The sequence below is a fragment of the Oenanthe melanoleuca genome, chromosome 1, assembly GCF_029582105.1.
Source record: "Oenanthe melanoleuca isolate GR-GAL-2019-014 chromosome 1, OMel1.0, whole genome shotgun sequence".
In the NCBI taxonomy this organism is placed as follows: Eukaryota; Metazoa; Chordata; class Aves; order Passeriformes; family Muscicapidae; genus Oenanthe; species Oenanthe melanoleuca.
The window spans coordinates 19,030,674-20,125,025 of record NC_079333.1 but is presented as its reverse complement, the minus strand read 5'-3'; the positions used below and the strand labels follow the sequence as shown (position 1 = coordinate 20,125,025).

The 1,094,352-nt window shown below is 39.4% G+C and overlaps 23 protein-coding genes and 2 long non-coding RNA genes across 85 annotated transcripts; 14 read left to right on the top strand and 11 right to left on the bottom strand.

The window, feature by feature from the left end:
• Positions 1 to 179,924: 179,924 nt before the first annotated feature.
• DCBLD2 (discoidin, CUB and LCCL domain containing 2) lies at positions 179,925 to 220,822 on the top strand. Its single transcript, XM_056495295.1, has 15 exons — positions 179,925 to 180,144; positions 196,775 to 197,002; positions 199,304 to 199,441; positions 200,582 to 200,633; positions 201,972 to 202,044; positions 204,195 to 204,328; positions 204,989 to 205,029; positions 207,048 to 207,263; positions 208,755 to 208,879; positions 212,507 to 212,654; positions 213,079 to 213,249; positions 214,205 to 214,298; positions 214,674 to 214,723; positions 215,574 to 215,711; positions 216,761 to 220,822. The coding sequence occupies exons 1-15, from the start codon at positions 180,033 to 180,035 to the stop codon at positions 217,201 to 217,203; spliced, it is 2,163 nt and encodes a 720-aa protein (XP_056351270.1). The 5' UTR covers positions 179,925 to 180,032; the 3' UTR covers positions 217,204 to 220,822.
• Positions 220,823 to 233,257: 12,435 nt separating this feature from the next.
• Positions 233,258 to 242,648, bottom strand: LOC130249198 (cell cycle control protein 50C-like). Its single transcript, XM_056483740.1, has 7 exons — positions 242,313 to 242,648; positions 241,394 to 241,504; positions 240,174 to 240,275; positions 238,714 to 238,804; positions 236,552 to 236,689; positions 235,242 to 235,451; positions 233,258 to 234,522 (listed from the first exon to the last, which is right to left on the bottom strand). The coding sequence occupies exons 1-7, from the start codon at positions 242,523 to 242,525 to the stop codon at positions 234,332 to 234,334; spliced, it is 1,056 nt and encodes a 351-aa protein (XP_056339715.1). The 5' UTR covers positions 242,526 to 242,648; the 3' UTR covers positions 233,258 to 234,331.
• Positions 242,649 to 243,633: 985 nt separating this feature from the next.
• Positions 243,634 to 460,184, bottom strand: CMSS1 (cms1 ribosomal small subunit homolog). Of its 5 annotated transcripts, XM_056483752.1 has the most exons (12): positions 460,125 to 460,184; positions 459,695 to 459,856; positions 348,123 to 348,173; positions 261,940 to 262,040; positions 257,274 to 257,345; positions 254,721 to 254,850; positions 252,031 to 252,090; positions 251,237 to 251,339; positions 249,742 to 249,802; positions 248,828 to 248,915; positions 247,116 to 247,204; positions 243,634 to 243,869 (listed from the first exon to the last, which is right to left on the bottom strand). In XM_056483752.1, the coding sequence occupies exons 1-12, from the start codon at positions 460,156 to 460,158 to the stop codon at positions 243,786 to 243,788; spliced, it is 1,035 nt and encodes a 344-aa protein (XP_056339727.1). In that variant the 5' UTR covers positions 460,159 to 460,184; the 3' UTR covers positions 243,634 to 243,785. The 5 variants fall into 5 exon arrangements, with proteins under 5 accessions (XP_056339727.1, XP_056339736.1, XP_056339744.1 ...); XM_056483761.1 differs by lacking the exon at positions 348,123 to 348,173; XM_056483769.1 differs by lacking the exons at positions 459,695 to 459,856; positions 460,125 to 460,184 and adding an exon at positions 355,905 to 355,951.
• On the top strand, positions 422,350 to 442,439 carry FILIP1L (filamin A interacting protein 1 like). The gene is made up of 2 exons (XM_056483703.1): positions 422,350 to 423,328; positions 439,340 to 442,439. Exon 2 carries the CDS (start codon positions 439,455 to 439,457, stop codon positions 442,092 to 442,094), a length of 2,640 nt encoding a protein of 879 aa, XP_056339678.1. The 5' UTR covers positions 422,350 to 423,328; positions 439,340 to 439,454; the 3' UTR covers positions 442,095 to 442,439.
• Positions 460,185 to 460,537: 353 nt separating the features above from the next.
• Positions 460,538 to 492,868, top strand: TBC1D23 (TBC1 domain family member 23). Its single transcript, XM_056483714.1, is given in 20 exon segments — positions 460,538 to 460,690; positions 460,692 to 460,835; positions 467,428 to 467,539; positions 467,793 to 467,898; positions 469,805 to 470,009; positions 471,330 to 471,453; positions 473,552 to 473,676; positions 473,789 to 473,832; positions 474,758 to 474,861; positions 475,648 to 475,770; positions 476,698 to 476,790; positions 479,316 to 479,486; positions 479,707 to 479,749; positions 480,482 to 480,588; positions 481,256 to 481,398; positions 482,813 to 482,857; positions 485,810 to 485,898; positions 488,621 to 488,756; positions 489,773 to 489,967; positions 491,133 to 492,868. Coding segments are annotated over 20 exon segments (2,331 nt in total). The 5' UTR covers positions 460,538 to 460,550; the 3' UTR covers positions 491,215 to 492,868.
• A 3,211-nt stretch (positions 492,869 to 496,079) lies between these two features.
• NIT2 (nitrilase family member 2) lies at positions 496,080 to 506,639 on the top strand. Its single transcript, XM_056483814.1, has 10 exons — positions 496,080 to 496,180; positions 498,085 to 498,203; positions 500,569 to 500,689; positions 500,809 to 500,897; positions 501,987 to 502,080; positions 503,027 to 503,101; positions 503,542 to 503,620; positions 504,262 to 504,360; positions 505,414 to 505,469; positions 505,885 to 506,639. The coding sequence occupies exons 1-10, from the start codon at positions 496,153 to 496,155 to the stop codon at positions 505,971 to 505,973; spliced, it is 849 nt and encodes a 282-aa protein (XP_056339789.1). The 5' UTR covers positions 496,080 to 496,152; the 3' UTR covers positions 505,974 to 506,639.
• A 612-nt stretch (positions 506,640 to 507,251) lies between these two features.
• TOMM70 (translocase of outer mitochondrial membrane 70) lies at positions 507,252 to 531,693 on the bottom strand. Its single transcript, XM_056483728.1, has 12 exons — positions 531,406 to 531,693; positions 523,240 to 523,413; positions 522,148 to 522,274; positions 519,522 to 519,631; positions 518,073 to 518,221; positions 516,757 to 516,964; positions 516,042 to 516,176; positions 514,818 to 514,925; positions 513,626 to 513,742; positions 512,713 to 512,810; positions 512,057 to 512,179; positions 507,252 to 511,118 (listed from the first exon to the last, which is right to left on the bottom strand). The coding sequence occupies exons 1-12, from the start codon at positions 531,655 to 531,657 to the stop codon at positions 510,965 to 510,967; spliced, it is 1,755 nt and encodes a 584-aa protein (XP_056339703.1). The 5' UTR covers positions 531,658 to 531,693; the 3' UTR covers positions 507,252 to 510,964.
• Positions 531,694 to 534,613: 2,920 nt separating this feature from the next.
• On the top strand, positions 534,614 to 544,268 carry LNP1 (leukemia NUP98 fusion partner 1). Its single transcript, XM_056483859.1, has 3 exons — positions 534,614 to 534,921; positions 540,649 to 540,894; positions 542,900 to 544,268. Exons 1-3 carry the CDS (start codon positions 534,775 to 534,777, stop codon positions 543,107 to 543,109), a joined length of 603 nt encoding a protein of 200 aa, XP_056339834.1. The 5' UTR covers positions 534,614 to 534,774; the 3' UTR covers positions 543,110 to 544,268.
• Positions 544,269 to 544,641: 373 nt separating this feature from the next.
• Positions 544,642 to 555,575, bottom strand: LOC130249254 (uncharacterized). The gene is made up of 4 exons (XR_008839761.1): positions 554,309 to 555,575; positions 552,487 to 552,522; positions 549,841 to 549,897; positions 544,642 to 546,702 (listed from the first exon to the last, which is right to left on the bottom strand). It is a non-coding gene; the product is annotated as an uncharacterized LOC130249254 (long non-coding RNA).
• On the top strand, positions 552,627 to 577,910 carry TMEM45A (transmembrane protein 45A). 3 transcript variants are annotated; one of them, XM_056483846.1, is made up of 7 exons: positions 552,627 to 552,962; positions 557,001 to 557,474; positions 568,827 to 569,036; positions 570,912 to 571,124; positions 571,589 to 571,773; positions 573,890 to 574,035; positions 574,619 to 577,910. In XM_056483846.1, the coding sequence occupies exons 3-7, from the start codon at positions 568,847 to 568,849 to the stop codon at positions 574,710 to 574,712; spliced, it is 828 nt and encodes a 275-aa protein (XP_056339821.1). In that variant the 5' UTR covers positions 552,627 to 552,962; positions 557,001 to 557,474; positions 568,827 to 568,846; the 3' UTR covers positions 574,713 to 577,910. The 3 variants fall into 3 exon arrangements, with proteins under 3 accessions (XP_056339821.1, XP_056339812.1, XP_056339803.1); XM_056483837.1 differs by lacking the exon at positions 557,001 to 557,474 and adding an exon at positions 553,302 to 553,499; XM_056483828.1 differs by lacking the exon at positions 557,001 to 557,474 and having other exon boundaries at positions 552,631 to 552,962.
• Positions 577,911 to 585,256: 7,346 nt separating this feature from the next.
• On the bottom strand, positions 585,257 to 595,088 carry LOC130249261 (uncharacterized). Its single transcript, XR_008839762.1, has 4 exons — positions 594,010 to 595,088; positions 587,453 to 587,584; positions 587,217 to 587,342; positions 585,257 to 586,457 (listed from the first exon to the last, which is right to left on the bottom strand). It is a non-coding gene; the product is annotated as an uncharacterized LOC130249261 (long non-coding RNA).
• Positions 595,089 to 599,916: 4,828 nt separating this feature from the next.
• On the top strand, positions 599,917 to 605,648 carry ADGRG7 (adhesion G protein-coupled receptor G7). Its single transcript, XM_056483800.1, is given in 7 exon segments — positions 599,917 to 600,269; positions 601,713 to 601,821; positions 602,824 to 602,981; positions 603,930 to 603,981; positions 603,983 to 604,076; positions 605,426 to 605,455; positions 605,457 to 605,648. Coding segments are annotated over 7 exon segments (945 nt in total). The 5' UTR covers positions 599,917 to 599,932; the 3' UTR covers positions 605,622 to 605,648.
• Positions 605,649 to 612,177: 6,529 nt separating this feature from the next.
• On the top strand, positions 612,178 to 632,451 carry TFG (trafficking from ER to golgi regulator). Of its 3 annotated transcripts, none has more exons than XM_056483683.1 (7): positions 612,178 to 612,382; positions 618,870 to 618,953; positions 619,830 to 619,976; positions 621,435 to 621,602; positions 623,858 to 623,998; positions 627,928 to 628,017; positions 630,490 to 632,451. In XM_056483683.1, the coding sequence occupies exons 1-7, from the start codon at positions 612,199 to 612,201 to the stop codon at positions 630,846 to 630,848; spliced, it is 1,173 nt and encodes a 390-aa protein (XP_056339658.1). In that variant the 5' UTR covers positions 612,178 to 612,198; the 3' UTR covers positions 630,849 to 632,451. The 3 variants fall into 3 exon arrangements, with proteins under 3 accessions (XP_056339658.1, XP_056339648.1, XP_056339667.1); XM_056483673.1 differs by having other exon boundaries at positions 630,487 to 632,451; XM_056483692.1 differs by lacking the exon at positions 621,435 to 621,602 and having other exon boundaries at positions 630,487 to 632,451.
• A 576-nt stretch (positions 632,452 to 633,027) lies between these two features.
• Positions 633,028 to 763,783, bottom strand: ABI3BP (ABI family member 3 binding protein). Of its 38 annotated transcripts, none has more exons than XM_056483381.1 (56): positions 763,614 to 763,783; positions 743,052 to 743,231; positions 734,918 to 734,986; positions 732,809 to 732,941; positions 723,394 to 723,575; positions 720,250 to 720,311; positions 715,262 to 715,313; positions 714,836 to 714,898; positions 713,716 to 713,811; positions 713,315 to 713,392; positions 710,206 to 710,286; positions 708,830 to 708,904; positions 706,205 to 706,270; positions 705,646 to 705,720; positions 703,938 to 704,012; positions 702,588 to 702,650; positions 702,161 to 702,226; positions 700,464 to 700,538; positions 698,533 to 698,598; positions 697,924 to 697,998; positions 693,701 to 693,763; positions 693,274 to 693,339; positions 692,257 to 692,331; positions 691,165 to 691,239; positions 690,143 to 690,217; positions 689,237 to 689,314; positions 688,620 to 688,694; positions 687,499 to 687,564; positions 686,161 to 686,241; positions 682,975 to 683,043; positions 680,336 to 680,383; positions 679,799 to 679,873; positions 678,104 to 678,151; positions 677,523 to 677,597; positions 675,280 to 675,354; positions 674,385 to 674,459; positions 673,075 to 673,149; positions 672,368 to 672,442; positions 670,685 to 670,759; positions 669,972 to 670,046; positions 669,416 to 669,490; positions 667,753 to 667,827; positions 667,204 to 667,278; positions 666,004 to 666,069; positions 665,590 to 665,664; positions 660,926 to 661,021; positions 657,991 to 658,101; positions 655,232 to 655,315; positions 653,773 to 653,841; positions 652,870 to 653,082; positions 651,317 to 651,428; positions 641,866 to 641,945; positions 640,473 to 640,502; positions 639,337 to 639,498; positions 635,504 to 635,617; positions 633,028 to 633,462 (listed from the first exon to the last, which is right to left on the bottom strand). In XM_056483381.1, the coding sequence occupies exons 1-56, from the start codon at positions 763,690 to 763,692 to the stop codon at positions 633,347 to 633,349; spliced, it is 4,683 nt and encodes a 1,560-aa protein (XP_056339356.1). In that variant the 5' UTR covers positions 763,693 to 763,783; the 3' UTR covers positions 633,028 to 633,346. The 38 variants fall into 38 exon arrangements, with proteins under 38 accessions (XP_056339356.1, XP_056339306.1, XP_056339364.1 ...); XM_056483331.1 differs by having other exon boundaries at positions 697,924 to 698,010; positions 763,614 to 763,779; XM_056483389.1 differs by having other exon boundaries at positions 693,701 to 693,760; positions 702,588 to 702,647; positions 763,614 to 763,776.
• An 11,489-nt stretch (positions 763,784 to 775,272) lies between these two features.
• On the bottom strand, positions 775,273 to 867,576 carry IMPG2 (interphotoreceptor matrix proteoglycan 2). The gene is made up of 22 exons (XM_056481838.1): positions 867,504 to 867,576; positions 865,960 to 866,220; positions 856,139 to 856,305; positions 851,615 to 851,646; positions 851,493 to 851,516; positions 846,725 to 846,754; positions 842,634 to 842,680; positions 842,176 to 842,267; positions 840,554 to 840,715; positions 839,512 to 839,570; positions 838,239 to 838,256; positions 836,242 to 836,486; positions 835,527 to 835,609; positions 831,565 to 831,877; positions 829,471 to 831,101; positions 828,363 to 828,582; positions 826,971 to 827,181; positions 824,704 to 824,892; positions 824,318 to 824,516; positions 823,333 to 823,412; positions 782,314 to 782,327; positions 775,273 to 775,448 (listed from the first exon to the last, which is right to left on the bottom strand). The coding sequence occupies exons 1-22, from the start codon at positions 867,574 to 867,576 to the stop codon at positions 775,273 to 775,275; spliced, it is 4,326 nt and encodes a 1,441-aa protein (XP_056337813.1).
• A 4,311-nt stretch (positions 867,577 to 871,887) lies between these two features.
• SENP7 (SUMO specific peptidase 7) lies at positions 871,888 to 912,478 on the bottom strand. 9 transcript variants are annotated; one of them, XM_056505117.1, is made up of 24 exons: positions 912,410 to 912,469; positions 911,055 to 911,101; positions 908,440 to 908,547; positions 906,164 to 906,258; positions 899,349 to 899,546; positions 897,653 to 897,850; positions 894,277 to 894,392; positions 893,405 to 893,574; positions 892,145 to 892,493; positions 891,446 to 891,603; positions 890,372 to 890,518; positions 889,058 to 889,091; positions 888,230 to 888,397; positions 885,694 to 885,956; positions 884,546 to 884,679; positions 883,741 to 883,857; positions 882,116 to 882,235; positions 880,171 to 880,263; positions 879,195 to 879,382; positions 878,728 to 878,780; positions 878,365 to 878,402; positions 878,067 to 878,135; positions 876,142 to 876,292; positions 871,888 to 874,052 (listed from the first exon to the last, which is right to left on the bottom strand). In XM_056505117.1, exons 2-24 carry the CDS (start codon positions 911,088 to 911,090, stop codon positions 873,915 to 873,917), a joined length of 3,141 nt encoding a protein of 1,046 aa, XP_056361092.1. In that variant the 5' UTR covers positions 911,091 to 911,101; positions 912,410 to 912,469; the 3' UTR covers positions 871,888 to 873,914. The 9 variants fall into 9 exon arrangements, with proteins under 9 accessions (XP_056361092.1, XP_056361102.1, XP_056361113.1 ...); XM_056505127.1 differs by having other exon boundaries at positions 879,219 to 879,382; XM_056505138.1 differs by having other exon boundaries at positions 892,175 to 892,493.
• Positions 912,479 to 912,511: 33 nt separating this feature from the next.
• On the top strand, positions 912,512 to 916,197 carry LOC130260121 (putative protein FAM172B). 2 transcript variants are annotated; one of them, XM_056505240.1, is made up of 3 exons: positions 912,512 to 912,842; positions 913,085 to 913,158; positions 914,905 to 916,197. In XM_056505240.1, exons 2-3 carry the CDS (start codon positions 913,126 to 913,128, stop codon positions 915,973 to 915,975), a joined length of 1,104 nt encoding a protein of 367 aa, XP_056361215.1. In that variant the 5' UTR covers positions 912,512 to 912,842; positions 913,085 to 913,125; the 3' UTR covers positions 915,976 to 916,197. The 2 variants fall into 2 exon arrangements, with proteins under 2 accessions (XP_056361215.1, XP_056361205.1); XM_056505230.1 differs by having other exon boundaries at positions 912,512 to 913,158.
• A 1,675-nt stretch (positions 916,198 to 917,872) lies between these two features.
• On the bottom strand, positions 917,873 to 919,767 carry TXNL4B (thioredoxin like 4B). 3 transcript variants are annotated; one of them, XM_056505264.1, is made up of 4 exons: positions 919,616 to 919,767; positions 919,151 to 919,314; positions 918,668 to 918,819; positions 917,873 to 918,236 (listed from the first exon to the last, which is right to left on the bottom strand). In XM_056505264.1, the coding sequence occupies exons 2-4, from the start codon at positions 919,280 to 919,282 to the stop codon at positions 918,071 to 918,073; spliced, it is 450 nt and encodes a 149-aa protein (XP_056361239.1). In that variant the 5' UTR covers positions 919,283 to 919,314; positions 919,616 to 919,767; the 3' UTR covers positions 917,873 to 918,070. The 3 variants fall into 3 exon arrangements, with proteins under 3 accessions (XP_056361239.1, XP_056361230.1, XP_056361247.1); XM_056505255.1 differs by having other exon boundaries at positions 919,572 to 919,733; XM_056505272.1 differs by lacking the exons at positions 919,151 to 919,314; positions 919,616 to 919,767 and adding an exon at positions 919,348 to 919,520.
• On the top strand, positions 919,722 to 923,183 carry TRMT10C (tRNA methyltransferase 10C, mitochondrial RNase P subunit). 2 transcript variants are annotated; one of them, XM_056505209.1, is made up of 3 exons: positions 919,722 to 919,929; positions 921,333 to 921,475; positions 921,663 to 923,183. In XM_056505209.1, the coding sequence occupies exon 3, from the start codon at positions 921,680 to 921,682 to the stop codon at positions 922,931 to 922,933; it is 1,254 nt and encodes a 417-aa protein (XP_056361184.1). In that variant the 5' UTR covers positions 919,722 to 919,929; positions 921,333 to 921,475; positions 921,663 to 921,679; the 3' UTR covers positions 922,934 to 923,183. The 2 variants fall into 2 exon arrangements, with proteins under 2 accessions (XP_056361184.1, XP_056361193.1); XM_056505218.1 differs by having other exon boundaries at positions 919,730 to 919,767.
• A 1,557-nt stretch (positions 923,184 to 924,740) lies between these two features.
• Positions 924,741 to 933,827, top strand: PCNP (PEST proteolytic signal containing nuclear protein). 2 transcript variants are annotated; one of them, XM_056505096.1, is made up of 5 exons: positions 924,741 to 924,849; positions 928,227 to 928,447; positions 930,388 to 930,462; positions 930,935 to 930,990; positions 931,892 to 933,827. In XM_056505096.1, the coding sequence occupies exons 1-5, from the start codon at positions 924,795 to 924,797 to the stop codon at positions 932,019 to 932,021; spliced, it is 537 nt and encodes a 178-aa protein (XP_056361071.1). In that variant the 5' UTR covers positions 924,741 to 924,794; the 3' UTR covers positions 932,022 to 933,827. The 2 variants fall into 2 exon arrangements, with proteins under 2 accessions (XP_056361071.1, XP_056361082.1); XM_056505107.1 differs by lacking the exon at positions 924,741 to 924,849 and adding an exon at positions 928,148 to 928,203 and having other exon boundaries at positions 928,279 to 928,447.
• A 3,823-nt stretch (positions 933,828 to 937,650) lies between these two features.
• Positions 937,651 to 957,725, bottom strand: ZBTB11 (zinc finger and BTB domain containing 11). The gene is made up of 11 exons (XM_056495690.1): positions 957,186 to 957,725; positions 954,121 to 954,356; positions 953,247 to 953,478; positions 951,289 to 952,091; positions 948,589 to 948,768; positions 947,842 to 948,078; positions 946,768 to 946,912; positions 945,593 to 945,710; positions 942,834 to 942,992; positions 942,170 to 942,345; positions 937,651 to 940,892 (listed from the first exon to the last, which is right to left on the bottom strand). Exons 1-11 carry the CDS (start codon positions 957,493 to 957,495, stop codon positions 940,360 to 940,362), a joined length of 3,129 nt encoding a protein of 1,042 aa, XP_056351665.1. The 5' UTR covers positions 957,496 to 957,725; the 3' UTR covers positions 937,651 to 940,359.
• A 2,749-nt stretch (positions 957,726 to 960,474) lies between these two features.
• On the bottom strand, positions 960,475 to 964,199 carry RPL24 (ribosomal protein L24). Its single transcript, XM_056506514.1, has 6 exons — positions 964,116 to 964,199; positions 963,925 to 964,000; positions 962,793 to 962,903; positions 961,561 to 961,697; positions 961,140 to 961,203; positions 960,475 to 960,602 (listed from the first exon to the last, which is right to left on the bottom strand). Exons 1-6 carry the CDS (start codon positions 964,118 to 964,120, stop codon positions 960,522 to 960,524), a joined length of 474 nt encoding a protein of 157 aa, XP_056362489.1. The 5' UTR covers positions 964,121 to 964,199; the 3' UTR covers positions 960,475 to 960,521.
• Positions 964,200 to 964,331: 132 nt separating this feature from the next.
• On the top strand, positions 964,332 to 979,132 carry CEP97 (centrosomal protein 97). Its single transcript, XM_056506500.1, has 11 exons — positions 964,332 to 964,496; positions 966,592 to 966,734; positions 967,671 to 967,829; positions 968,228 to 968,329; positions 968,799 to 968,912; positions 969,794 to 969,960; positions 971,224 to 971,388; positions 973,163 to 973,293; positions 973,819 to 974,590; positions 975,618 to 975,693; positions 976,440 to 979,132. The coding sequence occupies exons 1-11, from the start codon at positions 964,445 to 964,447 to the stop codon at positions 977,148 to 977,150; spliced, it is 2,592 nt and encodes an 863-aa protein (XP_056362475.1). The 5' UTR covers positions 964,332 to 964,444; the 3' UTR covers positions 977,151 to 979,132.
• Positions 979,133 to 986,686: 7,554 nt separating this feature from the next.
• On the top strand, positions 986,687 to 1,008,181 carry NXPE3 (neurexophilin and PC-esterase domain family member 3). 2 transcript variants are annotated; one of them, XM_056506482.1, is made up of 7 exons: positions 986,690 to 986,780; positions 987,946 to 987,996; positions 989,904 to 990,116; positions 997,186 to 997,946; positions 999,542 to 999,615; positions 1,002,542 to 1,002,748; positions 1,003,641 to 1,008,181. In XM_056506482.1, exons 3-7 carry the CDS (start codon positions 990,024 to 990,026, stop codon positions 1,004,189 to 1,004,191), a joined length of 1,686 nt encoding a protein of 561 aa, XP_056362457.1. In that variant the 5' UTR covers positions 986,690 to 986,780; positions 987,946 to 987,996; positions 989,904 to 990,023; the 3' UTR covers positions 1,004,192 to 1,008,181. The 2 variants fall into 2 exon arrangements, with proteins under 2 accessions (XP_056362464.1, XP_056362457.1); XM_056506489.1 differs by lacking the exon at positions 987,946 to 987,996 and having other exon boundaries at positions 986,687 to 986,780.
• A 13,337-nt stretch (positions 1,008,182 to 1,021,518) lies between these two features.
• On the top strand, positions 1,021,519 to 1,029,835 carry NFKBIZ (NFKB inhibitor zeta). Of its 2 annotated transcripts, none has more exons than XM_056497711.1 (12): positions 1,021,519 to 1,021,817; positions 1,022,213 to 1,022,352; positions 1,023,260 to 1,023,296; positions 1,023,388 to 1,023,491; positions 1,023,634 to 1,024,397; positions 1,024,821 to 1,024,926; positions 1,025,258 to 1,025,404; positions 1,025,880 to 1,025,943; positions 1,026,567 to 1,026,736; positions 1,027,383 to 1,027,493; positions 1,027,581 to 1,027,748; positions 1,028,322 to 1,029,835. In XM_056497711.1, exons 1-12 carry the CDS (start codon positions 1,021,583 to 1,021,585, stop codon positions 1,028,373 to 1,028,375), a joined length of 2,100 nt encoding a protein of 699 aa, XP_056353686.1. In that variant the 5' UTR covers positions 1,021,519 to 1,021,582; the 3' UTR covers positions 1,028,376 to 1,029,835. The 2 variants fall into 2 exon arrangements, with proteins under 2 accessions (XP_056353686.1, XP_056353695.1); XM_056497720.1 differs by having other exon boundaries at positions 1,021,529 to 1,021,756.
• The last annotated feature ends 64,517 nt before the right edge of the window (positions 1,029,836 to 1,094,352 follow it).

Below are 1,094,352 nucleotides of genomic sequence, written 5' to 3'. Positions count from 1 at the left end.
GCCTGATGCCCCCAGGACAGGGTTGGCCCTCCTGGCTTCAGGGCACTGCTGACTCAGGTTCAACTTTCCATTGACCAAGACTCCAGGGATCCCTTTTCACAGAGCTGCTTTCCAGCCTCTTGTTCCCCAATCTGTACACACACCCATGGTTGCCCTGTCCTGGGACCTGTGGGTTTCTGGTCACTGCAACAATTATCTTCCCTAATGAGACTTATAGCAGATGAAACTTTACCAAAATATCCGTGGGAAACTTGAATTAGGTCATCATATGATCAACTGGATTTCAGGGCACACTGCCAGGCTGGACAGTAAATTCAATGTGGACATGTGGCAGAAAGGTTGTCATGTTCCTATGATTAGGAGTGATGTCCAAACTTTCAGTTTCCATCTGCCTTTAAAAAATAAAGTTACTTTTTCAGTAAGACCCTCCAGTGCTGTAGCCCTCCTACTCCATTCTTGCCCAAAATATCTAGATTGGTTTGCCATGAACTTCAAAGAATTGTTTGAGGCAGCCTGTCAAAATCTGTATGGGGTACTTGATGGTAGGGCTACACCCATAGTGCAGAAGAGAACTGCTAGTGAGGGAATTGATTTCATGAAGTATTCAAACGTGGGTAGATGGATTTATCACGCTTTTGAGAACAATGCAAATTTGATTTTCAATGAGTCTTCTATAAATTTATTTAATAGTAGAGTCTTCTATTGAATTAAATTAGTTCTGGCATACAATAGTTCTGGCAAAGAGCAATAATTAACAGAGGTGGCATCATCCTTAAGAAACAGGTTAAAACTCTAGCTGTACAACTGACATACGTCTTTTAAAAGGAGATAAGCCAAAATTCCTGCATTTGTTCCATAAAGGAATTGACTACTCCAAGTTTGCCCTGAATATGACAGAGCTAAAATAATGTGACCTAATGTGTTGGAAGTGGAAAGAATAACTGTGGATAGATTGGGAGGTTGAACCTTTGGAAGGAAACTACAGTTTACATAGCATCACAGCAGTCACTCGGGTAGGTGACTACTTGCAATATCATCAAAGGAGGAGTCCCCAGACAGTTGGATAGCATGGTGATGGCAGAAGATTAGCTATCAAGATAAAGGTGGCAATGTTGTTTTTAAACCGAACCCAAAAAATATTAGAAGGAGACCTCCTACCATAAAGTGGGATAACACAGGCAACAGCAGCCAAATTTCAGCTATAAATGTAAAAAATTCATTATTCAGGAAAGAGGAAAGCACTTTGTTTTGGTGGTTGTTATTAGAAAAATATTCTGAACAGCCTACAGGTAAATTTCTGTTATCCTATGCAACCCTCATGTAAATATATTCTTCTTTTCATCTTATTTGACTGTAGAACCACAGACACCAACAATGTGTCCATTTCACCAGTGATATATTTTATTAACCTGTGGTTTAAGGCAACATTCTGTCTTCTGTCATGCTTCCCATCATTGTAAGTTTTATTCAAAGATTTTCCAGCAAGTCTGCCTTTTAAAGAATTAAATGTGACAGTATTGCAATTTTTATAGAGTATTGTTGGCTGGGGAGTTTTTTTAATAGTATACTCATAAACTTAGAGGGGAGAGTAATGGGAGAGAGTGAACAGTTCTCAAAGTTTTCTCTGCATGATACAATCTGTCTGATAATGCCTTTGACATTGTATCTGTAGATTAATCCCACTCAGATGGTCTGGCTACAAAACCACTGTATGCCATCCAGTGCAGGATACAAAAGCAGGATACATTTTGAAGATGTGTTGTAGATGAGCATAGATTCAGGGCCTGACTGCATGTGGAGAAAGCACATGTCTACCTCAAACAATGTTTGCCCCAGTATTACAAGGTTCATTCTTTAGCACGTCACCCGATAGAGGCAGAATTGAAAAAAGAATTGTTACGGAACATACTGTATCTGTAACTAATGCCTTTTTGGATGTCTTGACTGTGCTGATTCTGTTATGTCCACCAGTGGAAAGGGAATGCAGTCCAAAGCTGTTAGTATCAATTCAGTCAATTCAGCCTACAAATGCATCATTTATCTCCTATATTTACTGAATTATTTTATCTGTGTGTCAGCTCTGGAATTTCCACTGAGATTGTCTAGCTGATGTTGATGCTTGCCATACCAAAATGGAAAAAAAGATAACTTTTTTTTTTTTTTTTTAATGGAGCAACTCTTTGCAGTGCTAACTTGAAGACTGGCAGTTTTTTCTGGAAGGTGTATGACACAGAATTAGCCCAACTGAACATATAAAATCTGTGAGCTCACTGACTGGGGAAGCAATTCTTCTAAAACTGGGAGAGTCTTGCTTGACAGCAAAGTGAACGTGAGCCAGCAATAGTTTGTGGCAGCAAAGAAGGATATTATCTTGAAGTGTAATCACAGGAGCACAGCCAGTAGCTTGGGAAAGTGATTATCCCCCTCTACTCAGCACTAACTAGGCCATATTTAGAAGATTATATCTAGTGTTTAGTCTCTTGGTGCAAGAAAGATGCCAATGAACTTCACTGGGGTAAGTTTGGGGGGGCACATTGATTTTATCTCCAGGGCTGCTGCCCCTGCACCTGGAGGTCAGGGTGCAGGAACAGGGCTTGTCCAGCCTGGCAATAGTCAGGATTGGGGGTTTGTCAAACAGCCCCCTAAGGGGAAGGGTTATTAAGAAGGTGGAGATGGGCTCCATGGTGATGGAAGGACAACTGACAGCAGACCCGAGTTGAAAAAAGGAGGTTGTGTCTGGATATAAGGAAAAGCTTCTTCCCTTCAAAAGCAATTGGGCCGTGAAATTGGCTATTGGTGAAGCTGTGCATCCTTGGAAGCTTTCAAGAGCCAAGTGGATAAATCTTGAGAAGAGTGGTGTGACTTCATGGCTGACCCTTCTTCAACCAGGAATTGATTCCTTTAAAGATCTTCTAATATTCCTAATTATGTCATAACTGTATGTCATTGTACAAAAATATTGAGTTTCCACTCGGGTGATTTTATACAGGAGTTCAGGTTAGATGGATGTCAGTTCATCTGCATTTCAGAGATTGAGTCTTTGGCCCAGAGGATGATCAAAGCTGATAATTTTTCCTGGTATTCAAATTTAGGGTTTGTCCATTTCCGAGAAGTAACCAAGATAAAACCTGGAAATCATAACTTTTTAAAACATGATTGAGGATTAAATAAGACTTGTGTTCAGTTTCACCAAAATGTGCTTGGTGGCAGTATTATGCATTCTGTGTGTGCATTTCAATATTTTCCTTTTAAATAAGCTTCCTGAAACTTTATTTAATGAATCCAAGTGGCACACATTTTGTCTGTAAGATATGTATATTTTTTTAAAACTTTCTGCCAAAAGATTCTATATGGTTTTTTATTATTATTTTAGAAAGATAATTTGTGCTCTGTTACAAATGAAATATTGCATCCTTGGAAAAATATATTTATGATCAAAGGAAATACTTGGCACAGTGACACTGAGGTTAACAAGGGAATGAAACAGAACTTGAATAAGAATGTTGATGGTTTCTAATCCATCTCTACCACATGGATCTTATGCCTTATCTCACTGATATTGCTCACTTCGTAACCACACAATTAATCAGTTTTGAAATAATCCACTATTTTGATATCCTAGTTGTATCATTAATAAATTCTTTTCCCTTCTGCACAAAGAAAAGCTGTATAGAGACAGAATTAAAGTTTTAATCTTCATTAATGTTTAAACTGCCTGATATTATAAGAAAATCACTAAACCATAGGAATTTGATTCCAAACATTGTAACTTTTTTTTTTCTTTAGCACTGGGGAAAATGTAGTTTTATTGCGTATTTAGTCATGGACAAAAATAGATCTTGTAGAAGCAAGCCTCATTTTCTTCAAATTGCATCAAAATTTTGTGTTGGGGGAGACAGTATTTTTTAGTCTATCTCCTGAGAACATGGTGTGAAGGAAGCAGGCCAGCTTTTGCTCTCAATTGTACTGTGGAAAAAAAGGATCTTGAGCAGAGATCAAGAGTGGTTAGAGATTTTGGTAGTTGCTTTTCAATGCTTCATTCTATTTCAGTCTTCTTACTTTGCTGTAATAGACCAGAGCATGGCCTATGGAGTGTTACGCAAAGAGCCTGTCAGCTCAATGTCATCTGCAGATATTTCATCAGTTACATTTTTTTTATTATATATTAAGTTGCAATAAGTGAAGTTGCAAGTTACTGATTTTGGTTCACAGTTCAGTGTTTCCATTGTTCACTTTTAGTGTAGACATTAAACAATGTTAACTTGTTCCCAAGAACCATAGGCTGGCTAAGTTCATGGAAGTGAAGGACCAACGCTGGGTTTTTTCCCCTACTTTACTTTTCTTCCTACCCTCCTCCACCCTCCTCTTTTTTAAAGAACAGAGTACTCTAGCGAGCTTCTAAAAGAGCAGTCAACTATGGAAACAAATCCTCTGAGTTCATTTTAGCAAGAAGATGAAGAAGACATGAGTGCTCTGTCCAGCTTGTGTCTGATCTTTCACAGAAAGCCACTGAAATCATTGCTACTGGGCAGCAGCTACAGCAAAAGAAGTTCTGATGTGGATGAAAAGTTTGTAAAAGGTTGGTAAAAAGGAAAGAAATTTCATGTTCTTTCACAGGATTTTTCTCCTAGCGTGGACCAGTTATGTTAATGTCAGGAAGGTGAGGCATCCATAATTATTTTATCTATTTAATAACAGTGTTCTTCCACTGCCAGAGAAGGAGAGTAATGCATCTAGTAGAGACCCTACATTCTTCTCTGGGAGATATGTAGACTTATGCAATTCTAACAATGTGGCTCTTTTGCACTAGAATACTTTTAGACTCTCTGTCAAGCTGCTTATAGTCCCATCTCCATGTCCGAACTCAGTGTTACAAACTTTTAAAAGTATAGAGAACTTGACATTGTTTTATTTCTGTGAGTGCTCAGTTCAGGGTTGTTTATTTTACAGGAAACAAGAACTCTTCTAGCATATGTCATTCATGCACTTGCAACAAGAAAAGACAGGCTGAACTACTGAAACTTTAACTCTCAGCATAGCATGTTATGTGAAAACCTTTCTACTCTATCCAAATGCAAAGGCCCTTCATATCTTAAAGCATTTATTTCTATTTGTGTTGGACTGGATGGAGTGAACAAGTGTTACTTTTTCTCAAACAGTTCACTGTTTGTATGTTACTGTTAACATTTGAATAAGCTCTAAGCCAAAATCATTTTGACCCACAAACATCAGATGGATCAGATGAAGTTTATGTGAATCAAAGAAGCTTTTTATTTGTGTATTTCTGGATGGCGTTTTGTGAGTTTTGTTCTGATTTTCTAAAGCGATGGAGTCAGTTTTCTGTAGCTCCATTAGGCTTACCATTAACAATTCTAGAATAATTTTTCCCAGATATGTTCAGAAATTAACTGGGTGTACACAGTTGACTACAGAAGGAAGTAGTTTGTTTGGCAAGTCAGCTTCTACTTGACAACTCTGCATATTCTTACTATGTAGCAAAACTGAGGTCGCTCTGAGTGAAGAACCACTCAGGGAAGAGAAATTTGGTGTAAACTCCTGTCAAATGTCCTGTCCTGCACCCCTATGTCTGTGCTATGATTTATCACAATTTTGCCTGATAAAATGTTGTCTAACCAGATATCCATTCCAGAGAAATTTTGGGGGTAAGTCCTTGTGGAGGTTTTGGTTTGGATAGTCAGCAGAAGTCAGAGATGCTGGAAATAAGTTTCTCATAGAATTCTCTCTGCTTTTCTGGTGTTGGAGGAAATACCATGGCTTCATTCTTTCTCAGACTGTTATGATGAGTAATTTTGGATGAGGAGGACATTGTTATATGTAGTTTGTTAATGATTTGGAACTATCAGCTGGTTTTCTCAGTATTTTTTCTTTAAGAACATTTTCATATTAATTTCTTTGCTTAATGTTATGGAAGAAAGAAAATCACAACATGTACTGAGCTCTTCTTCTGTTGGCATCTCAGAAGATAAAGTGCACTGCTGGAAGAACACGGAATCACAGAATGGCTTCAGTTTGAAAAGATCATCAAGTCCAACCATTACCCCAGCACGGCCAAGCCCACCATAAATCATGTGCCCAGGTGCCACATTTACACCTCTTTTAAATACCTTCATGGATGGCAACTGAGCCCCTTCTCTGAACAGCCTGTCCCGGGCTTTAAAATCCTTTCCATGAAGATATTTTTTCCTAATAACCAATCTAAACACATTTAAGGCATAATTTAAGGCCATTTCCTTTTATCCTGTCACTAGTTGTCTGAGGGAAGAAACCAACCCCTGCCTCACAACAGGCTCCTTTCAGGCAGTTGTAGAGGGTGATAAGGTCCTCATTGAGCCTCCTTTTCTCCAGGCTGAAGATGCCAGCTCCTTCAGCCACTCTGCATAGGACTCGTGCTCCAGACCGTTCCTCAGTTTCATTGTCCTTCTCTGGATAGGCTCCAGCACCTCGATGTCTTTCCTGAATTAGGGACCCAGAACTGGACACAGGACTCAAGGCAGCCTCACCAGTGCCAAGTGCAGAGGGACAATCACTGCCCTGGTCCTGCTGGCCACACTATTGCTGATACAGGCCAGGATGTCATTGCCCTTCTTGGCCACCTGGGCACACGCTGGCTCATGTTCAGCTGCTGTCAGCCAACACCCCTAGGTGCTCTTCTGCCAGGCAGCTTTCCAGCCACTCTCCCCAGTCTGTGGCGCTGCCTGGGGTTGTTCTGACCCAAGTGCAGGACCTGGCACTTCATCTTATTGAACCCCATACAAATGGCCTCAGCCCATCAATCCAGCCTGTCCAGAGCCCTCTGCCAAGCCTTCTTATCCTCCAGCAGATCAATACTCACTAACTTGTTGTCTGAACTGACTGAAGGTGTACTTGGATGTATTTTGAAATTACAGTCATGTTGCTGAGACAAATGAAAATTTTTAGTGTTTCTTTAATTATGGTAAGCAAAAGAAATCAAACTGGGATGAAGTTGCAGGCATCTTGAAGGCTATGTAATGCACTCTTTTTTCATGGAGTCTAGGTTTGTCACCATTTGCTTAAAATTGTTTTCAAGTTTTTTACCAGTTTTTGTCCTACACTGTGCTCTGATTCTTACCCTCAAACTCACTTCCTCTGCCCAGCAAAAAAAAAAAAAAAAAATTTTTTTTTCTTCCCCCTTTACTGTATTTGGTGAAGTAGTACAGTAATAGCAAATGCCACAGTGTGGTAACAGCAAAAAGTAATATCTTTTACTTTTTCATGGTGTTCAGCTCATGAGGACCAGTTTCCATCAGGCCTTTCCAAGTTGTGTCTCTGTAGGCCAACTTTACAATTCTGGAACAGCAAATTTCAAGGTGAAGTTCATGAGAACTGGTGAAGAGGTGAACTTGATCAAAGCTTCTGACTATGGAATAATCCACAGAGAGAGACAAGACAGAGCCAATGTCACTCCAGAAATTTGCTGATCCTGTTACATTTTTCATAAGTTTTTTTAAGAGTTCACAACTTTCCAAAATTACAACTTGAGGATTCATATGAGGCTATACTTCTCAAACGTCTTATTAATGTATTTTCTTATGAGACAGTGCTTTTTGATCTTTTTTGTTGGTTTGTTGCAGGTTATTTTTGTAAATAAAATCCCTACAATGGGTCATAGTCCCATTGCTGAAGTTGCTAAAATTTTGGTAAACTTTGCTAACAAATGTATGGATCTCTTACATAAAAAAAAAAAAAAAAAAAAAAATCCTACAGAATACTAAAAGGCCAAATTTTGGAAAGGCAATGTGCAGTTCCAATATATCCACTCAAGTAAATTTGTTTCAGAAAGAATTTCTGTATAACATTTAGGTTCTGTGGAAATTCTGCCAAAACCCCCTAACATTAACATACCTATATAATATTCATTGTCAATCAAAAAAGAAGGCCTCATGTACAAATCTAAGCTCATTTTCCTTCAGCATATTTTTTTCCAGACTTATGAGAAGAGGGAAATAGGATGGTCCTCAAGAGATTTTTTTTCTCCTTGTTTAACTGAACTTAGGATCTTTAGGAAAGGGAATAGTGTATTCCAAGCGTGACTGTCTGGTGGAGAAACTTCCCGCATATGTATTAATTTATTTACTTAAAAATGAGAGTTGGGAACCAGTCAGTCTGTAGATTGGCTAGTAAGTAAAATAGGAATGCAGTTATATTTAAATCTGTTATAAAACATATGCACTGTGCACACTGGCTACAGAAGGAGGATCAAGGGCGTTTACTGAATATAAACATTTAACTTTCTTAATGCTCCCAAATTACATTTCATGTCATAATATTTTCCACATTCCTAACACAATGGAGAATAAATGATACTATATATGAGGAAAGAATCTGTGATATTTTAATAAGAATGAACATAGATTTTGAGTGTTGTTTCCATGTCTTAATTTGATTTAGCATTGGGAGATGCAGGGGGTTTTATGTATACATATACATATACATATACATATACATATACATATACATATACATATACATATACATGTACATATGTGGTTGTGCTCTACTGAGTTGATGCAAAAAAAACTTAATAGTGAGTCATTAGAGAGGTGACTTATAGGTCTTAATTTAGCTTCCCAACCATTAAACACCCAGCTATTCTTTAGGTGGAGTATTTGAATTTTTGCTCAACAACTTCCAATGAAACTGGCATGCACTGATATGTGTGCAGCAGTAAAATGGGTCCAGTGTGTTCCTGTTGATCGATTATTCATTCAACTGAATTGTCATTCACAACCTATATTTACAATATGAACGAAATAAAAGCATAGATTATGGATATCCAGAGACAGAAAATTTGTTTATTTAAACTAAAAAAGACCAGTTCTGGCTTTTACCATCTGAATATTTGGAGTGCCATCTTCTCTCTGTTTGCATTTGTTTGTTCACATAACACATAGTACTTTTAAAACATGACTGTTTCTGCAAAAAGGTGTGTCTGTACATAAGAAACTGTTCATACTCTCCACAGAGCTGACAAGGGCCCACTTCAGGTACCTAGCTTATAAAGATATGATTCAACAGAGGCAGAGCATTCAGAATACAGCAGGGAGAATGATCACAGTGGTCTGTGCCTTCTTACCTATAAGAAATGTAGGAGAGCTTGGGTAGTTCGATTGAAAGAGAAAGTTTAGGAGGGGCAGTAATAGCATTCAGAAGTATGTAAACGCACATTACAAAGAAGAAGAGGCAAATGAATAAAAGGTCAAACTTTGGATTAACAAAAAGCAGAGTTTGCTGTCATATAAATTATTTGTTTGCAGAAGGAATTCAACTAGTCTGTTTGTCTTGGAACATCTGTACAATCAACTTTAGAGACTTCTGTGTTGCACTGGGAGTTATCCAGTGTGAGAATCAGTATCAAACACTCTAAATGACATTTCATGCTTTGAGTAGTATGTACTTAGGGCCATTGTGATTATGAAAATTTTGTGTGCAGTCTATAAAGTGGAATATACTCACATTAAAAAGTTACTTCAATAATTTTGAATGCTGATCTGCTCAGGAATTAGTTCTGAACTAAAAGGGCCTAAATTATTCCTATGAACTGTCCAGCCAGACTTAGTATTTATTTTTCCTTCTAAATCATTCAGCATTAATATTTCCATGTTTTCCCATGTATTCAATCCTCATATTTCACATTATTTCGTCTAACATGAAATATAATTTTTAAAAATGTAGTTGTTTTCTGTTGTCTGCCATGTCCATCTACTTTTGTATATTTCTGTATGTTTCCAGTTGCCCAGTGTTTATGCCCTTTGTTGGTAGAGCTGTTAATAAAGAATAATGTGTTTCTTGGAAGAAGAAAATATGTGCCGAAGGTATTTTCCAAATTGTATTTTAAGATATTACAGAAACACTGTCCCACTTCACATTATCTTTCAGTATCACAGAAATAATATAAATCCCATAATACTAAGAAGAAAAAAACAATTAGAATTTCTAGATACTTTCCCCTACATTTCAGTTTCCCTCTTCTTTGTGAAGTGATTTTGCCCCTCCAAAAAATCAGATTACTATCCTAGTAAGTTAACAAAATAGATGTTAGGAGAGAAACTTGTTAGCCTTCTCGAAAATAAGTTTGATTCTAGTGATGGCACATTGCTGCTTTTAGCAAGAGAAGAAAGCAGGCTTGGTGTGGAAGTCTTGAGTCTTAGCTAATGTGAAGACTTCAGTAGATGAGTGAGGAATGCAAAACTAGGCTTTTCACATTATATTATAATTGAGAGGCGTAGAGTTGTAAAATGGGGAATTGGGGCCAGTATCAGAAGGTAGTAAACAATTCTAAGAAATTTTTGCAGAACCCTGTATTTGTTTCTGAATCATGATCAAATACTCTCTTGATTTGTAGAATAAAGTAAACGATAAACTGCTGCAGTTCAGAGTTACTGTGTGCATATTTGTGACTGCTTGTGGAGATCTCTTAGCAGAACAATATAAGCTAGATATTTTTTGTTTAATTGAACTGTCTTGTGTGGTTTGTCTGTTGCCAATCAAACATTGGCAAGGGACACATTTTTGAAAAACTAAAATTTGTTGCACCTTTGTTTTATGCCATAAATTTAGACATTTCTTCAGAGAATCCATCTCATCCCCTGTTCAAACTTATGTTATTTGTAAATATATTTGAACTTTCAGTTGTATCTGCAATTCAATTTTTGATTCACTTAAAACTGATACTTTAACATTTTATTAGGGAGAGGTGATATGTACTCATAGGAAAATGGGTAGTAAATTAAAATTAGTGTAAATACAGTTAAATAAGCCATAAAAACTCGTTAAGAGAGATTTGGGCTGCACATATGTTGCAGGGGAGTTGATCTTCTCTGCAGGGGCTCAGAAGGATCACTGTGGCCTGAGAAAAACATGCAGGCCATACAGAGAGGGTCACATCTCAGGGTCTGGGAGAGTGACCCTGGTCCACAGCACCCAGAAGGTGGCTATGCAAAGGGAAGAAAGGAGACCAAAGAGGGAACATTGTATCCTGTTGGCTTTTTAGGGCCACCAGCGAGCAAAGTATAAATCTAGATTCTTATTGCCCATGTGATGGAGACTGTAACTGCAGATCATAGTTCTCAATAGTTTAAAAGAAGGGCAGCTTTTTCCTTAATGATTCCTCCCAGAGATAAAGAAGTCTTCTTATAAAATCCAAAGAGGAAGATGACGAATAAACTGTCATATGGAAATTGAAGCAATACTAAGTCTAGAATCAGTAGTTAAGAGAGAACTGAGTATATATTAGGCAAAAGGCTGGTAATTCAAATGGTCTGTCCATCTGTTTGTTTGGAGGGCTTTTTTTCTTTCTTATCTAACTTCCTCCCTCCTTGTCTCCTTCCCCACTGTTTTTTGCTGTCATTTTCTCTCTTGCACACATCACAAAAGATACCTTGTGCTACCTGAGAACACAGACAAAATGTTGCATTTGCTACTGCACTCTGTGGAGTAAAATCTGAAACAGCTTCCTAAAATGTCTGAAATAGTGATTAAATGAGGGAAAAGAGGGGGAAAAAAATCTCTGTAAAGAACTATGGAGACATGGGCTAGATCTTATTGTACATGCCCAGATGTAAAACGGGGCTCTAACTGCTGTGGAGGGCTAGAATACAGACTACCTGCTCAGTCTGTCAATGAGCAGAACATCTGGGATTGGGATTCAGGGAAGGGCTTGCTGGCTTTTTTTTTTTTTTTTTTTTTTGTGGACTCAATGCTTGCTTATTTGACTGTCACTATTTTTATCCAACTTGCAAGATGTAAATTAGACAATGAGATGCATTTTGCCATTCCTGTTTGTAACTGATCTCAAATACAGCTATTGCAATACAGCTGTATTGCAATATAATACAAGTCTTGCAGCTTGTGTTCCTAGCTTCCTCATATATTTTTCCATTATGTGCACAGTCTTCCTACTTGATTAGCCATTTTAAAGCTCTTTCTCACAAGTCAAGTTCTGTTTGCACTTGTTAAGGACTTGAGTCTAATTCTGTAATATTACCTGTTGTGTGGAGTCTCACTCCCGTAAGTGAAAGAAAAGCTGTAAGGAACCATTTCTATGTTGTGACTGGGCAGAACCTTATCAGTTTTCTCAGAGAGCTTCTAGCACATTGTGCATGTATTTCTGGAACAAATTATGGTTTTCCCAAATGCTTTTAACTTTCCTTTTTGCTGCAAGAGCCACCCAAAGAATTTGAATTTGAGCAACAACTTTGCCCTATAATTATTGTGTGAAAGAAACAATGAAGAACTATGATAATTTCCCTGTAATAGTCCTGATTTTATGGGCCACTACTATAACCCTTCTTGGCTGTCAATTTTCCAGATAGTAATCTGTGGGCCTCACCCAATATCCACTGATCTCTGTGTGAAAATCCTGGTCTGTGAGCCAAAGAGCAGGATACCTGATCCATAACTGCAGGCTTATGAAGCAGCCTGAGCATGTACTCTGACTCACACCTGGAATTTATATTTTTGTACAGTGATGTGTAAGAGGCCTGATTCAGGTAGAGGGGAAGCTGAAAAAACAAGCACTGAGTCATTTAATTCATCTGGATATAATTTTTTGGGTTACTGAAAAAGCTCATAGAAAAAAAACTCAGTGTAGGACAGTCATTCCTGACCATCAGGCAGTCAGAAAGAATATACACTGGAAAGTTCATTATAAAAATTAGCATACACAAAAATATACACATGCAAGCATTTAGTGAAAGAAAAGCCCTGGCAAGAATCCTAGAAATGTGTTTATGGAATCATTACAATAGTGAAAATGGCAGTGAAAAATATAGTTGAACTAGTGAGTACTTAGAAGAGAGAAAATTACTTGAACTTCTGTACATTGGTGTTATTTGCAGAGCTTCTATTGCAGTTGCAGGGCAGGTACCCCTAGATATGTATGTTCACTGAATCACAGAACTGAACATGTAAGAAAATTATGTTTAAGGGCAATATAAGATTGTTAGTAAGGGGGATGATGTAATATTGTGGCACAGTTACAAAATAAATACTGTTTTACACTTCTCTGAGTGTACCCTGACTTCTCAGTGGGCCTTGCTCTGGACAGAACCTTGTGTCCCAGTTGCTGGGGGATTACAGCTGTATTGGCTTGTCCATTTTGGCACTTGTGAGACCCCTCGCTGTGGGAGGAGGTAGGCCTGTCATTGGAGCCACTTCAGGTGACTTGGAAACGTTATTTTTCATTTTCACACGTGCTAGAAAAACACTAGAAAGAGTAAGATGCCTATTTGCCTATATCTATCCTTCCTCCTTCCTTGCCTGCACTGAAATCCCTTCCATGTCAGAGATTCCATGTCTATTTAAGCCTCTGAGAGTCTGATGCCTTTATCTACACTGAGCTGCAATTTCCTAGCCCCAACACAACAAATTGTTGTAAATGGTTAGAAGGAAAAGATTACTTTTTCCTTGTGTCTGAATGCTAGACATGCTGCCAAGAAGGCATCAAGCTGACCCTTCTCTCAGGAGGGCTAACTAGGTACTCTGTCTTCTGGGTAAGAAATAGAAATACTCTGCATTCTTTTCCTTGTTGGTCTAAAATAGCCCATAAAGGAATATATTCCAGGCACAGTGTTTATAAAAACCTGGAGAGGACTGAGTGGCACTTAAATCTTTAGATGGTTCTTGAAAGCTGATATCTGGTATAGTCAAGGTAAATTTGAATTACACTGTATTGAGTGTAGCTGAAACTCTGTGCTACATGTGCTAGGGTGATAGAAGGCTTGTGTGGTTAGTCTGAGGAAATTAAAATACTTTTAGGCATGTGATTCCTTCTGCCCCCTTTCTGTGAAATGGGTCGAACAAATTGTGGAATTTCTTTGTTTTATGTGATAGAATTGTAATATGGTGGTGGATGTGGAAGAGGTCTTTCTCTGGGAAGTTTCTCTTGCCTTGGTAGCTGGATATTAATATAGGCTGTTCCTATGCATAATAAGCCCTCTGTGAGTGAAAATATCTGTGATGTTAATTCCAAATTACATATACAGGAGTGACTTGGTAGGTAGGTGCTAAACACTCCATGATGGAGAATTCATAGTCTGGGTTCTTTGGTGATCATCTCCAAAAGTTGTGCTTTTTCTCGAGAGAAAATCCTGTTCATTCTTACATGATAAAAAGGTAATCTTTAGAGTTTTTTTTCTAACCCAGATTTTGAATATATGCTTGTAAGCAAGACAAGAGTAAGGGAAAACAATCTTTTTTCTGAAGTGACAAGTGACAACACCTCTTTTTTTTTTTTTTTTTTTTTTTAAGTCCACTTTCTCAGGGATCTCTTGTCCAAGTGGCCTTACACTTTCCCAAAATAATTTCCTCTGGCTACAGACCAAGAACTTAAAGCAAAAAAATGTTTCTTAAAAAAAAAATACTGAAAGGGTATCTGTTGCATGATAAAAAAAGGAATTGTATTTAATGATGTTGATTTAGCATTTAGGGCTAATAATTATGTGTTAAAACCAGATTCTGATTTTTGTATGACTGCTATAGATTTTTCTTCTATCTAGATGTGTAAGTACAGATGGAGAAACCCCAGTGGTATGTCAGACTTGTTCCCAGCCATATTCTAGCAGTGCTCTGTCCTGTCACCATTAGCAGAACCCCTTCCCAAGGTCTCTGGTGGAAGGAAGTGCAGGCACAGTTCAGGGCTTGCTGGCCTCACCACTGTTTACTTACATGGGAACAGCAGCTGGTCCAGTAAACACCATAGGGTGGTGTAACCCTTTCGTTCCATTATTTAAATCACAGGCTGTCTGTCACAAGTGTCAAATTCTAAGCCCTCAGTGGGCAGAGGTTGCAGCTGTTGCTGATTTCATCAGCTTCCTCAATAGCTGCATCCTCAGTACAGACATGTGCCAGTGGCAAAGGTGAGATCTATGTTTGGGGTTTTTTGTTTTACAATAACGCTTATATTCCTTAAGCTAGACTAAGTCTTCTTTGTTCTTTGCCTTGTACAAAAAAATAGTAATATGAAGAAAAAAATTCCCTGGGAATTTAAAATCTTGAAAGATTTATTAATCTAAATATCTAAGAGCACAGCAATTGCACTCTTTTAGAGACTTGTTACAGAATGGAATAAAACACCCACGTCCCAGCCACTATTTTCTTGCAGCTGGGGAAGGACAAAGGGAAGGATCTCATTAGACAGAAAAGAAGGAACTTATTGTTAGCTACTGATTGAAATAAGAAGAGAGCCAGCATTTAGATTTCCCTTAATAAAATACTGGATGAAGTTGCATGTCACTGGACTATGTGGAGTCTCTGTATATCAGCGATGGTAGCCTTAAAAACAGCAACAAAACAATTCTTTCGATCAGTTTTTGAATCTCACATAGAAACTTTTTTTTTGGACATCCAAGTGGACACAAGATTTCTTTGCTTGGATTCTCTTTGCCTTCTAGGGTTAGATTTCATATGACCTGTAGCTTTGTAGGAATGGCATCTGTATTCCTTTCCCACTTGTGGAGGGAAAGATGGACAAATTCTGCTGTCTCTCAGAGCATGCTATCTTGAGGTACTGCAAAAGTAAATGTTCAGCAGCATCAGTGCAGTGTCAGACTGCTGTAAGTGTGAAACATGGAAATGAGTCATGGCCCTCACACTAACAAAAGTTTTCTCACATATGTAAGCCACGAGTAGATTAGATTAAGGAAAGTTTGAATGGGGGAGAGGACTTAAACTGCCGATTACAAAGGACATTCCATTATTTAAGAAGAGGTGTACATACATTGTGGCTTACAGTAATTTATTCCATGTTTAAATAGTGTTCTATTAAAATGTATAATGTGGGTGTTTGCCTGGGCTCCTGACAACAAAATGTATTCTAATTACTTATTTTCCAATAGACATGTGCTACTTTCCATTTGAATTTCCTACAGATGTTATCTTTCGATTCAGCAATGTACTAATTTGGGCATAAATATCTTTTCCTTTTTAACAAAGGAATTAAGCCAGAGAGGTGTGGTTGTTTTTTCTCTGCCTAGGCCATCCATATGATAATATAACAGTAACTTGCAAAATGCCTCAAAACCTCACAGAACATGGGCAAGTGATGGTAGTAGAATTATTTTCTAAGTTTTTTTATTAGTTTTTTTGTTTGGCTGATTTTTGATTAGGTTTTTTGTGGTGTAGTGGTTTTGATTTTTTTTTTTTTTTTTTTTTTTTTTTTTTTTGGTGTTTAATTGATTCATAAAATAGACCAGGGCCTGTCACTTCCCTGAAAACAGATAACAAACTGAAGGAGCCTTGATGACATATTTCACAGATCTGAGTATCTTCTCTGGGATCTTTCAGCAGTTTTAAGGCACCACTAGGGTGCTGTCAAGGAGAACATAGGTAGGGCATTGCCTCCTTTCTTCCAGTGAGGAGGCAGATCCTGGAGGAAATGCTCTGTGCACATGCTCCTGGAATTGTGCAGCCACCTTGTTAGGAAAGGAAAATGTCTGCAGCTCACACAATCCCTGCCATCTCTGGCAGACTTATTGTGGTGGGTGTTGTGATGCAGGCTTTTGTTCTCTTAGAACTGGAAGGAGACATAATAACTTTTTGAATGTGGTATTAAAAAACTTCCAAATGAGTAATTTTTCAGAACAGCTATTCCCAAAGCAACTTGCTTTCTTTAAAAATCTCCTGGGACTTTTGTTCTTGTTTGTTTGTTTGTTTTCTTGACTGCTCACATTTCTTCCCCTTCCCCTCAAAAGACTCAAAATTACTCTGTAACATAGCATAAAAAAAAAGCCAGTCGAGGTGGACTTCCCCTCAGTATTCATTTTTGTCTAAATCCCAGTGAAAATCAGTGATGTTGGTGCTCCAAAACCAGTTATTATTTTAAAAATCCTACCTAAATAAAGTAATCTATCACCTTGGTTTTGCTGAGTAACATTTACAGAGCCTGCACTGTAATAGATTGTCTCTTCATTGACAGAGAAGGACAAAACATTTTTAGATATTTAGTTTGAAGGTAGGGGTCATGCCAGTTAGAGGAAAAATAAGCAGTATCTTTCACTCCAGTGTCTGTTGGATTAATGAAGCTGAAGATGAAGCTGTGGTGTACAGTCAGCTAAATGTTGGTAGCCATGGAGAGATGAAGCAGCTAATTGAAACTAATAAATCTTTTTGTGTTACACTGTTGTCCAAGAAAGTAAAAGGCATGTGGTAACAATGAGTATAGCTACATTTCATTTTTGTTGTGAGTTTCAGTTACAAGATAGAGTTATGCCATTAGCTGTTTAATTGCTATTAGAATTGCTATTAGAAATGCAGCAGGGCATGGTGTGAATAAAGCATTTTCTTTACATGCATAAGTGACATATAGGAACCTAGTTCTTGCTGTCTTTCAAAATTTCTCTTTCATTGTATGCTTTCTCTTGGAGCTGAGATTTTGAAATCTGCCAAAGGCATCACAGTGCTGGTTAACAGTTTGACTCAATGATCCTAAGGATCTTTTCCAATGTAAATGTGTCTATGATTTAATCCTATGGTTCTATCTAACTTCTCTGACAGGTTTCCACTTCTCAGTCTGGCTCTACAAATCCAAGGTGCCTATTCAAACTCTGTGTGCAATGCAAGAGAGCAAATACTTGCCACATTAAATAAAAGTTTGGGAGAGGCAAGTGACTTGTCAAGTTATAGAGTGGAATCCTTTAATCTTGGCATTCTTGAATGGTTTTTGGACTTAAATATTGACATTTTGATACTGTGCATCTACAGAAAGCAGTAAGTGAAAATGAAACCACTGGAAAAATGTCTTGCTCAGAACTTTGCTTACAAAAACTGTGAAAGAGGTAATTTCATAAATATATGCTAGTATAGGTAAGGTTTTCTGGTCAAAATAAGTTGTCTCTTATTTATGAAGTTTTGTATTTGAAACACTTTAGAACAAAGCTTTTCAGATAGGAAAAGAAACACACTAAATATGTAGAAGTATGTTTTTGAAACTATTGCTTTGAAAATAAATTAAGCAAAAATAAGTGAAACAAAAATAAACACATCATCCTTTTTGATTTGCTAAAAATTGAAGATATGCATTGTTTTAGATTGTTATGCTGTAACTTTTTTTAAATTGTCAGCAACTGCAAAAGGGATCTGTGCATCCTTGACCAGGAGTTCTTAGATCTGTATGAGAGCTCCCTGCTCCAATGATCTCTCAGCTTAGTACTTCTGTGTTGCCCTATGTTTTGATTACTCCAGTGGTGCTACCTGCAGTTGCAGACACCATCTTGGCTGTTCCTCTGTCTCTCTGAAGTTGAAGTAATATGGTGTAAAATTATAAGTGGGAAAGGAATTAAATAGGATTTTGATTTTTTGTCCCCTGGATTTTTAAAGGAAGTAGACAGCTATTGAGCTGTTCCCACAGACTTATGTACCCTTTGAATTTCACATTAGTCCTGTTTTAAGAGCTAAAGTGGAATATGAGTTTTATGGTTGTTTTGCACGGAAATCAGCTTTACATTAATTATTTTATTGCATGCAGTACTCAGCTGCTTCTGGTCACTGTCATTAGCCAAATTGTCCAACTACCAAGTATTTTCAGTTAAAATATGAAAGAGAAGAGAAAACAGAGTATCTTCATTTTTTCCCTCATGATAGCATTTAATTGCATCCCTCATCATTTCTGACAGTGTTTAATTTTCTTTTTGCTTTACCCTGTGCCTACAAAAATAAAAGTAGCAAAGTACCTTTAAAATAAAACAAGCAAGACAATTGATTTAAGAAAAAATAGAAGGGGGTGCCAAACCAAATCCCTGCATTCAAATGTACTTATATAATGAGAAGTCCACAATGAGACCTTGAATTTTGTGGTCAAATATCAAATATCTGGTCTCACAACTACATGTGAAGTTCTAATATGGTAAAAGGACTAACAGAAAATACTTTCTGAAGAGGTTATGAGAAAAGACTTACCTAGGAAGCATGGCCAAGATTTAAGCTATTACTTCAAATGTGAAGCATTTGGCAACAAGAGATCACATTCATCAAAAAAGATGTCCTAGTTCATTATTTTTGGTCTGAGAATAGTTTAGTTCTTTGCTTAAAGCTACTCAGTGTACCAGCAAAGAAGCATTATATAAACAGAATCAAAATTCATTTTTCTTTTATCAAATAACGTAGCACCCTAGATAAATTAATAACATTATTTTACAGCCATGTGAAGTGTGGGATATGATCTGTTAATATACAAAATTGATGCACCCCCTTCCATAAAAAATCAGCCTATTTCTGTCTAGGTTGGAACTGGCACAGTTGGCCCAAGTGACTGGAAAGCTCAGGGGCTTTGTTGCTGCAGTGCAGCACAGTTTCCACTGGACAGCTGTACTAAACTGATGTAACCTCAGACAGAGCTGGACATACAAATGGGAAGACACATTCAGAATTCATTGGACTGTACATCCAAGTGTTTTAATCAGAGCTGATTGACCAGTCTGAGTATCAAGCCCTCCCTTCTCCTCAGTGCACACATCTAATCATCCTGTCATGCTAGGAAGCAGTTTGCTCCTCTTTCCCCTCTTCCTTCCCACAGTACAAGTACTAGAGATTCAAGTCTTTTGATAATTTGTGGTATGTAGGTTTCCCTCCCCTGGCCAGTTCTTTTGCTGGGCTCTGGTGCTTGCTTCAGGGAATGATGGAAATTCAGGAGGAGTATTTGGCTTCTCAGAGATTCAGTACTGTTCTACTGGATTTGGAGGATTTGATTGCAGTAAGAGCCATGCTTGTGGAAAAGCAAACAGACCTCAGAGGTAATTTTTTAAAGCAGGAGTACCTTTGGAACAGTAACACAAGCTCTGACAGGGTGGGCACAGAGGAGGAGGAAAGAAGGGAGGCCAGAGAGATCCATGACTAATGCTGCAGTAGTCCAGACCAATCTGAATCTTACGACAGATTTCAACTATGCCATGGACTGGCTTGACTCTGATCCCACTGAAATCAGACTTCAAGGAGGGGCAGAAAGGTACCACTAATTGATTTTATATCATTCTACCCTTCAGTCCTGTTCTGATCAAGTGCTGGAGTGTATTTAAAGCACCCACAAATTGTTTTTAGGGGTATCTCACTGCTACTGCTGATGATAAATTCATGAAATAACATACACTTCCTGTGCCTTGTGTGTGCCAAGTTTGTGCATGTCTGCGTTCGAATACAGATGAAAAATTAAATTTGTTTGGCTTGAGCAGTTTTCACTGACAGCATAACTCATTCCTTTTGAGTTCCTGGATAAGCTGAAGCTGAAACTATTTGTTCTGCTTTCACTGCCCAGTTCCTGAAAGCTGGGGTTAGAGCTGGCTTGGTTTATATCAAAGCTGTGCTGAGACACACCAACAGCCAGGGCAAATAAGCTGTCACTTTCCCAATCCTCCCAGTTCAGCCACACTTTAGTATAAGACCTTAGAGAAGGAATAGACTTAGTTGCAGATAATTCTGGAAATTCCACATGACTTTAAGTAATTACATTAAAATGGGTTTCTTGATACTATTTTTTAAATTGCCTGATATTTGACAGTAATCATATGTCTACATATTCTTCCTTTTTCATGTTGGAAGTTCTGATAAATCTATGTCTTGCAATAATGATAATTACAGTGAAAACATCGTTGTAAGATTAGAACTTGTTTTTGTTGAACACATGTCCATTTTATCTTGACAGCTAATTTACCTCAGCACTCTTCCAGGACCAAGAGAGCATCACTCCAGTTAAATGGAGACTCCTGACTCATAGAAGTGTTAGTTAGCATTAGCAATTGCACCAATACCAAATACCAGCTTGATTTTAGGAGAAAGTGTGAAGTTTTTAATCCTGCCTATTAATTAAAGAGGGTGACCAAGAAGGAAATGTAGGAAGACTTCCAGCTTAAGAATCTGTCTTTTAAAAGACTTCTCTGTTCAAGATTTTTGCAAGCACATCTAGTAAATATAGGACCAGTTCTGATTTACAGTATGATTAGTGCCATTACTCTGGAAGCATGTGTCAGCCATGAAAATGTTAGAAATCAATTAAGTCCATGTTCCAAAACTGGAACATTGTAGAAAAAGAAAAATACTCATAAATGAGAGTTCATCATTAGAACATCCTGTAGCTGGATTATTCTTCCATTGTTCTTGACAAGTATATATAATATATGAAGATACTGAGCATGCTTACCAGCTTGTTCATGTGTTATTAGTGCTTTGAGGTGCCTTAGTTTAGGACCTACTCCAAAAAGCACAGTTTTCAACAGAAATCAGAAATATGTAACACTTCTGGGTGTATCAGCTGTCACTTTTGAAAGAGTGGGCAGAGTAGCAGATTGAGGAGGCACAATTTTGCATTTCCAGGATTTGAACTATGAGTGTACTAAAAAAGGCTATTTGCAGCCTCAAATCCTACATCTTCTGTGCTTACTTATTCCTTCAGAAAACACCTTTTAATGACTTACTGCTTCCAGTGCATTGAATACAAACTTTTCCTTTGATATTGCAAGTTTTCAAAAATATCAAAGCAATGTGAGAGAAGCATCATCTGTATGTTTTGCCAGACAGATTGACTTTGGCTACCCATGTAAATTTTCTGGATCTTTCGATCAAATACTCCACCCTGTTGCAAATTTGGAATTCATGCCAAATATAGCATCCAGCAGTGAGATAAGTCTGAATTCTTTCATGTGAACTACAGTGGTGCTTTTAAATTCTTATTTGTGATAAATATTCTGTATATATTGTTACAAATGTTGCTCAAATAATTTATTCCCCAAATAATTTGAAAAGCAACTGTGGTTGCTTTTGAATTCAAACAAGTCAACATTCATTCTCAGAAAAATGTTGTTCCAGTGCTGCTACAAGTACTACTGCTTCTCATTTCATAAATGTGTGCAAATACATATTGCTAGCTTTTATTATTATCCAAAATTGTAATAGTTGGTGAAAACGATATTTTTACTGGAAGATTGTGTTTGGATATTGGAAAACAAAAAGCAGACAGGGCTCACCCACTGAAGGCAGTGGGACTTTTTCTGAAATTTCCATTTAGTATGTCTGACAGAAATGGGCTTCATGCTGCTTGAGTTCAAGATATTTCCAACAACATTGCTGGGAAACATTATAGCTGATGTTTTTCACCAGTCAGGAATACTCAGTACAGCCAGATTACCTGTTACTTAAAAAATCTTATTTAAAAAAGAAATAGGTGTGAAAAAGTTCTCAGATTGTCCAGGATTGGAAGAACCCTATGACAAAGAATAAGAAAGCTTTGCCAGCATGTTCAGGCAAAACAAAAAGACGTATAAGATTGTAGTCTATAAATACATTAGAAAAAAATGTTATTTAAACTAAAAGAAATGCTATTTGTGTGCAGTTATTCTGGATTTAAAAAGATTTCTGATTCTAAAAGAAATGAGACTCTATGAAGCCCTCCTCTAAGAGTACCAAGAGCAAAAGCACCAAAAAAACCCAACCCCCCAAACAAAAAATCCCCCTAATTGATTATAAGCAGAGCCATCATATGAAAAAGATTATATGGCATGGCTGCCTACAAAAACAAGGGACTGAACTCAATGACCCAAGAGTCCCTTCCAGTCTGCTGTTCTTAATTAGATATATGAGTATCATGGGAGCTCTTCTAGCCTCCAGCCTGTTCCTGCAAGAAGATCCTTTTATTTGTGTAACTTCTCACTGATATCCCTGCAAATCTGCAGATCCCCACTGACATGTAGGTGATATGGATTCTTGGATCAAATTCTAGGGAAGGGTTCATGATCCCAGAAGAAAATTCTATATCTGGCTTCTGTTTTCCGTCTTGATTTTGCATGCAGCTTCTGTTTCAATTCCCAAAATTCCCTTCTATTCATTGTTTCATTTCTCTTGTGAAGATTACGTTTCTTCTTGAAGAATGAATTAAATACTCATCAAGAACACATTTATAATTAAAATTCACAGGATTTGGAATAGTTTTACATGCACAATACCTGTTGCTAAGACCTGAGTGTCTTTGTCACTGAGAAATCTGTGCAAGTGGAGGGTTCAGTGGCTCTCAGACCCTTGAACCAACATCATAACTTCTATTACTTTAGGTCAGGTCTTGTGCCATAAAAATTGGAGTGCATACTTCTCATAGGATCAGTGGGTAAATTCTGAGGAAGCCTAAGCTTCCAGAGTCAGTGGTGAAAAAATTGTAGTGGGAACCTCTGAAAATGAAGTTCTTATCTGGTAGCATCATATACGATCACACAGTTGCCCTTTATGCAGCTCTATAGTGCAATAGTTTTTGAGACTGAATCCTTATCTTACCATTTACAGTCACTTCAAAGTCCTCACTAAACTCTTTCCTTTACACAGATATAATCTGGCTATTTCTGCCTCGGTTGCTTCACCTGTAAATCAGGGCAGTGTTGAGGACTACACATACTTGCAGGGGATATCTGGAGTCTCTGATAGAAAGTCCTACTTGTGAATTATTATGATAAAGATCTGTCCTAGAAATTACATATTGCGTTACAAGTTCTAACTTGCCATGATGGCAGCTGTGAATGGATTGATTTCCATTAATTTGAGATGGCTGGTAAACTCCAACAACTTCAGTTACTGCAGTTGTTCAGGGGTTCTCTAATGTGCTGTTTTCATAGGTAAGTTCACAAATGGCAATAACTCCAGCAGTTTTTACTGTTCATGAGCTTCCTTGTGTGCAAGCCATGACCTCCAAAACCCGGAATGACCCATTTGCTGATGCCAGCAGCCATGCCAGGTCTGCCTGCCAGGCACCCACTGCCAAGAGGGAAGTATGGTACCAGGGTCGGAAAGGAATACAAGCCAGCCTTCAAATGCTGAATAAAGAGCACTGAAATTTTCTTAGCTTTCCATTCTGAGTGGAAAGGATTTGATTCTGGCATTTTCCTCTGGCAGTGTTTTATCTTTGACTTAGTACTGAGAGTAGTGTTTTTCTTTCTATTCTGGACACTGTAATTAATAATCTTAGAATTTTATTGCATTTTAAAAAATACTTTATTAGCACAAACCTCTGCCTTTGACATGATCTGTACCACTGTTAAAGTTTTAAAATTCAATCCTGATAAATAAACCAATGAAAAATCCATAATACCACTTTTTCACTCAGCACTGCAGAAGGTAGCTGAATGTCTTACCTCTGGAAGTGTAAAACACAACCACTAACCTGTGGCAAGCACAGACCAAGAACAAACTTGCAAGAAGAAAGATGCAGCTCTCATCAGACACAGGCTAAGAGGTTTCTTTGGTCTTGGGCTTGCAAATTCTGCAAGGACTTCTTTACTCAGAACCCTGTAGCCTGTGAATAGAAAATAAAGATATTTTATCCAAAGCAAGTAAGCCTGAAACCCCTGCTGCCTTTTAGCTGTAACATGGAAGCTGAAATGTCTTTCACTATCATGTGGCACCCGAAATGCTGGTTTTCTACTTGGTCTTTTCTCAATATTTTCTGTACGCATGACAATTTGCAGTTTCTCAGAATGTTTCTCAGTGCCTTGCAAGCAACAACAAATGCAAGTTATTTAATTTAGACAGTTAGGTGTTTTAGAAAGGCAAACTGTCTTCATTTTCTAGTAAATAGATGAACTCAACTCATAAATATCAGATCACCTTTGTTTATGCAGAGAACATGGACAGAACAAGACTGTGCCTATAAGAGGAGTCAGGAGAGCCTCCTTGCTTTATGATGTTCATGCTCCTATTTCCCATTTAAGAACACTATAATCTATACTGCTGCTTTATCTTCAAGGACTGTCAAGCAATTAATTTAGTTAATTTTTTTAACAGCATAGGGAAATGAAAAATACAGTATATGCATTGAATATTGTCATTTAGTCTGGAGGAAATTCCAGTGTTTGTTTTGGGCAGTTTTGATTTTTTTTAATATATATATATTAGCTCTGCCTTGGCCCCATTGCCAGTGCAAGTAATTTTGAATTTAACTGAAAAAAATTCTGCATTGTTTCTTTACATTTAAGATAGCAATTGTTTTGTGTCTGTGGGAGTCTGAAATTCCAGGATCTGCTAGCTTTTTTTTTTTTTTACTTCCTTATGACTTGCAGGATATATTAATTGCAATGAAGTTTTGGAGGAAAGCAAATCTACCAAATAAGGAAACATATGGAAAACCATTCTGGAAGCACAGAAAGCATAACCATTTATCAAACAAAATCTGTTGTTTTAGAAGGTACTTTGAGTTTACTTCTTTTCACTTTAGAGTTTGCTTCTCACAGAGGTCACCAAGCTTTGTTATTTGGTGAAACTGGGTGCTTTTGAGATATTTTGATTTGAATTTGAAATAGGAAATTAAAATCATTAGCTGCACTTCCATCACTTCAGTTGGCATCAAAGATGTCTTAGGTTGACATCTCTAAGGGATGAAATCCCTGCTCTCATCCTTTTACTTTCTCTATGACATCTGCAATTTTCATTGCATTGCTTGTAGGATATTCAACCTATTTAAAACACTTTGAGGTCAGTAACTTTGATTACAAAGTTAGAAAAAAATCAACTTTACCTCATCATCCTTCTGTTCTTACACAGGAACTCACCATTACAGATGTTAAAAGAGTCTGAATATCCATGTAGACTCATCTGGATTCTCAAGCTGAAGGTAATCAGGGTGTATTCTTCCTTTATTTTTCCCTTTTTTCAGTAAAAGCATATTCATTTCATCTGCAAGTTATTCAAGCAGCTTTAAACATATTTATAGTTCCTGAAGGTCTTTGCTACTATTTCTCTTGAATTGGAGCTAGATTTATTTGCCAATTAAGATAAACTTTGATGTTATGAACCACATTATGAACAAAATAATACAAAATAAAGGATAGGGGATTTAAAATTATTTTCTGTAGTTTGTAAAGGTAGCATAATCTTTTGAGAATGTGGCAAAATCTTAATTCCAATTTAAAACAGTTTAAACTCATTATATGAAGGTTGTTGCCCCTGTTTTACCGGTTTGGAAAAACATACCAAAGAGATTGTACCATTACCTGCTCAACATGTACAGTTCCAGACTTTCCAGGCTGCTATTCAGAAATACTGTGTAGTTACATTTCCAGTTAAAATTAGTTTTAACAGTCATAAACCCCTTAAGCTCATCATTCTTAAAATTTCAGAATTTTTTACATTCTGGCAATCCCTATACTTGAGTCTCAAAGCAAGCAATTTTACATTGCCTTGTATTCCAAACCCTTGAGTACCTGCCCTTTGAGGATCCATCCTCCTTTTCTTGGTGGTACAAACACAAGGACTAAGATGTCTCAAAGTGGGACCTTCAAAACGAATGAATGTATTTTGGTATTTTGGGAAAAGACATTAAATTACTTACACCAGGACTCACTGTAGTTATCATTAGAAGATAGCAAATCAGGAAATTGTCACTCATTATATTGTAATTGTTGTCATTCCTTTCCTCACATGAAGCCAAATGGAATCTCTGACAGCAGACTCTTATTTTCTGTTTGAGTCCAAGAGCAGGTGGCTGAGGCATGTCAGAAATATGTCATCTGATCTGCTTTCTCTGTGTGATCCAAAACATGCCCTCAGTATTCTTCAGGTTAGATATGTCAAAATGCAAAATGATACTGATCAAAACTGGAATTCTGTACTTACAGTCAAATAAAAAGAAGCCAAAGTTCCCATATAAGACTAGTCTATAAGCTGGTAATCTATTTTTCTTTGCAACCATTATGCCATCCCTACTAGAAAATAGAAAGTGGCCTATTGAGCAGTAGTATCAGAAGTCAGATTAATTTCTTTATACTGTTTTAGGGTGTTGGGGCATACAGATGGGTTTTTTGGGGCAGGGATGGAGTGGACTGTTAGGGTTTTGGTTTTCTTTTTGTTTTTGAGAGGCAAAAAGGCAAAAAAAATACAATAGATGGAGCACAGTGTTTGAAGGGTGCATGGATTTCAGACTGGGACTGGCTTCTTTCTCATCTGTTCAGAGTACAAGCAGAGTTGTTGAATCAACCTGCACCCACTGGGGTAGACAAATTCTGTGTGGTGTTTTCAAGTGGGTATCTGTTTGTGTTATGTAAGGATGAAAGTTTTAGCAAATGGTCTTGTATGTATCTTCCACTGTATAAATAACTTTGACAGCTTTGTTGAATAAATCAGGATTGATTTAATATATACAGTCCTTGAACACTTTTCAAGTGTTTTCATATAAATCTCTTGATTTCACAACATGTTTATGGTGATGTCTTACAAGGCCAAGTGGCTGCAGTGAGAGCTTCACTCGCTGCTGTAGATGTAACTTTTCTCTGAGAGAGAAGAGCACTAAGATTTACCAGCACACTATTGCAGGTTCTATAAATGAAGTATCCTTTATACCCTCACTCTCTTACTAAAGATAAGTTTACATCTTTTTTTCAAATCAGGGATGAACTGCAGGAATTTGATGGAATGGATCTGTATTAAAGAAATCAGCATTTGTTGTAGCAGTACATTGGATACTTGCTGCATGATTTTAAACTGAATGCCATTTACCTGCATGTGAGAGTCTATTGCAACTGTCATTTAAACTCATTTTATAAATGGAAAATTGCAGACAGCTGTATGGACCTTGGCTAAAACATCTGTGCTGTAGTTTCTTCTTTTAGGGCCTCAGCTTTTCCTAGACTTCTGCAGTTTGGAGCTATGAAAAGAAAGAAAATATTTTTTCATATGTTCAGACTAATCCATTTGATAATGTTCAGCTTCAGTAACCAAATCACTTTTGAGAATGAAAGCAAATACATTTTTCATTCTTAAAGTAAAAGTTTACAGTCTTTTAGAACAGATATACTCCTGAGGTGGGTGTCTTGGGTGTCTTGTTAAATCTGGTTGTGGCTTGGTTTGAAAGACAGATGTCTGCTAAGGAAGGCAGGAGCCTCTCTTGAAATGGCAGATGTAAACCCCCTCCCTCCAGGTTATTATAATTTTGAAATTAAGGAGCTCTCAGACAAAGATATGGGAATAGGAATAACAGTCCTTTACTTGGAAAATTAAAATAAAAATACAGTAATACAAAAAACCAAAACACTGACAGAGTCAGAATGCAACCTGACACCCCATCAGTCAGGTTGTTGGTAGCAGTTTGATTAAGTGGAGGCTGCAGTCCTCCTGAAGTGACAGATGTGGTTCTGTTGAAGCAGTGGTCTTGTAGAAGGGTGCAGTTTTCCTCCAAAGGTCTAGTGATGATGTAAAAGGCTCTGATTTTCCTCTGGGAATCCAGTGAAAAAAGGCTGCTCTGATGTTCCAGATCTCAGTTTTGATCTAGGTAGGAAATGCTTGGCTCCTCCCCCTGGGTGGAGCATCTCCCAGTGGGATGATGTAATTTTATCAGTCATGCAGTGGGACTCAACGGCCCATTAATAGAAAATATCTCCCTGGAGGAAGGATGGGTCATGGAAAAGATAAGGAACACTGCCCCACCTGGTTTTAGCAGATGGTGACAGAATACATACTTTCTGTTCTATCCTGCTTTGAAACCCAAGACAGGCAGGAAAGTTGCCAGAAAGTGCTTTGTGCATTTGAATGGGCTTAGGAAAAAAAATAGCTTTTAATTTTTTTTTTTTTTTTTTTTTTTTTGGTAGGATGGGGTGATAACTAAAGAAGAATATTCTCAATAGATTATTTTCCTCATAAGCTAAATGCTGTCACTTTGGCGTGATTCCAGTTTGTGAACAATGCAAAACTAACCTGCCTTTGAGGGAACAGTTTTGAGGCTATTCTTCTTCTGGACTCACAAACCCATCAGGAGGGGCCTAATGCATGAAAAGAGCTCCAGAAAAACTCTCCCTCATGCCATTGCTGGACATGGGATTTAGAGTCTTGGAGCCTGCACTTTGTCATTTTTATGGTAAGGCAAGCTTCCATGAAAATAATTAGGAAGCTGCTGTTGTGCTATCCTGAGATGGGAGAAAAATGCTTTTTCCCCAGAACAGACAATTCTTCCTTTCTCCCCATCCTCATCCTACAGAATGAGTAGAAATACAGGAACAAGGATCAGTACTTCCTTCCAAGATTGTGCTTAGGATTTTATGGCAATCAAGAACAACTACAACATGCTGTGGCATTATATTTATGCCTTTGCAGCTCTATAGCACAGGGTAGCAACTACTGAACTTTTAATCCATCTTCATGTAGCATTTACCTATCCTTTGTTGACCTCTCCTGTCACCTATCAAACTTTCTAGTAATTTTATGGCAAACACACTCTGAACTGTGCATGTGAGAGAGTTGCTTAATACTACAGTTATTTCTCTTATGTTTCACACAAGCTAAACTTGAGTTATGATGCATAACCAGTGAATTAATGTGATTCTGGGTTCTTTTAGGGTCAGTGTTTTGAAGCTATACAACTTAGTTCTGGAAGATTGATTCTCTTGAACTACAGAACTTTAATCTCAAGAGACATCTATATTAAAGTAATGTATCAGAGTCAAAGGGTTTGTTTACATGGAGAATTGATCAGCATTGCTACAGCAGAAATAGCTTTGCTTCAATGTTACTCCCTCATGTGGACGTTGCACTCTGGAATAAAAACGACTTCGTTTTGAAATAATTACTCTTGTTAATTGTTCCAGAATAGAGTGTCCACAGGAAGGAGTTATGGCAGAAATAGACATAACAGTATAGTTACAGCTGTCTGATTACATTCACTGGGCAGGAATGCCTTGTGCAAGGGTGGCAAGGGTAAAAAATGCAGTAGATGCTGTAATTTCTGCTCTTGTCAATCATCTGGGTTGCTGGTGTTAGCTTTTTCTCCTATACAAAGATATGTTGTTGCCATGGCGTTCTGGGAAACCACAGCAATTTTGCTTTGATAGCAAATAACTAAATAAATTTAATATAAAATACAACTTTGTCTCTTCTCTCTCCCATTTATTTTCACTTTCTAAATTCAATTACAATTTGAACATAAAATTCTTGGGTGAAAACCAAGTTTTTATTTTTTCTTATAGTGTTCCCTGACCTGCTGGTATTTGGCAGTTCACTGACATGGCATGCCTCTTGTTACCTCTGAAGTAAAGAATACCTTCTTGAAAGATCTTTTCACCTGTGCTACCATATAGTCAAGTTTTACCACCAAATGGGACATCAGGATGTCTAGTTTTCTTGGCTGCTTTTCTCCCCTGTAACAATTGTTTGCTTAAATGTGTTTCAGACATTGCTGATAGCTGCCTGAATTGCAAATGGCTGGGACAAAAACCCCACAACAAACCAGAGAAGCAAGATAAAAGTAAAATTTTAACTTCTCCTATAAAACTTGCCATTACAAAATATGTTTTGTGACTCTTCAGAAGTCTTAAGGAATTGAGGTTTTGGGTAGTTTTGTGAAAGCTATTCTGTAAAGGTGAGAATTGTATGTTTTAATCCTAGCTCTGCTAAAGAATGAGTTTGTGGCCCTAGAATCTTGTATGTGCCACCATTTGCATAGAGACACACTGTAAAGCATGTCTGACAGTTCAGACCATCAGGGAACAGCTGCCATGCCACTGCAAGTGCTGAACATTACTTTTTAGTGCTTAGGTTGCAAGTTCTAAAAGAATCATTCAGGGAAGTGGCTCAAGAATGGATCAAAGGTGCTGAAACTCTAATAACCTCTCTGAGATATTTTATTAATGAGCTTACTCTTGCAGTTCTTCAAGCCAGTTCAAAGTTAGATGGTTTCACTGTCATAGAGATGAATCTGAGTTAATATACCTTCTTTTCCAAGGTGTCTTAAGCACTATCTTAAGCCAGTCTCTCATAGTGCAAAGTAACCCAGCTACCTCTGACAGTGCTGCTCAGCAGGCTGGCAGCCAGGCAGAATATAGTGTAGACATTAAATACAAAGGTTCCTGTGTGAGAATAGCAACATATTTCAAATAATCACCTGAACTGGAATTTGGTTTTTGATTTGCAGAAGAGTACTTCTAGCCAGTATATTGGAGAAGAGGTCTGAAAAGGAAGGAAAAGTTTAACTACCATTAAAATCAAAGGAAATCCAGGAAAATGTTGGCTCATTCCTTTGAGTATAGCAACATAGGTGCTTCAAAATATAGAATAAAATAATCTGCATTAAGTCTAGTGAGAGAGATTCTGTAGTGAAAAGGACAGAATATACCAAAGTTAAAAGAAATTCTAATGGAATCACAGAAAAACAACTAAACCAGATGGTTTCTTTTCCTTCCCTTAACAAATAGCCTGTCCCACTACCAGTGCTATTTCCATCAAGCAAAAAATCAGTGTAATCCTCTCCACTCTGCAACAGCCTTTTACATTTTAAAATAGAGCTGTTTCTCTTCACTTTGGTTTTCTCTTCACTGAAGAAAAGTTTCAGGTTAGTCAGTTTTTCCTCATAGGTCTTGTTGTGTAGATCGCCACTTGTTCTTGTTGCTCTCTTCCAGAGTGTTTCCAGCAAGTTCATATGCCATTCGTGCACAACACTGTTGGCTTTACCTGGGCCTCACCTAGAGGCCGAAGGACTACTTCATGTATTTTAAGTACCTAAAATATTCTGCTATGTTTTTTAATTGCACTAGTTTTAATGTGAGGAGAAAGAAGAAAGTGCTTTTGCAAATAAACTAAACTTATTCATATTCAGACTAGCATTCAAAGTGAAAGGGAGGAAATGGGCCAGACCTGGGCTGCTACCAAGCTTAACAGAAGCTGTGAGTAAGGAGTGATTTGATCCCACAGTAACAGTATATGAGGAGAACCAGGAAAATAGCAAGAGAAAGAGCAGCAAATTAAAAGTGAGGTTCTCTCAGCTACTGGCAGCACAAAGACCAAGATTAGATAAAAAAGTCATGCCTTGATGTTAAAGCTACTTTTCAGTTGCTTCCTCTAACATGGGACTCCTATGCATCATACAAAAACTGATAATTCAAATGGGGTGTTGGATGTTTCTAAATTGGATTAGGAGGTAATAGAGGCATTCAGTCCCACCTGGATCTCCAGAGTAACTGCTTGCATTCAAATCAGGATAATTGGAGGGACTCTCATTAAATATCAATGTTTAACTATGGAGTGAATAATAAATGTGTTTTGGCTGGCTTGATGTGGAAAGAAAATAGAAGGTAGAGTAAGGATTAAAGAGGGATCTCAAGCAGATCAAGAGAACCAAGTGGTCAAAGGGGATTACTTTTATGTTATGGAAGATGTAATCACTTTGCCATGACTTAGACATCATGGCAAAAAGGGGGCCATGTATTGTCCATACAGCAGCTTTAGCAAAGCTCTTCAAATGGTATATTTCACAGTCTCTGTAGGTACTTTTGTCAAGCACACTCTTTCCCAGGCTTGACTGCAGAAGCATATTTTGCTGTTTTCCTTCAAAACAGTGTTTTAGCAAACATGAATAATATATTAAAAAAAAAAGCTATAGAAGGAGATCAGGTAGAGCAGAGAAATTTCTTAATTTTCCCATGAAGTGCTGATCCATAACAACAGAGGCTTAGAACACTGAAAACTTTAATTCCCTTATTTCTAATCTAGTGCAGTGCCTCTGTGGAAAGAGAACTCTTAAATCTGAACTTAATTCTGACAAGGTGGACTGAGGCATTAAAGAGCTTTTTCTTAAAGAAGGATGTCAGATATATTTCTTCACCCTGATTGTTGAGTTATTGAATTCTGAAATTAATTGTCTACCTCTCCAGTGATATAGTGCTTTTCAGTCACTGCATAATTACCTCTACAGAAGGAATAGGGCAGAGCATCATACCCATCCTCCCTTGTGTCTTATTTCTCAGCAGATTTGTAGAAGACTACAGCCTTTACCAGCAGCAGAGTGAAGCAGACAAAAATGGGTCACCCATGGCAGTGCTGACTGCCTTTTCCAACATGTGTCATTGTGAGAGAGTGAATACTTCCCTGAGGGAATATTTCCTTGAGACTGATTATTTGGTAACTGTAACAGTTAAAGCAATGTGCTATTTATCATTGTTCTACATTAAACTGAGAGACAGGATGCTCATTAAAAAGAAGAATGTTTCTTCTAAATTAAAAGAAGTTGTAATTCAGGCCAACTGCTTTCATGCTAGGTTTCCACAACTTTTGTGCTCAAAATGAGGGGATTCAGTGGGAATTGTTTCTGAACAATACTCAGGTGGTCAGATTAGTCGCCAAGGTCCTGTCCTGAAGTGTTGCGCTGCAGCTTTTTCAGTAGAAGCAAGTCATGTTAAAAAGTATCTGGATATTAGGAGAACAGTGGGCACACCATTCCATCTGTTCCAGGACACAGATCCTGGCTGACATATGTAGAATCCCAGGGATTTTTTCCCCTCCTCCCTGTGAAACTCGGGAAGCAGTCAGCCCTGTGCTTCTTCTCAGCCCTTAGCTTGCTATCTTCTCTAAATATCCCAGTGCAACCTAAAAACCTGATTTGGCAGTTAAACCTTTGCCAAATTAAAAACTCTTATGTGAAGCTGTCCTTAGAAGGCTGCAAGATCTGATCAAGGGGGTAAAGATTGGGTTTTCTATCCTCTTAGTCTGGCATGTGAAGCTGTTTCTTAAAGAATTTAAACTATGTAATTGAGGCTCTTTGTTTTGTTTTGTATTTTTCTTGAAACAGGACTAATATGGAAATTTAAAGATCTAAGTGGTCCCTTCTGAAAGTTCCTAACATTGCTATCAGTATCATTCCTTTTTATAAACAGAACTGTTACAGTTCTAAGAAATAAAGTATTCAAAGAATGCACTCATAAAAGATTACGCATACAATGGAATTTTTTAGCCTCAATGGGAACAGAAGGCTTTGTGAGAAGTGTTTGTGTGCAATGAACATAATGTTTGAATCAATTTTTAAGCTGTTGCTAATGAAACACCACCATTTGAATAAGGGGCTACAAGGCATGCATCTTACAGATGCACAGTGTATCAGTTCCTGCCCAGCATATCAAGGCTCCAGGGCTTTAGAGTGTGAAACAAGCATTCAAAAAGAACTATTCTAGAAGGGGAGGGGAGGGGAGGGGAGGGGAGGGGAGGGGAGGGGAGGGGAGGGGAGGGGAGGGGAGGGGAGGGGAGGGGAGGGGAGGGGAGGGGAGGGGAGGGGACGAGGGAAAGAGCCTGAAAGAGCCTGCAGCTTGAAGTGATATGAGATTTATTCCCTTAGCTCGTGTTTTCCGTAGTTTCATCATATGATTTGGCAGTTCTGCAGAGCTGGTGTTAAATACATCACATGGGAGCGTAACAGAGATACTTCTGAGCCTTGGATAAGTGACAGACCTCACAGAGAAGAAGTTACATGACAGTTCCTACCTTTTCCACTTTTGTAGTTCAGCTTTTCTTTCTTATGTAGTCTCAGTCTGTTTCTTCAGTCACATAACTGATCTGACCACATCCCAGGGCTTTGCTTTTAGGGCCATGGCTGGTGATACTCCCCCTACTCAGATTTTTCAGTGATGTGAAGGTTGGGGGTATCCTTCCTCTTTTTCTTCTCTTCACATACATTATCTGCTGCTAGAAGTCCCCAGGCAGATTCTCTTAACAACTCAACCCCAGTATTGCTCGAAATTAGTAATAACAAAATACAGTTAAGGATGAATTGATTATTCTGAAGGGTTCAGTGAATGGTTCAGATAGGTACATATCATCCACACAATGAATTGTTTTCAAATAATTTCCTCCAAGAACCAAGCAAGTTTGTTTCTTGAGGCTGCAAAAAGTCATATTGCCAGACAACATGGGATCTTGGGTCTTGAATGGATAAATCTTAAGCATGATATGTGAATGTTTCTGTTGCCTTCTCACAAACATCCATAAAACCTTGCCATCATGATTGTTCTCTTGCACATATATTTATTTCTATGAGCTTCCATGAATTACAAGCAAAATGAAGCACACACACAAAAAGCCACCAAGTGCATTTAGTAATTCTTTATTCAAGTGAATGTTTAGATTGACTGTTGTACAATAGTTTCCCAGAACTGCATGGAGTTGGGTATCTCTGCTATGAACATATCTCTGGAATTTCCACTGGTTAGCATAGTTCGTTACATTCTCATTCCAGCAAGGATAACCCACTAGAAAATACGCCACTGAAAAATACTGCATTTAGCTGGACCTTTCCTTGGTCTGTTTTTTTATGGTGCTTTTGTTTAACTGTCACTGCATCTGGTGAGCACATTCAGACTGGGGAGACAAGGGAAAGAAAACAACATAGAGACCAAGTGAGAAGTTCTTGGAATATTACAAGCTGCTGTGTGACTGGTAATGGCAGGGCATGCAGGCAGAAAACTCTCTAAAGGTGACACTACTGTGGGACAATTTGATACTTATTAGCTAGCAAATTGTCTGAAGAAATAACCTGGAAGTAAATGTTCAGCTGCAAACAAATACTGAATATCCTGCTCTTCTTAATTTATTTATCCATTAATTCTTACACCCTATGATTTTTAAATGTTTTTCTGAACTTTACTGCTTGAAATCTTGTACTTCAGATGGCATGTTTTCTAGATCTAGGGACTACTGTACATTTTTTAATTACTTCAATTGTTTTTAAGTGATTGTCCCATTTAGACAATAAAAAATAAGATTGTCAAATTACAGATGCCATTTGGGATGAAGCACAGATTACCTTGTATGCATTAAAGAGAGAAATTAGCACATTATCCCATCTGCAAAAAAGCTGATGTGCTGAATCCTTAGAAACAGCAAAGCCTGGTTCCCATGCTGCCCTGTGCACCATGTTTCCCAAAATGCTGTCTTCTGGCAGCTCCTTTGGCCTACAAATGTATATAAGCTGTCATCTAAAACAAGAGGATTTATTGTCCTTAAAAAAAAAAAAAAGAGAGAGTAGAAAACCTCTACCCTCATCTTTCTGTCATGAACTTTTGCCATTATCAGGATTGCATAAATAAAGTGGGTTGTGGTTTTTTTTTTTTTCTCAGCTTCTTTTTCCTCTCCCTTAGAACTTTGTTCTCTGAGAGCTTTTCAAAAGGGAGGAAAAAACCAACCCACCACTTAGAGGAGCAGTTGAGGGGGTCCAAATCACTGTGACCATTTTGAACCTTTTCTTAGCGCACCCCTCAATGGCCCAACCGGGACAAGAATTAGCTTTAAAATGCACTCAGTTCTGGCTGTGTTCATGGTTTAGGGTCTGATTCCCAGAACCACTGCATAATGAAGGTTACCTTTCCTGACAGTTTAGGTATTCTTAATATGCCTATGTTGCACGGTAAGCAACAAGTTTTGCTACATGACAAGCAAAAGTAATGTTAAAAAGTCAAAGTTGAACATGGGGTAAAAGGGAGGAGGTAAAGCAGTAATCCATGCTCACATACCTGCAGGTATCTATAAGATTAGGACTTGGGTACCCATCCTCTTGTTATGAGTGCCAAACAAATAGATCCAAAGAATGCAGAGTTCTCGTGGTGTGTGAGCAAGTGCAGTCACTTAATCAAGTGTTGCTTCTCATCCACCCTCCACCCAAGCTCTCCTAGCTGTTTCAGTGACTGAGAGAAAAAAACCTTCTGTTTTTTAACACAAATGTGCTGCTTTCCCTTCGCCCCCCTCCCCCCCCCCCGCCCCAAATGTTTTAAAAATCACAGCTGAGCAACAATGTTTTTAGGGTGTATCTGCATAGTGAGGGTGGATCCACCCAATCTGTAAACCACAGCGGCTGGTGACAGCTCAGGCTGGCACCCATTTTGATGCATGGCTGTGGTCTGGTGGCTCAGGTGCTGGTCCCATGCACGCGCATCCGAGCATCTTCTGGAGCACATGCATCACGGCATCTGGAAAGACAGGCAGCACAAATTCACACTTGTCTGCACCTGAATCTGCACTCATCCCTTCTGATGCTGTAATAGCCTCAGAATTTTCCCGTTTCAGTGGAGCTTAGCAGCTCATCATGAAAAGTTTGCAACGGCTTTTAGGGAATCGAAGCATGCTGACTTAATTTTCACTTAGCATCAGCTGCAGGCAGGTTCGCCAGCTTATTAACAGCACTTGGCCTTGAAGGGCGGTGGAAAGGGGGTTGTGGAGCAGCGATACAGGATGGTTGGAGTTAACTGTTGCCTTTGAACAGAGATCTTCCCTTTCTGAAGGTGCAGTAGCACGACGTGTTATGCTGTCACAAATAACATTTGGGGGCAGAGGAAGGCCTGGCTGGTCTAGAAGTCGTTGCCATATCAGTGGCACCCAGCGCCACCCAGCAAGGCCAGGTCGCCTGGGGGGTTCAGAGAGACTTTCACGCAGGCAGTTTCATGCCTGTCCCGTAGCACCGCACAGACACGGGGACAGCGTGGGGCTATGTCAACGAGACGGGTTTAATTTGTTCCTTCTCCCGTTCTTACACAAACATTTGGTCATAAGGGAAAAGTCGCCTTTCCGTACACGTGGGAGAGGCATTTACGCAAACAGCCCCGCCTGCTGCGGAAACAGGCGCCGCCCGCGGAAAGCTGAGGGGTGGGAGCAGCATCTTCTGAGAAAGGAGGTGAAACGGGGCCGGAGAGCGCGGGGTGACACCGAGGCGGGGGGCGACAGCGACGAGCCGGGGGCGGCGCTGGCCCCGGGCAGCGCACCTGCGGGCCCCCGCAGCCCCGCCAGGTGGCGCCGTCCCCCGCCCGCAGGCGGTGCCGCGGGTTCGTGTCCCGGGGCCGCGGGTTCCTGTCCTGGCACCGGGATTCGTGTTCCGGGAGCCGCGGTTCGTGTCCCGTGGGCCGCGGGTTCCTGTCCCGGAGCGCTCCTCCAGGCGCTTCCCAAGGGCTTGTCCCGGGGAAAGGCGCCCCGGAGCCGCGGGCTCTGCCTCCCGCATCGCTTTACCCGCGCTGTTGAGTCCAGCCCGAGGACGATGATCTGCCCCGGGGAAAATTGTTCCGTGTCTAGACAAATTCATGAGGTGGAGGGAAGGATGGAGGAAATTATTAGAGTAGCTGTACCCCATGGGTACGTCCAATCTCCAGCACCCTCACGGCTTGAAGTCTTGCGGGGCAGAGGAGGGCGCGGAGCAGCAGGAGGATGGGGATGCATCCCTGGCGCTCCGGTCTAGGAAGCTAGACCCGGAGAGAGGGAATTTTTAGCACGAAAAGCGTCCCTGTCATTCAAGAAGCACAGCAGAAATATTTATGTTTCAACAAAACTTTTCCCCGGGAAAACTTTGAACATGGGGGAAGAGTAACTTTATATAAGGACTGGTCCCTGTTTTATCTGAATGAAGCCCTTGCTCAGAATCAGAGCAAGAGACCAGCACTGAAAGACCAAATTAAAACGCAACAAACCACCTACCAAGTCCTATCAAAGTTTCTGTGCAACGCTTTGCTCACTTCTGTTTTTTAATGAAACATCAATTTGCTTTAATTATATGTGAAGCAAATTTTATTTTTATATTCTAGAGGGCTGCCACAAAATGGAGTCATAGTCCTCTTGGCTTTCATGGTGATTGATTGCATTTTTTCCTAATCATGGTGAGAGAACTGTCATTTCTTACCAGGCTGCTGTATTTATGATATGTTCTGTATCTGTTTTATTATCTCTTAGTTATAAGAGCTGAAATCAATAAAGCTTGCTTGACTAAATATTGCTTACATGCATATGGGATGCTTTTCATAGTTTTTATCAAATGTTGTAATATATGTAGGAAACATTAACTTAACTGTTTAGGTTTAAGACCCTTAGAGAGAGACAAGCATTGCTGAATGTTGCAGGTTCTTGCCTCAGTTCATACTAATTTTACAGTGACTGATAAGCACTATTGTATTTCTTAGAAAAATCTGAACTTCCCAGAAATGTCTGAGGTATTACAGTGGCAAACCAACTCCGTTTTGCAGACTTTTGATGGTTCTGAATTTGATTACAAACACAGATGCAATTGTGTAATGCAATTCCTCGTGTAGGTTCTCTTTAGTTTAGCTGATTCCTCTGGTATGTTTTGTATCCTTCATTGCTGGGGTTGTCTTTCCTGTAACCATTCACAGGTAGGAGACTTTACATTATTAATACATGATCTTGTTCGTTTTGGCCAAGACAAGAGGCTTGAACAAATTTCTGGGGACCCATCACAGTGACTCCCCACAGGACTCTGAGGAAGTTGCTTCTATCTGCCTTATATTGGGCTCAGCTGTAAAACAGGAATTATGATATTTTATCTATGAGAGAGGTCAAGAATTGTAGGTGGAAAATGTGACTATAAATTCAAACCTTTACAAATAGATGAATTTGCCATATGCTGTCCAGAGAAATAGAACAAAAACCCCACCCTTTTGTGGTGACTGATCCAGTTTCTCTGAAGTCTTTTGGAATAGAACTGGAGTATTTCACATGTATAGAAATCTGTATTTTCACATGTGCACAAAGGCTGTCCAAGCTTGTAAAGTGTCAGATGGACCAAGCTCACTAAATATGTGCAAGATTCCAAAAGCACTTCAGAAAACTTGTTTTCCTTCCACTGGCAATTCTGAAGTTTTTGTATCTCTTCATAAAAATGTTTATCATACATTAAATTGTAACTGTGTGACATCCATAAAAATTATTTCCTTTCTCTCACTACTCCAAAAACAAATATTAATTTTATCTATACCTAAAGTATATAGAGATATTTATCTAGATTATTTTTTACCATTGAAGTGTTCAGCTTACACACTATAAACATAATCTAATCAAAATAACATATCAGAATATATGTGATCACTATAGAATTTTTTAGCTAACAGCAATTTCTATAATGGTCAATTAAACAGACTTATTGTTTGCACAGAATTTTTATAATGAGAACAAGGGTGGTGATGATGGTGTCAGTTAAAAGTTCAATTATTTTTGTAACTCAGCAAGCTGCTTCTTTCAGATAGTCATAACTTTCAGAGCACTCAAACAGAATTATTACATTCTTGCTTACAGAGAAGCAGAAAATTTGTCAAGAGATTTTCAACAGAACACATCCACCCTTTATTAAGTCAAACTGATGCCAAATATTAGAAACCACAGTCACAATGAAGAATGCTTTTACTACTCCTACCAAAACATAAATGTGCATGTGCATATCTTGACAGTAATTTAGCTGCATATGCTATAACTTGCCTGTTTGCAGCTCTCACTGAGTCCCAAACCATTTTAAAAATGGTTTTAAAGTTATAAACACTTTCCTAGATTTTTTAGTACCCTAATGTTTGCAAGCAGTGTCAAGGACATAGGAAATACTGTATTTTAGCAGTGTCAATACTTATTTTATCTCAGCTTGATTGGAAATTGCAAAAGGGAAGGAACAAATACAGTTCTTTAAAAATATATTCTTCAACTCTTGTGTTTTGATCTTGGTCTTCCTTCTGTAATATTGAGCTCAGATTTTCAGAGTGCAGAGTGCAATTGGGCAATTTAAGGCTTACAGGTTCTTTAAAACTTCTGACATGTTCTCATAAACTCCTCAGGAAACCCTTGAGTTTTGGTGCTGCTGCTGCTGAACTCAATTAGGAAGCTTAGAAACACAATAAGAGGTGTTCAGGATAATGGCTCCCAAGTTCAATTTCCCACTTAGTTGTCATCTGGACATACAAATATTTTGGTTGACAGAAATAAATAGGCATGTCTTCGGGTGGTTATTACAACCATTTCTTAGGTGGGAAAATAGAATTTCAGGAAAGGATATGGGTTCATAGGCATGTATGTGTAAGGAAGAAATTGGCATCTGAAACAGGATACAGCTCCACCATAAGCAAAGTTCTAAGCCCCATATGTAAGCTGTTTCTTTACCTTTAGGGAAATTGCTTCTTCAGTCTCTGCTTTCTTACCTGGAAATTGAAACAAAAACATAAAACCCCACAAGTGATTGAAGAATAATGTCTCTCAGTTGTTTAATGCAAAACTCTTCCTTTTCTTATTAGCCCTTTTATTTTGATTATATGAAGAGGCCTAAGGAGGCCACCATGGTAAATTGTAAGTTAATGCATTATATAATGCAAAGTTCAAGTTCAGTAAGTTTCAGTACAGTCCATGTATTTTTCCTATGTGACTCTGTCCTCAAGTTTCAAAGAAATATGCATTCAAGCCAAATTCGAAGAAATTTTTTTTGGAGCTTTCACACTGAGAAACTTATTCAACCTTTCCAGCAGCTTAGAAAGCCATGCTTTTGAAAGTTTTTTTTATGTAGGTTCCACTTATATTGACTTTATTAAAGTTGTTAATCATTGCTTTTCCTTCTGGTCTGAATTAGAATGCTGTCCTAAGTGCAGAGCTAGAAGGCAGCTCTCTTGAACATTTATTGTATTTCTTTCTTTATTCTTCTGCTGTCTTACCAGTGTCTCAAAAAACCTAATTTGACATAATGCCTTTGCAGGTCCACCTAGTTTGTCCATGGCCTGCACAAGATGAAGAAGGAACACTGTAGTGAGAAATTTGTTTCTTGTCTGTCAGTTTGCTTCTTGTGGCTTTAGCTATGTATTGAATATGTATATGCCAGTTTAGTAGCTCCATGAAAGATCTGGTATTGTATGTGTCTTAGAAGAGCTGTCATAGCCTGTCCCTGCTTCATTTTGGTTATGCTGCATGTGTAATTTCATAAATAAACATTTATTCACAGAATGTAAATTTGGCTGAATCATTCTGCATATGTGAACCATTTATTCTTGAACAGAGTAATGTTCCGTATTCAGTAACTTAAATATTATATAACCACTGCAAAGCTTGTCCATTTGAAGGGAAAAAGAAAACACAATTTTCTTTTGGCCTCTTTCTTTCATTTCCGTAGAAACCTTTTCAATTGTGATTCAGCTTTGAAACACAAAAACGTTAACTTCATTTTATTCAACAGAGCTTTAGCTTGTGTTTATCAAAGGCATAGTGGAAAAAAAGTAACCTTTTACTGCCTTTTGCTTCTGTTATCAATTAGGCCTAACACTGCTCTAAAATACTCAAGTTATGTTGTCACATGCAGCATCAAAGCAGATTACTGAATTTTAAGCAACTGCAATACAGGATAAACTCACTGCTTGAATCACAGTAGGAACACTGGTTTGTGTGCTCAGCCTCTCCAGTGCTGTCAGCAATATATGAGAAAATAAATACTTCACATAATTTGCATAGCATTGGCTGTGTTTGCACACTCTGTGAATGATTATGTTCAATTGTGAGTCATTGAAATCAGAAGCAGGAAGCTGCATGGAGAAACTAAGGTCCACTTTGTGGAACCGTGGTGACTTACTGTTGTGGGATGCTGCTGGGAACCAGGGAAAAAGAAGCCTTGAAGCTTTGCCTTTCTCAAGCTGCTCAAGGACAAGAATTATAACAATGATTAAGCACCTGCTGAGTGCATAATCATTATTATAATTTGTTGACCTTGTAAAGGCCTGAGAAAGGCAAGGCCTCAAGGCTGCTTTTTCCCTGGTTCCTGTGGGGGTTGGATTGTTGGGCGGTTGCTGGACAGACTCAGGAGCTTACTATTTTCTGTTTTTCAGGTTTGTAGTTTATTATAAAGGCGTGGGTGTAAGAGAAAGTGTAGAGCATAAAGATAAGAGCAAAAGGTTAAAAGAAAGCTTAGAGAGAGATTAGAGGTAAAGGGTTAAAGGTAAGAGAGAAATTTCCTGTTTACAATACAATAAGTATTCTTCTATGATTCTAATTTCCAATAACCAATCTAATACAATATACTAATTTCCTAATATTTGCATGCAACCTATAGAAACTACTAAATTACCATGTTTTATGGCTTTCTTATCTGTAACCCTTATTTTCAGACCTTTCCTGCCAAGCTTAAAACAAGATGTCTGCTGGTTCTTTAGTATTTGGGGCATTTGGTATCATCTAAACAAAGGAAAAGGCCTCAAACCTTAACATAACTGTTTTCAGCATCTATGTCAAAGTATGCCAACATCTCTATTCCAGAACTACTTGCTAAGCACTCATAAAATTTTTCTATTCCCTCCCCAACAGGTTCCCCAAGAGCTTCCAAAAACAACTTACTGCTGCCATCCAGAGGGACATGGACAGTTTGAGAGCTGGGCCTGTGCAAACCTCATGGACTTCAGCAGGTCCTGTGCCTGGGTCAGGGCAATCCCAAGCACAGATTCAGGCTTGGCAGAGAATGGATTGAGGACAGCCCTGAGAAGAAGGGCGTGGAGGTATTAATGTGTTGGACAAGAAGCACAACACGACCCGCCAATGTGCACCGGCAGCCCAGAAGGCCAAACGCATCCTGGGCAGCATCTGAAGCAGTGTGGCCACCAGGGGAGGGAGGGGATTCTCACCCTCTGCTCCACCCTTGTGAGACTCCACCTGGAGTGCTGCATCCAGCTCTGGGCTCAACAGGAGAAGGATGAGGAACTGCTGGATTGGGCCCAGAGGAGGGCCAGGAAGATGAATGATCAGGGGCTGAAGCACCGTTTGTATAATGAAAGGCTGAGAGAGCTTCAGGCTGTTCTTCAGCCTAAAGAAAAGACTTTGGGGAGACCTTCTTATAGCAGCCTTTCAGTGCCTAAAGGGGGCCTGCAAGAAAGCTGGAGAGGAACTTTCTATGAGGGCCTGTGGATTAGATATAGGGAAGAAATTCTTCATTGTGAGAGTGATGAGACACTGGAACAAGTTGCCCAGAGAAACTGTGGATACCTCATCTCTGGAAGTGTTTAAGACCAGGCTGGATGAGAAACCTGTGGATATTGTCTAGAAAATTGAGAAACCTGGCCTAGTAAAAGGTGTCCCTTCCCATGACAGAGGGGTTGGAGCTAGATGGCCTTTGGACCCCAACCTTTCTATGATTCTATGATTTGCACACATGAGGTTTTATAATAGAACAATAACAATCAGGCAAAAAGGTGCAGCCCTAAATTGTGGAGGCCCTTGTTTGATAAGAAACAGGGAAAATTTTTAGTTTGGTAGTACAAGCATGATTCACTCACATAAGCAGCAGTCACCTCTGACTTCAGTTTGTAGGGTAAGAGGTGGAGGGATTTAAGTATCTGCATGTTTGAATGTACATTTCCCCATTATTTCTTCTTCTTCTTCCTCTTCTTCTTATTCTCCTTTTATGTTCTCCTTTGCCTTCATGTTCTCCTTCATCTTTGTCTTCTTCCCTGTAACAAGAAGTTTGCTGATAAAGGAATGAAAACCTGGTAAGTTCAAGGAGAGAGGACATAACTACTCCCTTCTGGGTCTCTACAAGTACTCCCTAGGCATATACAAGCCCTCATGCTTCCATATATTTTTTTAATTTTCTCACAGAAGAGCAGCCTGTCAATCAGTTGAACTTACCCAGGAGACTCTCTAACTGTGGCTCTTCTCTTAGGCTAGCAGATTTGTGACTGAGTGGGAATAAAAATGCCAGTCTGTTCAAGCTAAACTGTTGTATAATTCTAACAGCAGGAGCAAAGCATAACATTAAAAAAACATGATATTAAAATTATACCAGGTCTGTATGTAGTTCACCTTTACAAGGGCCTGACTTTCCTGTTCCTGGTGTTCCTAGAATGTAAACCTTACCCTGAATTCTCATAAAAAAGAGTCTCATTTCTCAGTGTCAAGACATAATCTCTCTCTTTCAAGTGTATTGAAAAATTCTTGAATCCCTGTATTCCTGCTCTCTGCGAAACAACTGCTTATCTCTTAAAACCAACCAAACAAAAACAACAGCAACAAAAACACAAACCAAAACAAAAAACCCAAACTACTCCACTTTGCCTATTAACAGATTCTATTTAAAAAAAACACAAACAAACAAACAAACCCAAAAACCTTATATCTCAGGTGTATGAAGAGTCTTAATATAGCCCCACTGTAATTTTCCAGCCTGACTGTGCCACTATTGTATTAGTTCATTATCTGAATGCAGCAAGTCAGCACAGAGGATTCAGGAATTGTGGCAAAAAAATGGGCAGCTTTAGATCTATTTAAAGGAAAAGACTGTCCTTTGCAATTTGGAAAAAAAAAAAAAAGTAAATGAGGAAAGCAAAATGAGACATTACTGGTGTTCAGTCTCAAAAATAAATCAAAGTTGTGAAGGTGTAAATACTTACATAGAAAGAGTTGCTGAGTCTGTATTTTGCCTGCCTGATATCTTCTAGGCTGAGCATGAGATTAAAAGTGTCTAAGTGATTAAAGATTGAGGCTGTTAGGGATATTGTGCATTTAAGGCCTACCTATTCATTTTAGGCTATCCTTTCATGCTAAATTTTAAGTCCCTAATGGTGGAAAACTGGAATATAACAACTTCTGTAAGCTAAACTGTGTGTCTGCTATGGTACTGCTGGGCTGAGAAGAGTACCATAGGCCAGATGTATGTCTAATGTGGCTAGGCTCAATGGTCCTGAAAATAGGATGTGGTTTGATCCAAAGTGAGAGATATTAGCTTAATTTTCCGTCTGCGAAAGAGTTCCACTGTTCTGTTTACATTACTTCTTTGAGCCTGAACACTTGTTACAGTTCTTTGAAAGGGAGTCAGTTACCCTCTTCCTTCACAAGATATTTATCTGCAAACTCTCAGTTCTCCAAGAGCCCCCTCTATTCCCTCTTACTTTACCTTTGCAGACATTGGCACACAGCTAACTAGTCTTCCTGGCCAAAAAGTTCTGCGTGTGGCTCCAAGCAGCGTCATTCAACACTGCTGTTGGCTGAATACAAAACATGTGCTGCTCCTGCTCCTTGTTACACAAGCTCTGCTTCCTGCCTCCACACTGCTCATCAGAGTTTGTTGTGCAACTCCTATTTAATGAGGACATCTGCCCAAAAAAATTGTCTCTTATCAACTTAAAACTTTAAAGATGTTCTTTAGGCTGTTCAATGTCCCAGAGTCTATTCATGCCTTTTTATATTTTTCATATATTTGTAGCTTTGTAGATTGCTAATGAATGGCTATAGCTCCTAGTACTTTCCTATCCTCTTTCCCTACGTTTAGGAACAATAAACTAACCTTCAAAACACATTCTTAAAATATTGTTTAGTCTTATTCCAAGAAGAGAACCAACTACAAGGACTTTCTGTTTTCCAACCAGAATCTGGACCAGACATAACTAAAGTGGGGCAAAGAAGCCCCTGGACCATTTCCAGTGGGTCAAAATGCAGGGAATTATTACCTAACCAACTAATCTTTAAATTGGACAATATATGATAGTATATTAATCAACAAATCTTATAAAATTGTAGAATTACTGTGTTTTTTTGCCATATTGCATCTGAAAGCTATCAAGTAAAGGTTTACTTTTCTATTATCACTCTAATATTGTTTGGGAAGATCTCTTCTGTTTTCCAGGCAGAACCATTTTATTTGATCCTCTGCTGCTTCAGTAGTAAAACTTCTGTTTATGGAGCCTCATCCAGTTTTGTGTGATCATCTTTAGGAGGAAGGAATGGGGAAGGAACTGGAAACTGTGACTTTCAAAAAATGGTGTAGTTTCTGTGCTTGAAACAGTACGTTCTAATATTACAGTGTGTACCATATGTACTGTTGTGCAAAACAGTTCAGAGAACAGCATCCTACTTTTGAAAATGTGGTCTCCTATCCAGAAGAAAGTTGATACTTTTCAAAGGCAAACATTTGAAAAAATATATTTATGTCATTGTAAGGAATGTGCTCTATACGTCTTAAAACATGGGGAGAAACTCATCAAAGGCAAAAGAAATTTCCAAGGCCTTTCCAGTTTGTGAGGGCAGAGGTTTGTGACTGGTGGTATTCCCAAAGAACTTAAGGCCTTCTGTGAAATTTAAGCCCTCTGCAGTAATCTGGAAATCCCTCTCCTGAGGAAGGGAGTTCTCCATCTTCTGAGGACCGTGAAGGCCACAGACAGTTCTGTGTAAGGAAGGGAGAGCAAAGTTGCAGTGAAGCTCCAGGAAAGGTCCAAAAGACAAAGTGAAGGTGAGGAAGGAGCCATGTAGAGTTGGTAGTGAGGCATGAAAGTAGCAGAGAAAAAAATACCATGACATTTTGGACCAAGTATGTGAATGGCATCGATGGGCACTGCAAGGAAGGGGAGAGGGCTCCCTGCAAGATGCACAGCCATGCAATTGAGAACACCTGACTTTTACTGCTGGCTCTGTGACCATGCCAGAATCTTCTCCTTGTGTCTGAATTATTCAGCTGCAATCTGGGAGCTTGTCTCTTAGAGTATTCACACTATTTTGCCAGATAAGATGTAAGAAAGAAATATTTAGTGAAGCCATATCTTCAGCAGAAGCCTCGAGGAATTTGAGAATTATGCTGGCAGACACATAAGTACTATCCTGTCATTGACAATATATTTTTTCATACAAAAGCAATTGATTGTACTTACTCAGTAGTTCTCTTTATCAGCCTCATTCATTTCAAATGTATGACATATATTCGCAGCCCAGATTCTGTTAAATCATTACTGAACTTTGCAATGTTCTTGCTCAAAGCTCATAGGTACAAGGAAAATCCTTTATATTTTCCATTGTGTCAGGTGGGGCAGACACTTTAAAAATCAAAGCTTTCACTATACCATTTCTCCTGCCAACACCCTGAATGCTGAATGAGCTACATTTCATATTTAGAAGCCAAAATAAATATTTCTGCCACTTACTGCTGGCAGTGTTAGTCTGATTCCACTCTAAGCTAGAGTAAAGATGTTCCTGGAAAAAGAAATCATTGGCCAATGGTCGTCTTTCAGAATGTATTAGAAAGTTGGATGTATTCTGACCATCAGGGATACAGGATTTAAGTGAAATTAGGTTAATAAGGTTTCTATGTGTTTCTGTAGTGTGTGTATGCCAACATGCTGGGGAATATTTATTTCAGCTAATATGAGCTGTCTTACAGTATAGATCATTAATCTGGCTCCACATGTAGGCTTTTCATGGGGTCAGCAGATAAACAGTTCCAGAAGGCAATTACTCTAATTACTTCTGACATCTATGCTGGGAACCAGTGGCTTTCCCTGAGATATCTTGTCTCCCATCCTACGGAGGAAGCCTGTACAATCAGCCAAGCCTAGATGCATAAGTGACTTAAGTGACTACAGGTATCTATGATAAATTCACCCAGTCCTGTAATGTATACGTACAGTATGCAGCACAGAAAACTTGGAGAGCCCAGGGAATGCAATGTGGTTTGATGTGGTGTGGCATTATTGGTATACACAGAGTGCAGACAAATCTCTGTGGCTTATCCCAGATTTGTCCCATTTCTGCAGCCTAGAACCTTGACTTCCAAGGGAGGGTAATTGTTTAACCACACACGCACTGTCACACATCAGTGACTGTTGTTTCATCTTCTGTCTGATGTAGAAAATGTGAATATGGCCTGGTCCTCTTCCACTATTTTCATAGAATCATTGAATCATTAAGGTTGGAAAAGTCCTCCAAGGTCATTGAGTACAATGCTTAATTGATTATGACCTTGTCAACTAGACCACATCACTAAGTGCCATGTCCTGTCATTTCTTGAATACCTCCAGGGATGGTGACTCAATTATCTTCCTGGGCAGTCTATTCTGATGCATGACAACCCCTTCCATGAAATTCTTCTTGACGTCCAACCCGAACTCCCCTGGCACAGCTTGATGCTCTGTCCTCTTGTCCTGTCCCTTGTTGCCTGGGAGAAGAGACTGACACCCACCTGACTACACCCTCCTTCCAGGTACTTGTAGAGAGAAATAAGGTCCCCCTTGAGCCACCTTATCTCCAGACTGCCCAATCCCCAGCTCTCTCAGCCACTCCTCATAGACCTTCTAGATCCTTCACCAGCTTTGGCCTTCTCTGGACACACTTCAATGTCTTTCTTCTTGTGAGGGGGCCCAGAACTGAACACACGGTGATCACTGGTCAGTGTGGCCTCACTAGTGCCAAGTACAGAGACACTCACTACCTGGTCCTGCTGGGCACCCTATTTGTGGTACAAGCCAGGATGCCATTGGCCTTCTTGGCCACCTAGGCACACGCTGGTTCATGTTTAGCCAATGTTGACCAGCACCCCAGTTTGTTTTCTTTCCAATGGGCCACTTTCTTGTCCCAGTCTGCAGTATGGGGTTGTTCTGACCCAAGTGCAGGACCTGGCACTTCACCTTATTGAACCCCATGCAATTTGCCTCAGCCCATCAATCCAGCCTGCCCAAATACCTCTGCAGAGATTCTTACCCTCCTGAAAATCAACACTCCACCCAACTTTGTGTTGCCCATGAACTTACTGAGGGTTCACTTGGTCCCCATGTCCAGATCATCAATAAAGATATTGAACAAGACTGGCCCCAGCACTGATCCCTGGGGGACAGCATTAGTGACTGGTCACCAACTAGATGCAGAACATTCCCCACCATCCTCTGGGCCCAGCCTTCCAGCTAGTTCTTAACTCAGAGAAGGGTGCACCTGCCCAAGCCACGGGCAGCTGGCTGGTCCAGGAGAACACTGTGGGAGACTCTATCAAAGGGTTTGCTAAAGTCCAGCAAGACAATATCCACAGCCTTTCCGTCATCCACTAGGTGGGTCGTGGTCATAGAAGGAGATTAGGTTGGTTGAGCAGGACCTGCCTCTCCTAAACCCATGCCTGATCTTCTGGTTGTTCTGTATATGATTGCACTAAAGATTTTGTATCCTACATCAAAATATCTTCTAGATTGAACAAAAGCAATCTATTGGACAATATCTGTTAGCTAAAAATCTTTTAGGGACAACACTGCAGATGCAGGGAGCACAGTGTTTTTCAAAAAACTGAGAGAAATGGCACTGAATTATCAAATATTTTTGTTTTTACTGGAGATGAAACAATGTAACAGTTTTAGTAATTCCCAATTTCCTGCTTCAAAATGGTACCAGATTAAATTTGAAATAGTGCCAACAAGGGATGCCAGCCAAAAGCGGGCAAAAGTAGAGATTTGGTAAGACTTGGTTTTAATTTATGTAAACTGGGCACTTCTAAAGAAGGCTTGGGCGAGATTTAAAGGAAAAATAGTAACATTGGTCTAAGATACTAACAAGTAGCTAGAAAGTTAAGATAATGACAGCATTTTGAAGGAATGGCTATGGTCCTGCAGAGCTCACAGCCAACATGCCAAGCAGAGAGTGAGGCATTGGTTTGTTAGCAAAAAATTTTCCTAGTGATTGATTGGAGGAGTGTCCTATAGATATAAATACTAGGGACAGGTTACCGGTGGTAACTCATTTATAATCACCACCAATGTATGAATGCAGGCTCCAGGAGTTTGCTAAACAGTGGAAATTCAGTTAGTGCTCAGAAGAGTGACCTAGGGTGTGAATTAATTTTCACTTAGTGGCAAAGGGGAGGCAACAGTGGGTTCACACACAAAATACAAAGTTCAGAAACTGCAGAAAACTCCCTCATGTTGGTCTTCAAGATTTTGGTGGAACGAACCATATGTGGTGATCTTTCTCCTCCTCCCTCCTCTTCCCAATTTATCCAGACTAGCACTGCTCATTACAGGCTATTCAAATGCTGAATTTTATGTTTTGTTGTTTAGCCATCCTAGGAAAATTGACCTGGAAAAACTTTGTAACAATGGTCAGAATGTTCAATATATTTTGTATTGTATTGTATCACACACGTATCTCAGACGTGTCTCGGTAGATTTTTTTGTTTTGTTTTTCTCAAATGTTCTGAAAAATTTGCCTTTGGCCAAATACTAAGCATGGAAAAAACAAAAGACCAATATTTTATGAGATGAATGTATTATCATGGAAGTGACATGATAATCAATGATGTCAGCTGCCACATGCCTATGTCACAAGTGGGATTGGGAGCACTGTCTGTCTGCTCCCCATCTTCCCATGATAAGACCTTGCTTTTCCTTGCTTTATAATGGTGTTTAACTCAGACAGTTTAGGCTGAATTTTTCCACTTTAGGTGTCTGCCCAAGGCTGATTATTTTGGAAAACTCTGTTCAGCCATTTCCAAAAATAAGACTAGAGGAAAATATGTTGGTTCTGACTATGTCTAAAAACCTGTGGCAAACTTTTTGTTGAAAAGGTCTAGAACTCCAGTGCTTTAAGGCACAAGTGTACCATTTTCTGGTGTGATGAGGCTGAAAGCAGGGGGAAAGCTTTGTGTCAGCAGCATAACTTCTGTGATTCTACTCAGTGCCAGGCACATATGGTCAAGTTATAAGCCTCTTAGAGAAAATGTTTTGCATGGACTCTGAAAAGGCCTACTTGTAGGTAACAGTTTAATGCTCCTAAATTCAATCTCTGCTCAGACCATTTTGCACCTTAAGGTTCAGCAAGAGTTTCTTTGCAACTACAGATAGGTGCTATGTCTGATCTATGTAAGGGCAAAATAAACACTAAAAGTAGGTCCCATAACAGGAGATGGGAGTAAATAGGGAGATGAACAAGGAAGTGTGAATTATATTAAGATATATAGAGGTGGTATGAAGGAATTATCTGTGACTAGTCAAGGTGACAGAAATAAGGAAAGAATGTCTAAAAGAACAAAAATGAGTTCATGTACCAGAAGATGGGTGCTATGTTTGAAGTCCTGAGGAATGGCTTCTAGTGAAGGAAATGAACCCTGCAGATTTGTCCCTAGACATTGTTAGTTATTTATTTTTTAATAGGATGGACTGGGCGTCTGACTGGAAAGGAAATCATAAGGAAAGTAGTAGGGCATTGTGTTTATTAATTAGATTGGGATGTAGAACCATAAAATTAAATGCTTTTCATTGCTGAGTAGCTCCTTTGGCTTTTTGGCTTTCATTTGGCACTTATTGCTATAGCTTTACACCACCGTAGTTGTGGCAGTAACACTAGCAAAGAACTGGAATTAAGCCTTGTCAGATCAGGAAGGCTAAAATTAACTACATTTCTGAACATTCATCCTACTATTTTAGGTATAAAATAGTAAGCTTTCATTTTAAAAATAATAATTTTATAAATGAAAATTGATCATGCTGACATTTGCTTTACCATTGAAGCAGGTTTTTCAAGATCGTTTAAGGATTTAAATGTCACTATTGTATGTCAGCATTCATAAACTTGATGTTGATAGGAAGACAATGCAGTATTTATCTCAAATAAATATTAGTGAAGTGCCCAAGGCCTTTGAGTCTAGAGGGAACCTTAATACTGTGCATTCATATTGTAGTACATGAAAGCAATTTGTTTCTGGCAGTGCTTATATAAACAGACAAAATTGTATTAATAAATCCAGACCTCAATTTGTGTCAACAAGTGCATAGCTGATTTTAAAAAATAAACCCAAACACACCCCTGCTCTGTGCCATTGTCTTGGTCAAGCACCTTTGACATTCTGCTGGCTTGTGTTTTCCTGTGTCCTGGTCAAATGGCAGGTAGGAGGTATTTGACAGTGTGTCTATGACTAAAAAAAATTAAACTAGTGGAGTACATAGTTTTGTAACAAGTGGTGACATGCAATGTAGGAAGAAGAGAACATGAAGTTGTGTGGTATAGTTTATAAGTACAGATTAGAAGATTTTATCTAAAGGGAAAACCAGTGTGGTGGCCTACAGCTGGTCTGGAGGCCTCACAGTTATAATAATTCCAGCTTTTCATAACTGAAATGTGATTGATTGTGTACCTTAATTATATAACTTAACCAGTGAGCACCATTAGAGAGCAGGCCCAGGCCACTGGGCACAAGAGCAGCTTTTGGCTGGTTGGGTGGCAGCTGGTTCAGCCAGTGGGGATCAACCAGGCAGTCCTTCTGATATATATAAAGAGAACTGCACTCAATAATTGCCTGTTGTGCATGAACTCAGCGTGTCTTGGGGCATCTCTGTCTCCCAAACTGCAACACACCAGGCAAGATTTGCATGGCTAATCAGAAATGAGTGCCAGTTACACTTTTTTTTTCAAACTGGCTGTTATGTATTTATTGTATGTATACCAGCAAAACTGCTTCAGGAATGTGCTTAACATTTATATTTCAAATTTAAAATAAAAAATATTGAGAAATAAATAGAATAATTGTGACAACTAGATTAGAGTTGGTACTTAAACACATTTTGAAGCATGTGGATTTGGACCACTAAATTTGGAGGCAAAACCCCACAAACAGGAACCCCACAAACTGGGAAAATTCAAACCTGATTCCATGGTGCCTGGCTGAGGCCCAGACATATAATACAGTATTTGCCTGCAAGCATGTACACATAGGAGAGACTTGTAAAAGGGAGATTGAGTTTTGGTACACCAGAGGTATTTGGAGTAATTCAACCGGAATAGGAAGAACCACATACTTACAGCTGCATGCCTACATGAACAAAATGGTCCATAGTCTCCAGAGTGTTAAAAAAAGTTAAAAACAGGGCAGTCTCTTGAAAGTTCTTTCTGCTTTTGTCCTATTGAAATTATGTAACATTTAATAATCCCTTTTTTATTTTCAGACTGATTTGTTAGGTCCAGGAATTGTTACTTTTTCTTGGCAACAGCTAATCCATCATTTTCTAATTTCTCTACCTTGGAAATCGCATTTTTTATTTTACAGTTGGCATTATCCTCAAAACAAAACAAACAAGCTGGTAGTCAGTGAAAGAAATGACCAGAAACATTAAAGAAAGCAAAGGGAAAAAAATCTTCAAATCATGTTTAGCCCCATCTGGCCCTAGAAAAACATGGAAATAGATGATCGAGTGCAGATTCCAGGATGGGCTGTCTTTCAAGGGAAACAAAATCTGGATATTTCTATGTCTAGACCACAGGAAAAAAAAAATGCTTTGGTGCTAATTAACCCATTAAAAGCTTACAAACCCTGAGTGGTGCCTGGCAACACATGTAGGGAAGTTTGCAGATTTAAACTGCCAAAGGAAATGTGGGAGGGTGCAGGGGAATCAGGAGATCTGGGTCCTGCTGCTTATTCTAGACCTGGCTTGCTCTTCAATTTTAGCATCAATACTCAGCTTTTTTCTGCCTTTTTTCCCTTCAACGTGGGATTGTGACATTGCTCTCCCTCCAAGAGCTCTCTGATACCAAGTTAGGAAAAAATGCTATGAAACCAGCCTTGTTCTTTTGTGTTGTATACAATTTATCCGAATAAGTTGTCTAAGTAGAAACCAGAATCTAACTTTGTATACTGTAGTCAGGTGTTAAACAGTCACTGAGTAAGCACTTCTTTAGGACCATCTATATTGCTAAGAGGGTACATAAAGGAGAAAATAATATGCTCCATGCATCTCTTTTAGTGCACATGTTGAGAGTTTCTAAGTGAGGTTTAGAAGGATATGCTGATACTAGTCCTTCAGACACCTATTAATTATGCTTTAGACTGATTGTTTTTTAATTGCTAAAGCATATTCATCATAAGTGTGCCCTTAAAAAACAGGTTCAATATGGATGGAAAGGAAAAAGTAGAAACAATATTTCACCCAAGCAGGTGCTGCCTTTGATTCTTTCCATGCTTCTCAGCCCATCCCTGCAACCACCTGCCATTATGGTCCTGTTGACTGGGAACAGAGTGGAAATTGTTCCCATATGACTGCATTTTGAGTTAAACAAATACCCACTAGAAGACAGAAAAATCCATATTCAAAGAGGAAAAATCAAAATCCAGGCCTGCTTGCATCTGGGAAATACAGTGATCATCTAGAACCTGAGTTTTACGCCTTGCTCCCTTGTCAGCTCCCTCTAATGCCTTGGCAAGCCTCCCACAACTCTGTTACCACAGCTGCTAGCTTCAGCCTTGCTGCTGTAATTTCACTGTCTGCATTACCCCCTTTCCCATTTGGAAACACATGTTCCTCATTTGTTTACATACCACCCTTTTCCTGGATTGCTCTGACTTTCACAAACTGGGGATTTCACAAACTGCTGGCGAGGGAAGGGAAGTTGGTGAAGGTTGGTTTAGTGATGGCTGATTGGAACTCTGTGTTAGAGCTTGAAAATTTAGACAAACCTCCAGTAGCACAAGAGGCTAATTAATAATATATACTTTGAGAAGGAGCTTGAGAGGGAAGGGTCACTTCTAGCAATTTGGCATTCCTTCTGTGTTTACAGACATTTCACACTAATAAATTAGTTCAATGTGTTTCTTAGCATCTACTTAACCAATGTTTGGGTTGTTACCCACTGATTGCTAGGTTGAAAAGCGCCCAAGCAAAGACTTACAGTCCCACCAGGTGAAGATGCCTGTTCAGCAGGAGTGCTGGCTTAGATGTTTAAATAAGTGTTGGTCCCTTGAGCTTCTAGATTTGCCTGGTAGGATGTCCTACCATGCTTCTCTTCGTTCTTTCCTCTGTATTGCTTGTTTCTCAGCTTCCTAAAGTGTATTTTTATATTCCACTCTGCATAATTTAAATCTGTGTTTTCATTCATTCTTATTCTGAACCTCAGCTTTTATTCTGTGCACCTGGATTCAGTCCTACACATCTTTGTCACTGAATTCCAGAGTGGCACAGAGCTCTCTGAGTCTCTAATTCAGTCTGCACATTCAGAGCAGGCTGTTTAGAACCATATTCGACTGGGTTTTGACATACTCAAGGATGACAACTCCACAACGTCTGGGCATCTTTTCCAGTGTCTGCCCTGTCTTAAAATAAAAGAAAACATTTTTCTTCCATTCAAGTAGAGCTTTCTGCATTTCACTTTGTGCCCATTGCCTCTTATTCTGTCTGTGCATCCCTCTGAGAAGACTTTAGCTCCATCTTTTTTACTCCACCTCCTCCACTATTTACACATTTTGCTACAATCCCCCCTTTCCTTTGATAAGACCCTTCTCTCTCTTTTTTTTTTTTTAAATTCTCTCAGTTGGTTATCATATCAAATGTTAGACAGGGAGAGGACCACTGCAGTGAGAAAGCCTTAAGAGGTACTGGCTGATTACAGGATGAGACTGCCTGGAGTCATCAGACTGCCTGTGCATGGAAGGCAAGTGCCCCAAGGCAAATGGATATTTCCTGGGGAGGAAATAGGCTGAGCATGGGCAGGAGCTCTCTCCTGGACTTCTCTGACAGTGGTGACAGGGAGTTGAACTCAGTGTTCAGCTCAATATTGGCATAAAGCTGGAGAAAGTGAAGCAGTGCCAGAACAAAGTCTTCCCTGGAGAAAAAGAGCTCAAGACAGAAAAACAAATATCTTAAAGGGAAGTAGGGTCAGGCATCTTATTTCTTGACTGAGATAAGAATGGAACATGGGTTGTTTTCACAGAGTAGGTTTCAGAAATCTGGATGGTGGCAGAAATTTGAAGTTCATTTGGGGGACAGAGGCTGAATAGTACCTTGAAAACATGTCTATGCTGATAAAAAGCTGAATGGAGTTTTGATAACAGAATGCTGATAAAAAGTGGCATTACAGGGTACAGGACACATTGGTGCAAAAAAGGTTTCAAGTACCAGCTGCAAAGCTCAGGTTTAGCTTTACATCCTTTGCTATTGCATATTTCAGCTTTTCATTTTCTGTCTTTGAGCTAGTCTTCAGTCTTAAGATATGAGAGTATTTTGGCCTTTTCAGAGACTCTGTAAATTCATAGGAGTGAAACCTTTACATTATATCCTGCTAATACTCATGCCAGAAGTGTGAACAAAATCTGAACTCTCGGGGAGACAGTAATAAGGAAAGTCAAGTCAGCTGACCTTTTAAACCTGGTAAGCAGATTTTTAAAAACACACTCTGATTTGATAATGAAGGAAATTTGTTTGAATTTGTAGCTTTTTTACAAATTATCTTAACTCCTGAGTCAAATAGAGTGTGCCAACATATTAAACTCAACCTACATCAAGCCAGACTGCCAAATGCATGTTGATTTATTACCTGTGAGATTATATAATCACAATTAAAGAAAATATAAACTTTGAATAATACAACTGTGAGTTCAGCTTTGGTCACTTGGGAAACTAGCATTTGTCCTTATCAGTTCAAAAGCATTCTCCTGTCTAAATGGGAAACATTTCTCTTAGATTAAGATTCAAGTGTATAACCTCAGAGTTGAAAATGGAAATATATTGTTGTTCTTTGTAGATGGTCTTTCCACTCTTCATCAGATATAGTGTATATATGTTTGTAGTACATATATCTTCCTAATGTAAGCTCTCCAAGTCAAGTCTTTCATCAAATAAAATTACTAACTTGAGCCCAGATTTTCTCTGCTGAGTATTGTGCTAACAACTGATTTTTGGTTCAGTAGCTGAATATTTAAAAAATCAGATCGAAATTGAATTATCTATTCCTGACCGATATGAATAAGTGACAGGAGTTTTGTAAGTAAAATTAACATTTTGGCATTTGAAGAGAATAGATAAGTGGAGATGAATGACTAGACTTGAGGAAAGTGGACACAGCAAGTGAGGAGGTTTTGGCGCTGGAAGATAAAAAAGGAGTATTGAGATAAAAAAGGAGTATTCTCCTTTTGGCTTTTTCTTCTATTTTTGTACAACTGTTGCATGTAATGTTCTGTTAATGTTCAAACCAAATGTTGAATATGCAGGAAAATGCTTATTTCCACCAGTTTTCCTCTAAAGTGAAAAAAGCAAACAAGAATTGGTTCAGTCTAATATTTTAAGAATTTTCAGTCAAAAAAAAGCAATTATTTGCTCATTTCTGCTGACTAGATTTTTATACTTTGAATGGACGAAGATCCACAAAGCAACAGCATTCAGTAGTAATTTCACAGCCATGTACAGAGAGCTATTTCTTGATTTTTAGCTGTTTATAGAAGCCCATCATTCCCATAATATTTTCTATGTCCTATGAAACAACTAAAAACTTATTATTTCTTTTTTGTCTGAGAAAAAAAAGCCACACTATACTATATAATGATGCAGCATCATTCCTGCTGATGTTTTATATCATAATTATAGAACATGGTGCTATATTTTATAATATTTTTATATCTATTTCTCCTTCTTTCTAGAGATTTTATCACTAAGTAGTCAAAGTGAAATTAAGCAGACTATGTCTTAAAAAGTGAAGTTATTTTATATGATGCTGAAAACCACTGTGTTTTGCTGACATAGGGTCATTCTGTTAACAAAGTAAAAAAGTGAGCAATAGCAACTCTGCTTATAAATCTGTTTTGGTGACATTTTTATGTAGGTTCTTATTTCCTGAGACATTAAACCACATCACAGAAGAATTTGGAAAAGACCGATTAGAGGACATTTAAATAGTTTGGTAAGAGGAGTTCTAATTTTCTTGTTCCTATCAATTCCACTTGAACCAAATTTCATTAGAAGCAGAAGTAGACTGATAAAATATTTTAATATATGTTTAAACAAAGCACAGTTTTACAGAGGTCATAAAGCCCTTTATTAGTACTCCAACACTTTTGTACAAACCAAGGAATTTAGTGTGGAGAGTGCTGAACAGCATCATGAATTGTAAACATACATGTGTATCAAAGTTCTCACCAGAAGTATTCAGGTCCCACTTTCATACATATTTGTTTGGAAGGGGGATTATCTGTGAAAGCAGTAAAAGGAAACCATGCCACTTGGGCAGCCATCATAGTAGGAGGAATGAAAATGTAAAACAGTAGCTGTTCTGAATTTGCCATGACCAGGTTACAAGTCATCCTTAGTTTGCCTAACCTATTTCATGACATGCAAGGTCTTTACATCCTGTGAACCACCAAAAAATTATAATTTAGTTGAATTCATAGTCCATTGTGAATACTCAAAACATCTGAACAAAGACCAGTGTTGGGCCTGATTTGTGCAGGCTGATTAAATCATGCTGGAAACCATTACCATTGCTGCTTTACTCACTGTTTATAAACTTAGGTCCTTTGTTGGTTCTGATTTTCCTTTCTCTCACACCTCTCTAATGAAGTGTTGCAGTTACTTTGCAAACTACTGTAACAAGGAGCCAATTTCTTAGCATTCCAGGGCTAACTAGTATTCACACTTCTCCCATGTTTTCCTGAGTGCTAATATCTATTTCTTAGTTCTTATTGGAGCCCATCATTGTACTGTATTTATGAATTATTTAAGTCACATTAACATCATTAATGGGGACACCATTTTATATTAAACGATTTGTTGTTAACTTCTTGAGTATCAAAATATTGCAAAGAGTGTGGTTTGTGTTTTTCCCTTTTTTAGTTTATAATGTTATTTATTTTCTTTGTGTCTGGAAGACGTTTAGAGGTTGATAGGATGTAGTCCTGTTGAAATGACTTTATGTTTGCAGTAGTGTGGTCCAGCCGTTTTGCATCTCCCCCATATGACACTCAGCTGTTTCTTTCGCTTATCCTGTCATTCATTTACCCTTTGTGATGTAATGGAGCAATATTTGTATGAGCAAAATATTCTTTGCATAGCTGTGACTGTGTAAAATCACCCTTTGTATTTCATAGATAGCAGCCTTGCTGTAAAATATTTTAGAAATATGCAAATACAACAGTGGGATTTCACAACACTAACTGCTGCACTGTACAGGATGTTTGCCTTTTCCTTGAATAACAATCTCTGCCATAATTTCTGTCTTTCAGGAGGTTAAACCAAAAAAGATGGCATGAAGAGGGACTCAAAGGACTGAAGTCAAAATGATTTTTCCACTCCTGATTCCCTTGGAGTCTGTGAGGGCGCTTGATTACTGTTGCCATAATCATTCTTAAGACACTCTGAGTATTGAGTATATAAGTATTGTGTAATCAGTTATCTAGTTCTAAAGGAAATTTAAATATCTGAATTTAGGTTTTGGTTATAATCTAAAAAATCTTGTAGAGAAATAAACACTGCAGAGCAAATTCTCAGATATTTATCACTCAGCATGCAGAGTTATCAGTGATTTGCATGGGCATTTCTGCCTTTGAAACATTTGTTTTGGAAACTCTTGCCCCATTGTGCAGCACAAAAAGCCCATATTCCTGTTCTTCATTATCCCATATCCTTTGGCACTGCTATTGATATTGCTTGAGTGCCACAGTGTGGCTGGTGCCCTTCTGTTGTGAGTAAATACTTCTGGTTTCAAATGCTGTAGCACATGTTTTCTCAAGCTACTATTACTTTCTCACTCTCTTTTGTATTTGTTGTTTAGACCTTTGTAGCCTGTCAGCGGCACTGATACTCTCTCCAAAAACAAGGGTGAAGCAGCTAGAAGCTTTGTTTGGATGTCAAAGAATATATGAAAGAAGATCTTCCCTTATAGGAAAAAATCCTGATAGGGAGAAATCCCAATAAAGGGCAGTTGTGTTTGTTCCTGTTATGACTGTAAGGTAAGATTCTTTCTGGGTGGGACTAGGATAGTGCAATGGAAAAAGCAAAGAAAGGTTATGGTGAAATTATTTTCAAAAAACAAAAGGTCTTGCTCTGTTAATGTGTAAGAATGCAAAATGCGTAGGAGGTATTGGTAAAACCAAGGAAATTTGTATTTGCATTAACAAGAAAAGAAGCTCAGGTCTGACATCTGCACAGCATCATAGAGAGATTTTGAGACTGCCAGAGGCACGTGTGTCATTTTGCTACTCTTGTGATGCAATGATGTGTCTCTGGCAGAGTTATCCCAACACATGTTTTGGTAAGGCTAGTTATTAGAGATGCTAAGTTGACGGCCTGTGAAACTAACCTGTGTCAGAAAGACATGGGTTTTCTTGGATTCTTTGTTAGCCACTACTGAGCTCTTGTGTGTAAAATCTCTAGGGTCCCTAATTCTGTGTTTTCTAGGGTTCCCATGGGGTATTATACAAAAATGGGTGCCAGAAACAAAATGTCTACCACAACTGGAAGTTTTGTAAAACCTTGGAGTCCTTTGTAAATGGATTTTTGTAAAATCTTGGAGTTTATTTGTTTACCTGTTTGTTTGTTTGTTTTAATTTGGCAGTTGTTTAGTTCTGGATTTTATCCTCCAGATCAGGTTTGCAGCTCTCATTTCCAAAATCCAAACAACCCCTTATAGAGATTATCCTGCAAGATAAAATCCTTATAAGATAATAATTATATTAAAGATAATAAAACACAACAACTTTTATTTCTCTTTGACTTATGACAATATATAAAAAAAGCACATTCCTCTTTATGTAGCTATATTTGAATGTTGCAGATGTGCAGGGAATGGTAATATCTTGTCTGACTGACTAAATGAAGACTGTTACTTCTTTGGACATGCAATAAATGAAAACAGTTTTGGCCCAAGATGAAAATGGAGAGAGCACAGCCTGATCTGTTGCTAATAAAAACCAACAGTGAGAATTACTCAGCACTGCAAATTCATAAATATCGGTTATATAATCTGAAGTCCCATTAAAATGTACCCTTGACATCATAGCACATTCATTGGAATTCATTGGTAAATAAAGCAATTAAATGTGATTAAGTAAGCCTACAACAATGTCAGTCGACCTTTCATCATATTTTAGGTTTTCCATAATGACATTTTGCCAAGTAAACTTGATTTTTGTCTCCATAATAAATGCACTTTGGTATGATTAAAGACATACCACAGCAGTCAAGCTTCCCCTATTTATCTGGCTGGCTCCATAACAGGAGAGGAGAGAAAGCTCCCAGATCCCAAGTCTCTCTGTCTGGTGGACACTGGTGGCACAAGCCTTAACTATCATGGCTTATGCTCACTTTGATGGCTGCTTTGCTCATATCCAGTGTTAAGCCTATATGACTTGTTTTATTACCCTTTCCAACAAAGTTTGCCAATCATAGCAAAATAAATGTCTCTCCTGCAAGGAGTGCTGTGTTTGGTCTCCTCAGGAATATCTGCTGTGGCAGCAGGATGAGGGGGAAATTGCAGAAAATGGCTATTTACTGGAGAGGCCCTGCTACAGCAGGGTAGTTTTGGTGGGCAGTTCAGCACCTGATATTAACCACACAGAACTAGGTGAACAAAAGTAACCAAGCAATGCACTGGGAGAGAAGGATGGAGAGACACTTCATAAATCTGCAATTCAAAGAACAGTTCACCACACATTCTAGGCTCACGTTCAGGCCAGCTTATTGCATTCAAACCTTTTCCTTTCTCTTCATCCATGCCTTTGAAAGGTTGCATTCAGCAACCACCACTACAAACAAATGGTTAAGGTAATAAAATATCTTGGACTAGGCTAATCCTTTAAAGGAACTGCTGATGCTTAGTCTGAGGGTGTTGAGAGAACAGAAAATTGGTGGGATGATGGGTTGGAGGAAGACACAGAATGCCTTTTGAGTATATTGCTTCCTATTCAAATTCTCAGCTGGATGCCATATCAGGAATGTACTTTTTCATTTGGCCAAGATAGTCAGTCCTTTTTAATTCTGCAAGTGGTTGTTGGAATGTGAACCTGAAATCAAAAGAAGTAAAATGGAAGAAGCCAAGTACTTTGTGTAAGATTCAGAAAAAGTGTTAGAGGCACGTACAGCATTATACAGTTATGATACTTTTGCAGTATCCTTATAATACGATAGAGAAAAATAAAATGCCCATACGGTTACCAACTCTATATCTATTATGGGAATTTGATGGAAGTAGTGAATTTATCCATCAGCAACCTGATTCTGCTTCCATTGAAATCAAATGGAGTTTTGCCAAAGGCTTTAGTGGGTGAAAGAATAGGATCTGGGAGGCTACAGATGAGGAAAAGCCAGAGCGTGTAAAGTTTTCTCAGCATGTTATTGGATAAGTGCCACTGGCTAGAGGGCAGTGGGTGGCCCAGAGAGAAGTTTCAGAAAAAAGAGATAGAACACCAATTCAAACAATTTTTGGGGGAAAAGTCGTGTATAAGAGAAAAGACTTTTGAGAGACTTTTGTATCTTTCTATTGACTAGTGACAGTGGAAGAGTCCAGCCTGTAAGAAAAAAAAAAGAGTAACAAGTCTAGATTTGAGTTTTTAAGTGTGTTGTTTCACAAAATGGTGTTGTTAGAGAGATGCCCCAGATGAAAAAAAATGGATTTGGGTGGCCAATCGATGTTCATAGCTGTTAGCCCAAGGGAGCCAGACCTGAAGTGAGGATGTAGGAAGAGATGCCTTGGAGATACACCTTGCACTTTGGAGACTTTTGTTTGTACATCACCCTTCATGGAAAGCAGTTCTGTAGTTGTCATTCTGAGGAAAGGGCACAGCCATGGAAGAGAAGAGGGAAATATATATAAGAATAGTTCACACATAAACTAGGAACAAAATGGAATATGAGCTTGACTATCCAACTATCTTAATTGACTTCCACAGGGTGGCCTGATGAGAACATCAAGAACGGTGGCTTGTCAATTTAGGATATGGTTTTTTCCACTTGCGAATGAAATTTTCCAAAATGGATATATAGCTCAGGAGTTTTTAAAGGCCACAAATTTTCTAGTCTGTGATCCATAAAGGCATCAGGAAGATGCTGCTGGATACACAGACTAACCATAATTACACTACTCTCCACATAGTAATCAACATAATACAAATAAAAAGACAGGGAGACCTGGACTCTCTGGTCTTTACAGCACTGCTGTTACCATCAGAAAAAATCCACTAAATTCACTTCATATCCAGGAGGAGACATCCTGCATAGACCATATTCATGCAGTTTTGTGTATCTTAACTGCTCTTGCCTTTTTACCTTGATAATAATGGACAGTTGACTACATGTGCAGACATCAACACACTTCAGTCTACACAGTTCCATCATGGTGGGCATGGCTAGAGGTATGTGGGACATGCACAGAGACTTATTCTTGGAATACCAGTGTTAGGAGTATGGAAAGAGACCTGAAGGTGTTAAGTGTAACAGTGTCAGCCTTTGAGAAAGCAGAAAGACAGAGGTACTTGTCTAAGTGTAGGAGCAATATACTGAAAGACAGATTTAATGTCCACCTCTGCCATTCTCCTCTTTGAATGCTTGGACAGACCATTCTGTCCTCAAATCTCATTTTGTAGAAACCAGAAAAATATATGTTGTTTCTGCATGCTTTTTATTTCTGGTTTGGGAATTTTGAACAAAGTGGATACAAGGTAGTATGCTGAAAAGGATCAGAAACTTCTGTTTTAAAAATCAAAAACCCCAAACAAGCCCTAAACAAAACCAAGTGTTGGCTTCAAGTATCTTCAGATGTGCAGTGAATTAGAGTTCAGAGGCCAGTATCTTTATGGTTTCAACCAGGGTTCAGACAGCAAGACCAAGATCTGAAACCTTAAGCACTCTGCATTTCTGGTATTTTCTCTTACTTTTCCCCTGTATTTGATTTCACATTGTGTCTGTCCACTGGCAAGGATTCAGCCAGGGGACACTTGAGGCTGGAGAAGGCATGACAGGGAATCATGACAAGGGCACCAAAATTTGTGCCTCCACTCTATTCTAATCCAGGAAAACCATGGTGAATAGGACCTTATCTGCCACCCCAAGATTCCATTAGGGTTAGAGCTCAGAAAGCCAGAGAGCTCGCAGTCCTGGGGCACTGGGGCTCAGAGTCATGCCAAGGGGATCACATCAGAGGTCCAGTGTTGCCACCTCCACACCTTTCTTATCAGGGCCATCCATGGTGATGGAATGAGGGGAAGTCATTTGAGGTCACTTGGTTTGCTCAGCCTGGAAAAGCTTGAGGGGAGACCTCATTGTGACCTACAGCTTCCTCATGAGGGAAGTGCAGGAACAGGAACTGATCTCTTCTCTCTGGTGACCAGTGATAGGACACAAGGGAATTATATGAACTGTGCTTAAGCCAGAGAGTGCTTGGGCACTGGAACAGGCTCCCCAGAGAAATGGTCTTGGCACCAAATCTGCCAGAACTCAAGAAGTTTTTGGCCAATGATCTCAGACCCATGGTGTGACTCTTGGGGTGTTCTGTCTGGGACCTGGACTTGGATGGTCCTTGTGGGTCCCTTCCAACTCAGAATATTCTAGGAATCTATTACTCTATCGTATTTTTCTACTTGGAAACAGCAATATGTATTACTTGCAACAGGAAAGGTCAGAACACAGAATATAAACTTTGCCCTCTTTAAAATAATATTCCGAAAGGCACAAAGCTATAGCTGAAAAGAGGAACTCCTAATTTACCTCTTATATCCATTGTCAGGATTCACAGAAGGGCATAGAGTGGAGATTTATGTATCAGAATTGCTAAATTAAATTAAAATCGAATATCTCTGAATGACCTGATGCCATTCACTACAGCAGCGATCATTGAAGACCTCTCTGTATGTAATCCCATTGTACTTATCTGCCAAGAAGCTTGGCTAATACATTCATCAGTTTTATAATGGAAAATCAGTTTTTGTATAGTAAAGAACTTGCATTTTCTTCTTAGTATGTTTTTAATATTTACGATTAAAAAGTATGCATCTGATCTACAAGCTGGGCAATAACCACTCTTGGGTAGAGGAGTATAAGAAAAAAATTGGAAAGAAGAGGGACTTCTGTTTCATTGGTATCTCCTCTTGGGATCCTTCCAGCAAACACATATTTAAGCACTTCTATAAACCTACGGTCTCAGAAGAAATATCAACACCAATTGCATTTCAGCCTCTTTTACAACCTGATAATTGTATGTGCTTTTTTTAGGGACTCGTGAAGCTCTATTTCAAACACTAGTCACTGTTTTATATTGCCTAATGGCTTTTCCAATTTGCTCTGGTTAAATCTGATAGTAGCACTGCGTGTGAACTGCAGATGGGCATACACAGATTTCATGTGGTGTATGCAGCTTGTTAAAGAGCATCAGCCTGCAATTCTTCCTGTCTTACACCAAAGATTATGGAAGGTGCTTTTGCTCTGAAGTTTCTTAATTCTCTAGGTTTAGATGCACAGTGAGGCCACACAGTTAGGAGAACACTGAGCATGAGGAGCTTCCTTTGTCCTTTGCAAACATATCTCCCTCCTGAAAGATGTTTGCCCCAGGAAGGTAAGGGAGTTTCTGTGACCTGGTGCACAAGTTTACCATATTGCTGGGGAGTTGCAGTGGCTGTCTAAGGAGTCAGCCTACTAAACTTACTGATTAGCAGTACACACACAGGCCAGGGAGATGCTCTAAGACAATGGAGGCCGCACCTTCTGGCCCCCAGTGATGTCCACTAAGCCCATGTTCTGTTCACCTGTCACAGAAGAGGCTGAAAAAATACATAGCACTCATCATCAGACCAGAACTCTGTCCACTTCCACAAGCAAAGCAGAATTGGCATCTTAACCCAGGTTTGGTCAGGTTATGTGGATGATTTCAGGCTTCTCTTAGCTTCATTCTCTTGCTTTCTTGTAAAAGGCCCAGTAATGGAGTGAAGCATTAAAAAAACCCCAACACAGTCCAGAGCTTTCCTTTGTTTCCATATGCAAATTCAAACATTTTGGAAATTTGAGGTTGCACCAGGTGTTCTAAGAACGGTGCGGAGATCTCTGCTAGAGTGAAAATCACTGACAACTGCTCTCTTGTTAATGTCTTCTGTATATATAATCTGAGGAACTGTGTTCTGTATATATAACCTGAGGAACTGTGATATCAATGGCATAACTTTCATATAGAATAATTCTCTTTACACCAGCTGTGCAGAACACACCTAAGGATCTATTTATTTATTTATTTATTTATTTAGTTATTTATTTATTACATACAATTGCACACACACACAACTCAGGGTGGATTTAAAAATGGTTCAGGATATTCCTAAAAAAACGTATATATTTCTATTGCAAAAAAAGCTAATTAAGGCCATCCAGATTAATCAAATTGACATATATGGTAGAATAAGAGAATAATTTTGCAATAGAACGTTGATGTTATTTTAGCTCTAAGTTTAGACTTATCTGGAAATTTAACTTAATTATTTAAAAAAAATAAATATTGCAACAAAGCTGGCAATGATTCAGGTCTCGGGTTTGGGGTTGTTTTTTTTTTTAGATTCTTTGATATGTGCTTCCTGTAAACCATAAAAATTTTTTTCTTTGCATTTGTGTTTCATAGTTGCAAATTTTAATATTCTCCCGAAACTCAAGAAAAACGGAAACTGACAGCAGCACATCCAGAAGAGAACAGCTCGGTATGTTAGAAATTAGTTGATTTCGTTAAGATCCAATGGTCTGCAAAACTAAAGGCAAATTACATTTAATCTAGTTCATACTTTTTAAAACAGTGAAACTAAGAGTATAAATTTTTTGATAATAAGGCCTAATTTTATTTTTAAAATAAAGTGTTAGCATTCATATATCTTAGTAAGGATAAAAACTCTTGAAGAGGCTTCTTGCAAAACATTACAGTAAGGGTGGATGTTTAGTTTTTGTGGTCTGGGACCATTTATTCATTTTGAGCTATTATTTTCAACAGTGATTTTTTTATCTTCTCATATGGAGATTGTGGTAGTTTACACTTTCTATATGTTTCCTTTTCACCTTTCACAGACTCCAGAGAATCAGTTCAGTGGCCCTGTGTTCAGAGTCAGAAGATAAACAGATACTAAGCATAATATTATTACATTACTTAGTTTAACATGCCCAGTGTTGACAGAAAAAATTGTACAATCTCCCTGTAGACAATCTTATCTTATAGTAGGGGAAATATTAGAATTGACACAGTGGTATCCTGATCCTATAGTTTCGCATGTTCTGTTTTTTTTATCTGAACCTCCTTTTTCTTTAACGATTTTAGTCATGCTCTGCTACATTTCCATGCAAACACAGGTGTCCAACCTCACACACATGTTCTTTGGTTCGTGTATAACACATACAAAATTGGAATCATTGTTTTTGTTGTCTGGATATGCATTTTGTTCTGTGAGGTCTGAGAGGAGGGGTTGCTCATGGAAAACTAGAGGCAGTATGATGTAAATGGGTCATATAAAGTTATAAAAAAAAAAAAAATCAAACAGCAAGTTCCTTGAAATTTAAGTACATGAATAGTTTTTCATGCAAAGTGACTAATGTCTGTTCTTACATGAGAGAAAAAAAAACCAAGATGGACCCAGATTACACTTTAAATTCTGCTATTTAGCATAGAATATTATTCAGATGCCAAGACTACTAACAGTGCACTACCTTCAGTATTTGACTGAAAACACTGATGAGTACTGCTAAGAAGGAACTTTCATGTCAAGCAAGCCAGCAGCAACTTAAGTAAAAAGGAACTTAAGAGTGGGATAAGTGAAAACAGACACTGACATTGTTTCAGTCTCTGTTTCAGAGACATGTGGTTCTCAGGAATTGTAACAAAGACACTGTGACGTTATTGCAGACCAAGCACTGTGATTAAAGCAGTAATAACTTTTCTTTTCTTTCTTTCTTTTTTTTTAAGGTGAAAAATAATTTGTGAAAAAGAAACTTCACACACTTGATAAGGTGAGGGGAAAGTCTATCACTTGTCTAGAATTAAGAATACTTTCTACTGGGCTTTATTTTGATTTTGCTTTTATAATTAATTAAGTAAGAGGAAATTTTATTTGGATTTTCTGAGTTGCACTGCCAGAGACTTATGACAAAACCAGACTTTCAGGAACCCATTTGAAGGAAGTATATTCCACTGGATCTGTAGGACTTCCATGGCATGAAAGAGACACTGGCATTTCTGGAGTAAATGGGGGTGTTGGCTCTTCCCTAATCCAAAAGGGACTCTACCTCCAGATCCCCTTCTGGGAGATGCAGTACTTATCTGTGAGACCAGGGCAAACTGGCCCTGACAGCACAGGAAGATGAACTTACCCTCCTTATTTTAAATTCATTTCCTATGTAAAAGAGTGCATGGAAATAATAACATTTACCCAGTGCAGAAGAATATCAGGGGGTGCTAGCAGGTTTTACAGTCTACACTCACTTTTTATTATGGGTCTTACAGTGGCAGACAAAAAAACAAGAGAACATTCTGTGGGAGTCCAGAGTAGTCCTCTGTTAACCGAAAGGTTGGTGGTTCTAGCCCACCCAGGGATGCCAAATGTCCTTTCTGAGGAGGTCTCATGCCTAAAGAGACCCTCAGACAGTGACCCATTCAGCTCTGACAGATACTGGAATTTGTTGTAAATGCATTGTGCTTATACTTGATGCATTTCTAAATGATTGGCCTGTGAAACTTGTTGACAGTTTGCAGTTGTATGTTCATCTGTTAGAAGGAAATAACATTTGAGGTGGAGAGTCCTACTTGTCTATTTTTAATGGCTGCTAAGCCAACAAGCACAGCAGGTGTGTTGCCAGTTTGTGGCATTTTTTTCTCCTAGTCTTAATTTCTCAATTATGCAGATTACTCCCAGCAATTAAAAACTGACTCACTCCTTGAATTCTTTTGATTTTCAAAGTTTACTTTCGATTTCTGAGGTTCTCATCAGATTTGTCCTTTTTCCTGGTCATTACTAATCTGTATTTTTTCTACATCTGGACAATTAGAAAGATCATACCATCCAATTTCATAAGACATTTCTGTGATGCATTATACAGGAGTTTTTTAATAATAGTCTCTTTTTACATGCAAAACTGTTAAATGCTCCCTTCTTAAATTCGAGATTTTCTGAGAGATCTTTTTATAGGACACTATTTTAATTTGAATTAACTTTGCAAAATTTGAGCTGCTTACACTGATATTTTCCATGTTTGTCTTAGCCTGAAATTCTTCTTTTAGTGTTTCAGATTAAATGGTACAGATGTTTCCAAGAACAAGATTAGGGATAACTGCATTGTTTTTATCTATTGTTGATCTTCTTTTCATAAGTCCATCAGGAATCTCTGGAGCCTTTCATTCTCTGGAACAAAGATTTGAAGCATTAGGATCAGAGGAAAGCCATGAGGAGGAGGTGCAAAAAAATGAGATGGAAACAAGCCCTAGGGGATGAAACAGTCTCTCTGAACAATGTTCTCCTGAATGTTGCTTTGGACCTGTGTGTCCCAAGTGTTTCTTTCCCTTGCTCTCAGCAGTTAGTTCTGAGACATTTTGGAAAAGGATTATCAGCCTCTTCCTGCTGCATATTGATGCCACTTGGGCAGTCTGCATTATAACATTTACTGAGGATTTTTTAAAGCTTTTAACTAACTTTACATCAACTTTTTTTTCCTTTTGGATGATTCTGTATGGAGTTTATATCATGAGTGTATTCCAAAGGCAGTTAAGCAAAGGTGAAGAGAGAAATGCACTTCCACAGGGAGCTCCTATTTTAGTGTAAGGACTGATGCAACATAAAAAGAATAGTAGTGAAGAAGGTGACAAGGGAAATACAAGGGCTATAAAAAAGATGTCTATAACATAATTGTTAGGTTTTTTTGAAAATAAAGCATCACATAGCTGTAGACTCTGTCTGAGGAGAAGGGCTCATATGGACACTTGTTTTTAGATGACTCTTACCAGAATAAGAGATCGTAAATAAAACTTTGTAATTCCTGCATCCATCACTGACCAAGAAAACAACTAAAAAAACCTCCCAAAACCCAAAACAAAACAAAACAAAAAAAAAACCACCCCCCCCCAAAAAAAAATTTAAGCTTTCTTTGACTTATGCTAAGATAAACCCTAGTGTATATTATTTTCATAGGGAAATTTTCTCACATTTAGTTTTCACTTTCTACAGAACACATAGTCATTATTGCTTTCCAAGCAGAGACTTTGCATGTTACAACATATGACTTATTTTAGTCTACAATACCACTGTGTTTGCAGAGCTTGGTATTTTTCCCTGGCAACTCTGTGTGACCCACATGGTTCTGTCTTGGACCTTTGTTGATCACAGCAGACCTTCACTAATTGAAATCTCCTTCCAAAATAAATTCCAAAGCATTAGCCGTAAAAAACATGAAGATTCTGCAAAAGGAGGGGAAAACCCTGTTCTGTAGTTCATTTTTTTGATAAACAACGCAATGGTAAATACATTTGTCAAAGAAAATTATTTCACAGATCTCAACAGATGAATATTAATAAGCCCTTTCTTCATCCTTGGCTCACACAGTCCCCGCATGACTGCAGGGAAAAAAGCCTGGTGCTTAGAAAACATTTTCCCTTCATGTAGTCCAGCATATTTCACAGATTTACATTGCCTCAAATCAGAGACAAAGATGAGTGAAACTTGTATTTTCTTTGAGAAGATCTCTGAGTCTGGAAGGGTTCAGGAACACATGGAGGCCAGAGTTCACATCCATTGGACACGATTTACTGAGTCAGGTGCAGAGACAGGAGCTGCAGCCCTAATGGCATCACACCACTCCCCAAAACAGCCGTGGCCCTCTGTGGCTGGAGAGCTGCTCTCTAAGTTGCTAAGGATAGGCTATCAAGATATATTGAAAATGACAAGCCTGAAAAGCCCCAAAAAAGCCTGGGAAGAGGCCTTTTTGGGAAAATGAGGCAGAAGGCAGGAAGATTGAAGAGATACAGCAAAGAATCTGTAACAACCTCAAAGAAAAAAGAAAGGATCACATAATTAAGCATGCTGTCATCACGTACATGCAGAATTAGACAAACTTAACCTTACCTTTGACATTTCCCAATTTTTGAGTGTTTGACTCTATAATAGTTGGGGGGGTTTTTGTATGTTTTTAGTTTATAGCTATACATATGTGTATACAATGAATCAAACTTTGAACAGATATGTGGAAGGGTGCATGCTGCCTTGGGCTGTCCTGCTTGCACATGCAAGTTAGATCAGTAGTATGCATTTTCAAATGGAAAATTTGAATGAGCACATTGCAGCAGAGGTGGAAGATAATGTGATTTGTTGGGATTTCAGCAGGAATCTCATTTTGTACATCTGCTTGCTCTTTCCCATACTCCTCAAAAGGCCAAAAGAGGCTGAGGATGTGTTAAGAAAACCTAGTGTGGCAAGCAGGAAAGGTTTCTGAGCACACTGGTTAGGGATAACTGGCCATCTGAAAGAGTATACCTGGATAAAAAGCACAATGGAGATGTTCTGCAAGTGGAGGAGAAGACAAACTATAAGAGACACTCTGGTTGCTACTTCTGTCCATCCAGCTTGGAGCATGGCTGGTTTAAAGTTTCAAAATGCTAAGTAAGGCACAGACACATCCTTTAAAGCTGCCTGGTGCAACCTGCCCTTTCTCTTCTCTTGCTCTGCTTGAGTGCATGAGAAAGGGAAGAGAGGTAAGGAGTGTTCGTGCTTATCTCCTCATCAATTCCCTTGCCTGTTAACTTGCTAGCTGATGGGCTAAGAACTTATCACAGGGTTCAAAATCATAGGGCATTTTTTTGCTTTTAAATCAAATTTATCTATTTGGCACAGAATGCTGTATGTCTGTTACAAGAATCAAGATAAAATTCAAGCTGACTTCCTCCTCCCTTTTTCTTCTGTCCTTCTTTTTTGCTTTGCAACTTGCTAAAATGAATACCAGACAGTATCCTTTGACAGAGGGATAGAGCTTCCTGCAGGCCATTTTCAGAAGCAGGTCTCCAATTTTCATGAGAAAATCAGATTGCAAATGAACAACACTCCACATAGAGTCTAATTTCTAAATAAATTCTGATCTCTTAATATTAGCATCTGTCAAATACAATAAGTTATTAAAACAACATGAAGAATTTGAGACTGAAATTATTTGTATGTAGGGAAAAAATTTTAATTGATTTGTCGTAGTGTGCAGGTACGGTTAGTGAGTGAATAAAAACTGGAATTTGGAAAGGGAAATGGCTGCCAAATACCCATTTTGGTGAGATTTGAATACCTTAATCTCAATTTGAAATTTCCAGCCACAGTTCTTATATATATTTTCTTAGTCTAAAAATGTTAAAAGACACTCCAAATTTTTCAAGAAAGATGTGTTTATCTAAAATGATAAAGGATCTGGGTGTAGGATGGTAATACGAGTTCTGTTCAGATGTTTTTTTCCCCCACGTTTACACAGGAGAATAGGGCTGTCCAAGACCCAGATTCTTCCCCCCTCCAATCCAAGCAGTCCCCACTCCCTTCTTCCAGATGAATTTACAAGACTTCACATCCAGGCTTTTATGCTGTCCATCAACTCATGACAGACAGTCTAGAAAATAGTGTGCCCTAAATGTCATGTAAATGTTAGTCTTAATCAGGCAGCCAAATACAATATTGTGATACAGCTAAAAATGAATTAAAGAACCTGCCACACACACTTTAAAAAATTTCCCTAGAAAGGAAGGTTTAGGGAAAGTTCAAATGCATAAAATAAGGAGAACATAGTCATAACAGGATATGTCTTTTGTTAACTGAAAAAACAAGGAAGGGTCAGCATCCAAAAGAAATTACACCCATTTAAAATGTTATGGTAGAGGGGAATCCATTGCTGCTGGGTGAGAAGGCCTACCTTTCTGTTCTGTCTGGGGAACATGGAAACAGTATAGAAAACTAAGAAGACTCAATATCTCAAGGTACTGTGAAAAAAAAGAAGTGGCAAGAAAAGACATTTCCATCATTTCACTTCTGTATCATTAAAAACTTTCACAAAAATTGGCCAAACCCACCTTTCCTTTATCCTTACCTTTTAGCACTATCTTAGGGATGAGTGGTTAGTTCCTTTTATGGTAGAGCTACCACTGTAGCAATTAAAGTATTCCCTGTTTCTTAATGGTCTATAAGGAACTTTGCAAACATTAAAAAAAGCTGTCCTATGAAAAATTACACTGCCTTCTGAGCCACCAAAAGGCTATCCAAAGAGACAGTCTTTCTTGTGTTTTGCAATTCCAAGTTCCTGATATAGAAAGTGATAGGAAAAATGAAACTAAGGGTCCTTTATTGTGCCTGAGTAATTTTCAAGTCAAAGATCTATCTGGCTGGTTACTGAATATATTTTTCCCTGTTTCCATACTCAGTTGCAAAAGCTTGCTTTGTGTGGCACATGTGGCACTTGATCCTTACTGTGAGTTGTGGTTTGATTCCTTTCCCTTCTACTCCCATCTGATCTATCAGCTCATTTTTGTTTGCCATCATGTTCTCAGTTTTTTACCTCCTGGGACATTGATAATCAGGTGACATTTGCTATGTTTGCTAACAGCTTTAATGGCTGTTGTGGACATCACTATTCCTTGCAAACTGCCTTGGGGTTGGAGCTCAACAGCCTTGCTCTGATTATAATCTGAAGGTTCTAACTAGGTTTGTCATTTTTCTGTGCTCAATACAGACTGTAATATATTAGCCTGTTAGTTGTCTGAATTTGTTCTCCTTTTTAAATATAGGTATATAACCAAATAGCTAATCATATCATACTATTAGTTTCTTGCAGGGAGAATGAGATTTGCCAAAATGGTTTCCTTTTATAGGGAAAGTTGATATCCCTTTGAAAATGCCAGCAATTATGGAATAAAAAGTTCCTACACGTTATTTCCATGTGAAAAAAACACCCTGATGATGGTAGAGTGGGGCAGTCGTGATTATGCATAAAGGATGTACACAAGCCATGTTCATCTGACCATATTTGAACAAAAGCAGTTACTTGGCCTCTAGCTCCATGCCTGTCTCTCTGGCAAGCTACAATAAAAAAGCTGGTGCTTTGCCATGCTGTTTGTCTCCTCCTTTCTGTTTTCCTCCTTGCTGTTTATAGTACACACCTAGGATTGAATCTATGTTTCTTTTATTTTCTTGCATAACAGAAGGGCACTAAACCTTCTCTGCCTTTGCCTAAGTGGCCTCTCACCCTTGATTAATTGTAAAGATGTTTGTGATTTTCTTTAAATCACGGGCTTATCAAGTAGTGTCTAATCAACCACTGGTATTCTGGGCAATTGTGAAAAAAATTGCCTGTCGATTTCTTTCTGTATATTTTTCTTTCAGTATCATGTAATTCCAGGAGGAAAATCAGATTCTGAGCCAGGATCCCTTCTACATAATTTGTTGCCTTTGAGTCAGAGCTGTTTGGGGATTTCAGCAAAGGAGCCAATCATCCAACTCACTTAGCCTGGGAATGAACTCACTTTTTCTCTGCCTGGCTTTAAAGGTGTCTGAGATACAATGGCAAAAGGCAGGTTTGTTTCCAGGTCCTTTTAACTTGAATTGCTGCTACAAAAATCTATAGCTCTGGCAGCACTTCAGTGCATCACATTTGTAGTATATTGGCAAAACTGGCAGCTTCATGAAATTATGAGACCTATATTTGCTTCCTTCAAGCTGTAATAAAAATAACTTCATCATAGTATAATACTCCCAGGTAACTGATAAAACACGTCTTTATGAAGTTTAAAGCTCCTGTTTATTTACTGAAAAGTACAACTTTTACTGATTTTGGCATTAACAATACTTATGTTTTACTTAAGTTCTTTGATGTAAGTAACTGATATTTGGTTGGGAATGTACTGCTGAAAGAGGTAAGAAAGTTCATGAGATATTAATTTGACACTTCATATTTGAAGTCTGAATACAAACATTCATTGCCTTCTCTTGTCTGCTACTTCTTATGCTCCACTTCTGAATAAGAAGTACATTTATTTGAAGTTTTTGTCTGATGTTCAAATCATGTGCAATTGTACCTTTCCTCAGTATTGTGAATATTTTTACTGTTTACAACAGAGACTTAAAACTCATCCCTCTTTCAAGTTATACACACAGAGGTTTGCCTTTTGCCTTTGATGAATGATGTAGGAGCAAAAGCCTTTCATCCACTGCCTTGCTGGGCACTGGGTTGTTTAGTCTGTTTTGCCCCTAGTCCTGCCAGCAGTGATCATGGACCTACCTTGCTCTCCTGAGAAGAATTCAAAAACCAATACTCCAGAAGCAATTCAAAGCCACTGTGGGGCCTTAGTTTATGTAGAACTTTGTTCTCTTCTGGGAGAGAAATGATGAAAGTTAAACTTGCTTTAAGGCTTGCCCATATTTGATTCTTATCTACCTCATAGTTCTTAATAATTTGCCTGAAGGAGAAAGATGGTGCGACAGGGTAAATAAAATATATCAGGATGCTTTCAGATGTAGAATATTGCACCAATTTGTGGGTCTCAAGCTGGCTGGAGGCAGCCAAATCCCATCTACTTCTGACCCTAGTTGGCAGAGTTTTGTAGTTGCAAATGGAGAAGATGCTCAGCAGGGTAAAGCAATGAATCCTTAATCTTGCCAGTTTCTTTCTTACCTCTCTGTTACAGGTCCTGCTCAACTAATGTGACCTTGAGCCAGGCCTTTCTTCCTCATAAGCACTTCAGTGTGATAACTCCCTTTGCCCTCACTAGGGAGGGATTTTGCCTTATGCTATACTCCTCTTATCTCTGATCCCCTTGTTCTCGGCTTCTGAGTGGACATGGGCCACAATACTTGACCTGTGGACCTAGACTCTTTGTGTCTTACAGCATGGTGGAGCCATCAGCATTTGCCTGTTCTGTGGTTCTTCCATTACATCAGCCACAAAGTTTTGCAATATATAGCAAGATAAAGAATTACCAAGGAAAAAATCTCCTTTGAGCTGTGTATGGGTGTCTTGTTTAGACACCAAAACAATCTACAGAAAATACGACCCATTTTCCACTGTCAGTGAAGCAGAAGTGAGAGGGTGCACTCATTTCTCCTGTAAAAGGCAAGAATAACATCCCTTGTTCTTGCATGTGGAACCTGTGCAGCAATCCATCTGTAGGTCTTTACTCTGCCATAATGCTGTTCTCTCTTGCCTTGCACAAACTGTGTGACACTTGCAATCAGAACTGATTTTGCAACTGGACTCACAACAAGAAGGAGGCACATCAGATATGTTTTCTACTGTGCATTTCTTTCAAATTGTAGCTTCCTTTTCTGTCCTTGACTCCTAATTCTTCTGCTGCATAAAAGCCTTGGTGAGGTTTGAGGACTTGTTTGTTCCAGTGCAGGAGCCAGGAGGACATTATCTGATTGGAAAATAACAGCAATTGTTAACAGAGTATAAATGAGGTTTTGTGACCTTCTCTCTTATAGGATCCTTTTGGATGCAGTGATATTTGTGGGGTTCAGTGTGAAAACTGCAGCAGTGCTTTCTTGGTACTTTGGAGAGACCCCAGTTTGCTTGTGAACTTCAAGGTACAGGATTTATTATAGAGGCCTCTTTCTGATGGCACTAGCATACACCGTGAGTCCCATTTAGTGGGCAAATGATCATCTGTAATAATCTCTTAGAAACTAAGAGTTAGATGAAAATTACAGTTTCCAAACCAGAAAGGTCTTGCTGTTACCTAATGCACTTTTAACACAGAGGGGCATTTGTTCCATGTGAGTCTTTGGCAGCAACTTCTTAACCACCTTTTCCTGAAACTCTCACAGTTGGGAGTTGCTTTCTCAAATGGCGATAAATTACTTATGAACACATAAACATAGTTATTTTGTTAATGCTTTGGGTATTAGTGTGAATAATAGCATGGCCCTACGCAAATTTCTCTTTGGATTTTAGACTTGTGAAGTAACAATAAGACCAATGTGAGAAACGACACTCACCTTTAAAATTTCAGAGGTTTATTAAACCTCAGGGAAAAAATACAACAAAAGACTGAATAATGAAAAAAAATCAGCACTGGGAGCACTGGACTAAACCACCATGTGCTTGCCTACAGAATGTATGTTCTGACTTTTATGCCCCTAGGCCCTCCCCAAGTCTTGTCAGTCAGCTCCTTCTCTGCCATCCGTTGCTGGAGACACTTTCTTACGTCTTGACTGGAGGTCAGGTGTAGTAACAAGCTGGCCCTCCCCAAATGCCCTGACTACCCAAGCCATCTCATGACAACAATGCAAGGGGGAGGGGAAAGAGGACTATGGAAGGATATATTACAATAACATCATTAAACATCCACAAAACTTATCTTAACATACACACAATATTTACCTTTTAATTGTGAGAGCCAACCATCACATAACTCATCTATAGCACCAATGATTCTAAAAGGGGTTATTTATTGTAACTCTTATGTTGTGTCTTTGCAGAGCTTGCTATTTTTACCAACTAAAATGCAGGGGAATTCTCAAAAGCAGATTAAAATAATAAACTTGTCTTAAGTCAAGAACAGATCCTGTCAACCTATTGGCTCCTGCTCCTGTTTTGAAAGGAGCATTACTGTACCAACAGCCATTCTTCTGGTGTGAGTTTCCCATGGGTTTTCACTGTGGTTAATCTCTAAGTTTTGACCAGATCTTAGACATTATTGGAATTAACAGCTTCTGAATGAGTCCTGTGAAATAACATTTGCATGCTGTACAGTTTGTATGACAGTTTAGCATAAAATCTTGACCTCCTAAGATTAGCTGTTTTCCTCATTCCAGCAGATGTCACTGAGACAGAGGAGGTTTAAGATAATAATCCCCATTTCAGACTATCTTGGTTTTCTTTTTCTTCCAAGAAGTGAAATGATCTATAAAAATTGGAGTAATTAATGTACATGATTTCTTGACTCAAGAATTTGTGGAGGATGGAGATCAAAATACAAAGCATACACAGTGAAGATTGTATGCTTGTCCAGGGGAGCTTTCTCACATAAAGAATCTTAAAAAAAGCAGTGCTTGGCCTGTGGACTAGTCCTGCACTGTGTGCAGGGCATCCAGCTACTGTTGCAGTGCTCCTTGGAAATCTGTCTGCTTGGACCCTAACAGGTTTACCACAAACATGTCTGACAATAAATTAAGCCATTTGATTGAGGCCCACCAAGGAATGTCACAGAAAAGCTTTGCATGCAGAATGGTGAACAGATTCCAGAAGCATGAGCATAAGGAAGGGTTTCCCCACAAGGTTTGTTGCGGGTCCTTGCTGGGAGGTCTGCATGCCTCTGAAGCACTGCAGCCCTATTCCTATATCCAACCTGTCAGTTACTGCTTTATTGCATCTCTGTCAGCAATATGGAGCACCATGTGGTGAGGCTGCAGCAACCTCAGCAATCTGCCACCCAGAAAGTGGGATGGATGTCATCTATACTACCAAAAAAACTGCCTCTACCTTCATCCTCCCTGGAGTCAGTGGCATCCCATCACAACTGACTCACTGTTCCTCTCCAGTACAGCTCCCTGGAGGATGGTGGTCCAAGGAGCTTGCAGATTGTCCTTCCTGTCACTGGTGCTGTATCAGACTTGTTACAGAAAGGTTGGTGTCACCAGCTACTGGAGATGCAGGCTTAGCTCAGGCTTAGAGCCAGAGAGAATCTCTTCATTTCAGTCTGCACCAACAGCAGGGTTCCAGGCTGAACTGTGTATTCACAGGCTGATGCCAACTCTTTTTTTCCTCTATCAGGACAGGAACCTGCACACAGGTTCAAGGTACCTGGCTTGGGGAATTGCTATCAAAACAAGAGATGAAACATAGAAAAACAGAAGACACATAGAAAAGTGTGCATGGGCAAATGGCAAATCTGCTTAGAAATGAAAGGTCCATAAAAAACATGGAAACACAGTGACAATTTCTAAGCTATTTTTCAACATAGACCTACAATACCTAGTCCCCTTGATCACTCAGGGGTCAGGCCAGGTACAGTGACCAGAGCAGGCTGGCTGGGAGTATGGATTCCTTGATTCTTTTCCAGGGCTGTAGTCAACCCTCTGGATCCTGCTGTTAAGGCAACAGCAACTGCAAAAGACATAGTCATGTATTTGAACAGAATATTTGGATTCAATCCCATATGAGCTCAGACAAGCCAATAGCATCCCTGCTATGCCTCATCTGCATTTGGTTTAGTAATACTTTTTATACATGGCATCTGGGAGAGGTGATTAATGATCAGAATGGGGTTTTGAAATTCTTGAATCAAAGCAGCTGCATCGGTACAATATCTAAATATTTTTAAATTATTTCTTTTCTCTTAGTACCAGTATTTTATACACTGTAAGCTCTTCAGCACAGCATGAAACTCCAATGCCATTAAATTTTATTGAACAACTTAATAAAAATCTGTGAAGTTCCGAAAAGAAAGCAAACCGCAAGTATGAGCACAAGGAGCAGCTTTGCAAGCCCTGTTGTGGGCCTATGCAAGAATATCTGGTTGTATAAGGAGCCCTCCTTACTCCATTGGTGCAGGCTAGGTCTTCTTGTCACATTGTTCACAAACAACCACGGGAGCTCATCTTGTGTCTTGTGTGGCTTGTATTACAGCAGCAGTTTATGTTTGCACAGGCAAGCCAGCATCAGAAAGGACTCCATGTGCCCAAAGCCTGGTTTGCAAAGACAGAAATTGATATTTGTTGGTTCCACTGCTGCAGCAAGAGGAATTGTCAGAGTTCTTGGTTTGTTCATGACTTTTTCCGTGGGAATGTTTTGTGGCAGTGAGTTGGTCTGAGGCTACTGAGTCTGCATTAAGCCCTCTGGTATTATGCCTAACAAATTCAATAGGTTTGGAGCCAGTAAACTGCAGACAGATAGAAACAGTGCTCACAAATTCAAGTGCAGTATTTGCCTCCTTATACCCTGCTCAAGTAAAGCTGAGCAAGTAACAAAAAATGTTTCATAAGTACAAATCTTTCCTAATTGTGTTCAATCTCTCTTAATATTTAAACACTTTTCTCACTGTTGCTTCTCTTAACCTGTAAAGTTAAAGGACTTGTGGCCTTCTTTGCTCATAAGGATATCCCATGATACTTAGAAGCAGAAATAGCTAAAAATAGTGAAACTCTCCTCTACACAGCGCCCTAGGAAAATATTATGATAAGCCCAGGCCACAACCAGGAAGGCTTGAAAAGGAAAGTAAGGCATACCTCTCTGAATCTGTACAAACCTTAGGAAAGCATGGCTTAAGAAACAGACTACATTTAAGCTTTTATTTTATATGAATCAATTTGCCTACCCAATGTAAAACACATGTCATAATCCATCCAGGTAATAGGAACAAGAAAAATCTTTTTATGTGATCCTGCTCCTTCTCTGCACCCAGATGTGACCCTGGCAAATGATCAGAGATTTGTTTTGCATTTTGTTGGTCAGTAGTATACGTCAGTAAGACTGTCAGGGAGCTGCTGCTTTTCCTGCTTGTACATCCATACTAAGACAGAATTGCCTGAACCACAGGATATCCACAAAACAACAAAAAACCCTATTTTATATGAAGCATTCGTAGATGGGAAATTGAATACACTATAGCTTAGAATATCAAGATAATCATGTTTTTTGGGTGCTGTACTCTTAGGATGAGTAACATGGTAATGCTAAGGGGGAGGAAGAGGTTAGAAACTAGGGAGCTAATTTTCTGGGAGTTTGCATGATATCAAATTGTATTTCAAGAGTATTAACAACATCTGGCTTCAGTGTGTAGCTTACATGCCCATTGGAAGGTCAATGCCTACAATGTAGTAAAAACTGTCTGTCAGATTCTGGTCACCTCTGCAAACCCTGTTCCACAGTTTTTGCTGTAGTGTCCAAGGTGAGAAAGGATTGTTGCTTTGCACCCCCTTGTGTGTGGTAAGAACATAGAGTTTTTGTACTTGGATCATTTTAAGTGACATTTTAATAATAAATTCTCTTCTTATAAATTAAAGACAACTTTCAGTGCTACAAGTGAAAGCCCATTTTTACAAAATCGCAGCAGACCACATGAACATCAGTTATGTGAATCACAGGGAAAGGAGCTAAAAAAAAATTCCCAAACCCAACCCCAACCCCAAGCTATTTCTTAGAGTGATTTACCACGAGTACAGTGAGCAAGAGCAAATCTGCAGGTAAGTGCCCTCATCCTTTAGGCATGCCCTGAGAAAACTTACTGTTATATAACTCAAGGCAAGGCAAGCCTTATCCAACAGAAAAACATAAAAATATTGTATGCTGCTGTGAAATTTTGGAAAGCTCCCTTGCCTGTGTTTTATGTTCTGTTCACTGAGGAGCTCATGTAACTAGACATCATGCCACACCCTGGAGTCTGACTGTACCAACATAGCAAGTGAATGGCTCTGTCAGAGTGCAGGCATTGTATTCAAAGCCTTGTAGCAACCAAAAAATACTTAAACCCAAACAAACAAAAAATAACCAACCAAACTCCTGACTTCTAGCACAGTGCACAGTGATCATTTTCCAGCTAAGAGAACTGGAAGGTATATAAAATCCCCAAATCAATATACTTTGGTCAAGGCTGAACTGAATTTTGGTATTTGCCTTTAACCATTGCATTACATCCTCTTGCATTCAATTGCATAGTAGGCTCTCCACATGGTTTCTTATCTCCTAAATGTGAAGCATGCTTTCAGTGGGGTCAATCTAACACTAGGATTTTTTTAAGGATAAAATATAAGTGCTAAGTATTGCATATTTAACAGGAAATTGAATCATAAAGTGGTCTTAAAATACTTTTGATGGCATAGAAATAGCTAAGAGTTCCAAGTAGGAGAGTATTCCTTAGGTCACGGTTCTTCCTTTGATCACCCTATGTATTGAAAAATCATCATCATCATCATCATCATCATCATCATCATCATCATCATCATCATCATCATATGTTGACAAAAGCTGTAATTTATTGGAACAATTGCAGCAGGCTGGTACATTTGTGATTGGTCTGACCTCTCACCTAGGATTATGTACCTTTCCTGTGGTCTGTGTTGGTTGCAAGAAGCAATCTGAACAGGATGGTCAGAGTGAGTCACCCACACAAGATTGCTCAGAAAAAGCAATGTGTATATCCTAACACGTTCAGAAAAGGCCTGGAGTAGAAAAAGCAGGGCACTAGCCTACCTTTCCAAGAATTTTTAATGTTAAGTGAAGCCTGGAGCTAGAAAAACATTTTCACACCCGTCAGTCTGTTATATGCACAAAGCTGGTATTTTACAGGGCATTAAATATTTTTGCCATATTTGAAGTAATTTTGTCTTGTTGGTGCCAATTCAAATACAAGCTGCATTTTCTGATCTTTGTTACTTACTCCTGACTAGCTCTCTGTTCATGGCTTTCCTTCTCCCAGCCTGCAGTTCTCAGGGGCATCTCATTTTTTACTTCTTTTTGCTCTTGATATTTCACTAATTTGTTTTCCGTAACATCTAATCCTTTTCAAATTCTTGGCTTCATCTGTTCTTTTTAGTCTGTAGTCACAGACTTTTCATCACTCCCATTCATTTATTGTTTTTTCTTATCAAATTTGTTTTCTATTTTTGCTTTAACCTCTCTCATTTAGTATTTTTCTACTTTGTCTAAGCAAAATACACTCAGGAGATAAAAGGACACTTCTGTCTCATACATTCCTTTCCCAAGAGACCAGGATTGTTCCCATCAGTGCAGGACCAGACTTATTCCTTGATGAGGTCAGACATATACCAAAATTTCAAGCCCAGTTTTTAATTCCTGAAACAGAAGGAACACATCTCAAGTAGGATTTTTTGTAATGATCTAAGAATTGGTATGAGATGGTAATCTGATATAATTAGTTGGTTAGTGATTGATTAATGAGGATGAAGGAACACTAATGCAAGCTAAGGGATGATCTACAGGAGTAACAGCCAAGAAAGCTCTTGCCAAATAGCTGTTATTTTCCTGGTGTCCACATGGACACTTGCCTTCTAATTTCATTAAGTTTTGGATGGAAGCTGTTTTACTACTGTGAGGATTTCAGAACTGTGGTGCAAGCTGATTTTTATTTTAAGCAACTGCAATAGACAGCTTAGTGTTCCTCATCTTGGCCTCAGAAGGGCCAGAACATTCAAATTTTAAATTCAGTAAACTTCATCTCTGCATTTATACTAAAACAAATGTACCTGAACACACACAGTAACTTCTATTAATTATGCAAATTTAAGCACACGAGCTTGAAACATTCAATACAAACATGAAGACCTTGAGCTTTTCATACTTCCACTTAGTCAAATTCTTCTGTCCTGTGGGCAAAAATGAAACTATAATGACTCCCTCCTCAAAACTAAGCAGAAGGCAGGTGCAGCAGCACACTCAGAATCTCCTGGCTCAGGCACTTTAAACCTCAGGCCTCTTATTGCAGGATGTAGGTGAGTGCAGCACAGCCATCACCCCTTGGTGTGTAAGACTGACATGGCAGAAAGCAGAGAACTACTCCCATTCCCTGACAGAATGGATGCAATGCACAGAAACAGCAGTACTGTCACTGTTGGTTTTCCTCAGTGCTGGACTAACTGAACACAGGGCTGCCAGTTGCATGGGAGAGTTAGCATGAAATGGAACGTGTATGGAGACCTTACACAATGTTCTTGCAAAGGCTTGCCTGATAACCTCTAATCCACAGAGGAAAATATACAGGTGAAAATTCCCTGTCCCTCCCTTAAAAAAGATAGTTTCCAAAAGCAATATGGAATATTTGAGAAAAGCTCGGCCAGAACTGACCATGTCTCACAGGTGAGCTCCCCTTCTGTTCCCACCTCCTGGATGGGAGTCAGCATCCACCTGCAGGTCTTTTTAATGCAAATGTATTGGAAGTTGCAATTACAGCTGTCTGAAATGAGATTTTGTTGTTATTTTGTTATTTTTCCCCTTTCTGGTAAATGTTTTCCTTAATTTGTAACTTGAAAAAAAATATACTGATAGTTTTATATACCCATGGGTTCAGAGAGCAGTGAAAACTCCATCTAGTGTGTACCCAGAGCCTGACACAGCCCCAAACAGCCAAGTTTGCACGTGCAAAGAAGAGAAAACTCTTGTAGATTTCTCTAAGATAAACTCCCATTCCTAGCAGAATGAACATTGTGCTGATAATGAAAACCTCAATAATTAAGGAGTTCTTAACATATTTGTTCAGAAATAGTTTCATTGGCAGATGTGTCCCATCAGGTATAGTAGACTTCTGAAAATACAAAATCTGGGATGAGGAAGCATTCAGACTGGATGAGAGCTGAAAGTCGAGTTTAATAGTAAGTAATACAGCACAGGAATAACATCTAGTCCAAGAAAGAGTTGTGATACAGCTTTCAGAAGCTGTTGCAATTGCAGCTTTGCTGAATAGTGGTTTGTTTTCTGTGTATTTGAGGAATAGAAGTGTTTATCAATCACTCTATATCATACAGGGTTGCTTTTAGATGTGAGCACCTGTACCAGTGAGGTACATGTAGTATTTGTATTTAATGTCTTAGAAGTATGGAAAAATATTTTTAAAGACGGTAATTAATATTTGATTTGAGGAAAAAACTTGGAAAGAGCACTATGTTTCTCTTTCTTATAGAGTAAAAATCTTGCAATTAACTTTTTTCATTTCATCATAGCAAATGCAACATATAACAGCTGAGATTTAGTTAAGAGCAGAACAAAGCTGCCAAAATCTGATTCTGTTAGATCTTGAATAAGCTAGCTAACTTGTATTCTAACTCCCCTCTTGTGTATGTAATTTAGAACTGTAAAGAAAAAAACTCTGAGAATTTAGGTTCTGAAATTTATTCAGTTACTCAATGACCAAAGATACTCATGTCTCTCTTTTGTGTGTCAGCATATTATTCATTTGCCAAGAATCATTCAACTGTATTTCTTGTCATTTTGGTTTTCTGAAAACATGAAATAATGTTGAAAGAATTCACAATGACAGTTATTCCCTCTCTCTTCCCCATGGCCTAGGAACCTGATTTACATCACCAATGTTACAAGAAGGGGAAAGGAAATTGTATTAAAAATATGTAAGGGACAAAGTACATGTTAAGGACCAATTTTGCCTATGCTTGGAAAGAATGGAAAAACGAATGTACATCTCTCTTTGGGCAGTCATTACTGTCTCAGTAATGCAGTCTCAGTAGTACATGAAACATTTTCAGAACTGAAAGGACTGGAGTTTTATTGGCACAGCTGCCTATCCACACACAAGGACTCCCTTGTAAACTTCAGTGTCTTTTCTGGGAAACACGGGACATCTGCAGATGTTTTAAAGAGCGTCGACAGAAGGTTGTTGCTTAAGCCTCATTTATAATAATGAAGTGGCAGGTTCTGTAATAAGTTCAACAGTAGACAAAATGTTCTAATTTGTGCTGATCCTATTCTCTTCTTGAATTCAAAGAGGGATAAACTTATGACTTTAGGATGAATCCTGAAATAGGGTTTGTGGGGAGAAAAAAAATTCACTCTGATTTGAATCGGACTCTGTGGCAAGACTACGCAGATGAGTAAGATTTTAATGGACATAAGGGATCAAAATTTGTAGGTAATTAAATTAATCCTGTTGCATCTTGTTCCAGCTTAAGGCATATAGGCTTTCTGATCAAATATCTCCCAGAAAACGTTGTTTTTAAAATACAGGCTAAGACTGTGTTTGTGTTAACAGAATTTCTGCCCTCCAGAGGTACTGAAAGACCCTCGGAATTGAAGAATATCCTGAATTTCTACTGTCTTCAGCAAGAGAAGAAAATATTCAGCACCAGGTAGGAAGTAAAAGAGACCTGATTTACTGGTCTCAAAAAATGAGGAATCTTGAGATATATCAAAGACCCTTGCATTCTGAAGTCTTGAAAGTACTCAGGATTTCAAAATGGGGTTTCATCGCTGCTTAGGTTAAAACTCATAGAAATATGCCTGTCATCAAGCCCTGAATTAAATATATCTTATATATATCTGGTCATATCCATATTACATTACTGTCTTGGCCTTACATGTGTTTATGATGGTGCCAAGTATTCCTTTTATTTTCCCCACTGATGAAGTACAGATGTAATAGCCTATGTTAGCAGAAGGGTGATGATTGGGGTATGGAGGCCTAAAATTACTGAATTTTGCCCTTTCTACTCTTTTTACCCTGTATATGTAACACAATTAGTATCACTGCTGACATTTATAGTACTTATGGTGCACTGCTCCAGATACTGGAAAGTCTCCAGCAGGGAAACTTGCTGTGTATCTGATCCTATTCCTAGTAAAGGATGTGGAATCACACCAACATAAATACTGATACAAGTTCTCTCAAATAAGGGCATCTGACAGACAGCAAGTGTTTCTTTTGTTTGTGGATGGAAGTAAAGCTCAAGAGGGTGTTAGAACTTCTAAACTTAGGTTTGGTTGTGTGTCTTCAAGAATCATCTGTCACAAAGTGACACAAATGTTACAAAGCACCAGGTATAAGGAGGTGCACCAACCTTTAAAAGCTTGGAACAGACCAGCACAAAACATATTTAGAGTGCTGTCAATCAGTCAGCTAATGACAAAACAGCTTACTAAGTTGTTAGCAAAACCCCTTTGGTTGTAGCCTAACTAAGATGCAGTTAATCCAGTTCTAGACTTTATCTTTACTGTGGAACAAAGTTGAGATCTTGTTGAGATCCCAAAGCAGAAATGGATTTTCCGAAAAGCAGACACATATGGTTGAAACCACAGTGTGGTAAGGAATTATCTGGATATAAAGCCCAGTCATCTTCTGCCACTGTGAGAAATAAATACATAACATAACTACCTAAAAAGTAGAAAGTTGTATTGTTTAAATTATTATTCTGTTTGTATCAGAAGATTCTTCAGTAGAGAATGGGAACTGGACACAATGTTCAGATGGTTTTGAGTGACCCTTTACAATTTGCAAGCCAGGATGGAAGTCCATGTATCATGTCAGCTCTTATAATGAGGCAAGAGGAGAGGAGAGAGCAGAACTAAATGATGGTGTATCAAAAACTGAAGTCAGCAGACACAGAGGGAAAGAGCAAGCAGCTGGCTGGCATGGAGGGCAGTCAGTGTTGGTTTCCTTTTTTTTTTTTTTTTTTTTTGTCAGCTATCATGAATAACTGTGAATGGAAGGATTCTTATATGTGGCCATTCCAGTGTTCCTAAATGTAGTAAATAAATAGTCATTAAGAATAACTGTTTAAGATCTGAAAGTGAATCAGTGATTCTTTAGTTAGTGGTGATCCTTTGGTCAGTAGCCTCTTCACAGTAGAGACAGTAGAGGAAATGTTGTAGTTTGTCCTGCAGTCTGGCCTCTTTTCATATTCCTCCCAAACAGTCTGTGAGAACAGAAGGCCAAGCCTGTAAATAGAAGAGCTGCTTTTGCATATCATCACTACTTGATGAGTATAAACATAGCCTGTTCTCACTTAATTCCTGCCACAAAAGACTTCTGTTTTCCATGTGATAGAGTTTATAGCACATGCACTGAAAAACTTGGCACCTGATTTTTGAAACACAGGTAGCAAGAAACAAGTTTGCTCATTTGTGATCCTATGTCTCTAACACATTTCATCCAGAGTCTCCAGTGAGTTGATTTGCATAACAGAAGCATAACAGAAACCTTTTTTCCAAGATCCTCAGAGAATTCAAAGCTGCCCTGACTGTATAGCTTTGAATTGCACAGCTTCCTATGGACTGGCATTTCTTCCTGAGAGATCACTGTCTCTGGGGTCTTTTCTCCACGTTGTCCTGGCAAAGTTCTATGTAATATGTGGTTACTGAAAGATGTCCTCAAATGGTCTTCAGGATTTCCCAGGCAGGTATTCCTGAAACTGAACTGGGATTACAGAATAGCTAATTTGAGAGTCCAGCTTTAGTTTAAAATAAATTCTGTTCTATCTTCAATGCTTCCAATTTTAACTTTTACACTCAAATGGCATGAATTCTGTACCAAAGCCTACCAGCTGAGCCTTTCTGGCTCTTAAAAAAAAATGAAGTAAAAAGGTAGCAAGCGGCTATAACAGAGCAGCAGAAAATTTTCTCAGAGTTTTACAGCATGAAAGCAAAAGCAGTTAAGTTAGGGGGCTGAATAAGGTGGATCAAGTCATCTCTGTTTAAAAGAGATGCATCAGTGCAGCTCTGGGCTGGAGACTGTGCTAGGAAGTGACTGACCTCTACACTGGCCGAATGAGGAGTGAGGAGCCTGTGTTTATCCGTGTTTACCCCTAACTAGACCACAGCCAAAATGCAGGACTGGCTCTTTCACACTCTCTCCCCTTGCCTATGCTTCTCACAGTCCAGATGTGGCCTGACCTTTGGTCTGTCTGTGATGTCTCTGAAGGAGAACAGAAAGGAGCTGGAGTTCTGGTGTTCTGCTGTCTGGCTTGTGCCATGGGCCAGTGAGGGTGTAAACTAGGGTGGGAAGGAGAGAGCTTTCATCAGCCTCTGATCTCCTCTCAGGAAGGTGGGAAGCCCAAGAGCTGAAAACATGGCAACATTGTCTTTTGGAATAGACTGAACATGTGAAATATCACTGTCCTAATGATAAACACTGTAATAAATATTGGCAAGACATTAATCCAGCCTCTGCAAAAATGTCTTTTATTTGTTTTTGCAGCTCCAATCACATTTTTCTTTAATACATCTTTTTAAAGTTTGTTATCCTTCACCCTTCTCTAGATTGCCAGCCATATGGTGGAAGAATGGCTCTTAGAATTGTTTTCTGTAGAACTGTAGTAGACATGAATACCAAACAACTTCACAAAACCACTAAATATTTGGCAAACTTCTAGTCTACTGTAATTTTTAAAAAATGCTCAAGACAAATGTTTATGTTGAAGGGAAAAAATCCCCAGGATAAGGCTGTCAATTAATGGATAATTTCAGCTTTCCTATATAACCCTGTTCCATAAGTCATACTTCATAAAGAGTAAATACTCTTCTAATTAAACATTTCTGAACCTTAAAAAGCATCTGAATTGTGAGTAGATGCTGCTCTGGCTTTTTTGGCATATTACATACAGGACGTCTGGCCAATTCTTCAGTCTTCTCTCAGATATGTTACTGATCCAAAATATTTTCACCAGACACCCTGAAATGGAATCACAAGTTTGCCAATTTCCATTTTGTGTATCTTCCTTAGAAAACTGAAAATTACAGCTCATGAGCATTGGTGGTTTGATTGCTCAATGTCCAAACTTAACTCACTGGAACAAAATAACAACAAAGGTGCCTGATCTTTGGGAGACAAAATTGTTTTTAAAAAAAAAGCTACCTAATTTCTAGTTCAGAAGTTAAATCAGGAAGAATTGATGCTCTTGAAACACTAACAAGGTAGAGATCAACAATTATGCTACACCTTCTTCAGCAAAGTTTCTGTATTATTATACTGACATTTCCCTGAACCTGCCCAAGTCTCCAAAGCAAAAGAGCAATTTTCAGTATTGTTACACTGTGTAATTTTCAATTTTCTCAATTCTCTGAACTTCAAGTCAGCGCTTTTTTGAGAAACGTGTTAGTCAGAAGAAAATTCTCGACAGAGGTCTCATATTCTGATTTCCTTGGACTTTACAGCAAGTTTTCAAATGCTGTTGAAACTGCCAAAGAAGAAAAATGTGTGTTATAGCATTACAGATGATAACATAGTCCAGCCTGGAGTTTTTCCTTCTACCTGGTGCTGTGAGAGCTTAAGCAATGTTATTTCACTAGGCCAGGAAGTCTAGGCAGAACTTTATTAAAATACAGTTGAATGACCTGCTACATGAACTGAGCTCCACAAAAAGGATTTGGGAGTTTGGCAATGCTAATGGTCCTGCAAGTTGGTTCGTTGTTCACTAAAGGTGTAGCCTGTGGCTTAAAAAATTCGTGTTGTCTAGAGAGGGACAGATTTTCTTAGATTCCCCATAAGGTGTCTGGTCCTTATATTGATAAGTTGTATCCTGGTTCAAGTAAAAGGCCAAAATACCTTATTAGTGTCATGAAAAACACCCCCCCACCACCCTCCCCCCATTATATTCAAGACAAATGTTGATCCACCACTCCAGCCCATTCTTGTTCCAAGATTGTGTGTTGGGGCCACCTCTTCACCTTCCAGAAAATCTTCTGGGTGGAAGAAATATGGAAAATGTAGAGAGCTGTGGCTTTAGTAGTGGATCCCACAGGATATATAATGCTGTGGTAAGCTCTGGAGCAAGTACATCCAGGTGATGTTGCCAGAAGCAGTCCAAGAAACTGGTAAAGATTACAGCTAGGCCAGGTCCAGTACTCCAGGTATGATCACCCTGATGTACAGGATATTTAGATCTGAAGACCAAGGAGAGGACAATTTTAGGAACAAGTTCAGATTTGCTGAATTTGAGAGTGAAGTGATAGCCCTTTAGAAAGATACCATCATGTACCCAAAGCTCAAAAGTTCTCTAATTAAGACTTTGCCTGAGATTTTATATCCAAACTCATGTTTTGACTTGAAGCTGCTGCAAATCCCATGTAACTATAGTCACTGAGTATTTCAGGACCTGGATCTTCTAGGGAAATCTGAGCTAGACAGATCAGCTACAATTTGCAGGAAGTGATATGAGAATACACATAGAGCCAAAAGGTGTATCAGGTCAGGAGGGCACTGCCTGGTTGGGGTATGGTGACAGCCTGGCTTCCTCTGACATTCCTGAACTCTTGTACCAACCCAGCTCTTCTCAATCCTCACTCAATGTAATGTACCCACCCCACCAGGATGTTGATAGAGAGTGTATGAGTGATTTCCAGTCAAGGATATCCAAATATGCTCTGAATAGTAAGATTTATATAGTGAATATTATTCTCCTTTTCTAGTGAGGGAGGGACTGCAAGCCCATGGGCAATCATCCAGAATTGTAAAAGAAGGCTATCTTTTATAGTAGTGTATATCAGTTTATAAATATCAGAGGGTTAAAGTAACTGCTTACAGACAGGTCATAAAAATAAAGGAAGGCTGAGGAGTTCCAGGAGTAGCTTTAGTGGTGGGAAGATAGTATTTTTATTTGTAATTGAATACAATCTGTCATTAGTACAGCAGCCTCTTCATTTTGTGCCATATAAAATGGGAGGGAACAGTGACACTTCTGGCTGTGTCATCCCAGCAAGTGCTCTGTGTTCAATAAAGGGCTCCAGTCATAAAGACTGCCAGCTCAACAAGTTTCACTGAGGTAAAATAAGACATTAATTTAAAATGTTAAAAGCTGTTCTTGCCAAAATATGATCTGGAGAGCACTAACATGCTCTGTGTTCAGGGCAAAAGCAAGATGAATATCTTGTGTCCAACTCTCTTTTTTTTTCTACCGTCATGAATTTCTGCAAGGTAAGTGAGCACACAATAATGAAAGTGAAGTATGGGCAGTTTTTTTATCAACTTCCAAGTGGCCTGCTTCTGTTCCAGCCAGTGAGCTCTTGCTCACTGAGGCTGATTTTTGGCCCTGCTACTTTGGGGTGAAAGCCTGTATCCCTCTTTGCAGAGTTATCAGTGCAGTAGAGGGTCTTGCCATGCTCCCATCCAGGCCAGCCTCCCAGTCTGAGCTTCCTTCTCCTCACTTGACTGGTGCACACAGGCAAGGATCAAGCTGCCCAATTAAAATCCCAAGATGATTATGGAGGTTCATTACAGAGTGCCCAGCTGGAAGAGGCAGATTGTCCTTTCATCATTTGGGGTTGTTTCTGCTGCCATGGAGCTGCTCAGAGCCCTGTGCTCAGAGGCTGAGTGTCTGCAGGGTGCTGGGACCAGGGAGGACAGTGAGCCCCATCACTGGCCTTCTCCTGCTGCCTCCTGCTCTGCCAGTGCTGTCTGCATTGGCTGTGCTGTTTGTGTGCTGTCAAAGGGGAAATTGCACATTATGGGAAGGCCAGATGATATTTGCTGACCCTAAACCGCCACAGAGTGGATTTTAAAGGGTTTTTAAAGCCAGAGCTTTCAAGTGCACAGCCTGAAGTTAAATATTTAAATATGTGTTTAGGCATCAAAATAAACAGGAGCCTGGTTTTAAAGAACTGTGGAATAATTCGGGTTTTCCACACTATTCCCCAGAGCCTGCAATTTGTTTGTTTCTGGCAGCCTCTTTGGGCCATTAGGAATGGAGTTGCAGTCCCAGAAATCTGGGGAAGACTGAGAGCATCCCTCAAATCTTTGCTGAGTAAGGAACTGAGAACTGAAATCCAGAATAAAAACAAAGGCCTCTAGTCTGAAGCACAGCAGGAATCTTGGTGCCTATACTCAGGAGTAAGATGAAAACAAGCAAGCAAAAGAATTAAAAGTAGGTTAACTCTGTTTGTTAGCTTCCAGGTCTTACCAGTCTTGCATGGGTTTCCTAAGTGCTATAGATTCCATATCACAGCTAGATCCTTGGAGCTGAGATTATTACCTTGAGGGAAGACAAAAGTGGGCTCAAACACCCTGGACTTGTGAGGTTTCACTCCTGTGTTTGCACTGTGATAGAAAACAAAACAAAACAAAACACTGTCCATCTTTTTTTTCTCTAAAGAAAGCAATAGCAGTAATGCCAGCTGCCAAAAGGGACCAAATGTAGTGAAAACCATGAGATTTCTGCTGTTCTCACATAACTGTGTAAGTGGCAAGACTGTGGCTGCTCTGCTCATTTGATCATTTCTGTTCATCTGTTTTAGGTAGCTCTTGCTCAGCACACCTTTTTTCCTCACTTGTTTTCCTGTGTCCTTAACTTTTCCCCATTCCCTGAATAAAGAATTCACTTGGGGCTGTGAATTCCTTTCCTGAAAACTCATGACAGTGACTTCTTTCCCCTGGGAGAGCAGATCCTGTGCCCAAGAGTCCTGAAAGTTGTTGTCACCATCTGAAAGGCAGATGCATAATCTGAAATGCCTCCCAACATCTCTGAGGTCATTTGAGAAAGGCCAAGACCTTTAGTAAGGGCAGCCCTTGCCAGTTATCTCAGATACCTTTCTGAGGAAAGGATAAATTGATCTGTCCCACTACTGACAGTAGAAGAAACCTAGAGGAACTAATTGGGATTAGGTACCTAACAGCAGCCTGAGAATGACTGTCAGTTGTCACTGTGACATTCAGTAAATGATGTGTGGGTAGAGCTAGGACAAACATTTCCAATCAATACAACATCTCTCACTGTACAGTGCCTTGTTGTGCAAGGCAACAAGTAAAAGATTCAAGTCATTTGTGCTCCAGAAAGATGAATTAACACTGGAAGACATGTAGGGGAGAGTCAGTAAGTAAAATGGGAAGTGAGGAACATGCTTTAGGAAGGAGATTTATAAGAGCTCTGTTAGTTTGGCCTCAGGAGATTAAATTTGAGAGCAGAATATGATTATTTTTACATACAAAACATTATGGAAGGGGAAGAGATGCTTAAGTGAAATTAGAACATTGGTAAAAGCACATACTGATATGAAGGTATCATACATGTACAAATAAATGCAAAGTGTTTCTAAAATTTGCTTCTTCCCTTTGTCTCTTCATGGTATTTATGCTACAGAAATTGAGGTCCCTTACAGGGTATGCATCATCTGTCTGAGCTCCTCTCCATCCTTCCACCTCTCCTCAGCATGAAAATAATTTTAGAAGTTATGTAATGTGTGAAGTCTGTGAAAAACCTTCCCTAAATATATTGACTACAAGCTGACTTTTGGAGAGCATCAATGAGTTGTACCTTTACTCCACAGCAGATTCACCTTGCATGACTGTGTAAAGATAAAGGGTGTTTTCATCTGCAATAAAAAAAATATATCAGCCGTGGAAATATTTGGAAAAACTCATTATTTTGACTAATAGGGGCCAAATAATGAAAATACATTAGTATAGGATTTACATTCTTCCATCTCTTAAAAAAATTCCAGTTTCAATTTAATAATCTTTTTGTAAAAATGCAGTGTATAGAGGGAATGTGACAGAGTCTTATATGTAGCTGATACTTATAATACCCTACCATAATATTGTATCCTGGATACACTATATGATTAACACAATTCCCCATATACCATAATATGGCAGTGTCCACTTCATGTTCTTACCAAAGCATTTTGGTGTTGAACTTCCTAATGTTCCCCTTTCATATTATTTCTACCTCATTTTCCTAGGTATGCTGAAGAAGTTTACCATTGTTAAGGCCCTGGAATTCTCTTCTGATCACCTTTCTTTTATTGGTCTCTCCGACTGAAACCTTTCTAGGTCTCTCCAGCCCCCAGTATCATTTTTTTTCTCTTATCAGTCAGCAAGTTAAAGCTAGTGCAATTCCAGGTTACTTTGGGTGTCTGTGCCTGGTCTGGCTTGTGTCTCTGATAATACCACTGAATGGACTTAGCAAATAATTTTCCTTTAAATTCCTATTGAAAAAAGGGCTCAATGGGACCCCAGTATTTGAACTTCCCACAGTTGGCCTTCCAGCTGTTATGGGGTGCCACCCTATGAACTTTAGATTTCTCTCAGGCAGGCAGTCAGGGAAGCTGCTGCTGCAGTGAGCACGGATATAAAGATACTGCATCCTCATGGCCCCTGCCATTTGTCCTGGCCTCCTGGATGCTGCTCCAGGCAGGAAAGAGATCACTAATCCTTGCTGGGCTTAGCACTGAAGTGGCTCTAATTTCTGGACACTGTAACTGTTAGCTTGATGTCCTTCCATTCACTGCTCCCATTTCTGCATCATCCCTTTCCAGGGATATTGGGCGTTGCACTAAGTCTAGCACCGTGGTTTTAACTATTCCCCAAAACTGCAATAAAAATGAAACAATCCAGCCAATACTTTGATGTCTTTTTCTTACTAAATCCATGAAAACATGGCTCTTACAAGCACTGGAGGTTTTCCCAACAGCTTTCCTGACAAAAAGCAAGATTTAGATAGCTAACAATGTCTGCTTTTTAAAAAAGCTTTTCATAAAAATATGAGAAAGTAAATGTATTTTCCCATCAGTGCAAGTAATTTCTAGGTGCCTAGATATGACCTTTGCCTCAATGAAGGAGGTTCATAAATGGACACCTAAAGAAATGTGGAATTAATGCATTTATTGATCAAAAATATTTAAAAACCCAAGCACTCTCTTCTAATGGTCCAAAAAAGGCTTGAGAGGCAGACAAAGCAAATAATTCCACTCATTCCTTCAACTCAAGTGATAGATCAGTGTGCAGACATAGTGTTGAACTGAAAGTTCTCCATAAACATTTCAGGTTAATGGCTTTGCACCATTCTCTCTGGTACTGGCTCCCCAGTGTTCATTGCCTTTATGTTTAAATTGATACTATGAATTACTGAGTATTCTATTCTATTCTTCAGAAGATGCTGCACCACAGCCCACAGTTTTTTGCCATGTATTTAATTCTAGCCTTGAAAGAGAAAGGATGACTCTGGGAGGCTGTACCCCAACATACACACCCACAAAGACAAATCTGGATAATAATAATCATGTAAGACATCACTGCAATTTTTACATTGTAACTGAGAAGAGGACTTCAGAAGAATATCCACAAAGAGGATAATTAAATCACTTTTGTTAATTACTTGTGCTGCAGAAAGAGCCCTATTTAGGAACCCTATTTGTTTGGATCTCCCAAAAAACCATGAAACCTGTCTGGCCACAATAAAAATACAGAAGTCAGAGAAGGAAAAGAGAAAGGTTATTTTATAGAGAGATGTAAATCCTAGACTATCAAAGATTTTCATCTGGAGACAATCTTGACAAAGTCATGCTGAAATGGCATGCCAAAACAAATGGTAAAATCGTGATCTCACAATCCCCATACCAGCAATGCCCATCCCATAGTTTACATTCTCTTATGGGTTTAGAGTGCATGGATTCTGCTTGCTGGTAACTGAAAAGTCAGTAGAGAGAAGGTAGTCAGGCAATCACTGCTCTAAACTTATTAAGAAAGTGTCTGTAGTAAAAGATCTTGGTAAAAGACCTGAAAGTGATATGAAGCTGATGTCTTGAAATAATTCTGAAAGAAAGAAGCCTCCCTTGGCAATTATTTTCTTCTCATTACTTTCAAGCACAGCAGTTCTCAGCTGGTTCCTGAAAACCCTCCACACAAGGATTTTTGTCTCTAATTGCCACTTCAGTTGTCACTTCTGCAAGAACTCAAGAATGAGTGACTTCTGAATATGAGAATATGTATGATGCTAAAATTATAGCTAACACTACCAGAACCACAGTTTCTGTTGCTGCCTTGAAGAAGGTATGTTAAAATCCATTGGTGGAAAAAGCCACTTCTGCCCATAGCCTATACTATAAAGGTCAGCTATCATGGAATCACTGCTCTTGAAATTCAGCTTTGCTGGGGGGGATTTCAGGCAGCTCCTGTCATCTGCATAGGTCCTCTTTTTCCCAGAGTTGTTTTAATAGAGCCAGCATTTTTCATGTGTCAGCTGTCAGACAGCATGATAGTGACATCTTAATAGATTTATATTAGCTAAGCAAGGAGGTTATGAGCATAACATGGTTTGGTGCTGTTCCACACAAACTGGAATATGGCTAAAATTCTGTATTTTCCTGCAGTAGTCTTAGCTGCTTGTATCAGTCATTAATGGGCTTTCTGATTGTTTTCTATTTGTCATCTTTCATTATATTAAGGTATTAGCAATACTAGCTTGTGTATATAGCTTTAATGGACAAGCATTGTGATCCTTGGCTGAGAGACCAATGTCATTTTTCCTGAGAAACTGAGAGGTTCTGGGGCTGAGACAGCTGCACACCACATGATGAAGACAGAAATTTAGTATTTTGTTTAAAGTTTAAAGTTTAAATTTTGTCCATTGGAAGCAGACAGAGTTTCTGTGTGGAAAAAGTAATAGATGACATATGATTAAAGGTTGCACTAGAATATCTGCATGCAGGAAGGCCACATTCATATTGATCAAGCAGCAATTGATGCTGGTATTCTGAGATGCTGATATTTGATATCCTTCTGCATATTTTCTTTAATCAAAAGTTCTACATACATTCTGTGCCATGTTTTCCTAGTTTAAATGCCCTAAAGTGAATTATCACAGCATAAAACTGGAAAAATAAACAAATCTTTGTTTTGGTATGAGTGAGTAATAAATCAGCCGTTTAAACCCAGAGTAAGTTTCAAAATGTCATTGGGTTGTAAGTGCAAAACACCACTGAGATCTAGAGACTTCTGATAGCTAGAGACACAACATTTTCATAGCATGAAGAATCTCTTGATAGAAACTCCAGTTCAGAGAAATGGTACAGTGTGTTCTTAACTCCCACAGAAGACAAAGCACATCCTTTTCTGAGAAAGGGCCAGAAAAACAGTCTCATTCCCTCTTACCCTTCCATTCACAATCACATAATGCCTCTGTACCAACTCAAAATATTGTATACATAGAAAAATATGTGTTTCATTGCAGGCACTTATGGATAAATGGTTCTGTCCATTCTAAAATAAATTAATAACTCTCTCTATTTGTTCCTTATTTCTTCTGCTTCTCTCATATGCTCTCTTCCTCTCTCTCTTCCACCTCACTCTGTTTTAACAGAGTTTTTCTTTTTGTCTGAGATTGGAAATTGGCCCAGCATGTGTTTGAAAATTTTATTTTATGTAGCTTAATAATGTTTTGTTCAGAGGTTTTGTTTTGTTTTGTTTTGTTTTTTTTGTTTTGTTTTTTTGGTTTTTTAAAAATCTCTTTCTTTAAAAATGGATGCAGTAATACAGTATCCAGGCCATTGGTTTCCTTTTTGTGGGAAGTCATAAGGTTTTCCCCTAAGTGTGGTCACATGAGAAAGGTGGTATTAACAGAAACCTGACTGATGGAGCCTTTCTGAGCTGAATAATGTGCTCAGCTTCCAGTTTTGGGGAAGACTTACTTGACAGCCAGCCACATTTAGGGAGCAGAATGTGAGGTGTTTGTGAGGCAGGACTTGCAGGACTCTCACCTTCTGCTCTAGTGCTCCATCCCAGAGTGAGCTTTGTACCACATCAAGTGCTTTAGATCCACTCTAGAGAGTATGGCCAGGTGTGGCAGGGGTTTTTGTTTTACTTAGGTACACATACTCATTCATGTAGCTCCAAATGCAAACACTCATCAAAGTAGATTAAATAGAATAATATTCATATGGAAACAAAGCTTCTAAGAGGCTGCTTTCATGACATTTCTGATTCAAACATTTCTGTATGGCTTAACCTGTCTGATAAGCAACTGGCTTGTTTCTTTTCTTCACCTGCTATGAAGACATCTTCAATATAAAGAAAAATGCAGCAAACCAAATATGTCATTATTTACTTGGAAGAACAAGATTTAAAGTTTTGGAAGGGTCATGCATTTCTGTCCCGCTTGACTGTTCTTGCTAAAAGAATCCTAGTTTGCTGCAGGTGACACTTGTAGCAGCTTGTAGAACAGCTGGATGTGTTCCAGGGCTGAACACATTTGTAGCAGCCTCATGGAAAGCCACAACTCTGACTGGTGCATCTCAAAAGCATAAAGTTTTCCAGTGCAACTGGAGGATCCAATTCTGCACTTCATACTGCCACCAAAAAATAAGAGTAACTCCACTTGAAGTCAGTGACATTGTTGCACTGGAATAATATAAAAATCAGAAATCAGTCTCTAGACATAACATTTTTCAGTTTTAATAATAAAATCAAGAAAAAAAGCCCCTTGAATTTGGCAACCCTTTTGTTTCTTCTCTGATCCCTCTGATTCTTCCTTCAGCCACTTGTCTCTCCATTCATCCAGTCTCTCATAGGCACACAGCACTGATTTCAGTCTGTCATTAGATTCATTACCTTCAACTACAGCTTTTAACACTGCCAGCACATACCACTACTGAATTTGCTTCAATGGGTTTCCTTTTTCATGTTGTTGGTTAGTGGCAGTCACCTTATTCATAGAGAAAGAGGTTCCTTGCTTTGAGCTGCTGTGCATACTCCAGAGGAATTTTGAGCCAGCATTGCTGTCCTGACCCCAGCAGCCCCAGACTGGCTTGGCAGCAGGGCTCACCTAGGGAGCACTGACCATGCTTTGTGGGGCAAGAGCCTCCAGAGACCACAGATACTAAAAAATCAAGGGCTTTACTAAGGATGTGTGAAATGCATTTTTTAAAAAAGCTTTCACAACGACAGCAAAAAAGTCTCTGGCAGGAGAACCCCTTCCTCTGCCAAATTTTTATACATTCTTTAAAGTATTAAACAAATTGCATACAAGAAAATTTTTCATATGTGGGCAAAACTTATTTTCCCCTAACTTTCTTGATAGAAACAATTGAACCATGACTCTTGAAATTTAAAAACACATGAGTAACAACAGCCTGGAACAAGCACCAGACATGGAAAATTCAACTGAACTTGTAAAAGTTAACTAAGTTATAACAGCATCTGATAATATGAAATGCCAAAAAGTCTCTTAGTAGCTATAGAATAATGGTGAAGCACATCCAGCATTTAGTTTTGGAGGGTTGATTAGGTAATAAATAGCATCACAGGAAGAAAAAATGGAAATAAATGAATGATGGGTAGTAATAGGTACCACACACAAACTGTAGAAGTTGTAGAACAGTTTAGAAAATATTTCAGAATGTGTTTTTTGTAATATATTCTTTTCTAATCATAAGAAATGTTAGTGGAGTATTTAAAAACAGGAAAAAAACCACATTGGAATGTTCCAAAATGGTGATAAAGGGATGAATGCTTTCAAACTCCTTATGACTAAGGAGTAATATCTTGGATGATCTTTTAACTTTGTCATTCCAGTGTGATATTTTTGTTAACTAGGGCAATGCATGGCAGTCAACTCTGTGGCAGCCACTCCAGTTGCAGTGATATTAGGCCCCATTTCTCCCATCCATGTCAAAGAAAACTTTCCATTGTGGGAAACAAAACTATGTGGAAATCAACCTTTGATATTCATTGTAATGTATGGTTGTTAGATATCAATTACACTACTGGTACATATCTAGACTCTGGTACAGATGCAGCTTTCTGAAACCCTCTCTTGCACTTGGTTTTTCCTCCTATTTCATGCACAGCCAATGCATCCTCATTTCTATTGCTGTAAAATGAAGATTATATTCCCTTTCTTTGCTCTCCAAGATGAGTTTGGTATCAGAGCAAAAAATAGCTGGTATTCCCTGAGATGAACTGGCTCTCCTGAAGTTCTTTGCCTAATGGCTTACAGGTAGTCTTTCCTTCTGAAGAGGGAAGAGTGTTGGCAACAAAGATGAAGTAACAATTTACTGTCATATTCTATTGTTATACCCACACAGTGGCTTATGAGAGGTCATTAGTCCCCAAGGATGTCAGTACAGAACCTACCAAAACTACTGAATTTTCCTGTTTCTTGGAACCTGCTTTTGTCTAGGACTCAGGAGTAACTCTACACATTTCTTGGTCCATTTTGTTGTCTATTTGCATTGCAGATGGTTCCTATGGATATGCATCTATATGAATGAGACATCTTGGCCTTCTCATTAGTCAGTTCTTGGGTAGCAAAAAAATAACTTGGGAGTTGTACACCTCCTTTCCCACCAATTCTTGGAAAAACTGTGTCTTTGGGGAGCATCAGCTCAGGCTGGTCTCTTCCAACCATTCCATTCTGCCAGCCAGCTTTGCTCCCTTATCCTGTACTATGAGATTACCTACGCATTCTAGGGATTTATTTTATAAGACAAAAAATAGCAGCTTCCCAAGACTCTGTGTAATCAGCTATAAATCCAGCTGGACCTCAGAATAGACACTGGTGCAACTTTCAGTATTTTCAACAGTAATGGGTTAGATCACACAACAATAGAAAAAATATTATCTTTTCTTTTGTTGAAATAGAGAGGAATAAGTCCCAATCCACACAGGGTCCTTTCCAGGGTTCCACACAGATCTTTCAGCAACATTGCCTGTCTGAAAGTCTTTATGAAAGCTGGAGTTTTGTGGTATGCCAAATACAGAACATTCTGACAAAAGAGTAGAAAAGCATATTCCAAAGAAAGGAATGCTTTTATATTTAATTCCCTGAGAATATTTCTTTAGCTTTGGTCTTAATTTCTCTCAATATACTTTTCCCAAAAAAGGCTTAACTTGATTTCATACTGTCTCTTTAACATGAAACAGTGGAATGCATTATAATATTTTCTCACTTGCCAAGATTTGCTTTTCCAAATATTTGCATTTATTGAATGACGTAAAACCAGATTGCATTCTGCTTGGGCAGCAGATGTGGCAGAAGTCTTCAGAAATTCCCTGGTAGATGGCTTGGGCTTAGTGAATCCTACATGGTATAGCACCTGAGATGTTGCAGGGAGAGACACTGAGAATCTAAGGAGAAATTTTCAATGGAGAGAACTTTCAAAAAATAGGTTAGTTTTCAGTAGGTTAATATGCTCCTGACCTTGCCAGACATGACAGAATACATTTCAACTCATCTCCCAGCGAAGACATGTTAATTATCTGATGATTTATTTATATTGTAATTATCAGTCAGTGTTGTTATTTTCCACCCTCAGCTGGAAAGCTACATTTACTGTGAAACATTGTGAAATTTTTTCGTGTCATTTTCAATTTCCATTTTTAATTTTGATGGCAGAGGAATGGTACCCTTTTTATTGTGTTTTGTGTTGTACAACGAAAAAAGTTACAGGAAGAGTCAGATGGCCTACACAGTAATGGTTACTCATAGTCATTATTACTACCATTTCAGGAGCTGACCTCCCTAAGGACTATGCTACATTTTACCCAGGAGAAAATAAGTCAGGGAGAAGGACTGTGGCCAGTAGTTTGGGAAAAAATGCACAAAGCAGTAAATCTAGAAAAAGCAAAAATTTTAATCTTGATTTCTAGCACTAGTTGGTCAGAAACCATCTCTGTGCTTGTTTCTGCTTAAGGAAATAATATCTTCTCACCAGAAAATTAATGTGCATACACTCCTTCTCTTTTGTCTCATTTTAAAACCCAAGGCCTTGCTTTTGGTTTCACTTACATTTGGGTTTTACTTTAGCAGGCTGATTTAAACAAGTGTACATCTGCTGCAAATGGCTCACATTTGCTGCTGTACACCGGGAGCAGCAAGCAGCCATTAATCCGGGATAACGTTATTTAACCCCCATTTACAGCCACACATTGTCAGTGGCCTCCCCCTCCCAGCCTGGCTGTGCTGCAGCAGTGTATTTCACAATGAAGGTCATGTTCCTCTTGGGAGCCATGGGAAGGATCAAAGGGCGGGTTGGAAGCTGCAGGAGAAGTGATAATCACAAGCAGCCCTGGCTGCTGTTCCAGCGGACTCGCTTTGGTTCAGCGCTGGTGTGAGGAGTCCCCCTGCCCTTCAGTCACAGCCCCTGAGCCAACAGGCCTGCCTGGGGAAGTGCTCTGCCACACAAGACATGCCTTGCCACAGCCAGGTGTGTTTCCAGGCCCAGCTCTTCATGCAGACACCAGGTACCAGGGTGTTGCTGGCTTCATGAGCAAGCTGTCAACGCCAGGTTAAGCAGTAGAGCCACAGGCTGGGAGCTTGTAGTGTCAGGTCATTCAGGGTCGGGGAAAGTGGAGGCTGTAAATTCTTGCTACAGGTTTGAAACTAGCCAGGAAACTACAAATTTACTTTAATTGCAGACAGTTTGTCTGCATGGAAGATGTGATTATTTAACTAATATAACATATATGAGCAGCCATTCTGGATCCGACCAATGTTCTTATTAGCACTGTATCCTGCCTCCAACACGAGCCAATAAGTATACAAAGAAAACAGGCATACTCAGTACTTTTCCCCAAATACCCTTCTTGCTGCCAGCCACTTGCAGCTCAGGGGTTTCTGAGCTACATATGGTTGAATTTAGCAGTCCTCAGTGGACCTGTCTTCTATGAATTTCTATGTAAAATTTTAGCATTTGCAATGTCCAAAGACAGTTTATGCCTTGATGTAGTAATTTCAGCAAGTCCTTTTTTTCTCTGACCTGGACAAAACGAGCTGCAGCTCACATTTGGAATCATACCAAGACAGATGAGCCAAAAGAAGTGGATGGAATTGCCACATCTTCAAAGGTTAAGGAAAACTCTCCTTGTTAGAAAGAGGTAATCTGGTCACTATGAACACTGAGTAATCTTTTTGAGAACTTAAGAGACCTATCCTTTAGATGGTGAGCACAAGTTTAACTTTACAGACTTAAACAGCAGCAAATTCCAGTTGAGCTTAGCTTTGTAAGTGGACATCAACTAGCTTGTAACATCTGCTTTTGGTGCTCGGAATGTTCTGGGGAGGGAATTGAAAGCAATGTTCCCTGCACAGCCATCACAAAATCTGAAAGTGAATTTCTTGGACTGGCATATGATGAGTCATTTGTTACCTAAAGAGTGGCAGAGGTCTCTGGTCATTGATCAAATATTTCAGTATCCAAAATTCAGTATTTGATTTGTGCTCATTGGATAAAAGCTCTGCCAGCTTTAATTTCTGCCAAGGATCCATTAAGCTTTGGTGCTGACTGCATGTTGCAAACAAGCTGTACAAATTCTCCCTGCTGATGCACTTGTCTCTAACAATGACTGTCAACTGAGTAGGTATACAGTGCAAGCATAAAACCTGTCTCATTTGGCTTCCAGTTTCTGTAGGTTGTTCATTTGCTTTATCAGATATTAGCTGTGGTAGAATCATAGAATCATTAAGGTTGGAAAAGGTACCTCTTAAGTAGAATACATACTAGGTTTTCTTTTGGTAAGTTCACAGTACTACTCAATTACTAGCTCACAGTAGCAAAAAATGCACCCTTCAAAGACTCATTTGTTTTCTCTTAGATTGTGTATCTAAGACTCTGAAAAACAGGTGTTAATCTACATTTCACCCTTGAGGACAGAAGCTGAGAAATCTCAAAAATACTAAGTTGATTATTTCTAAGCACATCTGTGCTGTGGCATGATAGATGTGCATGTACAATGAGTGCCAAGGAAAAATGTTCTGTAACATGCATGTTAGAAGATGCTGTGGGTTAGTCCTGGCAGGCAGCTCATTCCCACTCAGATTGCTCTCCCAGCTGGATGAGGGAGAGAGCTGAGAGGATTATAGTGAAAAAAATTGTGTTTTGAGATAAAGACAGTTTGATAATAAAGGCAGTTGTGTGCACAAGCAAAGTGAAACAGTGAATTCATTTGCTGCTTCCCATGGACAAGCAAGAGTTCAGCCATCCCAGGAAGGCTGGGCTCTATCACATGTGTTGACGACTTGGGAAGGCAAACACCATCACTACAAGTGTCCTCCCTTCCTCCTTCTTCTCCCAGCTTTTATTGCTAAGCACAGCACCTTAGGGTGTGAATATCCCCATGGTCACTTGGGGTCAGCTGTCCCCTGTGTGTCTCCTCCCAACCTCTTGTGCACCCTCAGCCTTGTCAGGAGAAGCAGTGCTGCCCAAGCACTGATCAGAGTGGCTAAAACATCCCTCTGTGCTCAACACTGTTTTCATCACAAATCCAAAGCATAGCACCATAGGAGCTGCTATGAACAAGATTAGCTCCATCCTTCCCAAAACCAATACAAAGTCTGTATATTCTCCATATACTGTGCTGGGAATAGATTGATTTGCATACCCCCACTTCAGTCAGTTCTAGAACTGACTGGGAGGTCAGGATATGCTAAACATTAAAGTGACAGAGAAACTAAAGCAAAAAATTCAGTAGCTACTGTTAAGTAAAAGCCATGGATGCATTAAGATATTATTTTTACCAGTTATCTTTTATCATCCAGGTTAACTCATGCCTTCCATAGTTTCACCAATACATCCTGTCAGTATCCAGTAAAGGGCTCCCAGAGGAATCAACCAAGAGCACCAACACTCTGAATTGCTCCCAGAAGAATCTGTTCTCATCAGAGGGAGGACCTAGGAAGACCTTTTGCCTGCTATTTTAAGTGCATAGAACTGGATGACTTTATTCCTCCTTTTTCAGGGGGTCTAAGTGACTGAAAATCACTTAAATTAATATAAAGATTTAGTCTCCATATTGAGTTACCCATTTTCAATTGTATGTGTGTTTCCAATATGATATATTTGAATTTAATTTGTGTTACATTACATACTTCTGTATGCAATGGCTCTCCTGTCTCTTTGTGTAACTAACATACAACACAGCTCATGACACCTCAGCAACCTGAAGTAGAGATCTCAATCTGTGCAATGATAAGGCTGCCAGTGGACTAGGGCTTTGGAATAGAACTCAGAAGATATGAGATCTCTTTCCATCTCTGTTGCTGGAGGATAGAAGCGTGTTGCTCTCCTCTCACTGCTCAGTTGGCTTTCTGGTCTGAGGAATGAGGGCCATGAGTGCAACCATGACCCTCAGTGAAATGTATTAATGGAAAATTGAGACAATAAGTTTTACTGCAAGGTTTAGCACTGCTGACTCTGTAGGTGCTCTCTCATCAGTCAGATCTAGGATAACTTCTCAGCTCTGTGCTCTACTCTGGCTGCATCCTGACTCTCAGGGATACACACTGGGACAATTCCTTGTTTACAATGCAGAGAACTGAGGATGCAGGGTGATCAGAGCCAGGTCACCAGGCTGGGCAGTCAAGGTAGCAGGACTGCGAAGAGTCCCATGGAACATACCTGATACAGGTAATTGACTGGTGTGAGTATGCATGCCAGCAACACACACACACACACACACACACATTCTGAGTGTATACCCATAGTAACACTCTGCTTTTCTCAGTAGTTGGGTCCAGAGGTCAAAATACCTGCATTTTCCTCACTGCCTTTATTAAGGGATGACAAGAAGGGATGCAGTTATAGTTGCCTTTTTCACTGACAGCTATGAGTGGCACTTTGTTGAAGTTTACTTGTGGCACAGAGAATGTGTCTGGGAAACATCTGACGTATTATCTTTAGGATTCCAGTGTCTGAATGCATCTTTGTCGGGAAAGATGAAACAGGAAAATCTTACAAATATGAATGCTCAGATTCTGGGAATATAGAAACCATGAACGAAATTGAAATGAAAGCCACGTTTGAGATGCTAAGCCTTTACCATGAAACAATGGGATAGCCAGCTAGAGGTAATCCCCTCTTGATAGAACAATGCCCTCTGCCAGAGAACAAGCCCAAAGGTCCAAAGAGCAGTTTTTAGAATTTAAAGTGTAACACACTGTGGTAATATAAGAATTCCTATAGGCTCTATGTAATTGCTATAGAATTTGTACCATGTATTAGATTGGAAATTAGAATATTCATCATAGAAGGAAATTTATTGTATTGTAAACGGGAAATCACCCCTTTTTTACTCTCCCTCCTGCCTTTGCTCTCTCTCCCTCTCTCCCTCTCTCCCTCTCTCCCTCTCTCCCTCTCTCCCTCCCTCTTACCTCTGTCTCTCTTATTCTCTTACTCTCTTTACTCTCTTACCCCTCTCTTACCTCCCTCCTATTACCCCACCACCCTTTTATCCCATTGCTCTTTCTCTTCCCCCTTTTATCTCTTTGTCCTACTCTGGGCTGTGCCTGGCAGCTCTTAGCAGGGCTTTTACAATAAACTGCAACTTTAACTTTTAGCATATACAGACTGAATGAGTTCAGTCCCTGGCGACCGTCTATCCTGACACAAAGACTCCTGCACATCTTAAACCTTGCAGACATGGATGGTGTATGGCTATGGCACAGCTGCTGTGAGCAGCCCTTTGCCTGCTGGGCTGTGCACACAAAATGCCAGTATCCCCTGTGCCAGAGAAAACAGCTGTCCTTTTGGGAGAGGTCACAGAGTAAAATTCTCAAACTTCTGGAGCCTGATTCACGCAGATTGTGGACTCTGAAGGGCAGTGCTCTTGAAAGGGCAATAAAATAACAAACACTTTGCATGATGCAAAATGATGTTGATGTACTGAAGGTAAATGTCATTGCATATTTTGACTGTCCTCAGTCCACATCTAGGACCACATCTAACTTCTAAAACTTGAAAAACTTTCCAAATTATCTCTTAATCACAGACCTTCTCTTTCAGTTGTACCAAACCATGATACTTTCCTTGTGTTCTTTTGCTTTAAATTACACTGACCAAAGGTGTAAGACAGAAAATAAACAAGTCTGAAGTGATGGCAGATTTCAGATCCAGAGTCTCACCAGAGCTAGATATGGAAGCTTCCCAGTGACCTGTGTGATATTCAATAGACTCAGAAATCTCTAAGAATTAAAAGAACGCAATTTATTTTTTAAAAAAATTAATTTCTTTTTTAAAAAAAACCATTTTTTTAGAAGCTTCCAAACTATATTAACTGCAGATTCTATCTGCGTTTGAGATCCACAGTATTTCTAGACAGGAGAATAAGAAAATTGTAAATCCTCAGCTTCCACCATATTTTTCTTTAAAATGCAAAACAATCTCTATTCAAGCATACAGAATGCTTGGTATTTGGCCTGGTAAGTTATAGATTTTAGCTCACATAACTGTACCTCAAGATAACTCATATAACTCACATTAGGCTGACAAGTTCTGAATAAAGTTGGAAGAATAAAGTCCTTTTTTCTCTGTGCCTGAGTGGAAAAAGTCAGAGAAATATTATTTAGATTCCATTTGGAGAGCTCAGGAAAATAAAAACAACAAACAGGTGTTTTTGGACAACTCCAAATATTTAATTTACTCTAAAATAAAATGTTTTTAATCCATTCTTTTGTCATCATCACTGCTTTTTTAATAAGCTTTTTGTGCTTCCTTATTTATAAGGTTGGTCTTGCTAATGGAAAAAGGACATTTTAAACCAGAAGTAAAAATGCCAAAGCAGACCACTCTGGCTCTCCATAGACAAATATTTCATATAAGGAGAATGAGGGAAATTGCCTTTTAGTCTTCAAAATTCTTTTAGTTGATCTTGGAACAAATTTTGGTCTGTTTCATTGCCTCTAGAGCTCCATTTCTTCTACCACATCTACTGCTCTGATCCAACAACTGCCCATCCACCAAAGTCGATGGCTTTGAATTAAATGCAGTGAAGGGAAGCACAGTGGGACAATAATAGCCTCCAAAAGAAGCCTTGGACTTAGAGCAATAGTCAAGGTTTAGCATGAGAAATACAGCAGCATTTATGGGAAGATCTGTTCCACAGGAAAATTCTAGGGTGACTGACCCAGCTCCCTGGGACCACTGCCTGTCTGAAGGAGGATAGACACAGCCCATACAACTATCTACTAGAACTGAAACAAATGAATCAGCTATTGTCACTAAATGCTGTACCATGAGTGTTTCTCCAGTTCTGAACTTTCAGGTGCAGTACCTAAAATTGCATAATGTTCTTCAGCTACTTTTTGTGGGAGATACGAGGTGTCTCATTTGAAGAGTTTGCTCCATGGATGTGGAAAGGAGGAAGGGTATAGGAAGGATAGGGTTTTCCAGAACGCTTGCTAATTTCCTGAACCATTATTAAACATATGCACGAGATTTATCTCCTTCATTTCTTGCCCTAATATATGGGTTTTATGCTTCATTTACAGAGCATTAAAAAAAACCCCATAGAGAATAAAAAAAAGCAGACTGAAAAAACAAAATTTGACTGAAAGAACTGGGAAACAATGATACTTTTTCTCAAGTCTGATTATCTTCATTTTACTCACCTAACAAAATGAGAAAACATGTTTTCGAGTGGAATTATTTGGAATCAGACTAGATGCAGGATGTGTCATTTGTCTGAAATGTAGAAACTTCTGGATTTATTTAGGAAAACATGGCTTTAAAGGGAGTTCCTCAGAAGAAAGCAATTAAATGTCATTTAGAAAAAAATGCATATTGTGGCATAAATGATGAAATACGATTGCAAAATGTATAGCTTTCTCTCCTGGTTTTATTTTTTTCTCATTGGACCTTTTCCACAGGCTTGAACAGCAACAGCTAATCATACTGAAATGTGGGAGAGTTTTTGGTGGTTTTGGGTGTGGGAAAATACCTAACAAAAGGACAACTTCATGTAGCTCAGATCAGACTTATAAAGTTCTGATCCGACTCAAATTCCCAACAGTGAAAAACAAGTACACTGAAAGCCCATAAAAATCAATAGCAGTCTTTACTTCACTGACCTTTAGAAATACTTTGAGGTTGAAATCCTGCCCTCATTACCTTCAGTGGTTCTTGGATGAGGTCCACATAAAAGTGTTTACTACCTCTGGAGCATTTCTTCAAAAAGTGGGGAGCTTCCCTGTTCCTACTGTATACCAACTCCATTGGCAAAGTGGAATAAGAATTCAGACAACTTAACATTAGATCAAATGTATTTATTGATGAAAGTACTTTAAGCAGTCCTGCTGAATGCCTGCATCCCTCATATCAGAATCTTGCAGATATTCAGGGGTTTTTAATCTGTGCTTGATTCTGCCTAAGGAATTTCTACCATCCTCTTCCAGGGGCTCTGTGCAGGTACAATGATCCACATCCACAATCCCTGCTCCTCACAGTCAGGTCTCCCAGCTGCAAATTGGGAAGATTTGCAGAATGACATTTTAAAAGGTTTAAGCTACCTTGTGACCTGCTTTTTCTCCTTTAGGAGTGGGAGTGAAAACCTGGATACTTTTTATAATAGCCAATTATCGTGTAAAAAACCCAAGAGACTTAAGGCTACATTTTCTCCCTTAGGTTTCTGTAAAGTACTGTCCAGAAACAACTGCAGAGGCAAACATAAGAAAAACCTCTGTGTACACTTTGGTTAGGCTGATTCCAACCACTTTTGTGGCTACTACAGAGACTGTCACTTGTCTGGTTTCAATATTGAAGCTTCACAAAAGTATTAAGGTCCTGAATATGAAAGCAGAAATGTGTCAGCCTCAGCCCTGCACTCACTTGATCCCCACTAGCTGGGACAGAGGTTCATGTGCTTCAAGTGGTTGTGGTTAAAAACGCTTTCATGTCTATCTAAAGTTACCACCAATAACACAGGGCCTTCTACCAGCACTGTCACAGGGTACAAGTTCTTGGAAGCAGTAATAACAGGATTGTTTCTCTTCCTGTGTGTATAATCATTTTAACCTTAATTGTAGCTGTTCATTTATTAAAATAAATAACTCAGAAATATAACAAGTTTTAAATTCCAGCTGTTCAAACAGTCTTTTTATTTTCTTTGTGCACAGGGTTTTGTGGGTAATTTATTGTATCCATTTTCTCCTTTCCCCCCCCCCCCCCATTTTTTTTTTACTGAGAAATGTGCAATATATTTTCCAGATATGCTTGAGAACTATGTACGGAACCACTGCTGGTTCAACACAGGGCCATAATGAAAAATGAAATTTGCTCTTTCTTTAATAGCACGTATCCTATGAAACTCACTGATTTCTGATTCTGGTAATTATTCACAAGGTGATTGACACTGCCATTGTGCAGCTTAATATTCACCTGTCCCTTTGCTCTTCTCTTTACCTGCTCATTCCTTTTCCCTGAACTTTGCTTAAATGCTTATGAGTATCTGCTGTGCCTTCTCCCAAAGGAATGCTACTCTTTGTCCTTGACATGTACACCAGACTCCATTTGACATCCTCCTTTGAGACGAGAAGCTCTGCTCCTACATCAGACAGCTTACAAGGGATACATAGGTGCAGATTCAAGGCCAATTCTTCCCCATGCTCCTTCAGTGAAGCAGAGGAGGACTTTCCCCCCCTTCCATCCCCTAAAGGGATGGGCAGAGAGGTTCTGGCCCCAGACTCTGTCCTCCCACGCTCTGTCAGTCCTGAGGAGATGCAGAGAAAGGGAGGCAACTTGCAGCAGCAGAGTCAGCACTGCTGGCTGGTATCCAGGCATGATTCAGAACACAAGTTATGAAAATATTCTCAGGAGCTGCTTATGATCTTAAACCATTCATATACATTGTTAAGCCAGACTAGAAGGCAGTAGAATCACTGAATTCAAATAGGGTCTGTAAAAATGTCTTTCTTTTGTAGTTTTGTGCTCTTGTTATCACACCATCTCACATATGAAGCGAAGATGGTGATTTCCTTGCATTCAACAATGCAAAACATACAGTGAAGCATAGTTTCACTTGTAGAAAGATAAGAGATAAAGGAAATAAAGGAAACAATATTTTATATCTGCTAGGGAAACAGGATGCACAAATATGAACGCCTTGATTTTCTTAAGCATTTAAAGTTGGCAGTACATTTGTCTGATCTTAAAACAGATACAGATCCCTCTTGAACCCTGCTTTGGTAAGGGAATGTAAAATGTCCCTGTAAATCAAAATAAGGATAGGGTCTTCTGACCATTTGCCTTCTGACCACAGACACTGTAAAACTCTGATGTGGTGAAGAAAGGCTGCAGCTTTTCTGCATGGTGACAGGTTTAAATAATCTGGAAGGGAGCATGTAAAGTCTGCCAGTTGCCTAATTCTGACGTGTAAATGCTTCCCATATCCTAAAAATGGCAAAGCCTATATAATTCACCTCAAGTCACCCTGGAATTCTGAATCCAATTTGTGATAGAAGCCAATGAGTTCTGCTTCAGAACTTGTTTCCTTCCAAAAACAAAAAGAAAATCTCTGTGAAGGAGTGGTTGTTCACAGGACTACTGCCTCCTGATTTTCTCTGCATTATGTTCTCCTTCACACAGACTAATTGTCAGCACTTCTGAGCATGATATCCAGCTTCCAGCATACTATAAGATGCTCAGAGGGGAAAACACAATTATTATGAAAGATAGTGTGTTGTCCCACAGGAGACACTTGGCAGAAGGAATAAGGAAATAAAGTCAGCTTGAAACTGTAGCTGAACATTTTCAGACCGTTACAAAGCCTGCAAAATAGGAGAAATCCCAGCATGTTTCAGTTATATTGGCTCTCCTATATCATAAATCCCATGACCTAGGCAGGTCTGTTCCACAGTTCACAAGAAGTAATAGTGGGAGAGAATGGACTAAAGTTGAGGAGTAAAAAGCAGTAAAGACAATAGAAGCAGATTTCCTAGCTTTTGATGAGGAATGTCTAATGAGAATTCTAAAAGCTGGCCTGTCTTCAGAAATGTTTGCTTGAAGATACAAATCCCAATAATGATTAATGAAAAATATTTTAAGCCTTCTATTTAAAGGCAAGGTTGTACATGCATGTGCATGCATGTGTGTGTTGTGGGCTCTGCATTTTAGTTCTTCACCTTGGAAAAGAAGGGGTTTTTTCTGCTTATAAAGTACTACTTGTATGGTAGTGGTGCCACAGTTATGAGCAATGCAAATGCTTTTAACCTAAAAGAGAACTAAAATGTCCAGATACCAAGATAGGCAGAGGGCTTGTCTGGAAAAAATTTAGAATGTTGCTCTGAGTAGTGACTAACAAACGATCCCCTTTCAACTTACACAATAAATAAACTGGGATGAAAAGAACTACTGTCCACAGGTATGACAAAAATAGCTGAATCCTGTGACAACCATGAACAGATGTATGAGGAAACCTTCCCAGGGTTTACAAAGCACTGCTTGGGGGCATCAGAAAGCTTTGTAGCCTGGAATGATTGCTGATGTTCTACTGAATGCCACACATGTTACCAACCACCAGAGAAGTCCAAGATACTGACTTGTCTTCATTTTGTCTGAATCTCTTCCTGTCATCGCTTTGTACATATCAGCACACATCCAGTCAAATGCAGAACATCCCAAATTGAAATCACACATTGTGCTTCCCCTGAAATGTGCAAGCCATCTGCCACAATTCTGGGTTTGAGCCATTTCTTTGTGAATAGGTGCTTATCAGTTCCTCTTGTTATTTGTACTTTGAGGTAGGCGATGGGGGAATCCAGGACCACCAACACTCTCTTTGTCTGACCAGATGCATACAGAATTATTTTCTATAAATAGTGGCAGAAGGTTCTGAAAAATGTATTCCTATTTATACTTCTCTTGGATTTTGCATTAGTTCTGGCTTATGTGTTTATTTTTAATGTGTTGAGAAATAAGAATAGAGAAGTATTGTAAGTATATTATGACAAAGGCACTAAAAACATAAAAGAAAATAATCTGCTTTACAAAAATGATGAAGAAAGTGTTTGTGATTCACGATAAATGCATGCCAGTGTTTTCAGCAGGTGTTATGGAGTATGTGAAGTTCTAGCAAGCAGTACTTGTTTTCCCCTGTGATGAGGGGAAAACAAGATGAGATGGTCATCATTGATATATGGGAGGCAGAAGGACAGTTTTGTTTTACTTTCTTTTGGTTTGGTTTGGTTTTGGAAAAAAAAAACCTGCTGAAGAAATAGCCTTTTTATTCCTTTGACCTACATGATCCTAAAACTTGGTTTGCTCTCCCATAAAGAATTCCATAGCCAGTAATTCTAATCCCCAAAAACTCCCCCCAAACACTAAGTTAAAATGTGTCATTTTTTTAAAAAAATATCTTTTCTCAGTGGAACTCAACTGCTCTGTGAGCTGTGGACAGAAAGGTGATCTGATGCACATTTCCTTTGAGCATGCACAGGAATATGTATGCATCTACACTATTTTTTTTACTCATAAATTATCCCAAACATATACGAAAAATAAATGTTATTCCCTCACAAAATGGAAGAGATCTCAATAATTCAGTAACCAGAAGTGTTAGGTTGATACAAGTGTCTCTTGCTTCCATTTGAAGGCAGCAGATTTATGTACATGTTTAAAAATAAGATGAAAAACCTAATTCAGGTTTAGAAGGGACCTGTGGAGCAGGACCACTTTAAAGTTGTTTCAGGTTACTTGTGGCCTCACCTGGTCTAGTTTTAAATACCTCCAAAGAAAGAGAATCCATAACCTCCTTGGGCATGAAATATAATTTCTTTAAGGGCTTCCTTTTTAAATAGGAATCTCCATGGCCACCTTATTATTTCCACAGTGAATTTAAGCTTTCATATCCATTATTAGAAAAACACAATTCAGCTCCTTGTCTTATTAATTTAAATTTTCCTTTTTCAGAAGACTTTAGAGCAAGGACACATGTCAGGCTTACCAGTGTTTATTAAACATAGCAGCAAGATAGGAAAGCAACAGACACAACTTTAAGCTTAAGTTCTGCTGGATAGAGTTGAAAATACTTTTCCAAAAGTCTCTGGAATTTTTAAAGGAAATTTTAATTTGATTTTCACAAAAAAAAAAATTTAAAGCATTCAGTCCATTTGGGACACACTTGCCAGGAATACTTTAGTAAATGAACTCATTCTGTAAAGAAAAGAAAATTATTTGCAGGAAATTAATTCAGAAGTTTTATCCAGAAACCAGAACCTGAGTTTTAGGTTTGTCCCATGACTATAAAACTCTGCCCAGAGAAATTAAATGCTGCAGACAACAGAGCAAGCAAATGGCAAGCCGAGGCTGAGTAAGTAATGGGTGAATTCAGGAAGATGGCATCCTTCCTGCAAATACCTTTCAAGCAGAAAAAGCTGTGATATGTGCCAGGTTCAACGCTTGTTGCAGTTTTTCATACACCTCTTATGTTGGTGCAGTCTGTGGAACATGTTATTTTAGAAATCTACAAAACCAGGTTGGCTGCTGGATAAAAGGATTATCCGGTTTCTTAACCTTCATCATTTGCACCACTCCTAACAACAATCCCTAGGAAAATTTCCTCTATATACACAATATTTGACAAGGATCTTGTCCCAAATGGAGGCAGTTCCTCTAACAGTGTCCAGAAAACAAATGAGTTTTACCCAATGACAAATCTCAAATGCAGGCTGCTCTGCTGTACCCAACCACTGTTGTTCACTTTCTTGGAAATGTTTGGCAGCACTTAAAATCACTAAGGTCAATTCTTTTGAAATATATGTCTACCCATAAAGCCAGATGCCTTGGGAATATGAAAGCAGTTTATGGATGTCTGAGAAACAGGAGGAAAGTGTAACTGATACTTGTTTCCCTATCCCATTTGAAATGTTTTGCTTCTCTAAAGTATGGTGCCATTTAAGGAAGAAAGGAAGCACCTTGGTTGAACTTGATGGTCTTAGGAGCCTTTTCCAGCCTTATTGGCTCTTATGACCTCTCCCAATATGGAGAACATCACCAACTCCATCAAACTGTCCAGTGAATGGGCATAAAGTATTGGGTTTTAAACTTTTTAGACATCTAGGAGTAAATGTTATTCTTCTGTTTCAACAAGTGTGTTTCTTTCTTGTGAAGACAAGTATGGGAGAGTTTGGGGCTTTATGTCTTATCCCTAAAGATGCATGTAGATTTTTTAAAAATAGCGATATTTAAATAATACCAAAGCCTCACCCATATTAAATCATACAAGAGGAGCAGTAAGAATCAGATAAAATTCCAGAGGTGTTTTGCCAGAGGCTGGTGTCCCTCAACTGCACCTTTGTTTCCCAGTTCCAAAAGTACAAAGTCATCCCTAATAATCCAAAAGCAGAAGCAGAGTGACAGGCAAAGAAGGAGACCAGCAGGAGAAAAGTAAACTGGACCACATTTACATGCTGACCTTAAATCTGTGAACTGCTCTCTTAGTAAGGTCCTCATAATTAATATAAGTATTAATATTTCATGAATAGCATTTCTATGATTTTTCATTCTTTGTATTGTAAAATTCCCCGTAATAACCTCAGCTCTGCCCGTGTTATCTTTGATATTTCCCTAGGAAAGTGACAGCATTAGTGTGACCAATACACAGTCTGGGGCTGTGTATATTAACAGCAAACTTGTGTGTGCTCTTTAGCAAGGTTGCTGCAGTTAAATTGTATTTATAAGGTCAGAGTTCTGCCCACATTCTCTCAGACTCTGTCTTTTACCCAGCAGTGTTTGACAGCAATTGAAGTAACTTCATTACCTATCTCTCTTTGAAACTTAGTTAAAATCAATTCACAGAACATGGGAAGACAGACTCATAGGCAACTTGTATGTAAGTCACATTTCTTTGCAAAATTTCCACATTTTGTCAGTTTCTTGGTTTGAAAGAAGGCAAATTAAGTTCTAGATATGTCCAACCAACAGCATCATGACTTGGTATCAGTGTGTACATAAAAATGCCTTCTCACACTCTCATGAGTCTTCTCTTTTAATATCAAATTTCCCTACCTATGAAATTAGAGCAATACAGAGGAAGAGCAGCTCAAGATTGTGACAGCCAACTGATTATGGACCTTCTTATTGAAGTGGTGGGACATGAATAGGCAAATTAATTCTTAAACAAAAGATTACCCTTCCTGTTCAGGAAACAATTGCTGTGAGGAAATACAGCTTTAACAGGAAAAACATTGAGGCTTTTTTATTAATATAATGTTGCCAGACTCTAGAGAAGTCTAGACTAGAAAAATCAGTGCCATCACACACCCTGAGTTTGGGTGCCCTACATCCAGAACTGAAAATCTTGGAGTGTGTTGGATGCCTTATGCTCCTTCCCCTTTTCTCCAGGCCAAAAAGTTTAGACAGATCCAAAAAGGCATCAGATCTCCAAAAGTAAAGATCTTTAAGTTGTATATTTACATGTGGCTTGTTTTAAACCCTACAGCTACATTCTGTAAGACATACTGGGGCTGTTGTTACTTTTTTATTGGCTTATAAAACTTGATCATCTCTCCCAAATCCACAAGAACACTGTTTACTGAGCTACTAGTTAAAGATACCAGACACCTATAAGGAAAATTTAGTCTAGGAATTAAAGTTCATCAGCTTTTTCTGAAGTTTTGGGTTGAAAGATGTTGGCAAAGAAGGTGCTATTAGTAACAAAATCACTGGTATGTGCTGAAACAGTCTGTATGCTTGTAATGAGATGATCCTTATAATTTTTATTACCTGAGAACTGCTAGAGTTGTTTCTAATGGACTGTATCCATATATAATGCATAATGGAGGGCAGGATGCATGCTAGTTCAGGTTTACCTAATAATTAATAAGGATTTTGATGGGTGATAAATCCAGGCCAGCTAACTCATGTGCCTTCCCTAGGTTTAGCTAATGAAGTTCAAGCTTTCAGACTACTAAAATACTCATGTGGTAGCTGCTATATTCACTAGTGCTGGCAGATGAACTGCTGGAAAAGAGGAAATTCCCTGGCCAAGGAGCTGTCTCCTGCCCCCTGGAGGGACAGTCAACAAACTATGGGCAGAGTAGGATGGAAAAGGATAGACCCATAGACCATGGGTTTATTCTGAACAGAAAATATGATCCAAAGCAGACAGGAGTTTAAATTAGTTGGTGAGGCACAGGGCATTGCTATTCCTACTGTTGGTGATCAGCTGTCCATTGCCAGTTTCATATTTATCAGCCAGTTTGCTAACTTGGCATCCAAATTTTCTTCAGGTACCTTCTCTCAGGCCTACATTGTCAGCCCTTTAAAACTGGTCTTTGCTGCAGTCTGAAGGAAGCTGCAGGAAGCAGAACACAGGCTGAATGTTTTAGCAGCAGAGGGATGTGAGAAGTGTGGGATCTTTTGCCAAGTCTTCTTGGCTTTTCTGCACTAAATTTGACTGATTTTTCCTATGTTTTAACCTCTGATACTGTTCTTTAGGGGGTGTATGTAGCATATATTTGAGTTGCTGAAGACTCAAACAGTTATAGCAAAAATCTAATGGCTTATTCATTAGGCATGTCAGGTTTTCAAGACTCAAGTTATTTCTTAGTAACCAGAACTTTTCTTAGCTGCAGCCACGCATCTCCTGGGTCTAATGTACAGACACAGCAAACATTCTCACATTTTCAGAAAGTGAATGCTTCTATTCTTTTCAATGTAGGTAGAAATGGTGAATAATTTTCATTAAACTTAATTCTCCCAGTCCTCTTTATGGCCTGTCTTTATGGTGAAAGTTCTATTCACCCAAAATAATAATAGTGATTTTTATTCCTTTTAACACTTTTTTCCTCATAGCTCTTCAGAAATGGATAAACTAGAGGTAATGAGTGACCACAACTAAAATACAGCCAATTTGGAGGTGAAACACAGCAGCTATAAAATGGCAAAAAATAACATTTCAAAATAGGTTAGGAGAGGACAGAAGGAGTAATAATATATGCAAGAGGAAATTCAGAGGGAATGTAAGAATCTAAAACAGGAATTTAAATACAGTACATACTGTATTTAAAACTCACACTAAAAATAAGAATTTCAGGGGAGGGTTAGTAGCTGAATGTTCTTTTGAGTCTACATTGAGCTTGTTGCCAAACACGTTGATTGTGTGATAAAAGCAATTGAAATGTTCGGCCAAAATGTGAAACATTGGGATTTTGTTTCACACTACACCTATTAGTAGGAAATTATAACTATTTTTACTAGTGAGAGGTATTCTAATCAAAATAAGTAGCTACCTAGGAGGAGAAATAGATGTGGGGAGGATCCATTGAGTTTAAGCCAAGGAGCACTCTGTGTCCACTGGAACTTTTACTCCATCACACCTTGTCCACAGAGGGATGTGACACTTATTGACACCAGGGCACACAGTATTTTTATGGCTTTGTATATTATCCCTCAGGATACTGAAAGGAAAATGAGGTACCCAACCATGCATAGTTTAATTTGCAGGTGTTATTGAAAGAGGCCCTGGAGCTAAGGTGTCCCTAAGTAAATTCTGCTTTGTCTATATTCTCTTATATTCACTTGGGATTTTCCCTGCAGTTCATCTTGAGCAACATCAAGAACTTTCTATTCACCCTGTGAAAACTCCCATTTGCTCAACTGCCTCAAGGAAGTGGATTGGTTTCAATTTCTTTAAGCAAGGTAATATTGAGCTTTGGACAGTGTAGAGCCAGTTTTGTTACTAGCCTTTTCCTGGCAATTTTTCTTTATTCACTTCTGGCATTTTTGAGGTCATGCACAGCAGTGTCTGGTGCAGTGGCCCTGGAGCCAGCCCCTGTACACACCTCCAGCTCACAGCCCTCTTGGCCAGCTGCTCAGTCCCAATGGACACAGTGAATGTCCCACACTGGGGAAGGAAGCTGGTAATGGCAGCTAAATGATGGCATGAGCAGCAGAGTCTTGACTTCATGTTGAGATAAGACACCCCAGGACTGCACACCCGTCTCAGCCTAGGTCTGGTTCAGCACTAGAAGCAGACCAATATCCCAAGCATTTTCCCCTGTACTGCTCAGGGCACCAAGCCAAATGAAGGCACAGCCCCAGGGAGATCTGCTTCCCAGCAACATCCCATTCCCACATGCTTGTTTTTTTTTTGGTGGGGGGGGTGTGTCAGATCCTGGTAGACATCCTATTATAGGGGGAATATCACCAGTTCTCACAGTAAATTTCTGTCCTTCTCCAGTCTCCTGGGCTGGCATTGTCTCTAAAAGCTGGAAGAAGAGCTCAAGACCTGGCCAGGGGAAGGAGGATGAAGAGGGGAACAGCTCTACTGCTAATGTAGAATTGAATTTTGCCACATCCAGGCTGCAGACAGAAAAGGGATTTTTAGCTTTGTTTGTCTCCTCCGTAGTTAGAACAACAGAATTAGACTTTTGCATATGTTGCTAGAAAGCCTGGAACTAACTTTCTGTGGCAATAAGCTTTATGTATTTTAAATCCTTGATGTTGTTCACCTCCTATGAAAAAAGCTGACTTAGTTACTAGGCTGAAATTCAGAAGAATATCCCTGCTGTTCAAATTATTTTGCTGTTAGTCCAGCTAAAATGTGAGGAAGCAGTTCAACCTTTCTGATAGCCATTTTAACCTCCTAATTCAAATGTTTCAGGCTGAATTGTTCAGCAGATGAACATGCATTTCACAGAAAATGCATGTTGCACAGTCTGATGAGAAATAGTAGGTGTGATGAGAAATAGGCTGTGCTGGCATCCAGCTAGCACAAAGCCCAGCTTCATTCTCTGCTGCATTGACATTCTTCAGCTTCTTTTCCATATTTTTTATGTTTGTTCAGACAACCTGAATGTTGAAATGATGGAAGGATGCCGGCAGCCTCCTGGGTAAGCTGGTGCCATTGGCAGCTCAGCCAAATGCTTTGCTGAAGCTTAAGACTCCACCAGAAATCCAAAGAACTCAAATGTCCGTACACTCCAGCCCAAGCAGACAATGTGTAAATGTTTAGTCTGAGGTATTTTATTATCTTGTTTCTCATCTATTTGAGAATGAACATTTAACCTGTCCTGGATCTTAATAATTTTTTTCTGCAGTGGTTGAAAAAGATAATTAAATCAATTTGCTGAACCTGTGTCCTCCTAGTCTCAGTGAAAGAATAAAACATTTGAAATTCTCTAGGTTGAGGGAGTGAAGAATTACTGCTGTGGGCTCTCTAGTGAAAGCCATGACTCGTGTAAAAAAACTTTAAAAATCCTTCAGGCAGAATATTTTCAGAAAGAGATTTTTTTTTAACTGTTGAGAACTTTATTCAATATGGACAAGAGAAAACATTCTTCCATGAAATGCTGGGAGAGATTTCAATGTATTGGGCAGCTGGGAAACATTATAGATCAAATGAAAACCTTCTGAATTGAATTTTTCATGGTGGTTGGTGATTATTACTTATTACAGTACATGTTAAATTGCCTTTGCTCACTCCTGATGATTTAGCTTACATGTTCACTCTTGGGTAGCTGAAAGATCTGAGTAGTGGAATTAATTCCACTTGGAAAGAAGCTCCCAGACTTCAGCATAAGATATGTCTTTCTGGTCAAATATTTCCTGCCTTTCCTGGCTGGAAGTTTTTCTTACAATGAGATAGCTTGAGAGGAAGATCTCATTGTTATTTTTTGCAGAGATGTATGGGTGCTATTTCTTAGTTTTACTAGGTGACATAATGATGTCTATCTTAAAATAAATGGTTTTTGAAAACTTAATTTTCACAGACACTTCAGATGAAATCCAGCTGAATCACTGGGCCAGCAGCCACCCCAAATAATTGAGGCCATTAATTTCAGAAGAATGACATCAATGTTCAAGAAGCAGAAAACTCTAGATTAGTCACCCAGGTTAGGATGCTGAGTTTCTACTTAGCTGATTCAATTCAGTTAAGGTAATTTAATTCAGTGCCAGTATAATTGGAGTACCCAGATTCGTATCAAGGATACAGTAAACAAACCTTCATTTGTCCATCTTTTTCTTCAGTTCATCCTCATCTTTTCTGGTTGAGGTGACCAGTAGTTCCAAAGCTTATGAGCTTCAGACTTATTTGAATGTATATATTATCAAGAGATTAAGGGAAGGAAACAAACCCCTCACTTAGGAAATTGCTGTGCTGTAGGTGGTAGTGAAAAGAGATGATTTTCAGCAGCCCATGTACTTGTGATGTTCACCAAGTTGTTTGTTCAGTAGTGGCTTTGGGACTGGAGACTTGTTATTTGAATCACTAATAGCCTTCCTTCTGCTCTTCATCCATGCAAGTTCCTTTTGCTGTGAGGAAAGATTTTACAAATATTTTTACAGCCACAGTTAAACCTGTTTTTAACAAGTTAGGCAGAACTGCAGCAGCTTGTAGCAATGAAGCCTTAAAACCAGCATGAGCATATTTTAAAGCTTCAACCAAAGCAGGATTAAGAACATGAGCTTTTTACTTTGAGGATTACAAATTAGTAGATTTCTCCTTGTTGCTCAAAACCTTTAACCCTCTAAACCTCTTGTCTGTACAAAGCTATCTCCATTATTTATATTAGCAGAAGCACATGGGTGGCTTTAGGACAGAGGGCTGTTTTTTAGACAGAGTAGGAAAATTCACAGGCCAAATACTGTTCTATTGGGTGGAAAGAAAAAGTTATTTTCCTCTGTTGTCATGTCACATGATGGAAGAGCACCCCACATTTAAAATGGGTGCTAAATCCTTTCTTGTTACCCTCCCCAAGTAAATCCATAGGTCTCAATTTTACTCTCAAGATGGATTACATCACCTAATTGTGCTTATAGAGGTGTTGATCTGAAGGTCTATTTAAATCAGTGTGTTGTCCATGTGTCCTTAAAGAGAAAGAAAACTTTTTGAAAAATCTAATATTTGTTGATTTTTTAAAATAAGAATTTTTTTTTTTTTTTTTTTTACCCCCCCCCACAAACCTGGGAAACTATTGCAAAATTGGTTTTGTGAATTTTCATTCAAAATTTTAACTGGATGCTTAATACAAAGACAATCAAGGTAGTTCTCTGCTTTGTTCTACCCAACATATGAAAAATCTACTTATAAAGTATGACTTTGCTTTGCCTACCTTCATAATAATTTCAAAGCTTAAAAAATTGAATTTACCCCCTTATTCTCTTAGTAGTAATGGTTTTTCTTGTGATCTGAGAGTTAAGATATATGGCTGTACATCTGGAAACTTTTTCTACTTATCTCCAAGATCTTAGTACAAATGATACTAACAGGCAACCAACCAAGGAAATTATGATGCTTGGACTGTGTCTTTGAAAAGGATGTTTTGAGTGATGCGTGGTTATAATTTTCAGGATTGCATTCAGATGTCAGAACTGGCAGCTCCTTCCCCAAACAGCAGGTGTTCAAGCTGACAGACACTATGGTAATAACAACAAGCATAAAATTTTATGATGAATTCTACATAGCACAATATCTGTGTTTGACTACATGCAGAGTCATCTGGCAGTGGCAGATTTATTAAGTCCCTAGACTGATACGAACAGAATCTGAATTCAGTCACTGAATGTGGGGAAAGTCAGTGAGTGATGAGCATGAATGCTCCTTTATTCCTTATTAAAATGACAGAGACTTTTTCAGTACTGTTTCCATACATTTACCCCGTGTCTCTTCCCTGTGAGCACTCCTGTAAACATCCCTGAGACACTGATCTGCCCAAGCTCCTTGGGCTATCTCCCTGCAAACTAAAGTGGAGAACTTTATCAGTAATATGAGTGATGCCCCCAGAAAAATTCTGAGGCACAGGCATGGGTAATAGAGGCAAATGTAGAATTTGAGTGTGTTCAAAACCTTTTGTATTGTAGCTCACACAGAAATGTCATGAGATGGTTTAGAAAGAACAAACAGTATTTCAATACAAACTTGGCAGAACAATCACAAAAGAGGTGCTAACAAAAAAAAAATATAAAAAAAGGAAAAAAATGAAATAAAAAAAGGAAGAATATGTTTTTGGATGCCTCTGTTTTTAGGCTGTAGAAAAGACTTGCAATTTATTCTAAATTGCTGGATGATCCTTCTGACAGACCTGTGCTCCTAGTCTGACACATACATATTCTTTTAAAGTATACATTGTTTAAATTTCAACAACATGAAACTGAAAAGGTGGGTGATCCAAAGAAAATGTGCTTGCTATCCAAAATGCCTGTTGTTCCCTCACTTCAAATATTGACATTTGTCTGGGTGCTTCTTGTTGTTTAGGTTGTCCACAGACCAATTTAACCAAGACCAGCCTGCCAAGAAATAGGACTTGTCTCAATAGGAAATTTCATAATCATTACCACTGTTCAGTGCCTGTTTTCAATCTCATATTTTTAATAAATCAATTTAACTTACAAATTGATGAAGTTTGCTACCTGTATGTCACCATGCCAGACTGTTCTGCCCTCACAGTAATCTTAAGTACACCATTTTTTCTACATTTATTTTTGATTTATGTTTAGACATACATAACTAGATAAGTGCTGTTCAAAGATCTGTTAACTGGTCTATTACCTGGGGTTCTAATTTACTACTATGAGCTTGGTGTCAGAAAAAGCCATTAAAAGAAACTTGTCACAGATGATTACAGATCCACAGGCAGATAGAAAAAAAATTCATTTTAGAAAAACGTTTCTAGAATGGCTGAAAGATTTCTGAAGAATTCAAATTCTTGTAAAGACTTGATAATCTTAAAATGTGCCTTATTCTGTCCTTATTGTGTTGTAACTTTTGTTTTATGTATTTTATAGTTATGATGTCATTTTAAGGGACAATTTACTGGCTCAACAGAATGGAGATAGCAAGGGAAAATCTGATTTGATTCCAGAAAAAGAAATTCACAGCAAAGGAGATCAAAATGGGAACAAGTGGCTCAAAGAAATATTAAAATTCTCATCCATGGAAATATTCTAGATTTGGCTGTATATTATCCTGAGCAATCTGCTCTAGCTTCAAAGAAGGATCTGCTTTTAGCAGGGACTTGTACTACACGGCTCCAGTGGTTCTTTCCAACCTAAATCATTCTCAGATTCTCAGAAAATTCTGCTCTTTTGTCAATAGTTTGTGAAGAAAGTTCTAGCATACTAAAGCTTATAAAATATTAAATTTTAAAGGATAGCAATAAAATTGTAATAGTAAATATTCCCCTCTGAATAACATAGTGACACAAGATATTTAATTGAGTTGTCATAGACTGACTTCATTGGCATTTGCATCAGGGAGATCCCCACTGTCTTTTCCTAGCTCATTGATCTAACTTCTTTTTCTTTTTGATTAAAATAAAGCATCAGCCTCCACCTTCCTCTGCTTTTTATTTTCTTTTTTTTGCTGTCACTTTGCCAATTAAAATATCACAGATGAACATTCTAATGAATGGCTCATTCCACCTCCCAGCAGTGGAAGAATCATCCCTTCTGCGTGCTAACAGTGCTTTTACTTGTCTCATTTTAAATCTCCCAGGGTTTCCACTCCTGCATTTGCCCATCTACTTATAAAGCAACAGACAGAACTCAGTCTAATGAATTTTTCCCTAACACCACCTGTTTTCTTGTCTTTTCTTTCCTGTTGATTCTATCTCACATATTATATTGATATACTTGTCTCACTCTTTGTGTTTAAATATTTCTCATTCTTTTAACATTTTATATGTTATCACCTTCATTTTCCTCTGGGTATTGCTCTTCCCAGCCATTTTTTGCTTCTCTGAAGTCTTGCCATCTTTTTGATCACTGGGCATGTGGAACTAAGCAGTACATTCAAAGCCCACATGTATGGGAGCCAAGAAGAATTTAGGTTATTTTCCCTTTGCTCTGTGATGAGGTACCTCTGCAAAAACAGGACAGAAGTGCATTTAACTTTCCTTTCCCAAATTTATATTACAGTACAGCTGTAGAAATTTATCATCCACTGTCCCCATCAGGGTTCTTTCAGGATTACTGCCTCTCTGGGGAACAGTCCCACTGAGTAAGTGAACTCCAGGGTCGAAGAAATGATCCTTTAAGACAAATTTTTAAAATCACTGGGTTCATATATCTCATTAGAAAAACAGAAGATAAATGTAGTAAAATGCTCTGTATGCAATCAAGCTCACATAGTCCTTTCAGCATGTTTAAAATATTAAGAGATGCTATCTACATGCCATGCAACAGTATGCAGCTCTTAACTCACATTGTGTGTTGTAAAGGTCATCTGATGGATGGGACCAAATGAGAAATTCTTCAAGCATGTGAATGAAGCAAACAAATAGAGAAAGGGAGAAGAGAATCAAACCCAGTGTGGGGTGGAGAAGGAGGACGGAGATGACAAGGAAATGGTAATTCCCCCATGTAAATACCCTATATTGCTCTCCTATTCAGAGTCCACATGATAAACTGAGAGCTATCCAAAGTCTCATTCCCTTTTTTCCTGCTAATCTCCACTCCATCTAACTCCAGCCCAGAGGAGGCCTGTTGAGAGTGCATCTCTGTCTGTGCACAAAAGAACCACTTATACCTGCTTACCTTTTGGGAATGTTCTTCATTCAGCACCACCAGGAATATGTTTCTGATTAGCTACAAAAAGAACATGCTCTATTTCACATTGAACCTCCCTTCAGGGAAAAGCAAACAAATGTGTTTAAATTGCAGGAATAAAAAGTTCACCAATTCAAAGTAGTCTGATGGGTCTCTAAACTCAAAACAGAAGCATGGGAGGTTTGCCCACCAGTATGAATATGTGAGTCTGAATCTCCAGAGAGGGAGGTCAGCATGCCAGCAGAGCTCTTCCTTCACCATGTCAGGAAAATCAAGAGTCTGTGCTAACTGGGAATTCATCAGTCTCTGGCAGTAACCTCCATCCACATCTCGACTGTCTGCAGGCAGGCAGTCTTGCAAACAGATGAGCATTCAGCCCCGGGGGATGTTACCACACAGTCAGACCACTGAACTCAGTGTCCATCAGTTACAGCCCCTTCAATACCTGCTCCTGTTTATCACAGAACTTGTCTGTAGAACCTATTAGATAAAACAGCATTTGATAAGCCTCTAAATAATAGCTATGCTGCAGCAATAAGCCAGGCATGTCTGTCAAAAGCTTGGGAAAACTTGTACTCTGTTCAAAACAGTACTTTTATTTCCAACTTTTTAACAGAGACCAGCTTGTAAATATGATATCTTTTTGCTAGTCTTTCTGGAAGGCAACCTTTCTGACTGTTTTTCTTTGGCATCTGCTATTCCAGCAAGGAATGATCTTAATAATTTTATAGAGAGTTGGTTGGATTTTTCATCTTGCAGTTATTAGAAAAGCAATGCTTATGAATTGGTCAGTGTTTCCAATATATTACAGCTTCCATCTCCAAACTTGAAGCAATAATGATTGTATTTTTTTTTATTTGGGCATATCTTAGGAGCAACACAAATTTTCAGTTTAGCCTGCCTGTAGGCTCTGTCCTGCCTGTTTGCACTGGCCTCTCTGCTTATCCTTTGTGCTGAGTGATAGCAAAATGGCTTTCTCTCAGTGGGCAAAAGGGTTATGCAGATTTTTGTTCTGTCTGGCATCTGTTTACAAAATAAAAACTCAGAAAATTGAAGGCATGATATCACAGAGATACATCAGAACTCCAAACCTCTGCTGATGCTGCATCTCTCAGTTTGGGAGGAGGGATAGTATCATTAGATACTCTAAATTAACCTCATTTTAAGGGTATACAGATTCTGAAAAGAGTTCCCTTCAAAAGTACATCAAAGTAGGCAATTCCTTTCAAACTTTTTTTTGACAGCCATTCTTTTTCCTCTCTTTCTTTTGTGTGTACCTGTTCAATTTTACCACCTTGTTGTAACAACCCTTTTCTTTGGCTGTGTAATTTCTGTACCTAATAGCTAAACATCCAGTGAAAAGTTGTTACTGTTTTAAAAGGATCTCACAAGGATGCTTCCTTTCTTTCCATCTAATATCTCTGTGAGGCAGGCATGGACATCCTTGTAATTGATGTCTATTTTATTTGTGAAACTGTAGTATGAAAATACTCATTAAATTCTTATTGAGGAGCTATTTTTGTTTCCTTGAGCACATTTTTTTTTTTTTTTTGCAGAATGCAAGTTATCTAGAGTAAAAAATATTATTACAGCAGAATTTTCCCATAGGATGTATGCTCTTTTTTATTTTTTACTCATTTTATCCTTTACATGGTTTGGGGTTTTTTTAAATAAATATTTGAAAGTGGTGCTTTTGGTAACCACAGCAATGTCTGTCTTTAGTGAGAATATTTAATAATATCTGAGACTTGTTAGCCACCTTCATGTTTTTTCCAAGGGATGACAAAATTCAAGCCAAAGACTTCCAGTTGCCTACAGTGCTTCTCCATGCAGTACCAAGAGACATAACATGCAGGGACTGTGCTGCTGTCCTAGGAATAGCTAATGCTGTATATTCCATAGCTCTTTCAAAGAAAAGGTATCTGAGGGGTCAGAGGGAGAGGAGGAAAAAGGCTGAGGGATGTGGTCAGGCCTAAAGCATAGAGATTGTTCAAAATTGACTATACAGAAGACACTACAATGCTAATTCACTGAAGTTTAACAATCTCAGCATGATTCTTTGATACAGTAGTCCCTTTTCTCCTATGTCTCTGAACTGAAATCCCAATTGGAGCTTTTCTTGGATAAACTAGTATGATAAATATTAGAGATTAAATTTCCTGTTATTGGCATAAGGACATTCATAAGTAATGTAGGGGACATAAATGTATGCAATGTAAGGATCTTAAAATGACATTCAGCTGGACTTTTTGAAGCTGAGAAGTTGTTCCTTGGTCTTCATAACTCCTTAGTGCACCCATCAATGCATATAACAATGGAATGGGAATTTCACAGACAGATACTGAGCTTTAAAAGATATTGCTCGCTCATGACATTAACAATTTAGTGCTTGTTGCAGCACCTGGCTCTTTGCTGTGTTGAACATGTACCATTACAGCTGCCTCAAATGCTTAAACACAGGTCAGGCCCTAAAATAAAACAGCAAGCCAACTGTGCTGTCTCAGTCAGCTTTCTTCTGTCCTTAGAAATGAGCTTGGTCTTTCTCAAATTAAGTTATCTCACTTCTCTCCATTGAAGACTTTTCCATTGTGAACTCAGACAATTAGTTTAAAATTGTGCCTTTTGCCTAGCTATGACCTGCTATGGACAGTCTTGCTGTAGCACAGGGACAAAACTCTCTCTTTCTGGAACAGCAAATACGATTTTTTTACCACCCAATCCCATATATTTTTAACAATGAGGGGGAAAGGATAGAAAGAAAACTATTTATTCATGCTTTTGCATTGTGTTTTCAATATAGCTTGGGACCTGAAAAGTTTTAATTCCTGAGAGGTTTGCCAAAAGCATCCTTAAAGAAAACAGTGATAGAACTAATAAATTTGTATCATCCTAGAAAGAAAGAGGCTCTGTAATATGGCACCCCTACAGACCTGGAGATACTATTATATTGTAATAAAATCTAGTTATTTTTTGGCATTTTTTCTGAGTTGGTATCTGAGTTTATCACAGATGGAATCTTCATCTCCATTTTGCAGATGGAATAACTGAGATACTGCCTGTAAACTGCTTGTAAAGAACTGCCCCAAATGCTACCAGCAGAGCCAGGAACAGGATTTGAGGCTTGTGGGCTGAAGCCTTTGCATGGAGCAGAAAGCCAGGCTGGCCCTGCGAGGGCACTGACACCACTGCCTGAGAGTGCCAAACAACATGGGCAATTTCTTTGGGGTGCATTTTGGGGAAGCACTCTGCTCTCCCTCCAGTCAGACACAGTTCTGCTACTGTAGTCAGAGGGAGCAGAGTTCTAGATTCTGAATTTTTAAAGAAACACTGACCTTAGTGCCTTGCATTTGTAGCAGCACCTATTATTAGGGAAACCTGTTTGTTATCACGAGCAAGTCCCACATGGTTACATCTCTGCAGCTGAAAACCTCTTGTGAACTCCAATTTGGGATGCAGTAGTTGTTCTGCAGGTTGTTAGGCTCTCCACATTTAGAGATAATGCACCAAATCTGTTACACCAGAAATTATGGCTTACTTACAGAGCCATAATCTTGTGTAAATAATCAGTCAAGATTTGGTCTCTTCAGTTTTTATCCTGCTTCCCAGAGGGCAGATGGTTAACTTCAGAGTGCTTTGGCTGCAGAGTAGACAGAATCTTCACTAATATGGGAAACCTGGAGTTTCCCATCCTTTGTTCACTGCTAAGAAGTTGTGCCCAATGCATCCTTTAAAAATAGGGATAAGTAAGGCATTCAATGCAAAATAGTTGTTTCTATAACAAACTTTGTCATTTTTATTCACTGTAATTTGAACATCTGCAGCCTTCTTTTCTATCTTAAAGGAAGTAATTTTTAAATTACCTCTATCTTGAAGTTCTGTATTTTGGGGCTAAAAGTGAATAGCTGTATCAGATCAAATTGAGTTGAACTCTAGCTGATCCAGAATCCTGTAACCAAAAAGTGACTAGAAAGAGATGTCTGGATAAGAGCATCAGAAGGGGGCAACTTCAGATTAATACATGTCAGCATAGTCATATTTTCTAGCTATCTGCAATTCAGAGACTATCTAAAGCACAGATGATATTGTATTTAAGCTCTGTCAGGAAAAAGAGAACATCAGGAGACATTGTGCCCATATCATACAATTATATTACAAGTACATCCATTTTTTTGGATGGAATATTGTTTTCTGTTTAATTCACACATTTCTTTCTGCAGTTCACATAATTTCATGAATTACTTTGCAAAATGCCTGTTCTTGCTAGTTAGCCAGAATAGAGAATTTTTAGTATAGCATGTCTGCTCTGGTGTCACCTAACTCAGAAGTATTTTCCCTTTTGCCACATGACCTATTAGCCTTGTTTCCAAAAGACACCATGCCCTATGTTTAATGTTTAAGTCATTATCAAAAAATTCTTGAAAAGGACAAATCCTAACAAGAAACAAACCCAAATGAGAAACAAACATTTTCCTTTATTGCAAGTTCTTAGCTGGACACTCAGATTTTATCCAGGAGGACACTTGAATATTTTGCCAATTATGTCCTATAATCTGGAATACTATAGGACTTCTTTTTTTTCCATGAAAAGCAACTGCTTCTCTGAGTTGCAGAACAGCTTATCCACTAAAATTGGGATAGCATGTTAAAGTGAATGATGTGCTATATAAAAGTCTAATGGTGGAGTGTCTCGTATCAAAAAAAAATCTCTTTAGTCAAGTAGCATTCCTTGGAGGAAAATCTCCATTCATCTTACATACATAGGAGTGGTATGTATTACAGGATTAATGTTGAGAGGGTAATGGAATTGTAGTTACAATATAGAAGTTACAACTCTGACTATCAGCATGTTAATTTATTGTGATTTTGGGTAATAAATCGTGCTCATACTCCATCATGGTTAAGTTTCTCTTACATGCCCCATTGGGCTGATTTGTCAGTGTGCATCACTGCTTACATAGTACCAGTAATTAGAATTACACCAATGCTAAAAGGAACAAAACTGTCAATCTTGAATAATGGAGGTCTAAAGCAGACAAACTTGTCACAAGTCATTGGACCAAAGATTTGGCATCAGAAGTCAGGAAGAAAAAAGAACTTTAAAGAATATTTTCCAAAGTCATGTAAGTCATGTATATTTTGCAAAGACTCAGAAAGCAATCATTGCTAGGAATTATACAAAAGGGTCTTCTCTAAGATTCATTTGTCTGTTATAGAAGATGTTACTTTACTTGCCACAGGGATCATCCCAGACATCCTGGCTGTTTGGCTCCATTTGGAGAACTTAGAGACTTCCTGCTGCTACAGCTCAGGAAGACTAATGCCCTCCTGGCAACTGAAAATGCTAAAAACACAAATGTGATTATTCTTTCAGTTCTCATTTAGGTGCTTTGATTTCAAAAATATTATTTTCATAGCCGCCTTTTTAATATAACTCGTTACCTTCATGGCTGCTTTGTTTTCCTTTTCATTTAAGATATATTACTTACACTGGGAAAAGTTGTGCAGCCAGTGATTTGAGACAAGATCAAGTGGCAGGAGCTCTCACACCCAGCATCCAGCTTGCACTGATAGTACACATTGCCTTGGGCAAATTGCCTGGCAGCACTGCCTATCAGGTGTCCTGTGCATTTGTAAAAGGAGTAGACCTACCCTATGGTGGTGCTCTGACTCTGATCACTGCCTCACCAGGGCAGTTGTGTTTGCACACCCACACACAGACCCATCCATGTCTGTGTTGTCTGGGGATTTGATGTGAAAATAGAGCATGGAAAAGAGGACATAAAAAGAAAGCAGAGTAAGTAGGGAATAAGGAGAATGCTGGCCTGCTTCTTAACAGCATCATTCTCCCAAGAGGAAATCAAAGAAACACGAGTTTTGCAGACACTAGCCTCTTATTTTAAATGCCTTCTGTGGTAAACTTGGTTACAGCTGTTGTTTGATACCTGTGCTTAGGCTTCACATAATTTTTTCCACTGGAATAATTCTCTCAGTATAAAATTAGAAATGTTTGTTATTTTTCTTGGAAGAGAATTTTTTTTTTCATAATAAAACTAGAAAGTTTTCTAATTCAAATAAAACCAGAAGGCAGATTGGTCTATACAGTCCTGCTGATTTTTTTTCACTGAAGTTGGCTTCAAATGTGAAGAGTGTGGTGGGAAGTTGGTCAGTGTTTGGCAAATTCTGCCAAGTGCCTTCTGCTTGAACACATCAAGTTTTTAACCTGAAGCACAATGTTTTCCATTTCAAAGATCACCTGACTCCCAGAAATGAGCAGATTATTTTACATATACAGAACTAGCATTCAAATATTATTAAGACACTTCTATTTTATCTTCAATTAAAAAACTGTATTCTTCCTTTGGGTTATTAATTGTTCCACAATAGCATTCAGATCTATTTAGCTGCTACTAGAAGTCAAAGAGGAAATTTAAGTTTCTCAGCATGAGGGTGACTCCCAGATTAGGTTTACAGCTGAATTATTTCCAAAAGAACCATTCAGCCATTCCCCAGAAGTGTATATTGAAGTCCATGAAGTTTTAATGAAATGTAAGTCCTGTTTAAAAATTATAAACCTGCTATTTTTACTTGAAGCTGAAGACTAGGTATGAATATCTACAGGTGAGGGTTTTTTTTAAGGAGAGTTTCCTTCAAACATTATGATTAGAAAATAGTTTGAGGAAATATTTTCTGTTGTTGATCATTATTATTGCAATTCAAAGTAGTAAGTCTGGTTTGATCAGAAGGATGAGCCAGGAAGTCAGAGAATTCTCTCTGACAGCTTTCCTATGGGCTGTTTGCTCAGGTGTAGGAAAGACCATGCTGATGTTTCAAAAACACAATTCCCTAACTGTTTCAGAAGGAACCAAAAAACCAGGAGTTGCATCAGGTCCCTCTGATCACATTGCTTATCCTCCTGTAGAAACACCTGTATTTAAAACCCATTTGGTGTGTTATCCCCATGGCAAAGCCAGAATTATTATTGGCAGCATTTTCAAGCCTTAGATGCTTAGATTTAAGCATCTAAATATGTGGCTTCATTCTTGAAGTGAACATGCACACATTTTATTGAAGTCAGCTGGGGAAGCTGGGTCAGAAGCATTTTTGAAAATCAGACCTCTCATTTAATTGTTTAAATACAGGTTTATGTACATAAATACACACTCAGGTATAATTGCAGCTGTCATAGACAGCACCATATTGCCCAGCACTGTGTATCCTAGACACTTCAGACTGTTAATCCCATTCCAGAGTCACACTTCCTTCAATTACAATGAATTAAAAGAACTTCTTTTGTAGTTGTTATTATTATTATAATTACTACTAGTAATATTTTAATTCTAGGAGAAAAAGTGTATTATCTTTACTCTGCAGAGCATAAATCTAGTAGCCTTTACTGTTTACCTGTAAGACTTAGAAAGTCAGACAATTTTACTGGCCAGTTTTTTTCCTTTTCCTTCTTCTAAATATCACTGTGCTTATTGAATCAGGGGGCAGCTTGTGGTTGTAATAAAGAGCAAGGGGAACCCCAGACAGTCCTTGCTGTGCCACTGCAGCATTGTTGCTAAATACTGCTTTGTGCTCTAGCCTTGGGACAAAAATCCAAACTCACCAAGGGCCATTAAAACTGAGCAATGAAACCCATTTTACTAAAATTTTCCTGGAAAAGTGGATGTGGACAAGGTGCAATTCTGTTCCTTAGCACCTGAGCAGTATAAGTTTGTGCAAGCCTTAGGAGGTTGAGCATTTTTGATGATTCCAGTTGTACATGGAAATGAATCATGCACTGTAAATTTCACTGAATCAGGTGCATATTCAGCTGTCATTTTTTTCATCTAATTCAGCTGAAATCTGTTCTCACCTTTGCTTTTCTCTCTCCCCTTACCACAGAGAAGCAGAATAATGCAGTCCCAATGCAACTTTGTTTCCCTTTTCAACACCCATGTAATTTATAAAGCATGAACAAAAATTACATAAGTAAAAAAATAAGAGCTAACATGGAAACCAAAGAAAGATTTCCAATGGCTGAGTCCATACAGAAAAACATATAAAGTGAGTGGCAACAGGGAGCACATTTCTCAAAATGTCCTAAAATTCTTTATAGAAGAATTAATTTATTATCAATTCCATTTTTGTTTTCAAACATTCCCAGAAACATATATTTAAAATTGAACTTCCACTGATACTCATTTTGCTCCACTTCAGGTTGGAGCAAAATGAGTATCAGTGTTTCCCTGCTATTTTTATTGTCTAGCTTTATCTCTCTCATCCTCTTCAGCAGTACCTCACTTTCTAGATGTTCCTTGCCAGCTCCAGAAACAATAAGTGACAAAGTGGAGATAGATCAGGAGTCTCAGAAAAGAAACATCAGGGGAAACTGAATTTAGCTCTGAGAATGAAGGAAGTAGGTAAATAAGAAAGGAACAGTTCCAAGTGAAGATTGAAATGTTCATGCTGGACTACAAAGGAAAACTGGGAATTTTTTTCCCTTCAGACTCTCCATATCAAAATCTTCAGTCATCACCTGTGGGAGATTCCCAGCTCTTAAATGGTAATAGTGTCAGAGCCCAATGTCCTGGGCAGACTATCACAGCATTGTAAAAAGGTGCCTTTGACAAGCAGAAGAATTATCCCTCTCTCATGGATCTTAGTAGTCTGGAAAACAAAGGATGAGGCAGAGAAATCTGTGATATCCAGTAAAGGAACTGGGGCACAGACAGGTACATGATTTTTGGCTGGCTGGATAACTTCTTGTTTCTACCTGTTTAAATGCCCTATTCTTTAGCTTCCTAACATGGTTCAGTTCTTTTTTTTTTTTTTTTTTGTCTGCATCAGTTCACTCTCCATTCAGTGTCATCACTCTGCTACTTCCTTATACTTGTCCTGTCTTTCCCACAAGAATACTGAGATAGTAAGTATGCCCTCTGCTTAGGTCCTTGCTTAGAAAGCAAGAGATCTTGCAGAAACTAAGGTGGTCCTGTACAGATAGTACCATAAACCACAATGAAGAGGTGAAGGGGAAGAAGTGAACTTGACAGAGAGATGCTCAGCACAGGAAACCAAGGATGATACAATCAGACAGAAGCATGGGAACATGCAGAGTATGAAAGACAAATTACTTTGATTTTTTTCACTCATGTAAACAATTAGTCTATCAGTATAAGGTTCCCTCTGGTACTTTCCATCACATAAACAGGCTGTCTCACAGTCTGGGAATGATGTGGGAATCATCTGAAAAGCAGATCATTTTAAATAATTGTGCCAACCCTGGACTGTGAAGCAGTAAGAAAATTTAGATTTGTGAGGAAGGGACGGTCTAGAGCTAGTCACTATAAAAAGATATTAAACAATGGCCCAAAAATGCATAGGAATTGGAGAATTTGTCAGGGGATGAGATGTAAGATAGGCCATCTGAGGTGAGAAACAAATCAACATGTTTCTAAGATCTGGGAAGATACAATAACTAAAGTATGCTGCTGTCTGACCCACAGCACGATTTTCAGTTCCCAGCTACCTTCACCAATGAGGAAAACACTGAAAACAAAGGGGAAAGTTACTCACCAGATATTTTTGGCAGCAGGACAGATGTTATTCAGTCAAAAGGTCACGTGCTGTACAAAGCCATTTATGACATGTGCAGGACAAGGATTTTGTTGTGGTGGTTTTCTTATTGATTGCTCTAAAAAAATACAAATTTGAGTGTACTTTTTAGAGAGTAATGCATACATGCACACAGGCAGGACTGTGGGGAGAGGTCTTGGATTGAAGTTGTATAATTCAGGATTTGGGTTAAGACTGGCTACATGTTTCCATGCTCATTATTAGAAGGAAGTGTGACTTCTGGGCACACTAGGTTTCGTACAAACACAGAGAAGAAAAAGTTCCTTCTCCAAAAAGTGTTAAAACTTTGGGGTTTGTCCAGCTATAATACAGAACTTGTTTTAACACATTTGAAGTTAGACAAGCTGAAGCCTGTTTCTCACAGGCTTAGCAGCTAGAGTTTTCTGGATGAATCCTAGACAGAGCATAAAGTAAATTTACCCCACTTCACTCCCTTCTTACACAATGATGTGGCAGAAAGATGCTTCACACCATCATTAAAAGCCAGGCATATAAAACTATCTGCCTACCATGTACACAGAGCAGCATGCTCTGATTTCTTCCTCATCTAATCTCCCCTGAATCTCAAGCAGCACACTTCTGCATTGTCATGTTTTTCTCTGTTATTTTCTTACAAATATTTTACACAATTCTGATCTTCAGCAGCATAGCATTGATTTGAATCCTGAATGCAGATAAGGGTGATTCAAACTAATTTTTTCTTATACATGAAGAAAATTAAAAACCTTTAATTAAACTAGATACAACAATAGGCCAACTGAGCCTGTGTTGTTTTATTGAACCACCTCATCTAGGTAATACTAAAACTTCTGGATTAATTCTCATATGAACTTGGCTTTCCAAAGAACATCTACTTACCTGGACTGCTCTTAAGCAGAAGCTTTAATTCATGCAGTGTTCAGTCCTTTTCAGAAGTGATGAAATGGGAGTTTCTTTAGTTTCCATAATACTAGCAACCAAAAATCTCAGAAACTGCCAAGGGCACCAGTTCCCATCTTTTTATCTCTGCTCTGATGTCATCATGTGAGATGGTAGAGAGTAAAGAACTTTTTCTATCCCATAATGCAGCCTAGTGTGTTGGGGTTGATGTGAGATGTATTTAGGCCCCTTTTACAAATCGACTACCATCTGCACTTGGGAATGATTTAGTAAAGGGATTTGCTTGAATTGTTTCTACAAAATTGAGTGCTTCAAGAACCAAACTTTTGAGGGGTGAGCAGCGAAAAGAATTTTCAGCACAGACATGGCAGAAGATTGCATACATAAGTCAGATATGTGGCAATGGGATGTTGTGTACACCAGCCAAAAATACCTTTACTTGTCAGATGAAAAGAGGCCTCACTCCTTCCATGTGTGCTTTGTCAGTAAAACAAGTTTGTCTTGCTGATGCTATATGAAAACACGAAGTTACTGCCTGTAAAATGTCAAACTTAATGCCTGTTTGAGTGGACACCAGAAAATCCTCATGTTTTAATCTCAGGCTGCACATGAATTTGTTGCCAAATTTGTAAAACGTACTGCTGATGGTATTTTGTCAGCTGTGAATCCTGTAGGTACAGAATTACATCTTAGCACCACTGACTTTGGAATTTGTCCTCATTTACAGATGATCAGGCCTAGTAGGTAAACTACACTTGAGTTACACCACATTCCACTAAAGCCAGAGAGGTTGCATCAGGGCAGCTGAGAAATGAATGTTCATTTATCATTCCAGCATGGGCTGTCTCCAGTCATTGTTTTCATCTGCTGCTGCCTCTGAGCCACCAGATCTTTCTGCCTGAGAATGTTTGAATCCTTTGTATTCCTCACCACCTAAACCGTATCCAATGGGCAACATGTTTTCCTTCAGATCTTTAATATTGATTAGGTAACTGAATTTAAATTTTAGAACTATGAAAGTTTGGAAACATCTGCAGACATTGAATAAAGTCTGTTTTCACTTCCACAGTCTGCAAACAGCTGGAATCCTCTGCCTGAAAAGACTTCTTTGTTTCCCAGGTTTCCATTACACATTTTTGTACCACACATGCAAGTTATCCAGGCCTATGGAGGAGGGGCAATTCTTATTTTTGTGAAAGTTATTTGCCATTTTCCATTCTGCACTCTTCAGACCTCTCCTTGTCCAAAAAACGCTAAGTTGTTAAAAACGTCCTATTTTCCCCTCTACAGCTGTATTTTTAGTGCAGATACAAAGCCAAAGTTTGATTTACACCAAATTTAATCCATCACACACAATTAACATCAGCAAGTTTTCTCTAGATTTGTATTGAGGCATGACACAAACCTGTTGCTAATCTCTTCCTCTGAAGCTGTAGAACAGGTAGGGCATGTTTTAACCATGAAAATATCAGCAACACTGGTGAAGAGCTGTATGTTCCTGTCTTCCTCCCTCACATTTGCACACATGAACTATGTTAGGTAGAGATTTATAGATCTTACTCTGCAATATTTTATTGAGCATAATTCTTGTTCTGATGTATGACTTCATAGATGTTCTGCTAGTTTTCCATGATTAGGCCTACCAAAAACTGGTTTTCATAGCATGCTGGGCATATTGTTTGTGTGTGAAATTATTCTGTAATTTAAATATTACAGAGATAATGTTTGATTTGAGTATCCATCAGTAGTCTAGTCATCAGTAGAAATAATAATGACTGATCAATGTCAATCTTGTTTTGTCTAAGCTAACAGATCTCTTTTCAACATGTAGTACTTGGTTGAGGAATCATTGAATACACATATAAATGTCTATGAAACGGAGTGATCCCCACTTCCTAGTGTTACATGGCAATATTTTCAAACCTGGTACTGAAATGGAAAGGTTGAGTTGCAATGTGCAGACATTTTTGGTCCTTGCAATTGCACGCCCACAGAAATAAAAAGGGACTGCAGAAGGTTGCTTAGTCTACCCTTTACCATGTGCAGGATGAACTATGCTGGACTGCACTTCTTCTAGCTATGGCTGATGGAAAAATGTCCAGCTTGACACTAAAAGTGTGCCATAGAAATTCTGCTGCTTTCCCATGATATGTATCCCAGGCTGAAATGACTCGATGCTTTGAAACATTTTCTGGTGTTTTTTCTGAACTCCATATTTTTTCTGGCTGCAGTGCACTGGAGAAATGTGGATAAAAACATACATATCTTCTCATTGCAACAACTTCATGCTTTTTGGAGACTATGCCTTCAAAACATTTTTTGAGAGACTGACAAAGAATTTGCAATAATCAAGGCAATTTGACTGAAATGTAGACAAAACTGGATTCAAAGAACTGCCATTTAGTGATTGATGATACTTGAAAAGATCTGTTACAAATATAAATAAAGCATTTGTCTGTGTCATGCTTTTAGTTAGGCCTCTGCACAATGTGAAAAATTTACCAATTCCAGAATTACTACAAGGATGTTTCATTAAGGATAGACAGAATCACATGGACAGCAATGTACAAAACTTGTACTGAAAACTGCTTTAGAATTGTGCCTGATTACCAGAGAGTCAGCTCAGAAGCAGTCCTACAACTAGGAATATTGATTAAGAGGGTATGTCAAAAATTTTTAATGATACCACCAAAAGAAAAATGAAAGTAATACACTAATAGCAAACTAGATAAAACACAAGTTTTTTAGATTTTAAATCTATTTCCATTGAGGAAGTAAAGGACAGGCTACAGAGATACTTTTTCAGTGTTGAACTAATTTTTGCAGAAACACATGTTTTCAATAAACCCTCACCTTTCAATCTGTGGATACAGTCCTGCTCACAGGATACATACAGAATACAAGCACAGTGGGTTTTTTTTTTCAATCCGCTTCATTATTATTAAGTGGATTTTTCATATTAATATCACTTTGTCCTGCCCTTTCAAGCATATGAGACCCCTCATTTTAAAATGACCTTTTCAAAAAGTCTCCTGTGTAAGCTATTCACATAAATTTAATTTACTAAAACTTCCTTCTGTTATTTCTAGGTATTTTGTTCTCTCTACCTTTCTACATTGACAATATTTTTCTTGGTCATCAACAGAAATGGACATTTCTGGACTTCATTTTATTCCAGTCCAGACAAGAAGAGCACAGAAGCTCCAATAAATTATAACTCTGAATAATACTCGTTATAAAGGAATGGCAAAGCTTCTTGGCGATGCATTTGTGAGCCAGAGCCAGAGAACCAGAGACTAAAGTCTAGTAAAAGATGTCAGATTCAATTCTTGCTGCCAATGTCTGGTGAAAAAAAAAAAAAACCTGCTCAATCCATGATTTACCTCATATGACCCAGTTGGCCTCAGGGAAAAGTTGCCTCATCATCATAAAGATAGTGCAGGTAATTTGTAAGGAAGGCATGTAGTACTTCCCATACATCCCATTTCTTGCATACTGTTGTTCTCTGGATTTTAAAACTGGGCATTCATCCATAACAGTATTGTCAGGGGCTTATAGGAACCTCAGTCTGCTGAAAATAGTGAAATATTTGGGATTTGAATCATTACTGGCAGTGGGTACTCACCCAGTGGATACAAGAGAGCTTCTGCACTTCTTCACTGACACTCTGTCTCTTTGACCTCATTTTCATAAGGGAAATCACAAAGTCCTTGTGTTTCTGTGAAAAGAGTAAGCTTCCCTTCCCTTTGGCTTCTCCCAATGGATCAAAGCCATGTATGGAATTGTACAATGACATTTTAAGGGACAGAGCACATGATATCTGTCAAATACATGAAGCAGAGTTACCCAGGTTTCAGGTCTTGTTCCATAAAGTTGGGATATTGTGTGCAGGGTTTTGGTGGCCTATTGGAGTTGTTGCTTAGCCCAGGAGCATCTGTGGATAGGTACTCACCTGTACTAACTGTGACAGAATGGATGAGAGCAAAAATAGCTAAGGTGTTTATCCAATTAGTAGCAAATTGGCAGTAATAGGAGCTCATACCCCAGAACTGACTCCAGCTCCAAAGTGACATTTCTGTGTACCTTAGACAGCCCAATAAATTAGAGGTGTTGTTGTAAAAATGTGATTTCTCTCAGGCTATATAGGAGTTATTCCTATATATAAGCTCAGCATGCACAAACTTTGACAGCCTGGCAAATGCATGCTCCCCAAAAGTCTGAAAACAAAGTTTTCAGTCAGTCCCATCTTCCCTACCTACTCCTGTCCATCAGGCATCCATTATCTTGACAGGTTGATCCTAAAGAGGTCAACCAAATGGCTATTTTAAAAAATCAGGTATCAGCACATCAGTTCTGCCCTCCTTGACAAAAGAAGGAAGATAAAGTGCAAAGAAAAAGTCCTGGTCAAGGACAAAAGAAGCAGGTTGAAATTTATGCCACTTACCATAGTAATTTCAAATAATGTGAATACCACCTGAATTCCCTGAATAGCATTTCATTAACATGACAAGACAGCTCTACAAAGCCAAAAGATAAAATCAAAACAAGAAAAGATTGCCCAAAATGAAGTAGGTGAAGGTAAAGCTTGTCCAAGTAACACTGATGGCAAATGTTAATCAAGAACAAGTTGCTCAGTGTTTGCATTAGTCAGAAGTTTACCATTGAGCAGATTTTTTCTCTGATATGCTCAAAATGTGCTCTGCTTGTGTATTAAGCAGTTTTTGTGGTCATCAGGGAGACCAGTCCCAATAAGGGATGCCCAGGATGTTTAGTCCAGCTGGTTGGAGACATGCCATTTAAAACAAACAAACAAACAAACAAACAAACAAACAAACAAACAAACAAACAAACAAAACAACCCACATTGTTTTTGGTGCTGCTTGCAGTGTTCATTCCTGACAAGATTTCTGACTGACTGTGTGACTCCCAGAAAAGACACAGTTTTCAGTATATAAAATCTGATTAATAAGATGTCCCCTGGGGTTTGGCAGGCCTTAATAACTGCCTGAGAACTACTGTAACTTTCTCCACTTGGCCTAAACTCTCTGATATGGGATGCCTGAAAGTTACACAACTAAAAGCCATCTTTAACCACTCAAAAAAGCAGACTTGTTTTAGAGACTCTGAAAACTACAATTCCAGCAAGAGCATATGGGAACACTTGCTGTGAAAATCAGGCCATTGTCATAAATGACTGCTTTAGGCACACAAATCTGGAATAAAAAAGCCTATAAACTCAACAGTTTCATTGGTGAATGACCCACCAGTGGCATTCACTCAAAAGCTTGGAGATAGCAGTTTGGATTTCATTCATTAAGATTTGCATGCAACTAATTTTCCCAGCTGCTATTTAAGGAACATTATAGAGCCAAAGTGAGAACTTGGGGGTTTTTTCAATTTGAGTTCTGTGCTTTGAGTGCATATTTCATGAAGCATGTGTTTGGCTAATAGTTGCAATTTCATCTCATTGGCCTCTTTGATGACATGTGTTTTTGAAACAGATGCTTGTGCTGATGTAGTGACATGTTCCAGGGTTAAGTGGGTCCTCCAAGACATAGCTCTGACTGCCTGCTGCTGGGGTCACTGAACTACTTCAGAGGGTTTATTTTAGCTCCCTGAAAGACACCCCTTCTGATGGCTTGAGCTCTTAGCAACATTCTTTTTCTTCCTAAAGATATTTTTTGACTTCCCCATGTCACAGATTACAGTGTTCTAGCAATTCAATCCTGACTAGTTTTCATTTTCTCATAGGCATTGTAATTAACCATATCCATGGGTTGCATGTTGGTTCATCTGCCAAACACCTATACACAGCAGCAAGTGGATATTGTTAATTAAATTTCTACGAGCCAGAGTGATCTCCTAGTTTGCAGCCATCTCATGAAGAGATGCACACATCTCCATTCAGCACTTGAAAAGGTTTACAAGAGAAGAGCAGTCCAGCTCAAACTCAAAGTCTCTAGGGACTGGTCTTCAACTCACAGTTTATCCATGCCATACTCTTATGTTTCTCTCTTTGTCATTTGATCTCACAGTGTTTCAGATCCCTCTGTGTCTAATGAGAATACTACAACTTCTAATACCCTACAGCCAGTTGTTTTAAGGTATAACTTTTCAAGGACTTCTCTCTATAAAATGATCTTTCTATGTTTTTGTATCTCCTACTTTTATCAAATTTGCTCCAAAGCAGTCAAAATTCTACTTCAGAATCAGCATTTGTCTCTTTCAAGGCTACCTTACTAGCTTACTATTTGCCCTCTAGGTCTTTGTCTACTCTCCTTCAAGTTCAACTCTTCAGGTTGTGTTGTGTGAGAATAAGATAAGATAATAAGCAAACCTATGTAAGTCTGAGGTCCTTGTCATTGTCCCCTTTGTCACAGAGTACAAGTACTTCCCTAGGACAGCTCCCCTTTCTTCACCAATGTGTGAGCTCTCTGCTCTCAGGTAACAATTCCTACCTTTCTTAAGATGGTTTCTGGCAGTAGATCTAGAGGAGCACTACGAAACAGTTTCCCTGTTTTCCAAAAACATTTTTTAAAAAACAAAAGAGTGCAAACCAAGTGCATAATATCCTTTTTTAGCTCTGAAGTGAGATTTAAATAGTTTAGATGCCAAGTCCAGGTGTAGAATCTGACTCTGTTAAGCATTCACATCCTCTAGCTTTGCCAAGAAAGGATCTCCCAAGCACTAAACCCATGTTTCTGCATATGCTCTGAACAGCTTCTGATTTGGCAAGACTCATCCACCTCTAGATCTGCTGTTCAAAAGTTTATTCTGATGTCTCTGTAATTCCTATTCCAGCCTTCCATGACAGTTTGAGTAGAATTTTCAAACTGGCATTGCTAGGATTTATATATTGGAGATCCATCAATTTTTGTTAATAATGTTTCTGTAAGAACTTTAGGAGATCTCTAGTGTTTCCTCCTCAACACTTAATCTAGTTTATGTGAAATTCTTGAAAAAATATGTGTTTCTTCTACTCATACTTGATGTTCAGATATAATTTTGGCTAAAGCAAAGCATCTGGATATCCTGAGGGTGTTTCCATTACATTCTCACTAGACAGGCATTACTTCCTGTATGGCAAAAATGGTGCAGAATAATTTGTCCTTATGCAAGTCAACAAGCATTTACTGAACCAGGAACCATGCATCTGTACAAGAGCAGACACAGGTAGAACAGATTTGGAAGAGAAGGAATACACAGCTATAGAAATGGCAAGTTCTTCAACCTAGGAGGCATGGGGCTTTGTTTCAGGACCTGAAAATGAGTGGTCAGAAAATAAATGGAGGTATTATGTTCCCATTTCCTATCAGATGCAATAAACAAATAAAGAATTAATGACATTCAGTTTACCCTGTTAAGAATGGTGATTAATAAACTAAATCTATAGATTAAAGACTCTGGCAGTTTGAAATACACTCCATTAATTTAGAGAATGAGTGGAAAATATTCTTAATCCCAGCACCTGCTGTTGAATTCCCCTGCTTTTCTGTGGTTTTACTATAACGCTTTCCAGTTTTTAAAAATTGAAGCAGACTAGACAGAAGATATTGTCAAATGCCCAAGGCAAATAAACTGGGAAAATATTAAGAAAATTGTATATAAATTTCTGCAATAGCAAAGGGAATATTAAGTGAGTAATATTAAATTAAGAGACAATTCCGAAAAGTAAAAAGTAGAACTGTGTCCCTTTCAAACAAATATCCAAAATGCCCACTGAATCCTGAGGGGTGAAATCTTTCTGTGTTGCTTCAACACAGAATATGGAATATGAATCAATCTTAATTTATCCAGTAGATTAATTACATATTTTAATGTGAATCAGATCTCTTGGTTTCTGCACTTATAAAAGTCACCTTTACTGGCCCCATATAAGAGCTCAGTGCCAAGACCACCCAGTGACTTTACTTTGAAGGATGCAGGAAACTGCAGAGTCTTAAATTCTCATGCAAACGCTGATTCTCAAATTCCTAACTTAAAGAATAGGAAGATGGAAACTCGTAGCACATTACAATAAAAACACCCTTTGCACTTGGAAGAGAAAAAGTCACTTGTGAAGTTCCCTTCTGTATTTCCCTGTGTTTCTCTAGGATGTCCTACAAAGTGAACAAAAAGACCTTTTATCTTAAAGACAATTATGAAAAATCCAGTTCAAGGCATTAGGTAGATGCCTGAGAAACTTTATCATTAAATCCCTTCTGCTGTTTAGGAAGGGAAAGACCTAAAATGGGAAAGAAGGCCAGTACCATGTTAAACTACTTAAGAGGTCAAATAAAATCTGACTGCAGCCAGCAATGTTTGGATTTTTCCTTTGGCTCAGAGAACAAGCTGTACATCATTCACTAAATGTGTACTCTACAAGGGGTCAGAGGAAAAAACATCTGCCCATACTGGGCAGCTGCTTCAGTCCCCTCTTGTTGCCAAGTTCCTAAAAGTGCCCAGAAGCATCATCAGGTCTCCTGACACTTCCTGGGCTGGTGGGCTCATGTCCACCCCAGACCCTTGTGCATTAAATGTGACATGTAATATGCAGAGAGAAGGAGAAAGCACTCATTAACCACTTGTTTGTCCTTCTCCTGAAATGCTGCAACTCTTACATTTTTTATCCCAACTTGAAGGGGATTGTGGAATCTGTGGAGAGGGAGAAAAGATCTTTACTCCTTTGCTGGTTTGCCTTGAGTCCACATACTTAAAAATCAAATATGTTCCAGCCTTACCCTGAAGACAATTTGTCTACTTGCAAGAAAGAAGATAAAATTCTCAGCTCAATGGAGAACATAAAACCAGCTTTTTCAGTAGAAAAGCCAGCAAAGCAGGAGGTGGTGAAACCTCCCTGGAGAGCATGGCAGCATAGGAAAAGTACGTGGCAATGGGGAGGGGTGGTTGCATTAACTCTTCCTGACCCATGTTTTTCCTGTGAATGTATATTATCATATGTACATAGGTTTGTGTCTGTGTATTTGTTGGTCTACAAAGCCACAAAAAATTACAGCATTCGTCAGTAACAACAGGGATGGACTTTCAACAAAATCAGCTGTTCTGAGACACACTGGAAAGAAGAATCATGTCCTAAGTGTGGGGAAAACCTTTTTCACTTTCATATACCTGTAGTTCCACTGCATCTGGGGCTCATTTCTGGCAGGGTAAAGCAAAAAAATTTAAAGAAGAATCTTGTGATGCATTAAGCATGCTGAACTTTACAGCCACCTGCACTCATGACATTCTTAGTGTTTCACTATGGTCTGGGATGGAAGTAATCTGCAAAAGGGATGGAGGTGATTTCTCAATTTTTATTTCTTTTGAATGTGCTGTCTACCAACCTGACTTTAGTAAAAAAATTTAGATTGGAGCTGACCTAGGTATTTGGCTAGTACACTGGCTTCCTGTCTTTACCTTGAGCTTTTTCCTTTCCTGTAGGCTTAGAAAAACTCAGCAGTCTACTTAAAAATGAAGACGCTGTGACACCTAGTGGTGAATTAAACACCAATAACTCCTGTTTCCAGCAGGATTTGTGTGTGTTTTCCACAGGCATGTTCTTCTTGGTCACACTGCAACTCAAGAGAGGTGGGTATTGCCCTCGTGGCTCTGGACATCCAAGTAGCTCCTCATTTCTGTTGCAGTCCCCAGCAATGTGTGTATGTGTGTCCTGTTGCATCAGACTTCCATGTTTCTCCACAGAAGGTGGCATTGTCAAAGCCTCTGTGCAGCCCCAGGTCATGCTCCTTATTGAACAGGACATTTTGAAGAGCCATTTATACTCACTTCATGTGCCTTGTCTTTGGAGAGAAAGGGAGCATGGCAGAATCCTGGCACAAGACCAGCTGGGAATTTCAGACTCATTTTCTTGTCAAGTACTTATTCATCAAGGCTGTTTTCAGATGGTGACTTAAAAATGTATTGTATGGCATGCTGAAAATTCCTGGCAGACTGTTTAAACTGACTCAGTTACTGGCAAATTCTTTTGCTTTTGAAGACTACTCAGAGTCTGCCTTGGTCAGCAGCAGTCAAAAAGTACATACTGGCTGTGATACCATGACAAGAAGTCACACTGAAAAGCAGTAAACCAGTCTAGACATGTGCAAAAAAATTATAGGTTCTTTCCAAACAGTGGCAAGCCTTGGAGATTTTTTTTTATTTATTTTTTTAGGGAAGCAGAACAATGTACAGTTGTGCTTGCGGTAACTAAGCTGCAATCACCAAGTGGCGAGATTTCTTGGCTTGTTCAGCCAACTGGCTGGGGAGTGCCCATTTTTTATCACAAGAATGAGCTTCAGTGTAAAAAATTTCCAGTGAAAACATCACTGTAGGTTGTTCAGGAATCTGGGTGCATGCTTCTTTGCATCTGTAAGGGCTGTGAGCAGTGCAGCCTCACAGCTTCATGTCCATATTTGTGCATGCTATATCAAGCATACTTCCCACTGCCTTCAATGAGACAAACTTTTTCCTCCTCTTTTGTCTTGCAGAAGAGATGCATGACAAAATTGCATGTGGTAACCGAGAAATGAAAACTAAATTACGTCAATATACAAGGTTTGCTTCATCTAAAGATTTATTTTATGATATGTATTAGTACCTGTAACTTCCCCAGCTTGCTGTCTTGGGTATAATTAACACTTATACCACCAGAGTGTCTGGATATAAGGCAAGTGAATATAAAAACATCAGTTCTGTCCAAAATGTTCCATTTTCTATCCCTTGAATCATCAACATGTGACCTGCTCTGTGCCAATATTAATAACCATTGCTCATGGCTTTCAAACAACTCAAACTATTTAAAAATTAATTCTGTTTACAGTGCCTTCTAGAGGAAGTATTTTGTAGAAGTGAATAACTCAAACTGACTAGTGGCTACCCACAAAATATGACTATCCAGTAACAGAATGAATCATTTAGAACTTAGTTGGCAAGGAATGGACATATTGTTGGACAAAACATAAAGTGGAGATCAGACACAGCAGCTGGAACCCCTGGGTTCTTTTTCCACTGTACCATACATTTCCTATGCTCCTCTGACAAAAGCAGGCCTAGCCTTTGCCATCCCAAATCCCACTGTTGGCTTCTTTTGCACAGAGCTGTAACCTCTGGGGGTGATACTCAGCTGTCGCTCCTGGAAACACTTGTACTGTGAGTTCGAGGCCATAGATTCTATTTTAACTTTGGTTTTCCCCCTATAAAAGGGAGATAGCCACCAACTGGTGCATGAAAATGTTGTTTGAAGTCCCTGGTGTGGGCCAAGGGCTAGTATTTCTTCAGTCTTCACTGAAGAGAAACACATAATAGAAAGACATAGCAATGCTGGCAGATCTGTAACCTGAAATAGGCAATGCAGTCATGGACAGGATCAGTGCAGGCAGAGTATGTGAAGTGCCAAATTGAAAATGTGACTTTGGTCCAGCAGCAATGATGTGTTTGATCATTCTCATGCCAGGCAGGACAGTCTGCTGCAGTCTGTCTTACGTGGGTACACACACCAGAACCTCTTCTATCTCTTGCTCTTTCATTTTCATGATTCTCCTACTGACAGATAGGACACAAGAACTGTAAAGTAGAAAGTAGCTGCCCCTACTGCTTTCTTTAGCTTCCTTGATTTAATGGCTTGAGTTTCTCTTTAATACAAAGGTAAACATGCCCAATCTGTTGTGCATCATGGACTGTTTCTGCATCAGTGCTACTTAATTATTCAGTAGCACTGGGAGCTCTAAAGAGGCCTCCAGGCTATTGACCAATTCAGCAGAATGGAGTCAACTGCCCAAATCTGACAAAACCAGCAGCACATTACTGTGATTTCTGGTGAACCAGGGTAATACCAAACCTCTTGCTATGCCCTAAGCTTTATTGGCATCTAACACTGCAGAATGGCTTGAATTGAGGGAGGAGCTGCTTTTACTAGTAATCTCATAGTCGTCCTTGTTAATAAAAAAATTCTGTGATCTCTACATACATATTTGGAACACCTCTCAGGCCTACACTTCTTTGCCCTACAGCAGGAAGGAAAATTTACCCTTTCCCTAGTAATTGAGTGAAATTCTTCTACAAAATGCCCAACTTCATTCTCCAAATGGCAACAAAAATGAACACTGTGTTAACACTCCAAAAACAGGAAATATCCTTAACCAACACTCTGTGTCATCACATAACCTAGATTTCATCTGAGAATTTGGGTGTTGTTTTAGATAACAAAATACAACATGTGTTCGCCATTAATCTTCTTGAACAATTGTCTGGCCAGAAACTGTCTAATCAACTCACTTATGTAAACAGGTCTATGCTTCAGACTGAAGTGGTAAAATATTATTCCAAGAGCTTGCATTGCAGGGAATCTCTCCTTAACTCTAATGAGATTCACTTAATGACAGCCTCAGTGTCGGTGTCTGTACTGCAAAGACTTTTATGTTCAGTTTAACTTTCAAAATTTAATAAAAAAATCTTGCCTCAAAGGAAAAAAGCACAACCTCTAAAAATCTACTCTTTGCCCCTACTCTATTTGCAGTTTCAATATCCAATGCTTTTGCATCTGGTTTGTGAAGAAAAAAAAAAAAGCTGTTTCTTCTTTCATTACTAAATGGCAGATGCATTCTTTGCAGTGGAACACCCTGGAGATGCTTCCATTCATCATGTAATTTTTTTACAGGTATAGGACCATATAAAAAAATTAAAGAAAAAATTAGAAAAATAAGCTTGGTTTATTTATTTAAGGAAAATAAATGGTACATCTCAGTTGTGTCAACTAGTTCCAGGCACAACTGATGTATTTCATTTACATTTGAAAATGTAGGCACATAAACTATCAAAATTTTTAATTGCAGAGTATTGGTGCAGTAAATTAAAACATGCCATTTCCTACAAGATCTTGGTCCCCATAATTGGTCTCTTCATGTCTTTTTGCTTCAGACCAAAACAAGAACATGTAAAGAGCTTCAATCCAGCCAGTCCAAAGGCAGTGTGAGAATGGGGAGCAAGGCTCTCCTGGAGTTGAGATCACTGCAGCTTCTTAGTGACTGTGAACCTTGCCCAAACTTTTCTGTCTTCCTTTCTGCATTGGTAAAATGTTAAATATATCTAAGAATCAGCCAAGAGCCATGTACTTACTCATGTCTGGGGAATTTAGCTCTTTACAATCAAAAAGAGTTAATGCTTTGATTGCTTGAAGGTTAATCCAAGGCTTTAAACTGTCTGATAGGGATTCATGTCCAGATAGAAGGAGCCCAAGTTTGCAATAAACACAGCCATTAGAAATATTTATCATTGAGTCAAAGCATTGAAGAGAATTAGTCTCAGCTGTGCCAATGCCAGAACACAGTTATCTTGATTGCATTACATATTTTGGACACTGTCCTGAAACACTTCCGAAGATCGTAGAGATAAAGAACTCTGGAGATATGGTTTTGTTTTGCTCTTAAATCTGTAATTCAGCTTACCCAGGATGATTGTTTTAAGGATTTCTTACAAAGTTCTGCATTCAGGAGCTGGGGAAATGGTACAGAAAAGAGTGTGTTAAGAGACATGCAGAGTAATAAGGAAACTACAAAAGCTAGAAAGGACATAGTAAGGGAAATAAAAGACAGCTACATGGACTCTTAATATTTCAAATCCCTGAAGGGAATAGAAGAAAATGCTTTTGTAGCTGCAAAGAAATTTTGGTAGCATTAGAAAGATGAGAGCTGGTATAAATGACATGGCTTCTTCTCTCTGCTTTTGGCAAAATGCTACCTCTCAGAAAATGCTGCCATTCCACTGCATTTTAATGCTTTAAAATGCATTTAAAAGCTATATCTGTCATTCTGCAGAGCTTGCCACTAAAGAATCAGAAATCCTAACAAATTAAATGAGCTGAAGTCAGACCTCCCTTTCAATTGCAAAATTATAAATGCCACCCCTTTTTCATTTGGACTTCAATCCTAGTATACTGAACTGAACTGTTGTAAGTCTCCAATATACTGCTTTTTCCCTGCCAAGTATTGCTCTGAAGCCCCTCCATTTATGCAGTTTGACCTGCCAAAATGCCAAAATGCCAAAGGTTCCTTCAGAGATATTATCCTATTATATCTACAGGTGATTGAGATCCATGGAAGTCTAGATTGGTTGTCTGGAGTTGTTGGAAATTGTAAAGATCCATCTTATCCTGTTATATAAACTTGTTTTGACAGCAAAATGAAATTAGAAGCAGATAGGTTGGCTCATATGAAACAGATAGGTTAAATCAATTGTGATAGTGAATACTTAGAGCTATTTGGTCATGCAATGATTGCAAAAATGATAAAAACACGAGGAAATATTTGTAGCTGAAGTCACTAAAATGTTCCATAATGTTCATGGAATGTGGTTGTCAGCTTTCATGTTGTTTTTCTGAGGGTCACTGAACAGAGGCAGAGGAAAACTGAGTGGAGAGAGTTTTTATCATCATGGATGTCATCCTAGTATACCTAAGAGGATCCATCATTACACTAGCACACTTCTAATAGAATCCTGCTCTGGTGCTAAACCTGGATTTTGGCTGCATTTATTCAGTGAAAAAAGCTCCCTGGGAGCCCCCATTTCCCAAGTCACAGCTTTGGAGCACGATCTGAATAGCTTTGGGGACAACAACATTAAAGGTGCAGCAAGTAAGGCCTTGAGCAATTCTTTTTCAGAATCTGGACAGCTTCAAGGTTCCCTCTTACAATTTGAATACTCAATATTCCAGGATTCATTATTTCTAGACTTCAAATATATGTAGAAGTTTAAGAATGTAAACAAAGCCAAGGACCTCTGAGTCTGCAGTCAAGATAATTTTCTTTTGATACTGCCAAAATGTAATGTTTAGATTCTGGGATTTTTTCTATTTTCTCTTCCAAAACCAACTTCAGATTTCCTGTCTTGCCTTCTGAGGTGGTATTGTTTCCTTTTTCCTGTTCACTCAATCACTCTTCAGTTCCCATCCTAAAGAAAATCATGACTGTGGAAAGCTCCACATTTCAACAACATGGAATCACAGAATCATAGAATGTCAAGGGTTGGAAGGGACCTTAAAGATCATCCAGTCCCAGCCCTAAACATGGGAAGAGTGGAATCATCACAAGAGGCCCAGTAAACTGATGTAGAAATGATCTGAAAGAATCTGGATTATTTGGAAATAGGGTTTTAGCCATGAAAAAACTTCTCTATAATGAAAGAAGTAAGCTGGGCAATGACCAGTTTAAATGTTTTTGATTTTCTCTTACACAAGATACGTTTTCTTTGTGTTCTGCTATGTCATGGATAAAAGTAAAACTACCATGATCTTCACACCAAGCTTACACCTGGAGGATTGTGTAAGTCTTCTGGTTGCTCTGGATGTTAGTGTTTCAACAGGTGGAGTCTTACAACAGATTTATTACATTTCTGTTAGTTCTGTGTAATTCATGAGGGACCCAAAAGAGTTACATGATTTCAAGAAAGGGTTGGATGGAGGATTTACCTAAGGCAGTATTATGCACAAAACCAAGGTGATGTGAAACACAGACTGAGCAAACTGGGCCCAAAACTGTTCACAAGCAGCTGCAACTCAGGTTTGAAGTGATCAGGCCTCAAAGGGGTCTTGATATGAGACACACAGTGGGGGAAATGAATTTATTTTCTCTTTTGTAATAGGGGTTATCTGGATTTATTTGACATTTATTCTGTACACAGTACAGGTAGTAAAAATATAATGCCACTTGATGCTGTATTAAGCACCAAATCCACTGCCCATTTCTGAGTATTTTTTAGTGTCCAAGCTGAAGCAATCTAACTACACAACCAGCTTTTGCAAAGCAGCCTGTCTCTCCAATGGGCCTCTCAGTGCTCAAACCCAGAATCCTAACTCCAACTTTCCCTGTTTTGAGGATATTTCTCTGTTAATATCTGAATTCTTCTGCATGAGCTTGCCATGTCTCTCTACTGCTGATAGCAGGCACCTTTTCACTTTCCAGGAGCTGTGTCTGTGCTCAGAGGGAGCAGCCAGACTGTTCTCAAACTATGTTCAGGGTCACACCATGGAAGCACTCTCTTGGAAGCTGCCTGGCTCTTTGTTCCTTCCATCAAACTAAAATAAATGCCATTGAAAATGTCTCATTCCTCTTTGTGTATGCAAAGACCATGGGAACACTTACAAGTCACTCTCTTTCAGATACTGCATACAGAATCAGAGGAAATAACAATGTTTGGCTCTTTCAAGAAAATCCAAACTGTCCAGATTTCTCTGGCAGACATTCCCACTTTGTTTTTGCAAGCTAAGAATCATGGAAGGGCCTTTCCCATCTCTTTTTGCCTCCCTGTCACTCATAAGTAAGGCTGATCAAACTTGGAATGAGAGACAAAACTTAGAAGTGGATGGAAAAACACATCCAGCTGACCCAAATGGGAGCTGCAGCCTCCACCTGCTGCTGTCTTCTTCCATGTTTTACCTTCTTTCTGCAGGTTGACTCACTACATTCTTCTGCCAATTATTTATCTTCTGTTCTCTCTGTGTGCACAGCAAATCTCTGATGCTTGTGGGACTGTTCCAAGTTCAATAAAATGTCATTTTCTGCAGATTATAAGATTCTTCAAACTCCAGTCAAGATCTGGAGCCAGAGGGAGGTCCAGACTGAATAAATACAAAGTTCTGCCACTGGCAAGTGACACATATATCTCACTAATAAAGCTTTCAATTTGAAACTGTTATTTTCTATATGGAAAATGTCATCTTAACTGACTATAAACTATTGTTGAAATTTTAACTGGAATTATGCACACAGTCCTGGCTGGCATAAGCAGAAAATATTTGCACAGATATCCACTGTCCTGACCTACAGATAGAGTTCAAACAAACACTGATGGGAAAATTAAATTAGAAGTACAGGATATTGTCCTTCATTCTCTGCATTCAGCCTACTCAGATGGCAGAATCTGAAATTTATATGGCATTTTAATTGGTCATAAACAAACTCAAAATTATTCCAAGGTTGGATCTGAACAGATTTCATACATGAATATTTAATATTCATAATATTTGCCAGGAGAACTATTCTGAATGTTGAAACTTTGCATTCATCTGCAAAGCAAGGAAAGCAACAGAGGTAAACAGTGGAAACTTAGGCAGAAAATCCCATTAACACAATTCTTGTGCTCCCCTGTGCTGTGCCATAGGGATACATTAAACACCTGAAGTGTTTACTTTTCCTCTAACACTATCAATATTTCTATTTTTCTCCTTAATTTTTGTATCTGTATCTGTCTCCATACATGAAGCTAAATTTGGTATGGCAAAGGAATTTAGCACTATGAAAGAGGATTTTAGGCTATTTAGCCAAATGGAAATGTTGGGGAGAAAAATCTATTTTGGAAAACCTGATACACTAATTAAAAAATGAGCATTAATTAAAGCACTTGTTTTGTTCCAGCTGTCAGTATTTAATATAGTGTTTATTTAAAAAAACCTTTTTTTGCATTTTAACATATATATAAATTTCAAATAAAATAAAAAGGAAAGAACATACTATCTTTAAATATTCAAATTAAACATGCATGAACGGGATGAAACAATTGCAATGCTATTCACCAGCCTCACGAACAGCTCAAAACTGTGATTTATTGCTTGCTTGCTTTCCTTTACAGCAAATAATTATATCCAGTCTCAAAATAATCCATAAAGGAATCATCCTAGCCTTCATCAGACCCCTGTTAACACCTCCCCTCTCCAAAAATGACCAGAAGGCATAAATCCAATGTCCATCCCCAAGTCCAATCCCTATCATATCCCAACAGAACTAGCAGCATCACATTTCTCCAGATCCTCCTTCCCAGCCATACTGAAATGAATACTAATTAACCTTCCTTGATGTCCAGCTTTACCTCAGCTTTATCAAAACTCACATTGAACATGGAGCAACTACTAAAGACCTAAAGCAAATCCAACTTAAATCTTGTCCAGAGTTTACCCATGCCCCAGCTTCTTTCACAGATTAAATTCCTGCTCTTCCTGGCTTAGAACAGTGAAATGGGAATGGTTGGTCTCACAGAACCCAAGCACAGAACATGGTTCTCAGGCTTTGTTTATGTGAAACAGCACCAACCATTGCTGCCCCAGCAGAAGCCTTGCTCACCCACACAGAAAGCACACACCCTTCCTAACCATGGCTGTCATCCTGCCCTAGAGAACTGAAGGACTCCAACCTTGAGCTGACCTCTGCAGCCCCTGCCTTCCTGAACTGCAGCTTTAACACTGTCTAAATTTCAAGTCCAGAAAGACAACCTCCTTGTTCTAGGCCTCAATGCCCTGCAAGAAGCCACACTAATATTTGAAACCACACTAGTATTTGAATTTTGCTTCACAGATCCCTAGTTTCAAATCCAGTGCTATTGGTTGTTGTAGCAAAAACCTTGCCAGTGTTTCTTGCCATTCATCACTCACAGGAAGGATCAGCTACAACCTGTCAGAATCCTTTAAGGAAATTTTCTACATTCTTCTTTCTTTATCTTGAACACAATGTTAGCCAATAAACAAAATAAAACCCCAGCAACTCAGACATCCTAAAAATTAAGTTTGGAGAGAACTACACAGCTCACCACAAATAGTAGCTCATACATGATTCCTGCAGAACTTTGTAGGTCCACCTATTAACTTGCTCTTGCTCCCATTTCCTGGATCATAACATTCAAGATCAGGATGTTTTTTTTTAATACAATACCAATAAGTCTTACTGAGTTCATACCACACTGAGTGGCTTCTCTGATATCAAAGTTTGCTCTTTTTCCTTAGCTTTTGAAGGAACTAAGGTAAAACCAAGATCTTAGCCATCTTTTTCTGGGCCTGTGATCCTAAGCCACCTAAGAGCATTCCTGACAGTGAATGCTCTTGCATCCTTAGCCCAGTCACAGAGGATGAATTACACATTATCCATTGCCAAGAGAACTGCTCCTGAAACTGTTGGTCTACTGTTCCTATTGAGACGAGCCAGAAGTTATAAATCCTTGCCACCAGCAGCCCTCATCCTAGACACACCACATTGATAAGATCCTGCAGTAAATGTATTTGTCCAGCTCTTCCTTTCCTAAACCCCATTGTAGTCATAAAGCTCTGCCAGTCCAGAGCATCAGCCATAATTGTAACCTTAATTGTAACCAGTCTCTTCACCACAGAATTAATCACCTGCACAGACTAATCGTCTCTCCACTGCTAGATGGAAAACCTGTGAAATTAGGTTTACAGGGCAGAAAAAATGCCAGTACAGGAAAATTACCTTCTACTGATATGTTCCTTTTTCTCAACTTTTGCTTGAAAACCATTTTTAAAGGTACTGCTGTCAGTTTTAACTGTGTTTTTGTTTGAAGAAATGAGTTTGAGTTTTAGTTTTAGGGTAGTTTGTCAAAGCTTTTACAAACCAGGGCTAACAGAAAATCTTTATTTGCAGTTTAATAGCAAAAGGAAAAATATGTGAAGCCTTCTTCAATATCAGAAATTCTGTGCAAGGACAAATACACTGTCTCTAGTAAATGTGCAAGTGCTTTACCAGATCTAAGCTGTATAGAGCTTTGTTGGATGGGATTTTTATCTTTGTCTTTACTTACATTTGTATGTGTTGGAAGATATTTTCACTTATTGAAAAAAAAAAAAAAGAACATAAATTTATGAAATCATATTCTCTTTTTTACCTCTGTAAAATTCTCACTCTTCTAATCCAGTGCTAATTAAAAAGTTGTGATCTCCATTAATTTTAATAGATTTTGGAAGATAGTGTAAACCAGTACCTTATGAAAGTAACAGCATGACAAAATAATGTTCCAACATTAACAAGAACACTTCTCTCTCTTTATAAATTTATTTAAAAGCAATTGCCTAGAGTTCTCCAGAGGTTTTCCTAACCATATTTCTTCTTTGGTAATGTAAGAAATTATTCTGCAAGGGTAGAATTTTGTTCCTCTTCAAGTCAAAGATAAAAATTATCTTGAGTTTCATGGGAACAAGAGCATTCTAAAAATAAAATTCCTTCTCTGATAACTTCTAATGGATTTTTTTTCCTCAGAAAGCAAACACAACAAAGATGACCTTTTCATCAGTTCCATTTCTGTCCTTAGGGTGTAACTGTTTAGTGCAAATACAGCTCAAGGATCTGTGAAGGCAGGTTATGTCATCTCATGCTCCCTCTGGATTGCCCTGAGGCAAAATTGTCCCTTTCTAGTGGTGGTTTACAGCTGTTTCTGAGCTGTTTCTGGGCATTGGTACAGCACAGGAGCTTCCACATAAGTAGGGAAAAAGGTTGATTAGTCTTATACTGCATCACAGCCTGGGCAATTCTTTTTGTAACTTTTAGAATTTCTCATCAGCCCTGGTATACTGCTGTGATTACCATGGAAGAGGCTGTAAGGCTGCTCTTAATCACTGTAAAACCTTGCTGAAGATGGGAAGCAATGGGGCTGCCACATAGGAAGATAGAAGAAAAAACTAATCTTGTACCCCAGCCACATATCAAGTGCTGAAGTCAAGAAAGAATTAAAACCATTATACAGACTCAGGAATAAGACCATGCTTGAGCCTCTCTAGCTATGAATTCTTCAGGTCTGTGCAGAGACCCACAAGAAACTTTGTGACCCGAACTTTCCAGGAGAAGGTGGATGTTTAAACTTTCTGGATCTCACTTTGTGTAAAAAAATGAGCAATCTGTTGTGATGAATGCTGCCTGTGTGCTGTGTCCTTTTCCTCACCTGCTGTTTACTCTTGCTAAACAAGGCTCAGCAGGATGTTTCCTAATGTCTTTTGGAGACTTGTTTGTCGTTCTGCATGAATATGTGGTACTGCTGTTAACCTTGCTCCATTGGCACTGAGCTGGGAGGCTGTGCTGGGCTCAGCAAACACCACTGGAACTGGAGCACCACTGTTCACTTGGGCATGTGAGCAGAGTGAGGGACAGAACCACAAAAACACAACCCATGACTATGAAAAGTCACTGTCAACCTTTCTAGAATATCTTTGCAAGAATCTCTGCTGGAATAAATGCTGTCCATCAGGTTGTCAGTTCAAACAGAAGCTGAAAGAAGAAAGGGACCTTTGCTTGTATGGGCATATACTGCATTTTTTCCTGTTTTACTTGTGTTTTGCAGCTGGATTTTTAGAAAGAAAAAATATAAGAAAAAGAAAAAGGAGAATGGGAAAGCAATGCAAAGCATTTTCCTGCATACATAGTAATGGCAAAAAGCTTACATTAAACTGATAGATTTACTTGAAGCAGCTGCAGTTGGAGACTGTGCTTTTAGACACACACATGCAAGTTAAGTATTTAATTTTAATACTGACAATGTATTAGTTTGTACAGCTATTACACCTTTCATTTCTTTAAAGGTTTATTAAAATATCTCATACTATTTGAGCACTGCTTACACAAGTACTGTAACTTGTGTTCTTCACCAGTAGAGGACAGCATGAACCCAGCTATTGTCCCAAAAGTTGCTCCACCTTTTTTCCTCTTTTCTTCACCCAACAGCTAAAGTCAATGGAAGTTTCCTCTCTACCTTTTTCTCAAGAGGAATACCTGGTCTCCTTACTGAATGCTTTTCAGTGAAGTAAAATTTAAGCATATATTTTATCACTGGCAGAAATCTCTAATGATCAACATACTCACAAAGGTGCTGTTGTGCCTATTTTCTTCCTTCCAAGATACCTTTGACCTGGGAGGTCCTCTAACATTTCCCACAGACACAGAAAATACAGAAGTTAAATCACAGGTGAGTCTGACAGGCTGACAAACAAACAAGCTGTGTTCTACTGCAGTTTGCAGATGTCAGCAGCCTGCAGTTTGCTCCTAATGTTGCTTTCCAAGATGGGAAGCACAGAACTGCATCAGCCTTGACAAGCACAAAGGAAAACAGGTTCTTTGTCCTAAAACATATTTTATCTTACCTTAGACAAATCTGACCCGTTCAGGCAGGTAGAAAGGATCCTGGTAAGGGATAAGCTGCAGATTCTGCACTGCAGCTCACAGTGGACAATCACAGGAGGTGGTTGGTTCTTCCTTTCTACCTGGGGATTGACCAGGAGAGCTTACACTTACTGCCTAATTCATAGGATGAAATGAATTGCTCTAAATCTCTCATTATTCCAGCTTTTGCCTTAATTCTGGTTTGTGTACCTTAGGCCTGCTTCATCCTCATGTATGATTTGGGCTCTGGGCTATCTCTGGCTGCCACACCTGACTGGCCTTGGTTTACTCTGGTAGCACAGGGCTGACACAGCTTCTGCCCTATTGTCCTTGTTATGTTTGGCTTCCAGCTGCTCCCTAGTGTTGGAGAACAGCTGGACTTTGCTGTTCCTCACACTCACACACCACACAGTAGCTCAAAATCAGCAGAAAAATGACACACAAAAACCATTTAAGTTTCTCTTTGAATATTGCCTGGGTAGTACTTCTGTATCCCTGCTTATGTGTGTCCTACTTGTCTAAGCTTGTGGTTTACTTTTTTCAAAATGAGGGACAAGAATTTTTCCAAGTCCGGCTGCTTTAATGAAAAGATTATTTTTTAAATAATTCTTTTGCTCAAATAGACTCTTTGGTGACTTAAAAAAGCCAACTCTCACTCTTTATACCCAGAAATTCAAAACTGAAGTCAATACCTTCTAGGAAATGCAGGTTTGGAGGTGCACATATGTACTATGGCTGGATATAGATAATGGTGTTGATATTGTTAGAGAATTACTGAGTTACTTTACTAAAGCTGCTTAACCATGAATATTTAAGATTAAATTGCAGGATGATTTCTAACCACCCAAGTGTGTCAAATGCTCACCTGTTAGCTGCAGTTGGCAAGTTGCTGGTGATAAATTAGACTTTGGTAAGGTTTTAAGGTTTTAGTATGATTTAGGGCACCTAACTCTACACAAGATGAGTGAAAGCCAGGTTAGAATGGGACACAGAAAACTGCAAGTTTTATTACACATTTATTCTAGCTTTACTTTCTGTAGCTTGGGTTTCTGTTGTGAGCTTCTACACAAGGGTATGAAGCACAACATTGCCAACTTGGCAAGAAGTTATCAAACCCTAAATCTCTTTTGGTTCATTTGAAAAAATTGAGTTGGTAATAGGACATTTAGGGGAAGCCCTTCTGTGGGGCATTGGATTGTTCTTGTGTCCATTCAATAAGCAGAGCCAAGAGTCTGTAGCTCTGTCTGCCTGTACATGCATTTCTGTCTTTCAGTTGCATATCAACAGCATTTGTCACACCTGCTGCTGCTCTCTGCAGGCAGTCCATATAATGCACTGAGTCCAGTCACCCTCAGCTCTCACAGGGAATTCAGGGTTTGTCTCTACTAGAATTTGAATTGTAATGGTTGTCTGTGCCATGTTGAGTACACATGTAACACTCACAGCCATTTTTCCTCAGAGCACTAAAACTGGTGTCCATTGAGCAGCTTTTCAAAAATGGTTTTGCAGTTGTTAGGAGCAGCACATAATTAAGTATCTCTAATTCAGATCCCAAGTCTGTACTACAAAGTGTCTCTTGGTTAACTTCAGAAAAGCCATGTCAATTTTCAAGCTCATCTGACTCTTCCAGTATCTTCTAAACCCTACAGAAACACTTCTTTCACAGAAATGCTGTTTCAGCCTTGCCTTTTCTCTAGGCAAACGTTTATTTACTTACTGAACATTGATGAGCCCTGGACAGTGCAGTGACAGACATTTACAAAGAACATGTCTCATTAGCTCTGGGGGAAAAAAACAAACAACTTGTGTCAGTTTTGAAGTGAAGCTGAATTATGGGTGACCATTTCTTGCCATCCAAAGTTCAGAGAACTTGTGGTGTTACTTCAGTCGAGGTGTAAGAATTTCTGAGAGCTAATTTGTGTATGGATATGGACTTACAGAGGACTCTGGGTATTAATTTTGAATAACAAGTTCTCCTTGAATTCCTGCAAGGGAATCTCAATAGACCAAGATTTTGCATTTTAATCCTCTTTTTTCATGATCCCTAAAGCATCCCAAGTGTTGCCTCAGCACTGATGATATGGATGGCTTGGGTTTTAGGTTTTATATTTTTCAGACTCTCTGCTGCTTGGTATGTAGCTCTGAAACTTCATGTTAGGTGTTAGTGAGCTCTCTTCACAGGGTGGTTAGACAAAACAATCCCTTCCCAGCTAGAGAATCAAGGACACCTGTTACCCAAAAAGCAGAAACAACAGCAAAGTGAAGGGGGCAAGCCAAGGGGGCTGAGACTTTATAACCTGAAGCTGTGGTTGGACAAATAAACCCAATATGTAGGTGAATCAAAACTTACAAAAGTGTACTGGAATCCATCTGGGATTTGACTTGGGTGTAGCCCCAGCCAGGCTCTTGCACTGCCCAAGGTGCATCCTTTCAATAAATATCTATTTTATTCCTTTTGCTCTGTCTAGTCTCTGTTCCAGGTCAGTCTTTCCAGGGATTAATATGGGCAGCAGTAACCTTAAAGACTTTTTTCAAATGCCCCGTATCTTCTCACATTTGGAGCTGTGTCAGGTATAGGCCTACCAAACACTTTCTGTAGTCTCTTGTCTCCTAAAAGTAATCCTAAGAAGTCATGACAGATAGTACACTGCAAGTTATTAATCATCTCAAGCCCACTTAGTCCTGGACCTCTTCTTAGAGAAATGATAAAGGGCTGGGAAGGCCTATAGATAACTTTAAGGAAGTTAGCAAAACCATCAGCAGCTAATATACATTCTAAGGTCTGTTTAGGTTTTGTGAAGATAAAGCAGCACCTACTCAGCAATTTCCAATACACTGATTGGTCTGCAATGCTAGCAATTCCTCCTACTCTGTCAAAATAACACTTTATTTTGAAAATATGCTGTCTGTGTACAAAAAGAATCTGACTGAATATGAATACTTAGTGACCATGTTTCTTGCATTCAGACTCTCTAGTTTGGGTGGGATGTTTCTGAGGAGATTCCTTTCATAGCTTTATATTACTGCCTTCCCAAAAGATGAGAGATAGCTTCTTCAAACCATGAGGGATGTTATTACATTTTCATTACAATACATCCCTCTGCCTGGTGATGGAATCTAGCTGAGAGGAGTGTCTGGAAAGTGAATAGCCTCCCCCAGCTTTGGTTGTCTCAAGCAAACTCTGGGGTATATTGTAATTCTTACCTAAGTTTCTTAAGGTTTCCGAATTCCTTTTTCTGCAAGTAACACTATTTAATCTTCTCTTTTGTGACAGATATGTGTATCTTCTCTTTTGTGACCATAATATAATGGTTTTGGTTTGATGGGTTTTTTTCCTAGAAAGTAAGACTGCCACAAATTAAATGTTAGGTAATTAACCATGCATCTATAATGAGTAGGACATATTCAGCAAGTATTTTAGGCTTTATTCTTTTCACAGGAATGCCTCTGCTCTTACTTGAGGCCACCAGGCACAGTAGAATTTAGAAGAAGTCTGTGATATTTCTTGGAGATAGCATTCTTGCACAGAAAGGCAAATTTCTTGTACAACAGATGCTAATCTAAATGGTCTGATGACTGATCAAATGCCCCATAAAGCTAGTATTTCCATGGGCTATTTGATCAGACTTGACAATAACATTTTTAGCCTGAAGGAAGAATGCTAATAGTAACTTTTTAAATTCAAAGCCATATAACTTCCTATATAATAAATAAGAATATATATCAACCCTTATTATCAGCACTGCCCACATTTACCCCAACTGCCAAGCTACAATCTGTTTTACTTACATGGTCATTTTCTTGTTTTGTTTTAATATTAACAGAGTGTTTATTCCTTTACCCTCTTTAAACTCTGCCCAATCACATATTTGTTCCCCTAAAGGAAATTACAGGCTGCAGAGAAATCTGGAGAAATATCTGTGTTTTAATACTAGCTGTATGTCATCCAGGATCCCACTGGAGATGACATTATTACTTTTCAATGGCAAGAGCTGGTCACATGGGAGGTGATGTTTTTATTATAATCAGCTGCAGAGAACTGGTGAGGGTGAGCTCATCTGCAGCTGAGTATGTTTGAACTTTTGCACCTTTCAGTACCTTTCTGTGAGCAGTGAAAATTCTCTCCAAGTGGGATGTGTTAGGGAGTTAGATTTCCTGTAAATGCTGAGGTCTTAGAAAACGGCCACAGGAAATGAACATTGCAAAATAAAATAGAACTGAAGAATTATGATGTTGATTATTGAAGCAAAGTAGTTTCATCTGGGTTCTGTAGGAAAGGATTATTATGGCTTAAAGATCTGATTTGATTTTAGTCTTCCATTCACAGAATTACTCAAAAGACTTCTTGAATCTAGGTCACATTACTCAAAGCAGATTCCACTTACACTGTGGCCAGGCATGATGCTGTGAGTCCCCTGGGAGATGCTGCACACCCTTAACTCCCTCTGAAGCTTCAAAAAAGTGTCTCTTGTCAAAACCTCGAGAAACATATCACATCTGCTTCCCTGGGACAATTTCCAGATAATATGCATTCAACTGACTTTTGGTGAGGAATGAATGGAAATCTAGTGGTGCAGTCTGGTGCTGCCTTCAAATCAATTTACAGTGGTTAAATAGATTTGAACTGGCACTCACTTGCATGAAGAACCTGTCATGCAGCTCTTTGTTCACTTCACCCCACTAACTAGATCATTAAACACTGTCTTTTGCCTTAATACAGATTTTGCTGAAAAAAAAGATGACATTTTGCACATGGCTGGGCTTTAAGGCAGTTAATGAAATTAAAGCAAAGAACTCCCAGCACTGTAGGAAACCCAGATAACAGGAACAATCATTTAGTCAGCACATTTCTGCTCCCACAGGAGCTGAGGCTAATTGTCAGGGCCAAGGCATCCAGCATCCAGAGGGGTGAGGAGATGACAGCATTTGTGAAGAGCATTTCTCTGCACAACTGCCCTAGTCAAATTTATTTACACATTCTGGAGGAACAATGCTTTTGAAACACATTTTCCCAGTGCAGATGGGGAAGCGTAGATAATGGATCCATGTAGTTGTCCTATCAAATTTTCACAACAATTTGCAGTTTGGAAAGCAGCTTAGGCAGTTTATACAGTGCCATCCATATGGTTTGACCCAGGGTAATTTTGGGAAAGACGTATCAAAGGAAAAAAGGAGTTTACAGAGGGAAAGGATTCAACTCTGGAAATCGTCTCTATGCAAAACAGACACTTTTTTTTTCTCCCCCCTTCTCCCTAATTTAAGAAAAGGTCAAATAACGTTCCACAGTTACCAAAGCATGTTCTCTTATCACCAAGCTGCCTTTGAGTTAACAGTGTACTTACTGATCTTTCTCTATTTTCTTTACTAAATCAGATCATAAAAGATGAGAAAGAACAGTTTTGTCTGAGCACTTTTATAAGTTAAAAGCATTATTTTGTGCTTAAGGCACTGGGCCAGATCTTCAAACATCTGGTTCAGATCCTGCATTTTCCTGTGTGACAAAATATATCTGCATTTCAATTCCCTATCTACAAGGCGGGGATCCTGTTGTTTTATTGTTTTACAGAGGTGATCAGTTCATGCAGTTTATGTGAGTGCCTGCATGGCCCAGTTCAATAAAAATGTGCTGTGTACAATGGTTGATTAATTAATTTTTTTATTATCTCTATCAGCTGTTTTCTGTGGTTTCAAATTATTTTTTCCAATATTGCTAGTCATAATATGAGAAAAAAGCTGCTTTCTTACTTCCAATGGCAGTTGTATGAATGAATTGTTTACAGTGCTTCCAAAAATGTGCTGTAAAGAAGGAAATTATTTCAGTCATATGAACTACATCCACTAAGCTATTTTTTGCAAAGAGAGTCCTTCCACTGTTTTTTGCTGCTCCTGCTCTTAGAGCCTCTTCCCTGTTGTTTCCTATACATGAAAAAGTCCATTCAGGCTTTACACATTACTATCTCCCAGTTTTCAGATGTACAAATCCAGCTGCAACATCGGGAAAGATGAGGAATGAGTAATTGATGTTTGCAGTCTGATCTTGGCCAGAATTCAGTAAAGATTTTATCTTAACGTTTCCTTTGGTGTCCAGGGAAAGGCACTGACCTGTGGGCACTCTTCCAGCTCGTGCCTAATTGGAATGCTGGCTCTGAGCCAACAGCCCAGCAGAAAGTCAAGTTGTGAAACAGGAGAAATCTTTGAGTCAGCTCCTGAAATAGGTGGAGGGGTCACAGGCAATGAAGTCTTTTTACCATCTACTCTGGGATGTATCTTTCATTTCCAAGATTTTATTGGCTTCCTGATAGTTTTCCAGCAAGATTGCAATCTCAGCCTACAAAGCACCAGAAGATTGATTCTAGCTGAAAATGATCTGTGGTAAATGGACAAATTTCTGAGGAGTCTTCTGCAAGGGAGCTGATTGGAACAAATGCTGCAGACATCTCCTTTGGGCTGATCATTTCTGTTGTGAGCTAGTTCAGGAAAACCTCCTAAATTGCTACACAGAACCACAACTTTCCCAAATGTAAATATGCCAATTATCTGGTCCTGTTCTTATATCCTAAGATTTTTTCCTTTTAATCTTTCACTGAAAATCACATAATTATCCTCTCAAAATTACAGATTCAAATGTGTTACAACCTGTTTATAATGCAGTATTTCTGTAAACTGTGTGCTGGTCCTTTTACTGCCTTCTAACTGAAGGAATGTATTTTTCTGTGATGAGGGGATGTTTTTCACAGGAGGGCAGGAACACTCAGCAAATCGTGTCAATATCCTTCTTGAGCCAAAAAAACAAAAGGAAAGCAAGCAAGCAGGCTTTTGAGGAAGGATTCAGCTTTTCATTCCAGGATTCTTACTCAGAGCAATACACATTCCACAATTCCAGCCTGCTCCTGCTAAACACAGAGCACACTCTGCTTTCTCAGGAACATTTTCTGGTAATATATACGTGTCTATTTGGATTGATTGAAATTATAAATTAGGGATTTTGAAAAATGCCTGGAATATCAAGAAAATGTATGAAGATATTGTCATACTTCTTCTAAAAGCACACATGTTGTGGCATTCCTCAGGATCCCACCCATGGGTACCCCAAAGTTCCTTCTGAGACAAGAAATGCTGAGGGATTTTTCAGGTTTCCCCTTAGCCCTGGGGGAATAATGCTAATATACTTTTCATGGTGACTTTTGAAAGAGGATGATCAGATAATACAAAAACTGCTTATGTAAAGCAGAATATAAAGAAAAGATAACAGGGTGCACCAGGGATTGGGAATGTGTGAATAAGTGCAGTGCATATTCAATGGGAGACAAAACTCCCTTCTCACCAGTCTAGAAATGTTTAGCAAACAAATCAAATGAGCAGTGTGAGCTGGGTCTAGGAAAAACCATAGCTTAGGAGCTGCTCTTAAGTACCAAACATGGTTTTTAGAAAGTCACACCTTCCATCAAAGTATCCAGAGAAAAAGTTTGTAATATGTAAAACTGGCTTGGGTTTTGCTAGTTCTACCAGCTGGTCTAGAAAAAGGTCACTTCCTTTGTAGCAAGGCTGCTATATTTGAATGCTGCTGGGTACTCCTGAGTCAGAAAGGGTATAAAGGACCAGCTTGTGAAATCTGTGGATCTCCAGCAGCTTTGGTGGAGTTTCTTTTTATTTACATAAAATAAATCAGGCCTCGGTTCTTCTTTGAGACCACTTTAAGGACAGTTTCAGGAATTTGTGTCAGAACAGTGATCCAGACAGTTAAATAGATTTGAATGCATAAGAGTGGAGATTAGAGTCATGTGAAAGTATAATTAAAAGCTAATACAGTATCTAGAAAGCTGATAAAAAGTAGATCAAATAATAAAGTGTGGTGACAAATATTGTGAGCAGGCAGGACTTTTGCATCAGAAATTCAGTGCAGAGAAGTTAATTCTCAAACACAGGCCAAATTTCAAGATGCCTCTGATAATATGGGAGGCATTCTGTGCCTGCATGCAATTCCTCACTTAGATAATGCATAGGAAACAAGATGATTTAAACTCCCAAGGCATCTGACCCTGTGTGCAGTTGTCTAGGAACAAAATTATGTACAAAATACTCAGATATTATCAGAGCCTTGTGTATATCATGATTCCATAGCAATGGAATTTGCTGAAGAATTGTGATCTTGACTCTTATTATTAGTTACAATATGAAAGGGAATGAGAAGGAATTTAGAAGTTAGAAATTCAGTTCAGAGTTCAGAGAAATCTCTGTGGTGGGCATTTTGCAGACATCTGGTAAATGAACACAGACTATAGAACAGGAAACTGCACCAGAAAGTGTAAATCACAACACTAGTTGCAACAGCTGGGATTAAAAGAAAAAAACAAACAAACCAACAAACGAACACAAACCCACCTGAAAAGAAAAAAAAATAACTAGAAACTGGGAGGTGGAAGCTTACAAAGTGGGTAATGTTCTAGTCTGTATGAATATTAAAATACCTTTAACAGTGCCAGCCAAGCACCATCAGTGTACTGAACTATGCTTTAATGTTAGCTGTGAGAAGGATGAGCTCTGATCATCTGGAAGGGATAGAAGACAAATTTGGAAAGGAAAAATTCTCTTTAGAAATGGAACAATCAACCATCTCACTGCAGAGTAATTCTCTAATTCTGATTTCTAGCCATACTTGTCCCATAAGCCCAGGCTGCCCCTCTGACCAGTACAGAAGTCTTTCATGCAAATGTAACTGCCAATAGATGGATATGAAAAAAAAATGAGTATGAAATAGAAATGCTTCTTTGGACTGTTTGAGTCAATGCCCAAAATATTTTTTTAGAAACTCTTACTCTTCAAAATGTAAATGAAAGAGCTCTGAAATTTCTAATATTCCAGAATATTTCATACTGAGTTCTTAAGTACACATCTAACATGATGATTTTCAATTAATCAGATCTTATGTTCAATTTCAATCTGACTTCTTTTAAAAGATTTATTTTAAATTTCAATCTGCAACCCCCATTTAGCAGGTCTTAGATTCATTCACACTCCCTTCTGATAATATTTTGTGGTGATAACAGAGGCCCAGACTGTTCTTTTCTCATTTTATTTTCATTTAGACATTCATTTGTTGGTTACCTTTACATTGTGCTGCCTCAGCTTGGGAACAGAATATAGAAACAGGAGGCACAGCATCACACCAGGACACCTGTGCAGAACCTGTGGAGCCCAAGGAGGGGAAGATGAAGCAGCAGAGTGGAATTAATCACTGTTAATTGAGCAGTGTTAATTACCAGAACTCCAGTTCAGTGAGCTAGGCACTGCAGTTTACAAGGGCATGTCTTAGAATTACTTTCCCCATCTCTGCTGGAGCTTTTCTAAGTCAGTTTGTGATGTCTGGAAAGCAACTCTGTGGATATGTCTCTGCATTAGTCTTCTAACTGTGATTTTAGGAATCCCAAATTTGACTGATGGTGTTCCAGACTAGCACAGCTCACAGGAGCAGCTGTCGCTGTCTGGCCATGAATGGTCAATATGTGCTTGGGGGACACTTGGCAGCTCTCAGAGTGAATACAGTCAGGCCAAGACAGCTAAAACAGGGACATGTTGTCTTGGGAAGGCAAAAGCCAAGGGTGAATCTGATGGCATCAGCAGAGGATGCTGCAGAATTTCCAAACTAATTCAAAATTGTGCCTAAACACAACCTAGACAAGAACTATTTGAGCCTCACCAGAAAAAGCTGAACTTAGATGAGCACTATAAGAAGGACTAGGAGTCCTACAGAACAATGCAGAGAGATACTGAGGAGTCAAAGAACAAGTAGTGAATTCACTGGAGCCCAAGGGGAAGCTAAACAGTACTTACAGCTTCTTGAGGCCATAGAGAGAATGTTTCAAACTGTCTATATTTAAGTAGATTCCTGAGTCCTAAACTGCAGTGGCAATTTTAAAAGTCTTTTTTCTTCTTTGCTTTTTTTGCTTTCCTTTGGAAGAAAGTGGAGGGGGAAAAGGTCATGAGGTTCTGCTCTTTAGAAATCTTGCTTTACCTCTCCTTTTGCCAGTATCACCTTGTGAAGAACAAATTCCTCTTATCTATGACCTTACCTATTTGCTCATTTGAATATCACTCATTAGGCACCAGACAGGTTCTTCTTGAATGTAGAATCCAGTCTCTTGAGCAGCTTACCATCCCATCTCTGAAGATGTTCTGTGTACCCAATCAGATCAAGTTGTTTTTTTTTTTTTTAATGGTGACCCATTCCAGGAGATATTTATTATTTTATGTAAAATTAATTTAATATTTCTGTATCTCCATTAAAATAGCTTGTCTCTCAGCTGAGCAATACATTTGTGTTTTTCATATCTTCATGCCAGTCATATCTCATAGTTAGGCCATCAACCTAACATGCAGGTCATTGTCCCTGCCTCCAAATAATAAATTGTCAACTTAAATGAGAAATTCTTTTTAGTCTTTTTTATTGTATTTCATCACATTTCTATTACTCCTGAACTTATAAATCAGTCTTTCTGGTATGATAATCTTTTCCCCCTCCTTATACAATACTTTAACACTATACTGAAAATGCCTCTCACCGTGTCATCAGCAGATTCCATTAATTTGCTCCTATTTTTTGTGCCAAGGCCATCCATGAGAGTATTTTATAATACTGAGTTCCATAAACAGCCCTGGAGGAAGTCTCTCTGCAATCTTCCTTGAACTATAAGTGATAAATCCTTGTTCTGTCTTTCCCTTACTCTCCTTGCCAAATCCTCTTGCTATTATAATACTCATTTGTATTCACATAGTCAGGTGCTTCCTATGCTATTTCATATCTTTTCCACTTTAATTTATGAACTGTATGAGATTACATGGCTTTACAGAAGCCATGATAAATTCACTGTATTTTCTTGCCCTACAAAAAGGTGATTGCTGTCAAAAACAATGCCAGCAGAATCTGTTATCTTTCATAAACCCAAACTCTATTTTGTCCTATTTTTTACTACCTTTATGCCTTGTATTTTCCTTTGCAACACATTCTAAAGCCTTGTATACTATACTAAGTGTACAATTGCATCATCATGTTCTTTCTGTATTCTTAAATACAAGATGGAAAAAAAAATAGCCCCCATTTTCTTGTGGTATCTTTGGCAGGTAATCATTAATTTGCTAATATTACACAGATTGATCCATTTTTTAAACAATTAAAATCTCCTTCCACACCCCCTTTTTTTTGGTCTTTGGATAATCCATACTTTGTTGGTTTTTTTTTTCTCATCTCCAAGGCAGATTTTTTCCTAAGTTTTTGTTTATTTCTAACATATTTTTTCAGGTAGCTGCTCATCCAGTTAGATAAGATCCCTCCTCTAAGAGTTACAGAGAGTTTTTCCATCTCCTGTTTACCAATCCTCCAAAACTTTCTCAACATTCAGGACTCTGACCTATTCTGACCACCCTACTTTTCCAAACTTTATTTTACTCTATAAAATTTCTTCCTTTTTTCTAACACTTCTTTTTGGTTATTTACAATAATTTAATTTTTATTGATCTGATGTAACTCATAATCATTAGGCCCAAAATTATTTTATGCTACTGTTGTTCTTTAGCCAGTTGCAGCTAAGACACAGTCCTTACTCAGTACACTTTTCCAGTAAATTCTCAAGCTTTTTCCTTCCTAAGCTAAATGGAAACAATACAATAGAAAAGTAATGTATTTCTTCTAATAGAACAGCCCATCTTTCAGTTCATGTGATGGCCACTCTCTTTACCCAGTCTCTGATTTATAGTGATTCAGAGATTGGTGCATCCAATATATAGTATTTTGTCCACAATGCAAAAATATCCATATCAATTTTTTTAAAGATACTATATATCTATATTACTATATATCTATTCCAGTGATGTCCACTTTATTCTTTAAGGCTAGAGCCCTGCCCCTTGAATAATCCTGATAATTCCCAATGGAGTAAGCTTTGGGCATGATATTCTGAAAAGACATAAGAGAATCAGGTCCTAAAAAAAAAGGCAGTGAAGGTTACTGAGGGAGGTCAATTTTTAGTGTATTCCAAAGGAGTGTGCTAGTAATTATGGGAAGAAATTCAGGTTAAAAAGAAAAGGATATCAGGAAAAAAAGAGACCAAAATACAGTACTGGATGAGATGTCTGGAGACATCTTCCAAAGGGAATCTTGGAAGCAGAAAAGTCTTGGGGTTTTAAAAGCAGATTTGACAAAGCAATAGAATAGGGCTCACATTTTTAAGCTGGCTAGCAGAGACTTTTTCCATCTGTAGCTTGTCTGTGTAGCTTCCATGTGTCTGTGTTCCCTACCTTCTCTTTTCCATGCAGATGTTCTACTTCTCATTAAATAAGGAAGTATCAGCTCCCTTTACTGACTTTTCCTTAATTTTCACTCATAACTTAACCCCAGATTTAAATTATTGCTGCACTGCCTTAATCTATTCCACTGAAATTAATTCCAGGTAGTTTTTCTCTTTGAGGTACAGTTCCTCTCTGTGGTCCAGCTAAGGAGGGAAAGGAAGAAAAAAATCCCACCAGCATTTTAACAGTTCTGTGAATGAAAAAGCATATGTTTAATCACAGCTTGCAGCCTGTGGATAGGACTCAAAACAAGGTGTTTTTTATTAATTGTGTTTAATATCACAGACTGAAGTTTGAGACACCAAAGGCAGGCAATCAATTTTTGTAAAATTATTTCCCATATCTCAATTTCTTTACAATCTTTCTTTGTACACTGTCGGATTTACATGCATTCCCCCCTCAAACACGGTGCTCAAGTCATTCTTCATCTCTCAGGGTTAAATAATCCATCATTAGATGAACCCATGCAGATCTGCATGAAATGTTTGCTTTTAAAGCCAAGCTTTCTTACATCAGCCTTTGAAATTTTATTCACTTGGACAAGCTGATTAATGGTGTCAGCATTGTTCATTTGCTTTGCAGTGCATACTGAGCAGATGTTACACTGGCTAGTTGCCCCTCTCTGAGCATGAAGGGGTAAATCCTTTGAGACCTTGCTTTTGTTAGTAGATCACTTACCAAAAGGTCAATAAGTCTGTTTTATACATAAACATGATACTGATTAATCTGAGATATTTTGATTCAGTTCTTCTGGGAGGGGCTTTATATTAGAACACAGGGCCAAACCTGACATGTCAGACTGGGCAAAACATTGGCTCACTGTAAGGGTAATCTTTTCTGTGAGGGTTTCCAGGTTGAACCAGTTATGGGGTGCTGTCATTATCGTTTGCATTTCTTCTCTCATGAGGCACACAGGGGAGGGCTGTAGGGAAAAGTGATGTCTTTTCATGGAGGCAATGAGATGTAAAAAAATAATGTTTTAGGCATTCAAATCCCTCTTCAGGTGTGAAATGGAAACCACAAACTTCATCAATACAGAGTGAAAATGTTCTACAGAAAAATCAAAATGTTAGCAAGAGAAGGAAGAGCAATACATAAGCATTTTCCTTCAACATGGGCTAAACATGAGAAATTAATCCACTGAAGAAGGACTACAGCTGGCAGAAGAGAAACAAGAGTATTGATACAAATGTCAGAAACATTTTGCCATGAATTGTAAGTCAGGTATGAAGTCTCCCAATGCTCAAATATATTTAGAACCAGAGCTTTTACATTATAAAATGGAGGCTGTAAGTCTACCTTATTTGTTGTCCTGGAAAAAATATTTTGAATATGCTACTCACACAGGTAGAAATAGAATTATTATCTCCCTACCTTCTGAAAATACAATGGAGTTTTTAATTTGACTTAATTTACTAATGCACTACTTTTATATGTATATATACAATTATCAATATATCAATTTGTTAATTCAGATGAGGGGTGCTTGTTTTTGTTTGTTTTTCCTCAGAATTCTTTCTCCATCCTAGCCAAAAAGAATAAAGAAAATCAAAAATGTATGCATTAATCCCATACAGGGGATTATCCCATACAGGGATTAATTAAAACTTAATCTATAGCAGTGGATGCAAGATATGATTATTCACAATGCTCTCAGATCTTACAGCCCTCCCTAAGGCTCAGGTCTTGCCTCCCAAGTGAATCTCTAACACCCAGTATTAAATCTTCAAGACAGATTCTATAAAATATTTTTTTAGTATTTGTAATATTTAAATATCAGAAGTATTATATTATCATTTTTATGGCATACAATGTTTGAATTTTAGCTACATCAGCTAGAATGATACAATTATATTGACATGAGTCTGCTGGTCAGGAAAGCCTCTTAATTTACAACTGTTCTTGTCTCACAAGTTCTTGGGAGCTTGGTTATTTAGCTTATGCTGAAGAGAATGGATTCAGCCCTGGAGGTCCACAGTCACTGTCTTTTGAAGGGTATGACTAATATTTAGTTCAATACTTCACTCAGAACTCTAGAAAGACAAATTTAAAACAATGACATATAAATATAACTAGGCTATAGCCTTTTTGAGTATATTTCCTGTTAATAACATGTAGATTGTTTGTATTTCATTCCCTAAGCATAGGCACTCGATTTACTTGCATGTCAGTAAGTCTCTGTCTTAACAATCAATGCATTGCAACCTGTTTGCTTAAACTATTGAGAGTTTATATGCACTAAAAGCCTAAAGGTAACAAGGCTTTTAGTTACTGGCCACCTTTAATGTCAGTCTCAGTTGTGCCACAAAGTGGTTTCATCACCTTCCAGCTGACTGCACCCTTCCCCCTGAATAAGAATTTTCAGGCAAGAAAGCTACTGAAAGGTCAAAGGATAAAGAAAAGCAGCCCCATGAACAGAACAGCATTTGTTCCTTCTGCCACTTTGAGTTGCTGATTTCCTTGCTCTCTCCATGCTTCCATTTGCATAACAGAGTTGATCATCTGGCTTTTATTATGGTGGATTGAATGTAAATCATTACTGAAACATAAAATACATAGAGAACACTCTGGTCACTGACATAAAAATGAAGGTGCTATTGCTGCCTAAGGGTACCAGAGGTGATAAAAGAAGCCCATCAATGTTGCTGATGGATTTTCACTGCTACAACTTGCATGAGAGGTGCAGGAGTTTGCCCCCTTTCTCCCATTGCTTTAAAGTTGTTTAAGAGACTGGGCCTTGTATCTCAGTATATAACTTACCACCAAAACCATCCCCATTTTTGATACCCTCTTGGATTGAACTAGGCTCCAAACAGGGAGATTTCATCTTACAGTGAGATATAATCATGTGCTTAATGGTCACCAACCTAATGAAAACACCCTCCTGATCTGCAACATTTTACTGAGCCATTCTGCTTAAAATATATTTATAGATATATTAGATATATTAGATATATAATTTTGTGTAACATAAAATATATTACATACGTATTATGTATATATTTTATATATTTATTTATATTTGTATCTGGAAAGGCACTCTTTTCCTTCTCAACATAGAAGCAGCTGCAGGCTTTAATTCCTAACATTTAGAAATATACTGAAAACTTACAAACTTACTCCACCTTTTTCCTTTTTGACAAGGATTCCCTGACTTTTTTTTTTGCTAGAGCAAGCTGGGTTGCCATGCTTCCTCTATCTGTGCATTACCAGAATTACTGCACATACACACTCAGTCCAGGACTTCCCAGGAAAACATTGCACATCTGAGTATTGCCAACTACAAATTTAAAAAAAAAAAAACAAAAAACAAAACAAACAACTAGGCCTGAAAAGACAATACTATTTAAAGAAGATACAGGGCCAGGGAGTCTTTCTTCTATCTTTTATTTTTATCAAACTTTCTGGTACATTTGGGAATATTTTAAAATTATTTTTCACAAGGGCCAGAAACCTACCCTTTTGTAACATCTTTTATTGCTCCTTCCCTCTCTCTCTCTCTCTCTCTTTCTCACACTTTTTAATTTGGATTTTGATCCTTGAAATTCTTGCACAGTCGTTGCTGGCCAGAATCCAAGTATCCAAGTGCTGGCAATAACAGAAAAAAACCCCAAGTTTGTGGGTTTTTGGTAACTGGCAATGCTGTTCTCCAGTGAGAAGAATTATCCCTGTGCACAAAGCTTGGATTTCTCATAAAACAACCCTATTTCTCCCTTAAATTTAATCAAAAGCTCTAATGTTTATGTATGCCTTTATTAGCAAAGAGTAATATTTCCTTCAAAGCTTTTAATGTTTTCAGGCTTTCTTCCATTTAAAATTAAAATTCTCTGCTATTTCAGTTAAACACTACAAGAATTGAAATGGAGTAATTTTTGAAATTGAATCTTTTTTGCCTGCAGTACTAGCTCTGAATTTCATCAGCACCACTTAGGGCTGTCCATCAGCACATTACTTAAATCTGTACCAAAGATTTCAAGCTTTTGATCATTCATTTTTCATTCATAATTTTCATCTAGAATCTGGAGTTTCTAGAATATACTTTCACATTTTGATTCTCTTCTTTTCACTACAATTTGTTTTACTCATCACTGTACTGATATGGTTGCAGCTCAGCTCAGTTTGTGTTGGTGGGATTGCAATGAAAGATCAGACGAAACCAAGCTGCTCTCCAGTTTCTTTATCTGGAAGAGAAAGAGCTGATATCAACAATTTCATACCCCAACTCACAATTTTAAGAACAGCCAAAGTACAAAAGCCTGAAACAAATTAATTTGCTAAGGAAATTACCAATCTAATCTGCATCTATTTCTGAAACAGAAAATTTGCTTGAAGCTCTTCCTTTTGGATCTCAGCTTCCAGATATTGTCTTCACAGGTCCCAGGCTGTTACATTATAATCTCAACTCAAGGTTCTGTTGACACCTGAGGCTCCCCTGTGGACAGCATCATGCACAAATATATTACAACTAAACATTACACTGGTCTCTGACAGCGATGTATGGACATAGTATTTTCTTTAGACTGGATACAAAGCCCTGAAACGTGCCACACTTAATTCCTGTCTTTCCCCTTCATAAGGAAAAAAGAAAGGGTGCTCTTAATTATTTTCCTAATCATAAATGTGATCTGTTCTCCTCAAGCATGCAAATGTATCAGTAAAGAGCTGCAGCATTTTAGCCTGACACCTGAAATTTTTCTAGCTGCCACTGGTCAATGTTCTGGAAGCAGAAATCAAATAATGATTCACCCTGGTACAGTGTCTAAATCAATTCAGAGGTAATAACAATTAAGAATGCAGGAAGAGAACTAGAACAATATAGGCAAGGCACAGAATTTGGAGAAGGTGCAAGTCATGAAAGACTGTTTCAACCTGGGCTTTGCATACAAGAATAAAAACTAAAAGACAAAACTAAATCCTGACAAAAATGCAATACATTGAAGGGAATATGAGAACAGTATCTTAACTATAAAACCGAGAGGAAATGTATGAAAATAATTGAAGTAGAAGATTCATAGTTTTTGCTTAAGCAGAATAGTTACAGACTTATATATGCTCTTAATTCCCACAGAAGCTAAAGCCATGATTAAAATTTTACCTGTACTTAAGTGCTTAATTAATCCTATAGTAATCATAGACTCCTCCTTCAGCTTTCACTAAGCCATAGGATTCACAGTATCCTGGGAATTTAAATTGCTCAATACTTTGAAATGCTGCTTTTATTTATAAAAACAGTTATAAGATACATCTAATTTTTAATGTTTTTCTATTTTTGCTTGAAGGATCTTAGTAGTACTGGGCATTGATACAATAAACATGAACTTGTTTGAGAGCAGAAGACAGTAAGACATCCTCCCTAATATTTTCCTTCTGTATTTAGTGTTTAAATAAGGAAAAAATAGCTTATATTTATCACCAGCATCCCTGAATTGTTTCACATATATAGTGCAGTAAAAATGTAAAAACAAAAAATATTCTTGGAATTTATGCTACTGTTTCCCCCAGATAATGACTTTCAGCACAGTAAAATTAACAGATGTTTCTTACTAAAATAATCCAGAACTAAAGGTTAAGTGTTTATTCTCTTTTAAAAACACAAACCACTCAGCAAACAAATAACTTTAGAGTGCCAGATAAATGTGATTTATGTCCAGTCCTGAGGCTTCTATCTGAAGTGAATTACTAATGAACCTCAGGTAAATATATCATGGTTTTATAAATGTGTTTCGGAGGATGAGACTAATTACATACATCGATGTGAGTAATATATAATCAATACCTATTTTCCTTTCTAAAAGGATGAATTAAAACCTATTCAGCAACTGAGACTTTGTTGTTATTCTTAAAAAATAATCAGCATAATAGGCAATAAAAACTGGAGCAAAGAAAAAATGAGAGCAAAGAGAGGAGTAGAATGATTTTTACTGAAAGTTATTACAAAACCTAGAAATCCCAAATGAGATGAAAAAAAGTAGCCAAGAGCAACAAAAGCTAGGCTCTAGAACATCCTGGAACTATAGGACTTTCACCCATAGCACATCACTTGGTGCCTTAGAATCATACAGTCATAAAAGGTCAGAAGGGATCTTCAGGGGTTATCTAGTGCAACTCCTTGCCCAAACAGGTCTAATCACATTTAGTTGATCAGGGCTAAGGGAGTCCTGAACATCTCTAAATATGGAGGTTCTACAACATCTTTGAGCAACCCATTCCAGTGTTTGACCATCCTCATGGTATATTTTTTCCTTTTTATCTAGAACATGGAATTTACTGTGTTGCAATTTTTGTCTGTTGGCTCTTGTGTCATCATAGTGCACTTATGAGAAGAGGCTGGTTCCATTTTCCAGTCCTGTCCTGCAGCCAGGTAGTTGTAAGCAGCAACAAGATCTCCTTTTCTCCGAGCTGAAAATACCCAGCTTTATCAGCCTCTTCACGTGCATCATGTTCTCCAGCTCCTGACTGTTTTGGAGGCCTTTTGATTGATTCTGTTCCATGTGTCAATATTTTCCTTGTACTAGAGGGAGCCCTAAACCATTGACAGTACTGAGATGCAGTGTTATGAAAGATCATTTCCCTGGCCCTCTTGTTAATACAGCTCAAGATGCTGCTGGCCACCTTGGCTCCAAAGGCACAGTGCTGGCACACATTCAAGCTGTCCTCTAGGACACCAAGGTCCCTTTCTGCTTCCAAACAGCTCCCAGCCTGTGCTGTTGCATGGAGCTATTCCTTTCCAGATGCAAGAACTTGGAATTGCTCTTGTGGTGCTCTCTCTGAATAGCAGTCCTGCCCTCCAGCTGAATTCAGCTTTTGAAATGCAACAAAAGAATGTAAAATCTAGAGAGCTATGGTGGGAAAGAAGCCCAGCACTCAGAAGCTTCTCGAGGGAAATGAGAGAACCAGATGGAGATGATAGCTTCAGTTACCTCTAGAAGGTACTCACAATGGGAAGGAAACATTATAGAAATGCTTAGTTGGCTAAACATTCTTCTATTAACACTGAGGAGTTGGTTTGGTCTTCTGTCTTACCATATTAAAAAAACAGTGTTTGTGCTGATTTCATAAGAGGTATTGGCAATTTGCCTTATGAGATTGGTATCATATGTTACTGTATTTGTGTTTGCTTCTCAGAGCATTTTAATTTTGTATCTGTTTTGATTTGATGACAGTGACAGTTCTAAGTCACAAACTAAAATCGAGTCTTTCTTACACAATTTTTTGCCCCAGAGGAGCTGCCTGGAAACTCTCACAGACCAAAATATGCAGTACTCTGCAGCTGGTGTACCTAAACTCATTTTGTGCTAGAATCTTCTCAGAAGGAAGATTCTGAAAGCCATAGTGACCACCTGGATTTATCTAATTCTTCAGATTGTTCACTTACATGAAAACCATGTATTAAGACAAGCCTTTCAAACAGTTGCATTGGTAATCCTTTGGCTCATTAGATTCGATAAATCTTTGAGTCTTTTAAGGTGCATAATCTTTAATAGTTTCTGTCAGGAAACTTTAATTGTTTCTGCCAGGATGGGGGTGTTCCCTTTGCAAAATACGTAAGCTAGGGTCCACAAAAACCATTTGTGGTCAGGAAATGTAGCTTTGGGATACACTTCCAAGATAGATTAGGCAAATTTGGCCTCTGGCTGCTCTTCGGAATTCTGCAAGTTTTCACACCTCATTTAGAAATCAACCCTTTCACAAATTCAGAAACTCCTCTTTTACATGCACAAATAAATGGTTTAAAATAGTCAAATCAAGTTCAGAAAACACCTTGACAACAGAACATAATACAGGAGGAAACCTCTGTCAGGTCCACCAGACACTGTTACTGAATTATGTTTAGGAAGTTCAGATGCTCCTCTTAATGCATGGCACCACTAAGCCACAAATTATTCAATGAGTGATTTTTCTAGTACACAACAAATCCTATCAGTGATTGATGATCTTAGGAATGTGGTCTCTCTAGTACAGAAAGGATGTTATTTTAGTGATATAACTGCTTCATGTGACCTATGGTGTGAACTTCTGTGTCTGGTGAATGGAAGACAAAACAATGTATTTAAATTATTTTGATTCACCTTCCATTATGTGTTGTGAGATGTCTTGGTGGCTATTAAATCTTACAAGATGTCTTTAAAAAGATTCATCTGTGATATACTTCTTTGACCTTGCTTTCATTGGAGTATCTTCCCGTGTCATTAAAAGGTTTAAAACTGAGAAAAATAAGAAATGTTCTAAAATTCTCATGTTTATCATTCCCTAAGTATATGAGAAGCCACCTCCTAGGAGCTGTGGCACAAGGATGGGCCAAAAAGTAAAAAATGTACAACAAAATTTTGTCTTTAGTCTGAGCAACCAAATCTATTCTGGGATCTTCCGTGGTATGGACGATATTCTCCAGGAAGGAGAGGTAATGCCCTCCATGTTTCTTTGTCAACAGGCTATAATAGCTCTTGTACAAAGCCCTTAATAAACTGTGAGAATAGACTTGGACATAATTCAGTTTTCAGCATCCTAATAAAGAATAGCAATGTTAAAACAATTACTAAACATAATCTAAATACTTCCTCAAGCAACTCTGTGGACTGGGTAAGACTGACTCCTGAGATGCTTTTTGGTGGGGTCATTTTGGCAGGGCCAGCACTGGACACTCCTGGCCAGGAAGCAGTATCTGTTTCATAAAGCTGTTTGGGAGAAGTAGAGAACAATTTGTTCCAAAACACACGTTTTACACTGCAAGACACGTTTTACAGTGCAACCGCTGGATCTGGATGCCACCGGGGATCGACGTGCAACAGCACAAAGGATGAACCTCGAGGTCTGTGCTGGCTGACAGGCTGATCTTTGGAAGCTGGGGAGTCCCAGCTACCTTCTGCTTTGTGGGGAGAGACAATGTGGTCAGTGGAATGCTGAGTGCTTCAATCACGAAGCTGAGAGAAATGTGGAATGATGTCTGTGTAGGTGTGGCTCCCACCCTTCCTCCTGACCCTTAAACCTTGCTGGGAGGAATCTGGGTTGTGACTGCAGCTGTGGAAGCACGGACAAGATGTTTTGTCAGCACCTGAAAATTACATTCTTTTCATCTGCCACCGAAAACACGTAGAAAGCGCTCCTTTCCATAATGATGGTATTAGAAATGTGATTCTTTGATCCTAACAGTGGTTAAAATCTCATTATTTTAAGACTTGAGAGTTCTGGGGGTTTTTTTAAGTGTTTTTTTCCTGCGGTTGACATCAGCCTTTAGGGAAATCTCTCCAATCACATACAGTGCGTGTTCAAAAGCTGGGGATAAGGGATAAAGCAGCAATGGCTTTATGAGCAATGGCTCCTAGCCAAGCCCTTCCACACCTAGGGCTGAATTCACATTTGCGTGTGGAGTGCTATGACACCAGATTATCCTTTCTATTAACAACAGCAAGAGTCGTGTTTCCAACGACTTTTGTCAGTGGTTTTCCCAAAAGTTTAATCTCTAATTTAATCTTAATCTCTACTTGGGAGGGGGGAAAAAAGCTCAAAGAAGTGTAATACTCGTAGCCGGCTCGCAGAGGAGGGCGGCGGTGGAGCAGAGCGGGAACTGAGGGGCTGGCTCGCGGAGAGCCGCTCCCGGGGCCGCGATCCCCGCGCAGGCCGCCCGTGAGGGCGCGGTCGGGGCGGCACCGGCGGGGACCCCGCGCTCCGCTCGGCTCGGCTCGGCTCGGCTCTCCGCAGCCACAGCCGCACCGCGCTCGGAGGCGCCTGGGGCCGCCCGTGCGGGCGGAGGGGCGGCAGGAAGCGGGGCGGCCCCGCCGCGCCCCCGGAAGCGGTTGGGCGGCCGCGGGGGACGGGCGGGCTGGCGGGCGCGCAGGGCTCAGACGCGGCCCGGCGCGGCCGCCCCGCAGCCCGCGATGCCCTGCGACCGCCGGGCGCGCCGGCCACGCGGCGGGGCATGGTGAGCCCGGGGCGGCCGCTCCCCGCGGGGACCCGGCGGGCGGCCTCGCTGCTCCGCCCCAGCCTCCTCCTCCTGCTGCTGCTGCTGCGGGGCACCGAGGCGCAGAAAGGTGGGTGCGAGAGCGGCGGCCGGGGGAGGGAAACCAGCCCTCCGGGGCTCTGCTGCTGGGAGGGGGCGCCCCTCGGCATGGGGCCCTACACGCCGAACCTGTTCCCTCCCTGGCCAACAAAGGGCGAGAGAAGAGCCCCGTTTTGGGTGGAAAAAAAAAAAAAAAAAAGGCAAACAAAAAACTCAACAAGAAATGTTTTTTCGTCGCGTATCCCGCACTCCCAGGGCAGCTGGCGGCGGGAGGCTTCGCTCGGAGGGAGCCGGGGCTGTGAGGGCAGGGCAAGGGCTCTGTGGGGTGTGGGGTGACCCCCGCCTGTGAAGTGTTCGGAGCGAGCCACGGGAGATTCTGCCTGCTGTGAAAATAAACTTACACTCGCCCGAGAGTATGCAGAAGTGTTTATAAGGGTGCGCGTCCGGAACGTGTGACAGACAGCGTAGTAGGCGTTGTTGTTTTTTAGTTTTTTTTTGTTTTTTTCTTTTTGTTTAGAGAAATCGATGAGATTTCTCCTCCTCGGGTGGAATTAATGAGCAGGCTTTAGCACTGTGAAAATTACGAGGCGCAATTTGGTCAGTTCATGGCAGAAGATCAGAGGATGCCACTGTGACTGTCACTTTGATCATGTGCTTGGGACAAAGTGGTGGGAGTGAGTGTTTTGACAGCATCTTGAAACTCCTGGGTTTGGGAAGATTAATTTTGTGGTTTTCAATTTCACTTGCTTCTTGCACTGGTCTTAAATCGTTTCAGAAACTGATCTCCTCAGAAACTGTTTTAAAATGTCACATAACTTTCTCTTTCTTTCCGTCTCAGAGATGGAAATGTGGTTGAATTTCAGAAATGCTGCATTTAAATACACAAAGGGAATAGGAATTATATGCACTCCACTGTTAAATTATGCATTTAACTAATTAATTAAAATTAATTAATTGAATGGGAGAAGTTCAGTGAGCAAAGTATTTGTGTAGACTTACCTTTCCTCTTATTTCCAGCTGATTGCATTTAAGTATGCTCCAATACACGTACAAAACTAATGCTAATAAGCGTTTGACACAGCTGGGTTTGTTTTCTTGTAATTTATAATGGATCTGGAGAAGACCCATTTGCTTTTGAGAGGAAATTGGGCTGTTTTAGTCTTTTGAAGGTTGCAGCTGGATGAGGCAGGCTGTTAGTGTTAGTTCATGGCATAGTGTTAGTTAGGCAAGGTGTTAGTTCATGTTGGAGGAGCATCATGCTTGTGCTGAGCTGACACTTGTCTGACCTTTTGGTGAGCAGACTGAGTTTGTTATTCTAGGAGAAAACTGACATAGCTGTGGGGGTAGGGAAGAGTCATAATTTACCTGCAGATGCTTGAGTCGAGTTGGCTCGCTGGGTAGTCAGGGCTGTGTTGGAGGGGGTGGGACTTGCGAGGACAAGAGGCTTTTTTATAGGCATGTGGGAAACTTTATCTTTCTGTACTTTGGGAAACTGCTGCTGAAGAGCTTCTACCCAGAATTTCAATTTGCAGTGTTTCTCTAGTTAACGCTTAAAGTTTGCTTAGAAGTCTCACTCTTGAGCAGGAGGGGAGCCTCTTTATTGACAAACTTCATTTTATTTGCTAACAAAAAGCAGAGCTTGTTTTGAGGTGAGGGACTCTGGTGTTGTCAAGTACAATGCTTCAATATGAGAAACTGCTAGAGCTTCTAAGGAGAGGTCTGCTAGTGAGGGACATTTCCTTGCCAAAATATTTTCATTTATCTTATTCCAGAGAAGGTTGAGAAGCCCATATTCTATATCTCTAAATGCTGACATACTTCTAATTTGGGTAGGGAATTCCATATAGAAATGAAGCTGCTGTCTAGCTCTTGAAGGTCTGCGCAAAGTTAGTACTCAATTAAGGCATTAAATATATGAACAGGCTTCTAAGAGAGTATTTTGATTGACAATAAAAGTAACCAAGGCTTGGGGAATTCCACAATCAAAGTTGCTTTTAAGCTCCTTTATAAAAGTACAGTGAGTGATCCTGTATAGGAACCTAGTCTCATTCATTATGTTAGAGAGGCTGATCCTCTGTTAATAGGCAGTTGTTCATTTTTCTTTTCTACTTTAGCAGCTCTAAGACTCACATACAACATGATCTTTAAATCTTTTTCTGAGGATAGTGTTTTCATTTCTCACATGCTTTTCTGTAGAGCACCTTCCTGGTATGAACTGATTTTAAAATAACATTATTTTGGTCAATATGAAGCGTGTTTTTAGTATTGGGTCAAATGGTGCTCCTCTCCTTTCAGACAGCAGCAAACTGAGAAATGAAAAAGTGCATATATTGCTGTGGTGAATATGTTTTTCACAGTAGCCCACTGTATTATCTTGTAGGATTCAAGGGGAATTTTTTTAAGTCTATGATATTTAAAATCATTCAGTATATATAACTCAGAATTCCTTGGTCAAGGACTTAAACTTGAGTGTGCTGCTGTGTTCAAAAATTATGAACATTTTTATTACCTAACACCTTTAGAAGTGCCCTGTGCTGCATTTCATAATCTCGTGCCTTGGGGACTGTGCAAGTCAGCTCTTGTCATTTTTGAAACAGTTGTTTAGTGAATCTAGCTCCTGGTTGCAAGGAAATTGATATTTGAAAAATACTTAGAGTATTTGGTTTTGGTTTTTTATGTAATTAGGCAGGTGTGAATAAAAGCAAACCAGCAGCTAAGCTTCTTGCTCTTTGTGGATTGCATTTTGATAAACATTGCTCTTAGCAGATGTTTAGGTATTGAGATAAATTGAGTATGGTCTGTTCATTAGCCAAGTTTAACCCCCCTTTTTTAATTTAGAAAAACACAGCTACAGGAGGAATGGTTGCTTAGCTTTCGTCAAAGTAGAAGATGAAAAATGTGTCAGTAATTCTGAAGGTATGAAGCTTGTCAGGTCTGTAGAGCAAGAACTTTGTTACCACACAAACTAGTTTGGTAGCCATCTGTTGGGATTCCTAGTGGATACCAATGTACCTGTAAAACCAGGAAAATGTGCCTAAAGTTACAAGGCATCTTTTATTCTGAAACTGTTTCTTCAGTGACTTGAAGCAGATTTATTTGCAATCTTTTTTTTTTTTTTTTAAGTAGTGCAGGATGCTTGTTTTTGAATGTGATTCTCACATTTTGTTCTAAACAAATAGCAGCCCATCAGGATGTTGTTATATGCTCGAGCCTCGTTGAAGAAAGTGCTCGTTGAAAAAAAGTGATCTACCACTTAGCTTAAAATTTTGCTTTACTTTGCTTAAAAATGTTTACTTTGGTGTAGCAGGGAAAAATAATTTTTGAATGTCTGGTTCTGAGCTATCAGTGAAGTAAAAGAACTTACAGCTCTGTGCACATTGAGCCTCATGGAATGGTTGTCCATGGCCTTGTGTTCAGAGACTCAGCTGGATCATTTGTATGTTCCTTGTTTCCCATCAGTTCCTCGGTGTGCTCTCCTCTCCACAGCACTCCGGGTCTCACCTCTGCTTGTCCCTGCTGCAGGGCAGTAGGCAGTGGTGGCTCTGACTGTGACTAGTCCAGAATTGGGCAGGTGCTGATCCATCAGCTGTAGCCTGGGGAGAAGGATTCAGGCAAAGAGAAGATGCTCTAGCTACATATCCAGCGGCTGAGCAAGCTGGAGGGAGACTGCAGCTTCTCCCTCAGGGTCCTGGAAGAGATGATTTCCTGCTATAAGAGGGGCTGGCAGGGGTTCCAGCTGGCAGGGCAGCCCATTGCAGGTGTGTTTTTTCCTGCTGCAGAGAGCTCTGGGTATGTGAACATAAAGCACTGTGTCTGTCACATGAGTGACCGCTATGTAAGTGCCAGTTTCTATTCTTGCTAAATTAGATTGGGTGGTGTCTCACTGCTCTTTGTATCCATTATCCTTGGCTGGGCTCATCTGGAAGGAAGGGAGTCACAGCCAAACCCAAAAGGAATTATTATGATTTAAAAGACCCTCAGATTTTGCATGAGAGATTTATTGTCCTTCAAATTAACATCAGATTAAGTGTTTTATGAGGAGGAGGAGAGTGCTCTAATGACCTGTTTTGCTTTTTTAATGGGACAGTTTTACTTAAGAGTGCAGAGTGTTTTGAGGATGCAGTTGTGCCACTTGAGGATTCAGGGATTGGTACCATTTAGGCAGGACTGCTGGGGCAAATCCCTTTCATCCCTGTGTTGAGAAGTATGGAAGAGTTTTTCAAGAACAGGGCTTAAAGTTAGGGTAGGCTTTTTCAGGTTTTCTGATGCTCTTTTTAACTTTCCAGCATTGCACTTTGAAGATAGATTTAGAGAGGAGGTACAGCAAAGAATTTTGTGGAGGAATGCTCTTCCTGAAGGGAAGTGAGCTGGTACTGGAAGTATAGACCTAAAAAGAGTGAATATTCTTTGCTTTTGAAAACAAGAATATCAGCAACTTTATATTTCCTCCTCCAGTTAATGAGCCTTACTTGAAGTGGGTATGTGGATCTGGTGGGCAAAAGGTACATCCATGTGTTCTGCAGAGCAGCCTTTCTGGGAGGGTGCCTCCCCAGTACTGCCTTGGTTCAGCCCAGCACATTTGGGAGGTTGTGCTAGCCTCCTCTGTTCCTGTAAAGAATGCAGGAATCACCCTTTTGTCTAAATATTCTGTGGAGCTCTCATGCTCGTGAGAATGTACTGCATTTTGGATTTAAGCAGTACAGTGCATGTTGGTTTTATATATATATAACTGTATTTGTGTGGCTATAAAAATCAAGCATCTGAGCTGGTGTTAAAAAAGCAAGGTAAATGTTCTTTCAGAAGCTTGTGTGCTGTTACTGTGTGCATCTCAAGCCAACCTTCCAGCACGTTAGTGCAGTGTTTAGGAAAATTATTTTCCTGCTACTGAATGGAGATGTTCGGCTTTCATGATTTTCAGGAGTGTTTTCTTATGTTATTCATGTAAGAGAAAAATAAATGTGTCCTTTCTTTGCGATTCTGCCAACCTGTTTTATGGTGTGGGAAATGATGCATTAGGTTTTTAATGAGATCGCTGATGCTCTGTGTAGTTTCAGTCATCAGCTGGTTAAAGGCTGCCTTGAGTGCATCAGCTTTCAGAGCTCAGATAGTCATCAGTTCAAATACAATCCTTGTTGGAATTGCTGCTCAGCATATTGTGAAATGTTTCTATATTGGTTATTTCATCCATATTTTGACAGGCCTTTAAAAAAAACGTTGCTTGTCACCTCTACTCTTATAACTGTACCCTGTGCTTTGGGGAAACCTGGAATTTGTTTTGTAGTCCTCCTGCATTTTCTGATTGAGTTGCTTTTGGATTAATTTCTCTAAATTTAATATTATGGAGCATTCAGGGTCCTTTTATTTAAAATAGTATAGTTGAAACCATTGTCAAAGCATAGAGTGTGGATTTGTTACTAATCTGAAGTTTAGGGAAGTGGAGAAGGAGAGCAGGAGTAATGTGGTAACTTGCATTAAGAAAGAATTTTCAGTCCTGAGGGTTTTTTATAAAGAGTGGTGAGTTGTTACTGTGAAGCTTGTTCATTAATGCAGTAAGACTATGAAATACCAATTTTTGCTGAACTATATCCTTTGCCATCCATTACTGGAGGCAAACAGCTTGAGCTGTGCTGTTCATAGTCTGTTTGAGCTTGTTGCTTTGGTTATAACCAAACACTTTGTATTCTTTGAAACAAAAATTACACTTGAAAATCTGATAGTGATTTGACCTTTGGACCACAGAATAACACTAATTTTAAAAATGGCTTCTGATTGATGCATGTTTTTGTCTAGTGCCTGAAAAAAGAACCCCCAAAAACCCAAACCCCAGCCCTTGAATGGGTAAGAAGGTTTTAACCTGTACTTTCTTTCACACGTGTAATTTCTGGTGTTTGCCTGCATGACCACTTAGTTTCCCCTTGGTGAGGAATTGTAAGAGGGTAGCATTTCTCTATGGTTGCTAAACTCTTCAGAAAATGAAATTAAAGTAGATAGTTCATACTTGTTTAGCTATCTCAGTATTTCAATCAATGGAATCATCGAATTGTAACACAGTCGCTTGGTACTGCTTATGGCATTTGCGTGCTTCCTGTTGGCATTTCCTCAGAATCTGTGTTTGGAGTTGTCACTTCTGTTTGATTTATATTCTTTTTTCTCTGCAAATACTAAAATAAAAATAATTTTCAGTGAGTTAGCAATCTGTACGGTTTGGACCAGCATAGTTGGTGGATACTGAAACTCAGTCATTCGTTGTCTCTTTGATTTTGGTGAGTTTAGTTGCATCCTGAAAATCAAGCACATTGTTTTTATCTTTGCAGTAGGTGACAACTCATACCTCTAAACATTTTGTTCCAAGTTTGCAGTGAGACTGTGATTTGAGTTGACCTCTCTAGCTGTAAAACAACTGGAATATGTTCGCAGTAGCGGTATGAAATGCAAGTTCACAAAACATTAGAAGTGCAAGGATTCTTAGCAGCTATTGGCAGTTGCTTCTAAGTTTGCTTATTCTTTTGAAGAATAAGGAGTCCTGGAAACAGAATATATGTAACTGGGGACTATGTACATCTTGTTATTAATGTTTGCTGATATGAGGAGGATGTGTTGGCCTGGTCACTGGTCTCTGTATAAGAGTGTTGTGCATTGTGACTCAGGTAATCATTATTTTCCTACAGTTATTTGACTGCTAATCTTAGGAACCTCTGTTCTCAGTATCTTCCTGAAAATGCTAATTTCTGTCCTGTTAGCAGAAATTCCACACCTCTTGTTTTTGAGTGGTGTCACAGTTAGGAGGTCCCAGTTCCATGCAATCGTTGTGTACATTGCTATTGCATTAGTAAATGTTGTTGTGGAAGCTGAACCAATTTTGTGAACTCGCTTGTGTCATTCTTGGCAATACCACTAGGTGTGTTTTTAAGAATGTCTTAGAAACAGATGGGGTAGGGAGTTGTTTTTGTATTCTGTTTATTTGTTTTCTTCTTCAGGTGTTTAAAGCATGCTAGCTTTAGGAATAGTTAAAAAGTGTCTTTCTCAAGGTGCCTTTGCTCAAATCTGAAAACTTTTTGGAAATAAATTTAATACAACTTCCTGAATTCCTTTTAGTTAGAATAGTGACTAGCCAATTTTAAGGTGTACAGGAAATCATACTTTAAAGGCCTTTCTGCTCTTCAGTACACTAGGAAACCATCATTGTGTAAAATGACATGAACTAGGATCTGACAGGTTCAAACTTGCTGCTTTTTTCTTTTTGAAAGAGAGAATCTGGGGGTTTTTTTGTTTGTGTAGTTTTTCAATATTTCTTCTCCTTTTTTTTTTAAGAAATATTTCTCTGTATTTTCTTTATGGCAAAACTGTATCACAGTGGTTTTGTTAATTGTAGTGTTAAAAACAAACAGCTGTTTTAAGATTTTTTTTGTTGTTCTGTGTGGGTATCTTTGATTTTGTTAACATTTTTCATTGTTCAGTAAAATTTTAAATTAGTGTATAACATTTTAACATTCTTCATGATGTGGCAACTCAATTCAGCTAATCACAGAATACTGCCTTATTAACCATATTCCATTGATCATGCATTGTTCATGAACTGAAAAGTGGAAATAAAATCAATGGTCAGATCATCTATATGCTTTATTAAACACACTCCCCTTCCCACTTTACATCTTTACTAGTTAATCCCCCCTCTAAATCTTCCTCCCAGATTTTCAAGTTTTCCTGATATACTTTTAGTTCAGGGAGGAGGTTTTGTTATCTAGGATTGGAATGTTATCCATCAGAGTGACCATCCTTGCCAGCTACTCATCTTTGGATTGTCAGTCTTGCTGGAATTTGATGGATTGTGCATGAGGTCACATGGATTCTCTTTTAAAATATTTTTCTCCAAAATGATTTTTCTTATAGAACCACTTCTTAAAGCCAACCCCTCTGATTTTCTTGCTTCTTTAAGTGCTGTCAGAGGTAATAATTTGATATATCCTTGTGAATACTATTAATGGTGGAAAAGGGAACTTGAAAAGCTTGAAAAGGGAACTTGACAAGCTTCTGAAAATGGTTGTGAGCAGATAATTCTTCTGTTATGGATTCTAAGTAGGAGGATGGTGTAAACACTTCCCAGAGTGATGCTGTCAGTCATCACACTGTTTATTGTGACCTGGCATTTAATCAAGGTTTATATATAAATGTTCTGTAAAATTATTTCAGATTTACAAAGGATAATTATTTTTCATCCCTGAGTACCATTTTCTCCTCCTATTCAGTGATCCCTTTGTGATTTTCCTAAACTTAGATTGGGCCATCATAAGACCTCTAATGGTCCTTAGCTGTGAAATCTTTCAGGTCTCTTAATTGCAAATTCTTGGAGTAGAAGGAGTAGCTATTTCAGTGCCCAGTTGCAGCTTTCAATGTTGAAGGATAACGCTGAACTGTTTTAGCAGTTGTGCCATAGCTCTCTGCAGTTTTACCCCAATATAAAATTAAAAATAGGATGTGTGAAGTGTTTTAATTAGTGGGAAGACAAGCCACTTATATAGGTACTTGCATGTAAACATGGAGGTTTTTGTCCTGGAGAGAAGCCTCACAGGAATGAGGCAGGTGAAAGATCCTCAATATCTTGAGTGGAGAGATGAATTACAGTGGTGCAGTTTTGCCTGGTTACTCCTCAGAGTTCAGAGCTTTTGCCTCTGAAGGGATCGTGTACACAGAGATACAGCACATATGCTGAGTATGCTGTGCATGTATGCTTGCCTGCAAGACCACGCAGGGTTTCATAGCTGGCAGCTGCTGCATCTTTAGCAGGACTGTAGCCAGTTAAAGCCCATATCTGGTTATTTTAACTTTGCTTCATAATGGTTAAGATACAGAAAAAAACACCTTGCCTTGTTCAGTCTGGTGGAAAGAAGCCACTGGTGCTTAATTTTCTTTTGCAAATCTGTGAGTTTTGTGATAAACCAAGAAGCCCTAAATCACATTATCTGTTCAATTCTATTTTTATGCAATTGTGTACTGGTGTCAAAGTACATCTCATTATCACAAAGGAGGAAAGAGCAATGCATTCAGTTGAATGCTTTTGAACACTTGTGTATTAAGTCTAGTGATGATCAGTTTTTGTCTTCTTCCTAAGTACAGTTGAAAACTTCAAATAAACCATTTGCATTACTTTATATTCATTTTTAAATAGATGCTTTCAAGCTCTCTAGTCCTCCTACACAAGGCATCATTTTCTTCTTGCTGCAAAGAAGGTACAGCAAAGCTGGCTGGCAAGCTTAAAGTTCACAAATAGTTTATACTGAAGCTTCACACACTGACTTCCTACCTGCTCTCACTATACTTTTTATGATAAATTTGGCATTTTAAAAATAGTGGCTCAAATATATAAATTTGCTGTCATATTCCTAGTTCATCATCTTCTTATTCAGTAGTACATAATGTAGTACATAATTATTTTATTGGTTGTATTCAGAGAGGGTCAAAAGTGTGACATCTTTGTTTTAAGGGAATATCTGCAGGGCAAAATTAGGAAAGAAGTGCCTTTTAGAACAGATTGTATATTACATTTTAAGATGCTGGAATGAAGCCAAGTCATTCAAAATGGGGAAACTCCAGACAGTCCCTGTTGTAATTTTGAAATTAGATTAGGAATTTAATGTTGGAAATCCAGATGAAGCTGTATGCCACCTACACTGGGAGAAGGAACTGCTGGTGCACAGATGTGGAGTGGGATGTTTCATTAGCTGGATGACAACCTTTCAAGAGGGTTAGGAATAGATTTAAAGTCTCTGTTCTTGGTGCAGCTGTGGGGTGCAAATAAAGACAACTGTGTTCTGAGGTTTTAGTGACAACTGTGTTTTAAGGTTTTCTTTTTGAAAGCATCCACTCTTTTTTCTTTCTGTTCAGGTACCCAAACCAAGAGCTTCCTCCCTGCCGGCTTCTGTTGATTCCATGGTGCCAAAGACTGTTCTTACCTGTGGCTGCTGCTGGCCCCTCCCTGTGCCTGCCTTGCATCCTCTGCATTGTTCAGGCTCCAGTGGTTGGTGGGCTGTGTCCATCCCTTGCCCAGCAGAGAGCAGCTGGGATGGGAACCTGGGCTCAGAACTGGGGTGCAGCCCAACAGGGGTACAGTGAGCACTGGCAGTGGATGGAGCAGGGAAGGGAGAGCTGCTTGTGAGAGGCAAGATGGTGCAGCCACCATGGATCTGCAGCTTAGGCTGTGCAGTCTCATTTATGAGCTGGAAAAGGAAGGGGGGAAATGTTGAGTGTAGTGTTAATTTAGCATGTGAATTATTGGCATGATTGGAGAACTAACTTTTTGCCTCTTAGTTGACACGTGTGAGGCTTGTAAAATTTCATGTGGTCCTAGTGTGGTGAGGAGTTTGAAGAACTTGAAGGAGGTTTGAAGCCCATTCTGACTATGACCATTGCTTATTCTCATAGTGTTTTGTTTTGCATGATCATCTGTGTGTTATTTTTCATTTATTCATCATCTGTGTAGCACTTAAAACACTGAAGCACAACAGTGTTTATTTTTAAGAAAGTGTTGGTGCAGATTGCAAAGTAAATGCTGTGTCTTGGGAAGTGGGCCAGCTGCATGTGCCAGCCAAACAAAGACACAGAGCATGAGCTGTCACTGTGAGTCAGCCTGGGCAGCAGATCAGAGATTATGTACCATTGAGCACACAGTCCTCTCACAGAGTCGTCATGTAAATCACTTTTCACCATGCCTAGCCTGTCTTTGTAGCCTCCTTTTGCCAGCATACTATGTAAGCAAGTCATAGCTGTCCCTGGGGACTTATATTGTTCCCCTGGCATCAGTAATAGAAGCTCTGCAGTAGTATTACACAAAGGATATCTCTGTTGTTCTTTTGATGTAGTCAATTCAGTTAGTACATGGCAGCAGAGGAAGCACATATCTTACCTGTGCTGACAACTTAATAATTGTAGATAATTTATTTTAAAATGTTATCATATTTTGGATGCTAAATTTAGGATTCCTAAGTGTTACTCTTTTGTGTTAAATTCAGTGGCTGAAAGCTAAGACTGGAGTTTCAGAGAGGGTGATTGTAAAGCTGCATGTACAGTTAAAATAAAATTAAAATAATTAAAATAATAAAGTGCTAATTATCACTAGCCCAGCACGTGGCCCATGTTGTAAATGAAAACAGTAAAATTTCGTTGTAATGGCATATTAAATTTTGTATTTTTGCTGTAAGAACAAGAATCAGCCTCTGTCTGCTCTCACTCTCTCCTGTCACCCCACAGAGCTGCCAGCATTTTGAAAAGCCAAATGCTTACTGTGCTTGTGTCCTGTTCCTGTCTTTGTTAAGCCTCATCCCATAATTTCACCAACTGTCTAAGGGTGCCCCACAGCAGGTAAATCAATCCAAGCCATAATCCCACCTGCCCTTCACTTCCTGTCCTTTCACTGGCAGTGGCATCAGGGGCTGCCTCAGGGTTGGGTTGGTGAAACCCAGCACCGTATGGTGGCAGTGGGTTGGGGCACACTCTGCAGCCAGCTTGGTTCCTCAAGCCAGTGCACCACTCTTGTGTGACTGCTCTTCCCAGGGTTGGGATGGTTCTGCCTCTGGTTGCCATTCAAGCTTGTTTAAAGTGCAAACACGGGTTGGCAGTGCTGCTGAAAGAAGCAATTGCTGCCGTTCCCCTACTCACACACTGTCTTATCCCTGTGTCAGGGAAGGCATGCTGCATATGCATACTCAGATAAATTAGGGGGTTGCTCTAGGTTAAAACTAACAGCTGTTTTTATGCCAAGTCCCTGCTCTGGTTGGCCATGTGGCTGCATAAATGTTTGCCTCCAGTACAGGAAGGGTGTGAGAACATGTGGCCAAAAGTGAGAGGCAGACAAGGCTTGCTTTTGTCTGTGGCTGTGCTAATTTAAAGTGCCTTTAAGTGTTTATTGAGCTGTGGCCTTGCTTGTGGCAGTGTGGGGTATTTTATGTTGTGAAACATCTGTGATGGGATGAAATGCCCAAACCAGCATGTTACAGAGGCAAATAAATGGCATTAAGATCAAAGTGGACTGTGTGCTTGTTGGCTTGTTAAGAAAATTAATTCTGACAGAGGCCCAGATTCCTTCCTCAAGAACATTACTCTATGGAATTTGGTGGAAACAGCAGTAAAATTGGAGGACACAAATAAGGGCATTTGAAAATACTTGAAAAAGCTATTTAGAATTGCATGTCTCTGTGATTTAATTCCTCAGTGTTTCTTATTCATGGAACTCTTTTGTTCTTTGTGTAAACTTATTTGCCCACACTGAGAAAAGCAAAAAGCAGATGCAGTGTCTTTTAGTGGTATGCTGATAAAAAGCAGAGAAATACAGAGCACAGGAGCTGAACAGATGAGGAGAAATTATAGTAATGCATTGAATCAGAAAGAGTTGGGTATTTGAAGTTAAAATTAATGTTTTAAAACATTTTTGTGCTTAAATGACTCCTACAGATTTGGTTTTACATTAGCTTAGTTAAAAAAGTTTTAATTGCATCCAATATTTAGTCACAAACATACAGAAAATAATAGCTTATATATGTAAAATCTTCTCAGGAAACCTACTGGTTGAATTGAGTCTGTTCAAAAGGCACTTCCACATGTTAAAATTGAGATTGATGTATGGATATGCATCAGTTATGCCTTATAGATTACAATATTGAACTGTCTGATGTCTTTGTCATTCACTCTTCTCTGAGTAAAGAATGGGAAAGTATTCACTGGTCTAAAAAACTACTTAAAACATGTTTTGATAGTGAAAACAGGTTTAGCAGTCACTAACAGCAGCTGTTCTCAGTGGACAATTACAAAGTATAGTTATTCTTTTTTTTTGTGGGTAATTATAACTTAGCACCCATTCCTGTATGTTCAGTATTCCTTCATTTTATTAAATTCCACGTTTTCTTCAAGTATCAAAATCCTGTGGATTTGGTATGTTTGTGTTGGTTCGATTCCTGTATTTTGTTGATGTAAAGAACTTGGCTTTGAGGAATTGTTTTCAATCATGTGCATGATTGCATCAGGCATCACTGTGCCACGTTCATATGAACTCTGTTAGGAGGGTTCATCCAGGCTGCATTCTGAGGTGCCTGCAGAAGAGGTGGATTTTTCTGATGGCAGCTGCTTAAGATGTGCTCTTGTTTCTAACACAAGTTTTGGTGAAGAGCTGAGCTTTTCCTCTTTGCTGTGAACTTGGTCCCCAGGACACGTGAAATTGGATGCGCATCTGCAGCCTCTCCAAGTGTCAGGTGTGATGTGTGCACATGAGTGATCCGGTGCTTCTACAAAGGGCTTTATCTATCCTGCAAGTGTAGGAGGCTTGTGCTGTGACAGAGAAGTCTGAAAGAAAGCAGGAGACTTGTTCAGCTGTGTACTGACAACAGAAGTTGTCAGCCCATCCAGGAATAATTCATTAGGGAATTGATGTTTATCCTCTGCGTGTTCTCAGATCTTCCTCTCTCACAGATTAACAGAAGCAAAAGATTCTGTGTCACTTCATGACTTATAGGTGGATGAAGCAAATAGTGTCCTATATATGCTGCCACAGTGAAAAGAATTGTACTTTTTCTTGGAAAAATTGCAGAGTGTTTCAGATTGCTCCCCTGATGCTGGATGTGTGTATGTGTCTCTGGAGTTCACTAGTGATGTTTAAAGAAGCATGGCAGAAATGATGAAGCACAACGTTGCATGGAGAGGCTCAAGAACTGCCCTTTTATAGTGCCAATACAACAAGATGTGGGTTCATTGTTCTGCAAGTTTCACTGGAATTGTGATTTTTAAAATTTTCCAAATAGCTTATGAGTGATGCTGCTGCCCTTGGCAGACTGTATATGCCATGGTAATCTTCAAATTCTTCAGGCATGAAGTGTCTGGCATTTCTGTTACCACTAATATAAGTGAAATACAAAGAAAGATCTAAAATGTCTATTCAGAACAAGCTACTTTTAAAAATTGACTTCATGGTAAGATGCTGCAGTTCAGCACAACTGTTTTTCCTTTCGCTGCCTTTATAGTATGATTTAACAGCAGATTTTTTAGTATGGATAGAGGAGTATTTTTCCTCTCATGTTTTTAAAAAAGCATACAACAAAAAGAGGTTTGAAACATTTTCATTAAATTGTGTAAAGCAAATTAGAAGGTTTTTCCCTCTAGCCATGGGAAACAAGACATTTTCCCAAACTACAAGGGATAATGTTGACATTTTTTTAAGTGATGTATCTTTAAAAGAAAAGTCCCAATGTCTTTGTAAAACATAAAATATTTTATTTGCATTTTCTCACCTAAATATGTTGTGGAGTTCTTTTACTTTTCTCATCAGAAAGCTGTGCCCTGTTTATCATGCAGTGCAGATACTGTTTCAGGCTTGAGACAGCTGAACAACAAACTAGCGGAGAGAAGTGTTTAAATGAATGTTAGGCATGATCTTTTCTACTTTTAACTGGAGAAATTTACATACATTTTGGGTCAGAGAGGAGACCTAGGCTTTCCTTTGTCTCTGATTTCCAGCAGCATAGGCTTAAGGTGCAAGAAGAAGGGGAAGAATCAAAGATACAGAATTATGTGCATTGTTCGTATTCCTGGGTTTGAAAAATAGTATTTGTGTGGTGACTGCATTGCAGTAACAGGCCTATTGAAATGAGAAATAATTAACTTCTGAGCATTATAGTTCATACAGGGATTTTTATTCTCCTTAAAATGCACTCAGAACAGTGTATACAGGTGAATGTTACTATGATTTCACATTCAAAAGGTCACTGTGCCAGTGTATATGCAGAGTATTTTCAATGTGTAAATGAATAAGCAGTTGCTTACCCCATCATGGATCAGGAAAAGCACAGAAATGGTTAATGGCTCATTACTTTTGTTTAGGACATAACCTAAATCTGACTGCTAATTATGTTGATAATTATTTTTGTATCTGCAGTATAAAGAGTTTTGAAATGCTAACCCCGTGTAACACCATGAATATGTTAGTTGTTGTTGTTAATGTAATAAATTCCATGCATTTTGTAATGTGTGTGAGTATTTGGTTGTCAAAAGCCATTTTACTAGAACAGGAATCCTTTATTGTTAACATATTAAGGCTAATCAGAAATCTGACATTTGAATGCTTAGTAGCTAATAAACCAAGGCCATACAGGGTCTGCATAATAAAGCTTTCACTTTTCTTACGGTTATAACATGCCTTTTGGAAGAAACAAAGATTATAATGATATATAAAACATGCAGTTTAAGTTACCTCTTTTTAATGTGGAACAATAGTGTCTCGTGTTAGAAAAGCTCTAACTTAGAAGAGTAAATTATCAGATGTCATCCAAATGGAAATAATATTTGCCATGGGATGGAACAAAGTGTTTTAAATCAAATTGCATTAATGAAAACATGGCTGAAGAACAGCTTCACAAATGTAACTTTTGATTTTACTGAGCAGATATTCCAGTTAACTTTTCCAAGGATGTATCATTTTCATTCCAGACTGCTAGCAAGATAAACAGCTGCAGTTTGCATCTGCATCTGTTTATAATTCTGTGTATACTAACAGAACTTAAGCTTTTATAACATTCAGCTATCTTTAATGTGTCAGATTATAAGGAGAATAGTTTTTCTTAGCAGAAATTAGGTGTATTTGCAAACAGATTAATCAGACCTAGTTAATTTAACCTCAGGGCTTTGTTTTTTCTACATCACTTCAGTGCATTTGACTTAGTTTTCCACTTATCTTACATTTTAAAATTTAGTTAAAATTCTTAAGTACAGTTTTTGTACCTAAAGCTCAGCTTACCTTTTCAAATTTAGTAGAGGAGCTACACATATTACTGTGTAATATGAAACACTTTTAGCTGTCAAAACAAATTTCTGTCAATAGGAATCATGGTGATCATTGAGAATGTTATTCTGAGAACATTCACATTCCTAAGCCACAGAAATGCACTTTTTGTGCTACATTCTGGGGGAAATGCATGTCTAGCTGTTGAGTAATTGAATTTATCAGTTTACTCTTTATAATTTAATATTGACAATACACAATTTGTGTGACTGTTTTTCATTTGTTAAACAAATCAGTTTTAGTACTGCTATTGCTGTTTAAAATTAATACTTAAATGTTAGGTAGAAGGCTCCAGCTTGGAGTCACAGCAAATTCCGAAAAATTGAGTATGTTCTCCAAATAAGAGTGAATTGCAGCATTAAAATAGTGGTACAGTAGAAAACAGTATATTAACAGTTTGGTAATGGTCACACCTGTATTTAATATGTGGTATAATATTTGCTGTCCATTGGCTTTCTGCTTCTTTTTCATTATGTTGTGAGTACAGTAACTCGGTAAAACCAATGTGTTCTTGTTTTATTGTCAGGTTTCTCTGTCCTTTTCAGCACCTGTTTCCTTCTGTACTGAGGTGTTAAGGAAATATGAAATAGTAGGAACACTTCCTGTACTGTCCATGCTGTTTGTTAAGTCATTATGGATCAGTTTCTATCTCATTGAGAAAGTTGTAGCAGCTCTATGATCACCTGTGATGATAAGCTAAGCAAAAGTCAGTGGTGGTTGAATGGTATTTTGTCACCATTGCTGTGTTATTTGCATGTGAGTGCAGACAGAGTGTGGTTGGTATGGTGTGATGTGAGGTTTTGAACATGAAGATGGGAGCTGATTTCTTTCTGCTCTTTCCTAGGTGATGGGTGTGGGCACACAGTGCTGGGCCCTGAGAGCGGGACCCTGGCCTCCATAAACTACCCCCGGACCTCTCCCAACAGCACCGTGTGCGAGTGGGAAATCCGCGTGAAGCCCGGCCAGCGGGTGCAGCTCAAGTTCGGTGATTTTGATATTGATGACTCGGATGCCTGCCATTCCAGTTACCTGAGAGTTCATAATGGCATTGGCCCCAACAGGACAGAGATAGGTAGGAGCTTTAATTATCACTATTTGAGAACTATTGTCTTGTGTAGAACTGGAGTGTACTGTTGGTATTTTTGTTACTTTTTAACAACAGCTGTATCCTAAATGCAGCACAGATGATGAATTAATCTTTGAGATTCTCAAAGGAAGCTCCACTGCAATGTGGGGTTTTTTACTCTGACATTTCCTAGTAGCTTGCAGAGTTCTTGTAAGCACTGAAGAGGGAGCTGTAAAACTAGAAGCATCTTCATTAAAAAAATTAAAAAGTAGTAAATATGTAGCTATATATATCTCTTAGCTGAAATGCCTTTCTTTGTATATAGATTCACTCTGATTTGAGCTGTTCATCTTGGTGGTGTTAAAGGCAGGCTTCAAAAGGTGTATAGTCCAAATATCCTTCATCCTCAATGTTAGTGTTTGTTCTCTTCAGGAGCATTTCATGACTAGAAGACAGTGTTTTTTTTCTTTCAAACAGCAGTGTGATGTTATCATCTACATCAAGGCATATGTAGAATGTTTAGACTCCTACTGTTACTTTGCATAAAACTCAAAATGAATTGTCATTCTTCCTTTTCTAAAATTAGCTGTTATTATGCAGATTAACTTTATTTTCTCTCCTAAAGCTTTAATTTGGTGAGAGAGAAAAAGATTTACTCCACCGAGACTGTTTTTGTGCAATTCAAGTGCTGATTCCGATAAATTGAGTTTTTTTCTAAAGAGGCTAGTGGAGTGTTAGGTTTATTAACCTTCTTTTCCAGCTGTTACCTTGGTAAGTGTGTGTGAAAATAAGTATGTGCTTGGAGCTGTTGAGCCAGACTTAGTCTAAAATAGGAAACACTGAATACCTTAAATGGCAAGGAACGTCAAGTTCTGATAAGTCTATTACTCACTTTTACAAGGGACTTAATGGGCTCGAGTAAATTCCTGCTTCATTTGTTTCCCTTGCTTTTCAGCTGTGGCCTGCTGGTCTAGCAGCACAGTATGTTGAGGAAATGTGTGTATTCTGCTCTTAAATCAGTTAAATCACAGGACAAACAGCGATGTTAACAGTGGCAAATACAGATGAGGCAGGGTTTGGGTTGTTTTCACGTTTGAAGCAACAAACACTGGAGAGATTAAAGAGTGACCTGAATTTTCTTGGGAGAAATCTGTACTTAGATCCTAGATCCTAAGTTTTTCCATTCAAGACTACTGACAGTCTAACATTAACTTGTTTTACATAAAATCTGAAATTCAGTCATACCTTTTTAACCCAAAATTCCTTATAAGTTGGCTGGTTAGATTAAAAAGTAAATTGTTAGTTGTTTCATTGATAAACAGGGAAGGTTTCTAATGAAGCTTTTAAGGGCTAGTGCTTATTCCAAGTTGAGTATTTATCATTAAATCAAAAGAACATTCAAATGCTCAGTGTTAGGTTTGTCTCTACTATAAGTAAGATCTGGAGGAGTTTGTAATATTTCAATACAGTTAAATCACTGCATCTGCAGTCAGATGTACTTATTTAAGACATGGGAGTTCCCTCTCCTGCTGTACAAAAGCACTTGGGATCCTTCAATGCATAAGTACAGACAAAATAGCAATATTACATCTTCTGCACATACAGCTGACAAGTATTACTGCAGTCATGCTTTGTCCATTCCTAGTGCTTGCTTCCTAAAAGATTGTCAAAAATCAGGAAAAGGCCAAGGGAAAATTAGACAAAATGATTTATAGTCTCAAAAGTATGGCTTGCCATGAATCATAAGGTGCATCACTCTACAGTTTGTCGAAGGCCATGTGTCCGTGGGGCAAGCAGCACTGCAGAGTTTATCCAAGCTGGATTTAAATGGCTTGCACTGTATATTTGCTTGAAGAAGAGGATAAATGGTGTTTTGAGAGGAGTCTCATGATGGTCACTCATGTAACAAGATCCAGTGGCTGAAAACAAAACTCTAAAAAAACTTTTCTGGCTTTTATTAAAATATAATAATGATAGGAATTGTTATTTTAACTTTTAAAATTTTTTAAATTATTTTGTTAGTGTTTGGGAGTGCAATTCAATTTTTAAAGGAAATTGACATACATATAATATTTATTTTGTATTATATTTTTTAAGAACTATTCCTGCAGGACCATGTGCTTTAAATGGTCACTAAGCACATTATTTAGTGTCATGTTCATGTATTTGCTTCTGAATATACACCAGAACTAATATGAGCCTGCACTGCACAGATGAAATAATAGGCTGGAAATTGAATAAGGTGCTTATTCATTCAGTACATGTGTTGTTTTGGGTCAATATTTGTTCTCTTCCTTCTCTCCATAGGAAAATACTGTGGGTTTGACTTTCAAATGGATGGTTTAGTTACTTCAAAAAGTAATGAAGTCACAGTACAGTTCATGAGTGGAATTCACACTTCTGGACGTGGATTTCTTGCAGCTTATTCAACCACTGACAAATCAGGTATTTGTAATTAGTTGATAATTTTTCTCTGCTGGCAGAATTAGAGCTATCTAGTAATTCATTTACTCTCACATTCTCACTAATTAACTTCTAAAAATTTAGTACACTTTTCATTATACTTTTCTGTAGGAAATGTAACTGCCTAAATAAAAGTTGCTGTAGTTTCAAAGCTTACCTTGAATAGCAGAGTAGAAATGTCAGTTGTCTGTTATAAATGAGAGAACTGCTTCAGATTCAGGACAAAATGCATTTTTTCAAGCACTAGTCAAGTGGCAGATAGTTAATAAGTTTTCTTATCAAACTGTATATATTTCATGCAGATGAACCTTTTGGAAATTTTTGTTTCAGTAGCAGCATCCTGTACTCCCTTAGCTCTTTAATAACAAAATCTGCTGGCAAGTTTTTTGTCTTTCTTGGGTTTTTTTTCTCCTGGTTTTGATTCTTTTAAGCCTCTGAAAGAGGTTGCTGTATTTGTTTTGCGTTTCTTGCCACTCATTGTAAAGGTGAGCAATACACGTGGAAATGAAGGAGCAGCAGCAACTGCCTCAGAAGGCAAAACCCTATCTGGAAGTTTTCTAAAAAGAGCAGATAAGGAGTTTCAGTTTTTAATTTTGTAGGGTTTTTGATGCTTTCCTCTCTGTATTTTGGACTGTATGTGTTGATACACAGCTGACACAAACATGAAAATTTGTGGTATCAATTATGGATGTTAATGACACAGCATTCTAACATTTGTTCTCTGTGGGTGCTTGGGTTCAGCACTGCAGAACCATTAGATGATGAAAACACAGGCCTCTTTAGCTTACTAATTTAATTTTATGAAAAGAGCATATGTTTCTGCCTCTGATTTATCTCTGAAATATAGCTATAAATTAAAATTAGGCTGCACAGAAAATGAGTTTTGGAGTATTATCTTGTGTCATATTCTCGGTAGATTTCCTAGTTACTCAGAAAAATTAGCAAGGTTCTACTGTAATACAAAATCTGTTGCAAGAAAATTTAGTAGGAATGTGGGTTTTTTTGTTCTGAGACTTTTGATTAAACCTCAGAGGCTCAAATGTATGTGTTCATGCACTTTAAAAAGCATATTCAAGCTTGTTGTCTTTATCATCTTCTTGACCTAAAACTTTTTCTTTCCAGACTTAATTACCTGTTTAGACAATGCAAGTCACTTTTCCGAACCAGAATTCAAGTAAGACTGATTTTTACCTGTTTCCCTCCCAGTCTCTTTAATGAAGTGATTTTAGTGTTTCTACTTTGCTTTGTTAAGTGTATCTGATGCAGCTTGAAAATTGGCCATGCAGAAAATGTGAGACACAAACTAATTAGGACCAGAGCTGACAAATTTTGACACTTGCACTTCTGCTTCCTCCTCCTGTTTCTCCCATTTGTTGTTTACATGCAGTATACAGTAGAACCTCGTTAATTTGCACTAACACATAGGAGCCAATATCTCATTTTCATAGAATATTGCTTTTATAAATAAATTATAGCAGTAAATTGTACACAACTTAATTATTGAAATTTGTATTACGGTTACCTAAGGAGCACTAAATGATGAAATGTATTAGAAATTACAAACCCATTTCAGTTTGGTGCTCATTAATGAGGTTCTGTGGAGACATAGAATGCTGTACATTTTGAAGGGGAAAATGTGTCATTTCCCTGTTGTCTCCTTCCTCAATTCCATCTAAAGCGAGGGCAATGTTTGAAGCTGCAGTCTACTGTGAAGTGTCTAAGCTTAATTTTTGAGAACTTAAGCCGTGGAAACAGGGAACATTTCAAAGGGCAATCTTTGCATTTTTCCTTCATTTTCCCAGGTTCCAAAATAGGGCTCTAGTTGTAGGTTCTGTCCTTAATCAACATGTGACAAAGTCTCTGAATCCTCCTGTTTTCATAGAACCTACAAAGTCGCTTCAGCTGTTGCTGAACTGTGGTGAAAATGTTGATGAGTTTATGCTACTTTGCTTTTATATCTTGAAGATGTCAAAATTTCCATGTATACAGTATGAAATGTCCCTAGAACATGAGCACAGGCTTGCTCCAGAGGTGCTGTTGTCTCACCTCTTGCTTTTTATGAGCTAGTGGTAATTTGACCAGTTTTTTATGATCAAAGCATTGCCAATAGCATTACTTTTCAGATGTTTTATTTAAGGGTGGAAAACAAATAGGTATGCAGGTCTCTAGTTCATAAAATAAAATTCATTAATATTGTTACTTATATGACTTTGAATTTATAGTAGCTATGTGGTATTCATATTATAAAATGCTGGCTTTATTAGTTCATCATATTGAGACTGGAACTGTTCTTTCAGCTGAGACTTATTTTAAAACATTTTTAAATGTCTGTTCTGCTGTTGTATACTTGTGAGTATTTTTGATCTGATTTTATAGGTCTTCAGTTAGGAGGTATCCTTACGGAGTGATATATGAATAGAGAGTGTTGTAAATCAAAAACATAACTTTTTTATAACAGTAACAGAGTTGTAGATGCATGCATTTCCTGACTTGGTATTTTGTTCTCTTTCAGTAAATACTGTCCAGCTGGATGTGTGATTCCTTTTGCTGATATTTCAGGCACTATCCCTCATGGATACAGAGATGTAAGTAAAAATACTACGGGCTCAAGTGCATTTTGGTGAAACACATGATGGATGATACAAGTCAGTTGTAGTTGTTGGCATTAGTTGTGCTTCCTGGATGCTGGGATTTGTACTTTCCTAAAGTGAATAACACGATACTCATTTTTTAGCACTGGTGCTAAATGGCAGGTGCTTCAGATGTTACCATCCCCAAGAAATGGAGTAGTGTAGTAGAGTCTCAAATACTTTTCTAAGTCCTGCAGAGAAAGGTGGATCAATCAAAAGAGAGGGGTTTTTTTTGTTGGTTTTCTCAGGCTGGGAAATTGAGATTTATAAAGAAAGAGCAGGCTAATTTAATGATGTCGTCTTGTTTTTGACACTCTAATGCCTCTTTCAGCAGTGTCTTAGATGTTATCCTAATTTTTGTTACACTTGAGAGATGAAATACTGTTTATGCTCAGAAGCTATAAAATAGTTTGCAAGACAAAGTTAATACTGTAACATAAGTTCTGTAAATTGGTAATGAGCATCTTTCATAATGTACTGTTTACTTTAAGCACTACAAAACCCTCTGTAGTATTTTTCTAATGTAAACCTTTGCAGGTCAATTAATGAACTTGCCATAGACTAGGAGGATGTTTGCTTTAAGTGATTATAATTTTCCTAGCAGTCTGCTAAAAATTACATTAAATCTCTGGTTTTTATCTTAAAATACTCTTTTAATAAGTCCTTCGATCTAGCACAGAGGTAAGACAGTGTAAAAATGTTAGTAACCAAAGATTTTAGTATTAAATATAAACTTAAAATATGCCTGTGTGGGTGGTTTTTTTTCCCCAAATATTTGTAAATCCCAGGCTGCTTATGTAAACAATCAACCCCAGGTAAAAATGTCACCACAGTGTGTTATGTGAAATTGATTCTCTGCCTCTCAAATTTGCAGCATCTGTAGGAGTTCTGTTTGTTGGGAGTTTTTTTGCCAAAATCTGAAATAATTGTTTTCTATGGAGGAAAGGGAAACCTTTTCCTAAGGAAACTTAAGGAAATTAAATGCCCGGTGATACTCTTTTTGTATAACTTATCTCTTAAAAAGGCAAAGAATTTCCCAGAAATCAGGCTGTGTGGAAATAAATTAAATTGTCCAGCACTTTAGACCAAGTTTCAGGTTGAGGTTTCACCTGCATCTCTTTCGAATGTACTGGAGCTGTTTGTTGCTTTAAAAAATACCCAGAATCTTGATTCTGTTCTGTGTGATCCTAATGTTCAGAGTCCTGAGGGCTCGGAGCTCTCACTGCTGACATCTGGTGAGCAGGGAGGAGAGAGCTGCCACTCCTACAGAATCCAATGCTCTTACTTCTTTTGGAGGGGGAGCTGTGTTGGTCCCAGACCTGTTGGATATGAGTTTACTCTGTGCAAACATGACAGACTTGGTGTGATGAGTGCTGCTCACTGTGGCACCTGTAGTCTGCAAGCCAGGGAAGTGTCGCTGTGACATTTGTTAGTAGATTCTATCATCCAAGGAGAGAAGGCAAGAACATGATACCCTGTAAAAACATTTTTTTATTACTGATCTCCACTGACTTGTACAATAGGTAATTGACATGTTTAAGTTGAGTTGTATGCATGTATCACTTTGGCTTTATGTAGATCAGAGTGCTGGATGGTTAAAACAAGTTTAACCACAAGTTATAAAAAATGCAACCCCTCTGCTAAAAGCTCCAAAATCTGCAGTGCATCACCCCTTAACTGAGAAAATAAACAAACATGCTTTCAATGTGCTTTCTATTAAAAAGTTTTCTATGTATTTACATCTTCTGTTGCCTAATATCATTTATTATAGGCAGAGTCTGGCTGGCTGGCTTTTTCAGACTGATTCACCTTGGTGTTGGTTTGAGGTTATTTAATTACAACAGTTGCATTCTAAATACATCCGGGTGAGGACACAATGAAATGTAGGGCCTTCTTGTGTTTTTAAAAATTCAATAATAAAAAAAGATGAATGATTTCTAAAAAACCAAGATAACAGTTAACTAAGAATAGTATTTTAATGTAATAATAACAAAGACTGTAACTGGACAGTGTAGCATTTACAATATATGGTGTGGTGTTTAATTTATTCACTTAGTAGTATGAAATTTTTCTTTCACTCCTTTTCACTCTTTCACTTCTTCAAGTCATCATCACTTTGTATGGCTGGTGTTCACGCAGGCGTCGTGTCAAATACGCTGGGTGGTCAAATAAATGTTGTAATCAGCAAGGGCATTCCATACTATGAAGGCTCCTTGGCTAACAATGTCACCTCAAAAGTGTAAGTGTATTTTCTATGATTTCCTTATCTTTAGCACCTTAGGTCTTGGTAGTGTCCCATTGCAGGATTAATTTCAGCTCATGGAGCTGTATCTTCCCTGGACAGGTCCTCTTCTCTAGGTTTCTCACACTTTTGCTGTAGTGTAATTGTTTTACCAAATACCTTTAATCTCTAGACCAAAAATTTTAATTTTCCAAATTCTGCAAGGCATTTTTGCCTTCTTGGCCATAAATTCCTGGTGGTCAGTGGAAAAACAGTAATTTAATGACAACTTTTCAGTTTCAGGGAAAGAATGTAGCTTATCATTGTAACTCAAGTCCCACAAATGAAAGCAATCACAGGAGACTGACTTGTGTTACTATGATTAGCTTAATTTGAAAAGAAAGCATTTTAATGAAGTCTTGCATTTTGCTGGGTAGATGCTTGTTTGAAAGTCTTTAACCCAGTATCTCTGGACTTTATTTCATTTGAGAAGATGTTTGTACTGAAAGTGCTGCAACTTGCTGGCAGGATGTGTTCATCATTAAGTGCTTGTTCAGGCTTATGTAAAGAATGGCAAGCAGTCAGTGGCAAGCTGTGAGACAAGAAAAATAAATTTAAGGCAGTTTGTTTTAATTTTTCTCACTGGGTACTGCAAAACATCATCTTTGTTCTCTGCAGGGGACCCTTATCTACAAGTCTCTTCACCTTTAAGACAAGCGGTAAGTGCTATCACATGTATTACATGTTACTGCTTTCATACAAACTTTGTGACTAGAAATAAGCGTGCAAGTACTAGATTTCTTAATTTTTGTCCTCATCTATGAGACCTTTTTTGAGTGCATTCCTCAATAATGTGTATTTTTGAATTGTTTTACGATCTCAATTTGATGATTAATCATCACTACATTTATAGGTACAGTGATGTTTCAAGTAAGACTTGCTTATATGCAGAAAGAGATTTTTATGGCTAATTAAATAAATCAGCTGTAATTTTCCAAGTGGAGGCTAGTTTTTCTGTAAGTCACTTTAAATACCATCTTTGAGTGGATGTTGGAAATACTGTGAAGACAGTGACCTTTCCTTAGTCTCTTTAACTGTTTTAATAACTATGTAAAAACCATAAAACCATCACGTCTGTTTTTCATAAAGTTAAAAAGAGAAAGGGGAGGAATCTTGCACATACTTCCAAAAGTAAACAAATACTTCTCCTAATTCATAAATAAAAGGCAGAGTGAATGGGGATATAAAGACAGGAATCTGATGGGCAGGAGTGTTTGGTGATGGAAATGTATAAATAAGCAAAAATGAGAAAATACAGTGCGCATAATATTAAAATGATTTCTCCCTTAGACATCTGCAAGAGCTGAGGGAAGGAATTACATGTCTGGTGTCCTTATGCATAAAGAATATTAAACACAGTGATACAGGCAGGGTTTGATGGGTTTTTTGTCTTTCAGAATGTATCTGATAGTGTGTATGAAAGTAATTAAATGGCCAGGAAAGTGGAAGAGATAGGACAAAATGCTGATCTAGACCTTGTGGATTTCAGTGATGCATGAGAAATTACTGAGTAAGCTAGAGGCAAGATGCAAGTCTAGATTAAAATGTCTGTATTTGGATTGCCTAGGAGTTAGGTGAGGAAAAAAAAATGTATTATGCTCAAATTCAGACTGTGGTGAAGGTCCTAGTGTGTTCCTGCTGTTGTAGTTGGTTGCATGCCTTGGTATGAAATAGAGGAGTGTGTTATTACTGCTAGAGGCATGGTCAGTGCAGAGGAAGATGAGACTACTTGTACAGGAAGAACTGCCTGACTTTGGGACTCTTTATTAGAAAATAACTGAAGCATCACAGAGCAAAGAGTTGGAAGTAGCAGGTATTTAGGCACTGAGGCATTTCTGCTTCAAAGTGGCAGCATATTGGATGGAAATTGACAGATGAGGGAAAGGATTACCTTGGTGAACTATTAAAGCCATCTCACAGGACACGGGCAAGACTTTCTCTGGGGTATAATCATACATGGGCTCTGCCAGCTGTGCCTCCCTTGAGGATGAGTGCCCATCTGAGTGCAGAGGGGAGCTGCAGGGAGAAGGGAAACTAGGCTGGGTTCAGCCTGCCTGACTGAAGGCAAAGTCTGCTGATAATTCTGGGAACTATGCATGTGAGAGGGGAAAACTGTTGGTATTACAGAACAAGAAATTTAGCCCTGAGTTTGGAAGATGTTTTTCAGCCACCAGCAGAAGAAACATTTAGCAAGGATGTTGACCAGAAAAATGTAACTAATTTCAAGGATATGCTTGAGCTCAAGGCCAGGATTATGACACGACTTCCTACATGCTTTGCTTTTGTTCAAATTAAAAGTGTGATAGTAGGGTTGGTTCAAAAACCTAAAAAGTTATACAAACAGAAAAAAGGAACTAATGAACCAGTAATCTGTTTCCCATTTCTGCATCAACCATAGCTTAGACCATGAATGTTCCCCAGTGCTTCTCATTGAGTGCTCTGTGTGAGTGGTGACTGAGAGAATATCCACATTACTCTTGGAGTAGGCAAAAATCATGGCATTCTCATGACCAGTTTGGTTCTACCATCCCTGTTAGAAGGCAGAAGACAGTGTGTTTTGTTGGTATTATTATGGAATAAATTTAGATGGCAGTTTAATATTTGCATGTAAAGTCTTAAAATCCTAGCAGTGTAACTTCAGTTCTGATTTTCAATCCTCACCTTTTCTGTTGTTCAGGTTGCTATGGAACACTGGGGATGGAATCTGGGGTGATTCCTGATTCCCACATCACGTCATCGTCTATTCTTGAGTGGCCTAACCAAACAGGACAGGTAAACATTTGGAAACCTGAAAATGCCAGACTGAAAAGGATTGGACCTCCTTGGGCTGCTTTTATCAGTGATGAACATCAGTGGTTGCAGATTGACTTGAATAAAGAAAAGAAAATAACTGGTAAGTGAATCTGATGTGGCTTCTCAGCGGCATTCAAAAGTTTTGGTTACTGACATCCTTTTTCCCAGTGCTGGGCCTTAGATAAAGCTCAGGTGGCATCCATGTCCTAGCTAATACACTTGGGAGCCTGGAGCTGAAGAGGTGTCGTTTTGTAGCAGTTGAAGCGTTTCCTGTGGTTTTATTGGATCCTTGAGGCTTCCCTTTTCCTTATTGTCTCTTTGGAGGTGCAGATCAAAATCCAGTCACCTCAGCTTGCTGTATCTCTGACACAGATGTACTGACTTCTGTTCCTAGGTTTCCCTAGTGCCTGTTGTGAATCCAACAGCAGGGAAAGGAGCATTTCCAGTGCAGTGTGAAGAGTCAGCAGACACAGAGAACAGCTGGCAGCCTCCCCTTCACCTCCTCTCCTCGAGTGGGGCTTGGGCCCACAGTCTCTGCTGGTCTTGCTGACTTCAGCCAACAGCCAAGCAGTGTGGGCTTAGCCAGCCAGGCTCTGGGTTTGGCCCTGCTCCTTCACACAGGGGGTGATTTTAGTAGCTGTGTTGGAGACACAGCTGGAGGTGCTGTTCCCAGGCTGCTCTGAATGGTTTGTTTTCTGTTCTGAGTCGAGCAGCCAGCTCATGGTTACCAATTCCCATTGACTGCAGCGTTGTAATTCCAAGTAGTGAAGCACTGAGGCCTTGGCATTTTGGGTTTAATGACCAGGGTAGCTGGGCAGCTGGTGTACCTTCAGTGCCAGTGTTAGTGTTTTCTGATTTAATCATTCAGAGGAGATTTGCTGTAGTTAATGTGCATATTTGTCATCTGATGTAAATCAAAATTAAATTGGATGTAGGTGGAGTGCTTCATAGAGTCCAGGGCTGTAAGGCTATTGTGAAACATGTTCCAGTGATCAGTTTGCATTTGTCTCTTTCCAAATTGACTGAGTTGGTCTCTGTAACCTCAGCTGCAAACCCTGCTATCAGCAGCATGGCTTGCTGTCAATAAGCAACTTGGATTTACCAGTGTCCTTTGTTATTACCTCCCTGGGGACTGTTTGGATTTTGCATTACTCCTCTAATTCCTGTGCTAATAAGCTTTTCCAGAACAGCTTCTCTGTGTGAGTTCATGCTGCAGGGTCAGCTGTAGGAAGCTGCAGTTCTTTCAATGGTGCCTTTAGGTTGGCAGTACAAGAGCAGGGAAGAGCTGTGTCAGCAGCTGGAGATAGGAGTGGGCTGTGGTCAAATGAAGGGTGTTTCCATCAGGAAACACGGAGAAAAAGGGCTTAGCAGGGTTATATCCTAAAAATTAAAATACAAAGTAAGTAAAATGAGTTTACTAAGTTTCAGTCACTGTAGAAGTTTGACCCTGGCACTTTGGATAAATTTCGTGAAGTTAACTGGACCAGGGAAGACTTTCCACTATGCAGCTCTGGCTACAAAAACTGATCTGTTAATTTTTTACCAAGTGGCACCAGTTTTCTGTCCTAACTGGGCACCTCAATTTTCACAGGTATTATAACTACTGGATCAACTTTAGCAGAGCACTACTATTATGTCTCAGCCTACAGAATTTTATACAGTGATGATGCACAGAAGTGGACAGTGTACAGAGAACCTGGCACTGGTAAAGATAAGGTAAAAATACCACATACTTTCTAAGTATGTTCTATGGAGATCTCACAATTGTAAATACAAGTCAATTTGGTATGGTGAGGAATCATTAAATAACTTTCCTTTTAGTGTTATTTTGAATTGTAAACAGCAGGTAAGCAGAAGAAAATATGACAATATGCAAATATGTAAGGATTTGAACAGTTCTAAAATTCAGGTGTTATTTTTATTACAATTTGAGTGGGAATATTCTATACAAGAAACATCTGTTGCCAGTGGTAGGCTGTCTAGTTCTGTATCTCTTCAAGGATAATTCTGTTTCTTTTAAAATAGGTTATACGTTTTAAAATTAAACTTTACTTTCTTATCCTCTTGTGGTTACAGAATAAATTTTATAGGTTGTATAATTTCTCATGTTTTCTAATGTTTCTGTCAATCTTAATTTTTAACGAAATACTGTTAAGTTTCTTATATAAGAGACCAGCCTTGCAGAGGGTATATCTTCAGATTGGAAATTTTTTGCCACACAAAAGAAGTCCCTAATGTTAGCAGCAAGGCAGTTTTATTTCTCCCATGTTTGCAGCTCTGCAGTATTTATTAGACAGTAAAAATGAAAAAATTCATGTCTTCCCAGTGGTTCAGATCAGGTTTTCTTAAAAAAATGACAGGATTCTTAGTAACATGATTGGAACTAGATTTTCCTTCTTTTTCTTAAAATCCTTGGATGTAATTTACCTTAGTTCTGTAGGCCTGTGGTATCATGTAACTGTAACTACTGGTCTGGTAGTTTTCTAGAAATAGGCTTTAAGGATGGTCACTTTGGCTGTCCTTGGTCTTCTCTTTACTCTGGGTTAAGAATGTCTCAAGGTAGGATGTAGCATCATGTTGATGAAGTAAAAGGCTGAAGTTTGTTAAATTAAGAGATTTTTTTAACATAATTGCAGTAGGAAACTCTTGAAAGAGAGGGGGAGAATTAACTGGCAGGTCTGAGCCTACATGTGAATTAAAGTGACTGTTGGTGTGAAGTAGTCAATAAAAAAGGAAAAAAACCAGCACGTTTGGCTAGTTTTGAGTGCCCTCTTCTGGCCATAAAATAAGATCTCAGCAAGCTGCTTAGATTTAGGCTTCAGTGTTAGTTTGATAATTTTCTTTAAAAACCCTTGCAGCTCTTGCATTGAATTTGAGCACATTGTTCCTCTTGCATGCTCATGAAATGAAACAAATTATGGAGCCTGAAATTACAGGCAACAGATCTGTCTTTGCACTGAAAGATCATTAAGGGACAGGGCACGAAGAATCATGTGTACCCAGGAACTGTCAGCTGTAGTTAAATGACAGAAAAAATGGTTCAGTTTTGTTCGAAATAGCAGATTTTTCCTCTGTCTGCCATCACCTCACTTGATGCAGATTTGCTTTTGGATGCATCTGCTTGCAGGCTTCTCCCTTTTAGCATGCCAGACCAGCCATGAGGTGCTAGTCTCTGTTTTTTTGAAACATGTTTGGAATTCCTAACATTTTTTGGGGGACTAGAAACTTTTCCAAGATTTTCCTCTAGTCCTTTTTGCAAATAGCTTTTAGAGATTTGGTAGTACTCAAGAAAAACTTTTCTTAACTTTTCATGGATGAAAAAAAAAGTAAAGGCTTGAATTGGGGAAAAAGGACAAATCAGAGTTGCAGTGTTGAAAAAACTTTGTTTAACAGCACAGAGGGAAATGGGAAAAGTTTGATAATAAAAAGAACATGAAAGTGGTTTCTCATGAAAAGGTTTTTACTTTATTGAGCTCAGAAGCAAATTATTTTTTAATGCAAAAATTAGGGTAACAAAGAATAAAGAGCTGCAGGTAAAGTTAAGTTTCTTCTGTAACACTGAACAACAAAAACCTGACATGAGATTCAACTTCCAGAGTTGGGCATCTGTGTGTCTAATGTGTAACCTCTGCATGTGCTGCCTGGGCAGCCAGATGTGCCTTATTTTGGTGCTGGGCTCTGGCAGGCACAGCATGAGCAGGGATACAGTACAGCAATTAGGGCTGGGTGCATCCCATCAGGAAGTCACCTCTCTATTTTGCTTCCCACTTGCATCCTTACTGAAACAAAAAATTATTTTGTGAGGTCTGTAGCTACAAGCTGGAACCCAGTCTGTTGTGGGCACATAAATTTCACCTACTTGGTGTTATTTATTCATTTCCAAAATAACATCTTAGGCTTGTCCCTGCATTTACTCTGTCTTCATTCGTTGCTACTCAATATATTTAAGAAAAAGAATCGTAAGTTCAGAGCAGAGACTTATTTTGAATGGATAGTTTCCTAGAATAATTATTTCAGACCTCTAGGGATATTCTAGACATTTTGTTTAAAATCTCAGCAGTGCAATACAGAAATCTCTTCTCTTGTGTATCAAGATTGAGACAGCAGTGATATGTATTGATCAGAGATGTGCTAAAAGCTCTTGACAGCTTCATGTTGCACAGATACATCAGCTGTTACACAATGCAGTGCTTGCCTTTAGGAATGGCAGGGTGCTTTATTGGTTACCAGGTGGTGTGAGTAAGAAGAAAACTCATTGTAATATTGACTGTTTTTGAGGCAAGTGCCATAATTCTGTTCTGCATTGTGTCCACCAAGACTTGCAGTGTCTGTATCAGTGCTTTCAAAAGAAAGAACTAATTTACTGTCATCCCAGTGCACCACAGAGTTGCATGTGCAGGGCCAAAGCCCCACTGCTGTGGACTAACATGGAAAGGCAGCTCACTTCCTACCAAAAGACATGGTGCCAAACCAGTCCTCCTGAAGGAGAGGGAGGGTTGGAGTACTGGGCCAAGCTGCTGTATTGTTTCAAGCAGCTCGGGGGTGAAAAACCCATGGTTGGATGTAAATCCGTCAGTGTGCTTACATTGCATCTGACAGGGACTCCGCTCTGCTTTTGAACTTCAGCCAGACTCGTTGTGTGTTGTCACATTTTGATGAGTTTTGTGTGCAAGGGTGGCAGAGAAGGACCAGCCTGAGCTCATCCTTCACGCAAAGTCTGCACCCTTCTCCTGCAGAACCTCATGGCTCAGTGTGAGACTGAGGAGAGCTTTCACATTCTGAACCTGAATTCTTCTCTTCTGTTGTGGCTCAGCACTTGTAGGCAACAGCCACAAGAGGACGGTGTGGTTACACACTTGAGGGTGCCTCCCAGTGCTTTCTAGTGAGTACCATCCTCAGACAGGCTCTGCTGAACTGCTGGGTGTGAGAGGGCACCACTTAATTCCTGCTTGTGCAGTGTCACAACTCCTTGCTATCCACGGATATTTGAGTAAGTGCGAAATACCAAGAAGGACCAAGTTAGAATGACTCAGTGCCATAAACATGTGAGATGTGTGTAACAGCAGGCACTGCCTGGGAAGCACCATAGGATGTTCCATGGTACCTTTACTCTGAGCTGTGTAGCTGTGTGCATACACGAGCACACACCTTTCTTTGTTTTATTTAGTTGTAAATGTCATGGGGCCAAGGGAGTGGACAAGTGCAGGCAGTGGCACCGGGGGTGAATTGGATCCTTCACTGTTTATTCTTCCTAAATAAAACATCAAAATTGGTAGTACTTACTTAATTGCTATTGTATTTGTAGAACATAATGTTTCTCTCTTTTTTTCCCTTCTTTTCTAGATATTTCAAGGGAATACTGAATTGTACCAGGAAGTTCGCAATAATTTCATTCCACCTATTATTGCACGTTTTTTTAGGATTAACCCCTTAAAATGGCACCAGAAAATTGCAATGAAAGTAGAGTTGCTAGGATGTCAGTTTAGTATAGGTAAGACAAATGAAAACTTTTAACTGTGCAAGACAAGAAGTGAAACTATTAAGGTTGTGAGTGAAATTACTACAGTTAAAAGTTATGTCATGGGTGTATTTTCAGTGAGTCTGAAGTACATCTTGGCTGCATAATTCTTTAACTGGTACTTTTGAGTTTATCCAAAAGTTATTACACTTAACCAGGAAAAAACTGAATTTAGATATACACAAGGTAATTTACAAATAAGTGTGTCAAAAGATGCCAGTCACTTACTTTCCATGTCATTGACTCAACGGGGGAGGGGTGGTGGTGGTGGTTTCCTCATTATATAACATATACAAAAGCTTTATAGCAAACTGTAGCAGTTGTCTTCTCCTGAAAAGATGATATGGAAAACTAGCAGTTCAAAGAACTTACCTTTATAAATTCTTTTCTTCTGAAGGTCGTGCTCCTAGAATCACCTTGCTGCCACCACCTCAGAACAAGAATGATGAGAAGAATGCTGACTTCATGGATGACTTCATTCATTCAATGAAGACTTCACTGCAGACAGATAAAACAACTTTCACACCTGAAATAAAAAACACTACAGTGACTCCAAGTGTAACCAAAGGTATTCACTGTCAAACAGAAGAAATGTTTGGAACTCCTTAGAGTGCTTTGGCTTAGTGTGCTTTCTGCACTGAAAGTTTCTCAAAACTTAATAAATTACAACAGATGATCAATTTTTTATTTCTAATATTTACCAGTTATTAAATACACATATTATAAAATATGTGCAGTTGCATACTGCATGCAGAAACAAAACCATCTGCCAAGTAATATTTAGAATATAAATGTATATACAATTTATATTTTGTAGATATATAATAGTTCCATCTTCCAGAACTTGTTCAAACTGAGTTCAGCTTTTAATCATCGAACAAATTTTGTCAGAAAGAGAAGTTGTAACTTGGACTTCCCTTCTGAATTAATTTGCTTTATTTAATAATTTCTTAGAACAAAACACTTTTGATATAGCAAATCTTTTCTGGATAAGTCTTTTTGACATGAAATTTGAAAAACTTCACCTGGCATAATCATTTTGTTTATCAAAGAAAATGGTCAGGAAAGGGAGCAAAGTCACTGCAGATATGGGTACTGCTGAAGTGTCCTTTGGATGGCAGGGGACAGGATCACACACAGACCCAGTACAGACTGTTTGGGATTAACTGTTAAGGTACTGTGGAATTTACTTCTTAAAGGAGGTTCAAACTTACATGGGACTAAGAGATTTTCTGCATAAGTAATAGAATACATTGTTGTAAAGGAAAAACCATATATTAAACTGGTTGGTTTTGATGAAAAACCCTGCAAAACCACCAGCTGTGCTTGCATGTAGAAGAGCCAGATGTTAATTGAAGTTTGCACTGTGGGAGCATCCAGCAGAGTATCTTAGCTGGTGGGGGATCTGGTGTGATAGACACTAAATATGAAAACTGTGTGCTTTACCCAAGTAATTTTCAAATCAAAAACTGATTTATGAGAAGCTCTTTCTGTCTGACACCACTTAATTTAATGGCTTTCAGATGTGGCATTGGCAGCAGTTCTGGTTCCAGTGCTGGTGATGGTCTTCACTACTCTGATTCTTATCTTAGTTTGTGCGTGGCATTGGAGAAACCGGTAAATGCATAGATGGATGAAAGTGTTTTAAATTAATGTTAGCCTAGTATGTGGGAATGAAGTGCTGCATGTATTGCTGTGGGAACTCTGTGGTCTGCACTTGTGGGAAGAATTGCATTCTTTCTGAGAAAAAAATTCACTTGACTAGCAAGGACAAAACAGCTTTTTGTAACTGTTTTCATTGAAAGTGCTTTGACTAAAAACTGGTTTGTCTGGTAGCAGCAGACTGGTGATGGCAAGCCAGGTTACTGGTGCTTAAACATTAAATTTGAGGACCAGTTACAGCCAAGGTGATAATTGCTGAGCATTAATTAATGCATCTTTTGATAAGTAGACTAGCTAAAATAACCCCTTTTTCCTTTTTTTTTTCTTCAGCAAGAAAAAAACTGAGGGCACATATGATCTACCTTACTGGGATCGTGCAGGTAACAGAATGGTTTTATGAAACCATTTACTCATTGTTTTTTTTTTCAATGTGTTTTTCAGATTGCAGTTACAGTTTACACTAGCAGAAGCTTCTCTAATGCTGAGGGAGGCATAGCAAACACTGAATTTCTTTTCTGGACAAACTTAACTGCCCTGCTTCTTTCTCTGATTTTTTCAGAATTAGTAAGCGTCGTGTCTTCTATTAGAGGTGACAGCTTCAGCGCTTTTTTGTGAACAAAGTAGAACACTTCCTAATTATACAACATGAGGGGGGAAAAATAATTTTAAGGATGTCTTTATACATTTGATAACCATTTCTTTGGTACTTCTTCATCCTGGAAAAAAACTTTCATCTTAGTGTATAAGTTCTGCCAAAAAATTTTGTCTTCATTGCCCTAATAAGTCTGTGGGATTTAGGTATATCTTCCATCTTGTCTTGTGCCTCATAAATGTAGGATCAGACAATTGCACCAAGCAGTTCTTTGCAATGGTCCTGAAACCACCTGTGCCCCAGGTGCAAAGGGCAGCTGCAGCAGGGTTGGTACTGCTGTGTGACTGTGCTTCCCTTCTCTGGCCCCCTGTTGAAAACTTGCACACCTGTGTGTCTGCTCTCTGGCAGTCTTAAGTATGTCTTACCCTTTAGACAAGGAAGCTTCTAATCTCCTCTATTTGCTACATGGCTGCTCTGATAGATCACAGCTCTGATGTCTTAGGGTATTACTCAAAATAGTGATAATTGAGTTATTTATCTGCTTCAACAAAATACAAGCTGTACTGAAAAATATTTAAGTAGCTTAAAACACAGTATAAACACAATCTGGGTGGGGTTGTTTTTTTATCTATGTGAAGGATGGTGGAAAGGGATGAAGCAGTTTTTCCCGACGAAATCAGCAGAACATGAAGAAACACCTGTACGCTACAGCAGCAGTGAAATCAGTCACCTAAGACCAAGAGAAGTCCCAACAATGTTGCAAACAGAATCTGCAGGTACTTTGTGGGCCATGTTTTACATGCATGTATATATATATATGTATATATGTATATATATATATGACATGCCAAAAAAGTCAGGAATCTGGCTACATTTAGTTATTTCCTGGTTTGAGGAGGGAACAGAGGAGAAATTAATAGTTTTGTGGGTCAGCTTGTCTCTTAAAATGCTTGTTCATGTCTGTTCTCTCATTTCATGTGCTAAAGATAGACACATGCCCGAGTTAATGCAGTAACTGAAAGGTTCTTCACTTGTTTTTAAAACCTCATAAAGGGTTAAAATTCTTTTGATTATATTTTCATGCACTGGAAATAATTTCATCACTGTATTTTTATGCACAAATCTGAAATGTGGCACTTGATTCTCTGCCCTCACTATATGGGTTAAATCATACTTGTGATCTGGAATATGGATGGTGGCACATGCCTTTTCCTGGTGACCCAGGCATGGGAGGAGGATGATTGACTGTGCCTTTAGTTCTTTGGCACTTACCTGCTGATGGCAGAATTGGCCAGATGTGCAGGAATTACAGCTTCACTGCAGGCAGAATTACTTTTCTCCTTTTGGCTGCTTGTCTGTTTTTACCCAGCTAGTCAGGCTTTTCACCTCCAGCTTTTGTAACTCAGACACTATCTGCTGAGCTAAAGCATCTCAGACTACATGCAGGCTTCCCCCCTCAAAGGACAAACCTGCCACCCCAAGGACCACTTTTTCTCCAGACCCAGGCAGAATAATTAAAGAAAAGAATATTTCAATAAGCTTTGTTTTCAGGCTGATCTGCAGCATGGGAAGTTGCAGCTTACCTGAGAAATATAAACTTGAGAAGTGGGGATGTTTTGGCTATCCCAAAGGCTTTACCTATTGGGTGGAAAGGAATCCTTTTCCAAAGTGATTGGCACAGCTGGACAGAGATGGACCATTGGTTTGATGCACGACAGTGATCTCTGGGAGGACTGCTGACAGGTTGTATTTAATGTGGTGCCACTGTAAAACAGTCCATTAAAAAACATGTTTGTGTTTTCTTTCGTTGGGACTTACAACACAGAATATGCTCAGCCCCTGGTAGGTGGAATTGTGGGCACACTTCACCAGAGATCAACCTTCAAACCAGAAGAAGGAAAAGAAGCCAGCTATGCTGACTTGGACCCTTACAGTTCCCCCATCCAAGAGGTTTACCACGCCTATGCCGAGCCACTGCCCGTAACCGGACCCGAGTACGCGACTCCGATCATCATGGACATGTCCAGCCATCCCAGCACACCTCTTGGTGCTCCTTCCATTTCCACCTTCAAAGCTGCAGGGAATCCAGCTCCTCCACTGGCTGGAACGTGCAATAAGCTGTTATCCAGGACAGACAGTGCATCCTCAGCACAGGCACTGTACGATATACCAAAGGGGCAGCCAGGGCCGGGCAGTGCAGACCAGCTCATGTACCAGGTGCCACAGAGCGTGGCCCATCCCACTGTGAGTAAGGATGAACAAAGTTAGCTCATGAGTAAGGTAGAATGGTGGCTTGTTTCTAAATGCCAGTTCCGTAAAGCTCACAGTTTCACCTTTTTAATTCCATTGTTTTGGTATTGTTACCCTTAAGTAATACAACCTTGAACCAAAATGTGTGGTATGGGAGGTCTGGGAAAACAGTGATTCTGCTTTTCCTTGAGCTGTATGTACAGTTAACAGCTTGTCTCCTGTAAAATTGTGGACTTTTTTATTACTACTGTACAATTGTCTGCCAGACATGAGAGAAGAACTCTTCATGATTAGCTCCAGTAATTTATAGATGTAAGTGATGAATTGGGAGAAACAAGTACAAAAGTACAAGTACAAAAGCCAGTTATTTCTTCCTAATGGTACTGTTTCTTGGGGAAAAAACCCCCACCTCAATACCCAAAGCTCTTAATTTCTGTGCAAGCACAACAGCTTCTAAAATTCCTCTTCTCCTTGTAAAATGTCTGCACAATTTTGGACTTAACAAGCTACTGTCAGGACTGATGGAAAAAATTTCTTTAGCTTCACGGCATAAAATAGTTTTGATTCTGAATTACATTAGTTCAGCTTTGTTAACAGAATTGGGAATTTTCAGCTGTGTGTTCCTCAGAAGGTTCCTGCCTTTTTGGTTAGGTTAGCCTTCCAAAACAAGAAGCTGCTGTCTGTCCAATCTCTCTCTTGTGCCTCTTCTCCTTAAGCCACTCACTCTTACTCCTTCCTAGGGATCCAGGAGGCACAGATTGACACAAGCAAACTACCTGGCAACTGCTTTTACATTTTTCCCTATGCTATCAGGGCCACTTGAATAGCATCTGCCTCAAAGTCAGACTTCCCTGATGCTCAGTGCAAGAAGCATCCAGGTTTTCGAGGTGACTTGAATTGAGAAAGGCCCTGCCCTACCCTCCCCCTGAGTGTCCATTATTCTGTGTTCAGGTGTGAGCTTATACAAAAAAAGATCTGTACATACTTTTGTAAGTGCTTAGGGAAGCACACAAATATTCTAATGGTGCACAATTTGTGTTAGACATGCATTTAGCACATATGGTACGTTTTAGCACAACTACCAAACTTAGCCTTCGGGCTTTTTTTATGATTGTTCTTATTAGAAGCATGAAAGATTCCAAAACCTTTGCAAAAGAACCAGTACTATTCCAAAGAGTGTCCATTTCAGATGTATTTATTGGAATTTGTATCCTTTGAATGTTTCAGTGTTCTGTACTATGAAAACATTGCAGTCAGTCATTTACTGGGATAATGTAGACTCATTTTAGCTAGGCAATCACAAAATGAAAACAGTCTGAATGGCATATGTGCCATTTTTAATTTTATTAGAAAAAAGAAGCACAGCTTTTTCACCTAAGCAGGAGAAAACCCCACTATAAAAATGCTGTATTTTTATTCTAACAGCACTACTGGAAGGGTGCTGAATCAATTAGTACATGTGGGACCCCTCCCTTCACAGTAGCCCAGTTTTATGGACTTCAGGGGTTACTGTTAGTTTGTTGTGCAATTCAAAGCCTTGTTTACTGCCCAGGTCCTTAAATGCTGTGGCCAACGTCTGAATGGAAACTGCAGTGCTGTTCAAGGGGCTGCCACTGTGCCTTAATACCAGTACAGTATCCTCACTTACCACTTGAAAATCTGTTTGCAGAGGGGCTGTATATAAACTTTGGAGTCAAAAATCACTTGTGGCCTGTTCAGCATCTAAAGTATGATGTTACATAGACTCATAGAATGGCTGGGGTTGGAAGGGACCTTAAAGATCACCTGCTTCCAATCCCATGTCATGGGCAGGGACACCTTCCACTAGATGAGGTTGCTCAGAGCTCCATTGAACCTGGCCTGGAACACTTCCAGGGATGGGGTATCCATCATCTCTTTGAGCAGCCTGTTCCAGTGGCTCACCACCCTCACAGTAAAGAATTTCTTCCTTCTATCTAACCTAAACTTTCCCTCTTTCAGTCTGTACCCGTTTTCCTGTCCTGTACTGCAGTTCCCAACAAGGAGTCCCTCTCTGGCTTCCCTGTGGGCCCCTTCAGATACTGTAAGGTTGGAATGAGGTTTCCACACAACCTCCTCTTCTCCAGGCTGAACAGCCCCAGCCTTCTCAGCCTGTCTCCATAGGGGAGGTGCTCCTGTCCTCTCACCAACCTTGTGGCCTCCTCTGGACCTGCTCCAACAGCTCCATGTCCTTCTTACATTGGGGGCACCAGAGCTGGATGCAGCACTCCAGGTGGGGTCTCATCTGAGCAGAGGAGAATTCCTCACCCTTCTGGCCACGCTCCTTTTGAGGCAGCCCAGGGTCCTACTGACTTTCTGGGCTGTGAGAGCACACTGCTGGCTCATACTGAGTTGTTCATCAACCATCACCCCCAGTCCTTCTCCAGGGCTGCTCTGACTCACTTCTCTGCCTAACCTGTCTGTGAGCCTGGGATTGCCCTGACCCAGGGTGTAGGACACTACCTTGTTCAGCTCCATGAGGTACCAGCTCTCAGGGCTGTCCGTGTCCCTCTGGATGGCATCCCTTCCCTCCAGCATGCTGACTGCACCTCACAGCTTGGTCCTGTGGGCAAATTCATTGAGGATGTGCTCAGTGCCACTCCCCCTGTCACCAGCAAAGAACATTCCCTGTGCTACCTTAAAACCCAGTTCTACAGTTTCTGATCATTCATTCTCATTCATTGAGAATGACATTTTTTAATTATTTGTTTTAGAGCTGGATGTCTTATGCCTAAATGTGAATGTAAGGATGGTAAATAAGACCCATTTGTGAACAGCAAATTCCTGCCTATGATAGTACTTTTGATGTTACTGCAGCTTTTTCTGCCTTATAAAAATAGTCTGCAATCTTTGTGGTTTTGCTTAAGAAGGTTCTTAGCTATCAGCAGCAACTATGACTAAAATTTTCTGAGCTGATTTTATTTCAAGGGGTGGGAAGTCATTAGTTTCCACTAAGATGTGACAATACAGCTACAGCCAAGTTAAGAATCCTCTCCATTCTCAACTTGTACCAGTTTAGGCTTAGAAAAATTAATCTATATAAAAATGAGTGGATATGTCCAATAACACACCTGGATTTAATTTCTACTGCAGACCAGGAATAGTAGAACTGTGGATAGCTGAAGGCTAAGGTGGTGTAAGAATTAAGCAGTTTCTCTACAGTGGGTTATTTTTTAAACAGTCATAATGCAACTTCTTTACCTGAGAAGTATGAGCTATTAAAGAAATGGGTGCTTTTAAAATGTAGGCCCCTTTTCAGAAGGAATTTGGTCCCAAGCTTTGCTCCTGCTTCAGACTTTGGACATGTTATCTGCTAGGGCTAAGATTATATTTGAACATGTAACAGTTGGGTTTAATTGCATAGCACACTAAGACTAGAATTTGCCTGGGTATAATAAAGCAAAGGTACATTTCATGGGTCTCTCTTATATGTGAAGACATGTATATAAAATGTATTTCAATCTTGTTTGGCTTGAGTATTCTCCCAGAATGTATGTTCTTACCTCAGCATGTATTGTAGTTGCTCAGTATTTGTATATGTTGCTAGACTTAGACTGTATAAATAGTGAGGGGGTTTTATATGTTAAAAAGTTTTTAAATAAATTGTACATACATATTACTCAGTATGTTTGCACTTAACACCTACCTTGTATCTAATTCACCTGCAGTCTGGAAATACCAGGGTTATTTGTGAGTTCTGTGGGGTCATGCCCAGTCTCCAAGAGTTTCTTGGCAGCAGGTGGGCTGGTCCCTGTCCCCAGTCAGCACAACCCTCTGCACTGCTGGAGAGGCTGCTGCTCCAGTCTTCAGCTAGACCATGGCTATTGCCAGCTCCTGAGTAAAGCTGATGCTGCTTGTGCTTTTTCCTCTTCTTCATGTGAGTTCCAGCACTGCAATGCCTCATACAAAGAACTCAGTCAAAACATGTGAACTGGATGAGACTCCTACTTACATTCATGTTTAAATATCAGAAGATTAAAACAGCTTTTAAGTGTCCTGCCTGCAAGCTGACCTGAACTAGAGCATACCCCCAGAACTGTATGATCAAATTACACCACAATCAGAGTCTCCCTAAAAAATACTCAAATACTTAGCTCAAATTTACCTTTTTTACCTTTGTTCATGGCTTGATGCAAGACAGAGCCCAAACTGATCACGATGCAGCTGAAGGAGAAGGTGAATGGCTGCAGGTCAGGTTGTACACTAATACAATGCCACAATACATAAAAGTTGTTTATAAAGTCTTATATAATTTTCTAAATGCCTGCAGATCTCTTGCCTTGCTCCTGAACATGCTGCAGCTTCATAAGATTTTAGCTCTCCAAAACCAGCTTTTGGCAGCAACAGGCTGAGTGCCAGAATCCATTCTGGTCAGGAAGGTTCTTTCATTCTGGACTATGCTAGTACATGAGGCTTTCTGAAAAAAGGCAAAAATATTGAGTTTTATTAGTTAAAAAAAACAATGCTGTGTGTATAAGGAATGTGATCTCTATCAAAACCAGCTGATACAAAGGCATGGGTGATTAAAATATTCTTTCAGAAGTCACAGAAATAGGTCTGTCTCAAGCCCTACACCTTCCCTTTATAACCTCTCAAAAGCAGATTCAAAGATCTGGTCTGTACCTTCAGTAGTGATTTTTTTTCCCTCCATCAAAAATCACACAGCCACCCAGCTGTGAATGTGGGATAAGAAGGCATTGGATCATCCAATAAAGTCACCTGCAACTGAGGTGAGCAGCTGTCTCTGCTGAAAGAATAGCCAAGATTAGAATCTTGTTTCTGATAAAGAGGCAAGTATAAAAAATTTCCTCTTGTCTTGCTGATCTTCTGGGTGAGGCAAGGATTTTTGGTGTTCCTTGCCCTTCAGCATAATGAATACACTTACCTAAAAGACCTAGGCTGGGAGTGATTTTTTATGTGTTGAAGAAATTCTAAAGCCTCTCTGGTGCATGTACAACCTCTTTGTACTCTTCCTGTACTTGCTTCACTGAAGCCTGCTCACAAAGAAATGCATGCTTTTTTTGTTTCCTAAAGAGAGGAGCTTTCTCAGCTTTCTGAAGACCAAAACACCTAGTCCTTGCAGAGGGGAGGAAAACTAATTTACTGAAATACATCCCTCTCTGAGAAGAGCTCAGCTGGTTGCACTGCAGCCAGTTAATCTACAGGAAGAGAAATACAAGCTTCTGACTTTTGTCTTGTGCATTGCGTTTTCCAAAATACCCAGGCAGCTAGGGCAGAATGGAAGGTTCACAGAGGAATTCACTCTGCTGCTCTGCAGTGGGAAGCACTCAACTGAGTTTCCTTCCCCTGGCTATCTGCTTTTGGGGTTTTTTGATAAAAAAGCAGGCTCAAGGCTGTGCTTTTTTCAGGTTTGGCTCACAGACAATACAGAAAACATCAATGCCAGCAAAGTACAGAAGTGCAGCATCTGCCAAGGCTTCTCATGAATCTGCTCAGGGAAGGAAGGCAGGCAGGAGAGAAGTGCAGTGGAACAATTGTCCCAACAAAAATGTCCATATTAATGGTTTTGGAAGACCTGGTTGCACTCCCTGACCTGCCAAGTGACTGCAAAATTTTGCAGTCCTGTTTTCAGTGGAGGGTTGTAGTATCGACTTGGAGGGAGCAGTTTAAAAGGTAAACCTTGTGTCAACAGTTAAATAACATTCCTTAGCTGCCAAAGTCATGACAAGCTTATCTGCTTTGCATTTCGTGAACTAGAGAGACAAAAAGAAATTTCCATAGCAATTATTAGGAGCAAGTGAGGAATGGCTACAAAGAAGACACAGCAGAGGGGATGTTAAAAGTGTGTTTTGTAGTTTAGGATCAAAAGGCAGACAAATTCTGCCTCTAAGAGGCAATAAGGAAAGTAATTAAGAGTCTGATGCAAATAAACAAAAATGCTAGTGATATTTTGTACTCCTTCATATTTCAAAGGGACTGAAACCAACCTTAGTTTAAAAGCCACCTCTGCTCTATCACAGTAAATTCAGTTTAAGGGAAAGATTAAAAAATGGACAAACATCATGAAAAACTTGGTACAAGTAAAAGAGTTTGAAACCAGTGTGGAGTGTCATACAAAATACACTAAAAGGAAACTGACCAAAAAAAAAAAAAAAAAAGCTACAGGAACAAAGGTCTTTTACAATTGCCTACAGGTCAAATACTACCTTCAGGCTAGGGCAGAGTTGACACCAACACCACAAGAACGTGTGGGGTTTGTGATGTCTTTCTTTGTTTTGCTTTAACTGTGATTCTCTCCTCTTTATGTTTTCTTTTGAAAATGGAAAAATCTTTCTCTTTAGGGGCCCAGTGTAAGTTGAGGTCAGAGAAAGCTCCACCCCACAAAAGATTCCCTCACAAAGCTACAGAGATTGCATGGGAAATGAATCAGGAACGTATAATTCACATTCACTGCAGTCTAATGGGAACAGTACCTTGAACAGGAGCTCTTCCAGATGTGGAAACAGCACCTGGCCTGAACTGGTTTGTGAAAACTCCTGATTCACAGGAGTCTTGTTGAGATCCAGGATTTGTTTTTAGCTCCTTTTGTGAACACAATATTTGATATCAGAAGTAATGGCATTGTAAAATACAGACAAAAGTGTAAACTCACTTGTGTGTGTAAAACACCTGTGATATTTGGAATTCATTCAGGATTGTATTTGCAGAACAAAAAATTATAACATTCTCCAGATGCTGAGACAAAATACTTCAAGCAAGTCTCTGCTTTTTTCTTCAGGTTCTACATGACAATTTTAGAACAAAAATACCAAAACAGAGAAAAAAAATAAAACCCCAAAGTTCATAAGCCATCTGTATTAAAGGTAACTTTGTCCAATGTTACTTTGACAATTCCCTTTGTTTAAATGGGATCAAAATCCAGTACTTTGATGTGAGGGAAAAGGCATAGCACCCTAACAAAATTCCAATTCCTAAGAGCAGATTATAACCAATGGTAAAAATCATTTATGCTTCTACGCATACTTTATAGTGTTTTTCCCAGCACAGTAGGGGAGGGTGGAACCATAATCACAAAGTACTGGTCTCTGCATAAAGCAGACAAGCAAAAATGAATGCTGATTATTCAACCAAATGTCTCTCATTAAACCAGACCTCCACTGGCAACATTCTCACTCCAAACAATGGCAGATGCTGAATTTGTCAGCATCAAAAGACTGAAATCATTACTCATTATTTCAAAATTATTACTGATTATTTCAAAATTTACTTGCTTCTGTATCAGATTTTAAACTCACATGATAATGAGACAGTCACATGATTCCCAGTATTAATACAGCTGCCTGCAAGAATGAGTCCCAGGATGATCCACTGCATCCCAGCTGAATCTGCCTTCAGAAATTGGACAGTTTAAAAACTCTCTTCAGTGATAAATTGGTACAAACAGAGAGTTATGAAATTATATAAAAATACCACTGTTTTAATCAGCTTTTCTCTGGTACACCTGCACTGAAGTTTATTTTCTCACAGCATTTACAATTCCATGGAAAGAAGTGGATTTTGTTTCCAGCTACTTGGAGGTTAATTAATAAAGTAGAACTCTGACTGTATAAACTAAATATGCAATGGCAAGTACTTACAAAAAACCCCACTGAGTCAAAAATTGCCTGTATTCTGAATGTGGATTATTGCCCCTTAAAAATAAAATTTTTGCTTTCATATCACATAAGTTCAGTTCAGAGCATAATTATTTTTACAAAGAAGTACTTTTATATTATGTATTATAATGAGAAATGATTGTACATTTTTTTTCAGTTACATAACTATTTTCAGAAAAAAAACTGTCTTCAAAAGGCCTCAAAATAAGCACACCACAGACTTTGTACCCTTCCTTCTAGAGAAGGAAAGTGCTAATGCCTGGAAAACATCAGGATCAATCCAGTGTTTTCCTCACAGGCCCTTAACTCATCAGTGAGGCTCACACATGTTATATAGGACAATTCAACTCTGGTATGAACCTCAAACTTTAAAATTATACCACTCCCCCACAGGAAAAGAATATATCTTGCCCCAGAGTTCAGTGTTATCAAATTGAAGTAATCATGGAAAATAATCTTTCAGCAGCTGAGAACACTTGAAATTTCACCTGACACATTCATACTTAATTTACTTCTTTAACATGATCACTGCCACCTGTTAGGTTGGTGTGGGAAGTGCTGACAAAAGTTTCAGGGCAAATCCCAAATTACAAAACTTAGCCTATTTACTTAACACTGTGTGAGACATTCCATTCCAATCAAAACCCCCAAAAAGCAGAAGAAATATGAAAATGCCCACAAATGCTCAGCCTCCTCATTTTCTCCCTTTGAAAAGCAGCTCTTGACCTTGTTAGTTAAGACTTGGCTTGCCAGTGGTTGGCTGAAGTGAAGTTAGGAACTTAGAATCTGAATGATAAATTTTACAGCCTAAAATCCATTGGAACATTTACATATGTTTATACATATGTTAAGCAGTTCCTTTACTTAATTCATTTTATCAGTAGGAAGAACATGCAGAGATAAAGTTTTATCCATAGCTTTTCTTCTTAGCTCATCAGTTTCATTCAGGATCAATTTTTATTAATTGCACAGCCAGAATGACAGTGCATGAGGAAAGCTTGCTCAAAGGCTTTCCATGATCATTGCTGGGCCTCATGGCAACAAGCTTAAAAGACAGAAATCTGTGCAGAAAGCACTGGTGTAAGGTGTAGATGATGACTGATTATTCTTGTATTAGTTTTAGTGTTTCTAATTTCAGTTTCTGGATGGGATGGCACCACACAGGCCAGCCAAAGCAGCCCATGCAGGGACTGTCATCGAATTACACAACTTGGAAGCACACCCAGCCACCCAGCAGGATGAAGTGGGTGGCAGTGCATTTCCCTGGCAGCCAGCATTGAACCCCTCCTTGCACCCAGCGCTGGGGACACGCCCTGCTGTCGCCTGCTGCCGTGACAGATCTCCCAGCACAGCCTTCCGTGGGGAGGAGGATTATTAACTGCAGGTGTTACAGCATCCTGAGCTGGTGTGGAGCCTCTCTCTGCACTGCCAAATAAGTGCCACATGTCACCTCAGGGGCAGCACAATGGCTCCACACTCTCCCCACTTATTAGCAACCAGCACTGTGGGCAGGTACTACTTCCTTACTTTTTTTCTCTTAACCATTCCAGTTTCTTGGACACATCCAGTGTTTTCAGGTTCATTGTCTAATGTCACTAATTTTACAGCCCAGAGATAGCCCAGGGATTCATATAAGTTATCTGAGAAATCTCAATACCTTTTAACATAATGTTAAAACCTGAATCCTCTGGTATTGTAACTGGTAATGCAACAGTCTACATTACACACAGGAGCTGCCACAGGAAAAAAAGCAAATAACTTTGGGTAGCTGGGTTTGACACAGTAGAAAGCCTCATTTTCTTCACAGGCTTTTTTAACTGTTTCAGTTTGAGAAGGATTATTTTAGGCACTTTACTGCCAAGTGACAATAGCTGCAGTTGCATAGGAGTATAACCAAAGAACCTCTTTTCTTCTTGTTTTATGCTGTGTGTTTTTGTTCACAGAATACATAGTACATAGTCAGTAAATACTAGCTATTTTGGTTAAAGCTTTCTGAAATATAAGCTTTCCAGGGTATGAGCTGTTTTCACAGAATTACAGAATCACAGGTTGGAAAAGACCTTTGAGATTATCGAGTGCAATCAATGGCCTAACACCTCATCAACTAAACCATGTCACAGAGTGACACATCCAGTCATTTTTTAAACTCTTCCAGTGAAGAATTTTTTCCTGATGTCTAACCTAAACTTCCCCTGGTGCAGCTTAAGACTGTGCCCTCATTCTATCAGTTGCTGCCTGGATAAAGAGTCCAAGCCCCACCTGACTACAGCCACCTTTCAGGAGATTGTAGAGAGTGATGAGATCACCCCTGAGTCTCCTTTTCTCCAGGCTGAACAGCCCCAGCTCCCTCAGCCATTCCTCACAGGGTTTGTGTTCCAGCCCCTCACCAGCCTTGTTCCCTCCTCTGGATGTGCTCAAGTGTCTCAATGTCCTTCCCGAACTGAGGGGACAGAACTGGACACAGCACTCAAGGTGTGGCCTCACCAGTGCTGAGCACAGGGGCAGAATGACCTCCCTGCTCCTGCTGGCCACACTGTTCCTGATCCAGGCCAGGGGCCATTGGCCTTCTTGGCCACCTGGGCACACTGGTGGCTCATGTTCAGCCTGCCATCAATCAGCCCCCCGAGGTCCATTTCTGCCTGGACACTGCCCAGCCACACTGTCCCCAGTCTATAATGCTGCAGGGGGTTATTGTGGCCAAAATGCAGGACTTGACACTTGGATTTGTTAAACTTCATCTTGTTGGACTCTGCCCATCCATCCAACTGTTCCAGTTCTCTGCAGAGCCCTCCTACCTTCCAACAGATCAACACATGCTCCCAGCTTAGTGCCATCTGCAAATTTACTAATGAAAGACTCAATACCCTCATCCATGACATCAGTAAAAATATTGAACAGAACTGGCCCCAGCACAGACCCCTGAGGGACACACACCACTGGTGACTGATCCCAGCTGGATGCAGCACTGGGATGCAGCTGGATGCCCACTCTGGGCCCGACCATCCAGCCAGCTCTTAACCCAGCACAGAGTGCTCCTGTCCAAGCCACGGGCTGCAGCTTTTCCAGGAGTGTGCTGTGGGAGAAAGTGTCAAAGGCCTTGCTGAAGTCCAGGTAGACATATCCACAGCCTTTCCTGGTAAATGTTGGTAAATAATGGAGAGTGGCTTTGCAAGCTCATCTGCCAGCTCCCTCATCACCCTGGGATGGATCCCTCCTGGTCCCATCCATAGACTTGTGAGCATCCAAGTGGCTCAGCAGGTCTCTCGCTGCTTCCTTCTGGATAACAGGGGGATCATTCTGCTCCTTGACACCATCTACCAACCCAGGAGGACAGGTGTCCTGAGGATCACCTGTCTTAGTGTTGAAAACTGAGGGAAAGAAGGTATTAAGTACTTCTGCCTTTTCCTCATCTTTAGGTACTAAATTCCCTTCCACATCTAACAGAGAATGGAGGCTGTCCTTGCCCTTTCTTTTGCCATTCATGTGTTTATAAAAATATTTTTTATTGTCCTTCACAGAAGTGGCTATATTGAGTTCTAATTGGGATTTTGCTGCTCTAATTTTTTTTCCTGCACGACCTAGCAACTCCCTTAAGCATTTCCTGAGATACCTGACCCTCCTGACCAAGGTGGTACACCCGTTTTTTTTTTCCTTAGTTCCTTCAAAAGCACCTTGCCCATCCAGGCCAGTAATCTTCCTTGTTGGCTCATCTTTTAGCTCAGAGGGACAGTCTGTTCCTGTGCCTTCAAGATTTCTGTTTTGAAGCATATCCATCCTTCCTAGAGCCCTGTACTTGTAAGGGCTGCTTCCCAAGGAACTCTCCAAATAACTCTTGGATAGGCCAAAGTCTGCCCTCTGGAAGTCCAGTGTGGAAGTTTTGTTGATGCCACTCTTTGTTTCACCAAATGTTGAAAACTCCACCTGTGCTTCTGCCCCATCAACCAATCCACCCAGTGCTTTTAATTACCCTGACACTCCTCTCTTCAATCTCATCACTGCCAGCCTGGAGTACCAGCAGTGGGTAATAACCAGAGGGCTGGATCAGCCCAGGCAATCTCTCAGTGATATCCCATTCCCAGCCCCCAGGGAGGCAGCACACCTCCCTGTGGGATGGGTCCCTTTGACATATGGGGCCCTCTGTTCCCCTCAGAAGGGAGTCACCCACCATGACTTCTTTTCCTTTTGATGGAAGAGGTGGTTATCCCTCTGACAGATGAATCATAATGGGGAGGCTCACTGGGTAATTTTCTTCCATGCCATCTGGCTGACCATCTAGTTCCAGGGCCTCATATCTTTTCTGCAGTGGCACCTGGCTGGGTGGTGGGGGTTGGGAGGAATTTTTATTACCTCTCTGAGTAAGGACCCATTTCCACTCCCCTTCATCCACCAGGTCTCCTCCTTTGCCTGACGGTAGGAGGCATGGGAGTCCTCTGACTCCTGGTGGGCTTCTCTCAGGGATGGAAGGGTGAAACTCCACCAGTCCCTTTCACTTTCCCTAATACTCCTTTCTACTTCCTCCTTGTGCTTTTTCATTTATTCATGAATGTGGGCAAAAGCAAAACAAGCCCCACTCTTCCCCTGCCTGGCTTCCATAACCCAAAGAAAAGCAGGACCCAAAGGGAACAAAAAGTGCTCCACGATCCCTCTTTCGGAAACAAGAGACCTCCAAATTGAAGGCAGCTGCCCAAGGCACTCCCAGCTCATAACAAAATTATTCTTGGAATTATAGGGAATAATGCAATTACAGAGAACCCAGTCAAAACACCTAAGCTCAAAAAACTATGCACTGTGGTTCAGACTGCACTGAAAACCAAGAAACTTTTACTTTACTTGGCTGCTGCTCAAAATCATATGGCTTTTCCAGATCACCTGTCAGGATACACCATCATCTTGAGCAGCTCAGTCAAATTTCTTTGCCTCCACACCCAAGAGCAGCAACAATACTTCTTCCCCTTCTGCTGTTCCCCTCACTTTGTGGTTACAGGTTCTTCTCAAATCAAACCTACTGCTCCCAGTAAGGATTGACAGCACCTTCTTATGTCACAAAAGGAAATGCTCTCTCCTCTTTTAGATCTAACTCAAATCCCAATTGCTCTTTATATTGTCAAAGCTTACAAAGCCCTCCCTTCCCTGAACTGCCATCTTTGGCTTTACTCTTGTATGAGTTTCATTTCCCAGAGGAAGAAGAGGAAGATTCTACACTGCAGTGCATCACTACAATAACACCATCCAAACACTAATATTAATAATCTGCATGTAACACAGCTGTTAATATAAAATAGATGCAGCATGTAACTAATTTTCCCAGATTCTATAGGTCTGTGATCATACTAATCTGTTTCATATGAAGGGCTTATCCCTTTACTTTTAGATGAAAGCAAATGTCTGTGATTAGAAAAAGAAAACTACCTGGGGCAGACAAATACTGGACATATATTCATGAGACTGTAAAGCCTGAAAAAGGTTTGGAAAAATTCTCAAACTGAAGGGCTACTGAAATATCCTGTAACACCTGATTCATTTTTATGTCCACTTTCTAGATATAGAATTATATCCATTAATGGAATTTAATCTTAAGAGGAGCTGGCAACCAAAACTACTAAAACAGTTTTGACATTAAAATATAAATGTCCCCTACACCTCTCTGTAATTTAGAAATGAGATTTAAATTGCAAGTAAGTTTTTCATAATTGTGGGATCTTGTCCCCTCCAGATATTTTTGCCATTGTTAAAAACCAAACTAAGGAACCCCAGAAGATGTTCCCACATGTAGTTACCATTTTCAAAATCATAAACAAACCCCAGAAACATATATCCATTTGACTTATCTTTTTTAGACCATTTTTACCATATAAATTTAGATCACATCTGTTAACAGGAATCTTTTGTCCAGTTTTCCATTTATTAAATATTCCACCCCCCGAAAAAAATTTGAATAAATAATGTCCTCCTTTATTTATCTGTTCTAGGTTAAAAGATGTGGGGAAAAAACTGCACTTTATAGTACTGTCAGTATCTATGATATCATTAATTTCAGTTCACCAAACCTAAACTAATTTCTGACATGCATCTTTCTTTTGTTGAGAGTGAAGGAAATTGCAAAATTTCATTTTTTCATTCATTCAAAGGGACTGCAAATGTAGCAGTGATGCAAGATGAAACTTTAATTAGCTGCAACAAAGGAACCAACCATTTAATAATTTTGATATGTCAAGATATTACAAATAATGGCAGTTGCTCTATTCTGGCTTAGTGTTGTAGCCCTCATGGTGGTGCTGTTGACTGAAGACTTTTCAGGTACAGCTCAATGTCATTCAGCAATCATAAACTCAGACATCTTTGCACTGAGTTATGAAGTCTACATAAGTCAGTCCCTCTGAGAAAAGAAATCCCCTTACTATTGGTGAAAGCATGTTTGATAGATAAGCTAATTAAAATTTTATTTTAGAAATTTTTACCTAGGCACTTTTAAAATTTTTCCTCTGTGTTCAAGACACAATCTTAATTCATAAAATCAAATGTCCAAGGCCAAGGCAGCACCGTGCCAAAGACACAATAGTGGTCATAACACTCCAGGTATTGTGTAAGCATTTTGTATCTCAGGAAAAGTGCAACAACTCTGGTTATTTCAAAACTCTGCCCTCCAAACCTCAGTTGGTTTCCCTGATCCAATGACCTAATGATCTCCTAATAGCCAGGATAAATTAATTCAAAATCCCACAGGATATTTGCCTGGACTTGTTCCTCCTGCTGCTTTCAGCAGCTGACAAAAGGGGACAATCCCCTGGGACCTGGCACAATGAGGAGCTGTTAATGATGGCTTTTACCAGCTTTCTGTTAGGTCAGGTCAGTCCTTCAGCCCAGCCTCTCACTTCTTTCTGTTCCAGCCCCTGCATGAAGGGGAATAAGGCAGCAGCAGCATAAACAAATTCAATATAATATTCAATACATAAACATAAATTATAAATTTATAAACATATTATGATATAGCAAATATAATAATAGATGTTATTATATATGGCTAATATAGTTAATATAATAAACATAAATATAAAATTCAATAAATAAACAAACATTTCATGTAGATAGAGAAGTATTCCCAGTGAGGGCACTGAGGAGCACACCTGCAAAGCTTTCTTGAGAAGGTAAATTGTGCCAGCTCTGGCATGGGGGCAGACACTCAGTGCTGGCACAAAAGGCAGCATAAGGAGGTTGCTCACACTTACTTTCCACCCTTTGAGCAAGGCAGATTCCATCTGCTGGGAGAAATTAATCAGCCCTGCCATTCCCATTGCTGTGGTCTGGGCAGCACCATCCCAAACCAGAGACACTGCAGAGCTTCTCAGAGCTGGAGCTGAAGCAGCACCTTCCAAGGACACTGTTCAGAGGCTACCAGAAAGATGTAAGGTGCGTTTAAAGCTGTGGTAAGATGAAAAATGAGATTTTGGGTTTATAAACAGAGACTTAGACAACTTCTGGAAAAACAGAAAGACTTGTTTGAAGGCAGGCCTTCTCTGTGGAGGAGTTTGAAGACAATCTACATTTCAAGAGAAGAGGTTCCTAAAAAACCTCTGGGAGATAAAGGGCAAACAACTACTTGCTGGGCTGTGTTTTCTAGATAACTTCCTGGTAGACACTGACTCACTGAAATACATATGCCATTATTCAGTCTCCTTTTACTAATTTTTTTTACCAGATACTTAATGAAAAAATGAAATTAGTGACAACTGCATCATGACTTAACCACCCCTATAATTTCTTTAAAGTCAGTTTCTCAGACAATGAAAAAAACTCCAAAACATAAAAAAGACAGATAAAGAGAAAAATAAAGCAGTTCCTATGGTCTGTAGGAGCCAGAAAGCATAAGTTCAGCTTTGTCAGGAAATCCCATCAGGGCTTTTCAGAGAGCTGTATGGGATTAGATTTTCAAAAGGACTTTAAAGATTTAGGAGCATGTCCCACTGTTTAAAGTGATTTAGACTAATGACCTTAAGCATGCTCTGTCTTGTCCAGCCCAGTGAGGGGTGGGGTCCTTCCACAGCTCCTGACAGATCCAGGTGCAAGGGCTGAAATCCAGGAGCCCTGTTTCCACAGCTTCAGGATGGAGTGACTGCCCCGAGCAGGAGGAGCAGAGGGGTCAGGCACCTTTCCTAGGTCAGCACAAAGCACAAAGCATTGGTGGGGCTGGACTGTCCTCCCAGGCTGGAGCAGCTCCCCTGCTGCTGCTCATGGCTCAGCTACAAAGCAGAACTTCAAGGCACCTGCCCCTGCTGTGCTGCAAACCCCTTCAGCAGGGGCCAACACCAGATGCCCAGCCCCAGACACTCCCAAAAGCAGGCACAGGAGCTTTGACACTGGCATGCCCTTCTCCAGTCTGTGATTTCTTTCTTGTTCCAGTGAGAAGGCCTTGTAGGAGAGAGGCAAGGCACACAAAATAGTTACAAAAGGAATTAAAGTGTTTTATTCCACTTGCATTTTTACAACAGAAAACCTACTTTAAAAAATCTGCATTTACCATGGCATGCTTGACCTAAACTCTTCAGTGCTGTTCCTTCATTTTGTGAGACTAGAAATTAGTCCTAAATGTGTAAAATTTTGAACATGAAAATGAAAATTGAAGAACCTATCCATGAGCTGCAGTGTTCACTTTAAACTGATGGATTTTTATGGTGCTTTGATTTTATTGACAATAAATTATCATTCTGTGTCATGTAAGAATTTATGAACTTTCACATGGAAGGGTGGGGTAGGTAGGAGTGCAATTTTGGCCTAATAGTTAATTTAGGTAGATCGTTCTGCTAAAATATTTTGCATTAAAGGAGCTTTTTATTTAGGATTTCTATTAAACCACAAAACAATGCAAATCAGTGATTGGATGCCCCCAGCTCTCAGTAGCTAGTTAATCTAATAAATTTGGTCTAAACAAACTCCAAACTCCTAATAAATGCCCTGTATTCAACCACAAATCAGGTGTCAAACTGGAGTGAGTACACTTATGGAAATTGGTTGCTTTTTTCGGCATGGCTGAAAAAGGTATGTTAAACCCAAGCCAAGCTGTTCAGCACATGTATGTGGCCCACATGCAGATTTTAGCAGTCAGTTCTTCTACCTGCTCAAGCTTTTTTGTTGGATCAAGACCTCACTTTTTACCCATCCAAAGCTCCATTTCAGTTAAGAGAAATGTTGTCTGAATTATGGGTCTGACTTCTGGCAGACATTGGTACCAGATAATTTCTTTGCCAATTCTAATCCTTTCTGCTGTCTGCTGTTTGAAGCTCATGTCACTACAGGTTTCCTAGGAAACAAAATTAGGCTCACACATACATCAATGAGAATAGCACCCCAGGTAAGTTTGGTTTCAGATGATGGAATTGCCCTGTCCCTCAGTTTGCTGACACTGAAATGTGACACTGAAAATGGTCCAGAGCTCAGGGGCAAGAGTGAAAGGTCTGTGCTGCACCTTCTTTGTTCACTGCACATTTCTGTTCTTTGTTCAGAAAGTCAGGTGAACCTTACTGCTTCTGAAAGTATGTTTTCTTTTTCCTGAGCTTTAAGTGGATGCCAGTTATGACAAAACCTGTCAGGGTTGCTGCTGTGCCAGAAACCAGGTAGGCAATTCCCAGGAATGGGTTCTTTCCGCCGCTCCACACTACGGTTGAAAGAACCACATGCTTCCTCCCCTTGAACCTGGTGACAGGGAAATCTGAGAGAAGGATGTTAAGGATGTACATTATTTCCAGAAGAGAAAGTGGTGGTTAAATGCTCAGAAAGCTTTCCAAGGCATTAAGAGTTTTGAGGTCTGCATTTGCTGCCAAAACTCCTTTAACTGATTGGTGAGGTTTCTGCTATTCTGGATCCAAAAACCCAGCTGGTTTTTGGGAGGTGGTAGGCAGCTGGTGGTAAGAAACCCAGTTACTTTAGGTACGGTCTTTGTGTGCATGTGGAAATACATCCTTTTTTAAAACATTGTAAATTTCAGATTAATAATTTATAGGACTGCTACTGCATTAATTTGCTATGAAAGCTGAGTTGAAAATGGGCCCTTTGGGAAGCTTATCATGATACTCCACATAGCCTCTGTGAGGGTAAATGCTCACCTCTACCTAATATGTTGTAGCCAGAATGTTCAATGAGTTTGCCTCTCCTATCTCCCATGGAAGCTTTCAGAATAAAACCATGACAGAACATTTGAAACCACATCCCTATCAGCTGAGAAAGAAGAGATGTTGACCTAAGTCCTGCTGACAAAAGCAGTGCTTTATTCCCGCTGTGGGAGCAGCACAAAGTCACTCAGTGCCAGATCCCTCAGAGGGCTCTGCCGACACAGGGCTGCTCTGCACGGCTTCTCCGCCAGCTCACCACACAAACCCACCTCCCTCACCTCCCGGGGCTCCCCAGCAGCCTCGGGGGACCGAAGGATACTGTAGGCAATCCGGAAGGTGTAGTTCCCTGCCGGCAGCCCCCGTGTGAAGTGCCGGACCCGCCTGAGGCGCCGGTAGAGGTTCCTGAAGGTGGCGAAGGCCGACACCCGCATCCACACAATGAATTCATCGTTCACGTAGCCATTGTTCCTCTCATCTTCCTCGTCTAGCAGGTACACTGGCTTCTGCCAGTAAGGGGGTCTGGCTGTCCCTGGGCACAGAGAGACAGAGCAGGAAAGGCACTCCCAGTGAAAAGAGTGGTGGCTGAGATCCTGGGCCTCACACAACCAACAGAATGTGAGCTGTGGAAGAGACATAAGACACTGTCCAAAATGATAGATATAGATATAGATATAGATATAGATATAGATATAGATATAGATATAGATATAGATATAGATATAGATATAGATATAGATATAGATATAGATATAGATATAGATATATATAGATATATATAGATGATATAGATATATAGATAGATTATATATATAGATAATATATATATAGATAACAGCATCTCCAAGCATGTCACCTCAAACATGAATTAACAGCACCCAGGGGCTGCCACACTTTAGAACCTTCAAGCACAGGAAAAACAAAGTGACTTGCACAAGCAAAAATGCTGTTTATTCTGGATTCTTGTCTCCTCAGCAAGCAACATGCTCTCTACAATCTTCATTTTTACACATTAATATACTCCTGTACAACAAGAAAGGCACCTTTCTGCAGTCTAATGGCACATTTAGAATCTGTCCCATGAAAACTATATATATAATTAACTCTTGCACATTGCACCCAGCACAGCACTGCCCTGATCCACAACAACTAGCTTTTAGCCCCACTTCAACAGAGATCAGCCATAACAAGGAAACAGCCCTAGGAAACAGAACTAGTGACAAAGGCAGACTCTCATGTCTCACAACTGCCCAAGAATCTGCAAAGGCAAGGAGGAAAGATGGGACATGCAATTCTCCTTCACAGATGTTTTCAACAGGAAAAAAAAAAGCAACTGCATCCTGCTTTAGGTGGACAGATTAAGCATTGCAAGAAACTACAAAGAAAGGTGTTGATGTGGGCTAACTTCAGTCCTGCAAAATCATTTTCTCTCAATTTCTATGGTCACTGATTAAAAAGGTGCTATTTTGGCTAAATGTGCCTACTGCTCTCAGTCACCCTCTAAAGCTGTTTCTTTAACCTGCTTTGGGAGATATTTCTCCCAAAGGTGATTTTTTTCAGAATGGGAGACACATGAAGGGGGAGATAGGGGAGCCCTTGAAAAATAAGGACCACCAGCAGAATCATTCTTACCTGCAAAGGCAGAAGAGAGATTGTATGACTCAGGATTGCGAAATTTCACATTTTTATCTGTCCACCAACTGTTTCCAGTCTTCAGCAGAGGCACTTGAATCACAGACGAGTTACGATTGTAAAAAAGATCAATAGTATCTGCAGAGAATACAGTAAGCAACATCTGTGAGCCAAAGACAGTCATTCTAATTGACAGCATGACTAACAAAAAAATGTCACATTGAAGCATCTTTCAAGTGGATAGAAAACCTGAACATCCTGGGAAAGGCTTCATCATGTGTATGGAGCACTGCACATTTCACAAGAATAATAAAGGTAAGTCTTAGAACTTTTGAAGTTTTAAAGCCTGAACATTTCCTACCAATCCCTGTGTATATTGTGCATGTTCCTCATGTCCATAGGCTCCTGTGGGACTCACCTCTTTGCAAATACCCAGGACTAATACAGCTGCCTGCAAGAATGAGTCCCAAGATGATTCACTGCATCCCAGCTGAATCTGCCTTCATAAATGGGACAGTTGAAAAAACTCTCTCCAGTGATGAATTGTTTTGTTGGTACAAGCACAGTTACGAAATTATATAAAAATACCACTGTTTTAATCAGCTTTTCTCTAGTACACCTGCACTGAAGTTTATTTTTTTGAGCTCTCTAGCTAGTTACAGAAGTTACTGTCCTAGTTAGTTTTTCCTAGAATTTCTTTGACAATTGCCCCAGAACTTTGCTATACATGATGTGTTTTCAGGGTCTAGGGTAGAGGTTAAAGCACAATCAAGGGAATCCATTCATTTAGGAAAAAAATTGTTTTCATTTTATGTCAATTAGAGCTTGCTTACCAATCAAAAAACATTCAGTTAAAATTGTGCTTGGCCATGCCATCCAATTTCAGAGGGTGAAGAGCACTTGTTTTTATCCATTACTATTTTTCCTACATAGATTGGTTTAACATAAGGCAAAATCATTCTAGGACTCATTAACAGCTCTGTAAAACCCTAGGCAGCCAATGGGATGATGGGCAGGGATAATCAGATGATACAGATGAGGAGGAGTTGCCTTTTAGGAGACATGAAAAGCACAACTCAGCTACATAAACATCAATGAAAACATACTTTTTTTTTGTTTCCTTCTATGAAACCTGTGTTCACACAGCTCCTTAAAGCTCAGACACACTCTTCTGGGGAAGTGATCCTTCTGTGACCCACCACATCCCCAGCTATTTGTCACCACTCCTTTAACAGGAGTTGCAATGCTCTGAGCTCTGCCTGCTCAGTTGCTCATTTTTTTCTCTCCCTCACATACTCCAGAACAGCGTGGGCTGCACACAGCTGGGCTCTGCTGGCCTAGGTCTGAGCCCAGCCCAGTAAATCACACTTCCAGGGCAGCAGGTGGGTGCACAGGTGGACAAAAATCAAATGGATCTAGAAGTTACTGAATGCAACTGCCTTTCACAAGTGCCCTGGTGCGGGTGGCTCAGCTGCTTGGAAAAACCTGCTGAATGGAACAGGTTAAAAAAAGGGTGCAGGAAGTAGTAGAGATTGGAAGACAAAAAAAGATGGGGTAGTAGAGAAGAGTCTGTACAGTTTTCTTTGTTTTGTTTTTGTTTTGCTTTTCCTTCCAAAGATACATTCTGAAATCTCCCAAGTGTACTCATAAGCAGATTATGCCCACTAGGTTACTACAAAGATCAAATCCAGGATCAAATTAAGACTATGTATGCTTCCAGTGTTCTAAGAATAAAAATGAAACCATATAGATTCAAAGATCCAAACTAATGCGGAGAATGTGGACAATCTCTCCTTCTAAGCACATAATTGTGGGAAGGCAGCATCTGGGCTCTCCCATCACTCTATGAGAATGTGCTTTTAGCAAGGAAGTACATGAAGTCTGTTGTATCCTTGTTCCTTATTTCAAGAGGGCCTAAATTCCTCACTCCTGCTGTACACTCACATGGAAGAGGGCCTTAGAAAATGAGAAATCTCCCTCAGTTTCCAAACAAGGGCCAAGTCACTGAACAGTAGGAGCCCCACACTCACCAGAGCAGCACCAGCAAGCCCTTTTGGTGGCAGAAAGAAGAGACCTTGCAATAGCAGGTCTCCCCTGGCCTGGGGCAAGGGAATAGTGTCCAGAGGGACCCCCAGAAGGGGCAGAGGGAGGTGCCCACGTACCATTGAACATGCTGTTGGCAATGGCCCCGCACGGCGCCATCGGGGTCCCGTTCCTGTAGGTGCTGAAGGGCGCGCATTTGCTCCTCTGGATCTGCATTTTGGGCACACAACAATCAGGCACAGACCCAGGGCTTGGTTTCAACTTGCTGGTGTCCTCCCATGCCTTCTGAAAAGCTACTGAACAATTAAGTCTCCAGTACCTTCTGGTCACATTAGAGAGACATCCAAACGAAGGGGTCTATAGTTCAGGAAAACCTCCCATTTCTAGGCACAGAAACTTAATGTCTTCCCCAAATTCTGCTGCTCCAGACTACAAAAACAGGTTTGGGGATCTTCTATTGTAAAATGGCTACAACTAAAAATATTCCAGTGAAGCCTTGGCTTACCCTAGAATATCTTATCTTTCCTTCTTTTTAATTCTGATCTGGGCTGCATTAGTGCTGGAGAACAACAGATGTAGTTGGCCACATTACTGCAGTTCAACAAGAGCAAGTCTTGATGTATGAAGATACAGAATGAAAAACAGAAGTCCCTCAGCTTTATCACATCTTTCCTATCCCATTTTATAGGAAACTATAAATCTTAAGGTTTCAACACAAAAACATTTTCAACTCCAATGAGCTGTGTATCTGATTGGCACAAAAGCCAAAAGCAGCTGCATCTGGATGCAAACAAACAAGCTGACAGGACAACTGGAGAATTGTAAGAAGCATTTTATAGAAATGAGGAACATGTCTGGAGAGTTGTAAGAAGCATGTCATAGAAGTAATAGATTATCATGGCACAACCATCATATATACTGAAAGGACATGTGGACTATGTGTATATTAAAAAATGCTACTTTTAAGCCAAAGAAAATACGCTTTAGATTTGTAAGTAAAAAAGCCTGAATGCTACGATTGCATTCTCATTTCCTTATGCAGGTCTGCTGCAGGTGATGCTGTCTACTCCCTCCTTAAGACTTCTAAATTGCATACTAAATTGCAATGCTACACGATCACTTATTTCAAGACAAACCTCTTCCTGCTCCTTGCACACTTCCAAAGCCAGATGGCAAAACTAGACTTGGAATAACTTAATTCCCTAACCCTATAATAAAAGCACAGCTTAAAACACTTCTGGCTAAGAAGACTGACAACACAAGAAGGAAAAGCTTTCTGTATATTTATTTGAAAAAGACATTGTACTTCTAATCTGCACTACAAGGTGCAGTCTTGAGAGCTGCAACACAGGACTGATATCTTTTATTTACCCCCCTCAACCTTCCTCTCTTATTAACTTATTAGACATAATGGCCCTAAGAAGCATAAAAGCCAGGACCTAACACTGAAAATCTGTACTTTATTATTCCCTAGAGCCACCTAAAAACACTTACAGTTCTGCCTATTTAACTCTCCATATGGTCAAAGGCACACCTGCTGGAAGTGCTGCTGCTCTCACAACATAAAAAGAAAACTTACGTTTACATTTCGCCCCAACAGTTGGGCGTCACTTCTTGACATCACATATCGACGGTGGTTTTGATAGAAGTTTTCCAGACCATAGTACATAAAAACATCACCCTAGAATCCAAGGATAAACCTCTTCAATAAGGAGAGTTCATGAAGGCAATGAGAAATCCTATTACTTGCTAAAAACTTATATGAAAATGTCTTTAACTACACCCTAAGCAATACAGAGTCATGGGCTAGAATCTAACCTTTACCCTTACGGCAAGTTTTATGTTTTGGCACAAAATTAAGCATAATTTAAATAATGAAACAAAACCTAAAATAAAAATGCCTGATAATTATTTTACACAAGATGGCATCGCTGGCCATGAACTTGCAATGATTATGAATCATATTGTAGAGACAGGCACTCATTTTCTATAAAAGAAGGTGCACAAAACCCTTCACATTAAAAGGAGAATGTTAGGCAGGTAAATCACGCACGAAATGTAATTATGCAACTATAAAAAACCCATTACTCAGTAAAATTAACTTCTCATCTCAAACATCACTGTAATCTGAAGAATTACAAAGTTTTTTAACAGCCTTCTCAATACTGAAGAATCCTAAAGTGACTTTAAATTGCACTGTAATTTTAAGGGATCATTTATTCAGTACTAAGTATAAGATCTCTTTGGCAGAACATGAAGCATTTTAATAGTCTCAACAACACGACCTGGTAGTTTAAGGCAGGAAATGAAGGATACTTTCTCCGAAAGAAACTTCAGAATTACATTGCTAGACTTGAACTATTTCAAGGACCTTAGGGATTAGCAGCACAACCCTTGTAAAAATGACTACAGGGGTCTACTTTTGTAAAGTGGTCAGAGCTTCAGATTCCCTTCTCACTTGAGAGCTTATCAGGGCAGCAACAACCAACCCCAGGCCAAGGGCAAGGCTTTGCCACTGAGTCAGAGAGATACAGAGAGAGGTCACCTCCACATTCAAACACCATTTCCTCCACCCCCTTCTTCTCCTTGGACATCTCCAAACCAAGGAGCCTGGTCTTGGTTTTAAATACCAAAATGAACAAAGGCAAAAGTGTAAAATTTTGAGCATTGCATGCTCTGAAAAAGTACAAAGCAAATTTAGTCAAGAGGTCTACAGAACAGAATTACTCTTTTATCATTCAGGGATATAAGTAACAGGTGGTATGCAGCAACATGAGCTGAGTTTTTGCACCCACTTACCAATATATCTTCCTTTAGTGTGAAATTAACAGAACAGTGGCATTCCTTATTCCAGTTAGAGGAATTTTCACGGAGCTTTGAACAGTCTGAGCATTTATCTGAATAATCTATCTGTCAGAGAAGTGAACAAGTGAATATATTGTAATAAAGGACATGCTCATAGGAAAAGGTTCGTGTTTTAGGTCTGAGGCTTCTCAGAGCCGTTCTCTTCTAAGTGACTGTGGACTGCCAAAAACATTGTTGAAAATGAAGAGGCAAAGTGATGACTTGGCGTCAATGAACAACCACAAAAGTTATCCCTAGTTTAAAGCTGGTTTACAGCCTTTTGATGACTGTTGCAGTATTTTCACATCTGCTCCTCAGCAAAGGAGTGCTGAGTGAAGAACACTTCTGCACCATGGGCTGGCTGAGCAAGTAATGCCTGACAAATCCCCACACGCATCATGGCCCACCCCCTCTGAACAGCCTAGGTGTAGTGCTGAGTGTTGTCTCCAAACAGGAATCTATTAACACCACCACAGGTCTGAACAACCTATTCTGCAGGAGGGATTTAAGCATTAAGGTTCTCTGTATTTCAAGATTTTGCCCCAGCAAACATGTATGTTCTTATAGTGTCAAACATTCTGAGGGATTTGCTTATTTCCCTTCAAAACCCCAGAAAATAATGACATTTTGGTATTGGCAGCCAGTGACAGCAATTATCACCCATATTTCAGATATTACCACCCAGTTAATCACCCAGTACTCTGACTTTATTGATGAGCAACTGCCTCTGAAGATTTTCACAGGAATACCAGTTGCCGGACACATGTCCAAGGCATGAAGCCATCTTTATTTGGAAGCAAAACCTCAAAGCCTCTCCAAACCTGGCCTGGTTTCTTCTTTACACAATATCAAAGAACACCACTCCCGAACCAACCTGGATTTCTCTGACGCTGTTTGCAGACAGGACAAGGCAGACTCCCACAGTGAGGCAGAATGCCCCTGTCAGAAAGAAGCAGGAGAGCACAGATGCAATGGTGAGCTGGGGCTTCCAAGCTGGCAGCCTCTGCTGTTTGAAAGCACTGTTATCTGGACACCTGGAAGGCTGAGCTTCTCCTTTTCTAGGAAGAAAACTTGTCTTGTTTTCCATTTTCTTCTTGGTGAGAAAAAGGAATAATATCCCTGTGCTGGAGAGTGTTTCAGCGGAGATACTGTCTATTGTTGGGAGACTATTCTTTGTTCAAACTTGCATTATGGTGAGGAATTACTTATTAACTAGATCTCTCTCTTCCTTGTTTTCTGTATGTGTGCCTGGATCCCCATGATCAGCTTGTACCAATCAAGTGATAGTGTACTTTGATCAGGGTGTCTAGTTCATTTCTCCTGAAAAAGCTTTTTCCTACCCCACAGCTCACTAGGATTCATTATGACTTATTTGCAGGGATACTGTCAGCTCTGCTGGAATTTCTGTGTAATTTCAGATGGATTATTTCTTCTCCCTTCACTTCCAGAGCTGCCCAGCTAACAGGCATGGCATACAATGAAAGGAGTTCTACTCCAGTTGCACTGGATTCCACTGGACAGAGAACATTGCTTTGGAAGAACAAACCAATTTTCTTAACCTATTATATTCATTGTTATTGACTGAGATGCAATGAAAGGTTGTAAAAAGGTTGTGTGTTCTTTATCATAGAAGGACAACTAATTTTTAAAATAGCCAATTTGGATCAATGGCTTTCTGAGATACTGATGATTTCCTCATCTCTATTAATCTCTGAAAAAGAATCTATCCATTCCCTACTATCCACAACAACAAAAGAATCACTCAGAGATCACCTCATTTTAATATAAATGGACAAACATAAGAATACTTCTTGCACACTTGAACAGTTTAACCAAAATAAAATCTCAGTATAATATACAGATAATTTATCATGTGAAAGCAAAAAGCAGCACTTGGCCAGCTCTAAAACAGATAGGTGGAAAATACTATTTTTAACACGTTTCTGAAATTCATACTTTTTCAAAGGCGCCCAAGGGCAAGAACTACATTACCACTTTCATGAGAGAAATATGTGTCTCATTTGGGACAGCACAGGGAGGGAACAGAAAACTGAGCTGTGCAAAGACTTTCACATCCATGTCTGCTCATTTTCAAAGTCTTACTAGTGACATATAGCAGTAAATCTGATAGGTGAAAGTACTGTAACTCTGATTTCTGTATGACATTGTTCCTGCAATAAAAATAATACTAGAACTACAAACAAAACTTCTGGGTTTTTATTAAAAGAAATCTCAGAAAAAGTTGCAATGTGCCTTCTGTATTAAGACCTCTGAAAAGTCAAAATTCAGTTGTAGGCAGGATAATAGTAAAATGCAGCTGCAAATTACTTCCTTGTTGGTAAATTCATTAAAAGAGTCCCAGCTTCACAGATCCATCTCTGCACAGCTTTATAATACTCTTCTCCAGTAGATCAATTGTTTCTTTCTTTATCTGAAGAAAACAAAAATCAAAGAAAGCATAAGAAGTTACTGATAATTATACCATTGTTTATTTACTCAGCACCTTACTACAGGACTAGAAATTAAAGAAGCAATTCCTATACAAGGTCCTCTGGAAGGTTTCCATTTTTAAAAATACCCATCATTTGCCCTGCAGCCCTGAAGTCCCATTTCACATGGCTACAGAAAGGTTGTCATTGGCAGAGTTGATAAAGCACACCACAGCAAAAAGCCCATCCTGGGCTGCAGAATCCCTGCAGGACTTCTCCAGAGTAACAAGTGGCATAAAGCAGATCAAGGGCAGTGCAACAGGCACAGCCCTGTCTGTGTCTGAGACACCTGAATGAAAGTGAGCATGAAGGTCAGGTCTGCCCTGCTGCATACAAAGTACTTTGGTTTATGACACTGATATGGCTGGAGCTTATGGCTTATCTAAAGATAAAGCAAATGTAGTACAGAGCAAATATTGACTACATATTTCAGAGGGAACACAAGATTCTTTATCATCATGGCTAGTCCACAGTTTCCTTATAGCTCTCTCTTACCACTTGCAAATAAATTGTTAGCAGGTTTTCTCTCAGGATTATATGCTTTCATGCTTCCACTTTGCAGAGGAGTAAATGATGTAAGAAAGCTCAGCCAGCCTCAATTTCAGACTGGATGTGCTATACAAAGGTTCATTTGTGACCTTCTATCACAAGTCCATTTCTCACAAGCCTTTTGTTTCCATGAAGTCTAAAACTTAGCACATTTTCAATCAGAAAAGCTGGCTAAGACTGTTTTCCATATTTGAAGCCCAAAAGTTGCTAGAATATCCCATTGGTTTATATGTGGTGTTAAGATGCCTTATGACCAAAACTTTTTTGGGTGTTTTGCTGTTGACATTCCTTATACATAACTTTAAGGAATCTGCCTGATGTCTGCAGTGAGATAAATACCTGTAAGATATCCAGTTATAAAGCTCCAGCTTCCTCTATAATGTGTTACCTGAGTCAAGGGCAGTTTGAAGACTTTTCTGTAATTATATATTCACTATTCTTTAATCACACATAAATATCTATTGCTTATCCTAACACAATATATGATGGTGTAATGTTCTTACTTACCTGGATTTAATTTGAACTAAACTTTAACTTTTTATGCTAAGATAGGCTTATGATTTTGCCTTAATAGAACAGACTTGGAAGTTACAACTTTTGGCCTGTATTTCTAGACAGACACACAGAACTGCTATGATGCTGCCTACAGTGAGCTGAAAGGTATAACTGAGGTTTGCAATAGCCCAAAATGAAATACTGGCCACATAATCTTCATTTTTTGGAGGTGGATCACGTATGGTCTACTTTATGGATATTGACTTCTGATTATTGACTTCTGATGACTTAAAAATCCATCCCACTGCCATCAATAAGTTTTGTACTGCCTGTGGTTTTGTACTGTACTGCCTGTGATTTCATGTTTTCTGTTCTTTAAAAAGCTTACAGGTAAGTGCAAGCACCATATAACAAAAAGCTTTATGTATTAACCACAAGAGGGAGCCTCCTTGCCTCCAAAAAGTCAAAGGCAGGTTGTTTTTTTTTTTACTACTTTATTTCTTCAATGTATGTTTTTTTGTTTTGTGTATGTGGGGCTGTAAAATACAGCACATTCAAATATTTAGACAAGTACATAGATGGATTAAGGACTGATAATTTGTTTCAATTGTGAAACAGCTTAATGTCTATATGCAAAAGAAGCCATTTTCCCTGGAGATTCCTTGTATGTATATGGGCCTGCTCTAAATGTCCAAAACCTGAAGACACTGCAGAAAATTGAGAGTTTTCTAACAAGCATTAATAGAGGAAACTTCCCCTTCATCTGACTAGAAATAGGTGATGCCCCACAAAATGCTGTAAACGTATCTTGTTACAGCAAGAAATATAAAAGCTGGATTACAGAACTGGAAAGAATTGGAAATTATTTTAGAAGGAGTGTACAAATGATGGATGGCTCTAAGTTGTTTGTACCCTACCTCCTGTCAAAATAAAACAAAAAAGAAAAAAAAAAAAAACAAGAAAGAAAAGGAAAAAGCCAAGAGAACTGTCTGTAGATTTATGATGTCATCTTACTCTCAGGTGGAGGAACATAGATGTTTGGCCATAGCTTTGTTTAGTTTTTAAGGAAACTTTTCACTGAATCACAGAGAATATGCTGAGTTGGAAGAGACCCACAAGGATCAAGTCCAACTCCTGCCTCTGCACAAGACACCCCAAGAGTCACCCTGTGCCTGAGAGCACTGTTCAAACACTTCTTGAACTCTGTCAGGCTTGGTTTTGTGAGCACTTCCCTGGGGAGCCTGTTCCAGTGTCCAACCAGCCTCTGGGTGAAGAACCTCTTCCTAATATCCAACTTAAACCTCCCCTGACACAGCTTCAGGCCACTCCCTCAATTCCTGTCACTGATCACTGCAGAGATCAGTGCCCCTGCTCTCACCCTCACAAGAAGCTGTAACTGCACTGAGCTCTCCCCTCAGTCTCCTCCAGGCTGAACAGACCAAGTGCCCCCAGCCCCTCCTCACACGGCTCCCCCTCAGGGCCCTTCTCCATCTTCTATTGTGGCCCCAGAGCTGCCCCCAGCACTGGAGGTGAGGATGCCCCAGCTCAGAGCAGAGCAGGACAATCCCTCCCTTGCCTGGCTGTGATGCTGTGCCTGATGCCCCCAGGACAGGGTTGGCCCTCCTGGCTCCGGGGCACTGCTGACTCAGGTTCAACTTCCCATCCACCAGGACCCCCAGGTCCCTTTCCATGGTGCTGCTTTCCAGCATCTCATTCCCCAGTCTGTCCGTGCAGCCAGGGCTGCCCCATCCCAGGTGCAGAATCCAGCAGTTTCCCTTGTTAAATTTCACACAATTGGGGATGCCCATCTCTCATTTGCTGAGGTCTAGGACTCTGCACAAAATCCTCCCACTAAGGGAACTTCCTGGGGACAGGTAGAACATCCATTGAGCATAAACAGAAAAATCTCACAGCACAACCATAGAAGTCACAGCTGTGACTTGCAACAACAAAGGAAAAATTCTTTCAGGAGATAGTTTTGAGACTGGAGAGTACAGACTTCTCAGTCAATGTGAACTTCTTTGTGTTCATTTATCACTGAAGACAGCTTTACAAAAAGAAAACTTTACTGACCAAGACCTGAGAACTACCAACACAAGTAATGAATACACAGAATATAATATATACAGGTGCTTATACAATACCTCAGGGATGTCCACCATTCTCCTCAGTTTCTGATCTCTCCAGTTCCAATCCAGAATCATATATTTCGTGGAGTTCAAGCACAGGGCATCTAAAAAGGCAACATAAATTTCACTACCAAGATTATATGACATGTACTTATCAAAATGGTTTTTGGCTTTTACATCTTTTGCTGTCTGTTTCCAAGGAAACTAATCTTTGAACACTTAAGTACTGCATTTGCTGGTTGGAAAACTAATGCACTGACACTGCAAACTCCCTTAGCCACATAATCCCATGCCTTTTTGGAAGATAAACACAAAAGCAGAATAACTACTGTTGCCAGACTTGTCAAGAGCTTAGCTTTTCCTGCCAGAAAGTAATTCCTCAAGCTTCCTCTTGATGAAACCACAGGAGCTGAATTTCCACAGCTGATGTCACTGGTAAGTTACAAGGATCCTAACCTTAAAATTGATGTTAACAGAACAGGCAGTGTTCAGCAATTTACAGGACAGGGTGCTATGTGAATATGAGTCAGGTCAGTGGTGCTGCTGAAGAATTCCTTTATTCTTCAAATAAATGGTGGTGAAAAAAAAAAAGGTCCTTTCTGAATTTGCTTTTCAGCTGTCCTCCTATTTTTTCCCTAGTCTTCTACAGGATGCCCAGCACCCACCATTTTTTCCCATCAGTTTTGACTTCTCTCCCTTCTCTAAGTGACCTGGATCTGCAACACTAAACCATCAATAAAGAACTAGAGCTTGGGATAAAATTTAACACTTCCAGGGATGGGGCATCCACAGCTTCTCTGGGAAACCTGTTCCAGGGCCTCACCACTCTCATGGCAATGTGGTGCTGTGCTGAGCACTAACATGTAATGTTGGTGGAAACAACAAAATTATGTTAGTCCTGCATTCTTTTGGAAGGAGCAATAGAGTCCCAAACCACTGCCAGTCCCTGACAAAAGACCACAGTCAGAGCAAGACAGTGTCTTGCATAGGAGGAATGGAAAGAATTGCCCTATCATCTTGTCATTTTGTTGTTTCTTTTTCTTTGTGAACATATTATCTACCAAGTAAAAATACTCAAAATTTGGGAAAAGATTTATAGAGAATAATTAATTTTATTATAGGCAAATGAGAAATAAGAACAAATCAGCAAGCAGATCTTCCATCCACCCCTCACAAAAATTTACACTGAGCTCAGAGCAACATATAATACAGTGACTTCTGCCACTATTTCCTTTTGATCCACTTGCAGTGTTTGGTTTCCTGGAGTTTTCAAGCTCACACTGTGGTTTTGCAATCACTTTCAAGTCAACATAAATCAGTATTCCTGCCAAAAGAGGAACTCCCCCACCTCTGCCTGCTAATTACCTGATTTTGTGTGCACACAGGTTTTGGTTTAATTGGGGTCATTTCACTGAGCTGCCAAGCAGACTCTTGGGCTTGCACAGGGAGCAGGAAGGGGGAATAAGCACAGACTGGTGGGTGACAGGAAGCATTACTCTGCCTTTCTCTGCTAATACTGGTTTATGCCAGCTTAAAGTGATCATAAAACAAAGTACTATAACTTTGACCTTGTTTTGACTGACACAGCACAAGTGAAGAAATAGAACCATATAGTTTGCTACCCAAATCTACATGTTCATGTCAACCTATAAAAAACAGTCAAAGTTTTACTTCTCATTAGACCAAATATAAAATACCTAGGGAAGAAGCTCTCCTTGTTCTCCTACCTTGCTCTACTAGTGCCTTTACTCTTCCAGGAGTTCCAACTCCAATGTGGAACACACCTTTCTCCAACATATTCATTTGTTCCTTTATCTAATTTGAAGAGAGAAAGACAAATCACAGTAAAACCATAATTGTTTTAAAATTTCCTCTCAAGGATTTGGAAATAAATTCAAGATCTCATTGTATTTCTTTCTAGAACACCATCAAGTAAAAATGATATTTGTCTTTCAAACTGTCAGACGATTATATGTGGAATAAAGTTTAAGAAATATAACAAACCATCTGGGCATTGCACTTCTCTAGAAGTTCAATCTTTTTTAACTTTGAAAATCTGCTATTGCACCAACTATTTCTGGAGGTGAGAACAGCAAGATTCCTTCAGCATTTGAACAAATTCTCTGGAATACTGAAAAATTTGAATTAACTCTGAAGTCCTTCAAGATGAAGATACTGGAAAAAAGGTGAAATAAAGCAAATGACATTTGCATGTTTGACAGCATTTATATCAAAGGCCAGGTGTCCACTCATTATTCCCAACACCCCTATAATTTGTCCTTTTTCACAGGTATGGATACTGGAGATCCAGGCATTCAATTTTCAGAATCCAAATGTGGGTGCTGGTACAGTTTGCTGCCACAGACCTGTGTGTGTGAGCCTTCTGGCATTTGGCACTTGGTGGGAATGTGGAACAGTGAAACTCAGCAGATGCACAAGCATCTACATTCTGCACAAGAGCTACTGGAGATGGTGCTTAGTGAAATTCCTTACACTGCAGCAATGAGTTACCAAAGGAAGCATTACCTAAAGGATGGAACTTCATATAAACACTGCATGAAAGGCACTACTGCCAAAGGATTCAAAAAGAAAATCATATCACACTACTTAGCTGTTTACTTGCTCTATTAAAATTCCCTACCTTTATGTGCTTTGCAAACAACTTAAGGACTCTGCAATCTCCTTTAAAAGCTGTCATTGACCTAGCAAGAAAAAAAAAAAAAAAATAACAATGAAATACAAGAAGCAGGGCTGGGCTTAAGACCACACATGAGGAAAGAAAAACTAACTTTCTCAAGCATTTCTCGATATGTTTGAGACACACACAGTCCCTCAGTGAACCCTGGTTGTACTTGAATACTGTGTACATTCATATTTGCTACTCATCAACAGAGATCAACAACTGGACAGACACAATGGAAGATATCAGTAGGGGGCAATATTGTTTAGATAGATTTTCAGATAATATTTAATATTGTGTGCTTTCACAGCTAGCTTAGTTCAAAACTGGTTAATCACAAAATCTTAATTAAAAAAAAGTTCATTTATTGAGATAGAGGTATTAACGAATATGTGAGTGTGTGTGCACAAAAGGAAGGATCTGTGTATGGACTGATCTACATTTTACAGTCTTCCTGCAGCATGGCTGCTGGGAAAACCTAGGCTGCCTCTGTCTTTACTGCAGAGATTGTTCAAATTCCAGTTAACCAAATTAATTTGTTAGAAACCTTGACTTCTTTTTCTGACACTCCATTTTGGCACTCAAAAGCAACTCTATGTTCTGTATTCATCCAACAGGAGACAACATAATCAGTATTTGCTGAATGTCATTTAAGGCAGCTTGCTCTGCATGCTGCACAACAAATTTTTAATTTGCAAAGCTAAAGGTTTATCTACATCTAAACCACTTAAGTCTCAGGTGCTAGTTTCTGCATGCACAACAGGCACTTATCTGCCTTATCTATGCTTATATCTATGTCATAGAATCAAACATCCCAAATCTCCATCTCATTTTGTACTGACAGATAATCACAGGAAGTAGGGTCAAGACATAGAAGACAACCATAAAATTTTGCGGTATCCATCAATTCAGAGTCATCAAAACTTCTGGCATGAGAAGGGGAGGATAGAGAACAGGAAAAAAAGCGGGACAGGGCACACTGAAAATTGTCATCTCTGCCCTGCAGTTTTGCCATCCTGAGCCAGCTGAGAACACTGACACAGACCTGGAGGCACTCAGGCCAGACACACCTTGGCATCTGAGGCCCTGAAATGCCATGTCCTCGCTGCCTTTGGTGCAAAGCCATGACTTCTAGTGGTGGATCATGACACCTTATGGGCTTACTGGGTTCCCAAGTGTAACATTCCACGTTTCCCCTAAATTGGTTACACTTCACTTTTGGTTTTTAACAAAAGTAACACTTCCCAGGCAACTGAAGCACTGAGCATTATTTCAGTCCAAAACGGAACACCACGCTCCCAAAGTTTATAGAAGGAAGGGATATTTCATCAGTTTGAGTCAGTGAACTTGCTGGCTAGCACAGGACAGTGTCCCAGTTTTGCCTTTTTGCCTGTGGTTCCAAGACAAAACTCCTGACTGACTGCCAACCTCAACAGAGCATTTGCTATTGACATACTTGATGAGTTCCAAGGAGCGAAGGGCAGAGCTGCAGAGAACCAGTATCACCACCGACTTCTTCTCCTTGTGGCTTCTCCGGAGCTTCGCCCACTTAGGACAGACTGCAATGGAAAAGCCCTTGTACCCACACAAAGTACCACATGCCACAATTTTAAATTACTAGAGTACATGATGAATGGTAGCCAGCAGCAAGAACACACATGCTGACTCCTTTGAGGTCTGGAACTCTGGCAACACTTTTGCATTTAGTCATGGCTGAGAAACTGGAAAACGAAAAGCCCCAAAAAAATAAAATACAGAAATATCACATAACTGAACAAACTAGATAAGCATTAATAATCAACAGTTTTTAAGGTGATGAGCCCATTGTCTTCATTTGCCATATATGGCAATTTGTATCAGAGAAAATCAACTGCAAAGAAACATCTACCAGACCAGAAGTTCTATATAAATATACAAATGAATAAAAATTCTCTTAGTTCATGTCAGCAGACAGCTGCAGGACTTTTATTGTAAGATAATACAAACACCTACTCGTGAAGCCACAATAAATTACTGATAAATAATCCCTAGCAAGTAAAAGAAAGCCCAGAACCCTTCTGATAAAAAAAAAACCCATAAAGAAAACCCAGAAGAACAATCCCTGTCATAAAAAAATAATTTAAAAGCTTTAAAGTTATTAATATTTCATGATAAACAATATTTGGAGATACATATAAAAATGCAATAATATTGTCTTAACAATATTTTTCATACATCTTTCATCTCACCCAGACCAACATTTAAACTCACTTTCCTTCAGGTATGAAGAAAAACTGTGTGTAAGATCATTGGCTGGCAAAAAACAGGAATCTGAAAACATAGAAAAAATATTTTTGTTGATGTATTTTAATAGCAAAGGGAGAATACATGTTTGCAACATTACCACTAGTTATATTGATGAAATCCCAACTTCATAAATCCATCATCAATAAATTATTATTTCTGTAACAAAAATTAATGTAGAAGAAACTTTATATGGATTAAGTCAATGAAGGCAACAACTCTGAATTGCAATTTCTTTTTTTTTCTCCCAGCCTGAAACCTTGTACATAGGGCTGTGTGATCACATGCTTTAAAGAAAGTTTTCATATGTCTTTGCCACAATGAATCAAAGCCTCAGCCAAAAGCTGAGATTCCTAGACTGTTCCTCCAATGTACTGATGATGAAATATGTTTGTACATCCCCCAAATAATTCATACTGTGTAAATGTAAGAACCTACCCATAATCTACCTGGCAGTAAGGTTGTTCACCTTCTGGCCTTTCATACTGTGATAATCCACCTAACTATATCCACTCTAACAGCAACATCTCCACTGCATTTCAGTGCCTTTCTCTTCCTCCATTTCCTGTTGAACTCCTTTTCCCTGCTCACTGTTAACTAGGAAATCTGTGGCAGATATGCCATTTAACATTATATAATGGCAATGAAAATCCTAACAGGTTCTTTGGAAGGTCCTTTCTCATGCCTATATAGAAAATCAAAATTCTTATAAAGGTGATTAAAATTCCATGGTCTGAAAACTTGCCACTGTTCTTAAGGGCTCTTTGCCTGATGGAACAATATGCTTCTGTAGAGGATTAACAATTCTTCTGTCTTTAAAGACTTACATATTTGTTTACATCTTGCATGAAGCACAGCCTCTCAAGGTGTCCATGGATGTTTGCTGATACATTTTCTAAACTAAGGAGGTTTCTTCAAAGATGTTATTCATGTTCATATGGATGGTGCACTGTGCTAATGCTGAAAGCATCAATCCAAGATCTTCATCAGAACAGACAGTGTGACAAATTTGGTTTGTAGCCAATGCCTGGCTGAAGTCCTGTATTGCTAAAAACTTTTATTTTGCACTTATTCCTATTAAAACCTGAGACTGACATTTATTGGAACTCAAGCTTCAAAGGAAATGAATATGTGCAACTGAAGGATCAGCAGCTGATTTAGTTTAAAAATCATGTTTAAAAGATGCACTTGATGCTGGTTGGGACAGGCAGGGGCTGATCTGAATACATGGTCTCACTAATGCCTGACAGTTCAAGAGATCCTTTCTGAAGGACACAGCTTCAGCCACTGACTCCTCACCAACAGTCCAGCAACACTGCAGCATTTACAGCAGTTTTAAATAGATGTTTCAGAGAGGGGGAAGAAACACACAGCTCCAGACTGCAGCAAGAGACATTGCTGACTTTCTGACCAACCCTGACCTTCTGCACTCTGTCAGTGAACAGGAACACACAGCTCCAAAGTAGCTGTTGTTATTTACTCAGTGCTTTGACGTGAATGACTTGACAGCTGTACAAGTTCATAAACTCCTTGGCACTCCAAGCCTTCAACTCCCAGCAAAAAAATTAAGGAAAAATACCTCCATCCAACACATATGGAAATGGGTCACTTCAGAAGCCCAAAGGGCTCTTTTAATAAGAAAGAAACCAAAGCAATTTATTATTTCCTAAAACCTTTTATGCCAAAAAATACTTAACACAAGGTTTTCTAAGAAATCTATATGGGACTTCTCCAGGTTTTCTTCATCCAGTAACAAAGCTGAGACTGCCCCACAGAAATAAAGAAGGGTCCACCTAGAATCATGGGGATTAAGGAAGAGCCCATTTACCTAGAGAGACAGGCTTATGCATTAAAAAAGAAAAAACACTGCTGGGCTAGAAGGCCTCTACACTGGACACAGGTCACTGACAGTTCAAGAAGTCCCAAAGGTGAATGCAGGTTGGTTACCAGGCTGCTGCTCTTGATGAGCCCCACCAACAAATATTGGACAGTGCCTCTGTCTGCACAGAGGAGGCAGAGTTCAACACTGCCATCATCTCCAGTGCAACCTCCAATTGACAGAAGCCAAGCCTGCTCTGTCCTGCTTTCTGCATTTCCTATCTGGCTTTTAACTGGTTGCAGCATACAGGGAACAAAAAAGAGGGTCCTCATGGCTAAAACTTGGTCACTTCACACATGGACCAAAATTCAGACCACCTCCTGAAAAACCACTGCATGCAACACCTCATATCCATATGAGAATGATGCCTCATTATTTCTTTGTCTGTTTCTGTCAGCCCCTTATTATGCATCTGAACTGACTCAGATCATCCCAGGAACAAAATACATCTCTCATAGCACTTGGGAGCTACTATCAGGAATCACAAAATTTCTATCAGTAAAGTGAGCTCCAGAAATGAATACTTTATAATAAAAAGAGACATTTAAATAATGTTTCATTTCCATTACTCCAAAAAACCTCACATTTATTAAAAAGAAACTAACACTTCAACTTAAATAGCAAATTAATAAACAGTAAAAAAGAAATATAAGGAAATATTTTAATTAAAAAGTACAACTCAATTTCTGTCCCCAAAATCTTTTTTCTTCTGCAGAAAAAGAAGTCAATAGTATCATGAAGAAAATATTATTTATATATTAAATATAGGATAAGTTACCCGACAGCTGTAATTCCTCTATTTCAATCACAGAACGGTTTTCACCAAAATGTTGAGTAAGCAGATTTTGTAGATCTGCAGGGACCCCAGGTTTTGGAGCAGATTTTTGCAGAACATCAGAAATCTTCTTCTAAAAAACCCAAGTAAAACAGGTTAATGCGATATTTCTATATATTTCTATATTTCTATATAGTTCTTTGGCTAGCTAACAACACCCTAAATAAATGTTTCTCCATAACTTTGTACAGTTATATCAGTTTAATTATGGCTTAATTGGAAAAACATCTTACAATGGGACAAGATTCCCTGTATCTTTAGAGGGAATGCAGACTTCAGATGCAAGTTGAGATACTTGGACAAGATGGTCTGTGAGCCTGAACATGAAAAGTCTTGTGCACTCACCTGAAATGCTGCTGTAATAAAAACATAAAAACATGAAAGCTGTTTTTTGAGTTTTGTTATTGCTACACTTTAGTATCAGTTTGAAAATTCTGGATTTTTTTTCATAATTTGTTTGAGTGTATTATTCTTCAGGAATAACAGCAGGAAACAAGTGATAATATATGATGTGGTTATATTTTGATTTAAACAGGGTAACTATCTATCTATATTAGGAAGGGAAGATGGTTACCTTTATTCACAGAATATCATGTCAGGATGATGAAAATAAGCTAAAACAACAAAACCACAGGTGACGCAGCAAAAATTCACAGCTGCTTTGTTCTCCCACAATGTATAATTTTTTTTTAAAAATCACTAATTTTTAGACACTGAACATGAGTCCATAATGATTGTGTTTTATGCCTTAGAGAGGTTACCATGTAACAGGTCTGAATTCTCACCGAAGTGAAAGAATTGCTGCATTTTTTGCCATAGTTAAATGGAACACGTGGGTAGAGTAGCCCAAGGCTCCCATTGACTGATCTGCCAGCATAAAAGAGAAGCAAATTTTAAGTATTTAAGAAAAGAGCAAATTTGCAAGGATAGAGGCAGTCTGGAGAGAATGACAAGAATGTGATGCCTTTCTAGTTCTCGCTGTGATGTGTTTAATTTTTGAAAGGACAGGTTAAGTTTTCTCAGCTGTGTAAGCTAAACTGAACTCATCATCAAGGGGACACATGGTAGCATAAGTCTAGACGTGAAAAGGAGCAGAAGGGTGTGGTTAGGATGAAGCAAAAGGGTCTGTGTTTTTGAGGCAAACTGGGATTTCACAGAGATGAGTGGGTCTAGAAGAATTTTTGGCAGCTTTGAAGGGATGGTGGGTACCTTCAGTTTGGTAGGTTAAGGTTCAGGACAGCAAAAATCAATGGAGATTTTGAAGAGAGGTATGGCAGGAATTGTAATGTCACCTTCTTCCATCCATTCTTTCCCTCACTGCATCTCAGCAGCTACACCCTCCTCTCTTCCATTCCCTGCCACTCTGTCTCTCCCTCTTGCCCAATACAGCCCAAACACTCCAATGAGAGCACTTTGTTCCTTTAGAAAAATTACTGCCCTCTGGAGGGGAAAAGCCTGATACAATGAGAAATTCTTTAAGAGCAAGAGCAAGGACACCTGAGCAAACCCTCTACCTTCATGGAGAGCTGTGGGGAAATGTTCCTCATGCAGGAAGTTTTATTATTTTTCTTCCAATTCATTCCAGATGGTTAAAACAACAGGGCTTTCCCCCCTTTTCCTTACTTTTGGAGACAGCATTTTGTTTGGAAGCCACAGATCAACCTAATAAATCTTTGCCAGTGGGATTTTGGACAGGCTGTGTAAGTCAGCTCAGTGGCCCACTGAAAGCAAAGGTGTAAGTAAGCAGCTGCTGTTTGCCTCAGAATGGGGTTTCTTGCTAGGTGGGTCTGCCAGCCTCTGCCAGGGCATGCCTTCACTCTGGCTCCAGTGGAGTAAGTACTGCACTTACTCTGACAGAGCCACATTGAAAGCAAAATCCCACTCTTCCAGCTTCCCATTCCCTGGATGATTAAGAGGGCTAACATAACTCAAAAAGGCCACCCCTCAGCCTTGTGAGTGAGCCAACTATTTACAGTCAATCCCCCTACAGAAAGACAATTAACTTGCCTGGTGCCATATAATCTCCATTTGTACTTCAGGGTGTGTTTGTTGTTGTGGGTGAGGATGGAGCTCGGCCAGAGCAACAATACAGAGTATTTATTTATATACTTATGCTATGAGGAAAAGAGTGAGCAAGGACAGTCCTTGGCTCAAAAGATGTAACAGCAGCTGGAGCCTGACCACAGTGTGGGAATGGGTCAGATCCTGCAGCAACTGAAATTTCACCTTTCTTCCCTACAGTCGCCCTTTCCTGGTGGGCAACATTTGCAAGTTGGGTAGACATACACAACTCTTGAGTGGAATACAGACACAATGCCACAGGTAAGGTTGGGAATAGATATCTTGAGTAAGGTTTAAAAATTAGGAATTTCTCTTCTTCTCTAAAGGAGGCTGCAATATTATGACCATATTACTTATCATCATCATGGGGTTGTCCCCATTCTGCATCTTGTAGTAGCATATAAACCCATTGCCCAGAGCCCAAACATCTCATACCTTCTTCCTCTTCTTTGCCTTCACAGTGCTCTCTTGCTTTTCTTCAGGCTGATTTAAAAAACACTCTGTAGGCTGCAAAACACATTAAAAAAAAAGAAGTAGGAAAAAAAGTTACCACAGGAAGGCAAAGGAGGTAAGAGGAGATACAGAAACTATAATGCTGGGCTAGGAAAAAACAATTAAAACAGGAATCATATGCTTAGGTTATATGTACATAAAGTAATTTTGGAATTTAGATTGTTGTTGCAACCAAGAGAGGGAATAAAAGAAGAGAAAATTGAAACATTCAGGATGTAGTCATAATTCCATAAAATGGTGAAAAGCAGGTTTTGATACTTAAAAAAAAAAATCAGGAGGAAAATATGAACAAAATCTACCACTAAATTTATATTTTTAATCTCATCTATTGTGAATGATAATTTTTCTAAACTTTGCCAGTAATGTTCTAAAATAACTGGGTGTAAGGTGAGCATCCAGATGGTAAAAAATAACATGGAACTGGACAAGATTAATTGGAAACAATCATGCACTAGAGTTCCTTCTACAGTTGTAATGCAACATTTAGGAAAACTTGTTTCAAATTTGTCCTACCCCATTCTTGCTTTGTCTCCTCATAGCAGGAAGGGTCAAATATACACGAGAAAAAATACATGGTTCATTTCAGAATAATCCAACATGCGCTGCTATCATTAACCCTTTTTTGTGCCTGAGTGAACAGGCTGAATTGGTCCATTTGTACCAGAGTCCCTGTTCACATAATCTAGGGCTAGGATTTGTTCTTAGCCACTTAAAATTGTCCAAATCAGAGGAAGTGAGGCACAGACTTCTCTTGTTTTGAGTGTAGCAATTGTCTTTTCTTTTGCCTTCTCAGGGCCTTCTACCTAATGGAAATGCACATTTATCTACATAGACAGACTTTGGAACTTAGTAAGTGACTTGATGAAGAGTAATGGGAAAATAGGCTGAGCTGCAGGAAAAAGCTCCATGCTACTATGATGCATCTGGCTGGAAAACTCTGCTCTTGTGAGAAAATGTGGAGAAGACTCATCACATGGAGCATTAAAAAGCTCAGGAACAGCAAATCCAGCACTCCTCCCTGGGGAAAGCCTGAAAGAAAAGTATCAGCAGGAAAGGGAGCTTAGCTGAAAATCAGAGAAGCTGTTCCTTTTCTCCCTTCCCCCAAGATGGCCAAAGGAAAGCCAACAGAAGTTCAGAGTGTCTGGGCCCTGAGCCCTCCTTGCACTGCTCCACCTTAACAGGACACTTCACAGCAACTGGAGCAAAATGACCCAACCCAGCACACTCCTGCCTTTCCAAACCCACTCTCACAGCCTTATCAGAAGCATTTATTGAGGTTTAATTGTTCATATTATGCCTACATTTCTCTTCTCCTCCCCACTCCCCTTGCTAAATTAGCTATTAAAACAGGCAACCACCATGCCCAACACAAATAAATAGCCTCTTGCTTTCTGTGCTGTGATGCATCCACAGTCACTGCCCTTGTAAAGGTGGTAATATTGTACAGCAGTGGCTCTGAAACTGGTTGAGGATTGAAATGAAACTTAGGAATTACCAAGGAAGATTTGGCTGGGGGCTTGCTACAATTAGCAAAGCACTCTAGAGCTAGGGCTGGAATGTAATGCAGCCTGCATCAAAACCCATGAGAAGTTGTGATAGGGATTATGTTTTGCCTCAACAACAGAGATCTTCTGTGATCCCATGATTTTTCTCATGTATAAACAGAAATTATCTTCACTAGAAATTAAGAGAATGACTGCCAGTGGAAACTCACTTAAATTAACAAAATTGTTTCAGAGTTAATGTAAGTATTTTGGCTTTATTTTTGGTTTGTTGCTATTTTAAAAATCTGTCCTGACTCTGATTCAAGTGTTTTTAAAACACCACCATACGTTTCTTCATTCCTATCCCTACCATTAGCATTCCCAGACATTGAGACTGAAACAGAGCTACCCTCTGCTCTACTCTTACACATCCCAGCTGTCCATAGATACTTAAAGGCCATTTGCCAGGTGTTTCAATAATAAATTCTATGATGAACATCATCTTTTATGCAGAGATCAAGCCTTTGGATTGCTTCAGTCAAGGGCTACCTACAAGCAATCAAAAAATCCCAATCTCTGTCCTGCAGTAGAGTATGATGGTTCCCTTTCCCAGTGGTGCTACCACTCTTCCTGAACATACTGAAAAATGTCACTCATTCACTTTGGGGCCATTTCTCCCTTCTTATGCATCATGAACTGCTCTACATAACTCTGCAAACACTCCCAACTGGTATCTGTATGAGAAATGATTGAAATGTATGACAAAGCAGAAAAGATTTCTCTGAAAGAAAAAACTTCTCACTGCTAAGCCTTCATTCAAATGTTTGAAAGTACTACCAAATGCCATGGCTTCCTTTTTGAAGGCAGTATGTAACCCTTTCTTTCAACAGCCACAGAAACACACAGCAGGCAGTACAAGCACACAGCAGGCTTGTAGTAAAGGCCTTGCTTCTTTAGAGAAGCATATTAAGAATCAAAATTGCCTCCTTTACACTACATATATATATATATATATATATATATATATATATATATATGTAAGCATAGTATATGATTAGTCCAGCAACAGTGAATCCATCTTACTCAGACATTAAAAATAAAGACATAAAAAAAGAAACTTCATGGTGGTGAATGGTTGTAAACTTACACATCTTTGATGATCTGCAGTCTAAAATATTTCAGCATCTGATCTATTTTGAACTTCTGACCCTTATCCAAGCATTAGCTGCCTACCTACTCATGCAATAGCTCTTTGCATGCCACCCTTAAGGTCATTTGCATGCTTTTCTTATGCAAGACACAAAGCAGATAACTACTTTTTTTGACACAGCTCCCTTGTGCTCTGTGTTTTTATACTATTTTTACACGGAAATTCTTAAATTGCAGAAAACAGGAAATCTGTGCTGAGACCAGTGATTTATGAGCTAAAATGTCATAAATTCCTTGTTTGTTAATCATACACAGAACATAAAATATTTCCTGTATTATATTTCTAACATGCTTTTTTTTTCTTTGCACATTGCCAAAATTATGGGAAATTCAAGTCTAGAGTGAAAACAGTCTTGCATGTGTGTGAAAGTTTACATTCCAGGTCAGCCACATACTCTGACTTTTGGAGTTTGTGACAAAATAAACACATCACTGTGTCACTCAGATTGGAGACAGATCATTCATCTCACTGGAAGCCAGAGGACAGCCTGCAGACTGGGAACATGGATGATCATAACTCTTGTCTCGTGACAGGCTTTAAGGTGCCAAGCCCATTGCAGAACAGCTTCCAGCCTCTGAATTAGGCAGGCATGAGTGAAATGGGTTTTGTTATTTGCACCAGAACTACAAAAACACCAGCTTTCCATCAAGAACTCTGATTTTGTATGTCTAAAAGACAGCCAATAACCCATCCACAACTTCCAGCTCCCATAAAGCATTTCCTTCTTGCAGTTTCACATCTAAACTCATTCCAACATGAAGGCTGACAATCTTTGACAGAAAGACCAGTGGCAGGTGTTCTGCTACAGCTGAGCAGTCCCAGGCTACCTTGGCAAGTAACTTGTGTTGGGTATCCTTTCTAATGTTTTCATAAAAAGGGTCAAGCAACACTTCCAAACAATGTGTCTTAACCTACTTCAAAATGTCTAAGTGAAAATGGTGATAAAAAGTAACTCCATAAGAATTTTTACTCCTCAGCATCTGACTCCCTGGTAGAGCATGTACAAAGGCAATACAGCTTTCTCCTGGTTCTCTGCTTGGTTCTCTTTCCTAATCAAAAAATTGATCTCATTCAGATATTTGGATCACTTCACCTTTGGTCTCTTTGGAAAGACATTCAAAAGCACAGTAATTGCTACCATGTTGTTTACACTGCTCTGTTATAAAAAAAGAACATTGCAAATGGCTTTCACTTGGGCAATTGCCTAGGCATTACAGAGTGAATTTACTATTGACCTAGGGGTCAAAATTAATATCCATAACCTCAAGGAGAGATAGCTTCCAATGTAATTTTAGCTCTCTGACAGCCACTCAGTTGATTCTCCTGGGTGGTTTGAGGAAGGCAGAACAAATTTACCTTCAAACAAGAAATTTCTTAAAATCAACTGACCTCTAGATGACTTTTTCCCTCAAACTGGGGTGATGCTGCCTGTTCCTTGGCATATTCCATGTAATGCTGAGTAACACAGTTCCTCTTGGATTAAATAAAGGTTTTAGCAGTGCAAGGGTAAGAAAACATCAGTCCATGAAGACCTAAATTCTTTTTCACTTGGACCTTGAACTGGGGACATGCTTGGGTAGAGAATCTGTATAACAAGTAAGTATAGCTTTCCAGACTTTGTGTGGGGGGGGAAAGGGAGAAAAATGCAGGGGAGGATACTCAGTAGCATCATCCACTGGACAGTCACTTGGTAGGACAGCAATCTCAACTCACACAAAACAAGTGTGAAGTTATTGCTGAAATCCACTAGAATATGATCATTTCCAAACAAGGCAACATGATACATGAATAGATCAGAGAGAGTGAAGAAAACTGTCCCCTTACTGAAAAAAAGGACATTATGTTTCCCTATGTTTTATCATCACTGTGCTAAACAATTGCTTAATTTACAAACCTGCTTTCTTTTCTTTTTCACAGCAGGTTTGGAATCTGGATCTTGACATGCTGCTGTCCTGTTTTCACTTGCTTTTTCAATAGCTTCATCGTCTGAAGGATCTAACCAGAAAAAAGAAGAGTTTTTGTTATTGTTTTCAAATCCATCTATCCATCTTTGCATTCAAAAACAGGGATAAAATCTCTAGCTGTAAGGTTGTCACAATAACACAATCTCATGACTGGCAATAAATACAGCTCTAACAAATACATCATTCTTGCTAAGTTTGCTAATATCTTTCAAAATAAAGTTATTTCCTCTTACTAAAACAAGTCTTGCAGATGAAGGAAAAAGATAAATCCAAACAATACATACAAAAATGCACGAAATCCCCATTCCAAGCTCCCACATGCCTTACTGGCACACATTAAAGAGGAAAAATTACAAGACAGGTAAAATGTTCTACTATAAAAAATATGCACACTTTTCCTGCAAGTACATTTTAATTGTCTCTCTTACTTCAGCAATAATTAGACAAAGGCATCACTCCCAAAGTTTGAGCAGAATGTCCATGAGACTAAAACACACTTATGTTTTAAAAGACAACTATTTAAATTCAGGTATCTCTACCCATTCTCCATCTCTTTTATCCACAGAGAGACTGGGGAAAAAATAAATGCATAGCAACAGCTCCCTCCAACAGCATTATAATAATGATTCAGATGTATTCAAACACAGACATTTCTACTGGGGACTGAGTTACTTCCCTGATTATTGCCAGAAGTGTTATTATCCATCAAACTGAATTATTTCAACTTCTGTAACTGGAATATTTCTGCCCAAGAGGTATTCAGACATTACTACCATCTCCTGTATTCCAAAACTGTAAATTCACAGCTTCAAGATTATTATTTTGAAAAGAGAGGAATAGAAGGATTTCTTAAGCATCACTCCAAGTAGAGATGATAAACTATATCTTTGAAATCACTAGTTGTGAGCAGAGTAAACTGAGAACATGAGAGAGAGAAAATCACTTATAGCTGGTAAAATTCCATGTTGAAATAGCTATCTACTGAAAAAAGGTAAGTGAAAGGATAGTGAAAAATATGCAAAAGTATTTAAGTGAAAGGTAAATAAAGAGATGAAAGAGAGGAGGGAAGAATCTCTATTTATCCACAAATACAGAATTATATATTATGTAGCAATAAGGCAGTGGCTTTAAAAATCCTGATGTGACAGAATGGTAACAAAATAGGTGCATATTTATCCCTGGAAAGATGCCATCTCATAATCTTCCCTCCTTTTACACACCCTGAAAAACCTGTGTAACAGTCAGCACCCTAAAGTTGGATTCTGATGGCTCTTAGGAGTTCAAAAAAGTTTAGGAAGTTGAAAGATAGTAAAGAAAATTAAGGACTATTTTAGCAGGTTGGATGTCATTTGTCAGGAAATCTTACTTGATATAAACTTGATTCTTGGCAAACCACAAGAGCTTTAGAAAGAGAGCAGCAACTGAGAAGAGAATTTGTTTTCTGTTCAGTACAACTAAGAGACTCTCAAGTGAAGAGGGTAGATAAATATATTAATGAACTTAATTAAGACCAAAACAAACACCATGGAAGAAATGACAGCATTTGTTTGCATCTCAACATAGGATGAAGACATTCTGCAGTCTTAAAATAGGAATTCAGCATGAAAATGAATGTGTGCAGGAAGCGAACATTGCAGCTCAGCTGATCTAGCTGTTTCATTCCCCTTGCAGGCACAGCCTCAAATCAGAGCTGAATGGACTGTGGCCACATGAGTGCCAGAGCCCATGTAGAAATGATGTGCCTATTCCTGTACAGCCCAACACATGGCAGCAGGTGAACAGGAAAGCTTTAAGTTTGTGGGACAAAGCTTTTCTTTACATTACAGAGCAAGTATCTTCCTCTTGAGGATGTCCAAGTGCCCCTGTATCATATGGCTGTCCCTGCACAGCAACAGAACTTTCCTGCCTATTCCTCTCCAAAGGTACTGAGAACTTACATCCTCCAGCCACTTTGGAATCTCAGATACAACACTTCATTAGAAGAAGCTGAAAATCACATCATTCAGCATAGTCCAGAAAGTTTAAAAGGTGTCTTGGTAATTCAGTGTTACCACTGGCCATTACCATGGGCTTGTTTCCCTGTGGATCACCCTTCCTCTGGCCAATCTATTCTGCTTTGTTGTACAAAATACATATTTATGTATTTTGGTAGGGCAACTTCTGTGTTTAAGGACCCATCTGACTTCTGTCTCATTTGCCCTGACTCCAGAGATACTGAGAGAGTGACCAGCTTTAACACACACCAGCTCCATACCCCTGGGGTCTTGGACACACTGCATTGAAGCAGGCTGTGGAGAGATGATATAAATGAAGCACACCAAAAAATCAGAATTGCCTCTTCTTCCCTCTTTCCCACTGTGCTTGAGCCCCAAACACCCACTCCAAAATGAATTTGTTTCACTGAACTGAACTGCTGTGTGAGCTTCTTCCAATGTTTCACATTGGAAAGAAATGAGAATTGCATCAAATAGATTCAGGGGAAGCTGTCTGTGATCTGCAAGCATTCCTTCTGAAATCCCACTTGGCATGGTCTGAAAGGCAAACAGGAGTCGTGTAAGTCTTAAATAACCTCTTCTCTTTCTCACAACTGAAAGACATGCTGCTAGCAATAGCAATCTAAAACTGGACAAATGGTTTCCATGATCTGAAATAGCCTGACAATGCACCCACCACCTGTTCACTGCTCATTTGAGTTTTGGACAGCTCTTCACGGTGCAACGTCCTCTGCTCTCAACAAGAAATGAGAGAAGAGGGCACAGACTCAGGCTCAACAAACATCAATTCAAATTTGAGCATCTTTCTGCAGTACCTGAGTATCTTTATTTCCTATAACTGGAGAACTTTCTATCTATTCCACAAACAAACACCTGCATCCCAGGAGCTCGTCTCAAGCTGTAATTATTTGTGACACCATGTCAGCTCTTGTGATGACAGGAGCATTTTGTTGCAGGCATAAAGTACCACAAGCCAGACTCTGCCAACCATGCTTACATTAAACTGTGTACCTTTCTCTGCAAATAGTTACCTTGATGTCAGCGGGGTTATTCACAAAATAAATCATAACTTGATGCAAATAAATGCAGAAGCTCACAGATCACAAACATGTCTGTACCAGACCAGCACTGTTCGCTCTGCTTCAAGGTGTTGAGCTTCCCAGCAGACCTCTCTCTGCCAGAACAGAAGAATTCACAAATCCTTCCTTAATAATAAGCTGGTGAAAATGCAGAACCTAATTGATTAGTACAAAGTTGACTTTCATCTGGCTTGAGGTGCAAAGGAGTGGGCAGGCAGGTGCTGACAGCACACACTGCTTGCAGGGTGCTGCTGTTCAGCGCAGCAATTCTCTGCCTCTGCTTCCCTGAGACTTACAGCATTTATGCAACCACAAAGTTGTCCAAGGCATCAGAACAGTCACTAAATATTCTCAATATAGAAAAAGAAATGAGAATTCCATAACTTTCCACATGTTTTGCTGTAGTATTACATCAGCAGCATGGCACATACTAACAGACTTCCTAGGCCATGAAGTATTTATATTTGATCTTATTTTGAACCATGCAAAAATGGAAAAAGTAATTTCTGCTTCACACATGCACACACACACAAAGACTTTTTCATTTATATCAATCACTGTTTAAAATCATCCAATGCACTGGTTTCTAACTTCCTTCAAATTTAATATTTACATATGCGTGCAGTCTAAGTATATCAGTACATGTAAACACATGTATTAATACATACACATCTGCATGTTTATACACATTCACATAAAAAAGTACAGAGATATTTAGGTAATTTAACAGGTTCCCTTTAATAATCACCTTTATTAACTAATAAATTCACAATGAATTAGTATTTTTTCATTATTTAAAGGCAAACAAGACCTTGATGATAAAGGATGCAATGACATCTACTTTGATGTGAATGCAATTTTGTTCATACAAATTTGCATCTGCTAGACTGATTCACCATTACTGAGACTTCTGACCTTCACATGCCATTTTCCTACTCTGAAGTTATTAACACAGGAGTTATAGTTACAATGACATAAATAATTAATTCCTGTTAGAAGAACTAAGGCTGACTGAAAAAGTGAAACCCTTCTAGGCAGGACACTTCCAAATGCCTCAAAATAAATAAAAAAGTTACAACTGAAAAAACAGTAAAATTATTTGGGAAATGCAGCTTGTAGTTCAAGCCAGCCTACAAATGAAATAAAGATAAGAAAACATGGAATAGAAATATGTTGCTTTGCATACATACCCAAATATAAGTGAGAGAATGATTTCTATGATTTCTACTAGGTGTTTTTGTTGTTTTTTTGTTGTTGTTGTTGTTTGTTTGTTTGTTTTTTGTTGTTTTGTTTGTTTGTTTGTTTGTTTGTTTGTTTTTTTGTGTTCTAGAGCTAAGTGAGATCAGGCATCTATTTGATGTCCAAAAGGCTCCCAGTGACAGAGGCCAGCACATTGAGCAGATAAACTCAATTCTTACCATTAATTAATCTCTTGTGACAAAATTTGGAGGGAACCTGTTTTACATGCCCATAAGGGAGAATCCCTCAACTTTTATTTGATGTATCTGCCTGCAATCAGACACATTCTTGGTCAGAAATCCCTGTTTTTTCCCTTATGCTTTCATCAGGGCTATGTACCAGTACTAAACTAGAATTACATGAGAACAAAGGTTGTACAAAATTTATTATGCCTCCCCTTTGCCCCTTTCCTATTCCATCCTTCTCTGCCTGTTCTAAAATTGTCTCATTTCTGAAACCAGATTTTAAACAAAGCCCCTGTTTCCTAATTTTTAACAAAAAAGTTCTGTACACTGTGGAAACAGGTTTTGTATTTGTTATGTCCTCTTTCTAGTTTCAGATATGCTACAGGAAATTATGTGCTTGTCATTATTCTATACATGGGCACTAATTTCAGGCTGCTTTGGAAGTGGTGTTTTTATTTACTGGTTGGTTAAATTGTACTAATTTGTGTTCATTAATATGAGGCAAAATATTTCTCAGAGCTCCCACCTCTAAATTCAGTACAAACACATTTGATGCCAATTAAAATGCCAAATGTGTTGGGCACATCTTGAGACTTTTCTTAATTGCCATTTTTCTTTGGGAGGAAGGGAGAAGAGGGGCATTGATAGAAGAGGTCAGAGAAAAAAATAATTCTGAGACTTCCTTATTATTCTCAAATTTGCTATTAAAACAGACCTTTATCTTCAGTGAATCAGATTAAGTAATCTCAAGGTCAATGCACTGCTTGGAATTTTTCTCACTGCATCTCTCCTGCATGTCCCATCAGGTACATACAGCACAAGGTCAATTAAATTTCTGTAAAATGTAACAGCTGTCAGCAAAATTGGCTCCCAAATCCCTGTTCATTCTTGCTCAGCTGAGAGGGCTCCTGTTGCCAGCAGAGTTGTGCTGACCACAGTAGCTGGGCTAAAAGTGGCTATGACACTATTTTACACCACACCCCTCCAGTGCAGTGCTAACTCCTTGAGGCAGCAGAGAACATGGGGCTCAGGAGGGTCCTGCCATGCTGCCCACCACTACCCAAACAACAGATGAGCTCTCTAAAATGCAACAGGCCTGGCTGGTGGGCTGGCTAACTAAGAAAAAAGGATGAACATACTTCCCTGACAACAGGGAAAGGTTCTGCACTGGGAGAAGGAGGTACAGAACTCAGTGTTTCATAGCAATCCATACCAATTCCTGGGCAAATCCCAAATTACTCAGCTGTGTGTCACCAGCACAGTTAACCCCAAAAGCAGATCTCTTTCATGTCTACCAGGTCAATCCTCCCTAAATTCCCTCTCTGTAGGCAATGGACAGCTTGGATTTTTCCTGTTGAGAAGCCTAATAATAGCACAGAGACCCTGGAGCCCATGGTGTAAAGCCAACTGGCCAAGCCGTGGCTATGAAGCTCTTCTGGGGACTTCCAGACCACAGAATGGCTAAGAATGCAAATTTTATTATTAATATGGTTCTTCAGAACAGTTGCTGGCTATTTAATATGGCAACACGTTAGATACTCTAGAAATTTCTAGTAAATGAGATAAAAATGTTAGACACAAAAGCAATCTGTCCTTGGGAAGATCACCATATAACTATTGCATTAAAAATAGCTGTGACAGTGTCAGCACCCTTTTCTTTTCTCAGATTGCTCTGGCTAAATTAGAAAGGGTCCCCCGGCAACTCAAAAAAAATAATTCTCCCCATCACAGGCATGCATCAAGTACAGTGAGTAGCAAAACTGAGAAATCTAGATGACACATTACAGAAAAAAAAACAAACCCAAACAATAAAATATCTCCTTACCTCCTTGAATAATGATTAGCTAAATAATTTAAAACAGTAGAGTAAGACAAGATCTAGTCTTCGAAATCAATACAAGAATATATATTCACAAGAAATGAAAAAATAGTATTTAATTGAATCAAAAAGACACAAAATTACAGCTTAATGGAAAACTTAGGTAATTTCTGCAGTTCAGCTTTTGCAAAATGGGCACATGTATCAAATGAAGTACCTTCATTCATAAAGCCTTAAAATATTTGCACATTTTGACCATTTAGAACTAAAGAGGGAACACTAAATGCACTGGTAGCTGTTATTGGCACTAGGAAGCACAAAGCTACACAGAAAGCTCTGTTGCAGGTTATTACCAGTTAGTAACCACTCCTTTGACTTGATCAGCCTACTGCAACAGAGGACAGTACTGCCTCTCTGCTGGGGTGAGACAACCTCCATAGGAATTACAGATGGTGACAGTGCTTCATCATCCCAAACCATCCACAGTCCCCACAGTCTGGGCAGCTTTGCCTTCTAATCTCTACAAACTAAGGAGTCCTTTCCCAAAACAGGCACATTCCAGCACAACAGTAAATTTTTATATCTGTGAGGATGCCTCAAACTGCAGACTTTACCTCCCAAGGTATTTAAAAAAAGGTGTTTCTAAGTGTGCTTGTGAGGCACACCTGAGGGGCAGACAATGTGGGGCTCAGCACAAACAGACACAATCCTGTCAAAGAATCAAATGGGCTTCAACTTTGTCCCCATAGGTAACATTCAGATAGCATAAACTTCCTCACACTCCAGCCAGACTAAGCCTGTGCCTCTGTAGGAATTCCCTGGAATAGCTCCTAAGGACTGGCAAAAGCTTGTACTACAAAGTCAAAGGCAACATTCTTCTAACCCTTTCCTGGGGTAGTTCAAAAGGCATATCTAGCACAAACAACTATTTCTGCCTGATAAATCCTGTGACAGGATATTTAGTTTAGGTTCCTCTTCTTTACCCTGATGGACAATTTAAATTAAAAACACTGTCCATTCAAGCAATAAGGAATAGGTCTTAATGGAATAATATCAAATTAATTTTCACTATACTCTGATATGATAAAATTATTTTTTAATCACAGATATAACTATCTGCAATGCAAAGGATTTGCCACAATACATTTCTAGCAACTATATCTCTCCCTTTTAAAAAACTTCTCCTTTAATATTCAAAACAGGTACTTCCAAACAAATTTTTTACATTACTTTCTAAGTGGGAGTAAATTAAGAGACAAAATAAAGAGTATATCAGAGAATAAGATCAGGAAATCCTCTGTTGTATACATGTAAGCCACAGGAGAATAGTTTTTATATGACTGAGGCTAGGCTCAGCTTGCAGTATAGCTCCAAGCTTGCCCTACTAATAATTTGACTTTTTCATTGTTATATTTTGCCTGTAAGACAGAAAGGTGGTAGAAAAGCCACTGTAAAAAGTAGTAGGTCACCCTCCTTCTAAAAAGAATAACTTTTTCACCTGCTAGGTGAAGGTTGAATTTGACATCCTACTTCTGCCTTGGACAATGGAAAATAGCATCACCAAGGTAAGCAGGGAGAGCTCAGTACTCATTTGGTCACTTTTTTTAAAATTCATGGTAAGCAAAGGACAAACATGAAGATTTGACATAACAGAAACATGACAGGTTCTTTTACTGTTTGCCATCCAATTTAATTTCTTCATTATGAGCTTGCCAAAAAAGAGCACCCAGAGACTTCAGCACAGAGTACAAATCAGTTTTGTTGTTTGTATCCTTCACCAGTGGTATCATGAGTGAAGGCTGAGATAATATCCACAAATCACTTCAGTCTACTCTTTTTCTTCTGTTCCCTCAAAAATGATCCTTCATGCTGAAACTTCCAATAATCTCCTTATAGCTCCAAGTTTAATTCAAAAGCATACTTCTAGAGAGATGGGGAAATGGGAGACTGTTTTGTTTAAGCAGCATGGGGTTTTGGCTATTTTCAAATCTACTGGATGAACATTATAAATGCTAACCTCATAAAAAGAGCTTCTCTTCCTGATACATACCATGCATTGCACACCATACATACATTTTAGAAACCACTCAGAAGGTGCCAGCAATCCTGTGCAACGGTTTATGCTAAAAAGACAATGCTATCCAACTCTGAATAGCAGATGAACAGGACAAGCCAGGATACAGCTGACCACTTGAAGCTGTCTGAGCCATTATGGTTCACAATCTCACCTTGTAAATGCTCCATGGGATATTTAAACAACCACAAATGCCTAGGAATTTGGGGTTAATCAAAAGGAAAATCAGCTCACACATACTAGTTACAGAATGTTTAACTGTGTTGAGGGAGAATCCCACGAGCCTGGCCTGAAATAATTCTCAACCCCAACACAGGCATCTGGGAGAGGAAACTGCCTGGGTTGTGGAAAAGTCAAACTCAACTCATTCCAGAGGAAATGCTACCAAAAAAACTGTCAACAAATAAGCAGAAAAACCATTCAGAATCACAAGGAAAGCACAAGTTAAGAGCTCAGGAAAAGCTAGGCACAAACCAGGGCCTAGTTTGCATTTTCCTCTTCATAGCGCAAACAGAAAAATTAACGTCACCCTAAAGAAAACTTGAGTGTATCCAGCTGTCAAACAAAACACTTTTCCATCCATCTTGATGAGCACATACCACTTTTAAAGCCTTTCCCCCTTCATCCAGGAAGTTTGCATCACTGGGGTTGGTCACACAACATTTAGAGCCCTGTACACTTTAACAGCACCACTCCATAAAAGTCTCCTCAAAGATAACTCCCTGCCCAAAGCCAAGCAGTGCATTATTTGTATGAGCAAGAAATCACTCCTTCTCCACAATACTCCTATGGAGAAGTGCATGGCCCAGTTCCTGACAAAGTATGACTATGCCTGTGCTTTGAGACCCACCAAGCACTGTGATTCTTTCCCTTTTTAAGAACTACCCATCTATCATGTCGGGAAGCTGCTGTATGCTGCAGAGGGTGAAAAGCTGGTGAAAAAGAGGGTGAAAAGTATATTCCTCATGCTGGGGGAGTATACCCCTCCTTTATCCTCATCACCTTCCTGGTCTGAACATAGGGATCTGTGGTGAATTCAATATCCTGGCACTAGAGAGAGGGCTAGAATTGGCAGTGGCACTGTGGAGCTGGAGCTGGAGCTGGTAGGGCTGGTGTGGCTCTCATGAGGGCACCAGTCTGGAGCACAGACAGCACAATGCTGTCCACGTTTAGTGATGTGGGTGACCTGTACATTCAGAATTTCACTACTTACACAGTGCTATTCAAAACACCTGTCTGGAGGTGGAGTTTTCCAGGTCCTCCCTTCAAAATCAAACACCAGCATTCTTCATTTGTTCTACTATTAACTTCTGACAAAAATTTATTTGTGTTAATGGGGAAGAAATAGGTAAACTGGGAGGAAAGATGAACTTGGATAAATCCATAAAACTACTTAATGGCTGAGGTCTAGCCTAGGTCTGACTGTGTTGAGTTTTAGCCAGGAATTTAGCATGGTCCCAGATGTGATGTCTCCCTTAATTCTGACAGTGATTCCTGCTTTTTTACTGTTCACTATATTGGGAAGCAGCTGTGGCTCACAGCTGTAGTTCTTGCTGTGAGAGTAACACAGAGAGTCTGGCTGATCCTGTGCACTTCAAGTCTATAGATCATGATAAAATTACACAGTGGAACTTGCCAAAAATAGTAGACTGCAATTAAAAAGGATATATAGCACACTTCACAAAAACTTAACAGCACAAATTATTGTTCACAGAGACACATCGCTACTTTACTGACTACTGATACCATTCCCACCTTTTTAGCTTATGGATATTTTGCAGATGCACACATCTATAGCATGCAGTTATCATAGTTCTGATTTTTCTCAGGTTTTCTCTAAACATGGAAAACTGCACTCATGCATATAATGTAGCACACACTCAGATAGATGTCACCACCAAATAATACATCCCACTGAAGAACAACACTGCAAACAGTCCCTTATCCCAACTCTCCTACCCATCTTTACACACAACATGAGAGTTGACATTTTAAGCTGCTCTGATTTCTTCAGCTTTTTTTATTTAGAAGCCTTCATATGACATAGAAGTATCAGGTCTCTATTTGACAGAGTATCAGGTTGACTCATATCAAGTTAAATTCTCCTTCAGGCTAAGAACAAAATACCCTGACATGTTGCCACATAGAGTTAGAGTGGCAAATGCCCCAGATTATAAAACATCTGTTGAAAAACAGTTCCCTATCTAAGGCACAAGGGTTATGTTTCTGTGCCTCTTATTCTTTGCTTCCTCCTCTTCTGCATATACTTCACATTTCTCTGCAGTTTGATCTCTGGTATTGCAAGTTCTCATTCCCGTTTAAAGCTATCCTAGCATTTCCAATTTATACAGTACTAGAATATACATTCTTCGTGGATTTAACTCACTTTTCCAAAAAGTCTCACTTATTATAAGCGCAAATGAAAGGAGGGACAATTTTTTATAGTAAGAAGCACTTAGGGCAGTACTGCACAGTCTGATGCATTAAGGTTTTTCAGAGGAGAAAAGGCATTGGGCTTGTCATCTATGTCAGTGCTCTCTATTTAAGACTAACAATTACAATGCACATTTGTGAACTGACATGCAGCTCATTTGTTTAAATGATCAAATAAAGCACATTAGGAGTCAATCAGTTCTAACCACCAGGAAAATAAGAGCTCATACCTAAATTCATTTGCTGCAAGCAGATGGTGGATTGCTTTTCCGTCCCTTTCTGCTGCAGTCCTTTAGATCCCTTTAGTTCCCTTAGATCCTCTCTGCTAAGAGGGGGACATACCGAGAGGTCAGTTTTCTGACAAGGTCATCTGCCTTCAGAGTGTGAAGAGAATTGCACAGAAAGTGGGTTGGGCTATATTTAGAGTTTGGTCCAACTCCGTGCCAAGGTCCCCCCTGCTGTCTCTCTCTTGCAGCACCGTCTCAGGTTCATTCTTGCAGATTCTCAGCCCACAGAACACACGAGGATAGGGAAGTCGCTCTGAGCTACTGCTGGATCGAGGTTTTTTGCAATTTGCTAAAAACAAGTGGATCAGCAGTTCAGATGAGAACTCTTTAAATCCCTCACTCTTCTAGTCCTTATCTTTATTTAAGTGGATTCTCCCTTTTCAGTTGAATAAGGAGAGGAAACTGCCTGGGATAGAGCAAAAAGACTCTCCTGAGATAAGGTAAGGTTGCTTCATTTTTGTATTGCCATTGTAATTACAGAGCAATTGATGATTTGGATCAGATACGTTTCTTCTGCTACACCAGTTCTGCATGTCAGCATTAAGGGTATTTTTGGATAATGAAATTCTTCATGTAAAAATATCAATTCTCATTATCACTGTCTATAAGAAATAGGAAAATAAAAGGGTAAGAGCATGTGCAATAGAATATACACTAGCTAATTTTTAAACTAAAATTAAATTACTGTAAAAAGCACACAGCCATGCCGATAGACTGTATCATTCTGAAAATGAGAACCCCAAATGTGTGGTTATATGCACACTGATTACATTTACAGGCATGGATTTAGATGTGCTGAGTGATGTTTCAGCCACATTATTTTGCACAATATGAGCAAGCATGGCAGCAAGTTTGCAATAAAGGGCTTGCTGCAAATGGCACATATCTAAATAAAAAAAAGAATAATTAATAAATGAACATGTGCTCAAATCCTTTTATAGTTCCAAAGAAGATGCTCAGCTCCAGAATACAGGCAGTATTATAGATCATATTGTATTTGGTTTCCTCTCCACTGGATGCTATACACTGGTTCAGCATTGCTTCTCTTTTTAGAAACACATATGGCTCAACAATTTTCCTCAGCACCATTTTAAACTGTTGTGATTCTTAAGGAAAAAAATTCTGGACAGAATAAATCATTGCATACCTGTCTGTAAGGAGATGCTAACACAGTTCAGGACACATGGGCATGATGATACTGTAGTATGCATCCAACATGAGGAGAATGTTGTCATGTAAAGACACTCTGGAGCCATGGATTTAGCACTGGCACACACACACTTTCTAGTGCAACATGACCACAGCAAGACCACAGGAATGGTAACAAGAAAAAACTGGGTAGGAAGGTCTACTTGATCCAAAGGTCCAAACACTGATGGGACAGCACCAAAACATTCTTCACAACATAATCACTGTGTAAAAGACTTAGCAGACGCAACTAAAGAAAGGCAGATGGATTCTGGATTAAAAGCAAGCAAAGAGCAAGAGAGGTCACCAAATCACTGTGAGTTCAGCTAAGGTGACTGGGTGAATTTCTGTACTTATTTCAGGTTGTCTTTTCTTAATATAGCTGCTGATTAAATGATGCCATGCATCAGGCTGTAGAACATTCTAGTCTGGCAAAAGTCTTATCTGCTGAAAAAACTTCTCATTTTTCTTACTTTGAAGTATGTATAAGATCTCATTCTTTGCTTTCTGATTTTAGTAATTTATGCTTCAAGTCTGGAGTGTTAAATTTTTTTTGACAGAAGTAATAAACACCATCCATTTCACACAAAATATCTTCCAAGCAGTCCTGAGACTCTTTAACAATTGAAAATTATGGTAGCATGCCACAGAACCAGCTTGGGCTGTGTTGCATGTGATAACTCAGATTCATCCAGAAGGTTTATATTGCGAGAACTTGAAGAAGACGCTGTTAAAGGAGGGTTACTGAAGTACTGCAAATGCATCTATCAAATTTATCAGCAAGTAAAAGGCATCACAGTATAAAAGCATCTAGTGCAGGCTAAGATCCAAACAGTCTTCTATAAACAGTAGCTAGACACTGATAGAAAAGGAGGAAAATACGTCTTTATAAATTTTAAATGTTTAGGTCTTGCCTGAAGTTATTGCTTAACGGATAAACATAGTTTTTGTGACACTTTGTGGTACTATTCTCTATTTGCATGCGGGAAAATATTACTTACTTCTCTATCAATAATAAAGACATCAGGGTTGTAGGGTTGGCTTAAAAAAAGAAAAAAGAAAAAAAAAATAGCAGTAGAGATGTGACTGAGGTTACCAATGCAGTATTCCCAAACACCCCCCTGGCAGATGGACAGAAGCACTGCTGCATCACAGTGGCAGACAGAGAGCATCTTGTTTTGAAGGAAGGGTCATCACACCCTCCCCACAGGAGCTGAACCTAAAATGTGTCTGTCACCCAAACTGGTGGGAAATTTGTTGACATAGGGATGACAGGATGACAGCTTTGGAAAATGGCAGTAGGATGATGAATGTGAGCATGGCATTACCAGAAGAAGATAAAAAGAAACACATCTGAGAGAACAGGCCTCATATTCTAAGGTAGACAAACTCAATTTGCTTCTAACCTCTTTCTGGGGCCAGTCCTACTTGGTGGGTTCTTCCTCTTCCTATTCCCTCCTCATAAAACTCCATTAAAAAAATCCAGCACCATGAGCTAGCTTTGTCTTGCTAAGGTCTCCAATGGGTATGATAAGTCCATTCTAGTGGAGTCCACCATGGAAGTGAAAAAAAAAAAAAATTTAAAAATAAATTAAAATGAGGAAATTCATTTTTTTTCTCCTCTCATGTAAGAAAGAAAGAAAGAAAGACTGAAACCCTTCATTTCTATTGGGGGCTGATGGGGCTGAAACCCACCTTCCTTCCCTGTGGTGGGAGGGCATGGCCATACATATTGAATGACATGTCCAAGGCTGTGGAGGAGGAGGAAGGGAGAGCTTGGCTGAGGATGTATGCTGCCAGCTGGCCAGGCAAAGCTCCAAGAGGACATTCACTCACTCCTTGCTTTGGCACTGTCCCCCTCAGCTGACAGGTGTAAGCAGGGCCCGAGCTAGATGGGTAAATCCAAACAGTGCCAGGGGGATAAATCCCACCAGAAGCCAGATCCCCTGCTCTACTCCCTGTATTTACATTCTGCCATGGGGGGTTTCTTCTGGTGCAACCAAACAACAACCACATTAGGATTTTTCTCCCTTCCTGTCAAGCTGAACAGAGAGAAACAAGTTGGGATTCTGGGGAGAGTCAAAGCATAACTCAACTCATATAGAAACAAGGACCTTTAACAGGAGGTCCTGCTGGGTGCCACAGCATCAATGCTACACAGCTCTGCAGTCAACCTGCAGAACACAAGACTCATCTCCATCCACCACCATCAATGCACAGCTGGTGCTGCAGCTGGCATCGAGGCAGGGACACCCAAAAGGGGCTTGGAAGAGTGTGAGAAGGGTAAAGGTGGGGTCAGTCTGTGAATACTTGGGTACAGCTCTGTGTCTATACCTGCATAAGGGAGGAACACAGAATTTGATATGAAAACAGGTGGCTACAACTGCTGAAGAAGCTCTGCCTTAAGTGCTGCATTGAAATTTTCTTTCAAAACCTTTAGTGACTTCTGAATATGCTTTCCAGGAAGGGAAATATGCCAATATGTGCTGTATAGGAAAGAGAGATACAGACACAGAAAAATCCTAAAGCTGTAATTAAGCAAATAGTTAATTATAATCATTCTGCTAAACAGTACATTTCCCTGGGATTTACCTGTAATAAAGACAGAAAAAGAAATAAAAATTCATACTCACAACCAGGCACATAACCCCAACCTTTGTCTGACCTGCTTTCATAAATCTATCTCTCAAAAAAAGGAAGGAAAAAATGCAAGTTTTCCATAGGGTGCCCTGCTGGTAGAGTGGTATCTCGTTGCAGAAAACAGTCTGCCCTGAGGAGATCAACAGACCCATCATCTGTATTTTCTTTCAGTCTGATACAAGTGTTGGGACTGACAGAAAGATCTCCAACACTGGTTTTCACGTTTTGCATTACAGAATATCACTTTTAACTGTGGCAAACTGACTGTTGTCTACTCAAAGCACAATAAATCTTCATGTTCACAACTAAGCACAGCAAGGCACAGGACAAGAAATGCACCGGAACAGTGAGGCACTCTTCAGGCCTGTAGTACCACACTGCTTGGCAGCCCTAAACTTGGGAAAACTGCATGCAGACTGCAGCCTGCTACACCCAGTGCCTCATTTCATGCCCAGATAACTTTGTGTTCCCACTCAGTACCATTTTCTGGCTCTCAGTCCTTACTTTGGTGATTATTCAGGATGGGTATACAGCCCATTCATGTGAGAAGGTGAAGGTTGTCAATTTTAAAACAACTTCCAATGACAATCCCACCTATACAGTGTGGCATTAAGCTGTACAGAAAGAAAGAGTTAAAAGTGGGATTATATAAAACTGACACAAATTTCTTATCTTCCATTACATAAGCCTAAATACTTTCAATTGCAGCAAATTCACAGTAGCCACTACTGATGCTATAATGCCACAGAAAGTAATCCAACAACACTTGAATTCCTCTGTCTCCAACACCAGAGAGTGAAAGTGCATATAGACAGCTGCAAAACAGTAAATTACAATTTTACATACAATGAAACATAGTCCTGCTCCAAGCAATTTTTCAGGTGCACTTTCTCACTTTTTACTCACAACCAACTTTTTGGTATACCAATCTGATCTTCAGGCATTCACTTCAACAGGAGAACAGAGTCAAATCCCTAGCACAAATAACATTGCAAAAAAATAAAAATCAGCATTTACAATATGGTTAAATTTTAGCACAGTCTTCATGCACTTTTCTTAACCACTAAAAATATTTTGTGTTACTATAAGAATGAAGGATAAAAAACATCTCTAAATGGATATAAAATAATTTATATACTCTCCCTAAAGAAACAATTTTAATCATGTACAAAGTACAGTAAAAAGAGGCATTTTACACCATCTCGTCTGACTTTAAGAACACTCAATTTAAATAGCAAATGAGCAGCAGCCACTCTTCCTGTCACCACATTTTCTTCTGCTAACACAATGCTTAGATATGTCATCCAGTACAACCTGATGTGTGTCCCCTCTCACAACACCTGCCTAAAAGAGGGGAACGGCAAGGAAGTCCCACTTGGGCAGAAAGTGAGACTGTACAGGATGAGCTTGTCAGTATTTGATAAATGAAGGGCTGGGATGGTGTGTCAGGGCTCGTGTGCTCGAGCACCTGCTGTTTGCTGTGCAGCTCCTCCCACTCAGCCAAGCCAAGGGGCTGCACATTCCCTGATGCACATTCACCCACTCACCAGCACCAACCCACCCACAAGGAGAGACAGCCAGACTGTGACAGAGTTTCTCAACACAGACAAGTAGACACCAAGAGGTTGAAACTATTTGACCTTTTTTGCAACTTGAGGCTCTGGAAGGGGGAAAAACAGAGCCTTTGTTCCCCCTCACACTAACTTTTATCTGACTTCCAGCTGTCTGAGGTAGACAGCACGTAGTCTAATTATAGGTTTATTGAGTCTTCCCAGTGATTGTCTCCTAATGTGGGCATAGAATTTCACAAATCTCTTTGGAAGCCTGGGTATTCCTCCATTTTAGACTTCCCTGTCATGAAGGTACAAGGCAGGTTTCCCATCAAGTTTGCTCCTTGACACTGAAACAAAAGGAAGAAATGCCAGGCTTCATCAAACAGTGCAGGGGATGGAATGATCACTGCAGAAGGCACAGCTAGACTCTTCTCCACTGTCCTTTCCTGTGACATGTGACTTAAATAGAGCTGTTAACACTGAAGACATTTTATTATTTAAAAAGTGCAAAGTTATGGTATGTACTAAGCAGTCAATATCCTATTTTATAATTGTTGATGAAGTACTACATAGATGAGCTGCATTTCCTTTGTGTAAATGCCCAGTGCATGTGGTCAGAAGAAGGACTCCTAGAAGATTTATTTGGATGCAAGTCAGCATGTATGTGCTTTGTTATATTAAAGAGATTGGGAGTATGCATTGATGCATTGAGAGGGACTGCTTAGCCTTCAGCAAACCACTAGCACTTCTTCCACCTCAGTTTGTCTTACTGCAGAAAAAAAAAAAAAAAAAAAAAAAAAAAAAAAAGAAAGAGATGTAGAAATATTCCTTAATGGGGCTTGTTGGAGCCTAAATAACATATGCAAAGTTCAATGGGATTCTGGAAGTGCTATAGGAGAATATAATAATTGTTTGCTATATTCTGAAAGAAAGGACATGGGATCCCTTTGTTTAACCCGTGAAAAAGCATAAGTGTTTTTAAAAGTATTTTTGAGAATCCAAACCAGTTGCATAGATCATTAATACAAAGAACAAACTTGGGCCTCACTCTATCAGAGCCACAACTCAGTAGGATGCATTTTGATTCTGAGTAACACTCTCCAGGTTCCAGTATTGACAGCCACAATCAAAGGCTTCTTTGTCATGTCTTTGCTATTCAGCAGCTTCTGGGAGAGTGCCCCTGACACGACACAAGAGAATGATAAGGGTTAGCCTTATCCACAGGGTTTCACTACCACATCCAGCTCAAGGACATGCTGCTGACAGACTCTGCAAAGCTGGAGCCAGAATATACAGGGGGTGGGAGAGACAGAAGCAGTGCTTTATCTAGGCTCTGAACTCTGGAGACAGCCTTGTAAGGCAGATGTCCTCTGGTATCCTGTACGAATTCACATAATGTGAGTTCTTCCTCTGAGACCCTGTTGGGAAATGCAGTCTCCACCTTGCTGATTTACTGCAGGGCTGCTGATAAGGAAACCTGTGTAGCAGAACACTATCCACAGCACAACAGGGACGAGATAGGCAGCACATCTGCAGAGGGAGATCAGTGCCTTAGCCAAAGTTACAGAAAACAGCAATTGTAAAATATCCCACGTCTTACAATATGGGAAACAGCATAACACTCACATCAGAAATACTTTGGTTCTCACTGTTTATCTTTGGGAGCAGAAAGAATGGCTTTCTACAATTAATGACATCAAACAGAACCCAGCATAGCAAAAAAAACCCCAAACAATACTTTAAGTACTGTTGTGGTCTTTTATCCTTTTTGTTTTAAACTGAACTAATTACTTAGCTCAGCAAGGGTCAGGACTGGTCAGACTGGCTACACCAGGACTGCAATGAAGGTATAACTCTGGGGAACAGTTTTGATTATAGTGAAGGTTTCATCTGACTACATTTTAATTAATCCAAGTACTACAGAACTCTGAATCCCCAGATATCCCAGATCAGTAACAGCAATGGTAAAGAATGCTGTAAAATAAGTCATTAACATGACTCGTTTTACAGCATTCTTTAACATTGTTCTAATAGCTCTAATAAATTCTTCACCAGTTCTTTTAAGTCTCAGAGGTAATCTAATTTCTCTTCTATTTTTATTATAGAGGCTTTCAAAAGACATTTCAACTATATATCACTAAAATCATGTTGCTGTGGAATGTCAAATATAGCATCAAAAACCAAATACCTCTTCAATACTTGTATTAATTAAAAGCACAAAGACATTCCTAATTACAAAAGAAGGTGGGTTTTTTTTGTATTGATAAAGTATTTTAATTTAAAATAGGTCACTATTATAATAAAGATAAGCCACAGTAGCATTTGATTAAAAAGCTCAGCAGTGAACTAGCATAACAATATGAGATAAAGTGACAAGATAAAAGCAGGATATTCAGGGTTCAACACATGGCTCACTCATATACGTTTTCTGTACAATCCAGGCTTAAGGGAGTCATGCCTTAAGTCTGACAAAACATGCACAGAAATGCATGGCAAACAAACAACCAGATTCCAAAGTAAGCAAGTTTTGAACTAATACATCATAAGACCCTTAAGATGATGTCACTTATATCTTTAAATTTAGAAAGCACATAAACTTTCCTGTGCATTCTCCTCTGCATCACGAATTCACCAGTGTTTTGCTACTGTATTGAAATGAAAACATTAAATTGCCCTGCTTCTACTGAGACACAGCAGTCCCCAGTATCAGTTAAATGTGAGCTGCACACTGTCCCCATCCAGCAGCAGTAGTAGACACCAAATCTTCCACCAAGAGCAGTGTAAAAACCAGAAAAATATCTAGACAATGTGAAAGGACCAGGAAACCCCCTAAAGACAGTATTCAAGCAGAAAGGGCTAAACCCTAGAGAAGGGCAGCCAGCACATACACTGAAGCCAGTGGCTGTGGTGGCAGGAAAGGGAATAAGGGCAAGAGATGTGGAGCTCTGATTCTGAGCCAGAACATTTCTCCTTGTTGTCATGTAGAAAATGCTTTGTTCTCTGCAAAATCCAACCCTCTCCCCTTCTCAACAGGGTGAGCTGCTGCCCCCCCTCTCAGGGTCTGGGCAGTCATTGTTCCACGGGTCCTTGGTCCCTGCTATAGGCACTATCACACAGGGTGAACACACACACTTGCTCCTGGCAGTTCCTACCCCTGTGAAGAGATACCTGCTACACCACCAGGCCAAATGCAGCCCAACTCTGCCAGCTGCTCATTGTTGTTACCTAAATTTTTTCAAAAAGACAGGCACAGTAAATTCACATACCCCTTACCCCAGTGTATCCACAAAGCTAACAAAACCCAACCCAATTAAAATAAAGTATGAATTAGATTAGTTTTCCAGAGTGAAACTGTTCTGTGCAGGATAAAAAAGCACATCTCACTTCTGTGCAGGAACAATGAAGTAAATGTGGTTTAAGAGAATGATAATGGATTTCCTTTGACAGCAGGCAAGTTACAGACCTATGTTCACATCTCTAGCAAAGCATCTAGTTCATTATTTTGTTTGCTTCTGCTAACCCAACAGTGCCACAGATATTTTATTTTACAGATGTCATTAACCCAACAGTTACAGTAATAATTTGTTCCAGTAAATAATCACATAATTGGGTAAAGGCAGTGGCATTCTCTGGAGCATGTAAAGTTATTCCAGGCTGGAAACCAGTAATTGTGAAACCAATGCTTGATGAGCTTGGACTGCAAACCTCAAAAAGGAAAAAGCATCAAATTATGACTGCAGAACAGGGCACAAAACCTGACTTTTTTTATTTGGAGAGGCAATCTCTGGACAGATTTGTAAGCCTCAGTAATTTTAATACTTTTTTTCTTTTTTCTCCACACTGGGCAATCAATATTTAGTTCAGGTTTCAGAAGAGCTTGAGTGATGTATTTAACACCCACTGAGAACACCACCATTTACACCATGTTCAAGCCAGGAGAAAAGGAACAGCTGCTATTGCTCTCCCTGCCTCAGGTTAAGAACCAGGAATGTGTAAAAGTGCCAGCACTTACATGCTGCAGCCTCAACAGATCTAGAATTCTCCTAATTTTCTATTCTTCACTCATCTCATATCTTTTAATTGCATCCAAGGATGTGGAAAGGTAAATAACATGATGCACTTCACCTTGGGCTGACTGTAAAAGCTGCTTCAAAATGCAAGCTTGGGCAGATCATAGCCAGGACCTCAGAAGGGAGCCCAAAAGAGGTTGAGAGCCTACAAAGCTCTGTCACTCCATGGCTCTGAACAATACTGTGTCTGACAAAAGAAGGTGTAAAAGAGATAGGTCAAAAGCCTCCAACCTGTGTACAACACAGAAAGCATTCAAGAGATCAAACAATTCTCAACTTCCAAATTGAAAACAGGAAGCAGAAGTGGCTGCAGAGGATTTTAATTTTAATAACTGCTGCTGTTTTGGTTTGTTGGTCAAGACTTGTGTTAGCATATATTTCATTAAACACACTTGTAGTCTGCTATACAAGGGTGAAAAAATGTTCCTTCTGCTGTGTTCTTGTGTTCAGTTGTGGGGTCATTTTTCTAAGAGAGTTTTGAAGTGTACTGAGACAGGAATTGGACATGCTCACACATCCACAGATCTGTGCTGCATTCAGCACAGTCTGCTACAAGGTGTGAGCAACTGGCCTGCAGAACAAACAGGAGTCAATCCCAGCCTGTCTCAGATGGTTCCTCTCGTTCCTCTCAGGAGGCCCAGAGCAGGCAGCTGCTCCTCCTCACTAGGAGTGCTTTCTGGGACATCCCAACAGATTAGGCCCCCTTCCCCATGGATCTATACATTATTAATCTTATCTGAAGCAGACAGTGCTGACGCCCAGCTTCCTCAGTGTCTGGAGGAACACCAGCTGTCTCCAGCTCAGCACAAGAAAACTGAATCTCTGCATGTATCAAGAAGAAATATTTCTTAAGTGTTCAGAATCCTCCCCTTCTCCTTTTCCCTATGCACTGTCAAAGCAACTGCCTGAGATTCATATGCCACTCCATGGCTCTGCATGCCCAGGAGCAACACACTCTTTTCTTTATCTTCTGCTACAAAATGACTGGGCCACCAGGACCTGGCCCCAACAGCCCATCCATGTGAGGTTTTTTTGGATGGGTTACACAAGAACTGTCTTTATCAGACCAACAGAAGGAGATGCCCAGATTCTGCAGTCAGTGGAAGACAGGGCAGCATATCCTCAGAGCACAGGAATGGTCACTAAAGAAAACTACTGTACTCAGCAATTCCTTAAAATGTACCTCTAAGAAGCCCTTCATGTTCTTGGTTCTAAGGTTCAACCATTTCTTTGGTTCTTTTCATCAGTTGTGGAGCATTACAGCCAAGAGACACCACACAGTTGCTAATGCTGTAAATAAAATAGTTCATTGCAACTGAAAGATAACCAAATTGAGAAACATCTAATCTTGAACTTAAGAACTGGTTTATAAGGGCTAGCAGGTGAGATGCATATTCATCAGACCTTCTTAGAAGTGACCTTAATAAACTTGATGGCAAATTACACAGAAAGAGGGAAGAAATGGATTTTTACTGACTTATGAGCTTTTAAGGTTTCTAACCATCTCAGAGATATTCTCATGGTTGTGTAGACATGGCACAGACTGGTGCATTACAAAAACATGGATTGACAGGTAGATTAACTCCTTAAAATCCAAAGAGCACTAACTACCTAGCTAATTTTGCATCAGAAACTTGTTTCTTTGACCAGTTTTGCATTTCAGGATGCAGTCCAGCAGTAAGTTGGTTTATGAACAGTCACATTAAGATGCGCGTATCTTGCATATCTTATCCTGTCAAGGAACTCAGGAATCTCTACTGTGTCAACATTACATGTGAAGAAGCACTATTTTTAAATAAAAACATTTCACTCTGGGGTAAAAAGCGATTTCCAAAAAGTTTTTGATCCCCTAAATCAGGAACTGAGACTTTGCTAGCAAGTGGGAGAGTTTTCTACAATTCAAAAGGTTACAATCAAGTGATGAAAGCAATCTGAAATGGCTCACAAGCAGTAATTTTTACTGTAGACAGTGACAAACCATGTTCAGGTCTAATAAGAGCACATCACTTGTTATTAAAAAGACATTAACTTGACCCACTGTTCTCCACAGGTTTCCAGCACTTACAAATCCATGTTTGTGCCATTAATCTATAGAACTAATGACCAGTAAGAGTGCAGTAAGTGGTGATTAAAGCAATAGAAATGCCCCATTATACAGATGTTATTGCCATTGTGTGTGGAGGCACTGTGTGGTAAAAGAGTATTAACTTCAAAAATTGTGCTCATTTTACATAGTTGGGCTCTCCAATGAAAGCTGGATTTGGATCATGTTAATGTAATAACATGTTCTCAAGTGTTACTTTATTTTTTAAATTGGCAATTATAATGAAACACTCTAGCTGAATAGTATTACCCTCACCCACTTACACTATCAAAACAAGACGTCAAATTTACTTTTTCTAAAGCTTGATTTTGGCAAAGCAAAATGTACTCTCAGGTACTGTTTAGAAAGCAAGATTAGCAGACTGAACCATTTACCTCCTCAAATATTGCACTTCTTACATTGCCATACTTGCCACATAACTTCAGCCATAGCAAATAAAAATCTGTCATAAATTTGTATTTGACAGAGGTCTTTAAGCCTCTTGGAGCAGGCTGATAAATTTTGTAGCTTAGCATAAGCCCTGATATGAAGTACTTGAAAAAATAAATATTTCCAAGTAGAAAATTAAAATGTATTACACATCCATACTCAAATTCCACAAGGCAAACCTACTCACATATATTTACCTGGCAAATATGTATGAAGGTGCTTTGACTGTTTATCATTGCAACAAAGGAAGGCTGGATAAGCATTTATATTCCAACAAATTAGCTTTAGCCTATAGACTTCCCCACACTTATATCTGGGCTTGACCCTTCCAGTCACCTATGTATTTCTATTAAGATACTTTCACTAAGCCTTCACCACAAGGCAATGACAATTAGTTTCCATTAACTGATTTACACTTAACCAGAGGTCTTAAGAATCTGATGTCTCACATACTAATGTAGAGTTGGAGCCAAGATCTGCCTGTTTATACAGGACAAAGCAATTTAAATATACACTAGTAAGAGAGTTAGATTCTAATCATGCAAGAGACAGTATTTGTCCAAGCAAAAGTATAAGGGGAATACACTAAAAACAAATGAAAATAAAACCTCCAACTCGTGGCTGTTGAAAGAAAATCATGGTTGCATCTCATGTTAGAAATGTTGATGCATTAGTTCAGAGTTGCTGCCAAGGTTATGGTCATTCTGAATACATATTGGTTCAGCTTCTATCCACCCAATTTAAAGAATAAAACAACATATAGGTTTGCATAGATCTGATACTTCATGTCAAACTAAACAAGTTGTTTGCTTTTTTTTTTGTTGTCTTGTTTTGTTAAAACCAGCCACCATTCTACATGTGTTTAGAAAAAGTCACATTTTCCAGGAGTCTTTTATTCAGTCGCAGCAATTTATAAAACCATTTCAAAAATAAATATTTAGAGGTCATGTAAGCAATGAACTCATAGAATGGCTGAGATCCAAGCATTGTAGACTGAATGACATGATCCTCGAGACATTTTTCTGCCCATGTGGTGCCATTAAAGAATTTTGGGGTTTTGTTTTGTTTTGTTTTTAAACATCATGACAAAAATTAGGAAGGAAATAGATAGACTTATGAGAACTGTGAAATGAGACAGGAATAATGGAAGAGGGGTCATACCCTACCACTCAAACATGAGACAGCAGAAGGGAAGGAATGAGATAAGAAGAAAAAAATCAGAGCAGCAATGGCAGCCAGGTCTTTTCTTGGAAAGAGTTTAAGAACAAAATTAAAACAAAAAACAACACTCCCATTTCTCTTCAGACATCAGCTCCTCTCTGTACTTTCTTCTTCTCACCAGTTTGGAGGTGACTTTTCCCAGGAAACCATTTTCAATTGCCCATTTGTACTGTGAGGTGCTTGAGGAAAGCACTGAGGACTTGGCTGTCATGCCAACATTAAATGTGGTTGGCAAAATACTCTGCTCCACTAATTACCTTTCCTTGATCAAAAAGCTTCCTGAGGGTGACCAAGGAGAAACAACACCTCACTGTTGATAAATTATCTGCCATTTCAGACCACTGGAAAACTCTAGAAAAGTGCTGCCTCTCCTACAGTTTAAATATGAGCACAAGAGACCGAGGCACCTTGATTTTGACAGCTACACAGAAGATTCTTCTCTGGCCTGGCCACCAAACATGCCAGGTCTCTGTAGCAATTTGCAGCAATACCCTTCATTGGATTATGCTGCTAAATTAGCTGCAGATGCTTCTGTAGTCAATCTTTCCTTAGCTGTGGGCTCCAGAAAAAATGAACTGAAAGTCTAGTTTATTGGCTCTGTATCAGCCATAAAAAACTGCATGAAACCATGAAGTCAAGCTCAAGCACTCCTGGAGAATTCTGGAGCATCACTGTCATATCCTGATTTTACAATTTTATCCACTCAGCTGAAAGGATGCTTAAAACCAACATTTCTGGGGACAAAGAAAATCTCATTTCATTCTTCTCTCATTACTGAAGTGTGGCTGAAACCTATTCTCAGAAAAGCCAAAAATAAATAAATGCTGGTGTATGCAGGGAAGTTTTAGCCTCAGAAGTGGAATTTCTGACAAGAACTGTTGGGAAGCTGAAGACATAAGAAATAACACTATTATTTCTCTCAGCTGAAGCAATTGCTGACATATATATCATCTTCCTTTAAGGCTCATTTGCACAAAGGGAGGTAAGCCTATCAGTAAATAACAGACTAAATTATCACACACCCATAAACCTCTCATTCTGCCATACAACTGCCATACACCTGAATATCATCACAAAAGCAGATCCCATACTCCAGGTGAAAACCATCCAAGGCCTCTACCTGGAAACTCCAGCTCCATTTCAGACCCTGACATCCTGTTTCTTAACACCATGACATGAGCCACTGTCCTGACAGTGAGGCTCTTTCTGAGAAACACCATTGCATTTCCATGCCTGACTCCTCCTACTTTCTTCCATATCTGAAAAGCTTGTTTGGTGCTCCAACTCATCCTACCCCATGAGCTAAAACCCTAAAGGTTAAACCCTTAGCTCTTCATTTTGGATTTAAGCCTGAGACTGAGAATCTAATAAAACCCAGGATACTCAAACTATGTCCTGAAACTACAAAATACAGTCCTTTCCCCAGCATCTTCTGTATATATACTGGAAAAAATTACTACAAAGCTTATCAGAAACAAAAGCCAACTTCTCTACAGAAGAGTAGAGTGAGATTTCAGAGGGCAGCCACAACCTCTACTGAAAGGCCAGAGCACAGAAGGTGAAGATGATTTTTCTCAAATCACGTCAAGTTAAATGGCAACACCAGGAACAGTATGCAAATCTCACTGATGCAGTAAAACATCTGCAAGTCCATGTGTCTTCTGCCTATTTATGTGTCTCTACATCTAGTTATTTTTCACATGCTGAATACACAAGACTCATTATTTTTACAGAGTGAATTACCATCAGAGTGGGAAACATACCTTTGAATAGCCTTTGTTCATCTAAAATCCTGTGTCTTTAGGCTTGCAGTTACCATATTTCTCTAAGGGTTACTAGAAACAGTACCACATTTCTCTTATTTCTGAAAACTCTTTGTGGTTAAACAGGGCAAATCCTCCCTGTCTATTACGACTTGTAAGGTTTCTCCAAGTGTCCACCGTGCTGAACTTGGGTTACAAGTCCCATCACAGAAGAAGAAGAAAGCCACCAAGCATCCCCTGATGGCAGCTGAGTAGGGAAGCTCAAACAGGCAGGTGCTGTACTCCTATTTCCTGCTTTGCATGTGCAATATCCCCATTTCTCAGGACACTCTTGGTGACTCCTTGTCCCACGCAGTGCCCACAGTCTAGTTCCCACTGCACAGCCCATTTTCTTTGCTTCTTAGGGAACCAAGATTTATATATGACAACCACAATATGTCTGTGTGTATGTCTATGTCTGTGTGTTGATCCCAGAGTTTTTGTCTTGGCCCGTGGCCATTGAGCCAAGGTTTGACAAAAAGCTGGAGACAGCAAATTCCTGCAAGTTCCTACAAGTTTTGTGAAAACAGGCAGGAAGGCAATTCTATAATTATCCTTGTGAAAGGCGAGGCTGGCATGTGCAATCCCAGAGAGAGGGGAGCATCCCAGCAAATTCCTCACCCATGGGAAAAGTATCCACTGAGACTCACAGTCAAGCACTGGACACAAATTTATAGGCAAGTAGGCATATTCAACCCCAGTGCTCAGAAAACTACTCATCTGGCTAGGCAGGCACTGCAAAACACAATAATTTGAATGATTTATTCCATTCTTTCTTCTAAATCTTTTCCAGCATTGGATCAGGAGGGAGTAAACTAGTGGGTGACACACATTTGCTAGCACAGCAAGGATCCTTATAAAAGGAGATTTTGTATTTTCCAAATTAAACAGAAAAAAAACCAAATGAGGGTGGGGTAAGGGATCCCATTTGTTTCTAGCCTCTTTTCAAACACTTTGCATGCATGTACATTCAAATACAGAACAGCATCCATTCTGAAATAAGCATCAGGGTAGAGCCAATGCATCTGTCTTGTGGTAGCTAAGTTTACTTTTTCAAGGTCTGCATTTCAGAGCATAGATATCTATTATGAATATTTTGATCACACATCCTCAGTCAGCACAGGCTGTGACTGCTTAAATAAGAGGGGAAAGGGGAAGACTGAGCCCATCATCACCCTTATTCAAGTCATGCTCCTTTAGCTGCCCACGCACAGCTCAGCTGCACAAACCAGCCTGGCAGGAGCCCTTTACTCCTCACCCTGCTCGTGATGATCCAGGGCAGTCACAGAGCAAAAGCAAGCCCCTCACCTGGGAGATTTGCAGGCAGATTGGAGGAAGTAGGCTGGGATGTTTTTGGCCAGCAAAAACCACAGCAGGAAGACGGTGCTTGTACAAACCTTATTATAGGACATTAAACTTCCACACTGGTGTAATAATGCAAGGGGAAACCATTTCCCACCACAGCCTACTCTGTGAGGATGCAGCCTCAGTACAAAAGGGCACATGAATTTCTAGGCTAAAACAGTTGTGCCAAACCAGATAAGGAGTTCAGACCTGGGCAGGCATGTATCACACACGTTGCCCACAGTAGCAGCAGTGGTAGCAGTAGAGGTAGCACAGAAGGGAGGACAGGAGACTGAGACATGTGACTGCACTGCCCAGAGGGTCTCACCAGTGAGTGAGAACTGAGCTTTGACACATCTTCTCTTGAACCTTCATCTTCCCAGAAACTGAACACAGTGTGAAGGGAGAGCTGTGGACACCCTACATCTCTGTCCAGCTACCCCAACTGCATTCAAACTTGCTACCTAATACCACCATTTTCTCTCCATCCCACAGATAGCTTCTTTCCTCCCCCTATGAAACTCTGAATGTTATTTTTCACAAGTAGAAATTACCAACATTGACAGAATTCTTACATCTGTTTTTAAAACTATTTTTAAAAGAGCTTTATGATTGCATTAAATATATCCCTATCTACTCCAACCCTCTCTGCTCAATCCCTATCCATAGGTCCTTTAATGGGATTTATTCCATTTACTTTCTAGTTTCCCAGGTGATGACATGAGAGACCTTCAACCTGGTCTTGCACAATCAGCAAAGGAGAGGTCAGTGAATTGGCAATAACAAAGTATTTGAGAGCCAGCAACAGGGAGGGGGAGTTCAGATATTCAACAATAATGCACTAGCACAATTGCATCCTTCCCTCCACAAAGACTCCAGCATAAGAAAAAGCTTCAGGAGCAAATCCTTCACTGTAATCTCCTGCATTGTTTTGATTGAGTTACTTAAGCACAGTTTAATTTGCTTGCCTTCATCTGTGGCTGGGACCTACAAGAGACAAAGATCTGGTGTGTGAGGTCTGGAGAGGGGACCAAAATACAACAGGTCCTGCACATCTGTGAAACTTGTCATAGGCAATCAAGCAAGGATCTGAGTTTAATCTCTCATCCCTGGTTTTCTGTTGCTTTCATATTCCCCAAGTTAACAGCCACTTCTCCTTATAGGAATTTGGGATGAACGTCTCTTTCTTGCTAGTTCTCACAGATGAACTCAGCTGGTCAGACCATGGTGCTAAAAACACCCAGGTTGTGGGCTCAATCCCCATATGGGCCATTCCCTAAGAGTTGGACTTGATGATCCTTGTAGGTCCCTTCCAACTCAGGGTATTCTGTGATGCATGACTTCAGGCATGTCTGCCACCATCACCAAGGGCACAGTACCTCTTCCACAGCATGCAATGGGAAAATCACTTCAGCAAAATTGCTCTGCCAGGGCTGGGTCATACTGTCAGTGAACATGAGCTACAGGGAACCCTGAGCAAGTCAGATCCCTGATGTGAGAAGAAGTGGGCCAGAAAGACATGCATGGGAGGCAAGGAATGGGAGAACACCTCTCCACAATAATATGAGATTTTGAAAAGGCTGATGTTTGACATAGAGTAATGCAAGGCCAAAACATCTCTTTCTAAAAAATACCTCCATGCATGGACTCATGTCCTGAGTGGGAAGTTCAACAAAACACAAACTTTCTTAGCACAGGAGAGCCTTGTTAACTCATCAGTACATCAGAATCTATATGAAAGAAAAAAGCAACAATTAAAAAAATTTAAATAATCAATTTAAATCTAGACCAACTCTCCCTCCTCAGTAAGGCTTCAGTGTAGTTGCTCCTGTTAGTGAGGGACTGGAAGTGGTGATATTTCAGACCTATTCCTTGGCAGTGCTCTAAAACTGCTGGCTCTGAAGCCAGCCTGCCAATCAGCCACCTTGCTCTGTTTGCACACAAACCCAAGTTGAGTAACCTGAGGAGACATTAGCAACTCAACACTCACCACAGTTTCATGTCGTGGTCTGACCAAGTGGCACAAGCTCTTAACCACAGCATGCTGTGCATGCTAATTCCTCCTTGATATTGCATGTCAGCTCCCACTGTGAATCAGCACAGAGAGCAATGGATTTTGGCTTAACTCAATTGCACTTGCACTTTTTGGACTGAGAGAGATTATCATTCCTACCTACATTACACAATGATCCTGACTACAGTCCATCAACACCCTCCAAATGGTGCCTTAGCAGAGCTAATGTGGAGCTAGGGGTGTCCCAGCTGAGACTGCCTGAACAGCTCAGCCATTCCCTTCAGGAGGAAACACCAAAGGAGCTGATGTCATTGACACTTTACCTGACTGTGTCGAGCAAACTTGTTGGCAGCCAACCACAACACAACAGTGACACTTTAAAAGAAGTGTTCACTGCCACAGTCAATCCAAACATAGCACTGCCACCTCCACCTTATCCCCCTGTGCAAGACTTTAAAAAGCTAAAGCAATAGCTGCATGTGGATGACGAAAACACTGGGAACTGAAATATGCTAAACACTATGCAAGATCATGAAGTTAGATATTTTCTGTATCCAGATGTGTTTTTTTGTGACATGTTAGACTTCCTAATTTTTATACTTCTTTGAAGTTCAGGTCCAGGCAAGGTGAGGTCCCAAGGCAGTGTGGCAAAGAAATGCGTGCAGCTAATATGGCACATGGTAACAATTCCTTTGATTTGCCCATCCAGAAATGCCAGATACTTTGAAAGGTACCCACGGCACTCACAGCTGCCTGATTGGATGAAACTGTGGATACAAATCTGTTTCAAGCACAGCTGCTTCTCACTTATGTAGACTGGGAGGAGGTCTTTCAAGTACTCAATAAAGAGCACAGCTTCTGGAAGCAAGACTGTTCTTAATGAATGTACCAAGAAACAAAGAGATTGCCATTATGGAGGGAGCCAGTTATCTGCAGACAAGATACTGGGCAGGATCACTTCTAAAACAAAGTCAGCTACTTCCTTTCAAGTGGTATCTGAAATCTGCCAACAGCCATAAGAAAAGAATTCAAGAGAAAAAATAGGGGAGCACAAACACGGGGATTAGCTGGAATAATAGATTTTATTTTTATTACCATTAGTATTCTTAATTGCAAGTAGAATCAGAATACATTCTCCTAATGATAATGTAATTTAAGCAATCTGTTATTCAGCATTGTGTTGAATGAATACAAAAAGTTAACTTCCATGCCAAGTTCATCCCCATATCCCATCCCCAATATACTTGTTCCAAAAAACCCACTATATTTAATCCCAAAGTCTATAAAGCAGATAACAAAAGCTATTGCAGACAACTCTAGAGAATTACTTGCCCAGTTCTCTTGCAATCTCTACGGAAACTCCTGCTGGTATAATATTTAAGACTTTAGTCCCTAAAGCAACGTTTTCCATATGACTTCAGGCCTAAAGCTACCTAAGTTGCATCAAAACTGCTCAGACATGTTGATGTTGGCATCAGATCAAATTCTTTTAAAATACAGTTAAGATGTGCAATAAATAGAGAACAATGAAGTCATGGCATGAGAATAAAATTCAAAAGTTACCGATCAGAAAAAGCAAGGCAGATCTTGCACAGAAACATCAGCAATCATTTCAAGGAGTGCCTGAGTACCCTCTCTCAGAGCTTGCTCAGCCATTATGCTCTTCAAAGTACTGCAGCTCTGTCAAAATGGTATAGATCAAGGATGGAGATACACGTTAATATATAACCTGAGAGAGGTGAATATATTTGAAATTTCATCTGATCCTCATCAAAGGAAAAAATTCTTCACCCTTACTTCAAGTACAAGAAGTTACCAAATGTCCCTGAGGGCAATGGCTGCCCCTCTGAAATAAGGCCTTCCCCCCACAGCAACGCCATCAGCTCCAGGTGGACCATATTGATTCTCCATGAGATGTTCACCTTTCAATAGTGGCTTAGAACCAAGAATGTTACTATTGAAGAACAAGGGCGGAAGGGCTGAATCCCAAGATAAGTAAGCAGCAGGGCTGACCTCATCTGCTGTTCCCTAGGGCATTCCATTTAGGATCACATGAAGTTCCTGCAGCACTATATGAAAAACAGACACTGAGGTTTTACTATTCATAGGCAGGAAGTAAACAACATTTAGGAGGAATTAAAACCACTTATTCAGAGAAATTTAAAACACAAACCCCACATACAAATCATGCTGGGGTTAAAGCAGTACTTTGATCCAATGAGGGAGCACAGGAGGAACAGGCCACAAGAAAATCCACACTTATATTTCATGCCCACATGTACACCTGTGAAGGTATAGAGAGAACTAGAGAGGCAGGTATCCAATGTTCTTCAAGAGACACGGCCACTATATTAAAATAGTAACAACTAGTTTGGTTCAGATCCATTCCCAGAGGAGTCAGTAGAAGAAAAACACCAAAAAACCCCTCCAAAACAAAAAACACATTTCAGTGGGCAGAAAATCAAGCTCCTGATGAGCACCTCTGAAAGTTCCCATCCTCCATCCCATTCTCTCTGCTGAGAGAAACCTGCTTGAGCTGTCAAAACATTTCAGCTTTTGTCCACTTTGAGGAATGTGCCATGGAGATGAGTCTCATCCAAACTTCCCCCTTAATACTTGAAAGAAATCTACTCTATAAAGTGTGTATTTAAATATTCTATAATACTGAAGATTATCCTTCAAACATGCTGCAGACATTCAAAGGAAATGAACTGGGAAACAAAAGGTTTGAGAAACATCAACAATACAGAAAACAGCAGATGGGCCCAGAATTTCACACCTATCATTGCAGCAAGCCACATTCTTTTATTCATATCTTTTCACTTTTTTTTCTACTGTGATGACCTCAAAGACCTCAAGTATCTCTAGGCCTTAAATCACAGGCACAATGCTGCCTGAGCTGCAGCATTAGGACCCACAGAAGAAGGCAGCTGGCATTGTTCTCCATTCATTCAGTCTGTGACAATCTCATGTGGACTGCACTAAAAACAACACAAGTCCTGTGTTGGTCTATTGGCCCCCTGCCACCAAACTGGCCCTGAGATCAAGTTAAACCAGAACAACCATATCAGGAGAACATCACAGAGCAACCATTTGCTTGGGTCAAACAGGTTTACAGTGATCTCCCCTAAATATTTCTCACCCTCACACTCCCCATTCCAGTATGCTGCAATTTGTTCCAAGCACTTGAGGACTACAGAATAATCAGTACTCTAAGATCAACATTTTTGTGTTTTCTCCCCTTAGAGGCAAATTAACAACCGAGGAAGAAATAGTTTTAAAAGTACAGCACTCAGTGCTGATATAAAGTAAGAAACTCAAAGAGGTGCACGTACATTTTAACATACTTATCAATCACAATTCTAGAAAACATGCTCTATTCAGCCTTTCACAATAGACACAAGTTTTTGGCAAAAAAAAAGTAACTGTTTTTTCCAGTAGCAAAAAATCATATGTTTTAGGACCTTAGAAAGATGAAGAAAAACAGCTTTTGGTCAATTTGCATCTAATGCAGCCAAAGTCTCACACCCAGCTTATAAAAAATCTTTCTCTTGATGTAGCCAAGCTGTACTACACTGATATCTGGGTATCATCCTGATGCTAGAAACACCTAATTCATAAAAATCTGGAATTCTATTCAAAAGCTGATAGGACACATGAATGTCAAGTGACAGGTACACCACCAGAGCACAGAAAACCTGTGCTCTTTAATGTGAGTCAACACATTAAAAACCATAAACATTTACAGTAAGTTCTGCAAGAGAATAGACACACACTCCAGGGGTATCCCAAGGCCAACTCACTGCTCAGGCCTTCTGGCTTTATAATTCTACATATAACTGAAATAAACCCAGCTCAAAGCACCATTGTGGAAACTGAGTGTGCTCAAAAGTTGGTCCATTTACATGTTCTCATGTCCTAAGAGATGGGCATAAAACACAATAAAAATATCAGGAATTGGGTTTGAGGAACTGTGATCTCATAGATGAGAACAGAACAATTTCAACTGAAGTCAATGGAATTATACCCACAGACGTGAGATCACAATATGGCACTCAAAAAATACCTTCAATCATAAAATCCCCAGATGCAATGCCTGTGGCCAACATTTATATTAGCCACATGTGCATTATCCTGAAAGAAGGTTTCAATTATTTTTATAGTGAGATAATGTTCCCTTGACAATCCTCAAGTCTAGTAGCATGTAGTAATTAAATTTCATTCTTGAGAAGACAATAGCAAACATTTGCTACTTTGAATCTATACAAGAATTAGCAATTTTTCCATTTTTTCACAACAACAGTGACTTTTCCACAATACCATAAAAGCTACTGACAAGCTACATACAGAAATTTGAGGAGAAAGCAGGGGAAAGTCTTCTCTGGGGCCAAGTGCAAACTGGAAGTTTTACACTTTGCCAGTTGCAAGAAAAATGGGAAAGAAAACACTTCATACTGTAATAAAGTATCAGCTAACACACTTAGCAGAAGGAAACACATTATTCACCAGCCAAATCTGACTTTCATTCAGTGAACTAAAAATATATCTAGAGAGATTTGCTAATATGGCTGACCTAAAAATTTGAAACTTCCTTCCTTCCAGATGCAAAACAGCTCAAAATTATGCATTTTCAGGTAAGGATCCAAGGGCCCCTCTACTGTCTATTCCCCACAGAAATTAATCACCAAGCACTACTGACCACAGTGCTTGAGACTAAGGAAACATTATTATCCCATGTAGGGATAGAATATTGAGCTATTAGTATATTCTGTGTTTTCTAGGATTCACTTTACAGAGAATATGCTTTTTCCCTACCAAACACAGTTTAGAGTTGCAGTTGTTTGACTTACAAATTTAAAGGATTAGCCAGTCTATTAGGACAAATTCCTGTGATGAGCTGATTTTACATGGCCAATGATGTACTGATCTTACAGTGCCAGGGTTCAAGAGTGCCAGCAGGATTCTCCGTGCACAGAGATACTAAGGGATAGAACTCCAGCAGCTTTCCTTCTTGGGTGACCCTTAACATTAATTAATCCATTTTAATGTGTTTACAACTCTCCAAGTACCCATATATAATAATCTGACAGATTATTCTCTGTTCTCCATTCTCCAAATAGTTTAAAGGTTTGGATTTTTTTTTATAACTTCAGGATAGATAGTGAGAGGTTCAATAGCTCTCCTCAGTTTTTGGCTATGTTTGTAGAGTCCGGTAAAAGGAACTGCTCTAAAGTGGGCACACATTTTTAAATGATAAGGAAATTAATGAGATCCTACCCTTGATTGTCTAAAGAATTCTTTCAGCTGTTTTGATAGATGTGTCTAAATAAAACCATTTGGAAGGAACAGTTTCATCCCAAACCAGAAATGACACTTCTTTTATTGGCATGGTGGTGAGGAATGTGGAGTTACAAATCATGCAATCATTAGGAATGGCAGACATCTCAAAGACAAAACCTAAATAAATGGACTAAACTTTTCTATAGCCACTGGCAAAGAAAGTGAGTATAATTATGTAGGAACAAAGCAACAGTACAGCTATTATTCAGTGTATAAGCTCTGAACAACTCAGTTTCGTTATGCAGTGTTTAATTCAGAGGAGTAAGACAGTCCCTATGTCTGAAAACTTTAATCCAAACCAAATTAAAATCTCAGGGAAATGTAGCAAACAGTTTAAAACACATTCTAAATAAAAACACAGAAAAATGGATGTCTGTCTTAAAAGAGACAAGGATGTATAGTTCAATGAACCCACTGAACTTTGTTTAACTGCTTAATTTTGAGGCCGAGCCTCATTTGAATATTTATTTCATTCAAACTTACAGATGAGGAAAAATATATTCACAAAATCTCTAACAATCTTGTGTATAGCTAACATTTTCTTGTAACAGGGCTGCTTCACTCTACTTTTAACTTGCCTTTCAACTCCATCTCCTTAGGATGCCTTTGCAGTAAAAAAAGATGGTGAAGTTTGCAGACTGAGTTGATGTTACAAGTAAAGAGGAGCTCTTCACAGCTGGCTCACAGTAATACCCTCTCATCACTCCTTGGCAACAGCTGTAGAGATCCACAACCTCTGTTAGCCATGAAGAAACAAGAAGTGGGGGGAAAAGCCTACAGGTTAATGTGGTGGGTTTTTTCTATCTTTCATTCAGAGATGACAAAGAGACATGGCTCATTATGTCTAAGACAGTACACAGCTCTGACCTGCTTGTCACATAAAACCAATAAACTGCCTTCCTAAGGAAGTAGCACTTACCTAAATAAATTGTAGGCTGCAGACAGCTTGCATCACCACGTCAGGACTTTTAGGTCTTGCAGGCAGGCAAGTGCATTCAGAGCCAGGTAGGCAAATGTTTCATTCATTTTTCAAAAACTCAAATTACGTGGTATTTCACAAACTTTTTTCTACTGAAACATCTTAGTTGGTTCACCCAGTTAAAAGGCTCCAGGATGAAACTGTGATATTGTGAAGGAAGTAAACTGCCATCCATTTTGTTGAGAAGGATGATGAAGACATGGGAGGAACATCCACAAAAGCAGTAAAGGAAGGTCTACCATATGTAATGGTATTGCTCTGCATCACTGTGTAACCGAGTATAAAACTGGTTCTTGTTTTCTCCTTGGTCCCTCATCCTGCATCTGGCAGCTTTTCCCATCCTGTTTGAATGATCTTGATCATTCACAACTCTCTCACACTTCAACCTTATTAGCTCAGCTAGCCTACTGGGTGTCTTTACTGTACTTTTGACTATAAAGGAATTTTTCTGTTGGTGCAAAGAAATCATGAATGAAATTTTTAAAGAGTGCCAATATATATGCTTATGGCTAAATACAATAAATGTGAAAAATGAAGCAATACAGCAGTTAGATCCATTACATGTTCTTGCAGTGACTAATAATTTCTTTTGTGTTTCAGAAGATTTTTAAGAGTCAACTGAAGCATGGGAAAATATTTAATGTGATTTTCCAAAGCACTGTATTTCTGAAGCTCTGCCAGTCATGTAGTACATTGAACATTACAAAGTATTCTCACTTGTAACCACAGGGACTCTATGACACAGATTATTTAAAGCCTTGTGAGATTCATTTACAATTCTAGGTAAGGCACACTTCTGAAAGTATTTCACTGGCAACTGTCTGAAGCTGTGCTTCAAAAACCAGAGTGCAAATTTCACAGCCTCTAGTCCCAGCAATTCACATCCTTTAAAATATTCAGAATTTTTATCTTTTGCAGAATAGCTGGAATCTCATGCTCTTTCAAGACGATTTTTTTTCCCCTAAACAATAAAAATAACAAGAGCTGTTAGCAGGTTGGAAGAGAGTCAACAAAACTAGTGTCATGGGCTTTTTATTTCCTTTCTTTCAAACTCCACGGGGAGTCTAATGATCAAAAACTTAGCAAAATGCGTAAGTATGTTGTGTAACAGGATTGTAAGATCTCTTGGCTTCAGACTCAAATGACTATAAACCAAAACTCCTATTATGGATATTTCTTGATGTTTGGTGGTCTGTTATGCATTCCCAATACAGATAGTAATTTTCATCCTCTTGCCATTGAGATTTCTGATTATAAAACATTGCTGCAATACTTCCATGAAATTACTGTAATTTGGGAATTTTTCTTTGGGAAAGAATGTAGCAGAATAATTAATGTGTCTATCAATTCCATTCTCCTAGTTAATGCCAAAAGTGTAAGGGATGAATTATAAGCACTTGCTTGCTTTGGCTATCACACTGACAAATGTTATAGAATCATGGAATAATTTAGGTTGGCAATGGCCTCTGTGTTGGACCCACTTGGAGCATCTCCACAATGGCAGAGCTTCATCTACTTCTGCCCACGGAGACCTGTCCAAATGGACAGTACAGACTCACAACAAACATCTGAAATAAAGCTGGGTCTTCCTAGAAACATCTGAACCGACACTTCACTGCTGATCCACAAGAAAAGGGAAAGAAGGGAAATTTGAAGCATATTTTGTACTTATGCTTAAGCAATTTCTGGTTGAAGCTTAAAAAGCTGGTTTTGATCAATGAAGTTCTCTGTTTCTCTGTGCTACATTAAGGAATGCCTTGCCTTTCTTGCCACCAGCAGAGCCAATCTTTCCAAAGCTTTCCTTGTTAAATACTTCATCTATTTGGAGAGTTTTTCTGTACAGTAACCCACCACTGTGGATTACAAACAGTGACCATTTTGAGCTTCACCAGTGTGATTAAGAAAGGAATCCAGCCTAAGTGCCATAAACACCATAAGCCAAATCTTAGTCACATGGAATTCAATGGCAAACTTCCTACTCATTTTGTGGAATTCAGAACTTACTTTCTAGACACAGAAACTTATCTATTAAAAAAACACAGAAGGAATCTGACATTAGACTTCCTTAATATATGTATTAAGGTAAAGCTTTTTGCTACATTTTCACAAGCACCTAATGATGAAACTTTTCTACCAAAATTAAAATTTCACATCCTTTGGTATTTCTTGCATAGTATTCTACCTTCCACTCTCTTGGTATTTTACAAGCAGATCTTAGCATCATAAAACAACAAACCACGTATAAATACACACCGCATCAGATATAGCAGACTTCTCTCAAAGAAAATGAATTCACAAATTCTGTGGTCAGTGAACATTATTTCTTAACTCCTCAGAGAAGATACTGAGAACTTAGCAAGCTTTTTAAAAAAAAACACAGACCCAAATCCCCTGAAATCAAAATGACCAAAACAAGAAACTCAATCAGGAAATTAAATAAGTTCCTAAACTTCTGCACACGGCTGGACTTGCCTCAACAGGCCTTATATGCATCTGCAAAATATAAATGAAAGTTAGTTAGATAATCTTGTAACCATAACTGCAGATTTTACTGCATATTTTGAGTAGTAATTTGCTTCCAAAAGATGCTAATATTCAATTTAGCTGTTTCATTTAGATGTTTCTTTCTATAGCTTTTTCAGAAGAAAACAGAATTCCTTGATTTTGATTATTGGCCCTGAAAACTGGGGTAATTTATTTCAAAGTCAGTCAAGCTGTGTCTGTTTTGTGGAGAGACAACCAATATCAGTTGTACACCACAAAGAAACCAACTGACTGCTACTAGGTTTATAATTTCTCATATTTTAACACACTGAAGGAAAAACACTTCTGGTAGAATATTAGAAGTCAACTTGCCTCAGTCAGATGTACTGCATGATTTAATTTTGGTACTAGTCAGTGGTAATTGAAGTGCAGAAGCGTTTAAAGTAAATTTTAAATTATGCAGGCAAACTGGGAAAAGATGACCAGAAAAGACTAAAACAAATCAAATCAACCATGTGTAAAATTAAGATAAAGCACACACATGCCACATTATCCTTTGAAAAAACCCAAGTGGCCAGATTTCTGTGAGAAGCAAGTGCAGGCTTTAATGAGCAGTGGGCACTATCATTAGATGAGTCCTTACTCTGCACTTACACCTTCCACAACCACTTGATGCACCAGAAGGTGCTGGGAGCCAAACCCCACACAATCATCAAAGTTAAATGAGAGCTGACTAACATAACAAGGAGTTAACCCTTTAAGTAAGATGTGGTAGGGCTCCTCCTTGAGGGATTTCTTAATTGCTATAAAAACAGTGTTCTAAATCCAGCTTCCATTGCTAGAATAAAAACAAATGCTGCTTCAGTTACCAAATTTAATGGTTTCAGTATCAATGTAAAAACAGGCTTCAAAATAACACTTTGCCATAGGTCATGGCTCACAGATTCCAGGCAATCCATCATCAAAACCTTTCAAAAGTAGGAGCCAAATTTAACTTCAGCACTTGATAGGATAGTATTAAACAGACAGACTGGCAGTAAAGGATTCTTACATAGGAGCTTACACAAAGCCCTCAGAATTGTGTATTATCATAGCAGGCAAGCATGGGTGAGTTCACCTCATATGGCACTAAAAATCAGTGCTGCAGATGTACTGCTTTCTTCTCCTAAAGTAATGATGAAAGCCATTCTTCTTCCCTATTACCTCCTCCACTGAGCTCTTCAGGATTTTGTCTTCTGCTAAAGACATAAAACTTCAGCCTTGGCCATTTATTTGCACTAAAACATAGAAACTGATCCATCTTCTGCAGCTGCTAGCTTGTTCAAACCCTAGTTTAGATTGTAGCTGCCTCATCAGATTTCCCCTTTGGTGATACCTGAGTAATTAGTTTTATTTTCTCCACACAAGCCTGGTTTTTCCATCTTTTTCCTAATTGAACTGCCACAAGTTTTCAAAATGGAGGAAAAGTCAACTTAGAAACTTGTTTTGGGGTAAGGGAACTGCTTTTAATTTTGACTTTTAAAATGGGTGACATATGGGTCATCCAAACGAGCAAGATTTTAAAATTCAAAGGAAAGTAACTGTGATTAACAGACGGTTTTACAAGAACAGCACTGAATAAAACCTAGCCACTAGGCAAATTCCAAAAAGCCAAATTGACCAATGATAAAGGAAAGAGGTGATGGCATCCAGCTGCAAAATAAGCACTCCTTTTTAAAACTTGTTTTTAAAACAGTATTTGGAATTTATTGTCAGATTTTATTTGCATCTTTTACATTGAATTTTATGATGGTATCCGTCAAGGGAGGAAAGTTGTGATGTAGTGTTACTAATCCTCTTGTCCAAGTATTTTGGACACTGATTACAACATTATGAAGAACACTCAGAACTCTAAGGCACAGGGGCATAAAAAGGTTACTAAAGGTCATCCTTTCATAGAGGAATGAAAAGGCTTCAAGGAAGCACAGCAGGATGTTCAGTGCTTGTCAATGCTCAAAAAAGTCCCTTTGGCCATATAATTTCCTTCACTGCCTATCCATGCCACTAACTAAGCTCCTGCTGCTCACCTGGTACCATACAAAGTCTAAAACCACACGTGGTTACCAGTCTCTAAAAAAACTCAGCTTGCATGTTCCTCTTCTACTTGAATTTAGGTGGCTGTCATAAGGAGAATAAGTGGAACAGGCCTGATGTGACAATGCTGTCAGAAGAACAGGCTGCACAGCCCCAGCTGCAACCAGCAGCAAGGCTGAAAATGTGTTCTCAGTTGGGAACACACAGCCCCTCCCTGCCTCAATGGGAAGGGCTCTGCCAGTCACAATATGTCTGTTTTATATACATACACATGTCCTTATCATGCACATGTGTGTATATTCATACACACACCTGCATGTCCACACACATGGGCAATACAGATTCCTTCAGCTGCTGGACTTACAGACTCTGCCCAGTAGCCACTTCTGGATCCCACACACATATCCAGATATCTCCAAAAAGTGCTCTGGCATTGACTCATCTTGATGGGTTTCATATCTGGACTCTGGGGCTGAGGCTCTCCTCAGACAGTCCTGGAAAGGACTCTAGACTTTGTGTCCCTTCCTTTGTACCTTTAGTTAATTTTCTGCCCATCATTGCACCCCTGTGCTCCTCTGGGCCTGGAGAGGTGGGACTTTGCTGGGCTGATGGCCCCAGTGATGGCCTGGGAGGAGTCCAGGGCAGGGAACCAGCTGGGATCCTCTGTCTGCCTTTGTCTGCACTCACAAAATGCAGCAGATTGTCCCACACTAGGGTGACCTGGCAACTAAAATGCCCTGCCTTACCTCCAGATTTCTTTTCCTTTTCAGTTAATTTATTTTTCTGTAATTGGTGAATATCTGCACTTCCAACTGAGCATTTGGTATAATTTAGAGGAAGAATGAAAGGCATCTGTATTGGAAGCACAAAGCAGAGGCACTTAATTTCAGACAAAACAATCCTCACAGAGAGCATGAAAATAAATTTCAAACAAATGCAAAGGTGAATTTTCCAAATGCCAGTCCCCTTTGTTCTAGGAGATGCATTGCCTGTGATTTTTAAAAAACTTTTAGTTTACTACCAGACAAAGAACTCCATAAACCTCATTCAACACTCACACTAACTGTGGGTACCTTCAGGCTGGCCCCACCCAGAGCTCCCAAACTGGCTTTGCCACACAGGATGCTTTCAGCTAGTCCAGCACATTGCCTTGGGAGAAGAGGAGAAGTGGTGGCCAGCAGAGCAGGCAGAGCTGGGCTGGCTGACCACAGTCCTGCCAAAAGGTATTTTTGCTTTCTGACCAAGCACTGCAGGCAGCAGTCCACTGTGCTTGTGAAGAGTTGCTAAGCATTTCAACCAATTCTTTCCAAGCATGGGGAAAATTACTGCTGCTTATGTAATCTATCTTTTGCCAAATGGGAATCTGGGAGCTCAGCTGAACTGACGTCAGCATTTAAGTTAAGCAGCCAAAGCATTTTGCACTCTGATGCGCTTTTGGTTTTCACCATTGACTACAGATTCTGCTAAAAAAGTTACATCACAGTCCTAAATGCTACCCACAGCATTAGGATCAAGCAAGGTGTTTGTTTGAGGTACAGTTTGGAAGGCAAGTTTTGGGAATACAGGGCTATCAAGTTGTACATAGCAAAAGCAGCAGCAGCAGCATGGAACTGTGCACGCCCCATAGGGCTCAGGTACTGTGTGGCACCTGGTTATTCCATGTGATAGTGGGTACCCTGCTGACCTGTGCCTCCTGGGAGGACACAGCCCAGAGTGTTTTCAGACAACCTTCCCATCTTGTTTCTTAAATTGGAAACTTACTTAACCTCCTAATTGCGAGCACATTAACTGCATTGATTTACATCCACAGTCTGTTTGTAACATACACCCTGAAGAAGTTGAGTTATACCATTTTTATACCACTTAATATAAATATGCATCATAGAAAGAAGATATATATGCCAAGAAAAGAAAACAGAGACAATTAAGGAGGATCTCTCTCAATAAAAGCATACTGATTGATTGAAAGCCTGTTTCATAATCTGTCAGGAAAAGGCAGCAATGAGTATTAATTTCCAAATAATAAGCATAAAATAAATACAGAAAACCAACTGAAGGAAGTCTGTTCTGGAAGTCTTTTACAATAGTAATAAACCCCAAATCCTGGAAAACTTTAAATGGTTCAAGACCACACATTCTTATCAGGTACCAAAGCTGGCTTATGAACTGCATATGACTTAAGAACAAAACAATGGCAATAATCTTCAGATTACATCTGTGATGAGAAATGGCTCATCCAAAAAGAGGATGCCAACCCACCTGACACTCCTGTAACCCGAGTTTGGGTCAATTCTTACTCTCAGTCAAGTTTCTACTAGCTCAAATAAGAGTTGATCACATTGTTGCTCAGAAAACCAATGTCTCAAGTCTAGAAACTTAACCCTTGTATATGTATACAGGAAAAACAGTCTCTTCTGTTCATGAAACCTTAAAAGAAAACAAGCCATGAGGGCATACTGATGCAAACAGGTGTGACAGAAATCACGAGCTCCCTCTTCTGTAAATACCTTTGGTTGGCAAAGCATTTCTTTGCCCTTATATCTAAGTGATGACTTCAGCAAGATTAAGGAAACAGCTGAAGGCTGTTTTTAATTCAGAAGTCCCTAAACTGTCCAACAAGAAGCAAATTCAACTAAACAGACGTGTGAGTGTTTTGTGTATCCTCCTTCCCTAATTAAACTTTAGATACCTTCTGAAAAGGATATACAAGTGGTGCCACCCCAAACCAGCCTCTGGCTGTGTCACTGCTGTAGCTGAAAGGGTTGAATTTTTGTTATTCTCAAACCCAGCTTTCTGTGACAGCAGAAAATGCTTTTACATTTTTCTTACATGCACTGCTAATAAACTGGACAAACAGGTCTACCACTCTCTCATGACTCAGTATCAGTCAAGTTTATTATGGTAGCAATGGGCTTCTTCCCTTTCACTATTTCCACAAAAACTGATCTGTAATTTCAGCTATTAAAAAAACAAACAAACAAACAAACCTAAAGAAAACCCCCACAACCAAACAAATAAACCAAAAAGGCAGGGCCAAAGAGGTGCAAAGACAAAAACAGGTTTGCTTTACTTGATCTGGCTAACCATAACACAACAACATAAAAATTCTGGCTTTCTCCAATACTATATTCCACCTGAATGCCACGTGTAGGGTGGGAATAAGAGAGCCTTGTGACATTGCAGACTCCTCATTGCAGTTTCCTGTGTGATAAACATACTCATGTCAGTCAGTAAAGCTGATTCTTAGTGAACCAACAACAGGTGTCATCAAAGTAACAGGAACCCGTAGCTTGGAAAAACTGCAGCTCAACGCCAGTGTCAGTGTGTCCTGGGCTTGAATAATTTCTAGTTATGCCAACACACTTCAAACTGTCAAATTTACTTTGACAACACTACAGACTCCCCTAAAATTATTTCTGTAACAGCAATAAGTAAAAGCTGGAGTACTGTGAGATTTGATTCCAATCAGTCTGATGAAAATCATACTAAAAAAAGAGAAAACACGTGGAAAACAAAAGAGAGATGTAGACTTTGGCTATGGCTGCCACTGCTGTTGTTTCACTGCCCTTTATTTTAAGTAAAGCCACATTTTTAAATACTGACAGAGCTCAGTAAAATTTAGTAGCTCTAACTTAATCTTGGTTAGATTCTCCATCACCTGAAGTCTTTAAATCAATATTGGGCGCCTCCTCAGAAGATAAGCTGTAGCATAGCCAAGTTTATTGAGCTGTATAAAAAACTACTAGATTAAGCTCTCTGGTCTGTGTTTATGTAAGATTGCAACCATGACATAATGTCTCTAACCTTAAGTATCCACTAAGCTATAGAATATCCAAAATTCAAAGGCTATATGTGGGAGCTATTGACTCTAGTGCACCAAAGGTGAACATGTAAAACATTATATGACAAACAAGAAAAAAACAGTGCAGTAACTCCAACAGGGACAACTTTGGTGAAGTATGGAAAATTACTGCACACGCTATTATGCTGTAAATACAGTGCTGAAAATAAAATTCACATCTTATAACAAGACAAACAACTAGAGAACATATCTGTCTTACCAGTGCCATGGCAACTGTAAAAGAAAACACACACTGACCTGAAATAGTAGCAACTTCTTCCCGTTAAGAATATTGCTTATAAGGAAACGAGCAAGAGCCGGCTGACCACATATCCAAAAAAGCTGGGAATGTTTTCTGTTTCCAGAAAGTGTTTCAATGCCTTTACTATTTTTACCAAAATAAAAAGAAAACAAAACAACCAACTGAAAAAAAAAATATTAAGAAATAGAAAAAAGAAAAGGTGGATTTGTCACTGATTTTACAGTCCCCAAGTACATGAAGCTAACAAGTCAACATATGCACACTTCAGAGACTTTTCATAATCCAAACCACCCAGTATCCACTTGCCTTAGAATGTGCTGATAAAAACAAACTCCTTTAACCAGACTCTGATCCCAGAGGCTAATCTAACCCTTACACACAAGCATCCCACTCCTTTGTCTCACCAAAGAGACAATGACCTGCTCACACAAGTAGGCTAACAAAGTAAAAAAAGAACAGCTGCATCTGTCCAGCCAGGGATTAACTGGCATTTCAGCCCTGTCTGTCCACTGAACAGCTTTCACATTACTAAGATTCACCACTTTAATGCCATTAACACCAGTGAATTTTTAAGAAATGCTATACACAATTGGATAGATCTGTAAGAAAGGTTGTACCAGGTTGACTGAAGACTCCTTCCTAAAGAAAATCTTGCACAGGATGTTTTACAATTGTATCAGATATTGTCCCTTATCGCTGCTGGCAGATTTCAAAAGAGAGAGAGAAGTCCTGAAAATAGCAAACTCTTAAAAATCTGGTAAAAAAATCAACGTGGAGAAAGGAGACTGTAATCAGGGTAGGGAAAAATCCCCCAAATGTGAACTGTGACACTGTCAATCTTATTTGGTGGTACAGCACTGAAACAGTTCTGAGTGGATGCAACAGATGATGGCTATTGCCCAGTGTAGTATTAAATAAGGAGAACAGTGTGAAGTTGGATGTATCCAAGCAGAAAAGGACACACATCTAGTCATTATCCAATTATCAAGCCACAAACAGTTGCTTGTTTAACCATAATATATTTTTCTATTAGCAAATGACTATGTATGTATATTCACAAGTTCTCCACATCTGAGCAAAAACTCGAAGCAGAAAATCCTGCCTAGAATCAAGTACCATTTACCATCTCCTACAATAAATATAACTGTAACAGAAATAATCTTACATACTGCACTGGACATTTAAATATTGTCTAGCAAGCAAAAATAAGAGCTAATACATATACTCACATATACCCCTCATGTCTTTACTGTGACTAATACAAAGTTTGATTTACAAGTACTTCATAAATTTGTGAAAACTAACATGGAAACTGTTCTGCAGCTCAGTGACCTGATGGAATCAAGTCAACACAAGTGCTGTGCACAGAGTCCTTCCCAGTAACACAAGCCTGTGAGCCACTGAATGGGAAGGGAAAACAGCAAAACAACAGGCGTGTTTTTGCATTTAAAAACCAGAAATAGTTTGGATTGCTATTCTCTACCCTGTTCACTGACTTTCTAGGAGCTCCCATTTAAACATCTAGAATAACTTACTTCTCATGACTACTTCATCCAGTTCTCCAAACTGAAAGTCCTAACAGCTGCTGCTGTTTGAAGCATCCAGAACATTACTTGCATATACTTTGTAAAAATGGCATTTGCTAGCAAAAGCAAAGCTTTTAAAGCTTAGGGGAAATAGCCTTGGGGTTTTCCCCTTCTGAGAGCTTAAAGTTTTATAAGTGAACCTAAAGGATTGCCAAACTTCTAAAGTGACAACACATTACGAAAAAATTTCCTATGTGCTTTGCAAATTTGAAGTCAGCCACATTTCACAACTGACATCAGGGTTTTTAATATCAGCTCTAATGAAATATAATTCTCCAATGACATAACTGTGAAGTACAGCATTTTCATTTCACTAGCTGGCAGAGAGGTTTTGGCCTTATTATTATTATTTCTTATGTAGAGCCAGAAGTGTTCTAGGCCCTGCACAGACATGCCTGAAGACAAAACCTTCTCCTTGTATCTGCTGTAAACACAGAGACCACAGTGTATTCAGCTTTACAGAACAGGTCACCCATTTTCACACGACTGCTATGGCCAAGTCATGTGGTAGGACACAGCAATAATGGTAAAAATGTAAGAAATAGTTTGCCTTCTCTTCTCTACAGTTTCACTTTCACTAAATTGCTTTGGGTAGATTAGATAGTTTCTAGTGTGGGAGAATGTCACTGTTTATTGAAAAAAAAATCCTGCAGTCAATGAAGAAATTCCAGTCATCATCACAAAAGCCTGAGGGGAGTGGGGTGCAAGTTAAGGATTAAAAAGATAGTCTTATTTTTAAATCTGGTTCTTCCTGAGGTCACAGTTCCTCTACTGGATGAGAAAGGTGTTTATTTTAGAATTGATACATGCACAGCTCATAACAGTTTAACCACACAGCAAAAAAAATTTTAAAAGCTCCCATTTGCAAATGACTGAACTAAGGATTTCACTGAAAAGAGCTCTGCCTTCCCTAGACCCTGAAAATGCAAGTAACAGGGATGGGAGAAAAAGCTACACTTCTCCCATCAGGGCCTACATCCCTTGATGACTGAGATGAAATCCAAGCATGGAAGACAGCAGTCAGAGAGACTTGTCTACTCCAAAGCCCCCAAGAAGTTGGTAGGAGCATCTGACATAGGCACTTGGTTCTGAATTTGTTGTGGGAACAAGCAACAACAATAACAATGTTGTACTCATCCCTTCACCTACACATCCTATTCAATGTACATCTCTTCAGGTCTCCAATGGTGTTACTTGGGAAAGAAATTGCCTCAGCTTGGCTGTTGCCTGCATGTTGTGCTTTGGGACAGAGCAGTGACCCTGGTATCACTAAGTGATCAGGGATATTGACACTCCAGGGACACCTCCAGATCCAGCTCCATCTTAAGAAGGAATGTGAAAGGGGCATCTCATGGCATAGTTCACAGTAACATTTCTAAGCCTGACCTGCTAAAACATACACAAGAGGGATAAACCATACTGACAGGTACAAAGAGGATGCCTCTGCTGTGGCAACATCTCCTAGTGGCTGTCATGAGTGGAAGGTAACAGGACACAGTCTCTTTCCCACAGGGCTGATGCACACTCAGCTTGAAAAAGAACAAGAACCAGCATTCAGCACATTAAATTGAAAGGTGGAGAGAAAAGCTTCCAAAAACATAAAGGGCAAATGTCTGGTGAGAGTTAACAACAAGGTTCATTTGTTGGCTTCTTGTATAATTCTTGAAATAACCCCTTGCTGGATTCATAAAACACAAATGCACTAGATCAGCAGCAATTTCCCCTTTGGACTGGACTCTAATCAGGGTAAATTGGTACCCTTGTCCTCCTTTTGCATCTCTGAAATCTCGAAGCACATTTTAATGTGGGTTTGCAGACCCTGAACTGCAGCCTGAACATGGTTTGAACTCTTAGTGAACCACTGACAGCACATACTTCTGTTTGAGGCTACAACAGAAGCTGAAAAGAAATCATGTTTGATTTTTCTACTTTGGGGGGCAGGTGAGGAGAAAAGTTCACATAATGCGTTATGGTGCAGCTTGCAGTGGTGGTGGCTGTCTCTTTTGGTGCCACAGCTCATTTCTGTAAAGACAGCTATGCAGGATGAAGTAAGTGTTATCCTTCAGTTTCTCTAGACTGCTAACAAACATTACACTGGTCTCCAACACTGATGGAATACAGAAAACACAGAGCATGAGTTCCCAAAAACAGGCAAAAACTTTGGTCCTCTCTGGAGGATGCTTTGGGAAGAGGCAGAGGATAAATGGGGTCAGAACAGCCTTTCTCAGCTCCATGCAACCAAGTGTAAATCAACAGTAACAGAGATGTTACCTCTGAGGGGTTGTGTGAAGCTTGTGGCAGACAATAGCACAGTAGGGGAAAAACTGCAATGCATATCTGCTCTCCACAGCCAAGAGATCACAGTCAGGATTAACAAACTTGCTGGAAGCTTTGCCTCAGAAGGGAGAGAATCAAAACCATGGAAGTATGGCAGGGTTTGTCCCACTGTAAATGCTGGCATTTATAATGGAGAACAGAGTGTCACCAGATGCCTGTTGCAGACACTCATGGTTTGCTTTTCACAATGTCATGTAATGATGCTTTGTACTAAGATTTAATACAGTAGTTGTTCTTTAACTTAAGGAATTACATTTTCTGCTTGTAGGAAATGGTCTCCTTTGACCATACCAAAGAAGCTATTGTCCCACCAATCACATTGCCATAATCAGCTACTGACATTTGTTTTAAGGCACTGCCATTTCTTAGAGCTTTTACTTCTTTATTAAAGGACAATGAAAGGCTAAAACCAACAGAATACTCTTCCCCAAATACAACATCCCTTTCATCAGACATCGAAGCAATAAATGGCATAGGAAGGAGAAAAAAAATCATTAAATAGTTACAAAAACTATCTGAAATCTCTGTCTATGAACTCAAAAAATACTATTTTTCACACAGTTCTAGAGTCCTAATATGTAAAGTTACACTAAAGCAGTATTAAATCCTCTACATTTCCACCCACACAAACAAAGCAGTCCCCTCCTACCCCTCCACAGCTTCCAGCCTCAAATATCCTGGCATAAAACAATCAGACAAAATAGGTGACTTATGTTTTTATTGGTTCCTCCAGACTATGACGACATTTCCTAAAACACTGAGCCAGGAAACTATTAACGTCTCTGAAAAAGTGGAAAGGGTCAGGCTATTTCAAAGGATGTGTTTGCTAAGAGGTCTTTGTTATAGATGTATAGGCCACTTAAGATTTGATTAATAATAACAAAAGTATTTCACATTCCCGTAACATTTCTAGCTCCAAGGTATGTTGTGAACAGATTTGTAACCTTGTGTTACAAATTTGTTCTTGTATTTCTTGTGTTATGAAAGCATTACCCCTTTTCACCTTTCTGAGAATTAAAAGAAGGTTAGTAAACATGCCTAAGATTTTGTAAAGTAGTATATCCATGCCAAAATCAGAATTACCCACAGATCCATATGTGCTCCTAATCTCAGGCTGTTACTGGAGAGAGAAATGAAAATGGTCTCAGCTTATCACTATTATAAAAATGAAAGGCCTGGAAGATTTTCCAGATTTATCTCAGCTGTGATGGCCTGCATTTGGCAGCACAAGTCAGGTCAGGGACTTGCAGGTGGGGTAAGAGATCTCTTAAAAAAGCCCCGTGTAATATACAAGCACTAAACCAGAGCAACCAGTACTCTAACAGGAGCATGGTACAATGCATGCAGGACAGAGAGATCCCACGGAGACTCCTCAAAACTTTCTGTTTTTCTAGCACATGCTACCTGTATATAGCTCTTTGTTTTGGCTGCTTTGTCAGTAGGTCTGGGAAATATCAAGGGGGACACAAAGGAATTGCACAAAAGCCTCAGAAGTAAAGATGCTGCAAAGACATCACCACTGCTTTTGTGGCCAGAAAATGTCACCCACAAACCCAGTTCTAATCCTGACTGCACAAGAATTTATACAAAGGTCAGTTCCCTAATGCAGGAATGCAAAGCAGACAGTACGATGTGTTTCACAGAGGAGAGAGCTGAGGCATCCTAAAAGAAATGCAAGTCGCTCTGTTTTTACTGACTAAGGAACTTCACTCATCTGTCATGTCTCAAACAATCAGAGTCGGGTCAGACGACAAACGCTGCAGGTAAAAATCCCACTATTGCACAGTGCCACCTCCTGGGCAAGCAAGACTGGAAAAACACCCTCATGTGTCCCTGCTCTCCGGCAGCATCCAACTTTCTAATGTCACCTCCCAAGCTCTGGCAGGCCAGGCATTACCTCTGTTCTCAGAAGGCAGGCCATGAATTCACGGAAAGAAGAGCAGATTGTTTACAGCTCTGCCCATGAAACGTGAGCCGCAGCAATCCCACTCTTGAGTGAGGCTGTATCTGCATAGGCAAGCAGCACACAAACCCACAGGATTAAGTTCACTCTGGGTTGCTGGCTAATCACAAATTAGAAATCAGGGCTTCCTTTCAACATCCAAACAGGAAATGGGAGTGGAGGAAGTGAAAGCTTAATAATTTCTTGCATGTTAACAAGTTACATGAGCCACTCCAATAAAAAAGCTTTGCTAAGTGAACTTAAACCTAGCACACAGTCTGTCCCAAAATGGCAAGCATTTATCTTTAAAACCAAGCTGTCTGTGCAATTTGGAAAGACAATGGATGCAGACATTTTAATCAGCATAATTTAATTTCCAGGATAAGAGGACATCAAGCAGTGATCTGAAGTTGAGGATCCTACTTTATTGCGATCATTGGTGTAGAGACTATAATCCCCAAACCAAACTCAAGGTGGTAATCTTGGCATCCCTCTTAAAATTTAGTGAAAAACTAAGATTAGAAGGGCAACATTTTAGTCACCACAAACTGTTAAATCCATAATGGCCACTGACAAAGGAGCAAGAAAATCAGACCTAACTTCAGCTCCAGTTCTTTCCACTATCTTTTAGGGGTGCTGTACTCTTTGGCTGTGGACATCTGTAATATTTACCTGGCCACACACAGTTAAGTGTCAGGAAAGCTGGGAAATAAAGTCCCTGTAAGACACTGAGAGCCCTAAAGGAGCACAGGACTTTCAGGCCTCCATGTCAAGCACAGCAAGAAACATCTCTCCATCTTTAGGTTATGAGATCACAGCCCCTGGCAACTGGAAAAAGCCTGGCCCATAATACACTCCTAATTTGGTACTATCTTCGCAGCAGGAGGAGGAAAAGCAATTTTGTGCAACTGTTGAGCAATTCTCAAGAGTTCAAGGCAGATGAAAGGCCAGTTTCTGGGTTGCCTGAAGATATTAAGACAGATTAGGAACAAAAGCAAAAGAACTTAAATGGGTGGATGTAGACTGATGTTTTGAGGGAACAAAACTGCAAGGTAGAATTCCTTGGTTTATATGTTGCCAACAAAAAAAAAGAGATTATTTCATGAAGAACAGAAGAGAAGCAAAGGAATTTGGAAAAGAAACCCTGCTGACAATACAACCACTACACAATCTCATTATCTCCAAGGGATGGCAAACAAGAACAGACATATAACATAGATAGTTACCATGGCCCACGATAAACTGGCTAAAGTAAATAAGGAGCTAAAGCTGCGTGGGTGCATGATCTGCATCATGGAGTGTGAAAGTAAGTTTTTTCCCTACTTTCAGCAGTAGTGACATGGGCACTCCTAGTTCCAGTGCAGCATTTACCACGAAGTGTTGCCTGCCATAAGCTGCCTCAAATGTACTTGTTACACTGTGCACACAGCTGGAAATGCAGACCTTGCTGTGGACTCTCATATTATTGCTCTGAGCAACAAAAAAAGGGGGAAAAGTACATGAACATGTATTTCCATCCTGGATCCTTCATATTGTTTTCACAGTAGGCATTCCCTGTTTCCAAAGTGACAGGAATCAGAGCTGCTATTTAATCAGCCTGGGTTTTAAACCACCTGTTTGCAAAAACTCTCCAAAACAGTTTTGAAAGCTGAAAAGCAAGGATTCTGTAAGACTGCTGGTTTTGGTGCTGGGGTTTTTATTTCATAAGACACAGTCATTAGCAGGTATTAAATCTGTCACTGGCACCACTGATAACTCCTTCTACAGTACTTGTACTGTGACCTTGCACTTTAACACTTGTGGTATCAACTGTATCCAAGAATTTATTTCTGTGGAGTCACTAACTAACCACTTCTTTTTCAGGATGTTTGCATCCAGGGCAGCAATGCCACTTCCTACTACGTGATAAAGACCATGAGGACTTTGCAGGACTGTCACCTGCGCCATTGCCAAAATGAAGGCATCTGCCAGAACATTCAGGTTTCCAGCCTGTGATGCTCCAGCAGGTTAGCTGATCTTCACTTAACTTCTGTAGTACCAAATGGTTTTCCTTAAGGCAGAGACTTCCAGTTTTCCTTCCCTCTACTTCCAGTGAGAGAAGTAAGAGTTTCCATGCAAGGTTTTTTTGGTAAGGAGTGCTGATGAGCTCGTACCTTTTTAGCAGCTATCACTCTATCTATCAACAGTCCACTGTCAAAAACTGGAGGAGGAATGTGCTTGACAACATGAGGGACAAATAATGATGTTTCCTTCTTACCCTACATTCATGTAACATCCATGGCTCACATGTGCCATTCACTTAAGTGTCTAAAGGAAGGTGTAGTTGTGACCAGTTTCTCTGGATCAGACACCAGGTAGCTGTTAAATAATATTAAGAATTATTTCACCATGAGATGCTTGTACTGGATCTCACCCAGAACCTTTTTATATTGCTTATATTACTATTTTGCTGCAAATGTGGTCTCAAAGCAAAGTAAGAACTTTGATGAATATATGCATGAGATCATCCAGACGAGGAGACTGCATGTTTACAGAGGTGTGGAAACCCTTGACAAAATAGATTATCTTTTTCAGTCTGTATTCCAAAATAAAGGTTTTCTTGGATGATGAACTCAGGAGTTCCCTGAGTCTTGTTCATGGAGGGCAACCTAATGGATAGGATATCAGGCTAAGGTCAGCATGGCCAAAAAAAAAATAAAAAATAAAAAAAGAATCCACAGGACAGTGCAGAAAAGCCACAATTTGAAAATTTTCCTGAGGGTCACATACTTAGCAGCTTTCCAGGTTAGTCTCTGGGAACCCCTGACTCAGATGTTGAATTCTGTGAGGAATATAACTGATCCTTGTGCAAAGTTTTCCTCCTCAAAGACATATTTCCAAAGGTTTTCTTTTTCCATGATGACTACCAGGCTCTGTGTTACACAAACAGAAGAATAACAAGGCAAGAGCAGACATGCTAACCTTTCAATTTATATGGTAGCTGTAAATGCTTGTATAAGCTCAAAACAAGTGGCAGTCTTACTGAGGAGGCCTCCAGCTCTAGAAGCAGCTCGCATATTTAGGTCATGGTGGAAGAGAAAGGGCTCTTAGTGCTTAAATCTTCAGTAGACTTAAAGTTTATTCTCATAGTCTAAAGGCTTGGGAAGGTAGTGATAATTTGTGGTATTCTCTAGAATACCACTGTCACTGTGGTCTTGTTGGGTTATTTGCTTGTTATAATTTTTTTTCCTGTGACACATGGTACAAAAATAGGAAATATTTCTGCCTTGCATCACCTCTGCTAGTGACAGATTGCCTACAGAGGGAAGAGCAATAGCTATGGAGATGACTGCTATAAAGGATATCAGCCTCCATTTGCACCCCCTTCAAGTGCAAGTGGCAACTGTAAACTGTACCTAAGACGTGAGCACACAACTGTGCCAGTTAATAATTCACTCATGGAAAAAGATAAAGAAGATTTTTGTTTTGCAGGTGCTCCCCTGCACTTAAATTTTCAGTGCATATTTTCAAAGGCCTCTCATTCCCAGTTGCACACAGATTTACAAAATAAGAGATGTTAGCAACTTGTTCTCCAGTTTGCAGGGATGGCTGAAGCTTACTTAACTTCTGGAAAATTAATGGAGAACATCTACCTTACTCCTTTGGTACAAGCAGGTGTAATGGAGAATTCCCTTCTGCCAAAAGAAACTACCTGAGGAACATACTAGGAGTCTTTCTCAACAAACTTTGACTTTTAATTCAGATGTTATGAGGAGGAAAGCCACCAGTGAAATGGAGAGGCAAACAGATAAAAATCTCTGGAATGTCCTCTCTGCTCAGAGCTCAGGAAAACTCAGTTATGCAGGGAGACCTGGCATGAGCCCCATGCTCCCCCTAGACACAAGGGACTCCTTGAGGGTGTGAGAGATGCAGTCCCAACCAAAAAATTTCTTTTTTCTCTATTAGTCTGGCAGACCTGACAATGAACTTCTCAACTTCTGGGCAGGGAAAGCACGTGTTGGGTCACGCACTCATGTCATGCTGGATCACGGGGTACTGCCTGTGGTTGGAGGACTTTGTGACAACAAGAAAAGTGTTCTGGCATTTTAACACCCTTGTTTAAAGGCCTCCTGTCAGTAGCAGGCATGACTGACTGGCAGAGACCTGACTTAACGAAGTAAGCTCCATTTTGCTCCTCATCCCACAAGACAGGTGTGGCTGGTTGAGAAGCCAGGGCTCAGGCTTCCCCAGGGCTCGGCCCTGCCTCCGTGCAGGGAGGAGCAAACCCAGGGGCCTGTGTGCAAACCGGGCCCGGTGCAGGCCGAGCTGTGGGGTCAGGTGAGGTCAAAGGCTCGTGTGACGATCCGACGTTCACTGCACGCACTGAGCCAGCAATGCTCAGTGAGTCACACAGCCCTCAGGAAGGTGCCTGCTCCGCTTGAAACAGAGACCCAAGAAACACCACTTGCTTTGAGCTGAAGGTCAGACAGCGAGGACATGGCAAAGTCACAGGGCTGCTGTGGAGACAAAGGGCATGCCAGGCACCAGGTTTTCTAGAGACAGCCAGCCAAGGAGGCTGGTCTGACCCGCGGTCTGTTTAAGAAATACAGCCTCGCTGTCCTCTGTGTTTTATCTCATTCTGATCGTGGGTTAAGAGAGGCACTCAGCCTATTGTTCTCGCCACGTGATAAGTAACTAGCTACATGTAAACAAAGCAATTAAGCTCCATAAGGAACTGTTTGCCCTTCAAAGCTGAACTAAACATTGCAGTTTGTTTGTGGAACCCAAATATGGTAAATTACTGGCGGTTAGCTAGGGCCATGGGATTGTTTCCTGCACAGAAAGGGCTCCTGAAACATGCAGCACATGCTGAAAAATCACCTTTCCTCCTCTTTACCCTCACATTATCCACCTAAAGACCCTACTGCACTCACTGCTAGCTGCCTTTTGCTGAGTACCACCTAGCATAACTAATTTATGATAATTCTTATCACAATTTATTATAAGAATAGAGAAGCTTCTTAGGCTGGCACAGCTTGTTCTAAACCCCTGCTCTTCAACTGTAAAACCACCAGGCTCCATCAGCATTCCTCCAGGAGAACACCTCTCAGTTGTTAACTCCTTAATCTATTTGGTAGTCAGACAATTCAGTAGGGAGCAGCACAGCACAGAAATACACACCAACTAATTATTTTCTTATTAGCTGTACTCCTGTTGTATCTAAAACCCCTAATCAGTATCAGACTGTCAACTTGCTGAACAGAATATGCACAGAGGAAGAAAGAATCCCATCCCAAACATCTTCAAGACCAGAAGGTTGGACACTTTAAACCCAACACACACACCCAACACAAAAAACCCCAACTCTCCCACTGCTAATATATGTATATGTTCAGCTTTGCAGGCTGAATTTATATATTCATAGAATGTAGTAATCTAGCATAGACAAGGTAAAAAAAAGAACCACCAAAATAAAAACAGAAAGGAAACATTACTAAGTCCATTTGAGGCTATTAAAAGCAAAAGTAAATATGCATTCTGGCATAGCACCCATTCCAATGTTCACTTTTATATTTTAAATGTGTAGTTTGTTCCTTTGCAAAGATTTAACAGACATCCCCTGTTACACACCTGCACTGCATCTCTGTGCTGTGTGCTGTCAAAGCACCTGAGCTGAATCAGGCACACGGCTGAGGGAGGAAAACCAGGAGCTGGCTGGAAGAGGACACAGTGGGGTGTGTGCTGAGCCCCATGTCAGAGAGCTTCCAGCACACCAGGGGGAAGGAAACAGCCTGGAAGGTGATGGCAGCCTTCTGTTCACAAAGTTCCCACTGGAAATCTGGGAGTTAAAACCACAGTCATGGTGGATCTTCTTCTATCCATTAGTCACGCTCTCCCAACAAACTCTGCTATGTGGTATCTCTGCTTACGCTGCCTTAGAAACATCCCAGCCTCCTGATGAAGTTACTAGATAAATTGTGAGTTTTGAAATACAGATAGACAAAGGTTAAGAAAACAAATTGTCTTTCTATTTACTGTAGTGCTGCAGCATGCACGTCTCCATGTTTGATGAAGGTGAAAAACACCATTTTGTGCAACAGAATGGCAAGGACGACTGTTGGGAGGCTGAAATGGCCTGTTATGGTGGTGTTATCCAACTGGCATATAGCTGTGGGAGACTGGGACACAGGCTGTGCAGGTGCTCTTTCCAGTATAATAACAGAAGAAGCACAACTCATATAATAAGAAAAAACCCAAAACAAAAAAAACCCGACAAAACACACAACATAAAAAACAAATCAAACAAAAAAAACCTTTCTAATTTGGTTCACTTTATAAATTCTCGGTGCCAAAATGAAAGGCAAGACCAGGATAAAAAAGATAAAAATAGCCTTACATCAATACTACTGGCCATCAGATTTTTTCAACTTACCTTCTCTATTCCTTGCAAATACCTACGGTCACACCTTCAAAGCTGCCCATATACAATGGAGGATCTCTGAGCATCCTATGTAGGAAGCAACAGTGCCAGGAACACACAGATAAGCATTCAACTGTTTCTAAATCAAAAGCCCACATCAAGTGCTGCTTTTCTGTCCCTCAGTTTCTATTTTTTTTTTGACTACTGAAGGGAATCATTCAGCAGAGACAAAAAGGTGTAAAGCTGCTTCTTGGGATATATCTTAGGGTGGGATAAGTTGGGAAGGGACACAGGCCTAGGGTGGAGCTTCTTTGGACACGCACAGGGACCTGGAGAGTTTGGGAGTCATCCCATGGGAAGATCAAGCTAAGCCAGAAGAAACAGAAAGCTGTGAAGGGCTGGACTCCAAAGCCAGGGGTGAGGGGGGGTAGGCCTGGGACAGACTGTAGGACAGTAGTTGGTTCCTAGTCTCAGTTAAACTGTTTTCTAGGGAAAGGTCCAATTCTTCTTACAGCCAACACAGGAATAATATATGAGGTCTGCAGCTTTCTTATAACAGTGTAATTGAGTATAGGAATTCTGATTGTGAAGGACTTGATGTTGGGAAGAAAAAGGAAAGCTTGTTCTAGACACACGCAGTGACTAGACATGCCAAAACTCAAACTTTCATCAAATGGGCACAACTATTTTCAGCAGGTTCTACTTATCCTTTGGACAGTTCAGCATACACCCTTTCCAACACAACATTTCAGAGGAAAATATTGTAGGAGTGCAGGTCAAGATGCACTCTTCAAAACCTCCAGTGTAGTACAAGCATTAGGTTTACCCTTACTTCTTACTTAAACATGGTCTTTCTCTGCCTCTAATCTCTGTGCCCTCTTTCATTCTTTAATTCTTGGCTCCATTAACTGTATGCTCAGCTCTTTCTGTTCTGCCTTCATTGTCTCTGGTTTTCTTCTTCTTCTCTAAAACAGCCTTTCCTTCTTGCATGTTATTTCTCCACAACAAAAATCATAACATTAATCTGATTTCACATGTATAGCACAATTGCTTTTAGTTTTGTATTCCCCATATTTTTCCGTCCATTTATAATGTCCACAAGCCCTCTGGAAAGAGGCTTGTTCAAATTTGAACTGTGTTTAGCAAAGCAGCACCCAGGAGATCATGACTGACCCCTCAGTATGCCCTGGACAAAGGCACTGAACAACACTGGTTGTTCACTTGCTTCTTACACAGCCACCACCCTATTCCACCTTAGGATTTGAAGTTTAGGTCAGCACATTAATACCATGTCATCCTCCAGTAAAGTACCCGAGGCAATTTGGTTCAAGGTCACTTTGCCAACAACTTTCAAGGTGGTTGAAGAACTCTGCCTCAGAACCCAGGCAACAAAAAACCCTGCTGTATCAGAGAAAACTCTTCCAAGGTACAGAGCAAAAGGCCTCTGCCTTCCACCCCTAAGAAACATAAGGCACAGTGCCTACCCTGCCCTTGCCTCTGCAGGTCAGAGGGCTTGGAAAGCACTTGCATGCCATGGTGGGGAGCATGGCAGTAAAACCTAGAAAGATTGTTCAAACAAGGTAGGACCTGGGCATCCTGTTTCTCATGCCACCATCCTCAAAATACACAACTGCTACCAAACATTACACTGTAAATTTCCCACTAAACCCAAAACGCACTTGACAAGTATCCAAAAGAAAAAGAATAAAAATATTTATATCTTAAAACATGCTGTCTGGGTAAACAAGATTGTAGCTGGGTTTCTGTTATGTCCTGCTTCCCCATGAGCAGGCTGAAGCAGACACAAATGTTTACAGCAGGCACTGCTGTGATGCACTCATGGCCCATGGGCTGCCCTTCCTGCCCCTGCCTGGCAGGAGCAGAGCAAGGCCTGAACAGAGCATGGGTGCCTGCTTGTGCTTGCAAGGTGATGACCCAGGAGCACTCTGCAGATGCTGAGCTTCTCAGCCAGCTGAAAAAGTCTTTCCCACACTATGGGCGAACACCATGCATGGCTGCAGGTACAACTTTTCTTCAGGTCCTCAGTGCCTGATGGACCCTGTTTGTAGCTAGAGAATAATACCTTTCTCCATCCTCCATAAGTTATGATCCTTCACAACTCTTTTTTGTGGGGTCAATTTACTCTCAGATAATTATCTAAAATTTAAATGAGAAAAAAAATCATGACCAAAAATGATCCTCTCCAGCTCTCACTGGAAGCATTTCAAAGTCCATCCATTGCCACCAGTCACCTTCCCCTTTACAATGCCTGTGTGCTAGAATTCATTGTCATTAATGTGACAAGTCTAATCATCCATTACATTAATACTTATTACATTATGTTGCATTTAGCCAAAACTATCATTCATACAAAGAGGCATTTTATAACTCAACATCTTTGGAATATATTAGTTTTGCAGTGTACTTTTTATACTGAAGCTTTATGACAAAAGATCTCTAAACTGACATATATCCTACCTACCTGTATCTGTAACAATAGTCTTCAAAACTCTTCAAGATGACAACTGAAAATCTGTAACCTGTAGGAAGCTTGCAACATTTCAATCCCATGCAGAAAGTAACATCTGTGCTTTAATGCTGGTGAGCAAACACAGGAAATAACCATCCAAAAAAATATACCCGAGGGACTTTTTTTTTTTTCCAGTTAGCACCATAAAGCACAATGTTTTAACATACAGAGAATTCAAATAGTAGAGGAAAAAATTTATGACATTTCAGGTAAGCACCTGAATTTCTGACTTATCCTAGACTGAAAGTCTGATACATCCAGTCAGCAGGTCTGATTTCCAATGACACCTTTGTATTTCCAGCCCAAGTACATACTGATTCATCACTCTACAGTAAAGAGGGAAGATCCTTTTCAAAGCTTCTAACATCTGAAGTGCTTCTGAAATACGGATTTGCCACTCTAGTCAGAGCACCTCAGATGCACTCATTCTGCAAATTTCTTTTTATAATCCACATCATTTATAGGAGACAACTTGTAATCTATGAACTGTCAGTAAGAGAACCAACAACAAAAATCAGTTAAGTGCTACCATCTAGCCAGTTGCTCTACTTAATTCTTGTGGTTTTATCATCACTGTGTTTTCCCCTCTTCCTCAGGGCCTGAGAGAACCAACACATAGAGTGTTTCCCTATTTAGCCATGCAAACACAGCAGTGGCAGAAAATATGCTCGAAAATTGTCTGAACTATTAGAGACAGAAAAAACGGATTCTTTTCCTTTTGAGTAGTCACAGCCATTACTTGTAACAGTGATATGCAAAAAACATTAAAGTGAATGTATGAACTCTTACTTGATGATATGCTGTAGTCCATTACATCTGAGGAAGTGTTGTTACAGTGAATACTAGTGAGAGCATTTTGATATGGGCCACAGGACTGGCTAACACCAGTTTCATTGCTCAGTGTAGCATATTTTTCCTATTATGTAATGCTTATTGGAGGTATTATAATGATACATAGCTGAAAGCCATCAGTAACAGCTTTCACAAGGGACCATTCAGAGAAAACTGATACAATGATAAAGAGACAGCACTTGATTGTTTTTCCTTATATTCTTTTGTACCTTTTGGTGGCTGTTAAATCAGTATGCTCTGATCAGATCTCTTAACCTCACCTGCCACCTTTATAATACCATTTGTCAGACCAAATTTAGAAAACAGCTGCTGGGAGAAGGCTGCTGTCTCATCTCTTCTGGAAGGTCACTAAATAAGAAGGCAGCAGGGGGGAGGTCTCTGTCAGGTCACTTCACATCATTACAAGCTGTACAAGCTCCATCTTTCCCAGGATGATTTCTTTCAGCACATGCAGATGCCAAAATGGTTAGAAAACAGACTAACTAGCTGGGGCAATTATGGGGAAACCTCTCAAAATATGAAACCATATTAGGTGGCCTTTTATTGACTATGCCTAATTTAAAGTTTATATGTCATCAGGGCAGACTTGCAGAAATCCTCATGAATGCAGTGTAATCGAGCTTTTATTAAAACTAGACAGACATTTTCACCACCATAGCCAGGATTTCATTAGGAACCTTTCTCTGGTTACTCTGTTGAACTTTCTACATTTACAGAACCCTGTCAAAATTACCTCTTTAAAGATTTAAGACTGAATTAACTGATACTTTCCAGGGCACTATTTATCACCAAAAAAAGTACACTAATTTGGATAGTTTAGGGTATTCAGATCTTATGTCCTTTCTTTTAAGAAACTTCAACTGTGCTGGTAAGAAGCAGATGAAAAAGAACTGCTTCCAGTCTCAACCTCAGATATTAAACGATTTAATTATTCAAAAGGAATAAAGTGCAAAGCAAATGAAAGTTCAGAAAGTAAACAGTTTCATGTCTCAAAATCCTTCTGTCACCAACAGACCACAGAAGTCTAAGAATCCACACCAAGTGGAATTTAATATAATAAACAGGGTGGAATCACTATTAAAAATTCATGTGAAATTAAATCACTGAACACAACTTCAAAGCAGCTGGCTATACAGTTACTCCACCAGTTCATTCATAACCCCAATTCTTGACCAAATACTCTAAATTCAATACAATATAATTATGAAATGCTAAATTGCATCCTATCAGTTCTTTAAAATTCCACAGTGAAAGGATGCATATTCTTACCTCAGTGTGTAAAATATAATTTTGGAACCCCCCTATAATTCCAGGATGAAATCATTAAAATTGATCTAAAAATGCAGTATTTTAAAATCTAATACCTCATATTTTGGGGGAAAAAATACTTGCATCTTGCAGAGGGAGAGTTAAAGGCATCTCAAGTATGTTTACTCTTAAAAAAAACATTGTAACCTAATGGGGGAAAAAAGTCCACCAGCTGCTTAAACCAAAGAAAACATTCAGTTACAAGTCCCAGTCCATTTTGGCACCTGGTCACTCTTTACAGTGCAGAAGCAGACAGAGCATGCAAAGTGTAGGATGAAAATATAAGAAGTTGCACACTGTCCCAAACAGTGGAAAAGGGATAAGACATACAACTATTTGCTGATAACAAGCCCATGAACTCATTGGTTCCAGATGATTCCTCCCCTTCATTTGCTTCTTCAGTGCCTTCTGGGCCACTAGAAAGGCAAGTTCCTTCAAGCAGAGACCTCAGTAAGGTCATGCCAAACATCAAAGGCGCCAACAAAGATGACACACGAATAAATATGTGAAGGACATAAAAAAAGGCGAGTCTGGAACAGCTGTCAGAATAAAGGAAGCAAGACTAAGGCTGAGCAGACAATAAGAGATCAGAGAAAGAAATGCTGGCAGATTAGCATCAAGCTGAGCAGTGAAAGCAGAAAAGGAAAATTGGTTATTGCTCTCCCCTGGAACAGAAAAGCAGTCAAGCTAAGAGGAAGAACTTGGTGAAAGAACACAACTGTCACTATAATATTAGCCTTACCAAACCTTAAAGTCCTTTAAAACAGGCAAAATCAGTGTCTAAGACAACAAATGAACAGGAAGCACACACAATTTATCTGGCAGTCAATACTGAGAAAGTATGCAGGATGAAATGACAGAATTTTGTCTTTGTATGCAATCAGAGAAGCTGGAAAGAAGGAATTAGCTGAAGATGTTGCAATAGTAAGGGAAGAGAATGCAGAGCTCCCATTGCATGTAGGCAAATAAGAGAGATCCAAAGACATGTCTAGACACACTGCAATAGCTCTCTGAGGGTCAGGTATGGGAGCAGCCCAGCTGTGACTACAGAACATTGAGCAGTTTATTAGCTCATATACCAACCTTGTTAGTAATCCACCTGGTGAGAGTGACTCTCAAAGTAGCAAAAATATGGTGTAAGAGCATGGGAAACTTAATAAAGAAGACCCTCCATTCCTATGTGAGTTTTTTTGAAAGAAAAAACAGTTTCCAGGTGGGAAGAATTTGAAAACTACATCCCTTGGATCCAGTCCTTGAAGTCTGCAACTCTGAGCTACAAAATCATTCACTGATTTTCTTATTTGTCAGTCAGAAACAAATTGGAACTCAGGCCTCCAACCTAAAATCCTTGTCATAGTTACTGCAACCCCTATTTTTAGTAGGGCAAAAATTATATCCACCCAGACGATAAAACAGGATCATAATTTGAAGTCAGATCAGTAACATAACAAATTCTGGATCAAAGAACTTGAGTCTTAAAGCCATCTCTCTGCTCACTCAGTCCTCCAAGCAACTAGATGAAGCCTAACACTGTGGGTTTGGGCACATGGAAAGCCACTCACTGGAGCTTGCCCAGCTTCAGCTCAAGTAAAAGACCAAATCTCTTCATAAAAGTAGCTACTTCAATAAATTCAGGATGGACATTAACTGCAGCAAAGCCATGAAACAGCCATATTTATATGAAGGCCCTGATTAATGTCTTACCATGTTCAAGTGCTTTATTAAAGTCAGGAATTGAGTATGGGGATCTTCACATCTGGGTAAATTATGACTGTGTAAAAAATGGAGTTTGCATCCCATCTGCCCTACAAACTAAAACAATGTGGTCAGCCAGTACTGATTTTTGCTCTGCTTGTAGGTAATTTTTAGTAGGTAAAGTTTAGGTAAATCCAATCTACCTCAAGACTCAGAAGAGATCAAATCAGTTGAAGATTTTTAAGAGAAAAGAGTATTAGAAGTAGACAGGAGAATTAAAGATCCTCACACAACAGAGATATATTTTGTGCCATGGAAGCCCAGAGAGAATTGATCAGTCAGGCTGCCTAAGGCTTTTGGGCATGAGCAGCATTTTAATGAACACCCCACGCTATAAGCTATTACACAGACATTCTCAGAGCTATTGGAAGACAAAACTTCAGAAGGATGAATCATGACTCCATATGGGCAGTGTCACAGAGCTGGTAGAAGGCTGAACCATGACCTCAATTTCACCCTCAACTCCTGTCCAACCTATGCACCTTCTCAAAAAGGCAAAAACCGTATTAGAAGTGCAAGCAATACTTCAATAGATGCACAGACCACAGTCTGAGATACATCTGTTCTGTAAGGAAGAAAGTTTAAAAATGAAATAATCAGCCTGAGGGCACACTCCAGTATTTCTTCCATGACTTTTGTACATGAAGTCTTGAAACTTCCCATTGTCTCAGGACTCCACACAGTTTCCATCATCTAAAAACAGAAAATCAGCAGTCCACAACGATGATTATTTGGGTCTGTAGGTATGTGTGTTTTAACATATAATTAAAATGTTGAACCAAAGTGAATTAAAAAAACATGCTGTGAATACTGTGGTACATAGGAACCACAGCATAAGCCCAATGTAAAAGCTTGATCTGCTTATAGTAATTCAGTCTCCAAACCTGAATATTTTCAAAATCTATTCAATTTAATGTCAGTCAGACACTCTATTCTTCTCTGTTATGGGGCCTGAAAAAGTGTCAGTCAACTTTTGTGCTGTTCTACCTTGTGACAACTACACACTGTAGGAAGCTAGAAATGAAACAATGGAGATCAGGCACAGTCCTTGTAGTTTAACTCTATAGTCATTTAGACCAAACAAATATTTATTTTCAGCTTCTACATGGGCATTCATAGAAGTTTTAAAGGGATCAAAATGTCCCATTAGCATTCCCTTGAGCTGCTGTAATACAACTCAAGCATAAAGACATTAAAATTTGGTGTTCAAGAAGTAGACTTTGTAATTTTAATTGTTTCCTAATTAGAGAAGAGACTATAGGGCATGTGTGGTTTATAACATTACATAACAAAAATAGCATTCATTTTAACAATTGTCTAAATGCAGATTTAAACAATTAGCCAAAATACTGCCTCAAATATTATCATGTCCAATTAAAGAAAAAAAAAAATAAAAGCTTTTAAAAGCACTCAAATGCAGTTATAATTGGAAAGCCATAAAATCATATTTTAGTGATGGAACAAGTCTAATCTGAACCAGGTGGATGAAATCAATTCTAGAATAGGTGGATCAATTCTAGAATGTCTTTATTCTGTGGGTTTATGTAAAAAAGAGAAGAGACCAAATCCGCACCTGAAGTCAACAAAACAAATTTTTTAGAGAAATACAAAGGCTGAATTAATGGAGGAACACGTGGACAGGGTCAACTGATTTTGTGTCAATATATTGCTCAAATCATCAAATTTAGCTTTTCAGAATCCTGTCCACCAAATACACTGTTCTGTTTGTCCCTCCCAATTTCTGCCAAACACTGATGTGTGAGAGCAGGACAGGGCATGTGAGACAAAGATCCTCGAGATGGGTGGTTCCAATCACACACCATTCTGTTTTCTGTGACTGCATAATAGATTTCAGTTTTTAAAAAATTATTTAATAGATCACCTACTATTTTATATACACACACACACATATATAAAAATAAATAAAATATGCATTATTAGTAAGTATTATATCCTCACATACATTTTCCCAGTTTGCCTCAACATCTCTCAGTGTACATTTCCTCGTGCTTTCTGTGCTTCCATGCCCAGTTCCACTGTGCTGTGTATTGAAAGCTAGAAATTTTCTTTCTGTCATGCTCAAGGACTCCTGTGTTTCTCCCCTGTTTTCCTGCATCTTTACCAGTTTTTCCTTAACAATAAAAAATTTACTATTGACTTTTCTCCTCATTTTCTACACACGTAGTGAAGACGTTCCTTCACCTATTATAGCCAGAGCAAACGACACAAAATTAAAGGACTAGGTGTTCTGCTTCTGGCATAAATGACAGCCCAACTACTGGGACCTTTGCCTCTTTTGCAGAAGGAAGGTGTATAAGCCTTAGTTATTTTTTTTGGTTTTGTTTTTTTGTGCTGTTTTTTCAGAGTGAGACAAAGAAAAATCTATAGTTCTGTAGTCCACTAGCAGTGTCACAGTAGTCAGCTTGCTCCTAGGGATGAGAAGAACCATAGGACAAGCAACAGCTAGTGACAGCTCATCACCAAGCAATGAAAGTATAAATAAAAGTAAAGACTGGCAAAGTTTAGAGTTTGGAACAGTAAGAAAAGCAAAGAGGGAAACATAAATGTGAGATGGAGGACCTCAACTGAAGGGAGACAAAGACAAGTGACAATACGAAGCCATACAGCCCACAGGAGATCACAAAGTCTGGGATTAAATCCCACAAAAGCTTCCAGAACACACTCAGGTTTGTTCTGAAAAGCTCATGGATATATGGGAATTATGAATATCAATAAATATCTTATTGAAGCAGCTGCTTATTTGATTCAAAGATCAGGAAGTATAGGAATCAAATGCCTGTCAACAAAAATGTCACGCTTCACCAGCCCAAAGAACATTGCAACCTTAAAAAACCCACATTGGGTCGAAGTGCCTGATTTCATTCTAAACAGGGGGGGAAAAAACCCCAAAAAAACAAGGAGGACAGGGCCAGTGCAGCAGCTGGGGCTGGAAAGCAAAGGAGAGCAGTGACAGTTTTGTTCTAGTTTTAGATGTGCAGTACAGAGAATTGGCTGAAAATAGCTAGGCAATGATGCCTGTTGCATTCTGGAGATTAGGATCAGGCAAAGGCTTTATGCTGGCTGCCAGCATTTGAATAGTTTTGAGACATTTCAGAAGACTACGTGATTCTAGAAGACCTTTTTTGTTTTTAAACTAGAGGGTGCTTTTAATAGATGTCGAGTACAGTCAGGCCTTGTTTGAGAAAAACAGTGCTTATCTCAAAATAAGCAGGATCCAGACAAAATGCTGCATCGGGTCACTGCCTCCTAAACGAGATCTTTACTTAGGAGCTCGACCCATTGTGTTGAATAAATGCAACTTGAAATTGAAGGCAGAACAACCTAACTGGTAGCAAAAGGTGTTAGCTAAATAGTCAGGGCAAGGGCAGTACTGGATGAATAGCAACTGCAGGACAAAAGCAGTGCCTGAAAAGCTTGACCCTGGATTTCAAGCTGTGAATATCATCTGTCCTCAGCAACTGCAGCTTTGAGCAAAAGTGATGATACTGCTAGCTCTCACTGCCCTAACCAGGCTCCTCACTACATATAAGAGAACAGTCACAAGAACTAACGGAAATGTGCTCATGTTTTGGCCAATAGGGCATGAGATTAACAAGAAATGATAACTGGTGTGATTAAAAAAAGCCTGCACAACTCTTCCATTCTTTCTGTGAGCAGTGACAATTGGATGGCTACTGGATTCCAAACTGAATTGAACCAAAGCATCTGGAAAACTGATATGAGACACAACACTTCCTCCACTTTTGACACAGTAGTCAACAGCTATAGAAATCCTTTTTCCCCCCTTTTTATTAACCCAAGAATTGGAAATAGTGACTCACTAGCTCTGCATCCTACAAATCCTACCCCCCGCAACGAAGTTTAATTTTAATAACTCACAGCCACTCCCATCACACTGCAGTCAGTTGAAAAAGCTTTAGTCTTTAGAGGAAACTTGTGATTTTCAGAGTATTTTCTCCTCATACTAAATGAAGCTGTTTAAATCTCTCTCCTTTATTCCAGCTCCAGTACACCAAGCAGTCTGAAGACAGGGAAATGGATTAGATAAATAGAAATATTTTTGTTATGACCTAATTTAAGGATCTTTAAAATAATACCATAACTTCAAAAACTGAAAAGCATCAAAAGGCTTAAAAATATTGCAGAGACATGAGAGTGCAAGATATCTGGCAAGTATTGATAGAGTAACATTTAACTTGAATGAGAAACAGGAGGAATTCGGAGACACCTGGTTATCATTCACATAAATTTATTACCAGGGCATTTCTGTTACTGTAATACTCTTTATTCCAGGAGTCATATGCAATGGTTCAGCCTTTTATGTGCAATGTCCATTTATGTCATATTGGTGAAAATTAAAGAAAGGTTTGAATTTGGAATTTGCTGCCCTCCAGTACAATGTAAAAGATCAAGGTAGTACAGCTTCTGCTCTTTGTAAAAGAAATCAGCAGCCCTAGGAAAAAGCAATTTTGGAGCTTTTACAAAATTCACAGTATACAATAGAGGAGAGATTGCTATGACACAAAATTACACTTGCCCCATAAGACATGCAAATAGTACACTTCAAATTGCACCTTTAATAAAACTGCCTAATGTTTCTATCAAACTAATGAATGCACTGCTTCCTTGATTACCTTAAAAATTCATTTGTGCATTTGCACTAGCACTGAAACTTCATTAGCATTATTGCTTGTTCTACAGAACACCTTGAGTAAACCACTTTCTACCACACCATCAGTGGTTTTCAAAGCCACACATTGCCATCTCTATTGCAATTCCCCCACTAATTAGTTTTACAGTTTATATTATTTTCCATATTGCAGTCCTCCTTTACAGAAGCCCTTAAGATATCACAGTGGCCTGAGTAAAAAACTCCAAATTATAAATAGAAACAACTTCTCCTTATCAGGCAGTAAGTATCTAGGACACAAATAAGGTGAAGTAATTTGTAAACTGGAGAAATAATGAGTTGTAAGAAAAATTATTCCAAATCTTATGACAAACTGTTTTTCCAGTGGGTATTTGCCTCCACCTGTATACCAAATTCCCATCCTTAAGATATGATGGGAAGAACTCCTCAGCCACACGCTGTTTACTACCAAGTTCTTTGATTCTCATGTACAACATCTGACCTCAAATTGCTCCTTGGTTTGATGTGTTTATGGCTTCTCTTTAAGTAGTTTACTTTAAAAGTAGAAAAATACTATGCCTAAATCCACAGGAAACACCACTGTCCCAACTCTAACCTACATTTGTTTTACCTCTTACTGCTCCTTTAAGTTCTACTGCATGTGTCTGTATCTTACTGTCACATCCTGTATTCCTTGTCATCTCTCTGAGCTTATTTGCACAGCCTAACACTGCACTGTAAACCCCTGAATTTACACTTAGTTGGCTGCTGAGAGAAATGTGTTCCCTTTTTCTATGATACAACATGCCAGTGCAGTTCTTTACAATAAAGCAAGGACAGAGGAGTTGCAGCAAAGGGGAGCTCCACAGGATGCCTGGCACAGTGGACAGTACCCAGCACAGCACCTCTGAAAACTCCAACCTGACACACTCATAAGAGAACTACATGTTATAATGGCTCATTCCTAGGGTTTTTTTACCATAATGCAGCCAGAGACAAAAGCAGCAAGGCTATAGCCAAAGTTAAACCTAGACAAAACTCTTTCCATAGGTAAAGGGAGATGGGCTTATTTATACTTTATCCTGTGAATTCATGAAACCTCAAAAGCAAAAGAACATCATTGCTCCAAAGAACATCAACATGTCTTCATGCAATACACTTCCTCTCCTAGTTTCCCTGACAATTACCTCATCAAGACTGTCCCTTTTCCAGCATCTTTCTACTGTAAGGTTTTTTTTGGAGAATAACAGTGCGTTTTACAGATGGAACAGCTTGTTTTGTGTCTTTGTTTGCTAAACCCCCCTCCAAACCCAACAACAAATGCAAAAACCACCCCAAAGGAACAAAAAAGATTTTTTTACCCAGAAGCAGCATTCCTAAAATGAAATAAAACAAAACAAAAACCTCACGCACACAGCAGAAAGATTGCTGATTGTCTCACTCTGCTGGAATGCTTTACAAAATCCCTTATATCCCCATATGGAATAAAAAGTCACAGCAGTTCTTGACACTTCACCTACATTTTATAAATACCTCAGTTGAGAGGTCATGTAAATTTTAGTCTCAGTTCTTCAGTGTATATGTCTCTCTATAGCATTTTTAAGGCAACTTTCAGAACACAAATTTCATTTAACCAACACAGATAATCATAGTGGTGAGGAAAGAGGAAAGGAGAGAAATATTATCATCATTGATAACATTTCCTAATTTCTCACATGAGTTACAAATTTAATTCCACGAGATTTCAGTGGGATTGATAGTAAGACCACTATGACTTAAATGCTGTTCACCCAATGAACACACACCACTGTACCCCACCCCATTAATGACTGGCTTCCAACCAAGGTTGTACCATACACAAATAGGATATTGGCCACAGACAGTGTCTCTCACAATGTGTGCTAAGTGTAAGAGGACACAGCATTATCTAAGTCACTGGGAGTTACAGACATCACATAATGGTTTATCTTACCTGTTTACTTGGGGGTTTCACAGCTACAGTTCAACTCCTGCTCAAGGCCACAAAACAAGAAACAAACATTTTCGCAAGTCACGGGAGTTGGAGAATTTTAAGGGTCTATTCTCTCAATAAATACAATCATCTGAAATTGTTAAGTGAAATATTAAAAATAAATGTCCTGTCCAGCCTTCCCCATTAGTGGAGATGTTTGCTTTTTCCCTCATCAGCATCTGAGCAGCTAGTAAGTGAGAATTCAGGAAGCCAACAATGCTGCCATGTAAGACACTGTTACCTCAAACATTTAGCAACAGCTGAAGCACAAGGTAGGCTGACTGCAGCACAGTAAAATTGCACAAGAGATTAAGGATGCATCATTTGGGTAGGGCAATATAACAATTTCACACCACTTGTAACCAATCTCTTGCTGCTCCTGTTATGCAATTAATTCCATTCACACATTAACAAAGGAAAAACAAAGCAAAATCCTCAAGGCTTCACTGCTTTTCCTAATGTGAGTACCTTGTTGCTCTGTTATTATAAAGACATTTCTATAAATATGGATGACAGATTGAGGGTTTATAAATGACTAATTCCCAAAAGCTGCTTTAAAGCTTTCATTTCATAGATTTTTTTAACTCAAGTTCCATATTAGAAGAGGGGATTAGTGTCACTGTTATAGAGATTACTGCACATTAGTATAAAGACTTACAGAATTTTGAGTCAGTGCCATTGAAGCAGAGCACTGTGTTGTATGGGAAACTGTTACTGCACTTATAATAGCTCATAACATGCTCAGAAATGCAACAAATCTGAAAAAAATCACAGCTCTAATTCATTATGTTCATTTATTTAAAATAATGCATGCAGTGCTTTACAATCCTTTGCTCTTCCATAAACATGGCGTAATTTCGACATTTAAGCAAAAAGACTGCTCTGATTTATTTGCAGATTGTTGTATTTTTGTGCTAAATGCTCAGCTGCTCTGCCCAACAGACCAAACCATGACATTTGTTCATATATGGTTATTCTCAGTTAAAAGCTCTCTCCATCTGCCTGGAGGTTTATTAATAACTCATCACCATGGTATCACAGCATCTTAAGGAAAATAAAACACAGAGATAGTTGCTAGGCTCTCCAGCCTCTAGGGATAAAAGGGAATATTTCTTGAGGAAGACTGGGAGAAACTCTTTTGGTGCATTTGCTTACCACCCTTGAGGGTGAGGCCAGGCCAAGAGATGGCCCTCAAACTGTGAAAGCTACAGTATTATAGCCATCACTCAAAGCCATGATCCAATTCTCTGCACTAACACATTAAAAACAAATATTCAGGAATCCAAACTGTGAAGGAGACCTAAGGAAAAAGAGATTGAGGTGAAGGAATGCATCAACCTCTGCAGCACTCCCATTTAACCCTCAAAAGGAATTGGCAGACACATCACTGCTGTCCCAATCATATTAACCACACCAAGCTGTTTGCTAACATGCACTGAACCCTACATTGCCATGCTGTAAACACATCTGACATTAGCAGGGAGAAACAGAGAACAGGTCAATGACACATCCTCTACCCAGAAGAGCTTCAGCTGTTTCTCACAAGTATTTTCAAATGTACTGAATGTGAGAAGTGCAATCTTTTATCTGTAACACCCTACCCATCAGTACTGAGACAGATTTCCCCTTGGTCTGACAGGTTTAAGCTCCAGAAGAAACAGGCAGTCTGCACTCTTGTAAACATTATCTGCTTCAGTAAGTGAAATCAGCTCTAAATATGCTAACATCTTCAGAACACTAATATAGGGGAGCATCAAACATCAATACAGCAAAACATGTATAGAAGACAGGGTTTGCTTGCAGATCACATACCTTTTCAAAAAGCATGTACTTTCAAGGCTGCCACACTATTATTCCAGGAAATAATGTGACTGCAAAGGAAAATCTGTAAAAACAACATGTATAATGCAGGGTACAAGAGTGTGCTTCCTACTTAAAAATCGCCACAGTATTGACTAAATGTTTTCTAAGGTCAAAAAGCAATGAAGTCAGAAGTCACACCTTCAGTTGGTATTTTACCCTGATGAAGTGTCTCATGAGCAGGAAAGCTTTACAGAATCATTATGTCTTCTGCTAGCAAGAAACATCCAGCCATGCAAACTACTCAGTCTGCCCTCTGAGAGAGGGACAGCGAGTGGCTGCACCATTTCCTTCCCTCTTCCCTGCTCAGACCAGAAAGCCAACATGGTTGCAGAAAGAACCACGGGATGTGGCAGATTCCTCTCCAGTGTCATCTCCTTAAAGGCGCAGTACTCACTCGTTTGTTCACACGTAAAGTTAACCCAGTAAAAAGATCCTGTGGCTCAAGGGACAAGGAAGACCAGAAACACCTGAGCCTTTCCCACTGAAGGGCTGCCATGACACAAAAGGCCACAAGCAGCAGGTCTGCCACTCCCCCAGAGATGCTGCCATAGCTCAATAGATTTCCTCTCAGAAGGCTTTCCACTCGTGTGCTATTTATTCAGCATTTTAGAAGAGGGAAAACTTCTTTTTATCACATCTTTTTCACACTCATATTACTACACACTGAAGCATTAGTCTGTCACCTTCATTAAGTACAAGAGGCTGTATTTTGATCTCTAGATGCCCTGATGTCAAGATTCAAGAGCAGTTAAGCACAGGAGGAGACTATTCCTCTTGTCCCTTGGCTGCCTAGCTAATTAGTGCAAGCAACAAGAAACCAGAAAATCTTTTTGTTTTTGCTAGATTGTTGTAGTTCTGAGAGGCAATGATTCTGGCAATGTGAAGCTGTATTCTACTTAAGGTCCTCCTTTAGGGTGAAAAAGAAGCATAGGTCAAGGTAAAAATGTCTGGAAACAAACAAACAAATCACCCTGATCTAACCCTGCCTGTCAGGGTGCCTTTTGTCCATCTCTGTATCCAAAACATATATAACTAGTTATATTTTCTAGAACAGCAATTGTTGATTGATGAGTCATCTTTCCTGTAAATTTATTTTTTTAAGTGATTTTGGCATTGTTCCTTGAAATTCCTCTCTGGCTATGTAATGGAAATTTTGACCTCACACTCTGGTTTCTTTAACATCACAGATTGAGAGATTATGAGTTTAGGAAGACCAAACAGTTGAATAAAGGATGCAATGTGGAAATCTGTAGCTCGAAAAGAAAGCAAGCTGTACTAAATAAACTCACAAGTAAATATTTAACTGTGTGGCCATTAGGTTACATTCCCAATAATACAGCAACTCATTTACTGTAATTAAGAATTCATGGGGGAGGGGGGTGCTTCCCTCTTTCCTCTCTCAAAATTGATTATGTGGTTAAAGTTGCTGGCAAGTGAAACTCACCAAAATATATCAAAGCTTAGTTTTTTGCTATTAATTAGCAACTCCCCATATTACAGTTTCTAAAGCATACTGCCATTAGTAATCAGAAAACACAAAGTAGAAGAAAACAAAAGCACCAAAGAATACATTCATGAGACATGATTATTGCAGAGGATAGCATAACACTCTTCAGATTGCAGTCACCAAGAGTAAGGGCTTTTCTTCCCCACTCTCCTTCCACTTGGGGGCAATGCAGAAAGTACATGGTAGCTCAAAGTCCTCAGCTATGCTAAGTTTAAAATGTATGACAAAGAACTCAGCATTTTAAATTGCATTAGTCCCACAAGAAGAATTAGATGGATCTTTATGGCTAGAACAAAAATGAACACACCCGAGAACTGCTCCAATTTATCTACAATATCATTTAACAAATAGAAGAGAATCTCCTCCTTCCACTCAACCTGGATTCAACTGGGAGGAAAACTCCACAGCACTCAGAAACAGCCATAAGCACCTGCTGGAGCATGGAGCCAGCATTTGCAAGCAGTCAATTGTAAATCACCATGGTAAGCTAAGTCTATGAAGTGGCACATTCATGGCTTATGAAGGCCAAACCTACTGATAATAAATTTACATCCCTATCAGCTGTCAAGTGGGACATGATAACATGAGCTTCAAATCATGCATTCTTGGAAAAACTCTAAACAAGATTTCTCAGATGACAACACTGTTACAGACTGGTAATTCTTCATGGTCATGCCAGAGGGCATCGCACTCCATCCCACCCATGTTTAGCTTGCTCCACCAACCAGTTTTCACTCAGACTGAGCAAAAGGGACCAGATATTCAGGAATGAGCTCTACTAGCTTCTCTAATCACAAAGCAGCCCACAGCAGCCTCTTCACAGGTTTCATTAGACACTGAACAACTTAAATGGCCAATTTAAGCCAGAAATATCACAGCAAATTAGAAGGTTTGAAGACAGTCAGTGCTCTTGCCCATCAACATGGCACTCTGAATAGAAACTGTGCACCCAACAGTAAATTAGCTCTGCCTAGGTAGGCTTGTGCTGTTGGGACTCCCAGACAGCTTTGCAGCTTCTTTGAAACTCACAGGAATATCTGTTCTCTGTCTGCTGATTTGAGGGAATGAGTTAATGTGACTTGTACAAGTGCGATGGCTGGCTGATAAGGTTTCAGAAAACACCGGGGATAAAATGCTACTGAAAAAAAAAAAATCTATGTTTTGTAACATTCCCAGCTCTTATCATAACTTTAATGAGGTTGAGTTCTCAAAAGAAGACAGTAAAATTATTTGGTTTCTCCCTTTTCAGTCTCAGCAATCAACAGAACAGCTGGTAAAACTCATTGTTTGCAAAAAAACACCGAAAAAACAAAACAAACCAACTTCAGATTTTCATGTAGAAAACATCTATAAAAGAACAGCTCAAAGTTTCTGAGAACAGGTAACAGCCAAATTGAAACTGTTTCTACATACATTAATGGTTCAGAGATGGCTGTAGATTAGTAAAACCAAGCCTGTGCCTTAGGGTGAAATACAGAGTTTTAATACAAGCTAGTACAGACTCCCTTACATACAGTGACTGGTGGGTGCAGGAGAGAAATGGCCAAAAGCTTTCTTATTACATTGAAGCAATTTTAAATAAAGCATTTTCAAGTTCTCCATATCATTCTCTTCAGCAAATTTTCACTGATCCGAATACAAGTCAATACTGGGGGAGATGGGTGTCCTTCTAGTCACAAACATACAAACATTACAAGAATAGTTGGGCAGAACATGGGGAAAAATATTTAGCATCTGTGTAGTTCCTTCAGTTGATAGGGAAACATCCACCAGATGTTCATAGATGTTACCTCAGCTGCCTCCCAAACCACTATCACATCTGCTCTCTTCCTTACTGAATACCGGTGGTAACTGAATTAATGTTTCACTTAACTCATCTTTGTAAAATATTCTCAATACCCTTGATGAGCTCCTTTTTAAGGAGTTACACTACCCACAAAAAGCAATGTGAAAACCCCCAGTGATTACATGATTGAATTTCCTGAAATTCTCAAGTTTTTTAATGTATAGGGAATACCACCATCTATACAGAAGTATTATTGGAAGTGATGATATCTTTTCATAAACACAAGTATTGAAACAGCAACAGAAATAATGGTCAATAGAAACTACCAGAATTAAAGAGGAAAAAGGGATGGAAGAAACCCCATCATTATTAAATGCTCCTCTTTATTAGGGACACCAAAATTCTTCTGCAAGACCTTCCTTATATACTTAGATCTGAAATTATTTCCTGTGTTCAGCTACTGAAAATCCCCTCTGCTGATCACCTTTATGGTATGCATGATTTGCAGTAGTGAAGTTTTGCAACTGTATCCAATAGGGAAGAGGAAAGAACACAAAAAACCCCCAAACTACCAAAAAACCCAATGTACAAAAAAAAAAATCCCCAAACCACCAAACACAAAGACCAAACAAATTAAAATGTCTTATCTTAACATTTTCTATTCTGGAATTTTAAAAACTCAAGTTTACACATAAGTAATATATAGCATCTATGTATGATTTAAAACAATCCAAAAGGATGTATCTTCACAAGATTGTTAGTGTAGTAGTCCAGTATATCTATTATTCTCAATGCTCATCATTTTTAAAATGTATAAGCAACTAATGATTACCTATTCCAAACTCTCTCAAGTTACTCTCCAAACATTGTCTTTTCAGCTCAAAACATTTTTCTAGTTATTTTCCATGTATGCTGCACTATTCCATGTAATATAGAGAAAAATACAATAAAGACATCAGAAAAGCAAAAATAGTACAAATCCATGTTGCCATGATGCTCTAGCTGATACCCTACATGACCTTGAACAAATCACTTAGCCGTATTCCTACCAAAAATGGAGAGGGCTCCAGACTCTGAATAATGACTGTCAGACCAAAAAAATGTTTACAGAGCAGCTTGCAATCATCAAACAGAGGGCTCTGCAAATGGAAAGTATTACAGCATATGAGATGTTCTAGCCATGTGTGTTTAAAAAAACCCAGAAGAGCAGAAAAAAGAACCTTCACAATCATGACTAGGCACATGTTCCAAACAGAAATTAAACTCCTGCTTCTGGTGTAGCTCTTTGATTTTTCATTACATATACTTGATAAATACTATGTCTATAAACAAGAAAAATAAATCAGAAGCTCATCCATACGGGATCAAATAAAGGCTGCTGAAATACTTTGCAAACTGCAGGCATGACAAGGCTCTTGGAAAGAGGCAGTATCTAGTACCAGATTTCATTCCTATAGCTAAAAGTTAAATTTCTAGATGCCAAGGTATTTTCTGCAGGTTTCAGTTAGCTTTATAAATTAAGTGATAAAAAGAAAATAAAAACGTGTGTTGGGTCAGGATGCAACAAAGCACATACTAACCATTGATTTCACAGATGGAAGGAGAAGCTCTTGCCTTTTATTTGCACATGAGAAATGAAGATAACTCAATGTTTATTTGCAGATGAGAAACCAGGATATGTGTATTTGTAGGAAGAGAGAGGATCGCTACTTGAAAGTAACCCAGAAAGTTTCTTATTCTACTCCTCCTTGATAAAATTTGGATTAAAGAACAACAAAATCATATGCCACTGTTTCCTAGTGAAATACTTGCTCAAGCAAAGAAAGAAATGCATTCATGATTATAAAGGGATGCATAAAACCAACTCTACCTTGTTTCCAAATGCATAGCATAAGCAAAGCAAATGCCTACTATTTTCTCCATAATTATTTTTCTTCTTAAAAAATCAGCTATATCTTTCATTCAATATGTAAATCTAAATAAATAACATGAAATAATCTCTCCATGTGTGAAATTAACGATTAACCTCAATAATTAAAAGCATCAGAGTGCTGAACTCATTACTTCCTGCAAGCATTCATCCATACTGCACATCTGACAGTGGTTTCAAAGAAAATCTGGATTGAATAACATGATTCAGATGTGAAGAGACTGACAATAAACAGCATTTTAGCACTGCTCAGTCATAAACCAGCATGCTTTAGTACTGCATGTCCACAATAGGAAAAATGAAACGGCTTCTTCCGAGAACAACATGCTGGGTCTTTGACCCATGTGCCTGCAATGAAAACCAGGGGAAATTTGTTTTCCTGATTTCCCTTGTTCCTTACAGCCATACAGAATCCAGTGTAACTACTAAAAAAAAAAAAATCATAACTTTGCTTTTAAAATCTTAGAAAAGATTTAAATTACTTACCCACTTTTGTAACTTTAAGAATTTTATGATGTTGTTTTAAAAGAACAATGTTCACACAAGAACTAAAAACAAAGCCATAAAAGACTTTTCTTAAAGATACTAAGTAGACTGGATGGCCTATGATAATGCAAAAGCCACTTAGTGCAAGCATGTCCTGATGCTAATATAAATGATCAGCCTACCCATGCAAGGAGGCAACTACAGAGCTCTGGGAAGAAAACACAAAACACATCAGCTTCTTCCACATTTTATAATAAGGGCCTTTCTTATCTGCCTTCAAATTCCTACAGGAAAGGGTCTTTTGTCAGTTTCCATAACCAGTAATTCTTCTATAAAATGAATGAAAGAATGAACACTGTAACTAGAATCATCATATTTCTCAAGTCTTCTAGGCTATGATGGACACATGAGTTTATCCTGCTTTAAAAGAAACGTCACAAATGCAATTATATATCACAACACTATTAGCAGATGGTGATTACAAAACGTGTTTGAGGGAGGCTCAGGTGTGCTTAATCATACAGTTCATAAGAAAAGCCAGATTACTGAGGATATGTTACCACAACAAGGCACCATTTTCAAAATTCAAAGCTGAAAATAGTTTTCAGAATAGAATTTGAGCAGATTTGTCAAAACTAGCAAGACGTGACAAAAAAAAGAGGCATGTGGACTTGTTCCATTCTTGTAATCTTTCTCTGGCTGTTACAGATGACATACAGGAGTAGGTAGTCAAAGATCTGATAATATGTTTGCTTCTCAATGCTCAGTAGAAGCCAGATATAAAGAAGTGATATCTGTTCTTAGCCAGTCTATCCATGCGACTGACGGTATGATCTTTTTATTACTTAGTTTTTTAACAGCAGTCCTTTTATTGTCAATGGATGTGGTTTATGCAAATCTTATCCACCACAGATACAGATTCATAAATTACTCTAAATTACAGTGCTGTAATGGGACAGTGTTGACATGAAACTCAAGTAGTGTAGGAATTTCCAGAGGCACAATGCCTAGCTCAATTTCAGCTCTGAAGCAGATTCCCTTTGCACCTTTGTGTTACTCATCTCCATTTCTTCCTCTCTAAACCTACCTCCCAAGATGGTGCTGAAAATTTACTTAATGAACGTGAATCATCTTAGCACTGCTTCCTAAAATCCAGATATAATCAATACTGAGCCAAAGCTTTATTTGGGCAAAAGCTGCATTTGAGGAAAAGCGCACCTTCCATTATGCCTGTCAGAAGTGGTCTTACAAAAACACCAAAAGCAGAGCTGTGCTATATCTCTGCCAAGAGGTGCAGCAGTTTGCCTTTAACTGTTCAGCCACAAAGGCTGCTTAGCTTTCCTAGAGCCATACTCTGACCCATGGCATCACAGCTTCTCTGCTAAGCATCTCAAGCTAGCAATGCACGACACAGCAGTCAGGTGATAATCTGTGTGCACCTACCTTTGCAGCCCCAGGTACAGAGCAGAGGCATCACTGGTTGTGAGCATGCATCCTCTGCCAGGAGTCACCTCTCCTCAGAGGATGTGTCTCCCTTTTCCTACACACAGCCAAAGGTCAACAGTCCTCAAACTCACCTAGCTGCTTGCATGATCATTCTCTAGTCATTTCCACCCAAGACAGATTAGCACAGACGAGCTTCCTCAACGTTTTTTGCTTGTTCTGACCAAAATAAGCCAGAGAACAATTGCAGCTGAGAAAGTGGGTATGAGAAGGCAGAATTTTGCAAGAGATGTGGTAAATTCTTGTAATTTACCAGCACACCATTAATCAATGCCCAAGGACTTGTTTAAATTATGCAGCTGCCAGATGTGCTCCTCCCTGTGTCATTCACAAGACTCCACAATCATGAGACTCCTTGTATACCTGATTTGATTACCTCTGTGTCTCTGTTCAAGTACTTTTGTATGCTGTGATCCCAGCTGGCTTTGGCATCAGTATCAAGAAAATAATTTCAGGCACGTGTACTTAAAGAGACTGGTTTTTTTATGTAACATGAAACAGCTTCATATTATAGAGCAAAAGGAAGGGGAAGCTACTGGAAGTATTGTAACTGCAAAGTGTCATTAACTTTCCATCTGGTCAGCTCCTGACAATTCCAGAAGTATCACAGCAGACATGTTCATGTCCCACTTCCCTGTTCGTTTCTCATGACAGTCATCATCACCCCCTTTACTTTTTGGCCATAAGGATCACTTCAGCATATAGTGCAGGCTAAAGATCCTCACAGAGTATTTTCAGCCCTTAACTACAGAGTTGTGAGACAGCTTGTGGATAAATGTCCAGTTTTAATGACAAGATGAAATGATGGAGAAGCTGTTATTACTCTCAGAAACAAGCTGTTCCCCTAAGTTCCAAGAGTAGTTTCTGCAAGTAAGTGTCAGGAGAAGAGCTGCCAAAAAAAAAAAAAAATTAAAACTGCATCAGCCATTTAATACACAGAAAAGGATTAAATGACTATTAGTAGTAACTTCCTCAAGGTCTGACTGTTTCTGTACCAAATGTATTGCCAGATCCATTAAAGAAAGTGAGGACAAAACCAATGTACATGCATGCATGTGCCCAGACACACACAGTGCATGACAGCCACCTCACTCAGATCTCTGGGCAAGATTGATTTCAACTATGCTAATTACCATCCTGGAAAAAAGATTATATTCAGACTTGTAACTGATAATTAAAAAAACCCCAAACATATATTAACACAAGACAAAACATGAGCATCTTACAGCAACTATCTGAAACCTACCACAACCTGTTGGCTGTTTTTACTAATATCAAGACATTACTGGCCCCCATAATGGGCAGCAAATCAGAGACCCAATGTTCAGAGTTAATGCTTTCACCTTATTCTAGATGGTTAAATTTAGATTCAGTTGGCAATTTTGCCAGGTCAAAAAAAGAGCAGATGAACTCAGAGATCCAATTTTTCCAATGTACATATAATTCATTAGCAAACTCATACACACTTTCCATCAATTTTATATTCACTGGTACTAAAGCATCAAAGGGATATGAACTCCTTTCCCCTTTTCCCCTGAAGCAACACTTCCTTGAAGTCTCCAAGCCTCATTACCTAAACTGAATATAGTTATAGGACAACTACGAGCAGTTAAACATCTAAAACCAATGTATTAGTCAACAACTGATTATATTAAAAATGTGACACTCATTTGAGAATATCCTTATAAAAAACCCTAAGAAATCCCATGACTTTTTATGAGTCTTCTAAGCTGTAATCAATTTATAGCATAGAAACTGAGTCAGCTGCTATATAATCAAGGCTCCTCATGAGGAGTACAGCTTTGCAATGACTCAATGTGCATTGTTCTCAACCTGCATGAGCCTGAAACACTGCAATCACTACCAAGGGCAGCTCACAGAACCTTCCCACTAAAATCCACAGGAAGGTATTTTCACCTTCCCCTCCCAGTCTGAAATTGCTTTGTTAGAAAATGGAGTCTGCCCTCCCTTGCCACAGCTACTGCCTTCCAAACACAATTCCCACCTTTTGATATCACTAGGTAATTAAGTGCCTCCAGTATAGCTGTGATATGCCTTTATTCTTGTTCCCTCCCCAGTTTGCTGTCAGGCTATGGGGGCCTTGCCTGAAGTAGTTTTGACACCTCCACAGAAAGACTCTCACGGCCCTGAAATTTTGTTCTCTTCTTAACATGCTCAATTAGCTTGGCAGGAGAGATCATATTCAGATCCAGCTTTCTTGGCCCTTTGCCCACAAGTCCAGATCAGGAATGGTGGCAGGAAGGGACCCTCCTCTGTAGGAAAATGCAGAAATCCCCCTGTGCAAAGCTTTCTTTTGCATTTGGAATAGAACTTGGTTTAAGGAAAGGAAAATTTTTCTATTCAAATAGGAAACAAGCAGAAAATGCAGCATATATGAGTAAAAACTCATGTGCCTGAGAGTTCCCGTTCCTAGTAAATAATTTTTTTTTACCTGCAGTAACAGGCAGTGCAGATCCTAGCTCTCTCCTTTTTTTTTTTTTTTTTTTTTGTGTGTGTGTGTGTGTGTGTGGTTGGGTTTTTTCTCTGCTTTCCCTTCCCCTTTTTTCCATTTTCTTCAATTATAGCATCAAAAGAAAACTAAGATCTTTCAGAGACATAAATGAAGCACTGCCACTCTGGAATGGCATCAGCATCTGGACACCTGGCAAAACATAGTTCAATACCTATTCTACCTATTTCTCACCCTCCTGACAGCAAGCATGAAGAGTCTTGCCTTTCTTCTTATTTACCAACAAGAATTAAAGCTAAGTGTTCAGAAGTCCATTTCAGTAGGTTTCATTCTGGTTACATTACAACAGATCTCTTTGATCTGGGGGGAGGAAGGAGGAGAAGAGCAGAGCACATCTTAAGTTCACAAAGCTAAAAGCCAAGATGCACAAAACTGAAGCATTCCAAAGTTAAAAATAATCATCTTGAAACTGCAAGAGCAGAGCTGTAATTTTGAGCAGTACAGCATGACATCACAGTTTATATGGGGCCAGCTCAATAAATCAAACTGTGCCTAATTAGAGATCATTCTGCAAATCTACATTATTTGGACAAATAATTAAAGCAGGACAATCTGTAACACAAGCCAGATATGTTTACTAAAATATGTTTTTTTTCAAACTTTTATGTTCACTACTGCTCACAAAGCTTTCACATTTAGTAAATTATAGACCCCTAAGCTTTTATTTTAGGCTGACTTCACTTTCAAGGAATTCTTCAATTAACTTTGTGTTGCTTCAAGCTCTTCATCCAATGAGAAAACAATCTGTGGTTTCTTACTTCTCCCAGTGCCAATGGCTGCCCTCCATGTTTGACTTGCAGACTTACTGTCTTTTTAGAGCCAGGATCTGTTTGTCTAAAATCAGCCTAGTTGTCATAGTATTTTGACAAGTCCTCTATAAAAGGAGAACAACTTTGTGGTGGGTTAACTGCTAAGAATAATGAAGGTTGTTCTCACAATCTCAATAGGAAAGTGCCAAAATTAAGGAACATACACCCAGAGCTGAAATCTCTGACTACCTCAGTTGCCCTTCTTTTCCACCTACTCCAGTTTTTCCAATTTCTACTTTATTCAGTTGTTTTTTCTAAAATGTGTGCTTTTCTCAAATCTAAAATCTATGATACACTTAAACATTTGAAGCATAAAAAAGCCCCCATTGCTATCAGACATTACTATCTGTAAGTGGTCAGGACTCCTCTGGAATTGCTGGAAATGCTGTGGAGACTTTGACTATCAGTTACTGGGTGGATAATGTCAAATCAAGAGCCAAAGTGTTTAATAAAAAGCATGAGCTTAACAAAAGGGATAGATTCATTCCTAAACTGCACATTTTTCCTCCTAGTACTTGAGAAATTTGTGTGAAAAATTTTAATCTCAGAAATAATGAACAGGGGAGAGTTGGCAGCTCTCCTTCTTTTTCCCTTCTGATATTTGGCTTGGTAAATGGACCAACATACAGATGTTTAAAAGAACTCTGAAGACAATGAGAAGCAAAATTTTTGACACTCTTAAAAAGGACTATACAAAAATAAGAGATACGTTTATTAGTGCAGTATCATGTTGTGCAAGAAAGTATCATTCATGTCTTAATACACAGATTTTCAGACAAAAAAACTCCAGGGGGCTTTAAAGGAATCAAAACACATTAAACATTAAATGCACAGCACACCAACATTTATAAAGATATGACAAATTAATTTCCCTCAACCACAGCCACCACGACCAGCATATCCTTAAATAGAAATGTACCTTTCAGATCTCCATTTCAATTCTTTGTTACAATAAATATGCATCAAACTTGTAATTTTTTTATTTTTAATTTAAGACTATCTTTGAGGCCAGAAATATTATGACTGACCTCTGTTAGCTACAAGCATTCAGAGCCATAGCCATTCCAATTCCCTTAATGTCCTCAGTGCACAGCAACATTTCTCAGAAAAAAACCAACAACCCTGTAACTATTTGGACATACTTCTGAAAGCAACAGTGAAAATTAAGAAAGCAGTCTTCCCAAAGATGTATCTATTTTTGAAATGTGTGCTTTTAAAACACAATGCTTATGGAATGAACTACTTCAGTTCTCTTGTGTAAACTTGTACAGAGTGTTTGCTATTGATCTTTTGAGTCATAGTTTGGCAGTAAACTGGTATTCTTGTAGAAAATATAAGTACTGCAGAACAAGTGATGTAATCTACATCTATACTTTTTTCAAATTATATTTATATTTCTAAATAAATAATCTGAACTCCATAGTTCATTTCTTTCCAAGATTAAGAGCTTTATGATATTGAAGACCTTCAGGAGACAGTTTATCTGTAGGAATGTCGCTCCTTTAAGTCACAGGACAGAACTCAGATCTGTACTCAAATGTAGATGTATTAACTGTTTTCTCAACTGAATGACATAAAGTGACTCTATAAAACCAGTGCAAAACATGATCTCAAGGAAGTGAAATCTAGTTTTTTTTTTCACAGTGCATTGTTCTGTCCTCTCTGCCCCCAAGCTACTGTCCATTCAGAAAAAAACGCACAGAAGGGAAAAAAGAAAACTGCACTGTAGCTAGGCTATCCACACGGCCCTGGCTTGTGCTGTGTGTGCAGTATACATACATGCACTGCATGCTGATGTGGCCCAGAGCAGGACACAATGTCCAGGTTTCTGGTCCTCTGTGGAGCACATAACGCTGCATGGCAGTTGGACACAATGGAAAGAACACATGGAGGTGGGTAGTGACAGAGTGAAACTAAAGCAATACTCCAGACAGGTAATTAAAGCTGTGCTCAGCCTCAAACTCTCAAATATAGCAGTTCTTTAACCAACAAAAGAGATTGCCAGGAGAGAACAACAGTGAGTGAGAGAAAGTACGTAAGCAAGAGCGAGTAGGACATGGAGCATAAGTGCTTTCCCCCTTCCCTCCTCTCAGGTTTCTCCCACAGAGAACCACCACCTAAAGGCCTGAATCTCTTCTAAATCTGGTTACTCTAAAAACAAGAACATGGTCAAGGCCAGTGTAGAGAGAATAAGTATAGGAATCACACCTTTTAAATTCTAGATCAATGTTTTCTTACATCTCTGAAGCAGTGATTGATGCCAGCTTTCTCACACCTCTTCCTCACTCATGGCATCAAGTGCCACTATTTGTCTATCCTACTGTCCTTGTCACACTGCTTCCCACCTCTTCCTCACTGCCACCTGAGAACCAGTTTAATGGGAAGTTGTAAAGATAAGGACAAACACCGTGCACCCACCTCTGGGCAGCTACAAACTTTATCTCTAGAAGCACAGCATCTCAAACTTTTCATTCAAGAGCATCTCTAACAGCACTTCAGATAGAATGGCAAGGAAAGACCATATTTAAGACTTGAAAAAAATTAAAATTAACACAGCTTGCAGTGACTTTATTAGAGTCTGAATCCCACGTAAAATCTGTTTGAATAAGCAAGAGATTTTTGCCTTGCATTACACAAAGGATCAGACTAGATGACTACAGAGGGTCCTTCTGACTAAGTTGTGACAATACATATGCTAGAGAATTTTAAAGATCAAGATTATTTCCCAGTATGAATTACACTCTTTCTTATTTTAGTTTTGATCTTCCGAAACCAGACAAATCCCAAAGGAATATTATGCACACAGCAGCCCAGAGCCTGCCTTTAGATACTGTCCAAATGACATACTTTCTGACCAAGGAGATAGCAATACCTCTGTTTCCATTAATTCTCTATTAAGAATCACATGATTCAAACTGTTGACTTCCAGCATTACCTCATGCTGGGCCTCTCACTGATTAATTAAAACTGCATACGTATAGGAAAAGGAACAAAAAAGCAAAACTGCAGTAGAACCAAGAGTATCCCTGATAAAAGAAATAGGCTGCTGTTTCCAACTCCTTTCCATAGGTTGATTGTGAATTGTAACCAGACAAAATCTCCTTTTTCAAGCTTCCAGAAACTGGCAAACATGTCTACTGCACAGGAAGTCATATTTATAGTTGCATTACTTTCCACAATAAACCAATTCTCTTATAATCAGAAGTTGTCTCTAGCCTTGCTAAATGAAAGATCTTTTCCCTTCAGACTGCAGTCTCTTAAGAGGAAGCTTTCAAATCTACAGTTAGTAATGGCTGTGGAGGGAAAAACAGTTCAGTACAGCCCCCACATCATTATTACACAGTAAACACATACCAGGCTTTTTTATTTCAAAAGAGAAGAAACAACTCTGAAGTTCTGGTATTGCAAAGTGTGTTAATTACTCAGTTGAATTATCATTTAATTTTCAGTGTGTGTTTAGCTGACCTAATTTTTACTATCTAGCTTTAAATTCTTCTTGGATATAGACAAAGAGCTTCTACTATATGTGCCTTATTATATACTTGGGCAGGGCCTTTGAGTATGCAGGTATTCCACAAGAAATCTGAAGCACTGCACTGCTTCATTTAAGGGAAATATGGTTCAAACTTCTCCAAATTATGACAGGCAACAGTTAATAACTTGCTTGTATACTTTTACAATCATCCTGCATATGGAAAATAATTAGGAAAAACCCAAACACCTACTTGAAATTTTCAAACTCTCTTCCAGCAACTGTATCAGATATTTAAAAGGGAACAGTACTAGCTTTGGCCAAGAATTCCCCCTCCTCCTTTAAATACAGAGATAAAGAACACTATTATTTAAAGGAAGATAGAGAGATTAATACTTTACCCAAGCAGAAATTCTTCAAAACCAAAAAATCACTGCAGAACCCATTCTTACCTAAAATTAGAAGAAAAAAGAGAGGAAAAGGTAAGAAAGATTACGAATCATCCCTTGGAGCATTACACCTTCAAAATAGAAAGAATTCCTGAGCAAATCTAAAATAAACAAGTTACACAAGAACAGGAAATTGCAATTTCTTTGAAACAGTAATTAAACTTATGAGGGAAACCACTACTAATATAAAATAAGTAAAAAAGGAAACCATTTTACCAGAGGGAAACCTGCCTTGAAGCAACATGACAAGGGAATATAAAAACATTTTGCCTGAAGTGATGGGTCTCTAAAGAAAATTGGAGCAATTCTGTAGTAAGGATCATGCAAGACACAAGCTTAAAATAGGTAATTTTCAAGGAGAGAAGAGGCTGGGCCACAGAAATTGAGAAACTTTTAATCACAGGACTCAAATTTAATCTCATACTGTTGTCACACATGAACAGGAAGATTTTGAAGGATATCTACCAGGCTAAATTGTTCTTGTAATCATAGCTTTCTGTGCCCAATCTTTGTTATTTTTAAATAACTACAGCTAAAGTAAGCACAAGTATCATGGTGCTTATTTCATTATATTAAATGTTAATCAGAAATGAGAAAACACAAAAAAATCAGAAACTTGAACTTTCATCAGAAGATGATTCTTTAAAAATTTGCCTAAGGAACATGTATACAGAATGGAAAACAGATCTAACATTCAGAATGTAAAATCATTACTTTTAGATAAAAACTAATTCTGAAATCTGAAGTATTTTTTACTTTCACTGCTTGCATTTCTTAAATAGTTGCAAGTGAGCAGTAGTCCTCTTGTATTTATTCCAGTGGAAGAAGAGAAGTTCATAGTGGTGTAAAAAAGTTACAAATAAAATAAATACCGAAAACAGAAACATTTTTTCTTTCAGATTTTAAGTCAACTATCTGTAAGTAACAGCATTTCAGACTGTTCTTATTTGTTCTTGTTTATTACACTGGTGCCCTTTGTGGCTTCTTGTATTTTAGCAACTGGAATATACACAGTAAAGCTAGCAACATCACAGAAGTTTAGCAAAGGCAGACATAATTGCATTTTTAAAAACCACCACAGAAAAGAGCAAGGAGCTCTACAAACAGTGGAACCAATGTAGTTTGGCTTCCCATGAATTTGTGTCTTATGGGGATTTGGAAAAGCATGAGTAGGTCCACAAGCTCACACCAAGATCTCTCTCTCTCCTGCCTGGGAAACCACTGGAATGATATTTGCTAAAACTTACTATCGTCAAAATTGGTTTCTCAGCTTGTCCATCCCCAACACTGGGAATGACTGCCTGAAAAACAGATAAAAGTCCTTCTTCCCTAGAACAACAAGTCCATGACAGAAGTAGCAGATCTACTACTTTTACACAGGTTCATTCCACTTTTACGAAGTGGCATTCAACTAAGAAAACAAACCCTCTTAATAGCTGAACCAGCTTCTAAAATACTATAGTATTGTTAAGTTTTGGGACTTCTTGTTATCTTTTTCATGCACTTAGAAGACTCACTACAAGAGAAAACCTTTTTATGATATTAAAACAAATTCCCAGTCAGCACATTCCAATATTTACATACAAGGGGAATTTAGTAAATTCAGAAACGGAAAATATTTGTTATAGAGATCTAAAAGAAAAATACACCACCTATGCCTCATTACCCACAGAAAGCAAGTTTTTTTGCTACCTCTCCTAAAGAGATTTGGGAAATGGAAATTTCCAACGCTAGAGAAATGGCAGAAAATAACATGTACAAATTAAGAATGTCACAAGGTTGCACTCAGGAAGCTTAAGAGGTTATCTCTGGAAACACCTTCTCAAATGGAAAAATGGTGGCAGCAGCAATCATGGGATATGAGGGAAAATCAGGGCTGTCTAAAAACAAGACAAACTCACCAAACCCCAAGAGGAAATTTAGAGCAGGAATGAAGGAAGATCCCTGACGGTGACATTTTGCACTTTTCTCATGCTGTTAAGCCAAAGAGCAAGAGGGCACTGAGAAACCCTCTGAATTACCCTGTTGCTGTTTACCTGCAGCAGCTCAGACTAAGGGCTCCCACAGCAAGCCACGAGTAAGGCAGCAACAACCTTAGAAGGGTTTTAAAGTACAGACCATGGCATATATGGCAAAAATAAAATACTAAATCTTCACTGTTTCGGAGACTTCAAAGGACTTCTTCTGAACATGTAAGACTCTAATGTTGTCCTTTTGCATCCCTCTATGCATGGTGATCTTTGACCACACAGAAGATAATATCTACTGAAATACCATGATGACCCTAGCAAGCCTTTGAGAAAGGTACCTAACTAAGGCACACAGAAACACGTGGTGGGTGACCTTGGTGTTATCAGACAAGGTCTCTGAAGCTTGACAACACACCACAAATGCCAAACAAAGCAGAGCATGAGCAAAAGGCACAGTACTCCTTAGGTAAACCTAGATTTAAGTAGCCCAATAAATAAGACTGAGCTACAGTTATAGACATTTAACCCAGTCAGTTATTTTGGTTTGATACATTTTATATCTGGCTACCTGAGCCAGGACATTGCTGCCAACATCTGTTTCCTGCCTCTTGGGTCCTTCCTCAATCAGAGCTTCCTCTGGTTCTGTGGGCTTGCCTGAGCCAAGGAGCCAGAGCTTGCTCTTTCTCTCTCCAGGGTTGGCTGCTGCTTTGTGCAGCAAGAGGCAACCACAACCTGATGAACTGCAGGGTGGTGATGTCCTGCCTCATCAACCTGTACAAGTGAAGGTACAAGTTTTACCAAACAGTTACTTTTTACACTTTGACTTCATTCAGTACCTTTCAATTTTGAAAGAAAACCAAACCAAAACAAAACAAAAAAAACCAAAAAAGGACATTTTAAAGCTTTGTTTGATTCATAGTCTAGTTGCAAGCATGAAAGAAGAGGGGTTTGGGCAAAAAGCAAAAAATCAGTTCTACAGCCAAGGCACTGGCTATTTCACCAGAAGAAAACAAAAGCCAGAAATATCATTTCACTACTCAAACTGAAAGACAGATTCTAGAAACACAGCTTACATAAAGGCACGTGTCAAACAATATGCTTATTTTTTGCCTAAACACTGACTCACAGAATAAAATCTATGTTACTCTTTTATGTAAACAGTTCCTTTAAAAGCATGAAAATTAAATACAGACAACATTAAGCTGAACATGAACTTTTGCCATCCCCATTTAGGCATCTGGGTAATGATAATCATTAATTCCATTAGCATATGCTGCAATGTACGTAAAATGTGTTCACATTGTATTAGAGAACTTTAAGATATTTTAGTGATATGTTTACAATATGAATTTATTCATCTGGTGCACCTTCTGTGATTAACAGATCATAGGATGCTCGCTTTCCTTTAAGACATGTTTGCAAAATGTAATCAAAGTGTACATAAAATTTTATCTCAGACATCAGTATAGACTTTAGTAGAAGTAGTTGAGCCTTTTAGAACTAAGTTGGGCTGGTTTTGGTTTTTTTCTGGCTCAATTATTCACTTTGACCATTCTTTTCTCTTATTTCCAAGAAATGTCACGTTTCCACTTATCAAGGTTGTTTTCATTCTACACAAATGCTATGCTCTCAAGCCTTCATTTTTGAAAATTTCAAAAAGTAAAGGGGATGATGCTGTGCTTGTAAAAACATTCTTTAGTAACAGAATGAGTCTCATGGCATTTTAGGTTTCCCACAAGACATTTTTCTGTCTATCATTTTAGAACTTTTTCCCACACATTGTGTTTCTGATATAGGCTTTGGCAGGTTGTGAGATACGAGCTGGCTGGAAAATGATAGCCTGCTTTCAGCATATTCTTTTACAGTTAAACATTAAGCACTTTCTGCACAAGATAATTCAGACAGCAGCTCACACAGAGAAAAGGCGACAGTTTCAGCTGAGGAAAGCTAAAGGCATGAAGGATGCCAAAGACTTTTTGACAGTTCTAGAGAGAAAACAAAAGAATCTTGAAAAAAAAAAATCAGTATTACTTGAAAATTCTACACTGACTTCATTCTGCTCTTTATAAAGAGACTTGAGAACACATGGCAGTTAAAGGACACACATGCACAAAGAGCAGAACAAACACTGGCTGCAGCTACATTAAGCCAGCCCTCAATAAGTGAATGACGAAGGCTTCAAAGTGTATCAGAGAACATGCCCATGTTTTCATATCAGATGAATTTCCCAAGTGCTTAATTAAGGAATCGATAGGTGAACCAAATTTGATAGGAGCTCTCACACCTGCAGCCCAAGGAAGTTTCAAAAGCTGGAGACAGCAGCACAAACTTGCTGTTTGTGTTTTGTAAGCTTTTATCTGTACAAATACACAAGAAGAAACAGAAGACTTTACTGACAGACAGCAACTGACTCACGGTCGAATTGCAAAGCTCACTAATGTCAAAACACCACCACTGTTAAACCCATGAACCTGAAAAAACATCAGTTGATAAAAATCAGAATTCATGTAAGGACAGAGAAAGTTTCTAAAGCTGTCTGGATCACAGATATCTAATGGCACTTTTCATTTAGTTAGCCACATGGTCAGCTATCTGCAAAAAGTGTATTGAATGTTTCATAAACAGAGTTTAAAACAAAAGTGCTTCTAATCAGATCTGGCAGGAAAGGGAGAAATGCATACATAGAATGAGGTAAGTGTGATCTTGCCCAGCTGAAGAACAGGGAATGGCAGAGCTTCAGGCCATGACTCACACAGACACTAAACAGTAGAAAGCTACAGATAATTCTCAGGTAAACTTTGCATGAGCCACTACGTCACCCTTCTCTACCCTTCCTGCATTAATCATGTCATTAGTAACCTGACGCAGCCCAAGAAGAATGTCTGATTTACAGGGAGCAGAGCAATGCTAACAGAACAAACCCTCTGGCAGAGCAAAAAAGGAAAGACCAACCTAAATTTCATTTTAGTTTGAACCACACCCTAAAAGAACATGGAAACTAGGAAAAAGAAAAAACAAAAATAGGTATCTTCCCACCATGAGATTACATACTTCATTAAAAGTTCCTGATGAACCAGTTACTTAAGAGTACAAATACAAAGGACTTGCAAGAGTGCAGGGATAAAAATCCAGCCCTAACATGTACCTAAACAAAGCAAAGGAGGTGGGGGGGAAACCCCCAAGCTTTCTTTTGAAGTTTTCACCACAGTTACGTAATTTCCATGTTACTCTAGGTGTTTTCAAACATCTTTTATAGTGCACAGTTGGGAACCAATTCTACAATGAGTACAAAGTGTACTGTTAGGAAAGATTCATGTCTCAGGTATCTTGGTTACTCCATAAATATAAAAAGGATAAGGGGAATCAGTGGGGCAAGTGAAAAATGGAAAATTTCAGAATTTCTTTATAAAATTATTACTAACTCTGAATTGATAGCAGTCACTTTGATAAATGTGGCTATAATCTACATTACTGTATATGGCTATTTCACCTTAAATATCCTGTAAAAGTAACACTTAAATATCCTGTAAAAGGAACGCTCACTTGAAGGAAGGGCAGATCACTACCATTCACTCTGAAGCAAATAAAAAACCCTGTAGATTACCTTAAAAGCAAAATGGAATTATCCTTAGTTTTTTGAAACAAACAAAATTATCACCCAAAATAAGGTGTGCAGGTAGTAGCAGCTGCTGTGTTAAAACTCAGGTCTGCAAAAGCCAGTTCATAGTTGCAATTTCCAGAAGAGCACCACAGAAAATGCATACTTAAGTCTAAGTGAATGGCAAACCCACTTCTTATGATGGTATTTTGTTCAGTTTCTCATGGCTTCATCTGTTTCTAAGTGTTCCTAAGTAGACTGTCTATTCTCTTGATACTGCCTTCCCATTGAACACTCCCTTTTTCCTCATTTTCTTCTAATTTTGTTTTGGCAACAATTCTGTGAACTGCCAAATTAATTTCTTACCTTCATGACTTTGACCCCCAGGGTTGCAGGTCTACTTTCCATCTTAAAGCAAAGCTCTAGAAATTGGAATCTCCATTGTCTTTGACCCTCTACAACAGCAGAGCTGAAATGTGTCATCTCAGTTAAAACCAGCTAACCATTTTGTTCCTACTCATTATTAATGGCATCCTTTTCACAGTATAAAATCGTGTACAAAATATGAGCAACTGTATAGCCAAAATGGTAGCACAATAATCACAATATTAGTGGAACGCAAAATAACAAAGAAAATGCACTTATCTTCTCAAACCAGTTTGGAAAGCTTCTCCATCATGCCCTGACACTAGCCCTATATCTCTTAATAAAAATTTTAAAACAGATGTTTTGAAGGTTTTCTAAACTTATGTAAATGGCATGTCCCTTTCAGGGCTTCTGGCTTTAAAGCCAACAGTAACTTGAGAGAAGCAAAAAATTCTTTCGTCCCTGGTGGTTGTTCAATGTCATGTGCAGGAAAACACAGATAACCCCAAATCTGAAATAGGCAACAATCTGCCTTAGAACTATTCCCTTTGTCACCAGTCTTTCTGAAGGTCAGGTAAAGACTATGTGGGCACAGTGAAACAGCTCTCAGAAGAGTGTCTACATTGATAAACTGGGTTTGCCACAAAACAGTAGGTGTCTGCCTTCATTCAGCAAAAGTGTTAAGGACAGTTTCACAGCTTAGGTTTATTTTGGGAGGAGTGGGGATATCTGGCTTGTCTTTTTTAATTTAAGACCTGAAAGCAAAGAAAAGATTTGGAGATACAATGCCAACAGCTTAATGAATATACTGCAGTGTATATAAGCACCCTGGGGAATACTTGCACTCAGATAAACAACAGATTCCATCTTCCCCTGCCTTAAGGAATATAAACCAGGATCATAGTTTACACTTAATTCAATAGTGGCTTTCAAAACAAACTTATTTCAGACATACCTAGCAAACACTCCTCACTCTGCATCCAAAACTTTCTCTTGGAAACAAAAGGCCTCTTCCTTGACAAAGATTTCACGGATATCTTCCAAATCTGCCAACAGCTTGCATTACATAGTACACCTAAAAATTTTAAACTGACCTTTGTCCCCTCTGAGAAAGCTGTCTGTTCTAAATGGCCCACACACACTCAGCAGAAAGCCAAAGCTCACACAGACTCTTTCAAATACATTAGGTATCTGTCTCATGGGGAGAGGTGAGAAGAGCTTTCTGCAGTGTTGAATATCCCACTGCAAATATCTGGGACCTCAGAGGTTTCTCCTACACCTTCTCTGTGGCACTGCTTCCTTTGCCAGTATGGGCTGCAGAATGGCAAGGAGGAGGAACACTCACAGCCCACTAAGGCTGCACACCTACTGAAGTGAGATTGGAAGCTGCACTTTCCTCAAGGGAACATGCAGTGGAGCTTGCATGGCTATTATATATCCTTGCAAACACACAGAGTTTTCTGGTGGTGGGAACTGAATTTCATGCCTTCTGACAACTTAAAAATCTATCCCTAGTGAAGAAAAACAAAACCTAAGACACAAAGCAGACAATGGCTACAGAGACTCCAGAGGAATGTAATGACTGTAACAAAAGGCATCAGCAGTAGTGTGACAAAGGTTTATTAATGGGTCAAAAAACAAGCTCAAATGACTCAGACACAGAATCAATCCCAGCAAGATTTCCTTAAACCTCCTTCAGAGACTGCAGGCCCTCATGCAGTTTGTATCCAAGCTCTCTTGGGATGGGTAAAAAGAAGGCTCTATCTGGCCTTTCACCTCTTGCTCAGAAGGATGCCTTACCAAAGCAGGGCAGCATCAATACCCCCTTTAGCAGATCAGAAACAGGTTCTGAAAGAGGGGCAGAGAGTCAAAGCAGAACATACACAACTCCTACCAAACTGCCACAGGTGCAACGCAATTGGTCTTGGTGTGATTGTAAGAATTCCGTCAGAAAATGGTCAAGAGAGTTTGTACAACTATTCAAAAAGCTGTAAATAGGCTGTAAGTGTGGAGAGATTGACAACAGTGTGTTGAGAGTGACAACAGTGGAGTGATTTAGGTATTTATTCCATTCATTCAAGGAAAGCATGCCTAACCACCCTAAACTACAGCCTTGCTCTATGGAAACACTACCTACCCTTGCCACTATCAGAACTTTCATGAACCCTATGAATACTTTAATATTTCCTTTTGGTTGTTAATTCATATGTAGGTGTCATACCAAGAGAAAGCAGGATGTTGTGATTTTGAGCATTTCTATGTTTCACAAAATTAACACCTTTAACTCATCTATGCCAGGCCTTATCTCAATTATCCAACTTAAAAAGCTCAGTAGCAGGAAGGCTAAAACATTAATTAAAAAAAAAAATCTCAATTGCCTGGATTTAAAAAAAAACAAACACTGAATCAATTCAGAAATCCTACTCTTTTCACCAACAAATCCACAAATTTTTAAACAAAGCTTTCTAAGCAGTAAGAAATGTATTCCTTGATGTTCTGTGTGTACCACGGAACAGCCCTTGATGGGGAGAATCACAACAGCCAGGTTTTAGTTTCTTCCAGAATACCAAAACAAGTTCCAGATTCTTCTATACATTGGATGAGGAGGTAAATGCTTCAGCTGGATGTCTAAAGATGCAGGAGAAAGATTAGAATATACTGAGATCAAAAAGGGACAGTCATAGAACTGGCTGGAATTATGGACTGAACAGGAACAAAATCCACATTTATTGGTCAAAACCAACCCAATATACTTTGAAGAAAAATACAAAACAAACAAAAAACCCCCACCCCTTAAATAACATAATTTTACATCACTATTACAAGAAAACATGTTAATTAAGTTCCTTGTGGTGGATCTCTGAAAAGCCAAGGAGACAGACTGATAAACTGACATTATTTCTCATATCTTGCATTGCTAGATAATTTTGTAAGGTGAATATTTACACTGCATCTCATAATTTCTTTTCTTTTGTTTTAACCAACAATTAGTAAAACAGGATTCTGGTTTTATCTCCCTCATGTGTCTAAATCAATAACTGTTTGGTAATTACAAAAACTTTCTCCCTTTTGACTTTGAGAATGAATTGCCTGCTTCACTATCAAAAATTCCAAATTTAAACAAGAAAACATCTGCAGATCAAACATTTTGTGCCCCTAGCATTTAAAAGCAAAGATATGCAAAATCTAAGTGACAATGCAGGGCATCTGTAATTTTAAACATGCTTCTTTTGTTAAAAAGTGCTATTGCAGCCTTTCTGGTATTTGTTATCTTATTAAAATAGCCAAGAGCAAAGTGATCAAAAGGCACATTACCTGAAAAAGTTTGAGGCAGATAATCATGGGAATACTTGAGATTACCTGACATTGACATGGAAACAATCCATAACATCCAAAAAGCAGTGGGAAATCAGCATAGCCTAAGAAGAACTTTAGAAATCTAAGGGTTCAAGAAAGAGTTATCCAGAGCACATGAGCTAACTCAGACTAACTGGTGCCTTCTCCCTCTTCTCTGTCATTACCCATCAGTAATAGATGGTTTAATACTAGAAATGCATTATGTGGTTTTCCACTCTTGGCAATAACTTCCAGAAACAGCAGACAAATCTAAAATATAATTCAGTTTGAAACAACTGTGTGTGTATACCAAATGAGTTGATACCATCAAATAACAAAAAATACGTCTTCCTGCATCTTAATAATCCCATTTTCCTTCCTTTTCCTTTCTGTTACATCCTTGGATCATCTTCTAAAAACACAGATCATACTTGTTTCACTCCTCAGAATGTAGCAGGGCTGAGTTGGGCTGCACTCAGGTCTTCTGTCCACTAGCCTGTCTTTATCTCCTCGAGCACCTCACATCTCTATAAAAAAGCCCAATCTCTGCTATTACCATTCAGCATCCCCATGATCCCTGGCCATGAGCTACACTTTTCAAAGTGCCCTTCAAGGTCAGTGACCCAGCTTCACAAACAGGCGAATTTCCAAAGAGGAAATTACTACACGACTTCCAGCAGCTAGAATTTGTTCACTCCCTACCAACATAAATGAGTATTTTTTTAAACTACAGAAGACTATAGAAAAAAAGTACAGAAGAAACAAGTTTTAAATGAAACAAAGATCAGAGGCTAAACAGCAGAGTTTTAGTTTAATATTCCTACAGGCATCTGCTAGACTTCATTTCAGCTAATCATATTATCCATGTGCAACTTCTTAAATGGTAAAATCTTTACTGCATCTAGTTTACCTCTTAATAAATTATTTTGTAAAAAATTATCAAGCTAATGCTGAAATAAAGACGTCTGCAATCTAAAGAAAAAAAATCTCTCAAGCAATATTCACTTACACTTGCTAAAATAATAATAATTTATGCTTGATTTTTACTGCAGATTCATACTATAAGAGGCACAATTCTGGAGACAACTAAGAGGAAATTTAGGGAAAATATCCCTAACTATCAGCAGAAGAACTCTGAACTGGTAGGAAATACTTTTATTTGCATGCTTTTACATGGGTACTTCTGAAAAATATAAATAAAATGAAAGCTTTCTCATATCTGAACTTTTCAGTACAAAAAAAATAATAAGAACCTGTACATACAGGACACTTTTTGCAGATAACTTGGTAGATTGACTAGTGAAAAATGTTAAATCTTTCAAAAGCAAATTCTTTTAAATTCGAAGTCAGAGAATGCACTAGGGGAAAAATCAGATTTTCTTCTTCCTTTTGTACTAAGGAATTCAGTTGATTAAATTAGTGAAAAGCACATTAGATATCAAATCAGTCTCCGAGCATAAAGTAAATGGGAAAGCATAAGTAGATTTTTATTTCTCCTTTACCACTTTTTCAAGTCAAAGATATCCCTTAAAATATTAAACAAAACTATCAAAAGTTATGTGAGGCCCCCATATGTTTAAAAAGTAGGTTCATACAGCCAGCAATATCATTATATTAAATACATACAGTGGTTACCACAACTGCTTTTGCCATTTGTACATCAGAGCAACAAGTTATGTTTTTTCTGGGTTGAAATTATGTTTCTGTAAACATATTCTGGAATTTCACTGTTTCATTTAAATTAATATGGATCTTATGGTAAGTGGCCCCAGGAGAAGGCACATTTCTGATGTCTTTGCATGAAACACATACCTTCCTGAAACACTTCCTGCACCCGTTTTTGGATATTATCACTGTTGTCTGACAAGAATGAGGTCAGCTAGGATTTGTAGCAATACTTTACAGCAGCTGTCCGGCATTTCTTAGAAACTCCACAAGCCTTTAACTCCTTAACTGCCTCACCAAAACAGACATGGAAGTCTTGCAAGAAAACTGGAAGAATTATGACTTTTCAGGGTACTGACTAGTCTCAAAGGGTTTAACAGAGGGAAGTAAAATACTGAGCTTTTCAGGTAAGCAAAAATGAGCAAGATCATGAAGAGGGATGAGAACTTAAGAAATGTTACCACCTTTATGGCAGCCAGCCCAAATCAGGGATAGGGAGGCAAGACAACATGATATATACAGAAGAAAGAGACATACTGTGTTTGAAAAACAGCAGAGAGACACCCAGGTTTAAAATAGTCAGGTTTATCAGCATTCTCCCACAGAGAGCCACTTGGCTGGCTCTCAGCAAATAAAACTGTCCATTTGCTCAGTAGCACTAATAAAACTGCACTAAAATTGTATAAGCAGCAACAGTACTCTGAATTTGCACAGAACTTAGTTATAGGGTTACACAACAAACTACCATCCCCAATACCCTCACAAAACTTCCTGATGTTTTATAACTAGCTGTCTCAGGTCAGGCTGGCTGTCAGAAATCTTTTAAATTCATACAGGAAGCAGCATTTACTCAATCACTAGCATGAGCTCACTGCATGAATTAATCTCTCATTAGTAAAAATTGATTTGATTTGTATCAATCATGCCCATATTTCCATTAAACAAGCCAAAATCTGCACTCGTGTTATACTGGCTGTGGGAGGGCAGACAGAACAACAAAGATGCAGGCTTAATGGTATTTGGCACATAAATTTTACTTGTATAAAAGTTAATGTGTTTAATTATTTTAAAGTTTCACTCCAGGTGTAAATCTACTTGCTACCAGTTTCCTGAACTGCACTGGCCAGGGTTTCCCTTTGAGCAGCTTTAAGATGACACAAACTTAACATGTCACCAAACCCAAGTTTCTTTGCCTTGTCGGTTTTCCACACCTTGTGTAAGGGCTGTGGAGGAGACAAGAACACCTCAATATCACACCACCGTCTCTCCAATTCAGGCACCAGAAAAGGCTCTGAGGGAACTAGGAGTGCAAAGCATGTGTTAAAAATGCTCAGCTATGAGATTGGTGACAGACTCTGACCATGCAGCACAAATATCCTGATAAGAGAAATATCCACAGCTTCTTACTTTCCTTTTTCACTGTGTTTAAGGTGTTGCACACATCTTCCCACTTTATGTCCAGTGATCCTAGTTTGCATATTCTTCCAAGAACACTGTGATGACTTTGTGATTTAAACCATAATTTAGTTACAACATAAATATTGGCATAGTTTTAAAAAGACCAGTATTCCTCCCTAGGCTCCATACTGCTCACACTTTGCAGGGTTTTGGCAGCAAGTGACTCAGCTCATCTGTTATCAGACTGTGAAACACTTCAGAATGTACAACAGATCTAAGAAAGCATTTACAAACTCAACTTGGGGGAAGAAGAAGATGTAAAACCAAATCTTTCACAAAAGTGAGTCTGTGTTACGAAAGTCCCTGTATGCCTTTGGCAGCTTCTGTTCCTACCTGAGGCAGGGCGTACCCATATGTAATGTATTTTATACATGTGCCTGCAGGTCTGCAGGACAACCTCTGTATTCTTTCCAAATGGCAACTTTTCAAGAAGCAGCTGCCACTATGCACCTTATTGTGTACAGCAGCTCAAGCTAAAAGCCGAGAAGCAAGTCAACACACAAAAAATTAGCCCAGCAAACCAAGCAAAACACAAAGAATGAAAAAGTAAGCAATTTCCAATCACTTCACCTGGCTCATGAATTAAACTAACAAATGCTCATGAAGGAAATAACATTCAAATGAATGTTCCTTGTCTATCATGACAGTTCCTGATGAATTTAGTTACAATGATTAGAGTAAATATGTATATAATTTTATTATACATAATTGAAAGATAAAATAGAGGGAATCAAATTATAATAGACCAGAAATATTTTTGGGTTTGAAACAATTGCAAAAACTCACATGCTCCTGGAGACTTGTACAACAATTCAAATTAGCCCAAATACAAGCAACATGTTCTTTAGGGACAAATTATCTTTGATGAAATGGGGAAAAGCTGCCCAATCTTACAGGCAGGTTACAAGATTAATTTTAGCTTTTGCTCACTGATGAATCATTGACTTCACCTTCTTAGTCCAGCTTTAAGTGCCTATAATTGGCCATAAACTATATTGTGAGACACATGAACAAGCACCTTAGTGTAAAAACCCAGTCTAAGAGACACAAAAGAAAATGCAAAGAAACTAGCAGCTCCAGCTGCTTTACCTGATACATGTAGGTTGATTTGAAATGTTCAAAGCAGCCTTCAGCAAAGTATCACCTATCCTAAAAGACTTATAGTTTGAGGCATGTTTGAATGTTCATTTGTTCATTCAGTTGAACAAAAGCAGACAGGAGCAAGAAGGAAGCCTGAATCATTTTGCCAAAGCTAACAAGAAAGCAAACCCTGACAGTCTTGGTGCAGATTCTGCTCTGGAAATATAAGAACCAGGAAATATAAATAAGGAAAAAAAAAATCACAAAGTCTTATGAGGACTGCAAAATAATTTCCACAGGAATGCAGAGGAAGTCTCATCCCATGTAATACCTTAAACTAGACAGAACAAAATAGTGGAAAGTAACACAAGGAAAAAGCTAGTACTGGCAAGTAGACAGGCTATATGGAATACATTTTTATCTTGCATCTCTGACTTCTATTAACATTTTTGTGGCTCTTGAGGCAGCAAGGTAGGAGCTTTGGTTTCTACTCCATAAACTCAAGCCAAAAGCCTCCCACAGTTCCATTTGGTAACTTCAGCTTAACATGCTCAAATATACACAGACTTCTGACAATGATTCAATTTCCCACTCAAACATAAACTATGCCAAAAAACACCCAAGATTATTTCAACTAATAAACACTTGGTAACAAAACATGTCAAATCAACTTGGTCTTTACATCAATTTAAAAGCCTCTTACCACAATTGCTGCCTGAACCATAGTGTGCTGCAGGAAGCACCAAAAGAAAACAATGATTGATAACATTCTCAGTGTTCCTCTGACTGTCAGCACTTCTGTGGTTGCACAAAGCTTAGGACCCTGCACTTGAACGAGTAATTCTCCTGCACTTGGGCTTGTGCTGTGGAAATAATTTTAAGGATGTCAACGTCTGATGCCTGAAGACTAGGATTTGAGACTAATACTGTGCCAAAATTTAGTTTTTAAAACTAATAGATCAAAGTTCTGTATCCTGCCATGGTGCAGTTTCAAAGCCCTTTGATTTAACCTTCATGGACATCTCTTCACAAGAAATACAATACTTGAAAATATGTACAATGTTTCCTCAACTTAATACAGATGCTGCTCAGTAGCATATTTATTCTCTATAAAACAGTGACATTTGAACTTCAAATTTTCCCAAATTCCATCCAACTCCCCTACTAAGTTTATATATTGAGTATTAAAAAGACAGCTGAAGGAAAAAAAAAATTCAATACACGGACACAAATTAAGTGCAAGGTAACTTGTCATATCCTGGATTTACAGATCCTGAAATTGTGTTCTCCAGATGGTAATTTCCAAATTTTCACAGTTACATATTTGGTATGGTTAGCTCTTGCCCAAGAGGCTTTTCCAATGTAAGTAGTATCTCTAATAGACCATTCTGATGAGCAATTAAAGAAAAGTGAGGCAAATTTCCACCAGACAGATGAAAGGAATACAGTAGAAATGTACATCAGGTAAAACATTGATTGGAAAATCATCCCCAGTAGCCACTATAGCAGCTAAAAGCTGGTTTTCCTGATGAGGACTGAGGCACATTTGAGAGGCTATACTACCCATAAAAGCAAGCCTTCTCCTCCACAACTACAATTTTGAAGCTAATCATGAACAAATAAATACTAAATTTGCTCAAAACACTTGAGACAAAAGTTCTTAGACAATCCAGTTCAACAGACAACACATGTATCCAAACACAATGTCCTATTTCCATATGTGTTTTCTCCTACAGAATGGTGACATGAGCTAAAATTTCATTCCCACTGAGAGATGTGTTGACTGCTCATGGAAAGATGAATCACTCTTCTCAATGGAAATAATGACTCGTGACAGCAATTAACTTCTAATATACAAAGTATTGCACGGGCAAAGTTAGCCTGACTCTCTACTGCAAATAATTAATGGATTGCTACAAAATGTATTTCACTACCTAGGTGAAAAGGTACTGGAGAATTAATAGTCTAGTTTCTCACCTGTGCTACAGGAAAAATGCATCAGGAAAGCCAGAGGCTGATCCAGTTAAAAAACCTTTCTGAGAGTGGCCAAAGGCAGATGTTTGCTGAAAGACAGCAATGGGAGTGATCCTCCTCCTAGCATGTCTTCAGCTGTCACTTAAGGATTTAAGCTGCTTTCAGAACATACTTCTGAACTACCACAATTAAACTGCTGCTCTGTGAATCTCCTCAAGTGAAAGCACTGACACCTCTGGCCTCAGCTGTATCCTGTGGCACTCACCTCAGTGGTTTAGCTACATGCATCAAAATACTTCACTTTGTTTCAATTCTGTGGCAAACTGATGCACTGAGTGTCCCTCATCATCATCCTATGAGCAAATAACTATTTCCATTTACTTCATGGAAATAGTTACTTCACTTTACTCAGGATGTCTGAGCCCTAAACCATGTGTCTTTTACAAATTTTCTTTCCTATTTACTGCTTGTCCCAGGAGATAAGAGCACAGGTAGTCTGGTGCTACTTTACATTTTATGAAGAAAAAGAATCAGCTGCATCCCATACACAAAATATGTTTGCGGAAAGGCATAATGATGCCTTCTGGTTTAGACTACCTGCTGTGTTAAAGCTCTCTGGTTTCTGAGCACTGCTGGAGACTAAGTTGAAGTACTCCCACAACAATGACAAGCCCCCTTAGCTGAGCATCAGTTGCTAATAACTGCCTCAGGACTTTTTCTTAGAGACAGAAGTACCTAATTAAATAGGCTGATAAATCATCTATTTTCACAATTTTCCTGCTACAATTCTGGCAATTAGTTCTTAAGCAAAGCCAACTATGGTAGGTTGCACTGAACAAGATGTTCAAGATTTCTGAGAAGTAACACTTATTCCTTTGAGAAGGAAGAGTGCACAACAGGGGAGGAAAGAGGCTTTCATACTTCAGAGTTTAGGTATTTAACCAACCAATCTGCTGCTACACCTCATGGAATACACTTCTCCCAAGTGGAAGAAGAAATCCACCTTTGGAATCGTGGAAGTGCCCTCTGAACACCAACCCTGTCCCTCTTCACTGTTTACAGCCAGGTAGGCTAGGTAAATATGCAAAGTTACTGTGAAAACCTTCCTGCACAAGCATTTATATTAAGAGATCTGATTCTGGACACAGAGTCATCCTTTTTTTACAAGGTATCACAGTCTCAGCCCTTACAATTCTTCCTCACAGTGGAGTGAGTTTGCCCATGTGTATGCCTAGGTAGTTTTAGAGAGAGGTAATTTTATATATGTAAAAACATATGAGCCTTATTTGTGTCCCACAATTAGGCACAGAGTTACTCACAGCCTTCCAGATGCTCTGTCTAGCTCACCCTGCATATACAGCTTCCCTAAGACAAAGATGACACTCCAACATTGGTGACATGGCCACTTCCCCAAAACTGTCATAGGTCTTTTGTCAAGAGATTCTTTCCTCCCTCCCTTCTGTCCCTTGAACCTCCCAGGCCACGCTGGCTGTCCCCCAGTGGCACAGCCAGCAGGTTTCTGCTTGCTAAACTGAATTGTATCTAGTCCAGATTCTTAAAGCCTCACATCTCTGACAAACTGTGGATCACATAATGTAAAGGATATCAGGACGACACTGGCTTAACAGATATTTGAAGAACACCACAACAAGAATTTGCTATAAGGCTTCTTCACTATTCAGAGCCCAAAGAAAAGCAGTGCCTTGCAGTGTCTCCTTAGAAATAACTTCATTTTGAAAGGCACAATGCAGGTGCAGTAAAGTAAAGATGACCAGGTTCCCAAATTATCACTCCTGTCAATTTTTTCAGTGCAATTTAGGAGCCCTGTCTAGGACTTAGCAGGACATTAAGAAGCTCTATATATCATGTTCAAATACAGCAAAACTAAGTCTAGAATGCACATTTGCAAAAGGCAACTTTCATTTTATCCCAAAAAGACTGAACTTCACTTAACTCATAAGAGACCAACTTATTCCAATTTAATTCTATTCCTGAAACAAGAAGCACTAGTATTTACTGTTGAAGCCTTTGCCTGTCACACCATACATTTTAAATAAATCACTAATGTCAAAGAGATGGGTATGTTTCAGCAGCTCTAATTTGCATGAAGCTCAAACTATGACCTAAACAATCTCACTATGCAAATGCTCTGAGGGTAAGCCTACATAATTTGTCTTAAGCTCAAGCAAAAACAGAAAATGATGAACAGTATTCCTGACAGTATTAAGGCTGGTGTTAAAAGCCACAATCTACACGATATTTATCATACACATATATTTCTTCCTTACTTTTTCCTTCAATTCTAGTCCTAAAAACCAAACCAGACAGCCAGTTTTACTCCTCAGTTATGAATATATATATTCATATACTTCTCAGTTATGAATATACCTTCCCTCTCTTATCCCACTAAATTCTATGGTTTGGTGGTTAAGGATTTTTTTTTTGGTGGTGCTTCCTTGGTGATTTTTTTTTTTGGTTCATGTGGGGTGAGTATATGGGGGTGTGTGTATGGAGGTGTGTATGTGTGGGTGTGGGAGTGTTTTTTTATAATTTTCTTCTTTTTTTAAGGCTCTATGACAAGAAAATGACCAAACCTTAATTTAACCATCTTACTGTTTTTATATTTGTTTCTTTAATTAATAAGTATGCTTGTGTTAACAAAAGACCTTTAAAATGCTACATTTTGAGGCTGTCCAGACTATACTTAAAGGAAAATACATGTACTCAGAGTTACGTGAGCAGTAAGAGTCAAAAAATACAGTCTCTAACCCTGTAATCCAATCTTGCACATGCAGTCCCACAGACTTTATTGGGCCTATCAGCAAGAAAGCTTGCAAGATGCCATCATGTGCACTCTGATGTTCAATGGGTATTTGGTATTAAATGATACAGAACAGATCCTCTGACCTTTCATTTAAAAGCCTTACCTTTATTTTACCACTGGAAATTTAACTTAAATACTTAAATTTTGGTGTCAGAGATTGTTCCTCAAATAGAACTGCTTGCACATATAGGAACATTCAAGGCTGTGTATCACCTTAATCAAGGTAAATCCACTCTACTGTTAACACTTTTTACATACTTATTCACTCAAACAGAACTGATTTGAACAGAGCACTAAGAAAAATTACCCTCTTAGAGAAAGAACATAAATACTATTAACACATGGGAACCTATGATCACAACATGCACACACCTGCTGTGCATTACAACCACTCAGTAATCAGAAGGGGGAAGGGGTGTCCACTTTGGAATTTATCTTCTTTTTCTTCATGCTAAGCAAATGTTCACAAACAAATCAGAAGTTTGACCAGGCAGTATCTTTTCCACACACACACATATATATATACATATATATATATATATATATATATATATATATATATATATATATATATATATATATATATATCTAGGAGAGATGTCTGTACATTCAGATGATGAGGTGCACATACACTGTCAGAAGTGGCATTAACCCTCTGGTTTAATGTATAACAAATTAGCATTATTTGTGTGCAGAAGAGGCATGGTGCTATCAGGAGCTAAATATTAGCTTCTGATAAAATAATTTTGGTGGAGTCTTGCAAAGCAGCAAGCTAAGGATCTCTGCCTGCAGGATATGACTCATTGCTTCATTAGGAAGGGCTTGCATGTTAAGTGCAAACATTTGGAGTCACCTGTGCATGCTCTCCTCAACACACCTAAAAACTGTAGACTTGTCCTCAGCTGCCAGGAAAACACCAGTAGAAATGTAATGTAATTGCCATCAAAAAGCAATTTCAACAGGCCTCTCCTGGCAGATCACCCCATCTCTGATAACTGCTGTTCAGGGAGCAGTTCCTTCCCCAGTGCTCTCATTATAATTGCAGGGCTGAACACAGGCAGCAGAAGGGTCCCTACTGTGTCCCCCAGGTTCCACCTTGCTTCTGTCTAGTTCCACACTGTTTGTCACTAGCCATCAGGGGCAGGACAGGGTGGACAAGTTTTCTGCACTTCTGCACCAGCACACATGTAACCACACACCAAAATGTAGGACAATGTTGCCCAGTTAAGCTGGGCAATACAAAGATTCTGTTTTCATTTTAAGTACCATTCTTCCAAAAGGATAAACAGGTGTTTCAAGTGGGCTTTTCAGAGGGGCATTTACAGAGGTGGGGATGGGAAAGAAGGCATCCAGACAGAGAGGAGGGACATTTACCTAATCCACTGACCTCTGTCTTACTCTGTCTTCACTGGGAGGAGGCATTTTAACTTCACTGCTTACAGGAAACTTCCTATTAGAAAGCTGAGGTTTCCAGTGCGTTTTTATTGCATTTTCCAAAGTTGTGCCATGAGAGCAGGGAATATTCTGATGAGAATACTATAAGGCATTATAATAAATAATAATGAGTGTCATGGCTAGTAAAACATGTAATATGAAAACATACAACAATCAATTTCACTGTGTACAGTTACATTTCAAATTCTGTGCTTTTCACATTTTCCTGGCAGACATATATAGAAACAGTCACTAATTCATATGAACAATACAAAAAATATAAGCCACCACTGTAATTTTACTTTCACTTATTTAAGACAATAATCAATTTTAATGAAAAAAAATCTTTAAAAACTAAAAATGAACTACAAAGCTGACTTGAGAATCTACAAGGAAGCTCACATTTCTTGTGTGTTCATTTGTGAGGATGTGAACATGCAGTAGATAATTTAAAATATCCTGCTGCCATAACATCAACAAGTAGAACTAGAAGTTAGTAAGAAAAAAAAGAAAGAATAAAAGAAGACAGAGAAAACAAAAGAAAAATACTCCAGAACAACAAAAAGCAGAAATACATATTCCTGTCACAAAAAGGTGTTTTGATTTGAAAGAGCAACACAAGACTTAGTTCCATTTCCACCAAAGCCTATGAATTAATGTTTTCAAAATTTCTTGGGAGCACCTTGTGACCTCAGGGCACTCTTACCAAAATCCTGCAATTTGTCCTCAGGCACTACAAGAGTCCTGTGGCAGCTCATGTGGATCTGAACAAGCAGGATACAGGGCAGTGCCAGTCAGCACTCCTGGCTCAGAGGTGAGGAGGGAACTCCTCCCATTCATCCCCTCCCCTCACCAAACCCCGAACCTCAACCCTCTATACTCCATAGACAATAAGGTGTAATCTGCATAGAAAAGTGAGAGGACTGGAGATCTGAGAGAGATATTCTTTCATTAAACTCCTGGGAAAAATATTTTGGATATTTATCCAAATTTTCCTCTTGAATACTAAACATGGACAATGTGAGCATGGGGAATGAGTTGAGGAATCTTCCAGGGCCATGCATGTGTTATTTTGTAGTGCAGCTGGAAGAGGAAAATGCCAGAGCCAATTTTTTGCACAGCTAAGGATTATCCCAGTCAGACAAAAAGATGTTAGCCTGCTGTTACATACTGTGGTATTGTCATGAATGAGAAAAGCAAGCAAGGAGAAAGTAAAACAGTATCACACTGGTTTTGTATTACAGACTACAAAGAAAACCTTGGTATTGCTCCAAAGTACCAAATCACAGAATGTAATGAAGATAAAAACATTAGGATATACAAGAAAAATCCAAGAAAACCCTAACATCTACAAAAAAGAAAATTAAATTATTTCATTTATGATCAGATAAACCACCAAAAGATTATTGTCCAATTTCTAGGTAGCAGCAAAACACAGTCATTGGTGGAGATGGTTTTAAAAATGTTTGGCTTAAACCAATGACTAACAAAAAAAGCCTAAGTCACCATCTTGGAAATTCTAGGTCTAGATACAAGCCTGCAGTCCTGCCTAGCACCCACAGATGCTTTGTGGCAGCATGACAAAACCAGTAAAATGCTTCAAAAGAGAAACACTATTCTCAACAGCTTCTAAGAGTTAAGAGCTCTCTGCTATAAGAGAGCCTATAAAAAACTGGTCTGAGTGATAAAAGATGTAGTTCATGAAGCAAAGACATAAGAAATTGATAAGAAAGAAAACCCAGGCCTTAAAGAAAAAAAATCAATTTATTTTCCTAAATGCTGTCTAAAGGTGGGGAATTCCATCTTAGGGAGAAGTTCACAAACTTTCAAAGTTTACCTCATATGTGCTCTGTATTGTTTTGATGTAAAAGGAGATAGAAAGATTTTTGGACAAATCAAACCAAAACCAAGAAGCAAAAAACCAACCCCCAAAACAAACAAACAAAAATGAAATAAAAACAAAGAAACAAGTAAACAAAGATGCAAAATTTCTGTGATGTGAATGTCATACCTAGACATTTCAATGAACACAACAGCCACAAAAGCAGATGTGATTGATAACATATAAAAAAAGTCAATTGACTCATTCTTACCCAAAACTTTGTACATGCACTAAGACAATTGTTTGGAGCAGAGCAACCCACAGAGCATAGCGGGGGAAAAACCAACACAGTTGGTTTTAAAAAATTATTTTATTCATGACTTTCTTCATAAAATTAGTAGCATCTGTGGATTCTCCCACCTCCTCCTTCTCCAAACAAGGCATCTTCTCTCAGAGCAGGCTACAAATGATCAAATCAACAGAATAATGATCCTGATTGTCTTAACCAGCTCTCCATAGACATGAGTTCACAAGAGAGGCAGCTTCCTCAGACATTAGTAAAGACCTTTGATCTGTCTTTGAAGAAATTTTTCTCAGGATATTTAAAAGTCTGTGGTTTATTTTCATGTGTGGAGAAAAGCAACACTGAGGTGAACACTCCCACACAAATGTCTCAACAAATCTATGCTTGTCAAAAATACCCTTGAAGAAAATTAACATATATGCCCTTTGAAGGTGTACAGTTTTATTCTGTAGCTCTCACTGTAGCTTCTGCTGCTTTTTTCACAACTCATGGATGTGGGGCACTCCATACAAACACCAAGCAGACAAAAATCCCCATGAATAAATAGGAAATGAAGACAGCTGCCAGGGTTAAGAAGCTTCAGCCTCAGATACCCAGGCCAATTAGTGTGAGGTAACAAATTAACTTACACTAGATAACATATCCTAGATAATCCTTGCTTACTAACCATACATTTTCATTGAAAACAAAAGCTTTTGATGAAAGTATTTTATAAAGGCTGCTTATTTAGTATTTGCCATGAGCACAAGCACAAGAGCATTACACAGATACACACTTGGTACACGAATACATTATTTCAAATGTCATATATATGTGTATGAAGATACAAACATGCACATTGAAATAGAAGAATTACCACTAGTTTCTTCCTTTTCTTTTGCCCACAGCTGTTATAGTTAATAACATTGTAGTGTTGTACTTCTTCAGTTAGATTCTTTCTGAAGAATTGTGATTACAGGCTGCTTTTTGAAGTGACCTTATACCACTTTACCAGCACATTGAAGGGCACAGAAAATTACTATCACAAGCACTTTGACAGAGAAAATTTACCTTCTGTCAGAAAGGCAGGACCTTAATACAGTAAACACCACTGAAATGTGCAAACATGTATGTGTAGGGAAAGTTAACCACTGAAGTCAGAGGTGTAAAAATGGCACTGGGCTGACTAAACTTCCCTTGCCTTTTATTCTTACACACTTCTCTTATGTTATATTCAGGTTTTGCGTCTTAATGATTTTGAGAAATATTTCTAAAATGAGAAGATCTGTCATGCTGCTAAAAACATGGGAAGAAAAATACTCAGTTTATAATCTGCTTAGATTATTAAAATAAAGCAATAAATATTCCCATGTTGGCAGTGATAGGATGTTTGGGAAGTGAGAGAGCATATTATAAAAACAGGATTTTAATTTTTTTTTTAACCTGCTATCACAAAACTCACCTTGAAATATTTATAGAATTACCACACAATGATGGTATTTTGGCTGCATCAAATCTGCTGAGGGCAGTAAAAGAAGAATGGGCAATTACCTAACCTATATTGTCAGGAAGACCAAAACAGTTGCTTTTGCAGGTTCCCATTTACCAAAATCACATTGAACCCAGGGAAGAAATGGCCTAAGCAAACAAATGGAACATTTAGGAGAGGCTTGTGCAGTGAGAGACTTTCTCTGTTTTTTATATTCTGCCAAAACATGTGCTTACACAAAACTAATGCCATTGCTGAGACAATACCTTTGCACAGGTTCACACTGTGAGCCTAGAAATTAATTTACTAAATTTCAGTAGACAGAGGGAAAAGCCAGGAGCAGAGGTATTGACTGGGAGCACATGGATCTCATGTGCAAGAGTGAGAAATGAGATATGAACACATGAACTAGATCAGATTGATAACCTGTAAAACACAAAAGCCAGGAAAAACCCTCAATGATTTTGTAAAAAAACAAACCACCTCAAAAAAACCCCAAAAACCTTCAACATTTAGTAGACAGAAGGTGTGTGACTTTCTACACAGAAAATTCTGGCCTATCCTGTAACTCAAAACTTAGAAAATTAGAAAATACCTCACCTAAGCTATTGCCTGTGGGATTTACATGTCACATATGCAAAAACCTGTTTGTTTCAGAAGTTTGAATATACTAGCCTTCAGCTTCATGAATGCCTACACAACAAATGAATCTGGGAAGGGCCAACCACAGTTCCCAGTGTGTTCTTCCTAAGGATAGCCTGAGCTTTTTCTCTGCAGAAAGGAGGCTGCACATTTTGTCCAATATCTAACCAGGTGTCCCACTCTGAATCAAGGCCAGTTTCAAATAGGGCAGAGAGAAGGGAAAAGGTACTGACACCTCTACAAATTTCAGGAAAACTGATGTCTACAGAGAGTTTAGAGATAGCCAACGTGAGGAAAAACTGCAATTGTCGACTGTAACACTGAATTATCCAGCTACATAAATGTCTATAGTCCAGGTAGTTTCAAGATATTCAGGGAGAAGTTTCTAAGATAGGAACATTTTTGTTTCATGTGGCACTATTTCATGGTTTTGCTTCAGATAATGTTGTAATTACAGAGTAATTATACATTGGAGCCAAATGTATATTGGAGCCAAAATTACAGCAGCTGAATAATAAATACTAAACCATATTTATAATAGTAATAAGTATTTAATACAATACTAAACTACAAGCACTGTATTAAATAATGTTAACTATTTCTTATCATAAAAAGAGAAAATTCTATAGTTGGAAAGTAAATTTATATAATTGAAATTGGAACAGCTGAGTTTTATTTCTGTTTACTAATTAAAATCTGTCATACAAATAATGCAAGATTCACATTTTTTTTGTCTAGCAAGAGAAGCAGATTGAATGGCATTGCAGAGTTTACCTTTTCTAACACATAGATCTACCTGATGTTACAGCGACATTTCTTCTCATTTTTGCACCAAAAATCTCTCTTGCACTAATCCTTATAAATAATCCACTCTTACTGTCTAATTACAAAATAATTATGAAACTTTTTACTTTAAAAAGAAAGATAAAACAAACCTAAACCCAAGGGAGCATACAGAAAAAAAAAAAACCCATATCCTATTAATTTCAGAGTCAATTCAGCTAATTGCATAAAATTCCCCTCAAGCCTCTATTTCCAGCAGTAGAAAGCTAAAGACATTCTAGATATTTTACTTTTGATTCCTCTTCAACCTTCTGAACCCATGAAAATATTATTTTCATGACTATTCCTCCAAAGATTATTCCTCCAAAGTTGGCACTTTGCAGCAGCACATTGAAGCTGCAGTGCACCTGCAACTTCAGAGTCCTTCTCCCACTGCAATGAAACCCTTGGCTTCACACTGTGGCCTCACTGCAGGGGTAACACCTCGCTGAGAAGACAAAGCACCTCAAGTATGTTCACTGTGTCTCACCTACTTGCTACAGAAGCTGTACACTTGTAATGTGATAAATATACTGTCATCTTCCAAGACTACCATCAACTTGGCAAAATGCTGGACCACAAACTAGGAGAGCTGAATTCCTGTGGATGAGAGAAAGGAAGGGTTCAGCAGAAGTTGCTTCAAATGATTACCAGAGAGAAGGAGAAAACATCAGTCCATGTCTCAAAGTACTGATTTCTGAGCTGGAAGCTTTGTGGAACCCAGGCCTTCATTTCAAACTTCAAGAGAGATAACCAGTTTTTGCCAAAGAAATGTTGTGTGATGAATCAAGGATCATCACAAAGAGGTCTATTACCTAATCATCTGAAGAATCCTATTTAAAACAGAATCTGACATCTCTGAAAGGGAGTATACATCCTTAACCATATATTCCTAATGTGAAAATTTCAAATTTGTTCAAGGCAAGCATCTTATGCTTTCATGCTGCACACCATGAATGTGTGGGCTTTAAACTGACAAATAGGTGGGCAAACACCACCTAAGACTTAGTAGAAGATGGGCTGAGATCAGTTAATCTACAGAATGGCCTTAACAAGCTTAAGGCCACAAAACCAAGAATTAGTCACGAGGCAAAGATGATTTTCTCTACTTTTCTCCTGGCATAAAATCCAGTGGGGGGGATGTGTGTGTGTTTATCTATATCTATATACCTGTAGTTTGATACATGACAAGAATGAAGACTGGACCACAAATTCACACACCAATAATGAAATGACAGACAAGTGATACAGATATATCCTTCAAAAGAACCTGGTTTAAACTGCCCACACAGATTCAGCCTTCTAAAGATGACTGTAAGCCTACACATAGCAAAATGAACCTGGGAAGATCTGAGCTACCACACTCAAAACATATCCTACAAAACACTACAGGACTGGAAGGGGGAGGAGGAGGAGGCAGCAGATGGTGGAAATTTCACAGTACCTTTACTGTGCGCAGAGTACCATGACAACACTAACACCATTCAAAAAGCATCTTGCTGTCTCAAAAGAGGCTCCCTGTAGCCAAGGGATGAGGAATCTGGCTTGTGGTCAGATGAACATAAACCACAACCAGCATAAAAATGACATCCAGTTCTCACCCATGCACTTTTCCTGTCTGGGAGTGTTCACATCCTTGGCTGAATCTAGACTTTCTTCCCATTTGAGTTACTGCTGTTCTTGCAGGATCCCCAAGGGCTTCAAAGACTAAAATCTGACAAGATCCTGTGAGTGGGGAAACAGGCTGATAATTTATTTTCTTTCTGCTGCTTGACTTCTGCAACTCTGCATACCAACAAATGCATCAGGACACAGGTAAGCACTCTTGCATCAGTCTTCCCAGAAAAACACCTTAATCTTGCCATTTCCCTGCCAGGATGGAAACACTTATCCCACACTCCCTGAGTGAAGAACCTGTTAAAGGAATCTCTTTTCACTGAATGACCATCCTATGCACCAAAACAGCACAATGCCTACTGAGAATGAGAGCTATCAAATGATAGCTGGTCATGGCACAGACCATCCCTCTGAACAGAACATCCCTCTGGATAGAAGCCACTTCAAACGGTTTTCAGGAAAACACCATTGCAGTCTACCCAAAAAGAAGTGTTGTTTTCTTTGGAAGTGGGCCAAATCTACCACAAAGCAATGTATTTCCACTTAGGGGAAGAGTAAAAGTCCTAAGCACATTCTGTCAGAAGGCACCAGTTCAAGGAAAGGCTCAGTGATGCTGTGAAATGTCCATATCCTGGGATTATAATTATTAAAGACTTTTTTATGTTCTACCCCAGCTCAGTAGGTGGATTTGCTGGTCTAAAGGCCATACCTGGATTGCAAAAGAAGAACAAGACAAACCTGTGAGGGACCCCTTTTCTTCTTGCCCCAGTCCACACTTACAGTGATGGGCAGAGGATAGCAGACCTCTTTCCAAAGACATCATGTGCCTTGCACTCTCCCATTACATTGGTATGCCAAGCAATCAGATCTCAACCCCTTTTAAAAGTCAGTCTGTTGGTAGGAGTACTATCCATTTCAGCAAATCAAAAGCACTGCCCTTTAAGGGATGCTAAAAATCAGAGCAACATAATTCCTTGCTTAGTCATGAATTTTTGGAGGAAGAAGCAAGTTCTTAACAATCCTGGGTCCTTACCCCGGGATTAATGGAATATGTAGTCCTGTGAGGGATTCTGTTAGCTCATAAATCAATCACTGAATAAAAAGGAAAAAACTAAAGGTGAAAAAAAAAGCCAAAATATCTCTTAACACTCTAAGATGAAGCAATCTCTGAAGGATATTTCAGTCTTTCCCACAGAAGTGCAGGGATTTCAGAACCACCTGCTAATTCACTGCTGCCAAAGAGACAAATGCAATTTAATCTCCTTCAGAATATGATTGAGAGGGTGGAGACATCATAGAAACATTTGGTCCTTTATTCACCTGGTTCTTTCCTTAAGGAAAGTATATTTTGACACTTCAGATTGTTTGTTCATCACCAAGAAAAGAAAATACCTCCTTTACATGAAGAAGGACAGCATTCATCCAGGATGAGCAAGATCATTAAAAAACAGAACAGAGAAACTGTAAAAAGAAAAAGAACAGATGCAAACTTTGCTGGGTCTCTAACTTGCAATTATTTCATTTACCAGAATGTTTCATTGTAATCATTCCTCCTAGAATCTGGAACCAGCCTACCAAGATGCACAAATCTGATGAACTTGGGAACCATTACATTGGCATTTCAAGCAAGATACCAGCAAAATCTTCTGAAGAGCAGGCCCCTCATAAAGTGAAGGAAAGCACAATTAGGGCAGAACAGAGGTTCTGCCATTATGTTATTCCATTAGCACAATTATGAAAAACTAATCTCTCTTAAGTACCCACTGCATAGTGTCTGTCATTTCAAGACATGTGACTTCATGATCTGGATGGCTCCCTTTCAATCTTCTTTTAATTTTGATGCAGGCAATGCTACATAATGCATCATATGAGAATGCTGGCAAGTATCCTTGCTTCTTCTGTTTACATAGCTACAATTCCTGCTCTTTAGTAATTGAGCCAAAACAGATGAGAGATCACAAGTGCAAGGCACAGACATACAATCAATTCATTTTTAGTAATTGTTGTTTACTGTTTTCTGAGGCATCTTATACTGTCATCCTTCCTGGTGGCACAGAGAAAAAGGGCTTAAATTAACTTCTATACAAAAGTTTGTCACAAGACGCAAGAGTCAGCTGTCCAGGAGAAATCCCAGAGCCTCTGTGAATTACAACTCTGCGACAAGAAGGAACACTTTTTTTGTACCTTTTTTTTTGCAAGACAGCTTTCTTGTACACAGATGCCATCATTATAGAATGCTAGTGTTGATTGAGATATGCAAAAAGGCAAATTTTATGCTCATTAGTCTAATCTTGAGAACCTGGGCTCACTGTTTTGGGTGCCATGAACAACATCAATGATACTCAAATTTTACAGGTCTATTAACATTTTTACCTTGTGGAAAAAAAAGCCAACAAAATAAAACACTGCTCTTCATCAACCCTTCAAGAACAGGGAAAGAGTTACTAAAAACAGAAAATAACTCAATGTACCAAAACACACTGGTGAAAAATTTTGAATTATGCTACTTATATCTTAAATGTCTCATTATGGTCATTCCAGGGTCTAACAACATTGCAGAAAACCAGCATCCTCTGGAACAGAATGGGTGCTTTTTCTTTTGTGCCATGGTGCAAGGGCATGAGTAGCTGATCTCCTGCCCAAAATGTCAGGTGTGTTTTGAAGGTGAGTCTCTTAGGTAGTGGCACATCTAGGGAGTCTGACAATTTGAAAATTGTGACGAGTTTCAGGGTCTGTGGATGGGATGTTTGGTTTTATCCATTTCTGAGGTCCCACACTTTGCTTGCTATCCCAGCAGTTACATGGTGCATTTGAATTTTTAAATTGCCCTTCTGTTACTCATACCTTCCTCCTCTGACAACCTCATTAGCACTAAGAGCCTTCTATAGACAGGCAACACTATAAATAATAATGCCTATCAGTGTACAGGTAGCAAGAAAGTTTAAATAAATCAACTGAGAAAGAATAAAGCGGTTAATAAAGCAGGCAACTAATTCCAGAGTGCTTGTACCTCTTGTCAGCTACATTCAAGTACCATTAAAAAAGTGCTTGAAGTACATCTTTAGTATTTTACTTCAACCTCTAATAACTCAGATTAAATGCTTAATTGGAAAAATATCTGCGTTATCAGATTCGATAGTAGGCACTGGCATTCAGGAATGTCAGAACAGAATACAGGTAAACTGCATGTAAGGACTCTCACCAAGAAAAGGAAAAACCCCATCCTGGGAGATTGAAAAGATGCCATTCTCCATAGGAGCACAGCCTGTCTGGCAAGTCAGCTGGGCTTCCCACGGACCAAGTGCCTTTTGCCAGTGCAATAAGGACTGATCTACCTGATTAGGAAGTAGGCATGACAAACAGAAAAGGGAGTCACAGTTAACTCTTGGCAGCTGTGAAAACAGGGTGGCATGTGGCCTTGAAGCCAACAGCACACATATCGTGCAAGAGTAAATGCAGTGGAGGATGTCCTTCTTGGACTGTTGTTCCAGTCCAGGATTTCCAGGTGCACTCAGCTCCAAAAGCTTAAGGTATGAAGCTCTTCCCCATACACAGGTTCCCCTTTCTTTCCACAAGAAATGCCATATATTGACATTTGTTGTCAAACAAGTTCAATAGTAGCTTGATGTCTAGTTTATACCACTGCTGCAATCTGCATGAAGGGGATTTCTTGGACTACGTATGCATTTCATGGTGTCCTGTGCTTGTGGTACCAAAGCCCACAGACAACCTCAGAGTACATTCAGATTACTTGATTTAGCTCACAACTCCTGCATTTGAGCTTAAAAGCATAAGCCTTTAACTGCACACAAAAGCCAAGTAGGCACCCAGCACCTTACACTCAATGGAAACCAACAGCCTTCTTACCAAGCAATAATAATCTGTAAGCAAGGGGCAAAAGGTGAATAACCAAATATACCCACCACAGTGAATAGAAAATCTGCATTTGATTGAAAGGCCAGGATGAACACCAAATAAAAGTAATCATCACCAGCTAACATTGCTGCCAGCCTTATCTGAACAACTCTTGGTTTCCTACATACACTATAATAAGTGTATCCCGTCCTAGCCTGACACTGCTGATGCTTCACAAAATAGCTTCCATTGCACACTGCCATGCAAATCTGACACACCTTAGTTTCCTCAGACCTGGAGAAACAAGTTTTTCCTATTAATGAGCGCTTCAAATCAGACTAGAAGAGACTTCAACATCATAGAAAATGTCACTTTCTTTTTTTGTAGTGTTTTTGATCAATTCACCCCACTCTCAGTCATCATCCATTATAAACCAAAAGCTACTTCCACCTCCTCTGCTCTTGCAGAAAAACAACAAAAGGAAGCATTCTTAGCATTCAGTGGAAAGTTACCACAGTTAAGGAGTGCAGTCACAGAGTTTAACATTTAGAGTCAGAATCCGGAAGGGAAGGGAGTAGGGGAGGAGGCTCTCAAAGAATTTTATCAGCCACAGAACTGAGGCAAAAAAAGCAGCCAAGAAATCATCTAGTGCCTATCATAGAGCATAATGATTTTCTGGACTTTTCATCAATTAGCTTGGCAGCCTAATGAGAAAAATTGTGCCTTATTTGTATTTGGAACATGTTGAATTTCACCTTTGAATCACATGATCAGATTATTGTTTGCTAGATGGTAGCCATGAGCACAATTTTCCAGCAGAGGTGAACTATAATCCATTAATTCCTTAATCTGAGTGGTGATAACCAAAACACGAGTTCCTGAGGTTAATCAATATTTACACAGAGTTAGTCATTTATCTGCAAAGGCATTAGAGTATGTTTCCTTAACAGCGGCACTTCAAAGGGGCCTAGTCAGGATAAGTCTCCCTTTCACCAGGTACTAACACCTCTAGAGTGCTGGACTCAAGCACTAAAAAAGTCAGCAAGGTTTTATACTGCATGGTTTTAAGAGTGGACAAGTCATGATCTGCAAGATAGTTTGGTTTTGGTGGTGGTGGTGGTGTTGGGGAGGGAGCATTTACAGTGCTGCTCACTTCTTGCAGTCTGGATGTGTTTGTTAGTCCCTGCATTTTCCCAAACATAGAAAATGCAGCCTGTGTAGTTTGTAGTAGGGGAGGACTGCTTTTGTGCTCTCTCTTGGAAAGACAAAGGAAAACAGAACACAATGTGGGCTGGGCCACTATTACAGTGGAACAGAAAGATCTTTCTTGTGAAAAGCTTCTGAACCTAAATCTTAATCATAATAAGCATCTACCTGAAAGGTGAGGTAGGCCTTGTCAGGAAATAGAAAACATGGTTTGCAGTGAAGCACCCAGTGCTGCTGCTAAAGATGACACCTCTGAAGTATCAAGGAGGGAATTGTATACAATAGCACAAGACCAGTAAAGACTCACTTCACTACAGACATCCAAGTAAGGATTACAGCCCAGTACTGTTGGTTTGCACAAGGTTGTCAGCTTTTGTCAAATGATAAACAGCCTTGTGCGGACAGAGATTTATCATTCTGGAGGGAATAACACCCACCATCAATTACAGTAATAGTTTTATAGTCTCTGTTACATAAAACAATTATTTTTCTCCCCAATTTCCTTCAGCTTCAGAGATATAAACCATGCATTCCAGAAGTAACAGCACCGAAAGCCCAACCAGACCAAAGCTGAGCCAGCCAAGGGCAAAAGACCACCACAAAGAAGCAGCTGATTACAGTGGGAAAGGAAACACACAAACACAGCAGAAAGAGAAGGATCATGGAGCCCAAGCCAGTCCCATCCTGAGAAGTCCAAAGGCAGAGAAAAAACAAAAAAGTTCTGTCAAGAAAAGAGAGGATCTCTCTCGTGATGACTTGCTATTTCTTCTCAGTGTCCTTGAGGGTGAATTACAGGTAATGTATTATCCTACTTTATATTCCAAATTAAAAGACACTCCACCCTCCACCCCCATTCCCCCCTCCATGACAAACACATGCTACTTTTATGTTAAGAAAACACCTTACACAGTCTCATACAGGACAAATATGAACTGTAGCATACAAAAACATCCCAACATTATAGCTGTTATAGCTATCAGACAGGAAACATGATCTTTATATCACAAATAACTCTCAAGGCACACAACTCATAAACATTCTAATTGTGCTGCCTCATTCTAAGTATCTTGGATACAAAGTATTTGTCATTGTGTGGCTGATATGGAGAACATATTATAGATATTACAGATCTTAAGTTATTTTACTTCATTATGTCTTATCTTCCCACTCCTATGAAGTCATGAGCTTTACTGCCTATGAAGCAGTAAAAGCCACTTCGCAAAAAGTAACTAATTTAACAGTATTTCTAACACTTTGTGCTAGAAAAATCAAAATAGCTATTTTATTTCCCATAATAGAAAGCAAAAGTGTTACATGCCACTTAGTCCACAAGTTACTGGATTTTAAGAGTGAGCATTTTTCTACCTAGAAAAGGAACCATCTGTCAAGTGGTAAATGATGCCTAACCTGGTCAAATGTAATTTCAGGAAGCAGGAACCAGATTTCTAGTAAGCACGGAATATTTCTGTGGCAGGCTTATTGCACAGAAGTAGTGACTTTAAAACTACTCACAGGTAGAGAAAAAAGCAAACTGGCCAAAGTGGCATGAATGGGTGTAGCACACTGTGTCAGAGTTTATTACCCAGACAGTACCTGGGTAGTTCTATTCTTAACATATGTGTGTGTGTTTATATAATAATACAGACATGCTTAACAGAACACATGTGGTATGAATATTTAATAGCTGCACCAATCTTTGAGGGTAGATCTAAGGCAAACTTCTACAGATTATTTCATTATGCAAACAGAACAATTTCCATGTTTGCAAAACATTTCTCTCCTGCCCACTTGGCCTTTCTTAATTTAGGTTAAAATTCAGATGTCACACATTTTTATGTATTTATATATTATACACACACTCTTCATTACATGTGCATTATATGAGTATAAAAATATAAATATATACACACACACATGCACTTCAAATAAGGTTTAAAGCTGGAATAGCGAAATGAGAAACTGGAAAACAATGAGCCTGACATGAACATTTAAAATCATATCTGAAATTTAAAAAGAAGCAGCACTATGAATGAAAAATAAGTCATCTTTTATCCCTTATTTTCAGCCTCCTGTAATGCCAAGTCAAATTGCTGAAGATCAGCTGTCAATCGAACCATAATTAAGTTTCTCATTTAGATGTTATTCCTTTCCAAATTCCACAATATTCAAGATGCACAAAGATCACTCTTCCACTTTTTTCTGGAATGCTAAGGATGAGAAATAGACTATTTAATATTTTAACATTTGTTTAAACAGACATAATTGGGGATACAGAAGTCTTCCAACCAAAAGGAGTCCGACTAAAAAGTGTTGCCCTCTCCTGGTATATCCCTCTCTTTGATTTCCTTCCTTCCTCTTCTATCCTTCTAGGATTAGCACATACTTGTTTTCCACTGAGATTATTGCAGACAATGGATGTCTGAGACAGTTCATGTAGTTTGCATCACTGCAATGGAGGCAGGGGGCAACCTTCCCCACTAGAGGGTGCAAAGTGGGGGGAAAAACTTGAGAGGGACAACTCTGTAGTGGGTTTAAACTACAGAAGCCATCTACACCCAAAACAAATAGAATATACTACACCTTGAGGCTTCAAGAAGCATCCCATCATCCTGCACTAATAAGTCAATTTCTAATACCACAAGCCAAACTTTGCCCTGAAACTTTGTCTTGTGAATGCTACACACTGGTCCAGAAACAGCAAAATTATCTAATCATTAAAGAAATAATTAAGTTTTGATGAAGGGTCTCAAGATCTTGGAGTTATGTTGAACTACTAAATACAAAGAACCAATACTTCCCTCATGCTTTTCAACTGTTCATATTACTGACTGTTTTGGAGCTTTACAAACTCAGTGTAATTTTAGAAGTTTTTCAATTTTCTTAGTATCAAAAGCAGAGAGCTAACCTGTAAATGTATATATACAGTTTAACAAGATAAAGCCTTACATTGTGTTTCTGCAGGCTCAAGATGAAGTCATAGGAGTACTTAAGGCTGAAAAAATCGACTTAGCTTTGCTTGAAGCACAGTATGGCTTTGTTACTCCCAAGAAGGTGTTAGAGGCACTCCAGAGAGATGCTATTCAAACAAAGGCTGAGCAATGGCAAGAAGATATCTATGAAAAGCCTATGGGAGAGGTAAGAATGAGTAATTGATATTTAACCATAGTTCCCACCAAATTCAACAGAAAAATCTCTTACCCTCTGCTGGGGAAGGTGACAAATGAGCTCTAAATCTGGAATGGAACATGAGTGTAAGTGGGAGCAGAACAAAGCCCAGGGTCCAGCTGGGACCTGAATCTAATGATCCTCACTTACACTGCAGACTGGGGGCCTTACATATCAACAGACATGATTTTGTCTCTTTTAAACAATCTTCTTTTTCTTCTTCCCTCTTCCTGTTATCCACATTCCCGGCCCACACAAGCAGAAACCTCACCAGTCCCCACATATCTCACAGGAGCCCATCTTAGCAGTGGCTGCAGGGTCCCATCCAGCAGCAATGACACAGCTGTGCACCTCTGCATATCCCTGCTCCCATTAATTTGGGAGCAGTCATGGGGATACCTGCTGGGTCTGCAGAGTTACTATAATGAGCTGGCATTAGAAACTTCTTCCAGGCAAAAATCTACTATTCTCACATTATACCTAAGTAACCTTTAGTTTAAGTACACTGCAGCAGCAGCTGCCATACTTTCTGAACAATGTCATCTGATTAATTTCTGCCCTGCCATGCAAATCACTGGATATTAAAACATCTTCACATCAGATTGTGGGTTTTTTTTATCCCAGGTAGTTGTCTCCAATTCAAATAAATGTTTTGTAACATACTGCTCAGTACAGATAAACATCACAAAATAAAATCAGAAATTATAAATAAAATTCTCCTACCAAGTGTTTTCCAAGTTTTTTGAACAGAAATGTACCTAAGGACACAGAAATCATTCCAGAGAAAGTTATGTCAGGCAGAAGGTCAGCTCTCATTTCAGAAGCTCAAAGGTTAAAATCTCTGGATATAATCCGAAACAGATAAAGTTCATCTGTGAAACTTAATTTATTTTAGACCATTGTGGTATTATGTCACAGAAACTTTGAGCACAAATGGAAATGATTTGAGGAGAAGTCCAAAACAGTTTGAAAACATAAGCTCAGCCTGTTACTTTACGTAAGCTTATATATACTCTTTCCTTCTTACACTTAATGGAAGAAAAATAATTTCTAGCACTGCTGGATTTGACAATTTCAAAGGGCAAAGGTAAACATCCTGAGAGCATCTGAAGGCTAGAAGGACCACTGCCACTTCTTGGTCTTGGTAAACCAAAGGATGATGTAATAGGTAGGCATTCCACAATTTCAGTTTCAAAATCCCCTTGAATTATGTCATTGATCCATTTTGTTGTAGTTTTTGTTTTGTTTTTTTTTTTTGGGGGGGTTCTCTTTTTTTGTATTTTTAAAACACATCTAAAGACTAAAGGAAAGGTGGAACCAGCCACAAAGTCCAGGAACAGACTATTTAAATTCCCCCCTTTGCTACTTGGACAATGTACCTTCACATCTGCATGTGCATCTCACCCTTGAGAGTTTTGCCTAGTAGCTCTGAACACAGAGAATCTTCCCAAAACTCAAGTAAAATTACAATTATTTCAGAAGACACCTGTAAGATTTCCAGTCCTTTACCATCCTCTCTTTACCAGTCTCTTACCTATTCTAAACATAAAGTTTCATGGCAAATTTGATTAAGAATGCAGTGGGAAAATTTGGTGACTGGACAACCTTACTCATTGGGAACAGGATTCACAGGTGAAGAAATGCAGGAAATTAGAAAGCAGTATTAATACATCTTACTCTGCAAAACCTATGAGAAGTGTGAGAGATCAAAACCATTTATTCTCTGGCCATAAGAAGATATTAATTTTAATATTTTTTTTAAAACAGGTTTTATCAATCAAACTTGCTCTACAGCTATTTCTTTCTGCAACCTAAAAAATGTCAGATAGATTACTGTTAGCATTCACATAGAAGAAATTAGACTTTTATTTTGGTTTTGTTTCTGACTCAAAGGCCTGAAAAGGTTTTTCATTTCTGCATGGTTTATAAATTTAGAAGTAGTCAGTTTATGTGAAAAAATCTCTTTTCAGATCAATTGTCACTTCTCTTGAATAGACAATGAAGAGTATTCAACATTTTAGTAAATGCAGAATAACAATACGACAAAAATTTCCCCTGATTCAAAAAGAAACAATATTTTTTCAAAGGAATCAAAAAAAAAATCAGGGATGGTGACATAGGAAAATGGAGATAAAGATGAAGACACTGCAAAATTTGTGGTGTCCTCTTCTTTTCATGGTATCAGAAAGCAGATTCTGGTTTCTAACTCTCCCAATAATACAGCCAAAGATAAAAAAAATCATGCCTCACTGTTCAAAATAGGATGAACCTCCTACTACTTGGAGAGCTCCTCTAAAAGACATTAAATGAGAGGAAAGCTTGCATTTTGCATCCATCAAGAATAATTAAAAATTGAATCCATTTTTGAAATCTCATTGCCAACCACCTTGGGGAAAGATGCACCCTCTCAGTATTTTAACGAAGTCTATTTCATTATGTCCTCACAACATCTAGTAAATGTTGGTCTAAACTTCCCAAGGAGCACAGCTGTTGGGCACCAGTAAGTCAGTCACAGGAAGAGACTGAACAACAGTGCTCACAAGGCGGCATTCAGGAGAAGACCACCAGTGTATCTGTGTGGAAATTTGGCTCAGCTAGGGCTGAAAAAGGCAAGGGAAGAAATGCTACCATAACCTCTGGTAATCTTAAACTCAGGATCATACATTTATAAACAATAACTAAGAGAATATTATTAACAGGAATAATATTACACTGAATTTAGGATAAAAATGCAACTACTCTGATTTTCTTCTAGCACATCATCAAACACAAAACAACCTAAAAAGAGAAAGATGAAGAGCTCAGTTCTGATGTAGTGGATATGAGATATAGCACCTTAGTTTGACTTCAGTCAAGAGTTAGTGGCAAAATGTAGTTAAACTATTAAATTCATATGAATTTTTAGCTTGCTCAACTATTCACAGTTATGTAAGGCTATGCCTCTGATTTTCCATTGTATTGTACAGCATGTTCAAGTATTAATTCTAGCAAAAAGGCCATATGGTTAGAAAGAACAAAACAACAAATCACTTAATTAAGATTTTATCACTTTAATTTTCAACAGAAGACATTTATACTGCTGCTTATTAGTGCTCTGTGGTTTTTAGCTAAGAACTGTGTAGGCTGAGTTAACTTGTGTGCATGCATATAAATTGATATTTCTGCATGGGCAGATCTAGCATTTGGCCAGAGCAATCCGAGGAACTGTTGGAGACACTTCTGTGTGAGGATCTCACACCAGCAGGGGTTCACACGACTTCTCTCTCTTCTCTGCTGGATGTGGGAGTCAGCCACAAGATCACAGAGGGAAAATACAAGAGTTAAATTTGCTCTCCAGGGAGGTGCCCTTATCTTGCAAAGGGACATATCATTTTCTCAACAAACCTCATGGAAGTGCAGCAACCCAGTCCCAGGCTCAGATCTGTGTGGTCAGAGGGAATGGTGTGCTGCACAGGACACACAACTGTCAGCAAGGCCAAATGCCCATTCCTGTCACATATCTCACATGCAGATCTCCAGTGTGTGCATTAATTGTGATGTAGGATTGCTGTCCCTCCCAACTGTCTCCTTTATGACCCACCTGTACCAGGGAACAGCCCCAGCACTTCTTCCCTCCCGAGCTTACACGCTCCCCCCTTGTTCCCAGCCACAACAGCAAAATGCTCACAGTAGAAATGATTTGACAACATGCTTAAAAGAAACAGAAATGCAACTTCTGGTCCCAGCAATAGGAGAAAACTGAAACATGCAAACCACTTTAATACAGCATCTTATTTACTTTTCTCTTACTCTTTCATGTGAGCAGATCTCCCCAAGACACTATTCTTTTTCCCATTTAAAATTCTTTGTTCCAACTCCCTGCCTTGAATACACACTTCACCCATCCCAAACACCATCTTGTAATTCAAACTTTTTGTAATCTCAAAAGTGACAAATACGCTACTGTGAAGTGTAAAGTACAGAGAGCTGCAAAACAAAACCCTAGAATTAATTACTTTTATTTTTGCATATATGCTGCTTAGACTACTGCTTGAATTAACCTCTTGTGGCCATTAAACAAGTACTCTAGAGCAAAAAAATATACAGAACATATCAAATCCTCCTGCAGGTCCCACATCCTTTACATGACACGGTGCAAGAAGCAGGACCTGGTTAATGTTGCTTGGCTGATGACTAACCCTCATCTCAATCAAGCATTTACATGTTCTGAAACAGGATTATCTCATTTATGATCAGCTTGTAGCCAGAAATGTCAGTGCTTTCTTAAGACAGCAATTTACATATCCCCTCAGATTTTTACATATACTGTCAAAGTGGTGGTCCAATCCATATAAATGCCTTTACTTTCTTAACCCCATCCATGCAGCCTGCCTGACTTCACACTGAGGGCTGAGACCAGCAGGCACTCATGGAAAGCTGATGCCCTGTTCAAATCAATTTAAGCAAAACAGAGCCATAGTTGCAAGCAGCACTGCATCAGAACTTTGTCAAAAATCAGGAGCCTGACTGTTTCTGACAAGTGTATATTCAACTGACAGCATCATCTTTAAAAAAACAAGGATTGGAAACTTAGGCAATGGCACTTCATGCATCTGTAATACCTGTTCCAAAAATACCTCTGAAATTTTGAGTGGTGGGGTGGGGGGAAGATTGATAAAACTTATATTTCTGGTAAGTTAGAAGCTAAACAAAAGATTTCAATTTTTAAAATTTCCACTTCTGGTAAAATAAGGGAGAGTGTGAAGAAATTAAAATGGACAGTTTTCCTCAAGCTGACCTTTTAAGGCAATCCAGTTTTCATCTGCTTTGAAAGATATAGAAAGCACAGCCAAAAGATTCCTGTATAAGGAGACTCTTACTCACTAAGAGAGATTGCATATACAAGGGTTTAGGTAAGAAATGTTTTTCCAGGGGAGGTCCTGCTTCAGGATTGTGATTCCAGAAAGCAGTCACCTTGCTAGGGTAAAGCATACAAATTATCAGTGAACAAGATAACAAAATCTTAATGATCTGCTGTAAGAGCATCACAAATAGCACCAAAATAAATAATCACAGGTTTCTTTGTATTTCTTGATCATGCATGAAACAAGCTCAGCTATGTTACAACAGAAAACACTCTCTAATGCCATAAGTAGAAAGTGCAGGAAGTTTTAAAAAATTGTTCACATTTTTATTGGAATATTTTGGACTCAAATCATCTTCAAAGCCTTGTCAATAGCTCGTTTTTCTTCATTCATAGCAGTGTCAACAGCAGGTTAACAATCATTTAGGAGGAACATAAGATAATATATATAGCTTTAAAAGAAGCTGAGATAAGCAGAGGGAGACTTGGAAACCTAAGCAGAAACTGATGATAATCCTCACTCATTCTAGAAACTCATGTTTAGGAATTCTGGCTCTCCTTGTCACCATTTCTACTGGCCAAACTGTGAATAAACATGAGGAAAAGATAATTAATCATACTCCCTGGAATTAAATTGTCCAAAACAAGCAGTGGCCCTAAGAATCTGAAACCCCAGTGTTTCTTGTGGCACATATAATTCCTTGTGGGGGAAAACATCAGAGAACCAGAACTAGCTTTGCTTCCCACACTACCCATTTGTGAATTCTTTCCTATTAATAGAGTGAAACACTACAATCAGATTGACATACTAGAATAGACTGTGGTTAAAGGGAGGCACTGGGCTGTGAGCTCAAAATTTCTTTTTTCCAAAAAGGACACGAGGATTCCTGTGTTGAAGTCTCCGATGGGGAACAAGCAGGGAACAATGTTGCTCACAAATACAGACTCTTCCCAGATCTTTTGATGGCCTCCAGTGATCCTCCCTGAAACTTCAGCTAGATCAGTAATTCCCAAGGAGGAAAACCACTCATGGTTTCATACACACACTCGCACAACTCGGTCACATACTGAACTCAAAATTATAACAGAAACCTCAGAATCACAGTTTTCTCACTAAGTTTGTGGAGTTATTTTAACAGCATAAGTCTAGTAAACAGTTATACCAATGTGGTTTAGAAAAATTAAAAATTATTGCTAAAAGCAACACTGAAAGGGTGGTCAGGCATTGGAACGGGCTGCCCAGGGAGGTGATGGAGTCACCATTCCTGAATGTCCAAAAAATGTTCAAAGTGTTCAAAAAATGACTGGGCATGGCAGTTAGTGCTATGGTTTAGTTGGCATGACAGTGTTTGGCCAAAAATGTGACTTGATAATCTTGGAGGTCTTTTCCAACCTTAATGATTCTGATAAGCAGAAATCCTTGAGGAAGGGAGGGGAATTCTATGCTCAAACCGTGCTATAAAGGTGCCATCTGAAAGACAAATACCTCAAGAACACATGCAATCTGAGGAACATAACAGGAAATGCCACCATTAAAAAGAAATACTTTTAACTATTAAAAAATTCAGCACTTACTTATTCCAGAAACCCAGAGCCATACTCAGAGTAAGTACAAGAGACAGGATTGTTTTGCAGTCTTGGCACAACCATTCATTTATTGTGAAACTAGAAAACTGCTTTTGGATCTACCTCTATCTTAGAAAAGCAATTTAATGCTCTTATTTCCTAGGCAGATATAAGTGAGGCAGCTACCTCTATTCAACTAAAAGTCAGTCATCCACTGTGTGAAGTACTGGATGATGCTTCTGCCAAGACATCTGGTTCTCTACCACAGTGATCAATGAGAAAAGCACAACCCTGGGAACAGTAACTGCTAATTAGCTAAAAAAAGTTGAGGATGCCTCATGCCAGGAGGAGGAAAGGAAGGTGACTAAGCCTCCTGAAAAACATTATCTTATTTTTCTGATTTGTTTGGATTAGACTGACAGAATTAAACTGATACCAGATGACTTTGTTACTAGGCTTATTATTATATATATTATTTTATATATATATAATAAAAGTATTATTATTATTATTATTATTATTATTATTATTATTATTATTAAGCTGCACTTAAAATTCTTTTAGTAATGAAAGCCCAAGAAAGCGAAAGTTTCAAAATACTTAAGGAGTTTTTCCCTTTTTTTTGCAGCTTGATAAAGTTGTAGAGAAACAGAAAGAAGTTCACAGAAGAATGCTGGAACAATTTCTAATGGTAGAAAAAGCACACAGACAGACACTGTATGAACTAGAGGAAGAGAAGAGGAAGCACAGCAAATACATGGAAAAAAGTGATGAGTTCACAAACTTGTTGGAACAAGAATGTGAAAGGTAAGGTTACCTCTTACCATAGTACTAAGCAGTATGTACAATTTAACATCTAAGAATCTCTGCTTTCTTATTTTGCATCCACTAAAAATCAGACATATTTGGGGAACTGTATTTTGAGAGTTCAGCTGTGAAAACATAACGGATGTTATGTTAGTTATGACATAACATTATGACTTCTAACAAACAATAATGTCTACATCTCCATCAACCAGCAAGGTAGGTCAAACAGTTGGCAGATTTTTCAGCACTGCTGCAGGATCTGGGATGTTACACTGCCAAGGATGTTACACTGCAAAAATACAGGGAGCCATGCAGATGTATGATGTTATAACCAACAGGAAGCAGGAGGACCTTTCAGTGTGATTGAGAAGCTTGGTACACACTACAGTATGTAAAGAACAGAACACGTCAACAGGCATGCAGCCTTTCATGGAGGAAAAGGAGGAAAAGTAGCTATTTGGACAAACATAGAAATACATAGAGAGAAAGCAAAGGCGGAGGATAATTTCCAGAAAGCTTTGAAAGTAAGAATGACAAAGGTTTCATATCAGGGTTGGCATAAAACCCATAAAAACAGCTTTATTTTTAAGAGTAACCTAAAAGTGCCACAGCTTGTTTAAGCAGCATTACAGTTTCAATACCAATTTTCAGAAGAATTAAGAAAAATTCAATGTCATTTACTGCCTATAGAAGAAGTCACTTTATACTGTGAATTCTCTGAATCTTCAATAAAACTCAACACATTGTAAGGAAAAAAAAAAAAATCAAATAACATTTCCTATTCCCTGTGTAGCTAGCCCAGAAGATAGGAGAATATTGTCTCAGTTTCCTTTTGCTTAGGAACAGATGGAAATGTTTGGGTGTGAGAACGTCAAGCCTATTCTAAACTCACATTATGCATAGATAATTCTTCCTTTGCTTGGCCTGTGTAACATCATGTCCTACGTATTCTGGCAGCATTTACCCTGTGTGCTGCACCTCTCTCCTGTGCATCTATCAAAGGCAGTACACGAGCACACAGCCGGATTTACGGCTCACAGCTACAGAGGCTGGGGAAGAAAACGTTGTGCTTCTCAGAAAAATGGGTGCAGATGCAGGCAAGCCTAAGCACAGAGAGAAAAGGACATACTAGGAACTGCTCTTGGGAATCATCATCAATCAGGAACCAAACCCTGAGATCAAGGGAAGTTTTCATCTCTGCTGTCTTCTCAAAATCTGAGACGTTCATCTCTCAGAGGCAGAGCTAAACAACTCCACTTGCTAAGAGTAGCAAAATGTTACATCAAACAATGTGCTCACACTGTGAAAAGCTGCAGAGGAAAAGACTGAGCTTTCGAGTATTTTTTTTTAAACAGGATAGACATGGGATTAAAACTCTCTTCCCTGTCCCTCCTCTATATCCCTCTATTCCTCCCCCTCTGCTCTACCTCTGTTCCCATTCCCAAGAAGACTGAAAAGCATTTACCACTATTGTCTGCTACTTTTAGTCAAGTTGCCTGGAAAATGGTGGGAAGAGGGGGAATGCTGAGGTGCTTAAAGAGCCCTTAGAGGATATAATAATAGATTTCAGATTAAGTCTCTTTTTTTTTTTTTTTTTGAGGATGTATTTTATGTGGAAAACCTTAAGGGGGTATGATGTCACTTGTTGAGCTGATTCCAAATTGTTTGCCAAGTCATGTCACCATCAAGATCTCCACACAGTTGCCTGCCATAATAGAAAAAAAAAAACAAACCCCACAACCAAAAAAACACTCACCAAGTTAAGATACAGCTCTTCCTACATGAGCCTGTTTGACATGGCAAAGTGACCTTTTCTTCCACTTCAAAATTCTTACTCTAATTTACATTTTCTCAGGATGCAAACTTTACATTTGGATTAAGAACAAATAGAACTCTATGAAATGTTTCACACATAAAGCAATGACATGAGTTTTTGCTTACCCCCAATACAAGTGAAAAAAAAGTAGTCAATATTCACTGATGAACTTTTTTTTTTTTTAGTCAGAAGCAACATCCTTTTCTATATGATGAATATATAGCATTCCAAACAGTATTTCAGGTTCAAAGCAAAATCCCTGACTTTCAATTAACCAAAGATATGCCTTGCTTTTATCAAAAAGCAAGACTACAGTATATGCTAAAAATATCCTTGGAGGTATACAATGTATACAAGCCAAAGAAAGTACATGAATAATACCTGACTATGTGATCAAGAAGAAAAAAACTTAGACGTTATGAGATTCTGAAAACTACTTCTTATGGCAAGAACAAAGAAATTATTAGTTAGATTCAAGTCTTACAAACTGTTCTGGGTATATTTTCAAATAAGGCAGAAAGAAAGCACTTCCTCTCTCTTGCCTGTGTGCTCAGGAGAAACAGAACTGAAGAACTTTTAAATGAAAATTTTAATGATTAATTAATCAGATGATCATGTTTTACATAAACTAGACAACCCTTCATCTCTACAGCCTTTATACTGTTTCATGTCCTTCCTTGATGGCATCTCTCATTGAAAGAGTTAATGTCTGGATTGTGCAAAATGGAAGAGCCTTCAATGGCTCAGTAAAAGCTCTTGATCTTAGCATTCAAGAATTTGACTTTACAGTAAGGCAAAAAGACTGTCCTCAGTAATTGTAAATTGTCATATTTGGGAGGTTAATAAGCTCCTGACAGGACAAGTGAAAACTTTCTAGATATGAAAACCAGATTAGCATTCAATGTCAACCCTTTAGGCATTTTAAGATTTTTTCTTGTTGCCAGCCAAAAACTAATCCTCCACAGTCCTGCTGTAGTTCAAAGACCAATCTTCAAACTGCACAGTCTCAGTCCTCACTACAGACATTTACCAGAAAAGAGTAAAACTAAGCTAGTGTCATTGTAGTGATTCTTCTTCAGTCACACTTTTAAAGCACAGAGCCTTTAAAAAGCCACAAGCCTGACAAACCCCCATCATATGAGGAAAAGTTCTGTGGAGAAAAAGAGGCCAGTGGACAACTGGATAGGTCTTTCCTGCACTTCAACATGAATGATTCTGTGTGTGTGTGCAGACCAGACAGGAACACCAAGACAAACTTGTGCATGGTAGTGTAGCGGACAAGTCAACTGGAGTCCAGAAGGGAAAAATCTGTTGTATTGCCGGAGATTAAATAAATAGCAGCACCAAAGTTCAGAGGAATGTAAAAAATAGTAAGTCCAGAAGCTGTATACACAGATGACTAGGTGCACCTGAAGAATCATACCATAAAAGCTACTGGCCTTGTTTAGAAGGGTTGCATTTCAAGGGGTTGGAAGATGGGGAGCAGGATTAAGGACTACGAAGAATACTTACTTTAGACTCTGACGCAGAGTCCACTATATCTTCCTGAGGATGTTTGCATTTGTTCAGAATCACTAATCCACATTCCATATTTTTCCAGCACAGTTAAATAATAAAACCCGCTCTTTTAGAAAACATTTTACAAGGGTAGAATACGAAACTAGAAGGTTTTCCAGATACGCATGTTTCCAGTTTGAAAATACATGCCATATGTATAAAAGTATTTATGCATATACATAGTACTCACCACCCTACACACCAAAAAAAAACAAACAAAAGAGCAAAATAGTAGAATGCTTAGCACTTACACAGTCGTTTTCCACTGCATATCTCAAGGAGTTTTAAATATTAGCTAAGCACAGGTATCCCCATTTACTGAAAGGTATGAGGAAAATAAATCAATCACAGATACCTGAGAGTTAAACTGGATGAAAGGAAGAAATGTCCAAATGTATAGGTGTATTCCACTTTCAAACTTTGTATATTCTATACAAACTCTCAACTATATAAAGATAAAGCTTTATTATGAAGATACACCCATTAAGAGGTGAATGTTATTCAACAGAATAGGGATAAAAAGGAGTTCACTAATAAGCAATGTAAACAAATTTTTAAAGGCAGTTATAATAAATTTTGCTCACGGAATTCAGATATGAGCACAAAACTTTGCAGCTTGGTATAGAAGGAATTAATAAGATCTTAAGGTTAAGGATTATCTACTAATATGAGGGTCTTTTTCCACAAAACCTAATCTGCAGAAGTCTCACACCTGTAGTCTTTCTTATCTAACAAAACATCACAAAACACTGCTTTTTGCTCCATCTGCTGCCACCCTCAATGTCAGTCTGTTAATACAGCAACCTCTTGAGTGATACAGGTTGCACTTGTCTCTGGAGGCCTCCAGCACAAGCTGCTGAGTGCAGGGCTAACCTTGCAGTCAAAGCAGGCTGTTCAGATCCTTGTCCAGCTGCCTACTGAAGATGCTCAAAGTCAGTGACTGTGCTGGCTTGCCTGGGCTCCTGATGCAAACTCAGGCACCCCCACCAAAAGACCAGTTCCCTCAGTTTCATTGTAGGCATCATTCTGGTCTGGCTTCTGCACCATGTTCTACTAAAACTGCTCTCAATAAAAGCTTAATAACATCTCTTTTGGAAAAGCTCTGAACTTAATCCGTATTCACTTGGGCACAAATGAGCCTTCAGCACTTCCTTGCCATCTCACCCCACCAGTTTCTGTGACTCCAGATTGGGCTCACTTCTCTGAGTGTTCCACAGTGTACTCTGAGTTGGAAACTTAGCATTGTCCTCTGCTCTGTTCGTAGCACGCCACAGTGTTTTCTACATCCATTCACTCCCTGTGCTTCTCCTCACAGAAAATCAAAGTCAGGCATCATCTCTGTGATGATGACTCAAGTGTACTCCAGCCATCACCAAAACAACAAATCTCACCTTATGAGCAAAGTGTCATCATTCCAAACTCCATGAGAAGTCTTTTAACCCTCAGCCCTTGGCTTCATCCTTAAAATTCTCTAATACCTCCATTATTAAAACTGGGGTAACTACTTGTTAATCTGTCTGTTGTACCTAGACCCATTTTTACCTGAGCCTTTCTACATTTCAGTCTCACAAATTCTTGTTCATAGCACTTCCAAAAAAATAATTAATAAAAAAAAAGAAACAAACAAGCCAAACATACACACCCAAATAAGCCAAACACATCTTTCTGTACTTCCAAATAATGAAAACATTTTCCAAGCCCTCACTTAAAAAATACTTTTTGATCATTTCCACATTAGCTATTTCACCCTTCTCTGTATCTTCCTTGGATGCACACTCAATACTGAATTAAGGCTACTTTTTTTTCTCTTGTGTACCTTTACAGTATACTCTTACACTCTAATGCAATGTTATTACATGGACTAAACATCACACTAGAACTGCACCAAAATTAAATTATATTGCAAGACTGCTCAGGGTTTGAGTTCGTAAGAAAGGTAATTTCATGAAACTGAGAGTTATAGGCAAAGTGTTTTGGGTTTATTTTAAAGTGTCAGATGAAAGTAATTGCAACCCACAATAGATCAGGTAAACAGTGCTTGAAATTTAGGACAGGGTATCAAGGAAAGAAGGAACCATTTTAACTAAAAAGGTGAAGTGTATTAGTTGCCAGCATAACATTGCTATACTTTAATTCAAACACATTTACACATTGGAATAATGATATTTTCCATGTCCAGCTCTGGAAAATTCAATATTCTGGAAGAGTGGGTATAATTAATATTTGCTATTTTTCTTAATGAAGCCAATTAAATATTATAAGAAGCAGGACCTTATCTCTGCAGAGAAACTGCAGTAAAAATAAACACTGTCAACTTATTTATTCTACACGTGTTACCAGAGGTTTTTAATTTCGTGCACACTGAACTATTGTTGTAGATTGCATTGTACTCAAATGCAATCATTTCCTTTTAGCTTTCTGGCAATGAGTTATATGTATTACATATGCTGGAGACTATGTCTTGCGAGTTGTGAAATGGATGCCAGATCTGTGTACATTTGACCTTTTTCATGGGTATCTTGTGTTCTGTAGGTGCATAAGAAAGACCCACCACAAGCACATTAGCATTCTTATTCTACATTACACTCCAATGGGACAGTCCCACTAATAACACCACTGAGGCACGAAGAGAGACTCGAGGAAGTGATGTACACAGATCAACTACCTCATGCTCATATGTCGAAAACTATGTACTGTTGCACTACATAACTTTCAACAGATGTTGTGAAATCAAATCTTTGTCCCAATTCAAGGATGTGAAGATGCTTACAACAGCCTTCGTGAATGATGGAAGATAAAAATCCTTTATCTTAATGCAAATAAATAGAAGTTTGGGTTAAGATCCCAAAACTGTTAAATGAGGTTGCATTATGTTTTTTCCAATGCAAAAATCCAAGAATAAATACAAATAGAAAGAGGGCTCAGCCTTAATGTAACTGAGAATTTCCCTCTAGATCAGTGGCGCAATGAAATTCCACCTACTGTCATCAGCAAGGAGATGTGAGATCTAGATGACAAACATTTCTCATACAACTCCACTGACATTGATGGAATGACACAGACAAATAGAGTCGTATTTAGACATTTTTTTTAATTCTGGGCACATAATGTCTGCTCACTGTTCCAGGCATACTATCACTATTAGAAACCAATACTATCATTGCACACTTGGAGGATGAGGAGGGCACAAGGAATAACCCTAACCAAAGGACATTCTCCTACACTGCTACCCTCTCTCCCCTCATGTGTGAGGAAAGAGATGCTCATTGCCCTCCCTGCAAAAGGACAAATTCTGAAAGGGACAACTGTGGAAAGCCACCCTTTACCACCAGGGTGGTAGCCCTGGTCAGCACTTTCAACCCTCATGGCAGAACTCAAAGGGAAGGATGACCTTTCTAAGCTGGCAAGTCTCAGCATATTTATGGCTCTTGTAAATCAACACCTAAGCAGTAACCAGCCTGGGTGATGAAGCACAGGCCAAATATGCTCATGGGGAGGCACTGCCCTCAGTAATGGGGCACTCACTCCTGGCAAATAAGACTGAGTGCACCACTCCATGTGTGGCACAGCATAACAAGTCCAATCATAAGCAACAACAGAAGCAGATGACTGTACCAAGACCTGTGACCAAAAAAAGACAGGGTGCACTTCTGATTCATTGCAGGGTGGGGCTGTGAGAGAGGGAGAAATTGGAACAGGATTTTGTTACTGTAACTTTGAAAAGCAAACACACAACATCAGACAGAGAGAAAAACCACTAAATCATTCTCCAAGATAGAAAACTTGACACTCTCATAATTTTCCAAAATAAGCCATTGCTATGGGAAAAGATGTACTCCTGTTTGAATCTGGAGGAGTAGAAATCTCAATGAAGTTAAGATCTTTCTCGTAGCAGAAAATTTTAAGTGACTTACATGTGCTATAATTAGTTTCATATCTTGAGAACAGGCAGGAGAAAATGGCCATGAGAACTTAGAATGCAGGTCACACATCAGTTACCAAGACTTGTGATCTAAACTCAACCAAGTTTCCCATGGCATGCTGTGATCTGCAATGCATTTATACCCAGCTAGAAAACCTCTGAATATTACATACACACATATAAGAGAAGCATGCATGGGAGACTGCAGCAATTTAAGAAAAATGTCTCAGCTTCAGTCTCTTGCTGAGAAAGTAATTTTAAACAAGAGAATAAATAAAAAGATCAGAAGCAATTTAGTTCAGATCTAGTTCAAATCTGTTGAGAACAAGAGACTACTTGAAAAAAATTGCTAAAAATAAACACCCAAATCTTCTCACATGGCAATTTTGATATTCATGTACATATATTATTTTGTTTCTTGAGCCTGAAATGCACATTTTAGAGCCTTTCAGAAAAACACCACAGACTGGGACAAGGTAACACAATCTATTTAGAGTCAGAAGAATGTGAACATGCTGAAAAACTATGTTCAATATTTGTATCTTTCTACTAAGATTGGAAAAATGCCACTGAAATTATCTAAAAGTTTGGGAAGGACATATTGAACTCCCATTTTTAATATTTGTGATTCAGACTTGTGTATGTCTCGATGTGTGTAATGACAAGGCACAAGCCAGGGGGATGGCTCAGAGTAGCAAACGGGAGTAGATACAAGAAAACCTACTGGACCATGTAGTGTCTCCCTTGCAACAGAGAGTTGTTCTCCAAACGCAATATTGACAATTTTACTTTTCATTTCAGATGTCCAAAATACAGAAAAGTCCTAATCTCTCTAGAAATGTTCTATAAAAGTTATATTGTCATAAACAAAATTATTCTTTTCTCTTCATTCAATAATTCATTCTCTTTAACAGCTCAGTACAGTACTTCCTCTACTGAAAGATGCTAAATACTTGGCAAAGACTGAAAAAGAACCCTAAGGCACCTCATTTTGGTAACAGAGAGATCCATAGCAGATAAAACCCTAGGAGGAGAGTTTGAGTGGGCTGCAGTAAGGTCTGCTGTTCAGGATGATTCCAAATGGAGAACTGCCCACTCCCCTTCTGTGGTAGGTGTCTCTCAGCTGCATACCCCTTGGGATAAAATCTGACACATGGCCGTTGTGAGACACAGCTTGAAGGAGCTCCAAAGACTAAGGAGGCAGAGAATTAATCAGTCCCTTCACACTCCCACAGAAAAGTTTATGATGGGAAACATGGTTGGTAAAAGCTGAATCTTGCACAGACATTCTGACAAGGGAAAGCTCCAGCACTAAAGACTCTTGAACCATAACTTGATCATCAACAACAGCAACAAGCAGATAAAAAACCCAAACCCAACAGTCATGATGACTACTGAGAGATGTCAGGAGAAGTAAACTGCCATAGAAAACTTTTATTCTTCTCCCCTCCCCAAAATAGATTAAAAGTCCAAAAGGACAATAACACTGAAATTACCCAATTAACTGATTTGTGTCTGCCAGATTTGGCCTAGCATCAGTTGCCTTCTCCCAAACTCTGCCTTTGTGTTGGAGAAGGGAAACTCACTGAATCCAGAAACATGATTGTTTCTAAACATGTACCTGAGCTTGATGAGATATACCTTGCACAGACCTGCTCTCATTCTCTGACCAAGATCCGCTGAGCATCTACAGCAGAGACAGCATCCAACTTAGCACTGCAAAAGCACATCACTAAAGCTACTCTTTGCCTTATTTACTTCCTTGCCAACACCTTCCAAGTCACACATTTTGCTTGAAATTACATGAGCTGGTTAAAAATCTGCAACTTAAAATAGGGCTCTTCACTTTTAAAAGAAATCAAGGTCTTTGGCTTTTATATGCTACTGGGAAATTCCTTAGCCTCAGCACTTTGATTCACAGCATCTTTAAGTCACTGGGGAAAAACACATACCCCACAAACATTATCAGATACTAAAAGGTACTAAAACCTGTTTTTCTTGAACTACACCCTTCCATTTCAGTACACCATAATTGTTACCATTTTACTTGCACTTCCTTACACATGATGCTAGCCTCCTTCCTCACAGTCTGAACAAATCCAGAGAACCTTGTGGAAAAGGAAATAAAACCTAGTAGAAATGGAGACCAAGCACCCTCCTCTGCCTTCACTCTGACTTGTTTGCTAAAAATGTCAGGGTTATCAGGAAATTTTGAGCACTGTAAACCTTATACTGATGTATAAATTTGTTACAATTAAAATGACTTCTAGGAATGTTCAGATCCTACAATCTGCGTTTAAGTCATCAGGAAACTGGGACATAATTTATTAAATGTTTAGACAAGATTTCACATGTTTCTCATTTCAAAATTTCATCTTGCATCCAACTGAGGAACTGAGAAGCAAGACCCACTCCCTGAAATCCTAAAACTCTCCCTTTTTTTCAACAGTCTTGCCAGTTAAACTCTGGATGTCTTTGTGTTCTGTCAGACAGGAGAATGAGTCAGTCTGTCCCTAACTGGCTTTCTAAAAGGGAAATTGAGAAGTTTGATGACATATTTGGATAAACACACTCACTGGATAAAGTTACTTAACTTTTTATATCTCTGAGTTTGCTATAAACCTCCAAAATCCTTATGGGGTAGGTTTAAGTATAGCCAATAAAAAATATAGGTTATACATAAAGTTAATGAAAACCACTCTATTAAAACTCCACGGACCTTGTAAACATGCTTATCAAAGCTTCACCACTGTAATACAGTACCACATCCATAAATCCATGTTATTAATTGCTAGTCATCCACAATTCTTATTGAAATATCAACCTTGTACAGATTGTCTTTGGTTCAGTACCCAGTTTTCTCATGGTCTCTGAACACAATGTAGCAGCCAACACTATCTGTGAATGAAGAAGCAGGGAGTAAACTCTGAGTTTACACAGTTCAATTCTCCTGAAAAGACAATGAAAACTGCTGTGATCATCCATAAGAGCTTTAGGTCTCCCTCAGTGTAGCATTTGGCCTAGAAATAAAGGATGATTGAAATATACAGAACTGAACCTACAGAGGGGCACAAATGCAGAGCTGATTCAGCTTCCTAAGCCCTCCGCTTACCAGAGGGTAACAGGTTTGCAGCACCACTTTGGAACGCATCATTTCTTGCAAATATCCAACAGCATGGTGTGTAACTCAATAGTTTTATCAAAGGAACCTATCTTAGTTTCAAGATCCTGATGTCTGTGAATTCTCATCTTCTTTTGCTCTGTATTAACTTCAGATGCAAAGTAAGAAAAACGGGCATTCCAATACGAAGAAAGAAAAAAAGGCATTCCAAACAGAGCTTTTACTGGTTGCACAACATAAAACATTTATTTTACACAAATCAGCCTGTTTTCCATGTATGATTATAAGGATTATCAAATTTTAAGATTAGTTTGGTCTAAATTTCTTGTCTGCAACCAATCTTAAAATTCAGCTAATTCCTTATAATATCAGATTTCATTGCCAGCATTTCATTGAAGCCTGTCGTTTAACAGTTACATATGCAAAGATCTCAAAACAGTACACACAACCTTGCCCTTGGGTATTCTAATTACTAAATGTAAAGACAGGTGGTTTTATGACACACAGCAGATATCCAGAGAATTTCTTGGGGAAAACTGAGAAGGAGTTGTTTGTGATAAAAATAACGGCATAAAAAAGAATTTTCAAAGTGCTTGGAGGAAAAAAATAGCTTTTTAGCCACCTGACAACAAGGCTGTCTCCATGGCTACACCTTTGAAATAGTTCTAGTACCAAAGCACAGGTTCTGGCATTACAGTTATATTTCATAAAGTAGTTGAGAAAATGATGCAGAAAGAAAGAATTCAGTTTTATTAGACTGTGGAAGACTCTTGGAATAGGATGCACAACTTTACCTAAAATAAAACAAAAACAGGCTACTGGTATTTAAGCTTAAATTAAGATGAAGACTATTTAAACTCAACAGAAAGTTGGCAGGTGAAGATGCAAGCACAGTTCAGGATGAAGCACCAATTAGAGCTGCAATAATTAAAACTCTGTATTCTTGGAAATAAAGAATTTAAGTAGCTAATGAAGTTTGACAGGAAACAGCAAAGCTCTGTCTAACCAAAGAGCATTTCAAACAAGCAGAATTTTTTAAAAACCAACTACAAATCAAACAGTCAAAGAACAAGGGTGCAAGGGCGCCTATGCAATATCAAGAATCCAACATAAAAATTAGTCTGTCCAGTTGTAAATGTGGCCATGGATAGAATGTGATTTTGTACTTCAAAACTATGTGAGAAGAACATCCAGAGAAACATGATTACACTATTGATAAGTACTTGAATCAAAATTAGAGAACATGTACAGCTGCAACAAAAAAAGGAAAGAAGTGGAGCAAACCAAGAAAAGTGTATTTAACTGTGTAAAAGCATATCTAGACCTTCTGTGAGTTGAAGCACTATATAAACAGATAATCATATAAATGCTAGACTACTGATCATCAATCCAAAATAATGACAAAGGCTGAAATCAGAATCTGGAGACCTTTCTCCACTGAATACTGAAGTATAAAATTAATCTGGTTCATTTGTTACAATCTCTTTTTTATTTTTATTTGTCCCTGACTGACAGCATTGGATTCCAATATTTTGGAGTCAAGGAGGTTTCCACATTAGACTCTTCATGGAGAAAGTGTCTGTTAAGCCATCTGAATCCAAACTGCTAGTAGAAAAAGCTTTAAATGTAATTTGTACAACACAAAACAAGTTTACTAGCACTAAATGGTATTTAAGTAATACTAAATGGTATTTAAGTATTCTAAAAGAACTTGCATGAAAAACTGATGAACTATTAGCTGGTGGGTCCTTAAAGCTGACAGGGAAATGGGAGTAGCACTGGTCTTTAACCAGAAAATAAACTATAGTGAAGAAGAGAACTGGCATGTATCTGGTGAATACAGAAATATCCAGCCACTTGAGGGAAAAGTAGAATTATGTGCCAAGTCTGCTCTCCTTCCCCACCTGTCCTCAAGTAATGCTTTGCTGTTCTATCCTTTTAATCCTAGTATCTGAACTGAAGTAAGACTACCTGAGCTTAGAGCAGTTCATTTATCCCTCTCCCAGTACGGATATATTTCTCTTTTGTGCATAAAAAAGCCCTCGAGGGTTTTACTATGTACATAGAATTGCTTGAAACAGATATTTACGAAGGTCAATTTTAATTGAGTTTGTTAGCCTGTGTGTCTATCCATCATAATCCCACTTTTGATCCATAAACTAACTTCAACTAAAATGCAAGAAAGAATCTTCTGAATTACTCCCTGTCTCCTGAGCTCTTGCAAGCATGTTATCTTTCAGTGTCCAGTATATTAAGCAAGTGTGCAGGTTTGACCTCGATAAGAGCACGTTGCAGAAAACCTTTGTGTTACTCCCAACAGTGTGGAAAGCCTGGTAGCTTGCACCTTATTGGGCAATAAAACAAATCCAGTCATGAAACAAACTTCTATAACTCATTTAGTTTCACTATACAAAGAGCCAGCTTTTTTCCACAGCAAATTATGCTGTTTTTACAGTGACCTATCCTTATTGCACCCAAATGAAGAAGCAATATCAGAAGTTTGATTTGACATTGTAAAAGCTGAATATTTGGATAGCTGTAGAATACCACAACCTTCACTTTTTCCTTCTTTTCTTTCTACAAATCAAAGAATGAGATCATGGGAACCCATGCATAAGTCTCTTGAAAATATCTATAATGAAACATTTAGTCAAATTTTAAAGAAGTAAGTACTAGCATGTGGCGTCATAGTTTGAAAGGAGCTCAGGCATGCAGCCTTTATCCTCCTAGGGAGCCACAGCCAGACTTCCCAATGAAATAAGGCATGCAGCAGTTCATAAAAATAATGGGCAGAGGAATAAAGATGCTGTGCTCAAGAGAACAGTTTGGCTTTTAAAATTTATTCAGAATAAAGCAGAGCTCTCCTACCTCCAAGAAGAAAGGGAGAGGCTGTTTGTTTTTAAAAGAAAAATACTAAAAATATCTTCAATTACATCTATCTCAAAAAATGCTGGACAGAACATACCACAAATCAAATCTTCAAATGAATGCACACAAATAAAAAAGCAATTAAACAAAATGTATATAATTAATATTTAAGATCCTAAAATATCTTCAAGAATTAGGACCAAGGAATACCTGGATCTCAACACAAGATGACACTAAGACCAAGAATGCAGAAAAAATCCATCCTGAACCATTTGAACACCATTCTACTTCCTTGTAGAATCCAGACATCTACCTTAATTATTAAAGAAACTTCGCATGTTATTTTGTTTGTTCAGCTGTTATAATTGCAGTGGAAAAGAAAAGCTGGTGATTTGTAGTGTAACACTCAAGAAGTCCTTCCTTATTTAACACAAACCCCTCACTTTCTTGCATAAAATGGAATGATGATGCTGTAAGTCATTACAGGTGCCAAGCCTTACTCACTGTCATTGCATTCAGAATAAATACAAAAAACAAGAGAGTACAAACAACTACATGTTGGAGGAATTGGTAAATATTTCATAAGGTGTATACTAAGCAGATATTCATGAATAAGTTTTGTGCATTGGTTTCTTTAATTTTTAAATGCTCATTCTATTTGATCCATCTGTTCCCAGATACTTTGATCCTTAATATTAAAATCATTCAATTTGATTTCTTTTTCTGTTCTTGTCATCAGCTCTATAAAGAGTACATATTTTTGCAGTAATTATGGCAAAACATGTCGTTTTGATTGCAGCTTGAAAAGAATCCCAACATTCTCTTCCTATTCAGATGTATTCAGATGTTATTGTTTCTCCATTCTTACATGAGATTCTCTGCTTTTGAGCATAGCTGTAAATTATGTTCAGAAACCAAAAATGAACTCTGTTCCATGTTTGGCATTAAAGGCAATATTCAGCCTATAGATCTAATGTGGGAACTGCATTCAGGAGTTGCCACCTTGGGGCTGGTGTCCAAGATCCCAGTGCTGTCCATGGAAATACAGCACCTCTCAAGTGACTAAAGACAGGCACACACTAAAATCCCACTCCAGAAGTGATGACTTGTAGATAACGCAGCTAGGTCACTACTTCTCTCCACAACCTCTTTTTGATTATGCAATTTGCAGGATAAATCTGTTTATTTACACCACAATCATTTGCACCACAGTTGCCTGTACTTCTCCCTCATGTTCAGGTATTAACCAATGGCTTTGACCCAGCTTATCTGTTTCACATCTACAGCATCTGCCCATTCAGATTTCTTACCATTCTACTTCTGTCTACACATTTAGATTTCACATTTCAGTTTTAAGGAAATACCCTCTTGAAAGAAAATTAATTCATCAAATTGGGAATAAAAATAAGGCAAACAGCAAAATCACAGAAATATCTGAAAATTACACATTTCGTAGAAGTCCACTAAATTGTATTTTGCATTCTGAGTTTGGACCTAGTGGAATGTGATATGCAGATCCATGAATGGTGGAATTTGTGTCAGTCCTCACTAGGATACACTTGGTAGTAAAAAATAAAACAGTTAGGAAATTGGTGCCAATGCCACACAGTTAAAAAAAAAGAAATGTGAGAAAGAAAAAAAGTTCTTTGATTACTGCTGTCTTTTGTCATTACTCATGTAGAGATATCCCCATTTATCAGCAAAGGAAAGGAAAAATATATAATGACATTTTCACGGGAAGGGGAAAAAATACAAGTTCTATCTGATTCTTAACTGTTTGGCCAAGTTTAGAGTTACAAAATGTGTTTACATTAAGAACCTGAGGTTTGTTTGAATGTTTACTTTATAAAAGTTCTGAGTTGAGAAGCTTGCAGAGTGAACTGCATGATACTGTCAGTGTAAATTACAGGTTTTGTTTGCCACAGCCCGGTGCAATGAGCAGCTGGCCAAGAGCCAAACAAAAGGGCATAATTTAAAACACTCAATCAGTTATATTCTGAGACATTTTGTTTAGTGTTTAATAAGCCCTCCAGGGATGGAGAAATTTCTAAAGCACATTGTCCTGACATGAGCTAAAACGGTCCTCTCTTGTCACCACATTTCTGGGAATTTGACATTAATGCAGTAGAGGAACCTAAATCCATATACATACACATACACACACACACACATATATATATATATATATATATATATATATATATATATATATACACACACTTATATTCTTGCTCATACATATATTGAGATACATTTCATTTTACAGATTTCCACATCTGATCTTCTTTATTTCTTTCCACCTTTCAACTGAAATATCCATAGCCAGTGAAATTTCCATATTCATTTATATATTCGCTCATCTACTCTCTCTGCACATTTCATAAGCTAAGACAGAACATAATCAAATGCATCCCACACAAAGCATCACGAATGGAGAGTGAAGGCTGTTCAGGAACTGTTCTTTACCTTGCATTATGGAAAAAGAAAGTTTCTGTTAATATTAAAACAGGGTAACTCCAAAACTAAAAGTACATCAAAAAGCTTCTTTCTTTTATTGATAAAGAGATTATGACACTTCATCCAGAAATTTCTAAGCCCAGAATTTAGGAAATTCTGCTGAGCCTTTAGATGCAAAACAAAGGCACTGAAATGGCTGACGTTTGTTTCTTAGGATTCAGCAGCATGCATGAAAAAGAAGGGGAAAATATTATTTTGAAATCAAAGGTATTTCTGATTAGAAATCAAAATGAGGCATTATTATAGAACAAATTATTCATGCTTACCCTACAGTTTGCCTCCTACACTTCTGTTAAGCATTGTATGCCAAGAGTCCTGACATTATGCTAGAAAAAGTGTCCTAACATGCTCTACAAATCTTTTTATTCTCTGCTTCCAAGTCACTATGAAATAGCAATGGCTGTTGTTGGTGTCCTTAATACACATAAACCAATATGAAAAAATTCAGATATTTTGAATTGCTGGAAGGAAGCAAAGAGGTGTTTGTAATGCCTATTCCCAGACAGGGAGGAATGAATCAGTAATGTAAAATTCCTATCTTGGTGACCATAATCTCAAGTGCACTTAGGTTTCAATTACTGTCATCTATTTATATTGTGGAAATATTTATTTCATTAATATACAGGTAAGATACTTTTGCACACTTTAATTTCTCCACACTAATAACTAACATCTTAGGAGTTTACATCTTTTAAAAACATACAAACATTCTGCTTAAAAGGAAATGGTATAAAACAACATCAGAAGACATTCTAGACTTTAAAGCCCAAATATTTACATAGGATCTCTACTCTACTCATGTTGCATCCTCCTCTTAGAATATTTACAAACTTCAAATTATAATTTGCAATAAACCCCCAAAGCATCAGATGTGTTGTCTCTTTAGTTTACTCAGAGAGCTCTCCAGAGTATGCAATTCCTAACCATTTCTAGGCAAAATTTCAACATGGAAAACAATCTACAACAGCATCAGCACTCCAGACAGGATGGGGAAGTAAACAAGAATAATGATCCCCAAGACCCATAGAAGAAACTCATCCCAGTACAGTAAATCAACACAGCTTATATTTGAGACTGAAAAAAACAATTCCAGTGACACTGGATAAAAGGATTTGAAGAACTTTGACAAGGCTCAAATCTACTGCTATTAGAAGATGCAGCTGAGAGAACATCTCATATTGTCAGCATTAGAAAAAGCAGATGGAACCCCACCATAATATCCAAATCCAACTCAATTTACAACTATACTCAAAACAGTTCATATCCCCTGCTGTGCACCAGCACAGGTCAGACACGCAGAAGTCAAAGCTACACATCTGCACAAAGCTTTTTTCAAATATCCAGAAGCTAACAGTTCAGTAAAAACAAGAGTGACATTTACAGGGCAACTAATTGCCAGTACTCCTGGTAAGATCAGGATCCTACAGCTCCGCAGATCTAGAAAAGGATTTTTAATTTTATTATGAAAGACAAGATATTGGTGGATCTTATCTAAAGATAGGCATAAAAGCACAGATTTCAACCTTCAGTCAGGGAGGGATGACAGCAGTGGCTGTCTCTCCTCCAGCATTTGCTATATGGTCATTGAAGTAAAATGGAACAGTGTAACTTCTGTACATCTTTTAAATGAAAGAAAAGGAAAGGGAAAAACGGATGAACTCACTGCTAGCATTTCACAAGAAATAACTACATGTGCGTGTGCACTGCATACCCAGCAAGCAGCCCATACATGTCGCCCTTTGAAATCTGTCCTTCTACTGGATGACTGCCACTCATGGCACACAGACAGGCAACAACCCTGTTGCTTTAAAAAGCTATACAAACCATTTGGAGTTTCCCACATCATAAAGATAGCACACCTTGAGGTTACAGTTACATTGTGGTGCAGTACAACGACATAACAGCCATGCACTGATTTCCTTCTAACACCTGACAGTGGTCATAGTTTGTATGCTTTAGCCAATTACTGAAGCAAAAAGCTCTTCCTCAAACGTGGCAAATCTTCACAGCATTTTATGCTGGTGTGATGGCCAAAGGAAAAACACCAATCAGCTGAAGTGTTTATGATACAAAATGTAGTTCTCTCCTTAACCATTAGCTGCTCAGAAACCAAAGTGTGACCAGAACAGCAGCAGGACCAAAAGTCTTTAAACGCACTCTTCAAACTGATGCATAATTAGGAGGCAGGGCCTCATAGAAAGGACACATGTCCTTGTCCCTTCTGACCTTCATCCACACATTTGCAGGATTCTGCTTCCATGGAAGTGATTCTACCAAAGTCAATTTACTAAACTAAAAAGCCAACTATCAAATACAATAGCCCAAACAAATTACAGGGCAATTGAACGCATTTGCTTGTAAGTAAAATAAAACATACAGAAGCTACCAAACAGAAAATATTTAACAATTTTCCTAAAATTTCTTTTAAAACATCTCGTCTTTCTTCCCAAACAAGCAGCACATTAATAACTTATTGCACAGGTTCCTCTCTCCACATAGTTAGAAATTTTTCTCTTCCTTTTTAACTCCAAAGATTTCTATGAATTTCAGATGTATTCTCCTGGCTTTTTGCTGACATGGGTGACAACCAGAATAGCACAAATAGGTTTCCTTCCAAAGCATTTGTTTTAATTCATTTTGCTGACAGTATTTGTGATGTCTTCCACTCTGGTAGAGATACTAGCTCAGATTTCCCAAGTTTTCAGTGTGTTACTTGTTAAGACAACACTAATTATACAGGCTGTTTTCACTGTTGTTTTTTTTTTTTTTTTTTTTTTTTTTTTTAAAAAAGCCAGAGCTGGCTTTGTATCTATTTTTAGAAGTTCAACACGGCATAATTCCTGAATTTAAATAAGATTGGTAAGGCATCTGCCCTTCACTCCCCAGAATAAGCTACAATTGCTAGCATAATGCAATCAATTTACCAGTATTTATAATCTCACATAAGACTTAGCATCTCAAGATTAAACCACTAGACCATAAAATCCCAGAGCCAGAAGAGGTCAGAAAGGAGAGTGAATGAAGTTAAAATGTTGTTTAGTCAATTTTTTTTTTTCCATGCAAGGACTAAGATCCCCATGGAATAAGGGCCATAACAAGACCAATCAGTTGCCAAGTTACACTTCGGCAAGGGCCTCACCACTCTTCAGAAGGCAAATGTGGTGGGAAACATTCTCCCAGGGTTTTTGATAAATCATTTTTCAATAGAAAGAAAACAGACCGATTTCTTCCAAAGCATTTTTCAGAATACAGTATGTGGATTGTAGTTTTCAGCTTCACAAACACACATTTTACATGTCATCAGAAGCTCTACAAGACCAGGTTTGACCTTGACCTTCCCAACACTCTCCCTTGAAATGAATTGTTCAAGTCAGCACACAAAATTAACTAAGGAAACAGAAAGAATTACTCATATTCTCTCCACATCACATGCAGTTTGAGATTCTGCATTTTACTTACAATTGTGCACAAACATATGCGTGGCTAGAAACCTTTCTTTGACTAAAGTCAGCAAGTTACCTCAGCAAGTACTGCACACTGGAAACACTATTCTGGATATGCCTGTTTTCAGGACAAGTATTCTATTCATTAAGCAGTACATCTTACGTTGCATTAAGCCATAAATTTTCTAGCTAACTCAATATGGTAAAAAAAAAAAAAAAAGGCACAAAATTGAATCTTAAAATAAAGGAAGCTTTCAATTCTTCCTCTTTTAAAATGAGAATATGAATGAAGGTTGGTTTGCCTATTTGCAACCAGATTTCCCCCTCTATTCCTTGGCTGAGGCTATGAACCTCTCCTTATCACCTTCTACTTCCTCAGAGAGCACTGTAAGATGAAGGCCATGTATAGAAAACCTGAATAAATGGAGCATACATTTTTGTCTTTAAATAAATCAGTCCCTCAGAAGTTAAGTGTACCAATTATGTGGCTAACGTTAGGGCAACAAATTTCTCCCTGCCTTCCTATTGCCATATGCCTGTCATTTTTTTCCTACATTTTCCACTCACTGTTTCAAACATATGTTGCCACTTATATGCCAAGAAAGGAATCTCTGAATTACCCCCTTCAAGTATGATGGAATGGCAGACTGAATGGAGCCAGAGAGAGCACCATTAGCAGTTGTTCACACTTCTGTTTTCTCTTAACTTCCTCTTCTCCAAAGTCTATTCCTCCTATGCAAGGGAGTGCAGAACTATAAAGCCATCTATGACTCATGCTGCAAAATATATATAGCTGCAGCCATGTACTGGAGAAGCAATTTTTTTACCTCTATTTTTTTTTAAGGCCACCTTATATAAACTTTTTCTCCTTTCAGTTTCCAGATGGAAGATTCCTTTGTGAATTGCTTATCCAACCATCAACACTGGTGATCCAACATTCTTTTCTTGTAAACTCATTGCTCAGTTTACTAGTGGTTTGCAGTCTCTCTCCCTTCAACTCCTGCTTCCTACCATCAGCTTGGCCACACTTCACAGTTCCAGAGTAGTGCACCTTAAAGAACACCTATAACACTACACATGCCCTTATTTTCTTTGTCAAGAGAAGACCATGATGCAGATAATTCTTCAGAAAGGTGGGCAGAAAAAAAGAGTAGAAGATGAATGGAAGGTGGGAATTGGATATTATCCACTAAAAGAGAAGTGAGCAGTTACCTTGGTACAATTAAACAGAAGTAATTAGTCCACTGAGAAATAAATTTTTTAAACACGTTTAAAATAATCAGATGTTTCCAAAAGGAGTCACTCAAAGACAAACAGCACGAAAGTAGATACGTTGGCCAGCTTCAAGCAAAGTTTCATGGAATAAAAAGTGTTACTAAACTAAACTGAATTAAAATAAAACTTCATTATTTTCTTGTCTGGTGCTCTTGCACTGATTATCAGCATCACAATCACTATGTGACTTGATCTTCTCTTTTTCTGTTTTTGCTTTTCACTTCTTTGGTTGGTTGATTTCACGTTTTTAGGTTGTTTTTTTCTCATTTGGTTCGGGTTTTTTGATTGTTGGTTTGTTTTTAATGTGAGGAGATGCACACAGAGGTTTCCAAAGGAAAAAAAGGGAACCATATATTCAATGTCAGAAAATTACCTAAACTGCATAATCAGAGACTAAAGAATTACCTTTTACCTCCATTTAAAATCTCAAGAGCATAATGAAACCAGCAGAGATGAACAGCCTGAAACCTGGTATTTTCTTAATTTTGCAAAGCCACTGTTAATTACTTAAAGACATGGGTTAATCTAAGAATGGGAACTATCCAGCACATCTTGTTTTTATTTACAGTTTTGTTATTGAGTGACTCTTCTTGGACATGCTGGGTTATTTTTACCTGTTTTTAAAACCTAATTTTCATCTCAGGGTTCAATGTTTGTTACTTCCAAGATGTCCTATGAAACTGACTGCAATTCATGTAGAATTATACTTTTCCTTACATTTCTGAGCAGTATTCAGGATTAATTCAAAGAGGCCAAAAAGCAGAAAGGTCACGTGGCAAGTTCCGCTGTCAAAAAAAGGAAGTCTTACCGGCTGACACGTCCCTACCAAAACCTGGAGGGTGTTTGTGGTGGTGTTTTCCTTAAAACATCAGTCATATGCATATTTAGCTCTCAAAATTAACTAATAATCCATTGTCCCAGTGTCTGCTCCATCACTGGTGCAAATATCACTGGGAGACTGAAAAAGAAAGATACCTACATGAATAAATTATCAGGAAGAAAATGTTCACACAGGCTTATCCCCCCACCCAATTCTCCCCTCTCCACTTTTCTAAACAGAACTGCTATTAGTAAAAAGAAAGCAAGTTGTTAGGATGCTAAACATCACCTATTGCCCATCCAACGGACGGCTGCTAAAACTTGCACTCATCAAAAATATGCAAATTAGCTTTATTAGGTCTATTGAATGCTCATCCACGCTCTGTCCTGGGTGTGCATTTCCAAAAAAACTGTAAAGAATTACACTGTCCGCTGTGACTGGACAAAAATACAAGGAAGTTTTAAATTCTGCTGTACATGCCTTGCTTTTCACTTGAGGATCTTCAGTACTACACACAGTTCTGTCCCAGTGGTCCTTGTAGGATCAAGGAGAGTACTTTGAGGACAACACTTTCACAATCAGTATCTTGTTTCAAGATTTTTATGGGAGCACTGTCCATCTGAAACTGAAGTGGTGAAGAACTGGGGGAATTCTGTGAAATTACCACATCAAATTTTTTATTTCTAAATATATGTTTGGACAAGCACAATAACAAAAAGAACTTGGCAACAAGTTCCCACTCTTCAACAAATATCCCTCAAAGCAAAGGCAATATTGATGGATTACTCATACTGGAACCTAATTTAGTCTGGGAGCAGCACAAGGGGGAAGAGAGGAACAAGACCCATGGCCTTGGGTTCAGTCAGCATTTTCCCTGAAAAACATCCTCCAGTCTAAAAAGTACATATACCCAAAGGCTGACTAGAAGTTTTAATTTGAAAGTTCAGTGCCATTTTACCCTGAAGCCACATATAAAAATTGCATTAAGACAACACAGAAAATCGTATGTAGATCATCATAACATAAAGCTCAGATTTTTTTATGTGGGGTTTTGTTTGCATTTTGGTTTTGCTTTTTTTTAATGTGGTCTGATTGCCCAAGAGTAAGGACTTACCTGTTTATTTAATGAGGTTTACGAAATCCAGGTTCATTAAAACTAGACTGAAATCACAAAAAATACCACGACAATCAATAAAAGACCAAACTTTGATATCACTTTCATGTAGCTTGAGAATTATAAGCTCTACATTATACCTTTCACAAAAAAAGGTCTTATTAAAAACCAGATCAGTTCTGAACTGGACCAATTAAAATCACCAGACACATATTTTGCACATATGGTCCTTAACAAGTTAATAACTACAAAAAGTGATTAAATTAGCTCAGAAAGACAAATTTAGTATTCCATAACAAAAAAAAAAATTATTTCCAGTATTTTTAATTGGATCATTTTCCAATAAATTAAAACCACAGACTGGGTGGAAATTGGTCTACCTCCTCTGAATTCATTAATAACAGGAATTACACCACATGAAAGTTCAGCAGATGAGTCTATAAATATATCCATAAAACTCTTCTGGTTCTTTCTGTTTGTTTCAATACATTTAAGTGCATTTACAGAAAGATGATGATCTCATTAAACCAATTTGAAATCTTACTTTCCTTAACTACATCTTCCCAAGTGAATACTACCCTCAGGCTATTATTTCACTTCATAGCTGTTGACAGGATGGTTAGGAAATGGTTAATTCTGCAAGATTACGTCTTCCATATGCAACTACCATTCAGCATCCCACCCTAAGGGTACAATCAACCAATAAAGGCTTTGTTCTGACTATGTAATGCATGTATTTGATATCCCACTTGAGAACTCTGTTGGATGTAAAGACAGCTATAGTCTAGTGACTTTGCAAATAAGATGATGTAATATTTCTTTGGAAGTAACAAAACATCTGAGCATGCTCAGTGCGAAACACAGAATTCAGAAGCCCAAACACTTTTCAGTCTGAATCACTGCTCTAGAGCAGTGTCCTCCTTCATGGCTTGCTTGCTCTATAGCACTTACAAACTTTCTGACATCAAGAACAGAATCACAATTTTCTTCCAAACTAGTCTCACAAAAAGCCACACAAAACAGTTCAACTCCATTTGAATTTACAGGTTCTCAAAAAATGGAATAAAATTCTCTCCTAAACTGCATCTATGAACAAGAAAGAAAAAATGTTTTCTTTAAGCAATTTTCCAAAATACATATGCCCAAAAAGCAGCAGCCAAAAGAACACCAAAGAGATCTGTGCTATTCCTAAGAGAGAAATTATATGTGGAGCTCCAGCCTTAACCAATACACCCTTAGCTTAAGAGTTATGGAGGTGTTTAACTTAGGATTTGCATTCAAATGTTGCACATTACCACATTCCCAGTACATTCATTGTTCATCAAAGTAGAAGCAGCAATAGCCAATGTCATAAAACCATGTGCACAAACATAAACTTTAAAAAGACTGTCACCTGATGAGGTTTTAGATATAACAGCTTTCATAGTTCAGGTCAATGAAGAAGTGGTTTTTAAAAGACAATAAAAGTTCAGTGAAAATATTAACCAGAAAAATGCCACAACAAAACAAAGTTCTATTATCAGCTGATAAACTTAAGAAATTACTATGAATAGACAGAGAGATAGAACAATGTCAGGGTCAGAAGAATGAAGACAGATAAAAAAAATCAAACCCAAAGCCCTACTAGGAAATAAAGTGAACATTTTTTTTTCATTATGAAAGATGTGACCATTTTCTCTGTCATCAATGCCATGCAATTGACAGAAACAAGTTGGCCCTGTTTGAAACACAAGATATCTAAGATAAAACTATGCAGAAATGCAACAGCCAGGCATTTTCCTTTCTAAACTCAGATTAATGTCAAAGTGAAACTCACGCATTTGTGATTTGGTGGGGATTACTTCCCGATTCTGGACCCCTTCCCTTTCCCACTGACCTCCCTCGAGGAACAAAAGTGCAATCAATGAGCCTCCCTGCATTCCAGTACAAATGCTAAAAATACCTCTAGACATTACTTCCCAGTCACTCCATTGGACATTGACATCTTCACATGGCCCTCCCTCCACCTTCCAATAATCCACTAATGGATTTTCTTCTTCCAACATGACAAACTGGAACCTCACCTGAACAACATTAGCCTCTTGTATTGTTTATTTTATTTTATTGGTTTTGGCTCCTAGATGCATATTTAAAAAAAGAGAGGCACAGATTGCACAAGAAGTGAAAAAACTTGATAATAGGTGGTGCAGTGATTAAAGAAAAAAAATCCCAAACAAACCACTTCACAAGGTGATTTTGTATCTTTACTATACTGCAATTATAAAAAGAAACAAATTATTGTACTTGCAAAAGGATTCACAAACATGATTTCCCATTTCTTTTTGTATTACTTATGTTAATGCTATTCCTTGAAGCCTGTAGGAATTCACTACCAAAAATGGGCAGCTTTGCTGCTTTAGGGAAGTACCTAAAATAGAGAAAATGCTTCCAAGAAAGCCCAATATCAAAGCAAAAGAAATGAGTCCAAGTTTGACTAAATGACCCATATTCTATGACATCAATACACATGGAACACAGTCCAGGACATCATTTAAAGTTAAGGTATCACAAACAGCCCTCAGACATTAATTCTAAATATTAGCTAGCTGAAAGAAGTCAAAATCCATTGGAATTATCATTCATTGAAGTCCAGACACACCCAGAACTCCTTTGTGTAACTCCTGCATAAACTTTTCAGAGTGATTCCCAACAGATCTGGAGGCACTCCAGAATTTCCTCCAAACTGAGACCCTGCTCTCCACAAGCTGCCACCACTAAAGGTTTCCACAAGCCCCTGAGCTATGTGTGTTTCTGCTCCAGGGATACCTATGCCTACCACAACCACTCCAAGAACTGCAACCATCCATCACATTGACTGCTGAGAAAAATATACTTAGCAACATTTCTGGGCATGACTTGCTTTGATTTACTTACACACAGATAGCTAAAAGTTAAGGCTCCACTTAGGTTCCCAAGCCCCAAGGTCAAAGCAATTTTATAGCTCTCAAAGTGTTTATTCTTGTCAAGCTCTGTATAACCTTATGTCACTCTGGACACATCTTAGGCTTCTAGCAAAATAACTCCTCCTATTTTGGTAGTGCTGGATTCATGTATGCTCCTCTTTACTCAGCAGGAGACTGATTTGTTTTATGTGAGAATAGCCTCTGCCCATCTACTTTGGAAATTTGACATAAAAACAATTCAAATCAGAAAAATAACGTACACTCAGATTTCACTTACATGAAACTACATGTATCACTACAAGAAGAACCCAATGCATTGCTCTCTTTAATCAGTTCTATACAGTTCATCCTGACCACACACTTTATAAGTGCAACTTTTATGGACTGTAACTATCTTTCATCTAATTAATATTAATCTTCATATTAGAAGCTCCTGAGTTCACTGGCCAGAGCAAATAGAAGCCAGAAATTATGCTCTGTCAAAATGCTTTCCATCAAGTTACCCAGGGAAACAATGTTAAAAGGTACAGAAGCTTCATCCTTACAACTAAAAATAGGTAACTGAACAAAACAGGTTAAAAATAAAGTACTCAACAACTAAAAGACTCCACAAAATAAAGCAGACTATAAAGCAGTGGGAAAGGTTGCAGGGAAGACTGTTTAAAGAGCATGGGATCTTAGGGACTAAAAGAAAATTTTGCCTGTCCTTCAGGTGCTAGAAGAGAATTCCTTAAACCACTTTTTTTTGTGCTTTAGTTCAGTTTTCAAGCATGAAGCAAGCTGTAGGTTATTCAAGCATTTAGTTCATCTCCTAAAAGACTTTCTTAGTAATAGTCCATCCTGTTGACATAATACACGGAGACAGGAGATCAATAAAAGTGTTCCCAGATAATGACACAACTTCAACATTGCCAAGTTGAAAGTAATGGTTGTTAAGTCTGATATGTCTCATGCCAGCTGCTGTAAAAAAGCCAAATTAATACCCTTTTGCATTTGTTCCCCCTCCTCACTCCAGGGTTCTGTAAAATTTTTGTTGCAGACTCTGGAGCTGTGGAGTGTCTGGGTCTGCTAAAGACATTTCCCCAAGCCCAAGAGACTCCTTGAACAGTACCTGCTGTGGGCAAGACTAACACAAAGAGCTACATATGACTACACCCTAAGAGGTCAAGAAATTCTGTAAATACTTTTCCAGACCAGAGAACTGAACCACACAACTAAGTCACATTTCTAAACTATGAATCCATCAGATAGCTCAGCAATTCTGAATCCCAAAGGGATTGAAGTTTTATGAGTTACATTTCATCCCTAGGAATCTGCAATCTAAAACAGCCTCTATAGGATACATTTGCCTCTGCATTATTTCAACACATATTCCTTGAACAGGTATCAAAATCACCAATAACTTGAAGCACTGTGCTTTAAACAGGAACTAACGTATAGCTACTGAAATTACAGAGAAAAAGAAATGCCTTTTTCATTGTATTTCTTACCAGGAATCCTATGAGGGGGAATTTATCATGGCAGAAAACATGTTTGCTATTACATAGATTTTGTAAAATAGATGCAGCATCTAGAGACGCAAAGAAGAGCCTCTGGGCCCATGAGCATGTTCGTGTTTTACTTTGCTAATGCAGGCAGCCCAACAAAAAAAATACTTTCTCTCCTTGCAAATTTTGCCTTCTTCAGCATCCATACTCATTCTTCTACTGCCTTACTCCCTATCAAAAAAGCTCTTTAACAGCTCTGTTTCCACTGGGTTAATCAGCATGAAGCAAGAGAAGCCTATTCAACAGAATTATAACAATGACATGTAGGCTTCATGATACATTTTAATTCTGGATTCTCTCTACTTAACTACCAAAAAATTAAAAATAAAATAAAAAAAAAAAAAAAAAAAAAAAAAAAAAAAAAAAAAAAAAAGAAAGAAAGCATGACAGCTTTGTACTCCACTTTGCATAAAATCAATAGCACCAATGAGCCTTCTTCCAACTCTGGTGCTACATTCAAACCCACATTCACCTAAGTGTCTGCCCAACAGGCTTGTGCTCCCACAGTAGCCAATGGCCTCAGGAGGCTCCTGTAAATCTGCAACCCACAAGAAATGCACTGAATGCCAAATCCCTTCTACTTCTGTGCTGGGCTTTGCTCTCCAAGCCACTGGTGCAATGGCATCACCCAGCAAGTGCAGGAACAACAGATGTGAAGGGAAAAGCATCAGGGAAGAGATAGTGCATGACATGGAAGAGCTGAAAGAACCTCCAATAATTTGATCTACATTTTCACCTTATATCATCAAAGCTTTGCAAGGAATGTCTCCCATGTTTAATTCATGGCAGTGTGAAAAGTTGAGTCAACAAAACTGTACAGTTTTTATTCAAGCAAAAATTATACTGCTCCGAAAAGGAGTTGATAACTTTGAATAAAATGAACTCACAGATTAATACATTAAAAAGAGACAGGGATACACGTGGAGTCAGACCCAAGGCTCAAAATGTTTCAGCCATACCACTTCTCTGAAGTTTTCCAAAACAATCTTGCTTTGACTGAATTCAAAGGAAATAGATGAAGAAAAGTATTACATAGTGTCATTTTTTTCTGCAGTCTAATGACTAAAGACCGAAATTTAAAATATGTTCTACTTCCAAGCATGTTTACAGACATGAAACTGAACACCTTTCAAGGTCCTAAGTCTTCACAGGATTACAACTCACTTTTGCTATTGCATTAATACTGAAATGGCTGTCATGCCTCCAGAAATAGCCCAACTGGACAGGCACACTAATGGGTGGGGGTGGGCTGATAAAAAAATCTCACTGCAGAACCCATCACAAACAAAACAAACCTCCAATCCCAAACTTTTTAAAATACATTATTGTACAGAGCTTTCATGAGCTAAAGAACATTATCTCACTTATCTCGGAGAAAAGATTACTTGGCTATATATGGTCTATATAGAGTAAGGCAAGGCATACAAATTAAATTCTATCCATCCTTGTTCATGGTAAACTCTGCCATGCAAAAACATGTCTTTTTCATAAAAAATTACCTTGGTCCCTTATACAAAATGAAACCATCTAACAAGCAGATATGAAGCACTTGCAAGTTCTCCTTAGAAGCCATTTGTAGCTGAGAGGTGCAGTCATCAACTTCCCAATACAGTGCCCAACATAAAGGGATCTAATTGTCCTTAACATTTAGCTAGGAATTTTATTTGTACTACCAAAAAAAAAAAAAAAAAAAAAAAGGGGAGAATAATGGAATCTGTAAACAATAGGAGAGTTTGAAAAAATATTTCTCCCTGCTGCCAAAAAAAATTAAAAACACAGAGTAATGGAGATATGAATCTCTTTCCGCCCATGGTCCATAGTAAAAGACACATGAATCTGAAGAATGTTATCTTTAGAACTTTCCCCTGCTTCTGCCCCTTGCCTTCCACATGCATTTATCAGCTGTCAATACATTTCAGGCTGCAAATAAGCCATAATAACCTCCATATTTCTCTTTGCAATATTCAGAAATTAATCTAAACATTAGGATATGAAACCCGAAAACTCTCTGTAGATGAAATCTAAGAGATCATCAAACACAATGCTAGGAGAAATAATAAAGATAAATTAGAAAATTTCTGAAGGATGCTAATAATCTAAGAAATAATTAGAGTGAATCTTCCTCCGTTGAGTAATATCCAAACTCCCACAAATTTCAGAGACAAGGCTGAGCACACAGTGGACAAAAATGCTTGAAGTCACATGAGTTATTAAAACATCAAATATCAGAACCCATTTATGCAAGGCAATAAAACTGAACTTGTCAATTCTGCATATGTTTCAGTTCTCCAGGTATCACATGCAAAACTTAAGCAGACCACCTCCAAAAAAGCAAACAGTTTTAAGTAATGTAAAATACTAATAAAATCTTAGACAGTATTTGTACTTCAGTAGATGTTTATTTTTGAAATATGAAAGTAACCTAAAGATTTAGACCCCAGGGAGAATTTCAAAAGCCCAGGCTTCCACAATATCTCCATGAAGTAAATGTGACCAAGAGCCTGATTCAGCCAAGCATCTCAATTTATCATTAAAATCAGACTTCTGCTGAAGTCCTTTCCTTTTTCAGCAAAAATACACAGGACTATGTTTTAAGTGCTTTGTTGAACTGAGGCCCAAGTTCTAATTTCCTTTATTTATCTTAGATACAAAATGGCCAAAGGAAGGGGTCAAATGATGCAATAAGATAGGTTATGGGTTTAAGGACACTGGAACTGCTATGAAATGCCATGGGAAGAAAAAGAAAAGAGAAGTAGTTTAATGATGGAAGTAATGGGAGGAAATCAGATAGTTTAAGATAAAGTCTAAACAATTGCCTCAAAGTCTTTTAGCTTATTTGTCGTATCTTCTTCTCGCCTCATATAATCTTCCATCTTCCCAGCTACTTTTCTAAAGAATGTGGGTACAAATAACAATACAAAATGATAAGCAGAGACTAGAAATAAGTCACTGCAAGCAGCTGCAGAGAGCAGCCCTGCATTGACAGGAGATGCACCAATGATTTAATAAGATTTTCTTCTGGTCTCCAATTTCTACAAATCATCAGTTCCTTTTGCTGTCACAATGCTTGCAAATGCACCAATTCTGTGCAAAACTATGTGTAGTAACTAAGGAAACAGAATTCATTTTCAAGTAGCAATAGAGAATGAGAAAGCCACAGCTGCCTGCCCAAAGGCTTTTCTTTTTTCCTCTTCGGTGTAGTTCACCAGTGCCAGGATTCCACCTACAGATACTGAAAGAAACTGTAAAAACACAGTAAAGGAAGGCTTCTTTGCAACTCAATTCATTGCCTCAGATAAAAATAAGCTTTTCATATTATAGTAGTCCAGAACTTGAATTTTTAATAATATTTCCAGGCCCTTAACAAGGCTTGAGTAGCACTGTACAATGTCCCTTAAGTCATAACAATATAAGAGAAGGAAGTCAGGTCATTACACACTCAGCTGATGCTCTTTGATAAAGATGGTTTGCAGAAGGTCACAGATGTGCATTTTTGTATTGAAGAGAGGAGTTAATTAGGAAATGAGGAGTTTGTACTTTGGACATCCCCAGATGTAAACACAGACTTATAAACAGAAGGACTTGCATTGCCTATTCCCTGTTCCCAGAGTACCAATAAACTTATCACCAGCACTATCTGAACTGTGTTCCTTGCCACTCCAGAACAGAACTAGATTGTGAGGATGAATTTTTGATTGCCAGCTTTTGAGAAGTCCTCTTCTTCAAAGCTGCTTATGGCCTAAAACAACTGTTTCATGTGGGAGAACAAAAATGCAGGCAATTTTCATATAGGGGTGTGTGCAAGCAAAGAGAAAGTTGCAGAAAAACAAAATAATTGCAAAGGGAAGGGCAGAAAAAAAACCAAACCCAGGACAGAAACAGTATTGTCAGCCCTAAGGATTTATAAATTTATGCTTGCACACACACATATGTATATACATGTAAAAAAATAATGCATTCACAATTAACTCCTAGCTACCTTCCACTGAATAAACTCCCTGACTCCCCCTGCAAATCAGAACTGGATACAGCAGTACCTCCAGAGCCTGCTCTTAGTACCTTGCACCTGCAGTTGTTCTGTCATTTTAAACAGTCCCAGCAGAAAGACTGAGTTTGTAGCTGAAGATATTTCCCATATCAAGGTCACCTAGATGAGCTTGTATTTCAAATTATCTGTATTGGCATAATACTTTTGAGAAAAACTAGACAAACTGTTAGCCTCCAGAAACATTAGCCAAGGAACTGAATAGGTCAATATCAGCTAAAGGACAGGTTATTTTGTTTTTGTTTGGATTTGATTATTAGCTCTCCCTGGAATAGCAAATGAAATATTATCCTGGTCTGTCCATTGGTATATTCAAATAAGATGTTTTCTATCTCCAAAACTATTTGGGAAGGGTTAGTATTAAATAATTTGAAAATTTTCTGATGAGGCACCCAAATCTGAACTTTCTCAGAAACATACAAAGAGGACACAGCAGGATCACCCACACAAATAAGCAGCAGAGTTCTGAGGAAGTCTTAACTCAGTAACCATGCAAGGGGTTGCCTGGAATTTTCCAACTAAAGAATAAGTACAGGCTAGTTTGCCTGGCTACACTCATAAATACATGCAACATAGTTAGAAGATGTCTGTCTTGTTAATGAAATGAAAGCATCTCAATCACCATTTGTCTTCATACCTACAGACAACATCCCCAAATAAGTAACTTGCCTTATTGTTAGCATCATGTTCAATATGACAAAACACACTAAAAGCAAGCAGAGAACAGCTTAAGCTATAGAGATGAAGACTAAAATCCAAATGCTGCAAATAAATTGTGGATACACCCACTACTTTAGTAGTGTAGAATGGCTTTCAATGGTCTAATTTACCCACCAACATAAAAGGAGTTTATTCCACTGAATCCTGTTAACCCTTAGTGGATTTTCAGTAAAAAAAAATTTGTGTCTATTTCCAGTATTTCTCTGTCATCAATGTTTCTTCAGGGTGTATACTAAAGGACAGGGACTACAAGACACATATTTTAAGTTGTTCAATCTAAATCCTACTTTTTGGCTTTCTGCCTCTTTCCTAAATATTAAAACAAACAATTCATTTCTTCAAGACCTTCTTACTAAAAATAGTTGGTTGGACTGCTTAATTGTGTTAGCTGAAACACAAACATATGAAAAAGGAAAGGGGTTTGTAGAAAAAACATTGAAGAGAAAAAAAAAAAAATCAGATTTCATCTGGCCTTCCCATCATCACTTAAGAGAATTGTTTTGTAGTTACATCATCAGGAAATAAAATACTATCCTCCAAGGACCCCGACTCTTTACAGAAGGAAAAAAAAAAAGGAAGGCTCAAAGTTCATATCCCCCCTCAGAGGAGTTCAGCTGAAGTCGCATTTTTTGTCATAATAAAATTAAAAGGGAAAAAAAAAAAAAAAAAAAAGAAAAACAGAAATAAGCTCCCTCAGAGAAACTAATTAAACAAGATGACTTCGAACTTAGTTTTTCCGTTTTTAAACTCTAAGCTGCGGGACTAAGTGGAAAACATTGTACCTAATCAGTAACAACTTCTAACGACTTTATTATCAGGGCTAGAGAGGAACTGCCCTAACCCAAACCTTCCGCGCATTCTTCTATGGCCCTGAGCTGGTGGACAAACGCAGTGTTTCACACAGTGCCGGGCTCAGCCGAGCCAGCACCCGGTGCCGAGCTGAGCGGCCCGGGCCGACCTGTCCACAGGGAGCCGAGCTGCCCACAGGGAGCAGAGCCGAGCCGCCCAGAGGGAGCAGAGCCGAGCTGCCCAGAGGGAGCAGAGCCGAGCTGCCCAGAGGCGAGCCGAGCCGAGCTGCCCAAAAGGAGCTGAGCTGCCCAAGGGGAGCCGAGCTGCCCAGAGGGAGCCGATCAGCCCGGGACCGAACCGAGCTACCCACAGGGAGCCGAGCTGTGCCCAAGGGGAGCCGAGCTGTGCCGAGCTGTGCCCACAGGGAGCCGAGCTGTGCCCAGGGGGAGCCGAGCTGTACCGAGCTGCCCAGGGGGAGCCGAGCTGTGCCCAAGGGGAGCCGAGCTGCGCCCAGGGGGAGCCGAGCTGTGCCCACGGGGAGCCGAGCTGTGCCCAGGGGGAGCCGAGCTGTGCCCAGGGGGAGCCGAGCTGTGCCCAAGGGGAGCCGAGCCGCCCCGGCAGCGGCCGCACCGGAGCGCACCGGGCAGCCCGGCGGGGCCGCACCGCGCCTTATATGGCAAGGCGCTGACGTAATGGTGCATAGGCTCGGGCCGCCCGCCGCCCATCCCTCATTGTTCCGCGGGAGCGCTGGAATGCTCGCAGCAGCCCCGATGCCACCGCGCAGCGCCCGCGCCCCGCAGCACCGGCTCACCCGGGAGTGCTATAGCCCGCCGGCGCAAGGTAAGGCAGAGGGTGGGAAGCAAGCTTCTTCTGGCAAGCACTGGCGCTTCTGGCTTTTTCCTGTCGAGATACCTTTTAAAAAGTCACTTCCAAAAAAAAAAAAAAAAAAAAAAAAAAAAAGAGGGGTGAGGACTAAGTAACAATTAAATACCCCAAAACAGCACCAGGAGATCTAGAAGATGTCTGGTGAGAATCATATATAGGGTGACTATTTCAAGCGTTAAAATCTGTCTTTAAAACAATTCCTGCAGAGGCAACAGATGAGGAATTAACGTAACATTAAAGGAGAGAGTTATGAATTACACACACTTTCCAAATGGTCGGATAAAATCATGACTGCATTTAAAGCTGTGGAAGGAGTCCAACAGTATTGTAATATATTAGGCAGGGCTACTACCTCTCTTTCTGCTGCATTTACATGCATATGCTATATATTAGTAGACATGTACACACACATGTCTCTAAGCATTTATTATACTTTTGAACAACTTCTACTGTAGTTTTCAGAGCGATGTATAAATTGCCACAAACATTACTTTGTATTAAGATTATGCTATGTCTAAAAGAAAGAATTGCAACTAGTTTAATTACTAACAAACTTTTCAACTCCTACACACTGCTTCCCTCTTCTGTGTCTTGCGTGCAAGTGTCAAATCACAAGAGGGCAGAACTGTCAGATTTTGATGAAAAAAACTTTTAATCCTGTTCAAACACATGATGAGTGTGAGAATCAGAAAGCACATTGCTCTCTTCTAGGCTTATACTGCAAGATGCTCAACAGTATTGCAGCTATTAATTCCAGAAAACAGGGAATGAAAAACAGCTCTGATGAGACACAAAGCACCTTGAAAGATTAGGCTTCAACGTGTTTATAATTCACACCTACATAATATGCAAAATTACACTGTCCTCTCCGTTAATTAAGGGCCAAGCCCTGTCAAATCTTTGTTCATAGGAACAACTGCAATTAAGTCAATTGTACTGTCTTACTTGCAAATTGGAACTACTGAGCACTGCACTTTAGAGTCCGATGTGTAATTTTTTAAAAATGTTAGATAAGTTAAACCTTAAGACCTTTAAATTCGAACTCCTCTTACAGGTAAAACATGTTTTTGTGGTATGTTCTCCTTTTTCTTAATACAAAAATAAATGCAATTTTAGGAGAGGAGTAAGGGTTCCTTTTCCCTCTATTTGATGTTTTCAATCCTGCAAAATCCTCATTCAATTATATATTTAGGAAAAATCAAAGCTGGTACTAACATGCATTGCTGTACTATCATGCATACATAGATTTAGAGGCTGAGCCAAAATATCTTGTGTGGACTTTTTGTAACTTTTTTTTTGCTTTAAACATGGAGAAAATATGAAGCAGTTATTTTCAACATGCTTCTAAAAATGTACACATAAAGTTACTTTTCATTTAAAAGATAATTCAAGTATTTGTGTATTATTCACCTGGCAAATTAGATAGAAGTCACATCCATGTTTGCAACATATTCTTTTTTGTAACAAGAAAAGTTTATACCTCTGTTGAGACACTCAGGGAAGAAGGCACTGTATAGTATATATATAGAATGAAAAGAATCCTAGCAACCAGAACAAATGTAATTTCACAGTACAAAAACAAATACCCCATATCAGTATCCTGAGCCCCTTAAAAAGTCTTCTGCTCACTATTCTGCTATATCTGCAGTCCTCAAAGTTTTAAAATGATTACTTAGTTTTCTAAATATCCACTGTCAAGTTATAAAGTAGAAAACCTAGCGACATTATGAACAGATGTGTTAGGAACCAAAGTTAAGTGACAGTCTTCAAAAAATATGAGTAGAAAGGATGAGCTGAAGAAGTTGAAAGACAACAATATGGCAAAGAAAAAATATTAACAGGAATGCTACATATGCAATAAATTTGATAAAAGTACTACATAGAAAATAAAAAAAAAGTCTCCCCATAGGTAAGAGACATTTTCAGCTGCTCCAAACCCAACAAAGAAGGGCGACTTCTTTCACTAATTACCACTTTTGCAGTATCTTAAGTACCATCTGTACTCTGAATGCTGCTAGCCTAAAACAAATCAAAACATCTATCAAAAGCCAGAACTCTACTTCCCATAGTCTGTCTTCCTCAGATTAAAAGGGAAAACATTCTTCACTTAATACTTACAGGACCAATTTTGCTCTCATTTATACTGGTAAAACGCCAAAATAATTAGACGAAGGTATACTGATGAAACTGTCTCTTTGCTGTTCCCCCCCTCACCACCACCTCTGTATTACACTCCTTTATGATATCAGATTTCCTAACATATTTTGGGTATTAACTGATTGGTATTCCTAATTTTAAGTTATTAAAATGCTAGCTTCTGTTAATTAAAAGTAAAAGAAGACAGTGAAAGAAAAGAATAATCACGTAACTCAGTCTTAAACAACTGTAGTTTCTTTATCTAAATTTCTTTTTATAGTAATTTTTCACAAGATCCAATGTGAAAACATTTTAAGAACAAATACATCCTCCAGAAATGAAAGTCAACTTCCTATCAAACTGCATTGACCCTTTGTTCCTTTCCCGTCACTTCCCTTTCCTCCACTGACAAACATCTGCTGACAGCAGAATTTTTAGATATTTGATCCAGAAGAAAAGGGATAGTTTCTATTCCACATCAGTATTTGTAAAATCAAATTATTTCTTGATTTGTGCTGAGCAACAGAATTTTCATACTATTTACCTAATACTATGATGAATTACCAATTTTGCACTTGTCATGGGATTAAAAATAAAGTTTGGTTTTACTCCCAGGGTTTTACTTCCCCTCTGTGGCAGATCTTAAAAGACTGCTACTTTTCTTCAGGAGAAATTTTTTAACACATGTAGTTTGGCATGGGCAACTGAGCAACTACAGCTCTTCTGGACCTTTCCTATGAGCAGCTGTTCTCAAATCCTGGGTGTGGTACTACCTGAATAAAGTTCATCAAAAAAGCAATTAAAATATCTAAGTCAGAGAATCCTAATGAGTTTATAATGTAGGAGGACATATCTTTAAGAACCATTGTATAAAACTGTAGGTCTGTCTCAGTAATAGTTTCCCTCAACTCTTTATCTTGTTACCAAGTTGATTTCAACCTAGAAACTGTGTCTTGGCAGTAATTTTTAATTGCTTAGGGTTTTTCTTTCATACTGAATAGATTGTGCCATGGCACCCTTAGGGTCTAGGTTGAACTTCCTGATGTAGTTGAAAGCTTGGTTAGTTCAACCATTCACTAAACCCAGCTCTAAGGAAAAAATCACTGCTGAAAAATTCTAAATATAGTGCCCAGTCTTGTGATTTAAGTGAAGTAATGGACACTTTGACTGTTAACACCTCTCAGTACACTAGGCTGATTTTGAGGTTTGCTGTGTTTTCTGTCAGTTCAGTAGCTGAACTCACACTGATGCACCAATGGAGCACTCTCAGGCAGTTACAGCTCACTTCTGCAGAGTGTTCACAGTTTCTAGCAGTATGTATTTGAAGATTTTCTGAGGCACCTGTTAAAACAGTATGAAAAACACCTCCCAAAGCAATTGTTCCTTACCAGGGCTGATGTGACTGTGAAGAGGTGAATGTTCATGCAAACAATGAATGCTGGCTGAACACCCAGCAACATCATCACAGAACCCTCCTTTAAAAGCAATATGGAAATATCAGGGGTGAAAGTTCAACCCAACCTTGCTACACTACTCCACACAACTCAAAACCATAACCTTGGTCATTCAGGCTGATAAGTGGATGCACATTTTGCCTGTTGCAGAAGTCCCGCCTGCTGCTGCAGCTCATGGAGCACATGATGATGATGTAACACAGCTGCTTGACTTCAGCCTCAGGCTGGGCAGGTGAACACCAGAGAGTGGCTGCTGAGGCAGAGCAGCAGAACTTGAGCCATTCTGCTTCATGCTGCATGCTCAAAGAAGCTGAGAAACCAGAGCACACAACCACCTAACTGCTCACACCCAAACTTCCCAAAGCTTTACAGACATACATCGGGCAGGGTACATAAAGCTCTAGTGAACATGACTGAAAACGTGTATGGGAAAAAATCCACCCTTGACAAGAAGAACACTCATCCTGCATACAATGTCAGGGATGTGAAACAATACATGACACACATCATTATCTTTCATGGATTTCCAAAGGCCTGGGAAGGAACACAACACTTGCTCTTAAATGATGGATAGAGTTCTTAAAATCTGCCTTAAACCTAATATTGAAAGCATTTTCTTTAAAATTCACTGCAGACAGCTGATTTAAAACTTTGTCTTTTATTATTAGAGATACAAAGCTTATCTAGTGTTTACATAGCAACTATTGCAATGACAGAGTAAGAGAACGAAGAAAAATTTTTTTAAACTGAAATGAAGCATGATGCTGCTGCCATAAAAAAACCACATAAAACTGGCTGCTTAAAAATAGAAAGTAATGCACTCATAAAACTCCAATTTTAATTACACATTAGACAAAATCTAAGAGCTAAGTTTAAGCTGACTGAATTCTGTCAGCTTTTAATGGATTTAATCTTTTTTTGATACAATTCATAAAGCTTTCAGTCATTAAATCTAACTACGAAAAAAATTTAGAAATTTTATCACATGTAAGTTTGGCCTACCTGAAACTAACATCACCCATCACATTCCCAACCATGATTCTATTCTGCTTAGCAACAAAGAGGCTCAGAAGAAGCATAATAAAAGCCACAGTTGTTTTTGTTTTCAACTTCAAAATGCTACCCCCTGGTCAAGCACATTCTACACCTGGGAAGAGCCATTCTGTTACCAAAAAAATATCCATACCAAAAAAATGGGAAGTGATGTATATTGGTCACTGGAACCTGAGGGTGTAACAATGCCACATTTGGGGCAGCAAATCCCTAATCTAAATATCTGAAATCCAGTATTGAACACACTAACCTGGATGTAGCAAGGTGTGGAAAAAAATGCAATGCTCAAGCATTAATGCTTAAATCTGCAACATTTTTTTCTTAACTTGCAAAATACTACTATATACTCTTTTTAATATAAAGAGAAAAGTTTTTAAATTAGCAGCCAAAACTAAATACTGAATTGTCTTCAATGAAAAGGCCACCAGGAATCTTGGCAGCCCTAAAACCTCTAAAATCTGTGTTTCTAAAGAAATAGCTAATCTCTAAATGAGCATGTTCATTTGTATGCATATGAGTAAGCAGCAGGGGGATGAAAGCCTCTGCACGAAGTCAGCAAGTACAGCTTCCCTAGAGACCAATTCCAGATGACAAATAGCTGCCCACGAGGGTGGTGCGGGGACGACACCAACCGGTGGAGAATGCTTAGGCTTCTGCTGGGAGATTCACACACTGCTTCCCTTTTGGGAAAGCAGCAGACAACAGCTGACAGGAATAGTCAAGCTTCCTTTACATACGTTGCTAACCCATACAAAAGAGGAGGGAGGAAAATATACCCTGGTATACAAAGGAGCAGCCACTTTGGAAAGGGTCTTCTTGCCCCTGCTTTGTTCCCACCCATCACCTAGAGCTCTAAAGGATTATGTCATCTCTGTAAAAAGCAAAATTTCTCTCTTTCAGTCAGGATCAACTGGGTGGGAAGAGTCAGAAATTGACATTGGTAGCATTTTATACCTTGTAAATGACCCTCTCATATATCTAGATTAAAGCAGTTAACTAAACTACTTGCAAGTTCTGTCTAGAGAGAACTCTTTTATTTTCATCTTTTGAAACCACATTATAAATTAATGGTAAAACCTAAAATATAGTACATCAGAAATATACTGTACATGAAAGCATTCTACAGCTCCTTCATTTTCAGTGACATCTGAAACAAGAGACTATAACCTGAATACCACAGATCATCAGCCAAGATGCAAGGAAAGAGATCAAGTAGGGCATGTAGCCAAATGTCACATAACGATACTGAGTTATAAATCAGTTTGGGGTACACTAACTAGGCACAGAATGTTCAACTCAATTCACAGTTCCTTAAAGAACAAGGAACACAAAGTCTTCATATGAGGGGACAAGGGAAGCATACATGCATGTGACCCTGCTCTTTCCTAAAAAAGCCTCTTCCTATGACAGTTTTTGAAAGGCAAAGAACACTAAAACAACTAAAAATGGAAAACAACTAAAGATGGAAAAAGTAAGTATCTCTCTTGGCTTTAAGAAAACTGCTCATTTTAAAACAGTTTAAGAAATCATTGATCACAGAAATGCTAGAACTAGTTAAATCTACTTTTTTTTCCATCCAAGCAATTTAGGGGTTTTTCCCCTATGAAATAAAAAAACATTTCTTTTACAAAGCAATGAAGTTACTCCAGCTGCTGAACACACATGCAAGTAGCTAAAAAACCCAAAACACCACAATCATCCTACACACTGCAATTGGCACTCTGAGTGAACATACGAATAAAGGATCCTATTTCTTTTACTCTAAAGCAGGGTATGTGACACTTAACATAGTGAACAACCAAGGCTGCAGAGAAATGGAAAAATCCTACTTCAATACATCATAATCAATAGACCTGAGAAAAAAAATGGTCTTCAGTTAAACAATTCATCACAAGTGAATAAGATACTTTAACTATCATTTCCTATTGAACTGTGAATTAAATCTGTGAAGTAAACCTCGGTTAGAACTATAATCCTTAACAAAATTCTCAAACTATCATCTTTAGGTCTCCAATGTAGCTTCTTGTCATGTAGTCTAAAACAATGTGTTAGTCCTCTTTGAAGAGCATCAGTTTGGAGAAGCCATGTAAACTTAAATGTTGAATTTGCTCAGGATTAACTTGTTTCAGACAAAACATGCATTGACATTGCACCTTTAGATAATTCACCAAGTGCTCCCAGGTCTATGTTGCCAGAGGCCTACTGGCAGAAAAGAAAATACAACTTCCTAACATTCAGCAGGTTTACAGCAGATAGCAAGAAAATGAATTATCTGCCAGGTTGCCCGAGGTTCAGTACCTAGAACTGTACCCAGAAGCAGTTTCTAATGCATAAGAAAAAGTTCCAGTACCATTTCCATAGGTCACAGAGTGCAAACCAGGAAACTAGCAGGATTCTTCATCACTTGCAGCTTTGAAGTTTAGCTAGTTGACCCTGCCATAATGCATTGCTACCAGCTCTCTCACCTGTGCCTCCAACATGAAGCACTTAGAGAAAATGGACACTTTCACATTATCAAGTCTATGTGAAAAGATGCATATTTAGCTTCAAAATGAAACTTCTGTTTGATTATAACACTATTGCTGTTAACATTATTATTTACAGTCTTGGTTACCAGAAAAAGTTGCAAATGTATTAGCAAACCTGATAAAAGCCTCAACTACACTGCTTCATGCAACTTAGCATCAAGGAAAATTTAAATACTGCAAGCTAAGTTTGCAGTAACAATTAAGATTTAAGCTTTCTGACAAAAAAGAAGAAATGGGGTGCCACCCAAGCCCAATTTCAAACACTTAGAGTTTATTAAACACACAGAGCTTCTTCAGGAGATAAGCATATCAGCAAAAAAGGCTTACTTACTTTTGTCTGAGGATGTATATAATAAAGATTTATGGGCATGAACAGAACTCTCAAGAAGTAATGGAATTCAAATCCTCCGACAAAGCAGTGACACCACATCTATAATTTCTGAGGAATGTTTATCTAATTGATTACAACCAGCCTCATTCCTACAAATAATGGCAAACTCTCAGTCTTCCCTAACAATGCCATTCAATACTAAAGTATCTTTATTTAACTTACCATGTTAAATCTACGTCATTAAAATCACAATTTTAGTACATAAATTCTTGTACACTGTGCATGAATAGTGCATAATAAAGTTGGCAGACAAGTTCCACCTGTCTAGAAGCAAGTGGCCACTGAGCAGGGCTGGCAGCATGAGTAGGATGCCTTCAGCTCAAAAGAATAAGTGAGCATGGCAGTATGGAAAGTTCTAAATTTTACCACTGGTGATGACTGATGATATAAGGCCATGGTTAGCATAAAAGATAGGCACAGTGCCTACTCTGCCCATGGATGAAAATGCAGCCCTAAACATTTATTTTTATATAAAATGTGTGTTAAAATTGTTTTAGAGAACATCCAGTTCCTGTAAATGTTATGGGAAAATGACATTTACAACTAACTGGTCTCTTCTGAGTAACATGATGTGGCTGAGAGCCATTTTCTGTCATACCAATAATATTAACTAATTGAAGTTTAAAAACGTTTGTATAAATTAGATCCTTGCACAATTATGCCCAATTCTGGTCAAGACAGCAGCACCAGCACTGCCTCAGATGCATCATATTCCAGAACAGCACCTATTTTCCACCTGTGCCCCCGCTAAAACATTCCATAAAAGAGGTCCACCCTGAACCTACAAACTATGATGTTACATACAGGATAAAAAATAAATTCACAGGATTTATCTATAGAAATTGCTTAAAGACGACTCAGACTGTTCTCTTAACATAAAAGATTATCATTAAATTGAAGTGTAAAAATGTGACTTAAGGATTACAAACTTGCACCAAGCTGAAGCATCTGATTCATTCAGAGAATCAGAACTTCTGCAAACTTCTCAGTCAATTAAAGGATGCAGAGTAAATAGCCAAGACAAAAACTCACACCTCCAAATTTTACCCTTCCATCAACAGTAAACACAGCATAGCAGTGATAGCAGAGTAGTATTTGCCTTACACAAACCAAACACACATGGCTCGTCATGTCTAGTAGCCGCCTCGCCAGAACCATCCACAGCTTGGGCAAGCTGCACTCCCTTGTTTGTGTCTAATCTTTCCATGGGGAGTGGCAGTGAAGACAGGCAGGGCTCCACAGGACAGTTTTCAGGAGCCGAGTTAACTCCTGTAACAGTTTTCACTTGGCAAATCCTAGCAGGAGGCTGCAACGTTACAGAGTCCTAGTACTGACACTGAATAGAAAATGCAAACCCATTCACCTGCCCACAGGTAAGGGGTGGATTAAGCCCTGACCTGTTTATCTCTGCAGTATTATCACACTAGTGATTTTAAAACCAGCTCAGTCATTGTGGTCAAGCAATAACATTCTATCAGGAATAACACTTAAAGTATACACTTAAAACTCAGGTTCATGAAGACACACAATTTCTCCCATCAATTTTACTTGTTAGCATGTAACATCAAATATCAAATGCAACAATTTTGATGACACTGTTGTTTAAAAATCACAAATCATAAAAAACAGTATTTGTCTTGGTTTATTTTGTGTAATTACTGCACTTAAAACCTATTTGGATTAATAATAATTCTCCAAATCTGTTACAGAAGTTAGCACTGGTTTTCCATTTTAATGAATCTGAGGATCAGGCACAAAATTTCACTTGTTAAAGATGAAGACAAGAGAGAAGCAGGACCTGGATCAGTAACTGAAAAGTTCTGCCTCATTCTTGTTGCTTTGACCCCTATACCACATCTTTCATGGTTCATCTTTCCATTTCCTTCAGAAAGCTTTCCATCTGCAAAACTATAATTTGCTGGCTGATGTAGATTTGAAGAGCTCCAAATTCTAGTGTTGCATCTGAAATTACTGGCTTTATTTCTGACTTTATAGGCAATATGGTGGAAGACATTGAGAGAGATGTGGGAAGAAGGGGAACGTGGCAAATATGCACTATGGTAATACAAAAAAAAATTCTGAATTACTAACAAAACCTAAGTGCTGCTCCTGTGAGCTTTTAGCTTGTTGAGATATTTAGATTCAGAACAGAAGATGATTAAGTCATGCTGTGTGCACAGTCATACGGCACTGAAATGCCAACAGTAATAGATAACGACTTCAAAGAATACCTGAAATAGCTGTTAAATCTAGAAAGAGGAAAGAAGAAAGAAGAATGCATCTCAAATTGTGCCATGTTTTCTAATAAGCTGAATGCTGGGACCCAGAGTTTTTAAGGCTGACTTCAAGTAAAGCTCATTAATATTGTGGTCTTCTCAGGTTATCATTTAAAATGTTTTCAGGATAAGCAGTCAAGTCAAAAAACAAACCAAACCAAAAACCTGCCAACAATTTAATAGGACAGCATTTTCTTCATTCCCACCTAAAAAATCCCACTCCCATCTCTCTGTCATAATCTCAAACAGATTGCTGTCATTAGAAGATTAGGAATTAACAACAGAATTAGTAATTATCACACTAACATTCAAGTCCTTACTGCTACAGAAAGCATTAATGCTTTTTACACAAGACTGATGTTTTGATAGGTGACTTTCAAGATAGAAAACTTTTTTCTTAAACTGAGGTTTCATTATAAAACAAAACTGAATTTTAGTGATGAAGTAAAATTACTTGAACTGGAAGTTAATCTGGTCTTAAATCTTAAATTAACTAATATGAATTTGTTAAAAGACCATTTTCTGTCACCAAATTTACCCAAGATTTCATAACATTTATGAGTGCAACTATCCCTATATCTCCAGTAAGAATATTCAGCAGCTTAGTAGTTGTGAAATCATGGTCATAAACAACATTTAGTGTTCCTGAAGAATTAATTTTTAAAAGCATGTATTATCTACACATGTTTACTCAGCACCACAGCTAAATACATCTGGTTATCCATGCAAAATTTTGCCCGTTAACATAGAACTGGCAATACCATTCATCTTTTATGACTTTTATTAAGACTTGTAAAGCAAGTCAGCATTTTAAGCATCAGATAAAACGATAATTACTTTGTGATAGTACTCACACCTCCATCATTAAAAGTTCTCATTTTATAAAATAAATTTCCTTATTGGGAAATTTGCCTTACACAGTCTCTTGCAGTTGAGACACACTTCGTGGAGGTTTGCATCCTAGCATAAACAAATTCTTTGCAATTTACAGACGTAAATTAATGTAATGGAAAACAAATTTAAAAATAAGTATTCACATTCTGTTGGGAAGTGCTGACTGATTCAGATGAAGCCAGCAGATTACACAACAGCTATGGTATGTTGTTGCTGCTGTAATTTCAAAGGCTTTTGACTTTCTTTACGAAGGGGAAAAAAAGAAGCATTAATAAAGATAATAGAGAGCCATAAAAAAGCTGTAACATATGTCTTCATAGAAACTGCACATCAATAAACAGAACTGTAGGCAAAGGAAAAGATTAAAAAAATGCATAGCTACCCCAAAATCAGAAATACTTTAACAAACACAAATTTTGTTTCAATGAACTGTGCAAGGCACAGACTGGCTTTCTTACAAAAATAAATATGTAACTGTGCTGGTGTAAAAAAATTACAACAACTTGTAAGATTTACCAGAAATGATGAAGCATGTTTCTTCTCTTATTAAAGGCCAGACCATGTCTTATTGCTAACTGGGAAGAGTGCTGCAAAGGAAGAGGCATTACTTCATCCACATTTAAAAGCTTTCAGCTTAAAGCTTTTATTTGCTTTGTACCAGGGGAAATTCAAGCATATGTCCAAAAAATTTAGAAGTCTCCATCATGAAATAACCTGTAGAAACTCTTGTAAACCACACCTTTCATCTGAGGAAGGGTGAAGAGCATGACCTAGTTAAAAATATGGATTTTTATGATTAAAAAAAAAAATAAATAAAAATCACAGAAATTAAAAATCACTATCATTTCTGTAGAATTGTCTGATACAGATATTTACAATATGTACATTAAAAACTCCACAACACTTCAGTGAGCTTTACAAACCATTATCTATTTCTCTTGCAGCCTTAGAAGACAGCCTTTTCTAAAGTTACCACTACAACATTGCTTAAACAAACAAACAAAAAATATGCATTTTCATTCTTATTATTCAAAGAATAACGATTAATTTCAGAACAAACTAAAAAAACTTAAAAACCAAGAGTGTTGCAATCTCTGCTTCCATACTTTCTTTGGTTTCTGTGAAACTCAGGAAAAGTCACCCCCTTCGAATTCTGTAAAAACATAAATTAAACAAACTCCACGTAATACAAGTCACCCCAGGAAAATGGAAAGTCCCTCTTAAAGGCAAAATGTTATGACATGACACCAGGACAATGAACTGTTATGGGAGTCTCCAAATCTTGTAGAGAATACAGTCATTATGTTGTCTAATATAATGTAGTGTAGTTGAAGCTATATTCACTTAGAAAAAATAAGGAAGAACAAGACAACACAACAGCATGCAAGGCATTAACACCAAGAAGCTGTAGCCTGCATGCTGAGGGAAACAACTAAACAGATGAGAGCTGAGAAATACAATTTCTTTCAGGAAATAAAGGAGCTGTTAACTGGTATTGCAAATAAGTACAAAATTAAGCCACAATAAAGCAATAATTTATAACAGAAACTCCGAAGTAATAAGACACTGCCCTGACTCTCTTTAACTACCTATCAGTCATGTTCATAAAAACAATTTTCAATGTCTGTTTTGGCTGGCCTCAATTCAGAAGGGGTTGTTGTAGTCCTGTGAAGTCAACTGCTTAGAGTTGTGTAAAAGCTTTGTCTAAATGATATGCCTACCTTTGCCTTATACAAAATTACATGATAATTAAATTTAGCTGGCAAAGAAAATGATAAAAATATTTTATTGGATAGGGGAGTGCCTGTTCTTTTTTAAAAAGTATTATTTATTTAGGCCAACTTTTTTGACCTTTGCATTTTTTCAGTAGAATTGATCTCTCAGATATTCTGGATACTGTTATTCAGGAAGACAGTATTTTGGATGAAGTTAATACAAACTACTTTTACCCTGTCACCAGAGTCACTAAGTGCTATTATCAGTTAAAGCACTTCTTCAAGCACGAGACTTCTTAATTCAGGTAATATACATAACTAAGCATTGATCCACAGAACTCAGGTTCCAAAAAAAACCCTGACCAAAATTAAGCAATTAATTTAAGAACATAAGCAAACAAATAAATAACACCAACCCCCTCAAACATTTTAGGATCCTCTTCCGTTCCCAAGTGCATATGTGCAGACAGTCACTGTGACCTACTGAACCATGAAACAGGAACCCAGCAGCCAAGGAAAGTTCTTTGCAAATAATAACAGACTCCCAGCTGACTTCTTGCAATATCACTCTTTATCCAAGAAATCACTATATACTCAGCAGTGCTGAGGGTATTTTCTATATAGGAATATATGACTAAGCAAGTGAAAAAAACTTAATGACACAGTATAGAAAAATATATCATGCTAATATTCCTTTTATCTTTCTGGAAACACATTAAAATCCTTTAACTATCTGTTGCTGTGCTATGCTCTTAACTTCAATCAAGTGATTTTATAGAAGCATTTTTAAAAAACTAAATAGATCTCAGTCATTACAAATACTTGCTTGTGAGTCCGTTTGAATCTTAAAACTGCATTTTATCTTTTGAATAAAGGAATCATTTTTAAGTACAGAAAGTCTTTTGACATGACCAAAGAAACAGATTCTTGAAAATCATTACACAACAGTCCAGATACCAGTAATATAGAAACTTTTGTTCAAATAGCCCACACAACACAGACTTGATCAGACTTGACTTGACTGTCAACTTACTTAATTTATTATTTATGCACAATTATCTTACTTGAATCATAAAAACTTTATACAGCATCTCTATGAAAATTACAATTGCTTGTTACTGTTTGGCTTAAGAGTCTCTTTCCAATGCAATTTAAGAGGCATGACTTGCTGGATCATTAGTTTCATTTGGCCACAGAGATACCAACTAGTTAATATGGAAGTGTTGGATAAAACACTGATTACCTAAGGTATTAAGGACCGCAGCTAAATCTGCCTTAAAAAAGTAAATTACAGTGAAGCAAGCTAAAATAAATCAAATGCTGGTAAGTCCAAGTAACCATATGAATATGTTTTAACTTCATGCACACATAAAACCTGAGTTCATTCCAAATGAAATTGTTAGTTGTGCTTCTGTTATGGTTTTATAGCTATGGCAACGGTAAATCATCAATTGAACTTCACTACTAAAGCATTCAGAGACAAGGGTGGGGAGGGAAAAAAGATTTTTACACTAAAAAGAATTAGAACTGAAAGTAGCAGTGAAAGGGGACAAAAGTTTATATACTGAACACAGTAAAAAGTTGCCTTTGAGATGGTGCAGTCCTCCCCCCGTTTATTTGTTCTGTCAACCAGCAGCATTCCTTCAAACTCATTTCACAAATCTCTCCCTCTCCATTTCTACATTTGCATATCTGCTTCACCCATTATGTTAATTGACTGTTGTACAGAATTTGTGACTGCTTCAAGTCATTGATGTTTATGGCTGTTTCCCATTCTTTTAATTTTTCATACTAAGCATTTAATTACATTCAACATAGTGCAACTTAGGCACTAAAACAGGAACAGTTGGGACTATGAAAATGTTATAAGAAATTTTATTGTCATGTGTTTCTATACATCATCATTAAATCAGACAAGTCTGGTGGACAGTTGTGCAACGGCAAGGATTTCCTCTCTTTGTGCAGGAAAAGCACATTGTTTCCAAAGGGGATGCTGCTGAGGCAGCCTATTGCCCAGGAATATGTGCCTTCAGTCAGTCAACAGCTAATTAAAAACTGTGCAAAGGAGGCCCTTATCTAAGCTCTTCCTGAACTAAAAGGGAGGCTGCAATAGGAACGTGTCAGTGGAAAGCTGTAAAGACTCATCATTGGACATAGACATCACAACCGTGACCACAGACAAATGTGGAACAGGAATACTATGTTTCAGCAACAACTTATAGACAGCTGTCATCGTATTTCAGAGGGGAAAACAAAAAGGTTTAATGGCTACTTAAACACTCATTTTGTACAAGTACAGTCTTGATAACCAAGTAATTTCCTTCACATGATCTACACAACTGAGTCTGCATCATTCTTATGAACAACACACAAATTCTAATTCTTTATTACTTCATCCTAGGCTTTTCAGATTTTTGTTTAATACCAGAATATATTTATCTTGGCTGCAGGAAAAATGTAATTGAAAGGAGGCATATGTGCTGGTCAAACCTAATCATACTTTAGGCGAACTCCAAAAGCATCTTTTGACAAAGAAAAGTCTACAAAAGAACCTAAGAAGTTGAGGTATTTGGAGGTTTCTTAGGATCTTACATAAATAAATGCACAACCTTATCCCAAGTCTCTTGCTAATTAAGTATGTTGCATCCCAATAAAGACTGAGTATTAACATAAACTTGTAAAACTAATTTTGGAAAAGCATCATGAAAACCTTCAAGAATCATGTAAAAGCAGGGCTGCACTGAGGCATACCTGCAAATCCAGACCTAACACACATTAGGACATTTGGGCTTTTTTAAGTTCAAAAGGCACAACTGAATACCTGTTTAGCTGACTGCATTTGTGTGTGTGTGTGTGTTTCATACGAAGTCACAAGGCCTGCACTTTCACTAAGGACAGACTTACCTAATTTTGCTCTGGTGTGCTGCTTAGGGATGCACATTATGCAGCCTGACAAACTGCCCATTGTGGCTACATTTCCTTCACATACTCAAATGTCCTTAAGGTTTGATTGTCAAATATCAGGATGGTTTATAAGTTACAAAACTAGGATGTTTATGATGCTGTAAATTATATCTGACCTTGAGGGCTGCACTGACCTAATTTCTCAAGCATTATAATAATCACATTTCTTTAAAAAAAAAAAAAAAAAGGCACAATGCACACAAAAAAACAACGTTTGAATGCACATACCTAGCCTCAGCAAACAGCTGAGAGAAGTGTAGTTCCAGTGCAGAATAACAACATAGTTTTGTTGCACTGACGCTGTCAGAAGTTGAAAATATAAAGATGCACAGTGACTGAAGTTGCTAAATCTAAATGATCATAGTGAAGTGTTCATTACAAAAGAATGTTTGAATAGGAATCAAGGCCAGTGGGCACTTCCAAATGATACTGCAAGGAGAGGTCTGCTTGTAATGGATGTTCATGGGCATCTGGCAGAAAAGTTGTAATATTTCAAGCGTGTTTTTAAAAGCCCACTAAAATGGTTACAAAATACAATATTATTTCCTCCCACAGATTGAAAAAGCTTCTTGAACAAGAGACAGTATATCAGGCAAAAAAAGAAAAGGAAAACAACAAGAAAATAGCTAAACTGAAAGAAGAATTGACTAAACTGAAATCCTTTGCTTTAATGGTGGTCGATGAACAGCAAAGACTCACTGAGCAATTGAATCAACAAAATAAAAAAATTCAAGAATTAACCACTTCTACAGAACAAACACACGAAAAGCTGACTATTGCTGAAGCAAAAATTCAAGAAGAGAAACAGAGATCCAGCAGGCTGGAGGCTGAAATTCAGGCCCAGAACAGTAAGGTTTCCCAAGACCAAGAAGCAATGATGGCCAAACTAACCAATGAAGATAGTCAGAATCGCCAGCTCCGGCTAAAATTAACAACTCTCAGCCGGCAAATCGATGAGCTGGAAGAGACCAACAAATCTTTACGAAAAGCAGAAGAAGAGCTGCAAGACCTAAGGGACAAGATAAATAAGGGAGAGTGTGGGAACACTGCACTTATGACTGAAGTAGAAGAACTAAGGAAACGACTGCTGGAGATGGAAGGAAAAGATGAAGAGCTCATAAAAATGGAAGATCAGTGCAGAGAACTTAATAGAAAGTTAGAAAAAGAAGCATCACAGAGCAAGAACCTTAAAGGTGAAGTTGATAAACTGAATAAAAGAATTATGGAGCTGGAGAAATTAGAAGATGCTTTCAACAAGAGTAAACAGGAATGTTACTCCCTGAAATGCAACCTAGAAAGAGAAAAAATGCTAACAAAGCAGCTGTCCCATGAGCTGGATGATTTAAAAGCTAGAGTTGGCGAGCTTGAAGCAATTGAAAGCAAGTTAGAAAAAACAGAGTTTACGCTTAAAGAAGATTTAACAAAGCTGAAGAGTTTAACAGTGATGCTTGTGGATGAAAGAAAAACTATGGGTGAAAAAATAAAGCAAACAGAAGAAAAGCTAAAAGCTGCAACTTCCCAGCTTCAGGTGGAACAAAATAAAGTGATGTCAGTTACAGAAAAGCTGATGGAGGAAAGTAAAAAGGCACTGAAATCAAAATCTGATGCAGAGGAAAAAATGTCCAGTGTTACAAAAGAAAGAGATGAACTGAAAAACAAACTCAAAGCAGAAGAGGAGAAAGGAAGCGATCTTGTTTCCAAAGTGAATATTCTAAGTAAAAGACTTCAGTCTCTGGAAGATGTTGAAAAAGAGTTTCTTAAAAATAAACGTAAGGAGAGTACTAAATCTAGCACCTCCTTGCAGCAGGAAAACAACATCATCAAAGAGCTTACTCAAGAAGTTGAGAGGCTTAAACAGAAGCTCAATGAAATGAAGTCTGTAGAAGATGATCTTATGAAAACTGAAGATGAATTTGAATCTCTAGAACGAAAATATGCCAGTGAACGGGACAGAGCCAAGCTCCTCTCAGAGGAGTTGGAGGCTGTGAAAATGGAATTGGCAAAATATAAACTAACGGAAAAGGCAGAATGCAATCAGGAGCGCCTTTTTAAGAAACTCAAAGAAGAGGAAGCTAAATCAAGTCACCTTTCCAGAGAAGTAGATGCACTGAAAGAGAAAGTTCATGAATACGTGGCAACAGAAGACCTAATCTGTCACCTGCGAGGTGATCACACAGTCTTACAGAAGAAACTCCTCCAGCAAGAGAACAAAAACAGGGAGTTAGCAAGAGAAATGGAGAGCCTCACAAAAGAACTGGAGAGGTACAGATCCTTCAGCAAGAACATCAGGCCCGGTCTCAATGGAAAGAAAATTCCAGATGTGCAAGTTTTTTCTAAAGAAATCCAAACAGATGCAGCAGACAATGAACCACCCGATTACAAAACCCTCATGCCTTTAGAGCGAACGGTCACAAATGGGCAGCTCTATGAAGACAGTGATAATGAGGAGGAACAAACAGTGTCTTTCAAAAGCAACTCATCCACAGCAAATGCTACAAACAAAAAATTATGGATCCCTTGGATGAGGTCAAAAGACAGCCATCCTCAAAATGGAAAGATACACACAAAGCAAAATGGAAACTGTGCACAGACTGGAGATCTAGTCCTAAGCCACACACCTGGCCAACCCCTTCACATAAAAGTAACTCCAGACCACGGACAGAATACAGCAACCCTTGAAATAACCAGTCCTACCACTGAAAGCCCTCACTCCTACACAAGCACAGCAGTCATACCCAACTGTGGCACTCCCAAGCAAAGAATAACCATAATTCAAAACGCCTCCTTAACACCTGTAAAATCAAAACCAGGAGAAGGTTACATGACTCCAGAGCATGTAATTTCTCCTATTACTATGACTACTTTTGCAAGATCTCAAACTCCTGAATCGTGTGGTTCTTTAACTCCTGAAAGAACAATGTCCCCTTTGGCTTTACCTGGCTCAAGTTCTCAGGAACAAACACTCTCCTCGGAGCCTTTGGAAATGGGAGCCAAGCATGCTGTTTTTAGAGTATCCCCAGACAGGCAGTCATCATGGCAGTTTCAGAGATCTAACAGTACCGGATCAAGTGTAATAACTACTGAGGATAACAAAATCCACATTCATTTAGGAAGTCCTTATGTCCAAGCTCTCACCAATTCCAAGCCCGTCAGCCCTTGCACTGCAGTGCAAGACAACAGAACTCCAGCACTAGTTAATGGCCTACCCACTAAGCCCACCAATAAAATCACCAGCAGTATTACTATCACACCATCAGCCACTCCTCTTCCACGGCAGTCACAAATTACAGTAAGTAATGTCTATAACTGACCCCCATCCATGCTGACACCCTTACCAGCAACCCATCCTGTTTTTCATCCCAGCAAGAATTATTTGGAACAGCCTCTTTACTTTGGGAAAGATCTGTGCATGAACTATACAACAGCATATGGAACTAACGTTAAGTTTTGCCTGCTTAGTGTTATCAAGTGTGCACTTACTGTATATCTTCTCATTGAAATACAGTTATGTAAAATATTTAGTCTTGCACTTGTATAAATGCATCTTTATGTATTGCCATTTTCAAAATAACTCACATTACTTTTGACTGCAACTTGCCTTGGTAAAATATTTTAACATTACCAAAAAAATACAGTAAATAATTGATTATTTTCATCATTGCTTGCTGAATATTTTTTGTTTGTTATGTGTGGTTTGTATTTTTTCTGCATGTATTGTAGAATTTGAATTAAGCCATAATATTGCCTGCTAACTTCAGATAAGACTTGATTCATCATCTTCCCTGCTATTTCCCAATTCCTTCTAGCCCTCTCGTTTCAGGTAATTATCACTACATCACACACAAAATATTATGTATTGTATAACAATGTTGGGTTAAAACTCTTTTTAAATCCTCCTGCAAACTTTGCTTGTAAGTGAATCAAGTTCAGAAGCTTATATCACAAAGTCATTCCCCCCCAAACAAGTTTTTTTTTCCAAATACAATGAAAAAAAGTACAATCATTTAGGCATGCTGTAAAACAATCAACAGCAACATCTAAACAATAATTCAGGAGAACAGATTTACATACAATATTTACATTTCATCTGAGCTCCTAGCCATCAATTTAACAAACAGTACACACACACAAAAGTACACTGAAGAATAAACAAGATTACCAAACTATGGCATAACTTAATGTTTTTCACTCTATAGACAGAGAGCTTGACAGAAGCATTAAGAGGCAATACTAGACCAAGCCTCTAAACATGCAGGCCTCTGGGTCTGGGATAAATGTAAATGCCATACAGAATGGACAAAGCAGGTTAAGGTATTTCAGTGACAATTATAGTATTTGTGCCTAGCAAAAGGACAGAAATGTAATCAATTCTGTCTTTTACACACATGCCAGGCAGTCAATTTTAATTTCCCATAAAATATTGCTAGTGGTAGAGCAGTTTCACATACAACATGAATCAATCCAGAAGATCTAGAATGCACTTTCAAACTTCTTTTTCACAAAAGTTGTATACTCCAAATCTAAATTGTAACAATTGTCCTTATTGTAAAAACTTAAATGTCCATAAATTTGATGCTTTCGGGGGGTGGTGGTGATGGTATATATTATTTTTTTTTAAATTAAAAACTGCAATCTCCTTATCAACAAGGAAGTTTGCAAGTAAGCAGAAAGTCCCTATTCACTAACCCTTATCTTTATTCTGCCTATATTCCCCAGAGGAAAAAAAAATATTTCTGCAGTATAACTTAGCAACAGATTCAGCAAAGAACTTTGGCCCATGATCTCACAGAACAAGGGGACTTGTATCATTTAAGTCCTTTTGGTTGACAGGAAACTAAATGTTTATAACTGCAGATAATAACTGCTTTTAGAACAGTTTCTACTGAAAAGCAAAGTCCACTGCCCATAAACACTTTTCTCCAATAAACAATGGGAAGAAAAAAATACTAAATTATATAAGATATGTGATAGAAATGTATAATAATATATGTATTACAGTTGAACAATGGTAATTTCAAAAAGAGAAATTGTGTGTGGACCTGTACAACCCCATCTTTTTTAATCTGAGGTTAATAGGCTTCATAAAAGGTCCTCCTTCCTAGTTTTGTCTCACTCTGTCTCCATGGCTGCACAAATGAGCTCTGACTAAGACCTGGGTCAGAAAGACTACATAGTCTTATTCTGCAAAGCAAACTTTGACTCACACCTATTTCAGCAAAAGCTACTGATTAAAACAGCAGCCAGAACTCAGGGAAAACAAAATCATAAAAATTTTAGAACATGTTAATTATAGAAACAAGTTACCTAATTACATTTAGGCTGCACATTCTTAACGGCAGGGCTCATTTAAGAGCCCAAAAATCAGTACCTTCAAAATACATTCTGTGCACTTCTGGTTTTTGGGATACTGCATATCCTGCTGATCTATACCTAAGATCTCTGGAGGAACACATTACAAGGATGGTACTAAATAACTGTGTCTGAAGCAGCCACTTGCCAGCATACTAACAGACATCAAATTCTCAAAAAATTAAAGGACTAACACTTGTCCTCCAGAGGCACTAAAATTTTCTTCAGTTAGACCTAAAAAGCTTGTAGGAAAAAAGATCTACCTTCAAAAATACATAGAAATGTGCTGATCATTAACCACTTGGCCATCTATTAGAATATCTTATAAACAAAAAGTACAAATAAGGGCACAGCACTAAGCACACACAGTCCTTTGGACAATTACCAAGCTATTATGAATAAGGAAGTTCAGTCTTTAAAGCTAAGATTTGAATACAAAACCTAGATGAGAGTTCACACCATTTATAAGTATAATCATTTAGCAACACAGTACTTCTGTCCCTGTCTTAAATTCATAATGATTTATCAGTAACTGTCTAATTAGCAAAAGACAAAGGAAGTAGCCACTCATGACCTAAGTAAGAAACACCAGCACTGCCTGGAAATGAAATTGCTACATTTCCTGAAAACACACCTCGATTAAGGGATGCTTACATTCCCCTGCTGATGGAACAACCTCTTTGTAGATTTAACTGACTTCATAGCAAAATTTTTGTCAGTCGTTCCAAGAGATAAAAAAAATCAAATAATTATTTTTGCCTGAAAATAAGGTTTGCACAATGAAACAGGTTTATCCTGTCTGAATTCCCAAGATCGATTTCAAAGCAGAGAAAATAAACACCTGGATGTATTTGCTGAGAGCTGAAACGTAATTGTTTAAACAGAAAGAAGTCAGCTGTAATTTTATCATAAAATAACAAATAGAAAGCATAGTTTAAGGAATCAAATTATTGATTTACAAATTAATCTTGAGTTGTTCAGATCACCACTCCACATTTCGAAGTATTTCCATCTTGCTGAGTGGGAATAGCCACCTGCTTCCTTGGCAGACAATAAGAAAACAGCAGAGCAAGGAGAAATTTAAATAAGTTATTCTGAATATTGATTCAAGCACTCTGAACAAAAACATCAAGCACAATCATATTAAAATTCAACAAGTAAGACAGCTTTTCTAGGAATTTCAGCTAGTCTGTAAGTGGTAAGTATTGCTGTTAATTTGGAGGCTGAGACACTTTTGCTTTCAGCAGTTGCTCAAAAGTCTAAAGTCTGACAGGTATGTAATGGTTCATTTAAATGTTATGGGGAAATAAGGTCACATAGTAAGAAACATATATCAGGGGGATTAAACTGTGAAAGAGAGTGTAAAAACAGTTTTCAGCAGATCGTAACATCAATCCTTCTCTTTTCCAAAACTGTTGGCAAGCATCTTTAAGGTCTAAAAATTTACCCTTTCCCCTTTATGTTTAGTTCCCAGCAAAAGAAAGGGAGAATTAACTGATTAAAAAATGACAGCAGTTTCCAGCCCCTTTTCCTTCATCTATTTGGGTTTATTTCAGTGAATGATGAAATGGACAGAAGTGAGGGCAGCACCAACACTTTGCATTTTTAAGCCATTCTTTTTGTGATTAAATTTCTTAGAAGGAATACTTGCAATTTTTGTCATTACAAAGGGAGGATGGATGAGGGGAGGGAGGGAAAAGGAGGAGATACAAAAAGAAGAGAATACAAAGTGAAATGGTAATCTGAGACCAAGCACCCATCCATCAACTGAGGTAGTATTTCAAGTTATTTAAAGACCTCTTGCAAGCCAGTAATTAAGAAATAGAATTGACAAAAATTACAGGAGCAGACTGCTAATCTTCCTGATCCAAAACACCATAACCAATACGGTATCTGGGGAGAGAATGTAAGGCTGAAAGAAGAAAAAGATCTGTATGTCAGCATTTCATGCAGGGATTAGGAAGGCGTGCTCCCCACACTAGGGAAAAAATAATCAGAAACAGAATTGTACAGCTCTATTTTCTGAATAAGATTCAATGGCTGCAGCAGGGTTAGATGATGGAAATGGAGTAACCATCTGCAGGATGACTTTGTCCCTAGGAAACAGATATTGAGACAGGCAAAACAAAAACTGACAACTGCCTAATCTCCAGGCTTAAGGAAAGACTACCAAAACATTATGTTACCAAGAAACAGAAGAGAAAAAGATCTTATGCTTCAAATACAGCACAAGTGGGTCTATAAAAATATTTTAAAATTAACACCAAGAACTTTAAGTCAGAAATTGCTCAAAAAAAAGACAAACCATAAAAATTTAAGCAGCATGAAGTGTTTTCACAGATCTGCAGCCAGTGGCCCCAAGATGAAGCTGAATTCTCTCTGTGCTCTAGCTAGCACATTAACCAATGACCCACCTGTGGGCACTCAGAAAGCCTCAAACAGCAGAGTTGCCAACTGAATGTGATTCCCTTCTGACCACAAAGCAAAGTATTCTCAAGAAACACTTTTTGAGTGGAAAGACCTCTTTTAATCAGTGTCTCTTAATTTGCCATGCAGTGGCCTGACATCACAGGGTCTTCAAACAGGGATGGGCCAAGGAAGCTCCCTGCCCTTTTTCACCCCTACCACAAGCCTGATTACAAAATACGGCCCTTTCAGTTGTGCTGTCACCACTTTCTGGAAGGCAGCACTGTGAAACAAGTCAAGAAATTAACCTGGATTTAAAAAAACAAAAGCAAAACCACAAACAAAAAGCCATATGCCACAAATTCTCATTTAAAAAAACAACAACAAAAACAAACAAAAACAGGATCCATTTCATAGCACAGCTTTATAAAAGAGCTACACCAGCATAACTGAATGGACAAGCAAAAAGGAAAAAGGAGAATTTTATAGTGCAATGTTGCCAAAGCCCTGGTCCCATCACATTTGTCTGAAGATATACAATCTAGCATGCAAATACATCACAAAGCATTTCAAATATACAACAAACATCCATCAGTTCCATTAAAATGATTCTGTATCTCTCTCAGAAGAGAAGTTAACTGACTTGTGCAAAATCTGAGCAAGGCAGCTTCGAATATGATTAGTACCTACATTTTCTTATCCTTGATTTTCTCATACTCAAGTCACTAGAGGTCATGTTTTGTCCTGAAAAAACATCAGTCTTACCTGGATAAAAGGTACAAAGTCTCTTATTTTAACTACCATTTTATATATATTAGGGAAAAAAATACATATTGAAAATAGGACTCTGATTAACATAGCTTTTAATGTGGCCTTCCAAGAGAAAAGCAGCCTACTCACAGACAGAAAAAAGCCATGATAGTAAGAGGGTCATTTTCCTTCTCCATGCAGAACCTCTGTAAACCTTTTCAGAATAAAAATTTGCTAATATGGGGAAAACATATTCAAAGCTTTTGAACAGACAATATTGATAATGAAGACATAAGACATTTTCACATTAAAAGGTGTAAGTGCAATTTCAAACACCTTTAAAAACTGCCTTAAAAATACCCAAACACAGATATCCCTATGTGCCCCCAGTCTGTATAGAATGATCCTCCACTGCCCCCACTCAAAAAATGGCAGAGTAGCTTTATACCAATTGGACTGCAGGCTGTACCCAGGTTGCATTCCCTCCAACAGCACCAACATCTAAGCACCTGCAGAAACACCTAAATGCCAGCACTCCCCTGTGCAGGACACAACTGCTATTGCAGAGTGTGCAGTATTAGGCCACACACTTCTGTTCCTAGGGATGCCCAAGTGCCCTATCAAGGTGCCTGAGACCCCTTGGACTTTCAAGGGGCAAAGAGAAGATTAATAACAAACCGTTGTTCATTCCAGCTGCATGACAATGCTGATCAACCAGCCCCAGGTAACCTTGTCCCACGGGAGTTACCCACAACATAACCTTACCTTCCCTGCATCTTGTCAATTATCTACTAGAAATAAGTCTTCAAGTTATCCAAAGTTCAAAATAATATCATCACACTTGCCAGTGAAGACATGTCCCAAGGAAAGCAAGGCACATAACAGAATTTTAGAAGCTGTAAATACAACTTCTACCTCCAACCATTCTTCATTTCTTCACCACCAGAAAGTAGATTTAAACTCTGCATTCAGGAAATAAGATCACAGTGACACATTTAAGTACATTAGTGCAAATTGTGCCACATATATGGAAATAATTTCTAATATTAATACAAATTTTTCTGTCAAATATGCCATATTATTGAAATCAAGAGGGCTGTACTAAAGCAAGTATCATAAGAGTAGAAGACTCATAAACTAGAGCTTAAAAAGGATCTCAATACATTTTGAAGCCTATTTTCTCACTACAACTTGACTTAAAAACCCCCATACAAAAACCTGGTTCATACAGTTCAAAAAACCTTCTCCAATGACAACTTCACAGTTACCCAGCAATCTGGAACAGGGCTGAAATACCCTTGTCATTAAGCATCTTGCTGACTTCCAAACTAAATTTACATTGCTGAAACTGTACTCCAGTATTCTCTTTCCTGTCCCCCCAGTGGACTTTGAAATTTATTTGCTCTGCAACACGTATTAGAAGACAATTATCACATCCCTCCTCAGTTTTGTTTTCTCCAGATTAAACAAACCCAATTGCTCTCCTGCTTAATAGCTCAAGTACTACGACTCTAGATCACTGTAGAGTAATTTTCCCTCTGCCAAGCTGTTTATAGTGGTGTGACAAGACAGTGAGACAAGCCAGACACCAGCCTGGCTTAGGTTTCACCCTAAGTGAGTTAGTGAGAGCAAGTATTTCACTGCTCCTGCTCACACACCTCAGTATAGTCACACTCACAGGTGTGCTGCATAAAAGGGAATTCAGAGCAACTGAGACATCTCACTTTGGATTCCTAGAAAACAAATGCCAGGGCCTAATGAAAGAAAAGTAAAGAAAAGGAAGTATCTGAATGCTCTGTGCAGCTGAGGATGCCAAACCAGAAATTTCAGCCAAAGCTGTCTGGCTTGGAGACTAAAGGGAATATTCAAGTTTATCACTTAATCTTAAGTCGTTCTCACTTGCAGACCTGGCTTTCATTCTGACTGCATTCAATCATCCAGGAACAAATTTAAGCCTGGCAAGAGGCACACTTGTGCACACAGAGACATGGACTTCTGAGTAAAGATCTTCAGCACCATCCCCTGGACACTTTCACTAAAGCTGAAAATGATACTCTGTTACCCAATTTTCTTCAACAAAAAATTTAAGCAGTGAGAAAGAATCTTATCTAAAGTTATTTCTCCTAGATCAGGCACTACAATGATGTAGAAAAAGGAGTAAGAAAACTTACAGCAGAAATACTACATGCTCCCCCCATTTAAATGAATAAAGCTAAAACAGGAAACAAAGCACATCATAGTTTCAGAAGGAAAAGGAAAGGATTAAGACCAAAAAGCAGGAGAACTACTTCAACAACATGGAAACAAATATTTCCTCTCCTTCACAATCCCACACACGCTTGCCTTAGCACACTCCCTAAAGCAAGCACTGCATTGTGTTAAAAGCTGGCCCATATAAAAAAGCCACCTCTGTCCCCATGGGGGACAAAAAAAGGTGTTTATGAAATACACATCCTGATATTTCAGAGCATGCTTTCTCCATTGTCTTCTTGAAATTAGAAGGGCCATTTTCACATTAATGTGTGAAAATTTCCCAATTGTCACCTGTGCCAGTGTTTGTCCCCATCCCTGAAGTACCCACTGTCATTTACTAAGAGACAACAAACGTAGTCCCTTGTGCATACCTCTCACTCTAACACACTTTCTCCTGCCAATTTCTATTACAGACAACTGATGTCTGCTTCAGAAGTTAAATTAAAAATGAAGTTAAAATGCAGCCTTCTTGATTCTTAGATCAATGCTTGCCTTGAAAATTAGCTTCAACTGTTCATTTCTCCAACTAAGCACTGCTATTTTGCAAGCCTCATGCCTTGAACCAATACAGTACTATTATACTTAGAGGCAGAAATACCACATAACCTAATTTAAAAGTGGACAGTTTAATGTTTTTGGGGTTGTCATTGCTGTTGCAGTAATTACTTGTCAATGCTTACTTAGACACATGAAGTGAAGGAAAACTGCATAACTACTCAGACAGGTCACTCCTCAGCAATATTTTGTTTCTGGGGGTGTTTCAAGAGCATTAATGGGAATTCACAAGGGATCTCCAGAGCATGAAAGGCAGCTCAGCTTGTTCTTTGAAGAACAAACATATCTTTTTTTCTCTTCTATGACTTAGAAAGATAGCAGATACAAAAAGTGGCCGACAGATGGGAACTCAATAGACATAGCTAAACGGCAATGATGAACACAAAGCCAGCAAATTCAGAATACAAATGAGAGTTTAAAAAAGGATGAGGGAGACTAAAACCATTCATCTTGAAGGAGAAAATGAACTGGTAAAAAGGATACATATATTTGAAGAGAATGAAGTAATTCCTAGTGTGCACACAGATTTCCCATACATAGTTAAAAATCAAATTGAAAGGCCCACCAAAATCTACATATAAGGAGTTTTCAGTCATTCAGGTCTGCTTAAAAACCAAACCAAACATCCTGAGATACAAGCCTGCCATGGCTACTGTATCTGCTTACATGCCTCTACACTAAGCAGTAGGGAAGGACCAAGGAGTATTGCACTAGAGTTTTAGTAGACATACAACTAAACCAACGCAGAATTTTATATATAGTTACTTCCAAGTGCTTTCCAGACAAATCCCACATAGCACCATTCCCTCTGTATCTGTATCTTAAGAACTTATCCAGTCAATTGACCCAAAATGTTCTGTTTACAACTCTTATCCGAGATTCATAATTTGTCAAGTACAAGTTTTAGAAAATAAGTGAAGTTTAGTCCTTGATCTAGCTACATATGTAATTGAATTCAAAAAGATAAGCGTCAATAAGTGTTTTCCTTAAATTTAAATTATGCCTTCTTTCCTCTTTAGAATTTATATCATGAATGATGAAAAATAAACCAATTTTAAAGTGTAGTATAAGGAGGAAGAGATCTAGATGAGCTGTCTGTTAAATCCTTGCTTTCATCAAAATCACAATCACTGAAGTGCAAGTTCAGAGGAAAAAAAAAACAAAAAACACATAATACAACTGTTATCCTCAAGTTTGAGCCCATGCCAGGATTTAGAGCAATTCAGTTATTGTGGCTACAGTCAAACATGACACAAGCAAAAGAGATCAATACAAACTCTGTAATCAGATCAAACCTTGACAAGTCCATCAGTTACTATACAGCTCTAGGTGTTCAATACTGTCATTCAGAACTGCAAAGTACATAATTTTGAACCACAAAAAAAATTGCTTGAAATTAAATCTGATGGCTCAGAAGGCCATATTGTCAATAGCAGTTTTAATGAGCTAGACACTGGTGCAAAATATAGGCCAGAACATAGAGATAGTTCAACACCAAAATTCTCATTGATGCTGTAAAACCTTACAGCCTGAATACCAGAGTCAGATGCACAAAACCTGTAAAAATCTGGGCCTACAAATACCTCCCTGAAGTACTAACATGGCTGGTCAATCAACTCCAGACAATACTCCAACCACTTTGTACCCAAGGAATCTCTGAACTGGAATACTTCTCAAAAGAACTCGAACCAAACAACCAAACACAACTCTTAGAGATACAATCTCACTTTAATATGCAAGACTTTACAAAAATCTTTTTATCTATTCACCTCAATGTACTTAGCAAATGATGGCTAATTAAATTCTTTTTATAGCTGGGAAACAGACACGTTTTCTATCATCTCTATAATTACATCAGGCAATAGCATTGCCAGTAATAGCCTACTCAAACACTTTATTCTCAATACTGTGCCTCATCTGCCAGGCCATAACACATGCTCAGTGGCAAACTCTTCCAACCCAGTACTAATGGAAAGCCACATAGTAGCAACAAAATTATTCCCTCCAACATCAATTCCTTCCTTAACTCAGCACCTTTAGTAATTGAAGCAAAATGCTTTTTGATTTGGGGGCAAAAGGGAAAATCTTTTTTTTTTTGCTTCCTTTCCTACTAACAATATGAATGCTAAAATTCCACCTTACCATAAAAATGCATGTTAATTTTTTCAGCACTGAATGAAATACAAAAGGAAATATTTGCTGCCACCTAGAGGTAAAATCTTGAAGGAACACAGGAGAAAAAAATGCATCTCCTTTCTCCTTACTCACTTTCAAAGTCAAACTCTCCTTTCTCCATGCATAAAAAAAAAAAAAAATTAAAAGTGCTACAAATTGAAACATGCTGCTTTTAAAAATGTGACAATAAATGTCACTACTGTACATGAAGTAGTTTTCCCTACATATATTATACAGTTATCACTGAACCGACACACATTTTTACTCACTAACATGAATTACTGTCAGCTCTTGCTTCTAATATTCTGCCTGTTATACCATATGTAAATATTATCATTTCAGGAGTCTTTCTATGCAGTTTATGAAAATGTTGTGTATCAGAGGTGTCTGTGAGATTCAGATGCTATCTCCACTATACTATTAAAAACTAGCTCACTGCTCTGCTACCTATCCACTTGCCACTTATTAACCTTGAGAACTTGGTTTTCCACAGTTTGCCCACAAAATCTGCTCTCAAAAGATGCTCTTGTTAGAGACCACTTTCAAGAGTTTTTTTTTAAAAAAGCTCACCTAGGTCTTTCCCTCCCACATAGGTCTCATCATTAAACAATCCAATAACATGTACCTACATAACAATATCTGACTAACAGACCTGATTATTATGCCTGACAAGAAATGTGGATGCTTTCACAAAATAAGTAACCATGTGGGCAAACATATTACTTAACTGACATTTCTACACTTTGATCAGTTCAGCAGTTGTATATATAGAATCTGCAGTGAAGCTTTACTCCAAAGTGGCATTGCACCCCTCTAGCATCACCAACAATTTCAGTGGCAGATAGCACATCACAAACAAAGACCGTGCAATTTTAAATATCATCTCCTTCAGAAGTCTTAGAAATGTACCACACTGTTCTAGGAGACCATTACTATTTTGTCTCTTCGTTATCAAACTTCAATTAAGCCCAGGCTGATTTTTTTCCTTACTCATAATCCATTAAGTACATCTGGGACATGCAAACTTTCCCCAAATTCCTCCACACTGAACACATGCAATGATCTGATGTTGGTTCAGCTTTATTCCATTGAAAACCCTGTCATACATAATTATCTACAGGTAAATGGCAAGCCTTTGATTTGTGATTATTTTTATTTTTTTAATCAGCCCAGACAGACCATTATAGCCACTAGGAAGTTTTCTCAAAACCCATTTTTGTCTAGCTCATTCTTGTTCATAATTAAGTCACCAGAATTCCAACACTGCTTTCTATTGTCCCCATTTGAACACTATTTCCATTCTTTGGGTTAAAAAAAAAAAAAAAAAAAAACCATGAAGTGAGGTTCTTTTACCTTTATCTTGACTGGAAAAGGTATATAAAAATGTTTGTGACAAAAAAAAGTTTTCTCATGAGTAGGATATGTTTAATCCTGGTTTCAGATAATGGTACTTTCCAAACAATCTTCTTGACTTTATAGTTCTTCACCCCTTTTCAAGCATATAACTTTTTTTTTTTAATATTTACTTTTTTTTTTGCAATTAAATATTATTACTATGGTCATTCTGAAGAGAGAGTTGTCTCACAAATAAATACAAATTAATTTTGCGTATACTGGTCACTGTCAAAGAACGATCTCTCACAGTAAAGTATGACTTGGGTATTGCCTTCTACTTAGGACTGAAACAAGATTTGCTTCTGCTTGTGGAAGTTCTCTGATTATTCACCCAGAGAACCCACACAGCTCAAGACTTTGCACTGCACCACTCACTCAGCTTCTAAGGCTGATAGTAAGCTGATAGCTGACAGAAAGGAAACCCCTCTTATTTATACTCTGAATTTAAATCCATTGGGATTCTTTGATATTCACCAATTAAATAGGTAAGTTAAATACAAAGCTTCTGCCTCATTACCAACAAGATAAAGGAAGTTTAAACAAACAGTTCTAAAAGCAGTGCATTCATGTTTACAAAGTGGAAAAAGCACAACCAAGCTAAAACCACAGCTGGTTTCTTCTCCCTAACACATGATTTATTTTTTCGGTTTATTTCCAGATTACCAATACGTTCCGTCGTTCAATTCCAACTCGGATCCCCAAACCAAAGCCTGCAAGCACAACCAAAGCACCTGTCAAAATTTCTACTGGACATCTCAACAAACCCCTCCAAGACAGCCCTTCTGGAAAGATCCGCATTATACGGACTGTGTCTAAAGCCTGCCTTCAAAGTGGAGGGAGAAGGTAAATGACTTTCTGTGATCTGGGACATTAAAATGGATTTAAGCCATCAGAATCTCAGCAGCAATTGTTTCCATTGGAGAAAAATCAGAAATGGTCACCAATTACAAGACATCAAGACAGCCAAATTCTTAGGAGACAAAATTAACTGCATGTCTGCAGGGACCATGCTTTGCTCCATTTTTTCTGGTGCAATTCTGGATTTCGCCACTCACAGGAGCACAAGACACAAATAAGTTTCCACTATAAATTCAGTTCTGACATGTTCTATAAATAATAGTAAGGTTATTCCAGTAGATTTATAAAAAGGTGGTCAATCATATGAAGAGGCGCTATAGAAGGTGACATGTTTTCAAAGTTGATCTAGCCAAGTGTCTCAGAAAGCTCAGCATTAAGGGTGGAATGAAGAAAGACATGGAGAAATCTCTTGTAAAACATATTGAATTTAGGGAAATGCAGAGCTCCCTGCTGTGCCAAGCATCACTTTAAAAGTATGTTGTGAAGATAAGCAACTCCCTCCTCAAGGAGTTAACTAGTGTGATTATCTCTGCTACAATTCATGCAGACGTTATGTTAGGAAAAGAGATGTGAGAATCAAGACAGATATTGTTTGCACCAGCTATATAAACTTTCATCATTTGGACTACAGTATTTAGATTTCAGTTCACTTAAAAAGTATTTTAGAACTGATCAAAATTAGTATCAAGTTTAACAGTAAGCTGTGGCTTACAACTTTATTCTTTCATTCCTTCACAATCTTGCCCTTCCTTTCAACTCCTCACATTCACTCAAAATATGTAACCGGATTCATTGCTCCTAGTGAAAGGGTTTTCTTTTTAACTGAACTCTTTGCACAAGAAATTCTAGTTCATCCATGAGAGAATTTGTCTTTTTGCTTTTCTTAAAGCATAACTTCTTTAAAAGACTTAAAATTCAAGGTTTCCCTTCAGCCAACACACATGCACAAAAAAACCTCAAACAAAAACATTAGAAGAGACTCCATGCTTGTTGTTACCAATTTTCTGAAAAATAGCAATTGTTGCTCTTCAAGAAAATTTCTCACTGTTCTACAGAACATTAAGAAAGACTAACAAAATACTACTACTACAGCAAGAAACTCCCACACAAGACTCCTTTAATACCAACTAACACTAGTCACTGCTCTAAAATATAAAAATGTATTTATTTCTCTGGTATTAATGTCTCCCTTGTTCTTCTTCCCCTAACAGAGTGCATTCCAACAGTCTAAATGGCTCAACTGATAATACGTGGGAAAACTCTTTACACATAGGTGTTTCTTTAAGAACTGCCAAATCCTAATTCCTAAATAGAGCAAAAGCTAGTGGTGAACACAGTGCCATAACCAGAACTGCAATCCTTTTCCTGAAGCAAGGAGATTCTGATGCATTCAGTTACCCCATTTTTCCCTTTCATTTCACAGCTAAAGGTTTAACTTAACCACTGAGACAGTACGACACATTAGCACTGCTGTGTGACTGTTTTTGCAAACCCACAAGAAACCTATGCCTTCCTCTACAGCTTCACAAGAAATTCTCTAGAAGTACTTGAAAAAAAGTTTTAAAAGATCAGTCTACTGAAAAATTATTTCAGCTGTGTCCTACAAGACACATCTGTGTTAATTCGCAGACATTTAAGAATGACTCTTCCACAGTAAAAAGGAAAGGCTTCCCATTTTTTTCACTGAATCTGCAGCTATCAAGTTCTGAGAGTCTGCATCAGGTATGCTTAGATCTCAACACAGCTCACAGCACACCACTGCAACCTGCAGAATGGATGTACATTGATGTGAAGAAACACAGATTTCAAAAAGCAGCTGTCAACTTGGCATGTTTATCAGAAAGATCTTCAAGTACTTCAAGACCAAGCTCTATTACAAGGAAGAGCAAGTCATTGATGAGCCAAAAAAAGAGAGACAAACCTCCTCATACAGAGTCCAGCAGCAGATCTCAGCTCTGATCATACAACAGTGCTCCCACTGAATGCACTACAATGAAGAGTCTGCTTCTTAATAGCTGCAAATCACATATTATAAATTGATGTTAACTGGCACCCTGCAGTACACAGAAAGTAAAGAGAACCCATGGCAAAAGAAATCAATTCCTGCAATAGCATCCTTTGCTTTAGAGCCCACACAGGACCCCACAAGCACTGCCAAATCATCCTCTGTGGTCCTATATTATACTTCCATCTATTTGGGCCGCTGACGTACAAGGGTTTTGCTCCTGTCTTGCAATAACACAATTAATTTCTATCTATGAGGGCCAGACCCCTCATAGGTAGATACTACTGGAAGAATTTCTGAAAAATAGAAGTCCATCCCTCTCCCTTAAACTGACTGGGAGATGAGGCACAGTGGCTACAGGCAAGATCTGGACATTTACAGTGCTGTGAGAATTGCTCTTTTCTGTTCACAGAGGGAAGAGGAGAAACTTGGTGTCCTACACCAGTACAAAATAAACTCCTCCAAATTCCTTATCCTTTCCCTTGTAATTCTGAATGCAATATAAAAATCACATGGAAGACTGGACAAAGTTGATACAGTAACTGGAAAAAAGGAAGGTAAGGAAGTCCTGCAGTTGCATGACGTGGGACATGAGTAACATTAAACTAGGCTGCTAAGTAGAGAACAATCCCTAACCACTCCCTCCACAAATCTCATCTCAAAGGCTTGCTGAAGGCATTATCAGGCAAGATTCTTTAGTTTTTGTCATGTCACAAGGTTAAAAGTTGGGTATCCTTCTAGCATTTTTTCCTTGGGTTTTGTGGGCTTTTTTTACACCGATGAATCACATGCAGCAGGGTAAACATTAATGTCTTAAGGTGAGAGTAATTACCTTTAATCTTTAATATGGACTCTAAAATAATGACTTCCAATGATATGGCCAAAAGCAAATTTAGAATTACAAATCCATACATTAGGAGATATATTCACATATATTTTGTGGTTTTGTCCTCTTTAGGTGGAGTGCATGAACAAAGTTCATACTCATTTTAAAAGTAGCCTTTTCTAACTACAGCTGGTTAAAATCCAAAACACTTTTGAGAGCCGACTTCTGATGGATATTCTGTAGGTTAAAACTTATTCTAGAGTTAATTTTAAAGGAACTGGCAAAAGATCAGTATTTCAAAAGCAGATTTTGAATTCTGCTTTGCACCTGCAGTTATGACAGAGATGTTATTTTTAAATAGGTCAGCAAATGAGGTTAGACAGTATTTTTTTAACAAAACTTGATGATTCACAGAAATAAAATCGACCAAGTCTTTCAAAGGTGCTCACTAATGTGCAATTATTTTCTTGTACTGCTGCCTACATTATACATTGTGAACCCTAATTTCCTCTTTTATGCCAACCAATTTTAAAGCGTTTTACAGTATCAATAAGATGCTGTACAAATTAACCTTCGATTTTACCTGCTTTATGTGAAAAATAGCTATACAAAATAAAAGTGACAGATGTTTTATGTTTACTGATAGCTTGTGTCAACTTCATCCAACAACAGGCTCCGTAAAAAGAACCTGCCAACAAATTACAAAGGTGGGCTGCAGACAGCAGAGTACCTGGTTTGCACAATGCTCACCTGTAATCACTACTCATAGCACACTCAAAGAATGTTCTTGGAGTAAAGTATACAGGATTGGGTTGGACACTTCCAGAGGTTATTTTCCACCTTAATTCTTTTAGCAGCTCAAAAATACTATTGCAAAAATCCCAAGGAGTTTTTCATAACTGGAAAAGTTGTCATTCACAGTCTCACCTCAAAGTCAGATGGTTCGTCCATCACGTCAAAAGTTTATAATCGAAGTCCTGCTCTGTATCCAGTTTCTAAAGCTGCCAACATTGTAACAGTTAGCTAACCACCCACCCCACATGAAACCTGCGGTGACTGAATGCACAGGTAGGCTCTTAAGAAAAACTCCTAATGAAGAGCATTTACCATGGAAACTGGGACTGCTTAAGGAACCCACTTGAGACTAAAAATAAAAATTAAATGCTCAGAAGCCTAATTAGCCCTCTTTATTACATACATGCAACTTTCATATTGCTTCCTCTCAAACTATTCTCCAAGCACTTTTGATAGGAAATAAGCAGCAATTATCAAGATGCTCAAAAAACTGGAGTCTTTGCAGAGGTGCAGATAACTCCCAGTAATTCCCAATTCTTGCCAATATAATATTTAAAAAACAACCAATAAATTAGGGCACTATAAAGTCTAAGGTCATTTTAGTTTCCTCAATTTTCACACTAAAATGTGTGCATTTACTAAATGTGCATTACTAAACCGTAAGCATTACAAATAAAACATTTTGCAGCTTGTGGTCTTGAGACACAATGAAAAAATACAAGTGTATGAGCCAGGTATCATAATCATCAGGGAAAAAACAGACAAATCAGTCACAGCACCATACTCCAAGGAGCAATGGCTGGAGAGAACTTTTTAACTCTTGCCCATTTACAGTAACACATGGCAAAGGTGATGCCACACACCCCAGTGAGCATATGGGTGATGCTTTTCAAGTACCAAAGATACTTTTCCCTCCAAAGGCTCTACTATGGATTTAGTGTTTCCTAGGCCTTACAGAACTGCAAGTTCATGCCGATAATGGCAAACACAATCACAGAATATTCTGAGGTGGAAGGAACCTACAAGGATCATATATTATGCAAAAGTCTTTCATCAAATAAACTCTTAGGAAGAAAATACAGTTTGAAAAGTAAATGAATGCAAGAGAGAGCTGAGCTCTGAATTCAAAGCAAGAGGTTTTCCCATTCCCCTCGCCTCGCTTTTTAAACTTGGCGTAAGTGTATTTTTGTTTAGCTGGGTCCTGTTGTTACCCAGGTATTTTCCTTTGCCGCTCCATCGTCTGTCCCAGGGCTCAATCAGATCAGAGACCGGACATCACCTCGCCGCAGACATTCTGCTCGCAAGCAAACCCGCCCTCGGTAGCAAGCAGGGAAAAGCAGGCACAGGGAGAAAAGCGAGTGAGAGTGGAAAACCTGGAGAAGCAAATTAAAAGCAGAGAAGGGAAAGGCGGAGAGGGGAAGTGGAAAAAAAAAAAACAAAATCCAACGAAGAGGAGGGAGGGCAAGAAAGGAGGGTGGGGGGCTGGCTCTCAGACAAAGTGCTTCAATCGCAGCGTGAGCAGCGAGCCCCAGGAGAGGAGTACCTGGAATGTCGCCGGTCTCGGTGTCCCACCACGGCTCCTCCAGCGTGTCCCCCATGCCGCCGCCGCCGCCGCGCCTGCGCACTGCGCGCGGGGCCGGGCCGGGGGCCGGCGCTGCCTCGGGCACGGCTGTGCCACAGCTGACAGTGCATCTCACTGAATAGCCTTCCGAAAGAGAAATAGGCCTTTAAGTGCATGCTGGGGAACTTTTTATATTTTTTCTTTCTTTTCTTTTTTTTTTTTTTTTTTTTTTTAGTGGAAAATATAGAAGTGAGAGAAAGAGGAAAGGAATTAAAACTATTACCCCGTTCTTCACAACATTCATTTAATTGCCTCAACCCGGTGTCATACTGTAAAATACTTTCTTGGTTGAGGTAATTCACGTAATCTTTTCTGAGGAACAGAGAGGTGCCTGCGGAAGGGTGCGCGTTACCTTGGAATGAGTGTTCCCGCCCTTTGGGGCCCATCCCGCATCCCTTCCCAGGAGAAGCGATGTACCCCCAGCCGGGGCGGTGCCGTGCGAGTGAAACACTCCCGTGCAAGGACTGCCACTTCTCGTAAGGCGGCACTGTTACTCCGTGTATAACCCGCTCCAGTGATTTTTCTCAATTCCATTGAGGTATACTGTTTTTGCCCCCCTTTGAGGAGGCAGGTGGGTAAGGAACGTGCATGACAGAGAGCATTAGTGTTGTTCTGCCCAGTGTTGCTAATGGACGTCACCAAGTGATTTTTAGCCCTTGGAAACTGCGTGAAACTTGTGAATTTCCCCGACTCGCTGAGTACGCCCAAAGTGTGGCACGTTAAACACTGTGGGGGAAGTCAATAATCAAACCTACATCTGGCAAAGCAGCGCGGCTTTATGAAAACCGAAACCACTGAAACCGCCGGCAGAGCAGCTCCCCGGCCCTGCTGTGGGGGCGCTGCAGCCGCTCCCTCAGAGCTGCGGCGGCCCCCGCCCCTCTCCCGTGCCAGGCTTCCGCGCTTTGCGGCCCGCGCCCTCAGCCGGCGGCCGGGAAGGGGACGGGCTTCGGGAGCGGCGGCCTCGGGGAGGATCCACCTCCCGAGCGCGCTTTACGGCCGGGCGAGCGGGCACGTCAACAGCGATGGCGGAAGGGGAAGAGGCGCCGCCGCCGCCGGGCAGCTGGTGAGTTGTGGGGGTGTTCGTGCCCCCCTCCCCTCCGCTCCGCAGCGGGGACGAGCGGAACGAGGCCGGAGCGCCCCGCCCGCCGCCGCTCTGCCCCCGGCACCCGCCGCGCTCGGGCCGTGTGCGGGGTCGCGCTGGGAGCCCGCCGGGAGCTCCCCGCAAACGCCGCCGGCGCTCGGCGGCTCCGGGTCCCCAGAGAGGAACGGGCCCGTCAAAACACGGGCGAGACGCGAAACGAAGGCCGTGCCCAGCCTGGAGCCAGCCGGTCGCTCCAGTTTAAGATGACGGCTTTAATGTGCGGTAGGAGCTGCTCCAGGAGTCTGCCTGGAGTTGCTTTGTTCAGTTCAGCTTCCCCTTTCGCTGCGTGCCCGCTGTCAGGAGCAGGTGACAGCAGTGGGTCCTGCCTCGTTTTCTGAATGATTTTGCTCTCCACCCTCCTTTAGTACAGCTATGACTTATAATGGCTTTTACGTTGAACCTCTAGGACAAGAATAGAGACTATTTCTGGAGCGTGTATAGGATCATTTTGATGGTAACAGTGATGTGATTTTAGTATTCGTTGCATGCATATTCACTCAAAATTGCCAAGGCTTAAATAAACATGTGTTTAAACACTGAAGCTATTCTTGCCGCACCCAACTTCTCCATTTGCATCTTCATTTTGTTTTTGTCTTTGCTTCTGCATTGCATGTGATTTCTTTCTGTGGCTCTGTGCCACACCATTGCTCTTTGTCCTTTCCACGTATATGCTTTTCAAGCAATGACTTTACAGAGCTGCTTTTTATGATCACTTCCAGTCTGATGTTTTTTTGCTTTTAGGCTCTATTTGATGTGGCAGATTCAAAGTTTCCTGCAGTCTGAGCCTAGCCTTCTTTGTGCTTAGTTATCTCACTGTAAAGAAGCTACAACACACACAGGTGTGTGTAGGTGGAACCTCTTCTTTGTCTAGGTTGGTTCTACAAATACAGCTCTCGGTATCCTTAACTAGAAAGTCAAAGTTAGTTGGTGTCTTTTTTTTCCTTTTAGTTACAGCCTCAACATTTATGAAGCCCTTTCTATAAGCACAGTGTTGCATAAGCATTATTTCTAAATAAAGACCTGACTTGGGCCATATAATTACAAAGAGAGGAATGGACCCACTGGCAGTGCACTCTTGACACTGAAATATAACCCTGGACACTGAATAAGAACCATACCTCAAATACCTCTGGAAAAAATATTTCAGATGACTTCCATTACTAATATTGGAATAATGTTGCTTTCTCCCAGATCACAACAAACTTCTCTAGAATTTCTGTTAAGGATGAGGACAAGTGTGTTTCCAGACACATTTCAAGGCACAGCCTGCATTGTTGATATTCTGATTGGCAGCTTTAAAACTATGGTGAACTCTGCTGATGGTACTAGAAAATGCAAACTTGAAGGCATTTGTTAAAACAGATTTAAGTCTTTATGGGAACAATTCAAGAGTTTTATGCTTAAATGCTACATTAATATGTGACAGTGCATCCTGCTACTAGATCTAGAATGACGAATTTGCATTCCTTACTGCTTGCTTAGTAACTTCACGTGGCTTTTTGGGCTTGTTTTCCTGTTTTGGTTTTTTTTTTAAAGCCAGTTTCAGTGGAGTATTTGCTTTTTCATTTGTGGATTTAAAGCGTTGTCGTGTATTCATATTTCAATGGTGTGAGCAGTTGTTGTTGAAAGACCTTTTTGGTGTAAATTACTACACTATGATATTTTGAAGTGTACAGGATTTCAACTTTACAAAGTACCCAAACATGTAGTTCATATAGTGATCCATATATATGCCTGAGCTTTACTGGGAGCGAAACTGGCAGTGCTGATTCCGTGTCCTCTCTTCACTTCCTTAGGAGGATTAAAAGGCAGATGGAATTTGGTGTTCAGAGACTGCAGCACTTTGAATGTATAGAATCCAGATATGCTCATCCACATAAAATTCCCTGTTTGTTTTCCCTGTGTTAACTTGTCATGTGTGCTAGTATAAGTGATTTGAGTGGGGGGAAAGTGTCACAAACTAATTATGAATTAAACCCCTCAATATCTGTACTGACTGCTTGGTATTTTGCTCAACAAAAATCAGAGAACTTTGCAACTGCACAAAAAATAAAACTAAAAAGAAAACCCAGCATCACCACCACCCCAGATTTGTATAGAGAAAGATGAGGGTGTAATTCTATTTTTTAGTTCAGTAAATATAGGAAGTTGCTATCATCACTTTTGATTTAAAAATGAGCAAAACCATTTTTAAATCATATACCTTGTTTGCTAAATGTTTCTTTTGAGCTATTTGGCATATACTCAACTTGAGAAATTGCTAGCATTGTTTTGGTCTGGAAGACATATCTGTCCAAAGCTAAAAATGCTGTGAAACACAAAGGAGGCAGGCTGCTTTCAAACTGCTGTAAAATATTTTTTTTCCTGCTTGTTTATTTTAATCATAATTTCATAATTTCAGTCAGTAGTCATCTAGTCAGTAGAGTGTATAGACACAAATAAGATGGCCTGTTATTAGTTAAAATGTTTGTAATTGGAAGTTATTGATTTTTCTTGCCTTATTTATCAAGGAAACCTTATTTTTCTTGTTCAGATTTTCAAACAGATTAATGGTTATGAATTAATTTCTAAAACCTTTTTGTAGATGTTTGTTTAATATTCAAGCTTCAGGAAACTTGATCAAGTAGTAATTTTTAAGATCTGTACTTGGGAAATCAGGACTTGAAGTAACTAAATATAACACTAACCACAGATGGAATTGTGTGTGTTTAACTTTGCACTGGAATAACTCATCTTATGGTCCCAAAATGCTCTGCAACTGCCTAAGACAACAGGGTGACAAATCTAGTTCCCATGTATCTTTCCCATTATCACAATGTGGGCAATTAGTACTTGGAGACGTAGTATTTCTTCTGAAAGTCCATGAATAGAAAAGTCCTTTCCAGTTAAGCATAAAATTGAAGGAAAAAATCTCAGGGAATTGTTTTTCTCTAAAACTCTATTGGAGAATAAAAGATGGTTCAGTGGTGTGCTGGATACAATGGATATCATGAAGCAAATGTGAGGGGTTCGTTTTTGTTTGTTTTCAGTAGAGAACAAGCACTCATTAATTTCAATTCAGTATAGCTCTTGTTGACTTTTTTTTCTGGTAGTCAGAAAAATCCTGAATTAAAAATAGGAACCATAGTAACAGCTTCTATAAATGTATAAAATTGATTGTAGTATTCTTAACACTTTATGTAGTTTATTGATGACTTACTATTATCTTTTCCCTGCTGTTCACATTCCCACACTTTTAATCCCGTCACTAGTGTTTATGAGTGATTATTACCAAGTATCTCAGTCATATATAAATAATACTTACGAGAAGTGGCTTAAGCTAAATTCCCAACAGCTTATCAATTTTCTTGCCACCAGTTTACACAACTTAAATTACAAAAGGCCCTGTTTAATATTTGTGAAGATAGCTACTTATTGATTATAATATGTCACCAGACTGGCATGAATGTAAGAGATCCTTCTGTAAGTATGGAAACTTACTGCAGATACACTAATAGGAATATTTTGTATTATGACATTTTGAACAGGGAATTTATGTGGGAATTTATCTTTCAGACTATGGCTTGGGTGTAGGCTGGAATTCTACACATCTAACCAAAATCTTGAGTAGCACCTAGAAACAGGCAGCAAAGCCATGGCAGAGCAGAAAGTGCAGTTGTTCAGGTCTGGAGGAGTTTGCCCACAGGGAGAAGTGCTGTTTTCTGTTCAAAATAAGTGTAGTTGTTCCATGTGAACAGAAGACTTCCTAGCTGCTCTTCACTCATGAAAGACAAGGACCCAGATTGCTAGCAGTTTACTGGAATATTTATAGAGCAACTGACAGAAATAAGGAAAAACGCAGCGAGTGGACATGTGTTCAAGTGTTGAAATCACTTTCGTGTTTTGTACTTTGCTAGTTAGCCTGAATAGAAAGTTTACTAGAAAAGAATTTACTTAATCTTTGAAAAGTTCTTGCTACAGACTGTGAACAATCTTGCAGTTGATGGAGGGAATGAGCATCTAATTGAATCACAGCAGAACAAAGCATTTTCCCCCCCTGCTGTTATTTCATTTAACTCCTTGTTGGTAATGCATCACATCTCTTCATGTGGCAGATGGGCATGTCAGTGTCTTGCTTTGTGAAATGAAGTAGTAAAACTGGCATTTGCCTCTCATCTTTACAGTATAGCTAGTGGGGGTGAAGAAGTTTTTGCAAGTGGTAATATGTTGTCAAGCAGCAGAAGCACACATTTGCAGGTAACACGTTTAGTTCGTTTTAACCCATGCACAGCTTCTTGAATGCTGGATACTAGTAACTGGTAGAATTAGTGCTTGTGGGTTTGTGAAACGTTCTTTTCCAGGTGATTCTGTAATTAGTGTAGATGTAGTTTTAAGTATTGTTTCAAGTAAAAATTACTTTTTTATTCTCAAAAGAGTTTCTTTGGGTGATACAGAATTTCTGCTTGAAATGGGATGTGTACACAGCTATTGCATTCGTTTCCACATACCTGTTTAATACTTGGGATATAGTTACAGCAACTAGTTGTGTTTTGTGTGCTGTAATTCGCGGCCTGGCTGTTGCTCTCTAGTCTGTGTTTCATACACAGTGTTCACAGAAACGTGCAATATGTCTAAGAGCACTTCGTTCTCTCCAGCTGATGTTGGATTTTTGCTTCAGTTGAAGCTACATCATGTTAGAGTTCATGCAGTTCTACTGAGAGCTAGGAGGTCTCTTTGTGTAAATGTCCTGGAAATACTTGATTTTTATTCAAGGCTAACTGATCCATTAATTTAACTTTTCAGGCATTGACCATTATGTACAACAGGATAGGTGATGGAAGTGCAAGTGTGCTTCCATATTCTGTTTTCCCTCCATTTCCCCTCCATTTCTGTCTCAGGAAAGGGATTGGTAATCTGTGCAACCTGTAGCCCCACACAAAACAAACATTGAGATTTTTTTTTTCTTTTTTTTATAATACTGAAAATGTGAGAAAATAAGGCAAGTCAAAAATTCTTTGTAATCTGTGCTTTTTTTCATCCAGATTTGCAAAATTACTTGAAGAAAATAGAGTTGTGCCCCAGTGTATATTTGAAATATGATTTAAAATACAAACCAAAAAGTGACAAAATGCAAGGAAAAAGCTTACTTATCAGACCTGTAAATACTTCAAGAAGTCCTGAGTAAAGCTAGTTAAATATCTGCATACCTTCTTCCAGATCTGAGATTTTAATCTATTTGTCCTAAAGGACAAATATTTAGAAAATCAGAAATGTGCGTTTGAAATTTTCAGGAGACCAAACTTGTGAACTTTTATATCAAGGAGTTAATTATATATATATGCAAATTAAAGTAGACAAGAGCTCAACAGCTGACATTCTTTTTCTGTGGCTATTTGAATTGACTACGTCATAGTCATGGAGTAATTGAGAATTCCACTGATAAGACTTTAACATCTATTACTCCATGTGTATAAATAGGTGTGTTATTCACCAGGAATGCATCTTCCCATGTCAATATCTGTCCTGGAGAAACAATCACGTTTTTTGTTTTGCTCTGGCTATAAGCCCCCTGGATGTGTGTTTAACTCACCAGGTATCTGAAGCAAAGCCTTTCTTAAGGCAGATGTCAGGGCAAGTAGAGAAGAGTTAAGAGGATATAGCAAGGGAGTTTTGCTTGGGGACCCATGTGTCACTGCCATTGCTATTTTTCCAGTGAACCTGTTTTGCCAGTACTCTGCTACGTGATATTGAAATCCTGAAATCACCAGATGTGGTTCTCCCATTACTGACAGCATGGAAACATTGAACCAGTCTGCAGAAGCTGTCAGAGAGATTGTAAAGTAATCACTCCTGAATGCTGAATTCCTTCTTATCTATAATGCTTGTAAACTTTTGTTGTCTTACTACAGCAATTGTTATTAATGTTTTCTTTGTCAATTTGTGTATTTGGCTACTCTCTATGTTATTAACATTTTTGTATGTTTTAATTCAGACTTGTGAATATGTCCACACTTAAAATACTAGAACTGTATAGTTAAATAAATTTGAGTTTGACTAAAAGGTCTTTTCACATTTCAGGGAAAAGTGAGGTTAAAAGCTGACTGTTCTAAACCTTTGAAATAATTGCTCTGTTTTCTAGGATGTCTAATATTTTATTGCAAATAACTTCATTATCTAATTTAGGTGTAATGTTTGCTCTGTGTGTGTGAAAACCTGCTGAAATCAAAAGTTGCTGAAAGTAATAAACTGCAGCTGAATTTGCATTTTTATTATGCATTTCGCAACCTTGTCACTTAATGAAAACAAAAAAGCAAACTTCATTTTTCTTGTAAGTAAGATGAATGGAATTACTAGTTGAACAAGCAGCTTTAAAGTAGAGGAATAAATAATATTTTGCAAGTTTTTCTCTTTAGTAATTTCCAAGCTGTCTTATACCTTTGCACATGTGTGGGATTTGCTTGACAGTAGCCTTCAGTCTACATAAACCTTGAAAAATAGTAGAATTTATTTTTAAAATTACATTTCATTATTTTAGGATAAAAGATCTTGCAGACGCTCTAGAAGAAGGAGGTTGTGATCTTGAAACTGTAAGAAACATCATTCAAGGAAGGCAATTGCCTGCTGATCTAAGGGCCAAAGTCTGGAAGGTAAATATGAGCTTAAATCAAGAAGCAGGAAATACTTGAAGTTGTGTTTCATTTGAGGTTAAAGATTTAATTGCCAGGCATCTCTACAGAAGAGGTGTAATACTGGAATTTTAATATACATCTATGTTGATTCAGTTTAAGAATAGTTCTCTCTCTTTTCTTCTTTTTTTTTTTTTAAATTACTGTGTTCAGTAATTGAACAACTGCAAAAAGAGACTGAAATGTTTAGAGGGCTTTCTATTTTTGTTTTCAGATTGCACTTAATGTTGTAGGAAAGGGGGACAGCCTAGCATCCTGGGATGGCTCCTTAGACCTGCCTGAGCAGAGTATAATTCACAAGGATTGCCAAGAGTTAATTGGTAAGTTGTGTTACATTTACATCATTAGGTTGAAAACTTCTGTATTCTCAGTTGTCTTAAGACTTTATTTCAATTAAATGATCTGAATGATGTTTACATTTTGGAGGAAGCTTTGAGGAGGAAGATGAAAGAGCAGATAAAAATCAGCAAGAAGCTGTAAGAAAACAATAGTTTTACCTGTACACAGACTCTGAGCAGGTGACATCATGGGAGTTTATAGTATTAGCTTGTAAGTGATAGTTTGCAGAGTCAGAAAGTTTTGTGAGATGAAAAAAATGATAATTGTTTTCCAAGCTCCATCTTTTAAAGCAGACATTCTTTGTATAGTGTCCTTCAAGTTATTAATTGTAGAAGGCCTGGTTTTTAAAACCTTCTGTAGCATGAAAATACATATAACATTTGAGAGAAGAAATATATTAAACATTTTGGACTTCAAAAGCTGTTCTAAAGAAGGATACTGTTTAATAGCATTTTTAGTGAAAATGAAAGGCTGTGTTTGTGCAAGCAAGGTGCTGCTAGGACAAAGAAAATAATACTCTGTAAAGAGCTGCCTCAGGACCTGCCTGACAGCTCATCACAGAACTGGTCAAACCCCTGACATGATGCAACAGCATTGATACCAGTGATCACTTGATGGAATCAATGCTGACTCATAAATTAGGATACATCTCATGATTTCAGTAAGAAAATAATCTATTTTATTACTTTGTGCAATTGAAAGTTAAGACAGAGGATGGAGTTGGTGCATGTATACATACCTACCATTTCTGAGATGCAGTTCTACACTTTCTAGCCCTAAAATGTAGTAGGACTTACTTTCCTTCTCTCTATCCTGTAAAAGAAAGAGATGGGGGTGGAATTTCCACTCTCTTATTTAATCACAATCTCTCTTCAGGAAGAAGCAAAAATGTCCTGATTATATTCATAACGTAGAAAATTAAGCACTTCAGTGGCTGATAGTTCTCTTTTTGTATTTATTGGCAAATATTTTGTGATATGTAAGGATTTAAACTGATGAAGGGAATAATTTTGTATAATTACTTCAGAAAGAAGGTTATATGGAGACTTCAGTTTTTTCTTGGATTAAGTGTCTCTATTTCAATGTTTTAGCAAAGCAAGTAGTCTCCAAATTTAAAGTATATCCTCAGTTGGCATGTGAGTTCTATGTACTGTTTCATTTTTCTGAGAGGTAAAGAAAAGAAATGCCAAATATTGACTGGCTTTGATGGGAAAGTATTACAGACTTTTGTAACAAAAAAAAAATCATTAACAGTAATGAGACTCCTGGTCTTCTTGTAACTGAGGGGGAAACATGTTTCCTAGAAATCTAATGCCACTGTGTTAATGTAGTGTGTACATATCTCTTTCCCCCATCCTGGACATAAAAAATGTGATTTATAAGTTAATGCTAAAATTTAAGTTTGTAAGCCTAGCTGATCTCAGACTTGTGATTTGGATGAATTTGCATGTCAGTCAGCTTTTGAGGAATTAAAGGTATGCATTGTGGGTTGATCTATGTTGAAATTCAAATTACTTTTGTTGTAGAGTTGAGGCTAAGTTATGTGCTAAGCACATCATAGGAGTAGAAGAGAAGCATTCTGAGCATTAAAAGAATCTGCCTCCTTCTTTCGTATAGATCTTGAAAACCTCAAACTTCTTTCATCTTGTTGTGGTATTTAAATTATATTTAAATGTCTTATCCTTTTATAAAATCACTTGTATTTTGATACCTTTTTTAATGCCTTTCTATAAGAATTTAATCCAAATAGCCAGGTATTTGTTTTTCTGGTTTTGTTGGGATTTTTCCCCTAATCAGTCCCTATTGGTGCAATTTTGCTATGAAATAATCTCATTCCATTTCTCTGCAAAGCCTTTAACACAGTTTATATTACTGTGCCTATTTCAGACCAGTTGTCAGTGCCAGAAGAAGAGAAGTCAGTATTAATTTTGGATATCGAGTCTGTTATTACTTTTTATTGTAAATCACGCAATGTTAAATACAGTTCTTGCCTCGGCTGGATACATCTCCTCAAACCTCTGGTGCACCTTCATTTGCCTCGCAGTGATTTGTACAACTGCTTCTATGCTATCATGAATAAATTCATTCCAAGGTAAAACTCTTTCTTTTCCATATGTACTAATCTTATTGGCAGTAGAAGGGTTCTCTGAAAGATGTGCATGTTGGTTTTGGCTAGAGTAGCACGTTTTGTAGCCATATTGTCAGATTCTTTCTTTCATGTGATCATAATTTCAGTACCTGTTGGTTTGAAAGCCAGGAGATAATTGAGGTGATTTAAGAAGAGTTAATTGGGTTGGATACAAAGAGTTAGTGTGACTGATCTAGACTCAATATTCCTTTTAAAGAGCTATCCTTTCATGCAATATAAAAAAAAAATTGTTTATGAACTAATTCACATAGGTTATGTGGAGGTGATTTTTAATTCCCTTTAGGTCCCATTTTTTGGGATCTAAAATACTTCTATCCCTTCAGAAACAGTAATTCATAAGCACTAACTAAGTCTCAGAATCTCTTTAGAAGTAGTTACTATTTTGATATTTTCCATATGTTCCATTGACTTGGGACTGAAATTATTTTTTTTTTAAGTTGCTAGATATTTTAAATGACAAATACTAAATTTGAGCTTTTCATGCTATTATGTAGGTGCTCTCACTAAAATATATATTTACATATGTTGGAGCACCGTGACACTTCAGCAAGCTGGATAGTCTGTAATTAAAGATCTTATTCTGATTGCCTGGAGGGGAAGTTCCAGCCTGGCTGATGAATATGTGCCCAAAATATGAAAAGTGCATGTTTGCTGCTGTGGTGGGAAGCTTTTATCAATTCTGTCACTTGACTCAGCGTGTGTCCCTTTCTGCTCTGCAACATTCTGTGAGCTGTTTGGGGATAGTGATTTTATGATCACATAGCTCATGTGCTTTCAGCTGTAAAAGGCTTGCAGATTATCTGGTATTTGAGCTTCTCTGTAGGAATCTAGGTGATATTTCAATGAGATGTAGACTGTTCCCTGTTTTTTTTTTTTCTCTTGAGTAGGAGAATAAAGACATAGAAAGGCAGTTTATAGTAGATCAGTGAATCTCTGCTCCATTGGTATCATGCTTGCCTTGTTTTGAGATTTAAATCTGTTTCAAACACTTCTGTATTATATAATCTGTCGAGTATTGGCAGTATTTTGTTCTGCTCCTTGTTAATTTAGTGGGGTTTCCATGTTTGTAGGTTTTTTGTTGGTTTGATTTGTTTGGTGAGTTTTTTGACTCTTGAAGCTCATTGACATCATAATCAGTTCCTCTGAATTAAAAGAGCAATTTACAGGAAATTACACAAAGATTGTAAAGTAAAGAATTGCTACTGTAAGTCTGAAAACTGCAATATTACAGGGAAGTTTATTATTTTCATTGCTACTTTTTAGGGATTGTTTTATGAAGGGAAGACCCTTTCATCTATTTAGACTGTTGCTGCAGTACCATGAGCCTGAACTCTGCTCCTTTCTTGATACCAAGAAGATGACTCCAGATTCATATGCACTCAACTGGGTAATAAAGTGAAAGTAGGGAAACATAATGAAAAATAAATTTCTGTTAAAATTTAAGTACATGTTGCCAGTTTATGGAAGAGTAGTACAAGCAATTAGAATTGCATATATTAAAATAAATTGCATGTTTTAATATAGTGTGGGCTTTTTGTCTTTAGTGTTTAGCATGAGGCATGAGGTCTTGTTAATGTCACATTTTTATTGTACAGGGTGAGTCCTTATTGAACTACTGATGTCAGGAACTTCTTGGAGTAAGGAGGAATGAAAGTAGCTGACGTACTCAAAAAGCAAAAGCTCTGATGTTTGTTTTGATTCTGGGCAGCTCTATGTTGTAAATATGGGTAAAAAGAAGTCTGACAGGTCTTTTAAAACTGAAGTATTAATTAAAAACTTCCCTGCTAAGACATATTTGTATGTCTTACAGAATTAAGCACATATATTTTACAACTTTTAAAGCATTAGTCATTTCCTCTCCAAAACTGCCTCAGATTGTGGATAGTTACAAAGATGCTTACCTCAATAATTTTTTATAATGTTTGTGTAGCAGGACTGCAAGAAAATTTTTGTTTCGATGCTACTTAGTGTATGCAATACAAAATCATGATACTGTGCTTGCACTGGCAAAGTCTGTAATTTCATAGAGAAGGCTTTGACCCATGAACTCTTCTAGGTTCTTCTTTCATTGGCTATGTAAATTTTTTTTCAGTTAAAGAAGAATGAAATTAATTATTAAACTGTGAGGTCTGTATTTGGATGGGGTTTTGGTTCTTTTAAGGCTGCTACCAAGTTTAGTATAAAAATATGTCTAGGAAAAGTTTTCATATTCTCAAAATCTGCATTTTGCCAGTCTCATGAGCCTTCAAAAGTGAAATTAGGTCTTTTTTTGCCACCAAATTTCCATTTTTTAATAGAATTTTCCTTAGTAAATACAAAATTCTTAGAAGTTGTTTATTAGAATTTTGGAACCTAATTGCAAAAAGAATCTTCTCTCTGAAAGGTGGTAGTGAAGTAAGCTGGTGTAGCTACCAGTCCTCAACACCATGCTTCCTGGTGTACAATTTTAGGAAAAAATCTTAAGTTTCATGTTTTATAATGAGATTTCAGTAAAATTCCCTGCTTTATCTGTGAAAGTATCTGTTTATATAGGTGTATCACTAATACTTAGAAATATATAAGCAACATACAGAGACCTGCCATTGTCATCTTGTTCATGGACATTGTGCCTTCAGTTGCATTTGAGTCAGAGTTGAATAGATCTTTTTATCTTTTGCTAGAAAACTGTACTAGGAAGCGTTGAAATATTCCATGATAATGTTTTAAAACAGATACCAAGCTTTAGAAAGCTATAGCTGTGTTGCTACAGAATTTGTGTGCATCAAGTTCAGTAAGACCTCAGTGAAGTCAGATTTTATACATTTGAGTTAGGTGTGATTGTAAATGTTTTCTGGCATGTATGGTAAGAAGTTCCTACCTTTTATCTGCTTTGAATTTTGTATATCAGAGAGGGTATATTTTCAGACTGGGAGCATGGGAGCAGGCAAAGAGTTTCTTAAATGGTAATGAAAATTTTCTGATGCTTACAAATGTTTAATTATTCAGTCATAAAGCATTATAATGTAATGCTAAGTAAGTGAAGTCAAACTAATGTGCAACCATTTTAAATTAGCCCAATTCTACTGTGGAAAATAAAAATAATTACGTTTGCAGGATCCTTTCAAAGCTGTAATTGCTATACTATTTGAGTAAATATATTCTCTTATGATTGTCTTGTTGGTATAATTGGTGTTTAGCAGTGGCTGTGAGCTAAACAGTACTCCAGCTTGATTGTGTTATCTGTGATTCAATTTGCAAGGCTGCAGTGTACAGCCAACTTTGCCTTCACAATAGTCATATTTATTCACAGATAATCTGTAGTGCTGTGCATCATTTCCATAAAAATTGGTTTAGAGGTTAGAACTATCCTTCAGTACACTGTGCAGATATAGGTTTTATCATAATTTTGTTGGGTTTATTTTCTTTTACATGTATTTCTGGTAAAAATATATTCCTGATAAGATTGTTCCTGCTAATTGCTTTTTCTTGCATTTCCTAATTTTTAGCTTGGGAGCCTCTTTTCATACTACTGTTCAGCTGAAGTCACTCAGGCAATATGGGATGGATATCTACAACAAGCAGATCCATTCTTTATTTATTTCTTAATGTTGATCATCCTTGTCAATGCAAAGTAAGTGTATCGTTCATTTTTTGGGCCATTCTTTGCTGACCTGTTTTAATCCAGGTTTGTTTCATTTTGGTTTTACTGACTTAATCTATGCCTGTGACTTTACTGTTTTCAGAGACGTTATCTTAGCACAAGAATCAGATAAAGAAGAAATGATAAGTAAGTACTTTTCTTACATAGCTGCTAGTGAAATATTTACTATATACTATAATCCCCATTTATTACTGTTTTATGTTGCTAAAGAGCTAGATTATTTCTATGTGATTTTTCTCATTAATGAATCCCTTCACCCACTAATTCCTTTCTTACTGTTCTTTTCCTGCCATGTCCTTTATCTTCTTTCCTTATTCCTTTTAGTAGTCCCACACCTAGTTTTATACTTCAGTTTGAAGTACTGGAAACAATCACCAGAAACCGGTCTTTCTAAGCCCAAAGCAACAGCTGTACAATCCTTTAAATCTGCTGCACTTGTTGCATTTTCTGGATTGTCTTCATGTGCACTTGATTTGTTTTAATATTTATATATTTATAAATATATATATATTTATATATTGTTTTTATAGAAAATGCATTAAATTTCAGTGGAAAATTTAAATTACTCTTGCCTTTGTATTTTTTTTTTGACATACATAATAGAATGTAATTAATAATCTCTAGTAGCTCAAAATGAGAGTGCTTGGAATTTTGTGTCTTAGCCATTTACTGCAGAACTACACCTCAGGTTATCTTGAGCAGAGAACAGTTCTACTGATTAAGTACTCATTTTAAAGGATTCTTGTAGTCAGAGTTCTAGAAAAATAGCTGACTTAGAATAAGTACTGAAAGCTAAAACTATACAAAAGTAAGCATGTGGTAAAAAATAATTTGCTTAGAAGGTTTGAACATTGAGCAAAAAGCATAAGCTTTCTATGGATAAGGAACGTTTCCTGTATCTTCACTTTTCATCTGGAGAATGGATCAATATTCATGTTTCATCAATATACTAGATTGTTATGCCTTATTAAAAATAAGTTCTTTTATGATCTAGGTTGCTTAACTTCTGTGTCTGAAATAGCGTTGCATTTATGTTGTTTGTCTGTCTCAGAATTCTTAGAAACATCACCAGCCAATCTCGATTTAGAGGATATAGAAGATCTCTTCTCTTTGGCACAATATTACTGTAGCAAAACTCCAGCTTCTTTCAGGAAGGTAATAACAGTAATTTTGAAATTCTCTTCTTTTTGCAAGTGTTTAAGCTCCTGATGACAGTAACTTTGAATATTTCATTGCAATACTCTTTTCTAAAAAATTATTTCATGCTGTTACTCTGGTGTTATTTACTGTTAGGATCTTTGGAAGATAAGGTTAAGTGAAACATGTTAGAGAGAAGCTTCCTTGTAATATTCTCACTTCATGACTGATGACCACATTTTCCAAATGAGGTTCTTGTAAGAGCTGATGAAGCTAAACATCATATTGACATAATTGTTTTCTAGTACACTGCACAGCAGTGCCAGCTGTATTATTTGCAATAACAAAGAGGAAAAAGTCTCTTACTATAGATAAACCTATTATCAGGTGCACTGTTTTTGCAGCTCTTCCTTACTCCTGATATCTGACTTAGTGAATGAATTTAATAAAATAATTTGATGGCCATTGCCCTTGGCTTGTATGTACTTCCTCTGGTGTGTGTAGACAGGTATGGGAGATTTTTTTGTGGGGAAAAAACAAAATTAACTGAAAACAAATACCAGAGGCACTGCATCATGTTGGCATGGTTAAAGTGGTGAACAAGTGTGTTCACACTGGAAGTGCAGACCTTGCCATGATTTTTTGGAAAGAATTTCAGTTGATCAAAAATTTCATTACTGTGTAGACAGGATATGCATGTATGGAACTTAATATTTGCAACCTAGAGGATATAGTTTTATTGTAAACTTTCACACATAAGGACAATGGCTTCAGTTAATCTTTTTTTTTTCCTTGCCTTATTAGGACAACCACAGTCTTTTTGGCAGCAGCTTGCTGGGCCTCAAAGATGATGACACAGACTTGAGCCAGGCTCTCTGTCTAGCAGTTTCTGTGTCAGAGATTCTACAAGCAAATCAGCAACAAGGAGTCAGTATACTGAATTAGCCTTCCCGCCACCCCCCCCAATTTTATAGAAAAGTAAAAGAATTAATCACTAACCATTAGTTTTAAATGCTAACAGCACAAATGAGTACTTACTTTTTAGGAAGTTAATTGTCTTGAAATTTTCTCTCTTGTTAAATGATCTACTGTCTTCAATGTGTTTGTGCTGTAGCAACGAGCATAGGGGAGATTAAGACGGCTGATTTGAATTTGAGGAGTGTGAGCTGAAAGTATTATCTCATTAATTTGAATTCCTTTCCAAGTATAGCTACTGTAGAGGAAAATTTAAAACTCACTACTCAGTACCTTTGAAAAGAGTGCTGTTAAGGAATATGTCTTTTGTCAATGAAAGGTGTAAATGAAAAAAAAAATTGTTTAAACCTGTTTCAGTAGAAGTTAATTGGAGACGTAGATGCAGGACTTCACTAGAAATATTTAGGACCCATACATGAATCATAATGTAGTTAGATTACAGTGTGTCTTATTGACTACTGACTTCTTGTAGCAGTTTACAGGCCCCAGTTTGTCATGCATAGTTTGGGTTTTTTCCTGGTCCAAATAAAGTTAAGCATCTGTTTATATCCTATATCCTAGTTGGTGGGATATAAACACATCCTTATGTGCTGTGCTGATTAGTAGTGGCTCTTGGATTGTCTCATACCCATCATGCTTTCTCTCAGTAGAAGTTATATAATTGCACTTGGATGATCCATTCCCATGCACAAGCTGATGTAGTATATACTGGTGATCTGGTAACAGTAGACAAAGTTGAGATTAATCAAATGAAATAAGATATTTTTTAATAGCTCTTAGCTCCTCTGAGCAGTTCCTGTAGTACTGGATTAGTATTAGAATGTAATTAAATTCTGTCAATAATTATGCAATTTTAAAATTTAAAAATTTCTCTTTCAGGAAGGAGTGAGATTCTTTGTAGTGGATTGTCGTCCTGCAGAGCAATACAATGCTGGGCATTTATCAACAGCATTTCATTTAGACTCGGATTTGGTTTGTATGCTTTTTGTTTCTTTACTGGTATTTGACTCCTGACTGAGATAGAAGGGGAGAGAAATGCCTGCTTTGAAAAATAAAGTATCCTTTATTTAGGCTCTGTTCTGTGGACTGTAGTGTCTAGCTATGTGATGATATGGTTTCAAGAATTAGCTTCTCTAAAGGAGATGGTAAAACCATCATTTTACTGAGAAGTTTAGTCCTTAATGCCATTAGAATTTGGGATTCCAGACTTCCTGTTCTTTGCTTTGAAATGGAAACCCATACAGACTTAAAACTATACATTGCTTCAAGGAGACATCTCTTTTTAGTGTCCTAATTTCCAGTGAAAGGTGTAATTAATTTTAAAAAAGACTTTTTTTCTGTATCTCTTTTTTTGCCTTAGCCAGTCTTATTATAGTCTGCTTTTACAGAACATATTTCTTGAAAATAATTTGATTGCTTCTTTAAAATTTTTGCTGTACAATATGAAAAAGTGCATTAATTTTGCACTGAGATGTGCTATGGATGAGTAACTTCAATAAAGTTTTTGTACTTTCTATATGATTATGAATTCCTAATTGAACATTCAGTCGTATTTTTCTCTGTCTTTTTTTCCGCCCAAAATCACTTCCATTTCAGCAGTGTATTCTTCACTTCTGAATTAGCCCTCAGCTATTTTACTTTAAACAGTCTATGGAAGCTGTATGAAATGATTTATTTGGATATGCACCATAAAAGACTTTTATACCTTAGTTAAGTTCAATCCTGTATCTACTATCTTTACCTCTCTAATTAAAATGATGCATTATTCAGTGTTATATGCACATATGTAAATATAATATTAAATATAATTACATGGGAGAGAAAAGGAGGTTCTATAACTATCTGAAGGAGATTGTAGCAAGAAGGGTGTCAGTCTCTTCTCCCAGATAACGAGCAGTAGGACAAGAGGAAGTGGCTTCATGTTGCATCAGGAGAAGTTTAGATTGGATATTAGGAAAAATTTGTTCCCCAGAAGGGTTGTCAAGCATTGGAACAGGCTGCCCAGGGAAGGGGCCGAGTCACCATCCCAGGAAGTATTTATTACTTGTAGATGTGGCACTTGGGGACGTGGCTTAGCAGTGGAGAGTTGGCAGTGTGAGGTTGGTGTTTGGACTCGATGACAAGGGTCTTTTCCAACCCATATGATTCTTTGATATAGTGTGGTTTTTAACCTAGATCGAAAATCATTTAGGAAAAAAATTTCCCTGCCCTATGTGGCTGTTCTGCTGGCCTTAATTGAACGTTATATTCAGTGAGGAAGAAATAAGCATTTTAAATTATTAAGTAGTACAAATAGCCAATAGTATATGAAAAAGGAATCCATGGAAACAAATCTTAAATTAGATTTGATCAGTTCATAAGCATTTAAATTGTATATTGGAATTAATGGTCCTTCATGGACCACGGTGGATGAATGTCACCAGGTTCATCCTTGTTTTTAGAAGTTCAATGCTAGGAAAATATAAGGAAAAATCTTTGTGATGAAAAGTCATTAATGGAATTTCAGTGCATTTTATATTCCTGTGTGTGCAAAGTACACAAAAATTATTGTAAGGAGAGACAATGGGGAAATAAAGCACTTTGGATTCCATCTCATTTATAGTTAGAGGAAGTAGTGAGATTTAGGACCTGTGTAATAAAGCAGCAGCCTTTATCTCTAGGAAAACCCCAGTTAAAGTTCAGCCTTACTTACTGATGGCTGGGTTGTGTATTTGTGACTTTGTCCTTCATTGTTTAATCCACTGTACAGAATAGAGAATGAGAATCCCTTCTGGCCCCTCTCTGCCCCCTCAATCCAGTTACAGGTCAAAATTCTCTTACAAGTTTAAATAAGTACCTTCCCCACAAACACAGGTTAAAATTCTAGCTTTAGTGTTGAGAAAGTCCTTGTTTCTCCATCTCTTTCATATAGAGCTCATGTTTTTACATGCATAGTTGGCCTCCATGTATCTCAGCCTTAACTTTTTGAGAGTACAAAGAATCACAGATAACCTCCCTGTACTCTCAATTGTAATTTCTTTTCCCAAATCTTGATAAGTAAAAGAGAAAAAGCTTAGTAGGGAGGCAGCAAGAGGAAGACTTTACTGGCATCTAGAAATTCCAGGTAATTTGAAGGGTTTCAAATCTCTGAAGTTTAAATGTGTTGTGCCCAAGCATGTGTGAATATTGAAACCAGTCCCACTGCTGTATTACCAAATTAATGAAAGTTGCAAAGACTTGTATTACTTGATGCCTTCAGAAATAAACTAACAAATATTAGCTGTATTTCTTTCCTGGGGAGAGCAAGTGGGGTGAGGTAGCAAAGGACCATTCACAGTGTTCTTTATGTAACATTGAGGTCTGGGTCAGGTTCTGTGTGTGTGTGTGACTTGCAGAGTGCTGATATTGCCTTGCGGGTCCTCAACAAATTGTAACCATTCTCAAAGCTTGTCTCCTTTCACAACTTGTATTACAATATCTTGGTGTCAAATAGCATTTTTTGTTTGTTCATTCCACAGATGCTTCAAAACCCTTCAGAATTTGCACAGTCTGTAAAGTCTCTGTTAGAAGCACAAAAACAATCTATTGAGTCTGGCTCCATAGCTGGTGGGGAACATCTCTGCTTCATGGGAAGTGGCAGGGAAGAAGAGGATATGTATATGAACATGGTGTTAGCACATTTCTTACAGGTACAATTAAATTGCCATTGATTTAACAGCTGGGGTAAGGGGTGTTTGCATGTGTCATTGATGGTAAATGACAAAACATTTTATCCTTAAAATCTGAACTGGTTTTTACTTAAGTTAAACTAAGTTTCTGGTAAACAAATTAACCCCTGTTTCATTACCATACCTGCCAAACTCATTCCACAGGTTTTTGGTCTGATCAGAATTATCTTTTCTGTTGCAGAAAAATAAGGAGTATGTAAGCATTGCCAAAGGAGGCTTTATGGGTAAGCTTATTAATAATGAACTTTGACTTGGAAAATCTTTCTGTCTTTACACTGTCAGTATTTTTGAGGCTTTTGCTAAAAACCATCTAAATAAATAGCAACTAGGTCTCATTTGTCAGGGTTTTTTTTTGTGTAAGTAAACACTGTGCACTTACACATTTGTGGTTAACTCTTGGGGCTTACCCAAATTTCTGAGTGATGAAAAATTAGTGCAGGAATTGAGCAAATTCCCTCTTCCATCTTGTCATTCTTAATGTTTTAGCCACTGTAGATTGCGGATTCATACAGGATGCAACTTTATAATTACTACTAACTGCTGTTATGATTTCTTAAATCAGGAGTTCATAATTCTGCAGTTGATGTTGCTGGCTCTCCAACAGTGGAGAGATCTGTGTTACAATATGACAATAGAGGAATTATTGATCAATATGTGTGGTGCTGTAAGAGCTATCTTCAAAATCAAAGCAGTGATTAATTGCTGCTGTATTCTGAATGTTTACTGAAATAATTTGTATATTAGGTAGGTAAATAGGAATTAGATAATTAGATTATCTTAATGCCTTTGTACTACTGAAATAAAAGCTGGGGATTATTACAGTGATTGCTGAATTTATCTGTTTTATTGAATTGTGGGTAAAAAATCGTTACTGATTAGTCTCAGGTATGTACAATATTTTCATCTACAGTGAATTTCCAGTATAATTCTGAATGTTTTTAATGGCCTTTTAACAGCCCTCCAACAGCACTTAGCAGATATCAATGTGGAAGGACCAGAAAATGGATATGGCCACTGGATTGCAAGTACCTCAGGCTCAAGAAATAGCATAAACTCTGTTGATGTAAGTGAATTATGGTGTGTTACAGAGGGATGGGAGCCCTAGGTGTACTGAATTTTTTCTTCACATTCCTCATTCTATTCCATAGAATGCATTCTTGCAAGTCATGACTGTTTTCATTTGTTTGTTTAATTTCAAACTATGATGTCTAGTCAGAGGTGACATAAACATTTTTATCTCCTTGAGGGGAAGAGTTTGTAGGTAAGAACTTGCTGTAGTCGTTCTCCAGCAGAATACATGTAATAAGACAACTCTTTCCCTGACTCTTACTCACTCTGGGAATGAGTTACTATAAAGTGGCATACAATTTCATGGCAAAACTCAAAATTGTATCTTTTCTACAGCTGACCTCTTATGTGTAGAATTTAGCTTTTCATTTAGATGCAATGTATCACTAATAGGATTCCTTTGTCTAGATGTCCATAGCAGAGTGCTCAGTAATATAGTTTATTAAGCTTGCTTTATAAGATGATATTCTCCTCAGTCACATATCATTGCTGTTATTTTATAGAACTCCAAAGCAATACTTAGTTGTGTACTTAAGGCTCTACTGAGTACCAAAAAGTAAATGCAAATTGCTGTTTTGTAGTCTGTTTCCTTTTTAACAAACTCATTGAGATGAAATAACATACTTTTATGTGATTAATCCTGAGAGGAGTTACTTTTACAGGGTGATTCTCCTAATGGTTCAGGTGATGGCAAAGGAGTGAAGTCCCTAGTGAATAAAATGACGGTTGCTTTGAAGACTAAATCTGTGAATGTGAAAGAGAAAGTTATCAGTTTTATTGAAAATACATCTACTCCAGTGGACAGGTGCGTCATTTATATCTCACTGTGCATTAGCTGGGAGAAGTGACTTCCTATTTCATGTGGCTGTTTTGTAAGTGTGAAAACTGGGCTAATTAGGAAAAAGTTGTCTTCCATATTCAGTTTTTTAATTTTCTACCCTCTTCCTCACAATTTCATCATGATTCAAGGAGCCTACTGTGCTCCTTAGTATTGCAAGGCCAGTATGGGTCAATGTTGCCTTGAGTGATTATCTGGAATTTGTCATTGAATTTCACTTCTTAAAATGTGTCAATTTTGTGTTCAGTCTAAAAGTGAACAAATATTTCACTTGTATTTCGCTTCCTCCCCATCCTGACTCTAATAGAATAGATTAATGACAGTGGGATTATGGATAGTTTTTTTTTCATTGTTTAGTTTTGTTCTGTTTTGGTTTTTTTCACTGCTGCATCTTGCCAAATTGAGTTTACCTCTTTCTGAAGATCTTGATTTTTTTCAAGTTGTTATGTAAAGCTGCTTTTCAAACTCAGAATTCACCCTTGTTTGGTTTTTGTATCTTCAGGTACAGCAAAGAATGAGAATGTGCAAGTAGATTGAAGAATACTTTAAAATTTGGAAGTCATAATTCCAAATACTTACTTTAAATACAAGAATAACAGCTTTCATCTGTCAGAGCTTTAAATGAAATGCCTCTTGTAGTACTTTAAATTCCAGGCTTTGAAGATGTATGTTGAATACCAAGACACTGGTGTTCAGGAATCTCAGAGACCTAGCGCTTGTTTGATGGCAGGATTTAAAATACATGCTAAATGAAGAGTAGCTTTTAATAGTCTGGTACCTCAGATCATTCCTTCTTTTTGTGTTGGAAAATGTTTTTCTAAATTGCTGTTTTTACTTTTGATTCACAACCAGAGGCAAAAAATTCTAAATAATGTTTGATAGTAGCTTTTGCTGTGTGAAGAATTAAACTGAAAGAGGTGAGATTTAGATCAGATATTAGGAAGAAATTGTTTACAGTGAGGGTGGTGAGGCACTGGCACAGGGTGCCCAGGGAAGCTGTGGATGCCCCATCCCTGGCAATGCTCAAGGTCAGGCTGGATGGGACTTCAAGCAATGTGGTCTGGTGTGAGGTGTCCCTGTGCAGGGTCTGGAGCAAAATGGGCTTCAGGGTCCCTTCCAACCCAAGCCATTCTGGTAAATCAAGTAATTCTTACACGTGAGCCATAGGTAGCATAGGTAATGCATCATTTAGTAGATTTTTTGCAAATATTTTTACCTCATGTATTTCTTTACCAGCTTTCATGAAGCCTTGTTTTTATTTACAAGCATCCTCCTTGAAGAAGATACATTGCCAATATAGAGAATTTCAGCTATTTCTCTAGGGTTTTTCTTTACCTTTTTTTAATTCTTTTGTTCTGTCCTCTACCCCAATGTACTATAGAATACCTTTCAATATTTCCTGGCCAGACAGAGCAAGCCTGGAGCGGTAAGCTTGATAATTCAGCAGTCTGACTAAAACCACCTTTCTTGTATTTAGCATGGCATCACAATGTTTGTAAGCATTGGTTACACTGACAAGATTGCTTGCATATTTTGATATTAATTTAATTTTTTGGAATATATTAAAACTATTGCTTTTTACAAGCAATGGTCAAGAGACTAAAGGAAGAAAAAGAATGTATTGGCAGTGCTTTCTTCTCTTAGTTTCTGCTTTGTTATTTCTGTTCTCTTCCTTACTATTGCTTTTTATGGAATTTTTTTGACCTGTCATTTCCTACATACGTTTTATTAGTAACCTGTACTCGTAGAAGAAACCAAGAGCAATTGCTGTACAAATTATGGCTTAAGGTTTTAACAAGAGAGACTATAAGTATGAAAAGTAAACTTTTCATAAAACATCATCAGAACCTAGATATGACAGGGAAACCATGTGGAAATTCTGTCTGGAAGTCTAAAGTTATTATAATTATCACATGGTGATGGAACATTCTGAAAGAAACAGACATGCTTATTACTGGGAAAAGAAAAATGATAAGTAAATATGCTTTGCAGTTCTACCTCGTTCACATAACTACTGCATTTATTGTAAATGTGGAGGCCCTTCACATTTGCCTCACATACAGTGTCTTATAATTATTTCAGAAATAAAAATCGTGAATTGAGGTTTTATAAAATTACTTGTGATAATTGAAGAGCAGCTCATGCATAATTACTTTGGAATTTTGGTTATACTTTAAGAGCTCTGTAGCTTTTGACCTTCTTACACTGAAGTGCATGAAGATTAATGCTGGATGAATTACTGAAAATCTTAAAAGTGGGTTTTCAAGGATTTAGGACTAGTTTTTCTTTTAAGTAGTTTGCACATAATTTGAGCTGGGATTCACCCAAAAGCATCACAGAAAGGTGTTGTTTGTATGAGCAAAATCAGTAGAAGAACAAAGAAGAACAATGGCGATGGTTCAATAGCATATAGTATGTTTTGTTAATGTAGAAATACTAAAGATCATGGGGATTGTACCCCGCATTTTGTTGATCTGTTTCTAGAATATGGTAAGAAAATTAAATGTATGGTGACTCTTTAATAACTCAGATATTACAATCTGTATTTGTAACCAGGAAGTTTTATATACTGAGATTTTATTTTGATTATTTTGCTTATTCCTTTCACTCCTATTGCACATCTTTCATTGGGTAGATGCAATAATAAATTAGCTCACACTGTATAACCTAGAGTATTTTCTTAAAATTACAGTTCTTAAAAACCTAGAATGGCATTTTTTCTGTATCCATTGAATTAGATCTACTTTGTGTTTATCTCTTCATTTGGCAGGTTTGCCACCAAAGGACATTGCATTAAATTTGTAACCATGTAATTGTGGCCTTCCATGTAAACAAGTTAAAGGGAATCAGTTTCTAATTTAAGATGCTACCAGGCTTTTATAAAGTAGCTTTTTACTCTCTTGTTTACTCTCTTGTCCTGACTAACTTCAGTTGATAAACACCAGTGAGATCTGCTCTTAGATCCTCTCCGTATAATTCAATTTGACATTATTTAAATGTGCTGCTTCTTACTCAATTGGTTATGTATTACTAAAACATATTTACAAAAGCCTCCATATGAAAGCACTGCCCTCTTCAGTTGTCAGTGTCATTGATGCTTATTGTCTTAAACACTAATGAGCATGTTATTATATGTTTATTTTTGTGCCATTGTAGACCACATTTCTGTTTGTTTGTTTTTTAACTTTTCCTTGTTTTTTTTTAATATTAGTAAATTTCACCCATAGAAAATGTTTTCTTTTCTAACTTTCAATTCTACTTTCAGGTATCCCTAAGTAGTAGCATTAATTTACCTGTTACTAAACCTATTCCCTGTCCAGCTTGGTTCTACAGTAGCATTTAAACTGGAGTTTGTGAATGTATTTAAAACAGGAATCAAGGCTTAGAGTTGGTAGGAAACATAAGTGCACAGTATGGGGAAGGAGGTTATTGAACTGAGGAGAAGTACAGGCAGGCTTTTTGGTTTTGAGTTTTTTAAAACTGCTAAGCTTTGCCAGTTCTAAAGGCTGAAATTATGAACTGTTTGGTTTTTTCAAAAATTGCTGGTATTGTTGCTTTCTGAACTTTCAGGGTTTTCTCATATATTTCAGGTGTTCTCAACAGTTGAGAGCAAGAGCTTTTAATTCAGCTGTGATCATGTAATCACACCATTCTGAGCTGGAGCTTTAAAATATCTCAGGATTTGCAATCTTACTGTCACACATTAAGATTCAGTTATGTGTGTTTGTGTCATTTGATTGATACGATGTGTAGAAACAATTTAAATGTGATTTTTGACCTTAATATCAAAATGGTGCTGGGGTTGTAGCAGTAGGAATTGTTTGAGCAAATATTTCAAGATTTGACCCAAACTGGAAGTAATGAACAGAAAATCAGCATTTAGACTAGAGTAGGTGGTTAGTAATAACCGCACTGTGTAGTTTTTAAGGCATTTTATCTTTTAAGGAATTAACCATAAAAATTAACAGCCAGACATGTTAGTCAATAGTATTTGTTTTTTGCTTCATCTGAATTTGGCATCCTTGTGAAATTGCCCTCCAGATATGTTTTAGTTTCATGCTACAAACTTAGCATGTTGGCATTTGAGAAGGTGAGCAGAAGCTGGGTTTTTTTTAAAACAAACCAGCATTTCTTTCCACTTTCTCTGTTACAGCAGTCAGCCTCACAAAGCGACTGGACTATGTGCTTTCACTAACCAAGTTGCTTGATGGGTCACTCGCGTCTTCCTTGCAGGCAGCTTCATGAAATTCTCGTGTCCTTCTCTGTTGCACAGCTGTGCTTACATTTTGCTAATATGTTACTGTGGAACTCAGTCAGTTTCAAAGTTACTTTTCTTCTCCTGTCCCCTGCCCTCTCCTGCCCTTTTCATTGCCAACAGGCATGTCAGCAGCAGTGACAGAGTAGGAAAACCCTACCGTGGTGTGAAGCCAGTATTCAGCATCGGAGATGAAGAAGAATATGATACTGGTACAGTAGAAGATTTTTCCTCTTACCTATAATACCTTACTTAGACAAAATTATTAGGTTGGACTAAATCTCTTACATCTTTGTCTTGCAATATGATACTTGTTTATTATTGTTGTTCATGTGTGTTATGATAATGCCTAGGGCCAGCCCCCTTCAAATACATAGTAGCAGATTAAATAAAAAATAATTTGTGGTAGGCACCGAACAGCCAACTGGAAGAAATTGAAATGAGCATATATAGTGGATCTTTTGTCTTCTCTTGTTATTTCTGTAGTAAAGATCTTTTTCTGCACTGGTCATGTATGTGTAACCTGGAAATTATGCCTTTAGCAATAAGCAAAATGTAAAAGACCTAGTTTGGCTGATATATCTCAGTTTAGATGTCTAGTATTGTCAGTTATTGTAATGATCTGAACTCCTGAAATACAGTTGGAGCTAGACTTTAAATGGCTAATGTGTGCACATTTCTCCAGTGTTTCAGACTTTGCTTTTCAGAACTGAATCTATTAATAAGTGATTAATCTCTTGAAATGCATGCAGCTTGCTATAGGAAAAAAGCATACAATTTTTATTTAAATTTTTTATCTAGTTGGAAAACTACAGGCAAAACTGGAGCACCACACATTTCATAAAGTATTGTCTGGAATTTATTTTGAAAGCAGTTCTAACATCAAAATGGTGCAGACCTACTGCTGCCCTAGTTCTGCTCTATTAGTTTTAGCCCACTCCCAGTTATCATCTCACAAATAACTCTTCTGTGGCCAAAAGGCACATTTGTCTTCCATGGGAGGAACAAGTAACTAGTCTGAGAATCTTTGACATGCAAAAGGAACAATTCAGGAAGATTAATGAGAGTCACAGGTTTAAATAACATGGATTGCAATCAGTTGATCATCATTTGCAGTAGAAATTTTGAAGGATCAAAGTGGAATTATCAGGTGGAAGCTTTAATGCTAACAAGATTTTTCTCCAAATGCCATGTAATTAGGTTTGCACAGTCCTTTGAGCATCCATAATAGTGTTTGGCAAAGTCTCTGTAGTTTCAGAAAACCAGTTCCTCCAAGACAGATTGTCTAGAACACGTTTTCAGTAATGGTTGTTTGCTAAGTTCTATTTAATATTTGCTTTTAAAAGCACTATTATACTTGGTAAGTAAGCAGAGCAATTTGAGTAAGCAAAGCTAAGATGTGAAGTAATATATATAATCTTGATACAGAAGAATGCAAAAAGTGAACCTGTTCCTGTATAAATATTTTAGTGTTTGGGGTTTTTCTGTAGTAAATGATTGCAGTCATCTGTAATTATTGCAGCCTGCTCTGGGAGGATCTGCTTGAGCAGGGAGGCTGGACCAGGTGACTTCCAGAGTGCCCTTCTATCCTCAGCCATTCTGTGATTCTGTGACATGAGGGTGGATTATTATTCCATTTGCTTCGACTCCATAATGTATTTTTCAGTGAAAACATTTTCCGAAGTGTTTTCCAAATTTTCCAACGTTTTCAAACTCTGAATTACATTGAAGTAAATGGTTTAACAAAGTATAGGAAACTGGCTTTGAAAAAGGCTTTTAAGGTGCTGTCCTGAGTTATTTCTGGGAGGGATTTGTATGGAGTTAATATAGTTGATGGTGTCAGATAACTAGGTTGCTTAAATTCTTCTAATGTAGCACCAAAATTACTATAAACATAATCACCATCTTTAGACATAAAAGCAATGTTTTGCAACTAAGTCATAACACGTGCAAGAGTTTTGGGTGTTTCCCAGAGGTCTGTGCTGAAAATTTGGGATAGGAATATGTTCTTAAATGTCCTTAAAAAAGGGTGTGAAGCCAAAGACAACAGTTTTTGCTAGTGATCCAAGGTTATTTGAGGTAGTAAGGACAGACTGAGTCTTTTGCTAATCTGAATGACTGGGTAGTAAAATGGCACATGAAATTCAGTATGAATTTAATGCAAGAAAGACACTAAAAAAACCACAACCACTTCTAGTTTCAGATCCAGTGGTGGTAGAATGATTTGGCTGTATCCAGCAGCAGTGGGTTTAGAAGTAAGCAGTCATCAGCAGTTAGAAAAGCAAATCAAATGCTCAGAAATCCGACACATTAAATATTGTGTGTCTTCTGCCCTTGATGTTAGAAATAATGTTTGAACAGAAGAAGGTTCAGAGAGGAGTAAGAAGGGTGATGATTACTTGCACAAAAGGCACAGCTGAATGTTAGAAGTTTAGTTATGTAAAAGAGGCATTTTGATGGAGGAAAAGTGATCCACAAAAATACTGCCTGGCCTTGAAAGGGTTCAACAGGTGTTCATTTCTTCTTGTAAAAGAAACTAGAAGCCACAAGAAGAGACTTTTCTGGACGGTAATTGGCTTGGTTTTGGTACTCCTTGCCAAAGGATATTGATGATTCAAATGCAAAGGGTTTATGTGGTTTCAAGGAAAGTCTGGACAAGTCCATGTAAAAGAAATCTATTAAACTTTACTGAATGAACAAATCAGACCAGCCTAAGGTACCCCTTGACCTAAAAATACTTGTCTGTTGAGAGAGAAATATCAGATATGCCTTTTTCTTTCTTCTCTCTCAATAATTCTGTATGGTTAGGTAGACCTTGCTTTGAACCAGTGTATCTATAGTGGGTTTAAGTGAATTGAAAAGTTGACTGATGGGTGTGAAAATACTTCCTCTTTTTTTTTTTTTAAACGTTTTTACCCTCTCCATTCAAAACAGATGAAATTGATAGTTCCTCAATGTCTGATGATGATCGAAAAGAGGTTGTCAACATCCAAACGTGGATTAATAAACCTGATGTGAAGTATAATTTTCCATGTAATGAAGTAAAAGAAAATGGACATATGTTTCCCAGGTACTGAAATTAATCCTAAATTCAATGAAAACATCCATCCTGATATATATTCTGAAAAAAAGTATTGGTCACTTAACTTATCCTTTTTAAAAAACCAGGAAATGAAAGTTTGAAGCAAGCTAGAGCAAAGTGTTACTGTATTTGCATTCTGGTATGTCTTCATTTGAAAGATAGGTGTTTGCTAGGGAAGGCAGGACCCTCCTATGGAATGGATAATCTAAACTCCTCCCTCCACATTATTATAATTTTGAGATTAAGGGGCTCTCAGACAGAGATACGAGGATAGGAATAACAGTTTTTTACTAGTATATATAACAAGGCAAACAAAACAAAAACTATGGAATTAATAGCAAACAGAACCATGGACCCCATGACAGCCTTCTCGGCGGAGATAGGAAGGATGGAGGAGAGGTTTTGCTTCACAAAGCCCTGGGGCAGTCAGTCCTCTGCAGGACTCTGAAAAAAACACTAAGCTGGAACAGCTCCCATCCTTTATCTGCTTCTAATCTCTCAGAAACTCCCAAAAACCAGAAGAGTTCCCCCTCCCCGATGTCTCAAGCACCCAGCCTCTTAGCAAGTCAATGGAGAAAAATTCCACGAGTAACAAGGAAAGAAAAGACAAGAATACTCAACCCCCAACATTGTATTCGTAGTGTTATAGAATGGTAATTATGTATAAAACCTGGTGTGAAGTTTTGCTTTGGAGGACAAGATAGTAAGAAAAATTGAAGGGGAGAGAGGGACTGGAGGTACTTGCCATGCTTTGTGCACCAGTAATGCTGGGGCAATTTTGCTTGTTTTCAGAAATGGCCATGCTACAGCACTGAAGGAAAATCTGAAGTATTTTGTAGAGCTTTCTTAATTAGATATTATGAAAGTATTAAATCTGTTTCTTAGATTTGGAAGCGGTATTATCTATCTCTCTCCATGTAGTTTAGACATTGAATTTAACTTTCTAAATAGCTGATATTGAATTCGTTAACAAAACTAATTTGTATTTTTTCTTTTCCTTGAAGTCATCTCCTAGTAACAGCAACTCATATGTACTGTTTGAGGGAGATTCCATCACGAAAGGGACTGGCTTACATACAGTCTCGACAAGCACTCAACTCTGTAGTCAAAATCACATCCAAGAAGAAACACCCAGAATTGATCACCTTTAAGTATGGAAATAGCAATACTTCAGGCATAGAAATTCTGGCAGTTGAAAGGTAAGCCATCTCAGTAGCAGAGGTGTGTGGTAATGATGCCAAGGATGCTCTACACTGGAAGTCAGGGTTATGCTGTAATTCACAGAATTGAGTTCAAAAGTAATAGTTTTTATTTAGGAATACATAATTCAGATATTATCTAGGAAAAAGATTTGCCAGCAAAATGATGAGTGAGTATTTGACCCAGAAGAGAGGAACTGTAACTACAGTTCTTGGGAATGGGATGTGTGCAAGTGTTTTCTTTTTGTTATAGGTCTTAAATAAAAATGAGGTGGACAGTTCTCTGCAGCAAAAATATGGATTTGCGAAGAGTGGGATTTATAAATATGGTCATTCTTCTGTGGAATCTTTTTTTTTTTTTTTTTCCCCTTGACATCTGAGTTATATTCTCTGTGCATTGTGCAAAAAGTCCAGAAGCTTAAACTCAAAACTCTGATTCCCTGAAACCTGATTCTTAGAAGTTACATGTTGCCATGCTCACTGGTTGCATGCTTAAGAGGTGGAAGGTGATGGAGCTGGATGTATCAGGCATTTTTCCCTTTGTGTAGCCTGATGTTTCTTGGCACTGTTTTTAGAAGATTGCTGGTACCAACTGGATGTTTTCTCATCCTCTTCTTTGGAGAGAACTGTGTGAGTGGATGTTCTGTTTTCGCAAGAGAGGGGAGATGAATTCCCTACCTAACTAGGGACATTCTGTGCCTGCTGGTTCCTTAGGCTTATAGTAGGACAACAAAGATAAATTAACATTTTGCAGAGAACTTTACTGCTTGTTGAATTTTGCTTCATCACTCACCACCTTGTGGACTGGAGCAGATTGATCTAGAGCTGTCTAAAGAAATTTAAAAAACGAAAACCACAAAAATCAAGCAAGGACTGCTATGCTTCAGTCAGACAGCGCTATCTGTAGAGATCTTGAATGGCCTGACCTATCCCATTGTCAATTCTTCTTTCCAATAAGGCCTGTGAAGTACTCCTCAACAGTTCTAAGTTCACAAAGAGAAAGTTTCATAATACAATCAGGAATTAAATGTTATATTCCTGGTATTTTTTTAACTTTAATATATTCCCCTCTTCCCTTCCTCCTAGACAGAGGAAGAATGAAAATAATTTTAATTTCAAAAATTTTATAGTGAATTAATGATGGCTTTTTCTAATTTTTTTTAAGGTATTTGATTCCAAATGCAGGTGACGCTACCAAAGCCATAAAACAACAGATCATGAAAGTATTGGATGCCTTGGAGAGTTAATAACTAAAGACTTTGTAGATACCAGTTTATAAAGAAGAAGCAACCAAGATACTGTATGTGGACACAAGCTGACTGTTTCCCAACTGAATACTAACTTATGAGAATTTTTCTGTTTGCTGGTGGGAGTGCCTGAATAGCAGGCTTAAGATAGGGTAAATTATTATCCATTTCTGAACAGGATTTTTGTTTGTTTGGGGTTTTTTTAATTTTTTTTTTTCTGTTTTGGAGAAGTGTTTATTATAAAGGTCAGTTTGTTTCATTTTAATGCAGCCTTAATGGGAGTGATCTACATTTTTGCAAGAGCAGGTGCAGGTGGGTTCACATTAAGTGTGTTACAGGAGTGAAGGACTGTGAGATACAGAGAAGCAATTGAAAACACAATGGTTTTTAAATTATTATCCCTTCCAAATCTCTCCATTGCCTACAGTCTAGAAATTTGATTTTGCCTATCAGGTAATATCAAAGACTAATTAAAAATTTAGGGTTTTGAGCAGAGCGGATACAAATGTTAAAAACACTGTTTTCACATTAAAAATTGTTAAGTCAAATTTGGGCTTCAGATAAATGGAAAAAATGCAAGAAATTTATAAAATTAAAGGTTTTTTAAAATCTTACCAGCTACTAGGCTAAATGACTGGAATTGATGGTAAGAATTATTTTTAAATACTTAATTAACTGTAGTTATTACTACAGGGTTGAGATTTTTTTTAATTATGCAAAATTTTACATTTCATAAGTTGAGGCTGTTTCCCGTGTAAAGATCAGTGTATGCACTGAAATGCATGTTTCATATGACTGTTGAAAACAAGTTGCCTTGCTCCTCAGAAAAAAAAAATCTAGGAAATCTAAATTAGATGTTTAAAACCCTTCAGGTCAGCACAAAAATGAGTACGTGCTGACCAAAGGTGTGTTCAGCAAGGAGATGAATGCACACAAAACCAGGGAAGAAATTCCAGTGCTGTATACCTGTGATAAATGTATTCTTAACTGGTTGCCTTCATTGATTCAAGTATTCATTTATATTATTTTGAGTAACAACTTCTAAATTAGTAAATATTTGGGAGATAACAGCTATATGATTGTTCATCATAAGCTTTCCATTTGTTCAAGAATGGCTCTCTTGTTCAAAGCTCAGTACAGGAATGTTCTTATGGACAAGGCAGAGCATCTTTTTAGACTGATGGGAAATCACCAAAAACTGTGAAAGATAATGGGGATTAGCTTTGCTGCATGAAATCTTCTGAGTACTTGAATCAAAGCCTGTGATTTGGTACTTCATCAGAAGGTGAAATGAGTTAAACTGACCTTTATAGAAAACATTTATTCTAAGTTATTTTACTAGGAATCAAGCTAGGGCACCTTAATTCTGGAACTAATTACTTTTTTTTCTTCTTAGTATCTGAGTAAACACCAATAGAACTTGAACTGTTGAAAATATTTGCATGAAATTGCACCTGGGCCAATGCTCATGTATTTATAGTTTTGCCCAGCAGCTGTTGTATTACATTTTCCTCTTCCTAATCCCTTCTGAAAATATCCTCAGGAGTCTCTGACTCTGTGCCTACTTCAGCAATGAGATTTTTTTCATGTAAAGATGTTTGTGCTACTGTTTATAAACTACAGTTGTAAATAAACCAGTACAATTTGAACATAACTTGTTCTGTCAGAAGGCATTTAGTTGCATACTGTGTAAATTCTCTGAATCAATTAAAAGTTTTTCCTAAAGGTGTTTTGTAAATGGAAGTGAATTTGATCTTTGGAGTGGAAGAAGCTGATCATGGATCATAGGGAGCTACTGCCAGTGACTTCTTAATGTAAGTATTTCAGAATTTAGGTTAATTAGGTTAATTAAGGACATTTGGGTGAGCATTCACAGAAAGGTCAAAGTGAATTAGCAAATAATCAGTTACAGAAAAGGTTTCTGCGTAAATTCCAGACTTCTCAGCATCCTATTTTTATTATGAAAATGTTGACAGAATGATACAACTTATTTCTCCTAGTCAGGAGACAGAAAAATGAAAATAACACTCAGTTGTTAAGCAGGTGTATATGAGTATCAAATGTGGAATGTGGCTAATGTGTGTGCTTCACTGTCAGGACAGCAAATGCAGCAGACCTGTGAGATCTACAGCAAGTAATGCAGCAGGAAGTCAGTTCTTAAATCCCTTCTCTGTAGAAACATATAATGCAAGCTATTTCGAGGCTAGTGATTTGTAAATTTTAAGGCAATGTACAAGTTATCAACAGACCTCTTATCTTAAAAAGCTCAGCCCAAACTATGAATAATTTCAATGGTGCTAGTCTATCTCTACCCACAGTTTAAGGGCCACTTTTGCCCTATAGTGTACATACCTGTAGTTACTATTTTTGTTGTAAATCGTCTATTACTAAGCAGAAATTCTAATTATAGTACTGCAGTGACATTTTTTTGAAAAGAAAAATCCAATAAGTTGGCATGCTACTTCCTATCCCTTTGAGCTTGAAGGGGTTTTTTAAATTATTTGCTAGCGATGTGTTGGCTCTTATTTTATGCTGCATGCACCACTGTCTATATTGTTGAATATAAGGTGGCAGTTGTTATGATGGAGTGATAGAAGTGAGGTCTGGAGTAGGAAAGAAAGTCTTGGAGTAAACTTCCCTGCCAAATGAAAGCTCTTACCTTTGTATCATAGAGAGAGTTGGTGCTTCTGTGCTCACTGATGGCTCTTCACTTGTCTCACAAGTTCATTTAGATTCTGCTTTGTATGAGAATTTGAAAAGAACTTTACATATATTACCCACCAAAAAATACTGTTGATTGCAGAGATGCAATTTTAAAATTGTCTTTTTCTGTTAGCCCTAACATATGGGTCTTACCTGTGATTGTATCTGTTCCTTCCAACTACATGTCAGCTGTAGTTTCAAAACTCCAGGTACTGTCAAATAAGCTTTTTCAATATAGGTGTAGTCTACTGAATGTGTGAAAAGTTTCCCTTTAGGGAAGGAAAGGGTGGTACTATGTAACTTGTTCTACTGGATATGTACTTTGTGCTTTCAGATACTTTTGTTTGGACACTTGAAAAATATGTTTTACCTCTCTGACCCTGGGACCCTGGATTTTTGGCTTGTGCTTTGCACCTTGAAGGGATGATACTATTTAATTTTTTTATTCTTATTTGGGAAGAAATTGGGAGACAGCTGTTCGTTGTACCTGGAGCCCTGCAAAGTGTGATGTATGGGGAAAAAAATTTAAAATATCATGTATGCTCTTCCTACCACTATGGACATGTATGAAAAGCAGGAAGGCCTGTCAAGAGCTGCTACACTCTTTTCTGCCATCCTTTGGCTTGGTTAAATTGGGTTGAGGGGTTCCCTTTACTGCTCCAAGGGACTGTTCTCTGGTTAAAGGAAGGTAATTGTTGCATGCAGTAGTGGTTGTGTATTTTACAGTGGTTGTGCACTTCCCATCCTTTATTTCCCTGTGTTTTTCCTGAAAGGGAAGGTGTGTAAGAGATTGGTCACCCTGGATTACCCATTTTATCTTTGCCCATTCTCCCATTATGTGCTTTTAGCTTACAGATATAATCTTGTGTGAGAAATACTGTTAATCAACAGAAATATACAATTCTACAAACATGCTTCTAAAAAGCCCAAGGCTGGAAAATACGTGAGACAGCAATGTTTTGTGCTGAGTAAAGGTGAGTACTTGGTGTTTAAAGCCAAGGAAGAGCAGCATGTTAATTAGTGTGTTGGTTTCACAGAACTGGCAGTGTTGGACAGAACCTCTGCAACTCATTTAGTCAAAGTTCCCTGCCAAGGCAGGGTCACCTTGAGCAGGTGACACAGAAACTTGTCCAAATGGGTTTGGAGTATCTCCAGGAGGAGAGGCTTTGCTGGGCCTGTTCAGTGCTCTGCCACCCTCAATGTAAGGAAGTTCCTCCTCATATTGAGGTGAAACTTTGTGGTTTAGTTTATGGCCATTGCTCCTTGTCACTGAAATGAGTCTGGCACCACATTCTTGACAAATGCCTTTGAGATGTTTATATGCACTTATGAGATCCCCTATCAGTCTTCCCTTCTCTGGACTAAACAGGCCCAGCTCCCACAGTCTCTCCTCGTAAGAGATAATCCAGACCCCAAATCATCTTTGTAGCCTCCACTGCACCCTCTCCAGTAGCTCCTAGTCTTTCTAGTACTGAGGAGCCCAGAACTGGACACTGCTCCGCATCTGGAGCACTGTGGTGTGTTCGTACCTTGAGAGACGCTGTTCTTATAAAGAAAGACAGGGATGTCCCAGGTGAATGAGTTACCTGTAAACTGGTACAGGACCCTGGGGATGAGCGCTAAACGGACCTAAGGCAACCAGGGTTGTTGCGCAGGACAGGGCAAAGAGGCTCTCGGCGCAGCCGGAGCTGTGGGGGCCGCGCTGTTGCGGCCAGCGCTGAACGAGCCCGGGGGAGCTCTGCCCGCTCTCTGCCCCCCGCGCAGGCCAGGCAGGGAGGGGGTGCCTCAGCCCTGCCCTTCGCCGCCCAGAATGCGGGTCCCGGCACCAGCCGGGCCGGGTGAGGGCGGCTTGAGGGCGGTTCTGAGCAGTCCCGCGGGCCCCGGCACCAGCCGGACCGGGTGAGGGCGGTCTGAGGGCGGTTCTGAACAGCCCCGCGGGTCCCGGTACCAGCCGGGCTGGGTGAGGGCGGTCTGAGGGCGGTTCTGAGCAGCCCCGCGGGTCCCGGCACCAGCCGGGCTGGGTAAGGGCGGTCTGAGGGCGGTTCTGAACAGCCCCGCCGGTCCCGGTACCAGCCGGGCTGGGTGAGGGCGGTCTGAGGGCGGTTCTGAGCAGCCCCGCGGGTCCCGGCACCAGCCGGGCTGGGTGAGGGCGGTCTGAGGGCGGTTCTGAGCAGCCCCGGCCCGGGGCCGGCGCTGCGAGTCCCGGCAGCCCCCGCGGCCCGGGCGGTGCCGGGAATGCGGGCGGCCGGCGCGGCCATGGCGTGTGAGTGGGAGCCTCTCCCGTCCCTCTCCTCCCGCGGTCCCGCCGGCAGAGGCTCCGCGGGGCGCTCGCCCGGGTTCCCCGCGCCTCCCTAGGGTCTCCGGGCCCGGCAAGGCCGAGCCAGGATCGGCCCTGGGCGCTTGCACAGCTTGTGGAGCAGTGCAGGGGAGAGGGAGCTGCCCTGGCGCTCCGCTGGGCGCAGACCGGGATACAGCGCTCGCCCTGCAGGGGTCAGCTCCTCAAGAAATGCCAGCAAACCGGGCGTGCTTTGCGTCCGCTGTTTTAAAACAAAAAAACAGGCGTGTTTTGTATTGCAGTGATACAAATGTGAACCATTGTTTTACTCCGATGCGCTTTTAGCTGGTTGAGGCCTACATTGCTTTAGGCTTATCCTGAGAATTGCTTTTAAATAAGTTTTTGAGGCAGCTGGTCAAGGCTGGGAGCAGAGGTCTCTTTCTACAGCACTGCTGCACATTTCTGTACATTTCTGTTGCTTCCATATCTGAATGTTTGTAAACGAAACTGGCACAAGTACATGTGTTTTGTTGTGGCTGAGCTTCAGTTTTGCACCTTATCAAACTCCAAAACTGAGGCATATTATATTATATTTATTTATGGGAAAATAATATTAATTACTTTAATTATATTTGCTGGTGTTTTAAACATTATGGGTTTTTTTCCTAGTGCCTTTTCTTTTTTTTTTTTACTTTTATGCTGAAATGTAAATCTTTAAGTGGCCAACTTGCCTGAACTAAAACACATTCCACAAATAGTGGGAAATTTTTGGAAGATTCCCTAGTATGATTATCTCGGTGAATTTGGAACCTATGGTTACATCTGTTCAGAATACCAGATAAACTCTGTTTGCTCAATAAAGCCAACAGAAAAAGTCTCTCACATGAAGAATGGCAAAAGGAGCAGTTAATAATTTGCCTAACCTCTAGAAATCAGCTGCTTAGCTACTGAAGTGAGAATTAACCAGGAAAAAAGATTTATCTTGACTGCTTCTGATGCATTCTCATCTTCACTTGAATCAGCTTTTCCAGTTTCCCTGACTACCGGGACTGTGTTGCTTTCAGCTTTGTCTTTTTCTTTTTTGTGATCTTTGACTATATGATGGGGAAGTTTTCCAGACAGGAGAGGTGCTATGTAACTGGGATACATTTTTTAAATTAAGCCGGAGAGGGTTGGTTGGTTGGTTGGTTGGTTGGTTGGTTTGTGTTTCTTTTAAAGGAAACAGTTCTACATGATCAGGGTGTGTTTCCCTGCAACCTGGAGTACTTAGAGATAAAGAGTAAGAAGTCCAAGAAGTGTGCAAAAAACGTGGAGAGCCTGCAAATGTATTTCCTACTTAGTGGGACTAGAAGCTGTTGATTACACTTGCAACTTGGCCAGAAACCAGTTTGCTAAGAAATTATCAGGAAAGATGTTAACCTTTCTTGGTTTTTATAGCCATTTCCCAGATTAGGTGTGAATTGCGGGATAAAAGCAAACAATTCCTTTATTTGGTGCTTTTGGGATTATCCAGTCCTTTGGTGTGCTGGTGACAAGGAGATGCACTCCCACAGTGCACAGCAGCCTGGGAAAGAGGGGCTGTGCTCTCCCTTCCTGTAGCATGGCTCCTTCTCCTAGAACACGGACTGGGTGTTGCTGGCACATGAACTCTGTGATCTTTGCAGGGTGGTGGCCGTGCATGGCTCCCATTGGCAATCCTGGGCTTCAGGGCTCTCCCTGTCTTAAGACTCCCTGTTTCCAGAGTCACATGCTGCAGAATAAGTTGGTAGTGGTTTGTGCATATTTTTATATATTAACAAATTTGTTTTCTTCAATGCCAGTTACTGAATTCAAATTTGGAAGAGTTTCCTGGGGGAATTCTGATGAATAATTTTTTTCTTTTCTGCCATCAGCCTTCCGCCTCGCTCTTATTCAGCTTCATGTATCTGCTGTTAAATCAGATAATCTCCAGCGAGCCTGTGGACTGGTGAGAGAAGCATCTGCTAAAGGAGCAAAACTTGTGGCTCTACCTGTGAGTAAAGATCATGGCCTACTTAGCCCTTATGCTTCAAACCCTTCAAAACCTCTTTCTACTGTTATTAATGAAATATATATTCCTCTTCCTCCCTGGATAGCTTAGATGCTGTATGAAGCTTCAAAACAAAACTAAAAACTAAAAAATCCCTGGGGTTGTATCTGGCAGCACAGTAAGAGGTGGGAGATGTAAAAGGAAACAAAAAACAGGTTGATCCTTTTTGTAGTATAAGATTCTGGTAAAGTTTTTGCTTGTTTAAGTCCTAGGCAATGCCATCATTGATATATTCTGAATTCAGGTAAGTGACACTGTAGTTTGCATCTTTGCTGAAGAAGTGTAGGAAAAGGCAGTTTTCAGCTAAAGTATGTTGACATGGAGGTAAAAGATGGTACATAGTAACTTCCTTTGCTGCAAGCATTCCAGATATATGAGAAACAAAATAGACTTAAAACATATTTCCAGTAGGTCATTTATGGCTAAATTATGATTAAGACACATTTTTCTTGTGACTTCCATGTGTGGAAACATAAATAGCCACTTAAAATGATCAGTCACTTCTGACTTACTTTTTGAACTTCAGCCACAGTTACCTTGCTGAATTTTCACCCAGTGGCTGTGCTGGCAACAAGGTGGGCTTCCCAGTGCAGCATTGAGTGTTTCTCCTCTCTTCATAGGGGTATTTGTGTTTCTCCTGCACCCTGCAACAACTGACACACAGGTGCAAAGTTCGTCTCTGGGTGAACTTTGGGTCTCAGTTTTACATACAGAATGTTTTCTCTCCTGCTGTCATGGGGGAAGCATTGAGCAACCTTCCCAACTCCTCTGTACTAACATGGTTCTAGTGTTGCAAATGTAACCATTCAGTGTTCTGCCTGAGCCTCCTGTATAGAGATTACCCATTATTTACTGTTTTCATCACATGTACAAACATTGAATTTTCCAGACTTATTTAGCTGGGATACTCACTTGGCCAACAATGACTTATGCTTTTAGAATATAAGTTGTCAAACATGGGCAAGGCATTTCACAGACTTTTGGGGATACATTTTGTGTTGGCACTAGGGCATGGGCATGAAATATTGTCATCCCTCTGCTTTGTTTCTTTGAGGGTTTGTTGTTTTAGTAACTTTATATAAAGAAAAGTAACTCACACTGATGTATGAAGATGGAGGCAGCTGGCTTTGCTTTCACTTCTAAGAAGTTCAGCACAGATTTCAAGAGCCTGGGAAGCTCATTTTGACAGCCTGCAGAGACTTCCCTTCCTGCTTCTTCCACCTACAGATTGTTCTGTGGGTTAGCTGGTACCTGCTGGCCTAGTGCCTGTATAGGGGAAAAAAACTTTTCCAGCTTGGGTTAATTTATTCCAGTTCAGTAGAACCTGCCTCAGTTTTTAAGAAGTTTGGTTGAGCAGATAGAGCAGGAATGTTTATTGTTCTGCTCACAGCTTGATTTTTTTTTCTTGTTTTTCTTTTTGGGGTTGGGGTATGTTTGTCGCTTCTGATGAGCAAAGGGAGCAATGGAGGTGTTGGGGCTGGGAGTTCCTTTCTCACAGAAGAGAAGTTGCTGCCATAGTTTGATAGCCTATCTGTGGCCTCCAGCTGTACTCCTTCAGGGGACAAAAAAGTGTTGGTTGGAGTGTCTCACATCCTCACAGAGCTGGCAAGTGTAATGCAGAGGGAAAGTTCCTCATGTCTTGGGCATCTCAAACCCCACGAGCCCACCTATCTTAGGCATCTACACTACTGTGTTAATCTGACTGTGTAAAGATTACATGCCTGGTTCTGAGGGATGGCAGATCTTTAACTCGGGCCTAAGGTGGAGGACACTGCTCAGTTGTGAGGAAATAGTGTTCAAAGTATTGTTTTAGCAAAACAATAAGTAATTTTGAGAAATGCATGCCTTTGCAAATGTCCTTTTAAAAATTAAGAATTCTTGGACTGTGGATGAGCATGAGCATTTCACAGTTTTGAGAGGATCTGTTGAGCTTTTAACTTGTCAAATGAGGTGTGGACCTTAGCTCCTCATTCTGATGTGAGCATCCCTTGTGTTCTTGCTAAGCCCAGAGCAGTGAATGTGGTAGCCTTACAGCTTGCATGATAGTCTTAGCTCATGTTCTGTTTGGCATGCACTCCACAAACACACCTGTTGTATTTTCAACAATTGTTCAAGTCTTTCTGGCCTTCCTTGGCTTTTCTGGTTTGTTTAATGAGCTTCTATGAACTAAACTCCGTATCCAAAGGTTGTTTGAGAACGTGATTAGAGAGGAGTTTGAAAAGTTAGGTACATCTCATTGTAGTGGTGTTACTGGATTTTAGCTTCTCTCTCTCTTTTTTTTTTTTTTTTTTTTTTCATCTAATTCTAGGAATGCTTTAATTCTCCTTATGGAACCCAATACTTTAAGGAGTATGCAGAGAAGATACCTGGGGAATCAACACAAAAGCTGTCAGAAGTTGCAAAGGAGTGCAGCATATATCTTATTGGAGGTAGTTTACTCTTAGTGACCATCTCACTGGGGAAAAATGGCCAATGTCTATTACTGGCATTGGATCAAAATTACATAAATAATACAGTGAGGGATATCTCTGTTCTCACCTTTACAAAGGATCCATTCCAGAAGAGGATGGTGGAAAGCTTTATAATACATGTACTGTCTTTGGGCCTGATGGTGCACTGCTGGCAAAGCATAGGAAGGTAAGATAGCAGAATATTGTTATTAAAACTTTTCTCAACAGTGTTGCACAAACTATTTCATCTGTACTTAGAAGTGATGTAAAATTAGTAGAATCTTGCAATAATAAAAAGATGTGTACCATCACCCATGAAATTTCATGTAGCTTTTGTTTGGGGCATGTAAACACCACTTCAAAAGGTGGTCATAAATTTGTTCTGGATACGGATGACAAAATACTAGAAGGTGTAATTTTCTTTCCCCTTATGCTGGGAAAACCATGATAAAGAGTAAAATCTGATCTAACTCAGGTATCTCTGTACTATGGCCTGAGTCTAAAACACAGTGCCACTTGAGTGGGATCAGTATTTCCCCTCAGCCTCCTGATGGATTTAGTCCTTCTGTTATAATAAATACTGTTCTTTATTTTCATGGGACTGTGCACACAGGGATCGCTCCATGTGTGAGCAACAACTTATTTCTTTCAAGGATAAGCAAAAAGATAATGCAGGGTTACTTGGAACAAATAAGGTGGTGCAGATATTAATTTATTCTGTTTGCTGATTCTCCATTAGCATCACTTACTAGATCACCTTGTGCAGTTCTGTGTTGCCTTCCAGCACAGCACAGCAGTCTACAAGCCCAGGAGTAGAATGAGTTCAGGCTTGTGCTAAGTATGAATGAATAATAAGATAAAACCGGCGCTGTTGTTAGGAAGCTCCAGTCAGGAACAACACTTTCCATTGCAAGAGAGGAATAAAGGCTGTTGCAGGCCCTCAGAGGCATCTGCAGAGCTGAAGTCATGGGAACTTTATGTCTCGGTGAAGGTATTTTCTTGAGAAGTTTTACAGGAATGAGACTCAAATGTTAGATCATTGGGTCAAGACATCTAGCTGTTCTGCATGTATTTGCAACTTTAGATATATATATATTTCTGTAAAGAATAAATATTTTAAATCATTTTTGGGGGATCTAACTATCTTAAGCAATGTGTACTTTGGATCTTGACAAAGGAGAAGTCTAGATAACAGTAGAAAACACATGCCTAAAGAGGCTCAAATACCAAGCTAAGAAATCATTAGTAATTGTTATTAATCATAGTATAATTGCAGGTCCATTTGTTTGACATTAATGTTCCTGGGAAGATACAGTTCAAAGAGTCTGAAACACTGAGTCCAGGGAATAGTTTCTCCATGTTTGACACACGTGAGTATAAGATAAGCCCTCTCTTTAAGAAGCTCTACTACAGTAACACTACAGTCACTCTGGAGTTCTCTTCCCTCTCCTCTTTCCCAGCAGTGGATTTTTAGACTGTCAGATTGGGCATTTGATAACCATGGAAAATATAGTTTAAGTTTGCTTCAACTGTTTGGGTCACTTCTGAAACTTTTAAAAAGGCAATGTGGTTGCAAAAGGACAGAGGAGTAAAAAGAGTTGAAACATATGTCACCCCACTTCCCTTAAATAATGGTCCCATTGATTTGTTAGAGAGAAGTGACTGTATTTTTATAGCAGTTACAGCTTGAAAATGGTTCTTACAAAACATGGCCTAGAAAAGAAAGTATGTAACAGCTACACTGGTAGCTGGTTGCTTCATGTGAGGATCATATAATAATGGAGATCGTTAACTAAATCAGCCTTCTTGAATGAACCACACCAGATAAAAAAGCAAAACAGCTACTCCTCCCCATCCCATATTACTAAAAAACTGACACAGTCTGTTTGCTGAGTTCTCCAAAGAGTCTTGTCTGCCACAGTCACTTTCTCTTCCTTTCAATGTGCATGCTCTAAGAAAGTACACAACTGTATTTTTACTCCATGAAAAGCAGGAAGTGTTTTCTTTTATTGAAAAGAAAATAATTGAAAAAATGTAGCTAAATGAGAGAGGAATATGTTACACAAAGACATAATTTTGTGGAAATGGCTGTTCTTAAAGGGTAGATAAGACTGCTTGTCACAGTCTTTCTGTGGTCATGAAGCATGCATATCCCCCACTTACAGCCAGTGCTTGTTGGACACACATTTAAATACAGCTCCTCCTGTTGCTGTGAGCCATGAAAAATAACAGTTGGCAGGATGGCTACAGGGAGTCTTGTGATTGTTTTGTGTACTTGTGCTAGTGATATGACTGTCCCTTGTGTTTTGAGAACAGCATACTGCAAAGTGGGCTTGGGCATCTGCTATGATATGAGATTTGCTGAGATGGCTCAAATCTACGGCCAGAAAGGTGAGGCTGGGTCACCTAAGGGAGCATGGGCAGCCCTAAGGCCAGGCCTAGCAGGGCTGTTGCTGGGTGGGATGTGCTGGGTGATCCCTGTGATTAGGCATTCCTTGATCCACGTGATCAGGCATTCTTATCCCTAACCAGTAACACAAAATGCATCCTGTGGCCAAGACTCTTACTCAAATGAGTGACTTCTGTCAGGGAGTAAAGTAACCACCACTTACTGATCCACATGTGGTGGTGCAGTGATGGAGTTGGATTTATCCCCACAACAGCTCTTGGCTGATGTAACCTGTTACACATGGACAGGCTCTGGTTCCATTTTGGGCAGAGGCTGGGAAGTATAGAAGGAAATCTCCCTTTGGGTTTCAGTGTGAAGGGCCACTCTAGGTAACCCATCTTCCCCTTAATGATGCTTGGGTTCTAATTGTCTCTTAACAAAGGTTGCCAGCTGCTGATATATCCGGGGGCTTTTAACATGACAACAGGACCAGCTCATTGGGAACTCTTACAAAGGGGACGGTAAGATCACAGTAAAAACTTATCTTCCTTTTCTAGAGAAGCTGGTGCATGGAACTGAATTTCCATGTGTTCCAAATGACACTTGTGCATCAGAAGTGGTGCTGTAAGGCCACTCTGCCATTGGAGCTGTAACATCCCTCAAGCCTTGCATAGAACACCAAAATTATTTTACTGTAAGGAGAAAAGCAGGAAATTTCTCAACCTTTACTCCTGTTTGCGTGTCCCTGTTATGCCTTTCAACAACCCTTTCCCATGGCTTTATTAGCACCTTTCACAGACAAATTCTAGAGAGAACAGCCAGTAACCATTTGGGAAGTGCTCTAATTACAGGTAGAAATAGACTCTGAGATTCCTGAATGCAGTATTATTTATTAATTTGGTCAGCCTCAATCAATTTTGCTACATACTGAATGAATCTGTGATGGTGTTCAATGCACTGACTCTGGAGCCAAGTGCTAGAGACTTCTCTTTCCAGGCTCTTTTTTCTCTGACCTTTGTATCATTCACAGTTTGGGCTAGTCATTTAGAGGATATATAGCTTGTCCTTCAGAGTGGATTCTTTCTCTTCTGCTTAATTAAATGGTATTATAAAAAACAACTCTTCTCATTTTTTCTCTCCCTTCGTTTTTCTTTGAATACAGAGCTGTTGATAATCAACTCTATGTAGCTACTGTATCTCCTGCTAGAGATGAAAAAGCATCCTATGTTGCCTGGGGACACAGTACTGTAGTAAATCCATGGTGAGTTCAGTTTTATTAAAATTTATTAAATTTCAGTTTTATTAAAATTAAAAACAACGCCTTTTTTGGTTAAAATAATACTTTAGTTGGCAGTCACACTTCAGTCTCACTTTTCCATCTATTGTTAGAAGTGCAGATTCTTGGTAAAGAAAGACTTGAGCCTACATTCTCAAGATCATAATTTAAAACAGCCAAACTAAAAAAACAAGAAATAAACTAGAACTAGTTTGAGTATGTATTCATACATAGTAGTAAAGATGCTACTTAGCACTAGGATTTAGCAACTGCTGACCTTCTCAGTCCATTATATGCTATGCACATAGTAATTCTTTGTGTAGAAGCAGACCATCTTAAACAGCTTACACAGAACTATCTCATTTCCTCAAAGAACAATGCTTCTTTGAAATAAGAAAGAACAAGAAGAATGTCTTCAGCTAGAGAAGAGAGATTCTGACTTGAGCAGAAGTCACACAGGTGCACAGGAGGTAAAAGTGACCAAATCTTCAGGCAGTTGTTTTTTTTCAGATAAATCTACTGAGATAGTTTGCTTCCAATTGTTTGCACAGTAAGAAGAACTTTGTCTAGGTCTTGAGCTTTTAACTTTTCGTGATGAAAGCAGTGACAGAACACTTGGGGGAGACATGATAATGTTCAGTAGTTCATGCAGAGGATAAGTACACTACTGAAAGTGAATAGGATCTTCAAAGGAGGAACTGTTCATCTTTGCCAGTGTGGTTGTTCCTTTCCCTTTGAGTTATCTTGCATATTCACAGGCAGTGGTTCTCTGAGTCGCTTTTACCACAGTTCTTGATCTTAGAAAGACACTTATGTTGAGCATGTATATATCACATATAAAAAGTGCCATATATAAAGCCTGGAAGCCATTTCTATCATGCCAGAGTTATGGATGATGATGTTATTTTTAGGACAACCCGGTCGTTACAGCTGTAGGCATCAAGGGTAGGAACTCCTTTTTGTACAAACAGCAGCAACTGGACTGATGCCTTGAGACCAGTGTGTTAATCCTGTGAACAAATGTGCTTAATTTTTCAGGGGTGAAGTCATAGCCAAAGCTGGGGCTGAGGAAACAGTTGTATACACAGATATAGGTAAGGGGGAAATTGTTTTGGTTTTTTCCCTGTATTTTTTCCTTGAGTACAGGTCATGATGCTAAGGAGAGACAGTTCTTGAAGTCTGTGGCCTTACACATGCAACTACAAATGATGCAGGATTCCTCTGCCTTGTCCACCTTTGCTAGGTTAAAGAAAGAACCAGCAGCACTTGGCTGTACTGTTCTGTGTACAGTTCTCTGTAGCTGTACCCCCCTAGTTCACTTCCTTAGGAAGAAGGTGCTACCTTAGGATAGAGAAAGCTGAGGCTTCCTTCAGCCCTGGCTGCCCACTTGCAGTGCCCTACCACCCCATTCTCCATCAAAGGTGCTATTTTCCCTGTCTTACCTCAGAGCAAGCCAGGAGCTTTCTTTTTTAGCTGCTGTTCTCTTAACTCTTTTCTTCTCCCCTGCAGATCTAAAGAAACTTGCAGAAATACGTCAGCAAATTCCTATTTTAAGTCAGAAGCGTTGTGATCTCTATGGTGTAGAGATGAAAAAGTGAAGCTGAGTGAAGAGGGAAGGTTCAGCTCACAGTGGCTGTTGCCTTCATCTTTGGAAAGATTTCCTTAGTAGTTGCTCCATAATTTACTGCCAACTGTGCCAGTTAAGAAACCACCACATAACAAAAACTTGGTGCGATTCTAATATGATTGAAATATAACTTTTGTATCTCCTCTTATACTTAAGTATTTCATAGTATTTTACAGCTAGGATAAAGATGGAGATGAAATCAGTTCAACACAGCAGTGATTTACATTGATTTTTTTATGCATCATAATGTTTTAGTTACTTTCTGAGGGCTTTTTTGTAGAGCATAGAAATGGAAATGTTGTCCTCTGAAACTCCCTTTCAAATCAGCTTTGGTATTATGAATTTTTCAGTGAATCACCAGAAAAATCTAGAAGCATGCTTCTTCTCATTATGTCCTTATTAGAGGTACATGTCTTAACCAAGGTCCTTGAATGCCCTACTTCTAACTTGAGAAGCTTAAAATTTAACACACTGGGCAAAACAGGCCAAATTCTGCTCTGCACTACTTGGGAAACCAGAAGCTGCCAGACAGAGCTGCTCCTATAGAAGAATCTGTAACAGCTTTTTGTTCATGTGTTTTGTCTGGACCTGTGTATTAAATTCTCCTTATGGCAAATGCTGTTAATTGCTGAAGTGACATGGATTACTGTGTTGTTACAATCATTCACATGTTGCTACACCATACTGCTTCCTTAATAGAATGTCTGAGTGGGTTTTCACTCTGCTGCCTGGAAAAGGCTGAGGGGAGTCAGGCTGGAAAACCTGTTGGACTAAGGCCTTCTGCCCAGTCTCCCAGAAGACTGCTCAATGTTTGAATGCATTATTGCTGCCATGGGCAGCTCCCATCCACTGCAGAGAAAACACTCCTTACTGTGCTGCTTTTGCTGGAGACAAACTGTGAAAGATGGCTTTAAAATACTGAAAGCATGTTGTACTCTTGGTTTTCGGTTTTTTTGAAGGAAGATATCTTTTAATGTAAGAAGAATTTACAAATTGTGCTTTTTATTCCTTGGGATGAAGAAAAGAAGGAACTTACCAGCCTTCACTGATAAGCTTTTAGTTTCCCAGCAGCATAAAACAGCCATAAGGCTATAAGAGATTGCAAAATACAAAATGGGAGGGGGAAGATTTTGTCTTGCTCTAGCTAACCACATTTCCCCCAAAACCATCTTACCTTTTATTCATGTTCAGCAATCCTCCTCTTCCCAATTTTTTGTTTGGTAGGGTTTTTTGGGGTTGTTGTTGTTGGTTTTTATTTTTTTTTTTTTTTTAATTTTGGCTTCTCTGCAATGAGCTCAGCTGTGTTATAAACAAAAACAAATGCTCAGCCAAGCCCTTACACATCCTACCCCTCAAAAGCCCGATCCCACCATTCCACTTGGTGGCATTCTGTATCAGCAGGAATTTTTGGTCTGTACTTTTCACTGCATTTTTGTGTACGTACTGCACTGGAACTTTTAAGAAACAAGCACAGAGTACAAGGTGAAATGAAGGTTTATTTGTTGAAAAATAAATATTAAAAAATTAACAATTTACCATTTGAGCTGAGTCTTCTGCATTAGATTAGTTCTTCCCACATACTCAACAACCCATATCTGTGATGGCCATTGCTGGGCTTCAACTTCTAAATTATAACTATTTTATCTCTTTCCCTCCCCTATCTCTACTAGTTCAACACGCAGGAGTAAATAAATACTAACTTTGGAGGATTATAATGCAGGACTCTCATGGGCCGACCACTTAAATCTGAGAAATGCAAAGTGCAGTTTGTGCCAGATAACAGGATCTGTGGTCTCAACTCTCCTCCCCTGGAATCTCAACGGGAGAGGACGAATGAAAAGCTACTTTGGTGAACTCAGCTGAAGAGCTGACATGAGCTCATTTCTTCTCAGTCTATCAGGCCAACTTCTAAGCACCTTGTTTTAGTAGGGTATTCAGCAGGGTCTCCAGTGTGCTGCACTCAGAAGTGATACAAATAGGACTGAATTTGTGAAGCTTCCACTGGAAAAAAAATGGAGTCAGTCCTTAGCCATAGCACTTGAAGCAGCCAGTACTCAACCTTTGTGTTGTAGAAAACAGGCACTTTTAAGTATGCATACGATACATATGCACCAGTAAACTAATCAGTAACAACCCTGAAACAGTTCCAGAATTTCAGCCTGCAAGAATTTAAATTAAAGAAATGGCAAAAGTTAGGCAGTGTTAGGATTGCTGGGCTGGTTGAAGCTGCATCTAAGCCATTCTTGATAGTAAGTTACAGTACAGCTCTTCAGTGGATGTTAATTCCCTCTTCCCTTTCCATTTGCAGTTAGATCCTAATAATTCAAGTCCCAGCTTAGAATCATGGAATATGCTGAATTGCAAGGGGCCCATAAGGATCAGAGTCCAACTCCTCGCCCTGTGCAGGATGTCTCAAGAATCACACTGTGTGCCTGAGCACGTTGTCTCTGTGAACAACCACACATGATGAGAATCAAGTTGCTAGACAATTGTTTTAGAAGCAACTTACCAGAGTATCCCTCTAGGATATATGGGTTTTATCCAAGTCTTCAGTATTAGCTTCCTGCGTAATTTCAACTTTCTCTTTTTTCTTAATAGCAGCAATACTTGTCTCACTTCATAGTTTACATGCATACCTGGCTTAAAATAAAACCTCAACTGTATCACCCATTTACAGAAAATCCCTTTCATCACAGAGATGTACCTGCATGCACACATTAATAGGGTCTCAGCTATCAGATTCCCAGCCTTCCTGGTTCAACTTCCTTTCCCCTGTAATCTTCAGTTCTCAAGATCGTACCTCTGTGGGTGACAGAAGCAAGCAGAGATCGGATTTGTTGATTCCACATCTCCTCCTCCTCATTTTTTGTTAAAGGTTGAAGTGAGAGAAGATGACAAGGAGTCAGTCAATTATCAGTTCTTCCTAGACTTAGAACATAAGCAGAGAGCTCACTGCTGCAGAGAACAACTTCATCAAAACCTGTTCTTATTCATGTCAGAGAGAGATACTTGAAGGTAGTATTTATTTTTTCAGTTTACAGGTGATATGTCATTTACAAAAAAATTACAGACAATGCATCCTTTCAGTGCAGTTTCAAACTAGTTGAAGAACAGGCAAAAGTCTGTGATGATTTGGAATGCTAGTAATTGACAGCACATGCTTTTTTCCCTTAATTGATTGGGTGGGGTAAGGAATAGGGTACAGATGGGGTGATGAGGAGAAAATGCCAATGTAAATAAGGCCATGCGAATAAAAACTCCTTGGAGAACAGGACTCCTCAGTCTGGCATATTTTTGTTCTCAGCTAATTGATGTAGAGATTTGAAGTTGGAGAAGACGTTTGACACTTGTTACATTCAGTGCCCCTAGAAGCTGCCAGTACCTTCCCATATCTTCAATTCTACACCAGTGCTATGATTTCAGATCACCTAATGAGCTACTAAAATAATGATTAGATCTTTAGGTCTACTCTCCATCGTTTGAGTACTCAACTGTAGTTGCTGGGAGGAAGGAAGGTCAAGTTGAAATGCAAGCTACTGCTGTATGGTGGCACAACTACAGATCAAGACAGTTTGACTACAGCATCATTAATTTCTTTAAAAGGTTAAATACGTTAGACAATTCACCACGAACAAATCTATGATTTCAGGATGGAAAGAAGCCCAAATTAGTGTGTCATAAATTAAGCTACATCATTTGCATGAGGTTTGTCTAGCCACATCAGTCCAGGGAAAGGCAAGATGGACTGACTTTCACACCAGAAAGATCAACCCAAAGCAAGAGGGCCCTCTGTGAAGTTCCTAATGAGAGGAAAACTATTTAATAATTTGCCCATCTGCTGTTTGCAGCACAATTGCTTCCTTTCTACAGTATTGGTAATCTTGGACAAGACAGGGTCTACAGAACAAAGAAATGAGTGCAGATTGCAAATCCATAGGTTGAGCCTATGCTTTGTTCCTTATCTCAATGCCTCCTGCCAAGGGGCTCTTAAAAGGAGATCATAACCCAGCAGTCTCTAGAGACTGAAGAGAATCTAGTCTATCAGCTGGTGCATTTATACAAAAGCATCAGTGATTACAAAGATTATATGCAAGCATGACCTTACCTTTTGGAGCTTGACTCCCAGCAGTGCTTTCTGTTCTTGATAGTCCCTCTGAACCCTCCAGAACAATTTCCCATGACATTCAAGTAAGGACTGCTGTGCAGGAATACATTCTTTCTTCCAGTAAAGTCTACACAGAAGCAGTGTTACCTGACCTCCTTCCCCAGCCAACCTTTTTCCTCACTCTCCTATGCAGTACTCTAGGGCTTTCTGGGGTGAGAATAAGGACTATCAAATTAATTCCCTAATAGCTGCCACAGGACTATTTCTAAGTAAGTTATGCAGAGGGTGGAAGGGGATTTAAGGGAAGATTGTGCATGCTTGCATGTATTCATGTGTGGTATCCTCTCCACATCTACTGAATTTAAAAAAACCTCTATTATTAAAGTTTGAAAATTAATTTTTGCAAAATTAAAATCAACCCTCAAGGATTAATTGGATATAAAAAAGAAATCTATTTTACAGCACTGACTAGTATTACCTTTAAAATCACAGGAAAAAAACCCACATGCTGTAATATTATTTGATAAAGCAAAAATCGCCCACAACATAATCACCCAAAATGAACCAGTGTGAAGTTTTTATTTGCATGGCCAAAATATGTTCCTTTGGTTCCCCTGCAACTTTATTTCCCTTAACACACTCTAAGGTTTTTGCTGCAGTAGGAACAAGATGCAGCACTGCATACTTCCTTGAACAACCACTCCCACAACACCTAAACATTTAACAGATGTAGCAAATGACAACACCACGAACGGGAAAAAACTAAGTTCCACCATTCAGCATGGTCTGCAACAGCGTCTTTAGGGCTGGCTGAAGTGGGCAACTTCACTTTGCAAGGTCATTTCCTCCTTGTTTCTTTACAGTGTTGGTGGTTTCAAGCCATACTTCTTCGCAACTTCTGTCTGGGCATAGGCAGCATCACAGAGTGAGTAGAGGTGGGCCATCTCCATTTCTGATTTGGCCAGGTTGATAGCTTTGTTGAACATTTCAATGGCTTTATCCAGATTACCTCTGAAATAAACAAAACTTTAGTTAAGACTGCCAAAGCAATCTTGTCATCTCTAAAACATCTTTTTTCTTTCAGAACTTACGCTCTCCTCCATTAATAACTTAAAGGGACTTTGGGAGGAACCACCACAAGAACTTGTGGTGATGCTGAGTAAACGCAGAGAAGTTGTTACCAAGCCTAAGTAACTAGGACAGCTGTTAAACTCTTGAGAGCCCCAACAGGTGGTGGTGAAGGATAAAATGTTCTCCACAGGACACCAAGTTCAGTACAAAGATAATTCTGGGCAACTGAATGAAGTCTCATCTCCCCCGAAGGAACTTAGTATATAAAAGAGGAAAACTTGCACAGGCAGAAGCACATTATTTAAATAAGAAATGCTTGCAAAATTTCTCATGGCATTAGTTTAATTGCCTGTCCTTTAGAGGACTACACAGATTAAAAAGGGACTCAGCTGTACTGTCAGCTACACCCTAAACCTTTGCACAGTTGCAATACAATGCTACAGAGCAATGTACTCCTCTTTTCCCCAAGAACTGACAACTGGAGTTCTGTTGGCTGCAGGAGAAAACAGCACAGGATCCTCAGTACAGACAGTCCAGTATCCAAGGACAACATCAGATACACACAAAGCCATGTAATGACTAAGGAAGTCACTTAAAATGCAGAAGGGATGTATTTAAAAATACATGGACTCATCTGCATATTGTCCATTAAGTATGAAATTGGTGATGAGAAGCTGTCAGATCATAAATCACAATTATGCCACAGAGAATGGAGGGCTTCACCTAAGAGTTACAGAACAGAAATCAGGACCATGGGTAAGTGCTGACCTTACAGGACAGCAGGGAGATCTCAAGACTTAGGATCCATGAGGAAATTTAAAGAACTACTGTAACTTTAGAAGTAACTAAGAACTCTTAACACTGCAATTCAGCATTACCTTTGCACTTCAATCGTTCCCATGGTCTCATATGCAAAATCACATTTGTTATCAATTTCAATGGCCTTGCTTATGAGTTCTAATCCTTTGTCTAAATCTTGCTTCCACTGGAGCTGAAGTAAACTACAAGAAAGAGAAAATTTCAAACAGACGTCACATACTCCTCCCAAAACTCCCATCATGGTAAGCAAAACCATCCCAAATGTATAATCTATTTAATTCCTAATGCAGGTACACAGTAACTTGTAACTCCATGACTTTTAAAAACACCCATGTGAAAGTCACTTTCAATAAGCCTCTTTACTGCTTTAATGACTCTAAAGAAGGGCAAATTTTTCCCAAGAGAAACATGTTGTCTGGTACGTGTTGTTTTATGAAAGAAGAAGCTTCAACACATAGCTGAAGGTAATAGGGCTAAAGGAAAGGTCTTATATACTTCAAGCAGCTACTCAATTAGCAATGAGCACTGAGGAAACATTCCTGAAACTCATTTGCAGCTTTGTCAAGACAAAATATAGGAATACATTTATGAGCACAAAGATGTTTTCACAAAGTTATTTTTCCTGGCTGAACTAAACATAAACATTCAATTCAGGTTGATTCATCTAAATATGCCAACTGCTCTCAACCAAAAGGACTGCAAACGCAATACATACCCTTTATGAACATATGTAGTGGCATTGTCTGGCTCAAGGTCAATGCATTTATCATACATTTCATCAGCCTTGCCAAACTGCTGTTGATCAGTTAGTGCCTGAATCAAAAGAGAAACCCATTTGTCAATAAGCAACCAAAGCGTGCACTCTGCACTTGGCTAATTCTAATTAAAACTCTATTGACAACATGAGATTGGATGTAGTTCATTTATGGTAGAGCAGGCCAGGCAAATCAGTTACCAGAGTTAAGTTTCAAAACTGAGGCTTTTTGGAAAGCTTCTGTGCTTTAAGTGCACAAATTACTGACCATACTGCTACCTGTAATCGGATATCAGGAACAAGGAACATGCTGTGTGCTTTAAATAAAAAGCATTCTAGAAGTCTGTACCTACAAGCTTCAGCTCTTCCTTTTTCACATATACTTCTTTCAGAAAGAAATAAATATATATTGCCAACCTACTTAAAATCAGAATGTGTCATGCTTCCTACTAAAATCAGCAGTATTTTCTTAGAAAAGAAATTCCAGTCTGAACAGCTGTTTTAAACCACTACATGCCACTGATAGAACAAAAATGTTACCCTAGTTCCACACATCTGACTCTCAAATTACCCAGAGGATTCCCGACATTCATCAGCTGAGATGCCACATACATGCAGGAAGGAATCATCCAGGAATAACCTCTCTCCTAACAACCACCCTCTACTCATTTATATCCTGCTCCACCAGTTCCCCCTGTACCTCCTCTGCACCAGAACACCCATAACCATAAATGCAAGTAGCCTATTCCAGGCAGCATCACTTATCTCAAAACTTAGTGTCCAAACTCTTCATTTGTTATTTGAAGAAATGTTATATCCAACATAAAAAGTACAAGAGAATGCAGCATTTTCATTAAGAGAGAGAAAAACATACCTGAGCATAGAGTGCATAGCCCTCAGCACACCTTGGAAATTTTTTAATGACATCTTCAAAGCCTTTCATGGCTGCTTGCACAGTCAAAGCATTACTTCCTGTATAAGCCTGGCGATACTATTCCAATGAAAAAAATAAATGAAAAAAAAAACCATCACCAGACTGAAACAGGGCTGATCAGGCCTCTACCCACCTCCCCAAGAGTTACCTGCATCATAATAATTCAGTTATTTTACATAAGTTGAGAAAATTGGGATTGCTCAGCCTGGAGAAGAGAAGGGTGATCTAACTGCAGACTCACATACCTGAAGGGAGCCATGATAAAGATGGAGAGGGATTTTTTACAAGAGTATGTAAAAATGGTTTTTCACAAGAACATGTAAACAGAACAAGGAGGAATGGATTCAAATTAAAAGACAGTGGGTTTAGATTGGATATTAGGAAAAAATTCTTTATTGTAAAGGTGGTGAGACACTGGAACAGTGCCCAGGGCAGTTCTCATCCATGGCAATGTACAAGGTCAGGTTGCATGGGACTCTGAGCAACCTGGTCTAGTGGAAGATGGCATGACAGAGGAGCTGGAATGGGATGATTTTTGAGATCCCTTCCAAGCCAGGCCATTGTACAATTCTGTTCTAAGTTCCAGAAGGTGAAAATCCTGTACATCCTACCAAATCTGGTTTTGGGAACCTACCACATGTCCAAGTGTCTGGACTTGGAGAGGAAAACAGGTGAAAGAAGGAACTCATGAGGCCTGATAACTGTGATAGCCTCTCTGTATTTCAAATGCTTAGAAATTCCAAACTTGGCATTCCTCCTCGTTCACACCATGCAAAGCTGTCCTGACAAGATTCTTGCACACTGAGTCATTATACTAGCTTGAAATAGTTTGTTTCCAGTTTCTTGATAATGACCACTTCCCACATAGTAAAGCTTTATTAAAATCAATTTTGTGCTCCAATTAGAATCAAGATTTTGTTCCTCTCACACAGAACAGAAAAAATGTTCTACTGTTTGAACAATGAGTATTTCACGAGAAAAGCAGCAAACCCATACTCCAACTGAAAAAATTGTTTCATTATTCCTTTACCTTATTATTAAAAGAGATGTATGTTGCCCTACTTTCCTGTTACACTGGAATAAACCAGAGAAACAGAGTGTTTTCCAGAACAAAGCCCAGCACATTACCTACCAGAGCGAAACACTTCTGTGCTTGCGCCAAGGCGGAATTGGGTCGCAATCGGATACATTCATCAAAGTCTTCCACAGCCTCCTCAATTTGGTCAAGCAGGATTTTCAGCTAGCCAGAATGAAAGAAAATCCTATTTCTCTATTTCATCTGTACTTCAGACACTTACATGATAATTCAATTAGCATCAGTTACTCATTCATATCATCTCCAGCTCATCTGTAGAACTGTCTAGAGACCTATGAAACCCGTAACTAAAAATCACCATCATTTTAGCTACCTACACAAGCAGGCAATGACCCTGTGTAGGAATAGAGAATGCTTGCATTTTAGACTGTTGCCATCACTGTGTCAGCATTATGACCAGCCTCCAAAATTATGCCATATTTTCTCAAGTTGTTTTGCCTCTCTGTAGCCAGTATCTGTGGACTATTTGGAAAGTGAAACATTTCAGCTTTTCCAGCTTGTATTTCAACTTCTTTTGTTGGCATTTCTTTGGTTTTGACATTCTTACTCCTCCACAGAAGCAGAGTTCACTCCGACATTCTCTACTGTGAAGCTACTATAAAACATAAATTGTCAATGTGGAGGAAACTTTCATTCCCTTCAGTCAACACAGCATCGTTTTCATTTCTAAGCACTAAAGAGGTCCAACAATTTCATGGAGAAAAACCCTTGATCCATGGAAGCCTTCCTTACAAAAAGCCTATCTGCATATGCTAGTGCTCCTTTTTTACTTTCAGCACCATTCATCTTAAAGGTCTGTGGCAGCAGGCAGAAGCCTCTAGAAATTAGTCTAGGACATAGCAGTGTCACAAGGCAGACAGGGATGAACTGAACAGATCCAAGTCCAGGGCACAGGGCTGCAGGTGTTATCAGGGACACATTTCCTCTGCCGTAAGAAAGCTTCCTGCTGTGCAGATGCTGTTCTGCCATCCAGCCCCTTCACAGAACAGCTTTCATCTGCTGTAAATGTACAAAAGCCCCCAGTACTTGTAAGTCTCAGCTCATACTGATAGAGGGCTTTTCTACAGCTACAGAAATAAACTGCTTCTGCCTGACCTGAACCTCCAAAACAGACTGTACATTTATCCCACAAAAGTTCCCAATTAGGAGTTCATGGTTTTCTGCCCCAAAGAGTATAAAGTGTCTCAAATGACACCATTTTTCCTTTTAGTATATAGTGAAATAGCCAAGTGTTGGCACCAAATCTCGAAGGTTCCTTACTTGTCCTCGATGGTGGTAAACATCAGCATTCTGAGGATCAATGTCAGCAGCCATGTTGAAGTCCTGAGTGGACAGGGCAGGCTGCTGCTGCTGCATGTACATACTGCCCCGTTTGATCAGAGCGTTGGCTCGCAGCTGCAAGACACGGCCAGGGAAACATCAGCCACCCCAGTGTTTCTCCACATTTAAGGCTTCATTACAATCACTGGAAACTTTTCCTTTTACCTGTTTCTCCCACTGGCAGGTTTCAATTGTTCTAAGCAGGAATAAGTTTCATATTGATCCAAATGAATGAGCTCCCTTAATTTCAAAAATGTCAGCCTATGCTTCCATCTCAGTGGATTTCCAAGCCTCCCAAAATCCATCTCAATTCCTATGTTTACAAATACATCAATGTTTTTTGAAGCAGCTGAATATGGAAGTGCAATTAAGGTTTTTCACTTATCCAGAGTAGATAAGCCTCCAATTCATTCAACTTCCCTCGTTCTTTAGTTTGTACTACTTATCACCTTTAGTTTGCACTACTCAGTACAGCTGTCTCAGAAATCAACAAGCCCATGAAAAAAACAATTTGTCAGTAACAAAACAGTAAATAAACCAGAATATTCCCATTAATACATTTGAAAATTTGGACAAACAGCTTCTTGAAGTATATTGCAAGTTTATAATCTAACTTCTCAATCCTAACTACAATCCATCTGTGACAGGTTCTTACCTTCACGTTTGCATCTTCCATGCTGATGACCTGATCTAGGTCTGGTTTGGCAGCACTTGCATTGCCAATAAGTAAGTAGAAAGTAGCTCGCAGAAGCAGAGCTTCTGCCATGTATCTTCCCTTTGCTTCAATTTCTTTTGTGCTTTCACTGATAATTTTGTCATAGTTCTCTTCTTCCATATATTGTTTTGCTCTCAAATAGCCAGAGCTGTAAATGATGTAAAAACAGTTGTATATATACATGCATTCACTGGACACTGCAATTTCCATTCAGATGTTTCATCAAATCATTATAAATACTAACTTGTGCTACACTTTTACAACACCAGCATAGTCCCATTGGAACATCCATTCCTGGATGGAGCCATCATAGATGGAGAATAATTTGCACAAAAACTGGCCAAATTACATTGGAAATTAGGAAGAAAAATGTTTTAAAGATTTTAAATGTGAGCTTCATTTGCCTCTTGAGGGTTTTTTTCACATGAAGAACAGCAATAATCTCTGTTTTAAAGCAAGAGGGCAGAATTCATGGACAGGAAAGTGAAATATTAAACCTAGCAATGTGCAGCTTATTTGGAAGAAATTATTTAATATCAAAAAATTACAGCACTGCCTTGTTCTCAGCTGTAACCTGGATTTAGTGAATCTGCCTGTAGAACAGGACATTCTCTCTTACTTTTAAAAAAATTATAATGCTGTTTGCAATGGTTTCTAAACTGACAGCACCGCTATCTTTCAAAAAATAATCTGGAAAGTAGCATAACCATTTATGTGGTGCTCAGGCTCAGCTAAAAAAATAAAAAACAAAACCACAAAACCAAGTTTTTCTATGCCAGAACAAACATTTCATTTATGGGCAATTTGATTTCAGAAAGATAAAGCACCATATCAGCCTCCGTTGCTATAAATACATGCTTACATTTAAAAATCCCCTTTTCCTAGCTCATCTTCTCCCTGCCAGTCCAAAGGCTAACTTGCTCTCTTCCTTGGAAATGCTCCTTCAGTATAAAATATTCCTTTCCCCCAAAGCATCATTCAGCTCTCTTCAGTTCTCCCATCTCCTAATATTTACTATGATACTATAGTAAATATTCAGCATTTTTTCGCAGTCTCATTGTCCTTCCTCTGCTTAGTGCAAGCTTGGAACAAGCCAGTCAGCTTTCACTAAGGCTTCACTTGCAATATCATTTATATCAAAGGAATCTCCATGCCAAGTACTCTACAAACAGCAGCACGTTACACTGAGCAGAATGTCCAAATCACTGAAAACTTAATTCCAGTACCAAACAATTCCGAACTGTACTGTCACTCACTTTTCTTTTACTTCAGAAGCCTCTCCCTCCTTGTCCTTATCTTCATCTGATTTCTCACCCTTAAGCAAAGGTTGGGAAATTATATCATCTGTGAAAGAACTGAAGTAGGATTTAATGAACTGTGGTGAGGGCATCAGAGGCTCCCGATTCTGAAACAGAGAAAGGTAATTCCAAGTCATTAGGTGGTAATATCAGATGGTAAAGATGGAAACAGATAGCAAACATGATTATTTAAAAAAACAACCTGATGGAAGAACCAATGTATAACTCTCACTATCTCATCTGATAGCCTGATGTTTTGGATTTACCATTTTGATGTTCGGGGATTCTTTCAGCTTCAGATCACAATGCAATACCCATCACCAGTGAAAACAAAGTGATGATTTTCTGGGGGGAGGGAGATTGTATCTTTCCATATATGTGGCTAGAAATAAGGACTCTTTGGGTAGATGCACTAAAGCATTAGGTGTGCCCATAAACTAAGTGAAAAATGCAAGCTGGTGATTTAAGAATGAGCCTAAATTCAAGCAGATTCTGAATGGTAGTCTTCTCTCTTCTCCAACTTGTCCAAGAGAAGCTGCTGCCACTGTTACAATGGAGACTAATGAGGAAATACTCTAGTTCTGTGTGGAACTTGGCTCAGACACCACACATTTTACTTGAAGTCCCAGAAGTAACACCTCTCAGATAACGAATCTTTTCTGCAGCCAAAAAATATCTTGTTTAAAATAAACTGCACATAAGAATTACAATTCAATCTCTCCTGCAGGAAAACACTGGGTGTGCTCTTCTGAAGCACACCCATCCACGCCCACCCCACTCGTAACACTATCTGTTGTTCCCTCTACACTACACATTTATGGGAATTTCTGTAGGAAAGAAGTCCAGCACCTCAAAACCAACAGAGGATTTCAGTACTTCAACCATCATCAAAACCAAGCAAGAATGCTTTAATAAAAATAACCCAGAATGTGTTAATATCTGTCCCAAACTTTTTGTAAACCTACAGATACTTAAAATGATTGCTCCTGGCTACCCCTATGCTTCCACAGCTCTCTCTTCTACAGTTTCCAAACATTCAGGCATAGATGTGTGTTCCAACACACCCAGTTTCCATGATGTTGCAAGTTCAGAAAAGCCCTATGTAGGGAAGCACATCAACTTAGGGTGTCTCCTGAATGTCATAACAAATTTCATTATTAAAGGAAAACAACTGCTAGAAGCAGATCTCTCTTCCCCAATGAGGTTCCAAAAACTTTGGAGAGGTCCCAAAGGAAAATAACAGAGGTACAATGGCAGCTTTGTAGAAACCAGTTTGTGTCTCTTCTTGCATTTGAGCAGATGGAGACAGTGACTTGTTTACAAAGTCACTGACAAAATGCCAACAACTGACTTTTCAACAACTTGTCAGGTGAAATAACAATTAGTCAGCAGTATCACAAGTCCTACCTTGTACTTCTCTTTGGCCTTTTCTTTTCCAAGGAGTTTAAGAACTTTATCAGCTAATAACATACTTTGCTGGTTTTGGAAGGCTTCTAAAATGCAGACTGCAGTGACATCTAGGAAACAACATACAAAAGTGAGATTAAAGGAATTCTGATAGTCACTGAACTACACTGTAAAATGTGCCACTGAGTACAATGAGGCACTGTCAAACTAATACATGTCCTATTCTCAGGCTAAAGCCTCTGTTTCCAGTTTGCTGTATTTACTGTATTTTTCAAAACACAAATTTGTATCCAAAATTATCTTCCTAGGATAAAATGACTTCATGACAGTGAACAAAAAGAAATTACATTTATTTTTCCACTCATGTTTTATCTAGAGACAAGCACACTTACATCAACAGTGAAAATGTATGTACCTCTATCAGGGGCTTTCACCATTTTGAAACTTCGAGGAGAGTAATTATGTTCATATGATATTCATATTAAAAGTGCTAACATAGCTTCTCTTCTGGGACTGATCTTTATTTTCTACTTCTAAAATTCACAATCAGTCCCATCATATCTCATTTACTCCTCAGTTTAAGAAATCTGCCTAAATTCTATCTCAAATTTTTCTGCTCACCTCTGTGACTTTGGAAGGGAGCAAGGAGAAATACCTTGCTGGCCTATTTAAAGTGCCAGCACCTATCACATGGCTTTCATTCACACAGAGAAACCTCTGCAAATGTTAACCCACTGCTGCTCGAGTGAAGCTTGCCAGTGTGAAATGCCCTATTACCATAGTTTCTCTGGATCCTCCACTTAATGCAATGCTACCATGAGTTTTCCCTGTTTTGCTTTCATTTAAACATTAGTGAAGGTGAACAGAGCCTGGACTTGAAATTCAAGCAGTGTATTGTCTGAATATGCTTGAAAAGTAATTGTCTTGCCCTGGAGTTTTAGCATTATTTCTCTAATTCTACACTGCTAGAGGGACTATTAAGCCATCACTTATACAGAAACTCCTGTACCTCTGGCATGGTCAGGAAGGACATCAGAGTCCCTGGGTAAATATGGTACCTCCAAAAAGAACATGTTACACAAACCCAGTAGACACACTCTGACCAAAGACTTCTGCACTCCAGGCTTGGCTGCCACAGCAACATCTCCCCAAGTTATACCACCAGGGATCACTGGAGGAGTTTTCTGCTGGTAGTGGCTGGGGTTTTGAGGTTTGTTTGGTTTTGCTTTCCTCCACTACATGGGCATGCCCTATTTCCTGGGATTTTACTGGCCATATGTGGTTGGCAGGTAAAAGCAGGGTTATAGAAAAGCACTGCAGTTCAGAAAAAAAAGCAAGAAATCTTCATTTCTGAAAAAACTGTAAGCAAAAAATCAAACTGAAATCAAGGCTGAAAATAATTGTCACTAACATTACTGTTATTAACACTAAAAGGAAGTTATATTTAAAACTGTCCTACTGTCACAGGGACACTTGATCTTTCTTGGGGCTTTTATCACCTGGCAGCTACATAAGGCTCAGATTTTATTACAGCAATCTGGAAGTGCAGCTGATACAGCTGATACACAGTGGTTGCAAAGGAGTGCACTGAATGAACAAAGTTGTCCTTTTCTAGTCATTATGGTCTTAAGGGCATAAAGGCATCCTGCCAGAAGATAAACAGATAACATTTCCACATCTAATTTACCTTCTAATTTAGCAGACCTAATTCTTAGCTGTTGCACATAATGAAACTAATTTAACAGTTAGATTTGTCAGCCAAAGCACTGCCTTATTTTCTGTCCTTCTTTGATAATGAACACAGCTGAAAATTTCATTTCTCTTTTGACCTAACATCAGCAGGAATGATTTCACTTGATAAAATTTATATGGGCAATTTCAAGCAGTAGCTTGTAGCTCAAAAGAGCTGCGCCAAAACACATCTGACCTGTAGTTCCTAATTTCCATGGCTTCTCAGTGACATCTTCTTGACAGTTCAAAATGTATTCTGTTTAGGAATAGCTTTGGAAGGATTTGACACCGTAATTTCTTCCAAATACTAAGTATTAATATTTTTAAAAAACTATATCTGTTCTGGTCTTCATAAGCTATGCACCAGAAAAAAATACTACTGAAGCTGCTTTCCCTCTAATACCTGTCCAATGCATTTAAATCACTGCAATATTTTTATTTCTGACCATGTATCTCTACCTGCAAAAACAGCCTCATTTCTGTAGTAGAATAATTTCTCTAAAACAAACAGAGAAGAAGAAAGTCTCTTTACTGCATGGAAATAGAACAACTGTTGTTGTTGTCCTGGTTATCCACTCATCAGGTTAGATGAATTCTATTCTAAAGTGAAGGAGTTGCTGGGAAAAAGAATACCTTGAGTTGCTACAGTAACATCAATTTCTCAGCAGTCATTTCAGATGTGAGCAGATGAGAGCTTGAAAAATGTGAATAGGTTTCTTCTGACAAGAGAAGAATATGTATTTGCAGAAGCTATGAATGGTTTTAAATATATAATTTTGTATTACTGTAGCTACAGAAGTAAAATCAAAACATTCCCTGAAGTTGCCATGTCCAAAATGCTCCAAAGCAGCAGAGCTAATTCCACTTTTAAGTATACACAGCATGAGCCACTCACCTTCTAAACATTCCTTCTTATTGTCTAGCTTCTCATGGGCCTTTGCACGTCTGAAGAGAGCTTTGACATATTTGGGGTTAAGCTCAACAGCCTTTGTACAATCTTGTGCCACTTCTGTCCATTTTTGCTGTGGGCAGAAAAAGAACACAGTGAGAGGGGGCCCCCTCAGCTCCCTGTGCTGGTTTCTCCATAGGGAGAAACTGCCTGGGCACCACTGCAAATTACCTGCACCAGAACAGCCACAAATTCCTACAAAATATTACACCAGATATTGTACAAATCCCACGGGAGAACATAATGAGTTGATGCAAAGATAGGTAACATTGGGACTGAAAGACTGGTGTAAAACAACTAGAATAAAAAAGATGGAAACATAATGGCAGCAAACAAGTTTATCAAAGTGCTAAAACATTTTTTAACAAAATTTATTTCAATTTATCAAAACAGGCTTTACTAATAGAGGAGCAACACACATTTGGGATTCATTATGGCATGAATTTGTGCTAGACAAGAACTAAACCTAACACCAGATTTATGTAAGCACAGTCTCTCACTTGATACTTCAGACTGTACAAAGCCAGCTTTTCCACTCCTTTATACAGCTCACCAACTCAACCTCATAAGCAAATCCATCATACCATAATAAGCAACACTGTATGACTACTAAAATAACACCAAGTATACTCAGCTGTCGAGTAAATGTAACTTCCCCATATGCAAAATTTAGGTCTTGGCCTTTATTAGGATTTCAATGATTTTTTCTTTAAATTTTGAAGTAGAATCCTTCCAAAATATTTGACCTTTCATTTACTTATATACAAGAAAACTGTTCCAGAAAATAAAAAATTAAAACTTTGTCTTGGAAGAACAGGATGCATAAGAATTACATAAGATAGACAGAGTGTAGTTAATGGAAAATAATTTTATTTATATGCAGAAAAGTATGATGAGCTGAAAAAAGCTGCAACAGCATCTTGCTGTGAGAGCAGCAGACGTTATCACTTGGGACCTTTCAGTGGATGAAAATGACAAAATATAAAATTGATAATGCTACTTTTTACAATAAACACGTAATTATCTTTGATTTCTTACCAGTTGTTCATAGGCAGCAGCTCTGTTTTGATAGAAGGTAGAAAGATCAAGGTTTTTCTCAGGAGGACAGAGGCTGATAGCCTCAGTATAACATTGAATAGCTAGCTCATATTTTCCTGCTTTAAAGTATTTGTTTCCTTTGTTCTTGGCTGCCTGGGCTCTACCAAGAGGACTCTGAAAAAGAAAGTGAGAGGTCAGTTCAAATTAAAAAGGCATCACAGCACACAAGCTATGCACTTTAGGGCTCATCTTCAAAGACAAAAAATTATCTGAGTTGTAAACTGCAGCCCAGTTTCTAAAAAATCTCACTGATTTTAATTTCTGGAAACACACAAGAATTTTCCTTTGCAAGTGTACCAGATAGGAGACAACCTTTTCACAAGATTCACTACAATGGTAATAAACCAGTGATTTCTGTTTGGAAGGCTAAACAGATTGTCATCTTTCACATGGCTGGTGATCAGAGGAACCAATGAGGTAAGTTGTTTCTCCAAAGGCTAGATGTATAAAGAAAACAAAGCCCTCACAGCAATTCAAATAGAAGAGTTTCCTTTTGAAATACCTACAGTGAGACCAGAGGGGATTCCTCAGACTATGAATTAAATATGGAAAATATTTTGTGGTAAGACCTACTGAGCAAGACAAATAAAACCTGTAAGGAAAATAAAGCTGGTTTGCCTTTCATGCACCAGGCACATTAACTTTATAGCTGACTCCTCTACAGCTTCACACACTGCTTCATGCAATGACAAGTGTTGGACTACCACCATCTTACTAGGGGACAGAAAACTTTGCAGACTGGCCTGAGATGCTGCTAAATGCATCTTTATGTTCTGCACCACATACTGATGATCTGTATTTCTGCAGAAACTGACATTGCTATCTACCTGAAACCCCTGATTTACAAATCAGTTATCAAATCTTGTAGTTTGTAAGGGATCAGATGTAAAAACGCTCTGTCAAAGGGGTGTGACCCATATTCAAGAAATAAGAGCTGCAAAAGATTCTAACATTGATCTTCTGGATTTCTGCTCCCCTGCCACAGCCTTGCTCCATGGACACCAATTTGCAGCAGCATGCAGAAGTATGAGCACACATGCCATGCTACCAACCTTTCTGAGGAGGGGGAGGCCACTGACTGGGGGCAGGAGTGCCTTTAACAATAGCTGCAGGATTCACTACATATCACCTGCACTTCAGATCCTCGAGGATTTATTGGGAATTGTCCCTGCTGCTCTTTGACCATACTTCTGCCTCCTCTACCCACCTATCCACTGCCAGGGCCAAATGGAATAGATACAGACAACCAGACAGCTGTAACACAAGTTTGAAAGCAGCTTTGCATTTCACTTGCTCATTCCCCTTAATGTCTGCCCATTTCATTCTAGCCTGATCATTTTTTGCATCTAAGTGATTTACTTTAAAACTGAAAATCTGAGGGGAAGCCAGGACTTGCTCTACAACCAGTCTTTTAAGGCCTGGATCCCTATCCTGGCAGGAGAAAATCAGATAATGGGTACTAGCCTCAGTTCCTACATAAAAGTAGGCATCCAAATAGAACAAAAGTATCTTAGAGGCATTCTCCTGAGGGGAGACTTACAAGTGAAACCATATAAGGGAGAGAATTTCTTGAATATGCCTATTGCCAGCAAAGCTCTTCTCTTGCAAGTCATTAATCACTGGGTTCACAGGAGATTAATCTACACCATCTTCATTGTTCACAGAACAAGGCAATCTGCAAGGCTTTCAGATTTTTCTATTGTAAAGCTTCAAATTTGATTTGATAAAAGATTAACTTAACCCATACACTGTGTGAAACTCTAAGCCAAAATTAGAGTGCAACTATTTTTACCAAGAGACAAGCAACTGTGTATCTGACAAGTTGTTTCTTTAAAACTTAACTAAAGTCTCAAAAGGTTAAGTTTATTTCCAGTAGGTCCTAAATCTACCTCCAAATACAATGCTTTTTTTATAACAAAGGGAAGGGTTATGCATATGCCACAAATTTAAATGCATGCAAGTCAGCTTGAATTTTTCCTTGTGCATTTCTAAAGCAAAACACATAAAAAATGCCTTTGTGTAATAATCTTACAAAATTCAGTGCTGTTCCTATTTACTTGGGTCAAAAAAGAAAAGCACATTACATGGGCCATGTTGTAACATTCATACATGTGTTTCCAGTGTGAAAATTATTTAACACAGCAGAGATTAAGCCTAACTGCAGCTAGGTTACTACTTTATGATCACTGCCAATTTCTTCATGCCAGGGATCTCCTACACCAGTATGTGCCCCAGGCTGAGCAGTCCATGTGCTCCATCCCAGGCACTCTGAGATCCCTGCCCCACAGCCCTTGAGTAAAGACATGCCAGAGATGAGAACTGCTGGATAACACCCAAGTGCAACCACTGCTCTGGGGTCAGGTGTGGGAACAGCAACTGGAAACAGGACACCTGTAGGTCTGTCACTGGTGCTCTGCTGGTTTTTGGGAAGCATCAAACCTTCAGACAAGCCTGTAAAGTGATCAAAAACTTGAGACTACAGACACGATGCTGAAGTTATTACAATCAGTAACTCTGTTATGTGAGTAAACTTTCAGTAACAGCTGCAGCACCACAGATCACACAACCAATCATACAGAAATGAATCATGGAACATTTGCTGACTCCTTGGTTACCCCCCTGCTGCACACATTGCATGAGGCAAGAAATGTGGGGTAAGAAGTCAGAACTTAGAGCACAACATGCTCTCATGCAACAAAGTCAGTAGAAGCTGGAAAGGAAGAAATCAACTGGTTGATGCTGCCTTAAACCAGACTGCTTCTCTGAGATGTTTCATCTCTGCATCCTTACTCAAACTACTCTGCTGTAGCCCTCAGTGTGCACCCAAAACACCAACAAATCCAATTATGTTTTTGTTTGGTTTGGTGGGGTTTTTGCTGTTGCTGGTTTGGAGGTTTTTGGTAGCTGATTATTTAAAAAAAAAAAAAAGATATCAAAGAACTCACATCACATTATTGTGATAGCAATAATATAAGAATAAAATAAGAACATGAAAATTAACTCTTCACATAATGCCAGTTTTTGAAGGTTTGTCAAGCCTTAAATTTAACCCCTACAAAATTTTTAAGCATATTTTAAAGAATTCCTGCTCAATTACTACACTTGACATACATGAGTATGTAAGTAATTGATAATGCAAACAAACTTCATGTACCTCACGCAGAAGCAATCAAAAACCTCATTCTTCTATTTTCTTGTCAAAGTAATAATTCTAGACATTATTTTCCAATTTCACTGCTTCTCCTCACCTGACCTATTGCCATCCTATGTGGCACACTGGACATTTTCTATCCCCAAGGTGAAGTTCCATATAGAGCAAGAAAAACTGTCCAGTTTGTCATCTTCTGGTAAAAGAATCTGTGCAACAACCAAACCAGCTCAATAAAATGAACATAAGTTCATAACAGCTCAACAAAACAAATAACTCAGAAGTTATTTGCAGCTACACAAAAAAAAAAAAACATGTCAGGACTGCTTTCAGCAACTGTTCATTAACAAGTCCTAGAATAGAGCTTAAGCTAAAGGACACTTGTGAAATTTAGTTATCAGTTATCCAGGTACCTGAACAAGCAGATTGCTAACTAAATAAAAAATAGACAACACTGAGAAAATTTTCTTAACTTCTACTTTAGCCTCAGCAAAAGTGCTTTCCTCACAAAATGTTTAGAAAGTGCATGCAAACAGCAACTTAACATCAACAGAACTGCCAGCTGCAAGAATAAAATGCTTCATGACTCCCAGCAATGGCAATATTGTTAAATAGCAGTTCAGAACCTAATATATTTGAAGGAAACCGTTATTCAAAGCAGAACAAGAAACCTCCTGCCAGCCAATGATGACAATGATTCACAACAGAAGAACAAGCAGAGAGTTTCAGCGTTTTCTTTTGGCAGTAAAGGATTTGCATGAGCAAATAGATGACATGGAAGGCAGCTACTGTTTCACCCATCTTAATAAAACCTGTAAAAAAATAAAGCCTTGGTCTAGACCTCTAATTTTTGTTTTTTCCAAGTGAGAGAACCCTCTTGAAGAGATGAGGTACCATGAAAAAAAATCCTGCTCTTTTCTGAATACCTATCTTTCCACTTCTTTTTCTTTTGACTTTTCAAACAAAGGCATTAACTGAACATAAATGCTTTTTAAAGTCTCTTTAGCACTAAAACCATAATGAGAAAAAGTATTTTTACATGAGCTTTAGAAGTAAATTCAAAGCATGAGCAAGGATGTATTATATAGAGAAAAAAATGAAAAAATTTACAGGAGAAATTCAAAATCAGTCAGTCACCTTCCTGTTAAATGAATTTTCCATCCACGCCTTCCATGAATAAGCCAAGAGTCTAACAATTGTTTTACTGCTATTGTACACTATTGTTAGGAGTTTTCTACACCTGTCCTCTACAGCAAGCATGAAACAGAAGACTTACAGTAGGTTGATAGCAAGATTCATTAAGCAACAGGTGAACTGTACAACAGAAGTGACTTTTTAGTTACTTTGCTTAGATCAATTTTAGAGTACCAACGTGAGCATACATAGACTAAGGGGCTCAATTTGTTCATATCCTGATCTCATGTCAGGGCAGTGAGAGAGGCAGCATTCAGCAATTGCTACTGAAACAGATACTGGAAAGAAGCCATGCTAGCTGGCTGCTGATCATGGTATGTGGCACCACAAAGGCCGAGGAGTTTGTCACGTTCACCCACCACTGCCCTCAAGGACAGTCCCCAGCTCACAGCAAAATGTGCAGACAGGGAACTGCTGGCGACCCCAGTGGCTTTGTGTGCAGTACACAAGGCCACCCAGCCAACCTGCTCTCACACCAAACACAGGGCTACCCCATGAACTTGCTGAAAGAGTTAAGGGGTGAGATTTGGACTTGTCACAGAGCTGCAAAAGGAATTGATTTCAACTTCAGGGGAACAACACTGAAGCAACCAACACATTACCTCACTGACTAACCAGTGCTCACTCCTGTAAGACATGGAGGATATAAAATCTGCTAAGAATTTATCATGGAATAAGTTTTAAAAAACCCTAAAGAATCAACTGGGCACCAACTAAAGCAATATATCAGTGTTTTAGCTCTGTAATACTGCCTACAAACCAGGAGAGCATGTAAAAAGCAACTGCTACTGAGTGACTAAAGCACATTCCATCTAAATTATAAGAATACAACTAAAGCACATTCCATCTAAATTATAAGAAACAATGGCAACTGTCATTAACAGATGCAATTTGGCTTTACGACCTTTGAGCCATCCATAGATGCAGTTTTACTGCCATCACTTAACTGGTTCAATAATACCAGTTTACTGTACTGTTGAGGAGCTCTGCTTACAGGAGAAGGAATCTCAAAAGCAGTTCAGCTTTTCCCAATATAGCACCTGTGCTAAGGGCTTCTGCCAACACAATGTCAGTCACAGATTACACATTTGGCCAGTTCATCAGGAGAATCCTCTGGTGTAGACACAGCCTGGGAAAAAAAAAAGTAAGGCCTGTGCAGCAGGTAAAAGAAAAGCTTAAACTGCAAGCAAAATAGTAACAAGTCTGAATAAAGAACAGAGAAGATATTGGGCCTTACATATTTTTAAAGAAAAAAGAAAAAAAATTCAAGGTTGTGTCTTCAGAAACAGTGACCAGAACATCAAATGGATACAGGGCATGATTTAATAAAAAGCACAAAAAAGTATGAGCTGTAAGTTACATTTATGAGTAAAAGAATAGTTAGCTGACACAGCTGCTGGTAGCAAATTCATTATTGACCTTTTTTTTTTCCAAAAGGTTTTCCTCTTGTATTTCAACTGTGAAATTAATTAATGGCTCTTGTTTACTGTGCAGACTGGTATGTGAAGTCCAATTGAGTTTAAAAAAATACCCCATCATGTTACAAGGGTAGATTAATACAAGACAAGCACTTTTACAAGTGAAGCATTTGCAGTGGTTGTATTTTCAATCATGGGTCTTATCACTAATATCCATAACTAATAAAATATGAGAGGAAACATGAAATCTACATGGCATCATTGCTTTGGATATGAGTAACAGGAAGACAATCCTCCACACACACATGAAGCAGTCCTGGGAACCTGCAACAATTTATTTTCCTGATGCAGCTTATTTTGACCAGCTAGACAATTATCTCATGTAATCAGTCAAATGTGGTAACTTCTGCAGCTTTCCTAAGCAGTATCTCTAATTTCTTTACAGTGTAAGCAATGACACTCCAAGAATCTTTGCATCAGGTCATACCACTCAACTTATTCTTAAATGCACAGATCCTTGTGGTAATTCAATTTGTGGAGCAGCACAATATTTTAAATCAAATGCTACATAAGTGTTTCAAATGTTTTCAGTGCTTCCTTCCTACAACTGCAGAAGACTACAAACCCCTGGATATCGCTGGAATTCAGAAACACAATCAAGAAACCCAGAGTGAATGCACTAACAGGGAAGTCACTGCAGCAAGACAAAGGTCATAGCAGCCTGCAAAACAGAGCTCACATACAGCAGGCACACTCCATAAATATGCCAGATGCTGCTTGCAGCCATGAGGCAAAGCTACCACAGTAAAGAGTCAGAATTTGCCCTCTGTACACAACTTGTTCAGTACTGTTTGGTGCCCAGGAAGGAACAAATCACTGCATTCAAGTAACTGCCTCAAGGTCCAGCATAGGTTTTACAGCTTGCTGTGCTTCCAGGAATGCCAGAGACTAGCTATGATTCACTAGCTGGGGAAGTTGCCACCTTCCTCACCACTCCCACATGTACCTGCCACTGCCTGCCCAAGTGTGTCCATCTTCATTACTCAAACCATCAAGGTTAAAACTGACATTTTCCAGTCTCCAAGATGTGATTTTTTTCCCTTCCTGATCATTTCTGATGGGAAGCTTAAACTGTCTGACAGCTCAGTGCATTTTTGTTGATACAGAAGAATGGGAGAAGAAAATGCAGTATGGGATCAGATCTGGACTCCGATCTTACATGCTGTCCTTGAGTTTTTTGCACAGACCATTTTATCTGAAATTTCTCAGAACAGTAATTTACAACAGGATAAATGTATGTTTTTAGAGCATGCAAATTCAGGCAAATTCTACACTTTAAAGTCTCTGCTGCATAAACTGTGTGGCTTCTATATTTTCATGGAACATATTCCATTTTAAAACAATCATGATAGTTTTTTCTTTCCACTCTGCTCTATCCAACATCTCACAGACTTCCTTTTCAAAACACTATTTCTGGAGGAAACTTACCCACAGCTATTCTAGACCTCAGAGGCAGAGGTATGTTCCCCCCTCAGCAGCACAGATCCATGCTCAGTCACTGGATGAGAGGATGCATTCAGCAGTACCTGATTTGGAATAAACTAATCCCAATCCTTGTGCGGCGAGGGCAGAACCACAACCACAAATACCTGGCTAAGAGCTCTGTGGGCCACCCAGGCTGACCACAGAGAGACATGGAGATCTGGCAGCACCTCCAGCTAAGGGTGATAAACGTGATTTAAGGCACTGGAGCACCTCTCATAGGAGCAAAACCTAAAGGAGAATGGCTAGCCTGGAGAAGAGATGGCTGAGAGGGAACATCATCAGTAACTATGAGCATCTGGAGAAAATGTGTCAGGAAGATGGGTCCATGCTCTACTCAGTGGCGCAAAGCAATGGTTCAAGAAGCAACGGGCAGAAACTGATGCACAGAAGCTCCACCTGAACAGGAGGAAGAACTTTACTCTGCAGGTGGCCATGCACTGAACAGGTTGCTCAGGGAGGGTGTGGAGTCTCCCTCACTGGAGATATTCTAGACTGTCTGTACACAACCCTGTGCCATGTGCTCTGGGATGCCCGTGCTCGACCCCGGGGTAGGACCAGGTAACACCCTGTGGGCCCTGCCGTGACCTGCGGGGCGTGCCCGCAGCGCAGACCAGGATGCCACCCGAGCTCCATCCCAGCACGCTGCTCCTGGCTCGGGACGGCTCTCCGGCAGCCGCTGTCCGGGCCGGCCCGGGGCCTGCCGGGCCCCGCCGCCGCAGATCGCAGCCGGGCATCCCCACGCTGCTCCGGGCGGAACCCCGGCCCCCGCCGCCGCGACGGGCGGCGCCGCTCCCCGCTCACCATCTCGTCGTGCCCGGGCCCATCGGGCTGCCCGGAGACGCCTTCGCCGCCGGGCCCGGGGCTCGCCCGCCCCTCGGGGGTCTTCCTCTCGCTCGCGCCCTTCCCGCGCCGCGCCGCCCGCCGCCCCCACAGGTAGATGGCGCCGGCGCCCAGCAGGATGGGCGCGCCCAGCACCAGCGCCAGCTGCCAGCGGGACAGCCCGGCGGTGCCGCCGCCGGCGCCCGGCGCCTCCACGGGCTTCGAGGCGGCCATGACGCCCGGGAGGAGGAGGAAGGGGGGAGGGTCAGCGGACACGCGGGGCGCGCCGGGAGGGCGCGGGGAGCCGCCGCTTCCGCCCGCCCGCAGCGCCCCTGCCGGCGCGGAGGGGCAGCGCAGCCCCTGCGGGACCCGGGCTCGGGGCGCTCCCAGGGAAGGCCGCGATCCGTGAGGGAGGAGATCTGAGCAGCTCCCACTGGAGTGCTGAGTCCAATCCTGGGCTCCTCAGTACCAGAGAGACGTGCAGCTCCTGGAGCGGGCCCAGGAGAGGGCAGCGAAGGTGATTAAGGCACTCTTGAGAGGAAAGGCTGAGGGAGCTGGGCCTGTTCAGCCTTGAGGAGAGACGGCTGGGAGGGGCCCTCGTCAATGTCGACAAGAACCTAAAGAAGGGATTCCAAGAAGATGGATCCAGGCTCTTCTTGCTGGTGCCAAGCCATGGGACAAGAGGCCACGGGCAGAAACTGATTGCACAGAAGTTCCACCAGAATATGGGGAAGAATTTATTTGCTGTGCAGGTGGCCAACCACTGGCACACGTTTCCCAGAGAGGTTGTGGAGTCTCCCTCACTGGAGATATTCCAGACCTGTCTGGACACAGCCCTGTGCCGTGTGCTCTGGGATGACCCTGCTTGAGCAAGGAGGTTGGACCCCATGATCCATTGTGGCTCTTTTCAACCATATTGGTTGATTCTCTAATTCTGTGAAGTTTCAGCTAATGTGGCTGATTAAAACTTTCTAGGACTTGGTACTTAAGAGTTTTGGAGCAATCCTTGTTATAAATGAAATCTTTCTGTTTTCTTCCCAGTTATTAATTGAATCTGTCATTAAAATAATTTAATATATAATACTAGAATTTTGTTCGTGTGTGTCTATGACTAGTCAAAATACCTTACCTGTAGGCAGAGGAAGCTTATGTTCCTGTTCCTCTTATTTCCATGGAGCACTCAGGTGAAGATGAAGAGGAATCATTTTTTATATGTTTTTACAATCAGCTCCAGTCATCTCTTGCCTGGAAATTTCATTGTAGGTGGGAAGGAAATGTGAGAAGACACATATTGCACAGAAGAAAAAAGAGGCTGCAAATAATAATAACAGTAAGATTGCAAAGCAAACACCTCAGGATTCCAACTAAAATTTGCCCTGCTGTGCTCTGAGTCAGTGTATCTACTTGCCTGGTAGTAAACAACTTGAGAAATGTCCTTTAATTGATGGATTATTACTATTTATGTAAGCATATTTTGACAAAATTGTAGGATAACCTCTCCCCCCCATTCTCCCTGTCACCTCACAATAGCAAATACATATCCAAAGGGTCAATAACTTCCTGCTGGGACAACCTCAATTCCACCTACATCAAGCTTTCTGTAGGTCTTCAGATGTGCCTTGCCTGTACAGATGGGTTTCCTCCAGGACATAAGTCAAATTCAGGCTGTTTTAATATGGCCAGGAGTGTCCTTCCCAACCCAGAAAATCAGCCTACACATCCTTTTCATTGCTTCAGGTGTCTTCTTACTGTACTGTTTTGCAGGCATCCCTCTTGCTCCTGTCCAGGCTGCTCCAGGTGTGGTTGTGTCTCCAAGCTCTCATACAGAATGTTTGAGGGAATGCCATCTGCACCCCTGTGTTCTCAGGTCCCTCTGCTAATCACACTCTTGCCTGCCCTGGACGGGGTAAAGTTGGGCACATAGACACCCACGAGCAATCATTGCCCTCACCTGTGTTGTTCAGAGTGAACAGTCCCACACTGTGCTTACACCTCATCCTTACACTCCCATTAATGAAATTGGAGTTTTATAGATATATCTGTAGTTCTAAACAGGTTGGAAAAAGGTTTAATGCTGGACTTCTGATTTTTTGTAATGCTAAATTACCAGCAAGATTTTTGACCTGGTTCTGGCCAAGACCAACCAGCATCTCCACAGCAACGCCTGGGCAGCAGAAGAACACCAGCACACGCCAAGGACTGCCCCCAGTAGGAAGTTAGATTAGTTTCTTCCTCCCATGCAATCTTCCAACACCATCCCAACAGCTCTACAGCCTTAGAGCCCTCATTTTCCTCCTGCCAGCTCCCAAATCATGTAACACATCTTCCAGTTTCATACCATGCAGACAACAGTTTCGTGGGCCACAACAGTTTTTGTGTTCTATCAGAGATTTTGAAATAAAGAAGACACAAAAATGACAGCAAAGGATTACAGCCACAGTGCAGTAATTACAGCATAGAGCCTCAAGGAGACCCTCAGCACAAACACCATGGAGGGTACATGTGGTCAGTTTAGACACTTGGTCTGAGGGCCAGAAGTCATTCCCTGGCCCTGTTCTGTTCTGTGGTACAGGCAGGGTCTGTATGGCTTGCACCCAGGGCTGGTGAGGAAGAACCAGCACATTTTAACCCTGAGTGCATTCACGTGGGGCAGGGCCTCCCATACCCCTGATACGACAGATGAAATCACTCAGGTGAAAAGCAGCAGCTGCAAGCTTGCACTGTCTGTCATAACTCAAAAATGAATGAGCAGTTGCTTCAGGGAGGGTTTCTACCTAGACAGACAGTGTTTCTGAAATACTGAAGGAAGAGCAGAGGTGACAGAAATCAGAGAGAGAGAGAGCAACAGGAGAAGAATGGGCCATTTGTGATCCCTCCCACAGAGCCAGCTAGGTCTCTGCAAGCAGCTGTGCCAGTTTCTGACCAACATCAATATGTCAATTCTGCTTCTCAAAAATCACAAGCTTACTTTGGGTCTGCCCCCCGCAGGCATGTAACTGTGGGCAACTCTGCATCGGTATTGACAGCTGGGGCACTCAGCAGCAGCACAGGGAGCAGCCACAGCCCTGCCACCCACCCCCTGCGGCAGTGTCATATTGGACATGGCTGCAATGGAAAGGTTAAAGGAAACCTTGTTGAAAAGAGATGAGAAAGGGCTGACTTTATGTTTAGACAGCACCCGGGGCTGCAGTGGGACAGGTTCTGGGGAGGGAGTGCAGAAAGAATAGTTGAAACTGTGTCTCTGCTTCCTCTTGTTGGCAGAACAGTGTGAAGATACTGGCTTGGTGGTGGAATTTGACTTTGTTTTGACTTGTCTGGTTGGGAGACACCCCAAGTTTGGAGCATCTGTACATGGAATATGATGAGGATGATGATATTTTCTTTGCAAAATGGATGAGCAGCTTCTGGGGCCACAACTTGATCGATGAGGAGAAGGAAGGCAGAGGCCACAAGAAACGTCAGCCACGAGTCTGGAGTGAAAGGAGAGCATCCCTACCGGTAAGAGCTGTGTGCAGCTTTGTGTGTGCACGTGATGTACATATAAATATAAGTTCCAACCTCAGAGGTACAGCCCCAGGGATGTATGAGGATGTTCTTGTACCTTGCCAAGTAAGTTCAGCTCCTGCTCGCAGCTGCTAGTTGCTTTTTGAACTTAGCTGTCTGACCGGGTCTAGCCTCTGGGGTCTTGGAATACAGAAAACTGGCAAACTCCAGGATAAGTGATGATAGGACTAGAAATGTAAAGAGAAGCATGTAATAGCTGCCTAACTATGTATTACTGCAGTGTTACTGTAATACCACTGATGTATTACTGTATGTGCTGGCTGCTCAGCATAACTGGCAGAGATCTAAACATTTTGCACCTGCATACATGATGACTGTTCTGTAATGAGTCTGTTCTCATGTGAAAAACTGTAGAACTCCATATGTTTTTAAAGGATTTGGACCTAATTATGCAACTGTATTGTCTCCAGGATATTTTACCCTTTACCCCTTGGGACTTACCTTTTCAGGTAAGTGTAACTTCTATTTTAAGCTAGAGGATGCAGTCCCTCCTGTTTTAAAACATCTGGCTCTGAAAACAATGTTACAACACATAACAAAGCTTACTAAACTGTGAAGTAAGATTTTAAGGTAGAAGTACATTATTTATTCTTAAAACAAAACAGATGGGAAAAGGGAGGCTCATGTGCAGAAGGCAGCTCACAGCTGTCTAAGTGAGTATCAAAATTAGGTTAAACTGAAAACAACTGTTCACAGTCATCTCTTTATTCAAAGATTGTTGCTTTCATTTCAGCTTTTAAAAAAACATTTAGGTGGTCCAAACCTGTCTCCTTTTTCTTTTTCCAACTACATCATTTGTCTTAACAAAAATATTATTATTAATTTTACTGTATTTTACTTTTTTCACTCAGAGATCCATGCATATGTGATTTTTTTAGGCCTCAAGAGAAACTGGAGTATAAGGATGTACTTTAAATCTCTTTCCATTCAGCAAGGTGCTGAACACATCTTGTATATTTGTGTCTGTATTTGTATGTGCAGACTTTTTATTTGAAGCATATTCTTATAGTCAGTTTGTTCAAAAGCTATTTAAATATTTGGCTAATAGCTCTTTAAATATTTAGCTAATAGCTATTCAAATACTTTGCTATACTTGCATTCCTTAAACCATACCTAGAATTAGATTAAGTTAGCTGACAGAAAGGCTGTGAGTTTTTTGATGTTACCATTTAACAAGCTAAAGATATTATGTACACCTAATTATATCTGGCCTTTAAATTAATGCTTCATGCAAATTTGTCTTGCCCCGCTAGTTTCATATAGAAGATGTAAATTTTAACTGCTTTATATCTCAGTGCCAGATGTTGACTGGGGGAATGAGATGGGAAGATTTGTCTGGGGATTTTATGATTTGGGAATACATTTTGAAATGAACTCTTGACTTGGAACTGGAGTAGTTGGTGGTAACGAGCACTAGGATGTGTTGTCCAACCAAATCCAGAAGTTAAATAAATGGGTGCTACTGATGCCTTGGAAATACCTCCAGAAAGTGCATCTCCTTGTTGAGATTAGTAACTTGACAGCTATTGCACCTGGATGTGTGTTTTTGCACTGTTATTCCAAATTATAACTACTGTAAGATTCATTATTGCAAATTATAACTGTTGTAAGATTCAAAACTCTGGTACTGTTATTTAAATATTGTCTTCATTTTATCAGAACAGTGCTAATTATCAGGAAGAATAATAACTCTTCTGAAAGCTAATACCTCCACAGCAGGTCACAGTGTACCCTTTCTTCTGCTTCAACACTGAAAATTGAGATAATTCCACTGCCTAGATGAAAATCAAGTCAGCAAGTTCTGACACAAGTGTTGAGAAAAGCTCCTTGTGCAGGTACAATGGTACTGCCAAAAGAGCAATGCCTGCTCACTTGTTTTCATATCCAAGGCTGGTATTCAGGACATCAGCAGCAGAGCAGTCCTGTCCATACAAACTGCTTCTGCACCACCAGCCTTTTGGTGCTACACAGCAAAGTGCTCTCAGGGTAGCACAAAAGGTGGTTCTGCTGGAAAATCACTTTCAGCTCCAAACTGGTGTGTTGGTCTTTGTAATGCTGTAGTGAGACATTCGAGCCACTGCTCCCACCTCAAAGACAGAAATAAACTTCTGTGGTATCCTATCATGGTACAGTCCCCATCCTAAATATGGATAAAGCTTTGAAGAGTAACTCCCAAACTAACAACAGTTTTCTTTTTTGTTTTCCCAATATTTTGGTATACCTCACAAACACTACTGAGATGAGCTTTGCAAAATGATTTTGCTATAGTCATTCACACTTTGCAGAGAGGAACACAAAATTATATTCATCCTTCACTGGGTCACTTGCAAGTCGGGCTAAAACATGTAACTCCAATATGTCAGGCTAAAACAACACTTAACTCCACTCTCCTGGAAAGCTCACACCTGTCTATGTTGCTGTGGGCCAACACTGGATATAAAAACTGCCTAGAGATAATTAAGTCAGCTGTTTCCATCTCCTTTATTTAATTTGTTCCCCTGGCAAACTTTAGACAAATTAACTGTGATACCCTTTTTGAAGCCTCCAGCTATGACTTTCCTTGACACATTCTAGTTCCCCTACATCACTTTGGTGTTCTCTTACCTCCCAGACATTTTATTGTAAGGAAAAGATTGGAGGAAAAGCAAAACTAATACGAAATTTACAACCCTATACATGTATCCACCTTCAAATATGCATTGATGCTCACAGGAGAAAATTGCAAAGAAAACTAAGAGCAAAAGCAGAACAATAGATCAATTGAAGGCCAGACCAAAACATTTTTAAGAAATATATGCTTGTATGTAAGATTCTCAAAAGGAAATGAAACCATGGGAGAGCATCTGAATGTCAGATGTTCCAAAATATTCCTAAAATACTCGGGTCATTGTGTAAACTCCAGCAAACAATGAACACTTGTGCTGACATTGAGGATTAATGTTCTTACTGACAGCTGTGCAAGCTCCCAGATCAAGCCCAAAAGATGTAAACAATTAACTTGTCTACAGACAGAAACTGAGACAGAGATAAGGCAAATTATACTGACAACAATTTTTGTTGTGTGAAGTATTTTTGTTTGTGTACCTTTTGTGTGTTTGAGATGGGCGATTAGCAGAAGATTAGCTGTTTTTAACTAGATACACTGAACGTGAGTGGCCTTTACCCAACACAGAAAAAAAGGACTACTAATGGGAATGAGAAACAACCTCTGATCCCTTGGTGCTTCTGGCTTTCCCAGCACTGGCAAAAAATCCCCATTTTGATAGTGAAGAATTTAAAAAGGCACTGTGAGAGAAAACACAGTCACAGTAATATGATTGCATAGATCTGTCTGTATAGCTTTACCCTTAGCCCACTGAGGCAGATGGGCATTTCAGAGGAAAGCTTGTCCCTTTTCTGGACCATGGCTGCCATATCTGTAGGTAAACTGGAGTCTTTTTGTTAAGGACTTAACTGTAATTCTGTCTGTGAAAGGAAATCAAAAAGAAGTGTCAGTAAAAGAAAACATTTACAGACTTTGCAAAACAAGATTTATAGAATACAATCCCCCATTTCAGCTATCCTCCTGTGTTTGGCTTGGGTTTTTTCCCAAACCCTCTAGGAACAAATACCAGTGATTTTTACCATGAGACAATTTTTATTTCCAGGAAAGAATATATGTTGATGCCATTAAAATGACAGAGAAGATATTTAGCTAGTTGAGCCTGGCATGGAATGTGTGCTCCCATCCCTCGAGCATAATGGGATTGCTTTGATGCTTTCTAAAGTGACAATACAATATGACCTTACAGAAGTTGCAGCTGTATTGACTGGTTTGAAACTAAAGTAAAAATAATATGGCAAAAATCATTAACACTACTTTCAGAGGCAGTCCATAATACTGGACATAGTAAACTTATGCCTGGAAAAAAAAAAATGGAACCAGTACCATGTATTTTGTAAACACTCTTCAATATTATGTACTTCTGTCAGGGGTGAGATTTATTATTTTTAGCATCTCTTGTCTGTCTAATGTGATGCAGCCACAGCCATATGAATGAACAGCCTCTCTACTCAGAGAAAGGCTGCATAGGTCCCTGTTGTGCCAATACATTTATAGTAGCATCTGGGCCAGAGTGAATGAAGTTGTGTGCAGAACATGTTTCAGGTCCCTTACAGTCCAAGGTTTGTAGATTCATATGAACATTATACCAAGTTGGTTTAGTTTTCCCATTTGTTAAAATAACAAAATGACCAATACACACACCACAAACCCTGCACTGAGTCTATGGTTTTCTACTGGATTTTCTTAGAAAGCATTGCAGAACCTTCCTTTGTTATAAACAATCACAGCTCCCTTAAAGCCAGCAGAACTTCTTGGGGTTACTTTGTAGCTAAAGGCTTATACAACAGTGAATCACAGAATCGATCAGGTTGGAAAAGACCCCTGAGATCATAAAATCTAACCTTTCACCAATCCACCACCATGTCAACTAGACCATAGTGCCATGTCCTGTCTTTCTTTAATCATCTCCAGGAACGTTGGCTCCAACACCTCCCTGGGCAGTCCACTCCAATGCCTAGTCATCCCTTCTGTGAAGAAGTTCCTCATAATTTCCAAAATATATATGCATTCAAAAATGTATGCATAAGCTTGGTGCCTGCAGTGCTTTAATCTGATACCTGCAGGGGTGTAACTTTCAGTACCTCCCATCTCTCATAATTTTCACCATCTGCATCTTACCAGTGTTCAGCTACTCACCCTGAAAATAATCTACAGCTGGCAAGGTTTGTGGTGTCCTTCTCACACCTCTCTTCTACAGGTCTGTCCCTTTCTGGAACCACCAGTACATGACTCCACAGGACACAGCAGTTCTGCATCAGTGTAATCTCCTTTGCAGACATTCAATTAAACACAGCTGATGCAGATCAATAGCTATTATCTGCATGCCAGACCTCAGAAAATTGAATCACACAGAAACTAAACAACTATCTACTCACTCTCCACTTCACTTCTGCAAATATAATTGTAGAAGTCTGTTTCTTACCACTTCTTTGTTAGGGTTGTGTACCCTGAAAGTGCTCCTTATTCATTCAAGACAAATATGCCCAAGAAAGCAGCAGAAAATTCAAAGCTGGGTAATAAAGCATCTTGTCTGCATGTAGGCTGCGCTGAAAACTTGGCAGAACCGTGTGAGAAATGGCTGCTATCACTCTCTAAACTCAAACAGCTGATAAGACCTGGAGCACTGTGGGTAAAGCCTCTTATCTGACTCATGTAGCCACAAAAGGCCGGCTAATGCATTTTGAGAGTTCTGTCTAGGAACTGCAACCTGGTGTGAGGCCTGAGATTTTGAGGTTATGAAGAGTCCCAGTTCCTTTTAGTGTCAGTGAACACTAAGAGGTTTACATTTGACCACTTCACATTTGAAATTCATTACGTGCCAAAACTTATATCCTCAAACCCAGGAATAACAGGAAATTCTGCTGTGTGCTGCTGCCTCCAGAAAGTAAGATCTTGGCAGTGTGATTCTCCTACAGTTAAAAAGAAAAGATACAGAATTCTGTGAAAGGTCTTTCGCTTTGCACCACTGTTTGGGAGAGTGTCTGTCACAGAAAAAAATCTGCCTTGTGTGTTCTGCTTTACTATTCAATAGTCAACAAAGACCTTTTGTTTTTCAGGCCAAGCTTTCCTCCCTCCATACAACACGACTTCATGCTTCTGCCAAAGGCTCATCTTCAGGCCACCTCAGGGGCTCCAAGGAATTTCAAGAAGACCAAGATGTCAAATGCCACTGCCACAGGAAGGCAAGCAGAACACCCTCAGAAGACAGCTCGTGTCCAGAGACAAGCTCAAACTCCATTCAGGAATTTGCAGAGTCCTTTGAAAAGCAATTGCATCTCAAAAGCAAACGCTCCGTTTCTTTGGTAGGTAACAACTTAAGATCACTGCAGAAGAAAAAAGCCCAACCAACCAATTCAGCTTCATCCTTTGTGTAATTGCTGTGACTTTGCTGGGGGAAGTGCAGAAATAAACTCCAATTGGAATTTCTCACGTGGTCTCGAATTACTACAAGTAGCACAAACAAGGTTGAAGTTGTATCCTGAGTGTGAGGATTATTGATGTAGTGTTACTGTCTAGGCTTATTCAGGAATGTTTATCCTCAAAATTAGACACTTCACTGGCTCATGTGGCAATGTTTTCAGAGGTTTCTATGGCTGTGGACACAAAACATGACAAAACAAACCCAGGTTTGCTTCAATTTTGCTGCAAGACCCAGCTCACTTTTTCGCTGCTGCTGACCTGACTTAACCTGTTTGGAGTTATCTGTAATGCTGCCAAACACTCGGGTGTTTGACAGGCTTCTCATTTACCCCTCAGGACTCCATCCATCTGCTTTCTGCAGTGTCACCACACAGCTGCAGCAGCAGCTAGTGCTGTAAGTAGTGGAACATATTTTCACTGAAAGGGCATGCAGGCAGCAGGGGATTCTCCCTGCATTTCATCCTTCTCCCCATCATTCCTTCCAGAGCCATCAGCATTTTGTCTGGTGTGTGTTGATAAAGTAGCCAATAAAAACTTTTTGTGCATGACACTTAAATATATTTTTATGATACATAGTATCTGCTGTACCATACAATGGAAGTAAGAGTAATAAATCCTCTCTCACTTTTAAGTATCAGAAAAACACTATCAAATTGTCGCTTCGTTCAAAAAAACTGCTTAAATAACACCTGACATTAGCATCAAATAACCACAGAAGGAAGTATCCTTTTTTCCCCAGTTTCTTAACTGACAATTTGTATGGAAAAGTAATTTTCAATTCTCTTTGCACAGCAAAAGAGGGGAAAAAAAGATCTCTTTTCAAAAAGCAACATAATTACATGATCAATCCCATAATTATAGTCCTTGTGTGACCAGTCCTCTAAGGATATGAGAAATTATGATGATGGCAGCACTCTTACACCATTGTCAAAATTTCAAGTGCATTCCCTAATCTTCTTTTTTCTCTTCAGGAACTATTAAATTGATTTCATTTGGAAATTTACATTGCTTCATGTGCCAGCATTTACCAGTGGTTGTCTAGTTTATCATTTATAATTTCTCAATACTGTGGCTAGGAAGTCTGTGAGCGTGTAGTTGACGTATGATTAGGTATAATGAGCACAATGTATTAAATATGGCTTTGGTTCTAGTTAAAATAATGGATTCCAGTGCCCCTCTGTAATCAGCAGTGAAGTGTGCTGAGCTGTATTTGAACCAGTTTTTAGAGCAGACCAAGTTGTTGCCATTCCCTCAGTTGCAATTGTAGTTTGGGAGATGTGAAGGACTTGTGAATCTCAAAGAACTCAGCAATAGGCCAGAGATCTGAAAGAAAATTTGGTTTAAACCTGTCCCTCCAAATGGTGTGTTTTTTCCATTCAGAGCTCCATTCAAACCATCATGATGAGACAGGTGAACAGTGTGGGAAAGGTAATTAATTTCCTCTCCTGCATTTTGCTTTTTTCATATAGGTGTGTCTTTGAGAACCTTCCAGATCTTGTTTTCAGTGAAGTCTTTGCAGCTAGCACTGAGAAACCTTTGGGGCATAAAGATGGATCACATGAAAGGACAGAAACATGGAATCTGGGCTGAAATCTCAGAGTTCCTCCCTTTCTCCCTCTTGTCTGCTTTCCTCTTCAAGTCCACTGAGCCTGTGATCCTCCTACCAAATGCAGAGTAAAATCAAAGAATGTGTGTTTCTTCTTGCTGAGCTTTAGGGTGACTGGCTTGGGCCTTGAATTTGAGCCCGTCATGGTAAAGCTGATCTTGGTGAGGCAGGTTACTGGAATATTTTATTACATTGTGAAATAAAATAATGAGGTTTTGTTGTTGTTGTTGTTCTTGTAGGACTCTCTTTTAATTCCCTGCTATTTTTCCCCTGCCTTTTAGCAACCTGAAGGTGCAAAAGAGAGACAAGAAAGAGAAAAATTGCATTTGAGAAAAACGAAGTCTCATAAGAAATTGGGAGAGAAATCAGAGGCAAGGAGAGACCGGGAAGAAGCTGAAAGTTCAGAAGTACCTGCAAAACACAGTGAACAGTTTCCATCACAAGCAAGCATTCAGAAAGGTTATGTATGCACAGGCAGCTATAATGCATAGAGATAACCAATCTTAACACTCTCCCTGAAGAGCAGAGGGAGCATTCTTGTTCTGTTATGACTAGAAGAGATCTATTAGCTGGAATAGCCCCTAAGTTGTAAAATAAAAGTAAAATTTAACTGCATCACTGTCACCATGTTACTACCTTCCTTTCTTTACTTTTGTCATTAGAAATGTGACCTTTGTCATAGGAGTGGATCAGTAGCAAGATCCAAGTTAGAGATTAACCACCATAAGAGGATTTCAGGCATATTTAGCATTGCAGCAGGACAGTGGTGGATGTGCTCCTTTAAGAGGAGACCTCCATTTATCTATGTATTACAGAGCCATGCAAAGCCTTATATTCCTTTTTTTAATTGAAAACAGGCTTTTTGGTGGGTTTGGGAAGAAAAAAGTACACATGAACAACCAACTGCTTCCTGGCCCTGACATTCACTTAGATTCGTCTTGAAAACAGGTATGTTTTTACTCTGAGAATCTTTCAGCTCCAAATTTATGTAAAAGAAGAGAAGCCCATGTTCCCTTCTACACCTCACTGATGTCTCACTTCTCTCTGCTTTTCCTATCGCTGTTTTCCTATCACTCATTCCACTGGCATCTCCCAGCCCTCTCCCATGTCCTCAGTCCCATTTCCCCAGTCACACAACTAGTTCTTTCTCCCAGCTTTAGCCTTGATGCCTTGCTTCTTTTGTGATCTTTCCTCTCTCCATTTACTACTTTACTGCCTTGTAGCTGTATCTTGCCTCTTGCTACATCTCTACTTTTGCTTCATCAACATTTGAGCCTTGCTGAAAATTCTCTAGTAAAACCAAGGACATCCTGTCTCTCCTATTTTCATATAATCTCTTCAAGGGGTTGCTGAGGCATTGCAACCATTTTTTCTTTTCCAAAATCTGGGCCAAATTTGCAGTCTCTGGTAAGCAGGATCTAGGAAAATTCTGTTCCTCTGGCTGAGGATCTTCTGAACACAGGTGTAAATCTCATCTCCATGTGCTCACAAACACATACACACTCCCACAATCACCCTATACCCTCCTTTCTTCAAAGTGCCAGTGTTCTCTGCAGATACAACCCTGCTCTCCATGGAAGTAATCCTCCCAGGCCTGTTATGGAGAAAGCCTGATTTGGATAATATGGTTAGAGAAGAATGAAGACTAATGAAGTCACAAACAAAAGTCAAGGTCTGATGGATATTCTTCTTGTGATTTTTCTGTAATTAACAAAGATCTTACTAATTTACCTTAGAGCCTTACTTTTGAATGTGCAGCCCTTTAAAAGCTTAGGGCATCCTTAAAACTTTGAAACAGTTATATCCATTAAGGGATTCTGTTGTTTGGATTTTTGTTTAGGGCTTTGGGGGTTGTTATAAGAAAGCAATTGGACCTTTACTGATGCTTGTAAATTGCTTCTTGCCTGGTAACATATATTATAAACTAATAAATCTTATAATGGAAAAATGTTGTTTTTATGCATAGTGCCCGTCCTTCCCAATCCAGATTGAATTTTTACAAAGTTCTTCTGTCAGTCAAAACTTAAATAAGAGATGACTTTTCATTTACAACCTTAATCTGAAGAATGCATTACAAAGTGTCTGGGTAGAAAAGAACATGGCCAGCAGTGTCTGAGCTCCTCAGATAAAACCTGTCACATACATCCTTTCAGGTAGCAGCCTGTGCTCACATCTTGGGAGAGCTGAATGCCATGGCTGCATCAGCTTTGCCTGGATTTCAGGCCATCAGCTGCTCCCTCTTATTTTACAGACAGGTTAACTCAACAGGCCCCACCCAGCAGAATTTGCTTGTGTAAACAGAAAAACGTACTGATTGCACACCACACCTGATGGGAAGAAAACACCAAGCAAAGCTAAAATAGGAGAACCTTGTGTGGCTGCCTCTGACTTGCTGGTTACCATTTCCCTGAAAGCACAGAGAAGCCTCACTGCCACCAGGGCAGCTGGGCAGCTCTGGCTGCAGACAGCTCCCCTGTGTGCCATCGAATCCCACCTCTCTGATGGGAGAGCCTGTAAGTGTTTGTGTGTTTTTGAACCAGCCCATCAGCCCCATGGTGTGATTCTGGAAACAAGCTTTCACATAGTGCCCTCCATTTACTCAAAAGTGTTCTCTTTTGCTTTGTGCCATGGCTGATTAGTCCAACAGTCCTTTCCAGCTCAGTCCCTTCCACTCTGCAGCAATAGTATTGCTAAGATGGACTGAAGCTTGTATGATAAAATGAAATCATTCTCCACAGAAATTTACAAACATTCCATAACAAATTGGGCATTTGGGAAGGCAGGTAACCATAAAGAGGAATCTGCTTGCAATGGCTCATCTGATGTTTGTGTTTCCACAGGAAGTGGAATACACTAGTAGTCAGAAAGACTCCAGAGGGTTTCCATTCTCACACTAGGTCACTAGTTCTGTTGTGACTGTCATAAAAAATAGTCACTGACTTGATTCCATCCTGAATTCCCAGAGCAACAGGGCTGGCTGCAGGCAGTTTCTGCACAAACACCCATTCCTGGGCAAACACTCTGCTTTTTTTGCCCTTTCCAATAGTGGGATGGCTGCAAGTTGTATCAGAGTCCAAACCTTGGACATGAAGGAGGTCAGGCTTCAGTGGGAAGCCAAGATAAAGGGATGAAAAAATCCATAAGCTCACTAATAAGAAATATTGAAAACATGAAACAAGAAGGGGAATGAGCAGGAAAACTGGTGCGATTCAGGGACCCATGAAGGAAGAATTAAACTTACTGTATCTCACAAATGGAAGACCACGGTCTGATAAAATGCCCATCTCTGTGAATTCTCCCAGCAGTTCAGGCTAGCTGAAAAGTGCTCCAGTGGGAAGGGAAGATGTGGGTATGTACAAACCTTTCACTTTTACCCCAGTGTTTTTTGATAGGACCAGGAAGAGGACATCAGTTGTAGTTACTTCATCTGTTCAGTGGGCATTCCCAAAGCAAAATATTTATGCTTGCTTCTTAGGTATTGTTTAATTGCACCATATTTTTTAATGATTTTGGTGCCTTGAGTTTTAGCTTTTATATTTTTAAGATTCTGTAATGCTTTGATGCGTGACTCTGAACTTCATATGAAGTGTTAGCAAATTCTCCTCACAGTTTAGTTAGACAAAACAATCCTTTCCCAGCCTGAGAATCAAGGACACCATTGCAGCTTTGGGCCCTAAAAGTGTAAAGAGCAGTGAATTCAGGAGAGCAACCTGGGAGGATGGGACTTCATAATCTGAAGCTGTAATTGAACAATTAACCCCAATATGTAAATGGACCAAAACTTATAAAAGTGTGAAAACTTGTGACACACTGTCCATCTTGGGTCCATCTTGGGTGGAGCCATGGCCAGGCTCTTGTACTGCCCAAGGTGAATCCTTTGAAGGCCTTTTAATAAATACCTTCTTTATTCCTTTAGCACTGCCTAGCCTCTGTTCCAGACAGCCTCTCTAGGCATCAGTTTGGAGGATGAATTAAATTCTGGGTGCTGGTTAACTTACCATGTATTGGTATATGAAATGCCATACCCCACACAGGTAAAATGATGTAAAAGCTGTATTTATGTACATGCTCACAATAATCCTTTCTGGGGAAAAAAATAGGAAATATTTAAATGCATTAATAAAATAAAAATGAAATAACCACAATTTATAACTGAATGCCTATTTAAAAAAAGATACAAAATATTAAATACAAAAAAAATTTAATATAGTCATTGGAAGGTTTTTGTTCTTTAGCACAAAAAATGGGCTGTACTTTCTCAAAAAAGATATTTGGGTAAGCACAGCCCTGGCTCTGAATCCACTCAGTGTACGTGTGAATAGTGTTAAACCATGTAGAGATATAATCAAGCTTGATAACTGAAATTATTCACACAGCAATGAATCATAATCACAGGACTTTGAGCTTATTGCAGCTTTCTGCCAAAACTGTTGCAAACAAACAGGTCTTGAAATATTTCCAGAGAGATATTACAGCCAAAACCTAGTCATTCAATGAGAGAATTGAACACTGAAATACAACAAACTTCATAAAGAATGCCTTGCCTGCAGTTGTTGTTTCAGAGCTTTAGGTAATTGTGTGAGAGCAAATGTGAAAATAAACCCACTCATCATAGAAAACATTGCTCATAGCATGTTGATTTGCATTTTCACTGTTGTATTAGATTGACTTGACAGATGCTTCACTCCTATGAGGAGGATCCCTCTGAATCCCAGCTCGGTATCTACAGTTCTTTGGAAAAAATATAATTTCTCTCAGCTTTGTTGTGTCCCTGAGGTCAGACAGAAAATAAGAGAAAGAAGTGATGCAATGAGCATCAATATTCTTGTCCTTCTTATATGTTTGTCAAAATGCTTCATTTCATACAATTTCTAAAACAACAGAAGTTTTGGTGTATTGAGAAGACCAACCAACTTTTGACAGCTGTGCATGAATTTTCATCAAAAAGCCATTAAGGCCTCTACAGAGAGTTCTCAAACTGGAGAATTAGCCCCATTCCTGATAACGAAGTACAAAAAAAGAACTCTTTTTTTGCTCTAGTGCTTGAGCAGAAGGATTCTACTCAAGATATGCTTGTAGCCATATCCCATTATATGAGGTGAATGTTAAGGTTTGGTCCTTTGAAAAGCAGCTCTTCCTGGGCCATTATGCAGTGGCTCTCATTATATACTGCTCTTCCTGTATATACAAAATACATCCTCAATGTTTCTCATGAGCGTTTTGTATATAGTGGGTCTACTCCCTGAGGACTCCTATACAGAGAAATTTGTCTGCCAGAAAACAGCTACACTGATTTCAGATTAGCACAAGTTTATGCCTGGAAGAGAGGAATGGTTAGGGCATTTCTTTGCTCTAGTGGTCCCAGCAGCAATAAAAGATCCTCAGGGAGAACAAAGTAGCTTTAGGCTGCTCTCACCTGTGCATGAGTGGCCACCACAGATCAGCCCAGGATTTGAGATATGTATAATATATATTCATGAATTCCTTCTCCATTGTGCCAAGTTCTACATATCCACAGCTGCAGAGGAGGCTACTTCATCTTCCCTTCCTCTAATGCCTTTTGCATGGAACAAAAGGACTCTCACATTTGCATAATCCAGGTCTCAACTGGTCAATGGGCATTAACCATAATGTCCATCACTCACTCAGGGTACTCACTGCAATGTGATTTCCTAATCCAAAGAAATTCTGAGCTGAGAATGCTTAAGATTGATAAAAATTTCTTTTCAGTTGAAGCAAGAAGATTTAGATCCATGTGCAATTTCTCATGCCTTGGGGACTGATGAGCACAGAACTTCACTGCATGCACAGCTTTCATAAAGAGGGGTTATAGCAAACTCTCAGGGCCTTATTTTCTGTTACTTGCAATATAGAGAGTAGAGGAAGGATGGATCTTGATTAAACCCTGAATGATGGAGATTGAGAGGTGACACATCCATGTATTGAAGCTGCTGCAGCAGTAATCCTGTAGAAGGTGGGAGAACTCTCAGTATTATCTTTAATGGCTTTAGATAACGTTTTGCACTGATGGAAAGATCAAAGGTGAAGACTGTGGGCTACAGTGAAGCTGCTGCAGCCAGAGTGTGTCATTCTTTAAAGAGCTGTATTAGTGGAAAAGTGGAACACTCTGCTCTAAAAGAGCTGCAAGGGGCTGGGTGTTTCAATGTCTGCAGTTCAGAGTTTGTAATGCAAAGGGAGAGCAATCAGTTCCTCTAATTCTCAGCTAGTTGATGTACTGTATCCAGCTCTGGGGCCCCCAACACAAGAAAGACATTGACCTGCTGGAATGAGTCCAGAGGTGAGCCACTAAACTGATCATGGGCCTGGAGCATCTCTCCTGTGATGGATGACAAGCTGAGAGTTTTGGGACTGTTAGGAGAGGAGAGGAGAGGAGAGGAGAGGAGAGGAGAGGAGAGGAGAGGAGAGGAGAGGAGAGGAGAGGAGAGGAGAGGAGAGGAGAGGAGAGGAGAGGAGAGGAGGGGAGGGGAGGGGAGGGGAGGGGAGGGGAGGGGAGAGAGCACCAGGGAGACCTTAGAGCCCCTGGCAGTACTTAAGGGAGACCTACAAGAAATCTGGATAGGAGCTTTTCACAAGTGCATGGAAGTTGTGGACTCCCCATAGCTGGAAGTGTTCAAGGCCAGGCTGGATGAGACCCTGAATAACCAGGTCTATTGGAATGTTCCTTGCCCATGGCACAGTGCTTGGAACCAGACAATCTTTTAACCCAAACCATTCTGTGATTCTGTGATGATAGAGGTAAATTGCATGGTATAGTTGTTGCCCATACTGATAACTTCAGGAAAGGCAACAAGCACCAAATATTCCTCTCTCTGGAAGTTCTTTCTGTAGGTGGCATCCGACACACATTGGTGGGGTGGAGGGCAGTGAGGGAGCAGGCATAACTGCTGTGCTATGGTGGTACCTTAAAGCACAAATCTTATCTTAATACTTTTTGGTCTGGTATCAAATAAGCAAAAATAGAAAGCACTGGATAACACCTTCTTCTAGAAAAAAAAAAAAAACTGTATCCGACCTGGGTCCTGCTGAAGTTATTCTGATGATAAGAGGATTTCAAAAGCAATCTTCCTTTCCTTAAGATCAGTGATCTAGTAAATTATGTGTACCAGGGATCTTAATTTCTGAAGGGAATATATCAGCTCCACCTCTTAAAATTCCTGAGAAATAACAGGAATTCAAAAAAGTTGCTGCTAAAGAAACCAACCTGTCCCACGTGTCATGTCCTGCTGCATCTGGAAAGTCAGTGGCAGGTTCTTGTCCTCTGTGATGAGAAAGTGAGGAAGAGAGGGCCCTTTAGGATTACCGAGGAGAACTATTCAAGGCCTGATTCTAGATACAGAAGAAAAGAGAAATCAAGACTTTACTCAGTGCATTAATGCATTATAAGCTTAGTGTAAGTGGTGTGGATTTTTACAAAGTCCAGAGATGAACTTTGAAGATAAAGCTCCTAGCTCCTTCCCAGTTATTAGGGAAGAAGTCAAAATATTTTTACAATTTCTTGTACAGTGTAAATGAAAATTGCACATTTGCCACAAAATACATTGTTTGTAAGCTCTTTCACTTCTGATCATTAATTGACTAGATAACCTTCATAGCCATTTTCCAGCAGAGGGAGTCTGTCCATACCAAGTGAGAACATGCACTATAGTCCAGTCCAAGCATGAGTTTGAGACTAAAATAGTTACAGTGCCAGCAGGAAACATCCATCATCAACAGCACTGGTCCAAGTGGTCAAATTTTTCCCTGTGTTCATATATGGCTTTTTAAAAATTATTTAATGTATAAAGGAAATCTATATACAGTGCAACCCATGGCAGAGCTTAGTCTGGTATTAGGGACTGCAGTATTCACCCCATGGTCAGCAGAAAACCCAGACCCAGCTCTCTCCTAGTCCTTGTTATAGGAAAGATAATACATTTCTTGCCCCAGGTTTATTCTAACAGAAGTTTCTCAGTGAGAAAAAGCAATAGCATTTTTATTCTTATAAGCAGCACAAGTACTTTTCCCAGGCAACACAGCTGAAAATAAGACATATTTTAAAATCTATTTCAAAACATCTCTGTTCATCAAATGCAACCTCTTCTTTGCAACCACTAAGTGAGATGAGTGGCACATCCACCCCAGTTTTGTCCAGTCTGGGATGTGGGGAGGTTTGTGCTCCTTTGCTGGGCTGAGAACTCCCATGGCAAAGGGCAGGGACACACTCCTGTTGGACAACTTTGCTGTAAGGGTACATTGGGCAGTGGGACAGAAATAAGCACCTGGGGAGCAGCGGAGTCTTAAATCACTCAGCTTCTTTGCACAGGTAACCTTAATTACAGTCCTTGACCTCTCACTGTTATTGCAGAGGACACAAAAAACCATATTGAACTTTATTCTCCAAGCAAATATGCTAATTACAAGGGGATTATTTATGGTTGTGAAGTGAATCATAGACAGACACATTGGCAGGTTCAGTTCATATGTCCTGTCAAGTAACAGTGTGAGTTTGCTCAGAAACAAAAAGCAGGTAAAACAACTGTATTTCATAAAAGAAACAAAGTAAGTCTCAGGAAAGTCAAAACAAAGCTGATAGTAATTTAGAAAGGATGATTTTGCTGGGAACTTCAGCATGGAATCAGAATTGACCTTTTTTCACTTTTACACTTATCACTGGCTTACAAAATTAGTTAGTACTTTCTTTTTTATTGTACCTGTTCACCGAGGTGCAAAATAACATTTTATGTATATTTATATAACATATGCACTATACACTACACACACACACACAGACATATGCTGACAATTAGGCATTTATATATCCTCATCTCCCAGGAGATCTGTGCTGTACTGTGGGTTTCTGTCCACCACTCCTCCTGCCTGGCCACAAATTATTACTTTTCAAGCTGCCCCTGGATTTCTCTGCTTTCCCTCAACTTTCTTGCTCAGAAACAATGAGCAAGATTTCCCTGACAATCCCCAGTTTCTGTACAACAGCCTTTCCCTACAGAGATGCTTAGCTGATTGCCTGTGACCCCATCTGTATCCAACATCATCTTGCAAGCTCAAACCCATGTTCAAGTGTGTCTGTGCTGATAAGGTGCCTGTGTTAATTAATATATTTTAATCCATGAGCAGATGGACATTCCCATGCTGTGGGGTCATGAAAAGGCAGGAGCAAGTGGGAATCTGCACTGTGGAGGTGGCAGTGCCAGCTGGAGTTCTGGAGTAAAGCAAAGATGAATTTTCTATTTTCAATAAATCAGCTCAAGAACTCATTCTTTAATACTCACCCCGATTTTATAACAGAAAAACACCATTTGATCTATTTTTATCTTCCCTAGCAGGCAAATCCTGGAAATAAGATAAACCTCTTCAAATATGGGAATATTGCACCCAATCACCATGATTTTTGTGACTTGGATGGGCTCTCTCCTTATAATGGCTCTTTCTCTTTCATCTAAGTGTTAAATGTGTATATGGGGGAACTTTTGTGCACCAGAGATTTTATGGCTCTGGTGTCCCTTGGGATGAAGACTGGTACAACAAACACACATGGCAAGCAGGAGGATATTTTCCTGCTGTGCTGCAGAAGGGAGGAGGGTGGTGGGAGGCAATGCCTATGCAGTGACACTGGATTAAAATCCTCATCACTCCACACTCACCTTCCACAGCTGTGCTTCTGCTCTTACTTTCCCTCTTCTGCTGAAAAAGCATTTTTCCCTCTCTCTCCCTAGGCTGGGCTACAGCTGATGTTTTTCATATCATTGCTTAACTGGCCAGTTTCCCCATCCTGTTCTTTCTGCCTCGTGTCTCTGTCCAGAGGGTTGTTCACCCTGATGTCTTTCCCCAGCAAACTGTCCTGACTCACCCGAGGTACGTGCAGAGCAGCAGCGAGCCAGAGAGACTGAGAGAACAAAAATTAAACAAACAATCAGGAGGATAAAACTGCAACTTTTAAAAAAATATGGAAAGAACACCATTAGGTTAGCAAAGTTAAACTCTCAAATGCTGGACAAATCCAGGCCTAAGCCTGCCTTTGGAGGGATAGCTCAGCCCCCTTTTCCCTTCCCCCACACAGTGTGTATTATGTGGCATGATTTAATTGTTTTGGCTGCATACTATTTTTCCCACAGGACTAGTGCCTCATTTAGTGTAAACCCAGGACAGCATCTGGGAATGAAGCTGGTCTCTGCATTTTCTGGACTAAGTGTGTCACTAGGAGCCCTGTTTATCACCACCTAACCCATCACTGTGCTGAATTTGGAGCTGACAGCTTCTTCATGAGGTTTCCTGGGGTGGCTTCCCTGCAGCCTCTGACTATTTTTCACCACAGTCTGCCTAAAGGTGAGAAGCTACTATTTACAGGGAACTGGGAACTTTCTATTAGGATTTGATGAAGTTTTTTTGAATACTCCATTGGCTCTGGCATTTGTTTAGAATACTTTATGATTTAACTAACTGGTGCAACAGACTTCATTTGGTGTTCTGAGTGCTGGGTGCTTCTATAAATCTATAACCTAAATGGCTCCTACCAGGGGTCTAAAAACAAGAAACCATAAGCCAGACATGTAGATAATTCACCTAGATGTGACTAAGGAACTTGATAGAAGCAGGGAGAGTTTCTAGTTCTTTCAGCTGCCATTTCTTTCCTCTGCTAGTGGATTTTTCCCTGTTTCCCCACAGTCCTCTGCCTTTGGTTTCCATGTCCCAGATAAGTGACTGGGCTTGATAACTGACCCTGAGTGAGCACACCAGATGAGCTCTCCACTGCCTGATGTTATTTAGAAGCCACATCTTGGAAACTTGTTTGACTATGCTGTTGCTGACTGTGTCCTTCATTAAAAAATGCCAGGTGTGAAAAATGTGAAAAAATTCCTCAGAGTGAGTAATCTCTCGTTTTCTAACATGAAACTTGCATTATGAGTTGGAGTATAGTAAAAAGAAATGCCATTCCACATTCTCAGAGATTATTTTCACAGCTCTGTCTTTAAAAATCATCTTTTAAAATCATCTTGCTTCAAGAACTGAAACTCTGAGAAGAAAAACATTTGGAACCTGCAAACTACTTTCTCCTGGTGCTTCTGCTTTCCCTGGATTTCTCTGTCCTTCATCCTCATGATAAAGGGATAGGAAAGTCTGGGGAGAAAGTTCTTACTGTTACTACTCCTGGCATTTCTGGCTTTATTACACTAGATTCTCTGTGCCAAATTGCCTGACTAGTTCAAAGGACTCTGACCAACTTGAAACACCACCAATTACCTGTGAACTAAAGATTGTTTCAGGAAATGCTCCTGCAGTCACTGCAGTTCCTCTGTTCATGCAGATAGTGTTAAGCTGAGCTCTGCTGACTTTTTTTATCTCCATGATTGTTTTTACATGTTCTTCTAGATGAAAGACATTCCTAAGGGGGGTACATTTTTATATGCTAGAAATCAGCTTGACAAATTGCATGGACAGGATATAAACTTGGAGAAAGTACTCCTTTTGAAAGTTTCTTAGAAAGGTCTCACAAGCTACTTGTAAAAAACAAAAAGCAGATAACATAAACATAGCTAATAACTATTAACATTAAAAAATTAAAAATTTTATGTGTAATATAACTATTTTTCTTCTCCCTCCCTTCCCCCCCACCCCCTATGATAGGATTAGGCCTGGAAGCATTTTTAAACTTTACAGATTTTAACTTGTACCTTCAAAATCCATGCAAGAGCAAATGTTCCTAACAGCATGCCAAAGAATGGACTTTCATAAGATTGGTCTTTGTATTCAAATTCACTTTTTATTTATTTTGGTTTTACAAGTTGTATTAAAACCAGAATGTCAATGTTTGTTTTTCCTTATGTCATAGCCAATGCATGTATTTGCTCCTTATTCAATTGTTGAATGAACTTTGCAAGGCCAGAATTATTTGTTTAACTTTCTGGGCACTCTATCCAGAGAGCTATTATTTTATCAGCCACACTTCTGTGGTACATTTCATAAAATCATATAATGGTTTAGGTTGGAAGGAACCTTAGAAACCTTAGGAACCTTGCCATGGGCAGGGACACCTTCTGCTAGACCAGGATGCTCAGGGCCCCATCCAGCCTGTTCCTGTTCCAGGAACAGGGCACCCACAGCTTCTCTGGGCAGCCTGGGCCAGTGCCTCAGCACCCTCACAGTAAAGAATTCTGAGTAAAGAATTTCTCATATCTTCCTTTCTCTCCTTTTTGCAATCAGGAGCAACGTTTCCCTTTTATTGCAGTCACGAGGGAACTTTGCTTGACCACTGTGACTTTTCAAATATGATGGAAAGTGGCTTGGCAACAACATCAGCCAGTGTCCTCAGGACCCTGGGATGCATCTCACCAGGTCCTAGACACTTGTGGCTATTCACTTTCATCAGATGGTCCTGAACCTGCTCTGTGTGGTGGGAGGGCCTTCACTCCCACAGCTATAAATTGGTGGTGCTACAAAGATACCTACAAACAGCAAACCTTGGACTGCAAGGGTTCAGGGGAGCAGATCAACATTTCACTTCAGTTTTCACCCAGAAACAAGTCAAGGATATGTAAAGTAGTGTTCCCTGAAGTGCCCAGGCTGAAACCAGCTCACCATACCCCAGGTGGTCTCTTGCCTTCTGGGCGAAAATGCAGATGTTACAATAATCCTAAAACATCTAGAGCTGTAATTTGTAATGTGTTCATGAATTATTTGGATCAAGGCACACATGTGTGAGTTCATGTTGGTGTTGATGTCAGTGATATCTGTGATAACTCTGATGAAGTGAAAGCACTGGGCACCACATTAAATGCAATGTAATAATGACCTGTGGGTCTTGGAGCCACAGACATTTGACTATGTGATGTTTCTTACACTAACTCCTGTGGAAAGTGGTTCAAGCCTACTTGCAAATTCATCTCACAGTATTTAGGCTTTGCCCATGAAATAATATTTTAGTTCCTTGCTTCAGGTGCAATGCTCTGTTTGGATGCTCTATGCCTCAAGCAAGAGAAGAGCTCAACTGCCTGCCTGTGTGTCAAGCATGTATCCTAAGTTTGCAAGAGGAGTGTTGAATTAATTTCCTGACTGACATTGAAATAAGGTAAAAAGAGTAAGGTCAAAATGAAGGAAGGTCTGAACTTGACTGAATGTGGCAGCACTGCTGGCCTTTTGTTGACGTTAGGTAAAAACATGACAAAAGATGTTTTGTTATTTCCATAGTCTCTAACAGTTTTGTAGGATATTTAATGCATGCACTTTTCTGTGGTTACTTTGATGGACACTGACTTGCAGAGAAGCAGAATCCCTGCAGGGCTCCAGGGATGCTAATTAGAGTTTTTTACATTGGCAGCATTGGTTGTCACTTAGAATTACTTCTAAGTCATTTTAAGTCTGGATGAATTTAAGGAATCCCAGGAAGTGATGGTTGCTCCACTGCCAAGACAAGCATCAAACCAGTGGAAAATAGATTAGGTAATTACAATTATCAGTATTATTGATGGATTTAGCTCAGTCCAACTGAAAACTCTTCTGCAAGAGAAGGATATCCATTAGGTAGGGATTAATGCTGTGATGTGAAATGCATTCTGCTGTCTGAAAAAAAAAATGCAGAAGTTACTCAGACCAGGAAGCAGCTTTCATAGAGTCTAGATTTCTGAAGCACTGTGTACAGAGAGGTGATCCTTCTGGGAAATATTATTGCACTTTTCTCTGTACTCATTACATCATCCAACCTGCAAAGGCATCTGTTTGCCAGATGCTGAGGGGTATTTGCTGGAGTACTATTTATCTGAGAGTGAAAGTTTCACTTTGTGCTAAAGAGCAGGCGTGGATTCAGCTGCCTGAGAAGATAAGTGAGCATGAAAAGGTTTTAAACTTTACATGGAGTTGATTCCCTCCACAAACTTCCACAAAAAAGCTTGTGGATCATGAAAAGCAGAAATCTTAAATTAGGGTGCTTGAAGGGGGTGTCTCAGAATTCAATCCAAATTACTGGTGACATACTGGCAGGGAGAGTTGCACCTTGGCTTGGTTATTCCCACATCCATGGCGGAATCTAGCAACTCAAGATCTTGATGCTGACGGGTGGAAAAGGGTCAAGGGTGTCTTCTGGCATAGTTTAAAGAGAGCTTCAAAACCCAATTATCACAACTGCCTGGCAAATACCTCAAAGGAGGATTTTTCCACAATGAGAGAATTGAGGCTGTCATTGTGTTCTCTGCTGGCTGTTGTGACAGAGGTGGTGCAGTGGAAGTTGCAAATGATTCTCTAATGTCACTTACTCTGTTTACTACAGGACGGCATCTGCAAATAAAGCCGTGCTTTCGTTCTTTAAATTTTATTTTTAGACATTCTTCTTTTGGATTCAGGGCCGTACCATAAATTCCTGCTAAATTACAGGAATGACAGCCACGGGCGCTCATTTTCGTGAAGAAAACCACGGCTGTCGGTGTGTGTGTGTGTAAATAAGAAGAGGCCTCTGTTATATGCAGCGATGAAAGGAAAGTTTGCATGTCTGGAAGTCTCTACTTTTCCTATTTCCCCTCGCCGGCCCGCGCTGCCGGAGCCGCTGTCCGCTGGCAGCCGCGCTCCCGGCAGATTTCCTGGAAAGCGGGGCAGGAGAGGGGCGGGCAGCGGCGGGTCCCGCGGAATCCTGGCTTTCCCCGAGCCCTCTCCTCCGGCTGCTCTGGCTCCTTCCCGGCCGGGCGGCGAGCAGAACGCCCGTCCCCCGCGGGGCCGCCAGGGGAACATCTGGAGCGGCCGCGCCAACATCTGGAGGCGGCGCATCCCCCGCAGGGTCCTGCCTTGCCCGGAGCTGAGACCCTGAGGAGGGGAAGGAAGCGGAGAGGGGCTGCGAGGGAGGGCACGGCGCAGGTAGGGGCTGCCCCGGGACCGGGAAGGGCCGGGGTGAGCGCAGGACGGGCGGCGGGCAGGGCCGGGGGATGTCGGATATCGCCGGGAAAAAGGACAACTACTCCATGTTTGCCTCGCTTCGGTCCCGGGGGCACTTCTGAGGTGAAAAGAGTTTGAAATCAGCGGTCGCTTTGGCGAAGGAGCGTTCTGCCCCCGTGCCAGAGGCTCTGCAGCCGAGGTTCTGGAGCGCTGAACAAAGGCGAGACCGAGAGTGCGGCTTACTTCTAAGTTTACTACGTGATTTTTTCCCTCTCCCTCCCTCCTGGATGGGTCAAATGGAGGTGTACATCCAAAGTTGAATTTCCAGGCAAAATTAAAAGAATTTAAGTGTATTTCATGACTTCTTATTACATGAGAGAAACCCTTAAAATTATCTTAGCCACTTAATTTTATTTCAAAACAGAATAACCCTGGATATGTTCTATTTTGTTACAAATTTCCATCAATAAGTCATATTCTACTCTACTCTATCTACATTCAATACTTGACATAGTATCAAAAAATTATCTTTTAGATAAAGGGCTTTCTGAAGAGTTTGGGAACTGAAGTACTTAAGGCCAAAATATGTATGCTTTTTACTTTTTAAACCAAGTGTTTGATGATTACCATGCATTTGTATATGTAGGACTTGTGATTTCTCCACTATGTATAACTTTGTTTGCATCACCTTATATTGCTGTTCCTGTGGAGCTCTTTAAATTATAGCAGAAGTTGTACTCCAAGTCACTTTAAGTATTTTGTAAAAGGAATGTTTTCAATATCCATTTTAGATGCAAATTCATCGTTGACTCTAGAGTTACCTTTTGCACAGATGTCTTTTGCTGCTTTTCAGGGTTGCTTGTGTGGCCTTTTCTGTATTTTTCTCTTTACAAATGAAGCTGAGCCAACCAAACAGATTTCTCTCAGTTGTGGACACTGTGGGTAGAAATAACTGCTGGAGAAAAAAACTCAAATGACCTTAAGGAGTGGCTGGAATAATTGTGTCTGTGTTTAGGCAAACTGCTGTTTACTCTCCTCTTGCACACAAATCTGCCTGCAAAGATCATTTTAGTCAGTACTGCAGCAGTGCAAAAAGGGGCTCCTTGTTTCCAGTCTGAAGAGGTACACGAACCAAGACTTCTCAGCGTTGAAACTCTTGTCAACTGGCTCCTTTTTCTTACATGTGACCAAACATGCTCATGCTCACTTGCAGTTGGCACCAGTAGTGATTTAGACCATCTCTCAAGCTACAAGCAAGACAGGCTCCCAAACCCAGGAATTACAAATAATTTCATTTTGGTTTTGATATACCTTCATTTTCAGTAGAGTGACTCTCTACAGGGACCCATCATGGAGCATGAGCCAGACCTTGGGTCCTGTCACTGCTTTTTGCTCCAGAAGGTAAAAAGGAGACTTTAATCCCTTTTATCAATTTATGCCTAAATCAGGGCCGGCTATAATACTTTAATGCTGAGCAACATTCCTAACACTCTTGCTCCAAATCACCTTGCACTGGAGACATTTCCAAGACAAATGGTGTAGCATCTGTAATGCCAGTGGTTTTGGAAGAGGATCTTGCTGGGTCTGCTCCCTCTGTTAACTGTGATGTTGGAGGGGTTGCAGGAACTGAAGCTGCTGCTGCTGTAGCCTTGTATGGACAACTCTTCAGTTTCTGTTAATGTTGTGTTAGCACAAGCTGATTCCAATTTAATGAGTATGAGGTGGTCCTGAGAAATGGAACTACAGCTCTCAAGCATTTTGTCTTTTCTAGCTGGGACAAAGCCAGCCAGACATTTCTCCCAGCTAGCATCAATGCTACAGACTACCTTGCCAACACTCCCATTTATCCATTAATGTCTCTCTTTCTGGTTTTGTTCCACACAGCTTTCTGCTGTTGGTAGTGTGTTTCCCCAAGCTATAGCTGGTAGAGGCAGTCCATTTGGCTCCCCTTGGAGAAGCAGTATTATCAGGCAGCCTGAGATTGACAGACAAGACTGTAGAGAAAACTTCAAGGTACAAAGGCAGGTTAGCCAAGGCAAAGCTCTAGGTACAAACCCCACCTCCTTTGCTGCAAACTTTGTGGAAATTACTGATAATTTTTATATATATTTTTCTTATCGCAGCAGAATGCTGTAAGCCCCAAGCACTCATATAATTGGTTACAATCTTCAAATCCACAAGATTTAAACATTTATTTTTAATCACCTTGTCTGCAATGAGGACTCACACCATGTAACTGTACTGCACAGACAGATGGGGGGGCTGAAGATGGGGACAGGCTTTTCAGTAGGGCTTGTTTATAGGACAAGGGGCAATGGTTTTAAACTAAAAGAGGGTCTATGTAGAGCAGACATAAGAGAGAAATTTTCTGTGAGGAGGATGACGAGACACTGGCACAGGCTGCCCAGAGAGGTGGAAAGGTTCCTTCCAACCCAAATTATTCCATAATTATATCATGAGGTTATGAACACTTAATATAAATTCAGAAAGCAGAGATCCATGCAGGGGACAGGAGACATTCAGCTCTTCTAAGTGTCACCTGCTTGTTGCCCAAGTATGAGCTGTTATGAGCATCACATTAGCAAACTGAGTCTCTTGTAGTTTTTCATTAAGAAAAACAAGTCCTTCCCATGAAAACCATCAAGGACTTAATAGTGGCCTTTCATTTGCTAGTGCACACAGCACAGATGACAATTCTGCTTCCCATATTTTGTTAGTGTTTGGCGATTCCTTGAAGCAGGTCTTCTTTGTAATCCAGTTCCTCACTCAAAGGCTTCAGCACTCCAATATCCGGTATTCTACATAATGAAGAGAAATTCTAATGCCTTTTTTGCAGTCACCAGTAGTTACTGTAAGGGAGCAACCCTTGCAACCAAAGAATTATGGCTCGTGTTGAGGTCAGCAAGCCCTGCACTTCACACCTACAGCTGCCCGAAAGGAGGCTGTAGCCAGGTGTGGGTCTGCCTCTTCTCCCGAGCAAGTAGGGACAGGATGGAAGTGCACAGTTTTAAATTGTGCCTGGAGAGGTTTTAGTTGGGCATTAGGAAGAGTTTCTTCACAGAAAGGGTGATTAGACCCTGGGTTGGACCACCCAGGGAGGTGGTGGAGTCACTGTCCCTGGAGGTGTTTGAGGAAAGGCTGGACACGCCCCACGGTGTAGTTGATGGGGTGGTGATCAAAGGCTGGGCTCAATGATCTGAGAAGTGTTTTCCAAGGCATTGATTCTGTGATTCTGTGACCTGTCCTCCTTTAAGCACACAGTTCTCTTTCAGATATCTGGAAAATATCCATTGAAGGCCACTCAAACATTAAGTTTTCTCAGTAGACTCCCCCCTTTTTTTTGAGTTGTGTCTTCTTGTCTTCAAGAAGTGTTTGGAGACATAAATTACAATTGCAGTAACTTCTAAGAATCTGCAAAGAGCTTTGTAAGTGCCAAACACAGGATCTTTCACAGCCCAAGGGGCCATTAGTTCTTATTACAAACTTTTTCCACAGTCTAGTAGTCCTGTCAGCTTTGCTGTTTTATGAGATCATTCCACTGAAACCCCAACCAAGATGCTGTAGGAGAAGGTCTATAAAAAGGATTCCAACAGAAACCAAACCATATTTTATTTCACTTCCCCTCCAGAGCAGGGCTCTGATCTCTAAATCATCAGTTGATACATCAAATTTTTGCTGTCTTGACATTTTCCTAGCCTAGGAAGCCTTTTCTCTCCCAGGAAGCAGAGAACATTTAAGTGAGCACAACTGGAACAACAAAGAGAAGCCAGAGATTACACCCTACAGAACTGGCTTTTGTGGCAAAGCCATGGAGCAATTTTCCTAGTGGCAGTGTAACCTCTGCTGGACCATGGAACTTCAGGAATATCTAGAGACCTGCAGAGGTTTTTCATGGAAGTGACTTGGACTGTTTTAAAGATCATAGGTAATCCTCCCCCACCAGTCTGCCCTGGTGAGGTCCCATCTGGGGTGCTGTGTCCTGTTCTGGGCTTCTGAGCTCAAAGAAGACAAGGAATTACTGAAGAAGGTCCAGCAGAGGGCTACAAGTAAGATTAGGAGATTGGAGCATCTCTTCAGAGGAACAGCTGAGGGAGCTGGGCTGGTTTAGCCTGGAGAAGAGACAGCTGAGAGGGGAGCTCATCAATGCTTACAGATATCTGAAGGGCTGGCATCAAGAGGATGCTGCCAGAATCTTATCAGTGGTGCCTGGTGACAGGACAAGGGACAATGGGCACAAACTGAAACACAGGAAGTTCCACCTGAACATGATGAGAAACTTCCTTCCTGTGCAGGTGACTGAGCAATGGAACATGTTGTCCAGAGTTGTCCACTGGAGATACTCAAGAACTGTCTGGATGCAATCCTGGGCAACCTGTTCTAGATAAACCTGCTTCAGCAGGGGGTTGGACTAGACAACCTGCAGAAGTTCCTTCTAGCACTAACCATTCTGTGATTTCATGATTTTGTGATTCTGTTATAAAAGGAATTGATTCAAAAGGAGAGCGACCTCAGGCAGGAATTTAACTAGCCACACAACTGGGTTAAACTAGGGAAGCACTGAGATCTGCAGCTAAGGGAGATGGTGCTATTTTATCCTTTATTTCAGCCAGTGCTAGCAAATACCAGGGTTTATGGCCAATACAGGAACTATGAACCTTTCATAGGAAAAAATTACTCTTATGTGTCCCATGCCCTTATCAGGTTTACTTTTTGTGTGTTTAAGTTTTTTGAACTTGTGGTGCTCTGGAAAAAGCCCCAGTTTTGGCAGTTCTGAAGACAAAAAATTTCATATCCCCAGATGTGCAGCTGCTCAGATATCAAGAGCCAATGGTAAGATTATTATGTAGTAGTTGTCCCTGGATAACCCCTGGAGATAGCCTGCTCATCTGTGGGAGCAGAAACAGACAGCAGATGCACAGAGAACAGGGAAAGAGAGCCAGAAAACTAAGGGTCATGGGACATGACAAAAACAGTGAGGAGCACTCAGAGGGCTGACAAAAATCTGGGAAGGAAGAGTCTCTGACAGATGCAAGGCACTGAAAAATAATAGACTGGTACAAGTTGTGGGCCCAAACTCATCACTGTGGGAGACTGTCCCAGAGTCTCTCCTTTCTGGGGCCAGCTGATAGATTTCTGGTCATTACTTCTGGGATTTTTGGTTTTCATCCCTGTCTTCGAGGCTTGAATATCCTCTCAAGGCTTGCATTCTTCTCCTACAGACTTTGGAGAAGTGTGAGACATTTGTTTGTTTTCTTTACCTGAAAATCTTTATCTCTCACACCCCTAAGCCAAAAATACCAAGGCTGTCCTGTCACCTTTTAGCATTTCAAATAGTCTTGTGTCCTGCTTTCATTCATACACACAAAACTTAGTTTCAGTCTAATTCTAAAGCAGCTATAGGTGCCAGCTGAGTATTTCCTTAACACCAGAGCAGTGATCTCATCTGGAAACATGGAGCTGTAATCACTGAAATGCTTTCAGTCATGACATGAAATCAGGATTGTGTTTGGTGAACAATGTGCTTGGAGCAGACAGTTTTTCAGATCAGCCTGGCTGGCTGTGGTGTTTACAGCATAATGGCTGCAGGACAAAAGGCACTTGCCTCAGGAATTGATCTTCAGCTGCAAGTAGGAAACTTTGGTACTGAATTAAACTTGTCTGTGATTTTCTTTGTCTAACATGCATTTCAGCTTTGCTGGTTTCCATCTTTTGTAAAAGCTGTATGATCACAGCTTGTGTACTGATTAGAAAATGCCTACAATTGCTGTTTCCTCTTCTTATCTGGGTGCATCATTCTCACCGATATCACAATCAATTCCCAGCTGTTATGGATAAATAACACTTCCCATCAAATATTATAAAGTCCACATCACTGTTTTCTAATCTAGCATATGGAAGAAAAAAAATGGTGATGTTTAATCTTTGGGCTTAAGCTTTGCTGTCATATGGTTGTGTAGCAGAAATGAAAGCATTGCAGCAGAGTGAGTTTGTGGCTTTATAACTTTTGTCATTTCTGGAAAAGAAATCCACACTTTTGGTCGACAGTCCTCTGTAGCATCCCCTAGGGCTTGACAAACACAGGAAATTGCAGGGCATACTGCTGTGGAAGAAGAATGTGCAGGGAAGGGAAGCTGCCTGCTGCAGGGAGGGCTCTGGCTCAGCTACTGCTCATGTCCCTGTCCCATGTAGGTTGTGCTGCCTAAACCCCTCTCTGTCCTTTAAAGGGAAAGGACAGTCCCTGAAAGTCCCTAAAGTCCCTAAAAAGGGAAACTAACCCAGTTCTTCCAGAAGCAATTGAGAAGCCTGAGTAAGCAGGTGGTATGCAGGGTTTCTCCATATCACTTGCATGTCTTGCCTTAGACTCCACAAGAGTGGAGACTAGAAATCAAACTGGTAAATATCTCTCCCCAAAACATTGGAAGATATTTAAATCAACCATCTCAGTCTACTTCTTCTGGATGGCTGGGCCCACAGATTGGTGGTGAATGGTGCTGCATCCAGCTGGGGATCAGTCACCAGTGGCTGGGGCCAGTCCTGTTCAATATTTTCATTGATGTCATGGATGAGGGTATTGAGTCTTTCATTAGTAAATTTGCAGATGACACAGCTGGGAGCATGTGTTGATCTGTTGGAAGGTAGGAGGGCTCTGCAGAGACCTGGAACAGTTGGATGGATGGGCAGAGTCCAACAAGATAAAGTTTAACAAATCCAAGTGTCAAGACCTGCATTTTGGCCACAATAACCCCCTGCAGCATTACAGACTGGGGACAGTGTGGCTGGACAGTGCCCAGGCAGAAATGGACCTCGGGGTGCTGATTGATGGCAGGCTGAACATGAGCCACCAGTGTGCCCAGGTGGCCAAGAAGGCCAATGGCCCCTGGGCTGGATCAGGAACAGTGTGGCCAGCAGGAGCAGGGAGCTCATTCTGCCCCTGTGCTCAGCACTGGTGAGGTCACACCTTGAGTGCTGTGTCCAGTTCTGTCCCCTCAGTTCGGGGAGGACATTGAGACACTTGAGCACATCCAGAGGAGGGAACAAGGCTGGTGAGGGGCTGGAACACAAACCCTGTGAGGAATGGCTGAGGGAGCTGGGGCTGTTCAGCCTGGAGAAAAGGAGACTCAGGGGTGATCTCATCACTCTCTACAATCTCCTGAAAGGTGGCTGTAGTCAGGTGGGGGTTGGTCTCTTTATCCAGGCACCAACAGAATGAGAGGACACAGGCTTAAGCTGTGCCCAGGGAAATATGGGTTGGATATTAGGAATGAGTTTTTTACAGAAAGAGTGGTAAAGTACTGGAATGGTCCGTCCAGGGAGGTGGTGGAGTCACCATCCCTGGATGTATTTAGAAAAGGTTGGATGTGGCACTCTGTGCCATGGTTCAGTAGAGGTGTTAAGGCATGAGTTGGACTTTATGACCTTGAAGGTCTCTTCCAACCTAGTCATTCTATGATTCTGTGTGATTCTGTGATGCCAGCTGCCTGTGTGCCTTTCACAGGCATCAGAACCACTGGCTTTGCCTGGCAGGGCTAGGAGAAGGATTTGGACAGAGCTGAAGTTGTGAAGCAGGTCACCAGCTAAAGGAATGCCTGTGGCACCTGGTGGGACTGGGTGGCCTTGGGGCCATGGCCCCCATCTGTGGCACAACTCTGCTTACAGCTCTGGCAGACCATAGAATCACAGAACTGTTTAGGCAGGAGAAGACCTCTCAGGTCTGCCCAGTCCTCCACTGAACAATGTCCCAGGAGTCACATCTCCATGTCCTTTAAACACCTCCAGGAATGATGATCCCACCACTTCTCTGGGCAGTGGCTTGACAATTCTTTCAGTGAAGAGATGTCTCCTGATATTCCATCTAAGATGATGAGCTCTAGGGTGGGTTGTGGGCAGCAAGGATTGTTTGCTGCTGAGAACACAGACGTGGCTCTGACAACACCCTTGGCCCTGAAATCACTGAGGTTAAAAAAGACCTTGGATTTGTACATCCTGCAACATCAGTCTGACATTGCAGATATAGACTGATAAGGCTCTGTTAAAAGAAGCCCTCAAATTTATCTGATGCCATCTTATTTATGCTGATGCCATCTTTATCCAATACATAGCATCTGCTGTACCAAAACTGTCTGGCTCTCAAGCTGTGCAGAAGAGCTGGCAGGAGATGTTTTGTCCCAGGCTGCACAGGGGGATGCCAAAGTGTCAATGGAAAGGCAGCAGCCTGACATATTGCTCTCCTCTCCTTTCACCTCCCATTGCACCCCTGCCTTCCATCTCCCACACCCATCTCCTGACCCCACAGTGACTTTCCTACTGAGAAGTCTCTGTTTAGCCTCACCATATCCTCAGTTTCATACTAAGCCCCCAAACTGTGTAATATCCCCCAGTTTATTTGCAGACAAAACTTCTCAGTCACATCAAAACTGTGGGTGTTGGCAGGTGACTTCTAGACTCACAAAATGAACTCTCAGGCCTGAAAAGAGAAAACCCATGAATTAGGAAGTTTAATAATTTTAAGGCAAGCTCTGTCATGACGTTTTCAAGTTCACTAAAACTTTAAAGGGTAAGTTGTATAACTCCTTTCTGAAACCAACTGTGTTGAGATGCAGCATTCCAAAGGTCTGCCACAACAGCTGCTGGCACAACTGATGTGTGTCTTTCTAGAGAATTCCCACAAATAATCCCTAACACCCTTGGATGAACTCAATCTGAAGTTTACACTCTCTAAAGCTAATTATATGTGATTGTATTTCTTTCAGCAAAAAAGTGATTTTTCTGGTTCTATTTTGTTTGCATTGGATGTGGAGCATCATCTGCTGTATCAGCCTTTTCTTCTTTTTGCTCATTTTGAGAGGCAAAAAATAGTTCAAAACAAAGTTTCTCAATAGCTTGCCCAGATTTAGTGCAGAAAACTCCTCCAGTGTTTAAAGATCTAGGTAACCCAGGAGTGAATTTACAGATTAATAATTACTTTTGAAGTTTTGTATACTGTGCACTACAAATGACATCAACACAATTCTTCATTTTGCTACTACTGCAGCTGTACTCTCCTAAGGGAAGGTTAGTCAGAGGTTTCATTTCTAATCCATTGTTTTGCTTTGATGTGCAGTACAGGGTAAATTGTTCCTTTTGAACTGCTTTGTATCTGTGGTGAATAATGATGAATAATTAATAAAGTCTTTCCAATGAACAGTGCTCAGTGAGATCAGACAGGGTGAGGAAAAGCCACTCCCTTCTACTCCCCTTTCCTTTCAGTAAAAGAAGGGAAAAGTTCTGAAAAGAAAGCAATGCCTTCCAGGCCAGCATGTTTAAAAATCTCAGAAATTAAGGTTTGAAAAGCAAAAGAAGTATTCTAAAGCTTAAAGCAAAGTTTTAGCAAAGGTTAAAGCAAAAATGACTGTCTAAAGCTGTTAGTCCTGTATTGAGGCAAACAGTGGTGCAGTGAGTACTGGCAGGGATGTGCAGGCAGGTCAAACTCTGAACTAAAGGTGTCCCAAAATGAAGAAAAAACCTTTTGGCTGAGATAGGAGGGTCTGGGTCCCACCTATGGGGCTGAGCTCCCCAAACCTCACCAGGGAGAGCCCCACTGTGGGCTACAGAGTGAATAGCAGCAAATAAAAAACCTGCAAATAAAACACACAGGAGTCAGTCCAGAAGAACTTGAAGGGTGATGGGGGAGGCAGAGGAGGCAAAGAAAGGCTCTCCCAGCTCTTGGACCCTCAGCTGCAGGAGGGCAGCCCCACACAGCAGAAATCCCAGGTGGGAGTCCTCTATGTTCTGTTCATAAACACTCCCTCATGCCCCCCTTGGCTGCCCCTTTGGCTGCCAGGTGCTGATTCCCTGAGCTTGATGCACCCATCTGCACATGCTCTCCTTCCCAGCTTCCACATGCAGACACCAGACCCTGCAGGGGACTCATCCAGAAATGGGCTTGCTTGGGCAACCAGCATCACATTTCTCTGCTCCTGTACCTCCCCCAGTGCTTCCCTAGGAATTAGGTAAGCAGGGTATTATCCAGGGAAAGTTTAAACCTCACCTCTCCCACTCAGCAGCCCTTACAGTGGGAGAGCTCAGCTCTGGAAGAGGAGGGGACAGGCAGGGGCTGCAGGACCCTCTTCAGCATCCTGTTTCAATCAGACCAGACTCATGCTGTGCATGAACAGTCGTGTTTTCTTTTCTTCTCCTTTGTGGCTACAGAGGTCACCTCTCCTCATGCAGTTGGCATGGTTTTAGGAGGACTCCAGGACCTGTGCATGTGGAAAAGTTTCTCTTTTTAAAAAATAAATTAAAAAGAAAAAGATGCTTTCAGAGGAGAGGGCTCATGCTACGTGACTAGACAGCCTTACATGAACCAGCTGCAAGTACTCCACGGCCCAGAAGCCACAGTTTAAAACTTCTTATGCAGAGCTGACCATAGGAAATACTCATGAAAAAGAAAAATATACCAGGACTTCCATGCTCCATTCATAGCCAGATGGCTCCAGTGCAGTGTGGCAATTTTAAGTCAGCAACAATGATCACAGAAAGTACAGACTGCCAATCCTTCTAAAGTGGTTTTTCTTGATGGCTGCCTGTGCAGAGACTCAGTATGCCTTTGGGGCATGAGGTACATCAACTCAATTTATAATATCTTACATAAAAATTGCAATTTAATGTTAGAACTGTCATTTTAATGAAGAAGCTGCTGGCTCAAAGCCAATATCCTAAATGGGATGATGACCACAATAACCAGGATTATGAATGGCACTACTTTTAAATGAGTATATAATCCTGACCAACTAATAGCCTTGTCACACAGTGCACTTGATAATACATATCTAGTTGTGGGTGCATAATTCACCCATCAAATAATGAGAATGACTTGATGTTTGTAAATCATAACAAGACATCTGGATTGAAATAAAAAATACAATTCACTAGTGAATGTTTACCCATTTGATGAGTATGCAATTCATTTGTCCTTCAGTCAGGTATTGTCTTGGCTTCCTTTCATAAGGAAAAAATATAAAACCCTCTCTAAAGGTGTAAGCACCAAACAGTGAGTATTCAGGTTCTCTACAGCAAAACATAGTGTGCTATGGTTTTCCTTCTCCTATCCTCTGAGTGCCAGCTCTGCACTTCAGGTCAGCTGCTCTGCAGTTGGGTCTCTGCTTCTGCTTCTGCAAAGCTATGGAACTGGGGAGACTGGCTGGGAAGATAAGTACCTGAATTTATTTTTAAATTAACTGTGAGTACTCAATTCTGTGACATCTGTTTGATCTATGCAAGGAGACACTTTAAAATGATAACTCACAGAATTCTCCCACTATTCCCATAATTGGTCTCTGTTTGTTTCTCCTTCAGGTATTGCCTAGCAGAAAACCATGGGCAATTTCAAAGGGCATGCCCTCCCTGGAAGCTTTTTTCTTCTTTTTGGCCTGTGGTGGTCAGTGAAATACCCACTGAAGTATGCCTGCAGAAAAAACAAGAATGCTTGCTACCTTGGCTCCAGGGCAGGGTTCCAGCGCCTGGAGTTTGTTGAGGGCATCATCAAAGCTGTCTTTGCCCTCATTGGTAAGTGAGGTGGACTCAGGGCAGGCTTCTAACACCTTTTGCTTTAAATTTTGTTTCCTGGTAAAATGGATCTCCCTGTGTTCTGCTCCTTTGCCTTTAATCACTGAGAAGTGGTGGGGATAGTGCTGTTGATTACACAGCTGTGGTCATAACAGGGTTTCCATCCACAGTGCTCTTCTGGAGCTTCTGTGGGTCTCTCACTCCTGACACATCTCAGTGCTCATGTCCTGTTCACTGCTCAGGGAGGGAGATAAGATATTTAGGCAAGGGGCTCTCATGTGTACACTGGGAGCACCAGACTGAAGGTGTTGCTTTTCTATTTTGAATTAATTTTCTATTTCGAATTCATTTTCTATTTTGAATTCAACCATCTCAGATGTTGGAAGCCTCCACTGATTTATTGACAAAGTATGTAAGTGATGCAGATGATTTTTTGATTAATCTCAGTCAAAAGTGAAAATATTCACACAAAAAGACTGAACTCCAGATCTTATTGCTGCAGGACTGTTGTGATGGGGTGTGGGGCAGCTGTTTGTCCTTCTGTTGTGTCCAGGCCTGGGTACAAACCCACTGGGATGGTTTTGAGAGCTGTGTAGCTGGCTGGAAGTGTTTAGCTCTTGTTTACATCCTGGCAGGCTGTATGGTAGGGACTTAGCTTTGGAGAATAAGTAAACTAAACAACAAGGGATCTGAGGACCTCAGCAACTGCAGCTCAGTTGGGAAAACATCTAAATTTTAAGCACTTATGCACTTCTAGATTCTATTTGTCTGCTCTTCTTTAGATGCCTGGAGTTGCCTCATTTCTAATCAAAGTGCAGGCTGTGACAGTCTTGTTCTTGCTTTTCCATCCTCTCTGCTAAGATCCATCAGCACTGAAGGGATGTTGTGTCTACAGTTTTGCATTAAAAAATGATAATAATCTAAATAATAGCATTCATTTTGAGGTGTGATTATGGACATCTTTCCTGCAAATGTCCCAGGCTGTGTCTAGAGGAAATTTGGCAGCTAAAACATTAATCTACTGGTTTTATTTTCACTTTGAAGCCACAAGCTATTATTTTAACATATAGAAATTCCAATTCAAATCAAAAGTATGGGAAAAAACTCTTGGCTTACTGACAGGCAGTAAAGGCATCAGGAGTAAAACCTGCATGTTAGGAAAACTGGAAATAAAGGTGGAACAACACTGCATTTGTTCTACAGCATATCTACTTATATAGCAGGATGCTGGCCCATGCCTTATAAACAAAATAACTCTGATGTTTTAAAAGCAGAATAACTTTTAAACCCTCACCAAACTTCATTGATCAAATAAAGCATTTAAAAGCAGTTTTTCCTTGCTGGAGTACCTCAGCTAGTTAGCAAGACACTAAGGGGCCAAGGTAAGGGAGAGAGTGGAAACTCCGTGTACGTTCCCATGGGACTTTTAATAACCCTGCACGTTGGAGGGGTTTCTTTCATGGCTTTAGAGGAAAAATCCTATTTGAATTATGAGTCTGAACTCTGTAATCCTGCACGTGGCAGGGCACTGAAATGGTAAATCTTTCCTTTGGGGACTTTAGTGTGTGTTATGTTTCATGTTGGTATCAGAAGACTACTACAATAGCAATTGTTTAAAAGAAGAAAAAGCAGCACAGAATAACTGTTTTCATTTTCACTGCTGGAAACTGCAAGACACAAATAGTTTCACCAGGAGTGCAGCTGAAGAATGATTTCCTCTGGCTCTCCACTCTCCAGTTTATGTGATGCTAAAACCTCAAACTTACTGGAATTATGCTGCATGTGGAAATATTGCTGCCTCTATTGTAAGGACTTGTCATCAGTTTATACCTTAAGCACCAGAACAAATGGTTTTCCTTCTTGTTTCATGCACAGGGATGGTGGCTGAGCAGTTTGTTCCTGATGGGCCTCATCTGAAGCTGTACAACTACGAGAAGAAGCACTGGGATCACCTGATGAACTGGCAGCATGCCACCATGTACCTCTTCTATGGCATCTCAGGGCTGGTGGACATCGTGGCACACGGGACCAACATGCTGCCAGTGGCCATGGACAGGATGATGCTTTCCTTAGCAGTCTTTATTGAAGGTCAGTGTAGCTCTCCCTGCAGGGATCAGCATGAATCCTGGGGATGGGTGTTGGGCATTGTCTGGGAATCTCAAATCAGACTCACAGAATCTGGGAGCTGGGTGTTTCACTCCCTGAAACACTTCAGAAAAGATCTCAAAGGATCAGTCTTGGCCCTCGTTACACTGCCCAGGTCATGATCCCACATTGTAGAGGTGTATCTTAGCTTTCCTACCTGGCTCAGGCAGCAACAGAAATGCTGTGAAAATAGCAGCAAAAGCCTGTTTTGGTAAGTGCTCAGTAGCTCAGGCATGTATTTGATGTAGGTACTGACATGGTACACAACCAGTTAGCTAAAGCCAGCCTGAGAGAAGGTGATACTGGCATAAGGAGAAATGCCAGAAATATTTCACTGCTTTCTAAAAGCAGATGCAGGGAAATTGCAAGGGAAGAAATGATCTTAAACTGATCACAATTTATTCCAGGTTTTCTCTTCTGCTACCATCTTCATGGGAGAGCCATGCTGGATGTCCATGTTCATCAGTTACTGCTATTTGCTGTCTTTGGAGCTGCTGCCTGCATATTTTTGGAAGTTTTTTTCCGTGGCAGTATTGTGCTAGAGATGCTCCGTACAAGCCTCTGCATATTACAGGGCAGCTGGTTCTGGCAAGTAGGTGACTTTTCTGTCTTTGTAATTTCTTCCTCACTGAAGTTAGTAATTTTAACCCTTTGCAGATTTTTCATAGGTTATATATATATGCCTTTTAAGCATAGACCTCAAAAGGTTATTTAAATTACAGAAAATAAGTTCCTTTAAAGAGATACAGAAAATAAAATCCCTTTAAAAGGTAAAATTATTTCTCATATCCATTTACAGAAGAAGAAGCAGTAGCCATTTTACTTCCAGTGCCTTTTATTTGAATCAATAAAGTAGCTGGAGTGTTTTTCTATGTTACAGAGCTCTCTGATCCCTGTAAATTTGGAACATCCTGTTCCAAATTTGCCAGCCAGATGGCAGTGATTTTAGGGCATGGAAATATATGCTGTTCTTTAGAAAGAGAGTGTCCACTGTCAGCTGCTGGAGCAGTGAGTAGATGCCCAGTGTAGTACTGGACAGGTGAGGCAAAGGCCTCATTGACATTGCCAAGTTCAAAAGACACTTAAATTACAGATTCTCATTAGGAGACTGGGTGGTGTAAAGCCTCCTGCTCTTCTAGTGCTCTGGGAGCTGAGCAGAAAAAAACAACAGCCGAAACTTTGATATTTCAGGGATGTGGCTCCCGAAAGGATTCTTCAAAATGTTGCTTCCATGCCCTCACTTGTGTGTCTATCCAATAACAGATATTTGACAGTGTTTCTTCTCTGCTGCCAGAACAAGAGAGAGATTTAAGGAGTAGCTGGGAGCTTGTAACAGAAATAGGGCCACTAGTGCTGATGTGTGTTCCATCCTATAGTGGAGAATTGAGGTCACTCCAAGGATTTTTCTTTCCGGCATGTCTAGACTGGCTTCCCTTTTTTCTGTGCTGGCCAGACACGATGAATAAAACTGTTTGCTGTTTCTTAGGAGAGCTGGACACTCAGCACCAAATCAAATATTCAAATGCTTGCTCTGGCATGAAGACAGACCTCAGAACTGGCTGTATTTTTCTATAAGTGAACTCAAGAACGTGGTGCTGCAACACTTGCTGTTTTATTTTCTTGTTTGCAAAGTTTCAGCTGGTGATTTAAGAAGCTTTACATAGGAGGAATAGATGCAACCATTTATTCATTGTTTTCTGCCTAGTCTAATTTTAGGAGAGATAGTTTCTTTAGCTCTAGAGACAATGTGGGTTTTGTTTCAAAATTGAAGTACTAAAATAGAAGAAATTTAAGTGGCTTTTTTCACACCCGCATCAGACTTCAACCATCTGTGTGACTGAAAACCACACACTGGCTGCAGCACAGGAAATTTGTAAAAGGTAAAGGGACTTCCTTTCTGCATCATCAACACCCTCATTCATCGAATTTTCTGCATGGAAATGCAAAATGCACTCCCCTCCTTCTTCCTCTCTTCCCAATTTCTAAATTCTCAGCTAAACTGCTGAGTGATGACTTTGAAGAGTATTAAGCAGCACAGAGGGTTTGTGTTTGTCATGCAAACCCTGCATAGCCACAGGATTAACTGTTTTCCAGCTTTTTGCACAAATAGGAATTTGATCTTTCCCAGCTCTGAATAAACAAATCAGCTACATATTTCACATGAACTTACAGTCTTGCATGAGGAAGCTCCATTTTTATGCCATTTCTGACCTTTCCCTTGGATGGCCCAGAAGAAGTAGACCTGTGGCTCACCTTTATTTGTTCATTGATTATTCACCTTCCCAGCCATGTAACACATTCCAGACACTGCTGGGAAGAAGGGAGGCAGTGCAAATGGCCAGGCAGGTTTCTGATCTATGATGTGATTTCAGATCAGAGCACACAGGGCTGAGCACCAGCTCCTCTCCTTACAGTGCACAATTGTGATTGTTGCAGGGCTGGGCTGTTGGGCAGGCTCCTTAATTTTCTGGGCAAGAGCAGTGGGTCTCTGGGACTGGCACTTTATCTGCAAAGGCATTTCTGCACAGAGCTGTTTAAAGTGAACCATCATATCTGAGATTGACTACAAAAACATTTTTAAGGGTAAACAGAAATAACAACACCATAAGAAAATTAAATGTCTGCCTTGCAATGTGTAGCATAAAACATGATATGGCATAGGATGCTCATCAAATGACATGTACCAAATCTCTTTTATTTTACTACAGATTGGCTTTGTGCTTTATCCTCCAAATGGGAGCCCAGAGTGGAATCAGACAGATCACACTAACATGATGTTCCTGACCATGTGCTATTGCTGGCATTATGCCTTTGCTTTTCTTATACTAGCAGTGAATTACACAATTGTCAGCTGGTAAGTTACTTGAAACACTAAAACTTTGGTGATTTTTCTGTATAGTCTAGTAGAGGTTTTATTTTAGAAAAGTTTCACTGACAAATGAAAAGGTTTCTATGAAGTAATTTATTGTCTTGCAAGGTAAAATAAAAATATTTATTAGTAATCAGTGAAAAGCACATGACATTGCTTCAGTAGAAAGGGAAAAAACCACATCCATAAATATAGCTCTGATAATATAATACTTCTCACATAAAATGAGCTCCAATAGTCTTCCACATTTGTAAGTCCATATAGAGTCAGAAGCAGGAGATTCTTTTTACCTGCAGAATCTTGTCTCCCACTGCTCATCTCTGCTAATTTTAAGTTATTGAGCAGGCTTCATGACTTCACTTTGAAGACTATTACACAGAATTCCTAGAAGTTTCCTGTGATCAAACCTGATTTCCTTTTCACTGATCATTTTCACCCTCTAATGTCTAGAGTTAACCTTTTTCCTTGCTGCTCAGTGCTAATTGTGACAAAATTCCGATTTTACCATGTTAAAAATGGTCAGATGAGCCTTTGAGACTATTGACAACTTTTTTGTTGTTGCTTCCAGGGCTGTCCGCTCAAAGGTTAAGCAGTCCCAGCCCATGGAAATGGGTTTACTGAAAACATCTGAACGAGATCATGAGTCAGAAGAAGAAATTTAGCATGAGAATGGCTTGACCAGTTTGCCCACTCCAACCATTAGGCTAATGATACCTCATTTCTACATTTTTTTTGCCATGTTATTAATTTTTTACTATGACTTGCTTTGCAAATATCAATCCCCTATGATGTCTACATCTACACAGTTATTTTATTTTTTGTGAAGGGTAAGTCTGATGTTCTGATGTTGATCCATGGTGATTGCACTAGTACCTTGTTTATCACATGCCTCACTGAAAATCAGACTAGTATTGGACAGACTTGGCATGGATGAGGTGGAACAATGAAGTCTGTATGTTTGCCTTATTAAAAGCTAAGAAAAATGTTTTTCAGCCACTGCTGGACATAAAGTTTCCATAATTAGAGTGTCTAAATGTGTGTGTTGGTTGCCCTGCAAGTGGCTGTGGATAAATAACTGTGCAGACCTGGAAAACAGTAAAACAAGATAAAGAACCCACAGTCTTGCAGCTGTCCTGTGTAAAAACTTTGTGTCCCTGGCTTTATGTCAAACAGAAAGAGCTCACTGTGAACCCACTGGGTGGTTCACTGAAGAGTGTGTAGAGTGTTCATCCCCAGAGACACCACCAAGCCTGGCAGGAGGACCAAAGATGTGCATGGTGATCAAAACCAGTGCAGTTGTTCATGCTTGTGCCTAGACAGTCCTGTCTCTTTGATATCCTTTGACTTTGCAAGGCAGTGGAAGTGACTCTGCCTCCCTTTGCTGCCTGGAACAATTTTTTTTTTTTTTTTTCCAGAAAGGCTGAGGAGTGTCCAGTCAGGCAGCACTTAACTGCAAAACCAGTTTCTTTCCCAAAGTTATTTCCTTTCCTTTGGTGGAATTTGGTGGTTTTCTGCAGGGTTCAGAGCAGACACATGACCCACCACCTGAGTTCAGGAGTGGGTAATTCTGCTCTGTGGGCAGGATGAGAAGGTTTTGCATCCCTCTCCCTGTATCACCCCTTCAGTCATCAGGCTGCACAGTGAGCTGTGGGAGGGCAGGTGTTGCCTTCTTAGTAGCTCCATACCCAGCTACCAACACCTGTGAAGGAATTAAAAAATAACACCAATTTTAACTGCATTTATTTTCTCCACGCAAACAGATCCAGTGAAAAGCACATGGCCAATGGCAGCAAACTGATTGCTTAAAAAAAATAGCTAATAAAACAGTTTGTACCTCAAAGGGATCCCAAGACCCAAAAAATCCTTACAGGCTTTTTCTAAAACTACTTTACCTTCAATGCAACATAAATATTTGCTTCACTTTTAAGATCTACCTTTTATCTCCCCTTTTTCAAGGAGCACCTTTCTTAGCTGCACATGCTGTTAATGCTGTATTTTAGTCTGTCAGTTTTGTCAGTGCCTTTCCAAAATCAGTGGTATTGTTTATTCTGAAGGAGATCATCAGAAACTTCTTTGCTTCTCACAAGCAGGAACAATGCAAATTTCTTCATTGCTGCTTTTCTTGATAAATACATTTAATACCATGAAAACATTAAGGTGCTGTATCTCTAAACTAAAGGGATGTCTAAGCAGGATGAAAAGCACAATAAACTGCCTGAGCTTTCCTATGTCTTCTTAGAAGACTTCAGTTGTTAATTTTAAAATTTATTTTAGATGTTTGCCAAGTATTGTGAAGTAGCACCTGTAACCAGGTGTCAGATTATCCAGATGAATCTTCCTTGGAAAGCAAGAGTAGTTGGCTCACATACATTTCTACATTTACAAATGTCAAAGAGGAAATTGCACATTGCTAGCCAAAGATCACTGCTTTTCCTAGCAATTGTTGGCCCTTTTTCAATGCCTTTCTCTGAAGGCTCTTGGAGATTTTGGAAAACTTCAGTAAAGCCTGTCTTGGGACATTCTTGTGAGATAGGTATTGCTGTGGTGTATTTTTAGCTCTGTCTCTCAGTTTTACAGTGGTCTTACTACAAACTCTGAAATAATTGTATTTACTCCACTCAGCAAATCTAAGCCTTGAGTTTGATTACTGTGGTTCCATTAAAATCAGATTTTCTGTAGAAAGAAGATCCGTGATTTCCCTGAGGAGTTTGCCTGTTAATTGCAGCATTTTACCTTAATTGTTGTCTCTAAATTGTGGGGATATTTTAAAAGGGCAGATTCTTTTTCCTGTTAGAATGGTTGGGCTACAAAGCTTCTGTAGCGCTGGGCAGAGAAAATGATGGTTGTACATGAAAGAGAACTTGGGGATTATCACAAAAGTCTGTCACAATAAACCAAAATCAGCTGGTGAGGCGAACCTCATGGGTGAGCTGTGCACAGGGAAGGTGCTTAGGAAAATCTCTTTTAGAAAAATATTCCCTGCTTTTACAGAAGCAAAAAGTGACAGTACTTGAAGTCACTGGCCAGAGAGTGGCTGCCTGACACTGTTCCTGCTGTGGGGAGGAGCCTGGGGACTCTGGCTCTGTCCTCAGCCACATCCAGCAGTGGCTGTAGAGCTGGGTCTTTTCTTTGGAGAAAATATGAGCAGGATTTGGCCTGCTGAGAGGTATCACCTGCACCTCCCTCTGTGAATCTTCTATAAATGATCACAGAATGAATCAGCCCAACACACATCTGCTGTTTTTGGTGCAACCATGCCTAACAAAGACACCTCTAAAGAAGCCCAGACTGGAGGCTGATGCAGTCTGTGACACAGAGCTGTAGGGCAGGCTTTGTGCAATACTCTTTTCTCACATCAGAAAAGGTGGCCTTGCATTATAAAGCTTGGAAAAATGCAAGGAAAAACAGATTCTGAAGTCTCAAAGAAAGAATAGTCTTTTGAATTTAATTTTTAATACTTACAGTACATGCAAAGTGAGTGTCATAGCAGGGGTTTGTGCCTGACAAATTTATGGTGCCACAAAGGAGAGAAACACTCTATTTCAGAGTGGGGTTTTGCTGCATGGAACACCTGACCCATTCTCCTGTATTCAAAAGAGATGCCCAGGAACAGTAGGGCACCTATTACAATGAAAAAGGTACAGCCTTCATCATTTCATAAGCAGCAGGTATTGCCTGAGTTGAATGAGGGGAAGGAGGTCTGACAAGTTTACAAACACCACTCAGAAAAAGGAAGCTGCTCTCAAGAAAATTTAAATTATTTTTAAATACTGGTGCCTTTGAGAAACTATATGGTAGTTTTTACTAGACAAAATACACTTGTAACTTTATTTAAATAAAATTGATTTATTCATGTAAAATGTCTGTTATGTTTTCAGGGGAAAAAATATTACCATTTATGGGACAGGATAGGGTGGTATAAACAGGTTACTCTCCAGACATTTGAACAAGCTGCACTTTAATTCAAGACAGGTCAGAACTACCTTGTCATTAGAAATTGTGATGTTTGTTCTATATTCTGTAAACAAATACTTTTTTCCCTGTGACTAAACACAGCATGATCAAAGAGCAAATGTGACAGCAAAGAATTTGAATCCTCCAGGTTCACTCATCCTTAAAACCACGGCACTAAAAAATTTCAGTGGATCATGTACCTTAATACCCTCCCCCAAAATGTTTTCGTTCCTCCAAATTACAGCAGTTGGGGTAGGAGTTGCTGGTACAGAAGTTGATGGAAGAAAACAGAATAGTTTTTTATCCAAAAAGCCCTTCAGCATGTGAGTAGTGGAAGGGAGCCTGACTCCCAAGGACTAAACAACAAAGAGCACATCTGTTAAAAGGGAGAAAGACAACTCCCAGAAAATTTGTCCTTAAAATCTATTCTAGGTACAATATGTGCTTGCTCAAAATATGTGGGAGTAAAAAGCCTAATATTTGTCAAATAAGGAATAACTTGTCCTCAGATGACTTTTTTTGAACACTAATTTGTATCTCTTTGCTAGGTAAATGTTGCAGCTCATGGATTTCTATATTTGATACACTTCTCAGAATGAAAATACATTTAAAAAATAGTATAAAAAAAAAAACAAAAACCATAATTACAAATGCTACAGCAATACTACTTAGCAGTTTGGTTTAGAAAGGAAGCTCTCACCTATAGACTTCTGCCATTTCTGACAAAGCACTCTACCAGAGATGGCACCTAAGATGTCAATGTGAGGCCAAAATAAAGGCATGAAATGGGAGCAGAAATGGTTTTGCCCACATGCTGTGGTTACCAGCCACTGTCTGCCTGAGGAGGAGAAGGAAGAAATGGAAAACAAGCTGCAGATCCATACAGCTGAGTGGCAATTAAGCAACAAGCAATCACTCCCAGCCCTCTGAAGAGCATGGGAGGGGCAGCTGTGCTCCTGGTGTACAGCATTCCAGCCTCCTGCCTCCAGTGGTATTTGCCAGGGGCAAGGTTCTCAGACACATGGTGGGATTTTTATGGCTCCTGTGCCACAGGAAACAGCAATGACAATCTCTCCCTTCCAGTGGGAATGACAGGAGGAGTGAAAGCTTGCACTGCCTTGCTGGAATTTTACTGGTTTGTGACTCTGAACCAGATGCAGTTGACACATAGAAAAAAAAGTCAAAGATGGTGTTTACTGCTGGCACCACACTTTGTGCACACTTGAAAACAAAAAAAAAAGGAAATAAGAAACATCTGGCTCTAATTAAGGATTAAAAGAAATGGAGAAAAACAGAAGAAACATATTCAGTCACTCAAGAGCAATTTTATCTCCCTCCAGCTGCATCACAGATACAAATTTACAAGTGTTAAGGTTCTCTTTCAGTTTGATTATTCTATCATACAAGCATGGTTAAATATTTTCATAAACAAAAGTATACTATCTTTTTAAAGAGGTGTTCATTTATTTGTGTTGATTTTGCCATGTGGTGCCTTAAGTAATTTTTTTCTCTGTGTTTTATATGAAGTGCTCATGTGAAGTTAGAAATTCACAATCAGTTTTGCTCACAATCCTACTGCAACTTCCCAGCTGACAAGCTGTCTTCCATTGGCAAAGCTGGGCTTGCAATCCAAAGCTTCGGACTCTTAGTGTTTCATGTATCTAAACTCAACATTCTAGTAAAAGATATCCATGATGATGTTAGCCATGTAAAGGAAAGAAGCAGGGATACTCTTTCCATTGAGTAGGAAGGGCAGTGTAAGTAACCATGAGAATAAATTAAGATTTTTTTTCCTATTTGTCATTTAAAAATATCTACAATAATCTAGCAGCATTTCCGTTAGCAAGGGACTCAGACCTGTGATTCAGATGCTGGGTATGCTTTTAATATACCTCAAACCTCAGACTTAGCTTAGCAAAGCTGGATGGAGCTTAACTTAATGTCACTGAACTGTTCTGTGCCTCAGTTTCCCCATCTTAAAGATCCAAATTACACTTGGTTCTGTTTTGTCTTTCAAGAGTCCTGCTCAGGAATGAGCATTTTCCTGTGTGTCTCTTAGATCCAGTTTTACATTCTTACCCCTTTAAGCAGCAGGAAAGCAAACATTTGACTGCTTATGGCAGGAGGCTGTAAAGTAATTAACATTTCAAGGGTCCAAAGCATTCTCTGTAGGCAGGATGAGGAGGAGATGTTTCTGTCCAGCTGAGCATTGCTGCTGTTCACAGTTGGACAGCAGTGGGAGAGCTGGGTCATGCAGCCTTCAGGCTCCCATGGCTTGCCTGACCAGCCTGAAAATATTTCCAATCCCATGGGATACCTGGGCATTGGGATGCACACTGGGGCTGGCCCTCGAGCTCTGCCACTCAGCCTCCCATGGCACTGAGGATATTTTCCTTTTCTGTTTCCCATGCTAAGAAGAATAACACGGAGAGAGGAAAGATCCAGGACAAGAAACATGCTTGTGACAACAGGGCTACCACAGACAGGCAGGCAGACACCCCCACCCAGACTGGACAGAGCTGAGCCCAGAGGGACAGCATGCAGCCCTGTCCCTCCTAAAGGTTTGTACCAGCCTGTCACAGGTGTGGTGACACAGCCTGTCTTTAAATAAAACCCCTGTGAGCAGACTATCAAGACATTTGGCTATCTGAAGAAGCACATTAGGTTACAATGTAAAGATGTGCCCAAAGGGATGAATTCTATCACCATCTGCTGAAACCAGGTGGGGCAGTGACTCTTATCTCTGTGGGAGATATCCTCTGCTAATGGGCCAGCTGTTAAAACCAGGAGGGCAGTGTTCTTTATCTTTCCCATGACCCATGGTTCCTCCAGGGAGATATTTTCTGCTAATGGGCCATTGAGTCCCATGACTGATAAAATTACATCATCCCATTGCGAGATGCTCCACCCAAGGGGAGGAGCCAAGCCTTTCCTACCTAGATCAAAACTGAGATTTGGAACACCAAAGCTGCCCTTACCCACTGGTTTCCAGAGGGCAAGAGCTACCAGACCTTGTTACAGAATCATTACTTCAGCAAGACCACTTCATCTGGACTGCTACCACCCTGCTAACTAGCAGGGTGCCAGGTTGTATTCTGACTCTGTCAGTGGTTTTTCTTTTGTACTATTGCATGTTTTTTATTTTTCTATTTTTTTTCCTATTAAATTTCTGTCTTGGAGTCTCTCACTGGTTTTGCTTTCAAACCATTACACTCATTAACAATTTTACTGCTCCTGTTTGTAAAAGTAATCCTAATTGTTTCAGCATTTCCCATAGTTTTTCCTATGTCAGGAGTCTCCTTGAATACAGAGTGTCTTGGTCACCTGACATGAGGTATTTTTTATTTTCAGTACGAATATTGTGAGTATGGATATGAATATCATTGTGAGTACCTTGCAGATTGCCACCAATCAAATTAAAATAATAAATACATATCTTATGTTACTCATCTTTATTCTCCATGAGAGCTAAAAACATCATAACAATCTGTAAGGTGTTAAAGGAATCATAGTCTGGAGCAGGAGCAGTAGTATCTAATGGCTAGACCATTATGCCACATCCCAAGAGACCAGAATCCTTTTTTTGGACGTCCTTGGTACACCACACAAGCTTGTTGAGTCCTGTTTTTTAAAGTGAGATGGAATTGCTTTGGTAGTTAAAAAAGCCAAACAAATCTCCTTCTCTCACTAGTGAAAAACACCATGTCAAAGCAAGGTACTGTCCCTACTTACACAATGGGAATTAATCCACTGAATGCTGATGACAAAAAAGATGTGTTTATTCCAACTAATTCTTAAAAGAACTCTGTTTTCTTCTTCACTTTGACTGTGTTGACTTTCACCCTGTGCCAGCCAGCACCACCCCCCATGGCCCATGCAATCTTGAGGACCAGAGTCAGTCCCCAAGAGGTAATAAACACACACATGCCAAAACTCTTTTTTTTAGAATGGAAAAGGTTAAAGTTTTATCAATAGACAAAGTAGTTAATGTTTTATTACAAGAGTATGATTGTATAATAACCATTTTTTAGCATTGCTGACAGCCTGCACTACAACATGCCTTCACTCCACTTGGACAGAATTTTGGTTGGAGTCACCTGTTGTGTGGTGACTGTGACCCTTTGAGCACTTTGTATTTGGCAGCTCCTCAGATTCAAAGCAGGTAAGAAATTATTCTACCCCATTTGAACTCTTTGGGATTTTTTTTCTTTCCTTAAATATCTAAGCATGGCTGCTGGCAAACATTATTACATCCAAGCTGGGAACTTCTCAGGCAGAAATATGTTTCTTCTTACAACGTTTAAAGAAATACCCCAAATTTTGTATGCTGCTGTAAAACAGAATAGGATGACAAGCAATCTCTGGAGTGTTGTCATTGGAACATGTGTACACTGCTCATGACTCCTTTGATAAAATTTTGAGAAATGTCGTGACATTTTCTCACCCTCTTGGTAGAAATTTGATTTATTTTTCAAAAGAGAAAAATAAACCTCTAACCAGTCTAGTAAATTTTATTTTAAAAAGGAAATACTTACTTTGTAGGTGCTTGTATGTTTGCATGCATATATAGCACCTGTTCATATTTTCATTGCAACTCACTTTGTAGAAATAGTTATTGAAAGCATATCAGACTCTTGCATTTTCTATATCTGGAAATCAGGTCAACTTTAGTAAAACATTTCTGTGTGCAAATTTGGAGCAGAAAGCCAGTCAGTGTTTCCTCTCAGCAAAATACTCACTATATTGATGTGACACAAAACTATATTCAAAATTATATTCACACAGACCTATGTCCCAAATTCATTGAAAGGGTCAAGTAATTCTGGCTGCTTGTCCAGGAGAGAGTCAGATGTGATTTAAGACAAAGAAGCCTGGAGAAAAGTTTATTTGAGGATTCATTAGGTTACATTTACTTCAAGAGATTTATCAGATGTTTGTAGGGGTTGGGATAGTATATACTGTCAAAAATCAGTGGGATTCTTGACATGATTAATGTCTGCAAAACTTAAAGAAGATGCTTTCTGAATCTTAAAATTAAACCAGAAGAAGCCCATGATTTCAAGCCTGTGCCACAATTACTGGAGCCTGGTGAGTTACCACATGTGTGGTAGGTGTGACTGCATAAGTCAGCTCAGGAATTTGCATTTGTGAAAGACAGATTTCCTTCTGTAATAAAAAAAAGTTTCATGAGATCTTGAACAGTAGAACAAGAAAAGTTACCAGGAAGCTCTAAATAGAGAGACAGTTTCACCTGGCATTAACAGGTCCTGTGAGTGTCGAGCTGTTACAGAGGAACTCTTTTGGGGAATGCAAAGGTAAGGCTGATGCCCTTTGCTGTCACCTGCCCTTTGCTGCATGTGCTTCATGGCAGCTCTGCTACACCTCCAGGGGTAAATACTGACCTTTTTACCCCACAGCTGCCTGCTTTTCTGCTTTGATTCTTCCAAAGGATGTCATCCCAGTCTTCTTTTTCACCTTTCTCTTTCCTGCCTGGCCTGGCTGCTTGGTGCTCACCAGGCAGGGCAGAGGCTTGGACTGTGCTGCAGGTTCCCCAGTGTCCTGCAGGGAGCCCCAGGGTCACTCCCCTGCCACATGGCCCCTGAGCCACCCTGAGTGCCTGCCTGGTGACACTGTGCTGCTGGGCAGTGGAACAACCACAGCATGATTGGGCACCCAGCTCACACAGATGTTTTCCACAGCTGCTTAGGGTTACACAAATCTGGGCCACACAAATCTCAGTTGCTGGAGGAGATTTCCTTTCCTTCCTGTAAGATTTCCAATGGAGAGGCAATGTGTTTTGAAAAGCTGATGGCTAGGACAGACATTACCTAGCTACAATTAGATGTTATTCCACTATCATCAGAGACATCTGGCTGCAGTGGAGCTGAGACAGCCTGAAACACAACTGATGAATAGCAATAACATGAGCAAAAGCTGAGCAAAGAGTGCCAAGAACAGAATTACCCCTGCCATGTGGCACAGCCCTTATAGTTTGCAATAATCTTCCAGTTATATGAATCCCATTAAAGAATAAGAAGTTAAGCAATCTCTTCAGTTCAGTGAGAACATTAGAAATATACAATGACATGTGTTCCTGTCAGTGCTGTTTACTTTTGAATGTTCTGGCTTTACTCTGTCAGTGTCTCAAAACACAGGCATTAAAATATCAGATCAAATGGCAGTCCTCAAATCCAGTCTTCTGCATTATTTGAAACCATACACCCAGTGCATAGATGTGCAATTTCCACTGTGAACCTTATTGGAAAGGATTCCAACTCTATCCTTCACTTAGGGATCTGGTGAGATTGTGAGGAAACCTTGCTCTGTGGAGATCCCCTAGCTCTTGGATCCTTCTTTCTAAGACTGAGGTCCACTCACTCCTTCCCTGTTGCAATTTCTGCAGCAGAATGCCCCTCTAGCCATTCAAGATTTGCCAGTCTCTTTTGAAAAAAACCCTTAAGATTCTCAGAGCTTGCTCTGAAATATCATAATACACAGGAAATACCGCAATATATCCAGAAATTTCTAAAAGCTGCAATTTCTCTGCTATTGCTTAGACTATGTCTTTTTGTTTCCCAAAGCTGTGGCAGCTAGTTAAATGACTATTTTAAGGAAAACCCACTATTTCTGCCAAAAGACAGAATAAAAATCATCACCTGTCCTGAAGTGGCTGTAGAGGCTATGGCTGAGGTTGGGGCATGGGGTTTTTCTGTTTTATCCTATAATACCCTTTTAAATCATAGCATCTTTATCTGATTATCTGATATCGTTATTATTGTTCTAGTCCATTCAGCTCTGGGAATCTGTGTCTTTATTTTGCCTTCTTGGTTGTGTGAATTCCTGCAGAAGTAATTTGGGTCTTTCATGTTTCATCACAGTTTGAGCTTTTGGTAGACTGGAGGGCCACACTCCTGCTCCTTCAGCATCTGCCCAAAACTGTTCCCACCTACACTGTTTTGGTAATGCAAATTCATGTTTGGAAGTTTGACCCCACATTCATGCCATTGGTTTTAGGGCAAGTGATGGTGTATATGGGTGAGATTATGGACCATACATATTTTTTAGCTGAGGCTTCAAAAATATCTCTCTTTCTCTCTTTTCTCTCTTTTCTCTCTTTTCTCTCTCTCTTTTCTCTCTTTTCTTTCTTCTTTTCTATCTTCCTCTCTCTCTTCCTCTCTCTCTTTTCTCTCTTTTCTCTCTTCTTTTCTATCTTACTCTCTCTCTTCCTCTCTCTCTTCCTCTCTCTCTTCCTTTCTCTCTCTTTCTCTCTCCCTTCCTTTCTTTCCTTCCTTCTTTTCTTTCTTCCTTTCCTTCTGCAGATCTGCAAACTCTTCTTGCTTGGTGAGGCTGCATTTTTCAGCCACCTCAAAGGAATAATGCATCTGGGGAAGACATCACAGGTTTTGACAATCTGTGGCTTGTTTCTAGCCAATTTGGCTATTGCTTGAATTCCCCTGTTTGAAGATCACAGTGACTCAAAAATCTGATCCAGGTCTCAGTGACAGTGTTGCCATGTCTGGATTTGCCCTGTGTTTGAGGACACCATCACCTCAGCACCCTGCAGGACAATGCCTGCCTTCAGCTCCTTCTGCCACAGGCGTGGTCTTAGATGAGTCAAATTTCCTACAGCTGGAATAGCAGTGTCCTGGCTGACCCCCATTTCAGTTCCCTCTGCCACAGCTGCAGTGCCCTGTGCTGGGAGGCTGCCAGCTCACTGAGCATCTCCAGAGCTGCTAAAATCCCCAGCTCCTTGTCTCCCAGAACAACAACCCACAATGTGGCAAGTGTGACACACAGATTCTCCATCGTGTGTCAGCTGTGCTTTTGTCAAATGATGTGACATGTTTGGCCAGAAGGATGTCAAAATATCTGCAGTGTAACCAGGAAAATATGCTTGGTGAGGACTGCTAGGTAGATGGAAAGTTCAGGTCTTCCATGTTATTTCCATTATGACAGGATGGGCAGAACAGAACATCCAACAGACAATGACAGGTTGGATGAATTCATGACTGATTGAAACTTTTGGGCAAAATGTTTCAGAGAAGTTGGTTTAAATAAAATAATCATGGCTGGGATTTCAGCACTGGAAACAAAGCATTATGATGATTCTGTAATTTCCTTTGTTCACTGCTCTAGTGTCCTGCATTTGATTTGCTGTGAATTCCTTAAAGAATAGGTTTTAATAGCTATAGTTGTTAAAATACATGAGGTAAGAATGTTTGGACAGACATCATTAACTTGAAATCATAAACATTGCTGAAATTACAAACTTTCAATTTTACTCCATTTTACTGAGGAGAGTTTATACTGTCAATCTATCCTGGCATCTTCTTTATCTTGCTGACCAGTTTCAACCAAATTTACTAGGTGGCTGCACATCTCAGAGGTCTCAAAAATCTTATGAGTTTTTCACATATCACTAGTTGGGTACAGAAGACCAACCCTATAAATATCTGAAAGAAGAAAAGGAAAGGATGGCAGAAATGCCATCAGTGAGGAGGCTGAGGCTGCATGGCCAGTCCATCCAGTCCAGTCACTAAGATGCACACACAACCCATGACATTTGCCTCCTCTTCACCAGCTAACACAATGGAGATGTATATTTTATGCATTGAAAATATAAAGATGGATCTAAGAGGTGAGAGGGGCTGAGAGAGACATGATGGAGGATGAAGAGCATGGGATCACAGTGCTAAGGGTGTTGATCAGGCTGGAAGGAAGGGCAGCCAGGTGCTGGGGGTATGGAGGAGGTGATCTGGCTTATTGCCAGGAAAAGAGAGCATGGCACACAGCACAGACAACTCTTGTTACCCAATTACTTTTGTTCCAACAATGATGAAAAAATTCCCACTTGGCTCATAACTCATTGCTTTTCTACATTATGTCATGGTTATTTTTTTTTCACAAATAATGACAAAGGGCCTGGTATTTTTCTTGCAGTTTGTTCTGTTTGGGTATTTTTTTGTTTGGTTTGGGTTTATTTTGTTTTGTTTTAATCTGGAGCGATCCTAATAATATTAAAATAGTTGGAATAATTTAAGATTTCCATCAGTGGGAAAATTTTATTTCAGATGGACTGTCTTTTCTAAGTCTGAAACCCAGTAATATAAGCTTATAAACCAGCCCAAATCACTTTCAGATCAAGGCCTGAATAACTAGAAAGAAAAAAAAATAAAGCTTGTATGAATGCATATGTGTTCATAGCAACTTACTCTTGTCTTCATCCCTTAGAGGAAAGGCAGGATCATCACAAAGGTATTCAGATCCATGGGCCTAGAGAGGATTCATTCAAGAAAAGCTGAAAGGCCTGGCTGATGCCACTGTAGGACTCCTGATACCTGTGGTGATGAAGAGAGGTCACAAAGAGCCAGAAAAAGTTGATATTATGCTCACCTTTAAGGAAGGCAAGGAGGATATCTGGGGAGAACTATAAGCCAGTCAGGCCTACCTCAGGTGCTAGAAGTTTTTTGGAACATATCCTCTTGGAGCCTATTTCCATGCATATGAGAGACCAGAAGAGCATCAGGAGCAGCAGGGATTTACATGTAGGACCAGTCTGACTGTCTGCCATATGAAATAACTGTATGTAGACAACAGAAGAGTAACAAGAAGTAATACAATTTGATTTATAGATGCTTTTGACATCATGTCTCTCAGCATTCTTGTTTGCTAGGTGAAGACACAAGGGTTGGGTGAGTGAACAACTCTCTGGGCTGAAAATCACCTCGAGAGCCAAGTTCAAGGGATAGCAACCAGTGACTTGATCAGGACATTGTGAAAGTAGAGCCACTTGCTGGTCAATAAGAGGGCAGAATCCTTCAGTGCCTTCATCTGGCACTGGACCATGGCACAGCAGGTCCTCTCAGCAAGTATGCCACAATACTGGCCTGGAGTGGGCAGAGGCATTGCTGACACAGTTAGTGGCAGAGCTTTGGTGCAGAACTTGAGAAACCTGAAGATCATTCCAACAGAAACCTCAGAGTGCCCAACAGGAGTGAGTGCCCATCTCTGTGCCAGGGACATGGGTACAGAGCAGGAACTTGCTGCCTGAGCTGCAGGCCTGCTGGAAACTACCTGGGAATGGCAGCAGATGCCAAGTTCAGTATGAGCCAACAGTGAGTGGTTCTCTGCAAACAAGGTGGAAGAGCAGCTGTGTTATGTGGAGGGAGGCAGATTGGTGGACACTTTTACCTAACAGCAGTCTCAGCTCCAGCTGAGAGGGGGTTGCAAAGACCATCAAACCCAATCCTTCTCAGAGGGTAAAGCAAGACACAGCAGTCATAAACTGCAGTTTAAGGCGCTGAGATTGAGCATGAAGAGAAATGCTTGGATTTAGAAAGGTACCAGTCACTGCAGCACATCTCCCAGCGAGGTTGTGGAGCCTCTGTTTGGCCTAGATGCCCTCCAGAGGTTCCTTTTTGAGACACCTTGTCCTGCTAACCACATCCTGGCAAGCAAGGCTCAGTTATGGTGCTGTAAGGCACCCTCCTCTTGGCAGCATCATGAATCCTTATTGCTCATAATAATTTGTGTGGAAGGAAAGTGTCATTGTGTAATGGGTAACTGAGACCCTGTAGAAAACAATGTGATCTGAATTAGCAAAACTTAGCAAAAACAGGATGTTGCAAGTCATAAGATGAAGCAAAAACTTTCTGCCTGTGTGCTGCAATATTTTTTCCAAGTGTTTGGTGCTTTGTGAGGTAAATTTGAGTTAAGTTATAGCAGTAAGATACATGAGAATGTAACAGGCTGCTCTTTTGGGTCAGGCCAGCTTCACTGGGCTCACCATGCTGCCTTTAGATGTAGCCAGTATCAGCTGTGGGGTCTGGGGTGCTCAGCCTGCCCCAGTCCAGCAGACAGCAGGGCAGAAACTTTCTGCACCAAAAGCCAAATCCAACCCATCATGGATTAGAGTCACCAAAGGACTGTTCCCCATTAATTGTTCAAAGGTTCATTTTTGCCCCCTGCTGTATTCTGTGGCATTTGGTTACCAAGTCTGATTTCTGCCAGGGTATTAAGACACCAAAATGAGGCTTTACAATATTTTATAAATTTTCTAGGACTAAAACAGTGAAAATAGAAAAGATCAAAAAGTATGGGCTTTTAAGGCTTCACTGGCTTAAAAAATATCACTTGTGGCAGCTTAGAATCTTGGGTTTAGACAAGATTTACCTAACTGGTTTTATTTAATTTAGGGCAAAAGATTCAATGAGGTTCTATTGTCTCAGTACTATTTCATTTTTGAAAACTGATCCTAAAAATATTTCATCTGGAAATATATTTTTTTCTTCTGTGCAGTTAATTTTTGTGACTACAGTACTGAGACAGTGAACATTTCAGAAAGCAATATAAAAACCTTACCTTTGAAGAAATTATAGTGGGTAAATAGGCCACCCCAAAAAGGAATGTGCACCTGATACTGTGAGTAGTATGTATTTCTTTCCTTGTGCTCCCATTTCCCAAAAATAAATGTAAGGCTTGTGAAAGATGTTGGATTATTTGACCAGATGAGAGGTCTGTGTTTGAAGTCAGAACTGCGTAGCTCAGGCAGCAGGAGCACAACTTTTCTGTAAAGCTTTCTAACCCAAATACAGAGAATTTCAGGTATGCATGCTGAGGTGGATCTCCCATCTGGGGCTGGGAGGAGAGCCAGGGTCCTGAACAGCCTTTTAATAGACAAACAATCAGTTTACATCCTACTGTTTAGCATTAGGATTCAGGGTGCTTTCCATCAGCTGTGGCTCCATGAACTGTCTCAGCTTCCAGAGACCTTCTAGAAGGGTAAGTGCTGCACCACTGCTCCACATGTCCTTTGCATTCCTTTCATGACATATCAACTGTGTTTTTCATGCTAAAATGTCTTTCTGACAGCCCAGAGCTGATGCCAGTGCCTCCCAATTAAAAGATGTGTTTCTGCAGCTCTAACATAACTAAAGCCTGTCTGACTTTGGCATAAATGGTGTCAGCCCTTCTGACAGGACTGAGCACATGAATATAAACCACATATTCTAAAAAGAACAATAAATAGTTAAATCATTGATGGTCACCTGTAACACTGAAAGACAAAATCTTACAAGCAAACAGAAAATAACACTGGATAGAGTGTCACACCCACAGAACAGTTTTAACTCCCAGTGAGGTCATGTGAATGTGAGAGAACTCCTGCACTAAATGCATACCTGTCTGCTTTTACAAAATTAAAGGTAATTCCTCAATAGGAATCTGGATGTGCTACAGAGAAAGGAAATTTCCTACTTTAAAGCCTCCCCAAATTCTGAATTGTAATGAAAATCTGGACTTCTTGGCATCACAGGTAATCTTAAATTACTACTTAAACAGTTTATGAGAGTCTGCACTGTCCTGGGGAAAAAAAAACAAACCAGGGAATGGGAATAAAAGATGGGGCAGGAAATATATCTCATGTTCCTCAAAACTTTGCAGAAAGCAGAATAAATGACCAAAGTCTTTTCCAGTGGCATTCTTGACATGTGTCTGCTTTGCAGATGGCCTGAATTCCTGAATTTCCAAGGGTGATAATTTTATGTTGCTTGGGTTTGCCTGAATTTAGCATCTCATTTAATATTTCTTAACTGACCTGCAATTTCCTCAGTCAGGTTCCTAGTTCACAGCAAATGCCTCTGAGTGGAGGTGATGCTGGCACCAAACCAGTGAGAATGTGCAAGGGAACAGGAGAAGCCTGGCTTGAGTGTGATACTGACACCAACATGTTCAGAAGGATTAAGAGTGAAGCCTTTCCATTCTGTCAACATTTCTGTCCATCAAGAATCCAAATTCAAACTCTTTTGTATAAATGCCATGCAAAAAATCCATAAAATCCATAATTCCCTTAGTCTAGCTCTAAAGCTTAGCCCTGCTGTATCTGCAAAACGTGCAGACTAAGCACATTCCAGTGACTGCTTCCCTTCTGCTGCTTCTGTGTTTCATTTCCTTATCACTAGTCCCAGTTGAACAAAATAAATTAAAAAGAAAAAAAAATACACTGGGTACAATCCATTAAATAAGTCCTCTCCTCACACACTTTTGCTTGACTACTGTACCTTCAATCCAATCCTTCACCTGCTTGGATCCTTTCCTGAGGAACACTTGAGCTCAATATTATATTTTTCCAGTACATAACCTTCACTAAATGGTTCAAGGTAATATATAATATTGTAAGTAGATGTTTCTAGTACCAGTGAGGTGTGACATATGGTTTTTCTGCTGCTGTCAGTAATGTGTGGGTTTGTTGGGAGCTGTGATGTTGGGCTGCCACCTAGCGAGCTGAGGGCCACTTGGGGAGCTGGGAATGGGAGCAGGAGGTGTTCATGCTGGTGATTCAGAGTCCAGGTTTAAAAGGATTTGATTATTTTAAATAGAAATATTTACTTTGAATCCAAGGGCATGCTAGAAGTCAGAAGCAAGAACAGTGAACACAGGCATTCATGACATAGTGTTGGTCCATCATGCATATGCAGATGTTTTCAAGTCAAATAATATCATCTCCAGTAATTATAAAAGTGAATTTCCTTCCTCCCTATGCAACACATTCACTTCTCTTACCTACCATTCCAGGCTTTGTCTACACTTCAAAGCTGCATGACAGAATTAATCTTGATTTTGGTAGCTTCCCAACATAAATAATTTGAGAACAATTCAGTTATTGAAGCAATTCAGTAGAGTTATTCATTGACAGGATTAACAAACAGACAACTTGACCTGATGACTGGCAGATTTCCCATCTCCTATTGTTATCTTCATATATCATATGAAGGTATAGCTAGATGCCTCAACTTTGTTCTGTGTTTAGACTTTTAAGATGCTACAGACATTTAATCTCTATTCATCAGTGTTAACTCAAACTGGATCAAACCAGTGCTTGTAGCAATTCTTATTAGTACCCCCAGCAGCAGAGTTTTTTTATTTTTACATTTATTCCAAGCTGACACTCTGTATAATGTACTGAAGTGAGGATAGTGTCCTCAGTGCAGGTTATAAACCCTGTGTTGAGAGGCATGATTGTTGAAGAGGACATTTCTCAAGTTCCTCTGATGGTTTTTCAAAAAATCCTGTTGTGATTATTTAAGGAAGAATGAAAGGTGCACAGAAGTTTATAGATTCAGAGCTCAGTGACCTCAAGACAAAGCAGAGGTCCTGCTGCTATTTCGTGGCAAGGTGTGGAGAACAGTGGGGCCAGACTGCTCTTCAAGGTGTGCAGTTTTAGGATGAGTGCTCACAGAGTCAAGTGGCAGTATGGGAAATTCCAGTTAGATAAGAGATTATTTTTCCCCTTAGCACTGTTCAAACATGAGCAGTTTTCCAAGGGAGGTTGTGGATGTTCAAAGTGATTCCCTGAGCAGCCTGGCTTCAGACCCTGTTGGGCTAGGGGATCTACAGGGCTCCCTTCCCACACATGATGCTCCAAGAATTCATGAAAACAATCTCGAGGGAGAATTTGCAAACACCACATGTTCAACATTAACAGAAACATTTTAGATGGCAAATTACTTCTATATTTTTATTTTTATTTTATTACTTGTAAATATACATATACACATATATTTTAGTGTGGGAATGTTATGAAGTGGTGACACTTTTTTCCTTTTGTCTTTTTGTTTCTGTTGAATGACATTTTCCTCACAGGTTGAAACTGTGAGCCCCAGGAAGGAGTCAGTTATTGCAAGCAGCACTCAAGTCCTGAGCTGCATGTCAGACCGACTGACCAGACAGAACTCCAACATCACAGTGCAGATTATGAAAAAGCCAAATGTTTCAGGTGACTTGTGGGGCACAATATTTGGGATATCAATTCTGTCCACCCTCCACCAGAAGAGAAGACATTGTTCTTTCTCTTAACTGTACATAACACTACAAACAAATGCATTAATTTTGTCATTTAGCAGAGTTATTTAAGAGTCCTCGAGCACATACTTGTGGAATCACTGTTGGGTCTGTTCTCAGAGCTTAGTGTAAACTAAGCTGTATTAGCTGCTGAGATGTATATCTGAAATTTTAATATGAGCATCTTTTGATGTTTAAGTTAATAATTTAATCTTTACTAACTGAATTGATAAAAGTGTGATATTATGAACCCATTGGCACAAAGTTTTTGCCCCCTTGAATGGCTTCCTATTTTACTCTGTTGTGTACTTTCAAGCAATGCTTGTTAAGTTTTCTTACTTTGCCCATTCAGTGTGTAGCACATGGAGTGATTTACTCAATTGCATTTGATTATTGCCTTTTTTTTTCTGCTTGCCTCAGGCATCTGTGGCAGTAATGGCTACAGTGAGTCAACTCTTGGATGCCAATGAAACACAATAATCTTGTCAATGCCACAGGTAACTTTAGCTTTTCCCATTTTCTTCAGATGTAGTCAACAGCATTTTCCATTCTGTTTCAGGATGAAAGCAGTTAATGAAGAAGTAAAAATATTTTTGGCATTCAGCTCCAATGTGTAATTTCCAATTTACACCAATATGAACATTGCTGGATTGTTCTGCTTTAGAGAAAATATGGGGTTAGGAAATGAGGAGCATTTCCCACTGGAGAACCAAATCAGAGAGAAAGCTCATAAATGGAACCTGTAGCTGTATAATAACAAACAGTGATAACTTTTATCTCATTATTTTGATGCAGCCTCACAAAAGCAATGGAGGATTTTTCTTTGACTGGTAACATCTCATTGCCCAGTGTTGCAATCCAGTCTGCTCCACTAAACTCAAGCTCCTCTGTTTCTGATTTTGGCACAGAGCAGTAAGTCCAGTGTGTTGTTGGATTGACCTAGACAGAATGAACAGCAGTATGAACCATAAATCCTAACTCATACACTGCTTATTGTTGCAGATACAGCACTGGGAAAGTTTCAGTCAACAAAACTAGAAATATAGGAAAATGTTCCTGGGCTTATTGGTGACCTCAGTACCGAAGTTCAGATACTGTTCAACATTTTAAGTAAGTCCTTTCTTCTTTTGAAAATTGCAGGTGGGAAAATTTTTAATGAATACTCACAGAAAATCTCCTTTGGGAAGAAAACCCTTAGCTGGTTGGTTTTTCATGCAGGGTGATGCCTGGTACAGGAAATGCAAACATTAAATGAGCTGGATAATCTCATTTATAGAAGAATGTAAACATACATGTAATGGCCAGAATGCTTTTGGTGTTTGGGACTTTTTCAGTTGTTTTGTTTTCTAAAATTGAGGGTGTGTTGAATCTTTGACCATAACTCTACAAACATCGAGATCAAGAACAAGTACATACTTTGCCTGAAATCTGAATATATCAACCATTTCAACTAAAATTACTTCTGTCAGGTGTCAGCCAGAACATCCACAACCTAACACCTGCAAACTGGAATTACTCACTTGGGATTTTTCCAGATGTCCATTACTTACATTCTGTAGTGCTTGGAGGATAAATTGGTATTGACCAGGAGAAAAAGAAAAAAAATAAAAATTATAGTTCCTCTGCTTCAATTGCTCCAGAAGCTGGTGGGTGTGGGAAAGCTGCGCTTCAAACAAGTGCATTTCTGTGACATCACAAGAGTTTCACACCGGGCATCTGAAAACAGCAGACTTGTCCTCAGTCTCTCAATGTAGTGTCAGTAACACTGAGACATCACAACAGTATAACAAAGGCGAAGTTAGCAGAGCACTGAAACATCATAATGGTGAACAGCAGTCAAATACAAGCCCACAGGAAAATGAATAATTCAGTCCTCTCACCAGGGTTAGAAAATGTGAAGAGATGAACCAAGTAACCCAGCACTGACAATAAAAATCAATGAATAACTCATTAACTGGTCACTGCCATTTCTGTTCTCTGTTTCAGACAACAATACTGTGGAAAAACAGTGTGATCATGTAATTAAAGCCTTTATCATAATGCCAGAATAACATAATACACCCCTCAAGACAGATATGTATCAAATCTCTCTTTGTTTTCTCTTTAGAAAAGTCCCAACAGATCTCTCAATATTAAGTGCACATTTGTGATATTTTGTAGGCATACAGTGACATTAGTCTCACCTGATGATCAGAGAGAGATCAAATCAGTCTCTTTTGATCTTAAGTCAAAAGCATAACGTCAATAACAAAATCCAGGATTTTGCTTCCTCATTTAAACTACAATGAAGATGAGTAATTTAAATCACATAAATGAACTCTAATTTGGTAGAAGTGTGCAAAAAAAACAGTCAAAAAGTGGAATCTGAAGGCAAAAAGCCAGGCAGTCTCTTACCTTCTGACTTTGTACCAACCTTAAATGTCGCTGGTGTGACTATTTCTTATTTAGTGTTATTAAAAGCCCAGGCATTTGGACTGTGTGCATATATTAAGATTTAGGATATTATTTTCCTTATTTACCAGTATTTTCCCCTCAGAAATTATATTAAAAGAAGAATAGTTATTTTCACACTCCACCAGAGCAAAATTTGAAGATGTCTCTTGACATTCATCGGAAGAACAGGTTTTCTCAACTACTTATAGGATTAAAAAACGAAATCTAAACAAAAATCTGTAACTGCTAAATGTGTGCATGAGCTTCTCCAAAAGCACCAGCTTCTCTGATATCTGCTATCTACACCTACTTTTCTCTTTGCCTTGCAAAGGTTTATCAGACAGTGGCAGAGATGGACTTGTCCTGTGCTAAAATGACAAATTCTTTGAGTCCAGGGTTTACCAGAGTCTCCACAGTTTGATGGAGACAAAACCCAGTCATCTATGGCATCACTGATGGTAGAGTAGGGAATAGTATTGAAATAGCCTTCAGTCCCAAGGTGAGAAACATCACAGCCAGTTTGAGCCAGAGGCTGCCCTGGCCCTACTACACTCTTCAGGACTTAGGGAAAGAGAATCCAGCAGAGAGGGGGTGGGGTTTTTTTGCTTTGATTTTTGCCAATAAGCAATTGACAGAGTTTTTGGGATGTATAGGTGACATAAGTAGTGTTTAGACAGTGTTTAGAAGGGTGTTTAGATCAAGTGGCATAGAAAACTTTCTTCAGCTTCTGTATGTAACAGCTGATATTGCTGACTCTGTGCTGCTAAACTAGGACATTTGCGAGCAAAAGTGTATTTCTTAAAATGTTATAGGAATACCAGAGTGTATTCGTCCTAGAGTGCATTAATCCCATATCAAGAATGAAAAAACAGGTCTATGGAGGATAGTTTTTCTCTCCAGAAGACTACCAAAATTTTGGAAAACACGAAAAAGTCAGCATGGCTGGTATAGCCCAATGTATATATTAATGTGGGGAATGTTAATTTTTCCTGCTATCTTTTAACTCCTACTTCCAGATAAAAGCTATTGTGTGCTTTGACTTCCTTCAGCAGGACCTGATTCCAGATGTTACTGTTTTCTTGCAGACAATGCTCTTATGTGAGCATCCATTTGCCAAACCTCTCAAATTTTTAGATAATATGTATTTGGCATGGTTTCTCCAGAAAACAGTAGTTGGCTTCTTCTTACAATATTTGACAAAGTTTATAAGCTCAAACACATGCATATGACAGATCTGTAATCATCATCATGGAACCATGAAGCTAAGTGATCCAGGAAATGTGTCATTTCTAAGGAAATCACTGAAAGAAACTTTTTTACTCTTATTTTTATTCATAATTTTTAATTAAACTACCTAATACCATGAATGGTTGTGTTCACTTCTTATTTGGACTCCAAGCTGCTTGTTGCTCATTAAAAATAGTTCTAATTTCTGTATTCTGCAGAAGTATGTTTGAAAATACCTACATGTCAATTGATGTGTGAGTGCAGGAGCACCACTGTGCTGCAGGAGGGAGGGAGGGAAGGGTCACTCCATTTGCCATTGTTTGCTTCCTGTTCCAGTGTGGATTCAGCTCTGGTTGGCAGTAACAGTGCTACCAAAAACTGAAAGCTGTTGTTTGGCTTACACGTAATTCAGCTGGGAGTTGTTTAATGCTTAATCAGTGGGAGCCTGAATCCTAATCACCTGAATAATTCACAGAAATTGGTAATTTCATTGGCAATCTTGACTGAGAAAGGCACATAAAGTAAGTTTAAAATGCCAAATTATGCTGTTATTGGCATCATTCATAAGGTAAGCTGGAAATCCATGTATCCCTCAGTAGCTGTCAGCTCCCCTTTCAAAATCAAATCAGTCAGTTCACACTGTTCTGGTGCCTATCTCTATGTTTCTGTTGCCACTTACTCTCCTTGCAATCCCAATCCTTAGTAAAACACACCTGATCTGCAGCTGTGTAACCATGACTGTCTCTTCTGGGATGACACTGCAAATGATGCAGGTGTAATCACACCACTAATTTTGCTGATCTGATGATAGGGCATTGTCCTTTCATGAATGGGAAGAGTCTGGGGTTGTGTAATTTTTTTTGTTTTTTTGGCTGTTTCTAACTAAGACCAGCATGGCAATATAAGGGCATAGGTGCACTCAAGCTAGAATGTACAGGAGTTTAAAGTGTCCCTGAGTACTTGTTTCTGCCCTGTGGCAGATCTGGCAAATTGGGCAAGCTGCTGAATAGCCAAAAGTATTGGCAATTCCTCTGACATGACCTGTGGATGTGCAGCTCCTTAGCAGGGAAAGGCTGGCCCAATTCATTCCCCTTGCTCAGCTGTTGGAGCCCCCAGCTCTGCACCTCCATTGCTGCAGCTGGTGGTAAAATGAGGTTTGTCTAAAGGCTGAAGTGTCCCCAGGTGAACAGCAGTGCTGCCTGGAATCTGGGCTGGCTGTGGCACTGCCTTGTGCTGGGTCAATAACTCAGAGGACTTGGCATTAACTACTTCCTTTACTTATATGTTTATAAAAGGACTTGCTCTGTAAATATTAAGCTTTCCACCATAAAGTTTCTTACATTGCCCTCTTTTACTAACAAGGCTATTTAGGAATGACTGCCTGTTTCTGATGTTCATTATTCTTTCAGTATTTATATAAACTTCTCTAAATAAAACACACCCTGGGCAAAACCATGTATCTGTGGTCACTAGCTTCAGCATGCCAGCATTTCAGAGTTCATTTTTACTGTCTTCACAGAACAGCATTTCCATATTTGTACTATTGTTTTAATTTGTATTATTTCCCTTTATGTTATGTATGTTCTTTTTGCACAAAGTGACTATTTTCTAAATAAGATTCCTGTCTGTTTATGCAAATGCAACAGTATTTTCTGTTTCACTGAATACATTTACATCTACTTGCTGCTTTATTGTCACTATACAAACATAGACTGGTTTCAAATTATAATTATTTGTAATATCGTACTGTAGACAGAGATGTCAAAACTCAGAATTCTCAACAGTATTAAAAGTTTAAAGCTGCTTTGTTAAGTCTGTGTCACCCGGCATTTTATTATGAATAGTATTTGATTGGTGCTGTTAAATCTCTTTTTGGTGTTTCAAAAGCTTCTCTAGTTTTGGGGTCCAGAATAATTCTGTGAGATCTAAAAATTCTAGCAATGTCTAGCAAAAATCATAACTTTACTAAGACATTCTTGTTTCTATGTGTAACCAGAAACAGAAACTTTAAAAAGAAATTTATCTCTTCTCATCTCATATAACTGATACAATTGGTTTTCTGGGCATTTCAGATAAAATAGAAATATGCAAAGCCTTTGGATTGTATTTCTTATATTGGTGTTGGATTGTTCATGGCTGGTCTGGTTATTAGTATTTTGTTTCAAATACTCCCTAGGTAAGAAGGAAAATATTAAACTGCAAGTATTTTACAATAAGTCACAATATTTTGTTCCATATGTAATTTGAGGAAAACAAAACAAAACAAAAAAGCAGCCAGTTTAGCACATATTGCAATATTATTGATTAACAAATAATATTTTAAAAAATAGCTAAATCACATTAGCATGGCTTGGGACTCCTTGACACCTCTGTTACTACTCTGACCAGCACACACCCAGAGAGATATTATTTCTACACAGGTCTGTGATACACGTTGAGCTTTTCAGTTCATTATCTCAATACTAGATTTTAAAAATGTCACCACCAGCATGACCTCCCCTCATACCCTGGTATTACAATGTGTAAACAGTTATTTTTTTCTAGGCAGTAGCTGCCTGTGCTACTGTGTTACTGTGAATGACTTAATACAAACACAATTGCAGCAAATTTTCTTGATAGACAAGCCTGTGACTAATGGTGTCCTGTGATTCCCCTCTGAACAACGAGCAGTCATGCCAGCAGAGCTGTAGTTATAATAGATTAATACATGTTTCTCTTCCTGCCTGCACTAATGCAGATTTGGAGCAATTCCATCAAGGTTCATGTTTTTAACACTGTAGGAGCTTCCAGCCTCTTCTTTTAAATGCATTTATTTATGATAATGTTACATATATATAAATACACATTTATATATATGAATACATACACTATATATAATGCCAAGGGAGGTGGTGGAGTTAATGTCCCTGGAGGTGTGGAGGTGTTTCAGGAAAGACTGGACATGGCACTCAGTTGACATGGTGGTGTTTGGTCACAGGTTGGACTCAGTGATCTGGGAAGTCTTTTCCAAACTTATGGATTCTGTGATTCTGTTATTTGGAGATAAGACAAAGTTTGGAAGTGGAGGTTTATTATTCTCTTGCGCTTTGGAGAATGGTTAGAAATATTTGTTTTATGCTACCTCACTTCTTAACACTGAAGAAAAGGATTCCAAAAAGAGCTGAAGGGAAAAAATAAAAAGGTGATAGATATTCTCTGTTCTAGTTAAAGTCAGAAAAAACTGATGGATTTGTTAAGCTGTCTGAGAATAACATTGGTGTAATTCTGCATACAAGTTATTCTTTTGGTTTTCTGTCTGTATTAAAGTTTCTCCTCTCTAGCTTGCTTTTAGTATAAATGAAAATGAGAAAATATTTGACAATTTTTCTCTTCTTTTTTTTTTCTCCTAAGCATATTTCTACCGATAGGAAAAATCAAAACTCAAAAGTGGATGTTAGTGAGTCTCTGCTTTTCTATGCTAATTTTTAACATTATCTTCATCTCTGGAACTGAGACCCAAACTTCCAGGAAGTGCAGTAACAATACCACCGGATGCTGTCAGCAGTACCTTCCTTATGATGCTGCCAGTACCACCTAACTCACCTCTGACACGGTGGATTCACCTGCAGACTCCTGGTGCACAGCTGTGGCTGTCCTACTGCACTCTTTCATTCTGGCAACATTTCTGTGGTCAGCACTCAGTTCTGCTCTGTTGTACTTATTGCTGCTCAGAGCCACGTGGCCACTGCCTGGACATTTCCTCTTATCCATGTCAGTAATTGGATGGGGTAAGGCTTAAAGTTGTCCATATAGCAACTTTTAGAGTACAGAGTACATTCAGGGAGAGTTGTAAAGATAGGAGACCAGCAGAGAGCAATTAGAATCAGTGTCTCTGGGTTAGTGCCACGTGATTTAATAACCTCCTGTTGCTGCTCACATTACTGGTATAACCTGAGCCTATTTTCATGCTCCTGATAAAACACTGAAACTGATAGCCTGGTCACTGGCACAGCAGCATAGGCCTGTTGGATGCAGAAGAAATTTTCACAGTAATCAAGCATTCAATAATCTGCTTCTGGGAAAAAAATCTTTCAGCTACGAGTGCCTGATATTATCCAGTATATATTATTTATTAATAAGCAAAGAACACTTTCTCAAGTGAGTACAGCAGTTAGCAGCAACAATGCAAACTGAAAGGAAACTAGCCAGAAAATGGAAACATTCAGATAGATGCTGACAAGGCAAAATAAAAATCTCAGCCTCAAGAAACTCTTCTAATATAGTGTAGAGTGACACCAATCTTTCCCATGCTGTGTATTCAGCTTTTGTGTTTTATTGTTTCTGATGGCACCCACCAAGCAGTTTTCAATCCTTATTGTTCCATTATTACATCTTGCACTTATAGAGGCAATTCCTCGGAAACATTTAGAATTTGGACTGCACATGCAAGCCAGAAAAAGTTCAGCAAACACTACCTGGCTACGTGGCACTGGCTCCCTCCTCATGTATTTGAATGACAGCACAGCATTATGTTCTTCTCTGTGTTCTGTCACAAGTTACACACATCCAAATCAGCATGATTCTGACTCACTGCTTTTGGATCTCTTTTGAGAGCACAGTCATGCATGGCAGTATTGAAGGTCTCTATTAGGGATGCAGAAGGAACAGACTTTAAGGAGTATGTTTATTATCAGGATAAAAAATTTTGCATGAGGTTCCTCCCCATGAGATGTGCTGCCTAGTGTGAGCTGGTAGGCAGAAGATGCAGAAGACAAGTGAAGCAAAGGGATTGAGGAGGCAAACGTGACAGCCAAGCTTCTTGGCAGGGCAAAAGTTACACTCTGAATCAATCTGTATGACATGTAATGGTGTTTGGTACAAAATGTTCCTAAATTCGTTTCTCACTGCTGACCAGAAGTTGTGATAAGGGAGCCCACTACAGCCCAGAAGGGAGCTTGCTCTTTCACCACTGGTGCTGGCTCAGGAAGCTCTGTGGAAGCTCTTAGATGGCAAAAATCAGCAAATCATGGACATGAGCTATCCTCAGAAAAACAGTGCTCACAACCCTCAGTCCTGCCTTTTGTCTAGGCTACAGAAAACCCCTGTAACTAAGTACAAGGCAGGTGAAACATAGATCTTAAAATCTATGGAATTTAGAAGCTATTTATGTGGAAGAGAAGTATGCCCATGCAATCAAACAATAAATCACTAAGCTCTCTTTTATTAATTAGGAATCCCTGTCATAGTAGTTGCAGTAACACTTGCAGCTACTGACAGAGAAGGAAAAACTCTAAACTGCCAACAGGAAGAACTTTAAGTCCACATATTATTACAACACTTGCTGTCTCATGCCTTTTGTGATGGTTTATCATTAATACAATTCTGAATGTATTGTTGGTATACTATTTTGTACTTCTAAGTACTCAAAATAAATAAAACTCTTCACTCAACCTAGATATTCACTAGAAGGAAACACATTTTCTCCTTCCTAAGGATCTAGGGTACTGAATCTGTATCTGCCTTGAATCCTCCTGTAAGACTGTGCAGTTCTCTGTGAATTGAAATGCAAACTGCAGACACCCTCAGCCTGATACTCCACCCCTTCACTTAAGTGCACAACTGCATTTGAGTACCTACATTTAATGTATTAAATTTATTAAACTGATGTACTGAAATATACATACCTCACATGTATTTAAAATATGGCCATAATAACTATATTCCTATTTGCCCAGTGTTTTTGGCATAGGTATTCATTGGAGCACCCACATACTAAATCAGGCTATCAGACTGACAGTGTACCTTGGCAATAGTGGATGACACAAAAGAAAGGCAGACATGTTCAGGAAATGTAAACACAAACCCCTTTCCAGATGGTGATCATGTTGTGATACTTATTTAGGACATGTGGACTTCTAACTTGAGATTATTGGAAAATGAAAAAGAAAAGAGGTAAAGGCTGTTACAGGATAACCTTTTTGTTCTGAAGTTGTCCCTGTTTTTCTTCAACCTTTGTCCATTAGGTCTCCCCTATTACTCTCTACTGTAAAATACATCCTAAAGATAAACGTTCATGTAGTGGCCAGATATCTAGCTGGTTAGTTATACAGCACATTATTATTTCTCTGTGTAGTTTGTTTGATGTATCATTTTGCATTCCCCATAGAAAGAGAAGCATGATTGAAAGCCCTCATTTCAATGAGGCCTGCCTTTCAGAGCTAAGCTGGCAAGACGTAGAAAGCACTGTAAGGTCTTTCAGGATGGAAAGCGGAATATTATTTTGTTTTGTTTCAGTATTCTGAATAATGTATCTTTTGAAACTAACCCTCTTTATAGTCAAAGTTGCTGGCTAGCAGCACTGGACCAAAATCAAAATTTCAGTGTGTAAAAGCCCACATTGTGGTAATTTCTCTTGCCAGTTGCATTCATATTGTTGTTTAACATCTTGATCTTCATCAGGATCAGTATGTCTGTGATTTAGAAGAAGATGAATTTGATAAGGTCAGTACTTCTCATATTTTTCACCAAATGTATTCCTCAGTCTCTTGTCACCAGCTCAGACTTTCTTGTCAGAAACTTGGATTTTTGACAGTATCTTTCATTTTAAAGAAATGTATACTTTAAGCAGGCAGAAAATGTATTCATTACAATGGGTCAGACTTTGTTCAAGTGCATATCAATGAACACATTCAGACTTTCATCCCCTTTTTGGATTGCAGTGTCACTCGACTTCAATGACAGTTATTCCTAATTTAAATCCCTAAAACTGAGAGAAGAGTGGGTCCAGCCAACCGAGAATTGTGAATTTCTCAGCACAACCAAACACCACACTAACTCTCGAGCAGTTTGAAGCAGATTTACTTGCTCAGTTTTACATCAACACTCCATGTATTGTCACAGACTGTAAGTCATAAGCCCTCAGTGTACACTGTATTATTTAAAAGAGGGTTGCTTTAATTTTTATTAATTCCATGGGACAGATCCATTCAACAAAACTTTTTATCATTCCTTCATTTCTTTGAGTAAAATTTTCATGGTTGGAGAAAACAAAATACCTTATCTCTGAGTCTGCTCAGGCTTGAGAGATCCTGGATATTCAAACCTCACAGGCAGCTAATTCTTACATTGAAAATTAATTAATATTGAAAATTTTTAATAGCTATCATGCTAATTTTCAATTGCCTTGGTAAACCTCACTTTTTAAATCAAAAACAGATGCATCCAAGCTGCATACTCCAAACACAGATTAGTCTGATAAATTTGGCTACATTTGTTTTTCTGGATTTCTTCTCCAAATGATACATCAAACAAATGTAGGGAAGTGTATCTTCTCAACTCACCTTAATAATACCTTTTTGCAATATAGCCCTGAATAAATAGAAAGCTTAAAACTTGGATATTAAATGGTATAGAGAAAGATTTAATAATTTTTTGTGTGTGTGCTTCTGGAAATAAAAAGGATTCATTAATGAAAAATATTATTAGCACTATCTCTATAGTGGATTGCCTGGATGATTGGATACCTCACATTAATAAGTCGTGAAAAAACAAGTCTTGCTTTCAGCTTTCTGTTCTGCATTTTCAGTGCTACCCAGGTATAATATTTAGCAATTCTGAGACTAAAAATTGAGATTTAAAAACAAAAATCAGACTTATTTGCTCTACAGCTTGATATAGGGTGGGAACTTGTTGGAAAGCAGCTATAGGGATTCCGATTTTTTTTTTTTTTTCAGAAATGGATGCTGTTATGTCACACATAAAACTCTTCCCCTTGTACAAATCAAGGTGGGATTTTATTTCAAGGTCAGCACTAAAAAGACTGTTCTGTCTGGGTGGCTTCTCATATACCAAATCATATAAAAAAACTATTTTCAGAAAGAATAACAGGAATAAACTCCTCTGCAATAGTTGTTGGAAAGAGTCCCAGGGAAGTAACAAGAGCTCCATGGCTTGAGGCCTTTCACAGTGATACTGAAAAAAAGCACTCAGGAAAGTGTTTGCCTGTTCTTTCCCCCCACAGCCCTGCTGGATTCTTGGCCTTGTACTTCTATAAGTTCATCCCTTCATATGAGGCATATGAAGTACTTGGAGTAATGGATTTTTCATTATTATGCCCTGGCTATTTTCTATAAAACAGCAAATTGGAAATATATGAAAGTCCACCCATGCCCAAACATTAAGTTGTTTATTATCAGTTTGATCTACTGAAAAATGTGTGCCTGTACACCAGCAACAAACAGATCTGTAAACTCTGTGCAAAAAGTCCTGAGGTAATCATACCACACTGATGGACAGATTATGCCCAGGATTTAAAACTGACATCATTAATAGGAAATAGAGATCCATTTATTTTAAAACATGAGGGTTGTTTGTTTGGTTTTTTTTTTTTTTTTTTTTTTTTTTTTTTTGTTTTGTTTTTTGTTTTTTTTTTTTTGTTTGTTGTTTTTGTTTTTTGTTTTTTTTTGTTTGTTTGGTTGGTTGGTTGGTTGGTTGGTTGGTTTGGTTTGGGATTTTTTTACTCAGGATTCCCCTGTTTAATCCTTAAAATGAGAATATAGAAAACCAGTATAGAAATGTTAAAGTCTTTATTCCCTTTCTATGAATCTGACTGAAGTGCTGATATGGCACACCACATTTAATGCTTATGGCATCCTCAGCCAGGTCTTAGCTTCATCCTATCCAGATGAGAATAATAATATGATCCTGAGACAGGCTCCTCTCACATGCTAACTAATCCATTACAATGTGCAAATGAGGCATCCATAGTTGGGAATAATCCACATGAAATCATTTGTAGTACTTCATTTAGTTCAAGTTATTGATGAAATTGTTAGCAGTTACCAAAAATAATTTAATGGTTGTTTTTCGAATCAAGTCGACATTGACAAATCTTTTCTGGTTTTAAGAGCAAAATATTTAGTCCATACTTTCATTTCATCTACAGGGACTTCTGTTCACTTTCAGAATACCACTCACTCTTCAAGAAAAAAGTTTCTGAAGTGTTTCATGTTTTCTGGATACCACTGTATCTGCATTCAAAACATTCAAAATCACAGCCTGAAAAACATTCACAGGAAACTTTCAGATCAACCCAGACTTTTTCAGACATTTCCTTGTCTACCTTCCCTAACTGGAACTAGAAACCTGCAAACATGTGAAACACAATCCTGCCTTGCTCATGGTTGGTTTAATGCAGTCCTCACAAGCACCTCAATGATGGACACACTTCTTCAGCTGCAGGCAGCTGGAAACAGATCATAAGCTGAAACCATGTGGAGGCAGGAGCAGGACCATGTGCTGGCAGCACAATGTGACTGCAAACAGCCAGGCAGCACCAGAGCCTCTTGGTGCTACTCCTATTCCAACCTGAGCTAATGACAGTTCTATACTCCAATACAGACACACAGAAGTTGCTCTTTTGATGCCCTTTGTATGTTCCAGGCCCATGGGACATGGCCAATGCACTGCAGCTCTCCTCTCCCTTTCATAAGTAAAAATTCAATTTAATTAGAAACCAAAGGTATATCAACAGGCAGCAGTTATAAATACACTGTGCATTACACATGAGACTTTCTGAGTGTCTTCATGGAAGTGTTTCATCAGTCCTGAGGAGTCCTCCATGTCTTAGAAATCCATGCTTTCTTATAAGACAGAAAATAAGTGCACTGTAGCATTGATAAACCTTTAAAAAGAGCAGTAACATCAGAAGCAAGGCTGAAGTTCATCACTACTGCTCCAGAAAAAGCAGAGAAGGTAATTAAAAGTTATTTAGGACAGGTAGCTCATACTTTTTTTTTTTTAATAGGAAGTTCATGTCCTGTGGGCATTCATTTTTTATTTGTAAATAATTTGCATAATGCTTGCTTTCGTCAATTCTTCCAATTTCCTTCAGAAATTTTCCTTTAGAAATCTGTGTGGCTTAGGAAAGATGATGCTTGATTGTGTTGTAAAACACAGGCATTGTGAGGATGACTCGTTAAATGAATGACAATATTTTCTAATAATTAATTTTTTTTTCCTACAAACAAAAGTATTCTCTAAAGAACATCCCATTTAATTTCGAACATATCTTTTAAAAAACAAAAATACTGTTTCCATATTATCCCAAAAACAAGCAAAAAACCCAAGAAGAATTTGAAGTATGGAATTGGAAGTGCTGGATTCTTTTACTAATTAAGCATCCTTTCTCTAAATATTTCATATGTGAATAAAATCCTGTTATTGCCAACACTGAACATGTCTTGCTTAATATAAAACATTTTCAGCATAAAGCCCTCCCCAATTATAAATTTTATGGCTTCTTTTTCTTTCAACTAGTGAATCCTAATTTCAGAAATGGAACAAACTAAAATGATCTTTTTCAGGCTATATGCTAAATTGTTAGAGGAACAGTAGTTCAGCTCTTATCTACACGTGGAATATATTTATCTTCATAGTGTAGTGAACTTTGGTATTGTTTGTGATATGTGGGCTTCAGGGATCACAAAGTTTCTTGTTAACACTTTGGAAAGACTGCTTTGATAAAGAAATGGATTGGAGAAAGACTGAATCATCAGTACAAAGTTATGCAATGCAAGCGGCAGAAAGTATAATGGATGTAAACGTCCAGTTTTCCCGATATTTCTTATGCTTTTAAGGCAAAGGTTTTATTCATTGAAAATATCCAAATATTTCCAAAACACTTTGTAACATTTAGCAAAGAAGCCTCCTGAACCATGCCTCTCCTCCTCCTCCTCGAAATATTTAGAATTAGAGTTTGTATCGTGCTCATCTTTTCTCACTTCCATTCCAAATCCTCACCTACATTTTCATCTGCTCACTGCTAGCTGGACCCTCCTCTAGGCAGGGACAGAGCTCTCAGCAAGAACAAATACTACAAAAATTAAACAACTCTTACATTTTTCTTGTAGCGGCAGAAAAGACTATTTGGAAGCTTTCAGAGGCATCTTTAACGCCAGGAAGCAATTAAGCCCAGTTATGCTTCAGGTATCTCTGCACAGGCACCACTCCCGTACTGAACCAGACCGGGCCGCGAAATCCCGACTATCCACAGCAACACCGCTCCAGGTCCATGGCTCTGAGAGAGGCACCCTTAGGAATCCATCCCCGCACTTTGACACAACTCAGGAAATTACTGCAGCTTCGTGTTTTTCCTCTCTTAGAGGGACAAGCTCTGATTGCAAGACAGGGAAGAGTGAGAGCGTGTGTGAGGGTGTGTGCGGGTACCATAGTAATGAATGCCTGGATGTGACCATTCAAGGACGAATGGCTCCAGTGTGTGGGTGTCTAACAAGTACAGGGGAATTTTACGGCCCCTTTTTTCCCTGAGCACCACCAGCCTAGAAGGCCAAGGCTCGTATTTCGAAAGAAACGCCGTGTCAGAGCGCGGCCCGGCTGAGGCAGGGCTGAGGGAGCACGGCGCTCAATGAGGAGCCGCCATGTCGGCCGGGAGGGGGCGGGGCCCCGGGCGGCGGAGCGCGCACGCGCGCGGCTCGCGCAGGCCCGGCCTCGCTCCGGCCCCTTCTCTCTGCCCTGCCACGTACCGGCGGCGGCGGCCGGGGCTGGACGGGGGGGCTGCACCGGCGGGACGGCGGAGAGGCCGGAGTAAGAGAGCGGGGGCTGCCTCCGGGGACAGCCGCGTGGGGAAGCGGCGGGAAGGAGGGAGAGAGGGGCGGCTTTGGGTTTGGGGTGAGCCGACCGCCCCCCTCCCCCCCTCCATCGTTTCCCGGTGCCAGGGGCGACGCGGCCCCTGGCGGAGGTGCCGGGAGACCCCTCGCGTGCCCCCGGCCGCGGCTGAGGGCGGCGGGAAGCGCCCGCGGCCTCCTGGGCCCGGGCAGCGGGAGATCCCGGATCCTCCCTCCGCACGGCCGGGCGCTGCCTGGCTCACCCCTCCGCCTTGCTTGGGGAGCCGCGGGAGCTGCCGGCTCCTCGCTGCCCGGCAGGGATTGGCTGAGACTTCTGTTCCCCTTTGGGCCGGGCCTGCCCGCACGGGAGCTGGAGAGAACCGAAAAGAGCTCTTCTCCTTTCTGCTTCCCCACCTGCCTTGGGAAAACTCATGGCTCTCTCTCGGTGGTGGCGTTTGGGAGGCAGTCCTGCTTGCTCGTGTTTTTCTCGACTTCGCGCTGATCCTTAACACTGTTTTGACCAGAAAAAATTGAAGCAGGAGTGTCTGTCCTTCCCTTGCCTGGGCTAGGCTGTTTTTCTCTGCTGCTGAGCAAAAAGGGTAGTGAAATTCAACGTGGTGATGAGGTGCTGGTTTTAGAGGGGTTCCTGAATTGACTGCCCTAGATTGGGCAATCCCTGTCCACATGCACCACCCAGATTAGTGCATGATGTGAATGGAAAGTGAGCCGGGAGTGGAGGAAATGTCTACCTGCAAAATGCAAGTGGTGCACCAGGAAGGTTAGAAAGATGTCAGTCTGATTCTTGTGGAAAGCAATCTTTAGTCTGAAACATGAAGACGTAAATGTTTTTTGCTTGGTTGATTCCTCCCTGCCCCAGGAAAGTAGACACACACTGATTTTGTTAAAAAGCTCATTAGCGTGCATTCTGGATGTGTTCTCTGAAAAACTCTCTCAATGGAGTCATCCATTCAGCTGTGTCACAGTGAGGGGAAGAAGCTTTAATGCTGTGTAATTCAGTAATTTGAATAGTTTCTGTAACAGTTGCAAGCAGCTGCAGTGTTTAGAATCCGTGTCTTTAAATCTGGACACCTTCAAGCAGGATGGAGAACAGCTGGACCAAAAAAAGGTGCATTAAATACTCTCCTGTTACCTTTTCATAGTCATTGATGGACAGCAGGTTTCTGTGAGTAATGCTGGTAAATAAGGAATTACAGTAGCTCCTTTCCTTGCACAAATATACAAATGATACATTCAATCTGTTGAAAGGCCACAGGATTTCAGTTGTGTCCACCAAAATGTGTATGTTTAGGACTTAAAGATGAGGTTCAGTTCTTACTGTTAACAGTTTCTGAGTAGCATGTAATGCTGAAGAAGCAAAACCAGCGCCCAGCTGTAATGCTTAAATAACACGAGGGCATAGCTAAATGAACTCTTTGGTTCAGCCACTCTTAGATGCATTATCTGTATCCCATTTGTCCAGGGCAGTAACCTTACCTGGAGCTGTAGCAGGTCTGGGGTGAAAGGGGTGCTGTATTCATGCCTTTCTTATTTCATAAAACGTGAGTGAGGCATCAGAAAAGTAGTCTCTTCCTGTTCCCCTGCTTAGTGTGTCACAACAGTCTGTCATTGTCAGGAGCAGGCACAACCCTTTTTAAAGAGGAGCCTTTCCTACCCAGGATGAGGGGAGCAGCTGCCAGCCTTTGAGGACCAGAGAGTGGCTTTGTGTCTTCTCTGGGGTTTGCCTGTTCTCTGCCTTCATTCTGTATGTTCCAGCTTACTTCCAGTTAAGTTGAAAGAGGAGAGCTGGGAAGCATAGCTTTTTGTGGATAAAGGGGAACCTACTATTTTTCTCTGGTTAGCAGAGAATCATCTAAAAATCAGATAATGGATTTTTGAAATTGGTTGTGCATGTGAGAGAGAGGAGTTGCTGGGAGGGTACACCCATGGGGTCAGAGGGAGGAGCCAGGTGTGTTCCCTGTTGGACTGTTCTGTTGGAGACTGTCCTGGAAAGGAATACATTACTGTTAGGAATTCCTACATGCCATTAGAAAATAATAAAAAATAATTCTGTCATGAAATTAGAAGTTTTGTTCAAGATCTGTTTTTAGATGAATGCAAATTCTATGAATTCTATTGTATTTGATGAATACAATACTCAAAAGTGTAAATCTGATTGTTACATTATGGATAAAACAAGGCTTTTTTAATTGGGTATATTCACTAAGATGTTCTAAAGTGAAAGATTGATGTGAATTGTGTCATTGTGTCATTCTAGGGAAGTGTGACTGAAATTATGTTTATTTTCTGATGCAGCTTGCTGTTCTCTGGCACTGATAGTGCATGGCGACTTATCCTAACTCTGTCCTGAAGTGAGGTGGGAAAACTGTCCAATAATCCAGCATCACTAAGACAAGGTAATGATAAATGTATATTTTTGGAAAGGAGATGAAAAGAAACATCTGGGTCGATACTACTTTATTTTTTAATGGTTAAATTAAAAAATAAATCCCAACAACCAAACTTGTGCAAAACCCTATGCTTTTAAATCTAATTTAAAGTTAATTAGGCTGGGTTGATGTACCTACAGTTAAGACTCCTATGTTGCAAAACCTGAATAATGCATTAGTGAGCATTAACAATACAATAAACCTCACAGTTTCATCCCAGTGCCTCAGCAGCAATGTGGCTATATTAATTGCAGGTCCCTTTTCCCTGCAATTAGGCTGTATCCACCTACCTCCTCTTATATGTGATGAGGAGAGTGAGTTTTGTTCAATAATTGCTTGTATCTTTTTTGGTTAAACAAAGGGCTTTGCCTGAAATCTTTGCTTTATATGAACTACCCCTCCCCCCCGCCCCCCCAATTTAATTGCAACCTAAAGATAGCATTATACTGCATCTTTTTAATGCAAAGTATTGTCACTGAAACAGTAGAGTTAAATATATACAAGTGCATCAAGGAATGTATTAAAGGCTTTAGCTGAGTGTCCTGCTTCTGGTAGGAGAGAATTTTCAGTGCAGTACTTTAAAAATAGACTGACTGTAGCAAAATCCATTTTTCTCATAAGGCACTGTTGTAACAGCCTTAAAGGTAAAGGAAAAATAGCTGCATATCTCTGAGACTTCTTGCACAAGAGAATGAACAACATACTTGTCTGCACGTGGCTTCAGAAATCTTGGTTTGGTTATGGCCTGCCTACTTTTTAAGATCTCAAGTAATTGTACTTCAAATGTTAAGATAACTGCTTCTTTAGTTGCTCCTCATTCCAGATCTATTGTTTTGGCTCTGTCCACTGAAGTAGGAGCAGTGAAAATAGGAGGAGACATTCGACTATCTAACTGGATCTCTTTTTGAGGGTGGTTTTTTTTTTTCCCCTCTCGTTACTCTGAGTAACTTTACTATAGCTTCAGATTTTTAAATTCAAGTGTTTGTGTTTTTAAATGAGAGATGCTTAATACAAAGTGGTAATTTTTAGATTTTCTTACATAAATATTAAAGATATAACAGAAGCATATGTGTGCTGCTAGGACGCAAAATGGCTTTGTTGCACTTCCTATTCAGTTGGAACAGTTGTTCACCTCTTAAAACACTGAGAGTAATAGACTGTTCTGACCATGTGTTGAGCCCAATGAGTAGCTAGTTGTGTGGTCTATTGAGTCTATTGAGTTGCTTTTACAGTTCTAGTCTTGGTTAAAATATCCCAATCAAAATTTTTAAAAATTAAAAAATTGTGTATCATCCTTTATGGAGAGGAACCCTCAGTAAGTTCTGATCATCCATGTGATAAAGCTGATGTTTAGCTCTGAATTTATTTGTTCAGGAAATAATACATGGTTCAGCTTGATCCCCTTGGTAAAACCACCTTACAGCCTGAAATCTTTTAAGATAAGATATTTGTTCTGGTAGTCTTTTCTTATATTAAAATAAGCAATTTTTTCTTTTTCATAATAGGGGGCATGTAAAAGTAATCAAGGTGATAATGTAAAGCTTCAGAACTGTGATCAGATAGATTAAAATAACTAACAGTTCAGTTTTCTGAAATGTTCTTAATGTTTTGCTGCTAACAGGTCTGCAGGTGATAAGGAATCCACCATGAATGGGCAGCTGGACTTAAGTGGGAAGCTGATCATCAAAGCTCAGCTTGGGGAAGATATTAGGAGAATCCCTATTCATAATGAAGATATCACCTATGATGAATTGGTGCTAATGATGCAAAGAGTTTTTAGAGGAAAACTTCTGAGCAATGATGAAGTCACAATAAAATATAAAGATGAAGGTAAGGTTTAATTGACCAGTGTTGCTCTGATACGGTTTATCTGTGGATAGAAACTTTGAAATTCACCTTTCAGAATTGTCAAATGTCACGGGCAAATGCAAGTGGTTTCTTGTGAAATCTTTTTAATCAGACAATAGAAGCTGTATGTCTTGTTATGCTCTCTTAACAGCATTTCTTCCATCTTTTTCTGAAATATTTCCTCAGTTTTTTTTTTTTTCTCTGAAAGTGCACTTTTTGCTGTTGCCGGAAGTTGGTTGCAGAGAGTTTTTGGATGTTTTGAAGGTGAAAAGAAATAAACATGTATAACCTAACACAAGTTCTTATAAAAGAAAACTTGATTTATGTGGTAGTAATTCTTGATTGTTTTTCTCCATCAGTAAAGATTAGAAAAATAATTTTAACTTGAAATATGTGTTAAAAGTTACCTTTTCTCTCTGGGACCATTTGAATCTCTTGCACATTGGTTGTTCCAAAGAAAATATTGATTATTAGTGTTAAAACAAACAACCTTAAGAACTTCCACAGAATGAGGAGAGCTCTATTAGAGATGCATAGAGACAGGAAGTTGTGATTGGAGGGCTTTTCCCCTTTGAATGTCAATGGGGCATGTTACTTAATTTGGGACAGAGGGATGGTGTTCATAAAATGAAACTTGGAAGGAAGTGATAAAATCCAAAGTCTTGTAAAGACTGATGATTATGCTGTTGCACAGTAAAAATTACTGAAGCATTCAGGTTCATTTTTCTAAAGAGCCTTAGGAAACTTAATGCTGCCTGTGCTGCCTAAAATGTCAACTTTTATTCATATATCTAAGCAATAAAATTTCACTTTGAATAACCCTGAGACAATTTTTTGAGGTTCATAAAGCTTTTGAGATGCTGCTTATCAAAATTGTAAGTAGTGTAGATCTTGGGTCTTGACTAATATTTTGGATCTTGATCTCTAGTGAGAGGGATACCAGTGGATTTGTGGTGGTTTTGTTTTCCCTCTTATCACATTTTTTTTCTTTCTTTCTGAAATGAGAAAGGTGAAAGGAGATTGGATGCTTTTTCATTAGCTTAAAAATTTGATTTACTTTGGTTTTATTGCATTCTTACCTGTGCTTTAAGTATGGTCCTGTGGGATTTTTAATGTATACTGCTCTGTTTTATTCAAAGTAAGATAATGGTGTATGATGGAGGCAGTAATTTCAGTTTCATTATTTGGTTGTCTTTCCAAGTCTAGAGACTTTCTGCTTTTACTTTTAGTTTTCTTTGTTTCAGAGTTGTATTTAGTTTGCATAGCCAGGTTTTGGTAGTGGGGCAGACACACCACTGGCCAAGGTTAAATCAGGCAGAAATGGTGGTAATGCCTCTGTGATAACATATTTAAAAATGTAAAAAGTTGTGGCACAGATGCAGTTTTGGCCAGACAAGAGAGGAGAAAGAATATGTGAGAGGAACAGCTCTGCAGACACCAAGGTCAGTGGGGAAGGAGGGGCAGGAGGTGCTGCAGGCAGCAGAGCAGAGATTCCCCTGCAGCCTGTGTTGCTGACCATGGTGACGAAGAATGTGCCCCTGCAGCTCAGGGAGGTCCATGGAAGTGCAGAGATCCACCTGCATGAAGTGCAGCCTGTGGAGGAGCCTTACACCAGAGCAGCAGGATGCCTGAGAGGAGACTGTGACCCTGTGCGAGGCCTGTGCTGAAACAGGTTCCTGGCAGGACCATGGAGATGAGACCATGCTCAAACAGGTTTCCTGGCAGGACTTATGACCCTGTGGGAAACCCATGCTGGAGCAGGCTGTTCTTGAAGGACTGCACCCAATGGAAAAGTGACTCACGTTGGTGCAGTTCATGAAGAACTGTTGTCAATGGGATACACCCACACGGGAGAAGTTTATGTAGAACTCTCTCTTGGGAGGGACCCCAGGTTGGAGCAGGGGAAGGGCTCTTCTGCCTGAGCAGTGGCAGAAGCCATAACCTTCATTCCCTGTGCCCCTGCACCACTGAGGGAGGAAGAGATAGAGCTGGAAAGCAAGGAGGGGTTGAAAGGTGAATTATCCTTCTCTGATTTTGATTGGTAATAAATTCAGTTGGTTTCCCCAAGTTGAGTCTGTTTTGCCCATAACAGTAATTGATTTGTGATCTCTCCCTTGTGATCTTGTATTTTGACCTTTCACTGCATGTTCTCTGACCTGGCCACTTGTGGAGGGGAGTGATGGAGTGGCTTTGGTGGGTGCCTGGCATCCAGCCAGTGTTAGCCCACCACACAGAATGTACTGTGTACTATTTCACTATGATTTCAGTGTATGTTGTGCTAGCTGATCATTACTATTATAAACCAATGAATGTTCTTAATATCAGAGGTAGTTGCGAGTGACCAAGGAAAAGGTTAACAAGGCTTCAGTTTGCTTGTCATATGAGGTCTATTATATCCTTAACTTCATTTCAACTGGGCTAAGACTCTTCTTTAAAATCTATTTCAGTCATTAGATGCATTGGAATAGATACATTTTAGCTATTTCTGTTTTGTTATTTATCCCCCCAGACCAGCAGGAATGCTTGTCTGGATCTGTTGCGAAGAGGTATCTTAAACTGGTCTAACATGGTCCACTACTTCCACATCCTCCGTCTGTGTCTTCTCCAAATTCACATGCACAGTCTTTGAGTGTTCAAAGAATGCTTCATCTACCCCTCCATATTCCTACATTATATTTAGGTTATGTGTGTCTTTTATTAATTATCAGAGAAAAGATGCCTCAGGTTGAATGCTGCTCTGTGAAGTCAAGTTTTATATTCAAGCTTTCAAATTCCTGAGCTAAGGAAATTGCTCTGCTAGATGTGAAACAATTTTCATGTCCTATTAAAAGTTCTTGAACACACAAAACCCAATGTCAGCTAAAAAACCCCCAACCCCAAACAAACTAATGAGGACTGTCAGTAGTGAATTTGTATGAATCAAAGAGTAAAGTTGCATCTTAAGCACACCATGTTACACATGCTAAAAGGCCTATAAAGCCAATAATAGGAACTTAGCTTTTTTTAAAATTATGCTTGAATTTAAAGCAGAGGGTGTAATGTGAGATTGGCCTTTTTGTTCTTAATTGCCTTGTAACAGATGATTGTTTACTCATACTGCATGTATTCAAACTGCTGTGCTAGTCAGTAATCTCTCAGACTTTGATAAATTTACCAGAGTGAAGGAAACCTGCTTTTTGATGTAGTGTGTTTTTTTGTTTGTGTAGGGTTTTGTATTTAGTTTTTGTTTTTTCAAAAATGTACTAAATGAGAAATATCAGGGTGGATAAGTCTAGTAGATAATGAAGCGTAGTAGAGGAGGAAACAGGTGGCAGGGTGAAGGCATGAGGCAGATTTCTAATGTCATGAAGGTTGAAATACATCATGATGATACAGCATTAATGCTAAAATACCTTGCGGTCCAGTGGTTAGTTAGGAGAGTCACTAGTTTATTGAAAGAAAAAAATTATAATTAACATAGCAGAGACCATGATACATGGGAAATTGTAGAGAGGGAAACCTGTGTCCCTTGTAAGAATGAGAAAGATAAGATCTTAAAATAAAAAAATTAGTAAGGAAAATAAAGGAAAGTCTGGTTTATTTTCCAACAGAAAATAACATTGCGTAATACTATCTGTATCATGGTAACAGGAATTAAGCTTCATTGGCATTCCTTAAGATGAAAAGTTTTTTTGCTAAATCTATTATACTTAGTCAGCCATTTTTATGACTTAACATATACCTTATGAAGCCTAGCATATACTCTACCTAGATAGTAACTTTATGAGTGTCAGTAGGAATCATGGAATTGACTTCATGCATCTACCAAAATTCTCTACTTGGTGCTTCTCACATTTTTTTTCTGCTAACAATTTAAAATGAAAAATTTATTCATTATTCTTAATGCCTTCAACCTAAAGGTTAAAATAGGTGAGGGATAATTAAGGTGGAATTATCCCAGTTCTTTTGGGTGACATTAATCCATGTAAGCCATATGCATTTTTATTTCACTGTGTAGGATAGACTGTTTAGAACATGCATCTTTGTTCAGGCAGCGAATCTGAGTGTTGACTGATATGACAGAAGAGTATCAAAGGATGGTTTGCCAATGTTATAGATCGCTAAGAGAAATAATTATCATTTGTTGTGTTAATGAGGATAATGAGGAATAGAAGGGCTTTTTATTAAAACACTGCTGGATTTCGGTATCAGCATTTAGGAAAGGTTACTGAAAAGCTGGAGAAAGTGATGAGTTGATAGGAGCACACACATCATCACCCTTTACTGCCAAAGAAAAAAAAGTGTTTATCTTTGATAAAGTCTGATTGTTCAAGTCCTGCTATGCATCATAATGGCAAACAGGGACACTGATCCTCCTCTTCCTGACACTGGTGAGGTGGCATCAGTGAGGCTGCATGTCTGTGCTCACTCTTAATGTATGCACTCTAGTACAAGACTTGGAAAAGCTGCAGAGGGATCCAGCAGGGTATGGTGAGGACAGGGAGGGACTTTGTGCAGGTGGCCTTCAGGGAGCCTAAGGAGCTGGGCTTGTTCACGGTACTGCAGAGGGGCTGAGGGCAGAGCCAGTGGAAAGGGAGTTGCAAAGACCATTGAATGTGAACAATTTGCAGTAGCACCAGATGGCAGCAGCCAGAAATTGCAGTTTGAAAGGCTGAGCGTGAGTTTTGGCCTGGAGGGCAGTGTGTCACTGGAGCAGGCTGCCTGGTGGAGTTTGGAGCCCTTGTTTCTGGAGACTTTCCAGTCTCTACTCAGAGAATCCATGACTGATACTTCTATCAACAGATGTCTTTTGAGATTATAAGAGTGAAAACAGGACATTAAAAAAATCTTGGGAGGCGACAGTATTTCTTTTAGGAAAACATGAAAATTATTTTACATGTCATCACTTTATTAGTGTTTGTAACTTAACTTTGTTAGAAATCACCTTCTTTGAAGACTGACAGGCACTGTGAGGTGTTACTAATAGTACTTACTTAGAAAACCTTCCATTGCAGAGGTGTTACTTGTTACAAAATTAGAATATGTCATTCTTCAAATTCTGAGCTTTTTTTTAACTTGATATCATGTGTTTTATGACTGTTCATACTGAAGCATTAATTTATTTGAAAATTTTAACCATAAATTAGATATAGTCCGCCCTTGTTGCTAATGTATAAGGAATTTATATACACTCAGAATTTGTGGGCGACAATCTGTAAAACAGATTCCTGTGTCTGTCTGTGGAGCCCCCTTGCTACAGTGTTTTTGTGGAGGAGCCTGGGCAGCCTGGAGTTGGCTTTGTTCCAAGCTGTTCGGCATTTATCTAAACACTGTTGCTTTTCAAGGTGAAACTTCACTAGATGGTGTTTCACTCCAGTAAAGGCTCAGGAAGGAAGTGTTCCTGCTATCCCTTATGCCTGTAAACGTTTTCCTGATAATGTGCTCTCACTCTTAACTTTGCACTGTTTAGCTTGGGCTCATTTAAGCTATGAATGACCTGTTGAATACGTTAAATACCAGAAAATCTGTCCTGCCAAAGACAATAGTCTTGTTTTAGTTGTGATTTTCTTAGTAAGCAAAGATGTTAACATAGCTTTCCTTGACTCAACTTAAAAATTGTGAGATGCCAGACTTAAGGGGAACCTGGTACTCTATTGAGGATTAGTATGATTAAGAGTGATCAGTGCTTTGTGCATCGTTCTTTGTATCTTAAGAATAAATGATCCCATCCAGTTCTAATATAGTTCCTGTGAAAGATGGCAATGAGCAAATTCATTAAGATCCTCTGACATGTGACATGGAAGGAATCCATGCCTAAGAGTTGTGACTTTGTGTCAAATTCCTGTTTGACAGAAGTGTTCTTCTGACTTCTTTGGCATCTTCGTTCTTCATATTTGTGTGTTAAAGCTGAGAGAGATCTTTACTATTCACTTCTACATGTGAACTTTGTTTTTCAGCAAGGGAATGTTAATAGTCTTGCAACCCATGTTCTGAATATAACCTGAGGAAGTGTTCTAGACATTTGAAATTTTATTTTGGTTTTTAAAAATTGAATTAGGTTTGGCTTGTGCCATTTATCTGACTCCTGTCTCTTCATGAATAGTGTCATTCTGGAGCCACTTGGCATAGGCATTTTGCTTTTTACTGATAGCATCATTCTTCCCGGTATTGGACTTTGTGGACTCAGCTGTAATATTTCATCTAATATTTCATATGTGTGTAAACATAAAAGAATGATGAGCTATATGGAACATCAAAGGGTGATGTCAGAAAGACTCTGTTTTGGAGCCAGTCATGCTTCTGTCTTACCTTCTGTGAATGATTTTTCTGCACACTGATTCTTGCACTAAAATAATAAACATTTTTTCTAGTGAACTCGCAATCAAATAGGGAGAGTTGTTTTTCAGTAATGAAGGAACACTTCACACTGATGTGAAGCTCAGTAGTCATAGGCTGTGATTTTAATGTAACTTTTTCTTGTTCTTTTCAGATGGAGATCTTATAACAATTTTTGATAGCTCAGATCTCTCCTTTGCAATTCAATGCAGTAGGATACTTAAGCTGACATTGTTTGGTAAGTATAGAAGACTGTATTTTTTCTATTTCTTTTAAATATTATTTATTAAAATTCAGGCAGTGGACTTAAATGACAGGTACAAAAATTTTAAATTTGTGACCTCAGAAGGTGGAGAAAATGCAATCAGTGAGTTGGAGCTGCTGAGTTAATACATGATAATCTGTTTTCTTTTAATGTTTTTCATGAGACTTCTGAACTTAATGGAAACTGAAACTATTGCTTTTTATAAGATTGCTCAAAGTATTTGGCATGTGTGCATATACGTGCGATCAGTGGTTCTTTCTTCATTAGTGCTCTTTTCCATGTTCTCTTCCATTCTTTAGCATTTGTGGGGTGTTTTTCACCGGTACATGAGAATTTGAAGCTGACATCTTGCAGTGGTACACTGCTCCAAACTAGTGTTAGTTTCTTGGAGCCGAATAGATCTTAACATTTATCCTTTAGCCTTTGTGTAAAAGTTCTTTATTTTCAAGCTATGGTAGGTAATTTAGCAGATAGTTAGTTAGTTCCAAGCCTTTAACTTGGACACAGACCTTATTCATGAATTGCAGCAGTGTTGTGTGTGCTGTGTTAGTTCTAAAGGGATAGCTTTCCAGAACCACTGCATCATTCAGGGAAATGAGTAAACAATGCAGATACTTACTGTGGACTTTGCTTTGGTTCCGTAGTTTTTGCTGAACTGAGATTTTATTAAAGGAGCAGTAAAACTCTAGAATGAGTTCAGTCTGTGTGGACTAAACTTTGTCACTCTAAACTTTATGAAGTATGATAATGCTACAAGCAAGTAAAAGTTGTTTTTTTTTCTTTTTGTTGTCTTAAATTTGCCATCTAAACTGGATGTTACTAGAGTTTTATCTAATTGTTGTTTTGCAGTGAATGGACAACCAAGACCCTTAGAATCTAACCAGGTGAAGTACCTGCGCCGAGAGCTGATAGAACTTCGCAATAAAGTCAATCGTTTACTGGACTGTTTAGAGCCACCAGCGGAACCAGGGCTTTCCACTAATCTGCCTGAGAGTGGTAGGCAGCCTGGCAAAGACTTGTTTGCTTTGATTTGCAGAGTGGTGTGCTGTTTAACAAAGTGAAACATGGATCATTCTTAATTGCTGCTTGATGGCCCAGAACATAATTTTTAATGCTTTAGTTATTTCAGAGACAGAATTTTTGTTCGATGTACCTGGAGTAAAGCACTGAACTAACTTAGGAATTAAACTTTAGAATCTGAGGTTTTGTTGCAATGTAGGAAAACACTGTAACTAACGCCTGTGAACCCCAGCAATGTCTTGAGAGGGCTTTTAGCCAAATTAATAGTTTGTTGCTGAAGAGTTCTTGCTCGCAGTTGAGTAGTTCCTCTGCTTACTTTGGGCTAGCTCTGGTGCTTATCTTGTGTTGCTAAGCAAGTTTGATTCACTAAAACAGTAAGAAGTGAATTCAGCAAAAATTATATCCACTTTTTTTGCCAGGTTAGGAAATTGAATCCACGCATTTTGCGCTCAGACCAGCATCAGAGCTGTCTCAGGGTAAGCAGCACAAGGGTGCAGGTAGGGGTGGGAAAGGATTTTTGGGGGAGGGCGAAGTGGGAAAGAAAGTTTTATTCTCACAGCGTTGAGGTATTTATCTCCTAGCTTAGGGCAGCTGTACTGCAAATACTGTATCTCTATATGCTTAACTACAGAGTTTAGGTAAGCTAGACACAGAAAATAATGACACAAAGTCATGAAGTACAGTGCTCTGAGTAAAGACGTGAACCAAGAACATCAGCCTGACTTTTAGGAAGTGTTGCTTTTGTATTTGCACTTTGAAATTTTACTGCTTTTGTTGCTTAAAAAAATCCCATCCCTGTTTCTACAATATATCCAGTTAGTAATTTCAGTGGAATACCATGGTTTCTGGTAAAACACTATTTGGAAGGAGGTTAGAGTAATGATCTAAGAGTGATCTAAACAAAACTAGCCAGTCTGTATCTATCTGTAGTTGTTAGCTTTTAACAGGAAATGTAGCACTATTAGGTAAAGCATTTCTGAAGCAATTCAGTTACATGTATAGTTGCAAAGATCTTCAACTTTAGCTTAGGAAAAATTAGTGGAGAAAGAGAACAAAACAGAAACTGCAGCTGATAAAACACCATAATAAGTTGGAACTATCCTGTATGTTTTCCTAATTTTGAATTCTTTGTGAGCAATTCACTTGTTTGAAGCAGGAGCTTTGTGCCTTTTAATTTCAGAACACATGATACATGATATTGATAGTCCACAGTGTTAGTGTATCTTTAAGTAACTGTGAAAGAAACCTAAGCTTTGTGATCCCTCCCAGTTTCAGGTACATCAGTGATTCTTCACTGCTATCCTAACATGCACATTTCAACAATTAAATTTACAAAGCCCCCCAGCTGTGTGATGTTGTGGCTGCTGTGGTGCAATGTGTGTGTGCTGGTGTTTCAGTTCTGGAGAGCTGGTAACTGGGCATTTTGCTTTGTAGATGCTGTAGATGGTAGGGATGAAAAGCCTGCTGCTGCTGACGCTAATGTTAAGCCATCCACTCAAGTTATAGCAGCGAGCATGTCTGCATTCGATCCGCTAAAGAACCAGGATGAAATCAGCAAGAATGTCATGTCAGCCTTTGGCTTGACAGATGATCAGGTGTCAGGTAAGGATGTGGCTGCTGAAAAGGAAAGCTAAACCTGTTCATAATCAATGATTCCAGTTTTGATTTGTAACAAAGCATTTGTATGTTGGGTGTATGTTCACTATGTCTTTTCAGAATCCTAAAACTTGCTATGTTAAGGTGTTATATCTGTGTGCTAACTTTTGTTACAAAATACTGAAATGTTGCTGTTGATTTTAGCATTGCATTTTAGCTTGGAGTAGAAAATGGCTTCAATTTTTAAAAATTTGAATTACTTAAAGCTATTTTGTGGACTAACTTCATTTGTATCTGCCAGTGATAGAAGAACTCACTGCTCTGCTTTATGGTTTGATCTTGCAGTTCATGTTCTTGGCTTGTGCTTCTGCTGTTTGGGTCATTCAGAATGTATTGTATGATCCCACCTTTTCTCTGTTTCATTTTAGAATTAAATAGTGAAATAATTTCACAGTTAGCAGAAAGGAATAACATACTTGTCTGAATTATGTTTATTTTTGGAGAGCTGGAGGGCTGTTGGGCCTAGTAATAGAATGCTAAGCATATGAAAACTGATTATACTAAACTGAATGCTATCAGCTTGAAGCTAGAAAAGCAATGTAGAATGTGGGAGTGTGATGCAGAACTTTGAGGAGTGATTTTGCACAGAACCTGTGTGGGCCTGGCAAGGTTTAATGGTTCATTAAAACATGAAAATGAAACTGCTGTTAGCTAACAGGTTTTGCTGTGTACTCTCAACTCCAGAGCAAGTGAGTTTTATATGATGTGTGAAGATACAGGTGAGCAAACCAGTCGCAGCTGGAGCTTGTTCCTCCAGTATGGCTGCCATGGCAAAAGTGTGGAGTAAGGGGAATAGGTCTGCCCTGTGTGATTGTGACTGAACAGGATCCAAAGTTGTACCCACAGACAGTGGTTGACTTCAGTACTGTCTGAAGTACTGTCTGTGGACCAGGCCTATTGTGTGATTTCTTCCTCCATGGCACATTTTGGGCATTGTCACAGCATGGTTCTTTCACAAACCAGATGGTACTTGAAAACTTGCAGTGGGCTATCTGAACAAGTAAACCATAGCAAGTGAAGCACAACTGGCAGAGAATTTGAGCTAATTTTTGAATGAGTGGTTTTGTCAGTGTCAGTTAAAGTTTTGATCAGTGATACTTCAATATTTGTGTCTCCATAATTCTTCTGGCAGAGTGAACTGACTTGACCATTTTTTGAATGTACAAAGAACTCCACAGAAGACCATTTAAGCAGGGTATAAGAAATCCTATTTCTAAAGATGTAATCCTGCAGTTACATATATAAATGCAAATCAAGTCGTAGGCAGATTTAATTAACTTTCCCCTAATAAGGTTAACATGAAAACACAATTAGGGGCTTGTTGGTTGCATATTTCTATTGTATAAATATAACTGTCTTAAAATTGCAAATTAATTTGCAGCAGTTTTAGTACTTGTGCTTAACTTAAATTGTGTATTTGAAAGTAGTGTCTCTTAGCATTCATACAGTTGGGAAGATCCAGGTTTAAGCTCCCTGGTTTTTAACAAAATATGTTGTATTAAATTGGTAGTATATTATATTTGTTCATGTATGTTTCAGAACTTCCAACTAATATAGAGGAAGTCTGAATTCCCAGTTTCCATGCTGTCTTTGGCTGTCAACTGGAATATTTTCAGAATTAGCAGAGCAGACAATTGCTTTTAGACTGAAGCCTGCATATCCTGTCTGGGAGTGATTTTAGCACCTCTTTGGAGGTTTCCTGTTCACCTGCTATTTGACTATCAGTAAAATACTTTGTGGCCTGGTCCATGTGTTTCACAATAAGATGCTAATCCGTTTGGATAGTTCCATGCAACCTTTTCCCTTTCTTCTAGATAAGAAAAAATAGGTAAGTGCATGTTGTGTCCAAACATGACAACTCTTCAGTTTGTTTGTGTGCAAGGTTAACACTTGAAGCTGTTGAAAAAATATGCTGTCATGAAGAGTTTTATCTCTCAGATGAGTCAGGCTCCTCAAAAGAGTGAAATCTGAGTGATCTAGAGATAGGTGGAAAATCCTCCTCTCCCTGCCCCCCCCAATATTTTCAAATGAAAGTTTAGATGTGCAAATATACACTTAGTTTTAGCTTGGGTATGACACACATGTAAATCTGAAGTGGGAAAAATGTTAAAAACATTGCAAGGGAGGGATCTTGTATTAGAATTTTTGAATTTCAGCTGGGTGTTCATTTCACATACTGTGTTTTGTTCTTGCTCCTCTAGGACCACCCAGTGCCCCTGCAGAGGAGCGATCAGGAACGCCGGACAGCATTGCTTCCTCCTCCTCTGCTGCCCATCCCCCTGGGGTTCAGGCACAGCAGCCACCCTACCCCAGCACACAGCCACAGACTGGGCAGGTGGAAGGTAAGCAGTGTGCTTTTCTGCAGTCCAGGAAGTGAAGGGTGGTGTCTGATTCTGCCTTGAATTAGCAAACCCAAAGTGGATACCAAACTGCAAATCGATGTGTGCCCTTAGGCAGAGCAGCTTTTGTCCTCACTGCCCGTGCTGGTCGATACAGAAACAGCAGGTGGAGCAGTGGCTCTGTTTGAAAGGGCAGGTGCTGTAACACGAGAGAGTTTTCATGGTACTGTTTTCTGCTTGCATCTGTGCTTGTGTCATACACTGTGTGTTGTGTCAAGCTTTCACTCAGCTAGCAGTTTGTGGACTTGTCTAGTTTGTATTAAAACTGTTGTTCACTCATCATTTCTATCTAACAGACTGGAGCTAGTATTTCATTGCTTCCTTTTTGCATATGGCTCTGTGCTAGTCAAGTTAAACCCTGTGACCATCTTAAATGTGTGATAGTTCCTTATAACTCCTGAGAGCTCAGCTGTCTGAGCTTTAAACTTTAAGGTCTTAACTCTGGTATTCAGATTTGTTTGCACTATGCCCTTAAGAATGCTATTTAACTTCTCACAATTTACCTAGGTTTCCTACATTTCAGCATCATTTCTTCTGTTGGTATTTTCTAAGTTCACTGACCCTTCAGACCTGCACACTTCTGGATTACACTGTGTAATCTGCTTTGTTACTTCCTCCTCCATATGAAGAATAACAGCATAAAATTGTTTCTGTGCTGGTGTAGGCACAAGTGAGAGCCCCTTGGTGCTTGCTTTACTGATCTAATGCTCAGACACATGAGGTGGTCGTTGCAGTGTCCACAGTCACTTGCATTGTTTTGCCTGAAGAAATAAGTATTATTTTGATTGAGCAGAGCATTTGAACAGTTGGTAGTTATGTATAATATTTAAAGAGGTATGAATACTGTTGGTTGCAGTGGAGCTTATGAAACACTTTTTTTACTGCTTTCAGCCTTTTGCTTATTAATCAAGTGTTATTACACAGCAAGAGACATCTTTGTAGCTTAAAGATAGAGCTGTTTGGTGTTTATGTATAAAAGTTACTTTTGCAAAAAAGGGCTCTAGGTTTTTCTGTTGGCAGCCAGAAAATTTAATGTTCAGAAACCATATTCTCAGCTACTGAACTTGCGTTTTATAAGTTTAGCTTTTTTACTTTAGTTTAATACAGTAAGGTAAGAAGTTTTAAGTTTGCTGTTAAACTGGAACTGAAACAAAGAAGTGAAACACTTAAAAGCAGTAGCAACACTAGCTTGGAATCCTATATGGCTGCTACCACCAGGGAAAGGGAAAAGTACTTGTTTCAGTAGAACTCATCTTACTTGGGGAAGATGTTACCCAGGCTCGTGTATCAGAGTAGATCTAGTGATTTTTTTAAACGTGGGTCAAGGATAGTGCAACAGTACTAATTATAAAGTGTTTGATCTGTAGCTTTATGTAGTTTTTATTATTGCTACTGCAATCTTCTAAGTATTTATTATATTTTCCTCACTTGTGGTTCAGTCTTTGGGAAGAGATCAGAAGGAACTTTCTTATTGGCTCATTAGAAATTAGAAGTACATTCCTTATGCTGTGCATTGTGTATGTGTGGTAAGCAGCAATCTCTCACCAAAGCTGGGTAATATAAGTGTGATTATCAATTTTATTCCAAAGTGTTTGAAGACTTTTCTTTGAAACATGGAGTAGTTTTCTGTACTTCACTGAGGTTTGATACTACTTTAGTCCAGTGGTAATTTGGGGGCTTGTGCTGTCCTCACAGAGCCATAACACAGCCAGAACTTTGCATAGGTTTTGATTGTTAGATTTTCAACAGGATGGACTCATATAAATGGCACTGCTGGTGTACAGCAGGTTCTGTTAGAAACTAGTTTTGAAATTAGCTTAAAATGTTCAGTTCACTTCATTAAAAACCCAAAACACCCTAAGCTCTGCTTCTCCCACACACTTTCCCAGTATTTTGAAGATCCAAGTAAACTGGTGATGCCAGTCAGTCATTCTGGTATCTCAGGGGTTATTTATTAATGGCATTCTCTGACAGTAAATGCTGTGATGATGATTAGGTTGTCACATGTACATCAAGTCACCTTACTTCTGTGTGCTGATACTACTGAAGGGCTGCCTCCCTTGAGAAATTTTCAGCATGCACTAATTTGAATTAAATCAATCCAGCAAAGATGTTCTAGTACAGTGCTGTGTCTTGTGGCCTGTGCTTTTTTACCACTAAATTCAGTCCTGAACGCACACAAGAAGCAATTGTATACAGATGTGGAGGCTTTTTTAGTCTTTGCTGAAATACATGCTGAAATACATGAGCATCTCAGTCCCATAAGCACTTCATGATCTTCTAGGGAAAAGAATGTTGTATGAGTATATGTAAATGGTCTATTTCTGAATCAGACCAGAAGTCTTTTTCAGTGCACAGAAACAATGGTAAATGCTGGCAGACCCCTCACTGCAATAAGCACTGCTAAGTACAAAACCAGACACCAATGCTGTAGCTCATCTAGTTTTCAGAGTGAAAATCCAGAGAGAGAGAAGACTCTGAGGACATATAGGATCCTCGCCTGTATTCATGATTGTAAATTAAGAATGTTTTCTTAAATGGCACTGGAACACCTCTCTGTTCCTCCCTAATGTCTCAGCCCTGGAGAAGGCAGCAAGCCTTCTCAGAAACCTTTGGTACAACTCCATGCTGTTTCTTTGCTATCCCTTTACCTGGGATTTCCAGCAGGTGCCAGTGTAGTCTCTGTTAGCCTGTACTAAGAATTATCCTGAGAAAGGCAGCCTGCTGGTTATTCTCCCAGAACTTCCCCATGTTGAATGAGTTTCAGAAAGAGAACTTTCTGAGTTTCTAATTCTTAATTATTAAGCTAACAGGCTTAAATTCTCTTCAAGCTTTGTGTTTTGCACTCTCATAATCCCACAATAATTGCACACCAAATAATATTTTAAGTGACTGCATCAATAGAAAATATTCTAAACAGCTTAGTGTGAATGTAAAATACTGTCTTTTCAGTTGCAAATAATGCAGATAAAAGAAGAAATAAGGAATTAGTTTAAATCAGTGTGGACAGGGGTCTGTCTGGGAGGACTTGGAGCAGAGTCAAGTTGCTTTTGTCTTGGTGCAGCTCTGAAGATAGAGTTTACAGTCTATTTATACAGTCTGCTGGTCTTTGCAGAATGAATAATAGTACAGTAACACTTCATAATAGTAAAGTTTCCATGTCTGCTTCAGTTCAGCTAAGCTTTAGTTTTGGCAGATAATTGATTTTGTTCTTTGACTGTGACTTGCTAGATTGAAAAACAGCAGAAGCATAAAGCCTCATCAGGACCCATAGGTTGTCTAAACAAATATTCTACCTCTTCTGGCCAAGAAGTTGAAAACAGCTAATGTAGGAAAAATAAGCATTGACTTTGACTACCAAGCTTAAGAACGTATGGTTTTATTTTTGCTTCGGGTGTATACCGCTGGGTCTCTTAAGAAAACTTGGCGATGCTAAGAGATGGACGACTTATCTGGAAAATGTGGTCAGCATAAATAATGTACCACTCTGCTTACAGTACTTGGTTGCAGAAATGGCCTTAAAAATCTAATCTAAACAGACAATCTGAAGACATGTTTAACTTTTGAAGTACTTTAATTTACAGTGTAAGTTCTGGAGCAGTTATGAAGATGTTTAAAGATTCCTGGTCTGTTACCCACCAGAGCAGTGCTAGCTAAGGTGCATAGTTTCTGACAGCCTCTGAAAATGTGCAATAGTAAGCCTTACATAACCTTTTAGATAAATTTTATTTAGTCAGAACAGCGTGTTCAGAAACCAAAATCTGTACTTTGATGTCATTGGGTTTGTTTCTGTGATATTGAACTGTCAGGGTATCGTTGGCTGTAATGCACCAGGGTACTGGGCTTCAATGAAATGCGTTTTTAATCCCTAGGTCAGATGTATCAGCAGTACCAGCAGCCTGGTTACCCTGCTCAGCAGCCGCAGGCTCAGCCCCAGCAGCAGTACGGCGTGCAGTACCCAGGTAAGCAGCACTGCAGCAGCAGCTCAGCTGCAGGACCTCTCGTGCAGTGCCTAACCCTGCCAGCTTCAGTTCCTCACCCTGTGGGGCAGGTCAGGGTGCTGAGCTGCCCAGATGCCTGTGTTCCTTATGGGAACTGGCACAATGCAGAAATTGCCAGGAAGAGAGCACTGTAGCTGTTTATGTTAATATGTAGTCAAAGTTCAGTCCTACTTGATTGTGACCAAAGGAAGACATCATTTCTAATCAGCAGAATGCCTTGTTAGAAAGGCAGGTAAAATGAATCACCTGAAGGGTGAGCAGCCTTCAGGATTATATTCTGCACTCATGGGATTCTAGCAAGTAAGTGACTAAATATCCCAATTTACCTTCCTTAAATATCAAAGGTGTTTAAAGATGGCCCCTATTTCTTGCATCTAGAATGATCTCCATGTCCAGAATTTAGTGATGTAAATGCTGTAGTTGTCATTCAGTAAATCCTTGGCTATTACACATACTGTAAATCCCAGAGAAATTTTCAAGTGATAGTTTTTCTTTTTTAGTTTTTGATTTTGCTGATACCTTAAGTAAAGGTGCCAGTGGACTTTTAGCAGAAGAATATTTTAGTGCACTAGTGGTGTATGTGCAGTGAAATACGAAATGCTGGCTTTGGTGTATGCCCAAAATAAACATGACCTCAGAACTTTCAGTTCCTTTTGAAGCAGCTGGCATCTAGGAATGCATAGTTTATGCTAGGAGTGATAATCCAGATGAGGTTTAGGAATGAACCTGTAAGAGTAGATTCTGTAACAAACTGCATTTTACTGAATAATTTCAGAAAAATGATACAAAGCATTTATCATTCCTTGTTTTAAAAAATCCTCCTTAAACTAAACAAGAGAGTCCCATTAAGTGACTCAGAGCCAGTGTGACCTTTTCTTGGTGCAGAGTGGGAGTGCATCAGTTTTTATGTAGATGAGAAGATTTGCAGAGCTCACGAAGAAATTCCATGCTTAGCTTGGATAAGAACCCTAGAAATACTTGGACTAAAGGTCTGTGCCTCAGACCTTGTTCCTGTGCACTGTGTGGGAGCTCGTTGGTTGGAGTGTCTAAATGGTATTGTGTTTTCTGCAGATTTCTCCTCCCCCAGTTGTAATTAGAATACAGAGACAGATGTACTGAGGTATAATTTCAGAAGTAGGAAGCCTCTTGGAAGTAGAAGGGTCTGTCTGACTCTTTAGGCTTAAAAACTGGATGGGGAAACAAAGGAATTCCAATGTGCTTTCCAGACATATCCTACCATTGTCTAATTCATTCATTATTTTACTTATGTTCCTGTGAAAGCTGTAGTGCAATGTGAGTTTTGCTTTCCCATCAACATCATTGTCAAGTATGAATGAAATGCCACCAGAAACTTACTGGGGCACCTCTTTTTGTCACAACCTAATTCACAATTAATCTTGAGAAACAGAGGGGTTTTTTTGTTGAGGACCTATTGACAGCAGGCTTTGGAGATGCTGAGTCATAGGATCTTTTTGTTTGTGTTGCTTTAGTTCTCATGAGTATTGTCTCCTTTCAAACCCATGTCTCCCCAAGAGGAGGATCCCTTCCCACTCTTGTAGATCTACTAGGCAACAGTGGCTATTTATACATGAGTGTAAAAATGGACCCTTCAGAGGTTTGTCTCATGAGTAAATTTTGATCCCAGTTTCAAGGTGAGTTTACTGCAGTGCCTTCTTACCCTTACTCTTTCCATTTAGGGCTGTGCACTTTTAATAATTTGTGTGTCTGGTGTTTAATGCTGACAGGATTCCAGTCACTGGAGAGGTTTCATTGCAAGTAGCTGCAGGTGTGTTTCATGATGGATAAAAGTAGCTATTTCTTCATGAAAGGACTTTGTTCCATTTTAAAATTTTTGGGAAGAGAAATTCCCTTTGGAAGCTAGTTTTATACAGAAATATCAAATCTGGGACATGTGTAAATGGAAGTTTTGTGCTAAAGTGTTCTGTTCTACACAACCTTTTAATATTTAACACTAAAGAACTGGAAACACCTATGATTTAACCAAAGGTATGACTTATATTAAACCCTGAGAGTATTGTCAAGACAGTTTAATTTGAAGGTTTTATTTGGGAAAAGGGTTGAATTTTGCCTCATTTGCCAATGAAGACTTTATTTATTTTTTTTTTTTTTTTTGTGTGATATTATGGAAAAGACTACTTGTCTTTTTTTTATTTTTTATTTCTTGTCAGTCACAGGAAAACTGTTTTATAGTAACTGTTGTCAGTGTGCTGTGCTGCCACGGTGTGCACCAAAACCCCGGCCGTGCGCTTATGTGAAAGGCAGGGAAACTCGCAGCTCACGCTTGGTTTGCCTTTTCTGTGCTTCCCGCATCGTTTTGCGTTTGTCACTGTGAACATTAGGAACGAAAGATCTTTCTGCAGGCACCCGCGGTTCCTCAGTGTCTCTCACCCCACCTTGCTCTCTTTCCAGCAGGCTACAGCCAGCAGCAGCCCCCGTCGCAGCAAGCGCAGCAGTTCCCGGCCTACAGCCAGGCGGCCGCCCCGGCCCCGGCCGGCGCCTTCCCGGGGCAGGCGCAGCAGCTGCCGGCGCAGCAGCCGCCGCAGTACCCGGCGGGCAGCTTCCCCCCGCAGCCCTACACCACGCAGGCCTCCCAGCCCGCCGCCTACAGCGGCTCCCAGGCGGCGCCGGGCACCTTCCAGCCGCGGCCCGGCTTCACCCCCCCGCCCGGCAGCACCATGACGCCCCCGCCCAGCGGGCCCAACCCCTACGCCCGCAGCCGTCCCCCCTTCGGGCCGCAGGGCTACGCCCAGCCCGGGCCCGGCTACCGCTAGGGAGCTGCCCCTGGGGACAGCGGCTGACACAGCGATTCCATCCCGACAGACTCCAGGATTTTAAATTGAGATTCCAAAACTGTAATGAGGCAAAACTATAGCTGTTAATTAAATTCTGCTGGGGGGAGGGAAATGACCAAATCTTTCCTGCTTTAAATTGTATTCGCTTCCTAGTTTAATTTAGGGCTGGGTGGTTTTTGGAAAACACTACTTAAATGTCTGTAAAGTGATTGACATTCTAGCTTGCCTTGTCTGAAGGATATGAAGATACTAGTTGGAAGTTTAGCCCACTTATCAGGCTTATTTTTACTAATACCATGATGTACTAAATTAGATTCATTCTGGAGGTCAAACTAGATATGATGTATTATAAATTGTAATGTTCACATGGAAAAACTAATAAAAACCCTGAATCTATTAAATGCCTGATCTTGATTTTAGAAATTAGGTAATACTAAGCAAGACAGCTGTACAAAGACCAGTGTGCATGCTGGTTGCAAAGACTTTGTGGTAAAGAGCAGCAGTGCTGGGGTTTGTAGGAGGAGAGGCAGATTTCTGGGTGTGTACATGGAGAAGTGGTGGGACTGCAGATGGCTTTCACAGAGGTTTTGCAGCAGGGGGTGGTTGTGTGCTGTCTGCTGTCATTGATTGTCAAGTGACCCTTTTACCAAATAGGAACCAATCCATAACATCTTAAAGCCTCTTATCAATTTTGCTTTAACAAGGCATGGGAGAGAATTAATTTATTACTTGAAAATTTAAACCAAATGTGTATCTTTAAAAAAGAAGTCTTAAAGAACCCCCTACTTTCCAAAAGTTTTCTGCCACCCAGAAGAACTTGGGCATGTAATCCTACTGACTCAATTTTGAGCCAAGAAAAAGCAGATCAAGGGCTGTAATGAAGTCAATAGACCATATTACAGCAGAGGACAAAACACTCTCCAAGTTCATATTTTCCATTCTGCAAATTCTAGGAACATGTAAAACTGAGTGGGGAATAAAAAAAATGGACTGGAGGAAGCTGCTTGGACTCTCCTAGAGAAAAATTAGGAAGTTGAGTGAAAATATTTCTACCTTTGGCATTCTTAAATAGTGCTGTGCCCACTCCTGCTCAGCAAGCTCCTCCCATTTCTGCCCTCAGACCTAACACATCCCGTGTTCATCACACCATTTAACATTACTTGTTTCCAGCAAGCAGTTTGTTCTGAATAACAGCATTTACCACAGAAACTAACCCTTCTTTTCATGTAAAACACTTGAAAAAAGCACTTGATTAAAAAATATTTTATTAGGAGTACAGTGTACCTGCAATGTACTTTATAAGGTATTTTCTATAAATGACTACTCTATAGATCTGGGTGTTCCTGTTCATATTTCTTCAATACATTAGTAAGGTAATGAATAACACCTTTAAAAAAACCTACATCTCTTTATTTAGTTCATAAATGTTCAAGCAGTACAACAAGTAGCTTTGGGAGAGGTTTTAATCAAAATAACTGTAAAGCAATGTTAAAAGTTCAGTTATCAGTATTTCCCCTTTGTCCCCAATGAAAAACGTTTTAAACCAGAATTTTTAAATAAAATAAACCTGATCATGCTGTTATAACTGGTTTATTCTTTTTCCTCTTTCATTTTTCTTTCCAAGGCCCCTTGCATGGTACATACAGTTGGCTTTGGAACCAGTAAGTGTCAGGCTCTGAAAACTGCATTTTCCTGAAAAACCCCAGCTGTGGAGGCCAGGTTTTTTTTTTTCATTCCATGTACATATGTACCTGTCCATTTCAATTAAAGAACACCAACCCTCCCTGCAAGCCACTGCCAGGCTCACAGGCAGCAGCTCTGACTCCACAGTGACAGGCTCAACATGGCTTTAGCTGGGGCTGAAACATCTGAAAACAAATATGGAAGAAAACCCCACTGAACTTGATCATTTAAAGCTGCACATACAGCAACCTACCTCGGCGTTTCGGCAGGAGCATAAACTGTTCATACATGTAAGGAGAAAGTGCTTCAAGTTTACTGGCTGCAGGATATTAAAAATTATAGGATCTTTTCTATAATTTATGACTGGGAGATGTTACAGATGGATTAGGATGGGTAGCTTATGGCACTTGCATTACAGGACCAGTGAATATTTAAAAACTAACACACATTGCATTCCACGACCAACTCAGGCATATCTGTGCCTTAAACATTTATTACAACATCGTGATAAATAATATACACACTGTATCTTTTAAAATACCATATAAACCATACCTCAAGAATAGGGAGCCAGCTTCCCTATACATTATCCTACAACATGTCCCTAGCCTGTGTTTCTTTTTCAATTCTAAAACCAGATCTGTAACACTGGATAACTACAGTAAGCAGCCTACACTATTAGACAATTAATGCAGTATTGGCATTAGGGTTGTAGAAGCCTCGCACCGAGTGCCGGGCGCACCAAGCGTTGCCTTCCTGCAGCCTGGCTGGGCACGGGCTGGGCTCTGCACCATCTACCACTTGCCAGGGATGGACGTGCCACACTCGTACCAGCGGACGTAGTTAATCTGAGTCTCCCCGCCTATCTTCCCAAATTTGACAGGTTCCTGACGAACTGCCCTGAAAAACCCTGGAACAGAGAATAAAAAAACCAGAGTTTTGTTTGCAGGAAGCTCTCAGGAAGGTACCGTGCTTTGGTTCCAACAAGTCTGCAACTAACAATTCAGTGAGTGGCTGTAGTCACCAAGCCCTTAACCCACCTGCCACAACAGAGCTGTTTGCTGCCCCTACATCCATTAGCACTGCAATTTGCCCACCCAATTCAAATTAAAGCAAAGTGCTTGGGATGGTGGTGCAGAGGTGAAGCCTGTCTTCCCTGGAGATCCCAGCGCCCTGCTGTGGGTGGGGCTGGCTGGGCACAGCCTGTGTCCCCTCTGTCCCCCCTCTGGCCATGCAAGGCTCTGGGAACAGGAGGCTGCTCTGCGTTGCAAAGTGACAGTGACAAATAGTCCCCAGTGCACAGCCTTGACACTGCAGTGAACATCAATGAAACCCACTGGGGAAAGTTCACAGCATCTCCCCATCCCTAAAGGAGAACTCATCCTCCTCCTTTCACTCTTGCTTTTGACAACACACTTGCTTCCCATTCAAGCAATTAACATGGGGTTACAAATTAAAGTGAGGAGCTGGGGCTCCATCCAGCCTGACCATAAGGAATGTATGTGTGGCTGGAGCGAGCATGTGGGCACACAAACACAAAACACTGCTCTGCCGCTGAGAGGCAGCATCAGCCATGATCCCCTTGCAGCACTTCAGGTCAAATACGTGTAGATAATTCAGAAATCAACCTGCTGCAGCCAGAACAATTGGTCTGTTGATCTGTTCTTTCCTCTGTTCTGTTCATTTGCTAGAAATACAAGCTACTGAAAAGATGAGGTCTTTTGTTTGCTTGTTTTGTTTTTTGTTTGGGCCTAAAAATGAATGTAGCTCATGAATTCACTCAAATCCAGTTGCTGAAATCAAATTAGTTTTAAGTCTTTTAAACTGAGATTGCAAGGTTTTTTGGTACAAGTTTTTTTAAATACTCAAATATTTTTAAAAGTGTGAATCTGGTACAACTGAGAAGTTTGCTGTCCTGGCAATGCAGATTGGATTCTGACTACCTCTTACACAAAATTTTTTTTTCAAATGGGCAGCACTGACTGGGAAGAGAAAAACAAAAACCACTTTAGAAGAAACTCACAAAACACATAAACAAATACCCTTCAGACCGCTCGACTACTTTGTTTTTTGGAAAACCTTGTGAAAGACTTGGGAACTTCACATTCATCTCCCACACCTACCTCTACACATTTCTGGACTCGTGTGGGGTGTTTTGTAAATGAAGCACAGGAAGGTTTGGTCAACATGCTGATATTGTACTGAAAGCTGTTTTGCTGTTTTCCTCAGAAAAATGTTCCATGACCTGCTCAGCACACGTGCACGTACCAGTACAGCCTGTGTTCTTACCCCACAAGGAAAGAACACCTCACCCTGGCACTTCTGCCAAGCAGCAAGCAGGAGTTCAGCTAACAGAAGTACAAATTTCTTATGTCTCAGCCTCAGCAATGTGTGAAAAATAGCCAGGCAGGTCACAGCTGTGTTTAGCACATCTAGCCCCATGTCCATTTAGACCAGACTGGAATTTTGGGCACCCTTTTGCAATCAGTACACATGGAATTACTGCAGCATGAATTATATTTTCCAGCCATAACTTTTCAGTTTCTCATTGGTACCAAACAAGGTATTTAATGCCCAACTGATTACGTACTGTGCTTTAAATCAACCTTGCTAGTTTGAACACACCACTTAATGCCTCTCTGCAAACTCAAATTTGTGGTTGGGTTTAAATATGTAATACCAACAGTGAATAATTTGTTGGGCTGTTTTAAACAGGAGAAAGGCTGTTTGCTACCTAACAGAACCCAAGTCATAATCGTCTTAACAAGTCATCATTCACTCTCAAAAACTCCTTGACCCTCTCCTGCCTGCAAAGCTGGCAGCTCCTTTCATTGCCCTTTCTCCATCATACTTTCTCCTTTCATTCTATCAGTGGGCATTGAATCCTCTGGCAGGAAATAGAAACAAAGGAATTGCCAAGGTTTGCTACAGAGACAGGTGTTAGGAATTACCATCTTTGACTGGTAGATCTTCTTGCTGTCCCGTCCTTCCATCTAAGAATGAGTCTACAAATTGGCAGTGATCTTCTCCATGGCCCCTCTGGTCTCCTATGTTATAAAATTTTCCTGAAAGCAAAGAAGCAGCAAAGTTTAATGAGGGCTATTTCCCAAAACCACCAGAGGCAATGGGCTGTGCTCTTTCCTCTGTGGGGAAGCCAAGGTGAATGCTATGACTCTTTCCCTCTCAGGACCTGTAGCTGTAATTTGAACATGATGTGCAGGCTCCAAGTGCTTATGGCTAAGGCAAAAGTGCCCCACTCCTGGCCAGAATCTATGCCTGGATGTAATTTCTCCCTCTCCTTACATTTCATACAGTAAGGGAAATTTTGTTACTACCAAGAACATCATCAAAAAGCAAGTTTTGGTAGTGATTTGAATGGAAGGCAGGTCTGGTTCCCTGTAAGAAAGCCCTCAGTATCTTCAGAGATGTTTTTATAGACCACCTCCTAATATAGCCAAGGCCTGTTTTATAAATCATCATATTTTTATAACATGTATGTGCAGGTGATAGCCCTTCACATATAGATGACCTCAGATACTAAGTACTTATACAGAGCATGGAGTGTGCCTATGTATTTACTTGCAGGATTGCTTAACAGGACATTTTACTGCAACTGAGTAGAAATCAAGGTCCCAAGTGTCCCATGTGCTGTGCAGACATTACAGGCTGTGCTTATCCTGTTAACAGGCACAGTGAAGGAGCTTGGACAGATGTTTTTTTCTTGCTGATTTGATTTGCTAGACATTAGTAAAATTCAGCTCAGAAGATGGAGGAGAGCATGCTATGTTCTCTTCCCAAACCTGGGATGGAAACCTTTGTTGATAAACTTATCACTCTTTCTAAGCTTCTTTCACAGCACTTAGTTCTCAATATGTTCAACCATTGGTTGAGATGTTGAAAGGAAAGGTGAGAGCACTTAGAAAAAGGCTCAGGATGCAGGTTTAAGTTAGGCAGAAAGTCAAGTTACTCATTAAAGATTGGGTGTCCTGGAGCCTTGAATCTGTGCCAGTCTGGCCGTTTGAGAGGTGGCTGGGTGCTTCCAAAGAGCAATTAATAAAAGAACAGCCTACCAATAAACTCCAATGTTTTTGTGATCTGAGCAATATTTTGCCAAAGTTTTTCACCTCCAGTTGATGGCCTCTGTGCACGTTGCTCTTCTCTTGCTTTACAAAATTATTTCTTGTTATCTAGCTTTGGCTGCAGACATGTTTTTTTGCATAGGAGAACTGGTCAGAGTGAGTTTCTCTCAGCAATTTTTGCTCTGAAATTAAGAACATTCAGGCTGCCCAAAAAGGCCTTTTTTTTTTTTTTTTTTCCACAGCTGTTGAAGGTCACACATAGAATTAATTTTTTTCCTTCCCTCAATAAATACTTATTTTTAGGTGGCCTGCTTTTCTGGAATGCCTACGGTGACTGCTCTGGAGGACTGTTAAATGAGGTCAGCAGTAGATGCTAGTTTATGGAACAGTCCTGGCATGTGTAACACAGATCAGTCTTTCTCCATAAGAGAGAGAATAAGCCACATATTTTAATGGCTAACACCAGAACAGTAACTTGCAGATACACACATATTCTTTGGCCCACAGCTTAACCTATGCATAACTCAAACAATTGGTCTTCATAAATTAGAAGCATTCTCAGTGACCATTACATTCTTACTGCCCAATTATTTCCATAATAAAAGAGCACACTTAAAACCGTTTAGCTAAGGAATAACTGGCTTTCTGTTTTGGGGATAGCAATTCTAGCAAAAGTAAAAATTTTTCCCCAGTGTTCCCTTGTGGGTGGCCTTACAATCTTACATACAAACTTTGCTTTATACATTATAAATTCCACAGCACTAGAAGAATAAATTCATGCTAAAAACCAGCATGCAAAGATACAGTTGTTGCCTGCCTTATACAATAGCATTTGGACAGTGCACCCATGTTTCAAGGCAATTACACTGCTTCAACAGCAAAGCCTTGGAAGATTTTTCAGTGTCCAGTGGGATTCAGAGCTCGGTGCAGCCTTGCACTGGATTGTGCTTCTGCCAGCCTCGGGGGCACAGTGAGGAGAGGTGACCATGGAACACATCAGAACATCAGAGCAGAGCTTGACTTCAAACAGGAAAACCTCTCACTCACACAAAGAGGCTTCCCTTAGCACACGGGGCAAAAGCAGCTTTCCTTCTACATAAATATTTCACTTCTTTTAAATATTGTGACAACTGGTCAGCTCTGGTTGTAACAATTCAAGTGCAAGAACCAGGTTTAGCAAGTATAATGAATACAATGTGTATACATCTTCTTTTTCCAGCGAGGTTAAACCACCACCCTTCCAGCAAGAACAAAAACAATCTAATGAAAATAGGAAAATGGGCTCCTGATATTAAACTTTTCTCCTCAGATTGGAGCAGCTTTCACTGCAGTGTTAATTCACTTGATTTAGGGCTGAAGTCTAGTCCTGCTAGATTAGCACTGCTATTTCCTCTGCTGGCTGGTTTTGGGACACATCATGCCTCATTGCCAGTGCTTGTCATTTGATCACAGCTGGTTAGTACAGCAACAGCTGAATGAATGATACATCTGTTCAAAACATTCTCTTCTATTCACATAATTGCTAAGACATTATTTACATACAGAGTATTGTACTTACTATTAATGACAAGGCTTTCCTTCCTTGTCTGCTCATCAGAGAATGGTGCTGGATTCAAGGCAGGAAAGCTTAAAATTATGGCAGGATGGGCTGCCCTACATTCCCCTGCTCTTTTCCTTCCATGTTCCTTCCATGGAGCCCAGAGCCCTGCTCCTGTGAGGTGCTGAGCTCAGAGATGGGGCAACTTTAGGTTATGAAAGAGGATTCTTCCAGCCAGTCTGTCCTAGCTAACTCAATGCAATGTGTTGAACACACTTGCCTGACTTGCACTCAAAAGGCATTTCTCACACATCTTTGTGCTCAGATGCCACACTAATGCCATTATCACAGAGCTGTCTGTGATAAGAGATCTCACACAGAAGACAGCCAGGATGCATTATAAGAAGTTAACATAATTCTTAATGTGGCAGATATAGCTTGCACAAGCTGCATGAGACACAAAGATCTCCTATGAACTAACTGAAAAACACTTCTCACAGGCTGTTTCCCCAGCAGGTGTCACCTGAGTCAGGTTCTTAAACACATCACACTCAATTGGGCTTAAAAATCAAACAGAACTTGAGAATGTAAGGCCAAGAAGTTTCCTTCAGTAACAAAATGTAATATGAGAAAGACAAAAAGGTGGGGAAAAAAGATCTTAAGCAAAAATGGGGAATATAAAAACAAAAATGTCAAAGCAGGTGAGTAAAATCTGTTGACTAGAGTTAAAGTCATGTATTTATAAGCCATCCAGTAACCAGATGTTTACCAAAAGGGATGGGAATGACAGGTCTAATCCTGGTCTAAAATGAGGTCCTGATCCTCTAATTAATAATTATTCTAGGCTACCCTTTAAATACCTATTTGGCTGTTTTACAATATTCACTGTGATATTTATCAGTTTTCTGTATGATCCTCAGCATATGAACAGGTACTTAAAATCAGATGATCACCACAGGGAGATTCCTCTGGAGACTGAAAGTTCAGTATCAAACATATCAATGGTTACTGAGCACAAGCAGATTACTGTTTATGATTAATCTGTAGACTAAATTAAACAAATCTGATCACACTTCAGCAGATCATCTTGTTAAACCTCTTATTTCAGGAACCATGATATCTTTCAGGGATATATAATGTGGACAGCACTGATTTGAATGTTTCTTACCTGTAAGTGAATCACTGAGGTATATCTTGTATCTCAAGGAATTGCATAGCTGCACACCTACAAACTTCTTATACCAAGTCCTCTTTACATATTGTTTGCCTTTGCATTCTGAATATGTGTCTGAATTGAATGGGATTTCAGTCCAGATGGCATCTTTCCCCACTGTAGGAGAGGAAAAAAGAGGCTAAAGTACAATGCTGCATATAAAATTACACTACAAATACATTTGAATAACTAGAATTAGAAACCTTGCTGAAGCAGAATGTACCATGACACCTGCATTTTGAACATGAGGAATATTTCAGGGAAACACCAAAGTATGCAGAATTGGTGCTGTGAACTCCTCCTGCTGTCCTCTGGTGCAGGTTTGGAATAGGTTCATTCTAGGACCTTGTTAGGGGACAATGTTTGTATTGGCAAAACTCTCATTTATGAAGTGTGTGATACAGTCACCATTCTCCAGTGCATTCAAGCCAAGACAATCAACTTGCAGCAAACTGTGATCTAACAAAATACATGTAAAAATGAAGTGCCATTAATTATGTGGAGAAAAATGGTGCCACAGTGTTTGTCAAAGTGAGAGTGATGTCTATTACAAATACAAAAAGCAGTCCAATTTGCTTGAATAATCTCAGCTTTTCTTCAAAAGCTCAGTCCACCTTCCATCAAGGAGAGCAACAGTCTTGTAAGTGGCCTAAAGCAGAGCTAGATCAAGACTTCTGAAGCAGAAAATTTTCCTAAAACACAAAGACAGATAAATAGAATCCTCTGAGTTGTGCTCTGTTAACTCACTTAAAAAGTGTGGAGTAGCTTATGCATTTTGCAGAGCTTTCTTTGCTTTAATGACAAGGTTGAGAAAATATGAGGCTGTCCTTGGCTCATTTGTGTACCTTGGTTTGAAGCCATCCCAGCTGCCATGGGAGCTCCACATCAGGTTGATTGCTTTATGCTCAGGTAAACAAGCAGCCTTGCATGAATCCCTTAGCAGGGGCATGGGTGGAAGGAGTGAAATTGTGTGTGAATGCTGTTTGGTTCTGTAACTCATCCAGCTGGTGCAGCAGAGCCACCTCCTTGTAAAATTCTGCTATCTGATTTCTGAAAAAACTGCTGATCAGATTTATATATAAAACACTTACTTGAAATTGGCTCACTCACTCTTGGGTCCGCTGGGGGAAGAAAACAAACATTCAATCAGACACTGTAAAGTGAATGTTCTCAATAATTCGATGGAAAAGCATTGGTAAGTGATTTTTTACAGCTGATGTAAGCTGTAATTTGTGAAACAGAAAGAGTTTTGGAAGCAAAGTTAACTTTTGTATTAAATTAAATTAAAAGAAATATATTTCTTATGTGAAACTCCAGTATCAATGAGCTTTTAATAATTTTACGTATGGGACAACACCAGCCAAGCAGAGTTCTAGTAAAAGCAAGAGTTTAAACTTGTAACCAGCAAAACCCAATTGTACTGCATCTTATTAAAATTTCAATTTCAAAACATAAATAATAATAATAGAAAGGGCACTTCTGTAATACTTGCCACAAAAAATTTGGCTTTGAAAGCCCAAATGTGAGAAATGGATGTGTGCAATTAAGAAAAAACAAAACTGAATGGTTAATTTGTCCAAACTAAATAGGAGACAGAACACAAGCCTTGTCATTCATGAAAACTGCACTTGGAGCAGACATTTTTTTTCATTTTTAACAATCTAGGATTACAAAGAGTGTATTCAGAGTTTTTAAATATGTGTGGCAGAGTCTGCACTCCTCCCTGAGTAATCCTTTGCTCAGCCAAAACTCTCATCCATCAGTGACAGCACTAGTTGAGGACTATTAAATTATTACACCTGGCTCAAAACACAGATTGAGAAAGTCCTTTTATAAAGGCTAAATCCATTTTGTGTTTTATGTGGTCTTTCAGTACTACCAAGCAATAAACACTTCTGAACAAAAGATGGTATCTTGCTTGCCTAAAGTCAACAAGTCAGCTGTAGTTAACCTTAAGGAGAGCAAGAATAGGGAAAGCAAAAGCTCTCTGAGTCAGAGAGAACTTGACTTGGGGACCAACCCATGGCCAAAACAGGCTCTTTAACTGTTTCACTGGAGAGTAAACAGGAGGGAATGGACCTACTGGGACACTGACTTTTCACAACAGCTCTTTCTCAATCCTTATTTCAGCCAGACAACATCACTGTTTACAGCAGCCTTATTGAACAGGTAACAAAAGCACCTATGAACACACCAGCCCAAAAAAACCCCTAATGTTCCCCAACCAGAAGCTGTTAATGGGTTGTTTAAATGCAAAAAGGTCAGGAATATAAATCTTAACTGACTGAGCCCTCTCTAAGGATGAAATAATTTTCTTCACAATGAATACCAGGCAAACCCTCTGTGCTGGGCATGGTGGTAAAAAGACATTGAGGAGACAGTAAAGAGCAAGACTGAATGCACAAAATTAAGTGAGAGAGCCCTTCATGCATCCCACAGACTAAAGCTGCTGTAAATAAAGGTCTGAACTTTGGAAGTTCTTACCTGATTCAGTACTGAATGCCACAACGTTGCTACTTGGGCCTTCACCAAGGGGGTTCCTAGGTTTCACGTGGAATTCATAACTGGGGAATAAAATTGAAGAGATGAAAATTTTGCAAACTGAACACTCTTCAATAGCCTGGAGCAAGCAAACAGCACACACATTGGTGCTACTCCCCTTCTGGACAAGAACAAAAAAGCCCAATTTCTTGCCACAAAGCCACTGAGACATTTTCTTGTCCTAACTGTGTAAGACCTGAGCTGAACACAAAATTAACTAGTCCTCTTGGTAATTCTTTGCACACATACTATTAATATTTGATTTAATTCACCACTGACTTGTCTGTCTCCTCTCACACAGCAGTTTCAGCTCTGGCAAAGGGAGCAAGTTCACATGAGGTCTGAAGCAACCTGATAAGCAGAGATTGAGTAAAGGACATTGCTATTTATTTGTACTTTTTGCTTTCTTAAGAACACAAACCTCCAATTCAATGCATGTCAGGTCCACCAACAGTGACTGACAGGACCAGTAGCAAAACACAGGGCAAGTCTTCCAGGACATGAGCTCAGCCAAGGCAAAGATCCAATTGCTTGAATGTATATTAATAATAAGTATATGAAGACACTGTGCAGAGTCTCTTTTGCATGTGTTTTTACTGATGTGGCACAGCACCAGCCTGTGCTGTAGTTATCTCATGATCCCTTTTCATCACTGTGTTGGGAACCAAACACAGTGCTGTAAAAACAGAACACAATTGAGGAAAAACATCCACCCCAGCCTTCTCTTAAGCTTCCCCCACCTCTCATGCTGGATTAACAGTGGAAGTGCCACGTACAGAGGGACATCTCCCACCTGAGCACACAGATGGTGAGTCTCTCCTAACACAGAGCATCTCTTCATCAGTGACAGGGAGCCACAGGACACGAGTCAAAGGGACTGTAGGACTGGAAAATGAGCCCCAAATTAGAGGCACTTTTTGCTCTAAACACAGAAAAAACGGGAGTCCCAGAAGTGGGCAACTAAACATTCAGCTCTTGACTGGAGAAGGATCATTTACCAACTATAACTTTGGTTGCTGGTGACTGTAGCATAGCATTGTATGTTATTGCTGGAATCACTTCCAAACAGCAATTTTCTAAAGAAAGAAAACCCCCATACCACACTCTGCACAGTTGGAAATTTGTAAACTCCATTTGCAATGCCCCAGAAGAATAATTCAATCCAAACTTTGGATTACCCCTCACTCCTCCTTGGCTCCTGCAAAATCTGAGCTAATTAACCTCAGTGGAGTATTCAAGCAGTACCAAGCAACTGTTTTCCATCCACTGTACTTCTAAGACAATATTTAACTTCAAAATTGCTTACTTAAGCAATTGCCTTTATTTCTAGGGTTTTCTTTTCTTTTTAAGAGAAATACTTATATAGACTGGTATGCTGAACAGATGCACTGTGGAAATTCATGGATATTGCTAAGAGAAACATGGGCTTATTTTGAGCTGAAAGAAGTCTATTTGGAGAAATCCTGACATTTATTTAAACATGCTGAAAGAGCATTTGGAACTACCCACATTACCCCACAGTAGGAGGGAGACATTAACTAAATAATCAATTTAAGAAATTTATAAATCTTCGTTATCAACTTCAAATTGCTTAAACAAAGAAATGCTTTTAAAAATAGGACCTGAGTAGTAAGTATTCACATTGGCCATGTGGTACAGTAATGTTTTTGGCCAAGAAGGACTCTTACCTGGTAGGAGAGTTCATAATACAGAGAACTGTAGCAAAGCAGTCATTGATTCTTTCTGAAGAGTCATTGAAGCATAAACAAAGATTTTCTCATATGTTTGGGGTCTTAAAGTAATAGTTGGATGATACATTTTTAAAAACATAGAAATTAATCCACAACTAGAGATAAAAGACTGCAAAGAAGTTTTCCTGCTTCCTTCACAGGAGGAAGACCTTATCTAAAGTTATTATTGTAATTGTGATCATCAAGATGGAATGTTCTATTGCTTTATGGGCAGTTTATGGTTTGATCTCATGGGTGATAATAATCTGGTTTTGTCTCTTTGTATGTATTTTGCTGATTTTTGAACAAATATATTGTTCTCTGATATGCCCTACTTTGGGCTGCATTAGTCAACATTCTTCATAGGAATCAATCCTTTTCTCAAAAATCTTTAGTTATGAACTTGGACTCATCAATTCTCTAATTCCAAAAAGACAAAAACAAGAACTGAAGTTTATTTTCCAAGCACTGTTTTTCAAATTGTGGTTTAGAGATCACTAGGTTCTCTGTAAAAGACCAAACCACAGCTTGGAAAATTAGGGCAAAATTTAAATAAAGAACTAAAATCTAAGATAGAGATTTCAGCTTATGTAAACATATAAAGAAAATTGGAGAAAAGGAAAATAATAAAGAAATGTCCAAAGTTTAGCTCAGTCAGTTAGGGAAGCCTCTTATTAATAATGTTAAAAGGAAATTTTGAAAACTAAAATAGATGCTATTTTACAGTTCTGTGGTATGTGTTTTTACAAGCATCACAGGCTCCTTTCCTCTGCCAATTTCAATCCTAAAACAATACCAGTGACTTCCACAGCACAAAAATAACAAACAATCACTTTTGGAGATGAAGATGAAGAGCTAGGTGACAGAACATTGAAAAGGAGAGAAAGGAAATGTCTGACTGGGATCACAATGTGACATAGTTTACTGTAATGTTAAAGCTATGATGTGGCTGTTTTAATAGAAGACAATCTAAAGGGGTTTTTTTGTGTGTCAGGTTAAAACAAAGATATGAAAAATAGAAATAAAATGGTGATAATAGGGTACCATTTGAAATGTTATGGACTCCCATAGAAACCACAGGGAAAGGGACAAAATGCTTAGAATTTCAAGAAGAACATATGGCAAAATTAATAAAGGGGAAGAGGAAAGCTACAGAATGGTTATCCCATGTCTGCTGCTTAGTTAGACTTATCTGAGAAACTGGAGTGTATATTCCCTCTTTATATCTGCCTGCCTAATATACCAAAAACTCTGCTATCCTATATAACTGCAATCTAATGCATCACACCTTTAACATCTTAAACTTTTGGAGACCAGGCCTTTCAAATCCTCCCAGACTGTGTAAGACAGTAAATGTCCTTGTGCAGATTAAACAGACTTGATGTATAGTAATTACTACTTGGAGTGTATTTTTCCACCCCAGGAAATCACTCTACCACATGGAAGTCTGGCAAATGCAGATGCTCCTGCATCTTTTAAAATCAAGCAAAAGGAGAAGACTGAAGATTGCAGAACTGAAAATAGGTGAAGAGAGATTTTCACCCTAATAGGAGAACTGGAGCATCTGAGTACAGTCCTGGGACCTCAGGTCTATTCCTGGTGTTGGATGGCAATTGTGCAGGGCTCTGTGCACAGAGCTCCTCTGGCTCTGCAGAGAGTGCTTGGATGGCAGTGGCACCAGAAAGAAAGAATGAAAGGTAGAGAAAGAAAGAGAGAGAGAGAGAGAGAGAGAGAAAGGGAGAGAGAAAGGGAGAGAGAAAGGGAGAGAGAAAGGGAGAGAGAAAGGGAGAGAAAGAGAATGAACTGCTATGCTTGTTTGAGGAATCTTTCTCCTAACACAGTTGGAAGAAGAGCTAAGAGAAATGGAAAATGCTTATCCATGAACCCTGATATCAACAGCAATTTAGTACAGTATCTGTTAGGTTTTTAATAAAACAAGTAAAAACCTCCTGCACTTTTCTGCCATTTTCTGAATTTTGCTGAATTGAACCTTTCTTTGTAGCTCCTATCTTTTGACCCTTGCTGTTAACAAAAGCTAAACCCTCTGCATTGATAGAGGTTTCCTTGGGTTTTTTCTTGTATGTGATTAGAAGATTTGGATGCTAACTGTAATACAAAACAATATTAGATAAAGGTGATAACAGCCTTTAACACAATTTAACCTAAAATTCCAACAGAAATCACTCGAAACATTTTTAAAAGGAGTAGAGTATATTTGAAATCACCAAAATAATTAATGGGGAAGCAGATCAGCCCCTGATGGGAAGTTATATACAACAGTGGAATGCAAGCATCACAGGCTTTCTGCTTCGTATTAATACTCTTTTTCTACACCAGTAGGCTGGTGGGACACATCCTCCAATGGCTACTCAAGCTTCCCCAGAGCTATTTGGAACAAGTCTTAATATTTTTCTTTACTACCTTCCAATTGCTGCCATCACAAACATACATGAAAACAGTTTTCAGCAGTCTTCAGGCTCTTTTTAGAAGGCTTGTATAGAAATTTGGACTGTAAAATTTTCTGGACACTATGGTCTGAGCTATGGGCTTCACTGCCCTTAAACAAACCACCAGAACGAAAGAGAAAATGTACACTGGCTAAAAAAAAAAAGGTTTCAAGATAGGGCAGGGATACAGAAATAAGAACTACATATTTTGGCAGAGAAACCAGCAGAAATAACAGAAAATCTCACTGGAAAAAAAACCCAAACAACATCTGCATTTAATATTTTAGGCTAGGAAAGTCCATGAAAAAACTACAGGTCAGTGAAACCAATTTTTTTTCCAAGGAGCATATGCAGAGGAACACCATTATTACTACACAAGAGATGGAACTAAGACAACAAAAACCACAGTAAACCCATTTCTCTCTCAGGCCTCTCAATGTTTATTGCAAAGAAGCAACTCAAGGAGAAAAATACTGAAAATTGTGGATAATAACCTTGTCTTGGCTCACATATGGGAGATTTTGCTTGACTATTAACATAGGAAAAGTTACTGCAATGCTTTCTTATGAAGTTGTAATGTAAAACAAAGGAGGAGCAGAGTCCTGGGTATGCCAGTGGTACTTCCATTGGGAGTTGCAATGTGAGCAGCCTTTAAGGAAACTCAGAAACAGGAGACCTGTATGACAGCTTAGATGGAATACTGCAGGTCTCATTCCTCAAATAGCTACTTGGAAGTTAGACTGCAACTACTTTGACTAAAATGACCACTTTTGCAGTTTGACTCTTTTCCAAGTGGAATAAACACTGCATTTCTCTGTATAAGAATCACAGAATTTCCATGCAGAGGATGAAAGTTCATACTAGTGCATTTGTTTCTCCCATTTTTCTGTGCTAAGATAGAGAAGACATTTGCATGAACACACTAAGCCACCTCAGCCTGCATTAAAGGAACTGGAGGAAACTGATATTTACAAGACCAGAAATTCCCCTAAGATCCAATCTCACAATAATATATGTTGTAACACACCTATGAAGGTGACCTGGCCCCTTTTTATGACAGGGCTGACTTAGCTGCTTTGAGCTCAGTATTAGATCACAGAAGCACATCTATAAGAGAAATGTTTAAACAGAAGACATTCATAAAACAAGAGGAAGTTTTCTTCAGGCACCAGTTATATCCAATTAATTATCTGTATAAGGAAGATGTATATTGTTATCTAGCTCACATGGTGTAAACAGCATTACATGCTTTGAGATATTTCAGGAAAAGGTTACAATCAGAAGCAAATCTGAAGAAATCAAACAGAATTCTAGACTGAAGTCATACAGCATCTTACTTCCATCAAGAGTACCAATTTCAAGAACTCTGACCAATCAAATAATGGATATCAAGATTTGAACTCTCTGGATTATTTAAACTATCAGAAATCTTCTATGATTTGAAATCCTGCAATCACCATACTTGGCAATTCTCTAGGTGAAAAAGAAGATATTTGTCCCATAAGGAAAAAATCCTTTAAATTAGTGTGTGGTTGTCAACTGTGAGGCCTGCCTTACTGTGGGGAAATTGCATTGATATATCTTTCTTTTGGCAAAGAACATATGGATCTCAACATTCCAATGAAATCACATTATGCAGGAGCCCCTAAGACTTTTTTTTAAAGAAAAACCCCCAATCAGTTACATTAGAAAACAGCTGATGGTGCCCCATATACATTCAAAGGGTCTATGTCCTCACAGTCTGAAGTTTTTCAAATCTCTGTTTTACTTTCATCTCAGAGTATCAGACTTGCAGTCAAGTCACCAGGATCACATAAAGCTGGCATATTTAAGACAGAAAGGCAAAAAAAATCTGTAACTGGATTTATTTAAAAGTAACTTTCACAAGTTGTGGTGTGCCTATGAAAGTCTGTTTTCATTTCCATCTCCATATTATCGTGGTATGAGTCTGCTAAAACCAAATACTTGATAACTGTACTCAAAGTCGAAAATCTTTTTTCAGCAGTGCATTTTTTCTGGATCTAGTCACATTTCAGACAGCTCAATGTGTCTGAATACACAGAATACTACACAATAATCCTCATCCCATTTAACTTCTGTGTTTGTACTTACTGACAGCTGCAGTCGCACATGCAATTGTTGATGAGCAACTGTAAAAGTCTCTTTGTTGCCTCCCTAACACTGTCCAAATTCCTGGAATATTTAAAGTCTGGCCATCAGCTCCTAATCTTTAAAGCTGCTTTGTGTGAAGGCCAGCTCAAAGGAAGGAGGTGTCTGCCTTGCTGCAGAACTTCCCAGAGGTGTAGCAGTATGACCTATTTGAAGAATGCAAAAGAATAAAGCAAGCAAACAGCAGGATCTGGCACCCAGGTTTTCTCTGCTGCTTGTTCTGCCCCCTTCACACTGAAAAGTTGGTTTTATTTTTGCTCCTCTCCTGCTGGTTGTAGGCAATCAACTCTTTAGCTTCTGGGTCAGGCACTACCACATCCTACCTGAAGTAGCTCAGCTGGATGCTGGACCTTGGCCAGTGTGATTGCAGACCCTCTCTGCCAGGTACACACATCTGCACAACTACAGGCTTGAACTGCTACAGGGTCTTTCTGGTTTAAACTTACTCTTGGAGGCTGAGGGAACAGATTCACAAACATTTTTATGCCTTTTTGGGAAGTCTTTGTTTAGGTCTGTCTGCTCCAGATCTATCCTGAACTGCCTTTAGCTCTGAATGCACTGGACCTTCAGAGCAGCACAGGGTGTTCACAAAAGCCTCACTGAGGGCTTCAGGAAAGCTGGAAAAAATAATTTAGCTGGTCTCTAATTCAGCTTGCCAGTTTCTCCAAAGTGTTCCCAGGCCAAGAGGTTCTTCCCAGTTAATCCACCTTGTGCTGCTGAGCATCTTTCTTCCCATACATTGCTGGTACTTTTGAAAATGTGGATCACTTGCAGGAGGGATTGCTATTTCTCTTCCAAGTTTCTTTTCCAGCTCTACCTCTTCTACAGCTCTTCCCTTTAAGGCTAGTTATGGAAAAGTTTCCTTTCTAGTCTTAATGTATTACTTGATGAATTTTTAGACATTTCAGGGACTCTGTTAATGAATATTAAGCTGTGTTTAATTGTCATTCTTCCTCCCATTTGCAGTCAGTTTTATCCACAAGTCCATTTCCTTCATCTAATGAGCAGCTCCTGATGGACAGGAGACTTTTATTATGGACATGTGATGTTTCTTGGCAGAACAGATGCTGTCTACATGATGCCAGCTGTCTTAACCACTTTCTTGTTTTCCCTGAATTTAGTGTGCCAGCAAGCCTGGATTTAAGTGGTAACTAACTTCTTGTGCTTCTGCCAAAGCTCTCAAGGTGTCCTGAAAATTAGGAAACACACATTTTGCTTGGAATGGAAGTTTTATTGAACAAAGCCACTCTGAGGACTTTGCATCCTTAAATCTGGTGAGACTTGAGGGACATGAACCACTGCAAAATATATCAAAGTTTTTCAGTTTTGGGCACTGGCCCTCTAGATCCAGAAAGGCTTTCACTGCCTTTCCTTTTTGAGGAAATGGTAGCTGCTTGCTCTTCAAGAAAAGTTATCCCTTTGTACCTTAAGTCAGCCTTCACCAGCCACTCTTGATTTCCTATCTAGCTCCTTGTAAAAAACCACACACTTCAAAAGACAGCTGTAGCCCATGGTGCTTGGTTTGCTCTTGCCTGCCAAAACCTGAAAGTCTTCTCATAGGTTTGACTGAATTGCTGCTAATTAAGGTTAAAAACCATCTTGTCTGCTTCTGCATAGTTCCTGCCTTCATTATGACCTTTCCAATGGCTCTTGCTGGATCTGCCTGTCCTCATCTTGCTTCTTTCTGAACAAACAGCAGTGTAAAAAGCTTTTCTCTTATGATCATGTGCACACTGCTCCCAGCAGCAAGGGTTTTTATTTGCTTCAATGTCGTTCTACACTTAACCAAATCCATTCCATCTCTGCCACCATATGAGACATGAAGAGTTGGAATGTGGAATTTAAAAGAATCTGCAGAGCTCCTTTCAAAGATGCAACTGCATTATTCCAAAACAGAACTGATATGAAAACACAAACAGCACAATCTGACAACTTTAGCAGCACCTATTCCCCTTCTTAGTCACTACTCTAGAAACACATTGTTTTGCCATCCCTTATAAACCTTTTCAGCTGATCAAGAAAAGCAATGCTTGGTGCCCAAGCTATGTACTGCTCACATATCCTAATTGCCTCTCAACATGACAGAACTGCAGCTCACCCTCTCACAAGCCACATGCCTTCAGGAAATAACACAGGCATTCTTGATGCAAAGCCCAGCAATTCTAGCCCATCTTGTGAGCCCATCTTTTGAAATCTGTCAAATAAACTCTTTTAAGGTATCATAATTTTCCCATGCATTTAGTTTTTCAAATTCTCTTCCCTTGCCCTCCACTTTGTGCAATAGGTTTTCATTTCTTATCCTAGGAGCTGCTGGTAACAACAGAGATTAAACCAGCACCTCAGATTACACCACATAGTGCCTAAAAATAAAGTTTCAGCATGGGCTCTATGCAGAATTTTGTGCTGTGTTTCCAATTAATTTATGATAATAATAGAAAAGGGCAGTTTATCTAAAATAGAAAAACCCATTCACCAAAGCCAAATGGATGGTCTTACAGGAAAAACCCCAAGTGTCACTAATTAACTTTCTGATGCAATTAGTAAATGTAACAAAAGATGAGGGGTTGTTTTTTTTTAATTTTGCCATAAAAAGAATAATATTTTTTTATGTGATTTGATATTTAAAGATAAATCATGCTTATTTGAACTAGTTCCATGAGAGGCACACCATCAATAGGAATTCACTTACCCATTTTTAATTTGCCAGCTCTTTTAAGACACTGAAAGAAAATTATATATTCAGGACAAACATGTTTTTCCTCTCCACAGTAATTTTCTTACTTTGGTAAGTACAACAAGTCTGATACAACAAGTCACTTCTGCAGCTTGTCCAGACCACAAATACTCTTGGAAGTTTCCTAAGGATTCCTCAAATATATATTATTTGTTAACTTACAAGAAAGCTAAACTGAACCATACATTTTTTTCCACCAAAAGAGGAGGAAAACTGATTTGGTCTTATTTCCATAGGTATTTCCATTTGATGTGGTAGACAGCTGCCAGTCTAAATTAGTTGGATTAACATAGAAAATTATATTATTTAACTACCTTGTGTCAGGTTTTAGGTTTTCCACAGTAGAATGGGTTTGATTTGTAGTGATAATTGATTTCTCCTTTTCACCATCAGTTCCTCCATTTTCAGTTGACACAACCTCATACTCTGGAAAATTACAGTAAAGAAAAATTAGATCAAGTAACATCTCTCACTTGAGCTTCTTCAGTACAACCAGATAGTGAATGAGTATGCAATTGTACAGGAATTCAACCTTTCTGCCTTTTGCCAGCCTGAAGTCAATACATGACTTGTACTTTTTAACTCATCCAGTTGGAAAAGGAAATGCAGGAAATGAATGAGCATGCAAGTAAGTGCATGCACACACAGACACACACACCAAGAACTACTGAGTCCATCCAGTGCCTGCTTGTTACTCAGTGCACAAGGCAACAAACTGCCCTACATTTCTGTGGCAACACAAAGGAGCAAAGCATGAGCAAAATGCTCTTGTTTCCTGACACTTGTAATTTTTATGAAAACAAGGAGGTGAGTGTGATCACTGTTTTGATTGCTATTTGTCTGACCTTTCCATTATGTTTTGGTTTTGGGCATACCCAGAGAAATCCCCTGGACATTGTTAAAGTCAAGCAAAGCAACCATTCAAAAAACAAAATGATGCAACAAATTTTGTTTCCACCTTTCTATCTGAAACAGAAAATTTGTAAAAAAAAAAAAAAGATATGTGATACCTAAATAACATGATTGCAAAAACATGCATAAACTACAAAAATAGGAAGAGATGACAGCAAATTTGGTTTAAGCCTGTCTAAACAAGTAATGTCATACAGGTGCCAATATGAAGCAATCACTGTTTTCAGAAAACAGGATTCAATGCCTTCTCTTGAATTCAGAATTGATTTTGATGAGTCATTAACTGAGCTGTTAGCTAACTTCAGTGTTCAATTTTCATCAGCTAGTGTTGAGATACAGAAGATGATGGAAGAATTAAGAATGGCTGTGTTGCATGTTTACCTGAATGTGTCCTGAGTCCTGCATGACTCACCTGCATTTATTCTCAATATAAACCCCTCCCTTTAGAAATGAAAAAACCCCAGATTCTAACAGAGAGGGCTTGTTGGCCCTCTTGCAGTGGGTATTGCAAGTATTATGCTGGCAAAGTTCTACTGACTTACAAGATGGATTTAAGCTTTGAATGTGTCTGGCCCACTGTGAAACAGCATCCTCAGGTCAAGAAAAATGCCTACACTGTGTGTGTGCATCTATATCTATACTGCTTTTTTGTTGGAACTTCTTGACTAGATCTTACCAGATCCTGTAAAGAGAGGAGCCAGAAAATTGGAGAAGATATGGAGTCATACTTCTTAGGTACCTTTTTGTGTCAGCACTGACACCAGTGATCCTTGTTGTATAAATCTTGTTATAATCTAGCATTTTCTTATCCACACTGAAGCTGAAAAAAAACCCTACTGGGTTCCTTGAATCCCTGGGGATTAAAGTACTTTTAAATGGCAAAAAACTACTGTGAAAGTAAATTAAGCTGGAAATATGGTATTATCACACAATGAAGGAAAGAAAGCAAACCAACCAGTAACAGTGTCGTTGTCTGGCTTTTCCCAATCCAGTATGACAAAGGATGGACAGCCCTCTACAGTCACCACTGTGAGGTTGGTTGGAGGGTTTTGTGGAGGACGAGTGGGTTCTTCCTTGCTGCCAACTTCTTCTTGTGGGAAATGTTCCAGAGAGCTTGTGATGGAGCAAGGCACATCATCATCTTTCTTCATGTACTTGACATGGGGGGCTAAGAACAATAGGGAAGAGCTGTTATTCAAGAGAGCTTTATTACAAAATGGCAGTGCCATTTCCTCTGGTGCACAACATCCATCCCAGGACACCAAGCAAAAGTCTGCACAAGTGAAACACAAAGCTTGCAGAATAAACTCCACACATTCAATATTAAGCTGCTGTTCTCATTTTTGTTTGTTTGTTTTGGAATTTGTTTATGTTTTTGTTGTTGTTTTTTTTTTTTTTTTTTGCTTGTTTTCAAAAATTTGCTTATTGTTGTTTGACCTGGAGTCTGCACTACCTTCACCCCTTTCCCACTGGCACCACTGATGAAATGACACTCTGAAAGTATCAGCAGATGATACACACTGTTTGAAAGAATTAAAATCTGTCACAAAATAGAAAAATCAACTTTATTTCTTCTATAGTAAAACGAGATTTTAATTCTAATTGCAGCTTTTAAGGGGTATGCTAATACAAGGACATCACATACACTTTATTTCACCACAAGGAACAATAACTTTAATCCAGAAAGTAAAAGTAAAATTCAGTCAAGAAAATGCTGCCACTTTCATCTGCCACTAAAGTGGCACAGAATCAAATAAAATTTTGGCCTTTGAATAACCAAATAAGATAATTTGATGCAAGATAACTCAGACTTCATATGCTCCCTGAAATAAAAATACCATAGCTATGAATATCCTACCTTGGTACCTTGGTTTTCCTGAAGAATCTGTTTCTGATGTAGGACTTGAGCTGAAGACAGTTGCATCAACTGTAGAAAACACAGTTATAATTTGCAATAAATACAAAGTTCCAATGTTAGAACTGCAGCATTTCACAGTTCCTTTGGCATTTTAAATCATTATAAGAATAGACAAATGGTAGACATTTGCTGCCAGGTCTCTACATTTTTGGTACTCCATTTTTTCTGTGATGCTGTACAGACAGCCATAATCAAAATGACAGATTTAATGACTCCTGCTGGATTCAGTTCATGCAATATATGTAAAATACTTTTAAGACCATTGTCCTGGGTTTGCTTCAATTGAATTTTTTAGTAAGGAAAAAAATGGTCAGCCACAGAAAAAGGATCTTTTTGCACTGTGCTGGCTGTTTAGCTTGGAGATTTTTTGATGTTCTGGGGATATAGAACTATTACACTGGCACAGTAGCTTCTCTAAAAATAACACGGAAATAAAAAATTCTATTTTCAGAGTGAACAAATTCCACAAGATTTGAAGGAAATTGAAAGCAAATGCACTGATGAAGAGAAATGTGCTAAAGCAGTCAGAATTCATGATACAGTGTGGTATTAATTACCTACTACACTGAATGTGATACAAATACACAATGGACCTCAACAGATAAAACACAATACCTTCCCAACAAGTATTTATAAATAGATCTAGCATCCAACTTGCTTTACTGAGCTCTGAGGGTCACAGTGAGTTCATGATCATTTTAAGGAGATAAGAGTTTAAGTATTACTATAAATCCAGGAAAATTAGAAGCAGCATCATTCATGACACTACATGAAGAACTGCGCATTTGGGCTCAAAAATTCTAAACACATCCTCCTCCAAACTCTTTACTGTATGCCACCTTGAAAAGATTTAGCTCTGAGTTTGTAATTAACTCTCAGTTTGATAAAGGGCAAATAACCCACTGACAACTAGGATTGCACTACAGCAATTTTTACAATTTAAATGGTGGCATTTTGATCAAATGAAGGAGGATATCACATCTATGATGAGCACCATCAGTCACTGACAAATAATATTTTGAATTAATGCCCTGGGAAAATCAAAATGTCCAGGAAAAGAAGTGCCTTATCTACTCTTTGCACAGCTTTAAATGGCCACTGATTAGTACTGAAAGCCCACTAAGCATGTATGGATTTCTAGGAAGGTGGAAGCCCTGTCATCCTCTCAATTATCAAGATGTGTGAGAGAGGGGAACTAGATCTCAATAGAATCAGAAAAGTGACTCAGTGGCACAAAATAAATCACAATCACCCCAGACAGAAGAATTTTTATGTTAAATACACAATGCCTCAATAAAGTTTTGGGAAGGGAAGCAAAAGAAAAATGGAAGCCTTAATGTTAATTAAAAAAATAAAAAAAGAAAAAAGAAGAAACCAGAACTGTTTGTAACATGCTCACCATAGTACTCTGGAGTTGCAAAAGCTGTTGGTGTCTTATGTAATGTTCCTGTCCTCACAGGTGATGTTGGTCCAGCAGGCTTAGCTACAGTGACAAATGGAGGGACTTGTAGCAATAAGACATGCAGCATTTGAAGGAGTCAAACAGCTTTCTGATTTTCTAAGAGAACTCAGTTTTGTGACAACTGCTTCATGCAACAAGTGTTTTCATTTAAATCATGGTAATTCCCCAGCTGGATTTAGGAAAGTTCTGAACTGTGCTAGCTGAAAACGTCACCTAATCCTGAAACTCACTAATAAAACTCTTTGCTACTTTGAGGTTGTCTTGGAGGATTTAGGCAGCTAGAATATAACCTGGTTTAATGTACAGAACATCCTACACAGACTGGTAAAAGGATGCAAAGTGACCAGCACTGACACCTGCTCCTTAAAGAAAGAGCACATTTCTTACTGAGCTGCCAGACACAGCAGCTGAAGTCAGCACCTGAAACTTGGATTCTTCCCTCACATATAGGTAAGATTAATTTCTGCTCTCAATACAGCACATACACTAGCAAGGAACATTTATAGTGATAAACACCAAGTCCTTAACTGTGGTCTGCATTAAGAGTTTAACCACAGAACAGCACTGGAGCTTCCACTAAATGAAATTAAGATACACTTCAAATAAAAGCAAAGAAAATGCAGCCAAGACCAGCATTTTGAACACTTATATCACTCAAGAATAAAGGTTTTCTTGCTGAACTCATTTCTGTAGTAGGTTGCATAAGACTGGACAGAAACTGACTGATAGAGGCAATATTATCACCTATAATTAAACAGTTATTTTAAAAAAGTATTTTAGATTATGTGGCATTGCTTTTATTCTTCAGCTGTTACCACCTAATAAAGAAAACAGGTTTCTAAGAGGCAAACAATCCATGGTAAAGGTCTTGATTTCTTGCATAATAGCTGTAAAAGACAAGAATTAGATTCATAAACCATGCAAGTATTCCCAGATAACCATGATATGACAGTGAAATCTCAACCCTGAAGAGTCAAGAATTATATAATGTAGTTACCTCCCCATCACATATGCTGCAGAACATGGCAACTGAAGGCAGAACTCTGGTGAGCCAAGTTTAAGACAACAAAAATGCCTACTTTCCACTAATTCTCTTGATAAAGTGGAAATCTGAAAAATTGTCACTAGAGTTCAGTTTCACAAAGTTCCTGGAACTTTCATTTCCATTTTTTTTTCCCATTCAGGAGACTTTTAATGTCTGCACAGAAACCTTTCCATAATATCCACTGGATGAGTTAGAAAGATGCAAGTAAGGAATTAATCACAGTGTTAATGAGAAAGAGGACAGAATTCTGACAGGGAAAATCCAAGAAGAACATTGAGGCAAATTTTTCCTGTTTCCAGTACAGTGGAACTGTCTCTCCAGGGAACCAGAAGAAACAAAATTACAGTGTTTAAAACTAAGCTGGATAAAACACTAGGAAACACAGAAGGAAGAAAATCTTCTACTGTCCCCACAGGGAAGAACCAGATCATTTAACCAATTTATTCCATCTTGAAAGCCTAGGAAGGTATGGCAAATGCTGACTACCACATAACCTGGCTTCCACTGTAAGGAAAAAGGTTGAAATTTCAAAACACTGGTAAATTAATTAGACACTTAGTGGAGAGGATTAGTATAGAGCCCAACACAAGCAAAAGAAAATATATCAGGTCTAAGACTGATGACATCTTCTGTTTTCTTGGAAATATTACTAAGGAAACACCACCCATCATCAACAAGTACAGAGACAGCATTTCAGTCTTGGCTCTGCTGATGAATAACTATATAGGTTGTCTCATCCAGCCTGGAGATTCTTGCTACTCCTCAGCCACACAAAATACTGAAGAATTGTTTAGGTCTTTAGTCCCAAATGAAATAAACAAAAAAAACCCCACAACAGAAAATCCAGTAGAGCTGTATATTCACATACAGCTGTATATTCTTATATATAAAGACCTTTATATTTCCAAGGAACTACAGAGATCATTTTGAAGAGGAAAGAAGCTGTCATGATGCTAATCTTAAGGAGATGATAGTTGCTGACTACAAGGGATAATGTTAGCCTAAGGATTCTTATTTATAATCCACTAACATCCATGTGGATACTGAATATCCACTTCAGGATAATCTTAAAATAAAATAGGAAAGGTGAAAGTCTCTGTGTTTTCTTAAACCAATAGTGAGAAGCAAGAATACTTTAGCACAATAATCAAGCTAAATTCTGTATATGAAACAACTCAGCTTGCTCTTTCTCTCAGTGCAGTTAGTTGCCTGGGTGACTGTTAGCTCATTTTTTGCATGGGTTAATGGATGTACCATATATATGTGAGGAATTCTGTAACAAACAACCAGTTAGGACTAGGCATTGAAGCACAATAGTCAACATCTCCCATCCAGCATGCACATTAAATAGCAAAGGATGGTATTAGTAGACATGAAATATTCTTAAGGTTGATCTTCTTAAAGGATAACCTGGAGTGTGCTATTTTGCTCTCTGCTCCCTTACTAGTCATGATATAACTAGGTTAGGGGAAAAAAAGGAAATGGTTTTTGTACAAAGACAAAAGACACAAGGCCTGTGTGTGTCTCAAAAGATATCTAGTCTATAGATAACACAGATGAAAGAAATCTATGCTATAGAATTCTCCTATACCCTGCTAGCCAGTATAATCTCCCACACAATAAAATATTTATGCTGACAAGGCTGAAATACCTGGACTCCCTGGTTTACCAGTCACAGTGTTGGGAGGCAGAGGTTTTCTTCTCATCTGTGTAGGTCTGGCAGGAGGTATAGGAGGGTGCTGAGGGCCAGGAGCTGTAGTCACTGAATGACATTACAAGACAGCATTATTAATTATTTAGCCTCACATTCCATAAAATCAGAAACACACTAGAAGTTATATTCTGACTTCTCAAGCAATGTTTGATGTCTGACTTAATATCAAAAGTGGAGGTGAGACTAGGAGTTGATCTGAGTTGTATTTTCAGCCTTAAATTCTCTGAGAACTGTGTGCCATGAAGTTTTAAACAAGTTCACACTGAAAAAATGTAGCTCCTTTTGGATTTTGTGCAAATGTTTCAGTGATTCACTTTCTATGTAGTTATTCATTTTTGTCAACAGTAATTTTCTGGCATTCAAATGGATACATCTTCACACAATAAACACCACCTCAATGTGCTAGGAAACATCTTCAGTATCCTACTGACAAAATTTCTGACCTCTTGTACTTTCTGACTTATACAACTGGCCACCCTCAGCTTGAAGCAAAAGATGTGAGAAGAAGAAATTATCATTAGGAACACTTTTTTCTATGCCATTCAAAACTGAAAAAAGTTATTGTCACCTCAAACACTGACGTAGCTAAAGGCAATTACTGTTGTAAAAACTTCTGAAGCACCCAACTTGGTTATTTCAGTGTGCAGTTCTAGCCAGTACCCATTAAATTTATCTGATAATGTCCTTTGACAGTGAGGTCTAAAAGGCAAACCTAAGCCCCTTAATTCATACTTACTTGTATTTTCCAGAAAATTATGAAGGATTTTATTATACAAAGGAAAGCCAAAGGAAAAGGAAAAGATTTTTGTTCCACTATTCACCTTTGCCCTTCTTTCCTTAAGAAAATCCAGGAGATATGTGCAACACATTTATGTAACAAAAGCCTTTTTGTACCTAAAAGGAGAAAATCCTCAAGAGCAATATAATTCTCATAAGGCTGCCAATATCAACAACTATGCAAGCTGCCTGATACTGAATTACTGGCTCTACAGTTCCTATGTATCAGACCTTAGGTTATCCTATAAATAGAGAGATTGTGGGCGAGAAGGGAGCAGATCCAAGGACTCATTTAGGAGAGCTTTTTTGGAAATACAATATATAAACAGGAATATCTCCATCTCTCTCTGCCCTTTTTGTTTTTGGACTCTTGTAGTCACTTATAAAACAGTTGTTTTTTTGTTTTTTTTTAATCCCTCAGATCAAACCAGAAAATAATGCTCTATCTAATTAAGGAGAATGCAGTGGTTTTGAAAAGAGCATTTGTAGGTTTTATAGAATTCTTAATCTCCAGATGGAGATGAAAAAAATATGCTTAATGCCTGAAAAAGTATAATAGATTTTTGTATATATGTCACCATACCCTAGATATTACTGTATGTTAGTACTCCTCATTACTTTTCCCCCTGCCCATAATTAGAGAAGGGATTGTCCAAGATATTAATGCAGTAAAATGTGCAAGTATTGACCTGCCAGTGGTTTCTACCATCTTTTCTGAACAGGTGGGGTGTAACTGCTTGATCTTTAAAGGTTCCTTCTTACCCAAACCATTCTATGATTCCATGAGTTTTGATGTACATATTCAGGCCTCATGAAGAGAGCTGAGATTGCAGTTATACAAGAAAATTATGAAGCAGTAGTAGCTAATTTCACAACCATACCAACTGCCTTTTATGACTACAGTTCAAGGTAGTGGCTTGCCTCAAAGCTCTAAAAGCTTAACTTTAGACATCAAATGCCATATAATGAGTAAAAGTTGGTCTTAATGTCCCTTCAAATCTACGTGCACAGAAAACCTTCAGGTCTCTGCAAATCACATGCAACATTTACTTAAGGAAACACTTCTGCCTGACATTCAGTAACAAAAAGTGCAGAGTATCATCCTTGTTTTCAGTTTACACTTTCCCTTCAGCTGCTACAAATCATGCTAGACTCAATCTTTGCAAAGGACAGTGGTCAGACTGAATAAACTTAAAAATGATAAAACAGCAGAACCTGGCCATCCAGACAGGCTTTTATCTTTGTAGAGACAAATTAGATGCAAAGGAAATTCAACAGTGATTAGGAACAAATAACATTTTATAAAACAGTGTTTTAAAATCTAGTAACATGTTCTCAAAGGAGAAGCTACCTAAAAAGAACATCTGCAGCTGAGTAGTAAATCCAAGAGTAAAACAAAAAATGTTTCATTTTCAGTCAGTTTCTATGTCAGAAAAAACCACCAAATAAAACAAACCCCACAGCTAAAGCAAATTCAGTGCTTGGTTATGATTATGAAAGAGAGAAATTCTTTATATATCAGTGTATTCACCTGTTGTATGTATGTTTCAGTTAAAATATTTTGATTGTCTTGAAAATATGGTTGCAAGACTTGCTAGAAGAGTAAACTTTACAAGTCTTGTATTGCACATGTAAAAACCCTGTAACCTGATTCACTCCACATTCTTACTTTCCTTCAAGCCTAATTTTCTAATTTTCCCAGCAATCCCAATATTCAACAAAACTTCCTTACACATGGGAGTACAGGTTGGTTATGCTTTTACCTTATTCTCCTTTGCTATATAGAAACTATTGAAAAAAGTCAGTGCTCACAGTATTGTAGCTGTTAGATCATTAGGACACAACTCTGGTGGAGAAAATTTCTACCATATGTAGTGACCAAGCATATGCAAGCGACTAAGTACTGGCTATAAATTATTCTTATTTTTATCTCTTTTAGCAGCATCCTGAAGCCATAAGAATGTGTATTGATGAGGATGATCAAGAATTATTTGTTCTTCTCAGTGGAGGTGCTTTGTGTGCAGGAAAGGCAGTGTTTTAATTTTTATAAACAACTGTTAAGAATTTCTTTATTGTCTACTCTTATTAACCTTACCAGAAATTGGCTTTTGCCAGGTGTCAACATATTCTGGAGGTCTTTTGACACCCATGTCAATTGGTCTGGCAGTAGCCTCAGGTGTATAAAGATAATCTGTAAAAAAAAGGAAATTAAGTAAGTATCCACACTGTGGCACCAAGTTGTGGAATACTTGTATGTTGAATATCTTCAAACTCCAGCTGACATCATATGTGAAACCAACATGAGTGGCCCATCTATGTTTTTACTGATAACTTGGTGATATCCATTATCTTCTTTTTCAGGTAAGTAGAAAGTGATCTGGTTCTACAAAGTCTGCAGTTTAATTTTAAACACTCCTTGAAAAATGTATATTTGAAAAAAGCATATTAATAATATGAAGAGGTAACAGATGAGTTAAACCAAGATTATATGTGGAAAAATGAATCGAGAGAACATTCTAGTTTTTCAGTGTAAAGAATAAAATGTCTATTGATTCTTGCAAAGTTCTCCTCCCCATAGTAAGATCTCTGGTCATCCTTCATATTAAATACTTAGAGCAATTCTGGACCAAATATATTCACCATATTTGGAGTACAGGAGACAAAGTATACACAACATCCAGTTTGTATATAAGAGGAAGCCCCACTTCAAAGTTATATAAACACATTTTAAGAAAAGTTGCATTAAAAGATCAACACAACTCCTGGTACAGAACAACTGTTTCACCTGCTGGTATTTATAGAACAGCCAGACATTTAAATTAATATGCTTTCTCTGCACAAATTAAGTAAATTTGCTTTATAAAAACTGTATATATAGTAAAGCAAGAAGATGCACTGCAATTTCATCCTGTTTGTGGGGGAAAAACTGCCTGTACCCTTGCTCATGAGACAAAAACCCCTAAAATTTGGTATATTTAAAAAAATATAAATCTCAGTATTACTTTAATTATCAAATTACAACCCTGTTCCAACATGATCTAATCACTTCAGCTAAAGATTTCATAGATTTATAATCTGCTCCTCAATTTGTTTTGATATTCCACTGGTATTTTAATGGTATGAAGCAGATAATTTCTCACCTACTTTACTGTTTGACCATTTTTGTTGCATGTTCCTTACAATTCCACAGTCCATACATAATCTACTGAAGGTTAAAATAAGCTGGGGTAAGACTTGCATTAAGCTGGGACAGTACTTCAATACACTTTCAAGTTACATAAAAGTTTGTGTTTTTAACACGAGGTACCTGCACAACCAAATTTTACTGTATTTGTTTTATTCTACCTAATGTAACTTGCTTATTAAAGGAACTTATCACATTCATCCAAACTTTTAACAGAATTGAGAATAGATCTATTACTTGCATTACTTGTCTTTGTGTCTTCTTTTAATTCTATATTTTTTCCTGGAAACAGTCATGGGGTAAATTAAACATGTTTAAACTAAACTCTGTCTTTAATTGTAGGAACACTATTAGAAAGGTGGATCATTTTAAGGGAAATAATGGAAAAAATGCCCTTGATAAAATAAACTGAAATATCTTTATACTTGAGTTCCTCTGGCACTTGACTATACACATACAGTTTAAAAAATAGAAAGAAAATAGAACACAAAGTTAATGGCCATTTTAATGAAAACCATGTATGCCTCCCTTTCACAAGGGAAATGGAAATGTTGCTCAAAGTTTGCTGACATTTGTCAGGAAGCTCAGTAGAGCAAGAGCAGTATTTATATGGTTGGGATTAAATTAAAAAAACAGCCCAGTAAGGTAATTTACATACACTAACATGAAAAGCCATCTGAATAAAACAGAGAAAATGACTAAAACACAGCAAAAAACTAAAAGGAATGCTAGTCATGAGGAAGCAATCCCTGCTCTTTACCACCTGGCACTACAGCTGGCCAGGAGACTGAAAAGCCTGCCAAGAAATCAGCCACAACCCCATGGGCTGGTGCTGGAAAAAACAAATTCCACTGCTTATCATCTGGGCCCTGCAGCTGCCAAGCACTCTCTGCATGGGGTGAAACATCTTTGCACTGAGGCTAATGAGCCCAGTCAGGGAGAAAAATGGATTACACTCAACAGCCAGCCTAGCAGAGTCCAGCAAAGAATTAAAAGATCCAAACTGGTGTCCAAACAATGGAATATGCAAGAATAAGTGATGTAATGTCTAATGGTAATTCTGAAAATATATTGTTAACATATATAGCATGTTCCTAACAGCCCAGTTAAAAATTCTGATCACATTAGATCAAAAGTTATGGATTTTGATAAGCCAACCACAGAAAATACTGAAAAAGGAACTTTTTTTGTCTTTGCTCAACTGGTAAGATTTGGCATTCCAGGTTACAGAGTTCTTTCCTAAGTCACTTCTGCAGAATAGATAATTAATTGCACATTGCTTGGGAGAGATACAGAAGATTTCTTTGTTTGGTTACCTGAATTCCTTTCACGCAAATTTATTTTTGTGGGCACAGTCAGCCTTGTGTCTCAGGCACTGGCACAATACTGCAATTTACTTGCCTTACAGAAGATTTGGGATTTCACTTACTGATCATCAAGAAAAGTGCTGACTGAAAAGCTGTGACAAGCTGCACTTCCCTCTCAAGATGCCAAAAATGTAAGAAATTAATTGTTGATTTGTCTTGCACTTCTCAGCAGAATGGTGCAGATTCACAGAAAGGTGTCAATGAGTTGTTGTGGCATTGGAGTTGGAGGTACAAAGAAGTGGGGAGGAGAAAACAAAGGCCAGACCTCTGGTACTTTGGATACCAAGGTGACTTAAAGGGCTCATTTGGCAGAACACAAAATTTAGCTAAGAGACATCTACAGGATGTTTCTTCAACTTAGAGAAAAGAGACACTTATGTAACTTGGCAATGGAAACCACTACTGGAAGTATCATTTTTCAGAAGAATTCTAAAAGAAGGTACTTATTTACCAGTGAGTACACATAGCATGTACAGCAGATAGTAGTTTTGTGGTGAGTTTTGATACCATCTACCACCATGAAACTCTAACCCTTCCTGGCAACAGACATGGAAATAATAACAAATGGTGGGCACAACATACTTACAATATGATTGCTTAAAACAATACCTTAGCAGCATTAGGCACAAAACCTCCACATATCAGTTTATTACTATTATGTTTATACTACTGATTTACTTAGCATGTATTCATTTCTGCTGGTATTGTTTTATAATCTACCAATACCTCTGCTGAGGTTACAACTATAGGGGATAAAAGCTCAATGTACTGTACAGTGTAATTGTGTGTTTGTGCATAATTTCATAATGTCATCACTCCTGAAGACCTGTGTGCATTCTCTTATTCCAGTAATCAGACATCAGAAAGCTCATTGTAAGGTGATTTTCAGCACAAGTGAACAGCAAAACCTTTTGACCTACAACTACTGAAATTCAGCACTTAATGCTTTAACTGGCTCTGGTGCCCAGGAATTTGATGGCCCAATTTAATTAACCAGAAGGACTATGGAAGGTAAAGAACACATACCTCTAATGAAGGCATTCACTCCATATGTAATACAGAAATGTATGCCATATTCTAAACCGGTTAAATTTAATTCATTTTAAATATACAATCATCTCTTCTGAGTTTTTACCATTTCTAGCACCATGGTGGGCTTGTGAATATGTACAGGAATGAGTACCTCAAGCCATTCTCAAGCCATCAGCAACAGGTATTAAATTGCCAATTATACCAGAAAGAAACATTACACAGGCAAAAGTATTTAGAATAGATGGAATATCCCTCAGGCTATCCTAATCTAGCAAGCATAGAAATAGTAACAGCAGCCAGCAATAATATTGGACAACAGCACTTTTAGTGGGTAGTCAGCCAAAACTTTGTCTTGAATATGTAAATTATTCATTTATTCATATTATTAATTATTTTAAACTTGAATTGTTGATGGAGAATCCCAAAATTATATATTTAATTAACCAATGGCTGTATTAAAAAAAAATCCCCAATGCTATTTGTACTGATGTAATAAGTTAATGTTCTATGAAATAAAAAAATATGGATTCATTATGAATTAGCATTGAAGATATTACATTGATTGAATGGAAAACTCAAGTACAAATAAAAAAGGATAAATTATTTTTCCCCCAACCAGACCTGTACTCTTTGTGGTTAGGGACATTTGTTATCTGCTTGTTTAAGGGCATGGAAATGGAAGTTCTCACTGTTGTCTGCCATCCACCAACATGGAATTTTTTGGTTCTCAAGTATCCGAGCCTGAATACTGTAGTCCAAGTACTGCACGGTCTGAATGTGAATATACCATGTGCATAGAGAGTAACTAGCATGATACTTGGCTTTAAGGCTTCCCTGCCAAGGCTCCTGACTTGGACTCAAATGGGTGACCCTTTTTCAATGAAGTGTTTTCCAGTAATTATTGCAGACCCAATATCTAGAAAACATTAGTAAACAGTAGCCACACAATAATCAACCTGTAAAATTACACAGACTGAGTGCCAATGTAATTTCATAATCACCCTCAGGAAATATATAACAAGATCAGTAAAAGCAATTACACATGGCACTCTGAGGAATTAAATTCTGTAATAAAACACATTGAGATATTTTGCAGGGCTCAAGATGACTTGGGGAAGTCACATTCCATTCTTTAGCAATAAATTTTGAAAAACCACCCCAAACCCAGAACTCTACCTGTTGTTGGCACAATCCACTTTGGCAGTCCAGGTGCTTTTGTTCTGGCTGGTGCTAGTGTGGTTTTACCAAAAGCTGTGAGAGAGTTTAGAAAGAAAAAAGAAGAAAGAAGAAAAAAATAAAGAAGTTCCATGAGAAGAATACCCAACAGATTTCTATGTGATGCCAAGAATTCCACAATAAAGAAGAAGCAGCAACACCTGCTGTGATGACACATATAGTTTTGGTTTATTTTCTTTTCATTTTATATCTGATTTGGAAAGGCTTTACCACCACACTAAATAATTGATTGAAAAATATCTTCCCCCCACCTTTTTTTTTTTCTTCCCAGCAATACTTAAAATTCCACTAAGAACAGATGAAATTAGCTAACTATTTAACCTCCTCCCCATCCCAGATTGAATAAACAATTACCAGGTCTGGTCTCCGATCTATCCAATGGCTTTGGTCTTGCAGAAGTGAGACGAGTTTTGTAAGGTGCTAAAAGAAATAAGGTCCTGTTTCAATGCTGTGTGTAAAAGAACACAGACAGTGCAGTGCAATTTGCCAGACAAAAAGGTCCATGCACCAATGTGATACAGCAAAATGGACACATGAGAGCTCTATGAGTTCTAATCCAAAATGCATGTGGAAAATGCTAGTTTCTTTAGTGGCCAGATGACTCCATCATGCAGTCTGACCAGTTACATTCATATGTAGGTTTAGGAAAAAGATGTAAAATATTTACAGCCAGTTACCCAACTGTATATGGATACAGAGTTAGCTCTGCAAGGTATCCATGGCCTTAAGACATTTAATTAGGTTCTGTAAAAAACAAACAAACAAAAAACCTCAAAATAAAACACCGAACGGAACCCCCCCAAACCAAAGACTTAGATAAAACTATGAAACATTAAAATATTGCTGAGGAAACCACTGGGAGCATTCAGTGCAGACACTGTGCAGGGCAGCTGAAGCACAGTGTCATCAGCAAGGTTGAAAGCAGAAGCCCTCAACCTTTTTTTTTATTCCCTTTCACTTACAAAATATTTTTGATACTCTAGTTGTTATGGGATCTGTGAAAATCACACTGGAAGTTGAAAGCATAAGCAGTAGTCACTGTTATCTTGTGCTCAATTTGCAATGTCTGAAAATCAGTTTTTTAAGTCGAGCTGGCTATTTGATATTCAAGACAAATAAACATCTGACCCATAGCAGTTAATCCAGCCTCTCCAAAGCATCAGAGAAAATACTTATGCAGGACAGAACACATTGCTCATTTCTGACACTTAGATTGGGGAAGTTTTACAGATTTAGATTTTGTAAGGAAAAAGCTGGAACTCAGTTACATTGATGTTTGCAACACTATATACATATGAGTATCCAATACACAGCTCTAATACTGCTCAAAAACTTCATATAATCTTTGATATTTGAGGCAATACTGAGCAAACCCCATTTTCAGAGAAATAAATTATAATATTTGATAATGGGGAAAAATAAATTTTCACATTACCTATTTGAAACAGTTTTAAAGGTAACAATGAACAGAGCATGAAACATTAAACTGTGCTGATTTTACTTAAGATCTACAGACTGTCACTACAACAACTTAAGAATATCTTTAAAAATTACCTGTGTCGAACCAAGGAATTTCAGTTGCTTGACCAATTTTGGGCCTGGGTGAAATGTGGTATGTCTCATTGGGAACTGAAAATGGACATATTACTGCTTATCAAATGCAAATAATTTCCTTTTAAACAAAAGACATCACAGGTGGAAAGGAAATTCAAACTGTCTGTGCAGATCATAAACAAAAGAGTCAGTGCTAGAAATATGGCTGAAAATCATGCTTTTATACATGTAAAAAACTTTTCAAGTCTGGTAAGATATGTATCATTAGTAAGTCAGACAAAATCAGGAAAGATGATAAGGCATTGCCTTTTTACATGACTCTTCAGCCTTGTACACGTAGTACTTCTATGAAGAATTGCATGAAGAAGAAAAATGGCTGGAAAATTAAAACCAGCAACATTTTGTACATGCACCGGACTGTAAAGTAATAAGAAATGAACATGACAAAGATATTAAGGTATTTCTGTTGATTAAAGTGTAGGTTTAGCCATATAGCAAAAGCAGAGAAAGTAAAGAATGATGAAAAATAAACTGTAATATTCTTATTACCCAAAGGTATTTTGGACCCATCAACAACATGAACTGTTACAAGGTTAATTGATCCCAGGTGTGTTGCCCTTGGAGCTATAAAAAATAAACCATTTGTTCTGTGAGAAGGGAAATTAAAGAAGTTGGATTTCATGAAGGATCTGTCTCCATTGTTTCCTAAAAACCTATCTGCACATCTGCTAGGACAATTCTAACAGACACGAGGCAGACACGTTCTGATTAGTCTGGATGTATTTTCATGCTGACAACCAGACAGTGCAACTATTCTGCTGGGCCCCCACTAACTTCAGAATACTTGCCTTAAACCTGGAGATCTGACAGTCTTTGGTCTTTCTCATACTTGTATTAACTTACACTTCTCAAAAAAAAAAAGTTCTAGAGGTTTTTAGTAATGTACTTGTTTTTCAGACCTCACTCAAATTTGAATTAATTAATTGGAAGGTCTCTAAGTTACTGGATGAAAAGGACAGACAGGCAAAGGCACACACTACATGGCTCTTTGTCTTTCAGAAATAAGGTTCAAATAAGGAAGCTGGAAAATACCCTACTTACATAAGGAGCAGTGGCTAAAAAGTACCATTTATATCTAACAGTAAACATTTGGTTACAGTTTTTCCTACCAGTAGCTTGTTTTGCATATACACCATTATAACGATTGAAACTTGAAAAGGCAAAAAATAAGCCTCTAAATTCTGTTTTCTAAATTCTTTTCCTGAAACGAAGTTTTTATGACACCAAAAGATGGCACTTGGTAACTATGACATGGCTGGAAATACTTCCTATTCAACTGAGACTTACAATCTAATTTGGCTATTGAACAAAATAAGGTATTCAGGAAAGAAATCTTTTTCCTGGACTGTTCAGTTTGATGTTCACAGTAATATATATGTACATATGGTGTATATATATAGACAGATAATAGTTCTTGAATGAATAAGGTCTCTGCTTCATGTCTTTTTCGGCCTTATAAAATGGAGAAGGAGAAAGAAGTGAAGGGAAAATTACTGAACTATTCAGTAAGCTATTTGTCTAAGACTAAAATTTTACCAGCTCAGAGATCAGAGAGGAGGAAAGGTCAGGAGTTGCTCTTGTACACATGTAGTCTCTCCTCACCTAACTATGTTTTCTCCTGTTCCTTCCTCCTTAACAATTTTTACTGAAATAGACTCCCCCACAGTAAAGCTGAGATATCACCACCCTCCCCTATAATTGTGCATCCCTGAATCTACCATGGTGGCTGCAAAAATCACTGGTATTGAAGGCACTTCTGCTCTTAGCATGTAAATATCCTGGACTGAGACTCTGTAACCTGATTTTCAAAAGTACTTGAGAAATTGAATCAAATGTATTTAGAATAATAAAATTCCCCAACAGAAAATAACTTTTTGAATGCAAATACAGAAATATATTTTTACTAAAACTAATTTAATTTCTCACATTTTTTTGATGGCTGCTAAGCCCATCCAAATACTCTCCATGGAAATTGCTCCAATTCTTTGACATTCACTTTGATGTAATTTATGAACAAATTATCAGCTGAGGAATGATATAAATTTCTGTCTACTTATTATGCACGTCCCATGACCACAAAACTCAATGACAGCAGAAATATAACTAAGGCAGAGTCACAGTAACACTTCTAAAGTTACAAACTGTAAATTACCAGGTTTAGTTTGTGGTACTTCTGGCCCAACAGATGTTTTTGGTTTGGAAGGAATGAGCAGTGTTTCTTTTGGAGCTGAAAGAAAAGGAAAAAGATTATTATTGTATTCTTCAGGACTCATGATCCAATGCCATATTTAGCCCACAGAAAATGCATGCCTCAAATGCCTGAAAAAAAAGACAATAACAATTCCATGGCTTTCTGGAACCTGGAACAAAATGACTAGCCAAAACACAGAAAAGTCCCAGCACTGTGCTGTAGGATAAGTTGAGTTAGTGGCTAAAATTCTTACTCTAAAAGAAAAATTAGGCCACTGATTTTGGTTGGAGATCTGACAAATACAGACTTCTGACCAGACATAAACTGTAGGCTATTTTTGCTTTACTTGAAAAAATAGAAATGAGAATCCTCTGTGCTAAGATCCATGCACGTGGCAGCAGAACCAAGGATAGTGGAATAGCATTTTATAATTACCACACTGGAGCACGCTCTCTAGAAATTTCTCCACTGAAAAATTAGGAATACCTGCATCTTAACATTAAGGAAACTTATTTACCCATTGTTGCCCTTGAAAGACCAGTGGTAGTAGAAGATTTTGTAATAATTGGTTGTGGAGTTGTCGGATGTATTGCTGTTGAGGAGAAAATGTGAAAAATCTTAGAATATTTATCTGTGATCCAAACAAAGAAGCATTTGCTAAAACCTGCAAAATGTCCCAAACTAAGATGTAGCAGAGTATCTTGAAAATCAACTGATGACAGATCTAATTATCTCTCCATTAACTTCTGCTTTACATTTATACCAAAAATGGGAACCCACACAGTCCTCCATAACTATTTTTAAAGCTGCTCTCATTTCAGTACAGCAGACAATGCCTGTTGCTAACTGTACAAGCACATTGTAAAGGAGTTCTGTTGCATTTCAAGAAAAGATTAATAAAATTGCTCACAGAGGAGCACCCAAGATTACCAGGAAGTAATCACAGAGAACTCAGTCTGCCTGGCCACTGAAATTTGTCAATACCCACATTACTACATTTCAGTCAACGTTTGCTATGTGCAATAAACAGAGGAAAACCATTATATATATCTTATACATATCTTACTATTATTTGTAGTGCAGTTTTGGCTTATTTTGGATGGATTATCTGAAGTGTAATGTATTTATTTCAGCACAAAACTGGCTATGAATAATCCCTCTAAGAAGCACAAAACCTGAAGCCTGGGGAAAGAATGATAAAACACAAAATTAGAAGAATGACTCCATTACCAGGTCTGGTGTACGGCACTCTTGGTCTCTCAGTTGTTTTTCGTTTGGTATGAATGAACTGTTTTTCAGTTGGAGCTGGAATAAAAACAAACAGTGCCCAGAACAATAATTGAAAAAATGAACTGCTTTTCACAGCCCACAAAGAACACGAGTATGATCTGATCTGGAATACAGCAAATTATGTAAGAATAAAGCTGAAAGTTGGAATTCCTGCAAAGAAAGGAAAACAAGTTAAATGGCCACTCACACAAGAATACTGCTAAAAAATATACAAATCTGTAGCTTTTCATCAAGCAGTCTAGAATATAGTCATTAACATCATCATATTGTAATGGGACAAAAACAGACAGTGTTAACTTGTGTCTTCCTCACCTGCCATATCTGAGGACAGGATTTCTTTCTCAGTGGAACATTTGTGTCAAACTTGATTTCAAAATCAAATTATTTCGTTCTTACTGGGAATGATTTAATATCATTATCTTTATACTATTCAGATTAAAAAAATCTTGTAAGTAAAAGAAGGAATCATTTATTGGAAAAGGTTATCTTACCACTTTGGTGTGGTCTACACAAATATGAGAGGTCCAAAATGATCTGCCTTAGCCTGTGCAGTTTTCATCCCTCTTGCTCTGAGAAACCTTTTTCAGCATATAAGTATTACTCAGGTAGCTCAGGTGTTTACAACAGGGCACATATTTAATAAAGCTAGATGAACAGATACTGAATAAAAACTAACCTAAGTATCATTGCATGCAGGGAATATATATTGAAATATCTTTAAATGCAGTTTTAATTTCCTCTTCCTCAAAAAGAAGAGAAACATAGTTTGAAGATTATAAAATGCCTATTAATATTTCATTCTCATAAAACACACACCATTTCATTCTCAGAAAATCACAGTCAAGCTCTATCTCTGAAACTGGGGACAGAAAACTGATTGAACAAAGATTGCTCAAGTAATGTTCATGCTCCCAGATACTGCTTGGATTCAATGACCCTTCCTTGGTCCACATATGACAAGTTAAGAAGGAAGAACACTCAGCTAAGATTTCATAAAATTAAGCAAGTTTTCCCAACATGAATAACTAGAAGTAAGCAGAGAGGATGGTTTTAACAAGTAGGTTTGGATTTAGATGATCACATGGCAGGTCTGGAGAGTTTATGCTGTTGTTGATATATTAGAATTTGTTTCTGTAATATTAAACCATGAGGAGTAAAGAAGAAGAAGAGTATTTTAGAATGAAATTATCCACAATTCATATGAAGAACAGAGCATTAACTCAGTTGGTTAGAGCATGGTGCTGATGCAAGGGTTGTGATGGGACAGTTTGCTTCAGAGTTGGACTTGATGATCCTTGTGGGTCCTTTCCAACTCAGAATATTCTGTGATTCTGTGAAGAATCACTATCTGCTCTTAAAATAAAGTCCCCTTTTACTGGAAAATAGACAACATCTGGAGGAATTGCATCATCCTGACTGGAAAAGCTAGAAGAGGAGGAAAGGAACCTTTGAAAGTAAACGAGCTCATGCATTATTACCCTTATCAAGACCAAAGAGCAAATAAGTATCTACAAATAGAGCAAAATTTCATCACCTTTTAATAAAATATAATGAGCTCTCTCTAAGATTATATTCTCTAAAAAAAGTGGAAAATAAAATAACTATTTATAAAATAACAGTTACCAAATGTTGCCTTTGTTCTTTCAGGAATATGAGGAATCATAGTAGTATCTCGTTCATCAAAGGTTGGAAGAATCTCTGTTGGAAAAAATGTCAACAAATGATCTGAATAATGAAAGGAATCTCCTTTTCCTCCTTTTCTTAAAAAACCTTTCAGCACTGTATATAACAGAAAAGGGATGTTTTAAAACAGCAATAGGCATTTACCCTCAGAAATTAATGGAGAGGAAACAACAGTAACAAACCTTCAGTGAAATCACTGATTATATTACTTAGGTCAGTTGGATTTATTGTGGGGAGTGATCCAAACAAAATTTAATTGAAGGGAATCCTCACTCTAATCTGGGTGAAAATGTGTGCATGAAGAAAAAGCAATACAACAGTGTTAGGAGGTTTCTCTCATAAGAGCTTCAAAAACATGGTGCAAAATATTGAAGTGTCTTGCTCAGATACAAGCTGCAAATAACTTTTTACCCTTGATTAAAACATATAGGTTGATACTATTTCTTCTGTTAATATCTGCATAAGATACAAAAACTCTTCAACTGCTGAAGTTTCCATCAGATTTAATTGCATCCCTGCAGAGGTTTCTTAACCTAGAACAAGAATCAGGTAGTAGCAGATGCACTGATGATTATTCCCCCCACTGCCACCCAAAAAGCAATTGTTCATTTATCCACTGCACCTTCACAAAAGACCAAATAATTTACCAGGCTTCCTGTATGGAGCATCTGGGATGGGAGTTGCTCTTGGTTTAAAAGGAATACGTTGTGGTTCTTTAAGAGCTGAAAGAAAAGATCTGCTTTAAGGGTTTCCACTTTGACAAAATTAGGTTTGTTGCACAGGCACTGCATGTCTCATGCTTACAAAGAAAAACAATCTCTGCATAACAGCCTGAAAAACTGAGTGTCAGGTACATACAGGAATTCAAGAGAAAACAAAATCCTGAATGAAAACATGGGTGGAAAATTTATCAGGTAAGCAAAATCTGGAGTCAAGCAACAAAATCTGAAAGAACTCAGACAACTACAGTGAATGTATTTCTGTCTGTATTTCAGAACCCATAACTGCAATACCCATGGTGTGCTGGTCTCCTACAAGTGTCAAAGAAATTACAGCATGTGTGACAGGGAAAGAAATTTTCTGTGAAGACAAAAAACCAGAAATCTTTCAATACCTGCAACAGAGTAGAATGTAGTTCCATTAGTAGAAAAGACAACAAATCAAAACCACAGACAGATTATGTGAAAAACAGACTAATGATATATAAGCATTGGCTCAAGGAGCAGTAAAAAAATAATAATGACCTGCTCAAGGTAACAAATTCACCTGCTGCTGTCTTTTGTTGTTCAACTGTAAATGTACTAACTGCCAAAACTTCATAAAAACAGGAAGATAAACAGTTAGTGGTGAGCATAACTTAATGGTAAAAATACTCTCTTTAATATGACTGGTTTGTTTTTGTAACACATTCTTTTTTTTCCTTTAAAAAAAATTCCTTGTAAAATTAATGAATATACACTCAATCAAAATAATGTTCAATGGATATTCTAAGAACTGTTAGAAGTTTCAGAGGTTTGGCAGTTCATTAGTATGTAAATCCCTATTAAGTTTATTTTTAAGGGTGAAATTCCATTACCAAGTCACAAAAACCTCTGAGGTTTCAGTTAGAGGTATTTAGAAGGCTCTCAAATAGGTTCTTCTCTAAGCACCTCTTGACAGGCACAAAAGAGATGCAATTTCTTCTAACTGCTCATAATGTTTGTATGTTGTCTACCTTGCTGTACAGTTTGTTCATAAATGTGATAAATGTTGTGTGGCTGAAAAGCAGCGTCAACTATTAAAACTCAGACATTAAATACAGAAATCAGCTCTGTTTTCCTTTAAACACCTACTTAATGATCATCAGAGAATGGATTTGGAATATGAAGGAATGTTAGTCAACACTTGACTCACTGTGGAAGGACAACCCAAAAGAAGCCCTGGATATTCAGGCACAACAAAACAACAATGTTTGTACCAGGTTTTGTGTGTGGTACATCTGGACTTGGTGATGCCCTGGGCTTGGAAGGGACTCGTCGACTTTCCTTCTGACCTGTGGAAATGAGCAAAGTTTTGAATTTGTTATTGAGGATGATGATTCTAGCACCTGTGAAGATGTGCAGTTTTGAAGACATTGGTGAGGATGATGATTCAACCTATATGTTTTGATTTTTCTGATGAATCAGAAGATTCATTTTCTGCTAAGAAATTTTTTAGGAATTATTTCTGTATTTTGAAAATAATCCCAAAGAGAACTCCTGTTAGTGCAATTGATACAATGCCAGTGCAGAGACTAAAGACAAGGTGATTTTTATCAGCAATAACAGAGCTTCCTGCAGAATAAACTGCTGTAGTTCTAACACTTCCTAGTTGTGCTTCTGAAGTGTTTCATATTCCAAAAACCTGCTGCTCATTTAAATAAACTCAGCATTAAAAAAAAAACAAAAAAATCCTCAACCAAGCAGTCAAAGCAGAAGAAACATGGAAATTTACAGCTAATTTTCAAATGGACAGAGCTATTTCCAAAGTTTTGGTAACAGGAAGGTACTGCAATTTTACAATTTTAAAGAAGCAACTCAAAAATAGAACTATTTCTGTTGCACTCTAAGGAAATCAAGATGCAGATTTTCCTGTGTGTGCAAGGGCTCAAGATGAGAGTTAACCCACACATTTCTATTGTGTGTCACTGACATGTATAAATATCCAGCTGATCATCTTGTTCCATCACAGCTGTATAGCAAACTTTAATTATGACAGTGAAGCACAGCCTATTCCCTAAGTATCTCTGTATCTTCAGAGAACTCATCAATTCTGAAAATTTTCAAAGTGATGAAACTTTCATGCACCAAAGAGTAAAATATTGATAAGCTTACTTGCTCTAGTTGGAGGAACACGTGGACTGGGTGATGTTTTAGGTTTGGAAGGCCTGTGATACGTATCTTTTGAAGCTGAAAGAAAGAAACTGGGTTAGGCATTATTAAAGTAATAAGTAGCTTCCAATACAAGTACACTGCTCTGTAATGGGTGCTGTCCTGCAATGATTCAATATATCAAATTCAAGTGACAAAAATGCCTTTGTCAAATGAATCTGCCTCAAGCAATCGTATGACCCAGGATCAATGAAGTGATTGTGTTCTGACAGTGAAATTGAGGTTCAAGGGGAACAGAATTGTATTTCAGTTCTCTGTGAAGGATTTAATTTCAAAAAACTGGAGGGGAAGGGAAGCAGAGAAAGCAAACTTTCAGGATGCAGCTCAGCCCACCCAAACCACACAACCCCCTGCAATGGTGCTACTTCCACAGGGTGAATGAGAATGTATAATTAGGATCTTGTTCTGATCTGCCCCCTGCTTCTTATCATTAAATGTTGAAGGAAGTTCTCCTATCTTATGTGCATAACAACTTGAAAGGAACAAGGATTCTCCCTGATTGTTTCATAGAAAATAAGAAGGACTGAGAACCTTGACTGTTAAATTACTAAGGAACATGCAAAGGAAGAAAGAAAAAAATGTTCAGGTCTGCTTTGAATGATTTTTGCTGAAGAAAAAGGACAATGTGACCATTCTAAGAAGAAAGCATCATTACCTATTGTTGCCTTTGGTTTCCCAGTTCTAAACCTAATTGTTTCCAGAACTGCATTAGTGTAATAAAACAACAAACCCAAAGTTTTACCAAGAACAATCAAATCAAAATGTTACAATCACTGTCTCCAGAATAATCATACCATCCCTGCTAGGACTGATGACTGATAGTCACTCCTCCCTAAAACTCAACATCGAGTACTGTGTTCTTCAGAATTTCCTCCAGTCAAAGCTAACAGCTCTAATACAGAACAGATCCCAAATACAAGTCCAAAGTTTTTATAAAAGCCACAAAGAGACTGTGGGTGGTTCTATTTGCCTTCAGCTTTGTACACTTTCCTGACTTATTTCAAAGTTTTGTTTCAAGCAGTAGGTGCAGTCTTACTGGGGAGAAAAGGAACCTGAGCTGTCCCTCTGCCCATCTCTTCACCAACACCACCCAATACTTCATGTACCCTGGGTACTCATACTGGGTCTGGCTGGGATGGAGGTTATTTTCTTCAGAACAGCCCCTGTGGTACTCTGTTTTGGATTCATGAGCAGGGAAATGTTGATTAAATACCAGTGTTTTAGTTATTGCTGAATATGGCTTGTTACAGCATCCAAGAGCTCTTTGTTGTTCACTCTGCCCCCAGGCAAGAGGGCTGGGCTGGGGGTGGGCAGGATGCTTGGAGAGGACACAGCCAGGGCAGCAGAACCACACTGGCCAAAGGAATATTCCACTTAAAGTCTACATAAAGTCATGCTTAGCAACAAAACCTTCCACTGGCACTGGTCTGCCTGTGGGATGGGGTGTTAATTACTTTTTACTTGCTTTTCCCCCCCTCTTTTTATCCCTATTAAACTGTCTTTATCCTGAACTATGAGTTTTTTTCTTTTTTATTTTTCTCTCCTTACTTCTGCTCTTCTGATTCTCTCCCTATCCACTGTGGGGTAGAAAGAACAAGAGGTTAGTGTGTCCTTAGCTTCTGGCCAGGGTCAACCCACTACAGAACCTCACATCATGAAGTGTGAGTTGCATAATTTACTTTCTTCCTCCTTAACTCTCCTAAGGTTGTATATGGGTATAGCAACCCATCTAGACACAATTATAGGAAGTATTACGCATTCTTAAATCTCTGAACACCACAAAGGCTCTGGAAAAGTGAACCAACAAGTATGAATAAAAGCTTGTGCTTGGAAAAGAAGAAACAAGCACACAATTTGAAAAATACATTTCAAAATCCTTCCTCTTGGCAATGGCACCCCTCATTTTCACTTTCACCTTTCCAGAACACATAGAAAAGATTTATTTTCACTGAGAATTGAACAGAAAACACTCATTGCTGCAATGACTTACAATGTAATAAAGAACTGAAGATATTTTCAACTTAGCAGGGCATTTATAAATTCTACGTGTCACTGGATTTTATCACTCAGGAATGTTCCAAAATATATGCCCAAGGAATCCATATAAATCTGAAGCTCCACTAATCACAGCAGAATCCATGAGACTCATGTGTCAGCATGAAATGCTAAAGAAACAATGAACTTACCAGGTTTTGTTCGTGGCACCTCTGGGCTTAGTGATGTTCTAGGTTTGAAAGGAACATGCTGTGGTTCTCTAGGAACTAAAAAAAAAAAAAAAAAGCAGCAAATACAGTAACTGTTAGAATTTTTTGAGGACAGATACTGACAGAAAACATAACATTAAAGAAGAACACATGCCTTTGGGACTCCCTGGAAACACAAAACTTGAGTAATGGAGAAATATGAATGCTTGGTACATAACAAACCCCAGGGCTGATGGAAAACTTTTGTAACAGGACAATATAAAATAAGGCCAGTATAAAAGGTGAAGCAGCACATGACAGAAAGGGAGTATAGAGACAAGCAGTCAAAGGTAGCTTGTGGTGCTTCCATCCACTTTCAGAATACATTTGTGTGAGAAAAAAAACAGACAAGGATGATAATGACTTGTTAGTGAAAAATCACCAAACTCCCCCTTACAGGATGAATTTTAATAGTAAAAAATTATTAGGGTGGAGTGCAATGAAGAAGTGCTTGTGATGCTCAGTGAGAGAAAAGTTAAATGTGATGGTCCCCAGGTGATTTACCCTGTAGGTAAAACTGTTACCTATTGTTGGTTTTAGCTGATCAGGTCTAAGTGTCATAGATTCCAGGACTGTATCAGAAACAAAACAGAAAGAATGTTTTGAAAGTTGAACATTTACAATTAGGACTCCTTTCTGAATTGTATACTTTGTATACTGCGTCATACAGAAATAGTTGCATTAAAAAAAGTGCCTGAGAAAGCAGTATTATCTTCAACACAGTGTGAGCTTTGTTCTCCCATAGACTTCAATGAAATATTCAAATATTATCATTCTATTATTCAGAAAATGGCATTTTAGGGACACAAATCTCTTCCCTTGGTGGTGTGTTTCAAAGGCACCCTATAAACACAACTGGAATCAGACAGCACTTTTTCATTATTATTGTTATTAAATACTATTATTAAAGAGCATTATATGGAATATTGCATTGCACAGTCATATAATTCAGCTGTACACTGTAATGGATCTAAAATAAAACTGGCTGGTTTGGAACCACAAGGGTTTGGAATTGATGTGTAATTTCTGTGTCAATTCTTCTATATGGACTACAATTAAAAAATAAGAAATGTCTTCGGATCTTTTAAAACTATTACAAGGTAAGTGGATGATGCTGTAGAAAATGTTCTGTATATTACTATATATTATATATATATGTACATATTGTTATAATTATTATATATTATTATAATATATGTATATATTATTATTCTTGAAGAAACAGCAGTTGTTGGAGTTTTTGTGGGTTTGTTTCCTTGTTTGTTTTAAATATAAATCAATACAAGCTCATAACATTTTTGTGACAAAACCATAAACCATTTCTGAGAAAGCCAGACTACCACAACAATGAAAAATGGCCACAAAGGTTAAAAACTGAGTGTATGAGAAGTTGCATCTTAAGGTGTAATTTGAAAACAATGTTTTATAATCAGATGTCATGGTTAAAAAATTATGAGAAAACAAGGATTTTGACTGTTTTCTACATGAGTAAATCACATGTAATTGATAACATCAGATTTCAAAAATATTGGTCTATGTCTACAATTTAAAGGTCTTCATTAAAGTGTTTATGCTTAAATTTTTCACATTTACCTAAGGATAACATCTGTTGATATTTGAGACCCTTACAATTTTCTGTTGATAATACCAACTGGAGAGCATAGGACAGAAGGTAATTTTTTTCTGCCTACCACTGAATTCAACTGCTCACACATTTAATAACATAAAAATTCAGTATTCTGCAATACAGTGTAAAGGATCATTAATGCCAATAAATATTTATAAGCAAATACTAAGCATGCATGTATAACTGGGAAATTTACTCCCTCATGCAGAAAATAATAATTACATGAAATTAATTAAATGTGGCTTAGAAGGGAAACAGATTTATTCTAACAATGCAAAGCAATGTTGAAAAGAATTATACCTCCCAAGCAGCCTCAGTGTACACTTGAATTCCTTGGTATCTGCTTTAGTTAGCAAGGTTAATCTGAGTGTAACAACACTATATTTATCCTGTTGCCCTGAAGTAGCAGAGGTTTATTTTTTTGATCAGCAAAAAAATATCTAGCAAATGTCACTACTTGTGAAAACTGCAATTAAATCACTGAACAGCACAGAACCCCATTCTGTTTTTATTGGCTCAGATAACTAAACAGCTGCTCATAAATACATTTCAATCCAAAATAAACTGTACTAGAAACAATCACAAAGTTTACCATCTTTGGCTTGTGGGATGTGAGGTTTGGGTGGAGTTTTAGGTTTAGAAGGAACACGTTGAGTCTCCTTTGGAGCTGGAAGAGAAAATGTGGAAAATAAGTTGGTAAATTAGCATCTGATACCAGCTGAACACAAAGCACAGAAACCTCACACCTGCAACTGAGAAGAAGTAGGCAAGTCAGGTAATACTCTCCATGTGTGTACAACAATCTAAGCAAGAAAGTGGAATTTTAGTCATTTTTGAAGCATAGTTTTTGTTTGTGTTTTTCAAATAAAAACTGGAACAAATGCAAACAAGCATAATTATGAGAAAGGTGATTCAGAGCTGCCAGCATAATTTCTCTTTTTATAAAGGAGATATTCCAGCTGTGAAGAGAGCAATAGACCCAACTGTTTTGAATGCCAAGCAAGACAATTACCTAGAAGAAAAATGAGGTTAAATGAAACAATCCTGAGGCACAAGTGACTAACTTCAGTGATGCTTGCTGTGATGTAAATGAAGCAAACACAACAGCTTGCCAAGGAAATACTATTACCTATGGGTGACCTTGGTGGTTCAATTTTAAGTGTAATAGGTTCCGAGACTGCAACAGAAACAGTGTGACAAAGTGAGTAAGGAGCACACTCCAAAAACTTGAAATTACTCTAGTGCAAAGTAAAAGGCAGGTACTAAAACAACACCACAGTAATATGGATATTCAAGCTGACTTTTAAACCATGGGAAATTAAAATTCTTAATAATATAGGTAAAATAAGAAATAAGTAATTGGACAAACTCGATGGCAACAGAAGCAAAAATATGTGGATATAAATCAGAACAAGCAAGAACAAGCAAGAGAAGAGATCATACAGTTTAACTCAGAGACAGCAAGGGACTCCTGATATACAGAATGTCACGAGTCCCCAAACTGCACTCTTACTTGAAAGTAGTGTACTGACCATGACAAAACAGTTGAACTTTTCCTCTAAAGTAAGCAATTAACCAGAGGACTAAAAGGCTGCTATTGGTAGAGCTGTATTTAGTTATGTGAAAAAATTAGTTCGATTTGTTCCTTTTTTTCTCATATCCACTTACAATTTGGATTACAAAATCAATATATCATGCCCTTTTCCTGGTCACAAAGTATATCAAATGGGACAAAATATTATGAGATGGCAGAATTTATAAAAATTTCTTGGCAATAAGGAATATATATTAAAATAATGGTAATGCATAAATTCTTCCCTCTCAAGGCAGTAACAAGCAAAGTAGTGTGTAACACACAGATACCTAAAGATAGAACCTATAACCCACATTCACTTATCTCCCAAACTTTCTCATGAATCTACCCATTTAAAAAAATGGGCTTCACAGTAAATAATACTATAAAACTGATTGCAATTAGGGATTTAATACTGAAGTATTTATTGCATGTCCATTAATATCCACACTAACAATATTCTATAATATTAATATTGCTGCTAATGAGGAAAAAACCAAAACAACCAGCAATGACTTCTACTGACTGTGGCCAGATACTCCATAGAAATCTCAAACTAGTCACTAATTTTCCAAATGTTCTCACTACATATGCCTGGTTTGCAAAGACTCTGCCATTATTCAAGCTCACCAGTTACCTTTGCAATTCCAATTGAAAATATTTTCCTACAAAACACTAATTTCTATTTTTGGGCTGCATTTGAAAAATCAGACAGTTCTTACAAACAGAAAAACAGCTTCCAATAATAAAAATAAATTTATACTTGTTAGGTCAGCAAACTGTCTTCTAGAGCAATTCTTTTTGTATAGGTAATATCCCCAAAAAGGAATGCTCTTCTCCCTACCTAAAGGAAAAAAAAGTTGTAGCTTTCCTTTTCTTTATTTTCTGCACTATTAGCAAGACCAAAATACAATTTCAAAAGAAGTGCCTTACCAGATTTAGCTTGAGGTGTTTTGATCTTTGAAGAACATTTGGGCTTCAAATGTGAGGAATGTGTATTTTGGATACTAGGTGAAGTTTGTGTTGTGAAAATCAGCATTTAAGCTGAAATTAAATGGTCCCATAGAAAATCACATTCAGCAATGAAGAAATGAAGTCTAGGAAATGGCCCTCTGTCCACATCAATGAATAACCACAGAGAAAGAATGTGTATTATGTGTTTAATGCATGAAATATTGTTGGATATGAACAAAAGAAGCAATGATTATCCCTTTGATGGATAATCAAAGAGCTGGATGATCTTCTGCAGCAAAATTTACTTCTCATGGCTTAGTCAAATGCAAAGAGAGGAGACAACATCAATGGAAGGAAAATGTTGTTATGTGACATTGACCTTGACAAATCAATGTCATTAGAGTAGTTTTGAGAGCATTTAATGGTGTAGAACTTGTTGCAGTTGAAAACTGTGCTAATTGACTGATTCTATTTCATCAAATCATTTAAGTAAGGCTTAAAGCTGTCCTTGTCCTATGAAGTGTCATATATATGTAGTCAGCTTCATCCAAAAGCCAGACTGCTGAAAACATCTTAAAGCCCTTCTCAGAATACAACCTGCACAGTAAATGCAAACAGTGATCCAAACTGTCCTTTGAATTAGATATAGCATTTCAGGGCTCATACAAAGGAGAGACCTTTGTTCTCAGTCTGCATAAAAAATGCATGTATTAAACACATCACTTACTATGTATTCCCATACTAAAAAAAAGGCCATGTATTATTTTATATAAATGGTGCTCTTCATTAAAAATAAAATTACTTTTTTTTTTTTTTAATTGAACAGAAGTTTGAATGTATTAATTGAAAAAAATGCAGTATTTTCCATATATTTGAGAAATTATCAAGCACTGTGCCACAAAACTCAGCAGGAATTGTTTAGCACGGTGTAGTTTTAAATGTAATTTTTATATTATATTATTTCTAAATTTCACAAAATCTTTATTATTGCAATAATTCTTATTCTTTTTTCTTCTTCTAATTCAAGTGAAACTTTTAAGTAAATACTTTTGAAGTGATATGTTATCTTTTAGAAGACACCTCCAAGTTAGAAACATGGAAAAATAATAAAGCACCAAGATGATGCTTCCATTTACTGGGTTTAGACCACACATGAATAAGCAAGAAGCCTCCAGGAAATTGTGTTTTCAACTGCACATGTTATCAGACCAAAGAAAAGAAGGATGACTCATAATCATTACCCTCTGCAGTCTTTGGATGCTCATATGTGTAGGGACTCCTAGTAGTGACTGACACTGGAAGGGTTGCTGCTGGAATAAAGATAATTTTCTTAAGAGATATACAGGTACATCTGTGTTTATCTTCCAGCTGCTCTTGCTTCCCAACTATAGTCCACCTCTTAAAAACTCCTCAAATGGAAACACTGAATAAATGATAAATTTACTGAAATTACCCTGTGTGACTTTTGCTGCTTCTGGAAGATAAAAAGTGCATTTATGCTACAGGAACACACTGGGAGAGGAGCTCTCTAAAGCTTCACCTTCCTGTTTTACTGAATTTTATTTATCTCTTTATGGCTGCAGATCACTGAAAAAGAAACAGTTCCAGAGAACCCAATTTTCTTTGGTAAATCTTTCTATTGATTTTCCTGGGTTTCTCCCATAGTGATACAAAGGACAGATGTGAAAGGCTTCAGGTGTAAATAACTGTGAAGTCACAGAAAGCAGGGCTGAAGATCCCAGCAGATTATCTAGTGCCACTGCACAAGAGATCATCAAGCTAACAAGCTCCCCATCTCTATATAGAGAACTTAATGGAGTTTGAAAGGAACAAACTCCAAACACCCTGACAAATATAAAGAACTTTTAATTCAATATTGGCAGAATTGTTTGATATTAGCATGATTTTACAAACAGAATCCATTTTCATTCCTAAATACATCCACAATCACTGAGTAATCTTTATGCTTATCCTTCAAATTTTGCTTCCTTTTCTCTGTTTTGACTCTTAGCCTCTGTCCCTCCTCACAGATTTTAATTAGGAAAGAAAAAGTGATGGGTAAATATTGTACAATGTTTTGGACTTAAACTATCTTTATGGACATACCATCAATTTGTCACATTGTAATTCCCAAGCATTTTAAGACTCACAAGTACACTTATTTCAGGGAAGTTACTTAAAATTTTTAAATACAATAAAATCTGAGACCTAAGACTTCCACAACTCTGTCACTTTAGATAGAAAATCACATTCTTAATTTAAAAGTCCCCATGTGAAGGTTTATGTTGGTTTACGTCTGGGTGGACAGAGTTTAAATTTAAAAGACTGAATTATTTCAGAATTCTAAATTTTCCTTCTTTCTTTATGGACAATTTTTTAATAGATTAGGCAGCTTTTATATTTGATACTATTGCCACTATTTTAAGAAGGCAAAATACTCAAAAATGGCTTCAGGACAGATAATCTGTGCATTTTAAGTAAATGCCCAGAGAGGTTGTGGAGTCTCAATCCCTGGAGATATTTAAAAACTTTTCTGTAAAGAAAGTGTTGCAGTGCATTTGGGTGCATGACAGAAAATTCATTGTAATTTCCTTTTCTGAAAAATGGGGAGTGTTTAGACAGAGGTTTTCATGCTAACAATAGTAAAAGAGAGGACAAGGCTGGGCATGATCACATTGGCAACAAAACTTTTTTTTTCATGCAGGCAACAGATTCACCCAAATATTATTACCCAAATACCAAGAAAGAGAATGAAACTGTGAACTTTCACTGGAACATACAGTTAGCCAGAAAATCTGAAAATCATTTAAATATTTGGGGTTTTTAAAATGAAGCTTTTTTTCTCCACAGCCAAAAAAGGCAAATACTTTACCAGAAACAGCACAAAAATCATACTAATAATGAAAGCCAAAATTAATTGCTTGACTCAAAGGCAGTTATTAGTAAGTCATTAATTAAATTTGAATTTGGATTATATTGTTCATGATTTCTATTCACTGTTAGGGAAAAGTGACAACCACTATCATGACACAAGTTTCTAATTTAATCTGAATTTCATGTGATGCTGGAACACAGACAGGCTCCTTCTCTTTTTTTTTTCTTTTTTGCCACCTACCCAAAAGCCAGCTTATCCCCATGCACTGCATACTTTATGGCTCAAATAATATTTTCTGCATATTTTTGTCACATCAGCACACACGCTAGTTTCACTGCCTACTTACAAGAGAATCATGACAAGCTTCATCAGGATTAAAAAGTGAGTCTTAGGATTCTACCTGATTGATTCATGAGGCCACTAATGGGAATGAAAAAACCAGAGACATCTGTACAAATATGGAACAATGCCACTTTCTTTGTGGGCATACAGAAACCTGCTATAGAGCCACTCAGTGTGGAAACACCAGGATAAAACCTTGATCTTGGCAAGTTTCTAAATGAGTTGCTTTTTTTCTCAGCCATTTCAAAAAACAACATGCAGGACTCAGATCTATATTCAGACCTAGACACCTACAGCAGAGACAGAAGTAATGATTCTTCTAGTACAGTACTGGATTTCCAACACTAAAAATTGTGCAGGAGCTGTAAGCAGCATAAAAATGAATTATGCACAATATTCTGAGAATTCCAAGTCATAAGTGCCATTCCTTTAACAAGCTTCACAGGGAATAATTTGGTCTGAAGAGAGTTAATTTCTTTTTATGAGCAGAAAATAATTTGCAGGGAATCTGGAAAGAATTTAATAAAATCATGTGATCTCTTCCAGCATTGAGTAATATATTCTTACAATAAACAATTATGCAATTTCCAGCTTTCTAATTTCATTATAAACCATGTAACACTAGAAATATTTTTACAACTGTATTTATTTATTCTTCAGATCCAGAAAAATGCCAGGTGTGTTTTATACTTTGCCATACATCATAGACAAAATTTCACCTCGGTGTGAAGGTGTTATTTCATTTGGGATCATAAAATGTGTCTTTACTGAATTCCAGAACAAAATTCCACTCTTACTTTCACAGTTTCAGTTAAGTCTGCATATGCACTAATGATCACTGAATCAATACAAATCCTATGCTTCTATGTAAGTTTCTATATCCATCAGCAAAACTGTAGAATCTGTGTTTTCTGGACCCTATACTGAACTAAGTTGGAAAACTTGTTATTTCAAAATGAAAAGCAGGAAAAAATTTTCTTCAATGTCAGGCTGTATGAGTTGGTGACTTGGGATACAAAAGTTACAAGTTTTCTTGCTTTGCTTCTATATTTTTTTTAATCCAATACAGAAATACCATTCCTCAAAGAGGAATTCCTCACCTTTCTGATGATTAAGTACTGAACTTCACATTGACACAGAAGAAATTCAAGCTGAATTGCACTTCTTAAGTGATACACCATAACAAATGGTTTCTATGGAAATTAATTACCAGGTTTAGTTCGTGGCTTTTGGGGTCTGGCAGATGGTCTAGGCTTAGATGCAGAAGTAGTGAGCTTTGCTTCTTTAGGAGCTGAAAGAAATATACTGGATTGTAAGTTTATGCTTTCCACTGTATCACAAAAAAAAAAAAAAAAAAAAAAAAAAAAAAAAAAAAAAAAATCAAATGAGGCAATGAATGGCTACTGGGAACAAAAGCAAATGGTAGAATCAGATATGCCAAGAAGGTTTCTCAAAAATCTTCCTAAGAATTCACTACTCCAGCAAAATCTGTTTCCTCTTCACTGGAAAAGTGAGTAATTGCATTTAAATATGGAACTGAAGCTTGCAATCACATCCAAATGTTCCTCTCATTAAGTTAACAAATTCGTTTTTGTGAGATACCTAAGACATAAAACAATAATGGATTTTTATATTTTTGAATTCTGGGTCAATTTTAAGCCATAAGACAACATATATAGACAACATATACAGAAATGTCCTCAATTTTTGGCACAGTAAAGAAATTACTGGCAAACAGTTGGAAGAACGTGGAATCAATTAAAAAAATGGAACTGCTTCATAACTGCAGTCATTGAATTTTACTAATAGACTAGAAGTGGCTAACATAAGTAGAATAATATAAATAGAGTAGCAGTATAATTTAAATGGTAAAAATTAAGAACAATGAGTCCTAGAAACCCTTTTTCCATCAAACATGGGTTGAAACTTTAGCTAATCTGCCTGTTAGTCTGACTTCAGATAAAGTGCAAATCTAGTATCAGGCAGAGGTAAGTAACTTTGTACATTTTTAAAAAGCAGTACTAGGAGACTGCTTTCCAATAAAATGTTTCATACCAATTCACACAGCAGAAAAATGTTTGATGTCTACAAAAACAGCAGAGAGGAGTGAGCCATGAAGTGACCAAGAGGTGTTTTTCAAGCCAAAACAACATTCAGAAGGATTCATAAAACAGTGGAATTAACACGTTGACCACAGGAATCCTTCACTGAGAGTTCCAGGATTAGCATCCACAATACTATATTTACACCTGGCATTTCAATTGCATTTCCAATGAGTTTTCTGCATAGAGTGTTGGTGTAGAAAAGCTCTCAGCAAAATGGAAGACAAAAATTTTAACTGTACCATGGAACTAGCAAAACTGCATGGGAAAAAAAAGGTTTCTTTTTCTTCTATGTTTAGAAAAACATTTCTGAATACTTATATTTTTTAACTTTCTTCTTCTTTGAGAGAAATGGATTAAACACAGTGAAAGCTTTAATATAAAGTAACAAATTGTGGCTTGGACTCCAAAGAAGAATGACCAACAGCTACAGCAGCATGTATTACCTAGGGTTGATTTTGGTTGTTCAACAGTCTGAGAAGTTTTAGGCTCCAAAAGTGGTGGTTTAGGGGCTAGAAAAGAAAAATTTGAGTGTAATCAAACCAATCAGTAGATGTATCAACACGAAGCCAGAAGTGTTATCATTCCAATAATTCAGGGAGTTGTTTTCTAAACAGTCTAGATAAGCCTTATTTTTGTGTATAACACCCTACACTCCTTTTAGCTTTGTTTCCTATGAAATTGCACACTGAATGATTGTGTGAGAGTCTGCTTCTAAGGCTCCTTCCTCATATTTATGTTCTTTTTTAATCCTGTATTTGATTCAATCAGCAAATAAATTTCTGTTATGGGAGAATACTGAGAAAGGAGGGATGAGGAAGAAAAGAATGTAGTCTGTAACTACAGAGAATCTATATGGAAGGCAACTTCTAAAGGCCAAAGTTTTGCTGAAAATCCTAAATCAGTACCTACAATTAACTGTAAGAAATGTATAGGACAATAAAGGCAGATCCCATTTTTTATTGCTCTTTCTATTTATAAAACATGAAACCAGAAACATTTTAGGTCTCAAATAATCCGTAGCATAATTTTTATTGGTCCAGTACCTGAATCACTAAAGGAGGCAAATTGATTTCCCTTAATCCCAAATCCAAAGAGAATTAGTAGAGGTCTGGTTTTTTTCATCAAAAAGCAGAAAATACACGACACAGTGATTATGTTCCTAGAGTACTAGCAAAGATGTCATTGCCATAGTATGTCTGTGTGAAAATGGGAGATGGGGAGTGGGAAAGGAGATTATAAAAATAATAATCATATTTATTGCTTATAGGAATGATATTAAAACATTCTTGTGCCACTCAGAAAACTTTTTTCCATTCCAGTCCTTTAAAAAGGCTACAACACTATAGAACTGGTTTATATTTTTATCACTGGACCCAAATGGATAAAAGTGATGAGCTCAGCTCTAACAAGTTAATGAGAGTTAACGACCAATTTGAGAATGATAAGTTAGTCAGGATGCTCATGTAGTGCAAAGCTCCTGTCCTTTTTAGGAAGTTTTGCTTAGATATTTTTAGAGGACACATCTCTCTGCATACCAGCTTAGGAAAATGATGTGCACAATTACCAGGTTTCACATGTTGTACTTCTGGGGTAGCAGATGGTTTCACTTTAGAAGGGATAAGTGGTATTTCTTTTGGAGCTGAAAGAAAGAGCTCAGTTTGCAATGAAAAATTGTTTAACAAGCATTTCCCACAACAAAGAGCACATGTCACAAGTTCATATTGAAGACAACTTAGTATGGAATGTCAAAGCCAGCTGATGACATCAGGTTTTGAAGTGTGGAATGGAGATGGTACTGAAATGCTGTGCATTGATCAGAAATAAGATTCTGTGAGTCCAAAACAATTAAAATTGCCACTTTGAAAGCTTTACATACCAGAGACAATCAGCACATGCGTGTGCATTGGGAGTGAAAGAGACAGAACACTAATAAAAAGATGATGGTGTTTCATCATGCAAGACACAAGTTTTACTTCTCTGAGACAATAAATCCACCCAGAACCTCATTCTCATACACAGGTATGTCAAGAACAATCAGTATAATGATGATGGAAGAACAAGACTCTCTGACCAGGAAAAAGAATGGTTATGCATGTGAAATGATATGTGGAAGGAATGCATTCATATGGGATGGAGTGCTCAAAACAAACACAGTTTTTCACTGGGTGAAAACAACATTACCTAATGTTACCCTTGGCCATTGAAAAGGACGGGAAGTTTTAGGTGTGAAAGATTCCAGAATGGATTCACTTGTTGCTGCTGGAAGAAATGATGACAGTCACAAGAGAGCAAAGAGCTAATGGAAGAAACTCTTCCTTCATGAGAAAAATAAATTTGTTTTAACAAGAACAACAAATATTTCACTAATGCTTGGACATTTATCAGTTTAGTATGCATTAGGGAGAAATTCAGAACTGCACAAAACTTCAGTGACTATAAATCAGTGCATCTGCAATATGCAAAAATTCTGGATAGCTATTTCCTCCTGCCTTCTTGCAACTGGTCTGGACCTCAACCACTGCCAAGTAAGATTTTTAAGTAGAGCTTTTGAACATTTTGAGTTTTGGTCCAATACTTAAGGGAGATGGTACTATGCACAATGTAGATATTTAATGAAGAGGACATGTTGAACAATCAATTAGTCACACATTAAAAAACAGGATTTGGAATAGAAACCAGACAACAGATCCAGCTGTGCTTTCAGTCCAAAACTACTGAGTGTCTGTGACTGTTAACCAATTCTATGCACTAATGTTAACATTTTTAGTGATGTTACAACAATAAAATGCAACCTACATCACAGTTCACATCACAGTGTTTTCATCAGAACTGCTTCACAAATACTGTTTTCTCAATTATCTATATGACACATTTTTCAACATACTGAATCCTGTGACTGAGTTGCCATATGCATTTTAACTGTGAGAAAACACCAAGTTCAACCATTAGCAGCAACATAAATTCTAAATCAGCTCTAAGGGGCGAATCCAAATGTGCATTGAAAATAACAGCAATGTATTAATTTCAGTTGAGTTTTAGAGAATGGCTTGAGCTACTGAATGAAGAACTAGGTAGAGGTTATTGTACCTGGTCCAGCTTCTGCTATTTCAGGCTTACTAGGTGCCACAGGACTTGGAAGAACAGGCTGAATGCCACTGAAAACTATAAAAGAACCACGTTATGTTATCTATGATTATTAATTCTACACACAGCTTTTTTTGGTCATAGAAACACAACCAAAACATGTGATATGTTACAACACACCTAATTTGCACTTCACCATAAGCACACCTTACCTCAGCAATGGAGCAGCACTGGTTTAGAGTGGGAGCTGAAGGTGGTGCTTAAAGTGAGAATTAAAACTAACCTGTCAGCCAACCAAAGCTAATATTGCCTTGGATCACATGGTCCACATAGCTTAAAGCAACCCAGAAAATACAAAGATAAAAATGTCTAATACCACAATTACAAAGATAAAGCATTCAATCCCCACCCCCAACTATAAAAACTAAAAAGCACTGCAAGTTTATTTCCATAGAAAAAAGCACCTGCCTTAGTTCTCTTCAGTGCTTTGTTTTGTGTCAATATTTTTAAGTGAATGTTAATGTCATATAATCATTTCACACATGAAAAACAAGGGTAAAGTTAAAAATATCACTAAGCAGCAAAAAAAAAAAAAAAAAAGTAAGAAAGGAACTTCCTATGCTGGCAAGACAGTATTTGGTATAAAAACATGTGTTCTAAATTAGCATATAACAATCAGGCTTGCAAGAAAACAACAAGTAATTTTGGAATTCTTATTAAGATTTAGTCAGTAGTAGTATTAAACCTAGTTTAGTAGCATTAAACCATGTTTACTTCATGTAAGTATATCTCAAAATAGCCCTAGAAGTTTTTTGAGAAATGAATGTGAGATCAGAAACACTACCAGGTGAGTTTCTCAGCAGAAAGTAGAAGTTTTAATGTGAAAAAGGATGTTGTCAATGATCATGACTCACACAAAAGACAACATGGAAGATGATCAAAATACCAAGAATTAATATAATTTCAAAAATGGCTGTCCAAACACCAAAAGGGGTTTAACTGAAAAGCTAATGCATTACTATTACCCTCAGTTGTTGTTAGCACATGAGGTGTTCTGGAAAGTGGAGGCATAGATTTTTCCAGGTCAGCTGTACTTGTAACTGTGGAAAAATATAAATATCCCTGAGACATCATATTGATAGCAAGGGGGCAAAAATCAGAAAAAGAGATTGCTTTACACTGCATCAGAGTTTCATAAATTTCCAACTTTAAAAGAAAGTAAAAAAATTCAAAGTTTTGAAGATGCCACATGCACTTGATAGACACCCTGACAGGAACTGCAGTCCCCCTAAAAGCAGATTCATCATCAGGAGTCAACTGATCTGTGCCCATGTAGCATGAGAAAACCTGAGCTTTTGACTTCACCTGCACCATAGAAAGAGACCTATGTACTTTAAATGCATGAATTTGTACAACCAGGTATTTCTGTTGCCAAAGCTTTGCATGTTTCAATATAGCAAAAGCCAGTATTTTGACTTGCAGGTTTTAACATCATGCAATTTGTCATTTGTGGTATTTTATCTAATTAATGTAATAAGTTAACACAACTTCTGTGATATATTGAAGAGGCAGACAGAGGCAGAAAATCTAGCACAAAGCTGTTGAAATATTGACTGCCAGGTTTAGGATAATTTTGCTTCTTATCTCTTGCACATTTGTAACCTTTGCAATGAATACAAATATGTTCTTGAATGCTTATGACCCCAGCAATAAAAGTTTAAAGGTGCAATAGCAACAAAACCTGAAAAAAAGTCTTATGAATAGAGAAAACTGCAAAATAATGTGTATGATACAGCTAACAGAAAATCCCCTGTGGTGAAATGCTCCAGTCAAGAACATATCTTTATAACTGATAATGAATCCATCTAGCTATTAGTACTACTGGTCCTAATCAATTCAGCAGCTTAAAACCACACTAAAGAAATTTGATTCCCATGGTTTCATTTGTATTTGATCCTATACCACAAAATATCACCATGTAATTTTAGAGTCTATCACACAATGCAAACAAAATTCTGCTTCAGACACCAGGCAAGCAGAGCAAACAGCTTGTAACTGTAACATCCTTGATGCAAAACCAAATATAAAGCAATGTAAGTATCATAAATACAATTTACCAGTCTCTGTTTTTGGTATTTCTGTAGATGCAGAAGTTTGGGACAGGAAACTAATATCATTAGAGTCCAGAGAAGCTGGAAAAAGAAAAATAAAACCAAAGCAAAACATTTTTTGGCATCACCTGAACATACAGACTGAAGAAGTTTCAAGACACAGAAACTAGGGATTTGTGAAAGGAAAACAACTCAAATGGACAGGCATGCCATGGATTTCCAAATGTAAATGTGCAAAAATGCACTGAGGATGAAAATGATGAAGAAGCTGCTAGAAGAAATATGACAAAGAGATGACATTACTAGAGAAGTGGAATTGCCACAGCCAATGCCAGAAATATGGTTCTGCATATATGGCCCCTTTAATCTCTAAAAGCTTTACTGAAATCCAGGCTCAAGAGAAGTAGCAGGTTGGCTAAAAGCACAACAATATCTCTTGGGACAGTTCCCATCTCGCACCACTACCAGAACTGCAAAAAAAACCATTACTGCCAGAGGCAGCCAGTGTCTCAAACAGTGAAGAAATATCCTATGATCCACCAAAAGCTGAAAGGAGGTGTTGATGTTAAAACACTAACATGGCTTTAAAAGCAGCAGCAGAGCAGAGCATTCCCACTTCCAGGTGATGGCAATGGAAAGGCGTGTCCTCTTGTGCCAGCCCAGCTGGGTTTGCCTCTCAGGAACACTGTTGTGTTTGAGTGCATCAGAGAAAGCAAGACCCACCACCCAAACACAAAGAAGCAGGGGAATGGAGCTGAAGGCCAGGTGCAACAACGTGGTCTCTCTGCAGAATGCCACATGCTTCCTGCAGAAAATGCTCATCAGCCATGGAAAAAGCAGGGGCTCGAACAAGAGAACTGCAGAACCAGGGTGGCGAGAGCTTTGGCAAGCCAAGCTGCACCAACAAGTCTTCATCCTCTCCAGGGAAGGTGACAAGGATGCCAGCTGGTTTGGGGTGGGAGGTGTGCGATGGGAAGTGAAAGAGATGGCAGACAATGGGAAAAGAAGGCTGTTGCTAGTTACCCATCACAGTCTGTTGAGTTGCCAGGGAGGAAGGAGTGGTGGACTTCAGCCTTGGTCTTCGAGTAGCTAAGATCAAACACAGAAACCACCTTCAGCTCCTCACCCAGGCCCCTGGCACACAGGTCACATCAAGGCAGAGCTATAAGGAAGGGATGTGGCCCTGCTTGGGCCAGGCTGCCATGTCACAGCTTCACTCCCCGTGTGCCCAGTGCTGCCTTCCAGCTGGCACTGGCAGCCAAGGCACGAGAGGAAGCCAAGAAATGGCCCCAGAACATGTACAGAGGAATAAATTTGAGTGAGGAGCCATAAGGGTCCAGCAACATCACTGACCCATCTTTGGGACAGCAGCACATCTGAACAGGCTCATCACTGCAGGGAAGAGCATTGCCAAGGGAAGCAGTGGAGGAGGGAATCACTGGCTATTTACCCATCCTTGTGCTTTCCCGTGAAGCCGACGAGGTCAATTCCAGCTCTGCTCTCTTGGTTGCTACTGTCAGACACAGAAATGATCTTGAGATATCCACTCAGCCTTGCCACAGCAGTACAAGGAGCATCAGCTCACAGCCCCACACATGTCTGCATTTAGGGCCACACATGCCCTTTCCTGGCTGCATCCTGTGACTCAAACCCATAGTCAAATGTCTTGCTGTGGTTGCAACTAACACAACTCTCCCTGAGCCCCAGCAGCTAAATGGTTCTACACCAGCAGGAAAATGTAAAAATACCCAATTCACCAAACCATACTTCCTCAATAGATGCAAAACCTACAGGAATTGCAATCAGAGCATGAGCCAAGTCTCACTGTAGAATTCAAAACTCAGGATGACATGTGCTGGGTATGTCTCCAATGCAAGCAGCTGCAATTATTAATTACTAATTTTCTAGCATGAAGAAATATACTGCATATTGTGCTATCAGTATTCAGTCATAACTCCAATCTTTCTTAAAAGTTCAATAATTTTTGCAAGTAAGTATATTCTTACTGTTTTCACTATTATTGTTTTTACATAGAATATATAAACTCTCATAATTCACACGAAAATTCTCTCAATTCCCTGGGAAATATAATTCCCATTCTTCCTTACAGTTAGTGTCTAAGCCAATGATTAACATGCCTATTCATCAAGTTTGAACTTTCATTCTCCTTCAAAAATATAAAAAAAAAGTTCTGTATGTTAAAAAATCCACATCAGTAAGAAGACAGAAAATTACACTTCTGCTGTATTGGGATATTTCATTCTAGAAAGAATTTTCAAAATAACAGCTGCACATAGAGTTACACAGGAATTTTGTGATGAATTCTTTTTGTCACTGGTCCCTTTACAACTGACTTTTCAAGTGATGGAAAAAAGATACATTCTAAAATCACACTTGTGTCATTAGTATGGCAAGTATTTTAATGTGCATTAACAAACTATAGATATTGCTCAAAGCAGGTGAAAATTATGTCAAATGATGGCAAGTGAAAAAAAAAAAATTAAAAAAAAAGATTAAAAAAAAAAGAATAGCCAGAACTTTTGTTTGCATCAAAGATACTGCCCACATTATATTTAATCTGAAAAACTATTAATGAGCTCTGATTATTATATACTTCACCACACCTACAAATATGAACTTCGGGTCTAAACTAATACATGCCTGGAGGGAAGAAAAAAAAAAAAAGAGAGAGAAACAATCAATAGGTTCTCCACTGAAAAATGCACAAAAGTGAACTTAATAACTTAATAATAAGGATTTCCATCAAGAGCTGGGCACACTGGTAGGAGAATACCAAGTGATCAAAAATCTGTAAGAATCTCTAATAGAAGATCTTGATTAATTTACAGGTTTTAATTTTACAAGTTTTCACTCTGAACAGGTATGAAGAACTTTGAACAGACAGAATCTCATATCAACACTGAAGGACAAGGATAAGCTACAAGAAGAGTCACATTTACTGCACAGTAATTAGTGAACAGATATGCAAATGACAACAATGAATGCAAAGATGACAATAAAAATCCCTCTCTTGTCTAAGAATGTATTATTGAAAAAGAAAAAAGCTTCTCATAAAAGCATAGAGCAAATTCCTAACCAAACAGATGATAGTCAAACAGTTTATCTCAGAAAATGGAATCAAAGTCTGGAAACTGTCACCACACTTTTAAGAACACAGTACAGAAAAAGTAGAAAAGCACAAATCTGATAGACCAACAAAGAGAATATCTCAAACATGGAGTTCTTGTTCTGAAAGAATTCTGTTAGGCTCCTCCAGTATTAGCAAATAAAATCTTTCAAAAATGCCTCAAAAGTTTGTAAGGTAGATTGACAGAGAGATGGATTGAAAGAGCTTCAGAAATGTCTCCCTTTTCATCTGACTACACACTTCTCTGTGGCACAGGGCTACTTACTGTCCTCTCCATCTTAATGTTGTTTGCTGAAAAAAGGGAATAATAAGAGTTTCACAAATACATTTTCTGAATATCTTCTCCTTGCCCTCCACTGGTTTAAAGCAGTGTTCAACATAACTCTTAAGATGGCATAATATAAATATAAATGGAAGTACCTACAATATTTATAGAAGATAAATCCACAAAGAGAATTTCCTGCAGATGTCACTCTCTGCCCTCAACACAGTAACTGACCAGGCCAATGTCTTAAATACCAATAACCACAGAAATACACTTTAGTAATAAAAAAGTAAATAGAAAATAAAAAGAGATATGGCTTGAAGTGATACAACAGCTATCTGTATCATAATACACTGCATATAGTAGAGAAATTAAAGTTTGGTTACAAGCCCCACAGCATCTCATGGTAAACTTCTGTTACATTAAGTAATTGGTCAGTGGTAATCATGGGAAACACTACAAATTAGTACTGTAAAAGTGGACTCTGAATTTAGAAAGAAGATCATAATCCAGTATTTTAAACATCACAGATACTGCCTTAAACAAAAATAGTATCAAATGCAGAATTTTTATCTTGCAGTTGTTCTTATCCACAGAGTAAAGGAAATCAACATTTTACCAGAAGCACCCTGGGAACTCTTCTGATAATTCAAGAACACTCAATTTGCAGGAAATGTCAATACCAGACTGAGCTGATGGTATTTCCATGACTCCAGATGCTTTTGATGGGAATTGTGAAACTGCCTGCATTTCATCAAGAGCTGCACAGAAAATCTGGATTTAAAGTGCTGAGGAATCTGACTGTTGCTGGGACAGCAAACACACAAGCTGTGCTGTTCAAGATGATGTCACTGCAAACACAAGCAAGACACTGGACACTTCAAAGTCGTTTCTGCACTATGTGAATAAAGAGAAGGACATGTGGCCCAATATGGTGACAAGCAGATCCAGTATCTCATGCTAGACAGAGCTCCTAAGAATCATCTTCTGCACTTTCTGGAGTTTAAACTACACCAACAGAAAGAAGGAATTCATACAAGTTGGTGCAAAAGATCATAGTTTTGCACTTTGAACCAAAAATGCTTTCTAGCTGATGATGGAGAAGTGACAGATGCAAAACTGTCCTTTAACAGGCTGGCCATTTAGACTTAGAAGAAACTGTGTTCACAACAGAAAAAAGGCAGCAAGTGGCATTGAGATCAAAGTTAAACATAAACTACTTTTTGCTGCAAGGGAGTTTTGGCAACAACTTGAAATAGAATTTGGAGGAAATTGCCATTATTGAATGGAAATTAAAGATTTCTTCTTGCAGGGACACTAAATGAAACAGAACCTTGAGCACAGATAAAACTGCATTTGTTCAGTGTCCCATTTTGTAAGGCATTGGTAAGTAAGCTTATTTTATGAACTGAGGAAGTGTAAGAAGTCTGAAGGATAAATGCTGACAAAAGAAGAACAAGAAAACTAGAAGAACAAGAAAACTATATAGGTTATTACATATTATTAGGTGTAATTAATTTAAATGTCAATAAAATACCATCAATCCACCAGTTCAATTTCACTGGGGTCTGGTCTAACAGGTTTCAAGGGGGTTTGGAAGCATCAGATCTACCATGAAAGTGTCTGGTCAAAAGCAATTTGCTGCAAATGTTTTCTTTAATTACAATGCTGTGTCTTTTATTTACAAAGTTGTTCTCAAGCAAGACAGCAACACATGTGACATTCCACATTTTTGTTTCTATTAGTCTTGTGCCTATGCAGTCTTCCTTTCTCACAGCAAAAAGTCTAACTTAATCATTGCTTTAAATATATTTCAAAAAAGTATTTAAGGGTTTATTCTCCACCATTTTGAACCCTATATCTTCATTGCTATTGTTCTTGCTATTTCTATGGGACTTACTCAACTTGGAACGGTTTAATTCAGGGATTTAAACAAAACTTATATTACCTTTCACTCTACCCCTCTGCAGTATTGCAACTTAAAAAGAGAACTCTGCTTCATGTAATAAGAAATGTCTATTACCACCAAACACAGCAATTCAGACTTGTATATATACCAGGAATATAGGCCAAAATTCGAAGAAAATATTTACTATTTCATGCAAAATTTCCTAAATTAGTCTGGTATTTGAGAGAGCAACTTAATTATGACAGTTCTGAAGTTTTTTTTGATTCATATTAAACTTAACTATCATTATACCAATTTTTTGATTAAAATCTGAGGTACTTTCTATTCAAAATCACATTTTTCAAGTATTACCAGGTACAGCTGATGGCATTTCTTGGATGCTAGACGTTTCAGGTCTTGAAGAAATGTGCTGATTTTCATCAAAAGCTGAAAAAAAATCTGGAGTTAAAATTAGAACTGGCTTCAGATCCAGAGTATTTGGCCAGCAGCTGTTGGGCAGTTCAAGACAACATTGATGTGAGATCAAGCAAGGTGACAGCAGCTGCAAAGTTGAACTGAGGAATGGGGTGTTACATGAACACTGAAGCTGGTTTGAAATGAAGGAGGGCCAACTCCAGCAGCTCATGTGAGGCAATCTTCTTCTCACTGGCTTCTTTTTAAAGTACTTATTCTTTGAAAGAAAACTGCAGCTACCAGGAGAAACCTAGAGGCAACATAAGCTAGCAGAAGATCTATTTGTGGATTGTTATTCAGTCACTGTGGGGAATTATTTCCCAGCTTAGATTGCACAGAAATGGCTGGGTAGAGCAGGGGTGGGGGTGGAAAGTGGGGAGGAAGCCCAGCATCAAAGCAGCCTTCAAAGCAACGTGTCTGAATGAGCCTTGGCACTCAGCACAGCCACTGGAAGGGATGGAGAGCAATGGAAAAGCTAATGGAATTATGGAATTATGAGCTATTTACCCATCACGCTCCCTCTGGTTTCCATGGTGGGAGGAGAAGTGGTTTTCAGGCCTGATCCCCGGGTAGCTAAGATCAAATATGAAAATAATCTTGAAACACTAAGTGAAATCCGCCTTTAGATAAGGTGATCTTCAGCCCATAGCAGGTCTAAGGGACATACATTTATTTTAGACTTCTAACTGATACTTACAGTAGCCTACTTCGTTTTTGTCTCATGGGGTAATTTTTTTTGTTGGATACATAACATCTAATTTTAGGCATTAGCCACTAGGCCAGCTGTCTGCATCTGATTTTAAAATTCTATCCAACAGCAACTGCTGACAGCAAACCCCTTCTCCCCTACACTTTAGTTTGGATGTGCCAGACAAGTCTTTTAAATAAGGAGTTACAAATGCCCAATATTATTTTGATACAACATGCACACAATTTTCACACAGGTGGTATCAAAACATTTTCCTACTAATTCATGTTTAGGCCAAGAATCAGATTTTCCCTTCAACTGCCATGAAGCTGCTTTGAGAGAAGCAGGATTGCTGAGACATGTCATCCTTTGCCAGAAAATGGCTTAAAAATATTTGTATGTTTTTCTGTCAATACAGTAATAAAAACACATACACACAAAAAAAATCAGATTCTATCAGCCCTTAAGACCACCATTTCTATTAGAGAAATTATGCAGCCTAGAGCATGAAAGAAACACTTTTATGGATGGTATTAGATGAAAAAATGAAGAGTGGGTACTCTTAATGTTAAGAACATTCATGATTTATTAAAGTGTAAGCCAAATAATAATCTAAGCAGCCCAGTTCTTCAAATCAAGAGAGAAGGCTGTGGTAACTTGGTGAGAACAGTGCTGCAGACAACAGAAAAGTCATGTCTGATAAACTGCTGAAAGTTTTCCTCTAATGAAGATAGAAATGACCTTGGATAGACACAGTTCCCAACTTCAAAAGAAAACAAAAATCTTGCTCTCATGCAGAGGCAAGATAATTGTCAGCACCACCCACTGAGTATGAGTACAGCTGTATCATGTTTGTGTTCAGTGTGAATTCTGCAAGAGATAAAAGCTTTTCTAAATTTATCTGTGAAGAGAAGCTGCAAGAACACTGACCAAACTGCAACCAAATAATACTAGAGAAAACACAAACAGTGTATGTAGGTTGTAATTAGCTAATCTTCAGATGACAAACTGTGTCAATGCTCATTTACCTAATTCCATCTGATTGTCTCCAGGAAGAAAGTGATGTTTGATACACTGATGTAAAAAAACATCACTTGTTAAATCATGCTAGCATGAGCAGAACCAAGGATCAGAACCTCACAGCAAACTTTTATGATTTTTTATTACTATATTCTGAGAAAATCTAATGCTCAAATACAAACGCATAAATTGTGCCTCAAGAGCTATATTCTTCACTAATACATGGAGGGAAATAATAAATTATTAGCAGAAGTAAGTGTAAAAATAACTTTTAGCATCAAAATCCTGTCCTGCAGCAGCCTTTTAAATATTAGGGACTTCTTAAAAAGTTCTAACAAGGAACCAAAGTCCAACTAAATAGTCTCTTTAAAAGATGTCTATTAGGTAAAGAAAAACATTCCCCTTCAGAGGATAACTGTTATGCTGATATCTCAACATCCATCAAAGCCTGAGAGTTTCCTCTTAAGTGTTAAATTCTGCCCCTTCAACCATATCAGAACCCTTCAGCAAAACAATACTAGCCTAAAAGAGGAAGTATCAGGATAATTTACTTGAGGCTGTAACTGTTAATTAAAACAAATAACTGGTAATTATTACAAATAACATGAAGCCATAATGAAAGACCACGGGAGACAACATTAAAAATACAGGATATATAACAGACATCAGAATCGTACTACTTGAATATTAAGAAAAATCAAGCATAGGTAATAAAATAAATGCCATTTACCAGTTTCTTGCTCTGACATTTTTGTAGATGTAGAAGTTTGGGGAGTGGAAGTAACATGAAGAAAGTCACGTGGGGCTGGAAAAAATGGTGGCTTATTACTTAAAAAATACATGAACCATCCCACCATGGCATCACCTGCAACCATGGACTCAGTGGTTTAGAATACAAACAATAAAGAACAGAAAAAAATATATTCTGCAAAATAAGCAGAATTTTTAAAAGAAAGAGGTTAATATGCAAAGATGTGTAAAACCACACAAATATAATACAAAAAATTAAACAGAATGACATAAGGAATATGGGAAGAAATTCCCATGTGGTTAGAAGGAATGCAAGATTGAAAAAGTACAAGAACACTGGCCAAGAGGAGTCAAGGAGAAATGAAATTTATGAGATGAAGATACTGGAAAAATTCCAATGTAAAAATTTGGCAAAAATAAAAGAACCTAAAAAGTGATTCAGACAACATCACCAGGCAGGGAAACAGAAACTAATATTCTTAGCCCTGCCAAATTTATATGCCCTGTTATAATTACAAGTATCTGATTTCTCCACTGTAAAAACAAGAAAGCTCAGAAAATTACTTCAATTAATGCAAAGTAGGGAATGTAAGTTCCCTGGAAAAGATCCTGAAGTGTGTGAAATATCTCAGTTGATATGAAAGCAAGACTGCTCCAGACAAAAGTTCCAAGTCACTTGACACTGTCCTTTACATTTTTAACTCGCACTTAACTTCAGATTTTAGGCACACCAGCCTGCTCAAGCAACACTTTGTCACCCCATGGGACACAAAATAGTGCAAGGACACAGGACAGGTGTTGCACACCTGCCAGTGTGAAAGAAGCTGCTGCCACAAGCATCTCCACCACTGTCACCAAGTGCCACAGCCAATGCCTGAACTAAATACGGTTTGCACATACAACCCCGTTTACATTTATATCTATATCTATTTTTATCCCAATACAGGCCCAAGAGAAGTAACAGATTGGCTAAAAGTACAACAATATCTCTTGGGACACTGCTGCCTTGCATAGTCGTCAGATCTGCAAGAAACATTATTAGTACCAGGGGGTGCCAGTGCCTTAAACCACGAAGAAACATCCCAATATTCACCAACAGCTGAAATGAGGTATTGATTTTAAAATACATGACATGGCCTCAAAAGCAGCAGCAGAGCAGAGCATTCCCACTTCCAGGTGATGGCAATGGAAAGGGAAGGGCAGAAGAAAACCAGCCAACTTTAAAGTCAGTGGTGAGGCCACCAAGAGATACAGCCATGCCCAAGGAAGGCCCAGAGGGTGGCTGAACTGCTGAGCTCTGTTCTTGTGCCAGCCCAGCTGGGTTTGCCTCCAAGGAACACTGTTGTGTTTGAGTGCATCAGAGAAAGCAAGACCCACCACCCAAACACAAAGAAGCAGGGGAATGGAGCTGAAGGCCAGGTGCAACAACGTGGTCTCTCTGCAGAATGCCACATGCTTCCTGCAGAAAATGCTCATCAGCCATGGAAAAAGCAGGGGCTCGAACAAGAGAACTGCAGAACCAGGGTGGCGAGAGCTTTGGCAAGCCAAGCTGCACCAACAAGTCTTCATCCTCTCCAGGGAAGGTGACAAGGATGCCAGCTGGTTTGGGGTGGGAGGTGTGTGATGGGAAGTGAAAGAGATGGCAGACAATGGGAAAAGAAGGCTGTTGCTAGTTACCCATCACAGTCTGTTGAGTTGCCAGGGAGGAAGGAGTGGTGGACTTCAGCCTTGGTCTTCGAGTAGCTAAGATCAAACACAGAAACCACCTTCAGCTCCTCACCCAGGCCCCTGGCACACAGGTCACATCAAGGCAGAGCTATAAGGAAGGGATGTGGCCCTGCTTGGGCCAGGCTGCCATGTCACAGCTTCACTCCCCGTGTGCCCAGTGCTGCCTTCCAGCTGGCACTGGCAGCCAAGGCACCAGAGGAAGCCAAGAAATGGCCCCAGAACATGTACAGAGGAATAAATTTGAGTGAGGAGCCATAAGGGTCCAGCAACATCACTGACCCATCTTTGGGACAGCAGCACATCTGAACAGGCTCATCACTGCAGGGAAGAGCATTGCCAAGGGAAGCAGTGGAGGAAGGAATCACTGGCTATTTACCCATCCTTGTGCTTTCCCGTGAAGCCGACGAGGTCAATTCCAGCTCTGCTCTCTTGGTTGCTACTGTCAGACACAGAAATGATCTTGAGATATCCACTCAGCCTTGCCACAGCAGTACAAGGAGCATCAGCTCACAGCCCCACACATGTCTGCATTTAGGGCCACACATGCCCTTTCCTGGCTGCACCCTGTGACTCAAACCCAGTCAAATGTCTTGCTAACAACTAACACAACACTCCCTGAGCCCCAGTAGCTAAATGGCTCTACATCAGCAGGAAAATGCCAAAATATCCAATTCACTAAACCACTAATTACATTTCCTTAACAGATTCTAAACAGTTCTTGCAGAGGTAATATGGCAGCTAAGAATCACACCTATGTATTTAGAATTCAAGATCTGATCTCACTTTTCCCTGCAATCAATGAAATCCTTCATTCTATTGGTCAGAAATTATTGTTCCTGGCACTTATAAAACAGTGTTGAGAATGTGTCTCTTTCTAGCTAAATGATTGCAATAAAGTGAAAACAGGAAAATTTTCCACAGAATTCTAGCACATCTTACACTTGACAAAACTCTACATCTCTTTGTATGCTGAAGAACAAGTCACTTTACTGATCTCCTCAGACATCCTGTTATCCTAATTTTGCACGGGGAGAATGCAGAACCAAATACATAAACCACTGTCAAATCTGGACTATGGGTACTCACTAGCACTGTGCATATTTGCCCATTGCCTTGGGCTTGGTTTCAGGTTTAAGGCAGGCAAGACTTGTGACAGTTTGCAAACAGGCCCTTGGATGAAGTTGGTGGCAATAAAGAAATAATGTTGAGTATTCCTCTGGGATATTTTGATATTTCCAGTCTTTGGAAATGGAAATCCTTCTGTTAGGTCTCTGACTTGATCCTTTTCTAGCAACATTCAATGACTCACTAACCAAAGTGTTTGCATCTGCTTAAGAACAGTAGATAAATCTTTTTCTGCTTGTGGAGGAACTTTTCCAATGTGCAAAAGGAACAAATTTGACATGTTAACACTTATTTAACCATTCCTAATAATGGCCTTCCACATATATTTATATATACATCCATATATACAAACAATCCCTCACAAGAAAACCCAGACAAGCTCATTTTTTATCAAAGTGAAAAAAAAAAAAAAAAATCTTATCATTGCAGTATTTCATTAAAAATATCTCAAATGTAACAGATGCATCAAACTATAGTTTCTGTCTGTCCAGCTTTACAGAGAGCAAGTCAGAATAAAACCTCCATTTAGCAAAGCATTGCTGTGTCTTTTGAGAGACTGCCCAGATGGGAGGATAACTACAGAGAAGACAGATATCATTACCAGCTGAGATTGGTGGCATTTCTGGCATGCCAGATGTTGTGAATCTTGAAGAAAGAGGCTTCCTTTCACCTAAGTCTGGAAAGATAATATTGTGTTAAAAGGCTTAATTGCCTCAGAACTACCTGAATAATGGGGACTTGGCAAACTTCCATCTGTTAAAAAGGAAGCACTGGGAAAATTGCTTGCAAGTCAGCTGGGCATTACTGCATCTTATGGACTGTTAGGCTGGTATGGGAGTCCATGGGGAAACCAGGCAACCTAATTATTCATACTAATGAGAATTCTTTTTATTACCTAATAATCTTAGCATATAATGCATGGCAGATAGTAAGAACACATCTTTGGATTCAGAAAGTAGTCAGAGGGCCTGCCTTTTTATGGAAATGTTACACAGAAATATGCGCAAGTTTTTTATTCCCTCTCACAATTAAGTTCTATCAACACAGGAAAGAAAACCCCAAAACTAAGAAAGACAGGTTCACAGCTGGGAATCTTACTAATGACAAAACCAAACACAGCCAACTAAAGGGAACTCTCCTCTTTGCCTCTGATACCCCATCTACAAAGATGAATAATGAGTGCAGATGAGAATCTAGTTAACATCAGCAATAAGTGTTAAGTAATAATTAATTACTGCAATGGTGATAACTAAAGCAATGCAAAGCTTCCAAAAATAGCAGCAAGGATTAAAAAAAAAGAAAACAAAATATTTGAAACTATAATGAAGCCAACTTATCAATTTTCCCCCATGCTATTCTAACAGCTGAAGCTGTATAGTAATTTTAGGCATGGATATTTCCAAAGCAGTAGTATCTCTAGCTGCAGTTAAAAAACCAACCAAACAAAATCTGAGAAATAATTTCATGCAAGTAAATTAAGAAGGAACATCAGTTGAAGAGAAATTTTGCAAAGCATATATTGTTTGTACTTATTTATTTAAAAATTAACCTCTTTTGTTTATTTTAAATACCATCCCTAATTACTCAGCTGAAGATGTTAACTTGGGCATCCTCACCTACCCAAGGCTACAGGAAAAACAATCTATTCCCAAAGCTATAACTCAAGGTATAGCTTAGCTGGAAAGGTTAGTTATTTTAAGACAATACATAGGAAAAAAATCACAGCAAACTGTATGTGAAAAATTGACAGGATGAAAGAAACAAAAAAACTTATCACTAAAAAGCATGGTGTTTTACTTGACTGGAACAGTTTTAAGCCTTGCAAAATTTAAATCTTTGATCAATACTGCATTATTCTGCAAGCTAGTTGCAGACTTTCTTTAAACTTGTTCTCTGCCTGATCACAGGAATGAGGATGCTGATACAGGAGTTGAAAAAATACGATATAGGGCAAGACCCAAGGCAAGCAGCATGCAACAGATGTTTGAAATGATCAATATGGAAGCAGCAATGAACTTTTCATCACCAACCAATCAAAAGGGCATGCTTCTGAGAGAATATTGTTATAATTTGCCAGTGCCTGGCATTTCTGAATAAGTAAAACTTTGGGGAGTAGAAATAACATGAAGAGAGTTATGTGAAGATGTAAAATAAAAGCAAAAATAATGCTGTATTGTTTTGAAGTGACAAGAAACCTTCTGCAACAGCATCATTTATGTCAAACTGAACAAAGTATTTCATGAGGGGCTCTATATCTCCTCCAAAACTTGCCAACTGTCAGGAGGATTAACCTCATGAGAAACCATTACCAGGTCGGGTTGGTTCCACTTCCATGGTACCAGGTGGTTTGGATCCTGAAGATACAGTCTGTTTTTCCTCAAAAGCTGAAAAAAGAATCTAAGCTTAAAATGCTGAGAGAGCTGTGACTTGATGGATTAGCATCAAACAGCTGAGTGAGAGCCGTGTATTTCCAGACGATGCTAACGCCAAGCTGAGCAAGATGGGCTCAAGTGAGACATGAGACAACAACCACGACAAGGGGAGGGGATGGCTGGAAAAACAGGTCTCTGGCCTTGAAATGCCAGTGCCACATGCTTGAAAGAACTCTTACCAGCAGGGAATTCTCTCTTATTAAAGTTTCTGGGTAAGAGCTTCAGCTATACTGAAAGAAATAAGATGACGACGAGACACGACAACGCTGTCTTTAGGCAGTTTTTAAGCTGACAACAAATACATTTCAGGTGGTTACACAGACACAAAAATGGTGAATAAGCAGCTCTCTGTGAAAGATAGCCAAGATTAACGTTTGCAGATCTACATGATGCTAAGGTAATGGAAAAAAAATCACAGAACTAATCTGCTAATTACCCATTTCCATCTCTCTCGTTTCTGCAGAAGGTAGAAATATGGATTTCAAGGTTGGACTCTGAGTAGCTAAGAGAAAACATGAAACAACATTTTATCATTCCAAGACAGACTCTTCTGGCAAGTGATACAAAATCTAATTTCAACTGTAACTAACAAGGATTTTTTTTTGTTTGAAGGTCTCTTTGTTCCATTAATTTCTACCACATTCATATTTAGCATACCCTAGCTGAATCCTTATTATTTAAGAGCACTTCATTCACAGCAAGGCAGCTACAACCCAATATTTGATATTCACACCACTTGCAGGTCTCAAGTCACTAGTGTAATATGTATAACTATTTTTAAAGAAGTTGTAATGGCAAAAGAGTAGTACAATAAAATCAGTGAAATAATTGTTGAAGTTAGTAAATGACACCTACTATCTGTCATCTGTAATGAGGATTATTACAAAGACCTTCTGGTTTCTTCACTTTGAAGTATGGATAACCTGAATTGTGCCTTAATGAAAGTGGAGTCAGGATGGAATTGGGCACTCTTACCTGAAAGTCATCATGGAAAAGCTTCCACCATGCACAGATTTGCCACTATTAAAGCACTACTGATCCTACTCAACTGTGTGTACTGGTCAGTAAGTATTTTTCTTTCTGTTAAAACCCCCATTTAAATAATTAGGTGTAGAGTTCATTTCTAGTACAGGAAATATGCATATATGCCAAAAAGTGAACAGCCTTTTTTTCATACATTGGAACTACTTTCCATTTAATTTCAATCCACCTTTTCACATTAGAATTTGGATCCCAGGTTGCTATCCTGATATTGTTGGATTCAGCAGCTGGACCAGATGATCATTGTAGGTCCCTTGCAAATGGAACCATTCTATTCTATATTTATAGAGAAGTAAACACTACCAACAAAAGCCATATGAGTCACAGCTTTTGGCAAAAGCTTCCATTGATCCATTTACATCCAGTAAGAACTACAAGAGATCTCCCAAAGGCATCAGAACATTCAGGGCATGTTCACAAAGCTATCTTTTCAGAAACACTTGAATTCAAAATATACTGACCACACAGGAAGTTTACAAAACAAAGGAGAGATCTCCTTCTAGCACAATCAAGATAGAAAAATAAAGAAAAAAGTCTTCAGGGGAGCTAGGGCAGAATACAGGTCAGATGCAGTTCAACTTCATAAATTAAATTTTGCTTTCTTTGCTGTTTTTATGATAGCAGGTGATCAAGGCACACAGAGGCACAGTGCAGAGAAACCTCCTCTGTGCAAGCATGCCCTGACTCCCACAGAGGATCTGACTTCAACAGTGACTTGATGGAGAGCACTGATGCTCCCTCTGACACAATGGCTGGGCCTGGCCTTACTTAATGAAATCCCACTTTAGCCAAGTGAAACTATTCAAAGGGAATGGAGCACAAAATGAGAACAAAACCATAATAAATGCTTGAATTAAACACTTATTTCTTCCTTACGTGTTGTTATTATTCCACCTTTACCACTGAGACAAACATAGGATTAGATTATTATTCCCTTTCTTTTACAAAAAAAACCAAAATAAAACAAAAAAAAAACTTCACATCCCTAATAATTTTCAGTTTTCAGCTACATTTATAGCAAACAGGTTCTTAAATAATTGTTTCTCTCTCTTTCCAATGCTGCTTCTAATTGGATTTAACAAAATGATTTTTACTACAGTGAAAACAAATGTCTTTTTCCATCCCCTCAAACATACCTGGAAAAGAGCTGTCAAAAAAAAATCTATCAAATTAAAAATAAATTGTGAAGATTATTTTCATGTTCTTGAGAATCTGCTTCAAATATGCTTTCAAGAACTAAAAGGCATTCCTGGAAATTATTCTAAAATTTGGCAGACTACATTAAGCAAGAGTATGCCATCCTAATAAGCCAGCATTATTCTATGATTACTCCTTGACTAATGCTTAATGAAATATTAATCTGATTCAATGGCCCCCCAGGTAACCACTGTAATAGCTGTTAATACAGAAAACAGCAACAAGCAATAGTTTTGGTACAATGAGCTGTTTATGACTATCACAAACAGAGAAAAAACACAGGCCTGTTATGAAATCAGAGGTCCTGGAAAGGGAGACAGGGTACAATGTAGAGGAGCAGAGGCACAAGATGGTGAGAGGTGGGATTAGGGTTGGCACTGGAACACCCCCTGCCACAAACAGCTCAACAATGTCAGCTTGGAAAAAAACACACACTTGGAACTGGACAAAAATTAGTTCAGGGTAACAGCAAGGACACTCATACACAAATGGTTCCCTATGTGGTGAGCTCACACCTGAGATGTGTCCCAGCAGAAGAAAGTAAGAAAGAAGGGAGGAGGAAGGAAAGCATCCACAAACATCATATTCTTCCCAGCACAGGACCCCAAATGCTCATAACTTACTCATCACCAACACAAGCATCAAAGCACTGAGCTGAGGGCCCAGTTCTCTAATGAACGGGTGTACAAAGCACCACGAAAAGGGTACAATACAAAAAGTTTGTGTGTTACTGTTTTAATTACATCACTTTTCTTATTGGAGCAAGCCTTGTGAAGATAATTTTTCACTAAAGTTTACTCATATTTACAAAGAAAGTAATTACCAAGTTCTGTCAATGGACTTTTTGGAGCATCGGGGATTCTGGATCCAGAAGGAAGTAGCTGTATTTCATTAGATGCTATGATAAAAAAAAAAATAACCAAAACTTTACTTGATTAAGAATACTACAGGGCACAACATGGATTTATATTTGGCTTATGGACCACTCACTCCTGAAAACAATGATATTTAACAAAAAAGAAAAAGCAGTTCCAACCTAGAGAAAAACCCATGTAAATTGTCACTGTAAAAGGTCTGTGGAATATGAAGGAAGTCTTTTTCCCCCTAATTTTTAAACAAAGATCTATCAATCATGGGAATTTGACAATGAACATCTATCAATAACTATAAGCACCTAGTTTAAAATTAATCAATGATCCATCTTGATTAGTTTTCATATTTTAATCTTTGAAACAGTAAAACCACAGAAAGTTGAGTATGGTTTAAAAAAGCTGATTAACAGTTAAAATGAAATTAGATTGACTGATGGTTTCACTTCAGTAAATTCTGGAAATCCACTGTCAAATTTAAATGAAAAAAGCAAAAAGTGAGAAAGTGTAAGACATTAATGTGAATCAATAGGATTGTGTAAAATGCATTTATTGAGAAGCATCAGCAGTTCTCTTCATGGGAAGATCTGTATTTTAGTCTGGCAAATATTCCTGGTCCTTCCCTGTGTTATACTTCCTCCTGAATGCAGGCCAGCTGTGCTTTAGAAAAATCTAAGCAAAGTTTTTAAGAAAATAGAATTAAATACAACCTCAAGTTTAGACTTGTCCTCATAATTTTGCATGGCTCAGGGAAGAAAGTGAAAGCAATAGAATCAACATTAGAGAATTTAGAACTCTGAATACCAAAAATAAATAGGTGTTATTACCAAACCACAAAATTAACCATACAACATTGAGACAAAAAATGAAAAAAATCAGTAAAGCTTCTCTTTCTTTCAAGGTAAATACTATTATATCCCATCATATGCAATATAAAATTGTTCTTATTCATTGCTGTTGGTGTTACCTAAATGAACCTGTAATCAGAAGAAAATCAATGAGGTAATTATTTCAAAACTATCACCGAGGCCAATTTTACAGATGGAAATTTTATGTTATGTCAAATATGCAGATCACATAGACAGAAAGCATTAATTTGAAAAATCAAATAGAACCACGCAGTCAAGTCTGTGAAAGGCACAGTTCTGCCAGAGCTGTAGAATTCATCCCAGCATTAGTCACTGGAACCACAAAAGAAACCAGAATATTTCAATCAGGACATCCTTTGGAGACAACACAAAGAGGATCCAGCAAAAAGTAGAAAAATTCTGCTGGAGATAAAAGAAGCATTTAATGCAGAAAGAATGTAAAAAGCAGCAAAATTAGTTACCCGGTATGTTTTGAGATTGCACCAATTTGGGTTTAGGTGTTGATTTAAAATCTTCAGGTCCATGTGTTTTCTCAGCTTGAGCTAGAAGAAAGAAGCTTAATGTAATTAAAAATCCCTCTGAACTTTTCTTCATCTACTGCCCAAAGCCTGTTGCTTCTCTTATCACCATTTCCCATCACATGATTAGAATATTTTCTACAGCAGCTCAACTCCATCATGATTAATATTTACTTTTGTTTTCAGATGTGAAATCTATATGATGTTTTGGATTTATTTTGCTGCAGTTTTATATAAATGAAAGAAAATACAAGTCATGAACAGCAACTTAAATTTCCATGTGAAGTTAATAGAAAAAGTCGCTTAGCAGAGGAAAAAAGTTGCAGCAGTTTCAGGTATATTAGACAACAATTCAAAGATTGAGGAAAGCACTAGGGATTTGTGCTGTTGTGTTAAGAATAAATTAGTCCTGAGTGGAAAATACTGTGACAAGCCTGGCAAAAACAAAGAATGAAAGCGTCTACTAACAAGTCTTTCCACAGAAATGCATGCCAAGGGAGGGGAGGACTGAAATTAAGAAAATGCTGGGATGCCTGGTGGACAACTACATGAAAAAAAGTTACTAAACTGTGTCACATCACAGAACACACCCTTTGATAAAGAGCCAGTGGAATACAAAGCAGCCCAGCTCACAGAGCCTTTCACATACTGCTTGCTGAAGTACTTGGAGCTCCTTCCTTCCCTTCCAGCATGGCTGATGACACAACAGCTGCTACACACACAGCTCCTTCTAAATCACTGTTCTCTTGCCAGTCTGGCACCAGCCCTCAAACCTTCCACAGCAAATAATTATTATGCCTTACTCAAAGAATCCAATATGATTTTTCAAATAGCAATGTCTAGATGAAATATAACGAAGCAGATCCAATTGCTAAACTCAATTAATTATGTCTATATACTAAATTGTCCCTTAAATGTAAGCCTTGCTGGTGCTCAAATCTCTTACCTAAGTTACTCATAAAAGAGCACTTAAGCATTTTAGCCAGACAAGTTATTTCTCCATATTTCATGGCAAGACAGAACTACACTCAAAGAACATTTTTCTTTGAAAGGATTCCCGTTCACTTCCCTGTTTCCTGACTTCTTTTTCTTTCCTATTTAACTGAAATACTGTAACCATAATGGAGTGTGATATTCTCTTACTTCAACATGAAGCACTAGTGTTGAGATGAACAAGTAATATCTGAAAGGAATGGTCACCAGAGGGGGAAAAAAAAAAGACACAGAAGCAAAACCACCATGGAAGCTTGAAATGGAAGATGAAAATTATTCTGAATATTTCAATGTGAGAGCAATAAGAATGTATTTAGTTGCAATAAAATGCCACTACAATGTTACAAGGAGAGACAGTACTTGCCAATTATTACCAGTATAATGAAACACTAACCAACTTCATAAACATACAATTCTGTGCCCTGTCTAGATTTGACAATGTTTATGGTTAGAAATTCTACATGCTGGTACATAAATATAATCACAGAACACAAAGGAAAGGAAATGGGATAAACCAATGCTCTCCTCCCCAGCTGCCACATTTCACTCTTTGGCTGACTGACCAATACCTTCTATCAACAAGGAATGATACACTTTGATAAGATGAATGCAAGCTTGAGGGTTGGGATTTGAGGACATGGATTCTGATGGAGAACCAACCATATAAATGTATCCAGTTCTCACTTTCACAAAAAATGGCAAAGTTCTAGTAAATATGCTTCCAGATTGCCAGCTCTTAAACAGCAGTTACTTAAACAAAGTAAATAATCCAGTAACATAGCAAAACAATTTAATTTCACAAGAGACCATGAACTGTAAGAGAAAACAAACCAATCAAACAACCTAAAAAGATTCTTTACAGCTTTCTAAAAAATGATCCACTCATTTTCAATGCAACCTTTGATAATAAGTTCTTGTGAAGAACCATCATTTTTTTCCCCTCAGTATTTAGGATGGACAGAAAAGAGCCATCCTATGAAGGTTTTGCAGAAATGAAGGAATGGTTTAAAGTAGAATTTGGCAAATATCTATTGAATAGAAAATAAAGGTTTAACATTTTCACAGAAGAAAAAAAGATGGATCAGTTAGTCTGAAAGATTGTTGTCAATGATTATATGATATTGCTGCATTTCTTTACATCTTTTAATTCCCTATGTATTTCTTGGGAGGGTTTTTTATTCTGTGTTTTTTTAAAAGACTAAGATGGTATTATGAAGTTAAGCATAGCATCTTTTTATATACTTAAGGAATAAAATAAGCACAATTATATTGAAGGGCAGTAACTGACTGAATTGTGTGAATTCAAAGAAACCACATGCTACACCACTTCATTCAGACAGGAATGATTTGACAGATAGAATAATGTCAGCAAGATCACATAATATGTCTAAACCAAACCAAAGCAAACCTTTGGTCATTTTTTCCTCAAATTCCTTTTTAATTTTTAATTCTCCCCCCTGTTCATGCATCCCTTCTTCCTTTCAGCAAGGAAGTTGGCAGAAGCCAGATATTGTCTCTTATGGCAGCAGAGCCAAGACTTCAGACCCACTTATAGGATTAGAGCCAGACTATAGAAAATAAAGATAGGCATATGCCTTCTTAAACAATTCTGAAATGTGGATCAATAAATTGGGTGAAAAGTTAATCTTCATCATTTGACTCTGAACAATTCAGCTCCTTCCAATCCTCCCTCCCAGACTGAAAATGTTAAAATATATGACTGTACTTCTCACACAAATTCATAAAACAGTCTGTGTTACACAAAAAAAACCTCATTTTGCCATTTTTAACAATTTCAAGACATCCATCACACCACAAAGTATGGTTATAATTCTAAGTAGTTTTATACACCTAACAATTATATCACCTGAAACTTTCATCCAAAATGAGATTCAGATTTTTATTCACATTACCACTCCTTGCTAATTCAGCCACTATCCTCCTGTTTTCCAACTATTACTTTAACTGTAGATTAAGCAGCACCAAGATGGGTTTAATTTTAGTTTATATATTTGGCAAAGATATTCCACAGAGTTTCTAAAAACAGAATTTTCATTACCTGGAAGGGACTGTGGGGAGATTTCTTGAACTTCTGGTGTTTTGGATTCAGCAGGCCATACTCCAGTTTCATTCTTAGCTAAAAGAACAGACATTAGAGAGTAATTACAAAGATGTATCTGCTCTCTTTTACCACAGATTTATTTCTGTCCCACTTTAGTTTGACTAAGTAAGCCAAGATGGATAAATGTGGATGGCTGAGCTCCTTGAGGACCTCATTGGGCTTCCAATGCACAATCACTACAAGCTATGCTGAAGACATGCATTTTTTGTTTAGTTTTGTTAATTAAAATATACTTGAAAAATAAAATTTATAGTAAGGATTTAATGGCTTAGGAATCATTATTTTCACAGTTCAAAATGGTTTTCAGCATTTTTCATTCATCTAGAATTTCTGCTTACCCAGTTTTTTCCTGGATGCTTGAGGTATGTCATCTATTGTCAGGAGAGGAGGAAGTTTCTGCTGACTTTCATTGAGACCTGGAACAATGAGGTGCACTAGAGAGAAAGATGAGTGCCATTAATTCCAGAAGACATGAAAGCACACAGTCTGCTCTCTGAGTTATGTGAACAACTACTACTGAACTACTGGGAGTTTAATGTAAATATCTGGGAAATGTGTATGTTCTATTCCATAATTATCTCTCCCATTTGGTGCTACTTCCCTTTTATACCACTCCTTCTATCACCACCATTTCATGATTTATCAGAATTGGAAACCATTCCACACTGGAACACACAAACCTGGAATACTGGTGGGCCAAGCAGGCTCAGCACCAGACTGGGTTGGCATGTGTGTGTTTGACTCACATCACTGCACAGAAACTCACACAAAGAAAACTTGAGCCAAAGTTATACAGCCACAGAAAATATTTCCATATATAAAGGACTGAACAATAAATCCAGGAATAACTTGGTCACAAGGTAGATGATGAGGTGAGCCTTTCATGACAATTTCAGGCAGACCACACTGTGCAGACAGAATGTGTGTGACAGAATTTCCCCTGGTTTCTAAGTTCTAAGCTAATATTGCATATTCTTATAGGTGAAACAATAACATAAAGCATGAAACTGAATGGCTTGGAGGGAAACAGTGATGCTCCAAGACCTAACATCAAATTCTAATTGCAAGATTTCTGTAATTTAATATATCAGGACTGTGACTGTAGATGTGATGTTACTTGTGCTACCTTAAAAGCCCAGTAAGAAAATCCCTCACCTCAACAAGATCTTTGCCACAGACTCCATTTGAAGTATGAAACAACTCTTTGACTTAAACAGTGACAGAGTCTTCTTTTAAATACAATGAAAAGAAAATGATTCTATTTCACTTAAGCTACAACATTCTTGAACCATCTGTACCACCATAAAATGCAACAAATATTGTCTTCACCGACTGCAAAATGCCCCTTGATATGCCAGGAAAAACTATTAAGATCAAGAAAATTAAAAGCATTTGCACAATTCTAAGTTTCAATCAGGGCAGGGGTTAAGAGAAATAATAAAAATATCTTCCAGTTACCTAATATTGCTCCTGGGAGAGAAGAACTATCTGGTGCTTTTGCCTGTGTCCGATTTTGAATAACTGTGGAGACAACACAGAGATATCAGAAGCTGATTAAAAAAACCTCCAAGGGAATAAGAGACAAAACCACACCTGAAACAAACCTCAGCATTCTAAAAACCTTTCCTCAATATATTTGTATATGAGGACACCATCCTAATCTCTGTGTTTACATCCAGTTTAAGAGACTGCAAGTTGTGTTTCCTCTACACTGTCTCCTAATTGTGCCCCTCTTTTCCCTGGCATAGCAATTTTTGTGATACTGACATTCTATGCTTATGTTGTTGTAGGGCCAGCTGCAGGACATCCCATTGCCCTGACACTTTAATCTCAAGTTACTCTTTCAGAGTATAAGAATAAATTTTTAAAAATACACAAACTTACTTTGTTTGATTATTGTGACAGGGACCAACTTCTTATTATCACTCAGTATAATCTGAAAGAAGAGGACAAAAAAAAAGATAAAATAGTACCTTAGGATAATTGCCATTATAATAATTGAACTGAGTAGTAAAAATAGAGAGTTCTAATCCAATACCACATCTATCCCAAGTTAACATTGGGTATGGCTCTGGCCCTGGTCCTTGATGGTTGAGCTATTGCTTCAGGCTAATGTGGTAATATTGCATTTAGATCCCCTTCTATCAGCTTCAGATGTCTTGCTTAATGAAAACACAGCATTTGACAGCATAGGAAACCCAAATCCTTTTTTTCTCTTAAGTATCTCTGGACCACTCACTGGGGAGTAGTCCAGAATGTCAAGAAAAGCTGAAATTTAACTACAGCAAAACATTGAAACATATGCAATTACAATTTGGGCACAGGAAACAAATATATTCTCAGGAATACTATATTTAGAACCTAAACTATTCCAGAACCACATGCACATTTGTAAACCATCAGCACTCTTGGGTGCACAGCCTGATTAAAGTAGATTAACTCAGAATAATTATATTTAGTGGAATTGTTTCCAAAGCATAAGTGGTCAGTCACTCACATGATTCTTACATTTTTATGCTAAATACTTGGACTTTTATGCTGTCCATTTCTCTTTGACCCAGATTACATCTTGCCTAAATGTGAATATGCAATTATATTAATAGCACACACACACACAAAAAAAAGATTAAAAAAAAATAAAAAGAGGAATATATCAATGGACCACACAGTCATTAAAAGAAAACAGGTGATAACAAAGATAAGAACTATGAACAAATTCTGAGAGCTTAATAACACACTCAAGTAATGAGAGAAGGTAGACTGTAATGCTAACAACATAAAAATGCTAAATACATTAAAAGGGGATTTTTAAAGTTGTATTTGAGTTACAACAAAGAAAATAACTCCAACATCACCTTTCATGCTAGATACATTCTGCTCAGATCAGAATCAGATAATGTTAATTTTTCACTTTATGACATCTGGTCTATTTCATGTGGAAGAACACTTGCATGAAAAGTCAGCATTTGAGGACAAAATGCTAATCATTTACCTAAGCATTGCTATTTTTGTTTTATTCTAAATACTTCTGAAAAGCTTTTAAAACAATGTATGGTACCCATTACACACATATTAAAATTAAAGAAGCTAGAAGAAGGCCAATGTCCACAAGTAAGATGGACCTTTCCTTGGGGAAATGGATGGAGGCAACTTATTCTATGAAAGCCATTCCTGTCTGCTACCTAATTTCAGTTTTGCATTGGTGTGAACATGGTCTTAATTAAGTGGAGATTCTAGTCATTGTCATTATGAGGAAACAAATAATCTTCCTTCTTTATTTTTCCTTTTTTCCATTTCCATTTTGTTTTCTAGCAAAAAAATCTGTGTGGCAGATGATCTGCTTTTGAAGTAGCCCTTCTAATTATGTGATTAACAAATGGGATGGAATGCATTTGTTAGAAGAAGGTGTTAATTTTATTTTATTTTCATCAGAAGCCTTGCAATCAAATAAACAGCTCTGAAGTTGTAGTGAGCACTTGTGTAACCTCTACTGTGGAACTTCCAATCATAATTACTATCAGCCTTTTTACTAGTAAACAGTTCTTATACTGACAAGAGCATTCTTTCTTTGTTGAATAATAATGGATGGCTACAATGATAGCAATATAAAAATTCCAAATACATTTAAACACATAAAAAATGTAGATTTTCAGTCAGGAATGAATAATTGACATGAAATCCATGCTCCCCAACTGCTCTAATTAGACTGCTCACCTGCACAAATCTGTAACTGCTGCACTTGAAATCTACCCATGTTGTCAAAGCTTTCTTCTCAGTTTCCACAAAGTAACTCATTTAGATACTCCTAGGTCTAGTAATACTCACTACTCACACAAATATTCTGGAAGCATTGGCCCATCATCTGTAGGAATGGCCCCATCAACCACATTTTTCAGACAGGGATTATAAAGCATATAGGCATTAGGAACATTGGTTATTAAAACTACTGCTGCCACCATGAAAGAAGATGGCAAATAAAGTATTCCTTATTTTCAGAGGAATATTAGCAATGCAAATTATACCATAGGTCAGGCATCTCACTTCTTACCATGTGCATACAGCACATTCTTACAGGACTGCAAATCTCAAACGTTCTGTGAAAAAGTGTGTGGCCACATTACTTTAAGAGACTCTTGTTCTTTCTTTCAGTGTTGTATTCTGATCCTTCTAAAAGCCAAAACTAACTGGCATGTATGTAAGAGACTCCTCAAGGAAGGATCATGGTCAGTCTGGACTGAATAAAGTTTGGAAGAGCAGGAATGTTTCCTTCTAGAGTTTAACAAATGGTAGAAGCTGAGTCCTTTTTGGCTGGAAAAACTGGGGACAATCCCACCTTCCAGGCTGACATTATGAAATTAGAGGAACTTAACCAGACAGAGCAGGCAATAAATTTCTACTGCATTTTCTCTGCCCTACCACTACCCATTGTTTATGAAGAGAAGAAGAATGACCATTTCTAGAGCAGTCCTTTTCTTCCACTCTCTCATTAGCTGCTGCTCACACAGCCCCAGAAGCTGAGACAAACTTAAAGGATGAAACTGCCAAAAAAAACCACAAGATGATATGTGACTGATGTCGAAAGGGCAGAATGACTAGATGGGCTGGTAACGTTGTTTTAATAAACAGCCTTTAAAAATGTCCATACAGAGAAGAGTTAGGACCATGTTGATATGAGTCAGTTGTGTCTTTGGAGTAAAATAAAGCACAAACAAATAAATTTGGCCTAAATAACACCCATTCTGGCTTTGCATCAATGATCTGATCCACTGAAACATACCCCACCTAATGCTGTGGAAGCTGAAGGAGCAATGTAAACTCTCTGCTTTTTTGCTTTTTGCACCACTAAAGCAAGAATGATAAGAGAAATTTTAGAGTAATCTATGGTATGTTTTGATGATATTTCTGCAGAGGGTGATAAAGCAGAACTGCTCTGGAGCTGAGCCCTGTGAAGAGCACAAAAAGGACTAGATGTTGGCTCTAGTCCTCCTTTCATACTTGAGCTGTGCAAACATTTGGAGAACTGTTTTAGCTCACTTTCTCAGGACTTCTCCTGCATAAATAGAAACCCTACTTGCACAGAAGCAGTGTAGCAGTCAGGGTTCTGGCACACAGGGTTTGCTAAGAGAAGCAAAGGACTCAGCTTGCACTCTATATCCCAGAATGAATTACCTGGTCTTGGGCTGTGTAACTTGAAAGACACTCATGGGACCAAGGGGAAGAATAGTAAAGTTGACCTCACCAACATATTCAGATGAGCACCCTCTTGAATATCTTACCAACTGGATTCATAGTACTCACAAATAAAACATTTTCTCATGGACAAAAGACATAAGTGTATTTCCAATAATGTAAAAGTTATACTGATCTAACTCTGAATGTAATGCAATAAGTATTACTGCCCTAACTGAATGGACATGGCCTCAAGTTGCACTGGGTATGTTTACATCAGGTATTAGAAAAAATCATTTTCACAGAAAGGGGTGTCAAGCATTGGAAATGACTGCCCAGGGAAATGATGGAGTCATCACGCCTAGAAGTGTTAAAAAATCTATGGATATGGTACTGGAGGACATGGGTTAATAGTAAAAATGGTGATGGTGCTGGGTTAGCAGTTGGACTTGAGGAACTTTTCCAACCTCATTGATTCTATGATTCTGTGCATAACTAATTATTCCTAGAGGAAAATTTATTTAATGAATTATGGTTTGATTCCTAAAGGAATTCCAGGTCTGATAATTACAGACCACTTATAATATTCTGAAATATGATAAAAAAAAAGGGAAACCATACATTACCATTTCCTACTATGAAAACATTTGGAAAATTTGAGACAGAAGACAATTGTGAAGAATGGGTTATTCTATTTAATAATTAACACACATGAGTAAACCTTCTAAAATCTCTAAAATAAGAAAGATTTCTACAATTTTTCTTGGGAAGTTATCCCACAGCCTGTCACTGGGATAGGAACCTAAAAAGAAGCAGAACAAAAAAAAAAAATCCTTCAGAAGATTAGATGCTGAAACTTGCACTTTGATGAAAAAAACAAGGAAAGGAAATACAAAGAAACTGATTTAATCTCATAGTAGAATTTGCAAAGCTCAGAAGTTATGACTAAAGTGTCTATTTTTCACTGTATTAAAACCCACTAGCTGATTTGATCTAGAGAGTCTTCATTTCTGCTTCAGCTCTTAGAAGAAAAAAGTATCTGGGTACAGGAATCCATAAACAAATGAAATCCATCTATGCTTGTTTGAGAATGTTTATGGAAAAAGTCTGGTGAGGGAAAGAAAAAAATCTTCATTTATTTATAAAAATCATCATTTTTTAAAATGAAATGGTAAAAATTCTACCATGCCACATAAAAGGATTTAAAGGAAAGCCTAGGAAACTTGATTAAATTTCCCTTTCCAACTTCCTCTGGCTCTGCAAACACTTGCCTCCCATATAGAAACTATCAGTGAGTTCAGTGGGATGACTAATATAGAAGACCTGAGTATATACAAAATTAGTCTATAAAATCACATCATCAAGTTATCCCAAAGTTAACTGATCACAACAAATATCACAGGTTAACAAACCTGACTACTACAAAGGAATAAGAAACTTTTAGGTTTGGAATCTACACATCGAAACTATTAGATTCATTTTTGATTGGCTGGAGTAAATGTATGTAATCATCTCAGTTACAGTTCTCAATTATTTTGCCCATCCACACATTTAAACATTTTCCATACAGTGCATTCAACAGATTGTTTTCTATAATGGCAGTTTGTGGCCTTGATAATTCTTTCTCACTGAAGATTAGTAGAGAATTAAAAATTTGATCACATGAAACACAAATCAGGTAAAAAAGAGACTATTTTGCATACCTGTGTTTGGGAATTAGGTACCAACTTGTACATATTCTGGAGTTGTCCATTTACTTTTTTACCTGTTTTGATAAATAAATATGAAGAATTAATTTTTTGTTCTGTCCAAAGTAAAGCAAACCAAGTTTATTCACATTTTTCATCAGCTAGGAAAGTTAGGAGGCTTAATTAAAAACCTGTATAAAAAAACATAATGGAATTTTTTTTTTTTGTCCTGTATTTCCAGATCCATTAATACATCTGCAAGGCCTTCTCTTCACATTTTGACAGCAAGGAAATGAAATGTATTCTTGTTCTGTTTATGGTTTTATTTATCTCAGTGTATGAACAAACCTCCAATTTAAACGCAATTTTTTTCCCTTAGGTTTTCCTCTTAGTTTTTAAGTACTAGAAGTTCCTTGTGATGCAACTGTTAAGTAAGTCAAGAAACAGTTCTGTTCAGCACCTATTCTGGTCTAGCATGATGCTTCAAACTTTGTATCTTCCACTTTACACTTTATACACTTTTACACTTTTCTGCTGCCTTTGCAACAATGAGTGTGCAAATGAGAGTCAAGCTACATGTCATCATATTTTTTTCAAATTCCATCCAAAACAGATGAGAAGCAGAGAAAAAAAAAAAAATCAACACTAAAGAAATATCAATTGAGATGCACTTAAGTTGGAAAAAAGTCTTTCAAAGTGCTTGATACTTCTAAAGAACAGGCCTTAGTATTGGCCAGAATTCAAGGCAAAACTGTCAGAATTTTCACACTGACTTCATGAGAAAATCATGGCAAGATGGTCTGAAATAAGCTACATTCATCTCTTCAGAAAAAAATCTGTTAAATAAATGCTGAACTTTTGCCATGACTTTCCTGTGCTCTCAAATAATGAATTAAAAGCAGATTCTCCTCCCAGTCCCTCCAACATGTTTAGTGTATAACAAAAATTTCGCCTGTGGATTCAACAAATCCAAGAACATGCAAAAGAATTTTCAGTTTCTAGTAACTGATATATTCTTCAGTGGGAAAAAGAACATTTAAGGATGTTTGGCTTAGGTTGAAATGCTTCTCCTATATGAGAAGAATTTGAGTTGACACAGAACAGGAAATTAGCACAGAAAAGAAGTGTCTGTTTGTGCTGATTGATAAACTTTACAGGCATCTGGTTACACATTTATTATAAATATAATATAATATAAATATATTAATATATTATTATAAATATAATAAATATAATATAATAAATATAATAAATATAATATAATATAATATAATATAATATAATATAATATAATATAATATAATATAATATAATATAATATAATATAAATCTGTTTACTGCCCACATTTTCTGTATCTACCTGCTATACATGAAAATATGAATGGCTTGAATTTGAAAGTGTTGACAATTTCCTGATTATAAGATTCTTTATCAATAGACTAGAATGTAGACATCCAGGGTAATCACAAGCTCCCTGGATTTAGCTGCTGCAGAAGCATCCACTGAATACGCTAGTCTACCTTGTAGACAAAAGAAATCTTATATTAATAGAATACAAACCCTTAAAAGAAATAATCTTTCAACCAAAGTCAGTGGGTCTCCATAAACTTACAAGAATGATTCTCCTGACCTACTAAAAATGTAAAATGTCTTTAAGAAATACCATTGAGAAATACATTTATAGAAAGAGAAAATTTGGTGATATTTTCATCAGTCTTGAACAAGCAATAAACTATAAACATTTTGTACTCATCACTCCCTCATTCTAAGTGCTGAAATATATTTCATCACTTGCTTTACAGATGACTTCAAGATGTTTGAAATACCAAAAAAAAAAACCTACTTGGTAAGATATCTGTAAGGCTGCAAAGCAGAGTTTTATATGAATCAGGTATGGGCAAAGGCTACCACCATTATCCTCTTTCATCTCATGGCATAGCAATGGCATTATTCTGGACTGCTAAAACAACTCCATGGACACTGGGCAGCTGCTTCAAGGCTTTCTACTTTATAATGAAGGCCAGCAAAGCTCTTTATTAGGGAGTATGAAGGTTTTCCCAGTGTTAAAAGCCACCATACTGCTCCCCTCCTTTATGCTCAAGTATATGAGCTCTGTAATTCACCTAGGATTAAAAGCTGAAATCCAAATTAAATTTCACCTGGACATCTCATATGAAGAAGACTCTCTGATGAGAATTCCCATTCTTTACATTTAGAGTCAAGCTAAAAATACTAAACATAGGACTTTGCAGCATCTTCTGACCAACATCATGTTTCAAAATACCCTTATACAAATGCTTAAGGAAAAGAAATTAGATAATCTCATTTAAGTCCTCTCTTCTTCTCATTAAAAGGAGGAAAACTCTGCTATTTTGATGCCTATTTCCTCCACTGGTATGAGTGATTCTATCAGCAGTACATGCTTTCACAAAGGTTAATTTGACATCATTTTTCCTACATTATCTTGGGACTTCAGAGGAGAACCTTAAAATATGACTGAGAGCCAGCCAGAGGTGTTATACAGTGCCTCCATGAAAACACAAACAAAAGGATACCTGACACTGCATGCTTCAGACATGATCCATACAATACTTTGAAAATCAGCTTTAAATTCAACTTTTGAGTGGAGCCATAAAGGGCCCATTGAGGCAGGACAGTCCTGCCTAGCTTGAAAACCAGCTTCAATGTAAAGGCAGGTGTAAAAGAAGATTCAAACTATGCTAATAATTTCAATCACTCATATTAATTGATTGAAGAAATTAAATGAATTGTTGGATGATGGTTGATGGATTAGTCCATTACTTGATCATCTTATTATTCATGGCCTAAGAAAAAGCTTAGAATCCAGACATAAGTATAAATATTCATACTCAACACTTGATTTGTATCTGTACTAAACACCATTAGAATTCTACCAACCTGCAGCAGATCCTCTATTTGCAATCACAAGAGAACACCTTTCAGAAGACTAGGTGGCAGTTTTTCAAAATCAAAATATTTCTAGTTTCAGCAATTTTGAAAAGAATTTTTAGGGGCATGATGGATGGCATTTAATCAAGATAAACTTGATCAGTAGCTTAATCTAAGTAATAACATAATAGAGGAAAAAAATACTGTCAAAATCAGCAACTATTTGATTAACTATTGTCAAATACTTACTAGAGAGAACTGTCTTATGATTCAAAGTCTTGCTCCAAATACTGTCCTCTGCATTGTCTTTAACTCCAAATTCATAAGGTGTGTTTGGCTTCAGATTGTCAATCACTGTCTCTGTAGCTGGGCAGAGCTGAAAAACCCATTTCTTGTCTTTACCTTTTTCTCTGTATCGAACTGTATAGAACCTGATTGGGGGAAAAAAAATTAGATCTACACAAAAGAACTCACTATTTTTTTAGAGGCAATGATAATAATAAAGAAATAAATAAGTAAAATAGTAATAATAATAATAATAATAATAATAATAATAATAATAATAATAATAATAATAGTAATCCACTGCTCTTTTTCTTTCTGGCTCTTTATAGTCAGCAAATATTAGAAAAACCAGGTTTATTCCACATATATATATACCCTGCCATAGAGATCCTGACATTAAGAGTACTGTACAAAAAGCAAAAGTCAGTCTCCTTCTTCACACCCATTGTGAGGTTCTAACCACAAATTGTAAGCTCATTGTCCAAGCAGTTCCTGTGATTCTGACACGTGCCAGAACCAGTTAATTGAATCATGAGTCTGCTAGTCAAGAAACCTCTAGTAATTTCTCAGAATCTTCTATATCCATCTGGTGAAAGGTGTTCCCATCAAAATTAGTCTGAAAACATTCTCAAAGGAAGACCAGTAATATCTGTTGTTTGTATAATGCATTCCTTATTCAGAGATCCCATTACACATTGCCCCCACTTCAAACAAAAAAATAAATCAAGACATTACTTTCAGCAGTTTAGATCAATAATGTGATGAATACTAACAGATTGTGAAACCAGGAAACATTTCTACAGAAATTGCCCAATTCTGTCAAGGAGCACCACCCTGAAAAAGCAGCATGAACCAATCAAAAACAAGGCGGTGGAAATGGTGAGAATTCTGCACAAGAACTCCCTGCTGACTACAATCTCATTTTCAATATGAGTGCTGAATCACTACCAGAATGGAGTGGAGATTTCTTTTTTTTTTTTTTTGGAAAGCAAATCTCTGAGAGATTTGGCAACTTTTAAATCCAAGTGTTACTGAAAATTGTTACATATAACATAAATAATTAATATCCATCATTCATATCTATCTCACATTACAGCATCTGAAAAGGGGCTAATTCAGTCCACTTGTATTTTGCCCACTTAAACAGAACAACTTAATGCTTGCAAATCAAGGTTGTGAGATTTATTACAGGCATTATGTAGACAATTATATAGAGAGAAAGGGAGAAAACTTAAAAACCCCAAAAGAACTGAAAAAAAAAGGGTTCTTAAACAACTGAAAAGGTTTCAAAAGTTCAGACTAAAATTACTTAGTGGTCCAAAGCTAATACAGTGAATTCATAAAGCTGCTTCTGCCAAAGTTACAGAACAACACTGTTCACATAAAATGTGACTTTTGAGTATACAGAAATTCCTACTTCACTATTAAAACACAAACTAAGACAAGGCAAGTGTCACTCATGGAAAATATTTCCATACATAATAGTTTGCTTTTTTACATATTTGATGTTGTAACTGTCAAATTTGTTGTCTTGGCACCAAAAATATAGATTCTCCTGGTTTAGTTGCTACAATCCAGCTCATTCAGGTACTTCACCAGGTTACAAGATCCACATTTATGCTGACTCACATAACTTCATTAATTGCACTACTTTGTGTTCAAAACAAGATATAGTCTAACTTAAAACTTGAAAAGGAAAGGAAAAAGCAGGAAGGAAAAAAAAAAAAAAAAAGACAAGTAGCGAATATCCTCTCTCATTTCCAGGACTACCAAGTAATAATCTGCCTCCTCAGTTCTATGGGCTGTGATCTAATAAAACGTTAAATAATAAACCTAATTATCAGTTAAACTGACAAAGAATATTTTAAACAATCAATTATTGCTAACATTAAAAGAAGGAAAACTTACTCTCCTTTATCCTCTTAATCCACTTGTATGTAGTCACAGAGACATTAACCAACAGGACAAGCTTATTTGAATTCCCTGTCACTGTCTTGCAAAGGTTGTAACTTTAATAAACAAATTCAACACAAGTGCCTCTTACTGGTAAGTGCCTCTTTTGGTAAGGGATTTGGAATAAATATGGACAGAGATCAAATGTGACTTCAAGTGCAAACAGCCACCTTCTTCCCTTGCCTGAAAGAGCAATTTTTATTTTTTTTCATCTTCATCTTTACCTCTTCCTACCTATTTTAATCCAATGGGATAAAATGTTTGCATGTGATGGAAAAAAGAGAATATACTGATTCAGTTAAATTATTGAAAAATCTAAAAGAACAGCTGCATCAGAAATGAGGAGAAAACAAAACACTAAAAAACTTGTTGATAGTGAATAGGCTTTTAAGCAGCTGTCCCCACTTGTTTCTAGTGAACAAAATGTTCTACTTTTTAATGCTGTCTCCACACCTGGAAATTCTTTCACTAACATGAATTAAAATACCAAGAACAATTGGACACACAAAAAACCTCCACCAACCCCATCTTTCATTTAAATTCAAGACTACTATAAAATCTGAAAAGAGGATTTTTGTAATTGTGCCAAACTATGCCATTAGAAAGAGAAACATACAGCACAGAAGAAATGTGCTCTCAACTCCAAGATTTCCAAGCCTGTAAAAACTTCACCAAGAGTATAATTATTTTAGTGGAAAAGTGCCACAGCAAGTACTAAAAACACTGATGGCAATGACAGAATTTCCTCAACCATTTCAATAAAAAGCAATAAAAATGAAATTCCATTTAACAATTTGCAAGTCACAACCATTTGACTATTAAAAACATCTAAATATCTACATGTGCTTTTGGGGAAATGTAATCATTTGTTTATAGAGTGAAAATTCAGAAATGCCAAGTTTTGTCATCAAAGAACAACAACTCATTGTTAAACCAGACCAACAAACCGCCAAATAAAATGCAATTTCAGTCTCTGCTTGAGAACACTGTCCTGATTGAATTTCGTTGTAATTTTAATTTTTCCTTTTTTCAAACCTTTCCTTCATAAAAAAAAAAAACTATCAAACAGTCAACACGTATAATTGAAGACATGAATAAGCAGTAAGATCCAGTCACCACTCACATCTATCAATCCCCTGTGGCAGTGACATACAAGCACAAAATGAGTGCAGCTGGCTGAACTGGAAACATTCAGCAAAACATCTTCATAGATTCCCTCCAGAATGACAGAAGGCAGGCTGAAATAGAGTGCTGTCATAGTCACACATAGAAGGGAAAGCTGCACCACATGTTTCTCCAATAAAACACTTCCCATTATCTCTGTGAGGTAAGAAAAGGAAAAACTGATTGCTCACCACAGGGCCCTAACAGCTAATATCCAAGTAATGCACTGTGGAACACTCCTAGGAATGCTATTCCCACCTGTGAATACTGGTTTGATGTCTCAGCAAGGAGATGGCACACCCAGCTACACTTCATGAGAAAATATTTTAATCTAGATTCTCAGCAGGTATAAAGACCTAACAATATTTAACTTAAATTAACATTTAATTTTAAGTGATTTGTTATGTGTTTTTTATCAGAACAATGTTTATTGAATACTCTTGTATTTCTATGTAGAACAAATGTTAATCAAATGATTGCAGGGTTCACTCTGTTTCTCTGCCAGCTGCCACTCTAGAAAACATTAGGGCTCTTTTGTCAAACTCCATAAAAGTTAGTACCTCCCTCTCTCCCCCTTACAGGCAATGCTTCACTCATTTGAAGATACCACCAACCAGGCCACCCTAGGAACTGCAGAGAAATTTTACCTCCTCCCTTTTTACTAGACAGCTAAAACTCCAACAATTTAAAATAAGAGGTGTCACAAGCAGTGAGAGGTTTTGTTATACCCAGAATTAATCGCTGTAATAACAAGGAAAAAACCAAAGACCCACCAGAGCAGAGGAATAAAGAGCCAACATTCATCAAGAGAGGCTCTCTCCACATGCATTTGTGCAACATCATTGAATGTTTAGTGTCTGCATTCTTCAAACTCTGTATCTTAGATGATATTTTTACTTTGCTTGCCTCTACATAAGATGTACACAAAATGTGATGGCAGAAATAAAATACGTAAGAGCAAGTTCATAATTTAAAGGAAGCCACAAGAGGACAAGGTTACTCATAGGTCAATCACTATAGTGATTACTATATCTGCAAAACTAATGTAAAAGACTCTCAGCCTGACACAGAAGGCTGTTCTCTTCTATGTTCAGCTTATATATAGTTTGTTTTTTAAAATTCTGTAATGGAATGCAGTGCTCAGTTTAGAGACTGCCTTTCTATTGCACTAGAAATCAAAATAAAATGACAATTTTAAAAAAACAGCACCGAGGGCTTTTGCCTTTTAGACAAAGCAAATGTTATTCACTGTTAAAAGAAGTAAAATTCTAGGATGGATAGGCAAGACACTAAGTTTTCATCTATCAGTGTGAATGATACTGTTTTGCCAAGAATTCCAGTGCCATTTTTCCATTTTTTAACCAAATCTCTTCTCAGCCAGATTCGCAGAACTTCCCAGTACAGTCAAATATTCAGACACAAACAATTAGATACTGGAAATCTTGTAAGGCAGATGGTTACATGAGATTTCAAGGCTAGGTCAGTTTACATAAATATCATGGATTTATTTGGAACCAGGTCCCCACCAAAACTCCAAACAATTTAATCATGACTATTTTAGTCACACATAGCACTAAACAAACAATTAAGCCTTAGCAATATGAGAACATTCCATGTGATTTTGTGTTGCCAGAGACAAAAGATTATAAAGCTCATTTATTTTTTGTTCATACAAATGTAATCAGAATTTTTAAAAAGAGACTATCAGCATACCAGGTATTTATTGATTTATAGTTAGGCTTCTTTAGAAGTGCAGCATCTATTTAATGTTAGAAAATGATAAAAGAAATGGCTTGAACTATGATTTTTCAGACACTGAGTATTGCACAAACTGACACATGAAGTTGATTATATTGTTTCCTTTTTTACTGCTAAGTTTACTTTAAAGTAAAAGACCAGCATATATAAAAAATGGAAAGAATGGCACCAGTGAGAGTTACCAGTTAAGTTTGCAAAGCACTTTCTAATCTAGTTTTGACTTTCACAAGATCACTAAAAGTCACTTATTTTATTTAAAACTTTAAGTAGCATGACTGAAATGAAGAGTGAGAAGCTCAGAAGAGGGAGAGACTAAACAGCAACAAATCATTCCAGTTTAAACAAGCTTTTAGCAGGCACTCCCACAGCACCAACAGACAAGAATCTGAAACTCAAAAAGTCTATTTGCACTTGCTTTCCTTTAAGAAATTCTGTTATGTTTAAAATACATTTTGTATGACACCTGCAACACAAAGCATGACCTAGTTGGCAGCTGCATAGTGATAGAAGTTTGTAAATAGGCACAGGAGGAGACAGGCACATCTTTCTGAATTTGTGGTTTTAAAAACCCTACTTCTGCATACTATACAATATAAAAACTAAGTACAGACTCTCCTCTGGTTTTCCCTTACTGTTTTTCTTACTTTTTTTTTTTAAGCATCACATTAAAACAAAATAAAACACAAAATCTGTGCTACTTGCAAGTATCACAGGCAAACCAATTAAAATGATGCCAATGTGAATTTGTCATAGTTTTTAACTTAAAAAAGATACACCTTCAGGTTTTAAATTCCTATTTTGCATGTATCTGAAAGTGTGTTTGTTTCTCTATACAATACACTCACTAGAATATTATATTTTACTGTATCTATAAACCCTGCTTTCATTTAACATGGAAAATAATGGATTTTGTTCCATCCTCTGACTTTTCTTCCTAAAGAACTGAAAGTCAAATTCCACCTTTTTCAACACCCAGCTACAGAGATGTTCTAATCAAAGCAAATACACAGAAAGAAAAATCTACAGAGTATTCTCTCTTTTTCAGACCTGGATGGACAGTGAATGGAGCCCAAGTACTTTTATTTTGACAAATCTGTCCACTAATATTTGTTTGAACACAGATAGGCAGAGAGGAAACAAGCCTTTTACTCTCTTGGAAATAATAAAAAAGAGGAACTGAACATGGCTGTGCAGCAGCACATCATGACTTTGCCACCTTCCCTCATCAACTGCCTTCCACTAGTGTCAGAAAGCAGAGGATGTTGAGAAAGGTTCCACCAATTGTGCTTTCTGGTGTTATGTAGTTTTCATCAGTTACATAAAACTAATCATTTGAGGTTTTTTATTTAGGTATTTTTATTTTAAATTCTAGTGCTAGGTCTGATTACAGATAATAGTCGCTTCAAGAATGCTTCAAAATTTCACCCTTCATTTTTTGGTCCACAAAAATGGCAGTGAATACTTTTGCTTCAACAAGGGATTAGCATTTAGGGTTATCTTGAAGGAAATAGGTAGCACTCTATTGGTTTATGCTCTTAATCTGTAGGGAGTTAAGCCAAAAGAATGATTTCTTGAAAAATGTCACAGTAAATTTTTTTCATTGGAGTTTCTTAAAAATTTCATAGATACAGAAGACCACTATGTGCCCCAAAAGAGCAAGCAATAATCCCACTGAAGCAGTAAAAGACATCAATGCTCTTTGAGAATATTGCACTTCTTATTCCAAACTTCTTTGCTCACAAAACCAGATCTTCCAAGGAATATCCCACTGAGGTCAAACTCACACTAGAGAAAATCTTGGCAGCAGAACTATTCCATGTAGTTTCTATCTTCTGACTCAGTAACACATTGAAACAACTTTTATTATGCAACATTTGTACAAAAGCCTAACATCCACATGGAGATGGTAAAATCTGAGGCCAAGAACAGTGACTCCATTTCAGGGCATAGAGAGTTACAAATGTAAACCTTGGTGGGATATTTACTGACAGAGCTGAGTTAAGAGGCCAGTGACAAAGGTTAGAGGTTAGCCACTAACAGCAATCTTGAGGATGATTAACAGTACACTGCAGCATGTCACAGTACAGGGAATATGCCAGATGAAAAAGCTTTGAGTCAGGTAGACTGCTCCAGAAATAGACTGAAATATCAGTGAATCTGTTATGTGCTTTTTAAGGCTTATACTTCTATCCCAACACCAACTTGCTAAGCATGGGCTGCTTCCAGGTTTTTTCTTACTGTACATTATCAACAGTCATTCAAATTATTAGAATAAATTAATAGTTGTTCTTCTAGCAATATGTATGGATCTAATCTCTCTTAAATTCTAGATATACACACTGTGCTCACGTGGACAACTGTTCTCATTTATACAAATCACAAGCACTTTGGTCCAGTAAAGGTAAAATTAATAAGAACACCACTTAAGTGACTTTTTTTTTTTTCTTCATTACTTCATTGTTATGCTTGATTGCAAAACAGAAATCTGGTTATAGGTATACATCTATCTTTGATAAGATAATTTGTGATTTGATATAAATGTTTTTAAACTAGCTACTCCTGTCTGACAATATTTGACTAAAATAAAGTGCACATTAAAGGTAATTCCTGAGAGGAGGAATACATCAGAATATATTCTAAACATAGCAAGACAACAGAAGCACACTGCCCTAATTGAAAAACTAAGTTAAAAACTTTGTTCAAACTTTGAATCAATGACCAAAAAGAAAATTCAGCTATAGGGGAGAAAACACAGAATTGATGAAGGCAGGAGGTGGATACCATTTGCCTTGAATTTCCAGCTGGATTAATACAGCATTTAGGCTTCTCCTGAAGTGTTCTTCATTCCCACTGCACAATGGGTGCTGACACATCACATAAAGATAAATTCCTTGGTAAAAATAGTGCTAAAATCACTACATCAGAACACTTTACAAGCTCATCCAAGATCAGCTCATTTCTTCAGTTTCTCACAGTATGAAAATATTTGCTTCTTTCTTTATTGAAAGAGCAAAATCTAAGCCTAAATCAACTTTTATTTCTGCTGAAGAAAAATCTGATCAAATTTCATCCTTGGACATTTACTAACATTCCATAACTGCTTCCTAACAAACATTAACATTTTTTCAATGTGTTTGAAATTCTGGTTTGTGATGAAGATACCAAATTTTTTCATAAGAAATTTCTGATGCTTGAAAAGTATTAGTCCTTTTGTGAGGTAGGAAACTTTTGTAAAGGTTATGAAAAATGTCATTCTGGCTACATGGTATTCTTTTTTAAACATAACCTGTGTTTGACATCTGGTTTAATCATGTCAGCTAGACTGTTCTTATGAAAACCAGAGTAAGAAAACTCAAGTCTAAATAGACAGCTACAAATTAGACAAATATTAGACAGGTAATAGAAGTGTTCTGAATTATGCAAAAAAAAAAAAACCACCACCAACAACAACAAAAAAAACCAAAACAAAAAACAAAAACAAAAACAAAAAAACCCAAAAAACAAACAAACAAAAAAAAACAAAACAAAACACAACAAAAAAACAAAAAAACAAACCAAAAAAACCCAAAAAAAACCAACAACAAAAAAACTAAAAAAACCCCAGAACAAAACAACAACAACAAAAAAAACACCAAAAACAAAACCAGAAAAATGCTGCATTTTAAACTCAAAAGATAACACTTGCAAAACAGCTGGAAATGTATCCCATGGGTGCATGTTTCTTTTTTAGTTTTACAAAACACTGCTGAATAGAATAGAGCTTCACACAATGTAAATGAAGGGGAAAAATTATTCTGTTGTCAAGGAAGAATATAAAGAGAACACAAAAAGATAAAGTAGGGAAAACATCTGCATAAGTGATTTAAGTAATTTTATTCTTCTGACTAAGCCATAATAGTGCACTTAATTGAGAAGTTTTTCTGCACTATAACTTCTCTTGAAACTGCTACTGGGTGAGTGTTCCTGAGTTTCCCACCTACTGTGCCACCCAAATGCCAAAAATACTGACCTAGAAGAGATCCTCTTCTACTTACATTAATGATAGCAGTACTGTACTAAAAGCAGGAAAGCAGTTTTAGTGTTAAGACAAAATAAAGGAAACAAAAACCAAATAGTATTAATGCATGATTCCCCCCCTCAGCACAACAAAATACTTTTTAACACTTATTCAGTCAATTCTTAAGTAAAATAGCTCCTGTGATTTAACAAAGTTTCAGTTGGTTCAGATAAAAATGAACTTGGAGCCGAGGCCATTAGTTTAAGAACAAAGGATCCAGTGTGAAATAGCAAGATTTGTGATTCAGCATGTAGACATCTGACTAAACTCGCTGTCAAATAAAGATTTGCAAAATGCTAGCATGAGCAAGTGAGAAAACTTGCTTCACATTCAGAACCACTGCTTACTAATTTTAATTTCCACGGTAAAATTTCTCTTAATCACAGCAGAGATCTGCACTGAACAAAATCACAATAGAAATAAACCCCCATCCTTTTCTGCTGTTACCTGTCACTAGCACAGTTACTTGTTGCTGTCCAGTCATGTTGAGGGTTGACTAGGATGCCCCAAGAGAGAAACACAGAGGTTGGGCTGAGAGTGCCAACCACCAGCTGCAGAGGCTTTTGTGTCTTGTTTCGACCTACGTAAGAAACACATAAAGTTAATTTCTCTCTCCTGCATTGTGCAAAGGAAAGTTCATGCAGTTGGACAATTAAGTAAATGAAAATATACTTCTAAATATACTTCTCCTTCTTGAAGGGAAAGGTACAAGAGTTCTCTATTTTTCATGCTTCATATTTCTAACATATGATTTACAAAAGTGACAATGACAGTGTCCATGGCCACTTTTTCAACCAAATATTCCAGCTAAAATTAGTTTTTGAAAATTATCATTTGGTGGTTTAGGTATGCTTAGCATAAGAATAAGCTTTAGGTAGATTAAATTGAAAACTCTGGCTATCTTGGACTGTATCACAGAAGACATGGCAGGTTCCAGGACATTAGAAAGTATCCATAGTTGTGATAAAAATAGTTATTTCTTGGCAGGTTTCTCAGTAACAAATACATCTATACCTAATAAGTATTTTCTAGAGTATTCTTAAGTAAAATAAAATCTACAAAAGCTCTTTTGCTTTTAACTGCAGGCAGATCTGAATCAGTGTCTGTATCTGCAGGATTTTCCTCTTTTAATTACCAACTACATTGAAATTAGGTTTTGCATGATACTGAACTTCAACTTTGCTCTGTATGAAGGAGTACAATTCTTGTGTGAAGAAATAACTTATTTTAAAGGAAGTTTAAAAGCTAATGGATGGAAATGAGCAAATGATCTAGAGATTCTATTTTGAACCTGTAGTTTATGGATTGCTACAGGCCCAAGGAGAATCTCTGGTCTTTGAAACATGATTGACTACAGGAAATCAACATATTATCTACTTCACACTGCATACTTTAAAAATCTAAGGGATCTGTACCTCCTCAAAATTTACAGGTGACCAATATTTCCTGAAAGTTTATAAGCCACTGATCTAAAGGGTTTACTTCTCACTGCTGTGAAACAGATCTAAGTTTCTTCTCATGCCTTTTGAACCCTTCCAAATGACAGTCTGATTTGTATTTTCAACCAATATGTGTATATATTTAAAACTGTTAACCATGTTGGTTTTTACTTTATGTTGATAATAAAATGTGACTACAAAGTCTACATTAAAAAACTATATATATATATATCTTGCATCCAAAAAGTAAATCACTTTCCAAAATCTTTCCAGACATATTATGCTATGGTTGGGGAAGAGGAAGAAAAGATTTATCCTAAACATTACCACGAGTTAGGAAAAAAAAAATTATCTAAAGGTCATAGAATAATTTGGGTTGGAATGGACCCTTAAGGACCTGCTACTCCAAGTCCCCTGCCATGAGCAGGGACATCTTCAACTGGATCAGGTTTCTTTGAGCCTTGTCCAACCTGACCTTTAGTGCTTCCAGGCATAGGTCATCAATTTATTTTTTGCAACACTCTCATCAATCTGAAAGAAGCCTCCATAATAAAGTACAGAATTAAGTCTCCGTATTAAAGTAAGGAATTCAGAACTAACAGTATTAATGACATGATTAAAACTGAAACGCTTTGACACTGATGAGAACAAAATTCAGATTTTTACTCTGCTGTGTATAGATTCAGCTGGAAATATCACTCTTTCCATAACTTCTTGCATCAGCAAACTTAGCAGTATTGATACAGAGACAGACATACAGACACACACTACCATTTTCCAATGACAAACAAGGAGCATCACCATATCCATGGATGAAGGAATCCTTACTTGCAGTTTGGGAAGAATAACTTTAATGTCTTTAAACATCAGAAGTTAGTATTCTAAATTTCAATTATTATTTGTAAGAAAAAATCTTTAGGTACATCTTCATGTTTTTTACAGCATGTGTGTGACTATTGACTAGAAAACAGTGTCCCACATTTTACCTTTTCACATATGGAATTTGTGCATCCCAGTCAGATGCCCTCAGGTAGAAACATCTTTTCAGAGAAACCCAGCAAAAGGTTCTGTTTTCTTTACAACATTTTAAGAAAGAGATGCAGTAATATTAAAATACCTGAACAAGATTTCTTGTTATTTGAAACACGTGCTGGTCTTACTGAAACCAAATACCGTGGCTCTGCATCTGCAAATGAATGAAAAAGCAATTAGTACAGATGTGCTATTTACTTGGAAAAGAGATTAATCTGAAATTAGTAAGAAAAAGTCAATTAGTCAGTGAATTCTTGACACATTATCCAATCCTTGTGATCCTTAGGCTGTTTTCTTTAGAATTCATGGGGTTCAAAATTACAAATGCTTTGATTAAAACAAAGGTTGAGATGTTTATTTTAGTTTGGGGAATTCCTCTTCAGAAATAAGATTTTCCCTTACTCTGAAAACCAGATGTCAGAGATTTCTGCCCTTAATTATTTAAAGTCAAGCTCTCTTCTCTCTTAACTGCAACATGACAGAAGTTGCCTTAAGAGATTCTAGCAAGATATCCACAGGCTCACTCTATACCAACCAACATTATTTTTACTGTAGCTTTAAAAAAAAAAAAAGATTATTCTACATAGAGTTCTTATTCTAGTTTAGGTACATTCATCTAAGTGTTTAACTATAAGTAAGATATTGAATTTCCTGTGTATTTCAGTGTAACAGGCACCTTGAATTCTACCAGCTAAAAAGAAATCATTCTATTTTCTCTTACACCCACATTTCTGTAAAGAGAGAGAAAGGAAAAGCAGTACCAAAAAATCCAAAGCTTGCTGTACTACTGAAAAGGTTTTGCCAATGTGGGGAAAACCAGTCTAACTTAACTTCACTGATTCTGTGCATGTAATTCACTGGAAATTCATTCTATGGATGTACATTAATTGTTTAATTAGTCTTTTTAAATGGGTTCCACCTGCACCCAATAACAAGATAAGCACTAAAAACAGCTTTTCAAAGTAGTGTGGAAAAAAGAATTAGTTATAAAAAGGAGCCCCAAAGTACAAATGCCTCTTCATTTACAAAAAATGTTTTTTAATATTTTGAGGGGTACAAAAGTGTGCGACCTGTGTAGCCACTTGGACATTTTTTATATTGAGACTGAAAACTAGAAATAGGCAACACTTTAAAATAATTTGGTTTCCCTCTGTTTTAAACCCACTTGTGAGACTCTTACAACTCTCACAAAGTATTCAACAGGATTATTTTAAAGCATAGAAGTTCAAGAACTACAAAGCCAGTCTTCAAAACTCCAAAAATTTATGGGTTTATCAGTAAAATGTCCAAGGATTGTGAAAGAAAGTTATTCAAGTACTTGGAAGCAGTTTTTCCCTGCTCCATAAATGGAAAAGTTAATTCTGGCTGATATCTAAAAATTACTTGTGTAGCAGTATAGAAATAGATTAACTGCTAAACAAAATATGGCAATAAACAGACTGTTAATGCCTCACTGGACATCTCAGCTACAAAACCTGGCAGTTTTCAGAATTCATCAGTTCTAGCAGGTGTTTTTGTTCTGTAGCAAAGTGTTCTCTGTGGAAATATTTTGTGTTATGTGGGGTTCATCAAGATTTATTTTGGTGACTTTAACAAATGTTGCCTTAATAAATAATACAACACATTCCTATTTTCCAGAGAATTCATGGCTCTTATGACTGTAATACAACCCACAAAAGGAAGTATTTAGGAAAACAGGCTCAGACTAGATGTTGAGAGAGTGCTGTTAAGAGCAGAGGAATGTTTAAAAAGTCACTTCTTTAGAACCACTGAATTTAAGACAATAAAATCATTATAACTGAAATTAGAAAATGAAATTATTAAACATATCCATTCAATACCTGGGATAAAACAATAAATTTCTGTCCTGTACTTAGAATATATCTTAATTTAGACATATGGTTCCATGATTCCTGAGCAGACCTACCCATGCTACTATACAGATGCTAAGAGTAGAGCAAATGTAATTTAAGTTAAATTCACTGGTTTGAAGCACAGTATCAAAGCATTATGCATGGACTGGAGGACACATGCCTTCAAATGCTTTTATGCTGGGAATATATATATTCTATATCCAAGGCACCTGAAATTAAAAAATGCAGAGAGTTTTTTCAATATCATATAATGAGCCCTGACTCATTAGAAATGGGAGTTCTTTCTTAGCCTTCCACTGAAATTCAACATTTCTTTTAGTAAGTTCAGAAGACTACTGAGTGTCCACACTAATTCAGTCTTCTTGCTGAGAAATGTGACTATCAGTCATCACCACAATGCTGAAATCATCTGATACTACTATGACTCAATAAATTTTCAGGGTGTTAAAACATTGCCTCACCCAACTGTTAAATTCTGTCAAGTTACAGGAAATATTTCATGATAATCTGTGTTCTTTTATGATGCCTATATCTTCATAATCCATTCCACAGATCCATGTCTATATGAAACAGGAATCTTGGGGAGAGGCGAGGATCACAACAGAAGAAAATGAAAATTCTGCAGAATACCAGAACTTAAATAAAACCATAATTTACTTTGCACTAATTCATTTAAGGCTTAAGAGATAAACTGCTGAAATAGAAGGCAGGTAGGAAAATGTGACAGTCACAAAAATATGGATGTTTGACTGGATGTAATTATGATTCACAGAACAGATCAACTATTTACATGAAAATATATTTAAGAAGAGAAGCTTGTTTGAAAAATAAAATTATAGCCTCAAGTTAGAGGAAACTACACCACAGAATACAGACAATCCTGTTTGCAACTGAGTATTTCTTGTTTTCCTTGAGCTGTATTTAGTAAGAAAAGGATAGTTACTTATTAAAGATCAGTGTTGAAATGTCTTGACACAGATGCATGAATCCAACATCTGCCTCCAAAAATCATTTCAGTATTAATCAGTACATAACAGAGACATACATGATAAAGATACAAAATATAGGTCTGTCTGTCTCTCATCTGTGAGGATCCACAATCTCATAAATGAAGGATCCCTAAAAAGCAAGGCAAGATTTAAGAAGTCTGAAATACACACTTACTATTAGTAAATAAAGTTATTAAAAGAAAAAAGCTTCTATTACCCACATTAATAGCTTATGAAGACAACCAGAATGTAACAAACATACATGCCACTGGCATATCAGAGTAACATAGAGAGCACTTACTTCCCCTTGTCAAGAGCTACGCTACCAAACCAATGGCAGCAGGCAACTTACATGCACTACAAAATTCTGCATTTGTTCAAACAACCTATTCAGGGCTCAGCCAATATGCACTTGGAAGCAAAACAATGCAAGAATGAGCTGACTGATGAACTCAGAATAAATCTTAAATTAGTGTTGCAAATGCATCATTAGAATTCATGGACCACTGCATTCAGAAATCAAAACAAAGTATTTTTTGGCTTCAGGCTGCAAGTCCTTAATCTGTATTTAGGGATTGCTAAAGACTTGCAATGGGATGTTGTCAAGGGCAAAGCTGGAGGAAGGGGAGGATGGAAAGTCTTGTAGTATAACAATAATGGGAAAAGAGAGAAGTGGGACAAAGAGGCTGGCATGAAGGAACCCACTGCTGATCAATGCACTGATCTGGAGGAGAGGGCATCTGCTGGCCCTCTCTGGGTCCTCCCTTCTACTAGCTCAGCTAGCACTAGCAATGAGAATCTGCTTTCTGGTAAGGCAGCAGGAAGCAATATAATGCTGAATTAACATTCACATTATTTGGTATATGGAAAAGCATGTCGACAATATAACTGCCAGTAATCGTTCAGATGTAACAAACTGCACAGCAAGATCTTTTAGCTAAGCACAGATCCCTGAATTACACTTTTTACAATGTGCTCAAGGTAGTACCAGAACCCTCTCATATATATACATAAATACAAAATTCACCCACCACTCACTGGTGTTGTTAAAGCAGGATTACCAACACATCCTCCTCTTACACTGCACAACCTTGTACAAGAAAAGGAAAAGCAAAAGCATTGCCCAACTTTGAGCTGGTTTTAGAAACTGAAAGGGAAAATAATTTTGTTCACTCTGTTAAGTAATTGCTGTTCATTCTTACAAAACCTTCCTATCTCCACCCAAATTTTTGGGTTTCTCCAACAGTATCAACAATTTCTAGGAGGCTGGCTTGTAATCTTTGTAGCCAAGTTAGAAAAGACTAACACAAATTTCTTAAGTAAATACTCTTTCTTTACGAGTCAGGAAGACTGAAAAAAATAAGACAAAGGTTTAAGTCAAGCACAGAGCTTTTGGATGGGTCCATTCACATTTTTATTAGACTAGCTGAATTAACATCTTGATCTCTTATTGAGACTGTCTGAACAGCTTCCACGACCAATAATAATAATTGTTTACTGTCATGTGAGTACATAAAGTACACTCAGCACAAACCACATCTGGAGTCCTGAAACAGAGATTCCAATTCTTGGAAACAAACTTTGCTGCTGCCTTGCCATTGTCATTGATATTTCAGTATAATTCAGATCTATCTACCAGTGCATGAAGCTGCTCAAGACAGTAGAAATTCATTACAAGTTCAGGAAATCCAACAGAATCCCTTTCTCTTTGCACATGCCCTCTACAGGCAGATCCAAATTTATTGATAATGTTATGCAATTGCTGCCTCAGTTACTATCTAATTTGCAAAACAATGGGAAAACATATTTTAAGATAAGAATTACTGCATTGAGGTGCTGAATATTGTAATGGATGAAATACAGGTGAATGTCACATGTTGTACAAAGTCATATATCTCTCCTGAAAATCCTAGAAAATGTCACATCCTTAACAATTACTTTAAAAATACATCCATCTATAGATATGTAATTTTTTAAATTAATGCAGCTGCTGACTTCAAGCTTCCTCTTAACAGGATCATAAGAGGTGTGTGACCCAGCAGAAAAGCTGACAATAAATTTCATACTAACCTACAATGGCTGGGTCAGAAACATGGAATTTGTGAGCCTCAGAAATAGATATTGTTGTGTATATTTTGTCATCTTCCAAATTCCAGTTCCAGCTGGGGACAATTATCCCAAACAGAATACTGACTATGCTGCTCCCATTAACAAAACCAGAGCTAAAAGCAGAGCTAAATCAAGGAAATGTGGAAATGTCTGCAAGGCTCTTCATTCTACCTTGTGGACCTATACTGTGTTAGAAAGGAGAAATGATATTTTAAAGGATTGATGCCTTTTAGGACAGGAATAATGACTTATATGTGAAGTCTGCATGTTTTCTTACATTGGCCTAACACCTAAATTACTGTAGGTTTTTGTTTTTGTTTGTTTTTTTCTTTCTTTTTTTTTTTTTTCTTTCTTTCTTTTTTTTTTTAAGCAGGGTCTATACCTGATTGTGTACCTGTACAATTTTTCCTTAAAAATTTTCACAGAAAAAACGATTTTAACACTACCAAAACAAGATCCATATTATGGATCTTCCATTCTCCTGGATCTAATCTCTCTCCCAGGGGATTATATTCCACAGCATTGCTCCTTAATGAATTAGAAAAACATACCTTTTAGAAAGTTACAAATGCCCTTAAATGTCCATTTCTAATATTTATCTTTCAGCTACAAAACAATTTAAGGTTCTGATCATAGTCCCTAAATTGGCTGGAAAAGGTTTCTCTTTCCAGGAACCACTAAAACTGACAAGAAAGGAGGAAGCATTAAATTTTATTAGTCTTGGTCTAAGTAGACCACAGTGAATTTTCATATCCAGGAACCACTTCCTCCACATCCTGTTCAGTAAAAGCCTCACCTACCACTGTTCAGAGAAGCCTGTAAACTCACCTGCTTTCTGTAAAATTCAGGTAAGTCAAAGCATGAGACGACCAAAAAGGACTTCTCAGAGCAAAAAGGAATGTTTTTTTTGTATAAACCTAGTTGTTTTGACTGTGAAAAAAAGTGTGGAACACACTGAAGACCATTTTCAGAGTGTGCAGTGGCACTTGGATCACTAGAATATCTAGAACATGGGACAGACAACCTTGAGTGTGAAATTTTAAAAGTACATTGTTTAGATATGAAGATAACATACTAGGCCAACTTTATCATATATGAGATATACTAGGAGTAAAAAGATAATTTGAGATTTTTCAGCAATATGGTCTAGAGGGTTTATATGTCTGGCATATCTCTTGAGTATTTTTATTGTCCCTCTACAACACCTTGCTTTTTCTAAAATCACTATAAAATGTATACTAGAGCTGAGGTCTCTGGCTGCCACAATAAAATGTAATAATTTTTCCTAGAATTGAGAACCACTCTGCAATTCTTCCAGTTTCTGCCAGCAACTGATCCCCAAATATGGTGGGGAGAAGGGAGTGTGCTAGCAATCATCTCTGTCTTCATTTCTGCCACACAAGTCACTCTAAAGTAGAGCCAAAAGCACAACTGATGTTTATTGCTTTAGCTCGTGTTCCATACACATTTGGAAAGCACAGTCAAAGCTGCAGTTTAATGTTGTGTTTAATATTTGTGAAATGAAAAAGATTATGCACTCTTTGCTTCCAATAAACGGGTCCCCAAGGCATACAATCTAACTCTAAATCTCTCAACTAAAAGCCACAGCTCCAATAAACATACTGGTAATTGCATTAAATAAATGTTTGCAGCTTGAAGTACATATTGCTGATAACTTATTTTACTTCTGTCTTTTCAAAGATGGCATTTTCTCAAGGTTAGAAATGCATTTTGCATGTTTAGTTACTGGACACACAGAAGGCACAAGCACAGATGTATTGTCACAAGGAAACTGTCACAACTTCTATAAGCATGAGGGAGATTAAATTTTGACATTATTCCCCTTTGAAATGATCATAAAGGAAGAGTATTCCTTAACATTTGTGGTTTTCCCTCTCCAAATGGATGTGCATGTGGCCAGTGCTCTGATGTGCTGTAGAACTAAAGAAAGTGACCTAGTTTCCATCCATTAACTGTTATGGTTAAACCTACAAAATGAATATACTTGAAATTCCAGGTGACGTAGAGCTTCCAGTTTTGCAAAAGATTAGGTATAAAAGCATCTCTTAAATGGGAAGTGCAAATCATCTTAGATGATGTTATATCCAGTCCTTTTTTTGCTCTTTCTTAAGATCTCATAGTATCTGAAAAATATTCCTCACTACTCCTGCAACAGACATTGTTATGCCTGATGCACAGCATACTACAGAAAGTTCTGTACATCATTCTTAGTGAACTAACTGAAAAGTTACACATAGGGTGAACCAGTAAACCTGATCCAGCTGAAATGATGGTTTTGAACTCAAACACTGGATTGGTGAGAGAATTACAAAGAGATCCCAGGAGTACCAACTCATGAAAATGAAAGTTAACCTTTGCCACAGTGATCCTATCAGTCTCTAATATCTTAATCACTTCCTGTCTAACATTTCATTTTTCTGATTTTTATTATACGGTTTTCAGCCCAGAGCAGACACCCACAGTGGCCTTTGACCACATCAAAAACATGGCAATTTTTACTTCTATGCTCATACATCCTTTCTTTCCCCTTGTTTTACACCAAGTTGACCACCATGGCAATGATGAGGGTAAATTGATTCATTTCAGGCTAGAAAAGCTTAAAGAAATCAATAGGAAAATTCTTAGGGATTTAACAGATTTCTCAAAAGGTCAAATCCTGATAAATCAATGTTTTAATAATTCATTCTTCCTTCTCCCTATTTCAGATAACAGAATATAGCACTCTTGACATGGTTTAATCTCTTCCACAAAACAGCTCATGGAATTCTATCAGTAACATCTGACATGGAAGTTGGAGGCTAATCTGTAACATGTAATACTGGAGTGGGTCCCAACAGGAAGAGGCAACATTTTGATATGAATGTTTCTGTCAAAAGGAATCAACCACACAATTCTCAAGACTGTTTCACTGCTTCATCTATTGTTTTGTTAAAAGCATGTCCATTTCCCTCATATTCTACTTTATAGCTACATCTTTAGGCAAACCATCCATTTGATCTGTGTTCTAGTACAGTCTCTCAGTAAAACAAAAACACCCAAAACAAACACCAGTAAGCAAACTTTTCCAAACAAGAACTAGTTGTTCTCTTTGATGGATCTGCTAGTTCTACTTTCCACTGAAACTATTGACAGCAACCTTAAGCAAAGACAAAGAAACCCTGAGCAACCCAATAAAACAAAAAATTAGGTGAACAAAAGGTTCATATTCTCCTCAAAGATGTCTTACCAAGTTCTGTTAGGTAATTTTTTCCTTCTGCAGGTAAAGGAATGTACTGATTAGAAAAGAGGTTGCTTCCGTAACCCAGGACAAAACCTTCCAGCTTGGTGCTTTGGCTTGGTCGAAGATACCTCATGCAAACAGTGTCATCTGTTGCATTGATCTGAACCTTCAGACTCTGCCTTTTCACTGGGGAGAGAGTGAAAAAGAGGAGATCAGAATGCATTATCTCACCATCACATGTTCAATAATGGGACATGACAATACTACAATATGGGGCTGTTTAATTTGCTAATAGCATGCAACTGAAAAATTTCTGGAAGGTGATGTCTCCTGGAAACACAATGTATTTTAAAAAGTGAACTAACAGTCATGTAAAGTAGTGGCTGCCAATATGACTGTTTTTCCACTAGTTTAGCATTATCATTTGCTTTAACATCTACAATTGCAGAAGTAAAACCATGCATGAAGTAAGTGGAAAAAATGCAAGTATTTTTTCCCTTAAATGCAAGAGTTATAGTAGTATTAGCCATATGTAGGACCTTTAGGAGAAAAATGTACAAGCTTTTGGTTTGATTTGTTTTTGCTTCTTAGTAGAAAATATGAAGTTGTAAAATTAAACTAATCAGTTAATCACACTCAAAAATTATTGTGGAGAATAAACAGTAACTAGATTCAAATAAATCTTCTATAATTTTTTTCCCTATGGTTGGCTGGAAATGTAATTTTGCATTTGGAAACACACCAGGACACCTAACTAACATAAATACTTTACTCAAAACTACGAAGAAACTATTTTTAAACACTCATTTTTATGCTTTCCAGGGGAACAGCACATAAAGTAAGAAACATCTTGTATATCCATCTGCAAAAATTTAACTTTTAGCAACAGAGAATGACTTCACAACACAATAACTAACTTTTTAGCACAAGTTGGTGTTTTGGCTTCCTCTTGGTGGGGTAAGGGAGGATTGGCTCTTCCCTTTTCCTTCCTTGGTATGTACAATTTTAATACTCCCTTGTTACTGTTAGGCATATCATATTTTCAGAACTGTTGAATTGCTGGCTTTTCCCCAAACTTACAACACCAGCACTGGACTAGTACATTTTGGGTTGTTATTTCTCTTCTCATTCTCAAAATATAAACTTTTATCCCCAGCAGATTTTCAGGCACCTGTCCAATCCTGAGGGCTGAAATTAACTTATCAGGAAAAAATAGAACTTTGCAATCATTTTACTTCAGGAACTAAATCCTGAAGAAAAACTATGAGATAAATGATAAATAATATATAGTTGAAAAATAGGGTAGAGTAATACAAAATTCTAAACTTTCTTTCTTTCTTTTTCTTTCTTTCTTTTCTTCTTTCTTTCTTTCTCTTTCTTTCTTTCTTTCTTTCTTTCTTTCTTTCTTTCTTTCTTTCTTTCTTTCCTTCCTTCCTTCCTTCCTTTCCTTCCTATCTTTCCTTTCTCTTTCTTTCTTTCTTTTCTTCCTCTTTCTTTCTTTCTTTTCTTCCTCTTTCTTTCTTTCTCTTTCTTTCTCTCTTTCTCATCTCTCTGTCTCTCTCTGTCTTTCAGTAATTGCAGGCTGATATTGAAAGTTTCTGTTGACAAGTACATACTGATTCTCTGGTATCACCCCAAAATACCCTGGGTTTTTTTGAGAAATATTAATGACTAGAGTTGCCAAGAGACCAAAACCCTCACTTTGTTTTAGTAGATGATTTGAGCATCTGCAGTTGTCTGCACACAGAATGTAAAGCCAACACTTTATGCCTCTTCCCTTTAGAGAAAGAAGCATACAAGTAAAATTGATGGAAAACATCTGCCTCCCTTCCTTTATCTAAAGACTGATCAAGAAAAATCATTCAGCCAGGAAACTGTCACAACTTTCCAAAGGCGACTCTGCCAGGTTCCAGAAGACTGCAAGGCTTCTAGAAAACTCAATTCTCTGGCATTTTCAGCAGTGCAATACCTTCATGGGGAAAAGGGAGGCAGTTGCTTCTAATCTCTGTGACATCCTAGCTCATTTATTTTCAGTACACAGGACTGCTGAGGATGTGCAACTCTGAATATTGACAGGGCTCCAGGTAGCACAAACCAGGAAGAAAACACAACAGACTTCAAATACCTCTAATGGGCTTCACAAAGACACTTAGCAAAAACTGGTAACAAAGTTTAGGATTATTTTCTCTGACTGACAGTGAGCTGCATCTGTTTAAATTATGGATTCTTCAAAACCCGTTAAGCATGATTGAAATTAGATTCTCCTGGTCTCTATTGAGTATTCATATCTAAGAATAAAATAAGACTTACAGACTTAATTCAAATATGGTAATTTGATTTCCATAATAAATTTCTTAATCAGTCTCAAACCTGAATTTATAAAAAAAAATTAATGAAGATCTATTTAATTTTAAATATACAATAATTTAAACAATTTTCCCCACAATTGGATCTGCATATCTCTCAGTTACACTTTTTATCAATTTGAAGACTTAATTCTATATTAAGATTACATTCAAGCAGGTCTGATTTCAGTTACATGGATACTGTTGTTTATTCATAAGCAGTCAGTCATAGTGACAGTCTTGATTTTATTAAAGCCTTAAAACTCTCAGTGAGGTTTCTGCAATTAGAAAGCTTAAATGGGATCCCAAAACAGTAGCAGCTTTGAGATAAGACCCTTTAGACCTATTTTTTGTATCTAGCATATCAAAACCACCAAGAGAGCTTTTACACTCAAAAACAGTTCTAGCCAAAAAGAAAAAGGAATAATGTATTAGAAAAAAAATAAAAAATAAAAAAGAGAATAAGGCAGGAAAGAAGAAAAGGAAGATGCACTTGAAATTTAAAAAAAAATAAATCCTTGTCCTCACCTGCCCTGTTTTGACAGGGCAGGTGATTTTCCACTGATTTACTTTTAAGTACAGCACAGCACTTTTAAGTACATGGCCTCGATGGCAAAAAGCATTGCAGAGCCCCTGCAGAGTATAGGAGAAAAACATTAAGAAAAAATTATTTAGGTTGGAAAAGACCATCAAGATCATCAAGTTCAACTATAAACCCAGCACTGTCAAGTCCACCACTAAACCATGTCCCCAGGTGCCACATCTACACGACTTTTAAATACCTCCAGGGCATGGTCAGTCTGTTCCAATGTTTTATGACCCTCTTGGTGGAGATGTTTTTCCTAGTATCCAGTCTAAAGTTCCCCTGGCACAATTTGTGGCCATTTGCCTTGTCCTGTCACTTGTCACTTGGGAGAAGAGGCAGACCCCCACCTGGCCCCTCCATCCTCCCTTCAGGCAGCTGTAGAGAGAGACAAGCTCTCCCCTGAGCCTCCTTTTCTCCAGCTCCCTCAGCTCCTCCTCACAAGACTTCTGCTCCAGCCCCTTCACCAGCTTTGTGGCTCTTCTGTGGAAATGCTTCAGCTCCTCAGCATCTTTCTTGTAGAGAGAGACCCAAAATTTAATATAGGATTTAGCGTGCAGCCCTACCAGTGCCAAGTGCAGGGGGGTGATCACTTCCCTGGTTCTGCTTGGCACACTATTGCTGACAAAGGCTGGGCTTCCACTGGGCTCTTGGCCACCTGGGTCCCCCTGGCTCATGTTCAGCTGCTGGTGACCAGCACACCCGAGTCCCTTCTCATCAGGCAGCTTTGGGTTGTCATGAGCCAGGTCCAGGATCCAGCATTTGGCCTTGGTGAAGGTGCACAATATCCAGAACCTTTCCCTCATCCAGTGAGTGACAGTGAGGAGATCAGGTTAGGCAAGCAGGACTTGTCTTACCCAAAGCCTGACCCAAAGAGCAGCAAAGAGCAAGGCAGACAAATCTCCTCCTTCACTCTAACTCAGCTGCGTGTTTTTCAGGGAAAATAACTGCTAAAGCAACAGCACAGATGCCACACTTCATGTGACTAAACCACATTCCTATTCATGGGCTTTGTGCATTCCAGAAAATGAGAGATTAATATTAACTGGTAAAACAATAAATGGCCAGTCTCTGGAAGAGTATGAAGAGAAGTGGAACAACCAAGGACAAGGAGAACTCAATCCTACGTACTGCACAGACACTGCCAGTCTAGCCAGGAGCAATGTGGATATAAATGACATATAAATTACCTTGGTAAATGGGGACTGTCCCCAGGAGCATATCAGCAATATAGATCTCACTTGTGTGGATCTCACAGTGTAACCAGGAAAGCATTCTTATTCTGAGTGTCTCTTTTAGTCATCATTCAGATAAACGTTCATTAATACAACTGAATGGACAAGAGAATTCATAGGAACTCAACTGTCATGACAATGTGATACGAATCTATTTGATTTTGAGAAAATAATTTTGTCATATTAGGATTTCAGGAGACCTTTTTTCCCCTGCATCTCCTTGATGGAAGACTCCAGTGATAAACTAGATGCTCTCTAATTTTTGCCAGTTTTTGGCATTTGTTAGTGAAACCCTGGTCTTAAGTATTTGCATTTGTAATGCAATTCTTTTATATTGAGGCCATTTCCAAATGGAAGATTCTGAGATCTATAGCTACCTCTGAAACACAATCTTTCCCTCCATGCTTGCCAACAGAAATTCCACATTGATCTGCAAGTATTCTCTTCAACAAAAGTCAGCTGATGGCCAAGATCAGCAGGAGAGACTGCAAAGCACATCTGAAATAAAAGCACGATGTTGAGTGCATCAGAGCACTTGGAGTGTTGGAATCACCCTAAGGAAAGGAGTCTGCCTACACTGGGAGAGAATGAAAAACAGCTTGATGAATCAGCTGCATCAGAGGAGAACCAGCCACCACCAACTCCTCAGAAAGAAGAAAATAGCTACCAGTGCCCTGAAGAATCCAGCTGGAAGAACCATAGTTTGGCTAGCTGGAATGTATAGGCAACAGGAGACAAAAAGCAAAAAAATACTGAAACTTTTAATAGTTTAGATGTTACTTTCAGTCATACCAGGAGTCTACTGCGCTCTTTAAGTGTGCATGGTCATCAAATACAGTCCTGTATTTTGTTTTTATCCATAGAGTGAGGATCCTTGAACTCTGCCCTGCAAAACTAGAGGGTGAAATACAGCTGCAGCATATTACAGCAGATTTGGCTTTGTGGCCAGAATTCCTTTTGCCTTACATTGAAACTGTTTATTCTCCACCATTTCAAAGATTTTAAGGGGCACGAAGGCAAGACCCAGCACTGCCTCCCAGAGTGCTAGACAAATGAAGTGTGTCTTATGAAAATATATTAGCACCATCTATTTGTAAGCACTACCTCACTTATTCAAATCATTCACAGCAGTGCTTTGATTTTTCCAAATCTGGTGTCATAGTACCCCCAGGCAAGTTTTCAATGATAATCTAAAACTACGAAACTTTTATTTTCTGCTCTTTTATATTTTTATATTTATTTTGGCTGCCAAACATGAAGAAATATTGGTTGTTTGGCTGCAACCCAAATATATCTTAAAAAGGGAAACATTTAAAAATAGTTCTGTTTCTATGTACTACAATAAACAAGACACACTTCTAAAGCAGCCACAACCACAGAAACTAAATCTAAATAATTTAGGGTAGAAGGAACTTCTCTAAGTCATCTAGTTCAACTCCCTGCTCAAAGCAGACCTCAAGTTGCTCAGGGCCACATCCAGCTGAGTCCTGAACACCTCTGAGGACACAGATTCCATAACATCTCTGGGGTAATCTGTTTCAGTGCTTAGCATACTTCTGTTTAAAAAAAAAGCCCTAATATCCAACTGGAATTTCCCATATTCCAGTTAGTGTCCAGTGCCTCTTGCCAAATTACTCTGCACTTCTGCCCAAAATCTGTCTTTTTATCCTCTGGTCAGATAGCTGAGGACAATGTCTGATCCTTTCTCATGACAGATTACATCAAACACTAAGGTTCCTAGCCATGAAAATCATATTCACAAATACTCTGAATGATGAGAGTAAGTATGAGAGCAACCAAGAATACCTTTTTAGGGAAGGGTGAGATAACAGCCTTGCATGTAGTTTTGTCACTTGCAAATGAAGCTCCCCAATTATTTTTTTCCAAGTATTATTATGACTAGACAAGTCTAACACAGCTTCAGAAGAACAGGCTGACAACAGGCAGCAGTTAACTGTGCAAAACACAAACAAGCATGAATATCTACAAAAACCTAGCTCTTAAGCTCCCAACTCACACCTTCAAACTACTTTCATATCAAGGAGGGCAACTTTTCTTAGGTGTACCAACATTCTTAACAGAATGCACACAGCAAATAAAATAGCATACACCATCATTCCTTCCATATTTCTTTCATATTTTGGGTCATTTTAGTAATTTAAATGATAGAGAAATTCACTGCTAAAGGAGTATGAGTAGCTGGACTATGCAGGAGTGAAACTCCTCAATAATGATGTTCAGCTGAAGGTAGTGACCTGAAAGAAGAGATGCCCAGGGTGACTCCCATCCCTTCCTGTGTCCCTTCTCTTTCAAGGTCACTGAAACCTTTTTCTCTAGTTGTTATGCACATTTAGTTTTATTACTGCTAATCAGAAATATTCTGCTCTTTAATGTTATAAACTAAATATATACTTCTGAATGAGAATTGTTACAGCACTTCTATTACAAAATTACAAGGTTTTAAAACTTGTTTTGCCAATTCCTCTCCAGTCATTACTACTGTTCAGAACTGAGTTAATAAGCTGTACCCATTAGTACTTTAGGACCAGTTAGGTCAATGCAGAGGCAAAGATGTAGTTATTAGCAATTCCAGCTTCTATTTAGCTACATAAATAATTGTATAAAGGAAATTTTTCACTCAGATGTTATCATCTGTTTTGCCTGTTTTCAGGTCATTCGAGAACTTAGCTGAAATTCCACTTCCATTTTTATCACTATCTCCTTCACACCATCTTCTTTAAACATGATGGTTTAAAATTATTTTTGACTTAGTAAAGTACCTGTCGTTATTTTTAGGGTGCAAAGCTGAAAACAGTCTGGATTTAAACTTGGGATCCCATTTGAGTGGTCCAAGCCCCTATTTCAGCTTTCATGTTGCATGTCGTTTTTCATTATTTATTAAAGTAGGAAACAAAACTGAAAACAAGAAAGAAAACTGTTGTTTGAAAATAACCAGACCTGCAGCTCTGATGGAAAAGGGAACAGGAGTTAGACTTCTGAAAACTTCTTTGGTATGATTTACAACGACCTGACCCTGGCTCCTCTTGTGGGATTCTATTTAATTTTTATTTTAAACCTTAGAAAATTCAGCTCCTTTATGGGTTCAGTTAATAAACTTAGTATGGTGTTTGATGGCAAAAATTTATAAAACTCAATATTGAACAATTTAACATTTTTGGAGGATAGGGACAAAACCAAGCCTACTCATTATTTTCAAAGCCTAATGCCCTTTGAAACTCCCTCAAGTTGAATAATTTTTGATAGATAACACTTTTAAAATAAACAGCGCACAGATGTGAAAGACAAGATAAAAACTACTTGTAAATAAAACAACCTGAAACCCTTATTTCAATTTAGATTATGGATCATTTATTTGTTGTAGGATAAAGCTTAATTTTGATCTGATGACCTTAGGTTCTCCAGAGCCCTGTTCCCCTGGCTTTACTCTCAAAGTTCCATATTTGTTGCTGTTTTATCCAGACTGGCCTGGTATGTATTTTTCTGGATATAATTTCACCTGGACAGAACTGATGAGACAGTGACTGCATCTTGCCCAGAAGAGCTGTCTTTCCAATCCTGGCTTCTTCTCCTGTCCAAGGAAACAAGTCCAAGGCAACTCCACCCAGACTGGGCTATGAAGAAAACTGTCCTGGCCAAAGAACCTGATAGATTCTGCATAAATATCATCACTAAAGGCAAGCAGAAGACTATGAGGAGCAAGGAGAGTCTAAAAATGTTTCTGAGTTTAACTCTCTTTTTTTTAAGCCTTTAAAGAACATCAGCCAATGCAAACACCAAAAGAGAAATGTGGTCTTTAGACATGGCCTCATACTCATACAACTGATAAGCTGAATAAAATCAGGGACTTTCTTAAACAACTTCTGCTCAGTAGGAAAAGCTCAACAAAATACTAAGAACTTGAGCAGGTGAAGAATTCCAATGTTGGACTGGCTCTGACCATAAACTTCAAATGTGTTGAAGCAATTGGTATTAAAGACCATAGACCTTAATGCAGGGAGTTTATTATAACTCTTATAACTCTGTTCACAAGCAGGCAATGCATTATCACTCCCATTACTACTCAGGCAGTTTGGCATCACCACTTCCTTAAGCCACCTTCCCTTTACAAATATCAGTACATTTTTGAAGAATTGAAAATCAAAGGCATAATAAATAAAAAAACACTATCTGGAACTGCAGTCACCTTTGCTTCCATAGAAGAGTGAGGACATTACACTTTACAATCCAGGATGTTAGTGTTTCTTACTGAGTGCACAGGTAATCTGCTACATGGCTGACTGTGTACTCAGATTGTAGTGAGGGACTCATTTCCTACAGCTGCTTTGGAGTCTGCTCCTTACATGTGATCACCATTTATTACACCATAATACATTAATTTTTTTTTCACTCTGTGACTACTCATCTGGGCATCTTCTGAAACATTTTGGGGAGAACCATGCAGAAGAAAAAAAATCAAAATAACAGACAGCTAGAAAGTACAAATTCTACTGTGTTATAATAAGGCAGATCCAAATCAACAGCTAAAAAACCTCAAGCAGTAATAAATTGAAATGAGCATGTTTATCTGTGATAATAAAACAAAGTAAGTAATCATCTTCGGTGATAAATATTACCTTATTAGCCTTAATCCAGGCAATTGAAAGAGCAAGACCTTAGTTCAGTATTCTGCAACATAGAATGATTAGATGATTTTAAAGCTAATTTTGTTCTTCCTCCTTCTCTGATTCAGCACATAATCATGATTTTAGGGACAAAACTGCTTAAAGACAGTAGTATTTAGACAGCTAGGAGGATTTACAAGCTGTAGTAACAGAATAAATTTGAAACCAGCAAGTACTTCCAACCCTTTAGCTGTAAATTAATCTGTAACTCTTGGAATCTGCAACATATCTAGCTATATTTCAAAATTGTTACCTTCTTTTTTTTTAAATCTGAAGAGATGGATCTCAGTCCTTTTATGAAGTAATTCTAAATTCTAAAAAGGTTCCTTACCACTATTGGATGAGAACATAGAGCAATGCAAAACAGACCATCTGGATAAATCCAGAAAAAAAATCAAATTCAATGACTAGAGGTACAGAGGATATTACCCAGGAAAGAAGCCTGAGAAAACAGCAGTCATTGAACTTAGAGAAAAAGTGCACAGATAGATATGAAGACAGCATGCAAATATATACAGCAAGCAAACAAAGCCTTGAGGAAAAGCAGTATAAATTAATTCTGATTCGATATTTGTGAAGTGACAAACTGTAGCAAGGAAAATATCTGGAAAACTGATAGGAAGTTACACTCTGGAACGAACTGTCTCAGTAATAAAGTAAGGTTGTCAAAATGGACAGAAGTCCATTCCAGGCCTATGTTTCCTTGAAAAAATGACTATTTTTCCAGTTGAAGGCTACTACTTTTGTTCTGCACATCTATCTATGTACGCACCATAAAGCCTCAAGGAGGTCTGCCCACCTCAGTGCTCTGTGTGAATTCCAGTATCCTACTTTCTCTCTAACATACAGAAAATGAAAATCCAGCAAGGCCTGGTCTCTTCAGTATATAGATAAACTTAGGAGGATTGCCAGGGAGAAGCAAGATTAATTTGTTATGTGAGAAGAGAAAAATATCTCAGTGCAGTTGATTGAGTAAAGGCAAGAAAGAGCATCCAGGAAACTGCAAGCTGTTGCCCCTGGCCTCAGTTACAGGAACAGTCACACCTATGCAGATGATCAACCAGAGGGTGATTTGGAACAGCCAGAGCAGATTTACCAAGGCCAGGCTGTCTGGCAAAGCTTGCTGCCTTCTGCAATGTTATTCCTGGCTTTGCATACAATGGGAAAGGGGTGAATATCATTTACTTGAACTCTGGCACAATTTCCACAGGTATCCTTCCTGTCAGACTGGAGAAATGCCAACTGAATGCCTACACTACAGAGAAGATGGAAAACTGGGCTCAAAGAATAGCAGTCAGTGAGTGAAAGTCCAAAGACCCTTTTGACACCTCTTTGATATTGTTCAAGAACCTGGTTCTTGAGCAACATCCAGTGTAATTCCTATACTAATTTCAGTGAGGGAGAATGTTTTGTGCTTTGTGTATACTTAGGAAAGAACTTGGGTTGGGGAAATAGAAGCAGATGAGTTGTCCACAATGACCTGCTTTGAAATGGAAGGAAAACAAACTAGATGGAGATGCCCATTCAGTAAGAGGTGACATTCTGTTTAGAAATCCCCCCACTATGCTGGGTATAGTGAAGCAAGAATCTTTAAAATAATATGCAAAAAAGCTGGAAATGGAATGGGATTGTCCTTTTTCTGAAGGCACAATGGTCTTCCACTTCCAGCATTGCAACCCACATATGACCCCACAAAATACCTGTGTTCTCTGCTCAAAATAACACCCAAGACATACAGGACTTCAAATAGAGCAAGGATTAATAGCTCTGAATGGCACTTGGCAAAGGTTCTTGCAATATTCTGTGTTAACTTTGGAATAAATTCCCCACTTTTTAGAAGCAAACAGATGATAAAGCAATTAAATATCTGAAGCACACATACGAATTCTTAGGCGGTGTTGTATATCAAATGCTAAACTCAGAAAGAGTAAAAAAACTCTGTCAGTAACAAAAGCAGTACTGAAATATGAAATTCTGTTGTGCTTTGACAACTATGATTTGGGCTCATCAATGGAGTCAAGTCTATCAACAAAGCTTTTAGCCAGTTACTTCCCTTTGGTTTAGAAAGCTGTAGACACAAACAAACAAACAAACAAAAAACCAAAAAGCCAAAATGTAAATTTTAAAATATTGCCCTATGTTTCCAAAAGAGCACTCAAGATAAAGTGGTTTCACTTATGTTCCTGATCTCCAAACTGAATGTTCTCACACATGTCTATGACACTTGCTGGATACAGTTCAGTCCTACAAAGATTGATTCCAACTGCACATAGTTTTTCCAGCTGGAAAATGTATCTCATCTTGCACCATTAGATGAGACAGATCTCAAGACTGATGACCTGGCTTCTTACTACTACTCTAAAATATACCCAACTAAAAACACAACAGATTAAGAAAAATCAGAGGTGATCCTTTTAATCTTCTTCTACATTGTTCCACATTCTGAGTTTGCAGAGATCAGAGGAATGATTCTGCAATTCAAACACATCTGGAGAAAAAAAGCAACAAATTGCCAGTACATCTTTAATTTTTAAAAGTACTAATAAGTACTTCATAAGTTTAGAATGTATTACTGAATTCCTAGATTTGACCAAAATCTTTTTCAGCTCTATGAACACATTATGAAGCAGAAGTTAACTCACCCTAAAAAAAAACTAAAATATGAAGTAAATGGTTCTAAATCAGTGGATTTAAATAATGGACACCAAGCCTGGTAAGTATACAACTTGTAAAATAAAAGCTATGTCTATGATTAGGTGAGTACTAAGATAAGACAAATACTTATTTTTGATACTGAAGGTGTTTCATCTTTTCTCCCACATATTTCCCTTCCTACCCATGACATGGCAGAGAGTTTATGTTCTCTGACTGTATTTCCAAATTCCTTATTTGGTACATCACCTGCTCTTTCTTCATGATGTTGCCTTTCTTTCAGAAATGAAAGAAAGCAGCAGGAAGTGACCTCTCTTTAAATCTGTCTTTCCATGTCTACACTTTTTTAAAAAATAATTTCTCTAGCTGATGTTTCATTGAAAGAAAAATGCCAATAAAGAATACTGTCAGCTACACAAAATGAAGCCTTATGAAAATTTTGGGGTGAGACAGGGGCATGTACATCTATGCACAAAACATCAGCTAAGCAATCTTTGTAGGCCTGACTTTGCATTTTCACTTGTACTTCTCTCAGGCATTTATCCAAATGCTCATGGAGAATTTATGGTATGTAGGAAGCTGTGTCTCACTCATTACTGATCTTGTAACCCAGTGTGCAGCAGATTACATTAATTCCCAAGGAATGCTCTCTGACTTAAGAGTGTATTAAGCACATAAATAATGCTTCATGACTTCAGAGTTTTTAAATGAGATGGTCTTCCCTGTGCCAGTTCTCTTTTTGACAACTGACAAGTGTTTCAATACTACAAAAACAAATTATTGGAAAAAAATCCAGAAGGGACAGGTCATGGAAAAAAATTATTCACAATGCCTGATGTTCCAACAGGGCATAAATGAGATTATCTATTCCCTGTATGTAACTTCTCTATGGCCTTAATACTATGAGCAACCTCACAGTGCCTTCAAATAAGTATAATAGTAGCATGTGATCTCCCTTGCTAATTGCTGTAAGTATATGTGAGTGGAAAGAGAACTCAGTAAACATATGTTAGTTTTATTACTGAGAAGCTGCTTTCTAAGAATTCATGGCTGTACATTGACAACACAGTAATGCTTTTATCAACTGCTATTTGACCACGTTACCAAAATTGTGAGAGTACAGGGGACTGATAAAAGTATGAAAGAGTAAAACAGGTAATTTTTTATGTAATGCATTTACCAAAAATGAGTAAGATCCCACACTGCCTTTTGTGTGTGCACCTGCATGCCTCAGTTACTGGAGAGTCTATGTGAAATCACACTCATGACTTGCTTACTTGTGTGCAAGCTGAGTACAGATTTTCCATTGGAGCAAAAATCCCCAAATCTGCCAACAATTCAAAATAAGTTCTTCAGCTAAAATTAATTGCATAATTAGTATTTTAATATTTAAAAAAAATAATATTTATACAGACTTGATTAACAAAAGACATAAATTAACTCCTACTCCATAATACCAAGTGAGTCATGTCAGATGTATCAGCTACTAAGGAGCACTGAATAACCAACACAAGCAAGAAGACAACATTTCTATTAGAATTGCCAGTTTTTGTGTTCCTCATAACTAAACCAAAGAGCAGGAAGGAATGCTGAAGAGATGCAGTATTGGTGCTTGTCAGATCATAGTTAAAAGCTGGCCCTCATCTGTAAGACAGCAAATGACAAGCTGTCACTGTGGAGCAATTTCATAACCATGTTCACACAGTAAATGTCTCTTAATTAGCTCTATGACAAAAGAAGGAGAGCTATTGACTCAAGCTGAATATGAAGCCTCACCACTTTTACCTGAGTCAGCTCTTCATCAAACTAAGGAAATTCATGGCTCTTCAGCCTGACTGCAGCCATTTCCCTGACTGTGAAACAAGCTGCACTGTGCTATAAATAAAAACTCTGCCCTGCCATTTAATCCAACTACTTCAGCATTTGTGTGAGCCACAGAATGGAACTCTGCCAAATGTTCAGGTCAGACAGCAGAGCTTTCTTTCTATTATTTGTTTCCCAAAGTTCAATTTCTTATCAGCTTTCAGACTATTGCACCCCTGCCTTTGTTTTCAGTGTGTTTGTGCATGTTGTACAGATACACCGAGATTTCAAAAGGAAACTGATGAGTGATAAGGTCTGAAAGTCTTGTAATTTCCTCACTGTGCATTTTTCTTGTTCATGTATAGGCTTGAACTGTGGTAATGAGGTAATCTAAATTGCCAGAAAATACTTTATCTTCGAAGTCAGAAAACTACCTTCTGGGACATTTCAAGTGTACATATCTGTATTTTTGAACCAACCATAATTTTATGTATTCTAAAATTACTCCAGACTTTTACATCACAGAAAGAAAAATTAAAGTGAATAATTAATATAAAGCAGATATTGCAAGCAGCTGGCAAAAGAAGAAATGTCTTTTCCAAATGCGAGTTTAAAAATAATGTTATCACACATACAGTCAGTCCTATAAAATTGGCCAAGTTCCCAAAGTATTAATTATGTAAACTCATATCAAGCACTCTGGCCATTTATAGATTCAAAAACTAATACCACAACTGCAAATGATTGGAAAGAATCTTTCCCCACTTTATTGAATGGTGCTATTCCTGAGCAGATTTTAAGAATATTGCAAAACCTTAGCACTAAAAAGTAATTCCCTCATACTTTGAGAATCCATTTTGCCATCAACTCTTCAGCTTGAGAAAGAATGTAGAATTACAATTCCTTTTAAAATACATATCCTAGTGTTACCACACCCCATATACAAAATAAATAAAAATCAAACCACATGCAGAGGTTTAGGCACTTCATAAAGCTGGGTTTTATCAAAGTGGATTTATTCACATGGAGCCCTGATGACATGTTAGTTCAAGGTAAACAGGATTTATATAAAAGCCATGGCTACAACAGGCCTAAGAAGAATTGTGAATTGACTTGCCTCATTTATTTTTCTTCCAGAGGATGCTCTAAATAACACTAAATTATTGCAAAGTGATGACCTCAGCAACAACTCTAAAGCATTTTAGAAAACACAGGTTATATTTTGTCTACCAAGCTCTGAACAAGTGTAGTAAACGCTCCCCTCCAGACTGGGAGAAAAGTAATTTTCCTCTCATAAAAAAAGCACTCCCTACATCCCTGCCTTTAGGTCTAGAATCTTCATACTAGAGCCTGAACTCTTTACCAGCATTTTATTCAGCAGCTCTGAATCAGTGCAGACTCTGTGCTGATATTCTTAGTGCAGCCATCCTTCTCTAACCCTGCCTGGATACCTGCATGCTTTGAGGGCATCACTTTGGTGAAGCAAAAACATTCAATTCTGGAGACCATAACTGCAATCACCACTTCATGAACAGTAGAAATTCACTTAGTGGTTCAAAACTTGACCTGTTTTTTCTTCACCTTGTTATGATACACATTGGTGTGCTCAAGGGGGGAGGTTTGGAGCTGATAAAGCCAAAGTAAAATGGCACATGATTGTTATGTTTTGAGGGATGGCAGTGCTGGAAAAGTCAGCCCTGGCCTTGCCCACACAAAGATTTCAATTCATTCATGATGCTGCCAGTAGTCACCTTCACAAGCACCATTCTCACAGCACAATAAGGCAGATACAAACCTCACAAAACAAACTAGCATTACATACACTTTGTCCTGTACTGTAGAAAAATCAACTTTTAATTAAGACCATTTGAGCTAAGCCTGTCAAGCAAGTCTGAGTATCTGGCCTGTTTCCAGCTGCCCTTTTCCACTTGGGAAGACACTGGGCTGTTTTACTAATGGCACCTATTTTAGGCTGCAGGCTGTCCAGAACACAAATATCTTCTGTTCCCACCAAGACTCACCATGCCAGTGAGTACGACTCCAACCATCTTCTGGAAGAGGCAGCAGTCAAGAATGCTCCACAGCAACAAATCTGTATTGCTCACAAACAATTTCAAGTCTGCACTTGAATTTCCCCAAGGAAAATAAATCCACTAGGAGCTGCTTGCACAGTTCTGACTATGGCAGGTCACTGCGAGCCAATTTTTCCCCCTGGAGCAGAGTGAGGATTTTGTTTCCACATGCAGTGAGAAGTGCACCTGGTGAGTCCAAAGAAGCCCCAAACCCATTGTCCATGCCCTGTATCATCAGCCAAGAGATGCACAGACTATACCATCAGTAGGTCTGGCCCCAGAGCAGCAGCAGCAGGATTTAGCCTGCAGCTCTCTCCTCAAGTGAATTATGCAGCTTGTCCTTCTGGAACACTTAGATCCAAAGATTATATGAAGGATGGCTGGAAAATAAGGTTCAAAAAGAGATACTTGGGAACACAAAAATTAAAATGAAGAGGTGGAAGGCTATATAGATTACCCAGCAGTGAGATCATTTTGGAGGCATTCATATGCAGTGGAATTTAATTCTGGCAGAATCCACCCATATGTATCATCACAATGTTGCACCACTGACTGCGCCAATATAAAAATGGAATTCTGGTATTACAGATTATCTTTGAATTTGGAAGCCTGACACTCAGTACTGAGTTTTGATATGTTTATGTGCAAGCCTAGGACACAACTGTCTGCATGATAACTTTATTTGATTAAATGAACTGCTATAATTGTTACATTCTTATGGGCTGTTTTCACTTGCAGCAAGAATGAGCCAAATTTGCCATGACATACCTACTGACTGAAAACCCTTGTCACTCTATTACACCAAATAAAGGATCCCTTTTAAATTTCCTGTTGGACTTGTCACTTATGTGCCATTCAAAATAAGAAAAATATTTCACAAAAAATCCTGAATTAATTTTGCACTTCTTTTTCCAGACACAACAAAAAATGAAGTTAAATAGTTCAGTTCAAACTGGCCCTTCTTTGTAAGAATGTTTTTCAAAGGTTAATGCATTGTGTATTTTGAAAAATAGTTCCCAGAAAGATGTTTTGTAAACCATGGGGACAGTAATATATAAACCACATGTCATTTCAGTCCTTTTGTGATATTTTGATATGCCAGCTTCATTGCACACTCAAAACCCCACAACTTCCAGGAGACTTCTCCTTGTCTTACAAACTTTGCCCTGCCACCTTACACCTACCAAAGGGGTGCTTCTGGTAGGAAGGGAGAGCAGCACAAGAGCTTAAGGTTTGGCTATTGCAATATAATATCTGTGATACACTGAAATAACTCTACATTTTTTAACTGTTTGACACTAGTAAATGAAAACACATGCTCTGCTTAGCAAGACATATTACGTAACATAGCATAGCCAGCAAGCTTAGCTAGGAATAAAATTAGTCTATTCCTTTTCTCAAATGTCAAAGTTTGGGAGTCTACTGTAAATACAGCATTCACTCTCAAAGGGATGTCAGTTATAATTACTTTAAGCACAAATATTAGCAAGTAGCTATCTACAATATCAGACCAAACATATTCAGTACTTCCAAAAAGAAACAAATCCTCAGTGCAAAACAATTCTTTTTCCCACTTATCCCCACTGCTGGCAACTGTAGATACGAGGAAGTTTTGGATCTGGTTTTCCCAACAGGAATCTGTAAATCAAGCTTTTTCACATGGTCCCCTCAGAAATTTCAGGTCCATATTCTTTTTCCCTTAGAAGACAACACCCAGGGGAAAGCTGAATTAGGATTTCCTGAGCCCTTCCTGGACAGCAGAGGAGGATAGGCCTGAGTCCTGGAAAGTGGAACAAGAATGGACCTGAATTCCACTGTACCTGATGACTAATTCAAATAGTAGGAAAACCACAGTGGTCAGAAACATGTCAAAAAATCCCCTGAAAACAAACCAGGAAAACATTCAGACTCTTTCGGTTTGAGTAACTTCCTAAAACTGAAATTTTGTAAGAACGGATCAACCAAATCCTTTTCAGCTCTAACAAAGTAAAACAGAACAAAAAGATAGACAAAAGCTATCAGAAACAGAGACTGTAATGAAAAACCACATTTCCATGTGCATCTGTGCTGTAACTGGAAAGTCAAGTGACAAAATCAAAACCATGAAATGCTGTTTCACCAAACACTGAGAACTTATTCTTCAACTGTTCCTTCAACAACTGCATCAGCTCCAACTGGAAAGATGACAGTGAAACACGGTTTATAAGGCAGTACAATCCTGTGGATTATGTCCTGTAGTTTGTTTACTCTGGATTCTGTGGCTTTGCTTTCTCATCTCTGTCTCAGATCCGGGATGCTCTGCTTACCAACTCATTCTCTAAAGACAAGACTTTTTGTCTGTACTTAATTCCTGTCTAAAAAGACAACACTGAATTCTTTAAGAATGGAACTTTTCTGTTATGCAGAACTGTAAAAATCTGAACATTTTTCCACCCAACGCTGAACTTTAGAATCATCTATGTTCGATGGCACTGGCATAATGGCATAGTGAGAGAGACAAAAATAAGTGGAAAATTTCTAATTAGAAGAAAACTTCAGGAGCTAGACAAAGTTGAACAGCCAGCCACTGAAACACTGGATGAAATGTCATCTGTAATGGTGCCATCATCTCTCACTGCTGTTCTGTGGTCCCTCTCACAGTATCCAAAGGCATTGACTGCAGAATTTTCTTAGCAGCTGATCTCCCTGATGAAACACAAGCCTAATTGTAAAAAAACCACTGCCTTCATACTAAAACACAATACCCACCAGCCTTCCTTCCTTTCCCAATTATATTGTCTTCACTTATTACTATTACTCCCCCAACAATACCATAACTTTTGAAGTCAAAATAATGAACGAAAAAACGTTAATAAAGAATGCTTTTTTGAGAACAGCAGAAATATTTTCTTTTTCATCCTAGTAAAACTCATGTGTGTGTGGAGGTAAAAGTACAAAAATATATGGAAAAGGGAGCAATTTGTGTTCTAGCCTCCTGACCAGCACATTTGCACAAATATCTCTCAAACAGCTCTGGAAGTCACTGTACTGGCTCTGTTCCTTTGCAGCTGCAGGAGGCAAGATGTTCCTTCCACCTTGTACCAGTGAAAGGAAATCCCAGTCCATGAGATATAGGGTCAGCGTGTTTCACCTCTGGGAGAGAAGATTTGAGCACTAGAACTGCAAAGTGCTGGTAAGAAGGGCAAGATTTACTCTGATAACCTGTTCCCACAAGTTCCAGCGCCACCAGAAAGCGAGTTTGGCTAGACTGCTCTCCTTCAAGTTATGAACTTGATTCCACTGTTCCAAAAGTGGAAAGCATGAGTGACTCTGAAGCCTCAGCTACATGCTCTGGGACTTAAAACAGCACAGGAATTCAATGGAATTTAAGCTTGCACAGCAAAGCAGAGAAGCCCTCTTAAAAGAATACTACCAGTACATATTTTCATTTTAAAACCCTTCAAGATCCACATATACTCTTTGCTTACAAAAAAAAAAAAAGTCTGTACTCCCTATCAAACAAGACAGTGCTGTAGAAGACAATCCTTTCAGCATTTCCAGATAGCAGCCAAGTACTAATACACTTGCTTTTTCAATGCAATTCTTTGTAAATAAGTAACTGGAGAGGCAGCTACAAACAGAAGAATTAGGCTGTTTCCACACAGCAAGGGGAGAATCTTAAAAAAAGCTATTTCACTGGAAAGAAATGAAGTTTCCACCTGCAGCTTTATGCATTTGGCAAACAGAACTTCACTTCTGCAATGTTATTTTAGGACAGAAAAAAATGCATGCCAGAGTTAATCTTGCAGTGGATTAGAAGCTTTGTCTGAATCTCACAGTTAGCATAAACTTAGAGCCACTATTCTACAGTGGTGAGCAGAAAGTACAATGAAACCATTTAAAAAAGACAAGCATTGGAAAAGTTCCTTCCCTCAGTGTAGGTAATACATGCAAGATTTCTCTCTGGTCAACATAATCCTCTTTTAAGTTATTTTTTGATGAAACTAGTCTTAGAGTTAGCTTGACTTGAACTGCATATCTGTTACTTGCACACTACACACTGTCCCACTGTTACTAGTTAGCAGGAAACTCCACATTGGCTCCAGATGATGAGAGTAAAAGAAAGATAATTTCAAAAGAACATCATCATAGGGAAGAAAGAAAAAAAATGAAATTCTTAAAAAAAAAAAAAATTGTGTTTTAAGGAGGAGTGTGGGTGAAAAACCACCTCAACTCCCCAAAATACCTTTAAGTTTCCCTTCTATGAAAAAGAATCTCCCAGGAAGCCCTCAAAGTGCTTATTTATTAATAAACATTCTCATAACTAAATCACAGGTTCCTCTAAATGTCAGTGGCTGCAGGAGAATGCAGATGTAAAATGCATTACAAAGCACACTGGACTCAGGCAAGCACTTCCACAAAGTGAGAGCAATACGTGCAGTGCAGAAACAGTTGTGAAATTGCTGCTTTAATGCCAAGGCACTACGAAGTGTTTTACCATCCAGATAGAGAAATATTCTTTTAATTTTATGCTATGACTGTTCTTTCTGCAGTGAGCAATAAAATACTGTTAAAATGCCAATGTTACGTGTGTCATATTACCAAGGAGAAGAAGAGATCACTGCCAGCTTTGCAAATCTACTGTACTTCCAGACTCTGGGAGAAAGGAATAGTTAAACAAATATTCACACAGGTTTGGAGAGCTTTTTCTTCTTGTATAAATTTTAATCAATCATATTTCTCTCCCTCAAAATGCATGCAACCTGACCTACACTAGTCAATTCCCACTGCATTGTTAAGGACAGATAAAAAGGGAAAGTATACGAGTTCTTTCAAAGACGGAACTGAAGTCTTCCATCAGCGACACAGGGTGCTCCCAAGTCACATTGTCTTTAAGATACCAAACCACAGACCTGCACACTGCTGTCCAAATCACTACAAAATCATTAAATACAGTAACCTTGTGTCATGGTACTTCTCACTAGAGTCACAAGATATCATGAAAACTTTTCAGCTTATTTTATTCAAGAGCTTTAAGGTTCTGTTATACCTGGACTTTGCCCTTTCCCCTGACCTTCCTTAATCTTTTCTATTACCTTTAATCATTCCTAACATGCTGAAAGCAAATTTCCATAACAAAACACAGGCATTAAAAACCCCAAAGCCCCGCAACAGAAGAACAAACAAACCCCCAGAAAGTTGTTCATAGCTACTTGCCTCTTGGCAATTTCTGAGTATTTCCCAGGTTTAGTGCAATATATCCACAGAAAAGAAGACAGACAAATCTTGACATCATGGTCACAAACCCAACCTCGCTCTGGGAATGGCTCTGACAGGTATCACACAGAAGTACTGCAGCTGCATTTAAGTGAACCGTTCTCTCTGTGACAAGAGGCAGCAACACTTTGACACAAGCTTAGTTTACACAGTGGGAGGAGACAGGATGACATCATTCACTCCCACTGCAAAACGAGAATTAGCATAAAAAAATATTATCAGGCTCCCCCTTCAATAATCTTCTGGGATTTGTTACAAGATCTTTTCCACCACTAAGGGTAAGACATTACCATTTTATTACTTACATTTTATGAAAATAAAATCATGAATATCAAACTTTCTTTTAATGGGAAACTGATCTGAGAGACATTTTCACTGTTTTATCCAAGAGAGCTGGACTTGAACTGCAAAAACAGCATTTGCATTACTCAGAGAACTGTTTGCTATATTGACCTCAGTATTTTTGCAATCTCAACATTTTTCTTAAGGTTAATTCAGGCTACTTGTGGCTTTCATCCAGGCAAAATAAATACTAGTTTAATATGACATGACATTATAAACAGGAATTGTAAATATTTATCCAGCAAAAGAACTGGACTTGAAAAATCTGAATGTCATTTTTTCACTTGTATCTAGTGTTGGCAATTTAAAAATACTTTATAATTTTCCCTTTCATAAGTGTCTGGTGAGTTAATGGGTACAATGTACATTGAAAGTAATAAAGAAACCCTTCTCATTCCAGGCTGATCTTCTCACCAGTTACATAACTTGAATTAGAAAAGAAGTTCCATTTTTCCATTAAAAGCTGTTGCACTCCATGATTACAACAAGCCAAGTAAGCCCAGCACTTGGTCCCTCTCACAAGAAGATGGGAAGGAAAGGGTAAAGAAGAATAAAAGGAAGCAGTAAGGAAGAATTTAGTCTCAGTATCTGGAAAAGTTTCCAAAGAGATTAAATACATTCAACTAAGTAGTGATATCTCTCTCTCCCCCTAAAAATAAAACCCAAAAAAATCAAACAAAGAAAAATCCAACAAACAAAGAAAACCCGAGGGAGAAAAAAACCAAATCAAACCAAAACAAAACAAAAAAAAAAAAAGAAAATCTAACCAAAACCAAATCTGAAAGAATCATCAACAACCAAACCTAAACATAACTCTTACTTACAACATGTAAAGTTCTTTAGTATGCTTAGTCTGTTCCCACTCCCCACTTTAGTGGACCTGATACTGTTCTGCTTCCATAGTGTTTATCAGCAGGGAAAATCACAGCACTCGTACCTGGGTTAAAAACAAGTAGTTTAAAATAAAAAGGTAGTATCTTGAAGCAGACAGGAGCATTTCTTAAAGATCAGATTAATCATGAATTTAAAAGACCCTGTGTTTGCCATAATTCAAGAAGAACTTCACAACAGCAACCAGCAATCATTGTCTTAGAGCCAAACCTGAGGAATTTCAAGCTCTTCTAATCAATATGGATATTCCAGACTCATCATACTATCTGGACATAAGGAAATGTTTTTATTATTCACTAACTCAAATCTGGGAAAAGCAACTTGAAAGACAATATTCGAGAAAGCCCCCAAAAAATCCCCAAACACTATTGCCTGAAGGATTTTGGGAGGTTTCAGGTCTTGAATGTGAATACTCTGAACAGGTAAATGAGACAGGTACAATTTGAATGAGATGAAAAGATGTTTGAAAGGCCATACAATTAGACAAGTGTCTCACAAAATACCACACCAAAGAGTGTCAAATGGCAGAAAGATGGATACAGACAGCAAACATGGCAACCTTGGTTTTTTTTTTAAGTTGAAGAACTATTTTCAAAAATGCTCCAGAAATCATATTCTATTTTTTGCCTTCAAAATTAAAAAATAAGAAATCAATCATTTGATGTAACTGTCTCTTGGGAGGAGTAATGGGAAAAATTGTTCCATGGTCACACAGAGCTGTCTTTGTATTAGTGCAAACTGGACTCTCCTATTTGTCTTATGGCAAATTCGTTTTTCTTCAAAAGATTACACAACACCTTCCAAAAAAAGGCAAGAAGGACAACTTCTACTCAGAAAAATCTCAGATGAAGAAACATATTAATTATTTGCCTACCTCACAACCCCTCTCACAGATAAACACAGTCCCATCCCTGCTTTCACAACTACTTGCTTCTGTGCTGCCACTTACTTCTTTCTCCTTGGTGCATTATCCAACCATGTCTTCTCTGTTTAGATGTTCCCTATAGATATTTTGGGACTGTGGCAGACTATGCAGGTCCCTTTCCCTTTGATCCTGTAGAACACAGCTCTTCCCAGCCCAGAGTTCAAAAACCCAAGTCAAAATGCATTTTCTTCTGTCTTACTACTATTAGAATATGCTATATCAGGGTCAATTTTGGTATAAGCAAATGCCAAGTGTAACTTTCCATTAAATACATTTCAAGAGCACAAAAATAAGTTACACAATATTCTTTTATAATTTTCTAATATAATTTTCTCCCCTCATCTGCACCATCCATAGATGATAAATAGATAACCACTGATTTTGTCCATTTCTTTTCTTACAGGACTAACATTTCCTAGGAAAACCCTGCTACATGAAAAATGAAAAAAACCCAACCAACCAATCAGCCAACCAAACAAATAATAATAGCAAGCCTCTGCTTTCCTTCTTCTTAAATCCTCTTGACATTTCAATGGCTGTTGACTGCTTCAGTGCAAGACTAAACATGGGAACATAAGCGAGTTCCTGGGACTTCAAACACTATCCTGCACTGCTGGATGCTTCCATAATGCTGCTCAGGTATCCAATTTCTCCTCTTGTTGGAGACCTGCTTCACAGTTTACATTGAAACAGGGAGAGAATCTGATTTCCATTCACAAAGTTACTAAACCCAGCACATTCCTCAGCTTTCTCTCATTCATACCTGGAAGTACATTACCCATCCTCTGACTCCTCAGAAGGAAAATATTAAACACAGAAGATCCAGCTAATGACAGTTTGGGGTTACATCTTTAACATAAAAGGCAAGAGTATTGAGCTAAGCCCAGGGATGAAAAGCCTCAAAGATTAAACAGGAAAAACCCTCTCTGATCCTCTAGTGACTCCTCCTTTTCAGCACCAAATTAGTGTTTAAGTAACAAAGTCAAGTACTCAAAAGTTACCTGCTGACCTCAACTTACAACTGATTCTCTGTAGGTTAGATCTCAAAAACTGAGATTCCAACAAGATAGTATCACTGCACATTTGTGCACAAAGCACAGCTTTTCTAGTCCTTTTTTAATAGTTCCCAGACCAGCAAGTACAAAGAAAACAAAAGAATGGGAAGAAAAAGTTGGGGGAACGGGAGGAAGAAGAGGAGACAGGATTTAACTTTATTTTTTTTTTTCCCAAATACAAATATGCTTTTGTTAAGATTCAGGCTCAGTCCCAATTTACATACCATTCCTGATTATTTTGACAAGCAAAAGCCAAGGTGCCTCAGCTCCTTGTTGCTCTAATTTAAAGCAGAATGAGTGTGCAAAGAGTTACTTAAAAAACAAAATCCTGTCTTCACTTTGAAAACCACAACAATGTCATGTGGAGCTCTCCAAGAGCAAGTACTTACTCAGAGAGAACTTGGTCTGTCTTTGCTCAGAACATTTCTGGTTGATACACATTTCAGCAGTGCTTGTCAATTATTTGTGGAGTCTCTTTTTCATAAAATATGCTATATAAATGTTAATTATAATTTTCATTCTCTTATGGATGACTCAATTATTGGACTTTTTCTTGCAAATATCACGCAAATATCATCCTCTAAAGGCCTTCACGAAAAAAGAGATGCCAAAGAACATTCTTTCAGATGTGCTGTTTAGAAAAGGAAAAGAAGTGTGTTGATTTCACGTGCTGGGGAGAAGAGGTGGATTCCCCTCAGGGCAGGCTCCATGAGGCTGGGGATGGGAGGGGCTCTCCCGTCTCTGGGAGCTTCCCCTGTGGCTGCTGGCACCAATCAGAGAGCTGGTTTGGTGATGGACAGCTCGGGAAACCAATGAAAAGTTATTTCGCTTTCACAAATCACAGTGGATCGAGTTGGCTGCTCTCTCTTTCGGCTTCCGGAGGGATGGGGGTCCCTGGCTGGGGCTCCGGCCCCGGCTCTGCAGGGGGCCCGGCTCGGGACCCCAGCCCTGGCTTGGTGGCGGGCCCGGCCCGGCCGCATGGTCCCGGCTCCTCCCCGACCGCATCGCTCTGGGCAGCCCCGCATGGCCTGGGCTCGACTCTCCACGTGGCGTGGCCGAGCGAGGGGGGATCGGGGAGCCACCAAAGGCTCTCCCTTCCCCCCTCCCTGTTCTGAGAGAAGAGGCCTCCAGCTGCCTATGTGGTTTCTTCACGATCTGGATACAATTTTAACTTCTTTGTGCCTGGATAAGATCCTCAATCTCCTGAGCTTCCCTGAGTGAGAAAAAATGAAACATGGAGACTACAGAGGTCAGCGGAATGAAAATAAAGTTCCTAGTGGGAAGAGATTGAAAAGATGCAACTGATAAGTAGCTGAAAACCTTTTTTGTGGGGCTATGAGGGGATTGCGTCTTCATTAAAATTCCTTTAAACTGTGAAATATACTTGGGGAGGTTTGGATGCTTGAGAAGAAGACTTTTCGCCTTGGGGAAATGGAGCTCTCTCTGTTCTGGGACTGGAATATGAACAGAGACATTTGATAGTCAAGGAGACGAAGAGAATTTTGTTTTTCAGCAGCCTGCCTTTAAAAGTAGTACCCCAATTGTGTAACATAACCCATAGCACAGCTCTGGAAGGACTGTGAAAAAAATGGGAGGAGAATCATAATCTGCAATATTTTTCCCGGGTGGATGTGGATTGTGAAGATGAAGACACCCCCTAAGCCATAACTTAAAAAAAAGTTCTCTCTTAAGTAAACTGAACTGATTATTTAGATGTATAACTGACTGAAGTGTTCTCTGTATGTTTGTTGGTAAGAAATGTGGAATGAAGGAGAGGAGGAAACAATCTAGGAATCTTATTCTGATTTTTTTTTTTTTGTGTTATTAATAAATTTCTTCTTGTGCCTTTTTAAGTTTTGAGCCTGCCTTGTCTCTACTCCTGGGTCCTGTCTCTAAAAGAAATTAAATACATTAAGGTTGGCAAACCCAAGTCACACCATGACAAGAGGAAAAAAGAAAAATAAAAAGAAGTAGAAAAAGCCAAAAAAAAAAAAAAAAAAAAAAAAAAAAATGAAAAAGGAAGAAAAAAATAAAATATTAACTCCACTTTTAGGAAGTCTGTATTTAATTCTTTTCCAATACTCCATTCTCATTTTGATAAGCAAATATTTGAGCTCTCATGCTATCAAAAATGTGGGGTTCGCACGTTAGTGTATTAGTCAAAGAAACACCCATTTAATAGCAAAAAACTTACAAAGGCAGAGCATTCTAACGTCCTCATCCCAAACTGATTTCCAGATTTCGAAATTAATGGGATCTGAGACAACGTGAAAGAAAGAAATTCAGTGAAGAGGAGCGGTCAGAATAGCTGGTTCTTGTGACGTTTTACACAGTTTAAACTCTTTCAGCACCCACTCACTTAACACTTGTAATTTCAGACAGTGACTCATCTTTTCTAGCAGGCAATGTCAGATTTCACCAAAATTCTGTACAACACAGAGTAAACTAAAAAATCCCATTTATTTAATTTCTCTATTACGAATTGACTTGTCTTATTGTTCCCTTCATAACGCAAATAACTTGGTACACTCCGTACTGCAGTTTTGGTAGCATTACCATGACCTGCCACATGAAGAAGCAACACCATGTTTCCAATAGTGCCACTCCTCCCTGTAATCAAGATTTTGTATTCTTTTATTTGGGGCTAATCTTGCCTTTTAAAATTACTTTTTAACAGTAAGGTTTTGACTGACTCCAAGGAAGGATTCTGCAGTGTCACAGCTCCTGGTACAATGCCTGCTTATCCACACGGATGAAAATAATTTTCTCTTATATCCAGTCTAAACCATCCTTGATTATGTCATGCCTGTTTTCTCTCATGCTCCTACCACAAAGCAATGTGAAGAGCCTAGCCCTATGTTCTTGGCCACCTCTTGGCCACTATAAGGACTGCTAGGTTCCCTTGTCCCATTCCAAAAGCTGACACAGCCACTGGAGCCTGGGCTGGCTCAAGGGAGACACCTTCAGCACTGTGCCAAGTGTGGGGAACTACCTCAGTGTGGGATTTACTGAAGGCAGAACCTTTTCAGCCACTTGCTCAGTGGTGTAGTGTATCTGACCAGCATCAGGAATCGGGCAAAGAAGAGCAAGGCTATCAGCTGCCGAGGTTCCAACAAAACCCTTCCATTAGTTGTAGGAATGAGGAGCAAAACATCCCAAATCAATCCTGTGCCCGGATTAAATATAGGGACACATTGGTGGGCGGATACAAACATTCAACCAATAAGGAATCCTTAGGGGAGGAGTGAAGGGCAGGGTCTTACAAATCACAAACCAATGGGGGAAATAGGGAGGAGAATGGGTTACATGGGCCAGTGGGACATCGAGGGGATTTCCAAGGGGACAGAGCAACCAGGGATTGGCCCAGGGTGGGAATGACAGGGAATGTTCAAGAACAAGGGATGGGGTTGCAATAACAGACAGGGAAGGAACCGGAACAAGGGGTGGGGGATACCATAGGGCAGTTTCAGGGCTGGATACAATTTAGGGGCAAACCAGCTTGGAGAAACACAGAGGCTGACTGGAACAGACTGTTATAACTTCTAAATACGAACTTAATAAAACACGTGCTGCAATACTCAGGCTTTCTTCACAAGGCAGGTGCTCCAGACCTGACCATCTTGGTTGCCTTTCTCTGGACTTGCTCCAGTTCATTGTTGTCTGTCCTGAATTTGGGCGTGGGTAGGAGACCAACACTGGATGCTGTCTAGGTACCTAATTCACCAAGTGGTGAGTAGTGAGAGGAAATTACTTCCCTCAATCTCCTGGCCATGCTCCTGTTCATACAGCCCAGGACACTGCTGACCTGCCTTGCTGCCAGGACCCACTGCTGGCTCCTGTGCAGCCTTCTGTCCACCAAGATCCCCCAATTCTTTTCATCAGGGCTGCTCCTGACCAGTCAGTCCCCAGCCTGTATCACAGCAGGGGTTACTCCCATACAGGACTTTACAGCTGTACTTTTTGAATTTCATTGTATCTCTGTCAGCCCATTCCTCCAGTGTGGTGAGGTGCCTCTGAATGGCAGCCCTGCCCTAAAGAGTATCAAGTGATCATCCAAATTTGAAAACCTAACAAGAACCTGAAAACCTAACAAGAGTCCATTCTGTCACTCCAGGTTACTGACAAAGAAGTTTAAACAGAGAGGGCCTAAGAAAACCATCTATGGTGCTCCACTTTTTACCCTCACCTAGATAGTGTATAATCCACTACCTACTGCCCTCTGAGCCCAAGCATCCAACCACTTACTCAGCCAGGGAGTTTATCACAATCTCTGTGAACCACTTTGGTAGATTTGCACTCCATCAAACACATGATGTGTTCTACAATTTATATTTCAAAACACTATCTAGAAACCAGCTTCCTAAAGCAAACGCTTGTTGTGGGATACTGCTGGGAGCCAGGGAAAAAGCAGCCTTGAAGCTTTGCCTTTCTCAGGCTTTACAAGAACAAGAAGTTTTAACAATGATTATATACCTGCCGGGTGCATGAGATCCATGGGAATGTCTTGTGATTGGGGTGGAGGAAAGCAAAGGAGAGGTTGCACAAAAAGAAAGAGAGCCCCCCCCTATTCCACTCACAGTTCTCATGCACCCTGCAGGTGTATAATCATTGTTAAAACTTCTTGTCCTTGTAAAGCCTGAGAAAGGCAAGGCTTCAAGGCTGCTTTTTCCCTGGCTCCCAGCAGTATTCCATGACAAACACTCAACACCTCAAATGGGTTCCTCACCTGAAGGTTTCCCTTCATTGTTACATCTTAAAAGAAGATCTGCCCAACCTCATCAAGCCTCTAGAGCAAAAACTTAGCCTGGCATTTGAAGCACTATGTAATTACTAAGTGCTGGAAGCACTGCTTCTGTCTGTAAGAAAACTACATTATTCTCCTCTTTTATCAACACATCTGTACCACTTGAGATAATTAACACAATTACAGCCTCTCTGTTGTTGGATTACCCCAGAACATTCCTTCCAAACATCTTCTGTCTCTGCCTTTCCTGCCATCATATCTTTAAATACTTCTCACCCTCTGCCTAAACACGATCTGATTAACTTGAAATGCAGGCAAAGAGGAAAACACAAAAAGGTGTGTTACAGTAATGAGTCTTTAACAAAGTAACTGCATGAATCAAAAATATCTCTGCACATATTGATTTTTCCTGTGATTCGAATGGGTTTTGGATAGCCGAAATTATCCTCAATTATAACTATTCTGTACATGCTTAAAATATGAGCAAAGACTTTAAGCACCTGTCCTGTGCCAGGTTGCTTTGGAAGGTGGGCTTTATTATCCATGGTGTACCAAGTCCTGATCTTTCAATACTCTACTACAATCGTCCCTCACAAAAGTCAGCACCTCCTGGTCTCTTTCAGTCCCTTTCCACAATATGTTCTGATTTGTGAAGATAATGTGAGATCACAGTCCAGATTAGTGAACTCAGATGTGAAGTCTGGAGTTTATTACTATACACTAGGATGGGATACAAAATCTGTTTATACATTTAGAACGTGAATGCTGATGCCATTGGCAATTCTATTTTGAAGAAGAGAGATCTGTCTGTATCACAGATCTGCAGAAGCACTCAGCTCTGAAGATAACAAAGTGCCAATGATTGACTTCTCTGATGTTTGCCAAGTTATATTATAGTGGGTTTGTACAGGAATAAATACCACGTACCACAATGTCATATCACGTATCTAATACAGATTCAGTTTATTTTGGATTATTGCCACAGGACAGACTACTATGCTACCTCTTCCTCACTGTCAGCCACATTCTGATCAAGTGCTCCTGGCTGCCATCTCAAAGAGATATAACACGCTTCCTTACTTCTCAATACATCCACCATATTTCTGTGCCCTGGGCATTTACTCTCGCTCCTTAGCTGACCTTCCCAGCGTTCCATCTCCCAGGGAATCCCGCCCCGAGTGCTCCGGGCGCTGCCGCCTGCGGCCGCCAGGGCGCAGCCCCGGGACAGCGGGGACAGAGGGGACAGCGGGGACAGAGGGGACATTGGAGACATTGGGGACAGTGGGGATAGAGGGGATAGTGGGGACAGAGGGGACAGTGGGGATAGAGGGGATAGTGGGGACAGCGGGGACAGAGGGGACAGCGGGGACAGAGGGGACATTGGAGACATTGGGGACATTGGGGACAGAGGGGACGGCGGGGATAGAGGGGACATTGGAGACATTGGGGACATTGGGGACAGAGGGGACAGTGGGGATAGAGGGGATAGTGGGGACAGCGGGCATAGAGGGGACAGCGGGGACAGTGGGGATAGAGGGGACAGAGGGGACAGAGGGGACAGAGGGGATAGAGGGGATAGAGGGGACAGCGGGGACAGAGGGGATAGAGGGGACAGCAGGGACAGAGGGGACAGTGGGGACAGAGGGGATAGTGGGGACAATGGGGACAGCGGGAACAGAGGGGACAGTGGGGACAGTGGGGACAGAGGGGATAGTGGGGACATTGGGGACAGTGGGGACAGAGGGGACAGTGGGGATAGAGGGGATAGAGGGGACAGCGGGGACATTGGGGACAGTGGGTGACAGCAGGAACTGCAGAACCTGTGGCCGCCTCCCCTGCCTGGCTGGGGCGAAAAATTTATCCTCCCCATGGCTGCCAGCTCAATTCATTACACACACACACACACAAAAAAAAAAAAAAAAAAAAAAAAAAAAGAAAAAAAAAGTTCTGTCTCACTACAGTGGGGGCACTGGATTAAATGCAACTCAGTCCTGAATCTGGCCCATTCCAGAGACAGCAGGTGCAGCCTTAAACTGTCCTTATTTCCCTCTTCCCTCCTCCCTTTCTCTACACCAATCCTTCAAATATTCTGACAAAAAGCCAGGGGAAGCCCTGCAAAAACTAGAGCAAATAATAAAAACAAAATGCTGTTAACTTTTATGAAAAATGGAGAAGTCAACCCAAAGTTATATGGAGGAAGACGACCAGATTCTTAGTTTTATTAAAAGATATTATTTTCTTGGCATAAGAAAATTAGTTCTTTGGCTAGGATGCACAGATTTGATGAATTCATGCAAAGACAGGAGGGAAATAATTCATGTTTTTTCCTCTCTCCTTATGAGTCATTTTGGCCTAAAACACATCTTCAAAAAACTTTTTGGCTGAATTTGGCTGCATTAGTTTGCACTCGACATCAGCAGGCTTATCTAGGTCAGAATACTGTGAATAACATTTGAGTGTCTTTGCTTGTCACTACTGTACACAGAATTTAAACATACAAAAACCACTATGAACTATACACTTCATTTTAAGCTGAAAAAATCAGCTAATGAGCAACAGAAACACATTATTCTAAAGCACACAGCACATTTATTATAAAGAACTTGTGCATATTAATATGAAATTCATATGTTTACTTGTTGTAATTGCCCTCTGGATCCAGGGATAAAAAAATAGGAAGTTTTATTACATGAAGATTGAAGTAACAGTGCATGTACAATTTATTTGAAGCAAACTAAACCCAGGATTAAATAAAGTCTAAATGCTGTCTTTAGAACAAGATTATTTGTGTGACACTCTTGGAGCAAGTATTTAACACTTGTAAATCTAATCAAAGCAACTCTACAACATTATAGTCACAGCATATTGTTTTGTCTAGAGAAAAGGGGTTATGTTTCACTTTAAAAATGAACAGCAACTGCATATTTCCAGCAGGTAGCTCTCAAATGTGTGTTAGAAGATTTCTTTTATGTCAAGGACTATTCTTAGCTTTAGCAAAAAGCACAGCCCAAAAGAAATGTCTTTGTACAGTCAAACAGTGCATCAGGCCTAACATCCCTGCTTTAGGCTCTAGACAGAACAATTACTTAGTACTGGTCTCAACCTGGTTCTGTGGACCAAATGACCAGCAGTGGGTTGACCCAGGCCAGATGCCAGGCACCAATGAAAGCCACTCACCCACTCCCCTCTGAAGCTGGACAGAGGGGGGAATATTTAATGAAGGGTCCATGGGCTGAGATAAGGACAGGAGACATCACTCATTAAATTCCATCACAGGCAAATCAGGCTCAGCTTAGAGATGTAAAGTGAATTTATTAATAACAAAATCAGAGCAGGATAATGAGAAGTAAAATAAACCCTTAAAAGTATCTTCTTCCCTCCACCTCTCCCTCCTTCCCAGCTCTACCTCCTACCCCAGCAGGAGGCAGGGAATGGGGGTTATGGCCAGTTCATCACTGGCTTCTCCCACTGCTCAGGGAAAGGAGTCATTCCTCTGCTGCTTCATGGGATCCCTCCCATGGGAGACAGCTCTCCATGAACTTCTCTGAGGTGGCTCCATCTCACCAGCAACAGCTCTCTGTGACCTGCTGCAGCCAGAATCCATCCCACAGGCAACATTCCCCCAAAACTGCTGTGGCATGGTCACTGTTCCACGGGGTGCAGTCCTTCAAGGGCAGGCTGCTCCAGCCTGGGAGCAGGGGGTCCCTCTGTCCATGGGTCTCCCACGGGGTCACAGCCTCCTCCAGGCATCCACCTGCTCTGGCTGGGTCTCCTTCCCAGTTTGGGTGGATCTCTGCATCCCCCTGGACCTCCCTGGGCTGCAAGGGAATGTGAGAATTGATAAAAGATTTGTGTTAATCATAAAAGTATTGGGGTTTGTATAAACCAGAATACTTAGGTCTGAACTGAAGCATAACACTAGAGAAAGGAAAATATATGATTAAATCATTCTGTTTTAAATCCCCCTGTTATGGATATTGTTTTTTCTAAATAATTTGTATCTACTACCAGTTTGCAAAACCAGACTTTCCAATAGTGCTCAGACTTTCTGCCTTTGTTAAATCAATGCTGTCTATCTATAGAGATCAGACTTCCCAATTCTTGCTGGTTTTATCTACCAAGATCTACAAACGTGACAAACCACTCAGAGACTTCACATCTCCCAGAGACTTCACGGATACTTTTTGACCACCACTGCTTACCTGGCAAAATTATGACAGCAAAAAACCAACAATTTTTGATTGCTATAAGAAAACCATACTATGAAAAGGAGCTGCAAACCGAAGTTTGACGGAGCATGGAGTGGGCAATGACCCCTCATGTTTCCCCCAGCGCTGCATTGCTCCGTCTATATAAAATAAAGTAATCTAAATTTTGCTGAATATTGAGACTTTTTGTTTCTCATTTATAACAAGGACAACCTGCTCTACCATGGGTTGCACCAGGGGCTGCAGGGCAATCCCAGCTCCAGTGCCTGGAGCATCCCCTGCCCCTCCTTCTGCACTGGCCTTGGGGTCTGCACAGTTCTTTGTCTCACATGTTCTCACTCTGCTCTTCTCTAACTGAAATTAAAACTGCACCCCAACCCTTGTTTGGATTTCTTCTCAAATCTGTTCTCACAGAGGTGTTACTACCATCTCTAACTGGCCCAGCCCTGGCCAGCAGCCTGTCTGTCCTTGGAGCCATCAGGGATTGACTCTGCTGGACATGGTGGAAGCTTCCAGCAGCTTCTCACAGAAGCCACCCCTGTGGCCATCCCCACTACCAAAAACCAAGCCATGCAAACCCAAGTGACTATAGAGGGTTACATCCTATGAGGTGGATCTTACCTTCCAATTCATTTCCATCTGAAAAGTCCAGCTGTGCTATCCAAAACATTCCCATCACATCAACAAAATTGAGTGGGGATGAGCAGGAGAGTCTCTTTCCAGGCATTCATATATATCTATATACGTGTGTGTGAATGAAACCAGTGTGCTTCTTAGCATGAAACATAAATATTGATTTGGAGAACACAATCTTTTCTGTAGTTTCTAAAATTTAAAATACTATCTATTGACAGCTAAAGAAATTCAGCAGTCTCCCTTACACCAAATGAAATGGTACATGCATCACAGAAGACTTTTAACATGACACGTCCAGAATAAACCCCATTTTAACATAATTTGCCTTAAAAAATCCCTAGCATTTGGGAAACCTGGAGTTTGGGAACTGTTTCATAATTTGAAGAGCAGAGAAACTGAATTCTGAATTCTTAGCTAGTTTAAAATCCTGTAAGACTTCTTTCACATAAAATTGGATTTTGTTTTGTGAAGCTATGTAGAATCTCTTGAGCCTGGCTGTACCTCAGGATCTTGAAAGACTTTCAAGGAACATAGATATAGTGTCCAAACTGCAAATTTTCAAGAGCTCAGATGGTCTAAGAGCTGGGAACTGCTACAGAGACATGGACACTCTCTGGAGTACACCCAGTTGTAATTGCACATTTTGGAAATATCTTCTTGTGCAACAGTGAGGTATTTTTGTAACAGTTGATACCACTATTTATCAAATAATATCAGCATCTGTGTTTCTGTTACAGCAAACACAAGTAAACACACAGAAACATGCATGCCTGTTAGAGAGCTCATTTCAAAACCTTTTCCTGCAAAATTATTGTTTCTGTTTTTCAGAGAGAGGTTGACAGCACTGAGTAGGACAATTTTGAAGCATTCCTGAATTGAGCACAGGGTGCCAGATGACCCTCAACTATGAATTCCTGTTTAATCACTAGACAAATACTTTACTAGTTCAGTAACTGTATTCTGCCAGTTTGCATCAGTCATAAAATGTAAGTATATTCTCCAAGAAAGGAGACTTCCTCTGTCAAGCTGTTCCTCCTTGGTCACTGCAGACAAATGAGAGCTCTGAGCATTGTGTTCATTTTTACAGCATTGACACCTGGATGCAGTCACCACAGAGATGTTTGCAGAGGACCCTGACCTGCTCTCAAATTACAAAAACCCACAAAACACCATAAAAACAAATCTTCTGGATGACTATTGCATGACATATAAAGCTCTCACTGGCAAGATACAAGAAGCCACATAACAACCACATACATGATTATCCCCTAGCCTAACAAGAAAATAAGAACTTTGGGATACTTCATGGATGGCAAATTACATTGGTTCCAAATAAAAATGTTAATACATTTGCATCAATTAATATAAAAACTAAAAGTTTTTAAATAAGTTCTGTATCTGCCACACCAATGAAAAAGCAAATTATTCAATGATGAGAAATAGTAGTTGAAGACATATGGAAAAAACATTAACATATGCCTGCTCACCATTGCATTGATTTGCAATTTTAATCTTGCAATTAAAAGTAAAAGAGAATATGAAGATAATTTGTGGGTTTGATTCATTCGTGTGTTGTCATTTCCTTCCTCTTCAAGTTGCAAATATTTTGCTATACTCTCTGCAGTACACAGGGGAAAAATATCCCTTTTTATTTTTAGTTAAAAGAACCTCTGAATCTTAATCACAAATCTGTGCATTCCAGATCAGGAGCAGTAGCAGTCCTCAAATGGATCTAAATCTCCTTTCACTCGTAGTCACATACCTGTGAAACTGGAAATATATTCTGATCTAACCTGTGCCATTCTTGTATTCATAAGCAGATGCAAAACTTACTTTTGCACAGAGGAGCTTTAAAAAATTATTGACAAACAGAGAATATTTCCTGCTTTGAGTGTGGAGTAAGATAAACCATCAGAACTTAAAAAGAAAAGAATAACACTTGGTAAGAAAAGTCTTCAGACTGTAAAGGCAGAAAAGAATTACAGAACCACCATTTCCCAGTTTAATTTGGTGAAAAAATGAAAAGACAGATGTGCAAAATAATTGGTATTCAAAGAAGTCATGATTTGCCCAATCAGAATGGATCCACTCTCATTTCATGATGAAATCACTTATCAATTAAGGCAGTGTACGTGCTTCCCTGTGGATGAGTGTTTCCCTAGCCAACTCAGGAAAGTACTCAAAACTTCACATTTCTAGTGGGATGTGTCTGGCCTTTGGATAGTATCAGAACAGCTAAATAGCTTGCATTCCCCTGTATAATTTATAACAACTCTAATCATACCAGGAGATTTGGTTTAGAAAATTTGAACATAAAAGGGCATCAAAAGCTCTCAGAGGTCTGCAAACAGAACTCCTGGAATGGTACAAAAATGTTACAGAATAGCATAAGGCACATCAGTTCTGCTACTGTACCAAATTACAACCCAGTCTTGGCTACTGGAATCATTTAGGAGATGGAGATAAGCCTTTTGATTAACTACACACGAGTATACAGGCATACCTTTTGTAACAAGCCTTTCCTTTAATAGCAAAAAGTTCTGTCATCTGCCACATCCCTAAAAATCTGTGGGCAATGATGAGTCAAAGTAATTAAGGGGAAAATCTCACAGCATCAGTGGTATCATGCAAGCAGTACAAACATGGAGTTAATCTACTGAAACAACTAATTCTTAACTCAGTATTCAAGATGTTGGCTCACCCTCAGTGAACCAGTGAAGGGGAACAAGTGCTGCAAGTGCAGAGCGGTCCCAAAAATAGAGAAAAACAGCAGAAAGAAAGACAACCTCTTGATACTCTCAGGGTATGCTGAAACCAAAATTAGCTCAGTCCTGGGTCAGAGGCTTCTTCCCCCTGTTCCCCCCACCCTCCCTGTTCTTCTATAGGAGAACTGAAAAAAAGTCAAACATGACATGGACTTAATTCGCAGAAATTCCTCAGGCATTGGTTATGCACTTTCCACAGATGTTAGCTGTTTTCAAATGGAAATTACAGTGTCAGACATCATTTTCTCAGAAAAACAGTTTTAAACTCTTTTGATCAGAAGAGATTTAGCTCAGTTTCACATGAGTCAGGGTGAACAGTTTCTGGAAGGTCCCATGGGAACAGCATTTGGATGCTAAAAGACAAAAGCTCTTCAAGCAACATGACAATAGAAAAACTAGAGGTATCCTCTGTAGTGTGCAAGTAGGGGAAGGGATTGGTGGGAAGAAGTGCATGGGGACTGTAGGGATTTTCCAAAAGAGCATGTGAGAAAGCAGCCAATAAACTGACAAAGCGTACAGCATCACTTATTTCACAAACAGTATTTAGTCTCTAAGGTACAAAAAGAGTTTTTTTAGCTTTCAAAACAACTTACAAAGCTGCCAGCTGTTTCTCAATTCATTATCAAGCTAATGGAGGGAAGGGGTTGGGGCAGGGGAGACAGAAAGAGCTTTTATCTTCTCCAGCACTGACCAAAAGAATGAATTCAAAAGTAACAACTTCAGGCATGGGTCAGGGTTCTCCCCCTGCAGGGCAGTGCATGGCTGGATGAATATTAAAACCAGTACAGAAAAACGTGCATGAAACAACTGCCCTGAGATCACCATATTCAAAATGAATATTACAAATACATCCACCTGGTTATGTGAGCCTAAGTTAATCTTCCTTTTTAATTCATCTTACCTTTTCCTTTTCTAAAACACATGAAAAATTCTATTTAGTCACCAGCATGTCCCTTACATGCTCATCTTACAGCATTAATTTTATGCTTGCTCTGCTTTATTGATATAAGGGCAATAGCCCTTCTGTTGCATTGTGAAATTTTTCTTACCTTCCTTTTAACACTGTGATGAAGAAATTTGCTGTAGTAGTCAGATTTCTGTAAAGTAATACTTAAAATCATTAAACTAAACATTTTTGAACATTCACCTTGCTGGTTGCCAGAAGTCAAAATAATCCTAATAAAGTGCAACAAAGATGTCCTGGATTTGGAACAGAACAATTCCCTCTGCCTTCATCCAATGAATTACTGTCAAAAGACTTGCAGTTCTGGCTTGAAACAACAAAGGCTTTTGCAAAGAAACTATTCTCCTCAGACCACGCTCCACTTCTGTCTCTCAAAAAAATAGGGCAGACAAATTATTGTACACACTCCAGTTCAAATGCTGAAAAATTCACAGGCATTCAGCAAGTTTTTAACCCACCTCACTATCCACTTATCTAACACATAGTTTGTCAGTTGTTCTGTTAGTATTTCACAGGACACAGAGGGAATCCCAGACCATCCTGTGTTTTAAGTAGTGTCTGCAGCACCCTTTGAATGGCAAAAAGGAATTAGAAGTAGCAGCTCAGGTAATGAAAACTATATTGATCTCTGGTCTGAATCTTGCTCCCTCTTTCTTGATCCTTGTGACCCTTGTCTGATGTTCATCCTACAAAGGTCTTAGTGAGATTTCTGCTGATTTTTTTTTCTCTTTCTAGTTGAATTTTAATGGCTAATCAAAAATATACAGGACAGCTATTGCTGTCTCAATATGGTTCTGTTGGGAACTTAAAAAAAAATCTTAAGAGAAAGCCAAAAAATTATCCTAATAGTCTTTATTACAGCAGTGGGGTTTTTTCTGTATCTGAAGCTTTTCTGTGTAACTACTTCTAATAACATTTTAATAACACAAATATTATTACATGCTTCTGAAAGTAAAGTTTAAGTTGACTCTTAAAGGAGATCTTTGATAAGAGAGTAGAAAAATCTAGAAGAGGTTGCTGGAGTCTCATGAGTTTATATATTTGTGTATTTCTACATTAAGAGGAGGTTGTAATGCTTTTTGCATATTTACCAGAAACAGAATGGAACTGATGATCTAATCATGCCTAGATGCAAGGAAGGCTTCACCCCAGCAGAATAACTGAATATATGTAAGTCCATGGAGCCTGACTGAAATCTATGGATGCTGACACAGCTGGCTGATGAAGTTGCAAGACCACTCTTGAATATCTTTGAAAGGTTGTGGTGATCAGGAGAGATTCCCCATGATAAGAAGAAAATAAGTGTCACTTTTTCCAAGAAAGGTGAGAAGAATCTAGGCAAAAGACCAGTTCACAGCAAGGTGATGGATGAATTAATCTTGAAAACAATTTCCAGGCACATAAATGCCATTGGGAGTAGTCAACATGGATTTATGAAGGGGAATTCATGCTTAATAAGCCTAAAGATCTTCTTCAGTGGTGATTAGCTTAATAGATGAGGGAAGACTGGCAGATGTTCACCTCAACTTCAGTAAGGCTTTGGACACTGTCTCCTGTGATTCCTTCCCCTCAGGTAAGTCCCAGCTGGAGGGACTGAATTTGCTGAGATGTTTGCTATTCATGGCCTTTTTTTTTCCTTTCTTGGAACAGCTGACAGCCTTTCTCTGCAGTACCAAGTTTCTGGCTGTAGAAGCAGATGCTGAAGTTTAAAATGCTGGCATTATGAAATTATGGATTGTTGAGCAGTAACCTGCTTAAGGTTCCACATTATTATCCCTCATTACTTACTATCCATATGGACAAGCTTTACAGGTGATCAATAACCCTTCTCCTACCAAAAGGAAATACCAATGAGAAAGCAGTGGCCAAGAATAGGACTGGTCCCAAAATAATGTGCAGGCTGTGCCCACATGCAGGTTGAGGTGAGCAAAGAGGGCAGTGTGAATGGGTCTGTATTTCCAGAACCTTCCATGCTGCAGGGGTTACACACATGTGCTGTGCACACAGACAAAATCCACTGTGCCAGGGAAACAGCACTGAGCACTTGTGGATCAAATACATTCAACAAGTCAAAGCAGTGGATCTCTCCTTTGTGATCAGATCAACTTACAGCTCTTCTCGTCGCTGCAAAGGAAGGAAAAAAAAAACGAAGAAATAGACTACCATTTGGGACTCAAACAGTAACTGGCCAGGACCTTTCCATTCAAAAAACCTTCATTAAAGGCACTACCTGCTTTTACTGAAAATTGAAAATGATTTGTGATACACAGGAGGTAAGACCAAATGATGAAATGGTCTCTTGTTGTCCTAGAGAGCCATATGACTGCCCATAACAACTGTGATTTTGTTTATATATGTTCTGCACACCAGTCCTGAAATCCAGTATATGTTGTGACTAAGCTAGACAAATGCCAGAAATACTTGTATGAGATTATACATACACATGACTCTTATGCAGGCTCCTTAGGGGAGCCAAAGGAGAATTTTGAAATGAAAGAAATAAAAAGCTGTAACCATCCTGAGGAAATCTGATAGCAATGAAAGCAAGGCAGGGGTATGAGAATATCTGCCAGGAAACGAGAGATTTGTTTATACACACCCATTATTACATCAGCTGTTGCACTGCAAGTCACTATTAATGAGTTTTGAGAAAAGTGGGTATGTCGCTGGCTGAGATGATTCCAAGCTTTATAAGGGATTCCTGATTTCAAAACTGGTGTTCAGTAGCTCTAAAATCTGTGCATAAGAAAACCATCAATAGTAAGTAATGAGGGATAATAATGTGGAGCCTTAAGCAGGTGACTGCTCAACAATCCATAATTTTATAATGCCAGCATTTTAAACATCAACACCTGCTTCTACAGCCAGAAACTTGGTACTGCAGAGAAAGGCTGTCAGCTGTTCCAAGAAAGGAACAAAAAAAATACATGAGTAGCAAACATCTCAGCAAATTCAGTCCCTCCAGTTGGGACTTAAAGGACTCTAAACAATTCTGGGGATTCTGAAAGCAGAAAGACACCCATGTTAAGCTATTGCTGAAATAATAAGACTAACAGAATCTCGTGTCAGGAGTTAGTGACGTTACTAAAACAAGGGACATTTACAATCAAAACACCAATTTTAAGATCTCAGATGATGCAACTTTTATTGTTGGCAAAAATAAGTTCTAAAGGATGCAGAGATATAGTACTTAGTCTCTTTTTTTGTAATTGTCAACATGGAATTGTTGGGAAAAAATATCTTTCAAAGACTTGCTTGGTAAATATTGAACATGTATGAACTTTAATTCCAATGCCAATGCCGTTTCAGAATTCCCATAATTCTCAATGAGAGTCGACCATATCATAAGCATTAACACTGAAGGTATTAATTTACAATGAATTTGCCAAGCCAAAAAGGATTTAGGAGAGAATATTCTTATGGAAATACTTCAGAGTTTGAGGCTTCAAACTCTATTCTCTGCAGATAGGATATGATAAGCATGAGTATGTTCAGTTCCCTTACCCTGGTGTGAGGGAATCATTTGTAATCCCTCCACCAGAGTATGACAACACAGATGTAAAGCAATGGGATTTGAGAGAACTCACACAGCTTATACAATGCCAGACTGTCAAAATTAACAGAATACGGAAATTTAACATCTGGCTGAACTGACAATGTTGGGAACAAGGTTTCAGATTCATCCCTGAAAATAAGGATGCTTCTGTAATGCAAAGATCCCATAGAAGAGACAGGCTTCATATGAACCCTAGGAACACTGTGCCAGTGGCACTAAAAATAATAATGATAATAATGATAATAATGATAATAATGATAATAATGACAATAATAATAATAATGAAAATAAGTCACAAGACTTTAGATCACTGAATGCAAGAAAATCGTCAGGTGAAGAAGATGACATGGTACTATTACAAGTAAAGATACAGAAGTTCCAACTCTCCAAGAAAATAGTACAGATTAAAAAAAGCCAACAAAAACTAAAAAAAAAAAGAGCACTTTTTATTTCATAAATGCCAATTAATTTGATACTTGCAGCTCCAAGCAGTTTACACTTTCCCCTTCAACCTTTTCTAGTACATTGTGAGACATTGCATTGGGTGCTGTGGTTACTTCTTCAGGCAAAACATTTCAATGTTCATCATCCCTGAACTTTTTCTTTGAAAAAGTTACAACTGTGACAAGCAGGAGCAAAAAGGTTCATACATCCCCAGGGATCGACTCAACTCAGCTTTTGTAGCTTTTCTAACCTTATTCAGCTGGCTTGTGTGATAAACCCCCAGACCCAATAATTATTTCAACTAATTATCAGGCAAACAAGGGACCAAAAAAACCCCAAAGGACTTCTTCAGCAAAATCAGCAAAAAAACTAGCATGTGACTCATGTTTAAGTTGCCCCACTGCATTTTACAAGACTTCCAAAACAGCTACACCATGCACCATCATTTATATAGCATGAAAGATAGCCCAAACACTGTCAAATACTGATTTTCAAATTATTATTTGCAAATATTACTGCCATATTTTCATATTTTGTAGCACATTACCAAATGTTTTCAAAAACTACAAACTTCCCCTTCTCAGAATACATCATTTATTTATTACACATCATTAAATACATGCCTGATATGATTGTTGACTAACAGTGTTATTCACCCTGAGGCCATACAATTGTAACAAAATAAGGTAATTATAAAATCACATCTGATCTATGGCTTTAGTGCATGTTTCTCAATAAGAAATTTTGGAGTATAGTAAGATTCTAGCACAACATCCTGAGCAAATGCAATTTAAATATGGAAGAGGATTGACAACACAGGATACAGGATAACTGAAATATTTCTGCATGGTAACAAAAGAATGTTATAAGAGAATACTTTGGCAAATGGACAGGTAGCTAGGTAGGGACTTTATTACACAAAAGCTGAATTAATTAGTATTAGTCTGCAAACTTAATAAATCAATGGTAACAGCAAGAGTCCTCTGCCCCCTTGTTTTATTTAACATGAATGACAGTCATGATAGGATACTACTGTTCCTCAGTCACTCTGCTGGATGATTTGCTCTCTGAAAGAAGTTAGAGATGGAACAGCAGGAAAATAAAACATTTGCTAATGAATAGTGAAAAACCCAAGATGCAGGAATGTAAAAGCAACAGGAGAACTAAGAAAATAACTCAAAAAATGCTCAGAAGTGCTCAGAAAAGAATTATTTTTGGTAGGGTGTACACCAACTGATCTTAATGTTAATTTTGAAGAAATATTTGAATAATATGGTGGGTTTGAAAAATGCAGGGAAGCTTTGACACATTCAAACACTGAAATCTGCTCCCTGAAACAGTTGCCTTAACTTGCAGACAGAAACAACCTGTGAGAACAGAGACAGAAATCTCTCAGCTACGTGTCCTTTCATACTTTTCCTGCTCAGTCTGAGAAAATACTCATGGTGAGGCTGTTAGATCAAGTTCATTCATCATCTTAAAAACATTATTTTATTAATACAAAATACAGAGGATATGACTTTGAGACTGAAGAATACTTGCTGTATTTTTGGCTAAAGAACTAGAGATGAGTCAAAAGGAACTTCTTGGCGGAGCCTTGCCCCAAGCAAACAAAACAATCTGTGTACTTTACAAACAAGCTCAGGAGGAAGATGCTGCTTGCCTGTATCTCCCTAGATAGTTCAGGACACGTGCAGTTTCCCCACTCACACTCTGATATTTCTATCAGAGCCTCTGGTGAACAATCACAGGCTGACTCTCCCAGTTGCCAGGGGAAGAATCCATCTGGTTCAAACACTGTGCTAGGCACACTGGCATGATGCCATTTCTCTGGCATGGTATTAATGGTTGGTTATGGGCTCCCTGACTGATGTTCTGATGCATTTGCATTAGAAACTGTCACCAGTTCCATAACACTCCCACTCTCTGTCCCTCTGGTGGGCAGAATGCCAAAAAGAAGAAAACAGTCTAGATGGCTCTTTCCAGTTTAAGCATTCCCCCACAGGCAGCTAAACAATCAAACAACTCTATTTAAAATCTTTACAGATCTTTTCTGTGAACTACACAATTGTCTTTTCCAGCTTGATCACTTCCTTCTCCTCTCATATACATTAAATATTTCTATTTCCAATGAGACATCCATATTCTAACCAGTTTTAAATATGCCACATACAGAGAAAGCAAGCAGTGTTTTCCTAGGCTGGAACTACAGAAAGATCCTCTCCTCTTCATACAGAATACAGGAATAGCAATCAGTCCTTCCAAATAAAACCAGCTTCAATAAGCAGCATCACCAACAAAACCTATTGTTATGCAGTCATGGAGTAAAGTGTACAAGCTCATGAACATTTACTCAGTATTATGTTATATAAACTCTATTTGAAAGTAAAATTTATGTTTTCCTAAATTTCCGGTGTGGGCTCAGTTATGGCTAGAGAATTATTCTGTCAGCCTACAAGTAAATACCATTGTCCTAGTTATGATCATTGAGAACTAAGCCACAAGGATTTTTTCAGATGGTCACATGTGGTTTTCTTTCTTATCTGAGGCTAAATTAATTTGGCATTGCAACAGTAAAAGTCAGGAAATTCTAGCTTACTGGAAATTATTGGAGTAATTCAATTTTTTATGAACATATTTAGGGCTAAATATCAGACTTTTATCTTCTTTCACAATCCATGGCTTACTCATGCACAGTGCCTATAGTATTTAGAATCACCATCCTTAAGTGGCAAGAATTGCCAAAAGCAAGGGAATTCTTTTTGTATCTTCTTGACTCAGGAATGACTAACAACTCCACTGCCTAAAAGTTGAGAATTGGAAAAAACAAAGCCTTGTATATTGTGCTCAGATATAATTTTTTTTCCCTAGCAGATGCATCTGGCACTCCCTCCTTCTGCAAGTGAACCAAGCCAGATGAAATGCAAGGGCAGAACACTGTAACATTGTTCTGATGAACTCTAAAATAATCAACAAAAGTCTTGGTGCAGTTGGAAAGTCTGACCATGCTGATTGTCCTGAAAGGAGCAGGCACTTCACTAAAACACTTTTCAAGTTCAAACACCAAGATGAGCTTTATTACACAGATTAAATAATCCTGCTGAAGTTTGACTGCAAAGCAGAGCATGGAAAAAGAAAATTCACTTTGTTTTGCTGACATTGCTGAATGCTTATCTGGCTGCTCTGTTACCATATCTTGTTTAGTCTAATATGAAACTACTCTTCTAGCCAGTGAGTAAAAACTCCCACTCAAGCATTTGACTTGGGTACAATCTAAAAATGGTATTCACTATCAGATATAAAACTCAAAGAGAAAAGGTATATTGAAATGGAGAAGAAATTACTATCACAAAAACTCATGTCTGAGTAGCATTCAAGCAGCTTCCCAGGTATTAAAGCAAATTTTGGCTTGGTCAAATCTACAAAAAGCTGCAATCCTTAAAAAACAATGTTCAAAATGAGCTGGTCATTGACAAGACCCCACATTCTGGCTGCTTTTGTGGACTGAAATTCTGATGAGCAACAAGACCTTCACCCATGCAAAGATTTGCACAGAGAACAGCTTTAAAAAATGGCAAAATAAGTAGGATGAAGACCCTAAATAAAAGTGCATACTGAGGTTAATATTTCTGTCTTGGAAGCTTGGGGTCCTTTTTAGTAAGAAATGAGATTTGTTTCTTTCAAACTTTATTTTCAGGCTTGCTAACTACAAACTCTTAAAAAACAGCAAGATATGGAACCAAAGTCTTTGAATTATATAGAAAAGATGTTCATTTACTTTGTTTTAATGACCATGCATGGCAAATTTGGAAAAGCTGTGTTTCAATAGAATAATTTTAAAGTGAGTAAATTTGTCTGATCTCCAAGTAAAGCAGATTCACAGAAGACATTTTTTGTCTCCTTTTGTCCACCCATTTTTGGATTTGTTGGTTTGCCTTTTATGATGATTGTTAAGCTGCAAACCCCAAAACTTCCTCATCTTTTGTATTTATAAAGTAATACCTATGACAGAAGCAAAAGAGCTTATAATATATTCACAATTATTCCCAGCTATTTGCATACATCTTGTATGAGAGAAAATATGTGTTGCTTTGGGAATTTTTTTTGTTTTGTTCATGTGGCAGAGAGAGCATGATATTAGAAATAATGCATGAAAAGTCCTCAGCAGGTGAGCTATAGACATCATTAATTCAAAACAATATGACTTCTTTTCTGCTCTTCTGTTGTAGAGGTAGTAGCAGTTGTGTAAATCAGTGCCATTCACATCTAGAGATTCAGCTGGTTTGCAGGGGAGGAGCTACATTTCCAAACGAACCTAGAGAAAGTTTTCACATAAACATGTCTGTAGGAACACCCAAAAGAGCTAAAATTTATTGGGAAACTCTTTGGTTCCCAGTACTCTGTCACAGTCAAAATATTTAGGCAGAGGTTAAACCATGGAGCAATCACTTCTGCCAAAAAATGTGGCCTCTGCTTTAATATGCATAGTTTACATGCTTATTCAGAAAATTACATTATTCTGGAAAGATACTATGTGCAAGTAGGACAATGCATGTTCAAAAATCCCAAATAAATATTATCCAGACATAATTCCAGACACACAAAGGTACACCAATAACCACTTTCACAGGGAAAACTTACTTCCCTCCAGCCTTGAGCTTGGATCACTAGGGCTGTCCTCCTAGCTTGCCTCAGCTTTCAACAGTTTTGTCTTCAGTAGCCATGTGAGACACAAACCATATATATACAACAACCATCTGATGATTAGGGTATTTTTTTAATTCTTTCCCTTATTTAATCTGAATTATTAATGCTAATTCTATCTAGCTGCATGTGATTGTTCTCTCTTTAAATACAGGTAGCATGATTCCAGTTCATTTTCCTCATCACCACTGCAGCTGCTAGCATGTCCTACAAACCACAGTGGAGTGTGCAGAATGCTTTTCACACCAGTGCTGTTAGCAGAAAGCTACAAATCTCCACCCACCAATGTTTTGTGACAGTGCCCACAGCTTCAGTCCTACGCTAAGAAGGGTCAATTGCTGGAATAATCCCTCAATTCAGAGATTAAAGCCCTGACAACGTAATTCCATTGCTATACAACTTCCACATGGGGAAGGAAGGAACCTTTTGGCAGAGACCAAGCACTTTCCAGAGTAAAAATGTCATTGTTTACTCCTTCCTTTTCAGAGTTACCAAGCCTGCTATGCTTGGACAATTGCCTGGTGGTTTGATCAGCCTGAGGCAAGCAGGAGGTGCTTGAAAGCTCATCCAGATCCATTTGTGATAACACAGTTTATTTTTCTATGTAAAGAATAACTGACAGTCACTCCAGTTGGTTTTTTGAGGTTTTTATGTTTAAATAATCTTTTGCACTGTTTTCCTCCAGCAGTGCAACTAGAGGAGAAAATGTGGAAGTTGTTCCTTCTGCTGTGGCAAAGACTCAGATGCACAATATTTGGCCTAGCTATAGTTCCAAAATATCCTAATGTGGACATAGCTTTTACTGGCAAAAGAATACTAGTTAATGTCACAGTTTGCTGAATTAGGCTGAGCAGTTTTTCAATTATTTATACTTTTTCCATTTCTACGAGGTTTCAACTGTCCAACAATTTTCCTAACCCAAGTGTCCTTTAAATAAATATGCTCCTCAGCAACAAAAAACAAATCTGAAGTCAGGCCCAGATCCAGGATAAAATTTACACCATTTAAAGTCCCTTCCTAAAGAGATGGGAGGACAGAGTGAGTACTTATATAACAGTATGCCTGTATCTCCATTCCTCCTTTCAAGCTTTCTGTTAGAATCATTTTATTTGGGGGGGGGGGGGGGGAGAAATAATGATTTTCTCTCATAACATAAGTATTTCCACATTAGAAACATTTTACTTGTCCCTCCTGAAACCTTTTATTTTAATATTTTACATGGATGTGCATTGCCAAATTGCAAAATCAACAAGATGCTTCCCCATCTTCTCCAATGATATTTTTCAAGAAAAACCACAGATGCAATGATGATGATGATAGTTTTTGACTGTAGATAAAACATGATTGAGTGATAACAACATCCTGAATTTGTGTAAATAATTTGCACTTTTGTCTGATTTGGCACTGCCTAGAATTTAGGTACAGGTACATTACAAGAAAAAAATATGTAATGAATCAAACAAAAGGAGTTTCATTTAAGGGTGTCTCTTTCTTGACAGAGGGGCAAAGAAAGGGAGGATGGTCAGGATTTGAGTGGGTCTCTGTAATACAGAAAGGACTCTTTAAGCCACTAGAACCTTCCACTTACAACTTAGGGTATTCACTACATTTGTATACTTCTGTTTCTAAGTTGATAAGATGTTTGAGTGGTTTAGAAGAAGGAAAAGCAACTGTCAGCTGTGCAAGCAGTTAATTTTTGGTAGACAAAATCTCTTTAACTTTCTTTTAACTAGAATCAAATCTTCCAGCCACAGAGCAGTGAAGTAGAACTGGTGTAATCTTGACAATGACATAATCATAAATAATGTAATATGTCAGCCCTGAATATTGATATGAATTAATTAATCTATTTATTAGGATAAGAGGAGTATACAGGCAAAATATTAGATAGGCATCCTTCAGCATCTGTAACATTCAGGCTATTGCAAGAAGAAACTGCAATTCTAGAAACCAAAGGAGTAAACTGAAATTGCAGCAGATTTTACTGATAGTGGTAGAATAGGCTTGGGAATAAAAAGCTCTGCTGTTCATAGAGCAGATGAAACTGTCTTGAAGTGAGTCAATCTGAAGTTTCTAAACCAGACAAAGTCTTAACCACATCAGTGGCAGAAATAGCCAGTTACTGAAAGTATCAGGCCTATAATGACAACATAGAATTTATATTTCTAAGCACATTGTCCTCCTCAAGGGTGTTTTTGAATATCCTCTTCCTGTTCTTCTGTTGTGAAAAACAGTGTGGTGGTGATGGAGAAACTGCAAATTCCAAACCATTTACTTCTTGAAGCCATAACATTTTTTCCTTAACTTCCTGCCCTGACAATATGTAGTATTAAGTTTTTGAATAATCTGCAAATATGCACTGAAAAGTTTATTTCGTAAAAATATCAGAAAGGTGATCTAAATTTTACCTGTCTAGGAGGGCAAGGGGATGGCATATCACCTAACACAACAGTGAGTTGGACACTCAGTATCAAAACCTTGGTACTAATTTGGACTTCTTTGCATCTTCAGACCTCAGCACAGTTAGCCAGCCCTTCTAAAATACATTGAAACACATTTTAGAAAATGCCATTCACAATTTTTCCTTAAACCAAATGACACAAACAAAGCTGAGATGCCAATCATCTCTTTTGGCCAAGCCCTGCACAGGTCTCCAGCACCCTCTAGGTTCACAGCTGGGAGAAGGTGCACTTTGACAAAGGGCTATTACTGCAGATGGAAAACCCCCAAATTCCCAAATTGCACGTGCAATGTGTGTCTCAGGAGCCACACCCCTGCTGACCGAGTACACTGGCTTCCTCCAGCACCACTTCCCCTCACAGCATGCCAGAATAGTGATCCCACAAAAGCCAGCACTCACATGAACTTTTAAACTGTCTTTTTGAAAAGAGCACATTCATTGCTAAGTTGTTTTTTTTTTTTTTTTTTTGTCTTGCCTATTTGTAAGGACTGAAAAAACACTGAATGAAACCAGAATGAAAGAAACGTGGCAAACAGAAATTACACTAACTTGATTGCAGATTTAAATACATAAGGTAAAACTGAACACCATTAATACCAAATGGAAAGATTTAATATCTTGGTATCTACTTTTATCTACTTAGAGAATATTATCTGTAAAAGTATCCTTCAGTTTGTGTTCCTCAAAATACAAGTTTTGGAAAAAAGAGACAAACTGTAACACAACAAAATGTGCTGATGACCTAGCTACACAAATCAGCCAAAAAAAGAGAGTTGAATGAATAAAAGTCATTAAGAAAGAGACAACAAAGTACATCACTGTCCCTAAGCACTGCATAAAGCACAGAAGGTACAACTGATGCAGCTGTCTCTGCCCCATGCCCCACTCTCAATAAAAAGGAAATGGAAGACCTGAAAGATGAAGAAAAAAAGCAACAGTGGGTGAAGTTTAGAAGTAGATTCCACATGAAGAAGAAATAAATTTCAAAATAAATGAGCAAATAAGCCAATTAAAAAAAAAAAAAACAAACCCACCCAAAACTTTTCAACAGAGGAAACAGCAGCTGAAGGCTCCTACACTAAAGATATCTGAATCAGTAGAAGATTAGTAAAGGTGTATGGGGAGCAATTGTTTCCTTTCTCCCTAATCATGAGGCCAGAAAGCAGTGAGATAAACTTTTGAGGGCAGAAATGAAACTTGCCACTTGTTTCTTTTTTTTCTCCTAAAATATTTTGTTAACAAAATAGTATGGGATTCAAAACACAGCATGTATATAGCACTTTCTCTCTGCTGCTTTCTCCTGGGACATTTACAGAATCTCAGTATTGCTGCAGCATAAAGAACATTTACAGACAACAATGTAAGCAAAATATATGTTTATAGCAGCTTCATTTTCTTAGAAAATCAGACCAAAAAAGGTACATTGGTCCTCAGAAAGTTCTGATAAACCAAGTGCTTAAAAATTATTCCATGTGCTGTTCTTCCATGTTTGAGTTCAAGTGTACTGTGGATGGTAATAGTCTTAAATGCACTAATATATTATCAATATATATTCATGTAATAAATAAAAAAAATCTACAGTGTAGGGGGGAGGCTGAGTAGATTGGAAGAGATCTCTTTTTTACACTAATCTCATAGCTGTTCTATGTTCACACTTTTAATGGGCTCTAAATAATTTTCCAGAGTAAGAAAGATTAAAAAATCAGGCAACATACAGAAAAAAGTACAATTGTGAGACACAAAGCTGTGAGTTTAGGGAATATGAGAAAAATCAGGAGAGTTGTTTTCATACCCTGAAAAACCACACAAAGTGGATTTTTGCTTTCATCTTTTGGGGATGGGTAGTGGGATCCAATCCAAACAAAGCTATAAGGAAATCTTAGAGTGTATCATATACCTAAACTAGAAATAAAAGATCCAAACCTGACCATTTAAAGCAATAGCAATGCTGGTAATTTCAGCATAATTTTTCCATTGTAAAACTAAAAAAAAATTATGAGCTATTTGTGGAATATAAATATGCATGGGTTTCAATGATTTGGTTTTTTCTTGTAGCTAATTAATTCATATATGTCATCCTTTTCCAAAAGTAATTTCAGTTTTGACAAATGCATATTCTTAATAGAAATTTTTTTTCCCTAATATTCCTTAGAAAGTTTGGATAAAAGGTAAAAGCACTTCACATCAAAGAAGGGATAGTAGAAAGTTTCTTTAATAAATGTAGTACTTTCTATGGAAGATTCACAGAAAAGCAGTGACTGAAACATAAATAAAATGCAGAGCCTACAGTTGCCCACTGTTACCTACATATGAAATTCTTTAGGGGTATTCTTCTTAGAGGACACCAAAGTTGTAAAATACAGTAAGCTATGTCACAAAGAGTGAAAATAGCTGTGGTTTACACCCACAACATTTTTTAAGGATATGAATTATTGAAGACCCAGGCAATAAAATTAAAGAAAAATAAAAATATATAATACTCAAATTGCAAAGCATATCTACTAGTACTACAAATAACAGCAGCATTTTTTTATACCTACAGATGTATCAAAATATAATCAATCTAAGCAGACAAATAAATTCATTTCAGAACATTTAAGCTTAATACAAAAAATAGCATTTATAGTTAAAATATATGGCATTACTACAGTGGACAACACTGTCCAAAAAAATCAAAAGTTAGAAGTGACACATGAAATAATAGAAAAACAGAACAAAGAAGCAGCCTCACCCCAAAGAAAAATTAAGGTTAAAGAAAAAATAGATTAATCTCAACAAAAACTGATACTGATAAAAATGAAAATCACAGAAGTTTCATACTGATAAGCAATGCAAATGTGAAATTCCACATTATATCAACATAATTATCATCTGTTTTTTGACCCAGATAAAGAGAGCATTTACATTTACATCCACCTCTCTTTTAGGAATTAAGATAAGAACTTTACCTAGTAAGACAGCAAACCAACTCAGCAGAATTCCCTAGGAAAAATTTAATTAGACTTCTTTTATTTTGCATTGGTGTCAGTTGAGCATCAATAAAATGATTGGTAAAACTAGACACAAACAGCAATCAGCTTAACCTAGTTTGGAATTGCAAACATACAATTCTCATAATTATGTGAGTTTTGAATGGCATGATCTGTAAGAAAGACTAAAACTAAGAAAGCAACCTAATGACATTATTTCAGGTAATATTTTACAAAACTTTTATCTTTTAGGCCATTGTTATCAATTGACATTATAAGTGTATGCAGAAATGACTCTCTGTTCTGGTCTAAGTACTAAAAACAATTGCTCTACATATCAACATCTGTAACAGCTTGCTGGCACCCTCCTCAAAATCTGGGGTGGTGCAAGGGGAAAACAATACACAGTCTGCTCAACTCGTGACTGAGGTTCATTTGTTCAGCAGCACTGTGACTACATGAGCCATCCTAGGCAGTACAAAAATAAACAAAATAATTGGCAAAGAGGAGAAAAAAAGAGGCTGTGGCACCTGTCACTACAATGTCTCAATGCTAATATTTCAGTTCACTTCTAAAGGTTAACTTACTTATTACACAAACTGATGATTTCACTTCCTGCAGAGGAAATTACAAATGCTAGCTACATTTTTTTTTTACTGCATGTAACTAACAAAGTTGGTAGAAAAATTCAGTACACTTCATAGTTTCATATTGAAGATTTAACTTATCATAGAGTGGGAGAGGTCAAATACCTCGTTTGACTCATATTACCCTGAAGGAAAATAAGCAGAATTGAAGCATTTAAACATTACATTTTTGGTCAGCAGTCCAGATTTAGCTAACCAAACCCAACCCAACCAAACCAAACAAAAAAAAAAAAAAATTAAAACCTCAGAAAAATACAACAAACCAAAACCAAAAATATGCCACTGTGCCAAACCAGAGACTTTTCAAAGGATGTCTTTTTTTTTTCACAATTTCCCACAAGAAGAACCATAATTTCTACAATTTTCCCCAGTTAAGATTAAAATAATTTTCATAATACAAAAAAAATTTGGCCTTTGATCCACTTGGTGGCAGATATAAAACAATATACAACACACTTAAATAGCTAAACTATTAGATAAATCTTAGATAAATAGCTAGATCGAGCACAGCCATGTTTCAATGCTTGGCCACATGTTAAGTTTAAAAGGTCTGTTGAATTTTCATGATGCAGGACTCTCAGATTACTGGTGGAATGTGTCAGAGTACATGGATTAGTATCTTTTTCCATTAATATGTTTTGCTGAATATGACATTTGCAAGAAGATACATGTGCATGAAGCTGCACGTGACACGTGAGAAGATACAGCAGAGAAGCTGACACAGAAAGAGCACATTCAGTGCTTAGCAAAAACTTTTCCAGAATGCCTGGTGACCTGTTTAATGCCAGGTTTAATGCCCAACCAATTCAGCTGCTTATTTAGCAAAAGCTGCCAACAAAGATATCAGCACCATAAGCAGTAGCTGCTCTGCAGTTTGGAGAGCTGCCCACTGGGAGTGGAACTGATGCAAACAAGACACAACACAGACTGTGAAACAAGCATTGGAAGGCAATTTTAGCCATAAATTTGAATTTGCTTGGGGTTTCATTGATGCTAGTGCTATTACGAGGCTGAATGGGATTTCAACACTCCAAGCTGCAGTAAAGCAATTGTTAATAGATTATGAAAGTTCAACAGATGTAAATCAGTAATTGAGGTATTGATGTAGTCCAATCTTTAACTTACAGTGTTAATTCTGTGCATATTCTTCCATGTTGTCCAGTTAATGTGCTCTCCATGTCTATTCATAACGTCTCATTTTCTATTATTAAAATAGATGTAGTTAGCAATGTAGGACCTAGCTGTTGATTAAGTTTTTTGAACATTGTCTCAAAACACAGTCCACACAAGCACAATGTGCAATCCAACTTCTACATGCCAAAGGGAAAAAAAAAACAACCAGTGCTTAGCTTAGTCTGTAGAAAACTATGAAGGTTAACCCTTAAAGGTTAAAAGTCTTTGAGGTCTTAAAGATCCAAGAAGTTTTGACCATGGCTGGCACCATATTAGACTGTGTCAGAGAAATTAACCAGGACAGTCCTATCTGGGAAGTAAACCAGTACCATACAGACAGCTGAGAAAGGACCAGCACATGAGAGCAGCAGAGGAAAAGTTGCCATTAAATGGTTAGCCAGCGAGTCAGAGCTCAGACATTCCACTTTGGGCTGATCTCTCATCTTTCTTATGGGGTTTATTCCTTAGGGACTTTTTTCTATCAGCCCAGCATGTCAAGAGAACAAAGTTTAGAGCAGTGAGAAACAGCCATCAAGCCTTGGAACCTTGAGCCCTTCCCAAAAGAAACAAGACCTCTGTGTTATTTTAGGACTGCTTTTAAAAACAAATGATTTAGCAACTTTAAAACAAATCTCAAAGAGCATACCTTAAAATTTAAAGAGAAAAAACATAGGGAGAACAACGTCTTCATCAGTTCAATTAGTTCTTGAAGGAAGTCACTATGGTAACAAAAATAGAAAAAATTTATATGCATAAATCCCTCTGTCACCAATTCTTTATCCTGTCACAGTATTTCCAAGTCACTGTACATCACCACACCATTATTTCCCTGAAAACTGAGCTATTACCTAAAACACAAAGGCTTTGAAATTATTTGAAAGCAAGTCAGGAAATAGAAAAATATGTCACCTCATACTCCTTTTGGAGCAGCACATTAAAAACTGCAATATACAAAGCATGAAGAATGTTTTCATTCTCATGTGGGTTTTTTCTTACCATCAACATCCATAATTTTCTTTGCCATAATATGGTCCCAATTCCATTATTCATATATTACAGCCAAAATATTAAAGGACAGCCATGGTTCAATATTAAGGGCTTCTTGAGATGAAGTAAAGCATTCCAAAATTCACCCTCAAAAGAGCAGGCTAAAATAACATGCAGACTCTATAAAGGAACAGCTTTTCTATTAATTCAACTTTACCACCTTAATCCAGCAAAAGGCACCAATTCTTAACAGAAAGAGCAAAAGCTATTTCTGCTCCTGCCACCTTTCCCCCTCCATTCTTTTCGTATTTCTAAACCTGGAGAGAACAGAAGTAATTTAAAAATGAGCTTTCTTTACTTGCAGCTTTGTCAGCATCTTACTCAGGTGACAGCAATATACTGCTTTTGAGCCTTTTTTGTTTGGTTAAAAGGAAATCCAAATGTAGGCATTGGTTACATTTGGAGTAAATTTAACCAATGATGATTAAATAAGGAAAAAATGGAGAACATAAAGTCCATTCTCACCAGATTATAGTTTGTCACAAACATCATGTGCTATTTTTAGGTGAGAGTGTCATAATGCTTTTAACAGATGCTTTTAAATGCATTTTAACAATGCTTTTAAGTTTTTGATGCTCAAATCTCTTTTTACAGAAGATAGCAGCTGGCTAGGCTTGTGTATTAAAAACATGAGAATGCCAATGCATGAGGATGCAGATTATTTTCAGAAGCAACACAAAGATGAGCAAGAGCATTAAGAAGGATCTTAAGACGACTTGGCTCTTTTACTATCTTCCCTATCAACAACTGGAACATGCCAAAAACATGATATTAATTAATGTTATGTTATTTGTCAACAGATAAGCTGAAGGAGTTTTAGAACAACATAGAAGCAAGCAGGGCCCTTAGGTGTTCCTAACCTTTCCTGCTATTAACCCCCACAGCTATTCAAAAAGTAATAAAAAAACCCCAACCAACAAGTTAACTGGGCAAGATATTTGTTATCTCAGCAGCTCACAAAGGTAGTTCTACCATTTTGGCATGTTAATCTCAACTCTAAATCACTAGAACAACAGAATCTGATCCTCCTGTCATCACGCACACACCCACATAAAACACTCACCATGTCATAGGTATGCCACTCCTTTGGATTTCTGTTGAAGTGACTCTTGCAGGCACTGTTTATCATTTAAACATTCTGGAAACATGCTGCAAAATAGAAAATGTACTCAAGATAGTCAGAGAGCCCTTGCTGTGTGCTCTGTCATGGTACCATCCTCTGAAGAAAACATGCCACAGCATCTTAATTGTAGCAACAGCTCCATTTGCACAATTGTTTCTGCATTACTTCTTTTAATAAAGCAAGGTGACAGAAGAAGTAGCATCATGATCATCTTTTCAAAGATTTCCATTAGTTGAATCACTACTCATGATCACTACAACGTTGGCTCTGACTCCCAGCAGAGAGCCAAATGTGGGAAGTGTCCTAGACAGCACTGAAAATATTGTAATGCTGCCCCTACAGAACCTCCCTGCCAGCCATGCTGGATCAATTCTTCAGTTTTAGAGCCATTTTAGATCGATTGGAAACCACATTTAGCTCGTTAAATGAATGCATTGTAGTGTTGTTGGAAGTATTATTTAAAGATAGTATTCTGGCAGTTCTGTTGTCACTGAAAATGACAAAGTCGGGTCAATAGAACTCCTTTACACCAGTGCAGCATCCAGAATCAGGCATTACTAACTGTGGGCCGTGGGGACAGCTCCATCCAGTGTGCATTCCCATCCCCTGCAGGCACCTGGCTTGCACAATTCATCACAGGCATGCACATCACAATTCCCAGAAGTTCACTCATGTTATAATTGCTCATTACCATAAAACCCTCCCCTGGTTCAGCCCCTGGTTCAGGGTCTTGTTTTGGCTGTGGCTGCATTCCTGAGCCAGATACAGTCCCCTCCAAGGTTTCTTTATCTCCCTTTGTCCTTGCTCAGCAAGCAGAGCCCACACACCCTGTTTCTTTGCTGAGAGTACACAGGTGCAGCAGAACTCCCTGTTCTCAGATTAACCCTTTGGCATCAATTCCTCCTCTTTGAAACTTCCCAAATTCCTTAAGGCCATTTGATAAGTCTCAATTCAGGTTCTATCTACAGTACATATATTCCTGCAAGATTAAGGTCAGTCATTTTGTGAACACTGCCAATAACAATGCTGATAATTATTACAATTATAATCACAATTGCAATGGTTTCCTGTACCTCAGTCAGCCATCCTTTCAAGGACCATTCTCCTATTTCTTGAAGAATTCTATTGAGCCAATTAGTTTCAGAGGCTCTTCAGACAGCATTGCTGTCAGCAGCTTGCTCTATTTTGTTGTCTTTGGAGACCTTCTATTACATTTGGGATGTGTACACAGCAATGTTCTCTATCCAGTGTTTAACATCCACAACCTCCTTGTTCTTTGGCCAGTAATAGATCCAAGGCCACTCTGTTTTGTAACATCATTTAACTATCTGTTTAAAATCTGTAATCCCCTTTCTGTGGCTTTGGATAGTTTCTTTACTTAGTTTCTTTGCCATTATATTAGTCAGGTTATCATATTGAATCACCATTGACAGATTTATGGGAATTATTCCCCAAGGAATATGTTCCCATTCTGAATCAGGGAGGCAGGCTGTAGTGGTGGACAGATCAAATTTTCTTCCACATCAGATTTCCAGGTCTTGATGTATATATATGTGATCCCTGGCTGAAATGAATAAAGTGTGTAGGGTAAGAGGTTCTGAGAGAATTATAAATCTTTTAAGTTAATTAAAGGATTTCCCTAATGAAATTAAATATTCTATTTCCTGATTCCCAGTTTGTTCCTTGGACCCAGGGAAGGTTGCAAAGGTCTCCCAAACATAAACTCATACAGGCTCACCTTCAGGTTAGTTTGGGCCTGTGCTCAAATTCATAACAGGGCTGGTGGTAAAACCTGTGGCCATTTCTAGAAAGCTTCCTGACACATTTTGTTAACGTTGTCCTTGGACAAGTTCTGATTCATCCTCTCAACCCTTCCATTAGATTGTGGTCACCATGGACTGTGTAAATCCCAGCTAATACCCAAATGCTTGCTAAATTACTGCAACATTTCAGATATAAAATGGGGTCCCCTATCAGATGACATCCACACCTGGGTATGATCTCTTTGAGGAGTACCTTGGTGACTTCTGTAACCTTGTGTTGGTGCAACAGGGGAAAGCTTCTGGCCATCTGGAAGAGGTATCTACCAATACCAGGGAATACTTGTATCCTTGTCATGTGGTAGCTCAGAAAAATTAACTTGCCAGTAACCCCCAGAAGTGTTTCCTCTCTTAGTAATTCCTGGAGGCAGTCTTTTTGAATTCAAAGTGTTATTTTTAAGACAAATCAAGCATTTTTCTGTAACAGACCTGACAGTTTTTGTCATACAGACACCAAGTATTTGGCCAATAATAGATCCAAGGCCACTCTGTTTTGTAACATCATTTTACTATCTGTTTTTGTCATACAGACACCAAGTATTTGGCCAATAATAGATCCAATAGATCCAAGTCCATAGACCAAACATCATGACATCAATTCCCCTGTGGGTTTGCTGATCTCTCTCCTTTACAATTTGCAATCAGCTGTGGTGGGAGTCACCAACCACCCACCCTCTTTATTCAGGGCTTTGAGCTAAGTAGCTGATTTTGAATCAGCTTGACTATGTCCAGGGCTAACTTCTGGAAGTGAAATAACTCTCTTATGTATTAATGCTAAGATGCCTTGTTGCACAACCTCTCGTGCAGCTTTCTCTGCAAGTCTACTTCCTACATGAATTTTGGGATCCTCACACTGTATGGCCACTTCTTTGGGTAATTGGAAAGCACCAAGAAGGGTCAATATTTCTTGTTTACAGCTACTCAGAGACCACTTTGCTGTTAATAGACCTCTTTCCTTTCATACAGCCCATGGGCATGAACAATGCTAGAAGCATATTTTGACTTGGTTCATATGTTTTTTCCTGCTCTTCCATTTCTTCCTGCTCTGCCATTTCAATGCTCTTCATATCATTGTGAGCTCTGAGACTCAATTCTAGGCAACTAATTTCCATTAGTTTCAGTTGCTAGTAAGATGTCATCAACACACTGCAGAACCAACCCTTCAGGATTGTCCTCTTTCCAGATCTCTAGTTCCTTTGTCAGTTGGTTCTCAAAAATCACTGGACTATTCTTAAATCCTTGCAGTAACACAGTCCAGGTAAGCTGAGTCTTCTGGCCTTTCCCACTCAAAGGCAAAAATACTCTTACTTTGTTTATCAAGGGGTATGAAAAAAAAGGCATCCTTCAAAAATATCACTGTAAAGCACTGATGATATTCCATAAAGGCTGTTAACAGGGCAAAAGAATTGGCTTCAACAAGGTAGATGTCCTGGACTATTTGACTGATCTCTCATAGGTCTTGTACTAACCTGTATTTGTTCATCCCCTTTTTAACTGGCAAAGTAGGGGTGTTATGTTCTGACTCAAATTCTGTCAGTAATCCAAATTCCCTGAAATTTTCTATTAGACTCTTGATTTCCTTTCTAATTTTAAAAGGTATTGTTTCTGCCTTACCAGTTTTGATCCAGTTTCAGGGTAATGCTTACAGGCTGAGCTTATCAGAACAGCCTGGAATTCTGCCAGCCCAAACCAAGGGTGTTACTGCATTTTCTATGGCTTCTGGTATTCCTCCATAATTGTCTGGTTCCAGTGTTCCCTGCAACATAAAATTCCTTGCCTCAATGGCTTTAGTCTTGCGTACCAATAACTGCATTTTTCCATTTTCCAATATAATCTGAACCTCCAATATACAGGTCTCTTCCTAAGAGAAGAACCAGACACTCAGGCATATATAAAAACTGGAGTGTTTGCCAAATTTAAAGTTAATGAGTTATAGAATAATTCATTTTTCCACTTTCCCCGTTGCACCAATAACGTACAATTTCTTGGCTTAGTTCTCCCTGGTTGGTGTTTAACGCTGAGTAAGTAGCCCCAGTGTCTGTTAAAAGTTTTGTGTTTCTATTCTTTTTCCTCCCCTTTTTTTCCTCTTCCACTCAGACATACAGCACACACACACTGCACAGAGAGCACACACAGTGTACACAAGGCTAGCACAAGACAGCATCAGCTGTCAAATGTTCACCTTCAAACCTCTTCCAGCCTTGCCAAAAATTACATACACATAATTCAGGCTGTACCATCCCAGCTCCTCAGTCAATGGGGCAATATGAGGCTGGGAATTTAGGGGGAAAGGAGGCTGTGTTCCCCAAAACCTTGAGAGAGAAACCCCATGGGGTTACACCCCTGTGGACTCTGTCTCTTTATTTGAACAAAGGTGCAGGACTCTGGTGTCTCCTTTGGGAACAAAGGCTTTTCATAGCATGATTTCCACAGTTTCATATTATGAAACTATGAGTAATATCATTTAATAATAATATTAGTATATTCATATTATTATTATTATTTCATAATTACATGCAAAAGGTATTGTTAAAAGGTATTTTAGTGTGCAGACAGTGTTCAATTATCACCAGTATCACCTATTATGTTAGCACATAAGTATAATTCCATAGGTGATTTCCATGGTGCCCAGCCCAGTGCTGGTGCCTGAGCCACTGCCCTGTGGTGTCCAGAGCCCATGGGATGTGCTTGGGTCAGGGATGCTGAGGCTGCCTGGATCCCACCTCCAGCCCTCAGTGGAGACTGTCCCTGATCCAGCACTTCCAGGTACACGTATGTGCAGGTCTCTGCTTCTGAAGACATGTCCTGGTTTAGGGAAATTTGGGAGAAAATTTCTGAATGGGATCCCTCTAGGGAACAGATTCAAGCAGTCCCTCCCCCAACTGGTTTGGGGAAATATTTCCTTGGACAGAAGTGGATAAAAACCAAAACACCATGCTGATGCCTTGGCTTTGTGTGTGTAATGATCCTGTTTGAAAAATAATTGATCCAGCAGTAATGGGGTATGGGCTTCAGCATCTCCAGTGCACAGTCTGGATTTGGGCACAAGGAAAAGGTTCCCCACAGAGGGGGTGGGGGAATTTGCCTCCTCACAGAGAGGAGAGTCACTGGAATGGCCTACCCAGGGAAACAGTCACAGCACCAAGCCTGTCAGAACTCAACCAGTGTCTAGCCAACAGTCTTAGTCACCTGGTTTGTTTTTAGGTAGTTCTGTGAGGAGGAGAGAGTTAGGACTCCATCCTAATGTGTTCCTTCCAACTGAAGATATTCCGTGATTCTATTGTAGCTCAAATCGAAGGTGTTCCCCCCCTCTTAAAGCAGCATTGAAAAAAAAAACCAACAACAGCTGTTCCAATTCCAGTGCTGGATGGGACTGGTGTCACCAGAAATTAATGTAGAGAACCAGATAAACTAGAAGTAAATGGGTTTTTTTTCATGGCTGCCAGGTGTACATTTGGTCTAGCAAATGAGTTTTTACCTGATAGCATGTGTGCTGCTGCTCCATGGAGAAGATGATGGAAGGTGAGCAGTAATTGTAACAGAAATGGTGCCAGAAGCAAACCCATAGGCATTGATATAATGGCAGAGCAACAATATATAAGTAATATATATAGTAATATCAAAAACCTCAACTGCTGGTCACTCCAGGCTTTCTTGTTTTAATCTTCAACTAGGAGAGAAAATCCATGTTTAAAAGACTTTGTCTTAAGTTGTCAGGCTAGAAAGAACTATGGAGGAGTTTCCTGCTCAGCATTTTCTAGTGATGTCACTCACAGAAATGTCATAATTGGGTGAGGGACTAGTCCTGAGTAGTCAATGTTCATTTAGGACTTTAGTAGGTCAAAACTGCTCAGCAGGTTACATCTGTCTGATGATACTGTGGTAAAGCATCAGTGTCCACCCTTTGACTTACATGAACATTAGTGGTTTGAGCCCCTGTGCTGCCTGAATCTTGCTTTTTGAAACACAGAGGATGCACAGCTGGCATTCATAAGGCAATATGTAAAATGTTTCTATTCATAAAGCAATATGTAAAATATTTCTATTCATAAAGCAATATGTAAAATGTTTCTTGGTTCTGTGCTTGCAAGTTGTCAAACATCCTTAAGTAGCTTACAGTTGAGTCTTACTCACTGAGAATCTTCTTTGAAATTAAAGCAGGCATTCCCTGAAGGTCCATTTGTTGGATTTAGGTTTGTTGGGGGGTGTTTGGTGTAGGGCTTTTTTGGTGGTAAGTTTTTTTTTCTGGTTTGAAATTTTTTGTTTGTTTTGTTTAATTTTTTTGATAGAAGAAAGTTGATACGTGCAGTGTCCGTATCAACACACAGAATCTTAACTTGAATGCAGACAAAATGGGAGAATGTTAGATGAGACAGCTGATTTTAAGGGATACAAAACAGGAGATGGTAAAGGCAAACACTTTCTTTTATGGGGAGAACAGGTTTTGGTAGCATGTTTTATAGACTGTCCAAAAACCTACATCTCTTGGGCTTAGTATACACTTCAAGAAGCTGTAGGGAGAAAAGATAATAAATGGCTCAACATTTTTTTTTTTGTTATTATTTTTGACAACTATTGCAAAATTAAGATCGGTGAGAATGAAGGAAATGTTCTTCATTTATCATAGGAGATCTGAGCTTGCAGAAGACAGAAGCTGGATCAGTAAAAACCTGGAAAAGAATCTGAAGCAATTACTTTTGCTTCTAAACTGCTTAGCAGTCTTGGAAGCAGAGGTAGTGAGAGCAGTTAGCAGTTTTGAGATTTACAACAGCATCCCTACACAAAAGAGAGGGGAGCTGGCTGAAGGATGGAACTGCAGGAAGCAAAAAAGAGATGAGTTTTTGAGAGGCAGCACTGGTGGCCCTTCATCCCTCTATTTCATGTGCTGTGAGATGTATTTCTGGTCTTGAGCTCTGTGTGGAGCTGGATATTGTGTGAAAACACTTCCCAGTACTCCACCATCTTCAGGTGGGAAGAACCAGTATTGGTTTGTCTGCTCTACACATAACTCACCAAAACAGATTTTTTGAATTTGCTTGGAAATCTGTGTTTTAATCCCTAATTCTGGGATTACATTTAGATCTGAAATGCGAGGCTTCTGTTCTTTCCAGTGCTTTTTTTCCTGCAGGCTTTTAGCTGTGGAATCAACAGATAATTAGGATTTACTGTTCTTTTAAGTGGGTTGTGACAGCAAGATTTCTTGGTTGCTTGGGTTTTTATGTTGGGGGTGGTTTTTGTGTCTTTTGTTGTGGGTTTTTGGTTGTTGTTGTTGTTATTATTATTATTATTATGTTGGTGTGTGTACCAGTTACATGAAAAATTTTTGTTCCAGAATCTTCAAGGAAAACATCCTAACTGTTACCAGAATGAGGATGTGGAGCAGTGACTACACTGCTATGTAATGATGTAGGAACTAAAAGCTTCTTTCATCATCATGTTGGCCCAGCATGGCCAATGATCATGTAGAACTTCTTGAGAAGTAAAGTAAACCTTCCAGTTACCATGGGAAGCTGATCTATGGGTCAGCAGGGCCTTAGCTCAAGTACTGCTTGCTTCAAACACATCCTTTTGAAATAATGGCAAGGTTAGCAGTGGAGGTATTTTTTTAGCTGTATGTTATTTTATCAGGGGTTTACACTGATTGCCATACTGAACATGGTTACTGAATTTCAGTTTCTTGCATGAAAATCTGTATCACTTCACAGAATGATCCAAGCTGACTGCAGGAAGAATTCCTTGCAGTACAGCTTTTTGTCCAGCCATTGCTGGTCACTCTAACTGAGAGGAAAAATGTTGGGGGCCAGTCAGGACTAGAAGCTCAGCCTTGCTTGAATAGGATAAAACTCTCTGAATGGTTATTACTTGTGTGCTCACCAGACACTCACTTTCATCTGTGCTTTCAGCTGCCTCTCAAAGCACACTGATAAATGCTTTTATGGCTGATGGAAAGCACACACCTCAAAAAATAGGTTCTGGAAAGCACACATCCCAAAAACAGGTGCTCAAAGAAAAAGGGAGAAAAATTTACAATAGCATGTGGTCTTTTTGCTCATGCTGCTGGAAGCTGGGAAGATGTTACCCACATTCCAGCAGCTCACATTTCCTATCTTTTTGGTCTAGAAGACAGGTATAGAACTCAAGTTTCCATGCCAGCATTTGCATTGCAGTAAACCCTTGTCATTTACACTTGTGCAGGTTTGCTCACATCTCCTGCTCAAGTCCAGCATGCCAACTCTCCTCTCCTCCCACACACACTCACCCCTGCTATGATTAGCTAAGCAGGTGTTTTGACCCTAAATGTTCATCTGATCCCTATCAGCACAAATGCAATAAATGAGACAGACTGCATGCAGCTCCACTGGAATGAATAGTCCTTCCTGCACTTATGAGGAAAAACAGCATATGGGGGAGCAGGAGACCCCCAGCTAATGGAAAGCAAGTACTACAATAATCCTAAACTGACCTTCCCTCTAACAGATTAGAGTATAATTTGGAGAGATGAGGAGCATGTATTCTTGCTGTATTTAGGCATCTCTTCTTTTTTAGTTTACTCTTTACATTTCCAGGTAGCAAAATTTGATTCTTGGAGGACTCATTTTTTGATATCCCAACTAAAAAAGTGGAGACCAAAAACTAATCACCATGTTTAAAATGAAGTTAGTATGAACTTTATCTCTCTGCTCTGGAATCTAAGAACATATCCTCTGCAAGATCTGAAACATTTGCCATCCAGTAAAATTACATGGAGTAGGCAAAACAGGGAGACTTTACATTTAATGGTTGTATCAAACCAGTTGCTACCATTTGTTTGCAAAAGGATGTCATTTTTAGTTTCTAAAAAGAAACCAAGCAAACAAAACTCCAGCATGGTGGTGAATGGGTTGTGCCCAGTTCCAAAATGGTGAACAGCTTTCTCTGCCTTCTAACAGTATTCACAGGACCAGTCAGTGGTGCACAATTTCCAGTCAGAATTTTTCTGTTGTGGAGTTTGGTAGAAGGTGGCAAACTTTCCTATCCTATTTGTAGTTGTATCTTGGAGATGTGTTTCCCTCCTCAGAGAGTTCCCTCCTCAGAGAGTTCAGAAGAGGACTAAGACACACATATTTTCCTCTGTAATTAATATTTTTTTCCATGAAATTGAAATAGATTGCTGTTTTCTGGAGATGTATTGAATTAATCAATCACCTAGTCTTGTACAGTACCATGGCACATCTTTAAGACAATAATAATAATAATAAAATAATGGGGTGGGCAACAGTAAAATTTAGGGACTTTCTTATTTCCACTCTTCCCTTCAGTGTGGATAATTGTGACACAAATGAAGTAAATGAATACTGCATCTCCACTTTTCTCTTGGAAATTGGCTTTTCCTCACATATTTGACAGAACATTTATTTACATTTTTCTTGAAAGTTATCATTGAAGTCCTCTGTATTAATTTAGGATAGCAGTCTAGAGGTAACAGTCTAGTCTGTGCTCTGCCCTTAAGACAGTGGGTATTGAATACTTTCCTGAAATTTCCCTCCCTATTGTCCCATCCTGGTGCTTTATTCTAATGAAAATAGCATGCTCATTCTTTGAAGTGCAGGTACTATTTCCAATGCATCTCTAGGGCACAGTGTTAACAATGATACAGACTTTTAATTATAATTATCATTTGTACAGGCATAAAGTAAATTACTTGGCAAAGCATGAGGGAAAAAATTCTCAGTGTAGTACCAGACTAGAAGTTCCAGCAGAGTGTGCTGTAGTTTATCTGTTAAATACATTTGAGAGTGAGGGAGTAGGAGCAGTGTTGGAAAAGCAAGTGAGTGTTTCCATGTGATCCAAAATGTGAAGTTCAGATAGTGAGGCAGAGCCTGTATGCACACCTCAAAAATTTCTCAGATATTATTATTAATTGTTAAATTTGGTAGCTGTAGAATCATTTTATTGATTTGAAGCCATCACATTTTATCATTCAGCCTGAAATAGTAGGAGATATTGATGTCAGCAAGTCATTTCCACTTAATTCTTTTTTCAAGGTTACCCTGTTCAGGAGACTAAACTGGTGAAGTAAATATTGAGAGGAAGGAGGAATCCCTTTCACTTCAGTTATTTATTGACTCCTTCTAGTTTGTGTTAGTGATTGATCTGAATGGAGGGAGTTTAATTGATTTAGAGGGAAGAAATTTCTGTCAATAATACCAAAATACTCTTGATACTGTCAGAGTACCATGAAATATCTCTCACAAAGACTGATCCATGTTTGTCTGCTGCCTTCCTAGTAGCCAACAATGGTCATTCCTGTATGACAAATTGGATGCACTACCTCAAACAGCCTTTATACAGAAGTCTTCTGAATTAAGACCTGCTGAACTATGTTTGGTTTTGAGTCTCTTATCATTCCCTTTCATCCCAAAGCACAGAAGGTGAAAAGAAAATAGCATGAAACTGTCTCGAGAGATCTCATGAGAAAGGCTCAAGTTAACAAACCTTTAAAATCAGGAAGCTGCAATATAGCCACAAAAACACAAATACACATCCTCAGATCAAAGAAAACAAAGCAAATGCCCACTTTAATATGTTTTTTTAAGTGCACTATTGGAAGAAGTCTCCTATGCTTCATGAGCAGCCAGAAGGTGTTGCTGGAAAGGCACCAGCTGGTTGACTGGCATTCAGGTTGGTTGCATTCCAGCATGTCCTACAGTCCCTCAGTTGCTTAGTCAGATGGCAGTCTATTTTTACAGACTTGCTGGTTTGTTGCCAAATGGGATAAAGGGACTCATCTGACTGACAGTAAAGCTTAAATTTTTCCAAGCCTGACAGGAAAGAAGCCTTGTAGTTAGGGGAAAGCTTGCACTATGCCATTTGCCAAAGACAGGACTGACAGGAGGTAAGACTATTAAATAAATGGATCAGCTTTCTTTACTCAGAAGCTGTGCAGGAATGATAGACCATCTGCTTTCCCAATTGTCCTTAAAGGATAAATGAAAATTGAAGAGAAGTTTGGCCAGGTTTTCTCCTTCATTCTTTCTAATGAGCCCTTGTGCTGCTAGTTCAGCATGTAATTTTAATTTAAGACAACTGTTACCCCTTATGCCACTTGACAGGTTGTGAGACCCTGACAATGTGGTTAGTGAGACATGAGGTCAGCCATGTAAATGCAGAGAATTTTCTACAAATAATTTGGAGGAGAGGTAATACATGTTTAACAGATCTTTCATTAATCTTTCTTTTATCCTGCACAATTAGGGTTTGAGGTGTTTCTCTGCTTTGCTTTTCTATTTATTGCTGGCCAGATTTAATGGCTTTTGTTGGGTTTTAATTTTGCTCTTTTACTATGATTCATTTGTACAGTTTATGTGTGAACCTTCCTCAAGTGCTTAATTGACCTCTTCAGCACCCAAATGAGGCACTAACATTATCTTTGTCTAATTATTAGAGGAGAACAATTAATAGATTGAGGAAAAGCTCAGTATTGTTTGGCCTACCATTAATCTGAGAGAGCCAAGTGCTTCTCTTGGTTCTATTGAAGAAGAAGTAGGTGCTGCAGACTCCCAGATAATTAGTAACTTAGCAGCTTGCCTAGAATAACATAGAAACCCTGTGACAGCTAGGAATGTGGCCCAGAGCAGAGGAAATTGAAAATGGTTTTGTAAACTAAATATACAAGGCCAGATGTAATTGCAGAATATGAGAATGGTGTGTTTATAGCTATATAAAAAACTGGAAATGGGATACTCTTCTCTGTGTTATTACAAGGAAGTTAAATTTCCTTTTTTTAGTTTTGTAAATTTGGATTGGTGGGATTTTTTAAGTTAAGTTAGCAGCACTCATTGCATATATCTGCTGGGTAGATTTCCTACTAGGAAAGCATTTCTGTGGGGTCAGGGTGGGAAATCACCCCAGTCCCCAATCACTGAAAGTGTTTCAAAAAGGAAGACAAGCAAATCTCCACAGACAGTTGTGGACAAGAATTTTCTGTTGGAAGCTGTACAGAGAGAAGGGAGCAAAGGGTGGTGGCACTAAATGGGATGGGATGGCAGTGCAGTGAAGCAGTACAGGAGAGAGGTAATTCTATTCCTGGAGGCAGAGAATGAGTCCTGGTAGAGCTCCCAGGCTTGTGAGGATGACTGATAGTGAAGGAAGTGTAATTGAAGCTACTGCTTAGAGTACCCACCTAAATAGTGCTACACTGAATAGCTCTGAGGAAATGAGATGAGTATAGAAAGGCCAGTGGTGATGGGGCTGAAAGAAAAAATATCAAGCTGATGATTCTATATGATTCTATTCAAGGATTCTATAGTATTGCAAAGAAAGAAATAGCAGGCACAGGCTGGACATGAGACACACACAAAAAATGCTGTGCTCTGTGTCACAAGTGTGATATCTTTACAGAAGAAGAATCCAAGATGATTTTTGACCACGTTTTATTTCAAACCATTACAGAATGTCTGGGAAAAAATAAAAAGTGAAACTCATGTCAGGATCCAGGAGCTGATAGAAGATGAATCAAAACCTATTTCCTGGGTGAACAGTTTGTGAAATTCACATTTGAGTTGTGTAAGTAGGCACAATTTTTGAGGGAAGAAGCCCATTTAGGATCTAACAGAGTTAAGAATGTGAGTCACTGAGAAAACTTCTAGCAGAATGTGGATGCATTAACTCTCAAGAGCTTTGTTCACTTTAGTGCTGGTTTCCATCTTTATTTCAGAGAACAGGACAGTGCTGGCTGGGGTAGCTCCATGTGTGAACAAAGCCATGATTTTTTTATGTGTATTACACAGATATCCTGATTTTTTTATTTTTATTTTTTTTTAAGTAAACCTAGTCTAATGTAAGTGTTTCTGTACCCTGGGGCCCATCTATATCACAGTAGTCATGTGCAGAGTGTAAAGCAGAATTGCCAAAAGCAGATGAGGACAGATGGTGATGGCTGAAGCACTAAGTCCGTTTTGTATGGTCAGCTCAAGCAGGGGATGAAGTCCACATACACGCTGGTGCTAAAAGGTATTGCTCTCAGATGCCTTCAATATTTCATCATGGCCATCATATTTCTCTCTTGGAAGTGAAGCTAAGGTGCCTTCCTTTAGAAAGCTGAGGGGAAGAGTATTTAGGTTTGAGGACTCAAACAAAAGTGAGTCCAGGATCTGAGCAACCCCTCCAGAACCACTGTGTGCTTAAATACCTGAGTATTTCTCCTTCAAGTCCTGAAAGATTATACTAGATTATACTCATGCTATAAGAAATGCAGCTAAGAAGTGGAGAAGTTGAGAAAATTAAAGGAGCAAGAACCAGAAAATAAAAGAGAAACTGGGGTGGGGAAAATGGTAAGAAATATAGTCTTAGCACACACTATTTTTTCTCTGAGTATTTTCTGGTACATCTAATAGCATTGAAGTGTCCTGCAGTAGTTGTGTGTAATATTATCTTTAATCAATCTGCATTTTATATTTTCTTTTACTTATTTATTTATTCCCCATCCCCACTTGGGGACTAAAAGAGTTAACAAGGCATAGCAGGATATTTTCCACAGGCTGATTCTTGCTCTGGTAGTGAGGAAGTTGCTGATTACAAAGTTAGAGGCAGTTTTCTTTGTCTATTACTACAAATGTAAATCCAGTGACTAGCACCTAGGTCTAAACTCTGGGTTTAAGCTCACCCAGAAGAATGTTACTGCATCCTGTGGGGATGGCAGCATGTCTCTGGTACCTCCTGTCCTGGTTTACCTTTTGCTTAGAACAGCACAAGCTTATATTGATGTTTTGTGGTCCATTTCAAAGAAGACTTTGTCCATTTATCACTTTTCTAGGACTCCATCTAGTTTCAGCCAGCTTGTAATTGTATTTAAACATGAGTCACGTGGTTGCTTTTCAGTTCTGGTTTTGTATTTATGTTGTAGTTTTTTTTTCTCCTGCAATACTTGCTAGAGCAGTGCACCAGCTGACAGAGAGCCTTAAAGAAGCCATTTATTCTGATGAGAGGCAGGAAAGCAAGGCTCAAATTAAGCCTTCTTGCCTTCTGTCTGTGCCACAAATATATAGAAGAATCTGAAGGGCAAATCCTGAAATCATACATGGATAAGTGTCAAGAAAGTCCTAAACTGGGTTGTCTTTCTAGCAAGCCATGCATGTATGTCAGGCATCTGGGCCCATGCACTTCCTGGTCCTTGAAATCCTTGAGTAACTCTTCACACATTGCACTTCATTTTCAGAAGAGCACCCCTTGAAACTTTGCACATTCATTCACCCAAGAATTCCACTGTGGTTTAGCAGCTGTATAATTAATAGCATGCAAGAGCTGGAAGAGACCAAGGTGCACACTGTGTTTAAACTACAGCCTGGAGCTCAGTCACTTCAAAGTAATGCAGACTGTTCTCTCTTGTACTTTTGGATTCAAATATATGGTGACTTATTAGTCATGATGCTTTATTTTAATATGTGTGTATTTGTCAGAGTAAGGGTAAAAGCCCAAAGATACCAGGAAAAGTTTAGGAGATGCATGGAAATGTTCCTGGGGAGCCCTGCCAGACAGTATATCCAGACATGGGTGGTCAGACCAGGGAGCTGGTATGACTGGAGTATGAAAAGATATAATATGATTTGTAAGATGGTGTTTCTGACAGATCTCAATCCCTTTTAGTTATTTCTAGCTTTGTCTTACGTGGTGTGTGCTAATCATCCTGATAAAACAGGCAAAGGAGAAAGAACAGAAAGTGTCTAGTTGGCATTGTCAGGCTTTTGATGAGTAGTGTTTAAAGTGTACATGGGGTAATGAAATAAGAACACTTATTGGTTTGTTTTTTGTTTTTTTTTATTAAGAGGCTAAAAAACAACAGGTGCAGATTTGCCAAGGAAACTTAAGAGATTTCTCTGATACGATTTGTGTTCCTGGTCCTTCCATGATGTGAAAATAGCTGCATTCAGCCCTAGCCAATAAGGGCTAGCCCTAGCCTACTTGCTCTGGGATAAAAACAGAGCTTTAAAGAAGGCAAGAAAATTATCTCCTGACTATCCCAGTTCCAACTTATTCAGAGAAGCTCCCGTATGCCACTAAGAAAGATTAGATCTATTTAACAGCTTGTAACTGTTGCTATATAAAAAGTGATTTCCACATTTCCAAGTGAAAAATTAAAAGGAAACTCAGAGGATATTTATGTACCTGTTGCTATTAATTTTAAAACTGATATTAACTGCTTTCATGTTTCCTACAATAATAATGGTAATAATTTTTTAGAAAAAAATTTTCTCTCTCATAGGGAGAAATTGGAACATGGGAGAGCAAATTTATAAACAAACCAGGCAACTAAAACTTGGATGGTACTCTTGAATTAAAAAAGCATAATTTTCAAAAGAACTCACTGAGGCATTCAAGCTGATTACTTCAGGCTTCCTTGATATGGGTGATATGAGAGCTGCTAAATGTGACTTATTGTTAAGTAGCACTGTTATAGCACCAATGATTTAAAAAGCTAGATAAAGCTTTTAGAAAAGAATATTGCTATACCTACTGCTTTGGGGGTTGTGGTGGAGGAAAAGAGTAGATGAGATTTTGGTTTGAAAGCCATAAATCATCCTGGTTCCCTAAGAAAGAAACATGGTAGCCCATATTTTAATTTCTGGTATTGGGTGGTACTATTTGGCATTCAGCTATCCTCACTTCTGAAGTAAATAGACCGGTTATTCTTTGATCTGTCTACTGAGAAAACCAACAAGACTTCCAGTTTTGGTGGTGGATTTCATGTATGTCAGATGTAAACACCTGTTTATTTTCCATAAAGTAATAAGTCACCAGATGGTAAAGGTTTTTAGCTGGATTTGTACCAGTAAATTGGAGGTGAAAGGTACCATATGCTACTGTTAATCCCCAAAGCATTCATTATTCCTAAAATAATTTTCAACACCTTTTAGTGTTGACATCTCCCTTTCATTAATGTCCATACTTATTTATGTGGGCAGTGTTCAGAAGAAATGTAACTTAGAGTATGCAGGGTTTTATATGAGTGCTCCTGAGATTCAGTGCTGACTAGAAAATCGATTGTCCTCTGATGGTGGATTATGTGAAATGATTAATATCATTGCAGTCTCCAGTGGGTGTGGATGGTCACCACCAGCCCCAGCAGAGAGGCAAACTGCAGTTAAGTTTGATAACTTGGGAAGTGATATATGTTCTGGTGATTATAGCTAATTATTACTACCAAAAAATGTTTTACGGTGAGCAATGGTGCTTACTGTCACTGCTGGCAAGAATCTATTGGACTGGGATGAAACTGAGATTCTGAGAGCAGAGCTTATTGAAGACTCAGTTAAAGTTTGGACCTTGGTGACTATGTGGGTAGATGGCAGTTTTGGAGGGAGGTGTGAAGGAAAGGATTAGTGTTGAAGGAGTTTACCTAGATCACAATTTTTTAAGACTGATCAATTCTGGGACACACTTATGGGTTTGTTCAATGGCTGGATGTTCTTCAGGATAATGTTCAGCCAGCTTTCTGCAGAAAGCACCCTAACCCCAACACACTGCCTCTAGAAATGCCTTGTGGCAGAATTCTCAGTAATGTATTGATACCCAAGTTAAGAGGTTGCTCTTTAAAACTGATAGGCACAAGATTTCCAGCATGTTTTAAAGACATAATTTCAAAGCAAGTAAAAGTCAAACCTTATGCTGACAGTTGGAATGTGACTGCTTTTATTCAGTCTTCCTTTAAGAAGCAAAGACTGTACCAGTGATTGATGTCTTCTGCAAAGGAGTCAGCCATGAAACCACTTTCTATAAGCTGTGAGATGAACTGTCAGGTCCTGAAACCAGAGAACAGTTTTGTCTTTGTGGCTCTCTCTGCTCAGGAGACCCTGGAGAATGTCTGGCAGCTGCAGTGTTCCAGTGCTGCCACCCTTGGCAGTGAGCAGTGCCCAGCACCCTTCCAGCCTGTGCCATTTGGAGAGCCAGTGTGTGTGCCAAAAGTGAGCACCCACCAAAGCCAGGGCACCCCTTCCTGGCCAAGCTGAACTGCTCTGTCATCACTGGGGACTGAGCTTGGCCTCCCTCCCCAGGGGAAGGTGTGGATGGAGCTCTTGCTGAGAGGACACCTGCTGCCAGTGCAGGTGGAAGGACAGGGTGATGTGGGCTGCCCCATGGGATCATCCTTTCCAAGCCAGCAATTGCCAGCTGCAGCCAACCTGCTTTTCCAGAGCTCAGCTGCTGACCAAGGCAGCAGATCAGCACTGATCAAACCATCACTTGTGTGTTCTGTGAGGTCCCCTAGGCTGGCAGCAACCTGAGCAACCTTATAGTCCATGTAGAGAACCTTACCCAGGAGGGCAAGTGAGCCTTCACTGAACTTCAGTCTGTGCTACCCTGCATGGGATCTTTAGATCATTGCCCTGAAACCAAGCTGGGCTGGCAGTCTTTCCTCTTAGCATGGTATCAACTGCTTGTGGTCTGCATATTTTATGGCACTTTACTGGGCTGACATTTGCTTGGTGGGCTGTGGTTGCTTTGGTCTTTCTTGCTGATGCTCAGGAGAACCCTGTTTGTCCATATGGTATTTTGAAGGCAGCTGCAAATGAGATTTAATCATTTGGTATCAACCAAAAACCTTTTAACTAGAGTAGGCTGATACAGTTCTTTGTCCTGCCCTTTGAAAGACCCCATAAATATAGGTGAATGAGACTTTTTCCCTTTCTACAGTTTCACATTGTCTTGCATCTGAGCTGGTGTTGCTGACTCAGACTGTAGCCAAGCTTTGTTTCTTGTCTGTTTTTCTCCCCACCTTTTGCTCCTCTCTCCCAGTCTCAAAATTGATCCAATTGACATGGTATTGCTTTTGCTAGTTTTGATTAAGGCTTTCCAAGCAGAAGCTCTTTGATACTAGCCAGAGGGAAGAAAGCTCAGAGTGGCAGGGGTTTGAGGCAAGCACACTTGGAGATCAGCAGATGTCCTGAAATGATCAAATAATCCCGGATGTGTGAGACAGCTGATGGTCTTAGAAAATGCAGCCAGAGTAAGTAATGGCCTTTTGCTGTACCATTTCTGTTTTTCAGCATTCGTTTTATGTGGGATTTTGCATGATCTCTCATTTTAAGCTGGATAAATATTTCTGATTTTCAAATTTGGTCCCTGAATGCATCCTCTGTTTGATGACTGATCTTTGCTAAATTTGAGATTTCCCATTTCCCAGAGCAGAACGGGGACAGGGCACAACCATTGTATGTCAGGAGGCTTAGTCAACTAGAGCTGGTTTAAGAAATGCTCAGGAGAGGAGAGTGTTGGAGAATTCTCATATTTGGCTTTCTGTATTACAGGGCTGAACAGCTCTCCTATTTTTTGTTGGGTTGTCTTGTGGGGTTTTTCCCCCGTGACCAAGTTTCTCATTCTGCTTTTTGCACACAAGTAATTGAAGACTGGAAAGTTTTGTTAAGTGCTTATGAAGCATACTGGTCATCACAGCTAAGCAGATTTTTATATCATGACAAGGGGTGCTGCAGTGCTCCATCTGCAGAGGAACAGAGCATAATTTACAAGTTTGTTCACAGGCAGCTGAGAGTACTTGGTACAAGACTTGATACAAGTTCTTGAATAGGTGCTGAGCAGTGAAGCTGCAGAACTTCTGCTCTACTGGGTCATGTACATCCCTCACTAATATTTCAGAAGTAAAATTTTCCAAGGATAGATGCACACAGCATACTTAATCCCTCCTCCTTGCTTATGTCTGGGTGTGGTGGCAGCAGCAGGCTGCAGAGGGCAAAATGCTCGGAGTTCTGCCCTCCCCTTTGCAAAGCAATGTTAAGGATAATTACATAAAAGCAGCTTATTGACTTGCAGGTTTATCAAATCATAATATGATTTGGTTTTGGGTTGTTTCTCCTCTTCCTTATACAGGAAAAAACCTTTAAAGTATAACCTCTTTGTTTACTTTGTTTTTCCTGACATGTCTTTATTCCATCTTTCCAGGCTGAATGATCCCTTTTTAGAGGCTGGTTTGGTCTGCCTGCAAACTGTGGACTTCTTCTCAGCTTTGAATACCTTACCAGCAGCTTCTATTTCCTTTCTTTTCTTGAAAAGCACTCGTGTGCTTTGCTCTTTGAAAAATGCCCATGGTGTCATCGATGTTAGAGATAACCCCAAAGCATTTACCATCAACTTTACTCTAAAGTCACATACCCACTGCTTCTGCTTTTGTTAGCTTGCTGTATTCAGTGTTGCATTAGGCATGTCCCTTCAGGAGCTATCTGCATAATGCTGGAGGTTAGTCTCTTGAAAGGTCAATCTCTGTGTTTATGGGGCTCCCATTCACATTACCTGCCAGCCTTGGGAGGACATTTCAGTGGGAGATCGTTTTTTGAAACTTGAGGGGTTTTTTAATAGATATTCATGTGCTGACTTTATAAATGTTGCTGTGGTTGGAAGAAGAGCAAAGTGAGAACTCCCTATGGAGGAGCTCTGTAGAATACACTGCCTTCCCACCATGGCTGTGGGTTTGCTTCCATGCCTAAGGGAGACACATAAAAAGCAAACACAAAAAATAAGTGTGAGAAGGTTTTGTTGATTTTTTTTGTCGTTGTTGTTGTTTCTGGTGGTTTTGATTTAATTTTTTAAATCAAAACTTTAGATAAGAAATAGCAAATTACAAGAAAGGAAAAAAAAAAGCTGTGCAGCAGTCTCTGGTTTACTGGAGGACTGTATAAAGCATTCTTTTGGATCCAAACATTCTGATCTTTCCATGTGAAGCTAGGGATGGGAAGAAAAGCCACTGCCTTACTGAGCAGATGATGTGACCTACAAACATTAGCTGCAGTCAGTCACCTGTAGGTCACAGTGGAGAGAAGTCCTGTGGAAGTGTTTTGCATCCCCCTCCCTTTCTGAGACAAGAGACCATATAATCACTGTGTAATCCTCGTTAGGTGGGGCTGAGTGAATTTTCTCCCTGTAGCTGTCTCCCATGAGTAGATGGAAATCTTTCACATTTCAGATTACTTGTAAGCTCACCTCTGAAAATCTGCCTCTTTATTTGCTCTCTTTTATCCAGCCACGTGCCCGTGTTACTACTTAAAGTTTTGATGTATAGCCATATCCTTTACTGTTTTCATTTTCATTTCTGTTCAAGATATGTCAGCCTTTCCAGAAAGGCATGGTTTCCCCATCTGGTAATCAGCAGTGGAGATGCAACCACAAGCCTAATTAACACCAACTCTAATTTGTGCTTAATAGATTTTTGAACATTTAAACCTCCAGTGACTCAAGATAGCTGTCTTTTTTTTTTTTTTTTTTTTTTGTTTAGTTGTATAAATGAGAGCTGGGGGCAATATCCCCTTCTAAAAGGTCTGAAAGGTAAGGCTTTAAGTGTAGGTACTCCAACTTATATATTTGATACAGAAACAAAGTGCTTATGTGCTGATGGTAGAATTTATTTTAAAAAATATTAATTTGTATCTGTCTCACAAAATTCTAGTATTGAGGGTATTTGTTATCCTGAAACAACTAAGAGTTGAAATCTACTTTTGTGCTTAACTGGAAACTCAGGAAAACTAAAAGCACAGGCTGAGAACAGCTGTAGCATGTTAGGCACTATGACATTTTAGTGCTGCAGCCTGCTGCCATCCCCCAAGCAGAGCTGCCAGCACTGCTCAGGGTGGTGGAGGACCCAGCAAGGAGGGCAAGTAGCAGCACAAACAAGAGTCCAAGAGGATGGAAACTCAATGAAAATTCCTGGGGGATATTAATAATCTGTAATAGGAGAGCAAATTAGTTGTAAATATTGCAAAATCAAAACTTTCCCACTTGGTCTGACAAAGGAAAAAAGTCTGGTCCAGGAATAGCTTTGGAATTTTTTTCCAGTTGCAAATCCAGAGGATATGGATCAATGTTATGTAGAAGATGATATTATCTGTTCCCAAACTGGATCAAGTAGTGGCAGGATAAGACAGAAATGCTGCTGGTGGTATAGTGCTCTTCAAATAAACTGAGCACCACAAAAGTCCTGTGAGTTCTCTACTAATATTTAAAACTGTAACAAAGCCCTGAGCCATTTCCTATGCTGCATAGAGTCAGTCTGTGTCTGTCCAATGATGCTTACAGACAGATAAATTGGTATTGCTGGATATTTTTGCTTTGTGCTTTATAGGATGAGATGACTGTCCCTATGCTGCAGCTCTAGGACCTTTGTGTGCCTCTCTTCACAGAATCCACATGGCAGAGGAATCAAAGTCCTCTCATACTCCTGCAGTTCTTAAGGAGTAATGAGGACCAATTCCAGCAGGTCTGATGAGAAATGTGAATGAAACTCTTGATTATTAGAGGCTTTTTTCATTCTAACGTTTAAGCTGTAAGTTCTTAAAACCTAAAAAGTTTGTTCATGCCTTGGTTTGGGGGAGATAGGAGAAAGTTTAGTTTCAGTCTCTGAGTACCTGGAAAAGCCTGTTTTCTGGAACTAAACTGTTATCCAGCAGCACACAGAGCTCACAGTCTGGGGCTTCATGGAACAGGGATTCAGTTATTTGGTACCTTTTAGCTTCTTACTAAGCAAGGCTCTGTGCTTTGCTAAAAAGAAATACAAGACAAGCCCACAATCCCTGAAAGGCTGATAGTCTTGCAGCTCTGAACACTTGTTTTCTGTTAAAATTTCCACCCTGGTAGAATTCTGCCACTGTGGATTGGTGCCTTGAGGCTGCTGTGTGTTTGAGATCCTGTGTTCAAGGGGAGCTGGTAGCATCCTGGGGGAATTAATTTTCTTCTATGTCTCCTTGAGGAAGCCTTGAGGGGAGCCACAGACACTGATAAACCTGTCAGCATTTAGTAAACAATACCTGCTTTTTTTCCATGCTCTTAAATTAAGCCAAGTAATTCAAGTGAAAAAGTGCATGCTGACTAATAATAGACTGATAGATTTGTACACAGAGCTGGTTGGGTAAGCTCTTGGCTTTGTGAATAGGGATGGAACATCTTCAGAAGAGTTTAGCTGAAAGCAAAGCACTCAGGTATGTGCTTTCCAGCATGAATTTTCAGATTATAACCTTGCAAGTGTTAATGAACTATATTTGGTACTTTTGTTTGCAAAGGAGTTTAACAACTTAGCCAACTCTTAAAACAAAACAGCTTTCTGATCCTACACACACAAATGCTCATGGCTAAGATGCCTTCTCCATGTCAAACTCAGAGTCTCTACATGAATGTTATAGAAAAAATATCTTGGAAATAATTTTTTATTGTAGTGAAAAGATACCATCATGTTCATATGTATACACACACACACACAAAGAAAATATCACTGTATATTGACTGAAACACCTCATACTCAGTGTAACCAAGCCTCATCTCAGCTTGTGCACAACATAACACCTTGAAAACCTGTGTGATCCCAGCTGCCATCCACTGCTGCACCCAGCAGGAGCAGCAGCAAATCTCCCAGGGCTGGCAGCTGAGCTGCACAGAAACAAGTCCCAGGCTGCTGCCCACCCTGAGCCCAGCAATTCTCTCTGGTCACAGGTTCTGGATGGCTCAGCCATGCTGCTGCAGGGCTACAAGGAGTGGGCTGTGCCTCAGGAGCTCTGGACCAGCTGCTCTGACAGCCCTTGGGCCAGCCAGAACGGGGCCTCTGTCTCATAGCATCTGGTCACAGTGTTCAGCAGCACCATTTTATTTATTGCCTGCTGTCTGGCATTGTTTGGCTTTCAGTGGTTCACATAAGCATTTCTTTGACAGATGTGTGGCTCTGATATCCATCCCCTGCCACTCAAGGCAAGAAGGTACTTCACAAATGATCCAGTGAGGTTCTCCAGGACACATAGAAAAATGGCATTGAAATATTCTGGTGTTTAGCTGAGCTGCCTACAGACAATTAATTCTCACTATCACTTCACTCTAGAAAGTCTCAGGTGGCTGTTGGCACATGTGGGCCGAGAACTACAGATGTTGTAGAAGTACATCAGTTGGCTTTTTTAGCTAATGTGATTGCAATTGGTGCCCTAACCCTGGCAGCTGTGTTAATGACTTAAACAAGAGACCTTGGGTGACTGAAGAGAGCCCCAACACAGCTTAACATAGTCAGAACTCTCTTCATAACTTGAAGATAAAATTCCATTTCTTTACGTGGAAGTCCTCATCTCAATTCAGCAATTTCAAAATGCTTTAGGCTGACTTCTTCTGTTTGAGAAAATTTATGCTGATTTCCAATAAACTAAGAATAATTTCAGTTTTTCCCTTCCCCACTGGAAAGTGCTGACATCTACCAAAAGTACATGATTTTGAAAGGGAGCTCATGGCAGGCTATTGCCCAGTTCAGTAATTTCAAATATTAGTTGGCTGAATTCAACACTGAGTAAACACTAAATATAATATAGATATAAAAGAATGGGCACAAATGCCAGTGTAGTATTTCATTATTAAAACTAGTCATCTTTCTATTTCAACAACTAAATCTGTTATGAAAACAAACAACAAATAAATAATGCAATCAACTTACAAAATATGAAACAAAATGTCTACATACAAAAAAAAAATAAAAAGGTAAAAATCAATGTTTTTCACTTAAGCTTCACAGAATATTTGTATGATAGAAGCCCTTCTGTGCCCCAGCTTGTGTGTCTGCCAGAGTGAGCAGGAGAACCAGCCACCCTGGCTTTAAAGACACTGTAGTGTGCTGCAGCAGCTCTGTCCTGCCTGGCCAAGGACAGGGTCACTGTCCCCAGGGGGGGCACTGGCAGGCAGTGGTGATGCTGAATTCCAGGGAGAGCCCTCTGGGGGCTGCAGGCTCAGTGCTCTCCTCTGTTTGCTAATGCCAGGTGGCAAAATGTACAGCAGGCATCTGGACAGAAGAAAAGCTTTTCCAGTGAGGTTTTGTTTGTGTCTGCTTTAAATTTTTGTGAATGGTTTAAAATAATGCTAACGCTAACAATAGCTCTCCCCTACAACTCATTCCTTTGCAAATCAAATGTTTCCTTCTACTAGAGTTTTGTACCCATAAAATTGCCACTGGAACCTCCAGTGAGGGGATAAAATGCCAGGCAGGGATTTTCAATGTGCATTTTATTTTGGTTGTGCATGTATTTTGTGTTATCTGAGGAGATTCTTTTGTCTTTGTATATAAAATCTTTCAATGTCCATCTTGAAGTTAAAGAACAATGAATTTTCATATCTTCTGCGACTTCAGATCACCTCTTGAAAGTGTCACTTTATATGGAAAAGCCAGAAGAAATTGAGATAAACAGACATCTGTACATTTTAGCCATTCATTTGGAAAACATCTGTATCCATCCATGCAATGTTAAGACTATAAGTAACTGTGCAGTTACATCTGAGCCCATTGCTGGGCAGCAAGGTAGTGTTTATCTCCAACGTGTATTCTATCAATTTCTTTTTTTCTTAAAGCAGCTTCCTGAAATGAAAAACAGAAAAGGAGTGATTAAATTAGTCTCTTTCAAACACTGGACTCAAAGCAGCCCTTACTACTTCCCAGCTGTGGAAAATCTAGATGCTGATCCTCTTCAATATGAAAAATGGAACGACTGACATGGAAAAAATGATCCTTTCAATTAAAAAAAAAATACTGCTGAAGATCTGGGAACACAAGTTTTTTGCTACTGTAGATATTTTTAATAGGATGCTTTCAAAATAACCCAGCAAGTTGTGGTTTGCAGCTTCCTAAAATAGGAATACAGTTCATGAGAGTGTATATGCTAACAATTCAGTCCTTGAGGACCTTCTTTGTGCTTAGCTTTTATCACAGAGCACAGCTCAGATTGATTAATTGTTTGGAATTGTAAAGTTTCTGTTGCAGTTGGTGGCCACCATACCAGACAGGACTGTACCAGTCCTGTACTGTTGCCAAATCTTGAGAACTCAAGATAAACTACCTTTTTTTTTTTTTTAGGTTTTTAAAATTTCTGTTTTTAAACAAAGCACTGGTCAATGGAAATTGCACCAGAATAATTAATAAGATTCTATCTGTGCTTTCAAGAACCTAAATTGATGTCAGAGCTCTGACACCCATTAACTCTAGGATTTCTCTTCACTGCTTTTTTTTTTTTCCCCCTGGGACTTCTGGGATTATTAAATACTGTAAAAGGGTTAAACCTCTTAAAAAATAATGCTGAAATCTTAGCCTCTAGTATCCTAGCATTTCTAGAACCTTAAAAAATAATACAGTAATGTAGTATAGGCCACAGGACAAGATACCAAAGGATTAGTTATCCAGACAAGACATTTCACTCACATTTGATGCTGCCTAACAAACTCTGCAAACTGGCGATCTTTAGCGTAGAGCTCTATAATTCGAATTCTGTCCTGAATTTCCTAGAATGCAATAAACACAATTGTAAGTACATAATAGAAATCACAATGCTACTGAAACAACTGATTTTTGGGTTTTGGAAAATAAAGCTCCTGTGTGTTGCTATTTCCAAGTGTGGAGCTTGAAACTGGGCGCTCCAGTGCTAAAATTCTTTATTTTATTTATTTTATTATAATTCTCCTAATTAAAAAAAAAAAAAAAAAAAAAAAAAAAAAGAAAAAAAAGGTGAAGCACTTCATTTGAATTCAGTAATACTTCACTTTTAAATCAAAACCAGGGTTTGGACAGAGTGTAACATTTCAACAGGCTTTAACAAAGCCATTTATCTCTCAGAGATACTTCGCCCATCAGTCAGCCTGCCAGCTACATTGTGGATTCACGCCTCTCACAGCTGCTTAAGGATCTGTGGTTAGATCTGGGATGTAAATCCCTTCTAGAGTAAACCTTGGATACTGTGTGTACAGGAAGAAATAATATGTGATCTAACTTGCAGCTTACAGAAAGATTTAAACTTTAAAAAATCAGAAAACACCCAAAACAAAAGCACCCTGTGAAAAGGCCTGGATGTACCAATTTTTCACTGTGCAACTGCTCTTACATAAGAGAGTTGGCTTTAAATTTGTGTAATACATCAAACCTCCCCAGCTCCCATGAAGTTACTTAAGGGGTCAGCTCCTTTTTTATGTGAAATTCATTACAGGTCAGAATAAAACCATAACTTTCTCTAAAAGGAAGCAGGGAAAGGAAGCTTTTCTGTCTTCTTTTAAATAGTTGTAGCAGCTTCAAGCTGTTTATCTAGAGCACAGACCCTGGGGAAAGATCGGGCCCACCTCTGAGGTTAGAAGTGTGGAATAATCTTACTGTTCCTGTGATCTTTCCCATGCCACTGTAAAACAAGGTCATTTACCTCCTTAGTAAGCTCAGTGTTTTCATAAATGTGCCTGATCTCTTCACTGCTGTAGTCAGTGGATGTCTCTGCACTGGTGGAACTGTAGGACGTGAGCTGCGGGTACCTCCGGTAATAATGGCTGTAGCCAGTCGTGTCACTCTCATACATGGGGTTGTATTTAACTGCATTCTCCATGGACGAGAGGCTGTCACCCTGCCTGGGGAGCAATAAACACACTGTGAGCTTCTCTGCAGCCTGGGAGGGCAGCAGGTACACTAAGGAGGCGTGGCATTTGGAGGTGCCTGTACATCCTGTTGCTTGCAAACTGTGTGATATAAGACTTCATGACAGGATTATCCTTATTGTAGCCAAGGTGTTTTAAAGTATCAGATGGTGTCACCTACCCCTGGGAGTCCCCAGTATCACTCTTTGTGTACTGGTCTCGAAGGGTCCTGGCCAAGAAGAAGATGACAGCAGATGCCACAAGAAGGAATCCTGCCACAGAAGCAATTGCAATTCCCACAACCAGTGGCTCAGACACGTACTCCTCACAGTGCTCCCCTCTGTACCACCAGTTCTCTCCCACACGGCACCTGCCACGAAGAACCACGGGGAAATTACACACCAGCAAATCTTTGGTTAAAGTATTTAAGTTCCTGCTAAGTCACCCCAATAAATATCTTTGCATTGTCCAATCAACAATTTTCTTTATTGCTATTATTATGGATATAAGTTTTGGTAGATAATCATGTAACAGCTTGAGTTGAGAGAGACCTTTAAAGGTCATCTAGTCCCCTGCAATGAGCAGGGACATCTTCAACTAGGTCAGGGTGCTCAGAGCCACATCCAGTCCAGGGGTGGCCATCTACTATCCCTCTGGACAACCAGTTCAAGGGTTTCACCACCACCACTGTAAAAAACTTCTTCCTTGTATCTAGTCTGAAGCTACCTTCTTTTAGTTTAAAACCATTCTGCCCTGTCCTATCACAACAGACCCTGCCACAGAGTTTGTCCTCACCTTTCTGATAAGCCCCCTTTAAGTACTGAAAGGCCACAAATAAAGGTCTCCCAGGAGCTTCTTTTCTCCTGGATGAACTACCCCCACCACAGGATTGAATGATGGTAGGTAAAATGGAAAAAGGGTAATTTATTTGTGGTGGAAAATACCTGTGTTTTATGAAATTTCCAGAACCCTGTGAGGTGTTAAAACTGGAAGTTGTTTAGACAGAAGAAAATCTCCTGTTTTGATTGAGCCTTGCATGTGATATATCAGCACTGCAAAGGCAGAAAGCAGATGTCTTTATCATCTTGTAATGCAAATGCTAATGATAGCTGAGTAGAAGGTTCCTAGTATTGTGACCTTCACAGTGGCTAAATAGATACATAAAATAAACTACTTGAGTCCAAGACTGTATCTCTGGAATGGTTGCCCAAAACAAGATTCAGCATTTCTGCCTTAATGTTGTTTTGAACATAGGAATTATAATCTTGTTATTATTGACTTTAAATATATCAGTAAAAATAATATATTTGCATTATATATGTTTGGGAGTTTTTTCCACAAAAACTCAAAGTATTGTAATCTATTATGACCCTGCACAGCAACTGAACCCTATTAATAAGAAATATCAGCGACTTAATTCTTCTCATATAATGATCTGAAAGTTTCTGAAAGTAATAAGCAATACTGCAATTTTTTCAAAAAGTTCTGAACAAATACTGGCTGTGACATGCTTGGTTTCAGATATTTACCTTCTGATTAACACTATCACACAAATGTTTAAATGTATAATGCATCTTTGACAGTATCCAATTTTAAAGTTTTAAAAGCATCTTTTTTTTTCTTCTGTTAACTGTTAGCAGTCTAAGATTGACTTTAGAGAAGTTCTAGGTAGACTTTAGAAAGAAAATCACATTAAGTAACAAATTACTGGTAGTAATACTCCTCTTTGTGGTAGATTTCTTAATTTTTTTTGGTAGGTACATCCTATTTTTAAAAATAGACTGTTGCATTATTTGAAAAGTAAAAAGTACAGTGCCAAGTCAGGGACATCACCAATTTGTCTGTATCTTGCACAAAGTCTTTTTTATTATCTGCAAAATCCTGTTCAGATGCATATGTATCCTTTTTTTTTAAACCAAATATCTGGGGCCTGTTCCTTCATCCTGTTATGAGCCCACCTGATTTTTCCCAAATGCACAATGATTTACTTTTATGCTTTTTTCCAGACTAAAATATTTAATGTATTTATGCACTATCAATGTGATGTTCAGGTATGAATTTCTGTTATGGAATTAATTCTCATAGGTGACATGACACTATCAAACACTTTGCTACTTGAGAAAACCTCTGGAGGTAAGTTCTGTCCCCAAAAGTCAATAAAAGTGATTTGAACAACTGAATGGGTTCCATCACAACTGTTATTCCTAGATAGTTCTATTTTCTGTTCTATTAATCTGTTACTGTCTCATTTATGATATACACATAGGAAAAGTAATGTTAACACTGGGACTTGCACTGAGCAGCACAACATGAATGACAGTCACAGTCTACTCACTTGCTACACAATACTGCCCAGAATTTTGGACAAATCTTATAGAATGCTACAACAGAGGGGACAATAGGAGCTTTCATCCAGGAAGCACAGCTTCCAGCAGCAGGGTGACCCACCTGCAGATGGCCCCTTGGCCAGGGCTGATGTCACACTTGCCATCGTTGAGGCAGAAGTTTGGCTGCAGGTCACAGATGCTGTTGCAGGGCAGCCCGTCGATGCTGAGGTAGCCAGGGTTGCAGACACACTCAGCCTCCCCACTCCAGCGGTTCACCAAGCACTCAGAGAACTCGTTGCAGGCCTGGAACTTGCAGGGATCTGCTTGCTCACCTGACAACACACAGAGCAAAAGCTGTTAATGAAAGGGGACAGCCTTAACTGAGACAAGGTGCTGAATGCTGTCTTCTCTAATGGTCTCTTGTTAATCCACAAAAATCCAGCGTGCATCTCTCCTGATTAACAAATGGTTCTGCTAAGGTGAACCAGCACTAGCAAATATTCCTCTGTCTGTACATGCCAGTGGCATAGCTAAAACCACCCAACAAACAGTCAAAAAATTATAAAGTGATCTTTTTCATACTGGAACAGGCTGGACCTCGTATTTACTCTGTCTGCTGGAACTCTGTTTTACAAAGGAGTAAACCACAGGTGATCTCCAGTATTTCTTGCTATGGAAAACCTAGGCAGCATATGGGGAAGGGCAGTGGGACATCACCATCTGCTGTGAGGGTATTTGCCTTTTTGTCTGCAAGGAACACAAGCTTGTAGCATTCAAGATATCTCACTTCCATTGGCTTAAGAAGCTGGCATACAGTTCAACAATATCAGAGCATTTGCCATGCTAATTAGACCATCTTTATAAGATGAGAAGAACAGCTACCATATGCCAACAGGTCAGCACTCTTATTTTTCTCTTAACCTTAAAACAGGAGATATTTTGCTTATATGGTTGCTTATGTGGTAAACTGCTTGCTAATTTGGACAGGGGAAAATAACCAAAACAACCTTCTCCCTGTATCAGAGGAGTGAAGCAAGAGGGCCTGTCCCTTCTTAGTGCAGCCCTTACCCAAGCATGAGGCAGGAACCTGTGCAGATGCCCACCTGGCAGGTAAACTGGCTACCACCTATGGGAATAACCATGTGGAGCAAGTTCAAACCACACGTGAAAGTAAGCACAGGAGAGATGGGCACCTTTGTTCTTCCTGAGCTGTCTGCTCCCCACTCCCCAGTCAAATACAGGGGCATTATACAGAGTATTCAATGAGTTAATTTTTCTCCATAAATCTATATGGACCCTATACAGCTTTCTGTCTGGTTCTCACTTTGACTTTCACCTCTTCAGTCCCACAGCAGATTTTGATTTGTGTTTTTTTACTCTATGAAAGACTGTCTTTCTAAAGCTAGCCTGTGAAAAGCAGTGGGCAGCCTCTGAGCTGTTGGGATCCCTAGAACTTAACCCAGAAATTTTTCTGGATCCCCTGCTTTAAGGTTTATTTCCCTGCTGTCCTTACCTGATTCCACATCCAGGGAATATTTATCAATGGCCAGGTTCATGGTGTGATATGCAGTGTTGCAGAAATCTTCCAGGATCATGTACACAGCGTTGGTGACATTCCGAGGCACAGGTTTGGCAAATTTCATTCGGCTGTTCACCACAATGCTGCCATTTCTGAAGTTCAGGATTTCCAGATTCTGGAATCCTGTCAGATTTGACTGAAGGTAGGGCACCAGCTGCAACACAGGGGATATGAGAGAAAAGCTGAATGTTTGATTCTCTCTCTACTCCAGCCAGTTGCACTGTTACTGCAGCAGACTATTAGAGTCTGAATGATTTTATCCAAATCCCACACCAAGGGCATTAACCTTTACCCAGCTGAGGTCTGTGCTGGCAGCCTGCCAGGAGCCTGAGTACTTCAGGCAGTTCTTATAAGTATAGCAATTTGCAAGGAGTTTCTAAAAAATCTACAATTCAGAAACACAGGTCTTAGGACACACATTGTGTTCTTCCTTGATCTAAGTACCTGGAATACTTGCCATTTCACAGGGCATGTCCCCCTTCCCTCTCTCTGCTTTGCTCCCTTCATCTCTCACAACAGAAAGCTTGTTTCAGTCAGAACATGGGAATTTCCCAGTTAATTTTGCATTATCGCTGTGTAACTCCTGTGAGTCTTTCCAAGTCATCAGCCAGGTTAGGAACAGCTCAGTTCCCTGAGCTATCTCTTACTTAGGACAGGTTGAATGTGTTGCAGAAAAGTTACCTGCTCACAGCCCCAGGTTTCCTTGCATCTTCTTCCTTATACACTAAATACAGAGAACTCTGGAAGCAAGTAGGGGGAGTGTAGTAGTGACTTCAGCAACACTGCAATATCTATTAACACCAGCAGAGCAGCTGGTCCATGTGCTAAGGAGTTCTCCTTTAGAGAGACTATTATCTGAATAAAAGATGAACAGCATCCCACCACCCATTTCCAGGCAGAATTTCCCCCACAGAGGGACACAAATCTTATGTGTAAACACCAGTTTTGAGTTGCTCTCTGTGAAAGAGAGATGACTAAATATAATTTACCCAGAGTTTCTGTCTATCAGGTAATGGACATTTAGCACAGAAGGGACTCTTACCAGTTCCAAGAATCGCTGCTCCAAGGCTTTGTATTCAGGGGAGTTCTTATTAAACAGGTCTTCTGAAAACATCATGTTGGTGACCCGAAGACTGAAGAACACCACCAGAGCTCGGGATGGGACAGTGCTGCTGTAGTGAGTTTCATGTGTGGCCCAAGCCACACTGGCCATCTCTGTGGACTGGACACGGGTTGTTAGCTCCACGTGACTTTCAGTCATCCTCCTTGCCTCCTCAGTCCGCTCAGGAGAAAAGTGGACAGTGCTAAAGTGACCCAGGTCTGCTGAAACATCCAGGACTCTTGTTGTTTCATCTCCCAGCTTCGTTGAGGAGACAAATGATGGTGTGGATCCCACAGGAGGGAGGTGGGATGGAAGCTCTACAGTACTTGCTGCTACACTCACTGTTTGATAATCCATAACAGTGCTGAAATTCATGGAAGTATGTGTGTCACTGTCTGCACCATCCTGCCCAGCAAAGCTCTCTGGGATGGTGGTGGGATCTGCAGAAGGAACTGCAGCTGAACCTTGAGTAACCACTGGCATTGCTGGTTGCACTGTCTGATCTAAGGAGGTTTCTAGTGCCCTGTCAGTTGGCCAAACATCCTTCACTGCTGATCCAGGCCTGTCTTGGTCTGTCAGTGATGCATCTAGGGCTTGCTCTTCTTCTGTGGAAGCACCAGGCTTTACCACAGAGGGATCTGCAGTCAGAATAGTTTCTAAAGAGTCCAAGTGTCCTATTGTAGCAGCTTCCATTACATCTGGCTGCTTCACTGTGAATAGCTCTTCTACCACTGCCCTGTCTTCACCTTGGTGTTCAACTACTTCAGGGATTATGTTCTGGCCTACACTAGACTCCTCAGGCTGCTCCATACTGACAGTCCCTGTAGCTGTAGGGAGACTATCTTCCACAGACAGATGTGTATATGGTGGTGAGACAGGGGCCTCTCCAGTTGGCATGACAAAAGGAGAATCATACATGCCCAGTGTTTCTGTCTGTGTAGATGGTTCCAGGGACGGTGGCTCTTCTGTCTGTAACAGAGGAACTTGCGGACTTGTAGTCTCTGGAAAGACAAATATTTCAGACTCATCAAGGAAATCTTTTATATTGACTTTCCCTTCACTCTCATCTTTGGAAAGGTCATAATCTAATTTATTCCCAGAGTTAAGAATATAGTCTAAAATCATGCCTTCAGGAATATCCTCAGTTTTGATTAACAAAGACTCATTGTCATCTTCAAGCCAGCTATCAGGACCAGGGTAGAAAACTGGTTCCAGGGTTGCTTCTTCCCAAGGCCAGATACTTGACTCCATTTCTTTTCCTGAACCATCAAAAGCTGAACCAGACCCATCATCATATGTAACTCTATCTCCAAGAAATATATCAGTTTCATCTTCCATAGGGGGCACTTCTAAGGGAAAAGGAATTTCTTCCAGAGAGTCTGCACTGTCACTGCCCTTAGGACTACCTTGGATTACTTCTTCTTTCTCTTTGATATCAGTCTCTATGACTGATGAAGAGGCCACTGTTGGTTCAGAAAGCAGAGGAACTGCATAGTCATCGGTAGATGGAGATTCTTCAGGCACAAGGTGAGAAGGACTTAAAGGCAAAAGTTCTTCAGATAGTCCAGCATCTTCAAACATTAAAAATAAAAACAATTTGACAATCAGATGTTGTTTATGATAAAAAAGTGTCGAATGTCAATACTTATATTGTCTGTAGATCTGTGTTCCTCATTTTTCATAATATATCCCAGCCTCAGTTTGCCAAAGTCATAAGGACCCCTGTTTACCTCCCCCACTTTCCATTCCGATATTCTATGGGCCAAGTCAAGACATACAAAATTACTTCTATGCTATTTAACAAGTACCATGTACACTTCATTTCCAGAAGAGAGAAACAGGCTTTATTAGTAATTACAAGTGTTTTACCCTAGCATATAGTTCTTGGATATATGCCCACACAAAAGGTAAAAACTGGCAGAGAATGAGTCTCAATTTTTAGACCTGAGAACTCATTTCGGTGAACTAAAATTTGTTGAGCATCAGGAAACACTGGTACCCAAATTTAAGTTTCAGTCAATGGCATTAACTTACCATCTGAAGAACTGGGAGCTGAAAGCCATTCCAGAGAGTCCATAGAATCATGCTCTAACACTGGTACAGTGGCCAAATGAGAAGTCTCTAAATTCAGCCCATCAGGCAAAGAAGTGACATCAACCTCTGAGGAAAGTGGAGCTTCAGGGGCCAAACCAGCCTCATAGTCAATGTTCTCTGGTCTTGGCTGGATCTCATTGTCAGTGGGCTGCTCACCATCTGAGGTGGAATCTGGTTTGGTGTAATCAAAGGGCAAGGCATTGCTGACAGTTGACTCATCTGCAGAAGGACGTTCAGCCAAAAAGGTGCTGTCCTGGAACATAAAGCCACTATCAATATTTCCACTCTTACAGGGGAAACACTGATTGTCTGCACTGAGCTGCACACACAGAAGGGGTTAACAGCAGCCAGTGGCCAAGTCTTGGACTACTGCCCCTGAGAGAACAATGCACAGCAGCAGGATGAGTGGCAAATATAGACCCTGGCTAATCTTGTGTAATGTGCATGTAAAATGCACATCCTTCTGAAAAATGTCCAGTCATGTCCTTCAAAAGGGAAAGGAGCCATTCAGATTGCTTGGAGTGCAGCACCCCTTAGGGTATTAAGAGATTTACCATCTATATCCAACCCCATCTCCTTTCCTATGCTGAAAAAATTAATCTGTCCATCTCCATCTAAACCAAAGATAAATGTTTTCTGCCTTCCTAAACCATGATGAGGTTCTAACAGCTATTATTCCTCAGCCACACACCAATACAGTCATTCTAATATTTACTGTGATACATGGGACAGTGTAGAAAGTGAACTTTGATGGATGCATGCCAAGTCATAATTTATCAATTTTTTTTTAGTTTGTGGGTATGAGAACAAAAAAGACAGAATGTAATGAAGAACATTTAGAACCTGGAATAATTTAGTCTCAAAGCCAAGATACCCATGCAGGAAAAAAAAAAAATCTATTAGCAGTAAGGATGAAGAACAAAGTGCATGCAGAATGAATGTGTGGAATAAAAAATAATTTGTTGTTACGTCTCCAGTTTCCACAGTGCTTACTTACTATTCCAGGTCCCAACCATTAGTTGGTTTATGTTAAAGTAGTTAGCATATTTCATCTTTGAATATTAATCTCCTACTACGGTGTCTGATGAGGTAATTATATTGGAAAAAGACAATAAAGATATTAAGTTATTTGGTCAAGGCTAAAAAAATCAAGCTGATAGCCTAAAACTCAGGAATTAGTACTTGACATGGACACCTGCCCACATATAAATGCTGTGCAGCAGTGGGATATAGACCAAAAGTCCTGTAGGGTATGAAAAGCTGCCAAGCAATTTCATGAAGCAGCAATTTACCACAAACTGCCAATGGTGACAAGTTAAGTGCAGTGAACACAGGTTTCTGTAATATGTATTACAGTTCAAAACCACTGTAATAATTTATGTAGCTCACCATTCCTGTCAAATCTCTTTCTGCTGCTTGACCAGCAGGAATAACAGAAAGAATCCAAATACTTTTCAATCTGAAATTCTACTCTCGGTTGAAATGAGGGTGAATTAAATTTTCAGCTTGATTCAAACTGCATTTAAATGCTTTGGAAACAGGCCAGTTAAGGTTGTTTTTTTTTCTTAAAATTCCTGTTTGCATGTATTGATCACATTTAGAAATGCCAATTCTTATGCCACCACAGTCTTGTCAAATTTTTAAATTTATATTGTAACAATCAGTTGAAAAGTATATATACACCATAGAGACATGTGCTCCAGCAATTTTATTTTTGGCAAGACTAACCACTATAAATAAAGCTGTAAAAAGAGTTACTGTACATATTAGAAATAAATTACACATATAAATTCCATAAAGAATGAATTAGGACTCCCAGAAATTGCTCCTCAATACACTTATTTAATGTAAGCATTCAGTTGCCAGGGATTGCACTTCATAATTTATTTGAATGTGGATAAATGTTCTTATGGCAACTAACATTATTAAAATATTCTTGTTACATGGCAATATAATTAATATATAATATATAATATATAATATATAATATTATATATATAATATATAATATATAATATATAATATATAATATATAATATATTCTACAAGTTTAATATCATATTGGCTAGTTCTGGTTTTCACCAATGTAAAAGGCTTACAAATATGATAGATGGCTGTAAAGACAGAATCCCTCTCCCTGATTTTTCATTTTCTGCTGCCAGAAAGGCATTTTATTCCTCAAGCCAGAGCATTCTTTCTACCTGTTACAACTCAACATAAACAACAAGAAAATATGGATTTCAAAAACTAGCCCTGATTTTTGCTTTACTTTTAAAGAGAGCTGCAACACTTGAATTAGCTGCACCATCTACTAGCAACTGGATGGTGAAATCATGACAGTTCCATGTTATGTCATGATATTGGTGGGCTAATACAAACCCAGCTTCTTCTCAAATCACCTAGAGAAAATTATAGTAAAATTCTTTTCCATAGGTAACAGTTCTACTTGAGAGCATCTACTTGAACCATAAAGATTTGACATCTGTGGAAATAATTGAGCAACTGTATACTATTTAAGCATATTTAGGATTTTATTTTATTTATCTGAAGCTACTTTGCAAATTACCTGTTTATTGCAGATTGTGCACAGCTGGTCTGGGGATATACTTGATACCTTTTATGTAATCAGAATTTTTGACTGAAGGCATAGAAGTCTTTATTCATAGTCCATGATTAGAAAAATATAACTTCCTCAAATTTTTGTCATTCCCAAAAACTGGTTTAAAATCTAATATTGCAAAGCTGCCACTACTCCAAAATATCTTCCTGCCTGCACATCTGTCAGAGTACAGAATGGCAGAATTCTTTGTCTTACTAAAATAAACATCTATAACATTTTAGACTAGTTAGATGTTTCCAGTAAGGTGTCTTCAGTAAAGAGAAAGCCCTTTTCTGAAAGTTAACAGTGTTTATCTACACCATGTTTAATCCATTATGACAAATCCACATGAATTTGTGTTTTAGACATCAATAATTAGTTTTTAAAACTCAGTGAAAACTGTCATGAAAATAAGGACATTATATGTATGTACATTCTAACAATATTTGCATTCTGTGAAAACAAATTTTGCTTACTTAAAAATTTCAGAAGTTGGTTAAAATTAAATGTGTCTATGTTCATAACATTATCTCATGATGGACTGAGTGAGAACCTACCATCCAGCACAAGTGGGCCTGGATTTTAGGGCATGATCTGAGCTCATTTCTTGTTGAAAGAACATCTGTGTTACAGAACAGAGTGGAGAGCAGAAACCAGCTGCCCAGACAATGATTCAGCACTCAGAAAACTTTTCTGTTGGCAGAACTGACTGACTTGATCTCAGCATTGCTGGCACCTAACTCAGTATTTTTGCATGGACATAGTCAGGGATACCAAGTCTCCTGTCCAACACAGAATTCTAGTCTGTGTCTTGGATTATTCCAGAGCTAGTCAGAGGAGACAATTACAATTTCAAGAGACAAAAAGAGAAACTAGTGCCAGTTATTTTCCTCTGCTGGTATTAGGAGGATGGACATAATTTTAAAACCAAATTGAGAACTTTCTTTGAAAGAAACACAGTAACAAAAGGAGCTTATGAAAGTTAGTGTTTTATCTCTTCTAGTGGCCAACTTTAAGGTTTATCTCTATTTCTTCTTTTCAAAGAAAGGTAGTATCTTGGAAGAAAGAATCACATCTTTAGAGACATTTACAATCAAAATAAGATGATCACAGAGAACTGTTGGGCAGCAGACACCAGCATGATCACATGAGAGATTTCACCAGTTTTTACTCCAATATAAGGTGAACCTTCATTACTTATTCTGCATGAACAGCAGGATAGAGAAGCTCTGGGTGGTGCTACAATTCTACCCTGCTGAGTTGTCCAAATGTGTCCAAAGGCCACTGCTCAAGCCATACTCACATCGAACTCCGGGCGCTCCAGCACCACTGGATGCTCAGTAATCCAGGATGGGTCATCTGGTGTGGGGTGCTGAATTTCCTTCACTGTGGAAATAGAAACAGCTGTGTTCTAAAGGCTGCAGTAACAGTGTGAGCAAGTTGTGTTGGAAGACTGACTGAAAAACCCTCTCCAATTTCAGATTTGTAAGTAATGTCTTCTCAAAAAGTTTGCCAGAGTGATTTTGTTTCTGGAAATGCCTCCACAGCACTGACAGGAAGAGGAGGGCAAAGAGGAGAACAAAGGGGTGACAGCACTCTTCCATCACCTCTAGCAGGATCATTCAATATTCAGCAATAATCTGGGTATTTCCTTTGTGCTGCCTAAGGCAAACACAGAGCTGTTAAATTGAAGGTCACCCCGATGCAATGTGCACCATGTGAACCACGTTTCTCTCTTTTACTCATTAATTTCTGAAAGTGTTACTGAAACAGCACACCACAAACCTCAGCTTCAAAATAAAAATTAAAATAAAATGGGAGGCAAGGCTAATGGATCAAGAATAGGATGCTAATGCTGATGAGTTGGCTTGGTTAAAATGTGAGCAAAACAGGCTATAACAAAGTTGATTTTGCTGTGTTTAATTTTTCAGAGGACAGCTGAATAATTCACCCATCTGAGATTTATTTTATAAGAAGTCAGACATGTGGCACATCAATGCATCATAATTAATACCCACCATTAGTAAGCTGAAGAGAGTTTGGGTCTAAAGATATGGAAGCATTTTCAAGCAGAGCATTCTTCTGGAGGATCTCAGCAATATAATCTCGGAAATCACTGATGGTGTACACAACTGTTGGATTATCCTCTATGCCCATGAAGGAGTTGTCCTCCACCTTGTTTGAATGAAGGTTAATCAGGTCCCAGGTGGCATTGCTGATGGCCTTTCCATCAAATGTGACAGCATAGTGAACTTCCACCCCACTTCAGTTGCACAAAGAGAAAGTACACAGATGAGAAATGACAGGTTTTCCTAAGCAAGCAAACACTATACTTTTTAACAGGGGCCCACATCAGTACCTTTCTTAATATAAAAATACATGGCTTTGAAGGATGAATAGAAACTACTTGATTCTTTGATTCTTTTCACAAAGTTCTCAAGGGAAATGCTACCCAAAACTGACATCTGGTCTGGCCCCAGTCCCATATTTCTACTAGTGAATGGCAGACAGACACAGGCACACCAACACACTGGCTTTCTGTAAGCATCATTAGTGGGTCCACCAGCATGCAGTGGTGAGAGTGGTGACTTTAAGGTCATGCCAATAATAGGAATGGCTCTGAGATGTGAAAATAGGAAGAAAAAACCAGGTTGTATATAGCAGAAATCTATAGTAGCAAGTGAGAGCCCTAATCTCTGTCACTATGCAGTGCTAACCTGCTTAAAGAATGCTTTTAATAGCAATAAAATAGTATTTAATTCATCTTATAATTGGGAAAATTGATCTAGACCCATTTGATCATTTATTCTGTAACTCAGTTTTGTATCAGTGTACAGTTTAGGGGTTTTTTCACATTAACTCTCTTCCATTTTCTTAATTTTCTTTTCCTGAATACATCTGGATGTCCTTTACCACCCAACAGCTTAGGCTGCCATCAGATTTACCATACACTGGGCATAAGCACAAGGGAACTGTAGAAGATATAAAACATTTTGGCTGTGGACAGAACACAGCAACAAAATTAAGTAATCTAAGAAGTGTTAGAAAAGGTTCACCATGGGCACTGACTGTCAGCAGAGGAAATTATAAAGGACAGCAGTAGTGAAAAGGCACAGCAAAGATGAACAGAATATGCTCCTCCAACATAACATCCAGGTTTCATACAACAACTGTGCTGTCATTCATAATTCCTAACAAATAACTACTAGACCATCCTCTTTCTGAAAAGGGCTAAACATCTGGTGCCTAGAACATAGCCCTTGTCAACAGTTGCATATACTTTGTGAAGATATTTGTGTTTCTAACCCTTCTTGAAAAGTTAGAATGCTCATTCTCTTTAAACTTGTTCATTGGAACTGGCTATGCTGAGATACACACAGAATAAATTAATACATGTAGAAAATTAAGGTTGCAGAGTTCTTTTTCTGTCTTGTGACATTCTTAGCATAGTAAAGAAGGAAAATTCTGGATTCTTAACCTGCATATCTCTCATGAAAAACAAGTCCAGGCTAATCCCATGTTCTGCTAATGAACATTTATTAAAGTTCTGCTAAGATCTGCAGCATCTCAGGCTTTGAAGCTAAACCAACAGCCTTTGCTGGAGAACTGTGGATTTATTATCTGCACTACTAATAATAATAACCCCATATCTATTCAAGACTTTGCTGCAAAAGTATGAAGACTTTGAGTCATTGTTAAGAAATTTTGTTTTCTTCACAGAAGAGATTCTTATACAGAAGTTACCCTAGTAGATGAGTAGTGTTTAGGATGATTTTTCCTGATGGTTTTTTCCTTGTTATTAGGACTTAAATAAGCAAATTAGGTTTATCCTTAATCAAAACAGACCAGTTACTTGCTATTTCTTTCTCTCTCATAATATTTACATTAGATAACTATCTTGTTCTGAAAATACAGATCTACAAACAAAACCACAAATCCCAAAAAACAATGTTTTTGTTAAATATGTTTTTTCCATCTGTATTATGACAATATCTATTTAAATATTTGTCCTTACCTGTCTTCCTCGGAAGGGCTGATTATAAAAACAAAACAGAACAGCAAAACCTGTTAAATCAATGTCATAATTTCCTTTAATTCTTACAACTTTAACAAGTTTACTTTGGGCACACCCATTTTAAAACATACAGAAAAATCCTTTTAAGTTGCATAATTATTCATAGTTACTCAGCTACATAACAAATTGTTCTTTTGCTGAACTATTTCCTATTGATCCCAAGGAATCAGCAAAGCAGAGGCACCTCAGATTATTGTAAATAATGCAGCTAAATTGCTGTCAGCACCAAGAACATCAAGGATCACTTATTCCACATAAATGTTTAATTTACAACCAATGGGTTTGTGTCATGCACAGCAGAGAAGAGACTTTGCCAGAAATACCAGCCTTTTATTTGTCTTCTCAAATGAACCAGGTGCTTGCAAATCTATTAGGCTGCAAATACCAATGGAAGGTTTTGCTCCTTCCAGTCTGAAAACTGGATGTAGCCTAGAGTTCCAATCACAGGACCTCCCTCACTACAGCTGCTTCTTACCTACAGTTATGCCAGTTAAAATACTCCAGCCAATAAATTCTAAGAAATACAGATTACAGTCTCAAAGAAAACACAATTTGGATTAACTCATGAACACACTCAATAGATTCTAAAAGTTATACTCAGTCCATTCAAGAAAAATCACAATTTGTGAGCCCTGCACTCCAAAAGTCAGACATTTTTCATTTGATGCATTAATTTAAGATATTAACTTTAAATGTCACTCTGAATCACAAATAGATTTGAAGGAATCAGGTCTTTAAAAATATATTTATAGGAATATAGAGAGTTAAAAACATTTCGTATCATTTATCACCTTTTTTTTTTTTGATCCAAGAGAGACCTTTACATATCCTAAACACTAACATTTAGAGCCATCTCAAATTTGAAAAGAAATTTAAATACACCACATTTTTCCAAAAAGATTTCTGTGTCCTTCCTTGTTTAATACTTGGACATATTAGAAGTAGCAGATATGAATATATATTTTAATTTTGGGATAGAATCTTGAACAAGAATGCCTTGTCTTAAATTGACAGAAAACATTTCCTGTGAGATTCTCTTGAGAATGCCAGAAGGAATTAGCCTTGTATGTCTATTCCAGTGGCATATATAGAGGTACCAAGCATGAGAACACTCAGTTAATCCATCCTAGGAGTTCTCACACACACCTGACATGCCAAGCATCACCATACATGATCATGTTCAATCACCATGTATGCATCAGTATCTTTTTACCTGTAATCCAGGATATGGATGTTTTTGTATCCAGGTAGTCCTTCAAATACCTTTTTAATCTATTTTGACAGAAAAACAAAAAAATTAACACAGATTCCGTTCACTTCTGCTCATGTGAAAAACAGTTAAATATTATTCTCTTTATGGAAGGGTAGTTTTGGTGACATTGTTTCATTATTAGAAAAAAGCAGAAATAAAAAGTATGAAAAACAACATGCAGCATTCCCCAGGAACTGTACAGAAACATTCCAAGTGGAGAAATGGAAAGAGAATGCCAAGATAATCAATTGTGCTACAGGAGACAAAACCAAGATAGAGAATACTGAAAGTTCATGCTGGTCTAGAAAGTTTTTTAGCTTCCAAACATCCTTGCCAGTTGAGCATTATTTTTACTCTGTAAATTCTTGTTCCCCTTCCCCATCTCCTTATTTTTAAACTGTCTCAGGTGAGATTTAATCACGGTGCTGCTAACTTTTTTTTCCAAGAGTTTATTTATTCAAGCTCAGAGAAAACCAGGCAAGGGATCAAAGGGGTGGAACATCCATGTGCCAGGTGGACTCTGTCCCATCTGACATTTTTTACACACACATATATTATGGCATTGCTACTTGGACTCACAACCAGGAAAACTAAGATGTTTAGCCTATGCTAGCAACTTGTGACTGGCATGGTGATGGTTTTTGTCTGCAGTGAAGAGTTCATCTCTTTCCCATCTGGCCCAGGATCTGGCACAGGTTTAGCCAATCCAGTAAAAAGGATTCAGAGAATTACCCCCAACTAAATGGAGCTAAGAAGGAGGCAAAGCTAGAGAAAAGATAAGCAACCATATGACAGCCTAGATGCCTCTGCAAAGAGAAAAGAGAGAGAAACACCCTCCCCCAAAATATGATGGCAATGTAATTACCATCATTATAGACAAAATAAAAAACCAATATTGGAAACAACAGGGAGAAAAAAATCAGGAGCCCTGAAACAGGTGCTTTTTGCTGCTATTGTTTTGCAGAGCTAACAAAAGGAAAAGGAAGTTAGGGAAGGGGATCACCTGAGAAATGAATCGTTCAGACAGCAGTTGATACTCAGCAGCAGATGGGTCCTTCAGCTCCTCACTGTACTGTTCACTGACAATTAAAATGTTGAACTCAATCATCTGCTCAGTTACAGGTTTGACTAGCTTTTCATCCTGCTGCTTTATTTCATTATTGATCTGGAAGAGAAGGAAGAAGGGAGGGAAGAGAGACACTTAATGAATGAATGCTGAGCACAGTGTGCTCACTGCAGGAGCCCCCAGCACTGCTTGCCTTGCACTGTAATGGAGCCTCAGGGACAGAGGCAGCAGCTAATGAGGCAGTCTGCTAAGCAAGAACATTTCCTGAGAATTCTCATATTGAAGATAGCTCTGTTTTTGATTTGGACACCTTCAGTGGAAGTGCATCTCATAGACCTCAGGCACAAACTGAAGTACAGATGTGTGGGATGTCCACTAAGCAATTGAAAGTGCAGCCATGGCCACTCAAACATCTCACTTGAGCCCAGTCAGCCTCGGTTGAGTTACCCAAAATTTACTCATTTATCCCAAGGCTCCTTCTTAATGCTCCAGCTGGAAGGCAAGCTACCTTTGCAAAGTTCTGCCTTTGAAATAACACCTGCATTCAGCCTCAGGAGGTGAAGGATCCCCCCAGATACACAGTGGGCACTGGGAATGAGAGCTGTGCTGAGCTAAAGCACTGGGCTTCAACTGCTGAGTCCACAGCTGCCCAAAAAGCCCCAGAGCAGTGGCTGTGCAGTGCATCAGGGATGCATGGAGCTATCATGATTGCCACAGGCAGCAGTCAATGCCAGGTTTTAATCTAATTTGAATGACTGAGCATGCTCTCTGCTTACATCCCTAGTCTTTTTAAAACAGCATACTATCCCTCATGGTATACTGAAAGACATCAGAAAAATAAAATAAAATAAAATAAAATAAAATAAAATAAAATAAAATAAAATAAAATAAAATAAAATAAAATAAAATAAAATAAAATAAAATAAAATAAAATAAAATAAAATAAAATAAAATAAAATAAAATAAAATAAAATAAAATAAAATAAAATAAAATAAAATAAAATAAAATAAAATAAAATAAAATAAAATAAAATAAAATAAAATAAAATAAAAAAAGATATTTGTCTGGGAGGGAAGAGAAGGCTGGCTTGTTAACTTTAGCCAAATGCCTTTTGCCAGAAGTTTTGTTGCTTTTTTCCCTGTTAAAAGGAAAAAAATAGAGCCAGCAAAACAGATCTTTTCAATGAAACTGCAGCCTAAGTTATGCATCATGCAGGAAATGGAAAAGGCTTTCTCCAGAAAGTTTGTCTGCCATCAGTGAGCAACTTCTATGTTGTTTAGGAATCCTCTAAAATTTTTTTGTTAAATTCTCTTTCTGGCCCTCACATCCCTTTTTCATGTGATAACTTTGTCCACAGACCATGAGGACACATTACTTAAAGTTAGTTAGCATTTGAGAGATACACATTTAGCAGGCATATATATAGTGCTATCATTCAGCTGTTTGCAACACCATGTAGTTTTAAATCACTTATCAGCCCCCCCAAAATCTGGTACAGCCAACACACATAGTGCAGAGGATTGGCTTTGCTCAATCTTGAAATGAAAAACCCACTCACAGTGGTGTCTACATGGTCATGCTCTTGGATGGTATCACCCACAGGACTCTCGATGGAGACCTCATCAGGGGGAGGAACGTTGGCAGCAGCATCTAAGTTTGAAAGAGAACAGTATTATTTTGATTTGGTTTGGTTTTTATTATTTTTTTTTCTAATATACCCACAGAAGCAGTTCAGCAACCAATAGTCAAATTTGATTCCTATTCCAATCACCATGGCAGCAACAGCACAGGAGACACATGAAGAGCTTGAGGAGAAGTATCAAATACACTACTCAGTATAAGATGCTAACATTCTGCCAAAGCAGATGTATTTTTCGAAACATGAACTTAAGTGCAGTAAAACCAGCACAGAACGAATTTCTTGAGTAGGATTTTTGAAATCCATCCAAACACGTGAATTTCTCAATTATCTAGTAATTCAGAATCAGCCTTAACAGCAGTTAGATGAAAACTGACCTCTCAGTGTGGTAACATCAGCATCCAAAGGTGGAGTTGGAGTCCCACTAGATAAAAAACAAATCAGAAATTGAAGCTGGATGTGGAAAGATAAATACAGTAGTTTTTGATATTTCTGCGATTTGGATACTACACCAAGAAGCACATGTGCAGAAGACATTTTTCATGGCACTATTTTGCTCATAACTTGATAAAAATTAGGCTTTGCAACTTAGATTTTGGGTCACTTGCATCATACAACACATCATGCTCATCTCTGGGTTGCTAACCCTCTGATATCCCAAATGACCTGGAGTCTCATACAAAAATGCATTTTGCCTTCTAGCAGTTCTATAAAGAAACAAAGAGATAAAACACGAAGATAAATGGTAATACCCTAAAAACCACTCAGGTTTTAAAATACTCCCCAGTGCACTAAAACACCATAACTACACTGAAATTACTGCAAGAAGATCGGTTCTTTTAATCATTAATTTTATTCTGCTTATTTGGAAATCTTCAAACCATATTAGTTTCCAAACCCAGTTATGGGGTTCACACATGTATAAAACAACTCTAGGCCAAATGTGAAAAGCATTTCAAAAGAAAAATCACATGAAGACTATCAGCCTGAATAAAAACTAGCAGCTTTGACATGACTCTTTCAGTAAACCCAAGATGCTTGGAGCCAGTTCTATAAGCCTGGAGCAACTGTCAAGTTACCAAGATTGGAAGACCTGCTCTGACAGAAACAAGTTTTCATGAATGAAGGGAGAATTATTTTTTGAGCTTATCATATTGTTCATATATACAGCACAAGCTGTAGGACTGGGAGTTTAAGTGCTAGAGAAAAACTGAACATGAGAATTACTGAAGTTCATTGCACTGAGATATTTCTCTCACTTTTAAAGGATCTCCTTTCTTATTGGTGATCACAGTTGTGGATGAAACACACATTGCAGCAAGTCTTCTCTCTGATATATGCAATGTCAGCCATGGCTCCTGGCCTTGCCAGGTTTGTTTTATGATTCACATACTCCACCACTGGTCTTGCAGTCTATCCTCAAGCAAAACTCCTCTCAAAGTTGATATCTTGCCTCTTTCAGGCTGTATAGTCAGTCTCTGAATTACTCAAAGAAAGGCTCCCAGCACCAGCCAGACACCCCAAACCACAGTCACATTCTCCAGATACCAGAGCACCAGCACAAGATCAGAGACCACAGTTTCACTGAGTTAATCTCTGAAACACTTTCTCTCTCTGCCCCTCAGAGACACATAATTCTTCTGTGCCAATAAACAGGCCTGAAGGCAAACCTGATGAACTTTGTATTTAAGTCAATATGTTTTCACCCATCCTTTCCTTAGGCACAGTCTAATCCTCCACATAACCATTAACTATACCAAAACACAGTTCAGGGAATGTGAGATCTCCACAACAATTCTAATATATTAACAACAACAACCACCCAAAAAAAACTCCAAAACAAAACAAAAAAATAAACCAAAAACAAAAAAAACAAACCACCAAAAAACTTCCACATGAAGAAATCAGCAAATACTTATTCTAGAGTTTAAACAGTACCTTCAAGTACTTCCTTGCACAAATAAAATGAATGATCTCCATGCAAGCTTTGAAGTGTAGTTATATCTGTACCTGTTTTCAGCCAGCACAGTGCAAGGCTACTTTTGAGTTTGTCAATTCTTTGACAAACTCAGTAAACCTCTGAATCATTTCCAAGATTGCAAAATTTTACTAAAAGGTGTAATTTAGACAAGATAGGCTCTCTTAAGGATATTTTCTTAAGAATGCTGGTTATGTTTTAGGGGGATTTAGTTTCTTTACTAAAAAGGAAATTTGTTTGTCATCTTAAAACTGCATTAAAAACTATTGCTTGATTATTAATTGGTCTGATGAAACATTTTCCAATTAGGTTCACCTAGCTTCAAGATGCCTCTTTTACCAGTTTTGTAGACCAGAGTGTCACCAAATTACAGCATCAGAGCATTTTAGTGCATCATGTTTAATGTCCAGAGCAAGAATGACTCTACTTTTTAGGAGAGGTGAACCAGTCTGGGAATTTTATTTCTTACAAACTGTTTAGTGTAACTAGGGTCAAGATATAAACTAAACAAAAGCAAAGTGGTGGATAGTAAAAACTCTGCTACAGGATTTTTAATTTTCTGGTCAGTTTAAATCTATATACAGCCATTAGCTGAGTCTTGTTTGCACCACCTTTTCTAAAGAGGAGGACCACAAGAAACATGATTTACTGTGGTAAGCCCTGATCCCAACCTGGGACTCATGGGACTCGATCCAGGTGGCCACAAGTTGGTGCCCAGTGTTCTTTGAGGAGCCTCCAGCTACTCTCCCAAAAGAGACAGGTCACCCATGGATCCCACAGCATCCCTACCAGCCTTCTGCACGTGTGTGCTGCAACTCAGGGCATCTCAAAAGGACCAAAATTACTCTCTGACCAACTGAGCACCCAATTCTGGGTGGGTTAGCCTTGGCTAAGGGCCAAACACCCACTCAGCCACTCTCTCACTTCCTCCATCTCCATAAGATGGGAGAAAACACAATGAAAAAGCTGAGTTGAAATAAAGCCAGGAAGATCACTCACCAATGACCTCCTTGGGAAAATCAGACTCAGCTTAGGGAAAACCAATTTATTGCATATTTAAGTACATTTGGGCAGTGAGAATCAAACAAACATTAAAACATCACTTCTTCTTCACCCTTTCCCAGGCTCAACTTCACTCTGGAGTCCTCTACCCAGGGACAGCAGCTCCTCCAGGAAAGGTCTGCCTGCTCCAGTCTGAGCCCTCCCTCTGCTGCAGGGAATACATGATTTGCCATAGTGGAGTGCCTTTGGCCTTGGCATTCCCCATGCCACTGCTTCTCATTCTTTTTGTTCCCTCTTCCTCTCCCTGTGCTGTGTTTCTGCCCTTTCTCAGACAGGCTTCCCCTGAGCTGCCTGTGCCATGAGTGCAGGGCTCAGCCCTGCCTGCCAGAGCCATCTGGAACCACCCTGGGACAGCCCCAGAGCCCCCAGACTGGAACCCCCTCTTGAGTTTTTAAAGGAAAAAATCGTCCAAGCAGACAAGAAAACCCCAAACAAAATGCTGTGGTATAAATCACACTTTCAACAGAGGAGCAGTTTACAAATGGGAAGGCCTAATACCTTTCTCAAGTTCTACTTCTAGATCAGATTGCTGGTTATAGACATCAAAGAGAAGTTCTCCAAGTTTCAAAAGTCCAAGAGGACTTTCTCTGTCACTGACCCCAACAAATGGCAGCTCTCCAACAGGGCACTTCTGTCACAAGCATCTCTTAGGCTCTGGTTTAGCCCAAGCCAGGCTTTGGGGCAGTGGCAAGGTGGGAGTTCAGGCTGTGTAGCAAATCCAGCTCCTAAAGCAACAACAGACCACACTCTTTGTCAAGGCCAATATATTCTTACTGATGCTGAGGGGTTTTAAATACAAGCTCTCAGGAGCTAACAAATTTTCTGACTGAGTTCCAGTGCACAGCTGGCTGAAAATTAAAAACCAAGCAGTTAAACATCACCTACTAAAACCCTAATAAATCTAACCAAGCCATCCAAGCACCAAATTTGGTCAAATGATCAGCTACCACTTTTTTTTCAAGATGATGAAAATATAGTTTTAAAGATACTATGCTGCAACCAAGCTCACTTTATGCACAACACTGATTTTTCATTACTTCACCAGGATGATAAAGTTTGCTTTCTTTTTGCCTTCTACATCCCCTTAACACTCTTCAAATACCTACTTTATTGAACACCTAAAAAAACATCAGTTGTACTGGGCACCTGTAAGGAAGTCACTCAAAATGCACATGGCAATGCATACACTGAATAGTCTGAACACATCACTTTTCAAGGTAAACACAGATTCAAATTCACACTCACTTGCACCACTTAAAATACACAAGATTTTTTATGGTTTTGCCCCAGGATTAATTCAGGGCCAACACTTGATTTTTAATTCTACCTACACAAGCAAGCCACTCCAGGTAGAGGGACTGTACTCCAACAAGAGTTTATTGTGAATTTGAGACACAGACACATGAAATGCAATTTCCATTGTCCTACCTGCATGAGTGATTCCCTGGGTCATCTTGGCTGAGCAGTAAGCAAAATATAAAAACATACACATATGTATGGAGAGGCAGGAAGGAATACAGACAAGCAGATGTCTAAGCACCAGAACAAACACTGCACTCGTGTTTCCATGGCAGAAACAAGCAGTTTCAGATCACACAGCTCTGATAGACACCAGGATCTAGGCAGGTGTAAGACAAGATCCATGAGGGCCTAGGAGGCTGATCTGAAGCAAAGAGTGCTTATGGACAGCCTACACATATTAATGCAGCAATCACAGCTCACAGCTACAGCCCACATTCCCCTTTTTGCAAGGCCCAGGGTGTGTACTTCTGTGTGACATCAGTCATGTCAGGAAAAAAAGTTCCAGTCCACCAAAGCATAAACAGAGTTCCACTGACTCACAGACCTAAACTGGTTCTTTGTGTGCAGCCATTGTGCTATTAAGGATAAATAACATTCTGGACCTGTTAAATGGCATTTCACAGCTCCCCATGAAGTTCTATGAAAGCATAATTTAGATTTTTCTCTACATTTCCACTCAAGGTTTAAGAAAAAATCCAACTCTTCTGTGGTTGAAGAAAATAAAATCATCAGATTTGTACTACATGTTCTGGACATCCAGTTTATCCATTACTTGTAAGATTGTTGGTCAGTGAATGATCTGAAGTCTAACTGGCTGCATCAAGCATTTCTTTATCTTGAACAACATTACTTCAATTCTCATATTGCACAGAGAGAAAATTTTATTGTCTGATTTTGTCATTTTAAATATTTTAATCACACAGCCTCAAACTAGCACACAATTTAAGAAGCATCTTTATGCAATTTCAGAATGCAAGACAAAGCCTTGTATTCAGATTCTCTTCCTTTTAATATTTACATGCATTTATCTTAATTTTCATTTAGGCAGTTTCTGAATTTTCATCTCTTTTGGTTCTAATTAGATCAGGGCAAACCTTTCATATTTGCTACCAGACAGTAGGGAGCACAAAAGAAAACATACAACTGAAAAGGAGCAGTGTGGAACTCCTCACACGTGGTAAAGCTGTGCAGATGATTTAAAAAATTCTGAAATTAGGAATATCACTGCCAAGTCCACATGCAAACAGTAAAGAAACTCAGTTATGTTTCTATGGCACTGCAGGCAGAACTGCTGAACTGATGAAATGACCCCAGCACAGAAGACTCTCACTATTTCATGAAGCACATTTAGATAAACAGTTCAAAAGCCAAATTGATACATCATCAACCATTGCTACCACCACTGATAAAATATGGATTCTAGATTTGCCAATGTATTTTGAGGCAGAGAACACAGAACACAGGAGGTCTGGACAAGATTTACTGCAACTAATTCCAGTGAGTTTAGAACCAGCAAGTACCATCAGAAATGACACATGCCTCTACATATTTCATTTTACATTAAAAAATGCTTCTGAAGAAGTGAAAAATAAGTGTGTTATAGTCTTCCTTTTCAACTATCCTATCCTCTTTATCTTTTCCTCAGCAAGCTCTTGTGCATACAGCACTCCAGCAAGGCTATGACATAAAAGCTCTTGTTTTCTGCTGCAACAATTTTGTGCTACATCTTTGCTTTCAGCTGATTCTCAAGGTCTGGCTTTTGATCTCCCAGGAATTAGACAAAAGGACTGTCCCATTGTAAAGAGACAGACTTCAGTATTAAAAGACAGAACTTCATTATGTGAAGTGCCAGTGGCCTACTGAATAAAGCAATCAGTGAAAGTCTTTAGCTTTGACACTTTGCTCTGACACTTTCAGCTGGGGCAAGAACTCTACAATGTCCACTGCATTGATCTGCACACATCTGGATTCTGTCCCTGATGTTGCTTTTCCTTTTTGTCTCCTTGGTGGTACTTAGTTTAATCTCTCATTTCCTGAAAAGGCCAGGGTAGCTGAGCATTTAACCAATGTGAATGCATGCTCTAAACCTTACAGGAACAAACTTTCATCCTGCCCTTACATCACTGTCAGTAATGCAGACTGGGAGTTGTTCCAGGAGCTAAACTAGCAGAGCACAAGGCACCTTTCTGTAGGCTACATTAAAACTATCCCAGCACTTAACTAGATGGAATCAGCTTTCTCCAGCTAGAGAGAGACACCATATTGACATCAATAGGATTATATGAATTGTATTAAACTGCTCAAGTCACTGCTTCAGCTCTATAGCTGTTTATAGCTTTCAGCACAATTTTGATTTGATTTAGACAGGTAGTATAGTTAAAATGATGAACAGATATCAAGGGCCTGTCTTCCATTTCAGATCAACCATTTCAGATCAATAAGGAAATAGTTTCAAAGAAAAAACTGTTTCATAGGAAAGTGATTGGTCAAAGGTTATGCAATAATTTCTTGTGTGGGGACTATGCTCTAGAACCTATGGTAAAATTTCTCTTGTTCTTATCAATGGGAAAACAAAGACATATGCCCAGTGCCAGGCCTCCAAAGTGAAATGGATGCTTCTGCACAGAGACACTGGATCTCACCACATGATAAGTCAGACTTCAGCTGGACCCTCACTTCAAGGCACCAGAAGCCTGTCCTTCCCTAGCAATGTGGGAATCTCACCTGAACATCTCATCTAGACACCCTGAATGTCTGGATATTGAGGACAGTCCTGCCATCCCTCGAGGCAGAACCAGAGCAGCTGTGCATTGTGACACAGGTGGCAGAGCTGGGTGACAAATCAGCTGTGCTCAGACCCTGGCATTGCCCTGCACTGGACCAGCCTCTCTCTGCACATGTGGGTCAGCAGGTGACTACAGCAGTGCCCAGGAGAGGGTAGAACTCCATTCACTTTTCCTTTCTGCAGGAGGGATTTGACACTGGATTTACCATCCTCCTTAGAGGCTTATGGTGGTCCTGGGTTGGGTACTCATTTCTGACAGAACATTTTTAGGAGAACATTTATTTTGATCTGGGGAGTCTGGTTATTTTTTTCAGGGAATAATGTTGGCTGTTGGCAGTATTGGGATGACTCCTCTTGGGGCAAGATGCTGAGTTAGATGAGACGTCTTCTACCCATGACAGAAAATCACAGCTTTGTTTTTTATAGGACTGTGGCCTACCAACTTCACATCTGAACCATGAATGCTCTAAGATGTCCAGAATGGTCTTAGAGTAAGTTTGGATTTTATAATGGAAAAATTATTTTTACTAATTTCTCCTGATGTTCCATTACCTGGAACAAGTCTACCTGTTTCTGTCACTGTTTCAGTGCTCTATCACCCTCTTTATGCTATAAAACTCTACCATTTCCAAGCACAAGACAAACAACAAATTATAGAGAAAAAGATACAATAAACACAAAGTTTAAACTAATGGCAATAACAAGGATCCCTACCTAAAGTTATAAACAATCTGAAGCAATACATAATACTGAAATAAAAGCTGTGTATTTTTGAGACAGATGCAAAACAATCCCACAGTGAATTGAGTTTGGTAAAGTTTGCCAGTTGTCTACTGGAACCCCTTTAATGTTGCCATGAAACACTTCATAAGATGGCTTTTGGACAAGTACAACATGTATCACTCTGATCCACCTTTCAATCAAAAGTTGGGCTTTTCCCAGATTTTTGAGCACTGTTCCTTTGCTTTGCCCAGTACCTGCAGACTCTAGATGCATTGACTCCAATTTCTCTCATGTGTCTCTACATTTACTAGATTTCCCAAATGATCACACAGAAGGATGCAGTAGGTTTTCAAACTCAAACTTCTTCAGAGCAGATGGACACTACCCAGCTGACCTGGAGGCTTCAGGGAGAGCCCTTGTCAAAGGAGCACTCAGCTCCACAGGACAGAGAAAAACCAACCTTTCAGGAATCACTTTTGCCATTATCATCTCACATTATTAATTTTAACATATGCTGTGGCTATGAAATCACTATGAGGATACCTAATTTCAGAAGTTTGGGGCTTTTCTAAGAAATCTGTTAAATGATTATTCTTCCCAGTATTTTAATTACTCATACTTAGCATAACTTTATGTGGCTTGTAAAGCAGAGAATAGAACCTGCCAGTTTTTCAGAGGAGTTCAGAACCAGATTGTTTGGGTTTGAATTACCCTAAAAACAACAGCTTAGATAAAGTTCTGAGTAGCAATGGAGCAATAATAATTTGAACTTGCTTTCAGTTCATAAAAGACAAAAAAATAACAGGTCAAGTTCAGGTTTGCTTTGGTACAAAGACGCCCCAAATCAGTTTTCAGTTTTAGTGCCTTGTTACAAGTGTGAGGAGCCCAAACAAACAATTCCTTTGTAACTGTTTTTAGAACACATCCCTTGAAAATCTTACAAAATAGCATTTCAAAATATTCCATTTCCTTTTTGTTTTTGTAATGATGACCAGGATTACCTGAAAACCTTTGGGAAAGATTTTCAAGACAGCCAGAGCATAACAAGTAACTATGGACACATCTCTTTCCCAGAATAGATTTCCCCCACTAAACCTCTTCAGGTAAATAGGCTGTGTCTGTGCCTGGCAGCCCAACAACCAAGGTGATGACACATTTAAGCAGAAATGCAAGCCTCAGATTGGCTGAGATATTTTCAGCATGCCAGCCATGCCAGGAGAGAGGTTCACATGCAAGAGCCACCAGATTTCTCCACCACACTTTTTTCTATACATCCTTTTGCACAAAGGTGAATTTTGTTCATCCTCAGCACATCAATCAATGCCAGCAGCAGCAAGAGCAGAGAAACAACCTATCACAAGCCTTTAGAAAGGGAAAATTACTTACCCACATGACCAATCAGCACAGGAGCTGACAAGAAAAAGAGAGAAAAGATTACAAAATGTCACAGCTCAGCCCTGTTGTTATCTCCAGAGAGAATAAAATGCAAGGAGAACACAGATACTCACCTGCTCATTGCTTCCTTTGTATAGGCCAGTTTCTGGAAAACAAAAACAAATCCTAAATATGTTTGAGTAATAAAAGGGGAAAGAAATTGAAATGCAGTTTATGCCACTTTATTTCCTTCTGCCTGCTGAAATAATTCTATTCTCTGTACTGTCATTTGTTAAGTTCAACAGTTATTAACAAAGTCCCTGTTGAAAAGGAAATATGTCTGACATTTCCAAAATACAACTGAAACTCAACATCAGACAGTGTAAAGAGCATTAGGTTTGTCAGAGGTGCTCTACATTTCTGCATTTCCCTGCAGTGTTCTGCAGCTGCAGAATTCTCCTATTTTAGAGGATGTCAACAATAAGAATCTTCTAAGCAAGCAGTCTTCAGAAATTCAGTATTTCTTCTGCTATTTGTCTATAGATTTAAAACTATCTTTTGAAAATAAAGCTACAGCTTAAAGTACCACAGCAGGATTAATCTGATGACTTTGTTTACAAGTGGCAGGGATTATGTTTTTTTCATGTGCCGGCATAAAAAGACTAAGAAAGGCTACATAGTTCTTTTTTTTTTCATCAAAATTCTCATGGTATTAGTGCCAAGAATACTAGAGGAGAGTCAGAGACAACTCTGTGAGAAACACCACAAGAAGTGGAGGAAGTCCTGAGAAATAATAGGAGCTGTTGAGAAACAATGCTATATCCTGCTGATGTACCAGTATAAAGAGAATATAAGATACTTACAGAAAATTATTGTCCATCCACAAAATTTCTGTTTCTCTGCTTTAGGGGATCAAAAAGGGATTGTTTGGTGGACTGCTTATCAGGCTAGATTTCTTTGTATAATCAATGCAGGTGTATTTTTCAGTAAAAACAACAGGAAGTGAATCAACTCAAGTACCTCCTCTGAAATTAAATTACCATTAACGTTAAACATACTCTTTCCACTTTGCAAACTTCTGTGAAAAACAGCCATGTGTATTCAGTGATCTAACAACTCTCACTCTAAGCTACCCTCATGGGTTTTTTTGTGAAGGAGGGTTGAAAATGCAAAAGAGACACTTTGAGCAGATTAGCCTGTTCACTCCCTTCACCTGTGTTTTCCTGTGTTTCTAGGAGAGTGAAGAAATTCAGCTGTTACTGATTTGGAGCCATGTCAGTGGGTAGCCTTCTCTTCTTTCTAGGACATGAGGGCATTGTGATCACAGCTAGAATGGCAGACAGCTTGGGTATCAGCCTGAGCAGGGCTTGCCAAAATACTAATTTCAGGCACCTTGCCTTTCAGCATGTTCTTTGACCAACATTTATTATACAACTCCATTTAATGGAGCATTTGGAGAGTCTTTAGCATGAACAACTAAGACACAGCAAGACTAGTTTTAAGTGATAAAGAAACAAGGTAGACTAGTGTGGAAACCCTAACTTAAGGCCACTAAAGCTGTGTTGGACTTTGGGTAGTTTTTTATGGGGTCACTATGCTGATCTATACAGTGCCTATATATTCACCCCTAGTGCACTGGGCTCTACAAGGAAGAGAGAGATTTCTTCTCTCCCTACAAGATTTTAGAAAGTTATTTGTAAGTAGTAGCTCAGTAAAAAGTGTTTGCTCACTAGAAAAGGAGATGTTCTTCCACACTCAGCCAGTCAGGATGATTTGTAGGTGCTATTAAAACCAACCCTGGTTATTGCAGGCATCACACATCTTTTCAATATCCAGTACTTTTCAATATCAACAGCTTTACTCACTGCTCCTCAAAGGCCCCTGAGAGCAGAGCTCAGTGCAGTCCTGAGCACCTCCTAGAGCAAAGAAATAGGGACACCCCAGTAAGGGGTGCCTGGGGCAAAACTCTGTGCCAGGGCAGTCTGAGGAGCTGGTGGCTCCCAAATTCCCTGAGTCTGGGTCCTTGGACTCAACCAATATGTCTTCTTATTTCCAAGTCCTCTATTCAACAAATTATAAGGAGAACTTGTAAGAACCAAACCTGAAATGTCAAATTATTATTTTAATGGCCAAAGTCTAGAATAAGAAACACTGCACAGTCTCCACACCCACGTTTTTAGTGAGGCATCAAGTTACTAAATTCTCATATAATTTCATAATAAAGTAGCACCCCCTACTGCTAAACTAGCATGGTCTGCAATAGTTTGTAGTGTGACTGTCTCCCTCTCTCTCAAAAGTTTAATTTGCTTTCCAGCCTGGGGCAGGGGGCAGGCATTGACATATTTAAACTCCATGGCAAACATCACCTTTTGCCCCTAATTAGAAGCCAAGGGCTCTAGAGTTCTAATACTGGCTTGTTTAATCATTTAGAACAGAACAGCCTTTGCCAAAACACCTCACTTCACTGACTCAGTTCCTGCATTAAAATGGAGTTAGAAATTAACCTACTGCACACACACTGCAGGGATTATTTACTGTCCTCACCCTTTCAATACTTGAAGTGATCTATAAATATATCTCCATAACAGCAGCCACACCAAAGCTAAAGGGAGCTTTTACTCACTGAAGCTATCTCTGGCAGCTGCATTGTACAAAACTAGTTCTCTTGAAGCAAGACCTTCCTGACATTATTTATCAACTCTCCTAATGCTGGGAGCTGAGTTTTGTGTCTGTTGCTCCAGTGCTCACCTTTATCAACAGTTACTTTACATAATGAAAAGCATCATGAATTAATACAAGTACATTAAATACAAGCTACAACAATACAAAAAATCACATGTAGTACCAACCAGATGAGCTTCTGTCAACTCATGATCTTGCAGAAAAGCAATCACATAGGACATTCTTGCCTGATCCTAAGAGACTATTGTCATGCACAGAAGACAAAATATCCTGAGGGTAATCCCAAGCAGGAGAAAAAGGCAGAGGAAATGTCAAGGAGATCTGAAATAATCCCCCAAGAGTATAATCCCATCTGTGTAGTGCTGTACCAAGCATATTTGATTTAACCCACCTATATACTTCATTTACCACAGAAAAGTCACACCAAGAAATGATTCTCTATCTCCTATCCTGATTCCCCACCATGCTGCAGGGCAGAGCCACCCTGTCAGGAAGGCAAGGCCACAGAGCTGGGATTACTCAAGGGAATGGAGGACAAGGTCCAGGACTGAAGCTACAGAGAAAGGCCAGAATAGGGAGCAGTGCTTTTAGGCACATCCCTGACAGGCAAGATAAAAATACTGTCCACAGTGAGTTAGAGGAGAAATAGCAGGAGCAGCTTGGCAGAACAGATATTGTTTCAGATATAATTTGAAATTAAGGCTAGAGATATATATGGCAAAGGTTTTACATTTATACACTGATTTCCTGCAGCTTTCCATGGTGAGTTACCTAAGGTTATTTATTGACTTCATAGGACATCAAAGTTTTATAACTACACTCATTTCAGTCAGGCAGCAGTGCACAGACATCACAGACCTGTAGAACATCAAACAGGCAATTATGCCACAGGGCTTGGTAGCACCAGAACTACAGCTTGGAATTTGCTGCTTCCAAGTGTCATTTGGGCTGAAGGCACCTCTGTGAGCAGCTTGGAGCAGGGAGGCTGCTGCACACCCCAGGGGAAAATGCACCACAGCCTGACTCATGTCGTGGGTCTAGACACCATCTGATTGTCAGTGTGTCGTGTTGAAGTGGCCAGAAATGTGTATTCTGTCACCATCTGTTGAAGCTGGGTGGGGCAGTGACCCTTATCTCCATGGCACATATTATCTGCTAATGGGCCATCTTTAAAAACAGGTGGGGCAATCATCTTTATCTTCTCCCCAACCCATCCTCCCTCCAGGAAGATATCATCTGCTGCTGGACCATTCAGTCCCACTGTGTGACTGATAAAATTACATCATCCCACTGGGAGATGGGGAAGGAGCCAAGTCTTTCTACCTACATAAAAAAACTGAGATTTTGGACAGAAAGATATTGTCTTTCCACTGGATTCCAGAGGAACACCAGACTTTTCCACATCATCTCTGGACCTTCAGAGGAAAACTGCACCTTCTACAGGAGCACTGCTTCAGCTGAACCACATCTGCCACTGCAGGAGGATGCAGCCACCATTTAATGGGACTGCTGCCAACACCCTGACTGACTGACAGGGTGTCAGGTTGTATTCTGACTCTGACAGTGTTTTGAGATTGTTCTTTGTAACACTGTATTTCTATTTTAATTTTCCTAATAAAGAACTGTTATTCCTAATTCCCATATCTTTGCCTGAGAGCCCCTTAATTTCAAAATAATAATATGGAGGGAGGGGGTTTACATTCTCCATTTCAAAGAGAAGCTTCTGTCTTTATTGGCAGACACCTGTCCTCCAAACCAGGACAGTGAGGAACACATCTACTGAAGACAACATTCTCTTCATCGTTTTGCTTTTACCCACAGCTTTGTTTTGGAAGTGATCCCAGAACTGCAGATCCCAGAGCTGGAATGCCCATGCCTGCCTGTTGTAAGGGCTCTGTGCATCACTGCCAGGTGCAATAGCCAAAGCTGCATGCTGCAGTGGGGCAGGATGCCCTTGCCCAAGCAGCCTCACCCACCTTCACGATCAGGCTCCGGTGCTCCTCGGACTGACTGAAGTTGGTGCCCATCTCAAAGATGCTCATCATGCCTTCCTCACACAGGCTCATCCAGGTGTTGTACTCCTCACGCTCCGGCAGTCTGTCCCAGAATGTCTTGAAGACCTCCCAGACTGTTTCCTGGCACACTGAAGGCACGAGAAAGGTCTGGTGTTAGTACAACAGGAGTGCTTCTGTGGCGCAGGTGGCCAGGCTGTTATTGTCCCCATGTTATAAGCTTGTCAGCACATGAATTCACAGAACACAGCAACCTGACATCGACATGGAAATCTGGAAAGCATTGAAGTGACTGAAATGAAGATATGATGGATTTTTTGCACTCATATCACCTCTCTCCCTGACTTCTTAAACTGAAATAAGTAAAGAAAATTTAAGGGAAAAAAAAAAAAAAAAAAAAAAAAAAAAAAAAAAAAAAAAGAGAGAAAACACTTGTCTCCTAACAATCATCAAGAACAACATTATTTCCACAGAGTGAAACTGCCATTTGATCAAGGAATCAAATTTTTAGAAAACCAAAGTACTATGGCAAATGTCCTCACAGGAAGTAGAGGTGGAGCTTAAGTAGTAAGAAAGATGGTGGCACTGATCAAAGTCTAGTAAGCTCAGTCAGTAGCAAATCCTTCGGACTCACCTTTAAACAATTTAAAATACATTTCAGAAATCACAACTGCATTCATAATTCCAAAAACAAGGCTGGATGATGACAAAAGAATATGCTATGAAATAAGCTCTAACTGTACTGTACATGTTCACTGAGAAAGAACTGGCCAGCTCTGAACAGTCAATCTGAGAATTAAGGTTTAATAACATATTCTACAATGCCTACTTTAACCTCCCAACTTTGCACATGCTCTTTTTTCCAGTCAGAGCAGTTGGTCACATGGTGCTCAAACAGGAACAACTGTGTGACCCAGGATAACTCAAAGAGAGAAAGATTCATAGGATTTTCCTTGTGTCCTGGAAAAGAGCAACGTTAAAAGGTGAACTCTCAAAATCATTCACACCAAATGCCATGCTGGAGGAGTAGGAGACAGATCTGCTTTTTGGCCTTAATCTGATTTCACTACTTAGACAGTTCAGCAGAGGAATGCTCTGCATTCTGGGAAAATCCTGACATCACAAGCAAGCCCTTACAGGAGACTAAATCTATCTCCAGAAAGTCATTTTCTTCAATCAGCTTCAAAATTAGCTCTGGGCTTCCAAAACCAGTACCTTGCTGTTATTTCTTCTTGATGCTTTGTTTTCCAAATTCCAAAGTTGTTTAAATGTAAAACTTGACACATAGATCACATATGGAAAGATTTTCATTCAACCAAGAGATGGACATTTTTCTTAAATGCAAATGCTTTACAAATAACAACCTTAAGGAATTGCTTCCTATGCAGCACCACCCTTAGAGCTGAGCTGATGCTGGCACACTTGATGGCATCATGCAGAAAAAGTTATTTTCTTCACCCTGAATTTTAATTTATCAGAGCAGTTGGACCATTTCTCTGTTGTGGAACTCCACAGATACAAAGGTATTTCTCATTTTTATGCCACAATCCCAGATTTATGACATGGAGATTAGCATTGTAGCTCATCTGGTATGCATGACCAGAGAAAATAAAGTCCCCATACTCTGCATTATTAACTGTCAGTAGTATATTGCTGTTCTAGCACCCCTCCATCATCTGTAAAACTCACTGATTTGGGAAGGATTGTCCATGTTTCCAGTCAGTGTATGCATCTCTATTAATCAGAAAACAATAGCCAAATTGACAAAGATCCATGTACCATGTCACATCCTCACCTCAAGTAACACTTGCAAACCCTTTGAGGCAGAGACCATGTTTCCTTCTGACCTCTGCACAGACCTCAGGCAATGAAGCCATAATCCTGCTCTGGGATTTCTGGCTCCTACTGGAGTACTAATAAACTTCCTGAAGTAGAATAACATATGTAATATTCTCTCTACCATCCCTCTCATAATAGCTAGGCATCCAGGAAAAAACTGAAGTCTAGTTTTAAATCCAGAAGGCTACGCTAAGGAATATCATCCCTTGCTCACATTTCTTTTGGTGGTACCTGTATCCTACATGCCTTTCACTCCAGGTGCCACGTTGTGGAGCAACAATCCTGCAATGAGATTATCCCTGTGGCTGGGATAAGTCCTCAACAGACTCTCAGTAACAACTGAAGCCATTTGCAATAGCTTGCAAATACTTTGCAGGGACAGTCTAGTCCTAGAGTTTTCAAATACCAACAGGAAAAGGACTGGCTTTCCAGTTGCAAGTAATTGAAGTTAATTTTCTTTAATGCTCTTAAACAAGTTTAAAATGAATATGATGAGACAGTGTCTTGTCTGAATACAAGCTGCTCCCATATGAACAGTTGTTCCAATCGGCTCCCAATGGATTAAGGATTTTCTGTGTGTCCTTTCATTTGGAATTAGACACCCCACTGAATTCCAGTACCAAAAGCTTTGTGCCATCTGTGGGCACCAAGCCCATTAATTACACCTAAGCTGTCAACACAGCCGTGTGTTCTGCAAAAGGAGGAAATGAGATGTGGATAAGGAGCCACATTTTGTCCTCTCCAGCCTCTCCTATCTGTTTCCACTGAGGTGAGCAACAAGTTGAACAACATAGTGCAAATTCCTTCTGTATTCTCTTCCTTCCACACAGTCAAGAGTGTGCTAGTTCTGACACACAGGGAGGGATTAAAAACTCCAAGCACAGAGTTGACACACAGTCCATCTTGTACTGTTTTGTTTATTCCAACTGGCCAGTTTGTAAAACAGGGCATTGCTTTGCAGGATGACAAATCCAGGCTGTAAGGGCTCAACACAAGAACCATCCTCACATGTGCTTACCTATAGGGTGCTCAAGAGTAAATTCATAGATGGCTAAGAAAGACTGAAACGAAATTGTTCTTTTTTTTTCATAAATATTTTCATTGTTTTCCAGTCAGAAGAGAGTTGCCATTTCAAGCACAGCGAGAGAACAACAAAATTTATTCGGTGTGGTTCAAATCACATGTAAAGAAAGAGAGGAGCACAATTCCATCTTCCACCTCTCCTTCACAAATGTCAAAAAAGGAGGCACTTCTCATCCTGACTTGACATGGCCACCCAGAAAACTGAAAAGACACCACAGTGCATTCAAGTTGGCTAGTAAGTGTGATCAACCTTATTTTAGCTTGAAGGTGGAGCCCACCCTGTGATGGGTTTTCAGCTATCTGTTTGTGAGGGAGGTTTTTTCAAAGTTTCTCAAATTCTTGAGAACTCCCATAAAGAAAAACATGCTTTTCATTAACTAGATTTTAAGCATTCTGAGACTGTAGACAAAAGTTGGAGGCACCAAATCAAAGTTAAACAAGACTTAACTGGAAGCTTCAGGTAATAACTATAACTTAGTGAATTATTTTAAACAGTATCTTTCCTTGATGCCCTTCCAGAAACTAGACAGTGTCTGTGTCAAATACATTACCTAGATATGTTGACAATAAATGAAGAAACTTTTGACTAAGACTTAAAATAGCAACTCCTTCAAACCTAAACAGAAAATGAGAGTTAGGGGGACCAAAAAGTTGACCACTGAAGTTTGCAACCAGAAACGCAACTCTGAGTTTTAAATAGAAAACATTTAAAGGAGCTAAAGAACGGGGGGAAAAAAATGCTGCATGAGATCTTATAATAAATTGCCAGGAGGCAAATCGTTCAGAGTTATGATTGAAGCTGCTGGGCAGGTTTTGCATTATGATCTTTCCAGGATTTAGTTTTTGAATAGTAGCTACAAAACTCTTAAAAAAGCACAAAGCAGGCAGTCCTGCCAGCACGGGGAAGAGGTGCTGAGCAGACCCAGCAGCAGTGCCACTGCCACCTGGAGAGCAGCTCGGCGCTCGGGCTCTTCACGCCTGGAGCTCCCACCAAACTTTCACTGGCCTGCTACAGGGCCACAGATATGTGGGACAGCATTAGTGACACGAGGCCCTGGAGGAGACAGGATTTGTGATGAGGTTCTAATCCCTAGCAAACAATACTGATTAAAAACATCATAAAATCGAGATCAATCTTTTAAGGCAGTGAGCTAAGAGTCTTGAAGCTGCATGTGAGTGGGAAGGTAAGCTCCCCTGGAAAATTGTTTCCTTCATCCCATGACTGCAGTAATAAATAAATTGTATTTTTAAGTTAGTTGATCTCTCTGCTACCTTGCAATTTTCCTCTGAAGAACTCAAATGTTAAAAAAAAAGAAAAAAGAAGGCTTATGAGAAGAGAAGCTCCCTGCTCCAAGAGATGTGGTCAGGTCCAGCTGACAACAGGAAAAGGAATAGTTATGTTGAAGACATGTAACTGACTGGCACAACAAACCAGAATTCATACCAAGAATGCAAATCACACAGCTTGGTCTGCAGTTTGTCTCCAAAGTATATTTTGCATGCATATACTATATTTTCCATGCACTGCATCCTGAAAAGCCTCACAAGTCAGAAGTCACTTAACTCATCACTGAGATAATCATCTTCAACATGAAAGAGCAGGTAGGAAAAAATTAAAAGATCTGCACTTTTGGTCCATGGCCTTGTTCAAGCTTCTATTGAGCCAAGTGTCACAGCCACTTGAAGTAAGCAATGTCTTAATCTTTAAAGGCCATATCAGGTTTCAAAGGTTGCTTCAGAAAGCCAGAATGTCATAAGACAATTCCAATGGGAACTGTCCATCAGCATATCTACTTCAAAAGCAGAAAATCCCAGCCCTTGGAAGCTTATCTACTTCAAATGTGGTGTCTATGCTCAAGTAATACTCAAAACTAATAGCCAATATTCTGAAAAGCTTAAGATAATTGTGTTTCAACCCAAAAAAAATCCTCATAGGCAGACACAAGCTCTTCTCAGTCCTACTAATCTGCAGAAATGAGTGGGGGGAAAAAAGTTTATTTGAAGCTTTATTTGCTAAAGGTGTCATCACTATTTCCAAAACCTCCAGCTAAGATCTGTGATGTGATTAGATGACCTTTCTCTTGCTCTGAAACTCTCCAGTCTGGCTAGCCCTCAGTGCCTGGGTAGGATGCAGCACCCTTGAGGCTCACACTGTACAACTGGGGATGCATTTATCTCTCAGTTAGCCTATTACACTCAGTCTGTGCTCAGGGATTTCTGAGGTTAACAGAAGGGGCACCACATGACAGCACTGAGCACCCTGTAGGGGGTAGGGTGGCTTTCTGGCCATTTGTGTAAGTGGGCAGTGCTGGAGTTTAATCCCAATTAAATCTCATTAGTGCTTCTTAAGAGTTGAATCGTCTGTGGTGGCTAGGAGCACTGAATCAGGCTGAATATTCTATTTTGAGGCAACAGGAGACCAACTCCTCGTCCTCTCTAACAATTTCTGCACAAATGAACTGCTTAATTGCAGAGAGAGAGAAAGACTACAGTCACAGGGCAGACAGCTCCTAAGAGATCACTGCTGCAAAGGCTTTGTTAGCATTTCTTAAACAAATTAATACACACATGCATAGAAAGCACTCATCCATTGCTGGAATGCTGTTGCATATGTCCTGTAACACAGCAGCTCTTAAAAAAATATATAAAACAAACAAAGGGTTTAAACTGAGAAAATACTTGAATGTAAATTAGCTAATTCACATGAAAGATTTTTGATTTGAACACTCGCATACTAAACTCTAGCACATCAATTATTCTCACCAATAATATTTCAGTAAAAACTAAGATGTGTCCTTCAAGGAAAGAGTCAAGTTTCTTAGAAGCATATGCTGGTATGTAAAAATTCAAATGTAGAGGGAAACACACCTTCTACAAATAGATTTCAGAAATTTATTGCTGAGTATGAGGTATATGTAATATGTACCAGGGATGTGGGGAAAACAGGGAAAAAAGGCTCAGCCAGGCAGATTCTTTATATAATATATGCTTTTTAGCCAAGTACTTTTCATGACTTTTGGCTCTTTGCTTTCATCATTATTTGCAAGCATTATTAGCATCCTTAGATGTTTGGCTTTATCTGAAGCTCTGGCTGACAAGAACAGTTCTGGCAGAGAGACTATCTGATCAACACATTTGAAAAGAAGATCAGTGCTCACAAAAAAAAAAAAAAATACACAAGCATACACTGAATAGTTCAAGACAGAGGGTCACAGTAGGAAAAAATTGTAAAGAGACCATAGGAAAGGTAGCCACTAGAGTAATTACATCTCAGAGATGGCAAAGAAGCATATTAGCCTGAGCCATGGTGACAAAATCCATCAGCCCAATTAAGAGATATGAGATGGGTAAACAGTACAAGCCATGCTATCTTGTAATCCTTATATTGTTTCTGTTTTACATGCTAATTCAACTTCTCAGTCTACTGCAATCCTCTACCAATAATTTACATGACAGAGAATGGACAGACACTGAATTGTGCACACAAGGTGACTGGTCACAAGAGACTTGGTCTGAGTGGGTGTGGCTGTTTTTCACGTTATAAATTGTATTTATCTATGGCTCAGGCTACCATTTCCCTGTCAGCAGTAAAGAACATCATACTAGACATTAACATGTACAGCCCACTCACTGTCTGAAATCCCACTACTAGATTTCCACAATTTTTTTTTTTTTTTTTTTTTTTTTTGGTAGAATCTGCAGCTGCCCACTGGACACACTTTGTGTTTGTCACAACAGTTTAGCAATGAACCACAATTAGCATCATAACATTACACCATTTAAAAGGACAGCAGTTAAGAACAATCTAAGTCCCAGCCCACAGGCCTACAGTACCCAGTCTGTAAACATCTATGGCTGATTTCCATCCCCATATTGCAAAAGATGAAATATAAAGTCAGCCAACAGCAGCAACCTCCATGCACAGGTACAAGAGATACAGAGACAGGGCAGTTCAGAGACAATCATAACCCAGGACTCATCTCCAAGAGTGAAAATAGCATCACCTGCTGCTGCAAAACTCTGTTCTGCATGGGATTCATTGTAGGAATAAAGCACCACTTCAGAAATTTGTCTTCTAGACTGCAGGTGTAGAAAAACAAGTACAACCCTTCCCCTTCCAGGTTGGTGCTTCTGAATACCACAGTAATAAAACAACTACCAATAATCAAACCATTAATTAGACTTTCATATGTTGAAGGGTTATGCTGCTGTTTTAGAAAATATTGATTTTTCTTCAGATCCCCATATTTTGTTGTGTTTTGATTTTTTATCATTTATTATGTATTTATCGTATTTTTTATCTTGTCTCTTTTTAAGGTTCAAAAAATCCAGGTGGTGTAGTCAGAAAAAAAAGAAACTGTACACTGTTAAGCCTATAGCAATATGACAGAAGCATTTCCTTAAAGCCTGTGACAGGAATGTTCATCTGTCAGTCTCTGACACTTAGAGACTTTTGACAGCTAGCAAAAGTAAATAAAGTTATAGGGAGCTACAGACAGATAATTCTATTCCCACCTGTTTCCTTCTAAGGTAGACACAGACAGAACAAACAATCTGGGTAATCAGCACATGCAAACCTTTTCTTGTTTTCTAGCAAACTCTTATATCACAATAGCAATCAACTTTTCCTTCCAAGGTAGTGGCATGGTATTGCTGGCAGTAAAGCAAAACCAAGGAAAGAATAGACTGTTTTAGAACCATCCTTTCCTGAGAAAGTATATATTGATATTGAAGCAATTTCTTACTTCAACATATACAGAAAAAAAAAAAAAAAAAAAAAAGATACTAAAAATCCTCACTGAGATTGGAAAATCAGCAGTTCTGTGTACATTTATATTTATTCCCTTCTGGGGTTAACTGTTTTCTTAGTCACTCATAGTAGCTGGTCTCTAAGTGTTAAATAGTGGCCACATTTTTTCCTGGGATTATTTTGCTGACTGTGGCTATCTGGATGGCTACTAAAAACTTTGCATATAATTCAGTACCACTGAATTCAGACACCAGGTGCCAACCAAACCTGCTCTATCACTCCACTCTTCAGCTGGACAAAGGAGAGAAAAGGTAACAAAAGGCTCATGGGTTGAGATAAGGATAGTGGGATCACTCACCAGATTCTGTCAAGACAGGCTCAACTTTTATTACCAACATTTATTACCAATGAAATTGGTAATAGCAGGACAATGAGAGCAGCATCTCCTCCTCTTCCACTGACTTTGGTGTCTGCAAAACTGTTTCTCTCTCATATTTTCACTCTTTTCTTTCAACAGCCATTGCTGCTGTGCAGCTTTTTCTTTCTCAAATATGTTACCCCAGAAGTGCTGATGGGATTGGCCCTGACCAGCAGAGCTGGTTGTCCTTGGCTCTATTGATACAGGGGAAGCTTCTGGCAGCTCCTCAGAGAAGCCACCCTTATAGACCCCTGCTACCAAAATCTGGCCAAACAAACCCAATACACTGCACATGAACTCTCATGACCTCAGGTGCCAACCCAGGACATCACTGCTAATTAAAGTCCCCTCTTCTGCTTTCAGAGATATTTTTCAAGTGTTTTAACTTAAAAGCACTAATGGTAATCACAGGCTCTCTGCTCAAGAAAAGCTTGTGGACTGTGAAAGCTGTTAAATCCAGTAAGGAAACAGATGGACTAGGTGGATTTTTGGTTCAGCCTAGGATTATTAAGACCTAAATATACATTTGCAACCTAATTTACAGATTTCTTTCTTCTTTATTATCACTCACACCTTTGCTTAGTTGGTATTGCCCTAATGTACCCCTAGCACACATAACTGAGGGGTGACTTTGTTAAAGCCCATAGTATGCATGGATTCATTTGGAACAAAAAATGGTTGTGTCATCGTGGATGAAATAAGAAAGTGGCAAAGCCTGTCAAACCATCAGCATCATCATCAGTGTCAACATCCCTTGCAGGCTGGGCACAATTCATATTCAAATGAGGCTGTAAAACCCCATATAATTCCACTTTGTTCTCCAAATACATTATGTTCACTTCTATGCAAACATTAAACAGCTCCTGGTTGCCATTGCTTTTCACTTGTCTAAGTAAATGAACAGTCACCAGTGAGAGTTTCTCTATAGGCAATCAAACCTCATCAAACATGTGTCTGGGAACACCCTTCCTTCTCCTCTGACAGCAGCTCTGTCATTTTGCCAGTTTTGTACAGACATGTTAAGATAACTACAAATTGCTTGAATGCTTCAACACAAGAAGTGTTGCATGACTGTGATGCCCCATTCCAGTGCAGTGAGACAGAAGGGTTTGAAATACAGCATGTTACTGTAATATTTCATCAAGTGAAAGAAGATGTTAGTGGGAATATTGCAGCTCTTCAGAGAAAGCTCTGCCACATCAACATCCACATTTTAAAAGAAAGGCTGCATGTCTATTCTGCTATAGCCCACCACAGATTGTACACTTTGTACAACAAGCCATAGCCAAAAGGCATATGCCTGAAGTGCCAGTGTCTCAAATTTGACTTTCCTGACTCGCCCCTCAATGAATTCTGCTGGCACTTTAAGAACACCAAATAAACCAAACAAACTCTGTTATTTAGCTACTCTGTACATAGCACCTATTTTTCTTAGCATTCAAATTGTTCTGAGAATAGATTGTTTTAGTAAACAATGTGATTTCAGGGAGCAAGAGTTCTTATGACACGTGAGTGTAGACAGATTGTGGTGGGGTTTTAACCCAGAACAGCTGTCATAAGCAAGATTATCAAAGAAAATTAAGTTTCACCAGCAATAATGTATTTCCTATGGCTTGGTATTTACTGTGTTTCAAAGCTTGAACTATTTTTTAATAAGTGAGTGTTCTTTATCAATTACCCATGAGATGTACTTACCTCTGAGCCTGAAATACTTCAGATGGTTGGCAATAGCCTGCTCAACAGATTCGTCAGGGCAGATCTTCACTCCACTGGGAAACAGAATGGAGCGCTTCCTTCGTGACTGCAAATGCCTGTGGAACTGCTCAGCATCCATGATGCCATTAGGCTTTTTCAACCCAGGAGGCAGAGAAGGGCTTGCCAGCTGCCAGTCACTGAGCTGAGGGGCTGGTGAAACATCTTTAGCCTGTCCTCCTCCTGCAGCTGAATAAGCTTCTGCTGTGAAATTAAAACCACATAAATTTCTCAGAGGAGATAATGATGCATTCATTAGTATCTTCATGCTACTTCTGTGGTCTCTGAAGGAAATTGCTGTGTTTTTTTCTGTTAAAAGAACCTGTCTCTGACTGTGATGTTATAAACAACCTTAAGCTCTTTACAATATCCCATCAAATGGTAACATAGCATAAGGCTCTAACCCTTTGAATTCTAACACTTTGCGTTTAACTTTCCATCTGCTATTAGTCTTAAGTTAATGGGACTATATTTTTGAACAAACAAATCTATTTGGAAGCTTTCAGAAGTTAAATAAATAATTAAGAAATAATCTTGCTCCATACTGTCTTTCCACAAGAGCAATTTGTATACCTTGCAAATAGAAAATTGCTTGAATTGATAGTTAACCTTCCATCACTGAGACAGGTCTCTACTCTACTGGCAGGGGAGAGGAATAAAAGGTTCATCAGCTTTTTTTTTTTTTGGTTGACTTTTTTTTTGGTGTTTTTTATTTTTAATTCCCTCTTAAATTAGTCGTTCCACATCATTCCAGAGGAAACAGCTGAGGTAAGAACATGTATATTGAGATTTAGTCTGACAGTGTAATTTTCTATCCTTTAAAGTCAGCTGATTTGAAATTATTTCATTCAACTTCTTTCACTTTTTCCCTAAAAAACATGCCTGAAAAACAATCAAAACAAATCATTTATTAGAGAAAGAATAGTAATAACTCTATGGCATTTGTCATCCAACAGATTATGAGTTTATTCTGCAACTTCAGAAGATCTTTGACTTTTGTGACTGAAAGATGAAAGGCATGGTTATTTTGATTGCATATTAATAATCAGCTCTGTTGCAGAAGATCACCAGATGGTATAGCAGAGGCAGATAGAACATCAAAAAAGGCCACTAAGGCAAACCCCCAAATCTTTACCCAAACTAGCACATGTTCGGTGTCCATATGCAGAAGATAGAACCTTACTTTTTAAGATTTAATACAAAACTAATAAAGGAAAAAGTGAAAAAATTATCAGTATTCAGCATCTCAAAGTTGAAAAAAATTGCCTCCTATAGCTACTTTTACACTCAAATCAAATGTTCAGTTATACGACCTAGAAATCAGTCTAAATGTTACATATTTACACTTCTGTCACAGCACAGATTTGATGAAACATTTCTCTGTATTAGCCTCCTTTGTTACAATTAAATCAGAGAGGTTTTTCTAATTCTATACACTGCCATAGCTAAATTTGTAAACAAGAACATAAGAAAGATGTCTGCATTACCTGCAACTATTTGAAGATCTGTGTTAATCATTCCCGGAAGGCAAAGAAAGATTTTCCACATGAAGCCAAACATACTTATTTGTTTAATTAAAAAAAAAAAAATAAAAAAAATAAAAAACAAAAAAATCCCAATCCCTTTTAGCAAAAGAGCTGTTGTCTTTACCGTAGCCTTGACCCAACCAAGAGCATTGCACTTCTTGAAAATGTCTTGATGTCACATATCGTTATCTTTGGAGAAAGCATTAGGTAAAAAAAGTCAACCAATTCATCCTGGCTCTGCTCTTTTCAAAGACAGTATTCTGCTTTAGTGAAGAAACAAGAAAAGGTGATCGAAGTGGACTCCTTGGAGCTAGCAGATGGACTGACACAATTTTTTAATTTTAATCTGGCCAGCTAAGCTCTTTACCAGGGCTTGTCATACCATTAACAGACAGTCCAAACAAGGACAGCACCTTTCACGTTTAATTAACCACGCTTTTTCATTGGCCTTTCAATTTCTGCTCTTTTTAAAAATCCTGCTGGCCACAAAACATCAGGGGGAGCATGCTTATCTCCAGTAGAAAGTCTTCTGCCTGTACAACTATAAATACACATATAAATGTATAATTCCCTTAAACACCATTGTATATGTAAACACGGAAGCAACCTCTCTGTGGGACTGCTTCTTCTGGTTACAGGGCTACTGTTGTTCTGTGCTAAAGGAGAAAGGCTTGTGCTGTCACACCACAGTCCCCATTGCATCCCAAACACACTGCTTCCTGCAAAGATAAAGCCAGGGCAAGTCCTGATTCTTTCATCTCTGTTCAGGTATTACCTGCACGAGCAGCAGCAAGAAGTTGGCACAGATACCTGAAGAGATGATCAGCTAAGGAAACCACAGAAAGGACAGAGCACAGAACAGCAGCAGCACTCTCAGTTCCTGTCCAGGGTCAGCTCACTGTGGAAACGTGTAGGGAAGCTGTCCTGCAATGGCAGGCTGCATTCAGACCACTAGGAAATCTCCTTCAGCACTGTCTTCTGCATGGTGCTACTCAGGATTCCTGGTTACTGTGTTCACATCAATCTGAACAAACTGCTGGTTTGGCTGAAGTGACTATTTTTGGTAGTGGTTTTGTATAAGTATTTCAAAGCTGGATTCCCAGGTGTCTTCTGCAAAGCTTTCACACAGAGCTCCTCAGGCAGTGCAGTGCCCACTTCTCTCTTCTAGCTGCTCTACTGAACTGCCAGCAATTCACCTATCAGGAATTATCAGCAGTATTATACATACAACACTCACAGGAAACAAATGGAATGACCTTTGTTTTTATGTTCTGTCTTCTGACATCTAACAGACTCTAGCTGATATTTTTCAAAACAGTAACATATTTTCTTTTTTCTCCCCTCTCTGCCCCAAAATTATTAAATCACATTTAAAACTTAACCACTGAGCTGCTCTTCTTAGAATTTTCTTAGCATTTTCTTAGCAATTTTCTCAGAAATTTCTTAGAACCAGACATTTTGGATATAGTAAACCATCACTGCAAACCTCATCTGGCTCTGCCAAGCTAACCATGGTGCTGGCAGCACCATGCTGAGCTCTGCATAGAACAGCACAGAGACAACACTGCACTGGTACCCAGAAACTAAGTCCTATTCAGCATGTCTGGGTGAGACAGCAGCTTCTGAGGCTAGCTTAAGTATCTTTACTATGACCATGGATTCAACACAGACCAGCTTTATTTTTCAATCCTCTGCAGACTCATGCTTTCAAAGCCATGAATGTTTATGATGGAATTGCCCTGCAAAAATGCAATTGGATAAAGGTTAGAAACATTACACGTGCTTATAAAGCCAAAAGCTATCTTACCTCCAGAACAAGTGTCCCTTTACAGACAATTTACAGAACACATAAACTTCAGTAAAAGTATGAAACCCAGTTAAAAGGTTTCCTGGAGAATTTTTTAGATTTACAGTATTTTTGTTTCTTTCATCACCAAAGTACTCAGAGGCACTCAGAATGTGAAGAGTATAAAAACCATCTCTGTCAAAATTTGTTTTCTTTTGGTATGGTTATGTCAGTTTCTGTGAGATAAAAGAGTTTAAAAATGTAAATTAAGTTTTAATTATATTAGTTTGCTATTAATTAATTTGTGTGCAGTCAATTTTATATTTAAGTGATTTCAGCACTGAAATGTAGACTTGCAACAGCTGAAAATCTCCTACATTTATAATAGCAAAAGGCATATCTAAAAGCACAATCATTTAAAGTTTCGTAAAATAAGCAAAACAACTCTTGCAATAATTTTCCAAAATAATTGTGGAAAATTAACTCCTTCCTTGATTTGACAAAAACCTTTAAAGTAACACTTTGTAACAGAAAATGTGTAGTCATTCATTTTCAACAGACAAGTTGTATCTGCTCAAAAATATTAATGAAAAGCATTCTTGCTGAATGAGAAAAAAAGGAAATTGCAATTCAAGTGACACAACACACCTAGGTCATCCCAGTACCTCCAAAATTAAAGACTGTCAATTTTCTGACAGTTTGCATTTCTGATGAAGAAATATGTATTTTCATATAGCAAATGTAACTAGTCAATTACAGTTCTCTACAGAGCAACGCTCACTGAAATACTGCTAAGCACACATGCCATTCCAAATAATGTCCCTGTTTTTCAAATGCAATTTAATCAAGAAGTGAATCCACCTGTAACTAAAAAAATGTCAAATAAAGGAATACTTCAATGAAAGTGCCTCTAATAAAGAGCCACATCATGGCAATACCCACTGTCTCCAAGCTCATGAGGTTTCCTATCCAGAATCTAAATTGTCTCCCATGGCTGGAAGCAGAAGCCAACTTTATGGCATTTGACAGGATTCACCAACAAAATTCCCAATCAGTTCAGCAGAGACAATTAGGTCAGACAAAATCTTTTCACTTGTTCAGTTTCTGTCATTGCTGTGGCCAAGCATTCATTGTTGTCACTTTTTGTTTGTGGTCCTGAAGAGTTCTCTGGTGAACACCTCCCAAAAATAAGCAAGTTCTGAGGCTGTTTAAACTTCCAGCTGACCAAATTCACCCACTATAGCCTGTTGTACTGCCACCTCTTCCATCATACAGTAAAGTATTTTGAGCAGAAAAATTAGGAAATTAGGTCAATCAAATTAATCTCACACTTATCAATGCTGTCCATATAATGTAAACCTACTCCCAGTATTCCTCCTTTTCTGAACTGTTGACCAGAAATCTCTTACCTTGTTCAACAAAGACAATCCCAGTGTCTGTGCTTCTCTTTGAACTTCAATTTCCAACTTCAGCTTGGGCAGAATTTTTATTAGTCTTGGTTTATTCAACACATTTTCAATTCTTTTGACTTTTCTAGTCTCATGCTACAACTCCTGCTTTTTCACCTGGAAAACAGTTGCCTTCATTTTGTTTGTTTGCCTTTCTTTTTCTGGGGGTTGGGAGGATGGGTGCCCAGAAGCAATATTCTGCTTCTCTGTCTTATCTGTCCTAACCAAGATAAAAGTGTGACTACTGTGACTCTTCAGTTTTTATTATTTTCTAAAGGTGTAGTACTTCCTGAGTACTGCAAGCCCATCTCAGGGTCAGGTTCCAGAGGCAAGTACCACAAAAGCCCAGATGAACTGCAATTAATCCATGCCTAAAATTCCATTGCTAAAACACAGCAGTCCCCTCATACTTCAAAAAATGAACAAAAAACTCAAAAATCATACTTGCTGATTCACTTCTCCAGTTCTTGATGAAAACCAAGTGTTTATTTTTAGATTTTGCCTGGCAGATTTACTTCCTACAAGTTACTTCTACCTTGCATCTTCTGTTGTGCAGTACCTTAAACAGATCCATGACTCAGATGTGTTCATGGATGCCATTTTTTGGTCCCACACAGACAGAATGCTGCAGTTTATTTTAAAGAAACTGACAGGTACATTTGGGCACTATGATTGCCTTGAAACAAAAATTACACAGCTTAGGTAAAGAGCCCTACACAGACTGGTTTGCTTTGAAATACCCCATCCCTCCACCATTTTGGTTAAACAGACCTTAAATGGAAATGCAAGAGATGTGCAAAATAGTCCCTGAGTCAGACTGGTTAAAAAGTTTACATTGGGGAGGTCCTGCAAGTAAAAAGGAAGCATGAAGATACCTGAAATGTAGTTTCTTCCACAGACCCTTCCTAGCATTTACCACATACCTGATAAATGCAAATGGCTGGAAATAGGGTGGGTTATGGCTGATGGTCCCTTAATCACTGGGTGAGACACTTGGGTTAGTATCAGCATAATTTGTATATACCTTAAAAGCAGTCAGATGGCCTATCTTACACTGAATTTGTGGTTTATTTGTAGCAGCTGAGAAAAAAATGGTAACAACCACAGCAACTTCTGCAGAGAATTTTATTATCAAATGCATTGGCATTCTCATAGCACATATGTAAGAAATCTAAAAAGGCAATGTTATAAAATCAATTTAGAAATTTGCATACATTATTTTGCTTTTAAACATCTATAAACCAGTCAATCTAAAAAGAATCAATTGCTTGGTGTCAAAACCTAATTTTACCATAAGAAAAAGCCCAAACTCTTTTCCATAAGGAAACACTGAAAATATTATTCAGTTAAGAAAGGTGTAGAGAAAGAGAACATATTTCTGCATTTTATCTTTTTTTCTTTTTTACAATAAATACACAGATTATTCTTGTAAGTAATGCTGGTGTTGTGATTTAGGTGCTGAAAGACAACTCTGGGATGAGAGGGAAAGATGCTGGGAGGCAGGGGAAGAAGGGGTAGTGACAAACTACAGAATTAAACTAGAAACAAAGGAAAAAACATACAGTCATTGCACAAGGCTGCTCACAGCTATACAGAAGGTAACTGTGCTCAGCAAATTGTTGTTTTAAAATTCTCTCTCCCCCAGAAATCATGCTTCCTAGTTTGGGAAACAAATAAGTTGGGGTGGAGGGGTACTGGATGGCTGTACAGAACCTGAAATACAACTGGATTTTCCAAAAGCCAGGTTTCAGAGTTGTCTTGAGGGAATGGGCCCTGAGAATTCTGCAATAACATAAAAATGCTCACATCTTTGGGTTGCCCTCAATTTTTATTTTAACTCCCTATTGTATTTCCAGCTTTAAGTGCTCTGGTTTTCTAGACATGGTTTTATGACACAGGTGGTTTTGGTGGTTATCTGACACAGAGTCCTGAGGGGTGAGATAAGTAAACTTAGAGTGGGGAATAGGAGAAAGCATCCTTTTAGAACAGCCACCTTCTATCATGCAGTGAGTACAGAAAAAAGTGCACACACCAAAATGTGATCACTGCTCAAGGAAAGCTACAGAAACACAAATTAAGACAATGATGAAATTGTGCTAGTTTATCAAATCAAGTCTGGGTTCAAACACTCAATATTCAGTCATCTTTACTCAATTCTCCTAAGCAAGGTACAAGTCCTGTTTGTCTTATAAGTAAATCACATATCTTAATGTCCTTATTTTTCAGTAAAACACCTCAGACTTTTGAGGTTAAGCCACAGCCTGCTTGCCTTGCTAATGCAGGTGATGCCTTAAGATTTGTAGGAATTATTCTCCAAAATCAGGCGAATAGCATTAAAAAATCTACTGCCTACACATACTGCATTAGTATGAACTTTGAGAGCAAGTTTGCTTTTAAAATCTAATAAGAAAAAAAAAACTTAAAAGAAAATATACTTCTGACTTTAACGTATTTCAACAGTCACTCAATGTCTTCCAGTTGTGGAAACACTTTTATGAAAATGCTAGGAAGGGGGAAAATAAATTAAAAAAAAAAAATCATCAAAACTAATCAGTCTCAAATCTTGACAGAATTTTCTGACATGCAGATTACTTCTGCGTATAATCAGAAGCAAAAACAAAAAATACATCTCTAAAGAGAGTCAATATTAAATCCTTAAAGTAAAACAATACATAGTATTCATTCTATCTGTATCAGCTGTAAATCAAGAGACACAATACAGGATCCAGATCCTGTCTTCAGGCCTGACTTCAACATGATCATCCATGTTTCAACAGAATTATAAAGAACAGGCCCCAAAAGACCAAAGTATTTTTACATCCTTGAGGCATATACCTGTAGGCAGCTTACATATTCCAAGAATCAACTAGCAATCCACATGCATTAGCTTTAACTTACATATTTACATTCTTATCTATAATCTTCTCCTTTCCCCCTTCCAGCATTGTAAGACCACACAACACTAGTGGAAAAAAAAAAAAAAAAAAACTTTAAATAAATAAATGCTGAACAAAAGGCTCTTCTTGTGCCTTTTTCTTTTCCTTCCTTGCAAGGCAGGGAGAGACCAAACATCAATAAGCAGAGTTCCAGTTATTTTATACAGCAGTGTACTTGGCCAGCACTGCCTTATTAGATTTATTAGCTGCTGCTGCCACTCTGCTGTTGGAAGTGCAGTTGCAAGATCAGGTCTCGAATTTCTTCCCTTTTGTTTCTGATCAGCTGACGAGGGAACCAATTCTCCAGATGCAGTGGTTGTTCAAAAATAGCTGTGGGATTCTGGCAAGAGAAAAAGGAATATTTACGGAATGGACTTCCTAACACAACCTTCAGAAAGAATTTCAAACCCTTCCACTGCTGCTCAGATCATGGGGGCACAAACAAGTTTCCATACAAGACTGACAGCCTTCAAAGTCAAATTGCAGTTCCTTCATCATAATCACAAATATGTGCCCTTACCAAAAGGTACTCATGGTAAACACCAGACAGGTTATCATCACTTCTCTTACAGATATGCATATTAAAGGCAGATGTCATGCCCTTTTTTGATATCTAACAAGGGACAGATGCATTTTTGTCACAAAACACATAATTACAATCACACTATAGCAAACAATCAAGCATACAGTGGTTGAGCATGCTGAGATTTTGTTGTCTCAAGCATGTGTTTTCTCTGTCATGAGCAGGTCTTCGGATAGAAGACAACAAAAAGTAAAAATACTGATAACAGTTTTAGCAGGACATGAGAAGGGGAGAATTTGGAACAAAAGAGGACAGCAAAATGAAATAGCTGAGAGGTGCTGGCAGATTTGGTAGTTAAGACCACAACACCACATCTGATTTACTGAAGCCAATTTTTTTCTTCCTTCCCTCTTCACTCTTTTGCAATGCTTATAATTCACTTTCTCCTTCATTTGAATAAAGTAATATATTATAAAATGAAACAGTAAAGTAAAGAACACATCATGATTTGCAGTCTATGAGTCCTGACATGTTTAGGACAAATTATAACCACCTTGTCCCAAGCCTTGCTTCTTCAAGAAGTCCCCATTGTTAGGGAACGGGTAGCTCAAAATTTTTGGTAAGTAATTTCATTTTCCACCTACACAAGAGCTCGACCAACTATTACAGAACCACAGAATGGCTGGGGATTGAAAGAATTTGTGGAGTTTTATATCCCCAGCCAGACCTTCCTGGCTTCCAGCAGAGCACCTCTCCTCATTAGGTCACTGTTACTCAGGTCAGGAACTCTCCAGGAAGCTGTCAGATTAAAGTCACCCAAAGGGTCTGGGGTCTGTGAACGTGAGGCTGCTTTAACCTGACCAAAGGGGCCTCATGCACTTGTTCTTCTTGGTCAGGGGGCTGACAGCAGATGCCCACTGCTGTGTCACCTGGGGTCCTCTGCTCTTTAGTCACTGCCCAGAACCTCTCAGATGGCTCCTCACCCAGCCCTAGGCATAGATCCCTGCTTTCCAGCTGACCCACAAGAACAACTCTACCTCCTTGTGTTCCATGTCTGTGCTTTCCAAAAAGCCTGCATCCATCCATAGGACTCCTGCTGGATATGTGATGTATCCAACAACATCCCCATGACCTGGACAAGATCACAGCCTGCAACTGTACACAGAGCTCCAATCTACCCTCCCTCCCCCAACGGGTGTACCTGTGTACAGGTGCTTTGGAATGGCAATCTGTTCTCCTGCAGCAGAAAAGCCTGTCCACTGCCCAAGGCCTCACACAAGGCTTTGCCTGCCCAGCAACCTCAGAGAATGCAAACCACAGGCATCAAGTCTCAAACAAGCAAAGCCATTCAAAGGACAAAGCAAAGGGCAGAGAGGAAGGCTTGGGGACGCCCTAGAAGACAGTGCCTGAAGCCCAGGATCTGAAGATATTTAAAGGTATGTGCTGAAAAAGAGGCTCCCTTGGCTCTAAACATTCCCTTTTAACAATTTCCCTTCTCCCTCTCTCTGTAGAAGCTGCTGCCTGCAGACCCACTCAAAGACCAATGCACAAGCTGACAAAGTTTTAGATCCTGCAAGAAGAGATGCAAAGATACTTCTGTAACATCTGCAGGGCAGGAGTGCCTACACTAATAGGCTCTATATACATGCAAATAGTCAGAGATACTGCATGTGTGAATATAAAAGCAACAATAAGCTACAAGGTCAGAAACATTTGAGGATAGACACATATGACAAACCAGATGGAAAGACCCCTGCCATTACTTAAGAATGGGTTTCATCTCCTCTCTCTCAAATGGCTTTGACACTTTCAACTGCTTTTTTGTGTCTGGCTATTTTGCTCAGAAAATGGGTTTCTGTGGTTTAAGATAATTTAGGGAAAATGGGAAGGTAGTTTGCATTTGTACCTGAAAGAAGCTTTCCACATACTGCAGCAAATAGACCCCACAATCACTGCTGTTATCTTGTTTAGGCACTCTTGGACACAGGTCAATCATTGTTGATTTACTGAATTCCCGATGTGTTTTGCGTTTAGCTTCCCATTCCACTTCAAGGTACCTACAAAAGAAAGTGAACAGTTGAAACACTTGAGAAATAACTCCCAAGCTCAATACCTTTTGGGACACTAAACATTGTTCCAAAGCTGGCCAAAAAGATAAAATAGCTCAAGCCAAATTATTTCACAGAATTTACCAAAGAAATTCATATACTATTTCCACTTTCCAATATTCCATTGCATACAGAGACATTTCTACCACGTAATAGGCAACATACAAAACAAATATGCATGATGGCACTTAAAATCAGCTACTTGTGCAGAGTTTCTACAAACTATTAGGATACTAGAACATTTTTATACCTTAAATAAAGGAATAATTTTCTTGGCTATCACACATTTTTCCAGGGTTCATTTTAAGAGGCCAACAGTGCCTTTTAAAATCTGACTTAAGAGAATAAATATATGCATTAAGTCAGACCTTGTGTTTGACCTCTAAAAGCCCAAAGTCCTTGCAGTCATGAGAATAAAATACATATATAGAACACTTAAAAAAGCTTTTGGAGAAAATGGCAACTGTGAAGAGGCACCAAATATGAAACAATTCAAAGATGAAGACATTTCAGTGAAGCACACTTCCTAGGCACTGCAAGAACCTATGACTGTAGACTTTCTAATTCATTTGTTTGAGCCTGACCACTGCCCAAAACACAACAAAAATCAACTCAGGGAAAAGAAGGTGTCATAGAATCCCTGCTTAAGTTTCCTTAAACTTCTGCTTCCAGCATGTAAACTGGAAACTGAAGGAATAAGAAGTTTGCTTCCCAAACACCCCTTATCTCATAACTCCATAGGTCTTGTTTTCTGACTTTTTGTGACATCTCTAAACTCCAAGAAACTACACTCTGGAATTTCAATCCCAAGAGTAGCTCAAATAATAGCACACTAAAATAATATATCCCACAGAGATTTTATTAATAAATAAATAAATAAATTAATTGAAATTGTTATTTCATTCTTCCTCCCAAGAAACATGGCAGGGAGGCCACTCTATTTAGGGAAAAGATGGTTTCACAAACACTTCTAAATCTCATCTAAACTTTACCTAGCATTTTGAAGAATTCACTTTTACAAGAAGGTGGTGTTATGTAGTTTACAGATTTTTGTACCTTTCAGTGAATGGAATAGCAAAGAGAACAGAAAGAACAATTGCATTTAGCTTCAGGTATTTAATTTTTTTTTTTTTAAAGTTGTTGATAGACATTAAAGTCATTAGGAGTGTGTAAAAGTACTGAAAGTTTTTATTACATTCTTCCAAAACTTACATACTTATCACATACAAAATTGAATATATTTTACTCTTTTCAAAACAAACACCATTCCACTATAACTCTACTGATATATCAAGCTTTTAGACAGCTTCAGTCTAGTTTCTGCATTTTTGCACATAGGAGTGGATTTAACAATAATTTTGTAAGTGTCATCAAAAAGATGAACATCAGTCCTCCAGAAAATTATCACAGAGATTTAAAAGTATTAATTTTAAATGCTTTTCTAGCCTTAAAAACACCTTCCATTACTAGATTAGATGGGATAAATCCTCCCCCCACCCCACCCCAAAAACCTCTCTATTTTTCTTTCTCCACTCTCTACTTTACAGTTTTTACATCATATGTGGGGTGCAGAACATAGACAGATTTTTCATGGAAGCCTCTGTATTATAATTACAATTTCCTTAGTCATGACTCCTCATGGATTTTAGCATTAGGAATATACACCTCTCTAGACAAATGCAGCAGCATCTACTGCTAAAAGATAGAAACTGTAGTTACTTACTCTCTCAAAACCTGAACTGTTTTCTGCACAGAACAGGCTTTCAAGGAATCTAAGATGAGTATACAAGGCCTGTACACAAAAAAACAAAAACAGGTCATTGCAGTCTTTAATCACCAACACCACTAAAGCAAGTATTTTGTTTGAATACAGCCTACCCAAGAGCATCAGTAATTGAACATTTTTACCAATGTGGTAAAAATGGATAAGTATTTACAGTTGTGGTGTTATCATAATACCTGAATTACTACAGAATTTCATAATTTAATGTCATAATATTAGAAAGAAAGCAGAAACATACCTTTTACAAATCTGCTTTTTGGAATTACTTAGGGAGATCTGAGAGAAAAGAAAAAAGAAAAATAAATCTCTAAAAACCAACATCAATTATAAACTCTAACATCTTCATAAACTTAAAAGTTGTTAGAGAAGCTCTCATTTCAGAAAGGCAGAAACTGATAAATCAATTTTAAACAGGTAAAATCATAGCAGAGCAAATAGGTAAGCAAAGGAGAGTGCTAATTCAAAATGCCTTGTACATGCTGCAGGCCATGCAAACATCAATAACTACTGCAAAAAATATGATGCAAAATCCCTGGGTCAAGTCTTACAGTCTTCACAAATTCAGTAATATGTTTTCCCTGTCAATAAAAAAGGCACTTACTTTAGAAATAGCTGAATATAGAACTGAAGCAGAAGCAGCCATTTCATTGCCACCTAGTACAAAATAACAAATGCAAGAAAAGTTAAGAAAATAATACCTAAGAAAAGTATTTTTATTTTCACGTTCATGATTATTATTCATAATGTGAAAATAAAGAACTAATTTATAAACTAATTTTTAACATTCTTTTCTGAATCCTGGAATAGCACAGTTACCAAAGGTCTTCCCTCCTGACAAAATTCTTACTGAAACAAAGCAAATTTCCAATTATCCCTGATTTTCCATGTCTCTTGGAGTGTTTTCCAGAGTTGCAGACAACTTGCAGTCCTTACTATGCAGGGGTTTATAAAAACATTCTACATCAATCTGGAAGTTTTAAAAGTTCTTTCACATAATTTCCCTGCTTCAATGATTAAGACACTTAGAACTGTTTATGGCTTGACATATCTTTCTCCTAGATTATGTACCTTTAGAGAATAAACTTCTGTTACCATCCATCTCTTCTTCATCCTTGAAGAGCACTGAACCAGCTCTAGTGTTCTCACACTCTGGCTCAAGTGGAGACTGCTGAGATAATGAATTCTGAGGGGGACACTCCTCATACACAGCTTCTTCTAACCAAGGAAAACAGATAACTGCCATGTACCAATGAGACCTGCCCAGCAGTGAGGAGAGGGAGAAAAAAACATTAAAACTCTGTAACATTTGGTTCTGAAAAGGCTATGAGAAACTTTTATAATACTGAGAACTGATGGACAACTGTTCTGTGACACACAATCATCATTGCCATGCTCTTTTCATGGCATCTAGTACTAATCTTCTCCCTCATTTTTTACTTTGTATTGTGTCATAACAGCAAAAATAAGTAACAATTCCTTCAAAAACTCCAAGAAGCTCACCACAGCAATTTATCAGTGTTTGAGAACCCATTCCACACTTCAACTAAATTCCAAAATAAAAAAATACTAATAATTAGTGATGGTGATCCCAGTTTTGAATATAGCTGACATCTTTCTACAGCTCTTTTACATTATGTATCTTTCAATGACTATTCAGTTTTACAGGAGTTTCCATGTACAGATCAATTATTTAGCCAGGCCAAGGCACAGATTATGGAAGTTCAACTTTTATTACTGACACTATGACTTCCTGTGATTTCTTTATAGAAATATTACTCAAGTGCACAGGAACCATCATAATGACACACAAATCATTCTGAAAAATACCTAACAGTAATTTTCAATAAAACAAAACCCAAAGGTACAAAGTTGACAGCTGAATAAACATTTTATCTTTTGAACAGTTTTCAAAAAAATCACTCATTCCACATGTGTTACTTCTACTATCACAGGCAATAATCCAACTTCACAGCCATAAATTTTGACCATCACAACATTCACTGAAATCTTTAAATATCAGAAAAGGTGTTGAAAACAGACTTACTCCTCATTCACAGGCACAAAGATATAATCTTTATTGAAGATATTTATATTGCGAGTCCATGTTCTTACTCTTCTGTGTCTTCTCTGTGCTGCTCTGAAGAAAACAAATGACAATTGTTATTTGGCTTTGTTTTTTTTTAGTTAAAGCAAGGGATTAGTACTCCCACATCTTCCCAGTCCCTCAATGGGTTTTTTATTCACTCTAGAAATTTCCTAGACAGCTTAAAAATAAATCAGCATACCATTTACCCAGTGTCTAGTGAGCCATTTCCAAACCATCTTAAGCTTGTCTTGAAAAAAACCCCACAAACATTCATAGATTTGAATGGATTTCTCACAATTATACTGCACTAAATGCAAAAACCTCATCTAAACACCAGACTGTGTAAATACAGATCTATAATTAATTTAAGAACATCCATGAATTAAGCTTTACAATACCACTTTTGAAGGCCTATCAGAAACAACCTTATCTTTTGAAAGGAAAAAAGCTAAATATCTAGCACACCATATGCAGCTCACCTATAGCAAACACAGAGGTGAAACACTTGCCCTCCAATCCTGAGATTTAAATGCTGAACCAAATTTAGTTTCCAGCTCTACAGACAAAGCATGAGGACCCAATACCAGGAGAACAAGAAAAAACTGAGAAGATATTTAAGTTTAGATTTTCAGCCTAGTTTGCACAAGTTGAAATAATAATCAACATTTCACAGAACTTTGCTCCAATATGAAAGTACTCAGCAAACATCCCTATTATCATATAGAAAGATGTTCTTTCAAACACAGTTACATGAATTTTCAAGACATCTTTGAGAGTATTACAGAAGTGTCACTTTTATTCCCTTCAACACAGCTTTCAATGACTGTTACGAGCAGTGACTGTCAACTTAACAAGATGGCACACACACCTCTCTGTGCAGATGGCCTTGTTTGCCAGTAGAATTAAAAATCTGGGGATTTCATGGATAACAAAAGAAAAAAAAAAAACTCACTTCAGAGAGAAACAAAAGAGCCTTCAATAAGCTGAATGATGATGCTTATTGGTCTCTGTAACAAATCTGGATGGTTTTAGTGAGGTGGGTGTCATTCCCTCCTCCCAGGTAACAAGCAACAGGACAGGAGCCAACAGGCTCACGTTGTGCCAGGGAAGGTTTAGATTTGCTATTAGGAAAATTTGTTCACCAAGAAGTTTTCTAAGGACTGGAACAGGCTGTCCATGGAATTGGCTAAGTCAGCAGGTCTTAAAAGACGTGTAGATGTGGCATTTGGGGTCATGGTTTAGTGGTGGACTTGGTCTTTTCCAACCTAGCAGATTCTGTGACTCTATGAAAACAGAATGGATGTGGGTGGTCTTGCTCTCAAACATCAGTGTTGAGAAGAAACTGCAAGTGAGTTAAGAATGCTTCTACCCTTTAGACAGTTAGCAGGAAACACAATGTGATACAGGGTTCCTGGGCTGCTAAAGATATCCTTTTGGGAAACTCTCCAGTTCAGTGAGTTTATGTGTTAAAAAAACAAATGTGTAAGCTTGGTGTAAAATAAAATTTTCTTACTAAAACTTTGGTCAATAATTTTTTACCAATATGTAAAATTAAATACATGGTAAATACAAAAATATTATTAGTAGCATAATTTCTTAAAATAATGCATGTCTTGCAAATCTGCCATGTATGATAAAAATATCAAATGACTGTCTGAAGTAAATATTCAGATAAAGTTGGAGAAAGGAGATAACATTTTCATTCATACTCAGCATGAATCACATTGATTTTAAGGAAAAACACCAGTAAGCTTAAATAGCAAGTTACAATATTTAATCACTAATCCTTTGGAAAACACCAGAAACTATTTTATGTGCTGGTTAGTAGATGATATCCAGAACTTCCAAGTGGTACCAATAGGTAGATTGTTTCTGGCCATAATGGCATCTAAAATGAACTTACGAAACTTTGATGTCCCCCTCAGAGTTTTTTTCTGTCCTGGTCAGGCACTTGTAGAAGAAACTGCTAAAAATGTGCGTACGGTCAGCAACATGTTTTGGAGCCTTCTCCAATAACAGATATCTACCAAAGGAAAAACAAAAACAGGAAAATTATTAAATTCTTGTTCTAGAAACTACTGTCACTGCTAAAAAGAAGGGCAGTTATTCTAATGACTTATTATACTCAGGTTATGCTGAGTACCAGTTGCCTTCACAGCCACTAATCATGGCAAATTTTTCTATTTGAACTGTTCACACTGGGTGCACATCAGAGTATGTAACAGCCAAGCACCTAAGAATATAGGGTTTTTTTCTCCAGTTTTTCTGGATATTTCTTCTTTTTTTTTTCTCCATTTTTTCTGATTTTTTTCTCCAATTTTCAAGCTTCTGACTTTACTTTGAAAGTTAGTACCTAGACCTTACAATTAGGAGAGACCTGAAAACTTAAAGTTAAACCTATGGAGTGTTATACTTGTACATAATCAAAAATCATGACCAGGTCAGTTAAATTGTCCGTTTCATTTTTGCAGGCTATGCATGGGAAAGCTAAGTACCCATTATTTCACTGCTGATAATTTTATTATAAACATCAGCTTCAGTGTTTATTTTGTCACTCCAGAAGGCCAAAGCTCTCATAATTGCTGTTATCCTACACAAGGTGCCTCCAGCTTCACCTGGTGAATTGGGTAACAGTCATACATGACATTGCTTGCAACAGAATGAAAACTGAGAATGTGGGAAGTCTTAACCAATTTTAAAAGCAGAGGGATTTCTACAACAATTGCATTAAGTTCTTTTATTTAAATCTTCATTTTCTCTTGAGAAGCTACAGCTATTCAGAGGACCATGATGAATTACTTAGTTCTAGTTTAGAGAAAAATACAAGGGGCTTTGCTGTAAAACCCCACTGCAGCACTGTTACACATTTCATTTTCCTGTCCTCTAGACAAGGCTTCCTATTGCTCACAGTTCTTGCACCCATCTGGATTCCAAATAAAATGCAATTCCTGCTGCCAAGCTTCTAAAGAACCAGAATTCTTCTTAGGTCTAAGTCAGCAGAGTGAAAATAAACCACAGCTTTAGGGACTCTTGAAAAACTGCTTTCACAAGCAACTTTAGCATGATGGCTTGGAGCAACCAAGCCAAGCACAACTTTGTCAAGATGTATCAGCTGTGTTCCTTTCTGCAGATCTGCATCAGAAGAATACCTGAAATTCTTACATAGAATAGCAGAGGATGGTCCACTTCATGCAAACTTAGTAAGTAAAATACTACTACAGACCCTCTATTTTTTTCAACTGCCTACTTGAAACTTTCTGTTCTGTAAGATCACCAATAAGCATTTTTCCTATAGTTATTCTGTCTAGATTTTATCACAGCCCTTCAGAGGAACAAAACCAATGAAAATAAAACAAATGAAACTGCTAAGTACACCAAAAAAAACTTTTTCAAAAAGTCCAACATCCAATCCATCACACTGTTACTTCTGAAATTCTTGTATTTAGCAACCAACATTTGTAGTAACATTCAAGTCCACATCACACCCCAAAGAGTGTGAAGCATACAAGAAGGGCTGAGATTACTTACTTAAGATAGAAATCAATGATGACATCATTAAGAAACTCTCCATATTCTAAGCACTCTAGGTCTTCTCTTGTGACTCCCAGCCCTCCTTTTGCAGGTGGGGGTGGATAAACAATTAAACTAGAAAACAAACCAAGTCATAATAGTGACAAACTGTTTTACATGGCATTGTTCTGACTATGGTTGTCTTACATATAGAAGATTTTCTAGAAAACCTGTGAAAAGGAGTAGTTCTCAAAACTTTACCATTTCCTCCTCCAACATTTAGATGTTACAAAAGAAGTATCACCCCAATGTACTCTGAAACTTTGATAACAGCTTTTGGAAAATCAGACTAATTTTTGCCTTCATGCTGTTTTTCTATTTTTGATCAAGGTTTTTGAAAAATTACTATACAAAATGTGAACAAACATTAGAGGACAAAAGTTTATAAAAAGATTAAGTGTAACAGAACAGTAAAAGAAAACATTGCTCAGATTTAATAAAAAGTTAGCTTAAGTCAGTAAGTTTTGCTAAGAGACTTAAATGGATACTGACAGAACCCATGAGATCCCCACCCTCCATGATATGACCTTGTAGTCATAGACAGATTTGCTCTAATTTCTGAGAGACTGTCATCCTATAACACATCAATATTGTATTTTAACAGGAAACTACATTGTTATTTACTGATATTTTAGATTTGAAAAGAGACTTCTACAACACTTTCAAATCAACTAGAGAATGGCAGCTGAGGGCTTTTATTCCAGTAATTTATTGATTCAATTTCTTATATTTTCCCTTTTTCATTTATATGAAATACACTTACTTCTTAACTGCTCCCATTTCTCTTACTTCTTTCCATTCTTCATTCAGTGCAGAGGACAAAGAGATAGAATAACAGCCACTATTCTGCTTATTTGCAAGGGCATAACTGGGCCTGATCACTTTTAGCTTTGATTCCTACCAGAAAAACACAACAATTGTAAAAAGCTTTATACAGCTTGATACATAAAACACAACACACAAAACCCAAGTCTAAAACCCACAGGAGTATACCCTGCACAACTGAAGAGGATTCTTGCTGGAGATCCAAAGTATAAGCTTTGGTATTTGGGCAAACATGCCATTGCTCAGACAACTAAAAAGTTATTAATATTTTTAAAAATAATGACAGATCTTAATTCATAATCTCTCTTGAGCTATTCAAGCATTATTCAGCCAAGTCAATCAGAAATGATTTTGAAGAAGAAAGAGGAAAGAGTGGAGACAAGTATCAGACTGTCTTACCAGGAGCTGTATATGTCTGGAAGGTTTGAAAATCTAGTCCTTGAACAATTTGCCTAAAAACAATACATATTTGAACTGCCTGCTTCCTTTTAAAGTTTTCCTTCCCCAGTTTTATGGACCAGCTTGATCTGCCATCTCTTGGATTTTTACTGGCGGAAATAAAGATATGTAATTTCTGTGTGACAATGATGTGGGATTGGGTTTAGACATTTACTCAGGAGATTAAACCAAGACAACACATTAACTTGCACAGATTCATCTCCCCAGCAGTCTGAGGAATAATTCAGCATTTTCAAGCAGTGGCAACCCCATAAGGACATCTAAAGGTGTGTGGAGAGCCATCTACACAGCTCCTCCTCTGCTACACTTCCAGCTCAACTAAAATAATGGTTCCATTACTCATTACTTGATTAACTTCCTGCTTGCTGCCCTAGAGACACCACAAAGTGAGAACACCCCTGTGGTTCTAAATTTACACAGCCATGAATTGATCTAAAACATTGATACTTGTCACTTACTGATGTGGTCTATCCCTCTGTGGACACAATCTAGCTGACTGCAAATTTTGGAGTAATCATGACTGGGTTTTTTTGAGCTATGAATTAAGAAAGCAGGCCAATCTAAAATGTACTCAAATGCATGAATGCCAACCAATGGTGATGAATTAAGCAACAGCTATCCACTAACCTGAATTACAGGCTCATGAGCATCTGAGGTATTCTCTTTTGGCATGTATTGCTTTAGTAGATCCTTATTACATCTCATGAAAGAGCTTTCTTCAGGAGGAAGATCTTTAAAAAAGGGTAATGCTTGTTTCAAAGATAAAAACTCAGCAAGATCTGGTGCTCTGTTCCTCTTGCTGACACGTGTAATCAGTTCAGTCAGTCTGTCTTCTTCCCATTCTGTGAGTGGTTGAGACAGTTCAAAAAATACAAATTCATTGGATTTAGCTGGGAAAAGGAGAGAATGGATAATATTAACTATTAGATTATGTGATAGAAACTTGTCTGAACACCCACAAAGGAACTTAGAGAGACAATGGCAAGAGGAGAAGCCCAAACAACACCCTGCCAGTCACCACAGGGGTCATCAGCACTTTCACAGGCCCAGAGGGGCACAGCAAAATGGCAGGTAGGAACCCTAATTAAAGGCTGAGGAAGACACACACAGTCAGAGCCCTTCCCAGGGCTGTCCCAGGAGAGTCTCAGCCCAAAGGTCCAGACCCAAAACCCACAACATAAGTCAATGCCAGAACACTTTTTGGACTGAAAGGGAGTTGCTGCTGAGATGTATAGCATACATGATGGAAATGCAGGGGAAGAGCATTTTGGGATTGCACAGGACTAAATATAGGTTGTTTAAGGAAAGACCCAAAGGCAGCAAATAGAGACATTCAGGTAATTCAGGGAAGAAGTATGAGCAAAGGGAGGGTAAAGGGCATAAGAAGGACCAGTCACATTTAAATACTTTGCTGGTCAGTGCACTTGTCTGGCCATGCCATAAGCATGGACCAGCACAGCCTATCCCTTGTCTTCTTATTAAAGTCCTTTCTAACTCTCCTGGCTGAGAAACTCCTCTGACTCCTCTCAGGCTGTCAGATCCACCATGATATATTTTCCTGTAATATTAACACACTAAGGCAGCAAAATCATAGTAATCACTTCCACAATCCACAAAACCACCACTGATTTTTTCAACAAGTCTCTAAAAACATGTCACAACATTCACATTACTATTTAAAATTAAAAGGTGTGAAACAGTCAAACATAGAAATTTAATAAAAGCTCCTGATAGTTTCTCCAACAAGAATGTAACCAATGCAAATAAACCTAATACTAAAAGATGCCTTGCATCTTCATACTGACATTCCACTCATTTCACTGAGAACTGTGGCTACAGAAGGTACCAGTAACTTCAATAAACTTGCATCAACTAAAGGTAGCTTTCTGCTAAAACTTCATTCAGTATTTTGCTTCAAACTCCTTGTACTCCTTATGTAAAGCTGCCATTATTTATAATTTTTCTTCATACAGGTGGTGACTGTATAGGGAATGCATACTATTAAATGTCACATAGACAATGCTGACATCATCTTTTTCATAGATGCTATTTGCAATGATTTTGCTTATGTAAAACCCTTGTATGATTGTGCCATTTGTATGAATATGTGAGCCAAAGTTATATTCTCTTTTTACAGGGCTTCATGTTAGAAAACCAAATACAATGAGTCCATAATACCCTAAGACTAAAACTAAACATTTGGCCTTTAGTGGAAATTTTCTTCAATAATAATGCAATGGCTCACTGCAGTCTTGTCAAAGGTCAACTCAATCTTTACTTGACAAGACTTTTGTTTAGCATATACAATACTCAAGAGTAAGGATATTTAAAACGTCCATACATTTTAAAGGGAGAGATGCTTTATACACAAGTCTAGTTTCAGAAGGCATTCTGACAGACTACAATTAAATTGTTTTGAGTCTTTTTATTAAATAGCAGTACTTTTGACTCACATTATATTGGGGTTTTTTCTTTCAAATAAAAGTACAGTGAAGCATTCTAGAAAAGCAGAACTAACCAACTTATCTACACTGGTACAGCCTCACCTGGAGTACATGTGTGCAGTTTTGGGCACCACAATATAAAAATGACATTAAGCTATCAGAGAGGATGCAGATGAGGGCCACAAAGATGGTAAAGGGCCTTGAGGGGAAGTCATACAAGAAGCAGGTGAGATCACTTGGTCTGTTCAGCCTGGGGAAGAGGAAACTGAGGGGAGACCTCACTGCAGTTACACCTTCCTCGTGAGAGGAAGAGAAGGGGCAGGCACTGATGTCTTCTTTGTAGTGCCCAGTGACAGAACCCACAGGAATGGCCTGAAGCTGAGTCAGGGGAGGGTTAGATTGGGTATCAGGAAAAGGTTCTTCACACAGAAGGTGGCAGGGCACTGGAAGAGGATTCCCTGGGAAGTGGTCACAGGATCAGCCTGACAGAGTTCAAGGAGCATTTGGACAATGCTGTCAAGTATATGTTGTAATTCTTGGGGATAGTGCTGTGCAGGGCCAGGAACTGGACTCAATGATCCTTCCAACTCAGCATATTTTCTGATTCTGTGATCTTTAAAAGGCTATAGGCTTTCCTCTGCATTCAAAAAACACAGCTGTAAAACAAGCACTTTACTGACATGACCTCTTCATTGCACTTAAGGAAAACAATTACTCACATGGCTCACTGGTAACTAACTTTCCCATTTGGGTTTCAATCTTTTCTACATAATCCACAGACAACCAAAGAAAAATAATTGTTGAAGAACAGCCACCATTGCTTTTCCACCAGCCAAATCTTCTCAGATCCAGTGTATCCACTGTCAGCTGAATGTTCTCAAGAGACACTGTAGAAAAAGGAATTTAATAAACCAGTTATATCAAACTGTGTAAAATGAAGTTACCAAATCATAACACAAAAATCTAAACACCTGCATGCAGAATTCTTCCTGAAAAAAGTAGCTTTTATCCTCAAAATAACCACAGTAGATATCCTAAAAATATGAAAAAAATACTACTGCAAATCATTAATTCCTATTTGTTTTCAGTCAAATCAACTTAGAACTGCTCATAAACCTTCTCCTACCACACATCATCTTGGAAAATTGACTGAATGCAAATCTACAGTCATATTCCTCTTACCTTTAGTCTTCTCATACATTTTTGTAAACCTAAGGATCTAAAATGCTAATTTGAAAAGTTCAGTGTTTCACCTCAAAAACACACACAGTCATATCTACTAGAGTTCAACATCTAAAATATGCAGGAATATGGGAGGCAAGCCATTAAAACTACAAATTCACCTTAAAAGCAAAAGATGATGCTAAGTTAATGCTTACACTAGAGACACCAAAACTTTTATTTATTGAAAAACATAAAAAATTAAAAACTATCTAATACATTTCTGAAAGATTATAAATTATTCATAACAGAAATACATACTTGTTTTAATGCAATACTTTAGAGACAAAATTAAGAAAAGGCTAAAGAAAAGAGAATTCTCTTACCCTGAAATGGGATCACAATATTTTTCATTGTGAACTGAAATAAGATTTTTAAAAATATAAGTTAGTTTGTATTTTAGATATTGATTAAAACAGCATATGGATTTTTAAAAATCTGCACATCTTTCTTTTGTAGTGAAATGAACAGAATATAATATATTAGAATCATTCAGGTTGGAAAACCATTAAGCTCAAATCAAATATGCTTAGTTTGAGAATTCATATTGCCTATAACACCTAAAAACATTCCTAAAGACATTGCAGAATCTAAATGACAGCAAGTAACTTTCAGAGATGCAAGGCATTTAGAAAAAAAGCACAAAGTTGCAGAACTGCCTAAAGGCTCCTTAAAAAGAAGGGAAAAGAAGAACACTTGGGACAGAAGGAGTTAAAGCAACCCATGAGAAGCTGTCAGGTGCACTACTTGAAGTAAGAACATGATAGAAATAGTTCAACTTTATGCTGATATTACTTTACATTAATCTTCGAATTAAAGGCCTTTAAAGATTCCACTTGCACTGCTGCTATGTTAAAGAGACTTTGCTAAATAAAAAATGCTTTATTGTCACTTTGACAAAAGGTTATATGTATTAACAAAGGAAGTTTCCACTGTGGCACCACAGTAGGCACAAAGTTGTGTTTCCCAAAGAAAATTTCTACTTTACACCTAACAGCATTGAGTCTAAAATTATTTCAGCTCGTCTTCAAATTATTTTTTCTTATTAATTTAGAAAATTTCCATGAAATGTTTTTGTAACTATTTTGTGAGAAGCTGAAATTGCTATTACAATCCAAGATTTCAAAATGTTTTACTGAAGGTAAAAGGTTTGCAGGTTCAAACACCACCTTTTCAATTGCAATATACAGAATGAACCTGGTCAAAGGCCTGTTGAAACTCCTGGAGCTGGTGCTCCATTTAAAAAACACCTTCACTTATGTTCCTGTACCCTGTGAGAAGCACACTGTCTACACACTAAAGCTTATAATATTGTTTTTATGCTCTCTGAAGCCACAAAGCAAGCAATTTTCTGTTTAAAAGGCAAGAGCATAGTATATATCCAAACTCTCATCATTATAAACTACTTTATCAGAACACAATTACTATTTCTGAGAAATTAGTCTTTTAAGTGACATTAATTGGCCATTAACATGGCTGTTGTTTTCTGTTAGAATTCATTAAAGTTTCCTCAATATGACTTGTGTTCCAGGACAGCATTATACAGAACCTTTACACATAAAAACTATGGCCACAGAAAAATCACAGCTAGCTTTTATACTGACAGCAATCCAAATGGACAAGGCAATAGAACAACTTACCCTAGCAGGACCTGTTGAAAAACACTTGAATTTCCCAATGTGTAGTCTATCAAATTCAACATCCAATGCCAGGTTTGTCTGCTTTCTAGGTGTGCTTTGAGAAGGTAAGCTGAGAGGACATTTATCGTCAACTGACTCGGCTAAAAACTGAAAAAAAAAAAAGTGTATTTACTACAGGACTTGTCACATATGCCCCTCCTGTAACCTGAGGAATACTTTTTCCTTCATGTTTGTAAGAATTGACTCCCAAAGCCAGATTCCACATAAAAATTTCATATTAAAAAGCTCTAAGTATTATTACATCCATTACTGACAATTTCCTTAAGGGTCTAACAGCACCTTGATACACTTCCATTACCAAGACATGATATGTGCTCTTGATTTGGTTCTAAACTTGTAAAAACTCAAACATCAGAGCAAAAAAATAATACCCTTCTTTTCACAGCAAAGCTTCAGGATCCATTTCAATGTTTATGATTGACTTGATTCATCTGCAGCAATGACTCATTCTGACTTGTTTCAGAATTCCAGAGAAAACCCAGATCCAGGTCAAAGCAAGTAGCCAAAGGCTAATCAAGTCCAAAATGAGGCAAATAACCTTTATGACTACTTTTAGATTCAAGTTCTACAGCTAGCCCAACAGGAAAGGGAACTTCACCTTATCTCTGTCTGCTGTCAATGAAGATCCTTGAACTTCTATAAACACTGAATTACAACAGAGAATTGGATGACAAAAAGAAACTATGATCAACATAAACAGTGAGTGGAAACACACTTTTCCACAGATGTATCTTCATCATGTTTGTTTCTACCTCAGGTTACTATTTGATCTTCCTATTTTCTGATATTAAATATTTCCAAATGTTTATTGTCAAAGTAGGAAATAGGAATTATGTGTAGCAAAAACATGCAAGTTTCAGAACCAGAGAAATTCTCTGAAGACTATCTAGTATTCTAGCTGAGAAATAAATTAGTGCAACTTCTGTTTGTGGCTGGGACCATAATCAACAATAATTTTCTATAACTAACATTACAGGCTTGGCATAACAATACATAGGCCAAAAACTGAACTACCTGCTCTGTGTGACCTTTCATCTTGTCTTCTAGTTGCTTGGCTGAGAAACAGAAGTCAGACTCCTGGTCTATTTCTTTATTTTCAGTGATATCATCCTGCATCAGCTCTGTGCATTGTGGTTCAGATGGTCCATCTTCATCATCACTGGAAAGGATGACTAAAGAGGAAGAAAGAAGTATACATATACTACAAATTACAGACTTGAGAATGTTTTATTCCTCGTGGATTTCAGACAAGTAAAGAATTCTGTCTTGTGGTACATGATATCAAAGTACTGCTCAAACCAGTCAACATCTGTGTGCATTCAACAAACACTGCTCTGCATCTTTATGAACACCTTATATACTAGATCCTCAAACTATTTGGCTATTAAATGAAATAAGACAAAGCACAGCTGCTTCAAAGAAGAGAGTAATTTTTCTCAGTTTTAGCAGCATTAAAAAGTAAAAGCTCAGTTTTTCTATAGCCTCAAATCAGCTGAAAAAAGAGTATTGGAATTTGAGTCTTGCTGTGTATCCTTTTTCTCAGGTAAAACATCCTGACACTAGGTACTGTTCTCTAACCTGCACATTACAAACAACAGGATGGCTGCCTTCAATCTTTTGTTCCCTGTGTCTCAGCCAGCCAGTTACTCTTGAGCTCTCCTAGCACCTAAGTGCAGCATCAGTAATTGTCATCAGCACAGATACAGTACATACTTGGGTCAATGGAAACAAGTTGCTGATTACCCCTGCAGATTCTGTTCCGCAGCTGGCTCAGGTACTCTGATTTGTCCATCTTTAATTTCCTGATCGTACTAACTTGAGGTGAAACCACATCCTCACTGGCAGCAGAAAGTTTCTTTGACAGATTTCTGGAAGGAGACTCTGAGGCCAAGTCCTCTGTGTGGCTGTGAGCAGGGCTTAAGTGGTTGTGGGTAGAAGTGTCTTTAGAGTCTCTTTCTGCTGGAGAGTCTGGCACCACAATAGGATTAGATCTGTGATCTTGTCCATCCTCACAGGGTAATCTGCAGCCAGCAGACTGAGTTGAACTCAAACTTTGCTTTTTCTAGAAACAGCAATCAGAGATGGGATGTAAGTTATTACTTGACACTTCTCAACAGTTCAGATCAGTGATCACTGACATTAGCTGGGAGCTAGAAAAAACAATTATAGCTTAACACAGTGACATTTAATGCTCAGTTCAGGATAATTTCTCCCTCCTCACATTCCAAAGACTGTTATTACATAAAGGCATGAGGGACAACCTTTTAAAAGGCTATTCAAACTTAACAAGGAATTATTTCTGATTTTTAGCAGCTCTGTCAGTGTCAGACATGGAGGCCAATAATCAGTGCTATTCTTTACTTTCCAAAAGTATGGCTTAGTCAACTGGCCTTAACAGGTTTGGTAACTGCTTGTCTCTGTAAGGTTTAAATCAGAAGATTACAGAGATGCCTTTATTGTTTATATTCAAATGCTTTAATATAAATCACACTTTGTACTTGACCGATTCCCTCAGTCTTTGTTGATTTTTTTTCCAAATCCTAATGATAGATAAGAAGAAAACTTCAGGGAACAGTCCAATAGACTAAGAAGGAAGCAAAAAGATGACATCTGCAAGACTTCAATAACCTCTAATGCCCCTAAATAGTCCCTAATTCTAGATCACCTGTGAAAGAAGCTTCAATTAAGTAGCTAGATGCCTTATTTTCAAAACTGCTTGAATCTATGCTCCTGTCTGAAGGAAACAGCCATTCATCTGTCACAACCTTTCTGCTACAATAAGCACATTGTGATGATGTGGACAGAAGAACATTTATTCACTCCTTGTGATGCATTACTAAACTACTTTGCCTCAACAGGTAATACCTGCTAACATACCTGTATAATAAATCCTACTTATTGGCATAATCTTTCAATTTGGGATGTTGCTGCTGAAGTGTGTGTGAATGTGTACTAAAATTAAGTGCAACTTACAGAGAATACAAGTGACTTTTGTGGAATGTGTGCATTACAATCATCAGAAATATGGCCACTATGTCTTCTTTTCCTTTTCTCAGAATCAGAAGAGCCTGACTCCTTCTGACTAAGAGTAGTGCTGTTCATGTGTCTGCTCCTCTTCTCCAGTTCACCACAGTGCTTGTTTTCTGTGTCACAAAAAAAAAAAGTAATTTAACATATTTGTCTTTAAAACCTTTACATTTCTACATATTGTTTGTCTTTATATAAAATGCATGGAAGTAGGTATCCTCCACAGTAAATTCTTTTTTAATTGTAAGTGGCTGCCAATACACATTTCCTAAAATTATTACTATTTTCATATAATTAGTCAAGGGTATAGTCAAATTCACAGCTCCTTTCCAAACAAAAATTAGCACTTTCCACAGTCTTTCTTTATCTTCTGCCAAATGCAATATTCACAATTTCCTGTTGTAATCTTCAAATATTAGTAACCAGCATACAAAGACAGCCTGGAGAGTGCAAAGAGGCCATAATTCTTCAGCAGTGAAAGCAAGTATTATCTAGCCTTAATGTTTTAGCAGGGTTCACAAACCATTTGAGGATTCTTAATGGATTACATTTTTCTATTATAAGAATTTTTAGAACATCAAGATTATTTTTCTTCCACAGATTTGATTCACCATAGCTTTATTCCTATTTAAAACCAGACATTTGATATATTTTTACTGTATCTGTAAAAAAAATATGCATTCTGAGGAAACGCATACACTGTGTGCAACACCTCAATTTATTTCTGTGCTCTCCTCACATTACTACAGTAAAAAGGAAAACATTTCAACACTCTCCAAAATTCAAACTTAACTGCCAGATGACTGCTCACTACAGACCTTTCTTCTGCAGCTCTCGTCTTCTGAAAGTGACAGCATTAGGTTTTCCTAGTTCCTTAGAAGCCTTGGTCAATTTACACAGTTCATCATCTGTCTTTCTCAGGCAATGTTCAGACCTGTAAATAATATTAACTATGACTTATCTTTAATTTTGAAATAATACTGAATAAAAATCCCAACAGAAACAAGAGTTGATCAGACTTCAAACTTCTGCCTCTTCCATAAACATGAGGACCTTGCCAAATGAAACACAAATTCAGTCCAGTCGTGGAAATACACAGATACTCTAAGATTTTTAATGAAACAGATGCTTCTAAAAAGCACAGCATGAGAATCTGACACTAAAACATTATTTTGCTGTAAGGATTGACTGCAATAAGAACACATAAGAAAAAAAGAGAGAAAAGTCAGTTGATTATCCTTGCTTTTGTAATGAATATGGTGATGTAGTATATTTTTTACTTAGATTCAGAACTTCTGATAGAATCCATTGAGTAAGACCCCGAAATGTGAAATTACTTGAACTAGAAATTCTTGTTCAAAAGGGCCTCAAACAGTAACTTTAAAGGTGGTGAAGAAGGATGGGAGATAGAAAGAAAGAAACAGAAAAGGATTACAGTACTTAATCCAAATGGATTTTGTGTTCATCATTTCATAATATATTCTACTCAGAATGTTGTGGTCTCAAATTTTCAAAGAGCTAAGTGATCCTCACAATGCCTGATATCACTGACAGCCAAGCTTCAACTCCTAAAAACCATCACCCACCATGGCAAAAAACATTCTCGACATCTCCAACCAGACAACCAAAACTGATGAACATTTTTAGAACAGATGACTACTCTTCAGTGACCTCTCTGTAAACTGGAGTATCAGTGCCCTTTGGGAATTCAGAACAGACAAAGATTTCTGGAGTGCTCCAATACTACAGTGATGAGCACTGTGAAAAAATTACTGACCATCTTTCCATTCACAAAGAATCATGAATTGGACCACATATAGAAGTAGGTTCCAGTTAGTGCTATTGTTCATTCTGTATAAAGAACAAGACAGTCTTCCATAGACTAGACAAGTCAATATAGAAAACTTTATTTTGGAACCCACACTTCTCTCTCAACTAAAATATTTATATGCATAACAGCTGTATAGATTTGACCATATTAAAAGACCATACAAAACCAAGTGTTTTTCAGCATTTGTTTGACATCAACATTCAGAGTATTTAACAACAGAAAGCACCTGAATAGGCCTGTTGCACCTAATATATTTTCCTAAACATATTTGCTTTTTACATAAGTTCTGGACATCTTATTTTCAATTCCAACTTTGCTGATAATTCAGTATAAAATGCACCCCCCTTATTGCCTATGAAGCTATGGCAATATATATTGTAAAGTGCTCTTAACAACCATGGGAAACAAATACTGCAAACTCTAAGTTCCTTTACATTTAAAGCCTACCTCAAATTCATTAGTTATGCTAACAGGTCAGTGCTCACTTAAATAAATGCATTTCACATTGGGTTGCAGTAAAAAACAAAAATCCACCAATTCTGTAATATCAAGAGCAAGAATGGAAAGAAAGCTGGCACTAAGTTCTACTGGTAGAGATGAGTTAACTTACTACCACCCTTTTCTGATGACACACAATTCTTTGCCTTGACCTGAAATTTCCATAGTACAAGACTAGCACAATTTTCAGCAATACAAAGCACACATACTAGCTTCTCTGTATGATCATGTGCACACATATGCATAACACTTAGAAGGGGGGAACTTTTCTTATTCTCCTCCAAAGAAGAGACGCCAAAAGAATCAGTGCTAAGTGTATGTAATGCACTGACTTTTCTTACAGACACATGACCAGGATCAAGCCATGACTTTGTTGAAGTAACTCCTAAATTCTCCATTTCCAATTTGGTATCTATTACAAACTGTACTAAAGTGCTAGTCACTGGGGAAGGGTGAAAAATCATCCTAATGTTGGTTCTTGATAAAAAACCATTTTACACCATACATCAGAAAATCACACAACAGGTGCAGAATATTAATCATTCAAACAATGAACCACTCCAAATCTAAAGCAAGCTGAGTCCACAACTACTAAAAAAATTACTAGCTCAAACTATTAATATGTGATGTTGTACTCCAGATATGAGCCAGAAAAAATACACAAGATGTACCCTCAGATTTAGAGAGTTAAATACAAGAGTTCACATTTTCCTCTCTATAAATCCACAACCTCCCATCATCCAAAACTTTACAAAGTGAAAAAAATCAGATACTAAAAAATTAGTCTTATTTTGCAATACAACAAAACCAAAAAACCCCAAAAATCTAAACTCACAACAATCCAAACACCTCACACTTCAGTCAGCTTTAAGTTACAGAAAATTATTAGCAACAAATGTGATACTTTAAAATTAGACAGCCTAATAAACTGTTCTCTCAAAATCTCATTTAAATTTAAGCTTTGTTAGGTTAATTTAAGCAGCAATAGGCAACCCAATAGGAAAAAAAAAAAGAATTGCTATTAATTTCAGTTCTCTAAGATGATGATGTATCAGAATGAGAAATATGACTGACTTTTCTTAATTGTAATCTGAGAACTGTTAATCACTCCTGCCTTCAAGAAAAACCCCCACATCATTCTTCTCTTCTTCATCTTTCTACTGTATTCCTCAGAATTTCCTGCTATTTTTTCCTGTGGAAAATTTTCTGTTGAGCGAAGATGTAGGCATAACAGCCAAAAGGAGACAGCTTACTTTGAATGCAACTGCCACCTCAAACCAAAACAGATGTTATCTAATTCTAATATCTGATTTCTCCAAGTTTTATATGTCAAACATTACTGTGATGCTCAGTCAACCTAAATATAGGAAAAAATAAAAAGCAGATGTTAAGTGGTAAGAGGACACACACAGCCCTTAACCAAAGCCACCCTGTTAGGAATACTGAAACCACGAGTTAATGTAAAAAGAAATTATCACAGAGAGGAATTTGGAGATATTTTGCAAAGGAAGTTATTTTAAATCATGCTACAACACTTTAACACCAACAGGAAAGCAAGATTGTGGTTCTGGACACAAAACCAATTTAGATGAGTTTGAATTACTTGTTTCTTCCCAAAACATAGTAATGCACTGCAAAAAGAAATTCCTTCTAAGAAAGAAAAGCAGCCTTTTACCAGGTCCACCAACCCAGAATAAAAGTAATGTTAAAATGGCTCATTGGAGAAGCATGTTAATTTGCACTCAGGAAAGTAATCTCCTTATTCAAGAAAAGAGTAGAACAAGAGCTGTTTCAGGGAAATTCTTTTCCATTGTGAAGTTGTGTCATTTCAGGAAGACTGGCAAAATCAGCAATGAGTAACATACCTTTCAGAAAGAAAAGAACTTTCATGAGGAGAGCTTAATATTTGACATGTCTGTAGGCTGGCAACAGCTGATGAGGGTGGTTGGCCTGATTGCAATTTGTCAGCAGCAGGTAAATTTGCATCAGTTATTACATGGCTGTCTATGTACTTTCTTCCAATTTTCGTACTCAGGATGTTCGTCAAGATAACTTTGGGTTGCCTGCCATACATATAACAGTAAATCATTAGTACTGCACTGAAATCTAGAGAAACAAACTTCTTGGTAAATTAATGTATCCTAGAGGCTTGATAATTAAACATCAATATTTTTAGTCCTTTAGAGGCAAAAAAAAACCAACAAAAAAAACCCCAACTCATTAAGAAATTTCAAATACAAGGAGAGCAGATAAACACAAAGACCAGGGTAAGAAAAACGAGCCAGGTAATTTTACCTTAGCCAGATACTATGCACACTGCATTACCTCTAACACATCATGCAGTAGTGTTTAAAAACTGGTAAATATTTATCTCTAAACAGCTTTCATGTAGTATCTGCATATGTTTCTCAGAACTCGGGAACAAACAATCTTGATTTTCCTGTGAACAAGAAGCCTCCAGTAAAACAGAGCAAATTTTCTAAAGCACTTAGTGAACAGGTAGAAAAGCAGCATGTACACAAAAGGTAGCATCAGATTTTATTCCACTCCTCAACTATGAGGTAGCACTTTACAGCATAGCAAGAGCCAGAAAAATACCCCCAGGTGTTAAAACAGACAATCATCGAAAATAAGCCAAGCAGAAATACAAAGATGCAACTCCCACTTGAACACACACATGATGTTTAAGAGCAACTCAGCTTACTTCACACAATGTCACAGCAGCCAGCTTGTTGCACAGCCCATATCCAACTTCCTTTCTCAGACTGGGATTTAAGTTCTACCACTTCCGTTGCAATTTATTTTGGATTAGGTTGTAAGGCTATGGCCTTTTTGAATGTGTTTTGAACAACACTGCCTTTTGGGTATTGACTGCATAATTCTCCTGTTGTCTGGGCTCATCCACAGAGCGTACTCCAGCTGTCTGGAGACACTCAGATCTCCTCTTGCTCCAAGATGAAAATCTGCTTTTCATTGGGAGACTACTTGCCAGATACAATTGCAGAGACCCACAGGATAAACAATTAAGAGATACAACTTAAAGAGGAAAATTCTTATTCTGAAAAGCGTGTAGACTGCATGTAACCTCCAATAAAGGAAGCCCCTAAACTGGGTGCAAAGAAGATACTGGAATTGATATGCTTTTTTTCTGATCATTTATGCCAGTTTTCCTGTTTTCATGAGTAGTCAAAAGTAGTAACAGTGAAAATACACCTTGGTATCTTCTCTGAGATAAGGGCTGCAGTTAAATTCAAGTGTACTCTTCTCATGATAATAAAAAGCCAAACATTTTGAAAATCCAATGGCTAAATTATAATTAATGGTCTTGACAGTTACAGGACCATCTAGAAGCTATTTGATCAGAAAAAACAGTACAGCATGCCTGGCACCATCTCTCTCAATGATTATCAAAAGGAACCAGGTACAAGTAAATTCAGTGGAGTCGGATAAAATACAGTTCATGAATAAGGAAGCTGCAGTACAATAAAGAACATCTTCTCATAAAGAAATAACTGCAAAGAAAATTATTTTGTTTAGTGACATGAGGCAAAGACAACATACCTTTTAGATAGAAAAAGACTTTGGAGAGTAGGGTTTAAAATCTGCCATATCTTTATGCTGGCAGCAGATGATGAGAGTGCTTGATCTGACTGCAGCTTGCCAGCATCAGAAAAATTAACATCAGTTTTAGGTTGCGCCTGCGTGTATTTTCTTCCTATTTTCGTCCTCAGGACATTCGTCAAGATAACTTTGGGTTGCCTGCCATACATATAACAATATATTAATAATAGGGTGCTCAGAACTTTTTATGTCACATGAATTCAATAAAGATATTCCATGAGTTTGCTGTCTCTGCATTGTACCATACAGAATCAAGGTCACTGCCCTGGCAATTTACAAAGCAACTCTTTTTGGAGAAGAGCAATCACAAACTCATCTTTTGATCAGGACAGCCTTTCAAGGTTTCTTCTTCATGAATAACTAACATAACCATATGCCATTCTGAAGAGGTAAACTTTCAGTGCAGAAACACTGAAACAGAAATTATGTACACTATTCTGAAAGTGTACACTTGACTATTTGCAGGATATGAACACAGGTACTCATTTTGTGTCATCCTATTTTAAACCATGATTATTATTTGTTCCCATATAGCAGATTACTTATGATCTTGCTGGACAAAAAGAAGTTATTACAAATCTCCCAGTTCTGAAGCTCCAACTATTTCTATTCAATTTCACTAAACAAATTACTCAGAAACAGAAATTACAGTGTCAGTAAAATGCCCCGATGAAGTACTTTAAAGAAGTATCTATACTTTGGTAGTTCTGCTAGATTGGTACTGAAGTCTTCACATAAAGAATTATTTCTGCATTATGGCCATTAATTTGGACAGTTTTCTCACAGAAACATAAGGGTTGAAAAAGATCTCCAAGACCAACAAGTCTTCAACTGAATGCCACCATGTCTGCTAAACAACACTGCAAAGTGCCATGTTGACTTGCTTTTGAACACTTTTGGGAATGGTGACTCCACCTCCCTGGGCAGGCTATTCCAGTGTTTAACCACTCCTTCAGGGAACAAATTTTTCCTGATACCCAATCTGAACCTCCCCAGCACAACTTGAATATATATCCCTTTGTCTTGTCACTGGTTGATTAAAGAGACCAACACCCACCTTGCCACAACCTCTTTTCATGTAGTTCTAGAGAGCAATAAGGTCTTCCTTCAGCCTTCTCATCTCCAGACTGAACAGGCCCAGGAATCATGTTCCAGATCCTTACCAGCTCCACTGCTCTTCCCTGGACTTGCTCCAAGACCCCAATGTCTATCTTTTAATGAGGGGCCCAGGACTGGACACAGCACTCGAGGTGTCACCAGTGCCAAGTACAGGGGGACAATCCCTGCTGGCCACACTATTGCTGACACAGGCCAGGTGCCACTGGCCTTCTTGGCCACCTGGGCACAGTGGCTCATGTTCACTGGCTGTTCACCAGCACCACTAAGGCCTTTTCCACCAGGCATCTTTCCAACCCCTCTTTCCTCTGCCTGTAGTGCTGCATAAGGTGGTTGGGACCTAATGGCAGGACTTCAGCTTATGGAATTTATAAGCTGATAGCAATTACAGATCATAAATATGTCAGAATTTACTTTATTTTCAAACCTCTGACAACTGGACTTGTTTCCCAAAAGCTGGTCCTACAAAGACACTGAAGTTCAGGCTAATTTGTTGAGTTTTAAAAATTACTGAAGCAAGAATTTTTTTCCTATTGCATGTCTTGTATAACAAAAAATACAACAATTGTTCTCACTGTAGAGCAAGTCTCTTTTTAATAGCTAGGAAAAAACCGTCACCACTCACATAGCTGTTAACACACATGCTACAGCAACATTTCTTTAGCAAGGGGCTGCTGTTCCTAGTTGGTTTACAACTCCACAAGCAGCTGTAATTGTTCCACTGACAATGCTGCATTCAGCTCAGCAGCCTGCTTACATGGTACCTAGTGACAAACACAGGCATGGCATGGAAACTTTTGCTGCTGAAGGACAGACGTGCTTGAACCCAAAATAAAGTCTGGAACTGCCGTGCTAGTGAAACACAACAAACTCGAGGTAGATGTTCCACATAAGCCTTTTAATTTGCTCTTTCCAACTTGACATTGATATTTCCTCTCCCTAGTTACTTACTATCACTGTCTGTGATGTCTCCAGAGCCTGAGATCCTCACTGCAGGACATATAGGTGGTTTTGAGTCCCTGTTTTTCCCAGCCTGATCACCAAAGAAAATGCAGAAACTGTTTTTCAGAGTTTTCCAAGGTTGTTTATTGTTTCTTATCTAAGGAATTCTTTTTCTAGCTAACAGCAGTCTATGAAGCACATTGATCCAGGGCACACTGCCTGCCAGAGGGCAGGTCTTATCTTATATGCTACAAACTACATACTTAATATTTACAATTACTTTCCAATACATGACAATTTTATTACACTGTCCAAATCTGTCTCAGACCAACCAAAGAATGCCAGGCTGGCACTCAACATGGATGGCATGAAGAAGAAGGAGGAAAAGACACCACGCCCAAAATCCTCCATGTCAGCTACGAACCCCCTAATATAAACACTTTCAGAAATTCACTTTTCTATCTTCTAACAATCTAATTTGTACTCTACTTATTTTTTGTAGCTTGTAATTCTTCTTGAAATGTTGGCAAATTTCTCCAGGGACTTAAGTCCAGCCCCCAGGACACCTTGCCAGGGGGGTCTCGAGGCATTCAGGGAAGCCAGGGGAACACCTTGGACTCCCACAACTTATATTCACAAGACACAGAACCCCTCATTGACCCTGAAAAGACAAACACTCCTACTCATAGCTTGGACAACCTGCCCATAAGCTATGGATGGCTGTGAACCTGATGAGATCTCTGCACTCCTGAATGCCATAACATGTATGCTATGAGTTCTTTCTTCTAGAGGTCTGATATGCCTTTCCCACACCAGTGGGTCTCCAAAATGTTTTAATCACACACTCCTACTAGCAGTAAGTATTTTGAGCATGTATATACCTCCTATAAAGTTTATTTAATTGAAATCTACAGAGAGGTATTAGTGACAGGTTGATCTTAAAGGTTTTTTCCAACCTCAGTTTTATGATTACAAAGTACAGAAATAGAAATTTTAAAAGGAACAGAATAAAAATGATATAAACATTTAGCAATTGTACAAAAAGATTTCCTTCCTGTACCCCAGTGAATTGTCTCCAACAATTCACCACACTTTGGAGACCACTATCTAGACAATGCACAATAAATCTAACTGGCTCCTTTTCAAACCTAAGTAACTTAAACTCAAGTGAAGGCAGTTTCCTACACTCTCTGAACATCTATCAGAAGATTCCCAAAGAAAAACTGGTGGAAAAGAGGTAAGGCTTTAGCTCAAAAGAAAAAAAAATAAAAAAGAAAAAAAAAAAGCACTAATAAAAAAGAACCCCACTTAAGGCTCTCTGATGCCAAGGATATGTACACAGCACAAAGTGTTATGTAACAGACTGGTCCTAATTAGCTGTTAGAAAAACAATCCACAGTTTATCAAGTAAGACATTGGCTCTGTGACAGCAACAGAAAGTCACATGTGCAAAGACAGTGTCATTTGAATACCAACCTAAAGCACAGTAGTGCTCCAGAATGTTTTATGCAGTCTGGAAAAGGCTTTTCCCTTTCTTTTCTTGCACCTAGTTCTGTGTATAGTCTATGAATGCTAATGCAAAAAAGTGTAGATTCTGTTGATGCCAGAGAGGTTTGTCCAACACTCTGAGGATCCAGAGATTGGAGTTTCATTCAAGATATGCTTTAATGACTTGAAAAGCTTAGAAAGTGAACACAGAGGGTCAGCTTAGCAACATTAATGTCTTAAATGGTGGAGTTCAACTGTAGCAGCTTAGTGAGCACATTCCAAGTCTGGCAAGTGTTCTTGATTCAGCACAGGAAGCAAGAAACTTATTTTCCTATAGAAATCCCTACTAAACCAGAAGTTTTGGCATTCTTCTGAACTTCTCAAAAGTTGAGCTCACACATGAATCACAGCCTAATACCTCAGTAGAGCTTACAGCAACCAGACTTCTACATCATTTGTTGGTTGTCCACTGTAATGTGTATTAGAAATAAGAAATAAGCAGTACCTAAGGAAATAGAGAATATATATATTTAAGAAATGTGATCAATTAAAAATTCAGCTACACAAGAACTTGTTAGGCTATTAAGAAAATTTACAGCCACTGAAGCAGTTAAGGAAAATTTCAAGGTAAAAGTCGTCAAGAAAATTTGTCCAAGTTATCTTTTGAAACTAGACATTCACTCTTGTGCTTTAAAATTCCTCCCTAAAGACAAGAAACACCCAAACTACTTTAGAGGGCCAGCTGCTGTAGACTAAAGAACTGAAGTCACTTCAGCTCTTGGGATGCCAGAAGAGATGATGTAATGAAAGACTAAGACAGCAATTTCTCCTTCTCCTCCAACAGGACTCAAAATCATAACTCAAACCTTAAAGTAACTAAATGATGTTTATTCCTCCAGAGAGCAGTCATAGAAGTAAGCCCTAGCAATATGCAGATGTGAACTAGAAAATTGCTGCTTCTTAAAAAATATGTTTTAAAATAATTATTACAGGGAATCGTGAGACAACATAAATGTGCTATTCTCTATGGAACACTTCAGCTCTCCTGACTAAAAACAAACCAAGGCTATCAATTTCCCAGATCTCAATTCTTTCAGTTTTTATTGTTCCACCTCCCAGAAATGACTTTTTTTTTTATTTCTCTAACACATAATATCACAATGAAATTTTACTAAATTTAGGCTCAGCTCAAACAGCAAGGTAATTAGTCCAGTGGGAACACACAATTAAAATAAAGACACTGTGACCATGTATGATCCAGACATCTAAAGGAAAGAGAAAATATTCCAATGTTGAATGCTTAAACAACATTATGACAAAAAAAGTCCACAGCAGGAGGTAAAGTCAGAAGCAGAATTTCACTACCTATAGTTTGTTGGCCACCTTAAAAATTCAGGTCTCCCATCCCTTGCTCACACTCACATCAGGCTAGACCTTAAGAGGCTCCAGGCTCCTCTAAAATTTGGTTTACTGATTGTTACTTGGAACTGAATTTGTAATGTTCCCCATACCCATGATTTAAATGGGGTTTATAGATTTTAGGCAAGTACTTCAGCAAAAACAATCTCATAATTTTGAGCACACATACATACTACGAAGCAAGCTTTGCACTGGAAATCTATACAAAGGAAAGGAACCTTTAACAAATAAGGAAGTTAATGGTATACACTTATCAGTGCCAGGCCAAGGCACCTCTTATCTGGCACCAGGTTTTGACTGAAGTTTTTGAACCAGTTATGACCTAACCTTCAGAGCAGAATAGGAGTATAAGAGTTTTCAATGGCTCCCCTTTCTAAAAGTGGTATGGCCTCTGGCAGTGTTTCTTGAAAATGATGTCATTAAGACTGGGAGTAAAATAGATTCAGGAAAACATCTAAACTTAAGCCAGACTGTACATCTGTAAACAATGGTTGGAACACAGATGCATAAATTATCTGTTAAATTGTCCACATAATAAAGTGAGCAACTCAAGCAAAAGACATTTCAAAATATGAAAGCAAGTGTTAAAGAGAATAAAGCAAAGTATACATCAAAAGCAAGTCCCACCAGCAGACCCAGCAAGTCATTTGCATAACAGTAACACTGGAGGCATCTTGGTGAAGGAAAACCAAAGACAATTATTTATGTTTCTAAAACAAGTACCTACCATAGTCTATCATTCACCTCCCCAAAGCTGAAAAAAATACAAAACCAAAGGTAGTGAAAACATACTTATGCATGTAATGATGGAATAAACAAAAAAATATATTATGAAAAATGCTTTTAGCTGCTCCTTACAAGTCTGATAATGCTTTTCATAGGCAAGAAAAGAATTATCCTACCTTATAAACCACAGGACTAAAAGCTATTATTTGTTTATACCTCTTTGAGGAAAATTACCTCTATTTCACACAAGAATCACAGCTGCTTGATATGGTTCCTTACCCAATGATCATATTGTGTACACACACCAGTGCTGGAACCACTGTCTCAAATTCATTCAAATTTGTATTAAAAGTGATTAAAACGAGACAAGGAGATTACTGGCTCATTTGGGACTAAATTACAGCTTCAACATTTTTTTTTTTGATAGAACAATTGCCTAGCTGACAACTCTGCAGATGATGATTTTATGTTATAATAGCATATCAATAATTTGCCATAATCTCAAAGAAACAAAATATTTGCTCTTGGTAACAGAATAAAGAAGTGGTACATCAGCAGTCTTAATTACTTAAATACCTTGACAGTAACACAGAGGTGAAAAACCTCTAATTTTTTTACTTCCTTCCACTACTAATCACCATATTGTTCAAAGGACTTGTAAATTATTTTAAAGAGTTGATAAAGCTTAGGCTAACAAGTGTGGACTATAGAACAAAAATTGATGAGAAAAAAGAGTTCTGGGAAGCTTCTTACATATCTAAAGCTATCTAGGGCTAGAATGACAATTTACACTTAGGGAGAAATGAACACCTTTCAAACAGGTTAACAGTAAGCACTCTCATTCTAATTTCACAGTCTCGTGCTGTGATTACACAAAGGAAAGGTTACAGTTGCCATTAGACCACTTTAGCATGATTCTCTGAAGATGAGCCACCCAATAGCTTGAAAACCATCTCTCATTAAAACAAATAATTAGCTAGAGACAGAGACACTCATCTTCAAGAAAGGCTGTGAAACTGTGACCATGTAAACAGAGATAAACTAATTTTGAGATGAATTCTTACCCAATTGATTCTTCATTGTTAGAGCTGTGTCTGTTGCAAGCCTTTTGCCTTTTTCCTTTTGTGGAAGGCTTTCTGTTGTTGGCACTTAATCTCCACTGAAACAAAACAAATAAAATTGGCAGATTTCAACCAACCCGAATATGTCATAATGGATAATGCACTAGAAAAATGGGACACTGAAACAATGCAGCTGACCAAATATATCAAAGTTAGGAAGAGCATATACAGTAATTTTGCAAAGAATTAATTTTCTTGATTTAAAGAATACACACACCACCTGATCTTGAATACAACTTTTTTCTTCTCAAGAAATATTCAGGACAATTCCATTGTTTCCCAGTTTTAAGGAGGACTATACCAAACACATAATTTTAAATATTAGGCCTGTTCCAGATAATCATAAATACTCAACATGCAGAGAGTAGAAGCAACTCTGTGTATGTAGGTGAATTTTACAGGTTACAATATAAATATAAAAGATATAAAATTCTGAGAAGGAAAAGCAATTTGAAGGTTTGGTACTTAGGTGGCAAACCCCAGAACATCAAGACTTCATTTTTCCAAATTCTCTTACCAGAAAGTACTTATATTTTCAAATTAAATAAATGAAGCCCCACCAGAACAGTTATTGCTGCAATTCCAGAAACCACCAGCCCTTCAATCCTTCTCCTAATCTTCCTCATTTCTTAAAATTCAAAATATGATAAACTCAAGTGATGCTTGAAAATTATGCCACTCAGGCTGAAAGCAGACAAGCTTATCTTCATTTTTGACTAAGTGTGGTTTGAAAGGGCATCTGAAAAGTTCATGCCCATGCATATTCTACAAACTTTAGTGAGTCTGAAAGGTGCATCCCAAATCAAACCTTTGCTACCATAGGGACTAAGCCTAATGCAAAATAAGCCCATTATTAAAATTGGCAGCAAGAAGTTGACTTTTCCTGCCTTCAAACACCTTCTAGTTCACCTCATATCACTGGTGTTCAAGCACAGGAGAGACCAATACATCCAAGCCACTGAAAACTGCACAAAGTTTCTCAAACAACATGGTGCAAACTCTGACAACACACAAACAAGTTTTTTTAAAGGAAAACATATAAATTAGTCAGTGTTTAAAGCATTTGAAATCCCTCAATATGTGGAAGAGTTTGAAATATATAGACATAGGTAGGAAAAAAAGGAAATGGAAAATTAGACAACACCCAGGAAATAACAAGGAAATGAAGTATTTTTCAATTCACCCATTCAAATAATGATTTTTATAGAGGTAGGGAGAAATACAGGAAGAACTCCATGCAAGTGCTGTCTGAATCTGCCTAAGAGGTTGCTGCTTGTAGCCACAGGTGACATCACCTCCCATTTCCAAACCTGACTGCAACTGGATGCTCTGCTCACTGAAAGCATTACCAGTATAGAACACAACCCCACAGTGAGTCTCTCTTGCAGCGTTCTCAAATGACCTGGCCTACCAAGAGACCTGAGTCACATTACCACTGCTAACATAAGCCCAAAAAAATTCCTACCTTCCCTCACTACACCTTTCAACTTCCTCTGAGAGGGAGGAGGTCTGTTTTTCCAGGCCCATGATTCTGAAAGCACTAAAACCAGCAACAAACTCTGGATGCTGAGCTGAAGGAAACAAGAGTAGCAAAATATGTTTCTAACACTTGACATTTGAATTGCTTACTAAATTTGGAACAGATTTATAGAGGCAAATACTTGCTTCTATATGTGACTGAGATGATCCAGAGACTCAGTTATGATAAATGCCATAGACTGTAAGAGTCTTTTGGTCTTAATACAGTTTTTTCTGTATTAGTACCTAAAATTCTGTCAAGAGTCACACAGTACTTCATATATTCTCTTAAAAGCTTAAGCTCCTAGATAACTGAAAATTCAATGTAAAGTTTATTTCCATATAACAAAAAGTTTGGTAAGTGATCTGAATATAACCTAAAACTTCAGCAGTCAGATGACAATCAACTAAAAAAAATTAAATATCATATTTACCTTTAAATAAATGATTTTCAAGTTAGTTTCAAACTACACCTTAAGGGAAACTGCTTTACAATGATTTAGGCTGGAAACATGGCATTTCTGTAAGTGTATGCTTGCAAAAAAATTTCAGACTTACACATTGTCTCTCTCAAGACAATCTGGATTAGTTATTGGTCACAAGGCAGCACTTGGTGTTGAAAAACCCAGCCTCCAAAACTAAAACAAAACCTCATGTAACATTCTCCTACACACTTTACACTCTGAAGAACTTCTCTTTACCTCTTTTAAAGGGTAGTCACAATGGTGGGAGCCTGGGAGCCTTGCCAAAGGGGACTCAACTTGGACATCCTTTGACCTGGTGTTTGTTTTCTTCTTTGGTATATGAAACTGAAAATAGATGATGTTACACATGGTAAAACTAAATTACTCACTGGTGCTACAAGCTGACATACAGCCATGTACAGGGTTGTCTTAATTGGGCAAAATAAAGTTGCAAGGGAAGCCCTGAACTGTGACTTTACTTGAAATGCATTCCTCATTACTCCTTGATCTCAAATCATGTGTCATACCACACGATGAGCTGGTTTTAACACATGAACCATCTGAAAAAGCTCTATTTCATTAAATTTACATCTTCAAATGTGACAAAAAGGTGATAACCAATCCACTGGCACTATTTTCTTAGTTCATTCTGCTTTGTTAACACTGTAGTTTAACTGTCTCAGCTGAGAGAATGATAAAGAAAAAATGAAATAACTGAATGTCATGACCAGGTTTCTCAACAGAAAAAAGTCAGGATGAAGAACAATTACATCTTATAATAGTACATGTATTTTGGTGTGGTACTTTAGCATCAAACAGACTTTAAAGTACTCAAAATGGTATAAACTACTGTCATTGCCAAATCCCACAGAAATGGAAACAGCATTTTGAAACTAATTACTGAAAGAGAAAACAGTTAGTAATTCACAGGAACTCACCAGTTCAGGAAAAAAGATATGTACTAAAGAAGGTATGGTCTTTGAAAATCAAATAAAAAATAATCAAACTAAATTTGTACTAGATGATCAAGATAAGAAAACAGATGATATTCCTATCAGTTAATTAAACCAGTTAAAATAATATCAACTGAAGAATAAAAGTGCAAGCATCGCTACTGCTCCAGGCATTCGGCATTCTGAGAGGGAAAACCTGACATTGCAAATACAACCAGTTGAGAGCATGTCAGAGAGCAATGCAACATTTACACCTCTCAGACAACTGAGTCTAGCTCAGGCAGGAAAAAGCTGAAGCTGCTCCATATGATGGACACTGTAAAGCCTCATATGAACTTGATTTGCAAGCCACCAGATGCCTTGCATTGTAACATGAAATTACAAGGAAGGATTCCAGAACAGTGATGCTAACAACTTCATTATTAGCACCTTAACTGCATTCATTAGCTCAGCAGGTAGTCCTTCAGACAGACCATAATGAAGCATGCTGCACCATAATGAGGCAATACCTCATCCCTTCAGTCTGAATCATGAGTGCTCTTTCTCCTCCTCTACACTTCTTTGAAACTTTTTTAAGTTTTTTGTAATTAGACCCAAATTTGTAAACAGTATCTCAAGCTGCCAATGCTGGTCAGACACCATAACAAATACTCTGTAAATAACAGATTCCTCAAACTCTAAAGGATACAAATGTCACAGGCAACAACGTCTCATACAAGTACCTCCCTTCCTTTTCAACCAACATGGAAGGATTGAAACAAAATATTTACTTATTCAGGAACTTCTACAAGTAGATTGTTTCAAATTTATTTGGTTGGTTTTGTTTCAGAAGTGGCCTATGAACGTATTTATCAGTCAATGCATGTTTCTGATCTGCCCTGTAATGGATAGGAACAGATTTCTTACTTCAGACCTCCACGTGCTGCCTGACTAGCAGCTTCTATTATGAAATTCCAAAGAACACTGTTATCTAGAATTTTACCATACATTTAAAATTAAAGAGGTCCTGATAACCTCTGTAATGACATAACACACAACATTAAGTACAGATAAAGTCAGACTCAGTATAAAAAAGAGACAACTAACAGAAAGGAATAAAAAAAAAAGCACAAGATACATTAACCAGCAACATTTCCAGCTCACCACACAGCATCTTCCCAATGCTTGCACTCATTAAGAAGATGTTGGTTTGCAGTGTCCACAATTAACTTACAGAACAAGCACAAAGTCAACAGGCAAAGAGAGGTCTGAATCTATGCTAAACACAGAGTTGCCTCAGCTTTTCCAAAATAAAAAGTGACTAACTCTACACATACATGTGCATACGCACTTGGCAGACTCATCTAAATCAGCAATACTTTCATGAAGGTTCCCACCTGTAGAAGCAAGGGCCAAAGAAAGTACATAAACACAGTGCTGGAAACAGCTTGTTTCTAAACCACTAGATCACCCAGACCTTACCCAATCACACCAGTTCCTATGTCTACCATTTGTTCTCAGCAGTACTCCCACTGCTAGAAACTACTTTTAATAGGGATATTTTAAGAAAAAAAATACACCAGCATAAGCCTGTGAGTACACCTCTGCAGATAACTAAGTCTTACACAGTTTTGCATCTGGTCTACTTACTTCAATTACTCTAAAATTTAGGTGTTAGCCTAGGTCTTAACTTGGAAAACACTCTGTTTATGTGTAATCAAATGCTAAGTCTATAATATATTAATAGATGTTAGACATTAGTATTGACTGCTACCACGATAAACAGTTTCCCAAGAAAGCACGTTGCAACAAAGCAAAAGTTAGATCAGTGAAGAACAAAGTTTGTTATGCAAACACATCATAACACCCTAGGATACACATAGACTCTACATAAAATGTTGAAAATTTCAGAACACTTACATTGACGTGACTTGAAGATGAGGTTCTTCCTGACATGGTTTTTACAACTGAAAAAAAAAAAAAATCCCAACAAAAAAACAACCAATTTAACAATTTCTGGTTAATTGATTAAGAGAGAAGTAGAACCACAGTAGTAGGCACTAAGAAAGAACAAGAAAGTAATTTTTGAGCAAACTAGAACAAAGAAAACACATTCATAACATGGCTTGGGTTGGATGGGGATTTTAAAAGATATTATAGTCCAGCCCTCCTATCATGGGCAGGGACATCTTGCAACTGATCAGGTTACTCAAAGCCTATTCAACCTGACCTTGAACACTCACAGGGATGGGGCATCTACTGCTTGTCTGGGCAACCTGTTCCAGTCTCACCATCCTCACTGTAAGAAATATTTCTTCCTCATGTCTAATCTACACCTACCCTCTTTCAATTTATGACCGCCCCCTCTTATCCTGTCACTACAGGTCTTGGCAAAAAGTAATACAAGATAGACCTGGGCAAGACAGAATTGCTAATGAAATTGTCCTAGAATTTATGCTTAGCTAAGACACTTACTGATTAACTCCTTGCTGCAAGCACACAACTAATATGCAGTTCACACTTGGACTACAGAGTGAAAAGGAGTAAACAGGATATCTGTACCACTGCAAGGGCTCCAAGAATAAATAACAGACAAGGATTCCTGTTAAATCTATAAACTTCATCATTGGAAGGACACAGCCTCAGAGCTCCCAGCATTTATACGTATTCTCTTCAGATATATTCTATATGAGTATGGCAGAAGAGCTTCGAAGATTACAGCTGGTTTGGAGTCTCCCAAGAAGCCAAGTTTGGGGACTTATCTCAGTGCTTTTTTTTAACTTAGAGGCATAGTCCCCCAGGGTGGGGAACCGACCGATAAAGAACAGCCGAAGTACGCCTGTTCCGAGGAAGAGCTGGCGAAGGGGCCCGCCTGACAGCTCGGCGGAGCCAGCAGCACGCAGGAGCGGCAGCGCCCGGCCCGGCACAGGCTGCGGGCCCCGAGCTCCGCGGGCCGGCTCCTCCCGCACGAGGGGAACAGCTTCCCTCCGGCAAACCCGCAAATCCCCAGCGCCTGAGCCAGCAATTCCACCTTCCCACACTCTCTCCTCAGCCTCCTCCAGAGGCGCAGCAACGCCGTCACCAGCCCTCCTCCCTCCGTCCCCTCCTTCAGCCGCCCGGCCGGCTCCGCTCGTTCGCGGCGCACATCGCGGCCGCACGGCTCCCCCCGAGAGGCTGCCGGCCGCTGCAGCCCGGCCTTCCTCCCACTCCCCCGGCAGCGAACGGCCCCGGCGGTAGCGTACAGCACAGCGGGTACAGCACAGAGCACTCACCACCGCCGCCGCCGGAGCTGTTTACCCGGGCCGGCCCCGCCGCCTGCGCAGCTTCCCCGGGTACTTCCGGGCCGGGCGCCGCCCCGCCGGCCGGGCCGCGACCCGCCCGGGCTCAGTGATCGCTGATCTGCCCGGGGTGAGCTCGCTACTGACCCCTGAAAGGCGGGGGAGAACCGAGAAACCCGCACTCCTTTCAAAGAGGAAATAGCGAGCCCGCCCAGGTTTAAGCTGTACCTTGCTAATGGCGTTTCCCAGCTGGCAGCCGCACCCCGCCAGGTTATAACCCCTGACGGGAGCTGTGCCCTCATAACCCCGGCTGGCCGCGGTTTGCAGCTGAGCCCTGACAAGTTCTACCGCGGCCAAGGGGAGACGAAGATTTGCTGGCTGGGGATTTTTTTGCTTTGTGTGGTTTCTTTTTCAGGCCAGCTTCAGAATTGTAAGTTTTGTGTGGAGCTTTTGTTTTCTTCTTGGCAGTGGGAGTTAAAACTGGTGTGGACAAATGTTTAGTTTCATAGTCGATGTTTAACTTACTGTCAGGTGTGAATTACGCACATGAGAGGTTCGTTTGTAACTTCTGGAGTGCTTTGATGGCCACAAACTACCAGCTACTGATAGATACACATAATATGTAAAGTAATGAAAACTGAAACGATGGTGCGGTTTATTTTTTTCACGCAGAGGACTTGTCTGCACTCCCAGAGTGAAAAAGATTTCCATCTATGATGATGACAGATTTTACAGGAGAGCATACGGTAATACTGGGCTTTACTAGAATAAGGTGGTTTTAAATGGGAAACAAAGTAATCTTTATGGATTTTATATAGTACTTATACTGCAGTAGTGTTTAGAATATGCCAAATGCTGCAACAAGCACCAGCTGAATTTACATCTGAAGCATTTTAGAATATGAATAGAAAAGTGGGAGGGAGAGGAAGAGGGATTATTTTTCCCCGTAAAGCACATTTTTAAAATTAAGGTAGTAATTGTAAAGCCTGACAGCATATACAACCTTGAATATTGCATTTATGTATAGACAGTGAAGTATAAACAGCTATCAATGCTGATTTAGAATGCAGACCTACAACAAAGAAGTACATACGTTATGCAGCTGTATCTAGAACAATCTGTAATTGCTACATTTTAATTCTATAACTGTGTTGCTACAATAAAATCAGTCCTCTGGACTAGTAAGTATATAATTCTGAGGTGCTATTTAAGTAAACTTGTAAGTGATAGCCTATTATTAATTGCCTCAAAACTTTTCATTTTGCATCTTGAAGGCAATTTTGGGAAGGAAAGTCATATGTGCACCTTATGTAAAACTGTGTGTGTTTCTGCCTCCTGAAATCTTCAGCAACCATTCACAATGCTTTGTAAAAAGAAGATGTTCAGGGTTTAATTTGGAATCACATATCCTTGGTTTGGAACTGAAAAGGCAATGCTGCTTATTAGTAGCTGAAGTAAAAGAATAGTAACCTCCTATTCAGAGTGTACTGGGAAATTAGTCTCCAATCTTTTAGAGGTGAGGGAAGAAAGGGACTGAGAGGTGCTCCCTAGCATACCATTCTGAGGAAACTGCATCTATTCCTAATTCTTACAGAAAGCTGTGCCTTTCTTCTTACACATCTTTCCTTAAAATATGTCCATTTTTCTCCCACTTTGGCTCATGGGAATAACAACTGGAATATGGGTAGCTTCTTTCCTACTAAGTATTGTCTCTTTTGCACTAATTGCCCACATTTCAGTAGTACAGCAAACAGACTGTTTTCCCATCTTCTTTGTGTCTTTCATGCCTTCCTGCAAAATGAAAAAATTGTAGATGAATGGGCACCCTTGCATTTTCTTTGTGCTGTTTCCATTTCAGGAAACTGGCAAGATAGTAATAAATGGATTATATATCATATATGATTTTTTCCCTTTTTCTATGTGTACTGATTATATGAGATAAAAAAAGGAGAAAGTATCACTTTCTAGCCTGCTCTCTATTAGTCAGAAGACAGGAAAGACCCTGAAGAGAGGACTTAATAACACTAGCCCAGTGGAGATTACTCAAAAGGAAAATACAGATGGTGTTGCTTTGTTGAAAAGCAAAAATGTGTTTGTTTGGGTTTTTTTGTTTGTTTGTTTTATTTAATTTGGGAGTGTAAGAAATAATTTTAAATCTGATAAGCACCTTACCTTAAGGAAACTTGCATTCCTTGAAGGAGAAGATTCCAACTCAAGTTGCTTGAAAATATTCAGATCACTTTTTGTTCTGGTAATTGGCTTTATCAGCTGATAGGGTGATTTTTAACATAGAATGTAATTTAATGTGTTCTATAAAACTTCTTTTAATTCAGCAAGAAAAAATTATAGATCACCACTAAATACTCTGGATCAACAAGTGTTTTATTTGTAACAGCTTTTAAATCTGAATTCTAATGCAATGGGGGGTAGGTAGACAGGTGTTCTGTGGAGGTCTATCACTATTTTGACATAATAGTCTTCTTAATTTGTAGTGGTTACAAATACAGCATGAACTCAGTTTGAGGAAACTAACAGAGGGTTCAGAGTATCAAGAGGAACTAAAATATGACTTCAATATAAAAGGGGAACTGAGGCACCTGGATACAAATGAGTCCTTTGTTTTCAATTACTACAAGAATGGACATGAGCAGAATCATAAACGCTACAAAGTTCTGGGACATTTTATTACCCAGTATGTTTATGAGCTCCTGGAAAGAGTCTGCATGCTGCAGAAGGTTTATATTCCTACTGATGCTACAGAGGATGAACCAAGAAGTTTCTTTTTCATGAGTAAGAATGCACTAACAAGTTCCTCTAGCCTAATTATCCTTCTTCAAGACCGTGGAGTTTTTTGTGCTGGACAGTGGGGGCGAAGGACGATTGTCAATGAGGGCCTGAGGCATGGAACACAAATACCATTCATCAGAATGGCCCTGCAAAGCCACTGGGAAGTGATTGTACTGAACCCCAATGACAACTTCACTGATCTGAACTCTGAAAAGGAGAGATTTTCTACCAGGGAAGAAACGCCAACTGTTACACAGTCTGTCTGGGGGATCCCCAAGAGGGGCAGCAGCAGCCCTGAGGAGCACACTCTATATGTATGGGATCATTTCATTGCAAAGAGTGCAGCCAGGAACGTGGCATTCATTGCCCATGGCTATGGTGGGTTGGTGTTTATTGATCTGCTGGTGCAGAGGAAACATGAGGTGATGAATAAAGTGTACTCTGTGGCGTTCATCGACTCCACGCACAACGTGCAGCACCAGAGCAGACACGATCCGGAAATACAGAAATGGATACAGAAAAACTGCCGGGAATGGGTGTCAAACAGCAAACCCCTAAATAAAACTGTGGGCTTTCTCATGAGAGTAAGTTGCCCTACTGTCTCTACTGGGACAGAAAAGTATGGTTTAGCACCCTCCTGCTGCTTACAACCAATCTTTAGGTACCTGAAGAGCAAGCTGAAAGCCACGATCACAATGGCCTCCAATTCACGTGTTGCAACCAGAAGCAGCACAAGAAGAGAGGCAATAACTAAAGGTACACTGGTTTGTTCTTGATAGTGGTCTCTTCCTTTCAGAACTGCCTCTGCACCTTTCTGTCACCTAAGCGCCTTCATCGCACTGTGGAGAAATTCGCAGTTCTAAGTTTGAAACTAGTTTGTTTGGTTCTGAGAAGAAAAACACAGAAGTTAACTGTTAGGAAAGAAATGCATTGTTGAAAGCCTTAAACCTTTTGGCTAGCTGTGAAATTTAAAGTTGAATTAAAGATGTTAAGGTATACCAAGTTGTCTATTGTTTTCTGTAATAAACATTCTATAATTATGGCTTTATAATCAGACTAATCAATCAGGAAAACATTTAAGTGCCTAGCTTCATTAGAAGGCCAAACAAAGGCATGTAAACAATCTGTTTCCTCCTTTCTATGTACCATGTATTGTTTAAAATCTTTCAAGAACTGGAAAAACTACCTTCCTCCCTGAAACATTTACTGTTAAGCTGAACAATACTTCAGGGAAGTACATATTACTGCCTTCCCTCCAGTCAGAGTTGGTGTGCCCCAAACATGACACACAGAGGTAAAATTATTTCCAATTTAAAGCCTACTAAGCCAGTGAACATACTGGACATGAGCTGCTGTAGAGATACTATAGTCTAGCAACCTGCAGTTACCAAACTGATGCAAAGGAATGACATTGCTGTTTCCTCTCAGCTGCTTAAAGTTTGACAGAGGTGGGAAACAGTTTTTAAATTTACATACTCAAGGCTTACAATGTGTACAAGCAGAAGTTCAAATAATCTTTAAAGTGAATGTAAAAGAGTTATTCTTAATTTCCAGTTCAAGAACATGGGAATGTCTTGGCTTGAAAGACAGATGTCTGCTAAGGAAGGCAGGAGCTGCCCTTGAAATGGAAAATGTAAACCCCCTTCCTCCAAATTATTGTAATTTTGAAATTAAGGCAAAGATATAGGAATAACAGTTCTTTACTAGGAAAATTAAAATAAAAATACAGTAATACAAAAAACCAAAACACTGACAGAGTCAGAATGCAACCTGACACCCCATCAGTCAGGTTGTTGGTAGCAGTTTGATTAAGTGGAGGCTGCAGTCCCCCTGAAGTCACAGATGTGGTTCTGTTGAAGCAGTGGTCTTGTAGAAGGGTGCAGTTTTCCTCCAAAGGTCTAGTGGTGATGTAGAAGGGTCTGATTTTCCTCTGGAATCCAGTGGGAAAAGGCTGCTCTGATGTTCCAAATCTCAGTTTCTATCTAGGTAGGAAATGCTTGGCTCCTCCCCCTGGGTGGAGCATCTCCCAGTGGGATGATGTAATTTTATCAGTCATGCAGTGGGACTCAACGGCCCATTAGCAGAAAATATCTCCCTGGAGGAAGGATGGGTCATGGAAAAGATAAAAAACACTGCCCCACCTGGTTTTAACAGATGGTGATAGAATACATACTTTTGGTTACATCCTGCATTGCAGCCCAAGACAGGGAATCAAAAGTGTTCAATGGCCACAAAAAAAGGATCCTTTGAAGGATGACAAAACCCTCTCCTATAAGTGTAGAGCATTCCAATCTCAGTTTAAAAAGCTGTTGAACAGTAATAATGGGTAGTAGAGAGAAGAAAACATCAACTTGGCTTTGTGTTTATATGCATTTTAGATTGCAGTCATCATCTCAGAAGAAACTTCTGTCCTGTTACACAGCAATGGATAAAATGTAAAATTCTATTGGAAAGGCACATTCAGTTGAATGCTCTTGAGAGCAAACACAGCTTTTTTTTATTAATGTCAGGTTTACTGTTATTACATCTGAATGAAAATGGTACTAAACAGACAACTAACTTAGTTCCCTGAAGAAGGCTGCAGTGGAGATGCCATAGCTGAGGATGCACAGAGCCTGCCTGTTTTGTAAGGCTTAGTCAGCACACAACTCAAAGAACAGTCACTTGTGTGAACTCTGTGCATGAACATGTACTTTATTTACTACAGAAGCATGAGGTAACAGAATATCTGTTTTCAGAAGGAGACCAATATGATCCTTCGGGATAAATGCTCAAACTGTCCCACAATGTCAGAGGAAGCCAAAAGTGCTCAAAGGAAAAAGGGATCTACAGCATCGTCCATTTGTGTAATTCTTATCTCAGGTCAAGCCATTAAATTTCTTGGTAGAGAAGGTCGTATTTAGGAATGTTATTGGGATCAATAGGGCTTCTCACAATGAGCTTTCCCCGCATTGCTCCTCGGTAAATCACTTCAATCAGATCTATAAAGTCCTGCTTTGTTCTGAAGCTTCCTACAAACTTGGTGTGATCTGGAGACCTAAATATAAGCATAAGACAAAGGTAGAATTGTAACGTTAAAGTATTCAGAGGAAAACCACCTAAAAATGTAAAAAGATGGCCAAATGAGATAAGGGTTCTGATCTGGTCATTCTAAAAGAATGAGCTAACTTTGTAATGGCATAACCAAGTCAGAAATATGTTGTAACCTCCAAACAGGTGCAGTGTCATGTCTAAGATTTCAATCATTTCTTACTATTTTTTGCAGAGTCAGACATATTTCACCTACTTATTGCATCAGAGCATATTTCAAATTACTTCCCTATTTCACATCCTCTGCCTTCCTACAGAATTCTCAATGCAAATGCAGGTAACATTATAGTTTTCAAATGTTACTTTCCCCAAACACGGCAACATAGAAAAAGACTGATAATTCTTACAGACATAATAGACAATGGTAGGATGACTTACCCATAATCAACCTTCATGTGTTGTCCATTGAAGAAAAATACAGTAGATGGAATATAACTGATGTCAAAATACTGGGTGTACACTGGGACGTTGTTCACATCCACCAGGTAAATGACTGCCATTTTACTTAAGTCATGAGCTGTTTTTGCAAGCTAAGAAGAGTGAGAAAGGCAGATGGCAATAAGACTAAGACATGAGGAAAAGAGGGTGGCAAGCTTTATAAAGCCTGTTTCTGTTTTGTGTTACCAGCTTAAGCAGGTATTTAATAGCATACATTCTCTACCTCAAGCACTTTGTTCAGCCACTGCAACAGTAACACAGATGCTTACTTTTCAAATCCTTTCATAAGTATAGTATAATTTCATTCTATATTTGTCACTAAGCTTTTTATGAGCGCCCATTTTAGCAAAAGCAACATTCCCTTCTGTGCACCAACTACTATTTGTACCGTCGGTTAAAAAAAACCCAAAAAACTGGTCTTACAATATCATCGAGCTGCAGACAGACAGCATCATTATCTCTTCCAAAACGGAGAACCAAAACCTTCTCAGCGACGCTTTTTATTGCCTGATCCACTTCCCTCTTACAGGTCAGTTTGGGCAGCAGAAAACTCATCGCGACAAGTCGGTCTTCACTAAAATCCCTACCTGACAGGGAAAAAAAACAACAAAACAACGCACCACCAAACAACAGCAACCCGCGGGCCAAAAAAGAAGCGAAACTTCTCTGAGCTATCCAATTTTTTAAAAGGAAAAAGGGGAGGGGAGAGGAGAGAGGGAAGCGGAGAGAGGTATCACAGATCAGCAGGCCGGCTGACAAACCCCTCGGCCCCAGGCCATTGCCTCCCGCCCCAGCGCGGCGGGGCCAGGCGCTGCTGCGCAGCAGGGCCGGCGGCAGCTCCCACCCGCAGCCCGCTCGGTGCCCGGCGGCTCCCCGGGGACGGAATACCGGAGAGCTCGGATCGCCGCCCGCCGCAGCTCCCGCCGTGAGGGCGCAGACAGCCCGGAACCCGGCGGTGCAGCCGCGGAGCACCGGGGACAGCCGAGGGGCGCACCGCGGCCGGGCGGGCCCGCCCCGCGCATGCGCAGCGGTTCCGCGAGGTGAGCGGCGGCGGCGCGGTCGGGCCGGCGGTGACCGCGGGGCGGATCGGATCGGATCGGATCGGATCGGATCGGATCGGGGTCCCCTCGGCGGCTCCGGGTGCGCCCGGGCCTGTCCCGACCGAACCCCGGCGGGCGGGAGCGCGGCCGGAGATCGGGCAGGTGCTTCTCGCCACCCCGCGGCGGGAGGAGCGGGCGCGCCGTGTTCCCGGGAGGGCTGGGGGGCGCAGCGCGGGGCTGTGGGGTGTGGGCCGGCGCTCCGCGGCGCGGGTGGCCGTGGGCTGCTGTAAATGTTGTAAAGCAGCGTGCACGTGCAGCGCTGCTCCCTTGCAGCCGGCCTCATCCAAGTGTCCAAAGCGAAAATGGATCTAGGCTCTGCCCTCTGCTGCCAAGCCATGGGACAAGAGGCGACGGGCAGGAGCTGATGCACAGATATTCCACCTGAACGTGAGGAAGAAAATCTTTACTCTGCAGGTGGCCTTGCACTGAACAGGTTGCCCAGAGAGGTTGTGGAGTCTCCCTTAGTGGAGATATTCCAGACCTGTCTAGACACAATCCTGTGCTCTGGGATGACCCTGCTTAAGCAGAGGGGTTGGACCAGGTGATCCACTGCGGCCCCTTCCAGTTTTTCTCAGTCTTTTTAAGTGGGCAGCTGTGCTGGAGAAGTAAGGCGAGTTGTTCAGTCTCTGAAATATCAGTGAAGATCCTTTCTGTTCTAGAGATGAGTTGCAATGAAGTCACGCTAAAAAAGAAAAATATTTTCAGTGCCACAGATCTAGGTTTCTTCAAAAAGCCTTAGATTAATTCTTGCAGTAATGATGTTAGTGTGAATGGCATACTGGAAGGTAACTTGGCTCTATCAAAAACTGTCATCAGATATGCTGATGGTGTAAATCTGGTGTTCAGATTGACTCAGTACTGGAGCTCCAATTGTAAGTTAATTGAGGAACAGATCCCTTGATTTCCTCATGATTCTTTGATTATTACTTTTGCCAGTAAGTTTAATGCTTTAATGTAAAATTAGGGATACTTCTGTTGTGACACAAATTTTCACATTGTTAGGTTGCTTGGTTGTTCTTGTTTCTTTTATCTTAATAACAATAGAACATGAGAGGCCAGCAACCAATTTGACCAATTACTGTATAGTAAAACACATGCCAGGTTATATAACATTTCTAAATAATACACTGCCTCTCTGAGCAGGTACATACTTACAAACCAAATATTAGATTAAACTTCTTGTTCTGTAAATCAAATTTTTTTCAGTTTATTAGGAAGATTATTAATTTTTATTTAAAAATTAGGAATTAATTCTAGTTTTGTCCAAATCATGTTTTCTCAAGCACTGAAACTTCACTGGTGCTTACTTCAGTAGTGTGCATAGGCCAAAGAAACTATTAAATGTTCTTGGTGTTTTTCTTTCTGCAGACCTTTCATATTTAAATACAAATGTGGATAAAATTAATGGGGGGGGGGTTACCAACTTCACAGACAATTTAGCAAAAAAATATGGTCTTTTTCTTTACTAGTTGTTTTTCTTCCATCTCTTCTTTCTGTTTTCACAGGATAGGTAAATTATACAAAAATACTTCTGGTTTCTGTGCAGCATTTCACTGACTTTGGTTGGAAAGGCTCATCATATGATAAAGATAACTTAAAGAGATCTTGGGGAATTCTTGAAGGTTGTTCAACTACATTTTGAATTACAGTAAGTATAGCTGGTTTAAGCTGTTTCTATTTAGGAAACAGTAAAAAATTAATAATAGAGGGAGGAATTCCTGGCATCCTCCAAGAAATAACCTATTGTCTGAAATTGTCACTAAGAATAAAAATCTGCATGTGTTTTCTTTGTGATTTCTGACAAGTTTTTTTCACCTCTTATTGATGTTTTGCAGCTAAGTTTTGCCTAAGTATGCAGTCTGCTAATATGCTTCTGAGAAAAATTGTAAGAAGTTCTGTCCCTCCATTTGCTGCACAACATGGGATGAAAAAGGATTTGTTTCCGCTCAGTAGAACTCTGAGTTTATCACTTTGTCTGAAGCAGGACAAGTCATGTGAACCCTCAGAAAAATTAGATTTAGATGAGTGGAAGAAGGTAATGAAGTCTGGGTTGCAAGAAGAGGTCAGTGAGACGGTCTCAGAGCCTAAGGAGCTTTCCAGTTTGGCTGCTGCACGTGAGACTTTGGAGATGTGGAGGCTAGCTGGCAGAGCTGTTCCAGAAAAAATGAGTGAAGACCAGGTAAAAACTTTTATGGAGTGTCCTTCTAAGTCAGCCAAAAAGAAGTATTTAAAATTCTTGCATCTCAAAGAACTTTACAAGAAAAACAACAAAAGAAAGGCGGAGGAGAAAAGAGAAAGGAAGCTAGAAGCACAAGATCAAGCTTCAAAAACAGATGAGACCAAAAGGAGTCCATTTGTATGTTTGTGGTCCAGCACTATGGATAAAGCATACAACTGGAGGGCTGCTCAGTCCATGATCTTTGGCCAGCCTCTAGTGTTTGACATGTCTTATGAAAAAGAAATGTCTGTCCGAGAAGTCACAAATACAGTGAGACAGCTAGTACTGAGTGAAAGCTGCAATAGGAGATCTGTGGATCCATTCCACATCCACTTCTGTAACTTCAAAGATGATAGTCTTTATGAAAGGGAATTCATCAAGCATTATAGAGAGGCATGGGACAAACTGCTCATCACAGTGACAGACCAGTGCTACACAGAAATCTTTCCAAAGGATAAGCTCATCTATCTGACAGCTGATTCTCCCAAAGTAATGAAAACATTTGATCACGATAAGATCTATATTGTTGGGTCGATGGTTGACAAGAGCATAAAAACAGGAGTCTCTTTAGCACGGGCAAAGCGACTGGGACTGGAGACTGCAGCCCTTCCACTGGAGAAGTATTTGCTTTGGAATACTGGTGCCAAAAATCTCACACTGGATCAAATGATGCATATTTTATTAACCTTGAAAGATACTGCTGACTGGAAGAAGGCTCTGGAATTTGTTCCAAAAAGGAAATACTGTGGCTTTGTCAACAAACCTGTAAAGGAACTGAAAAAAACATTAGACCTGATCAACATACTTAAACTTGGAAAGGGACGGGAAAAAGTAGAAAAGCAATTTGCCAAAAACTACCCCAAGAAGTATAAACTAAAGCAAAAGTAGAGTGATGGCGGGGAGAATTAATTTTTTACACACAAACTGTCCTTTAATGCTCCGGCCTCTCGGTACATCTGGAACTCTGTTCAGCTCTTAATCTCAGAACATGTTTTGTTGCTTACGTTTGAGGTGACCATCACTAAGAATTGGGGTTTTTAAATTACTTTAGTAGTCCAGCTGTTTAAATTTATTCACACATCATTGAAATTATGTAAGAGAAATGAGATAATCTATTGTAAAAAAAACCAAAACTCTACACGAAGACTGTCAGTCTGTTCATTTGAACTGTGCTTGAACAAGGGTGATTGCTACTGAATGCAAAGGTCTTCAGAGCTCACTGCTTTGGCGGCTGCCTACAGTTTTATTTTAAAAGATCACTAACATGAAGTAGAAGAGACCTCTCCCATTCCTGAATCCTCTTGTGTGCTGATGAATTTACTTTTGATAGCTGAACTAAAATAGTTAAAACCTTGCATGAGTTTGGGGAACTGCACCATTTATTTCTTGATATTCTGTCTGGCACAAATCTCTTAGAAGGAATAAGGCAAATTTCTTGACTGCACTAAAAAAAAAATCTTGCCTACTTTCATGTAAGACTTTATCTGAGAGTGCCTGTGTTTTCAGGCCGTGTAATGCAGATTTCCCAAGGTGTTGGAACTTCTGAGATAGTAAACAGTCCTATTAGTAAATACTTAGAGGAGCAGAGAGCCTTTTAATATTTCTCACAGCTCAAAATACATTGGTGTCTCTCTGTAAGTCTGTGTTCAGGCTGCAGAGCTGCCCTGGGCAGCTAAATACAGGTCTGCTGTCTGTAGGATGAGGAGGGCTTTCTTTGTGGGTGATGCTTAAAGGCAGTGATGGCAGACGATGAGTTGGTGGTCACCCACTCCCTGGTGACCTCTTCCTACATGCTGTTGCAAGGTGAGGGTTGGAAGGCAGGAGACTCACTATCCCAATACTGCCCTTCATTGCCTGTTGTGAGGTGCAGGGGCCTCCAGGTATGAGTCACCTCTGGCACAGGGAAAGACCTGATTCCTTTCAGCTGTGTGTGGTTGGGAAGGACACAAAGCTTCACTGTAGGGTGATGTTCTAGGTGATGCTGGAGAGCTGCCTTCAGCTCCCTGGGAAGCCCTGAAGTGCAAGGACTGGCTGTGTGAGTGTGTGTGCCTCAGACTGGGTAGGTTGGAAAGGGCCACAATGGGTCATCTGGTCCAACCTCCCGAATCAAGCAGGATCATCCCAGAGCACGTGGCACAGGGTTGCATCTGGATAGTTCTTGAGTATCTCCAGTGAGGGAAACCACACCCCCTCTGAGCCGCCTGTTCCAGTGCTCAGTCACTGCACAGTTAAGTTGTTCCTCATGCTCTGGTGGAACTTCTGTGCATCAGTTTCTGACCATTGCCTCTTGTCCCACTGCTTGGCACCACCGAGAAGAGCCTGGATCCTTCTTGGCGCACCACCTCCACACTTTAGATATTTACACACAGCGAGGCGGCAATGAGGTAATGATGTTGGTGAATCATGGAAGGCAATCGTTAAACCACGGGCAGCAAGGAGGGCGCGGCAGCGGACGCGATTCCTTCGCTCCCCCGTGACGCAGAACCTCAGGGTGCGATGCCGGGAGCGCCGGGGGGTGACTGTGATCCCCCGCTTTCCCGGGGGGAGGGAATGGAAGCCGTGCCCACACGTGCAGCGGCTCCGGACGAGCGCCCGCTGGGCGCGCTCCCGCCGTCCCGGCGCGCTCCCGGCGCGCCATCCCCGCGCGCCGCAGGGGCGGGGCCGGCCCGGTCGCGAGCGGGGCCTGGCGGGGGCGGGCCCGAGCGGCGCGCGTGCGCGGCGCGTGAGGCGGCGGAGGAGGCGGGGGAAAATGGCGGACGGCAGAGCTGAGGGGGAGAAGACGAAGCGGCCGCAGCCCGCAGGAGGTGAACATGTAGCGCCTCTCGCCGCGGAGCTGTGGGGTGGGAACGGGGCCCGGGCTCGTCCAGCGGGGGCAGGGGGATGCAGGTGTGCCTCACCCGGCCTTGAGTTGCCCGGGCCGGGCCGTGCGGTGCCCGGCCCTGCGGGGAGAGTGGGTGGCCTGGGCCTGAGGGGGCTGCGCTGGAGGAGAGGCCGAGTCGGACCTGCTGTGCCCAGCTTTACAGGCGCTTTTGTAAAAATACACCAGCTTCTCCTTGTCCATGCAAATGCGCTATTTCTCTCTCGTAAAAATATACGGGGTGCTTGCGCCGTGTTCTGAGAGAAATGCGACCCTTGCTGTCTGCAAGGATGGACATAGAGTCTTAAAATTAACTTTCAACAGTTGTGGTACCTTTTTTATAAATGGGTACAGTGAATATTCTTTAATTGCTGTTTTAAGCATTTGGATTTTTTTTTTTTTTTTCTTTCTTGGTAACAATCTGCAAGCTTGCTGTTTGGTCATATAGTACTTGTATTATGACTGGACATTCCTGTCCCTTCTGCACTATTTGGTCCGAAAATTTTAATTGTGTGTTTCTTTTCTTCTTTCTTCCCTTAACTTAAAGTTGAAAGGACAGTGGCTTTGCAACGATAAAGCTTTTCTTTCTTGGTGTGTTTCTTTTTCTGTTTTAGTTGGGTTTTGGTGGGGTTTTTTTTTGGTTTCAGTGTATCTGTAGGGAGAGGGCACTTCTTAGATCTGTTGAAAAATTAAATCAGGCTTGTAAACCAATCAGGGTAGCCTCAACAGTGAATATTATTTCTGATAATTGCTGACATTTGAACAGTATTGATTTCAGGTAGTTCTCTGTTGGGCTTTGGTGGCTTTTTGGTGGTGGTATTGGGTGTTTCTTTGTATTAGTAATAAAATAACTGGACAGCATCAGTAATTCACACTGTTTTGTGTGCTGAAACATGATCTGAACGAGTTGAGCTACCTTTGCCCTAAGGAAGAATAGTTGTTCCCTAAGGATTTTTGAAAGCAATTTGCAATCTTTAGCTTTTGCCAAGATAGTGGGGCTTATCTTAAAATTAACTTAGTTGTGACTGGTTTGTTCCCACATGCCCCAGTGGTCGCACTTCCAGGGACAACAGATCCTGAAATGCTGTGCAGCTGGCACTGTCACTCTTGTCACTTCAGCCACCTGGGCAGTGGAAGTTGTCCACTCGTGTGGTTTGTTGATACATATGAGTAAAACTTAGCTGTGAAGTAGGACAGCTTTTTATATAATCCATGGAAAGGGCACTAGCCAGTCTAGTTTGGAAGTAGTACTGCTGCTTTCTGTAGGTGAAGTGTGACCTCCAGGAAATAATAAAGCAGCCTGGATATCTTGGAATATATTTATGGACTGGCATGGGAGATGGTCGAGACCTGTTTAATGGTTAATATATCTGCATTTCTGTTTCCTGCAGAAATCAAACAGCACAAGGGCTCCCTCCCCACCTTCCCCAATTGTCCTGTGCCCCTTACAGCTCTCTCATCAAGCAGGAGTGTTACTTTCAGCAGTCTGGAGTTCATCCTTTGCCAAGCCCCATAGAAATAATGCTCATAATGCAGTGCTGATAGGAACTAATTCTGAGAAAGATGCTCTTTAGGATTTGGTGAAAAAACAGATGTGGGTAGATTGTTTTAGGCTTCACCTTGTGCTTAGCAGTATTTGAGAATTAACCTTCAAGCTAGCACTAGTCTAGGAACCTGGACTGGTTCCCTGTGCCCTGAATTTGGGCTGCTGTGGATTTTGTATGTTATGAAAACGAAGACTTAGGCCTATGGTTCCAGTATTTTTAAGGCCAGTGAATCTTCTGCCTACCCTTGAATCACAGTCTCTAGTGTAATGAGGCTGGACTTGGAACATTCTGTTTAATGTGATTTCATGGACTAGCTGTAAGGATGCTCTCATAGTCTCTGCAGACTGCTGTGTGGTAAACTGTGCTAAGACAGATACCAGTACCCAAGGTCACTTGTGTAAATTTTGTTTGTTTCCCTTTCCTGCTTTGTTTTTCGTTTTTATGTTGATATTTTCTGGATCAAATTTCTAGTACCATTTTTTAATACAGTCTGATTAAAGTTACAATTTTTTTTGTGATCTGCCATATTTCTGACGGTGAATGATAAATCCATTTTGGTTTTAATCACTTATTATCTTGACACCTGGAAGAGTGGGTAGAAGTGATATGTTCTGCTGCATAGGATTAGGAAATAGCAGGCAAATATATATATATATAGATTGAGTCCCTAGTTTATCTTTTTCCTGATGTTGTTTGCTTTTTTTTTTTCTTTTCCTCTCAGAGCTACAGTCTTGTTGACCCCCAGTTCAGACTTTCTTCTCTCCCATTGCTTCATCTTACATAGTAGCTTTTTGCATTAGTAGTGCAAAGAGCTTTATCCCCTGATGGTTGGAATTTGCTGTGCATGGAAGGTGCTGTTCTCCATTTGATGTGATGAGGAGCTTGTGCTAGCTCCAGTGTTTTAAACTGCTACTGTGAGCACTTCCCTGTCCATTCCTTAATGTGTGTTGGTTTTTTTCCCCCCTTCTGCTACTGCAGTGGATTGCTTATTGCAGCAGCAGGGAAGTGTCTTTTTGCTGAAGCATTTACTCTGTTCAGTATGAGTTTTCCAAGGACACCTTTGTCTCTTAGTGTAGCTGAAGAAGCTGATTTTATAGGAATGGAAGTGTTACTTGAATGTTTTTTCTCTGTGGATCACTGTTCAGCTGCTGTGTTTTCCATGACTATACAAACCCAAAAAAGATGAAATCTATATATATGTTTTTTTAGTGCTGATTCCTTCCTCAAGCAGAGCTTGGCAGATTTATTACAGATGAGATGCGGACAAGCAGTGACTTGAAACATGATTGAGACAGCCGGCCTCACTGTAGTCACTCCCATGATTTTAGAGTTGTGCCAGACAAGCCTAGAGACTGCCATGGACATGGTTTTGTAGAAATTTAAGTAGAATTAATTTTAACTTAGATTGTCTACTCTAGATTTGGAATTGGGATTCCAATTGTGAAAGCTTATCTGTGGCAACTTAAAAACTTTAAGCAATTTAGTCATCTACATTTAATTTACTACATGAACTTTGACTTCCATACTAAATAAAGAGATGGTGCTTCAAGATTGTTTTCCTGGCTCATACAAGAAGTTCTTTACAAGTAGTGGAGTGCTTGCAGTTTCTTCTCCTCTTTGTGTTTTGTTGTCCACTAAATATACATTGGTGGAAACTGCTGTCACTAAAAACATCTTACCTATTGAACCCAAAGTATAATGCTTTTTGAGGTTGCTGCTCCCTTCAATCTGCTCAGTAAAAGTAGCTCATCTTGGTAAGTTGTTTCGACTTCACCAGGACCTGAAGAAGAGGCAGAAAAACCTGTGAAAACTAAGACTGTTTCTTCCAGTAATGGAGGAGAAAGTTCGAGTCGCAGTGCAGAGAAACGGGCAGCTAATGAAGAAGCTGAAGACTTCACCACAAAGCCTGCTCCTGCCAAAATGTCCAAGTTTGGATTTTCCATAGGCAGTCAGACAACAAAGAAGGCATCTGCAATATCCATCAAACTGGGAGCAAATGTAAGTTTACTGAGGGCTTTTAATTTTAGGGAAACTGAGGGAAAAGGGAAGTACTTTGGGGAGGCTTCCTTGCAGAAGGAAACCTTGAATGCCCATGAGGGTAACTTGGGTAAAGTTTAAGCAGGCATTGCAGGGCCAGCTAGTCGTGCATGTGTAAGTACTTCAAGGTGATTAATAACAGGTCAGTAGTCTCAGGAATCATAAGACTTGATTGAAATGAACTGTAGATCTTTGAACATACAGAATAATTTTGTAATGAGATTTTATAAGTCTGCAGTAATTTCCTGAGGGAGCTCCTGAGAGAGCAGACTTGTTAAGCTGTTCAGGCTACATTGAAATGAGTGCTGGGAGTTTCATAGCATAGGATGCTTAAAGCTAGAAGAAAGCATCTAGGTGGCTTAATAGGTTGTCTTTCCAAAGTTCTTATTTTAGCATGGGGAATTGTAGCATATTTCCATAACTTTGCCTGTTCTTTGCAAGGTCAGTGTGATTTATTTGTGTTAAATGCAAGAAATGGGGCTTTGTTGCATAGGTTTCTGAGAATTCTGATCCCCTTGATTATCTAGCACAAGGTATCCTTGTGCTTGTTCAGATAGGAATCTGATGACTGTACTTCCAGAGTAGTCCTCCACTGGCTTGGCCAAGGACAAGCCAGGGTCTTGCCTGTCTGTTCTTCATTTACATTTCCCACCTATCGCTGTGGTGGATATGTTATGAGTAGCTGTCTGCACGAAATTCAAACTCTAATTGTGAAAGCCTTGCACCCAGCAATTCCAGCATTTTAGAGGCCTGCAAAGGATTGAAAGGGTGCACTGTTATTTTGAGATGGAGGGGAGGTGTGTGCTGGCATTCTAGGGTATAAATGCAGTCAGATCAGCTCAGACTTTGGAAAAACAGACAAGGCTTCCTTCTCTGGGCTTCTAGCATGCTTCAGTTTCTCATGTCTGAAGTGGCAATAAATTTGGCTGAGGATTTCTGGTTCACTGAATTTAGTGGGTGACTGTCAGTGCACCAGATGGGACAGTGCTGAAATTTACCCTGTTTCTTTTCAGTAATCTTTACTCCCCTAGTACATTCCCCTTTCCATGGTTGCAGATGCTTTAAAGATGGTGTGGTGTTTATATGTTGTGCAGTATCAGTAAAGAACAGCTGTAGGCCGTTGCATAAGGGCTCTGCTGCAGTAGCAACTTCTAGGAGTATGTATTAAAGAATTGCCAGTAAAGGTAAATGGAGAAAGCAATGTAGAGTATTGATTTAGTACTGTGGTAGCAATCTGTTACTAGTAACTTGTTTTTTGTCAGTGGTGTTGAAGTAACTTTTGGTACCACCATTGTATCACATGTAACAATTGTGAGTTTGACAGCTTCCTGCCCTTTAAATAGAGGAATAAAAAGTTGGAAATAAAAGAAGTATTCTTTAAAGGAACTTTATGTTAATTGGACTGTGTGATAGATACTGACAGTAGTTTAAAAGCATTGGGTTGTTTTAAGCCAGAACGCTGTCATGTTAAAATAGAAGAAAATAAACACACTCATTTTTTCTGACATTGATGGATAAGAATATTCCAAAAGAATAATGGAAACAGTGACACAGTAAAATTTTGAATACCACAAGTTATCCAGGTTCTGTTTTAATTGTTCATGTCATGCACCAGTGGCTGAGTACCCCTGCAGTGTGCTAGAAAGTTAAGACCTGCATGTGGGGAGTTGTAATATGAGAAGGCTCAGCTTGCTTCTCAGAGTGATCACACATAAATGAGCAGTCATTTTCCTTTGTCATTAGAGAATCCTTTATGTGCTTGATTCAGCCAAAAACTTTTCCCCCTGGTTGCCCATTTCAGTGAAGATGTTTGACTTAATTTTGCCAAAATACTTTAAAAGTCAAGGGTAGCTTTTTTGAGTTAGTAGGCTTATGTTACTTGTGCATTTTGTCTTTTTCAGAAGCCTAAAGAGCCTGTTCCAACCCTGGCTCCAAAAACCCTTTCTGTAGCTGCAGCTTTCAACGAAGATGAAGATGTGAGTAATAAGCAAGTGATCAACACAAAATACCATTGGTGTGGTAGGCAGAGAGAGTGCGTTATTTATGGTTCTTAACATAAATAGCAGGAATTTTCAAGCTAGAAGCATCTCTTTAGACTCTGATTAAGAGTGGTCAATAACTCTGTGTGGGTTCAAGAAATCATTAAAATGTTGATAATTTTTTCCTGACGATAAGAGGCACAACATCATTTGAATTAATACTTGCTTTCTCTAGGCTTGATTAGAGCCAAAAGAAAGTTGTGCTTCTGGTTTGCTAAATATTTTATTGTCATATTATTGCTCCTTCTTTCATAGAGTTGAACAAAGGAATTTGTATTTTGTCCTATAACCGTGTAGGAGCTCCACTGTGTCCAAAGCACTTTGCTGTCCTGTAGGGCTGTAGTGCAGCCTTTGTCTTGTCAGGCATGTGAGGAGCTCAAACAGGCTCTGACCTCCTTTGTCCCTGCAGAGCGAGCCGGAGGAAATGCCCCCTGAAGCCAAGATGCGCATGAAGAACATTGGAAGGTAGGGCAGCTTTGAACTGTGCTTTGGGCAAGGGTGTGTGTGTGAAATGCCTCCTCAGCTCTGGGCACATCTTGAGGGTGCTTTGAGAATACAAGGAGGTAGAATAGTTTAAAGAAGCATTTCTCCAGAAACAAGATTTTCAAATGTGCTATCAGGTTAAATGTAGTACATTTGCATTTTTTAGGAAGAAATTGAGTCTTCATCAAATAGAAATTCTTTTTTTTTTTTTTTCTTGTAAATGTAATAGGTAGGAATTCCTGCTTGTCTCTACTTCATATTTTTCTGGTTCTCCTTTTCATAACTTGCCTTGAAGTAGGAAGTCTTGTCAAGTTTTTAAACTCATGTGCAAGGAGAAGATAAGAATTGTCTCTCAGAAAGACAAAGAATTGCTTGTTTACTTTGCAATAAATCATATAATTCTTCTACTTGCCACAGATTTGAGACAGTAGGGGAGCAGTCCTAAAATAAGTAGGGATCTTTTCAGAGGAGGCGTCACTTAAATTAGGGATGAATTTTGAGAATTTGTATTTCAGAGGTGTTTACCATGATAGACTGCTTTTAAAGTCAGTCTCTGGAAGTTCTCTAGTTTGGTGGTTTTTCTTTTTTCTCCAGTAGCAAATTTGGATCCTCAGATTCTTAATCTTTGTGACTGGCAGCAGTTGCTTCCACTGCCACCTCCTCTCCTGCCCCATCTCATCACTCTGTTTTGATATGCTGAGTACAGATCAGTTCTGTGGCCAGCTTACAGTTGCTAATAGTGAGGTCTCCTGATATAACAGAAGGAAATGTGTGGTAGTTTCTGGGGCAGACTGGGCTTGAAATTGGCATTTTCAGTGTCACATGACACAGTCTACTATAGTTGAGCTGGCTTTCCCAACTGCTCCTGTTTTATTTTTCACAGGGATACACCAACCTCAGCAGGACCAAATTCGTTCAATAAAGGAAAGCATGGATTTTCTGACAACCAGAAGCTATGGGAACGAAATATAAAATCTCATCTTGGAAATGTCCATGACCAAGAAAATAACTAAATGATGTGGATTACAAGTTGGGTGTTTTGGGGGGAGGGGAGGGTGTAACATTAAAGGAACAGTTTCCTTTTTTAAGAATGGTATGAGACTATCTTTGGAGCCACTTTTTTAAGACTTTGAGTGGTACACTAATAAATGAGTTTGAAATTAGAGGTAATTTATGTTTTGTATACAGATTTCAAGGCATTTGCTAATTTTGTAGTTCATGTGATTAGTTTCAAAAGGTTACAGATAATAAAGAAATTGGAGTGGTACCTTTTTAAGATAATTTTTTTTGTCAGTGATTAAATAAGGTGGATGAAAAAGGTTACTGTCTCTTTAATCAGGTTCAAATTGAATGCTCTTGCATTCTCACTTCTGGCTCCCTCTTCATAACAGGAGAAACAGTTGACTCCTAGGAATTCTGCTAAAGAGAGTGAGCATTGTCTTGTGCTAGAAGTGTTACTGGACTATTAATTTGAATATAATCTTACACAGGAAATAATAAGAACCTGGATTTTTTTTTTCTCCCTGCAGTCACCTTTTGTTAAGTCTCTGCAAACTAGGAATTATGTTGCTCTGAGTGGCTCTGGTAATTTAGCTGATTTTGTTTAAAACTTCATGTAGGATGTGTAACCTTCAGTGGCCTGTTCTGTCCTAAGGAAATGGGCCTTGTCTGTATATTAGATACAGTCTGTAAAGAATATTCACTACAAAGGTAAATCAGTATTTTCAGTGTGCTCCTTTTAAATCATTAGCCTTGAGTAGTGCTTGTTAGCATTTCCTAGTGGTACACAAAAGCCACCACCAAAAAATACAAGCTAATGTACATTAAGCTTCACCTTTGGTTGAAATATTTTTCTTTACTATGCCTAGAAGGAATAAAAGCCACACCAAAAATCAGTAAACTCACTGCTTAAGTATGAAAAATCTAAGATGCACTTTCCCTGTCTTGCCATTTAAGACAAAATTCCTTGATGCCTATGACCTCAGTGGACACTATCAGGTCAAAGAATGCTGTATCTGCAGTCCTGATGTTTCTAACAAGTGTTGACTTCAGAAATAAAACTTGACCTTTTCCTGCCTGTCTTCCTTTTGCAGTGATTTTCAGCAGTGACATGAATCTGGTCAGTTTATTTCTTAGCTTCCACACTGCAGGAGAGTGCTGAAGGATTTCAATGCTAGTAATAGCCATCTATATTTCAGTCTAATTTAGATTATTTGTTTGTAAATCATTTTACTTACAGAAATGGCTAACAATCACCACCACCTCCCCTACCCCAAACAAACATATGGTTCTTTTTAAACTCAAATACCTGATAGTGTCAACCACTAAATTAATTTCAGCTGGGAAATGGTTGTAGCATTCAATACATTATTTGCTTTCATCCTGCCTCTCAAACTGTCTTCTTGCTAAAGTTGAACTTGCAAGTGCAGAAAGGAAAGTGCATCTTGAAATGTATTTTTTTATTATTATTTTAGGAAAGCTCTGACCACTTTTGAGTTTGTAAGTTCTAAAAATATTTTTTTGTATTTTTGTATTGTATGTGTAATCTTTTTTTCTTTTGAAGTCTGATGCAGTTGAATACCTGTAACTGTTTTCTTTTAAAAGCCTTGTTATAAACTTAACATAAAAATGTATACATTATTTTTCTTCCATAGCAGAAATACTTGGTTTATTTAAGAAAAAACACACTTTCAAAACTGACTTTCAGGACCTCCAAAACCAATTTGGGCATTACTTGAACTAGGCAAGAGAAACTTTTCACTTATTTTCATCACATGTGGTTATGTTTGTCTAAATAAATCCCTTTAAGATAGTGATAATCCATAGTGAAGAGCTATTTTCTCGTGCTCCTCAGTAGCTGGTTCATACTGTATCAGTCACTTGTACAGGAACAAAGCAAAACAGAACTTGAAATAAGAGAATGACTTGGGGATCTATTCCTTGTTTTAGTTAACCTACCACCACTTTCTTCCACATCTTTGTCTCAAGTAGATGTTCATACCCAGAATTTCTTAGTACTTCTGCTAGGCAGAAGAGCAGACATGCTATGAAATACTTTCCATGCAACTGAGAGAGCAAAAATTATATTTATCTTCTTACTTCCATGGTCAATAAATAATTTTAGACCTTGTGAGACACTTCAGAAACTTGTGAATGTCAGCTGAAGGTGAGCAATGATCCTGCCTCACCCAGTGCAAGTGTTCCTTCTCTGTGCATCATGGGAGCAAATCCATCAGGAGGCCTCAGTCTCCTCAGGACTGGGTGCCAGACAAGCTGGATTTTGTCACTCCCAGGTGTCTGCTGGTGCGAGAACTGACTGATTGAACAATATCATCGAGGCAAATGTTAGCTGGGATTAACTTAAAGCTGTAGGCTCTTTTTAGAGTCTTTTTTTGCATGTAGAGAGCCATATTTTTTTTTTGTTGTTCTTGGTGTGATTTTTTTTTTTTTTTTTTTTTGGTTGGTTTGGCTTTTTTTTTCTAAGGATGTTCAAGAATCCTGATAAACTATCAAAACTCATGATAAACGATCTGGTCTAGCTATGTTGAAGTGCTTCCAGGAGGTATGCTGAGAGCTTGAATTGCTTAGTACAGCACACTGTGTGTGCCTGTCAGAGGTTGACATGCCAGCTTGTGTGGTTTTATCCCATGGGGCTCCTGCTTGCTTAGCAGGAATTGGCACCTGAGCAGCCTGCAGAACACTGATGACATAAGGTGAAGATGTGAAGTTACCCAGTAACAACCTCTGTGCTACCCTGCAGCTTTGGCTGTTCTGAGCCTGCTGACTTGTAAATGGATCTAAATACATCTAACTATATTAAAATAATAAAAAGGCACAACAACCCTCCCCCCCACAAAAGAAAATTTAAAAAAAAACCCTACCAAACAACACAAGGCAAGAAAAGTCCCCACCCAAAAATCTAAAACAGCCCCACCAAAGAGTGAGGTGAACTGCTGGTGGCTGTTTCAGGCAATGCTGGGTGTAGCCTGTTACCAAATTTAATTCCTTTAAAGCAGGGGAGATGCACTGTCCAGGTTCTCAAAATGAAAATTCTATAGCAGGAAGGAAGGGGTGCCAGTTCACAGCTTGTGCTGTATCAGCAGTGACCCAGTCCCAGTGTTCATTGAACTTTGGCAAAGCCAGCTGTGGTCCTGGGAGCACCATCTGGTGAGCTTCATCTCCAGGTTTGTAGGGCACCCCTTTGTCAGAGCTCACAGGCTCTGCTGAGTTCCCTGTGCTGGCAGTGGCTTTACCAAAGTTGGTTTTCCTAAGAGAAGGGGAGGAAAAGTCAGCTTTCGAGAAAATGGCACCTTCTGTTTCCTGAAGAGGCAAATGGGTTTGAAACTATTGGAGTTCACTGGTGTCACTACAACTCTTTATAGGCTGCTGTAGGATAAGATAAATCCGTTTGGAGAAGCTACAGGGTTTCAAGAAGGCTTTTGTCTTGTGTATTCGGTAGAACACTGCAAAGAAGTTCAGTTTTTTTAAAATTCCTTATATAACTACAAGTTGAGGAATGCTGAGTAGTTCTGCCCTTAAGCTATGAAAGGGAGGGTTATGTTCTAAACTCACCAGAATTGTCTAGTATCTCTGGCACGACTCACTAGAAAACCATAAATATTGGATAAAGTTTGCTTTTATACTTTATCCTATTAACATGCCCCTTACTTCTTCTGCTTTCTTTAACAAAAGGATCTACTGTTGTCTATTGGCATCTTATATAGTGCTTACTTAGGAAAGCTGCTCGTGTCTAATAACGTGGAGCCATTGCCTGGGGGTAGGTGCATAGTTAGCCATGGAATTAAAAGCACAGGGCATCCACTTTGACATTTTAACTCTGGACACAGCATGCTCAGTTTGTGTTTGCAAACTTGCATTTAGCAGTCTTTAGTGGTGGGAGCTCAAAATTTACTGCCCAAAACTGCAGCTTTTTGAGGTCTGGACACTGCAATGCCCCTCAGGCTGGGTAAGGAGGAGGCAGGAGTGGCTGGTAATTGGAGCATGGACTTCCTGATGCAGTAGCATGGAAAACCTCTGCTCAGCCTGTGGCTCAGTTCTTAAATTTGTTTCTTGGGATTGGATTTACTGATGGATACACAAAAAGCGTTTGTGGTTCCGTAGCATGTGCTCCACTGAAACTTGAAGTGATGAGCCTGTATTGATGTTTTCCTGGCAGTGTAAATTATTAATCTAAAGTTAATGCAAGTTATAATCAAAACATGTTGTCTTTCCTTTTCTCCCCCATCTTCCCCTAATTTGTAAACATGGTTGGTGCATGGAAGGTGTTGGCTTGGTGCCAGAAGTGTGGCTGTGGGAGCCCTCCCCACTCGCAGCAGTGCCATCTCTAGAGCTGCAGGCACTCAACAGTAACTGATACAAGGGCCTAAAAGGGGTTCTGTTACTCAGCTGCTTGTGTGACAATCCTGTTCACACGTAACATTTAAAGCCATGACAGGAAGAGCTTGCACTACTCCACATCTGAAGCACCACTTAACTCAGCTGGAAGGAGGGCACTTGATCCCTGAGGAGAGACAAAGCCTGCAGCACAAAACATTTCCTAGGGGAACAAGAAAAACTTCCTTTTTGCTAAGTCCTTTAAAGGTCACATGAGGCTTTTAAGGATGCTCCCCAACAGCCCTGCACCTGAGAGTGACAGAGTGACCAGGGCCTCTTGCTGCAGCTGGAATTTTTCTGCAGAACAGGCCTTGGTTAAGAGCTGCTCCAGAGATGCTGGGGGTTCCAGCACGTTGTTGCTGCAGCGGTAAGACTGGCTCCTGAGTGCCATCATTATACACTGTGCTGTAGGTGCTCCCTTTAGCAGCGAGGAATGACGTGGCTGTAACTCCAGTACAAACAAAGCGCGACAAAAACTATCCACACATCACTTGGCTGTTGTGCATCTGCAGTTGCATCCCTGTGGAGCAGCAGTTGTTCAACAGAAGCCTTACTCCTTCAGCACTCAGCCTTTTGAAAATACCACTTTTTAATTATAGACCTAACTTGGTTACTTAGAGAGACTCACAGAAGAGTTAAAAAGCTCCTAGCATTCCCTTAGGATGAGTCACAGATGATAATTAGACTTTCTGCAAAGTGGTGCTGCCTTGAAGTTCCTGTAACAGCAAAGGGAAAGGTCTGGGACACTGTTCCCAAACCTGGAGGCAGCTGTACAGCTCATCCTTCAACCAGGAGGGTGACACTGGAGGACAACTCCCACACCACGACCCTGCTCAAATATCCATCCTGGGGCAGAGGCCAAGGTGGAAGTGCTGGCTGCTGCTTGCTTTGGGGTGCAGTGATGTGGACACCCAAGTAAAGAGAAGTGACATCTGAAACAAACCAAGGTGGTTACAGCTGGGTACCAGGGGGCTGAGCAGATAGCTCACCCATCCCGAGTTCTTGCAGCCAAGGGAATTTCAGTATCAGTATACACGGTGTTTCATTAGCACAGTGCTCATTCTGACACACACTTCAGGAGAGCAGTGTGCTTCCTTTCCTCATACAACATAATTCTTTGAGCCTTAAGCAAAAATTAAAAAACAGGTGTTACTAGAACTATCCATGCCAGAATATGTCTGTATTTGGAAAGTGAAATACTGAAGAGGAATCTGCAACACCTTCTTTCCCTGCAGAAAAAGAAAGTTTCTTGAAAGAGCAATTCATTGGCAGAACTCAAGTTTATTTGATGACAGAAATAACCAGAACTTTATACACCTAACACTAAATAAAAACAGCAGAATGTACAAATCTGATTCATTATATACAGGAATTTACTAGGAATACTTAATGCAGACACTTCTCATTAACTTTATTTTTTAAAAAATCCAATACCAACTGCATATTTGCAGTCTGACTTTTGCAGAAGGGTAATGAATGTCTTAAGTGCTGCAGTCCAAAGAAAAATATAAGGCAACTCCACACAGATGGGAACAGCAAAGCCAAGAGTGACACTCCCTACTTACCTCAGGCCGTTCTGAAAAGATAAGGCACAGCATGTTAGGAAAGGGGTGCCACAACATTCAGCTTTGACATTCCTGGCTGAATCTTGTTTAGAAAACAACCTTTTGTGATTAGCTTGGTTGGTGGTTGTTTTAAACAGCAGATCATTGAGTCAGTAAAAGCATTTTGACAGTGGATAAGGAGGCTCTGAAATTCAAATTCACTTTTGCTTCTTCCATAGGTTGAGCAATAAATAAATGCACCAAAGATTAAACTAAGGTGCTGGTAATATTCTTTTTTGTAAGGTAACACACTAAATATACAAATAATGTTCTAGCACTATTTACAGCTATTTTTCCTTGAACACTTCTTCATTTAGTAATACATAATTACTTTTAGGATAAAAACATTGAAGTAAGTTTTCAAGTTTACCTAGTGCTCTTTTTAATCTTTTTCCATCATAATGGCAGTACTTTAATTTTAAGCAGGATGGCTATCTCCAGATTCTTTACCATACAAAAATTCAAGTTGCAGCTAGTAGTAATTTTTTTTTAATATTCACTTTAGTTTTACTCCATTTGGTAATTCGAAAATAATACAATTGTAAAGGGGTGCAGGATATATAAATAACTACATTATTTCTCTGAAATAAGACCCTGACTTTTGAAATAGGCATCTACAAATTAACTTGGATCCAAGACAGGAGCTCAAACATTAAAAATTTTCAACAACTGCTTATCTACAGAATTGTAAAATATAAAAAGAACGGTCCATTCTGTAGCTTAGTAGATAGATATCCATATAGTTAAATAAGATGAAAAGTAGAAATACTAATTCAAATGAGGTGGTTGTTTTGCCACAGGGTTTGCTGAAATTTTGTTCAGTGGATCTATTTCACAAGTATTTCACAGGTTATATGCATATCACTTTATTTATGAAGTTTACCCTGCACTATTACAAGTTTCTGGCTGCTTGGGTATCTTGCTGCTGTCCAGGTTAGCAAACATGTGGTACCATTATAGACTGAGAAGAATTTAAAGACTACAGCTCTGATTGTTCACATGCAAAGCACTTTCAGTTTCCTTGACAGACATGCTACTTGCTTTAAAAAACCACGCAGCAACAAAGGAACCCACACCTTGTACAGATTAAGATGTGCCCTGTTTGTGGTATTAAACCAGGGACATGGAAACTTGGGCCAAGCACAGCTGTCATTCACATTGACTTGCAGGAAGACCCAGTAAGGATTTTTCCAACTATGTGGTGTAACACCAGCTATCAACCGGCCCTAGAAGTATTTTTCTTAAAGCAGCAGTAATAAGGTCTTCTAGAGATTCTGGTAATTTTGAGACAAATTTAATTTTCACCCCATCCTAGGATTTTCATATTTCTCTACCCTGATACTGTCATGTGTCCTACTTGGGAATTAGCAGGGCTCCTCCTTTCAGTATGATACAAGATCAGTCTGAAACTTGCTGGACTTCCTCAGCTCCCAAAGACGTGTGCCATTAGACCTTTCTCTTTCAACAGTTCCTACATCAAATGTAAAAAAAAAATAGGAGCATCCATCATGTAGCTGCCTGCTTTGGGTTTGTACATCAGTGCTGGCAACAGCTTCCAAACAAACATGGAGCTAAATGTGGCCATGCACACAGGCTGTGTTGTAACTCCTCCCTTACAAGAGAAAAGGAGTTTACTTCTCTAAGTAGTCTCCCTGTGGTGGGCTGTCCTCTGGTCAACTTAAATTCACAACCATCTTGGAGAACCTTGAATCAGACTCAGCAGATGCCTGCCCATTACCTATAAAACATTTTACAGTGTTTTGATGAACCTTGGACAAGCCTCCCATACACCTGGAATTCAAGTAAGTTCTTCAGAACTGGGATTCACGAACTACCAGTGGTGCATCTGCCCAAAGAAAAAAGCTTCAGTTTTTCTGTATGCCACATAAAGCACAAGCCTATGCAAAGCATTCTTACCTCCCTTGTCTTGGGAGTAAACAGACAGAATCCAATACAGGTGATTTGCTCACAAACTTGATGAAATGCATATCAAAACAAACAAAAAAGCTACCAATAGCTGTGCATTTCTAGTTTTCAGTGCAGCCTTTTTATATGTTTTTCCTTTTTATTTTTCAAAGTTACAGTATGATACTGCATGACACAAAAACATTATTTTTTTTTTTTTTTTTTTTTTTTTTAATTATAGCCAGTATAGAAATCCTATCTTTCAAAGCCTTGGCCCACTGGAATATTGGTACTTTTTCCCCTCTAATGGTTGGTGCAGTATTCTGTCATCACAACATTCAGTACTGAAGATTAACCATTTGAAAACAAGCATCATTGAAAGCCTGAGATAACCCATTAAATACTTGGCTCTCACAGATACAGGACTTTACCCTTTTACTCTCATATACTAAATTGGCTCCGTCTTTGTTACGTGGGCCACCTCTACTTCTACAGTTTCAATGGCCTGCGTCACTTCAGCCATTTTCTGTCCTTGCTGTTGTGCCAGCACATAATTTACCACCTGCATGATGCTTTGGTCAGACAGGGTGGAGACCGACGTGCACTCCTCAGTAGCTGCGACCGCCTCGATGGCTTCCAGCGTCTCTCCCGTCACGACCACGGTCTCGCCCTCAGCAGCGCCGAAGCTGATCTCGGCTTCCTGCTCCTGCACGTCCGACGCCAGGATGCTGATGGCGTGCTCCACCTGCGTGCCCTGGTTGTGGAACTGCAGGGTATCCTTCTCCAGCATGATCTTGCAGGGGATGTAGTCCCTGTGGAACTTGGTCATGTGCTTGCGCAGCGTGCGCGCGTCGATGTAGGCCTCGTTGCAGACGGGGCACACGTAGGGCCGCTCGCCCGTGTGCGTCCGCACGTGGCGCTTCAGCGAGCGCGCGTCCGCCCACGCCACGCCGCACGTCAGGCACTCAAAGGGCTTCACACCTGCGGGACAGGGAGCAGCTACAGAGCTCACAGAGCCTCCAGCAGCAGGGCAAGAACACGGCAGCACCGCCATGTTCGCGGTGTAAGGAAGAGATCCTGGCTGCCATTGTTGGTGTGCAACAGTGTAATACAAGATAATGCACTCAGCGGTGAGATTCTCCTCCAGTGCCCAGCCCAATCCAACACGTCACTTAAAAACTTCTCAAGATCCCTTTTAATGCAGCTTCTTATTTTAAGTCCACAATGCTTAATGGAATTCTGATCATTTTGATGCTTTTCTGAAGCCATGTTTTACTTCACAGTATTTGTCACTTACACCTCTAGTCACCCTTTCCTTCTGTAAATTCTCCTGTACACCTACAGCTTTAGCCCTCCTCTTACACACTGCGTATGTTCAAATACATCACCTGACGTTCATATAATCCTATTTTCCCTCATAACACCTGAATTCTGTGGTCTACACTATCTAAGAGGGTGTGTGGATGGTGACAGACACCATCTCACTACTGGCTTTTCCTCTGTGACAGTTATGGTAGATTTAGGCTAAGTACCTAGTACAGGACACTTTGTTTAGAAACAAACACAAAATCTCTATTTCAATAGTTAGACAACTGTCAGATTTACTCTTAAGAGCTCTTTAAAAGGAGACATGCTTAAAAAAACAAAGCGGGTTTTGCCCTAGGACATGGGAATATATAGACTCCTAAAACAGCTGAAAAAAGCAAATACTCAAAAATCAATTTCATACTTCACATCTAACATAAAACTGCACACAATTCTTTAACTAAAAATACAAAATGTTTTAATATTTTCCCCAAACATCATATAGTTTATCACTTGTCATAAATTAAGAAGCTGAACAATTTCCAACACCGGTCATTTTTTTTTTAAACTTAGGCCAATCATTCTCCCATTTGAAGAGTACTTTGTTAATTGTGTGCACCTTTGAAAATGGAGAATGTTGTAGTGCATCCAATCCTTTGCCAGATTCACCCCTCTTAATCACTTGTAAAAATGTTCCTCTTCTATTCAGGTTCTGAGGACAAACTGGCACAGTCCCTGTGCATGACTGGAGTTTTGAAAGACCCCAACAGCAATGTCTGGGAATCACTGGTAGCAAGTTACCAAACCAGGATTTGCATAGGACTGGAGAATCTGTAAAAAACCCCTCCATGTCTTGCCAGACAGGACACACACAGACACAAAGAAACAACTACCCCTTGCACACTGTGTTTTTGGGGGTTGAGAGACATAATGACTATTTGTGTTCTACCTACCTTCATGATTGTTCATGTGTCTCCTATATTCCCGGAGCTGTGTGAATTTTCTTCCACAGTGCTCACAGACTCGCTCCAGATTCTGTTTGGCTCTTCCTTTTTTACCATGTGTGGCTTTCTTTACATGTCTTCGGTACAAAGCTTTCTCATAAAATTCTTTTCCGCATACGTTACACCTAAAATGTGTTAAGTGAAAAATCTATTAAAATAGTTTTAAAATTGTATTAAAACTGTACACTTATGTCTTTTAAGCCAAAATGTACTTTATTTATGGTAGACAAAGCCTATTGGCAATGCTGTCTTATATGGTAAGTAGTTCCATAATTAGAAGTAATATTGTTGGACTGAACTCCATTTCCTCTTATCCACAGCCACAAAGCTTCCACTTACCCTTCTAGAGAAGTGAGATCACGTAAGTTCCTAATTTCACTGATTGTATTTATCCTCTTAAGACTTCACATGTTAGTTCCAGCACTGTGTCCCAGGTTAGCAGCTAACCCAGACTATTTGAAGTCACCATCCATCCTCAAGTACACAAGACCCCAGACACCATCAATCCATTGGCACTTTTAAAGGACTAGGCAGTGCCTTGTTGACAGCCTGTGGATCTCTATAACCTCACTTTGATTAGTACATTTCAGTTGTTAAATTAATTTCCTCTTACCTGTAAGGGTCTGTGACAGAATGAGACTTTACATGAGAATACCAGTCTTTCTTCCAGCTGTAACATTTTCCACAGAACTGACACTGAAATGGCTTCACACCCAAATGTTTATTCATATGCTGCCGAAGATCCCGAGCTTCATAGAAACTCTTGTCACACCTGTAACAGCAAATGTTTTAGCATCCCATACAAGAAAGGCACTGATTTCAACATCACTGGACCCTCTTCTTTAATGGCAACTGAAGACTGAGAACACCTACTGCATCATCAGTACTTATTTAATGCACATTCCCATTCTAAACTAGGAAAAATTTTAAAAAAAACCAGCAGCTTATTTGAAAGCCTGGAATAAAACTTGAGGACCTCTGAAACCCTTTTGTCTGTTAATGAGTAACTATATTCTTTCTGCAGTTTTAACAGATAATAATCAAAGGCAAACCAACAGGGAGACATCAGAAATTTGTATTATACCACATGAACATATGAGGACAGTAACAGCTGCTTCTTCCCTTAACCAAAGAGGACTGACACAAAGATAACTGGAATTTGTTGTTTTTAATGCTCAAATGTAGGGGTTTTTTTAGAAATTAAAAAAAAATACAAATTCATAATACTGCAAGAAAGCATCTGGAAGTATTGATACTCATTCTTTAGCTTGCTGCTTGTACACATCTTAGCCCAGGCTTACTTATGGTTTTCCTTCACTTATACTTTGCCATAGTATGACTATACAGCTCCTCTTGGTATGAAGACTACAGAGTTTGGTCTAATCAAAAATATGGTTTCTCCCTTTGAAAGAAACTCTGCTGCTCATCTCTCTCTTCCTCATGTAACAACATACAGCTGCATGACTTCAAGAAAGGACAGAGGCAGAGCAATGCCAGCAAGCAAAGGTGGATGATTCAACTTCCATAGTATCCACCACTGGAATGAGGGAATCTCAGAAGCCACAGCATTCAGTGGAGTCTGAAAATGAGAAAAGTTTCCATATAGGAACAAAACATTTAATATTACATTGCCTGAATAATGGGCATTCTGAAGAGAAAAAAAGTTTTTGTTGCTTTTGAGGGAGAAAAAAAAAAAAGCAGGTAACAGTCCTTGAGCCACCCAAACAACCTCCTCCTCCTCCTAGGCTGGAAAATCTGACTGCTCCAGTTCAAATGGGGCTCTCAGGGATCCTCAGCTTGCACATCCATGTTAAAAGTATCAGAAATACCCCTCGGGGGCTTGAATGGGGCTGGCACTTGGTTCTCCCTCCTCAAGGATTGTGTTACTTGGAAAAGCCATTAGAGAAGTAAAAAACTCAAGCAAACACCACCCTCTAACACTGTCATGCACTACTGCAATTTAATCAAACAAATACTTCACTGCAAACTTCCAGGAATATTTTAGGAAAATAACTCATGGTCAGCCTTGCTCAACTGGGCCAGAAGTTCAGACTGAAGCCTGACAGGGAGGTTTCCGTTCCAAGCCACCAAACTAAAAAACTGAAGTCTGGTCATTGCTTAGTGAAGCTCTCTAAACCCTGGTGACAACATGAATTATATCCTCAGTAGAGACCTTTGCTGGAGAAGCAGCAAGGACTGTGTCTGTTTCGAAAAAGCTGGGGAGTCAAAATTTCTTCTCTGTCACGGTCATCTCTTGCCTACATGTCCCTACTGCCTTGAGTAAAAAAAATCTTTTATAAATATATTTCACCGTCAAAACTAAAATTGCTTTCCATAGTATGTTTCATGAAACAGTATCTGTGCACCCTATTAGCTCTGTTCTTTGTATTTTCAGAGTTAATACTTCTAGCATTAAAAATCACTAAATAAAAACATTGCTGACAGAACTGAAATTTTCATAATTTAGAAAATATTTTGGTGGCATGCAGCAGCAATACTGAGATACTTCAAACAATTCTTTAGACTATTGTTTCTTTAAAACCTTGAGTTGCTACAGGCAATCATATTGTACCACTCCTCTTAATATCTGACAGAGCTTCCCAGGGACCTTATTTTGAGTTCCAAAATTAAAGATTATAAACAAGTGTTCTTCTGCAGAGCACTTGAAAGGTTCCCTATAGTCTGCTTGGTCATGGAAAAGGTATCCATGTTTTGCTAATGCACTAAGAACACACTTTCCAGTGACACTTTCTGCTTTGCTAAAGGTCACAATGCTGTCATTAAATACTAATAAATACCATTAATAATAAAAATAAATACCATTTATTGCAAAATTTAAGTGGTCATGTATGTTTTATAATCAAGAGAACTGCAACAGTTAGTGAGTCTCAGTTTGCAATGCTGCTGCACAGCTGTGTGCTACACACAGCATGTTTTAGCAAACACTGCACACAAGTGCAGGTCATTGCAGACTCTACAGGACAGCTGCAAATCAAACTGAAATCTACTATCACACTACAAGAAGGTAAAACCAGGCTGAAGGCCCTTGGCCTCTTACAACCTTACACTCTTTTATCTGTCCTACAAAAAAGCTGTATACCCACACAGCTACTGTTACAGCATCAGAGTGCGAAGTCATTAGAGAACAGCTGCATGAAACTAGAGTGAGGTAACAGTTTAAAACCAAATCTTTGCTCTCCAGCACATGTACTTACAAAAATGCATTTTTTATTCTCATGCTTTACAAGTCTTCTCCCAGGCCAGTGGAACAGTTTTACACTACAACAAGGAGCTGCTTTTAATCTTGAGAATTACTAGGATCATTAATGCTAAGAAAAGAAGTTCACCAACACCACCTATCACCTGACTTACTGAGTACACTGATATCCACGAACTTCAGGCTTTGGCTGATGTTTCTTTATGTGTTTACTGAGTCCTGATGCCCTGTGGAAAGATTTTCCGCAGATGGAGCAAAGATATTTGGATTCTCCTAGCAAAAACAAAACAAAGCATGTTACCAAGCCAGGCCTCCATTTCTCTGGAGTGCTTTGTGAGACAGGTTTTTAATTCAAACATAACTTATCTTAGGTAATCAGAGCAGTACTACAAAGAAAAGTTTGTTTCATTACACACTGATGGAATTTTAAAGTATATTTTGTACGTGCTAATGTAATAATACACAAGGGGAGGAGTAGCTACTCCAAATTTCTTTATTTCATGTTTTAAACATAGGTACATTACTGCAACTATAATTTAGTGAGGAAAAGTGAGCAGCCTAAAAAGCTGCCCTCTTGTGTGAAAAAACCCACAACTGTTTATGTATTATGCAACTTCTTCAGAAACACAGCATTGCTTATGGATTATTGCTTATATCTTGCACTTGTGGAAAAAGACCTTAAAATAAAAGCTTCTGTTCCATTTCATCAACATAGGAGTGATGACTACTAATATAAATTCCTTAATTTCAGGAACAAATTATCTTGAGTATCTCTCTTGATTCTGCTCAGCACAGAAAACCAGAAACACAGGCAACCTTTACAAATTACATTTTTAAAACTCTGCTTGTATTAAATTACTATATTGTCATCTATCACATGCTAAGATCTTTCAAGACACTAGGCTTTATAAAATGTCAGTATTAGTACAGAAAATCTTGTAAAACATATATGGAGATTCTGAGAGATTTAACTTATCATGTTTTCCTCTAAATGGCTGGAAGATTAAGTGCACTAGAACATTCCAGCCTGTTGCTTATTTCTTGTTGAATTTACATGATACAGGTATTAAATATGTACATAAAACCACAGGAAGAGACCAGCCACTATTCCTTGTTCTTGTATAGAACATTTGCATAATAACACTTAACTATGGTAAAACAGCCTCAGAAAATGACTACTTAACTTTACCTCAGTTGCCTGACCAGAAGAAAAAGAACAAGCTACCATTTATTTTTTTAAACAGCTCCTCTGACACTGAAGAACGATGTTAAAGTTCAGCAGCATACAACAGCCAAGCAAAGGTAAAGTATTCCCTTTCTCATTGCTTACCTGTATGAATGCTCATGTGCTCCTGAAGACTTCTTTTTGTGACAAAAGACTTTTCACACAAGTCACACTTGAACTGTTTCTGTACTTCATGGAGAGCTAAGTGCATTTTTAATCCATGCTTATATGTAAAGGTCTTTCCACAAACCTAAAAAAAAAATCCATATATGGTGGAATAGGACAAATAAAACTAATTATGTAATAGGTGTCTAACTTCAAACATAACAAAACCTATTCTATTTCTTGGGAACTAGAATGGCCAAGCAGGTGATTTTGTACAAGAACTGACAGAACTGGTCTGTTAAAAAAAAAAAAAGGAATAATTGAAGGAAGACATTCTTCTAGACACAAGAATATGAACTTGCTCAACTCAAATTCATCCTAGTTTTCTCACTCTTGGACTGTGGACAGCTAGGCAGAAAAGACAGTGCAGGAGGGAATCTTTCCCAATGACTTGCAGCCCTACTGACAACCAAGGAGTGGAAACATTTGTGTCTGGCCGCAGTTTGGAGGATATAAGAGAGTGGGGTAGCTGGCCACTACACAGGCTCCTGCAGTTGGAGTTTGAGACTGGGAGTCTGCTGGCTGTGCTGTGAGGAGGTAAGGGACATGAGGTCGTGCAAGGGACAGATGAGGTAAGATGATGTTGTGTGAGGGACAGTCAGAGTAAGGAAGCTGGAAAAAGGACAGCTTGGAGTTAGCCAGTCATGCAGAGAGGAGAGAAGGAGTAAGTGTTGTGTGAAGCTGTCTGTAAGTAAAGGAGTCAGAGTTACCTGAGAGAGGTCTATGAAAGAAGGATTGAGAGTTGAGAGGAAAGAAATTTGATATGAGAAGAAGGCATGCAGGGTTTGCTACTAAAGGATTGGTGGAGATGCCAGTTAAAGGGCTGGTGGTATCAGCTGTGTCTGTCTCAATAATTGCAACATTGGACTGCAAGCAATTTCATCATGAATGTTACACTAGTCTTTCCTACTGTGAAGTGACCGAGATTAACATAAATTTTAGGGACAGCATCAATACCAAAATACTGGTACCAGAGAACATGACTAATCTGATCAGAGAGCAAAAGGACTTTACCTTGCACGCATGGGGTTTGACACCTGTATGTTTAAGCATGTGTATTCTGAGAGAATAGAGCTTTGGCAGAGTCCTCCCGCAGATGTCACACACGAATTCCCGTTTGGTTCTCCCCTTCACCGAGGACACGCCCGTTCCCTCGGCACCCGGAGCTGCAGCGCTGCCTTCCGTCTTGCGCGTGTGCCGCACCAGGTGCGCCCGCAGGGAGGCACCGTACTGGAATTCCTTCTTGCACAACTGGCACACAAAATATTACAACTTCACTTTGCGTATAACACTCACAATTATTATAAAATAAAACAAAACCAGAAGTAATCAAATGTTTTAAATACATGGTAAATAGTAAATAGTAATAAATCTATAATCCAACTCCAACAGCCATTTTGTCTGAAGTTAATGAACAGTTGTAAATCTTTATTTTATGGCTACTGACAGAACCACTGATCACTTCCCAGTAAGACAAACTTCCAGTTGAGACCAAACACAAATTTACTGGTAGGGTTAAAAGCAAATCCCATGCTAACACTGTCTTGAGCAGCAAGTCAAACTGCTGTCAGGCCAAGTGGCTGCACTCTATTCTACCTCACCCCAGCCAGATCAAGGCTGTATCCAACTGTGAAATCTGTAAGGAAAATAAATATATGTACCAAAAAATGCAATGAAAAATAGTTACTAATATAATTACTTAATTAATTTTCAAAAGGAGGAAGGCTTACACAGAAAAAAAAGAACAACCCCTCAACTTACTGGGCATTTATATTCTTTAGATCTTTCATGTTTCAATGTGTGCATTATGAGTGCATAGCGCCGCTGGAACACCATTCCACAGTCAGTGCATTTGTGCTGAGCTTCCACTTCGTTACTTTCTGTGGTGTCTCTTTTGGGTTGTTTCATTTTTTTCCCTCTTTGTACCAGCTTCATGGCAACCTAGGTTGGAAAAACAAAACCTCTGAATGAATTTTACTGCACCGCTCTTCATACCTTGTCTGAAAGTTTGTATTAAAAACTGGTGTTCTGTGTTACTGTAATACTTAATTTTGCTGACTTAGTTGCTCAAAAGCTACCTTGTTTCAGTTCACTACAAAATACAGATCTCAACGTGAGTGAAAAAACATGGTTTTAAACCATAAACTTATGATGATGGTCACACAGTGACTTACCAGTTCAGGGACAATGAACTCTTCAGCCCTGAGTAACTGCCTAAGTGACAGCTACAGGACAGCTACAGAAGAACCACAGAGATTTCTTTATCTAGGAATAAGACACTAGTGGGTTTTTATTAGGTGATATTGACAGGTGCTACCTGGAGCTGATAATCTCATCTTCCTTTGTAGAAACTTGGTGCCAAATTCTAATGATCAGGTTGAAACACCCTGCATCAGATGCGCCCCCTTTGGGTACCTGAGAATACGGCAAAGGAAGGAAGTACAAGCATCTCCATTTCTTCATCTTGTTCTCCCGACAAGTGAGGTATCTAGCAGTTTTTGAAAACATGCCAGCCCTTCCATGCCTCTGAAAACCAAACTGAAACTTGACACAGAAAACTTTTTGATGTAATTTTTAAATTTTTCCTGTTGCTCTAAAACTTGTGGGAACTTGGCTAAATTGTGAAGCCACAAAAATCATTTTGTTCAGTACATGATTAGTAAGAGCTAGGAAAAGAATTAATTCTTACAAAACACACCTCATCCCCTGTATCTCCACGCCAGGTGCAAGTACTGTAATTTAAATCAGCAGCATTTTTCTTGCAAACTCTTTCCTTTTATTCTCCCAGCATCAAAACTGGGAACTCAGAAGAGTATCTCCTTCCCAAAGCTTATTTGACATCCCATGCCATAGGGGAAGTTGAGAGATGCACAAGACAAAACACCAAAAGCTACAAAACTGTGGAGAGCTAGGCTGAAAGGATAGTGCAGGAGGGAATCTCTCCCAGTGACTTGCAGCTCTACTGATTACCAAGGTGTGGAAACATCTGTGTCTGGCCAAACAGTTTGGGGTATATAAAGGAGTGGGTTAGCTGGCCACTACACAGGCACTAGCAGCTTGAGAGTGACCGCCTGCTGGAGTAAGGGAAGGAGGCTGCTGGCTGTGCTGTGAGGAGGTAAGGGACAGATATGGTGAGAAGATGTTGTGTGAGGGACAGTCAAGGTTAGGCAGCTGGGAAAGGGACAGCTTGGGGTTAGCCAGTCATGCAGAATGAAAGAAAAGTGTCAGAGCTGTGTGGAACTGCCTGTAAGACAAGGAATCAGTACTGTGTGAAGCTGCCAATAAAAGAAGGAGTCAGAGTTATCAGAGAGAGGTCCACAGAAGGAGATGGAGTTGCAGGAGAGAGAGGTCTGTAAAAGAAGGCGTGTAGAGTTTGTGAGTAAAGGACTGGTGGTGATATCAGCCCTGTCCATCTTGACATAACTGAGACACAAAACAAGTTAGAAAGCAGAAACTTATCCCTGAGTCCAATCCTGAACAATCATCTAAACCAATTTCTTTTTTCCATAAGTCTGTGCACTTCACTTGTCAAGGAAATGGATTTAAGAACTGCAAAATACATTAACAGGAACTATTCCCAAAAGTAAACATTCCCCTTCCCAAAATAGAAGAAAACCTTAGCACTCTCCAACCAGCATAAATAGGTTGCTCAAGTATTTTGATTGTGCTACTTTTAGCATCTGGGCTTTAAGCTGTCCATCTGTAAAAAGACACTAATGCTACAGTTTCTATCTACCAGGGTGTTGCAATGATAACAAATTATTGTCCAGTGTGGGGGACTGGTGGCTCTAGTATGCAAAACCCTCAGGACTCCTCCGGAAATTAACAGCTTTTCAGAAGACTTTGACAACATGCAGTGAATTACACTCTGTCATAAACTAAATGTATGAATGCCCAGTGAGATGATTGTCAACTATCTGTAGGCACTGAAAGAAGAAAGGCTCCCAAAAGGGAAAGAGTAATAAGACTGTTTCATTAAAAAAATAAATTGTAACTGGAACTAGTTCAATTACTACATATTTAGTATGTTCAGGTGCTAGAATTTTTAACACAAGTGCTATTTGAACCTTTCTCTTAACTGAGCCAAATCAGAAGGTAGCAGGAATGCATTATTGTGACTCATGAATCTACACGGGATGTAAAACTTTGCATTCCCAATGCTGTTGCCAAGTAGGATCTCACTTCTCTAACACATAAGTGTATGTATCTATGACTGACATACATGAGTGAGCTCAGAATTAAATTCACAGATCATTAAGAATTTTGGGGAGTTGATACAATTTCTGCCCAGCCATAAGAAGCTGTGAGGATATACTCAACCTAGACTGTGGCCACTGAGCATTCTAAGGACCTTCAATATGGAAGGAATACTGATGCCAAGTCAAGGCTTTTGGGATTTCATCTGCACAACTGTCACAGCTTAGAAATTACCCTGGTAACTACAGGCCTAATGACAAATACCTGCTGCACTGCAGATTTAGGATTTTTCTTTCTATTCTGGAGGTTTTTTTCGATTCCTTTATGCAGCCTGATGTATCCCCCCTCACTGACTGAACGCTGGCGGAGCTTGCTTTTGTAAGTATCATCCTGGCTGGAAGCGAGGCTTTCTGGCTGGGAACTGGAGCTGCTCTGCTCATTACTTTTTTGCTTGAGTGACTCTGAGGAGTCTTCAGAAGCAGAGTCCACATGTGCTTTATCACTTTGATTTTGAGCTGTCTCAGTTTCCCTTTGACTCTGTGTGTCCATGGCTTCCACAGTCAATGGCTCAGAGCTGAGTCTGCTGTAGAGGCTGTTTGAAATGCTCTCCACCAGCTGGATCTTGATGTAACTTTCAGTTGTTTCACACTGTTCCACAGGCTTGGAAGAACCACCTGCAGTGGCCTCCAGAGGCTCTGGCTGCAGCAGGTCAGGTTGGGGTGCAGCTGCCTCCTCTGTCCCAGCAGAGGAAGGAGCTCCATTCACAGCTACTGGCACTTCACTGGCTGTGAGTCTAGGTTGCTCAACACCATCCACGGGCTGCATCTCCACTTCAGCCCGCTCTGCTAGATTTTGTGTCGACTCTACTGTTTGAATATCTCCCTTTTGGTACACTGTAATTTGTTTCTCTTCCATCTGTTTGTGCACATTCTCACAGATTTCAAGGACCTCTGACATGAAGAGATGCCGGGCGAGCATGGCCACTTCTGCCATACTACAGAAGTCAAACGTTAATTCTGAAGTATAAGCAAATTCCAATAAAGGCAGGAAACTGGACTTGCAGAAACCTACCAGGAATAAAACAAGATATTAGAGCAAATAATGATGACCTGAAATTACACCAAAATATCCCATGATGAATACAACAGTTCAGTTGCATACAGATATAGTTCAGCTATATACAGATACAGTTAAGTCTGAAATTTAGGGCAAAACACACTTGGAAGTAACAAGCCCATCACTGGGACTCAATCAACTGTCATTTACACTGCAGCTTCCTCCTCACGTAGTTTCTATGTGTGGGTAAGCTCAGATAACTTTTCCAATAACTAAGAAGAACTTAGGTAGTTTCACAATAAAATTCTGTGGGGAATATTTCAAGATGCTGGGAGAGCCACAGTACTTTTGGAGCAGATTAATTGAACCGAAGTCTTTCTGGATCTGCTACATTCAGAAGGTGCTCAGGTCTCAAGTAAGTGATGTGGTAGAAAAATAAGAAAGGTAGCTATTGAATACAATAAAAATATGGATATATAGAACGAAATGCTTAAATATAAGAATATGGTATAATTTTCCACAGTTGCATAAATAATAAATATTTAATGTGGCGAATGTTCTGGACCATCCTATTAGAAAATTATTCTTAATGCATATCTATTTTTCATGCAGAGACAGTTAATAAATGAGAAAGCAATGCAGGAGGCATATATTCTGTATAGTCTTCATCACTATAAAGCTATTTTTACAACATTTATTTTAGAATTGTCTCCTGTCTTTCATGTACCACGTCTGAGAAATAAGTAGACAGGTATAATTCTGCTTCACAGAAATAAGAAGCAATTTAGCATTTATTAAGCTGAACAACTCTCCAAGCAGCTTGTCAACATCCCTGCCTGATATATTCAAGCATTTGATTTTGCTCCCTTTTTAACGTTTGTGACTAATACAAGGTGGAAACATGCCTAAGCAAGATTAAAATCCATCACAAGCTTCTCAGAAATTTTAAGATTAAATACCACAGTCCATGGAAAATCAGATTAGGCAAAATCAGTGTGATTGATTGCTTTTGCATTACGATCCACACAAAATACTTTTAGATTAAAAGAGAGAAAAAGCACGATAAAAATTTGGTTATCTTCAACACTCAAAAAAGACTGAATTAAATACTGTACACCTTACTTAGGTTATTATGATTGCTAGCTTTGAAACCCACAGCAATTCACCTGACAGATCCACTACAGCTTCATGACTAGTGACAGCTCCCTTTTCAATGAAGAGCTCTCGGAAGTACTCGCTGTTGGCTGCCAAGACAGATTTGTGAGCTTTGTACTCCTCTCCTTCAATCAGCAAAGTCACATCACAGAACTGATTGGAAAGCCTCTGCTGATTCAGCTGGTTTAAGACTGACAGACAATGTTTGGAAGATGACTGCTTCACAAGGCCCTTACTGTCAACCTGTCATAAACAACATTTGAGAACTTCATTACATTTAGATTGTGCCTTTTAAAGCATTCACATTGAAACACAGAAAAAATTATTTTCTGCAACCATACAATCAATTCAAGCCTGTAGAATATAGAGTTTACCATTGTTTTCTTTCTTTAAGTTTCACCCTCCCTCCAAACACAATTAAAACAGACAAGAAAAATGGGAAGATCAAGTCAAACAGCTCTTTGACTGTATTTTTCTATGCTACAGTCTGAAGAAATTTCTAAATTCAAATGTCTTTACGTGCATGTGAGCCTGCAGTTAGGAACAAGAATCTTATGTATCAGCACAGTATCATTTATTAAGGAAAACATATAGAGCCCATAAGAATCTTGTATGTGATGTTTTACTACTGGCAATTTTGCCTTTCATTTTATCATAAGATTCTAAATGCATACTATATAGGGTGATTTTATTTCCCAGCAATGATATCTTATATTTAATTTCATGACATATACACCAGAATCACATTTCTACATATTCAGTATCTTTGGCAAAATTTATAGTCTTATTGTTAGAAGATTATTACAACAATGGAAAAGAAGTACACAACCAAGAATGCAGTAACAGAAAATGCAAATCCAGTCAGATGTAAACAATGGTACTTACAAACACAAGCTCATGTTTTGCTATTGGCTTCTTCTTCACAGGCTTTGGGGATGCAGCTGGGATTGATGCTGTGTTACTCAATTCATCATCTGTTTCATTACTGTCTTCATGAGATTTTGCATCAAGTCCTAGCTCCTCCAGCATTTCAGAAGGATCTGAGAGAGATCTAGAGCGATCCAGCTTTTCCTGGCACTTGCTGCATTCTTTAATGTAATCTTTAACCTGCTTAAGAATACCTAAGAAAAATTAATGGAGCTTGATTAGGCTTCTAATCTTAATTCAATTTACTATGTAGGTGATTAGCAAAACATTGATAATTAGTAATCAAAAATATTACATACTAACCAAGAAAAATGAAGTCAATCACCTACACTTTCCCTCTCTGATTCTCTCACACCATTGCATGATATTTTATGTCACTACTGCTAATTCGAGAAAGAACAGTTAGAATGTCACTACATCAAGCAAACCTTCCTAGAAAGATTATTAAGGCTAAAAAAAAAAAAAGGTATTTAAACATTTAGTCTCATAATTCCAAGGTAATGATGGAGGTAACATAATCCTGCATTTAGCCCACACAAATGGCTTGTTCCTCCTGAAGAGAACAAGAACTGGAAGGCTCACTTAAGAGCTTTTGCAAAATTGGGATCATCTTTGCTATACACAATGACACTGATGTGTCTTATTAACACTGATTTAAATCAATTGCTTATGATTTTGAAATTTAAACAAACCAATTTCCCACCAGTACTTTACCAGTGGAACCAAATATAAATGACAGGACCCGAGGAAATAGCCTGAATTTGTGTCAGGGGAGGTTAATGTTGGATATCAGGAGAAGGTTCTTCCCCCAGAAGTTGGCTGGGCCCTGGAACAGGCTCCCCAGGGAAGTGCTCACAGCAGCAAGCCTGACAGAGTTCAAGAAGTGTCTGGACAATGCTCTCAGGGATGACTCTGGTGACTTTTGGGGATGGTCCTGTTCAGGGCCAGGAGTTCTAGTCAATCATCCGTGTGAGTCCCTTCCAACTCAGCACATTCTGTAATTCTGTAAATAATGTCAGATACTCAACAGGTCCTAAGCCCAGAGTCCTCTTCTAGATACTAAGGCATTTTCCATGCATGGCTTTCAATCCAAATTTGTTTTCTTCACTAGGATATATAAAAGCATATATAGCAGCTGGGCCTCTATGGTTAAAAATCCAGCACAGCTCAAAAGCTTTGCTGACAGACTTAGACTTACTCTGGCTCACATCTCTTCAGAGCATGACTTGCACTATCATTACATACTTATCTCTGTAAGGATCAGGAGAACAGATTTAAGGCAACCTAAGACATTCATGCCCATTTCAACATTTGTACATCTCCTTGACTTCATCTGAAATCAGACAGGAGGTCTCTGGCCTGCAAATCACATCTCAAACACTCTTCCTGATCCCTGAGCCATTCTCCAGCCCTTTGCCTTGCAGTTACAGAACAGACACACCCCAGGTTGATGTCCACCTCAGAATGACAGCTGGGCCAAAGCTGCTGTCCACTAGCAGCCAAAGAATACTGTAATGGCAGGGAAAATGTTGTTTTAAGAGAGACACGTGTAATAAACATAATACTTGAACTGAAAGCATGGAATGGATTTTAGTATTCTCAATGCAAGAGAAGTAAGAGGATATAGGGTGTGCAAATAAAGGTGATCAACAAGTTCAAAAGAATATAAAATGCCCTCTGCTAACAAACAGAAGCTACACTGAAGCCCTTGGAGGATGTTTCCAGTGCAGGATGAGAGTATATGCCAGAGCAGTACAATGCTGGGCAGACAATGAGAATGCAGATAAAGTCACCATCCAGAATGGCTGTATCAGCTCTGAGATGCCAAATCCTTTTTCACATTAAAAGATCTCCAAGCCAATGAGATCTGGACTGGGAGGATCGGCTGCAGCCAGAGCAAAATCCCTCCAACTGAAAATAGGGAAAACTAAAGCTGAAATTAGACTTGCTGATGGATTAAGAAAGCAGAACAAGAGAAGCAATACAGACACACACTGGGCCCATGGCAAGTGAAAAGCAGGCCATTTGTTTAAGGGCTAAAAGTAGAACACTAAATCCAAAGAGAACAAAATATCAAGTCAGCCAAAAGAAAGGCCTAATTGGGAATTATTGCTATTCAGGCATCATTTGGAACAGCTGTGATATCACTCAGGACCCAGCTGAGAATTAGTCTGGTCTTTTTAGCTTCTCATGGCAAGAAAGAGAAAATATAACAAGTGCCAGGACTGCTAGCCACTACTGGCAGCTACAGTACTTTAACATGAACACCATCACATGCATGAATGAGGTCCAAAGCTAACCTGGGTCATGTGGAAGAGATTATCACCCTATCCCAAGGACACAGCTGAGATGTCACTGTCTTACCTGGGCTAAGAGCAAGACCTGGAGGGGACAGGTGTACTCCCTATTTCTATATATTCAAGGTACCACCACCAGGTAAGAAGCCCTGGACAATTTGCCGACCAAAATGTACTGTGCAGAGCAAGCCCTGCCTCTCGGGGTGTGACACAATGTCCCTGCCCACAGACCACGTGCTCCGAGTGGCGTTTAAAGGCACCGGTCACTCAGCAAGTGACAGTCCCCTCCCGGTCCCGCCAGGGAGGGCATCCCTTCAGTGCAAGGGAGACAGGTAACTCCCGGAGCAGGTACAGCGGAGGGCAACAAAGATGATTAAGGGACTGAATCATCTCCTGAAGGAACTGGGCCCAGACAGCCTTCAGACGAGACGACTGAGAGGGGACCGCGTGAATGTGTATAAATATCTAAACAGGGTATCAGGGGCATGGAGCAAGGTCCCGGTGGTGCCAAGCAAGAGGCAACGAGCACGTGAACACGAGGAAAAACAGTGAAGGTGACTGCGCACTGGTCCAGGCTGCCCCGAGAGGCGGTGGAGTCTCCACCAGTGGAGATGCTCAAGAACCGTCTGGGCGCAGCCCTGTGCCATGCGCTCTGGGGTGACCCTGGGACCCAGTGCGGTCCCTTCCCCCGCGGTTCCGTGGCTCCGTGCCCCGCCCGCGGCTCACCTCTCCACCAGTACTTCTGCGAGAGCCCCTGCCAGGTCTGCAGCCGGGTGCGGTGCGCGCCGTCGGGCGCCAGGTGCGCGGCGCGGATGAGGCGGGCGCGGCGCTCGGCCTGCAGCACCACCTCCAGCTCGGCGAAGCGCTGCTGGTCGCGCTGCCGCCGCTGGTAGTACAGCGTGCCGCCGCGCACCACGTAGCAGGCGGCGGCCTTGCGGATCTTCCGCTTGGCGTTGCCCTCCGTGCCCGGCGCGTACGGCTCCCGCTCGTTCGTCAGGTACCGCAGGATGGCCAGGTAGCTCTCCTCGCTGGACATTGCGCGGCAGGGGCACGGGACAGCCCCCGCGCCCTCAGAGCCGCGCCGGGGCTGCGGAGGAGCCTCCCGGGATAAGGGAAGGGGCGTCGGGATCGGCCCCGGCCCGGCGGGAGCCGCGCCCGGGGGGGAACTGGAGTGTCGCGGCCCGCGGCGGCAGGAGGAAGGAAGAAGCTCGGGCAGCAGCGGCGGCGGAAAGACAAAATGGCTGCTGCACAAGCGGAAGTGAGGTAGCGCCGCGCGCGCGCAGGAGGGGCCGGGAAGGGGCGGGGGCGCGGGGAAGCACCTGCGGGAGCGGGTCCGCCATCTTGGAACCGGGCAGAGGAGAGCCCGGGCTAGGGCCGGGCAAAGGCTGGGGCTGCCATCTTGGAGCCGGGCAAAGCCTGCTGCGGGGACGGGAGAGGCTCCCGAGGGGAATGCCTGTGCAGCCTCGGCTGCGAAACGAGCGCCTTCTGCTCCAGAGGCTCCCGAGGGAATGCCTGTGCAGCCCCGGCTGCGAAACGAGCGCCTTCTGCTCCAGAGGCTCCCGAGGGAATGCCTGTGCAGCCCCGGCTGCGAAACGAGCGCCTTCTGCTCCAGAGGCTCCCGAGAGGAATGCCTGTGCAGCCCCGGCTGCGAAACGAGCGCCTTCTGCTGTAGATCTGCCTCAGGGGCAAGAGCTGCGAGCAGAGCAGCAGGGTAATTCGTGCCCACCGGGAGCAGCAGCTATGCCTCGGGGCGCTCAGTGCGCGCTGTGCTATTTGTAAGAGGCGAGAAATAAAATCTCTTAGATGTGAGCTGCGCGTTTTACTTGTCCGTAACAGAGACACGCAAGGAGCCGCGGGCTGTGGCCCCAGGGAAAGCGCAGCGACCCTTCCTGCGCTCGGTACCTGGAGCACAGACACCGACCAGACGGGGCGAGACCGGCCAAAGGCGCTATTTATATAGAATAAGGGTTCTGTATTGAGGTTTCCTGTTTATTTTATTTTAGCAATGGCAGCGGTCGAATACTGGAACCGGTGGCCGTAGGAGGTTGTGGAATCTGTCCTTGGAGTTGCATTCAAGACTCAGCTGGATACTAAGCAATGTCATCTAAACAGACACGCTTTGAACAAGGAGGTAGAGTGGATATCCTGTGGAGGTTCTTTTTAACCCAAATTATTTTGTGGGTCTGTGACAAACTTATGTATTCAATTTTGATTTCTGACAAGTACTTGATAGAAGATCGATTACATTGCATTAGGTAAACACAAGGGCTTATATTAATTTCCATGCTTATTCATTCTATTACATCTATGTTTGAGGTGAATAACGTGCTGTTACACCAGGGTAAGGCCCTGCTCTGAACAGCCTGCCTCACTCGATGTGAGGAACAACCTGGGCTGTTATTCTTACCACATCAGTTAGAACTCTGGAATAAACATCAAGGAAGAATAACCATGCACCACTGCAGTGACACCAGGCAGCCAAAGCCTGCAAACTTCAAAGCATTAATACTAACTTATTAATAAGTCACATCTGCCAGTCAGTTTCTAGGCGTATCATTAATGGCATTTCAAGCAGATGGCAGAAGCTCATCTTGATTTTCAGGTTAGCTGAAAACATTCACAAGGCCACATTTGGGGTATCAGGTGCCATGTACAAGACATTGTACAAAACAGAGATGTCATTTTTATAATCACCACTAGCACAGGTAATTTTCAGAGGTGTTTTCAGCCTTCAGTTTTAAATTATTAAAAATTCCCTTCCCTGCTAACTACAGGCAATTTTTTTTCCTCTCTTCCTCCCCGTTTCTCACTCCTTCACTTTTAAATGTGTTAATCAGTTTAAAAGCCTTCAATTTCATTCTAAACATGAGTAACATGAGTAGTGCTGGGTTGTTTTTTTTTTTTAATAGCAAAAAGCAGAATTGATTTGAAGATAATGGTGCAAATTCCATTAATATCAAGCTTTTTTTAAACAGGTCATAGCCTCCATCCAGACCCATATCTATTTTACTAAAATCCAAACAAATTATATATATAAATATAAAAATTTATATATTTTTAAAGGTATAAATATTGCCCATAACCCACAGTGCCCATTACAGCCATTGTTTTTGAAGCTCAGGACTGCAGAAGTTGAAACACATCTGTCTTTTTGACTGGTGTAAGATAACAAACCAAGTTTTAACAGAAAAGTAACTGATCCAGAAAATAGTGAAGGTTTGGTTTCTGTTTTGGTTCTATTAAGTCAAAACATTGTTTAGCCAAGAGTACTGCTGTCCAGCAAAACTGGCTAAGTTTGGGCACGCGTCTGCACAGTGCAGTTACTTAGGCAGAGGAATTCCCATGAGGAATTTCAATCCCTCTAAGCAGTGGGAGGGTGGGAAATTACTAAGGGAACCAACCTCTATCTACATTCAACAAGTTAAATATGAACTTAAATGAGCTTTAACTGTGTAACATCAGCTGCATTTGAAAACCATTCAATCTTCACAGGCCTCCTTTTCCAGACAACAGCTTCCAGCAATTCATCATTTTGTATCATCTTGACCCAGAAGTCGCATCTGAATCTTTGTGTGTAAGTGTAAGAGCCATGCAGTCTGCCTCTTTTTTTAAACCTTTTCCTTATTTGATTCTCTGTATCTTGCTACATGGATTCCACAACACAGGATTGTCCCTAGTGATTTACAGATGGCATTGCTTCATACCCTCTTTTAGCTTGTATCTCTGAACTTAGAAACCTCTTTTTATGCTATTTGTCACAGATGGAGAATAAACTTAGGTGCTGTTCTGTCCTGCAGGCAAGAACACTCCTCAAATACCAGCTCTATCTACCCTGCTACCTGAGCCACTCAGTGAAGACTGGGGAAACGTATGCTAATAGAGCAGATTGTCTAAGAAATGAGGTGTTTTATGGCAGGAAGATGCTTTTCAGTCTGCAAAACCTAGACATGGTTATTTCACAGATTCATTCCCTTCAGTATATCTCACACAGCCGAGCAGACCATGGCACAAACAATGGAATTCCATCAGGTGTTTATTCAGCATGACCAACAGTTTGGCAAGTTAGCGCTTTCCACCAACACGGGGAGCAGAAACCTTGACTGGTTTCACAATCTTCTGCTTAGGTGCTGCCTTCGTAGGGGCCTGTAGAGAAATAATGAAGTATGAGCAAGAAGAAGCTATTTATCTGCAGTCCTAAAAATGTCCCTTTATATACTCCTGACAGGAATCAGATCAGACTAGAATTGCAGTCTGTTATATTGGGATCATGTTAACAGATGTTTACACACATAAACGCTAAGGCAACATATGCTATTAATTCCTAAGTGATAATGGAATATACAGTAGCATTCATCAATATATTGTTACCAACTTCCTAGATAATGATGATGTCACATTCAGACAAGTTTTCAGCTCTTAATTATCTCTGATATTAGATCAGAGAATTGTTTTACTGTAATATTTACTTATTCTGTAGAAGATTAATTCTGTGCAGCTGTTTGGGTATGCTTAACTGCATTACAAAAGTGCAGTCAAGGAGCTTTCACATCAAAAAGTTACAAAAATGCTTCCTCAAAACAGAAATTAATTTCCAATTAATAGCCACAGCAGACCACTGTGTGTCATGTTACAACATGGTGTATTCCATGTTATAATTTCTATTTGCCTACTGCATCTCACCTTTGCAGCAGAAACAGCTGTTTTCTTGGTTGCCTGCTTAGCCTTCTTGGCTTCCTTTGCAGCCCTGTTAATTCACAGAAAAAGAGGAAGTTATCTGTGTCTTCCATTCACTGTTTCCTTGTTTCAGCACTGTAAGAGCTTCCCAAGATGAGGAATAGACTGCATTATTGCAGATTTCTCCTCTATATTCATTATCCCCTGGGGGGATTTCTACAGAGACAGCAGAACTGTGAGTGACAAAATACAAAGGGAAAGGGCAAGGTGCTGCCACTATCTCTTGCCAAGATCACCCAGTATTACATACAAATACACAATTAAAAGCAAACAAAAAAACCCACCAAAAATCTTATAAAACACAGAGCTCACATAGAGGTTTAAGCTTTGAAAAGCTTGGGGTAGCTGCACTGATCTGACTCCTCACCTAATAGCCTGTTCCCTCTGCGCCTTTCGCACTTCGGGTTTCTGGTTCCGCTTGGCCATGATCTCAGCTAGGGAGGCACCAGTGATGGCTCTCTGAAACTTCACAGCGCGGCGCGTGCGCTTCTTCTGGACCTCTTCCTGAAGGCAGGAGACAGACACAATGAGCATCACGAGACATTAAATACACCGCCAAAGACAATTACAGAAACAAGCTGCTACTCAAATTGAAGCTATTTAAAACCGTATACTGAAGTAGAATGTTACTCCTCACTTTAGAGAATCCTTCTGTTGGGTACGGGAAGTTCTGCCCTTCTCCAGCCACATGCCTTACTTTTCATAGCATGTCATTACCAACAATCCTTAGTTGGCTCCCCAGCTGTCCAGCTATCAGTGTTGGAGACACACGTTAGCCCCTGTATCTTCTAGGCTTCAACAGCAAAGTATGAAAAAAATATTTTGAAAGAATGTCAGAAGTACAGCCCTCTGACACTCCCAGAAGAAACAAGGGGGGAAGGATAAACCTTCGATGGTTTCTTCTGAAAGGAAGACACTCCACACCTACTCACGTGGATCAGGTGCTGGGCAGCAGTATAAACCATCATGCATCAACTTACTTTCTTCAACCAAACTGCAAGAAAACTGACTTACTTGCACTGATGTAAGCCTTTCTCAAAACTCCTCTGCTGTGCAAGTTTAAACAAGAGCACTGTAGCATGCCTCATGCTACATGCCTTTATGATTTATCCTTTTCATGAAATGACAGCTACACAGGAAAAGACCTCATGCTAAGCTACAGCCCAAAGTTTTCAAGGAGAGTATATCAGGAGTGTCATCCCTGCCCCTCTAACCCCAAAATCCCTTTGCTGTCACCATTCAGAAGTTTGCAAGACCAAACTTTTAGAAAGTCTGCATATTAAACAGCATTACCCACCTTCCCTAAAACTAACTTTTAAAAACATATGCCATTCCTACAATTATTAAGATCTTCTAAACATACTGTGGCTCTGAGTGGTCCCTGAAAGAACTGCTACAACACAATACAATGCTTTTGTTGAAGTGGTGCATAAAGTCATGTAACTGCACTCACATTTTCACCATTATTAACCAGTCTTCATCTTGGAAACTTGGGTCATGCTTCTGCTGAACAGTGGCACACTTGAGTGACCTCTAACAGACCACTGACCACATCTTTTGGTCACCAACTTACAGTGCCATTAGCTGGTATGTACTTACTGACTGTCCCTTCTTGTGCTTACGCCTGTACAGAACAGTCCAGTTGATCTGACGAGGGTTTCTCTTGGAAAGGAATGCAGACTCACATTTTGCATTCAAGAACTGAAAAACCTGGGAAGGCAAAATGTTTTCTGTGAAAGACATTATCATAGTTTGCATTAAGTATTCTTTGAGTATTCTTTTTCAACATCGATGCTTTTTAAACACAGCTCTGACTAGTAAAAATTTTAGAAAATAATACAAGAAATCTAAACTTTTGCATTTTGTTACATTGGTCAAGCTGATGTATTGCAAGGCACTCTGAAGCACCTTCATTTTTCCGAAAAAAAGTTCAAATTACCACTTGCATCCAATGCTGCTGAGTATCTCAGGCACAGCATGAATAGCTGTGTCCAGCATCATACTTTCCAAGTGTCTGTCCTCAAGCAACAATGTACTTCCTGTATGTGGGAGTGACTCAAAACTTGGCCGAGGGAACACAGGGAGACCAATGTTCCACCCGATTCCTTCTTGTCTAGTGACACTAAGCTGTTGTCTAAAACAACATGCAGAATGTGCAAGCTGGTTTGTTATTAGCCATATAATTTCATTTAAAGTACATCCTAATTCCCAGGAGTGCTCACAAGGATTCAACCTGTTTATCTCCTGGTCATTTCGCACGGAATTCCGTAGAGAAAGATGACTGTAGTGGGATACTCAAACGCCAAGCCCTCTTTTCGCAGGCAGGGACAACGCTGTCTGCATATGACATGACAGCTTGAAAGAGCTCTCCAGCCTATTTTACCCCCAGAGATTTCTACTCAATTAATTTGAAAGACTAGCTGTCGGCTCCAGCGAATCTTAGCATTTGATGCAGGACGTCTAAGCACCATTTTCTACGTAACTTTGGTACTTTACACCCGCTGCTCTAAGACTCCCTTTGGAAACTACACTCTAAAACCCAACCCCAAGCTACAGCACGGCACCTGCACACCGGTGCTGTTCTCACACGGCTCAATACGAGCGAGTCCGGCAGACACCACATCAATACTACCGGAGGCTCCGGACAAGCCCAAATGCGCGGCCCCCGCTCCCCGCCCGGCCGCTCTCCCGGGCAGCGCCCTCCCGCCCGCGGGGCTCGCCCCGGCCTCACCTTCCCGTCGGTGCGGGCGTAGCGGCGGCCATGGCCCGGGTAGATCTTGTACCCGCTGAAGCTGCACAGCTCGACCCTGCGCGGGAGAGAAGAGTTAGGGGAGGGCGCGGGTGGCCGGGAGAGGCGGCCGGGGCCCCGCGGCGGCCTCCCCGCGGCGGATGGGCGCGGATAGCGGCGGACGGGGCGCTCACTTCATGATGGCGGCGGCTGCGAGGGGCCGGAGAGGCGGAGAGGACGCCGGGAGGCGGAGTGGGAGCGGCGCGCGGGGCCCGACGGGAGCGGAGCGGGAAGGGCCGGGCCGGGCCGGGCAGCACCGCCCCGGCCAGCACCGCCCCGCCCCGCCCCGGCCGCAGCGCGGGGCTTCGCGGAGCGCTCACCCGGCCGGGCAGCCCCAGCACAGCCCCGGCCGCGGGACCTGCAGCGCTACCCAGCATAAAGGGCGCGGCGCCGCCGTGGCGGAGCGGCCCGGCCCATCGGCGCCTGGCGCTCGGTTGCCTGGCGGTGCTGCCAAGCGCGGGGCATGGCGGCAGCCGGCGCTGCGGCCAGCGCGGGGGATGAGGCGGCCGGAGCGGGTAAGGGCGGCCCTGGGCAGGTGCGGCGTGCCGGCGGCGCCGCGGTGCGGGGGGCTGCGCGTCCCGAGCGGCGCGGGGGACTCGGCTGCTGCCGGGTGAGGGGCCGGCTCGGCCGCTGCGCTGCCCCGCTCTCGCCGGCCCCTGAGGCCCCGCGGCGGCTGAAGCGGCCGGGGCGGCGCGGGCAGCGCTTCCCGCCCGGGGCAGCGCCTCTGGCTCGGGGCGGGACAGAGCGGCTGTCCGTCGTGCTGCAGCCTTGTAGAACCTTTATAGGCCCGGGTTTCAATGATGCAGGGCCCGTTTTCACTAGCTGGGAGGGCTGAGAGGTCTTGGACAGCGCCGTAGCTCCTTGCTTCCTGCCAAAACGAGAAATAAGCAATATCGAAATGTTTCCCTGGGTCCTGAAAGCCTATTAGGAAAATTTCGTTTCCCAGGTATTATATCAATGAGTCTTTGTAGGATGGAATCATATTAATTTCCTGGAGTTACACGTGTATATATAATTAATACACGCTGAACTGCCATGCTTAAGCAAGCAAGCCAAAGCTTGTTGCAAGAAGGACAGACGATGTTGGAAGAGGGCCCTCTGCTTCTCTGAATTTTGAGGGTGCTCATAAAGGATACCCCCAGACATAAGAGATAATGCCAGCACCACAGCTCGTTTAACACCTCTGTGAAAACCTTCCTTTGTCTAGCATCATGGAGAAGTGATTCTAGCAAGTCTGACTGCAGGGATGTCTAGTTCAATAGAGAAGCAGGTGGATGATGTCACCATAGAAATACAGGTTCTTTGCAAATGGTTGTGTGTATTAAGTAGCAGTTGGATCACGTTATACTTGAATGCTGGAAATCTATGAGAACCATGTGTAAAGTCACATTCTGAGTGCCCCAGTTTGAATGGGACAGCTCAAGGATTACTCTTGCAACTCAATACTGTGGGTCCTTGCTCCCCTCCTAGGTTGGAGGGGCCAGATGTGAATTTCTGTGACAAACCCTTGGATGAATGAGCAGATGCAAATCTCCTTTCAATTAAAGTGACCAAGCAGTTGCAGAAGTGACTACTTGAGGGAGAAACAAGTGATGCTTTCTCCCTGAATGTTCAAAGACAGGAGTGTGATGGTTTCTGGCTCTGCTATGCTGCTCTCCAAAGCTCTTGGGGCAACTGTAGATTTGTAAAACAATGGAAATATAATAAATGTCATCAGACATCTTCTTTAGAAATGCATGTTCTCTAGCTGACAAAACAGTACCAAAAAAAATGTTTGCCTCCATCCATAGCATGACTAAACCCTAAAAACCTGTAAACTGTAATATTAATATGTGCAGCATATTAGGGTGAGGACGCTATTTGAGATATGTTGCTGAAAAAGGAATCATTATTTACTGAGCAGATATTAAAAGAACAACAAGCTCTACAGTGATGTTTGTACATCAAATACACAGCAGAAGCTTAATGTATGAAAATCATTATGATTATCAGGTGTCACTTTGGGTACCCAGTGATTCAAGCTCCTTGTGGATGGCAAATGTTTGCCATTTGATATTATGTAGTCACCCTTTTTGCATGGAACATTTGAATTGTGTGTTGCATTAAGTAAAGAGTTTGCTAGCCCTTTCAGAGTTTGTTCTTCCCAATTCCCCCAGTACTGTAGTATGGCTGCATGAATGGCTTCTCAGTTTAGATAAAATGCTTACACATAGTTAGTCATCAAGCTGCTCAAAACTTAAATTCTCTAAATAATTTTAAAATTTAAGTTCTTTTGAAATTTGGGGTTTTGAGGATCACACCTTTAAATTTAGCTACCAGAATTTTGCTGCATCTCACTTCAAAGGATCTGTTGTGACTTTCCCAGAATCCTGCCAGGCTTCTTAACTGGGACAGTGTCTGGTATGTGTATCTTCCAGTAACTGGATCAGTTACTTTTAAAGTATTTGAGCTGAAGTAATTTGCTTAAGTTTTACATAGAAAAAAAAGTTAAGCAATTTTTCCAAATTATCTGCATGTATTGTAAAACAAATCTTTTTATCTTGCGTTGCTTTTCCAGTACATGTTCTCTATATAAACTTTGTTTTCGTTTTTTCTCCTTTTTATTCTTAGGCTTGGTAGTCAACTGCTCAGGTCAAGGATTGCAAAAACTGGGTCCAACCTTGCCCTGTGATGCTGATACTCAGACTCTGATTCTGGACAAAAATCAGTTAATTAAATTGGAACACTTGGAGAAATGCAGGAATCTGATGCAGGTCAGTGTTACTTGATTTGTAGTTGTTACCAAATAATGGTGCTATGATGTTAGCACCTTCTGCCTTCAGGACATATTATATAATTGAAGTAAGCTCACAGTTACTGTCTTCACAGGAAAATAAATGATTAAACTGACTAAAGTAGAAAGCTTTGTTTTCAGTGGACGTCTGCAGTTGGTAGTGGAGGAGGTTGTTTTTGTGAATTACCTGAGTATCTAAAAATGAGCTAAATAAATCCTAATAGGGGAGGGACATAGTAAGAACACTTGGAAAAGTCACTGCTAACTCAAATTTTGATACTTCGTGGCTTTTTAGTACCTGGGCTTTGTAACCTTAAAAATAACTTTTGTATTATCACTGAAAGTTCTGGATAGGCTCGATGCTGCCTAATAACTTCTACAGACCAGCCTCACTGAGTTGGCAGAGGTGGAGTTTGTTGCTACAACAAACCTTTGCCAGCTTGGTGATCATGTTACTGAAGCGTATGTCTAGTCAGGATTTACTTTTTAAAAAGTTTGTGGTTTACAGTCCTGTTGACACAGGACCTCTTTGAGAATTGTGTGAAATACGTTTTGTCCTCTGCCATATTGACAGCAAATGCAATTTTAAACCAGGAATAGGGCAAAAATTTGCACAATGAATTGGCAATTCTGATATTTAAATTTTATTTTCATATGACACAATTCCTCATTCTTTTTCCTTTGTTTAGTTATTGCTAGGAGAATTTCCTCTTAAGTTTCTGGAGTGAGCTGTGAGGACTTATGTTCTTTGATCAGTAATTTATTTCCTGGCTCTTGTAGGTTTTTTTGTTTATGTTGTTTACTTGGAAATGAAGTATGTAGTTTGAACAAGTATCTGTTGGAGTAGATTTTGAACTGCTAGAAGTAAAATCTTATTCTGTCTGCATAGTTAACTATTTCTTTTGTGTGTCTGTAGCTCTCTGTAGCCAACAACCGTTTGGTGCGAATGATGGGTGTAGCAAAACTGACCAAGCTCCGAGTGCTCAACTTGCCTCATAATAGTATTGGGTATGTGGAAGGACTGAAGGATTTGGTGCACCTGGAATGGCTGAATTTGGCAGGAAATAACCTTAAGGTAAAGTATTTAGTCTGTTGCATTTACCAGAATCTTGTGTTATAGAAATTTGGAAAATGCTGCAAAGAAATGTGAATATGTTTTGATTGGAACAACAATGTTAATGTTTTGTGTCTACTGGCTTATGAAATAGAAGAGGGCAGCTTTTGGAGTAGAGTTATCTAGGGAAAAAATAAAAGGTTTGATACCAAAATTAAATGAAAGTAAGGAAGTAGTCTTCAAAATAGGAAAAATAATTATTATCCCTAAAATACAACTTTATTAAAATATGGTTTTTATTTTGTGCTAAGTAGCTAGAGGGTTTTTTTAATCTGTCAAAATAATTTATAATTATTGGTACCTGGTTTTATTTAGTAGCTAAAAAAGTGTTAATGTAACTAATTTCTTTGTTTTTGTAGGTCATTGAACAAATAAATTCCTGTCTGTCTCTTCAGCATCTTGATCTGTCAGACAATAACATAGCTCAATTAGGCGATCTCTCCAAGCTTACCTCACTGAAGGTGGATGTTATTATGTTTTTATTGCATTATATACACAAAGAAGTTTGCGTTGAAAATTGCTGCCTTTAGACATTCACTCTTTGAACACTAGCTCTTAGAGCATTTTAATTCATTAACTGTAATTTCTTGAGGGAAGCGTGTAAATATTCTCTTGTTTTCAAGCTGCAGTAGCCAAGGCAGTAATTTTTCTATAGCCACTCTAATGATTTTGATAAAGATATGATGGTGATATCTTCTTTGTAGCTTTGTTCTCTTATCTCCTATCATGAATCAAAACAAGACATACTGTTAACTCTTCCAGCATGCACACTGTAGAGAAAAAAGTTTCCAAATGCATTTTTTTGATAACTGTGACTAAAAAGCCTTACTTATAGTTCTTTTGCATGTATTTTTCTCACGTGATGCCTGAAAAAGAGACCTGTGGGTTTTGGTCAAACATTAATTTCATCGCTGTGTTTTTATTTCGTAGACTCTGTTACTACATGGAAATATTATAACTTCACTTCGCACTGCCCCTGTTTGCCTACCTCAGAGTTTGACTGTTTTATCTTTGGCAGAAAATGAAATCAGAGACTTAAATGAGGTAAGATATAGAAGACAGATCACCTTGTTTTTAGGTAGACTGAAAGAAGGAAGTTGAACAATTTTTTTGAGGTTGTAACTGAAAATGGGCTCTCTTCTTTGAAACAACCCAACTTTTAATAGTTGAATTGTTTATATTGTAATAACCATGTTTGCATTAGCTTCACAAGCTAGGTGATATATTTTAAAATTTAGTCTGGAAAGAAATTTTCTTTTTTTCTGTTAGGTTTTTATATTATCCAAGGATATTAATTTTAGGCCTACCCTTTTGTAGTTGTCTGAAAGTTGAAACCTTAGCTGATTAACTGCTACAGAGAGGTTCTGCAGCTGCTGTGATTAGAACAGAAGTTTGAATTGCACTTGCTGCCACTGACCTATTTTCACTGTGTAAGAGAAATAATCTGCCTGTGACTTTTGTCTTTATTTTGTTTGTTTCATTTATTATAAGTAGAAGCCAAAATTCTTGGTTGAGATTTCGTGTCAGAAGAAAATTTTTTAGGTAATAATTTCCTTTCAAAACGGGACAGGGTTTCTCCAGGTTTTTGGCTTGCCCTTTTTTTTTTTCCTTTTCCTTTGTTTGTTTTCAAAATCCAACAACTGTTGTAATAAACTGGAATCAGAGAAGTACTACACCTTTCTATGCATAAAGCCACATTCCCAAATTTTAAGAGAAGGTAATACTTTCCAAGGACTAATAGCACTTATAGAAGAATTAATAGGAAGTGGCAGTGTTTGGTAGAAGGTCCTTTGTAGTCCTTTGTGTTCAAAAATTGAATGTGATTTTTATTTATCATTCTGTTGTTTGGCATGAGCTGCCCAGCTGTAGCTAGGAGACATGTGGAATGTTTTGTTAAATTAATAAATATTTCTTGTTTTCTCCAGGTTTGTTTCCTGGCCCCTTTTCGCCAGTTGGAACAGCTGTCCATTATGAACAATCCTTGTGTGATGGCCACACCTTCTGTCCCTGGCTTTGACTACAGGCCTTATATTGTCAGCTGGTGTCTGAACCTTAAAGTTCTTGATGGATATGTGATTTCTCAGAAGGAAAGGTGACATAATAGTATTATGAAATCTCTAAAATTATTACATGAAGTTTGGCTAAGCTAAAATTACTTTAGCTAAATTTTTCATCTGTTACACTGGAATTATTATTTAATTTGCTTAGATAGAAGTATGAAGTTAAGCTTTTGTTTTGTTGATCAAATTACAGAAGCACTTCTACAAAGCAAAACTGTGATAGCAATTCATCAGTGGTCTGGTACCTTGTCTTTACAGCCTTTGACTTTGTGGAATGTGACAATCAGCAGGAGTTAAAGCTCTTGTCTTGAGGGAAGCTCAAACGTGCCCTTACATAAAGAGCATGATTTGTGTGTGCATTTCCAGATTTGGCTTTTTTATGTTATCAAATAGTTAAATATTATTTTGTTCAAATCACTTGTTACTGTATCACTGTACTCATTATATCACTATGATATCTGCATAACAAAGTACTTAACATCAAAACAGTCCAAGCACAAGTAATATCCAGTATGAGCATATTCCCATCCAGGACATTAACATATTTAGGACATTAATGTCCTTTTTCCACTGTTACTAAAATAAAAAGGTGCTCCTTTTTTGGTCAAAGGTAAACAAATTCTATTTCACCATAACATGCTATGACTTTTCAGGAAAGTTGCCTATTAGAATTCTAGACTTTTTTAATTATTAATGTGATGTTCTGTATTAGCTGTATTATTACATGGAGATGTATTATATTAAATATTCTCAGGCAGAAATTAATTTTAAAAACAGACCTGTTGAATACTTTTTAGCAATATTTGCTCTGTGTCTGTTTTGCATATTTTTGTCAACTTCTCTGTGTGAAAGCTTTCTGATAAGTTCGTTGAGACAAATGTGTTTTCAGTGCTCAAAGGCTATACACAAAGCAACAAAGCAGAGGCTGCACAGTTTTGGGCAAGTGGGGTTTTGTGTTTTTTTTTTTGTTTTTTTATTTTGTTCTGGGATTTTTTTTGTTTGTTTTTTTGTTCTTTAGGTTTTTTGTGGTTTTTTGGTTGTTTTTTTGTTTGTTTGGTTTGGTTTTTTGGGTATTTTTTTTGTTTTATCAATGCTTGAATGAATGAATACATTATTCATTATTCTGGTAATGACGCTGTCAGTTTTCCTGGGCATTGCACATGTTCCAAGTTTTGCCTAGGTTTGTAGATTAGCTCTTGGGTACTCATTAGAAGAATAGTAGTGAAAACAGTTACTGTTTCTATGCTGTTTATTAAAGGTGCCATTTATTAAACCATTTCCCCCCTTCCTAACAGTTTGAAAGCAGAATGGCTCTACAGTCAAGGGAAAGGAAGGTCCTATCGACCTGGGCAGCATGTTCAGCTGGTTCAATACTTGGCTACTGTTTGTCCTCTCATATCTGCTTGTGGACTCCAGACTGAAGAGGATGCCAAACTGGAAAAAATACTGAGTAAGCAAAGGTGAGAACTTAGTTTCTTTCTCAGAGAACATAATTGAGAACATAATTATATATCTGATATGTTAGATGTCTTAATATTTCAAATTTTTAAGTGTTTTGAAGTAACAGTGAGGGCTGGAGATTGCAAAGTGTCATGGAGTTATAGGATGTGTCCTAGATGTGAATGAGAGACAAGGCAGCAGCAGCAGGAGTGCTTTCCTGCTTTCTGGGCCGTCTTGTGGAAAATTCTTTATTTTTTCTGTCTGTACTTTGTAGGACACTGAAGGTAATTTGTGTTAGAATTGTGATTAAAATAAACAAATGATGTACTGGGATTTTTTTTTTGCTACACAAAAAAATGATGAAAACTTCAAAAAGGAGCTTAGCTTTAGTTCTAATTGTAATTAAGGACTACTGTGGTACACTGGTGCATTAGCCACTTTTTTATTGTTGGGATGTTCTTTCTTGATTTAAAGTTAAGGTTGTCCTTTGAGGGACACTGTTCCCAGTGCTGCATTTGTCCATCTGTGTCAGGCATCTGAGGTCTGTCAGCAGAGACCTCTGGACACCCTGCTGGTTCTGCCAGCAGCAGCTGTTTTGCTAAGGTCTGTGCAAATAGATGGATAGAGTTATCATGGTGCATTTTTTATTCATGTAAAGGTGAGCTAATTTTGGTTAGAGGCCAGAAAACAAAGCAATACAGGTTGTTCTATTCCCCAGGATCTATTGACAAACTTTTTCTTGCAGAAAGAGCAGAAAATTTAGCTCCCAGGAGCAGGCTACCTAAGTGGCATAGTGTGGTTAAAAAGTTGAGCAACAAAAGTGTTTTAATTAGCAGAAGGGTTTCTCATCAAAAGGACTGTAAATTTGGGAGTATCTGGAAGGAGTTCCTGCCCACTTTGCAGGTGTAGATTGGTCTCCAGGAGGAAACTATAGAAAAGTTATAGCTGTTCTCTGAGGAGAAGGTGTTGTCAAGGTATCTTGACCTTGGAATCTCTAGCTAAGTGCTCTGGCATTTGCATGTTTCTGGGGAAGATTCAGGAAGTTGTTCTGCTAAATATAACTCTTTAAAAATTAAAAAAAACCCTCAACAACCAAGCAAAAAAAAAATCCTAGTAGAAAAAGCAATCCCCCCCCAAATCCTCAGCTGTATATATGCACATGCATATATGAGTTATGACAGTTTATCCTCTGCCTCCTGAGTTTCTGATTTAGCTAGGCTGAGACAACCTGTGTGTTCTGAGTTTGTAAAGAATGAATTTTTTTTTTTTTTTTTTTTTTTTTTTTTTTGTGCCTATATTTGTTGATTTGTACTTGGATTTTGGGCCGATAGTAACAGGAACACTGATTTTTTGATTCAGTCACTTTGAAATATAAAAGATACTCCCACCATTCCTCAAACCCCTTTGTACCTACACGTACAATTTATTCCACATTAGACACTTAAAATATCTGCATGCCTTCTTTGCTTGTAGAAATACCTCATGGTTTTCACTCTATAGTCAGAATTGCATGTGGGCTTTTTCTCTTTTGGTTTGTTTGGGGTTTTTTTTTTTTTTTTTTTTTGGTACAAGTAACTAAGAAAGAGTGGCAGGAGGAAAGGGAGCAGGAAAAGACTGCAATCTTTGTAGTAGTCCTGTTAGTGTCTTGTGCATATAGGAGTCTGCAAAACTAGCCTTTTGTTTAGAATGTTTTGATCACTAGTTTCCTTTGAAATAGTTCCTAGTTTTTTAGATGTTTTCTGTACAAAAAGTTTAAAGGAAACATAAAATCTCTTGTTGGCACTCTGTGTTTAGGCTCCACCAGAGGCAGTTGATGCATGAAAACCAAAGTGAGGAACCACCTACATCTACTCCCAGCAAAACAGTGCCCCTTGCTCATGAGCACAGTGGCCTGGCCCAGCCATCACAGATGGTTCTTGAAAAGGGTAAGTAGCTTATCTACATCTGTGATCTAACATGTGGAAATAAATATTTTACTTTGGAACATGCATTTGAACACAGTTCCATACATTGTAGAAGGAATTTCAGAAAAAGGCCCTGTTATTGTTTTATTTTATTGCTCTTTGATTTTTTTCAACTGAAGTTATACTTCGTTTCTAAAAAAAATCCAGTCCATGCTTATTTAAAATGCAAGTAGACAGGTTAGGTGAAAAACCCAATCCAACAAACTAAAGAGTTACTACTTTGACTTTTCCATTTTATACAAGTTTATTCTCCAAGGAAGTGCAGTTTTTGCCATTTCCTGTACCCAGTATTTGCCAAGTTTGGATGTTACTGTAGTAACTATTGTCCTGATACAGAAATAATGCTCATCATTACTAACATGTGAGATCATCTTACCCACCCAGGTGCTAACTGTCAAAACCAATTTGGGAATCTCTATGAATTAAACTAATTACTACTATTATTGAAATACTCTAACACTATAATGTGGCTTTCTGCCTATCTAGAACCTGTCATCCAGAGGAATTCTTGGGTTGGACCAAGTGCAAACAATGATCATTCCTGTGCAGTAAAGAACACTTTTCTTCATGAAAGAAGCTTTCCCAAGGAGCTACACCTTGAAGATGTACAGACAGATGAAGACAAACTAAACAGCAGCCTTTTATCCTCAGAGTCTACTTTCATGCCAGTTGCTTCAGGATTGTCTCCAGTGTCTCCTGCTTCAGACCTGAAGCCACATGGAATCACTTTGGGCCTAGAAAATGATAACAAAGTAGTGATTGAATGTGTGAGAGATGTTAATAGTAGGATAACAACTAACAAGCAAGAAGCTTTGTCTATTACAGGAGAGCACCCTAATAGAGCAGCAGGAGGTGTGGAAACAGGAGAGAATATCAAAGAGGTCCTACAGGTGCCTGCACCTGATGCAGTAACAGTTGGCCTGGCTGCAAAGACTGGCAGCTCTTTAGGGGCCTCTGAAGGCCAAGTTTTGCACAGTCATCCCAGCACCTCGTTAGGGGCTGAAACAGGAGTAAAAACTCTTTGTCCTGACCAGATGCCAGAAGAAAGGTCTGGTTCACTGGCTGTGCAAGGTGCAGGACCTGCTGATCAAGGTGCAGCTGAACTGCAGAGGATGACTGAAGCAGCTACCAAGCTTCAAGCTTCCTGGAGAGGATTTTACACGAGGAACCATCATCCTCAAGCCAAGGAAGTGAGGAATGAAATTCGACTGAACAGAATGCAGGAGCACATCATTTACTTAACAGCTGAAGTAGAAAAGTAAGTTGAGGTCATGCTGTGTATTTTCAAGTCTGTATGAATATAACCATCATTCCAGAGTATTTCAGAACAGGTACAAATGGGCCCTGATATTACTACTCACAGTAGAACCTAGCATCAGAAACATAAAACTGGTTACATTACAGGACCACTTCCTGTAAGGTAAGCACAGTTTTGCACATAGCTATTCATACTCTCAAAGTGCCTTCTATAAGTGGATTGGGTTAGAACACATTTTTCTGTTCTACTATTAGCAGGACTTGGATATTTCAAAATAGAAATTGCTGAGTAGGTTTTTTTGTTACTTGTCTCCTAGCAATTACAGAGTCTAGAAATCAAGTGTCCATATTAAGTCATTCTTCTGTTGCTGGTGAAAAGAAGAATTTCCTCTGCCATGTATGATAAAATTTTAAAGTGTGACTCTGTTTGGTACTGTTTTAATTTTTGATCCTGTGAATCTCCATGTTTGGAGAAGATCATGGTCAAAGTTTCTCAACCTGTAAGACAAAAATTCTGGATTTACTTAATATCTTCCTGGATCAGCCTGGACCTGTCAGTTTTACAGGCTCTTTTTCTTCGCTATCACAGGTGACAAAGGTTCTGAGAATCAAGTTGAATGCTCAGTGAACCTCTAGAAACTCCCAATTCTTACACATCATACTCCATCCATATGTCAGTGGGGACAGCATAATTTGAAATGAAGAACTACTACTTGGTGTGTGTGGGGGGTCATAGTTGTGCAGGAAAAAATAAGAGCTCAGGTTCTGTTTACAAAAAGACACATTATTGCTAAGCCAACAAATGTGCTGCAGTAAAAAGAAGCAGAATTCAAATGTAACTGAAAAAGAATCTTGAAGTCAGCAGCTGGGTATTTATGGCAAGCCAGACTGCAGTAATTTCCTAATGTTAGACTCTGTATCTTTCGAAAGTGCTGTTATATAAGTAGGCATTCTTATGTATTCTTGTTGCTCTTGTTACCCAAATGTTGCTTATTTAAGCTGCATAAATTTTGGATGTGTTCCTGCAGACTAAGAAAAGAAAGAGAGGAAGATAAAATGCAGAGGCTTGTACAGGAGGAAGCTGTCAAATTTCTTTGGAACCAGGTGAATAATTTTAGTCCTCTTGTTCTTCTGCTTAAATATGAATTTGGAATGCAAATTTCAATCTGCTTATATATGAATTTGCATTATTTCTTGCTGTAGATCCTGAAGAGACAGTCAATATGGTTCAGTTTTTCCAATGATGATTTGAGTTTAATAGAATATTATTGCTGTGTTGTCTGCTATACTGATATTGTGGGGGAAAATAACCTTCAGAACATTAGTGCAAGAATGTTGATTTTATTACTAAAGAATAAATTGTGGCCTGGTGTGAGAAGGAAGACAAAATGCAAGAAAAGCTAAATAAATCTAAGAACTGTGAAGAATGATGTGACTGATAAATGCCCATGGCAAATGAAATGATGTCAAGCTGTGTTGCTTGTGAGCAATTAGTTTTTGAGGCAGGAAAGTCATTAATACACCTTTTAATAAGGTGTATTATTTCTTCCAAAAATACGGCTGTTTTCTTAAAAACAGATAAATCCTTTCTAGTTTTAAGAACAGGTTTCTTTTTCTTCAGGTGCTTGAATTGGGAGCTTGTGTGCTCTGTCAGTGTTTGGCATGTAGGTTTAAAAGCCATGATTTCACAATGAGAAGAACAAAATTTCCCTATAGATATAGGAAACCTTTTGTTTATCACTTGGCCTTGGTTTTTATACTAGAGCTTGGTTGCTGGATGCAAGAAATCCTCTAAAAATCAAAATACATTTAGCTGCATTTCATAATTATTTTTTCACTATACTTTACAGGTTAAATCCCTTCAACAATGGCAGCTTTCAGTGATGCAGAATTTAGGTGGTGCTGGGATCCATTCAGCCAGTATTTTATGTTCATCCAAAACACCTGTTCAGTCATCCACACTGGAGCAAGAAACCCCACCAGCTGTTAGTTCTGCTTTGTTAGTTCCAGCTAGTGAGGATGATCTTCAGGACAAGTCTTTGTTGCAGTTCCCAGATTCTGGCTTTCATTCTGCTGCAGCTGATCAGACTCATGCCAGTGACCTGTGTAGCTCTGAAAAGAGCTTAGCTGAAGGAACTGAGAGCTCCCTTTCAATGGAAACCATCAAACAATGTGGCAGTTTTGTTTTAGCATGTTGTTCTGAAGTAGAGGATGGCCCTGGGGAGTGTGGGCAAAGTAAAGAGAACTCTAGTAATGAGCAGGACAACGGACTGATACAACAGTATTTAAAATCTGTTCAGCAGCTGGAAGAGGCTGAAGACACAGATTGCAATGAGGAAATGGAGAGCAGCTGTCTACAAATTGCTGTGTCTGCAGAAAGCCAAGATTCTTCCTCTGACACTGTCTCTTTAGAGCTCCCTCAAGACACATCTTCCCCTGTCCGAGGTGAAATCTGCCAGACATCGCCAGAAAGCTACAAACTGAATTCAGAAATAGTAGAAAGGAAGCAAACAGACCATGATTCTTCATTTCAGATGCTGCATGTTGGGATAGCTGTATAATAGGATCATTTCCACAAAGGACTAGGGATTCCATTTCACTTTCTTTTTCTTGTTTATACAAAACTTTTATTTTTTATGTGTGCTGTTTCAGATTTTGACTCATTCATAAAGTTTATGTTGTAATTACTGTTTTATTGATGTTGCTGAGGATTGATGCTAATTATGCTAACCTGAAATCAGCAAAGTTCTCAGTGACAATCATTATGCACTTTATTTTCAAACATAAAACTGGTATTCTAATAACTGGCCTCCATTAAATTACTTCTGAAGATTGGTGGGGGGGTGGATGGTTGTGATGGTAATAGTTGCTGTAAATTCACTTTGGTGGATGTGTTAGTATGTATTTGTTTGGGTTTTTTCCTGCAAAGAAAGATTGAGTTCTTATTTTGAAAAGAGAAGCAAACAATATGGGACTAAATGGAGTCAATATAGGCAGGATACAGCCTGCTGAGAAAGATGAAAAGTTGCTTTTCAGACTTCTTTTGATTTTAATAAGAGTAATGTGGTCTGTGTATCAAAGATGCATTCCAGAAAACCAGTGTCCGAGTCAGTGACTTTTTTGTAAATAACTTGAAGTTGTTGTTGAGGAATTAGATCATTTACATACACACTGAAACAAGGACTTACAGGAGAGAAACCTCAGGGAGCTTCAAACAAACAAGCCTTGACTTTTGTTTGCCCTGGGGTTGAATTTCCCTGCCTTCTCAGGTAAGACTCAAAATGGAACCAGTAGCAGCCAGGACTAAATAAGAATTTCAGAAGGGCATGTGATTTGGGACCATCATTTCCAGGACTGCCCTCCTGGGTTACCACAGCACACTTGGTGGCATGTGTTTTGCACCACAAGGATACTAATGTCCTTGTGGGATTTGGATTTCAATGGCTTTCAAGACATTAGTGAGTTCAATTACTTCTATCTACATGTATAAGTACTAAAAGCAAATGCCATGACTTAAAAATATTTCCTGATATTTCTGTTGGGTTTTTAGGTTTTTCTTGGTTGGTTTTTGTTTTTTTTTGGTTTTTTTTCCCCCTAGATGTCTAGTATTTGACATTTTTAATTAGATGTGGATAAAAAGTTGTATTTCTTCCCTGTTAGCAAATATGCTGAGATACCTAAGCTATGCTTTCCACTTAAACACTGGGAAAGCAGCAGGGTTTGTATCTTACCTAGCTATTGCTATGCTAGGTGTTTTAATGGAAAATGATCAGGTATCTTAGTACACTTCAACAGTGACAAGGGAAATCTGTTTTGCCGTGTGATTTGTGATGGACACTAGTGAAATAAAAGTTGATGTTGTGATTTACAGGGGTCAGTTGCATTTGCTGATGCTGCATTTTGCAACATGTACTGGAAGGCCAGTGCTGCAGTAGTTTGCTAATGTTTACTTCTCAATTACAAAGACACATGCTTATTGTAATTCTCTGGATCCACAGGTTAACTTCTGGTGCTATGGTGTCACTAAAACCAGCTAGCACTCTTTTAAAATTACTCTTATGGCCATGTTGCCATGTGAAATTATTTAGTTTTTGTGAAAGCTTTGGTTGCATGTCTGCTTTAGGTTCCAAGCTGAAATTTACCACTACTTGGGAGTTGGTATTAGGTCAGTATCTGCTTGAGGCCTCAAAATATCCTGTATTTAGAACATAAATGGTGTATTGAACTTGTACCAGCCATATTCCCACTGGTGAAGTTTATCTTGGAAGAATAAAGCTTGCCTCTATGTGTAGAGTAGCCATCATCTCTTTTTTTCCCCCCAAAAAAGATCTAGGGCACCAACTTCCCCAAACAGCTGTCACTGTAGTCAGGCTGACCTTTGACTGTGCATATATGGGAGCATTAAAGAAAACCCAAAACAACTGAAGTGGTAGGTTCTTAATGTGCTGTCTTCCTAAGTGAATGTAGTCACAGCATGTTTGTAGCATGACCATAATAATAATTAGAGCACAGTTGTGCTTGGGTATTGAAAATGTACAAGTGCATAATTATCACAACATCTGATTACCTGGGCAAAGCCGTGTGCAGTCCATGGGATCATATCCTTGTCCCCTGAAGGTGCTGAACTTGGCTTTAAATCTGCCATGCTTGGGATCTGCAGTTCACAGGACTTAGCTCTTTGAATGTCAATATGTTATATAAAAACCCTCAGACTTCAAAGATACTTTCTTTGGATATTGAGAGAGGAATTATTTCAGTCTTTGAAAGAGTTTTGGATCTTGCACTCTGGAGGCAGTGGTCAGGTGCAATGCAGTAAGTTCTCTTTCATGGCAGAGTGCTTTATTGCAAGACCTGGGAGAAACTAGACCACTGCCTGAACAACAGTGTTTCACTTACTGGAGACACTGAGGGAGCATATGTATTTTGCTGTTTTGGATTGTCACCTTTGCTGCACAGTTAGAGGTGAAACAACTTTAATTTTAGAGTTGTCAGAGGGGAAAAACTTGGTGCAAGTAAATGTTTCATGGAAGCCCTAGATGTTTCTTGACATTTCCTTTGTTATTAGGACTTGCAAGCACAAAGACAAGGAAACTTACTTTAACTAATGCTGAAGTCAGCTGTTGTCCTTATTAATGTGTAACCTGTATATCCAAAATGATTTTATGCTGGTACAGTGAAGCATGTACCAACAAATATTCAGCTTTATCTTACTTGTTTTTGGAAACAGTGAATACTGGATTTTTTTTTTCTAATATTCTGAAAAGTATCTTGCATGTGTAGAAGATGAGTTGCCTAAATATAGAGAAATCAAAGAATGGTGAAGTTTTGGATTAGGTTTTACAGGGTTAAATGTAATTAGTTTGTATATAGAGAAAATATTTTCATCCTGACCATTAAAATAAATACAGGAAAATACATAATGAGGGATACAGTGGAGAAATAAGGAATAAAACTGGATGTGTACTTAAAATTGTCTTCTTTCAGCCCTGTGTTGAGCTCTCGAGGAATCATGATGTGGAAGTATCATAGTTTAATATATGGCTTTGCATTTACTCATCTTTGTTTAAGTAAACTTCCTTAATCTAGGTATGTAATATTCTTTTAACTGGATAGAGATGCACAGTTTTCCTTTGGAGTTGATGGAAATTTCATAAAGAAATCGGAAGGCCTAAAATATATCTGAAACTTTTCTGTGTTAATATTGTATTCTTTCCTTTTGCAAGGCTTCATGTTCAGCAGAAGAATATACTTTGTAGAAGAAAAGCTTATCTCTTGTGTTTTGTCCTGGGCTGATCCTCCAGTGTTAGTGGGAGAGATAACTTGGTTATTTGCCAGGTAATGTTGTCAGCTCTACTGTGAGTACAGTTAAAATGCTTCTTTAATTTGCTTCAGAAAAATCAGATAAATATAGTTCAGACTATTTAAACTGCACCACACAAGTAGTTTTTCCCCAAGTGAGATAGTTGGCACATGAAACTCTATTTTCAGCTAGTCTGTGGCAGAAATGACTCTTGCCTCTTTCTGAAGGCTGGGACAAGTGGTTCTATACACCATAAAGCAAGAAGGCATTAAGACTGCAAATTTTATTTTGCTGCTTCTAAACCAAAAATGTCCTTCAGCAAATACTTGAGAAAGTCCTTGCTAAACTAAATTGCAGAAGCCTAACAGCTGTTGATAGTTGTTTTTTTAAAAACCATAGGTTCTACTATTTGCATGCAGCAGTTTAAATAATGCACTTAGCAACCAGTCTCTATATAAAAAAGTTGGGATTTTTTCTGAATAATGTTTGTATTTAAGCTTGCAAACTGTTCCTGTTTTTTTTATGAATTTGTAGATATTGTCTGAAGAATTCCAATTTTTGTTTCCACTTGTAGCAGGTTATCTGATGAACAAAAATGAAATATATGTTCCTTTGAGATTACATGGGTAATTTTTACTGCACTTGATGTTCTAGTGTGTCTTACACAGATACACTTTTTCCTGAGAGGATAGAATTGTAGCAGTTAGGGGAGACTGACTGCATGACAATAAAATGTAAAAACCAGTCAGTTCCCCTGCTAGTGAAAAAGACACTTTTTTTCCTCTCCTGTTGTATTAACTTCCCCCCTTGAGAACTGTGCCACCCAAGTAAGTACGCATCGAGTATTTATAGTATTTCAAAGTGTCTTATTTTAATAGTTACTTTTTTTTTTTTTTTTGCCCCCCAGATTGGCTTTCTAGGACAAGTTACTGAGAAAGACTTGCTTTCTATATGCCTACCAAAAAGTTGGGACTCTCTCTATTTTTAAATGTTGGGTTTTTTTTCAGTAATGTAAAAAGCACAGGATCCCTTTCTTGCAAAAACCTAAACCAGTATGTATCAGGAAAGGTGCTTTATCTCTTGGAAAGTGCCATGCCAAATTTATTATGCAAGAGCTCTCAGTAAGAATCTTTTTTTTCTGGCTTCATTATATTTGTAAGTATATGGGCCAAATTCATTTGTAGCATAATTCTACTGAATTAAATTTTTTGAGACTTTCACAGGAGTATTCTACCTCTAGACAAGAATTTGAGAAAAAAAACAATTGGGTATTGATTTGTCTTTCTATTTCTTGGTGTTTTCTGTGAAGAATGATGGGTGGTTAAATTGGTACAGTTCATATATTTTCTATAAGTGTTTATATTTTGGATTTATTGTTTCTTATGTATTTTGTTTGTATCTCTGAGTTTTGAATTTAAATAAATGATTTGTACATTTATTGAAAATTTTAAGGTGTACCTTATATTGACTCTTATGGCTGTAGTCATAATCTTACAATTGGAGGGTTCTTCTGGACATAGGAAGCTCAGGAATAGAGAACAAGTGATGACAAGGTAAGCATTGGAATTCTTTACTTGGTACAGCTGAGACATCTGAGGGCCACTGTTCTAGTGCCTGGGACAGTAAGAGTGTAGTAGGTAGGGTACATGAAATGAGTTTGCCAATGACTCTGATATTGGTCTTTATTATTTTCAGGCCTTTGTTTCTGTTGCTGGCCCTCTTTCGTGTTCTTAATTACCAGCAGTGTTTAAATTAAAAGGTGTGGCAGTATTCTGTACAGAGTTTTCTGGAGAGAGAATTAAGACTTAAGGCTTCTCAAGAGAAGCACAATTGCAATGTGTAGTGTTGCCTCTTGGTTTGGTCAGATACCTGCTTTCTGTTCCTAAACAAATGAAGACTAATTAAATTGTTCAGGCTTTGACAAAAAGAAACAGTTGAGTTCAGACATACATTAAAGTAATTTTTACTGCAACACAGGTCTCTGAAAGGTAAAAAAAAAAAAAAAAAAGGCAACAATAACAAAACTGAAACAACAAAGCTAACTTTGTTTTCACTCAACTTGTAACACATGGAGGTTGGTGGACATTTTTAACTCTTTACTATGTGTTTCTACTTCATTTCACCAAAGAAAAGACATTTTTAAGTGGGACCCTTCTTACTCTTCTGTGAAGGTATTTACTGTGAGGGTGGTGAGGCACTGGAACAGGTTGCCCAGAGAAATGGATCCCCATCCCTGGAAGAGTTCAAGGCCAGGTTGGATGGGGCATTGAGCAATCTGGTCAGGTTTTCTGCCATGGGCAGGAATGCCCCTGCCTATGGCAAGGGAGTTGGAACTTGGTGATCTTTATGCTGTCTTCCACCTCATTCTAGGACTCTACTTAAAAGTCAAAAATAGGCATAGCTAAAGTAACTCCACTTCAGGTCTGAAAAGAGAAGAGCAGTCTTTCTTTTAGAGTAAAGACCTTAAAGCTTAAGGCTAAGTACTACTAAGTTTAAATGCTATGTGTTGTAGGGATAGTAACCATAACACTTGAGGAACTCAGGTTGAAAGTCCCTCTTGTCCCTGGCTTTTATTCATATTTGTAATGAGATCACACATTAAAGTCTTTGGCTAGATTTGGAAAATAAAGGGATGGCTAGTGGATGGACCCAATTTTGTTCAAAAGGAAATAGTTACCTTTAATTTTATTGGCTGAAATCCTTATCTATACTAGGACTTACTGTGCACCTCAGCCCTCTTGTTTGTGAGGTGGTATGTGAGGCAGGAAAGCCCTTGGCTCTGTAAGCACTGCTCAGCCATAGTTTAAACAGCCCTATGTTATCACACTGTTTCCAGCACAAATCAAACACAGACCTATCATAGCCACTGTGAAAAAAATTACCTCTATTCCATCCAAAACCAGTATAGCTGTACTATCTAATATGTGCAAGATGATATTCACCAAGGGAAGGAATATCAGAAAATTGTGCACAGGATGCCCAAATCAAACAAGTCACAGCCTCTGACTTCCAAGACACTTTAAATTGTAAGAATTGAGAAGCCCATGATCATAAAGGATGCTCTGTAAAATGTAAAATCTGACACATTGTGTTTAAATTGTTCATGTGTTGGACTGAAAGCAATAAACCATTAGAAAAGCCTAAACAATTTTCAGACAATGTACTGCTGTGAGGAGCAGCAGTCTAGCAGTCAGGATGGTTTGCTTAGCATTGTGCAAAACTGCATTCAAGCAGCAGCCTTTGGGAAATCTCTTCCTATCCATTGTTACACCAGCTGAAGTTATCCAGTCCCTTGAGCATTTGCAGCATCTTTTCTGGTGTGGGAAGTGCATGGAAGATATGCTGAGCAGGTTACCACTGCTTATGCCTTACAGTCTGTAGGACCTGGGAGAAATAGGAGACACTGAGAAACTCTACAACCAGAATTCACTTTCCTTCTTTCCATCAGTAGTTCCTACAGACCCTTCAACCTGAAGTTTAGGGCAAATGCATGTGATACTGGAGGCCATGTTTTCAAGACTGGTTCTCCAGCTGTCTTGTACTGTTGAGCTCTCCAGGACAGAGTTCATGCACTTGTCCTCTCCTCGTTGCAGCTTGCTCATTCCCAAGCTCAGTAGTTTTACAGCAGATTGGCTTTCCTGTCGGTCTCTGATTCTTTGGGTTTACTCACAGATACTGAAATTTTTAAGCATATGAACTAGGTATTATTTTCCTAGTAGGACAGGTAAGCTAACATTCTCTCATCTGCTTTCTCATATTCCTAGCTGCTTGATGCTTCTTTTGGTTAGCAGTGTCAGTGTTAAACTTGCAGGATCTATTCTGGGAAGCCTACGGCTGAGGTGGCTGTGGCCATGTCCATTGTCTGGTGGAGAAGCAGAAAGGGAGACCAGGAAGAGTTTCTCTTAGTCCCAGAGGAGAGCAGAGCCACCTGGAAGAACTGGAAACCTGTGTTCCTTCCTGCCTGTCCCATGGGAATGCAGCACAGCTGCTTGAGGCAGGTTCATGGAAAGGCTGATGATGCCTGTAGGAAAGCTTCTCTGTAACCTTTTGGAAAAGGACTTGAGGAAGCTGCAAGAGGATTCCTCTAGCAAAAGCATTATTCCTTTACAAGCATTAGATAATGTGAAAACTATCTGGATGGCACCAGGTCAGCAAAAGACTTTTTCCAACAGTTGAATAGACTTTAATTGTTGCTATGTGTGAAACTAGGGAACATGCATAACTTGTGTACAAGATGAGAGTGAAACTCACTGTTCTAAGGACTGCAGAATGACAAGACCCAGATGACTGTGGAAGAGAAAAAAGATTGGAGAAGTGATACAAGAGTAATGTCACAAAAGGAGACAGATCAAAGGTGTCCATAGAAAGGGAACAGTGTGGGTTTTGCTCTTTGCAGACTGCTCAATACATTGTTTGTTAAATCTCACCATATTTCAGCACAAAAGCATGTTTTAGTTTGCCTCAGGGAGCAAACCAAAACATTCCTCAACACTTGCCTATAATCAAGAATGAGTTTAGTAGCCCCATATATATTATCAAATATACTGTGTGTTATTGATTATCCTTTGCAGGAGAGGGAGAGAAGGGCAATGGGGCCAAGGGCCCAGCATAACTTGATCTTACTGCATGTAATTCTGGAAAAAGAAATAAGGAAAAATTGATTCTTTTTCATTATCCAGCTTCCTGTACTCATCTCAAAATAATTGCCAAATACTTCTGGTGTGACAAACAAGAGGGGATGCAAGGTCAGTGACAGCTGCTGAAGTTGTGCTTCTTTTGGGACTACTGACATTTAAATGTTGCATGGTGATGAAGTGGAACCTCATCTAATGCTATTGACACTCAACCCAAATAGCCTTTTACATGGTGCTTTCTGTAGAGCATGGGGGCAAACACTGAGGAATTGGTTTCTGGCCTCTGTGCAAAAGGGCTTACCATGTTGGAGATTAGAAAGGCATATTTGATTAATTATTAGGCTTTTATCAAGACTAACTATAACTGAAGAATTTGTAGAGAGAAGTAGTGTGGGGATCCCTTCCCATCCGTGAGGGGAGGTGAAATGTAAAATGTGACAGAAGATAATATAGCAATACCTGTTTCCATAGAAGTGACAGGTTTTTTCACTGTTGTCACCTTCCATCCCACCAGCCCCAACATCACTCCAGATATATTAAGAGATAGGATAATGCTTGGCATTTGGCACACAAGCTTTGCTTTAGATTGCACTTTGAGCTGCAGAGTTTGTAGGGGAATTTGATGTGCTGCATGGCTCATGAAGGAAAAGTGAAGAGAAATGAGACTGCTATAGAACTGATAGACTTTGTATTTTGAGAGAGAGAAAAAAAATCCAATTATCTTTCAAAATATTGTCTTTTTAATGTGTTCTGCTTGTACAGCCAGATGGCTTTCAATTCTTGACCTACAGTGTATAATAGATATAAAAGCTGGTGCCTGTTGAGATTTTGCTTTGTGTCTCTACCAGGTAACCACTGTTGTAAGATGCAGAAAGGAGGAAAATAAAGGTAAGATCACTTTTCCAAAATAGCTATGGCTGGTGGGGGTGGGGGCAGAAGACAAAAGCAGGCAATTTCTAATGGCCAGTCAGTATTTCAGCTGCTCTGTCTTGTTTCTACTTTTAAGTAAAAAAAAAAACCTCCTTAGTAAAAATAAGCTCGAGCCCTTAAGCTGTACTCATACAAAGAACAGCTGGCAGGTGAGTGTTTTAGCATTCCCAAACTTATGCAGTGTTTACAAGCGTTGATAAAACTAACTGCAGCTGTCCTGCAGGTTCAAAGTGGGGCCAGGCTCGGTGCAGGGTGCAAAGCTCACCACGGACTGTGCACATCCTCATCAAGCGTCCTGAAGTCCTGCTGCAGTGCAGGTTCTGCAGGTTCTGCTGTGCTGGGCCGTGTCTGGGGCCAGTCTCTCCTTGCACAGCCTTCCCCCTGTCCCACACGCCGCCTCTGCTGCTCCCTGCTCCGTTCGCCTTCAGGCCCGGCAGCGTCTGAGCTGCGATGGTTCGTGTCAGAGCCTTCTCCTGGCTGGGGCTGGGGCCGGGGACCGCGGTGGTGTCACCCGGGCCTCTCTCCCCACATCTTGCTTTTTTAGGCTTCACCCGCGGCGGCTTAAAAATTACAGGGACGGTGGTGCTGTTTTTGTTGGGTTTTGTGTCTGTTTGCCTTTCCGCTGCCCCTCCTGGGCGCAGAGGCTGCGGCACGGCCGCGGGGCCGGAGCCGCTCTCGGGGCGGGGCGGGGCGGGAGGAGGCGCGGCCGCCGCTGTGAGGGGCGGGCGGGCAGGAGGGAGGGGCGGCGGGAGCCGCGCATTTACAGCCAGCGCCTCCGGGCCGGGGGCGAGGCCGCCGCCTGGCCCGGGGGAGCGCCGGGGGCTGCGGTGAGGGCGTGAGGGCGGCGCGGCCTGCGCGGCTCGGCCGGGGAGCGGGGGGACAGCCCGGCGGGGCAGAGGGGGGCGGCGGGCCCGGGGCCGCTGCGGGAGGGCCGGGGCGGGAGGCGGCCGCGGGGTCTCGGGGTTGGCGGGTGCCCTGCTCGGATCCCCCGTCCCCGCGGCCGGGTCCGCCCGCCCGCAGGGCCGCGCTGCCCGCGCCGCTCGGGGTTCAGCGGGGCGGCGGCTGAAGGTGCTTCCTGCCGCTCCGGGGGCTGCCTTGCGCCGCTGCCCGGCGGTGCCTTGGCTGCTCCCCGGGGATGCTGCGGCTGCCGGGCTCCGCTCCCCGGCGATGCTGGGGCTGCCTTGCGCCCCTCCCCGGGGCGCCTACCCCGCGGCACCCTAAAAAAGTACCTTTGAAGCGATGAAACGGAGCAGTGCTTCCTGCTCGCTGCCCCACCCCTGGCTCCTGGGTGCGTGGCGGTGCCGTGTGTCCCGGTCGGGAGCGCTGCGGGCACTGCGGGGCACTGCCCGGGATGGCAGCGGGCTGGGGGGCAGCAAAAAATCCGCCAAAAACAGCAGAAAATCTGGTTTTCCGTGCTGGCAGCCACGCGAACATCAAGCCTCGAGCCCCTGTGCCCCAGTGACATGGTTTGGGCATCGCCAGAGGTAGCGGATCCTCTGTGCCTTTGAGATTTGCATGACAGAATTTGGAGAGGTTGCACTCATCGCTGCTTTTGTAACGCTGCTGGCTGGCTTAGAGAGCTGTGGGGATTGGGAGCTGACAGTAATTGACAACTTGTGAAAAAAGCCAAAGCAACAATCCTGTAATGGAGCATGAGACATAATTTAATGAGGTATTCATAAAAATGTCATTAAATCAGTTTTTGTTTTTAACACTGAGTGAAATGGGACGTGTGGTAACATGGAACAAAGGTAATACTTAGCAATAAATAGCCGAAAATTCAAAGGCACAGCATTGAAATTTAAAAGAATAAAATGCTTCAACAAAATCCCTGGGTCATTGTAGAAACTAAAGTGATTTTACAGGTAAAAAGTTGTAACTGCCATTTTATTTTGTGCCACTGTAAGCAAACCAACAATTTAATTTAATGAATTTAATTTAAAAATATTTGTGTGTGTTTCTATAGATATTTTTTAAATGTATTGTTTCCAGGGTTATCTGTCCTTTTGTGTGGAGGGCTTCAGAGAACATTTCAGGAGCAGGGTAAGGCCTAAGGCCTTTTGGCATACTTATGGGCTTATAAAAAAATGAACAGGATCAATTATTCATCAATTGTGATGAAACTGGCAGAATAATAAGCCTTTAGCATAAAGAAAGCTCTGAACCTGTACATTTAAAGGTTTTAAGGCATATGACATCTACAAAATTCTGAAAATTCAGAATAAAATTACATAGAACAGCGGTCATGGTTGCCATAGGTGTCTAAAATTGCAGTCTATTTTCAGTATCATGCTTTTTGGTGATGTGAAAAGAATTCTCAGCAACAGAATTGAAAATTCTGGTTTTGTTTAATGTATTTGTTTTTCTTCCTCAATTGGGCATGTATGTCCTTAAATTAGCATTTTTATGTACTTAAGTATATTTATTATCAATTTACGACCCAATTTCCTTTTTTATGCAAATTTCATATTTGTGCATAACTGTTCCACCAAAGCTGCATTTTTGTGGCATTTTGATGCTTTCACTTTAATGGGTGTCTTGCTCTTACAATGCTAGCTCATTGGTTAGAAATGCAATCTCTGTAATTCTCAGCAAAGCATTTGAAGTTATAATCCCTATAATCCTTGTAAAGCAATTTGATGTGTGGTCTATTTTGAGGCTGTCCTGTTTATATCAGTAATGTATTTCAGTTTCCTAGTCTATGTTCATTTGATAAACAATCTTTTAATTTTGATATCTAATGTATCCTTATATTTCATTTCAATTTACACAGCATTTTTCATATAGCCTTAAAACTGTAGGTACTGTAGTTTTATATTATCTTAATTGTATAATTTCTCAGTTATACTATTTATAGAAAGTTATACAAAGTTTATATAATCATTTGACTATGTTGTTGCACTTGGTGCATGGTTGTATGAGTAATGTTGCTTTGAGAATATTGGGTTTGGAGAGATTGGTGTCTTTTGACTGTCTCTCCTTGCCATCTGCTTTCTGTTTCCAAGTTTAGAGCTTCTGCAAGAACTCTTGCAGAAAGACTGCATCAAAATTGTCCTTCTCAGAAAGAAAGGAAGGTTTAAGAGTCATTCTGAGCAAGCATTGAGAACTTTATCAGTGGCTGCTAAGTCTGTTATTTTATAGCAGATCGTCCATCAAGCAATCTTAAAGGAATATTGTATGAAAGTTAATGAAAGACAGTACTACTATTAGATTTAAAGAACCAGAAACAATGAATCCCAACACATTGTATTCTTTACAGAAGTTAATTTCTTTTCAGAGCTGCATATGAGTACCTGGGATAAAAGGAATGCTAAGAAAGTAAAACAGGGAAGATGCAATGTTATTGGCTGTGCATGAAGTTAAATTTTAGTCCTTTCAAATCTCTTAGGTATCCCCTCTTTAATGCTACAGTTGATTTATTTTTCTCCTCTTCCCAAGCAGAAAACTGAAGGAAGTTTTATCTTGCTTATAAATTTGTTTCAGATATCAGTGTTTAATAACAACTTATTAGAATGTGTAAGCAGGTAAATGAGAGATGTTTAAGTTTCTGTTTTGGTCTGGTAATGTCTGGATAGTGGTGGTGTGGCCTAACAGATAAATAGAGTGGTGGTTATTTATTTGGTCTTTTTGATTGCCAGAACAAAATCTTGCACTTGCTTTTTTTTTTTGTTTTGTTTTGTTTTGTATTGTTTGTTTTTTGTTTTTTTTGGTGTGTGTGTTAACTACAGGTGAGACCAGCTTTATGATAAGAGTTTGCTTTGGCATATGCGAGAGAATTATGTAGCATAATAGATAATGCTGTTCAGATTAGTTCCACAAAAAAGAATCTGTGTTGGCCATTCTATTGTACTATTTATTGCCCCACCATTTGGAAGCTTTCAGTGTAAAACTTGACTTTAGTTCTAGTAACATTTTGGGACTTAATGCAGTTTTTGTAAATGCACTTGCAGGAATGAAGTGGAAGTCGACTGAGCTCTCTCGTGCTCTGCTGAGACGAAATGACATTGATGTTTGTGGTGAATGGAAGCCATGGCAGTGTCTAACATGGGAGGGAAAGACACGAATGGACCATGTGGCGTGACTCGCTCAGACTGCAGCTCTTCTGCCTGCTTATGGCAGTGCTGGCTGTTGTGGTGTTGGTCCATAATTTTTTTCAATTAGAGGTAAGTGGAGCCTGTTTCTTCTCCAAGATAGACAATTCTAACATTAAGCTTGAAAGTCAATAATGTTGCCCAAGCTGACTGACAGCATTTAGCTATAAACTGGAATCTCAAAAATTCGTAGTTGAAGGCGTGTCCGGAGGTATTTAATCAACACCCTTCTGAAAAGGCTGGCATCAGAATTAGCTTGGATTGCAACAGGATATTTTGATCTTTTACAGTATTCAAGGACACTCATATTTCACAACCTACCTAGGCTGTTGCAATGCTGCACCCTCTTAGAGGGAAGAATGTTTTTCTTACGTGCAACAGGAAGTTGCCTCTTTTTCTGTTAGAGTACACTCTAACTCCAGTTCCTCTGTGATTCCCTTGTAGATAGTGAAAGACTGCCATTAAATCCTCTTTTGGTCTTCTCTAGATTTAAAAAAAGATGCTTTGGTTCCTTTACTGTCATTCCAGTTCCCTAATCATCTCAGGGGTTCTTAGCTGGTCTTGCCAGCTTTACTTTGGCGTGAGTTGTCCAAAAACCAGATGCAGTGTTCTGGGTATGACTTCACCACGGTCAAGTTGAGGAGAACTATAACTTTGCTCCATCAGCTGGTTAGGATCATGTTAATTCCTTGCCACAATGCTGTGCTGCTGACATATGGTGAGTTTGCTGTCTCCTGGAATCCCTAGGTCTTTTTCTGCAGCACTCCTACTAGCTTGTTCATCTCCAGCCTGTACTGATGCAATTTTTATTTGCCTTTCCCTTTTTCCCTCTGCTGTGTCTGTCTTGCATATTTTTTCATTTTACTTATCACTTCAGTGCAGAGGTACTTTCAAACAGCTTAGTCAGCAACCCCAGGCTGAAGTCAAGGTGGATGAGGATCTGTCTGAGGGAGCCCTGGAGGCTGACTGCCCACTGGCTGCCTGCCTGGCCAGGCCTTCCAGTGCTGCATTTGGTGGATGAGCATTGTAATGCTTGGCCTAGCACCTTGTTAAATTGCAGCTGTCCCTTGTGCACGTCAGCCAGTCAGTAATTGCTTTATGCTTTTAAGTTGTGTATGTGCTGCTTGCAGAAGCTTCCTTCCTCTTGGCTAGTGGTGCCCAAATGAAGTGCTCCAAAAGAGGGGCTGTAAAACCCCCTCACCCCACTCAAAATACAGTTGAATGGGAAGAGCATCACGTAAGGGGAATGAAGATGTTAGAGAAGGCTTAAATTACAGGCGACTCAGGATCAATAACTGAAGAATGAGCTTTTGTTACATATTCTAGTAGTAGAGGACACATTAAATAAAAACTGCAGATGGTGATTTTAAAGGAAGCAGGGATATTTTTTTATGGATTGTAGCAAAGCTGCAGAAGCCCTTGCAGTAAGTCTTTGTGGTTACTAAATACCTATATTCAAAAAATCTGGATGAATGCACAGAAGAAAAATCCATTAGGGGATACTAGATCTTAAAGATGTTTACCCTAATATTTAAGAAATCTAAACCACAAAGTGCTAGAAAGTGTGTTAAGTCTACAGGAGAAAATGGCACAATATGCTTAGTCTGTTTTCTTTTCCCACATACTTGCTGTTAGAAACTATTGGCAATCAAAATACTGTGTTTGATGGACCTTTGGTTCAAGTTGGCATGATCCATTTTGTTCATAGGAGGTAGCTTTTGTTTTCTCTTTCTGTGTTTTATTTTGTTTTGGGTTTTGACCTAGAATGTTGCCTGAGGATGTTGATATTTAGAATCTTAAACGGTTTTCTTTCTATTTTAAAATTCCATTTCTTAGAGAAAAGGGCTCTGGCAGTGATTTGAGAGTGAAATGGAAAATGCAGGTTGGGTGTTTACTCTGTGCTTTTTCTTGCCACTGTTCATGATAAGGGTCTTTGTCGTTGCCCTTTACATATCTGCTATTCTAAACTCAGGTACTGTGTTGCTGGTAAATCTTTATGCTACAACATGCAACTCTAGTCTCTTCTGTTGTCGTGAGTTTTCTGAGTGGACCTGCTCCTGTATTTGTCTTGCTCCTGTATTTGCTCAGTTTTCCAGGCAGCCTAATATAGGCACTTATGCTGATTTTTTTCAGTCAGAGATCAAAGCCAGAAAAAATCTTATAAATCTCTCACAGAATATCTGTAACCAAATCTATTAGGCTCTGGAAGGAGAGCTTATTGTTGGTTACTGTTGAGGACACATTTGTAAATACATCAGACATACTTCTCATCCCCAAATCATCCAACCTAGCTGGCTAAAGCTCAAGATCTAATGCAATTGTTGGCTGTTTCCTTTCTTTTTTGCTTTAGGATTTTATAATTTTCTTGTTGGAATGTTTCCTCTTATTTTCCTAAGCTACTAATGACACCCTTCCCGTATTCATACCCGTGTTAGAATTGTACTTTGCTTATCTTGTGTTTAAAAAAACCCAAAAAAACAACCAAGCTGTCCACAAAAGGTTTAGTAGCCAGCTTATTATTTACTTTACTTTTTATTATGGAATAACTCTTCCCTTGAGGTTACATACTTGATCATATAGTACCAGAAGAAATGTGTTTTCATTTTATTATAATTTATTTTCTGTGAAAATAGCCTGACAGATAAAATATACAATAACTTTTTGTGAAGTATCAGGATGTTGCCCAAATATCATGCTTTCAGGATGCATGATTTGTACAAGTGGCCTTTAGAGTGACAGAACTATTTTGGGATTAGTTGTGAGCACTATTTTATTTGAAAGCACCTAGAAGAGAGAGTGTATGGGGAGAAGGGAAGTTCCTTGCCAGGACAGCATATGAAATCAGACAGCTGAAACTGAACAAAAGGACTGTATAACAAAGTTTTAAATTCTTGCTGCTGAATTGCAGGTGCCTACAAAAGATAACTTTATCTTATTCAAATTATTTCTGGAACATTTGACTGTCAGGTGATGGCTTTTGAGGATTGGATTTGACACTTAGAGTAGTTTAGCAGCCACTCAGTGTTGTGAGATGGTAATGATAGAGAATTGATTTCATATCTGTCATAGAAGACAAATAAAGTACCTGGAGTGTAAAATTACTGGAAATAAGATGACTGACCTTTCAGGAATTGGTATTTGTTCAGATTCAGATGTTGTCTCCTGGAACTTTTATTTCCCCACCGTGCCTGTTGCCTGGGAATCTCCTGTGTTGTTTCCTACTCTACTCACAGTGACTTCTACAGGTTTGCAGCAGCTGTTCAGGATGTGTCAGGCCAAGGCAGGAGTTAACAGCTGGTGGAAGATACTGGGCTTTGAGATGGAGTTCCCCCTTTCCAGCAGCAATGGAAATACTCAATATTTTCATCAGCCACCTACACTGTGAGGACAGGTGTTCATTGCAGATCTTCCCCAGTACTCTGTGACTCTTCTAGAATATCCTTGAGAGCATTATTGCCCAGGTTAATCTATACGTTGTATCTGATTTTTGCTTAGTTGGCAGTGACAATGCCAAAAATTGAGGAGATGAGCTGAAACTTCCATTAGTTCTCATAAAAATACATCTTTTTTTCCTTGTTATGACATGTCTAATACAGGAACTGCTAGTGGATTTATTTGTGCTTAGCTGACATGTAATCTTTTCTGTCTCGCCTGTGTAACTTGGCAGATAGCCATTAAATTACTTTGTGGTCACATTTAGGCTCTGGTTAGCTTCAAAATGCAGTAAATTAAAAAAATAATGATAGGGAAAAAGCCCAACAAAGCAAAAGCCCCCAAAAAACCTCCTCCCACACAAACAAAAAACCCTCAAACCCAACAAACAAACAAACAAAGCCCCTTTGAATTGCACTTAAAATACATGACACCTTGAATATACATGGAAATCAGCAAAGCAGGTGTTATCCAACATGGAGCCTGTAATGAGCACTAAAAGAATCTGTGTCATAAAGGAAGAGCACTCTTGAGAAATCCTCTTTAACTGCTTTTCATAAAGGAATTTTATTTAGTTTTGGCTACTAAGTACAGTAGAAAGCCCTCAGTTCTGCACAGTCTAGGTGTGACAACACAGAGGAGCCAGAGAGATTTGGAAATAAGAGGGAGTAGGAGATGGAGTGGGGACAAACTAAGCTAATTTTTTACCTCAGGGCAGGCCTTGTATCCGTAGGGGCAGGAAAACTTAAGTACCTGTTTGGAGCTGAGCCTGGGAAACACTTATGAAAGGAAGATGGTTTGGAAAGCTTTTCTATTCCAGTCAAAGGTCTTTGGTGTACTAATTGACTCTGAAGCTCTTTCTGCCTTTACTGGCAAAGAGAATCTCTGCAATATTTTCTCCTGTGAATATCATACATGGTGTAGCTTATTTTCACAAAAGCTTATAATTCTGCAACAATACCTAGTCCTGGTTGGGCTTGAAAGAGGGCTGTAAGGATAAACAAGGATGATGAAGAAAGAATCATCCTTCAGGATGTTGAAAGAGCTCTGCTTTTACCTTCATGGAGCTTCCCCCTCAGGCCCTTTGAAGATAGACTGGAAATATTTGTTGTATGATCTAGTCTGCTTAATGGGACATAACCCAGAGATGTTGCAGTGACAGCGCTTGTCCTTGTTCTCAGCTGCATACAAGCAAAGAGCTTTGGCCTTCTGCTCTGCTAAAAATCTGTGTAGCTGGACTGATTTGGAGACATCAAACCATGTTCTGTTTTCTGAATGAGTTTGTTGGCTTGGTGTTCTCTGCACCCTTTCGCTCTGAAAGATATAGGTATTCCCCTGGAAAGACTTCAGAAAGCCTAACTAGGCCAGAAATGCATCTTCTACATCTCTGATGGAAAGACTGGGTTAAAAACCCTGAGGAATTTTATAGAAGATTAAAAATAGGGCTAAGTCAGTTTAAGCTGTCTTAGGCAGCATCTCTTCTTAATTTGAAAAGGATTTGTTTTTCCCATGTCTCCCAACCTCAAGTACTGACTGTTGAAGAACCAACTAAAAATCAGAAACATTCTCTTGGGAACTTACACTGAAAACAACAATTAATTGTACACACATATTTTCCCTTTTCACCTCTCTTTAGGAAAATGTATAAATATTTTTGCTGAGACATTGTTACCAGCTTATTGGATGCATCAAAATATATACCTAACTTTTAAAAATATTTCCATGCAGTATTTTCTGTTATATATATATTTATGCATGAGCAATTGAGGGAAGAAGTTGTGAAGGTATCCAGGAATAGAAACTTGGTTTAATTTGGGAATGCTTGTAGGCAAGATTTCAAGTAGAACTGTGCCTGAGATTCACTCTCAGCTTTGGCTGAAATTTACTGGACTCATAAAAGTAATGTGCAGCATACATCTGCAGCTTGGCTTGCTGTGATGGAAAACAAAAATAATTGTGAATTATCTCATATGGCCTTCAGGGAAAATGTATTAAATCATGGGTGGGAATATAAAACAGAAGCAAAAGCTTCTATTGTGATGTTAACATCCGGTGTATCGATGGGTATGTGTCATTTTATGTTTTTGAGCTACAGTGTAGCAACTTACAGTTTCAGATTTTGTAGTTAACTTGTAAGATTTTGTGTATCCACACTACATCCTCATGTGCTCATCCTCTTACTCTAAGGCTGATCAAAACCAACTTATGTCACAGACTTCAAAAGGCTATGTGTTTCTATTGCTTGTTAGGTTTACCTTTCTTTTAAAAAAGTATTTTGAATCTTAGTGTGGTTCAAATGACTGTAAGACACTGTTGATATTTCCATGGCCTAAAAAAGATTTATAACAATGAATGAGGGTTTAATATGAGTGCTGTGACTTTTAGTACATTACTGAGCAGTTAGTTATGGAGGAAGTAAATGGAAAACACTGAGGTATTTATATAGGGTACTGGTAAGTACAATGATGTTTTTAATGATTTCAAAAAATATAGTTTGAATTTTTAGCAATCTTTAAAATCTAAACTAGCATATCATCTGATGCTATGTGAATGGCACACTGTATAATTTTAATCTTTGCTTGAAAACTTATTTTCCTTCTTTATGAAATAAAATTATGGATAAGTGCTACTATATATACACCTGGTAATTAATTACTCATTAACTGCTGATTTTGTGTGTATTTGAAGGGTATTTATGAATTTGCTGATTAGAAGTCTCATGGGTACCTCTGGAGTCTTAGACTGTGCTATTTTTAAAATTTTCCTAATGCAACCTGCAAAATTATGTGATGTCATAAAGAAGATGGTATCTGCAGTCATTTGCATGAAAATACAGTTTTGGACACTGATATTTTTGCACAAAATGCAGTTTTTTCAAGTTGCAGCAGAAACCCCCTCTCTTAGTCTAGTTTTGTATTTCACTATTTTAATTTTTAAACTTGTGTGGATTAGGGGATGCTTTGCTTGCTGTTTCATTTGGTGTTAGAAGAAGCTGTATATAGATTTTTAAATCTTATAAATAAACAAGCAGATTTTTTGCCTGTTTAGTCCTAGCTTGTCCTGCACTATTCTACTTGCCAACTGGCTCATGAATTCATTGTCCCAGAAGGATCTGGACTTTTATTTCTTCCAGTGTGCACATTGCAGGGAAATATGCATTTCAGATAATTAGCCAAGAAATGATGTGACTGTGGCCAGATAAATGACTGCAGCTGCTACATGCAGCAGACTTCTCTGGAAGGCGTGTGCAGGGGGTGCATCAGCTTAACCTGCAGTGTAATATCTCAAAGAAACCCTATTTCCATGCATTAATGGGGCAGCCATTAGACCTCATGCTGCTCCAATACTAAATGTTACTGCAGAAGAAAAGAAAAACATGAGTTATAACTTAATCATCCAGCCTTTTGTAATTTTTTTCCACATTGATATTTAGAGAGTATACTGGTAGCTGAAACACTGCTGTACATTTGATGTGATCTCTTTAAATGCTTGTTTGCCAAAGCAGGGTAACCACAGGTTGCCCACCTGTTTCCTTAGAAATCCCATGGTCAAAGTAACAGATTTGGATCTTCTAGTGAAGTTGCTTCATTTGGTCAGCTTCAAAGCTCTGCAAAGCAAAGCCCAGTTCTTGGGATCATTTCCTGACAAAGCATCCATTATTCAGTGTTTTATTTCATAGCACAGCTTCAGGTAATCTTTTTCTCCCCAGAACCTGGATGATGACACAGTTTCAGGATCGAGTTGGATAACAGAAAACAATGTCCAGCACTCTCTGTCACAGACAGCCAAAACTACCAGGAAGCCTTACTGTGGGTACACGCAGCAGACCTTGTCCAAAAGGGAACAGGCGGAGCAGGAATCGTTGCTTGCTGCAATAGAGTGGCCAAAGCCCCCTGATGGCAAAATTGCCTTTGAACAAAGCACTGATCCCACACACAGTGACTTTGTGATTGTGAAACCCAGCAGGTTCTTCAAGGTGGGTGATCAGTTGGAGGTACTCGTTCGTATGAAGGATTTCCAAGGAAAACCCAAGCAGTATGGTGGAGACTATTTACAGGCACGAATCCACTCTCCTGAGCTGAAAGCTGGAGCAGCAGGAAGGGTTGTAGATTGCCAAAATGGCCTTTACAAAGTCTTCTTTACCTTGCTTTGGCCAGGAGAGGTCAAAGTTTCTGTGTCACTTGTCCATCCGAGTGAAGCAATCCAAGTGCTCCTGCGTTTACGAGAGGAAAGGCCGGACAGAGTCTATTTCAAAAGCTCGTTCAAGTCTGGGAGGTATTCAGAAACTACAGAGTGCAATGTTTGCTTGCCTGGAGGTCTCCCAGTCTGTAACTTCACAGATCTCTACACGGGTGAGCCATGGTTCTGTTACAAGCCTCGAAAACTGTCCTGTGCCAGCCGAATCAGCCATGCCAAAGGCGGGTATCTGAAAGGTCTTCTGACACAAGAGGAAAGCCTCTTTTTCCAAAGGTTTGTATGTCGTTGAATTTATATATATTCAGTCGTTTTGTTTGGGTTTTTTTTTTATACAAACTTTAGCCTGTTGCTTAAATATGACACATTGCCTTAGAGGAGGAGTTTATCTTCAGGACCAGGTGTTTGGTGTTAGTTATTGAATAGTCTGTTCCCCTTCATTCAGCTGTGCAAGAATCTTAGACAGCAATCTTAAAGGAACTTGGCTTGTAGTTCTCCTTCTGTGCTTTGAATTCAACCCTACTGAATTTCAGAAGAGCGTGCTGTCTAAATCTGGTGGTGGTTTGGGGGACTGTTTCCTTATTTCTGTTTCCATACCTATACTTGCAATATCAATAACAATGCTTTTGAGAAGTACTTTTGGCCAAATCTAAACTACCTAAAAAGGGTCCGGGTTTTAGGCTTATTTTTACAGAAATTGCCAATTGTTTTTGTCCTCATCAAAAATTATCTCAAATGTGTTCCTTGTTACTCAATATGACTTTCAAATCAGAAGCAGTTTTCATGAAGAAAATACCTGGTAGAACAAATTGCTGAGCAATACCCATTCAAGTAGAAATTATCTGTGCATGTTATTTCAAGTGTCAAACTAAATTAGTTTTACAGTTGTATTTTATTTGCGCATTCAGCATTAAAAAAAAAACCAAACTCAAACCATCTCTTAGTGCCTGGGTACATGTGACAGAACTGCTTCTGTATGAAATTACACAGCTGAATTTAGATAAAGTTAATTATTATGTAGTGTCAGAGTTGTAGGCTACTGCCTTGCTCTCCAACAAAGATGTTGTAGGAAAGTCTTTTGGCACTATGTTCAGTTGAGGCCCAAATTGGGAAAGATTTTAGAGCAGCAGCTCCAAATAGTTTAATTTAGGAAAATATGTGGGCATGTTCATAACCAAGACAAGAAATAAAAAGTAAGCATCAGTGGAATTTTTCCATGGCTCCTCCATATCAAGTTTGTAAGTGGGTCTTTTGACTTTCTGTGTCTCTGCCAGTCCACCCATAAAATATGGCTTATATTTATTGGTGATCTTCCCATATGGGAATGGGAAAGGTGTTTTTCCTGGTTTTGTTTTGATTGTTTGTTTGTTTCATTCAGCTCTGAGATCTTTGACCAAACTGGCTTATAGAAATTTCAAATGATTTATTTCTTAAATGGAGAAAAAAAAATAGACACAGATTTTCTTCAAAACAGTAGCAAAAGGCGGAACAGGAGCTTAGTGTTAATCAGCTAGGAGCTCCTGTGCAGCCCTGTACCCACATGTTCTCCAAGCTGGGGACATCTTTGGGCCAAATCCCCAAAAGCTTCCTGCAGACATCTGACAGTATGATGCTTTATTGAGATTTATGTCGGTACAAGGGTGCACAAGATTTGTGTCAGAGCAATGAAATTTTGAATTCAGATTCAGAATACTGATGGTAGTCCCAAAGTGGAATGAATTCAGCTATAGGAAGTAGGGTAAACTTAGAGTAAAAATTCATAGTACTGTGTGCTTATTTGAAGTGGAATTAAGAAAAAAATTGAGATTAATATTACCTTCAAGTTTCACAGTAACTTTTACAAATATTGCTGTGTTCATTTTTTGTTCAAGTGATGTGAATATCAAAAGGCCGATTCTCTCCAGTGGACCAGACTCAGTCATTGTAAAGCCCAAGGCATTTACAGGTAAAGTGAACTGCATAAGATTCTTGTTTGTAATTCATAATGAAATTTCTAAAAAGAACAACAGGCATCAGATTATAATTTGTTTGGCTTTTTAGCATGGCATAAAAATTAGTATCAGATTTGTATTGAGACTATGAAGGGTTTTGGGTCTTAACTGTAATAGAAGTTCAGAAATAATGAAAAATGTTTTCTAAAATTGCATACATAAATGGGATTTTTGGAAAAAAAAAAAAAGAAACCAAAAGAAGAGAGAAGTTTATTCTCTTGCAAAAAATGTCTTTTATTTCCACTAGCATTTACTTGCACTGTAAAATGTCATAGAGTAACTGCTTACCAAACTCTCAATCTAATGAAAACAGCTGTGTGGTGTTTCTTAATTTCTTTCTTTGCTAGGATTTTGATACCTTGCATTCAAGTATGGCCATAATTTGGGTTACCACAGGATGCCAGAACTTATAGTTCTGGACCAAACCTGATTGTTCTGTGCCCTTTCTAAGAACAGAACAAAGTCTGTACAAAGATAAACTCAGAGGTTTTATCTCATTCATATTTAAATGCAAGCTTTTTATGCTTCTAAAAAGCTTGCATAAAATGTGATACTCAGAGAATTATTTCTTAAATGAAAACTTTCCATATTTTTTTTCATAAGTTTATGGGAGACTTTTAAGGTATCGTTACAGACCTGAGCAATAAGGTCTGAACAGAAGACAGCATTTCTTGCTTTTAGTTTTACTGTTTACTAGAAAAATACAGTTCTGCTACTAGGCTTGCAGCATTTTACCCTCCACCTCTTTTCTTTGTTCAGATGCTTTAGCTGATGTGGTTTTGTTGCTTTTTTAATCTTGTGTATTTCCTGACAGAAACTGCTGCAAATTCAAAATTTGATTGTCACCCTTCTTCCAGGAGCTGTGAATGATCAAAGCCTGCTTACAATGTCCTGAGGATTAATGCTGGGTTAAAAAGGGTTGATAGGAGTAGCACATTTCCTCAGGGAAATTCCTTCCAAGTACAGCAGTGTCTGAATAAATAACTGAATGTATGGATTTGTTAGGACAGATGGTACACACAAACTCCATTGTTCTGCTGTTTTTCTTGTACATGTTTTTCTGTGTGGTGGTAAATGTAGATCAAATGTTTTAAAACCTTTTTTTTTTTTTTTTTTTTTTTTTTTTTTTTTTTTTTTCCTGAAATACAAGTTTTTATTTTTCCTTGGTTTTTAACCTCAGGTTGGAGATTTTAATCTCTTTTATAAAATCTCAAAGTAAAAGCCAATTCTGAATTCTGGGCCAAAACTGGTATGATGCTATACACAGACTTGAAATGCTGATTTACTGTGGGGCACCAAAAAGTTGTTATAGTACCACTGTTGCATATATATAAGAATCCATCTAAAATATAAAAAATTTAATTGCTTTTATATCAAAACTTAGAACCAAACAAACTCAAGTTGTGAATTCATATTATGAATTAGTCTTTAATTGCATGACCATGTGAAGGCTTTTTTTTTTCCTTTCTCCTGTTTATAAATATTAGATAAGTCCACATTATTAGTTGGGCTTTTTTTTTTTTTCTTCCTTGTTCCTGCTGTCAGATTTAAAAAAATCATTCAGAGATAGAATTTTCTGATAGCTTTGTTCTGTGGTAATTGTGATTATATTATTTGTATTATAAAAATGTAGTAATAATTTGCTTTTCACAGTGACCCTATGAGGTCTAAGGAGGTTAACATCCTCTAACCTCTAAGGTTAACATCTACTAATACAACATGCAGAGGATATTGAATAGAATAAGCAATTCAAAATGCTTATTGGAAAGATGCTTATGGTTGGCTCTATCTGTGTTAAAGAAGCATCTACCAGAGGATGCTTTTTGGCCCTGGAATTCCAGTGCTTGTACTTTTTGTTCAAACAGTCTCTGGCATGATTTTGGCCATGGCCAGGTGTGCTTTATCAAACAGCTGTAAGTTATGGGCATGGACTGTTGTTAGCAGTCTCCACACCAAGGTGAGTAGAAGTGTTCAAACAGCTGGAAGTGTCTGCTCCATACAGCTGGTGCCAGGGAAGATCTCCATGTTTGTTCTGCTGAGGTATTTGAATACACAAATGGCAAAGGAGGAACCTGAAACAATCTCACAGAACTTGGATGTGCCAATATCACCCAGGTTATAAGAGAAATATGGCAATATTTGGCTGATATAACCATGAGCTTGCAGCTTCTCTTTCTGTAATTTCCTGTAATCCTGATCCCTTTGTTGCAAGGTACTGCTCAACTTCTGCAAGTTAAAAAGGCATCCTATGGAACAGAGCTGCCCTGGTGTGTAGTTGCTCCTCAGGGGATGCCTGTCCCAGGCAGTAAATGGGGATGGGGAGAGACAGCAGAGAGAAAGTATGAAATCCATGGAATTGGAGACTCATTCATGATTATCGTATTCAAATGGCACATAAAACGTTTTTGGTCATAGCTTTAATTCTGGCATTTTCTGGCTTTGGAGGCCTTGTGTTCAGACTTCACTCTTCTAGAGTGCCAGGGTACGTGTTATTCCATAGTAGTAGTTTTCTGGAGGGTTGTTGTGTCCTGTTTGGGGGTTTTGGCGGGTTTTTGTGTTTTCCGGGTGTTTCTCCGGGTGTTGGCAGGTTATCCCCGCTGGAGGGCAGCGGAGCGCCGCGGCACGGCGGGTCCGCCCGGAATGGGGAGGATGCTCCGCCGGTGCCGCTGGCTGCGCTCCGCTCTGCCCGGGCACACACCCAGCGCTGGGAGAAAGGTGTCACATGGCTTTTACACCAGCGGCAGAGATACCGTATAACTTAAACAGAGCTGAACTGTAATCGGCCCCCCAGACTTGTCAGCAGTCACTGACTGCCTGTCCGTGAAGATTATGGAGGCTGCTTTGGTTGCATGTTGATGTCAAAGGATCTTTCTCTTTCAGATTCAAGCAGTATGGACAGAGCTGAAGATCCCACAGTTTCCCCTTCTGGTTATTATTATGAAGACCAGTGGAGGTCCAGAACACATTGGATCCATAATTTTAACAAATCAGATGATATAACCGAGTGCTTACAAGGAAAAGTAATCCACTTGTTTGGAGACTCTACAATAAGACAGTGGTTTGAATATTTGACAGCATTTGTTCCAGGTAATTCTTTGTTAATTAGCTTTGTCCTTAAGGATCTTTACAAAGCCTTATTTTTCACATCTTGGACACAGAACTGGTTTTACTGAGTAACAGTGACAAAACAAAGGAAGAGAAAAGACAAAACCTCATTAGAAGCCCTGGCAGACAGTCAGATGTTTGAGCAGACACTGAAAACATGTAAGCCTTGTAAATGGGACCACCAGGTATCTGCAAAGTTGTCCTTGTAACAAGTTTGCTGCTGTGGTTGTGAGTTCAGGTGGCCACCACAGGAGGCATAGCAGGAAGTCACTTGGGTTGCCTCTGTAAGGCCTTGCTTGCAGCATCCCAGTCACACGAGAGTTCTTGGAATGAAGTAGCAAATTACCTCCACTGCTATTTATAGGTTTTGGGGCCCTTTTCCTTATTCAAGTTACTTAAATAGAAGAATTTCAGTAGATAATAAAATATTCCTGCCTACCCTCATCTCTTTTCCTTGAAGCACTTTAATTGTGTTGGAATGCAGTCTTTGAGCTGCCTTAATTACTACAATTTGAAGTAATCTTTAAATTTAATGGAGTCCTAAAATTGCTAGAAGGGTTCTTGTGAACCCTGGATTCAGAGAGTAACAATGACTATTTGGAAAATCACTTTTTTTACAAGAGAGAAGGGAATAGTTTGGAGAACTTGGAAAAGGCATTGACAGCCTCATGAAATCCAAATGTGCTGTCCTTCACATTTCAACACCCATAAACTCCCCTCTGAAAAATGCTGGTCACCTGTTTAATCTTAGAGTTCTCTGAAATATGTCCAGATTTCCTTATCTACTCCTGCTTTGCCCTGCGGTCCAAGCACCTTGTTGAGAGTTTGAAGTTCCTGTGCCGTGTTTCACTCGCACTTGCTCCTGGCCTTTCAGATCTAGTGGAATTCGACCTGGGCAGCCCGAAGAACGTGGGCCCCTTCATGTCCGTGGACCTGAAGCACAACATCCTGCTGAAGTTCCGCTGCCACGGGCCGCCCATCCGCTTCTCCACGGTGTTCAGCAGCGAGCTGCGCTACATCGCCAACGAGCTCAACAGCATCGTGGGCGGCAGGAACACCGTCATCGCCATCACCATCTGGTCCCACTTCAGCACCTTCCCCGTGCAGGTGTACATGCGGCGCCTCAGGAACATCCGCAGGGCCGTCCTGCAGCTGCTGGACCGCAGCCCCAGGACGGCCGTCGTCATCAGAACCGCCAACGTGCAGGAGCTGGGGCCGGAAGTGAGCCTCTTCAACAGCGACTGGTACTCCTTTCAGCTGGATTCTGTCATGAGGAGGATGTTCTCAGGAATTGCCGTGCACTTTGTGGATGCTTGGGAGATGTCTGTGGCTCATTACTTGCCACATAACCTGCACCCTAATGAAATAATTGTTAAGAATCAAATAGATGCATTTTTATCTTATGTGTGCCCTCTGCAAACTTAACACAAATGGGTATCCCTATGTTGTCTTTTGCTATAGCCGAAGTACAGTTGCTCTTTTGAGCTGTGGATGAGGCTGGATGATATGGAGGAACTCTGGTACTGTACTTGATAAGGATAAGTAGGGTGGCCTTAACTCTGGGTAGCTGTGAAGGGTGGTAAAGAGGAGTTGACTCTTCAGGCCATATCTTCCTGTAAGACTGATTCCTTCAAGCTTATCATTCATACCTGAGATTATTAGAGAGCACCTTAAATTAAATTGGCAGGATTCAATAAGAAACTATTAGGGTTATTAGCTTTACTAGTTATCTGCACTGTACGCCTAATTTAATCCTGATTCTGTTGCCAGGGTCTTGTTGCTCAGAGCAGTGTGTAAAATCTGGGAAGGATTTTGGGAATGGTCTTTCAGCATTCCAGAGGTTAAGGGATGTCTCCTTCAGTTGCGTGTCAGAGAAGCACAGTCTGTTCTTGTTTCAAAGTCCTAATTAGAAACATGAAGGGAGCATACCAAAGTCACAATAAGGAAGCACAATCACAATATCTGTAGAATTAAGTCATGAGGAATTTGCTGGCATTTAATGGCACACACTAGTTGGGCGCCTTTGTTGTTTACAAATAGCTGCTAAATAGTGAAAATAGCCAGTGTTTTAGTTTGGTTTCCTGTACTACTGATTATTTTTTTTTTTTTTTTTAGCTTTGATACACTGTCTACTTCTTGATTTATCGGTAGCGAGGGTATGTGTGTTTTGTGACCTCAGTGAAAACACTGTCCCAGGCAGTTTCTGCAAGTTCAAATTACAGGTTTACCTACTTGAAGTTTAAAGCATTTGCCAGTGAAAGTGTTTCATTTGCCAGTGGAAGTGTTTCCATTCCCTGCCAGCTACAGCTGTTCTGCTCAGTAGCTCTGCTGTGTCCTTGGTGGCCATGTCTGGACAGGGAGGCCAAGTGACCCGAGGGTCCCTGGGGTGCTTTGGCAGTGGTGCTCAAGGCCATGCAATGGCTCCTCTTCAGGGCCTGTCATTTCTTCATGAATTGCACTGCTGCCAGTATAAAAGGTGGAACACCCTGCACCCAAAAGCCAAGTGTGCCCAGCATTGCCTTCGTGTATCTGCTTGGCACAAACCCAAGTTTGCTGGGCTGACAGCTGGTGGCTCTCCAGCCTCCTGGCCTGGCTTTTACTGCTGCTTATTTCATTGAGCCTGTCTACAGTTTTAACTAGAAGCACTTTGAAAACACTTTTTATTAAACTCAACTCCCAAATTTAACAGCAGACAAGTGTTCCATGCTGTCTTATTTTCGGTGCCACTCAGGACAGAGCCAGTCTTCACTGGCTTGTGTCAAAACTGAGTTGAGTCTTTGTGAGCAAACTGAGAAGATTAATAAGAAAAATTGGCAGGTTGCAGAGTGAAATAATCGAAATGTCTTTGTTAGAAAAGTTTTCCCCTTTGTTAGGTTTGCTACTCTCCTAAGGAAGTGTGTGCTGTTACTGCCAGAGCCCTAAGAAAGCCAATGCTACCAGCTACAGCAACAGTGTTTCTTATTGTGTTCATTATAAAAGGCAACTGAGAAGTGGTTTAAAAACAAATATAAATTATTTTAGCATGTAAAAGGCATCAGTACTATCCATCTATAAACGTAACAATTTAAAAATGTTTAAACATGTCTGGACGAATTGTGTACACTGAAAGAGCACCTATGCTTAGCTTTTCAAATCAGCAATTAAGACATCCAATTTGCTGGTTCCTAGTGACAACTGCCTCACACAGCATCTGCCCATATATTAGCATTGGGTAAGTTTCTTGCTTTAGTATGGTAATGGCAATCTATCCTCTGCTAAAGAGGCCACACCAATTCAGGTCTGGGAAAGTAAACTACCACAATGGAAAATGACCTTTCATCTTTTCCAGATGTGATTTTTAAAATAGGTAAAGACTTTCATCCTGAATAACAACTCTATCCTAATAATGCTCATGGGAATAGAACTTCAGACTTACTTTGAATTTGTGGACTGAGCATTAGGTTTAACTCATAAAGCCATATTGTATGTGAAAATGTTGTGGCTGCATGTGTCTTCTGTGGTGTTGTAGTGCTTGCTACTGCTCCTCAACAGCAGCTTTATATCACTGTTAGCTACCAAGCACAGAGAGAGAAGAAAATATTCTTTTGAATGCTTTGACAGTTGAGGGAAAGAGAACAGGACTGCTGTTAGTCTAATTACCTTTTGGTAGACCCTCATCTTTTAGATTAATTACGTTAATTTTTTAATAACAGATGAACTAACTTATTGGTAATGAACTTCAGGGAAATTGCCAGTTGATTTAGAATGAGGATCAAGATTCTATTTCTTTGGGCTCTGAAATAAACAGGGAAGAGAAATGAATAAACTGAGGGTTTACCCGAGTTTGGGGACACTGTGCTTTTAGATGTCATTCAGGTGATCTGTGAATGATTTTTCATTTCTATTCTCATCTTATTGCCATCACCATTACTAGTTGTGTATGTATGGGATATGCAAACACAGAAGCAATAAAATATTTTAAAATCAGTTTCTTTAAACTTCTAAATGAATTTTAATAGGTACTTAGGTTAAGAGGTTGGTTATTTTTGAAGTTACTTAATGTGAAGCAGGACTGGAAAGGAATTTCTTAGCATCTGTTAAGTATCTTTCTCAACACATAAAATATTAATTCACAAGATTTTTCAAAGCCCTGTCTTCCTTTTCTTTCCATTTTCTTCATTTGAAATGAAGAATTTGTATTGTTTTTGATATTTTTATTCTTGTACTGATAATTTTGATTATTAATCTTTCAATAGATATTTTCTTTTTAAATTTATTTATTCAAAGTCCAGCTCCCTCAAATTTCAGTGAAAGGAACTACTTTTATTGTGTTTATTAGAATATTTCAGAGTAATTTATTTATAAAATAAGTAAACTCCATTTTATATATATATTAGTGTTGAACTGTAATACCTTAAGAGTATTGTTTATCATGTATATCTTTTTAGGCTGATTTCTTCCTTCTAGAAATTTAGTAAAAACGTTAGTTGAATTCTTGATGAGAAGGAAGGATAAAATGTAAAAGTTTCTCTTTTTTCAGGTTTTCAGTTGCTTCTAATTTCATCTGCAATGCAGCACTGCTTCCTGAGATTTAAATCACCATTTTTCATTGTTTTACTTCTTAGAGGTAAGCAATTAAAAATGGAAACTTTGCTTACCACAAGTGTCTGTACAACTTTTTGTGTACTACAGGTAACAATTTCATGTGTACATGACAAAAATTAAGGTTTGATGTTGCCTTATAGAGGGGTGGAGGATACTGGGATTTTGCTTTGGTTTTATTGCAGAAGTGTGGGTTAAAACATTCTTCCATTCATGACAGTTTCAGTAACAGCAAAAAACTTCAGTCACAAATGTGTTTTTTATTTATAAAGCACTTACTCCTTAAATCCAGGTCATTTCATATATATGTTTAGACTGGAAGGCTCTTAATCTCCATTGAGAGCAGTGAAGAACTCTGTATGTTAGAACTTGTTTTCAAAGAACTTGATTTTTTCTAATCTATGTGTGTTATTGTAATGCTTACAATATGCAGAAGGCTATACTGTCTTATTTCCTGATGTGATCAGAAACACAAATTAAATAGCCAAAAGCTCAGAGAATGAAAAATTCCTAATAAAGAGGGCAAGTTTACTTGAACCATTTCATCTGATTAAGTCTCAGTTTATCTTGTTTGCTGTAACCCCAAGTCCTTTATATTCTTATAGCTGCATTGTAATTCCCTTAGTTTTACCTATTATATTTTGTGCTGTGTGTTGGGTAGGAGTTTCATGCTATGGTTTATAGATTAAATTCACTCTAAGTGACCTTTTTTTTAGATGACTTGTATTTGGAGAGGAATGATCTGTGCTTGACATGAGACCTAGCACTGAAGCACACTGATGTTTGCCTCTGTTGGTGTATCAGGCCTGACACATAATAAAAGCTTGTACATAATCTAGGCTTCCTTCTTTGAGGGCTTTTGCACTGTCTGATCCACAGGAAATCCTTAAATGACTTCATTTTAAAAAAGAGTGAAGAGCAGATGCAACATGGTCATTGCTTCTCTATCTCATGAACAGTTTTTGCTTAAATAATAAGAGAAAAATTGAGATGTGTCCTGTGAAGGGCTGTAGGGCATCCTGCACTGGTGGGCTGAGTGAGCACTGCCCTGTGAGTCCAAGGGCTGTGTTTGCAGGCCATGGGGAGAGGGAGAGTGGCTGCCTGCTACAGACTGGGGAGTCTCTGGGATGGCCCAAGGGTGGCCATGTGGTGTTAGGTCAATTTGGGGCATGTCCACTGGCTTGCCCTGGGCTTAGCTTGCAGCCAGGGCTCACTGCTGAGAAAGTAGTAAGCAGGGTTCAGTGCCCTTTGTGCTGATTCCTGACGTATATAGCCAAAAATAGCCTGTTTGACCAGGCTAAAAATCCCTGAATGACAAAATCCTGCCAGCTAGGAGACAGTGCTGTGGTAGTACTGCCAAGTATTCCTTCTGTTTTTCTGTTCCCCTCTCATTCTGTGGTGGCTGCTGAAGGGGGCAGGGTAGGGACATGGGCCAGGGGTGTGACCTGGGTGCTGCTCACACATTCTCCAGAGCACAGAGCTGGGCCATGCCAGTCCCAATGGCCCCGAGGGACAGGGCAAAGGCAAAGCTGCTTCTTCCCAGCTTTTGGCTCTGGAGACTGTATTGAAGTGTGCTGCCATCGTGTCCAGCCTAAATGAGCCTTCACTCAGCCAAAAATGAATGAGAGGCTGCAAAGTATGAGCTGCTTTTCATTGTGGTGTTAGGTCAAGCCCCAGGCCTCCTCAGAGGGGAAGTGAGAGTGGGGAGTAGGACAGAGAGGGGAAGCAAAAAAGTAGGATGCAGTTAAGGAAAAGCAACATGCAAAGATCTTGCTCTGTGACACCGAGAAGAGGAAGAAGGTTGGGGATTTGGTCATGTGGAGATTTCCAAAGGCAATACTGATTGTGTGGGACAGACTCATTTCTCTGAGACAGCACACTGAATGCACATAGATGCATTGCTCCACATGTTTTAAAAAAGGAACAGTTCTTTCCACCCAGGCTGCTCACCCACCTCTTCCTCTGTGCTCTCCTGACAAAATTGACACAGCAATCCTGTTAGGTACAGTTCCAAATTCTGCTTACAGCTGGTTTGAAGCCATGTGTATTGTGTTCTCACATGACTGTAGGTGTGGCATATAGCTGGGGAACTTTTTAAAGAAACCCAAAGCATTTGTAATCAAGATGAGGAGTGCACAGGCAGGTTTTCATCATGTGCCAAGTGTTCCTCAGAAGCTGTGGTGACTCAGAGGAGGCATGTAGCTTGCCTGAGATGGCACAGGTTGCTTGGCAGGGCAGAGGCTTGAGCCTCATCCATCAGACACAGGGACAGGAGGCTCACCAGGACTGGCAGAAAGCCAAAACAACATGGTTTCTGATCTGGATGGAATGGGGCTTCTTGTGTTCAGTTTAGCCCTGCATCCCTAGTTAGGAGGTAATATCTAACATTAGCTGTCCAATTTATGGTGCAAGATCAGTGTATTTGAAATCAGGGAAATGTTTTATGTCCTTGAATCTGGATTTTTGAGTCCTCCTGAACTGTTAGTTCACCACAGTGCTTGTCACCCAGATCTGAACCCTCATGTAAGGGAACCTAGCTTGTATCTGGGCAGTGATTGTAAAATCCTGTCCCTACTGCTGCGTCCTCCTTCACTGTTGGTGTTACCAGCCTCTTGTGGGCATATTCAGTGGACTCCTGGGGTCTGCTGGTCTGCTCTGTGAGTCTGTCATGGTGAATTGTACAGGAGCTTCTCTGCTTGAAAGGGGAAAGAGGGATTTTGTGGGGGAATGCTACAGAACTGAGTGAATGAGTTATTTTGTGTGAGCACATCACTAAAGCTAAGTGAAAGTGCAACGTGCCCTCCTCCACATCCCAACTCTGTCAGCTGGCATGGGCTTAATAGATTAATCCCTTAATGAATGTGGCCAGAAGAGGGCTTTGAGGCACTGAAAAAGAGTCTGGGATGACTCTCAAATGAAAAACATAAGCCACAACATATTTGTCTTAGTGGTGGTTTGTTTTCTAACTCCTGAGTAGTTTGTGTTTTGAAAACAAATGTCACAAATACCACTGAGGCTCTTTGACTTGAAGTTTGTTTGAAAGTGAAATCAGTTGATGACATAGATTTGGTAACTCTTAGATTGAAGAGTATGCTTCAGAAGATGATTTTCCCCCCAAAAATATTATTTTAAATCTGTTTTTTTCTTCCCTAAACCACAAAAAAGTCAAGAGGAGTAAACTTTACCAGGATAGAATGGTACATCTCAAGTTAGTTCTTTCTGCTGCATAGAAAATTAAGTGTCTGTGGTCCGAGAGCAAGACATGCTGTCTGTGTTCTCTGGGTCAGCCATCCATTAAACATTTTGTCTCCTCCAGTTTTTACTCTCTCCTTCCCTGGTCAGTTCTGAAAGTGGACAAGTGCTTTTCACCCTTTGCCCTTGTTCTTGGGCCCTCTGAAGCACCTGTTGTTTTTTGGTTCAGTTTGGTACAGGGCTGTCCCTTTTCCCTCTAAATCTCTGCTGCAGGCTGAGATTTAAAAGAATATTTTGCAATAACCAGGAGTATTTATATGACAAGGACTATTCCTCTGCTGTGGCATGGCTGCTCTCTCTGAAGGATCTCACAAAAGAGCTTCCAGGTGGGACATGCCCGTGGGAGTGCAGTAGGTGAGAGGCATGGCACGAGGACCTGCAGTGAAAGAACCATGACAAATTGCAGGGTTTTTCCCCTCTTGCCATCCTGCAGTCAGCTCTTTCCACTCCTTCCTACCCTTTGGTTTTCCCTGAGCTGGGTGAGTCATGCTTTCCAGTCCTGCCTGCCCTCTTTTCTGAGTCAGCTTCTCTCAGGGAATTGTCACTTGCCCTTGGCAAGGCAGCTATTTCTGTCTCTAGCTGTTTCTTCCTTCTAATGGTTTCATATCTTTCTGATCCCCATTTGTATTTTTTCCCTGTGTATTATTTGCTTTTGCTGTGCCTTGCTTTTTGCCCTTTCTTTGATACATAAAATTAGAAAAAGAAAGTTACTTTACTGAAAAAAATGTCCTGTCTTAAGAATCCAACAAAAAAAATCAGGTGCTCCAGTAACAAGCAGATATTATATTGCTTTACATTGTTGTAAAATGGATTCAACATATGTGCATCTTCCAATCCCAGAAGTTTCATATCTGCTGGTTGAAATAAAGGTTCCCTATGTTAACCCATTTCTTCCTGATGTCCTGTTGCCCCTGCCCTTGTGCGCAACAAACATTGTCACAAGTAGATATTTTCATTTGGCTGGAGTTGTGATGTTTCATGCTGCCCTACTGCACATCTGCTGTGGCATTTTTAATCTTTCTTTTCTTGTCAGATTTGGATTTTCCTTTTCTTTGCACAAGTGAGTGGTGCCCAGGAGGGGGCTGACCCCATCACATATTCAGCAGATAACAAATGTGCTCTGTGATTTTTGGGGTCAAAGCACCTGAGCTGCCCTAACTCCCAAGCAGTGACAGCTGGCAGAAAGGGTGAGCTGAGTGGTGCTCCAGGTGCTGCTCCTGCTGCCTGTGGTGTTGGGCCATCTGTGCCTCTTTGGGGCTGCAGCCTCCCCTCTTTGCAGAGAGCTCTCCTCACCTTGTGAAGGCACTCAGAAGCCCCCCAGTCCCCAAAGGCAGCAGCTTTTGCTTCACAGCTGCTGCAGGAGAGGGCAGGGCAAGGGTCTGGGTGAGGCACCGCCCTGACACGTGTTAGACAAGACTGAGGGCACCACGAGCCTACAGTGAACAAACAAATACCAGCCCCAGCTGGAACAAACCATCCTGATTTCACAGAGAAGTATCGAGCACATCGAGACTATCAGTTGAACATGTTCCAGTGACAGAACACATCTGCGAACAGGAAGATGGAGCCCACGCAGAGTTTCCTGCCTGCAGGGGGAAGGTTTTGAATTTACTGCCTTTGGGATGGAGATGTTCTCTCCTGCCTCCCTCGTGCAGCTGGTGGGGATAAATTCTGAGGATGGTCTGTTTGTTTTTAACATCTATGTTCCAGTGCAGGAGGCACTGGGGACACAGTGGGCAGGGGGAGCAGTGGTCCAGCACTTTTACCTTGTTGGCGCCAGCTGCTGGAAATTGTATCAGATAGCTGCATTTGGCAACACAAGGCACTGAAAGTGAGGGGTGCTCACTCAGAAAAGATTTGGGTATTCTGTCCTTGCTCACCATGGTTGATATGCATGGTGAATCCTGGCCCATGCCTCTGCTGAAAGGAGAAGAAAAGGGATTATGATTCTGACGGATCTATTCACATTTTAGGAAAATCCAGGACACTTTTTTTATACTGAAGGATATTTTTATCTACTGAAGCAGGTGGCTATTTCACACCTGATATATCTGTATGCAAATGGGACTACTTTTTTTCCTTTTTATTACTTTTTTAACACATATCCCCCTTCTCATTTTAACCAGGCTCCTGGCTGTATGGAGCTTTCAACTGACACCCTGTGAAACTCATTCCAACCTTTCTGAGGGCAAAGTCCTGCTGAAAGCCAGACAGTTGCCAAGGAGAGATGTTTGTCCTGCACCACCTCCCAAAGGTTTCTTTCCTGTGGGACACTCTCTTGCTTCCTATGTGAATGCTATACAGGCACCTGCTTGTCCAGTTCACCCTGTCGTGCCAAGACAAAAAAATGATACTGAGATGTAGCTTAATGACTGTGGCCACACAGCCAGCACTGCAGGGCAGGAGGTGGGCAAGGAGAACCTGACCCTGGCAGGAAGGAAACCCCACTGTACCTGCAGGTTTCTCTTCACCTCATTGTACAGCACTTTTTCATTATTCTTATCTCATATCAGTGTTTTCTACACCCCTTTTTGGCAGAGTTACACCAGCCTGGGATTTCCTGACAGCCTCTTTGACAGGGGAATGTCCTCAACCAGGGCTTACCCCACCTGGGAAATTCCACTGTGCAGAAAAAGTCCAGGGAGCCATGCTCACGCCACTGTCCTCCTCCACCCTGTTTCCTCTCACATGTCACAACGTCCCCGTTCCCTTCCTGCTAACCAGAGATCAGAGCCAAAACATAAGTGGTGTGTGAGCCACTGCACTAAAGGTGCCCTGAGGGTACTCAGCCAAGAAAGAAACTTGTGGGGGGTGTTGTTTAGGGTTTTGGGATTTTTTCCTTTTTTTTTTTTTTGTGAACAGAAAGCCCAAGTAAGCAGGACTTTTGTGAGGGAAGGCAAGAAAAATTTCCTTACCACTGCTTCTCTGTTTCACACCTTTAAACCTCAGAGGAACTTCTCAGTCATTCACACAGGCATGGCCATAAGGAATGATCAGCTGCCAATGGGGTGCAAAGAACTGGCTGGTTTTCCATAGAACTATTTCTAACTTCACTCCTCCAACATGAAGGTATGCTGGTATAATTTTATTTGCTCTATTGCTTAAAAAACCTAATTGTTTGAAACAATATTGGCTTCTCATAAGGTTTTTTACTTGTAGTAGCCTCACAAGTGGCTTGTGCTATAATTATCTCTGTGTGTTTTGGAGTTGAGTATGGAAGAGTGATTGGCTTTTGGGAAGGTAATGGGTAACAGCCAAGGGTGAAGAATCCACAAAGAATGGTGGGATTTTTCAAAACCCTCAGTGAATCTGATGATAAAATACTCCTAAATAGCTTAGCTGTTCTGGGTGACACTTTCTGAAACAATCTGCATTTTTAGGGGAGGATGTAATAGCTCTCCAGAGGATGGATGGATGGATGGAAAGCTAAGCTTTGAGAGTACTGAATGGAAGAAGCATTGTTAGTGAAAACAGGTGTTTTGTATAATCTTGATTACAATTCTTTCCTGGCAGCTCATCAGTAATTTTGGAATAGCAGAGCACCATCAGCATATGAGCCTGCCAGCTTCAACAGAACAGGAGTAAACTGTCATGGTGCAGTGTGAGACAACACAGGGAAGCATATAAAAATAGGGATCTATGCCTACTTTCTTGTAATTCAGAAAAAAGTAAATCTGTGGGAATGAAAAGAAGTAAATTTAATTAGCTCAAAATTCACTTTAAATTTTGTTATGCTAAGGGCTTTATTAAACCAAACCATAAACTTCTTTTCATCGCCTGGCGAGGGTTTCCCTGGCTTACCACAGCAGTGATTATGCAGCACCCCTGTTCATTAACTGTGCCTGTCTCTGGCAGGCAGGGAGGGCAGCTCAGCACAAAGAGCCTTGCAGAGGATAAAATGTGGTCTGGTTGTCAGGCCCCAAATGTCTGGAGGCGTGTGTGCCATGATGACATTGGAGACGTGCGTGGGACTGGGGGTGGGCAGCTCGCACGGGCTTAAGATGGAGCCCAGGTGATTGCAGCTGGGACAGGGAGGTTTGCTGGAGGCACAGATGGCAGGGACAGGGACACAGCCTGGGCTCTCCCTCAGCCACACTGGGTGACCAGAGATCAGGGACAAATGCCACCTAGGCATTGAAAAGAAGGCCATATTTCTGCTCCAAACAGAACTCCAGTATCACCTTGGTGATCACGTTCCAGCAAGTGATTTTTTTTCCTTATTAGACTCCCATTTAGTTTTTTTGCAGCAAGCTGCATTTCCTGTTGCATTAGGTGGCAGTGGGTAGGAGTAGGGTGTGTGCAAGGAGGAAATGCTTGCTGTCTTTGGGGGGCCAAGCACCAGCCAAGCCCTGGGCTGCTTGGGGCAGCCTTGCAGCCTGCTGCTCTGGAGGTTGTGGTTGGGATATCATCATCATCTTCTTCACCTTCATCATCATCAATTGCTGGAACCAGGTCTGCATCAGCAGTCCTGGGCACTGGGGGGCTTCCTTTCCCATGCCTGGGCTGCTCAGAGCAGCAGGGTGGCAGGAAAAATCCCATCCCTTACTTTGGCTTTGCCTCCTGCTGCAGCCCTGGTGGTCTGACCTGGCTTTGCTTCTCACTTGGACTTTGGAGAGCAGCAAAACTCAGTCCCTGCTAAGAAACCCCTGTGTGGCTTTATGTATTCCCAGTCACAAAGTCCTGAGACAAAACATGTGAGGTAGAAACAAGAGCTGCCTTTACTTTTGCTTTCTTCTTAAGAAATTGGCAGGAAATTAAAAGGAAACTTAAACATCCATGGGCTGGCTTCTTGGAGAGCAGCGTCCTGTCAGACAGGATGTGTCTGGCTTTGGAAGGTGTCTTTTCCCAGCTGGGAGATGGAGGAGGCAACCAACGCCTGGGAACAGAGCTCTGCACAGTGCCCCACCAAATCAAAGAGTTTATTTCCAGCTTTCTTGATGTTTTATGCTAACTCGTGCATGATTTACATATTGCTGTGAGGTTGTCATTCCTGTCATGGATTTCTTTCTAAACCTGTAGCAGGTTAAGTCTATAGAAAGAACAGAGTACTTGGATCCTTTCTGCAATATTCATATCTTTTATGCAGACATAGGACATCTGTGATTGGACTTGTGTGACATCAAATTCTGACCCATAGGTAGAGAGGTATTGTCCCAGCTGTTCTAGCACACATTTAACTGAAGATAAAATCTGCCCTAGTAGAGGCAGTTCATCCTAAGCACCAGGAAAATTTTTGTACCACTGTTTGGAAGCAACCTAACAGTTTCCCTACTATAATAAAATTTGTCTGTCTTGATTTAGGTGCTTTTTTAAATGAGAAAATTTCCTGTTTATTGAGTTTTTGTCTGACTAATGGAGGAGAGCTCTGTAGCTGAGTTTCAGGACTTTCCCAATGGTCTGATGGTATGTATTTTGAAAGCTGGGATTTCTCTAGTGAATGGATATCTGAACTGAAGGCATTTAAACTCTATCAGATGGAAAACACAGTGAAGTAAGCTCAAGACATTAGATGAGGGCATTCCCTTCAATGATCTCTACAGTGTCAACATGCTGCAAGTGCTTTTTACTGGTTATCTTGCTTCTGCCTGGACTTTCCTGCTCATTGATCTGCACCCTTGAGCTGATGGTATGCACACAGGATGTGTAGGATTGTGCAAATCAGTGCTGAGGCTTCCTGCAGGTGTTGATCCTGCCATGCAAATGCTGCACAGGTGGGCTGTGTCAGTACTGACACTGTGCCTGGGCTTTCTGGACTGGTCAGCTGTCAGACTTGCTTTGCCATGTCCAAGAAGAGCACAACTTTTCAAAATCTGCCTAGACAATGTTTTGGAATGGAAAAATGCATGTTTGAGAAGCCTGGATGCATGACAATCTTAATCTTATACAAGTTACCTGCTACTATACACAAATTGAGTCTAGGAATGTAAGTGTCTGGGTGGAGAGCAGTTTAAAAAAATCATGTTTTTCTAGGTTTAAATCTCACTTTGAGAGTTTTTCCTCCTATTCCTGTACTGAAATGTTGAGTAGCAATGTGCATCAGGACAGCTCTGCAGTTCTTGTCAGAAAATGGTTTTGTTTAACAGGTGATTGAAGTAGTCCTTGTTTGTGGAAGGTAGGAACATTGAAACTGAAGTACATCAGAGCTAACTCACCTACTGTGCTTGCAAAACACACTCCTGCATCTGACAGCAGAACATGAAATAATTGTGAGCTAGGAATGTCAGGTTTTGGCCCAGGTTGATCATGTGGGCTAGGAGGAAAAATCCCTTCAGCACAAGCAAGAAGGAAAACTGATGCTGACCCCTCCAAAACTACACTGAGTCTCCCTAACAGCACTGAGAAACTGAGCCAACTCCTTTTCTAAACTGGAACAGCACAAGAAGCCAGTATTTTAAGCAAGAGCTGCACTCCTACCTCATCTGTGGACAAACAGTCTCCTTTACAGGTGATGTATGACGTTGCCCTTTGCTATGGGGAAACAGCCTCCTGCTCCTTGTTTACATGCTGTGACATCAGTGGTGTGTGTATTTCTTAGCTGTGTGTTCCTACTGCAAGGCACTAATGCACTAATGAGATAGGTAAGCTGCTGAGAAAACATGACTAACCAGGATAGTGAGTATGTTGGGAGGCATGTCCCCAGACACGAGGTATATATACAAGGAAGCTGTTTGCTTCCTCAGAACTCAGATCCACTCTGCCAGCTTTGCAACACTTGCTGGGTTTAGGGTTTCTTTTCTTCTGTACTGATTTCAGCTGGTTTATATACACAGTGTTGAAGGATTTGCTTAGGAGCAACCCACTTCTAAAAAAATTTACTTTTTCTTTTTTTTTTAATATCAGACAGCTTGAGAGAAAAAAAGCAGAACTGAGGGTATTCTCTGGATCAAAGGATAAGGCCCAAAAGAAATATGTTAAATAAAAAGTCTAAGTTTTTCTTTAATATGAAGAATTATACATGCCCCTTTTTGATGTTTAGGTTAATCCCAGAATGTCAGTCTTGGAGACCAAAGTCTAGGAAAAATGTAGCAATACAAGTATAGCAAAGAGGGAAGAAGCACTAACTCCTCTGTACCAGCTTTTAGAGTAAAACTCATGGACCATTTCCAAGCTGCTGACAAGTGCTCTCCTTAAAGCAAATGCTTTAAGGTATGGACCTCGAATGCCCTCCAGGAGTGGAATAGCTCCTGAGATTTTTTCCTCTGTTTCTGTCAATGCCAGTCTAGAAGCCAAACTGAGTGTTGTGCTGCATGGTTTGGGAGGTGTGTGCTGCTGGAAACGCTGCTGGGGTGCAGAGGTGGTGTTTGCAGTCTGCATCAGGAACCTCAATTACACCCAGTGGAGAATAAGGCACGTTTGACATCAACACAGAAAATATTCACTTGCATTAAGCAACTGGATTGTAAACTACCATTTTTATGTCCAGTTTAAGAAATACCACAAAGGTCACGCTGCTCCAGAAACATGTTGCAAAACCAAGTTCTTGTTACTAGTAGTTTGTGCTCTGACGATTCACCCAGAGGCTGTCCCTTATTCCATGCTGCTGCTGAGGAGACAGGCTGAGGGGAGAGATTTATTCTGCTCCCGTGCCTGCTGAACCATGGGCTGCTCTCAGAGCTGGCATGTTCCTCACTCACAGAGGGAGGTTTTACAGCTTGCCTGGCAGAGTGACTACGTGCTGCTCTACAGGGAAGACAAAGCTCCACTTACTGGGCTTGCTTTATTCATTCATTTATTTATTTAAAGCCTGCATTCCCTATAGCATTCACCCCAGTTCGTGCCCCAGGGACCAAGCAGTGCAGGCACACTGCATCTTTTCTCTGTGCTTGTTCTGATTAGGATAGCAAAGGGGATGCACATCACCTTGATTAGCCTAGATGTTTAGCTGGTGATAAAAGTCTAAAGGCATTGGTATTCAGCCTCTTTGCCTTCTGTAATGAGACCCCTACCCAGCAAGCACAAGCTTCCAGACAACTGGATTTTGGCTTTGCTCTTAACTGAGGTTTTTTTCTGGATCCCATTGAAGTAGCTCACGGGTGTGCACAAGTCACACTCTCAAAAGTTATTTCATTAATCAAGTATATTGGATTAACCTAAACCAAGACTGATTGCTTTTAATGCTACAGTACTGGATTGTGCTCTGAAGAGAGGGAAGAAACAGAGTTTTCAGAAACAAGTGCATTCTATTTCCTTTTTGTTGTTATTTGAGATACCAAGATAAGCCTATCTCGCTTTTTGCAGGTGTACAGAAGTGTGGTTTCAGGACAAATGCTGCTGCTAATGGCCACTAGTTGGCATTATTGATACATCCCAGCAGGAAGGTGGTGCAATAAAAGCATAGGCAGACAGCACTCAGGGAGCTGAGGTGGCTGCCTTGTGCTCTCCTCGCAGCCTTCTCCAGCTCTGAGGTTGGAGGGTTACACTGAATTACAGCTCGGCCAAAGAAGGCTGAAACCAGCTTAATGCCTTCCCAAGGAGAAGAGGTGACAAGTGCATTTTTTTGGTCACCACCCTGCCCCAGAGGAACTTAGTTTGGTTGAAGATCCCTCGCAGGGTTTTGGTCACCACAGATGTTATGTAGTGTTTGGGCCAAAACCCAAACCCCATTAATGCTCAAGGTCTGCAGCATTAATAATTACAGTTTGTGGATGTAGCAATAATTTACCAGTAACTCTCACAGAAACACTTTGAGAACACAGGGCTGCTGTGAGCCAGCTCATCTTGTGCAACCAATGGGTGTGTGTGTATTTTTGAAAGAGCCTTTTGTTATGGAGCTTGGTGGAATTAGAGTTGCCTTAATCTGCTTTGACTGAGAGTAGATTTATGCCAAGAGACCTGATAAATAAGATGTCACTGATGAAACAAGTATGAGCTGAGGTATCAGAGTGTTGCCTGAAATGGATTTTGCTTGATAAAAGGAGAGCAAGGCAGCAATTCAACCTTCAGGAGAGCAGAGACTTTGGAATAGAAGAGAAAAAGAAATTCCATGCCCTCTTTAGGGAAAAACAATCAAACACAAACTCATTAAATTGTTTTAGAGAATAGTTTTAATTCATATGTAGAGACTAACATCCAATTAAATCCATTCCAAAATAGTTATTGAATAGCAAGGATAAAGGTGCTGTCTGTCCACGCCTGCGTGTGGTTTAGGGACCTACTACAACACAGAGGAGGACAATGAGACAAATCCACTTTTGGTTTGAAATCTTTTACTCTCAACATTTTAAAAGGAAAGGCAGACAACTGTGATGACAAATTTAATTTTCTGGATTATCGGCTTCTCAGATTTGTGTTACCATTTATTTGCTTGTTGGAAGACAAGATGCATTTTGCAGCAGCTGTAGACCCTCCTGTGAGATTAAAATGAGTGGCTTTCTGGGCACCTGGCAGGGATGAGAACACAAAGATCCATTGGTTGGATCCACTTTGGAAAGCTGAGTTGTGGGTCCTCCTCACAGCCACTGGATGTGCAAAGAGCATTTGTGGGCTCCAGGATCTCTCTCACCAAGTGGTTTTCAATGAGGAGATACTTAAAAGCATCTGCCTATGGTAAAGGTATAACAGAGGTGTAAGGCTTGAAGAACAGGGAATCATCTCCCTGCTTGTTTAAAACACATGGCCTGATTTCATAAATTCTCACTTACGTAAAGTGCTTTGTTAAATGAGGGAGCAGGTGTGCTTGGGAGTGAGTTTCTGCTCAGGGAGCAAGTGAAGTTTTACCTCTATTGGGGTATTTCTGCCAGTACTTGGCATCTGATTTTGTTTTATGGGTTGTATTTCCAAATTTCACTCTGGCTGCATAGATTCAATCTATGGGGTAAAAAAACCAGAGTCTTTGGAGTAGAACCTGCATAAATAATTCTCAGTGAAACCCTTCCTTCACTTGGTGGGAGAAATATTTGAATAGTATAAAGCAATTCCCTCCTGCCTCCTCGTGGGCTGATTAATATGATTTCATACTGCACCTGACCCATGTTATTCAATGCAATCAAAACATATAAATTATAAACCTCCAATTTGCAAAATATACTTTAGAAGGACCATATTAGACCATGTTGTTTTACTACATTATTGGAGTAGCCACAGAGCTAAAAATGTCCTAATCTCAAGTGGGCAAAATTGCTCACTTGTAATTTAGAAGACAGTGACTTCAGTGGGAATGGGAAAGCAGAAATATTTGTTTGAAAAGTAGAAACCTGAGAAGTCTCCCTGTGAACATTGGTAGTAACTCGGTGATGTTATCAGCACGGTTTTGCCCACTTTTTGTTTTGGCATTGTGCTGCTTACCTGCTTCTCCCCGCTGGCCTCAACCGAGAGGCTCTTGCCACCGCAGCATGGTGCAAGCCACAACCAAAATCACTCCTGTCTGCCCCTGCACGGTCCACGCCAGGTAAGAGGAACACAGATGACTAATCTCTGGTGTGAGTAGTTCCCTTTCTGGCCGGCTGCTGCTCACGGGATGCACATGGCCGAAACCTCTCTGTTCTCCCGTGCCCGTGTCCTGCAGCCGAGGGCGGGACTGGGGCGAAGGGAGAGGGAGAGCTGCCCATGCGGACAGGGGTGCAGGCCGAGGGACAGCCTGGGCATTCGCACCACGAGAGGGATGCGGCAGCATGCATACAGCGCTCCCAGGCTCGTGTGGGATTCCTGGGCAGGGCCAGGAGCGGCACTCGGTGGTCCTGATGACACCAATTCAGGACATTCTGTTACCCCGCGAAGCCCACGGGGGCACGCTTAGAGGACAAGGCGTGAGGCGGCACCCCGCCGGTAACTCCCCCCGCGCCGTCCCGGGCAGCGGCAGCGCGCCCTCACGGCCGGGCTCCGCCCGCCGCCCTGCCGGGAAGCGCGGCCCCGCCCGGCGCGGCCCCGCCCGGGGGCCGGACCCGCTATAAGCGCGGCCGCGGCCCCGCGCCCCCAGAGCCGCCGCGCCGCCCGCCAGCCCTGGCCGTGCCCGTGCCCGCTCCGCCGCCTGCCCGCCGCACCGCCATGATCGTGGAGAGCAGCCGGGACGCGGCGCCCGATGGCGGCGACGGCGGCACCCTCAGCAGCCCCATCAACCTCGCCTACTTCTACGGCGCCTCGCCCCACTCCAGCGAGGGCAGCTGCTCGCCGGCGCACTCCTCCGCCCCGGGCTCGCCGGGATCCGACTCGGACCTCTCGGTGAGCAGCCGCGGCGGCGGCCGGAGGGAGCCCCGGGGCGGCGCCCGCCCCGCGCTGCAAGGTACGGCGGGTCCGGCCCGGCGGGTGGCGGGGAGGGCGCGGAGCCCCGGTCCCGCTCCGGCCCCTCGCGGCGAGGCCGCCGCTGCTCCCTCGGGCTGTGCAGGCGGCCGGAGCGGCGGCGAGCGGGCGCGTTTGGCCGGCGCTCCGTGCCCGGTGCCGGGGGGTTTCCGCACGGCAGGGCCGTCCCGGGGACAGCGAGGAGCCGCCTGCCCGAGGGATGGCCAAGGGATACGCGGGGCAGCTCCCTGGATCCTCTCTGCTAAACCAGGATTTAGGTGCCCTCCCACAGGAGTTCCTACTTTTTTGTTTTATATTATTTTTTATTTTATTTGTTGCTCATTAAACGCAAACGGAAAGGGTGTCTTAAGTTCGCGTGTTGTTTTCGTGTCTCCACAGTTGAGCAGCACATGGGGGGAGGAAAGCAGCACAGAGGACCTTTCCAGGGGGTCCGCGTGAAGAACTCCGTGAAGGAGCTCCTGCTGCACTTCAGGAGCAGCAAGCAGATGTCCTCGGGTCCTGCCGCCGAGGAGAGCAAGGTAACCGGCAGCTTTCTGCGCTGGCAGGTTTGATTTTAATGGTTACCGAAGCTGGGAAAAAAGCGCTTTGTGGTAATGCTAGAAATGAGCTTCTACTTTATCTGCTGTGGATGGAGTCAGGGTTTTTCCTTCTCAACACCTAATGGAAAAGTACAGCTGGGAAGAAATCAGAAAGAAGGCTTACTGTGAGAGAAGGAGGCACTAAAAAATGTTCTTACTAAGCTTTATTTTCCAAAGGGAGTCTGGATAAAGATACATTTGTGTTGCGAAACCGCAGAAATTCTGTGTTGACTGGAATGAGATCATTCATTGGAAGGGTTAGGGATTTTTTGTCAGGTTTGTTTGTCATGCTATTGCGCCTCTCTGTGCAAAACACACAGTGTAAAAGTAGGCCCTTTCAGTCTGAAAAGGCAAAAATTCTGAGGAGATTAAAGAATATTTTTTATTTGATTAGATTCTTTTTTCTGAGTGTGTGTTTGAAAGCTTCCTAGATAAGTGTTGTCAGAGGAATATTTTTGCATAGAAAAGTTCATGGCACTAAAGAAGTGTAAAATTGGCTGGGTTATTTATGTATTAAAATTCTCAGGGCTCTGGAAGGAATATCATCTTTCTCTAGATTTTCTTAGTTTTGTGGTATTGTAACAAAAGGCTTGAAAAGCCTAAAGAAAAACAGTGTGTTTTATTTAAGTTTAAATAAAGTATTTCCATTTTCTAACCTTAATTAAAAGCAATTAAGTTAGGGTTAGACAACCACGTACTAGAGTTATTCTAAGGTCTATTCTGTGTTTATAGAAGGAAGTAATGTCTGCTTTCTTGTTTGTTTTTTTGGGGGTGGATTGTTTTTTTTATTTTTTTCCTCCAGACAGAATATTATAATAACCAAAAAATTTGGTTTTTTTCTTAACAGGCACAAGGAGGATTGCTGAACTACGAACCATACACAGGTAGACCATTTTTTAATGTATATCCTGCAGTAGCATTTTAAACCAATTGTAAGAGTAACCTCTAAATGGATTCTAAATTTATTTTCATCAGAGCTGAAGAGCATACTGGGCCACAGTGGCAAAAGAAAGGCTCCTGAACTCCTTTCTGATGGACCTTCTTTCAAACGCCAAGCAAATGTTCACCCACATCTCCTGGTAAGTATGCAGTAATTTTTTTTGTACCTTTATTTTTCAGTTTATTTTGTATGATCAGAAACTACCAGATACAACTATACCTCTAATTTTCTGGGGCTTGTTTTGATTTGCCTTTTTTTGTTTTTTTTTTTTTCCCTGTCAGACCCCACCCCAGACACCAACTTCTATGGATAGCATGGAGGAGGCACATAAAAGTGACCCAAAGCACGACAGCAGTTCTGATCTGCTTCAGAACATTATAAACATCAAGAACGAGTCGAGCCCCATTTCCCTGAACACGGTGCAGGTGAGCTGGCTGCACTCAGTCCCCAGCCACGGCTCACCTGCCGAGCAGTACCAGGACAGCCCAGGAGCACAGGCTTTCTCCCCATCCCAGAAGTACCAGGCATTCCAAGACCACACCAGCCAGCATATGCTCGATCCTCCACAGCATTACCAATTCCCGGCGTCCCAGAGCCAAGATTTGTCCCAGAGTTATCCCTCAGATGCCTCCCTGGACTACAGGCCGTTTGTTGCCAGTGAGCAGTCTCCTGCCTACCAGCAGGGCACCTTTGAGAGCCACGAGCTGCAGTACTGCCCCCCACAGAGCTTCTCTTCCCTCCTGAACGACTCGGAGGGCTCGGACAGCATCTCCAGCCCCCTCCCGCCGCTGAGCAGCGCCCAGCCGCAGCCCGAGGCTGCCCCCCACGGCCCCGGCTTCAGCCTGCTCTCCAGCAGCCTCTGCGCTGGGCTGGAGCGCAGCGTCTCGCTGGCTGCTCTCAACGTGGCTCTGCCCGACCAAAACCTTGCCAGGAGCACGGCGCAGCTGGGCAAGTCGTTTTTCCAATGGCAAGTGGAACAGGAGGAGAACAAGCTGGCTAACATCTCTCAAGACCAGTTCCTTGCAAAAGATGCCGACGGAGACACGTGAGCGCCTTTTATCTTGGTGTTTCTTCTGTGGGGGATGTTTCTGTTTGGGTTTTGGCAGACTGGGTTGTAGTGAAGCAGTTCAATAGCAGTGTTTGTGTCACAAGAACAGTGTTTTGGCTGATCAAGTGAAAGGTGTGGTGTGGCTGATGGTGGCGATGCAGAGCTCCAGCACACTTGAGTTAGATGTATTTTTTAATTTCAGGTGCTTATAGATAGACTTGGCTAAAAGGGCAGGAAAACTTTTTCTAATTTAGGTGCTTTAAATTGCCCTGGTAAGAAAATAGCCGTTTTCCTGTCTTAGTTACACAGAGAGATCTGAAGCTGGCAGCATAACCACCCCTTCTATACATTTGTTTCTCTGGTGTCTTGAGCCCTGGTTTGTGTCTGGTGATGTAACACTGTTGCCCATCTTTCCTGCAGCTTCCTCCACATCGCTGTGGCCCAGGGCCGTCGAGCACTCTCCTATGTTCTTGCAAGAAAGATGGCTGCCCTGCACATGCTGGATATTAAAGAGCACAATGGCCAGGTGAGGTTTTGAAAAAAATGTTTGCACCTGCTTTGTGCACCTGAGTGCTTCTGCATGTCTGAACCTTGGGAAAGATGTGGTGAAATGCTTATTTAATATTAACCCCAAGATTTAGCCTGCATACTAATATTAACCTTGAGCTATTAATACTTCTTGGGATCACCTTGAGCTGGTAAAACTATGTGCTCTGCTTCATTTGTCCTGGCTTCCTAGTATTCATAATCACTGCTTAAATAATACCAGGTAGCTGGGGTTTTTATTTGTTTTAGTTGCTCCTTCCTGTTAGAGATCAGATGACTAATAGCTTAAATTTTCTTCTTGATGTTTGCAGAGTGCTTTCCAGGTTGCTGTGGCTGCCAATCAGCATCTCATTGTACAGGACTTGGTTAGCTTGGGGGCTCAAGTGAACACCACAGACTGCTGGGGTAGGACGCCGCTGCATGTCTGCGCTGAGAAGGGGCATGCCCAGGTCCTCCAGGTAAGAGCCAGGCAGGCACAGCTCTGCCCTGGCCCTTGACTCCTACCCTTGCTGTTAGCTGTGCTGGGAAGCTCTGGAAACACCACTCCTTCCTTATCTTTCTCTCTGGGCAGCCGTGTGAGTCTGTCAACACATAGAGCTTAAAGTGGGACTGAATTTCTCATTAAGGTTCGCATCAATATTTTTGAGTAATTTTGGGGGAATCTTGTAGTTTACCAAGCCAAAACAGTAAGTCTCCTCTTAATCATAGAATGACTTCAAAGATTTTCTAGTTCCAACCCCACTGCTGTGCTTAGGGGCACCTTTCACTAGACCATGTTGCTCAGAGGCCTGTTCAGCCTGGCCTTGAACACTTCCAGGAATGCTATTATTTATTGCAACTTTATTACAGTTATTGCAGTAAGACAATAAACAAGTTTGAAGCAGTATGTGGTTTGGATAAGACCTAAATGTGTACCTGTTCTCACTTTTGTAGGCAATCCAAAAGGGAGCCATGGGAAGCCATCAGTATGTGGACCTTGAGGCAACAAACTATGATGGTGAGTAGTTAAGAGTTTATAATTTACAGATTTACTGGATAGTACAATGTTTTATACCTGCTGATGGAAATGCAATAAAATGAAATACTACTTTTTCAAATTTCAATTTTTCAATTTTACAAATTTTTTTACAAATTTTACAAATTTACAGGTACAATTGACATATCTGTCAGATGAAAATGTGGCTAGTCTGTGTCTTACATGTGATTGCTGTGTTTGGCATAGAGAAGAGTGTAGGTTGTAACTGGCCATTGTTTCAAACATTGGAGTGCTAGCATTGTGTCAGTGGATACAGAAGCCAGATTCTGTTTTATTTGGACTCTTTTCCATAAAACAACTCTTTTCTAATGTATATTTTGTAAAAAAAAAACAAGTATTAGAAATTGATTCTTTCATCATCTGCTGGCTGAGAGCTCACAGTAGGCTGCTACTTCACTCTTCTGTTGATGGACAGTCCAGATCTCAAGCTGCTTGGAAGTAGTTACTGTCACTTAGAGATACAGAACCATCCCTGGGCTTAATGGGGATGGAGGCTCCTTTGTCCAAACTCTGAAACAATCAAGCATTCAATACTTCTGTATTGCATTTTTTAATTCATGATAACTTTGCTTCTTTTAAATCAGGTTTGACAGCATTGCACTGTGCAGTTCTGGCCCATAATGCCGTGCTGCATGAACTGCAGAACTGTCAGCCACCTCATTCCCCTGAGGTCCAGGAGCTTCTGCTGAGAAACAAGAGCCTGGTAGAAACCATCAAGATCCTGATACAAATGGGAGCCTCTGTTGAAGCAAAAGTAAGTGAAATGCCTCAGTCTGAAGTGCCAGATCCAGAGAGAACGTGGAAACAGAATATGGCCCTTTCTCCCACGCTGCATTTGTTACAAAGGAAGCAGACTAATTTGGAAGCTTCCCTACAGCATAATTTACCCAGATGCTATGAGAATGTTGCATTTATTCAGAGCAAGGTATTTTCAATGCAAACGAACCCTGGGGAAAGAGGGAGGTGACAGTCTAATCTCTAGACTAGGAATGATGCTTCACTGGCTGCAGTGAGTAGTGTTGTAAAAGTAGGAGTATGTTTGGAGCGCTCGGAGGTACCCATAGTAGTAGGGTGCTGATGATACCTTGTTCTTGAACTGCAAATTTCAATTAAAAACTGCTTACCTGTGCAGTTCAGGTCTGTGCTGTGCCAGACCATTACTTAGCCAAAATATCAACTATTGCATTATGCAAGCTTACCTGCAGATGAGATCAGGTTCCATTGTTCATTAGATGTTGATATTAAAATATGTATATTCAGATTCACTTTTGATGAATTGTAGTGCAAGTATGTTTGCTCAACACTGCAGTTACTTCTCTTTCTATTTTTATTTGTCTGCATGTTCCCCCTGGATAGGTGAAGCACCTGCAGGGAAGACTAAATAGTTTCTTTTTTGATAGGATCGCAAAAGTGGTCGCTCCGCTTTACATTTGGCAGCAGAAGAAGCAAACCTGGAGCTCATTCGTCTCTTTTTGGAGCTGCCCAACTATCTCTCCTTTGTTAATGCAAAGGTATGGTGATTTTTTTCATAATGCAGATAGGGGAATGAGCCTCTCTTTCTCTCCTTTTCCTTCATGGAGTTGCTTTGTGGTCCCCAGGCTTACAACGGCAACACAGCCCTGCATGTGGCCGCCAGCCTGCAGTACCGCGTGAGCCAGCTGGATGCTGTGCGCCTGCTCATGCGCAAGGGAGCCGATCCCAGCGCCAGGAACCTGGAGAATGAGCAGCCAGTTCATCTGGTTCCTGACGGCCTTATAGGGGAGCAGGTAAGAAATCCATAGCAGCCCTCTCCCGCCGTCTGTCCCTGTCCACACAAAAGCTGTGTTCCATTCCAGAAGTTTCTTTGGGGTTTTGAGTTGCAGCTTTCAAGGAAAAGATTTAGCAAGTGCCATTTTAGTCTTTACAACTTTAGCTTCAACATCAAGATCAGGCAGCTTTGTTTTTTCCATCTTAGAAGCTTTTACCTGTCAAGATAGCCTTTGTCTTTGTAACCCTGCAACATACAATACTCCTTCTCTTGCTCATCTCAGTGTGGCCTGAGTTCATGCTTTTATTGCTCTTGTCAGAATTGGTAGTGACGGTTCTTAGGCCTTAGTAACAGATGAAGAAAATGCATTTTTCCTGCTTGATTAAAAAAGCCGACTCTTAACCTAAGACTAGTAACTTACGCACAGCTGAGTTGTTGCCTTTCTGTAAAGTGGGGTCATTTCTGGTGTAACGGAACTCAGGAGCTAGGCTTGGATAAGTGAATGCAAAACTGGATCTAGGGTGGGGTTTTTTCAGATTGACTCACTTCAAGATGATGAATCCTGATGTTTTTGTCCTTTTCTCTTCTCCAGATAAGACGCATCCTCAAAGGGAAGGCGATTCAGCAGAGAGTGTCGCCGTTTTAGGCTCCATGTTTCTTGGAGTTCAGCAACTTACACTCACTGTCAGTCAGGCAGTCCTAATGAATCTGTAAATAGAGCATTTGCCTGGTGTGGGCAAATGTTAGTTGTTTCTATGAAACAAAAGTATTTTGTTCACTATTATATAGTGGGTTACATAAGAGTAAAAAAGCCCCAAACCCAGCAATCAAATTCCTCCAACCAAAAGGGAGTGCTTCATTCCCAAGTATGTGGAGCATTTTCCTGGCTACCTGTATTTCATAGCTATGGCAAGACTGATATTACTTAAACAGCCATACAGATAACTTCTAGAGAAGGGCAATTCTATGGGAATTTTTTTTTTTTTTTTATTTCAGGGAGGGCTGATACAGGTCAAATTTGCAGAGATTGTTGTTGTGTTTTTAGTAACACTTAAATGAAAGAGAAGTTAAATATTTTTGAAGTTGAACATTTATTTATGTAACTTTGTGGCTTTGTTCCAGTATCCTGTGCAGGATTGTATATAGTCACTGACATTATTGTACAGCTGTATAGTTCTAAGAATCTATTGATAACTTGGGGAAGGATCTGAAGAAACAAGTTCCTTGATCTTGAACTTGCAAATTGCATACCGAGTTTTAATACTAGACTGGTGCAAATCAGGTAAATTCTGTTCTGGAAGACTAAGGATGGAAAGTAGAGTTGATTGCCCCTGGCATTGATTTGTGTATACTTTTGGAGTTGTTAATAAGACATGAAAAGCTGTGCTTCTTCAGGGGACTGTCAGTTTTTCCTCATACCCGGTAGGGTTTTTTCTTGTGATAGAGCAATAGATTGAGAGAGAGGAGGATCATGATTTTTATATTATGTATATAACTTGTACTTTAAAGGATATGATCCTGATTCATTGCAAGTGTTTGGCATGCATTTCCCTGTTGATGCATGCTGAAATCTCTCAATGTATATTATAGTGCTTCAATATGTGTAAGCCTTACTAGTGTTGGTGGGGCTTAAGCACATGCAAGTAGCTTGCTGAATTGGGCTCTAGTTAATTCTAGAGACTTGATGTTTTCCACCTCCTAAGCAGAGTTAGTCCATTTATGATTTTACCTTATAGGTATAGTGGCTAGCAAAGTAATATTTGAAGTTAAGTTTTTCTATTTTTTAATAATTATTAATGGAAAATGTATACTGATGATGCTGTATACTTGTATTCTGTTGGATAAACTTCATTCTATCACTTTCTGAATGATCCATGCTGGGCTGTAATCCAGAAATATGTTCTCTGTATGGTCTTTGCTCTTAAACTGTTTTTTCATCACATGCAGTTCTCTGTTGTAACCATTTAATTAGTCTGATTATGCTGTTTTGGAAAAGTGTGTCTTGTAGACAAGCTAAATGAGAATCTCATATGCGAAGGCTTAGTTGCAATGTATTTCTTGAAGGGTTATGTGTAACTTGTGTTTGAATAAACATGCTAATTCAGTTTTGGTGGTTACTGTGTGTGATACAAATAATGACAAAGAAGTCAAGCTTGAGGTAAAACTGATTTGGCATGGTAATAGTGTGAGGCTAAAAAGCTAAGATGAAATGAAGTCTTTCCACCCTGCAGTTGATGCTTTCTCTGGTTTGATGCTGGTGTTCTGGGTCATGCACTGTGCAGTTGTGTTGTGAATTTAGTAGGTGTGCCCCAAATAGAGTTAACAGTCACCAGGTTGGAACCTGAACACTTGTCCCTGCATACTCTAAAGAATGATAGGGGTTGTGACAATGTTATGTTCTCCCCATGACTTCCCTGCCTTGGTCCCCAGTTGTGGCAGCCCAGGCACAAGTGTCACCCTAGCACAGGTGGCAGTCTGTGTTAGGAAATGGGGCCATACACGTGGGGATGGTCTGTCTGCCTCACAGATGGTGGTGAGATGGTTCTGAGCTGGCAGTGACCCTTCAGGGGGATGAGCTGTCATCACAGCTTGTCCCAGCTCAGCATGGAGCTGGAGAGATGGCAGGGCTTGAGATAAAAGTGGATGCAGCATTAGGATCTGTGGGAAAGGAAGAAAACCAAGAGGGCTTCTATGTAACTGTATGAACCTGCTGTCCACCCTGCCTTACTGCTGCTTGTGGTGAGGGTGAAAGTGGGGAGTGGAAGAGGCCCAGAGAGGTGTGGAGGAGCTTCCTTGCAGGGAGCAGCAGAGTAAATAAGGACAGTCCTGCAGAACCATGACAGGCCAAAGAGCCTGAGTGGGGATGAACTCAATCTCCCTTCCAGGATGAGAGCTGGAAGCTATTGATCAAGGTACCACACACACAGCAGGCAACAGGAAACAACTGAATTTCTTATTTGGATATGCAAAGATGAATATATGAATATATTAACTATATGAATAGTTAATTTTGTCTAGATTGTGTTGAAGATGCTGTCATCTGCACATCTCCCTGCAATTGACCCTGTCTTGGGTATATATTTTTATTTGTGCAAGGAGCTGATAGTACGGTTTCCAGTTCATTTTCTTTATAAGAAATGGTTACACAGGAAAAAGAGTTGCTGATGAGATTCTGGCCCTCCAGGTCAGCCTGATCTGACTGCCTGGCACTCCTTTCTGGGTGGCATTGACTGAGTCATCTCACATAGGGATTAAATAACCTAGGCTTGAAAGGTTGGCAGAGCATTGGCACATATTCAGCCAGTGCTTGAGCATGAAGGGGATGAGAGGCATTTAGCAAGCAGTGTGCTGCTTTCTGTGGCACTTGTGCCCTTCTGGAAGGGGCACTCCTGGCACTCCAAATTAGAAAATTCCTGGGGGGAGACTCTAGTGTTGGAAGCTAACTTCGTCTGCCTGGAGCATAATTTCATTTTCTGGAGAGTTTAGAAGATAATTTTACCAGAAAGTATCCCTGCTCTAACTGACTCATTTTTCTCTCCTATGATCTTGGGAAGGTCTGGCATATCTGACCCAATTTAACTAGCTATTAGAAACTTATCCTTTTTGCTGAAAGCCAAGTGACACGAAGTATTTAGCAGACTAATAGTGTTTCCCTGATAACTTATGGTTCTCAGGAAGTGCTGAATAGCTTTTATTGATGTAGGCTCACCATTTATTTCACTGGTTGCACTAGAAACAGAAGAGACTCTGGCTTGGTTCCGGGTAGGAATATTAAGACACATGGTGCTTTGTTCCCAGGATGTTTCTGATTTGTTTGTCTGAGTAAGCCAAACCTCAGTAAAGGGTTGCTTTTTGATTTTTGTGGGCTACTCATCTGCCTGGAGTTGTGGACGGTGGCAATCCACGATTTACAAGAAATGTATTCTGCTTCTGGAGATGGAAAATGTACATTTCCCACATTTATTGCTCATTTTATATTTTTATCAGAAAACAAAAACATAGCCAGGAAGTATGTTCTTAGAGAGGTTGGGTGTGGTAGAACTGACTGCAAAGACACGACATGAACTGCTTGTTCTTCTTACCTGACAGTTTGCTTGTCTGGTTGCCTTCCTTTTAAAAATAGATATGCTCCTCTGTGTAAGGGAAGAGCTGAGGATGTTTCAAGTGCAGTGAACATGTAAAGATAAAGAACAGGTTCCTGAAATTAAGTATCTGCCAAAAATTGATCTGGTATTTCAACACATTCAAATCCTTCTATTGTTATCTATTACTCTTCTTGAGTGTTTGGTGATTTTCTTGGCCTGAGATACTGATGGCTTGGGAGGAAATAATGCTCATCTGTACACAGAGCCTATATGGTCAGCTCTTTTCCTGGCAAAATTTCCTGACTGTTTTTGGCAGTATTTTTTTAGATCTGCTTCCTGATAGCAAAAAAATCTCAAGGCAGCACTAATGAAATTGGGAACCACATTAATGCAGAAGCCCTATACCTTAGGTTGTCTCTCTCTGGTAAAAGTAGAATTTAGATACTGGTTTCTTGTTCAGGTACTTATCTCAGTCTTGCTGGAGAAGAGTAAAATATCTTGGGCTGTGTTTTCTTAGTGTCCATTTGTTTTCAGCTTTTGTGATTGAGGCTGTCTCAATAAATCTTTGTTTTCCCTGGTAATCCTCACTCTTAGCTCTGAAAATGTGATCTGGGCTGTTTTGAGAAATTGCTGTACTAACCAACCCATACTTCACACGTGTTTTTTCCCCTTAATTTCTGGTGAAATTTTTCCCTTCCCCTTTGCTAGTCAGAAGGCCTGAGGGAAAGATGACTAAGGTGGAGCTTTAGATTTGGAAGGGGGAGCAGGCAATTGAAAAAAGTTGCACATTGTTCCTGTAGACATGTCTGGGCTGCAAGGCAGGCTGAAGAGTCTGAGTGAACTGTCTTGTGGATGCCATGCAGAGATGCTTTTGCATGTACTTAATGAAAGCTTGTAGTTCTGTTCAGATGGTCTGGGCCACATAGGTGACCTTTTGGTACCACAGTGGGGACCATCTTTTTTTAAGGTAGGTCATGGTATCAAATGCTGTGTGTTGGCCCCAAATAAAAGGTTTCTTCAGCAGTGCTGAGTCCTTTCCATTGACTCAATCTGGGAGAGAGGTAGAACTTGGGTCATTTCAATCCATGACTCCTTAGGCCAGGCTTCAGTCAATCTTTGAGGCTTTTTGGGAGGGCCCAGAGCTGTTCCACAATCTTCAGATTGCCATAAAAAAGGACAGGGACTCTGTGTTTACACTGCTGTTCATGGCTAGCCAATAAACCCTGAAGAGCTGAGCATGTACACCTTGTTTATCCACAGGCACAACACTGGTTCTTACCCAAGGACTTTCACTCCACTAAAAATATCCCAGTAAGCAATACCAATAAATTTGGCATTTCTATAAGAAGAATTGGAAGTTTGAAGTCACAGTGATGAAAAATCCAGAGAGGTGCTTAAGGTGCTGCCTGTGTCCTTAGCGCTGTGCTGCAGCTGGATGGATACAGTGTAGGAGTAAAAACTGGGTCACCAGCAACAACCCACGTTCATTTTGAGGGGAAGTGTTTTAGGAGCAGTTTGAGAAAAACCATCAAGATAGTAGTGTGCTATTATCATTATTCATCAGGAGATTTCCAGGTGGCTTCAAAAGCCGGTGGTAATCACTAGCCCTGTCAGCTAGATAAGAAATCCAAAGCAGGGAGAAGGAAAGAAGCTCATCTGAAGAGACTCAAACAACCACAGGAGCTCCATGCAAAGGCTGTGCAGGCTTGCAATTATTCTTCTAGGTGCCTGCTCTTTCTAAATTAGCCAAATAACACAATGAGTAATGACTGAACTATTGGTCATTCATGATCCTTCTGTAGGTCATTCATGCTGAGTTCATGTGTTTCCTGTGCTCAGTTTGGAGATGCTGCCTGTGCTTACTGCTAGGATTACCAGGCTGTTTGGAGCAGCCATTGGACAATGCCTCAACTGTGAGCTTTTTCATCTGAAAAATTTAGTCTTTCTAAGCCCTTATTGTTAGAACAGGAAGAGAAAAAGCAGACCCAGACGAGGAAAAAAATGCACCAGAGAAAACTGAGTGTGCTATGATGGACGGGAGCTCTGAGCTAGACACATGACTCTAGTCTCACTGCATTTTGTGAACACTTGAGGCAAAACTAGGGAAACCTTTTTTAAATGAGGCAAAATCCTATAAAGATATTTTGAAAAGCTGGTCATGAACCATGGCTGGTCATCAATGGATTTGTTAAAAAATAAAAAGGAGATATGAGTCAAACTGAGGAATAAGAATTTGTCTTAGTGGTTGGAGCTTTTAATGGCACTTAAGCCATCACCATGAATGTTCTGATGGAGCTATATGAAATAAGTCTTCCTTGTGGGATAGAGGTGTGGAGACTGAGCTCAGGACATGGATGACTCATCAGAAAGTAACTATGCCCCTGGGTCAGCTGCTTTGGTGCTTGGGATAGATGGACCTCTCTTAACAAAAGTAAACATGGGAGGGAAAAAGAAAGTCTTTAAAAATTAGCAGATAGGATAGGATGCTTTAGTGCTTTATTTTTTATTTTATTTTTACACATCTTTTATCCACCTCTGTCTAGCCCCTGGCTCTAGTCTCAGACTCATATGTTTATTCATTTTCTCAAACTTTCTCACACATGTCTGTATATAATAAACATGCATATGTAGAGTAAGTTTATAATATGGATCAATTTATTTTTGTATTCTGTAGGAGAATTGTATGTATATATATGCATGCAAAATGTAAGTATGTAAAATGTATTGTGTGGGAGTACATAAGGCAGCAAAACTCTTTCAAGAAGATTAATCTTTTTATCCAGGAGTAATTCATTACTTTAGAAGTTTTTACCTTCTTTTGTTAAAAATAGAAACTTTTCCCATGCCATTCTCTTGAATTTGCAAATTGAATGCACTAGTGAAAACCAAAGCATTATGAAGAATAAAAGTTGGGTTTCTAATGCTTTTCTGTCCTGAGAATGACTGCCAGTGTAGACTCTCCCATGCCTGATGAGGATGAAGCACATTCCTTGGCTGTTGGTGAGGACCCTAATGTCCTCCCTCTTTCTTGATAAATCCATAAATCTTGACGTCTGTGTGAGCTAGTAAATCTTGCTGGCTCTGCTCTCTGTTTCCATAAGGAGAAGGACCCCAGGAAAGGTGTTTTGCATGTACCTTGTAGCACAGAGTGTTAACACTGCAGAGGGTTGATCTGCCACCTGGAAACCAACATACAATGCACCAACGAGTTCTGCTCCTCACCCAGGGCTGGAACCTGTCTGTGCAACCTGTAGCGCAAAGGCAGGTACCTTTGTACTTTATTATAGGCACAGCAAACAAAGAATTTTTGTTTCTTCTTCCTTAGCTGTCCTAATGAAATTTTATTATTGCAGTGGTTTTATCTGCCTTCTGATGAGCATGAATGTCGTTAGCCTGTTTCCCACGCTCCCTGCACCCCGTCTCACGGCGCGTCCCGGTTCCAGGGCGGCCCTTCCTTGCCATGCCATATCCCCAGCTGGAAGAGCAGGCTGGGCTGCAGTGACTGCCTGAGCCTGGGACAGCTGATGGGGCAGTGCTGGAGCAAACCTGGCTGGGTCTGTGGTCACTGGAGCAGTCTGGGCTCAGGATTGGCGTTTTCAAGTTGGATGTGGAGAGCGGTGGGATGGGTGTGCTCTTCTGGCTTTGGATGCTGGGCACGAGTGAGTGAGAGGGACAACAGCAGTCACCTCCTGTTTGTCTGAGCTGGACAGAGCAGGAGCACCAGGAACATGGCTATAAGCTTCATGTGCTTTCTAGGAAGGTGCTGTGGGGAAGGCAGCCTGCTCCTCCTGCCTTCCCATTCCCAGGTTGATGCCTGGACTCCTGTTTCCCTGCTACCATGGCAGGATGGTCCTTTGCTCCCCAGGAAAGGGCTCAGTTGTCACTCTGTACCTGGGGCTGCAGCTATGAAGACCTCTTGGCCCTTCCCTCATGCTGCCTGTGCTCTGCAAGCCCAATAATGGCACTTTCCTTAAGGAATCTGCTGGTGGCTGCTGCCCTCCCCCAACCTTGTGTCCATTCCCACCCTATCCACCTCATAGGTGGTGTGGATCTTGTGACCACCTCTGCCCCAAGAGCTCTTTTTTGACATGCTGGGTGCAGGGACAAGTGCAGTAGGGGCCCTACTTCAAAAAGATGTGTCTTCCCTGATCACTGGCTTGATATCTTCCCAGAGGCCTCTTGGTGCAGATAATGTTCAGGGACGATTTGAATAAGGAGAGGGAGGAGGCCTGGCAGTTCCATCTGGGACTCCATCAGCTGCTCACCATTTGTGTACAGACTTTATGCACTGCTGTGGCATTGTCCTTGTTATCATGCTGGTGGCTCTGGTTCTTGCTCTGCCTGTTTATTTTTACTCCATTGTTGAATTTACTGCTCCTGAACTCTTTATTCTCGTTGGCTCCTGATAAATTACTGTCTCTTATTAGCCTTAAATTACTTCCCCTTAACAACCTTTAATTACTTACTGCCATCATATCTTGGTGCCACATCCTCTTAATTAGTGTTGCTGTACTAGTAGAGACTCTTCTGTGCCTTTGTTAAATCCATTAGCTTTGCTTCTGGCTTGTCTTGGCCATGCTTTCATCTTTTCCTACTCCTGCTTCCCCATCCACTTGTATCTTGCATTGATACTGTGGATCATCCTTCCTGTCCTTTCCTGTTAGCCTTTATGGTCCTATGCAACCCTCTGGCCTTGTCCTGTGCCACCAGGTCCTCCTTGCTTTGTTCTTTCATAGCCTATATCATATCTGCCTTTTTTGGGCACTGGAGACTGTTGGTCAATTTATTTTATTTTTTTAATTTTCTGTTTGCTTTTATGCATTCCTTGATGTCCTCTGTCTGTCCAGCTTCCCCCCATCCCTCTTATTTCTTGCTTTGAGAGTGCTTTTGGTTTCTTTTCTCTGCTGGTGTCCCTATTCCTTTGGTGGGATATACTTTCCAACTTTCTCCTCCCCTTTGCTCACAAACTTCATTTTCAGAAATGTTTTTTTTCTCAAAACTAGTTCCAAAGACTCTTTGGTGACCCTTTCCTTGAGCAACTCCCAAAAGCCTCCATTTCATTGTATTCAGTCCACCACACCTAGCTCTGGTACTTGTTTACCATAGAATTTTGGAATGCTTTGGGTTGGAAGGGACTTTAAGGATCATCTAGTTCCAGGCCCTGTGCCATAGGCAAGAGAAACTTCCACTAGACTAAGCTGCTCAAAGCCCCATCCAGGCTGGCCTTTTCCCCATTTTCTGCTCAGGCTCCTACTTGGAGCACTGTTTCTGTGCTGGGGCAGTCAGATCCTGATTTTCCTGGTGCCTTTGAATGTTCCACTTCTGTGGAGCTTAGGCTTACCAATTTGCTACAGCATTCAGTGTCCATCACCACTCTGCATTGTGCCCTGTGTTGCTGTTCCCAGAATTGAATCCATTTCCAACCTCACCACTGCGTCCATCTTCTCTCCTGACTGTTTTCTAACTTCTGCAAATCATACCAGCTTTCCTTTGCAGCACCACCAGCACATTTCCTTTTGTATTGGCTACTGCTAAAATGTTAGCTGTGGAAAAAGCAAATTGAAACTTAGGGGACTAGAAGAGGAACGAAAAGTGGTGAAACCTAGAAACAGCTAAACCATGCTGATGAGCCTAAAATTAATCTATTCTCCCACCTTAGTCTCTTTTTCAAATTCCTCTGATTGTAACCCCTGGCTGAAATGTTGAGTGCCTGCTTCTCTGCCTCATGTGCCAGTGTCAGCAGTCCTGCAGCCCCTGTGCCTCTCTGTTCACCCACGCTGGAAGCTGGCACAGCCTGCAGCTCACCCTCCTGCCCACCCTGCACACGGGGCTTTGTCCAGAAGAACCATCCTGCCTCTCAGCACAGGGGCCAGCCATTTCCATAGTGCTGCCCTTTCTTTCCCCAAACTGGAGCACGAAGATTTCCAGCTGCTGTCCGTGTTTACCCAGACGTGTTTTCTTTGCTGTGCCACATCTTCATGGGCCAGGCCATGTGCCTCATTGGTGCTCTTGGCAGAGGCTGGTGAGGCCAGGGTGTTTTGCTGGTGCTGGGGAACCATCTGCAGAGCAGCATTTCTTCAAGAGCCTCACTCCCCCCAGCCAGTGCTGTCAGTTCTCAGGACCTGTCTGCTCGCTCCAAGCATTCAGCGAGATTGCAGGAATGATTCTGTCTGTGTAAGTCATTAGTTTAACTAATATTGTATCTCTTTATTGTAAAAACCTTCTTTGAGGTTGATTAATGAGGAGTGGGAGGAGATAAAATGAACTCTGGTTTTGCAGGTGAAACACCATTCCTTTAAAACAAAATTCTTGTAATGTTAAAAAAAAAATTAAACCCACTTAAAAGAAACCTCTGCTTCATTCTGTGGGGAGACTGTTTCCCACAGAAAGTTGTACCTTATCCCCCCCTTCCTTTTTTTTAAAGCAAGATATTCCCTGTATGTCCATATCTGCCAATCTTCAGTCTTTCTCTTAACAAAGTGATAACATCTTGGATCACCAGGATGTAAGCCAGTGGCTTGTCCCTTCAAAACCCATCAGGTGCATAACATAAGGGGAGATGCTGTGATTCTCAGAGAGGGGCACACATCTTTCTGACTTCCCTTCTGTAGTGCCATGGCAGCTGCCAGCTCCTGCCACATCTCACAGGGCCTCTTGCACAATGTGTTGTTGACTGAACAATAAATCTCAGCAGACTCTCAAGATGTCCATGTGAAGAAACGTGCCTGAGAGCAAGTGCTGCCCAGCTCACCCTGTGGTACCCAGCTGTTCCCCAGGAGAGGAGAGGTGGCTGTGGCCTGGCACATCCCGGTGTGCTGCTGTGGAGGGGATGGCACAGCCCCTCTCTGCCCAAAAACCATCTTCTGCTAAGCTGGCAGAGACCTTGTACACTGCAGCAAGCCTGGGAAGAGCTTCCTTAGGTGTGGCTCCTGGCTGTCATGTCCTTATCAGAAAGCCGTGGGGAGGTTTGTGTTAGGTCTGTTCTCTTGCTAAACAGAGGGTCAGCTTCCAAACCTGTCAGCTCAGCTGGAGACTTCATTCCAAGTGGGGGTGCCTTAGGAGAAAAGCAATGTAGAGAGACCCTGCAGCTCTTGTAGCCTTCCTTGTGTCCTGTTTCTAATATCACCATAGCTCAACAGCACCTTGGCAGTACCCGTGGTGGTAGGGGAGGAATTCCTACTTGGTTCTTACAGAGGTCACAACTGCAGCACTCTCACAGTGCATTCAGTGTTCTCCAGTTGTGTTAAAGATGGCCTTTTGCTTTGTCTCCACAAGATACATGCCATCCAGAAAATAAGATTTGGAAATACCTGTTCATTTTGATAGTATGATACACAATGGCTGTGGAGCACCAGTGTAGGTTGCCCTTTTCCACAGGTGCCTCGTGCTGGTGGGGGTGAGGATGGGCTGTGAGGCTGATCCTTTAACTGCAGGAGTGGAGCCTGGGCTGCTGAGCAGAAGATAGATGAATTTGCTCCAAAAAATGTGTGTTTGGCTGCAGCCCAGTGGCTGTGTGCCTTGGCACAGGGTGTGCTGGGATGGGCGAGGAGCAGGAGGGGCAGGCGTGGGGATCAGCCTGGCACAGGCAGGGCACGCCCGCTCCCATGGGAGCGGGGGGAGGCCATGGGAACCCGGGAATTCTTGGTGGCATGGCTCAGCTTGCTCCCTTCTGCCCTGCCAGGCTGGGCCCTGGCACTCTGTGCTGCTATGCTCCTGCTCCACACTTTGCTTGCTGCTTTGATTTGCTTTCTGATGAGCTAAACCTTGTTTTGGAGTTTGGAGAAAACAAACTCTCCTTGTTTTGGAAAGAGAGTGGTGCAAGTGGGAGAGATCTTCATCAGTGGGGAAGGCAGAGACTTGTCCTTAAAATCCTGTCTTCCACTTTCCTGCTCTCAGAAGAGCAGCAAGGAGTGTCCATGCAGGAGCTTGTTTGGGATGCTGGCAGCAGGAGGATGCTCTCAGACCCCAAGGTGCTCTCTTGCAAAGCTGTCCATGGAAATGTGTGTATGAGTGCATGGGAGGGCCAAAATACAAACCCACCCTGTTAGCTCTGCAAGGGAAAGCTCATCCCTGCACACAGCCCAGCCTGGAGCTGTGTGCCAGCTCCTGAGGCAGGCACAGGGATGGAGGTCTGCTGATGGGGATTCAGTTTGGTGTTAATCACCACAACATCCCAGGAGGCTCCCAGTGTCTCCAGTGTGGGGATTTTGGAAGAGTGACTCTCTGGGTGCTATCAGGAGACATGTAAATGCATGCAGAGCCAGCTCATGCACCCAGCAGGAAACAAGCCCTCCCTTAAGGAAGGAGTGGGTGGGCCTGCTAGCTGTCTGGGCCTGAGAGGTAGGAAACACCCCAGCATCAGCCCTGGCTCCAGAAGCAGGCAACACAACTGTGCTGGTAATTGCAAGCTGTGCGGGGATTTTTGATGGCCCTACCCCACACCGGTTCATTCCTGTCTGGAAGGAAAGAGATGTTTTTCTGCAGTGGGCAAAAGGGAGCTGTGATCTCCTCTCCATTTTGGTCACATCCATTTTACAGCATTAGGAATGGCACTGGCACAGCCATCCTGAGACATTTCTTTATACATCAGCTGCCAACTTTGTGGCATGGATGCAGTAAGGGAGAAGTCACAGGCAGCAGGGGTAGCTCAGATTGGGCAGGGTGGGAGATGCAGGGGCTCTCTCTCTCTGGGAAAGGCTGCTGAGGTGCTGGGTGCCAGCAGCACCCTCTCTCTTGGGTGCTGGATGCTTCCCTGGGCAGCAGTCCAGGTGACTGCTCCAGTGCTGTCCCCATGTCAGTCATACACAGCTCCTTGTGGGTGCTGGTGTTATTCAATAATGTGATGTTTTGGGGAGGGACATGGTGGCAAGGTACCAGCACTTGGCTGGGAAAAAATCTTGAAGATTGTTTATTTGAACAGAATGCCTGCCCCTAGTGAAAAACCAAGGTTTCCAAGCACTGGTTTTTCCAAGCACAGCTTTTGCAGGACAGAGGACATCAGAAAGTGGTGGGAACAGACCCCAGCTCTGACTCCTCCAGGGACACAGGCTGAGACACTAGGTTGGCCCCATCCTTCCTCATGCCCACTCCCTCCCATCCCCACCTCCTTTGCCAGCTGCTGAATGGCCTCAGTGTGTATCTTCCCACACACTTTCTTTTTGAGGGGTTCTTTTTAACCTGGAACCCTTCAATGTCTGCTCAGAGGTTTGATCCCATGGACAGCTTTGGGAACCCATTGAGAGAGACAAGCCCTGAAGTTTGGGGACAGGGAGGAAGGTGGTGGGTAGAAGCAGCTGGCTTCTCCCAGACTGCATGGTGAAGGGTTGTGCTGGAGATTGTTTGGCCCATCAAGGCAAAGTGATGCTGGCTCAAGGAGCACCTGAAGCCTGCTGGATCTGGGTGGTGGTTTGAGATGTGCTCCTGATATGGTGAAATCCTGAGAGCCTTGTGGGGATGTGAAGGGAGGTGAGGTTTTTTTGACTTGCTGTAGCAAGGTGTGGAGAGCCTTCCTTGTGTTTCTGAGAGGTTATAGAAAGTGCAGAGGGTGAACAAAACTACTCAGTTTGTAAGACAAGGCTATAATTAAAGCCTTTCAACCTCCTGCCTGACCTAATTTCTCTTAAATCGAATCTTACATACTCCTAAACTTTACCTTACCCAAGGATAAATGCAAAGTATAGCAATTAGGTTCAATGAAAAAACAAATGGTAGAAAACTGATCAGTGATAAAAATCTGATTTGATTTCCTATAAAGTGGTGGTCTTCCTGCTACCTCCTTGTCCTAGCAAAACCTCAGTTGCCAAGGGGACCTTTGCCTCATCTATCACTTAAAAATATAATTTCCCTTTACTTTTAACACCCAAAACCTCCAGCCAAGCAAATACTTAGTGTGCATAAAGCTTGCACCAAACAAATCAGGACAATTTCCTCACCATTGCAGTTAACTTCCAACACTATTCCTCACTCTCAAATACCTGGCATATTCTTGCAAAGTGGCTGTAGCTCACCAGAGCCTTAAAGACTCATGCAGGGCTGCTCTGGCCACTTTTCCTATAGTAAATTTTTTTTTTTTTTTTTTTTTTTTTTTTTTTTTTTTTCAGCACAAGGTGTGGGATATCCCTTTGGGGAGCTGAGTCAGATGTCTTGGCTGTGTCCCCTCCCAGCTGCTGATACACCCCAGGGTCACTCATGAGCAGGGCAGGCTGAGGAGCAGAAAAGCCCCTGATGCTGTATAAACACTGCTCAGCTGTAGCTAAAGCACTGTGTGCTCTCAACGCTGTTTTGGTCACAAATCCAAAACACAGCATGGTAGGAGCTGCTGTGAAACAAATATCCCAGTCAAAACCTCTTATTTCCAGTGAGGAGGCTAAGTCAGAGATTTTATCCTGATATTTTGTCCCAAAAATACAAAAGATGGATGAGATTTGTAGGTAAAGCCATAATGTTTCATTAACCCAACTGCTATAATAGCCAAAAAATAATGAACTCTTTTTTATGATAGCATAATTCTTTGGTTTTGGGCAGTAGGCATGACAAGCAGGGTTTTTTTTCCATCTATACCAGTTAGCTTAATAAAAGATGGGTTTGCAATTGTGCACTCAGAGCAGGTGACTGTCTCTGTACTACTGAGGCTACAATGAGGTAGGAAGTATAAAAGCAACACCTGAAGAGGAGGAGACCTGCAAGTATACAGTGAGTGTATAAATCAGGTCAAAGAAATGAACAAATTAACCTGTCAAATTCAATAACTCAACATGGCATGTAATCCAAAGTTCAACTTTGTATAGGCTTTTACTGCTTGTTCAGGATCAACTGCTCCAGTACCCTGCTGCTGTTTGTGTTTCTTTTGAGTGTGTTAGTGCTGTTATTCCAAAGAGATAATAAGACTTCAAGAACTGGACTTTGGGTTTATTTTCTTTATGCTTGGGAATTGAAATTTTTTTTAATGGAATTTGTCTTTATCACCTAGAGAGAGAGTGTGTGAGAGAGAACAAGCAAGAGGCAGATTTTTACATATCTACATCATCATGAATTTCAAAGGGCTTTACAAATCCTACTCTTCTAAAATCTACTAAGATGCTGTGCTTTACATATGATTATATGAAGCTCATTAGTAAGAGTACTAATGAGCCTTTACACACCCGAGGCAGATAAATGAGGTTCCAGAGTAAAATGATTTGCTTAAGGTCAGACTCCTGAAAGTTGACAGCAGAGCTGGAAATAGAAACTATTGTTTCCCAGTCCCTTGTACCATATTCCCACGGATGGAATGTGTTGAGTTTTTTTTTTTTTTTTTTAAGATGAAAACACTGCTGTTTGTTCATGCTGTTTCATTTCTTGTGTGCTCAATGCAATCTTCACAAATGCAAATGTCCTGACCTAGAGCTATATAAGGCCTTCATTAAAGCCTCTCCACAATACCAGTCTTCATACAATTGTCTAAAGCAGAAGGGGTAGCCCAATTTAACAATTCCCACGCCTCATAAAATGATTGGCCTAGTTTCTTTAAAGTGGCTTTAAGCCATAGCCCCCAACCTGATTGAACACGGAAGCCACACTATTAATTGTCTATCTTCTGCCATTAAGGCACTGAGTTACTGGGCAGTGAGGCAAACACTCTTTGTCTTTCATGCACTAATAGACAATTTTGCATGTTTTTTTATCTTTATTTTCAGTCTGCAATGGAGCACACGGACCTTCCTCCTCTCTTCTCCTTTGAGGAGCTGTAATTGGGATGGGGATGAGTGCAGGAAGGTGTTGTAGAAGTGGTGCTGCACAGGAGAAGTTCCAGTTTTGGCATCATGGCTCTGTCCTGGCCATGGGCAGGCACTTAAACACCCCAGAGAGAAACTGGGCATGGTATTCTCACTCCTGGAATGGAGGCAGGCTAACAGCTGCCAGAGAGCTGCCTAGAAACTCCTGGTTTCCCCATTCAGGGGGTACTGAACCTCCATAGTGGTGGAGGTAAAGCACATGTGTGCTTTACCTGTGAGTGGTGAAAACTCCTCTGTTCTCCTGCCCCTTTCTCCACAAATGCCTTTTCTTCCCTGCTCTACATATATGTCTTTTCCTCACTTCCCTGAACAGCTGTTCCTCATGTCAAAATGTGAAGTAAGGCCAGTGAAAGGGGTTTTGACAATTCTAGGCTTGCAGGAAGACCTGTGGCCCAGAAAAAAAATACACACACACACATATATATGTATGTATCCATATATATTTATGCATATATACATATACATGTGAGAGAGAAAGCAGGAGAGTGAGCCTGCCAACAAGCCTCCCATGTGAATATGTGTGTGTGCTTCTTGGCAGGGCACATGTGATTTTGTGCCTGTACATTTTATATCATTCCTACACACTCTTCTTATCCTGAGCCCATTTTGAGCTTGGGTGTCTGGAGACACAAAATCATTCCCTGGGATGGCAGTGCTGAGGAAGCCATTGGCACCCATGGCCATGGTTTGCCAGCCTCTGTGGCACTCTTAGCACAGATCATCCATCCCTGGGCAGATGTTTTCTCCACCAGCTCTCCAGCCAGCACTGGTAATGCTGGCAAGAGCAGCAGGGGATAAGAAGTTTACTTGTTGCATAAACCAAACAGATAACTAGACATTTTCCTACTTATCTCAGCAGGGCTGGATCAAATGATGGCCACAGAGTTCAAATACCTCACGTTGATTAAAATTGGGGTTTTTTTTTTTGTAGGTTATCTGAAAACAGATACTTCAATGCACTGAGACAATAGCAATAAAAGCTGTAAAACTGTGTTCTTCTTCTGGCACTAGCCCATTGTAAACAGTGAGCTGCTGGGCTTAATGAGGCAATTCTGTACCATCACTTTTAATAACTGAATGTTTGTCTCCCGGCTATTCAGGTGGGCTATTACTGGTATTTAATATTACTGGCAGTGTTGTTGTGTATTTTGTGCCAGTCTTGGCAAAGAACAAGGTGATTCTTCCAGATAACAGCCCTGCACTAGTATTTTTCTGATTTTAACTGAGCAAAAGGCCAGGCAAACCCACTACACACTTGTATTTAGCTTTGCCTTTTCCTTAAAAACTTTATTTCCAACACTGAAAGAGTTAAACGAGATAATTACAGGCATAAGCATGTTGATTCTAGCTTCTGTTATGGCAAACACAAAAATGTATTGACCTAAAAGGTAAATGTTGATTGAAGCAGAAAACTGACGTCAATATGAACTCCAAAGTGTTTTGTATCTTGATGTTTGGCACATGAACTCCAAAGTGTATATATAGTGTGAAATACTTTGGTTTGTTTTAATTAGATTTATGATAAACTGATGATTGTGGTTCTCATCTCAAGTGTAACAATTTACAGCATGACTAATTCTGCTGAAAAACCCAAAATTGTCAGCAACAATTTGGAGGGCTGAGCAAATTGTCAAATGACATTGATGGGGTTTTCAGAGAAAAAGATTAATATACTCTGCCTAATCTGCCCAAATTTTCAGGGTGATTTTTTTTTTCTGACCAGCATATTTTATACCAGTATTTCCTCCTCACTCAGAAATGTTCTTGATGAAGATCAGTTTGTGATGGATGATGTAGATACTTGGTTCCAGCACCATGACTCCCTCCCCTGTAGATGTGCTGGTGCTGGTTTGGGATTCTCCCCCTCCTCTTGCATCCCACAGCCCAGACTGACCCCCTTGCACAAAGCACCCCACCATTGTCAGCCTTTCTTTGTGCCAGCCAGTAGATCTGAGGGCATGTTTTTCTGTCTTCAGCTCTGTACAGCACTACACAACTGTCTCCTGAGAATTTGGCAGCTCTGGGAAGGTTGGTCTGCTGGGGACAGGGTGGCAGCAAGGCTGAGTCCTGTTGGAGTGTTGTGGGTGGCTCAGAGAAGTCCATCAGTGTGCTTACAGGTGGGTCCAACAACACTTCCACCGTGTACAAAACCAGGGAAAATTTTATTTTACTTTTCCACTAGATCCTCACTTGCAGAGTGCAGAGATGGGCCATGGCTGGTGGCAAAGGGGCTGTGGGGGCAGCTCCTGTCTCCTAAAAGAGGGATGGGGCTGGCTCCCAGACAGTGGAGGCGTTTACAAGGGCTGGGCTGGAGCCTGGGATGTACTGGGACCGGAGATGGCCAGGAACTGGGATGGTGCCCCCAGGCATGAGAAGGTGGAGCACGAGGGGGTGGTGAGCCTGCAGCTCTGCCAGTGGCCATGCTTGAGTAAACTACACTTAGAATTAGACTTGTAAATGCCCCAAGCAGCCCTTGGGAAAGTGCCCATTCTGATTCACAGGGCTTCCCCCTGTCTGCACTGTGTGCAAACCCTGGCCAAAGCCCTCCCTGCCCCTCCAGCCCTGAGATCTGCATGTTCAGCAGCTGTGTCTGGCACTGCCATGGAGCCTGCTGATGAATCTTGGTGGATCAAAGCCCTCAAGCACAGGCTTGGGCTTCCCTCTGCATCTGTGAATTGGCAAAGCTTGCATTTATTTTTGTGCCATAAGCATGGACAGTGTAAATGTGTGTGCTTCAAAGCAGCCCCCAACAAAAGAAAGGCAAGATGGAAGACAAAAAAAGGAAAAAAACCCATCTCTTGGTTGCTTAAGATCTGACCTCATAAACAGGCTTGTGTTTTTTCCCATTTTCCTCACCCTGACAGATAAATGGAGAGTGAATGGTTTCACAGAGAGTGCTGCTCTTGCTAGCTCAGTATTAACCCAGGGTTAGCTTGAACCTGGCCTTAGGAGAATGACTTGATCTAAAGGTAATTTGGAGTAGTGCTTTTCCCCCCTCTATTTTTAGAGCATCCCCATGTTTCACTTTCAAGCATTTATTTTCCTTTCAGAAATGCTAAAGGAAAGTAACTTTAATTAAAATTTTAAAATTAAGTATAAAAGAGGACATTCTTGAGATGCAGCCTGATTATGGTAGTTTATGTCTTAAGAGATTACTGACTTGAGAACTGTAATGCTCTCCTTTTTCATAACTGGCTACATTTCATAACTTCTTCATAACAACTACATTAAAAACATTGCATATGTTTGTAGATTTCCTTGGAATACGTTCAGGAACTTAATGAAGAATTAAGTAATTGACTAGTTTTCCTTGAATCTTGATGGATAATCGGCAGGTTTTTCTTTTAAAGCAAGAATACCTTTTTTTCTAAGTATTTCAGGTATTTGCACTATGCAGCAAAACAAGGTCTCCAAGAAGCAGTTTTTTTTTTTCTTTTTCTGCTTTGCAAGTCTTTTTCTTCTGTTAGCTTGGCTGCCTTCAGGGAAAAATGGGGCAGGCAAGACTGGTGCTAAACAGTAAAAGCCAACTGGGGAATCCCACTGCCTCCCCTTCTGGGGAAAAGTGAGACACACATCCAAGTCAAAAAAAGAGCTAACTAGAGAACTTGCATTTTCCTTCCTCTTCCAGGTGACTTTTAACAAAATGTCTTTTGGTGATAGTAATCTGTTGCTTCCACAAGAACATGGCCACTGACCATGTACGTGGGTCTGAAGGGAACCCAAACCAGACACTTCAGAGGGAATTTTATATTCCATCTTAGCTCAGTTATGTGATGTGGCACACTCAGGGTGTTTCCACACCTGCTACAGTCTCTTACTTGAGGACTGAACATTCAGTTTACTAAGAAATCATGGTGACAAATTATTTTAATTTCCCAGTGTTGTGCAAAGCAGAAATTGGGTCTCCTGCATTTTAATAATGTGCTGTTTGTGACTGCATTTGTGATTAATGTTTCAAGATAGAAAGGATCAGGATGCACCAGAAGGAGGAGCTTTGCATAGAAAGCAGTCAAAAATGAAAGGCTGCTTCCATGAAACACAGCTGTGCCTCCTGGACCATCAGGAAGGAGCCTGTCCCAGGGTGGGTGGATGGTCTTGCTCCTGAGCTGTGGCTGAGCTCTGAGCTCAGGATGCAGAGGGTGCTGAGCATGCTGCCTGTGTCTGGCCATGCAAACTTATCTCGGTCCCCCAAGACATCTATTACACTCTGACTCACTCTGCAGAGACACAGCCCACAGAGGAATGGTAATTTTTCAAGGCAGTTACTTCAGAGTAAAACCACACTTGAGGAAGCCAGTTCCTTCCCATCAACGAGCTCAGCAGCACTTCACATCACAAATGGTGTTTGGGGGTGTTTGCCTGAACAGCACAGCTTGTTCAGAGATGAAGGGCCCAGCCCACTTGTCACAATTCACCAATAAATCAAGGTTTCATGTAGCTTGTGAACTAGGTGATTAATCCCTCTCTTGGTAGGTGGGTGATGTTCTTGTTGCTAGATTGGGTATTTCCCTGCCTTCAATACTGATTCTGTGCCAAACTCATCTTTCTTTGGGCTCCTCTGACATGGAGGTTGGGAGTTGTCTCCAGGAACATCACTGCAGGCTGGGAAGGATGACAGGGAGCAGCCTGGCAATGTGCTGGACATCCTATCTATTTGACTTTCAAAAAGTTTAGAAATCTCTTGCCCCAGTTCTTACATGGACTCCAGATGTAGCATTCCTGCTTAATCAGCATGCCTTCTCTTTGTTTTTCAGGAAGAACTCAGCAAACCTGCAGTGTACAGGACAGTTTAGGGGTTCATAAAGCTGTGTCAGAAACCAGGGCTGCCTGCCCAGTGCAGTGGCAGGCCTTTTTCTCATGTCACAGTGCTGGCTCTGCCACTGGCTGCACAGCTGTTGCGTTTGGTGCCAGGATAATTTGGTTGGAGATGAAATCCTGCACAGCTGGAGTGAATCACAGGCTGCAGGAGCTGTGCAGGCACCAGCCATGTCTTGCAGAGTGAGCCTGTGTTTTGAGCAACTCAGATGGTATCTTGCCCCAGGTTCTTTCCACACTGTCAAAATCAGTGCTTCTGGGTGATCGTGCAGTTATCAGATGGTTTGACCTAATTGTTCTGGTTTAAAGAAAATCAATGCCTTTTATGAATTCTTGTCCTAGTGTAAGTCTTGCTCATTTCTGCCCGTTCAGAACAAATAATTAGGAGCCTTAGGAGTTTGCATACTATTAACTTGCTGCACATCTGTTTGCAAAACTGATACTCAGTGTCTGCATTTGCAAAAGGGCAGCACGTGGAATCCAGCCAGGGGTAAAAAACTTGTCATATGAATTAGGAATAAGCCCTGCCTGTGCTCTGTGCTGGATATTTCTAACAGCTCTTTAGCTGAAATAACATGCAATCACATAAATATTTGGATTCTGCTTAACAGCTGGAATGGCAAAGAAACCAAGAGCAAGTAAGATTATACAATCCAATATAACTCAAGATACACCTATACCTTGGCTAATGCAAGTGTTTATATACACTTATATGTATCTGTGTAACTATATTGTTAATTCTTGAGGTGGAGCTGCTACTGTGTGTGATATGCTGGCTTGATAAACTTTTTGGACTGAAGTAGAAGAAACTATTCTTTTGTTTTCAGAATAAAATTGTATCAATTTAAACTTAATTCTTTGCTTTTGCTATCCTGAAGACATAGCATGCTACTTTTGGTTATCTTTTGTACTGATCAGGGAGGGTTTGGGTGGCTGGTGTGTATTTCAGAGGTGGGCTCCCATTCCCACTCCTGGGCATTGCACTGTTTTCTGTTTCTTGCAGGGTACCTGATGATGGATGCTGGATGCAGGTGATAGGGACTTCCTGAGGAGGTCTTTGCCCCCTCTGCCCACCAGTGTGGGAAACCAGCAAGAATTTGCTGCACTCCTTAACTCCCATCTCCTCCTCAGAAGCTATGAAAATGAAATTGATAAGAAACAATTCAATGGTCTATTTCTCTGGTGTCTGTAGACAACCTTATCTAGTGGAAGATGAGGCAGCAAGTGCTCACTAGAACCCCAGTCAGTTTAAGCTAAGCAATTGCCCACCCCTACTCTTACTCTTTTTTTTTTTTTTTTTCCTTCGAGTTATTTTCCTTTGATTAGAAACTTTCTTTTCCCAGCATTTCATGCACTTCTTCATTTCCAGCAGGGCTTAATTCCTGATTGAAACATGGTTTGCTAACAGCTTATATAATCCTGTAATGGAAAAAAGGTTTCTTAGATGGAAAAATATTTACCCAGAAAGAACTTAGCTCTAGGCTTAGAGCAAGGAGAGAAAGTATGCAAAAGCATTGTGTGTGAATGAAGGTCATCCTTCTTGCTTGATAGTTTGCTTGACTGGTAAATAGGAATTTGTTCCTTATGGAAAATAGAGACATTGGATACTTGAATAGGCAGAATGCACATACTGCTTCTTATGACACCAAACCAATCAGTGCATAAAAAGACAAGATGTCAAGGATGTAGTCACTAGTAAAATCCAGGCAGCTGAAAACATCTTCTGAAAATCTGTGGGGATATATGCAAAATGAAAACAAAAATAGCTATGCTGGTTTGGAAATGCACAAGCAATGTCTGGTTTGTATTTCTTAATAGGGGCTTACATTTGCATCAAATGAATTTCCTTACTTGCTACTGAAGAGATTTTCCTAAGGGGCATGTATTTCCCCCTTATTAGCTCAGGTTAAGTCTTCCTGCTAAGTAGAGATCTCTCTGCACTTGGATAGGTATTCTCTGATTACTGTAAATGCCTTGATTTGTGACTCCAGGCATGTGCAGTGGTCTCAGGTATCAAGGCAGGGCTCCATGGACCTCATTCTTACTGCTTGCTTTGTATTAGCTGTTGTTGTGTTACTTTACTCTGAGAATTCCAGGGGTTAGAGGTGATGTTTAGACACATGGAGTCTCGTGAAACTGTCCTTACAGGTGAGTGCTACCATTAACCTGCAGAGAGATTTTCTTGTGATGGTAAGTAATGTAGATTTATATTCTGAGTTCCCCAGACACAGGCTTTTGTGATGGGAAGACAGCAGCAGTGATACAAGGTCCTCTCAAGAAAGGCACTAACAGCTTAGTGCAACAGCTCACTATTCTCATTCTTTCACCTGATCTCTCTAAAGCTTCCCTATGTGGCACAGAAATACTTTTTGAAGCCTTACAACACACCCTTTCTATCTCCAAATGTGCTCTTGCACCTGCACCCTATGGGCCAGCAAGCCTGGTCAGCACACTCCTCCACCCTGGATATTTGCTGCATCTTTGCTGCCTTTTGGAACTGGTTAGGACAGTGTAATTCAGCCATGGCAAAGCAATGGAAACAACCAGTTTGTCTTCATGTTCTGGCTCCTGGAAGATGGATATGCCTAACAGCAGGAAGTCAAGGTTTACCTAAAAACAGGTGGAACCCAGACCAGGGTAGGTGTGAGCTGCACTTGGCTCCAGACTATTACATCAGCAATGCACTTAATCCACAGAAAACATCTAAGGGCTGTAAGTATGAGGGATCTGGAATTCATATGTCCACATTACTAACAATTTTTTTTAAATTTGGAAGCAATTACTGGAAAATGGTGGTGTTGCTAAGTGGTTGGTTTTCCTTCCAGCTCAGTAGTATTTGTATTCCTTTGCCTTGTTATTTTATGAACATTTTTTTCCTGGTTTTGTTGTAAGCAAGACAGCAGATGCTGGGACCTAAAAACAATTAGAGATGTAATCCAAAAGCTGTGAAAGTTGAGATTATCTTGCCTATGAGATTGGATGACTAATAATCTAATATGGGTTATTTTAAGACCCAAACCAGAGACTGAGACTCTTCCATGCATTTACAGCAGTAATTCCAAGTGTATTTTTTATCCATATGGACTAGGTAGTTGACCCTTTGCTCCTTCTCTCCCACCAAAGCATCTCTGAATGCCAGTGATAATGTGATTTTTAATGGGAAACTGATTTTGGAGTGAAGTAATCTTTACGTGAATTGCAGTTAGGTGGTGTTTGGTTATTGAAGGCAAAAAGAGCAATATCTGAAGAGCTCTGGTTTGTGAATTCTGCTGCATCCAGCCTGCTGAGAGCTGCTGTCTTTTCCTGCCTCACCTGCTCCTGTGTCTCCTGTGTCCTTGATGCACAGTGATGCCTTTGCATCTGGTGGAGTAAGTTACTGCCACACTAAAAGTCTAAAATCCTCTGAATGTCTCTCCTGAACTTTTCCATATCTAGATGGTGAGTTCTGATTTGGTCTATCCAAGTCTCTCCAAAGGGACATCTGATGGAAATGGGGGTAATAATATATTTTCCTACTTTTTTTTTTTTTTTTTTTAAGTTGAGCAAAAGATGCTCAGGTGTGTGATTTAAAAACACTTCTCTCTTTGGGAGGGCTAAAACTGGGGTCTGCATGTTTCTTTGTCATGTTGACAGCAGCAGATACAGGGATGGCTCCCTCAGAGCCAGTGGTTTGGCAGGCTTTTTCTGGATGTCTACCTGATGATGGAGAAATGAAAAACAGCTGCTGAGGCAGAGAGACACGTCACATCTCACTGATGCTATTTGAATTGGATGACTTGCAACACGTAATAGAAATGTTTCCCTTTGGATCTAGGGTGAATCATAAAAATGTCTCATTACAGAGAATGTCAAAGCATTTTCCATAGTGGCCCCAATTTCTCTATATTATCACTCTCCTCATTTCAAGAAATGGCTTATCAAACAAGTTTGATTTGTGAAATGCTAAAAACTAAGCTGGCTAAAGGAGCACCTCCAGCGTTATGATCTCTACTGCCCAAAGTGAGCAAAGTGAATGTGATTCCCTGTCCTTAGGAACCCCTGCCAGTGGAAATCCCCACCACAGCCCATCCTTTGCTGCTGTTGGGAAGTGAGCTGGCCCAGAGTGTCCTTCCCTCCCAAGTGTGTCCTGCACCAGCCCCAGCAGCCCTGTGCCTTGGCAGGGAGCTGTGTGCTTTGGTGCAGAGTCATGCAGAGCTGGCTGTTGCCACCAGGAATGTGACAGCCCTTATCCGGCCACAGGCGTTTTCAACAGCTCTGGCTGGTGGCCCGAGCTACCTGGAGCAGTTACTAATTGTTTGATGATGACGCAGATGGCTGGGTCCAATTTCAGCCCTGCTGCAGCTCCCAGGCAGGAATGACCTGCTTGACTGTTGCTGCTCTCCATATCCTCTGAAAGGCAGGCCTGGAAATTCCCCAGGGGTTGAGCTCCTGCCATAGGTAGGTTATATTGAAAGGGGGGTGAAATATTCCTCTTTTTCCTTTTTTTTTAAATTATACATTTTTTTTTTCTGATTTGAACAGTGGACCTTTCTTTCTCCCCCCATATTTTATGTAGAAACTGTTTTGGATGCCTGTCTAAGCATCATTTCATGTGCTTTTGCTATTATCCAAAATTGTTTAAAAGCATGTTCAATGGCTTAAAGAGTCTTCTTTCTGTCCAGGTTCCTGGCCTAACTTTCCTGTAGCAGGCACATCATACAAGATTGTTTCACCAGGACTTGGGAGCTGCCCTCACTGGACTGGAGCTGGTGACACTTGTGGAAAACTGCTTCAAAACCATGTGTTTTCATAAATGTTTCCACTTCTGATTTGGTCATTTATAGCAGATTCCATCTCATGAATGCAATGGTCAAAGCATAAGGTATAGGGTTATAGGGTGTATATAGGGTGTATATCCCAGATATTAGGGGTGGGAAGCACTGGACCACAGCCTTTGCTTCCCTACCTAGCCTGATTCTGTGCCTAATCTCCCTATGTAAGATGGGATAGTAATGGGGGGATTAAAAAGCTGTTGGAGTCCATCAGCTTGGCATCACCTGCCATTCAATTCCCACGCTTAGGGAGAGAGAACTGAATCAGAAACACAGAGCAAAGGCTATGGAGATCCCCTGGAATCACACCAGATGCACCAGTGGTCTTCTGCTGCAGCTGGCTCATGTGAGGTCAGTCCTGACAGAGGGAAGGGCTCTTGCATGAGAGGCTGAAGCTGGGTGAAGTATCCAGAACTGTGGGAAATATTTCCTGTGTACAACCCTCAGAATATTTTCTGTATGCCTTTGTCACCTGTATGGTTAATCGGTCCTGTCCAAGCTTTTTGCAAAAATTAAAAAAAAAAAAAAAATAAAGAAGAGAAAAGAAAAGAGAAAAATAGCTCCTTGTTTTTAATGGTAAGGTTTAAAAATAATATAAAACCCTCCTCACTGGCCAAACCACAGAAATTGCCATGCAGATCCAAGAGCAGGTGTGCTTCCTGGAGCTACTGGAACAGCATCAGAAACCTGCTAGATCCCCAGTAAAAAGTGTCCTCTTAATTCTGGGTCAAATTCTGCTCCAAATGTGGTTGAGAGCAAAACTCCTGTTTACTTTAATGCTTGCTGCCTTTCATCTGTTGTTTTTGGAATAAACTGGGATCAGGCCTGAGAAGTGCACACAACTAGTGTCTGTTAGGGCAGAAGGGAGCCAGTGATGCTAGGAGAGGTTTGGGAATGAGCTGGTTGGTATATCCACATGCTTGGGATGAGATCTTTCAGGAATGTAACATGGCAAAGGATATTCCTGGTCTTTCAGTAGGAAACTGAAGTTATGGCCTTCCATTTTCACTTCATATTTTCCTTAATTTCACCCACAGGCAGCTTTGGATATCTGCAGCCAAATGCCTGTGTGGCATTCAGCTCAGCAGGTCATTTCCACAGGGTTTTTGTGTTGCTTTCCCTGCCAAACCAGTGGCTCTGGGGGCGCCATCCCTGTATCTGCTGCAGTCAATGTGACTAACCCAGAAAAACAGCTGTTCCTGGCCCCAGGTACTGAGCAGTTCCTCTGCATTACAGTGCCTGGGTAGGTGCTTCTGCTTAGCTGGCTTCATGGAGCCTCATGGCCTTCAAGTTTCACTCAATTAAAAAATCTACCTTCTTCAGCTTGGGACAAGAAGAATTTCAGCCATTTCTTGTACTGTGGAAATCATCCCATCTCTTCAAGAACAGCAGGTTGTCTGAGTATGTTCTTGTATTGTGATGGAGATAAGGAAAGAAAGAAGATAAGTTGTGTGCATAGGCTACTACAGGATGTATTTCTGGACTCAAATTCCTAACCATATATTCCAGTCCAGTTTTTGGGTCAGTGTGGATTTGGGGTGTCTAAGTCATGGTTAACACAAATGTCCAAATAGATTCAGACCTTCCAGCATTCTTCTCTCTGTTCATACCCATCACAGACTTCAGAGATAATTGACCTATTATTCAGTGGGAGAACTTCTTCCCACCCACTTTCCTCCCCCCCATTTCCCAAACCATTCCCTCTCACTTAAAGCCTTCCAAAACTTTTAAGACTTGATACTCCAGAGTGCTAAGCACCCTGGCCCTGATTCAGTAGAGCACTTACACATAGGAATAATTTCATTTGAAGTCAATGCAATTATTTGCATGCTTTGGTTGCTTTGGAGTGAATTGCTCCATATTCAATAGGGTGGAGTCCACCCAGTCCTTTCCTGGCTGTGTCCCTGCTAGACAGGGAGCAAAGCTACAGCAGCTCTTTCAGTGCTTGCCCCACTGGGGAACAAAAGGAAGCGGCACCTAGAAAGGGTATTTCTGGGCAGGATGGGGTTGTGGTTCACTAATGCTGTGTTGTAAAAGCCTTGTTCTCATTGTAGTCTTATCAGAGCCTCAGAGATTATCCTTATCAGAGCGTGTAACAATGTTTTCATCAGCTTGAAAGATGATTATTTTATACCAGGGTGGCTGTAAGCCTCTTAAGACCTTTCCTTTTATTTACTTCTCTGCTGCACTTCTCTGCTTCTCCTCAGTCAGCATTTGCCCTTTGATATGAAAGCTCACAATGGACTGACATTTGACATATAACACTGTGCTGGAGGTGTTTTACACTGTAATACCCCTTGACATGTGATTTAGGACAGTGCCTGTTTGTGACTAGAAGCACATCTCAAGTAGGGCTCCAGTGCCTGTTCTGGAGATTTAGCCCAGCAGTGCTCATTCCTGACTGACCAGGCTGGGGGTAGAAAATAAAAGTCTGCAGCTGTGATTTTAACTGTGCTACTCCAGGCTGCTAGTTTGTGCTCTGGGGTGAGCTGAGCAGCTCTTTGGGACAGGAACATCCTCCTGTCACATATGGAGTCCAGAGCAAGACTGAAGCTCCTCAGTCCTCATGGAAACAGGTACTTTCTAAACAACAACAATAATAATGATAATCGTCCTGTTCCATCTTCTGTGTCAAAACCCCCTACCTGGCCAATATGCACATCCTTGTATTTTGGTATCCCAGTTTGGAAACCTCAGCAGACTCCCTGTCCAATCCATAGAGAAGAGTTTTGGAGTGGCATCAGAAGTTGGTCCAGGCCTTTTGTGAAGTTAGTTTGTGTTGCCAGGACATTACCTTTGGTGCCAGAAATGCAAGGGGGTCTATGGGATAGCTTTTACTCTGCCTGTTACAGTAATCTCAAAGGTGACACTGAAGCCTCAGGGATGCCAGACAGGGATGTGGGCTGCAAAGGGCTCCCAGAGTGATCTCCAGAGGTTCCCATGTGAAATGGCCAGCACAAACACAGAGGGAAAGGAGTTGTGTCTGCAGCAGCTACAGGAGCAGGCTCAGGGGCATGTCCCCAGGCAGGCACCCTGCCTCACTGCCACAGTGGTGCCTTGCAGAGAGCAGCCCTGGCCCTGGGGCAGCAGGGGCAGTGCATCCTTGGGGGCTGCCCCCCAGGGCAGCACAGATGGGTCCCAATCCCTGGCTGGGGGGAGAAAGGCTGGCTGCAGGGGAGGAAACCTTGGCCCTTGGCCTCTGGCCCTGACTCCTTGTGTTTCCCAGCTTCACCAAAGTCAAAGAGACCAGCCTTGGCTGCTCATGTTTGCAGTGTAAATGGGTACACCAAAACCAGTGTGAGTGCTCAGTGGTTTTATTTTATCACATTCGTGCTCCTCTGTTCCCTTCTCACAAGCAGCCTGTGCATGGGGATTTGTCTGCTTTTGTTGGTGCTGCAGATGTGGCAAGGGCAGCTGTACACTGAGTGAATGCCAGTGCATGGCACCTGCCTGTGTCCAGGTGACTTGGCAGCCAGAGAGGGTCTGAAATGTCCCTGTCAGCAGCAAAACCCACTCCTGCACCTTCCCTCCCACTCCAGTCTTACTGTGCCACAACCAGAGAAGGAGCAGGAAAAGTGCCAGGGTGAAGGAAAAGGAAACACCAGAAAACAACTGAAGGGAGGTGTCTGGAAGGAACCACTCCTGTTCCTGTCCAGAATTTCCAGCAGGGATGTAAAAATCAGAGCTTGTTTCATATCAGAGATGTGAATGCAAGGCACACAGGGTCAGGGACCAGAACACAGGTTTGCTTTGCCCACTCTCAAGTGAGACCAAGATGGTCACACCCTGCCCTCCTGCAGTACACTCAGCTCAGGGATCAGCCTGCATCCCCCTGTGCTCCCAGCAGTGACCTCTGAGCCCAGGCACAGGCATGGGGGCAGACACATCATCCTCCTCGGCAGTGAAGGCCTGTATGCATTTCTGGAGGCTTTTGGGACTGTTTCTCCTGAGTGCAGGCAGTAAAACCAATGGCAGCAGTGCTGCTGGGGCTCTCACACCGTGGCTCCCTCTCCACTCACTGGCAGTGCCACACAGAGGCTTGTGCTAGAGCTGCTGGCTGGTGCACCCTGAATTTACATTGCCTAACCCTCCATAATTTTGGCCTGTTCTTGGCAGTTTTTAACTCCACCAACTTCCACTGAGAAAAAATGCCCAGCAGACCCCCCCTCTCCCTCCCTTTCCCTGTAGGGCTTCTTGTCCACAGATGGAAAAACATGCTGGTGCATCCCACACCACCCTGTGTAAATGGGGTCACAGTTCACAGCAGCTGCACTGGGCTGGTTTTGCTCATCTTTGCTCCCTGGCAGCCTGCAGCCCAGGCTTTGGGCTGCCAAAGAACTGCTGACCAGCTGCCTGCCCTGCTCTGCTTCTTGAGTGGGAGCTCTGTTGGCCCCCAGGGCTGTGGTGAAAGCATTTGGGTTGTGGCTGGAAAACTCCCCACACTCCTTTACCTGGAGGTAAACCGCCCAGCTGTTTGGTTTTTTTGATTTTGTTATTTTAAATTTTTTTTTTCTTGAAGACCTGAATTTACAAGCTAGCCTTGTGGGGATTTTTTTTCAGCTGGTATGGGAAAGATCTGTGTGGTGGAGAGGAAAAGGGCTCATCCCTAATTTCTGAATGCTTGAAGCTGGTGAAAGTGGCAACAGGACTGTGTTATTCACTATGATTACATCTATCCCTCCTCCTGATGGAGATAGGTCTCCTCCACAAAAGCATGGACCTGAGCTGCTTAGGAAGGAATGGATCCTTCCAAAAAACCCTTTTCACATGGACTGGATCAAACTTTCAAGGTAGCTTGTCTAGTTTTTTTAACAGAAACTAAAGTTTAATCTAGAAATGATGTTGCAGATTGATATACAAAAGGAATGACAAAGCATAGCAAAAATGCCCTGTACTTCTCTAATTTCCAGCTCTAACTTAAAGTCTTTGCATCTTTTCGAGTTTTGCTAGGACAAGAGGCAATGGACAGAAACTGGAAGATAGAAGTTCCACCTGACTTTGAGGAAGAACTTCACTGTGCAGGTGGCTGAGCACTGGGACAGATTGCCCAGGGAGATTGTGGAATCTCCCTCAGTGGAGATATTCAAAATCTGTCTGGGCACAATCCTGAGTGACATATCTGGGGACTGAGACTGGGCAGGGAGGTTGGACCAGATGACATCCAGTGGTCCCTTCCAACACTACCCTGGAATACTGGGATTCTGTGACTGTGGTACAAGCTGAGCTACATTTTCCCAGACCAGTTCAATCATGTAGACATCCCAACTGCAGACTGACAACTTCTCTGGCCAAAAAAAGCCCCAGCCTGGTGATGTGTACCTGGCCTGTGTGATGTAGCCATAAGGTGCTCCTCATTAATGTTTTATGCAGATATTTAGATTTGCATGAGCTTCACAGTCACATTGGAACCCCTTGAGCTGCTGGGGCACTCACTGTGAGGGGCTGGGGCTCTCAGCAATTTACAGGGTGGAGCCTGTCATCTGGCTTTAAAGCAGCTCCTTAAGAATGTTCTAGACTGAGAGCAGAGGGACAGTGGTGCTTCCCACTGCTTGTACCCAGGGGAATAAAGGGAAGTGGGATTAGTGGGAGTTTTCAGAAGCCTCTAACTCACCATAGAGCATAAATATCTTCAAGGGGTTGCCCTCAGGTGCTTCTTAAAAAAGCAGCCAGGTTAAAGTGGCTTTGCTAAGTTTGTTCCCATGAATATGATTTTCCCCAGGCATACTTTTTACATATACTTGTTAGATAAAAGCTACCACACAGTAAAAGAAAAACAACACACAACCCTCTTAATTAAAGATATCAGGGCAAGGAGGCTGCTCCCAAAAAAAAAAAAAAAAAAAAAAAAAAAAAAAAAAAAAAAAAAAAAATTGATGTGGATCTAGTTTACAGGACGCTGGGAAATAAAGCTGCCCATGATTGCTAAGGTGGTTACCCTGGTTCCTGCTCAGAGCCTAGGCTCAGTGGAGGCTGGCAACTCATTGTCCAGTGATGGCAGGCATTAGAAAGCCCATCTTAAAAGCTTCTTCTATCAGGCTTTTTTTTGGGGCTGGTTCCTCTGGGTGTACCCTGCCTGCAGCCTTGTATCTATTTCCCTGCTTAGGTTATCTTCCTGCCTATCCAGTCCATGATGGGATCCCACTGGCCCCAAACCCCTGTGGGCTTTTCCAAATGCATGATATGTTTTGGAGGATGGGCTCCTTTCATGCCAGTGATGATGGAATGCCTCTGTCCTCCTTATCCATCCTTGTTCTCTGTAGGGCTCCCCTGCTTTTCCCTTTCCCAGCACCAGGTGAGGGTGGGTTGCCCAACTCCTCTTCAGCAGAGGTGTGACCCCCTAGTGTGGGAAGCAGTAATTTTTACATGGCTATTCCTAGCTAGCCAATCATGGGCAGTGGAAATGATCCTAAGGTGCTCAGGACCTGGGACAAATGAGTAGTTTACTTTGCCAAGAGCAGAATGTGGAGGAAATGGAAGCAACAACTAGTGCCAACAGAAAAACCAACTGCTGGATGTGCCTCTTTTGTGCCAGTTAGTGCAATTTTGCTGACAGCTTGCTTTGATGTAAACTCACTCTTGTGAACAAGCCTTGTATTTGAAAGCCAAGAAAATTCTGTTGTTGAAGATTTGAAAGCTGCAAAGGTTTTTGCTGGTGTTGTAATGACATTATTGGACCCATGAGATATACCTGTCAAAGTGTATCAGCCTGGGACATTGTGGAGGGAGGGCAGGGTCTGAAAAATCCATGTGTCGTGTTGGATGTGTTGGCATGGTTTAAGGGGAGGGAGTTTCACTGTGCTGTCCCGTCTGCCTCGCTGCCGTTTGTACTCATGGGGAATTTTGGGAGCGATGTACTGGCACGGCCAAAAGCAGTGGTCTGGTGCCTTGGTAGAGGAGCAGCTGGACCTGACCAAAAAGAGTGACAGCAAGCAGCCACAAGAGCAGCGTGTGAGACCCAGAGGACAGCCGGGCCCAGAACCCTCTGTGAGAGCAGCAGCGAGCGCTTATCGGGCGCTGCCATCAGCCCGGCGCTCCTGGGAACCCGCGCAGCGCGGGATGCACTCCGAGGGATACCTGTGTAGGTGGCCGAGCCTGTTATCGCAGGAGAGCAGCGTTAGTCATGCGAGCAGGCTTGCCAGACATGCCCTGTGCCTGCTGCCTTTATCGTGCCAGCTTGGCATGGGAACGCGGCAGGACGGGGCTTGAGCAGCGCAAGGGAGCGCCGTGCTCCGCTGCACTTCCAGGCTGGTTCGCTCTGAATTAATGCAGGCGCTCACTCACAGCTAACAAGTGGTTGTGGTTTGGTTTTGTAAGTCGTTATCTCGCTCTCAGATCGATGAAACTGCTCTGTGGCCGGCAAGCGAAGTTAGAGCGCTGCGGGTTTCTGATGCGCGCCCAGCTCCAGGGAAACTTCCAGCGGCTCTTGGAAACACACATCCCCTCAAGCAGGATGGAATGGCTGCAGTAAAACAGGGGGTCCAAAGTGACAAACCCCTTGGGTTTACATCTTAAAATCTCGTCTCTCCTTGCATGTGGGAGAAATAACTATTGATCGGGGGTCACAGAATCATACTGTTCGGAGCCCTGGTTTTACACAAACATTTTTGTCCGTGAGGAATAACAAGAAATGTTGTGCCAGTTGCATGGCTCCTTAGGTAATTTCCCCCCCTTTCAGCTGTTCCAGTAGCATTACAGCAAGTAAATGTAGTACAGACTTTTCAATACCAGAAAGTATAGGAATCTTACTGTGCTTTGAGCTGTGAAGGAAGGGGCTGCAGGACCCCACTGCAGGGAGCTGTGAGGCTGTGCTGAAGGAGGCAGAGGCAGCTTTGGTGGGTGACACACATCTGAAGCCTGGCTTCAACCAGCACCCTGATTTGTGAAGGCATTCCCATCTGCTGCCACACTGGTAATTTACCTGCAGCACAAGTTGCCAAGGTCATTTAACTATCATTTTCTTGCTCCATATTGATTTTATTCTGTTGCCTGAAGGTATAGAAATAATTAGCAAAAGAGTCTTCCCATCGCATTTACTATGCAGTTAATTACAAGTTTTATCATATAGAGCAGTCATGTGAGAAAAACAGCACTGTAGTAACTCAGGTGCTCTCCTCCCAGCTGATGTGAAATGGCAAGTCTTCACTGACTCCTGCCAGCCCTTGTTGTTTTACAATAGCAGCAGGAACATGCTATGTTCCAAAAGACATAAAAAACACCAGTGGCTTTTGTTTCATGAACACTTGGAGACCCAGCATGTGCTCCAGGGAAGCTCTCACTATTTAAGCAGCCTGTTGGGTAACTAAGGTGACTTGTTGCAAAGCAGTGCACTGTTCCTCCACAGCTTTTTTTCCTGTCACTTTGTGAGGGGGTTGGCAGGTCTGTGGCATTTCTGTACTCTTCACATTCACCTGGTGGCCAGTCAGGATAACAGTTTGCCTCTGGGCTGGGGCATTCTGGGGCTCACCATAGTCCTACCAAATGCTGAGCCCTGCATTGCACCCTTGCTGAGGTTTTCCTGTGGAAGGATGGCTTTCCAAGCATTGACCAGCTTTGCTATGGCAGAAAAGCCTTTCTTGCCTTACAGTGATAATTCTCTAGGTCAGATAGATCAAACATCTTTCTTCTCCTCTCTTTCACACTGTGGATCCATACAAAATTTTCCACGGGAAGGTGACTGACATTGGGTGCTGTGTCTGCCTCAGGAGATGGCCAGCTGATCACCTCCACTGACACTTATAAAATTGTCTCCCTGGCAGAGTCTGGCAGTTTGTGGCTCAGGGAGGGACAGAGACTGTGGGGTGGCACTTCTGTGTGCCACACTTGAGGGTGAGAGTCACTGCTCAGCTGCCTCATGAGCTGTGCTTGCAGGTGCTGCTGGGACTGGGAGAAAAGAGCTGTGACCATGTGTTTGTGTACACAGCAGAGATGAAAAGCAAACTTGCACATGCCAATACTCTGGGCATTGATAACGAATCTCCCTATTGTAACTGAGTGGCTTAAATCCAGCCTAGAGAGAATAATGTTTATTCCTGAAAAGAAGGCTCTTCAGCATGATTCTCTGGCTGCAGTCCAACATCTGATATCTGTTTCTTAAACTGAGATAGGTACATGTGAAACCTGGAGGGGAACTGTGACTGGTGGTTAGATGAAGGTGTATCTCAGTCTCACCTCCTAAAAAGTGATTCCTGTAAAGCTGGGAGGAAGCATATGCTGGCTTGGCTACTTTTCCACCTGTGGAACCTCATGTGTCTGGAAGAGTGTTGAGCCAGGTAGCTGGTACTCCTCTGAAGCTGCTCCCATTAAAGTGTTTTTTCCAGACTGTGGCATGAAGAGAGCATTTGTGCTTTGGCAGAGGGAGCAAGACTGACCAGGAGCTGCTTTTGAGTCAAGTATCACTGCCTTCTGCTGAGAAAACAGGGTCTCAGCACTCAGACAATCACTGAGCATATGGACTGGTGGCATGGCCCTGGAGAGGTCCCCAGCCACAGAGAAAGGGTGGGTGGAGCTGCAGAGCAGGACCTCTCCCAGCAACAGCCAGGGAGAGATCTGAGCACAGACCAGGGCTTCAGCAACTCCAGGTTCTGCTTTCAGATCCTCCACTGCAAGGAGGCTGTAAGCAATGTGCCTTTTAGTTCTGCAGTCACCAGCCTATTCACTGGTGGTAACTTCTTTGGGTCTGGGTGCTGTGCGTCTTCCTCTTGTTTCCTGCAGCCTTGATTTGACTTGAAGCTGTTTTAGAGGCTGGGAGCTTCTCTGCAGAATCCCAGGCACCTGGCAGGGCACCCAGGGGCACACAGCAATGTGAGTCACCTTCTGGATACCCTGCTGACTCCCTAGGGCTGGTATCAGCACCTAAGTTAGATACTAAAATTAACCCAAGATTAATGTGTGGTGATCTTCCCCAACCCTTCACAAACACACCTGCTTTTTAACCACACTCACATTTCTATTTGGCTGATGTCTGTTTTTTCCAGATGAAGACCTTTTCACCTACAGTCAGTGTGGTGAAGTGGCCCATTCTTGGGGAGCTGACATTAGGTACTGTCTCTGCCTCAGGACACTTGGCCACCTGCACTGACACCTCTGAAATGGCCTTTCTGACAGAGTGGTGGTGTCTGGCCCATGGCTCATCAAAGGGCAGAGACTGGAATTTTGCATGCCACACTTGATGGTGACAGTCACTGATCAGCTTGTGGGGGTCATGAGCACGTGGAGCATCAGCAAATCATTGGAGGAGCCTGGAACAAGGGATCATCTATTCTGTGTGGTCTGAATAGACAGTACTTAAATAAGAAATTTCTGTTGCACCAGTGGAAAAAGAGGAATTGTGCTTGCCAAAAGCCCCATCCTCTTAGATATTTATCGATATCTTGTCTAGCTTAGATAATATATTCCCTTCATAGCTCAAAGCCATTATTGTGTTAGAATTGACCTTTCCCTCTCAATCTCACACAAAAGAATCTGTAAGTTCAACATTAATAACCTCAACTTTAAGCTGTAATTGTATAAGAAACAGCTGGATTATAAATTGCTTCTTCAGGGAAGAAGACTTTTTTTTTTTTTTCCTTAAAACATCTTGATAAGCAATATTGCTTACTCAGTTATAATTTAAGGCAAATTCACTTTGAGCCAGCTGTGCTAAAGGAAGATATTACCATTGCCTGCCCACTGGCTTCTTTGCCAGAGGGAGGAAGCTGCAAGAGCAGCAGCCCTCTCCAGTGAGTGGTGGTGGATCCCTGGGAGCATTTCCCAGGCACAATCCTCCTGCCTGGAGCAAGCAGCTGGCTCTGGTGGTTTGGGGGCTTGCCCTCAGCACGAGGTGCAGGGCAAGCTACTGGGCAGGAAGACAACATGAAGCCCTGACTTGATCTGCCAGCAAAACCACTTGTTACCTGTAACCCACTGGAGATGAAAGCAGCCCTGTTTACCTGTTTAAACTCTTGGAATGAGCCCACTGTGGCTGCAGTGTGTTCAGGAGGAAAGCAGGTTATGGGCATGTTGAGCTGACACAGCAAGATGGGGAAGTCTTGTCCTTCCATAACTCCAGACTTGGAGTGGACTGTCATGTGTAGCAGCAGAATGTACCCCAAGTATTTTTGGGCTGGAAACATGAGAGGCTGCTTCTATCTGCAGCCATGGGAGGGGGCCTGATGGTATTCCTAAATGGTGGATGGGGAAAAGGGCAGCAAATTGCCCTTCAAGTGCCAATTGTAGTTCAAGAGGACCCTGGACTTTCAGATATCTTAACTTTGCATCTGATGGGAAGCAACACTGGTGTCTATGTTTGGATTCCCATGGGCTGTGTGAAAAGTCTGTGAGGAATGCCAACCAATGCCATTTCAATTCTTGTCTGTGATCTTTACATATTGTCCTTGTTTCAGTGTCAAACAGGACATTTCACAACTCAGAGCTGTTTATCTTGTTTGTGATGAAAGCTGCAATTCTGTTGCTGGAGAGCACAGAGTCTAGTTTCTCATTATTGAATATATAATTTCTGGGGTTGATCTTTGAGCCTCTCTGACCCTAGAGTACTTGAGAGCTACCACAGCTGCAGCTTGCACTTTTCCCCCTAACTGGTATTCTTGGTGAGGCTTTCACAGTAAAGTTTTAGCAGGAGCAAAGAAGGGGAGAACATTGGAATTTCTCTCTGCAAGTGTGTAATCATGAATGAACCAGTGGTCTCCTTGCACATCTGAAACTAACCTCCAGGTGGGAGATTCCTGGAGTCCTTTCCAGACAGATGTCATGGTTACACTCTGCTGTCTTCCACTCCATCAAGGAGTTTCCTTTTCAGAAGGTGCCTGGAATGCAAACTTATGAAGCACATTTTGATGAAAAGTCATCATTTATCACTACAGGAAAATATATCACTTGCTAATTGAATTCAAGTCAAAACTTTTCATGCCTGGCCACAGCAAACTGGTGTCATCTGAACTAGCTAACACTGAAATCTGACTCGAGGATGAACTATTCTCCTAAAACACACAAATCTGCAAACACACCTGTGAATGTGGCAGGTGGAGAGGCTGAAATGATGCATGCTGCTGTGGATGCAGATCTGCTTTGAAGCAGTGCTCAGGGCTTGATTCCCCTTGACAGCTCTTTCAGTGGCTCTGAATCATGAGGCTGTGCTGAAGTACCAGCAGCATGACAGAGAGGGAGGAGTGGGTTCTGGCAGGAGCAGGGGATGGAAAAAAAAAGCCCAGTGGGTTCCCAATCTCATCCCTCCACTGTTTCTGACAGGGATGGTGTTTGTGGGACTGCTGAAGGACACCTCATCTCTCTCTGGACATGCATGATGTGGTTTGCAGGAGTTGTTGGTCAAAGTAAGGCCAGAGCACTTCACCCTGGCTTGAGGAATTGTTTCCATAAATGTTCTGCTGACTTCCCAGAGGTGCTGAAAAATGCTCTCATCTAAACCAGATTTATGCAGAAAAGGGATCAGACCTTGAAAAATATTTAATCATTGCAGCAGCTAGATCTGAGTAGTTTGGCAGACAACAGCAGTTGTCACAGTCTTATCAAGAGCTTTGGCAGTAGTATAACTGGAGAGGGAAGAGAAACTTGGAGCAGCAGCCACAGCAGCTCCTGGTGGGGTGAGGACAGTGGCACCAGGGAGGTGTGCAGGGGAGAGGGGCCAGATCTCTGACACACAAAGTGAAATAGCAACCCAAGCCCAGGAGCTGCATTGTGGGCAGCTCCCATTCACTTTTTTCTCTGATTTGCTTTAGTAGCAGTCAAGTGAGAGCCACTCAGGCCTGGAGCTGCTGCATGGTGTGGGAGCAGGGAGTACTGTCCCCCTTCACCCTCTGGCTCAGTGCCTGGCAGGTGAGCTGCAGGTGGAGCAGGGGTCACTTCGTGTCCTGCTTCAACTCACCAGCTCACCCTGAGGCTTCTCTCTTCCTCCTTCCTTGCATGGGAAGGGGTTTTTGTTAACTCTTGGAAGAAGGATTGGTGAGGTGCATTGTGGACAGCAAGCAGGAGCTTCCACCCTTGAGGTGACAAGTCCTCCCTCCCAGCTCCTGTTGCTGTGCCAGTGCTGGAGGTGCTGCCTGCTGACCCACAGGAGCCCCTTCCTTGGTCCTGCCATGGAGAGGAGTGAGGCACTGAGCTGAGGGCAGCTAGAGACAGCATTTGGCAGTGGAATGAGCCTCACCAGCTTCTTTTGTGGGTGTGCAGAGCAATCCCACAGATGTGGTGAGTCAGCCCCACTTGCAGTGCTTGAGGTCAGGAGGCTGGCACGACACACAGGCAGGTGCAGGGAGAAGGAGGAGGATCAGGCTGAGGGTGAGGTGCCAATATGGGCACTGCCAGGCATGGGGGGCTTAGCTGAGCTCCTACAAGAGAAGGACAGAGCTCAGACCCCCATGCACCAGCTGCTCTGCTATGGATGCTGTGCATGAAACCCCAAAGCTGACTGGTTCAAGGATATTTCTTCAATATTCAGGCACTTACCCTTTCTTTCCAACTCTTTCTCTTGTGTTTCTGGTGAGCTGGAGAAGTGCTTTGTGTGCAGACAGGTCCTACCTTTCATATTGGGATGTTCATGTTATTGGAAGTGGCTCCTTTTTCCCCAGCTCCAGCATGCTTCTTCAAATCCAGTACCCACTGGAGGCTTGTGGCCTGTGTTTAACTTGCACAAAAGGGGAAGAAAACTACATATCTGTCTTGTTTAACCTTCTAAAATAAGCATTATCCATCACTTTTAAAATGAAAAAAGAAAAAAATGACAAGAGCAAAGGGGAAATCAGTAACTACCAAGCTACTTGGCTTGGTTGAATCACCCAACCTGCCTTTCTGAAGTTAGCTTTCAACACTGCTGAAATCACAATAAGTGTATCTCAGAAAAATGAGAGTGATCTTCTTGGTTTCTCTCTCTAAAAACAGAAAGTGCTCTTTGACAAAGCACACTACTACATGGTGTAGGAGGCCCTGGTGAGCCATCTTGCTGAAAACTAATTTGGGGAAGAATTACTCAGAAAAAGCTCCCTTGAAGTAGGTGAGACATGTACATTTCAGCTGCTTGCTAAAAGCAGAGGTGTCTGCACTGTGATTTAAGCCTCTCTGTTTATGAATCAGGGTTTCCCCAGGGATGAGTTACCCTGATTGCCAGGGCTCTTTGCTTTGCTCAGTCCTTGCTCCAGGTAGAACTGCCATGGCTTTAACCTTGCACAGTCTGTGCTCACAGTTTTAGAGGCAAAAACACCTCTGCCATCTGATGGGTGTAAAGAAGCTGATAGTGCTTCAGCACTGGCTAGGGAGCAAACACACTGGAGAGGGATCCTTTGATAGAAAAATCAGTGTGTCTGGGCTGGCTGCAGTCAGTGCAGATCTCACACCAGCCTGGAAGAGGAAGAACTCTCCAGGAACAAGCCTGTAGGACCATGGACCATGGGCCCCATCCTATTTCCTATTCTGATCTTCAAAAGGTGAACCTGGCCAGAATTTGGTTTTAGTTTTTAGGATAGAAGCTGGTTTGGGGTATGAGGCCTTTAATCTGTTTTTTGGTCCCTAACCTGCTGCACTGGGGAGAAGACCACATAGGGGGCAAGATGCTGCTGAATATTTGCTTCAAGATGCTGGTGCCTCCTGAGCAGTGCTAGATCTCTACATGCAAGGTGGCTCTTGGAACATTATCACCAGTGTTACATTTTTGTGCTTATCCCTTCTGATGGTTGTTGGTGTGAGCACTGGGTACACATGGCTCTCTGTCTGAGGTTGAGCAGAATGGAGTAAATCAGGTTATTTCTGGCTTCTGGTGATGTGTCACAGCCTCAGCTATCCATGGGGTGTTTATATTGTGTCTCGTGGTGCCAAAATGGGATTTTTCAGTGTTAGCCTTAAGATCCCACAGGATCAGAGCATTAATATGAAGCAAGCCTGTGAAACAAACTTTCCAGCAGCTGCTGCTGCTTGGTGAGAACTGCTGGGGATGAGTTCACCTCTGATTCACTGCCTGCCATTCACTAGGCTGGCTCCTTCCCAGCCTCTGCTCCTTCCCTCTTCCCATCAGTGGAGAAGAGAGAGGTCAGGGGGTCCATACAAGCTGCTTTTGAGTGTGTGGAGTCAAAATGATACTCAGAGTATATTAATTGGAGTGAAAAGAAACAGAAACCACCCAAGACTGAATCAGAAACTGAAGAAAAATAAAGGAGCAATGTAAAAACAATGCCTTTGCACCAAGCCTGCTAAATACAATACACTTTAAAGCAGTGAAGGGCTTTGGAAAAGTGCCATGAGGTCCAGTAGTGTGAAAGTGAGCTGAGGGCATGGTGTGGATTATGTAAGGAAACAGAACTTTTTAAAAAATTATTTTAATGCTTTTACTGGAGAAATTAATTCCAGTGCACTGGGCCCTGTCAATGTTTGTCTCATTGAAATGTTTCTAAGGGGATAATATACTTCAATTATGAAGTAGCCTGTGATTTTAAGTCATAAAAATACTTTCCAGGCCAGTTTCTGAATAGTTTATAGTGATGTATTCTGAATTTCAGGTATCACTGAAATTATTTCAGTGAATCTGCAAATGTAGAAATAAGCCAAAACTTTGACTTTATGCAAAGGAAAGCAAAGAAAAAAATAATAAACAAAGGACTTTCCCAGGCTCATTCCATCTCCTTTTTATGTCATTTCATCTGACATTTATTTGAAAATCAAAACATGAGAGCATGTGTACTTCCTGTGCCTCACATTACTGCTATTTTAGAAGGAGAGGAAATGAATGTTTTCCAATTCAGTTACTACTTTCATTCTGATTCAAATGTTAGCTGGCCTACACTGGACACAGATCTGTTCAGGCATTTCTGTTTTGTTCCTCTTCTACTTTTTCATTTTCTCAACCTGTGTTTTGCATTACAGTCTGTAGCAGGCAGGCTGCTGCTGTGTGCAAAGAAACCTCAAGAGTGTGGAAGAGTAACAGACCACACACCACACACATGCTGATATTTTTGTGAAATCAGGTCAGTCATTTCCAATCCCTCTTGCCAGCAGAGGAAGATGACGTCTTGTGTTGTGATAATTCTGAAAATCCCCTGTCGCTTTCAGCCTGAATCAGAAGAGAAACTGCTCCTGTTTGTGGGGCAAAAGCAAATTTCAAATGTCCCTGTGCTGCAGTGAGATGAAATTGGGTGGGCAATCTCACTGCCCCCAAACACAGAAGCCAAAAACCTCCATCTGTTAGCACAGGTTTATTCTTATAGTCCTGCTCCCACGAGACTGGGAAGGGAAAAAGGCAAATGTGAGCAAACTGAGTGTGGCTGGCAGTGCCCAGTATTCTGAAACTTCAATATTTATATAATAAATATTCTTCAAACTACTTCCCTAGTTCTATTATTCAGCTTGAGCTAAGAGTTTCACATCTGGTAATAAATGTCCAAGACCTGTCTTAGAGGTTTAGGTTTGAAACAAGGACTTATCCTATTGCTCATTTTCTGCCAAAATTAAATTGCAGGCCAAGTTTCAGATATCTTGTTAGCCAGCACGTGCTTCTGGCTAACAGGTTACTGTGAGTATGCCTACCAAGAATCATGAAGGTATTTTATTTTATTTATCCTGTGGGAACTGCTCCTCCTTTCCACAAAGACCCATGTGCTCCTGCTGACTCAGGCAGGCTAAGGAGCTATCTCATAATTTTGGTGAAAGTGCTGCAAAATCAGGTCTGGATCAGAGGGATTTGCTATACCATTAGTTATGGCTCAGTTTTTCCTCTTCTGGTCTATTTTGCTCTGGGCCTGATGGGTTGAAAAGACATAGTGTCTGACAGCACTGGTACCAGTCTCCTCTCTTGTGTATTTAGGTTTGGGGAATGGGGAAGGATTATCTGATTTCTGAAGGAGGGCTCCTCTGTGTTTTCAGAGCTTGACTTCAATCCTCTCATGCTGGCAACATGAGATGGTTTTTTATTTTGGAAGTGTTTCAGACAAAAGATGCCTCTGCCTGTGGCTTTGCTCTGGTCAGGGCTCCTTTCCATGTCCCAGTTCCATGCTGTCCCTGGCATGACCAGTGGGAACTAGGTGGGCATGCAGCCTGTCTGCCAGGGTGCTGAGCCTGGCCCCTTCTGTGCATGCACAAAACACTCAAAATTCTGCAAAGATTAGGGCAGGTTGCCTGAGGTCACAGGGAAGGTCGGGGGAGGGAAGTAAATCTAGATCTTGATGTGCTACACTGTCCAGACCCACTGTCTTTCTTCTGTGCTTGAGGAAGTCCCCTTCTTCCTTTGCAGAGAGCATTTCCTTCTGCCTGGGGCTTCTTGAACAGTGAAATCACTGCTGCAGGTCACTAAGCCACGTCTGTCCCCTCCTGGGGGAGGCTGCCAGTCATCTCCCCTCCCTATGTTGGCCAAAAGGTTAATCTGCCTCCCTATTTTGTTCTGTGTTTCTTTCATTGTGAAACTAGTGCTGCATCCCCATTGGCATAAGCTTTGTTTTGCAAAGTCCCCATTAAATGTCCATTTATAGGAGAAGCCACAGCTGGATCTCTTCAGGAAGCCTTGGAGAGCAAGAGGGATGAAAGCCCATGCTGCCTTCCTAAGTGCAAGCTGGGGGAAAATTCCTGATGGGCTGAAGAAAACCTGAGCTCAGGGAGGGAGTGGCAGCTTCTCCCCCAAGGAATGATGAAGGACTGGGAGCACATGCATGACCCATAGGAAAAGATGTTGGCTGGCTGTGTCTGTCTCACCTATGATGCAAACCCAGCAGGGCTGAGTCTGCATGGGCTGGAGTCAAGCCAAGCAAATGTGCTTGGGATGCCTCACCAACAGCAGCAGAGCTGGAGCCTGGTTTCAAATCTAAATGTTCCCTGCAGTGGGGTGATTGATCAGAAGAGAGAAATGGGGTGGCTTAGGGCTGGGCATGGAGGCCATGTCTGCTCAAGAGTTTCCTGGGAAGCTGATGGTGGTTGCAGTGCCAGGTCAGCTCTCCTGGAGCTCCTGCTCACAGCCAGCAGGGCTGTGCAGTGCCTGGACAGAGCACTGTGCCACGCCTGGGGCCTCTAGACATTGTTGTCCTACAGATAAATAACAGGGTTTGAGCTGCTGATGTTGCTTGTAACATTGTGAGTCAGGTTTTCCAAAGAGCATGGTGCTGAGCTATGGGAAAAACCAACCCTGTGTTTAGGTGTCTGCTGAGCTCCTGAGAAATTTCGGTACCCTGCTGCAGGAGCTGCATCTCCTTGGTGCCATGGCTCATGTCTTCTGCTCAGGCTTGAGCCCATCCTCCCTGGCCCTGTGCTGTATCCCTGGCTGATGGCCCAGCTCTGGGTGAGATCAGTCCCAGCACAGCGTCTTCCATGTGTGGCTCTCACAGGGACCAAAGTGGTGGCACCTCTGGGGAAGTTCCTGCCTGTACAACTAGGTGACATCAGGCAGAATTGGCTCCCTTTGGTACCAAGAGATTTCTTCCTGGTACTGTATGTTTATTTTCAAGAAGAGAAGTACAGCTGTACACTTTTCACACTGCATCAGTACTGAGAAAAACCACAGAGTTGAAGCTGTCCCAGGACAAACCCCAAATCTTCTAAAAATGATTCCAGCTGTGCTTTTCTTTTACATAACATTGTGGTGTAGCATTTTCACTCTTTTTCTGCTTTACTTTTTGTTTATTTGTTTTTTGGTTTTGCTTTAGGCTATGGACAAGGTTCAGTGGCAAATTTCACAGCAAGTACTGCAAGTCCAGTGGGCTGCTCACAGCCTTCCTCATGCCTACAGCCAGCTAGTGAGCAAGACTGCTTCATACTTGCAGCTGTGTGGGGACCAGCTGCTCCTTGTGCCACATCTTTGCTCTGTTGTGTTTTCTCTTACCCTGTATCATATTTTTATTTCCCATTTTGTACTTTTTTTGCTGTGACTTTTAAATGTTGTTGATGGGTGGATAATGCAAGGTGCATTGTCTTCTTGTTCCTCTTTTTTTTTTTTTTCTTTTTTTAATATGATTTAAATATTTCACTGCCACCCACCACCACCACCACCTCTTCTTTCACTCAGTGCTGTTAAAATGATTTACAGTGGAGCTGGGATCTGGATGGTGGCTTTTAAGGCAATGGCTCCAAGATAATCTGTGAAAACAGCAGGAATGTTGCCGAAAACATCTGCTCACTACCCTGTAGTAACAAGTTTAATGGTCAGTGAGTTCATGAAACTGAGTTATGATTGAGACCATCCTCATGATGCCCCTTCCACCCCCTGATGCAGCAGTCCCCTCTAACCCCAACATAGCCCACACATCCTCAGGGACTGAAACATCTGCTGTGGCTCCTCTACCGCCCTGCAAGTTGCCCATAGGGACATGAGCTTGACTTTTTGGGGAACTTGTTGTTTCTTTTCTCTGAGGAAAAGGCTTAAGTCCAGGTGAAAGCTACTTAAATAGGCTGGGGATGGTGTGGCTGGGCAGTGCCCAGGCAGAAATGGACCTCGGGGTGCTGATTGATGGCAGGCTGAACATGAGCCACCAGTGTGCCCAGGTGGCCAAGAAGGCCAATGGCCCCTGGCCTGGATCAGGAACAGTGTGGCCAGCAGGAGCAGGGAGGTCATTCTGCCCCTGTGCTCAGCACTGGTGAGGCCACACCTTGAGTGCTGTGTCCAGTTCTGTCCCCTCAGTTCAGGAAGGACATTGAGACACTTGAGCACATCCAGAGGAGGGAACAAGGCTGGTGAGGGGCTGGAACACAAACCCTGTGAGGAATGGCTGAGGGAGCTGGGGCTGTTCAGCCTGGAGAAAAGAAGACTCAGGGGTGATCTCATCACTCTCTACAATCTCCTGAAAGGTGGCTGTAGTCAGGTGGGGGTTGGTCTCTTTATCCAGGCAGCAGCTGACAGAACCAGAGGACATTGTCTCAAGCTGTGCCAAGGGAAATATAGGCTGGATATTAGGAAAAGGCTTTTTACAGAAAGAGTGATAAAGTACTGGAATTGTCTTCCTGGGAGGTGGTGGAGTCACCATCCCCGGATGTGTTTAAAGAAAGGTTGGATGTGGCACTTGGTGCCATGGTTTAGTTGAGGTGTTAGGGCATGGATTGGACTCTATGATCCTGAAGATCACTTCCAGCCCAGTGATTCTGTAATTCTGTGAAATAAACCCTGTTTTTCTGGCTGCCACATCAGCTGTTCCTTTGAATCAGCTGCTTCTTTGGAGGGGGAGGAGTGACCATAAAATGGTCAATGGGGCAATGATCTGTTTGGGATGCCAGACATGAAGAATGAGGAGCTGCCTGTGCCTCCTCCTGCACACTCTGGCCCAGGGCCAGGCTGAGCACTTCAAATCCTGCTTGTGGAAATTCTGACAACTTGGATTGTTATCATTTGGGATGTCTTCTGAAACTGCTGCACAAAAATTCAAAATGTTTGAACAACAGGACTTCAGACTACCCCCTGTAACCTCTCCTGCCAAGACAGAAAATTCAACTTTTTAGTTTTGTTTAGATGAATTAAATTATTATGGTTTGCGTTTTGATTTGCATCTTAAGGTTGTGTATTTTACTATGGTGCATTTCTATGAAATTAACAGAAAATGTATTGAAACATCATCATTTGGAAAGAAGATTCCTCAGTAGTTTGGTTGGCTGTGACTGGAGCATGGAAACTTTTTCCTTTTGACCATTTTTACCCGGACCCAGGGTATTGTTGAAATTGAGGCTGAGTTGTCAGATGGTAAAGCTGCCCCACTACGATTTTATAAACAAACATAGTCATTATCTTTGCAGTGTGGGAATGCAGTATTTGTCTTCAGATCTACTAGATGAGGCACAAAACCTGTTTGGCCCAGCCTGCAAGCCTGCTTAAACACTTAAACCCAGCTGATTTCAATGGAAATGGTCAGACTAAGCATCCTTTGAATGCCAGGGTATGGTCTTAGCTAAGAGGGTGTAGACAGCTCCTGATGGTGCAAAGAACATCCTGTCTGAAAGATGGCACCCAAAGTACAGCTGCAGTATGAGAGAGCATTGTGATGGGGTCTCAGACAAAAGACATGGCTGGGCAGAGTGTGTGCTATGAGGACAGGCCAAACCAGTGGGAATTCTGTTATATCACAAAAGAAGGTGCTGAAAGAGTAAGGACAGTAAACAGCTTCATAGATTAAATAAGTTTAGCAGCCTGCCTGAAAGCAAACCTGTGAGAGGGTGAAGTGCCAAAGCAAGATGACACCAAAGTAATGGTTTATCCTGTTCTGAAAAGCATGGTCATGAAATGTGCAGATGCTGGAAATGCTGCTGTAGTGATGCTGCAGGACAATGTCAGCAGGGAGTGCCAAATCTCCCAGTGCATGCTCCTGGGAGGATAACATAAAATGTGAGTAGCACTCCAAGCTCATGAGAATTCAAGCAAAGGCTGAAGCTATGAAAAACCATTTTATTTTCTTTGGCAAGATGAACTCTTGAGAAGATATGAAAGTAAGGATCTTATTGATAGAAGGGAACAAAACTCGGTGTTTCAGCCAAATTTATATTTTCTTCTGTTAAAATTTCTTCTCCTTCCGTTATCATTTTTTTCCCCAGAAAAGGCAGAAAGAGGGGACTGAAAGTTTAGGTTAGGTGTTAAATTTTTGTGTAGTTAGAAGGAAAAGTGCTCTCAAAGAAAGATACTTGCAAGTTTTTCAGGCTTTGCTTACATTGCTCATAACATAGTATACCCTTATTATGTCAGTCATGGTGAGATATTTCTGTTTTTAAGACACCCAGTTGCTCACCCAGGAGACTGAATCCCAAACAATCAACGAGTGCCTCCTCTGCATCCTGTCAATGTAAAAGATGTTAATGTAAAGAGTGTAATTGAATGAGATGTACAGACTCCTAGTGGAAAGAAAAGTTAATTTCTCAACTAAATTTATTCTGCATATTTTCAGGTGAGCAACTAAATTGACCTGTCACTCTGAAATGTTTATTTTTATGCCAGTAAAAGGATGCAATAAGAATAAATTTAAAGCACATGAAATTGAAATAACTAATTTAAAAAATAGATCAAAGCCAGAATTTAAAATATTTGATGTTGGGACAGGTTTATAGGTGTTAACCAGAGAGCATAAGCCTGGTAGATTATTTTCTTTTTGTTTTCCTACCTCATGTGTGGCTGGAGTAGTGTGGGAAGAGGATTATTTATAAGGGGAGAGGGATGTTCAATGTATGGGCAGAAGGGTGTACAGCACTATAATGGCTGGACTTATCTCCAGACCTCTGTGCTCCCATTCAGAGCCTGATCCTCAGAAAGAGGATTTGTCAGCTGTCTTGTAGTGCCTGGACATGACCCCTGCTCTCTCAGGTCCTAATATGCAGCATTCAGCAACTGGAAATTTGGTTTTGGAGATTTTTTTAGATTCCCCCCAACCCCCCTCCTCTCCTCACTTCATGGTTCTGGTTCTCATAGCTTCTTAATCATTCTCCTCTGCCTTGGCTTCCTGAAAGGAGCCCATCTGCTCTCTTGCACTGCTTTCTGTCTGCACCGAAACCACAAAACTCAGATTAGGCTCTTCAAAAGCTTTACCAGGCTTCAGGAACTCCTGAAGCAAATCTGGGCCCGTTTTCATGCAAATCCAAATACCTTTTATGGTTTCGTTTCAACTTGACATTTTGATTTTGAGATTTTTTGGAGCTTCTCAGACCCTACGGCTTTATGTGAAACCCAAAGGGCGTGAACTTACATGAACTAAAATGGAAAAAATATTCAGATGAACCCAGTGAAAACTGAAACTACGTTCCCACAACTGTGCTTAATAAACTGCTCTGTTTTTCTCTTAATTGCAGAAGTGGCAGCTACTGTTCCACAGCTAGGAGCTGCAGCAAGGCTGAGTTTCCAGTTTATGTGTATTAGGTATATTAAATAGGGATCCTGGTAAATCACAGGTGGTTTGTCCTCTTCCAGCTGGCAGTCAGTAAATAGGGAACCTTCTCTACCTCAGTGTGACCTGAGCAATGAGAAAAATCAGTGTTTCCCCTGCCAGGGTGTGCTGCCACAGAGTGATGCAGGTTTCTTGTCACAGTGGGTCGCTCACTCTGTCACTTCCAGGAAAATTGCAGGGTGTCCTCTATCTCATCAGCCCAGCTTTGGTCATGGTGGGGAAGTCCTGGTACTGCTCTGGCTGAGCACCTCTTCTATTTTATTTTTTTTTTCCCCAGCACATGGTAGCTGTGCCAGCCAGCCAGATCCATTGACTGAGCAGGTCACACCAGCTGTAGGACACGTGTTGCTGATGGCAAATGGATGCACCAAGGCACTCATCCCTCTCCTCTGCTCACTGCCCACCTTCCCAAGGGACAAATGCCTTGGGGATTGCCCCATGGCAGGGGGATGGGAGCAGGAGAAGGAGAAAGAGGTGCTCCTCCACTCAGGTATAAGCAGTGCTGCTGGTGGGACAGGGAGCAGTGTGTGCCCCAGCCAGGCTTCAGCAAGTAATCAGAGACCTGGCTCTCATGGCAGAGTCCCAGCTGACTCAAGCCTGGCTGCCCTATGCAAAGAGCAGAACCTCCAGCATCACCCCAGTGGCTTCCCTCTCCAGCACAAAGGGTTTCCCAAGCTGTTCAGGTCCTTCTGGGAGGACAAGCTCATGTTGCTCCCCATCCTGAGTGGCTGAGTGTGGTGATAGGCAGCTGTGTGAGATGCAGCTTGTGGAGGAAATGGAGCTTGCATGGGGCTCTGGTGACCTACAGTGTCATGCTGACTTGTTGGACACCAAAACCAGGATCAGATCTGTGATCCAAATCACATGTCCTGTGTTATTAGTTAGTCCTGTGACTGAAAATTGCAAGGTCCTAGTATCACACAGGATTTTAGAAATTACAAATGGTGTCATGGAATTCTTTCCCTGAGTTTTTTCTCTCTGAACCACAGCAAATTTTCTCTACCCTCTTAACTCAGCTTTTCAGATTGTACACCCATCAAGGTCTGGGGACTGGCTCTCCAAGAAAGCTCCAGGATAGATGAGAAGAGCTGGAAGCTCCATGCACCCTGAAGTTGCCTGTCCTTTTGTCAAACCTGCTATGGGACAGGAAATTCAGTCCTGGGTGCTGCAGTGCACAACACTCCTTCCCCAGCCATGCCAAAACATAGAGGGCTTTCAAAAGGATTGTTAGCATTTGAAAAAACAATCGTGATTCTATGATGAACCTCTCCTTCTCATTGTCTCAGTGGTCCAGACTGTTTTCCCTGCCAGAAAGGACACAGACAAGTGCTCCCTGCAGGACAGATGCAGCAGAGGCAGAGCTGTGGGAAATGCAAGCCAAACCTGGGGAGCTGTCACCCTGCTCTGGTTTTGTCCCTCATGCTTCAAGCACAAGAAGATGATATGGTAGGACCCATTAAATGAAACAACTGTAGTAGTGGGCTTTTACTCCTTCCTCTTTTTTTTTTTTTTTTTTAAATTAAAAAAGCCCAAAACCCTTATAAGTAAAGCTGTTCTCAAGCTCTTACAGGGAAACCTCATAGCCTGTACCACTTCCATATACAGGCAAATGGTGGTGTATGACCTTTTGACACCATGTTCCTAGTGAGACTCACTGACTAAAGAACATGGAAAAACCACTGTGGAGCTGGGTCTGTGAATGACACTGTGCTCAGCCCTCAATTTTCACTTTTTTAAAGAAAATGTGTGTGTGGGAGTGAAGATCTGCCATTTCAAAGGCTGGTTCTGATTTTGTATGTCTGTGTCTATGGGAGAAGTGAGCCAATCCACACCTAGGAAAATGAAGCCTTTTGAAATGAAGCTTCCAAACCATCAGTTAAGACTTTTTATGTTAATTAAAAGATTAATATAATTGAGTTAAAGAGCATGCAGATCACAGCAGCCTATTAGGGATGTGCTATCTGCAGTTTACATATGGTTACTCACTGCAAATACCATATGTACTGTGAAGCAAAGAAGGTGGTGAGGTTATTCATGGGTGGAGTGGAGCAAGTTGTCCTCATTAGTTATCTTGTGGTAAAAAACACAGTCACCTTATCTCTTCTAGGAATTTACTATGAGCTTGCTAATGCTTGGTAACCAGCTTGTTTTTGTGTTTTCTTTCAATCTTTTCCCACCAACTTCTACTGCACTAGAAGCTTTGTTTCTGAGAGTTACCTGGCTTCCACAACCATATTTTCTCCACATTAGGTCGTTGCTGAGACTTACTGCTTCAGAGGTCAGGAATAAGTGACTTTCCCAGGGTGACAGAGGAAAGGGAACCCAGGCATTCCCAGTTAAGTTACTTACTTAGAAGTGGTTTGTTTTGGGGTTTTTTCAATCTCTCCACATCACTCTCTGAGCTTTTTCCCCAGGCCAAGCAGTTAGTTATTATACTACCCCTTTCTCTGGGGCTTTAACACCAAAGTTTACATAGTTCTCTAGCAAACTGGATTTTTGTTTTTTTTTAATAGACAGGTGATAAAAAGACCACTTAGTCTTTCATGGTGTGGGGACAAAACTACTGATTAGTGTCTCTCCAGTAATTCTTAAATTTACTTTGAACAAACCTGAGCAATGATTGTGGCTTGACTTCCTTTCAAAGATGTTTACAGACTCCTCATGGATGGAGAGAAAAGTAAGGGCTGCACTGCTCTCTGGCAGATATGAGAGAGAGCTTCCTTAAGAATATTTACCAGACTTTCACTCCTATTTCTATGTTCAAGTCCTATGCTGAAAATGTTTTGCATCAAGAATTACACATCTGTGAGAAAGAACATGGAGAATTTATTATATGAACATAGGCTTTTTTTATTGTTCAAAGCTTCCTCTAGAGAAGAGGGCCATTAACTTTGACTGCTCCTCCTTTTATAAATATCAGCCTGTTCACCAAAACTGCATTGCCTCCTGGAAGCTTGGTGAAGGATTGAACCCTAAAGCAGCTTAGCATGACCAAAACATGGCAAGAAGCAGAAACTTGGAGGATTTTAGGGATATCTGATTGGCATCTCTAATGCCACAGCCATTGCTTTGGCCAGGCTGACAACACCTTGGAAGATGCTGAAGCAATTTCTGGCAGAGGAGTGCTGCTGAGGATCAGCCCTTCTGTTGGGTTCAATTTCAGTGGGTCAGCAGAACAGATAATTTGATTTTTTTCTTTTCCTTTAACCTGAGGCTTTTCAGCTTGAACGTGTTATGGGTTGTGCTACAGGGAAACGTGGTGCATGGCAGTTTTGGGTGAGTCTCACACTTTCCTTCAGGTGATGGAGCCTTATGGGTTTGAAACTTCTTAAATCAATGCCACTAGTAATGTTTCCCAACTTCCCTTACATCCAAATCACAGGGGTGCTTTTCTGTGTTGCTGATTTTTACAAAAAGCCCTAAGAAGTAATTTAAAGTATTGTGCATGTAAAACACCATCTGATCATTTTGCATTGGCACAAATGGCTGCAAAGAGGTGGAGAACTGTGCTGTTGGTCCATCTAGAGTGTTTTGCTTCTTTTATGTAGCCTTTTATTAACATTTGTCTGGAGCTTTGTATCTGCTTGGTAATGACAGGTAACTTGTATAATGAGGAGTCTGCTGGACATCAGAGTGACAGGTCAGGGTGGATTCTGCTGGCAAGTGAAGTGGGCAACTCCCAGGAGAGTGGCCAGAGTGGCTGCCTCGAGGTGTTTCAGGGAGAACATGTAATGACCTGATGAATATGGCTCCAGTATTTCTTTTTGGGAATATAGAAATGATGAGTAAGTGCTGAAATGCAAAGCCCATGCACACGTTCTTTAGAACCAGAGTACACAATTTATAATCTTGGTTCATTGAATCTTGGTTTTGAGAGGCAAGACCTCATCCTTTGAAGGTTTCAGATATCTCAAAACAATGCTGTGTCTCTAAATGACATTTCATCCCTAGAAGAGGCCAACTGATGTTCTACTAAGCAGCACTCAGAAAGATTACGAGATGTTTAGATTAGAAAATGGATCTCACCCACACAGGGCAGATTGCTTTCTGCCTAACAATTCATTGTGATTTTGTCATTTGTGGGTGCAAGAAGAGGCTGTAGATGTTTATTTCTTGTAAAGATTTAGCACATCCTGTGACAGTTTATTATAGCTGACTGATCTGTATTTTCTGAGCAAATTAGAAGGGGCTGGAAAAATCATAAACCACCAAAACAGTTGCTAGGGTAGGAGATGGAAATCTATAGCCTCCAAAAATGGAAAATGAAAAATTTTAGAGAATGGAAAGCATTTGTCAGTCAAAATGGAGGGCATCATTCAACTTCACCCTGAGTGGACAAAAAATGCTTACTTGAGACATCTACTGGATCTTGTTTCTCCCCCCTACTCCTAATCACTTCTGTTTTCATAAATTGACTGACTGCCATGGAATGGAGCTCCCTCAGCTTTATATAGAAGAAGTGGAGGGCTGTCCTATGTTAACAGGGAACACCATCTTTTATTGCAATGCAAATCTTAGCACAGCTGTGAAAAAGCATAGAAATGATGTGTACTTACCCTACATATTAATTTGTAAGAAAACTTTGCTTTTGTTTTTTTTTTTTTTTTTTTTTTTTTTTTTTTTTGTTTTTTTTTTTTTTTTTAAGGCTCAACACTGGATGCAATTTCTTTTGCCTGACTTGTCCAAATGCCTTTGGCTCAAGTTTCCAGTCATTATTTTTCTAGAGAGTTGATGGGGAGGAGAGGAATCATGTGGTTCTTGCACTGGACAGACCTTTGCGCTGCAGCTTCTGGGCATGATGGGGATGGTTTTAGTCTGACACCCAGCCACATCTGCTCCATGATTCTGGCCCTTGTGTACCCCTAAATGTCCTGGTGGTAGCAATGATATGTTCACAATTAGTATTTTTCAGAGAAAAGTGATCTGAAAACTTGTGGGTTCCCTGCAAGGTGGGAGGATAGCCCCATACATTGGACATGCTCAGGAGCATGTTCAGTTCCTTCCACTGTCTTGGTTATAATTTTGGCCCTCCCTGTTAGATGCCTCTGCTCTCAGAGGTGGAAGCAGAAGCTCAGCCATCACTGGGCTGTAACCCTCTAACTCCCACTACCAAAAATGCAGAACAAATATTTTCCTGCTCTTTATAACCCATTGCAACTGCATAGTAGCTGTGTTCCTCTACCAAAGTCACTCAGGTCTATAAAAATTTCTGGGAAATGGCACCATCTGCTACTCCAAGCATGTCCTATGAGGTCTTCACTAGTAATTAAAGATTTTTTTTTTTTCAGACAGCCCAATACAGTGTTGTACTGTGTGTGGCAGCTACTAAACTGCCTCCAAAATCTGGAGAAAAGAAGGCTCAGGGGAGACCTTACCAGTCTCTACAATCACCTGAAAGGAGGTTGTGGCCAAGGAGGGTTAATCTCTTCTGCAACTAGTGGCAGGATGAGAGGACAAGCTGCCATAGCCTCAAGCTGCACCAGGGGAGGTTTGGGCTGGACATCAGGAAGAATTTCTTCATGGAAAGGGTTTTCAGGCATGGGAATGTGCTGCCTAGGGTGGTGGAGGTACCATCCTTGGAGGTGTTTAAGAAAGGACTGGACATAGCCACCACCTGGGTTTCACAGGGGGAGATGTGTCAGCCTCATGGATGGGCTCCCCTGTGTGCTGCAGAAAGTGCCAGCATCCTAATCATGGTTACCTGTCTGACAGGTGGATGGAGTGGGATGAACCTCCTGGTGACCAGCTAGATAGAGATACTGACCTTGGGCAAACCCAAACCCTGCTCCAGCACTTCCCAAAGTGCCCAGAAGCTGTTAGCCAGGCGAGCCTTTGAGGGTTCCTTGCTGCCCAGCCCTCAGTGTGCCTGTTTGACCACATCCCTTTGTGTGTACATGATGTGCTGTTTAGCCTGAAAGTGTTTCCATAGCAGAGCACCTGCTGTTGGACTGAAGAGGGGGCACTGGAAAGTCATCAGGGAGTCAGCCATGGTGTCCCCAGTGCTGCTGTCCCCAGGGATGCAGAAGAGGCCAGGCTTAGAGGGAGAGGTGGCTGCTCCAGACAGCTTGGGTTGTGCTTGCCTGTCTGTTCAGCAAGCTGTCCTTCATTCAGACACATGCCTGAATCTGTATGTGGTTTCAAGCATTTATTTCCATAGTCATTGTGCTGTTATTTATTGATCATTATTCATACTTTTCCTTTCAGAATGCCTCAGTCAGAGAGGCAGAAGTGATGCTGGCATTACAAAACAATTTTAACGATTTGTAAACAGTTGAACAAGAGTGTTTTCAAACAACTGTAGGGCTCCAAGCTGTTTCGACATCCCTGTGGCAGAATAAATGGAATGACTGACACATTCTTGGAAATCAGGACTGCTCCACAAATGAACTGCAGACAGCAAAATATTTACAAAATGGTCCCTGTCGGTCTTTTTGATAATTAATTTCAAAGTATCTAGTGCATTGCTTTGTACAACTGAACTGAACTGTGAGCTGAACTCCATTAGAACTTTTAAAGGATTTTTTTTCAGGATGCCAGTGGTTTGGAAGCTTGTCATGTTCATTTAGCAAAAGAACCAGAGGGTGTATTTCATGTGGCTTGGTCACTCAGCATGGGGGTCCCCATGCAATGGGGCTTTTTTTCCACCATGCCAGCTGCAGTTTAGCCACATCAGTAAAGTTACAGTACTCCAACAGCAGTTACCTACAGCACAGGCTCTGCAGCATCACACAAATTTTGCTGCTGGATCCAGGGAAATAATTCAGCAAAATGCTTTCAGCAAGGAAATGAAACTTTGCCTCTTCATTTCCTTGTTTGCAGAAAATATCCACAGGGCTATTCTCATTTCTTTTGTTAGGAGACAGAAAGTTTAAGTTTTTGATTAAAAAAATACCCTTTCTTGTACCCCAGGTTCAGCTCATTGTGGTTCTTTTCCCCCACCTCATTACATTTTAACATAGGTCATAGATACTTTTGTATGGGATTGCCAGCATGCACCATTAAGCTTGTATAGTGGTTGATTTGGTTTTTTTAGATTTGAATAATTCACATCTATTATATTTTCCTCATATGAAAGCTCAAGTAGGTATTGGCTGCAGCAAAGTAAGGAAAAATATTTGGGTATTACTTAGGAAAATGAATGACATTGCAAAACTCCAGCAATTATAGTTGGAATTAAATACTTTCATTTTTCACACTTCTTTCCCCTATTAGAAAAAACTTTGGGGCTTTTTTTGTATTGTGGAGAACTGATGAACAAACTCCTCAGCATAAAACCACAAATGTTTTCCATGAAGAGGAGTAAAATCAGATGGTTTTAGGGAAAGCAGCGGAAAAAGCCTCTCAGACCAACTTTTTCCTTCCTTCTAATGAGAATCCAGGCCATAAGCCAAAAGTACTGTTTGTTCTCAGGCTAAATATAAGTCCCAGGAGGACAAGTGCTTTTGGTCCTTATAACCATCCACTCCCCTTGGGCAGCCTGGAGCATTTCTGCTGGGGCTGAGGATGTTGATCAGTGAGAGGATGCCATAACAACTACTGTTCTTTTTTTTTCCTACTCAGTGACAATTGTAATCTTGATTACCAGGTGAGGGTTGTTTTCTGAATATACTCAGGGAAGTGTTGGTACATTTACACTGGCATTCTTCAATGAATTATTTTTATAGCTTTGCTTACCTATGGTCCAGAAGGATTAACTAATTATATGGTTACAGTGAGAAGAATGTCATGTCTTCCTTTGCAAGAACCATGAAACGAAGCTGGGTTCTGAAACTGGAGACATTAATGATATCTCCTTATAAATATGTTTTTGGGAACAGGGAGAGAGGGAAAATCACAGAGGGAAAAGGAGCATTTGAGTTAAGTTAAACTACTGGCTCCAACCCAACTGGCTGGTCATGAGGGAGTTCAAGCTTGAAATTAGTAAAACCATTCAAAGATGAAAGTTCTGGATCAGTCTCTCCAGCAGCATAATGGGGGGCAAAGACCTAGATCCTTTTTAGAATGGAATGTACCAAATTATTGAAGTGATTGAGCAGCAGAAGAAAAAAAATTCTTAATAATTAACAAGACATGTCCCAGACAGCCCTGAAATAGCACATCCAAAGGGATTGGAAAGGCAATTAGGTCACCATCCACATTTCCCTGGTTATTAAACCCATGCTTGGGTGCAAGAGGGATGTAGGAGCAATGGAAGAAGCCCTTCTCCCCATGACAGATGGATGGATAGTAGCAGGATGGATGGTGAAGCAAGAAACTGCTCAGCTGGAGGGATAGTGCACCCTGTTTGTGTCCTCAGGTTTAATCTCTGGATTTAGAGCTGAACAGGGATTTTCCTACAAGCCATGTGAGTGTGAGCAGTGCTTCCCTCCTGCCCTCAGCCATGGGGTAAGGCATGGTCCAGTTCCAGGGTCAGTGTGGAAGCTCACTGTGGCAGCTCCTTCTACCATCAGCAGAGAGAAACACACATTTGGGGAGGGGGAGAGGGTGTAACTCATCTGACCTACATTACATATCTAATTTGGGCTGAGACAAAATCCAAAAATCCATATCCCTTCTTGCTGCCCACACTGGGAATTGAGATGGGTAGTTACATGCCAGAGGAATCCTTTTGTCCTGAGGACAGGGTATGGCAAGGAGAAAAAAGGAGCTTTTTCTCAGAACAGCTGCTCTGATGAGTTCCCAGGGAAACAAGCATTTGTTTAAGATGGGAGGAATTAAGTTCTTCAAATCATCAGTTTCCTTGGCTATTCAAAACTTTCATCAGCTCTCACCTCATCAGTGCCTCTCTTTGATGGATGTCAGGGAGAGCTTTACCACCAAGCTTTGTGGAAGGAGAACTGAGCTAACATGAAAGCAGTTTGTTGTGTGTGTGTCTGCATGTGGTTAGCACAGCAAAACAAGACTGCAGGGCCTGCAGCCTTTCTGAGATACACTCATTTACATCAAGAGGTGCTACCCAATTACTGCAGGGTCCTTTTGTGGCACTTTCCTTTTTAGATGGTGCTGGATCTCACACATGTGAGCCTTTTTGTGTGTGTACGTGATGTGCATGTGTAAGCCTTTACTGTGGTATGGGAAGAGGAAATGCATTGTTTGCCCATTTAAAGAGGAGAGTCTTGGGGGTTTTTTTCTCATAGGAAGTAATCATGCTTTGTAAGCATATTTCTTGTAAGTAGGTATGCTTGAAATGTTTATGCTTTACTTTCAAGAAGTAAACTACTTTGAATATAATATCAGTTACACAACACCTGCATGGCTGCATTATCATTTGAACTGATGTGGAAACTGTTTTTTAAATCATCTTTGCTTTCTGGTGCAATAACTTTCTTTCTGAGATACCTGAGAAATATAAGACTCTGTTTTCACATTGGTGAGGTTGAAAGTAACTGAAGTGGAAACTAGGAGATTATTTATATCTCAATGAGAGTACTGAGACAGAATTATGAATTAAAGCAATCTGGAAGCCTTCAGAGGATATTTCATTGCCCCTTTGTGTTAGTTTCCTTTCTCTTCTGGAATAGCAGTAAGCTGCACTGTGGGGAAGCTGGCAGGATGTGGCCTCAGTCAGCCATTAGGTTGGATGTGAATTTGTGAATCAGAGGCACAGACTGGAATTTTGCTCATTTCTGTTTGGAGACAAGGCAGTAAATGTAGAATGAACTCCTGAGTGACACTGTATGTGCCATATGGTCAATTGTGGGTGACTGTGCTTCTGTCCAGCTGTAGAGGTGTCATCTACCAGAAAGCATTTCCTTATTTTAACATGTTTCTTCTGTTCTGTGCAATACAGCCTGCTGAGGTAGGAATTATAAAAGAACCTGCCTTTATCTATATCTGTGAATTTACTCTGTCCTGAAGCTGTTGAGGTGCCAGTCATTTCTCCAGGGAAATTACTCTCTTGGCTTTACTAGCTGACAGCTCCATCTTCAGTGTCTGCATGTGTTTGAACTGGATCATGGAGGGGGTCAGCCTGGTGAAGGGTGGGTGGAAGGGGAGAAAAGCAAAGTTTTCACCCCAGTTCAACTGGTACATTAACACAAAAGGACAGCCTTGATTTATAGCCATAGTCATCACTGTACAGCTGTTGTTTTTAACAGAAAAATTACATTCAGCCCCTACAGCTTGAAGTTAGAACCAGATCCATTTATTCACCTGATTTTTGTGTGGAAACAAGGTGGAAAACCGTGCATGTCTCCAAGCAGCAGCTCTTTGTGTGAGCATCCCACCTGGAGCACACATTAACAATTCTCAAACCATGTGGTTTTCACCTGTCAGGAAGATGTGGGAGCTGTGGGAGCTGCACTTTCAGCCACCCAGGGCAGCAGTGGCAGTGTTACACCTTCCCCAGGCATGCTGCCCAGGATATTTCCCCCTGTGACTGAGGAAGGACTGAGCACCTGATCAGCTCTTTGTCAGAAAAGAGAGAACCCAGGTTTCAAACAGAGTTATGCAGCCTGAAGAAACAAATCCTGAATGCCTGCTGAAGTTGGATATTGCTGCTCTTCTGGAGCATGACTTTGCCTGGTGCCCTTCTAGATCCATGTGGAAGTTCTTCTGCCTGGGGTGAGCCTCTCATGTCAGCTTGCCTTCAAAAACCCCCTCCCTCTTCCTGGAATTAGGAAAACATGTCCCTTTCCTCCAGAGAGATCTTTTCTAAGAAATTATTCTTTTTGTTATCTCGGTCTGTCTGGCCTTTCTCATAGTTGGCTTGGCCTGTGTTCCACCACTTTCATTCTAGCAAAAAAATGCAGTTATCAGGTTTAAGTTGCTTTATGCATTTACTGGAGTTTTACACTCTGATCTGGAAGCTAAATGGCAAAGCAAACATTGCAGAGGAGGTTATAACAACACTCTGGGGATTTCAGTTTGACACAGACCTATTTCTGCTGCTCATCACAAGATCATCTAATCTCCCAATGTCCACCTATAATCACATCAACTGGATTTCTCTGTTTTGATTGCTTCTGAAACAGCACAGCTGTTGTGTAACAAACTGGGTGTGTGTGAACTGACACTTCTTGAGCACCTGAAGCAGGGAGCAGAAAAAGAGAAGGCATCAGAAACTGCATGTGGGGAACAATGAGACCCATTGTGAGTGCTGGAAAGCTCAGTGAAATGATGTTTGGCAAAGTATTGTCACTGTCACCCATCAGCTCCTGCCCTGCTGGGTCAAGAGGGCATAAAAGCCAGAGGGTTTGCTCCCACCAGAGAAGGGCAAAGGAGAGAGCAGCCACCCCCTGGTGCCCTCAGAGCACTAATCTGGCAGGGCTGCTCTGGTCAGGCTGTGACCTGCTGGCTCTCAATTTTACCTAATTCCAACTCCTGTAAACTTCTTTTTTTTCCTTCCCACTAACAGATGAAGCAAGTTTCTATTTATAATTGTTTTCCTGGACTTGCCAATGGTTTTCTACCTTTGTGGCAAACACAGACTGACAGTGAGTATAAGAGTTATCCTTTTTTTTGCTGTGGCTTCTCATCTTTTTTGGTAGAGACATTATGCAATGCACCTTTTGGACTAAAGCACTCATGTGGTGAGGTATTAATCAGCCCAGCCTGTTGTCTCTGCTATCTGACAGAATATTTTGGGTTGGAACAGACCTTAAAGATCATCTAATTCCAACCCCCCTGCCATGGCCAGGGACACCTTCCACTTACAGCAGGTTGCTCAAAGCTCATCCAGCCTGGCTTTGAACTGTTCCAGGAATGGGGTATCCACAACCCCTCTGGGAAACCAGTTCTCGTGTCTCACTGCTTACACAGAAAATAATTTCTTCCTGATATCTAATCTAAATCTACCCTCTTTCAGTTTGAAGCCATACCCCCTTGTCCTACCATTACATGCCCCTGAAAAAGTCCCTTTCCATCTCTCTTCTAGGCCCCCTCAGCTACTGAAAGGCTGCATTAAGGTCACTCTGGAGTCTTCTCTTCTTCAGGCTGAACAGCCCCAACTTTCTCAGCCCTTCAATCCCTTTATGTGCCAGGTAAATGGCAATCCAGTTCAGCCAGAAAAATCTGCTTTTAACCCCAAATCCAAGTTTACTAGAAATTCATCTGGAGCATGTTGGTAGCAGGGGCTTAGGAGCTGATAGATAAATCCATGGATTTATGTATTGGCAGTGTGGAGGAGACACACTCTGCTCCCAGCTCAGCTCTTTTCTATCAGCCCTGACAGCTGGTCTGCAGCAAACCCTGCACACCCAGCTGAGGTAAGAGAGAGGAAAAGCTTGGATCAAAGCTGTGTTTGAATGCTCTGGTAGGCTCTGATTGTATCTGGTTGTCTGACAAGTCACTTTCACACTCCTTGGGTATGCTTCAGAGGGAAAAGGAGAGCTATGCTTTGTGCTCAGTGCTGAACCTGCCAGCAGTGTGAAAGGTGCTGAGATGAGACAATGTGCTTTGCTAAGGAAAACCCACCTGGCAACGTGCCACAGGCTCCTGGAGGCACTGTGCTCCCAGATGCTGTGCCACTGGGGAGGATTGGACCTGCCAAACCCACAAGTGCCCTGTCTCCTGGCAGTGTCCTGTCTCCTGGCAGTGCTCCCTGCTGCTCTGCACGAGCCTGGCCCTCCACAAGTGTCACCTTTGGGGCTAACAGCACCAGCAGCCAGTGAGAGAGTGAGCAATGGCCCTGGCACTATTGGAAGCCCTGGTGTCTGAGCCATGCACAACTTCAGGCTCTTCCCCCTGACCTTCCAGCTTGCAGGGTGTCATTTCCTGATAGAGCAGCAGATTATTTATTATTTATTATTATTTATTATTATTTATTATTATTATTATTATTTATTACCTGGTGGTGAATAAAATCCATGATCTGAGGCTTTCACAGTGGGGGCAGTGGGCATTTTGCAGAGGATGGCATCCCCTCTCTCCCCCCTCAGCCTGTGATGAGGTGAAGGAGCTGTGGGCAGGTACCTGCACGTGGCCTCAGAGATCTGAGGGGTTGCCATACAGGTTTTGGTGCCTCTGCAAAACTGGGTCATCTCCCAAGTCTGTGCCTGAGCTCCAGCTCTGGAAACACCAATGTGTGTTTGGACTTGGAACAGACAACTGCCTATGGATTCCCAGTCTGGGACAGATGCTGGGGATTGCAGGGTCCAGTTCCCCTCCAGTCTCCTAAATGGGACCTCCTGCTCCAGTTCAGGGGTTAGAGGGGCTCTTAAAATGGACAGGATCACTTTGGCTGGTTTGTTGGTTTCTGTGATACTTCCTTTTGCAAAGCTGTAATTTCTCCTTTGTCATGGTTCAGTAGATAGCATTTATGGTTCAACCAATAACAAAAAAATGTTATTGCACCCAGGTATAAATAACAAAGAGCTTAACTAGGATATGATCAGGCCTGTGACTCTGAATGATGCAAGCTAGAGTGTTACAGATACAGGTTAGAGTGATACACAAGGGAAACCAAAGACAACTAAAGTATCTGACAAAATAAATAAACAGAAGGTCTCAGCCAGAATCTTGATAGCATTGCTGAGTCCCAGAGTGTGCCTTTGGTCCCACATCTTTCTTTGCTTTTCTGCTTTAGCTGCCAATGTGGTATGACCTAGTTCTGGGGGCAGAGGGAAGGAAGGATGTGCTGTGCCCCCTCCCTTCACAGAGGTTTAACCAGTCTGAGCCACAGGAAGATGACTGCTTCCATCTCCCACCACTCACAGGGAGCAGTGGCAGAAGCAAGGGGGTGACTTGGGGGTGAGGAAGCAGAACAGCTGCACAGCCCATTGTCTGGTGTTAGGACCATCTCTTGGGGGCTGGAGGTGAAGAGGGGAGCTAACACCTGCTGGGTCCCTGCTGGGTTTTGTGGAGGGTGTGGGGTGGAGGCTGGGGTGCCCCTCCTCTTGCATGCACAGCTGCACAACGATCCACATCTCTAGCACAGCCCTGTTTGCACCAGAATCCTACAAACCCCACCAGCCTTGGACCTGCTTGGGTGCCTGGTAGGAAAGTCCTCATCCCAGTGCCCCTCAATGGTTGCTTTGTTTCCTTAAACTCTTCTCCTCTGTCCTGTGGTAGGTGCATCTTGCACATCTGTTTCTCCTGGTCACTTCAGGATTTTGTGCAATTTGTCCTCTTTGCAAAGAATTTTGAGTGGCTGTGGGTGTACAAATATTTCCTTCTTTCTCTCAACTAGATCCTCTGTGGGCAGGATTGTGTACAGTACAGCACAGCTGCAGCCTTTAAAAAATAAACTGGCTGCCTGCAGGCAAACAGCTATGCTGAGATCCTCATAAACTGCAGGACCATCTGCCCTGCCCTGTTGCAAAGATATCTCCTTGTTTGTGCATGGGTGAGTGTCCTGTACCCTGGTGGTGCCTCTCAGCATGTTTATGAACACCTCTCACTCACCTGAGTGGCATTCCATCAGGAAACAGGAGCAATACTGGGCAATTAGGATAATCAGGTCACAATGGGAAATGGCATGGCACCATTAAAAAATGTATAAACAGCTCACAGGCTGTAAATATTTTTCACATTAATTAATTTTGTGTTTCTGACTCATTATGCATTAAGTCAATAAGATCTGGATTGAAAACAGAAGAATGTGCAAAATTTTCTCATAATGCATCATAGAAACAAGTCTCAGTCTACTATGTAGTGATTAGCACTGGCACATACAATAAAAATAAGAGGGTGGTCTGTGGCATGACCATACAATTTGGCAAATCCAGGAGGATTTGAAGAGGGAGACCAGGAAACAGAAAGTGGGGAATGAGGGACCATTAAACCTTAACCCAAATGCCATTTGGCTTTAGATGGCAGTGCTGGTATGAAATGTAAAAGATGATTTACTCAGATTTTTACTTTTGCTTTCACAAAGTCTTTAATTTTTAAGGTGGAGGTAGATTGCATAGTCAGCATAGTGTTCCACCCACAGTGAAAACCACAGCTCAAATGGCTCTACCATGAAATAAACAGAGGCTCAAGGTCTGTCTGGATGACTGGCTGATCTTTACAAAAGTGATCCAGAACTCACTGTGATGACAATGTGAGACAGATATTTATAAAATAACTGTTGTCGTGCTCATCTCTGTAACTTAATAAAATGTGAGAAACTATTTACTAATTGCTGTGAATCCATACAGTGTTTGGCTTAAAATATTGTTTATTTAAATTTATCAGAAGTGTGAAGTTATGGTCAGTACAGCAAGGATGAATGATGTTGTTAACTGTGCACCTCTCAGCCTCAGTTTGTGGATTTTAATCCCTGATGTGTACAGAAAACACTATACCAGAGCAACTGCAAGCAGTGTTTATTCATTAAGGAGTGAGGGGGTGGGGGCTGGAAAATGTGACTGAGTCATAAAATCCCAAGCTTTCCCAAAATTTGGGTGTGTTCAGAACCAGAGTTTTCATCCCTGTGACTGTACATGAGACAACTAAGACAGTCTCATTTAATTCTGGAGAGACGCTTGAAAAACACCAATATTTTGAACCCAGTTTCTCACAAGAGAAGATGATAAAATCTTTTCATAAACCCTATCTTATGAGCACAGTCCCTCTCCCTGGGTATTGTGCCTTTCATTCCTGAGGCCCACGAGGCAGTAATTTCCCCACAGCTCTCTAAGCTAGGATTTGCCAGAGTGGGATCTGTCAGGCTGGGTAATTAGGCTGCTGTTCACTGCTGAAGTTGGCTCCCAGCTCATGCTGCAGAAAACACAGCTGGTGCTCTTCCTGAGTGGACAAGTTTTGGCTTAGCATGGTCTTGGACACCCCTGAGGAGTGTCACCCTAAACCCAGCTCAGCCCAGCACAGTGCCAAGCTGTTCCTCCCTGTGGTGGAGAAGGCACTGGCAGCACCTGGGCAGGGCTCTGGACTGCAGGAGCTGCTGGTCCTTGGCTGCACAGAGCTGCTTCCCTGTGCCAGGGGCTGGGGCAGCTGGGTCCATTGGGAGGAGCTGTGGGTGCTGGATGCCACTTCCCATCTGGCTGCCCAAGGAGGATGCTCAGGGCTGTTGCCTCACCAAATAAGTCATTATTCCAGAGGAGACTCAACTAGAGGCTTGGAAAACACCCTCCCATTTTGGCATGACTTGTATCTATGCTGGGACTTCTCAGCATTATGGGGAAACCAAATGAACACAAACAGCACAAATTCTGAACCTTGGCCACTGCAATCCAAAACAAACAGGGCATGGGCACAGTGCATCCCACTTGGCTTCTTTCTGCATCCTCCAGTCATGGCTGGGAGGGATGAATTAACCAATTAACCCCACTCCTGCTAAGCTGCCCTGCTGACCCTTCCAGGCAGGAGATGGGGGCATTGCTGCTGGCATTGCTGCTGGTGTCCTGGTGGCACAAAGATGGGAGGTGTCCCCTGGGGTTGGGTTCTTGGGGTTCTCATGCTGTCCCCTCACTGTGCCAGGCACTGCTGGTGCTGACTGCACCCTGCACCCTGCAGGGCTGAGCTCTCTGTGCTGCCTCTGAAGGGTGGGGAAGCTACACATTAAATCCTGCTGTGATCCTGACAGAGCTGTGCAGGGTCCTCTTCTCCCTCTGCTTTGGTGCTGTTGCTCCTGCATGGCCCATCTCTGCCTTTAGCCCTCCCCTGTGCCACTGGCATGGAGTTATTTTGTGATGAGGTGATGGCAAAAGGGCCCAGCACTCTTCAGGTACAAGTGTGTAACTCTCACAGTGTGTCTTTGCTGCAGCCAGCCCAAGGAGTGATGTCTGTCTTTGCTTTGAGTGAGTTGGGTGGGTGGTAGATCCAAACTGCCACCCTAAAACACTTCTCATCTGCAATCTTCTGGAGCAAGAACAGGGCATGCTGCTGTTGGCTGCCCAAAACATGTTAAGTTTCCTGATCATCAACAGTGCAGCAAGAGGAGGAGTTGCAGCTGCTCTGCCAGAGCCTCTGGGTGTCTCAAAATCACAGAGGTGTGCACCCTGCCTGCTCAGAGTCCCTTGGACTGAGATATCCAGGCTGGCCAGAGCTATTGCTGATGCTCTCTCACAGCTGAGATCTCCCAGGCAGAAACATGACTGTGTTCTGTGTGTTCTGTATCCCTGTATCCCTTTTTTTTTTTTTTTTTTTTCCCAAGGTAAGTTACTATTCTGAACATAATGGGTTTAGAAGCTTCATCATCTATTTTGCTAACCTGAGTTATTGTATTGTATGTTATTTCCACAGGTCCTGATAATGAAAAGCTGCTGATGGCAACAGCTCTGTGCATTGACAAGCAAGAGAAATGTGCCTAGAAGATTACATACAACAGCAGGCAACCCTTGGTACCCCAAATAACAAAGTTTTAATTTAGGGAAGTCTTTACTGAAGACAGCCTGGAGGCCAAAGCTCTGGGGGATGAGGCCCATTTTGTCAGGATTTTCACAGAAGACTGGACAAATGACTAGAGATGGAATTAAGAGTGCCAATCTGGCATTAGGTGTTGATTGATTGATTCTCATTGAATCCATTTAAATAAATAAATAAATAAATAAATAAATAATGTAAATAAGTGACAAATACAACAGCTGTTAGATGGGCCATGCTGTCCTTCTCTGAGGTGGAGAGTGGACAAGATGGTCCAGAAGGGAGCTCCTATTTCTGTGCTTTTAATGGCTGTATCAGTGTTTGAGCAGAACTGAAGAAATCCATACTGGAAGAAAAAGTAGAAACCCTGGCTTTTTTGCCAGCCACCTGTCTGGCTGTCTGCTTCTCTGTTCCCAGAAGTTCCCTGAATGTAAGGGTTTCAGGCTGAGCCTGGTGGTGAGGAGCTGATGGGGGGATGGAGACCTGCCTGCCCAGCACACAGGGCATGAGAACTGTCTGGCAGTGACCAGGGACTTCCACACCACCACTGAGTGACACTGCTGAGAGCAGAGACAGCATGGAGAGATGTCCTGCTTAGCAAACTGCGTGGCTGAGGTTTTAGAAAAGTGAATGGACTGTATATGACAAGGAGTACTGGAAAATGCTTGTTCACCATGGCTTGTTCCAATTAATATTATGAGCACTCTGTAGCACCAAACCTAAGATCAGACTGGATTTAGCTGTCCTGTGTTAGGGCTTATACTTCTATGCATATACTGATTACAGCAATTTTCATGCTGGCTGACTCACAGCTGCCAAGCAATCATGTTGTAAGCTTGTTATTTTTTCCAGTATTCCTTCACCCATGACTAGGATGTCCAACTAGTAGTATGAGAGCACATCTGGACTCTCAGTATGATGCTGGGGGCAGTTTTCTTGCAATTCTTATGGGCTAGAAAAACAAACTCTGTAATGATTTAGGCCTCAGTGTTAGGCAGGGTTTTTTTAAAATGAGGCACTGGAACAGGTTGTCCTGAGAAGTGGTGGATGCCCCAGCCCTGGAAACATCTA

What these genes read in the sequence shown, in the direction of transcription:
- DCBLD2 (XM_056495295.1), top strand. Translation starts at nt 180,033, where the DNA reads ATGGTGAGCCCGGGGCGGCCGCTCCCCGCGGGGACCCGGCGGGCGGCC. An exon ending in CCCCAACAGGACAGAGATAG is followed by an intron (nt 197,003 to 199,303) that starts GTAGGAGCTTTA and finishes TTCTCTCCATAG; the next exon opens with GAAAATACTGTGGGTTTGAC. An exon ending in GACTCCAAGTGTAACCAAAG is followed by an intron (nt 213,250 to 214,204) that starts GTATTCACTGTC and finishes AATGGCTTTCAG; the next exon opens with ATGTGGCATTGGCAGCAGTT.
- LOC130249198 (XM_056483740.1), bottom strand. Translation starts at nt 242,525, where the DNA reads ATGGAAAACAAGACAAGTTTTCTTCCTAGAAAAGGAGAAGCTCAGCCT. An exon ending in ACAGCGTCAGAGAAATCCAG is followed by an intron (nt 241,505 to 242,312) that starts GTTGGTTCGGGA and finishes CTTCTCTGACAG; the next exon opens with ATAGATTATTCAGATAAATG. An exon ending in TGTTGGGGCGAAATGTAAAC is followed by an intron (nt 238,805 to 240,173) that starts GTAAGTTTTCTT and finishes CCCAAAATGCAG; the next exon opens with ATCCAGAGGAGCAAATGCGC.
- FILIP1L (XM_056483703.1), top strand. Translation starts at nt 439,455, where the DNA reads ATGGTGGTCGATGAACAGCAAAGACTCACTGAGCAATTGAATCAACAA.
- CMSS1 (XM_056483752.1), bottom strand. Translation starts at nt 460,158, where the DNA reads ATGGGCCCCAAAGGGCGGGAACACTCATTCCAAG. An exon ending in CGAGACCGGCGACATTCCAG is followed by an intron (nt 348,174 to 459,694) that starts GTACTCCTCTCC and finishes TTCTAATTTTAG; the next exon opens with GTAAGAATGGGTTCTGCAGT. An exon ending in TGTTTGCAAAGCACATAAAG is followed by an intron (nt 248,916 to 249,741) that starts GTAGGGAATTTT and finishes TCTTCAAATTAG; the next exon opens with ATAAAGGAACAAATGAATAT.
- NIT2 (XM_056483814.1), top strand. Translation starts at nt 496,153, where the DNA reads ATGCGGGCGGCCGGCGCGGCCATGGCGT. An exon ending in GGCCGGCGCGGCCATGGCGT is followed by an intron (nt 496,181 to 498,084) that starts GTGAGTGGGAGC and finishes TTCTGCCATCAG; the next exon opens with CCTTCCGCCTCGCTCTTATT. An exon ending in GAACTCTTACAAAGGGGACG is followed by an intron (nt 503,621 to 504,261) that starts GTAAGATCACAG and finishes CTTTGAATACAG; the next exon opens with AGCTGTTGATAATCAACTCT.
- TOMM70 (XM_056483728.1), bottom strand. Translation starts at nt 531,657, where the DNA reads ATGGCCGCCTCGAAGCCCGTGGAGGCGCCGGGCGCCGGCGGCGGCACC. An exon ending in CACAGAAGTGTTTCGCTCTG is followed by an intron (nt 513,743 to 514,817) that starts GTAGGTAATGTG and finishes TCATTGGAATAG; the next exon opens with TATCGCCAGGCTTATACAGG. An exon ending in ACTACATATGTTCATAAAGG is followed by an intron (nt 512,180 to 512,712) that starts GTATGTATTGCG and finishes TCTTTCTTGTAG; the next exon opens with TTTACTTCAGCTCCAGTGGA.
- LNP1 (XM_056483859.1), top strand. Translation starts at nt 534,775, where the DNA reads ATGGAATATGATGAGGATGATGATATTTTCTTTGCAAAATGGATGAGC. An exon ending in AAAGGAGAGCATCCCTACCG is followed by an intron (nt 534,922 to 540,648) that starts GTAAGAGCTGTG and finishes TTTGTTTTTCAG; the next exon opens with GCCAAGCTTTCCTCCCTCCA. An exon ending in GCAAACGCTCCGTTTCTTTG is followed by an intron (nt 540,895 to 542,899) that starts GTAGGTAACAAC and finishes CCTGCCTTTTAG; the next exon opens with CAACCTGAAGGTGCAAAAGA.
- TMEM45A (XM_056483846.1), top strand. Translation starts at nt 568,847, where the DNA reads ATGGGCAATTTCAAAGGGCATGCCCTCCCTGGAAGCTTTTTTCTTCTT. An exon ending in CTTAGCAGTCTTTATTGAAG is followed by an intron (nt 571,125 to 571,588) that starts GTCAGTGTAGCT and finishes AATTTATTCCAG; the next exon opens with GTTTTCTCTTCTGCTACCAT. An exon ending in AATTACACAATTGTCAGCTG is followed by an intron (nt 574,036 to 574,618) that starts GTAAGTTACTTG and finishes TGTTGCTTCCAG; the next exon opens with GGCTGTCCGCTCAAAGGTTA.
- TFG (XM_056483673.1), top strand. Translation starts at nt 612,199, where the DNA reads ATGAATGGGCAGCTGGACTTAAGTGGGAAGCTGATCATCAAAGCTCAG. An exon ending in ACAGACTGGGCAGGTGGAAG is followed by an intron (nt 623,999 to 627,927) that starts GTAAGCAGTGTG and finishes TTTAATCCCTAG; the next exon opens with GTCAGATGTATCAGCAGTAC. An exon ending in GTACGGCGTGCAGTACCCAG is followed by an intron (nt 628,018 to 630,486) that starts GTAAGCAGCACT and finishes CTCTCTTTCCAG; the next exon opens with CAGGCTACAGCCAGCAGCAG.
- ABI3BP (XM_056483331.1), bottom strand. Translation starts at nt 763,692, where the DNA reads ATGATGTCAAGATTTGTCTGTCTTCTTTTCTGTGGATATATTGCACTA. An exon ending in AACGAGAGAGATGGAAATGG is followed by an intron (nt 705,721 to 706,204) that starts GTAATTAGCAGA and finishes TTCTTTTTTCAG; the next exon opens with CTTTTGAGGAAAAACAGACT. An exon ending in GTGGATTGTGCCAACAACAG is followed by an intron (nt 661,022 to 665,589) that starts GTAGAGTTCTGG and finishes TTTTTTTTACAG; the next exon opens with ATTATCTTTATACACCTGAG.
- IMPG2 (XM_056481838.1), bottom strand. Translation starts at nt 867,576, where the DNA reads ATGTTTGGCTTCATGTGGAAAATCTTTCTTTGCCTTCCGGGAATGATT. An exon ending in GAAGTATTTCAGGCTCAGAG is followed by an intron (nt 856,306 to 865,959) that starts GTAAGTACATCT and finishes TCGTGCCTTCAG; the next exon opens with TGTGCCAGGAAACAGTCTGG. An exon ending in TGATGTTACCACACTGAGAG is followed by an intron (nt 842,268 to 842,633) that starts GTCAGTTTTCAT and finishes TTTCAAACTTAG; the next exon opens with ATGCTGCTGCCAACGTTCCT.
- SENP7 (XM_056505117.1), bottom strand. Translation starts at nt 911,090, where the DNA reads ATGTCAGGAAGAACCTCATCTTCAAGTCACGTCAAT. An exon ending in AGTCTTTTTCTATCTAAAAG is followed by an intron (nt 897,851 to 899,348) that starts GTATGTTGTCTT and finishes TATGTATGGCAG; the next exon opens with GCAACCCAAAGTTATCTTGA. An exon ending in TATTGTGATCCCATTTCAGG is followed by an intron (nt 888,398 to 889,057) that starts GTAAGAGAATTC and finishes CTTTTTCTACAG; the next exon opens with TGTCTCTTGAGAACATTCAG.
- LOC130260121 (XM_056505240.1), top strand. Translation starts at nt 913,126, where the DNA reads ATGATGATGACAGATTTTACAGGAGAGCATACG. An exon ending in ATTTTACAGGAGAGCATACG is followed by an intron (nt 913,159 to 914,904) that starts GTAATACTGGGC and finishes CTTAATTTGTAG; the next exon opens with TGGTTACAAATACAGCATGA.
- TXNL4B (XM_056505264.1), bottom strand. Translation starts at nt 919,282, where the DNA reads ATGAGTTTTCTGCTGCCCAAACTGACCTGTAAGAGGGAAGTGGATCAG. An exon ending in GTCTGCAGCTCGATGATATT is followed by an intron (nt 918,820 to 919,150) that starts GTAAGACCAGTT and finishes CACTCTTCTTAG; the next exon opens with CTTGCAAAAACAGCTCATGA. An exon ending in CACATGAAGGTTGATTATGG is followed by an intron (nt 918,237 to 918,667) that starts GTAAGTCATCCT and finishes GCTTATATTTAG; the next exon opens with GTCTCCAGATCACACCAAGT.
- TRMT10C (XM_056505209.1), top strand. Translation starts at nt 921,680, where the DNA reads ATGCAGTCTGCTAATATGCTTCTGAGAAAAATTGTAAGAAGTTCTGTC.
- PCNP (XM_056505096.1), top strand. Translation starts at nt 924,795, where the DNA reads ATGGCGGACGGCAGAGCTGAGGGGGAGAAGACGAAGCGGCCGCAGCCC. An exon ending in CCATCAAACTGGGAGCAAAT is followed by an intron (nt 928,448 to 930,387) that starts GTAAGTTTACTG and finishes TGTCTTTTTCAG; the next exon opens with AAGCCTAAAGAGCCTGTTCC. An exon ending in CTTTCAACGAAGATGAAGAT is followed by an intron (nt 930,463 to 930,934) that starts GTGAGTAATAAG and finishes TTGTCCCTGCAG; the next exon opens with AGCGAGCCGGAGGAAATGCC.
- ZBTB11 (XM_056495690.1), bottom strand. Translation starts at nt 957,495, where the DNA reads ATGTCCAGCGAGGAGAGCTACCTGGCCATCCTGCGGTACCTGACGAAC. An exon ending in CAAAACATGAGCTTGTGTTT is followed by an intron (nt 953,479 to 954,120) that starts GTAAGTACCATT and finishes TGTTTATGACAG; the next exon opens with GTTGACAGTAAGGGCCTTGT. An exon ending in CGTGGATATCAGTGTACTCA is followed by an intron (nt 942,993 to 945,592) that starts GTAAGTCAGGTG and finishes TTGCTGTTACAG; the next exon opens with GTGTGACAAGAGTTTCTATG.
- RPL24 (XM_056506514.1), bottom strand. An exon ending in AGCACAAGAAGGGACAGTCA is followed by an intron (nt 961,698 to 962,792) that starts GTAAGTACATAC and finishes TCCTGCCTTCAG; the next exon opens with GAAGAGGTCCAGAAGAAGCG. An exon ending in CAGAGGGAACAGGCTATTAG is followed by an intron (nt 961,204 to 961,560) that starts GTGAGGAGTCAG and finishes GTGAATTAACAG; the next exon opens with GGCTGCAAAGGAAGCCAAGA.
- CEP97 (XM_056506500.1), top strand. Translation starts at nt 964,445, where the DNA reads ATGGCGGCAGCCGGCGCTGCGGCCAGCGCGGGGGATGAGGCGGCCGGA. An exon ending in GTGATTTCTCAGAAGGAAAG is followed by an intron (nt 969,961 to 971,223) that starts GTGACATAATAG and finishes CCTTCCTAACAG; the next exon opens with TTTGAAAGCAGAATGGCTCT. An exon ending in AAAATACTGAGTAAGCAAAG is followed by an intron (nt 971,389 to 973,162) that starts GTGAGAACTTAG and finishes CTCTGTGTTTAG; the next exon opens with GCTCCACCAGAGGCAGTTGA.
- NXPE3 (XM_056506489.1), top strand. Translation starts at nt 990,024, where the DNA reads ATGTGGCGTGACTCGCTCAGACTGCAGCTCTTCTGCCTGCTTATGGCA. An exon ending in GAAAGCCTCTTTTTCCAAAG is followed by an intron (nt 997,947 to 999,541) that starts GTTTGTATGTCG and finishes TTTTTGTTCAAG; the next exon opens with TGATGTGAATATCAAAAGGC. An exon ending in AAAGCCCAAGGCATTTACAG is followed by an intron (nt 999,616 to 1,002,541) that starts GTAAAGTGAACT and finishes TTTCTCTTTCAG; the next exon opens with ATTCAAGCAGTATGGACAGA.
- NFKBIZ (XM_056497711.1), top strand. Translation starts at nt 1,021,583, where the DNA reads ATGATCGTGGAGAGCAGCCGGGACGCGGCGCCCGATGGCGGCGACGGC. An exon ending in CGCCCGCCCCGCGCTGCAAG is followed by an intron (nt 1,021,818 to 1,022,212) that starts GTACGGCGGGTC and finishes GTGTCTCCACAG; the next exon opens with TTGAGCAGCACATGGGGGGA. An exon ending in ATGTTCACCCACATCTCCTG is followed by an intron (nt 1,023,492 to 1,023,633) that starts GTAAGTATGCAG and finishes TTTCCCTGTCAG; the next exon opens with ACCCCACCCCAGACACCAAC.